Below are 1,153,433 nucleotides of genomic sequence, written 5' to 3' on the forward strand. Positions count from 1 at the left end.
GTTAGATCCTACAAGATGCTGAATCCTTCCTGTGGTGTGCCAAGAAATCTCTAGTTCCATTGATTCTGGTCAAAATAATATCTGAAATAAGGGGAGGGAGCCCCCCTCCCTGAAAGGCAATTAAGTGATATAATGGTCTAATAAGTGCCTCTTCACACAGTTATCTTTGCTGAACCAGAATCCTGTTGGTCTGCACACCATGGCTGCTGGGTAGAGACTGCCTTGAGATTGCTCAGATGCCAAGTGCAATGAAAACACTGAGCAAAGCTGGTCAGAAAAGTTTTATTCTGTAAAGGTACAGAAAAAAGAAAAGAAAAGGGGTTTTGCAACATCTTTTTTTCAAGAAAATGTGCTTAAGGCAGAAAAGGTACCTAAATGCTGATAACTGGCCAAATCATTAAAAAATAGCACAACCTCTTTCACTACAGCCCAAATAAAAAAAAAAGTAGAAAATATCTGATCCAATAACGGTACTAACAACATGCTCAAATTTTAGGCTTATACGCTGCTTGGTCTAATTGTCAAGTATAAATAACACAAAAGTCCATTTCAAAGATGCTGCCTTAACTACCACAAGGTACAACTTTTAAGTCCTTCTTCAGAAAACAGCAGGAAAGCAGGCCAATAATATGCCCGTTTTTCATTCTGAACAAAAGTAGATGAATCTGGCGGAACAATACTGACCAAAGGCTGCTTGAGAACAAAACAGGTGAAAGACTTGTTTTGGCAGCATATTGGGATATTTATTTAGGAGGCTACTTTAAGTTAATAGCTACCGCCAGCGACCGTTAAAAGGAGGGATTAAGGAAATTTGGAATAAAAAAAGTGAGACTGAAGATTTTAAAAATTGGACTAATCCCAGCATTTCCAATTTAATCAATAAATGCTTGAACTGTAATCTTTCGAACACTGGGGACAATACTGAACTTTTAAAATGAAATGTTTGGTAACTGGTAAAAAAAAAAAAAGAAAATCCTCATAAAACACGAATAAGATCCAAAGTTATCCTTGATCGAGGGATATCAACATTGAGCACTTTAACTTCTACTCTTTCTCCAGGACCTAAACCAAGACTTCTCCTCTTCTTTGCTTTAGAAAGTTTTGCTTCTGTTATGTTCCTAATTGGAATCAACCCTGATTTACCCACACCGATATCAACGAAAGCTCCAAAGAGAGTAGCGTTCTCTACTTTTCCTGTGAGAACAGCACCAACACTTAAGTCTTCAAGGCAGACTATGCTTCTTTTGAAATCAGGCTTATCAAAATCTAAAGTAGAGAGAGAGAAAAATCAAGTTTTTGAAATAGGACATCAGCAAGACAATAATACAGTTAAACTTTTGACTTCCAGTAAGAAACTTCCTATTGTAAGAAACTACCAGGTTTCAAATACAGTTTCATTAAGCTTTTAAATAAGGGCCATCTCTATAATGCAACTGATTTTTTTTCCTATTGTGTTTATGCTTTGTGTGGTCATTTAGAAAAAACTTATGCTAAATGGGTTACAAAGTACAGAAAGCCTTTAGCAAAAAATTACCCCACAAAGGGCAAACATAATTTGTTTGCTTTTAACAAATGGTTGTACAACAATGTACTGGAAATATGAAATGTACTGGAAATCACTCGTCATTTGGTCAGAAGATGGGCTATCTTTTTCAGGTGCTCCTTGCCAGAACTTCAGGAATCATAATGTAATTGTACAAAAGTATATATAACTAAACAAAACAAGGTAGATATTTAGTCTGAAGACACCTTTAAGCAACAGAAAAGTTATTTAAAGAGCTGACTCAAACTTTCAGATATCTCCAGAGACTCACCACTCATTTACATGTCTGACACGTGAGTAATTCTGACATCATAGTTTCATAGTAGCGAGGGTCAGAAGGGACCTGAACAGATCATCTAGCCTGACCCCCTGCCACAGGCAGGAATGAGTGCTGGGTTCACAAGACCCCAGACAGGTGATCATCCAACCTCCTCTTGAATTTGCCCAAGGTAGGGGTGAGGACCACTTCCCTGGGAAGTTGGCTCCAGATTTTGGACACCCTAACTGTAAAATATTGCCTTCTGATCTCTAACCTAAACCTATTCTCCATCAGCTTATGACCAATGTTCCTCGTCACCCCAGGTGGTGCTGGGGAGAAAAAGAGGTCTGCCTATTTGCTGTTGATCCCCCCTGATGAGCTTGTAGGCAGCCACCAGGTCCCCCCTCAGCCTCCCCTTGCTGAGGCTGAACAGGTTCAGGTCCTTCAGTCTCTCCTCGTAGGGCCTGTCCTGCTGCCCTCTCACCAAGCAGTTGGCCCTCCTCTGAACCCTCTCCAGGCTGGCCACATCCCTTTTGAAGTGCGGCGCCTAATACTGGACGCAGTACTCCAACTGCGGCCTGACCAAAGTCGCATAGAGGGGGAGTATCACCTCTCTCAACCGGCTTGAGATGCACCTTTGGATGCATGGCAAGGTATGACTGGCCTTGCTGGCTGCGGTCTGGCATTGGCGGCTCATGTTCATCTTGGAGTCAATAATGACTCCCTTTCTGCCTCTGTGCTTTCAAGAAGGGAACTCCCCAGCCTGTATGTATGCTGTGGATTCCTTCTCCCAAGGTGCAGCACCCTGCATTTGTCTACGTTGAACCCCATCCTATTCTCGTCTGCCCACTTTTGTAGTCTGTCTAAATCTAGTTGCAGCCTTTCTCTCCCTTCAAGTGTGTCCACCTCACCTCACATCTTAGTGTCATCAGCAAACTTGGACAGCGTGCTTTCCACCCCCTCGTCCAAGTTGCTGATGAAGATGTTAAACAGTGCGGGCCCCAGGACCAAGCCCTGGGGGACCCCACTGCTCACATCTCTCCAGGTTGAGTACAACCCGTCCACCAGTACTCTCTGGGTGCGCCCTATCAGCCAATTTTTTACCCATCCAACTGTGCAGGCATAAATGCCGCAGTCACTTAATTTATTGATGAGAATGGGGTGAGAGACTGTGTCAAAGGCCTTCTTAAAGTCTAGAAAGACTATGTCCACAGCGACACCATCATCCAAGGATTTAGTTATTTGGTCGTAAAAGGCAATCAGGTTGGTCTGGCAGGACCTGCCTGTGGCGAACCCATGCTGATTGCCCCTGAGCATGATCTCCCCTGCAGGCTCCCCACAGATGTGCTCCTTGATGATCCTCTCCAAGAGCTTCCCGAGCACCGAGGTGAGGCTTACAGGCCTATAATTACTTGGGTCCTCCTTACTCCCGTTCTTAAAAATAGGGACCACATTAGCCAGTTTCCAATCCCCCGGCACCTGGCCAGATGACCACGAATGCTCATACAGCCGGGCCAAAGGCTCTGCGATGACCCCTGCCAGCTCCCTCAACACCCTTGGGTGGAGGGCATCTGGACCTGCAGATATAAAAATGTCCAGCCCTTCCAGAAGATCCCTAACTACATCTGCACTGACTGAAGGCTTGATAGAGCTATCCCCAAGATTGTCCCTACCTCTGGTAGGTGGGATATCCTGGTCCCTGTTCAGGAAAACAGAGGCAAAGAAACTGTTAAAAATATCAGCTTTCTTGTCTGGCGTGGCCACCAGATTACTGTTTGTATCTTGCATGGGCCCTACATTGTCTGGTGCCCACTTCTTGCTCCCAATGTACTTGAAAAAGGACTTTTTGTTGTCCTTAATCCTGGACGCTAGCCTGAGTTCCATCTCTGCCTTGGCCTTCCTAATAGCCCTCCTACACTCCCAGGCCGAGGAGTACTCCTCCTTGGTGATAGCTCCTCCCTTCCACGGGTTGTACGCCCCCCTTTTAGTCCTCAGGCATTGCTGAATGCCCTTGCTGAGCCAAGGGGTTTCTGAGCACTCTTACCCACTTTGCTTCTCTCAGGGACTGTTATCCTTTGGGCCTGGAGGATTGCCCCTTTAAGGTACGACCATCCCTCATGGACTCCCATATCTCCTCTACCTTCTGGGCCCTCAGTGCCTCCCCCACTAGTCTCCTAAGATCATTGAAGTTGGCCCTTCTGAAGTAAGGGCTTTAGCCTTGGTGTGAGCCCTAGATGCCCTGCGTTGGATACTGAAATCCAGCAGGTGATGATCGCTATTGCCCAGGTGGTCAAGGACCTGCATTCCCCTCACCAGGTCATCCCCCGTGGCCAGGACCAGGTCCAGCAAGGTGTTACCCCTAGTGGGGCTGTGCACTTCCTGGATAAGGTGAAGGTCCTGTAATACAGCCAGAAACCTATGTGAGCAGTCAGACCTGGCTGTCTGCTCCTCCCAGCAAATGTCTCGGTAGCTTAGGTCACCCATGACAATAACATCCCTTGACCTAACCGCCTCCATAAACTGACTGGAGAAGTCCTGGTCCAGCTCTTCCCCCTGGTTGGGTGGTCTGTAGTAGACACCCACCGTAAGGTCCCTTTCGCCACGCCCCGCTTGTAGTTTGACCCATACTGTCTCTGTCCGACCCTCCTCTAACCTGAAGCTAATCCCTGATGATGTGAGGTGCTCTTTGACATACAGAGCAACCCCACCCACCTTTCTTCTCTGTCCTGTCTCTTCTATATAGGGTGTACCCCTGAATTCCCACCGCCCAGTCGTAGGTAGGGTCCCACCAGGTTTCTGTGAGCCTTCGGATCTCTCCCATCAGAGAAGTCACTCTTCATTGCCACTGACATGAATGAAATATAATTTTATACACAGTGTTGATATATTCAAGTTCCCATAGTAAAACAATGGGAATGGGCAGGACTTAACGTGTCTCATTATTTTCTTCTCACTTGCTGATCATTTACCAAATTCTCTTTTCCTTTTTGCCACCCTTAATACCTGACTCACAGTCTTTCCTTAGAGGTGCTTTTCTTTTCTCTCATGCACTGAGTCTGTGAAATTAAATTAAGAACATGCCTGTGCTAAGTTAGCAGTAGGAGTTTCAAACTCATTTAAAAAAATCAGTTCCCCATATTGTCTTTTAAGAAATAAAATACAAGTGAAGGGCCTACGGCCAAAACCTAGTGAGCTCAATGCCTGAATGGCTTTGGATCAGACCTTAAGAGAGTATCCAGTCAGATGATGGTTTTAAAATTGTTTTTTCTGTCTCCCTCTAAATATTTTTTAGCGTTTCATTTTGTATTAAGCTGCTTCAGGAACACTAAGCACACAACAATGGCATATTTCAATACAAACTGGAGGAACCACTTAGGAACTCCTCAACTCTGTTTCACATACACCAGCTTTGTCTGCATAGGCCCAGTAATTCATCTCTAGTGAACTGCAGTGCATCTTTACAGGCAGTATCAACACCATTTTCCCCAAGGAAGTTGCACAGGAAGTGAATGACAGCTAGACACAGCTAATGAGAGGATGCCTACTGTGACGAATAGTGACTGTCAACACTGGATCATCCTCCTACAATGGCAATTGACTCCACAGCAATCAGTGCTTTGGTTTGTGTTAGGTCAGTTCAAAACAAACTCAGTTCTTATTTATAATAAGAAAACTGCAACAAATGTGTTCATCAATAGCTTCTGAATACAACTGCTACATAAATCAGCCTAGGCACAGGCCCTGTCTACACTAATAGTTGTTCTAAAAATTTCTCACTATGATGCCACAGCAGGTATATCAAATACTAAATATCTCTATTAAGAACTGTTGTATATTTTGTTGTTAAGTAATAAATCGTACGCCTGTTGCTAGATATTCCATTTGTCTGTAAAACTGACACGATTGTTCCATCATAAAGTACTATAACATTAGAAATGTGTGTTCATGATCAAGTGTGGGATATATTCATAAAGCTGTAATTAGGTAATGAACGCTTAGTGAAGTGTATAGGCTGACAAGGTCTTTAGACCAACACAGTTATATCCTATACTACTGAAGTGTATTTTTCTTTTAGCACCAGTCTACAATTTATCACAAGTGCGTTTTTTAGACTTAGCGTTATCTCTTGCAATTGTATGAGAATCGAGTTCATTTAACTATAAGGTTCATTAATCAAAAGATATATTACTCTCCTCCACCTTTCTCATTATTCTCATCCCCAAACCTGCTCTACACTGCTGCAAAGATCTGACCAGCAGTGGGACATGAACCATGCACTATAATTAAACTTTTCTCAAGGCACTATGTGTGACAATAAATCAGTATGTTACATTACTGATCCATATATCTTTATTACTACTGTTTAAGTTTGGTCTCATTATTCTCCGATAATGAAAAGCCAACAGTATATTTAATCAGTACAGAGTCAACATACTGAAACAGTCTCATTTGTTAAGAGCCATACAGCCCACCTTCCTTTGGCTCAAAGGCCCTGATTTAAGACAGGATTCACACTCCTTAATCACTGAGCAGGCAAATACTATCTGACTAACACTGTGTTATAGTACTTTTCTCAGATAGGATAAAGGGAGGGAGTTAGTTGTCCTGCACATCCACTAAATTCATTGAAATCTTAGAAGAAGAAAGCGTGCAGTCTGAAAAAAATGGGATCTAAAGCTATCTAATTTCAGATTACAACCCAACTGCCTTCAAAGGTAGGGCATTCGGTTCTTACCTGTTCGGATGTCAAAGCCTTCAGGCTGAGTCAGGCCATCAATGATCAACTGAAGTGTATGTACTGTTGTGTTTAGCATTTTTGCTGCTCCTTCTGTTCCTTCCTTTTGAATTACTGAATTTACTTTTTGTTGCATGTCAGGTTTTCCTATATCATTTGGATTTCCTCCAGTGAATGTTAAAAACCTTGCAAGTTAGAGAGACAGAGAGAGAGAGAGAGAGAGAGAGAGAGAGAAACCCCATAAAAATCAATAGAGTTATTTGTAATATTTGTCAGTGAAGACTGAAAGCTTGCCAAATGTTAAGTTTCACCTATTTTTGATGAGGCACAGGCACAACCCCCTCTTCTCCAAACCCCCTCCCCATTGTATTGCTTTATTTATTTATTTTTTAAACATTACATTTTACATTTATACGTTTAAAAAAAATGTATTTCCTAAGCGTATAACCAAACATTCCACATTTTTCTATTTGCCTTCGGACTAAGACCAAACTTGTAGTTTCAGCCTGAAAAATATCTTTCTGGAGAAGGTTAAGAATGACTGAAAACAAAGGCTCGGATCAGCAGCTCTATACAGTAAATAACCCTAGTTCTTTTAGCTTTTCCTTGTAAGTTTTGCCTCCCAGGTACCTACTTGTTTCTGTTTGGATTATTTCAAGACTGTTCACATCCTTCTTGAAGTGTGGGGTCCAAAAATGGACACAGTACTCCACATGAGGCCTCATTAGTGCTAATCGGGGGAAAGAATCACTTTCCTTGATTTGCAAGTGATACTACAACCCAGTATGCTGTCAGCTTTTTTGTTCTGTTTTGTTACAAGAGCACACTGTTGGCTTGTACGGTCTACTATAACCTCTAGATCCTTCTCTTTAGTACTTCTCTTTAGTACTGAAGCCTGGCCAGTCATGCCAGTCTGCAGTTGTGCATGCAACTACTACATCCCAAGTGCAGGATTTTGCACTTGTCTTTGTTGAACTTCATCTGATTGATTGCATACCATTTCTCCAGATTATCCAGGTCATTCTGGATCTTAACCCTACCCTCCAGAGCATCTGCAACTCTACTCAACTGGGTGTTTTCTGCAAATTTACTAAATGTGTACTTGATCCCAGCATTCAAATCATTAATGAAGATATTAAAACAAATGGAACTCAGGGCAAACCCCTAGAGAACTCTACTTGATACCTTCTGCCAACTAGCCATTGATGACCGCTTGTTGAGTATATTATTGATCCAACTTGTTATGGATCCATCTTACAGTACATACTTACTTTTGCCAGTCTGTATTTCCTTAGCTTTTTTAATGAAACAGTGTCAAAAGCATTGTTAAAGTCAAATATACCAGCATCCACTGCCCTCTCCACATCCATACAGCATGTCCCTTTACCATGAGAGGAAATCAAGAAATCAGTGGTGAATCCCCACTGGCTGCTCCTGATTATTTTACTCTTCTCTAGGTGCTTAGATTCCTTGAGGACCTGCTCCATGAGCTTTCCAAGTATCAAGGTCTGTAGTTTCCAAGATATTCCTCCTTCCCTTTCTTAAAGATGTATGTTTAGTATTTTCTAGTGTCATCTGAGGCCCAACCTGATTTCCATGAGTTCTCAAAGGGGATATCCAATGGCTCTGAAACTACTTCAGCCAATTCCTTCAGTACCCCAGGGTGCATCCTATCCAGACCTGCCAACCTGAAAGCATCTAGCTCAGGGGCAGGCAATTATTTGGGCCCAGCAGCCACATAAGCAGTTCTGGGAGCTACCATGGGTTGGTCAGCACCCCACCCCTCCTGCCCACAACAGCCTGAAGCCCATGTGCCCTGCAGCTCCTCCCCGCCAACAGCGCACAGCTCCAACTCTGGCCCAGCCCACACCCACTGCAGACTTACCCTGGCCAGAGCAAACCAGCGATAATCCGTGTGCACAGCCCCGAACCTGGCTCACCCTGCATCTGCTCCAGATGTGCCCACCCATGCTGCACAGTGGCAGCAGCCAGAGAGAAGCTGCTGTTCAGTGTGGAGGAAAAGCGGCCCCTCTGCCTCACTCCCCCCAGGCATGGGCTCAAGGCGGTTGCAGCAAGAAGGGCCTGGCAGCAGTGAAGGGGAGGGGCCACTTTTCCCCCACACTGAGCAGCAGCTTCTGCCCAGCCACTATTGTTGCTGCTACTGCTCAGTGTGGGCAGGCCAGTCTGGAGCAGGTGCAGGCTAGCACGTGGGCCAGGCAGGACTGAAGGACCCACCATGGGCCAGATAAAGCCCCTCTGCTGTGTTTTGCTCACACCTGATCTAGCTTCTCTAAGTAGTCTCTAACATGTTCTTCTACAACTCTAAGCTGTTTGTCTCCTTCCCTATCATTGCTCCCAACTGCACTCATCATCCGGTAGCTGCCCCTATTTGTGAAAATGGAAGTAAAAAAGATCTTAAATACTTAAGCCTTCTCTGTATCCATAACTAGATTGCCTTCTGCCAGGGGCTAAGCTACCAATGGGGCCCTGAGCTGTGGGGGGCCCTGGACCTTCCTTCCATAGCGGCAGCACCCTCTGGACAGCACCCGCCTGCTAGTAGATTACCCAGGCAGTGCCGGGGGGTGCTGCCACCATGGAAGGAAGGACCAGGGCCCCTGCAGCTATGGGTTGCTTGGCCACCCAGCAGCTCACCCCCTGGCTGCGGAAGACACCAGCAGGCTCTTGGGGAGGGGAGGGGGAATAAAAATCAGGCCCCTCACCATAACGGTGATGGAAGCCCCTAAATTGAAACGCTGTTTCTTTTTTTTAATTTTAGCAATTAAAAACCCACTGTTTCAATTTAGGGGACTAAACCCCCGTCATGTGTACAAGTGTCCTTCAACTCTATCATGTTGTGGTCACTGTCACCCAAGTTAACTTTCACCTTCACATTCTCAACCAAGTCCTCTGTTTCTGAGCAGTACGTCAAAAAGAACTTCCCCCTACCTGGCCTGCCTACCAACTGTATAATAAAGTTACCCTCACATAGTCTAGGAATTTGCTGGGCTGGTTGTGCACTGCCGTGTTTCCCTTCCAGCAGCTGTCCTAATAACTGAAGTCCCCATGAGAACCAAGTCATGCGATTTGGAAGCTTGTGTCAGTTGTTTAAAGAAGGCCTCATTCACCTCCTCCTGCTTTCTAGGCCTATAGCTGACACTCACGAGCTCTTCCCTGACTTTTATCCAAATGCTTTCAACAGGACTACATTCCAGTTTATACTGCACCTTGGGACATGTGTGCATCACTGTTATATATATGGCAACTCCTCCTCCTTTTTTGTCTGGCCTCTCCTTCCTGGACAAGCTCTACCCATCCATGACAGCACTCTAGTCACATGAATAATTATAGTCAATAATAAAAGTGCATACACCCTTACCAAAGCTGCTGGGCAATCAATTACATAATATGACACACACACTCTACATAACAGAATAGCTTGGATGTCAATAAAACCAACCCTATTTCTTAAAATGCATCAAAATCTATTTTAGCAGAAACAATAGCTAAATGTCAATCAACTGGAAAATGAGTTGTTTTTAAATTAATATTGTGAGAACAGGGAGGCACCACTCAATAGGCTGAGCTACATAATAGTTCTCAAATGGAGCAATATGTCCTTTTCTCAGAGCTAGATGTAACATATGCCACCTAGTTTGGACAGTGATGTAACTGGGAGTGGGGAAAGGATGGTGAGAAGGGGCACCAGCCCCAAGTGCCGTCTATGAGGGGGCACCAGAATCCCCCTGGGAATCTTTGACAAAGCAGCAGCACTCTGCATTGCCCAGCCACAGGAACCAGGCAGTTCAGCCCTGCACCCAGCAGTGTAATCGGGGGTGGGGAAGAAAGTAGAACTGTGCTCCTTCCACCCCATCCCACCCAAGGGAGTCTGTGCCATATAGCAGGCTATAGCTGCCTTGAGTATGCAGAGACCCTGGTAGGTGAGACTTGCCTTCCTTTCACCTCCTCCCACCCCTCTCTATTGTGGTAACCTGCACCCCCCTCCTCCCACAAACCCTAGTACTGAATGAGCTTGTTGCACCTCTGAATTTGGATATTCAGTAAGAGACTTATTCCACTGAACAGTATGGTATACCAACATGACTTTATCAAAATTGACAGTCTGTCCTTTATGAAGTTGCAAGTCAACAAAATGGGAAAGCACAAGACACTTTCCATTTACCTTGCATATGTTCTGCACAGCAGTCAGGCATGACTGCAGAGAAGTGTTCTCTCTATACTCTTCCCCATGTGCCCCATACCTTGTGCCACCTCTAAACTAGTGAGAGAAGTGGGAGTATACTGCAAGTCATAAAGGGGAGTAGAGCAAACAGGTACATCTACTGAACACCAGAGAGTTGTAAGCATCTAAGCTTTCAGAGATAGAAAGCCTTCCGGCATTGCCTTAAAGCCGTACACCTCCATTCTTTTCCAAATGCAGTGCTCTGCCTTCAAGGCAAAAGCGAGGTAAGTATTTTCTTTGGCAAGAAATTTTGTGCTACTTCTACTTGAGGGGTCTCTTTGACAACATAATTCATGTTCTCTTCCCACTGTACTGTATCTACCTTTGTACCCAGTTTTCAGCCATTAAGAAAAACTAGTGACTCCCTTCCCTTGGAACCAAATATATGGTATCTCTGTGGTGCAACTATCAACTAAAAAAGTAAGTTTACCATATTCCTTTTGCTTTTGTTTTAAGAGGGGCATGCTTTTGTTTTGATCTAATTACTGAATAGAGTTACAAATCATAAATTAATATTCATCATGGGAATAACTTATTTTTCCTTTCAGAAAATGAGAACAAATGTATAGTTAACTCACATAGTTCACCAATCTTTGGTTAAGGGGCACTTTATCTGTTAAAATAATGCTCCTTGCGTCACAAAAGTGGCTTAATTAAGCAAGTAGTGTAAATTAATCATTCCTGTCCAGTTTTTTGTCACAAGACTTCAGCACATAAGATTGCTGCAAATGAAAAAGATTAGATAAAAAAAAAATTCTGCTTTTCACTTTCCTTTTACATCTGACAGCAGTTTAAGTATTTCCCTTTTATAGTCAGGGTCTATTACACACTGTCAGGGTATAGAAAGTATTTTTAAAACAATGAACGTATTACAATAAAACCACAGAAAACTGGCAAAAAGTTTCAGGGGCAGGCACTGGTCTGGAAGACTCCTTACATTTTTTTCTTAATTGAACAGATTTCAAGTTTTGCTGCTACTTAACTATTTTAAAAGACTTTTTGGCTCGTCAGATATAAATATCAAATAAAAATGTAAATATCAAAACAAATTTAAATATATCATTATTACTGTGACCCCATTTATTTTAAAACATATTAATTTAAATAAATAATGGTGGTAGACTAATAAATTCACCTAATCTACAGGCTACAAGCCAAGAAAGGACTATCCAAATAATAAATGGCATGCACAATTTCCCTCTCTACAGGAAAAGAATTTTTGAAGCATTTGTAAGGATGGTACTGAAAATGTCTGTATGTCTGGGAAGCATGCTCTTCAGATCACAGCTAAGCAGGAGCTGCTGACTGTAAGTGTTGATAGATGGACAATGCCACACCAGAACACTAGTGACAGGCAACAGCTGTCTGAGCTTTGACTGACATGGCAGATGTAACGTGACAATCCCTACAAACAGCGAGCCTCCTGACTCACAATTCTAAATAATATATGCTTTACTGAGTAGGCCTATAAACGAGCTTGCTGACATTCATGCACCTGGCTTTATTTTACCACAAATGGAAATTCATCTCGAGTACCTCCAAGTAACATTTTTTTCACCATCAGAATTTCATAGAAGTGCATTCACGTTGTAATTCGGTAACAGGGTGTGTTTCACTGGTAATAAATGCAACCACATGGAACGCTCACAGGGGCACAAAAAATGATGTACAGAACTTTCAACTGTGTAGATAATGTAATCAGTATGCACTGTATTGTTTGTGGATTTCAGGGAAGAAAAACAGCAAACCAAAAAACAGGACACAATCCAAGAACCTGATCTTTTCAGTTATTCATACAAGTCATTTTTGTTTATGGAAACCCATTAAAGATACTGTAATGGATTATTTGTATGAACAGGATTACTCATATGACTAAGGATGGTAGGATCAGGCGTTAAGATACCTATCAGAGTTACCTGACCAATTCAATTGTGTTATTGTCAAAGACAACAATACAGTTCTAACACAGGAAAGTGCCCAGTTTTTTAGCAGATGAACAGACTCATTCAATGGCACTACTTGTGTTCTTAACGCTAAGTATCAGCTTTGCTAAGTACCTTCTTGAATGGATCTTTAAGAGGTATTTATCTTTTATAAGTTGTTTTCACTAACAGCTCCTAATGTAGGCAGCTATGACAGAAATAAAATCTCAGTAGTAGTATATAAATTGTCAACAGCAGCAAATGAACATAGCATTAATTAATCCAATAAAAAAAACCCTCTATTTCAGACAGTCTCACATTCAGGTCTTGGTGAAAAAAATGTACACTAAAATATTTCTACACAAAAGATATTTCTGAGGAATTACATATACATTTTTAGAGAGACTGTTTAATCAGGTTACATATTTCATATATCATTTTTCACTCAAACCAGTACGCCTTGAGGGCACTTAGAACAAAAATCAATATAAAGCACAAAGCTCCGGATTGGTGGTAATGCATTATATTGATCATCTCTATTTTTAAATGTCATTGCTAAGAACAAAGTTAAATGCTTTCTTCTTTAGAAAAAACTTTCTTAGGGTTACTGTAAGGTTAGAAAAAACAGTCAAAAAAGTAAGGATATGATAAGGTTAGAAAATAAACAGCACTTCTCTCTTACTTTATTTTGATTTTAGCTGTGTTAATTAATCTGGATAATACCATCTTTGAAACAACAATTTTAACAGTTTTTTTTTTAATTGACAGTGCTAGTTACATAAATATAGGAAAGCAATTACACAAGCCATAATGGAGAATCTGGCTTGTAAGTATTTTCTTGTGTGTATACAGAGAAAAATAACAAAATGTAATTAGTAGCTAAATACAATGGTTAACAGAAAATAACATCTTGCTATAACAATCTAAGCAGTATAAAAAGAGTTAAACAAAAACTGAAATGTTGAAGAGGAAACAATTTTTGATAATTTTGGTCAGTCATAAAAGTAAGATATGCTAGCTACCTCCTTCCCTTTTGCCAGATATTGATTTTTTCAGTTTATGTAAACCCTTTCATATGAAGGAATGCCAATTCAGGTAAAGCTTGAAGAGGGAAGAGTTTTAGCACAGACTAAACAAAAAGTTATATAGCAAGCTTTCATTTCTGGAGCAGCCTTTGGGATGTTACAGAACCTACATAAAATGGAATGGCCACAGGCTAAGTCACTGATGTTTTTATTTAATACATAATTTCATCCATCTTACTCAGATAAAGAAAAGTTAGCATAAATGTAACAAATAAGCACATCATGTTCACTTAACTTACACATCTGCACAAGATTATAGCATAGACCTTGCAGCTTTTAAAGACAATGCAAATTTCTGAGCAGAATGCAAAGATCATCACAAAAAGGACCGGATATTTCTACGGAGACATGCAATCCATTTAAAAAAAAGGTTTTGAATAAATAGAAGCTTCTTTATGATGCACAGTAGTTCTCAAGCTATGAAAGGGCTTTAGACATAGTCATTCTTGTTTTATGTAATCATTTCCAGCAACACGACTTAAGAGCTGAGAGTACTAGGTTCATTACATTAAAGCAACATGATACGCCATTACATCTTGTCACAGTGCACACATGAATTAATGGTAATGCAATATAATCACTTTAAAAACAAAACAACTTTGCATTAGTATGTGCTTTGTTAGATGAAATGTGCAGTACCAAAAACAGTTAAATTTTGTGGGCAAACAGATTTAAATATCTAATAATATATTGAGGAATATACTGAAGTAAAAAACTTTTATAAAGCAACTTGGAAACTATTTTAGTGCTGCTTTCACTAACAAGATTAATTTCAAGTAATTTTCAACTACTATCTTGTATTATGTAAATGTCATATGATGTTTGTGTACTAATCTAAACTACTTGGTAGCTGGATCCAGAACTAATTTTTATGTATCTTAGTCTATTTAAAAAACAGTCAGGTACGAATATTTAACAAATTGTAACACATATGTAGAATTCTCTCTCAGTTATATACTTTATTACATTATCATTATAGTTCAGAGTTACTTTATAGGATTAAAAAAAACAAATACAAGGACTTATTACACTGTGTTTATTTTGTGGGTACTATACATTTCTGCTTTAGCATATAACCAGATAAATATAAAGTTAACTATATGACTAGACTACTTATAGGAAGTAAAACATTGCTTTGTATATGTATTTTTTGAGAATCAGTTACATAAGTCATGATATTAAAAGTCAGAATAATTCAGTCATGTATTTAATTAGCTGTAATTAGTTATTTTAAAAGCTACTAGAGCTATAGAAAATATTTTCACAAAAAATCAATTTTTTTCTTCAAAATTTTATCTTTTTTATCCATTTTAGAGATAACTGATATTTTTCAAAATTTAAAAATCTTTTTTAACCACCTCCAGTTATGATATTGCAATAATAAAGATAATACAACCACTGAGTGACAAAGTAGCCCCAACCCCCCAAACATGTAACACACACACACACACACACACACGATATATATAGATATATCTATCTATGTGTATGTACACACACACAAAATCACTCTTACCAAAAGCACACATTTTAAATTGCTTCACCAAATGTTCTTAATGTTTAAGGTCCCTTAATGTTTAAGGTCTGACCTTTCATTCATTGAGGTCAACATGTAAAAAAAAAAGTTCTTTAATATGGGGCAACTAAATGAAGTTTTAGGCACCTTAATTAAAGACTCTTCTTTCCTCCCACTGAACTGCAAAACATCCAGTATTTCCCATTGTGTTTAATAGTGTAAGTGGGCAAGCATTTTACTGACCTGCTGTCATTTGGGTCCCTGCTGGGAGCTGAGTACTTCTGAAAAATCAAGGGTTTTTGAACCCGAAAGCTTGCTTAATAACTATTCTCCAACCATTTGGGTTGGTCTAATAAAAGATATCAAATTCACCCAAGGAACCTTGTCTGAAAAATCAAGACACTTATTTAGGTGCCTAAACAAGGAATTCCTAGCATTCAAGCTCCTATGTATTTGAAAGCATTGGCTCTAGATCAGGGTTATCCAACTGCCGGCCTGTAGGCCGCATGCAGGGCTTAAGTTGCAGCCCCTAGACTCCTGCCCAACTGCCACTCCCTGCAGCAACCTCAGGCTCTCTCCTCTCCCTCCTCTGGCTTCTCCTGCCTGCCCCCCACTCCAGAGAACAGGGTGAAGCAGGCACACAGTGCAAGTGTGGGGAAGAGGGAGCATATACAGTTATGCAGTGCAGTGGGGGAGTGTATCCACACAATGTGTGGCCTGGGGGGCCCCTGGTTCACCCTGGTGTGGCCCCCAGCCCATGGCTACTTAGAAGCTGGGCAGCCTTACTCTAGTCTAGAGTATGCCTGTTGATATCAGCGGTACTCAAGCACATTGATGTAAACACTGTGTTGGCATGTAAGTTCATTTTTAAGTTCTAAAACATAACAGACTGACTGCTCTGAAAGATCTGCAGCACAGGGTACTTATTACACTACTTAACGCAAAGACTCATACTGAAAAAATAAAAAGACAAATTTTTTCCTGTAGAAATTGGTAGAGTTGCAATACTCATCAAAGATTTTTGCTTAAGTAGACAGAGAGGTACTTCCACAGCAAACTAAACATGTGAGAAGTACTGTTACAACAAGGCTTGGAAGCTATAAGACTGGCCAACTCATTTTGAATATGCAAAATGAAATAGAAATTCTAGCAGAAAGTTCTACTAAAAATGGAAGCTCTTTCCTGAATAGTGATATATCCTGGGACAACAAGGTACCAAATAAGTGAATTTCGACTCCTTCCCTGAAACTCTAAGCAACCGTTTGGGTTTCTTAAGAATGGAATGGGTATCCCAAGGATGAATGCTGATAACTGAAGGTACAATACATATGCAAGTCTTGAATGGCATAAGTGAACACTAGCTCTCTCCCAAAACAGCAGAGTTCTCCTTCACCATTTCCCAGGGAATTATAACTTACAACTCCTGTCTTCAGAGCTGGCTCTTTAGGGCATAACATTGAGTTACCTGTTACAATGCCTCAATAGAACAGCTGGGATATTGCCCATCAGCTGCTGATTCTGTTCTTCTAACAGCCACTGTCAGAGATATTCTAAAATTCTGACAATCTAAAACACCACTGAGATGAGACTAGATTACAACACATTATAACTTTTGAACACCTGATTTCAATGAGATTTAAGCCTGTACTTAAGCACTTGGTTGAATCAAAACCCAAATGCTGAGAACAAAATGCATGACAAATACACAAACTATAGTTGTGGCTTGTATCTCCAGTTTAAGATGCACTCTTGTAAGTGGATCAAAAATGCCTATGTTGCCAACCACAGTAAGTAGCATCACCTTGTATAAAATAAGGTCTTGCAACTGTGTAATTTGCAGGAGATTCAGACCTGCATAATGCTGAACCACATCTTTAAATCCCTTTTATAAACAGTGGCACAAGATTCCTAAAATGTCAGACTCACTGAAATATAACCTGCATGCCAGATGCTGCAATTCACGTGCATCGTATATGCATGCTAGTTGTCATCCTTTATTAATATTTCTGCGGGATTTATTTTTTGCTGAATATTTTGATTTAGTGATACTAAGCCAACTGCACCAACCCAACTGACACAACAAAGAGAAATGCTGTCCTTTCCTACTAAACTCTCAGTTTATGAGCATCTGACTGTAACCTGGTTCTAACTTCTGAGGATTTCCTAAATGTTTCCTTGGTTTTCCTAGCAGCTCTTTTACAATATATATTCAGAAACTGGATACCTTCTACATGCTTTATTAATTGTATAGAGGTGGATTTGCCACTATAAGCTGGTTTTCACATATAGACTTTTCAGAAACTTAGAACTGTCCCAACTTTGGAGGAAAACATGCTCCCTACAAAGTGCTTATGCAGAAATTCCTTTAGCTTTTAAGATTTAGCAGGCCTTTTTTGGATGCAGAATATTTGAACATGTTCCTATACTTGATCAGAATGCATCATAAAGTCAGGTTTGCACAGTGTGGAAATCAGGAACAAAAAATGTTTTGATCATCTGCACAGCATATTAAATCATCAGTAAAATGTTTTCCAATTATTGTGTAGGAATTGTACAGATTTTGAGTTAAAATGACTAAATGCCATAAATCAATTATACCAGCAGCATTTGTGCTGTGACAGTCAAGATTACATCACCATTTCCATTATAAACCCCCCTATTTTTCAGGGGGTTTATAATTTGGCTGTAAAAATTGGCTCCAGCCTGAAGCTTGGCAATCAAAGTCCCACTTGGGACCAATTTTTTAAACCATTTTTTTAAACTGCTAACAGAGTTAAGAAAAAAAGAAATAAAATTAGCAGTTTTAACTAATTTTGTTCAACTAAAGTTTAGTTCAAACTTTGACGGATTTCTACCCCTCAAAAACATTGTTTTAAAAACTGATAATTTTGCATGTCATAAATCTGTAATGTGGACTGGTGCCTTTAAGTCCTTTGGATAGAAATGGTGGATACAGATTACTGGGTTGTTTTCTTTAAAAATAAACTTTATTTCACATGAAAACTTTTAATCTAACAGAATTTTAATAAAGGACATTCTCTCATGCAAGAAGGGACAAAACCTGTCCAGAGCACATTTATACAAGCAGTGCACAGCACATTTTGAGTAATTCTGTGATAAATACTCCTACTAATAATGATTCTAATGCATTGGACCACACCCATTTGTCTTGAAATCTATTATACAAAAGGCAAGACTGATACCATGTGCATAAACAAAGTCCTTACGTAATGCTACTGGAGAAAATGATTACTCTGAAATTAATTTCAGTTTTCAGAATGAAACAACTAATGAAAGCAGATCTGGCCCATTCTCTCTCCATCGGTTTCCCATGAACACATGTTCAGCAACAAGGATTTATGCCCTTAAATGTTACCAATACCCACCTAACCCAGTAAAAATATCTCTATTAACATATGGGCTTTGGATCAAGCCTGTGTTCTTATCCAGTGTTAAAGTATGAAGTACTGGCATAATTTTATTTTTAACCTGCCATTTAACAACATATTAGAAGTCTGGAAAAGCTTTGTCATGAATTCTGCTAAATTTCACAGTTTATGTACTTTTTAAGGACAATTTTATTTATAATCCCTTGAAATTCCGATGAAGAAAAAAGGAAGTTTCTAACCAATATCAAATAGTGGTGTTAACTGTCTGAAAGCAGGACATTCACTTTACGTTCTTTCTTTAGGTGAATGATGTGTTAAATCCAGCATTACATTTCTTGGTCTTGATCAGTTTACTGCAAAACATACCTAATTTTTTCTCTCAAATCCATGCAGCTACCTGTAGCAAAGAGTGCTGGTAAACAGAGTGAAACCTTTGGAAATGCCACTTACTGTAATATGTGACATCCAGCTACTGACTATCAAAGGCGCTGCCTCCTTCTAGGTCAACTTACCATTAAAAGTCAGTCACAAACCAAATAGGAAACCAAGGGGAACAATACATTAACTTGCTTGTAAATATTTCCACCAAAGTTTCACTTTGAGAAGCCAAAATGCTTAGTAATATAATGGACAGATAATGATTCTTCTAAAAAAATTACTTGCTGCAGTAGACAAAGACTATGTAAATATAAAATATAGCATGGTTTGTACCCATATCAACCTTCTGGGATGACTTCAAAACCTGCAAAAGCTAAGAAGGTTAAACACACAGATAAGGGATCTCTTCCAGGCTGCATGAAATGGTGCTGGTGATTCAGCAGGTGGCAGTCTTCCCTCTAAATCACTGATAATCTAGTAACTCAGATTGAAATACTATCTTCTGATTGTTTCATATAGAAGTAAGGCTGGAAAGGACTTACAGAGATCATCCAGTCGAAACAGTGATCGAACCTGTGACCTTGGTATTGTTATTAGCACCATGCTCTAACCAACTGAGTGAAACGGCCTAAAACTTATGCTCATTAAAGATTCCATGACACTTTTTATAAGAGGTGCTAACCCTCAGTTCCTGGCCAAATTCCAAATCAGGTAATTGTATCTGTCTGCTAAAATTCCCTCTGGAATTTAAATTGGATATGGCAGCCCAGATTCTCATTTATACTAAAGTTTCCTACACAGTACTCTACACCCATCTTAAAGGCAACTTTTGCTGCTACAGCAGCATAAAGGACCTTAAATCACAGAACATAAGAATACGGGCTATATTTTTCATTTTCTGTGTTGCTTTTTTGTGTGACAATATTACATAATGTTAAAATGCCATTCTGTTTCATCAGTAATTGACTGAATTTCTATCTTTGGTGAGGCAATCCTTTCTCTCTCTCTCTCTCTGTCTCTCTAAATAAGTGATGTGGAACTGAATTTTATTCCTAGTATATGAAAACTGGAAAGTGAGCTGGATTATAAAAAAAGCAAATATGACCAGTCCCTTTTTGTTGTCCAAACCAAATGGAAGGCAAAATTGAACATCAACAGTAATGTTGAATAGTAAATCAGAATTTTAGTAATGTACAGTATTACGTTTTAAAACTTTTATTTTTCCTAACATGTAACACTTAAATATTTCCAAAGAACACTGGAATTTTCTTATTGATTAAGCAAAGCAAGATTTGCTCAACTTGATGGGCATTTCTCTAATCTGTCTGTAATATAACATTTTTGGAACATAAACTCTTATCAATTACAAAATGTCAGACAACGTGCTGGGCATTATTGGCCAGAACCTAAGTGGGAACAACTGAAAGAGGAAAATGGGAGGCATATGGATCCCCTGGCATCTGGTTTTCCAGAGGCAGCAGTTTCAGCCACCTCTGCAATTATTTGTAGATCAAAGACTAATTTTTGGTACCCATTAGCAAATTCCGGTATAACAATATCCCCCAGTCTCAGGTCTAATCATTTTCCCCAGTACAGTTAAAGATGTTAATACCCTGACAAAGAAAAGAATGGGAAGTGGTGAAGGAAATGGAGGTTTAAACACATCTTCCCTGTTGAGGACCAGGACAAAGATGCACTAATATGGGAGCACAGGGTTCACATGAAGCTTTTTGTATGGAGGAATGGAGGGAACACTTAGGAAAATGAAGACGAAAGGAAGGCATACAGTGAACCTGGCATGGAGGAATAGTGACAGATTGTGTAAGGGAAAGGGGGTAGGAGGATGCAGGGAGTCTCTTAAAGGCACAGGAAGAGAAAATGAAGAAATGCAAGACCACTTGTGTGCTCAACAGGCTTTGTATTGTGCAACAGTGTGCAGGCCTCTTGTAAAAGGTATGACAGCAGTGTAAAGTAGCTATTCAACAAGTTAACGATGCTCCTTTTAAGTATGGCGCATAAACCAGTAGTCTAAACGCTTGAGCTTTAAACATTTTTATTTACTCACTGAATATAAACATCAAACTTACTAACTCAAGGGAAGCAAAAACTTGGTCTTCTCAATATGGTGACTGCAAAGAGCTCACAGGAACCCTAAAACATTTAACTATGACTGAAATTAACTCCAAGACAGATTAAGAAAAGAACCTGTTCACCACAAATCACTTGAAAAAATAAATAAGCATTAGTTTATGGTAGGAGATAATGTTTTCTCAAAAGGAGAGGTAGAGTCCAATTTCAACCATAGGGTGATGATAGAGAAGATCACATCTTAAGCTAGCATTTACCAGCTGTTTTGCCCCCAAAGAGAGAGGAACACATGGGCTCCTAATTACTTTCTTGTGACCTACATGAAAAAAATATTTTCCTCTCAGCCAAAGGTCACATACTAAAACTGCTACAGTATTCATATACTTGGGAACTTATAGACATCTTAATTATCACCTGGCAAAAATCAGAACGTAATATTAAATGCTTAAGTATAAAGACACGTACATTTATATATACATGCAACAACATACTTTGTTGCACTATTTTTAATCAACAAAAAAAAGTTTTATTTAGAAAAGAAATCACTAATGGTTAGGCTTGGTGAAACTAGCTGACAAAATAACATAACTAAGTTAATTTGCTAACAGCAACATTTAGTACCAAGCATATGTTTAAACTCTACTGCTTTTAAGAATAAAAGCAAGCCACATTTCCATGACCTCTTTATTCAAAAACCAAATGGAAGTAATAACAATCAGCAATATTATCTAGATACTTACCTGGTTTGTCTGCTTTGCCCAATAGGTTACAACTACCTGGAACTAGGTATTACAGCATTTTAAAAACGTTTTGAACAGCTTCTCTGAGAAAGAACTCCTTACTAACAAACCACAGGTGCACAAAAACCATTCACTGCTGCCCCTTCTATGTGTTTGCAGAACTAAGGTGCTATGAATTCGGCCGAAAATAACTGAATGCCAGGCAAAGCTGGGCAGAGTTGGAAACATACAAGGGCATTTGCCAGGCGCCTGTACTAAATCCAGCTGTAGAAACAAGCAGTTTAACTTATGTATATTTGCAGAAAAAGAATTCTCTACTTACTCCTAACAATAAATAGTGACATGGCAGGGGAAATTTACATGTAATGGGGAAAAGAAATAAAACAGAAGGAGAGGAAACAGAAGAAAGGGGCTCAGAGTTATAGCAAGGTGTTGAAAGGGAGTCACTGTAGGAGGAATAAGTGAGAGGAATGATGAGAAGAAACATACTGGGATTTTAATACACAAAATACTAAAGCTACAGTATTAGGGCACATGATCCTTTAGGCCCCTGACTGGCATTCCTTTGAAGGTGCAATGGGATCTGATCTGTGTTCCTAACAATTACTCTCTTGCCATGCTACACACGCAAGACAGAAGGAGCAATTTTAGAATCTCAGATCAGAGTCCAATCATGCCATATTTGTCAGTGCAGGGGGACCGTGATCTCAAGGTGGCCCCAATCCTGGAGACTGTGATCCCGGGGTGGCCCCAATCCTGCTGATGATCAGTTCATCAGCTAATCAGGACCACCCCAGGGCTTGAGCCCTGACTAGTTGATTGTCACCAGGATCGAAACAGGACAGGGTTGGCCAGTGCAGGCCTGACGAGCTGCTGATAGTTGGCTGGTAGGGACCACATCAGGGCCTGTTGGAAAACCCAGTATAGTCTACCCTGCCACAAGGTAAGATGGAAATCAGCCACAAAGTTATTACACATGGTTTGTGGCAAATTAGATATTTTGCATAACTTTGTGGCTGGTTTTCTGTTTTATTTCATCATTAATCCCCTGAACATGTGGCTAGTTTACACTTTAGGACATGACTAACTAATTAATTGCATCTTAAGTGTAACATCTGCCTGGGGCCTTAAATTTGGAAGTATAGAGTATGGTCCATGCAAACTTTACAATACTTATCTTCCTCATTGAAATAAAACTATAAAAGTAAAATATTTAAACTTTCTGAAAATATAACAGAAAACCCTAAAATAGGGAACCATATATAAGGATAGGCAATGATATATTCCAAAGTCTTTATTTACTTGAGAACTTCTGAAGTGAACCTCTCTTTTACAGAAGTGTGAGAAAGATCATCAGGTTCTCTTTCTCTCTCTCCTTCTCATACACATACATGCATACTTCCAGCCTCTAGAAGTTGTAGAAGTAGTTTTAAACCCCACCCCCACAAAAAACCCAACAACAACCCAAAACAAAAACAAATCACTACTTACATTTTCAAGACTAACTTTGTGAAGCATTCAGAAACTCTCTCAGTTCCTTACCTCATTGCAATGTTGTATGATTCTGGATGGATACAAGTTTGGTCCAAAGGATTTGGCTGTAGCATCACATTTGTTGTTGGTTTGCTTCTCTTCTTGCCTTGTTTCGCATTTGTGATTTGAACACCTGCATGGCCTTTTGCTATAAGCTCTTTTTGCTGACTGCTGTAAAAAAAAGTCAAAGAGAAACATATAGTTCATAGTAGAACAACACCCATTACCATAAGATTATGCATTCCCTGATTACCCACTATTACTACACATGACTAGAGTACCTAACATCCAGTATATTAAAATAATTCACAAACAATGAACTATGCATTAAACACATGCCTTTAGGGCATTAATATCTTTACAGATGGAGAAGCTGAGGAACTGAGAGGTTAAAGAAATTTACCTATTATCAGAACCATGGGACAATGGAACAATCTGCCCAAACCATTAGTGGCATCTCCTTCATTGGAGGCTTTCAAGAAGTCAGATAACTAATTGCCTAGGCTGATTTAAGAATATGCATCCTGTATATATGGAGGGGGTAGACTCAGGAACCCTCAAGGTCCCTTCCAACGTGAATCTTCTATGATGGTATACCCAAAGTCACTCAGTGAGTCACGGACAAAACAAGGGGGTCCTGACTCTAGGCCCTAATTAGGGGTGTGCAAAGATTCAGTCGCTGATTTGGTTCAGTGGAGATTTGGCCCAATTCAGTGGTCAAATCTCCAAATCTGAATCAAATCAGGAGACCCCTTAATTTCTCTGAATTGAATTGAAACCCTCCGAATCAACGGCATGTAGAAAAAATGTTTAAAGCTGTGTCTATGGCCGAATCACTGATTCTCCAAATCTTCAGACTTGGATTCGGCTGAATTGAATCAGGGACAGTGATCCGAATCAACAAATTGAAGTACGGTCCCTGATTCGGGCCGAATCCAAATCAAATAGGGCCCGTTTCACATGCCCCTAGCCCTAATCAACAAATCATACTAATTCGATATGACAGCTCACCTCACTTGCTGGCTTGAGAAGGAATGGGCTTAGAATAATAGAAAATTAGGGCTGAAAAGGTCCTGCAGAGGTCATCTAGTCCCATCCCCTGCTTTAGGTAAGATTATCCCATGTCTTTTTACATAGGTCACAAGAGCTAAAGGATTCCCCTCATCTCAACACAGGCACCAAACACAGTGGGAAAGGAATAACCGTACCCCATTGCTATATTATTTTTCCAAAATATTTCACACTTTAATAATTACCTGCAGAAGGCTTTTATGTACTCTTGGTTAAACCTGATGAAGCCAGCACACTGTTGAAAGGTTTTTGGACCCAGTCCTTTAACTTCCTTTAGCTGCTCCCGATTTATAAATGGTCCATTCTTCTCTCGCCATTCAATTATATTCTTAGCCCTATTAGCATTCAGTCCTGCAATATGTCTAAGAAATACAGTTTTCAAAATATATTTGTGACAATTAGATAATGATGAGTAAAACTATGTATTGAAATAATGCAAAGAGTTGCAGAAATGCTGTACAGAAAACTCTAATATAATATGAATAAACATTTTATAAATATGCTGTTATGCCAAAAGCCAAAATTCTGGAAAGAGGACACCTTTTCTTCATTTTGTAAAAGGATCCACAGACATCAACAGGTCCCTGTAGGGTCTCTTTTACAGGATCAGGACCAACTCTAAATCCAGGTTCTAAGCACAGGATATGAGAACAATGTTCATGAAGTGACACTGACCATAGTTCTAAAAAATTGTCAAAAACTGGCAAAATAGTTTGATCTGAAACTAGGTAGAATACCCAGAGAAACTGAAGCAGTACAATTCAAAACTAAAGGGAGAACCTAAAATATAACAATGCACAAATAAAGATATTAGCTTCTAAGGATGGAAATTTCTCTAAATATTGAAAAGTAGATGACTGAACTACACAGCTTACAAAATTTCAATTGTTTTTTGCAGGTCAGAAAAGATATCTAATCTCTAATGCTTGCAAAGAGGTAATGAGTGTATTTAGCATATCAGACAACATAAAGGATGAGCAATGCTGACAGTCATCTGGACTGGATACACTGGGGGTCAGCAACATTTTTGGGTGCAGTGGCAAAAACATGTGCAACCTTGACTTGTAAGAAGTTGCTATGCCAGGGGCGGATGGTGGGAGAGCTGTGAGGGGCCTGATCCTTGTTGTGGCACAAAGCCCCTGCCTCTTTCCTGCTGTCTGCCCAGAGGCGCACATGCCAAGTAAAATGCCTTTGTATGTCACGCACTGGCACATGTGCCAGAGGTTGCCTACTCCTGGGACACACTGTTACTTAAAATTTAGGTCTGAGAAAAACACATTATCATCTTCATCAGCAACAGCAGCAGCAGCAAGCAGCACCCCTTAACTCACCACCTGCCCAGATAAATTTTATACACAGCAACTGCAACTGAGTGAAATTGTTTGGAACTGTGAAAATCCTAGTCAATTCAATTTAGCAGCAGGAATTGCAGAATATAACTCAATCAATCAAACAATACAGAACTACTATTTCTCTAGCAAATGAGCTGAACAGGAAAGAGGGCAAGACAGACAGCAAAGGCGGCAAGCATCAAAACATTTAGAAAAGGAACATAGGAAAAGAAAAGCAGATGCAAAAAAGAGCCAAGTGTAGGTAAAGAAATGTACTAAAAAAAAGCCCTTCATTCAAAAAAACCAAACAATCAAGGTGAAGAAAAGAAGTGGTTATATGGACTGCTTTCATATCTACAATAATTTGCACTGCAAAAATTATAGGCATGGGCCATGAACAGATGTTCATTCTCAAAAATTTCCATGGGTAGAAATTATTTTGGGAGAAGGAGCAGTTTAGATGTCCAGTCTGCAGCCACCCCTGCCCCCTGCCATCCTGAGACCAGGGGAACCTAGTTTGGGGAAGGTAGGGGAAGTAGTGTGCTCCTCTCCTCATGGTCCCCAGGGCAGCAGGGAAGACTCACCACACCTGTCCCAGACTAGGGTCTGGGAAATGGAAAAGCAGCCTCCTGTACTCCACTCTCTGTCTCTGGGAGCAGAGCAGTGGGAACACTAGGGTAAAGCCGCCATCCCTTGCACCCAAACACCAGTGCTCTCTGCCTCTCCCCCAAGCCAAGCACTGCCTGGTTTGGAGAAAGGGCTGGAGGTTTTGCTTTGTTGATCATTTCTCTCCTGGACATGTAAGGGAGGAGAGAGGAACAGTGGACTAAAGATGCCCACCCAAAGCAGCTTCTCTTCTTCTCTGCTCCTGATCTCAGGGAATGGAGGGAAGGGAGCAGTTGTGACACAATCCAAGGGGACAGAGCAGTGGGGCAAATCCCCAGCCCACTCCACAAACCTGGTCTCCAGTGCATGGGGCAGGGAAGGGGGAGTGAAGTGAGGCAGGGTGGCCTTAGCCCCACTACCCCTGGGACAGTCTCACTGAACCTGGTTCCCTGGCTACCCCTTGCCCTCCGAGTCCTGGCATTCAGAAGAATGGCAGGGAAGGGTAGGGAGGCAAGGGGAATCTGGCTGGGTACTGGAATAGAGAAAGCCTTTGAGCCTGGCTCCCAGGCTGCTCTGGCTTTTAAAATTGCCCTCTCCCATCCTACTCCTCCCCCGCAATGGCAGGGGACAAAGGGAAGCTGGCAGAGGACAGCACTGCTCCCTGCCTTCAGCACTGGGTGCCCCACAGCTGCTTGGCAGGGAGCAGTACCCCAAAACCCCTGCTCACTTTTTACACTGGGAACTCTGGTGTGAGAAGCAACTGAAGAGCAGATGCAGCTACTCCTCCCCTCCCCTCCCATTTATGAGGAAGACACCACACTTTCTCCAGACCAGAGTAACCCCAGTCTCAGGAAGACATGGGAGCCTTTTGCCTGGTTCCATTTCTCCTAGTCTCCAGGAGGAGATAAACTGGGGGAAAATGTTCAAACATTCAGTCTCCTGGGAGAAACTCTCCCATAACTGATTTAAATCATGGTGGTTCCCAAATTATTTTTCTTGTGGAGTGGCCATTTTTGGTCTGGGAGAAAAAGCTCGACTGTCTGCCCAACTGTGCTTTCTACCAGGAGAAACTGAATGGTAAAAATGGAATGTCTGTACATAGCCATGACTTCCTCCTATTAAAGTAAACGGGAACTTAACCATTGATTCCAATAGGCGCAAGATTTGATCCTATTCCAACTTTTAACATTTGCTTTTCCAGTCATCCATTGGACCAAATGGTTGAATTTTTTTCTTCAATAAATTAGATGAATTTTTCAAATGCATTTTCACAAAAACCAACTAGGGAGCTAGTAAAACCATTCATAAATTCAACGTGTAAAAGGGACCTGTTTCACAAAGTATTGCCCCAAAATGTTTTTCTACTTGCTAGCATCCATAAAAATACTGTCTGACATACAGAACAAACATGTGGAAATCCCTTCTCTTGTAACATAAATGTACAAATTAATTGCACCATATTATATTTTTTATTGTGGTATTTGTTTTATGTGATGGATTATTACTTTAAAAATATTTGTTTTTCTTTGAAGAATGATTTTACCTTGCAAACCACATCCCTTTTGAAAACCTGGCTCTCAATATCCCAGTGAAACACTGTCTTAATATGTCATTTTCATGTAATTGGAAGTTTAATACAAGACCTGTTTGCTCCAGCTGAGTTTGAGTCAGATGGCAGACTAAACAGAGACTCTGTGATCCAGAGCCATGTAATTACTGGAATAGGAAAGTATTTGACTCACCTTAATAGTATTTCTGAGCAGATGTTAATATCAACTCCTACAAAGCTGACACACTCTTCAACCACACTGTCCAGGGTTGCTTTAAGCAAAGTCTGCGATACATCGTGCTGAGACACAAAAATAGAGATATCGGGTTACTTAAGTGTTGGAACATACATAAATGAGAACTGCAGACAATTGCAATTTTAATAAAACATATGCTAGTATTTATCAATATATGAACAGAGGGATATCTGATTTAATGCTACTGTTTCTATTAAAAAGATTAAAAAGAAAAACCTTCCAAAATAACTTTGCAACTCTGTCACATTTCAAATTCCTGGAATAAATGACATGTTACATTTCCTGTTAAATTACACCATTTTGTACTCTTGGCTTTATGCTTCCCTACATTACATAAAAACAACATTTTATTAAAGGATCTATTAAAAGACAGGAGTTTTGCCAGTGTATTTATTTTTTAAAACTGATGTAGTTTCTCTCTTTTCTATAATCCAATTTAAAAAATAAATAGGAAAAAAATAAAATTAAGAAAGCGACATAAAAATTTGCAGTATGCTACATGCACAAAAGCCACATCTGGACATATGCAACAGAGTAAGTGCACATACACATTAAATGCTTGTGAAATTTTCTTCTCTTGACAAGCTTCATATTATTATAGAGCAGCTTATCTATTACACTTTAAAAATAAATGAGATATTACTTGAGAGCTAAGTACATGTAGGTTAAATTTAAACTATAGCAATAAAACACATCATACTATAAATGGCTATTTATATTAAGAAGATTGGCAGTTCCTCAATGAAGGCAGTACTACTGAAAATTCTTCTACGTTTATTGCTTGCATCGCTTTCCCTTCTGTTTTTTTTAAATGAAAATTAGTCATGCTTGTCAAAGGTAAAGAGTTATGAAACTCTAGAAGCCAAAGTCTTCCCTTGCTGCATAGCGTAGGTATACTTCAATTCACAACAACATGAACTTCTCCATACAAGCACAACAATGTTTAGAAGTCTGACCTGGAGGGAGAATCCTTTCGAAATGTAGCAGCTAATTCAATCACCATGTTCGCTTGGCTCTAGGGCTCAAGTCACTCATGTAAATTCTGCATTGATCTACAGTGATTTTATGATGCATTCACTTAGGACACCGTGCTGGATCCAAGCCAAGATCCCAAATATTTTGTCCAGTATTTTGTTTTATCTTTTAAGCCGCTCAGCTCTTGTAAAGTTGTTGCAATTAAATATGACACGCCACCAGCATCAACCTCCATCTAGTCATCTCCATCTAGTCCATCAGAACTGAGCCTAAACCCTATGCCACTGTCTCTCCCATATAATTGTAATGTAGTGTATGTCAATCATTACAAATGTAATAAACTGACAAGATATTAGTCCATCAAAGGGACACAAATGACATAAAATACAACTTTTCTTTCCTTAAATAAAACCAATGTATAAAAAGTAGCACATATCCAAGGGTGGGCAAAATGCGGCCCAGGGGCCAGATGTGGCCTGCCAGGCCATTCTATCCGGCCTGCAGGGCCCCTAAAAATTTAGAAAATTAATATTATCTGCCCTGGGCTGCCTGTCATGCGGCCCTCGATGGCTTGCCCAAACTCAGTAAATGGCCCTCTGGTCAAAATAGTTGCCTGCCCCTGGCATAGACAGAGATATCGATACATATACACAATGCACAAAGGTTAAGTATAATCTGTCAAACCTCAGCATCTTTGCAGATGAGTATCAATCTTTAATTATTGTGTACCTAATAGAACAACATTATTTATATTCAGAGTCCAAAAAAATGAACTAAAAATCTTTTCTATTTATAATTACTTCACTTATTGAAAATCCAGCATCATTTGGTTCCCTTTATCAAAGCTTACAAGAAAACACTTGCTCCTTGTGCCACTAATTAAGTATGTCCTAATGCTTGAGTCTTACCCCAGGGATTCAAACATATACAAGGATTTATTTAATGAAAAAAGTAGAGAACCAAACCAAAATACCAATTATGTTGCTTGGAAATGATTCTAAACTTTTTCCTTCTTTTTTTAGAAAGGAGCTGCCATCTATTACAGCTAGGTTCTTCAGAACCAACAGTGGAACTGAAAAATTAAAAAATATATATTAAGCTGACAGATACCCAAATCCCCTCTTTACTTTGGAAAGATCCCTCTACACATGTGTAAAAGAACCATCACTTTAATCCCATTTGTCTCAAGAATACCCGAAGACCATACTAATTAATGGTTGATTCTGACAACTTTGGCTTAAATAACTTCCCCAGGATGTAAAGCAGGAAATTTGTAGCTAAGCCAAGGATAGAACCCTCTGAGTTTCCCTGTTTATCAGCTCAGTGGCTTACCCACAGGACAGTCATGCACAACAAGTAGTAGGTATATCCCATAATTCAAGACTGCATTGCTCGCCTCTCTCTGGGTATATCCGCCTCGCATCTCCAGAGCTCTTGGGAAGCATAGCATTTGAGCATACCCTGACCTTCTCCTCATATGCACTGAATCCAGAAATTAGCTAGCATAGCTGCTCCAGAGGCACTCAGGGCACTGCTCTTTAGATCTGTCTCTAACACCCTTAGGTGTAGCAGCCTGGATATGTAGCTGGAGTGGTTTCATCATCTTACGTCCATGTTTGGTGAGTGCAAGTGGCAGTGGGACCATACTTGGGAGCAAGCCTTTCCAGAAGCAATGGGAACAAAATGAAGACATAGCATCATAGGGTCAGGTCGAGTTGGGCATAAAGCAATGGCCCCAGTTTACAGAGACTATAACCACATATTTATACTAATCTTTCTGAGAGACACTATAGCTCTTTAGATATGACTTGATTCAGTCCTGAGAGAGTTCTGTGCTCTTTTCTCTCTTTTAAGAGATCTTATATTTGAATATTTAAGATGATATATATCAGCAGTAAAATTGAGGAAGGATACCAGAAGCCTTGGCCAGTAGTAAAGGTTGATAGAATTACCTCCACCAATGATTTGGGGAGACATGCACTCATGCTCTTCTGGTTTCAAAGAGGAATGTTGGCGCCTGTGTGAAATTTGAAGTTAGTGGATTTTGTAGTTGATGTGAAAAATGGAGTACAAATTTGGTGAGACAGAACATGAAATAATCCCATAAAGTAAAATATTTGACAGTTTTCTTTTTCCATGGACAATTGCCAGGGACTATAAATTCACAGGCATCTCAAAGAGTGCTTTGCATTTGTTATTTTATTTTTAAATTAAATCAGTGTTTTAGCTTCATAGTAAGAAATACGAGACTGTCATAACCAAAATCCTATTGCAGCCTTAACCATGAAACTACAATCAGTTTATCCATAATGCTCACCATTACATAAAACACACTACATTTATACCAAGTGTTGTACATTTGTCTTGTGACGGAAGTCTGTCTTTGCCTATATTTTAAAGTAAGGTAGTGGGCAAAATGAGGGCAGAGCAGCAAGACACCATTTAACTGAGTTATGATAAAATTTATTTTGTAGGAACCTCAATATTTTTACTTTTAAGAATTCCTCAGCTTTGTCTACCAAGTGTTTAAATAGCACCACAACCACTTAAATAGCACAACAGCTACCATTAAAAAACTCATTTGCCATCTACTTTTTTATAACACAGTACAATGTACCACTCATAGCACGTACACAAATGGAGGGATAAGTGGAGAGCATGTATGTGACAGATAAGAAATCATAAAGATCCTCTTCCCTTCATAGTAAATGTGGCTGAAAGCTTACAAGGGCATCCCTTCACTTTTAACAGGAATCAAGTTTGAAGTCAGTGATTACAGCAAACTCTTCTAGAGGTAGAAAATTGTTCCAGAAGTCAAGCTTCTCACTGGCACTGCTTCTTCCCACTGAATTTTCTCCCTCCCAAATCCATGTCAAGGGACTTATTCTCAATTTTAATTAAAGGGATGTTGTCAAAATGTGGTTAATTTAAAAAAATGAATTACATTTCTCAAGGCATTCTAGAAGCTTCAAAAACTAAGTCACATACCATTAAGTGTTTAAGTGAAATGTGCTTTTGCATCTTGCTATAGTTTTCCTCCATTTCATAGGCCGGTTCTTAAGCAACAGTTTGATGACATATTTCGGTACTTACTGTTGTGGGGCATAAAAAGAGTGTCTTAGCATTGCTTATGACCTTCTCTTGGAGGTGCACCAACTCTGCTCCAGGACTGTCAAATCCATTTGCAACCCCTCTCCCCTCGCAGCCAGATCTAGACACTGGGGCTCCTCACTGGCCAGACCCCAACCCAACTCTGACAGTGGCAGTATTAATCCCCTATGGGCACTTAAGCTACTTTGCCAGCTCATGAAACCATGGGGCTTAATGTGATCTTTACTTGCTCCTCTGCTGCCAAAATGAGTCCCATAATTTGCTGGCAGCACCTCCCACCCCGCAAGGAAATCTGTGGTCCTCCCCAGGATGCCCACAACCTAAATGACACAGCTCTGTGGGTTGTAGTTTGACTTCCATGCTCTACTCCATTCACTTTCTAGAACAGTAGGTGTTCAAGGAGAGTAACCCTGTGTGCTCAGTGAGTGTTTGTGTTGAACTAATTTAACGGATAATGGTAAAACTATTTTCAAGGCATACTTCAATTCTTTATTACTAGAATTGCATATTTGCACCATGCTATGTTTGACAGCAAGCCAGAATCTGACCCCCAGTAATGTTTCTTGAATGTGCACTGTTAACTATGTCCCCATCCCCAACACACAGACCAGATAGACCTGGCACCCTTGAAGCAACTTATTGTGAAAATAAGTTCCACAGGAAGCAAAGACACCACCAGTGTGTGCATGTAATATATAAGCAGCACTAGGCTTTCCATCTTTAGGGGTAAACATGCTGTAAACTGGATACACATTTTCCAGGGAATCATGTGGGAAAGGAGACAGATATCTATGCTAGGTACTGAATGCTAGAAATGCATGCTGTGGGGTTTGGGGCTTCCAAGCACCTGCCACTCTTTCACACTTCTAACCTCACTCTCCCTCATCCCCATCATCAGGAAATTCTAAAAGAACTGCCTTCGTGTTTTCCCTCTTACATGAGGAACCAACTGCAGCTAGTTTAGCAAATACACTATACCAGCAGCAGTGCCAGACAAACATAATACAAAAGGAGTGCTCTCAACAATCAGGTTTAAGGGATTGAGCATGCTCTTTGCTGCTGGTCTCAAGCATCATCTTAGGAATATTTACCATGCAACAAACCACTTAGGGTTCAAATATAAAGAACTTTAGACCCTATTATGAAAATGCTGATTTTTAATTTGACATTATCCCTTTAAATGCCAAACAATATCTGATCTGGTATTAATAAGGGCTGGCATTGATCAGAAAGGAATATGTAATGTCTTATTTCATAATCTTTCAGAATTTTAAGACCAGAATGTACCGCTAGGATCTATAACAAAAACCTCATTTGAGTGAAAAAGAACCCCATTTTACAGATGGGAAACTAAGACCAAAAGAGATAAAGGTCACAGTTACAGATATGGGACTTGAACCCAGCTCTCCTGAGCCCAACCTGCTTAAATACAAAGTCAACTTGGATCACACAGTGATGTTAAAAAGTACTGCCTACTGATTTTCTTGCAAGACAGCTTTTTTTGGAAAAGAAACATACAAAAATATATTAATTTTTGCATCACAAACAACATAGGCAAGTCTTTTAGCATTCATCTTCTTGCAACTAGTCAGTGACCCAGGAAGTACTGATGTATAAAGTTAAAATTACTTCATGACTAGTTGGAAATTGCAACAGTAAAAATCAAAATCATGCGAACTGTCATTAACCGAAGAAAGCTCTAATATTAAAATTGTGCTTTCAACCCAGAGTTTTATAACAAGCAACCCATAAACTTAGTTCAGATTTATGTTGCACTTTGACATGCAGTTGTGCTCTGGAGTAGGATTAAGGATGATGATGCATTTTGCACAGTTACCATCTCTCAAGTAATTCCATGACAAATTTTCAAACTTTATAAGTAAACATGGAAAGTCTTTTTTTAGATATGCTGTCCATACACAGTAGGGGACGCACGTTTTATGTGCTTGAGCTCAGACGTTTTTAAGAGGGCAAGGACTGTCCATTTCCCTGTGTTTGGGTATGCACTCAGGGTACTGGGCCAGCCTACATAATAAACAATGTTTCCAAAAATTCTGCAGGCCAAATAGTGGTGGCAGCACTGAAATCAGGGTAGCCAGGCATAACTGAAGGCAGAATATGACACTGCAAATTAAATTTAGTAAATATCTTCATCAAACTGGAAAAGAAGAAAATCTAGCTCAGACTTTATCAATTGAAATGTCTCTTTACTTGTGGGGCTGTGGTGACAGCTGTCATTCCCTCCCTGCAATAAAAATGTCAGCACCTGGTGCTGCTGCCCTGGTCATTTGCCCTGATTAAGATTTTAAAAATGAACACATGCAAGAAGAAATCAAATGACCTGCCCATTCATTTTTCTTATTTTATACTGCCTAGGAGTAAAGCCAGATACCTCACGATATAGTTAAAAAGAACTTGTACCCACACTGAGGAGCTTACAGACTAAATACAGGCCTTACAAGCTAATGAAGTAATAAGTGAGGGGATGGAGCAGGGCTCTGCATTCTGTAAAGTAAGGTTTTGGGCCCTGGCCTAGACCTGGAATAGCAGTGGTACAAGATCAACATGAGCCCCAAATAACATCAAGCAAGGTATAGAGAGGAAATCTTGTTTAGTTATTTATTTGACTAAGTTATATATAACATTTTCCCTTGGATTCCAAATGATAACTTCAGCAAGATAAAGAGTGAACATAAGCTCTGAGTTTTTCTATTCAGGTTAGTACAGAAACATTTCAAACACCTTCTAAAACATTGTTTCGTTTCTATGGGTTATTAAACGTGTTAATTAAATTTAGTACTGCTATAAGACTGGACAATTTGCCTTGTTAAAAGCAGTTCCTTTTTCCATGGAGGGGAGAGGGGGAGCAGGTACATGAGAGCACAAGCATGCAGAAATATGTACACGTTCACATGCCTTACAACCTGAATAACTCTTAGTAACATTTATTTCATAAGTGAGATATTCTTTCTTCTAGTACAGAGGTTGCCAAACTTTCTTATTGCACACCCCCTTCCAGATTTACCAACTGCCCACTTACCCCACTGGCATATGTTTTATATTTTAACCCGTTAAATGCCAATTATTATAATGAAAATTAAATCTGCCATTACACAATTTCTCCAGATTACCCCCCAGAGATGTCTTGCATATCGCTCAGGGGTATGTGTACCACAGTCTTGGAACCCCTGTTCTAGTACATCCTAAATTAAATTCAAATGATGTTTCAGTACATCTATAAATACCACCTTTGGCATTAAAGAAAAAAGGAAAAAAAAATCTCAAGTAGTCTGGAGATCTGTAATACAGTTGGGTACATTTTCAAACACATCAGCTATGAAACCACAAAAAGCAAAGCTTATAATCAAAACAACAAATCCTAAGTATGACAGGACTAATGTAATACAAAATAGTCTAATGATTAACATCCTTTCACATGCGGAATTAGAAAAAAAAAAGCCACCTTACATCTCAGGTAGATATGTTTGAAAGTTCAGGCTGAAGGTTTTAATCTCTAGTGCCCCTTTGGAAAATCCCTTTCAATTAGATTCTAAGAACACAAGCTTGTCCTTCTGATGTTTGATAAAAGAGCCTAACTTCAAGTCTTTCTTTTGAAGATTTTTTTGTGGTTTTTCCAAATGGAGATAGTTTGTTATGCTATGTATTTAACTCTGACTCATTTCTTGTCTTTTAAATTCTAGATTCTTATTTTTTTATAGCAACATATTATTAAAATACCCCCAGAGGGGAAAATGGATTTCCATTTTCATCAATCAAAATAAGTTTGACAAAACAGAACTAAAATGTGTCAATCTGCTTAAAAACAATCATATAGACGTTTACAGTTAGCTGTGTGTTGGTAGAATTCATCCTGTGCTCATAAATAGATACCAACAAAAGCAATAACATTGCCAGTTTGTTACATGAAATAAATCTTATTATTCATAGGTGCTTTCCAAAATGAACTTTTCCTCTGCCCTGAACAGCTAAACTATCAGTAAAAAAAGATATTTCAAACCAAATCAGAATAACTACATATGTCCACCAACACACGCTGTTAGACCACAAAAGGGGAATGCAGTGCAATCCCCACTGAAAATCCATAGCAAAACTCACATTGACTCCACTGGGACAAGGACAGAGATGGTCACTGGCCAAGTGTCTTCCATGATGATGATCCTGACTGCTAAGTGGAAAACTCATGTTTCATCTCCAATCATAATTCCTCCCTGTATTTTACTACTTCAGAGCAACTTTAACCCCCAGAGGGACAAAGCATGCTTACCCATGGAAAATTAAGCTAGGAACTTTGGGAACAGGGCCTGATGAATGACCCCAAACATCAAGCATGCATAGGGAATTTCCAGAAGTGCACCGAGAGAGGGAGCCAGCCAGCAACAAGACTGTGCTCTAGAAGGGAAGAAGATGAGTCCAGAGATCAAAAGGGAAAAATTCCATTCATCCTGTCAACAGCACAGTGAGCTCCATGACAGGAATGAGGAGCCCAGCCTCAGCTTGTACAAGCGAAATAAAATTAAAGATCTGCGTGGCTCCACAGATGTGATGGGATTCCACTTACGTGACCCTAATGAACAGAACAACAAAATACTACAACCAAATAAATCTTTCCTAATTAAAAATATATGGCAACTTAAAGTCTCCTGAATAATTCTATTTTTTTATGGTTGATTATCATTTTACTCCACAAAAATGAGATTTCTAAATGCAAGCAACTATTCGAGATACCTAGCTTTCTCATGGTCAATATGTAAACATAGCCCAAGGTACAAATGCACAAATGATCAAAACACTGATCCAGTCATGCTGGCAATGCACTAAAAATGTTTAATTTAATCACACACATCAATCCTCTTGTTACAAAAACAAACAAGAAACCCCCAAACATTTCAAACTACTACATCAACATCTTTCTGTGTACCAAAGAGTTAGGCAAGATAGTGGCTATTAAGCCAGGAGGAAAATTAATTATATTTAGTGTGATTAAAGCTTCAGAAACCACTGAAGAAGGCAGCTACTCAGTACACTGCATTCTGCTTCGTCAGTATTTAAATGTTCATATTGATTGCGCTTAAATCATGCCAACTTCTGGTGCCTAACTTGTCTATTTTTCATGAGCTCTCCTTTTATTTTATTAGTCGCTTGTTCTTCATTGTACCTCCTTCACCTCTAGGAAAGGCCAAAATGGGGTTAGGAATGAAAGGAAATGCAAGAACGTTTTCTAAGGGAAACACAGCCAATTTCAAATAAAGCAAGCTTATTTTCTCTGCTTACTAGAAAGCATCTACTTCATTTTGATTGGCATATGGCAGCCCAAAAAAGTCATCCAGGGTAGTGTATGTTGAATGACCCATGAAAGACTGAAAGCTGACAGAAAACCAGGAAACATTTGGAAAAACAGAAGAGTGTACTCAGTACCAGTGTTTCTCAGATTCTCTAAACACAGCACATAGGCACCCATTGTGTCATTCACATCTTTGATAACTGGAACTAATTTCAGCACCACTCATTATATACACCAGTATGTTATATTTAAGCAAAAGCATAAATAATTCATTTGAAAAAGAAAAAAGCATACATTTAAGATCTGCTGTGCACCAAAATAAATAAATATGTGGGATTAGATGTATATTTAGTACTTCTCCAAATAAATACAGCATTGATAAAAATGTTTGCATTTGAACACTTGATTAAAATGGTGAAACTAAAAAAGTGAGTGCACTTACCTGTTCAGCTCTGAAGATTTTAATCACAATGTTAACTTAGATTATCAGTTAAATGAATCTGATGTTTTAACTGATGTCCTGCTATTTCTTAAATACACAAGACAGGGACTAATTGATCACTACTGGTAGCCAGTGATTTGGACAGGTCCAGGATCAAAATAAATGTGCATGGATGGAACAACATGGAGAAGAACTTAGTTTTGGTCTGCACTATGTCGGCTTATTACATGATAGTTCAGTATTCTTACAGCTGTAAGATGTTCACCATACCAGATCTCAGGAGTTAGAGAAAATTAAGATAAAACTGATGTTACATCCAGTCCAATGAAGGCTGATATATAACTTGTGATCTGTGGCATCTCAGTATATGCCACAGGTTCACTGAAGACATGAGAAATTACCAAATGAAAATTTGCACTCAGCTGCAGGTAACTAAAGAAAAGACATTTCAGTTAAGAGCTATCACAACCTCTTCATATTAATAACAGAGGTTAGGAGTCTTTCGAAAAGGTATGTAAAACTTATACAGTGATTAAACTAAGTGTGAATTCCCAATAATGAAGATAAAGTGTTTTTTCTGGTTGAACAAACCACTCAATCTTACTTTATATGCAAAGTATCATTCATGTCCCATAATGAACAATGAAAGAAAGAGAAATGAAGCAGATATCCAAATTACCATTAAATTCTGCTTTGTGATTTACGATGGCTTAAAAAACATTAAAAATCTGTAATATAAATATAATAAATGTATAGAGACCTCTAAGTAGTAGCTGCAACCATGTTAATTTAATTAAAAATCTGTCTACATTTTAATTGTAAACCCCGTAACACTAGCCTTTGATAAACATAGGTTATGAACAGAATTTTTCTTGCTACATAAAAGTTCTGACAATAATCTATTTGGAGAAACATGTTTTATAAACCACGTAAAAAGAGAAGTCCTAAAAACTAAATTTCTTAAAGTATTTACTTTATACATTTTAATTCCCGAAGCATTTAATCCATAGTGTGGTTATAATACTTTTGACATTTTTGTTTTCTGCTAAGATATATGGGTTTGGAAATTCCATTCCTGAGTCTTCATTGCCTTGAATATCACGTAGTTACTTATGTATGTATGAAGGGAGCATATATGCTATCCCAGTTGTAGAAACCACCCCTCTGCGTGTTATGGGTATTAAGATATTAACTGGTTAATTGTGCAATTACCAGCTACACGTGCAAAATAGCTATAACAAAGTAAAAAGCTCCAACTACTGTAGTTATAAAATTAGACCTTGAAAATGTGCACTACCTTTGTAGCTGGTTGCTCTCAAACTTTAATTTCCACATGTAGCAGTGTCTTTCCTATGGCTGGAAGCTCCCACAACTGAGGGGAACCTCAGCCCCAGCAGCTGCCAACTCTGGGTCCCAGCAGCATGGGGACCCAGAGTCCCACAGCTGTGGACACTGAGTGTCAGGACCCAGGTACATGAAACCCCAAAGGCTGATGAAAAGCAGTAGCCACGATCCTTTAGCTTCAGGAGTATATGAAACCCCCTGGGACTGGGGGAGCATGGCAGCCACAATCCCCAGCCTTGGGGGTGCATGAAACTGCAGCTTGCTACTGAGGGGGCTCCAAGCTATGGGAGCTAGCTGCTTGCCAGTGCAGGAGAAGCCCAGGATCCATGTGTGACATGGTAGGAGGTGCAACTGTGTGGATCTCATATTAGATCCTACTGCACCTTTACCTGCATGGGATCTGAAATAAAATAGAAGTGTAGAAACTAAGTTGAAAATTCTGATTTGATTTCTATTTTCTTTTGCACAGGCAAGCATATAATAATAACTTTATAATAATAACCTTTATTGACAATATATGTAATATTTGACATCTGAAATTGGTTCTCAGTATATTGCAGAAAAAAAATGTGCCCAAAAATGAACTGTAAAAAAAATGGAAGATTTATTTCTGATGGATAAAAAAACTTCACTGATGTTAAAGAAAGGAAACATGAGAGAGTGAGCTATGGCTGAGGAATGCAGGTGATCTAATTTTATGATGGTTTCAAACACTTTTGAACTGATTTATATGAAAAACAATGTACAGAATTTGTTATAACTCCACATCAGAGGTAAAATTCACCACTGTAGAAATCTAGCACATGAAGAATATATCAACTCCACAGACATTCAGCACCCTCTTACAGTCAGTTAATGGTGCAGCCTTGAGTCGGTGCTTTTGTTTCTTTTCAGGTTGGAAGGAAACCTTTCAGGTTGCCAGAGATTAACTGTCTGTGTGTTTTATTAATCTTTTATTTTGTTTTGTTCTGTAAGGGCAGGTAATCTGGGACTGCTAAAAAGGAAGAGCAGCCCTAAATGAAGAAAGTGACATTTCTGACATTTTAATGATTCAGGTCTCTTACCGTCACAAAAACAGAACATGTCTCTGTGTGTGTGTGTGTGTGTGTGTGTGTGTGTGTGTGTGTGTGTGTGTGTGTGTGTATATATATATATATTAATCTTTTTAAAAAGCAAAATCTCATTTCATATTGTAGAAAAATAAGTCAAATCAGTTCAAAGTGCATTTTTGAGGGATTGTTCTTTGGTCAAAAGGGCTTAAGGTACAGAATAAAACTTGGAGCTAGGTATTTTAACATCAATATTCTGGCATATTTGGACTGCTGGCATATCACTAACAAAAACTCTCTCTTTGGACGCAATTGTAGGCTAGGTAAGCAGCTCCTTTTAATGTAGCCTTCTTAATTCAGACTGACAAAAATATAATGCTTTCAGCAGATCAGGGTTAGTTGCACTTCTGAGAAAAAGCACCTGAGCTTTCTTCATTTTCACTACCATAGACAATATGATGTCATATCATAACAGAAAGAGATCAGAGTTCAAAGAAAACTGATGATGCTCATCCATCAAGTCCTAGCTTGCTAGTTTTCTTGCACAGCAAGCTTCTCAGGAAGTGTATACACTACACTTGCAAGTCTTGCAGTTCTGATGAACATAACATTTGAAAAACTTTGTTAAAAATATTTTAGATTTTACATATTTTAAAATAGCTGTATATGTGTTGGGTGGTTTAAATGAATCCATGTATTTAATAGATTTTCATATTTATTCCTAAACACTTAAAATATGAATAACCCAAAAAGGATGTAAGAAATCTATTTTAAATAATCTCCTTAGCAGAGGTCTTGGCCCATTTTTCCCTTTGTTATGATTCATTTAAGAATTATAAGAAAAAAATCATATGAAAATAAAGGCATCTGAAAACTCTAAATTGCAGCAAGTGTTTAATACTAAATTACTCTTAACAATGTCCCAAAATGTGACTTGGCCATAAAAAAAATATATATAATAAGCATTATAACTTCCCATCATTAATAAAGTAAAAGTGCTGCCCTGGCTCTGTCCTTGGTAGATTTTTCTGAGCTCAAAGATCATTGTAATGAAAAAGGCTTCTTAACTGAATTGGAGGTTTGAGGGAAGGAAGTGCGTGGCGAGATATATAGTATGACTTTTTATATTACTGAATGGACACGGCTCTGTCCAGATGAAAGAACTCAAGTTATTTTTCTTCTAGCGGAGCTAAAAAAGTGTACCAAAACTGCCGAGTGGAATCTCCACTCTTTCCTTTGTGTGTGCAGTTTTTGCCAATGGTGCATCATGAAGAATTTTCCTTCAACTATTCATCCAGTGATTTCAGCTTATTGTCTGTTTAATTCTTAGAAATCAATTTCTAACCAGCAGATTTTTGTTTTCTCCATTCCTACCCTGCACAGTCTACAAAGTCTCAGTTTTGATGAATAAAACATAGAAGAAGCATCTCCATGACTCACACCTGCATCATAAAACATTACTGTAACTGAGGGGAGCAACCAGGGTAGCAGCACTGGGGCACCATCTTTGGTTGAAGTGAAGGGTAGAAGGCGTTGCAAAAAAACAGCTGCTGCCACCATCGGCTCACACTGCCCCATATGGAGCAACTCCTCTATTGCACCACGATACAACACTACCATTTCTCCCTGCTCTTCAGTGATGGAAAGTAAATAGGTTGTAAAGCAAATCAGGCTCTCTCTTTCTGTTTAAATGTCTCTGGAATCTCAAAAGGGACTTCACTCAAAAGTTCTATGTAGAAAAGGTGACAAGAAAGATGTTTGTGATAATTACTCTGGTTCTGCTAAACATTTTTTAACTAGTAGCAACAATAATGCTTTCCAGAACACAGCAAGAGCCTTAAACCTTACAGTTATTCTGAAATATAGGTAAGATTACGATCCCCATTTTTCAAGATGGTAAAACAGAAGCATACGCATTAAGTGGTGTCTCTTAATTCATGTACGAGGAAAAATCAAAACTTTATTTCTGAATTCCTCCCCTTTTCACTATTCATGATGCAACATATTTTGCTTTAGGCGGGGGGGGGAGTGGGGTTGTTGCACTAACTTTTGTTCATGTTAAATGGATTAATGGATCCCCATTTGGTCTAGCACAGGGGTGGGCAAAATGTAGATCTAGCCGGCAGCTGGACTCCATTTCCCAGCAGCCCCTGCTCACACTGCTGTAGCCAGTTCCCACAGAGACCTCAGAAGCGGCATGGCTGTGACAATGCAGGGACAGGGTTTCCATGGAGACATGCCTAGGGCATGCAGCACTGCTGGAGCCAGTCTCCATGGAAACCCTGGGCCCTGTGCTGTCATGGCTCCACCACTTTGGGGTCTCCAAAGAAACTGGCCACAGCTACTTGGGCAGGGGCTGCTGGGAAATGGAGTCCACCATGGGCCAGACTTCACCCACTCCTGGTCTAGCACCATCATACAAATTGCTATAATTTTTGAGCTGACCAGTCTTAAAGATCAATAAAATTAAAACTCACTCTAAATAGCTTCTCCTTTAGCAATAACACTCACATCCAAATAAACAACCTGCCCAGCTGATAAGGGCGGAGAGAAAGACAGGGATGCAGATCTTTGATGGGATCCATTTAATCCTCTTTCAAAACAAGTGCTTCGATGCCCAGCTCAGTAATAAACTGTACATTGCATTTTCTCTTTTAGGAATTATTTGTGGATAACTAGTGTAATCCAATTGCAACTGGATCATCCCCTTAGGCTTCTAGATATATTGTTTGAAGTGGAAGAATGGAAGATGGGCACTAGAGAATAGCACTGTGGAGGTAAACGCCTACTAGCTAGAGCATGGGTGCTCAACCCCTGGCTCACGGAGCAGATCCAGCCTATGGCGCTGGCAACCCAGCTTGCCAGGTTCCCCACAGGTGCAGAAGTTTGGTTGTGGGGGAACAGCAATACTGCTCCACTACTGACAAATTTCCAGACCCATAGGGAGCTCCTGGCCTTGTGTGCTGGACTGGGGGCCTGATTCTAAGACAGGGCTGGGCACAGGGTGGTGCCAGGCCCAGGGCCGGACACAGGGTGGTGCTGGGCCCAGGGCCTAATCCCAGTGCACAGGAGTGAAAAGGAGTGGTGCCAGGCCCTGAGGCACAAACCTAGTCCGCAAGACTCCACCTAGCCTGTGGGCTAGCCATGCACCACTTATCTGGCCCGAGGCCAAAAGGTCGAACACCACTGAGCTAGAGCATAAAAATGTTTTCTGCTGCTCATTCCAAACTATCCCACCACCTCTGCTTATTTCACAGCAGCAAAAATCAAACCACCTGATAGAGATGAACAAATAGAATGAATATTTCTAAAATTATTTTAAACACGTAGATAGACACATAGTATAGAGAGAATTTAGGATAGTATCTTGTATATAAGGGAACACGTCTATATGAAACATTTAATGCACAGTTGACTAATTAACTGCGCAGTAAATGTCTCAGTAAATACAAGTACTACCCTGCTGTGGAGTGGGGGGTTTTTTGCGCAGCAATGTATGTGTAGATGCTGCCCCGGCTGGCTGGGATATAGGGTGCTTCAGCGTAGCACCCATGCTGAAGCACCCTCATGCCCTAGCTAGCCGCCCTGCAGTACATGGAGCCCTGCCAGAGCAGCCAGCCCAGGGCTGCTCCAGCCGGGCTCTATGTGCTGCAGAGGGGCTGGCTGAGGCACAAGGGTACTTTAGCCCAGGGGCTGCCTCCAGCTGACTCCACACTTGAGCACCCTCGTGCCTCAGCCAGTCCCTCTGCAATAGGTGAAGTCCAGTCGGAGCAGCCCTAGGCTAGCAGGTTGACCTCCCAGGTCCTCTGCCAGTCCAGGCTGCTCCTACTGGGCTCCACGTGCTGCACACAAATAAACTCCAGAGCAACAAGGTCCTGGGCACACATTCAAATGCCCCCAGGAGCAAAAAGCTCCCAAGTTCATTTGCGCACATTAATTTCACATGTAGACGTACCCAGGTCATATGGCAAAATCCCAGAAAGACTGTTCTTGACATACAAAAGCTAAGTTTTCAGACTAGGTGTTCCATCTAGCAATCTCAGGGGAGGGAGTTCATGACTGAAATGACTGGTGTTACAGAGGGGGACCAATTACTTTTCAGTGCTGGACAAATTGTTCTAAATAGTCTAGCTGCAAACATTAAGTGATAGGCAATTTTGATTTTCATTCTTACACTTCCTGCAATTCTTTCCCAAGGCACAAAGGGAATCATTTATAATAGGAACATTATACTTATCGTCTAACTTTGGGGAAAAAATAATAATTTCTGGCTACCAGAGACATTCCCCCACCTTTCTGCTTTATACAGAACATTTTTTTTCTCCTTTCTAAATTCTACATCTTTAATTTGAACACGCTTTCTGTTTTGACACTAAATGGGTCCAGGGTATGCAGTCATAAATTACGTTGATGAATTAACAATATTTTTATAGAAGTCTCAGATGAAATAAAGATTAAAATTGAAAAAAATGGAGTCATAATAGATTTTTAGAAGCAGCAATGAGACAGCAAGTCTGGGTTAGCAGTAATAATCTTTAAACCTATATTGAAAAGATTCATCTGTTTTCTACTTCTCTGCCCCCTGCTGCACCCCTCACTCCATGAGAGGCTTTAGAATAAAGACAATCTTCCTCTGAAGGCTGCATTGGGACAATTTTATTTGACACACTGATATAATTGTAATTTGCTACCAACCAGCTGAGCTGTGAATGACAGACATTTCCTCCAAACTGCAAACCTATTGAAATCTACATTATTTACCACTTTAGTAAATCATCAGGTGGATGACCATGCAGGATGGAAAGGACACAGTGCACACCGGATATGAAAAACACTAACTCTTTTCTCAACTGATGCTTGAAACCTATTGCATAACTGCAGACTGAGCTCAGTTAAATGTAGCTCATGTTTTATGGAAACTTGTAAATATATTACATATATTTAAACCTCCTTTTTAAATTATATTTTTCCGGTAACATTTTCATAACTAGGTGTCCTTTTAACACTAAGTTGAAGCTCTTGCACTATTAGAGATTTTTATTTAAAAGATAACTGTCATTTTATTTAGCTGCTTCATTATCTTTTCCACACAAACACAAGAAATTTAAAGGTGAACAGCAGTTTGGACTTGTCAGCACTACCAAAAATGAGAATTTAATAATGGTTGATCTACATGGCAACCTCATTGGTAGATATTGCCTGCTTTTTTTTTTTTTAATGTTTCTTAAAGACAAACATGAACGTAAAGGCTGAGAGAAACTGATTCTTTTCTCACCTGCATTACTGGAGTTGCTCTACTGAAGACGATGCAGTTAGAGTTATGTAAGTGGCAGGAAAATCAAGCCAAATGTATATATGGACCCCAGGAAAGAGAACTCATGCTAACTGTCACTCATTTATTCATATATACATCACAGAGCAACCACATACATGTTTCAGAGGCTTTTGGAAAAGTAACTGCAAGTAACTGAAAGTCAATGGCTCGTAAGTTATTTGAATCATTTTGAAAATGTTATCCTTTCAACCAACAAGGAACTGCAACTCAAATAACTTTGCTAAATTAAACTTCCTCTAGTCCATAATTAAAATTGGCTTATCCCCACCCCACTCTAAATCAAGGGTGGGCAAAATGATGGGTCTGGCCAGCAGCTGGACTCCATTTCCCAGCAGCCCCTGCCCACATGACTGGGGCTGGTCTCCATGGAGACCCCAGCAGCAGCTGTGCTGTGATAGCACCAGGATGAAGTTGTCATGAAGCTGGCCCCAGCCCTGCTTACAGGGTGCACAGCAGGGCAGGGCAGGGCAGGAAGCTGCTCTGGAGCCGCTAGAACTTACAGTGGGGGCAGCTTGGTCCAAGGCCAAGAAAGAGCTACAATTTGCAGCCTGCACTCTCCTGGCACAGACATGTAGGCAACAGATCTCAGCTCTGCCCCTGCTCCAGACCAAGCTGTCACTGCTGTAAGGAGCTGAGGCAGAGTCATGATCTGCTGCCTGCATGTCCTTGCCCAAAGCGTGCAGGCTGCAAATCATGGCTCCGTCCTGGCCCTGGACTAAGCTGCCCCCATTACAAAATCCCAGTGGCTCCAAAGTTGCCCCCTGCCCTACCAGTGCAGCTGGGGCTGGTCCGCATGGAAACCCCAGCCCTGCACTATCACAGTGCAGCTGACCAACGGAGTCCACTGCTGGCCAGATCCAGCCCGTGCATGGGTGTCTGGTGTCTCTTAAATCACCAACTGGGGGCAGAGGCCCCCGGTGGCCAATCGCACTGACCGGGGGCGGGGGGGGAAGAGGGCTGTCCCCCATAGCCGATCTCACTCACCGTAAAAACGGCTGCACCACTTCCAGAACTCCCGCGGCCACTTTTGGTCCCCAGTCGACGCTCGCACAGGGGCACTGGTGCTCCCACTTGCTCCTCTGCCTGCCAGCTAAACATGGAGCACAGCCTGACAGGGGGGCACCGGCGTTCTCAGGGGGTGCACATGCACCCCTACGCGTTGTCCCTGAGCCTGCAGGCTGGTCTTTGCCCAACCCTGCTCAAAATATTGCTTTCCAGCACATTTTAAAACATTCCATATATTACTCCTTAACTCTGTTTCTCAGGGAGTTAAGTAATTAGTTATATTATTCAAGAAAAATCTACCAGATTTACTTGAATCCAAGATTAGGATTTTTTTCTCCATTTAGCATGGGGGGGGAGGGGGTTCTCATCTTGTTTTTCAGTTCAAGGTGGAGGAGGGCAGGTTGGGGAGACTCAAAGCCAAAGTCAGAGCCACAACAGCTGCCTGACCTATCCCTCCCCCACCTGCCCTCTGTAGCTTCTGCCCCCTGCCTGCTCCCAAGAGCCTCTGCTCCTTCCCCCTGCCTCTGCATACTCTCAGGATGGGTCCAGCTCTGGCTCCACTGTTTCCCAAGGCATGGAGTATACGGAAGCTCTTTCCCCTGCCCAGCCAATCAGCAGTGGAACAGCTCTGGGGCCCTGGAATGCTGCTGTGTGGCCAGGCAGGGATTGCGCTCCCATGTGCTCCATGCCCTGGGAGGGGATGGAGCTGGAGCTGCAGCTGACAGTAATGGAACAGAGGCGGTGGGACACAGGGCAGGGGGAGGAGGCAGAGTTTTGTTAGGAGCTGAGGGGGAAGAGGGCAGAGTGATGGTGAGCAGGCAGAAGACAGAGTTTGGGGGGGTCTAGGCATGGGGGGGAGGTGGGTAGGCAGATGACAGGGAGCGCAGACACCAATGGGGGCAAGTAGGTGGCAGGGAAAGAAGTGAAGGGGGGAAGAGGGCAAGGAGCCTCCTGTCCCCTGCAGCTGCCTGCCTTCCTGCTACTGCTTTCCCCTAAGCAGTGGGGGTGGGGAGGGAGAAGCAAATTTCCCCCACTAGAATTGCAGATAGACCCAGGGCCGGCACTGCCATGCCTAGGGTTAGGGAGGACCTAGTTAGGGAACTTTTGGAGGGACTGGACATATTTAAATCAGTAGGTCCAGATGCTCTTAACCCGAGGGTGCTGAGGGAATTGGCGGAGGTCATAGCGGTGCCCCTGGCATGGCTCTATGAGCACTCGTGGGGCACTGGCCAGGTACCAGATGACTGGAAAAGGGCCAATGTGGTCCCCATTTACAAACAGGAGAGAAAGGAGGACCCTGGCAATTATAGGCTAGTCAGTCTGACCTCAGTCCTTGGGAAGACCTTTGAGAAAATTATCAAGGAGCATATCTGCAAGGGCCTAGCAGGAGAGGTAATGCTCAGGAGCAACCAACATGGGTTCATTGAGGGCAGGTCCTGCTGACTAACCTGGTTTCTTTTTATGATCAGGTAACAAAGTCTGTGGATGAGGATGTCAGGGTGGATGTCGTCTTCCTGGACTTTAAGAAGGCCTTTGACACTTGTTTCTCACCACATTCTCTTAAAAAAACTAGGTGACTGCAGCACTGATGCCTACACAGTCAGATGGGTGGCAAACTGGCTAGATGGTTGCACCCAGAGAGTGGTGGTGGACAGGTCGTTTTTGACCTGGAGGGATGTGGGCAGTGGAGTCCCCCAGGGCTTGGTCCTGGGGCCTGTACTGTTCAACATCTTTATCAGCGATCTGGATGTGGAATGCACACTGTCCAAATTTGCTGATGACACCAAGTTGTGAGGCAAAGTGGGCACACTGGAAGGGAGGGACAGAATCCAGCTAGATCTAGACAGGTTACAGAAGTGGGAGGATGAGAATAGGATGGAATTCAATGCAGACAAGTGCAAGGTGCTGCATCGAGGGAGAAGGAACCTGCAACACACCTATAGGCTGGGGAACACCCTTCTTGTCAACATGGTGGCAGAAAGGGATCTTGGAGTCATTGTTGACTCCAGGATGAACATGAACCGCCAATGTAAGGAAGCGGTCAGTATGTAGCAAAACCCCCAGTTGCTTCTTTTCTTTTTTTTTTTTGGTATTTATTTTAAAATGTATTCCCTCCTCTTTCCCCAACCATTTCTGACTTTTTCTCTCCCTCTCTATTTCCTATAGATAAGTATAAGTGAGCTCAGACTTAGGATAAGATTTAAACTTTTTTATTTTGGTAGCAAGTTTTTGGTTTTGGATATCCACTGTTTTATATTGTATAATTATTAGGTTTGTATTGATTTTTACTGTTGTATATTGTATTGTTATCATTTTTGTATTGATTTTTATTGTTTCAAATGGATATTGTATGGTTTAGGCCTGTGTTTGTAAGTGAACCAAAGTCATGTCAAGTTTCCATTTTATATGTCAAGCCTCTATCTTCTGTCCTCTGCCTGGGCATCCCATGTTGCGACTGTATGAGTCATGTACCCCTCCCATGTAAATTGGTCCCCCGGTGAATGAATGTGATTGGAAATGATTGAAATACAATGGTAGCAGGCGTCTACTGAATGGCCTGTAATGACTGGGCCATCACCTCGTATTGATTCACCCAGGAACAGCGGACCTAACCCAGGAACAGAGACAAGACCAGCATTTGAAAGACAAAGGACCCTGCAAAGCCAGCAACTCTCACCATTACAGATACCTGAAACTGCACATCCCTACACAGAGCACATATGCTCAGTACACCAGGGGCTGACCCTTGCCTGGGCATGCCTCCTGTCACTAGGGTTACACAAGGTCTGGCACTAAAAAAGGAGCAGTGAAGACAGACCCAGTGGGACGCCCTCTCCATCTGGACCAGCACCATGCCACACCACCTATCCACCCAGAGGCCCTGCCAGCGACCCCTCCTGGACAACATCTACTGGACAAGGACCCCTTTCCAGCCTGGATAGGTAGATATTACCTGCATACCTCCTCCTACAATTTGGACACTCTCTCTCTCTCCTCCTGGACTTCAGCCCCTGCACCAAGCCTCTCTAACCCCTGCTACCATTGCGTGCGTGCATGTGTGCATGTGCGCACGTGCAAGAGAACCAATTTGACATTGTGTCACCATCTCCCTTGTTCAATAAAACCACTGTCATTTGCAACCCCGAGCTGGGTCATGTTTTACTGAATCCCAGTTCCTTCCCTATCTTAAATTCCAGCCTCTCTCTCTCTCTCAGCTCCAGTCCCCACCCTCTCTGCTAGTTTCCCAATCTCCTCCCAATTCCATCTCCCCTTTTCTGCCACCTCTTAGCCTCCCCTGCTCCTACTGCCTTTTCCCTGTGACTTTCTGCTGCGTTTCTCTGCTTTCCTGCTGCCCTGCCGCCTGTCGCTTTTCCTGTGATTTTCTGCTGTCCATCTCTCTGTTTTCAGGCTTCCCCCGCACCATCTGTAATCCCTCCCCCCGGCAGCTTCCCAGCTCCTATTAGCCAGCAGCTGGAGCCTTGCTCCAGCTTCCAGCACCTACTGCCACTCCCTGCAACTTCTCTAGCTGCCCCGGAGCCATCCTCTGGCTCCCCACACCCAGAGCCCCTCTTTAACATTCTTTAGCAGATATCAAGGACTTGAAGCAAAAAAATATATTCTTGAAAGGAAGGACACTTGGGAAGTACAGAGGGGAAGAGATTTTAAAACGTTTCCTTCTCAATCACTTGGGAAAAAAGAAGAGAATTATAAACATTTTTTGTGACACTGGCTTTCCAGAAGAGATCTGAAAGACCTGAGTGTAGCAGTTTGGCAAACTAGGACAGAGATGTCATTCTATACCCAGAAAAAAAATCAGACAGGAATATAGAGACAGGTTGTCTATGTTACAACCATATCAGCTTGGATCCCACCAACCAGGATCCATACCTTAGGGATCTAAAGATGGGCTTCCTGCACTTGTAATGCAATCCCCAAACCATAGCCACTCAAATCAAAAGAGCCAGAATCAAACCCTGCTTTGGCCCACTACAGTACCAACTCACCACAAGGACAGCATAATCCTTCTGATCATCACCTACAGACCTCAGTCTGAACTCCACGCACACATTATTAATGACCTCTGGCCCCTCTAGAAAATAATACCTTGGGGGACAAGCTTGCCCTGGCTTACAGACAGCCCCCCAATCTCAAATGATGTCTCTCCAGCAACAGACTACCTGGCAACAATTTTTATCATGCCACCTGATTAGGAACAGTCAGCATGGATTCACCAAGGGCAAGTCATGCCAGACCAACCTGATTATTTCTATGCCAAAATGACTGGCTCTATGAATGCGGGAAGAATGATTTATCTTTAATAAGCGATTCAACCATGTCTTTAAATAAACTGCAATTAGAAGGAAATAGTATTTTTCACAAATTATACAGAGAAATTCTGCTCCTGTTCTCTTTATTTGCATTCGGTGGCACCTTAATCAGAATATCTCCATTATCTTCAAGGGAATAACTCAAAGAATAAGGTACTTCTAAAATAAGAGTGGCAGAAGATATCCCACAGTGATTTAAGTTTTTGTAGTGCTGCCTAAACACTACAAAAGGCAAGACATTTTACAGTTCAACAATCTCTTTTCATTAATATCAGGTGTTATGGAAATGATTTAACAAAAAATTGTGTCATGAAAAATTTAGAAAATCTAAGTCTGTGAATGTGCTGGTTTGAGCAAGAAAGAGAGAGAGAGAAAAACTGACTCATGCCTCTTCACACATCAGAATAATGTAAAGAAATAAAAACCTATTTTAAATATCTAATAAATGTATGCTGGGATCCTCTGCAGATTGGAATGGGTGTTTATACAAAAAGTGTTTGTTTTCAGTCTGTGTCTGTAGCATGTTGGAAGAGGAAGTTTAGTCATATGTTGCCATATATTTGAATAGGAATATTTTGAAGTTAGTTTTGCATGACTGGTCCTTGAACATTTTATTCAACCAGATGTTGGAATAAAATGCCACACCAGGTAAATAGCAGTTAAAAAGGGTTTTGGGGTAGTGACACTGAGGAGGAAAGTTTTTTAAACCTAAATTTCTGATAAGAATAAGATCAAGAATTTACTCCAAAAAGCTCAAATCTTGTAGCACAGAAGGGTTAAAAGCAAACTGCTTTAATCAGGTGTGTTGATATCACTGGACCTCCTACTTACCTATAGCAAGACTGTGCATATAAAAGCATCAAACAAAGCAAAAAACTACAGGTAGGCCACCTGGGGACTGGGTATAATGACAACAATAATGCCCTTTAGTTTATGACAAACATTCTCCCAACTGCAAATTACCCATAACTGGCATTAAAAGAATGTACTGGGTACTGTAAGAGGTTCAGGGCTCCAATCCCAGAGTCTGCTGCCCCCTCATGTTCATGTCTACCTGCTGTGGTCTCTGGCCTCCATAGCACCTGATGCTTGCTTCCTTCCTGCCATGCCCTAAGTGTTGAATACTATGATGAAATTTGTGAGGCTACCTTTTGAAGCTGAAGTATCCCCTTTGCTGCTTTCCCTCTTGGCACAGTGTTCAGACTTCTCTGTCCTTAGCGCAGTCATCCAGGTTGTGTCTCCTCCCCGTCAGCATGGTTTCTCCAGGGCAGACCTCTATTTAAAACTATTCACTGAGCCCCTGGCCCCATCTCTAGGGCAGGTGTCTTTTTAGACTCAGGGCACCCCTCAGAAAATGTCATCTCTTAGCTTTCACTCCGTTTTGACTATAGAAAAAATAACAGATCCATTTTTCTGTGGCAAAGAACTCAGGAAGACCACAGCTGGGCAAAATGATTTTAACACTGTAGATTCATACTTGAAATCTCTGCAATTATCTTCCGAATCAAGTTTGCTCCACCTAACTATGCATCATGTGTGGTAAGGGGGGGGGGGGTGGCAGGAAAGGAGCACAGGGAAAAGCAGCCCCTTGACTGCCCTGTGGCCTGTGCTCCCTGCTGCAGCCACTTGCAGCCCACGCAGGGCTGTCTAGAGCAGGCATAGGCAGCCCCACATGGACTGCCCATGGTGCAGCAGCAGACGGGGGCACTTGGGTTGCTCATTCCCAGCGCAGGTGCTATTGCCTAGCAGTGTGTGGCTCCAGGCAGCGCTGCACACTGCAGTGAGGACTGCAGCCCCGGCCAGGCCATCTCTACTGCCAGCACCCCCTTCCGCACATGCGCAGCCACCACACTTGTGCAGCATGGGAGGGAAACTCCATGTGCTGGAGTTGGTTTCCTTCCCTGTCTCCTGTGAAATTTGGCTGATGTGGTCCTCCTGCCTCATCTGTGACAAGTTAGGGTGGTATGTCTTGTCTTGTGTCAGGGCTGACTGTGTAATTTTGCTAAGTGGTTAGAGAATGCATTTCTATGGGAAGATTTGGATGATCTTGCTTCAGGCAGGGGGCTGGACTAGATGGCCTATGGAGGTCCCTTCCAGACCTACTTCTCTGCGATTCTATACTAATAACTGAGGGTTGTCCTTCCCCACCTGTCTATAGCTCATGGTTTGCCTTTTCCCAAGGCTCTCCCCTTCACTTCTGCCCAGCTTTCATCCTTCTGGGCTTCTTTCCTGCTGGCTGAAAGTAGCTTCTGCAGCCTCAGTACCTCCTGAGCACACTTACAGGATCAACCCTCACTCCCTGGGACTCTCTTTCCAAGGCTGCCAGCAAGTTTCAGGGAGGTCTTCCTTCCTGTGTCCTGAGCCCAAATGCCCTTTCCAGCTCAAAAGCCAGGCTTATAGAGCCCTGGGCTTCACTGCCTTCCTGTCACATGATCCTAGCTCTCTTACCTGGGTCCAGGGGTCTCTCAATAGCCCAGCACCACTGCCACAGCCACCACTTACATAGATGCCTGGAGTTTAGCACCTTATCCTATTCCCACTAGCTCCAGGTAAGTGGCTGGCAGCTTGTTACTGCCTTGGGGTAGTAGCCACATTACTAACGTATGAGGCTTGTCTCTTTGCAACTGCACCAATTCAACTACAAGCAATATTGCAGCTACCTAATGGTGCCTTCACTCTCCCTTAAAGTAACAGGGATTAAGATTCCCCTGTTACAGTAATATATATCTATATACTGTATTTGCTTAAATAGAAGATGAATTTAATTATAAGACATTCCCCAATAATTAGATTCTACATATGGAAAATGTATACATTTGTTATAATTTTCCAGGTATAGACTATAATTATTGGAGGTTTGCCTTGAATCTGCCCCCTTACCATAGCTACAGCAAGAGAAATAAATCTGGGAGGTCAGGTAGCCCTTTGTTCTCTGCTTCCCCACAACTTTTTCCCTTGGCAGCCCCTTCCACCTCCCCTTACTGTCAGACCCTTCTCTCCCTAAGCACATGGAAGTACAGAGCAAAACTGAAAACAGTAACTTTGAAATTAAACATGGCTGCAGCAATTTGCATAAGTATTTACTTGAATACAGGATAAGGTTTCCCCCCCACATTGGCACAGGGAAAAAAAGCCCCTCATCTTATAATTGCATACAAGGAAATCTTACTAAATACATTGTCTATTACTAAACTGCTGCCAAAAGCAGCATGTGCTCAGCAATGGAAACCAACTATGAAGGTGACTGAAAGCAGCCAACTCTAAGCATGACTATAAAATGCATGACCCACACTGGGCAAACATGCTTACCACAAGAATAGGTCAGTGTAGCCCATCTGAATAAGACATATGCTAGCACCCATTAAGCACAGTCCCCCTCACTGCCAACTCCTGTTCTCTGCCAACATTCTTGTGACCTCTCTCCAGCAGTTTTCCCTCTTGACTTCCCACTTGAATAATGGGTAGAAGAATGGGTAGTTTTTAACATATATTTGTTCTAGGATTGATGGACTGCACTTGGGATTGTTTTGCCATTATTCTTTAGGGTTGAAAGAATACCTGTAAATATATGAAAAAATAACGTATATCTATTGTTCTCAACAGGACAGAAGCCATTTCTTTATCAGAGAAGGCTTTATCAAAAGGGTCCTCTCTCAAAATTGCTACTCCTCATTATTCCTAGCTGAAGATAAAGAAATCTGCTCTCAGATATGCTGTTTCTACTCAGATTATTCCTTATACACATAAGAGCAATTCAAGGAATTGACACTGGACTGGCTTGTGAAGTTCTCTGTTGGTTTGGGTCGAAGCTGTAAGACAGCTCACCCACTGACAATAACATGCTAAGTGGCTTCACTGGAGTGTCTCTGACAATGGAATATCCTTTTGGGTTGAAAGAACTAGTAGGGAAAACCTAGACTTAAGTTAACTGGAATTTTGCCATACAGTTCAATTGGGCTAGGATTTCAACCAGTTCATTGACACATCAGGGTATGCTGAAAAGCTCTTGAGGGATATTGAAAACACTTCCAGGATAATAAAAGTGTGTATTTGTTTTTTTTAAATGAAAAAACTGGATGCCAACGCCATTGCGTTTTAAGAGCTGTATAAAATCCTTCTTGCACTGAAGACATATAAACAAACAGACAAAACCGACTTATAATATCAAATTTTAATTTGCCAATTGTTCCTCAAAAGTCATATAACAATTTACAGCCTACAGGAAAAGCCACATCTGAGAAGATAGTCTTAATTTTTTTCTAAATGTACCTTAGGAAAGATATCAAGGAACTTCTACTTTTATTTCAAAACAGCAAGAACAAAAAATGAAATAACTCACCTGGCCTTTAATATTAACACACTGCAGGGCTGAAACTTTAGTATCATTTACATAGTGTTAGTGTGTATAAATTATACTGACATGTAACAAAAGAGCATAGATATAATAAATATTTAAAGTTACTGCCCTTGGCATCCACTATATACACTTCTCTTCAGAAGAACCTGCTTGTGCATCCATATAACAATCCAGAGAACAGAAATGTTAAGTCAACTAAGATTAATTATTGATGGTCCTGACTTCATAATGAAAAAAAAAAATCAAATCACATGTTTAGATTTTGCTTCCTGACATTTTGGACAATTGCACCATCTCTTTCTCTATTTATTTTTTTCTTTTCCTGATTCTCAGTCTCTTTACCAGCTGGGAACGCTATACTCTTCTCTTGGCATTGAAACATATACAACCTAGTTGATCACAGACTGGTAATAGTAATAGGCTCAAAATAGGGTCTCACTTAGATATCTTTGGCCAGACACATGGCAGAGATTGCAGAGAGCTCCAAAATCAAAAATCTGAGGAATTCTCAAAGTACAAAAAAAGGGTTAAAAACTCCCTAATTTGGGTGGAGATCAAACTACATAAAACAATCAGAAGCAACAGATTGATATAGAGGCTCACATGAAAGGAGTTACCTAGTTAGACATTCTAATATCCCTTTTTTGTGTACATCAGAGAAAACAGAATTTCTGATCAAACAGCAGCTCAGTAACGTACACTGCATTTGTGAGTACGCCAAGGTGCACTGTATTAATAAAGTAGAATTCAAATGCTCAATTATCATACAACATTAAAGTTCAGGGAAGGTAAAAGTGCACTGTCTGAGGAAAGAGACAGGAAGTGTGCTGATATAAATACAAAAAGAAGTATATGCAGGTATTCACCCCTAACACTTAAGTACCGCTGTGCCTTAGTGATAGATGCAAGAAACTTATGTTTATTTTTAATTTTTTAATTTTTTAGGTTCCCTAAGTAAAAACAGTCATGTTTACAAGAGTTAAAAATCTTCCTCTTTCTCTGAACTAACTTATATGAGCAATTTTTATATTTGTAGGATGGTAATAAATACAGTGGGGAACATTTTTTTGGATAACTTCCCTCCTTTATACTTTCTGACTTTCAACTATCTGGCACAATATTAAAGTGCAATTTGGCAAGGATATGAAAAGAATGATTATATGCTACTCACTAGTTTCTTAGTTTTTAACTGGAAATTACATCAGTTATCAGTGTTCGGACAATTTGTTAGAACTATATGTTTTATTCAGCACTCAAAAATAAAATAGGAATAAAAATTACAAACAGATATTTTTAAATTAGACGGGCCTATGTGCCAGTATGCTAAATATAAAAAACATTTTCTATTTAATTTAACCACATAAAATAAAGATAGATTGCCTCACTCAGACAAACAATAGAAGTATGACCTGCTGATTCAGACAGAGAGAGAGAAGGCCAATTAAAGCAATTACTCACAGAAAAGATCTCAGGATGAATACCTATCAGGTCAGGTTTAAAAACACATCAGAAGCACCAGTGTAAAAAAAAAAAACGCTTGCTCTCTCTAGGCTGAGTAGCACTATTAAATTCAGATGCAGGGTTCTGTTTAGGTTGGACAGGCCCCAACAGTAGAACAAAGTCAGTCTGTCTTAGTACCATAACCAAATTCTACAAGTTAACAGCTTTTCATGAAAAGCTGCCATTTCAAAATGTCAATCAAAGCTGAATATAAGTGGGAACTCCTGCAGAAATAACCAGCTGCAGGTTTGAAAAACATTTTTCACTGAAAGTGGAAACACAAAAGATGTTTGAATGGGATCTCTTTTCATTCCTGTAACAGTAGACGGTCATTTTCACAACATCAAGGACAAAAACACAAGACAAAATTGCAAATAATGTCTTGAAAGAACCATTTGCAGGGGTGATGAATGATTCAAGTTACAAATGACAGAATTACTGGCAAATGGAAACTCATTAATATGAAAGTTTCTCTTATGAGATTGTAGTGTTAGACTCCATTTTTATTGCACCTGAATGAGGAGGGTGGATGAATGAATTCCAGCCTGCATTTAATACTTTCTCTTTTTGACCTCTCTAAAGCAATTTACACTAAAATTACTTTACTTAAAACAAAACAGTATCTTTAAATTGTTTAATTGTTAAGAAAAGTAAATATGTTCAGCTAATCAAAACTCAGAGCTACTGGCATTATGTTACCATAAAATAAAACTAGAACTGATAAGGATCTATAAATTCAGAGCTTGAAAGCTTTCGAACTCATTGATGTGTGTCCAAATTTAATGTACATTTACATGAAAAAATAAGAAAGAAATATTATTTATACAAAGGCCTTGTTATAATGGATATAAAGGATATATAATTAAGTTAGTAATTATATTTCAGCCACAATCCCTTTTCTAAACTGCACTGTCACAGTTCAACATAAACCACACTTTTTTTTCTAGCCTTAAAATGCCTGATCATTATAAGTCTCTAAAAATCAATTTTCTACTTATAGCATTAACCTTAACATTTTACCTCAGTGGCAGCCATCACGCTAATGTAGCAGTCGTCATGTTCAGCAAATTTTATATTCAATGCCGTGACAACATATTTATCCAATAGGTTGCCTTGTTGGATGGCTAGATTGGTTTTAAGAAAGATTTTGAGAAAGTTAACACCTGTACTCTGACAGTAACATTTCTGCCATAGTTCAGTGTTTTCTTAGTAAAAAAATATCCTGTGGTAGATGAACACCTCAGCATGTCTCAGAGTTTATAACATTACTTACAGACATATTGCCTCATACATACTAATCCCCTTTCCAATGCAATTATCACCCAACTGTGATTACTACAAGGAGGGGATAACAGGCCGTGACAAGGTATATGCTGTAATTGTTTTGAAAAATTCTATTTTTTTTAAATTTTCCTTTATTTGGTAATATAGAAAAGTATGTTTATAAAAAGTAATTTAATACCCAGGGTAGCTTTAGATAAAACTGGACAGTTAAATTTAATAATAAAATATTGGGAGAGATGAAATAAGTTCTACTCTTTCCTACAGTTTGAGTGAGCTTGAGCCTGATTCTGAAACCTGTATGAGTTCACTGAGCTCAACTGGGGTTGAACAATAGCAGTTGAACAATCCATTGCTATAATTTCACTACACTCAGACAATCTGTTTGCATATTTTGTTTGCAAACACACTAGTTAGTATTTTTCTAAGGCAGATATTTAAATTTTGATGGCCGTGTTCTAATCTCCATTTTTATCTCATATCAAGCTGATGTTTCTCTAGTTTCATGAAGTTGCAGCTGCAGCTACTGCTACTTGAGAATTTCCTATACTCATAATTAGCTTCAGCAGGATGGCATTAGAAGTTTATATTACTTATGTGTAATAATACGCCAGACTACCAAACACAAGCCATAAGGAAAAGAAAGGTAAGATAAGTTTCATTACCACCCTTTGCTCAAATCAATTTCTATCAGCAGGATTTTTTTTCTAAGTAAGTTACAGTTCAGGAGAAATTGTTGAGTTTAGCAATTAGGTGTTTGAATGAATAAAGAAGTAGGATTTAACCTGGCCAAACACTGCTACTTACACAAATTTAAGTTTAGAATCTGAAACAAACAAACAAACAAACAAAAGGCCAATGCTAATCCTACCGCTTTAGCAATCAGTTTTTCACATTTTCAAATAAGGATTTTCTGTTTAATTCTGGAAACATCTTACACATCTAAATGTGGATGGAATTTTTTTTTGTTTTGTTTTGGTTTTTATTTGGGAATCACCAACTGTTAGTCAAGATTACTATTTCTTTTACAGGGGCGTTAAGAATGCAAACGGTTAACAGTAGTATAAACTATACACTTGGTTTAAGTTTGAATGTCTAAAACTATTACACACTGCATTCATCTGCATTCCCTGTTTATGGGAATGAAATATGTAGTCATTTGAAGTCCACAATATGTATACTGTGTTTGTAATAACTGCAGATTTTACAAGCACATTATTCTTTCCATTAGGATTAAAACCTCACCGAATAGCAATTTGTGAAAGAATTCTAGCAGGGCCCTGAGCCCAGAACTCTGACCTCTGATGAGATGCTTGGCAGCAACAAACTCTAGGTCTAAGCAAAACATCTGGTTTGAGTTAGACTTCCTGAAAAAATAGCCCCTGTACTGGGGAAACTGGTATTCACTCAGCTTTGTCTATACGCTTTGACTGACTTCAACGCTGCTGCTGCAAAAAAACCAACCTCCCCCCCAAAAAACACACAGACCAGAATGCATGTCAATCATTGCAGACTTCTTGGTGGGCTCTGCAGAGCCGAACACTTACATTAAAAGACACTGTACATATTTGTTCATTTTTCTTGCATTTTGTTTCCTATTGTAGCTTATAGTTCAGATGTGTATTTCAGATTCCATGCCAACTCTGCATTATCTTATCCAAAAGTACATGGAGTTTAAACTTAGTCTCTGAAGATTTTTAACAATTATATCAACCTTGTTTTTTTCTTGCATGTTTAGACAATCACTGTCCCATTGAACAGAGATATTCCAAACAGAAATATGGAGTTTATAAATTGCCAAGAAATCTGTAAAAGCAGCAATAGCCTTTTCTTTGGTATTTTTTCACCCAAAGCATTTTATACGTGTATTATACAGATATCAGTAATATAGTTGCGTAACTGGAAGAAGAAAGCTGATACATTGTGGCAGCATGAGCTGCAAATGTTTCCATGCACAGTCAGCATAAATGCTTACAAACAGAACGTAAGAAAAGGGATACAGCTGGCTCTTGCTTCTCATTTCCATTCAGTCTGGTGTGGGAGATGCAGCATATACATGGCATGTGTGTGCATGAGAGTGCACAGGAGCCTACATAAGGTACTCATTTGTTCAACAACAATAGCTCTTCAGTTAAAAACTGAACATACTTATATATACTCAGTTACAGTAGCATATACAAAGAGGTAAAATTTCAGTGTGATGGGTAGGATTTAACTTTGGTATCTTCAATATTGTTAATAATAGTGACACGACCAAATAGTGCATTACACTGCAGATTTTTCTGCCTGGGCTTTAAAGATGTAAGATTCTAGAAATAAGACCTTTAAAATTAATTGGAAAAAAAAAATAAGCTTCCTAAAAACTAGCAGGAAATATACTAAGTGCGCATTCAAAAATTAAATCTAAATACCTCAGTCAGCTGCAAAATCAATACAATTGAGTCTTCCTAGTCTTTCTATGCTATAGGATAGATTATAGGGTTCAAAAGAGAATTCATCAACACAATTAATGACTCGGATATTTACATTATGCATAAATATATGTATAATAATACAAATATTAGGAATGTTACCTTGTTTGTATATATAAGTAGGCTTCTAGTCTGGGTGCTTTGTAACTTTTCACCCCTATAAATATGAATTCCAGGGAAAAGTATATGAAATAAAATACCACCTGCATTAAAGTATCTAAATAAGACATACTCGGTGTGTAAAAAAAAAAAAGTCTAATTACACTACTGTATATCATCATATATGCCCCCAGTTTATTTTTTCCCTTGATTGCTAAAACAATAATATTTTTATGTCTGATTTAGTAGTAATTTTACTACTACTGGATTGAAATGTTAATTTCTGCCCTCATCACCCCACTCCCCAAGTCCAAGATGCATGCCATTGGTACTGGTACTGACCCCCTAACATTCATGCTAAAAGCAGCCTCCAATTCACAAAGGGACATTTATAAAATAAGCCTTGTTTGTTTGAATGGTAACATTGCCGTCACTGACATTTCACCCTGGAGACTTAAATAAATAAAAATAAACTAAAGTAATAAACACTATGTTTTATGGAGCTGTACAAACCTAAAAAGAGTTTTCCCAGCTAACAAACTCCTTGCAAACTGAAAGAACATAATGTGGTTCACTTATATCTTTCAAAACAAGGGGAAGGAAAAAAAACCCTCCCTCATTCTGGAAGATTTTTGGCCTATTTTATTTCTCGATAGTGCCAATACTGGAGAGCAAAGTGAAATTTTAGCCCCGTATGAAGTGTCTGCACAAATCCTTTTGCATCATTTAAGACCTTCCTAATGATAAATTTCTCTCTCAGATCAACATATATCCCAGCATAAAAACAGACTAGGGTTGGATGGGATAAAAGGTAATTAAAAAAAAAAGTGAACAACAGGAAAAACCAGTGGCCAATGAGAACCTTGATAATTTAAGGTACAGTTATAAAATTGTTCTTCTCAAATGAATATCCACTTAATTTGCTTACTGTAGATCTAGATTTTCCTACTACTGATAGAGTTTCAGTGGTCATGTTGCTCAAGTTTAAAATGAGCTACAGAGTCATTTGTTTAAGTCATACATCTGTCCATAGGCTTATGGTTCCCTAGAGTTTGAATATAATTTTGGAATCATCATCATCATCATCTGGATGACAGCAATAAAGACAACACTCATTTTAAATAACCTTGAATTATATACAGTTGAGTAAATTTAAATTTGTTTTGATTTAAGGTCTTCCAAAGTTGAGGCCAATATGCTGAAGAAAAATATTAAACTATCTATAACCCTGTGTCAACATATGATGCTACTGGGAATGGTAAGTGAATTAATTTTCCAAGGAAAATTAATTACTTATGACTTTCAGTTGTAAAAGCAAACAACGTAACTCTGGATTAGGGCACATTTAATTTCTGTTTGGAGTAGCGATTAAATTAATTTCATATAATTCATGGTATGTAATGGAAAGCAGAACAAAGATGAAATCTTAGACAATGACTGACAGAAAAAAACTGTATATTTATGTTGCTGATCCAAAAATAAAGGTCATAGATATTAATCACTGTCTAATGAAGCATGATTTTAGTTTCTATAACAATGTTTTTTTTAAACTGTTTGGAAAAAAAGTGGTATTAGTCAGATAAAATCTAAAATGCACCAAACTACAAAAGAGAATTTTTGCATAGTGTAACTTATTTTAAAAAATGGAATGAGGCTGCAAAATGTATCATTAATAATCTTTAATTGCAGAAGCACTAAGAGAAAACATGATCCTAATTAAAATTCAGTCTAATTTTGAGCAGGGGGGAGGAGAAGGAAAAGATCTTTTACAACTTAAATCAAAATTAAGTATTATAAAGTATTATAAACAGATGCATATGTTAACAGTCGATTATCCTTTTATAACTGAATTATACACTATCATCAATTTAAAATACCTCTCAGTTAACAACAGCTATATACATGAAATGTTTGTCTTAATATTCTACAGGTTGCTAGTTGTTCAGATTAAGATTAAACTATCACTGCAACTTTAAAAATGGGTTTACAAATGACATTTTAAGTCTGCTAATATATGAAAACTGAGGATTTCATGTATCAGCCAGATGCCTGGAGTACTCTGAACTGAACTGTAACCAAACAATCCTTCAAAAGGAAGAAAAAAAATCAGTATCATTCCACTTAAAACAATATGCAGTTCCATGATGCCATGCAAGATTTGAAGGCTATATAACAATTGTAAAGGACAGTACCTAATATGTGCTTATTTACAAGTAGTACCCGCACACACACACCTATAAATTTAAATTAGTCTCTGAAAACAAATGCGTCATAGCTACCATGCAAGTCTCCGCCCCTCAAATACACACATAAATCACAAACTTTCATAAGTATGAGAGTTTAGAAAATGCATTCATAAGAAATGATGACATAATTACTAACTTAATCAAATTCATTATGAATAAATACTCTATTATGTTTAGTTTGAGGTATGAATTCCGCAGATAAATGCAAATAAAGTCCTCCACTAATTTAATTATCTTTTCCTGCAGTATTTTGAAAAAAGACTGCAAACTAAACAACTTTAAAGCCTGGAGATGAAAGCTGTTCAGTAATATTCCTTTGTTAAAGGATCGTGTCTTTCACTATGGTTTTTAACACCTCTGTTTATAAAAATGAAACTCAATGGAATAGCATATCATATGTTTAGGAAACTGTTTAGATTTTATTTGAATAAAATGTATTTTTAAAAGTAAACTTTATAATTCTTTTTTTCTGTTTTAACTTTTGTTCAATTAGCATGTTACCAATCTAGTGGATACAAAAGCCTAAGTCATGTAAGGCTCTATAACTCAATTTTGCTCCTCTTAAAACTTGGCTTCAATCTTAGAATAGTGTCTTGCAAGAATTTCAGTCCATCCTGTTGTTTCATAACTAATCTAGCCTGCTGCCTCAACTAGCTCTACCCAAGTACATTTATGGAAAGGAAGATCAAATACTGAAAGATTAAACAGATTGGCAAAGGAAGTGTACAGCGTATGATAAACTAGAATTCATCTGGCTCTTTACTCAGACTTTTAGGAATATATACCCTGACATATACTTTTAATTATGATACAGAAATCATACTATAAAATATTAATTTTCAATTAAATATGTGATTAAGAATATGGAAAAAGCCTGCCTTTACTAGTAAACTTCTGAAAAGAGCTGGTAAACCATACAATTAGAAACAGCTTGATTACAGAGAAGGATAGGGGACCTGTCAACAATAAACAGCTGTTTCATATTGACAGGCTATAATTAGATTATACCACCTCAATGTGCTAAAAAAAAATAAATTTCTTTCTAAGACTGTCCTGAAGTAGTTTAAAGCTTAAAAGTTCCATACATACTATAACATAGTGAGTTGCCATGATAAAAAAGTACTATTAACATTCAAATAATATTGTATTTATAATATTATCTGTCATTCAGGTTGGCTTCAAGGGATCATCTCAGAAAGAATAACTATTTCCTTTTTAAATGCTTATTCATTTTTCTGTTGCAAAAGTGAAAATGGATGCAGTTTATTGGCAGCCTTATGAGTGACATGTGCAGATGAGATGGTACCATTAGATCCATACACTTCCACAAGCTCACATGCACGGTTTTCCTTCAGGTCTTTAAAGAGACAGTATCCAACTGTGTTGGGCTGTGCTGTTTGGCAAAAATGCCAATAAATGTATATCTTGTATTACAGAAATAATAAAAGAAACAGTTATATACTACATGCTTCCTCTAGTTATCATCATCAGAATGTCCAACTGCATACAGGCAAAACTTGAACTTGGAACTAAGCCTCAGGGGCTTGTAGCAGGCATTCTCCACAGGAGTTAGGGAGGAGGAAAGAAACTCTCCACTGAGGAAGCAAAGCCACTTGGTAAAAGCAAAGTGGCTCCCATGAGTGTTATGCTTCCCAGCTGAACTGCCAAATGCCTAATGAGTATCTCTGTCAGACTGAACCCAGTCATCCATTCCACAGAACTGCATTCTATGGGGGTCCTCTGAAAGAACACCAGAAAAAGATGCTGAAACCATAAGGCAGTACTTTTTTGCTCTATGGGAACAAGTGGGTTCAGAATTTGCCCCCCTGCATTGCACTAACAATGTTACATGCTATTAGCAGTCTACAGTATGGCCACATGATGACATTCAGGTTCCAACAAGTGAGCTTCTAGAGAGTCCTTACTCACCTACTGACATCGCTGTCTACCTTGCAATGGACCTATATGCTTCCTCGCCCCCCACATCAATACAGACCACATCATCACTAGACCTAACAACAAGGAGTAAAAAACCCAAGGTTTATTCGCCTGCAACACTAGCTGCTTACAATGTCAGACTGAGGTCTATACCAGACAAACAGGGCGATCTCTATGTTTAAGAATGAATGAACCCCAATCCGACATCAGGTGAAGAAAGACTGTGGCAGAGCACTTCAACTTCCCTGGATGTTCTGTTGCTGACCTCAGGCAGAAAAATGTTAGAAACCAGTGTGAATGGGCAACTGCCAAACAAGAAATCATCCACAAACTGGTCTGTTCAGTATGGTGTAAACAGGGAACAAAGATTCTTAATCCCATTACTTGGATTATCTTTGGAGACTCCTTCATTCCTACGGATTCTTTTTTTAGCCCTCCATCTGACAACGCTCATGAAAGCTTGTGCTCATATAACTTATTTAGTTAGTCTATAAAGATGCATAGCTATTCTGCTTTCTGATAAACGTCAGGCTAACTACCTGCTCCTATCACGGTCTACAACCACATCGGCATCATCCCCAGAATTGGGCTGTCTCCTCAAGTACTTCCCAACCAGGCAGCCCAAAGAAATTTAACTGTGAGCTCATCACCCCAGCAAGCTCCCCCTAATGGAGGCCACAGAAATAAATCTGAGATCTAAGGGACCCAGAGCAGACTTCTTCAATTTTTAGCCCTTGAGTAAGCAGCAGCCAAGTTTTACTGACAATATACCTACTGGTGCCTTTCTAAAGCCTTATTAATCTGAGGCCCAGTTTTGCCACCTTGAGTAGCCACTTCCTTGAGCACCAGTCATGGTAGGTCAGGAAGGGTATGTTGTACTAATTAAAGGGCCAAATTGCAACTGCCCTGGTTGGCTTTATAGAGAAGAATCTGCTAAGTTACAGTAAGGAAAGCTGTTAACCCTACTTGGAAGGTTGAAGATTGAAGGGTGACTGTTGAAGATTGGTTTCCATTAGGATAAGCTTCCAGGTGTGGGTTTTTCTTTAGAAAACAGTCTAAGTGTTGCACCTTGACCTAAATTTAAAAAAATGTCCATTCCAGCTCAAGAAACACACAGGTTTCACTCATTGTGGTAGTTTAAACTTTTTCTTCTTCACACATGTTAGGTGGCTTCTGCTTGTCACGTGGCTTGGTTCCCCTGTCTTGTTTTGTTTTAAATGAAAAGCATATCATTCCCTCTCAAAAGTCTGACAGCCAGGAACCTGAAGGATACTGCCTGCTTTTTCTCACAAACCTCATACCTTTCAAACTATACTATTCTACTACACTTAACAAAACATTACTGCCAGCGTCAAGTAGGAGGACTACACAATCCTATAGCTTTCTATTCCATAGCCTCCAATTGCTATCATCCATGAATTCCTTAATTTGCTGGATGTGGGGTGCTTATATACCACCCCCTATGCATTCGTGCGCGCACACTTGCATCAATTTTTTTCTGCTTATTGGCATGGGTTCTTCCTCCCTCCAACAGTGAAGACCATTTTATATCTCACAGAACCCATGTAGATATGGAAGGGACCTCACAGGGTCATCTAATCCAAGGTTCAAGGCAGGATCACCCCCGACTAAAGCACCCCAGCTTAGGGTCTGTCTAACCCGCTCTGAATACAACCTTTACACTTATAAAAGGAAGTATTTTGGAGGAGTATTTTTCATGTGATTCCTTCTAGTATTCCAGAAATGTTCTTTGTAATGTAATTTTCTAGGTAGACACCTGATTATGCCTGATATTAACAAAGACAGCACACCCTGGTGAATTACCATTCTTTGCGCTCCGTTAATCCTTTGTTCCGTCTCAGTATCAGCTTGGTTCAAAAAAGCAGAAGCCTAGAAACAACCACCTTTCTGGCCTTTCAGCTGCAGATTGCTGGCATACCACAAAGGTATTGCGTGCTGTAAAGTAAACTGTAAAGACTCAAAGGAGCTAGAAATGTTTTCTTTCAGTGCGTGTGCATGTGTGCATCTACATGTGTTTTAATTACTATATTTCTCTCATAGTGTCATAAAGTTCCAGTACTGTCACCAAGTTGTTATTTTTTAAACTTTCATTTCAAGGACTCATGATTATATTTATTTCCATATCCTGCCTTAAGATTCAACATACCAAAAGGGAAGAGGCATTATATATATATATCTATAATAAGTGGTCTGACTGCTGTGAGATATTTAATTTAGAACAGTGGTATCATCGGATATCTACTGTTTAGCATCTGCTATTTTCAAGTAGCCTTTTCAATTAAGTCTTAGGACATCACAACAGGATATATTACAAGTACTCTAATTCCATACCCAAGAACTGTGACGATATATATAAATGTATATTATTTTAGTGGGGGTTATGTGAAGAACTATGTTCTAACAAACTGCCTACTTCAGTGTTGAAAGCTGAAATCCACAAATCAGAACACTGAAAAATCATTTCAGCTGAGCTGTTCATTTCTACCGCATCTAAGTCGATCACAAAGCATAAAGCATTGCATAAATAAGCCACCTCATTTCCGTCATTATAAAAACATACCTAGTACCCTCATCAGATTTGTTTTAATAAAAGTAATAAAATAAGCGTAGAGGGTAAGGTTGTTACAACATAATCATGCCACAGGGATATAAAAACCAAGCCATTAGAAACTGTACCTCAAAAACTGAGTGATTCTTTTACAACATTCATACTCCTCTATTATACCTAACCAGTCACAAATCTCATGGTCCAACTAATCAAAAAATATACAATATAAAATTCCTAAATACTCAGTGAAAATGTGCTTTTTTGGATTAAGAATATCAATCAGATCGTGTAATTTGCTCTACATTTTCACTGAAAATATAATATGCAAAACTTATGCTAATTTTGGAACCCACATACTTCTTAATGTTACATAAATAGGCACATACTTAAATCACAGTTTTACAATTTTCACAGAAACTGCGAAAAAAGGTAATCTCCACCAAAAAAAGAAAAAATGGAATTGGCTGCAATTTCCCGAGGAAATCAACCAAAAAACCCTTAATAAAGTGCTGGCTCCTCAATGGGAGCCAGCAGCCCTCACTGCCACTGCAGCCCAGCCTTCCAGTCTGCCCAGGAAGAGAAGGCGCTGGCTGGCAGGGAGGCATGAAGGGCAGCATTCAAGATGGTGGCCACCCTTCATCCCTCCTCCCCCTGGGGCACCTTTGCCAAACCGTGCCAAGGGACAGGACTGCCATTAAACGATTGCAAAATTGGCTCTTTGGGCTGCTACCAAGCTGTGAAAATTGCTTTCTTTCACTGCAAGTTAGGTAGGTCCCTATACATAAAAGATAGGCTGCAATGACTTATTTTTTACTGTTCGCAGAATCATAGAAAATGAGGGTTGGAAGGGATCTCAGGAGGTCATCTACTCCAACCTCTTGCTCGAAGCAGGACCATCCCCAACTAGATCATCCCAGCTAAAGCTTTGTCTAGCTGGGTCTTAAACACCACCAAGGATGGAGATTCTACAACTTCTCTGGGTAACCAGTGCTTCACCACTCTCCTAGTGAGAAGATTTTTCCTGATATTCAACTTAAACTTCCTTTGATGCAGCTTGAGACCACTGTTCCTTGTTCTGTCATCTGCCACTACTGAGAACAGTCTAGCTCCATCCTCTTTTGAATCCCCCTTAAGGTAGTTGAAGGCTGCTATCAAATCCCCCCTCAGTCTTCTCTTTTCCAGACTAAATAAGCCCAGTTCCCTCAGCCTCTCCTCATAAGCAGGAATCTGGGTTTTCCGTTTCCTATAAAAAACAGAGAAAACAACAGATTTTCCATTTTTATCTGAAAAACCCGTAGATTTCCCCCTTTTGCAAAGAGCTCTGCAGGTGGGCTGAGTTCCAGCCTGCAAACACTGTTTGCAAAAGGGGCAGGGAAACCTCCAGCCCTGCCTGGAGGGGAAAGGAGAGGGAGAAGGGCAGGGCCCAATGCTCGCACTTGCCGAAGGCTCACTCTTCTTGCCGGAGGTAAGTGAGACTTGGGGCTGAGGGAGTGCCTGCCTGGCTGCAAACCCTGCCTCCTGGCCAGAGCATGCCCAAGTTAGCTGGGGACTGAGGGAGTGGGGAGTAGGACTGTGTAAAACTTTGGGTTTTGATTAAATTCGGAGTAGATTCAGCCCGATTTGGCAGCCAAATCTCCAAATCCGAATTGAACTGGGAGACCAATAAAAAGGTCCAAATTGATTCAAATCTTCTTTCCTGAGTTGCAATGGCTAGTTCAGAACCCAGCATTGTTCTGAACTAGGGGAAGGGGACCATGGGGGGGACCCAGGGCCCATGCCCTGTCTGCTCCCCCAGCCCCTCTGAGCACCCCCCGACCGCTGCCCACTCTCCCAGCCCTGTCAATGGCTGCCCCTGCTCCCTGCTCTTTAAAAACAAAGCGCCCCACACTCACCAGTTGCTGCCAGGTGTGCGTGTGTGGGGTGATCCTCACTGTCCTGTGCTGTGTGGGAGGCTTTGTCACAAGCCCCCATTCCCTGCCTGCTCTCCCAGCCCAATGGCTGTCCTGCTCGGGCCCAGCATCCTGGCTCTTAAAGGAGAAAAAAAAAAGCCCTGCACTCACCAGCTGCTGCAGTGGCAGTCAGGGCTTCTGAGAGCTCATGGCAGAGCCCCCCCCCCCCCCCCCCCCCCCCAAACACAGTGCAGGGCAGTGGGGTGCAGCACAGATCACCCCCTGCCTGGCAGCAGCTGATGACTGCAGGACTCTTTTTTTTTTTTTTTTTTTTAGCATCGGGGATGCTGGGGCTGGACAGGGCAGCCATTGATGGGGCTGGGAGAGTGGGGGGGGACGTTATGGGGCCTGTTTCATTCGAAGATTTGGCCAATTCAGTGGCAGCCAAATCTCTTAATCAGATTTGGCCGAATCGATTCGGGACAGCGATTCAAATGACCAAATTGCATCACTGTCCCCGGAATCAGCTGAATCCAAATCCAAAGCGAATACTAGCTGCTTTGCTCAGGCCTAGCAGGGAAGCTGCAAACTCCCCACCCTCACTTCCTAGCCAGAGTGCCCAGGGAACTGCAAACCTTCCCTTCTCCCGGCCGGAGTGTCCAAGCTGGCTGGGGGCTGAGGGAGCAGGGTGGTTTCTGCTGGTGGGGGGAGGGGGGGTGGGTTGCAGCCTCTCCTCTCCTGGCTGGAGTGCCCAGCCAGCTGTAAACCCCTCCCCGCCACCCCCGCTTCATCAGCCCCCAGCCAGCTTGGGCACTCTCCAGCTGAGAGGGAGGGGTTTAGGGGTTTGCAGCCAGCCGGGCACTCCCACCAGGAGGGGGGAGGCTGCAAACACCCCTCCACTCCCAGCCAGAGTGCCCAGGGGCTGCAAATCCTGGGTCACAAACACTGCACTCCCAACCCTGCTCCCCTCCCTCAGGCCCTCCAGAGTGCAACATGGGTGACTGGCGCAGCAGGGCAAAGTGGGGCCGTGCAGGAAAATTGATTCCTGCTGCAAGCTCTGGGCTGCCCTGGCCACGCTTCCTGTGTGTGGACGGGGGCAGCACAGGGTTGTGCCCCTCGCTGCTGCCCCCACCTGCAGGGGAAGCATGGCCAGGGCAGCACGAAGCTTGCAGCAGCAGGCAGCTTTTGTGCACATCTCCCCTATGTGTTGCTGCGCCAGGTTGCACATGCTGCACTCCAGAGAGCCTGGGGCAGGGCAGCACACCCACCCTCCTCCCAGCCCCCACACAGATCTGGAGGGCACGGGTCCCCTCTGCTCCCCGGGAGTGCACACTGCTGCCAGGAGACAGCCACACCTGAGTCTGCAGCAGGCCGGCAGCAGTTTTGGGCCTCCACTATAGAAAGGGTGTGGACAAGTTGGAGAGAGTTCAGTAGAGAGCAACAAAAATGGTGAGGGGGGTGGGGCACATGACTTATGAGAAGGTATCCTAGTTTTCCATGATAAAAATTCTACAGAGTAAAAAGGAAGTTAATTCAAATAACCAGAGCAATTGACCCTTCAAGTCTATGTATTATTACTAGAGCATCACAGCAACAGGTGGTAATACAGCTAGATGTACAACTGTAGAACATAAGTTTAGAACACTGGGTTTGGAATAAAATTAATAAAATTGCTATAGGCAGTTTCATGGACACAAGGAAAAGAGCACTTGACCAATCTTTGAGCATACCCTATTAATTTCAGACTCAATAGCCTGCCCAAGTTTCAGGCCTAGAAACAGGGAATGAAAGACCTGCACAAACAGAAGATCACTGCTGATACAGCTGCATGTAGGGATAAGGAAATTGCACAAAAAGTGCAAATAGGAAAGAGAACCTTCTACTTAATCTTCTAATGTAAAAGGTACAGGTATTTCTTTCCCAGAAGGAAATCAATTTAGAAATACCTGCCGCAGCTTCTGTTAGATTACTACACTTGAGTGTCTGTAGGATTAGTCCTAGAGATTTTAGAGTGAGACCCTATCCACCTAACAATTTGGACAGGACACTGAATATTGTGTAACATTATCTTTCATTGTCAAATAAAAAAGTATTAAACCTTACTATACTTGTGCTCCCAAAACTTTTAACTCAGTTTTATATTAAGAAAATGGTCCCCGCCCCCCTTTGTATGTTAGTCCTATTAGGAAAAATAAATAGAAAAAGACTGGCTGCATGATATCCAATTTCATTTGAAATGGTAAAAAGTCCTAAAAAACAAAATCAATATACTTTAAAGCCAAGGAAAAGATGGAAGGAGAGGAGGATGACAACAGGGGAAGAGATGGCATTACCACATTTTAAACTCTTACTATTAGACACTCCAATTATGCTTTATAATACTTTCCTTTGATCAGGACCCTCCAGCAATACATGGAAATAAGAACAGGAATTAGTTCAACTGTTTTCCCTTAAGGAACCTGTATAAAAGAGTATCGCTCACAAATTTTATTTGACACAAAATGTTTCAGCTACATCTGGAATCAAGCATGCTCTCTTTTTGGTGGTTGGAGAACTGCACACATTATCTCTTGTATCCTTATGGGATGTTAATTTTCCAAGTTTACGAAATAGGAAAGATGTTGTACTGGAGAACAAAGAGGATTATGAAAGAATTTTTTCATCCTTAAAAATTACCATTAATGAATAGGACCTCCAGCAAGACATTCACAAATATACATACTTTAAATGAACATGAGTCGGCAGTGTGACGAAGCCATCAGAAAAGCCAATGGCACTTTATCGTGCATCAGCAGATGCATGACGAACAGATCCAAGGAGGTGATACTTCCCCTCTATCGGGCGCTGGTCAAACCGCAGTTGGAGTACTGCGTGCAGTTTTGGGCGTCACACTTCAAGAGGGATGTGGATAACCTGGAGAGGGTCCAGAGAAGGGCCACTCGTATGGTTAAGGGCTTGCAGGCCAAGCCCTGTGAGGAGAGACTGGGGCACCTGGACCTCTTCAGCCTCCGCTAGAGAAGGTTGAGAGGCGACCTTGTGGCTGCCTATAAGTTCATCACGGGGGCACAGAAGGGAACTGGTGAGGTTTTATTCACCAAGGCGTCCCCGGGGGTTACAAGGAATAATGGCCACAAGCTAGCAGAGAGCAGATTTAGACTGGACATTAGGAAGAACTTCTTCACAGTCAGAGTGGCCAAGGTCTGGAACGGGCTCCCAAGGGAGGTGGTGCTCTCCCCTACCCTGGGGGTCTTCAAGAGGAGGTTAGATAGGCATCTAGCTGGGGTCATCTGAACCCAGCACTCTTTCCTGCCTATGCAGGGGTTCGGACTCGATGATCTATTGAGGTCCCTTCCGACCCTAGCATCTATGAAATATGAGACAGAGCTTTGTACAGCATTCTGATTCTATGATCCTTATTAGATGTATTGCTCCCAAACCAAAGCAAGGGAGTTTTGCTGCTCAGCTCCTATAAGCCCAAACCCTCAGAGTACAAGTAAATCTGTTGGTCTCTGGTGTTTATACTGTAACCCATCATCACAATATCTGAGTGCAGGAGCAATAGTGAAGTTCTTACCAGACTTCATGGAGTCCCTGGCACTCCCCTCTCCTTTTCAGTGTACAAAGTATCTTGGGGTATGGTTCCTGCTTTGAATTTCTTTTTATAAATTCTATTGATTTACATTTTTAAGTTAATTTATTTTAGGATTTTTTGGAAGGAGTTGGGGTAGGGTAGAATTTTGTCTAGATAACAGAAGTATAGTTGATTTAAATTCATTGTCAGATGTATTTTTAGAGAATTATCCACTGATAATTTTAAATCTCCTGATGGCCCTCTTTTTAATGCCTAAATATAAACTAGAGCCTACCACAAGACAAATCTATTATTATCTTAGCCAACAAGGTAACAATCCTGATACATTTCTCACCATGACATTAACAATCTATTCCTGATTTTTTTTTATAAGTTAAAATTTAGGTCTCAAATTTAGGTCTATAATTATAAATCAATCAGGGCACGTGGACAGAAGTGATATGTTTTATTAGACCAACAAGATTTTTGCAAAAAAAATTCTTTAATTGCAAGCTTTCCGGCACAAACACCCCTCATCAGGCATCAGAGAAAAGATTGTAAAAGTTCTCCTCGGTAGAAATGGAAGTTCATATTTCATAGGATTTCACAGAGGGGTCAATAGATGGAAAAACCCTCTGGGTAGCAGTTCTTAGCTGGTATGGAGTCTCAGCTCTCCTGTGAGACTGATAAGTCTGGTAAGAGCTGCCAGAGCAAAATCTAAAGTGCACAACAGTGCCTTATGAAAGTCTATGTGGAGCTTCAAGAACGCACTCAATTGGCTTTTTCTACTGAGCCACATTATCCAGGAAATGTCCAGGAAGAGGTCACTTTAGTAGAGGACTAATGTCTAACGTAGGGGTGGGCAAATATTTTGGATGGAGGTCCACTTACTGAGTTTTGGCAAGCCATTGAGGGTCACATGCCAGGCAGCCAGGAGCAGATATATATTAATTTTCTATTTTTTTTTTTAGGGACCCCGTGGGCTGGATAGAATGGCCTGGCAGGCTGCATCCGCCCCGCAGGCTGCATTTTGCCCATCTCTGGTCTAATGCTTCCTTCTGCTCTATAGTCTTAGCATATTGTTCAATCCATGTAGCAACAATGGAATAGGAGACAGCCTAAATACAGAATAAAAAGGAAGTCAGACCATGTATTCTTCAACTCTGTAGCTAGGAATACCTTAGCCCTTGCTTCTAACCACATCTAGGGAATGCAAAGTGCTTTTCTGTATGCAGCTATTAAAGGCCAAGCAGAAGGGAGATGAGCATTCCAAATCATACCAGAATCAGAACTAATCCAGTGGAGAAAGCTGAAAATTAGAGCAAGTGTTACTTTATCAAGGGAATTGGCAGAAGAGTTCATTTATCTTCAACAAAGTCACTAGAAAAGACAGAGCCAAAAAAAAGACTGAGGTAGCAGAGGTTGAAAAGGAGCTTAATTTAGAGAACAGCTTAATTTAGGCTTCAAGCAAGGTGATCAAATCTGAAATTTGTTCTATGTCCTAAAAATAACTGCTAGTACCCACACATAATTGCCCAATTGATAAAGAATGCAGGGCAAGTTGGCAATTTATAGATAAGCTGTTCAGACAAGCATGAGCTATTGAAGCATCTACTTTGTCTGATACTATGAACAGTTTAGAGAGAGGCAGTTAGGGAGACTAGTCCATTCATAGCATCTGACAGAGTAGCCTATAGCCTACAAAAGCTGATGCCTCTCAGAACAAGTTCATCTACAAGGTACCACTCTGCCTTGCCTTCTTCCTAACTTAAGACTAACATGGCTAGCTACCTGTCCCTGTTGATGAAGTTAGAGAATAGTTAGAAAACACAGAATAAAGCAACCCTTCCCTTTAATTCCTTAAATCTACCTGAGACCTTTGAAGTAGATTGCATTCATCGTTTCAGCAGAATTATCACTTTGGAACATACCTCTAGACTTTAAGGCTCAAATATCAAGTCTTTAAGTTATACTGTAGGAAAAAGAAATGAACTAGTTTTGAAATGGCATGTCTATAAAAGTAGGGAATGAAAATAGCAACAATATTCGGTAGGTCTGTCATCTTTGAGTACCACATACAATGATATACCAGGTCATTCAGAAAGTACTATACTCCACTTTTTTTTATTTTGGTTGAAGTACCTTCAGTTGTACGCTGAGGAGAAGAAAAGCACATATAAAGGAACCTGAATGGCCAACCGATATAAAACACATCTGTTACCAATATACATAAGGCTCTGAAATTGGCGATTTTGGCATGCTGCATATTTCTAAGGAACTATAAAAATATTCCCTTCAGCTGTCCTGCAGATCCAGGAAACTGAAATTTAAGTGATCTTGTTTAGGAATCACTCACCAGTATGGATGGTTTGACAAGCCATTCTTCTGCAAAGAGGTCATGTCGGGTAAGTTGCTATTATGGCTACAATACTTCCTCTCCTCTCTATGTTCTATGAAGACTTACTTATCTAACACATTTTTTCTAATGCCTTCCTGGCAACTGATACTAAACACTGCCACAGTACTGTTATATGAAATAATCACTCAATACTCAGAGACTCTTTTTCTAAGCCTAATCTTTCACTCGCCCCACTTAAACATCAGAAAGCAGAAAGCTGTCTTAAACAACAGGGGCAGATGGTGCCAACTCTTCTTCATTTACCACTTATGGCCATTAGCGATCAGCCACTCCCTACCCCCCCCCACATATAAGTTTATATTATTGAGGGTAATCCCTGCCATTTTCTTTTAGTCTGATGGACACCTGGGCCAATTCATTTTTGGAGTGAAAGAGAAGGATACTTAAGTATTAAAATTATTTTTTTCCTCAAAGCAAACAGACTAAGCATATGCTTGAAGACTATATTTATGGCAAACAAATTTCTTTCTAATTCTTTTACCACCTCTTTCTTCTCATTCTTTTTTTTCCTGAGTCTGTCTCATTGTTCCCTATTTGGTGGTGATTTAATAGACTACGGTCTATGAATTAGTCAATAACTAACAGCAATATACTTTCATACACACAAATAACATCTTATGTAGTGCATGGCCTCTCTTCTGGTCCTAGGTCCACTGATGATAGCATAACTTTTACCCACTTGCTCATCCCTGAGACTGGCAATTAGACATAGCAGACAGCTTGGAGTGGCTGAGTGCTGTGCTCATGCTCTGCCTTGGGAGAGTGTCAGAGCAGCATGGGTAAGGACAGACAAATGCACACAAATACACAAAGGCGTGCTCTGAGATGATCAGACATGCTGTCTACTTCACACATTTACCAGTTTCTGGTGTGTCCTGGGGGAACAAGGAGGAAGGACTTCTTTTGTTGGTAATGGACCCCAGGTCAGGATGGAAGCACAGTGGACATGGCTTTAGTTCCTTTTCAAAAACCTAAATTTCACTCTGTGTATTGTAACTTTTGCCTTCCATTGCAGATCACTTTATAAATGTGATCTATCCAGGCTTAAACAGGCATTTAACCTCTTGTGAAAATTTGGTGCACTATACATATTTATATACTTTATGCAAAAAGCTACATATGAAGATGCAGAGAAACCCACAATTGAAGAAATGACAAAATTAAGATTACTTTTGCAATCTTATTTTAGTTCCCCTATCTGTACACATTATGACACTGCATGTCATTACACAGCCATGTACCGTCTTTCCTCAAGAACCCGGCCTCATTCAAGGCACAGGACAGAACATGCTCACTTAATAAGCAAGTGTTTAACATTATTTAATGCTTTTAGTTCAGTGTAAATCCCTACACCTATTCAAAGCCTGTTGTGAGGACAAAACTATTCATTTCCTCCTAGGCTTTTGTATGATGCTTATCACTGTGGTATCTGATCACTTTACAAACAAATTTTCTTCACAAAACTCCTTTGAGATGAGATGGCATTAGCCTCATTTTACAAATAAGGCATAAAGAGATGACAACAAATATCATCTATTAATTCTGGATGCCTGATTTAAGACTTAGAATCAGATTTTTCAGAGGACCTAGCATTCTGGCATACTTTATAAATGCAATCACAGCTCTCACCAATTTCAGTTGCAGAAATGTTCAGCACTTCTGTCAATCAGGCCCCAGGGTCTCAAGTACGGCACCCAGAAAATGAGGAAGACAATCAGTGAGCACCTCTAAATAGTCTGGTCTAAATGACTTGCTCTCCATCACACAGGAATTCCGTGCACGATCAGGGACAGAAGCCAGGTACCTAGAGCAGTATCCAACTGCCTTAACCATTAGGCTCTCATTGGTCTTCCTGTACTCCACTCTCTCATTCACTACACACTTTCTAACTTCATCAACAAATGAGGCAAGGACTTTGAGAAAACAGTCGTCTTTACTACAGAAACCAGATGCACTTCCAGAGCAGGCAGCTCCCGTGCACTTAATCAGGCAAAGTTCTTCTGCGATGGGATGATTTGGATAGGGATGATCCTGTCTTGAGCAGCGGGTTGGACTAGATGACTTCAGAGGTTCCTCCCAACCCTGCTTTTAAGATTCTATGGAAAAAATACCACCTAATCATATTATAACGTACACACACAAGGGTTGTACAAGCAACCTTAATTCTGTTATTTCCTACCATTTGAGCGTTTGACTTTGCAACATTAGTAATGCTCTAGTTCTCTGTGTAACTGCCTAGGGTTTTAACAAAGAAACCAACCCCACCAAATTCTACCTTATGGCATCATACTGACACTCTCCTGGTCCATCAAATATTGTAACCTTTAAATCACTGCTACTTGAGCTAAGAGAATAAAAGACAATGATTACAGGATGACAGCCTATACAGAGACCAGTACTAGAAGGCAGTCAGGCATACGCTGTGCCAGTGGGTCTCACAAATACCTCCTGAAATACAGAAATACAGCAGGGCAGTGTAACACCTTACAGACTATCTTGTTCAGAGAGGCATGAGCTTTCATAGACAAGTTTATGAATAGACTTGCAGAGCGCAAGTTGCTTAAGAAGTTACTTTAACTTCCTTGGATAATCCTTCACTGACCACAGACTTAAAAAAAAACAACTTGAATGCAAAATTGTGGAACAAGAAATCATCTAGAGTGGATTGTGTTTAGTATGGTCTCAACAAAGACTGGATTCTCTTCCCATTACCTGGACTAGCTGTCATAACTCCCATGTCCTTCAATGTGTTACCTGTTCTGTTTATCCCTTTTGACCTCTTCAATCAACCCTCTCTTAGCAATATCCCCTCTCTTCCTCCCCTTCTTTCTATCTTTTCTATTTAAATAACCTTTTTCCATTCTGTTTAGTATCTCAGTTCTCTGCAAGTCCACTCAGAGCATCTGACAAAGTAGACTGTAGCCTGTGAAAGCTCATGCTTTTCTGAACAAGTTAATCTGTAAAATGCCACCATGCCCTGTCTTCTGCCTAACTTTAGACTAATACAGCTAACTACCTGCATCTACTGTAGAGGAATAAGTGAGCCTTAGGACATCTGGGTCCCATTCCAGGCTTGGGAAGGTTTGTGCTCTGGTAGACGCTGACTTTTCTACCCTTTGCCCCTTAGCTTGACCCTGACCTGCTGTGTTTCAGTACTGTCTCTTTCTTTAAGGTCTACCCCCAGTCCCAGTCTCCTTATTCAATTTCATTCTCCCCAGCCCACTCACTGGCTCCTTGTCTGAGACTCTTTACCAAGTCCCACACTTCAACTCCTCAACCAATCTCCACAATAACCCACAAGCAAAGTAAATCTTTTACCAACTCCCAGACTCTCTTACCAATTCCCAGACTCAGCCTCCTTGCCCAATCAATGTCAACCTGTCTTTCCCACCCTAGCCCCATTCCTCTTGCCCACGCAGTCCCAGTATCACCTCCTCCAACTTCACGATGGGTTTTCTCCCTTTCCTCCAGTATCGTCTCACCATATTCCCTTGGCTCCATCCTCACCTTTCATTTTACCAAACCAGCTCACTCCTCACCTTATATTAAAATCAGCTAACTTCCTTCTCTGGGTTGCATGGTGCCAATGGAAATGGGAGGGGAGGGGGGCACTGAAAGCAGACAAGTCAGAGTTCCTTAATCTCACTTCCAATGCCCGTCTCCATCCCAGCATAGAACAGTTTGGGAGTAGCGAACTTCTTCCCCAGTCCTGAATTTACCACCTTGCATTTATATTCAGTCACTCTGTGGGAATGATGCATACCCAATCTAGTCAGCACTAGAGTCCATAAACCACTGAAGCATGTCTGACACGGACAGAATCTTTGGACATTTTAGCTGTCAGGGTCTAACAAGTCTCTACTGACTGCGTGTAAACTTTAATTTTTCAAAGGCCTAAGCAAGGTATAGATTTTCAAATATGGGCAAATTGTCAAGCCAGGTAAAGGCATACCCTTGATACAGAACCAACCCTGGTATAGACGCAGAAGAGTTTTTCAGAAAAAGGAAAAAAAAAAACCCCAACATGGGCAAAAAAATGTACTTTTCTCTGGTCTTGTTCTCAAAAATAACTGTACTGTTTTGGCCATATCCCAGTTGAGGCAGACACACAATAAGGAAAAATTCATCCCAAATGGTTAAAAGTTTGCAAAGTAAAAGATTAAATTTATGCAGTACCAAGCTCCAGGACTTAAAATGGGAGGTGCTGGGGAGATGGTGATATCAGCCCCATTATAAGTCAAAAATCTGTGCAAAATTTTGGAGGAGATGTCTGAAAAATTTTGCTAGACCATTTCCAAAAAGAAAGCAGGTGGAAAATAATTACTGGAGATGCAATTTCCTGAAATGAGGAAATTTATGTTCTTCAGAGCCTGAATTAGCTTCTCTAAGGATGTTCTCTTCACCCTAATAGACTTGTATTATAAGCTTCATTTTCAAAGGGGCTGACCACTAGCAGGTCTCCTTCAATTCAAGAGGAATTGCTGAATAATGATTTGTTCTAAACCATGCTCTTATTTGGTAAGCTAAACCAGTCATGTACTTAAAAGCAGGGTACCTGTTGCCTGAAATCTTGTCCAATGGCTCTCCCAATTTCAGAGATAGTCTAATAAAAGACATTCCAAAAAACCTTGCCTCTCCAGATTTAAACATGCAGTAGATAAATACTAATCAGAATTTATTTGAGAGGAATCATTCAATGGAACCATCACACTGATGTTCTCAATTCTGAATAATATGCATCAAAAATACTGATTTTCATCCCTGATTCTGCTTCAAAATGACCACTATAACATTGCAAGCTAAATGTTCTTTTCCTAGCATCAAGCATGTATTAGGTCATTTTAGGCTTTCTTTTAAGACCCAGTGTTTTAAGCTGAAAACCCCAAGTTGATCTCATGCCCATTCATATAATCTTCCTCTCAAACAACGACCATATTTACCATGACAATTGTTAAGCAGCATTAATTTTAGTACCTTTTTTACATCTGTCTGTCACTTCTGGTGCAGAGTAGTCTATGAGAATACAAAAATGAATGTCTGTTGCTTTTAAACTTTAGCTTCCTAGAATAGTTTGGCATCTCCTGGCTACCTAAGAAATCGCATCTCTCCCTTGTGTTAGACTACCAGTGTTGTGATTGGTAGCAGTGCATACTCTTGGTTGAAACAGACAAAAACCAACTGCAGGCTACACGTCACTTTTAAACTCCAAACTAAACGTGAGGATTTTCAACTTTCTAAGCTCATCTGGGGGGATTTTGATTTAAAAAATGGTAATATGCAGAGGATATTAATGTTCTCTCTGCAAAGTCCATTATATTTGGCATATACTATATTTTCACCTTAGACACTGGGAAACAATGTAAGGGTGAGGAACCAGCACCAAAGTTATAAATTAAAATGCAAGAAAAAGAAAACACATGCAAGAGAAAAGAAAAAATAACTTACAGAATACTTTTAGATTGAAATCAGCGTCTGCATTTAATACATTCTCTAGAGAGAGCTATATCCTATAATTGCAACAGGACTTGCAATTTTTTTCTCCAGTCTCTAACTTCTAAGACATAAACAAATAACTATTTTCCCTAAAGGAAGACAAGTCATAATAGCTTAAATTCCACTCCCCACCACTGCTGTACAAAGAGTTCTGTTGCCCAAAGGACAGCAAAACTTTGACATATGGTAGGACAATTTGCTATCAAGTGCGTCACAAAAAGCTCTAGTAACTCAACACCCCTTTGTATCATAGGAAAAGCATCTTATAGCTTCCAGGGTGATATTTTTATTCAAGAACTTCTGACAGGAGGCTTATATACCTAAAGCTATTATCTGCACCAGATAATGTGATTTGGAAAAATACAGAAATATGGTACAACAAACTTGTGGAGTCTGGCCTGAAATGCAGTTGCCATTTAAGAATTCCCTCCTATTAAAGTTAAATCTAAGCATTTAGAATGTTAAGTAAGTATTAAAAATACAGCAGCAAGCTCAGAACACAAAATTCCTGCTGGCTACATGACATGAAAATCCTGTACAGATATACATTAAGTCCTGTGAAGTGTGCTCATGAAATCCATTAATTCACCATGCCAAGTTGAATTTTTTGTGGGGACAGCAGTGAGGAGAGAAAGAGGGGACCACCAGTTTTCTGACAGACCTCCTTTAAATAGAATGTAGCATATATTCTTTTACAAAATACTAAGTAGGTACCTACTCTTTTGCTGTGTTTATGAAGGAACTTTGGTTGCCCCCCCTCCCACCCCCAAGACCAAGACAATAAATATGCTCCTTTTTTTTTCTTCTATGCACACAGACGCTTTGCTTTTACTGTGGTTATAAGTGCTCTCTTGAAGTGCCCTTGAAGAACACTTCAGATGGATTCCTCACAGGACAAAACAGCAAAGAAATAAAGCTAATATCAGCATCAATATATACACACAGAAAAAAAGTACTTTCACCTCATATTGTAACTCAATAAATGGTGCATTTTAAGATGAATTATTATTTTTCAAGTTGACAGTATTCTTCCACTGAAAGCAAATTAACATCCCCTAAGAGATTTGAAGCACAGTTTTCAAGATTCTATAACACATTCACATTAAGAATATATCTCATGCATCATCATCATAGAAATTGATGAATTCCTTCTCTTTAGATAACTATTAGATACTTTATCAAATATGTATATCAACATGCATACTTATTTCATTAAGAAACTCCTTTGCCTGTGAATTGTCAGGAAAAAGTATGTCAGAGAGGAACTTTATATCATATAAAATAGATACTTATATTCACAGTTCATGTAAAACTATACACAAGATAGGCATTAATCAGTTTGCTGGAAGACCGATCTTTACTGTAATTATTAAGGATAGCAAAAACATTTTGGGAGAAATATGATTCTGACAGTGAAAAGTTAAATACATGTGTTATCTCTAAAGGTAAAGATTTTTTAAAATCTGTTCTTCAGTAGATAACAAACTACTTTATTCTTTAATCTATGGCAAGCCAAATGATGCTCTACAAAATTGCCTAATGGGTAACTTTCGCTGCATGAAATGCTGAACATCAATCTTTTGCAGTGATGCATGTTGTCCCACAATATGTATCTTTGATTTTGAAAAGTAGAACTTCGATGGAAAAATCAGTTTTAATATTGTGAGTTGCCTATACCATTTGAAGTAGTGTCAGGATACCATTATCTTGTGACAGCATTCTAATAGATTATAGGCATGAATTCACCTGGAAGTACAGCTGTGTGACCTGGAGAATATATTATTAAATGTTGTATTTGTTATTTTGTCTATCATTTTCAGGTTTTACATATGCTCCTTGGCCACCGTTCCTGAAAGCATCTTTATTCACAAAAGCACTTAAGCACATGTTAACTTTCACTTTTTGCATTTCTCTTTTTAAATCAATGGGTCTTAAGCATATATTTAAGTGCTTTTCTGAATTGTGGCCAATACACACACATACACATGTATAGGCAATAAAATATTAGCCTCTGAACCATTTCCCCATAAAAATAGATTAATTTGGTAAAGATTTAAAAATAAATATTTCCTCTCAAAAGAAACCTCAAGAAACATGCACAACTACAGGATTTGTCAAACATTTTCTAATTCAGCTTTAGTAAATGAAAATATCCCAAATGAATGTTTTTTTATTATAAACATTAAGAGAAGAAAGAATGTAGACAATGGTACTAACCAATGGCTAAGTGGAGGATCAATATCTCATACTATTTTACACAAACAGCTAAAACCCCACTGCTGTAATGATGTGAAAAAAGAGAAGGCTTTGCAGATCAAGTTACCAGTCTGATCTAATGTTTTTAATAGACTATAAATCTGGCTACAGCATTTCTAAGTCTCAATCACAATCATTAAAACCAGAGAATAAAATAAACCACACAATGACTTATAAATATTTACTACCATTCCACCAACTCCACACAAATCTTTTAAAGTAGACATATAACTAGTTGACACTTAATTACAAAGCAGTGTTTTGGTGTTGCTCTATATCATGATGGATTACTTAGATTAAATGATCTACATTACCTTACCTGATACATTCCAACTCCAATGTGTTTGGGCTCAATTTTCACTAGCTCAGCTAATGGGTCTTGTACACGTCTAGCTATGGAAACTGAAAAATAGAATTAGAAAACAACTGTGGTTTTATGTGAAAGCAGTACCGCACAATTACTTTTGTTAATGTTTTTCAGTGCTGTAGATATTTAATCTCTAGTTTTGCCTGGAAAAAAATACATGTAAATGCATTTGTAAACAGTACACAGTTATCAATAAGACACATTGGGAAAATAATCGTTTCCTCATTGTTATAAGTGTAAACTGAAATGTACACAGCCAAACTTTTTTCATTTTAAATAATTAAAACAAAGCCTAAGATGACCACATATTGCTATATCTTGATCTTCACTGTCATGTGCTTATTAGCTACCTGGTTTCTGAATCCAAGTTCAGTTAGAGAGTGATAAATTATGCACAAATTAAAAGTTTTACTTTATATTACAGTTTTCATATTAAAATTTGAATGCAACATTTCAAAATCTCACTTCTGAAATTTCCTCACAAATCGACCAAAGCTGTAGCTGGCAGAGCAAATAAAATGCTGGCATGCATCTACCGATGTATCTCAAACAAAACAAAAGATGTCATCCTCCCACTCTATTCGGCCTTGGGGAGACCACAGCTGGAGTACTGCATCCAGTTCTGGGCACCACACTTCAGGAAAGATGTAGAGAACTTTGAGAGAGCCCAAAGAAGGGCCACACACATGATTAGAGGTCTGGAGAGCCGGTCATATGAGGAGAGGCTGAGAGACATGGGACTGTTCAGCCTGGAGAAAAGAAGACTTAGAAGGGAATTGGTGGCAGCCTATAAGTATATAAGGGGCATACACCAGGGCCTGAGGGAGCATCTGTTCACCAAGGCACGCCAGGGGAAGACTATAAACAATGGGCACAAACTCCTTGATGATCACCTCAGACTGGACATAAGGAGAAATTACTTTACAATCCAAGTGCCCAGGGTCTGGAACAGACTCCCCCCGGAGGTGTTACAATCACCTACCCTGGAGATCTTTAAAAAACAACTTGACACACACCTTGCTGGGGTCATCTGAGCCCAGCAGTCTCTCCAGCCCAAGTGCAGGTGGGCTAGACCTGATGATCTTGTGAAGTCCCTTCCAGCCCCTAACATCTATGGATCTATGAATCTTGAACTCTATCATCCCGCAGTCCTGTGTCCAGTACACCACGTTGACTGCATCCACTCCATCACAGGTCACAGCCACTGAGTCGTGGACAGCGCCTGAACGGGATCCGGATGTGCTGCGCACCCCGTGGCAGGGAACTAATCGCCCCTCAACAGGTAATAATGCTACTCCGGCAGCCCACCTCTTACTGCGGGAGTGAGAGAGGCTTCATTTGTTTGATGGGGTACTAGATTAGGAAGTGCAGGACCCCAAAGGATGAAAATATTGGCAACTGGTCCTTCCTCGGAAGTACAGGCGCTGCATGATGACTGTGGGCACATGGGCTGGATTGCATGTTGGCCTTGGCACAAGAGCAGTTTTTTTGGCCAAAGGCCAAATGCCTGAATTGCAACAGGTGTGTACTGAGGAAAACCCTGCCCACTCAAACCACCTATCTACATACACCTTTCAGAGCTCCAAATGCATGAAGCTCATGTGATACATTTCTTATCCATAGAAGGAGAAGGACATCAGAAAGGAAACGAGCTGGTTGTGACAGCCCACTTCACATGGTATGCCCAAGCCCTCCCTATGCAAGATCAGAGGGTGCAAATGGTTGCCAGGGTACTGTGGGAGAAATACTTCTCTGTGTTCAGCCTACTGGCAAGAAACCACTCTGGTCAAGGTCGAGATTTCGAAAGCTGGTTGTTGTGAGAAGTACCAACTGTGGCCAGAATGAAGAAATCTAGGACCATGCCCCACCACCGTGGCAGTGCACCTTTAGGTGCCTGTCACTTTAAGGGCAGAGCCAGGCAGCCAGCAGGTGCCTGATGGTGGCAGTCATTTTGAGAGCCAGGTATATAAAAGCTGCAGTTTGCTGCTGCCAGCCCAGACAGAAACATCAGAAGGTAAGAGCAGGAGGTTCTTGGTCCTGGGCATGACCTAAAGCTGCACCCTGCCATGGAAGTGTGGTCTGGTGGGGCTCCTGGTGGTGTGGGAGCCCCCAGGAAATGCCAGGCCAGTTACCATGCCGGTGAAAGGCAGATGGAGGGGCCTTAACCCCTAGCCCCCATAATTCGATGGGTACGAGTGCCAGGTATGGCTACAGCCACCAGACCCTTAGGGGGTGGAAGACCCCAGTAGAGGAGTGGGGCCAGGCACAGCTGTGGCCACCTGAGCCCACAGGGAAGGAAGACCCCGGAGGCCCCTGGTAAGGATAGCTGTGTGGCCCCGGAGAAGAGAGGGCAGGGATGTAGGTGGCCCTGCACAAAGTAGGGTTGAATGGGAGTAGGCCTGAAGGGCTGTGTGAGAGGGGCCGAGTAGGGCCGAACTGGGAGTAAGCCTGAAAGGCAGTGCAAGGGCCAGCCTCATGAGTAGTTGATTGTGGAGATGATGAGAAAAACCCAGGGTGGGGCGTGGTATAAAGGCCCTAGAATGGGCATAGTAGGAACCCCATTGTGTGGGGAAGAGGCCAAGATATGTTCGTGGATGCCTGAGGCCATAGTTTGGGCAAGAGGTTGAGTGGGGGGGCTCAGCCAGAGAGTTAGGGACAAGTCCTGACCCTGGTAAGTCCTCCACCACAAGAAGGCCAAGTGTGGATTGAAAGAAAGACCTAAAGGGTGAGCACAATGACCTGCTGCTCCAGGGAGGGAGTCAAGAGTTCCTGTGAGACCCGGGAGCACTAGTCATGGTGCGAGGGAACATCGTGTGTGTGTGGTGTGTGTGTGTGTGTCAACTGCGAGGCTTGGGATGCAGTACAGGGGTGGCTGGAGTTGCATATACAGGCCCAGGAGAACAGGGCCACCAAAGGGCAGCCTCCCACCTAATTAAGACACCAATTATTAAACAAGGTGTGGCAGGAGAGAGAGGCGGGCAGTTAGCCCAAAAACAGGTGAGCAGGCCAACTCCTAATCGGCCCCGGGAAGGCTCCCTGTTATACACACTCAAGGGGGCCCACAACCCAAGCGTTTTAATCATGTGCTTTGAGCAGGGGTTTGGACTAGATGACCTGCTGAGATCCCTTCCAAATTTAATTTTCTATCATTCTATCTCGTGGTCACAGCTACCCAAGTTGTCATCCATTACTACATTCCCCACCAATTCATCCCTGTTTGTGAGCAACAGATCAAAAAGAGCACGGCCCCTAGGTGGCTGCTCCAAGTACTTGCACCAGGAAGTTGTCCCCAGTACTCTCCCAAAGCTTCCTAGATTGCCTGTGCACTGCTGTATTGCCCTCCCAGCAGATGTCTGGGTGATTTAAGTCCCCCATGAGAGCCAGGGCCTGTGAATGGGAAACTTCCACTAGCTGTTTGAAGAAAGCCTCAGCCACCTCATCCTCCTTGTTTGGTGGTCTATAGCAGACCCTCACCTTTGTTGCTGTCCCCTCTGACCCTAACCCAGAGACTCTCAACAGGCCTATCTCTACTTTCATACTGGGGCTCTGAGCAATCATATGGCTCTTTTACATAAAGTGCAACTCCTCCTCCTCTTCTTCCCTGCCTGTACTTCTTAAATAATCCATGACAGTGCTCCAGTCATGTGAGCTATCCCATCAAGTCTCTGTTATTCCAATCACATGGAGATTTGCTAATTAAGTATACCGTCTCTCTCCCCAGTAGTTTGACTAGCTAAGTACCAAACTTTAAAATATAAATTCAAGGGAGTCAGTGCACAACATAAGTCAAATACCATTACTTTGAAAAGCACTATGAATAGGTGAGGGCCAGTAAAGTAAATCACTACTTCACTAAAACAGCCTCAGTTCCAATATAAAGATATGTCAAAATTACATTTATATCAAATACTACAAAGCATAAAAGCATAAGGATAATAAGATTACATACAGCTTGAAATTACCTATACATAGAGACTAGACATCATACCCAGCAACTCAAGAAAATGTACATGACACCCTACAAACCCCAAGATCATGACTTAGAATATGCAAATATAACTTGACTTTTTTACATTATTTCTCTGCAACATAATTGTTTCACTGTAAACTATCCAACTGAGGCTGAACTATCTATAACCAAAGGCCAAATTATCAGTCTGAAAACAATCAGCAATGGCAGGCAGGCTTATAGAATCACTATCCAACTGAAAATGGCAGAGAGAATGTATGCAGCTAATAAGATTTACAGGACAGCCTCAGGCCCCTGGCAGATGTTATGCTTAGGACACGATTAACCAGTTAATCATGTCTTAAGCAGTAACCCAGCCACACATTAATGCAATTAATGACATGATAAAACAAGAAAGAAGCCAAAGTTATTACACAAAATAAATTTGTGTCATTTTTGTGAAATGATGTTATGGCTGGTTTCCGCTACACCTTAGATTGCATGTGTAGCCAGGCTGAGGGCTCCCACGTGCTCCCAAGGTTGGGAGCCCTGATCAGGTGACTGCTGCTCTCAAGCTCAAGGATCAGCTGCCCTTGACTCCACTATGCCATATGGCTGGGAGCACAGATCCGATGATCTGCAGATAACAGTAGCAGATAACAGGACAAGGAGCACTTGTCTCAAGTTGCAGCAAGGGAAGTTTAGGTTAGATATTAGGAAAACCTCTCTCAGTAGGAAGGGAGTAAAACTTACTTTGAGCAGGGGGTTGGCTGGATGGCCTCCTGGGGTCCCTTCCAACCCTAGTTTTTTTATGATTCTAAAACAATGGAACAGCCTACCTGTTGTGGAGTCTCCATCCTTGGAGATATTTAAGACCTGGTTAGACAAACCCTTGGCTGGAATGGATCTAGGTGGGGATGGTCCTGCTTTGAGCAGGGGATTGGACTATATGACCTCCTGAGGTCCCTTCCAACCCTCATTTTCTATGATTCTATGAAGCATAACTGATGCAGGGGTCAAATGAGGGCATGGAGTCTCATCTGGTAGTGGTCTCCTCTACAGCTGTGTCCTGGCACAGCTGATCTGCTTCATAAGTGTCTGCAAACACTACAGACACTGCCATAGTCTCTACAAACCACTGTCCTGCAAGGTTGGGCCCCTGACACTCCTTGGGCTTCAGGGACCTGATCCAATGGGAAAAAGGTCCTCAGTACTGCGTCCCAAGTCTGAGAGCAGCTGTAAAACAGGCACATTGTGGAAATCCCCTACAGGGGATTCTTGTGGCACACATCTGCAAGCAGGCGAACCCCCATACAGATTCCTATGCTTGCAAATGCATGCCAAGTTGCAAAACAGCAGTTAAATAAGTGCACTGGCAGAATCCCCTCCAGGGAGATTCACATGGGGCACGATAAGCAAATAGATATCCTCCCACTTAAAGGTGTCACAAGCTGTGCTTTACCTTTGGTCATGGAAACAGTTTTGGGCACTTGGAGCATGACAATGGGCTAGGACGTCTATCTGCTCACAACTTGTGCTGCCATATAAACTTGTATGGCAGCACAAGGGCGACATCTGTTTGCTTCCTCAGAGACAGCATCTATTTGCACAATCTCACTATAGATTTATTTCCTCAGTCATCAAGGCTGCTTCTGCCCTTTACAGACATGTTCCTTCTATGAACTGCAACAGCAAAGTCCTGCTCAATGAATATTAAAATAGATAATCTCTTTCTGCCCCAGCATAACTGCAAGAGAGGACAGGCTTTTTGATTTAGTTTCTCCCTTGGAGGACTGCTTATCAGTAAGGCTAATCTGCCTGATAATGGATACAGTGACAAAGAATGCTGGTATCCAGGATATTTAATTAACTTAAAAGAGCAGAGTGTTTAAAGGCTTTCAAAAAAAGGCAAAAATATGCAAATAAAGCACTGTATCTGTGGGAGCCGCAATTTGGTGGGTTACCAGTAGAAAACTTGTTCTCTAACCTAAGCCCCAAAGTTCCTAAACGTAACTAGATAGTGAGCCAGTAAGATACCATACAGCACCTTTTTAGAAAAATAGCAATATTGTTCATCTGTGACCCAGCCATAATGAAAAAAGGGGATTTGAAGAAACTGAAACTTGAAAAGAACTGTCTACCTGGACTCAGCATTAGGCCTGTGCAAACTGGCAACTATTCGATTTGGATTCGGCCGATTCGATTTGGAGATCTGAATCACTTTCCTGATTTGATTTGGCTGAATCGATTTGGAAAAGATTTCGGAGAGATTCCAAGATTCGGCCATAGGGTATAATGGGGAATCAATGAAATATCTATAACTTTGTTGTTTTTTGGCAGATTCAGATGAAACTTGCAGGGATGGTAGCTGCTGCTGAGGGCATGAAGCCGTCCAAGTTTCAAGATGATAGGTGCAGGGAATTCTGGGAAACTGTACCTCAAGGTCTTGAAAGCAAAACTCATGCCACGTGTGTGTGTTAAGCCACAGTGGGGTGAAAACCGCAGGGATGGTAGCTCACAGTGAGGCCACAAAGTCTGCCATGGTTCAAGGAGATAGGTGCATAGGTTTCTGGGAAACTGCACCTCAAACTGCTGACAAATAAAACTCCTGACATAGGTGACAGTGTATGTGTGTTAAGGCATGGGGGTGAAAACTGCAGGCTGGCTAAGGCCTGCTGTGGCCACAATGCCTGCCAGCTGTCAAGGGTTCCCCATTATACCCTATGGCCAAATCTCCGAATCTCTCTGAAACAATTCGGAAGCTCTGAATCAATTAAAAAAGCCTAAAGCTTCTGGCGATTCAATTTGGATTAACAGATTTGGCCTCCAAATCATCCGAATCATCTCCGAATCCGAATCACGATCCGAAGCTTTAACATCCCTATTCAGCATATCAACGGACAAAAAAAAAAAAAAAAAAAAAAAAAAAAAAAAAAAAAAAAAAAATCAAACCGTCATCAGGTGCTATGATCAGCAAAGATGCTTTTCTCCACCTGATTCCTCCTTTATGGGCCCTGAAGGTTGGATTTAAGATGGTTATCATGACCTATCCCTTTGCCATGCTGAAGAGGCTTTCTTGACAATCAGGGATCACTGTGGCAGAGATGCACCATGACCACAGCCCCCCTCTCTCTCACAACATGCCCTATACCAACTGCAAAAAATGGAGGTCAAAGTAGGATAATAATGGCAAGGAAATCTTTCCCTAGTCAAGCAAAGCCAATGTTAGGCCAAGCTATTAGACCGGCTTAATATACTGGATAATTACAGCTTATATGCAGTGCTAGGAAACACTTCAGCATATTTTTGCAAATATTCAGAAAGCATTTCTGTTGCATACTTCAGCAAGTATTAGGTTACAGTAACAAACTCAGAAAACATTTTTAAGCCAGAGTTTTTGTTATTGTGACAAATTAGCTAGTGTCTTGTTGACCCCCCCAGAGGTGTTCCGGGGACAAAGGAAGGTTTAGGGAGCCTGTTCCACCGAAATCAAGTACTCAAGAGGACAAGCTTAATTAAATGTTAATAACAATTTTAATACTGAAATGAAAATGGTATATGATTGATAAGGTAATATAGGTAAAACACAGCAAACTAAATAATCATGTATTCATTACCCACATTTTTTAATATTACATAGAATGATATTAATTTAAAATGTACTAAGTCCAGCCTGTTAAGGAGAAGTATTTCTTACATTGGTTTAAAAGTAATTTTTAAAGAGGAGTTTATCTTAGTTCACCTGCAAATGGACTAGTCAGCAAGAACCATAGTTCAAGCCTGAAAAGTAAAGATTCTGAGATGAACCTGTGTTTTTATACTTGATTACTCGGCTCAACTTCAAAAATTTGCTAGCTAAGACTAGAAAAGCACAGATACATGCCTAACAGGTTATTCCATCATTAATATTAATATGCCTAATGACTAAATTAATATCCCTTATTTAAACTATGCATTGTCCTAAATCAGACCTAACCGATATAAAACTAGTAAATAAATTCTAAGTGACACACTTCTTTTGACTAGTTTTCCCGAAATCTCCTAAACCAGATGTATCAAATTCATCCTGATCCAGAACCCAGGGATGTTCCATGGGACCGATCCATGGTTTGGATATGGAGTGTGAAGCTGTGTCATATGGTTTGCTAGGCTGCCCACAGGGCTAGAAATTCAATAGTGGAAGTGTCAATTGCTGCAGATCCCAAATCCATGGCAGCTGCTGGTCCTCCCACCACCAAATTTCCAGCCCTACAGCCCAACAGCTCCATCCTCTCAATCAAGCCCATGGGGCTCTCATTGGGACTGGAAATTTGGCAGTGGGATAAATGGCAGCGGTGGTAATTCTTCAGTCAAGTGGATGCAAGCAACTGCTGCACTATGGGCGTGTCTACACATTGCGCTATGGCGATGTTGTTAGTGCACTGTGCTTTAGTACTTCCTTTTGGAAGCACACACTGCACAGTTTTAGCCACTACTTTGCTGTAGCAGCATGCTAAAATGGGAGAACGTGCCACTACAGCAGAGTAGCTGCTGTTCATGTGTAGACCCACATGATTGTTACGTCACCGTAGCATCATATGACAACGTACCATGTTGCAACGGTGATATAGGGTGACGTGTAAACACGCCCTATATTACTATTAAGGAGCTTGAGACCTACTATAGTCTACAATCTCAAGGAACCAACAGGAATCCCCATAGTTATTCTGGTAGGTACTATACTAATACATAGAAATTGTCCCTCTCCCAAAGAAGTTAACAATATGAACTGGCAAAGACAGAGAAAAGTTGAGGGAAAGACAGAAAATGGTCAAGACCAAGTCCAAGTTCTTTTTGTTTTTTCTGGGGAAGGGAAGAGGGCAGTTGGGCTAAAAAAAAAAAAAAAACTTAAAAGGGCAGGTAGACAGAATGTACAGACAGGAGAAGGTTAAGAGGCAGATAGAGGAAGAAGAGGAGATTGCTAAAAGTCAAAATACCAAAGAAAAATGCAAGAGAAGATTTCAGTAGAAATTCATGCAGCTGAGGCTTTGGAGGCCTGCTCTGCTGGCTGTGACTTCTGCTGCACGCGCCTGTGTAAGAAGGAATGGGCAGGACAACAGAAGGAGGCTGGGGCCTTCTATAAATGACCTCAGAAGCTACCTCACAGCTGGTCCTGATTTCTGAGAACTTTACTATACATTGATACTAGAAACCAGATTAGAAAACCTAATGCCCAATTGTTTATCAATTATAGAAGAGTTCGCAGCCACAGAAGACACCAACTGAATGCAGCATCAGTTACTTCATACACAAAGACTTGCATCACAAGTGTCTGGTAAAGATAAGTTTGCAGTTAACGTTAAGTTCACAGTTCGGTCATGCAAGACTTTTCACATCCTTTATTATTAGTTTTAACATATACCAACAATGGCAGCTTGCAGACTAGTCTTAGAAAGCTCTATATGGGCGACATCTGATCCGCCTACTTCCCTAGCAAAAAGTTGTGAATTCAAAGGCTCTCACATATGCCTTTCTTGTCAAAATCACAAAAGGTTAATCAGTGCAAGCGCTATAGCTTACAACAGGAATGCTTTCTGATAATAATCACTCATATAATTACCAATTGGAGCACTGGTGCTGCAACTACCATTAAGGGTAGCATAGCTTCACCCTAACAAAATCTAACTGAATTAAACTCAAATGAAAACAACATTGCTGCAAAAAATAATGTAAAATAGAAAAGATTTATCTTTAAATATTTTAGACTCCCGAACATATATACATGACACTGTATATAGATTAGACTTATAAGAATTTTAAGAAAGTCTATTAAATTTTTTGCTATTGGCATTCATGAACTAAGAAAACATAAGTAAATCAATATGAAGGTAATTTACCAGGGGATATTTATAGAAAGCAAACTGTAAGAGCAAAATTTGCCACTGTTTCTACCTCATCTCATTATTGCTATTTGAAAAACATAGTTACATGTCTCTGCAGGGTTTCTGACCTAGAGGTGGGCCTTGAACCAGTAAAGTACTTTAGCACATATGTTTATGTGTAATTTCATTGGAATCAATAGAACTATTCACATGCTTAAAGTTACATGGATGCTTAAATACTTTTGCTGGACTGAGCCTGAATTAGTGTAATGGGAAAAATGGAGGATAAAAAGTAAACACCACACGACTATTCAGCATCCTGGATACAGCTTGTAATGGTGCAGTCATATTGCACCTGGCCGGCAAAATCTCCTCTACTTCTCCACAACTCTTCTCCAGATTTTTTCCAACTCAGAAAATAAAATAGAAAGGTGTAATGTAAAAAGTAAATAAGTGTTCCACATCCTGCACTGGCACAAGATCCAAGTCTAGAGTCTCTGCAGAGAGGTATATCTACCGCTTTTTCGTGAGCGTAATGGATTGCCATGACGCAAGACTTCTAAAGGAGGCAGCTAAAGGCACCAATTCTGCAAACTGATATAAGAGGGAGGACACTTTTACCAGAGCAGAGTTTTACAACAGTCTTTAAGGACTCCACAAGGAGCCAGGGTAAAATGGCAGAATCAGGACCAAAGAGAGTAAATAGGGATAAATGAAGGTTTCAGTCCCATACAAGAGCAAACTACTAATTTCATTTTAAACCATATGAAACAGTTATAACAATAGATCTTAACCACCAAAATTTATTTAATGCATTTTAATGTGTATTCCAGGAACGAATATAAACTCTATACTTTAAGACTAACAGTGAAAAAGGAAAAGAAAATGATCTCCAGTTCTAAAGTTATTAAAGAATATTTCATTTTTGTTAAGAAAATACAAAATACTCTGTGATGGCATGTAGGCAAGGAAAAAGTTTCTTTTAAATAAGTTGAGTAGGCCAAACATTCAGGAGATTTCCTGAACTGTTGATATATTGCTCTCAAAAAAGCAAGTGTAAATTGAACATAAACATTTTAAATAACACATTAAACCATTATATGCTTTCATTTTAAAGAGCTAGAAACAACGCTGTAACTTCAACATGTACTATTTTTCATTTGTCAGAAAATATTAATAAAATTGTATATCAGATAATCCAAAATGTCTTCAAAGCTAACTATTTGGACTAAAATATGAGAACCACCTTTGGAATGACAGCAACATATTGTACTGTCATGCAGAAACCCCTGTAAAATTTAAGAGCTTAGGGGGAGTGTTGTGAGAGAATAGGTAGAACAGTAGCTTTCATGTTCATGCTTTTCACCTCTGAATGCCTAAGATGAAATGCAGAAAAGTTATATTTGAAGAACTACTATATTAATATTCAAACAGCATATGCCACATTGCAAGAAAGGTGATTTAATAATTTGGTAGACTCAACCCACTCCATTATGGATTTCCAACAGAACAATGTTAGCACATGCTTTATCTTCCTGTAGTTTTTGATTTTGACCAATTTTTGATAACTACAAACTGACAATTTTGAAATTAAAGGCACTCTTTTATCCAGATTTCACATTCCTTAACTTTCTTTCTGCTAATATTTTCCTGAGCAAGCAAAAATTACCCTTAATGTTCGCCCTGTTTAAAGATATACTGCCAATTGAAATGCCAGTCCTTTTCAAAAGAAAAGGAATTAGTACTAACTTCAACCACTATACCTGCCAGTAGAGCAACATGCCTTATTTTTGTCATTTTACAAGCACATTTTGCTTCATGCAAGTTTCACACAAACCTACACTTGAAGGTGGCTGATCGTAGCTGGAAAAAGTGTGTGAAAATGAATGCATGCACAGTAGTACCAAATGCACCAGGAGGGATGATGAGAGGATGAAGGAAAAATAAAACTTTCTTAACTTCCCTTTAGTTAGTGACATTTAATGTTGCTTGTAGCGATAAGTACTAAAACATTTGTAGCCAGAAATACGAGTTTTACATTGATGACATCTCTTTAAACACATGGGTCTTTATATAAGGATAAAAATGTGGCCCAGTCAATAACTGCAATGATTTGGCTATCCTATGCGAGTGGGAGCATTTGCTTGCATTTTTAAGTATGAGGCTTCCAGATGTGAAGGCAATGGGCACAGTTTTATAAATGTCTATATAAATAAATACAAGAAAACAACAAGCTATTAGGCTATGATTAGTTCAACCTCAATTTTGTCATAAATGAGAACATTCTATATTTTTAGTTTAAAACCTCTGTTTTTGTGCTTGTTGAAAACAAGAGTTCCAGTTTTTTGTATGCTGCAATAACTGCATCCAAATAAACAAAAAAAATTCTGTTTAAAATGAAGATTGAAATGTAAAATGTCAATTCAATACAAAAATGAAATTAACTTATAAGATACTTTAATATATCAAGATAATCAAAGGTTAACTTGCACGTTCATGAGTAATTACTGTCACAGTATATCAAGGACAAATAAGAACATTATATTAAAATTCTTTCATAAAGCTTATATTGTATACTGGATCAATTACCCTCCGCAAGTATCTGCAATAATATTTATTCAGTTATCAATTGTTCAGGTTTCCTGAGCCTTAGAAATTTTCTATCCTGTTGACCTGAATTTCACCTTCTTAGTAAATGATACAGTAAAATGTACAGTAGTCTTTTCATTAAGCATTCTCTCTCAGTAGGTCAGATTTGTGACACAGTTTTGAATCCTCATATATCTTCTTGGTTGGTTTAAAATATGCAATTTATTTTAAGCAACTGTTCAACAGCTGTATCTCATCCAAAATTGTGTGCGTCAAGTGGGCAGGTTTTTGTTTTAAAAGGTTACATTTTAGTTTACTTTTAACCCCATAAAACTGATAACCTGTTATTAGCTTAAGATTAATGAAATAATGAACAACAATAAATTCAACATAAAAAGTCTTTTAAGAGATGTCAAAAATGGAAAAAGGAACTTTGAAAAAAAATGCTGATTTGGATTATATATGAGCAAAAACTTCCTTATGCAAGTTGAATGACCAGAAAATTAAGAATGAAAAGCAAATTGTGCCTTATTTTCGGTCAACAGTTTACTCTAAAGAGATGCACACAAAATAATTTCCATTGCTTGACTACAGAATATTTCTGAAGTGATATTTTACAGGGCACGAGCATTTTTATTCAAGGTAAAAAAACCTGAAGTCTGATCAGACTGATTGTTGCTCATTCCTAGAAAAGTCTCACTAGATGGTGCTAATTCAAAAGAGTCTTTCTTTCCCCATCTGTTCAAACAGGCAACTTGAAAGGCAGGATTTGCCAGTGTACATTTCACAGTTAAGATTAAACCGCTGGTAGTAATTTTAACAACATCACCATGGCATTAATTTATTACCATTATTACTAAAAGCAAAAGTTACTTAAAGTTCTGTAGTTACAACACTTATTCATTGATGTCAACAATAAAATATTAATCTTTTCCATGTGACCACAGAGTGTCTTATGCTATATATTAAGAAAATACTTAATAGGGTAGACAGTTTTGTAAATATGTAATACCCTGCCATATATAAAACGCAAGGTCAAGAGCAGTTTTGTGTCTATTGCTCCTCCAGCTGGCAAGGACTTAAAGCTTCACAGAAAAAATAGGCAGCCTCAAAAAGATGAGGTATGTTCAGGGAGCGACCACTTCCACAGTTCCTCATTAGTGGAAATGCTTTTTGGAAGAATCTGCAGTAATAATGCTCTTTGAGTGAAGGCCACTTTTAGCCACAGAACTGATGCAGCATTCCCAGACTGATTGGGAATACGCTGTAATTATTACAAGAAAAGAACAAACAACCCAAAAGGAAAAGTTGAATTAGTCATGTCTGGATGTGAGAAATCCTGTGTGTATGACCAAGCACAGCATGCAAGAGGCAATTCAAGTAAGCTGCAGACCCATACAAAAAAAATACAGGTTACATTTGCTTCCAAATGCTGGCATAGATGGAGTGCCAGGCATAGTGTCTATGAAAGGTAGAGAGAGATCTCACAGTGGCAGAAACACTGATTCAAATGACAGTCAAACAGGGCAGTATTCATCCTCTCTATGCCGTTTCCCTTCTAACTCAAGATGTAAAAACAAAGGAGATGCCACAGACAAAAGTAGCTGGCTTTTCATTGCTCCTAATTATGCTTCTCCAGGGTCCCAACACCTCTACTCATAGACTGACATTACATTTCATAGGCTTAGAGAACTACAGTGCAGAATCATGGCATGCCTAGAGGAACTAAGTGCCATCTCATGGGCACAAGTGTGCCTACATAAAGCCTAATGATTTAGGATTTCATCCACAGTGATAAGGAAAAACTGATAACCCACCATTCCCCCTCCCCAATAAAAACCCCACACCTCTGCACCCACTGTAGTTGCTCAACTATATACATTCAATATAACAGCTTAATCATTCCAACTATGTAGAACAAAAGCATTCAAGAAATGTCTTTAGGTTGCGAAAAATATTACAAGACATTTCAAACAAAAGCATATCATTCTGAAACCATGTCATTCTGCTCAGTAGAAAAAAAATCCTGTGTACAGTTCCTGGAACTCAAAAAATTCAACTCCCTTTTTTTTCAAGCCATCTACAGACCAGCTCCAGTCTGTCAGGCCCTCTGCATATCTCAGCAGGACTTCCTCTCTGTCCCTCCACAGTGGTAAATTCCTAAGATCAGCATCTCTCTGCAGCACTGACCCTCCATCTAATTTCAGACAAGAAAAAAATTATGTTTTCTCTCTTCTTCTGCTTTGACTTATACAAGTGGTTTATTAAAATGTATATATACCCTTAGGAATGAAATCTTCCTGAAAGATAAAATACAATTTTATTTTGTACTGTGTTGTAATTATTCCTGTACATACCAGAGAAACAGCTGATGATTTTTACCTGAGCCAAAATATTTTATAATATATTCAATTTACTTCCCATCAAGCCAACCAGGTATCAAAACCTAGGCAGTTCTACACCTAGTCTCTGCAAATAGCCGTAACATTTTCCTCTGTATAAAGCATCCGGGAAGGTTTAACTGCAAGACTTTTACACGATGAAGTTTTTGAAAAATGACCTTCTCTTTTGACCAGCCAAAGGGGAGTGGTGCTCTTTTAAGAAGATGAAGAAATTAGCTCAAGTAGACATCAAGGCACTATGTCCCACACATCTAATCATCAAATGGTTTTACTTTTCTTAAGATAAAGTCAGAAGAAATTACATTGTCTTGGATCTTTACCTTCTAGTTGCTGAGCACTATGACAGTTCTGAATTGTACATCTCTATCTTTAACAGCACCTAAGGGTATAAACCCCATAGCATGACAGCCTCAAAGTCCTAACAAGGCCCAAAAGCCTATAAGGCTTTCTTTTACAAGGGAAAATGCAAGTGGTTTGCTGAACTTTGAGTGTACAATAATCCAATGTATTCTGCCCTGTGGAGAGAAGACAAGCAGATGGGACTTGACATTGCTAAGCCAAGCTGTGCTGCATTGACCTTTTGCTCTCCAAAGCTCTCCTTTATCCTCAGAAATCATCCTTTAAAAACTGTGCAGGTATGGTACTGAAAAAGCAAAAAAATACAGCTCACATTCTCACCCTCTAAGTCCTGCATTCCTGTGAGAATGTAACTTTAAAGGGCATTTATTTACATATTCCCAACTTATTCCTCTACTGAGAGACAGAACTATAAAGTTGGACAGAGAACCCCCCCAGCCCTGACTAGTTGACAGGAAGATGGAAGCTTTTTGGAAGCAATGTAATGTAGAAACAAAAAATGTTATTAACTCTTACATATGCAGGTAACAAAACTTTGAAAACTAAAAACCATGGTGTTCTTCATGTTTCTAATTTTACAGAAGTAATACAGACAGACTTTAGCACAGAGAACCACTTGTATTGAGGATAATATAAATATCTTTGTCTGTAAAAGTTGATGCCTTCTCCTATCCTGTATCTAAAGGAATCTTCCAAGTATAGTTTGTATACTGATTTTGTAAGACGGTGCAATGAAACACACTAGGCTTTTTATTTTGGTTTTAAAAGGCATTAAGAAAAGTAGAGTGATTGCAATTTATTTGTAGAATAACAACTTCAAAATGAAATGCAATATTCTGAAACTGAAGTATTCCACTATTAATCTTACTGCACCCCAGAACACAAATTGAACTGCTACATGACTATTGCTTCATAACAGCAATTACTTCTCACTCATCATACCACAATTTATCTCCAGGACTCAGCAGCTTTACTGTTGCTTAAAGTTATTATGAAACATTAATTTAATAAAAATATCCCCCTTTGGTCAAGTACAGTAGCTGAAGCAAATGTTCCACTTGATCAACTGCTTTCTATATTACAAAGAAACCATAGAGTGCTCCACCCACATGTTTTGGTAACAAACAATATATATCCACAGGACATGTCCTCCTACAAAAAATAAATACATTCTGGTTTAATGTTACAAATAAGATTTGGAACAGTTTAAGGAACTATATAAATATCTGTTTGACAATACCCAATAGCAGTACTTCATAAATAAAAATGACAAACTGAGCTGGTCTGCTGCTTTGGTATGTCTCTGCTATGGTGTTATTGTGTTTTCTGATTCCCACAGAACAAAGAAAACAATGTTAAAATAAATATTAATGGAATAAGCTGAATTTAATAAACCACCTTTGAAAACTAAACTAACATTTCATTCTGGGAAGAGCAGAACACCAAAATTAAATTCCAAAAGTATTTTAAAATATCAACCTAATTTCATCTGGAAAAAAAGACTGTTGGAAATTTTATACCATCATAGGGACATTTCTGTTTTTAAAGTTTATCAAGTTTTAAGTAGTAAAACTGGAACACTAAGTTTACCTGTCCATTCCAACAATAATATTTCAAAGAAAATCTATTATAAGAGATGACACCATTTTGAAAGCTTGGCTAAAGTTTGCCTAAGGAGCATGCATGTCACATTTCTAAACTCCAGGTTGTTCAAAAAATTATTTTACTGGGTTACAATGAAAAAGTGTAAAAATAGTTAAAAATCAGAGTCACTGTGAAGTAACTTGTATTATTTATTAAACAAATTATATTACATACTGACCAGTGTCAAGAATTGAAGAGTTCATTCCCTGTTATTATGGGTTATCTTTAAAAATCAGTCAAAGGCAAAAGAAGAAGAAATGGTTTTACAATGAAGCTTAAAACCCAGACTCCAGCTTTACTGGGCTAATGAGAGAATAAAGCTCCAGAGACAAAGGTCCTACAAGTAAAAGATTAGAGCAGAATAAATACACAATCATTTGGGAATTGGAAAACAGAACACTATTAAAACTGAAGTCAGGTGAGGCTGAGCAGTGGTCTCAGCTAACCAGGACCCAAACCATGAAGACAGTTAAAGACTAAATCAACAGCCTCTAACAAATACAGTAGCAGTCTCAGAAAATTCATGATACACAGTTGCAGATGCTTATCCAAGCAAATATGCACTTGTATTCTGCACCAGTCTTAGCTTCATAGCTGAAGTACACTTCAGTAATCCAGTTCAGTAAAGACAAATAGAACATAGTAACAATCATCTTGCTAAGCTCAGATGGCCATAGATGATTCGACCACCAAATCCACCTGACATTTCAAGGATCCCCATGCTGTGAACTTGTTAGTGAAATGGTGTGGCAATCTTTCAACACTGAGGGAAGACAGAATGTCTATCATATCCCCAGTGCACATGACTACCATAATAATCATCCTACCACAATCAGTCTCTATTATTTCTCATCTGAGCTTCAGCCAAAATGTTCTTACATAGATTGCAACATCAGCCAGGAACTGGAACGATGAAGAATAGCTTAGAATCCACATACTGAGGGTAGCAGAGACCCTATCACCTGTTCAGTCTCCTAGGAGCTCTATAATGCATGCAGAAATTTAATTGTAAGACCATATATCATTGAAGAACATTGTATAAGACTGTACTGTAGAGATGCACCGGTGGCATATCGGATTAGCACCAATAACATGATTAGCAATTGGTTTTTATTGGTCAGTGTAGCCAATAATGTCATCGATAAATGCCACTTGCGTGTGCACAGCTGCAGCATGAATGCAACCAGAAATACAGCCCAGCAGCTAGGAGAGTAGTGTCTGGCCAGTAAGTCTGTGGGGGGGTGGGAGGGAGGGAAAGGAAGGGCCATGGGGAAGGGAAGGGACATGGGGGTGGCAGATTGAGGGAGGGAGTGGGGCAGAGACAGGAGGAAGGGCAGGCGCTGCCCAGTCAGGGCAGTGAATGCAACCGTGTGGGCAGCTCATCCGGGGTGTGCGGGGGGGGCAGGTAGGGGGTGTAAGAAGGGTGGGCAGCTCCCTAACATTGTGCACACCCCTGGGGGAGACATGGGGCACATGTGTTCCCTGGATTTGTGTGTGGGGCAAGGGCAGGCTGCCCGCTGAGGGCTCAGGGCCACTGGCTGCACCGGCCTCTTCCCAGCAGGGGGCCTGGGCCAGCGTGGCATGCTTGGCGTGGGCAGGCAGCAGCATTAGCAGGGGTGGCTACAGGGAATTTCGGGGTGGCTATAGCCCACCCCGTAGCCACTCCTCCCAGTGTCACCACGGCCTGCCCTGCCCCACTCCCTTCCCCCGCACCCAAGCCAGCCCCCCCACCAGGAAGAGGCCAGCATACCCCCTGGCCCTGAGCCTGCAGCAGGCAGCCCACTCTTACCCCGTGCACAAATTTGGGGGGCACATGCCCCCCATGCCTCTCCCAGGGGTATGCACAATGGTAGGGAGTCACCCACCCTTCCTACACCCCCTACCTATCCCCCCACACACCGCAGATGAGCCACCCACATGGTTGCATTCGCTGCCCTCGCTGGGCAGCACCTGCCCTTCCTCCTGCCTCTGCCCCACTCCCTCCCTCAATCTGCCCCCCAACGTCCCTTCCCTCCCCCAGAGGTCTGCACAGTGACAGGGAACAGCCCACCCCTCCTGCACCGCCCCCACCCCCCTGCAGGCCCCAGATGATCCACCCCACCATCACAATTTTCTGAGCACCATTCATTCAGAGTCCTTACATGTGTTGTTGCCACAGCTTATACCACCCACTGTCATTCTGCCTGTTAGCCAGAAATGAAGAGTAACTCAAGACAACCCTCTTGCTCTTTTCTCTCTCAGGCAACATGTCCTAGGGCTTCCTACACAGGAGTCTTTAAAGCAATTCCACTCCTCATGTCCTTCAGAGCAGTGTTTCTCAACCAGTGGGTCACAAGAATATATGAAAGGGTTGCAAACAAACTCTAAAAATGGATCAAATGGATTCTTCTTTAGAGAAGAAAAACATGGCAAATGGTAGCTTTTCCCTTGCAGGGTGTCAGAGTTCCAGCCTGCAAGAGTGTGAAGGCGGGGCAGGTGCCTGCCGGCTCTGGGGGAAGCAGTCCAGGTGCCAGGGCTGTGGCAGTGCAGGGGGGGCAAGAAGGAGGTGCCTCCAGTGGGGGAAAGGGGCAGGGGGGCCCTTCAGGACCAGTGGGGAGCTGTATGGCTGGGCCTGCAGCACTGGGGCTGGTGCCCATGTTCTCAGGGGCAGGAGCAGGGCAGGGTAGCTGGGAAACACTGCCTGGGAGGGGTTGGGCATGGTCCAGCCACCTGGAGAGGCACGGGAGTGGGCAGGGGGCATGCCAAAGGCCTCCCCTCCTTCTTCCAGCCCGTGCCGGGGCCGGATTCACTGTACCACCGCCCACACAAGTCGGAGCCACCATAGCCACTGCACTTCAGCCTGGGTGGGATGGGGACAGCTGGGGGCCCCCTCTGGCAGGGCTGGGGGGTAGGGGGCTATAGATCGGGAGTAAGAGGCACTATCAGGGCTGAGGGGGTTGTGGCTCAGGAGTGAGGGGCACCAAGGGGGCAGGGGACTGTGGGTTGGGAGTGCAGGGCACCAGCAGGGCTGGGGACTGAGGGGCATGAGTAGGGCTGAGGGGAGGGGCTGTAGCTTGGGAGTGAGGGGCACCGGTACAGCCAGGCAGCTGCAGTTTGGGACTGAGGTGTACCATCATGGCCCGGGAGTGTGGGAAAAACTGTGGGTTGAGAGTGAGGTGCACCTGCAGGACTGGGGAGGCTACGGCTTGGGAGTGAGGGGCAGTGGCATGGGCAGGGCCAGGGCACCAGCATATCAGAGTTGCTTAGTGCCACAAAGCAGCAAGGGGAACAGCCGCAGCTAGACCCAGGTCCTGGTGAGCAAAGGTGGCAAGGGGAGCTCTGATTGTCAATGATAAAAAAACCCCAATATCAAATGCCAAAATATACAGGTATTTAGAATTTATTTTATGATTGAGGCACTGGAAGGCTTCCAAATTGCTTTAACATTGTAAATATATCAATAAAACATTGTGTTCAATGGATACCTATATATATATATATATATATATATATATATATATATATATATATATATATATATTAGTAGAGTTTTAGTTTAATCATGAAAAAATGCAGATTTGGGGGGTTTTAAAATCAGAGAATTTGGGCTTTTTTAAAATTAGAGAATTTTTAGTTTTAAAACAGAGAAAACCAGGATCCTTGCTGATCAGCCAATTAGTTGCAACTGGGAAGGCAGCTGCTCTATTCCTTAAGCCCTTAGTTGCTGTTAAGGAGTAGAGTAAACTCTACAATAACCAAACCCAATCACTAAATTCATCACCATGTAGCAATACCTTACCATACCAGATCTCTCTGCTGCCACAGTGGCAGTAAAGAAAGGCTTTTCACTTCCATCAAGCTCACAGCTGCCCTGAAGTTGAGTAAAATCATTTGCATGACTTGAGAATTATTGAGGATGCCTTTTTAAAGCCTAGAAAACTTGTGAAGAATTAAGTAGTCAAGATATCAAGAACAGGATCCCTCTACTACTGTGCTACAACAACACATTAGCAAGCACAGTGTATCCCTTATGGATTTGAGCAGTTGATTTGGATCATTTAAAACAACATTATTTTTTCAGGTAAATACAGTACTCATTAAAACAGCTATACAGATGACCCCACTGAACAAGATAATCTACCTATAATCTATGTACAGCATAACTAGTTACAACGAAAGCTTTCACAATACCTTGCCACCAATTTACCTCAATCCTGACCTTGAAAGCAAGGGAGAGAGAACAGCCTGTTACAGAGCTTGTCAATTAATGCCAAATGTAGAAGCAGTTTTTCCTTTGTGAACACTTATCCAGAAGAAATGAATAATAAAAACACTTTCAATAAGCATATTTTTAAATATTTTTGTGGGAAATCAAACTGATTGAAAACAGAGGTAAGTTTAGACAAATACTGGCTGCTTAACAGCACCATAAATGTAGTTAAGAAAACACGACAAGGTGTGAAAATGAATTCTCATATAAAATCCATTATCTAATATTTCACATTCACATACCTGATGGGCAGACATAGGCTAACCCCAGTATTTCCTAAGTCTGACCCCTGCTATCCACTTTGTACCAAGAGAAATGTTAAAGTGGCAAATTGTGTTAAGATCACAGCTATCTCACATAATGTCTGCTGTACCTTTTATTTTAACTATAAATGTCACACTTCATCATGCAGCTGTCAGCTTCTTTTAATGTACTAAACTCTATCATGTAAACACAGACCTGACATGGCATAACATACCAATTAAAATAAAAAAACAAGTTAGTTTTGACACCGTATGATCAGGTGGCCATCAACAACAAATAAAATAAATCCAAAAGTGCAAGAGAAAGAAAGAGTTACCAAAAACAATTTACTTTTTTATTGTAATTTCATACTGTTCCTTTTAAAAAGTTACAATACCTAATGTTGCATTCATACCTTTACTTCTGAAGAGCAAGTTATATTACATATTTAAACAAAACCTCACGACATTTCTAAAAAGGCTCTATTCAAATTTGTATCTACATAAATACTTAGGCATCCAAATCTTGAGGTTTTCACCAATATTGACTGAATACAATCCATGTTGTATCTTTCTATTTCATTTCTAATCTGTATAAAAATGTGATATTGTAGGCATGTTGAAGACCTGCTGCTCTTCAATAGTAGATGAGGGGACTTATTTATACTTGTGTGCCTATACCAGTTATTTCCAACCAGCTGCCAGGGTACCCAGGGGTGCCACAAAATCATGTGAAGGGTGTTGCGAGATGTGAGGAGATAAACAGATAAGCCCAGGCTCATGCAACAGTCCTACCTGACTATTCTCCCACCCACTCTGCCCAGCCCCTCTGCAAGGAGGTAAGCACTGCAATAAGTAAGTTAGTCTTTGAGTTTAATGAAGACTACCTTGAGTCTACAAAGTTGAGACTCACTGGCCCATGCTATACTTCAAATATTTAGCACTGAAATCAATCCTGTATTACAAGCCTGATTTTAACTAAAATTAAAGCAAAATGCCTGAAAGTTCACAGGATACTATTTTTTTCTGGAAAGCATATGGAATATCAGGTTTAGAACATGAAGAACATTTCAAAATAAAGGATATTTCTTTTTGGAACACCTTCCTAGTGTGTTCTTTTACCTGCCTTAGCACCAAATATTTCTATTCTGCTAGTCCTTGTGACCACTTTTGCCCCCTCTCAGTAATAACAGTAAGTTGAGAAGTCTCAGAATAGAAAAAAAAGGATTGCTGTTAACATAATTCACAAGAAGTTGACACATTCACTACAGAAATCATCCATACCCCAATACAGTGTTTATAACTCTGCATGGCCCCTGCAGGAAGTAGTCACAAAAACGTTAATTAACTACTAGGAAAAAGGGAGCCAGATGGAGCAATAGGAGTGGAAGGAAGGCTGGATAGGCATTGAGAGATGTATACTATAATCAGCCCACTTTACAGACCATATTATTGGAAAATTCTCCCACCGTGGGGAACAGGAAGATGGAAGAATTCATTTAGGGTGGGATGCACAGTTCTATTCCTTCCTATTTCCTTGCACAGGGACTCCCCTTGACCATGCTTTCCCTTTTTCCTTTTTTTAAACTGTAAAGAAATTCAAGGGCAAAAACTCCAGAAAAGGTGACACTAATATTTATCAATATTAAATCAGACAAGCTGGAGGTATACTTATGAGTATATTCACTGTTTGAATAATGTAACACTAATATTTGACATTCAGAATTAAGGTTTACATGAAATAAATACAACATTCCAAGTTATGAAAATGGAAAAATAGAGATAAAAATCATACTAAACAAATTTAACTCTGCCTATGTATCTCCAACCCCTAGTACAATTACAAATCACTAATGTACATCTGGACAAAACATAAAAAGTACCATCCTCCTCTGAGGATTAGCAGAAACAGATTACTGTTTCTGAAGTTATTAATGTCTTAAGGACCAGCCAGAAAAACAATGACTGAAGAGACTAATGACCAGAGGCATTTAATGCATATGATGGTTGAAAGGTGAATGCTGGTTCATACACTGATGCAAATACCCTATTCAGCCAGAGGCTACACAATTTGCAGAGTCATGTTAAGCTTCCAAAGGCCACAGAGACTAACCAATTTTGGACACACTTCGGCTCAGGGCCTTAAAGATGCTCTGTGGAATGACTGTGTGGCAGGTACACAGCTAATTATCTCGGCATTTCAAACACATTCTGAATGTCATACAGAGTAATGTGAACTACACATAAGGGCAGAGAAACCAAGAAAAGAGTTGCAAGATTACAAGAAAATAATGAATTATACTTCCTACCTGCACTTCGGAGATTAGGGTCTAAATCCGGCATCTCTTTACAAGCTTCGGGACTGACGCTGTAGATAGATGCTCCTGCTTCATTGGCAATGCTACAGAATAACAATCAGAAAACGGAACAAATCATCAAAAATCCACAGCTGACAACAAAATAGACTTCAAATAGAAAAGTAAATTAGGTACTTATTTAGTTATTTTAAAAATCTATTTTTAAGTATCATTTTTCAAAACATTTCAGATGAGCCCAGTGTTTACAAAAGGGAAGCACCTGGTCCCAGTGAAACAACAGCACAGATATATTGACAGGATCCCTAGGTAGGCTGACCTATTCCTGACCTTCCTTCTCAAGTCCTAGGCATGTCTGTCATGCCAACGTCTGCAAGAATTTTGTATTGTTGAAAAACGGGCAAGACAGACAACCCTCTACTTTTGAATTAAACAAAAGATCTAAACCCACATTTCCCAAAACAAGAAGGAAAAAAAAAAGTCTATACCTGGCAATCTCATTGGACTACTTACCTCCTCTGTGGCAAACAAAATACTACATGCATCCAGAACATTTGACGTAAAACAAATTCATGCAAAGCAAAGTGTTTAAAAATATTCAGTGCAACTGAACTTACATATATCTTGAGCAATAAGAACTCTATTAGCTTCTTGGCAAACATAAGTACTCTGTCCTTCCACCAAATTAATCCATCAGTATACATTCATCTTTACAATGATCAGAAACTGATTTAAATCACTTCTCTTAAATTCAGATTATAAAAACAAGTCCCCTTAATTTCATCCAGGGTATAAATACACATACTGTATTATTTATACTCAGAAGTTCTCTTACATTGAAATTTTGGCTCCACTAAAATCAACACCAGAATTCTACTCATTTCAATGGGGCCTGATTTCTTCCTTGACACATATGGCACTATAACAAGTATCTAAAACTGTAAAGGGACACTACCTATTCTAGGCCTGCTTTTCTTTTAATATTCCATCTCATTTCTTCCCTTGTCTCTTCCACAAGCTGCATAGCCATATTCCCCAAGAGGCAGACCTTTCAGTAAAGTTAAAATTACGAATACTGAAATGCAAACTTACAACTAATAGTATCAACTTTCCATTTTTTAGCATACTAAATGCTCCCATTTTTTGTATAAAAACAGATGTGAAGTTGTATAAATGACTAAATTTATATGATTTTAAAAAGGAACCTTTTTGACTTTATTAAAAGTTGAGGAAAAGCTCAGCAAACAAAAATATATTTCAACTCATTATTACAAGTTTTTGACAATAAATATCTAGCTAGAAAGCACAACACTGCTGTCTAAAGCTATAAAAGAAAGGTACAAAACTCTTTAGTTTATATTAGTTTTTCAATCAAATCAGGAACACAATAAAGTGTAATACACACAGGTCAGAGTTTATGATCGCTAACTCTCTAATAAACAGTCCATTACTACAAACAGACTGGATCTTCCAAATAAATGGAAAAGATCAGAATTTATTCTTTGTTATAGCAATGATGACTTCAAAATTACTGGTGTTATACAACAGAACTTCACCACAAGCTTGAATAAAGAGAGTGAAAAGGAACATTTTTTTTTTTTTACATTTTTCTACAGGCATTGCTTCATCAGGCACTGCATGTACAGATACAGCTTAAAATCTATAGTATACAATAACTGACCAAATCATTACAGAAACTGAATTTTGAGAAACTGTCATCTCATAAAAGCAACTGCTAAAAACCATAGATGTTGACAGAAGTTCAAGAAAACTCACATTCCTGGTACACTGGTAGTTCCACAAGAATATAACATTATGTGTGAACAACGTAAGAAATATATTCTAAATATAGCACCTGGCAAGCTTGCATTCTCGTAAAGAAGAAAATGCTTCCAAAACCCCACACAGATTAGCAGTATGTCAATAACTTTTAACTAACCTGTCTCTTCAGTCTGTGTTCCTTAAAAAAAAATCCAAAAAATAAGCCTGCACCTAATTTTTATATTTTATGCTCTTTCCAGATTAAATGCTCTAAACATTTTGCACATTTTACTCAGCTATATTAAAGTAAGATTCATTACTGCACACAGTTTACCTGGGTCCTGCTCAACATGCTGTACAGTGCAAGAACTGAAAGTGACTTGACTAGGCATTCAAAGACACTCAACAGTTTATTGATACTCATCAACGCTATGCAAATAATTTTACTGAGCTCTGTGAACTCGCTGTGGCTGCCTTGTGCTTTTGTAATATAAAACATTCACTCCAAATGTAAGAATAGATGTTTCAAGAATTCATAAGCTAAAGAGTTAAAAAAAGAAAAAAGTAAAACTTGGGCTGAAAAAGCATATTTACTTTCCCCAAAAGTGAGGAATTGTACATGCACTATTCAAACAAAACTTAAAGTTCTGTCTAGTCACATTTTTTTAATTAGGAAAAAATATGGAATACACTTTCAGATACAGAGTATGTCATTATAAATTGTAAGTTTACATACACAAAAATGTTTTTGCACGCATGCTGTCATCCTATAAGATACTGAGTGTATAAGACTCCAAAGGAGGCAGAGCTTCTACTCAGCAAAAAACACAAAAAAGCTCCACACAACTGTCATTCAACTGAGACTGGAAAATCCAGACATAAAATAAAACAAATTATCCAAAGTAAATGCATACAGCAACATATCCCTGATACACCATTCTTTGGTTGGTTCACCCAGCCTCAATCAAGATTTTATGGACTTACTAGTGCTTACAGTACAGTTTTATTTTGTTTTGGGGTTTGTTTTTTTTTGGGGGGGGGGGGGGGTTGTTTTTAAAGTGAAGTGGTCCCTGATGTGTAGCTGGCAGCTACACCTTAATTTATCTTACCTTGATCACAGTACTACTGGTACAAGGGGAACAGATTTTTATTTTTGATTTATAGCTGGGAAGATCACTCACTTGATTCTTTTTTAACGATATAACTTACTTACAAAAGGCCAGTCTATAGTTATTCATATTAATTGTTCAGCTAGTCATGTCACTCTCACACACACACGTCTCTGTGAATCTTGGGCCAATTTCAAAGCAAGCATAGAAGGTGGAACTCCTTTTGAAATCAGTGAGAATTATGTTCACTTACCGCAAGCTAAATCTGGTCCAAACTTGTTTTTAAGCCTTATGCTCAATGGACATAGAGCTGATTTTACAAAAATTTTAAGCGGGAGAGAAAAGAAAAGGTTTCCTAAGTGCCTAGGTCTTACATTAGAAGGCTTTTAAGTCGCTTGAAAATTTTACCCAACATGAAAAGCTGCACTATTTAAAACTTAACTTTGTTTCTACTTTTATTTTAAAATAATGCACAACAGGGTACCCTATTTCCTATGTATTACTGTAAAAAATCCCATACATGTTTTGACAGTAAAAAAAAATAAAAAAGTCACAATAACAGGCAGCAGTATAATTAAGAGAAATAGCAATATACTGCAATTAATACACAAGTAATACTTGCACAGTAAACAGCAGCACTGGGTACAGACAAAATACACGTGAGAATGGAACATCACATAGATGAATGATGTCCCTATATGTTGCTGCTTGATAGCTGTATCAACAAGGGAGGCTAAAAATGAAGAATATGACTTCACAATTGCAGTGTGCCTCAATCTATCGTATAGGTGAAAATGGGATATTCTTCCTCAGTAGGGCCGTATTCAACTTTTTGAAGTTGGAAATACACATGCTTGAACCTCACTTAAATGACCATAAACCACTATGCAGTGTCTTAGTTTATGTTTATTAATTGAACCAACAAATCTACTGCTCAGCACATAAAACCTTGTTCACTGTACATATGTCATTTAGGGTTAGCAAAAAGATGTGTTCTAAATACTGCTAAAATAAGGGTTGTACTTTAAATATACTGCACTAGCACCACCTGGTGGTGATATAGTACTTTAGCTAAGATCATTGCTTATTATTCCCTTCTCTATAAATGGAGAAGCCTGTTCTAATATTCACTGAAAGATTTTTCAGTCCCTTTCACAAATATGCCATACTTGGTATACTGTGCTAATAAAAATACATAAAGCATTCATTCCATATTTCTCTCCCTCTCTCTGGTTAATTTTTAAGGAAATAGGAACTGGTAAAAGAATCACATAAATAAATACATAGGTAATGAAATTTATTCTAAACTCAAAAATCCATAAAAATAAAAAGCATATATTAAGTTAATCATACAGCCATTTAAAATTTTAGCTTTGTGCATGTGTGTGCTTCTGCGCCTAAATATTGTATGTGCATATGCATACAGGAAATACATTTTTAATAATGCTTACTCTAAATGCCTATACTTCACTGAATCCAAACATTGAAAATATTTTGAAATATTAGCCATTATCCTTCACAACCATCCTATGTCCACCAAAACCAAGACATCTCTGTATTTATAGTGGTTCTATAAACATTTTCTATAAATGCTAGTGATTTTATCATCTTTTGTCTAGAATCAGATACATTATTAGATTCAAAATCCACATGACAAATAGGATGGCTTTGGCCCATCTTGATCTAATCTGCCTTTTCAGATCTCCATTGCACAAGTGTTTTACCTTGATGTGGCACAATGTAGGTAGGAATTTGCATTGATGTACATTTGCTACAAAAACAATATTAGTTATAAACTCAATGAATCTAGAGAGGTCAGCATAAATAAGATGTCTTTATCTTGTCAGTATATCTTCACCCCACTGAAGTCAAAGGCAGTTTTTGTCATTGACAGGGTTTCAATCTGGGTTGTAAAGTCATGCTTCAATGCTGAATGTGGCATAATTTTATTTCTATAATCAAACATTCATTTTTGCACTGGTGAAACTGTCTAAGACTGATGTTAAACTTATTTAACATCAACTAATATATAAGCTCTTCATTTACTTGATGGCCGCAAGCGGCAATATCTCCCAAGAAATTTAGGTATTTATGACCAACTATCACTTGACAGATGCTCCTAATTAACTGACCAACCAGTAGTCAAACACTTAAACAGCAACTACCATAGTCTACCAGATGTGAAAATTATCATAATAAAAAAGGGCTGAGACTTGAGACACTCTGTAACAAGTAAGTCTTCATATCTTACTGTATTTACTCAAATCCAAGATGAGATTTTTTTCCCTCATTCCTCCTTAGATTCCAGTACATGGCAGGGGGCAAGGCTGGAGTCACAGCTCCTGTCTCCACCCCTACAACCTGCTCCCTGTAGCCTCTGTCTGCTACCCCCACCCAAATCTCACCACCTACTGCCCCTCCACAGTCACTTACCCTCAGCTGCAGCATCGGTTCAGACTATGGCCCAAGACAGAGCACATAGTGGACCTGGCCCCTGCCCAAAGAGGCATTAGCGATGGCAGCTCTGGCTCCCAGGACTGGGGCCAAAGCCAGAGCTGTTGCTGCTGCTCCTGCTGCCTGGCTTGGTAGGGCCAGAGCCACCACATGCTTTGTCCCCAAGGCCAGAGCAGGGCCAGAGCTGCGACTGAGGGCAAGCGGCAGTGGAAGGAAGGCAACAAGGAGTAAACAGGGAAAGGGCAAGTGACCGGGAATCAGGCACTGAGAAATACAGTCACCATAGAAGGCACAGACACAGGAGGGGGAGGCATTGGGGAACACAGGCACAGAAAAAGCAGATAGCAGGAGGGAGAAGTGGGTGTGTAATTATTGTGAAATCATCTTGGATTTGAGTAAATACAGTAATTCCACCAGAAGGTGCTACTTTAGCAGTTACATCTAAATGCAGAGCAAATGGAACTCTTTGAATGTCCCATCAACACAAACCACAGTCCTTTGTTGTATTGCTTTAGGAAACAGAAACAGCTGCAGCATCCCTGATCTTATAACCAGTGAAACGCATCATTTACCAGCTGAAGGCATTACAAGATGAAATATATTGCAGAATTGTACACTTTGGTAGATTTGGTTTCTATCAGTGTCTGAATATCTGCACACAACTCTGTCATTACACAATTTGTCACTATGTTACTGTAAATAGCACAAATTATATTATGGTGTTTTAAAACCCAAGTCTGATTTCAGAGGACCAACCACAAAGCATAAAGATTTTCCAAAAATATTCTAGCTGATCATTTCAAAATAATTTCTGCATCCACTGGCTTGAGTTCTGGATATGAGACACAGTGCTATATTTATAGTGCTATTAGGGATCTTTTCCCCTAATTTTAGGGTTAACTGTTTATCTCTATTTCCTCTTATAACAAGGGAGCATCAGCACTTAGGTATCTTTTAAAAAGTTAAGCTTTTTCATTCAATTTTTTTGTAGCAAATTACATTGACCATCTGAGACCATATTGGACACTGATTATCTGGGTCCTATAATCAATGTATAATACTAAATAAATAAATATGTACTGCAAACTCTGTAGAAGAAGCAAATAAATCTAAGATAATCAAGGTACTGATTCTAGAGGGAGCAGCAATGCACATTAACTAAATTCTGATTTCTTTCTTTTACCAGTTTGACTCTCCAGCAAACACCACAGTTGGTGGTCAAAGGAAAGGCTGGACCATGGATTTCTTGGTCTTGTTTCCTTTCCTCCTGTTTGTCATTTTTCTGCCTCCATGACAAGATGCTTTTTCCCACAGTAAGATGTGCCTTCTCTCACAAGGTGTCACCATTTAACCCTGTCCCGGGCTAGTTTTTCCCAATTTGTGGTGTCATTGCCACACTGCTTAATGTTTGCCTTGAGGATGCCTGGATGCATGCCTTCCTGGGGTTATTTGAGTCTTCCCAGCAGTCTTTCCTGCCCAAAGCAGGAGGGCTGGACCCGATGATCTCATGAGGTTCCTTCCAGCCATAAACTTCTGTGAATCTGTGATTCTGAAATCTATACCAAGCAGACTGTCCCCACCTGGAGCCACTGTAAATCACTTCTTCATGGGTGCAAGAATTTAAGCTGCCATAAATTACAAGAATGGGGGCCTAATAGTATTGCAGTTAGTGCATACCACACCCACCAAAAAGACAGGTACCTTGTTTGGGGAAGGTGGAATGAAGACATTTCCACGCCCGCCCCCTGCCCCCAGTCTTCCCTGCCACCACACCAGCTCATCCAAGCCTACACCCTATAGCCACATGGAGCACAGGTGTAGTCCTATAGGCAGCATTACTCTCCCTCCCCTGCTGCTCAGCAAACACAGTTACTGTCAACTTGGCTCTGGCTGTGAGGAATGTAAACCTGTGGCAGTTGACCCTGCAGCAGGGAAAGGGAAGTAATGCTGACAAAGAGACTTCAACCCTGCTTCATGGAGCCAGTGTTCAGCCCTGAGTCAGTTGGTGTGGAGCACAGTCCCTTACCCACGTTTCAACACCCTGTACCTCCATCCTAAGGCAGAGGCAATTCTTATGTTACAGAAGGCAAGTATTATGTTGTTACCCTAGCATGGAAATCAGTTTCCTCACTTTAGACCTACACCCCAATTTTGGATAAGTAATATTCAGGGAAACAGAATGCAGTGTGCAAATAAATACAGGCATATTTGAAAATCAAGTTCATAATTCAACAGTGTACTTAATGCCACTTTTCCTTTTTTTGTACATAGCAGTTAAAAACCATTAATTTTCATCTTATTGTTGGAACTTATCTATTGGAAGGAACTGAATAACTATTGCTGCTACCTTCACAAACCTTTTACTTGTTTTGCAAGTGCTAAAGAGTTTTTTAATATTAGAAATTAATGATTGCATGTATCTTCATTTTAAATATGCAAAAATGTTCCTGTGCAACACATAAAGAGACATAGTTGTGGCTTCCATTACTCATGTGTATCTTGGCAGAGGATTCAGTGAAGTAAACTGAATTAGTCTGGATTTATGTACAACAGAGCAGGACTTGGCTCAAGATGCTCACCACCAGTGAAACTGTTGCTTGATCAAGCTAGTTAATTCCAAAACGAGGCCACCCTCTAGGTTTTTGCTCCCTCTATATCTTCCAATATGTTGCTGGAAGTTTCGGCTGTGAAATGAATACCGATGTGGTCCATCCCTCATATACTTCATACTCTACATTTTGAAGTCAAAACATATTTCTAAGCAGTTTCCAGTCTTAGTCGTCTTTACGTATAGATGGAAAGATCACAGAGGTAGCGCATAAGTGTTGACAGCAGGGAGGCACAACTCCATGCCAGGCACAACTGACTCTGACCAAGCTGAAGCCCTGCAGTCCATGTAGAAATTGCACCACTGTCCGTGCCACCACTGATGCTGGGCCCTGGCTCTGGCTGGGCTGCAGCCCTGCACCGCACTATCAATGTAGAAATCTAGGGGGGACATGTGCCCTCCATGCCCCCTCAACATATTGCCAATGAAGGATCATATACACTACTGAAATCTAATGTGTAGCTTTCCCCACTCCTCATCCACCTTGCTTTCTTCATATGGTTAGAACGCTTAAAACAAAGTGAATGCTCACTTCTGCTAATTGGCAGAAACTACAGTAATACAATGCATCAGCCTTCTTACTTGGCTTTGTTGACTGCAGATATATGACCTTCATCTGACATGCTCAACCTCAACGCCTGGGGGTTGGGAGCTAAAGTCTCTTCCTAACTCTTGAGATGGCTAACCTTGCTAATGTTTTTCTAACTGTATCTCTGCCTTCACGATGACATATTTCCAACAATTGAGATTACTGTAATTTAAAAAATATATTTGAACCAGAGAGAAAAATATTTAAGAATAACTCCTACATTGCTCAGTCACTCTGGAATGTGGAAGATAGAATCTCTTTATTAGAAGGCACTTTCAGGGCTATTCAATATTTTCTTCAGAATCCAATCTACAGCTGAGATTAATAACAATTTTGAATACTCTATATATTAAGTCCTGTAAGTATTGCAACATTACAAATATACATCTTTATATTATGCCAAAGGAATATTTTTATGCTGCATTACAGGAAAAGAATGCTAGAGCTTAAAAATGTAAAATCCAGTACGCCTATGAAGTGAAAACTGAATTTCAGCACTTTCCCCAATAAATTTTAAATAGGAAAATATAGAGAACATGAAAGCTTGTTTCAACTTCACTGCTTCATAATTTTGTGAAATCTCCAGAACCAGCATGTAATTCAAAGCTTTCATTACAAAGAAAGGCATCTTAGTAGATATGCTATAAAATGAGAAAGTTATAATCCACAATTAAAATATGCAGGAAAAAAATCCATGTCTGCCTCTCTTTTCACATAAATAATTACTTTAAAAACCTGGACACACAAAACCTACACTACACCCACAGGCAAACAATTCTGAAATAGAGCTAATACAAGGCTAACAAAACAAATTTCCTATTATGTGCAATTCCACCTCTCTCCTAGTATTGCTCTCTCTTCTCTCTCTCACTCCCCTCCCCACCATTAAATTAAAACAAGTTAAGCTAGTGGCTTTGTTGGACAGACAGCTTAGGGTTCTACAGCCCAAGGAAACCAATGGAGCAGGATCTGTTCATAGCAAGATTTTGTTTGGCAAAACCAGGATATGAATTTGGATCGCCATCTCTAGTTATTTTAGGTGGCACATAGTATGGATCCCTGGCAGACATTACAATTAAGACACAATTAACCTGTTTGTCATGCCCTAAATAGCAACCCCGCCACACATTCAAGAATTAATGGTGGGACAAAACAGGATGCCAGCCACAAAAATATTCCACAAGAGATGCGCAACATTTTTGTAGACAAGGTTCTTTGGGTAAATCTGGCTGGTTTCCATTGTTCTTTAAATTGAAGGTGTGGCAGGGGTAATCAGAGCCGGCTCAAGACTCCACTGTGGTCTTCAGGCTAAGACTGACAATCGTCTGATTGTTGGTTCCAGCCTTAGGGATACACTAGAGCTAATTCCAGGCTCCCATGTAGTCCCAATCCAAGCTCCAATGTAGTCCCAATCAATTTACTGCAGGTCCCAGCCCCAGGACCACATCAGAATCTGAAACTAGTTCTAGTTATCCTGCCATACCTTCAGTTTAAGGAGATATGGAAACCAGCCACAAAAAATGTTACACACATCTGGAACCAGCTCAGCTGGCCCCAGCCCCGGGACTGCTCAGGTTCATTTCTGGCTCTGGGCACCTAGCTTTCAAGCTGCTAGTGCAGGGAGAAGCCTGGAACCAGGGTTCTTCCTGTACTGGCAAGTAGCAATGGTGCCATTGGGATCTGATCCCTGATCTCAGAATTGCACTTTCTGCCATGCATGGGTGGCATAGCAAGAAGCACAACTGTTGGGAACATCAAATGAGTGTGCGCTAACGGCCTCAGAACAACATTCTAGTCAGAGAAGGATGTCAGTTTTGTACTTTTACTACATGCTTGTTTTGAAGCTGCATCCCTTATAGAACTGGAGTGTACCTTAAAGGGAGAGATAAGGTGTACATTTAAAAAGAAATCTCAACCTGGAAAAAGATTGCCTTTAATTTTTACTTTTTTTTTTTTTTTTTTTTAAACTGGGCCCTTTCAAAATAACTTTTGAGATCACACACTGGAGACATTAAAACTATATCTCACTCTGCAATGCTGTTGAAAGCCTGCTTTACAAAAATTATAAAGGAGTCCAGAAGAGTCAGGGAAAGTTTAAGTATAAAGGCTTGCAGTCAAAACTCTGAGCACACATAATTGACAAATTAGTAAGTATACCCCCAAATGCAATTACAGCAATAATTCTCCTTAAAAGGTACCAACTTCCCCACAAACTGAAATTATGGCATTAGTATATAAAAAAAAAAAAATCAACATCCCAGACTCTCTCTGGTTTACACCTTAAAGTGGGATCAAAGTGCTGACTTTACATTCTAATGCCCCCCTAAAAGTACTTAAATGCAATAAAAAATATTTTAAGTATTTAAGCAATTATGTTCTAAGATATACAACCAAACTCTTTAACACAGAAAGTTTACCAGCACCATGGGTAACAACTTGTGGCACATGAATTAAGCATAAAGGCTTTCCTAAAAAAGCACATGAAACTTTGAAAAATATAACACAACTCAATTACCCTCTTGATTTTGGAGAAAGGTTTCCTAGGTCTGATACTTATCTATAAAGAAACCTACCTGTTTCTTTTTATAAAACAGAAGAGCAAGATATTAAAATAATTGAGAATTTTAATCTTAATTTTGCAAGTACATCTCTGATGCAAGAATTTTTTCTGCACAACATTAAAAATGGGGATGAGACGATTGCCTGGAAGGTTCTCTTTTTGTCTTCTCCTCCCCTTAATCCCCTTCGCCTTTACCCCCTCACCCTGCGCACACACTTCTACCAGAAGAGTTAAGAAGGTTCAAAAAAATACTTTTTTACTTTTAGAACAAATAGTTATTTCTAAATTAGATGCAAGGCTAAGAACCCTTAATCGAAGCAAGAATCCTCTATCTTACTGAACTAATATTACAAACCATACAACTACAGCACTGGAATCCTTTATTCATTCATCTATGAACCATGCCCTCAGCACATCCCTGTAAACGGAAGAACAATCAGATATCTGTCTTCATCTTGTCTGAAAATGATGACATTTTTCAGTAAGAAAAGGGTCCAAATGGCAGGTGTCAAAGATTTTTAGCTTCACACGTGGTGCTAGGAGGCAGAAAAAACAACAGCAGCGTGTGGCCATGTCAGAGCTACACAGTAGCTGCCATACAAGTGCGTATCTGAAAAGAGCAAACCTCATAGTCTGTTAAATCAATCTAGTGCCAGATGCTGTTATCAGAACAAAGCTGGTGCTGTGGATTCATCCCCAGGAGAAATACACATCCCAAGTCTACAGTGAAAAGCAAAGACCTAGTATGGCACCTCTTGAGCCTAAAGGTGACAGTTACCTGCCTGCACCCCCACTGCTTTTATTGAGAGTTTTCAAAAACAGGTTGTGTCACTGCTCATAAAAGAGTATGACTTGAAGCTTCTTACTGCTGTTGCAAACAGCTTTATAAATTCAAGCTTTCATGTCTAAAATCTATTTCCAAAGTAATCATCCAACTAAAGCAATAAATCTTTCACTGCGACTTTGTGAATTAAGCGCTGTAGTAAAGCACCAGTTTAGAGACAGAATTCCAGCCATTTCTTTCATTCTTCCTCCCTGCCCACCAATTCTTGGCATCTGTCCTTTACTTTGCATCTAGGCACTAAAAGCTCCCTCCACAACATGGAATAACACCTATCATATGCCACATGGAGAAAATCAGGAATAGAATATCAAAGATTTTTTTTTCTTTCCCAATAAATAACTTCCTTGGATTTATCATTTTCATTTAAAATTTAACCACTGCGATTAAGATACACCCCCCAAACTTCCAAACAGAACATATTAAAATTAAACATTCACATATTACTCTGCAAACATTATTGATCCATAGCTAAATAACATTGATTACTCAACAATTTAAAGAGAGAGAGAGATGCTAAACAGGTGGACATTATGGAGGACAGGCTGAAATTCTCATTAAAAAAACCCCAAAAAACAGTCATCTCTGCAAGCTGCTACCTCCTGCATAAATTTTAAAATTCAAGTCCCTGACCCTGGAAGCACCCACGCACATGATTAGCTTCACCCAATGACTTCAGCAGGACAAGTCTCACTGCCCTAAGCATTTTAGCTCACCTTAACTACAGTGGTATTGCACAGGAGAGAAAAGGTCTCAAACTAGCAGAAGCCTTTACAAGTACATCTAGAAATGAAACTGGCAATGAAGATCCTAGAAGTCGTGTCCTAGATGACTTCAAGGTGTAGACCTTTGTAGAGAAACTCATTACTCTAAACTCAAGAATACTAGTGTCTTGAATACCTGGGCTACCCCCAAAACAATAGATTCCAATCTTTTAATAAAAAGTAGAATACCTAGCTTGCATATGTCACTTTTCATCAGAAGACCTCAAAGCACTTTTCAGCATTGGGACTACCATATTGTTTGTTTATATGTTGACCTTCCCAAAAAACACTCAGGGTGACTTACAATAAAAAGGCAAAATTACTTTAATTTTTACAGGTAGGAAAACTAAAGTACAGATGAATCACGTACCCAAAGGTAAAAATGTGTTTCTCAGAGTCAGAAATATACTCCACAGCTCTTAAGTGCCAATGCCAGAACCCCAGCTAAAATCTTGCTCTTCTAGCCAAGCTAAAATAACAAGAAATAACAAAAAACAGTTCTCGCCCCTGCTACTACTTCAATACCTATAAACAGCTGGGGATCAAAAAAGCTAATCCAAAAGACAAATGGTAGGCATCTTCCTACAATCCAGAACCTTTGTTTCCACCGCTGTTTTTGTTACTGAAGACATTCATCTGTAATGGTCCTGCAGTAGCATAGTACACAGCCTAACCAAAACTTCAGCGCTGCCCCGTGCAACCCATATATGCATAAACAGTTCTTATCTAGGTAAATAGTTTAAACAGTCCACATTCAAAACAAGTAAATATAAATTATGCACAAATCAGAAAACATACATAGATTATAACATGTATGGGCAGTGCTTCCCACTTGATACATGAACAAAAACACTTCAAGGGGTAACTGGGGAAGGCAGCAAGCTTGGCTGAAATCTTATGTCCTCTTACTTTCACCCACCCAAGAACTGCCCCTTCAGTGGTCTGAAATTACTCAGAGCTCAAGAACATGGCAGAGACCTGTTTCATGCAGTGTCACCCAAAGTGTTAATCCCTTCTAGTTTTCACCTAGCATGAATGACAATCAGGCCTTTTATTTATGAGTTTCGGAGTATATCTGTCCTTGGGAACTGCAGGCAAACCCAATACAGTATCCCTCTGGCCCTACATTTGAATAGCGGTCTATTTGACTTTCTACAGAGAAATATTCTAGCTGAGGGCATAAGAAGCAGGTTAGTCATTTGAAATGTAATAATTGTACAAGAAAGATTTTGCAGACTAGAACCCTAATTTTGTGCAGCTTGTTTCTTGCACACAGCACAAATAAAGATTCAAGGGCACAAATAAAATAGTGTAAAACAGGTAGGACCCAGGCTGATCTTTCCATATCTTCTTGGGGGGAAAAAAAAAAGCTAGCTCAAAATGTCTTTATTTAGAAATGATGTTAGAAATCCATTGTTAATGGTTTGTTTGTTTAATAAATAAAAGACACATCATCTATCATTTCACCAAATTATTTGGTAAATATTTAGTCATCTCTAATAATGTATCATTGTATGCTAGGAGTATGTATGAAATTATCCAGAAAGGCTGCAAGAATATGCTTTTTAGTTGCCCCAAGGAGCCATTTTTATTTGGAGCCAGGGTGATTCAGATAGAGTGAATGTAAGGGACAAAATGAAGTTACTGATACAGGACAAGAGATTGGTGTTTAATGTCATGTTAATTCTAACAGGGATTTGTCCTCAGAGCAGCACAATAAATGGACAAGACCACAACATATGGATCTAAGTGCTTCTTGGAGTGTTATACCTCCAGCAATTGTCATTTTCTTTAATGCTCATTCTAAATATCCTGGAAGGAATCCAACCAGGATTTGGTGGGAATCTGCAGCCTTGATTCATAAGACATTGGCCTGTAGGTCTGCCCTTCTGATTCATATTTTATTTCCACCCCCACAAAGAGCACTGATATTGTATCTGATCTCATAATGATTTCCAGCAAGTTCCCCATATCTGTCTTATTAAAAAATATGGAATACCAGAGAATATTTTTCTAGTGCTAGCTTGTAGAACTCTGTGACAGACCCTGAAAAACCAAGAACAATTCTAAGATTTAAACTGAAGAACCAGAGTTGCCAGGAGAGCACAAAGTTCAGGCTTTCTCCAAGAACTTTAATGGAACAGAAGAGGACATAATAACCATGAAATCGTCAATGGGTCATGGGTAGAAGAGGACAGCATAATATGGCAAGAATTTCTCATGGTGACGTCAATATTCCTTCTCACTTCTAAGTGAAATAAATACATCAAAAAAATTCTAACTGTTCCAATTCACAGGAAAATATCTTCCTGCTTTGCCTTCTGACTCCAAAGTACTTAAAATGAAGGTTGACTAAAGCAAATAGATTATGCAAACTTAAATAAATTCACACATTGGTAAGTTTTGAAATACATTTCTTCATAGTGTTCATGTTTTGAAGTCCAAATTCCCTTGTCTTTGCTGTATGCTTAAAAAAAACCAAAAAACAAGAAAAAAAAACCCACATAAAGAATAGCTAGTCTTTCTTGAAACAGCTTTCAAGCCTCCCTGTAACTAGCAAATATTCAAAGTTCATGTTGAATATGAACTTCACACCAGAAAAGTGTCCTGTTTTGTCCATCAAGTAAAGTGTTGGTATTTATTGGAAATGAGTGACATGTAGAAGCACCATCTAGTGTTTCTTGGAGGTGAATTATATAAATCAATTATAACAGACTGGAGTAGGATAAGAATAAAATAGAAATTTGCAGGATTTAATATCCCACAAGAAATTTGCAGGAAGCAAGTCAAAAGGCAGTACCTATGTGAAGACCAATGCAGAACAATCTAGTCGGTATGTTTATTATCAAGTAGAATGGTAAAAAGATTAGCATCCGATTCAGAAATTCGGGTTATATTCGTGTCAATCTAAAAAACTCATTTTAAAGTTCACATATAGAAGGCATATGTATTTATATTTTACCATTTCTCGCACACACACACTATCAATAGCTAAATCATATCCAGCCCTTCTCAAGGGCAAAATGTTGATGAGTTAAGGAAAAAAAAAATATATTTAATTCTTAGACATTAGTTTTTTCAAGGACAGAGCTAAATGCAGGGAGACTTGGGTATTTCTAGAGTAACACATATATATTTGGTGCTTTGCTTTTAATTTATACATTCTTTCTCCTTTCAAGCCTCCAGGCTTCTTTCATGTCTTCTCTAGTGTTCCTCATTGCCATAGTTTTAAATATTGTTTTTTTTCTGATATCACATATCTGCTGGGTTTTGCAGTAGTAGATGCTGATCTGAATCCAATCCATCTCCAAAAAAGTCAGGTACATCCCAAGCAATCCCAGCCTCATCATTTTACCCTCCCACAAAAAACAGATCCATATTTTTAAGTGCCATCCAGAAGCACATGTAAACCAAGACTCTTTGTACAGAAAAAAAAAAAAATCAATACTGTTACTCAAAAATAAAAATTGACATCAATGAACTTGGGTATTGATGAGGTATTCATGCAAAATAGAAAACTGTAGGATCCCTAACCAGGACAAGAGTAGGTAACATTAAAAATATATTCAATAACATATTTAGTTAATAAGAGGCAGTTAGTATTTATTTTTATTTATTTTTACTTTTAACTAACATATTTAGTTAAAAGTAAATAACTTGTTCTTTTGTGCTGTTCAAAATCCACTTTGGACAGTTTTCACAAGTGGTATCACTAGAAATGGCATAAATCTGGAAGAGCACTTCACATTAAACATCTGTTTTCACCCCCTCCTAAACTGTTTCCATGACATGTTTTTGGATTGCACTTCTCATGCTTACATACCAGGAAACTCCTTTTCATGATTTTTTTTACTATTGTTATTATTAAGAATAATATTACGTGACCCCAATTTTAATGACATGAACACAGGACAGAAGTAAATTAAGTAAAGAAAAAAAAGATACCTAATTTTTCTCCCTGTAATTTTGTCCGTGGGTATATCATAGTACCTAGGTGCCTAAGCACCTGATTAGGCCTGCAAGATGGAGCTTAGTGTGTTATAATACGCACTAGCACTTACTTGCACCGCTAACCACTTGCAGGTGCACAACTGAAAAGAGAGTTTTTAGCCTTGTTTTAATATGAAAGTGTTTTTTAACATGTTTGAAGACATTTGGTTTACAACTAATGTGAATTTTATCTGATTTTAAATGAAAGGAGAAGTAAAAACAAAGTGCTGTAAACCACTCTTTTCCAGACGCAACTAAGTTATTTTCCCTTACTGAAGGGAACTTGCTATTTGCCTTTAAGAACAAATTATACCAAAAAGTTGTTTTTTAAAAACAAACTTTTTCAAATGCTGTAAAAAACAGTAAGTCTAAACAGGTTAGGAATGAAATGAACAGTAAGGCTCGTGTTGCTGATTCTCACAAGAAGAGAGCAGAATGACTGTGAATCTCACTGCCTGCAGCTCAAACTGCACCAGGTCTCTCACATTCAGCCATCCCCCTATAACTAACCTCCACATATTTAACAAAATAATTTCTGCTAATAAGGAGATGCTGAGAAAAATAACAATAACCATAATAAGAAGTCACAATGATGTCTGATTCTTGAACTGGATCTGAGCAGGAAAAAAACCCTTACTACTTCCCCTCCACCCTTCCAGATGGAGAAAATCTCAAGCATTAAAGGAACAGTAGATGTACTCTCCATGTATTTTAGAACACGAGACGTGCCAGACAGGGTCAGAACAATGGTTCATCTAGCACACTATCTTGTCTCTGACAGTGGCAGAAGCATGTACTTTAGAGGGACAGCTTATGAACAGGGTATATCTACAGTGATAGATCCCCTGTCATACCCTCCCTGGCATCCTCCATCACTGATTCAGAGATGCCACAGGATACATCCCTAACTATTCTGCTCAACAGCCATTAATGGATCCATCATCCATTAACCTGTCTAGCTCCTTTGTGAACTTCAATATCCACATGAACTGCCAAGCTTTTAAAGATATTTGCTTCAGATCCCAAATTGTTAACAGAATACAGACTTCAATATGAAGGGTACAGAGTATCACTTCGCTTCAGTTTTTAGTGTTGATTTATATGATATAAATGGAAGGGAGAATGTTGTCCCAAAAATGCACACATTTGCAAAACAAAGCATTTGAAAAATCACTTTTTATCAAGCTGGTCCTAAATTAATAAGCTTGAGAAGGTTCAGAGACATGTAAACCTTTTACATCAAAAACAGTCTGAAAATGGCAAACAAGGCATAGAATTAAGACCTGTGAAACGAAAAAGCTCCACACAGCCTTAAGTCCACACCTCCTTCATCTCTGTTAAAGATACCGACCACATTGACTCTACTGAAAGCTCTTCCATTTTATGTGATGTGGCAGTGCCAATTCTTGTAGGCTAAACCAAAAAGTCAAAACTCACATTATGGCAGATAAATACAACAGAACCTGATTTTAAAGTGTTTAAAAAATACAGAAAAGATGTAACCTTAAACCCAATCCACATATTCTATTGCATGTTTGAAATTTTAGGCAGAAACTTTCAAGCAAGCTTAAGAAGTTCAAGAAAACTTAATGCCTCTCCATAAAAACTTCCAACATGAATTATAAACAGTGGCCTGCCAGCATGTAACACTAGAAGTTAGGGGGGTTCTTTCTCTCTCTAATGCTTTTAAAATGTTAGAAATAGACTGAAAATAAATCAAAATCTACCATTTTTTCTGCACTGAACAATATATTAACATGAACTATTACATCATGCATTGACATCTGTATTCTTAATTGAAATAAAAAGCCACAAGAAACTGCTTAAAACTTGTAAGAGACTCTCAGCAACAGCAAAGATAAAGCTAAAAAGGTAGCAGCCATACGTGTGCAAAGACTGGTTAGAGAGGGGAAAAGGGAGATGAGCACTGTCTAGTACGATTACTCTTCAGCAAGTCTGAAGAACAATTCTACCAACACAGAAAAACCAAATAAAACCTTTCAAAAGGTTTTTAAACTAGTAAGGACATATTAAGAAATACTATATACCATACAATACAATACAAACATTCAAATTGAGAACTGATTTCTGTTGAATATTTTAGGAAGTGTAACATTTTCTTCAACAGAGATGATCACTTGTGTCACACAAGGAATGTAAGGATATCTAGCCTATCTAAGTAGGACTGTAACTTCACAGGGAAGGGAAGCAAAGAAATGTAAAAGGTGACAAAACACACTTGAGCTGTGACTTTATAATATAAAGAGAAAAAATACATGGACACCAAAAAATAAATACTAACTGCCTCACTGATCTTACTGAAAGCTCACTTCCAAAGTATGTTTACTAAAGCTGAATATCATAATCCTGACAAGAGAATCACCCAGTGAAGATGCATGTCTAAACTGTTTCCCCAGAACATTTCTTGTCAAGTTCAAATGTCAAAATACATTTTTATCAAGATGTTAACACTAGTGTATCGCATCAAAAGCACTGAGCAGCAAGCAGGTTACTTTGGCTGCCTGCAGAGTTTTGAACGAAATACAAAAATCGAGAGAAGTTTTTTGAAGATTCAATTTGATATCATCAATAAACACAACTGCATCAAGATGTGTAGGTTTTTCAGAATCTTTTATTCAGATAAATACCAAAACTATTCAGCTGCTTGGGTACAATTATTGTTCTTTTTGTTGTTATAAAAAGGAACTAGCTATAGTTAGAAGCAGTGATATCTTTCCTGAGGACCAAACAGAAGCAGTGCTTAGTTTTACTCTAAATTTAACAAGGAACACACATTTAAAAATTATGTGTATGAAAGAACAAAAAATAACTGATGGACAGAATAGTTCAAAGGACAGAATTCATTTAAACTCACATCTCTATTACTGATTAGTAGCTGCAGTTGCATGCTGTGTTTTCTGCTCATCAGCAAAAGCGGTATGAAAAACGAGCCCCCACTTACTCTTCTGATTTTATTCCCCTCATATGCCCGCGAAGTATGAATCAAAGTTTGAAACACTTTCTTTACCACCTGAGAAATACATTTCTCAAAAGAATATCAACATGCCATATGTAGAATTTCAACCAGTTACCTCTGTACTCAGTCTAATAACCTGTGCTCACCTAAGGCATTGGTTCCAGAAAGGCATCAGCATCTTGACTTAAAGACAGAGGTGGTAAATCCACTATTTTAATTGGAGATTCAGACATAGACACAGCTTTAAATGTTTTTTCTACATACCTCGAGATACCACACGGCTCATGAATACTGTGATGGTGGGGCAGATGGAGCGTCCCACAGGAGTGCGGAGGGCTCCCCAGCATGCTGGGCAGCAGCCTTGGAAGTGGACCAGAAGCACTTCCGGTCCATTTCCTGGTCCACTGAGGAGCACGGTGGGGGGCCCCCCTCCGCCCCCACCCCTGGCTTGGCGACTGCTGCCTCCTAGTTCAGGGGGGCATCCAGGGTCCCCCCATAGCCGATTGCGAAGCCAGGAGGGCATTGTGGGGAGGGGGAGCCCCAGCATCTCGGCATTTTTTTTTTTTTTTTTAGTAGTTGCTCTCAGTGTCATTAATGAAGCTGGTATGAACTCCCCTCTCTACCCCTCCACCCCACAAACATACACACTTTCCTTACGAAAAAGTTAAATAATCCAAGCACAGCTCCGGGTTTAAGGAAAATACAGAATTAGACTGCACTGAGTGCAGCATGACAATACCGAGTCTCAAACCACTGAAAAGCTTCCATGTCTGATACCTTGAACTAGAAATATGAGTTTTATGCCACAGAAAGGGGACAGTACTTATTTTGTAGGACACCGTTACCGTAGGTGAGGCTTTCTAGTTCTGTATTTCTAGTTATCAGATAAAAAAATCATGGTATTATAAGCAACTGTTAGAAGTTTCCTCAAATACATACATCATTTTTCTTGCTCTCCAAGTTCTGACATATTAGCTCATGGTATTAAAGGAGCTTGATAACAGCTGTGCAAATGGCAATTTCCTCATAACTTGGACAAGTCTGACCAGATTGTCATAGCGATAGTAAGAGACACCTATCCAACCTAGAGATTTCCTTTAAAATTTCAGCTTTCTTCTCTAAGCCACTGCTGTACTGGAGTTGCTCAAGAGATATACAAAACTATTTAGAGATTCAAACACATATAAACTGTGTTTCTCAAACTACTGTTTTTGTTTAGTCTTTCAAAAAAAGAACCCTCTAAAGGAAGAGCTTTAATAGAATGTGTTAGACAACTTAAACATAGCTACTGCTATCTGTGTCAGCTATAACTGAACCATTTAAACTCTATTAAATGAAAAAAGTTATCTAACAAACATCTTACAACAATAAAGGCAGGTCAGTAAAAGCTTGATTGCAGACCTTCAAATGCAGTTTTGTAAATCATAGAAATCACAGAAAATTGGGGTTGGAAGGGACCTCAGGAGGTCATCTAGTCCAACCTCCTGCTCAGAGTAGGACCATCCCCAACCAGATCATCACAGCCAAAGCTTTGTCTAGCTGGGTCTTAAAAACCTCCAAGGATGGAGAGCCCACACATTCTCTGGGTAACCAGTTCCAGTGCTTTATTACCCTCCTAGTGAGAAAATTCTTCCTAATATCGAATCTAACCTTCCCTTGCTACAATTTGAGACCGTTGTTCCTTGTTCTGTCATCTGCCACCACTGAGAACATCTAGCTCTATCCTCTTTTGAACCCCACTTCAGGGAGTTGAAGGCTGCTATTAAACCCCCCCTCAGTCCTCTATTGACCTACTGGCAACAGACCTACCAATGCAGCCCAGTACACTGTTAGCCTTCTTGGCAACAAGAGCACACTGTTGGCTCATATTCCACTTATTGTCCACTGTAACCCCCAGCTCCTTTTCTGAAGAGCTGCTGCCCAGTCAGTTAGTCCCCAGCCTGTACTAGTGCAAGGGATTGTTCTGTCCTAAATGCAGGACTTTGCTCTTGTCCTTGTTGAACCTCATGAGATTCCTTTTGGCCCAATCCTCCAATTTGTCTAGGTCCCTCTGAATCCTAGCCCTACCCTCCAGCCTATCTACTACTCCCCCCAGCTTGGTGTCATCTGCAAACTTGCTGAGGGTGCACTCTATGCCATCTTCCAGGTCACTGATGAAGACTTTGAACAAAACTGGCCCCAGGACCGACCCCTGAGGCACTCCACCTGATACCGGCTGCCAACTAAACACCGAGCCATTGATTACTGTTCTCTGAGCCCGATGCTCCAGCCAGTTTTTTATCCACCTTATTATAGTCCATTCATCCAGCTGTTATGTCCTTAGCTTGTCTGTGAGAATGTTGTGAGAGACCGTATCAAAAGCCTTTCTAAAATCAAGGTACACCACATCCACCCATCTGCCCACATCTAGAGCCTTGTCATAGAAATCAATCAATCAGGTTGGTCAGGCATGACTTGCCCTTGGTGAATCCATACCGACTGTTCCTAATCACCTTCTTCTCTTCCAAGTACTTAGAAATGGGTTCCTTTAAGATCTTCTCCATGATTTTTCCAGGGACTGAGGTGAGGCTGACCAGTCCATAGTCCCTTGGATCCTCCTTTTTCCCTTTCTTAAATATGGGCCCTATGTTTGCCCTTTGCGAATCATCTAGGGCCTCTCCAGATCACCATGAGTTTTCAAAGATGAGGGTCAGTGGCTCTGCAATCACATCAGCCAATTCCCATCTGGCCCCACAAACTTGTACAATCCAGCTTTTCTAAATAGTCCCTAACCTGCTCTTTCACCAGAGAGTTGCTCACAGCCTCCCCAAATCGTGCTGCCTGGTGCACTAGTCTAGAAGCTGACCTTGCCTGTGAAGACTGAAGCCAAAAAGGCATTGAGCACTTCAAATTTCTCTGCATCCTCAGTCACAAGGTTGCCTCCCCATTCAGTAAGGGACCCACACTTTCCCTGATCCTCCTTTTGCTACTGACATACTTGCAGAAACCTTTCTTGTTACCCTCACATTCCTTGATAGCTGCAACTCCAATTGCACTTTGGTCTTCCTGAATTCATCACTGCATGCCTAAGCAATACTCTTACACTCTTCCCTAGTTGTTTGTCCAAATTTGCACTTCAGTGAATAAGTATGAATTTGGGAAGAATCACAATTTACATAAAAATACATTACTGGCAATCTGACTAGCCAAAAAATGTTTGCTTATCCACTGTGCTCCTACAGTAGGTTTCATTGAACACATGACACAATCTAAAAATATAGCCAGATCAGAGATTAATCACAGCAAAAGCTCAGTTTTAATATATCACAAAAAGGGTACCTCTTATGTTTATATAATTTAAACCTAGATGCCATTGATGTTCTATACTTTTGACAGTTGGAGCCAGATTGGGACACTTTTACTTGCTAGTAAAATCGCCCCGCACGTAACCCCACAGGAGTAAATAGAAATAACATAGAGGGCAGCCAAAACAAAATTTTCTTCATCAAAGTGCTTTTTACTACAATAAAATGTCCCCCTTTTATGCCAGGGCCAGCACAGTAAAGCAGCTTTTAAGAAATCTTTTTGTAACTCTAAATATGAGAAGGATAGCAAAACCTAGTCCTAAACATCACAGATGTCGTGATTTAGAAAGCAGCATGATTTGAAACAGTCTTAATTTAGTATTTTAGCAAGCAATTCCATCTTGTTTTGTTTTTAAAAGATTTTCATGTCTCTAAAGCATGGCTCCCTACTAGCATGTAAGAGATCTAAATTTGATCCCTTTAAAGCTTTTTCACAGCTTGGACCAGAAAGAGGTATAAGTGATGCAAGCATATGTGATGTCCTGAGCGAGAAAATGGGCAGAGGAAGAGTGTGTGCGTGTGTATGGAGAGAAACTAAAAACCCCACAAACCTCATAGTAAGAACACTCTGGAAATTTCAAGTAAGGGTTTTTTGGGTGTTTTCTTTTTAATTCCATACAACTCTTCCAATGTTGTATCCGGAATGTCTTTCCTTCTTCTTCAGCAGTCCCTCACAGTTGAGGATGATTTTCTTCCATGACTGTCCTATCTGTAGGTCCAAATATGGCTGACAAGGCCAATCTGGGACTGACAGACTCTGTTGCAACTCAGGCACATGTTTCCATGGCTCCAGATTCTTGATTTGGTCCAAGACACACTATTTCTGCTGCTCCCACTTTTCCATCTCCTGTTACTGTAGTAAGGTTTCAAAGTACTGAGATCTTTGCAGCAGACTTTTCTTCCATTTGGGGGCATCCGAAGCAGTAGTCTCGCATGAGTTGATGTAGATGTTGCATTTTTCCAGGCTGGCCTTTAGTATGTCCTTGAAGTGCTTTTTCTTCCCTCCTGTTGAGTACACACCTTGACTGACCTGGAAGAATCAAACTTGCTTCAGGAGTCTGGAGTCAGAACGTGGTCAGCCCAGCAAAGTTGATGTCATATGATCACTGCCTCAATGCTCATCGTGCTGGCTTGCGAGAAGATGCTAACGTTGGTACATCCATCTTCCCAATGGATTTGAAGGATCTTCTACAGGTAGCGTTGATGGTACACTTGAGGTGTTTCCTGTACATTGTCCATGTCTCAGCTCCATGCAGTAAGGTAGGGATCACAACTGCTCAATAAACCATGGAATGTATGGGTCTTTTTAATATTTTTTAAAAATGATTTAGTAATTACTTAATTTCCTTAAGCCTGGGTCTCAATGAGACTCATAATGTCATTATCTGATCACATCTCATTCTCATTATGTTTTAAGAGAACGAGGACCAGAATTAATACACTGTTGGCGTGGCAGGAAAGGAAACCTCAAACAAATGAAAGACTTGAGAAGTTGATTCATACAGAGCAATTTTTGACTTGTTTTGTATGCAGTGTAGCAAAACACAGTCATACTCTATAAAAAGGCACTTTTAGAGTATGATACTTGTATTAAAACAAATATTCTTAATACCATGTTAGGCACATTTAGCACACACACAAATAAAATTATATAATCACAACTCTTTAACGTACATAACTCCTTTTTATATGAAGTATCTCACTGTAACAGATCTTACAACTTCATGTTTTAGTCAGTGATGCACATTTAAAAATATATGCTGCAGTAGTAGTAGTAGTATAAGGCAATCTTACTTTATCTCATTCTTGCCAAAACATATTATAAGGAAAGGATTTGGAGATCCAGCTGCTTAAGACAGGTTTTACATGGTCACCATGATGGCAAGAATTCAAGTTGGTCACATTTTTCAGCCAGAGCCTCAGGTTTAGGTATACACTCAAGCATTTTATATAAGAATCGGGCATCTTTACTTACAAATCATAGAAAAAGTATCAAAATTCTCATGGGACCTGTTGTATATGACACATTATTGTATTGTAAAACATCAATATGCCCATTTTTGGAGACAAAAAACCGAATGCTGTGGCTGAGGCTAGCTGAAAATGTGATATATCAAGTGTATAAGACAAACTTTTACTCAATTTATGCCAAATACCAAGAGCAAAGGAGCTATGACCTGGTTGAGCACTTTAGGTACTATTAGAATAAACAACAGCCAGATGGCCAGGTAAGGGCCACCCAAGTAACACACCACTGTTTCAAACCAATAACACAAGGGCTCTGTGACAATATCACCTCTTTGTTTTTGTGTAGATCATGCCTCCCAATTCAAATCCTCCTCATACTTCACTAACATTAAACCCAAGCTTTACCCTGAAGAGGCCCAATTCTTATAAGTAAGGTAAATTCCACCCTTCAAATATTCTTAGAAAGAAGAGCCAACAAATGAATCTGTCAACAATACTTTGAGAAGTCGGCAAACTTTTAGAAGTTGCGGGGACCTTAAACGGTTCTAGGTCCTGAGGTGAGCTACCACTTCCAGCCTGGCAACCATTCTTTTCTCCCCTTTCCCCTACCTCTCCAACTGCAGTGCTGCCACCATCAACACCTTCCCTCCCTTCCACTCCCCAGATGATGCCCTGGCTTTGTGGGCCAGATTCAGCCCAAAGGCCATAGGATGACAACCCTTGCTCTAAAAAGACTCTAAATATCTTATTGACAAAGTAATGTGTTTTTAACAATAAATTGGAAGAATCTAGAATTCTGCCTCACCTCTTCTAACAGGAGTCCTTCATGTAAGTCCACTTTTACAAAATTCTGTGAAAAGGCTATGGATAAAACAAATTATAAAATCTCCACTAGATGCACCTGTATTATGAACTAATAACCTAAATCAGGAATAGGCAACCTTTTGCCACCATGGGCCATTGTTTGCAACTTGGCGCCCCCACAGACTGCACCCCACACCTCCTGGCAATCAGCAGATACTTAAAAGAGAATTACTAGAAAAGGGCAGGTGCTAAGACTGGGGGGATGCCTCCCCTAATGCTGCAGAGAGAATAAACTGAACACAGCAGGCAACAGGGACCTGGAGACACCTTCTCTGCTGCTGTGCCTGGAGGATGCTGTCAATTCACTGAGCTGCCACAGGTTGGACCCAATGTATTTCTGGGCCAGATCTAACTAGCGGGCCATAGGTTGCCAACCCCTGGCCTAAAATCACTTCCCTGTAAATAACAAGGTTATGACAGATAATGACAGACACCCAAAGAAGCTGATTTTGTTTTGTTTTTTATAAAAAGAATTCTCTTCCACTGTAAGGTTTAGAATGTCTAGTTTCAGCCTATACACATTTCTATTACCAAGGACAGAAAGCTAGGTGGAAAAATCTTAGCAAAAACTATTGTAATACAGTGTAAAATGAAATACAGGATCAATTTAAAGATGATTATCCACAGATTAAATACATTTCTATGCAAAGAATGAAGTTACTTATCCTGGTAGAGCGCAGCTTCCCCGTAATTCTCCCTTAATGCGTTTGTTAAACTGGTTCTTCACACTTCTGAGACTCATTCTCTGAGCTTTGGCTAGTAAGCTCAACTCATTATTTCAACCATTCTTTCGGGACCTAATGGACATACTCCTTTTATGTCAACCTGTAAGTAGTGTTTTTTACATCTTCACTACACTGAATAGGCTATCAGGTGGAAATCTATGCAGCCTTCTGCCTGACTTCAGACTAACACAGCTAACTACCTCTCTCCACCACTAAGAAGCCTTCTTGACTTGCTATTTTTTCCTTTACTTGTACAATGTATGACCGTATTGTTGAATGTTTAGTATAGCTTTTCTTAAAATGTTTCCTATTTTTGTATAAAACTCAAAATGTTCTTGTGCATTTATAAAATCATTATGAAACTGCATGAAATTTGTTCATGATAGAATATCAGGACAATATTAGAAACACTTATAATTGTTAGCAAGATTATTTGTTACTGATGTAAAGGAGAAAGAGAGGGAATTATGTGAAAAATATGTTTTATGGTTCCCTTACTCTCTGTTCTGGATCCGAGTCTTACAGCTTTCTCTTGGTGATCTGGAAAAACTGGAGGCTACTAGGGAAGTAAATATTATAAAAAAAAATTATCCATTTAACCTCCTCCAAGTATAGCGGTTAAATGGTTAACCAATAGCTTACACCTAGTTTACTAACCTCCTGCAGGAATGGCCCCGGTCTCAGCCCCTTATGTATTCACCATGCTTCCAGCACTACATGGGCCAGGCCACTGGTGGGTGCAGCTGAGCCACTAGGGGATGCTGCCCAGCTGCTGCAGCTTCCTTTTGCCCCCATGAGTAAGAGCTGGGGCTTGGGCTGTGGACAGAGCCTGAACTACAGACCTCTCCTGTGCCCAGATCCTGCTGTCACAGTGAGAGAGGGAGGAAAGGAAATGCCAGGCCCCACTCAGGGGTCAGGCGGGCCTTCCCGCTGCAGCAGCGAGACTCCTGGCTGCACAGTGGATCTGCCCAGCTCCCCTGCAGTGGCAGGGCGATGTGCTGCCTGTACAGTCTGAGTTTGGTTCACCTTCAATACTCATCTGTAGGGATACCCCACATGAAGCTCAAAACATCTCACTTATAAAATTTTCACTTATAGGGCAGTTTCAAATAAAAACAGAGGTGAAAGTTTCGGATTTTTTTTAAAGAAAGAATTCTGATATAGCTGCTGTTGTCTGTGTAGGTGACGCAGAACTTCTAACAGGATCAGGACATTATATATGATATGATCCTTCCTGGGAAGTGTTTCATGTTATCAGTTCTGTTTCATCTGTTCCCAGAGATCACAGTGGGAACAATCCATTAGAGCAAAGGATGAAAGACATGGTTTGGATGGAGAACTAGTAACAGCTTTATTACTATTTACATAGATTAAACGTTTCTGCATATGTATTTTAACCTGGTCAAGGTTCACTATATTATTATTTTGTTTAGCCTTAACTTGAACATGCAAAATGCTCAAAAGGAACCCAAACAGCTAACAGCTAAACAACAGTTTTCAATTCAGTTCCTTACTATTTTTTGTGTTGTGTTTATGGCACATTAAGTCCTTTTGCAAGAGCTCTGTGAACTATTTTTTGTTTCCTATATCAGACATTTAATGACTAAGATGTGTGGGTGCATACATGTGTCTTCAATGTTACATTATCTCACTGACCAAACTAACAATTCAAAGTACAATTAAAAAAAAGTGAAATTTTTCATACTCTCCACCCCCTTTTTTTGTGCCCGCAACAGAATTAAAACAACTGCTTTAGTGCAGCAAGCAATAGCTTGCAAGAGGATGCAAACCAGCTGAAACATTTGACAGACAGTGTTAAATACCAAGGGATTCATATCAACCATTTTACTTTAAAAGGTACTTTGATGTTGGCTATCTTTCATGTACCTCTTTCATGGCACATTAGTAAAGAAAAGTAAGCTGAGGTAAATCAAGTCCCAGGGTCACATCTAGAGTTACAGCACTGTGGGTACCTGATGAAATACGGATTAATGCTGCATGAGTAGTGAATAAATAAAACTACTTCTGTTAACCACTCAAACGAGTTTTACAAGTAGTTTTGAACTTTATTCTGAAACTAAACCTCAGACATCTTAATCTCCCCACATTGCCTTGAAACCTAATTATCATAATGCGAAGCCGAATGTTAGGCTCCCTTCAGACAGAGTGCTATGAAGCAGAAAAGTAATGAGAATTAAGCTGGTGTAACATTAGAAATGTAGGGGCACAGAGAACTTGAAAGTAGCATTTGTTAAAGTCAAGAGAGCATAGCATGGATATTTAGCAACGTAAAACATACATTAAAATCAAAAGGGATATTTATTTTTTGTACAGACACCTATAAAAATACCAGTGAACTTAAATGCCTGTAGAACAAACATTTCCAAATCAATTTTAGACCAGCAAAATCCCACTTCAAAAGTTATGAAACACTTATTTTACCTTAGCAGAAAATTCCTAAGCAATTTAGAGCAGTAACTAAACCATTAAAAGCAAAGGAATAGAAAATGTTATAAATAAGAACCTTACAGAATTGTACATATTTTTGCCTGGCTGGCTACAGTATAGAAGTACGTGAACTTAAATGTTAGTAGATCATCAATTAGATCAACACTTCAAATGCTTCAAGAACTAGAAATAGTTTTGCTGAAGGTGACTGAGAAGGACCAGCTGTTTAAAGTCAAGTATAATAGAACCAATATGAATGACAACAAGCCAAATAGATAATAAGCATAAAGTACCTTGGGGTACACTGGTTACATTCAAAATTTGTTGATGACATTTGAACTATCAGTAATCTAAAATACATACAAAAAGCTATGAGCTGAAATAATTTATACTAAGTGCATATCAATAGAACAAGTATAAAATAATTAGTTTCATCTGTAAGTATACTAGTATGGCAATCATAAAACCAGTTAAGCAGAAAGAAAAAAAATTTGATTTTTTTTTTTTTAACATGGTATTTGGACTGCTCCACTCCAGCATGGCCCACCTGTCACTCAAACAGTTTTCACTCCATTGAAAGCCAGCACTGACAGCAGGCCAAAGAAAACCAGTTCCGGTGCTCTAAATAAGGAAAAAGCTCCTTACATTTCTCAAGGATTTTTAATTTAATCTAAAAAAGGCCTATGAAATCCTGAAGTTCATCAGCTGTCATGTTAATGTAGAACATACTGTTGTTTCATTTACAATTTGGGTTCTGTTAAAGCAAATACACTTGTCTAAACAGAACATCTGTTTTGGTTATAATACATTGCATCTTTGGCAAGAACTTGCAATAAAACCAACAAAAATAATCAAGAATATTTATTGGACCTCGTAACAAAAACTGATTAGTAACAAAAAGCTAAAGACCAGATATGACTGTCTCTGGGCACTAGTCCAGTCCTAATCTAAGTCAATAAACATAGATCTACAAGAGAAACTACATTTTAAAAAAGTCCTAAAGTTATTTAGGTTGGACTTAGGTATATGAAAGTGTACTGGTTGTACGAGTAGTGAAAAATATTTGTTTTAAATAATAAACTGTCAAAATGAATCCAGACAGTTTTTTAAACCACAAAAATTATGTATTCAGCATGCCCAATTTCCTACTGGAGTCTTCCCTGATTTGATTTCCCCCTTGCAAAACTTCAGTATTGCAGTGGAACTATGTACAATATGACCACCACCCCTGAAGACATGGTATTTTACCAGCTCATATTTTATTTACTACTTGTAGAAAGCCTTAATAGAAAGCTGATCAAATACAAATATTTTGTCAACATGACTTTAGGGACACAAAAATAACTTATCTCCTCAAAGAAATATAATTTAAAAAGCTTAAAATATGCAAATAAATCAACTTTTAAAAATGCCAAGTCAGGTAATTGTACTCTTGCCACTGAACTAAAATCATGGGAAGATAAATTCTACCTCTCTGAAGTAATTTTTTATTCTAATGGACTTCAGTGGCATCAGAAACTTATCCAAGGCAGCCTCTCTCCTCATGCAATTCTAAAATTACTATTTAGGGCTTTAGAAATGGTCTTAAGTATATAACCTATGCAAAAACTCACAGTGGTAGAGGAAAGGCAGCACCCAGTTGCATGTACACAGTGTACTTTTTCTAGATTTCATTATCTGAAATTGTATTACGCTAGTTTCGCACAATGGTAAAAAGAAAGCAAATGAATGGGAGAACTAGCTAAAAACAAACACTCCTCCAATCCACTTATTTGCTCTCCAACTCTACTTTTATCAGTATTTTTAGAAGTACAGCAATCTTTAGAAGTACTGGCAATCTTTACTTTGAAAGGAAGCCAAATCCTGCACTTCCATCATATCAGCTTCCTATCACCTCATCAGCTGAGATGCTCTGCCAATATTTTAGTAACTAAGATAATGATTTGGGAGCTTTAAAGCATCTGTAAAGGAATCAAACATTCTTTACAGGGCCAAGGAAAACCTTGTCTCTTTTAAAAATGGCTGTAGATTCCAATGAGAATCCTTTGAAGTGGGAACACTGAACTGAATGTGACTCTATATGCCAGAGTACTCATGTTGGTGCAGCAGGAAGTGAATAGTAGAAAAATGGCATTGTACTGGGTATGAATGTTGTCCTACTTCATGTTCTAGACTACAATTTCAACAATGATTTCACAAAACTGGCTTGTAAGCCAAGTTAGCTAAAGCTATGCAAAACCCATGATACGGACATACGCCTTGGATTAAGAGTGTATTTTTCCAATTTTACTTAAAAGATCTGTTACAGATTTAAGTAAAATCAACATAAGGCACTCTCAATTTTACTTAATTAAAATTACTGTGATCAACCTTTATGTAGAAATGTCCTTTGCCTTTTCACTGTCACAAGGAAGATTATTTGAGCAACCCTGACTATATTAATGAAAAATCACTTTCTGTGGCAACGCAATAGCCACAATGCAGTATTTGTTCTTGATCCATTTTTCAGGTGACTGACAGTACTCATTATGATTCGTGCTTCACTGTTTCCCCATCCTCTCTCTTTCCCCACCCCAAGCCCAAAGAGTGGACCAGTTGCTTGAAAAATATTGTAAGCTTCACTGACTAGTTTGGGTAAATCTATTTGAGGTTTTAAACTTACGACTGGGCATTGACAGCAGCAAGTATGTTGAAATAATGTTCATCACAATTTGAATTAAAATTTCCAACCACTGCATCTTTTAACATAGTGAAGTGGTGCCCCTGAGCATTCTATACAAGTTCCTTGAAGCAAAGACCACCTTTCTTGTTATGCATGTGCCTAGTATAAAGGAGTCCTCAATCCCACTGAGGTCCTTCAAGTGCTACTATAATATATATTAATATTGATACTGCTAATAAATAGCATGCTGATTATACTACATTTTATGTTACCTTAGCAATCAAACTTTATAGTTTTTTCTAGAAGTTTTACCGCAATGTTAGTTAAGAAAAGAATTTAAAAAAAATTGTTTAATCCTACCACAGTTCTTGAAACCTGAGAAAAATCTGACTCCATAATATGATCATTAGAAAAACCTAACAGTTTAGTTGTTTGCATTACTTTATTTAAAAAGGACTTACCACCTCCTATATCGTAAGCACTTTTCATCATTTTCCAATATGTTTATTTTTTTTAATTTTGGAGCTCCACAAAACTGAGCTCCAAAACTGGATATGGCTAAACATTTTGCTTATGATCTCTACATTCTTATGCTACTAATAGTAAGAAGTACTAAACATAAAGAAACATGATATGAAAACTGCCCAAAATCTAGCCATGAGGTAAAATGCGTCTTGCTGCATGAATCTGAACAACAGAGATATTTACATTCTGTAGCATAAAGGACTTTTAAAAATCCTAAATATGACAAATGGCCATTCAAACAAACAGAAAATAAGGCATTTATATTATCATACATGACTTCCAAATTATATCTAAATGGATATTAAAAAATTAACAATGTGACCTTTTGCCACACACGGTATGTTCTTCCATGTTAATTTAAGTGTACAAATCCGCCGTTTTGGGTCAGGATTCATAAAAAGGAGGTTCAAGCTTTTGTAGCCTTGCTTGAGCTCCCTATTTGAAAACATTAATTAAAAAATTAAATAGGACCCCTATGAATCTTTTAAAAATAAAAACCAGGTTAAATTAGTAGTTTTCATACCACATTTTACGCTGGACTGGAAAAATAAACCAAAAAGAGCAAATGGAACTAAACTTCATTTATTGAAGTAGTGTAGTGTAATTTAAGAAAAATGCACATACTGAAAATTTCTGTCAGACATCTTTTCTATGTGGGACTAAAGAAAATATTTACATGCATATGATGACAACGATTCAAAGAAAGGAAATGCCTTCTTGGAATACTGAGATATTTCTGTGAACAGATCCATCTTAATGTTTCAATGGAGGGACAAATTTTTTTTTTTTTTTTTTACTTCTAGCCCAGAAAGTTTAATCCAAGATTTAAATTCACCCCAAAGGCTTTCTTAAAATAAAATTATAGTGAGCAGCAGCCCCAAAGGACTCATTTCTTCATTTCCTGGAAGAAAACTAAGAACTGTCCTCTGGTAAGAGGATGACAGGCAGGGGACAGAGTTGCCATTCAGACTGGAACCTGAAGAGTTCTATGCTTGAATTCTGCAGTCTAGTCGCCAATAATTGAGTTTTTTGCAGCGTTGATACTTTTGCTGTGCATTAACAAAATATTTTTCCAGACAACTTAATACCCAGAGGATCAGCAAGCATTCCATATCACAGATGAAATAAGAATTTAAATATGTATGGGAATGGCCCAAGTGATCAGCAGCTTATTGTAGTAAAACACTACCTACAAGACTCCTTGAATTGAGTCTGGGCAGCCTACTTTTGCAGTACTCACTTTTGCTACAGAGGCAGCACTTATCCCCAAGAAAAGGAAGTTCCTTCAATGGAGCTCTAAGGAACCTATCAAACTGATCCAATAGTGTTTTCTTGCTTGTTTGTTTTTTTAATGTTCTCCCAAGGGAGTCAAAGCCATTTCTTTATGACCAGAAAGCAGGTCAGCCTGACACAATAAAGGGAAAGGATGGGGGTAAGAGACAGAGGCTGAAGAAGAGCAACCTCAAAAAATAAATTTAAAAGCATATACTGAACTTAAAATTTGCAGAAGATATGAACAAAATGTAAATCAAATGATGTGGTCTTACCAATAAACAACATCCAGTGGTGCAAAATATTTTTTCATAATTAAGTCAGCAAAATAAGCTTCTGTTTCTCTGCAAGCAGTCCCATTGCCAATCACAACAGTGCTGCAGCTTTAAAAGGGGAAAAAGAACAAACATTCAATTCTTCTATGCTGTTAGATGTATATAGTAATGATGATAAATGCTTTGTGTAATAATAAAGGCCTGTACTCAACAAGAATATGTTCCTATCATTCATGACTACAAAATTTTGTAACCCTGAAGACACTAGCATCTCTGCATGAACTGGACTAATTAGCCAAGAGTTACACCACAAGGGCATCTTACAGTAAAGTAGTCAATACATCTATCTTAAAGTAGTCAATACATGCCATTGTAGAATCCAAACCTCTTCATAGCTGGTACCACAATAAAGGAACTTTGTAAATAGCAGTATATCAGGAAAACTTACAGGATTTAAGAAGCATATGTGTTGGAGATTGGGAAGAGGTTTGATTGTTTGAAGGTAGATTTGATTGCATGGGAGTGTCAGTGCAAGAGGGAGGGGGCATAATTTGCATATCCATATTAAAAGAAGCAAAGAATGACCCTCACTATAAGAAACTCAAGAACTGTCACTCAGTATTTTTCTTAGTATCTTTAGATGATTTAGCACAGTCAGCTTACTGTAAGGACAGAAAACTTCTCTGCCAAACAGCTCCTATTCAATTAAAAAGCAATCACCATGAAGAAAAAGATACTCAGCTCCTCAAGCCTCAATGGCGATCCTCTTCCATTGAGCGGCAGCATGTAGTTGAGCAGAGATCTATATGCTAAGACTGCCATTTGTGGAAGTCTACCTGTACCAGGTGCATTTCCTCCCAAAGCCAACTGTAGCTTTTTGGGATAAGCCAATCTAATCATAAGTACTTGAGGTAGTGATCTTTATTGCTAAATGATTAGATACTTCCTTTGAAGTAGGACTATTGCACTGCACACTTTTGCAGTGTTTTTCATGAAAATTCATACTTCCTAGAAATGGAAAAACTTGGCAGAGCTTTACAAAGATAGCTGCATAGCACCTAACTTATGAACCATGAACATTCATTGCTTCATTTAAGAAGTATCTAATACAGATAGTTTATAAACAACAGCATAAATTGAACTAAATTCTGCCTCAGTCACAAAAAACAGCAGTAATTCCACTAAAGTCTCTGAAAATCCTGTTTGAACTTTCAAGGGCCAATTTTGACCCAATGTCAGTATCAGTTCCTACCATTTTCCTATTTTAATTTTTCCTTATCATACCTGTATTGAAGAAGAAGTCTTCTTATCTTCTCAGCTTCACGGAATCCTTGTCCAGAATGTAAGTAGACAACATCAGTATGGAGTATCTGACCTAGAATAATGAAAGGCAAATCCATTCAACCATAAATGGTATTTCCTGCTAGACTATCAAAGCCACATGCTGATTTATAAAGAAACATTTTAATAAATAACTTTCAATTTCCTATAGATTCTAGGGCTGATTCAAACAGCAAAAGAGCTGGGTTAGCTGCCATAGTAAATAGCATGCCAAGCATGTCAATAGATATAATATAAAACTTCAGCATCAATCAGCATAATTGTTCATAATGAGCAAATACAGTATACTTCATAATTACAAAAAGGTATACTGCCATAATTTGAACACCTTAAAATATGGTTAGAAGAAGGTGGGATCTAGTTATCTAAGCACAGACCTGCAACCTAGGACCTCCTGGATTTTAATTCCAGCTGTAACTGTGACTCTTTCTATTCTTTTTTGTGAGTAACTAAGTTTCCCTCAATATGGAGATAACACAAACAAGCAGATTAACTAGAGGCACTTGCATTTGTGAATGTGGACACCACACCATTTACTACAGTATTGGTTTCAACTGCAGAGCTCAGTTTGCTTCTAACGCACACATTCAGTGGCTATATTTAACTTTCTCACCTGTTCTTCCACAAAAATCAGAGAGCTAATAAAGCACTGATCACGATTACTTATTCTTCACAGTTCAGCAAGAGACTGAAGAGTTTTAAAAGATCTCCCAATCTTTGGTAAGTTAACTATGGATATGAAAGGACATTTACTGCTAGAAAACTAAACCAAAACTTGAGACAGGTTCAATCTCAGGTATAGGCAAAAACATCCTGCGTGTCACCGATTTCTATGGGAGCTACGTAACCTTTAAAAATGTGGACTTTACAGATTCCTATCTGTAAAATGATGCAAATGCTTCTATACTTCACCAGAGTACTGGGATGTTAAAACCACTAATAAATACCTGGGCCAATGCTTTGGTGGATGCAGGGTCCTTTACCAATCCATGCTCTTTAGAATCTACTGACCTCTCATCAAGGTCTTGCTAGAGCATAACAGATTAAAAAGTGGTATATGTACTTATTTCTGTAACAGAATTTCCATCCTTAAAAAAGCGATGTATCCACAATGTAAATATTTAAGGATATAATCAAAGGGGTGTTTTTTTTCCTTGGGCAGAGGAGAAGTTGTGTGCATTTTGTATCTTTTAGGGTTTTAGTTTAAATCAAAAACTACTGATGATTTTTTGCCTATTTAATGAAAAGTTAAGTAATACAATCAGCTTCGCACTGATCAAATATAGCCTTTTAAGGCAGAAATTTTGTAAATACAGTTCAATAATTAAGGAATCACTATGCTTCCACTAGCAGAATAAACTAGGGGTGACCAATATATAGCCCAGGTGCCATACCTGGCATATAAAGCCATGTCATCTGGCCTGCAGGGCTCCCTTAGGTCCATAAATTTGGTGACAGGGACAATTAATGCTGCTGCCAAATTTCCAAACAAATGAGGAAGCCTACGGACCAGACCCAAGCCCATGGGGCCAGATGAATTTTGTGCAACTGGACTAAATGATTCCTATATCTCTAGAACAGGGGTAGGCAACCACGGCACATGTGCCAAACGATGGCATGCAAAGGCATTTTGCTTGGCATGTGAGCCTTGGGGCAGATGGAGGGGAAGGGACTGGGCGACACTACCACAAGGATTGGGCTCCTCGCAGCTCCCCCACTGTCCACCCCTGGCAAGACAACATCTTACAAGTCAAGGCTGCGGGTGGTTTTGGTTCTCTGCCCAAAAACGTTGCCAACCCCTGCTCTACAAAATATACAGAAAAACAGCCATCCCATTTACCATTTTTTTAAAGTTGGTTATATTAAGCTGCACTAGGTATGGCAAACATTTTTTCAATAAGCAGTACGTGAGAATCTAATTCCAGCACTTTGTGCTGTGAAAGTCAGATGAAAATAAAGAAAACATTTCACAGCTGGACAGGGTACAATGGAAAACAGAGATTCAAGACCAGGGATAGACAAAATGCAGCCTGCAGGCCAGATGCAGCCCACCAAGCCATTCTATCTGTCCCACGGGGCCCCTAAAATTTAGAAAATTAATATTAATCTGCCCTGCGCTGCCTGTCATGCTCGCCAAAACTCAGTAAGCAGCCCTCCGCCCAAAATAATTGCCTGCCCCTGTTCAAGACGCTTTAACTCAGCAGTGAGGGCATTTCCCTGGTGAGGGGGAATCCAGAATTCTAGCCTCTCTTGCCAAAACCCTTTATGTATTTTAAATCAATGATTCTTTAATGACAAATGCATAAATAAGCAGCCCTTTGCACAATGATCATAATCCACAACTACTAGAAGAGTGGCCACATGGCCAGGCTACAAAGAGATTCTCTCTCTTGCGAGCTTTCTCTCCAGCCCCATGAATCTTGCACTCTTTTATGCACAGTGGCTCAGACTGAACAAGGCAAGTGAAGAGTAGCCCCATCCATCCAGCTTAGTTTACAGCCTGGTAATTAATGGACTTTCCTGAAAAATGGAAGATAGGGGTTTTGGGTTTTTTGCAAAAATATATGTACGCACACATTCCGCTAAGCAGCCCCTGTGGTTCACTTGGCTGATCAAAGCACACTTTGACAGTTAAACCATTAAAAACCCATTACAGAGTTTGCATCGCTTATCCACACACCCATATCCACACCCGTACCCCCACCCACTGCCCTCCTCAGACGGCCTGCCCCTGAAAAATTCTATGCCAGGCCCCTCTCCGCCATATAAGGTCTGCCATTTCTTTCCCGTCATTCTCTTCTGTTTTCCTGTAGTACCAGGGCATTTAGGCTCCAGACCCAACCACAGCGCATTTCTACGCATGGGGATCCTTATAGCCTCAGTGAATGTAAGAAGCTGCTTAGGAAGGAGAAATGGGACACCACTGAAATGGTCCTGGGGCAGCTGTGGGCAGATATCCTTTGTCTTCATGAATATGCCCTGCCCAGTTCTAGAGAGTAAGTTGATTTCAAGAAGAGGTGGCAATATGGTCCTTCTTCTGGTCAGGAGTCGGTGATGACCAGACAGCGGGGGTCACAGTACCCCCGAAGGGAGACAGAGTGGAGCCGTTGCAGCACCGAGAAAACATTGCAGGCAGGTTGCTGCAGGTCACCCTGGCAACAGAAGAAGGGACATTCAAGCTTTTAAATGCATACATACCAGGAAATAGGACCAGCAAAACATGCCTTCCTCAAGAACAAGAAGGTAGCAGTGCCCAGTGACTGGCCAGTGATGACCGTGGGGGACATGAACTGCATCCTCAAGGTGGGTGACAGAATAAGCAGAGGCCAAATGAAAGGACTGGACAGATCTTCCAGGCAGCAGCTCATCTGCAAACATAGCCTGGTGGATGCAGGCAAAGAGGCCACAGGTCCTGGGGGAAAGTTCACTCAGGTAGACCCCCTGGGGCAGTCAAAATCACACATAGACTTCATCTTCTTCCCAAAAGGGTGGAAGGTAGTCAAGATCAAATCCACGCTGGTCTGCTTCTCAGACCCTTGCCTCCTAACAGTAAAAGCAGAAGTGGGAAAGCAGCCCAAGAGAAGCAAGAACATGTGGAAACTGAACGTGACTCTTCTGGAAGATCAGAAAATACAGTGGGAGTTCAAGCAGCACTACGCAGGATGGAAAACCCTCCGACCCAGATACCAGAACTACACGGAGTGGTGAAAGACAATGAGGGACTTTTTCCAGAAGGCCGGAAGGAGACAAGCCTGGTTCCAAAGGCGGCAACAAGAACACCTCACCCACAAATTACAGAGCCTGAACAAGCAGGCAGCTTAGGGTTAGGATATAAGGGAGGCTATGAGGCCCCCAGACTGGGGCATGGTAAAGGGAACAGGCCAGGAAGATCTTCCTAGCCCAGGCCCCCTGGGTGGAAGAGGGAGAAGAGTGGTCTGCTTATTTTAGCAAGATAAAGAAAACCAAGAAAGAAGCAATGACCAGCCTGGTAGATTGAGCAGGGGTGGAGCACCAGTCAAATGATGGGATGCTGGAGACAGCAGCAGCATTCTACCAGCAGCTCTACATGGCATGACTGGAGAACCCTGGAACAATACAGGACTGCCTACAAAGGTTCTTGTGAGTCCTTAGGGTGGACAAAGAATAGAGGATAGTGGAGGAGTGGACGCTGTGGGAGATCAACACGATGCTCCGCAGCTTCCAGAACAGTAAGACACCTGGGGCAGACAGTTTGTCCAAAGAATTCTATGTTGCTTTCTGGGACTAGGTGGCCGCGGACCTGCTGGAGGTCTATAGGGAGCACCTGCGGGCAGGCCACCTGGGAGCAGGGATGGAGAAAGACCTCATAAATCTTCTTTACGAGAAGGGGGAGAGGCAGGACTTGAGAAACAGGCACTCAATAATACTCCTGAACTTAGATTACAAACTAATGGCCAATGTCTTGGCTGAGTTTTTTACGTCTGTTATAGGTACAGTGATTCACAAGGACCGGGTGTGCACAGTGCCAGAGCAACAGATCCACAATGCCCTGATGCAGCTGCAAGATTCACTACAGTACCAGCGGGAGAGGAGACAGAACGATGCCATGCTGAACCTCAACTTGGAGAAGGCCTACGACGAGAGGTGCACTGATAGAGATTTGGGGGGCTGATTCCAACGGAGCAGCGGCTCATCCTGGGGGCATGAGGGGGGCGGTCCCCAATGCTGCACATCCCAGGAGGGCACGGGGAGGGTGCCCCTGGGTCTGTGCAGGACAGGGCCAAGGAGGGTGCAGCTGTGGGCTGGGGCTGCGCCGAGCTCTTCCCAGTGTGTGGAGGCTGCACTTAGGGTAAGCAGCAGTGGCACTGGAAGGGGGCTACAGAGCGAGGGGCTGCAGCCACCCCAAACTTCACCATAGCTCTCCCCCCCTCCCCCCCCCCCATAGCTGCCTGCCAGCGCTACCACTGGCTGCCCTGACCACAGCCCTAAGTGCAGCCCCCATGCGCTGGGAAGGGCCTGGTGAAGCCCTGGCGCTAGCCCCAGCTGCAGCCCCCACTGCACAGATCTGGGGGCACCCCCCCCCATGCCTCCCTAGGGTGTGCACAGCAAAGGGAGCTGCACCCCACCGCACCACCCGGACGAGCCACGGCTCCATCTCGTGCCTGCCCCACCCTGGCTGGGCAGCGCCTGCCCCAGCCCCTACCCCACTCCCTCCCTCACTGCGGGGGTTGTTGATCTGCCCCCCGCCATGCCTCTTCCCTCCCCTTCCCCCACAACAGACTTACCAGCTGCATGCAGCTATCCAAGCTGTCAGACTGTGCTCCTCACTGCCTGCATGCTGTGCTGCAGCTGCACTCACACACAAGCATTTATCAGCCAAATTATCAGCCACATCAGACTGATTTCCAATATAATCAATTTTTTTTATATCAGTGCTGATCCAATATCAGACCAATGTATTTGGTCCACCTCTACCTACAAATGAGTATCCCATCACTTCCTACTAAAGACACAGAAATGAGGGGAACTCCTGCAACCTTTGTCACCTGGATAAAGGCACTGTACACCAACGTGAGCAGCAGGGTTATAGTGAATGGGTTCCTGAAAGCCTCGATTACGGTAGAAATCAGGCGTCAGGCAAGGCTGCCCACTCTCCCCGATCCTGTTTAATTGTGCAATGGAACCACTACCACAGCGAGTCAGGCAGGACCCTGGGATCAGCAGTGTGAAGATCCATGGGAGAAATGGGGAAGAGACAAAAGTCCTTGCATACATGGATGATCTGAACATCATATGCAGGGATAAAGGGTCAGTGGAAAGAGCACTGCAACACACACAGGTATATGGAGCAGCAGCAGAGGCTAAGCTCAATGTGAGAAAAAGCACTTGCCTAGTCCTGGGTAAGCTTGGGGACCTGCCAGCCCTGGAAGTTTCTGTCCCCTGGAAGGGGGTAAAAATAGTCAGGTAGAGTTTGACCCAGAGCTGACAGGGCAGAGGGCATGGGAAAAGACAGAGACCAAGGCCAGACAGAGACTGGGGCTATGGCAATTGTGTCAATGCCTGTCAATGAGGGGGCGTGTGGTGCTGAAGGTCATGCTCCTGCCAATGCTGCTACACACAGCCCTACTCTTCCCCTCCTCAGAACAAGTCATTCACAGAATCCAAAGAGCCATATATGTTTTCTTTTGGAACTCGCGTGGGACAAAGTGGCAAGGACCAGCCTATACAAAGTGAAATGGTCTGGAGGCAGAGGAATGCCAGACATCCTTCTCTTCTCTGGGCCAAATACATGAGCCAGGTGTGCAAACTGGCAACAGGGATGGAATCTAAAACAGCCAGCTTTGTTAAGTATTTTGCAGGGTAGCTGCTGCAACAGTGGCAGGTACACACAACGACCAACAGGACCATGGCTTCCCCATGGTTTTACAAGATCCTGAAGTGCTTTTGGAAGAAACACAAGCTACCCTAGTGACCCTGGTGAACCACCACAAGATACAGGAGGCATTAAGGGCAAGGGATATTGCCCACAGACTTACTGCCTAGTGAGAGCTGACAGGCTGTATGGGAGTGAATTTTCCACAAGGACCTGCAGAAGGAGCATAGAGATCTGAACTGGCAGGAAGCCCACCAGGCACTCCCCATGCAGGCATGGAGAAACAGCACAGGGCACAGAGGTCCATCGAACTGCCTGAGGCAGACCTGCCAGTGGCAGGCAGAAACAATCGACCACTTCTTCTGGGAATGGTTATATGCCAGAGAAGTGTAGAAGAAAGTCTGTGTGCTCCTCCTGGTGGTGACAGGTTTCAGAAACCTGACCAGGGAAGTGGTTCTCTATGGGCACCTGACCAGACAACAAGAGGCCCCGACAATTTGCTTCAACCAATTCATATCCTGCTTTAGGTATGCACTGTGGAAAGCCAGGAACTTGCTCATAAACAGACACTTGGACTGCACAGTCAAGGACTGTATTAAAGTGGGACTAAGAAATGGAAGATAGGGTTTGAACACTGATGGACTGAGGAGAACACTGAACCATTTCCTGGGCAAGAACCTTAATATAAAAAGATGGGCACTGATGAATGTGAAAGCTTGGCCAGATCTACACTTGAAATTTAAATGGCTAACTTAAAATAATAGTGCACCTTGCACAAGAATGCAAGATCGTGACTGGGACAATGCAAAATAAAGCAATCCTAATTGATTTAATCTCCTGTGCTAGTTGAAAACGTACTCAATGTTTTATTATGATAGACCTTTCATAAATAACTGCATATCCTTACATGATTGTATCTTCCTTATTGACACATCCTCCCTTGATTAAGGTATATTTTTCAGAACAGGCATTCAATGTCTGAAGTTTTGCAAATATCTCCATAGACCATCACCGGTGTGGACTATTTTGGGTTCTGCCTCATTGTTAAAACAACTACCCAAAACAGTGTCTTGCGATCAGTGCTCCAAGGTATCCCGTTCAGTCAATCAAGACCCATCCCATTTGGTTGAAGTGTAACCTCCAGACTGATCAAAAGCTTACAAAAACAAGTTTCACAGCTAGACAACCCAAAATAGGATCTGAGAAGTTAGCAATTGTAATGTGATGGTCCCTCCCTACCTGCTTTGTTCTGACTTTAATCGACCAACTATATCAAGAAGGAATGCTTTAAAGCTATACAATTAAACAGCATAAGAATGAAACAGAGTTGCTGGCACCCCAGGAGTGTGCACCCCAGGAGAGAGACAAAAATCATTGCAACACTGTAACCTGCACACAGCCGATCATTCCTAGTGAGGGATCTATGCCCAAGGAAGACTGCAAAGACTGAAACCATTTCCTGCCTGCATTGGTAAGAGACACTCTTTGCAGGTAACATATACTAGGAGTTTTGTATATACTAGGACTTTTACTGAATACTGGGAAGGAAACTTTTTCTGTCATTTAGTTTTATAGCTCATGTGTGAATAGTTATTAAAGCCTTTCTGTCATTAATCGAACACGGTGTTGTATCAATCCTTAACTGCACTAGGTTTGAATTCCACTTTTGACTGCAACAGGCACCACCTGTGTTTTTGAATGGAAGTGAGCATAAATGCTGAGCTTCATGGGGTGTTCTAGGTGCTCTTATCACATAGCAAGTGGCAACTCCTGGTATCACAAACTGGGTTGAAACATGTCAGGAAACTCAGGGTGGAAACAGATGTCACCTTTTGTTGCCTTTGTAAACCATAAAAATTCCATGGCGGCACATCTCTTTAACAGATGAACACTAGGTAGGCACACCCAGGGTTTGAGGGCCTGATCCTGGAGGGCAACCCCACAGGACAATGGGCAATGTGTTTCACCCAGTGGAGCGTATCAGCCTTACTCTTTAGTGATTCTGAGGTGCCCAAGGACATAAAGTCACTTTTGAAAGCTTGACTTCATACGAAGCAAACCAAAAACGTTGTTTAGAATAAGAAGGAGGGAGACACCTGGTCATAACAATTAGGAGTTGACTGGGTATGCAGCAAATAAAAGAAGCATTTTGACCAAGTTTCATTAACCTGTAGGAGGATGTGCACAAGTCTCAATAAAACCATGGCATCACTGATCTCAGGTGACAAGGTGGTCTTAGGTCATGGTATAATATAGCCTTTCACCTCTGATTAACCAAAAGTAACTGAAATAGGAAGCAACTGAAAATTAACAGTGGATGGCCATTCCTTAGTTTGTACAAAGTATAAAAATCCATCATGTATGTCCTATGTGCTTATGGTTCAATTTCTATAGGACAAGTGACAAATAAGTTACAGCCCTTTCTGAAAGTCAAAGGTATGTTTACACTGAAAAAAAGATGGGGAGGAGGCATTTTTAACTCTAGTTAAAAAACTAGTGAAGAAAAGGTAACCTGAATTTTATCACAGGTTAACAGCTCAAATTCAAAATTACAGAGATATCACAAATTAAATATGTCTCACTAAAATTTGTTGAAACTCATGAACCTTTCCTTTATTATTATTAACAAACCTTATTTGGGGTTGTTTTTTTTTTGCTCTGTAGAAATACACTTGGAACAGAAACAAAGACAAAATGGGAAGAGAAAGTAAAAAAATTCTTTGCACACCTCTACAGAGTTTTCTTCAGCCCAGATTATAAAAACATAAGAAGTGCCATACTGGATCAAATCAGTTCACCAAGGGCAAATCCTATCTGACCAACCTGACTGTCTTCTATGATGAGATGACTGGCTCTATGGATGCAGGGAGTGCAGTGGACATGATATACCATGATTTAGCAAGGCTTTTGATACAGTCTCCCAGAACATTCTTGCAAAAAAACTAATGAAGTATGGATTGTATGCATGAACCGTAAGATGAACAGAAAACTGGGTCAAAGTGTAGTAATCTACGGCTTAATGTCTAGTTGGCACCCGCTATCAAGTGGAGTGCCCCATGGGTCAGTCCTGAGGCCAGTTTCATTGAGTATCTTCATCAACAATTTGGAAGATGGGATGCGGGAAACCTTCAACAAATTTGCAGATAACACCAAGCTGGAGGGGGTGGTAGATGCACTGGAGGGTAAGGCTACAATTTAGAAAGACCTAGACAAATTCGAGGACTGGACCAAAAGAAATCTCATACAGTTCAATATGGACAAGTACAAAGTCCTAGACTTTGGACAGAACAATCCATGCACCACTACAGGCTGGGGACCAATTAACTAAGCGGCAGATCTGTAGTAAAAGTCCTGCAGGTTACAGTGGACAATAAGATGAATAGGAGTCAACAGTGTGCCTCTGTTGCTAAGAAGGATAACAACATACTGGGCTGCATTAGTGTGAGTGTTGCCAGAAGATCAAGGGAAGTGATTATTTCCCTCTATTCAGCACTGGTGAGGCCACATCTGGAGTACTGTTTTGGGCCCCCCCCTACAGAAAGGCTGTGGACAAATTGGAGAGTCCAACAGAGGACAACGAAAATGTTTAGGAGGCTGGGGCACATGACACCTCTGAGGGAACTGGGCTTATTTAGTCTGGAGAAGAGAAGACTAAGGGGGGATAACAGAAGGCAGAAGCCTTCAACTACCTGAGGGGTGGTTACAAAGAGGGTGAAGCTAGGCTGTTCTCAGCGGTGGCAGATGACAGAACAAGGAGCAATGGTCTCAAATTGCTACCAAGGAAGTTTAGGTTAGATATTAAGATTAACTTTAGATATTTCAGATATTAGGAAAAGCTCTCTCATGAGGAGGGTAGAAAAGCACTGGAATAGGCTACCCAAAGAGGTTGTAGAAACTCCATCCTTGTAGGTTTTTAAGACCCAGGCAGACAAAGCCTTGGCTGGGATGATCTAGTTGGGGATGGTCCTATTTTGAGCAGGGCGTTGGACTAGATGGCCTCCTGAGGTCCCTTCCAACCCTAACTTGCTATGATTCTAATGGTCCATCTAGCTCAGTAGCCTGTCTCTGGCAGTAGCAGGAGTGGATACTTTAGAGGGAGAGCACTGAAGCAGGCATATCTAAAATAATCTATCCCCTATTCATTACCCTCTCTGGTGTCTACCATCATTGCTTTAGAAATGCCAGAGGAAACATCTCCAACTGTTCTGTTCACAGCTATTAATAGATGTAATGCACTAGTTTATTTAGTCCTTTTTAAACCTGACTGTGCTATCTGGCTCTACAACCTCATAAAAAAGTACTTTCTGCTGTTACTTGTAAAGCTGTTCCCTACTAATTTCAGTGGGTGTCCCCTAGTTTTAGTATTCTGGTGAATAACAGTTCCCTGCTCACTTTGTCCACTTTCTTCAAGATTTTATAGACTTCTTATATTTCCCCCCAGATTCTTCCTTTCCAAACTAAAGAGTCTTAGCCTTTTTAGTCTCTCCTGGGATGGCAACTACTACATATTCCAGATCATTTTAGTTGCCCTTCTCTGCACCTTTCCCAATTCTACTACATTCTTTTTGAGATGTGGAGACCAGAACAGCACATAGTATTCCGGTTGCGGATACACCACGGATTTGTATAATGGCATAATGCAATGATGACATTCTTTGTTTTGTTTCCAATTCCATTTTTAAATGTTACCCAAATTCTTAATGTTTTTTTTTGGTCACTGCTGCACACTAACCTGACATTTTCAGGGAACTACCTACAATGACTCCAAGGTCTCTTTCCTGAATCACAAAACATAGTTCAGAATCAAACATTGTGTATATAGTTGAGACTAATTTTCCCCACGTGTGTTTCCTTGCTCTTGTTGACACTGCAGTTTTTCTGCTATTTTTTGGCCCACTCACTTAACCTGGGAAGATCTTTCTGCAGCTCCTCTCACTCAGCTTGGGATCTGACTACCCAGAATAGCATGGTATCATCTGCAAACTTGGAGATTTCACTGTGCACCCCCATTTCCAGAATCCTGATGAAAAGTTTGAACAAAACTGGGCTCCGCAAGATGTGTGGGACGCCACCTTTGACTTTTCTCCACCCTAAAAAATGATCATTTAGCCCTACCTTTGGCTTCCTATCTTTTAACCAGCTCTTAATCCATGGAAGAATTTTCCCTCCAATTCTGTGGCATTTTAGGAGGGTTTTTTGGTACAATGGAGAGGTTGCCCTTGTAGTCAATCAAGAATGATGCCTGTTCAATAGTTCTACTGGTCCCAAGCCTTCCACAGGATTTTTTTTTAATTTATTTTTAAAATACATACAATTAAAGAAAATCAAGCAGCAAGGTCATCAGTTTTTAAAGGCTTACATAGAGTGTTACTTTTGAAGAAGGTAAATGGAGCACATATTAAAATAGTGATTCCATTTTAATTGTAACATACTGAAAGGCCAATTCTTCATCACCTTCTGACTTGTGTAATTATTCTCACTAGTGCAAAGTGAGCTCAAGATGGCAGAACTCTTTCCACTTTGCGCAGGTGAAAATGACTACTTAAAGCAGAGACATTACAGACACAGGAAGTTTAATCTCATGTCTCTACAGAGAATTTCGAAAAATTAACATGCAAACTCAACAGGCTAAAACCTAACATAAAAAGTTATCTTATTATATTACAGAGCATATTATATTACAACTACTATGTCTCATAATTCAAGAAATATGTATAAGCAACAGCTGAAAAAGCAGTTGGTAAACCTGAAATTTAAACTTACTGGTTGGCGAAATGATTGCCAGCTTACAGCCATGTTTGTACCCAGGGTCAACTCCCATCAAAGTACGGCCTCTGACAGGACTTGTCAGCAGCAACTGTCGCAGATTTCTTCCAAACATCATTACGGATTCCTTTTCTGCATCAGATGTTAATTTTGATCTTGGAAAGTAAAAAGGAAAATTTTTATTTCTCCAATTCATTTTTAGATAGCACTTTTGAGTTGCTTGAAAGTCATGTGCTTTCTGGAAGGACTTCAAGTTATTTCTTCATTACCTTCAACTCAATATTGCACTACTGATCATCTTAGGTTTTTGGGACGGAGATGGTTCTAGACATAAGAGAGTATCGTCTCTAACTGTGTGATGGTATAAGTTATCCATTAGGCCTCCGTGAAGCTTTGGTAGCCGATTCAATTCAGAGGAGATTAGGCCTGATTCAGGCAGCAAATCTCCGAATCCAAATCAAAATCAGGAGACCAAGTAAAAGCTCCAAATTGATTTGAAGCATCTGAATTGATTTGGAAAAGTTTTGGAAAAAGCTTCGGCCTATTTGGAGATTCGGCCATAGACTAAACAGGCAGCTGACAGCTGCCTTCAGCTGGTAAGTCTGTTGGGGAGGGGAGGGGAGGGAAGGGGAGGGGAGGGGGGCACGGGATGCAGGTGCAGCAGCGCTGGGAGCAGGAGCTCTGCCCTGCTGCTGCTTGCCCAGCTGTGGTTCGATTCCCCAGCCCCCAGTTCAATTCGCCTGGGAGCTGGGACGGCTCCACATCTCAGGCAGAGCCTGGAAATCGCTCAGCCCCAGCTGCCTCAGCTCCCAGACAGCACGTAGCACCCTGCTGAGCCACACTGCACCCGCGCCATGGGGCAGCTGCCACATGAGTGTTGGGGGGGGATAATCTCTGCTGCCCTGTGTTGCACAGGGGGGCTCTGCCACCAGCACTCAGAGGCCTCAATCATTGCTCCTGCAGCCAGTATGTGCAGGGCTTTTTAAGTGCCAGGAGGCTGGGACAGGCAGAGGGCTGGGGCTGGGCAGGGCAGCCATGGGGGCTTCTCCCATGGCTCCCCGCCACCCAGGGAAAGGCAGGCACAGCCAGCAGAGCCACAGGAGAACCTGCAGCTGCCCAATCCAAATCACCGAATCTCTCCAAATCAGCACCAAATCTTCCAAAGCCAATTTGGCCGAATTGATTCAAGACAGTGATCCGAATCGAATCACCGTCCTCCAAATTGGCTGAATCCAAATCGAATACTTCTCTATTCACACAGGCCTACTATCCATATTTTAGCTTTTAGTTTCATATCTACTCATTAGTATTGTGACTGGTCAACTGTCGCTAATCTCAGCTAGTTTCTATCTGTAAATGAAAGAATATTCTGATCCACATCAATCTGGCCTTGATAACAAATGCATTGAGTTCATCTTTTAGTGAAAGATTTTTGAACAAACTGAAGTAGTTAGTTGCTCAAAAAATTACTACCAAGCAGAAGTGATTTAATCAACTCAGTGGGAAGTAGGCTAGATAGCTTTAAATAGGTCCAAAGTACTGTAATTCACAAAACAGCCAGTTTGGATTTATATTGTTTAACAGATATAACTGAAACTGTTGGCTTGAAAAACAGTTTCAGGTACAAGATAATTACAACAGCATGTTTAGCATGTTTCTATGTCTTTTATGCTTGCTTGGGTTTAAGCTAAGCTAAACCTAATGGGCACAAAACATTTCCTAACTCAAAAAGACCAAGTGACTAGGACAAAATAAAACGTAGCATATAAACATCTATGACACAAAAATATTCTTCAGTGTTCAGGTATTCCCTGGTCTTTGAATGTCTATATATCCATTCTCATCTATGTACTGCAATCAGGTACTAAAGTATTTGACACACCAAACACACTAAGCATCAGAAATCAGCATATTATTTCAAGAGCATCCCCCACTCTCCTACCATGAACGTGTCTTTTTATGCCAATCAATAAAGAACCCCAGTGTGTACATTTACCTAACGTTGAAACAAACTTAAAATTACAGAAAAATGATGTATGATTAATTCTCTCCATGTAATCAGGTATTATATGAGGGGGCTGGGAACCTGTATATATTAATATATCTCTACAGTGTTATTTTCAGCCCAGATTATGGTGCAGTGGAAAGATTTCCACTGTAGCCACGCAAAAGCTGAATAATCAAGGAAACAAAATATATAAAGCCTCCCTATACGATTCATTTTGTGCATTTGACTGCATTTTACATAGTGCTACCATTTCCCCACAAAAATGGTCCACTTGCCAATTTTGAAAGTCTTGAACAGAACAACTACACAGAGAAAAAAGGCATTTTTAAAAAGACAGGAAAATGTTTCTAAAACTACAAGTGAGTTGCAGTATCTGAAAAATTTTAGCTCCAATTTTTGAAAGCAGAGAAAATTTCCAGTTGGTGGTACTCAGGCAATCTACCTTTACATATCCTTTGTAAAGCATTTTTTAAGGCAAGGCATCCTTTGCACAGAAGAAAATTAAATCCCCCTGAAACCAGGCAGACACCATTAACATGAGAATTATCTAAAGCCTGATTTGCATGCATGCCCTCTGCAGAAGGCCAAAGAACAGACTGTGCCCTGCATAAATCCAGGAGGAATCACCCCCAGGCAGCAGAACAGCTGTACTGCAGAAGCCATCACTGAATCCAACAGCAGTAGTGGTTTAAGCCATGGTAAGCGTGTGGGTAAAGACTGAAGGATCTGCATGGAGGTCTTGGCCATTCTCTATGCAAAAGTGCGTTTCATACGGCCTAGAAGGCTGTCCTATAAAGAACTACAAATGAACGGGATTTGCACCTGAACACATTACTAGTTATGTACACCTTATGGAAACATGTTTAAAATTGCCTTGGATTTACAGAAACTTTTATAGTAACAGGAAATGTTACTGAAAGTGCCAGGTGTGTGGGGGAACATAATGTATGTCCTTTCTATTACACAGCATCCTGTATTTTTAATTTCAAATATAGACTTCTCTTTTCTCTCTCTCTGCCTCTCACTCAACACTTGTATCGATGACGTGATCTGCCATTCCAAGTCCTACCCTTGATTTTAAATTTTCGATAGTCATTTGATCCTTAAATAAGTGTCAAGCTACCTAAGACAATGTAATATCCTTTTATTTTCTCAATACACCACTGTCTGTGTCCAAATGGCAAGATACCCAGCTTTGTTTTTCTAATTTCTGACAATTTTCAATGTTGAGAGAAGAGTGAGCCAAGGAAGGACAGAGGTCCATTCCTTTAATATAAGAACATTAATTATTTTGTAAATTTGTTGTTTATGCATTACAAAGAACAAATACTAACAATATAGATACTATGACTGCCTTCCTTGAAAGCCTGAGCTTCATTCAGTCATTAGATCACCAACAGATGTATTTTAATAAGGGCAATTATCCTAATCTTGTCCTGTTGACCTCAGTATTCACAGCTAGAAGATGAGGGATCTCAAGTAAGACTTTCTTTTCAAACTTCAAATTTCCACATTCAACATTTGCGGCAAGATATTTAGTGGGAAAATGTCTGCAAACTAGCTTCAGGTGTAAAATGAGATTTAGAGAAATGTTTTTTGTGTCTCAGAAGACTAGTAAGGAAAAGAGCTATGGAAAATTATAAAAGGATTATACATTAAAAAAATGTCTCTGGCACTTCACTTCCATACAGCACAGCAACAACATAAAAATATATTCTGAAATTCCAAAAGCAACACTGGATATTATAATACCAGATTTGAGAAATGATGATATCTGACAAAGTGGAAGAGAGGAAATGAAACAATAAATAAGGTAATTGTCTTGCTGGCAAATTCTGCCATTTGAATCACCAGAAGCAAACATTTCAATATTCTCTTGGAAACTTTCTGCTCCAGCATTTAATAAAACAGCAGAGGATCTTAACACTAAAGAAGGCTTTAAATGTTTTAGCAGCCCTATGCACGACTACAAAGAAAAAGCTTCTGGTGAGAGCAGAGGGAGAGAGAAAGGATAAAAAAGGATAGGGTTAAGTGGCCATGAACCAGGAATAGTACTGGCAGGTGCAGTACATTCCTGCCTGTGGGGGTTGTGTTCCAGCACTCACCCTGCATCATTCCAGTTCCGGGCTCTCCTAATCAGAAACTGCCAATTGTGGCAACTAATCCTAAACAATACAACACAAACAAACTTCCGCTCAGAAAGAGTGAAAACGTCATACTCATTTAACTTCTGATCTAAAGCTACAATTAGCCCAATCCAAGATTTAAAATAAACTGCAGTAACCCACTGTTACAGGAAGTCTCACGACATAATACAGAGATGATGAGAATTTAATTGAAAGTGCAGGTCTGGTAGAAACAAAAAGGTACTCTAATCTTTACCGCAATACAGGCAGTCCTCGACATTTTGAGCTACAACGTTTCACACTTAGTGTTTATAAACTGACACCCTGTTTCAACTTTGACGTCAGTTTTGACTTTACAATGTGATGCCATGCCAGCGAACAAGTTTGCTGCATCGCCCATCTCCCTGGAGAACATCTGTCCAAACTTCCTTGGACACTTTATTTCAGAAAGCAAACAAGACTCCAGAAAAACCTGCAGCCAAGACTCCTGAGAAGACTCCAGCCAAGAACCCTTCAAAAAGTCCAGCCAAGAGCCCGTCAAAATGTTCAGCAAAGTCTCCTCAAAGAAGTCCTTCCAAATCAATACGATTGTTATTTACCATATAAATTCATTAATGTAGCTATATTACTCATCTATAATTGATCAAGTACAAAATTCTGGGGTATTTTTGGTGAAAACAGGGTATCAGGCCTTGGTTCAGGAACCAATCCCCCATTTATAACATTGTTTCTTATGAGAAAATTGGTTCCGAGTTACAACGTTTCAGCTTAAGACTCGGTTCTCAGGAACCAATTGTGTCATAAGTGTGAGGACTGCCTGTACTTCAATACAATTAAATATAGTCCAAAATATAAGACTATATAAGTAGCCATGATTAAAAGTATCTAAGCAAAGCTCAACACAAAGCTAGCTGTTGTGAAAAGAACTGTTAGACATACCTAGCCCCTAACTTACAGAGCATCTGCTTTTGAACAATTTATACAGTCCAGAACATTCTTTGGATTATACAAAAAAAAAAAAAAATTCACAACAGAAAAAAAGTAGTATACAAGTGTTTAGCTTAAAAACTGAACTAAAGAAACAATATGCTAGCGAATAGTGCTCCTACTACCTCTCAAACCACAAAAGCATTGGATGCAGGTGTCGCCGTGGATGTAGTCTTTCTGGACTTCAGCAAGGCCTTTGACACTGTCAACCACCCCATCCTCATTAAAAAGCTAGGTGACTGTGGCATCGATGCCTACATGGTCAGATGGATTGTGAATTGGCTGAAGGGTTGTACTCAGAGGGTGGTGGTGGACGGGTCATATTCGACCTGGGGGGAAGTGGGCAGCGGAGTCCCCCAGGGCTCGGTCCTTGGGCCCATGCTGTTCAATTTCTTTATCAGCGATTTGGACGACGGGGTGAAAAGCAACCTGTTCAAATTTGCTGATGATACCACATTAGCAGGGAGGGAGAGACTGCAGAAAGACCTGGATAGGTTGCAGGGGTGGGCTAACAAAAACAGGATGCGTTTCAATACTGACAAGTGCAGGGTGCTGCACTTGGGCAGTAGTAACCAGCAGCACACTTGTAAGATGGGAAACTCCCTTCTTGAGAGCACAGAGACAGAAAGGGATCTTGGAGTCATTATTGACTCCAAGATGAACATGGGCCGACAATGCGAGGTCACGGTCAGCAGGGCTACGGACCTTATCGTGCATCCACAGGTGCATCTCAAGTACGTCCAAGGAGGTGATCCTCCCCCTCTACACGACACTGGTCAGGCCACAGATGGAGTACTGTGTCCAGTTCTGGGCACCCCACTTCAAGAGGGATGTGGACAACATTGAGAGGGTCCAGAGGAGGGCCACCCGCATGATCCGGGGACTTCAGGGCAGACCCTACAACAAGAAGTTATGGGACCTGAACCTGTTCAGCCTTCACAAGAGAAGGCTGAGGGGGGACCTGGTGACCATCTATAAACTCACTAGGGGGGACCAGAAGGGTTTGGGGGAGACCTTGTTTCCCCTAGCGCCCCCCGGGATAACAAGGAATAACAGCCACAAGTTGTTGGAGAGTAGGTTTAGATTAGACATCCGTAAGAACTACTTCACAGTTAGGGCGGCTAGGATCTGGAACCAACTTCCAAGGGAAGTGGTGTTGGCTCCTACCCTGGGGGTCTTTAAGAAGCGGCTCAGTGCCTACCTGGCTGGGGTCATTTGAGCCCAGTTTTCTTCCTGCCCAGGCAGGGGGTCGGACTTGAAGATCTGCAAGGTCCCTTCTGACCCTACTTCTATGAGTCTATGATTCCTTAACATTGTCACTTCAAGAACAGGATCTGTTTTTTATCCCACCGTTAAGGTCTTTGCTGAAATCAAGCCATCTGTGCTTCAGTAAAGGCCATGTCATTCACTGAATCAGGATGACTTTTGGTAGCTTCATAAATCAAATGTCAAGTTCTGTCACTTTCTCACTTTGCTAACTAATCATCCCACTGATGAGCGCTTCCCATCTATACAGCATAGTGAAAATGGGAAAGCAAGCCTCCAATTAACTGGCTCCCTTTTATTCCCATATACCCCTCATCATTATAGTCATCTGAGTTCATAGTTTTCTGAGTTCATAGTCATGGATACTACTAAAGATGTGACAGGTAGAGAAAACAGAGGTCTGAGTCAGTTGACTCCCTCAAAGCATTTGTTCATGCCTAAACCTGTGTGGAGGGTTAAGGGAAACGCAATTACATCACAACATTTTTGACAAAGGCAACTGGGTAACCAAAAACCATTACCCTGTACAATTTTACTCTAAGCCAAAAAAGCTTGCATGTCTATGCTAATATGATCTCCTAGTCAGCTGTATCAAAAGTCTTCACACAGTCTTCCTGGGAAACAAGCAAGAAGAACTGGAAACCCTTGCACAGTTACCAAATTATGACAAGATAGACAAATTATTCATTACCCCACACAGATATGAGAGAGGTGGAAGTGGCTCTCAAGAGAGTTTGGAGGTGGGCTGAAAAGTCCCAAGGTAGGAATCCTGCAGCAAAACATGGGATAAGGGACTTGCTTGAAGAACTGCTTTTACTGTCAGTCTTATTGTTAATAAAGCCAAACATGAGGAAGAAGCAAGAGAACAGACTTGGTTTTAAAATAGCTTGAGACTGGCAACTTCTCTGACACACATTTAAAGGAAGCCAAGAACACAGACTCCTCAAAAAGAGGTTTTTGCAGTTTTGACCAATACTCGTCACAGTATCTGGCTGCTTAATTTTTAATCTTTTAAAAATTATCTTTTTAATTTTTAAAAATATTCAGGTTACTGTCAAAAGCATTCTCAGTACCACAGTAATGTTACTGAGGTACCATATCAAAATTTTGACTACTGCTTTTGAAAGGGGTGGGGGGAAATGGTCTGGCCAACACAACACAACATTTTACAGTGATGTAGTAAACTGAATCCCAGTTGGGTAGAAGGAGCAGTACTCATAGGCAGGTATTTTACAGGGTAAGGCCGACATCTCTCTCCAGTTATGCCAGGCCTTATATTTAAAATGTGACTAGTGATTCAGAACACCTCAAATTTTAGGCATGCTACTTGACATAGTATAAGGGTCTTACCTGAAAATAAAATTATTTTGGTTTCTAGTTGGCAATGGACACCCAAAATACCAGTTCACTTTTGAAAGTTTAGGCCAACAGAAGAGTAGCATAGCTACTTCAGCAACTCAGAGGGGACTGTCATGTAATTATTGTTATCCAAAGGTAAAGACTGTACAAAAGTAATGGAATATTCATGGTAGCTACTGCACCTAACCAATGTTCTTATCTTGAACATTAAAGTAAAATTTGTGGGTCCAGAGAAAGGAACAAGCCACCTATCATAAGCCTCCAATAGCAAGCCAAACATGCTATCAATCCAGAGGAATATTTTACGTGCTAGGTGACCTGTAATACTGGAGCTTATGTCATCTTAACTGTATCCCTGCCTGCAGCTGCAATGAAGAGTGGAAGAAAAAAATAGATGGTTACCACGAAGGATGGATAAAAGAGAAAAACTCCTCATGGTTAGGAGGGAAAGGGATAGATTTCTCCACTCTTCAGAAGCTAGAGGAGGTCATGGGAAGGGGTTGCAAAAGGAAACAAAGATGATCTTCTAGAAGTGTCAACACAATCAATTATGCTTTCCAAAGGACAATTCAGTGCTTCCCCATCTCAGATTTGTTCATGAGATACATAAAATTCAAGTCCATAAAGCACTTCCAAAGTTCTGCATATTTCACATGCAAACTTTAAGGACCAAAGTTTGACCCTGCATGGTTTATTTTGTCACTGATAATAATGAAAGCCCATGTGAATATCCCAGACCAAAATGTGCCCTAAGCAACCAAGTTGTATCAGAAACACTAAAAACCCCTTAAAAAACAGAACTATTCCCATTTTACAGATGAGAACACTGAAAAAGAAACTATAGCCAAAGCTTGGATAGTAAATAAGTGGAAAGATATGAAGTATATGAAAAGTCCAAGCCACAAGGCCTTGTCTACTTTGGGGTTCTGTGCCAGTCACAAAGATCAATGGCCAGCCCTCTTTGCAGCTGCACTGGCACAGTTCCCTAGGATATACAGGGAAAGGTATGCTAATCTTCAAATTTGCACCTATAGGGCACTTCCAGAAGAGCAGAAACATGCGTTTCCCCAGGGCTAAGTAGCAGTGGCACACCTTATGCCACTGCTACTTGTTTCCAAGGAATACCCATGCCACATGCACTCTGTGCAGCAGGTTAGCCTAGGTAGAGGAGGGGAGGCAGGGGCCAGCAACTGTGCTGGCACCAGCAGCCCTACCTAAGGTTGTGGGGGCCTCTGGGAGCTGAAACCATGGCACTCCTGCAGCAGGAAGCCCAGCCGGCAACCAAAGTGTGGCTCCAGTCAACCAGGCTCTTGTTTTGGGCAGCATCTACTGCCGCCACATGCACTGTCCTGCTTTTTTTTTTTTGGAATGGCTTTTTTCAACCCTGGGATCTCCTGGCATCAAACTCCTACACCTGCCCCCACCTCCCCGAGCTGCAAAGTAGCCGCGCAGGGAATGCCTACATGAGCGGTGCGTAGCTACATACCAGACGTCTACACTCATCTGGACATGCTCATGGAGTTTCATCAGAGTTTCAAGCTGCCTCACTACAAACTCTGGCTTTCTCAGTTTATAAACAAGGATCAAACCAAAGCTAAAAAGCCATGTGCAGACAAATTTCCAGTTATATAACAAGTGTTATAACAAAGAATCATGATGCAAATTAAACCCAACATGGCAGCCTATGGTTTTTTTAAATCTGTCAGTCACTTCAGAATCTACTTTCAAATCGGTGAAGGATTTGTGGTTAACCCCCATCCAACAATGGGAAAATAGATTCTTAAATGTTACTTTGGCACTGAACTTCCTTTTTATTTAAGCAGTAGTATATATATTGCATGTGACACTTCATCTCATGATACAGCTATTATAATGTCACTGGAAATAAGATTATTGCATTCTCTAGAGCCATTACAATATCCACACTTTAGTATCAGACTAACATTATGACTACTATATTTATCTTGTAGCGGAGATGACAAACATAAGGGACACTTCCAGCAAGAGCAATTACGTTGTCAGTTTCTTCCAGACAGGTAAGAGAAACCGAGATAGAACAATGTCAGTGACAGCGTTATTGCAATGGCAATTGTGTAATGGCAAAAGCAGATGTCTAGGACAATTTCAGTGACATAATGGTTTATATTAAGATGATGATAATGATGTGATTATAGGCCTGTAATGTAAACTCCACATTGGACTTGGTTAGGAAAAACATTATGAAAACTGCAGTAAACAAATGAAATGGTACCTTCCATCTACAAAGTTAAGTTTTAAAACATTTTAAATGCTTTTCCTTCATGATCAAACTTACTGATATTTATACCTTCTGAAACTTTTTAGTATATTATTTTATTTAAAAATTACAACAGAAAATGCATCTAACCCTCCCCCATGCAACAATATAACCAATGTAATAAAGATCAAACCATTTATCTTTCTTAGGACACTACTGGATATGACTGTTTACCTCAGGCTACATTGGATATGATTAGAAATTAAATCTGAATGATGAAGATATGACGATTAATCATTTCTCAAATCACAGGCTAAACTGAGCATCATTTTTCACAGGCTATAAGACAATTTTTTAATATCCTATGAGACTGTATTTACCTGAATTCTCTACAGAGAAGAGGATAAATAAGCCGTTTATATGAATCTTCTACTGAATTATGCAGTATCTTCATTAACTCTGGTTTTGCATAGCGTTTTGGTCGCCATCTGTGCCAAAAAAACAGCAGCATTAAACATACCTACCATATATGCACAAGTACACAAAGCTCTCAAGGAGATACAAAATTAAGTTGCCATAACTGGAAAGGAAAAAAAAAGAGACAATTCTTTAGTATGGATTGTTTCAACAAAATGTGTTATAAATACCAGCACTATTCCACCAATCCTGCAGCAGTTATAGCCTCAATGATGAACTGAAATAGGCATGGTCACATGACATCAGATGGCTGCCTGAAGCTAGACCTCCATGGAAGATACGACATCATCCACAATCCCTTGCCTCCCAGTAAGCATTTCCCCTGTTTGCAGTACCCTACAAAAGGGGGATCAATTTGAAAAGGACTTCCCCAGAAGAAACTTGCTGGAAGATCCTCATTCAGAAGAGCTCACAGGGTATGCAGAATCAAAGACAGCTACTGCAGAACAGGTGGGGCAGTGAAGGAGAAAGACAAAACAGAAACAGCAACTTTAACGAGAGAGGGCTTTGGTGAGTTATTCTCAGAAATTAGAGCTTTAAAAATTCTCAGCAGGGGCTCAGTTTGATAAAATCAAGTAGAGATAGATGAAATTGGGGGGCAAGATCACTGACTTGAAAATAAAGGTGGAAGGAAACCTGAAATCTACTGTAAATATGCAAAATGAAATTAAGATGATGGGGAAGGAAAAAAGAAAAGAAAAAGAGCTTGCAGAGAAAAATGAGATTATAGAAAATCATGAGAAGAAATATTAAGAGGGCTCCCAGATGTGGAGAAGGAGAGATTAAACACAATATTTAAAGCAGCTGAAAACAAAGGCAACAGTCCTTTCAGACAGAGCACACAGAACTCTCTATATACCCACTAATTCAAACAAACTAAGAGACATTATATACATTTGCTCTATTTTGAACAAAAGCAGAAGATTCTGAAAGTTAGAGACTTCAGATCCTACTCTGGAAGGATACAAGTGTTTCAAGACTTGTTACGGAGAAAGAAGAAACTCTGTAAAATTACTGCAGCTCTAAGAAGCAAATATGAGATACAGATGAGGTTTTCTGTTTAAACTCATCTTTACACATCAAGAACAGCAGTATAATACAAAGAAAGAAGAAAGATGGACTTAAAAGCCCTGAGAATCTGAACTAAGTGGAAAGCACCCTGGCATTACAGCTTGAGATTGGCACAAACAGTGAGAAGCAACACCATAATACGGAATGGCAAACTACTAACCTCTGCAAAAAGCAGGTACCAAGACAAAGCGACTGGGAGAATTCCCATAGTTTTGTGACTTGAGTTGGACTAAATAATAGCATGAAAAAGAAAAAAAATGGAAGGGGGAGTATCACAATGTGAAAAAAAAAGATGCAATGTTGAGAACCAAAACCATTAAGAAGACGGGCAAGTAGAGAGATATTCTAAGGCTAAAGGCAAAAGCTAAATGGGTTGAGGAGATAAAGTAACATGGGAAGAGACTGGGGGGAGGCCTGAAATACTGCTTTGCACAACTTGATCCAGAAAACAGTATCTGACAAACTATAATATAGTGCCATGACTCCCCTAGAGTGGGAGTCAGGAACCTCCCACAAAGGAGTTCACTACTCAGGTGTGGAGGGATTAAACACTGCTTTCCATCTGAGATTCAGGGTGAATCTCCACATTTTAGGAAAGGGGTCAAAGGTACAAAAATAAGGGCCATTTGGGGATCCCAAATTGGAGGGAAATTGAACTGGGTACATGATGAGCATGGGAGGAAGGGGGAAGGCTAATAGGTAAAGGAATATAAAAATAAGGATAGTTTGGGAATTAAATAATCTTTTTTAAAGTGCAAGCTTTCTCTTTTTAGTGTAGTTTCCTCCATAGTTGGTTTCCTATTCATGACAAAAAAGATGACTTTTTTTTTTTACTGTTTGGGCAAATTTTAAAAAGTATTCCTTGGGGGGACAGGGAGAAGGAATTTGGTAACATGAAAATCTGTCCACGTGCAACCACCATAGCAAATGATGCTAAATTTTACTTTCAGCTGTGCTTCACTTGCATGCAAAATTAATTTAGGTAGTTCCGCTTCAAAAGTGTTCAGGACCACATAGATACTCTGTTCTTTGAAGGCATCTATGATTTCCTGAAAGAAAATCTTTTCTTACGCATATATTACATATTTAATTTTATATTATATATGAGAAGCCTTATTGAGCCAATACATCTATTATAATGTATACAGAGAAGGGTGCAGAACTCAGAGTATCTGAGCAAGCTAAATTTTACTACTTCAGGATTTTTAAGTGCTTAGCTATGTGACCTTAACATTGTAGCATCACATCCTTTTGTTACTAGTGGGTGCTGACAGACATGGAAAAACAAACCCAAAACAAAAAAACCCAGCACTTTACCGGAAGAGAAACCACGTCAATTTGACTCCCCAGAGTCTATATAGATCACACACTTCAGCGGGGCTTTTTGGCACTTTTATCTAATAGCTGACTGAATAGCTATTAGATTAAAAGCACCAAAAGCCCTGCTGAAGCATGCACAATCTATACAGAGGCTGCCCTGCACTTGGCATGGGGCACACCAAGCTAGAACTAAAGCTCTGGTTTGGGGTTTTTCCCCCTGCCAGCATCTGTTAGAGGCCAGTTTTATTATACTTTCTTGTACCTATTGCCAATTTTTCACACCCACATAACACTGGCACAGAGTTTCCTTTTCTCTCATTACTACCCAATTCTATAATATTAAATTTGTGTGCATGGTAAACTATGACTAAATTCTTCAAAAAGAAGTATCCTGATGGTAGATAGAAATGCATTTGGAAAGAGACAGAAGGTTTCCCCCCTCCTTTTAGGCAAATTAGTGGATCTTTCATCCACAAACAGCTCACTGCAGAAGATATTTCAACTACATGCCTACACATGAATTTCAAGATATTCAGTGAAGAGTCATAACAAATGCTACAGAATCAATTCCAGACTCTGCTATTAAAAATAAAATCTAGAAAGTATATTTATTACACTGCCTGTGTAAAAATACCAAGCCTGTAACCCTCATCCATTACTTAAGGGGGAAGAGAGAGAGAAATAATGCTTATTACCACAGTGAGCAAAAGTACCACTACAGAACACTCAAAAACCATCTAAATTAAATTTTTACCCTGTCAAATATTTTATCAGGATTTTCTACTAATGAATTAACTTCTAGAACATGCTTCACATGTGGTTATGGTCAGGAAAGTCTCTGTATAAAACAGCATCTTGTGAACTGAACAAAGTTGTACAGAGAGTTGTATATGGTGGGAATTATATCCAGGAACAACTATTTTACAGCACTGCTAAAAAGCAGATTTGAGACTTTAGAATTAAAAAAAAAAAAAGTCCTATATTCCACTCCAGCTACTTGATACCATTTTTAGAGTCATTTGGAAGGATATATTCAGATGTTAGAGCAAGCTCATTCCACTCCTGCAGTGATCAGTGTGGTCCAACTGCATATGGTGGTACGGCATGCATGGGCTTGGATTACAGAGATGCCATTTTCTGAAAAAATGTGGTCCTGTCCATAATGACAAATCTGAGGATACGTAAGGTCTCTCAGTAAGTTTCAACAAAACCTGAAACATGGTCTTAAAATTACATTTTAATTATTATAGGTGCCAAAACAAGTTTTCTAAATGACAACAAAGCATTGGTTACGGGGGTAATAGATTACAGATTCTTAAAAAGGGTGCTATGGGGTGCCACACAATGCTAGCAGTTAGGCGTGCTCACCTGATAAACCCAGAGTTTTCAAAGAGAAATTCATAATGTGAAATCTATTCTGACCTGTTTGATATTTATGTTCCTGAAGTGATACAAACATAACAAAATTTTGCAAGTTTTACTATTCCATTCAGGGTTAAATTTACTTTGATTTACTTTGCTTGTATTGCTGTGGGAACAGGCAGACACAACTGAAGTGTTCCTGAGTGGGAATCTCCACCCTCTTCTCTTTTAAAGCAGTTAAAAGTTATGTTTGTTTATAGCCTGGGTCTTCAAAGAACCAAACCTATTACCTGAAAGATGCCTACCATTCTCCAACTGCTCTTTTCTTCCTAGTAGTATTTTTAAATGAAACAGTCGCACACAAATAATTAAAAGGGCAGCATACTCGTTCCTAATTTAATAGGCAAGTTAAGATGCTGGTCACTATGCATATCTCAGCTCTGTTCATGGTTCTGCAACTAACCTTTGTGTGACCTTCAGAAAGTACAGTAAAATCCAGTGGCGACACATAGGGGGTGCATATACACCCCCTGAGGGTGCTGGTGCACCCCCTGACAGCCAGCATTCCCTGCTTAGGCGATGGGGGGGAGGGAGGGGGCAGGTGAAAGTGTTGGTGCCCTCCCTGAAAGCGCTGGACAGGGAGTGGGGGCACCAAGAGAAGTGATCCCCATGGTCCCCCTGCGCCAACCAGGGGAGGGAGATTCCCCTGGGGTCGGTGCAATCAGACGCAGGGGAAACCCCTGGGTCAGCACAATCGGCCACATGGCACCCTCTCCTTCCTCCCCCCCTCCCCCCCCCATTGCTGACTGGCTGCTATGGGGGCAAGCACCCCCCACAACTCAGGAGGCACCAGTCGTCCATGGTAAAATCTCTATTATCTGGCATTTAACTAACCAGAATACTCTATTAACCAGAATTTCAGTGGCAGGACACACATGGCACTATGCTGCTTTGCTGCCTGCTGTGCTGCTTTCAGCAGCACAATGCACGCTGTAGTGTTAAGTCTATTGTACTTTTAAGTGATCTAGGTGTATGCCATGCACTGCCAATACTGTACTACGTGTAACTTGAGTGTACTCTACCATACTGTACATCACTGCCTCAGGATTACTCTTAACTCTAGTGTTGCTTTACTACTACTTGATTGGCAAGTACCTGTATACTATTTTATTCTTTATACAGTATGTTATACTATAATGTATTGTACACTAATTCTTTGAAAATGTTCACTACAAGTATGGCACTGTCTTCCTTGCTAGGTATACTCTCAGATAAATGGAATTTTTAGCTAACTGGCACCCCCCATTCCCCACTCATGCTGGATAACAGAGATTTTACCATAGTTTAATTTCTCTGTGCTTCAAGCTTCAATCTTTAAAACAGGGAAGACGGTACGACTTTACATGACAGAGGTTTGAACAGACATAGTTGGACAGACAGCACAATGATGAGAATCACATATATGGAAGGAGAGCCCCAAAACTTCACAACTCCACAAGCTCAGGAGGTACAGAAAAATAAAAAAAAGCCTTGGGATTTGGAAGGACTTAGTAAACCTTTGAAATTATGGTGATTTGATATCCTCTGACTGACCTCCAGCACTCTATAGAAGAGAACATATCTGAGGACTTCAAGCTAAACGAGTGGTACTCAGCCTTTTTGGACCCAAGACACCCCTCCATAACTTTTGTGAATCAAGTGGTACTTAAATTTTAAAAGCTATTACAGTGCTTACCTCCTTGCAAAAGGGCCAGGCAGTGGGAGATTGGCCAGGAAGGGACAAGCTTGAGCCTGCCCTTATCTACTTTTTAATTTAAAAAGCAGCAATTTATTTTAAAAATGGAGAACAGAGAATCCAGCTGTGTCCTGATGTAGATGACTAAATTGGTACATTTTCTTGCATGCCACATGCCCCAAAATAAGATGCGCACATTGTTTTTGGAAGGTAGAATATAGAAAAAGATTTTTCCCAAATCATGGCTGACTCTGCAACAGAGTAAGTCCACCTGGAAACAGTGTCTGGGAAGTGTGGCATCCCAGGAGACAGTTTGAGTGAGGCTGCAAGAACTTCCTGGTATGGCAGGGGAGCAATAAGGCCAAGCCTTGAACTCTTGCAAATGCTGTAGCAAGACTGTTATTTCTGACTGTAAATAGTTCTTTATATAAGTTCCTGTAAACAAAATGCTATTTCCACACACAAGCCTCACCAGCATACTTGACACTGCATGTAGCAGCTCACTTGCCTTAAGCCAGCTCAATTGCTGCTTCAGGCACCAGCTACCGTGCTTAGCAAGTAGCTCTGAGAGGGTTAACATGGGACTCCACCCCTTCTGCTTCCTGGGGCCAGAAAGAAGTGGCAGCCATTTTAGTATAGTGTCTACATTCTTCTATTCTTCCCTGCTTCTATTCCAGTGAAGAAAAGTCAGCTTTCCTGCTTAATAAACACACCCCAATTTTGGAAGACTGATGTTGGGAGTAAAGGTGTGTGCAATAATCAAATAAGTACAGTACTTCTATCTTCTTCCCCTGACCCCAAGCTAATAAAGCATTCTTCTTTTAAGAATAACTTTCCACTAAAATGAGGAATTGGCCTTCAGGATGACCAATAATTATGTTTAAATTTGAAAAAAAAAAATGTAACTTTTCAGAATGGCTCTGCTTTTTAGATCCTTTACTATAAAAATAACATCTGATCTTGGAGTACCACCCTGTGATATGATAATAGGCCCGTTCTGAAAATTCAGATTATTAATTACAGGGATGACTAACCTCCCACCCCACAGCCCAGTTCTTCTGCATAATTACAACATACAGATCATTACAACTTATTACTTCCTGTGCATTTGATAGCACTGGTGATAACAATTTGAAGAATCATCTCAATCTGGCCCTAAAGGTATACAAGGGTGCTGATTTAAAGCACTGAGCAAGGAATAACTAACACATTCTATGGAAAGTACTGAACAGTTTCAGTCTTTGACTATGACTGTAAAGCAGTGGTGCTCAACCTCTGGCCCACGGAGCCATGTCAGGTAGCTTAAGGGATTCCTCACAAGTCCAAAATTTGGCAGAGGGGGAGCAGTGGCAGTCAACATTGTCACAGCTCCTCTGACACCACATTTTCAAGCTCTCCCCCTCTGACAAGCTCACATGGCCCTGTGCACCAAAGCAGGCCAGTATACAGGGCTGGGATAGCAGACCTGATGCAGTGTATGCAGGGCTGAGGCCAGGACTGGGGCCAAGGGCTGAGCCTAGGCCCACAGACACATGGCCAGTCCCGGGGCCAATCTAACACATATGGCCAGTGGCAGGGCCAGGGCAGCAAGCCCAATTGAGCATGGAGGCCTGGGCTAGGAGCTGGACTGCATCCATGCATTAATCCCATGCTGGATCAGGCCCACAGACTGACAATGTGCATCAGATCCAGCCCATGGACTGATCCCAAAGAACCTATCCAGCCCATAAAGGGCTGTAGCAAGACAGTTATTTCTGACTGTAAATAGTTCTTTATATGAGTTCCTGTAAACAAAGTGCTATTTCCACACACAACCCTCACCAGCATAATCGACACTGCATGTAGCAGCTCACTTGCTGTAAGCCAGCTCAATTGCTGCTTCAGGCACCAGCTACCATGCTTAGCAAGTAGCTCGGAGAGGGTTAACATGGGACTATGCATTAAACCCATAAAGTCCATGTTACTACGCATTAAGCCCATAAAGGTTAGGTAGCACTGTTGTAAAGGGAAAAAGAAAACAAACCTGACAATGAGGGGGAGGAGTTCTTTGGTTACAGTTTTTTGGCAATTCAGTGCCTTTTTAATGACAGTCTCAGGTTTACAGAAATCAAATATATAGAATGACGAGAAGTAATGCAGAGGATACTTACTGGGCAGACTGACATTTGAATTGGGCAGAGTAGACAGGAATTGTAAAAAAAACAAAACAGCTAATGAAGCAGGCTATTGGATATTCCTTTTGAGCCCTGTTAACATCAACCCATCAAGATTCAAACTTATGGAGCCAATAGAACAGGGCTGTTCAACTTCTGGCCTGCAGGTCAAATCTGGCCCATGGAGCTGTGATATCCAGTCCACAAAGAGCCCCACAGAGGTGGAAGCTCCATGAAGCTGGATGCAGCCTCCCCTGGGCCATTGCCCAGGCAGCAAAATCAGGGCTGGGCCACCCCCTGTGTGTCTGAACTGGGCCAGGATGCTCCACGTCCCCACACCATACATATACCCAGATCAGAGCTAAAATATTCTGGGCCAAGTTACTCCCCTCCCCTCCCTACGCTTACCCCCTCCATCCGGATCAAGCTACCCCAGGGCACATGGACTGTGAATAGGACTGGGCTGCTTCCCCATTCCCACTGCCATGCATCGGGATTAGGGCTGCTCTGCCCAAACCCCAGGTGCGACTGCTCTGTCCGTCCCCCAGGCCCATCCAGATCAGGGCCACCCTGCAGCACCCTGCCTCATGACCACCTGACGCATCCAGACTGGAATTGGGACCAAGCTGTTTTCCTCCCACACCACATGTCCAGATCAGGGCTACTCTACTTTGCCTCCATCCCAGGAGGATGGATTAAGGCCAGGCTGTGAAATCCCCAAAGCCAGATAAGAGTCACTGGCTGGATCCAGCCCACGGAGGACTGGGCACTGTCCATTCAGCCCATGGGGCAAACAGATTGGGAACCATTGCCATAGAGCATGAGTGTTTCCACGCTGCAGACCATTAGGCCAACAGAAAAGTGGATGGCCACTACAAGTTTGGAGATAGCCAGCCAAGGATGGATAGAAATTGTTTTTGGTAGAAAACAACTTCTGCCATAAACAATACAGTTTTAGACAGTGTGGAAAAGCATAGAACATTGCACAGATTTTCATGCACCAATATATATTTAAAAAGTTGCTCCCGTACAATTTTTTGGTTGAGGAAAATAAATTGCCCTTAATTAGTAAAAACTAAGATATTATATTGGACTCTTAAATGTTAGGGCACTTAAATGAATAAAAGTTGGATTCCTGAGGCAACTATTTCTCTTACCACAGAATGACTCAAAAAAAAAAAAAAAAAATCAAACAAAAATAGCTACATTTACATTTTAAACTTTCATTCTTGTACCAGTGACAAGCTGTTCCATGGCAGTGACTCACACTGTTGCTGTAGATGCACCTTTTAAGACAAGAGCACTCAGAGTTATTGTCTGCCTACATGGTAGACAGTATTGTGTTGAGCAGGCAATTTGGTCTGAAGCATATATCAAAGATAAAATGAATGTTAACTGTAGTCAGGAGTCTACCTGGAGAAAGTCCATAGCTATTACAATTAAGATTCACAATACTAAGACAAAAGCATGTTTTAATCCTGTTAAGGAACTGTAAATGGATCAAGCAACCTTCTACAGTGTAAAAATGTACCTTACCTTTTCCACTTCCTTTCTTTCAGCAAAGGGAAAACATTAATTTAAATTGAGTATTACAGCATATATCCATCTTTATGTAATCAAATAACAGCATTTTTTCTTTTCTGTCTATTTCACATTAACTAAATTTTAGACACCAAAGCTAGAATTCCCAAAAAGACTTCCAGGGGAGCTGGATGTCTTAACATCCTTTAATTCAATGGAAGAAAATCAACCCAAATTATTTGTGCATGCAAGCCTGAAAAACACATAACATCAGGAAAGTATTGCCCTCCAAAGCAGGCTGTTCAGGTTTTGTTGACAGACAAGAGAAGGAAGCAAGTAAGGAAATGGACAAAAGACATAGAAACAGTGAAATACTAGAGAAAAATATTAGTACTGCAAGTATTTATGCCATTCTTTTCATCACAGAATCTCAGAGTACTTTGTGAACATCAAGCAAACCCCATGAGAGACAGATAAACTGAATATAACAATATGCTGCGTGTCACAAAGCAACTGATTAAGAACTAGAAATATAACGCATAAATCTGGATTCCCAGTCCTAGTATTTACCATAAGACTACATAAACCATACATAGGATATTTATGATAGGAATTATGGACGGAGGAAGAAACACATTTAGATTTGGCAAGTAAAGAATTAATTGGATTTTAATTATTAAAATAATAAATGAAACATTCATAATATGTAAAGAATGCTTTCCAAAGTATCCAGCTATCCTGACTTCCATGTAGCTACATTGTGGGGGGAAATAATATAATATTACTTAGGAATGGAAACATTCTTTTAATTTATAGCTCATTTTTAAGGAATATAAATGGCCTATTTTAGGCACATGAAATTGAAGATCTTCAATGATGTATTTAATCCTAAATAATCCTTCACAGTATTCTCACTGTGTAGAAACCCTACTATAAAAAGTCCAAAATGCATTCAACATTTAAATAAATCACTGAAAATTTGATAATTTGAATTGCTTAAAGCTTGACTCTATAATTCACATTTCATATTCAAAAGCATTGTATTCCTGATCATCATATTGGCAGTAGTTAGAAACACAGAACAAGCCCTAGTTGTTCTGAAAGTAAGGTCTTCTGATAAATTATTTGTTTAAATTATTTTTCTTTATGGAACAAGATATATGACGTACATTTCAGCATGTAGCTGTCTGTAGAAAAAAAAAAAAAAAAAAGACTTCTGTAAGACTATATATACAGACCTTTCATTGACACACCACCTACAGAATTCATTCTTCACCCCGTCAGGAACATTGACCTTCACTGTCAGTATCTTCAGATTTTCCCCTCGGTTAATGGCCAGAATCTGAGTGCAAACATAAATGGCAAAGACAGATGACACACAAAATACCCAAAAGATAAACTTATCAAGTCAACATTTGTGTACGCACTCGTTTGACATTCTGCAGCAATTCGTGTTGGTTGAATAGTAAATCAGTTCACAAAGCGTTGGTTTGAATAGATAATATCCAACATTTAAATTAGATTAAATCATGCCATACGAGACTGCGGTATATGGTTTTTTCAGTGATAGCAAATCTCATTTCAGAAGCTTTTCCTATATATCTGTCTCTCTCTCTCTCTCTCTCCCTATATATATATATAGGGAGAGAGAGAGAGAGAGAGAGAGAGAGAGAGAGAGAGAGAGAGAGAGATCTGGATGTGTATCTATAGATCTAGATATATATCTATAGATTTGAGAGAGAGAGAATGAGTTTCAACTGAGGTTCTGAAAGGGCAATAAACTCTTGTTAATTACTGGTTGAGCCACTGAGTTAATTTTCTGTTAATATTGTGCGTGTGCACATGCACACATTATGGGAAAAGAATATATATATTTTAATGGAAAATTAACTCAGTGGATGAATCAGTAAATTAATAACCAGTTATTACCCTTCTACAACCTTAACTGAAACTCATACTAACTATACGGAGAGCAACTCAAATAAAAAAAAGAATACACAGAGAGATTCAGTGTTATGCTCCTATATCTTTATCTATAGTGACAGCAACCAAATTTGAAATCATTCAACATGGAGCAGACTGCCTGATAAAAGTCTAATTAATTTAATTTGTAATAGCTGAACTTCTGATTACTCACCTCCTAGGAAACTTCCCAAAAACAAATATTTTGGGCATTTGTATACATGCTTACGCTGCAGCGCCAGACGCTTTTAAAATGTGAGAAAATGGCAGTGGCATGCTTTTGAACTAAAACACACTGAAGGTGTTTTAGTTCAAATGCACACCGCCACCATTTTCTGCACGCTGACGCACATTTCGCCACTTATACAACTGCACGTGACAGTGCAGTGCACATCAGCTGACGTGTGAAGCAGACTTGATTAATCGAGTCTGCTCCGATCCGCCCGCCGGATCTCCAGCATGTCGCGGGATGAAAAGGTATGTGTATAAATGCCTTTTGGATCTCGTTTTCAAGTTGATAAAAATATTCCAGCCTTTAAAACTATGCACATATTTCAGACATGACTTGTTTTACAGAAGTAATCCGCTCATGAACTCAGTATTTACAAACAGTATACAAATCTAAGTTACAGAGACTGTGGATACAGTAGCTGCAGACATCTGTCAGTATACGTGCAAAACTTGGTTCAGAATTCAAAGAATAGTTATCAGTCTAATCCACAGGCCAGAGATGTTTAGAAGAGCTGATCTGGACTAGCCCCTTATTAGCAACTTTTAGAAGATAACATTTCTGAATAATAGATCTAATACACACACTACATTAGGTATGTAATAGATTAGGACTGTAAGGAAAACAGAACAATGTTATTTCCCTATTTTTACTAGAAATAAAACTCCTTTAAATACTCTTTAAATGTTAGAAACACAGAAATCATAAAAAGCTGTTAAAAGTTGACATTCTTATATTGCTGCACATGTTACTGTATGTTACAGGCCCTAAGCACTGTCACAACAGAGCATTCTGTGTCAATCATGAACTTTAATTCAATCACTAGCTAACTCAGACATGTCACATATGTTAAATACAATGGTTTAAAATGACTCCAGGACATAGTACCCATTTATATTCCTCAGCTTTTACTGTGCTTGTGACATACCAGGCCTGACATATCATTGAACAACAAACCTAATAATAAAAATTACATGTGAAATATTATAGCATCAGGTACCTTGACTGCCAAAGCAAATGTTTTCATGCAGAGATTAGAAAGACACATTTTAACAAATCAAATGCTTTCATGTTTATTCCAGTTTCATAAAGCAGAGAGAAAGTTAAATGTTAAGCTAAAGTGAAATCAAAATGATGTTCAAGACAAATAATATATCTGACACAGAATTATAGTGTCACCATTCACAACACTATTATTAATGGTCAGCATTTGCATTAAAACAGTATTTATAAAGGCTTTTAACTAAGCTTCAAAAATGTTTTGAGTTGGAATCTTACAAAAAGGTTAACATCTGACTAGAAAATGATTTTACCAACTTAATTTTTTAAGCAACCAATTTATCCAGTTACAAATGATGTGTATATAGAAAAAATATATATAAATTGAAGTTGTCTCCATTTAAAATGGCAGGAAATTAATTTACTCTTCCAATACACTGATTATATTAATTTTATGTGATATATTCAAAAACAGGCACAAAGTGTTTTTTTCTCCAGAGTGAAAAAGTGCATGCAAATAGGTTATAGACTGGAATGGACCCAACAGATAGGAGCTTCACTAGCATCAACTAAAGATGAAAAAACATACCTTCTAACAACAAAAATAGGAATAGGGATTTAATCAGGGGACACAAAGAGATACATCTGACCCAATTCCAGCTATTATCTACAAAACATGCTGGGCATCACTTCAGAGAACTTCCAGACTACATTTATCCATACCAAAGCTCTGGACCATACCTCAGTTCTGGATACCTTTATACTTCTTCTATATTTTTCAATAATTTTCAATACCCACCTGGAATGACACATTTAATAAAAGTATAAAAAGCTATTATACCTAAAGTATCTTATTTTAGGTAACAGTCTTTTCCCATCAATTAAGTCTCCCATTTACATGTTATAGAAAAGAAATACCCAGGAGACTGGCTCTTAAGCACTAATCTGTTTAAAAGTCAGACATCTTCCATATGATGAGGGTGGTTCCTTCTATTATTTATTATGTGATTACTATATAGGCCTGAATATATATATGTACTTGGCCTGAATACTTTTAATCCTAGAAGAGACAAGATGGAGTCTCATTCCCATTAGAAAAACAGGTACATAACTATAAGCTTTAACTTACAGTAAAACATTCTAGATAGGAGCATCAAGACAAGTAGGTATAGATGGAAAACAACACAATACATTTGTCTTTTTATTGTGCATAAATGTTTGTTTTGTCCAAACTCTGAAGATTAAGTATTTACTCGACATCTAGGACTATATATTTTTTTCCAGTTCTTATTATTTATGATTAAATAATTTTACTAGGATTCTATTATACAAAATTTGAAGCATTTATAAGAGCTACTTGTTCTGTACTTTTAAATATGTACCTGATTTTAATGTACACTATATATGGCATAAAAAGGGCAGATAAATCTCTGGTCACTGAAAGAAAAAAAAAAAAGTTTTTTTCTCTGACCAGTAATACTTGTATATAATTAACAAACTATTCTAATGTGAACACAGAAGAGAGTTTTATACAGGTATATATAGAAGTTAACGTCATAGTATCTCCCGGTTCAAGGGTTTAACATTCTCACAATTTTTTCCCCAAACAGAATAGGTTTAATTACTGTAAATGTGACTTACAGAAGTTTCCTACTTTTATATCTAATAAAAGACATGCTGCAGATCTCTTATCTCTGAACAAAGTCACCAATGGATTAGAGTGAAGGTCTTTAACATTCTAGTCCAACACCACCATATCACATAAAATACTAGAGGCTTAAGAGATGTATAGATTATTCCATAAATTTCTAACTTCTTTACATCATGTATAGACATGTTTCTTATAAGAAGCCTGCACCAAAATAGTTAAATGAACTTAAAAAAAATGTTCTATCTACTCTTCTCCTCAATTTACATGCAGAAATATGTCCCTATGCAGCCTTCTTAATGCAAAAAACCACAGTATTCTTTCCCAAAGGTCACAAATGAAGGAGAAAAGAAAGATTTTTGAAGGCATTAAAGAAAAGAAACTCACTGATCCACAAGGAAAGAGCTCTAATCCAAGAGCACAAGCAAAAAGAATGACCATTTAGCTTTATCAGGGTTGCATGGATTGGACAAGAAAGTATTTCAGGACAGAGAATGACCAAGATTTTTTGAAGCACAAAGCCAAGGTCAAAGTTAAGAAGCAGACAGTGGGAGAGAAGATTTCTTACCAAAAAGTCAAGAAGACAAAGATACTCGAAAAATAAAAAGGGGATTCAACAGAATAGAGGGTTTTGGTAGCATTAAAAACATAGGATCTAGATTTCAAACACTTTAGAGCACAGATTGGCATATAATATATGTTTATACATTGACTAGCACAATGGAGCCCTTGTGCTGCAATATAAGCCCTTTGCTGCAATATAAGCAAAGACCTGGACTCTCAGATACGTAACAGAGAAATATTCAATACTGTAAAAGTTGAACCAGTGATACTGGCAATACAGACTCCAGGGAAAAGTCAGAAGACAACAACTACAAAGGTTGGACAGACATCCAGCAGGAAGGCAGGCTAATGAATACAATGAAGGAAGGCTATGGCTTCTTTGGAGATAAGGATTTCAGAAGAGAAAATAATTGAATCTAGGTTATAGACTGGTTAAGGAAAGAATAAGACTTCTCTAGTTTAGAGAAATTAAAGAAGAAATATCCTTTGTTTGGTTGTCTGTATTTAACGTTCTGCAATTCCCCTGCCAGGAAGCAGCCCTATGCCCAATATACATATATAGAGGGAGGGAGGAGCAAACAGGACACGGGCTCACAGGGAGCCTGACCACAGGGCTGCCGATGCTGGAATGGAGCTGACGCTGCTACAGCAGGAAGGTAAGTCTTCCCTTCCCTTCATCCACACCTGTCCATCTGTTCCCTTCCCCCTTGCCCCAGTGCTCAGTATGCGTGTGCACCATCTCTGCAACGCTGGGTGCTCAATGAGCTGGCTACATCTCAATTAGCACTTCAGTCGTACTCCTTAGGTTACCCCTCACCCTTAGGGGATGTCACTGATGGACAGCCTGCTCTCTCCCCTGCCTGGGAAGGGTGCAGGCTGTCAAAATATAGGTGACAGAAAAGCAGCCCCTGGCAGACAGTCCTGGGAGGGTTCCAGCCCTAGGAGAATACCTCCCCCATCCCACCAATCAACTGACTGACGAAATGTGTGTGTGGGGATTGGGGGGGGGGGGGGGGGGGGGGAGGAGTAGGCAGGGGATTTTTTTCCTCTGGAGAATAGTCTGCAGTTCATAGAATAATAGAAAATGAGGGTTGAAAGGGACCTCAGATGGTCACCTATGTCACAACCCAAAGTTGTGAGTTTTTGTTTGTGTGAGCTTCGGCATCGCTAAATTATGTTCCCGCTAAATTGTAGCTTCCTTGCATGGTGGAGTTCTCTGCTGCGGGAGAGAACTCCGGTGCAACGGGGAATTTCCCGCCAATTTGTAGCTTTCTTTGCATGGTGCATTTCTTTTGCATCTCAGAGATGCATGGTGCAAAGGAGTTCCCGCCATTTGTATGAAGATTCATGCCACGTTATTGGCCGATTCTAAATTATGCACACGTGGCAGCTAGCGATTGGCTTGCTAGCCGTATAAAGAGCTTGGGTGGTTTCCGCCCAAGTTGGAGAGAAATCACTTAGAGAGCGTGAAGATCTCTAAGCGCTGCAGATCCTCACGGACCCAACGCATTTCTTAAGCAGGCAACAGAGCTCTAAACAGCCTCTGGCATCTCCCCATCGCCGAGCCCAATCCTAGACGTATCCCTTTCCTATATACTCAAGATCCGAACCCACGGAGCTTTAACAACTCCGGGGCCAGAGAGCTGAACCAAACCCACGGAGCTTCGACAACTCCGTGGGAAAGACATTGCCGAACCCACGGAGCCTTAACAACTCCGGGCCCAAAGAACCGAATTTGTCGTAGTCCTCCAACAAGGATTTAAGCGGAGCTGTACCTGGGAAACTGTCCAGCCTACACCGCGACCATCTTGGGTGTAAGTAAATAATCTTTAAATCAACCATTACGCCTCTGTGACTAATTCTAGCCCGTGCGTGCCTTGCAGCCACACGGTCCTCTCCAGACCCGCGTGCCCGGGCTGCTGGCCACAGCCCGCGTGCGCAAAGACGGGCCCGGCTCACCCCCAGCCCGCACAGCCTAGTTCAACTCCCTGCTCAGCATGCGACCATCCCCAACGAAATCATCCCAGCCCAGGCTTTATCTACCTGGATCTTAAAAACCTCCAAGGATGGAGATTCCACAACCTCTCTGGGTAACCCATTCCAGTGCTTCACCACCCTCTTAGTGAGTGCAAGGTTAGAAAAACATTTTATCTCCATCTCTATGCACTCCTCTGGTTTGACCCATAGGATTCAGGGGGTGGGAAGCATCATCCTCCCTGGCAGCAACCATTTGGTGCTTGGGGAGGGTTCCTGCTACAGAAGAATGCCTTCTCTGCCATCAGGTGAATGGTGGGGGGCGGGGGGAATGACAGGAGGAAGGAGGGCTGGACAGGCAGGATTCCCACAAGCCTCCCTAACAGCTTGCCACTTGGTGGGTTATTAGGGAGTCAGTCTTCCTTCTCTCTCCCCTGGAAGAGAGGGGGAGCAAAGAACTGTGGAATACTGAGTATCCTCAGCGTCTGAAAGAAGCGTAGTTGTTCATGTTAGTGATAGGAAGAAGATCTTCCTGGTATGTATCTGATATAACTCCAGTACTTTGTTGCAAGAAATCCCTTGAATGGCTGTACACTTTTTAAAGCTTTTTCTCAGCACAAAAAGAAAAGAGTTCTATTTATTAAGCTGTGGAAAAGTGAAGCAGTAAAAACCACCTTACCTGTGATATTTAAAATACTAATTTTTAAAAATGGTGAAAATGGAGTTATGTAGCAAACCCCTGAACTGTAAATAGACTAAAGAAAAAAAACAAGGATTTTTCCCTCTCTACATTTTCCAATTTAATGAATGCTATAGATATTTATTTATTTTTAACACCCAAGTAGCCAATAGAAGGACATACCCAATGTGAGAGGCAGCATAGGCTAATAGCTCTAGCCTCTGACTTGAGGCCTGGATTTTCTTCCTGTTGGTGCCCCTGCTTTGCTTAGTAACATCAAGCAGGTCTCTGCCCTTCTATGCCTCACTATCCTGAGCTGTAAAACAATGATACTGACCTCCTTTGTAAAATGCCTTGAGAATTATACTTTTATACTAGAGGGCACTAGGTACCATAATAAAGCAGCCTATTTCTTTTGCAGTCAATACTAAAAGACTCCAGTCAGTCTACAGTGACCCAAAGAGTTCTTTTTTTCAGCAAACAAAATGTAATCTCCCTGATAATGACCTGCAAAATTCTCACTACAGTATTTTATGATAAAATGTATGAGATGCTATAAAAGTGATACTCTAACCTTGCACTACTGAGCTCTCCCAGACCTCATTAATGTAAACCTCTGCAGGCCAATTACTGTAATACAATAAAATGCTATAAACATTCAAGCTTAATACAAACAGCAATGCAAGAACCTCTTACACATTTATACAGACCACTCAGATATTAAAACACTAATAATAATTCATCCTTTCCCCAAGACCCAGATTGCTTAAAATAATGTAATCTTTGTTTTATGATACGTGGACTAATTTCAAACATGGGTACCTGTCTGGCAAAGTGTTTAGTACAATAAATCCATTTAAAAAAAAAACTCGGCAGAATTGAAAGAGAAGTCAAAATCAGAAGTTAGCAAGCAGAACCTCATTTGACTTTTTAATATTGTGACAGGAGAAGAAAATAGACACTAACATAAAGGAAAGGCATTCAGGGAAGGGGGCAAACAACAGCCACCTATAAGTTTAGGGGGCATTTCTTGTGGATTACTGATGAAGCTATAAACTGATGGTGGTGAGAAACACTGCACACCAATGGAGAAGTTCCTTTCCAGTGGAGAAGTTACCATTTTGAAGTCATATAACACTTTTAAGCAATATAGATCTGCTATTATCATTTAGGATGAGTGGAAAGGCTTCACAAAAGACAAGACTGTGATCACCTGCCACACAAGGAAACACCTATATTTTCAGTTGATTGTCTGCTGAATGCTTCTTTTGACCTTGTTATCTGGAGCACTTGACTGAGAAGTGAGGATGCTGGGGGTTTTTTCTTCTTTTTTTTTTTTTAAATACTACATTTGCAGGTCACCTCTAACTACAATTTTCTAACCTTTTCCTGCTGCTTCACACCAATTTCAACTGACAGGTTTAGTGCCAAGTGGCTCAGAGCACTCTTTGTCCATAGGGATGGTTTCTGAGCCAACTCAGCATTCTAGCAAACCCCATAAGGGACGTGATGGACAAACCACTAAGAAAGTTTGCTTGATTCTATTTCACAGTTTTCTAAATCTAACTTTGGCTCGCAGCATTGCTGTTAGTTAATACCTAGTAAGTATCCTATATTCTCCTTTTTCTCAGGATTAACTACTTAGCTTTCATCCTTCTCCTTCATATATTTGGTATGTGCTTGTTGCTTTGCAAAAAAGAGAGATCATCAGTCATATTATGTCTCTCACCTATCTTGAACACTCAGTCTCCTAACAAGTAGTTTACTCTTCTAGGTTACTTTATCAAGAAACTGTTTTTCGTTTGTTTTTTTTCAAACTCAGGTTACTGAAAAATTAATAAATTCAGTTTTTAAGCAAGTAATTAAGGCAGCATATTTTGCCATGGGGCTCACATTAGCTATCTAGAAAGAAAACAGCATATTCAAACATATACCTGATGATGTTGGATGTTCCTTATGTTGCATGAAAAATTATGGTACAGTTGAAATTTATCAACATCCTTCTCATTGACACTTTTGGATGACACTTTTGCCAAAGCTGACTGGAGACAAATATACCTTTGCTGACATCTAAGAACAAAGAATAATAGATTAGTTGGCCAATTTAACATGTAATTAGTGTCTGTATCCTCAGTATCTACTTTTTGATTTGCACAACCTGCTCCACTGTGATACGACTATATTTCTGTAAATGGAAAAAAAACGCCTAGCTCCTTCAATGCCATCTGAATTGCACTTCGTGACAACAGTTCCTACATTGCAGAAGTTTAGGCTAATGCTTGAAGTTGTTCACTCATAATACAAGTCTGTAGAATGCCACCAGTTCAATAAAACAGTTGCTGACGTCCTGCAGAATGCATTATTTTAAGAACAAAACAGCAATGGAAAAGGGGTACCTGGCACACAAAAGTATGTCTCTTATAAACCAGGCCTCAAAATGAAATCTTGGCGAACCATCCATGGCTGGGTTTTACCTTCTTGATGGGTAGGACACAGGTAATGACTACAAAGCCAAACAGTACTAGCCAATTAGAACTTACTACACTCATACAGACTAGTGGTTCTCAACCTTTTTTGTACCAGGACCCATTTGTAAACGTTGATGACCAGTCCCGACCCAGTATATAGTTTACATAGAAAACAGCTCCCTGGCCCTGCCCGTGCCACTGATTCCCAAACCACAGCCCCACAGCCCTTTAAGTCCTGCTGGTGCCCCTCACTCCCGACCCGCTGCCCCCACCCCCAGGATACAGCCCCCCATTGTGTGGGACAGAGGGTGGGTGTGTGGGGTGGGAGAGGAGGGTGTAGGATGTGGGATATATACTTTCCCAGATTTATGCACCCGCAGCAGGCATGGGGCTACAGCCTGGCTAGACCAGCATGGGCAGAAGCCACCCCATGGCCCAGTGGGTGGGACCCAGTGTGAGAGTGAGGAGCGGGGGCAGTGATACTCATTGCTGTCGCCACTGCCACTGGAACCCCTGTGCCAGCCACGACACCAGCAGCTCAAAAAGTAACAGACAAAAGGGGAGAGGACCATGCTGCTCTCATTTTTTCCTGCTGCCAGCCAGGCCATGGCTTTACCCCACACCATGGCCCAGCCACCACAGCCACTTACCTCAGGCCACCCACACTGCCCCCACCCCAGCTCCCCTCCAGGGCAGAGCCGCAGCCAGAGGGAAGCAATGGCAGTGGTGGCAGCTGTGGTAGATCTGTGACCCAGCATGCAAGCAGCTGGCGGCGGGAGGAGGTGAGGGCAGTGAACCCCCCTCCCCATTACTCCTTGCGCTGTTGGCAGCGTGGCTGGCATGGAGGTTCTGGCGGTGGCTGCAGCAATGGCAGCAACAAGTCTTGCCACTCTGCTTTGCCCTCATGTGCTGGGTCCTCCTGCTGGGCCACAGAGGTGGCTCCTGCCTGTGTCGGTCCGGCCAGGTGGCAGCCCCGTGCCTGCTGTGGGCGCACAAATCTAGGGGGGGAAAAAAACACGACCCCTTCTGTGCCCCCCACCCCCAACTCATTGCCTGTGCTCTCCCGCCCCTCTGATGCATTATCTGTGCCCTTCTCCAAAGCAGATTTGTCTTGCCTTTCTCAGAAATAAATTTACCAGACTAAGGGCTAACAAAACAAAGTAAACAAAGCAATGGACATAATATGGGTTAAGAGGCAAGGTAGATATGCACCTTTATAAACTAACTAACTACACACGCACACACATATAGTGAGTTTATAAAGGTGCACATCTACCTTGCCTTCTAACCCATATTATACCCATTGCTTACACACACACATGGAGCAAGAGCGAGAGCAAGCAAGAGAGCATGCAAGCGCACAAGCTTTTGTGAACTCAGGTTCACTTCATCAGCTGTATTTCCAGCACTAGACTGTCTCTGGCCAGAAAAACTACCCCAAAAAGAGCCAGAATATTGCCATATAATCTGCAAAAATAAATGACTGACCCCTACATTTCCAAACTTACAATATTCTGATGAAATCCAGTGTATCTTTATCTTTTGCAAACATGTCAGCCAAGATATGCTGCACTCCAGCCTCTACTTCCGGAACAGTGGAAAGGCCTTAAAAAAAAAAAAAAGCATATAACTAATAATTAAAAAAAATGCCTAAAAAACAGAGCATGATAAATTACCACATTAGCAATCAAATATATTACTAAAATTGAACAAGAAAAATAAAATTAGTACAAGGGACTAGAATAATTGGCAGTGTTGCAATACCCAAATTAGTATTATCCAACTTTCCTTTCTAAAGTATGTGAAAACAAAGCCATTTTACAGCTCAGATGATCAGTTATATTGCTATAAATCAATTTTAAGTAAGAGAAGAATATCAGAACATCACTAGCTAGCCAATTTTATAAAAAGACTTATTTGAGCTTTACATATATCATCAGTTATTAAAAATAATCAGGTTACATTTCTGAGAACAATTTGAGAGAATTTAGGCAAAGTGAAACAGATTACACATGTAAATTTAAGGGTGGGCTGCTGTTGTGGGCTGAGGCCAGGCTCTGTCCAGCAGGGGCCTGGGCCAGGCTGCGTTCATCAGGGTGGGTGGCAGCTATGCTGGGAGGGGAGTTATTGGGGGGGAGGAGGGGGGCGGGCAGGGACTGCAGCCACCCCAAAATTTTTCATAGCCCCCCTCCCAGCAACACTGCCGCCTGCCCCAAGTGCAACCCAGCCCAGCCCCCTGCCAGGGGGAGCCACACGTTGCCACAGTTCCACCCAGTTCCAGCTCGCAGCAGCAGCCCACCGATGCCCCACGCAGATTCAGGGGCATGCCCCTCCATGTCCCCCCGGGGTGTGTGCAGCGGTGGTAGCTGCCACCTCCTCCCTACACCCCACCCCAGCTGTGCAGAGCCTGCCCATGCCCCAGACCCAGCCCCACTCCCTCCCTCACCCCTGGGGCCTCGATCTGCCCCTCTCCCCCACACCCCGTCCCTCACAACAGACTTAGCAGACCCAGCTGCTCTCCATGCTGCCAGGCTGTACTCCTGGCCACCTGAATGCTAAACTGTGGCTGCGTGCATGCACGGAGCATTTATCAGTGACATTATCGGCCACATCAGCTGAAAAAAGCAAATTACCCATACTGTCAATTTTTCTTATATCCATGAACAATGAGTGCCCCCAGAGGCTGGGCAGGGCACGGCAACCACCCGCAGACGCCACCGATGGCGTCAGCAGCTAGGGCAGCGGGGTGGCAAGTGGTGACCACCAGCAACAGTGGTGCTTCTTTCAGGGGGTGCACCGCCAATCTCAGGGGGTGCACATGCACCTCCTAAGCATCGCCAATGCTTATATTAGTGCCGATCCGATATGGGACCAATGTATCGGTGCACCTTAAAAGTTTACCAATAATTATACCTTCTGGCCAAGGCCCTGGACACCTGGGTTCCCTCTCCCCCACAGGGCCAGGGCCCCTGTGTTCGCTCAGAAAACAGCGGGTTTCCCCTTGCAGGCAGACAGCATACTAACTTGCAAGGGGTCCTATTTGGGGCTGCTAGGAGCGAGACACAGGGCGCTCCAAAGATTGAGCCTCCACAGTGAGGGAGGGAGTGGGGTAGGGGCTGGGGGCATTGCCCAACTAGGGCAATGCATTGGACCTGAGGCCAGGGAAGGGAACAAGACAGAGCCACAGGCAGCTAGTCCAGAGGGTGTGTGTGGGGCGGGGGTAGCTCCCCGCCACTGCATGCACCCCCTGGGAGAGGCATGGGGGGGCATATGCCCCCCCCCCGCAGATGTATGTGTGGGGTGGATGTGGGCTTCTTGCTGTGGGCTCAAAGATCTCTGCTCTGCTGCCTTTCCTTCAGGAGCCCTCCAATGGCTGTGTGCCCCCTGCATACCCAGCAGCAGTGGGGGAGGAAAGTTGTGCCCCATGCTGCTCAGCGGGCAGGGGGCACACAGTCAGCGCAGATCTCCTGGGGCAAAGGCAGCATAGTGGAAATCCCTGATGCAGCCCACATCCACCCTTGTCCCACTCGGCTCTGCTCCACTTAAAAGCATCCCCATACTTAAAAATGGTGGTGGGGGCACTTGAACTAAAGCTCATTCAGTTCATTTAAGGACCAGGACACTGGCGCAAGAGGCTGCTGGAACGTGCTAAAAAAATAAAAATAAACCACACACACACACATATATATATATATATATATATATATATATATATATATATATATATATATATATGGTTTATGTCAGTACTTTAAAATGCCTTCCATTATCATATCAGCATTGGCCGATATGGTTGGGTAATAATCAGTGCACCCCTACCTTTTTATAAATGTTATACATTTCAATATTGTAGAGGAGCAGGTAACAATCTCTGCATTAAGTTTGCCTATTTTCTTTATGCAATCTTCTTTATTTAAAGGATTTAATACTTCTAATAGTTTGAAGAAAGATTTCGAAAAGTTATGGACTACAGAAAAACATCATCTTTATTTTCTGGTGCCTGCTGCTGAAATCACTGAACACTCAATCTGCAGAAAGCTTCATCTTCCCTTCTAGCCCCCTCCAATCACTCCTGCCAGCAAGCCACAGAAAATTGAATCTTGGGCTGTCACAGAGAAAATGGTAACTCCAAATTTTTCCCTGCTCTGTGGACCATGCTCTGAGCCAGGAACCAGGAGATCATGAAACAGATGTTCTCCTGTAAAACCCAGATTCTAACTAATCTAATCTATGCCTGTGTCAGAAAGTGGCAGTACATAGTGCCTTAAAATAAGGTGAAGGAACCTCACAACAGGAAGATTTAGGATTATTCATTCCCCCAACACATTACATCTCATCCTGGTGTCTGTTAATCAGAGGTGAGCATAAACCCCAAAACAAAGAAGTCAAGCATCTTTTCCAAAAATGTTGCTATCAATAATTAAAACAACTCTGAATATTCTTGACATCAGTCCACTGCGTTCAGTCCCTCTTTTAAATCTTGTTAAGTTCTTGGCCACAGGTTAATTCTGAGCTAATTCCAGGGGTGGATCCAGTTACACCTCCTTTCAATTCCTCCTTCAGCCATTCATGGGAACCAAAGATCCTATCTTGCCAGAACAGGATGCCCAACCCCTCTTCCTAAGCAAGGTGGGTGGCCAGTGGAACCTACCATATCCTTCTAGCGCCAGAAGCCCAGGGCCCAAAACTGATTGTACTCCCCCCACCTGCTCAAAATCCTAGATCTACTGTAAATTCACTACACCTGACAGCAGTGCCCTATGTGGGCTGTCTCTAACTAGAAGCAGTAGAGCCAGGCTTGCACAGCACTGTGGGAGGGCTAACTGGCCCTAACACTTAGCAGTACTAATGAGTCTGCCCAATGTACCATATGTATTTACAATTGCTTCCTCTTTTCTTGGTCCCGTCTCAGATAAAAATAATCCTAACGTGTTCAAATGATCTTCTTGCAAGTGTTTTTCCAGGCAGTTCATTCTCATATGATTCTGAACCCTGCATACTCTTACCCTACGATAGTTTTGCAATATCCTACAATATCGAGAGACTAATAAAGCAGTTTTCCAAATGAGGCAACTCCAGAAATATATACAAAATGTATTAAAACATCTTTGCATTATTCGCCATCCCATTCCTCATGCAGTGAACCATCCTATTTGGGCAATTCTAGCAGAAACCTTTCAGCAAAGCTTTTACTGAGCTATCTGCAATATGACCCTGATCCTCCTCTTAAACAGCTACCATTAAGTTAGAACCCTGCAAAGTGCACAAATGGCTTAAATTTGTCCAGTGTACATATTTTGCAGTTAATGACACAGAATTTCATTGTCCATCCTGTTGCTCTTTTACCTAGCTTATTCAGAGCTCTCACATTCCTCAGTCTGCTCTGGTTTTGGCTTATTTCATCTTGTATCTTCTATAAATTTTACTACTTCACCCCCTTTCTCAATCTGTAATATATTTAACAAAAAACCTCCCAGAGAAGTTTGAAGCAACCTGCACTTAACCTTTTGTCATAACAGTGATCATATGATCCTACTCTTCACTTGTCTCCTAGCTAGCTTTTGATCCAAAAAAAAATATATATATACACTTTGCTTCTTATTATATGACTAGTTAGCTTCTCCAGTAGCCTCCTGAAAAAATATGTACCTTGTCAAGGCCTTTAAAAAAGGCTAAATGAATTACATCAGCTGGTTCTCTTTTATCTACTACTTTACTGCCACGTTCAAAGAATTCCAAGAGATTAATGAGACATGATTTTCCTTCACAAAAATCATGCTGGCCAGAACTTGTCAGATGCAAATGTTTTGTTATTTAATTTTTAATTACTATTTCAACCAATTTATGAGGACAGATTTAAGGCTTTCAGAGTCTGTAATTCCCTGGATCACCCCAGAACCTGTTTTTTAAAATATAGACACAATGTTTGCTACTCTCCAATCCTCTGGAATAGTGAATAGTTTTAAGAAGAGCCTGCATATTTTTGTTACCTTCATACTCAGCTCCTGTAAAATTATTGGACTTCCTGGTAAGTGTATGCTTTGCAAATTATCAATTTCCTCCTTGTCACGATGTATGCAACTCAATCTCTAGAAGTACCTCAACTTTATTATTATTAAAAGAAGACGTCTGAGGGAGGATTCCCCTTAGATTCTCAGAAGTGAAGACTGACGCAAAGAAAACATTTAGCTTCTTATGAATGTATTCATCTTCCTGAACTGTTCCTTTTAACTGTCAGCAGACTCCTTATTTCACCAGCTTCCTGCTTCAGTTATGCTTCAGGAGTTCCAGACCTGCTTCTTAACAAACTGTTCTTCGCAACTAAGTAAGGCTTCATATCCCACTTAGGGCAAATGACATCCACAGCCTCCAAACGTCTACTTAACTGAAAGGCCTCTCAAACACTCTGCCAAAGTTATGTACCTGTCTATACTAAACTATAAAACAGGACAATTTATGCATATGTAATCCACTGGGTGCATCTACACATTCATTAATGTGACTTTGCTACTACACATTAAGTTTAGTACCTCTAATATAAGGTACTAGATAAAGGCACAGTTGCTGCACTAATGCGCAGTAGCAAAGGTAAAGTTTTTTGTGACACTTAACACACAGTAGACTAATTCTACTGCGCACTAGCACGGTTTTTGCTGTGACGTGCTAATGCGCAGTATAACAGTCCACTGTGCATAAAGGCATCTTGTGTAGATGTGCCCACTGTTACAGTTTTACAAATCTTCTCTCTAGTTATTGGTACATTGAAAGTAACAGCCTACTCCAGCAACAGTTACTGAAATCTATTCTTTTACCTGATGTGTTGGATATATACCCTATCATAGAAAAGTTCTACAATTTAAACCCTGCTTCTGACAAATGGAATGGCACATTATACATAAGCTGCAAACAGATGTCACATTTGTCCCAGAATGAACCCTTTTATCCCAGGACAGAAAACAATCGTTCAGACATCCATGCTCACTGTCCTGGGATAAATCTTAAAAGATCCTAGTTTACCCTAGGACATTTGAACAGTTATCCAAAGACTGCAGAAAAGCTTCAGTTCATTCCGTCACCCACTAAACTCTGATTAGAAGGGTGATGTATGCACATGCCAACCCTGGGATATTTCTGTTCTGGGACAAACACAAACACAGCTTGTCCACGGAAAAATGCAACGGCTGTTCCTAGCATCACACATATAAAATGTGTCCTTGCCTTTTTTTGTTTTATCTTTGAAAAATAAAATCCAGGGTTACATAAAAGAAAGAAAGACTAAAATGATATTAATGAAGTGTAAATACTCCAGAATTAAAGCTGCCAATGCAATCATAATACTATACCAATGATTCTCAATTATGGTGCCAGGAGATCCCTTTGAAGGTACTGTGTCCCCTGATTTCTGCCTGAGGAGATGCACACTTTCCTCCCTGCATCCAGCACCTTGCACCCACCCTAGCTACCCACTGATGTCTGTGGCCGCTTCTATAAGGCCTGCTGCTGCTGCTACCTTCCCCCACACCAAACCTTGTACTGGTTGTCCTTATACTTCCAGAAATGTAGTGGCTAGGTTGATGGATGTGGGGCCAGTCATGCTTTGCAGCCTGGCTCATCCCCTCTGCTCCTCCCATGATGCAGTGCTGGCAGGAAGGGCCGTGCGTATGGCCACTGGCATGGACGACCCCACAGGAACAGCCTCAGTGGTAGAGGGTGCTCCCTCCAGTACAGACCAGAAGCAGGCAGGAGGCAAACAGTGGAAAGAACAAGGCATGGCAGGGTTAAGTTGCATCTCCGCTACACCCACCTAGCACCAACTAGGTGTACAGTTTTCAACCTTTTTAGCCTCAAGGCAGACCTCCATATCTTTTCTGAATTTAGATTCTAGTTAAGCAATTCTCAGTTGGGGTACCACAAAAGTCAGAAAAGTTATGGGGGGGGGGGGGGGTGCCTTGAGGCTAAAAAGGTTGAGAACCACTGTTCTACACCCTTCTCCATAAGGTATTACAACATAGGCTCTAACTTTGCCAGATGTTGTATTTTTTTTCCACAAGACCACTTCTGTTGCAGTTGTTCAGTGAATGCATGTGAAGATCTGTCATCTGGTAGCATGTACCCTAAATTTGGTAAAGAGGCTGAAAAGTTCTAATATGATATTGGGCCAATGGATTGAACCAAAATCTTGGCAAACAGCACTAATTGCACAAGCTTCACTTCTGAACACCAAACTGACAAACTTGCAGCCTCATTTTAAGAAGTGCTAAGCACCTGCAAATCATAAAAAAAAATAAGAGCTGAGAGTGCTTAACAATTCTAAAAAAACAGTGCAGTCTGGAGGAAGAAACCCAGGGCTGACAGTCAAACTTACTGATTTTTAATCCTAGTGCTGCCACAGGTGCTCTATTGCAGAGGTTCCAACCACCAGGCTGCGAAAGGTTGGCTGTCAGGTCGTGGCATAAGCCCCCTGCTCAGACCCCCATCTGTCTGCCTGGGTGAGCAGCTTCCACTGCCAGCAGTCACGTGCGGGGTTAAAGCTGGGTGAAAGGGCAGCCCCAGAAGGGAGGCAGCCAGATCTGTGCGCCCCATCCCACTCCCATGATGTTCTGCAGTATAAAAAAGGTTGTGAACTACTGCTCTATTGCATTATCCCTGTTTCATTATCTTTTCGTTTCAGTGTCCCCTGTTTAATTTCTTTACAGTGTTTCAAATGTCCAAAGAACTATTAAAGAAAAAAGTTAGGTTTTTCAAAACTGGACACCATTCATTTATGCCCATGAGATACTCAAATAGTATAGTGACAGATCAAATGCATGAGGAAGCAAGCCATTTCATATCCAGAACTGGGACTGAAGACAGTAAGTAAGGAAAAGACCATACTCTGAATGGAGGTTAGACAGCTAATGAATAGCTATCAGCCAGTGAGCATGGTGAGGAAGGCAGTATGTTCAAAATAGTATACAATAATGTCATTAATAATTATATTATAGTGAATATGCAAAAAAGGGCAAAAAGAATGAAGTATACCATGAACTTAAATTCTGGCATTTCCTAACTTTCAAATGCTTGACTACATAATCTGAACCATATCCTTTGAATATAAGGGTTGATTCCTTTTGTTTTCTTTTATCTTGTTTTTTGACATATAGCATATTACTGTTAGCTTAAAAATACTGAGAACTTAAAAACCGAAGACAATAATTTCCTATTAAAGCTTTTTGCAAAACTAGGAGTTTACTCATATGAAAAATTCCTCTTTTTTAATACTGCAGGAAGGCTGTCAACTTAGCTACCAAAACAAGGACAGAAAACATTGCCAGATTTCTTTCTGTATGTACTGCTTCATATGTTTCAAGGTCCTTTATGATGAAAAGCATTACAAAAATGTAAGATGAGATATATATCATTTCTAGCACAGTACTGAAGACAGATTAATTCATTCCAAATATTAAAATGGATATGATACAAGCAACTGCAATAAGCAGCACACCTTCTAAAATACAGGCATTGGTATTCCAAATAATTCATCTCAACAGTCATTATGAATTTGCCCCCTTTGGTTCTAAACACTCTGGAGTCATAAATAAATATCTGGTGAGAGTTCACAGAGCAATATCTGAAATATATTACTTTATGAATTTTTAAGGCATTCTAAAATATGAGAGAGACATAACCAGGAATTTTGCCAACTGATCCACAATGCTAACCTGGAACCATTTGAACTTACCCATTTTTGTTCACATTAGTATTTTGAATATTATTCCTACTGTGGAAAAAATAGGAGCAAGCCTCAGTGAACAAGTCAGCATTTGTATGATAAATGCAAAACAAAAAAAATACAAAACAAAAGTAGAAATGGGAGGGGAAGAAAGGTGAAAGCTTTGTTAACTTAACTCCCAGAAAAAGTCTGCAACAACCTTCCTAGTTTATTGTCAGAGATTGCCCCCTACAGATTCACTCATGATTGCATTTTAAAAGAGAGAATTATTTCTGCAATAGATAAAAGTATCTGCTCTAATACTGGAAATTACCTACTCGTCAACAGTAGGCATGCTTTCATCCAAAAATGAAAGGCCTCCCTCCCACTCATCCCTAAGTCCCAGTCTTTTCCATTATACCCCTTAGTAAGTGAAAGGAAAGGCAAGACAAGAGATTAACAAAATATCTCATTTAGATGTTTCCACAACATCCATTATTGAAACAACTAAGCAATGTGGGACCATCACATTAACATTCACCTGCACAGAGACAACTAATAAACAAAGCTGTCCTTCTTTAAGATATACTCTAAATCCTACTACTGTACACAGGAATTGAGTGCTTACCTTTAACATTAGGTTTGACGTAAGAAAACAGGTTGAGCTCTCCTGGGTTTTCAATGAGAGAAATAGCAGCGGGTTCTAATCCCAGCTGTTTAGCCCTTTGGGCTTTGGTGCCCTTGCTTCCAGTTTTATATGGTGCATACTGAAAAAGGAAGTTATAAAGCATATAGTTAGTTAGAGGTAGAAGTGATATTTTAGTAAGCTTGTTAACATTTCTCATGACATGATCTTTAATTATATAAGGTAAAGAATTACTAATACAACTCAAAAAAAGATTAACACACTAACCACATGATCTAATTCTTCCAAAGTTCTGCAGTTCAATAAGGCTGTTAATAGACTTCCTGATAGCTTTCCTTCTTTCTTTAACTTCTGTATTGTCCCATGTGTCTTTTTCGCAACAGTACTAAAACACAAGGGTTTTAGGTTAACACAATCGTATTTCAAATTGGATTCAAAATGTTACTGTTAATTGTGGCCCAGTCTGTTGGACAGATGCACATAAACAAAGCTCCATTTATTTTACTTACCGAAGTTCTTCCAGTGTTTGCTGTACTTCTCGCAAGGCATCAGCTTCCAGATTATTGATCAGTTCTTTTCGGTACCGTGCAATGAAGGGGATTGTGTTTTCATCATTAAAAAGGCGAATTATATTTGCACATACCCACGGTTCAATGTTTGTCCTTTCTGCCAAGGCCTGCCACAAGCAAACGTATTTGTTTGTTAAGCTAGCAGGTTTACTATACGGGTTCTCACCTTTTTAGACTCAAGGCACCCCGTGTCAGACTCAAGGATGTATGACAAAGTGCAGTTAGCCTTCCTGACCACATCCCCACACTATTGGCCCATGTTCATTTTGGCATCAATAATGATTCCAAGATCCTTTTCTGCCTCTGCACTGACGAGAAGGGTGTTCCCCAGTCTGTAGGTATGCTGCTAGTTCTTCCTCCCCAGGTGCAGCACCTTGCACTTGTCAGTGTGAAACCCATCCTGTTCTCATCTGCCCACCCCTGTAACCTGCCTAGGTCCAACTGCAGTCTATTCCTCCCTTCTAGCGTGCCCACATCCCCCCACATCTTAGTGCTGTCAGCAAATTTGAATAGGGTGCTTTTTACCCACTCGTCCAAGTCACTGATGAAGATGTTGAACAACACGGGTCCAAGGACCGAGCCCTGGGGGACCCCACTGCCCACATCCCTCCAGGTCGAAATTGACCCATCCAGCACCACTCTCTGGGTGTGGCCCTCCAGCCAGTAAGCGACCCATTTGACTGCGTAGGTGTTGACGCCACAGTCCTCTAGTTTTAACGCCAGTCTGTGATAATGCAAATTATCACATTACGCTACATGCCCGTGATAATGCAAATTATATGAGAAGTAACACTTCTTAGGCTACACAAGTCTTACCTTACTGAACAGCTAGCTTTGGTCAACAAAATAGGATATATTTAAAGTCTGAATAATACACAGGGATATAGGAGAGCTTCAATATGTTTACCACTTATATTTGCAAGAATACCTTCCCTTTGAAATCCAGCAGATTTTCAAGGACATCAAGGCCAGCAATACTTTTATAGTCTGTTCTTTTTAAATATAGTAATAAACTGGATATTTCTAGTTAATTAAGCTATAATGTGCTACCTTATTTCCCCCACTGCTCCAAACCACATCTAACCTCCTAGAACCAGGGGATTTCTAGCAATATATTTATTTAAATGATTATAATGAGGCTTCAATGTTAACCTACCAAGATGAAAGCTGACATCTCCTCCTTGATTAGCTTTACTCTTTCAAGAAAATCTGCAAATAACCTCTACTCTGATGGTACTGTGCATTGACATACACTATGGCATCACATTCTAAAATCAATTTGTTTCTCCTACTTAAAGTTTAAATCCTGGCACTCATGATGAAGCCTGGAGAGTCTCCCTATGCCTGAAGAAGGGTGTTTGTGCCTGAAAGTTTGCAAAGTACAATTTTTCCAACTATTTAGTTGGTCTCATAAAAGATACTACATTTAACCAAAGAATCTTGTCTGCCTATGTTACTCTCTAGAGCTCCAACTGAAGTAAGTAGAAATGCAGCAGGACAACTTAGTTATGTTTTGTAAGCTACTGTAAACTTTGCTCAGCTACCATAAAGGAAAAGTAAGAGATTGGATACCTGCACTATGTCCCAATTCATTTCTAATTCCTCTTTCACTCTGGTGCTTCCGGGATGTTTTACTGGATTTCCTTGAGGACATGTTGCTGATTTTATCCTTTTTAAAGGTGGCTCATCAAATGTGAAGTCTTCTTCAGATTTCTCCTGCTTCACTTCAGTTCCCAGAGGAGCACTTGTTGAGGGTGTTTCATCACTCTCTAAGTTGCTTATGCTTGTTTTCTGAACTGAATTAATTTTTGCTCCCATAGGCACTTTTCGATTTTTAGTTGCGGTTTTCTGTTTGGTGGGTCTGTCTTCTTTAGGCTGTAAAAGCTGCAATCCACCTTTACTGTCTTCACCAGCATCAATAGGCAAAGATAAATCCTGGAATATGAATCATCAAAATATGTTAAGCACTGAATACCATGGACTAATCCTCTAGCAACATTTACACTATAGTATAAAGGCTCTATAATATAGGACTTGATAACAGGCATTATCTTCTCAAGTTTTGGCACTGCTTTTTGAGGTGCTTAGAGACATAATTGGTGCTCAGTACACTGTTAAATCAGGCCTTTAATTACAGGTGGAGCTGTCTTTTGCCTAGTAGAAGTGGGCTCTAAAATGTTAAATAAAAGTTTCCTGGAAATATTTTAAAACTGGCTCCTTAAAATAGGTTGCTGGCTACAGGAGACCATCCTTAAAATACAGGTTTCATTGAATACTCAATGCGTGCATCTACACATGTGCTTTACTGCAGAGTAGACTAATTAGCTCTAGTTAAGGGTAACAGTCTACACGTGGGCTGGTATTAGGAAACAGTAAATTAATTAACTCCACCATAAGATAGTACTGTTGGGGACAGTAGTTTTATGGCAGAGTCATTAAGTGTGATTAAACGCATGTGTAGACAGTGACCGCTCGACGCAAATTGCACCCAGTCAACTCAGTTAGGCAGAGGCCCGACACCTAACTCCTGCCAGGCCCTCTGCTGCCCAACACTGCCACCCAGAGCTCAGGGTTGACCTCCCGTGCCTCCTGGCAGCCCAGAGCTGCTCTGCCCTGGCTCAAATTACTGAGCCCAGGAGAAGTTGACTCTGGCTCAGACTGCTCCGGAGTTTATTGTATTATGTTCATTTCACATGTAGATGCACCCAATATGTGCAAATTTGTTTTGTTTGTTTGAACATAACACAAGACTACCTGGGAAAGGCAGTGCTCTGTCTGACTGAATGTGGAATCAGCCCAACCCTGCTGAGCTCCAGTTCCATCCCTGCCATTAAGCTGTGTATACAAGTAGCAGCCTCCTGGTATCTGAGTTTTTTTCCAATAAAGCCCTTCTTGCCAATCCAGGAATAGATTTCTCAAAGGTTGACAATGACAGAAATGCATGGTGTTCCACGCAGGACGGGATATTTTCTAGGTCAAGCATTCTTGAGCACCTAAACCTTGCATGGAGTGCCGGCTGCTACAACAAAACCCATTCCCACATTCTCTCCCAAATATGAGCATTTTTGTGATGTGACATGGAACTTTAGCACAAAGATAAATAAACAGATTCATTAAAAAAAACCCTTTAGTCTTAATGGCTATAAATTCAGAAGTGCTGATCACATTCAAGTCTCAATAATTTTCAATGAAATCTAAGAGTGCTCAGCAGTGCTGAAAAAGTCATAAACTAATAAGTAAATACAAATTTAAAATCTCTAGTCAATGTTCTCAGACTTGACTACCTAAAATTAGGTCACTAAATGCCTAAGAAAGGCAAACTTATGAAGAATCCTGAGCATCCACTGCCCAAAGCAATGTCAATGGAATCTCTGAGTGCTCAGATCCTATGTCTACACTGTATGTCACACTGTAGCTCCTCACAAGCTGATCTACCACAGTTCTCAGACATAGCTAGATTGCTCTGGGTATCAGAGCTACCTTCAAAATCTCAGCACGCAGCAGAGGCATATTCTAATCAGGTCAATTACTATAGTGTCAAAATGCATCTTTTCCATGCCAAAATTTAGCAGTCTTGAGTTGGAAAATTCTGACCCATTATTTAACATTTACAAAAGAGGCACATATCCTAGTTAGAGATACCTACCAATTCTCCCTTTACTGCTGTCTTCCCAGCCCTTTTCCTAACTGCAGTTGACCGTGGAGCAGCAACTTTTTTAGGTTTTGATTCATTTGTCTTTGGCAGCCTAGGCTTCCTTGCAGTTTTGCGTTTCGGTTCCCATTCCTCCTCTTCGTCTTCCTCCTCCTCCTCCGATTCAGAGTTACTGAAACACAAATAATCATTTGCCAGGGAAAAAGAAAGATTGTTTGAGAAATGGTGACTATTTTCTGATCAAAAGGGAAGTTGGCAGCAAAAATATGATTGAAGTACTAAAGCTAAAGCAGTTCTGCTACATTTGTATTTTTCCTGGCTTGTCCACAAATACCTATTTGAATTTAACAGCTACTATCCTGAAAACCTCCCTTTTGAAACTGCTCTAAACGTAAGTGTATCTACAACCAGAGGCTGGAATACAGAACAGGGTCTAGAGCTACCCACAGGGAGACTTCTAGCCTTCCTGAAACTACGCACTGGGAAGTATACAAAGTTAATTTTGATTTGAGGACTTTGACAAACTTGTAAAAAAACAAGTATAGAAGAAACCACAAGAGGCCACCTCCTCCAGCTGCCTGTTCAATCCAGGGCTATCCCTGTTGTAAACTATACCACACAAACGTTCAGCTAACATACTCTTAAAAACTTCCAACAGCAGAAATTGCACAATCTCTCTATGTAAATTGTTCCAGTGTTTAGCAACACTTGTCAGAAAGTTCCTCCTAATATCCAAGCTGTATCTTCCTCCTTGCAATATAAGCCCATTCAGTGTCCCCATGGAGACAGAAAACTGACTGCCCTCCTCTTTATAATCTACCTTGTAAAAAAGACCCTCAGTCTTCTTGGAGTCTAGTCTCCTTCAGTCATCTATAAGAATGCCTTGTTAAACTCAAGGTATATTGCCTGCACTATTCTCCCCACCTCCACAAAGTCCATCACTTTGTCACAGAAGGATATGGTTAGGTTATACCCATCCATCAATCCATCACAATATTTCAGTCATGTGAACTGTCCCACAAAGTTTTATTTATCACATTGAGATGATAATTGTGTGTGTCTATTAAAGCCTCCCATTCTAGTACTAACCATATTTATTCCATATAGTACATAAGCATCATTGACATATTTGCTAGTTTAGTAGTTGAGTCTTTACTTTCACCCATTTTCACCATTTGTTACTGTTGTTCTGTGTGCTGTTATTTTAATTTGTAAATTAATGTCTCATAAAATTTTTCATGCTAACCCTTTCCCCTCCTCTGACTGAAACCACAAAAGTACCACTTCAAACTCAACATAAATTATAGCAAATACTCATTATTTAAACCAAAAAAGGCTGTAATAAATATAATGAAAATCAAACAGGATTAGAACAGAAAAGTACGCTTACGATTTAAGAAAGGAAGGTAATTCATCCTCTTCCAAGATCACTGGTTGTGCTGTAGACGTTGCTCTCCTAGGTAAAGATGACATCTAAAAGAAATGGAGGGGGGGGGGGGGAAAAAATCAGGTACAAAAATATTCTCTTCCTATCTAAACAAGAATATACTCTCTCATCCAGTTTATCTATACCGTTAACTATGGGGCTCATTCTGCTCTAACACTGTGAAAGGCTGTCTCAAAAGTCTGCATGTGGCATGATAAGAATGTATTTCTAAATGTCCAAAAACTCAGACCACAGAAGCAATCAATTTAGAATCATAGAGCTGGAAGGGATTTCAAGAGCCACATGGCCATGGTCTTCATGACTGGAGGAATGTTAGTCCTGTTTAAAATTATAATACTTTTATTCTGGAGAAAAACATGAACACAGCCATTTTGATCCCATACTAACCTAAGTTCTATTTAGAAATAAGATAGCCTATACCAGGGGTTGGCAATATTTTTGGGCAGAGTGCCAAAAACACCCACAAGCTTGACTTGTAAGATGGTGGTGTGCCAGGGTGGGTGGCAGAGGAGCTGCAAGGAGCCCAAACCTTCTTGCGGTAGTGCGGCCCCAGCCACCTCCCCACTATCCGCCACGAGGCACATGTGCCAAACGAAATGCCTTTGCGTGCCATGCTTCGGCACACGTACCAGGGATGGCCTACTCCAGGTCTATACACAAGCGTCCACCAAGGTTAAGCACAGGTACAATTTCTGAAACTTAAAAATTGGAGTGTTTTAGCCACAGCCAGAGGTACAGTCCCCTATCAAGATCTCTGGCTGAAGCACTTCAAAGCTGCTGCATCAGTATGCAGTAGAATGCTCTGTAGGCAAGTGATGCAATGGGGGATTGCAGCAATCTAAAGTTTCACTCTGTGCAGGGGGAGGGGGTAAAGTGAGCTGTCAGTGCAGCTCTGCAACCTGCTTCCAGGTACAGGGCAGGGCCTCCAGTCTCCCAGTTTTGGTGGCAGGTCTGAAGGGTGTGGGTGGAGTTCTAGGGTCTCCCAGTTTCAGCAAAAGGAGGTGGCAGGGGCACTTCAGGAGAGCACTCACTGACAAAATGCCAAGAGCAGAGCACTGTGGGATTCTGGGAAACCAGCACTCCACATGCTCTATAGAGCACAAGTATGTAACAGAAAGCACTTAATTTTGCAACACTTCTAAACAGTATTTCCTTCCTTCAAAGTTTTTGATTCCTGTCGCTGCATCTCCTTCCCCTCTCCTGCCTCCCAGCTGCAGTGAAGAAGCATGACCGTATCTTCCAGCTGCCTGGCCCCAGCACAGCTCCCCACTTGCTGAAAGCCGCACTCATGCCCCAGCTGAAGGGAAGGGGGCTGAGAGAAGCAGGTGCAGCGCAGGTGAGGTTCCCAGCTGCTGGGCCTGAACAGGAATGCAGGCAGAGGCCCCCCTGCTGCTGACGCGCCACAAAAACCACCCTGCCCAATTCAGATCAATCTATGTAAGAAAATCTATCAAACTTCCATAAATCACTTTCCCTGTTCATCTGAATACATTTACTGCACCTCCTTTGTAGCTACGCTCAAGAATACCAGAGACAGAGGTCTGGAGAATGACCATGGATGGAGGGATGACACCTCCCGAGAAGCTTCACCACTGCATTTCTGGCTTGGTCAGGTGCAAGATGGAGGTCAGTGAGGCATGCTCAGGAGTGTTGTATCCAAAACAGACCAAGCACACAATGTAGACACACTTACTATCTGGGTTCATATATACTTTCTTCTGGGCCTTACCTCTACAGGTAAACACTTAGACACTTTTGCAGGTTTGACTCCTTGGATCTCCAGGGAATTTTTCCTCTAGGGCTTCTGTTGTACTCAGAACAGTAGTACCATCAGAGTACCAGCTAAATACTCTGCTAATTGCCATGAAGATGACAGCCCCAGTTTTCACATGGTTTTACTGATAAACATGTTCTCTCTCAACTTCCAAAGAGGCAGTTTTGAAATTGTCTTTGTGCAGAAAGCCATGGAAACACCACCAGGAAAATAAATGTTTGTCTGGCCAATTCTATTCATTAAGTTGATTTTTTTTTAAAGCTTTTCAGATTGGACCATAATATTGCAGCAGATATGTATGGTTTTTTGTCATAGAATTAAAATTTAGCACCTGCCCATGTTAAGATAGCATATCCAAACTCAGGCATTTTTAGTCCAAGAAGAAAAAAAGAAGGCTATTAGTTCTTTGATGCAGTGGGCCCGCTCTCCCTGAAAATCCCTACTTGCACATGTGAACCGATTAACTGTACCTCCCTTTGCAAATGCATCCCTTGAATATCATCCCCCCTCAGGGACCTGTACAGATACTAGAATCTTAACCCAATGTCTACAATGGCATTCTGCAACTTTTTCAGTAATAGCTCAGGGCTAAATGAACTGCGTTGCTTACGAGACAAAAAACAAGGTAAAAAAATAGTTTTTGGCACAATTACAGGAAGCAAGAGGAAACCTATATTAACTGTTAGTCACAGTTATTCTACTCTCCACTCTCAGACTGGGTCCCCAGATTACAGCATCCCTGTTCACCAGTGTTGCTTCTTCAGCTTGTCCAGCTGAGCTTATCCTCTACTACCAAGAGCCTGCAATCACCGTGAAAATACTCCAGCCACCTTCTTTGTTTATCCACAGAAACACAGAAGTAATTAGAGGCAGAATTAGAACAACGAAAAGGCCTACAAGTACAGTGTTTTACTGATAATTAGTTCCCAGTGTGGGCAACAGCAAGTCACTTGTCTAATGTTGATCCACTGATGGAAATCCTTCCATGAGAATGGGAAGAACACAACTCTTTAAAGTTTTAAATCTCCAAAACAAGCAGGATCATGTGTTACTTACCTTGCTAGTTTTCCTGGTCACTCTTCTTTCCTCCTCAGGTCTCACCACTAGTTATTCTTTTTCTCTGATGCTCTTGCACCTTTGCTCAGTCACTTCTCCCTTTTCCTCCAGAAGTTCACTTTCAGACTCTTGCTCAAATCAGAGATTTACACCTTTGAAACTAAACACATGAAAAACATCTTTCATTTCAAATTGCAATTTTGCGGGGAGGGCTGTATTTGTTTTTCTGCATACAATTTATTCTAAAAGAATGCTATTTAAATTTAGGAATCAATTCTCCCGAATTAGGAAATACTGATCATAGTTCAGGATAAATTGTACCTGTGACCTTTCTTTGTGGACAACCCTTTCAAGTGACAAGCCAATGTCTGTCCTTCCCTCCAAGTGGAACACCACAATTCACCCCACTCTTGGATTAGGTCCCCAGATTATAGCATCCCTGTTCACCAGTGATGTTTCTTCATCTAGTCCAAATGGGTTTATCCTCCACTTGTGTGAGCCTGCAAATCACTAGGAAAATACTCCAGCCACCTTTGTTTATCCACAGAAACACTGAAGTTAATAGAAAGGCAGAACTAGAACAACAAAAAAGGCCTGTGTCTTACTGATAATTAGCAGTCTCCTTTAGATTTAGGTAAACTTTACTTAAACCTGATACCCCAGCACTTGGGCAGGGAGTACAGTCTGCTTCCCTCCTGATCCTGTCCGTCTCAGCTCAAAGAATGGTGGCACTAGAATGATGTTGTAAGAATTAAGCAGACGACAAGGATTTGGGGGGGTTAATATCTTTTATCAGATGAACTGCATAGTTGGGATATAGTTAGACAAGCTTTTGAACACAAGGCATTGTTCATCAGGCCTAAGGAGAAACGCAAGCACAGTGACTGGTAAGAACACTGCACAGAACTGTCAAATTGGACAGGTGATAGCTTCCCAGGGGAGCGGGGTAAAAGACGGACAATTATTAGAAAATAAAGAAGCTTGATTATTGGGATGTCAACACCTATCAAAAGGAAAGGGTCATTATCACCTGTAATGTGTAGGAAAAGTTTCAGTAATCAGGTAGATTAGTGCATCACAAAAATCAGTCTTGTTGATCAGTCCATCCATCTTATAAATTTTTGTTCCCAAAGGTGTTTGGTAGATCCCCCTGAGCACAGGGATTTAAAAATGTTTTTCATAGAACCACCACTCCCTTTATGACCTGATCAGAAAGGTCCTGATCTTTAATAATCATTATAAAACTTGTATTTGGCAGAGAAAGAATGTGACATTAATTCATCCCGAAGTACAGTACACAACACAGCTGAATGAGCAAGTATCAGAAGTAATTAGCAAAACAAAGCCCTGGCAGGCTACCTTATTTCTTCTGCTTTGTGCCAAAAGGATTTTAGCTGGGCCCTATGGAACCAACTACAGAAAGGGCCTCACCTTCATTACAAGAACAAGTAACAACAGAAAAATCCCAACCAAAGAAAAAAAAATCCTGCTCTCTGACCGCTTGAATGAAGATTCAACCTAATCCAAACTTAAACCGCTCTCTGCTCACTGTGGGCTCAAGTGTATACTAATCACTGTTTTCAGAATTAGGGTCTTCCCAGTCTATATTTTTTCCCCTCAATCAGCTTAATAAATGTTTACTTGATCACCTTTGATTGCACAAGCATCTTAAAAAACCCTGTTATGTTCAACACTAAGCATGTGTTGCTGACACCCTGGCATACACAAAAGAACAAAGAAAAAGCTATACCAGTCTCTCAAAATCTTTGACTTCAACTTGCCAGACAGTTTCTAACACCTTCTATAGAATTCTGCTTCTAAGCTACATGCAGCATACTCTAAACCAGCACCGCCTACTACCAATGACTAAGAAAACCCATAGCTTCTGTGATTCATCGAAAGAAGAGGATGAGAAAGCACTGGGGCCTGGCTGTCATAGATGGTCACGAATAAGTATGTATGCAAAATGTATTTTTAAAGCTTTCAGGCAATATTAGAAACAAGGCAGGAGGAATGCGGGGAGGATGAGGGGGACAACTATACATCAGATGTAAATATGTCCTGGAATTTATGAAATGGTGGTTGTTCTGATTGCTTGACAAAGTTGCTCAAGAGTTCCTGCCCTTCTCAAATTCTATGCCTATTGGGATGGCTCTACCTTGTTTTGAAGTTACAGAATGTTAATCAACCCCTGACTGGACAGAGCAGAGAAAAAAAAATTCTCATTGTCCTATCCACGCCACAAGAGAATACCACACCTAGGGTAACCAGATTTTCCTAGTGAAATACCACAATATTCAATGGGGCACTGGAATAAAGAGAGGCAGGGATGGATTTCAATCGGCATACAGAAATGTACATCAAATAGTGAGGGGGAAAAAGTGAACTTTTTCCCTCCATTCCTACTACCCTGGGGATTTGATTCCACATAGAGCAGGGAGGGCAAAATACAGCCTGCGGACCAAATCCAGCCTGCCAAGCCATTCTATTTGGCCTGCGGGGCCCCTAAAAAATCTAGTAAATTAATATTTATTTGCTCCTGGCTACCTGTCAAAGATGACAGGAGCCAGGGGCAGTAGGACCCAGGGGAGCTGGCAGGACTGAGCAGTCCAGTCCTGCCCCACCCCCACACCCCCAGCCATTTTCCTGCCTTCCTGCCTCTGCACTGCTCCAGTACCGCATGGCCCCGCACCAGTACCCCGGGGCTGTGTGTGTGTGTGTGTGTGTTAATAAGGTGAGTCCCACACATGCACCCACACCCCCCTTCACACTGCCATACATGCAGACCCCCACACCCACACCCTCCAGCCACCTTCCTCCCACAGCCCCCCACAAGCCACATACCCACCCACACCTCACAGAGCCACACACCCACACGATCCCTCACCCCACAGCCACCACACCTATCTCCCCCACACACACCCACACCCCATACCCATAGCCCCCAACAAACTTATACACCCCCCACAACATACAAGAGCGTGACTTCATTTTAAGCTATTTATATATAATCACCTCTATGTGCACTACACTTGATCTGAGCCTTCAAGAGGCCCAGAGGCGAACACATATAAACCAGGACCAAAATATTTTTTAATCAATTAATAAATGTTGTAGATGTTCACTTTTTAGACTACAATTTGGTATTTTTCTAGTTCTGAGATGGCCAAACCCCTTGTTGAAAGGAATACTTCGGGGGGGGGGGGAAGGGAACACACATCTGGTGGCAAAGGTCAGGGGGGCGGGACTTCCAGTTAAAAGATGGCGACCAAGGGGCAGGGCACCTGTCAAGGGGTGGAGCTACTCATGTGGCCCTCGACAGCTTGCCAAAACTCAGTAAGTGGCCCTCCACCTGAAATAACTGTCCACCCTGACAGAGGCAAGCTGCTTTAGACTCATGCAAAGAAGAGGGGTTATCACTCTGATCACCCCCAATTCAAATATGCTCATTGGTCTTTCAATATCTCCCCTAGCAGGTGCCTGCCACTGCCTTTGCAACACACTTTTCTAAGAGACGATACCTTGGTCAATACCCTACAATCTAAGGTTTAGGCCCAAGACACCCTATTTGTGACATCTCCCCTTACAAATGCAAGCAAACCACCCACAGAGCACCAGTTCCCTTAGAAATACAAAAAATTAAAGTAAGAGAATCCCATTAAAATAAAAGAAACAGTTTATATAACATGCCTCCTTTGTATACTTTGTAGCTAAGCTATGGGAATCTGCAAAGGAAAAAGGATAATATCACGTGTCTTGAAATTAATCTCTTCTCTGACATGCCCAAGTCCAAGCAACAGCTCACTCTGCTGTACCCAGTGAGCTGCTGCTTCATACTGCATGTGCTAACCATGGCTTTCCCCTCCCCAGTAGTAAACCCATTTTCCAAACCAGGACTAAGGAGGTACTGGCCTTTCTCCTTCAGAAAGCATGAAGAAATAGTACCCATTAATAATGACCAAGAGCTGTCTTTCAAACACTTAGGGCCCTTTTACATGTGCTCCAAGAGCCACCCTAATTAAAGCACTGCCACGTCTCTTGTATCAGCATCCCTGTGCTTAAAAATGGTGGCAGGGGCGCTTGAACTAAAGCTGGTTTGACAAGCTTTAACTCAAGCACCCCCATCACCATTTTTAATCATGGGGATACTGATATATGAGAATGCAGGAGGCTGCTAGAGCGCAGTAATTGCAACACTCCAGCAGACTCGACTAAGTCTGCTCCAACACACTGGAATTCCAGCACATTGGAACAGCCTCCACATTTGTGTACAGGCACCCTTAGGCACCAAAATCCCACTGACTGTGGGCGCCTATATCTAAAGAAAACTAAGTTGGAAAATGAGGTACACTACCTTGGACTGGGGAGAAGAAATGAGGAGTATGTGGCATACCAGCTTTCTGTCTGAAGACAGCAGTACAACACCTTTTCATGCCACGACACTGGCATGTGGCTGGGCCCACTTGATTCAAACCTCTGTTTGAAACCCTTTCTTCCTAAATCTTCCCTTGCCCTGAAATACACTGATTATTGGTAGATGGTAGGCACTGTCAATAAAGTTAAATGGACTTTTAAGATGGAGGCACGAAAGGCATCCATAGGCTTGGGTGTACAGAAGAGGAAGTCCCTATTGACATACAAGTAGCCAGTCTACTGTCCGTTAAGGCTGTGTGAAATTTCGGCAGCCGTTTCTTTTCATTTCTGATTTGGATGTTTCGGTGGCCGAAACACTGAATCCAAAATGAAACAAAATGCAAGGTTCCGCAATGAAACAGATCCATCCGAAACGTTTCAGAAATGTTTCAGAGGCAGGCTTGCAGGGAAGGAGAAACTAAAAAGAGGGGAAGGGTATTCCCCTGCTCTGATATTGACATCTCTAGCTGGCCAGTGAAAATGATCTGTCCCTGAGGTCCCTTCAAGTCCCAATGCTCTGGGGGAGGACAGAGAAGCACTATAAAAGGCTGTTTGTGAACTGCTCTGTGCGATTTTGCAGCTGTGTTTATCCCTACTTTCAAAATGTTTCGACTGCCCTCGTTTCGTTTCAGGGCTGTTTTGAAGCCCTTCGCTTTACTTCAATTTTGCTATTTCAAGCTCAAAACGAGTCAAAACAGCATCAAAATAAAACAGCTGGCGATATTTCACACAGCCCTAGTACCTGTGCGGGCACAGTTCTCAGAAGAAAACCACTCTGTCTCCAGTCTCTCAGTCCTGATTCTCAAAGGGAATTTACAGACGACTTTTCAGACGGGCCTGTGAACTTCACTTCATCAGCATCCTAGATACAGAACCTCAAGGACTCAATACAGACACACTACAACCTGCCTGACATCTGACTCCCCAGGTAGCAGGCACCTCTCCACTTTTACCTGCTACATCCCCTTTCTACCCCCGCCCCCCAGCCTGTCTCTCACCCACTGATGCCTCAATTTACATTTTCACTAACTGGCTTTTTTGCCTGCCTTGCATGCCAACCTCTGGCTTCTTTACTAGTCCTTCCATCCAGGAACAGTACACACAGCAACTGCAGATGCTTCCTCAGCTTAACGAAGGGTTTTTAAACCCAAAAGCTGGCAAAGAAGAATTTCTCCAACTATTCAGTTGGCCTAATAAAAGATATCAGATTTACCTAAGAAACTCGTCTGGGCTATGTCCTTAGACCAACACGGCTACAACGTACACCACTTAACACACACAAGTGACACAAGTTTTGCTTTCATCAGTTTGAGGTGCAATTTTACAGAAACCCCTGCACCACTCTGCCTGAAACCTGGCAGGCCTCATGCCCACACAAGGGGCTATGTACGCGGCAGGACAGGTGCAAATGAGGGCAGGCATTTAATGCCCTGCTCTCAGAGCTGAAGGTGGCAGTTTAGTTTCTCACCAGCCAGCAAGGGAAGAACATCTCCCTGCTGAGCTCCTGTGCCAGGAAGAACTTGGAGGTAAAAGGGCTGGGGCTATATGGGGAGGAGGAGGCCCCACATCACTCTGGGCATGACCTAAAACTGCACTTTGCCAGGGTAGGGAGGCCTGGGTGGGACTGCTGGTGGCACGGCAGCCCCAGGAAATGCCAGGACTGCGAACCTCCCTGGTGAAAGGTAGGTAGGAAGCACCCAATACCCTCCAGCCACCGCACAGTCCTGGCCAAGGAAAGCCCAGACCTGTAAGATCTTTGGGAGGCCTTAGGCTTACTGGTTGCAGTGGAGTTGTGAGGGCGAGAGCAGCAGCTACCATCACTGTAATTTTCATCCTTCGCCTTAACATACACACACGCGTCACAAGTTTTGCTTTGAGCAGTTTGAGGTGCAGGGGATTCTGGAAACCTGCACCTATCTCCTTGGCAAGCTTCATGGATGGCCTCAGAAAGGGATAGCATCCCTGCAAGTTTCATCTGAATCAGGCAAGAAATGACAAAGTTATAGGCAGTTCTGTGATTCCCCATTATAGCCTACAGCCAAAACATCAAAACAGCATCAAAATTCAAAATGTTTCAAAACAGTTTAAGCTGAAACAAAACAGCGATCAGAAACACCGAAATGAATCACTGTCCCTCTGAAACGCCAAATCCAAAACCAAAACGAAACACAACGGTTTCGCACAGCCCTACATGTCCATGTCACCAGTTTAGCTGGTCAGCAATTCCCCTAGAAGGCATATCTACTCCAAAGAAACAGAATAAACTGCCTTCCAAGCCCTTACTAAGGAAACTGCTCAGTCACAATATGACACTGTCATGCTGCACTTCCATACCGTAGCATCACATCCATCTCAGAGAACACTAGTCTTTTTCTATTTTACAAGACTGCAAACCATTATTCATTCAGCATTTCACCATTGTAAAAGAGCATGAGGCATTTCTGGGCAGCTTTAACTGTGAGATTATATATCTATATATAGGCACCTTAATTCTTTGTGTTTTGAACTAAACTTTGCTTTCCCAGATATCCTAATTCAGCTCTTTCCCTATACTACCTCCAACTTCTTGGCATTAACAATCCCATCTATAGAATATAATATACTGGTTGCATGAAAGACCTTACATAATCTTGTCATCTCTTTCCCTCTACACCGTAGAATGGTTTTCCTTTGTCAGCCTGTCTTTGCATGGTGAAGGAGTGGTCAAGTAAGAGACTTGTATTTCTCCTCATCTCTTAGACCTGCAGTTTTAGCATTAGCTGTCAGTGGAGATGTATTTTTTCAAGAGGGGGAGATGCTCCCCAGTCAGCATCTCCCACTGTACCACTCTGACCCTCCCCTTTCAACTCTATCTTCCATCTGTCCACATTACTACTCACTACTCTGGGCCCTCCAGCTGCCATGAATCCCTCATCAGACTTCAGATCCTCCATTATTCCTCCTGTGACACCCTCTCTGACAATGAAACCTGCTACCCTGGACCCACTTATCCTGCCTCTCTGATTCACAGCCCCTTTCCTAAGCATAAACCAGCTGCACTCTTGTCCTTGCTATGCCATGCCCCAGGTAGCCTGGCAAAGGCCATGGAGAGGTTGAACCTAGAAAAAGTACATATACCAGCAGAATGGCCAGGAGACTGGAGATGCTGAGCCCCTACCATGTGGGCCTAGTATATGGGGAAGGGGATTTTACTCATCCACCTGCAACACAGGAGCCCCTAAGTATGAATTGGCTACAAACGTGCGGATGGAATACAGCCTCAAACAACACTTTTGAGTACTGCCTATATTCCATAGCCATACTGTAGCCTAACTAAAGCATGGCAGGGACAGTAGAAAGGCCTTAAACTGGCGATTCCCAACCAGGGTGCAGGGGCAGCACGAAATGCCACAAGATCCTTTAGAGAGAGATCCTCTGAAGGGTGACAGGAAGCGCAAGAAGAAAAGCAGATGAGGGCAGGCTCAGGCTCTCCCTGCCTAGCCACTTCTCTGCCCCCCACTACCTGGCCCCTCTGCAACAAGACAAGCAAGGTAATAGATGAATTAGTTTTTTAAATGGGGTAATACTCAATTCAAAAAAGTTATAGAGGGGTGCCTTGAGTCTAATAAGGTTGAGATACACTGCCTCAGATCCTGTGTCAGGCAGAATCCCTGCTGGCACTGGCTTACTCTCTGAAACAAGCCCCATTCCTCCTTTTTGTCCTTTGTCTGGTACATAGCCACTAAAGGCATTTCACATGGCTCCCCTTGTTGAAGCCAGGTTGGTCATAGAAGAAAGGGCAGCTGCTTCAAAAAGAAATGGGAAACATGGAGCTTACAGGTTGCTGTCTTCACCCCATGTCTTAACTGCCACCCATTCTTGCATGCCTGAGTCCCTCAAACCGTTCTCCCCTCCACTTATCCCTCTCAACTCTATAGCCCCCTTCTGATCTCCTTTCCACGTGTCACAACTCCAAGTCTCTCTCCAACTCCTTTTCCTCTACCACCCTTTTCAGGCACTCACTCCCAGCTGAAATATCAGGTTCCAAGTATTCCTATATTAGAGCCAGAGATTCTGAACTGACCATTCTTGCCGTCCCAGAGACATTTCAAGAGTTTAGGAGCCAATTAGGCTGCAACCTCTCCTTTTAAAGGCTAGATCAAAATAGAGAGTGACTTGCTTACTTCTTTCAGCTCCCAGCCTTACTATACCCATATAGAGGATTCCTGCACTGCCTGGATTATTGAAGACTCTACACTCTGTAGTTGAGTAAATCTCTTCCCAACATGTTGAGACAAATGATGATGTAGTGCTTTATGCACCCATGTGCCTGTCCAGTGAAAGAAACCACCGGCAATCAGTCATTTTTCATTTTATATTTTTTGTAAGTTCCCCCAGCATATCACATAGAAAAGTGCTGAATCTTTCCATATTGCTGGTATAGTATATAATAAATTACACCTATTCACCCAGTCTTCTCTCCCAATATTTTGGCATGCACTGTGGAACTAATTCACTCAGCATCCTCCTTTTACTCTCTTCTGGGTCAATGCACAACACACCATCACAGAATAGAAAATCCTTGTGCTCTCTCTTATTTGCTGTATACCACAACTTTTGCATTTCTTTACTGATGGGAGCATCATGCCTCTTGTTTTTGACTGCTATGTGCTGGAGTTTAGATGGCTGACATTTTATCTGTATTTATAGGCCTGAACCTGCATTTTACCTGCATACCTGTATTTATAGAGTTGAATGCATGGTGAACACCATTCTAGTTGGTCCCTTCCGACTCTACAATCTATGACCACAAAAACCTTATCTCTTGAAATTTCCTAACCACCAGGTCCTCAATCTCACAACCTTAATATTCAATAAATTTGGGTATTTAATTCCTAGGTAGTTTCAAAGAAAAAAAAAAAGCAGGTAAAAAAATCTGGAGGTGATTGGATTTTGTATTTTACAAGCTCTGTTCATTGTACTTAGCTGTACTGAATGCCTGCCATTTCCAAAAGCAGGGGAATGAGACTTTGTCTTATTGAAATAATCCCAACAAATGCTTTTACCACAGAGGGAACAACTTTTAAAGCCATTTGCCAGTTAATCCAAAACGATATTTTCCCTCCAAAGAAAGCTACATTTCATGCAGGCAGCTCCCAAGTCCTTGCTAATCCTCAACAGCAGAACTCACCAGGCATCCTGCCCCTGTAGCAGAAAAAAAAACTATTAAAGATAATAAAAAGTAGTAACTGGACCCCAAGGAAAGAAGGTTTCAGTATGCCTAATAGATTTTACATTACACAGCAGAAACTGGTTTGTTATAACATTTGGAGGGAGAAAAACAACTATGCTTCTGCTAAAAGATTGGTATTTTTGACCAAGTCATTCATTTTCATTACTACACACACACACACACACACACCCCCCTCCGGTTCTGCAAAAGTAAGTATAAATTGCTACAGTTTAGTTTTATTTGCTATTTTAAGCCATCTCTATTGCATGCTAACGTTAACAAGGGAAGAATCCAGAGGGCAAGGTGTACAGAGTCAACACAAACAGGAGACGATACGACTTTGATGCTGTAGAGCTTCGGTGACCATCAACCACACCAAGTTCTCCTTGCCGTTCTGTTTTTGTTTTTGTTTTTTACAATTAAATTAAACTTCCAAAAATAATAAAATCCCAAGCCCCTAAAACTTACTGGAGTCCTTTTGGGCCCACATCCTGGAGAGGTGCCAGCAAGTCTGCACCAAGTAGCAGGAGGGTTGGTGCTTTTCCAGGGTACCCCAATGCCACTGCAAAAAGCAACAAAGTTGGAGGCAAAAATCTGGAGAGTTTCAGACCTGGCTAGAGGGGGAAAAGAGAGATTCAGAGTTAGAAGCTAACAAGAACCTCCTCTGAATGCATCACTGAACCACACATCCCCAGAGAAGCAGGGCTGGAAGGGACCCCCAGAGGCCATCTAGTCCAACCCCCTGCCCAAGGCAAGTCCATCCCTCTCCAATCCACCCCATACAATCCGTGCTACAAACTCTACGGAAGACGATAACAAATTGGACCTAAAGCCCCAAACCCACCACGTGTGAAGGTCAGGGGCCCCACAGCACTCAGTGTCCTGCTTCTGCAGAAGCTGTGTGTGGGGGGGAGAAGAGGGGGGCAGCTAGCTGACCTTGCAGGGTGAGGGGACAGGGTGAAAGTGACCCTAGAGGTGGCTGGAGAGGGACACCAAGAGAAGGCTGGGCAGCAAGAGGGGCAGAACCCCAACGGACCAGCCTTCTATGCAACCCCAGCGCAGAACGGAGCGGGGCAGGGCAGGGCGACTGCAGACAGCACCGGGGTGCGCGCCCCGGCCCCCTGCAGCCGGGGCACCCCTGCCAGCCCTATGCAAGGGCAAGGGGGTGGCGCTGCTCCTGCTTCCCACGTGCAACAGCACTCCGGCCTGCACACACTTGCTGGGGGGCCAACGGCACAGCCCCCCGCCAGGCCCCAGGCTCCCTTGCAACCCAGCCCTGCAGCCACCTCCCCCTGCACCTGCCCCCAGCATCGCTGCGGGGCTTGGGGCAGCCGCCGCCCGCGGACACATTACCGCCGCCGCCTCCTCCTCCTCGGCTTTGACAGGGGCTGCAAGACCGGCCTCCCCCCGCCCGCCCCGTGCCGGCCGGAGCGAGGGGCGGAGCAGGAAGCTGGGCGCCCGGCAGCCCCGGAACCCGCCCGTCTCCAATCGGCTGCGGGAGCCGCCTCCGCTGCGCGCCCGCCGGCGGCCTGGGGGTGTCCCGTCGCTGTGCCAGCTGTCCTGCCCGCTGGGCCACGGAGGAAAGCAGCGGGAAGCTCGTCTCTGGGCTTTTTTGTTGTATTTTCTTTTTTAATTTACTTGGGCAGAAAAGGCCAGGTTCCAAAAATCAGACTGAGCAAAGCTGAGTTATCAAGTCTGGGCGGCTCTGAAGTATTGCCCCTCCCAGACCCATCCGTCTGGGGCTTTGGGTTCGCTCCCCAAACCCAGGCAGGCATCTGCAGTGCGAGCCCCAGGTCTGGAGGCCTTGGGGGTCAGCTGCTCCCTGTGTCTCTAGTTGCAGCAAGGGAGGTTTAGGTTGGATAGGAGGCAGCATTTTCTCAGGAGGAGGGTGGTGAAGCGCTGGGACAGGTTACCCAGAGAGGTGGGGGAATGGGAGGAAGCTAGAGTTGGAAGGGACCTCAGGAGGTCATCTAGTCCAGTGGCTCCCAACCCCAGGTTGTGACCCAAATGAGGGGCACGGGGGCAATGCCGGGGGTGCCGCACAGAAAAGACGAGTGCCAGGAGCTCTCCCAGCAGCAGCAGGGCATGGAAGAAGAAAGTTGGGAACCACTGATCTAGTCCAACTCTGCTCAAAGCAGGACCGTCCCCAACTAGATCATCCCAGTCAACAGTGGGGATGCCACGGGGATGCATGCGCACCCCCTAAGAGCGCTGGTGCACCCCCAACAGCCAGCGCTCCCTGCTTGGGCAACGGGCGGGGGGGCAGGCAGGACCACTGGTGCCCCCCCCATCCCCCAAGCGCCAGCTGGAGAGTGGGGGTGCCAAGAGGGGTCGGTGCAATCAGCTGCAAGGGACACCCACCCTGGTCAGCATGATTGGTCTCAGGGGGACCCCCCAGTCACTGACTGGCCTGGGGGCGGGGAGGGGCAAGTGCCCCCCCCGACTCAGGAGACACCAGTCACCTGTGCCAGCCAAGCTTTTGCCTAGCCAGGTTTTGAAAACCTCCAAGGATGGAGAGTCCACCACCTCTCTGGATAACCTGTTCCAGTGTTTTACTACCCTCCTAGTGAGAATTTTTTTCCTAATATCCAACCTAAACTTCCCTTGCAGCAACTTGAGACCATTGCTCCTTGCTCTGTCGTCTGCCACTACTGAGAACAGTCCAGCTCCATCCTCTTTCAAACCACTATTCAGATAGTTGAAGGCTGCTATTAAATCCCCTCTCAGTCTCCTCTTCTCTAGACTAAATCAGCCCAGTTCCCTCAGTCTTTCCTCATAAGTCATGCACCCCAGCCCTCTCACCATTTCTGTTGCCCTCCGCTGGATTCTCTCCAATTTGTGCGCATCTTTTCTGTAGTGGGGCTCCATCCTTGGAATTTTTTAAGACCCAGCTAGACAAAACTTTGGCTGGGATGATCTAGTTGGGACTGGTCCTGCTTTGAGCAGGGGGTTGGACTAGATGACCTCCTGAGGTCTCTTCTGACCCTAATTTTCTGTGATCTTAGCCAAAAGGCCGAGAATCTCTAGGCTAAACCTGGTGAATTGTCTCTGCACAGCGGCGCCACCATTGCATGGCACCCTTTTTTGAGAGGCTGTCCAGGCCGCAGCACCCTAGCTGAGAATCAATGCCCTGCAGGGATGGTACGATGGTTGCAAGGGGAAAGCTGTGTGGACACTCCACTATGCCAGCCTTCCCAGCTCCCCAGGCTCTTCATTGCTCGCTGTGCCCAACACTACTATCTCCCAGCCCCTTGCCATGGCCCACTTAACTCTTCTCTCCTCTCCTGCCATGCTGTCCTTTGGTAAACACTGCTTTTTCAGTCCCCAGTTTGCAACCTTCCCTCCAGCATATTCCTTTTGTCCCCTCCTTATGCACCCAGCAACACACACCCATTTATTTACTTGACTGAAACCTGTTATGGTGCAAGGATAATATTCTGCCACTAGATGGCTCCTTGTTCTGAAGTTCTAGGCTGGTGTGATCCTTGGTAAGCAACACACTTGCACAGCTCTATCTGTAAATGAGTGAAACTTTTGGTAGCTGTTTTGTTAATAAGCTGTGGGAGTGAGGTACGTGGATGCTGCAGGAAATGCAACTCCCCCAGAGGGAAAGCAACTTTTCTCTCTTGCTGTAGAGGAGGATGCAAACCAGTGGCTTGAAGTTGCAGCAAAGTAAGTTTAAGTTGGATATCTGGAAAAACTTCACTGTTAGAACAGTGAGGCAGTGGGATAGACTGCCCAGGGAAGTTGTGGACTCTCCATCACTGGAGGTGTTCAAGAAGAGGTTGGAAAGCTGCTGGTTGGGGATGATTTAGGCATATCTATGCCCATATTGTACCCTAGGTATTTCCCATGCTTCTGGGCTTTGCTGGTTACCCCCGACCCCTCCCTCCTTTTCTGCTTATTTGTCAGGGTGTTTTAAACTTTCCCAGAGGCACTGGGTATTGGCTATAGCCACAGCTGGGGATTTTGATGGGGATGTGCCAATGTTTCTACTGTGAGCAAAGCTGGAGGTTCCTGGCTAGTGAGTCTTGCTTCTCTGCTCAGGGTCAGACCGATTATCATATTTTGGGTCAGCATGGCCTTCTACCTAGGACCTCTTGAGTATATACTGACATAACATTTTATAGAAGCAGGACACTGGTTGTTGTGGTTCCCCTGCTTTACCTGCTATAGGGTGTTAGGTCTATATTGTGTCAGTTAGGTCTATATTGTGTCAAGGTTGACGGCAGTCTTACGTAGAGTTTAGATTATGGTTTGTATGGGATGGTTTGGATAGGGATGGTCCTGCCTCAGGTAGGGGGTTGGACTAGATGACTTCTGGAGGTCGCTTCCAGCCCTACTTCTCTATGGCTCAATGTAAACTAATTTGCAACTAGGTAGCTGAGATACAGATAGTGCAGCAACAGCTGCACTGAGATGCAACTGCCCAAGAAGCTGGGGAAAATAAGGAATTAGCTCCCACAGAGCCTCCTAAGGCCACAATTACAATGCTCTCACTCCCTGACTGATTTGAAGTTAGGTGCCTTATGCATATAACCAGAGCAGGCCTTAGGAAAAATGACACCCAGTGCTCCCCTTCCCCCAAAGTCAGCAGCACTGCTGCAGGCAGAGCAAGAGGCAGGTGGGCAGGGGTACAGAGCGCAGTCCAGTGGGGAGGTGGAGTGGCATGGTGCATCAGGTGGGCATCATGATGCATCAGGTGGCCCTGTCTTCAAACAAAAAACAAAAAAAACCCCATCACTGACAGCTAGTGCTAAAACTGCATTTCTCTCCATCTCTTAGACCTTCAAGTTTCTTACTTGAGCACTCTTCCTCCATGCAATGAGCAGGCTGAGAAGGGAAAACCATTCTACAGTGTAGAGGCAGAGAGATGACAAAATGAGGTAAGGTTTATCATGCAGCCAGTATATTATATTGTATATATGAGATTGTTAATGCCAAGAAGTCAGAGGCACTGTAGGGAGAGAGCTGAATTAGGATATCTGGGAAAGCAAAGTTTGGTTCAAAACAAAGAATTATGGTGCCAAAATATATATAGCTCACAGTTAAAGCTGTCCAGAAATGCCTCATGCTCTTTTACAATGGTGAAATGCTGAATGAATAAAATGAATAATGGTTTGTAGTCTTGTAAAATAGAAAAAAAAACCTAGTATTCTCTGAGATGGATGTGATGCTATGACCTGGAAGTGCAGCATGACAGTGTCATATTGTGACTGAGCAATTTCCTTACTAAGGGCTTGGAAGGCAGTTTATTCTGTTTCTTTGAAGTAGATAAGCCTTCTAGGGGAATCACTGACCAGCTAAACTGGTGATGTGGACAGCAGATTGGCTGCTGTGTGTCAGTAGGGACTTGTGGGAGCAAGGTCAGCAGACTGGAGCAGGTGCACCTATGCCTGCACATGCCCAGCCTGGCTCCTCCTGAGCAGTGGCTAGAGGCAGGAGGCAGGCTGGGCTGGGCATTGCTCCTTTTGCCTGTGGCAGGGATCAGCTGGGGTGGGGAGTGGGGAGGGAGCTGCTGTGCATGGGCTGCTCACATATGTGTTTGTATGTGTGTGTTTGGTGCCCCCCTGACCACAGCACCCCAGGCAGTCATTCATGTCGCTCACCCCTAAGGCCAGTTCTGCATATAACTGCACTGTGCACAATGGGTAGAGAAACGCGTGCAAGAAGCATTAGCTTATCTGAACCCTTTCATAATACCAGTTCTTCCTAAGGCATAAACTGGGAATCTTTATGGGTTAGGTTAAACCTTACTGAAACCTGAAACTGGCAAGCGTGAAAGACATTCTTCCATTTAATAGTGTACCGTGATAGCTGAAACAATAGAAGCCACCAAAGTATACTCCTGCCTGGTGAGACTGAGCAGAAGCAACATAATGCAGGGGAAGGAGTTTCCCAGGGACTGACCGAGTAAACACAATCTCCAGCACTTTTTTTTTAATGGAATTGTGTGTCTTGTTTTTGAGAGAAGGAAGAGAAAATACAAAATAAATGGGAAGAGAAAAAAACCAGAACAAGCACTGGGAACTGCCCTTGAGAAAATCTATTGCCTGTAGAGTTTGGGGGGGCATTGTACTACCTGAAGAAGCTTGGAGCTGTAAGCAAAAACTGTCTTCTGTTCCTTGATTCTTGCTGTGTTTAAGAAGTTTGTTGGTTTGGTTTTTTTTCATTTACATGTTAGTAGTATTTAATCAAAGAAACATTGTATTCCAGTATCAATTTATCTTCTTAATGGAGACAACTGATGGTTCCCTGAATTTACCTGGCTATTTGAACCTAGCAGCACTCCAGGAACTGCTTATGCATTCTGCACTGAGTCTTTAGCTAAAATGCATAAACCATGTAAGCAGGAACCAGAACCCAGGAACCTCCTCAAGGAGGAATGAAGCATACAGTTGGCCTACAGAGCTGTGCTCCCTCTTGTTGGCTGTCTCTCTGGCCTGATGAATCTTGCATTCTTTTCCGCACAATGTCACAACTTTAATAGGGGGTGAGGAAGGCGCTTCCTAGGATTTAAGGTAATCTCATAATATGGGTGTGAACACTCACAAGCTAACAAAGACCTATGACTCAGATGTCCCTCTCCAGAACAAATACTCAGACCAGAGGTTTCCAGATTTTTTGAATCAATAAACCACAGTCAGCTTTCAACATTTCTCACAGACCCCATTACATTTCTAACTCAACAGGTCTGCATACCACCATTTTAGAACCATTATATTAGGCTACTAAGTAAAAGGCAGTCATCAGCAACACCAATATTATCTTAAATGAGCAAGCCATAAGACTTGGGCAACTAAGCCCAGGAAGGGAGTTTAGTCTGTGAATTTCAGCCTTGCACTGGTACCTAAATTGGGGGAGGAGAAGCAGGATTTCAGCTATTCCCCTCTCTTTGATGTTTCCTTTTGGTTGGTTTAGGCATCCTTGGGTCAACATGCTGGTTGTGAATCCAGTTCCTAGGTGTTTAACCCTTTCCCATTGAATGTATAGCCAGCTTAGGTGTTTAGCTTAAGTTTGTGAATTCTACTTCTTAAGATAAGGCCCTAAAATTTAGGCTGTGTGACATCACGTGTTGCCACATTTAAGTCTGTTGGCTACAAATGTCCAGCTCGGGATCCTTAAAATTCTGGTTTATTAGGCAGATTGAAACACTGTAATGAGTTAAATCATAAACCTTGGGGCTGGTCCTTCCACACACGCACGCACGCACACGCACATGCGCACACACAGTAGCAAGCTACAAGAGTCGGGTATACCTATCCCACAGGCGCTGGAGTCTGCCATTGAGGCTTCTTTCAGCATGGTGTTATCTTCCAGAAGGGGGTCGCCAGCTGGTCCTTCTGGCTGGACAGGTCGGGTGCTGGTCAAGTTGGAGATCAAGAGGGCGCTGCTGAGGGTCACTTTTCACTGCTTTTTATCTGTCCTTGGTAGACTTTGGTGACTCCCCAGTTTTCAGGGTTGCCCAATCCAGGGGTCGTTGACCCTTGTGGGATTTCCCCCCTCGGTGGCTACTGGATGGCATCTGTCAGCCCCAGGGGTCATCCACATGTACGTGCAGGTTTGGGAGTCCGTTGATGAATTCTGAATAGGGCTCTGGGAGCAGTCGATCTGGAGGTATTCAGCCCAAAAGTTGGTCCCCGGCATTGATTAACTCAGGCCAGGGCTTCTAGCCCTTGATCAGTGACGTTTAGAGATTTCCCGGTTGTTACATTGTCTTCTATTGAGTTCTTCCGTTGGTTGATCTGCAGTTTCCTTAGGTGTTAATTGCTGCCTGCTACCGTGTTACACATTCAATCACTGATTCACTCGCTCTTTCAGGGGCCAGCCTGATACAGGGAAGCGGCAGTTTGACTCCTGCCCTTGTTAACATTGTTACTAAACACATTTATAGTTGAAAGTTGAAAGGTGAGGAGTATAAAATATAAGCTACAAATGCCATGGCACACAAATAGATAAAAATACCAACATACACGGGGAGATACAAAATGCGCGCACACAAATTTTGAAACACAATTCCTTATCTTAAAGTGAAAGAAAGAGGAAGGAAGAAAAGGTAGAAGAGGAAAAACATATTTAAAGAGGGGAGAGCAAATGCAGGCAAGAGGAAAAGGGGGCTTTCTGCTACAAGTCCCTTTGTAGCTCTGAGCATCTGTGGTTTGCCAATGTCATTTAAGAATCTTGTGGTTGAAAAGGAAACTAAATCCAGGTCTCTCAAGATCCAAGCTAGCTTAAGTGTTGAGCCATCCTTCTTCACCCAATTTTCTTCCTCTGGACTGTTTTCAGGATTTCCTTGCACACCTCAGGAGATTCCCAAGTTATCAGGGTCATATCCTTAGTCTGTGCTCTGGGAAACATCCTGCTAGCTCCTCAAGATATGTCATGAGACACATATGTGCCGTGCCGCCAGGGCCATCCCTGGGAGGGGGGGATGCAAATCGGGCCGACTGCCCCAGGCCCCATGCTTTGCGGAGCCCCATGGAGCTGAGCCAGCTTTGCATCTGGCTGTTCACCACCACCCCGACACCGCTGCTGCGTCTGGGCCCCACACCCTGCTATGATAGTCTCTGCCTGCTGCCATCCCTTCCCACTTCCTCTAGAGGAGCTACATTCACAGGAAGCCTCATGGAGATTGAAGGAAAAGGTGATATATGCCGCAAAGCTAAAACTTCCCCCTTTGTAACCATTCCCAACCAGAGGCATGCATGGGCACTATGGTGTTGCTAGCAGCAGGAACTGGACTAGCAGTGCAGGGGCTGCTATTTTTGTGCCCCCCCCCCTACCAACTTGGCACCCAAGGTTGGTGCCTTGGTCAACTCCCTTTAGCTGTGCTACTGTTCCCAATGAGACTCTTGCTTTTGAAAGGAATTTTGCATCAGTGCCACAATTGTGAGGTGGAGCCATTTGTTCCAAAGGAGCCTACAGAAGGTTATACTGAAAGATCAGTTATGATTAAAGACTGGTTATCAGAGTCCTATTCAAGGATTGATCTTGGGACCTATTCTGTGTAATATTTTTATGAGTGACTTTGGTACTGGAACTAGAAGTATCCTCATGAAATTTGCAGATGACAGTAAGTTGGGGACATTGCCAAAACAGATGATAATTAGATAGTTAAATCATTGTTGTGGAACAGAGCATTAGAAATTAAATGAAATATAACAGTACGTAACGCAAAATCTTGTAGACAGGGGCCAGTCACCATGACTTTAACTATAAGATGGGATCATGTAGAGTGGAGATACCTGAGAGGAAGAAGGACCTGTTTGTACTGTTTCATCATTGGATGACTATGAGCTGCTAGCGCAACTCAGCTGTGAAGGTGACAAGATCAATCTTAGTGTGTATTAGTCAGGTTATAGGCAGTAGAGATTTAGCAGTGCTCAAAAAAAAAATTAACTCAAAGCTGAAACACATTCAAAGAGAAGCCATTAATATGGTTAAAGGAATATATGCTTTTTCTTTACAGATACACACTTGGGGTGAATATTAGGGAAGAGGGAGAGCTTTTTAGGCTAAAAAACAACAATAATGAAAAATCAAGTGCCTACAGAAGGCCCATGGATAAATTTAGACTGGAGATTAGGAAAAGATTCATAATCATCATGGGAGTGAAATTTTGATATGTTCTTCTAAACAAGCTGGTGGGGAAGGAACCTAAATCACTTTAACACTGAACTGAATACATACATGATAGGACAGGGAGTTCTGGTTTAAGAAGTTGGGAGGTGTGATGTGGAGTTAGGTGACTGTGGCCTGCAGGTTGCAATAATAGTATTGTGGAAGATATCCAATAATCCTTTGCATCAGGGCTTTCACTAGCTGAAGCTAGAAAAGAATTTTTTCCTTTCATGAATGCTACTGGTTTCTGGGGCTAACTTGGGAGGTTGGTGGTCACCTTTCTTTGAGGCACTGGGACACTGACCCAGTGTTGATCCCAACTAATGCTGGTAGGGTGAAAGGATGAAGGTTTGACTGGGTTGTGCTGATGCTCCTGTTGGTATTTAAGAAACTCAGGTTAATTAAAAAAAATAAAAATAAAAAAAAAAACCTCAGAGGTTCCTGGCTGATGGTTTCTCTCTTCCACTCTGGGTGCCACTGATCATCACCAAGAGGATCAGGTCAGGAAGAAATTTTTCCCATTGATCAGATTGGCACAGCTCATGGGATTTTTTTGCTTTCCTCTTGTGTGGTACACACAGTGGTGTAACTAGGGTGGGGTGAACAGGGCAACTTGCCGACTTGGAAGGGGGGCAAAAAAAAAAGCAGCTGCTGCTGGCAGCCATGCAATCACAATTGCAATCATGGTAGCAAATAAATTCACAGCTGCCCTTCTGCTTGAAGTGCCCAGCTGCATCCTAATGCTGCTAGGCACAGAGTACCTTTCCTAGGAGCATCTCAGCAAGTACTTCCCTAGTGTTACAATAAGGGGGCATTTAGCAATGTTCTCATCTCCCCTGCTTTTACCTAAGGTATATTAAAGGGTGGTTTTTTTCTGTTTGTGGATTCAGATTAAGAGCATTTAGTTCTATGAATGAAAAGTCTTCAAACACACTTATGCTGCTCTGCATCATCTGAAGACCAGGACTTAAATTATGTTTATTACAACTATAAATATTTTCACTTTGACCTGGAAAGTCTGTCAAATTGTTGGTAACCTATCTTAAAGTATAATTGTAAGTTATATTTCCATCTGACCTTTTCACTTGCACGTATTGAATTGACACCCAGAAAGAAACATATTGAATCCAATACATTTGGAAAGTTTTATAGGTTCTGGTTCTCTAGGGCATTGCTACAACACTGGCAAAAGAGATACTATGTTGAAACCACTTTGCACGCTTCCATTACCATAAAAGGCCTCTGCTTTGTATCATAAATATTTGTAACTTGTGGTCATAACTACCAGCCAGCTTTCCTCAAGTCAGGGAATTGTAATTTCTTAAATGTAATCAAGGTTGTATTGATAAACTTGAATTATTCATACATTCCCATCTTGAACATTAATAATACATTTGTGTTTAACGGACTTGAATTAGTGTAAGCAAAATACTTTCAACACTGCCTCTCTCTTTCCATGAAACTTATCTGACCTTCAGAATTTAGTTTTGGGCCCAGAATTGGGAGACCCTTATGTATATGCTTAATTTTCCACTTGTGACTGTTTCCATAGTGCCAGATTCTCCGCTGATGTATAGTGCCACAGCTCTGTTGATTTAAACCGAGCTACGATTTACACAAATTGAGGATCTTACTCACAAAACTCAATGGACTTCTCATAGGTTTAAGGATGAATAGGTGTTTTCAGTATCAGGATGGTATCAGTATCATTCAGAGTTTTGTCCTTGTGAAGGCTGAACAAAATTGATATAATAACCTCAAGATTTAATGAGAGGTAAACGTTAATGAGAGGCAAGGATGTTTTGTGATATCTTTTGTTGGACCTACTATAAAGTTGGGAGAGGGACCATACCAGGAGGGACCTTAGGAAGAGTACTTAATGCTTGAAAGCTGTTCCAGCAGCTCTTCCAACTATACAGGGAGTCCTGTACAGGTAGATATCATCTTTATATCACAAAGAATCCATGCTTCATACATTTTCTGGACTGTGATGGCTACAACAACACTCCAACCCTACTAGACTAGATTCATAGATTCATAGATTCATAGATGCTAGGGTTGGAAGGGACCTCAATAGATCATCGAGTCTGACCCCCTGCATAAGCAGGAAAGAGTGCTGGGTCTAGATGACCCCAGCTAGATGCTCATCTAACCTCCTCTTGAAGACCCCCAGGGTAGGGGAGAGCACCACCTCCCTTGGGAGCCCGTTCCAGACCTTGGCCACTCGAACTGTGAAGTTCTTCCTAATGTCCAGTATAAATCTGCTCTCTGCTAGCTTGTGGCCATTATTTCTTGTAACCCCCGGGGGCGCCTTGGTGAATAAATACTCACCTATTCCCTTCTGTGCCCCCGTGATGAACTTATAGGCAGCCACAAGGTCACCTCTCAACCTTCTCTTGCGGAGGCTGAAAAGGTCCAGTTTCTCTAGTCTCTCCTCGTAGGGCTTGGTCTTCAGGCCCTTGACCATACGAGTGGCCCCTCTCTGGACCCTCTCCAGGTTATCCACATCCCTCTTGAAGTGTGGTGCCCAGAATTGCACGCAGTACTCCAACTGCGGTCTGACCAGCGCCCTATAGAGGGGAAGTATCACCTCCTTGGACCTATTTGTCATGCATCTGCTGATGCACGATAAAGTGCCATTGGCTTTTCTGATGGCTTCGTCACACTGCCGACTCATGTTCATCTTGGAGTCCACTAGGACTCCAAGATCCCTTTCCACTTCCGTGCCACCCAGCAGGTCATTTCCTAGGCTGTAGGTGTGCTGGACATTTTTCCTCCCTAGGTGCAGCACTTTGCATTTCTCCTTGTTGAACTGCATTCTGTTGTTTTCTGCCCACTTGTCCAACCTGTCCAGGTCTGCTTGCAGCTGTTCCCTGCCCTCCGGCGTGTCCACTTCTCCCCATAGCTTTGTGTCATCTGCAAACTTGGACAGAGTACATTTGACTCCCTCGTCCAAGTCACTGATGAAGACATTAAAGAGTATCGGTCCAAGGACCGAGCCCTGCGGGACCCCACTGCCCACACCCTTCCAGGTCGAAACAGACCCATCTACCACGACTCTCTGGGTGCGACCCTCTAGCCAATTCGCCACCCACTGGACTGTGTAGTCATCCAAGTCACAGCCTCTTAACTTGTTCACCAGTATGGGGTGGGATACCGTATCGAAGGCCTTCCTGAAGTCTAAATATACGACATCCACCCCTCCTCCTGTGTCCAGGCGTTTCGTAACCTGGTCATAAAAAGAGACTAGATTGGTCAGGCATGATCTGCCTGCCACAAACCCATGCTGGTTTCCCCTCAGCATAATTTGTCCTGCTGGGCTCTCACAAATGTAAGCCTTGATAATTTTTTCAAAGACTTTGCCAAGGATGGAGGTGAGACTGACTGGCCTATAGTTGCCCGGGTCCTCCTTCCTCCCCTTCTTGAAAATGGGGACTACATTGGTCCTTTTCCAGTCCTCCGGGACTTGGCCCGTGCGCTACAAGCGTTCAAATATTCCCGCCAGTGGCTCTGCAATGATGTCGGCCAGTGCCTTCAGCACCCTCAGATGGAGCTCATCCGGGCCTGCCGACTTAAAGGCATCCAGCTCTTCCAAGTGACTCTGCACCATCTTAGGGTCTACGCGTGGAAGTCTGGCGCCTTGCTGCTGCCTCTCTACAACCCCAGTGAGAGACTTGTCGTGCCCCTCGCTTAGGAACACTGAGGCAAAGAACTCGTTGAGGAGTTCAGCCTTGTCCCCTCTGTCCATCACCAATTGTTTCTGCCCATTTAGCAGGGGTCCTATTCCTCCCTGGGCCTTCCTTTTACTCCCTATATATCTAAAAAACAATTTCTTGTTGTCTTTTACTTGGGTTGTCATCCTCAGCTCAATGGTAGCTTTGGCCCGTCTAACTGCCTCCCTACAAGCACGAGCAGAGGAGGTATATTCGTCTTTGGTGATCTCTCCCTGTTTCCACTTTTTATGTGCTCCCCTTTTGGCCCTTAGGCTGCCCTGGATTTCTCTGGTCAGCCAGGGAAGCCTCCTGGCCCCTTTCCCTCTTTTACCTCGCACGGGGATCGTCTTGCTTTGTGCCCGAAGGATCGTTTCCTTAAGGCACAGCCACCCTTCTTGGGCTCCCATCACTTCAAAACTCCTACTCTGCAGTGCGTCCTTGACTAATCACCTGAGTTCATTGAAATCAGCTTTCCTAAAGTCTAGCACTTTCACCCTACTAGTTACCTTACCCACTCGACGTCTTATGGTGAATTGTATTATTAGGTGATCACTGTCCCCCAGATGGCTACCGATCTGTAGGTCCCCTACCATGTCATCCCCCGTTGCCAATACCAGATCCAGTATGGCATTCCCCCTAGTGGGACCGTGTACCTCCTGTGTCAGGTGGAGGTCCTGTACACAGGTTAGAAACCTGCATGAGCGGTGGGACTTTGCTGTCTGCGTCTCCCAGCAGATGTCCGGGTAGTTTAGGTCCCCCATGACTACCGCCTCTTTAGCTTTTATGGTCTCCGAGAGTTGCCTCAGGAGCCCCGCATCTATTTCTTCCCCTTGATGTGGGGGTCTGTAGCAGACCCCTACCACCAAATCCCTTTCTCCTTGCCCCCCATGTAGCCTAACCCACAATCCTTCTACTTCCTCATCCTTGGATTCCGTCTTGATGAGGGTCGATGTATACTGCTCATTGACATAGAGCGCAACCCCTCCCCCTTTTTTCCCCACCCTGTCCTTTCTGTACAATCTATAGCCCTCAATATGTACTGCCCAGTCATGGGATGAATCCCACCAGGTTTCCGTTAGCCCCACTAAGTCATAGGTGTTTAGTGCAAGCAGAGCACTAGTTCATCCTGCTTGTTCCCCATGCTCCTAGCATTAGTATATAGGCACTTGAGCCCTGCGACTGGTGCCTTTGCTGCCCCCCCGCTCCGAGTCCCAAGGGGCCCTTTGTTTCTTACCTTCTCATTTCTTACCTGTGCCATAGTGCTGGCCTCCCCATGTCTTTCAGGTTCCCAATGCTCTCTTTCTTCAGGGTGGGCTGTCCTTGTGGGTGCCACATGGTTTGGTGGTCCACAGCTTCCCCCCCCTCCTCTTCCCCTCCCCCCGACGAGCCTAATTTAAAGCCCGTCGGAGGAGATCCGCCAACCTAGAAGAAAACACACGCTTACCTTTGGGGGACAGGTGAAGCCCATCCCAGCTGAGCATGTCCCTCGTCGTAATGTGTGGGTCGTTGTCCAAGCATGTCCCTCGTCGTAATCTGGGGGTCGTTGTCCATGCTAGGAATTCTGGAACAAAAGCCTGACTGGCATAAATTAATGAGAATATGCTTATTTCCATTAACCAAGGCTTGGAATTGACCCTTTATGTTCAAGGTCAACACTGTTCTCAGTGTGGGTGCACCAATAAAGATATTTTTGGCCAATACTGATGGCCAGTTATTAACCAGCCATATCAGCCAATACCAATCAGGTAGCTAACATGCAGCCCTGCAGCTTGGAGACCAGTGTCCAGCTGGTAAATTTGTGGGAGGGAAGGGGCATGGGGGAGCAGACTGAGGCCCTCATGGTGGGAGAGGGAATGGGGCAGGGGCAGGCACTGCCCAGTCAGAGTGGGGTAGGGTGCAAGACAGAGCTGTGGGTGGCTTGTCCAGGAGGTGCTGGGGGGAAAGAAGTGTGTGGGGGTGGGGGGTAACTCCCTGCTGCTGCATGCACCCTGGGAGAGGAATGTGGGGCAAGTGCCCCCCTGGATTTATGTATCGGGCAAGGGTGGGCTGCCTAGTATGGGCTTGGGGCTAGGGGCTGTGCTGGCCTCTTCTCAGTGGTGAGGCTGGGCCAGGGCTGTGCTCAGAGTGGGGCAGGGTGGGTGGAGGCAGCAGCACTTGGGGGGGGGAACTAAGGGGTGGGCTACAGCCACCCCAAAATTCCCCATGGGAATTGGTCCCAATATGGACCAATATGTTGGTGCACCTCTAGTTTTTGGTTATACCAGTGTGATCTCTCTGATGTCAGCCTTCTGATTTAAGAACTGAACACGTTACAGAAGTATGCACAGAAGTTTTTGTAAGTATAAACAGCTTTAAACATCTAAACATTTGATCTAATTACTTTTTCTAATATTTGTGATGAAAGTTTTTTTATAAGACACAAAAATACTGCTCATGTCATCTAATTCCTTTGATGTACTGGTTTAGAATTCCTGTGTCTAAATACATATAACAGAGGCAACTTAATTCAGTTCTATTAATAGTTTGAAATTAGGTCACCATTCTTATAAAAATGAGCTAAGCCTACACAGCTGATTTTAGGAAAACTATCTTTATAAAAATGCCATGGCTTTTTGTTTCCCCGTAGATGTACACTTTAGCACCACCACTTATCTTTAGTCAGTAATTTTACTATCTATGATGGCAAAGGAGTTATTTTATTCTGCTATGTTCTCTTAGATTTGTTTACAGTGACCCCTGCTGCAAGAGATTAAGATTGACATTTCTTTAAGATTTAAAAAATTTGTTTAACAGTTATTTTAATGTTCAGGTCAAAGTACCTATCATCAGTAAAATGAGGCTAGGGCACTAAGATCTGAAACTCCTCATTTAGAACAGTTTGAAGATCATTTGAATAAAAATGGATCTATTCCTACGGGGTATTTCCCCACATCAATATGTAAAATTCCTTTTCCAATATAGTGCAGCATAAGTTCTAAGCGAAGTACTTTTTAATTGCCCAGAATATAATATTTATTACTTGCTTTCATGTTTCTTTAAGGATTAGGATTAGCACCTATAAAATCATTGGCAGAACTCCTATTGATTAAGAGTCAAACAATATTAATAAATTCTTATAGCCCTGGTTCAGGAAAGCACTTAAACGTGAAAGTACAGAAATCACTATTCAGAAGAAAACTTAGACCCAGATGGAACAAGGTATTTAGGCACCTTATGTCTTTCTTTAATTGTCCTGTTGACTCTAGAGGGATTTATGAAACTGCTTAAAGCGAAGCAGAGGGTTAAGTGCTGCTATGAAAGGAATATGTTCCTAAAGCAGAGGTTAAACTTACCCAGAACTGTAAAACTCATTGTCTGTGTGGTATACAATCTTTGCATATGTTTTCCTGAATTTATGCCACACTGGATTAGAAAAGGAATTTTACATATTTGTGGGGAAAATACCCCATATGAATAGATCTATTTTCATTCAAATGATCTTCAAAATGTTCTAAATGAGGGGTTTCAGATCTTAGTGCCCTAGCCTCATTTTATTGATGATAGGTACTTTGACCTGAACGTTAAAATAACTGTTAAACACATTTTTTAAATCTTAAAGAGATGTCAATCTTAATCTCTTGTAGCAAGGGTCACTGTTCTTTGAATCCACTGAATGAGGAAGGCATCCAGTCGAAAAATAGTAAACCTATCATAATGCAAGTACACTAGGGGCAGAATTAATATGGTGTGGTCAATCTAAAATTGTGTGTTTCCTAAATTTCAGTACTTTACTTTGTCATGTAAATAATATTCTTTTATATAGTTTTGTTCTGTCTAATCTCTTATTTTTTAATAAAAAAGGTTAAAAAATTATATTCAACGGTATAAATTTCCTGTAATTTATTGGTGGTAGAATTTGAGTTTTGTATCTATAGCATAGCTTACATACTCATGGGTTAGCTGATATCAAGTGAGGGCTATTTTTCTAGAAAGGGAATGAATTGCTTCCTGAATCTGGAAGTGGTCAGTAGGGCTAGGGACAGATATTCAAAAAGCCTGAGCCTTAATTGGTTCAATCTTTGCAGGTTAGTCTAACCTGCCTAGATTGAATCAGTTTGCAGCTAAACAGACATTCCCTCTGGACTGAAGAAATGCAGGCACATGCCTGCAGTGGCTCAGGCTGGAAGCCAGGTGGCACTAGAGCAGCCCTCCCCTCACTTCCATAGGTGGGGCATGGCCAGGGCCTGGCAAGATACTCTGATTAGAGAGGGGTGTAAACCCCAACCCTGCCTGCTCAGTCTCAGTCTTTTCCCTGCTCGCTGCTCAAGGGGCAGGAGTGTTGCCAGACCCCAGCCCCAGGCTAGCACTCTGAGGCAAAGTGGGGCAGGGGGTGCAGTGCATGCATCTGTTGATGATACTAAACTTTTCAATCTCCCTCTCCCTGCTTCTTCATACTGTCTGGAAACCTGACAGGCAAGGGAGCCAGCAGGGAGCTGATAACACAGCGTTTATCAGCCCATTAACAAAACAAAAGCCTCTCTCATTAGGTCAAGCTCTTCTTAAACAGATTTTTCCAAGGAAGGAAAGGAGGATCTTTAACCTGTTGATTAGCTCCACATAGCCCTAAGCGGACACTGTTCTGTCTGCCTTCCCAGTGAAATCGGAGATCACACACACACACACACACACACACACACACACACACACACACACACACACACACACACACACACACACACACACACACACCCTCTCAGCATTAGCTAGCACACCACATGCCTAGGGTCTGTGGTGCTGGGGTCCATGCTGTAGGAAATGGGAGGAAGGGAGGTGGAGATCCCTCCTTCAGCAGCAAGCAGTGAGGGGGTAGGGTGGGGTAGGGGGAAGCCAGGCAGACCCTGCTGTGCCTGCAGTCTCTGCTAGAGCTCTGGCTAGGGAGCAGAGGGGCAAAGCCAGCCCTGTTATCTAGAGCAGAGAGCACAGCCCAGGGATGCAAAGCATCTGGGATGCTGCGGGACTCTGGTTTAACTTAAACCAGGAAGGAGTCTGGGGCAGACATTGCATAAACTGATTTGACTCAAATCAGTTAAGTCTGATACTACATTCAACCAGGTTTATCTTAAACCAGTTTTAGTCATTTTGAAACTCATTTATGTGCACTGGACTTATATTCTCTTACAGGTTTAAACCAGTTTCTGATCACTTAAACTAATTTATGTGTAATGTCTGTCTCTAGCCTAGGAGGTAGCCTAGCCAAATCTCACTTTATTTCTATACCTGTTGGAGCTGTGGAGCTTTTGCCCTATGTGGCATGCCTGTGGAGGGTGAGCCATATCAGTCATATGCCTGGCTTCCTACTATTGTTTCTTCTCCCTTGGAAGAGAAGGTGGAGGAGATTCAGTCACATGCATACTTTAGGGAAGGTTATCAAGAGATGGACTGTTGGGCGTAGGTCTGTTATTTCTTATAATTTGAGGAAGCCCAGCCTAGTTTATGCCCCACTTTGAATCCTTAGAGGGACATATAAGCCATTGAAGTCATGTCTTGGGTCCAGAGGTGACAGTTCAGATCTGTTTTCTCCTGTTCAAGTACCCCTGCTTTCTCAGCTCCCAGACGTTCCAAGCATTTGTTGCTGCTTTGATAGTGGTATGAGCCCAACTATAGAATGTACATGTGTTCAATTATTATTTTGGCTAGCTGACAATGTTTTCCTTAAGAATGCAATTGAAAGAATGGAACTAGCAATTGTTAATAGTGTATATCTTAACAAAAGATAAATGGATTTTTATGAGACAAAGAAAAGCCGGAAGGCATTTTCCTTATTAAATATCAAGGCCTGCTGAAAATGGAGATGTTAGAGCTTTTCCAAGAAAAGGTCACAAGAATCTTTTATAATGGAGGCAAACTAGCAATAAGCCACTGTAAATACAGAAGTCATTCCTAGAACCCCATGTCATTGTCTTCTCCAGTCTCTGTATATAATCTTGGTTTCATATAACTGCAAGCACACACGGTATCTCCTTTTATTTCCTGAAATTAAAAAAAACCAGCTACAAATAAACCCATATTACCCAGCTATATCAAGGTGATCCAAAAATCTTGGGTTGACTGTGAGTTTCATATAAATTAATGTTTGTTCCTATATAATTTTAGATTCAGGGAACTTAATCATAATTCAGATCATCAGGATTTACCAAATGTAGTTATGTACTTCTTGTCCCTGTCTCATGACAGAAGCCAGCTTCCACAAAAGTATACAACTGTTTTCTTGGCACACCATTTGCCTTCTCAGTTTATTTTATTCATTCACTTGGGATTCACTGTTATAAAATAATTCTTTGCAGTCCCCTCCAGGCCAAGCCAATGCAGAAAAAATAAAATTGTTCATCATTTTTCAGGCTTTCTTATTTGGCAGGTAGGCTTCTAATAGTAAATGAAAATTAAGAATCTGGAGTAACTCTCTTCAGAGCTAATGGAAAGACTCATTGATTCCAATAAGAATTGGACCCAACAACGCTCAAAGACATTTAATAAAGTATGTCCTTTGATTCAACATCAGTTCTTCATTCCTCTAAATTTCAAATGTTTTGAACTAGCCAGGTAGCCCAACTATATAACACTACATCTGGATCTATAATCCATCACAGGATTGCCAGGCCTAAAACAGTGGACATAATGGGGTGATGCTACAGGACAGATGGTTTCAGTCTGTTGGGCAGAGAGTTTTCACTACAGGAAGCAATACCGGATGGGTAATTCACAAAGCAGATGCCCTGCAAAGTCCTAAATTATTAACTTTATTATTCCCTTGGCACTGCTGTTAGTAAAACAGCATATCTTCACCTGGGATACTAGGTGGTGAACCTTAAAGCTTGTCTGGCCTCCTTCTTTAGTTATTCATTACAAGCTAGTAGCAACAGTTATATTTAAGTTTGCTCAACCTTTCCCATTGTAAAACTCTGTTTTCACTTGCTTATAGATTTACTGAAAAAAAACATTCATTTTCCAATGCTGTGTATTTGTCCCTGACTAAAAGTTTTGTAAAAAGTTTTAGCTAATGAACCTTAGCTGTTTCTAACACTGATATAATAGAAAAGCAAGTTGTTTTACCATGTTAACGATATTCTTACAGGTGTTTCATTCAGAAACTCTAGGGCTGTAGCATAGATTTAAGGGAAGGGAAAGAGAAGCTAGGCTAGGCTGGTCTTGGAGGGAAGCCTCTGGACACACTAGTCATATTAATAGCCATTCTGCTCAATAATTACAGTAAATTCAGCAGGCCCTGTCACAACATGTCTCCAATCTAAAGCGTAAAGACTACCCTGACTGCATTTTGTCATCAAGGCAACTAATTTACAGAAAACACGTAAGTTCTTATCTACACTGAAAATTGGAGAATGTTGTTATTGGTTCAAGAAACAATTATCAACTTATTAATCCATAATTGTAAAAGAAAAAAAGCCATTAAGATCAGCAGTTTTTCTTCTATCTCCTACTATCATATAATAGCACAAGAATATTGTTTATTCTCTGACCACAGATTTAATAAACTCTAATGGACAGCAAATAATGGGAAACTCAGTTTGTTTCAGTTGTCCTTTCTAAAGGGTAACCATACATAGTCAAGAATACTGTGTCTAAATAAAGTACTGACAGGTAATGAACACATTACAGGATTAAGGAGTAATTTTAACTTCTGTTAAATCCACTTGTTGACATCCACCCACCTACACAGCAGCCTGCAAACTTCCTATTCATAGTTGTACACTGCCATGAGAGTTAATTTAGGAGATGCTTGACATACTATGCCTCCTGACATTCCTAAATGAAGTGCACTTCCATTAGCAATGAACAAACTGCGAACCTCTTTTCAGCAGCCTACTTCATCCTTTATTGGTGAAGAATGAAAGGATTGTGCCTGTCACTCCACTGACTATGCTGTAGTGCATTTACGCCAACACAGTTTTGTTAACACTGTAGGCTGGCATTTATAAAGGTCTGTAAGGGAGTTAAACACCCAGTAGGAATTAGGCACCTTATCCATTTCGGGTTTTTGAAAGTGCCATTTTTATATGATCAAAATTTGTTTCAAAAGCCATTAGAACTGCCTATTTTCCCTTGCTTGTAAAAAACTTAATTGAACTATGCAACTGGAAGTACTGTAACATCTACAAAGCTTATTATAAATAAAATACATAGCAAAGAAAAGAATAAACTGAAGTTAATGTTGATTTAATGCCATTGTACAAAAAGGTTGTGTGTGACCAGTGGACTAAGTTAGTGGCACCTGGAACAGTTCAAAAGCCTGGGAGAGTTTAGAATTTAGGATTCAGGACCCTTTTCATTCATTTATAACCCTTTTAGGGTTATAAATCAGAGGGGATTCCTAAACGTTATGTACAACACTTCCTACAAAGACAGAATCTAATCCCATTTTTGTTGATCCATTGATCAATCCAATAGACCTTTAAAACAGTTCAGTTCCATACTGTTTACCATGGCAAGTCCAAATCCTATAACAATTTATACATAGGGCATTCACAGCTCATACATAGGTGTTATGAACTGAAATATTACTATAGGCATCCTTGATGACTTTACCTTTCATCTTGATGAGTCATTTGGCACTTCAGCTGTATATTTTGTCACCTTCGTTTCTTAATTTGTCAGAGGTCCAAGGATCACATACACAAGAGATGTTGCTGGGACCTTTGCCTTGCTCCTGTTAGCTGTTAGCATGCTATGGAGTAATTTTGGCGGGTAAAGTAAAAGAGGACCTAGCCCTGTGCATCTTGATATTGTCAGAAATGATATGTACAATGTCATGTACAATGGTTCAGTGGACAGCAGGCCCCTGAGCCAAAGGTTGAGTACTCATGTCATACCACAACTCAGCCAAACTCTGGTGTGCCAAATGTTTTGTTTAAAATTCATAAATTTGAAACTTCCTTCACACTTGGCATTTCTTAGATATCAATGAAGCTTAAAGATAATATAAAAAAAATTGTGTGTGATGTCTCTATCTTCTGCCATTGTTGAAATATCCAGGTGCAAAACTTCCTACTGGAATATATGAGAAGGCTTATGCTCTTAATGCGTATACAACTCAAAAATGGCAGGAGTGATTTTGCTCAAATTCTCAGGAAAAAAAAGAGCATGACAAAGCATGGAAACTTCTGTCAAATAGGGAATATTTTAAGAAGTTATGAGCAAATCACCAGGAGGTTGGGGGAAATGTGTTAGAATGAAAGACAGAATTCTATTTTAAATATAGTGTGTAGCAGCTCCTAGCTAATAAACAGCTACTAAATATAAAACCGTCTTATGACATTTAACGTGATTGCTGAAACCCTGTTTTCTCTCTCTCCCTCATTTATGTTTTTTTTACTACTTGCATATAGTGGCTCACTTTATTTTTTCTGAGTGAGGTGTGAGTGACCGAGCTATTTTTGTGTGTATCATAGGGAATCCATATATCCATAATATAAACGCTTGGCTTTTTATAGTTTATAAATGTGCATTTACCCTGGTGTCTCATTGTAGGCATAAAGGACTAACATTTGTCTCCAGGATACCAAGTACAGTAGGAAAATTCCAAATGAACTGCAAATGCAAACAAGAACAGAGATGACTAGAAAAATGGGTATCTTCTCACTCTGGGAAAAAATGATAGATATTAAGGTCAGGAATTTTCATCATAAACAATTATGTTAGATTAAAGTGAATAAATTGGAAAAAAAAATCAGAATGAAGAGAGAACCTACTACATGATCCAAGTTAATGTAGGAGCTTGTATATGTTATGAGGCACAGGTAGGTCAATTGTGGCTCCTAAAAGAGATATATGTAGTAAACAGAAAGATAAATATGAAACATGCCCCCCCACCCTCCCACCCCCATGCCTTGCTGCTGCTCGCCCAGCCGGGGCAAAGCCACTACTCATCTGGACGCAGCACAGGGGCTCAGTCTCATGCCAGACCCACAACCAACCCTCACCAACTGGGCGAGCAGCTGGGGGGGGGGGGGAGGGGCATAGCCCCGACTCCCAGCACCTTCTGCCTTTCACCCAGCACAGCTCTGGCCCTGCCCGCCCCATGCAGATCCTGGGGCACATGCCCCCACCACATGCCCTTCTGGACCAGTGGCAGGAGTGGTGGCAAGAGCTGCTGAATAAGTCACCACACAAGTAGCTCCCAGACTGGCAGTGCACAGTGGCGTGAGCTGCTCCACCCCCTCCCTGGGCAGCTCTTGCCCCAGCCCGGGTCCCAGCCCCAATCCTTCGCTGTGGGGGCATTGATCTGCCCCCGCATACTGCCCTTTCCTCCCCCCTCCGCTCACCACAACAGACTTACCAGCTGGAGGCAGCTGTGTCCAGCATCGAGGACTGCTGCCTGTTTAGTCTATGGCCAAATCTCTGAAGCAATGCCAAATCTTTTCCAAATCAATTTGGAGGCTTTTGATTTGATTTGCACCTTTTAATGGGTCTCCCGATTTGATTCGGAGATTCGGCTGCCAAATTGGGCCAAATCTCCTTCGAATTGAATCGGCTACCAAAGCTCCGCACAGCCCCAATGGCTACCAGAGTCCTCAGAGGTTACCACCCACAGTTGGCATCCAGCTGGGCATCCCGTCAGTTACAGTTCTATCAGCATTATAGCTAGGCATTATCTTGACTGAATATGCTTATTTTTTTTCTTTTTTAAGGAAAGCAGTTTCAAGGGGACTGAAATTATTTGTGAACTCATGTTGAGTTAGGGGAATAATTTGGGTGAAAAGTAGTAGTAGGGAAAAATTCTAAAAATGTTTGAAACATCTTCCTTTGACACTTTCCAAAAGAAATGTTTTAGCATTTCAGCTACAAAGGTAATTTAAAAAAGAATAAAAACAATAAATAACTGTAAAACAAACCACACCCTTTCAGACAAATCTTTAACAAGTTCTTTGCCTCTGTTTTCTTGGATAGGCACCAGGACACAGGTAGGGGCAATCTTGGGGATAGCACTGCCAGGCCTCAGGTCTGTGCAGAAGTAGTTAGGGATCTTCTGGAAGGGCTGGACATTTTTAAATCTGTGGGCCCTGATGCCCTCCACCCACGGGTGTTGAGGGAGCTGGCGGGGGTCATTGCTGTGCCCCTGGCCTGGCTGTACGAGTGATCGTGGTCCATGGGCCAGGTGTCTGAAGATTGGAAACTATCTAATGTGGTCCCCATTTATAAGAAAGGGAGAAAGGAGGACCCAGGAAACTATAGGCCCATAAGCCTCACATTGGTCTTGGGGAAAATCCTTGAAAAAAATATCAAGGATCACATCTGTGAGGGGCCAGCAGGGGAGATCATGCCCAGGGGAAATCAGCATGGGTTCATCAAAGGCAGGTCCTGCCAGACCAACCTGATTGCCTTTTATGACCAGGTAACTAAATCCCTGAATGATGGTGTCGCCGTGGATGTAGTCTTTCTGGACTTTAAGAAGGCCTTTGACACTGTCTCTCACCCCATTCTCATTAATAAATTGAGCGACTGTGGCATTGATGTCTACACAGTTGGATGGGTCAGAAATTGGCTGATGGGGCACACCCAGAGAGTGGTGGTGGACGGGTCGTACTCGACCTGGCGGGATGTGAATAGTGGGGTCCCCCAGGGCTTGGTCCTGGGGCCTACACTGTTCAACATCTTCATCAGCGACTAAGACGAGGGGGTGGAAAACATGTTGTCCAAGTTTGCCGATGAAACCAAGATGTGAGGAGAGGTAGGCATGCTTGAAGGGAGAGAGAGGCTGCAATTAGATTTAGACAGACTTCAAAAGTGTGCGGATGGTAATAGGATGGGCTTCAATGTGGATAAGTGCAGGGTGCTGCACCTGGGGAGAAGGAATCCACAGCATAGATACAGGCTGGGGAGCTCCCCCCTTGTGAGCACAAAGGCGGAAAGGGATCTTGGAGTCATTATTGACTCCGAGATGAATGTGAGCTGCCAATGCCAGACTGCAGCCACCAAAGCCAACCACATCTTGTCATGCATCCACAGATGCATCTCAAGTCAGTCCAGAGAGGTGATACTCCCCCTCTACGCGACATTGGTCCAGCCTCAATTGGAGTACTGCATCCAGTTCTGGGCACTGCACTTTAAGAAGGATGTGGCCAGCCTTGAGAGGGTTCAGAGAAGGGCCACCCGCTTGGTTGGAGGGCAGCCTCGTGAGATCATCAGGTGGTGTCATCGTTCCCCCCCACCAATCTTTGGCTTTCAGCCGCAGAATTAAAGCTCTGCAAGGGAAACAGGATAGTGCTGGGACCCACTAACATGCTATCAGGCATGGGAGAAATAATCTATTTACTCACATACCACATAAACCTTTTCCCTGCAAAATTAGCTTTCCAGCATTAGGGGTTGTATCTTAAATGGGGAAGCTGATTTTGTGCCCATAGTAGAATTTCTATTCAGGTGGGGCTGAGGGAATCAATTGACTTCATGGTTCATAATAATCTACTTGATTGCTTCTAATTGCCTTCACTCAACAGATGTTAACAACTCTCTCTCTTTTTTAATGATCTTGATGTTCCACTAATCGGGCTATCCTTTTTTCAGCAATTATGCTGAAGAATTTGCAATTTAGCTCCTCCTGGTCTCTCCCCTCCTCTTTCACAACTGTTTCATTTTCTAAGATCTTCTAAATCCTATACCCACCCATGGAATCCAATCTGCAGCCACTTCAGCTTTGTAATAGTTTCAGCTTTTCAATCGCCGTTGACAACGCGGCTGTGAAAGGGTTAAAACTGTAGCTTTGCCTGAGTAGGCAAAGGGAGGGTATATAATAGGCCTGTACGAGTAGGCAGCTTTTCAGTGCAGCTTCGGATCCGGCCACTTCAGATGGCCATGATCCAATCTGGAGCTATGGACCAGGTTCCCACTTCAATGGAGCCGCCTCGGAGATCCAGCCATAGGGTACAATGGGGAATCAATGAAATAGCTATAACTTTGTTGTTTTTTGTCTGATATGGATGAAACTTGCAGGAATAGTATCCCCTGCTAGGAGCATGAAGCCTGCCAAGTTTGAAGAAGATCGGTATAGGGGTTTGGGAGAGAACTGCACCCCAAATTCTAGAAAGCAAAACTCATGTCACATGTATGTATTAAGCCACAGTAGGGCCAAAACTGAAAGGGTGGTGGCCCTTGATGAGGCCACAAAGCCAGCCAAGTTTCAAGGTGATAGGTGCAGGGGTTTGGAGGGAACTGCACCTCAAGCTGCTGACAGGCAAAACTCGTGACATAGATGGCCGTGTGTGTGTTAAGGCACAGCGGGTTAAAAAGTGCAGGGGTGGTGGCCCCTGCTAAGACCATGAAGCCTGCCAAGTTTCAAGGAGATAAGTGTAGGGGCTTGGGGGGAACTGCACCTCAAGCTGCGGAGAAGCAAAATCGTGACATGGGTGACACTGTGTGTGTTAAGCTGCAGCAGGGTGAAAGCTGCAGGGATGGTAGCCCCTGCTGTGGTGATGAAGCCTGCCAACTGTCAAGGAGATAGGTACAGGGGGGTTCTGGGGCCCTGTACCTCTAGCTGCTGACAAGCAAAACTCGTGACATGGGTGATTGTGCAATGTGTCTGTCTTGGGGCATGGCGGTGGGGTGGGGGACGACTGCAGGCCTGGCTGCTAATCTACTGTGTTACCAGTTAACAATTAATCATGATTCGCTCAGGGACCAGCTCAATACACAGTACCTAGCTACTACATAACGAGTTAATGAGCATGGATTAACACAGGGGTGGGCAATATGCAGCCCGGGGGCCAGATGCAGGCCCTGCCAGGCCATTCTACCTGGCCCAATGGGCCCCTAAAAAATTTAGAAAATTAATATTAATCTGCCCTGGGCTGCCTGTCATGAGGCCCTCGTTGGCTTGCCAAAACTCAGTAAGCAGCCCTCTGCCCAAAATAATTGCCCGCCCCTGGATTAACACCTACAAAACCACAGACTAAGGAGAGGAAATAATCAATAAAAACAATCAACTGCCCCAAGACGGAGACAGTCAGTTGCACAAGCACCCATGTCACGAGTTTTGTCTGCCAGCAGCTAGGGGTGCAGGGCCCCAGAACCCCCCTGCACCAATCTCCTTGACAGTTTCAGGCTTCATGGCTGCAGCAGGGGCTAGAAGGCCTGCAGCTTTCACCCTGCTGTTCCTTAACACACACAGTGTCACCCATGTCATGAGTTTTGCCTGTCAGCAGCCAGAGGTGCAGGGCCTCAGAAGCCAGACTCCCCCTGCACCTATCTCCTCGACAGCTGGCAGGCTTCATAGCCTCAGCAGGGGCCATCACCCCTGCAGTTTTCAGCCCACTGCACCTTAACACACACAGGGTCATCTATGTCATGAGTTTTGCCGGTCAGCAGCTTGAGGTGCAGTTCCCCCCAAACCCCTGCATGGATCTTCTTGAAATTTGGCAGGCTTCGTGGCCTTACTAGGGGCTACCAACCCCTGCAGTTTTCACCCCCCTGTGCTGTAATACATAGATGTAACATGAGTTTTGCTTTAAAGAATTTGGGGTGCAGTTTCCCCAAAACCCCTGCACTGATCTTCTTGAAACTTGACAGACTTCATGCTCTCAGCAGAGGCTACCACCCCTACAAGTGTCATCCAAATCAGACAAAAAACAACAAAGTTATAGATATTTAATTGATTCCCCGTTGTACCCTATGGCCGGATCTCTGAAGCAGTTCCAAAGCACTTTGGAAGCTCCAAACTGCTTCGGAAAGCTTAATGAAACCAGCACTTTGACCCGGACATGCTGCTTTGGACGCTGAAGTGTCCGAAGCTTCTCCGGATCTGAACCACAGTCCGAAGCCTCGCATAGCCCTAGTACACAAGCTGAAGATTAGGCTCTGTTCCTGCTGTATGCAGCCACAACTCCAGGAAAAAAAATAGATTGATTTATCTATTGATCTATCAATCTGTCTCCCCATACTGCCTTCCCAAATACGAGGTCTTATTTGGGGATACGTAGTTTGTGAGGAAATATGGTAAATATTATTGGAGGCAGGGTGGTTTGGGAAAAATTTAACTGTTAAGAGAAGACATTTTATAACTTTTGAAAATAGGAACTTTAACTATTCTTTGTGTTTGTTATCCAGTCTGTAAAATGGGAATAAGAATTAGCTTTATTTGAAAATGTAATTTCAAAACATTTTTTCAGTGAAAATTTAGGTTTTGATTAAATGAAAATTGTTCTATAAAGGGTGACCTTTCCTCAGACTTTATTTAGCCACATTCAAAAATTCCAGAATGAACATTTGTGGCTTTCAGCAAAATGTCTACAGATATTGACAGCTTGAGAATTAAAATATGTTAGTTCTTGGCCCGCCAAATTTTTATCTTTTGCAGCTGAAAGCCAAAGTCTTTTGTTTCTGTTTTCCCTTATGAAAAGTCAGTTTTTTTGCTGAAAACATAGATGGTATTGAAAGTTGGGGTTTTTTTACAGTTTTTTCAGGAAGGGAAGGAGGGGTTGGGGCAGACGTTTTACAGCCAGCTCCATTGAAAATGTTTATTCATTTTTAAGAGTACTGCTAGATCCTACAATAAGGTAGAACTGATTGTTATTTGCATAGAGTTTTGAGACTATAATGCTCTAGCTAACTGTTAAGGATTTGGCTTGTTAATATTACTTAAGTCCTTACTTAAGCAGGCTCTTCAGGGAGGAATTCTGTCTCTCCTGGACACAGTTTCTTGTCTTTCATTCCTTTCATTCCTGGCTTAGAAAAGTCTGTGAATGATTCTGGTAGAAGAAATTATTTGTGTCAGTCCCACTAAAGCCCTCCCACTATCTAAGGAGTTACACTGATAGCTCACACAGCCCTCTTTAGCTGAACAGAAAATGAATCACTTTTGAGACTATGGATGGATAAATAAAGAATAATAATAAGAAACCATTACATAATCCTAAAAATATCCACTTCAGATGGCCTGTCACCATTATTTTGGTTCTTTATGCCTCTACTCCATATGTGAACTCTAATGTCATCATAAGCCATTTCTTCTTAGATGTAAAGTGTTTCTTCTACTCTTGCAAGCAAAGAACCCAGAAACCTGGAAAAATTATATACTGAGAGTGTGGGAAAGGACTTCTCCGTCAGTCCATAGGTTAAAGATTTTCTCCACATATACTTGCTAGCTTATTCTCAGCTGCCAACCTCCTGGTGCCACCAGGCTGTATTCAGGCAATCAGCATACTTTCCCCTTTCTTTCTTCATGAGAAAAAGCATGCTGGTGGTGTAACTACTTCTGGACTGCCCATGGCGTACATTCCTGTCTACACTTAAAAAACGTACCTGTGGTTTAGCTGTGTTGGAAAAAGCATATTGTAACTGTATTATCTGGTATGGCTTTAGTTGTGCAAAGGAAACCTTAAGTCTCAATCCTGAAAAGATTTAGTTGGGTGTTTAACTTTGCACACCAAGTAGCTGCATTGACATAATGGAACTCTTCAAGTGCATACATTTAAGCACATTCATAAGTCTGTGCAGAATCAGGACTTTCATTTTCACTGACTAATGTTAACCCAAGTCTAAAGTATTAATCACGTATTCAAAGTTTTCTTTTTCTCTTCAGCAAGCTTGATTTGTTGGTTGGTAGGAAGGGAAATAATTAGAGAGAGAGAATAAGAGTTAGACTAATGCTTGACTAAGCAAAGGACTGGCTGTGTTGCCTTGAGCAATTCACGTAAGCTTAAATTATCAAGGGTGCCCACTTAGCTTGAGAAACTTCGAATTCTCAAGTTGACCTCTCTTTCCCTTAGTTTCCACATATGTAACGTTGGAGATGTGATGGCAGTACCAACCTTACAAAACATATTCAGAACTTAAGATGAGAGGCTCCATATAAATGGGAAATGTTACTGTTGATTTACCACATTGATTAAGATCCTGAAGGCAGCAAAAGTTCATATTCGTATTTGGACATTGGCCTCAGTTACAAGTACGTACTTACCTGTAATTTAGCAACCTGGAACTTTTTCAGTAAGTTACCTAATGGGTCTCACATGTAAGAGTGGTAGGTAACATAAATTCCATCTGAAGTTCTAGGGGTCCTCTAGGACGGTGAACCCCACAGCTATGTAAGCCCCATCCCTGGTGTAAGGAATGTATATTCTGCAGTGTCAAGGTACACAAAAGTCAAGTTACTCTAATTTAGAACAAAAGCAATCAGGAAAGCCAATACATACATACCAGATCCTTTCCTTCAAGTACAGGTGCGACTGTTTACACCAATGGAGGGTCTCTGATGAGAGGAACAGCATTTAGCATAGTATTTTTTCAGGTTCTGGCCTATGCATAAGATGAGGGAGTGGGAGAAGAGAGGGAAGAAACAATATGCACTCTTCTCCTCTACCACATTTCCTGTGAAACAACAAAATGATTCAGATTTTCTTCACTGGACTGTGCTCTCTGTGTGCCTCCCAGGACAGTGTCCATAGGGATAGACCTGAAGTGTGGTCATGTACCTGTCATCTTCTGGTCCCAAGAGAAGATGCACTGGAGAATGCAGGCTGCATCTACAGCCTTGGTTCACCTCTTGTACATTAAGGAATTTAGTCAGGGCAGCAGCATGCCCACTTGAGACATGATCTTCTCCCCTAGGAGAGCTGCAGCTTTGCATTAGTCTTTACCCAGGGCTGTGCCTGATAGGGGAAATATAGCCCAGTCAATACTGTTGGACCTCATAAGTCATGCACGTTATAATCCTGAGCAATGTTAGTGCACAGTAAGCTTCCCTGCCCAAAGTGTATGTTACACATTCTCTAGATGAGAGCTGATAAATTAAGTGTGATTGATATGAAACAGATCTGGTTTTACCCTTCACAAGCACTCAGTTTCTCCAGCAGTTTCATGTCCAGAATAGCAACAATCCATAGGACTGTGAATTGCATACACACAGAATATGCTGCAACGAAGAAAACCACATCTGAAGGCTGAAAGGATACATACAACACATCAAATATGAGGCTCTTACTGCATTTGGAGCATCTTGCCAATAAGGGAATTCTGATGTACTTTGTTGGCAAAGTGCTCCTTGTAGTAAAGCTGTTCTTTGTACCAGTAAAGAAAAACTATTATTCAGGAGGTAAACATGGCACAAAACACAGTCACAAAGTAGCTTCTCCTGCTACAGCTGTGTTTGGGATCACATGTCTTCACATCCCTGACCAATCTAACTATGCAGGCAGAAGTCTGTGTCTACACTGCAGTCAGGGACATGATTTTGCAGCACATATGGAGAAAGATACCTAACTCAGGTACATGGGTGACATGGGCTTCACTGTGGGCACGTAATCCAGGTTCATAACCAAGGTCCCCAGAGAGTTTGCATAGTCCATGCTAAAGTCTGTGCCAACACTTCTTCATTGCTATTGTTACCTGAGTTAGCTATAGTAGAGCTGGCTCAGCTATGTCAATGGAAGCTGCATTCACACCTACAATTCCACTGTGGTTATTCCCACAATTATACCTTATTAAAAGGAGTGAGGGAGGGGCGTACTGCTTGTAAATGTGCATCAGCTGATCCATAACTGTTTCATCTGTCATCTCCAACCCCTGTGCAGTAACTTCAGGGTTTCATTTGGGAGTAAACTTCTGGTTTGAAATTCCATTTTCTAGGGGATAGAAGCACATAATTGAATAATTTGTAGCAGTCAGCTGAACTACAATCAATTGCTCCCCCTTAAAACTGTATAATTGTTCCTCTTTCCACACTTTAGGAGAGAATTTTCCCTGTGAGATTGCATTCATTGATACATCATTTAAAATACCCTTTTAAAGGGAGGACAGCATAGGGCTGAAAATATAATTAAACAAAATTAAGACTTGGAGGGCATTGGCCACAAACAGGAGAAGGTTTTCTTTCCCTGAGATGTTTCAGACAAGAAATTAAGACTCCCTTAGGTACCTTTCCCTGGGTACATTATTGGTAGTGGAAAGATTAATCAGGAATTGTCTGGAAATAGGATAGGTTGTAGGAAGGGAGCTAAGAGTTGGATTGAAACCAGGGAGACTGAAAGGAAAGACAAGGGATTTTTCCTTCATTTGTGAATATGAATTAGTGATCAGTGTGTCTCTTAACTCCTCTGCAGCATGGAGGAGTGAAAATAATCCTGTAGACTATTTAACTTATTTTTAAAAGTGCTCTGCACCCACCACCTTCCACTGATTCTTAATAGTTCTTTCTGCAAAGAACTTCTAGTCCTATAATCACTCAAACACATGTAGCCTCACATGTCCAAGCAGATCCATCAAACTCTGTGGAATCTGCGAACACTTGTAAAGCTTCTTCATATCCATAGTTCTTTGAAGGATCAATTGTGATGTTTGCAACTGGATTCGGAACTGAACTTTGTCAGTCAGGAAGTCCATAGGTTAAGTGTATGTTTCAATGTGACATATTTTCTTAAGCCTTCCTTATTCAACATGGCATAACTGGAAAGCCCTGAAAATATTTTCTCATTTCTCAAAAGTTGCAGCAATTATGATTACAAGAAAGTCCTCACATTGGCATCAGCTATGGAAAACTCTGCTAGTTGTGTTTTCCTGTGCCACTTGCTGGTGATTGTAAATTTATGTGATTGTGAAATCTGGCTGAAAAACATTTCCTAAAACCCCTCCGCAAATGCTCTAGCACTCCCATATAGGGACTACGTAGCATTAGTGGAGAATAAAGCTTATTACAAATTCTGAAAGGACATTGCACACTCCCTCCACCAGATAGTGCTGTTTCTCCACAGAGCCATTTGGGATTCATAGGCCATGAGAAGGTCAGAGGCTGACTCAAGGTAACAAACACAGTTTGCGTAGTTAGTTAGCTTTTTTTATATTACTGCTGCCATAACTTAGGAAGGGGAAGTAAGGGCTTGGGTATGTAGGGGAGAAAAAGCTATATGTAAAGCCTGTTCTTTGTATGTGACCACATTTTAATTGATGTCTCATTGCAAGTTTAATATTGCTGTCTCTTTACATTCAAAATGCATATAAATATAACCTGATTTTTATTCTGACAAAATTTTGCAGTGCCCAAATTATCCAGCTGTTAAGTCCAAATCCCACACCACTGCTACAGGTGAGTAACCTGAGACTGTTACTCAAGCTACACAAAACTACTTGTATTCATAAGTGTTTTGATTGCAAAATTATAATTTTGAATAATTTAGTAACATATACAATAATAATGGCAATATACGATTATTATTGGTCCTGCTATTGTAACAAATCCAGCAGAAATAAAAATATTTTTATTTTTCCTCTTTTAAGTTTTATTTACACGCTCCTTTGTGCTGAAATATTGTTGTGTAGTCATCTTGTTCTATTTAATTTATCTTATTTATATTAAAATTCCTCATTGTTAATATGCCTCTGAATGGGAATCATAAATATGATTTATCTTAGATACTGTTTTACAGTAGTAATTTGCTATAATTGTTTGAGTGTCAAATCTTGCTCTCACAAGCAAAGCCTGAATAAAGAGTTTTGCCTTCAGGAGCTACATGGAGGTTGTGGTATGTTGAGTCCTGATGTCTCTCTGCATTAGAAATATGGCATTTCTCATGTAATTTTGGCCCTGAGTTCCATATTGGATAGGAGAGATATTATTAGCTCTTTAACTCTTTCTTTGAGAATCAAAGCCTTCTGATCCCATGATAAGTGGCAGAAGATACAAGTAAGCAAACTAGTAAGTGCTTAAATACTCTTCAGAAGGGAGGAGGGATGAATATAACTAAAATTCCCTTTATTGAGAGACAAGAAAGCTGATTTTTTTTCTGATGGATGATTTGGGGGGGGATATCTGAAGCAAGCGTCTTGAATTATTATTGAATTAACTGAGTTTTAAAGATATTATTCAGGTGTCTTTTAGGTAAATCAGCAGCTGCTTAGTTTAAAAAAATCAGTGTTGATACATGTATGGTCCTCCTTTTAACTTTCTTGACTTTCATACACATGGAATCTCCCTGTGACAGCCATGCCTAACTGAAATAGGGGCATAAATGCACACAGCTGTCTGAAACTGAAATTAAGCATGCTAGAGGTCTGGCACTGAGTGACAGAGGAAAACTGTTTCATCAGACTGCTTTCAAGTCAATGATCTAGTCAAGGAACTCTAACCAGGTACTGTTAAAATGGTAATTAGCACCGAGTCCTTCTGCACTTTTCACTAGTCAGTAGCAATGGGCCCTAGAAATGCTTTTTTCCCCACTGCTTGCAGTATTAAGTCAAGTTTTCATGCAGGTTAGTTTCCATTCATGCAGTATCGTACACTGAGGAACTAATCTGCAAATCCTGAAGCTATTCTTTAAGGTCCGGGATATGATATCAACCTGCCTGATCAGCAACACTTGTCAGCAGAAATACACTATCATCTCCCCTGGTCACTGTACTTGCTCTCCGGCCCTGGACAGGAACAGATCAAGGTCATCATGCTCAACTCCAAAGCTCTTTTGGATGCAGGGTGCCTAAAGGACAATCTCTCTCTCTAATATCAGGAATTTCCATGAAAACTTTGCTACTACTACTGGGGCTGCCCACCACAAGATTTAAATTTGTGAGAATTAAAAGTAAAATGTCCTTGAGGATGAATTTACAGATCTGTAATTTCTTCATTAGATTAGAAGGAACCTTACCACCAACATGTCCAAGATCTGTTTCTTAGCTGCAAATTCTTCCTACAACACAAAAATGATTGTACTTTATGCCTAATAAGTATTACCAAAGGAAGACTAGATAAAATTCTGGGACCCAGAACTTTCTGAATCGTCTGCTACTCACCTGTAACAGTGCTTGCAGGATTTGGGCTTGGATCTTGACTGTTACATCAGTGCTAGCAACTTCACAGCTGGATAATTTGGACACTGCAAAATTTTCTGAAGGCCTGTTCTGTCACTATTTTCCAGATGCTTTGATTGTAAGCCCCTCTTCCAGCATGGTGATGGGTACAGTTGGCAGATAGATTTAAGAGAATCTTAACTGTAATAGCGGCATAGGTTTTTTATTTGTTTGGGGCTTTTTTGTTTGTTTTTGTGTTTTACTTTCAATAACCTCCATGTTAAGCAGGTTCTTCCTCCTGGTATTTTTCTTCATTGTTCATGAATGGATACAGGTAGCTGAGAAAAAATGCAGACAATTATTTAACAGATGAACTGTTATGTGAAAGTTGTTGATGATGAGATAACATAGAAAATGAAGGTGGAAGGAACTTCAGGAGGTCATTTAATCCAGCCAGTCCTGTAGCAAGGGGAGGGGAGCACCTTGGGCACCAAAGCAAAGGGGTGTGGGACAGTGCTGTGAGTGGCTCATCTGGGGGGGCGTGGGGATGAGGGAAGGGCAGCTCCTGCCACTGCATGCACTCCTGGGCAAGCATGGGGGGGTGCCCCCCAAACCTGTGCACAGGCAAGGGCGGGCTGCTGCTGTGGGCTTTGCCCTGAGCACCAAACTTATTGCTACAGCAACCCTCTTCTCAAAGCAGGATCATCCCCAACTAGATCATTCTAGGGCTTTGTCAAGCCAGGCCTTAAAAACCTCCAAGGATGAAGAGTCCAGCATCTCTCTAGGTAACCCATTCCAGTGTTTCACCACACCCCTAGTGAGAAAGTTTTCCCTGATATCCAATTTAAACCTCCCTTGCTGCAACTTGAGACCATATGTGCTTGGAAGTCTGACAGATGAACAAGAGCAGAAAAAGAAAGAGACAGTCTGCTTCACTAGAACGGGATATAAAGTAATTGTTTAAGTGTGTGTTTCTGGCTGGCAGTCCTAACACGGGTGGCAGAATCACATGTCTGGCGATGTTCCTTCTCAAGTCTCTTCACCAAATCTGGAAGGGAAATCGCGTTTGCAAACCGCAGTCGCCCGACTTCTTCGCCCCGTCTTTTGTTCCCCTTCTGCAGGAGGAGAGTCCAGGTTCCCTTCCTTGCAGCTCTCAGCACTTCCTGGGAGGACGATTTCCCCTCGGCTCTCAGCTCGCTTCCCACAGCGCACAGACCGAGAGGAAATTCTTCCTAAAGCAACCCAAGCTCGGCCCCTTTGTGACGTCACAAAGTCTCTGCTGCTGCCGCGGCCCAATGGGAGGCCTGGAAGGATGCACGGGCAGAAAACAGGCACGTTCTGGTGAATTTGCTCGCGGCTCCGAGCCGAGGGTTACTGTTGTCGGGGATGATCAAAGCGCGGAAAGGAGCCCAAAACACTGGGCAGGCATTTGTCAAACCTGGCTGCTCGCAGGCTGGGGAGTGCCAAGGGGGCCCGCTGGGACTTTCTTGTTGCAGGGAGGGAAGAAATCAGAGCAAAGAAAACACCGCAGCCCAATGGGAAATCCTCGGAGAGAAATATTTCGTCTCCCGTGGCTCATTTGGTAGCCTGGCACAAATGCACGCTTGCATGTAGTCTCGCAGCCTCGGAAATGCCGGGCATGTCTTTGAGATCATCGTCAGCAGAGTGAAAACAAGTCATCCTAACGCCAGTGGCCGGGGAGGGGATGGGGAGACACTTGCAGGCTTCATTAGGGGAGGAATTTTTTGGGTGACAAATACAGCTGCATAATAACGCGGTTGCGATAATTCAAACTCCGGAACCAGAGGATTAGTTTTTTTTTTCCACCCGGCCTAGATTTTTCCCAGCTTTTTAGCTTGGAGGATTTTTTTGGTGGGGTTGGGGGGGGGAGGCACAAACCACTCCAACACCAAAACAACCCACTCCATGCATGTGCAGGAAAACGCTAGTAAAGTTCATACGAGTCACGACCCCAGACATGGTTCTTGACTTGCTTGTAGCTGTTGCTCTTTTCTGTGCTCACTTTTACCGTATTGCTCCCCCAACAGGCAAAACTTTCTATTCACACACACACACACACACACACACACACACTGACGTCTTTTGCGCATTTCCTGCATTAGAGGGAGAGAGGGAGAGGGAGAGACAGAGGTGGGGTGGCGCTACTCAGCCCAGCACCAAAACGAGCCAGCCCCACGAGCCATCCAGAAGGCGGTGGCCATCCTATGCCGCTTGCAATCTCCGAGCAGCCCGATCCGGAGCAGTCTCTCCCCATGCATTGGATTCGATCCACTGGATCCTTGGCCTTTGGGGAGGAGGAGGAGGAGGAGAAGGAGAGAAGGCTCCTCGATCCTATGCGGATGTAAGGTCCCCGGCTGTGTGCTTTCTGCTCGGCGGCTGTGAAGTAGGCAGGGCTGGTTGGTGGCTCGGTGTTTCTGATTTGTGTGCGTGTGCGCGCGCGCGCGTGTGTGTGCATTGTTGCTGCTGCACACAGACAGTTCTAGCGTGTGCAAGAGCCCCGGATCGCGGCTCTGCCTCCTTTGCACAGACTGATCCAGGATTATGATCTAGGTGAAGGGAAAAGTCTTTTGCCTCACCCCAGGGATTTAGTAATGCTCGGATTTTGATTGCATTGTGGATTTCTGCAAACACGGCCGTCTCCCCCTCCCCTCTGCCCCCCCTCCCTTGTTTTCCGTTAGAAACACAGGCAAGAAACTATATGTATTCACTGGGTGTCGCAAGAGCAAAGGCTAAATAATCAAAGGTAACAGCAGCAGCAACAAGGAGAGAGCCCCACACTCTGATCTGCCCCCCCCCTCCCCTTTCCCAGACGTGCCCTCCTATTTATTGGTGAGAGCTCCCTCCCTCCCTCCCTGTGTGCGTGTGTTGTGTGTGTTGAATCCCAGGAAAAGTGAAGCCACCCAATCATGGTGGTTTTCAATGGCTTGCTGAAAATCAAGATCTGCGAGGCGGTGAATCTGAAACCCACAGCCTGGTCCCTGAGGCATGCGGTGGGTCCCAGACCACAGACCTTTTTGCTGGACCCTTACATAGCCCTCAACGTGGACGATTCCAGGATCGGGCAGACCTCCACCAAGCAAAAGACCAACAGCCCTTCCTGGAATGATGAATTTGTCACCGACGTGTGCAATGGCAGGAAGATTGAGATGGCTGTTTTCCACGATGCCCCCATCGGGTACGATGATTTTGTGGCTAACTGCACTATCCAGTTTGAGGACTTGCTGCAGAATGGGAGCCGCCACTTCGAGGACTGGGTGAGTGTTTGCACTGTGACAGCATATGGCTTTAGAAGGCATTGCTCTGGGTACAGCACCTTCATTGTCAATGGCATGAAATGGCTCTGAAGCTTTCCCCCTATCCCCAGGCTTTGCTAAGAGTGAGGCAGGCAGCCCACTGTATACTGCATATGTTTTACAAATCGAGGAGAAAGCAAAACCCTTGGGTCTGGATAAAAGAGGGATCTTAATGGGTTCAGCCTAAATCCCTCTAACTGATTGGGGTACAAAGCTAGCTACTCCTATTGCATTAGACAAATCCATACCCCTGCTGCAACCAGGGGCAACCGAGCTGAAAAAAAATCCAGATTCAACACCTGGATGTTGAGGGATCCAGCCAATTTTTGGCGGTAGCTTCCCCAACTCGAATCCCAAGAACAAGTATAAATCATCCTGTTGCATAATTAAAATCTAGACCAGGTTGTATCCTGTCATGACAAGCCTCGAAAATCTTGATCTGTCTCCTGGGAAAAGGCAGTTTTGGGTCCTGATATCCCAAGCCCACTGCATCAACAAACAATAAATACAGACGCTCTCCTTATCCTCAAGGAGACCGGATCTTGATGTATTTCAGTGTGTCAAGTACCAGGAATTAGTAGCAGGACCCTGCCAGGTTTTGTCCCCAGTCAGCAGAATACCACTGCCTAAATACACAGCATTTTTAGCTCCTACTGCACCTTTAAAATTCAGAACCTGATGTGTCCCAGTGCAGTAGTGCTGCAAAATCCTGGGTCTGACATCCCAATGTATTGCAGTTGACAAGCACAGCAAATAAACAAGCATAAATAAAACAGTAACAGAGAATATTTCACAGCTATGTTGAAGACTGTAGACCTACCACTAAAACAGCAACAAAGTTAGCTATGTGTATTTTAAATAACGTTAACAATAGAGCAGTGGACATAGTCCCTTGGCCTCAAGTTTGTTAAGCCGTGCAGGCTGAGAAATACATGTTTAATTGATTTCTTTTAAATAAAAAAAATAAAAGGCAGGGCATTATTTCCTTGGCAGATGGAATCACAACAGAGCATCAAGGCCCAAACTCAAAAACAGTAAGGATTGGTATACCAAAAGCCTGATTTTTACCTACACGAGTGTCAGGGCATATTAAAGGGGCCTGTAAATTGAAGTTGTTGTCAGGGTGATGGGAAAGGGGCCTTCATGTGTATGAAAATCAGGCCCTTTTATGCTAAGTGAGGGCTGTATAACTTTTCTTTTAATATTAGAACTCATCTGTTTAGCTTTGAATGAATCTAGAAAAATCAGATGCAACTTCTGGTAAATATGTTGAACCGTGATATCTGGGATATGGATTATTCCAGTTGTAATAGGAGAGCTGTATATGTGCCAAGTTTTGATGGTAAAACTGGGAGATATACAGGCAGCAAATTTCGTCTAAAATTGGCTGCAAATGCCAAATTTGAGTTCTTTCAGATATCTTGAACCGATGCATATTGACAAAGTCCTAGTCCCATTGAAACCAATGAACATGTTGCTATTGACTTGAAGAGGATCAGGATTTCCTCAGATTTTTGGTGAAAGACTGGAAACAACACTTGCCTTTGTTTTGCTAGTGCAAATTTTGATTTGCGGTCAAAATGGCAGAACCCAGAATTTTAACAGGAGTCCTTGCCAAATATGACTTTTGTCAGTGTTATTATTTAGGGGCTTGTTCATGGTTTAGATTTTTCAGATAGAGAAGGAACATTGAAATCTGTACTCTGTTTAAACAGCAGAATTTAACAACACAAGGCTAAAAACTGACAAGATCTGCCAGGATCCAGGTATCTTGGGTGTCATTGCAACTAGATGTATTTGGGGAACAAAATGTGTGTCTATATTTGTTCTCTAATGATGAAAAACAGTTGAGAGCAATTGGTGTTATAGCCAAGAACTGGCTGATCCAGCAGGATCTGGGTGCTGGATCATGATTTTACATCCCTGTCATGCTGGGATTGACAGTACATGTTTTATGGGTGCAGCAGCATTTACATTTGTTCTCTATTTAAATGCTGGAATTGAAATATTAGAAGGTGGGGCCCAATACAGATAGGATCCAGGTTTTACCTTTAGCAAAATCATGCAATGAATCTAGCTTAATTGACTTTGATCAGTGCCATGTAGAATGTGGTATGATTATTACAACAAGGTATATGATTATTTGTTTGTTAAGGTACCCAGCAAACTTATTTTTAGGACCACGTGCTAAATCTACATATCTATGGGGAGTTGGATTACATCAATAGTCATTGACATCTCTAGAAAAAGATACACAACTAGAACAGTCAAAAACATCATTAGCATCCTCAGTACTGTGTGGAGTCCACCTTGGAGCCTAGAAAAAAAGAAGTGGTCTGTGAAATTGAATGAATGTACAAATATAGGAAGGTGTTTTGTGGACCTTGCTCTAGAAGGAATATGCACATGGCCTAAACCAACAGCACCCTGTACATCTGTTTACATGCTGTAAAATGCGCTAACCTAACAAAGGTTTTTGAACCCAAAAGCTTGCTTAATAACTATTCTCCAACCATTTGGGTTGGTCTAATAAAAGATATCAAATTCACCCAAGGAACCTTGTCTGCCTAACCTAACAAAGACATTTAAGGAAGTTGGAGATGAGGTCCCAGTTTTTAAACAGAGAAATAATTTCTTAATTTCAGTCTTGTTATCTAAGGCAGATATTTTTCCTGTATGCTGTTCCTAATTGGCTGAAATTAAACAACAGAAATGCAAGTGATTTATTTCTCTTCAATGCTAGCTATGTGAAGTAAACTTGATGTAACAAATGCTCTGGAAATTATAAAATGTATTCTAGTAGCTCTAAAACATTAACATTAGTAATCATTTAGAGAGAAGTAGAGTTAGCTGTGTTAGTATGAAGTAAAGTAGAAGGCAGGGCAGAATGGCACCTTACGGGCTGACTTGTTCAGAGGCAGGAGTAATCCTGAAAATTATAATTGGGTAATTTGTACTTGTTGAGCATATTAATTCCTATAGTATTTGACCTTAAAACATCTCAAGAGATGTGATACTGCTTCCAAGACTGGACCTTGATAATGAAATAGATTTTTCAAAATGTTCATATATTGATGAAATTATTTGTCCACGTATCAAAACAGTTCAAGGGCATTCAAGTTTAGTGCTCATATAATACATAGTGTTCTAAATAGTGTTTTTTTTAATTTTGTATCTTATTTATTTTATGATGTATGCACTAATTTTAGGGGAATATGATTGATACGTCTTTCATTTTAGAGATCCAAAATATACAAAAGATATTGTTTGAGCTGTATTTTTTCCCCTTAGGAAAAAATATTCTCCTTTGATTGTTTTGCTGATTATGCTAATCCTAATATTTTTGTGGCAGATGAGATTTTCAGGAAAATGCTGGGTATTTTTCTCACTGTGAAGGTTGTGATGTATGACACCATGGTAACATGAAATACAAGTAGGAAGCTAGTGATCATGTTAGTGACTTTTGTATTAGGAATAATACAATATATAAGCAGAAAGTAGTTTCGTTATCTTTTAAGAATACCCACCAGACACAAAAATTAATGTTTAACCTTCTCTACTGACTCTGTGCAGGCTACCTGAACATATGTGCCTCATGGTATATTATCAAAGTGATATATTATTTCTAGAGACCAGATGGCAAATGATTAAAAGGATACATTTCTTTGTTGGTTTTTTTTTTAAATGCTTGTATGCTTATGCAAATGATGAGGTTGCTTTCTGAAAATAGTACAGTGACAATTAAAAAGATGGCTTCTTTTTACAGTGGTGTATCAGTACAGACACGGCGTATAAAAGTGTCTGTTCTGCAAATTTTTCGTCTTAAAGGCTACACTGCAATGTTAAAAAGGATCTTAGATTTATAACAGGACAAGCTTCTCTATAACCAAATAAAATCCTACTTGGAAGGGATAAACGATGCTCAGGACGACACTGAAGATTTTCTAGTTGGAAAAATATGGAATATGGAGGAGTAATTAACTAAGAAGTCATGTGGAACATTCTGTTAAAATAACCCAAGCCTTTAATTAAATATGATTCAGGTTAGGTGAAATATCTTTCATGAAGTTATAATAGATACGTGTCTTGATCTATTTTTCTAATGTTTAACATGTATTAAATTCCTACTCAAGTTTATTATATAATTGCATATGAATCTTAAACCTTGCAAGACAGTTGCTTTTATATCTTGGCTCAAAATCATATGAACTAGAATTATTGGTGCTTATATGCTCAGGTTATTAGTAGCGTACTACTCTGGGTAAGTTCCTCTACTAGTTTTCAAAGGTATGTGGCTGAATCCTCAGATGACATAAATCAGCATCAGTCTGCTGACTTAACTGGAACTACGCTGATTACACCAACTGAGGATCTGTAAGCCTAGTTCTTTATACAAGGCAACCGTCCCTTGAAGTGACTGACTTGGGGCTCCTTAAGAAACAAACCCCTTTATAGACTGAGTATTCAGAATGCATGAATGGATTCTGATAACTTTAACTTTTAGCAATGAAGGCCTCCTGTTTCCATTAAAGAATATCATAAGTTTATACTAATGTAATGGGCTTAAAGGTCTACTGTGTTAAAGAGGCCCTGCTACACTCAGTGAATTTTGACATTTTTTCCAGATATTCTCCATATTTCTTGTCCCCATCATTGCTGATCCGTAAAAGCTAAACATGAAACCTGTTCCTTTTAAAATCCTCTGTTCTTTCATCTGGTTTGCTCAGTGACATGAAGGCCTGCACTTCAAGAGTCATTTTTTTTGTAAAGTACCGTCACGTCATGTGCTGAATTAATTGTCGCGTTTGTTCATTGCCTGCTTCAAACTTTCCGATTTTTTTTTTGTCGTATATCTTTGGCCTTGTGTATTAATTCAGTGCAACCAGCGGGAGTTCTGTAATAACCAGTGGAGAGGGAATTTAATCGTAATCATTTTAGTGCAGGTCATTTTGCGTGTTAACCTCTGCTGTGCTTGTCATTGACTGGGGCTGAATGTTGGCATTAAACTAGTGGCATACGATCATATTTCTATTTTCATTACCTGTTGGACTCATTGGGAGAATACGATAGCTGAGAAGTCCAGTATATTGCATATAGAAACTATACTTCTCATCTAAACATCAGCAGCAGATCACCAACTGCTGTAAGCTTTGTCTTCAGAAAACTGTTTGTTGAAATGAGTCAGTAGTTTCTGTTTCAGGCCTCTTTGAGAGTCATCTACAAAAGCAAGCCAACCACCACTAATCAGAAACTTCTGTTAATTTGAATATGTCATGGAGACTGAACCACCCCCTCACACCTAAAGGTGATTCTCCCCAGTCAGGACAGGGGCACTTTGAAAGGGAATTGCAGAGAAACTTACAGTACTGCTGTTTGCCCTATACCGGTCACATGGATAAAAAAAATCATGATTCAAAAAAATAAAACATCAATGTAACTGTGCAGTTGTGTTATATTTAAATCAGAATTTTATTTGCATCCTGCTAGTGCCTTATTTTTCCCCTCATTTTATAGTCTTAAACTGATAAGTTAAGTTCTGTGATCATTTCTTTTAATTATTAGTAGAATTTCATGTTTTACATTGGGATTTTTTTTCTACTATGAAGTTTGACGCCTACTGTTCACTGTGCTGAAAATTACAAATCCAGAGCTCCCATAAACATCGTTGCTAGGAAAACAACACAGTTTTAGGCTCATGATCTATTTGCAGTCTATATCACCTTTTGTCTCAGACCTTCCAGAAAACTGAAATGTTTATGACTGGTATTTTGAAACCCCCCCATATGCGTCCCTACACCCTGGTGTAGGTGCCTAATTTTAGGCCTGTGCAGTTGTGGCATGTATATTTATAACACATTTATTTCTGTATTAAAAATCTAAGTAACTTTTCATTGTTTAACACTGAAGCAAATTTGTTTTGAGGTGGCAAATTTTATGCCACTAAGACAAACATTTTTAATAAAAATAGTTTCGGCCCCTAATGATGGAAATGCTTATGCTTATGTTTAACTGTGAGCGTGCAGGTAGTGCCGTTGCACTATTCACATGAAGAATCAGGGCCTTCATTTTTAATATTTTTCCCATATGACAATCTTGGACAATTTAAACAAAATACATTACTGAAAATGCCATTATTTAAAGAACTATTTGTTGTTACAGCATTTCAATAGAAATACATTTTCATTAAAAGTTTACAGAACCATTAAAAGCATTTCCATTGCCTTTATATAAGTCATTTCACTGTAGGATAAATGGCCTGATCAAAAGCACATGGAAGTCAGTAGAAACTTGACTTCTGTCAGCTTTGCAGCAGGCTGAAAGAGCATACTTTCCAAACTCCAGGTTTTCAGTTTGCCAGTTTTTACCAGCTGAAATGTTAAATGAACATATAATGCAATACTCACAGAGCCATGTATTCCATTAACGTATAACAGAATATTCAGAGAGACCCTTTGTGTAAAGTAGTATCATCAGAATCTGGCTCTCATATATTAGTCCTAAGTGGGCACTTTTAAATTGTATAAATCTGATACAGTACCATACTTACTAAAATCATTTTTGCATACTTATTGGAGTCAGTTTTTATTAACACACATTTTGGCTTCAGCTGAGGAAGATGCATAAGAATGGGCCTGACTTTAAGCTTTTGAGTATTTCTGTTAATTCAATTGGACTCTTCACTTGTCATTGAGTACATACTTGACTACATTCCTGAATTTGGACCCATTTTTTGTGGAAAAGCTGACAGTAAACGAGGAATGACATTTAGCAAAATCCATTTCTTGCTCGTTACTCTTACTTACCACCACCAAAATAGCATACACAGATCTAAACCCGTCTGTCTTCCCTCACTGAAAATGCTCTGACCTGCTAAAATAACTGGGACCTGCAGGGTTTGGTCTGGGAGTGAGGCAGACATGTGAACATGTGACACTTCCCTTTAAACTGCAATATGATTATAGGTCTGTTATTTTGTTGTAGAAGTTAAAACACAGTGCTTTAAAAACCAAGCTGCTTTGTACAATTTTAGTTTACATGAGGATTAATTAAAGGGTGTCAAGTGGTGGGATGGCCCCTCAAGAGAACTGGATTCAGCTTCCCCAGTGTGTTGTGCTAATGGGCATTAAGGGTGGGGAGGAAATGGAGAGAGTGGTAAAGGGACTTCTTAAAAGGATAGAGCAAGTGCACGTGCTAAGGGGATTTGTCGACAGCGGAAGAGAAAGGGGCTCTATTCTGGTTTCTTTGGAGTGCAGGGTGGTAGCACAGGCCTGAAGAGGCTTAAGGAAATGTCAGGCAGCAGGTGTTATCTGGCTTGCAATGTTGGAGACGGTGGCAGTAGGGTTTGTGTGCTGTTGTAAGGGCACAACAGCCTTGACTGAAATATCTTGGGTATATACATGACTGCCTTCCTTATTCACAGATGACCACTACTAGGTTTAAAAGATTTTCAATACCAAATCACCTGGAATAGCCAAGTGTGGTACTAGTGAATAAGTCTAAAGATTGCGCAGCTTCTTTTGTGACAGGATCATGCAGCTTCTTTGTTCCATAGTATGATAAATGGAGATACAACTGGCTGTGACAGTAATGTGCAGAACCATACCTGCTCCATCTGTTTGTCAAAGTTGGCAGCTTGAATCACTGCTAAAGTTGGCTTTTAAAGTGACTTCTTACTTGGATTGTTTTGGGGTTTTTTTGACGAGTTAACTTTTAACCCTTAAATCTTCAATGTTGTAAGGTAAAGAGGCTCACCAGAGCCAGTGTTCTAACTAGATCTGAAAACTAAGGTGGGGATGTTGGCTGAATGCTGGTCCTTCTCAAATCTAACAGGCATTCTAGCATTCACCGTGTTAAGAGCAGGGTTAGGACAGGAAAAATCTTTTCCCTAGAAATATGTAAATACAAGCTAGGATTTGAATGGCTCAGGTACTGAAATGGAGATGGACCATACGTACTTTTAGAAAGCTAGACATGCTGTGTTTTGATTCCCTCCCAGGTTTGCAGCAAGCTGGTACTGCTCTTACATCGGCTGAAGGGAGATGATCTGAAGCATGGAAAATAATCTGATCCCGATCACAAATGTTGCTCTGCTTTGTCCTTTTGGCAGAGGCAGGAATGGATAATGAATGGCTGTGCCTTGTCACAGAAACTTCATGATGTTTGCATACTTTAGAGGAAGAGCCTTCTTACCTTACCCTTAGGCAAACTTGACCCATAAATAATGAGTTCAGGTTACAGATGTCCTGTTGTAGGAGATTGAGGTTTCCTAAATACTTGTAATTTTTTTTGTATGCTAGTCTTCTGGCACTTGATTCAAAACCACTTAGTTTTAGCACTTCTTTTGTCTTTGTGTTCTCAAGTACATTCAAGATAAATGGGCAAAGGGTAGTGGGGAGACTGAGCAACAGTGATCAGAGCATGGGGTAAGAACAATGTTGCATGGTGTGTAGGGGTTGAAGAGGAAATGTGGAAGTAGATATTCCTGTGCAGAATTAATTTAACATTTACTACAATAAGAAAACAGTATGTATCTTCATAGTTTTCTTCCAGTACCTTTCATATCTTCTGTCTTGTGCTTTTTTCCTCTGTTCTTTGGTAAGTCCTAGCTTTGGAGTGGTCAGGAGGGTTTCTTTGGCAAAATTTTTAAGAATGCCTAAGTCTAAAAGACTTTTAATGTGACCCCATCCAAGTCACTCAGATACTCTGGAAAACTTTACATGTCAGTTTCCGTTGATTTTAATTACTTTCATTTGTTAGCAGTTGCTAACTGACTGGCAGTTGGTCTGTGTTATGGAAGGATATTTCATTCTTGCAGTGTCTAGTCTCTGGGCCAGGCCAAATTCACTCATTATATAAACAGTTACATCCATTTTTTACTTAATTGGGTCTTCTGCAGAAGTGAATTTGGTTCATAGTCTCTGAAAGTAAATACCTTGGGGGGCGGGGGGGTGCATGTATGTGTGCATGCATACAAGCCCATATTTTAGATCAATGGAGTTTGAGCAGCATCTCAGGCTGCTGTTTTTTATTTTTCTGGGGCCTCTAATACAGGCTTCATGGAACTTCTGTTCTTCTCCTTGGGTTTTGTACGGCTGCATTCTTGATGATTTGTTTGAATTTCCTTGGGTTTCTCTTTAAACTTGTAACTCACCAATGGCCTGGCCCATATCAGATTTGAAAGGCAGGGTTATGTTAATGCAGCCTTTCACTTCCTTTGCCTCTTAGCTCACGCCACTTCTACCTACTTTATTCTTGACTTCCTGTTCAAATTCTATTTTCTTTCTACCAATCCCTCTCAGGTCTTTTTCCTGTATTCCTTTCATCATTTCTGAACTTCTTCCAGCTCTCTCCCTTTGGTCTTTAATTGTATTATATGTTTGCTTTTGCCAGTGAGACCAAGACTTATTCAAGGGTATTATCATCAGGTTGGTGCTCAGTGAAGCAGCTCTAACCATGGGTGGATGTCATTGCTGCTTTTGAGTGAGGCTGGCAAAGTGCATGAGCAGCCATCTAGAAGACAGAGCAGGTGAAATGCTGCTTCGGTGAGCTGTGCTACAGAGACAGAGAGTCACCCATGCTAAGAAATGACCAAATATAGCAGGATTGTTTTGAACCTCAGACAGTATCACCAGTTTTAGTAGTATCAGCAGGGCCATGGGGCCTGTACCTAAAGATTGGCATAATACTAGTGGGATGGTAACAATTTTAGGTATTGACTATTGGGATTACTTTAGCTCATAAGGAAGAAAATCATTTAGGAGCAATACTCTTCTGCCTAGGAGCCCTCATCATAGACTAGAATCCCATGGTATGATGGTACAAACACAGAAGAAAGGCCTTTTTCCCTGATAGCAGATGGAGAAGTACAAATGAACAATGGGGACAGTATTGATTGTATGATAGGTTGTAACCATAGCTCATCAGTAGCCTAACTTGTTTTTTTCAAATCTCACAAAGCTAAATCTTTAGTTACAGAGAAGAACAGTCCATGTAGGATATGGGTTAGGGTACTCCTGAAAATGGCATGACACCTGACCCCATATATAGCAGTGATTCTCAAGCAGGGTGCCACAGGACCTTGGGTGCCTTAAGATCCTTTCAAGGGTGATGCAGGGTGCCATGGCAGTGTTAACATTGTTAGGTGTGCAGACTGATTTCACAAGATAAACCCAGAGATTTCAAATAGAAATTCATGGTGTCAAAAGCATTCTGGCCTGCTGTGGTTTTTCTGAGTTCTTTGCAACAGAAGAATTGCTCTGTTGTTTTGCTGTAGTAAAAAGAAACAAGTGAAAACTTAAAAGCTGGCAATTTCCGAGGAGTGCCTTGAGTGTTAACTATGCTTGCCTTAGGTCTATGAAGGGATACCTTGACTCTAAAAAGGTTGAAAGGCACTGCTATTTCGACTTTCTTGCTGTGGGATTGGCAAGTCAGTTTTTATGCCCTAGATTAGGGGCATCAAACATATGGCCCACGGAGCCATATCATCTGACTTGTGGAATTCCCACAGGAGCTGGCAAGTATGGAGCAGGGTAAGCTGGGATGGAGCCCACTTCCAATATCTGGAGCACCTGTTGGTGCCACATGGTAGTGGGGTAAGCCAGAGATAGCTGCATTAACCCCCAGGGTCACCGCTGTGTTTGGATCCGGTCTGGGGTGTGGGGTGTTTGACACGTGTTCCACGTGATTCTGTCGTACTCTGCTCCAATTCGACTGTAATCATGTAATGGCCAGTCACTACCTACCTGTGGTAAACCTCCCACACAGCTTTAGTAGTCCTGCAAGGCTCTCTCTTTATCAGCAACTAGGAAGTGTAATTCCAGCACAAGAGCTGAACACCAATACAGTACTCTAGGAGTAGCTGTGTACCTGTGCAGTGTCTCAGGGCCTTTGTGATAAGCTTTGTTACATTATATTCTACACCTTGACTTTGTGCTACAGAGTCTTCAGAATCTTGCTCCAAAAGAGTTCATTCAGCCACAAATTCTGTACAGAGAAGTGAGTTATGTTAGTTTGAAGACAGGGCAGATAATCTTTAAGATGCCCTTCTACCTTACCTTCTGCCTAAATTATGTACAGAAATGCTACCTATTCCAGAAGAGGCTGGCAATAGAAGGACTTTCACCTTAAAGAGGGAGAAGTTTTCTTGTACTAAGGTCTACTGATTTAAAAAAGCCATTTAAAGGCTAACATGTAGTGTATCACACACTTGACTGATTTTTTAAAAGCCTCTTAGCAGGTAGTTGCAGTCCTAGTTTTGAAGCTTTTGCAAGTGTGGTTAACAAGAACAACTATATATATATATAATTTTTAAGTGGGTTTTCAAATTGTGTGTTTTTAAAATTAAGTACGTGCCTAACTAGCTTGCTGCATTGAGGCCTACGGTGAAATGCACCAACCAGTTAAATTTAATGAATCACTTAAGAGCTTTAGAAAATTTGACTGTAACCTCATGTCTTACCAGGAATGAATTTAGTGCGGTATGTCCACAAAAAAAGAAAGAAAGAAAGAAAGTGGGTGAGGGGAGGGAAGGGGAATGCTGTCAACCTTTTAAAAAAACAATAAATTTCTAATGAAAATCATTCTCTCCTTGCTGAGGCTTTGTGTGATGTATGAAACAGTTTTTCAAAATATTTTGTAGACTATTTCTTAGTGTTATTTTAAGGTGCTTTTTTAAAATGAGAAAATCTGAAATTCCTATTTCATGTCAGCCTTAATCTCATTTATAAAAACAATGGATTATTTAACAAATCTGAACAACTAACTTGCTGTGCTCTAGCCTTGTCTGAATGCTCTATGGGCATCACATTGATGTGTTTTTAAACTGTTCAGCAGTTGCATTCTATTTAAAAAGCTTTTATACTCCAGCCAAATATAGGGGTTTTTTTTTTCCATTTACAGATGAGTACTATGTCATAAAGCTTTCTAGATCCTTAGCATTATCCAAAGGTTAGATCAAAGACCAATTTAAAATTTAGATCTGAATTGTGGGAAGGTCACTTTGCCCCTAATGTCATCTATTGAAAGTTGCAGTAAAAAACAAAGTGCCTCACTAAATTTGAAGACTGACTGACCAAGTGTCAGGAAAAAATATATACAAGCTTGAGAAAGCCACTGCTCCCTACTGCAGTCCTCTGTTGTATTTCTGGCTTTTGTCGACATAAATTGCATGTTTAATGTAATTAACATAGTCCCTTTACACCACATTCACAGTGTAACAGTAGCATGGCAGTCCTGGACCCTGGCTGTAGGTGAGGAAGTGGTTTTCAGTGTGCACATGCACACGATTAAATAGACATAAAGCTCAAGCACCCCCAAATTGTGAAGACTCAGTGACAGCATAAACATTTGAAAATGAATTCCTTATTAATAGCATGTGATAGCCTATTAAAATAAAAATGTAATGAAATATAGTAGCCTTCCCCAGAATGTCATGCCCCATACTGATTGAATGATATTTTATTGGAATGATTTGGCTTTTGTGCTAGATTCTGTACAAGAACAAGATGTAGCTTTTCCCCTGAAGAACCTACACTCTAAAAATCAAATTAAAAGGTCACTGTTGGTTTATGAGACCACAAACCATAACAGATCCACAAACAAGATATGAACAGTTTGTATACTAAGAGGGAGGTGAAGTTTGAAAGCCAAATTGCATAGAAAAGATGTAGCAAAACCAACTCTCACAAGTAGGCAAGCTGTGATATGTAGGACAGAGACATGCAAAAATTTGCAGTTAATGCTTTATTGCAACTCACTGGGTGCATGTGCTGGGTCATGAAGCAGCATGGAGAAAACAGCTGAGCTGTCTGCATGACAAGCAGGCAGATGAAGGAGGGTCCTTGGTAGAAGAGGGATGGTCATGGGGACCAACGTGGTTAGTGGCAGGAGTGGACAAGTTAGAATCTGAGTATATAGGTCATTCTAATTGTTTTCCTTATTTCAAACCTGCAACCACAAAGCTCTTTGAAAACAATCTTCTGCAGTTCTGTTTGGTTTTCTCCAGTGTTCATGGCAATAGTGAATAATGCCTTGTGTCTCTGAAACTGGATCAGCCACTGCACCTTACATTTATCCCTTAATGAGGCATTTAATATATTCATCCTGATGTTGCTTAATCTGAACTGGTCAGACAAGTTTTAAGACATAGTTTGATATTTTCAGCTGTTTGTTGGATAGCCTTTCCTTTCCTTTTGAGCTCAGCCTTGCCTTTTATTTCTAATCGGATTGCTTGCTACAATTTAAGATATAAATTGCTCCAGCTGATGGAATGTGCATCTTTCCTTAAGGGGAGTGCTATTATCTCATTTTCCAGTTGGGAACTAAGGCTCAGAGATGATTGAATTCTCTAAGACCTCCCAGGTAGTCTGTGGTGGAGCAGAAAGTCAAGCTCCTAACTTTCTAGTTCTAAGTTAGTGTCCTAACCACCAGGTCATCTTTCTCAGGACAAGAATCTCCAGAATATCAGGACAGTCACCTGAGAACTAGGTTGTAAGTCCTCTCAAATGAGGTTCTTCTTGTCCTCACCATCTTTCTCAGGCAACCGTCACTTTATCTACTCTGCATTCCTGAAACCTGGATGTGGAGCATTGTTTCCATTCCCTTATTGTTAAATTGCCTACTCAAACTGTCTTTGATTGTTTTTTCTTTCTTTCTTTTTAAGCTCTGCGCACTTTAATTATAGAAATGTTTAATAAGTTATGGTGATCCCTGTCTTGCCTAGGGCCTGCGCCTGCATTTGTCTTGGCTTCGAACAGAGCTTTCCTTTTGTAGGTAGGAGCACGGAATCAGGCTGTAAACATGGCATTGTAGTATGATTTAATTTAATATCACCATCACAAAATTAATTATTTTAGGATGCAGCATCAGCTTTGTTGGGAAGCTATCAAAAATGGCTTTATCACTTGGAGGTATCTAGTTTGATATTCTGTCCTGCACATGTCTTCAGCTATCATAATGATGGCGTCAATCTATATACATGTGTGGGCTGGGATTTTCAAAAGAGCCTAAGAAATTAGTTAGATGCCCTTGACTTTCAGAGGAAGTTGAGTACCAAACTCCACTGGCATTCTTTGAAAATTTCAACTCCAGTAAATAATTTTTTGTATATTCCAGGGACAGGTGATATATGGGGAAATGTATGGGTGCTCATGTATCTCTTACTCTCAAATACTGTGCTCCTTAAGTCCTCTAAAGTGGCTCTTATACATTAAGAGGCCATATTCTGATATGGCCGGTCAGCCTTGAGGTCACTCAACCACAATCCAAACTATGAGAGCTGCTCCTCTATTGCATCAGACATTTAGTTTACAGCAGAGCTATCCATGTTGTGATGCTTATTTGTGAAATGGAGCCCTCCTACAACTGGTTTGCAGACTACCTATCTTTTAATTACAGGCAGTTATGAGACGAAAAGGACTGCAGAAGGGCTAATTAGGTAGTTAATTTTCTCTTCTTATGGAATTGTTGCCAGTGGACTTCCTGTACTCAAGACTTGCAGCATATAGGTAGAACTGACCCCCCTGAAGGGAGCAGTGGACTAGTAAGTGAATTGGGGGTAGAGCTTCTAGTGTTCAGAGCCTGAGCTGGACTCCTCTAAGGTTTAAAGTTAGGGGTTTACAGTGCAGCTGGTCAGCGTGTGTGGACTTAAGGAGAACCCTAATTTTAGGCCCAACTAACAGTGCAGCTATAGACTTAGTCACTAGTTTGGATAGGGGCAGATTAATTCCACCGGTAATTTAGAGAGGGTTTACTAATAAAGGAGGCACCATGAACCTTCCACTGCACAGGGGAATTGTGTAGAGTGTTTCATTGCATGGGTGCTTCACATACAGCATGTGGCATGCTCCATTATACCTCACTGCATACAAATGCACGTTGCAATTGATTCTGCTTATAGATGTCCCATAGTTTAACTTTTATTTCAAACTAACTGAGGTAAAAATAGTGCTGGAGGGAAGTTGTTGCTATGATAGTCCAGGAATTATGTGAGGCAAGGATTTTTGTGGGTGATATCCGTTATTGGACCAAGTGCATTGGGTGGGATAAACTCAGGCTTTTGAATGCAATGCTCTCTTCCTGAATCCCTGCATTCAAAAGCTTGTTTAAGTCTCTTCCAGCTGTGCCATTGGTCCAATAAAAGATATAATTCACAGAAAGCCTTGTATCTCACAAACAAATGTGTTTGAATGTGAACTAGTTCTTTCTCATGATATGTTCATGTAAGCTTATAGAGAGTTAGGGGTGTGTTCAGAGAATGGTTAGTCTTTTTAGAAAGATGTATCAGGAATGAATTTACTACAAATTAGGGGTATGCGAAACTTCAGTTGCCAATTCGATTTGGAGAAGATTTGGCCCAATTTAGAGGCCGAATCACAGAATCTGAATTGAATCGGGAGACCAAAAAACCCCTTGGAATCGATTCGGAACCTCGGAATCAATTTGGAAAAGATTCGGAGATTCGTAAGGCAGTCTTTCAGAGGAACAGAAACTGAGAAGAAGGAGGGGGCACAGGGGGAGAAAGACTGACATCTGTACCTGCCAGTGACTGTGATCTTTCCCTGAGCTCCCTTCCAATCACAGTGCTCTGGGGGAGGGATGTAGAAACAGCACATAAGCCTCTGTCTGCAGCCTTTCTGTTCCTTTTGTGAGCTGTTTCTGCCTGAGCAAAAGAGGGGCAGACGGCTGGCCCAGAAACGGGTAGGTGGGCAGAGATCTAACCAGCACCAGGAAGTCCCCCTGTTACAGGCTACCTTCCCTGCTGTTTTCATCCAAATCTGCCTTAACACACACAAGTGACACGAGTTTTGCTTTCAGCAGTTTGAGGTGCAGTTGCCGAGAAACCCCTTCACCTATCTCCTTGAACCTTGGCAGACCTCGTGCCCGCAGAAGGGGCTGCCATCCCTGCTGTTTTCATCCAAATCTGCCAAAAAATGACAAAGTTATAGGTATTTCAGTGATTCCCCATTATAGTCTATGGCCGAATCTCTGAATCAGTGCTGAAGGCCGAATCGATTTGGGACAGTGATCTGAATTTCTGAATCAAATCACTGTCCTCCAAATTGGTCGAATCCAAATGGAATACTTCCCTATTCGCACAGGCCTACTACAGACACCTTATAATGTGTGCTTAGATGTTGTGCATGAGAAGGAGGATAGTGAAAAGTAGAGCCAGTAGCCTAATAGTAGACACTTAGCAGTGATGCTGGTTAGAATGCAGAAATCTGTCTATAACTTAAGATCCTGAACTCCTTATCTACTAACTGAGAGCATATTATCCAGCATTGAACCAGTCAGAGGGTGCCCCTTTCCTCCTTTTTCAGTTTCTCCTTTTGGATACTTGATCATCTAGTTTATTGGTTTGCTAGCATGCTTACTGACTGTTAGCCTGTCAGTGGCCCTGTAATCACTAGTTCTTAATTTATTGCCACTTATAAGATACCCAACAGTTTGGCATTTATTTATATACCGCTTGCACGAGACAGTGGATTTTTTCAAACATTTTTCTCTGGAACTGCGACTAGTGGCTAGATTTATAAATTAGAAGGAAAGAAAGTAGTTTAGGTATTGTGGGGAGAGGTCTGTAATCATGGACATTAAGGAAGCTGAAGGAACATCATTGTGCTTGAGGCCGGTGATGGAAAGACTGTGAAGATGTCTGTGGTGTAGCATTCATTAACTGGTCACTGTGTCCCTCAGAGGTAGAAAGGAGGACTTATTTGGGTCATTTGGTTGAACAGAAAATATTTAAATTTCCCTTGTAGTGAGTGAGTGAATGCAGCTGGTTGTGTCATGGAACAGCTGTGCCGTACACCACAGTATGATGGCTCAGCACCTGAGCACGTTTGTGAAGCTGAGGATGTGAGATTGCATTTATGTTGCCTGTCTGGCGAAATGCTAGCCTGAAGTTTATGCTAGGATGTATCTGGTTTTCAAAAAACCAGAGCTAGATATGCTGCTTTGGATGTGCTAGCACATCTTAAGTCCTACACAGATTGCACTGCAGGGCAGATTCTCTGCAAGTATAAATTGGGGTAGCTAATTCAAAGGTTCAGTTGTACCTTTGCACGCCTGAGGAACATAGATGCTCTAGGTATTTAGTGAAGCTGACTGTTAATATAGCTATGCTAAGTGATTCCAAATTAAATAGAAATTGCCTGCTGTAGTAAAAATAAATAAGGTGGGAACAAAATGTGATGCTGGAGTTCTCTCATAGGCAATATGGAGTTCTCTCAAGACCTTCATCTCATAAAATTGTTGTTAGCCTTCCTTGTTAGTTTAGGGTTAACACCCCTGCATATCCGTGTAACAAAGGTTTTGTACTTATGGTCCTTCTGTCCAAGAATTGTAGTGCTTAGCAAAGCTGGGGGAGGGGTTATCTGCACTTTGCAGAAAGTGCAGTTGAAGCATAGGTAGTCCAGGTCCAAGCTGTCAAAAATAGCTGGCAATCGCAAGACACCTAAAATTCAGACATTTGTGCTGCATCCAGACAAACGCAGCTGTGCAGTATGTGGCACCACAAACACATCTGCAGTGTCACATACCACACGTTCAGGTGTTCTCTGCACTGCTGGGGAGCAGCCTGGGGAGGGTGGGGGTTGACTGGACTCACACCCCTGGAAGGACTCCTGGACAGCCCCTGCAGCCCTCTCGGGGATGCCGGCAGGCTCCCGATCTACTTACCATCTGACAGAAGATGGGTGCTGCCACCTGGGGCCAGCGGTACAGGGCCAGGGCAGATCAGCTGCTGCGAGGACCTGCCACCCCTATTTTGGGGCAGGGGAGGGTCCCCGCACCAGCTGATCTGTCCCAGCGCCCCACACCTTCCTCCAGCCGGCTCCGGTAAGGGACCAGGGCAGATCAGCTCATGTGGGGACCCTCCCTGCCCCAGATCAGCATGCTTACCTCCACCCCTGCTCCCTGCAGCGCCAACGGGGGGTCCCAGTTTGCAGCCCGGTGCGCGGGGGCAGGGTGCAGCCTCAGGCCTGCACTCTGCCTCCCTGCACCGGGCTCGGGTCCCAGTGGCTCGCAGCCTTGTGGAACTCAGCCCGGTGGTGGGAGGTGGAGCACAGCCCCAACTCTCCCTGTCTGCCCCTACCGGGTGGAGCCCGTCAGAGCGCAGCCTGGCGGTGGGAGGTGGGGAGAGCCAGGGCTGTGTTTCCCGCCAGGCTGAGCCACATGGGGCTGCGGAGTGCAGCCCTGACTCTCCCCTGCCTCCCACCACCTGGCTGCTGCTTCGAAACTCGAAACGTTTGAAACATTTGAACTTGCCTCCTTTCATCTTGAGGCTGTTTTGAAACCCTCTGTTTCGATTTCACTGTTTCAAGCTCGAAACGAGTCAAAACCTCATCAAAACAAAACAGCTGGCAAAATTTCACACAGCCCTAATATATATATGTAACTTACAACCAGTGTTGTAGGTGTAAGATATTCCTATGTATGAGATGCACCACTGATCATAGCTTTAGAGTTACGCTAGGATGATATAACTGAATGATGTTTTTGGCAGATGCACTGTAAAGTGTGGGAAGAACATGCTCATGATTTATCAGCTGAGAAAGATAAAGATATCATCTGTATTCTTGGTTCTTTTAGTATCTTGATTAAAAACAATGTTTTACTTCTGGTTTTAGATCATCAGTTTTTAATAACTAACAATTTTGAGAAGGTGGGAGGGAATTAAATTATTTCTCCATTTGCTAGGGGTGATCATGCACAACCCACTCTTGCTGTCATTCCCAAACTCGCAAATATAGAAAAAGTGAATGCCAGTCCCCACCAGACTGTGCTGTTTTTAGAATGAAAGCAAGTTCTTCTTCTGAACAAGGTGTTGGAAGAACTGTTGCAGCTTTAATAACTATGTATTAGTATTTTTGATCTTTATAAAATTTAATTTGAAGAGCTACTTACACTTATATTGCACAGTAGGATAGTAATGTGTGTTACACAGCACAGGTTGAGGTTGTGTGTATTTTAGATGGAGTATGTGTTTTATTAGAAGGCTAGATTTGGGAAGTCTCCTTCTTGGCCAGATCATGCTTTTATGTTATGATCATTCAGCTGTGTCCATAGTGGTAAAATCCAATATTCATGTAACAATGGTAGAGAGTAAACTCTGCCAGGTATGTGAAGGCCACGGCAGGTCATTTGATTTTTTCCTGGCTTTAATTAGCATATTTGCAAACCGTAACATTCTTTGCTTCAGCTGGGTGGCCCTCAGCGAGGGGAGAAATTCTTTCCTGCCTTTTAAAATCATCAAAGAATATGAGTGTAGTCCTTTCCAAAGTTATCTCCATGTCGGAAAGCTTTGCTGTTCAGGATAAGTCAAGATAAACAAAGGACAAAGAGGAAGCAGTTTTGAAAAGCCTGGACTTGATCCTGTAAGAAGTTGAGTATCTTCTGTGAGATGCTAAGCACTCTTAATTTTCAGGGGTTGGTGGCTTTAATTTCTTGGCAGGGATCAGGGCTTATGACTTAATCTTTAGCAAATAACTAAATAATTACTGCCATTCCATTTTACTGATTGCTGTTTGCAGTGCGCCTCGCAGCTGCATGCTGTACGCAGCACTCAAGATAAAAGCAACTCCATATAGTCCCCGACTTTCATGTTTGAAATAAAGCCCTTCTATGAAAAAGCGACAACAGAGGGTCAAATGAAATAAATGGAAATATTACAGGATGCCTCTTGGTAAAAGGAGAAATTTATTCTATTGAAAAAATATCTAACTTTTGCTTTTGCTTTGCTCTGTTACTTTGGCGTGTCTGTGGCTTTCTCTCGTTTGTACGGTAATAACGCCTAGTTCTTGTGTACTGCTTTTTGTCAGAGCTCAAAGTGAATGCTGCTGTGGTGGGGGTTTTGAAAATTCAGGTAGATCAAAGTCTTTGGGGCAGGGACTATATATTTATACAGCATTTTTGCTTATGGTGAGATCGGAATACCCTTGCTTATGTTGCTTGGTACCTTTATTCCCCAGTCACCCCCAGCAACTTCAGAGGAACTGCTGGTAGTGTAATGGTTTTATACTCTGGCCCATAATGAGATAAAGATCTTCAAAAGGGCATTTGGGTATAGCACCCGGATAATGTATTAACTCCCTCAGACCCTTTTAAACATGTATTTTAACTCCTCTAGATCCATTTTTTATCAATATTTGGAGTCCCATGGTCATAGCTTGATTAATATATATTGAGATGGATATAATCTGCCTTCAGCAGAGAAAAAGAAAAGTACCACTCAGAAATGTCAGGAGGGGAAAAGATAGATGAATACATTGAGGAAATTATATGCAGAAATTGGTCTGGCAGTTCAATTTATCACTTCTGTGATAAGCTAGTGGTTACAGTTCTGTTTTCATTGGTTTATAGCAGAGGTGTCGAGCCCACCTGGCCCCATGGGCCAGATGAGTCGGTCTGTGAACCAGATTGGAACCAACCCTTTGTGCTGTGGGCCATGCCTGTGATGCTGGGTCGAGCCATGTGCTGCATGAAGCATGTGTCAGCTCTGCTTTGGGGCTTTTGCTGCATACAGCACTGGAGGGTTAGGCTGAGGCGTGGGCTGCATGTGATGCCCCACCAGACCAGCTTTCTGTGCTGGCTCTGGGACTGGTCCAGATCAAGGCACGCTGGCACCAGGGCACAGGACTGGTCCACCGGGGTGTTTTCATTCATCCTACATCCCAGACACTCTGTTCTTTATGCAGTGTTGAGTCTGGTACACATGCTGTGCGCAGAACAAACCCCAGGGCTGGCATGTGCTCCACATAGTGTGGGGAGCTGGACTGGCACTGCATGCTGCATGTGGCACAGGGGACTGGCACAGGGAACATGCTGCCTGCAGCACCCTGCCAGACTGGTCCTGCACACTGGCTCTGGCATGGCCTGATCTGGAGCCAGCGTAAGGGCTGGGCTGGTGTGGGTTCCAGTGAGCAGCACACAAAACTGTCTGGAACACATACTTGTTTCAGTACTTCCTGGTTTGCATGTTAGAGAAGCAAGACATGGCTCGTTGGTTTTTTTGCTGTGGTGGTAGTAGTAGGGTGACTGGGGCAGCAGCCTTGGACATTGCCATTCATGGGTGGTGGGGAGAAGGCACAGAAATAGTTGCTGCTGCAGCTGCAGTGGTAGCTGAGTGTACCACTGTGATTGGCATGGCAGCAGCCTGTCCTGTCCTGGGCATTGGGGCCTGCCCTGATATATGTCTGGGCTGTGGTATTACACTTATGCTATGGCAAGCTAACACTGGGTAAAAGGCCTAGGCCAGTGGTTCTCAATGTTTTTAGGATCAAGGCACTCTTCCATAACTTGTGAACTGCAGTGCTTACTTCCTTTCAGAGGGGGCAGGCAGTCGGGGCTGGGGAGCAGCAAGGCAAGGAGGAGCCTGAGCCTGTTTTTATCTCCGCACAACTTATCTCCTCATACCTTGCAGCACCCTTCAAAGAATCTGGAGGCATTGTGGTTGAGAATCCCTGAATAATGCTTGAGTCATAAAGGTTTTGGTAAATGAACGCCTTCTCTGAACTTTGTATGTTACTCTGTTTCCAGCAGCTCAGATCAAGCCTGCAGTTTCAAAACCAACCCTCCTCCTGCATGTGGCTCAGAACTGATAGTTTGCATTGTTTTTTTTTTTTTAAAGAAAAAGCAAAAATGCTGCCCCTTTTGAAATTTGTGTGTAGAAAACCTCTGCTTCAGGCTCCAGTGTTCAGTTTCGTCGAACAGGTTCATTTGTTTCCTGTTCTTCGCTCCCCTTGATGAGACAAGTTGACCTCACTAGTTTAGTAATGCAGCTTTGCTGACTTCCCCGTGTTCCAGAAATTATTTCTCTGATTCTTTGGGAGCTTCAAGTCCACAAACCCACAGCTCCCAGATGGTATCTGCATTGAGGGACACAATCATTACCAGGGACACTAACTTATAATTGCGTATGTGGGGGGCATCTTCTGAAGGGATAGTTGGGAACTGCATCCAATCCTTAAAACAAGGAGCAAAGTTCCTGCCTGAGTGGGTTCCCTGTCAAGCCCAGAAAGGCTTGTATCCCATCACACAGCATAACACAGCTAGGATGAAGGCATCCTGATGCATTTTTAGGAATATACAGCATATGCTTCAGTATGTGGTAGCTTATTATGCATAGCGCTGCAATGGTATGTAGTATCATGGCTGTGGAATTCATTGTTTAAATAATCGGGGTTATTCCGGTGTCTAACAATGATAGGACACTGGAGAGTTGTTCTGGTATGGCCAGTTCAAGCCTCCTGTAGCTTAGGGACACAGCTTTGTGAAGACTTCAGTAATGTTGCTAAAGCAGCATTTCCATTGCATGCTTTTTGTTTGGGTGTGTACATACAATTGCCCTGCTAAATGACACTGAGAGACAATCTTTCATATTATACCTTGAGTCTAGACTTTTCGGATGAAGCTAAATGTGCTTTAGAAAATGCTTTCCTGTGTTAGGAAAATGATCACTGTATTGTCAGTTAAGTAAATTACTGGGAAACTCGCTTGGAGACCAGAAACAAGGCAACTTAAACATAAAAAGATAAAATGTTGACTTGACACCTGGGACTCAATGTTGAAAATTAGCCATTAGTTTCTGAACTGGAGATATACAGACCCTTCTCAAACCTGGACCTGTAGTAATCCACATTTGTGCAAGGATGTAATTTTGTAGCATTACACTGGGGAAGCAACTGTGTGAAACTTCTGGCATATGTACTGTTTGCTTCAAAAGAGGAATCACAAAGACTAGAAATGTGCAAAAGCACTTTTTATGTCTTTTATGGTATAGAGCACTAGGGCTAAATGTTCCCTTTTCAGTTGAAGGGAGCTAAAAGACTCATGTTCCAATCTTCCATGAAAATCTTGCTACAAATGCTTTATGAGGGAAGGGGTCTATGAATGAAGGAGGAAAAACAGTCTCAGCTACAGTTTCCCTGTTGTCCCCATGCAGAGTCTCAGTGAATGCTGACTCCCTCAGCATTAATTTACAATGGTTTACCCAGTGTAGTGTGAAACAGCCATGCCCTGAGGAGTTTGGGGAGGGGGAGGAATGGGAAGCAGCACAAAGGGACACAAGAGGCAATAAGAAGTGCATGGTCTTTAACATGAAGTCTGTGCAGGTCTCCGGAGCCCTAATGGTTTGGGGCTGGGGGAAGATCAGCCAGGAGCGCCCTACTTTTTGAACAGTAAAAATCTCTAAGGCAGAGGTGTCAAACTTACCTGGTCCAGCACTTGAGCCTGTCTGTGGGCTGGACCAGGAGCATCCCTCTACAGAGCACCCGTGGCACGAGGTCCTGCCCATGCACTGCATGTGCCAACCCCTGGGGCTGGCACAGGGTATTTGTTGCCCACTGACCACTGTGCTTCCTGCAGCATGCACAGTACTGGATCCAGCCTGTGAACCTTGCATAGCACAAAGGGCTGTGGCCAGTGCAGCAACCCATGCTATAAGACCTTCAGTGAATTGTTGGAAATTGCACTAATAAAAAAGTGCAGAGGTTTCATAGATTTCATAGACATTAGGGCTGGAAGGGACCTCGGAAGATCATTGAGTCCAGCCCCCCGCCCAAAGGGCAGGACGTCAGCTGGGGTCATAGGATCCCAGCAAGATAAGCATCCAGTTTCATCTTGAAGGTGTTCAATGAAGGCGCTTGTTGCTGTCCTCCATGCAGAATTACTCCTGTGGAACAACATTGCCCATGGCATCACCCACAATATTGCAGCATTTCAGGTGCTGTTTATTTTCTTAGTGTAATGCATATATGCAACTTTAAATTTTATGGGAAAATATGTCATAATAATAGCACATCGTTTGATTCCTGCAGGGCCTTTAGATGTTAGTAGACCTGCAGGGTGATTCAGGAATCTTGTTAAAACCCAACTTTACTCCAAATTATAGTGCAAGACTAAACAATGCTGCAGGTCTGCTATATTGTAAAAGGTTCTTACATGTACTAGGATGTACATCATGCATAATTAACCTCTGGCACTTGCTGCCACTGGAGATTGCTGAGGCCAAGAATTTAATGCGTTAAAAATTAGAGACTTGGGTGGTTAACTCAGTTTGTTTATATATGTGCTATATTTTATGTATTATAATGCACCAGGATGTATGCCAATGGTGGACTGTTAGGAGTTAGGATGTCTTTCTTGTTGGGCAGGTCATTTGATAGTTGTCCTGTATGGGCATAGTCGGTTGGTTTTCTTTCACTTTCCATTGAAGCATCTGGTGCAGGCCCATATTAGTCTGAAGACTACTGATTGATCACTGATTTAAGATGACAGATCCTGTGCTCAGTTTCAGGCTGACCAAAGTTCTTGCTATAACTATCAGTGAAATTTTTTTACTCTTTTTACACACACATGTGGAAAAGTATCAGAATAGTTTTATATTAGTGCTAATTGGTATATGAAGTCATTGATTGCTAAGATGATTTAACTATGGTAGTGGCTTAAAGGAAGACACCTTGTTTTTCCATTGCTCTAAAAGTGTTTTTGGCATGGTAGGGAGAGAATGCAGTCATCGCTTCTTGCTTCTGTCTGGGATTTTTTTTTTTTTCTGCTGCCCTTTGTCCTGAAGTTCAAAACAAAATTGTCAATGAACAAAATAAAAACAGAATACAATTAGTTCTGTGTAAATCTCCTTTCCACAGAAGTTGTGTTTAAAAAAAAAAAAAAAAAAGAGTTTACCTTGGAAAAATACTCTTTCTTTTCTGTTACAAAAATAAAATGCTTTTTAAGTATTGAAGGCTTCTGCAGGATAAAGCAAGAATACATAGTCTAAATGTAAATAACGACAGGATGTTATACATCCAGTATCATGTTTTGTAAATGTTGAATCTTTAATTTAGAAGAAATGCTACAAACGCAGCCCAGTATTATTTTGAAATTTCACAACATATTCGGCTCATACCAGGAAGTGAGGTGGTGTCCTTCTAAAGCCTGATATACAGAAAAGGGTATTTCTGACGCATGACCTTCAGTGAACAGGAATTCCTCTACTCAAAATCTCATCCTTAGCATGAACGACACTGCACAATTCATCCTTTCACAGCTGTGAAAAGCAACATATCATGGTAGAAGCAAGGGGAATAAGAATCTTTATTAGAGGCTTTAATTATATTTTTCTGAAGTTAAGAAAAACTGTACAACACCCAGATTATGATCCTTGGCTAAAATGCACCATGTGTAAACGCATGCAATTTTTAGATACGGGTAAGGTTTCTTGGGTCTCTCCTCCCAAGAACTCTTTCCATATAGGCAACTATAGAAGTGGTTTGTTTTTTGTTTTAGTGTTTTAAATTTCCTCTTTTTAAAAATCTGCTCATATCACCTGTTCCCTTTTGAAAACCTGGCCTGAATTTTGGGTGGTAGAGTACTTGAAAATCCACCTTCAAGCTTGTCTGAAAAATGTGGCCAGACATGGAGTTGATTTTCAGTACCTCCCTGTTCATCCTGATTATTTTTGTCATTCTTTCTGGAACTAATTTGAAGCCAATGGTAAAAAAGCCTATTGACTATAAAGAACTATGCTGGCGTTTTTTAATGATCATAGCGGGAAATGTTCCAGCTTCAGTCCTTGATGGCACTCTCTTTTGACTCCATTGCTCACACTGCACAGAGATAGAAGTTGAAAGTTGCCCAGTAAATGAAAAGGAGACTGGTTCTTTTTTGTGTTCGCCTGCCAGAGGTGTAGTCAGTAGAGGTCCCTGAAGTGAAGCCATGTCAGTGTAAGTACATTCTTTCTCTGGGTAGTTGGAGCTCTGGAACTACCAATTTTTTCGGTGTATCAGATCATGTTTGAACTTCAGGCAGTTTGTAAAATCCCCTTTCTCCCATTTCTGTGCAGATGTGGGTGTTGGATAGGGCTAGACTGCTTCATGGTGGGGTGACATGACCCTGATTTGGCATAGGGTTTGTTTGTTAGCACCATCAGAAAAGCACCTACTCAATGCTCTTTGTGCCCTTGGCAAGCTTTTACACTTCAGCAAAAATGTGAGTGCACAAACTACATGTGTATAATGCCTCTGCTAATTGTACACACCCTGTATTTCTGCACCTGCTGAACAGCAATAGAAGGATTTCACTTTTCTTAAAGCAAATATATGTGTAAATATAGGTGAATACACTAAGTTTAAATAAAATACACCTGGTGTCAAGAGAATAAGAGGCTCTGGTAAGACTGCAATAAGGTATCTTGGCTGGTATGCCATCCTTCATTCACATAAAGCCTGCGCTTCCTCGTGTCTGTCATGCCACAGCAATATGAAACAGTTTTAAGGAATGTTAAGGTTATAAGGTTAAGGAAAATTCAAGTTTGTGTACCTGTTTTCTGCTAAGTACAGAACTTCTTTCCACTGAAGTCAATGTAGTTGCATGGCTGTAAAATTAGGGTAAGAGGAAACTAAGACTGAGGACAGACATGACTTTCAATTGCTTCAAAAGGGGGAGGGAGTTTCCACTAGGGAGCATGCATTAGCTGTTATGATGTAACTATTAAATTGGCATGCTTCTGTTGGTGGTTTGGCTCACTTGTATTGCTGACTTTAACCCTGAAAGAAGCAGAACTACGTTACAATGGTTTGACACCTTTTGTACCAGTACAGGAGCATGCTGATGTACCAGTTATATGGAACAGCTTATCTCGGTATCTTCATAACTTCTATAAAAGTTGCGTCTATCCACACTGTCATTGTCAATGAGTTTAAGCTCATTGTCAGATGCTAAACCAATCATTGTTATGTGTTTTAAGTAACCCCGAAGTAATGCATCTATTCAGCATTGTAATTCAGCAGTTCTACTAATAAACTGCTGCTAGTTTTGCCAGGACTGTTTTTTTTTTAAACTGTTCAAAATTAATCCTACCAAGAAACTGTTTGAGTGAGCCTGTTTTTTTGTTTTTTTTTTGGTGGGGGGGGGGGGTGTTTCTGGCATCTTAGTGCTTTGTGATATGACATGTTGCAAAATTTAAGAGTTATAGAACCAGCTGTAAAATAAAGCATATGTAGTATGATTGTAGAAAATCTTCTGGCTTAACCATACCATAACTTGGAGTTTTCCAAGACTCATTTAGTTTGCATCTCTGCCTTAGCTCTTATTACTGTAACTAATTACAAATCAGCCTGTGGTTGGATATGAGCTAAGTGCTGCATGTGCCTTTCCTGGAATTTGCACAGCTATTCTGTTTGACGCTTGCTGGTATGCCTTGTTTACACTTTGCTAATAGAGATACATAAATATTTTATTTCTGAATTAAATGAGTGGCAAAGTACCTTATTAAGAATGATCATTAGTCACATAGGGCCCTATGGGGGTGTCAGTCATACAGCCCACTGAACCATTCCAGTAGCCCAGCCAGGGGAGCATGGCTTGCCACAGAAATTGGCATCCCTGGACCCCAGGGGACATAGCCATTGGTGGCAGGAGACAAGTGAGGTCTGTGCAGATACGGCCTTTGCTTGCCCCACTGTTGCCCAAATTCCCCAACCCACTCTGCTGCCCACTACTGGACCTGTGCTGCCACATTATCCCTAGTATGTGCCACCACCTGAATGTGGTCCTGCATCACTGGGTCTGGGATCCAGCCTGTGGCCTGGGCTGCATTTGACACATATATACTAGGGCACTAACATTGTCAATTCCCACTACCACAGTCTGACTTGATTTGTATCCGCGTAGATCTAGAATAACTGTCTTCACTGGAGTTACTAAGATTAATACAAATGCAATTCTGATCCTAATCTGGATGAGCTCTATCTGCCCCCTCCCTGTGTGGATAAGAAACAGATTAAATCCTTTTGCTGGGAAGAACAGAGGAAGCAAGGCCTCCTTTCTTTGCCAGTCAGAACTGGAGAGAATTGCTGGCAACTCTGGCTTGTCCGAACAGTGGTGACATTGCTTTTATGTCTGCACTGTGTGTGCCTGGGCTCTGAATTTTGTTGTGCATGTGCTCAGCTTTATATCAATAAAAACAAGAGTGACTTTCCTTACTCATTACAGCCATGTATTATAACATTGTGATTTGAACATATAAAGATGTTTCATTTTTTCATTATTTCACATCTTATCTGTCTGGCTGAGTGAAAAGCAGTAAATCCTGTCTAGTGTTGGGAGATAAGAAATCAGCATATCTGTAATAAGAGACTTGTTAAAGATTGGGGTAACAGTTACAGTAGCTTGCAAGAAGCGGAAAGCCAAGTTAGTATAAGATCTTTGATGGGCTAGAACCTTTATTTGCCAAACAGGCAGAACTTCTACCGGCTGCTCTTGTATTTTTGCCTTTATAAGGGCTGCAGGAACTCTCAGTGGAAGTCTTGCTTAGATAGGGACTGTTGAATCTGTCCCATAGGAAACTACTGAAAGGAAGTGTAGGGGTGGCTGCAATCAGAAATACACTAGTTATAAATTACTTATGGGAGCAGATGCAATAAAGAAGCAGCATATGTGTGTAGTGATCACTAGAGACAAAGCAAAATTCTTTTAGCATCTTGGCATCTTTAAATGGTCCTGGGTTGTCTATGGCTGGGGGTGGGAAAGGAAAGAGGGGAGAACCATTTTAGGGGATGTAGTTTATGGAGTTACCTGATTTTTTTTTTTATAGGAGTTTGAATTTAAAGAACAAGGATAACATCATGTTCTACTCTGATGCTAGCTATAACATATATTATTGTATGCAAAAGCCTTTTTTTAAAGTTATTCTTTCTCTTGGTATGTATTTTCCCAATGAGAACAGCAGTTTGTGGGTCTTGCATTAGCTTATACCTTTATTTTCCACCACCCTAATTTTCTTTTGGTTAAATTATTTGGGTTTTGACTGTGAGGAGTATTTTGAACAAAAATACTAAAGTAACTAACTAATGGCCCTTTAGAGAATATTATTTGTCCCACTCATTTTTGTAAGCAAGCTAATATATATTTGAAGAGCAAAGAAGATTCACTGTTTGCTCACTTCCCTATTTTTTGGCAACTAAGGATCTGACTTTCTTAAAAACATAATCCGCTAACTTAGTACATAACAAATATACTTGTTTTCTAAATCTAGGTTCCTCTTGATTTTTTTTTTAATGTATGTCGAGTATATCTAGATATCTGACTTACATGGGTATTGATTCAGCTTTTGAGTGAATCAGGAAAAGCGTATCGAATAACATACACAATGATTTTTTGTATGGTGTTTGTTAGAATAATAGATGATGTCCATCTATATATATGTTATGTGGAGGTGATCTCTATGTGTTACCACAATGCTATTTTTGTGTATTTTTTAACTAGCTAATTATCTGCTCTGATCAGTATTTCTGTTTCTTTTGGTTTCTTTCTTTCTGACAGAGAATATTTTTACATTTTACATTTCTGCTCAGGTTCAAGTGTTGGAAGGGGAAGGTTGCTGAGGATTAAAGGGCTGATATTCTTGCATAGACTCTCTATTTTAGGGTATTAGTATGTATGCATTAATATGCATTCCTTTATGAAATTTTTAAATGGTTATAATTTGGCCACTTCAAAAATGAACTTCCTGGAATTGTTGTTGCACATGCTGTATGTGGTAGGATGGGGGGATGATGGATATTCTACTGGCACTTGAGTTTAAGATCACTCATAGTTTCATCCCCTGTTAATAAAGTGGCCATCCCAAACTAATGCCTGTATTGCTTTCATTCTATACTGCATCATCAATTTTTTCCCAAAAACCTAGTTGGTCTCATGAAAGATATCACCTCTACCATGAGTTCTAACCAGCAAGGCACTTAAAAACAGGCTTGCTTGACCTTAGGTATGTGCGTAAGTGCTCTATTGAATTAAGATTTCTATATACACACTTGCATCTGTGAGATATTATGGAACTGTACTCTATGTATATGGTAAAGAATTCAGCCTGTTGATGTCAACTAGTAGAAAATATTTTTTCTTCTCTGCATGATTAACTTAAGCATGGGGATTAAAGTTTTATGAAATGATTGCATGCAATCTTTCATTCTGTGGACTATTAATGCAGTTCTTATTTCATGCAGTTTTTCACGTCAGACCAAGTCAAAATGTTTCTTGACACACTGATATAATAAAATAGCACTAGTATTAGAAGTGCCAAAGCTATGCGTGTTAGAAGTGATTTATGTTTCAGATTAAATGTGGGAGTTTTGTGGATCTAAAGAGTTCCACATTTCAGTCTCAGAACCTCTGATGCTTATTTTAGTCAAGCAAGAATACACAGAAACAGCATGTAAGTAGCTTTTGTCAGTAGGTTAGTTCAAGAGCTACCAATGAACTGTGACTTTGGAAAAATACGTTTTCTTTTCACTCCATGTTAACACAGTCCTGAGTCATAGGCATGATTCTACATGTGTTCCATAACCAATGACATTTGTGTGATTTAGTCTTATAGATTCATAGATGTTAGGGTCGGAAGGGACCTCAATAGATCATCGAGTCCGACCCTCTGCATAAGCAGGAAAGAGTGCTGGGTCTAGATGACCCCAGCTAGATACTAATCTAACCTCCTCTTGAAGACCCCCAGGGTAGGGGAGAGCACCACCTCCCTTGGGAGCCCGTTCCAGACCTTGGCCACTCGAACTGTGAAGAAGTTCTTCCTAATGTCCAATCTAAATCTGCTCTCTGCTAGCTTGTGGCCAGTGTTTCTTGTAACCCCCGGGGGTGCCTTGGTGAATAAATATTCACCAATTCCCTTCTGTGCCCCCGTGATGAACTTATAGGCAGCCACAAGGTCGCCTCAACCTTTTCTTGCGGAGGCTGAAAAGGTCCAGTTTCTCTAGTCTCTCCTCGTAGGGCTTGGTCTGCAGGCCCTTGACCATACGAGTTGCCCTTCTCTGGACCCTCTCCAGGTTATCCGCATCCTTCTTGAAGTGTGGCGCCCAGAATTGCACGCAGTACTCCAACTGCGGTCTGACCAGCGCCCTATAGAGGGGAAGTATCACCTCCTTGGACCTATTCGTCATGCATCTGCTGATGCACGATAAAGTGCCATTGGCTTTTCTGATGGCTTCGTCACACTGCCGGCTCATGTTCATCTTGGAGTCCACTAGGACTCCAAGATCCCTTTCCACCTCTGTGCCACCCAGCAGGTCATTCCCTAGGCTGTAGGTGTGCTGGACATTTTTCCTCCCTAGGTGCAGCACTTTGCATTTCTCCTTGTTGAACTGCATCCTGTTGTTTTCTGCCCACTTGTCCAACCTATCCAGGTCTGCCTGCAGCTGTTCCCTGCCCTCCGGCGTGTCCACTTCTCCCCATAGCTTTGTGTCATCTGCAAACTTGGACAGAGTACATTTGACTCCCTCGTCCAAGTCGCTGATGAAGACATTAAAGAGTATCGGTCCAAGGACCGAGCCCTGCGGGACCCCACTGCCCACACCCTTCCAGGTTGAGACCGACCCATCTACCACGACTCTTTGGGTGCGACCCTCTAGCCAATTCGCCACCCACCGGACTGTGCAGTCATCCACGTCACAGCCTCTTAACTTGTTCACCAGTATGGGGTGGGATACTGTATCGAAGGCCTTCCTGAAGTCTAAGTATACGACATCCACCCCTCCTCCTGTGTCCAGGCATTTCGTAACCTGGTCATAGAAAGAGACTAGGTTGGTCAGGCACGATCTGCCCGCCACAAACCCATGCTGGTTTCCCCTCAGCATAATTTGCCCTGCTGGGCTCTCACAAATGTGAGCCTTGATAATTTTTTCAAAGACTTTACCAAGGATGGAGGTGAGACTGACTGGCCTATAGTTGCCCGGGTCCTCCTTCCTCCCCTTTTTGAAAATGGGGACCACGTTAGCCCTTTTCCAGTCCTCCGGGACTTGGCCCGTGCGCCCCGAGCGTTCGAATATTCCCGCCAGTGGCTCTGCAATGATGTCGGCCAGTGCCTTCATCACCCTCAGATGGAGCCCATCCGGGCCTGCCGATTTAAAGGCATTGTTAAGAAACAAAGGGCCCCTTGGGACTCGGAGCGGGGGGGCAGCAAAGGCACCAGTCACAGGGCTCAAGTGCCTATATATTAATGCTAGGAGCATGGGGAACAAGCAGGATGAATTAGTGCTCCTGCTTGTACTAAACACCTATGACTTAGTGGGGCTAACAGAGACCTGGTGGGATTCATCCCATGACTGGGCGGTACATATTGAGGGCTATAGATTGTATAGAAAGGACAGGTCGGGGAAGAAAGGGGGGGGGTTGCACTTTATGTCAGTGAGCAATATACATCAACGCTCATCAAGACAGAATCCGAGGTTGAGGAAGTAGAAGGATTGTGGGTTAGGCTACATGGGGGGCAAGGAGAAAGGGATTTGGTGGTAGGGGTCTGCTACAGACCCCCACACCAAGGGGAAGAAATAGATGCGGGGCTCCTGAGGCAACTCTCGGAGACCATAAAAGCTAAAGAGGCGGTAGTCATGGGGGACCTAAACTACCCGGACATCTGCTGGGAGACGCAGACAGCAAGGTCCCATCGCTCACGCAGGTTTCTAACCTGTATACAGGACCTCCACCTGACACAGGAGGTGCATGGTCCCACTAGGGGGAATGCCATACTGGATCTGGTATTGGCAACGGGAGATGACATGATAGGGGACCTCCAGATCGGTAGCCATTTGGGAGACAGTGATCACCTTATAATAGAATTCAACATAAGACGGCGAGTGGGTAAGGTAACTAGTAGGGTGAAAGTGCCAGACTTTAGGAAAGCTGATCTCAATGCACTCAGGCGATTAGTCAAGGAAGCACTGCATAGTAGGAGTTTTGAAGGGATGGGAGCCCAAGAAGGGTGGCTGTGCCTAAAGGAAACAATCCTTCGGGCACAAAGCAAGACGATCCCCGAGCGAGGCAAAAAAGGGAAAGGGGCCAGAAGGCTTCCATGGCTGACCAGAGAAATCCAGGGCAGCCTAAGGGCCAAAAGGGGAGCACATAAAAAGTGGAAACAGGGTGAGATCAGTAAAGATGAATATACCTCCTCTGCTCGTGCTTGTAGGGAGGCAGTTAGGCGGGACAAAGCTACCATGGAGCTGAGGATGGCAACCCAAGTAAAAGACAACAAGAAATTGTTTTTTAGATATATTGGGAGTAAAAGGAAGGCCCAGGGAGGAATAGGACCACTGCTAAATGGGCAGAAACAATTGGTGACAGATAGGGGGGACAAGGCTGAACTCCTCAACGAGTTCTTTGCCTCAGTGTTCCTAAGTGAGGGGCACTACAAGTCTCTCACTGGGGTTGTAGAGAGGCAGCAGCAAGGCGCCGGACTTCCATACATAGATCCTGAGGTGGTGCAGAGTCATTTGGAAGAACTTGTGTAATCCTAGAGGATAGAAAAGCCTTGTTAGCCTGAGGGCTTTCTAGATCACTAATATGGTATCAGTGGAATGCCATCCAGAACTAAATTCCAGTTTTGGGCTCCACAATTCAAAAAGGATGTAGAGAAGCTTGAGAGGGTGCAGAGGAGAGCCACGTGCATGATCAGAGGTCAGGAAAACAGACCTTACGATGAGAGGCTGAGAACCATGGGGCTCTTCAGCCTGGAAAAGCACAGGCTCAGGGGCGATCTGGTGGCCACCTATAAGTTTATCAGGGGTGCTCATCAGGATCTGAGGAATGTCTGTTCACCAGAGCGCCCCAAGGGATGACAAGATTGAACGGTCACAAACTCCGCCGCGACAGATTCAGGCTGGACATAAGAAAGAACCTCTTTACTGTTCGAGCCCCCAAGGTTTGGAATAGACTGCCACCAGAGGTGGTTCAAGCACCCACTTTGAACACCTTCAAGACACATTTGGATGCTTATCTTGCTGGGATCCTATGATCCCTGCTGACTTCTGCCCCTGGAGCAGAGGGCTGGACTCGATGGTCCTCCAGGGTCCCTTCCAGCCCAAATGTCTATGAAATATCTATGAAATAAGTTGGGCCTTTTACTGCCAGGCTCATGTAGAGATTTCTAATAACCACGTGGTATAACTGGCATGCTTCGGGTTCTCAGTGTGCCTAGAAGCAGTGAGGAGACCTGGTTGCATGCTGACTCTCAGATAGGGCTGGTTCAAACATCTGAGGCCCCTTGGAAAGGCTGTGGATTAAAGTTGGTTGGGAGTTTTATGATGAATCACCTTTTTCAGTTGGAAAAAGCTTATTGATCAACACTGAAACATTGCCCAGGAATGTATCCCCTTCTGATGAAACTTTCATTGGGAAAGGTTTTCCAGGCCTGAGGTGGAACCCATGGTGGGTGAATGAAAGAAGTTCTGAATAGCAGATAGTCTGGTGGTTAGGATACTCATCAGAAGTGTGGGAGACCATGAGTTTGATCCCCTGCTCTACTTGATTCAGACTTGAGACTTAAACCTGAGTCTCTCACATGCCAGCTGAGTACCTTTACCACCAAACTCTTCTGCAGTAGGTCTAGTTCCTCTCTGCTATCGCAGTCCCTGTTAAACTTCTAAGATCCTGTTTTCACTCCAACATTGAGATACCAAGAATGATACCATTATAAATCCAACCAGATTGGAAATTCATTTCCTGCTTAACTCTATGTTGACTAGACTATGACTGTAATGGAAATATCTGAACTAGCTTGGGTACCAGAAGCACAGCAATGAATCTAGCCCTAGCAACACCTAAGAAGCAAGCTAAAATCAGTGTACACTGAGCTCCCTGCTGCTGTAGGTAGACTGCTACTGTTGCAGATTGGAGCAGAGACATACTTAGGCACGCTCTTCTGTGGCTGGAAGGCCTGTGATCTAGTATGTAAACATTCTTGACCTAATTGCAGAAGTTGCTTGCAGAAGTGGTGTGCATTTTTGTACATAGGGTTATAGTGGATAAAGATTTACCTGTTGCAAAGAAGCAAAGGCTGCCTTTGAAAGGACTCCATCTGTGATAACAGTTCTGATTACTCAGGACTCTTTCAACATGTCTTAGGTCATGTTCCATGTCAAATGATACAATAGCATGTCATGCTTGTTTCCAGTGACTACACTTTGTCTGTTTTGAAGTTGGCAGTGCAGGAGTTGGAAATTCTGGAGCTGCAGGTTGGGTATCACTGGCGAAAGAAAGACTACAACATTGGTGGGGAAATGTTTGCCAATTGCAGACATATCAAGTAAAAATAGGTAAAAATTATTATGCTGGATTACCTAAAACACTTAATAGGAACCTTCCTCTATCTTTTACGAGGAAAATGAGCCATTGTTAAACAGCCCCCATGCTGATGCCCTTAACTGGTCTGAGGTTGGAAAATAAGAGATGGAAATTGCATGAGTAAGGAATATGTGAATCTTAAACACAGCTCCCAAACCAGTTTAAGTCAGGTTTTGCTTATGGTCCTTTAAAAATAGCCTCATGTGGTAGAACAGTCCTTTTGTTTCATTAAACTCCATGGTGTCTGATGACTGGTATTGTGTGTGTGTGTGTGTGTGTGTGTGTGTGTGTGTGTGTGTACACACACACACACACATTATATATACATTATATATATATATATATATATGTTTCTAAACATATTTTATATACATATACATTATATAAATATATATATATATATAATGTATATGTATATAAAATATGTTTAGAAATCCTAGGCCACACTTTCAGTCCATTTTTTTGTTGCTTGAATGTCATAAACCATAACTGGCTCATTGAGAATTCTGTCCAGGAGATGGGAGAATTCACTTGGAAAATAAACAGTGGGTGCAGCTACACAAGATGCTACTTCACCATAGCAATGTGTTATGGCAACGTAGCATCAGCAGGCACAAACCACGACACCTCAGCTATGTCTCCGTAGCATCGTCTTCCTCTTGCTACGGCGCATTGCTACAGTGATGTAGCAGCTAAAAATAACCATGCATTGCTGGCATGGCATTGTACAGGCTATTACTGCACTATCATTTAGAAATACCAAAAGGAAGTTCTAAATGATGGCACAGTAACAACAGTAACATAAGGGCAAATGTAGATGTATCTACTATTACCTGGCATAAAGCAGGTAGAAAAGGCACATGCTCTCATCTAGGCTAGAGCCCAGTGTTAGAGTAGGCCACAAAGTTCCTTAATTTTATGATAGGGCCAGAACAGCTTGTGAATTAGGGCATAAATTCCCAAACTCCCTGTTATCCTTGTCCTCTCACTTGTCCTATGTGAAGCATATTTTAGTACAAGTGAGAATCTGGCTTACTGCAGAATACAGCATGATAGTCATCTATTTTCAACTGTAAGTGATCTTGGGATCTCCTTCATAGTCCATTGGTCCAGACGTTTCTCACTCTGTGGATCAGAATGAGAAATCCCAGGCTGTTGGACAGATCATGGTCTGATTTAACAACTGCTGGCCTAGGAAGTTTATGGGGAGCCAGGTTCGCCTCATACAATAATGAGACTCATTGGGATGAATTTTTAATTGGTGCCTGCAAACATGTGCAGACTGAGCAACTTTACTTGAGTTCTGGAGCAAAACTATATGATAGATGAATAATTGCAAGCTTACATGGATGTACAATCTAGAAAAAGAAGTCTGATTATACAATTACTTTAGTATATTGTTAGCAATAAAGATTCCTGCATATTAAATGGACAGAAATAAGAAAAAATGGTGTCTACTGGAAGCTGAACTGCTTTTTAGAAGACAATACTTGGTTCTCTGTGGATAAATGGTGATAGGAAATGGTGTTCTGTTAATGAAAGTCTCTTTCCCCAGTAGTTTGGTTCACAAATCACACTTCAGAGCAGTAATTACACTCTGAAGATTACAAATTGGTGCCAGATTGTTCTAAAAAATAAGTCTCATGTCTTGCTGCACCAGTAGCAGGCTGCTTTCGGCAAATGTGCCTGCTCTGTGACTAGGAAACTCAACCCTATGTGCACTTAGAATACTTACTAGTACAAATGTTTGTCTTGTTTGTTGCCTATTTCTTAAAACAGCAAGGAGGGAGGAGGGGATGGAAACAAGATGAGGACATTTTGTGTGATGTCTGAGTATGATGTGAAACACAAATCCTCAGAATTTCAATTAATATTTTCACAACTCCTTTAACTTGATTTATTCAAGCATGGTCATTGCCAGACATGGCATCACAACAGTGATGATGAGTTTTTTTAGGCTTGAATAGTCTTTAGTGACATCAGCATCACCCTGAAGTCCATATTCTTTTGCAGGTGTTTATTTGTTTCCAATTCAAATCCAGTATGCATGCACACCTTCCACTGCTTAATTAAGAAATCTTTAAGACACTATGGGACATTCTGCATTGGAATTTCATGATTTTATTGTATTCAGTAGAACTGTAGCAGTTTGTACAACCTGTGGATCAGCTTCTCCATATCTACCGGTTATGACACAAGATCTGCTCCGAGTGTCTTGCTTTGGTTATCTTGACTTGTGAGTTTGAAGCTGAAATCTGAATAAGGAAATGCACTAAACTAACTGGCCTTCCTTAATTTGGGCAGGCAAAGTATTAGAGGAAATCATAATAGCATTCATCATTGTTGGTAACTGGATCTGTTTACTTAATTTTTCTTTTTATCTGAAGTAATTTGATATCAAAGAAGGAAAGTGCGTGGTTTTGTGAAGCCTGGAGTTCACTTGTTAAGGAATATTGATAGAGTTCTATTCACTTACCGTAATAATGAATTTAGTCACTGGAGCAGTAGGCTCTCCAATATAGCAGCTACACTACATTGCCACAGCCTTTCTGTGGAATCTTTTTGGAAGCAAGCATATTGGTATAGGAGAGCCAGATATATTCTTTACCCTTGTTGACTAATCATTGTTTTATTGCATAGAAACATTTTTTCTTAGATTTTTTTCTTATATTTTTCTTAGATTTTCTTATACAAAAATGTATAATGGGGGAATCAATGAAATATCTACAACTTTGTTGTTTTTTGTCCAATTTGGATGAAACTTGCAGGGATGGTATCCTCTGCTGAGAGCATGAAACCTGCTAAGTTTCAAGAAGATCGGTGCAGGGGTTTTGGGGGAACTATACCCCAAATTCTTGAAAGCAAAACTCCTGTCATGTATATGTGTTACACAACAGTGGGGTGAAAACTCCAGGAATGGTGGCCCCTGCTGAAGCCACAAAGCCTGCCAAGTTTCAAGAAGATGGGTGCAGGGCTTTCAGGGGCACTGCACCTCAAGCTGCGGACAAGCAAAACTCGTGACATGGGTGGCACTGCGTGTGTTAAGGCGTAGCGGGGTGACAGCTGCAGGGATGGTGGCCCCTGCTGTTAAGGGGATCGGTACAAGGGAGTTCTGGGGCCCTGCACCCCTAGCTGCTGACAGACAAAACTCGTGCCATGAGTGCTTGTGTCTATCTTGGTGCAGTTGATTGTCTGTATTGATTCTTTCCTCTCCTTAGCCTGGTTTTGTTGGTGCTAATTGATGGCAATTAACTGGCTACATTAGCTAGGTCCTGTGTATTGAGCTGGTCCCTGAGTGAATCATGATTGATTGGTAATTGGTATCACAGTAGCTTAGCAGCCAGGCCTGCAGTAGTCTCCCATGCCCCAAGACACAGTTAGTCCCACAAGCACCCATGTCATGAGTTTTGCCTGTCAGCAGCTAGGGGTGCAGGGCCCCAGAACCCCTGCACCGATCTCCTCAACAGCTGGCAGGCATCGTGGCCGCAGCAGGGGCTGCCATCCCTGCAGCTGTCATCCTGCTGCGTCTTAACACACACAATGTCACCCATGGCACGAGTTTTGCTTGTCCACAGCTTGAGGGGCAGTTCCCCCCAACCCCCTGCACCGATCTTCTTGAAACTTGGCAGGCTTTGTGGCCTCAGCAAGAGCTACCAGCCCTGCAGTTTTCAACCTCCTATGTTGTAATGCCTAGACATGACATGAGTTTTGCTTTCAAGAATTTGGGGTGCAGTTTCCCCCAGCCCCTGCACCAATCTTCTTGAAACTTGGCAGGCCTCGTGCTCTATGCAGAGTCTACGACTCCTGAAAATGTCATCCAAATCAGACAAAAAACAGCAAAGTTAAAGATATTTTATTTTTTCCCCATTATGCCCTATGGACGGATCTCTGAGGCGGCTCCGAAGGCTAACGAGGCCAGCGCTTCGACCGGATGTGCTGCTTCGGACCCTGACGTGTCTAAAGCTTCTCTGGATCCTCAGCTCTGTCCGAAGCCTCGCACAGCCCTAATTCACAGCCTTGTGCTAGGAAAAATGCGTATTTATAAAATGATAGGAGATGCAGAAAACTTGTAGCAAGAGATTTTACTTTTGTAATCTGGAATGCCTGCTTTGGGTGATTTAAAAAAATATGAGAATGACCAGGAAAGATACCAATAAAATAACTCTGAAAACATAAGCATGTATAGATCTTAAAAAAAAAAAAATTAGAGGGGCACTCATTTTAAAACTATGAAGAGATGTCAGTGGGTGTGTCTAGACGTGCGCCCTTGCTTTAGTACTTAGCAAGACTGTACAGTCCCGGTGGTGCACGGGTCGTTTCTGACCCTACTGTGCAGTAGCAATGAGATGCTATGTCACTGTAGCGACAACCTACATTGCCATAGCTCATTTCTACGGTGACAGCATCTTGTGTAGATGTGCCCACTATGACCCAGTAGGTTACAGAATACTACCAGTCTTATCCTTGTGATATATGCAGGGTACATGTAGTCATTGAACAAGACCCTATGGCAAGTTAGACTCATCATGCTGCTGTGGTAGAGAAATTTGCTTTATAAAACTTTGTGGCTGGCATGGCATTTTCCTCACCTGTTCACCCAGGGATTGCTTTCATGGCCTAAGAATTTAATCTCTACAAAATATTCTAAGACACATGTTATTTAGCTGTAGCTGAAACTAGTTAGGTTTACTTAATTTTTATAGTTTCCTTGATGGGCCTAAATCACTTCACTTTTTACCCATTGAAACCACTGACACTGCTGGAGGTGTAAGAGTGATGCAGTATTAAGTGCATAACTCCCCCGGCCCCTGGGTTTTCTATATAACATAGATATATCTAACCTAGCAGCGACTAGCGTGGAATACCTGGCATTAAATTTGCCTCAGTGACTAATAATGAATTTTAAAAATGTCCAAAATCACCTTTTTACAAGAACAAGTGAATAACAAACAATAAATGAACATCGTACAAAGGAAACATTAAAAATCACAATATGTATACATTATATTGCTCCTTGCAACCCAGAGATCAGGAAATGCAAGGTCCCAAGGACAGGGGCTGCACCAAGAAGGAAGAGAAGAGTGGTGGTGCTTGGTGCCTTTCTTCAGTGGGGGACAAATTTGTCATCCAGATTTGGGGTGCTGCCTGCCTGAAACCTGAATTCAGGACATCACAGAGAGTCTTCCAAAGCTCATCCGTCTTTCAGACCACTACCCCTTCCTGGATGTCTGCGTAGGCACCAACGATAGAGCCAGGGATGACACTGACCAGATCAAAGGTGAGTGACTATGAGGCTTTTGGAAGAAGGATTAAGGAGAGTGAAGCATAAGTTTGTTCTCATCTCATCGAGGCAGCGTGAACAGATCCAAGGTGCTACACCTCAGGAGGAATAATCAAAAGCACAAATACAAAATGGGGGACACCTAGTTGTGGATAGCAGTTGTATGGGCAAGGACTTGGGAGACATGGTAGACCACAGACTTGATATGAGTCTGCAGTGTGATGCAGCTGCACAAAAGCCCAATGCAATTTTGGGCTGCGTCGACAGAAGTATTAGGAGCAAGATAGTGCCTCTCCACTCTGCACTGGTTAGGCCTCATCTGGAGTAGTGTGTGCAGTTCTAGGCTCCACATTTTAAAAAGGATATGGAGAAGCTAGAGAGGGTCCAGAAGTGGGCAACAAAGATGATCAAGGGCTTGGAAGGCAAGTCATATGAGAAGTGGTTGAAGGAGCTAGGTATGTTCAGAACAGGCACTTAAGAAGGGACATGATAGCAGTCTTCATATACTTGAAGGGTTGCCATAAAGAAGCAGGGGAGCACCTTTTCTTTCTTGCTGCAGAGAGGAGGATGCAGACCAATGGCTTGAAGTTCTGCAAAGTAAATGTAGATTGTATATCCAGAAAAAAACTTTTTCACTGTGAGTATAGTGAGGCAGTCAAATAGACTGCCTAGGAAAGTTGTGTGTCTGTTGCTAGTTCTCTTCATTTCTGTTGTTAGTGCAGCTCTTCTTCCCAAGCCTCTTCCCTGAGCTCAGTGCCTTTTATTTATCTCCTTTATTGTGGAACAAGATAACTTTCTGTAGATTATGTCTGCTCTGACTGGTTTGTCAGACAGCTGAAGAGCAAAATCTCTCTGGCCCTGTTCTGTTCTTAGGTGAGCTTGGCTCTTTGTCTGCCAGTGGTTTAACAGACAGGGCAGAAGGTATCTAAAAAGCCAGTGACAGTTTTGATCTAAGCAGCTACTAGTATACTGTGATGCAAGTCCTCGGTTGCCTCTGTGATGAGCATAGCATGGCTATTTGGATGAAGTCTGTTTTCTGTGGGGAAGGAGGAGTGTTCTGATAGCTACTTTTTAGAGATTTAAAAATGCCATTCATTTTTTATGTTATCATTCCCCTCCCTGGAGTTGCTAGAGAATATAGTGTTTGAACCCTGCCGGATTTAGTTTGAAAACTGGGGCCTTGAACCTGAGTTGCAATTCCTAGTCAGATCTGTTTCTTCCCAATCCTAAACTTTCTTCCATCTTGTTAGGCATACAGGGTTGAGGATTTTAAATATGTTGTACACTACTAGTTGCAAAACACCAAGTTAAGAGGTTATTTTTGGGATATGTCTTGTCAATCTTGGTTCACAAGCACTTGACAGTTCTGTTTTTTTATATTATCTTGGAATAAATAAGAGTAGAATGAAATGTGTACATAGTCTGTTCTTGGAGAAATATATTCCAAGCTAGTGCTGTTTTAATATTAAAATGAAAGATAGCAATGTGCTGCTAGTACTACAGTACAAGTAAACTCAGAATAGACTTGGGATTTGTTATGTGAGACCACATGCATTACATGACTGGTAAACTAAGCCTTTAATGTGACATAAGGAAAAATGAATCATGCCAAGAAAACGAATGAGGAAGGTGTTTAGAGAAAGGAATATAAATGATGCTGTTATGGGTCTGGAAGCCCAGAGATGTACTGAGGTGGGAAAAGAGATTTGCCTTCAGGATGGCTAGGTCCATGACCAGATGAATTAATGAGATCTACCTATGCTATAACAACATGGAAGGCAGACATTAGCCTAGTGCCTTTTCTGTCAGCAGATTACCTTGTAGACTTTCTATACCTGTGTGACCCACAGGAAGGCTGTCCTTCCTGTTCTGGTTTATTTTCTTCAGCTTTGTTGCTGCTCCTGCAAAATAGCATTAGGGTTTAGCTGGGTCAGTGAGGCCCAGCCCTGAATAATGGATGATGTGGAACTGCACAACTCAAACCTGGATTCCAGGAATGCAGGACAAATATACCTCCTGATCTGTCCCAATAGGATGACTTAATACAGGCGACCCTCGCCATTCACAGGGGATATGTTCTTGTATCCCCCGCGAATGACGAAATCCGCAAATAAGGTACTGCGTTCATGAACACAGTGCCCCCAGCAGCTGGGGAGGGGTTGGGGGCAGCAGCAAGCGCAAAGCTCCTGAGGAGGTCCTGTAAGTGTATAAAGTGTATTTAAAATGCGGGTTCAGCATTCGTGCATATTTGAAACTGCGAATGCTGAATCCACGAATAGCGAGGGTTTTGTGTATACCTCTATCACAGTAGGCATATTGCTTGCCATGCAGCAAGGCAGCCTGCACAGCCCTATCTTTTTGTTCTTTGCTGGGCTTTTAGGAGAAGATATGCAGTTCTTTACTTGCAGCTTCTCCTTATGCTTCCCCTGGAATATTTGTGTTCTCCTATTTAGGCAAGTCTCTAAGGCAATGGTGCTAATTTTTTCTTAGTGGGCTGGGTGGACAGCACCCAGTCTGTCTGAGGGCCAGATTTGGATGGTGACCCTGATCTGGTGCCTAGGGCAGGTGCAGCAGGGGGCAACTCAGCCCTGATCTGGCTGTGTGGGGAGAAGGCGGTGTGGTTTGGCCCTGATGTGGCTGTCCAGTGGAGAACGGGGTGTGGCCTGGCCCCAGTCTAGCTGCATGGGGAACAGGGGATGTGGCTCACCCCGACTCTGCTGTTTAGAGAGAAGGGGGTAGTGCCCCAGTCCTGATCTGGCTGTCTGGGGAGAAGGGGGTATAGGAATTTGGCAGTGGGTAAGGGTGACAGTATTAATGGTCGCTGCTTACCCACTGTCAAATTTCCCAAGCCATGGGAAGCCCTGCACATGCCGTGTCTCTGTGGGCTACGTTTGTTCTGCAGGCTGGAGGTTGAGCACCCCTGTTCTAAGGCATGATTGAGACCAGAACCTGAGAGAGCATGTGCATCTCCTTTTAGTTGGCACACTGTATCTTAAGTGAGTTGCACACTGATTCTACCAGTTCACATGGAAGATGCTACTTTTATTCTGAATCTTTGAGCAGCTTAAATAATCATAAATCTCAAATCATTTTTAGGAAACTACATGCAGCACCTCACCTACTTTAGAGTTCATCTTTAGACCAATGGGGGGCAATCTTTTTGGTGGGCATGTGCCACTCTGAGCCCCCTCCCCTGCCTTCTGCTCCCTGCAAATCTGCTGCTCGGCTTCCTCCCCTGGGGTCCCCACCTGATGTGCTGTTCTGCTTTCTGCTCTATCTGTGCTGTCCCTCCCCAATCTGCTGCATGCCACACAGAGGCTGCCTATGCCTTTTGTGCGGGGGTGGTTTCACTGTCTCTTGAATGTGGTGGAATTTTTTTTTGATCATTGACTAAGGGAATTTCTGACAATCTTCAGAACACAAAGGTCAAATTCATTCTTTGACCTTGTGCTGTTCTGCATTGTACTCCTTGATTTCTGAAGTATGATTATGACTTTTACCTGAGTTGTTGTATGCAGATTTGTAGAACATAATTTTTTGACGATACAGGCTACAAGCTTTTGTCATGTGTTAATATTATTGGTGTGTTTTCTTGACACAATTAAGGCACTTTCTCAATAATTTTTGCCAGATGTTAGGTGAAAGCTCCTAACGCTCCTTGCTGAAAATACATAGGAATATATATATTGGAAACAAACTAACACAATAATCTTGCCCAGGAGAAGTGGCTCCTAATAAGCATTGAAAACAGATTCCATTTAAACAAAAGCCTATTAATGCATACATTTTTTTATTAAAAGAATGCATTTCCAAATCAATCAGTGCATTCATAGGAAACTGACATCAATGAGAAATTGATGCTGCTTGGACTTTGTGACCTGCCATGTTTCACCAAATTAAGGTTCCCAGTCCTGCAACATGGTGGGCTACTGTAAAGGGTGTCGAGAGGGGGCCTACCAAGTTTTCTTGCACACTAGGTGGCTTCTTAGTTCCACTCATGCTGTGCCTTAATATAAAATATGTAATGCTCAGTGAGTGCATCTACATGAGATGCTTAATGTGCAGTAGCCTAATAACACTATACAGTAGTGTGCTAGGCAAAAACCATGCTAATATGCTACTGCTCAGTAGTATTAGGATACTGCTCAGTAAGCATTACTAAAAACCCTTGCTTCAGCACTACTGCGCAGTAGCACAAGTAACTGCGCATTTAGTTAGTACTTCATTAAGCAAGTACTAAATTAAATACACAGTAACTACTGCTCATTAATGAACGTGTAGATGCATTCACTTACGACTTCCTCTGTTTTGCGCCCTATTAACCAGCCTGGAGTTTCTGCTTGAATTTTTAAGACTTGGTGTCTCTAGCTATGCTTTATACTGTCTCTAGCTATACTTTAAAATTTTGTAACTGTTCTGCTTACATTCAATTCCACTTTTTTATGAGCTGCTGTTTGTCTTGGCAAACAACATTGTTTCTAGTCCTGTTTCCTCCTATACTCAGGGTAATAATAACTGGCATTGCATTTGAGTTGGTTCTGATTGACGCATCATAACCTTTTACATACACATCTTGAATGGCAATTAGATCATATTAGCTGTGATTTGTCCTGGAAAAAGGTTTTACCTTGTTGGATACTTCACAGGTGACTAAAGTGGGACAATTAGCTTTTACCTCTAGGATTGCATAATAAAAGATTTTATTCCAGGAGAAATCCATTATGTTTTTACCTTTAGTATAAACTTTCTGCCTGCAACTTCCCTTTTTCCTTTGGGTGTTTCTCCATATGCACATTCCACTGTGGGCATACATACATGTGCCTCATATACTCAAACTTAAAGACTCTGTGCGTAAGCAGTGCTATAGATAAGCATATGCCTACCCTCCTATTCCTGGCATTCTGCACCAAGGGCATAAAGGGCAGTGTGAACTTTACTGCCCATTGATTTCTCTGAACTGCCTTTAGTTGGTAGCAGAGCTTCAGCTTCATAGATTCATAGATGTTAGGGTCGGAAGGGACCTCAATAGATCATCGAGTCCGACCCCCTGCATAAGCAGGAAAGAGTGCTGGGTCTAGATGACCCCAGCTAGATGCCTATCTAACCTCCTCTTGAAGACCCTCAGGGTAGGGGAGAGCACCACCTCCCTTGGGAGCCCGTTCCAGACCTTGGCCACTCGAACTGTGAAGAAGTTCTTCCTAATGAAGTTAGGAAGTTCTTTTCTTTCATCAGCCCCATGGGACGCCCGTGCCTGCTACAGGGCCGGGAAGTCCGGGTGAGGGTGGTCCCCTGCCCTCCATTAATGCTGACTTTGTGAAGGAACATCTTGAGAAGCTGGATACCTTCAAGTCAGCCGGCCCTGACAATCTTCACCCCAGGGTACTCAAGGAGCTGGCGAGCATCATAGCCCAGCCTCTAGCACGGATCTTTGAAAACTCTTGGCGCTCTGGTGTAGTGCCCAAAGACTGGAAGAAGGCCAACGTGGTGCCTATCTTCAAGAAAGGGAGGAAAGTGGATCCGGCTAACTATAGGCCCATCAGCCTGACTTCTATCCCGGGGAAGATCTTAGAAAAGTTTATTAAGGAGGCCATCCTTAATGGACTGGCCGACGCCAACATCTTAAGGGATAGCCAGCACGGGTTTGTTGCGGGTAGGTCTTGCTTGACCAATCTCATTTCCTTCTACGACCAGGTGACCTATCACCTGGACAAGGGAGATGAGATTGATGTCATATATCTTGATTTCAAAAAAGCCTTCGATCTGGTGTCCCATGATCGTCTCTTGGAGAAATTGGCCAATTGTCGCCTTGGGTCCCCCACGATCCACTGGCTGGAAAATTGGCTCCGGGGTCGGACCCAGAGGGTAGTAATTGATGGAAGTCACTCATCGTGGTGTCCTGTGACCAGTGGGGTCCCCCAGGGCTCTGTCCTTGGACCCATACTGTTCAACATCTTCATTAACGATGTGGACACTGGAGTCAGAAGCGGACTGGCCAAGTTCGCCGATGACACCAAACTTTGGGGCAAAGCATCCACGCCAGAAGATAGGCGGGTGATCCAGGCTGACCTGGACAGGCTCAGCAAGTGGGCGGATGAGAATCTGATGGTGTTCAACGCCGATAAATGCAAGGTTCTCCACCTTGGGAAGAAAAACCCGCAGCATCCTTATAGGCTCGGCAGTGCTATGTTGGTTAGCACTATGGAAGAAAGAGACTTGGGGGGTCATCATTGACCACAAGATGAACATGAGCCTGCAATGCGATGCTGCGGCTAGTAAAGTGACCAAAACTCTGGCTTGAGTCCATAGATGCTTCTCAAGCAAATCCCGGGACGTCATTCTCCCCCTGTACTCGGCCTTAGTGAGGCCGCAGCTGGAGTACTGTGTCCAGTTTTGGGCTCCACAATTCAAAAAGGATGTGGAGAAGCTTGAGAGAGTCCAGAGAAGAGCCACGCGCATGATCAGGGGTCAGGGAAGCAGACCCTATGATGACAGGCTGAGAGCCCTGGGGCTCTTTAGCCTGGAAAAGCGCAGGCTCAGGGGTGATCTGATGGCCACCTACAAGTTTATTAGGGGTGATCACCAGTATCTAGGGGAACGTTTGTTCACCAGAGCGCCCCAAGGGATGACGAGGACGAATGGTCACAAACTACTACAAGATCGTTTCAGGCTGGACATAAAGAAGAATTTCTTTACTGTCCGAGCTCCCAAGGTCTGGAACAGCCTGCCGCCGGAGGTTGTTCAAGCGCCTTCATTGAACACCTTCAAGATGAAACTGGATGCTTATCTTGCTGGGATCCTATGACCCCAGCTGACGTCCTGCCCTTTGGGCGGGGGGCTGGACTCGATGATCTTCCGAGGTCCCTTCCAGCCCTAATGTCTATGAAATCTATGAAATCTAATGTCCAGTCTAAATCTGCTCTCTGCTAGCTTGTGGCCATTGTTTCTTGTAACCCCCGGGGGCGCCTTGGTGAATAAATACTCACCAATTCCCTTCTGTGCCCCCGTGATGAACTTATAGGCAGCCACAAGGTCGCCTCTCAACCTTCTCTTGCAGAGGCTGAAAAGGTCCAGTTTCTCTAGTCTCTCCTCATAGGGCTTGGTCTGCAGGCCCTTGACCATACGAGTTGCCCTTCTCTGGACCCTCTCCAGGTTATCCGCATCCTTTTTGAAGTGTGGCGCCCAGAATTGCACGCAGTACTCCAACTGCGGTCTGACCAGTGCCCAGTAGAGGGGAAGTATCACCTCCTTGGACCTATTTGTCATGCATCTGCTGATGCACGATAAAGTGCCATTGGCTTTTCTGATGGCTTTGTCACGCTGCCGGCTCATGTTCATCTTGGAGTCCACTAGGACTCCAAGATCCCTTTCCACCTCTGTGCCACCCAGCAGGTCATTCCCTAGGCTGTAGGTGTGCTGGACATTTTTCCTCCCTAGGTGCAGCACTTTGCATTTCTCCTTGTTGAACTGCATCCTGTTGTTTTCTGCCCACTTGTCCAACCTATCCAGGTCTGCCTGCAGCTGTTCCCTGCCCTCCGGCGTGTCCACTTCTCCCCATAGCTTTGTGTCATCTGCAAACTTGGACAGAGTACATTTGACTCCCTTGTCCAAGTCGCTGATGAAGACATTAAAGAGTATCGGTCCAAGGACCGAGCCCTGCGGGACCCCACTGCCCACACCCTTCCAGGTCGAGACCGACCCATCTACCACGACTCTTTGGGTGCGACCCTCTAGCCAATTCGCCACCCACCGGACTGTGTAGTCATCCACGTCACAGCCTCTTAACTTGTTCACCAGTATGGGGTGGGATACCGTATCGAAGGCCTTCCTGAAGTCTAAGTATACGACATCCACCCCTCCTCCTGTGTCCAGGCGTTTCGTAACCTGGTCATAGAAAGAGACTAGGTTGGTCAGGCACCATCTGCCCGCCACAAACCCATGCTGGTTTCCCCTCAGCATAATTTGCCCTGCCGGGCTCTCACAAATGTGAGCCTTGATAATTTTTTCAAAGACTTTACCAAGGATGGAGGTGAGACTGACTGGCCTATAGTTGCCCGGGTCCTCCTTCCTCCCCTTTTTGAAAATGGGGACCACGTTAGCCCTTTTCCAGTCCTCTGGGACTTGGCCCGTGCGCCACGAGCATTCAAATATTCCCGCCAGTGGCTCTGCAATGATGTCAGCCAGTGCCTTCAGCACCCTCGGATGGAGCCCATCCGGGCCTGCCGATTTAAAGGCATCCAGTTCTTCCAAATGACTCTGCACCACCTCAGGATCTATGTATGGAAGTCTGGCGCCTTGCTGCTGCCTCTCTACAACCCCAGTGAGAGACTTGCCGTGCCCCTCACTTAGGAACACTGAGGCAAAGAACTCGCTGAGGAGTTCAGCCTTGTCCCCCCTATCTGTCACCCATTGTTTTTGCCCATTTAGCAGTGGTCCTATTCTTCCCTGGGCCTTCCTTTTACTCCCAATATATCTAAAAAACAATTTCTTGTTGTCTTTTACTTGGGTTGCCATCCTCAGCTCCATGGTAGCTTTGTCCCGCCTAACTGCCTCCCTACAAGCACGAGCAGAGGAGGTATGTTCATCTTTGGTGATCTCACCCTGTTTCCACTTCTTATGTGCTCCCCTTTTGGCCCTTAGGCTGCCCTGGATTTCTCTGGTCAGCCATGGAAGCCTCCTGGCCCCTTTCCCTTTTTTGCCTCGCTCGGGGATCGTCTTGCTTTGTGCCCGAAGGATCGTTTCCTTTAGGCACAGCCACCCTTCTTGGGCTCCCATCCCTTCAAAACTCCTACTCTGCAGTGCTTCCTTGACTAATCGCCTGAGTGCATTTAGATCAGCTTTCCTAAAGTCTGGCACTTTCACCCTACTAGTTACCTTACCGACTCGCCGTCTTATGTTGAATTCTATTATAAGGTGATCACTGTCTCCCAAATGGCTACCAATCTGGAGGTCCCCTATCATGTCATCTCCTGTTGCCAATACCAGATCCAGTATGGCATTCCCCCTAGTGGGACCGTGTACCTCCTGTGTCAGGTATTGCAACCTTACAACCTTCGTGTATTGCAACCTTACAACCACTTTTCAGCCTCTTCTTAGCATTCTCCTAGTTTACTTCCTGATTTATTTCAATAAATAATTGTACATAGGCACTGTTTGGTGGCTAGGAAAGAAAAGGATTTAAGTTTGGCTTTGGCCAAATAGCATTCACTAGCCATTTCCAGCATCAGGCCTTTCCACCCCATTACTTAACATCTCATCTTCAGACTCCTCCTTTGACTCTGGAGAGAACTGGGGCTTGGAGGAGACAGGTTGTCTTCTCTATGCTGGATTGCTTTGTCTCAAGCTAGGACTGCAGGATGTATTGTGTAACAGGACTTCTACCACATGACCTATCATATGTAGCCTCCCTGGGCTCTGGCCTTTACCTGGGCAAGCCAATAGGGCTTTAGTGGCTGTGGACACTTCAGGTATCCTTAAAGATAGGCCATGCAAACCAAGATCCAACTCCTTAACTTTTGCTTCCCAGGCCCCCCTGTGCCCTCATCAGCATGAGAGGGCTTTCCTGACCCTGGTGCCAGTTTAGTAGAACACATAGCTGTTCTTTTCATCTCTGGATGATATATTGGTCCCTTCCACTGCTTTTTAGATAGTTGACCTCAAGGTTTGTCAAGATCTCATCAAAAAGTTGGCCCAGGCCCTCTAGATCTTTGTGGAGGAGACTACAGATAAGCTACTGTATCACATCCATTGGTTTTTGCCCAGCAAGATGGCTTTACCTGTTAATGAGGATATTCTAGATTAAGCCAAAGTAGCACACTTGAGCAACTTTGGCTTCTACGGCTAGAAAAATTTTAACATTTATACAGGAAAAAATTCTTCATAAACAATCCTACGAGTCCACCAGTTCTTAAGCCACAAACAGGTTGCTTGGGATTAGTTTTAATGGGATTCTTAAGAAATCCCAACCACAGCCTAAGATCCTAGATCCTGGGTTTTATGAACTGTTTGTTACACTTCAGGCAAGCTTGGATTTTCAGTATCTTGGACAGTGTCACCATCCAGTTCAGTACTATGGTTATTCTTTCCTAACCCCACTTCCCTGTCCCTTTCTGGAAACCTGTGTCTAAAAATTTGCCATTAGATGAAGTCTTCTCACTTTCAGCTCTATGGGCTGTAGCAGAGAATTCTAGAGTATCAGGAAATAGGTTTTACATTAGTTATTTCCTAAATCCAGAAAGAAAACGGATCTTTTTTTTGTGGAAAAAGCTCAACTTGTTCATCCAAAAGCCTAAATTCAAGATGAGGAATTACGTCCCCCTCCCCCCAGTTTAATTCTGAGAGTTGAGAGATTAACTTTGCATCTTTCAGCTTTCAGGATGGGTGCTGTCACATCACCATCACAGGTGCTGATGGTTTTAATAATTCACATTTGCGTGAAATCCAGGCCCTGCTTTAAAGTCTGTCAGAGTTCTGTTACTGACTTTATTGAAACCAGGATTTTGTTGGTTGTGTTTATGTAGCGAGCATGACCTTGAAGGATTCCAAATCAGTTGAATGTTTTACTGTAGTACATGCACTGGTCACGCCTACTGGTGAAATACAGCGCTGTTCCTGGTGGAAGGCAGAAGCCATGTTAATAGCTTACAGCAACATCACAGAACTATTTAGAACAAAAAGTAAATGATACATTAATTTACTTAAAACTAACATGGGGTTCTTATGGCAGGATGTGCATTTATTTATCCACACTTTCATTTCCCCTGGGCACTAGGAAATAATATCCTATTCTCGCAAAACAGTATAGTGGAATCTTTCATTACCAAAAGTATTCGTCTGTAGTCTCATCTGAGTATCAGCATCTCCAGCAGTGCAGATTCAGGTGCTGATGCTGATTGTCTGAGTGTGCATTTTCTATGAATTTGCTTGAAGCTGTATGCAAGAGTTCAGGGTATACTGGACCCTAAGGCTTTAAAAAAACTGAGTGGCATTAAGTAAAAAAAAATGCTAGTGCTGTAGGTGTCTTACTGTTAAGGGAACAGAATCAAAAAATTCAGAGGACATGCATCTGACAGGTCTGACATCATGGGTCTGAATTGATGGTTTCACGAAAAATGAGTAATGATGGAGACTGAAGATAGCAAGTACTGTAGCCAGGCATTTGTCAATCAGATATGAAACTGCTGAAAGCTAATGTTTTATGATGTTGTATCACCGACACAGTTAAAGTTCCATCAGCTTTTCCATTAAACATCCCAATTCAGATTACGCTTTGGGAGGAGGGGGTGGGGTGGGAGGAGGGGCTTGGCACTTGGGCTGTCATGTCAAATGCCAGAAATAATCACAGAAATATAATTGGATCCCTTTGTTGCTTACCCTGTCTAAATCAGCCTCTACAGTTGGGGAGTAAGTATGAGCATGCACATGCCCCTGCATGCTCTAGCTAATTTACGGAAATGAGGAGACAAGTGCCTAAGGCCAGGTTTCAAGGGGAGAAGAATGCTAGGGTTTCCCCAACTGTTGTGAGTAATGTTGTGATACAATCATCCATGGTTGTGCTTGGATGCCCAAGGAGCATCCTTTTTTTTTTTACCTTTATGTCCTTGCACAGATATGCACAGATATACAGCATCTTGACTATGTGTTAGGATATGGTAGGAAGTGAGAAGATGGAGTATCACAAGTGATGTTTCCATTTTCAACTGGTAATTGGAGAAGTACTTGGCAGACAACTTAAATTTACTCGTTTGTATTATGGTAAAAAGAGCAGAAATCAAAATTTGCATCTTCCGTAGAACTGCAGTGGCAAATGATTCAGAATTGTAATTTTTCAGTGACCAAAATTTACCATTTTTATTGCAAGCCAAGATGTATGCCCTTGCTATTGACTTAATCATGTGTATCTGAAGGCAAGTTAGTGGGTGCAAATGATAACTGCATTTTGCAGGAACAAGTCTTACATGTGAGCCTTTTAAGATATGTAGCTGCCAGGGGAGCTGTCCGACCACATGCGTTTTAACACACACTGGTTTGTTACATTTAGAAGTCCAAATATAAAATCATAGAAAATTTGGGTTGGAAGGGACCTCAGGAGGTCATCCAGTCCAACCTCCTGCTGGATGGAGATTCCACAGCTTCTCTGGGTAACCTGTTCCAGGGCTTTACTACCCTCCTAATGAGAAAGTTTTTCCTCATATCTAACCTAAACTTCTCTTGATGCAACTTGAAGTGATTAGGGACATCCTTCTGGGAATTTATGACTCTCTGGAGACATTTAGGTGCACAAACCAATAAACACATTGCTTTCATTGATTGTATATGTCATTCATTGTTTCTCAACCTTTTTAGGCTCAAGGCACTCTTCAGAAAATCCTGGCCAGGCTTCTGCCCTCTCCACATGCCAGGGACTTGCTGGCAGGGGAGGGGTGCAGGGAGAAGGGGGTAGGGAGTTGTGGGTGGGCAAGGGGACGGGAAGGAAAGTATGAATGAAGCCATGCTGTCTTCTATCTCTGCCCCCCTCCCTAAGGTCCCAAGTGGCTCCAAAGGGAACAGTGGGGAGTGCGGGGGATGGAGGTATTTCTCCAGGGCAGCATGTGGTAGCAGCAGGGATCAAGAGAGCAGCAGCAGCAAGTGGGGCTCAGCAGGGATTGATGGCTGTCACATCTTCCCCCATCCCCTGGGCCTGAGGTGGATTGGCCTTGCTCCGTGGGCTACCACTGCACAGAGTTGAGAGGCACCGCTGCTCCTGGGCCCAGACTGAGATAGAGGGGAGAGGTGGGAGCTGGGGCCCAGGCACCCATTTGTGGTGGGCTGCAGGTGCTGGTGGTCAGCCCCATTGTGCCACAGCTGCTTGGTACCAGGTGGCTGTGGCCTCAGGTTTGGTTTTGCTCCCCCTGGAATGCTGACTGCCTGCTGGTGTTGCAGCATTTGCAGCCTTAGAAAGTGGCTCTGGGGGAGGAGTGCAGGGGTGGCAGGGGCACAGGGCAAGTGTACACAGAAGACACACAAGATGGATACAGAATACATGGGGAAAAGGACAGACACAGGGCACAGAATAAACAAGATGTACACAGGACAGAGACATAGGAAACACACAGGACAGACACGGGACATGCAGAATAAACAGAACTGACACACACAGGACAGTTATACACAGGATGGACACACACATAGGAAAAACAAGGACAGACACAGGATAGACACAGACAAAAAACACAGGGGCACACAGGACAGACATACATAGGATGGACACAGTCACACAAGAAAAACTTGGGACAGACACAAGACAGATGCACACAGAGGGCACAAGACACACACACACACACACACAGGATGGAGATACACAGGACACAAAGAATGGACATGCACATGCACACACCCAGGCTATCTGTAAGTTATGTAACTCATAAATAACAGTTAATTAAATGCCCATTCCTCTGTGTTTGCTTATATGTGTGTGTGTGTGTGTGTGTGTGTATCTTATAGCAGATGTTTGATTTTTAGTATATCATTTGTTTTTTATCTATAATTCGTTAAAATTATATCTTCTGAAAGATTTTATGTATGTGGCCCTCAACAGCTCACCAAAGCTTGATTTTATGTCAAGTGGTCCTCCAGCCCAACTAATTGTTCACTCTTGTCCTATAATAATATGACTGCTGCTGTCCAATGAGACAAATCAAACACAGTATTTAAGCACATTTAAAGATTTGATTTTGTAGTAGCAAAGTTCCCATTGACTTTGGTGTAAGATTGAACCCCTAGTACCAATCTGAATCAAGGTTTAAGAAAAGATTTGCTTTACTTGAATTATAATATGATACTAACTCCTCTTATGACACGTTACTAATGTTAAGCAGATACTGGATAGAATGTCAGTGGAACACTGAATCATAAAAACAATGTGGTTATTGGGCAACATTTCAATAATATTAATTTATGCAGCAATTGGTACATCATACATGTTTATGGTAGCAGTTGAGCAATGTATTTAACTGTAGTTTTTTGAACTTGCAGAGTTCCCAGGAATAAATGCAATACATGCCTCATTATATAAGATTTTTTTAAAGTTAACTCACAGTCCTTCAGCATCCCAGAATGCTTTGCAGCCCTTGGCTGGGCTGGGCTGCACTGTCTGCTCCAGCAGAGCAGGGTTGGCCCTACTTCTCTGCTCCTTAGCCAGAGCACTATCACTGCTCCAGCTAGCTGAGAAGGTGGTGGGGTTGGGAGTAGGAAACCTGGCTGGGGACTGCGGCAGGGTCTGCCTGGTGGGGGCAGAGCAGCCCTGGCCAGGCTTTTCCCTGCTCACCGTTCAGGTGGAGAATGCGGGAGTATGGCCAGACTCTGGCACCAGGCTGGCACACTGAGGCAGAGGGGAGGAAGGAGGGTTTAAACCCGCTCTCCTGCCCACATTGCACCCCAGTTGGGATCTGCCTGACAGGGATGCGGTAGCTCCTGCTAGGCTTTTCCCTGCTTACTGCTTGGGGGTAGGGAGCACAGGGCATGGCCAGATGCTGGCTAGGGCTGGCAAGCTAAGGCAGAGGAGAGGGGGAGGGGAAGGGGTTTAAACCCCCTCTCCCACCCACACAGGACCCCAGCCAGGTTCTGTTTGGCAGGGGCTGCTTTGCCCCTGCCAGGCTTTTCCTTGTTCACTGCTCAAGGGGAGGGGTGGGGGCATGGCCAGATTCCAGCCCTGGACTGCCACGCTGAGGCAGAGGGGAAGGAGGGGAGAAAACCCACACCCCCATCCCCTCCTCTCCCCTGCTTAAGCTGTGAGCAAGTCTAGCAGGGGCTGCTGCACCCCTGCCAGGCAGACCCTGGCTGGGGTACTGTGTGGGCATGAGAGGGGGTTTAAACATCCCTGTGCCTCAGCATGCCAGCCTGGGGCCCCTGCTCCCTCCTCTCCAGGGGCAAGTGGGGAAAAGCCTAGCAGGGGCACAGCAACCCCTGCTAAGTAGACCCGGGCTGGGGTTTAAATCCCTCTCCCTTCCCTTCCCTTCCCTTCCCATCCCCTCTGCCTCAGCATGGTCGCCAGGGCTGGGGGTTGGCCATGCACCCTGTCCTCTGCTCCAGCTGGGAGTGGGGAGAAGCCTGGCAGGGGCTGTTTCCCCCTTCCTCCCCCAAGAACTCCCTGGCTGGGGTCCATGCTGGTCAGGGTATGGGTTTAACCCCACCCTATCATACTCAGCAGGCCTGCTGGGGCCTGCCCATGCCCTCCCACTCTGTTCCAGCAGGGAGGGGAGAAAATTTTCCAGGGCTTCTTTCCCAGCTTCCCTCCAGCCTTCTGTCCACTGCTGAAGGAAAGGGAGGGCTTGCTGTAGCGTCCCCTGGCATCTAGCTTGGGCCACTGCAGGCATGTGGCTGCATTTCCGAAATCAAGTCTGTTCACTTGCTTCTTGGTTCAATCTGTGCAGTTTAGATTAACCAGCAAAGATTGAATCGATTCAGCCTTGGGATTTTTGACTCTCTGAACTTAATCCAGAAGAGAAGCCTGAAGGGGGATTTGATAGCAGCCTTTAACTGCCTAAAGGATGGTTCTGAAGAGGCTGTAGTTAGACTGTTCTCCATGATGACAGAACAAGGAGCAGATGACAGAACACAGAGCACAGAGACGGAGCAATGGTCTCAAGTTGCAGCAAGGGAGGTTTAGGTTGGGAAAACTTTATCACTAGGAGGATGGTGAAGCACTGGAATAGTTTCCTAGAAAGGTGTTGGAATTACTGTCCTTGGAGGTTTTTAAGGCCCAGCTCGACAAAGCCCTAGCTGGAACGATCTTGCTGGGGATGGTCTTGCTTTGAGCAGGGGGTTGGACTAGATGACCTCTTGAGGTCCCTTCCAACCCTAATTTTCTATGTTTCTATGATTTTCATAGACATTTTGAGAGAGAGAACCTAATGCTCTGTGCCCAGTGGAATAGTACATTCAAACACATTGGATATTATCTCTCCATCTAGCCGTGTTGACTCTTCTCTCATAAATAAAACTCCTTCCATGAGCACAGCCCATATATTTGTATTTTAGCAATGGGGCATGTATGTTAAACAAGCTGCTTCCAACTTTTTGAAGCAACTGTACCCACGAGGTGAACTGAAAGTGTTGCCATGTTACATTCTTGTATCATTCAGGTATGTACATCATAGCCTACACTAGAATCATAGACTGCTCCAAACATTGCTTTCCCTGAATGGGAAAGATATACAGTGCTTTGGGTCTAAGCAACAAAAGTCAAGATGAGGAGGAAGAGCTAGCATACCAGTAAGAACCTTGCATGTCTGGAACTATCAATTTCCAATGCATTGTTTGGTTTAAATGTAGAAATAGAGTTTTTGTGAATACTTTATTTTTTTGTTGTAGTAAACAAACCAAAAAAAAGGACCCCTTGAAGTAAATTCCCCATAAAAATCCCTTTGTTTCAAGTCAAAACACTTGTTTTGAGACATATAATCAAAACACTTCATTTGGAAAAATGTCAGTGAAATGTTTTGATTTAAAAACACATTTTTTCCAGTCAAAAGTATTCACTGAATTTGACCCAAGTTCACAATAGATTTAGATACTTTGATTCTGTTGAATAAAGTACTTGTTTGAAATGCTTTGTCTTGCTTATCTCAGAAATGTAAGAATTCTGATTTTCTCCTTTTGCAGTTAGCTCCCATTTCTTGGGGAATTATGTAATCTTATTGAGAGTAGCGTCAGATAAGGAACATTAGTGGTCATTTTGAACCAGGTTCTTTGGGTACCAGACTTTTTAAAACTGAAATTTTTTCTTCTAGTCTTGATGAAAGTTACTGGCTTAGAACTTCTTCAGTGAATTAACAGAATACAATACAGAGCCCTTTAACTAAAAACTAATCATGTCAGGTGGAATTAAATCTCTTTTGAACGCTGCAGTAAACAAGCTTTGGATGATGCTGCAGCTTTCTGAGTCATGACTGATTGTGCATGGGAATGTGTGCAAATCCTAAATCTGTGCTTGTCATACTGGAGTTTGAAAAGGTTTAAAAGAGAGGGTAACTTCTGACAACACTGCTTAATAAAACTGAAGTTAGATTGGGATTGGAAATCTTGAGGACAACGGGAAGCTAGGGATTGAAATACCAACCCCATTTAAGTCAGGGTCAGGTTTCCAACTGATTTCACCATGGCCAGGATTTCACCAGTATTTGGCTCATGTAAATTAAAAACAAATAAATAAATGTATTAAAGATATTTATACTTTAATTTCTGAATGTTACCCAGAATTAATATAACTGTTGAATTATAGATGGAGCTGGATGAATCACTAGTGACTAATAACTGACTTAGTAGAATTCAAATCTTAGGTTTTTAAAACTATTCAGAGATTGCAAATGTCCTTGATTTTTTTTCGCACTAATTAAAAATTCCCACCAAACTAACTCTAATAATTTGAAGTTGGTCATTTATTTGCAAAAACAGGTTCTTGCAAGTACTTGGTAATTGAACTGGTCACATGAGTAATTCTGAGCATAGCTTATCTGATTTTAGCATTCATCATTTATTTTTTGTCATTATTCCCCCAAAGTTGCTGTTTCTTCAAATATTTGTAATAATAAGTATGTCCAGTAGAACATTTTGATGAGAGTAAAAACAAAAGAGGAGGGAATGAACACAGGAGGGAGCAAATATGAATTCATATTAGTGGAAAATCTTTTAATAATGCCCATCTAGGTATAGTTATTAACTACAAGTGGGGTAAGCAGCATGTTTTCCTATCATTCCTATTCCCTACTGCCACAGAGTATTATACCCTGATAGAGTATGTAACTGATCTGATGAACAGTTAACACTTGTTCTTGATCCTCATTGTTGTTGGTTCTTATTTAGTGACCCCTAATATGCATAATAAAAGTAGCCAGTAAAATTAAACAAACTATTATGATGTCTTTTTTTTCTTAGCCTAAAATGTTTCCACCCCTTTTGCACTGCAGAGTCATGTGGAGTTTTTGGAGTTCTTTGTGTTTCTTTCAGTTGGGACAGAATTTTTTTCTCCATCATATCTTATGGCATGCCTGGGCGTACGTTTAATCACAGGTGGTTCATCTTGGTGGTTATGATGTGGCCTAGTAAGTTATTAGCATACATCACATACAGATACTTGGCCTTTGTTGCATTGTCATGAAAGATGCAGAATTCTTATTCTCGGGTCCTGTTTCTTGTTTGTAACCTTTCTGAAAAGATTGATGCAAGGGTTTTCCTTTAACATAACAGAATGGTTCTTCAGTTGGTGCAAATATGTAAAATTCAACTGTTTATATTGGCCAAAGACCTGGAGCAGTGTGACAGACTGCCTTTCTTCAATCACTCATCTTACCAGAAGTCCATGCTCCTGTGTACCATTCCAAAGGCTGTTACTTGCCGGCACACAATGTGAACTTGGGTAATTCATCTAACCTCTTCTCCATTTCTCTGTTTGTTAAATGCACAATCTGTAAAATTGGTGATGAGAGCTAACGTAGTATGCTCCAAATTACTGAAGTGGTTTCCACTTTTGTGTGCCCCCACTTGGACACTACATGTCTTTCAGAGATACAGTTGGCTTAAACTGAGTTATGCTTTGTTTACATCAGGGCTTAATTTAGCCTTTGGAGTACAATTACATTAGAAGAGTATTAAAATTCTCTGGGTCCTTTGCTGAAAAGGGAAAAACATTTCTTTTCCTGATAAACAGAAGCCAGCTATGGCTTGTTTTATTTATTTATTTTACTTTGAAGTTATACTTTTAGCCACTGAATGAAAAACGTGATTTAGTCAATCCTTTGTTTGTGCAAGGATATGACTAGATACTGGGATTGCAATTCTTTGATCTGGTTCAAAAGATCTTGACTTTGTCAAGCAAAGAAACAGGGTCTCAACTTGAGGTATGCTATTTAGAATAAATGATCTAACAGGGTGCCATACATGCTGGTACTATTGTGTCTTTCTGGCCAGTCCTGTGAATTTCCTGTGAGGCACATATTTTTTTCACTATTACATTTTATATATGAAGTGGGTACTTAATAGATTATCAGGGTTTTTTTGTACAATTGAAATTCTCAGTTGTCCTCACTTGCAGCCAGAGTTTCTCTTTGCTTTCCTTGACAGGTCAGGAAATGAATAACATGCATTTGTCAGTTTTCTTCCTCATGTCCATGATTCTGAACCCTTCCTATTTCAACTCAGTCCAGGTGCTGTCTCTTCTGCTGTTTGACTTCACTGGAAACTTGTTGATCTTCCTATTGGCATAAGCTGAATGTGACTGGGAAGACACATTATTTGCACTGCTTTTTCATTTACAAACAATGGTACTTCCACGGCAGAACAAAAGCACACATTCAGTTGTATGCTGTCACTTGCATGAAAGGCCTCATGAAAGTCTATTCTTTTGGCTTTCTACTCAGTAGACTAGGTGTATTGGGCATGTTAAGAACTTCTGTCCACTTATCTGCCTTTGTAACTGCTTGCCATCGGCCCCCTCTGCTGATGTAACTTGTCACACCCTTTTTCCCATTCGTGGACCGCTGAGGGCTGTTATTTCATAGTTCATTTCATGAGTTCTCCACAGTTATCCTGATAGGTTTTCCAGATACCTGCTGCAACACAGCCTGTCTTGTTGGCAGACAGAATCGCTGAGAAACTGTTAACTCTCATTCTACTCTGGTAGCATTTCTGGCACATAACTATGAACCAATTTTATCAGGTGTGAGAGAGCATGTGGTGTCAGTGCCACTATTAATGTTGGAGAGAGTCTTTCCACAAGAGAGATGGCCTACGCAGTGTTAAAACAAAATTGTGATGTTTAAAAAAATGTTGTGAAAACCATGGCTAGTATTTGTGCCCTACAGCATAAGTTCAGCCAACTTATAAGTAGGCACCATGCCATTTGAACAGATGGGTATTAATGTAAGTATCAACTATAGATGTTATGGGCATGAATCCCAGTTAAAAAATTATATGAAAATGTTGTCTGTCCTGAGCTTTCTACCTCTGTGGTTCAAAGGATATGCTATTGTTAATTCAGTTTTGAGTGGGATTAACTTTAAAATATTAGAAATAGCTTTTACTGCTTTTTGGTCCCACTGGATGGTTCAGAATACTGGATGAAAATGTGGAGAAGTTCAGATTAGTTCCCCAAATCTTTCTGGACTTTGGTCGCTTTGGGGTCAGAACGAACCTCTCTGGATTTTACAGTTTCCATAAGAATGGATTGAACATGACATGAAATCTGTCTCCACTGCCTTTTGTAGATGCACTGTGGATGAAACTGGGCTTTCCTAAAGCACAGAACTGTAAATACCCTTTTTTCCCCCCTAGTGAGTATAAATGGGGCATGGTTGTTTATTTGGATTGGCATGTACCTCATTCCTCTTGTAGCCTGGGTACACCCAGAGGGGTGTGCCCTGTCCTCCAATGACAGTGGTGGGGGTGAGGCACGGTGCTGATGGAGGGGCTGGCTACTGGAGCAGTTCCCTCTCCTCTCTACAAAGCCAGGCTGAGACCGAGTGCTTAACTATATACAGTTTATTACTTTAATAAATACTTAAGATAAAACATGAAATATTTACTATAAAGTTTAGCATATGACACTACATATAATATCCCACAATTCACATAAACCATATAACTTACAACATATATAATAATTAATACATTGAACAAGATAGTTAAGGTTAGAACATGATAAACATGTATGGGGAATCAACTTATATAACCCAAATAAGTTAATATTTCCTAGACCTACCAAGTAACAATACAAATATACATATTAACACATTAAGAACATATAAACCATATAAACTTCCTTAAAGAATACCCATAGCTATATAGACCTTGACACAACAACAATCACCCAAAATAGGGAGTGCAGTCAGTACCTCCGTGAGGGGTTTCCTTGGAGCTCCTCCCCTTTAGGGCCCTGGGATATGGACACAGCCCTCTTGCAATGGAGGGTGGAGGCAGCAGACCCTCCTGTCCCGTGCCTGCCTCCCCTGCGGGGCCTGCTTCCCCAGGAACTCATGCTTCCTCTCTGAAGCAGCCAAGGCTCGTCCTCTGGAGACTGATCCTGTGAAAGCCTCTCTCCAGTGGCACCTTCAGCTCTCCTTGATGGCCTGGTGTCCCGCGCTGGGCAGCCCAGGGCTCTCTCTCTTATGCGGGAGCCAAATCCTTACAGGCTGTGGTTCCCCAGTCTCACACCAGGGGTCCTCCCTTTCCTGGGCCCTGCTCTGGGCACCAGGGCTCTTTTAATTAAAGGTGGAGCTGCACTGCGGGGCTCCGGTCACTTGGCCTAGGGCCAGGGCTAACTTGAGCAGCTGCGAGCTGCTCCCAGGTGGGTCCTCCATGTACCAACCTGCACACTGGGGAGGCCTGAGCAGCCGTGAGCTGCTTCCAGGGCGGATTCTCCATGTGCCAATCTGCATACTGTGTGGGGCCTGAGCAGCCTCAAGCTGCTCCCAGGGCCAGCTCTCTCCGTGTGCCGATCTGCACACTGACTTCCCAGCCATTTGCTGGGTTCACAGGCTCAAGCTGCCTCGAGCAGATCCTAGAGCCTGATCCCCATGTGCCGATTTGCACGCCACTTTAGCTCAAGTGGGGTCCCGAGGATGGCTGTCTCTGGAGCTCCTCTCTCCTCGCCATCCCTCGTCATCTTCCCCCAGCATGCCGAGCACACTCCCCTTTTATACTCTTCAGGGGCTCCACCCCTGAAGTTCTCCGGACCTGGCTGGTGCAGTTCCGATTCAGGTCCAGCTGCTCCTTGCCCTCTCCCTTCGGAAAAGGGTGGGGCATTGCTTCCCTTGTGCTGCCTGTGGATTGGTGGGTGGCCTCCACCGATCAAACAGCAGACCCTCGAGCCTGGGACTCAACCCAAGCCCTGAAATGTAAGCCTGCTACACTCTTATCAGATCAAGCTAAATCTTATTTAAAATTGGGATGTGGTTAGAGAAAAAATGGCTCTCCTTTTCCTTCTTTTACCAAGCCGTACTTATTTTGCTAATTCCTATCTCCAGCTGTGGAGATGGCCCTGTCCTTCCTTTTTATAGGCCTTTAGCTTTCATACTCTTCTCTAGTTTCACTCAGGACACTTTCTTTTCCCCTCTGTTACTCAGCATGGTATATTTTTCTTCCTCCAAAGTCAACAAGAAAGCAAGGACTTCTTTACTATTGCCTAGGCACCTTCCTGATTCTTTCTTCCAAACATGCTTTTAGAACCCCAGTGCATTTCCAAGTTCTTCCCTTTCATATTTCCAAAGCTGCTAACCCCTTCTGTTAAATTTCTGAATGCCTTTTCAGGAGCTCTCTGCTTCTCTCCTGCTTCCTAGACATGTTATGTTGATATGTAGCATAATTTAGGCCATAAACAACCCCAGAGTGTGCTATATATCCTGAGAGGTACAATTAGTGATGCTCAGTGCCTAGCAACAATCTGAAAACAGACATGGAAAACTCCTCTCTTTCACAGAGTGACGATATGGCTGCTGTGGTTCAAGGGAAGATCCAGGCAGTGACAGAGTAGGTGGCAGGAAGCAAAAGCACTTTAGCAGAACCTGGAGGGAGTGGAGGGAAAGGTGTTGTATGAGTCCTCAGAATTTGGATATGGGTATATTTGTATGTGGTACCCAGATAGCATACATGGCTAAACCACCCATGCTAGCACTTATCTACAGTGCTGAGGATATGGCCCAAATCCTATTCACTTTCCCTTTCATATCACAAAGGGATTATTAGTATATGTATTTATTCTGGAAGTCAGCTCCTCCTTCCACATGATCAGATTATTGTTTATCTTTTTCATCCTGCCAAAAGTGAACATATCACCATTTGTTTATTTACTTGGCTTATCTAAAGCTATTCTTTTTCTTGAAAAAAGTTCCCCAAATTGTTAGTTGTCTTATAGCATGTCTAGTTCAGATGATTTCAGCAAGATGTTGGCAGTAGCAGGATCATCCTCTGAAGTCTTGGCTCTGATTCCAACTTATGCAGATGCTCTTTAGACTTATACCCTACCTAAACAATAGGAACATGCTTTGTGAGAGACAGTGGAGAATGTTAGCATTATTTTTGGTACCTCAGAATGTTGATTGCAGTTGTATGTTCCTGAAATAAAACAAGGGATTCTGTGCAGCTTAATCTGACCTGCTTGTTAGGGTGAAGTTACATGTTACATTTAGGCTAGGGACAAACATTACACATAAACCGATTTAAGTGATCAGAAACTGGTTTAAACCTGTAACAGAACTGATGTTCAGTACACATAAACCAGTTTGAAAATGGTTGAAACTGGTTTGAGATAAACCTGGTTGAATGTAGTATCAGACTTAACTGATTTGGGTCAGACCAGTTTATGCCAGTCTGTCCCAGACCCCTTCCTGGTTTAAGTTAAACTAGAGTCCCCCAGCATCCCGGCATGCTCTCTGGGCTGGGCGGGGCTCTCTGCTCCACAGCAGAGCTGTTTCCACTCCTCTGCTCAGTGGCTGGAGCTCTGGAAGAGACTGCAGGCACAGCAGGGTCTGCTGGCTTCCCCCTGCCCTACTCCTCCCTTGCTGCTTGCTGGACAAGCAGGGATTCCCTCCCCCCTCCCTCCCTCCTATCTCCCACAGCACAGACCCCAGCCCTATGGACCCTAGGCATATGGTATGCCAGCTAATGCTGAGAGGTGTCTCTGTGTGTGAGTGTCTCCAATTTCACTGGGACAGGCATGCAGAACAGTAACCACTTAGGGCTTTTTGGAGCTAACCAACAAGTCAGCTGGTAAGCTGTTTAAGAAGAGTTTGAAGTAATGGAGAGATGCTATTGTTTTGCTGATGAGGTGATAAACACTGTTATCAGCTGCATGCTGGCTTGCTTGCCTGTCAGTTTGCTGCAGATGGTATGAAGAAGCAGGGTGAGAGATTGAAAAGCTCCGTGTCAGCAGATGCATACACTGCACCCCTCCCCCTGCCCTTGCCCCTGCCTCAGAGTGCTAGCAGGGGCCTGGGGTCTGGCAACACTCCTGCCCCTTGAGCAGCCAGCAGAGAAAAGCCTGATATGGTGCAGGCAGACCTCCCTAATCATAGCGTCCTGCCGGGGCCTGGCCATACCCCCCTCAGCTCAGCCCTATGGAAGGGAAGGGAAGGCTGCTGTAGAACCTCCTGACTTCTAGCCTGAGTCACTGCAGGCATGTGCCTGCATTTTTTCAGTCCAGAAAGAATGTCTGTCCAGTTACAAACCAGTTTAGCCTAGCTAGCTTAGACTAACCTGCAAAGGTTGAATCAATTCAGGCTCAGGCTTTTTGAATGTCTGTCCCTAGTCTTAGACTATACTAAATCTGTGGAATGTTACTTGGCATTAAGGTTAGAATGTGCTGTGAGCAGTTGCACATTAAAGGCCAACTCTGTTTCTTGCCTGCACAGATCTGATTTGCCACTAGATGACTGGGAGCAAGCAGAACTGGGAGCCCAGAACACCTGGACTCTATTTCTGCTCTGGGTTGGGAGGAGCGGAGGGTGCTGAGAATGGTGCATCCTAGGATGCTGGAGGACTGCAGATTGCTCTTTTTATCTTCCTGGAGCACACTGAAGTTACCCTAGCACAAGCTAGGCATCGAGGCTCAGAGTTTTTATTTTTACTTGTGTAAACTCTGATTGCTAAAGGATATTGTTCAGTACACTGGCATGAAAAACTTGAATTGGGAACATGTATAATTAGATGCAGCATGTTGATTTTGTGTGTGAGGGATGTGAATGGTTAAATGTTTAACCATTCACATATTGATAACCAGTAATACCTTACTGGTTATTGTTTAGTGCAGCGTGTGGAGCAGTCTGGTGGGGAAGAGGGGAAAGGGAAGTGGCATGGTGCCCTTGAAGGTGGCAGGGCAGGCAGAGGGAGGGAGGAGCAAGGAGGAGGGGAGGTGTGTGTGTGGGGTGGGGGCCTAATACTTAGTGCAGTGAGAAAGTGATAGGAGAGCTGCGAGGGACCTGATGCTTCTTGTGGCAGTGCAGCCCTCGTCCTTTCCCCGCCATCCACCCTGACACATGTTTGCACCCACTACCAGCAATGAGCTGGGCCAGGGATCCATGGACCCTGGTGCAGCCACTTGCAGCCCCAACTCCTGGGCAGCTGTATGCTGGCAGCAGGAGCAGGTGAGAGGTTTTACCAGCCCACTGCTGCCACTGTCACACAGCTGCCCAGGGGCCAGGGCCAGCTGGAAGCAGCAGCAGCAGGACCTGCCACAGCCCCATAAAGGTACCGGCTGCAGCAGCAGGCCAGGAGCTTTCCCAGCCTGCTGCTGCTGCCCAGAGAATGTGTGTGTACAGGCAGGGGCCATTCCCTGGTGCATGTTATCAGTTAACCACTGAACAATATTATTAGGGAATTTTAAGTGGCTGCACAATTGATATTTATACCTCTAGTGTGTGTGTGTGTGTGTGTGTGTGTGTGTGTGTGTGTGTGTGTGTGTGAGAGAGAGAGAGAGAGAGAGAGAGAGAGAGAGAGAGGGAAAGGGAGGAAGGGGGGCTGTATATTGGAATTAGCTCCCTTACTCATATGGATTTAAATTGTTTCCTTTTTGAATGTGCAGTGCAACATAGTTAAAACTGACCAGTGATAGATCTAAATAAATTTTGGATGGCCAAATGGTGATATTTTCCAAGAAAGAGTAAGCTCCCACTCTTTAAAAAGCAGGTCCTTTTAAGATTTCACAAACAGGGCACCCAAAGATTGAGATATCAAAAAATGGTTAGGTTTCTTCGGAAAATCTTGACTTCCTTGCCCAGTATAATCAGGGTTTTATATGGTGTGTACGGCTATCATACCTGCTCTTAGTTAGTTCTGTTTTTTCCTAGAAAAGTTGGAATTACACTATGGATTATCATTTTTCAATAAAGTCTTTGTTTTGTTATTTTTTAGGGCTCATCCATATTATTGACAATGCTCCATTCCTTTAACTTTAACCTACTTCTAAATGAAGGTTAGAAAATGTCCAGTTATTTATAACCAGCCAGCAGTGAACTTGCCTTTTCATATAGCCATAACTGCACAAAAAATATATTTTAATATAATTTTATTGGTTGTAAAACTAGTTATCTCAGTGATTGCATCAATCAGCAAAATTGGAGTTGTCAAATCTAGTCCAGAGTGGTTCAGAAGAAAAGATTTCTAATTTGAGGCAGAACAGTGAGACTTTTGGCCTGATGGATTGGATTGATTTTCTTAGAAATATTGCACATAAATGCACCAGTTTTCATCTAACTTCAAGAAGCTGTTGTTCAGTAACCCCCACTGAAATGTTAGTACTGTTTTGGACAAAGAGGCTTAAGTTATATTTAACCTTTTCTGTGTCACATTTCTGTATGTTTACATCTGAAGGTATGGCTACACAAGCAAATTACTTCTAGGTGATCTCTTTGTCAGCTGTTGCAGTAACTACCTGTATGCATGCTTTTACCCCATTGGAAACCTGGGGGAGATGTCTCTGCTTTCATTTAGGGACAATCTATTTTGTAGTATTCTTGAAGTAACAGCAGGCATACAGGGACAGTTTCTATAGATTATCTAATATACTGTGAGCTCATTGCCCTAGCTTACCTCACAGTACCTTGCTGATATGCCTGTGCCAGAGTTCTTGTATTTTAGCATGATGAGCATTCTTTGGAAACAGAGATCCTCTTTTTTTATATAACAAATTATCAACTCTGAGCTTCTTGACACTTGCAATTATTTTTTCTTTGTAAAGTTCAAGGAATTTAATCTCCAAAACACCTGCACTTTGACAGTCTGTTAATAAACAGCCTATATGAAAGTGTCAGTCATGAAGAACATACTTGGCTCTGTTTTTATGTTTCCATGTGTCAGCACATTATCTGGGTGCATGTTGCGTGGTACAAAAAGCTTCCAAATGGGGAGTGCAAGTCCAAGCATCTCTGGTCTTCTCTCTCTTCCTATTACATGGAAAGACAAGAATCCCTAGGCTACACACCCACATTTTACATAATGTGTTGTTTGGACTAGTCAGCCTGAGACTCTGGTCTGTAACAGGAAGTGAACTCCATAGCTGAGTAGTCTCCCTCTTCTACTCCTTTGCCATTGGCACCTAGGGAGGTCTTGCTGATTGTCACTCAGAAGAGCAATGTGCTTATGACTTAATAGCAGGATGAATATGCAGCTTGTTGTGATGGCGTATTGGAAAGGTGTTAAGAGAGATCTGGATTCTGGGCAATTTAAGCCTTTATGCTTGGCAGTTTTTGACCCTGGGGAAGTCTAGTTTGCTCCCTACATTTACAAACAATGTGGTCCAAGGTTCCTTTGCTTCAGAAATTTCAGAGCAGTCTTTGCATGGGCAGGACAGTTTAGTAGACTTAACCACTCAGCTCTTCTAAATGAAGAGGTAAAATGTCTCTTCTAGTTTGATGGAACCTTTTTATTGCAGCCTTGCCTCTTCTGGCTTTGTGTGTATAAGCCCATATGCGCGTGCAGCAGAGCAATCAGTCTCTGGATTTCATTAAAGAAACGCAAAGCTTGGCAGTCTGGCAAGTACAGACATACACAACTATGCAAAATGTAATTTTTTAAATACACACACACACACACACACACACACTCTCTCTCTCTCTCTCTCTCTCTCACTCTCACTATACATTTTTGGGTGCACCTGAAGCTAAGTAACTGATACTTATTGTAAAGAAGCTTTTGAAGTGGTAGTTTTTTATGTTGTCCAAAGTTTACAGTGAATATCTTACCACAACTATTTTGTGTCCACATTCATTTATGATCTCTGAAAGCAGGTGCCAGGGTTAGAATCAGTGTAGGGGAAGTAATAAACTTGTATCTTCATCGTATTGCCATAAAATAGAAAGGGAACAGGATATTTTGTTTATAGGGTATAATATAGTACATTTTAGGGTTGATTGAAGAGCTTTGGAAGATTCGGACCTTCATGTTCCTAGATTTACACTATGTTTATATCACCATGGGAAAAATCCTGTTGGGTTTACTCAACTTGAACTCTCTGGAGTCAATGGGGATTCTGCCTGGTTTTGTACTAAATAAGGATTGCAGGATTTGGCCCTTTATATACTTAGTCTTAAGCGGTTGTGTTACACAACATCATGGGTTGTGTTAGTTGTTATTTGCCATAGTAGTTGAAGCTTCCATGAACCTTATTTAAAACACAGAGTTTCTGCAAAGGGCCTGATTAGCCCAGGGGATTGGTAATAGGAGGTGTAAAATCATTGCTTCACTAGATTGTTGTCCTAGAATATAGTGACTAAAATTGTGTTACCATATGTTGTCTGGTTGGTCTACATGAAGTGAATACAAATATTGATCAGGTTGTATTAGGAAGCTTCCTGCTAACAAAGGAGAAATGCTCCTTGTTGGTTATAACCAGTTCCCTTCTAGGTATGGTGGAAGAAAGGGTTGAATTGGCTGTGAGTGGGCAATTTTGGGGTGTGCGAAATGGGCCGTATTCGATTTGGATTTAGATTTGGCCCGAATTAGGACAGTGATTCAACTAGTTGATTCAGATCGCTGTCTCGATTTGATTCGGCTGATTCTGAATCTGAAGATTCGACACTGATTCAGCCATAGACATAACTTTAAATGTTTTTTCTACAGACCTCAAGCAACCAGGTATGGCTGTGATGGTGGGGGAGATGGAGCGTCCCACAGGAGCGTGGGGGGGCAGCACCCGTGTGCTAAGGAGCGAATCCAGAAGTGGACCGGAAGTACTTCCAGTCCACTTCTTCCTGGTCCACCGCCAAGCATACCGGCCCCCCCCCCACACCTCCCCAGCTCGGCAGTCAGCCATGGGGGGACTATGGGTGCCTCCCCAACCCAGAAGGCACAAGTTGCTGAGCCAGGGGGTGTGCGGGGGCATGCCCCGTGCACTCCCCGGCAGACCCAGAAGTGGACCGAAAGTGCTTCTGGTCCACTTCTGGGTCTGCTTCTGAGCGCGCTGGGGACCCCTCTGCTCCTGTGGGGCGCTCCATCTGCCCCAACATCTCAGCATTCATGAGCATCCTGGTACCTTGAGGTATGTAGAAAAAACATTTAAAGCTGCATCTATGTCCTAATCGTCAAATCTTTCCGAATCTCTCCGAATCGATTCAGAGGTTCTGATTTGATTCAGAGAGATTAAAGGGTCTCCTGATTCGATTTGGATTCAGAGATTTGGCCACCAAAATTGGCTGAATCTCCGCCAAATCGAATCGGCGACCGAAACTTCGCATAGCCCTGGTAGGCATGCTGTGCACTGCTGGTTCTATTCAAGTAGTAAAATAGGAAACTAATTTTTCCTCTGTAGACAATCCTTCCAGATCAAGCTTGAAGTTAACTGGTGAGCAGACATGTAGCAGTACTTCCATTATGCCTTTTTTGTAGGTGAATGGGGGTGGAGGGAACTTTCATTCAAGAAACTGAAACAAAACCCCATTTTGTCCAGAAGTGCCATGTCCCTATTTGTGGGGATGAAGACCCTTCCCGCTCCAGCTATGTATAGAGAAGTAAATGATTATTTTTAACCCTGTTGTAAGTATTACTTTCTAATATGCAACACATTTTTAATTTAGCTTTCCTATCTATGTTATTACTATTTAAATGCCATAGTGTATCTATGGCACTGTTTGACGTAACTTGGATAGTGAAGGAGTTCTTCTCAAGTAGCATCAGATGTAACTCCATCTGGCACTCTTGTGTGAGGCTAAGATGCTTGCCAGTTCCAATTTGGAACATGACTTTAGAAGCAAATGTATTATGATGCAGCTACATTGTAGGAGTTTAGACTGACTGCTATGTGCTGTGTTTCTTACAGTAACAAATGGTATTAACCTTGAAGATGTGCAGTGGCATTAAGGAGAGAGTGGGGAATAGATCCCATTGTAACAGTTTTTCACTTAGACAATTAAGGAGTTTATTTTCTTGTGTCTGTGTATACAAGCAGACCTATCTGCTCCATGAGGTTTGCTTTGTACTTTTTTCCCCAGCCTATTTGTAATGCCTTCCCCACTTTTTTTACTTCTTACAGTTGTGCCTTGCTGTCTCTTAGTGCTCCAAAGTTTGCTTCACTGTAGAGCTATCCCAGAAATAATCATACTCAGGAACATGTATGTAGATATCAAATGCTTCAGTTCCAAGTGACACATCATTAATTTTGACCCATTATAATGAAGTGTCAAATGCAGATTTTCAGGGATGGCAATTGTCTCCCCAGAAGCTTTGCTACTTATTGGATAGATAAAATTAGATTGGGTAACCTGTGACCCAGCAGAACTCATCCTAAGCAATAAGATCAAATGTTAACTATTTCTTTCTTTACTGTACTTTTCTGCTTAACGCTGAAGAGACAGATATGTGTCAATATTCTAAATCATTTAAAAATCACTGGGACAACTTTTGAGCACTACTGCTGAAAAACCAAACCACTTCATACATTTTCTGTTGAAACCTATTATAGTCTCTCTGCCTGCAAGATATTCTTGGCAGAAAAAAATATTCCCCAGCACCACATGCACATAGCAGGAATGGACGCTGATTAGGTCATCCTGTGAGAGTAACTTATAAATGTCAATACTGATGGGTAAAGCAGTGATGACAGCCTATGCTGAGGAATGTATCATTGCTAAGTTACACAAGCTTCTAGGAAACAAGAAGAGTGAAGATTGGGAGATAAATATGAGCTCTTGGAACTAACTATTGCAGACTGTGAAACTATTTCATTGTCGGTTTCAGTCCAGACTATGTGAACATAGAAAAAGTAGTTTTCATGGACTGTTGACAAAGGGTGTTGAATGAAACTGTTGGAGACATTTTTAAGTGATGTGAAAAATTTTAAAAAGGATAAATCCGAAAGAGTAATATTCGGAAACATATTACAAACACATATTACAAAATATTTAATCCACATTATGTCGAGCTTGCTCCTTCAACTCAATGGTCACATCGCCATGAGCAGGGGTGTGCAATTGCCATGGGGAAAAAAGCAGTGACACAAATTTATGCCTCTGCTTTTTGCCTTGGCGCGTGTCCCTGCACATGGGGCTAGCACGGGGAAAAATTCTCTGGGTGGGGATGCGCTGGATGCATCTGTGCTGGCCCCAGCAGCCTTACCTGCTGTACTAGGGCCATCCCAGGGCTTCAGCGATGTGGTGGAAATCAGGGCAAATGCAGCCTGGCTGGCAGTCAGAGCGTGGCTCTTGCCAGCCAGTCTCCAGTTTCAGGAGGCACATGCTGCCACCATGTGTGCTGCCCTGCTGTTTTCTAGCACGTTTTGTTTTTGACACTGGGCGATTCTGATGTAAAAAAACCCCACAATGTTGCTAATTAGCAGTATGGCAAAAGCATGCTTGTGCAGCGTGTGCTGTTTGCAGTGCCGCAGACGGGGTTATGTCACCACAAATCACACACACACTCTCATCTGGACGTACCCAATAAGGCTTTTGTTATCAGCAAAAATGCTCAGTCTGGCTAGAAAAGCAGAATCAGGCTAATAAAATTAATGGATGGCTTCTGTGCTGGCATCAGTGTGGCTGTATGGTTAGTAAGTCAGTATGGAACTTGGCTTCTCTGATGTGTAAATACTTGATGGTTTCCCATGCCTACAATATGGCAGAAATGGCAGAGTTCTTCTTTGCAAGGTATGGGGTGCAAAGAACCTGCTCAGTCTCTTTAAATTTCTCAACCATTACCATGTTAGTATGGAGGACTGGGGTTAGAGGGCACCACCAAGGACACAGAGATCAAATTCCCCATGCAGACTATGTGACAATGATAGTGGATTTTGCAGCTCTGAGGTTGCATTAGTAGCCAGGGAGAGCATTGGAATGAGGTTAATATTGGTGTAATTGACTGAACTACCTACATTATTCTTAGCAGCATGTTCTCTTGCAGAATAAAACAGTGGAGAGGAAAGAGTTCCTTGAGATTCTAAGTGAAAACTATACTATTTCCACTGCATTGTCTCCCAGGGGTGATGCAAAGAAAACTAGAACTGCACCTGTGAAATCTTAAGTTAGTCCTTAGATATGAAGGCAGATCAGCATATTCTGACGCCACCTTTTGTTCATTTTTTTTACAAGACACACCTACTTTCTACACACGTTGAACCAGGTGTACCTGGTCTCTCTGACTCTTGCTTACTTCTGTACCACTCTCTGGCAGCTGAGAAGAATGTCTTGCAGTCAAAAGCTTGTCTCGCTGTTCCAATAAAAGATGGTCCAATAAAAGATATCATCCAAAGAAACCCATACTACTCTGTGAAGATTTTATTTGGGCTGTGGAGTGAACCCCTTCTAGGAGGTGGTTGTTATATCAGGATTGTACAATATTCTGGCAGGGGAGTAGATGTTTCTCTAAGAAACGCTTTATTTTGTAAGCATGTGTACCACATGTAGAGACTGTAAGCTTTGTCAGTAATATAAAGAAAACAATGGGTAGACATGCCTTAATGACTATGTAGATGCCTGGTTTTGGAATTGTATTTTATTTCATTGTTTTTTTTTCCTGATGTGTTCAGTTCATCCATACAGCGCTGTTTCTCTGCTAGTAAGGGTTTATGGTGCTCATTCAAGGCTTAGTCTTCAGCTAGAGATATATAGTACATTTAAACAGCACAATAATTTGCAAAAAATTTCTCCTTCTGAATTGGTCTAAAGGAGACCTTTCTTTGCTCAGAGCTTTTTATTGCTTCCTCTTCTGTGAATTGCTAAGTAAATGCTTTGATGAATGAATTGGCTAGTTGAATAGTTTCCCTTTAACTTACATACACATGTGTGTGATTTATATAGAAAAAGAGAAGGAGTAAAATTACAGAAAGGAAATGGGAAATGGGGAGGTTAGGCAGAGAGATTGGAAGAATTATTCCGCAGCCAGTCTCAGTTCATGCTGCTTCTACTGAAGACAGTTTTATCTACTGTCTTAAAATGAGGAAAAATGATTTCCAAATAACCCACAGGATTTTAATAGAGTAAAAATGAAAATTAACAATCTGAACAAGTTTTTCAAGTTTATTTCCTGGATTATATGTGGTAGCTCAACATATAAGTACAAAGAATTGAAAATCAAATGTTATTGTTGCTTGCTGGCATAACAACTGGCATAGGGCCCACTGACAAGCACCTGTCATTCATTTAACATGAGAAATGTGCCTTGGTATTTTTAGTGGTTGAAATTGTTACTTGAAGATTTGGGCCTGCAAATGTTAATGTTCATATAGGATGCCTAACTTGGTAAGTGTGTTTAGGTATTACTGTAGTACAGGTTATAATAGTCCTTTATTGAAGAGCAATATCCTTCTAAGACCCAGTACACTATTAGATCTGGTCAGGGTACCTCTTTACTGTAGTAACTTCCCCAGCCTCAGACTGAAGAATGAGGCAAGAATGAGCTGCTTCTTTTGAAGAAGCATTGCTGTTTGTCTTGGATACCTGAGCATGAAGATAGCATTGTAATAGGCATAGTATAGTACATTATATAGATGAATATGGTGAGCCAGAAGGACACTGAATTTCATAGGGGTCAATGATAGGGAGAAACAGGAACAGGGATCATGCAAACCTTGAGCATCCCAAGGGAAAAAAACCACATTTACTAACTGCTGCTTGACTTTTTATTTCCCAACACAAATGGGCGAATGGAGTTAATGCTTTAGCCTTCAAAGTGACACACCTGAAGTGAAGACAAAACTAAAATGTCACTTTCCTTATCAGAAAGTCCTGGTGCTTGAGTAAATGAATAAATATGACCCTGTCATAAGCACCTTATCTGTAGACTTCTAGATACCATTTGTGACTTGCTGAAGCCACTGCATAAAAAGAATGGAAAAGATATTTATTGTTATGCTGCTGGCCAGCTTGGAAACAAATGATTAATCCTGTGACTTCTAAAGTTATACCAATATTCCAGTGAAAAGTGGATAAAGCAGAAAGTTTTGTAATGAACTTTGGTGTCTTCTGCTGCAAAGCTTGGGTCTACCTTTGCCTAACTTTCAAACTGAAGGCTGAGAGTACAGATGGTAAAGCCTAGATCAAATTTCTGAAGTCTGGGAAAATATTTTGTCTCTGATTTCTCTTTCTAACATGGGGCTTTATCTCTTTGTCCTGCAGAATATTTTGTGGGAAGGGCAGATGAGGAAAATTACTTGTAAGAATGCCATACCTGGACAGTAGTTGAACCAGATTGTCAACCAGTATAGTTCCATTAAAGTTATATGCTGAGTCACTGACTGAGGATTTGCCCAAGCTCATCATCCTGTTGGGTTCTACACCTGTAGGTATCACACTACTGCCATGTGGATATCTTGAGCCATTAGCTATAATCGGTGGGCACATGTACACGAGATGGTTACTGTGCAGTCACCTAATAACACTACGCAGTCGAAACCTGTGCTAACATGCTACTGTGCAGCATTATTAGGCTACTGTGCAGTAAGCATCCCACAAAAACCTTGTGCTAGTGCTACTGTGCAGTAATTCTAGTTGCTGTACATTTAATTAGTACTTCATTAAGAAAGTACTCAATTAATGCATAGTAACTACTGCGCATTAATAAATGCGTACATGCGCCCAGTTTGTTGTTGTGCATTTTGCAGGAGCTCACCATAGGGTTTGATAAGGAAATAGGGATGGAGTTAGTCAATACAGGATTATTAGTAAAGGGATAAAAGGATTTCCATGTGTGCAGCCAACAGTAGGTGACAGATACATGGAGACTGCTCACATACACAAAGTTTACTGAATTCACTAGAAGGGCATTTACAGTTGAACTTCCTGTGCCTGGCACCTAGCATAGTTCATTTCAACTGAATTCAAGCTCCACTCTGCGGGAGGTTGCTTCTAGAGTTGCTGCAATTAATGCTGTGACCAAATTTCCAGATTCGTGGGGAGCCTTGCATTTTGGATGACATGGCCCCACATGCTGGATCATTCCAGAGTGTGCAGGGTTGCACTGCTGCTAGATCCAGTTAATGAAATCAGGCCAGTGTATGAGGTCAGACCAGCACATGGGGGTTGCACCACAGCTGAATATGGCTTGTGAAGTCTCACCCACAGATTGATTCCTTGTGTTGTGTGTGGTATCTGGCCAGTGGCACCAGATATATTAAAGTCTACTGGTATAAACTCTTACTGTATCAGAGTAAGGCAGTGGAGAAGTGGCTGCAGTGAATGCCATCACTGTCACTTTGTAGAGAGGTCTGAATCTAGTGATCTGATTCCGACTGCACTGGCAGCGGGTAAGCTACAAGTTAACTAAATGAATTAACAGCTTGTTTTTTGGGTTTTTTTGTTTTGTTACCAAAGCATCATGCAGCAATCTGCAAAAGCAGGATTTTTTTTCTGATCAAGGATATGACTTGATTTTTTTACTGTATGGGAGCCAATGAATCAATATAGCCATAGAGGCTTCTCTGCACTTCCAGCTAACACATTTTTAAATCTCGCCCACCTTGATACTCAGAACCATGATTCAAACTGTATTCAGGAAGAGCATTTAGACTTCTTTTTGTGTGTATGTATCTCTCATGAGACATTTTCTTTAACACCCCCTTTGTTAGCTTTTATTATTGCTGCAGTCACGTTGCATTTCTTTTCAGATAGTGTGTCGTGTGTTTGATATCTAGCCTCTGCCTGCACATTTCTCTCCTTAACAGAAAAAGAAAACTGTTTCTCAAACCCTTCCCTCCTTCCTCCCCCTACCCTATCTGTACAAAACTAACAAGAAATAAGAATGCTTATTGACACCAGTTGCAAAGTACCCAGAAATAAAAAGAAATTGCCTTTCCTTGCATTCCCTCTGTAGCAAGAGTATTCCAGAATTGTTCATTATGGAGACTTTTATATTTTTTCTTTCCCTGAAGCAGCTTATACTAGCCATTATTGGAGATGGGATATTGAACCATTTAGACCCTGCATAAAGCAATCCCTAAGTCCTTATTAGATGTTAGACATGAGGTTAATAAACAAGTATGTGAGACCAAAAGCCAAGATCATCGCCTGTATTATGCAGAATTAGAATGAAGTTTTAAGTGTTCTCATTTCATATTAATTTAGGGTCCTAATTAGGATTTCATCTGTACCTGTCTTATGCTGAGTGTAATTGCACTGAGTTCAGTAGTTTTAGACCTGATGCTAGAGGTTTCTTACGCTGAAGGAAGACTGATGTAAATAGTCGCATGATCCTCCCCCTGTCTGCGACACTGGTCAGGCCGCAGTTGGAGTACTGCATCCAGTTCTGGGAGCCGCACTTCAGGAGGGATGTGGACAGCATTGAGATGGTCCAATGGACGGCCACTCACGTGATCCAGGGACAGCAGGGCAGACCCTATGAGGAGAGGCTACAGGACCTGAACCTGTTCAGCCTTCACAAGAGAAGACTGAGAGGGGACCTGGTGGCCATCTATAAACTTATTAGGGGGAACCAACAGGGAATGGGAGAGACCTTGTTCCCTTGAGCGCCTCCTGAAGTAACAAGGAATAATGGCCATAAGTTGTTAGAGAGTAGGTTCAGACTAGACATTAAAAGGCACTGCTTCAGAGTCAAGGCAGCTAGGATCTGGAAGCAACTTCCAAGGGAAGTGGTGCTGGCTCCTACCCTGGGGGTCTTTAAGAGGAGGCTTGATAATTACCTAGCCGGGGTCATTTAAGTCCAGTTTCTTCTCCTGCCCTGGACAGGGGGTCAGACTAGAAGATCTGCAAGGTCCCTTCTGACCCTATATTTATGAATCTATGAAAATGTAAAACCACTCTTTATTAGAGGGGAATAGGGATCTTTCTTATGAAACTGTTACTATTTCCTTAAGAAAGATCAATAATAATAACTAGTTCTTCAAGCTGTAAACCTTTTCATTTCAAACTATTGCTCATAGTGTTGACAGAATTAAATCAATGTGGGATTTAGCTGCCCTGCTTATCAAGAAGCAGGGTTTGTTTAACAGTATCTTTTATTGAACCAATTATGTAATTGGGAGAGATGTTAGACAAACTTTTGGGTGCAAAATGTCCTCCCTTTAGTCTGGGAAAGAAACAGAGACAGCTTGAGATAAATGCCAAGCAGAAAAATTTACTCTTGTTTAATCCCATTTTATAAATGAAAGTGGTCACTTAAAAAGGGGAGTAGACAGTAAACTGGTAGAGAACAGAAGAGTTAACAATAGCAGTTACAGACCAAGAATAGCTGAGTTAGTTAAAACTAATGACATAACAGTAAGACCATTCAAAAGGAAAGATGGCTGTTCTTACCTGTGGAGCACAGAGAGGTTAGCAGAGGGGTCATGTAATGCCATGAGCCATAAAACCATTGTCTTTGTTAAATCTATGGCTTTTAGTATCCAGCAAGGTTATCAATTTTTGTTCCCAAGTCCATCTGAAAGTATCATGCAGGTTTTCTTTGAGGATAAAGACTCTGAGGTCAGAAAAAATAGAGTTATTTTGTGTAAAGTGTTCTCTTACAGGTGACTGGGTCTTTTTTGTCCTTTATCACTTAATGTGACATCCATGTCTGTCAGGAAACGTGATATACTCATCCAATGCACCAAGTGCCCTCATGGAAGCGTTGTTGGTAAAACTAAACCATCACTATTCCAGCATGAGCTCCCATGAATATTTCATTAAATGATTTTGTCTTTCAGGACTTAAGTTTGCAGTACAATTCAGGGGAGCTGGTTAGGGCCTTATAAATGGCTTAAGTCTTTAGATTGTTCATCTTGTGAGTCATGAGTGGTTCAGGGGACCTAGAGCACTTGTATACATGACGGGGTTTTAGTCCTTAGGTTTGCATTCTGTGCCCCCTAAATTGAAATGGTGAGTTTTTAATGGAAACAGTGGGTTTTATTTTTCTGTCACTGTTAATATGTTATTGTCCTGGTGGCCGAAGGTGCCGGCTAAAGGAGCCCGATCCTTTCCCCCCCCCTTTCTTCTTTCGGTAGAGCCTGCCTGCCTCTCATGGCCAGAGGGCCTTTAATATGTGCTGTTAATCTGTCAGCTCACCCCCCAGCCTGCAGGAGACGCAGGCAGGCTCCGCAAGGAAAAAGGATCGGGCCCCTCGCCACTTCTGCCTTCAGCAGGTTCCTGTGGCTGGCAGAATGCCCGGGGGCACCCGGGAATGGGCTGGCTTGCTCCAGAGGCAGCGTGGGAAGGTGGCAGGAAGGCAGCTGGGTGTTCTGGTGGCTGTAGAAGGTGGCAAGGACAGTGCATGGGGCACTGAACGCGTGGGCGGGCTCAGAGAAGCTAGTAACCCACCCGTGCAGCCCTGTGCCCCATGCACTGTCTCTGCCACCTTCTTTGACTGCCAGCACACCCAGCTGCCTTCCTGCCACCTCCTCATGCTGCCCCAGGGGCAAGCCAGGCCATTCCCAGGCAGCCCCAGGTGTCTTGCCAGCTACAGCAGCCTGCTGACCGCGGAAGCAACGAGGGGCCCAATCCTTTTTTTCTGCAGAGGCTGCCCTCCTTTCCTGCGGCTGGCGAGCAAGCTAATTGCGGCAATGTTCAAGTTGCAACGTTGCAACTAAATTACATCGGTATGTAGTTTAGTTTGCAATGATGCAAATTCATTTAAAACCCCCCAGAACTCATGTACATGTAATGTGTGATGCCACTAAACCACACAAAAGGAAATTTTTGTCACGTGTACACGTGCTCCTCGTGCTAAACTCTATGTGGGGAGTGGAGGAAAGGGGAGGTTTGCCCTAAAGGGTGAAGATTTCAGTGACTGACAAACATGTTGTTTTAGCAGCAAACCTAAGCTATAACAGAATTAAGGAAATGCGCTGCTTATACTTTCTGCATCTTTCAGAGAGGCCAGTTAGAGAATTACCAGTAATAATGACTGGAAGTAGAAAATACTGAAGCTTGTAGCTTGACTTAGCTTGTTAATATATTTAAAATAGGTTAAAATCAACTGCTTCAGTACTCCGTGAGACCAAGTGGCAGTCTTGAACTCTAGCTTTCAGTGGGACTGCTTGACCTTATTGATTGCGATAGACAGCCCTTGAGGTCCCTTTACAACCTATGATTCTAGGGTACTCTGTACATTTACTTGTGGACAAATTTTATCTTTTTCTCACCAGGAATTAATTCAGAGAGACAGGGCTGTCTGACTTCTGGATGGTAGGGGGCTGTACACCATGCAGACCACATGACATGAAAGCCTCTGACTCCTGGGTTCTTCATGTTGTGCATGATGCCTGGCAGCCTGGTTCTCCCCACTGCTGCATGGACAATGCAAGCAGTGCAGACTCCAAAAGTGGAGGCAGGAGGCAGAAGCTGGAAGAAGGAGGGGATGCATGGACACTGGTCACCAAAGCTGTCAGAGCAGTGGGGGCAGCAGCAGCAGGATGGGGTCACACATTAACAGCTCCTTTGGGGTCTCATGTGACCCATTGGCTGCCAGCTGGACAGCCCTGCAGTAAGAAATGCTTCTGAAAGGATGTTGTCGGAGTTTCCTTCCTTTGTGTGTGGTGAAAACGTGAAAGAATTGGAAATATGAAGAAAAAAAGATAGCTCAGAACTGAAGTTTGCTTAATTTCTTAGCCTTAAAAGAGGGTGCATTAGATAGGTTATTTCTCTAGGTGCTGCTCATTACTGTTAGGTTAAGAGGATAGATGAATTATTACTGTGACAAGCCTAGACCGGCACAGAGGGGCATGTGCCCTCAATTGCTGGCTAGCTTGCTCCCTTCCCCTTTCTGGCTCCTACAGTCCACTACCCTCTATCATTCCTGCCATGCCTTGATGGAATCAGTTAAATGGGAAGCAATCAGAGCCTTCAAGCAGGGTGGGATATGGGTTCCTTTGGGCCACTTACCTTCCCCTACTGACCCTCTTGGCCAGGACCTGATTTGCTTTAGCTTCTCTCTTCAGCCTTGGGCCCACTTAGCTTGGCCTTGGCTTTCGGGTAGCAGCATCACAGCTGGAAAATAGGTTCCACAATAGGTCTCTGATCATCCAGGTCCCGCAGCCTAAAAGGGGTTAAATCCCCCACCCCTGTCATCAGCCCCTCACTTCCAAGGGGTAACAAAACACAGGAGGCTTTAAGGTGCCTGCAGAGTGACCTCCACCTCCCCTGACAATCACTTCTGGTCTCTTTTGTGTCTCTTACAAAACAAAAAGGAAAGAATCTCAACTGCAAGTTCTTCCCCTGCTTGGAGGTGATAGACAGTCTTTTCTTCCCACTGTACCCCATGGGTCTGCTGCTTAAACCACTCAGAAACAAAAAAGAGGAAACCAGCAACAAAATTCACTGGGGCTATCCACAGTGTCCACTCTGGTCATCTTTCCCTCTGGCAGGGTCATGCTGCCTTCTCTGTGATCAGGGCTCCACTTCCACTCCAGCCTGAGGGCAAGCCTGTTTACCTCCTGAGCCCTGCCTTTTCTGGCCAGCCTGGCCTATTAGCTGGCCTGAGCACAAGGGCTGCTTGTTAGTCCCAGCCCCACCAGTTCCCAAGCCACAAAAACTCTTCCTTTAAAGGGCTCTCACTGGTTCTGCTGGTTTCGTAGCCCTCCCGCAGTAACAGAGTGAGGAGGGTTCCCTGTTACAATTATGTTTTTATTTCTTATCGCATCACACTTCTGTGAGACTTAATTTATACAATGAAGCACCACCCACTTTCACAATCTAGCTGGGATCCCTACAGTAATAGAGCTATGTGTCTCTGAGCCTGCAATGAAAGCAAATATCAGTCAGAAAGTAACTTCTTATATTTCCTACAGTTTTATAATAAAGTAAAAATGCAAAAAGACTTAAAAAAATGGGAAGTGGGATGCAGTCAAGTAGCAAGAGTGGGAAGTTTCAAATCAGCTCAATGACATTTGCAAATAGATCTGTTTTTAAAAGATCTAAATGTTCCCTGTATTGGGCACAATCTAACGTTTCTGGTAGCTTCCAATTTCCCTCCAGCTCTCATAATGGAGCGAATAAATTTAACAACTTTAAAAACAAGCTTTCCATATCAAAATCTCACTGACTGCTGACCATGCTAGTTCAGCACTGACTGACCATCCTCTTTGTCCTGAGCCCAGATGGAGACCCAGACAACAGGTGATGTGTTAATAACTCCAAGGTTTGATGCTCTGCTGGATCCAAATTGTGGGCATAGCCAGAAAAAATTGAATAATTAGGCTCACAGTTCACAAGGAGAATTGGGAAAGCTTCCAGCTTCAAGCTCACAGTGGGAGATTTTAGGATAGTAGCAAAAATGACTTAAGAAAATGCCAGTCAAAGGCTAAGTCTGATATATAACCTAGTATGTGCCTCTTAGGCCTGGTAGAGTAGAATCTGGATATCATGCAGGGTTAGATTCATTGTCTCTCTCCACCTCCTGCAAAGATAAAGGTTTTCAATGTAACAGAGGTGTTTAGTTGCAACAAACTATGTGGGACCACATATTTCTGTGTCTTTTCAAAGGGTGCTCCTTTTCTGATCAGCTGTGCAGGACCACTGATGAACTTCAGCTGAGTAAAGAAAAAGACATACTCTTTGAAGTAAAAGCCACAGCAAACAGCTGAGCAGCTGGACCTTAATTTGGTAAACCACTGCAAATTAAGTAGGTTGCAAACCAACCTGAAATGCGTGATCTGGGTGCCACTGCATTCCCATTCCCTTAGGAAACAGGTTATTAATTGTTGGAAAACTTGATGCATTGGGTGACCTAAGCTAAGAAATTAAAAGGAGTCCTGTTAGTATCACAGGTTTATCACGCTGGGTGCTCATTTGGCGTGTTGTCTCCAAACCACTCTAAAGGGAGTAAGATACAGATACAACTTGATGTTCCAGTCTGTTTGCATTACCGTGATATCCGTTAGTTATTACCTCACGCTGGAACCACTGAATAGATTACATGAACTTTTGAATGACTCTTAAGGCATAGTGTAGTGTAGTCAATAAATGGCAAGTTAAAGACACTCTCCCACTCAGTACTCAGAGAAACCATCAGTTCTTGCCAAAATGATGGGCATTTTGGTTCAGAAAAGAACTAGTAGACTGAATTTTCTTTTCTTTTCTAGGAGATGCTTGCTTTCCCTGTTCCTCCTCAAAAACATATAGGCAGTAGTCTCAATACTGCTATGTTCCCTCTCCTTTTATTACATTTGCTACTAAACCTGTACAGATGCTTCTCTTCCCCTAACCCCACCCCCAACAATGACCATTTAATACGGACTAGGAATAGAATGAACATATAGGAGAAAGGGAAATTGGGGTGGGCACCCCCCTCCTCTTCTCCCCTTTCTTCCTGCCCCCATCAGTGGTGGCATGGTGTGCTGGGCAGGTGGACAGCAGCGGTGCCTGCCTGGAGCACCATGCCGCTCCGCATCTCCCCGCATTCTGTGCCCCACGCCTCTGCATTTCCAGGACACTAATTTTATTTCTCATTAGCTGGCCAGGACTGGCCTTCAAAATCTGGGACTGTCCTGATTAAACTTGGATGTATTGTCACCCTAACTATGACTGAAGAGGTGGTGTTGCCCATAGGATGGGGCTAGCAGACTGAGGCTAAGGATGCCTCTGTGTGTGTGTGTGTGTGTGTGTGTGTGTGTGTGTGTTCATCATAACTCTGACTTGCCATGTGACCTCTGGCAAGTCACTTAGCTTCTCCATCCCAACTATCATTACTGATTATTTTCCTTCCTTCCTTGCCTGAGCTTTCTTTTTTTAACTCATTATTCTTCTGTATTTTTAAACCTTCACTTAATGTTCATGACCCACATTTCCTCTCTTATTGTACTATCTCCCTCTCTAGAAGCTGTTTACAAATCCCTGTTCTAAAAGTGGCAGGAGGAGGCTAGTCTCCACTACTGGATACTGATGTTCCGTCTGCTTGAAAAATTGATTTTTCTGGTCACTGGTAAAACAAATCTAGAAGGATATGGAGCATCTGTTCATGACCTGTCGAGCAGATGCAGCCAACTAAGTAAAAGTATTTTTGTGCCTACAGCTCTTTTCAGCTATTCCCTGCCAGCTGCTTCGTTGTTTAGAAAAAGTGTCTTCCAGCAAACTTCCTGGACATACAGTGAATCAGGTTGAGTCATGACACTCAAGCGCCAAAGCTAAGAAGGTGATTGATTTATAATACTACATAAAATAGTAAGACTAATAATTGAATAGTTAAAAAAGGAGGTAGGCAAGCACAATGGAATAGACATGGTCTCATTACAAACCATTTTGTTTTCTGTGAAGGAAGGCTGTGGTTTTTCAGTTTAATAGACATATTTGAACCTATCCCCAAAACAATGAGCATGCCTTGGATAAGATCCCTCACAAAAGGCACTTGAGGAAATATAGCAGTTATGGACTTAGAGGCAAAATGTCATTATTTAGAAAACTGGCTAAAAGGTTAAAAAATCAAGTAGTAATATCAAGTGTCAGGTTTTTGTTTTATAACGGTTCAAATTCAGGAGATTTTCTTACTAGCTTTCTTATTTTAATATATCTGTGAAGAGAAGAGGGGATGACCGAATTTGCAGATGGCAGGCCAATATTTGGGGTGGGAAATGTAGTCCGAAGTGACGGGGAAAAGGTATGTGAATGAGTAGTGCCAAATCTGGTATGCACAAAAGCAAAGCTGTGAAGTCGGGATGGAATCATTTGAGTGTGTTAAAAATTATTAGATGAAAATTTAATTTCAACCCCTAAGGCAAAGAACTCGGGCCTTACTGTACACAGATCAATGAATATAATGCTTATATAAAATGAGTCATATAGAGGAGGTGAATTGGGCATTCCTACAGTATTTGTTCTCTTAATACAAGGAAAAAGTGGCATTCAATGAAATGGAAAAGAAACAAAAGTAAGACAAATGTCACTGTACACAATACATAATTAACTTGTGCAAAATTATCTTCACTGTTTGTCTTAGAGAGTTTAGCAGAATTCAAGGAGGTATTCCAAGCTTTGGCATAAGGGCATAAACTCCCTTTTATGGGTAGGTTGTGTTACTATGGGGATTTTGCATCTCACTGTAAAGCAACACGTGGACATACCTGCTGTAAGCAGTGGGATACTGGACTAGATGGACCGTGGGTCTGATCCAGTCTGACAATCCTTGTGCTTTTATGAAACATGAGTTGTTCCTCTTTTTCAATATCTGTCCATCAGTCCTCTCTGGCAACTGGGCAATGCATTTATTAGTATTACTATCCTAGAGGAGAAGCAAAATGAATAAGGTTTAAATAGAAGATTTGTTCTGCTTATTCTAGCACGCCTTGGGGTGGAGTAGGGGGAATTTCTAGATTATTTCTGTAATTGGACAAATTCCATGCTAATGCTAACTTGCCTATTTTAGGAGACAACAGAGCCAGCAACACCCTGTATATTTACTTGCGCATTGAACACGTTATTGAGACTAAAAAACTCAGGAAATTATTTTCCTTGAAACAGCTGATTTCCAGATTCTGTTAAGAAACTAATGACCTCCTGATTAACAAAAACAAAGAGAAATCACTTCCTCCTCATTACTGATGCATGCTACAGCCAGCCTTCAGATCTCAGTGTCCCGTCCCCCACCTCCCCACCAAGTTTGTGACCTCTCCACATGTAAAAGAGGAATTTCATCTTTAATTTTAACAAAGAAGGCAATATTCTTTCCGTCTTCCTTACAATCACCTTGAAATTATTAGGGTTCAAAATAATGACCAACTAGGCTTTTCTCACCGGAAGCCTTAGGGCTCTAAAGCCTCTTTTCTGTCAACTGTTTATGTAAAAGGGGCCTTTAATTTAGGAAGTACCCCTAAGAATCATCATCCTAACATCCCCCAAGATCTTCAGGCTATCTGTGTGAACATTGAGGTGCTGGGCCTGGACAAGAATTAGTTATGTTAGAGGCAGGAGAGCAAACACATTGTTTTCCAGGTCTTTTTCAAAATTCCCAGAGTGACTGTGCATTAGAATGAAAAACAAACTCTTATATTAGCTCGGTCCTAACTTTTATCTTCGTCGCTCCTGTTTTTTACTGTTCTTAAAATATAATACTAAAGCTAGATGCATTTTATTCTGAGGTGATTTAAATCTTTCAGATTTTAACTTCGGTGATTATTTTATTAATAAATAAATAAATGTTGCTGCAGTTCCAGAAACTGAGGACCTCATTTCTAGGAATGCATTATCTAGGAAACTCCTCAGCTGTCTCTATACTACATTCCTAACATGGGTTCAATAAATATTGAACACATGGATATTTCCCCCCCTGTGAGAACTGGGCAAGCCAAATCATTCTATTCATTATTTCCACCCTGCCCAGCTCCTCTGGGAAGTATGGCTTATAGCACAGGAGCAGATATAGTGGCATGCTTGCTAGTAGGTTTTCTACAGCTTTGTGGGCAAACAGGACATCCTGAACTAAATTCGGTCTTGTAGAATTTGATGAAGTTCGTTGAGTTTTCTGGAACTGGACAAGTTTAAAGTTGGTATGAATCTTGGCCGCCTATTCTGCTATGTTACTGATGCAAGAGAAATCTGTAAGTGGCAAAAATAATTCACTCAGAAGAATTCTGGTCTTCCTGTTGCTTTGCAACACGTTACTATTTTCTTCAAAACTAAAGCTTTTATTACTGATGGAGGAAAGCCATTAGGAGTTACATCTGGAGGTGACTCCAATTTTCTCAGAGAAAAATAAAAAGATTTGAGTTTTTGGCGAGAAGTATCAAAATGAAACACTGACAAAATACTAATTTATGAAATGATTTCACTGAAGTGGGAACTAATAACATAACCTTTTTATGACCACTTAAACACAAACATTTTATAATTTCAAACTCAGTTACTGTATCTAATCTGTTCAGCCAACGTGTCTCAGCTTGACATTCTGTGCAGTCAGAGGCATGTCTTACTAGAATGAACTGTGCTATTAGCAAATTTTCTTGCATACCACATGCTCTCCAAATAGGACACATTCCTTGTTTTGGGAAAGTTGTTTTCCAGTTATGGATAAATTGTGACTGTAAGAGAGCCTGACCATATGGCTGAATCCTCATGGTCATTGCTCAACCAAAGCTATAGTTTTAACCTGTTCAGAGTTGCTGCTGAAATAGCATCCACTTTTAGCTGGTCAGCCAAAAAGCTATTGCTAATGTGACAGTGTCTGTGAAAAGGTTAAAACTGTGACACTGAAAACCACACTCTTCTCCCCTCACTTTCTGTGTGGTCAGAGTTAAGCAGAGCCCCATTAGCCATTGCATTATCCCGGTGCTTCTGTTTTGGCACATAAATGAGCTTTTGTGCTTAAGACATGCACCCCAATTCTGGACAGATGATTTAAGAGGGGCAGGGTAGGGGGGGGCAGTGGAAGTGGTATATGAGTAAATACAGTTATGCAATAGTAGTTCCCTTGAGTTGAGATCTAATTCTCAAGCAAAGTGTTAGGAAGTACTGTGTAGTTGGAGATACCATTTTTGAGCTCAACACCACATGGGCCCTTTTTTGCAAGAGAGGAAATTTCAATCTGGTATGTTAGCCCTGTTTCAGTTTGGTTAGTGCATACATTCTTACATGTGTTATAAATGCATGCGTTCTTACATTTCTCTCTTATGAATCTTCCCAAACCTGATATGTTTGCAGTTTTGTCCACTTCTTATTCCTACAAACACGAAGGGCGTCTCCAGGTGTGTCATTGACTGGAGGGGATGTCAGTTTGAGAAGGGAAATCATTGGGTAACAGACTTTCCATTTCTTTTGGATATGATCCAGTTTATTTCTTCCTTCAGACTTTTAACTGTGTCATGTTTCACCTCAGAAGTGTCTGGGGTGATTCTTATTTTTGTAATGCCTGAGCTTCATAACATATTGTCATACTGTAACTATACGTGTGTACTTAAAGTGATACCAGCTTCCAAGACCTCAGACCCTAAAGATAAAGGTGCTTTATACTAGCATAGCTATTAGTAAGTGGGAAGAGGAATAACTCTAAAGAGTGGGGCCCTTTAAAATGAAACACACACACAAAATCCAAGTCCTGTTTATAACAAGGCTGAAAGTTTTGTAAAATGTCAACAATATATTTTTTGGATTCTTTTGATTATATTGGTAATACTGATATTTATGACCTAGTTCTAAAAGTCACAGTAAAAGTAAGGTTTATATTATCTTCAGCTAAAATATATTAGATTTGATCATGGAGCCTGTAGGGATCTACAAGTTTTCAGTTAAACTTGGTGCAGCTGAAAGGGTAATTCATTGTAAATCCAATATATTACTAAATACTTATGAATAAATATCCTTCTTTCTTACACCTAGCAATCTAGCAATAACTATGACTAGAGCCAAATTAAATATGAAATAAAATCTTCCACTAAAATAACAGATTTGGGGGGAAATGCCCCAGTGTATTTTTATTTTTCCTGCCACTTAGTTTGAGGAGCTGATCTGTACTTGCTGTAAATGCCTAGTTTCCAAAAATCTTGACCCCACTGAAGTCAGTGGAAGTTTGACCTTTTACTTCAGTGCTGCTAAGATTTCAAACCTGAATGTTGTGCATGCTTCACCTTTGCTAGAAATGTAGTGATGTGATGAGAAGTTGGGAGGGAAAGGGTTGGCAGGCTCATCATGGCTAAAGGAAGAGCTGAGTATAAGTAGTTTCACAGCTTGGCCACTTATGGGGAGTAGTCTTCTTTCCCCATCCCCATTCTGACTGCACTAATAGGGATTTTCTGTGGAGAGCTGTGAGGGAGAAACTTGGGAGGGAAGCGGTTGGTGGTTGACCCAAATGAACTTTGCTTTACACATTTACTTTTGCTGAGGGAAGGACACCTGTTTGTATGTGTTTGGCTTTTTTGTTTGATTGAAGGGCAAGAATATTATTTGCGTGTAGCAGGCTTACCTTTTTCAGGGCTTGGGTAGAGTCCCAGGCTTGAGGGTCTGCTGTTTGATTGGTGGAGCTCGTCCACGAATCCGGAGACAGCAAAGGGAAGCAATACCACGCCCTTTTCCAAAGGGAGGGAGCAAGGAGCAGCTGGACCCGAATCGGAACTGCGCCAGCCAGGTCTGGAGAACTTCAGGGGTGGAGCCCCTGAAGAGTATAAAAGGGGAGCGTGCTCGGCAGGCTGGAGAGAGACGACGAGGGACAGTGAGGAGAGAGGAGGTCCAGAGATGGCCATCCTCAGGACCCCGCCTGAGGTTCAGCGGTGCATGGATCGGCACACAGGGAGCTGGCCCTGGGAGCAGCTCAAGGCTACTTGGGCTCCACATGGTGTGCGGATTGGCGCACGGAGAGTCTGCCCTGGGAGTAGCTTGAGGCTGCTTGGGCTCCACATGGTGAGCAGGTTGGCATACGGAGAGTCTGCCCTGGCAGCAGCTCACGGCTGCTCAAGTTAGCCCCGGCCCTAGGCCGAGTGACTGGAGCCCCGCGGTGCGGCTCCACATTTAACTAAAAGAGCCCTGGTGCCCAGAGCAGGGCGCGGGAAAGGGGAGAACCCCTGGTGTGAGACTGGGGAGTCAGAGACTGCAGGGGTTTGACTTGCCCCAGAGAGAGAGAGCGAGCCCTGGGTGCCTAGTGTGGGGCGCTGAGGCATTGAGGAGAGCTGAAGGTGCTGCTGGGGAGAGGCTCTTGTGGGATCAGCCACCAGGGGATGAGCCTTGACTTCTCCATAGAGGAAGTATGAGTTACTGGGGAAGCGGGCCCCACAAGGGAGGCTATCGCATGGACCCACCCCTCTCCACCCTCCATTGTGAGAGGGGTGGGTCCACGTCCCAAGGGCCCTAAAGGGGAGGGGCTTCAGGGAAACCACCCGGGGAGGTGCTGAGTGCACTCCCTATTTGGAAGTTGTCGTTGTGTTAAGGGCTATATAGCTAAGAGTATTTTTTAAGGAGGTTTATATGGTTTATTTGTTTTCATGCCTCAATGTGTATATTGGTATTGTTATTTGTGAAGGTTTAAAGAAATATTATTGTTAATTTACATGGGTTATATAGGTTAATATCCCTATGTGTTAATTGTGCTGAATAGGTGGTAAGTTATTTGGTATTATATGTGAATTGTGGAATATTATATATAGTATTTTATGTTAAGCCTTGTAAATATTCTATGCTTTACATTAAGTGTTTTGTATTTATTCTTGTAATAAATTGTACATAGTTAAGTACTTGGTTTCGGCCTAGCTCTATAGAGAGGGGAGGAAGCTGCTCTAGTAGCTGACCTCTTCCTCAGCACCCTGCCTGACACTACCATTGTCATTGGAGGACAAGGCACGCCCCCTGGGTGTACCCGGACTACATGCATTTACTGTCGTATTTCACAGTGAAGCCGAGCATGCTGGTTTGTCAAAGCCTGTCCTTCCTGTGAGCAACCTGTCACCATGTATGATAATTATGTGGATTGTTTTGTATCAAGGTAGGCCCAACTGGCTTATTCACTCAGCAGCATTTCTTGGATGTGGTTGGAAGGAAGGTTTTTCCCTGTCTGGAGTTTGAAACAAGCATGAGAACTTTACCATGGTGAATTTTCAAAGGCCTGGTTCCTGTTGACCTCAGAGATTCTGTCTTTCTCCAGTCTGTGTAAAAAATTGTTTTAATTCACTGAAGAATATTTTTACTGTAACTTTTTTGTATTTGTAATGGATGTTTCTAGGTTAGAGTACAAATGAATAGCATATGGTTTATTGTGAGAGTAAAATATTAATTTTGGCCATTTCACTTAATTCACAGTGGGTGTTCTTAGCCCTTTAAGGCAAAATTACCACATATTTGGCACAAATTGAAAGTGCCTGGGTTTTGATTCAAAACCTTAATCACCAAATTAGAAGAAGGATGTGTTGTTAGTGTGTCATAGAGACAGAGTAGGCTTGATTTGTGAGAACTGAAAGTATTGTCCTGTGTTAGTGGCATATGGCAGAAAAAAGGACAGGTTGCAAAGATAGGATAGCGAGTAGCAGAGAACACACAAAATGAAGTATAGTGGGATGGGAGAATGCTTAAATCAAGTGTGCCAAAGTATACAAGAGTGTTGTCAGAAACAAGAAGCATAGCAAGTATTAGGCTGTCTGCACCACTTGCTCCCATCTAGAAGGGGGATGGAGGGAGCTCATGTCACAGCTGCCAAGTCTTTCTCAGCACAGTGTTATCAGGTCTCAAGGAAGCAGAGAACATACTTATAGCAGTCAGGCACAGTGTAAGAGTGTGTGCTGGCCAGTTTTGACGATAGTAGTCACTTGGGGCATCATTCTAGATCAGGGGTTGGCATCCTAAGGCCCACAGGCAGGATCCAGCTTGTGTGTGGCCTCTGCCTTTCCGGGTGAGGACCTCTCCCTCTGCCACGCTGCAGTCAGCCACCTGGGGCTCCACTGGAGGGGGAGATCTGCCTGTGTTGCACCGCATTCAAGTGGCATGAGCTCTACCATGGAGGGGGGTTTGTGCTGTGCCATGCAGCAGCCAGGCAGCATGGAGAAGCAGTGGCAGTGGTAATGCCTCTGACTTGAGCTGACTCCTCTGACCTGAGCTGACTCATTCTGCCCCCCCGCCCCCACTCCCGAAAACATTGCTGACCTCTGTTCTAGATGCTTTATAGCTCCCATGAAGTACTCAATTCCCTCTGACCTTATTGGGAGCTGAGGAAATTGAACACCACACAGAAATACTCTTCACCTTGCAGATGCATGATCGAGCCCCTGCTAGCTTGTTGCAAGGAATGTTGTTAATATTACGGATCTGTAAATCTCTGCTTTAGCTTGTACATGTCACTCACCATTGGAGAGGCTCTGTATTTTCATGGACACTTTGTCATAGCTCAGATGCTCATCTTTCTGGCTGTATCTTCCCTTTTTTCATTACAGTGTAGTAGGGCAGAGGTGGCCAACCTGCAGCATGACTGCCAAAAGTGGAATAAGCAAGGTTGTATTTGGTGGTATCTTTTATCTGACCATGGGGATGGGTATGTTAGGGTTCCTTTTTGCCATTTTTACATATTGTATTTTATTTAGGTGCATCATTAGGTGCCTACATACCTTTAAAAATCTGTCTCTGGAAGACAGTTAATTTACAGTTTCGAAAACAGATTTTAATTCATACTCTTGCACCTTGAATGTGCTTGTTGGAATAGTTGATATTTGCTGAATCTGGTGTTAAGGTTGTGGGATGTTTGCATTTCCATTCCAACTGCAGTAATGTTTATTAGTTGTTGTGTTCTTATAAAGGTCAGAAAATGGATAGGACCTTTCAGTTTATACTGTAAAAATAGACCTTTTTAGTTTTGGGAACTGACCTAGTAGCTTCAGGTTAACAGAATAATTATCCCTGATAGTTAAATTTTTAAGATTATAGTCATTTTAAATATTTGAAGGGGAACCATTATTATTACAACTCTGTAGCGAGTGTTGTATGTTAGAGTGGCCAAAATAAATCTATTGACAACTTTGCCAAAGGTCTGCTCTAAGTTTTGATAAAATATTTTCAAGACAAAAGTACATTACGTGGCAATTAAAAAAAAAATCAGCATAAAACACTAATGTGTTTTCAGATTATGGCTGTTTGAGATTTTGTGCATCTTTGTGGAACTTGATCTTGTTTCTAAGGAAGATAAAAAACAAACTGACACTGTATTTTGGAGCTGACTGGTGCTTTTCTGATTTTAATTTTAGGGGAAAAAATGTCTTGAAAGCCTAACATTTTAACACTGTTTTTAATTACATTAACTGTTTTCATGTAAATGAAAACCCCATAATTAGTAAATAAAATATTTGTTTTACAATTTCAACATTTTTTGAGAAAAGATGCTTTTCTGCAAGTAAAATAGATCCTGTGAAATGTGAATTTAAAAAAAAATATTTTTCAAATCAGGGAAAATAATTTCAGCAAATTGTACTGGATACATTTATATTTAAAAGCAGGATGAATATCTAATAGAGTATGGACACGTACATTTGGAGCCATTTCAAATGGTGAACATTTCAAAAGGGCAGCAGCAGCAGTTATATTTTAATTCACAGAAGTTTAGGGCTGGAAGGGAGCTTGTTATATCATTATATGCAGACAAGCATGGAACAATGTAAATGTAACAAAAGTGCTCTAACATCAATACTGGATGAAGCAACACCTTAATCAGATAGGTTTCTGGTTGTGGGTTAGTTATGATAACAGACCAACCTAATATTTCTAAAACAGATGTAATGCTTTCTTTATTAGTAGTGCTACAGCTGTCAAAAAGCCCTGCCAAGTCTTTCAATAGAAAGTTAAAGACTACGGCCAATTTTCTAGTACTATATAATGTTCATTGTTCGTTATCCTATAGTGTGACCTGCAGATGCTCCCTCCCCCACTTCATTTTGGCTCCATGTCTTGTTTTGTAATGGAAATACATTGTTGAAGCATACATTTGATTGAAAAAATTGCCTCTATTAACTTTGAAAACTATGTCAGAGCAGTTTTAGAAGCATTGTCATAGTGAGATGCTGGTAAAGTTGAATAATAGAAGCAAATCAATTTGAAAAGATCATCTACTTGTTATGAAATGTTTTGACTGTGAGGAATCAAGGGCTTATGTGACCTTGCAGATTTGTATTTACTCTGATGTGCATCAATGTACAATAGGTTTTTTTGGTAGTGGCAGCACTGCATAATGTTAGTCCTTTGAAAGTGAGTTTCTTGAAAGGGGGCATGGACAGATGGACAATTGAGGTGGGGGGCTCACCGCTGAGGTGAATCAGCTGATCCCTTGTAACTGCCCACTTCAACAAGCCCAGATTGCCAAGTCCGCTTGTAGTAAGTGGAATTGAGCTTGTTTTTCCAAAAAGTTGTTTTAGTTTTTTAGAGTCATGGGTTGCAGTTATTTGGGCTTGTTTTATTTGGAGGTCACTTGTTTGGGGCTTTTTTGGAATAGGTGACTTAAACAAAATAAAAAGTTATAGTTCAGGGGTGAGCAAAATGGCAGATCTGGCCAGGGGCTGGACTCCATTTCCCAGAAGCCTCTGCCTTTGTGGCTGGGGCCAGTTTCCATGGAGACCCGAGCAGGAGGCACAGGGCCGGGGTTTCCATGGAAACGCCCCAGCAGTGCTGGCAGGGCATGCGGCAGGGCAGAGAGCTGCTTGGCAGCCAGGCTGGGATCTTGTGGTGGTGACAGGGTGGTCCGGAGCCGAGGCAGAGCTGTGATCTGCTGCCTGCACGCTCCTGCCCAGGGCATGCAGGCTGCAGATCGCAGCCCTGCCACAGCTTTGGACCATGCTGTCACCGCTGCAAAATCCCAGCCCGGCTGCGGAGCAGCTCTCTGCCCTGCCACATGCCCTGCCAGCAGCGGGGGCACTAGGGGTGGACTGGGGAGAGCTATAGCTATCCCAAAATTCCCTGCAGCCCCACGTTGGGTTGGGGGGCTGTTTTGAGCTTGAAATATTTTGGGCTTGTTTTTAAAGGCAGTGCTGTTTGTTTGTTTTTCTCGTGAGACTTGGCAATATTGCTTCTATCCTGCAGTAAGCAAAGTTAAACCAAAATGATTTGTCCCTCATTGAACACGGCAGGACAGTGAGCAGTCAAAACAGCTATGGAAGATTCAGCAGAACTACGGTAAATCCCCCAGTTTTCAGTCAGTATAGTTGTTTGGTCTTCCCATACCCTGAAAATGGGACTATATAGTGTAGTCTAAGTACTTAAAACACAGGTATGGGAGCACTTCACGATATCTTTATTTTCATAACATCCCTGTGAGAGAAGGAAGTGCTCTACCTGTGTATCATATCTTCCCACCCACAAGGAAGGAGAGGCTAAGTGATTTGCCTGAGGTCACACACAGGAAATCTGTGGTAGATCAGACACTTGAACCCAAGCATTTCAGGTCCTGGGCTAGTGTCCTAACCACCCGGCCTGTCTTCTGGTTTTTTTCTAGTAATTTATTTTGACCTTTCTTATTTTTTGTACAGGGTGGGGAGGGGGCAACATTAAGGTGTGTGGTACTGAATGTGAACTGCTGTGTAGGTAAAAGCACCTAGGTGATTTTTGTTTAAGAGCTGCAGAATGTTAAATATATATACCTAGTATACCAACCATTTGGGTGATGTTTCTTAGTTTTCTATTAACTTTTGATGAGTCCTGTTTCTACTCAGTAAAACATGATGTGCTGAGCGTAAGGGACATTCTATTTTTCTTTTAAAGAAGAAGGAATACTTCCAATTTTTTTGCACCCCTACAGATTCTGCATCTGTTGTCATAATGACCCTGAGGAGACAAGTGTAAATCCCTCCAGAGTTTCTTTAATTCTGTGCTGTGTTTCTGCTTAACATCTTGGTGGCTTATTTGAGAGTGAATAGAGATGCTTCCTACCACAAGAGCTGAATGTATAGACCACTCTGCTACCACATCCTGCTTACCCAGTGGCGAAGGACTGAGCTGAAAGCCCAGTTTGTGATAGGATTAATTGTGGGCCTAGCAGCCTTAGCAGTGCCTTCATAAATATATGATATTATGCTTACATCACCTATCCGTTATATTTATGGTATTGTCAATATTTATGGCATAGTCTGCACATTGGCTAAAGTATACATTTTTAACACCCCCCCCTTAACCTCCCCAAAACCAAGGAAGGCTTTTCTGGGGGTTCCCCCCCAGCAAATTTATAGAAAGTTTTACTTAGAACATATCATGAAACCTGACTGATTCCCTTTCCCTGCTTACAGTGTGTTGCACAGTTGCAAGAAAACAATATTGCCACCTAGTGGGAGTTGGGATTTTGACCTGTCATGCTCCTCCCTTCAGGATGCTGTCACTGAGACATTCAGTGGGATAACTGTGTGTATGTCTATTTAATTAACAGTGGCCCTTCCCATCACCCATCATGCCTCAGCCTCTAATGCTCGAATTACTTTTCTGCCAAATGGTGAATCCTGAGGGATGCTCTACAAAGTGCTACAATTTTAGATCTTTCCCTGCTGCTTTCTAAAATAAAACATCAAAGGCCAAAGCCATCCCTGGTGTAATGTCATTGGCTTTCCTGTTGCTACAGCAGGGATTAGCTTAACCTTAACACTGCAAAATACATTTTTAAAAATGAAAAACTGCTACAGTGCTGACTTATGATTGAGTTTGCACTTTTCCCTCTCAACTGCTATCTTTGTGTCTCTCTCTCTTGCTTAGTAATCTTGGTTTCTGAATTTACTATTTTTCTGGCATGTGTAGTAAGGGGTTTTTTGTTTGCTTGTTTGTTTTAGCTTCAAAGATAAATACTCCCTCCTTCATCTCCTAGCTGCATTCCTTTCTGACTTCCATATGCTGTCCCAATTAAATTATTTTGCCTTTGAAGTCTGGCTTAATAAATTAGTTTCTCAGTCATCTACTAATACTTCAGTTTTGAAGTAGTGCATCAACATTTGGTGATGCAATACTGATAAATTAAGATTAGATCTCATGCACTGTGTTTTGGCGGCCCGGGGGGTGGGGGGGTTGTGTTTTAGGGACTTTTTTTTCCCCTTTGCCTGTCCACTCCTTTTTTTTTCTGTTCTCTATATCTTTTCTCATTTTCTCTCTCTCTCATCCATACTTACTCCAAGTAGGAGTTAAGAGCATATTTTCCCTGCATATGAGAATGAAGACCCCAAAATATTATCTAATTTTTTTACCACTGACTGTAGTATTGCTACGTTAGTAGAAAGAGCATGGGCTAGGGGATTAAATACAGGCTTGTCAATTAGAAAATGAGGGTTGTATTCCTGGCTCTGCCATGGTATTACTCTGTGAACTTGGGCAAGTCACATAACCTTTTGTGTGTGTGTTTTGATCCATAAAATGGGGAAAATTATTGCTCATTGAAAAGGTGTTATAAGGTTTACCTCATTGGTACTTGTAAAGCCCATTTTGATTCCAGGGGAAACATAGGCTGAATGTTCAAAGTCCTAGTTGTGTTCTTTCCTGTTCACTGACTATAAAGAAGTAATACAATAGAAATTGTGCACAGTCAGTCATCATTTTCAGTCAAAGATCTCACTTTTTTCGCTTCCCTGTCCTGAGAAGTCCCGGATCTCCGAAGATGCCAGTTTATTTTACTATTAACTGTGCTGCCAATGTATATTCCTGCATGGCAGCCCCTTCCTGCCTGGTACATAAAGCTTACAGTGAATTCTGTATCCTTTTTTGAACACTCTTTGTTTTTCAGTTTCCAGATGTTTGAGGTTCATCTGGTAAAAACCCTGCACTTAAACTGGAACAGCCATGACACTGCCAATCTGTATTAGAGTCTGACAGGTGCCTGGTATTTTAATCGTCCTGTAGTATTAGCCTGCTCTGATAAGCCGATTGCAGACACTAGTGCAATATTATTGAAGCTGTTATGCTCCTCCAGCACCCAGCTTGAATCTACTGCCCAAGCTGCTTCTGTGATTCTTGGTCCTTTCCATCCCTTCTCTTCAGCTCTTTCCTTCTTGCTCCCTCCCTGTCCTCATCAGTTCTACCAGTTTGGTCATGTCTGGTCTCTATGCTGTCCTGGTTTCTGAGAGGGGATCAGAGCAGCTCCTACCTTTTTTCTATGAAAGTATTCCTCAAAAAGAAATTTCTAAAGATTTCCTCAAAAAGAGGAAATATTCGAAATGCTGTGCACAGCAAAGGAGACAGGGCTGGCATGAGGAACAGAGATGGGAGTTGAGTAGATGGAGAATGGAATATTTTCCAAAGGGGCATTTCCTTCCACACTTCTTACTGTGCTCCAAAGAACACTGGATCAGGTGATCATGGGGAATTGGACAATCACACCTGATCTTTCTTGCCTTGCTATACATTTTTTCCTCTTCTTCTGACATGATAATTAGGTAGTATCATATCAGTGGCAATTAAAGTTTTCCTTTGGGTTAATGATAGCATTTTCTTAATCTCTTAGGTTCAGTGACAATTCTGGAGCTTACCTTGGCAATTTGTAATAACCAAGGCATTATTATTTGTAAATAGGTTAGTAAATGACATTAGTTAATTCTTGCGCCCAGAACTTGGATCCCTGAATCAATGTGACTGAAAAAAATCACTAGGATGCACTCAAACTACTTACTTCAGTCTTGCAGTACTTAATTTTAAAGTACTGAACAGCTGTAGTAAATGATATTTTTGATAGTTTTGCTGTTATCTGTGCCTTTTTTTAATCCTCCAGCAACAGCTTGCATTCCAAATAAGAGCCCTTTACGTATGGCTCTTGGCAGGCAAACCACCACCTTGCTGTCTGCCCTTCTGCAGAACTTGATGGTCTATAAACTACAGAATTCTGACGTGTTCCTCTTCATCGTCCAAATTTTACTGCCTCCAATTTTTATTTTCTTCCCTACAGCTGTCTCCATCTTTCCATTAGTTACACTTGATGGTACTGCATGTCCTAAGCAGTTTTTGTTGTTGTCTTTGTTGCTTCATCACTTACTTCTTCCTCCACTGGTCTAGCTATTTGTTATTGGAAACATTAGTATGATGCCTATATGGCATGTTCGAGATTAATTAAAGAGCGTCCTTTGATATATATTGCTCCATTGGTTTAGGATGCATACGTAGACCAGCTTTGCTCTTAAGAGAAGAGAAGCACAGTGTTCTCTTTCCTGTGTCTGGTATGATATATATCTTCTGACCTCAGAGAAGATGCATGTGACTACATCTCAAGTAGCCCTTTCATGAAGGAGCAATGACTTATACCGGGATGATGGAGAGATATGGAAATAAGATCACAGGATGGAAGCAGATTCTGAAAAGCATGTTGGGGGGCAAATCAGGAGCTGGTGGCAGTATAGCAGTGAGGATGAAGGGAGGAGATCAAAGAATGCAAGATAAGAGTACTGAGATTATGAAGAAGGCAAGGCTATGGAGGGTCAATATTGGATGCTGATAGTAGGGTTTGGCAGCTAAAATGGTCTTATATTTCCTTCTCAGGAAGCACTGAAACAAGTTGAAATGTTTACCTTTTTGTGTGGTGCTCCATTCCAGCCGCCATCTTGAATACTCTAGTGTATCTGCACTGCCCACTTTGCCCTGTGAATAACTGAAAGCTTGATAGTCCCATTCAGTGCCATCTCCACGTTGCCTGCAAGCATGGAATCCCTGTCCTGGTTACTGATCCATACTTTTGAGTTCCTCTTAAAGACTCTGGGTAAATGCCATGACAAACCTTCAGGGATGGATCCAGGATTTCCTAATGGGGAGTGCAGGAGTGGCAACCCACACCGCAGAGGTGGCTGCACTCCTAGCTCCCTGCTTCTTTCCTCACCCATGCAAACAGATCAACCTCATAAGCCTCCAGGGACTAAGTCCATGAAGCAAGTGAAAATTCTCCCTCCCTTCCCCCTTCCCCAGCCTACCACTGTTGCTTTCCCCACTGTTTCTGGGCTGTAAGAGCATAAGAGCTGTTTGTGCCTGCCCGGCCAAGCTGGGCTCATCTGGAGATAAGGACAGCAGCAACAGCAGGGCAGGAGAGTAGTTCCCCCCACCTTGCCCTGTCTCCTGGAAGCAGGCATGGGGAAGGGATCCCGCTGCCTGTCCCAGTTGCTGCCCCCATCCGCAGCTGAGACCAGCCCCTGTGCAGCCTGGCTGGGGCAGGTAGGAACTGCTTTGGTGCTTCTCCCACCCCTGGGACAGCAGGGAAAACAGCAGCAGCAGGTGGGAGAGGGGAGGAAAAAGGAGAAGGGGAATTTTCACTTCCTTCTAGGGCTTAAAAAGTCCCCCTGTGGTGCACTCCAGTCCAGAAGGGGAACCACTGCACCCGTTCTGAATCTACCCCTTCAAACCTCTCACTGACTTCAGTGGGGCTGGATTTTTGTCCCATTCTGATGGCCACATTAATAATCCTGAACCTCTAGTCTCTCTGCTGCCCTTCCCAGTGTTCCTGTCTTTCTTAGCCTATCATTTTTAAAGTGTAGAGCATTTCTTAGTTTTGTGTGTCGTTTAACACTGCACATGTTGTCCATGCTTTATTATTAATAATGAACTATGACACTTTTGGATACAATTCTTTATATTTCAGGTAAAATATCCTTTATCTTATTTGGCTACTCAGCTCTTTTAAATGTTATCCTGCTTCATTGCACATTCTAATCTTTCTAACAGGCATTTGTTCCTCGACTGGTCGTTGTCTTGGGTTCAAAGATGAAGAAAGTATCTTGGAATATTTTTTCTAAAGAAAGGAAAGAATTTCACATATCTTTTATGTTATTTGGCTGCAGATAAAGAATAATACATGCCGGGGAATATCATACTGAATTATAACATGATTGACACATCTTAGCTTGGAAACACCCGAACTTGCTCCGATTTAGCAAGCTAGAGAAATGCCTGATTTGAAATGCTTGCTGTTTTTGGTGGTTTGAGTACTGATCTGAGCCTTAGAACAGAGCTGCATTACATAATTTTATTAGAAACTCCATTATAGAATTTTGTCATGGGTAATGTCAACCTTTCTTCGTTACTCCCCATCCCCCTTCCCTTTGCCAAAAGCCCTCCGTGTAGGATAAGAGTGCATATAATCATCATTATGTATTATTTTTTGTCAGTCAAGGTAATTAATTCCCATTCTCCCAAGAAGCAAGGCTAATAAGCAGAGATCCTGGTTTTCTCTGATTAAAAAATCCCCAGTTTTCAGACTAAAAAAATAAACTCAAAATCCACATTTTTCCATGATTAAAATGAAACACACACATATATATAATATATATGTGTGTATGTATATGTATGTATATAAGTGTATATAGGTGTTTCATTTTAATCATGGCAAATTGTGGATTTTGAGTTATTTTTTCATATCTGAAAATTGGGGATTTTTTTTTTATCAGAGAAAACTCGGATCCCTGCTAATAAGGAATAAACTACACAATAGCCATAAATCTTTATCCTTTGTCTAAAGAAAGTGCTGTGTTAAGGAGAGCTACAATTAATCTGCAAAACCTGTTGGATGACTGCATGGCTAGGAGTATGGAATCCAAGCTCTGGTAACAGTCTAATGTTACCAAACTTGAGAAATAAAGATCCAACTGTTTTCAAGGCTTTTCTCCTTAAAGATTATCCAACATCCCTGCCAGAGGATGTTTCAATCTGAGAGTGGGAAAAAAAAGCATACGAGAGGGTTTCTATTTGCTTTTTCAGCATTTTCCTGGATAGTTATTTATGAACAATCCTTAGAACAGTGCTACATGAAAGATCAGAGAGTAAATTGGCTCATTACATGAAGATGTTTGCCCAGACACATGCTTGAAGTCTCTCTGGATTTCTTAGGCATTATCCCCTGGAAGAGCTGCCAGCACTTCCTGGACATGTGGCAGAACAAGTACTTTAAACTGGCCTTCCCATTTCATCTTCATCACTGAGGGTCTGCCTAAACTGCTGTCCCTACTTTAAATATGGTGTTAGTATACACGTACCTAAGCTAATTAGTTTAAAGCTCAGCTTGGGTTGATTGTCCTGCTATTCATACTGCTTCTCCGGTAGGTTTTGCTGCTCATGCTGAACTCTTGTGCTACTGTGACTAGGTTGTTACTAGTTAACTGACTGCCATGTAGACCTGTCCTGTAGTTAGGAATCCATAGTATGCTAGCCATGGAGTACTGATTGTATCATGGAAATGTTTGAATATGGAGGTTCCCAGTCAGCTTTCCATCTGTGCTATTTACAACTTGAGCTTAGGGTTTTTTGTGTATTTTTTCTTACCTACAGACAGACTTACCCTGATATTTTTAATATAACATAATGTTTTATTCCTATATTTGATGATATAATAAGCAAAGACTTTGATTCTGCAAACAAATCTACATGGGCAAATTATTGCCCATGTACCCTTGGTAGAGTCTGTGCCTGCAGACATAGGTCCAGTTGCAGGAATGGAGCCTAGACTTTTGGGATCAAAACCAGCTCCTCCTTGCCCTCCAAATTAATCCTTCCTATTCACAAGGGAAGGGTGAGGGATTTCAGCTGGACACTTAAAACAACTTTCCATTTCATTTGAGCAATGTTCCATTATTTGTTCATGCCTGTATACAGTGATCCACTACTGCTGCTAGTGGTACTTTAAACTGGCCTTCCCAGCAAAGAGTCCTGTCAGATAACAAGGGTAGCAGCTGAGTGGTTTGGAAGGTAATGAGTAATGCAGGGCCTAGAAATAAGCTATGTAAACAGGAACAATTACTGCAGCTACACAGCAGCTAATTATATTGCACACCATGTATCTTATGATGCATCCCATTTTGCATCTTGTAAGTACATTTCCTATGCAGCCTTTGGAATTGCTAAAGCCTGATTCTTTTATTCCTAGTCATACAGAGTGGCCCCATGCACAGCACATAGCCCCGTTCTCCAGTAGGATTCTTTGCAGAACACAGCAGCACTCAGTAAGAATAGAGGAGCAGAATCTGGCCCTTTGTGACTTTTCGTCCAGCTTCTTTCTGACTTTAAAAGTGTACAAAGATTCTTTGGCATGCTCCTAATGAGCAGTCATGGAAAATCTATACCTAATAAATATAAACTCCAAAAATGTTTACACACTAAGCTATGAAAACTATGAGACTATTAAAAGTTTGCAGTTCAGTTTGGCTGCTTTTGTCACTTTTGGCCTGTCACTTAGCTTAGACAATAACGAATATAAAATGTTTTTGTAACATAATCTAAACTGTGTATCCTTGTAGTGGTCTCACCATTTAATATGTGTCTTTTCGTAAAAGATGAGAGAGTCTATATTTTTAGGAATTTTGCTTCCATTTCTGGGAAAAGTGCTGTTTAAACATTTTTGTTAATGTTTTGGATGTAGGTATATGAATTGTGTTGATGAAATTGGCAGATAACACAAAACTGAGATGTGTTGCAAATAATTTGGAGAATAGCATTAGAACTCAAAAGGATCTTGACAAAGCAGAGAATGGGGATATAAACAGCAAATGAGATTTAGCAGAGATATGTAAGGTGCTACATCTCGGGAAGAAACACCAAATGCATAGAAACAGAATGGAAGATTGGCTAGGCAGTAGTACTGTCAAGAAGATTTGAAGCTTATATTGGATCAGAGATTCAGTGCATGTCAGAAATGTAATAGGGGGAAAATACGGTCTTGGGTTGCGTTAATACAGTACACATACTGTATACTCCCATTCTGCAAAATGCTCAGCTGAAGTATTGGCTGCCTATATACATGGTTAGAGGTGGCAGGGAGTGGGGGAGGCATTTTATTTAGAGCAGTTCCTGGAGAGTCACTCTTATTAAAATGCTGCAGTGTCATGTGTATTAGACACCCTCAGGTTTAAAAATGGCCACGGGACACCTCATTTGATGAGGTTTAGATAAAAGTGTCCCAGCAGCCATTTTTAAATGCGCAGGGGCTTATACATGTGATGATGAAGCCACGCTGGAGCGTTCTAATTAGAACATGAACCAGCAGATGTATAAGCAGCCTTTATATTGTGTCTAGTTCTGGCCACCACATCCTAGTAAGGCTATAGAAGTGGAGAGGATTGATGGGCAAGCAACAAAGAAGATAAAGGGGCTGAAACACAAGCTGTACGAGGAAATGTTGACAGAATTAAGCATGTTTAAATTGGAGCAAAGGAGATTAAAGATGGGAAGTGGGGAGCTTCATGATAACAGTTTTAAAATATTTAAAAGGCTGCCATAAAGAAGAAGAAGAACAACTATTTTCTTTTCCTACAGAATGCAAGGGCAATGGGTTTAAATGGCAGCAAAGCAGATTTTCAGGAAAAGCTTTTTAAGCATAAATACTACAGGAGACCCTTGCTATTCACAGGTTTGGCATTCACGGTTTCAAATATTCGCAATGTGCCAAATATTCCCCGCACACCACAAATACTCACCTTGTTATAGTGTGAATGCTGAACCCGCATCTTAAATACGCTTACAGGAAACCCTTGGGAGCCCCGTGCTTGCCACCGCTGGGCTCCCACCATAGCTAATGCAGCTATGCCACCCCTGCTGCCAGGGGCACGCACCATTCATGAACGCAGATGGCATTCATGAACGCAGTACTCTATTCACGGGTTTGGCCATTTGCGGGGATCTCCAGAATGTATCCCCCGTGAATGGCGAGGGTCTCCTGTATAGGATAATGGAATATGCCAGGGGCCAGCTGGACCTCCAGGATCCAGCCCATAAAGTGCTTAGATCTGTCCAGGGAAGTTTTGACCTAGCCCAGAGCAGCACAGGGAATTGTGCAGCACATAGCTGTGCTGTGCCATCTATCTCCTCTGCAGCACCTTCCTCTACAGCCCTCACTGCTGCTCTCTCACGCAGGCTGGCTGCAGAGGGCCTGGACATCCGTAGGGGCTGGATATCCATAGGGAAGGGAAGGGCAGGTGAGCTCTTCGGAGGGTAAGATTTGTGGCCCCAGGAGGGGGCTGGGTCTCAAGCTCTGGTCCACAGCGGCAATAGATTGCTAACCTCTAAAATATGCTAGGAAAATTGCTAGAAATATGTCTAGGAAAGCTGTGGAATCTCATTCATTGGAAATTCTCAGGAAGAGGCTGGGTTGGCATTTGTTTAGGATGGCATAGCAATAGTGCATCCTGCAACTATTCAGGGATTGGACTAAAGAGTCCTTATGATCCCTTCCAACCCTGTATTTCTAGATAAACGTCACAATAGTACTGTTTGATGTATTTATTTCCCCTTCCAATTTTGGTATGTTTGTTACTTGGATTCCAATAAAATTACTGTGTGTTTGTTGTCATGTAGCGAAGGACAGCTTTAATAAAACACCTGGGATACAAAAATAGGACAACTCAGAACATTTCTCTTTGATTACAAGAAAGGGATCTCAAGCAGTGTTGAATTGTATGTCTTGGAGGAAATTGGTTGACCATAGAGAGCCATTTTTAGATTCTTGCTTGAAGACAGAATCATAGCATAAGAGTAGGTGTAAGAAATAAAGGAAAATATGCAGTCTTGGTGTTTGATTCTGCAAAGTCTTACTTGTATAAATAATTTTACTTAGATGAGTACAGGGAGAATGCTCCTTAGGCAAGGCAAGCTGGAGTATGGCATTCAGGCATCCTAAAATTTGCGTGCTAATTTAATGCATGAAGTGATTTACATAATCTCTTAAAAATACATAGTATATTGCTCCATGCTGCTGTCCTCCTACTTATCTTAGAAAAAATAATATCAAGAAAAGGGAGAATTGTGGTTGAAACTAGTAAGAAATAGTGAAAATTGGGTGCAATGCTGAGCTCAGCAAAGAGAAAACACATGCATTGAATGTGTTGTCTAATTTATCATGTAGTTGTGGATTGCTGTTTGTTGTATTTATAATTGGACAGCAGAATGCATTTTCAAATCTTGATGTGGTGTTTCTATTTTACTGAGTGGCCGCTCACTATAGAATTTCTGTTGCAGTGAAACACAATGAGAGGAAGCTGGATAACAGTAAGTAATCTTTATGTCAGGGGATTTGCTATAACCAGCTCCACTATCACATTTTAATTTTATTATCTACAATGTATATTAGATATTCTGTCACATTTACTATTAATCTTATTAGTACTTTGGATGAGAAATGATCATGGGAGTCAATGCAGGTGTACATTCTTACCAATAGCATAAATATCATATAGTTCACAGCTGTAGTACAGGCGTACAGGCTAGAATCTTTCATATATCATTTGTCTTATAAAATATTTCTGGATGTCCATTCTCTTGACAAAACCTCCATGAAGATTCTTGAGTTCCTCAGACCTTTCTTTCCCTCTTGTAAACTTCTTTGCTCCAGGCTAGAGGTTCTTTGACTTTCCTCCAGTTAAATTGTATTTTGTGGTTTCCTGAAGCTTCCTACTCCTTGCTTTACACCCAGTATATTTTTTTAAGGAATCACAAAGCAAAATAAGAGGTTGTCAAATTGCACAAGAGGTCTGCCACTTGTCCTCTGTTGATATTTCTGCTTGGTCTTCCTTGTATGGAGCACAGGAGATGGGGTCTGTGAGTCCCATTGAGCCTTGAAAGACAGAGGTGCTGGACAGCACACACAAACTCTTCAGTTCTGTAACATGGAAGAGATCAAATTAGGGGGGATTCTCAAGACTGGAGAGATGCAAAATGAAACTGTGACAGAGAGGCGTGGGTTGAAAGGAGTCAGGAGCCAATTTGAAGTTTTCCCAGCTTTCCCCTGTTGATTGGAGAATGCATAGAGGATCCGTGTGCTCACTGATGTTTCAGACATAGCTTTGCTTTTCTGTGTTCATGTTCAGGATACTGCCTGTACGTGCCATTTATTAGCTGGTAGGACAGAAGCTCTACTGGTTTCAGGAGCTTTTTTTTTAGTATTTCTGAGTCTGTAATGTGAAGCATATTGGGAGGCAGTGTAGAGAAAACTTTGCCCTTCGTGGAGCAGGTGTTGCAATGATATGCCTTTCTGAATGAGGGATTGTCTCTTGAGGCTGGATGGGAAAGAGGAGATGGTTTCGAGTTTTCCACACCCCAGTGCAGATTGTGGCACCATTGTTGCATAGCCTATACGCTCTCCTTTACACTAGGTTTCTGAAATTTGCCATATCGCAGTATCTGTCTATAAGCATTTGGAATGAAGCTGTCATTAAAGAGCTGACCTGAACTGCAAAACAAACTAATTCACTTCTAAAGCTGTGAATTAGCAGTATTGTGAATTTTTAGGGTACAGTCTTTTGCTGATGTGAATCTGCAAAGTTCTGCTGGAAAGTCTTAAGCTACATTGCTTTGCACCAGCTGAGGATCTGAGTATTAACTGGCTTGACTTGCTGCCCTTTCCTCCAGAGCTTGTTGGGATAAGCTGAAGTCCTTTAAACCATCATATTAATGAGATGTTAATTTTTTAATGATTATCCTTTTCTATTGTTGGGAAATATGAGACGTAAGCACAGGACTGCTTGGATCTTGCTTATGAAGGGCTGGTAAAGAGAAATTAATTCTCTGTAACAAGTCTGTTTGGTATTCTGCCCTGTGAGAAATATTTTCCATATAAAGCTAAAAAATGAACAGAAGATAAACTTTATTTACATGTGTTTATTTCAAGTATTTAAAATGGCAGGGTACACAATAACTCAACATTGGTAACTTTTGTTCAGCTTTTCAACCAGTTTGCATATTCTCATCCTTAATGGAGTATTTATGACAGTAACATGTGCTGACAGATGATTATATTGCACATTGTAGCATTTCATGTCAAATGAAATATATTTTAGAATCAGGCCCACATGATCATTTTGGACACCCACCATATTTCACAGTGATGCCTGTACTTTTTTGAAAAATTGTCTCCAAACATTAGCTGGCTGACTTGTCATTCTGTTCTTCGTTCCATGAGTTGCATATGCCCAGTCTCCTCACTGTTGTGTTTCCCTTCCTCCACTCTGACATATTATCATGCTAGAAATTTCAGTTATTTCTGGAACTGATTTGGGGAGGCTTGTGTGCCTAGTTTTAGATCAGATGATATCTATAATTAGTTACAGTGATGTGACGAGGACCTTTTATTAACATTGGAGATGATCCTGAGAAATGCTAATGAATATCATCTCTAGCACTGTTTTTGAATGCTATTAAATAAGCCCTATTAATATCTTTATCGTTACACCTGAATAGAACGATTGTGCACTCTTCGAGAAAACTTGCATAGCATGTTAGAAATGAGGGTCCTTTAGTTGTCCATTCATAAAACATCAGAACTCTTGACATTCCAGTTTTCCCAAGTATGCAGTAGATCTCCTAAGGATGTTTAGATAAAAAGAAAATTAAGTGTAGATGAAGCAGAAGAGCGAGCTATGCTCCTACAAGCTACCTTTCTATGAGCAATGTTTTCAAATCCTGATAATGAGCTTGCATGGAGGTGTCTGAAGTTTTTCAGGGATTCCATTCTTCCATTAGAGACTCAGGTCATTATAGAGACCAGGTAGAGTGGTCAGTATATATTCTTTTTTGTCCTCTGCTGATCCTTGAGCTCTTTCCTCAGCATGCACTAGAAGCTATCTAGAAACCTTGCGTATGTGGCAGCTCTTAACACTTCTGTCTCTGCAAATGTGATGACATCATTGTAGAGTTCCTTTTAAGGAACCGTGTTATTGATTTCTGAAAAACGGACCTTTTATCTTTGACTTACCTTACAGCTTTTAGCAATTAACTTTCCCTTATTATTGCTCTTATGGACCCTTTCCAAAACCAGTGCGAGACTTGTTATTCAGTGGAAATAAATGGAAACTAGCATTTTCTGTCCCTTCTATTAATAATGAACTAGCAAAGAAAAGGCCTGGTCTCTCATATCACTATATGTATTGCAGGGAAGGGCAGGAAGGAATTACACACTTTAAAACTGCATAAAGCTTCCTAATGCTCACAACTAAAGAAACAGTACTTCTTAATTTCTCCAAAGAAAGAATTTCAAACAGACCATAAGAAAACCAATGCAGAGATTTTACTTAAAACTACGAATTGATTAAAATTGTAATAATAAGTTTGGAAATAATATCTTGGATCATGTCTTCATCCCTCCATTAGGAGAAGCATGATTCAGTAGGTAGAACATGGGGCTAAGAGTCAAAGTAGTTGTTGTTCTCTAGTCATATCTACTCCATCACTCAGATTGTGAGCCCTATGGAAATAGGGGCTGTTTATCCTCTTCATTTTATATGTGCAGAAGGCTTAACATAAGAGGACCCTGATCTCTGATGAAGATAGTATAGGAGGTGACTTCTCCCACTTTCATTTAACTGAAAAGGGCTGCTCTGTGCCTCACCACAATACGTTCCAGGCACACTGCCTTTTCTTCCCATCCTTTGGGCCTGCAACTCCTGCCATTGACCAGCAGTTCCCTTGCTTGAATATTTTACTGGCCCTTCCATCACCTGGAATGCCCACCTCACTCCTCCCTGGCCATCAGCCCCAGCTTTGCCACCCTCCTGCACTCTGCCCCTAATCCCTCTCTTGTTTCCAGTATCTGTACACAAGATACTTCTCTACTTCTCTGCCGTTGTCCATCATCTTTCCCGAGTTCCTATCAACCTCTGTCTTTTCTCTTCTTTTTCTGCCATTTTATACTAGTGCTGTGCATGGCATTATGGTTTTTCATTGATGTAGTTATCTCACTATGTGATCCTTGTAGAAAACAAGTTCTTTATCTATGGCATTCATAACTTTTCTGCTAAGTCTCTTTTACAAGATTGCCAGTTAGTTAATTACAGTGGCTGCTTTTTCATAGATTCATAGATGCTAGGGTCGGAAGGGATCTCAATAGATCATCAAGTCTGACCCCCTGCATAGGCAGGAAAGAGTGCTGGATTCAGATGACCCCAGCTAGATGCCTATCTAACCTCCTCTTGAAGACCCCCAGGGTAGGGGAGAGCACCACCTCCCTTGGGAGCCCGTTCCAGACCTTGGCCACTCGAACTGTGAAGAAGTTCTTCCTAATGTCCAGTCTCAATCTGCTCTCTGCTAGCTTGTGGCCATTGTTTCTTGTAACCCCTGGGGGTGCCTTGGTGAATAAAACCTCACCAATTCCCTTCTGTGCCCCCGTGATGAACTTATAGCCAGCCACAAGGTCGCCTCTCAACCTTCTCTTGTGGAGGCTGAAGAGGTCCAGGTGCCCCAGTCTCTCCTCATAGGGCTTGGCCTGCAAGCCCTTAACCATGCGAGTGGCCCTTCTCTGGACCCTCTCCAGGTTATCCACATCCCTCTTGAAGTGTGGTGCCCAAAACTGCATGCAGTATTCCAACTGCGGTCTGACCAGCGCCCGATAGAGGGGAAGTATCACCTTCTTGGATCTGTTTGTCATGCATCTGCTGATGCACGATAAAGTGCCATTAGCTTTTCTGATGGCTTCGTCACACTGCCGACTCATGTTCATCTTGGAGTCCGCTAGGACTCCAAGATCCCTTTCCGCTTCCATGCCACCAAGCAGGTAATTTCCTAGGCAGTAGGTATGCTGGATATTTTTCCTCCCTAGGTGCAGCACTTTGCATTTCTCCCTGTTGAATTGCATTCTGTTGTTTTCTGCCCATATGTCCAACCTGTCCAGGTCTGCTTGTAGTTGTTCCCTGCCCTCCAGTGTGTCCACTTCTCCCCACAGTTTTGTGTTATCCACAAACTTGGACAGAGTACACTTCACTCCCTTGTCAAAGTCGCTGATGAAGACATTGAAGAGTATCGGTCCAAGGACCGAGCCCTGTAGGACCCCACTGCCCACACCCTTCCAGGTCAATACCTGGTGATGTGGAATTTTGTGATGTGGAATTTTACTCAGTAGGCATGTCTACACGAGACACTTTACTGTGTAGTAGAGCAACTTACTGCACAGTAAGTGTTAGCATTACATGTGAAGATGCTTACTGTGCAGTAAGTTGCTCTACCTGTAAATACAAGTAGCAAATTAACTTCCGAGTAGTTACTGAGCAGTAGTGCAAATTTGCTCCCAGTCAGCCCCACTACCAGGGGGGCGCCATCAGCCCAGCCCTCAGGCCATGGGACTGGGAGCTTCTGCCGCCCCAGGGGCTGGGGTGGCTCTTTGCCTGCCCCAGCCCCTGGGCCTTAAAAGCCTCCAGGGATGCCAGAGCCCTCATCTACCTACAGCCAGCCGCTGGCCACTGTGTTTAACAGTAGAGGCCCCAAGCCAGCCATGGCAGCCTTTCCAGATCCCGACACCACTCCCTGACACTGCCTTGCCATGCTGTAGCCAGCTCCCAGGCCCAGCAAAACCCTGAACCACCTGCAGCCAGCCTCTGGCCACTGGGTCTCACTCCAGCTTGCCCCCGGACAGTCGCAGCAGCCATCCCCCACTGCTGGTCCCAGGCAAAACAGCACTATGTCTCTGCCTGTCCCATGCTATGCCCCTGTGCTGGGCACTGCACACACCTACCCAGGCCTGCCAGCACTGGGACTGCCATGTGCAGGTCCAGTAAGCCATTGAGGAAGCTGCAATGTTGTCTTCCCCAATGGCACATGTTGCCTCCTGTGACCACAGCTGGTTCCAGGAGGAGATTACAGACCTTATGGCACTGTGGGGTGAAGCCAAGGTCCTCAGGCAGTTTATGTGGAGTGGGTGATCCAACACACACATCTTTGAGGGCCTGTTAGGCTACATGTGGGAGCGTGGGCACAACTGGTTGGTGAGCTAGTGTCACATAAAAGTTGAGGCCTTGCAGGCACAGTGGGTCACCATCACGAACTACAACTGCCATTCGGAGGCTGCCTGCAAATCCATGCCCTTTATGTGGCAGCTGCACCAGATCCTTGTGCCATAGGACCCTGGCTACAGCCTTGCCATGTACTCGAGCAGAGGCAGCCTGCCCCAGCCTCTGTTGCGGCCTGGTACACATGGTGCATCACCACATCACTGGAAGATGGCCCCTTGAGGCACCAGGAGCCCATCCTACTGCATTCCCCACCCTTTGTCTTGTCCAGCAGCTCCAGGACCCCAGCCCTGGAGCAAGAGCTGCCTGCTGCAGGGGCCAGGACCACATGAGGGCCCTGCTGGTCCAGCCTGGCCTATTGGCTGCAAGAGGGGGAGATGGATGCACTGGCAGAACAGCAGCCTCTGTCCCCCCTGGCCAAGCCTCCTGCCTGCCAGCCTCACTTCAGTGTACACACCCATGGTGGTGCAAACAGAGGCTAAGATGTTTGGTGTCTGTTACCGGAGTCTGCCCTCTAGATAGCCCCTCCCATGCTGGGAGGGCACACACAACACACATTATAAATAGTCTGCATGGGGAAGAGGGTGCTATATTGTTGGTGGGTGGTGGAGGAGCTCTGTGGGGAGGGGAGGAGGGGTGGACGAGATCTGGTGAGGGGGAGGGTGGTCTGTGTTTGTGGAGGGGAATAAAGTGTTTTGCTGAGAATTGTCTTTAGTGAGCATGGTGTTGGGGGTGTGGTGGGGCTGGGGTCCAGGTGACCTCCATGTAGCCACCAGTCCTGGCTGGCTGGTGGGGCCCGCAGGTTGGGGGGAGGGCTGGAAGTCCAGGAGTGCATACATGGCAGTGGTGGTGGCATCCAGATATGCATCGTTGGTGTTCCTGCCAGGATCCAGGTGGCAGCACAGGGTCCGGGTGGCAGCAGCATGGTGGCAAGGGGCCTGGGATGGCCTGGTGAGGTCACCAGGACCAAGACTGACCTGGGCCAGGTGGCGATTGCTGCGGTGGTGCAACACAGCAGTCAGTGTGATCACCAAGAGACCGGGCTGGTGAATATTGTTGCTGGGGCCTGGGATGGGGCAGCCATGGCATGGTGGGCAGAGGCTCCAGCGACCGAGCTGCAGCCTGTTGGCAGCATGCTTTTCAGCCTGCTCTGGGCCAGGAAGGCAGGTGAGCAGGGCTGGCTTTTAAAGATGGCCTCTGGCTGCAGGCAGAGATGGCCAGAGCCTCCAGCTCCCCCTGGCAGTGGCAGGGGGCCACTGTAGGGCAGGAGAGGGTGGGAGCAGGCTGCTGCCAGAAGCAGCAAATTTACTTCAAAATGTCTACATGTGTAGATGCTTGCCCAGGGTGAGTTTACTCCAGAGTAATTTACGCTGGAGTAAACCCACCCAGGAGCATTTGCACATGTAGACATGCCCAGTGGGAACCAAACTGGGACCTTCAGTGTTTCCCATTGGCTACTTACTAGTTCTCTAGTGGGAACTAAGAATGATACGTTATGGTGGGGGCTGTCAATCGGGAGTACGCGTACTCCCAGGGGTACTTGGAAAGGGGCTAGGGGTACATGCGGGTGGGGACGTAGCACTGCCACCCACCACCACATGCTGCTGCCGGCCAGCAGCCAGACTAGGAGGGGCAGGACAGTGGCTCCCCTCTGTGGACCACTTGGCCGGCCAGACACGGAGGTGGAGGGTGTGGGGGAGCTCATGTACGGTGGCTGCCGCCAAGGTACACTCCTTAAAATTGTTGAAATCCCCTGCCTTATGGGAACCAATAGGACCAAAGAATGATCTTTGTGTCATGCATATCTGACAGTTTGTAGTTTTTATCCCTACAGTGGAAGCCTAGCTCTAGGTACCAGAGAGGACCAAATGGCAGAAGCGACTTACTGAAATGTGAGGGAGCAGATTTCCTGGAAGAGATCACTCACTAGTGCTCTACGTAAGCAGGAGTCTTCTGTGTCCAATTCTATCTACTCCCCCAGGCAAAAGAAGAATACAGTATTGGTGACCTAGACTGGAGAGGGAGAGTAGGGAAGGAAGATTAAAATGAAGCTATCAGTGCTCAACATTTTTAATACCAGGTTACTTGACCTTTTTCTAATACAAGGTTAGGTCCGGTAAGGTAGCTAAGGCCCCTCTCCAAAGTGCATGTGAACGTGCGCACACTCTTACTCCAAAATATTATACTTCATTATTTTCCTGATGTTTGAAATCAGTTTATACAGAATGAAGTATTGTTGTCTGTGCAGAAACTGTATCTAGTTCTGCCTTCATTTGCATCCATGTGACTCCACTAAAATCTGTGAATATTACTGAGATTGTACATAATTTAACCCTATGCATACATTCTTCTGTTTGTCTCTCTATTGAACAACACTACTACACGGGGGTACCAAATTGCTTTGAATCAAGGAAAAATGTGTTGAGAAATTACTTTTCTTTCGTTCCCTACTTGCTCTGAGAATATCTTCTAGAGGCATTTCTTCATCTCAGTAAATGGCAGGGAATATTAAATGTCTATTAAGAGTGGTGGTCCTGTGTGGGGAAGGATAAGATGCCTTTGTTCCATCAGATTTTTGGTTTAGCTTTCACATTCTATATGCCTGGATTAGAATGTGGTAATGAAATACCAAGGGACTGGTCTAAACTACATAGCTAGAGATTTTTATTAAAGGTTTGAATATGACATTCTGTAGATAAAGAGCATTTTTCGAATTACTTTGTTCTAACAAGAGTTAATGTGATCTGCCACAATTACTGTGTAGTGCTCAAAATTACGTAAATTCTTTGGAGTAATGCCATGCTGTTGCAGGCTATCTTATGATGTATCACAAGGTAACAAGTGGCACTTGGAATCTGATTAACTTTGTGTATATTATACGTTTTTTGTATCATGTATTTATCTGGATGGTCAGAAAAATAAGATGAACTTAGCTGCTGTCGAGTCTTTTATGAAATTTGAATTGCTAAGAAGGGGAGTTGTGATTTTTTTTTTAATGGCATTAATGTAGTCTGCCAGTTGGATTTCATGGAGAACAATAATGGGATATTAGCCTGTTAGAAATAAAAAATCAGTAATGGGACTTATGGCTGGAATGTCAAAGCTAGAGCAAATTGCAGAACATTTGAAAAGTGTAAATGAATTCAGTGTGTAATAATTCTGTGCAAGCTGGCTGCTTCCTTTTGGAACCAATTTTAGGTATGTTTTTTTCCACACTTTCTATTCTCATAAGGATTTCTCATTTAATCTTACTAATTTGGGATTCCGCCTTTTGGTATTGGGACCCAAAGAGCCAACTGAATAATGCCTTAAGGACTACAAACCCAGAGTGTGATCTCCTAGTGAATCCTCATGGAGTATGACAGAAAGCTTGTTAAAATGAAGCAGAGAAAAATAAATAGTATGTGAAAAAAACTGAATCTGCTGTCTGTTCTTGGCTCAACAAAGCTGTGGAGAAATCAGAAAGTTAGCAGAAGGATGGGTCAAATTAAAAACAAACAAACAAACAAACAAAAAGCCAAAAAATTTTTTTTTTTAAGTTTAAGGGATAATCGAGATTCATGTGTCTTATATAAACATAGAGGATTGTCACTCCTGAGATGGATTAATATTCTAATTAATTACAGGATTCAATGGCCATAGATGAGAGAACTCATTTATGTAAAAGTTGCTAACAAGCGCATGCACATAATGAGCCAGCGTTATGTGCTCTTTCTTGCCAGTTTTGGACTGGGTTCAATAATACATTTTGCAGTATTTATGCGGCTTTGTGTGGGCTTTTTGTAGTACAGAAATTGGCGGGTATTTGATGAGAGAGCTGGGCCTTTCATAGAAGTTAAGATATAGATTTAAGAGCCAGTTTTCCTTCTGTAGGCACTTTTTTTCCAGAGTCTCCAGGGAAACAAAACCATTGGATTAAAAACTGAAAAACGTTTTTGTTAAATAATGTGCCATAGAATGTTGTAGGGGAACAGCAAAACCTAAAGGAATAACGGTTGCTGTGAAACATAAAAAATATAGAAATAGGTTGTTCTGGCCCAAAGAAACAAGTAAAATTATCTGTAGCTAGTCATGCTTGACATGATTGACTTTCCACATGGAAATTTGAAGGCATTGCTCTCAGAGTAGAGAATGAGCTTTAGATTTATGTTTTTAAAATGTTAGGCTGGTTTGATTAGCAAATATTCTGTATCTGATCTGGATTTACTGTTTTTGCCATTTGTGTAATCAAACAACACCCAGACATAGCCTTGGCAATTTGTTGAGGGGAAAGGGGTCTCATTTTTTTTATTTTAAACTGTGACAGGAATGGGAAAGGTATGAATGCCCTGTGTAGTTTGGAGTAGACAAACACTGCACAGCGCCTGACAAACAAGAAATTAATACCCCATCCCAGGCTGCCAGAGGTCCCACAGCTGTTGCCAGCAGTCCAACAATTAGGCTTAACACAACAGCAGGAGTTCCTTTAAGGGGGAATGCTAACGAGCCTAATTAGCAGCATGCACTTCTTTCCCAGAGGTGGAGAATATAAAATTAACAGCAGGGACAGACTTGATGGGAAATATAGGGGAAGGCCAGGAGGATGTGGTTGATGGACATGTGCCCTAATTTGCATCTGTGATTGGATTCTGAGCTGGAACACAGCCTTTTCTATTGTGAACCCTTGGAAGGTTTTTACTCAGCCTTATTAAAGAAAGAAAAGAGCCCACCCTGAGATGTGGGCTTGTTCTTAGTTAATGATAAAAACTAGAACTTTGTTGTTGTATTTTTCTGCCACAGAATGGATCTCCACCAGTCAAGCGTTCACAGGTGTGATGAGACTTATGAATTTAATAGTAGGACTTAGTTAACACAACCTAGTGCTGCCATTTTTGGTGACTTACAAGCTGCTTTCTCCATGTCCCTTACCAGACTTGACCTATAGCTTCAGGCTGTGCCCAGGATATGTCACTTGTAGTCCCTTCAGTAGCTGCATTTTATCTAGGAAAAAATATTTGTCTTCATCCAGATACATGTGTCTGGTTGGGGCCATGGCCAGGGTCTCATGCTTTTTTTACATCCAGTGTGGCCGGCTTGTGATCTTAACTTTTTTTTCTTTTTTAAGAGTCCAGGTATATGAATAAGCTTGCAGAGTACCCCAGTGGTATTTTGTTTTCTATAATAACTTTCCCTCCAAGGCTAGGGACAGACATTAAAAAAGCCTGAGCCTGAATTGATTCAATCTTTGCAGGTTAGTCTAGCCTGGCTGGGCTAAACTGTTTTGTAACCATGCAGACATCCCTTCTGGACTGAAGAAATGCAGGCACATGCCTGAAGTGGCTCAGGCTGGAACCTGGTGGGTGCTGGAGCACCCTTCCCTTGCCTTCCATAGTGCTGAGCTGGGGGGTGTGGCCAGGCCCTGGCAGAGGCTCTGATTAGGGAGGAGTTCCCTCCCCCCATGCTGTTGATAGTGCATTGAATTACACAGCAGGGAGTTACACAGAGTTGTTAGCATTTAGCACCCCATCAAACAAAACAACAGACTCTCTCATTAGTTCAAGCTCTTCTTAGACAACTTTTTCCAAGGAAGGAATGGAAGGACATTACCAGCTACCTGTTGATTAGCTCCAAAAAGCCCTAAGCCAACCCTGTCCTGTCTGCCTTTGTCCTGTCTCCCACAGAATGGACCATAGCCAGCATGTGGTATGCTAGCTAATGCTGAGAGGTGTCTGTGTAAGGCAGAGGGGAGTGGGGATCCCTGCTTGAGCAGAGTGTGGTGGTGGTGGAGGAAGCCGGGGGAATTCAGGCAGATGCCAGCAGTCTCTGCCAGAATTGCAGCCGGGGAACAGAGGGGATGAGCCAGCTCTGCTGGGCTGGAGCAGAGAACAGCGCCCCATCCAGAGTTGCAAAGCAACTGGGATGCTGGGGGACTTAACTTAGACCAGGAAGGGGTCTGGGACAGATATAGCATAAACCCGTTTGACCCAAATCAGTTAAGTCTGATAGTACATTCAACCAGCTTTATCTTGTGTGGGCTGGGCGCGAACCCGGGCCCTTTGTCACGCTGCACGCGGGCTGTGGCCGGCAGCCCGGGCACGCTGGGTCGGAGAGGGCGGGCGCCGAGCTAGAATTAGGCACAGACACTTAACGGTTGATTTTAAGATTGTTTACTTGCACCGAGATGGTCGCGGTGCAGGCTGAAAACTTGCTTGAGTTGCAGTTACAAACAAAAAGAACACGAACAGTCACGTGGAGTTTGCTAGGCTCCATGCAGACAGAACTCCGGAAGGTCCAGGACAAGCGCGCCTCAAAATAGAAAACTCGTCGATATGTCTTATAAAAGGTTACCGCTTGAAGAGGGGAAGAGGTGGGCGGTGGATCAGGCCGCCAAACTCCTCTGAGTAACACACAGGGCTTCGATGACCCTGCCGCGCACCCAGAGTCCCCACGAGATGGATGTGGAGTCCTCTTCGACTTGGGCGGAAACTGCTCAAGCCTCTTATATGGCTAGCAGGCCAATCGCTAGCCGCCACGTGGGAATAATTTAGCACTAGCCAATAGCGGGGAACAAATTTGCATTCGAAGAGCGGGAACTCCTTTGCACCGTGCATTTCTGTGTTGCAAAGGGAAATGCACCCTGCAAAGACAGCTGCAAAGTGGCGGGAACTCTCTCCTTTGCACGTGGGTTCTCTGTGCACCAAAACTCCACCGTGCAATGAAGCTGTTATCCCACGGGGATAATTCTAGTGCTGAAGCACACACAAAAAATCAGACCTTTGGGTCATGACATATCTCAAACTAGTTTCAGCCATTTTCAAACTGGTTTATGTGAACTGAACATCTGTTCTGTTACAGGTTTGAACCAGTTTCTGATCACTTAAACCGGTTTATGTGTAATGTCTGTCCCTAGCCCAAGTCTGTAGTAGCTGAAGTGTTGGCATTGTTGCCCTGTACCGCACCCTGAGCTATTTGTGACTGCAAAAGCCAGAGTCATTGAAGTTTTCAAGACCCTCTTGTTGCAATTATTATTTATTGTTTGCATTGTGGTGATACTACAGAGATGCAGCACAATGACCAATTAAAATGCAGTCCTGGATTCAAAGTGCTTGTCCTGCTTCAATAGACAAGACAACTTGCGGCAGTGGGGAAAAGGAGCTACTGTATTTTCCTCATATACCAAATGCCCCCAAATGTACCTTTGTTTTGGGAAGACAACATTAATTTTAAAAAGACTCTTAAAATCCTGAATCCTGACCACAGGGAATTGTGAGAGCCTGGTTGAATCCTGACAGTGGCTGCTAAGCAAAAGCTACAGTTTTATTAGACGCTGTTTTATTAGCTGCTGCCAGTCTGCCAATTTGGCATTGGCTCTCACATGGTTAAAATGGATTGTGATGCTTGTAGACTGCATGCTGCTCCACTTTCTCTGTGGCCACAGAGACAACCAGAGCCCTGGCAGCCATTACAGTGTCCCTGTGCTTCTATTTCAGTGCCAAAATCAGCCTCTTCACTGAAGACATGTCCTAGTTTTGAAGGGTTGATTTTCAGGGGAAATGTGTGTATGTGGTGTATAAGTAAATATTGTATTTAGCACCACATAGGTCAGAAGATCCAAATCTATGGATCAACCTTTAGTTGTTTGCTTACCATTAATTCTATGGCTGCAATCTTCAATGTTTCAACTGGTTGTTTTTTTTTTAATGCTGCCTGTATTTATGACATATATATATATTCTAGACTCCTGAGAATCTAGTGTTGTAATAATAAAATATCTAGTGCTTTGCTCCCAAAACCCAGGAATGTTGCCTCCACCTCCCCGGACCTGCCAATGTGTTTGAAGTTCCATAGTGTACTGACTTTATTTCTAAATCTAGCCTTGAAATTTTTGAGAACAGAATGGCAAGCTCTGGCTCAAGACAAGTATATAAAGTTCAAGGAAAAGTAATTTTTAAACCAAAAAATAAAGTTGTTTAATTAAAAAAATGGTTGCAATAATGTCTCGATTGGCTCTGTGCAGCTAAAAATAGAAGTTGGAATGCGTGGCAATGCAGAAGTTTATGCACATTGCTAATTGTTATTATAAAGTCTGAAGTTAAGTAGAATGATGTAGAACTCAAACTTTTACTTACTGAATTTGCATTTGATTAGGATAATTTTTTAGATGCCTTATTATTTGACAGTGTACCACTTTGTTCTTTTGCTAGTCTGTTATCCATATTTTTCTGGCTTTATTGTAAATTGTTCTCTGCCAGGTAGTAACACAAATATGTAGTCAATTGTTCCCAAATTATAATAGTAATAGAATTAATTTTCTTTGAACACAATTGTCTATATTTTAACTATTACACCTTTAAATCTTTTTTTCTTTTTGTGATTTCTTGAGAACCTATTTAAATACATTAGCTTTAATAAAATGTAATCAATGAGTCCATATTACAACATGGATCAGATAATGGTTTAATAAATAAACCAGAGTGAATATTTCACACTGGTGACAGCTGGTGATGGATTAGGAACAGGATTTTCAAAAGTGAGATGCAGTTAGCTATGTTAGTTTGAAGTCAAGTAGAAGGCAGGGTGGATTTGCACCTTATTGATTAATCAACGTGTGTATGTGTGTGTAGTGCCTTAGTGAGTTAGGTTCACCATTCACTGGTGACACAAATGCTTTTGTAAATTCTATGCAAAAATGATGCAATTCTTTTTTATCTAATTTCTAGTTCTTTTATTCCTATTGTGGGATGGGAAGGGTGGAATTCGTATGACCCAATTTAATTGAAAATAAAAATACCCCTACAAAAATACCACATCTATGTTTGGAAAAAAACATGGACTTGAATATATCTAGTGACTCCTCCCTTATCAGCCTTCTGGGCTACAAAGTTATAGAACTCCTTTTCAACAGAACACCTCCCTTCTTTTCCTTTGCCTCATTGCTAGGGAATGCAAGAAAGGCATCATCAGGTAGGTTGTCGGACATACAGTGTAAGGATACTTAAGGAGGCATTAAAGCACTGTATATCATGCCCACCTGATTGCTGACTGTAGTCTGTAATGCCCACATAGTGCTTGCATAGTTAATGTCAACACACCTCACCAAAAACAGAACCTTAGAACAAAAGTATCAAACATACAGCTTTTGGGCTGGATACAGCCTGCAGACCTGTTCTAACCAGCTCAGTGGGCAATGATAGGCCACTGGAATTTTGGAGGCATGGACTGCCACATAATTTGGGGTTTTTTTAGCCCCACTTGCCATGGCTGTTGCCAGTGAACTTGGCTTGATGGTGCTGCCTTGGCATCTCTACCCTGGACCCACTGCTGCCATCAGGTCCCTCCTACCCCTAGACTCCTCACTGCTGCTGCCACTGTTGTGGGCGTGGCAGCCGACTGTCCAGGGGTTAGGCAGTACCGGGTCTCTCTTACCTGATTGTGCCTATCTCTTTCTTCAGAATGCTCTGACTTGGCTTTTTGGGCTCTTCCAAGTACAGAGTGCTTTCCACTGATGGTAGCTGATACCACTTCAGTGGCATCCATTTGGGAAGTCCTTGGTGATCTCTAAAGAAAAACTTTGGTTATGATTTATTCAAGTGTCTCCTTGATTTGGCAGTATAAGTCAACCCCTAACTTGAACCTTAAGACTTAAATGCTTCTGAAAGTCCCTTCCAGTAGTCTTTTAAGTCATGTTGACTTTCAGATTTAAGCTCTCAAATAAATGAGGCGATTTTGAAAATCCCTTTGTATAAATCAAGAACGTAGATGGGAAAAGCAGGTAGACAACTGGCTCAGGATTTTGTTTTTAACATGCACAAATGGTTTAATAGTTAATAGTTAGAACTAAGCAGGTGTTTTAAGAGCACTTATTTAACAATTATCACTAACTTCCGGGTTTCCTGTTTGTCCAGAAAGCTGGAGAACATCTGAAATCAGCCAACTGCTTTCAGAACCTCGGTTAACCCTCTGTTATCCAGTAAAGCTGTGAAAACAAATCTGGTTGCTATATTTGAAATCCAAAATCATATCTGGGCTCCACATTATGTGGCACAAACCATGAAAGTAAAACTGTATCTGTTAAGAATACTTGCAGGAAACCCAGTTTCTTTGAATGGAAGGATCTTTGCTATATGCAGTGATGTTTTGGGATATAGTTTAAAGATTCCTTAATTTAACTTATGCATGACTGGATTGATCCCTTTGCTCCTTTAAGAAAGTAACTTTGACAGGCTCTTAAAAGAGTCCATCCTGAATATCTGTAGCCAAAGGGATTAAAAACACAAATTACAGAAACAGTCAAATGAAGATGAGGATCTTCGAAGTTTTCTCATGGATAAAAATAGCCAATATGGCCATTTGTCCATCTGTTAGATTCCTTGCTTTGAGCAATAACCGCAGTAAACTCAGCGATTTTAAATCAGTGTGATGAAACTACAGATTTTTTTATGTCTATGTATTTCTCTAAACTTTTTAAAAAATTGAGAACTATCAGAAGGGGGAAATATATAGTTTAGACTTGGGTATTAAAAAATCAGGTGCGTTCCCAAACATGCATAGAAACAAATATTTGTTTATGCTGAACCCTGCTTGTCCAAATGGTAGGTATTTCCCAAGTTAGTAGCACAAATTATGATCATAGCTATAAAAAGAACTTGATTTTCATATTATCAAAGAGTCTTAATATCTCTTTGCCCTTTTGTTCTAATATTGATTTGTTTTTCCCAAGCTAACATGAATATGCAACTTATTTTTAAAATGGTATTCCATAAGCAAATAATAATAAGCCTGTTCAAAATGGTAGGAGGGGAAGACAACCTAAATAAAGCTTCTAAAATCAAACTGTTAATAGCATTCAGGAAATGGAAAGGTGAATATACAGAGGGTGCCTGTGTTTTTAATGTGCAAGGCTACAAGAAAGAGTATTGCCAAAATGTTTATGCTATAGGATTGTTGTTACTATTTCATTCATGAAGCCAAAACCAGCTTATGCTCTACTGGCACTGTTGATATTACTTTGTAGGGAAGGCATGGAATTTTTTAACTGCATTTTTTTTTATCCTGAGAAGTTGTTCGATTCTGTAATAGTTGTATTTTTCACTAGGTAAATTGGGTAAAAATGGATGAAAGATGTTTTTAGTTCTCACACATCCAAATGATTACAGAAAATAGCAGGTTTGGGAGTTTCTGTAAAAAGTCCTGCTTCCCTGATAAAACTGGTTGTTGGGTGCAGATGCCCTTGGGAACAGAACTGGATATATGTAGTCTGAATATAGTGGAGCTGATCAAACCTGGTTTGCACAAATTTGAAATGTGTGCTTCTACTGGTTTATGGAATGAGTGAGGAGCAGCTCCATAATGTTAAGTGTGATCAGAAACAGACTTAACGTTGTTCCAGCAGAGAGCCTTTGGAGGAGGAAATGATTTCAGTGATGTCAGGAACAACCAGCTGTCAGGCTTCTTTAGTATGTAGAAGGTTCCAAGATGTAGCCATGCAGCGTTTCAGCTTTACAGTTTTAAGTGGACTAGTTTAACAGTAGATTAGTATCAGTGGATTAAAACCTCAACCTTTATGAAGCAGGCTGAGCAGCAAGCTGGAGTGATTGGTTAGTATACTGCAGGGGTTTTATTTTTTGTTTCTTTTTTAAAAAGAACTGAATATACGAAAAGCAGTTGTTCCAAACGTTTTTTGTCCTGCCTCAGCCATATTTCTTCTGCCCGGTATAACTGTAACCTCTTGAGTAAAGTGACTAAAAACTCCTTTCTCCCACATTCTCCATTTACTTCCTGGCACCACCTCTGATATCAAATCCCACTACTCTGCTGGTGGGAATTGAAGGGTCTTTTTAATACTGAAAAGAATTGGGAAAACAAACCAATGGAAACTTGTGAACAATGTCCAAAACAGGCCTTTAAATGGAAAATAAAAGGAATGAGAGGCAGTAAAGTTTGAAACATTAAACTGGATGCTGTTAAACAGTATTCCTTAATTGAGGGTGTAAGGTCCATGGTACGCAGATTGGTTTGCGGTGGGTCTTTGTGCCGTGTCTAACACAATAGGGCCTACATCTCTCTGTGCTTTAGGGTTGTTGGTTGTAGCCATATTGGCCTAAGGACATAGGCAGACAAGGTTCTTTGGGTAGATGTGATATCTTTTATTAGACCAACTAAATAGTTGGAAAAATTGTTCTTTGCAAGCTTTTGAGCACAGACATGCTTTTTCAGGCATAGAGAGAGTCTGTTGTTGTTTTATGTGCTCTCCTGGGTAGAGTAGAAGAAAATATGCAAAATTCAGGTCTGTGAAAATGCAAATGCTTGGCAGTGAGGATCGGAGGGAATGGGAGACAATAGGTGTAAGACAAATAGGTGAGGGGGAACAACATGTCATTCTGTGACGTCATCGAGGAAGAGATTAACACCAAAAAAAAAATCAGATTGAACACCTCACAGTGGATAAAATTCAAACCTTGACTGCTATATTGACTGCTTCAGCGAAAGAATGAACAATGACATAAAAACAAACACCACCAAAACAACCTCTCCGTCTCAGAGAGAAGGGCCATAAAATCTCTCTAAGATACAACCACCAAATAGTAATAAAAACAGCAGATAAAGGAGGATCTATAGTTATCTATAGTTGTGAAGACTACATAAATGAAGCCAACAGGCAACTTTGACATCACCTACTATGAAAAACTAGAAGAAGATCCAGCTCCACTTTTCACCTCAACTCACAACCACCATCACATCATTGCCATCTGAACTACAAGAAAAACTACAAAACTTGATCCCCCATTATTAGAGGTGCACCAATACATCGGTCCCATATTGGATTGGCACCAATATGAGGAAAATTGAGAGTATTGGCAGTCGGCTTTTTTTGGGTGATGTGGCCAATAAATGCTACGTGCATGTGTGCAGCCACAGCACAGCACAGCATGCAGGTGGCCAGGAACGCAGCCCAGCGTGGGGCTGGGGCAGGGGCAGGTGTTGCCCAGCCGGGGCAGGACAGGGCATGGGATGGAGCCACAGCTCATTTGGGGGGGCACAGATAGGGGTGGGGGGCGACTCCTGCTGCTGCTTGTACCCCAGAAGCGTATGGGGGGCATGTGCCCTTCAGATCTGCGTGCAGGGCAAGGGCAGGCTGCTGCTGTGGGCTGGGGCTGAGGCAGTGCCACACCACACTTTTCCCAGCAGGAGGGGCTGAGCTGGGCTGTGCTCAGGATGGGCAGTGGCAGTGCTGGGAGAAGGGGGTGCGGGGCGTAGAGCCATCCCAAAATTTGCCATAGCCCTGCTCCCAGCACTGCCACCCATCCCGAAGACAGCCCAGCTCAGCCCACACCCTGCACCAGGAAGAGCCTGGTGCTGCCCAGGCCACAGCTTATATACCAGCGGTGGGCAGTTATTTCAGGCAGAGGGCCACTTACTGAGTTTTGGCAATCCATTGAGGGCCACATGACAGGTAGCCAGGGGCAGATAACTATTAATTTTCTAAATGTTTAGGAGCCCCGCGGGCTGGATAGAATGGCCTGGCAGGCCGCATCTGGCCCATGGACCACATTTTGCCCACCCCTGTTATATACCAACATCCCACACTAGGATGGCACCCAAGCCTGCCTTATATATTTACAAGAGCAAGATTAAAACTCAGAGTACAGACCTAAAGATATTACTGAATTTATACACTTCATCCTCACACCCAACAACTTCAGTTTAAATAAGCAACACTTCCTCCAGAGCATGGGCATAGTTATGGGCACCAAAATGGCCCCACAATATGCCAAGCTTTTTACAGCACAGCTGGAACAAGAATTCCTCAAGAACTACACCATAAAACCCATGCTATACCTAAGATTTATAGATGATATCTTCATCATTTGGACTGAAAACCTGGAGTCTCTGACTGATTTCCATCACAAATTCAATAACCATCATCCCTCCATCAGACTCTCTCTTGAATATTCCAGCACCAATATTTCCTTTTTAGACACTATGATCAATATCCAGAATGGTTAAATGCAAACCACCATATACAAGAAACCCATGCACCAACATACATATCTACGCAGAACCGACAACCACCCTAAACACACCAAAAAAGATGTAATATACAGCCAAACCCTCTGATACCACCGAGTTTGCACTGAGGAGAATACCCATGATCGCCACCTCACAAATCTCAGAAGGACTTTCACCCAACAAAGACACTTCTCCAGAGAGATAGATCGTACTTTTGAAAGAGCCACATGGATAACACTTGAAGATTTGCTGCAGTCCATAAACAAAATCTCCATGAATCCTGCACCATGGTTTATGACATACTATCCTTCCCTGGAACCTATACAGAAAATCCTCAAGCAATTGCAACCCATACTAGAAGAAGACCCAATTCTTAAAGAGATCATTCCAGAACCACCCATCCTAGCCTTTAAACAAGCATTGAACCTCACCAACCTCATCACCAGAAGCAAACTTCCTATGACCCAAAGCACACTGAATGGATGCAGACCATGCCAGGACAATAACTACACTCCACAACAGAACCATCTCCAGTCCTGGATCTTACACCTGCACCTCCAGAAATATTATATATCTCATCCAGTGCATTAAATGCTCTGATGGAAAATATGTAGGAGAAACCATACAACAATTGCACACCAGAATGAACGCACATTGGAAATCTATTAACGACAAAATTACCCAGTTACCTGCTTGGGGGCACATTTTCACAGGACACCTGCTCTCTCTCCAGTCTCTCAGTTCTAATTCTCAAAGGGAATACATTACAAAACACTTTTCGTAGATGAGTCTAGAAACTTCATAAATCTACTGGATACAAAAAATTATGGACTAAATATTGACATTGGATTTATGGCACATTATAACCTGCCTGCCATCTGATAAACCAAGGTAACCTGTCTGCATTTTACCAGCTACGTTCTATCACCAGTTCAACATTCCCCCTTTCCAACCCCCTCCCTTCACTTACTTGTCTCACACCTATTGTCTCCCATTCCCTCTGATCCTCACTGCAACACATTTGCATTTTCACAGCTCTAGCATTTTGCATATTGGCTTCTATTCTACCCAGGAGAGCACACAAAACACCAACAGACTCTATGCCTGAAGAAGGGTGTTTGTGCCTGAAAGCTTGCAAAGAACAATTTTTCCAACTATTTAGTTGGTCTAATAAAAGATATCACATCTACCCAAAGAACCTTGTCTGCCTACATCTCTCTATGGCATCTGTACATACTGTTGTGTTAGAAGTATTGATTTAATGATTTTTGTTCAGGGCAGATGCCTTCCTGAGCAACTAGTGTAAACTGTTGTTTAAAGTAGCTCTACTGAGCTGAAATTATTGGTCAAGATTTTGGTTCTGTTTAGGATTACCATACGTCTGGGTTTTCCTGGACATGTCCTCCTTTTTGGGCCACTGTGCTGCATCCAGGCGAGGTTTTTAAATGCAAGCCAAGTGTCCAGAATTTCCTCCCCTGCTCTGTTTTCAACATGGGTGCTGCTAGGTAGAAGTACAGTTCCCAGAATACCTAGTGTGGCACGTGCACGATTAGGAGCTGAGCTCGCAATTTTGCTTTGCTCTGCAGGGAGAGCAGGGGGACAGTGAACAGAGGCAGCAGGGAGCACAGAGAGTCAAGAGTGAGGGGCACCAGCAGGACTGGGAGGGGAGCAGGGGGCTGCAAATCAGGATTGAGGGGCACGGGGAGTTGACTGTGAGTTGGGTGTGCAGGGCACTGGCAGTGCCAGGGGCCTGCAGGTTGGGAGTGAAGGGCACCAGTGGGGGGGGGGGGAATGGGGAGGGCAGGGTACTGCTTTTTGGGAGTGACATGCACTGTCAGGGCTGGGGTCAGTGGGTTGGGAGTGAGGGGAAGCAGTAGGGCTGGGGAGGCTGTGGCTTGTCAGTGAGGGGGAACAGAATGGGCAGGGGCGGGGCACTGGCATGTCATTTGCCCCCCCATCATATTCCTCGTGTCGTGTCTTGTCGTGTCCCGTCCCGTCCCGTCCCGTCCCGTCCCGTCCCGTCCCCCCCCTCCCCCCCCCCCCCCCCGCTGCCAACAGGTGTCCTCTTTTTTGGAACTGGAAATATGGTAACCCTATAGCGTCTTGCAAACATCTGATTCAGCATTCACTGAAACAACTAAGATAGGATTCGGAACAGTTGATTGCAACCTGTTATCCCTATTTTTAGGCTGTGATTTTTTCTAAAGGGGTTGACAGGAGTTAGATGGTAAAGTTATTAGAAGTTGAGCACTTCCTTATGGCTAGTTTGAAAATCCCATTCTTCCCATTCCTTAACTGAGGTTGAAAGGTCCATGGAACCCAGGACCTTGCAGGTTAGCTCAGAAGTTTTCATAGCTGCTTTTATCCTAGTAGTAGGTTCTGGCTTCTAAATGGCATCTCTGACTGTCTTAACTGAATGATTGTTTAAAAGCAAGAGGCCAGAGAAGTAGTGTGGTTGATATCTTCTGGGGCTTTGTTTTGTTATTGAAACCTGTCCTTTGTCATTCTTCTTAATTCTGGTGTGAGAAGTTTCTGTATAGCTTCCTTTATTGGGAGTCATCTTCCTGAGTTGTTTTACCTTGTAACTCACCAAGAAGTTCAAATCCCATCTGAAATTTGATTTTTTTCTCTCACATGCTCAACCTCTTTAACTTGTCTGTCCTTCCAATAGTATATTTTTGTTTAAGCTTTTCAAATTAATTTCATAAAGCACTTGGGGGTACAGCCAGTATGGAAGATTAAGTTTAAATTGCTAGTAAATAAATATTAATATGTGTGTGAGCAAAATTATTATGACTGAAATGTCAGATCTGCTGCCATCTAAAATAGCATTGAAAATGCACAGTTGATGCTGTGACGAAGGATTAAAAGTCCCTGTGGCAGATTTTTTTAAAGGTATTTAGGCCTGACTTGCTCACTTATTTCAATAATATTACCTTTGTACCCTTGTACCTTCTGACTAACAGTGAAACATGAGCTAGGATGACATCTTTCTTATGATGAATGATGAAGTTGCTTCCTATACCTCCTTCATAAGGAAGGTACTGGAAGCAACTCTGTTCTTAAAATTCAGTGAAATTTGTGCTCCAGTAAGCCTAAAACCCTTTTTATTTTGCGCTTGAACGGTTTAATTTAGTCTCTAAATGTGGCACAATACTGTTCAGAGGACAACTGAAATGTTCATGTACCTTATGTTACAGGGCAGGCTGGTGGTGGGGAGCATTGGGGGGAAGGTACCAGGAGGTGCAGCTACCGAGGAGGGGACAGGTACAAGAGGGCAGTTGGGAGGAGGCAGGTGCCAGAAGGGCAGGCACTGGGGTGTGGTAGGCAGCAAGGGTGGCAAGTGGTGAGGGGGACAGGTGGCAAGGGGCACAGGTCAGGCTAACTGACTACCCTACCACCTGTCCCACTACTATCTACCACTGCCTTTCCCGCTGCAGCAGTGGGGGGATGAATTTAAGATGAGCCTTCAAGAGTTAGATTCTGTTTGGGGAAAATTATAACAAATGTCCAAATTTACCATGTATAGAATGTAAATACTTGGGGGGTCATCTTAAATTCAAAGTCATTTTGGATTCTCGTATACATGGTAATATTAGTAAAATGTTGCTTGCAGGAGAATTTCAGGTCATGTCTACACGTGGAAAACCTGGGCTTTCTCCACTTTCCAAGATTTCTTGGAGCATGTATTTAAGTGGGGAAAGCTGGGCAGGGGCTTCCGGGGCTTGAGGGACCCATCTGCCTGGGAGTTTTTAGGGTGGCCAGGACTGGGCCTGTGAAGCCTCAAGAGAACATGCCACCCATTGTGGCACAAGATCAATGGGCAACATGTGTTTCACCTAATGAAACAGATCAATTGTGTTGGGACACATCCCCACACAGTTGATCTGCTTCATTTGGGGATATCTATTTCTAGTCTAAGATCCAGTTCTTGATACAAAGAGTTGAGACTGGAGAAAGGGAGCCTGATTTAGAGCACAAGTATTGTTGTTTGTTAAAGAAATGGGATGTACTCATACTATGGTAGACAGAGAGGCATATTAGTCTCTAGATAGGTGGATCAATACAGCAACTTGGAAGCTTTATCTCTTTCTTTTTTTAAATATGAACTAATGTCAGATTGAAGTATCCATCCTTTTGGTCACAGAAATTTTTAACAGCACAAACTTTGTTAAGATTTCATTTTTAATAGCACAAAATGCAGTGCACTTATATAAAGTCTTAACAACAGTTGTTCACCAACACCATGATCTGCAGTAGATACGCAATTGTACACTTGTCAGTGCACTGTATACCTGGCAATGGATTTACTACTGTTGCTATCACTTACAGCGATGGCACAACAGTGTCCTAAAGGCAGTGGGTGAGTTACTCTAATTCATCAGGAAGATGCTGCCATCTTAGAGGAAACACAGCTTGACAAGAGAATAGTATTTTTGACTGGCCATGCCAGTGTTCCTGCTGGGACTAAAATCTGGAGGTTCTTAGCTAGAGGGTCTTGTCCCTCTGCTCAGGGTAAGATTGCTTGCCACATTTGGGATTAGGTAGGAATTTTACTCCATAGATTGGCATGGACTGTGGAGGTTTGGACTTCCTGTGTACAAGGGGCATGACCCTCTTTCTTGGATCTCTTGAAAACCCTTGCAGTGGAGGGACATTATAACCCTCATCCCTGTTTTCTTTGTGGTAAAACATCTGATTGAGTCAAGCAATATGCCTTGTAGGTGTGTGACAGTATTGATTTGTGTAGTTTTATGAATGGTTAGGCAGGCACTTGTTAGGGATTGTTACATAGGAATGATCCTGCCTTGAGCTAGATGACTGAGACCTTCTGAGGCCCCTTCCAACTCTTCTGTAATTCTATGGAAGTTGAAAGCGACATCCTAATGCATTGTGAACAGGTCTGAACCATCAGCTCCCTGAAAGCCTAGGCTTCCAGGGCATGCTTTTCTATGTACCAGCAGCATTGCTTAACAGTGCTCTGACAAGGGAAAGCAAAGACAAAGATGAAAGAAATTTGTCAGTTGTTCACTCCTGAGATTTCTCTTTCAGGTGTCTGCATCTTGTGCCCCATCAATATTTTGTCTATACAAAACTTCCTGTACCCTTTTATGGACCCTTGGGTTACCATGCAGCAATACAAAGGCCTTTCCTCACCTGAAACTAAAAAATATTAAGTGATCTATTGGAGGCAAAAGCAGCTGTTCTAACACATTCTTCTATTAATTTCACCAAATGAAGATCAAATAGATTTGCCCATTAATGGGTATGCTTCTGTGATGTGGCTTTTAAGGGAACATCAAGACTGAACTCTTAAAAAGAGGACACATTCAAAGAGGTTTAATTAATATATTTTCACACTGTACAGTGCAAAATAGATGGCAGAGAAATATCAAGTGAATTCCATGGCAAATACAGTACTAAGAACTAGTGAAAAGGTTCTGGTAGCAGTGGGTGAAAGCAAAGAAAGGAAGAAAATACTTTATCTGCACTAGACCTCTGTGTCTCTAAAAAGTGTGATACCTGTAGAGGTTACAGGAAGGGTCTGACATTGTGCTCCCATGAGTTAATTCAGAGCTGTCCAATTGGTGGGGCACATCCAGCCCCTGAGGGGTTAACTTACAGCTCCCAGGCTCCCAGTCCAAGTGCAGCTCCCTCCATGTCACTCTCCTTCTCTCTCCTTCCTCCTCCTGCGTCCACAGCCTATCCCTGCCTGGGGCATGGCAGTGTGGCCTGTAGGGTGAAGGGGCTAGGTGGGTTAGGGAGACTCAGGGACCTGGCTTGGTTCAGTGTAGTACAACGGGGTAGGGAGAGGAAGGCACAGTGCACGGGGTGAAGTGGGGAGGGTCACCCATGCCAGCATGGTGTGCAGTCCATGCGGCATGCAGCCCAGGGAGTACATGGCCCCTGGCCACTCAGAAGCCAGACAGTGCTGAGTTAATCCAATAAATTAAATGGTTTTATGTTCAGATCCAGCCCTTTTGCACCATGTGTACTCAGTTGCATCTCTTCAGGGGAGGACGGGGGAGAAATACCTCCATTCTATGGAAAGGATGATCAAAGAGGCCATACTTAACAGACTAGCTGAAGGCAATATCCTGAGGGATACCCAGCATGGGTTTGTTGCGGGTAGGTCTTGCTTGACCAATCTCATTTCCTTTTATGACCAGGTGACCTATCACCTGGGGGAAGAGATTGATGTTGTATATCTTGACTTTAAAAAAGCCTTTGATCTGGTATCCCATGATCACCTCTTGCCTAAACTGGCTAACTGCGGCCTCGACCTCACCACGATCCGCTGGCTGGGGAATTGTCTCCATGGTAGGACCCAGAGGGTGGTGGTTGATGGAAGCCAATCGTCTTGGTGCGCAGTCACCAGTGGGATCTCTCAAGGCTCCGTCCTAGGGCCTATGCTGTTTAATATCTTCATCAGTGATGTGGACATTGGTGTCAGAAGCAGACTGGCCAAGTTTGCCAATGACATCAAACTCTGGGGTAAAGCATCCATACCTGAGGACAGGTGGGTGATCCAGGCAAATCTTGACAGGCTCATGAAATGGGCGGATGAGAACCTGATGGTGTTCAGCACTGAAAAATGCAAGGTTCTCCACCTTGGGAGGAAAAACTGGCAGCATGATTATAGGCTTGGCAGTGCTATGCTGTTTAGCACTACAGATGAAAGGGACTTGGGGGTCATGATTGACCACAAGATGAACATGAGCCTTCAATGTGATGCTGTGGCTAGTAAAGCGAGCAAAACTCTGGCTTGAGTCCATAGATGCTTCTCAAGCAAATCCCGGAATGTCATTCTCCCGTTGTACTCAGCCTTGGTGAGGCCGCAGCTGGAGTACAGCATCCAGTTTTAGGCTCCACAGTTCAAAAAAGGATGTGGAGGAGCTTGAGAGGGTGCAGGGGAGAGCCATGTGCATGATCAGAGGTCAGGAAAAAAGACCTTATGATGAGAGGCTGAGAGCCATGGGACTCTTCAGCCTGGAAAAGCGCAGCCTCGGGTGATCTGGTGGCCACCTATAAGTTTATCAGGGGTGCTCATCAGGATCTGGGGGAACGTCTGTTCACCAGAGCGCCCCAAGGGATGACAAGATCAAACGGTCACAAACTCTGTCGCGACCTATTCAGGCTGGACATAAGAAAGAACTACTTCACTGTCCCAGCCCCCAAGGTTTGGAATGGACTGCCACCGGAGGTGGTTCAAGCACCCACTTTGAATGCCTTCAAGACGCATTTGGATGCTTATCTTGCTGGGATCCTACGATCCCTGCTGACTTCCTGCCCTTGGGGCAGGGGGCTGGACTCGATGATCCTCCGGGGTCCCTTCCAGCCCAAATGTCTATGAAATCTATGTACAGGATATAAGCTACTACAACTTGAGCTCCCACTGAAAATGGCAGGGGCTCCAAGCTCCAATTGCTTCCAGAACTAGGTCCAAGTAGCACTTTGGTACAGTCTGAGTGACCCACCTTGCAAAACCACTTTTCTGAATAAAGTTAAAATAAAATTAAAGTTTAGCCCTGTTTGGCTCCTATTCACATGAGGTTTCCAGGAAGAAATACAAGAACAAAAATGGAGTTAAAACAGGAGGTGAGGGAGGGAGGCAGAGGGGAATGAAAATGAGAAAACTATTAAATCATACCACGTGTATTTTGGAGCTTCTGCTTTGCTCTCTCTGAACCCTTTGTCCCTTCTACCCTGTCTAGGAGTACTTGTAAGTGGATTTCCTTATATTACAAAACAGACTGTGGTGGTGGCAGTTCTCCACATCCCCTTATGATGTTCCAGGATGCAAATAGCAGCTCTCCACATCCCCATTCAGTGTTACAGGATGCTAATAGCTGACTATTGCTGTAAGTGCAAAAACTGTGACATTACTTTCTCTGCTGTTTTAGCACTGATTTGACCTCTTCTAAATACGGAAGCTAATTCCAGTTAGTTCAGTTTTCATCTGTCTGCAAGCTTCTTCCAAAGGTGTGCATTTTTTGATTTGTCTTACTCTTGCCTCTTAACCAATGTACTATGAGAGAATGAAGAGCAAGCTTGAAATAAGACCTGTTTCACATAATGTTTGACTCCTGCCCTTTCCATTGAAAAGATCTGATCAGTTTGAGATTGAGTCTAGCTGAAAGAAGCTTTTTGTCAGCATTTTCTAGGAAGTTAGCTGTGGTTTTCCAGAGAGAGGTAGTTGGGCATAGAAGTCTGAAGCCAAGCAGGGTAGATACGCATCTTACAGACTAACTAAATAAGATATCGATACTTTTCCAGGACAGAAACAAGTCTTGCAGTGCTGAAGATTACACTGATGTTTTTGGGAATATATTTACCTCTTGAATGTGTTTCCATATCCTGTGTTCAGTCTTTTCTATGAACCAAGACTGGATTAATTTTTCAAATACAGGTTAACCAGTACATTGGGTATATTTGCTGGCTTGTTGTATAGGTACCCTGTCTTATTTCTATGTTCAGTTCTCTGCTTTCTTTGATTTTAAGTGCACATTCCAACTAAATGCTGTAAGATTTATCACCGTAAATTGCTACTTTGCAACTTCAGATCTCTGTCTACTGAATTTAAACCAACTGTAACATTAGTGCAAAATATGTGCTGCTGTATAACTAATAAGGGGGGGGGGGTACTTAGTAATTTAAGCCTTAGATCTAGAATACCATGTTCAAATCCTGCTTGGTTTTGACTCAGAATTTCATTCTTTTGAGGCTGCTGAGATGAAATCTGATTTAAAGTGAAAAAGTTTTTCTTGTAGAATCTGAAGAGGTCAATTTTGAAAGGACATTAAAGATCCGAAAGCATAGCTGAATGGTACCTTTTATGTGATATGATAGAGCTTTGTTCTAGTGTTCATTGGTTAAAAATTGCCTTACTTTCCTGCCCCTTCCTTTCAGTGAACAGCTTTGTGCCATTTTGTTAATGCCCTACACCTGTGGCGTTAGCTGCATGCTTCTTGTTTGTAGCATATTTTGAGGATCTTTGGAACAAAAATAGCTAAAACAACATAAAATATTACACGCTATCTTTTGATTTTTATTTCATCTGAACCAAGCACTAACACTTCTTAGGTCAGTGCGCTATAAATAATGGAGCATGTGACTATAGTAAGATGTGAAGTCTAAATGATCAGAACTAGTGTTTGCAAAGGAATGGACCCTGAGGCTTTGCTCTAAGGAACCAGTTGATGTCTTTGATGTGAGGAGCTTTTATTTTGTACATTTCTTCTCATTAGCACTGTTTTCCTGTAGCACCCCTAGTGTGCGCTGTCTCTGAAACGTAAGTTTAAAAAGTTTAGGTAACCCAAAGAAGTAAAATGATAGGTGGTGATAAAGTTCCGTTTAGCAAGAAGAATATTTCTGGGAGCAAGCTGAATAATAAGCTGGATTCTATAATGTCATCATTTTCCAGCCCTTCATCGATACTTGGGTACAATGTGCTTGCATCATGTGGCAGAAAATCTTAGTTAAGAGACTAACTTGCAGAAGCAGAAAATGTTATGTTGGATGGTGGCATAGCATAACTTCTCAATCCTCAGCTACTGCTGACTGAGCTGGGGGTCTGTTTCACAAGACAGATCCAGAAGCACAGACAAACCATCTAACAATCGCTTTCAGAACAGATCTCTGTCTTTCTTGGCTAGAAATTCAGCTGTGCTTATCGTTAATCATAAAAAATTTCAGAGACATGTACCTGCCTGACCCCACTGAAAGCTGTGTAGTCCCCCTATCTGATCTTGAGAAATGCAGCACTTGGTGGAAAACTCCATGACCAAACTCCAAGAATATGAGCTATCTCCCATCTTCCTGGACTCCTTGCAGCTGGGAGGTCATGGCATAGTTACCATCTTTTATTTGAGGTTCTCAAATCAATAACTATACAATAGCACTAATATATCATCTTCTCGGGACAACGGACAAAGGCTGTATCACTATCCTCATACTACTTGTTAATGATGATTTTTGTTTAGCCAGATCAACCACAAAATTTTGCAGATCTAATTACATGACATTGTTGAAATATAGCAGTGGGGTCCAACCTTTCTGGATAGCATGCTACAAAGTAATCCAGGCTCCATACTGTCCTTGAGCATCACTATGATCCCCATCCTCTGCTGATCCATTGCTCTGCTCTCACCTTCTTGCCCAATCCATTGCTCTATTCTCCTCCCTGCCTTATCTGCACTGTTCCCCCTGCTCCCTGCCAGACCTGCTGCATGCCATGGACTGGTCACCTCTTTGGTACAACATGACCATGGTTTCATTCATTTGTCTCTGACAGGACTCAGACAATGGCAGTGGACAAATCTGTGTCACTTCCAGATCCATCCCTCACCCGCTGCCTACAGACACCACCTGCAGAATTTCATAGGGATACATGTAGCCCAGGGATAGGCAAAATGGTGGATCTGGCTAGCAGCTGGACTCCATTTCCTAGCATCCCTGCCCACCTTGCTCCCGGCTGGTCTCCATGGAGACCCTGGAGTGCAGAGCCATGACAACATGGGGTTGCAGATCTGAGGCTCTGCCCTGGCCCAGCCTGGCCCCACACTGTCATAGCCCCATGCTCCTAGGGTCTACATGAAGACTGGCTGGGAGCAGCATGGGCAGGGTGCATGGTTGGGTGGGGATCTTGGGATGGTGACAGCACAGGGTCAGAGCCAGAGCCAGGGCAGAGCTGCAGTCTGCTTCCTGCATGCCCCTGCCTACAGAACCCATGCTCATTGCAGGGGTGTGCGGGCAGTGGATCACGTCTCCGCCCCAGCTCAGGCCCCGGCCCCATGCTGTCACTGCCTCAAGATCCCAGGGACTCCCCAGCCCCACCCATCCATCTCATTCGTGGCCATGGCCCCAGCTGTCTGGCCATACAGCCTGCCTGCCTGGGTCCTGCCCCTAGCACTGGGCATGGGGTGGATGAGCTGGGATGTCTAGGCAGTAGTGCTGGGTCCAGCAGCGTTAACTAGAAGGAGCTGCTGCTGCAGGGGCTGCTGGGACATGGTGTCCACTGCAGTCCAGATCTGGCCCGCGGGCTGCATTTTGCCCACCCCTGCTGTAGCCTCTTGCTTCTGAGTATTTAAATACCATCTGAAAAACCTGAGTCTGCAGTGCCTTCTCTGTCAGCAGTGCTGTAGACATCCAAGTATATTTGTAATTTTCCAAGCTCTTAAGAGTCTTCAGTGCCTGGAACTGATCAGCACTTGGATGAAAAACAGCTGGCTCTTACTGAACCTAAGCTAAACTTAAGCAGTGGTGCTCATAAAGGGAAAATGCTCAGAAGAACTGTCTGGAGTTCCCTTTGAAGGCATCTGTCTGCTTTCCCTCCTATCCCCAAATTCCATTGTTGGTTACAGTGCATAGCCTCAGATCCAGCTGGATTCATTACTATCCCTGGGTGACCTGGTAGAGAGAGTGTAAAGGAATGCTGTTGTCCACCTTCATCTTGCTTGGGGACTTAGCCACTTCCTCTAAGGATCTGGCCACAGGGATGCGCTCAATCCAGACTGGAGTACTGTAACTCTTTGTACCGGAGGTGGAAGGTAGAAGAAGTGTGTGCAGGATCCAGCAGCCTGCCTTTATAGAAGAGAAATGGCTGCTGTCAGCACATTATACCTGTACTTTGAAACCCTCCATTAACTTTCAGTCTGTCTTTGGTGGCAATTAAAGTGCTTGGCCCTGAATATCATTCCCTCCCTTCCTCCAAGGCCATCAGTATAATTGGATTCAGCCACATTTGGAGCTCTGTCTCTGGCCATGATCCACCAAGACAGCTGTTACACCACTGATGACTTTTGGCCCTTTGTTTGCATCTTCAAATTGATAACTACCAAATTTGGTGGGTTTACACTTGGTAGTAAAGGGTATAAAGCATTTGTGCTTGAAGGTAAGCTTCATAATATTGGTCAGTCAAGTGAATTATTTAATCACATTAGCAACATTGGTTCTTTTTATTTATTTATTAATGAAAATTGGTTACCTTAACAAACTAGTGACTCATTTTTTTTAAAATGTTCTGATATATCTTTTGAAAGAAAAAGTAGATATAAGTGCAATTTGCAATGACTGTCTGAAAAAGCTGAAGAAATACTGTTTTCTACTGAAAGTGGAGAATTATGTAGGTATGGAGATGCAAAGAAATAATTATTCCATGTTGGATTTTACCAGAAGCAACACGAGCCCTTTTTCTTTTAATATAAAAATCAGAGTTTTAAAGTGAAGGTTGCTTCCTGCCATATTAAGAGAAAAGTAAATGCAATAGTTACCATGCAGTAGAAACGTTTAAAAATACTGCAATACTGTAACAGCGAAAGGCTAATGAAGGTTGGTTGATTGAAGTATAGTTCCCAGAACGCTCATTTAACAAGCATCTTTCAATTCTAAAATCATATCATGATTTTAAATGATGATTTATTATTCTCTCCCTGCCATTACCCACATATATTACAAAAACAAAAAAGTCCATGCCTCTAAAACTGTTTTTTGTTTGTTTGAAAACCAGAAAATACAAAATCTTGGTTTCAGTGCTGTGCTAACATTAGCAAGTTATGCCTTTGTTAATAGCATAAACTTGTTAGTTTTGTTCTCTTGTTCTTTTTTAAATATGTGACTTCAGTGTACTGGTTTCTATTTTGAAGTGTCTTCTATGCTGTCTGCCAGCTGTATTTGTGTTGTAGGAGATGTGACTTCACTATTTTCAGTATTTCAGTTGAATAATTATTCTTACCTTGGCGTACATTTTTTCTTTATTGTTTATTTTTGTTTTTTAATAAACAATTTAAAACAAATGAGTAAGCTTAATGGCATTATTTAAGGTACTGATTATTTTTTAAGTTCACACTTTGAGGGGAAGAGGTGTGAAAGTTGCCTTAGCTCCTGTCTGAGTGGTAAAAATGAGGCTAAGTTAAAAGGTTAGCCATAGCTCTCTCTTTATTGTGGTGTCTCTATAATGATAACAGGAAAACTTAGCATTGTTTTTAAATGTCAAGTTTGAAGTAACAGAATATTAAAGGACAGAAAAGAGCTCGTGGGAACATTTTAAACTGGTGAAAAATTATGTCTTCCTCCTATGTACAAACAGTTTGCAGGAGGGTTGTGCTATGTAAACTTCACTGATACACTTATGAACTCCTCTTGTGATAGCTCCTGTGATTGCCAGCCTGGGTAGATATATTGCAGGGATACCATAAAGTGGAAGAGGATTCCTTACACCCTTCCAAATTTATATGAGAATATTCTGAAGTTATTCAGCTTCTTAGCATTGTTTTAATTAACTGAGGTGGGTACAGTCATTACACTTAATGCGCTTTTAAGGGTGCAGAAAACACTCTATAGCTGTAACAGTACAGACATTCATGGCACATAAAGCAGTCTAAAAATGGCAGATCTGGCTCTGAGTTAATCCTGGACGGATGTGTACTAACCTAAAGAGCTATCTGTTTGAGTACTTTATTAACACCTGTGCCAGATCCATCAAGGGTTAACTTGGAGTATGATTGCCACCATCCCAGGCAGTGTTGTGCAGGGCTGCTCTAGTCTTGGGCAGAGATCCTGTGCTTTGCCTGTGTGCTGCCTATCTCTGCCCCTTCAGCAATCACTGACCCAAGCTGCTGTAGGGCACAGGCCCCAGAGCCCTTCCCTTGCAGCAGCCCCAGCCAGACCGCGCCAAACTACAGCTGCTGGCTACAGCTGTCAAGAGGCCGAGTGGGGGAGGGTAGACACCCCCCCCCACTGATCTGGCCCACCCTTGTTCTCCCTCCCCCCCCCAAATCAAACAGCAAACGTCTCTTAAGGTTCATTTCTGCTCTAACTTATCACACTTTGAGTAAAGCGCAAGAAGCTAGAGTGCTTCCATCAGGGCCTTTTTGAATGTCTGTACTTAGCCCTCGTTTCCCCCCCCCCCCACTCTTTTGAATTGATGAAATTCAAAAGTAATTACATGTCACGATACTAATTTAACCTGCTTTCAATAGGGTCTGTTAATGAAGTGTGGCAATTTTTATAGAGGGAATGATGCGAGTATTAGCTTTAGATTTCAAAATAGCCTCTACCATTCAGTTTCTGGTACCATAGAAGAGCAGTATGGCAAACTTAATCTTACGAGGAGAATTATCCCACACATTCTGAAGGAAAAGCATATCATCCAAACTTGGGTACGTGTTTGCTACTATGTGGATGTTCTGCTAAAAATAATGGTGCTATGTAAGTGCAATTTTTGACAGCATTTGTTAAAAACAAGAGTTTAATGGGACCAGAAAATAGGAAAATAGAAGAATTGAAATATTGAATTGGGGTGAGTGGAGAGTAGGAGACATGTGTTTTACAAAAATTAACTGATGTGATTTTTGTTGTGGTTAGAATATAACGTCAGTAAACTCCACATAATTGTATCCAAAGGTTGTAATGAACAGGTAAATTTTGTAGGCCACCATTTTGGTGCCTGGCTTTTGTGAGCAAAAGATTTTAGGCTTTGAACCCGCCTGTAGGAAGGCACGAAGTGTTTGTAGGATTGCTGTCTTAGAAAGGATCAGTGCCTGTGTGCTTTTTTGCTCCTGTTCATGTCATAGGCTACCTAGTGCCTACACACGTGCTCCTTGGTCTTCTAATTACAGTGCTCCAGAGACACTGCAGCATCTTCCCTCACAGCATCATGTGTATTAAGCCCCCTGTATTTAACAAGGTTTAGATAAAGTGTCCCACAGCAAGTTTTGAACATGCAGGGGGCTTGATACACATGATGTTGCAGCATTTTAATTAGAGTGGCTCTCCGGGAACTGATCTAATTAAAATCCCCTGCACTCCACCCCTGAGTACATGTACAGGCAGCTATAGTCTTGAAAAGAAAGATTGTACCCACATGAATTGCCAGTATTTACCTCTGATTCTGAGATTCTATTTCTGTTTTAGTACCTTAAAATCGGCTGGCAAGGAAGTTAGTGGTTTCTAAGGTACTCAGAAAATTGCTAGTAAGAATACTATAATTGCCATTTAATGTAATCTGAGTACTTTCAAAGGTTGAAAATAGCACTTTTGGAAAAAAAATAGAGCAATGGACAACTTGTGTCTCTATTTGAAAACTGTGAGATGAAACAGTAAGTCAAGGGAACATCAATCGTTTTACCCTTATACTTTTGTTAAGCTTCAGTGTGTCTTTTTTAGCAACTTAAATCAGTATATAGGCTGTAGAATAAAGGTTTCATTTTTTAAAGAATTTTTCTTTCCTGCATATTTGGAGAAAAATGATTCTGCAGTACGGAATTAGTTGAGGGCTCTTTAAAAGCAGCTGGTTTAGAGAGACTGAAATCCGAGACAACCCAAAAAGAGAAACTCTATAGACTCTTGGGAAAAGTCAGAATGCCGTATATTTGACTGAGCCACAAGCAGCACATTGGATAAGGTCAGGGAATCAGAAATGGAAACAGTCCAAAGCTCACACTCTGCAATATTGCACAGACATCATGGAGATCTGTAGGATTCTCCAGGGAGCTTTATTTAAAGGGGGTTTGCCCTGACAGTTAGCAAGGTCATGTTGGTGCATGAATCATTTTCATCTTTAGTACAACCCAGAAAACCACTCTCCCCTCTTCCTTTCTGTCTCTTTTTTTTTTCCCTCTACAAGCTAAATTTTTCCAATTCTGCCTTTGTAGTCTCTGTGAAGGGACCATTGCTTACATTGCAGGATAGACAGGTTTTGGGCAGCTTCTCGTACAGTTTTAACTATAGAACTTTTTAGTCTCAATTGCTCATTTCAAGGCACCTTTTTAGTTAATATTTTCCACACTTTAAAGCCAAATTGTATTTTCACTGAAAAAAATCTTTCACACTATCTTCAGTGGGACTATGATGAAGATTTAAGGAACTCAGCCTGTCTGGGGATAGGGCTTTTTATGCAAACTGCAACCCAGCCCGAGATGTAAAAAAGCATAGCTTCCTGAACTCATGTGCATTTGGTAAGCACAGTCTTTCCCTCCAGACGTTTGTATGGTTGGTTCTTTCTTCAGACATACATTCCGCGCAGTGGCTGCCCTCAATTAAAGTAACTTGCTTCTACGCTGATAACTGTGCTGTGATTTTAGTAAATACCTTTCATATTGCATAGCTGGGAGTCATCTGTGTGTCCTCCAGTCTTGTAGCAAAAGCACAGCTCAGTGGTGCCAGATGGGTTCAGGTATGGGGTCATTTTGTTCTTGTTTGCCTGGTGTGTCATTTGCTTATTGCTGAGGATGCTTTTCTATGTCATAATGGTACTGGAGGGGAAATGGCCCTAATCCCGGATTCCTTTGAACCTAGTGGCAAAACCAGTCAGTGGGAGCCCATGATCCCTGACCCCAAAAGTTTGTAGTTTACAAGTGTCTCAGCATTTTGCTGGAGGTTGGATGTGATAGCCTGGAAAGGCCTCTTCCAGCCCTATGTTTGTTTTCAGTTTGTTTTTTCCTGTCTGTGAAGCTGAAGAACGTGATTGTGGTCCTGAGTGGTGCTGATGCATCACCTGTAGACCAGACCCTAAATAATTTCACCCCAAGGAAAGGCTATAAAAGTTGTGGGTACGAATAATCCAAAATGCAAGAGCTTTAACAGAACTCGCATGCGCTCTTAGTGTTGTTTTATTTTTGTGAAGGCATATCTATTTCTGTGCACTCAATCTATCAGTCCTTGCCAACAGCTTTCCCTTCAGCTTGTAGCCTCACAGGAAACAGCAGTCGGAATGACAGTGTTGGGTATTGCTGTTTTTCCTACTCTAGAGGCTCTGTGCTCATGCGGCAATTATGTCCTGGTCTGGTCCTGCTTCGCTGAATATAGGTTGCCAAGCAGCCTGTGTCTAGTTGTTTACTTTGTGCTAGCTTGTGTGATAGTGAGTTTTCCATTCTGGTCTTAAACACAGGTACTGTGCACTGCACACAATCCTTTTTTAACCGGGTGCAGGAGGCCCTTTGTGTTTGACATCAGACGAGTGTCAGTGCTGCTCTGGATTTGTTATGGCTAAGGCTGCAGAGGAAGTTAAAAGTGAATCATGGATAATTTGCAGTCTTCAGCAGGATAGCCATTTTGTTAACTGAATTAGCTTTATTAATCCCTTTCTCATCTGCTAAGGTAAACAGAGAGAAGCACCATCTTTAGAGCAAGACAAGCGCTGTACAAATAAAGAAAACAAGGAAAGGATCACTACACATCTCAAAGTGTGTAGCAAACTAAGTTTGCTTTTTTTCTTTTTTTAAAAAATATCTGTGCACCAAAGAGAGACTACAATGATAAGCTTCCTGCAGGCAGAAGCAATACCAGTTCCCTAGAGGGAGTTACTTGAAATAACTTCATAGTAGCAATAAACATTTGTTACTTTTGAGCCAGGTCTTCTAGCTTTGGATACTTACTTTTGAGAAACTATGAACATAACTCCGTGTCTTTGGTGGGTTTTTTAGTCTGTTTTCAAGTGCAGTTTATGTGCTATACTAAATGTCCTACTTGAATTATTTTGCATACTTGATAGGCTCTGTGTCTTCTTTTGGAAGAATCTTTTATAAAAGAGGCCTTGATGCTAGTGCCAAAAGATAACCTTGTAATGAAAATTTGGGACTAACAATAGAATAATGTCATTCAATCCCTGCTTTGCTCACATGCAAACACCATCACAAAAGTGAAAAGCAGTGGAGAAGTGGAGTTAGAATCCCACTGGTTTCTAAGGCCATGTGCAGACGAAATAAGAGGCGTGTGCACACGACACTTTAAAGCGGGCTAAATGCTTTTGCACTACTTTAATGGTGTTGGTGTTTGCATGCTTCAGTGGTGTATTGCACATTAATTCCAGCCACTGTAGGAAGTTCAATGGTGTAATGTGCCTTAAATGACTTGGGGCACAGCAAACTAAAACTCCTTTGAGGAGTTTTATTTTGCTGCCCCTACAGCTGCGGAGCGAAGCATCAGGCTCCGTGCAGCTCCATGGCTCTGCAGGAAGCTCTGCAGGTAGCCTGGGAAAGCAGGCTCTGCCCAAGAAAAGCCTATCTTCCCCCACCCCCTCCACCCCCCCAGAGCCTGCCTGCCTGCCTACCTGAGCTGCGTGGGGGCCTGGTGCTTCCCTCCACAGCTGCGGTACCCCCCAGGACCGCCTGAGCCAGGTGCCTGCAGGTGGGTGCCTCCTGGGGTGCAGGGGGGCCGCCACTGCTGTGGAGGGAAGCACCAGCTCCCCTGCAGCCCAGGGACTGCTCCGCCCACCAGCAGCTTGCCCTCCCCTCCCTGCCAGAGAGGCAAGAAAGTCAGCAAGGTGTGTGCATGACACAGGGATTTAATCAGCCCTAAATTGAAGCGGTGTTTTTTAAAACCCACCGCTTCAATTTAGGACCCCCGTTTTGTCTACACATGCCCTATGTTCCCATTAGTTCTTCCATTTTTAGAGTTGGAAACCTTGTGTTTTCATTCACACGTTGAGGTCCATGTGCTTGCTAATCCAGTGGAGACCAATCTTTTTGGCAGGTCTGCCACAATTTAGCCCTGCATCCTCCCTGACTGCCACTCTGGTCCCTTTCCCCTGTCTGCTCTGCTTTCTGCTTCCTTCCCTGTGCTCCCTGTCCAATCTGCTACTTTACTTTTCACACCCTGTTGTATATTGTTGCTCCCTCCCTGATCTGCTGTGTGCCACACACACAAGCTGCCCTTGCCACTTGTGACACCTGTGCTGCAGGTTGGCCATGCCTGTGTTAATCCACACCAGTGTATCAATGGTTATTTAAAGGATATTAATAGTGGCCCTCATCTTTTTCATATCCAACCTGGGTTCTTCCACATCATAAAGGCTAATGGCACCTGATACATCCTTGTGCCTCTAACAATTTATCAGGAGCATTCAGAGCCACTTAACAGTGGAAGCACAAGGCAAGCTAAATTGTAGGGACTTGGAGCATAGACTGAACTAAGTATATTGAGTTTCATTCTAATATATAACATGTACTACCAAGCCAGATAATAACAACTCAAATGCAGGAACCTGCATGCTAAGGGTAGCTGATTTCTTAAAATACTAATTGCAGCAGTCAGCACCAGCACATGCTTACATTTCTCGGGAGGATAATGTCAAACTGGTCATGCCTCACTGAAGACACAGGGAAAATAAAGTTATTTTTACAAGTCAGGTGTATGTATCTTTTTCTTTAAAACTTTTCTTTAAATATAGATTGAGAGTAATGGTTGCGCAGCATCTCAGTCAATACAACGTTTGGCAAGCTGCAAGAAACAAAGCTGCTTCCAGGAAGGATGCTTTGTTTTAATACTTGATGCTAATTCTATTTTATGATTGTGGTATTATGTTTATTTTAATATTAATGTTTATTGCAAAGCAATGGAAGCTGCTGTTGTGTATATGTAAGTATGCAGAAGTCATTTATGTGGCATGAGTTTGTGCTTGCATCCTTATAATCACCAGAGCTGGATTTCCTTTTCTCACAGTACTCATGCTTGCCTCATCTTTAGAACTGCTGGGTGGGATAAGGGGAGTTAAATACTTCTTGATAAAAAAGGGGTATAGTTTTTGGGAATTTTCCTCCATCTCATGACTAGCTCTACTTTTGACCTAACAAAAGGCATTTTAATATAACTTGTTTGTCACTTCTGAAAAGCTGGCTCCTTAAGTTTGAACAAAATGCACAGTGTATTAAATGCACTGAAGCAGCAATTGAAAGTACTTGTAACCTCTTCCTTATTCTGATGCTTTGAGGAAAGAGAAGCTAATAATGCTTCATAGCAAGTTATTGAGGCCCCAAATTCATCTAGCTACATTTACGGTCTCATCAGGCCATCTATATCCTGTAGTTTCAGCCATTTTAGGAAGAGGAAGAAAATGGCCTCCTTACTTTCTCAGGTGAAGGCAAATCTAGTGAATCTGCTCTTATCAGTTCTGCCATATAGAATTTTTTTAAACCTGTGGGTGGCAAGTTCACATTGTCTCTGAATATAAGCCACTAATCCTACCCAAGAAACAGGTTGATAGAAGCACAACCTGTTCCACTTTGTCATTATTGGAACAAACTTGTCTTCTTTCTCACAGAGGAGATCATAATTTCCCATTGTGACAGTGAAAGGAAATGGAGGACCTCTTATTAACAAACTTCTGAAATTCTCTAACTTCTAAAATTCTCCTGTTTTACTCAGTACTTGTTTATTTATTTATTTATTTTAGGTGAACAGACAAATTGTCATAAGGGCAAAGTACAGACAATCAAAAAGCCTGAGACTGAATCAGTTCAAACTAGGCAGCTTCCTCTAAGCTGCATAGGTTGAATTGATAACCAGCTGAACTGACATTCAGTTTTCAATTGGGAAAGGCAGGGGGAGGCCTGCACTGACCCATGTCAGTAGGCAGGGGCACTAAAGCACATCTCCCAGCCTTCTGGCCATTGCCAGCCCAGCCTACTGTCCTCAAACCCCTGCTGCCCTCCCACAGGGGGTTCAGAAGCTCCCCTGTCTGGGTGCTGACCAGGGCCATCCCTAGTGGGGGATGAATCAGAATGACTGCCCTGGGCCCTGTGATTTGGGGGGCCCTGCGGAGCTGGGTGGAGCGGCCATGGTGACTCTGCACTACCGCCACTGGCTTCACATCCAGCCAATCGCTACCTCCATCCCTCCTGCCAGCAACACTGCCAGTGGTAGCAGCAGCTTCTTTGGGTCCGTGGGATTGGAGTGGATGTGGGGCCCCACATGGACTGATTTGCGGGGCCCCGCACGCTGCTCAGGTCGGCTCTGGTGCTGGTTCACTTTGGGGGAGCTTCCTTCTCAGGAGGTTCCCCCAACCTAGGTTTCCCAGCCTGGGCAGCCCTGAGGTGCCTCTTTCCTGCCTTCCCAGCTGCTGATTGCTTCAGCCACTGCTGCAGGACCAAGGGAGAAATAGTCTTCCCAGCCAGGGTCCTTCAGCTTTGGGGAGCTCCAAGAGCTAAGGGTAGTTCTTCCTAACCCCATCCATTTTTGCCTTAGGTGTTGGAGTCCCAGGGATAGCCCAGGGAGTGGAGGGAGATTCCTTTGCTCCCCTGCATTAGTTTTGCCTCAGACTCACAGCAACTTAGGCAAAACCAGCTGTGGAGGAGCAGGAGAATTTCCCACCACTCCCTCAAGCTGCCTGAGACTGGCAGGCAAGGGTCTAAGGCAATGTTTGTGGAGGGGAAGATTTCTTTCAGCTCCTGGGGCTGCCTCAGGCTGGGGGACCCTGGGCTGGGGTGGGGAAAAGTCCTCAAGGCAGGAGTTCCCTGCTGTCCCCATTCTGGGTTGCAGGGGCAGGCATCTGGCCAGGAGGACTCTTTCTCCCTTGCTTCTGTGGGAAGGGGGAGGGGGAAGAGCTACCAGTGTCTGAAAAGCCCATACCACAGGGGCTTTCCATCCCGCTGCATGCTGTGTAGACCCTGACTAGGAGGAGTGAGGTTCTGTTCTGCTGCCCCCCATCCCCATGGGCTGACAGAAACAGGCAGGAAGCAGGCTAAGGCACAGAGGGGCGAGGCAGTCCCTGCTCCATTATAGCCCAGGGCTGCAAAGCATCCTGGGATGGTGGGGGACTGTGAGTTAACTTGAACCAGGAAGGGATCTGGGATAGAAGTTCCATAAACCAGTTTGGCCTAACTCAGTTAAGTCTGATACTACATCCAACCAGATTTATCTTAAACCAGTTTTTGTCATTTGAAAAGCAGTTTATGTGCAATGAACTTCTGTTCTGTTACAGGTTTTAACCTGTTTCCGATCACTTAAATTTAAAACCCAGCAGATTATGACCTCTGTTGTAAATTACCCAAATTATTGTAGAGTCATCTCTTCTAAAAACTCAAAACCAAAAATAAGCCTTTTTTGGACCTGCACTTTTGTAGATGACCTTTTGGGCACAATAGGGTCTATCCAGCATGGTTTCAAGCCAGAAGGGAAAACTTTCCAAGAGTTTAACTTCAGACTAAGTATTCCTTTTGGATGGAAGGAATAGTGGACTTTTCTTCAACACACACTTTGACAGTGTACTTTGCCCAACTGGGAGGATGAGACCTTTTCTCCATCAACATTCCTATGCTGTTTAAAATACAGTTAGGAAACAAATGCCAGAATTGCTCTGCCAGGGGTAAGGCAATGTCCCTTCTAGCCTATGAAAAAAACCTAGAAAAAAATCATAGTAAAACTATTAATGATGGCATTATTAATAAGTAAAATTCAATTTTCCATGAAAATATGAATAACAACTTTACTTCCTCTGAGCTACATGATTTCCAACCAGTTACTTCTATCTTGTAGAGGTTATCCACTTAGGAAGGAATGGAATTTATGCTACCTCCGCCACGGGGCTCCCAGCTGTTAACCTATCAGAACTGCAAGCTTAAGAATCAAGTTTTTCATTTCCCTTACTCTTGCTACAGTAATGGGGATGTGTGTGTGTGTGTGTGTTTGTACTTCCCCTTTCTAGTCTACTGTTTAACTTTTGCAGAGTACACCTGGAGGGAGCAGGGGTGCATGAGAAAAGGAAAAGAAAGTATGTTACCACAAAGAGAAGAACAAAAAATTATGCTCTGCAGGAAACAGGAAATGTTGCTTTATCATCTACTAACCTTTAAGACTTTACACTAAATCCACAGCACAGGAAAAATATACAAAGAATTAAATGATAGTTCATTGGTACTGTTTTATCTGAGTATAGGTGCTAGGTCAAGTTGCCAGTTAGCCCTGAAATCTCCTGTTTAGCTATGTATCTAGTATGGATGACTGACCTGTGCAGTTTTTCAAAAGTGTTAAAGATTCTTCTATTAAAGGGAAATACTCCAATTCAGTTTCACAACTCCAGTTCGTACCACCAATTAGTTAAGTTTCTGTTTCTAGTTAATTCCTGGTCTTTGCTGAGTCTGCCAACAAATGTGCCAGTTCTGGCTTGGTGTATGAGATACCTTTCTCCCCCCCCCCCCCCCCCCCCCCCAAAAAAAAAAAACAAAAAAAAACCAAAAAAAAACCCAAAACCAAACCAAAAAAACCCCAAACCACTAAAAATTGGATGGGAATCATTTGATCACTTCATATTGACTAGTAATGGGCCATCAGATGGTAACTTCTGGTTGTTGTTTTATCTGATCCAGGTTCAACTCAGCAGTCTGTATTTAAAATCCTCAGTATTGTATTACCCACTGTGTAGGCATTCAGCCCCCTTGTGGTTGCAGTTGAGTAGCATGCCATTAAAAGTTTGTTCATAAGCCAAGAAAAGAAACAGTTTTTGAATATTCTGTGGTGCTGGAGAATGTTACAGCTACACAACAGCTAATTATTTCCTTCCAGTCTGGGAAATGACACTGCACTAGTTTCAATGCATTGAGGAACAGATTTTGAAAAGCTTTGTGATGAAATTACAGGTCAAAACTTACCACATGATGTAAACCCCTTATTCTGAAATCATATAACCATCTGCTTGGGAAAGTGATTGCACATCGAAGATTTTCTTTTCCTTCTCTAAATATATTAAACAGATGTGTTTTCAAATGAATGGGTTTATGCAAACTTCTGTCTTACATGTGGTTTCACCCTCCTTTTCCTCCCTTGACATCCAAACGTGTTCCTTTCTCTTCCCCCTTGCAGTGTTTCAGATTCAGGGTTTTTACAGCTTTTAAATGTAAACTGCTTTATCTATATTGGCAGAGTTTAAAACCATACAACCTCTTCTCATCCATATGGATTCAGTTATACCAGTATAACTAAGCTTACATTGGCATAGCATATCTCCATAAAGGAAGGGGAAATAAGATACATCAGTATACAATACCTTTTAAAGAGTATTTCAGTAATGAATAATATGTATCTAACAGGTATAGTCATACCAGGTTTAGCAGAATTTCCTGAACTGTTGGCCTAGGTTTCTGTTGATTTTTCTCTGAACAACTTGTTTGCTGTTGCCAACTGCTCTCTGAAGCAGTTGGCACCAGCAACTGCTGGAGACAGGATGCTGGACCAGATGGACCATCAGTCAGAGCCAGTGTGACAATTCCTGTGTTTCTATACCTGATTCCTGCCTCCGGCTGAGTGGTAATTCCTCTCCTCCAGCAGCCAACAACCTTTTGGCTTCTATTCTGATTATACTACAGGAGAGAATGTTCTTCAACCTACAGAAGAAATGCATTTTCTAAGTATGCATTTCTTTATTGCTTTAGAGTAGTGTCTAGGCCCCAACAGTATCATCTAAGTAGATGAGACAGAGAAAAAGTATTATCCACATTTTATAGTTGGAAAAATATAGAAACTTGTCCAAAGTCATATTGCTTGTGTACAGAAGAGCTGGGATTAAACTTCAGCCTCTTGAGTCCCAGTTCAGCACTCTGCAAGATTGTCCTTCCTCTCAATAAAGGGCCTTCAGTGTACATTAAACAAAAAAAAGATTTTTCCATAGCAACATGTGGGACTTCTACCTCAATAAATCATGGCAGATCATTCACTGTACAGCTGCACTGAAATCTCATGACATGGTTCAGGACATTGTGTCTGGATGTCAGTATATGCTTTGATAATTAGGGGTGGGTTTTCTAGAATTGATTTCTGAATGCTGTGATTATTCTCCCTGGATCTTGTTTTCCCTGGCTTCCCTTTTTTGTTTTATGTTGGTGCATTTGTCTAGAAGAGAGAAATGTTTGATCTTTTCTGTAGGTCATGCAAGATGTTTGATGTCTTTTAGACTTCTGAGACTGGGTAAACAAATGATATAGGTTACTATGGCTAAAATGTCTTAATTTCTGTACATCTTTGTGACCACTTAGGGTGTAGCAAGTTGTGTGAAATGTCTTCATAATTAGAATGATCCACTTCACACATTTATTATGATTGGCAGGATTGTGTGGCAGTGAACCGCTATTTGGGAGTTAATTAATTGCATTTTTGCAACCAATTTTCTGTTTTCTGACTTACGGGGCATAATGCAAGGTTATCTCTTTAGGCAAGTTTGGTAAAAATTAGGGTATAGAGGTGGGGGGTGGAGGGGTTCTAGATTCTGAGGCGCATACATTTTAATTTTTTTTTAGCCCATCTCCTTTTGTGCAGAGAAAAGATTGTTGCTGTAGCTGCTTACAATTCAGAAAGGACTTTCATTTCTTAATTGTTTATTAAGAATTCTTGGAGGCTGGAATCAGTTGCTTTTAAAGCTTTGTATGTTGAAAATGAAATGGGATTGCTGCCTACGTTGTATTTAGGCCCATGGATGTTGGGGTGGGGAGTACATATAATATAAGATGTGATATGATATGATGTGAGGTGAGTCACATTCCCTTATTATTTCACTAAGGCTAGGGATAGACATTCAAAAAAGCCTGTGCCCGAATTGATTCAATCTTTGCATATTAATCTAACCTGGCCTAAGCTGAACTGGTTTGAAACCAGACAGACATTCTCTTTGGACTGAGGAAATTCAGGCACACGCCTGCAGTGGCTCAGGCTAGAAGCGTTCTCTTCTGCAGGGAGCTGAGCTGAGCGGGGGCGTGGCCAGGCCCCGCAGGACTCTCTCATTAGGGAGGTCTGCCTGCATGGTCCCAGGCTTTTTCCTGCTGGCTGCTCAAGGGGCAGGAGTGTTGCCAGCCCCCAGCCCCAGTCTAGTACTCTGAGGCAAGGGGTGAGGGGGTGCAGTGAATGCATCTGTTGATGGTACAGAGCTTTTTACTCTCCCTCCCTGCTTTGTCATATTCGTCATTATCTTAAATCAGCAAGGGGTCTGTCCCTAGCTTAATAGTTTTTGAGATTATTGGAAAGGGTGGGGGGGTTCCTCCTTAATTTGGCACATCTCTGCCAATTTGTTTCAGTTCAAGAGGAAGGGAGGCAATCCTGACTTCACGTTGTTTTCCTATTTCTCCCCAGTGCCCCAAGTGGATCCACAGCATTCTAAAAACACAGTTGCTGTGCTTTAAAGGGGTGACAGAATAGTTAGAGACCAAAAGACCCAGGCAAAACTTTTAATAAATGACAGGAAGGAAGAACCAAGGGCCAGTCATTTTCTGTGTCTGTTTATTTGGTGTATGGGAGGTAGAGACCTCTTGAAAGGGAGGGACCTTTCTTGGTATGGTTCCTTATTGCATGCTTCTTCCACCCTCTAGCTAGAGACTGTTTCATCTCCCATGGTTTGGTGAAGTCTGTCACCTGGTGTGATTGAGGGAGCAGTATTTTGTGGGTTCATCCTAATTATTTTGTGGGTGCTGTCAGGCCCCATAATCACTCATGGTTAGTTAACTAGATGTTATTTAGCATTTGGAAGAGTAGAAAATGACATAGGAATACTTCGGGTTTTGGGACAGTATTGATTATAAATTGACTTCTAGCCTCTCCCTTGCCCCCTCCCCACCTCTCTAAAAGAGGAAAAAGCACAAAAATTGCATTCATCTATATGCAGGGTCAAGCTATAGTGGAGTCCCTAAAAGCTGGGTTATAATTTTTGGGTTGATCCCAACACACACATTTCACATAATAATGTAAAATATTGTCATATTTTGAGGAGAAAAGCTGCTTTTCCTAAAATTGAAGCTGAAAATGTGGGTTCAACTTATACTCAGAACAATGCAGACATGTTGCAACAGGTTAACATAGATGTAGTCTTACGTGGTAGCACCTAAGCGTTCAGAATGTAATCATTAGGGCTGTGCAATATTTCACTGGGTGTTTCATTTCGAAGCTGTTTCGATGCGTTTTGAGCTTGAAACAGCGAAGTTGAAATGAAACAAAAGGCTTTGAAACAGCTACGAAATGAAACAAGGGCACTCAAAATGTTTCAAAAGTTTTGAAAAGTTTCAAGTTTCAAAGCCGGGCTTACTTGGCTTCAGTTCCAATTCCAGGCAGCAGAGGCAGCCTTCTCTCAACTCGTGCAGATCTGGGGGCTCGCACCACCACAGCCTGGCAGCGCTCCTGGGGGTGTGAGCCCCTGGATCTGTGCCACAGATGAGGAGGCTCAGGCTGCCACTGCCTTCTGGGACAGGCGGCAGCAGCAATCTTCTCCAGTGCTCAGTGCAGCCCATGCTCAGCACCAGTCCCAGGTGGAAGAGGCAGCCTCCTCTCATCCAGGGCACAGATCCAGGGGTTCGCACCCCCAGGAGGGATGCCAGGTTGTGCCGAACTCCTCCTGGGGTGTGAGCCTGGATCTGCGTGTCAGATGAGGGGAGTTGCAGGTGGTAGCAGCAATCTTCTCCAGAGCTGGGCCCACACAGATCATGGGGCCTGCACCCCTGGGAGGAGTCCAGCACAGCTCTGCAGCCCACCTGGGGGTGCAGGCCCCCAGATCTGAATGCCAGATGAGAGGAGGCTGCGGCTGCCAGCAAGCGTCAGGAGTTGTGTTTTGAAGAGTTTGAGGTGAAGTTTCCCAGAAACCTCTGCACCTATCTCCTTGAAACTTGGCAGGCTCCATGCACTCAGAAGGGGGTACCATCCCTGGAATTTTCATCCAGATCAGGAAAGAAATGACAAAGATTTAGGCATTTTCATGATTCCCCATTATAGCCTATGGATGAAATGTCATAACACGTGGAAACAGCTAAACCGTTTCGACAAAACGAAATGGGACAGTGCTTTAAAACTAAACAAAAAAACCCCAAACACTGTCCCTTCAAAACGGCAAACAAAACAATGGTGTTTCGCACAGCCATAGTAAGCATGGTACAGCTGAGTTACCTTTGCCACACGAGAAGAAAAGGTGGAAAACAAAGCTAAATATCTCTTCTCTGTTCTTGATTAGAATCCTCTCTTGTGATAGCTGGATTTCTTATCAAAGATATGCAAAATCAGGAGGACTTTTGCTTCTAAGTCACTTTGGCTACTTAGAAGAATGCCATCTTTAATGCACATTTTCTGTTAAATAGGATCAGTTTGGAACTCCTGCTTTTTTAAGAAGAAAAGGAGTACTATCTGTCAATCTTGTTGCTAAACAACTTAAAGCCAAGGACATATGGAAGCTTCCATTTTTCCATTTTCAGTTACTCTCTTTTAATGAAGACAAAGTCTATTGTATTACATTTAATGGTGTTTTCCCTATAACTATTTACGTCCGACCTTAGTTTTGTATGTGATTATGTAATCCAGCATAGTGTTTAGCTCTTTCCTGACCACCATAAAATACAGCCTCAGTCATCCAGGAAGGAATGAAAGGGTCAGTTTAATATTCTCTGAATGAAACTGACATTCAGAACAAAATCCTTCTATAATTTGGTATTTTCTTCCTCAACTGAATATAAATTATTTTACTTTTGAAATATAAACTGTTTTACTTTGGTGACCATTTGAAGGACAGGCTGCAGAGCATTTCTAATATTTGCCAATATGTTACTTATCCTGGCTGTGTATAATCAGAGTTGCTGAGGAAGATAGCTCTGTTTCTAGGAAAGCCTTTATTGTAATTAACTAAAGATAGTGACTACAGCCAGAGACCATATTAAAATAATAGATTTATGTATTGCATTAGAACTGCAGTTTTTCTAGCTGTCTTGCCTTTTTTTTCAAAGGAGGGAAGATCACTTGTGTTTCAGAAAAGCTATCCCACTTTTTTCTATGTTCAGTAAGGGTTGTTAGCATGTTCGGACTTTCAAAAATCCAACAGTACTAATTATGACTAGCTGCAGTGGCAAATAATGTGTTTAGAAGTTTAACCTATAAGCTTTCTAAGTATTGGATAATCCTTGAATGTCACAACAAGAAATGCATTCATATTAATATACTGTCAATTTTATTACTTAGATTGTTATTGCTGTTGTTGGGTTTTGTTCTTTTTTTCCCACTGCTGCTTCATTAGTTTTTACTGCTGAAAATGGACCAAAATTTCTAGTCGGCCATGAAGGGTGTGTCCACACATGGACAAGTTTGAGCCGCTGCGCGCGCGCGCACACACACACACACACACACACACATACACACACACACACACTCTCTCTCTATCCACCCCTAGAGAGAGAGTAAGCAATCATTTGGGCAATGTTTTATTGGTATCTTTACAATGTTAAAGCAGTGTGGAAGCCTACCAATGTCTCTATCATCATGATAAAATAAATTCTAAATATGTATATGTATTGATGTGTACTTTTGGTTTTCTTTGCACATGTTGGGTGTTTAATGGGGGATGTGGGTAGGTGTGGGGTGATTGCTGGGGGGACTGTGAGTGTGGGGGACCTTGTGGGGGGGCTGCTCACGAGGGGTGGGTCTCCTGGCCCCCACAGGGTGCAGCCCCCCCCACAGGACATGGAATGCCCCCCCCAACAGGGCCCAAGCTCCCCCCTGGAGCACCACAGCCCCTATCCCCCACAGGGCCCCAGACCCCCCACCCAGGGTTCCAGGCACCTTGGAGGGCCACAGCCTACTCACCCAGGGTCCCAGGCACCCTGGAGGGCCCAGGCCCCCCACCCAGGGCTCATAACTTACCTTTAGTAGCAGTAGCGGGAGTGGGGTGCTCTGAGCCATGGTGGCAGGACCTGACACGGCACGTGGGGACCATGCGCCGGGCCCAGCCAGGTCCTGCCAGCCCCAGGGCCTCTCTGCTGCCTGGCTGGGCCAAGTCATGGTGGCAGGACTCGGCATGGCATGCGGGGACCGTGTGCTGGACCCAGCCAAGTCCTGTTGGCCCTGGAGACTGTCTGCCGCCTGTCTGGGTTGAGCCCTTGGTGGCAGGACCCAGTGCAGCATGTGGGGACCGTGTGCCAGGCCCACCCGTGTCCTGGGCCTCTGTGCCACCTGACTGGGCAGGGCCATGGCAGGAGGACCCAGTGTGGTGCATGGGGACCACACACTGCACCCAGACAGGTCCTACTGGCCCTGGGGCTGGTCCTGCTGCCCGGTCAGGCTGGCTGGGCAGCAGGAGCAGCCCCAGGGCTGGCAGGACCCAACAGGCACAGCGTGTGGTCCCCGTGCACCGCGCCAGGTCCTGCCTCTGCCCCGCTGTGCCTGCGGGGTGGGGGGGCAGCGCCAGCCCAGTGTGGCTCACCAGTCCGGCTTTATACCTGAGCGGGTCACATGGCTCCAGGAGGCACTGGTCCTGTGTGTGCCTCCCGGAGCCCTGCAACCTGCTCCGGTGCAAAGCCAGACTAGCAAGCCGCATGGAGCTGGGCCGGGTTCATACCCCCCGCAGCCCCAGGGACATCTCCCCTGCCACTCCCCAAACCCCCCCACATCTCCCTGCTACCCCTCACCCACCCATGAAACTCACCCCCCTCCCCCTTACCTTGGACAGCGCCGGGGGCCGGAGGCAGCAGGAGAGCAAAAAAGACGCTCTGGTTGACACCAAAAAGTCTCTTTTGGAGGACTGATTCCCTGGCATGGTCTGGGACTGTGCCTTGCTCCGCACTTCTGCAGAGCAGTTTTTTTAGACCCCTGGATATTCAGGGGGCTAATTTTCTTCCTGCGCTGCCAACTTGCAGCACAGGGAACATTTTTTCATTCCCACCTGTGCCTCTCACCCTGCCTCAAAGAGAGAGCTTTTTCTTATGCATCCTATATTTTTCAATAACTTCTGTGGGAGACATCAGAGTATAACCGATTCCAACATTTGGTTGTTAACTATTTCAGTTTTTGAAAATGTAGTTATCCAGTCACTGTTTCCTGAAAATCCAAATGTCATTGCCAATTTTTATAATCTCTGTTAAGAGACAAGCTAGATATTAAATATTAGGGCTGCACCAATAGAGATTTTGGGGGCCAGTACTGATAGCTGATATTTAAGGAGGCATATCAGCCCATACCAATCTGATATCCAATACAGCTGCCTCCAGGTGGTAAGTCCAGTGTGGTGGAAGGGGAGGGGGGAGGGAAGGGGTGTGCTGGGGACAAATCAATGCCCCCTGCAGTGAGGGAAGGCATGGGATGGAGCTGCAGCTCGTGGGGTAGTGGTGGCTCCTGCCACTGCTTGCACCCTGGGAGGGCAGGGGGTGGAGCCTGTGTCCCTAGATCTGTGGAGCACGGGGAGGGCTGCAGCTCCAGGGTGGAGCCATAGCCAGCACTGCACAGGTTTTTTTGCTGGGGGCTGGGCCTGGAGCAGGCTCTGGCGGTGCTGTGAGGAGGCTGTAGCCACCCCAAATTTCACTGCAGCTCTACTACCTGCCCTGTACTGTCACCTGGAGCAGCGGTGGCTTTTCCTGCCACTTGGGTGGAGGCAGGGCCTTGAGCTGGGGCTGCGCCAGGTGTCAGTGCAGGGCTGGGAGTGGAGCTGCAGTGAAATTTGGGGTGGCTGTAGCCCCTCCCAGGGCCACCAGTGCCCACCACGAGCCCAACCCCCACTGAGAAGAGCCGTGCAGCAGCAGCTCTGGCTCCACCTCTACCCCCACTTCACCCCCACCCCTGCACCATGCAGATCCGGGGGTACCGCCTCTCGCCCTCCCGGGGTGCAAGCAGAGCAGCAGTGGGAGCTGCCTCCACCCCATGAGCCTCAGCTCCATCCCATGCCCCCCCCCCAGCTGGGCAGCACCTGCCCCTGCCACCTCCCTCACCGCGGGGAGCATTGAGTTGCCCCTCGCTCCCCTTCCGTCCCTCCTCCTCTTCTGACTTACCAGCTGGAGGCAGCTCTCCATGCTGCTGGCTCTGCTCCATGCTGTGCTGCGGCTATGTGCAGCACAGGCATTTATCGGCCAAATTATCGGCCCCATTGTGCCGATATCCAATATAGATAATTTTCTTTATATCGGCACCAATCTGATATCGGACCTCTGTATTGGTGTACCTCTATTAAATATAATGTACCTAATTTTTAATGACATGGTCGTCATGTGTCTAAGTAACTTCAAAATGACTGGCAATCTGTGCTTCTAGATGCAAATTCAGACCTCTGATAAGTGGATGCAGTTCCACTGAAGTGAGGAGAGTTGCATTTCCTTACACCAGAGTCTGAATTTGGTCTTCACAGACAAGGTTAACTCTGGTTGGAGTAAGAGCAGTTACACAGAAGAAACCAGTGGAATTTCTGAAGATTTACAATGATTGAGAGCCCAGAATTCTGCTGCCTAGATCTGCCATTTACATATTAAGCAGCAGCATCAGTAAATCTAAAAATGCTGTATGGAATCTTCCTAATCTTCCTCATGCTAGCAGTATTATGCTGATGGTTTGTATTTTTTATTTGGGAACTGTGCAGACTCCAGTGACTCTACATAGCTTTATCCTTAAGCAAAGAAACTCGGAGCTTCTCTCCTAGATTTGGGCTCAACTTGAGATCAGAACAAAACCTTGTAGGTACAAACTCACAAAGACCAATTCTGGGAGGCAAGGGGAAACCCAGAAATTTGCACAAATCACTTTTAAGTACTTCCTGAAAGCATGTCTGAGCTCATCATGTGAGTAGTATAGATGAGCCTCCATGGTAGGTGTTCTCAAGGAAGCAATTTATTTAGCAGTTGTTTGACATAAGTCAGGTGTTCTCAGTGGAAACTCCTTGGGTAGGGACAGATATTCAAAAAGCCTGAGCCTGAATTGATTCAGTCTGTTCAGGTTAGTCTAACCTGGCTCGGCTAAACTGGTTTGTAACTGGACAGACATCTCCTCTGTACTAAAGAAATGCTGGCACATGCTTGCAGTGGTTCAGGCTAGAAGCCGGGGGTGTGCTAGAGCAGTTCTTCCTTCCCTTCTACAGTGCTGTGCTGGGGGCAGGCCATGGCCAGACCCTGGCAGGGTGCTCTGATTAGGGAGGGGTTCCCCCCCCCCCAGCAGCCCAGTAGGGAGTTGATAACAGAGTGTTTATCACCCCTAACTCTGTTTAATTCAAGCTCTTCTTAAACAGCTTTCTAAGGAAGGAACAGACGGACATTACCAGCTACCTGTTGATTAGCTCCAAAAAGCCCTAAGTTAACACAATCCCGTCTGCCTTTGTCCCATCTCCCACAGCACGGACTGTATCCAGCATATGATATGCTAGCCAATGCTGAGAGGTGTCTGTGTAAGGCAGAGTGGAGGGGGGATACCTGCTTGAGCAGGGAGTGGTGGTGGTGGGGGGGGAACAGGAGGAAGCCAGGCAAACCCTGCTGTTCATGCAAGCTCTGCCAGCATAGGCGATGCATGGAGGGGCATGGGGGCATAGGGGGCACGTAACCCTCCTGAGATTGGTCGCCACCGAAGCTGCTGCCAGCTTCTTTGGGCAGTCACTGCTCCCTCCTCCCCCCCCCCCCCTTGCTGCTGGTGCAGTTGCCGGCAGCTGTGGGCAGTCCCCGCTCGTCGCTGTTGACAGCATGGATGCTGGTTGCGGGCAGTCCCTGCATGCCGCTCACCATCACCACCCCTTGTCACTGATGTCACTGTGGCCGCCTGCAGGCAGTCCCTTCTTGCCACTGCCATGCCCCCCAACAACACTGGTGCCGCCACCAGTGGGCAGTTGCTGTGAGCCCCCAGCCTTCAGGGGCATACATCTTTTATGTCTGCCAGAGCTGCAGCCAGGGAACAGAGGGGAGGGGCTAACTCGGCTCTCTGGAGCAGAGAGCCCTGCCCAGCCCAGAGAGTATGTCGGGACTCTGGTTTAACTTAAACCAGGAAGGGGTCTGAGACAGACATTGCATAAACTGGTTTGACCCAAATCAGTTAAGTCTGATACTAATTTCAACCAGGTTTATCTCAAACTAGTTCCAGCCATTTTCAAACTGGTTTATGTGCACTGAACATCTGTTCTATACAGGTTTAAACCAGTTTCTGATCACTTAAACCAGCTAATGTGTAATGTCTGTCCCTAGCCCTTAACTCCAGAGTAGGTGTCTCTATTGTGATGTGGAGACTGGTTAGTTGAAATCCTGGGACCATGGAAATTAGTCAAAACTTAATTTAAATTGAATTAAGCTTTGATTTTGCCTTGATCCTTCTGACCTTTAGAGTTAGATGAAGACCCGTATCTTCTCTCTCAAATGCTTGTAATGACAGGATTACCTGTACTGAGAGGACCTGTTCATCTTTCGCTCACGGCAGAAACACATGTTTTTATTTAATTCTTAATAGGGTAGAGTATGTACCTTGAGCAAAGCAGGAATGGTGTATTTTATAAAACTTATAAAAGAAATATGCATACTGGCATATTTCATGTCACTGGTAAAATATAGTCTTTTTGCAAGAGAGCAGCTTTCATAAAACCACTTAGTCTTTTGCAGCATCAGGGAAAAACTGAAATGGGAGCAGGACGAAGAAAGAGAGAGAGACAGACAGATAGACCGAGTGCTTTGAGTAGCAGATGGAAACTGCCTGCTTGGCAGGTGGTAAGAATTTAAGTTTAGTGTTCAAGGTCCCATCCTGGACTGTTTAGGGGACGGGGAGAAAGAGAGAGAGTTGGGTGTACATATACGTGTGAGAGAACAGAAGGAACACATTGTAGCAGTGTTTGTTAACCTTTCCAGCTGTTCAAAAGAAACACTGACTGTCTGTAGAGGCAGTGGTATCTATTTGAGTGTGTGCGTGCATGCAAACAAACCTATTTAAACTTCATAAAGGTCCTTGACAGCCTAAGTAAATTCTATGAACCAGGTGTAAAACATAAAGTATTTTCCTTCAAGGCGACCATCCATGGAGATTTATAGAAGTTATTCAAAAGAAAGAATCAGCTCAGACTCCAAAGCCTATGCTTTGCACCTGTGCTGTTGATCTCCTAATATTTCACATCTAAAGACTCTGCAAAAGGAGGTGAACTACATTTCAGCAGCAGTAATCTTATTCACAAAATAATAAAGCTGTTATGTCACAAATGGTTATAAAAATGTCTTCACTAAGTATTTAAGACTTCTGTGACATTTGTGGGAAAATTTTCTACTAGACCTTTTTATCCCTCCCTCATAATAACCCATCTCTTCTCTGGACTTCCCTAGTCCATTCAAAATACAACTACTAAGACTGTTGTTTTGACCTACATATCACTCACCACTCCCTTTTGATTCCCTCTGCTGTGAAACAGGCATAGAATATTTGTGTGACAAAGTAACTAACAGGTTGGTGAGACATGAGACAGAGATATGAAGATGAAGGCAGATGTACCTTCCTATGTTGCAAAGAGCCTTGCAAGAAAGTGTGAACATTTGAAAATGAAAGGAGGCAGTAGAGGCTGTTGTAACTCATGTTAGTTGACAGCTATTCTCCATGAGATGGTTGCAGCCAGCAGTAACAGGGTGCACTCTAGCTTCTTTTCCATCCTATTGGTTTCTCCTTTTACCATATTTGCTCACGTGCAACATGCCCAGGAACATAATATGCACCTTGTTTTCGAAAGGCAGAATGAAGAAAAAAAATTTCCATGGTTATGACTGCAATGAACAGGGACACAACCTAATTTTCACTTAATAGTCACTCTCCCTCTGCTGCTTACACTGAAACCTAGCTGCTCCTGAAGACTGGTCTCCTTGGCTGATTCTATGCTTCTGAAAAGACCTTAAGAGTCTCTAGGGCTATGACATAAGAGAGAGAGCAGGAACTGCCTGCAGACAGCAAAACTGCCTTATGATTAGCTTGATTAATAGAACATCAGGACTATTAAAAAGGGGAGATGATTATTAAGACTTGTGTAATGAAGAGTAATGAGGCTTTACTAATTAGCCATTGCCTAAATGACTCCCATAGCTGCCTGAATAGTAATGCCACTGCTGTTGCATTGTGAAGTAGGAATCAATGGAGGGTGCTTCTATCCCGCATAGAAAATCAGCTTCCTTGCTAAATACACATACCCCAATTTTGAGGGCTGATTTTGATGGAAAGGTTTGTATTATTTATGAGAAAATAAGGTATTTCCTTACTAAAGCTGTGGTCTGAAAAGTCATAGTAAGTGCTCTACAGGTTTGCACCAATCTTCATACTCGATGGGGCGTTGCATGCCTTCTCCCTGCCTCCCAGCTGCAATGCAGTGTGATCTGATCTTTGTCACATGACCCAGTGGTCCAGGTGTGTCTCTTGGAAGCATGGGTGGGGGAAGGTTTCTTTCTTACCTGGTGTGCATATTTAGGGGGCAGAAGAAGGGGAAATGGATAAGGAAGTTAGCCCTCTCCCAGTTGGAGCTTTGATTTTGGAGAAAGAGGCAACATTCCATATTAGGTGGTGGTGTTTTATGAAGGATGAAGCCCATTAGTTGGATGAATTGTGTGTGTATGTGGGTGGGATGTCCTGAACGAAGCTCTTCTTTTAAGTAGGGACTTACGTTGTAGGGTTGGCAAATCCTCTGTTAGATGGGGGATGTTTTGAAGGATGGATGGAGACTCTTCTTCCATTTGGGATGATGTTTCTGGGGAATCTCTTCTCTTGGGGTGAGGGGCATGTTGAGGGTGAGTGAAGTCCCTGTTTGTGACCACAGACTGCATTTTTATTCAAATCTCCATCAGAACGTTTTCAATTAAGTTTGGTAAGAGTGCATTGTGGTCCATAAGAAATGTTGAGCGTCTCTTGGTCTGAAAATATTGGGGAACTACTAAGACAAGGATGGGTAAAATACAGCCTGTGAGCTGGATCTGACCCACTATGCTATTTCATCTGGCCTGTGGGTACCCACCAATTAATTGTACCCAGCCAATGTTCCTCGCTCCCGTCCTTGTGCACGGGAGGACCCCTGCCCGGCCAAGCTCACAGCTTGTGGGCAGGGCTGCTGCTACCACTGCTGTAGGCACTGGGGGAGCTGCTCAGCTTCTCCATCATTCAGTGGCTCCTCCTCCTGTCCCTGCTGTAGTGCAAACTCCAGGCAGCAGGTAGGGAAGCAGTGGCAGGCAGGGGCTACAGTTGGGTGGTAATGAAAAGCAGTTGGGTGGTAATGAAAAGCATGGCAGGAGTGCAAAGCTCCTGGGCCTGGGTGGTGGTGGGAGCACAGAGCTTGGGTGGGCAGGGTTTGAGTGTGGGTGTGTTTGTTGCAAGGGAGGGTGGGGGGGTGTGGGAACCCCGCCACACACACTTCCCATGGCGCACAGCCCCTGCCACTGGCTGCAGCAGCAGGCAGTGGGCCCTTGGGGTGCTTGTGGCCCACACAGGCGCTGCTACCTGGTGGTGTGTGGCTTCAGCCAGTTCTGGGAGCTGCACATGGCAGCAAGGAGCAGAGCCAGACCAGCCTGCCTCTGCTACTCAGGGCTCACATGCAGTTCTTGACACTTGGTGCCACCAGGGAAAAGCCCTGCACAATGGAGCTGGCTGCCTTCCCCACCCCTTGCCATCCCATGCAGCTCATGGGACTCCACCAAACGTGGAGGGGAGCCCCACCCCTGCTTCCCGGCAGAGCCCTGGCGCCTGCATGTGGTGGTAGGAAGTGGGGAAGGCATCCAGCTTCATTGCGCAGGGCTTCCTCCTGGTGGTGTGTGAGTGCCAGGAGTTGCACATGAGTTGGAAGGAGCCCTATGCTGCTGCCACCGGTGGTGGGGGCTGTGTGCCAAGGAGTTGAGTGTGTGGGTGGTTCCCATGCTCCCCTATCCTCCTTCACACCTAGCCTCCCCCAGCCTCCCTCACACCTCACAAATTCCACACACCCACACCCTGTCCCCATAGCCCTCCCATATATAAACACACCCCGTAACATACCCTACACCCAACACACAGCCACACCCAATAACTAGCCCCACACATACCCACCAACCCACATACATACCTCACACCCCACCATACATACACACCCATCCCCCAACCACACCCATACCCCCCACAAGCAATATACAAGAGTAAGATTTATTCATTAGTTATTATGCAGTAGTTGCTATATACAGTTTGCGCACACACATAATTCAAGACAAAAATGAAATTAAAATACATTATAGTAAATGTTTGACTTTTAGTATATGGTTTGTTTTTTTCTGTTCCAAGTTGGCATCCCGCTTCCCCCAGGAGTGGTTCTGGGGCAATGGGAGGGACTTCCAGTGGCAAAGATCAGGGGACTTCCAGTCCCAAGATGGCGACCAGGAGATGCGGTACTTGTTAAGGGGCAGGGCTACTCTTGCAGCCTTCCAGCAGCAGAACTCATTAAGCGGCTCTCCAGCTAAAATAATTGCCCACCCCTACACTAAGCTATCAGGTTGCATGCAGTCAGCTACCTCTGCACTGCTTGAAGAGGATGAAACAGGCCAGAGAATCTAGTTCTACATTCTTAATTTTGTTACCAGTTTACAACAAAAATATTTCCAGCCTGAAACTAGTCATCCTAGTTCACTTTCTTAAGCTGAAAGTGCAACTTCATCTGAAATGTGAAAAAAATAATGCTGAGCTTTTTGTTTGATTTTTTTTTTCTCCTCAAACCTCCTGTCCCTGAAACACTGTAGAATCTTTATAGTTTGCACACCTATTCATTTTCTAGCTTGCGCACCTATTCATTTTCAGCCGAAATGTGGGAATGTGGTGTTTCTTCCCACATTTCAGTAATGACATAAACCCAGCAGCACACAGGGTGTTTTATTGTTAAGACGCTGAAATATAACTAATTAAATGTAAACTATGTTTGTCAAAATTAATGATCACGGTACATGTTGTACCTTTTATGATATTGAGCATTATCCTGGCACTGTTGGTTGTTCACTTGCTTGCTAATTTGCAAAGATCAGGAGTTTGGTCTCGGAGTCATTTGTGCACATTAGAGGAAGGGTCCTAATGTCGTATACTGTTAGTGATATCAGATATGTTTTTAGTCTCTAAGTAGCCAGTTTGTGTGATTTTAAGAAAACAAAGACCTCTCTACCACCTCAACAGAGGTTAAGCGTGTGTGGACTGGAAATTGCTGTGGTGTGGGGGAAGAGAATAAAAGCTAATTGTGCTCAGAGGCAAATTATGCTCCTGAATATGAGGGAATGTATTGTTGTCTTGCTAGGTGGGGCTCCAGGAAGGCACTGAATCTTGGGAGTTGAAGGGGGAAATTAGTGGGTAGTATCAGATGTCAGCTCCCTTCTCCTTACCTCCAGTATCTAATCAATACCTGAAGGAGAAAGAATCACAGCCCTACCCAGCGCTTACTGCCCACTTGTTTTTTTGGAGATTGTGTTTTCTCCTCTCCTTCACTTATGTTGTATACACCAAATATTCAGAACTCCGTAGATCCTACATGGCCATGCGGGGAGATGTGGCTGGAGTCTTGTACAGCTGAGGAGGACAAGGGTACAATATAATGCATAACAAGTTGCTCAGGAGAAATTAATGCTTTAGATTGAAGTTCTAATGGAAGAGCCACTAGGTGCACCGCTTTTCATATACTTACAGGAGACATTATTCTTTTACTGTAGCTTTTACATTTTTTTTAATTCTTGGGAAAACCGCTGGTATACAAACCATCGATGTGAGGAACAGGAAGTCTGCTTGGTAGACACAACCAAGGAAACTGAAGGTTCATAATGTGATGTACAGTTACAATATATATAGGCATGTACATTGTACTCATCACAGTGGGGTCTAAACATACGTCTCCCAGTACCTAGAGCCAACAGGGTCGTCTTTTAAGAGCCCTGTTTTTATGGTGCTGGGCAGTGTTGGCACCCATTAAAATCTGTCTCCATGGAAACACCCAGAATCTCTCAGGATGAGGAAATAATATAGCATCTTGTACTTATGAGTCAGGGGCATGGGGCATATTTTAGTTTTGCAGTCTTAAAAAACAATGAACTTTGAAACAAATAATAATAGTAATGAAAGTTGTGTTTATTGATTTCCCCACATTCTCTAGTCAGATTTCTTCTCTTTCTCTCCGAGTTAGAAGTGCTTTCTCATTTGCATGGCTGTTCTCAGTGGAAGTTACAGCCAAGAGTTATTTGATACCACTTCCTTTTTAACTTCTTTTTTTTTTTAAGTCCTTGGAAGAAGTTGTTAAAATGTGTGGGGGCGGGTTGCACAACGGTATTGGACTGCTAAGTACAGATGGCTTGATGCTGCAAAATGCTGGAGTCCCTCTACTCCTCTTCAGTATCCCCAGCTCATTTAAGTCAACACCTGCATAGATGTCACCCTTTAACAGGCTCAAATTAAACGAGAGTTTGATATCTGCAGGATGAGGAAGCTCTCTAACCAACAAACTATGAAACTGTACTTGTATCTTGTTCGTACCTTAAGTTTAAGAGTTCCAGGAAACCTTGTACTCACATGGTGCATGTGGTAGCATGTTTAGACACCTCATCTAAGGTTATCTTTTTAATTTGCTTCTCAATTGCAGATTGACTTGGAGCCAGAAGGAAGAGTGTATGTCATCATAGATCTTTCAGGTTCATCAGGTGAAGGTAAGATCTTTCTAAAAATGAGGCCTTTAAATTTGCCTACCATACAGGATGTAACTGCTGTACCATTTGTACTACTTTGGTGCTTAACCTATCTGTACAAGCTGATGTTCAAAAGAAAATATTATTTTAAAGAAGTGTTGCTCTGCCAAAAAGGAATTTCACCTTGTTAGTTGTGGAATCCACAGACAGATAAGAATAAGAATAAACAAACACCTGATCAATATACAGTAGCTTAGAATTGTAATTTACCAAAGTAACTTCCAGATATTGGTATTTATATTGCTTTGGAAAGAATCCATTCCAGTGTTATGATAATTGTTGGAAATATAGAGAAATATTTAATATACACAGCAATCTTTATTAAATTATTAGTGTTTTTCCTACTGATTGTTCCTCTTTCAGATAAAACTGTATATGCAAACATTGTATTAGTAGGAGAGTCATCTTTTATGTTCAGTGTCAGAGCACTTATTTATTGTTTGGAGCAAAGAACAAAATCTGGGGAAAGAAGTGCCTGGCTTTAACTGAGAGCAGACTGTAATGTAGGAAGACTGTTTCATCTGTCAGTAAAACTCTTGCGTATGTCTTCTTGATTGTGCTCTTCATGAAAACTTTGCCTGCTCAACCAATAACGGTGCTCTTTAGCTTTGGTTTTGTGATGGATAATTCTAAATGTTGTCCATTTTTAATAACTTTGCACAATATTGCAAATACCTTTGCTAAAAAGTACATGTATTGGTTGAAGTTAGTCAGAGAGTTCATGTAGGCCTAGATAAGATAGAAATGGAAATCAGGAATAAGCTCAAGTTACTTTGCCTGGATCATGTAAGGGTTCAGCAAAGGAGGTTTTTTTGTTTATCAATTTGCTGTTCAAAATGAATTCCTGTGCTGTGGGTGATTGTGAACAGTAACTCTCAAAAGCACATAGTGTACTAACTCCCTTATTTTAAAGAAAGCAAACCATTATTTGCAGCTGGTCTTATGCCCATGTGGCTACATAGGTCATACTTTATACCTTTTGTTCCTTTTATGTATAGACTACTTGTGGGTTGCATTAATAACAAATGCTTGCCCCCTAAGCAATTCTCACATATCTCTAGAAAAACTATATTACAGGTTGTTTTGTTGTTTAGCTGGGTAAGTGGGCCAGCTAACGTCTATAGTAGGTGAAACTTTCATGTTACGACTAATACCCATATTTTTTCTTCCTTGTTAATTGTTTGCAGCTCATAAAAATTTAGTGTCTGAGATTATTGCCTTGAGTCCATCATAAGTCAGGTAGAGATCCTTCAAAGCTTAGTTCTGTAATGAGAGCTTAGTTCAAACTGGCAACAGCTCTACTATTTCATTCCAATACGAGATGTTGCCAGCTGTGCTGAATTGTGTAATGTTTTCTTTTGGTGTGAGCAATAATCTTTTCTTAAGGAGTGGTCTAAATGCATCGTATAGTAGTATAGTAGTGATGCTGCGGAGTTGTGACTTCTAAGTATAAAAATACACCAGGATTCTATGAGGGATGGGGCTTGCAAAGCTGATATTATTTGTAACCAGGAACTTTGTTTCAACTTTGTTTGTATCTGAATATGAAAGGTCTTATACAATACAATAGGGACCTACTCAAATCATGATTCCACAGATTTCATGGAAATTGCAAAATCAGGTGAATGCCACAAAATTAGTGGGAACCCCCTTCCCCAACCCTAAAAATGTACTAAAAATAAAATGCCAGCTTTTCCTGGCAATGCAACCCATCATGAAGGGGGCTGCTAGCACCAAAGCAAGCAGGAAAGATGGCTGCCATCCCTGCTCCTTGCTGCTGATTGGCCAAGAGGGCTGCCTGTCATGTGGCCCCACCTCTCACCAGTCAGTGGTGAGGGGCAGGGCCATATGATGGACAGCCCTCTCCACCAATCACCATTGGGGGGGAGCCACTGGAGCCTCTTGGCCAATCAGAAGTGTGGGGGGGACCTCTACAATAAGCCTGTGAAAATGGTGGCTAACCCTGCAGTCTGCCTGCGAAATTGGCCAGCCGTCACCTTGAGTTGGGTAGACCCCTAAATATAACCCACCATACATACAAGATCTCCTTCCCAAATATAAGTCTTAGTACAGTGTTGGACTGGACAAAAATAGGTCTAGTCAGCCAAGAGAGGGTATGTTCTATTAAATACTGTTGAGTTCCTGTTTAAAAACAGGGTTGGATTCTTTCATGTAAGTTGTATGAGGTTTTAAAATTCTAAACTAGTATTTTTTTTTAAGAGCAAGTAGTAAGTTCAGTTACTATTCTGTTATTCAGTCTCTGTAGATAGAACTGCCATTGAAATAAAAACAATCCTCCCTGCAGAAGCTATCATTTATCAATCTGAGTGTCTACATATAGGTTCCTAAGTCTATTATTTAACCAGTTAAATAGTCTGATTCCCAGCAGTCTGGAGTAGTGTAGCCCCTACTGATGTTAATGGGAGTTGCAGGTTATCAGCAGGGGTTAAATTTACAATGCTTTTTGAAAAATGTGCTTAGGCACCTTACCTCTTTAGGTTAATTTGTGACTCATAGAAGACTAGGGTTGGAAGGGACCTCAAGAGGCATCTAGCAAAACCCTTTCTTAAGACAGTATCATCCCTGTCTGTGTTTATCTGACCTACTTTTAAAAACTTCCAAGGGTAGAGATTCCACAGCCTCTTTAGGAAGCCTGTTTCAGCGCTTAACCACCTTCACAGGGAAAAAGTTCTTTCTAATATCCCACCTCTGACTTTCATTGGCTTCCGGAAGAAGCTAGGCACCTAACACAAATTAGGCCCTTTTGTAAGACTCACTAGGGGCCTGTGATATTATTAGGCATATACTATATTTACTTGAATATAAGACAAACCTGAACATAAGATAACCCCCCAATAATTAGATTCTATATATGGAACATTTATAAATTTGTTAAAATTTTCCAGGTATAGAATCTACTTATCGGAGATTTGTCTTGAATTTCCTACCTGTCACTGCTACAGTAGGGGGAAAAAAATCTAGGGAGTCAGGTAGCTGCCTTGCTTTCTGCCCCCCACAGCTTCACTATCCCCTTACTGTCAGACTCTGCTGTCCCTGGACACATGGAAGAGAGGGTCAGAATTTGCATGTAAACAAATTACTACAGGTATCCATAGACTTCATTCAGCCAGAATTGAGGCATTGTTCCTTTTTGAAACTGCTGCAAGTTTTAGCACAGGTCCTCACTTTTAAGCAGCATTTTTGTACTTACTTGGTGCATCTACATGAGACACTAAAACAGTAGATTAATTCTACTGTGCATTAACATGTCATGGTAAAAGCTGTGCTAATGAGTTAATGCACAGTAGAATCGGTCTACTACACGTTAGCATCACATAAAAGTTGTGTACTGGTGCTGCTGCACAGGAGTGCTGATTACAGTGCATTAAGTCAGGGGTTTTCAACCTTTTTTAATAAATGTACTCCTGGTGACTGTACATGGGGGAGGGTGGTACATGACCAGAGACGGGGGGAGCAGCAGCAGCATGGGGTGGTGGGTGGCTGCACGCCATCCCCACCCATGCGCCAGTACCTGTTAGGGCCTTCCCAAGTACCCTCTGACAACCCCTGCATTAAGTTATTACCTGTAAACTTAATGCCATAAATGTAGTACAAACCATATACAATCTTAGTTCAAAACCAAAAGGCTCATTATTTACTATATAATTAATTGCGCTGGGCCCTAGCGGAGTCAACAGGATTTCAAGCCATGGTGACCCCACAGCTCAGCAATGCTCAGCATGTGTGTTCTCCAGATTACTCCTTCTTCCCCCCCCCCCCCTCAGATCCATAAGCTTATTAGCTCCCCACTCATGATTGGAACTGGGCATTCTTGTCACGAGTCCTAAGATGCTCCAAAATTTATATGCAGATGAGCTGCAGGGCAACCTGGTCTGGCTTCACCGTATGGAGGGTGGAGCCACACTAATCATATGCACCAGGATTACAGAGGGGGTGACAGAGGGATTCTTGGGGGCCTGTTTGGTGATATTTATCAGACATTCAAGGCTGATGCAGGAACAGGAATTATTGGAAATGGGAAAGAAAGGCATAGCTCAGCTATGGAAATGAAGACGAAGTTGAAATATAGTCAATGTAGTGGCTCACCATGACTAGAAAAGAATTGGCACTGAGGGGGCTGCATTCAGTGGCCACTAACATGTATCTTATTCACATGTGACCAGATGGGGTGCACCAGTCATGCTCTCTGTCATGGGTGGGGTCATGGCACTGATAAAGCTAGTGCTACTGCCGGTACTTTAACACACTTCCCTAGTCTAACCCCCCTCAGAACAAGTCATTTGCAGAATCCAACATGCCATGTGTGTTCTTTTTTGGCTCCTCATGGGAGAAGGTGGTGAGGGCCCAGCTGTACAAAGTGAAACAGTCTGGAGGCAGAGGAATGCCAGATGTCCTTCTGTTCCTCTGGGCCAAGTCCATGAGCCGGGTTTGCAAGCTGACAACAGGGGTGAAATCCAAACCAGTTAGCTTTATCAAGTATTTTGCAGGGCAGCTGCTGCAACAGTAGCAGGTGTACTTGATGACCAGTGGGAGGCCATGGGCCATGGAGTCCCCATGGTTCTGTGAGGTCTTGGAAAGCTTCCAGGAGAAATACAAGCTGCAGAATGCTACCATAGCAACTCTGGTAAGGGCAAGAGACATCATATCACCTGTGGACTTCCTACCTGGTGATAGCTGCCAGGCTGTGTGGGAGTGAATCTTCCATAGGGACCTGCACAAGGAGCACAGAGACCTTAATTGGCAGGCAGCCTACCCGGCACTCCTTGTACAGGCATGGAAAAACAGTGCAGGGTAGAGAGGTCCATTGAACTGACCAAGACAGACCTGCCGATGGCAGGCAGAAATGATCAACCACCTGTTCTGGGACTGCCCATACACCAGAGAAATGTGGAAGAAAGTCCATGCACTCATCTTGGTAGTGACAGGTTTCAGAACCCTGACCAGATAAGTGGTCCTCTATAGGCACTTGACCAAACAGCAAGTGGCCATGACAGCTTGCTTCGACCAATTCATTTCCTGCTTCAGGTATGCCCTGTGGAAAGCCAGGAACCTGCTCATAAACAGACACTCAGACCACACAGTCGAGGACTGTATTAAAATGGGGTTGAGTGATATGTACTGGTACTACAGAAAGACAGAATAGGACAACGGGAAAAAAATGGCAGACCTCATATGGTGGAGAAGAGACTGGCATAGACTTTGTCAGAGGCAACCCTCTGAAAGAATGAGTGATAGCAGTGAAATGGTGATAGGTGTGTGGGTATGCAGGGCGAAGTGTGTAACAGGACTAGTTTAACTATCAAAGTATGTTTTGATCTGCCAAGTGAACCACAATGGCCACTTGATAGGTTGTTAGAGGTACAGTGATGTATGTGTGTGTGTATAGATATAAATATTTTTGCAAAAAAAAAAAAAAGATGGGCTGCATTGGCCTGTTTTTGTTATCACTTTTCGGCCTCTTGTGGGCTAAGATCAAGTGGGGGCATCTGAATCACAAGACCTTGGGGCTTGGGCCTGCAAGTAGGATGCCTGCCAATGGATTTGGGAGTACCTGAAGTCCCAGGGTGAAAGCCTTGGATGGAGGATGTTTGCTGGTTGTAGTGCCATACTTGGTGTTTAGAAAGATTGAGTTCTGCCTGCTCAATTGATATGGTTTTTGGAACGACTGAGTTCTATTCAGTCAATATGATTTGGAACTGATTTGGCTGATTTGACCTGAAACACTAAATATATTAATAAAAAAAAGGTCAAATATAGCATTTTTGACACTAAGGGGAGGGTGTTAGGGCTGGCTCTGACCCTCCTGGTGCCAGTCTGGTATTGCAGTACCTCCAAGCCCACAGCCTAATTTTTAAGGGCCAAAAACCCCCAAACAACAGTTCCCATCAGTCATGCATTACAGTCATGCTCAGTGTTGGCTGCATTTCATCAACTTCACAGTTGGTTTCTATTATTGAGCAATGCTGATTTTGGCAGCAGTTTATTGACAGCCAATGTATTTAATGAGTTTTTCTTGTATATGGTTATAAGATAAGGGACTTCTCCCCCTCTCCCCTCCCCTCCATGCTGATTGGGGGTCTAAAACCTCATCTTGTATTTAAGTAAATATGGTAAATCCCTTTTTGTAAATCTGGACCTATATGACTAATGCTGGATTGAGAAGCCTAACTTAGGCATCTATATTTGAAAATGTTAGCCTATGTGGTTCCCCCCCCCCCCCCCCCCAAAACAATTACTCACTGTCCTGTTCTTTCTAGGCTCTTCGGCCTTTCCTACAATTACATAATACCCTGCTTTATTTTCTCATTTGTACAAGTCCTTCCAGAGTATGTCATAGGGCAGAGTACTGAAAAATAAACCTGTTCCTATATGGTGAAACCAAAGCACACCCAAAGTTCTAATTGGTTGCTGTCAGTGATATAATTGCTGTCATTGCTGTCATAATTTTTTCCTGAACATAGAATGTTTTTAAAAAAAAGATTTGAAGATACGGAGTCAAATCCTCTGCTATTTTAGACTGAGTTTTATGAAGCTACGTCATTTTATGCCAGGAGAGACTTGTCTTGCTCTCAGGGTTGCCCATGGATTTCCAGCCCTTTTTCAGGGCCAACCAGTTCTCGTTTGGTCTGACAGTTGAGATTCAGTCATCTCCCTTTACTTTTGAATGTTACGAAGACTTTGATAATTATTTTATGGTGTAGCAGGTTATTGATTTAATTTTAGTGGGATGGTGCAGTTTATAGAATGACAGATGAAAAGTCCTAGTTTAGAGGAGCTTGGGGACTAAAGCCCTAATCGTGCAAACTCTTTCATTTAAGTAAAGACTGTACATAAGATAACGCCCTCAGTGATAAGTAATCAAGGAACATTCTGATATTTAATCGTATTTTAGTAACTGGTACTTTTCATTAAGCTTCTAAACTAGATAAAGTTGAAAATGGGGGGAGGGCATTGTTAATTGTACTTGCTTTTTAATTAATTTGGCCTGCTTTTCTTTATGAGCTGCTTGCATGGGTGAGCAAATACATGTGGAAGTTGATCTTAAAATGTCAGCTTCCATGACAAAAACCCAGAATGCCACAAAACTTAAGTACCATCTGGGGAGCTGTCACTTTCCTGGCCTGTATGTATAGAAAGGATGGAAGCAAGGTCTATTACTAAACGGCGGCAAGAAAAAGAGGTCAGCCTTGTCTGCACTATTTTTGGCAGAGCCCATTAAGAACCATTCATAGATATGAAAAACCATATATGATGGGTAAAGAGCCAAGATACTGTTTGGAGGAAGAGTGCTCAGGATAAGTGACTGAGTAGACTGGCATTGCTACAAGGAATTCTCTTTTATTCTGGAGACAATCTCAGGGACCGTAGAAAAGTTACTGATGCCTAAGTTCTTAGTAAATTGTTGCATGCCTACTTTTTTGTGGCACGGACTTTCTTTTAAAGGTTGCCAATAGGGAAAGCTCTGTCACAGCTCTGCAACAGCATTAGTGATCTTCTTCTTGTGTCATGCCACCATGCCCAAATTTGGGTCCAGAAGTGGGCACTTGATCTGTGGCCTTAGTGCGGTCCTCATTGGTGCGTGGTTCCCATATATGTGGGCAAGCCAATAGGTGTTCTGTAGTCTGAAGGTTTCCTCCACATTTCCACATGGCGTTTGCATTGCTGGAGTATCCATGCAGTTGCATAGCAATAGTGATGGAAGGTTGGAGGTACAGGGCCTTTGAACTGCCATCTGGTAGATCCCTTGCAGTGTGGCCAACTCTACTGCTGCTGAAAGCCTTGAGGTGTTGGTTGGGTGTATGGTTTTAAGCCCTGTCTCCTGGAATCATGCTTATTTGTTTGAAAAAAATGTCCCATTCAATAAATAATTTTTTATATATATCATAGAATCATAGAATCATAGAAGTAGGGTTGGAAGGGACCTTGTAGATCTTCAAGTCCGACCCCCTGCCTGGGCAGGAAGAAAACTGGGCTCAAATGACCCCAGCCAAGTAGGCATCAGGCCGCTTCGTAAAGACCCCCAGGGTAGGAGCCAGCACCACTTCTCTTGGAAGTTGGTTCCAGATCCTAGCCGCCCTGACTGTGAAGTAGTTCTTACGGATGTCTAATCTAAACCTACTCTCCAACAACTTGTGGCCATTATTCCTTGTTATCCCGGGGGGCGCTAGGGGAAACAAGGTCTCCCTTATATATTGGCTATATATATAGCCTTCTCTGTTGAGAAATATGAACCCTAACAGCTTGAAAAACAGGAGGCAAATATGGTGTAAACATGGTTTTTTACTTTTTCCATTTTAGGCATATTGAATAAGAGCATACTTAACTGCAGAACACAGTACCAGTCCAAGTGTATCTATTGCTTACATCAATGATTGTCAATATTTTTTGGACTGGTAGCATCCTTCATTGGACTTAAGGCACCCTGCCCTAACTTTTGTGAATTGTGTGGCACCCAGTTTCAAAAACTAATTTATATATTACAGCACTTACCAACTTGCAGTGGGGGTGGGGAATTGGCCAGTCAGGGACAAACCTGAGCCCGAACATATCTGCTTATCTCTTCACACCTCACTTATCTCCTTGCACCTCCTGGCATGCTTCATAGGATCTGGTAGCACCCAGGGGAAGCCATGGCACCCTAGTTGAGAATCACTGGTTTACACTGTAACAAACACTGATTATCTTGATTATCAGTCAAATAGCTCACATACAGAGAAGCTTTAGCTCTGATGCCTATTTTGTAGCCTAATTTTGCTCCTTTTAATTGCATAACGTAATAGAGGGGTGACCAGGTTGCAGCAGGCGTGTCACAAGTGGCACAGGCAACCTCCATATATGGCATACAGCAGATCATGGAGGGAGCAGGGAGCACAGTGGCATATAGGACATGGAGCAGAAAGAGTAGCCAATTATGGAGGGACCACAGGGAAGGAAGCAGAAAGCAAAGCAGCAGATCAGGCAGGGAGCATAGGGCAGGGAGCAGAAAGCAGAACCCCAGATCTGACTGGGGAAGGGGATTAGAATGGCACTCGGGGAGAGCGTAGGGCTAATTTATGTCATGCCCCTCAAAATGGTTGGTCCCACTGACCTAGTGAAATAGATTAGAAGCTTGCAGTTTCAAGATTTTAAAGCAGCCATGTATGGATTGAGGTTCTGTCCATTTCAGGGTTGCTATTAGAGGCATAAGGTACCCTGAGAAACAAGATAACAAGCCTTAATAAGGGGCAGAAAATTGTGCGTGAGCTGTTTTTTATGTTAACAAGCACTTTTACAGTGAGTTTGGATACCTGCATCTTCAGGGTAAGTGCATAGCCTTTTCAGTCTGAAGGCTATACACTTAAAGGCTGTATACTTAAATAGCATTTCCTGTGTAATTTTTCACAAACTTGTGACTTTTTTTTAACCCAGTTTTTTTCAATTTCTTTAGATCTGATCATAATTTTATGAACATTAGTGGTGGTCAGTGTTGGTTCTAAAATGTGCATGGCTTGGGTGGTTGAAATGTACTGTTGGCCCCAGTAATCAACTCTACCCCTTAATGCAATTGCCTGTACACCTTTGTAGTTGTGTACAGGCATATTCAAAATACAGTTTTGCTGCACACTAGCATGCTCCTTGGACATTTTAATGTTTGTTCTATGTACTCTATTTGGTGTACGCTCAAATCTTGTGGATACTTTTAGATGTAATTTTGTCTTACAGTATGAAAAGTCAAGTCTTTTCTAAATAGTTATTAAATACAACTCAGCTAATTAAAGCACAGGTCTTGGTATTAGAAGATATTATATTTTTATGTATAAGGCTCTGTTTCTGCAAAGGCTCTTCTGCTTTTAGGGAAGTCATATTAAAGCTATCACAGCTGAAGTGTGTAGAGCTAAGATGTGCCTAAGTTTTTACAAAATTAGGTTCTAAGCATGCTATTTTAGCTTTCCTCAAGTACCTTTGTATAAAATGTTCAAAAGGAAAGTAGAAACTTCATCAGTTTTATAAACAGACCTGTAAAACTCAATTTAAACATGAGAACAAGGCTCTTTTTGGAGGTACTCTAGTGCCAGAAAGGATTCCCAACCTGTAAACTTTGTATCTATATAAACTCTTATGACATGGAGGAAACAAATCGATATTTTAAAGCTTCTTTTGCAGGCCAAATTTTAGCTCATTTTTTTCCGCTTCACAGTTCTGACAAACAAAATCATTTTCAGAACTCATGTAAGCAGAGTTTCATCTTGCTTACACGTACTCTGAGTTTGACTTGGGATTTGTCATGGTTCTGCTGAAACACTGGACTTAGCAGGATTGGCTCTAGCGATTGTGTTTTCATACTAATTATGCTTAATCCTGCTTTGAAGATGCTTATATCTGACAGACTAATTTCCCCAGGGTATTTACATTGCAAAGTCCCCACTACTCTAAGGTTCCCCACTCCCCCTGCCCACACAAACACAGTCTTATGGTAGGTAAGGCACAGGGTTGAGGGCTCCACTTATTCATTATGTTTGTAACCAGTTGGGCAAAATCTCATGTTACAGCACCTACAAATAAAAGAACAGTGTTTGTCTTACAAGCTCAGCCAAAAAGAACAGGGCATCACTGGCAGCAATTCTGACCTTGTACGTTAACCCGTAAGTTTTCAAAATGTAACCTGGATTTTAACGAGTTCTTGCTCCTCTGCAGAAAATGGGAATTTAAAGTTTTAAAATCAAAGCAGAAATGTCCATTGAAGGTGAATTTAAAAAAGTAGGTTTTCTGTGGTGTCCTTTCCTGCTCACAATCCCCATTGGATATGGATAATGTACTAAATGTTGCTTGTCTGTGAGTAATAACAAAAAACTGAAAGATCAGATACTGCAATATAAGACAAGCAAATGAACTATTGCATGCTAAATGTTACAGATTTGAGTCAGTGGCCCCATTCTTCAATTCATAACATATGCACAGTGGCTGTTATGTACTGAATTCAGAGGGAATGTGTATGTGTATAGGGACTTGGCTCAGACTTGGAGTTAATTTTACTGCCATGGAGGAAAAACAGCTATGGTGAATTCTGTTATAAAGTTCTCCATCTCAGTCTATATAACCAGTAATTTACATGTATCTACAAGGGTGGCATGCAATCTCTATAATCCTTGCCACCCAGCTCTTCAGTTAGTGGGCCACATCAAGCATTTGAAATGTTACTTATTTTGGACTGGTGGTTCTTCTTGAACTCAAAGGAAGCCTTATACAGGCAGTCCTTGACTTACAACATTTCGTGTTACAATGTTTCGCACTTACAACCTTTATAAATTGACACCCTGTTTCAACTTTATGATGTCAGTTTTGACTTTGCAACACCACGCCAGCGAACAAGTTTGCTGCGTTGCTCATCTCCCTGAAGAACATCTGTCCGAACTTCCTTGGACACTTTCTTTAAAAAAGCAGACAAGACTCCAGAAGAACCTGCAGACAAGACTCCTGAGAAGACTCCAGCCAAGAACCCTTCAAAAAATCCAACCAAGAGCCTTTCAAAAAGTCCAGCAAAGTCACCTCAAAGAAGTCCTTCTAAATTAATATGATTGCTATTCACAATATAAATACATTTATGTAGCTTTATTACTCATCTATAATTGATCAAGTACAAAATTCTGGGGTATTTTTAGTGAAAATAGGGTACCGGGCCTTGGTTCAGAAACCAATCCCCCATTTGTAACATTGTTTCTTATGGTGAATGAAAATTGGTTCCAAGTTACAATGTTTCGACTTAAGATGCAGTTTTCAGGAACTTGTGTCATAAGTTCGAGGACTGCCTGTACAGGTTTCCCTTGCTTTATGCTGTATGTGCATTCCTGGAAAACAGTGCATAACTCTAATTTGCATAAAGGGAACCCACTTTACAATGTAACAAATAGGGATACGTTCCAAGACCTCGACTATACTGACCCCCAGATCCATTTCTACCACTTTTTAAGACAATTTTTGTACTCACCAACAGCAGATAGTACACACAAGCACAGGGTGGTGGTGGATGTTTGGTTGGTGTGAAGAGAAGGTGGTGAAGAGTCTCCAGTGTTATTGAAGTTCTCTTGCACTTCATTGATGGACCAGGGAGAGGGGTAGGAGATAAACTAGCGGGACACTTAGATGCCATAATGGGGATGTCAGCTACAGAAACACGTGTCGCAGACAACAAACAAGGAGCACAGATCCACAAAGAAGACTATATTTTGGTGTGTGTCACTCCCACAATGCACTGCACAAAGCATCTGACTGCAGGCTTCCACCACACTGATTGCATACAGTGAATTTATCTCACATATACCGAATTTTTTGTATAAAAAGGGTCATCACATAAGAGCGAATTCACACATATAGAACCCACATAAAGTGAGGGAAACCTGTACATTTACAGTGAAAATGCATCTGGGGATTTTGATGAATGAATACAGTTATGACAGTGAAAACTAACCATAGAAATATTTGTAGATGTTGAAGTATCAATTCACAAGTTAGAGAACCTAATAGTTCATCATCATATATGTGTGTTTATTTAAAAAAAAAAATCTGGTAAAAAAAAAAAAAAGCCAAAATACAAGCATAGCCGTAAATAGCTAATGTGCACATTTAGGATTCCAGTGCAAATCTTTAAACTGAATTGCTGGTATCCAAACAGGAATTCTTTGGGCCTGATACTACTTCACTAAATGGTAAGTTGCACCATATATGAACTAAATATGCAGAACAGCAAAGTAATATATCAATGAAAAAAATAATATTGCTTGCCCATCTAGGTGAAATCCAGTCCAAAATATGTATCATAATTTCTAAGAAATTGCCGGTATAGAAAAACATCTATAGTATATATATCATCCCATTGTCTTGAAAAGAAAAGTGTTTATGGAAGCTATTGTGTGTGTGCAGCACAGATGACTGGGCCAAAATGACCTGTGTTATAATCTTCAGCTTCTGCTATTGTTTTCATTACTGGAGTCAGTGGCTAGCAGGGAAGGGTATTTCCATTCATCTGTCCTTGGCTGAAGAAGAGAAGGCAAGTTATATATATTATTTTATTTCTTTGAACCTGGCCATAGTCCAAGGTCATATTGATTTTTATTTTTTTTTGTATTAACCTGGATTTGCTGTAGTATAAGCATGATTTTTACAATGAAGTGCCTTCATTGACTACTTTATTGAGCTCTGACAGCATCATTTTTGATCTGCTTCGTAGACTTACAAAAATTGTGGCTGAGATTTCTTTTAAATACGATATCAGAAATGAGATTTAACAGCTCCAGCATAAATGGTCTACATTTTTTCTCTCTGTTGAATCCATTCCAGACATACAGAGGAAGTTAAAACTTAACAAGAACTGATGATAGTCATGCAGCGAGTCATTTTAAAAACTGTCATGAAAAATGATCATCAAATGGGATAAGAGATGAGTTGCCTAAGTAATGATTAACTAAGTTGATCTCATGTAGGTTTAAAGGGAGACTCAGCTACTATTTATAGTTTTAATTTTTCCACCCTGTTGTTTTTCTTGATAAATCCTCCTTCCATCTTCTTGGTATGTGATACTTATCCAGCAAGCAGCTTACACCATCATTTACAGCAACTGTAGAAACATTTGGGGAATACAGCTAGGGAAAGCATATAGTTATTTTTCTCACTGTATCATTAGAAGTAGCTTGCAATACCACTTTAAATAAGAGCTATTCAGAGCCATATTTATTTGCATTATGCTCAGTAAGTTATGGTGATTAATTATCAACATCATCAGATGCCTGGATTCATATTAGGTAATTGCCTTTACGCACAATCACAGATTAAGGTTTTAGTTCAGAGTGGGCAGTTTAAATTCCAATAAAATATGACAGCCCACATTGTAGGGGGTGAGTATTACTAAAAGCAGCTTGTCGAAATTCTTGGTTCATGCCTGGAAATTACGTAGTCACAAAAGCAGTTTAATTTGAATGCTCAAATTTACCAATTTTTGAAAAGAGTTGTTTTTCTTGGGATGAAGAATTTCATTTGTGATCAATGATTATAAGGCCTGAAAAATATAAAGCTCTGGCTGTATTTGTAGAAATGTGAAACATTTTTCATGAGCTACTTGAACTCCCTTTGTGCTGAAAGCTCCAATCTAGGTGTGATTTAAATGTGCATCCTATATAATCAGCCTGTTTAAGTCCCAGTATGTGGGCTCAACAGAGGTTTACCAGTTTTAGTGAGCTCATCCACCCAAATTTTGGCAGTTTTGCCAATATACATATTGCCTGCTGTGCCTGTCCTGTAGGAGGGGAAAGTGCAGAGAGGAAGGAAAATAAAATATAACCAGAACATGAAAGAGGCATGACTTGATGCCAGTTGTGTTTCATTATTGCTAACATGCTGTCTCCAGCAAACCAGATATCCCCAGATCTTATCCCAGCTTTGTAAGTTTGGTAGAATCCATGGAATAAGAAAAATTCCGTTTCTGTACAGGGTATAACATTCCTGTGTAAAGCTTTTTTGGTACAGCTTTGCTTGGGGGTTTGTCCCATATTGCCAAAAGATATCTGCTTGTCATCTGCCCTCAAAGCTCTGATTTCTAGGACTACATTGATAACATCTTTACTACAGTAAACACCAACAAAGAATGTATACCTATTGTGCCAGCAACTGTAGAAACAGAATACCAGACAGTCAATGCGCCAGAGAGCTTAGTCTCTCTATACCAGCCATCCTCGAACTGTGTCTGCTTTAATAATCCATCACACACCATTTGCACCACGTGTTTTCTATTAGGATGTTCCTTTCCTTGAGAAAATGATTTACCAAGACTGTACTTGAGAACTGCCTCTTATCATCCCTGCTTTGGGAACAGACACGCTCACAGTGGTATTGAAATGGGACCTTGTGGAAAACAATGCTGGTGTGTAGTATAAGCTTCCCTCCATGGAGCTGATTGTTCAGGTGCAAGGAAAAAGCAGCATCACCCTGATCACACCCATTTATTTTCTGCTGCCATTCAGTGCAGTTCAGGATCTCTAGCCTTTTCCCATTTGTGTGTCACACACACAGTTTTACTGTGACACACAAAACACCAGTTTTACTGGTGGTTGCATCACTGCTGAACAGCTGCTCAGAGCCCACTGGATCCCTCAAGCTTTGGGGCCTTATCCTGCTTGTCAGAGCACCTGTGATTGATCTGATAAAATCATTTTAACTTTAGGTATTACAGTTATAGAAAGCAAGAGGTTAGGATTTGATCTGTGCCTCGCACCAAGTTATGGTCTTCCCTATTTCTGTAGTGTGCAGCAACTAAAGCCACTCCTTAGAAGATGCTGAAGCTTCGGGGCTGTCAGGACTGAGGCACATACCTGTAGTGGTAGTGTTTTTAGGGAGTCTGCTTGAGTTCTTCCCATATCACAGTGGAAATCTAGGAGTTCAGACTTCTGACTGAATGAGGAGACTTATCAAAAGTCTTGTGATCTGTGACATGGTAACTTCAAGGCAGTGGCTTCCGAACATGTGCATTTCCCAGATCGTGGCTCTCCAGAGGCAATATGATCTCCGAACCACAGTAAATACTGGCAAGTCATCTCTTTCATCACTTTGCTGTGCTGATTATATTACATTAAAGGCAGTGATGTGCTTGCTTGAATCAATTTGTATGACTTTTTTGTGGTTTGTATTAACAACATGTCCATTCCCTTGGAAATTATCAGGCTGGCATTACATCATACTCCATAGCCAGATACCCGCTACTGCGCCTGAAGCCTAGAGGCAGGCTCTGAAAAATGCCTGCACTCATTCCAGATTTCTAGGACATGGTTGCTAGTAAGATTCTGGCTAGATAACTTGCAGTTGGACTGACAGAGAGCTGGGGGTGGGGAGTCTCCCTTCGTTTCAACAGTTCCAGCCATAATGGGAGGTGGTGTCTTGGGACGAATGGATTTCCTTCAGCTGTATATATCTAGACTAAGGCAGTTACAGTCTGGTCCTTAGTTTTCAAATGTTTAAATTCAGTCTGCCTGGCTTGGAGACTTGGCTTTTCTGAAGAGCAAAATTAGCCAGAAAATGGCTTGAATCAGGCAGGCAGAGAAGCCCCAAGATGAGGTGGGTCTGTGGAGGTTCAGGCCTCAGCCCCAAGATGAGGTGGGTCTGTGGAGGTTCAGGCCTCAGCCCCAAGATGAGGTGGGTCTGTGGAGGTTCAGGCCTCAGACTCTGGTCTTTGTCCTTCGTCACCTGACTCAAGCAGATCTTAAATGCCTCTTACAAGCCCAGCTTACCTTGAAGCAGTCTCTTGGTGCATGGAAATCCCTAGTGGGTGTAATTCTGGTGTATCATTTACTTCAAGAGTCCATTTACTCCCTGTCGCTCACTTCCGGGCTAAGTACAGACAGTCAAAAAGCCCGAGGCTGAATCAACTCAGTCTTTGCAGGTTAGTCTAAGATGCACAGATTAAATTGAAACAGGAATGAACAGACATTTATCTTAGAGTCACAAAATGCAGCCACATGCCTGCACTGGTTCAGGCAGGGGGGTGATAGAGCACTGTTCTCTGTTCACATCCTGTTCCTGCTGCTTCTGATACCTCTGGGATTTGTAGTCCAGAATTATAGCAGCAGGACTCTGCAGGGTGGCTCATCATTCCTCTTGCTGCTTCCAAGAGCCTCTGGGATTTGTAGTCCACAGTTGCAGCCTGCAGTAAGTTTGAACAAGGGAAGAGGTGTTTAACCCCCCTGCCTGGTCCCAGATCCTAGCTGGGGTTTGCCTGGGGGGGGGGCAGTCCCTCCTCTCCCTCTTCCCCTCCCCCACATAGACTAGGCTGCACCCCTAGCCAGCTGTGCCCCCTTTACCCCCTTGTCAGGCAGCCCTCACTGCTCCAGCTAGGAAGCAGAGGGGCGGGGTCAGCCCTGCTCTCTGGAGCAGACAGCACAGCCCAGCCCAGCCCAGCCCATGGCTGAAAAGGATGCTGGGTTGCAGGGGGACTATGTTTTAACTTGAACCAGGAAGGGGTCTGGGACAGAAGTTTTATAAACCTGTTTGATCCAAATCAGTTAAGTCTGATGCTATTACAGTCATCCAAGTTTATCTGAAGCTGGTTTCAGCCATTTTAAAACTGTTTCATGTACACTGAGCTTCTGTTCTGTTACAGGTTTTAGTCAGTTTCTGATGACTTACTCTGGTTTATGTGTAACTTCTGTCCCTAGCCCCATTGTTCAAGTATAGATTTAAATACAACTAGAAAAAGCCCCCTCTGCCCTGCTTTACCCCAGCAGCTGCAGTGAGTAGAACTACATGACTGCTGTTGGCCTGGCCCTGACATTTTTGTTTGTCATGGAACTGATCTGAAGGCAGGATGAAATCATGTTTTCAATTTTCTCCCTTTAGGCTCCTGTGTCGGCACTCTCTCATGTGCGCGCTCTTTCTCTTTCTCTTTCTCTCTCTCTCTCTCTCCCTCTCCCTCTACCTCTGTACCTCTCTCTCTTTCTTTGTTTTTTACTTTTTTCCCCCCAGGATAAAAAAAACCATAATTTGGCTCAGAGATGTCAAATGTAACTGAATCTTTGTTTTCCAGAACCATTTTGCAGTTTATTAGGGGTGAGAAGAGCTTATTTCCTTTGGAGCCTTGGCTGCTGGGCTGTGCAACATGAACGGAATTTTCATTTAGCTTTGTTCTTTCAGTAGTACCAAAAACCAAGGATTTCTTTAGACTGCAAGAGGCCAAAATGTATAAAAAATAGATGGTTGAAATCTTTCTGCTCCACTATAAATTTTCTACCTTTGGGAGATTAATTCAATGTGATTTGAAATATGTATATCCTCTCAGGGCTTGTTTGATTGGACCCAAAGATATTTTAAGTGTCTAGTTGGGAGCCCTTGCATTGAAAATGTAAGCTCTGCTTTCTAGCTTTCATTCTTCTGCTTTTGCAAGTGTTCATGTATGTAATGACTGTTTGAAAAGTAATCTATATTCATGCAAAAGCTGTCTCAGCTCTGTAGTTTGCCAGGCAAATTTTTTCCTTTTAAATATTAATGTTAACATTAATGAAGGATAAATTCCCTATAGTATGTGGATTGCTGGATACTTGCTTGCTCTAAGATGGAAAGTTTGACCATCATATTTTGGTCTGAAATCCAAGAAGATTATTTAAGCAGCTCCTGTTCTAATTTGTTTGGTTTTTTTTCAAAACAATTTCATAGATTAACTTCTCTTCTGACTTAATATGGGTAAATTCTCCTTTGATTTCAATGGAAGTTGCACCTGTATAACTCATTTTGGCTCTGAGCCTTGTTTATTTTATGTAACTGGGTGGCATTTGAATTTGTAGATAAAGGGTGGCAAGAAAATCTTATCTGATGCAACAGCAAGCGCTGCTGCATTGAAACACAGTCATCACTAGCTGAAGAGCATGGATGATTAAAGTCAGAGAAAAGAAATGGTTGTGTGATATTCCACATCACCTTTTTCTGTACTGAAAACGCAAGTCAGTGTAGGATAGGTTGGCTTCTGTAATTACTAAAGACCTCTAGTGAGGAGATTATATCTGGCACGTGAAGGATCAAATCCCAGATTTGTAAGAGTATCTGAGCAGGAGTGTGGGACCCTCAATATATGTTAAAAATCTGGGCCAAAATTGCTAATATTTTGGTGCGTTCAGACCATCTGGTATGACATTTTGTACTTACAAGCCCCTTCCCAGGAAAGAGGCACTCCAAAGGGTGTTTATAGTGATTTTGATTTTTGTATGGAGAATGCCTTAGTAACAAGCATCTCTTTGTAGATTTACAGCCCTCCCTTGGATCCTATCCAGTTAGCTGATGGAACATCTGGTAAGCATTGTGTGTTTGTAATAGACCCTTACCGTATAAAACTGGCCAAGCTTTTGAGGCAAAGATCGATGACCTTGTCTTGCCAGGCTTCTAGCTATTTGCCAAAACAAGTGTTTTACAGGGAGAAATTCGCTGGTAGCAAATTTGGTTAAATATGTTTTTGTAACACTACAAGAATGTGTGCTTGTTTGAGGAAAATATATATTAGCTTGAAGCAGGAGCAGCCGTGAAACCTGTATGCGCACCCGATTCCAACTAAATGTCTCTTTTGTCACATTTGTGTAATGCTGTCCAGATATTTTAGGAAATTATGATTTCCTGATTTAAAGGAAATTATGCAAGGGTGTATTTTGCCTTTTGGAAGAGCCAGTTATGTTCATATTAGAACCACATGCAATGGATGTGCTTTGAAGAAAAGTGGGAATCTATAACTCTCTCAGTGTTGGAAACTATCTATCTGATACAGATCATTAGATGTTTCACATGCACGTCTAGAAACCATAAACTAGAAATGAAATGAGATGTGCAAAATCTTCTGAGTCCAGTTCACCAATGTATAGACAAAAAGCTAAACAGAAATTAATCCAGATTTCAATCCATATCATTGTATATCATGTGAAAAATGAAGTAATTAAGATTATTCCTGTAGTTATATATTCTTGCTGTACTTTCAACAATCCTTTTGAACTACAGTAGCATCCACTTAATCGACCCCCTGATAAATGGCACATCTGCTTAATTGGTATTATTGCCAGGAAACAGTTGCAGGATAATGCATTTTCAATTACTGAACAGTGGATAAATGGCTTACCGACTGTGGGGTTGTCTGCAAGCTTACTCAGGACTCTTTTGAAATGTGAATGCTGCTTATAGAAATCTTCCTCTTTTTATTTTTTTGGTTCATTTCAACTCACCTTTCTGCTCTACTCCAGCTGGCACATCATATGCTTTACATGATACAGTTTCAATACCGTGTTCTATCATTTTAGGTCCATTCATGACAAACCTGATTGCATGCTGTCACAGTCCTCTCAAACCTCTGTTAACAAGGCTGATTGACATCTTAGTGGTGTTGTTTCCAGCTGCCCCGAGATCACTTTAGTCCACCAAGGACTCCATATTCTGGCACTTCCTTGAAGAACAGTATCATAGATCATGAGCTGCGTTAGGGCAGTGAATATATATTTTTAGTGAAATTAAAATCATACAAACTCCAAAAGTTGTCAAAATCTCAGTGATGTGTTTCAGTGAGAACAGGATTGGCCATTAAGGACCTGTTTTACAGAAAAATGCTGAGCGTTCACTGCTTTAATTTGCAGCCACTTTATGCTAAATATTTCAAAACCAGATCCAAGGTAATGGATAATGGGAATGGCAAATATGATCTAGTCCTTGAAATTGAAAAGGAAACAAATGGATCTATTAAACTTTCCCATTGAATGGAGTTCCAGCATAGTTGGAGCCGTATGAAGCTTAGCCATCTCACCTTCCAAAGGTCCATGTAAATCCTTTTTGGTTTCAGTTTCCCCTATCATTGACTCCACACTTTATCTGAATTTTGTTTTCAATGTTAAGCTCACACAAACCCAAACACTGAAAATATAACTTGTCTGAAACTGCCAAATTTTCCTGCCTCACACCTAAAAATGTAGCTTGGCTCAGATTGCTTTGGAACTTTAATTTGAGTTTGCTTCAAACTTTTTTTGCCTTGTTTCCAGGTTAATCTGAGCTTGATGAATGGTTGACAGACTTTTCAAGTAATCCTGGCCTCTGTTTTGACTTCCACTTTGAACAGTTTCTATTAGATATACTTTGGGCACAAAAGAGCTAGGTAGTCATGGTTTTCTGATACTTAAATGGGGCTAAATCAAAACAGGCAATCTGAAAAGAGTAAAGCATTAAGAAATCTCAGTATAACATGTTTACATTGCATAAAATATGTGCCTGCATCTGATTTTTAGCTTTCTGTGTTTCTGAGTCTGTTTTGATCCATGCTTTTAGTTCATACTGGTATAAAGATGGAGCTTTCTGGTTTGGATCTTGCTTCAGATTTCAAGTATTTAGAAACTGCAGATTCAGGAGTTTGATTGGAGCCAGTCTTTGAATCGTGGGTGTTATTTGTATTTGCATTAGCCTTTAGCACTTCTCAACCCTGGGATCTGTTCACTTCTCACATTCACTTCTCACGAGCTTCTAGTTTTTTTCACCAATAATTGGAAGAAAATAAGTTCAGCATGATTCAGAAGGTGCTGTCCCATTGTTTGTTGTGATAGCAACCTCATTTAATAAAGTTATTAGCTACAGGTAAGACATAAGAACATAGGACTGGAAGTCCATCCCGGAGTCTGGGACCAGCTGGAGCAGGTGCCACATGCAGCACCGTTCCTAGAGTGAGTGCTGTGTGGTGCAGTCCAGCTGATGTTGGCCCCATGTGCAGAGCAGCAGCTACTCCAGGTGGTCTGCGATCTGCTACATGCCCCTGGCTGGAGTGTGCTACACATGACATCCATTCTAGCCACTCCACGATCTGCACTGCACACAGCATGGGTCCAAAGCCTGCTAGAGCAGCTGTCAGATCTGGTATGCCTTCCATGGGCCTGATCCAGCCCAGGGTGGGGCCCTGTGGTCCACATGAGTTTGACACCCCTGAGAGAGAAGAATCAAACCATGACCAAATAAACGTATTTCCTATGCAGTGGTAAGTACCGAGATATACCTATGACTCAGGTTCGGGCTTGAGAGCTGGAATTTCAATCTTAAGGTGTATATATACTTTTTAAAAAAAAATGGTAAACAGACGTTCTAAAACATTGGCCTCACACCAGTGCAGTGATTTGCAACAAGATGCTAAATTATTTCAATCTTCTGCGCTTCTCGTTTTGGCAAAGTAAAAAACCTGTGATGCATAATTTGACAGTCAAGTTTCTTGTGAAGAGAAAAACAGTTTTCAATAAAAGCTAGTAGATTGTACCTTTAAAGCAATAACGTTTATTGCTTTTATTTGAAGCCTGAGAAAATACTCAAGAAGTATGAAGAATGAAATTGACCATATTGGCCCCGACATGTTGGTCTGTCTGTCCAGCTTTTAAAAGAATTGCATATGTATGGCCAGACCATGAGCCCCCTTCTCACGTTGATTCTACTTCCACTGACTACAGTATAGCAGTTTGTGGGAACAACTGCTCATCAGTGTGAATGCTTTCCCCATAATTGGCTATGTTCTGCCTGGAGATTATACACCCAACTCAAGCTCCTTCCAGAGCAGTTAAGCATGACTCTCGGGACAAAATCAGCAGTCCTTGATCTTCATATCCAGTGACAGTTTTCAGTTAATTCTTCATTTTATTTTAGGGGGTGTTGGTTGTAGCCATGTATCTGCTTATGTATTTTAATAAATCCTATGAAATAGGGTCCTGAATCTACCAGCATATTTTTATGTAACAGTAGGAGAATTCCATCAGTTTACAGTTGAACAGTGTCATTTTTTTATTGTGGAATGAGGTCGCAATGCTACACTTTTAACAGCATAATTTTTAAAATACTCATCATGAGGGGGAAAATTACTGCATCCAGAATAATGAGTCCTTGTTCCTCTCAAAATTAATGGACTACAAAATGCATTCATCCCTCAGAAATGGCACAGGCTTACAAAGACATTAGGTTGTCAATATATATATCCATATTCTAGCTTTCAGCAATAGAACAAGCACTTGGATATAAGTTTTGGGTCAGTGGGGGCTGCAAATATTTTTTTTCTTGATCATAAAGAGCCCTGTCTTCCCCTGTAGCAGGGGAAGAAAGAGGAGGTTTTGGTCATTTCTGAAACCTCTGCATTTTAGGTGATAGGATGCTGCCTCTTTTCGAGCATGAGTTGGGCATCCACACCTCATAAAGAGCATGGTTTACCAAGAAAAGATGCACTTGCACAATGTGTAACCCAGCTGCGTGGCTAAACTAATCCTGTTGTGCCAAGGAAAATTATTAAATCAAATGTTTTCACACCAGGTGTTAGCATTGGTTCAGGTAGAACCCAACCCTGTTTCTGCCTAATATGTCTCCTAGTATTATTTGAGTATCACCTGACTTCTGTTTCAAGAAGAGAAGGACTCTAGCATCTTGCAGCATTTGTCTTCTCTTTCTCCTACCCAGCAAGTAGTGCCTTTAAACATGACTGTTTCATTATTTTCCATGTCAAGCAGGAATAGTCTGTTTGGGCTGCCAATATGGATTCTTGTATCATATCTGAGCAAAAGTAGAGAGTTGGGATATAGGATGTCATACTCTGGGGTATGTGCATTTGGGGTCACTTGTGCAGTTCTTGGGATTCAGCCTTTTTGTATTTTTTTTAGGCAAATAGAATTCATCCTTGTTTCACAGATTCTGTAAAACAGGAGACCCATTATTTTCATATGTTACTCACGTGGCTCTCTAGGCCTCAGTAAAAATGCCCTCTATATTCAGCAAGTCATTTTCTTTTCTACTAGCTGAAGTTCCTGTTCTTTGCCCAGGTTGTTATTTTTGTAATTGCAGTGTTTGTTTATTTTCAAAGAAGTTAGTGCAACATATTTGGGAAAAAATATTGTTTATTTTTAAAAAAACATAGTACAAAATATTTAACATTTAATATTTAAAGTGGAATGAGAAAAAAGGCAAGTATCACTATAATAATGACAATTCAATTGAATTCACTGCATACAAAATGGAGTGGTACCAGTTTATTTGAGAAGTGAAGTAATCCCAGTCAATGGAAGACCTAAAAAAAGTCAAGTGAAAAGTAACCCGCCTATAGAGGAAGTACCTGTTCTTTGCTCGGGTAGTTATTTTTGTAACTGCAGTGTTTGTTTATTTTCAAAGAAGTTTTTACAACATATTAAAGTAAAAACTATTGTTTATTTTTAAAGAGCATAGTACAACATATTTAACATTTAATATTTAACATGGAGCAACATTGCAAATGACATCTAAATGAATGATCTTTATTGTAGAACTTCTTTGTAAACATTGTTCGTGGCAGTTCCTGTTGGGACCAGTTGGGACCCTCTTCAACTATAAACTTTAGAGCAAGCCATATATAACTGTTCATGTGAAAAGCATAGTTCCCTTAAGTAGTCACTGGAAGCCTGAAAAAGGGTCAAGGGAAAAACAACACACCTATAATTTTCTTTATGTGGTATTCAGTGTTTTTAGAAGGATTAGAGGAGATAGAACCAGCCATTCTTGAGTTATAGACGAACGTACATGCATATAGACATACACTTCATTTTATTAAAGGTGCACTGATACATTGGTTTAATATCGGATCAGTAATAATATAAAGAAGATTGTCTATATCAGATATCAGCCCAATGTGGCTGATAATTTGGCCGATAAATGTCCATGCTGCACGCAGTCGCAGTGCACCACGGAGCAGAGCTGACAGCGTGGAGAGCTGCCTCCAGCTGGTAAGTTGGAAGGGGAGGGGAGAGCTAAGGGGCATGGGGGAGGCAGATCAACACCCCTGCAGTGAGGGAGGGAGAGAACAGGGGCAGGAGCTGCTCAGCTGGGGTGGGGAGGCACAGAATGGAGGCATGGCTCATGGGGTGGGGGCAACTCTCACCACTGCTTGCACCCTGGGAGTCTGGTGGGGAGGGTGTGTGCCCCTGGATATGCAGGGTGGGGTGGGCTGCAGCTGCGGGGTGGAACTGGAGCCGGAGCTGGGCTGTGTGGGGCTTTGCTTGTTGGGGGCTGGGCTTGGAGCAGGTTCCGGTGGCCCTGGGCAGATGCCATAGCCACCCCAAATTTCACTGCAGCTCTGCTTCCTGCCCCCCTTACTGATATCCAGACCTTGGAAGCTGCTGCACTTCTCACTGGAATCATTCAAAATTCTTGAACTTTCCCACAGCACAGGTTACAAAGGCAGTGCCTAGGGTGAGTTGGCATAGCTCCATCCTGACCCTTAGGGTAGGGACAGAAGTTACACATAAACCAGTTTAAGTGATCAGAAACTGGTTTAAACCTGTAACAGAACAGAAGCTCAGTGCACATAAACCAGGTTCAAAGTGGCTGAAACTGCTTTAAGATAAACCTGGTTGAATGTGGGATCAGACTTAACTGATTTGGGTCAAACTAGTTTATGAAACTTCTGTCCTTCCTGGTTCAAGTTAAATTCCAGTCCCCCAGTATCCCAGTTGTTTTGCAGCCCTGGGCTGTGCTTTGCTGGCTGCTCCAGAGAGCAGGGCTGGCTCAGCCCCTTTGCTCCCTAGCTGGAGCAGTGAAGGATGGCTGACAAGCAGGGGAGGGGCAATCCCAGCTGGGGATGAAGCTTAGTCTGTGGGCGGGGTGGGAGGGGCTGCCTCCCTAGGCAAACTCCAGCTGGGATCTGGGGCCAGGGAGGGTGGTTAAAAGACCCCTTCCCCTGCTGAAACTTACTGTTGGCTGTGACTGTGGACTACAAACTGCAGAGACACCTGGAAGCAGGAAGAGGAAGTGATAAGCAACCTGGCAGAGTCCTGCTGCTGTGATTTTGGACTGCAAATCCCATAGACCTTGGGGGCAGCAGGGCGAGGAAGTAAACACATGCTGGCTATGTGCTAGAGAACTGTGCTCCTGCACCCCATCCCTCGGCTTCTGGCCTGAGCCACTGCAGGCATGTGGCTGCACTTCTTGAATCAAAGGTAAATGTCTGTTCACTTATGTTTCAAATTAATCTCTGCAGTTTAGACTCAGCAGCAGAGACTGAATCAATTCAGCCTCAGGCTTTTTGATTGTCTGTACTTAGCCTTAATGGGCACATCCACACAAACACGATTGTGCAGTATGTGGAACTGCAAACACATTTGCAGTCCTACATACTACACAGTTCAGAGTTCTCTGCCCTGCAAGGGAACACTGCCTGAGTGTGTGCTGCTCCATTTCTATTTTGCATGGGTTTTTTGACCCGTGGATATCCATGGAAAAAAACCCCAAAGCAGCGCACACTTGGGCAGCGTGCACTGCTAAAAAGCAGAGCTAGGCCCCTTAGAGGGGGCCAGGCTGGCCAGGCTCTGCCCAGCAGGATCGCCACAGCTGCAGTTCCAGGAGGCCCCCAGGACTCTAGGTAAGACTGCTGGCAGGCCAGCACATTGCTTGCCCCAGCCTCCCCTATGCCACCTGGGACAACTTGCCACACACCAAAGTGTGTGTGGCACAGGTGTTCCCTGGAGACAAGAAGCGGTTGCTGCTACTTGTCCCTGGGGAACCAAACACCCATGCTCGTCTGGACGCACCCAGTGTGTTTAAGAAGCCCCTGCTTGTTATGCATCATTGGGTGCATCTACACATGCATTAATGTGCTTTTCCTAATGTGCATTAAATTTAGTACTGTGCAGTAGCAGTAGTGCAAGTACACACTTTTTAGGTGACACGATGTGCAGTAGCCTATTTTACTGTGCATTAGCATAATAGCATGGTTTTTTACACACCACTTTAATGCACAATAGAATAGGCTTCTATGCATTAAAGCACAAGTGTAGACGCACCTAGTGTGACTAAATTGTTGGAATAAATTTGGATTATTCTTTGAACATTCTGGAACAGGCCTAGAACATGGATTTCTGTATAGTCGCATGATAACTAGGGGCAGCATACAGAGTTCAGAGCAGACAGGTGTGAGCAATTAAGAACTATTTTCAGTTGGACTGAAACCATTTAATGTCTCGTAAGACTGTTTTATTAATCAATTTGTGTGTTTCTTACTTAGTGGTGGCTGAACACTTCCTCTGTTCCAACAAATAATGGCTGTTCAGAACTTGAAAGTACCTTCAGATGAATGATTAAATATACTGAGACTTTCTGATGCTGTGTATGGAAATTATTCTCCTGGAATGTTTTGTATCTACTGATTCAAGATATATATATATATATATATATATCAGATTCCTACTGGTGGGTTATCTTGCTGATTACTTGTTACTGCCATTAATTAGGAATGCCCTTTGGATTGGGAACATCTGGTGCTTGCAAGTGTGTTATTTTGGTACCAAGCATTACAAATTGAACATACTTGTCTTTGGTAAACATGGCCATTGCTATACTGTACTCCTGCACTCTGCTTTATATGTTAATATTTAACATACAAAGTTTAGGCAAAGTTTAAGATGTGCAATCTATATATGCTTCTCATTAGAAAGAGACAAGGATTTTTTTGGATGTTAACTTCTATTGGACCAACTGCACGGTTGGGATAAAATTAGACAAGTTTTTGAATGCAAGGTGTTCTTTATTGAGTCATTTGAAACCCTTTTTTTCTTGACTACTAAAGAATAAAAACAAGAGATGTGCAACCCTTAAGGGGTTTGCCTGAGAATCATGATGAAAAAGAGGCTTTAGTTGGAAAAAGCTGAAGGTATAACAGCATTTACTGTAATGGTCAACTAGCTAATATCCTGGCTTGCCAGTTCCCCAGATTAAATTCAGGTAGTGGATTTTTATGTTTAAGTTTACCATGTGGTCTTGTCTCTTTTAAATTGATGTCTAAATCAGTGGGTTCATTAGCCCCTGAAGTAAAAACATCTAAGTTTTTTTTGTTCCAGAATCTGGGTGGTATTTAAGGGGCCTTTGGTAGTTGCTTGTTGCACAGCCTTGGAAATGGCGCTGTGGAGGGACCTGCAGCTCAGTGGTATTGTTACAGTTGCATTCTTACTATGGAAGCCTAGAGCTCTATGCAGATGCTCCTGTTTCTGCCTCCAAAAAGATCTAATTTGTCTGGTGCAGCATTATTATGTGTTAGCTGAACTGTTCCTAATATGATGAAGCAGAATATATACTGGGTTAAATTTTGGATTCAATTTATTTCCATTACTTCATACTTTTTTCTCTTCCTCAAAATTCAGTTTGTTTTGTTTTTCTGTTTGAATCTTTTTTATGCACATTGAAAACCTTCAAATTTTAGTGTCAGAAATAATTGCCTTACCATTGCTGAAGACATTTCCCAGACATCTAAATGCTTGATTAGAATACATGTTTGTTACTTGCAGGTACAGGTGTGGGCTTCCCCCCCACCCCGTACATAACACTTTAAAGAAACAAGATGCAACTAGGGACAAAGAAAATCTAGACCTTGCATGTTGTCTCTCCCTTCCCCACCTCCCATCTGCATATGAACTGTAACTGATTAGCCTATTTCTTGGTTATGTATCTTTTTTCAAGCACTGCATTTACATTCCTATTGACTATTACAGATTTTATTTCCATTATTTTACCAAATAGGGATTACATAATATGTGATGCTAGGGTAATTGTAGTATAGGAATTGTAGTTAATAGTTACAGCTATAACAAAAACCGATACAAGGTAGTCTCAATTCAGAGTTATTATGTAGAATAAAGCATTTAAATGTTTTGGTTGCTTAATTTCCCTTCCATTACTTCTAAATACTTTCCAGAAGTGTGAGAGAGATTCTCCAGAAATAATAGTTTTGGAACAAAAAAGAACAATTCCAACATAACCATTGGAACGTACCAGTAATAAATGATGAAGACTCTTGAGTATAGCCTCAGCTGGTATAGCTCTGGCTAGCTCTGTTGATGCCAGTTTGTACCAGTTGAAGACTAGTGTCAGGACCCAGGGCAGCCGGCCAGCAGCTCTCCCTGACTCCCACCCAGGCAGTGGTCGGCAGAGGGTTGGTCCGGGGGCCTTAGAAAGCCGTCAGGCGGGTACTTGTGACGCTTGGAGTGGAATTAATTAGGCGGACGCTTATCAGTTGCAAAGCAAGATTATTTACTCACGCCATCAAGGTGGTGAAAGACAGAGGTTAGAAATACTTGGTTAGTTACAGCTTAGAGTTCGTAGGTCGGTCTACATAAGTTGTCGGATAGAAATGGTCAGGCAGAAAAATGGTCGGGCCGGCTGGTCGTTGATTTACATCTGAGATTGGGTCGAGACGCGGGGAACTGACAAGTAATCAAATTGTCAGTTACTCTGACGCATACGTTCAGAGGTCTCCAGGTTGCGTGTGCGGAGGTCTCCCCTTCTTCACGGAAGTGAAGACGGGTTTTATTTGTATAATAGCCAATTGGTTTTCACCACATCATAAATTTAATTAGAATCACCAATTATCTAGCGGTCTTCGTTAGGGTGTTTGTAACAGGGACACTCCCCTGTCATTCCGACCAATTACAATGATTTATGTAAAGCAAAGAAGGCAAAAATTTTATCTCTGTTAGTGGCGCAGCAATAAATTTCTTTTTGACATTCACAACGAAAAAAAAGCTGTTATTATAATTTGTTAACCCTTAGTTAACCTAGTGCAGAAAAAAACTGTTTTGAATGGTTTTACTTGCTTGTGACATGGGCACTACTTAATTTGGTTGTGACAACTAGATCTTCAAATTTACCTACGCAGTCAGAAAATCTGAAATGTATAACAGTATCTTAAAAGAAACATGTCATTGAAATACTTCCTTTTTCCTTTTTAATCATATTGTAGTTTCCAGTTTGAGATGAGAATTCCAACTTCCTTGTTAATTTCCAAGTATATGCAAGAAGTTTTTCTCTCTTCCCTAGATTCTGTGTTCTTAAAAGAGTTTTTAAAGCAAGACATTTTGTTTATCTTATTTGTCAGTCAGGATTATGCTCTGTGCTCAAAGTAGTGTCAAAGAAACTCATGCCAAATTGTGGCATTGATTTTCTTTTCCAAACGATCACTGATAGGGTAGTAGATTATTTTAATGGGTATTTTTTTACATACCTTGCATTGATATAACACCTTTATCTGAAATGATCCACTAACTTCCTCTATAAACACGTGAACTACAGGGAGAACAATTCATCGAGAACTCAAATGAAGCCACGTTTTCTGTACGAAACAATGTAACTATTTAAAATTCCATAGCAACACTGGGAAATAAAAGACAATAAACTAAAATCAACTTTTCAAATTGAGACTATGGGGAAAAATATTAAAATATATGTTAAAATTTAGCCAGACATTAGGATAAGGACTTATCCCAAAGGATAAGGATCTTTTGAGCCATGTGAGCTTGAAACTACAATAGCTAGTCAGAACTTCTGTTTTGTTTCTGTTTTGAAAAACATCACCTTTAATTATGTACTTCTCATACAAACTGAAGGAGAGGTTACTATTTCTTTGAATCATCACTTTACAATCTAAAAAGAGTTTCTTCTCCAAAAATTGGGGTGGTAAACTAGGATAGGTTTGAGACTGAAATTATTTGAAATGGTACCAAAATAATAACCAATCAATTTTACAGTAGTAGTCCTATGCTTGGTGCAGGGGGCTGGATCCAGTGATCTTCCAAGGTCCCATCCGGCCTTACAATCTATGTATCTATGCTGATATGGGTAATACAGTCTATTCAATAAAAATGTATGAAATCAAGGCAGACAAGGTTCCTTGGGTGAATTTGATATCTTTTATTAGACCAACCCAAATGGTTGGAGAATAGTTATTAAGCAAGCTTTTGGGTTCAAAAACCCTTCGTCAGGCTAAGGAAGCTTTAGCAGTTGGTGTGTGCTCTTCCTGGCTGGAATGAAAAGTAAACAAGCCAGGGGCTGGGCTGGGGACCAACATGGCTACAACCCAAACCCCTGCAGTATGAAATCAAGTTCACTTAAGGGCTCAAATATGTATATCACACATTTAGTGTATTGTAATTCACTGTTTGAGAACTGCTTAAAGCAAAGGCTATTCCAAAAGAAAACTTAAGAGGTCTGATTTTGACTGAAAATGCAATAATTATAATTTCCATAGTGGTTAATTTTAATCTGCAGCAACTTGCATTGAAATGCCAGATTTATTTTGATGTTTCAGCTATATATTCATCACATACCCTTATTTTAATTACCTTCAAGTGCTTCAATTTGTTTCTGAAAGTAAAGTAGGATAAAATTGTATATGGAAAAAAGTGTTAAGGATTTATGTAATTCATTTATAGATAGTTCATAATTGCAGCAAACTCCAGGTAGCATCCATTTTAGTAAATGTTTGCACTAGAGCACCTCTCGTCACATGTTCACAATCTGGAATAATGCAGATATCCTATTCAATATATTTCAGGGTGTTACAAGGTTAGAAATTAAGCAAGATGCAGCTGTACATCTACATCTGTAATGAATTATTGGAGCCCATTAGTGGAGTTATGGAATAAGACACAGTAGTTAAGGTTCAGACCTGGGAGTTGCAGGACCTGGGTTCTATTGTTTGTGTCTTATATATATCACTATGATTTTGGCATGATATTTTAGCTCTTTTGTGCCACAATTGCCTGCCTCTTGCCCAGTAGACTAGAGCAGGGCTGTCCAGCTTCTAAGCCCCCGGGGCCACACTAGCAGGGGCTGCATTCTGCATGAACTGCATCAGGTGAGCTGGGGGGCCACCAGGCTGTGCACTGAGGATGCATCTGTCCTCCCCACTGCTCTGTCTGCCTGTGTGACCACTGTCGCCTCTTCCTGTCCCTCCCCCTACACACACGCACACACGCACACACTATTGCTGTACTGGGTGCTCTCCGCTGTCACACTGTGCAGGTGTAGTTTCTCCTCTCCTGCTACAATGCATGCCCTTGCAGTCAACCCTGCCCCATGCTGCCCCATGCAGGTGCAATTTCCCTCCTTCCCTCCCTCCCATGTGGCCTGGACTTATGCTGAGCTCCTCACACTGCACTGCACTGTCCTGGCTCCTATGGGCAGGAAGTGGCAGCCAGAGGTGGGAAGGGGAGCCCAGCTGGAGCAATTCTTGGAGTGGCATCCAGGTGAGAACGTGGGGGCTGCAACTTAAACTCTTGAGGGCCACATGTGACTTTTGGACCACCAGTTGGACAGCCCTGGCTTAGAGCACTTGCACAGAAAGTAGGAGGCCTTTCTTCACTCAGAGGCAGATTGTACCCACATCTCTCTCTTCTTCTGCCATTTAGCGGCGTGGGGGCCATTAAGCTGCAAAAAATCATAAAAACAGTGGTGGGCGCAGTGATCGGCCCATCAAATCACCCGCCTGCTTCCTCAGTTTCAGTAGGTCCCTATTCATGTGTAATGAGAAACCAGCGGTAGAAGCTGAGGCTGATATTCAAGGCTTCCTTCTTCCCTCCCAGAGAGTACTCCTGCATGCATGGACTCAGATGTGAACATGTACATCTCATTTAGAATGACAACAGTATTGAGCATGTGCAGTAGATATGTTTGCCCACTCTTGTCTAAAAGTACTTGAACTCGTTAAAGTGTGCCAGAATGCCTAAGGTTTCACATGCACATAAATGTTTAGGTGGGAGTATGCTTAGTCACCCATTTGACAAATGGCATGTGAATTTTGACTAAAAAATCTCTAGACTTAATCCCTTTTTGAATCTTGGCCTTGCTTTTGAGTCAGAGCACTAAATGAGTTTAGAATTTGGCTTGTAATTATAGGAGCAAAAAATGAGCTGCTAATAACGTACAGTTCTCCTAATAACTACATTTTGCTTAAAAGTCAAAAAAGTTCAGTCATCCCTGATCTTTATTAATGGGGTGTACAAATGTTTCATACTCCGAAAGGGTCTACAATGCATGGTCTGTAAACTATTGTTAATCTAGAGACACTTTAGAATGGAAGGAAAATGCAGGGATGTAATGTTGCTAAAATATAAAACACCCTTGTAGATGCAAAAGCAGAAACCAGCTATTTTAGTTTTTAACTCTTTCTCTTACTAGTAGATAACCTATCTTGCACATCAAACTAATGCTGTCAGCTCTTTTGAATTTATCAAATGAGATCATTTTCCAAGGCAAAGCATACTGTTCAGTTTGACTGTATCAGGAAGCCACAGAGTAGCAGCTTGCTGTATATTTTCAGAGATGGGGTTGTTAAAGCAAGCTTTATAACAAAGAGAATGGGATATGGTTTCAGATATGTGAGCTTTGTATTTTTTTTCCCTTCTACTTTAACTTACTTCTGACTGTATGTGTATGAATATGAAACACATTTCTGTTGCCCAAACTTCAACTCACTTCTGGGTAGGTTAGATGTTTTTGTTTGTCTTCATTGGCTCCAATAAATAACATCACAGGAAAGGAACTTCACAGGGAAAACCATAACTTTTATTCCTGTTTGATTTTTTTTTTTCCCCCCCTGATGAAAGTTGAGTCAGTAAAGTATACATAGACTTACCAATTACTTATTATCCAAGGGTGTATACATTTCCCACTTGACATTTATAAGGATTTGACATATTGGGCTGGAATTCAGACTTTCAAACATGTCTTTAGAATGCTGTTTTGGCCATTTTGTTGCAGGTTTTTCACCCTATGCAGCCTCAGTGTGGGAGGGGAGTAGGCCTGTGGACACAGTTCATTAAAGAATTTGGCCCCATATTTTATGCATTCCTAGTTCTTCTCTCCATCTCCCTTGTATTCAGGTTCTGATTTGGAGCCTCTGAAGTCAGTGGGACTCTTTCCTGTTCTATCTGTGTAACACAAGTACTTTGGATCAGGCCTTCAGAGTATATTATTGTCCTTGCAAACTGTAAAATATTCAAAACAGACTACACAAACAGCTTCTTCCTCCTTCTTCAGTAGTCCTTCAGAGCATCATCTGTCCAGTCCCACTAGTTTGGGAAAACAAAACCCTCTGAGGTAACTTGCATATCAGTTTATGAAAATCAGATGCAACTAATACCATGACTAAATTATTCTCCATTGGTGTATTCAAAACTGTGCCCCTCTAAAGTATTCATATTTATTAAACAGCATAGGCTTGATAATGTATATTGTGAAACACAGAGGAAAGCAGTGCATGCAGACTGCTTTAGATGAAGTATGGCATACTTTGTATTGTTTTATTTAAATATTGCTGGCCCCTGGGTATCTAAAGTCAATGAACCAGAGGTTAAGCAGGTCCTGTAAAGCCAAGATTCTCCAATAGTAGACTATAGTAAGCTGTAAATCTACCTTTTCAGTTCTTTATCTGAAAGCCTTCCAGGCTCCTAAAAATACAAAAGTGTTATTAAAGCTTCATAATCAAATGTTTTTTAGAACTACAAATGCTACCTACATTGCAAGTCCCAGAAGTCCTTTCTCAGAGTTATATTTGCATAATAATCAAATTGGGATCCATTCCAGTGGCACCACCTACTGGTAAATTCACTACAGTGCCAACACTTTTGCCATCAAAGGGCTATATAAATAGACTGTCATGAATTGTGCTGAATTTTCCCTGAGCACATTTTTGGTAAATCTGAAATTGGTGTTGCCTTGTTGTTTTCAAAACAAAAAAGACAAAATCCATGGGATTATTTCTGATATGCAGTCTCACTTTCTGTGATTCTGAAAAAGCCAGAGTTGTTTCACTGGAGCATCTAGATATAACCTCAGTAAGAGATTTGAAAGAGAATGTAAAAAAAAAAAAAAAAAAAAGTCCCATGTTTCAGTTGCACTTACAGCAAAAGGGATTGAGAAAAGAAGCTGTCTATAAACCTCTGGATCCCATTTGTTCCTTTCTGTTTTTCTTCTTTTAATTTGCGTTTTCCCTCCTTTATGCTTTCTCTTCTTCTGCACTCCTGGGAGTCATAGGTCTTTTGATTAGAAAATGAAGTTCCTTTGCAGGGCCATAATGCCTTACTTATTATAATAAGTTAAACATCCTGCTGCTAAATTTAGTTAGATTAAAACTGTGACTTGCTTTCCACTGTTCCCGCCATATCCTACACCTGACTAGTTCCTCCCCTCAGGCGGGGTTGAAAAAACATCAAACCCCAGAAACTCAGGACTAGAACTGTATAGGTCATTGGGAATTAGTTATAGAAGTGTTGAAGTTATACGGGTCAATTAAAGGTCCAGTAACTCAATTCCTGTTTGAATTGGTGATCTTAAGTGCAGTAGTGTTAAGAACACATAGATAATACACTTGTGCTTTTGTGTTGCTTTTTTGGCTGTAACTGAAACAAGTATTGGGAAGAAATAGAAAGAAAAATAACCACGAAACCTTAGTACGTGTGATTAAGTTATTTCATTTTGATGTTTCTGTTCCATGCATGAAAAGAATTTTTTCCCCTTAAAGCGTTGTCTGCAGTCACAATATCTTTAGTTAATTTTGTCTTTCATTTGGTAAGATATGAGCTCGTTCAGATCAGCAGGTATTTTATCATTGATTTCCACAATACCATGATATGTCCTAAAGTAATTTTTTGTACAAAATCACCTTATTGCATGATAAAACTAGCTTGTAGGTGATATATATAAAAATAGAGGCAAATGCTAAGGAACCATGTGGCTCAGCTTTTTGTAAATCTGGGTATATCCAAGCACTAGTTTAATAGAACATCATGATTTTCAGCGTTGTTTTGTGCCTTCCATCACTAGCTCCTGTCTTCCCTCTTTCTTCCCTCCAGAGAATGTGAGGAAAAGCTATCACAATAATGCCACATGCCCCCTTGAGGTGAATTCCCTTCTCCACAGGGAATATATGTGGGGTGGGGAAGAAGCAGTTGTTTTCATTGTTTTTTTGTTCAGATTTCAGTGGCAGTTTGGTGCCTGTCTTAGGCACTTTTGAAAATCCCACTAGGTATAGATACAGACTAGGTCTGTATCTTTAGGCACTAAGTACTTTTGAAGATCTCACCTGTGCTCTTTGCTGATGCAGTGGGTAATAAATAGTAGGGATGTGTGAAGCTTTGGTAGCTGATTCAATTCGGAAGAGATTCGGCCCGATTCAGCGGCTGAATCTTTGAATCTGAATTGAATTGGGAGACATGTTAAAAGCTCTGAATCAAATTGGAAGCCTCCAAATCAATTCAGAGAGATTCGGAGATTCAGAAGGCTTGCAGCAAACAGAGACTGAAAAGAGGGAGGGGGATGGGGTGATCTTCCGTATATGGAAAAGGCTAAGAGAAAGGAAAGACTGCTCCGATATTGACATCTAACTACTCTGATATTGACATCTGTAGCTGGCCACTAACTGTGATCTTTCTCTGAGTTCCCTTCTGTTTTCATCCTGCTCTCTCTTAACACATACAAGTGATACAAGTTTTGCTTTCAACAGTTTGAGGTGCACTTTCACAAAAACCCTTGCACCTATCTCCTCGAAACTTGGCAGGCTTCATGCCCTCAGAAGTGGCTACCATAACTGCTGTTTTCATCTGAATCTGCAAAAAAAAATGGCAAAGATATTTTAGTGATTCCCCATTATAGTCTATGGCTGAATCTCTGAATTGGTGCTGAGACTCCGAATCTCAATTGGCCAAATTGAATCGGGACAGTGATTCAAATCACCGAATCGAATCACTGTCCCTCCAAATCCACTGAATCTGAATACAAAGCGAATACTTGCTGCTTCACACAGGCTTAATAAACAACTCTGTAACAGCTTCAGTACATCTGAGCAAGTGTCTTCCATCACTGTAAAAATTAGGCACCTGTCATCTTATAGGAGCTGGAGATAAGTTTTAAAGTAACAGGATGGAATGAGGGAAAAGCAAACATTCAGTAGTACTCTAGTTGAATTTGGACCATTGAACTGCTGTCAAATTCCCTGTTGCTCCAGAGAACCCATTCCCCTTTGCTTGAGGGCAAATGTATTCTTCTGCTAGCTTAGGGTATAGCTGTGTCAGTTGTCACTGACTAGAATGCTCTTTATCCAATTGGAGAATAAACACCTCTTTTCTTCCTCCCCCCCGTTACTGTATCTCCCTGTACATATGGGGTCATGAGATGGCACAGGGGGCAGAAAGGAAGCAGCTTGCTCAAGGCATATTTTAGAAGGAAAGGAAAGTGCAGCCACCTGCTTTGCTGAAGGCACAGCCGTCTCCTGTGCCAAGGGATAATTTAAAGGAGGGAACACAGGGGCATAAGTTGGAGAGAGAAGCTCTCTAGTTAACGTCAGCACATCTCAGCTTTTTATTGCTCTGCGTTTACTATTGTTATAGTCCAGATCTTGTTTATGTTTTGGCCTGGACATGAGTGTGTGTCTTGTACTGGCTCTTCACCAAATATTGCTGATAGACAATAACTAGCATCCTCCTAGAGGCATGAAAAGGGCCCTTTGCAATAGGGGTGTGTGAAATGGACTGCATTTGTTTTGGATTTGGCCCAAATCGGGGACAGTGATTCGATTTGTTGATTCAGATCACTATCCTGATTTGATTCAGCCGAATCCGAATCTAAAGATTCAATACTGATTCAGAGAGTCTGCACTTTGGCCATAGACACAGCTTTAAATGTTTTTTCTACGTACCTCGAGGTATCAGGTGTGGCTCATGAATGCTGAGATGGTGGGACAGATGCAGCATCCCATAGGAGCGCAGGGGACCCACTGTGTGCTTGGCAGTGAACCCGGAAGTGGATTGGAAGTACTTCTGGCCCACTTCTGGGTCTGCCACCGAGCGCGCAGGGGACCCCCCACCCCATTACCCACCAGCTTGGTGATTGGCCATGGGGGGACCCCAGGTGACCCCTTCTAGACCCAGGAGGCACCAGTCACTAAGCTGGGGGATAGGGCAGGGTCCCCAACCAACCTGGAAGTGGACCAGAACTGCTTCTGGTCCACTTCCGGGTCTGCTGCCGAATGTGTTGGTGACCCCCCTGTGCTCCCGTGGGATGCTCTATCTGCCCCAACATCATGAGCCGCCTGGTACCTTGAGGTATGTAGAAGAAACATTTAAAGTTGTGTCTATGTCTGAATCATTGAATCAAGAGACCCTTTAATCTCTCCAAATTGAATCGGAAAACTCTGAATTGATTCGGAGAGATTCGATTTGGATTCGGAGATTCGGCCACTGAATTGGGCTCAATCTCCACTGAATCGAATTGGCAACCAAAGCTTCATGCAGCCCTACTTTGCAAGATGGTCTTCATTCACTAGATGTGTAGGGGGATATGACTTTGCTTTGTTCCAAGGACTTTAACATCCTACCTTTTGGAGAGCGTGGGGTTATGAATAAATGTTTTGCTGTGTTCATGGTGTTTTTTCTTTTTTGTTATGGTAGTAATATGATTGGCACTCTTCATTAATAACTGATTTTTAATTACTTAGAACTGAAAGTATTTCAAAGAAAACAGATCTTAAAATGTTAAACTGTAATTATGGCTAGCATATCAAGTATTTGCCCACTTTCCTTGTGAGTATCGTGGCAAATCTTCTCTTCCTGCAGGTTCCATAAAACTGCTAAGGTATAATCACCAGACAATCCACTCATCTTCTGTTTGGGAAGATGCTGTTTCAGAACTCTTGAGACTTTTTTGATCATCCATCCTTTTCCTGGCGGAAAACTTTTTAACTATTTATACACCCTTTGATCTCTTAACTGCCAGCTGTGAAAATTTACCCTTCAACTTTGGACTCAAGCCTGGAAGCAGGCAACTGCCCTGAAACAGTTTCCTTCCTGAGAAGGAAATAACTCTCTTGTCCTGTAAAACCTTGGTTTAGTTTTCTAAAGCAGAGCTGTTTCAATGATGGTTGTGAAAAACCCAGTAAGAGACAGAGGCATGCCTACAACTAGCAAATGACAAATAGTTATTATGTCACCTGAACCTTGATTAAGATGCCTAACCAGAGGGTTAGTTAAACCATTAGCACACATCTGATATTCAGAAAAGTAATTTTATTTATAAAGAAGCCCTTTTCATTACCAAGGTGCATGGGGTAGATTACAGAGAAAAGAGGGTAAATTAAAACAATTGTTGAAATGTTAGTATCTACATTGTAGAGCAGATTTTAATTCAAGATTTGTTTTGTGCAGGCCAGTAGGAATTTGGTTCTGTGAAGCAACCATTGAATTACCAGAATTAACAAGTTGGATAAAGAGACCACGGATGAGAAGATAAGCAAAGCTTATCTCTACTCACTAAGCAAAGCTAAGAATAATGTATCATCAGAGTGGTAATCTTAAGTCAAGATACATCTGTATAACAGGAGTTGAACACCCAAAACTATCTTGGATTGTTAAAGGAGTCCTTGGAGAAAGCTAAGTAGATTCTAGAACTTGTGGGATTGATTTTTCTCTCTTTCTCTCAATCTCTCTTTCTTTCTCTCTCTGGAAAATTACTGCATTTTACTTTAGAGAAGACAGTGGCTCTGCAGTGCATTGCTTTGATGCTTTCAGGCATGAGTGACTTGTGCCCTTAGTGACTGGGGGGGCATGGAGGCGGTGTGAGCATGGCGGCGATGGCGGGAGCACAGTGGCGGTAAGTGAGGGAGCTCCTGCAGCTGCCACCAGCACTGTTGGCGGTCATGGTGATGGTGGGGGGCAAGAGTCAGTGACCATCCACAGCCACTGCCAGCCAGCAGTGTTGGCGGTGGCCAGTGGGGATCGTGGGCCACCCGCAAACACTGCCAGCGGTGTCATCGGCGCGGTGGCGAACGGCAACCTCTTGCAGGCACGGCCAACAGTGTTGGCAGCACCTTTTTGTAGGGGGTGCACTGCCACGCTCAGGGGGTGCATGTGCACCCATGTGCACCCCCTATGCATTGACCCTGCTTTCAGGGACTTCTTGATTGTATATCCAGGTGGCCCCTTTCCATGGCTATGTATGACTTAGTAGGGCTAACGGAAACCTGGTGGGATTCGTCCCACGACTGGGCGGTATATATTGAGGGTTATAGATTGTACAGAAAGGACAGGGTGGGGGAAAAGGGGGGAGGGGTTGCGCTCTATGTCAATGAGCAATATACATCGACCCTCATCAAGACAGAATCGAAGGATGAGGAAGTAGAAGGATTGTGGGTTAGGCTACATGGGGGGCAAGAAGAAAGGGATTTGGTGGTAGGGGTCTGCTACAGACCCCCACACCAAGGGGAAGAAATAGATTCGGGGCTCCTGAGGCAGCTCTCAGAAACCATAAAAGCTAAAGAGGCGGTAGTTATGGGGGACCTAAACTACCCAGACATCTGCTGGGAGACGCAGACGGCAAAGTTCCACCGTTCACGCAGGTTTCTAACCTGTGTACAGGACCTCCACCTGACACAGGAGGTACACAGTCCCACTAGGGGGAATGCCATACTGGATCTGGTATTGGCAACGGGGGATGACATGGTAGGGGACCTACAGATTGGTAGCCATCTGGGGGACAGTGATCACCTAATAATACAATTCACCATAAGACGTTGAGTGGGTAAGGTAACTAGTAGGGTGAAAGTGCTAGACTTTAGGAAAGCTGATCTCAATGAACTCAGGCGATTAGTCAAGGATGCACTGCAGAGTAGGAGTTTTGAAGTGATGGAAGCCCAAGAAGGGTGGCTGTGCCTTAAGGAAACGATCCTTCGGGCACAAAGCAAGACGATCCCGATGCGAGGAAAAAGAGGGAAAGGGGCCAGGAGGCTTCCTTGGCTGACCAGAGAAATCCAGGGCAGCCTAAGGGCCAAAAGGGGAGCACATAAAAAGTGGAAACAGGGAGAGATCACCAAAGAGGAGTATACCTCCTCTGCTCGTGCTTGCAGGGAGGCAGTTAGATGGGCCAAAGCTACCATGGAGCTGAGGATGGCATCCCAAGTAAAGGACAACAAGAAATTGTTTTTTAGATATATAGGGAGTAAAAGGAAGGCCCAGGGAGGAATAGGACCCCTGCTAAATGGGCAGAAACAATTGGTGACGGACAGGGGAGACAAGGCTGAACTCCTCAACGAGTTCTTTGCCTCAGTGTTCCTAAGTGAGGGGCACGACAAGTCTCTCACTGGGGTTGTAGAGAGGCAGCAGCAAGGCACCAGACTTCCATACGTAAATCCTGAGGTGGTGCAGAGTCATTTGGAAGAACTGGATGCCTTTAAATCGGCAGGCCCGGATGAGCTCCATCCGAGGGTGCTGAAGGCACTGGCCGACATCATTGCAGAGCCACTGGCGGGAATATTTGAACGCTCGTGCCGCACGGGCAAAGTCCCGGAGGACTGGAAAAGGGCCAATGTGGTCCCCATCTTGAAGAAGGGGAGGAAGGAGGACCCGGGCAACTATAGGCCAGTCAGTCTCACCTCCATCCTTGGCAAAATCTTTGAAAAAATTATCAAGGCTCACATTTGCGAGAGCCCAGCAGGACAAATTATGCTGAGGGGAAACCAGCACAGGTTCGTGGCAGGCAGATCATGCCTGACCAATCTAGTCTCTTTTTATGACCAGGTTACGAAACGCCTGGACACAGGAGGAGGGGTGGATGTCGTATACTTAGACTTCAGGAAGGCCTTCGATACGGTATCCCACCCCATACTGGTGAACAAGTTAAGAGGCTGTGACTTGGATGACTACACAGTCCGGTGGGTGGCGAATTGGCTGGAGGGTCGCACCCAGAGAGTCGTGGTGGATGGGTCGGTTTCAACCTGGAAGGGTGTGGGGAGTGGGGTCCCGCAGGGCTTGGTCCTCGGACCGATACTCTTTAATGTCTTCATCAGCAACTTGGACGAGGGAGTGTAATGTACTCTGTCCAAGTCTGCAGATGACACAAAGCTATGGGGAGATGTGGACACACCGGAGGGCAGGGAACAGCTGCAAGCAGATCTGGATAGGTCGGACAAGTGGGCAGAAAACAACAGAATGCAGTTCAACAAGGAGAAATGCAAAGTGCTGCACCTAGGGAGGAAAAATGTCCAGCACACCTACAGCCTAGGGAATGACCTGCTGGGTGGCACGGAAGTGGAAAGGGATCTTGGAGTCCTAGTGGACTCCAAGATGAACATGAGTCGGCAGTGTGACGAAGCCATCAGAAAAGCCAATGGCATTTTATCGTGTATCAGCAGATGCATGACGAATAGGTCCAAGAAGGTGATACTTCCCCTCTATTGGGCGCTGGTCAGACTGCAGTTGGAGTACTGCATGCAATTCTGGGCACCGCAATTCAAGAGGGATGCGGATAACCTGGAGAGGGTCCAGAGAAGGGCCACTCGTATGGTTAAGGGCTTGCAGACCAAGCCCTACGAGGAGAGACTAGAGAAACTGGACCTTTTCAGCCTCTGCAAGAGAAGGTTGAGAGGCGACCTTGTGGCTGCCTATAAGTTCATCACGGGGGCACAGAAGGGAATTGGTGAGGTTTTATTCACCAAGGCGCCCCCGGGGGTTACAAGAAATAATGGCCACAAGCTAGCAGAGAGCAGATTTAGATTGGACATTAGGAGGAACTTCTTCACAGTTCGAGTGGCCAAGGTCTGGAACGGGCTTCCAAGGGAGGTGGTGCTCTCCCCTACCCTGGGCGTCTTCAAGAGGAGGTTAGATAACCATCTAGCTGGGGTCATCTAGACCCAGCACTCTTTCCTGCCTATGCAGGGGGTCGGACTCGATGATCAATTGAGGTCCCTTCCGACCCTAACATCTATGAATCTATGGCAGTTTGGGAGAGCATCTTGTTACACTGAGCATTTGCCTCTTCCATGTGTGTTCCCTCCCAGGCTAGGGACAGAAATTGCACATAAACCAGTTTAAGTGATCGGAAGCTGGTTTAAACCTGTAACAGAACAGAAGTTCAGTGCGCATAAACCAGTTTCACAATGGCCGAAACCGGTTTGAGATAAATTTGGTTGAATGTAGTATCAGACTTAACTGATCAAGGTCAAACTGGTTTATGGAATTATGGAATTTCTGACCCAGACCCCTTCCTAGTTTAAGTTAAATCAGAGCATCCCAGCATTCTCCACATCCCTGGATTGGGCTGTGCTGCATGCTCCAGTGAGGCAGGGCTGGCTGCGCCCCTCTGCTCTTTAGCTGGAGCAGGGGCACGGGTGTAGCCAGACACCACCCCCACCTAAGATTAAGGGGATAGGGAAGAGGTTTATTCCCCCCTCTCCCTCCAGCACAAACCCCAGCTGGCTGCTCACCCTCTGAGCAACTATCTCCCACTAATCCTTATTGCAGTGTAAAAGAGAGTGGTTAGTAATGAGAACATTATCTTGTTAGCAGTGGTGCAGCACATGAAGCATTATCCTGTCAGATAGTTTGTCCCTGATCATGTTACAGATTAAGGTAGCTTCATAGATTTCATAGACATTAGGGCTGGAAGGGACTTCATAAGATCATCGGGTCCAGCCCCCTGCTCCAGGGGCAGGAAGTCAGCTAGGGTCATAGGATCCCAGCAAGGTAAGCATCCAAATGTTTCTTAAACGTGTCCAGAGTAGGTGCTTCCACCACCTCTTGGGGGAGTCTTTTCCTTGGGGGCTCAGACAGTAAATAAGTTTTTCCCTGTGAAATCATGGCCTCTCAGGGCCTCAAGAACAAGCCTCCTGAATCATCCCCTTTGGCCAGTATCAGGTCCAGCAGCACCTTACCTCTTGTGGCTCTTCATTTGTGGCTATCAAGTTCAGTTGAGTAGTAAAAGAGCACCCTACATAACTTTCTTCTAAGTCATGATTGTGCTGATGACCTGGTGTAGTGATCATGCTCTTACTTGAATCTAAAGTTTCTCTCCTCTGGCATTTTCCCATAACTGACAGACAGATGAAAATAGCTTATGGCAATGAAGAGATTGCTTAGATATTACCTATACAGACCATAACCATGGAAATAGATTTGGGTCATTTTTCTTTGTGGATCACAAAAAGAGTGTCTTCAGAGTTTTGTTAGATAAAATAATAATTTGAGACATACAAAAGTGCCTCATCCCAGCTAGATATTAAGCTGCCTCTTTTTCAACTGATTTGACATTTTTTTCATTGCATCAGAAGAAGGCTTCAATGACTAATACAAGCCAACATAACAGGTCAGCTGAAATAAATATAGAAATCGATAATTGACAATGTTTTGGAAATCATGAGAGAGATCTATGCGAAAATTCTGATTTGTCTATAAATTTCAGGCTGAGTTACAATCATAGTCTAATTATTAGGTACTTCTTGTGGCCATAACTATGGGCACATCCACATGTGCAGGCACATGGGCTTGCAACAGCTCATATAGCCAGTAGCACAGATTTGTGCCAGAAATTGGTACCTCAGCACACATGGCTGAACATGTATCTTGATGTAGGACAGTTTGTGCCACATGGGGCAAACCTACCTTACCCAACTCCTCCCGAATATTCAGTCAGGGGGAATTAGAGACTCTGTAAAAAGCTGCATAAAAAGCAGTATAAAAGGCTGCTCTGGCAAGCAGCTCAGGGCTGTTTTCCCTCAGGAGGTTCTGAGGCACAGCCATTTGGTCTCTAGGGACACTACCCCTTGTGCCAGCTGGACTGCTGCCGCAGCTGTGACCTAAAGTGGCCCCTGCACTCTCTACCCACTGAAGCAGTCCGGCAGTGGAGGTTGCTGCCTGGCTGTGACCTGCTGCCACCTGCGACAGCATCCGACCCCTTGGACCCCATGGCTGTATGCCTGCCAGATCCAGTTGGGGATTGCGGGGCCACCTGGGCCATGGTATAGGCACTGCAGCACAGCTTCTTGCACCTTTGAGCCAGCTGTCAGTGGGCTATGGCTGCACAGTTGGCCTTTGTGTAGCACTGCTGTCATGTCTTCTGGTGCCTCTGCTGTCATCTGCCAACTATTGCCTGGAAGAGATATGCTTATTGCAGTGGCCCAATTTGAACTTTCAAAGTATGTCCTCCTGGCCCCAAATGGCCAGGTCAGCCACCTCATCTGCCCTCCAGCTGTGTCCCCAGTGCTGGCCCTGGACAGCTCTTCTGCCTAGGCCTTACCACTTGCCTGACCAGCAGGGATCCTGGTATTCTCTGTTTAAAAATTGCAGATTCTCCTTAAAAAATCCCCCCAAATGATATCATCAAAATACTCAAAATCTGTGTTCTTCCATGATTAAAATGAAATGCCGCTATATATAAAGGATCAGTTGGGCAATCTTTTATTGATATATTTACAATTTAAACCAATTTGGAAGCCTACCAGCACCTGTATCATCATAATAAAATGAATTCTATATATCTATACACTTTAACGTTTGCTTTTGTTTTTTTCATCATAGAAAATTAGAGCTGCCCCTGCCCCCATTGCTCACCAGGATGTGGGGCACTGAGCAGCACTGGGATCCCAGTGCCCTGTCTCTGCCCGTGCCCTTGTCCCCCCACTCACTCCCTTCTGGCAGCAGCTCTGTCCCAGTTCCAGGACAGGAGTCCCACCCACTGCTTTGTGGCTCTTGAGCAGTGTCAGCCCTTGCCATACTTTTCCCTTCACCTAGTAATCCCTGTGCTGTTCCTGGGAAGCCCTTGACTGGGGCTTAGGGATGGGCTGGGCAAGCCCCTTCCCTTCCAGGCTGGCCTCCCCTGGACAGGCTGCTTTAGGGGGACCAATGGGGCTCTAAGCCTGGCTCCGATGGCCTCTCCTACCCAGAGCTCTCTCCCCATCCCTGACTCCCATCTCTCTCTCTCTCTCACATACACCCCTGCTGCCACCTCCACCCCTCCACGCAGCCAGTCACCGCCCCCCAAGTGGTTCCTGGAACCAGGAGCCCCCCTATCTGGTGCCGCGTGTCCCAACACTGGTGTGGGCATGGGGCAGGGCTGCAGTGTGGCAGTTTTCCCTGCAGCTGTGACTCCCACCAGCAGGTCCCATCCTGTCTGGTGGCTGGGCATGCAGTGTGTCAGATTTGTTGGGGGGGATGTGGGGTTTGGGGAGAGGAAGGGGGATAGGGTGGTGGGTGTGGAGGTTGTGTGTGGGTGTAGGATTTCTTTGGGGGGATGTAGGGGGTGTGTGGGGGCTTAGGGAGCGGGGTTTGTTGGTGGATTGTGGGGAGTTTGTGGGTGTGGGTATGTGGGTGGGGTGGGTGGTTTGTGAGTGGATTGTGGGGGAGTTTGTAGGTGAGGGGACTTTGGGTGTGGGCAGACTGTCCCCTGTGGGCTCCCTGCATAATACACAGCCCCCTCACACAGCAACAGCAGTGGGCCATTGGGACACTCATGACCTGCTGCAGGCAGGGCTTTTTGGAGGCACACAGTACCACCTGAAACCTGAGGGCTACATGTGGCACATGGAGCTGGTCTGGTCCACTGGTGTTTGGCTTTGAACAGGATCAAGCCAGCTCTTGCTACCACCTAGGGTTCCCAGCACTGCATGCAGGAGCTGCACACCATTGGGCCAGCTCCTGTCTCCATGTGCCCTACATGCCATCGGGCCAGGCCCGTCTCCCAGCTTGGGGAGTGTGGGGTAGGACAGCCCTTGCTGTAGGCTTCTCCCTCTGCATCAGACAGACCCTGGCTGGGGGTCTGGCACCTGACAGAGGGAGAGGGGGTGTTTCCCCCTTGCCCGCTCCTCAGCCAGCTGGAGGAGTGATAGTGCCCTGGCTAGGGAGCAAAGGGGTGTGGCAGACCCTGCTCCTCCAAAGCAGACCACAGCTCATGGCTGCAAAGCATCCTGGGAGACTGTGAGTTAATTTGAACTGAGAAGGAATCTGGGACAGAAGTTCCATAAACCAGTTTGACCGAAATCATTTAAGTCTGATACTACATCCAACCAGGTTTTTCTTAAACCAGTTTTGGCCATTTTGAAAGCAGTTTAAGTGCACTGAAGTTCTGTTCTGTTACAGGTTTAATCCGGTTTCCAATCACTTAAACCGATTTATGTGTAACTTCTGTCCCTAGCCCTCGTGTTATCTCATGTATCAAAAAAAGCAGCTCTGAAAATGTTATAAAAATTAGTTAAAGATGTATTATTGTTGGCGCTAAGTTCATTCAGATTTAACATGCAACCTGTTGTTGAAACAACTAACATTGTTTTGTTTATAACCTTGCTTGTATCTGGGAATTGAAAACGTAGCAGTGCAACCCTTAAAAGGTAAAACAAACAAACAAAAAGGTACTACTGTGCAAAAGGTAGCATATTTGTTTTGATTTACTGTTTTATTCAGCATGTGCCACTGCTGCAGCAGGTTGTGGTCTGCCCTAGTTTCACTGCACAACTGAGATCTTTTTTGAAGCTTGTTACAAGTGAATAATACTGCACCGCACATTTACTTTTTATTTGACTGAAGGAAAAAAACCCTCAAGGCAGTGAATTCTCATGCCCTTCTAGCAACTGGTGACAAATTCCAGTTGACTTTCACAAAATAGGAGCAGTCTCTTTAATGTATTTGTTAAATTTCAGACCGTTATGTTTGGATGCTTCAAGTCAGACTGTAGCAAGAATGTATGGGTGGATTGTTTGCTTTTGTTTCCTGTTTCTACTTATGGACCACAGGTAATACTTGTATGTGGCAATCCCACATACATGCATCGTCTGCAAACCAAACAGACTGAAAATGAAAAACAAAAACCCGCTAACAGTTTTTCCAAACCGGAAGTATGTTAAATTGGGCACAAGTTGAAACAATTGTTTGTGTAACTGTTTGAAGGGTATTTTTGATGTTTGCCAAAATCTATTTGCCAATGTCTGAAAGCAGTTGTTACAAGGAAGGAGGAGGACAGGAATTAAGTTTAGAGCATTAGAATTTCTTTTTTTGCTTTAATCCTATTTAATTAGGAAAATCATAATCCAGTATAAATTAGAATCTTTACTTTGTATGCCCACTGCTTCTGTTTGCATAGTTGACTCTCTTGCTCTACAGGGAAAATGTAGTGAGGCCTACTGCACGAGGAGCTATTTGAACGCATATAGTCTTTTTCCTTTTACAGTAGTTTAGAAATACTGAGTAAACAATATTTGCAGTCTTCTTGTGAATTAGGAAACATTACATTGAAATTCCCATGTTTATAAATTGAGATTCTGGGACAGAGATTATACCAGTCATGAAAGGTATGATCCAGTAGACTGGGCAAGGGACAGGGATACAGAGGACCTAGGTTCAGTTCCCAACTCAACCATAGGCTTTTTCTTGTGTTTTTGCTCACATTGTTGAACTTGTATTTACCTTTTCATTCATAAGGTGAAGAGGGAGCTATTCTTATCCTCCCCTCTCCGCACCCCTGCAGAATTGCATGTAAAACTGATAAATGATTAGGATGGGCTCATATGTTAGTTGATGAGATCAGAGATTTGTAAATCCCTGGATAGACTACAGAAGGTGATAGCTGGATTTACACACAGGAATTCCAGGCTTTCACTCCTGATCTCAGACTGCACTTGGGAACTATCTAAAGCATCCAGCCTGCAGAGCTATTTGATCTGGCTTGCAGATGTGGGCCTTTGGCAGCCAGATTGACCCAGTTATGGGTCAGAGGCAAAAGGTGCTCAGACAGTGGGCACTAGGACTTCGCTGCTGCTGCTGCTGCCCCTTTTCCCATCATAGCATGGTGTCAGCGACTGTCAGCACTTTGCTCTGCAGCAGTGTGGGCTTTGGAAGTAGTCGCTTTTCTGTGCTGCGGGGAGAAGTATCAGCTACAGGCACTCTCCCTGTGCCACCATGCAGAAAAGTGGTGGCGGTTGGAGCTCTCCCTGTGCAGCTACTGGGAAAAGCAGCAATGATGGCCTGTCTCTGCCCTGAACTGGGTCAGACTGGTCCTCAGCCTGAAAACATTGCTGACCCCCGATCTAGAAATATATGGTGGACAGAAATAAAAAGAACCTAGGACTGAAAGATATACACTGTTATGTTGAGAGTTAAAGCATGATGGTGTTGCATAGTGTAGTTTTGGGGGTGTTTGTTTTACTTTAGCCTGTCAGTATATGTGTACCATTTGGGGGGTGGGAAGGGAGCTGTATTTCTGACAGAGTTCCTATCAGAGAAACTGTGGCAAAGAGCCAGGAGTTTGGTTTTTGCCTTAATCTAACTAGAACTCATTTTCAAGGCAGAGATGCTTTCTGGGAGCTGAACATTGGTGTTCAGGCTCAAATTCCTGAAACTGGAAATTGTTTGTGTGCTTTTTGTGACTACCTCTGTTAAAGGTGAGTACTTAACACTTACGTGTGTTAAAATATATGTTTACCTTCTTTGGGAATGCAAAATATGATCCAATCAGTTACAGTTTCATTTTGCGTCTGAGGGACGTTACCAGTTGGCTGGAGCAGATGCTGGTATTAACTGGCCTGAGATTCAGGGAACTGCAGTTGCCACCCCTCCGTCTCCACTCCTGTCACCACTGTGCCTAGCAGGGAACCTAGCCCAGGGCCTTTCTCTCCTACATGAATGATTCAGTGGTATGGAGTTTTTGAATTCTCACTTTAGCACCTGCTATCTGCAGGGACATGCTAAACTCACTGTAGGCCTCACTTGTGACCTACTTGAAGAAATTAAAGTCTGGGAGATAAATTAGTGTAATTATATTTAACTTGAATGTATTAGATATTAAATGTAGAATTGACTGAATTGCTTGTTTAGGCCCAGTGCTGTAATTCTTAGTCAATGGAAGTAATTAGGATTATTGAGATGAGACTGGCCCCCTGCATTCTTCCTTAGCTCCATGACAGTTTTAGAAACTTAGTTTTTCACAAACTGTTTCACATTAGATAACTAGTGCAGGATATTCTAAACCTGTTCCTTCTTGCACAGGCTTCTGGGAATATAAAGTAATTACAGTACCAAAATGTTTTAGAATTGCAAGGAGGGAGGCAGTTGATTGGGGAAAATGCCTACTATCCTCTCAAACTGCAGAGGATCAGGTTAGAACCAGGCAGTGGGTTTGTAAGGGGAAAATCCTGAGGTTCTTACTTTATTACTTCTCAGACTTTATTCAGGTACAACTTACATTGACTGGGATTTGGCCAAGGTGTATTGTTGCTAAAAATCTGATTTACATTAAAAAAAAAAAAAAAGCTTATTGGAAGATCACTTTTTGTAACTGAAAATCCTTGTAGGAGTTCCATAGTGCTTGATCATAATTTAATGTTTTCATAATGTTAACGTTTAGTTTGACGGTATTTCAGCACCATAGCCCTGCTAAAACAAAGATACACTCATTAATAGCAGAGAGAATGGATTTTGATTTGTAATTGATTAACTGCCTTAATGGGTTTACATCAATTGTAAAATGCACTAGCACAAGCAAAAGCACAATATTGCTCCAAGTAATTTTCCAGCCCTTTGTGTTACAATGGTTGATGGCATTTAAGGTAGCCATGCCATATAATGGATGCTGATTTCAGCCTATATTACTGTCCTGGTAGTGACTAATAGCCCTGATAAAAGGCAGTTGAGTATTAGCCTGGGGCATGGAAAGCGAGTCTCTAGGGTGAGCTGCCCCATGATGTCAGCATTGTTTATAATGCATGGATTCCATCATGGCTCTGTGTTTATCCTTTCTTTCACTGGTACTTATTTTGTAGTATAGGATTTTTCTGTTATCACTCGTATATGTCCCATGTTATTTTATTCTCTTTTCTATCAAAGTCAACAGTGAGCGCACCAGAAAAGGGAAGTGGGCAGGGGAACCCTGTAAGTCATCAAAAATCTGCTGTTGTTGCTTAATTTGAGGATATTCTTGGGTGGCCTCTGAAATCACTTGGTGGTCTAACTTCAGTTCCTAGTGGATCCATCACAAATAGTGCTATTACAAATGACACTTGCTGATGTGCCTGCCATAGAGGGCAAGAATTGAATTGAACAAAGCCTGAACTTCTTTGTGACCTTGACCCTTACCCACGACTTCTCCTGAAATAAGGTTTGCTTTGTGGGATGATGGTAGAGAAGATCGCATAGCTGCTGTCTGTGCAGTATCTTCTTTCTTTAAAGCAGGGTTTGATTTTCCATAAGAAGGGTGGTGCAGGAACTCAGTATGGAAATGTCTTGAAACAAATACATAGAAAGAAAAGGAATACAAGTTTCTACTGCCTCTACCGTTATCTGATTTCTGAGAGAGAACCTATTTTTAGCAAGATTTAGAACCTTGGGGCTCTATTTGGGTGCTTGCTTAATTCCTTGAAAAGAATATTCTGCATGTCTTGCCATAGTGCTGTTTTATATATCTGAGTCTTATCAGATTGCTTGCCTTCGTGCTCATTTTATTAATCAGTAAATCTTTTGTGATTTGTGATTACTCTGAATGTCAGATCATATCACTACACTTCAAAATGTTATGCAATACTTGCCAAAATTATGAAGTGGAATGAGGGAAATGGAAAACTCCATTGACTAAATGGCATTTACCTCTACTTTTGGTGTGCCCAAATTAATCTACATTCAGGTTCCCAGGGTGAATTAAACTGCCACACTTGTAAGAAAACTGCAAACTCAGTCTTGTATTGTAGTTTGAAGTTAGTTGATTGCTGTGAAAAATGTTCAGATGACAGAGTATAAATGTTCACTCTGTACATGGTCACTATCTGTTTTTGCAGATCAGCATATGTAGCTGTTTCAGTATGAAAATACATATCACTTAAAGTAATTGCAGTGAGTATACATGTGATAACCATAATAGATTGCAAACAACAATTCATCTTTCAATGATAATAAATAGCAAACACCTGAAGCTGGAAGTAGATCATGGTAACACATTTAACAAGGTGACTGAGAAACATCCTATTGATTGGCTACCTGTTTATTACTGCTATTTGATAAATACAGTTAAGCAGAGAACTAGTAGGAGTAATAAGGTAGGAGGTAGAGACGAAGGAAAGGTAAACACTGGGTTGTTACGTCTTATCTGTTCAAGGAATTAGACTTTCTTTATTGCAGCCAGATGGCATCAGAGATATAACAATAATTTATGCTACTGTAAAAGATGCAATTAATTTACTACACCTGCTGTAGCTCCAGTCTACAAAGTGGATACATTCTAATGCTACTTATACTACAATTCTTTTTAAAATTTAAGAAAAAGTGTGTTCAACAAAGGAATGACTCAACCTGAAAATCCATCTTCTGTCTTATATAGCTACTTTTCTAACTCAAGTCTGCAGTGTGAATAGTTTTGACTGATGCTTTTGGAAACATCTGATGCTTTTGATTCAGGTCTAATGGCATATCAAAGTAATCCAGGGATGTTATATTACTTTAGATGCCTTGTATTATGGGACTTGCTTCAGTGTTTATCATAATTTAGTGCAAATCGATAAGTACATAAGTAACTGAGAGCCACATAAATACTCTTTAGCAAATTAATTTGCTTGAGGTCACAGTAACTTAGGCTTTTGGCACATTTAATGACATCATGGGATATGATCCCCAATAACTGTATCTCCTGCCATGCCACACCTGCATGGTAGGGAGCCTGATTGTGGTTCAGGACCAATCTCAATTGTGCCATTACTACTAACCAGTGCAGTAGGAGCCTGGGATCATCATCTTCAGCTTCCTCTGCGTGGACAAGTTGGAGGGTGCGTGCCCTCTGGTTGAGCTGGAGACTTGAACCTGCTCTGGTTTTGATTCTTAGATCAGAACCAGCAATCAGTTGATTGCTAGCCTCAGTCCTGGGCTGAACTTGGGTTGATTACAGTCCCCAGTGCTGCCAGGGGCTAGAGCTGACTGTTGTTCAGGCCAGGCTGGTAATCAGCTGATTGTCAAAACTCCTTGTCCCATAGCACTGGCCAGACCATGAAGAATGGGGGATTGGAGGCTCCTGGGGGTGGGGGAGGAACCAAAAGGCTTCTCTTTTTGAAGACTTTAAACCCTACCGGATTTACAGTTCGATTGCCATGCCCAGTAATTGGGCCAGAGCTGCCAGGCATAGGATTAAAAGTCCCCAGCTGGAAAGCCTGAAGAAGCCACCTCAGCAGCATTCTTTAAAGCTCCCTGTGCACTGAGACCGTTGGTGCCAGGGTATGGGGAACTGGAAGCTCCTGGTTCCCTAGTCACCCAGGTCCCATACTCTGAAGCAGTGCATGTAGATGTGGAGCAGAGCTCCCAGCTCCCCAGGTGCCACTTTCACAGATGCCCCAGGAACTTAAAAAAAATGGATGTGGAGGTGGGGCTCCTAGCTGCATGCCTGAGTTTTAAAGGTCTGGGACACAGCAAGCCCAAGATTAAGGAGACGCTTCCCTCCATCTGCTTCCAGGGATGGGATGGGGTGCCAGGTTGGATACCGGGGGGGAAAAAACCTTCTTGACTGTGAGAATAATGAGGCAGTGGAATAGACTGCCTAAGGAAGTTCTGGACTCTCCATCACTGGAGGTGTTCAAGAAGAGGTTGGACAGCCACTGGTCGGGGATGATTTAGGTGTAGCTATACCTATGTTCTACTATGGGTATTTCCTGTGCTTCTGGGCTTTGCTGGTTGCCCCCTCCCCCACTTTTGTCTACATTTTTCAGGGTGTTTTTAAATCTCCCTTAGTGGCATTGGGTGTTGGCTGCAGCAAGGGCTGGGGATTTTGACTGGCATGTGCCAATGGTCTTGGTGGGACCAAAGCTGGAGGTTCCTGGCTAGAGGGTATTGCCCCTCTGCTCAGGGTCAGACTGATTGCCATATTTGGGATCAGGAAGGAATTTTACCTCATGGTCACCGTGGTACAGATGGTGGGGACTTTTGCCTTCATCTGTAAGGGGAGTCATGGCCCTCTACATGGGAGTTCTTGACTGCATACTGGCAACCTTTTATAGAAGCAGGGCATTGGCTGCTCTGGTTCCCCTCGTCTACCTGTGGCAGATTGTCTTGTGCTATGTGTTGTGTTAGGGTTGACGGTAGTGTTATGAAGAGTTTAGATTATGGATTATATAGGATGGTGTGAATAGGGGTGACCCTGCTTCAGGCAGGGGTTTGGACTAGATGACCTTCCAGCCCTGCTTCTCTACGATTCTATGATTAAGTTATTCCATGTATGCACCTTCCTTTCCTGCAGAATAATGTGAATATCCTATTATGTTGTATGTAACCCCAAGGATTCCATTTATCCATGGTTCTCAAAGGACAGGCTCTCTAGAGCCTTTCATTGATAACAGTGAGCAAACTTCTTGTTTGTAAACCACAGAATGTCAGGTTATTGTCATTCTGTCTCACTTTAGAAGAGGGCTTCTTGTATGTGGAAATCTAGTTGTGTCTAGTTTCAAGCAAAATAAAAGGCTTTGGCTCAAACTTTTGTCCTTGTGCCAGCCAAAAGAAAGGAGGCCTGCTAGAGACTAATTCCACAGTATATGGGTATGTAGAATGCTCCCTGTGGTGAGTGGTAGCAAATTCCTCTCTACTGCAATAACTTTCCGTAGTACTGCATGCCTATCCTTGAGGAGTGTTTGAATCAAGGACCCTTTCTTCCATCCCGTTCTCTACTCATGTAGTATTCCACTGTCTCTTGAGCCTTCTAAGTCAATGGTGTGTGACAGGATGTTTTGTTTTACTTTAAACAGAGCAATTAGTACTTCATGCACTTCAATACAAGAATAACCCACATATTTTCACTTGCAAGAATCTCCTCTGTGTTCTTTTGCCAAGAGAGAGAAGGAGAGACCCGGTCCCTGCAGGATTTCAGCTGCATGATCATGCTCAGTCCTTGTAAACCCCTTACATCTGCTTATGGTACTAGGACAATACCATTCCCACTTTTGATTGTCCATGTGCTGCAGGGCTCCCTTATGCTCAAACCGCAACAGCAGATAAGGAGTGAAATATGACTTCCAGACTAACAAAAGGAGTTTAGAATAGGTGAATATTAGGGTGGTTTTTTTTTAATTTGACTTTTATCCTGACAGTGTCCCTTAGCTTCTTTGCTTATTGGGCTGTGAATTATGAATGTATGCAGTTTAGTTATGTACAGGGTTGTATACAAACACCAGGTTAGTAACAAAACAGCAAAAAAAAATCCTGTTTTGATTTGGGTTTCTCTGCTTTAATAAATAAATCGGAAAGCCTTCAGGATATAGTTTCAAAGCAAAATAAGGCTGTGGATAAAAGGGTTTTTTTATGTGATTAAAATAATAATTAAAAAAACCCTTTCTCAAGGGATATTGAAAGGCAATGGAATCCTGACAGCAGCTGGAGGAGAGACAGGACAAACTACATCTTGCCTTGGAGAGTAGGGAGAGTTAATCCTGTTCCATGCTAAGCTGAAACGAGGGAGTACAGATCCATGGAAACATTGAGTCTGGGGTGTTTATTCTTCCTTTTTTAGCTTCAGCTTCAAAAGCTTGTTAATTTTGTTACCATTTTGCTCAAGCTTCATACGTAATCCATGCATAAAATCACTGTTGCTTTGCTTTAATTGCATCAAACCAGATCACTTCTTCCTGTAGAGTAATCTGTAAAAAGGAAAAGACGCAGAAAAACTCCACAGAATTTTCTTCATATCCTCTTTTACATTAGGAAAAATCTGAGAGGAGAGGAAGATCCAGGTATCTTCCAAGCACAGATCTGCATGGATGGCCTGGCACCAAGGAAATCCTGAATTGCTCTGGCTGTCAGAGGCATCTCCAGTAGCTATTTCTCCACAGTCACAAAGGCAGCCCAGTTTAAATATTAATGCCCAGCTATACATACTGATATCTGACAGGTGTTGAGGTAGATGGTATTGCTGAGGGATGGTGATGCTCAGGTCTCCAACATGCATCTTTTATGTAGAGAGGAGATGCCTCAGAGACCATACTTTCACATGTGGTGGAAAGGAATCAGCTGGCACGTCCAGAGGAGCACTTTAATCCTTTGTGTTGCAATGTAGCAATGTTATTTACTGGCATATTGAGGGACTGATCCTCACCTTGATCATTCCATGTCAAGTCAGTCCACAACAGCTTATCATCATCATCATCATATTACTATTCAGAAGTTTTGCAGGGCAAAAAAAGTCTTAAACCTAAAATTTAATTTTTATTAATGTCCTTGACAGGTAAAACCCAGTAATGTAGCATCCCAAACCAAACTATCTAATGTCATTTATACGTTCATTCTCAGAATTTTGGTTAGTTACTGGTTTGGGCCCATTGCCTTTCCCATGCAAGCATGTGCAAAGGGAAACATGCATTGCAAAGAAATAGGATTCTGCACTTTATTATTCCAGGCTTTCTGACCACAGAACCAGTATGAAGGAAGGAGCATTTACAGTGACTGAAGGATTGTATATCCAAAAGCATCCCCCCCTTGGCTGTGGGGAGGTAGTTGGACTTCACTGTCTCTCCTGGCCACCTTGCCCCTCTTTGCACTTCAGAATGTGTTGCTGTGCTACTGTTGGCTCGCTATCTTAGCTATCCTTTGTGACTCCACAGAAGAAAGGTGCAAAGTGCTACACCTAGGGAGGAAAAATGTCCAGCACACCTACAGCCTAGGGAATGACCTGCTGGGTGGCACGGAAGTGGAAAGGGATCTTGGAGTCCTAGTGGACTCCAAGATGAACATGAGTCGGCAGTGTGACGAAGCCATCAGAAAAGCCAATGGCACTTTATCGTGCATCAGCAGATGCATGACGAATAGATCCAAGGAGGTGATACTTCCCCTCTATCGGGCGCTGGTCAGACCGCAGTTGGAGTACTGCATGCAATTCTGGGCACCGCAATTCAAGAGGGATGCGGATAACCTGGAGAGGGTCCAGAGAAGGGCCACTCGTATGGTTAAGGGCCTGCAGACCAAGCCCTACGACGAGAGACTAGAGAAACTGGACCTTTTCAGCCTCCGCAAGAGAAGGTTGAGAGGTGACCTTGTGGCTGCCTATAAATTCATCATGGGGGCACAGAAGGGAATTGGTGAGTATTTATTCACCAAGGCACTCCCGGGGGTTACAAGAAATAATGGCCACAAGCTAGCAGAGAGCAGATTTAGATTGGACATTAGGAGGAACTTCTTCACAGTTCGAGTGGCCAAGGTCTGGAACGGGCTTCCAAGGGAGGTGGTGCTCTCCCCTACCCTGGGAGTCTTCAAGAGGAGGTTAGATAACCATCTAGCTGGGGTCATCTAGACCCAGCACTCTTTCCTGCCTATGCAGGGGGTCGGACTCGATGATCTATTGAGGTCCCTTCCAACCCTAACATCTATGAATCTATGAAAGTCCAAGCACATAATGGGAGCTCATGCTCATTTACACAGCTCTAACTCTGATTTTACCTATTACTGGCTAAAGTGTTTTTTCTTTGTCTTTGATGGAGAGAACATACTGTGTAGTATAGCTTCTCCTGCCCCAGAACCCGTGGCCCTGCCACCTTTGCTGTATGGCCTTTGAGGCATATGTTTAACAGATGAAGAGCAGGTGATTGTGTGTGTGCATTGGGGGGGGGGGAAGGAAGGGGGACTGTTTATCCATCTATCCTTCACAGATGCACTATCTTCTTTGTGGGTTTGCTTCACATCTCCAATGGAAGACCATATGGGAGATATTATATATTGTACTGTAAAATATACATCTCTGTCTACATATGCTTTGGTGGATCTTTACCTATTAGCTATTTTAAACGATTTCTGTGATTTGTGTCTGAAGTGTAAAATTATAGAGAAGTAGTGTTAGAAGGGACCTCCAGGGGTCATCTAGTCCAACCTCCTGCCTAAGACAGGATCATTCCTATCCAAACCATCCTATGCAATCCATAATCTACACTCTTCATAAGACTACCGTCAACCCTGACACAACACAAAACATAAAATACCCTAACCTGCTGCAGGTAAAGCAGGGGAACCATGGCAGCTAATATCCTGAATCCACATGAAAAACAAAGTGAAGAATGTTGCAAGTTAAGCTGTGATTATTTAAATAATACATGCTGTGCCCTATTTAGGTCTTATCATAAAGCAACACCTCTGTCAACTGAAAAATGGACTTATATGTTAAATATGATGAAATTTATGGCAAGATAAAAGATATTAAAAAAGAAACACTAAAGGGTTATATAATACTTGACATCCTGTTATTTCCTTACTATAAAAGGGCCATGTGGGCAGTGAATCATGGTTCTGCCCTTGGCTCCTCTGCCCTAGGCCCTGGCCCTATCCTGTCACTGTCCTGTGATCTTGCCCTTATGATCCCGGCCTTGCCCACCTATCCTGCTCCCGAACACTGCTCCCCACCTGCCCGTGGCCCCATCACATCCACCTGGCCATGTGCCCTTCCTATGTGGGTCCTGCCTCTGGTAGTGGGTGCAGGGCAGATGGGCTGGGATTAGAACTATGCAAAGCGGGCCCTATTTGATTCAGATTTGGAGTTGGCCCGAATTGGGGACAGTGATTTGATTAATTGATTCAGATCACTGTCCCTGATTCAATTTGGCTGAATCCAAATCTGAAGATTTGATGCTGTTTCAGAGAATCAGCGATTCGGACATAGACACAGCTTTAAATGTTTTTTTCTACATACCTTGAGGTACCAGCGCAGCTTGTGAACGCAACAATGCTGGGGTGGATGGAGCATTCCACAGGAGCATGGGATACTCATGCACCCCCCTAGCTCAGTGATCAGCCACGGGGGGACCCTGGGTGCTCCCCCAGACCCAGGAGGCACCAGTCACCGAGCCAGGAAGAGCACGGGGGCGAGGCCCAGTGCGCTCCCTGGTGAACCTGGAAGTGGACTGGAAATGCTTCTGGTCCACTTCCAGGTCTGTCACTGAGCACACTGGGGAGCCCCCCGCACTTCTGTGGGATGCTCCATCTGCCCCAGCACCACAGCACCTGCTACCTAGAGGTATGTAGAAAAAACATTTAAAGCTGCGTCTATGTCAGAATTGCCGAATCTTTCCAAATCGATTTGGAGAGATTAGAGGGTCTTCTGATTTGATTCAGATTTGGAGATTCAGCCACCAAATTGGGCCAAATCTCTGCCGAGTCAAATCAGGGACCGAAGCTTCCCACAGCCCTAGCTAGGATGCCTGGGCAGCGGGGCTAGGTCCAGTGGCTGTGGCAGTCAGAAGGATCCACCACCATTGGGTCTGCCAGGAAGTGAGTGTAGCTGCCGAGCAGGCCACTACACCTGGGGGGCAGCAGGGCTAACCGCATGTACTATGGCCTGGGCTGGGCGGGACTGAGGAACCCACCGCAGGCCAAACAAAATCCCTTGGCTGGCCAGATCTGGCCTGTGGACTGTATTTTGCCTACCTCTGCATTAGCCCATTATGTCATAAACAGAGTTTTTTCTTCTATGTGGATATTTAAAATTGCTTTATATAGCACAGACAATAGGCCTGTGTATTTCACAGGTGTGACCAATATTTTCTTTAGAGGATTAGATATAACTTTTTATATGGTAAGTCTATTATTTGATAAGTTGAATTCATTAATAAATAAAGCTTAGAAAAAATAAGGGGAAGAAGGCACACTCTGTGACACTAAGTACATATACAGTAAATTTTGCTTGTAATGGGGAAAAAGCACATTTGTCATGCATTTTTATTAGTCCAGTATAAGTAGGGTGTTAAAACTGAGTTTTTCTGTAAATAAAGGAGTCGCTGATGTTTGTAGGGTCATATTCAGTAGACCCAAAGTCAAGCCAGGCAACTTAATTCCGGCTATTAACATTTTTGCAGTTTTTATTACTGCAGCTTTCTAAGTTGTTTAAAATCAGTCTGCCCAAGGATAAAGGAGCATCATGAACAGGACACAGGATGGATTTATGCTTGATGTTTTGTCAGCAGCTATTTGGAGTCTTTGACTCGCATTTAAGAAACAATGCAAATCAGGCGTTCAGAATTCAGTGTAAGAAACTAGCAATGTAGGTGCATAGGGAGGAAAAGCCCAAATGGTTAAGAGTAGAAGACAAGAATATTTTAAAAAGGAAGATGAAGTTTGTTTGCCTCTCAGGAATGTTGCAAAGCTTAGTTATTTAGAATCAGATTAATCTGATAGCCATACTCACACTGAGTGGTACCTTACTCTGGTCTGGATGTTAACTGTACAATCCATTCTTGAGTGAGGGGCAGTATAATAGCTGTGCTGTCTCAGGAGTAAGACAGGATTATGACTAAATCAAGCTCTGGTGCTTCCTCATCTGCCCTGGCTTCAGGACTGAAGTTCTGCCTGCTTCTTGGTGGTTACTTGGATGGGGTTATCAGCTTGCAGGTGACTGTCAATGTGGGTAGTCTGGACATGGAATAAAAAGGAAGCTTATTCTCCTCATTCTTCTACTCGAGCAAGTCAAGCTGAGAACCTGTAGCTGATCTGAGTGGGGTCTGCTTGTGGAGCAGCAGACGCCACCATGGCAAAGAGATCAGATTTTGTTCTTAATGATTGTACAGATCCTGGAATGAATGGAAGTGCAAATTGAATATATTCAGTATTAATAAAAGTAATATTAATTGCATTTGGGGAGTCATTTTGCTGCATGTGAGTTAGATAATATAGCAAGGTGTTTGACTAGACATTCTTTTTTTCAGTGCTAATTCAGCTAAAATATTTTGAATGTGTGCACACTCTGCCAGTTAATCCAGGCCGAGTATCTTTGATTCTTCTTTACTTGTTGTATGATTAAGAGTTTTGTGATGAGGAGCTTTTGCTGACAGAGTCATATGCTGTTAGGTATTTTAGCTGCAAAACAGCAAGAATATGTGCTATGAATATTTAATTGTTGTTCCCCATGTGGAGAATCAGGTGGAAACAAGTGTTGCTCTTTCAGGTCACAATGCTTAATTGCTCCAAAGGTCCATTTGTACATTGTATTCCTATGTGAACTGCATATCTACAAATTAATTGAATTAGGTAAATCATGTTTTGAGGCCAAAATGTTAAACATAGATGCAGTAAAAATGTTAACTTGCTAAAGCTATGGGCTATGTGAAGAATAATAACAAGTGTCTTTTACTTCAAGCACTTTGTGTTCCTGTGTAATTTGCGGGGGAGAGGGGGGTGAGATTCTTTAAAACACTGCTGCTGCTTTGGAAGCAGTCGGTTTATAGGGCTGTGCAATCCAGGTCAAATCTTCAGTTTTTTTGCTCAGTTTTTACTCAATGATTATTCATGCAGAAATCTCTAAGCAATGGAAGTCTGTCTGAATGAAAGCTGAGCTCAGTGGTTTGTAATCCTTTCTCATATAGAGTACTATCTTGCTGTATAAATTGTTTGAAATCAGTAATGTTAGTAATGGAGTAAATTGCTGGATGAATGAGGGTGGCAGAAGCTGCCCCAATAGTTGCAGAATGGAACAAAGATGTCCCTATAGTTACAGTGAGGCTAGTTGTGGCACGTGAAACTACTCACCTGAATACGACTGGTAGAATCTGACACTGATTTATAACTTTGGCCCTGTGCAGCTTGATTTCACTTAATATAAATGTTTCATATTTTTAAGAGCTTCAGATTTCCAAACAGGAGATTCAGGGCTAAATTTATCCCAGATTTCCTTTCCTTGAATTAAATGGAGTTAGACCTGGGATGAACTTAATGCCCAATGTGGAAGATTAAAGTTCTCCTAATTATAATCAAATAATGTTGAATTGTTAAGTATTTTTGCTTCATAAAGACCCAAAGCAGTGAAAAATTATTCATTGACATGTTTATAAACATCTAAAGCATTTCCAGCCAGAATTAAGAAGCAAGTTATGTTGTTCTTATTTTTTTTTAAATCAGTAAGGCTCCTTTGCTTATAAGTATTTAAACTGGGCTTTGGTTTTGGGGCTGATAAACAGTATTCCAGAGTGCAGAAGATAACCACCACATTTTTTTACAGACAAGCCTCACTTCTGTGAGTGCAAATAGAATTGACACTCGTGATTCCTGGATCAAGCCTATACTTTCTGATTCAAGTATAAGACTTCAAGTGGTGGTAAAGTCAACATGTTCCTTGTTTGTTTTTTCTAGTTGCTATCTGCTTTTACTTAATTTTACTTCCTATTTCTGGTTTTAAATTTTTCTAGCTTCAGCTTTCAACATATTTAATATTTTATGCTTTGCCTCTCTTGAATTAATGAGCCCTCTACTATCAAAAATCTTCTCCCCATATGGATAACCATAGACTGTGATCATATAATTTCTTTGAAGTGCTGTATTTAACAGGAAAGATGCTTGGCTAAATCTTGGAAATCACAGAATTAGAGAGATTTGTATTAAGATGTTTGGGTTTCAAACCAGCTTACTGCTTAAGAAGCAGCTCCAGTTCCTACTCAGACAAGCACAGGTCATTCATTTCATCTGGTACAGGAATGTACCCCAATAAAGGATCTAAGAGAAGTTAGTCACAAGTTTCATTAGATCATTTCCCTTTCAGTAGGTTTTTAGCTATGTTGTCTGTGTTTCAGTGTGCTTCCCACACGTTTTTCCATCTCATGTAAGGAGACAGAGAAGTCATCAAAGTGATGTCTTAATTCAGGCAAATTGCTTGGAAATTCTAATAAAATGAGCTAGTCCACACGAAGGCATTGCGGTATGCAACCATAGTCAAGAGATTTATACCCTTACAGTGGAATACTTCAGAAATAAGCATACAGCTAAGTAGTGATTTGTGTAGATGACAGAAATTAAACACTTCCTTCTTTATGGGGTACCTGTGCCATTGGCTCTGGCTGACAGGAGGAGTGCTTGTCCACTGGTTCCTTCACAGGTGAGCAGAGAGGGAGCAGGGCATGAGGAGAGCCCTGATTCCATACTCCCTTCCCTGCTCGTTACCAAGAGTCAGTGAGGCAGTGCAGGGAGGGAGGAATAAGAGTTGGGAGTTATCGTAATTTATTAGTAGTGTAGATCAGCTGAAATTACTCCTCTATAAGCAAGAGAGGAATTGTGACTTGGATTAGTAAACAGAGGAAGGGAGTTAGGTTTCAAGAGGGACTTTGATAGTTGTGATGTGGGACTCAGCAGTGGGAGCTGGGCCAAGCAGCCAGACAAATACAGGCCTTTCAGCATGTAACATTGGCTTCCCTGTATGCTCAATAAAGTCTCTTTCCTGTAACTCTGCCTGCTTGCTGCATCACTTATTGCTAATGAAGCCTGGAAGCTGTAACTGAGTACTGTGGTCTCCCTGGGTTAGATGAACTTGTAGCTTGGACAAGAGCCCGTTTAGTCCAGCGCATGACTGAGGTGCTTTTGGTGGGCTAAGGGAAAAAGCCAGAAGCATTGTCAGAACTTATATCAGTACCTGTTGTGGAGGGGCGGCCTGATTGCATTTGTAAAACAAGGGCACATCTGAGAATCCAGGCTGGTCCCAGCTGCCCAGGGAGAATCTATAGCCAAGAGCACTTTTTTTTTTTTTTTCTCTCAGCAGATGGGAAAAAGAGTGCAGTGTTGGGTTTTTTCCCTCTCTAATGTTGGGACCTTGGCAAGTGCTCCGTGTCTTTGTCACAGCGACATTAGCAGTTTTAAATGCTCTTTCCATGGGAGCATACCTTGAGGTTATTTGGAAGCTGAAGGCAGCACAGGATGCTGAAAGCTTCTTTAAGGGGAGTTGCCTATTGGTAGCATAGACCTTTACAAATACGAAGATATGACATCAATGAATAAGACTCCTCTTGGGTGGTACGGCTTATACCCCTCCCTTTGTTCAGAGCAGTGCCTAAAGAAAGCAGCTAGCCTGTAATAATAATGCCAGTCCTTACACTACACTGTACAGTTTGTAGTTCAGTCAAAAGTAATCATATTACAATATGCCAGTATTAACAAGAGGGAGCTGTAATAACGGGGAAATTACGCAGCTGCATATCAGTAACTGTGCAGCATCCCTGCACCCTGTCTGTCTGAGACTCCTTACTTTCAAGACAGTTACATACACATATAGTGCATGAATTATCCAGATATCAATAAAAAGCTAAGCTGAAATAAGGAAGATCTATATACTCCTGCCTTTAAGTAATTCTGCCCATTCTTTGTTCAACCACCATTTCTGGTTTGGCATCGCTGCTTGGCTCCCTCTGCGGTTCCAGTGATCCCATTCTCAGTATGCCAAGTGTCTGCCTTTCCAGCAAACAGAATTGTGCTTTTTCTTGTACCGCCTTCTATGCATGGAACACCTCTCCAAGCTGGTTCAGTATCCCTTTGTTCCCTGAAATCTCCACTGAAAATGGACCTCTCCCAGTATAATAACCACTATTGTTTTAGACCATCCCTTTCTCTTCATGGTTTGTTAGAGGGTAATAAAATATGAGAGGCTGATAAAGTGCCTTCTCCAAAGCAGAGTTCTTCCAGAAAAGGTCAGGTATTAACAAGGTCAGCTTCAAGGGAGGTCAAAAAGCACACTTCACTGTATTCTTTATTTGGCTTTTTTTATTTTTATATTTCCAAAGAAAGACTACTGATGAATGCAGACGTGCTGAACAGTAAAAGATGCCTAATTGGAAAATATTTGCAAAATGCATTCATTCGGTACTTTGGTGCTGGAGAAGGGAATAGAATTTGTGTTTGCTGAATCACTGTGACATTTTAAAATGTTATATAAGAACCAGAGTTTTGGTTAACATGGGCAGAAAATATTGTGCAAATAACAGCATGCAGAATGACCCCAGTGACTGCAGCAAGCTATAACATAGTCAGATTTCTCCACCATAATAAGTGTTAATAATGACCAGTTAATATTAACTCTTGTTTCCTGCTGTGTAGCAACAGTGGCTTCCCAGGATAGTGTGACAGGGGCTATAGGGCTGCATGACATCTTGCACAAGGCTGGAAAAAGTCCATCATATAAATGCATTGCCAATTAAGGTACTGAAACAGACTTTTTTTTTTTTTGGCTTCTTCTCTTTTCCCATCCGTATTACAAGTTGTTGTTTTGAGTTAAAGGCCTGGATGAGTTTTCTATCTGGAATTGTTTTAAAGGTCATGACGAACTCTGCTTAATGAGTCCATTAGATGCAGCAATCAATATCAAGCTTCTAGCACTTATGTGTATTGATGAGCTGATTGTGGTTGGATGGCAGATGGGGAATTGGGATCCATTTTGATACTGTCAGAATAGTTGATAATGACCTTACCAGACTATGGCTTCAGTAATCCACTTAAAGCATCTTTGGGATTTGGTAACCCATATAATTAAGAATAGCAAAGCTATTATGCACTTTATAGAAAGGTTACACGCATCAGGGGTTGTGTGCATTATGGCACTAGCAGCATTTCTAAAGACATTCCTTTCACCAATACAATATGAGATATCTTCTGACATTGTGATTAGGCAACAGGGAATTAAGCTGTTCTGTGCAATAGCAAGTAACTTTAAGTCTTCAGTGACACAATATGAAGATCACTAATAATTCATGGAATAGCATGCTGTTCTCTTCATCTGTACTGTAGTACTCTGATTTCAGGAAGCTGTGATAACAGTTGGCATCTTGCATTCTCAATGATTTTAATTATTGATCTCCAAATTGCTTTCCTTGGTCTTGTTCCCATGACAACTTTTGTTGGAGACAGAAGAAGAGGGAAGGTTTGGATGGGGAGTCATGGACATGTGCAAATGGCTTAACACAAGTCAGCATCTCTTCACATGCTATGTATGGAGTAAGGTGGTAGGCTCATTTAGATGCTGTATGCAGCACAGACAGCTAGAAAAAAAATCTGTCTGGTTCTTTCATTGGATATGCAACAGGTTGTTGAACTCTGTAGCTCTGATATTGTGCAGAGTATCTTCTTTCACAAGCTCCTGTATTTCCACTAGGGTTAAGTAAAGAACTCATAAAAAATGAAAGCCTCATTGCTGGGGCCACTTGGGGAGGAAAAAAAAATTGGTCTTCAAAGTGGTTAATGTTCTAATTCAGGGGCTGGCAACTTACGGTCCATGAAACCTTGGTTTTGGTGGCATTCAGGAAGGAATCCACATAGGCAGATTGGGATAGACTGTGGGGTTTTTTGCCTTTCTCTGTGGCCTTCTACCTGGGATCTCTTGAGCATATATTAATAACCTTTTATAGAAGTGGGATGTTGGCTGTCATGGTTCCCTGCTTTACATGTGGCAGGTTAGGGTGTCATGTCTTGTGTTATGTTGGTTTTTGTACTTTTATGAAGAGTTAGGTTATGGTTTGTATAGGATGATTTGGATAGGGATGATCCTGCCTTAGGCAGGGCGGTGAACTAGATGACTTCTGGAAGCGCCATCCAGCCCTATTACTCCCTGATTCTACTGAAGTTGGGCCATTCTAGCCTCCTTCCCCTTGGCCAGAAAGTGTTGCCAATCCCTGTTCTAATTCATCTTAGCCTTGTCTGTCGCAACACTTTTAGTGATCTGTGCATCCATCTGGCCCAATTCACCAGACAAGGCTACAGTTAGCAGACTAAGATTTGGAAGATGCCAGTATGTGAAAGCATATTCACACCAGGAAAAATGGTGGGTTTTTACTATGCAGTAGCTAATGCACAATTTCTAACATAGTAAATCCTAATGTGAATAAGACAGGTTGTAGTTTTGTATATGTATTAACAGGTAAAGGCAAATATGATGAGAAGGACACTGAGGTTTACCTAGACCTCCCAGTGTATAAGAATTAAAAGAAGCTTTCTCCACGCTAGAATTTCATACTATATTTTAAGCCACATGGCTTAAAAATAAATAAAACCACCTACCTAATGAAGCTTTAAAGGTAAATGTCTTTGTCTACAGTAGGCTGATACCATCCAAATCCTAGACTGGAAAAATGAATGCTGTATTTAAAGTCTTTTAGTTAGGATTTGTTAACTAACAACACTTTTAGCATCTAGGATAAACCAAGTGATGTTAAAAAACAAAATGAGTTATCATTATCTGGCCCTTAATGGTTACTAATGACAAAGTTTTTATATATATATATATATATATATATATATATATATATATATATAACAGTACTGCCTTTGTGTGCATTACTCATTTACCTAGTCTAGACAAGGCTTTTGGGTCTAAAAGCAACCCACTGCACAGATTCTCTGCATTCAGTTGCCACAGTAAATCATATCTTGCTATGAACCTGCCCTCTGACTATGTAAAATCTTTTAAAAGTATAAATAAATAAATTAATGTCTAAAAGGCTGTCAGATACTCTAATGTTTGGAATAGTATAATTATATATATTTATTGATGCCAGTCGAACAGGTGGATTGAGGCCAGTTCAATATGTCTCCAAGTGAAGAACAAAGTAATCAAGGAGAAAGCAGGGGGGAGGGAAACGGAAAGGGAAAAGGGTGGGGAGAGAGAGAGACAACACACTAGTGAAAGGTGAAATCATTTTCAAAAATAAAAGTTAACCACTGAGATTTGTCATGTCATGAGAAACAGCATGAGAAACTAAGAAATAACAGCTGTAAAAATCATAACTACATTAGGCTTTGGCCTATAGAAAAGAAACTCTGTAAATTTTGTGTTATAATATTTGACACATTAAATTATTAAATTGGTGTTTAAGAAAAGCCAAGGCCATTTCTAGATCAGGATGGAGGAATCTAGTTTTGAACATGGCTCAGTCCCCATGGGATGAGAGATTTGAGAGAGGGTTTCACCAGCAGTAATAATCAATTTATGATGATGGTAGTGAAAAATCATATACTTGGTTTTTACTCAGTCTTTATATGCACAACTCCCCCCCCCCCCCCCCCCCCCCCAAAACAACAAGAAACTTCTCGAGGAAGAAGTTAGGTTTTATTTCAGTGAGAATTTTCCTTGAGTTTGGGCTGAGTGCAGAATTAAAGACTTAGTTTATTATTAGTTATAAAAATTAGAACTTCCTGATGCTCTGATACCATAGTAATGAATGCATACAGCCTGTGTATAGATGGCAAGAGTAGTGACCAAAAATTAGCACTGACGGAGGACATGAAAATGGTCTTCCAGATAGTAATAAATATTTCTTAAATGCAATTGTTTTTCAGTAACTAAAATAAACACCTAAAAATAAATGTTGACTATAAATAAATATTGGCTTACAACCAGATATTTTTGCTGTTTATAGAAAGGCAGTAGCTGGGAGTGACCAGCTTTCCATTATGTGACTGAGTTTGACCCCTTCTTTCATTTTGCCAAAATATAACCAGTATGTCTGAAAATTTTTGTGTGTAGTCTTCTGCCAAAGGAGCATTTGGAGATGCTCTGGAAAGCATTTGTAGATGACAGTTTGAAAAAGTAAACTTTTTCATGTAATGGCTCTCCCCCTTCCCCTGCAAATGCTTACTTTTTTTCCTTGACATGACATATTTAAAAAAAGCATTGTCCTAAACCAAATTTAGTTTGTTCACGAATCTTCAGTGAAGACTGGTATGCTTTGGTTAGCTTTGGAAAGTTGGTTTTGGAGTTTTGCTTGCTATGGCTTTCTAAAGGAGGACTGAAAGTTTTTTCTTAGGAGTAATGAAGCATTCATATGCCAAGCAGAGCAGAGAGATCTGCCAGATCCAAATTGCTTGTGGATAACAAATTCCACCATATCAGGGGAAGCTGATGTGACCAAAGGTATAATTGATACTGTGAAGTATATGTACTAGGGCCTTGAAGAGGGAATTGATAATGGGAAGTAGTGGTTTTCACTCTTAAATTAATAGTGGAGATATATCCCCAGGCAGTAGTGGCTCAACACTGTTACTCATACAATGTCTTCCTCTTCCTCAAAACAATATTGGTTTCAGTCCATTCTCTAGTGGAGAAATATTTATGTAACAAAAATCAACACCACTCTGATCAGATTTCCTTTGCAGTCTCATTAATAAGGCTAAAAATCTGAGGAGTCATAGAGAAAGGACCTAACGTTCACCCCATGGCTAAGGGCTAAGCTTGCATTTCTCTTTGCCTGGCCTGTGAATAGGCAGAAACAAAACAATCCTCCCAGAAAGCCTTTGATCCCACAGTAATTAGCTGAGCAGCATCATAAGAGATGGAGTTTACATGAGTAAGTTTTGAAAATAAGACATTTGTTGAAATAATCTTTGTCTAATAAAAATATATCCACCTTCTTTGTTTATAAAATCAGATGTGTTCTTGCCTATTTCACAGGTGCTCAAAGTGGGACAGTGGCCTTGCACGTCTTTAGGATCCCAGGACAAAAAGCTTTCTCCCAGGAGAAATGTGACATCTGTTATTATCCTGAGTGCAAGTACCATTGTATTTAGGACCTGTGCTTATGTACAGTCAGAGATGGTTGCTACCCTCAAACAACTGTTGTGGGCTTTCATGTATGATCTGGTTCATGTGGGCCACAAATCTCCACCCCCAGAGTGCTCAAGCCACTTGCACTTACCCTCTCTAATGATCCCTAGTCCCAGTGGCAATGGAGAGGGGGAAATTCTACAGCGAGAGTAACCACAGACATGAGAGAGCAGCAGGAAGGGCTGGAGAGGGGGACATTGCAGATGAGATGGGCAGTAGGGGTATGCAAAACAGGCCCTGTTTGATTCAGATTTGGATTCGGCCTGAATCGGGGGCAGTGATTCTATTTGTAGATTCGGATCACTGTCCCTGATTCGATTCGCTCAAATCCAGATCTGAAGATTTGATGCTGAGTCAGAGAATCAGTGATTCGGCCATAGACACAGCTTTAAAAGTTTTTTCTACATGCCTTGAGGTAGCAGGTGTGGCTCGTGATTGCTGCGATGCTTGGGCATGTGGAGCGTCCCACAGGAGCGTGGAGGGACTCTCCATGTGTTTGGCGGCAAACCCGGAAGTGGAATGGAAGTAGGTTCAGTCCACCTCCAGGTCTGCTGGGGAGTGTGCTGCCCCCCCTGGCTCAGTGATCAGCTGCAGGGGGACCCTGGGTGCTCCACCCCCCCCAGACCCAGGAGGCACCAGTCACCAAGCCGGGGAGGTGCAGGGGGGCTCCCCCATGCTTCTGTGGGATTCTCCATGTGCCCCAGTATCACAGCACTCACGACCCCCTGCTACCTAGAGGTATGTAGAAAAAACATTTAAAGCTGTATCTATGACCAAATCTTTCCAAATCTCTTCAAATCCATTCGGAGGGTTCCGATTCAATTAGGAGAGATTAAAGGGCCCTCTGATTTGATTCGGATTCAGAGATTTGGCCACCTTGTTGGGCCAAATTGCTGCCGTATTGAGTCAGGGACCGAAGCTTCGCACAGCACTAATGGGCAGCATGGTGACTCAGCTGTGCACCACAGCTATTTCTTCAGGTCAATCCAACTCACAGATTGTCGACTCCTATCTTAGAAAGCTTATAGTAAAAAAGATGAGTTAGAGAACCAAGACACACACAAGTGAAGAGACTTAGCCAGTAACATACAACAGGTCATTGGCAAAGGTAGGGACTGAGTTTGTCTCCTGTATCTCAGTTAAGTGTCTACACAGTTTCCTTTGGTTGTATGTTTAGAACTGAAATTAATATATCAGCCTCTTAAGAACCTCTTTATGACCTCTACACAAATGACTTGCATTGTTCTTGCATATAATGTAATAAAACCATATATTAAATTTGGCTACAGGTCTTAATTCCTTCCTATAAAGTTTTAAAAATTGGTTCTCAGTCTTACTAATTTCTTCCATTCGTTCTCTCTTCTGTAAACCACTTTCACATGAGATTGGGATTGCAGCATCCATTAGAAATTCCCTTTTGAACAAGTAATTCCTATTCTTTCAGTGTCTCCATATGATTCTTATAGCAATTGCATTACATTGTAAAGGATCCCTTTTTAATGTTGAATCATAGTCTTCATTAGTCCCTGTAACATGCAGGATAATGTAAACATGGTTCTTAACTGTATTTGTTCCAGTTATTTTTCCATTATTAATACTACATTTGGTTCAGAATGTTACAATGTATTTGCTCTCCCAGACAAGTTGTGTAGTTACCTGAGGCCAAATTCATTTCCTGTTGTAGCTCTGTTAATCAGGCTTTGCATATGGAGTGAGCAGAACCAGCAAAGAAAATGCTACTGTCCTAGTGGCTAATAAATTCCCCATCATAATCATGCATGCATGGGGGAGAGGTATCTGTTGATCCACATAACCATAGTTCTGCTGGGCATATGCCAGAGTTTCCATAGCACTCTCCCTAGACTACCAGGGGACACAACTTGATGGTAGACAAAGAAGGCTGTTAATTTGAATCCTGACTCTTCCCGTAACACGTATTGAAATGACAGTGGTTTTTCTAAGGTTGAGACCTTTGGACTTTTGTAGTAATGATTTGGCCACCAAAAATTTGACATTTGTCATTATTCCTCAAACTAAATTTGCTCTTTTGAGTTGGAATACAATTGACTGCAATGGTCTTAATGCAGAATCTCTTGCAATTTATAGTTATTCTTCTTCCCAGTATTAGTCCAGTTTTTATCTATACATAAAAAGACAGGTCTTTCTCAAATGCATTTTTAAACCACATAATTAGTATTCCTGCTTGACTCTTAGAAAACAATACATTTTAGAGAGTTGATTGTTTTCTGTATAGTTTTCTTTCAGTGTCTGCAAGAGATTTTGTAGCCTTTCTCTGAAATTTTTAGCAGCCCCTTCAAGAATCCATTATTGCCAGAGGGCATTGCAATTTAGTTTGGTTTTTGTCTTTATTTCACTAAAACTCATGGGTTCCTTATTAGAACAGAACTTTACCTGGAACATTTTAGTGTGTGACCCTTTTTTTTCAATTCACTGTAATTGTTTATCTTTTTAAAATCCTTTCCCAAAATATTAGCATCTTTATATTTTTGGGAATGCAGTATTGCTTCTTAGTAAAAATAAATGTCTTGTTTTCCAAGAGCATTGTTCTTATGTGTTGCTTGCTTTAACAGCTTTCACTTAAGCTTTCTAACTTTTAAGAGCTTTTTAAAAAAAATGTACGTCTGTGTATACTACATTAATGGACAAAGTGGGGGAGCCCTCTGGTGGCTGATTTAACACCTGCAAACTCTCCCATACATTAAACACTTTTATTGTGAAGTCAGCTACATGTTGAAGTTAATTACATATTTCCCATTAATTTCAGTGGGAAAAGGACTGAGCTGAAAGGAACAGATTCCTGTACAAACATAGTGAGTTAAAAACTTTAGTAGTTGCACCTTAATACAAAATTATAATAAACTTTTTTTTCCCTTTAGCTATAGATTATGACTAGTTTCCTAAAGGAAAATAATGAAAACAAATTTCATGATGCCTCCTCTCCACAATAAATAAATCATATTTAGGAATTGCCCCACATGCATGCATAGGTCTTCTTTGACCATTGTTCTCATGGATCAGTACTGTATATATTGCACTCAGGGATGTGACCTCAGGGAAGAACAAATGTCTGTCCCTGTAGGGTCACCTGAATGAGGAACTCCTGCAACTCATCTGAGGACCTGCCAATTTATTAAAGGGTGAAATCCCAGCCAGGAACCATTCAGTTTGTACTGACCACTGAAGGCAGTGTGAAGATGCTTTTCTGTGGCTAGTACTATCTGGAGTTTGTTCTTGTCATAAAAATTCAATGCATGCTGCTCTGAAAGCCATTCCTTTCCCAAATGTCCAAGCTTCTACTTTAAAGTCTATGTGTGGACACTCAGTAAAGATAAAGCAAATTAACTGAAGTGAGGTAAGCAATAACATATACAAGGTAAAGCACATACACCCTTCTGTAAACACTTCAGAAATGAACCAGCCCTTGTTTGCTGTAGAAGTATCAAGCTGCAATGAATTAAGCTTTCTTTACTTCTAAATGAACGTGTCCACACAAGGGTAATATTCTTTAAATTATGTGCATTAATTTCTCAGTTCCATCTAATTTGTCTCAGCTTTCCTGAGCGTCCTCTTTGTAGACATGCCTTGGAGTGAATGTGTTTACCCACTGTGGTCTGCTCTGGTAATCCTGTATTAAAACCACTTTTACTTCAGTAAGTAAATATTCTTTCAGCTGTATAGAAGCATGATTTAATAATCCATTAAGAAAGTGTTTTTTTTCCCCACAAGTAAACTATTCAAGACATGGTGAAGGTTAATTTTCTCCCTCCTTCTCCAGGGTACTCCTAGATTAAAAAAACAGCATACAGACCTTCTCTGAACTGGGGAAAAAGTAATCAAGCTGGTCAAATTAAGCTGGATCTGGTAAACATGTTTAATTAACTTATCCGCCCAAATATTCTTTTTTACTTCCCCTCCACTATATGGCTTTTATATTTTTTGACATAATTAACAAAAGAAAAAAAAAGATCTGAACTTTTCCAGTTTTTTCTTATTTCCCTACCCCTTCCTACCAGGTTTCTTTTTTTCTCTCTGTACAATTAAATAAGAAAAAAAAAAAGCAGAAAATAAAAACATCACTTTCAGCCCACCAGATAAATAAAAAACTTGCATCACAAGAGGCAATTTCATAGAAAATTTTCTAGGGGAGGGAGGGAAAGGAATCTTTACCTTTGAAAAATTTAATTGTAAAAAATTTGGTCTCTTTTTTACCTTAACTGTGTCTTTAATTTGAACATTCAGATCATTAGAAATTTTGTAATATGATTTTTCCCCCTCTCTCCTTCTGAAATGGATGTTACATGTCTAAATTCTGGAGTTTGCTTTAGGTACAAGTTCTTTTGGCTTTTGCATTCCTCCCACCATTTCTGTAATATCTGAGCACCTCATAACTAGCCTGTGAAATGGGAAAGTAATAGTATCTGCTTTGTATGAGTTAAACTGCACAGGGACACTAAAGACCAATCCAAAGCAGGACTTAGGTGTCTGGGTTGCACTTCAGTCTAAATTTGGTGCCTGACTTGAAGAGAACGTTTTAATCATTTTACATTAAGTGCATTTTTTTGTATTAAAGAATTGTTAGTAAAAGTATATAAATAGTGTGGAGAATAGGGAGAAGAACCCAGGAGTCTGCCCTTCCTCAGGACATCCCTAATCATTAAGCTACATGCTTCCTTTTGCACACTCTCTCTGGCTCCATTAATCTTGCTTTCCTTTCTACATAATAGCGTTCTAGCTTCAAGAAGAAATCCAGTGTGTTTCCCTGTCCCAGTCTAATCTGTACTCTGGTGGCTAGGCCGTTTTCATAGGAGGTGGTTGATGTGGACTTGAATCCCCACAAGCTAAGTAAAGGACGTGTCTCTTCTACTCCCCAGACAAGTGCTTTAATCTTTAGCTATTGTGTTAAAAATCCCCTGTCTTTGAATGGAAGTGACCATGGCTGTTGTGATTTATGCTGTTGCCTGCCAGATTGAGAATGAGTGCTTTGAGCCCCCTTGTTTCAGGCCCCTAAAAATGCCTACTTTGTAAATACCAAATAGCCTTAGGCATGAACAGATACAGAAATGTTCATCTCTACCAAGGTGGCAGCAGTTCTGGGCATGCACAGTGGCAGTCCTTTGGACACTAGGCAAAAATGTGGTCTTGTACAGCCCTTCATGCATCTAAGCCAGAGGCAGGATGTCTGTGAAATGCTCCTGTGGACTTAGGTCCTCAAATTCCTGCTTAAATTGCATTTTAAGGGCATGCATCCTTTTGGGGGTTTGGCCCTTACTGTGGAATAGGAACATCCACAAAAAGGACTATGGCAGAATAGCTATTCCAAGCTATTTCTCATGTAGACAAGTCTTTATATTGTTCTTGGCTTCTTTTTTAGACCACTACAGAGCTCTCTTTCTTTTAAACTTGGCAACCAAACCGCTGAAAAAATGCATTTTATAATTTGTGCCATTTCTGGAGAGTATAGCTGGTAATTTTACAATTCACAATGATAACTACAGAGAGACCGTACTATATTTTAACATACAGGTTAAGGTATCATGCCTCAAAAAATCCACTGACCTGATTTGCATACAAACTGTGTGTGACATTGTAAGAACTGCATTTATAAGAAACTTGATGTTTAGTTCTTTGTGTCCCAACATCAGCTCTAGGTAACAGGAATGTTTAGATTTAAATATATTTGCAAATTAATTAAGTCCTTATTTGACTTTTCAAGAATTCAAAATTTGTCAAGATAAGTAGATGAATTTATTCATGTTAAGTGTGATGACTGACAGCAGAACTCTACATTACCCTTTTAACTAACTACTGAAAAAATGTGTGGGAATTTCTTCAAGTTCATAATGTGAGCTTCATAAAGCATCATTTTTATAGCTATAGAAATCATACACAGTGCCACACACATTCTTGAAAATTCTTTCAGGATTTTTTTAAGTGTTGGCAGGCCTAATTTTTTTCAGGTTAAAATCTAATTGAGATCTAATTATTTTTTAGGTTAAGGGACTGACTGCAATGGAACTGTTTCTGTAGTGAAGCAAAAAACAGCGGGCCTGGGTCAAAACTGACCTCCTGGGTCAAAACTGAAATCCTGGATATGGTAAAATGGGAAAACAGCAAGTGAAACCAAGCATGAGATTAGCGGGGGGGAAAAAGGACACAACAATAAAAACAGAAAAAAAGTGAGCATTAAGGAATGTAACATACCTGTAGAAAGAAAAGGATTTTTTAAAGCAGTTCTCTTTAAAATGATTACAAGAGTAATAATAATTTTGCAGAAATATTTATGATTTTAAAACTAACAAGAGAAAGTAACTGTGCTCTGCAGAAACAATTAACTTGTGGAACTAGTTACCAAAGGAGGTTGTAGGAGGCATTTAGCATAGCCAGGTTAAAAAACGGACCAGATAAATTCACAGATAATAGATCTATTAAACAGAACAATCAGAACTATATCCTCTGCTCTCTCTAATCAGAACTATATCCTCTGGTGGTGGATGCCAGTGAGGTTAATGATCAGCAGATAGAAGACTCTAGATCAGGATGGGCAGTGTACAGCCCGTGGGCTGGATCTGGCCCAGGCAGCCTCTGCATGTAGCCTACAGAACTGCAAGGCTTTGCCTGGGCCCATGGCTGTACTGAGGTTGTTGAGTGAGGAGCTATGCCGAGGCTGGTAAGCTGGAAGCTGTGCCTCCCTCACAGCTGCTTCCCTTCGCCCCGCCTCTTTCCCATGGCAGTGGTGTAAAAGTAGCTTCCAGATAGAGGGGAGCTGATTTGGGGAGTTGAAAGGTTTGCCTCTGCCACTTCTATCTTGGCCTCCTTTCTCTTCCCCAAGGCTGTGATGAGAGCACAACTTGCAGCCAGAAAGGAGTTGCACTGGTGCTGGGCAGTAGGGCTGTGTGAAGCTTTGGGTGGTGATTTGATTTGGAGATCTGGCCTGATTTGGTGACCAAATCTCTGAATCCAAATCAAATCGGGACCAATTTAAAGGTCTGAATTGATTCAAAGCTCTCCGAATCTTTGGAAAAGATTCGGAGAGCTTTGATTTGGGCAGTCCCCGGGGGCTGCAGCAGGGAGCTGCAGCCGGACTCTGAGGTGGTAAGTACTAAGGGCACAGGAGGGAACCATGGCAGGGACCCCTGCCTACTCCCTCAGCCCCTACCATGGCTGCCCTCGCCCACCCCAGCTCCCGGAGTTTAAAAAAAAAGCCCTGGTGCTCACCAGGTGCTGCTGAGCGGGGGGGGGGGGCAATCCCTGTTGCCCTCCACTGCCCCGTGCTGGGTGGGGGGCTCTGCACAAGCCCTCTGACCATCCCCTTTGCTCCCCCAGCCCCCCAGTGGGTGCCCCACCCAGGCCAGCTCCAGCCCTTTAAGGAAAGAAAAAAACAAAAGCCCCAGGACTCACTGCTCCTGCAGTGGCCTCGGGGCTTTGGGAGCTCATGCAGATTCTCCCACATGGTGCAGGGCAGTGGGGGACAGTGAGGATTGCCTCCCTGCTGGTAGGAGCGGTGAGTGCAGGGTTTTTGGGGGGGGGGTTTCTTAAAGGGCTGGACCTGGCCTGGGCAGGGCACCCATGGTGCGGCTGGGGGAGCTGGGGTTTGGGTCAGTTGGGGGGCTGCAGGGATCACCCCCCACCCTGCAGCACCTGGTGAGCCAGGGCTTTTTTTTCTCCAAGTGCTGGGAGCTGGGGCGGGCAGGGCAGCCATTGCCAGGGCTGGGAGAGCGGGCGGGGGATGGGACTGGCCTGCCTGATTCAAAGATTTGGCAGCAGCCAGATCTCCGAATCGGATTCGGCTGAATTGAATCGGGACAGTGATTTGAGTCACCAAATCAAATCACTGGCCCCTGAATTAGCCGAATCCAAATCCGAAGCGAATACTAGCCGCTTCGCACAGGCCTATTGGGCAGCTACATGAAAGCAGCTTCCAAGCTTTCCGTGGGTTGGAAGCTCCCCCTATGCTACAGCTGGATATCAGGGTGTTGGGAGTGGTGCCGGTGCAACTCCCAGCTGTGTGGCTTTGCAAGGGATACAGGGAAAGTTTCCCTGCTGCTGACATGCTGCTGAAGCCACCTGACCTTTGCCAGACTGGGGCTAGGTTGTTCTAGCCTGCGGCTTGAAAAAGGTTGCCAGCCCCTGGTCTAGATACACCAGATTCAATGCTCTTCCTTTAAAGCAGTGATTCTCAATCAGGGTGCCATGGCACCCTGGGGTGCCTTGGCATCTTTTTAAGGGTGCTGTGGGGTGCAACACAATGTTAGCACTCTTAAGTGTGCCAGCATGGTTTACAAGATAAATGCAGTTTTTCAAATAGAAATGCATAGTATTAAAAACATTCTGATCTGCCATGGCCTTTCTGAGTTCTTTGCCACAGAAAAATTATTCTGTGATATTTCCATAGTTAAAAAAAGAGTGTAAACTAAATGTTGGCATTTTTGTCGGGGTTCCTTGATCTATTAAAGGTGTTTTGAGTCTAAACAAGTTGTGAACCACTGCTCTAAAGCATCTACTTCTGCCACTGTTTGGAGTCTGATCCATTAGTCTGACTCAGTATGGCGCTTCTCTGGACCAGAATGAAGATCTCTGTTTCTTAGGTTAGCTTATCATGAAACAAAGCTCAACATAGGTATCTCCTGGGCTGCTTCTGCTTTTCTCATTTTCTTTCTTTATGTGGCTTTGTTTTCTCCCTTACTGGAGTAAGCATCTAATCTTGTAGCCTCATTTATACTTGGAAATGTCTCTGCTCAACTATTAACTGTCAGCAATTAAAATAACTTCTCTGCTACTAACATCTCAACATACAGAGAAGGAATTACCATATTTACTTGAATACAGGACAGTTTTTTCCCCCACCAATCAGCATGGAAGAAAATGCCCCTTGTCTTACAATTTCATTCAAGGAAACCTCATTAAATACCTTGTCTATCATTAAACTGCTGCCAAAAGCAACATGTGCTCACTAATGGAAACTATGATGTTGATTAAGTGCAGCCAACACTGAACGTGACTATAAAATATATGGCCCACATTGGGCAAACCTAGTGATGTGAACCTACCACAAGGATAGGTCAGTGCAGCCCATCTGAATAAGACATATGGTAGTGCCCATTAAGCACATCACTGCTGACTCTTTTTCAAGTCGTGTAATGCAAACATTTTGTCTTCCTCTTCACTCCACTAATCCCATCTCCAATGATTCCTGTTTCTTCACCAGCCTTAAATACCTGGCAAATATCATAAAACAGGGCCCCAAACAGTTCACCATTCTGTTGCCCCTTCTCTCAGCATGATGTATGATTATTGTGGCCCCACTCTCCATGAGTTGGAGTCAGACCAGGTTGTGCTGCTTCTTATCTGTGTATACATTTTTGCAGGATCCCAGGTCTCATGACAAAACACCCCTCGGTGAGCAGGGCTGGGGGAGGGAGGGGGTGTTAATTAGGACATGGCTCCTTTGTAGAGGGTATCTGGAATACACACACAGGCTGAGAAGTGCTGAACTGTGGGGTCATCCTGGCTTGAAATGCTTTTGACTCTGGTGGGGCCCAGCCCAATGAACTGTTATAGTAAATCATGAGCCTTTTGGCTTGGGGCAGAATCCAAAACAGCCCACTTTGTAAAGTATTTTGCTAGGCAACTACAGTGGCAGGTGTGCATGACAAACAACACAAGCCCATGGGCCATGGAGTTGTCTTGGCTCTACAAGGTCCTGAAATGCCTCTGGGACAAATACAGACTGCATGATGAGGCCCCAGCAACCCTGGCAAACCACTGCAAGATATAGGCGGGGGTAAGGGCAAGAGACATCATATCGCCCATGGACCTACTATCTGGTGACAGCTGCCAGGCTGTGTGGGAGTGAATCTTCCACAAGAACTGGAGAAAGAGCACAGAGGCTCAAACTGGCAGGTACTCCTTGTGCAGGCATGGAGAAACAGTATGGGGCAGAAAGACCTATCTAACTATCCCAGGCAATCCTGCCGGTGGGAAGTGGAAACAGTTAACCACCTCTTGTGGGGCTGCCCATATGCTACAGAGGTGTGGAAGAGAGTACATGTACTCCTCTTTGTGGTGACACGTTTCATATACCTGACCAGAGAGGTGGTTTTTTACAGGTACTTGACTAAGTAGCAAGGGGCCTTGACAGCCCACTTTGACTATTTCATCTCCTGCTTCAGAAATGCCCTGTGGAAGACCAGGAGCTTGCTCATAAACAGACGCATGAATCTCTCAGTTGAGGGCTGTATTAAAATGGGACTGAGATGTACTGGTACTACAGGAAGACGGCAAAAGGTGATGGGAAAGAGATGGTGGACATCATATGGGAAAGAGATGGTGGGCATCATATGGAAGAGAGGGAACTGGCATAGACTTTTTGGAGGCAAGACCTCCAAAGAGAGCAACAAGGATGACGACAATGAGAATGACAGAGATGATGATGAATGACAGAGATGATGATGAAGCTGGTATAATAGGGCTTGCATCTTGGATGAGGACTGTAGATGCTGTTAATATGAATAATGATAGCTAATATGCTGTTAATATGAATAATAATAGATAATGGGAAGTTTTTACCAACTGAGCCAGTTAACATTAACCCCAATTACAAGCAGAGGTAAACCTCAATTATCTCATTTAGTACACATTTCTACATGTTTTGTCTATGATTAGCAAGCTCTGACATCTCCATAAATCGGCTTCTGTTCTTAAGGATTATTAATTCAAAGTTGTTTGTCTGAATTTGCAGAGAGCCTGAAACAAGTTATGAAATATGATATGTTTTGTTCATTTCAGCTGCTTCTAACTGCTGTGACTTCTAACTTTAGATGTTAGTGCTGTTACATATTTCACAGCTCATAAGAGCACCCTAAGAAAGGAGATTTAAGGAGATATAAGGACCTACTCTGCTTGGACACCTTTGTAAAACTTACTAGGTTCTTATCTGCGTCTTCAGAGGCCTAAACACATTTGTAAGTCTGAACTTCAAGCCATAACCTTTCTTGAGCAGTACAGCTACTTCTACTAGTTTTCATAGGGTGGATTTTCAGCTTATGCCATCAGCAGGCCAGTTAGGTTGGCTAGTGTTTGGTAATTCTGAGAGTCAATAACTAGCTTTGGGCACTAGCTTGAAGAAGTCCTTACATATTTTAATCACTGTCATTATTAGCCATTGTGCAGTAGGGATATAGTGATTATGCACAGAATTCCCCTCCTAATCTTTCTTGATCCCACATTTTAATGTGCATTGAGAATGTGGCAATCTACCCTTGGTTAAATTCAGCTTTGCAAGAGTGAAGCTATCATGAGTACTAATTTTTCAACTCAGCAGGCCTGTGTTTCAGTCTGATGGGAGTGTCAAATGTGTTATTGGTTGTTTTGCAAAATAGGAGGCTATAGTGAGAAACTGATAGCGTATACCATTATTTGTGAAGTTCAAAGCATGTCTTTACCCAAAAGTGGGTGAAGTGGGTGTAGCACTTGATGACCTCACCTCTAAATGGATGCAACAGAAATAAAAAAGTTCTAATAAAGAGAAATGATAATTTCTAAATTCTTGAAAATGTTCAATATTAGGAGAGATGATTTATAAGATGACTTTTTCATATCTTAGCAAGTGGGTGATATACCATAATTAAATGGTACATTCTACATGAATAAACCTTGAAGATATGACTTTTCATACCTCTCTGAAAGTTTATGGATAAACCTGCTGTTCTTGTTTGCAGTGTATGATCAATAAGAACAAATAAGATCTACCATTTTCAAGCTCAGTTGCATCAAATTATTTTATCACTTACACTTTCTAGAACACATGACATTTGCATTCATTTTAGGCTTTAAACTTTTGCTGAAGATGTGAAACTATTTCTTCATTCACTGCACTTTTTTTCTGTCCCCTTCTTCTTTGTCCTTGGGCAGAAATCTGAAATGACTTCTCTTAATCTTTCTGTTACCAGATTCTGTGGACTATTAACTTTATAGGCAGTGATATTTGTATCTTAGTGTATGTATTTCAATTTGAACTCATGAAATACCCACTAATCTATTTTTATGACCCCTCTAAACCAGCCTGGAGTTGCCCCCTTAAGCGACATGAAAAGACATAGGAGAGATGACCTCAGAAAGATTCAGAAGGATTTGAGATTTTTCTTGCTTTGCCTCTTGTCATCCTTGCTTTTTCCAAAGCAGGGCAGATGCTGTCTTCTAAGAATCATACAATTCTGTAACATGTGAAGGAAGACAGATGTCATGGGCATAATATAAAGTACTCATTCAACAGAATTGGAGGAAAAAGGACAAAAGAGGAAGCAGCAGGTTAAAAATAAGGGCAAATTTAACTTTCATACTCCTTAAGGGCTGAACTTTTCCACCAGTATTCATACTGGGTACATCTACATAAGCAATTAATGCAAAGCAATAAACTCCAGAGCATTTTGCACTGGAGTGAACTGCTCTCAGGTGCAGCATCTACATGTGAGCCCAGGACAGCAGCACTTTGAGCCAGGGCAGAGCTGGCCTAGGCTGGCAGCAGGCTTGGGCAGAGGTCATCCCTGGGCTCCAGGTTGTGGTGTCAGGCAGGGGAGGGGCTAAGTGGGGCATGAGGGTGCCCAAAAATGTCAGTTTGTTATTTCATACTGTAACTTAATGCTCAGGATTAACAGCAGAGGGTCTCTCCTTCACACAACTCCAAACGTGCAGAGCTGTGTGGCTAGGTGGCAGGCAGGCAGGAGTCTGGCCCCGTGCTGCCTGGGCTGACCAGGTGCAATTTATGCCTGTGTCAGCATTTGCATGTGTTTCACTGAAGTTAATAACTCCCCCATAAGACAGTACTGTCCCCAACAGTACTATCTTATGGTGGAGTTAGTTAATTTACTGTGCCATAATATTGGTGCACATGTAGACAGTGACACTTTACTGTAGGGCCAATTAGTAGGCCCCATGCAGTTTGCACCAGAGTTTATTGGTCCTGGCTGTGCCATTTGCACATGCACCAGGGACTGTAAGCATGTTGAGCCAGGGTGGCACAGCCCTTGCTGACAGGAGGCTCCAGGGAGTCAGCCTGCCAGCCCAGGGCTGCTCCGACTCAGCTCTGCATGCTGTCGAGGGTCGGCTGGGGCACGAGGGTGCTTCAATGCAGGGCTAGCTGGCTGTAGCAATTTACTCCATAAAAGTTCCTTGGGTTCACATAATTTTGACTACTGGTATTTGGGTTGCTCAAGAAGGCTTATTATAAATTCATTACCAGTTAAATCCTCCCCTGCTTTAATTTCTTGCAATGAAACCATTTCTTCAGCAAATACTTTTTATCATTTTTTAGTTATTTTCTAACATATTGTATTTAATGCTTTCTTTAGTCTTTTGGTCATATTTAATCAACATCAGTGAAATACCATTGGAAATGTTATTGGAAAGATGACCTGTAGATAATAATCATCTTAAAACTGATGACATATGATTTTTGAGCCTGTGAAGATGGTAGCAGCACTGAATAGCCTTTCAGCACACACAAGGCAGGTTAAGGTTAAGTTTTAATATTCTTGTCTTTCAACTTGGACTTTTTTAAAAGAATCTTTTATATTTCCTACCAGCCATTTTGGAGATGGAGAGAGGTAGGGAAGCAGAGTCAGTGCCACCAGTGAGACGTAATTTATGAACAAACTTTATCTTAATTCTTAACACTGTTATGGATGCCTCAGACAAGTGAGACTCATGGAGCTTTTTTGAGTTTTAAGTTATTAGGAATGGAAAGTCAGATGCTTATTAATCTTTGGTGATTTAATTTGCTCTTATATGATATGGGAACTGGACATGTAAGTACTGGAGATAAATGAAGGAAAAACTTCCTAGAGCGAACCAGATGTATTTATTATTTTTCATATGGAGTGTAACTTTAATACATAAAAATCTACAGAATCAAAATCCCTTTTGTTTAATTACTGAATCCTTTTGAAAACCTACCCCTTATGTTGGTAGTACCTTAGAGAGGACCTCTTTTGAAAATCTGGGCTCCATTGTGAGTATGGAACACTTGAAAAACTTGTCTCCAAGTTACGGCTATGATTTCAATATTGTCATTTTTAATACATTTTATAGCAGAGGTACAAGGAGAAAAAAGAGTGTTCCTGGAAATGGCTAAGTGATAAATCTCTTGAGTGTGCTCCACCCTGTGGAAAACAGCTGTCACAATCCTGGGGGGTTGATCCCAAAAGCTCCCGGCCCTCTCCCCAATCTGCCTGCTGCATATCCTTGGGTATAGACCAAATCTTGTTATAAAACAACTCTTCTCCTGGTCAAAATCTCAGTTTAACTGGCTTCCTGTCCTGGACATTACAGCTTTGTTGGAGGAAGGCCTCATCAACTTTCCAAGGTTCCTCCCCAAGTTTAAAAAAATGTTATATTCATGGAAACAGGTGTTTGTAGTTGTTAGCCACCTTGAAATCACCCTCATCACAAGGCAATGAATAAGGTATATAAAACAGACATGAGATTTATTACATAAGAAAGATCATACAAAAAAAAAAAGGAACTGTTAAGTTTGGAGACAAGGTATGCAAAAACAAAAATGAATAATATCACTGTGTCGTTTTGATTAAAACAGGTTTTCAGTAAATTCTGTTAGTGTCTCCTACAGCTAACACTATTGTCACTTCTTCTCAGATCATTACCAGTTTCCCTTAATTGGGTACTAGAATCTACCCTTCAGGTCAGGGTTTCTAGACAACTCTTCTCCCCTGAAAGCTTCTCTTAAATACTTATCTCCCCATCTAGTCAAATGGGACAGAAAAATTCACAACATTTTGCATCCAGTTTTCTTTCTGTATAGAAATCTAGCTGACAAGCTGAGTGCCCTTCCTGTTCATTATTATATTCAAGGAAGACCACAATATACATATTCTCCTAATCATATTTCCCTTAGGTAATCTTTTTTCTAGAGGGAGAGACACATCATCTTGACATGTGATTTCCTTCTCACTTGAGACCTAACGGATGAGTCCAAGTGTCATTTCCTTTTGAAACATATTTTATCATTGTTTATTATGCATTCTCTTCTGCATAAAATTTGAGAGCCTACTTTCACTCTGTCTGAGTGAAATAAATGTGTTCCAAAGGCTTTCTGCTATGCAGATGGTCATTGTCTAATGCGAAGTGTTTTCAACCCCTGATGTAGCAATAAAACCACTGACCATACAAAGATACATTGCTAGCAGATACTATGGCTTGTACAAGCACAAAAATCATAAAACTGAGCATAGTTTAACAGTAGCTCTTAATAGAGACAAAATATATCAATAGAAAATCCCATTTGGGGAAATGTCTATGTATGATAAATAATGCCTACCCCAAATTAATCACTACGTCTAGCAGTACCCATGACAACTGCCTTCTGGGAACTGCCAAATGGATAATACCTATGTTCTTTCCTGTAGGCTAGTAATAATCCTACCTACTGCATTTCCCTCCGTGCCAGGGGGAGTAGGGGGAAGATGGGGATTATCAGTGTAAACGGCTAATAATGGCGCCATTCTTTCCTGTAGGGCAACATATCTGGCTAACCTGTGTCTCCCATGGCTCTAATACATTCTGCATTCTGTCTGAGTGGCAAAGTGTCTAATGAAAGTCATAGAGCTTCTTTAAATTTAATTATTATTTCCATGACCTCTGTGACTGCCATGGTAAAACTGTAGCCATACGCTTCATGTAATAGAGTTCTAGCAAGCCCAGCCTTCCAGATATGTCAGCTAGAAGCTCTTAGGACCTGGATGAGCAGACATTATAGTACAAGGGCCTTATTTCACATTCATCTTACGTGGTTTCTGGAGCTCTTAACTCCCAGATTGTCCCTACATTAACAGCCAAAACTAGTTTTAAGCCCATTTTAGGCGGCTTAAAATTATGCCATCCAGGGCAGGTTTATCTCTGATCTTTCTTACCCATCAGACCTCTAGCAGTTACTCCAGCAGTCTTCCAGGTTCACAGGATGCAGTGTCCCCTCACCCACCCTTCTGTTCTGTGTGGACAAACTTTCCACCCCCTGTCCAGGGGGCAGTTCTGGCACCAAGCCAACTCTCCCTTCTGCCCCCAGTGATGCAACCTCATGCAAACAGCCTGCAGAGTACATGCCAGTTGGCAGGTCACAGGGCATGGATGGATCCAGGAGTGGGGGCCTAGGGGAAGTGGAGGGAACAAGGAAGGGGTTGGATTGGGTCACCATGAGCTGGGGCTTCCTTCCCACAGCAGATAAAGTAGCTCCCCCAAAAGTGCCTTTTTTCACCATTCCCACTTCCCACCTACCTCAGGAAGCATGACCAGCACTTTCCCACCCCAATCACAAATCCTAATTCATTAAAACGTGAGACCTTTAATTTACTTCCTCTTAGTTCTTTTTCTTTTTTTTTTTAATTCTTTTTATTTCATCGGTCAGTGGCTGGCTGACTTCATTTCACCACCCTTCCCCCACCCCCATTTCCTTTCCACCTCCCATTTTATTACCCAACCTCATTCCACTAACGCTTCACCTCCCAGCTTCATGTTCCTTTCCCACCCCCACACCCCGACCTTGAGGAGGGATGGAAGCCTGTCTTGGCTCACTACCCCTCTAGTGGAAGTTCACAGCTGCAACTCCTGGTCAGGCCCCTGCTTGCAGTCTCTAGTGGCAAGTCACAGCTGTTCACATGGGGAACAGTCAGAGAAAGCTTTTAGCCTTAAGGCATGACTGCTCCAAGCGCAAGCTAGCGCTAACATGGGTCGGCATTTGAGTAGCTCAAAGTGCAGTATGTAACAATTGCGTTTACATTGGCTTTGTATACTGATGTAAATTGCACTGGGATTAGGAGTGGATAGACATGTAGACTTCCCTGAGTAACTTATGCAACATCTGGCTATTACTAGCATCGCAACTTGCCACTAGACAGTGATGGAGCAGGTAATAGTTTGCCTTTCACAAAGGGCTACCCTGGGGATGGATGAGAAGAGATGAAATTTAGACTAGTGTAAGCTACAACAGCACAATGTTATCCCTCATTCTTTCAGGGGTAATTCTCTCTCAGATTGGCTGAAGTTACCACAGTTCAGCTGGTTGTCATTCAGCTGCTACATTTTTACAGTAGGATAATGCTGATTGCACCATTGTAATATTTTATCTATCTAGGACCTTAGACTAACTGTAGACCTGAAAAATGTGGTTAGCATATTTAAGATCCCTTTCTTCTGAGTGAAGATACTGAGATAATTACATTTGAGGTGTTGTGGTTGTTTCAGCTTCATCACACATGTGAATTTATTGGCTGCTATAATGCCACAGATTTTTGAGAGCCTGTCAGAAAATAACATCATCGGTACTAATTGTTCATGACTACATTTTACACAATTAGCAAGGCAACTGTTATCCTGGGGATGACTTCAGGTCAGAAGGAAGGCAGCTTCTGCATGATCTCTAGGCACCTGGCTTGTCTTAGTGCACTTAATACCACTTTTACTCTTCCTTTACAGGAAGGTGAGTCAAGGTAGATAATCATCCTTCTAACCTGAAATAGTAACATTGGTACAAGAACCATTTGTGGACCAGGCCTTTATTTCTGAAGAAATTTCAGGACAGTAGGAAGCATCTTAAATTGCTTCTGAAAGAACAGAAGTGTATGGTATGAATTCAGAAAGACCAAGTCCTTCACAAGTCAGAATGATATGACTTGTGAAAAATTCCACAACTGACACATAGCTTGAAGGGAAGCTGTCAAGTGACAAATCCAAAATGCAAAGTATAGTACCTTAATTATAACTGCTATCCTGAGGTTGAGGATTCTGTCATGACTCCAAAAGCAGCTTTCCAAGACAGAGTAGGTAAAAACTTGTTACTAAAAGCCAAAACTGACTTATGTTTTTCCCAAGAGAAATGCCTGATGTGTACTGTAACTGGTGTCCTTTTGGCAGCAGTTTATATTTGCTGTTAGCAGATGGGGAACACTGGGTGCATCTACACATGCAATTAACATGCAGCAGTAAACTCTGGCACATATTGCGCAGGAATTTATTGCTCTTAGGTGCTGTATTTACACATGTGCCTGGGACCTCAGCACATTGAACTACGTTGTAGCAGTCTCAGCTGGCAGGGGACCCAGGGGGTCAGCTTGCCCTCCTGGGGCTGCTCCGACCCAGCTCAGCATGCTGCGGAGGACCTGGCTGGGGCACCAGGGTGCTCCAGTTAGGGGGGTAGCCAGCACCTGTAACTGTATAGAAGCTCCATGCACACAGACTAATCTAAAAATTGGAGAACCCAGTTTCATATAAACCTGGATCTATGTAGTATCAACCTTATTCTATCTAGGTCAAACTGGTACATGAAACTTCTGCACACTTTTCTTGCACAGCCCTGGGGCTGGGAAAACCCAGTCACTGGCACCAACCTCAGGGCTGCTCTTTTCACCCCCCACCTTGCACTGGGCTGTTTTTTGCCCCTTCCTAGACTCTTGTTCTCCCCACCAGACCAGCTAGCCCTCTCAACCCTCAGTCTACAAGCCACTCCAGGTGCAGCCACTTTTATCAGTGTTAGCTGCTGCTGGAGCCAAGCCAGTAAGTCCCAGTGTGGGGAGGGAGGGATGAGGATGTAGGTTTGCTGGGGGAGAAGAGGATCCAACCCTACTGGTGGGTCATGCCTGCCCCCTCACCCCTAGTGAATCATGTGTGCTCCCACCATGGGTTGTGCTGGCCCCATTCACCCCATCCAAGGGTCACGCTGGCCCTCCCACCTCTCACAAGTCATGCCTGCCCCTCCTCACCCCACCTGCAGGTCCTGGCTGTGGGTTGTTGTGTCCCTGGCCTCCCACCTGTTGTGGATCATGTCCCTTCCCCCAGCCCAGCCCACCAATGGTTTGTGCCTGCTCCCCCACACTGCCCATGGGTCATGCCAGGCCCACCCACCCCACCTGCAAGTCGCTCCTGCCCCCTACACCGCCCATGGGTCATGCTTGCTCCCAACCCTCATGGGTCATGCCTCCCCTCCTTTTCCCATTGGAGTCTTTATCTCCTCCAGCCAACTGGACCCCGAACCACACCCCACCCCCGCTATCTCCACCATCCTGATTTACCTGATATTGGGCAGCCATTTTGATCCTATTTAACCTCCCTGCAGTGCTCCCAAATGTCTGTACTTAGCCCTTGGGATTTTCATTTTGCCTTCTTATTGTTTTCCTAATGTATTATTTTATGTACATTGTACTATAATATAATACAAGATTTTAAAAATAAAAGCAATTGGAATAGTTTGCCCACAGAATCTTGTCATGTAGCTTACTTCTTCAGTCTGTTCTTTCTTTGTTAGACAAGCTTGCTTTGTGGGGTTGGAAATTCAGTTTTTAGGATTTTGAAACAAGGACATCAGTTTGACAGAAAAACAGCTAGGTTTCCCAGTTTCCCTCCCTTCACTGTCCTCTTAATATTCCAGTGGTTTGGTAAGCATGCTGCAGGATCACTTGAGAAATTACAGACATTTTTCACCAGTAATAAGAAGTGAGTATTAGTTTTGAATCAGGATGACTTGTAGGAAATTCCTCTATGATTTTTTTCTTAGAAGATTATTATAGCTTTTGCCATGGGGAGGGAAAAGCAAGAGTAATCCAGGCTGATTACCATTATAACATCAAGGAAATGCATTGTTAAATTTCTTTAAAAGTAAACCTTCTGTATTATGTTCCTGTGTCTTTTTTGTCTGCTTTGTAGTCATCCATCTCTTGACCAATTAAATGTATAGTATAAAACTAAGAATATGAAATAGGAGAAGGATGTTTTCCCCTTCTTTCTACAATATATGGTAGATCACCTTAAAAAGAGCCCTTTTTAAATTTAGGTCATGATGAGGTCACCTGGAAAGCAGGTCACATGAATAATCAAATATTTCATGTTAGAGCAACTGCTTTTTAAAGCTAATTGTAATTAAGAGGTGGTCCCTTCACTACTATAGTGAGGGCTAATCAAAGACTAGTAGTTAGCTACTCTTGTATTACCAAAACAAAATAGTGTTCAATGAAAATTAAAAACAACACATTTTGGACTGTATAAAAGATAATATTTCATATGGTGTTTAGTGCTGTTGTGAAGTTTCTGCCACAAATACTCTGCAACATCCCAACCAAAATCTTTAAAAGCTAAATAGCATGAATATCAGTGGTCTGTCTGCCCAGAGTAGAAAAGTATGCCTAACATAAACTTTCAGGGACTTAGAAAAATTTTGCCACAGAGGAATCTATTGTCTAAATGGGCATTATGGAGGCATTTCACTTTCTGAAGCAGCTGCTATTTGGCTGCTCTTGAGACAGGATACAGGTCTAGCTCAGGGGTGGGCAAAATATGGCCCGCAGGCCAGATTCAGTCCACGGAGGGACTTTGAGAGCCTGAAGTGGGTCCCTCAGGCCTACTTGGCTTGGGAATCATCTGGCCCATGGTGCATCCCACCACCCCCTGTGCATAAAATGGGGCTGGGACAGCTCCACAGCTGGACTGCCTTTTTAGGCAGCCCAGGTGGCAGTGGCTCCTGGCTGCTGCCGTTGCTGTCCTCAAATTTGCCCTGGCAGTGTGGACCAGCTCTGGAGTAGCCAGAACCTGTGCACACAGCCCTGATGCTGGCCCACCCTGTGTGTGCTCCAGACTTGCTTGCCCACGCTGAGCGGAGGTGGCAGCCAGGCAGAAGTTGCTACTTGGCATGGGGGAAAAGCAGCACCCCCCCCCCCCCCCCCGGCTACTGGGCTCTTCTTCCTGCAGCTGCTCAGAGCCCATGCCTGGGCTGCCCTGTGGCTCCTCTGCCCTGCCAACGTTGCCTCACTGGGCAGCCCGGAGGTGGCAGTGATGACAGCAGAAAGGAGCCTCAGGACAGTCTGGGTGCAGGCTTCAGGTAGCTACAGCAAGATGAGCCCAGCAGCGGTGAAGGGGAGGGGCTGCTTTTCCCCCATGCCAAGGGGCAACTTCTGCCTTGCTGCTGCTGCTGCTGCTGCTCCGCATGGGCAGGTGGTCCAGAGCAGGTGCAAGGTGGGCTGGGGTCAGGGCTGTGCTCATGGATTCTGGCTGGTCTGCTCCAGCCAAGGCGAGTCCAGAGTGGGCACAGGGAAGGCTAGGGTTGGAGCTGGGGCTGTATGCTTTTGGTTGTGGCGGCAACGAGTCACAGGGTGCTCAGGCTCCAAGCTGTTGGGGGGCAAAAGGGGGTGCTAACCAGCCCATGGCAGCTCCCCAGTACTGCCTGTGTGGCCCTTGGGCCCAAATAATTGCCACCCCCAATCTGACTGGTCACTGGTCTGATTCAGTATGATAATTTAATGATCCTATTTGAAGCAATGGCTACCTGAGTAATGCAGGATTGGGCACTTGGTCCAGAGTCCTCTCCTTTAGGTGGTTAACTATTTATGTGTCTTTTATTAGGTATCCACACTGTCTGCTTCGGTTTCTCATCCACTGTATGAGTCCCTAAGAGAGACATTAACAGCCTGTAACTTAATTTTCTCAGATCTTATTGGGATCTAATTTCATGTACTGCTATTTGTTGTTATGGAAACAGTATAATGAGTTCAATGGTATAGGGGTGGGAATATCACATGCTGTTTATGTTCAGAGTAAAAATGACGAAATGGCATTTCTATAAATGGTTCTCCAAAATAAACTGCTTCAGTGGGGCTGTTGTGAAATCTAAATAATTTTTCAGCATCTTTCCATATAGAATGCAGAAGTCATATGAATTATATGTTAAAATGGAATAAACCTCATCATGAAGGTATTAGAAAACTAGCCTCCTCTCAAACTTGGCTTTATTTATTGTAGATTTAAACAGAGATCTGAATTTCTCTTGTGCTGTTTTATAAATTGAAGCAAACAATGTTTCAAAAACAAAAATTCTTTTCTTGTTTAGGCCAGTAGAAACCCTTAGTAACCCCATTTGAGTATGGACAAAAGTTTAAGCTCTATTTTATTTCCTTTCAGTATTTAAAGACGAGTTCAACTTTTTATTTTTTTTTAAGTTTGTTTTTGCTTACTTTTCATTAGAAGTATATCTTTGCTTCCCTGGTTTTTGATGGAGTATCCCTTGGAGGACTGGAGAACTAGTAAGAGCATGACAAAAAAAGATGAGCCTAAAACATGAACCATTGATGGCAGGGGATATTTAGTTACAGTTTAAATGTTTGATTTTATTTTTATTATGTTTTTGTTCTGTTCTGTCAATGTTTATTTAATTCAAATTTCTGATAAACACTTCTGAAAAAAGCTATCCTTGGGAAAGCTCTGTTAAATTTATTAACATCAATCAAATGTCAAGAAAACACAATCTTCAGGCTACCTCCAAGTCATCCTCCTGCAATAGTAAGGTGCACAAAATGTTGTGATTTGTGACATTTAAAGTAAAAAGAAAAGGGGTGGGAGCTCCTTTAGATAATGTAAAGATGGAGAAAAGGGTACCACTGCTATTTATTTGCTTCTGTAGAGTACCAATTAGATCCAGAAGTTGTAAGTGAGAGAATTATTTGTTCTTTTTATATTGTTTATTTTCTATGAAAATATTTAAGATGTTTTAAGCAAGCACATTCAGTAATGCCCATACAAACGATGAGGTAACTGATATTGCCTAATTGAGATATTTGTTCTACCAGGTCAGTTGATTCATGTGAGAGTCCAGTGAATCTGCCAGAGGCGAAGGCCTTCATTTTGTACCTGCTGAAGCTATAGGCTAAGTACAGACAGTCAAAAAGCCAGAGGCTGAACAGATTCAATCGTTGCAGATTAGTCTAAATGGTGTTGATTGAACTGAGAAGCAAGTGAACAGACATTCACTTCTGATTCTGGAAATGCAGGCACATGCCTGCAGTGGCTCAAGCCAGAAGCTGGGGGGCACTAGAGCATGCCTTCCAGCCACTGCTAAAGGGAAGGGAGGAGAGAAGCCCTCTAACGCTTTCTCCCCCTCTCTGCTTGAGCAGAGGGGGCATGGCAAGGCTCCAGCCTGGGGCCTCTGTTTCCCACCCTCACCCCCTTCTCAGCGAGCTGGAGCAGTGATAGTGCTCTGGCTAGGGAACAGAGGGGTGGGGCTGACCCTGCTCCACTAGAGCAGACAGCACAGCCCAGGGCTGCAAAGCATCCTAGGATGCTGGAGGGCTGTGAGTTAACTTGAACCAGGAAGGGCTCTGGGGCAGGAGAAGTCAGTTTGACCTAAATCAGTTAAGTCTGATACTACAGGTATCTAACCAGGTTTATTTTAAACTGGTTTCAGCCATTTTCAGAGTGGTTTAAGTGCACTGAAACTTTTATTATGTTACAGGTTTAAGCTGGTTTCTGATCACTTAAACTGGTTTATGTGTAACTTCTGTCCCTAGTCGTAGTAGTAGGAAGAGGTGGGAAGAGCTGCTGGATTCAGTCTCAAATGATGCTTATTCCCCTCTCCTTCCCCCACTTCCTGTCCCTCCCATGCCATTCACCTGCATGTTGCGCTTGGATCAGAGCCCTCTCCATTACGTGGTTAATAATTTGTGCTAAGCCATCTGCACCGGGGAAGTAAGAGTTAGTGTGGACCCCTTCTTCTCCCTCTGGAACCTGGGTAAGCAAAGGAACCTGAAAGTAGGTGTATATTTTACTTTTATTAATGTATGCATTTGTATTTTCTTTCTGACAAGTTGACTGGTGCTGGTGAAAATCATGCACTGACTCATCTAATGCTGAAGACCATGTTGACGGCTGCTACCTCCTGCTTTGTGTAGTCAGAAACAAAATCAAGCTTTGACATGGACAGTAAAATTCATAGCTGGTGTAGCAGTGTCTTCAGTGCATTTAGAGCAGGGATGACTTTACTGCATCCTATGTGTTGGTGGTACTATTTTTGTTGCTAATAGGGTTGCTGTAGTACCAAGAGCCACAGTTAGCGTCTGGGTTCATTGTATTAAGTACCATACACATGAAGAAAAGATGAGTCCTTATACAAGAGCTTATTTGAAGGTCTTTATACAAGATTTCTCCTATTTTTTGCCCCCTTAAAAATAACAATTGCTAGGTGGGCCCCTACTTCCTAAAATCAAACAGTGGCTTAGCTACTTTTAATTAAGGAGTCACTGATACAGAAAAGAACCATATGATTTTCAGGTTAAGCTTATCCAGTAAGTACAAATCCACCTCTTGGGCTGAGAGGGTTTAGCATCTGTGGAAGAGTTTAGGAAGGTTGCTGTGTTCTTTAGGACCTGTATGAAAGTCACAGGAACTTGAAGTCTTTGGTTTATTGTGTGCAGCTTTCAGGTACAAAAAGTTATAGGTTGTCCCCTGGCCTGTTGTTCAAATGATTTGTAATGTAATGAGAACTCTGGAATAAAGTTTAATTCAGCTTCTGACTTATACTGCTGTGGTGGACTCCTTATGCAATTATTTTGTCTCAAAAAAGCTCATGACTTACTCCTCTATGCTTTGTTACACTCTGCTAGCTGATTTGGTATTACAGGTGAAATATTTTTAGGTGTGTTTTAACATTACAGTTTGATGTGAAGACAGTTCTAGGACACCTATTTGTAAGTGAGTTTGTGACATCCAAGGTGGTTTAGCTAGACAGCATAGAGCTTATTTTTAAGTTAATGAAATCATCTTGGTAAAATAAGACTATAAAATGTTCTGAAGTCAGAGGCATTAGCAATGGTGATTTATCAGAAGATGCAATTGACTGCAATGCATCTCCATCCTGGGCAGACTATTGGCTGGAAAAAGATACTGTGGGATATCCCCTTACGGCAGCAGGATGTGGGAGACCTCCAAAATAGGCAGGGAAAGAGATGACAGAATTTTACCTTCAGGAAGCACAAAGCCCATAAATGATTTTTGTTTCTAATTTTATTCAGCTCTGAGTCACTAAGACCTTTTGTTTTCTGTTGAGTGGATATAGGAAAGTGTTTATAACTAGTAAAAGTCTGTTTTTTCCCCAGGACCTACGATTTTGTTTGTAAATCTGGTGAAACCCTTGCTGCTTTATAGCTATCTAATTATAGAGTTTATTTTTTTAATTCAGTGTGATTTAAACATTAGGTACAATAATACATCAGCAAAGAGCAACACTGATTGATCTAAAATGTTTATAGTTAGAATTTCCCTTTTTTACTACTCTTCACAGAAAGTTGAGATTTGTTTTATAGTTGTCGATAACTTCTCTAAAGCTCTGAAGAAATTCCAAACATCTATATGTGTTTAATTAACAAGTTCTTGCAGTGTTTTTAAGTGTTTTAGTTTTATTTAATCAAGAAACATAGAAGTCCATGTGGGACTTCTTACAGTTATGGTAAATAATGCTTGCATAAACCACAGTTGACTCATTCCTGGGCTGGCAGACGATTCCCAATGGCCGTTTGATGGCCTTTTGCTTGGAGACTGGCTGATAGACAGCACCGGTTTTCTGACTGTCAGTGATACAAAATAATCAGGAAAAAGGCCAGGAAAAAATGTCTAGCTACTTCAGGGGATTTTTAAAAATAGCTTTTTTTTAATTTTATGGGTTAAACCTAAAATTGAAACTTGGATTTTAGTGCAGAATACATTAAAGAGGATAGGCATAAACCTAAAAGCAGTGTCCTTGTTTGGTTTTGTGCTCACGTTTGAAGAATGTATTATATATCACTCTGAGCCACTTATACAGATAAAGAAAGTAATATACCATATGCCTATGAATTGTTTTTGTATAAGAATATTTAAGCTTGGTGAAATTAGACCCATACCATTTGATCAAATCCTAGAGTCCCTTCTCAAGCAAAACTCACTACAGAGAAAAGGACTGGAAATTTTGGCTTGGTTGCATTAAGAATTCTCTGTCCTTGTAGTTTTTCATTGCTGTATCATAAAATGCTTTCCTGGAAGCTTTGAGGACCCAGAGAGTTGCATGTACAACACCAGAAAGGAGTGTATCTATACATTTCAGTGGCTGTATACACCACCAGAAAGTGTAATCTATACAGTTCAATAGCTGTATATTCCAACTTCCAGTTTCATATGTTTTGCAGTTGCAGCTAAGGCACATGGACAAAGGATGAATATTGTATAGGGAAAAAGGAAAGATCTGAAGGGGCAGATACCATGTGCTGTTCCCCTTGGCTTTGATGGGATAGTACCATTCAGCTCTTACCGTGATGAAATCAGGATATACCCTCAGCTGGAATAGGCAATGAAAGAAGAACCACAGATACAACAATGCAGAACCTGGTTACAATTAGCAACTGCTAATATGCTACAGTTTCTGTAGTACACTAGTATGGTTTTCTTCTTTCTTGAGTATTTTCAGTACTGGCAAATCTGATTTAGTTGTTTTTAGCTAGGCATTTTTCTTAGTTCTAGGGTCACAATATGTTCTCTAGTTTTAATGAAAGCATAGAAGTAACCCACTTAAGTAGGCCAAATGTTCAAATATAGATGCCTGAAGTTAGGGAGCTAAATCCACATTTAGACATCTTTGAAATCTCTGAAGAAACACAGCTCACATTGAATACAGTGGGATTCACAGGCATTTCTTACTGCTGAGAACAGAGGTTTTAATCATATGAATACTGCTTTAGACATTATTTTGTATGTATGACAAACTGTATTTTTGGGGGTATTTTTTCCGTATATCTCTTTCTAAAGGTTTATTTGATACATGATGAGCTGATCAGGACTACTCAGCTGTTCACTGTCCAAATGCCATAGCCTTTAGGCAATGTTTAGAGTATACTTGCTGGTAAATGTTTACAGATTTTCTGGGGGACATCTTACTAAAAGTTGTCCCATTTTTCAAACTTCTCTGGGACGTCTATAAACAACAGTGTAATATCTCTCCTTATTACTGTGAACTTTTATGTGGAAAATCTTGAACATTCTGCCAAATAAAGAAAAAAAGAATTAATATACTTTGGAAAAAAAACAAATATAGGTGTTTCTCTGCTGGCCATCTGGTACAAATCCAGAAACTTTCTTTATTTTTCTTCTGATCTTGGCTCCTTACTTAAAGAGCTTTGCCAATATGATCATAAAGCAAAGAGGATAACTGAACAACACAAGCAATTTTTTTTTAAATGCAAAGAATTCTTTAATACCAGCAAAATGCAAAACCTGAAGTCAAGATTTTTTTCCTGGCAGAATGGGATGTGTTACTATCTAATTATAGTCATGATGTAGGATAGCAGATTTTATTATTTTCATCCTCAGGTTCTACTCATTACACAGAGAAAATGAATTCTGAAAAGTTTGGCTTCATATTTTTCCCCTTATGGGCCTTTTATTTACTGGTTTCACCTTCAGATTGTACTGTTATCTCAATTTTTTTAGGGATGAGGAAAGTAAGTATAAGGAAACCTGGCTCCTTTCTCCTTTTAAAACAGTAGGTCAAAGTGAAGGGGAAAAAGAATATAGTGTCTGGTGCTTAGGGAACAAAGAATCTGTTTTTTACTTATTTCCTCAGTCTATATTGTCCTATTTTTTTACAATTATAAACGTTCCTTCTATAAAATTAGAGAAAAAAGGTGGAAAGTGTCTTGTCTTATATATAAGGCAATGGTCATTGACTCTGTAGGTCAGGGCCTTATGGTAGAACTGCACAGAAAAATAATTAATCTTTCTCACCTTTTCTCACCTGTGGAAGTTCTTATCCCATGGGTACTCATGCAGAGAAAAGAGCAGTCTCACTGGGGCTGTTGTGATTCCTGATTCCTTTTATGCATGTGAGTCAGAAGGGAGTAAAGGAAGAGAGTGGGTCTTTGGCAGTGCTCTACACAACACAGTGTAGCTGGGTCAACACAATAGAGGGTTTTGGGCTCTATGCAATTTCTCTCCCTCTTGTGGCAGAGACAGGAAACTAGGAGGTAGGTAGTCTGTGTCTGTGTACAGACATTCCATTTCTCCTGGGAGAGTTGCTGCTCTTTTAGTAGAAGCCATAAGTATATAGGCATTCAGGACTTTTCTTCTGGAATAAAAATGGCAGCTTTAGGAGAAAAGTAGCCCAGGAACAACCAACATTAAATTACTCCCAGAAGAACAAGAGTTTCTCCTAGGACAACAAATATCTGTATAACTTATGCTTTTTAGGGAAGTCACAGCACAGTTCTCCAGCATTTCAGGGTGCTTTGCTCACCTTTCACAAGACATACTTGGTTGCTCAGGCTGAACAGGGCAGCCAAGCAGGGAGTAGAACACATCCACTTAACAATCCCACGTTGTACTTCAGGGAGACGCAGGCTGAGCCTGAGCAGTCTGGGTTAGCCAATCAGGGCTGTCCTGTGTGCTGCTGCCATCTGTTCCATGGATACTGAGGGAGCCTGTAGAGCATGCTGAGATGTATGCACAGGGGCCCTCTGGCAGTGCAGCATCAGCACTGCAAGCTCTCTGTTCTTCAGGGGCTCAGCAATTGAATGTCTATTCAGGTGTCTCTAGGTAAATGTTATACCAGGAGAATAAACCTGGAAGAATTCTGCCAGAGTGTCTGAATGTGTGTATGACTGAATTATCTGCTTCTCCTGGGGAGAGTGCCCATACCATACCCTGTTTGGAGTTTCTGGCAAAGGCAGAAATTACCTCTGAATTTGTATTCAGTGTTATCCCTAGTTTTGCCATCAGTAGCTTGGTTTAATAAAAATTTTGGCCAGGAAATTTTCATGCTTAGTTTCAGGGTAGACAAGACATTTTTTGAAAGACTGAAGGAAATGGTCCAAGTTGTTTTTTGAGTTGTAGGGTAGTGAAAATTTAATGTTTCTGTTTTTTGTTAAAACTGCATAACTCTGCCCTCCCGCTTCCCTTCCCCATGTGTAATCTAATGTGTTGACTACCTGGCCAAAATAAATGTTCTGTTTCTTTCAGGTTGAGTACTCAAGAGAATATTTTCCTCAGAGTTTTGGTACAGTAAGACTACAAGCATATCTCATGTTATTTAGTGAAAGAGAGCACACGGTTCTATTGATGTTTGTTTTCCTGGCCTTTCCTTATAAAAATTATTCATCTACTCTTATCTTTTCTGTAGATACTACATCACTATTGCAGGGAAAGATCAGGTCAGACGCATCTAGAACTTGGTTGTGGAGATCAGGAAGGTTTTGTTATGTGTCTTAATTACCTTATTTAATATTGTATTTGCTTTTATAAGTTACTTTGTCTTTTATCATAAACTGCCCTGAGTCATTTTTGGGAAGGATAGAATATAAATCTAATAATTAATAATTCAGAGGGAGCAATAATAAATGGAAGAGTAAATCTTGTCTGTAGCATCTCGGAGAGGACTCTACAAAGGCACTTAGGCACTAAAGTCCATCCTTTAGGCACCACTGAGGTACATGTATCCCCTGCTCAACTGCTGTGTAATCCTGCAGACACCTGAAGTATCTTAGATTAAGTTTCTGGTGATTATACACAAAACAGCTTGAATCTTTATACACTGAGGAGCCCTTCCTTGTGCCTGTGCCCAGGCAGAGTTCTGACAACAGGTGTTGATTGCTCTGCAGGTTTATCCAATTCAGTAGATGTTGTGAGAGCACTGACTAATTGGACCTGATGTAAAGAGAGCTCTGGGGTCTGGAAAGCTTACACCTGTTCCAATCTACTCAGAAGCCCAGTCAATTACATCTTTTCTATAGGAGGTTGGAAACTTGTATTCACATCTTCACTCTGCCAGATTTAGAGCAAGCTTGGGAAAAGAGTGTCTTAACTACCATTCTACTGAGTACTGTAGGCTAAACCTTCCTCAGTCTCTTCTTTGGAAGCTGGTCTGCTTTGTGTATATAACAAGCAACTTTTAAACTAAGACATTTGATTAGGGAAGCACCTCTAGTCCACCTGCCTCTGACCCTGGGGTGGGCAAAATATGGCCCATGGGCTGAATCTGGCCTGCCAAGGAATGGCCCCACCTGGCCTAGGCATGTGGGGCAGCCCAGGCTGTAGTGTGTGCAACTGGTCCCATCACCCCCAGGTGCATCATGGGGCTGGGGCAGTGCAGCTGCTAGACTCCACATCCTGACAGCCCTGGGGCTACTAGACAGTGACGGCACAGGAGTGGGGCCTGGGGCAGAGCCATGATCCACTTCCCTCATGGCCCTCTGGTTTCACCACTCCATGATCCTGGTCCCACCCCCACCCAAACCCAAACCCACTGGTCCTGCTCCCAGACTCCACTCCCCGCTCACCTGTGGCCCTATCCCATCCACCCAGCTGAGCATCCCCTGCCCATGGGTGTTCCAGGCTGGTCTTCATAACCCTGCCTGCTTGCTCCATCTGGCACTCCTGCTGGTGGGTTCAGGACAGATGCACCAGTAGGGCCAGGTCCAGTGGTGGTGGTGACACTAATGGAGGCAGCCAGAAGGAGCTGCTGCTGCTAGGTCTGCCAGGAAGTGAAGTGGGGCAACTGTTGTCCCAACCCTGCTGCGCGCTTAGGGGCAATAGGATCACATGCACCATGGCCTGGGCTGCCCCCTGTGCCTGGGTTGGTGGGGGTCAAGGGACCCTCCATGGGCCAAGATCATGAGCTGAAGGGCCACTTAGGGAGTTTTGGTAAGCTGCTGTGAGGGTGGGGGGGGTGCTGACTTGACTTACAACAGCTCACCAAAACTCCCTAAGTGGACCTCCAGTCCAAATAATTGCTCATCCCTGCTCTGATGTCTTAGAAGCAGCTCTGATGTGAGCCACTGCCTCTGCATTCCTTCCAGGGTGCAGTTGTTCAGCAGCTCCCTTGCTAGCCACACACTGGATTGCCAAAGTAAAAGAAATGGGAGAGCAGCTCATATGGCTTTCTTGAGTCCAGGCAAGAGTCAAGAAGGAATTGCCTTTCTCTATATGGGGCAACTCAAGACAGTGTTTAGTGGGGGCTGTGCTGATTTATGCCACCTGGCTTTAGTTCTCAAAGAGAGGGGAGCTGGAGTGCAGCAGTCTTCAGCTATTTACCCTCTCTGCCAATATTCCTGTGCACCACGAAGTTCAGAAAGCAGGAAAGGAATTGGCTCTGTGTCTCTAGGGCTGGGGAATGCCAATGGAATCCCTAGTACAGGTTTCTCTTTGCACCTGCAAAGGAAACAGGGCAAGGCAGGAAATCTGTCCCTAAGTAATTGAAAATGAGCCTGGAGGTTTTTTGAAATACATGCAGATCTCTGGCTGCAGAGGTTGAACACTACTGCTTCAGAAGCAACCATGTCCAATGTCCCTAGTGAGAGGGGTGAGTTAGCTGAATGCAAGGTCTGAGGGGAAGTGTAACAGCACCCAGCAATTCATCCATGTGATTGCCCAGTGTTCTGTAAAAATTGCATTTACCTTTTATATTATAATTGTGCAAGTGTGTAATTAATTATAAATTAATCAAGTAAACTAGATTTAGAAATGATTTAAAGGTCATGTTTAACTTAATAGCCTGCCATAAAGCATTTCAGATCTTTTTTGCTAGCTGCCATAGCAACATAAATGAATCCAATAAATAGACAAGATATATGTGAACATTTTCAGATGACTTATGATTTACTCAATTTGCTGATGAGGCTTTTATGCAGTAGATGTTACATAAGACTGATATATCAAGCACACAGAAAGTTCAATGATAAACTATTAATCAGCAGCATTTTAAAATGAATAATAAATTGCCAGTATAACCCCAGTATGCTTTGATCCTTTTGTACATAATATGGTTATGTTCTAGTGTATCAGTTTGCTCACAAGAATGCAGCCTGGAAATGGATCTCTAGTTGCATTGAATTCAGTGTATTGTTTTAGAAAGAATTTGTAGCAACGTATGTAGGAGGATATTCATTGAGAGTAGCCCACATGTGGAGCTCTTGACTTTTATGTGAGTGCCACATATTAAAGATTAGTTTGGCCACTCTGTAGTCATTTCTGAACACACACACACACACACACACACACACACATATTGTTAGAGTCTGCACAAACCCTTTCAAAGCCCTGTTCATTAAAAGAAATCACTGGCCCAAAGTCCTTAGTGGCTGTAATTAGAGTAACAGGGGTTTGGCAAGGCAGTATAACTTCATTCAAAATCTGAAATTAAATCTGCTGGTTAATTAAACTTTTATGTTAATTTGTTTAAAATAAGCCTGCTTTGATCAAACATGTACATGTTCATGAAGTTCCAAGGACTGAAGGATGGATTATTGCTGGCCCTAGGAGTTGCAAATGGAGGCAATGTTTTGTATGCATCTTGGATGGAGGCTGTTCTCCACTGTGGAACCCCAAATCTGTGGGAAACTATAAGTGTTTTCTTTCTCATAATTCCCTTCCCATTGGCAGATTTGCAGGAGTGGATGCTAATAAGGTTTTTTCAATATATTAAGCCAAGGGCTTATAACCATGCTTATTTTTAGTGTACTCTCTATTATTATTTTTTTTTTTTAAGTGTACTCTCATAAATTAAATGTGTTCAATTGCCTTGAAAACATGTTGATTATATCACCCTATAAAACCAAGATGTCTCTAGAATTGGGCAATGATATTTGTGGACTTTAGTTAGAATGAATATGTAGAAAACAAGATCTGTCTGGAAACATGGAGTGTCCAGGAAATGTGGCCCCACAGGAGACAGTCTAGATGAGGCAGCAGAAACTTCCTGGTGTGGCAGGACAGCAACAAGGCCCGGCCCCCTGACCCTTGCATTAGCAAGCAGTAAGACCGTTACTTCTTTACTGTAAATAGTTTGTTATATAAATGCTTGTAAATAATAAAGTGGTGTTTCTGCACCATGAGCCTCAGCAAGATACTACAGACTGTATGCAGCAGCTCACTTGCCCTCAGCCACTTTAGTGGCTCCTCAGCCAAAAATGTACTGCCTCACCAGCTGTTGTGAGAGAGTTAACACTGGACTCTGCCCCTGGTGTTTGCAGCCCCGAGGAGAAGCAACAACCATCTTGGCAGCCACAAGCCACAGTTTTGGCTTCCTCTACGCCAGCAAAGAAATATCAGTGCTCCTTCTTAAGACATTCACACCAATTTTGGAGTGCTAATTTTAAGGGGAAAAGGTACATGTGATAACTGAGTAAACATGGTATATTATAGGCAGTGCAACCTAGTAGACTAGATATGAGTCTTTGAGTCCAATCCGAAATCTGGCACTACATTATTCTGTTACCTGGGTACACTGACTTACTCCAGCCTTACTTTCCTGTCCATAAAACGGGATAAATAAGGGCACAAAGAGAAGTGATAATTTTTGCCTGATCTGGCCCCAGAAAGCAGTCTGCAGAAGTGCATGGCTGCAGACCACTTTAAAAGGGCTCAATCCCATGAAAATCTGAACCCTCATGGATGAGGGTTCAAATACACATGCTGCAAAAGAGAGTACATCCTGTAACTTATGTCTGCAGAGCTCCCTCAAAATGGAAGTGGGGAAAAGGAATGGAGGGAATTTGATCTGGGTTTTTTTTAGCCAGCATTGAAGGGTGGGGCGGGTGGATTGGAGCCCCCCTGAGGTAGGTGGGGCTCCAATCCACCTGTCCCACTCTCAAGTGCCATCTGGGAAACCCCAAGAACAAGTTTCCTCTGCTCCCTTTCCTGCATCCCATTCTGACAACAGCATCTGGGCTGGGACGGGGAGTGGCACTGCTGGCAGCAAGCATCTGGAATCCCCGGCTCTCGAACCCAACAGCAAACATCAGTGGGGTCTGGGAGGAGTACAGCTTATAGCGCTTCCTGCAAAGCAGTATGAGTTGCAACAAGGAGCTGCTCTTCTGTCTGCGCTCTAAGTTCCTACTTCATTGAGTGCTGAGCATCTTAACTAAATTATATGTAAACATTACACAAGTATTAGAGTATCTTTAGTTTCATTGGGAGCTTATGGGTGTAGCAGTGCCTATCACTGCAGATACTTTCATACTGCCAGGGAGAGAATCCTTACTTTTTATGTTTCCTGACATTTTTGTAGTTAAAATTTTAACTGTTGTTCCATCCATTTGCATTTTTATTCAGTCCCATAATATCGAAATTGTATAAATTCTATACAAAAAATACATTTCTATTTTGTTTCTTTCTAAGGGACAGCAGGAACAGGACTTTATTTCTTTTGTGTAGGGATATTACTTGCTTTGTTTTATTTATTTGTGGTGCCAATATGGAAAGAATGGCTTGAAGCAGTGAGTCTTGTGTTTTACCCCCCCAAAATTGAGGTTTGGGGTCATCTTGATTTATTCTGGTAATAAGTACCAGACCTGTGGGCCAGTGGCTGAGAAATCTGTCTCCTGCACTTATAAATTACATTTTTTGAGGGTTTACAGTCCTACTGTCCCAATGCAATGCAGCTGGTATGACTGTTGTCATGATTACACAGCAAGCAGTAGGTAACTGGACCAGTTTTACCAAAGGCCTTGGAGGATGACAAAAAACATGCATCTGTCCTGGTGTTCCTCAGGCGAGCACTACAGAAAGTGGGGCACTGGGCTGACAGGCTCTCAGAGGCCTGTTTTAGTGAGCAGATGAACTGCTGTGGTCTAAATCAGTTGTAACTTGCTTTTTAAGGCTAGCAATTTCATACCTAAGGTACAGAGAATGTCAGCAATCAGGACTAGGGATTAGAGAAGTATGAATCATCATGGTTAAGTCTAAATCTAACCAGTGTTTATGCATTTCTTCTTACCTGCTTTGAATGGAGAAAGATGTGTTTTCCAGCTATTGCTATTTGAGAACCTTGATAAATACTGAGCCAACAAACTACCTTAAAATCTCAGGGCCACTCCTCTTTGTGAAAGGTGATGCTAGAGCTTAGTGAATGTTTTATAGTGTTTCCTTAGTTGCATCAGCATCACCTGGTATGTTCCCAGGATTGAGTGTAAATCTGGTGCTCTTCTTCCACTTGTTGATCTTAGCTTTCATTATATCACTGGGGGATATAGTGCCTCTTACATTTTACTCACATCTTACTCTCATTTGAAGGTGTTATGTGGCTTAGTGTCAGCTGTATATAGCAGGTCTTTGTTATTGCTGCTTCTTCCCAACCTCCCCTTAGAAATTTCGTCCAGGGCAGCGATTTGCAGACAGGTCACTGTGAGATCTTTTTAGGGGTGCTGTGTAGTATGTAGTATTAGCACTGTTAGATGTGCAAAAACTTAAGCATGAATCATTAGATTTTAAATATGAATTCATTGTGTTAAAAAATATTCTCACTGGTTCTGGTTTTTGTGTGTCCTTTGCAACAGAAGAATTTTTTTCCTCCATAGTCAAAGAACAAGTGAAAATTAGAGCAGGAATTTTCCAAGGGGTGACTTGAGTCTAACGAGGAGTACCTTGATTCTAAAAAGTTTGAGTACCACTGATTGAGAGGAACACATGACTCCAGACATATAACTTGGGAGGAATGATTGATGCCATATCTGCCTGATCCTACTCACCCCTCTTGTGTCTGACAGCATGCCTGCATAACCAGCTTCAGTGTAGTGTAGAGAAGCAGCCTAGCCACAACAGCACAGAGCCTTGCTTTTGCTCATTTACCCTTCTGGAAGGACAAGGTGGATTCCATTGTATACTACTGAGCAGTAATGGATATGTGAAATAGCAAAAGGGTCTGTCTGTACCATCTGTTTTGTATCCTGGTCCAAATTGGAACAGTTTCAGGATATTGGTAGCAGGTAAGTAGATTTGGAGGTGACCCTTGGCAAGCTTCTCAGCTTGCTGGGAAATGGAAAAGTAATTGTATTTGGAGAGTTGTGCTGAGTGCTAGTTTCCTAATATACTGAATAGGGAATAGGGTGTGTGTAGGGGTGCGTGTGTGTAATACTATAATAGATACATGCATACACAAGTATTTATATCAGTTTACCTGTCACATACACCTGCACACACACACACGTGTGTGTGTGTGTGTATATGTGTGTGTATGAGAGAATTTCCAGCAATGTTAACAGTATTCTGATGCTTTCCAAACAGAAAAGAAAGTGTGACCTCTGCCTCAGTCTTAGCAAAGTCAAGCATAGTGAACAGTGCAGTAATGGGTAGAAATGTACGCACGAGTATGATAACTCTTTAATATGTAAACAATGCCTAACTTATTCCCCAGGCTTTGTCATCAGTCAAGAAATTCCATGTAGGTGTTGAAGCAGGAGTTGATCTTGAGAATGAGGACTGGCCTGGTAGATCAGCTCGGCCTTTTAGGGGGATGTAGAGTTGTCTGTCCACAGAAGGTGGTGAGTATTTTAAGTATGGGCTCAAATGCTTAAGCTTCAATCCTTAAGGAAGGAAGACATGCAAATGTAGTTGGCTTGGTTTTTTCTGATGTTCCTAGGATTTCCTGTTTTGTGAATGGGACAGAATAAAGAAGGAAAGTATTGTTTCATGGAGTTAGACCTAACAGTCCATTGGTGACTAATTCAAAACTCATAGGCTGTCTTGTCTGTGTGTGGGCTGAATGGGATTAACTTCCATTCTACATTGTGCTAAGATATGTTACAAGAGGTCTTTCAGCCTGCTTGCAGCTTGGCTGTGGATCCAGGCCTGTTCATCGAAGTACTCTTTCACTATAACATAGATGTTGACCTTTTTTACTGGAAGGAAGGACATTTTCAGGTAAGCACATATTTTGCCTATTTCACTGCCTCTTACTTAATCTGGGCTGATTATTCCCCAGGCACAGTGTTCAGACTTCAGAATATAGTTATAGTGAAGAAGAAGTACCTTGTGCTGCCCTTCCATGACCTGTTCGGTTTTGCTGAGGATGTCATATCCAGCCTTTGTTGTGCCAGAAGAATAGACTTCTTTGTTTAGGATTGTTATGGAAAGGAATATTGAGATCAATCCCAAAAACACTCTCAGACATGATAGTTACCCTGTTAGTAAGACAGTCACTTGTGCTGCCATAGTTTTCCTGCAGCATCAGTTCAGTTAATAAATGCTATTCCAAGATCTGTGTTGACATTATCAGTGATGCTGATGTAGCAGCTAAGAGATTTTTGGCATGATAAGGGGTTATATAAATTGAAGTTGTTGCTGATGGTGTTAAACTAAAACACTTGTGTTCTTCTGTAGAACTGGATACATTGGAAAAATATCAAATGGCAAATGACAACCCTGAGAGTAGGAGTAGGAGCAGAATCATTGCAGACAAATGCTGACAATGGTAATGCAGCCCATGGAAAGGAAAAGCTGCCAAAAAATGTTGGACAGAACTTCTTCAAGGTTCTAGTGAGAAAATGATATCAGTTGCTTATTATGTGTATGCTTTACATACTAATTGCATAGCACAAATGGCTGGGTCATCTCAGCTACTCACTCATTTTCCAAAGTATGTTGTAGTAATACTTGCACCATGAGTATGTTCTGAGATGAAACAATGGCTGAGCACAATAGGAGAAAGAAGTCATTTGTACAAGAGACTTTAAGATTACATTTACCATTGCTTTAAAAGAACACCAGATTTTTTTTCCTTCTCTAAACTAATTCATACCCCTTATATGAGATAACTGCTGACATAGGGTCAGTTTTTGGGGGGATTGAGATTCCATCACCTTCATTACTTGTATCCAGCTACTCCCTGGTAATTCAAGAAAATTGACAGGTGCCTGTCAGGTAGAGAATAAGATGCTGTAATATGAATGCGGTAATCTTGCAGCTCTTGGGGACTCTGCCATTGTGCATGGAAAGACGAGAGGACTGAGGTATCTTGTTCTGACCATGAGTGTGACCTGTAAGATTACCACCCTTGTTCTTATTAATTCATTGGCAGAAATGTCCATGGAATACAATGAAAGATAAACTTTGTCACACTAAAACTCTCCTCTTTTTAAAAGAAAAAAGAAAATCCTAGAATACCAGATTACTGTAGTAAGTGCTGAATACAAAGTACTGTAGTGCTGCTATTGTGAACTGAGGCATTTTGGCCCATTACTGCAGAATACTATAATATATTTTTATTTTCCAGTGATGGTTTAACTCACAGTTTCCAGTGTAACAGCTTAGCAGATAGAGCCCAGAACAAGCAGAGCAGTCTCTAGGAGGTTTCCCAGAATAGATGGGACTTTCAAAATGTATTGAATAAGGAGAGGGGAGAGCATTTGGTTCCCATTGCTAGGATGCTATATTAAACACAGAAAGCGGTATGAAAAAAGACTTGTAATTGGAAGTTAGCAAAGAAACAGAGAGAACAGTGAATCTTGGGTGCAAGATAGAGAGGGAGAGACACATGCATGGATGTTAGGAGAGGCACATAACTTTTGTGTAGAACACAGCACTACTTTCTAAACTCTCCCTATTTTGATATTCTGCCATCTGTATTTTTGGCTAATGTCTTGGGATAGACATGTGGAATGTGGTGTGGCAGGGGGTGTGGGAAATCCAAAAGGGGACATGGAAAATAGAAGGAACTAACTCAGCTGGACAAGCTGTCCTGCTTCACTTATACAAAACACAGAGGATCTTTCTTACAGTTGGGTGAGCTAGTTTAAGCAGCCCTTGGTAGCTATTAACATTGCAGTCTGCATGTGTTGGAAGATAACCCACAAAATGTAGATGATGATCCATTTACTAGGCACAAACAGGCTTTATGTAACCTGCAACTTGCCTTACTCTTCACTCTTCCTCTTGAGCAAGCACATTTGTTGTGCATAGAAAATCCAGCTCTTTGAAGATGCTGGATTCCCCTGGCATAATAATGTTTCTGAGAAGTGGTATTGTACAGACATTTTTCCAAATCCAAGCCATGGATTATGCCCTTTCTTAGGGCACAGATTGCCTTAAAGAGCTGGTGTTCAGATGATTATTTTCAGGAGTCATTTTTTTGTTGGCCATTACAATTAATTGGCATCAGCTGTACAGTACATTGTGTCTTAACTTCCTCACCAAGTTTGCAGAGGTATTGGCAGCAGAGAGGCTGCAGTCAGGGCTTTCAGGACTTCTGAAATGACAGCATTAGGAACAACATCATGAAGCAATTGAGGCAGTTCTCCCACATGCTGCTATTAAACCTTCTGGTTCCTGTGCACTGTGCAATGATGTCAGGAAGAGGCTGCTTTTGTGGGGCTGGCTATCATGTCAAGTCCCCAGGGGGCTTTAAAACGCTGCTGTTGCCTTTTTGTTTGTAAAAGAGGAATTTGAAATCTGTGCTTTGACACATGCTTGATCAAACCCCACCAGATGTCCGGCTGTGGTTATGTATTGTAACGGATCTCTCCTTGGTTGTGATAAACAGTGGTAGGATACTCAGGGTCTGAGACACTTAAAAACAAGCAATGAAGAATTTAAAAAGTTCTTCCTAGGCCCTGCGAACACCAGTGCCTAGGAAGGTATTTCTAGCTGTTTTTAATAAGCTTGTTCAAGCCTATTGGAAGGGTGCAAAGCCAGCTTTCTCCCTGGAGGTACTGCAGGCAGCTATGAACCTTCTCTTTCAAGTCCCCTCTGACCTCTGTCAGTTCCTCTTTCCAGCGCAGGAGGGAATATGGAGCCCTGTGCTGGCTGGCTGCTCAGTACAGAAGTGATAGCAGTGCCTACCCATGACAAGGGGTATATGGAAGTACTTTGTGGTGATACTTCAGTGGGAAAGATCCTATGTAAATGGCAAGTCATTTTGACATTTAAACAGCTCTGCTTACAGTTGTGGTCCCAGCATGCTAATAAATGATGCTCATGATCTGATAACTAGGCCTTAATGCCTAATTCACATTGCAACCCTTCCTGGTCTAACTCTTTGGAATAAGTATTAAGATGCTTCAGGAAGTATCTTTGTAGGATTCTGTGACACCTCTTCAGTATGTTGAAATTACTTGGTTTTCAGTCTTCTGGCTTGCAGGTATAATTGAGTTAGTGGGGTTAGGATCTCTCACTTCTTTGTCTAAGTGCTCTGGAGGATTAAAATAGGTGATTTGGCATCTTACCCTGAATCAGAAGCAGCTCTGTAATAGCAGTGCTACTCCTTCTTGGACTGCTGTTGCTTAGCAGCCAGTTTTGTGGCCATGTGATTTCATGGTGTTTGGGCTTCGGGTAATTTTTTGTTTTCTTCAGTTATGAAGTATACATGGATCAACCAATGCTGTTGCTTGTGCTTTCCTCGAATTTTATTTTATTTTAATTTATTTCATTATAATTCTACACATGATCTCACTTTATGCTTTAGTTATTTGAAATGAAATATAATTTGCTTGTAAGGTCTTCTATCTGAGACCTCGAGGGCTGTACAAGAGTCAGCAAATGAAGTCTTGCACTGCCCGTGATATAGTACTTTATCCCTGTTATTATAACTAGAGAAATGGAGACATCAATTAACTGAAGTGTATGTCATAAGCCTATGGCAGAAGCAGGGAAAGAACCTAGGTAAGCCATCAAATTCTCCAGCCGCTAGGCTTACTTATCCAACAAATGGAGGCAAAGGCTTACATGGAAGTGTGGTGTGTTTAATTCTGTGCTGTGTTGCTGATTCTAACTGCCTTTACTATACTTTACCTGTTCGTTATGTTCCACAAAGAGGTTTTCCCAACTGTTCCTCTGTGTGTCTTAATCATTCCTAATCTTGTACTTTCCTGCAAGTCACCCTGTACAGTTAAGGCTACTTCCCAATTAATGGACTCTAGGCTCCATCACTTCACTCCTTGAAGCACTACTTAATTCCCAAAATTTAATCCCCTGAAGCCCCAAACCCCCAGATGAACACCCTCCCCTCCCCAATTCTGCCCACCTTGCCTCCCCACCCCTAGTTACTTCCTTGACTTCCAGCACTGGTGAACTGGTAAAATTGGCCTTGGGAGCAGCTTGCAGAAAGTGGGGTTTGGCAGGCTTGGGTGGGGGTGGGAAGGATTATCCATCTTGTGGAGGGGCCAGGGGGATAAAAATAGCTCAGTGCTGAGGGCAGGGGAGGTTAGGAAAAAGCACAGTTCTAAGGCTGGGGGCCAGTGACTAAGCTTTCCCAACCCCAAGGCTGCCCTGGGAACTGTACAGAAGTTCAGTTAGATCGGTTTCACTGGACCCAGTCTAAAGTTAGACTACCTCTGAGGTAGGGTTAACTTAGATTGGGTTGGCTAATTTTAGACTGATCTAACCTTCCTGAATTTCTATACAGTTCACACTTAAATCAACCTTATTAAATGTAGGGTCTGTATCTGGGTGAACTAAGTTAGATTGAGTTGCCATTTTTAACTCACGGACTTCCCTCTGACCTCCCCAGAAGTCTGTACATACCCAGTATATCGTCATTCAAGTTTTAAACAAAACACATAAAGCCTTCTCTCCTTTCTGTTAAGGGGATGTCTTTTTTGCAGCAGGTAGTAGTAGGCCATTGTACTCTCCGTAGGCTATCTGGAGAGATAATACAGACATCACATGTTTTGTTTTGTTTTCTGACAGGCCCATGTGCCTTTGCATGTTTGTTTACTGAGCAGGACCAATTTTCCCTTCTGCAAAAGCTTTTCAAGCAAACAATTTTATTAATAAAAAGAATATAACTACAGGCAGCCCTCAACTTACAACATTTCGAGTTACAACGTTTTGCACTTACAACGTTTATAAATTGACACTCTGTTTCAACTTTATGACGTCACTTTTGACTGTACATTGCTTGAACTGATGCAACGCCACGCTCATCTCCCTGGAGAACATCTGTCCAAACTACCTTGGATACTTTCTTTAAGAAAGCAGGCAAGACTTCAGAAAAACCTGCAGCCAAGACTCCTGAGAAGACTCTAGCCAAGAACCTTTCAAAAAGTCCAGCAAAGTCACCTCAAAGAAGTCCTTCCAAATTAATATGATTGCTATTTACAATATAAATACAGTAATGTAGCTATATTACTCATCTGTAATTGATCAAGTACAAAATTCTGGGGTATTTGGTGAAAATGGGGTATCGGGCCTTGGTTCAGGAATCAATTCCCCATTTATAACATTGTTTCTTGTGAGAAAATTGGTTCCGAGTTACAACGTTTTGACTTAACATGCGGTTTTCAGGAACCAATTGTGTTGTAAGTCTAAGGACTGCCTGTACTTGCAAAACTTTGGAGTATGCCAGTTTCAAAAGATGTGGGCTAATTTCTGCTTTAATTTTAAAATATTGTGGAATTTTGACATGCAACTATGTAAAATGAAGCAGTTAGACTTATTTTTGCTTTCTCATTGTATCTGAGAATGAAATGCAGTAGTTTGGTACTCTCAAATATGCTCAAACTCTGCTGTTTCATTTGGTACTTTCAAATACGCTCAAACTCTGCTGCTTCAAGTTTTCATTCACTTGGCTTGCACTTCAGGAATGTCACTTTATTTTTTCTTTCTTTCCAATTTTTAGCTTTGTTGTCTTCCTCCGCAGTAACCAAGTGCTAAATATTCACTTTGTAGAAACAGCCCATAAGACGTTAAGTTGGTTGCATAAGTGCATGTTTAAAACCTCAAAGTTAAAAAAAAAAATAAAAAAAATCTGTGAATAAGAAACCCGATAAATGTAAATAACAAAGCTGAACTAGCAGTGAAAATGTTGTTCATCTCTGTAATATCCAGTCAAGAAAAAGCTATATATAAATAAGCCAAAGAATTACTTTTTAGTGATCTTTGAAATGATGCATGAATTAAAACTCATGGTCTCATTGCTAATGTTCACATTGCAATAAGCTGTTTGAATGCTTGACCATAGGCACCAACTTTTAGGGGGGGTGGGGCAAAAATGATGCCTCCCTCCACTCCCCTCCCCTCCCCTCCCCTTCCCCCGGTGGCACAGCTGGAGCAGAGCTGAGCAGAGCACATGGAGAGGTGGGGGCTGTGGCCTTGAGGCTCCCTGCCCTGCTGCCTTCCCCCCAGGAGCACCGTATCTCCATGGCAAGACACCCCTGCCTGCCTAGTAACACCGGTGCTGCACCACTCCATGCTGCTGCCCCTGCTATTGCTAGATGGGCAGGAGGTGCCTTGCCATGGTGTTGTGGGGCTCCTGTGGGGAGGGCAGCAGTGTGGGGCACCCCAAGCCTGCAGTGGGCAATCTGCATCAGCTCCATGCACAAATCTGGGGGGCACATGCCCCCTATGCTCCCTCCCTGAGAGTACATGCAGCAGCAGGGAGCTGCCCCTGCATGGACTAACTGCCTGTGGCTCTGTCCCACTCCCCGCCCTGGCCCTGGGCTCCATGCACTGCTCTGGCAGGGCAGTGGCCCCAGGCCCAGCACTTGCCCCACTCTCTCCCTCACTGTGGGTACCTCAGTCTGTCCCCCTCTCCCCATAGACCTACCTGCAAGCACCTGGGGGAGCTTCTTTCCACCACTGCCTGGGGTTGTATTCCTGGCCTCGAGCAGGTGTGTGTGCACATACATTCATGTGGTGCCCCCTGCATCCTGCTCCCCGCAGCCCCTTTCAGGCTGGAACTCTGCCAGCCTGCAAAAGGAAACCCACTGTTTCCTGCATTTTCCACAGTGAATGGAAAACCCAGATCCCTGCATGATACTAGGAATCTAGGACAAATGCTGTCTGGGAGTCATGCAGCCTGGGACCGGGACTTGATGTTCCCATTTCAGGACTGTCCCACCCAATTAGGAAGGGGTGGTTACCCTACCCTCTTCCCAAGGGATCCTCAGTGCCTATGTGCTTGACCACCCTCATAGTGAGAAAATTTTTACTTTATATCCAGCCTAAATTTCCCTTGCTGTGATTTAATAGTCTCTATTATGCTTTTTAAGCACTGATTAGGGCTTATTAAAAATGTCATTGTTTCCCTCATAGTTCACATGAAAGAAGACCCTAGGAAAAAACTAAGAAAAATTATGACCATCTAACTTTATCCAAGTGCTGTCTCATTGTGATTTGCTAATTTGAAGGTCTTGTAATTAGAACACGGGAGATGCTGATTTCACCTTTCTTTGCAGTAACGATTTACAGTAGTAGTAGTGATTCCTAAATATTTTACAGTACAAGAACTTTCTTAGCAATATCATCAGTAACAAAATCTTAATTGCAGTTGTCAAAATGTTACCAAAATTACATTTTATGATATTTCTGTTGCATTGTTATTGCTTGATTACTAACTATTATAGAATCTGATACATTCTATAGGTTGGAGCCTGCCAGTTAACAGTGAGAATTGCACACTGATCAAAAGTCCCTTGATTATGGCCCTTTTCACAGAAGCTTTTATCAAGGGTTTTTAAAGCACTTGACAAAAAGGTCAAGTCCCCCAAAAACTTAAAATATCATGACATATTTTAATATATCCTGAGAAGCAGAAGGAGAATTAATGACTTTACAATAGCAACTAAGCCATTTTGGATTTCATTGTCCACAACAATGAACTGAGGATCCAATTCCATATTGCCATTGGAAGCCATTTTGTTCATGGTGTACAAAATGGAGAATGAAGTGCCATGTGCATAACCAGGAGATGCTCAATTGAGTTTGAAGGACTATGGCCCCTAGTGCTGACAAATGGGCCATAAATACAGTCTGACAATCATGTTTGAGTGGCTCCCTTGCACGTCCTCTTCATTTTGTTATACAGTACATGCCTGTTGAAGCTGGTTGCAGAGGAGCAAAACAATCTTCCACAAAACTTTACCTTTTTTGCAAATGATCAAGTTTTAATATTTAATAATATTTATTAAATTGATATTAATAATATTTATCAAGTTTATAATATTTAATGTCCTAAAGCAACATGTCTGACACTTCTGGGCATGTATACATTCATTTATTCTTTTGTTTTGCTATGTTTTTAATCTAGGCTTTTTTCAATTTTGTAAGAAAGTACATAGGTGAAAAATAGACCTTTGTTTCCAGATGAAAATGTTAATCAATACGAATAAAAAGGTATAAAATTGATTACGTAGTAAACAGATCTTGCAACATTCCTGGTTTCCTTTCCTTCAATATCAAAAACAGAATAACTTGCTATAATTACCATACTGCACTTAATGACTACGTGAATTCTAATTTTTCATTAGGTTTACCCAGAGGACCATACCTGGCTTAAGCTAGTGAGTGTGGTGACCTCCATTTCTGTTCTACAGATGGATTTAGGTTTTGTTTTTTTATGGTAGGATTGTACATGAGCTATAGAAAGGGCTTTGTGTATCATATTTGCATCCTTGCTTTATCTCTGTTCTTTTGCTAGCAACTGTGTTAACACAGGTGTACAAATATCTGTTGGAGACGTTTTATTGGTATGTGCTTGAGTAGCCATGCAGGAGTGAAGATGTAGGAAGTATCTTGTTTTCTTACTGTGATTATATAGATCAAGTGATGACTTGCTCATATATATGCCTTTGTATTTGGTTTAGTCATTGCTGCTTCCTAGCTGTCTGAGCCACACCTATTTCATGATTGTATCAGAGTATTGTATTTTCTTGCATATAACCCGCAACTTTCCTCCCTGAAACTAGATGGGGAAAATTGTGGTGTGCATTGTATGTGAGCAACTGAGATACCCATGGGTCCATAAGTTTGGCAGGGGAGGTGGGTGGGAGGAAGTGGAGCAGTAGCATCATTAACTACCATGGCTCTGGGAGTCATGGCAATTAACACTACCACCACTCCCTCCCCCCATCCCAACTGCCAAATTTCCAGACCCATAGGGAGACACCCCTCCCAACCACATGCTGGATCAGGATGGCAGACATGGTTGCTGTGCAGCTAGACTTGGTACACCAGGCCCAACTCAGTACATGTCATGGGACCTGGCATGCCAGGTTTCACCCCATGCCCTGGTTCCAGGGCCACATACTGGATCAACTGCATATGCTGCCTCTGGGGCTGTGTGCCAAGCCTGAGACTGTGTGTACTGGCTCTGGATCCATGTGCTGGGTCCAACCCAGACTCAGCACATGGTCCTGGGCTTGGCATATGACCCCAGAGGCAGTGCACAGGGTTGGACCCAGCATGTGAATCTGGACTTGTGGAAAAAACTCTGGTCATACACAGTTCAGTAACGCTTTTGCATCCACTCTCTACCACTGTGTGACACAGGCCTATTTGATGTGCTGAAAGATCATGTGCTTAGGCCCATCCCAAAATACTATGAGCCTCCCTTAATAAAGGAGGCCACTGGGAACACATTAACTAATTCTGGGAGACAAATAAAGAAAAAACAGGAAAGGAAATGAGGTCATGGGTTAATAACAAGGGATCTGGAAGGGGACACTGATCAGAGGACACCAGCCAGTGCCTACTGCCCCCTGAATGAGGAGGGAGCCTGTGGACACTGGCCAGTGAAACTGCCCAGAGACATGAGCAGAGTGGTGATAGGAAGATAGCTTGGTCTTGTAGATGGCCAGCTGGGCCAGAGCCAGGAAGAGGTTGGTTAGGGAATCCTGGAGCTTGGTGGTGCCATGGATGGGGAGTGCATAACAAAAAAAAAGTGCAAGGGGAATTTCAGCCAGGACCTGAGCAGGAGGTTCTGGAAGAGGTTGAAAGGGGCTGCAATCTGGTGTACTCAAGATAGGCATAGTCAGTTTTTGTTGGCAAAAGGGCATGGTTCAGGGGTGTCCATAAAATGTGCAAAATACACACGCTTGGAGGTGGCTCCATGAAGGTCCCAGCTGTGGGACCTTCCCTGTGGCTCATGGGATCAGGGTGGAATACAGACTTGTCTATGGGGGACCCTCACCCCTGTTCTCACCTTGGGTGTCCCTTTACTTTTTGTCAGGCCGGGACATGAGGAGAAGGTAATGGATTGTGCAGGGCATGAGTGTGTAGAGCTGGTGGCGATGGGCTGTTTGGAGGCAGATTAGCTTGGTATCCCCCAACCTACTAAGATGGTAGGGCCTTTTGGCCTGCCAAAGCAGCAGCCTCACAGCTAGCTCCTGAGGGCTGGAGGATACTAGAGGGTAGGAACTGCCTTCATGCAGGATCTGGTCGATATATGCAAGGGTAGTGGGCAGCAAGGCAGCCTTTGCCTCCTGGAGTAGGTGGCAGTGAGCATGCAGCATGGGCAGTTATATGCACCAGGCCAGTGCAGAGGGATCTGCCCACCCCTGCCTGGCATAATCTAGGATGTCTCTGATATGACTGATGTTGGCAGCACCATCCTTCAGTGCATCCAGGGAACCTTCTTCTCTGTTACCACCAGCTGTGGATTTTTCAGCAGGAGCTTGGTGAGGAGGTTGGTGTCCTGGGTGACTCTTTCTGGGAACGTGGAGTCAGAGAGCAGTCTCCAGACCCCATGGAGGTCCTCATAGAAATCTAGCAGCTTCTCCAGGTCCTGCTTGGGGAGACTTTGCAGGTAGAAGAGCTGCTGGTCATATCAGAACCCTTGGAGATGGTAGAAAAAGTCATGATTGCTAACTGCCTGGCTACCAGCACTATACAGGAGCTTCTGCAGAGCCTGAAGGTAGAAGATGTGAACCTGACTGTGGAGGCAGACCAGGTCTTGCCTGCCCTCCCTCAAGTGGAGGCTTAAGACACCTGCAGAGACCCAGTGCCATCCCAGCCAGAAAAAACCCAGCACCCATCTCTGGAGACTGGTCAGGAGCTCCAGGGTCATGACCAAGGTGTTGAAATAGTACCAGAGCATGGATTCATGGATTCATAGGTAGATTCATAGATGTTAGGGTTGGAAGGGACCTCAATAGATCATTGAGTCCGACCCCCTGCATAGGCAGGAAAGAGCGCTGGGTCTAGATGACCCCAGCTAGATGCTTATCTAACCTTCTCTTGAAGACCCCCAGGGTAGGGGAGAGCACCACCTCCTTTGGGAGCCCATTCCAGACCCTGGCCACTCGAACTGTGAAGAAGTTCTTCCTAATGTCCAGTCTAAATCTGCTCTCTGCTAGCTTGTGGCCATTATTTCTTGTAACCCCCGGGGGCGCCTTAGTGAATAAAACCTCACCAATTCCCTTCTGTGCCCCCGTGATGAACTTATAGGCAGCCACAAGGTCGCCTCTCAACCTTCTCTTGCGGAGGCTGAAAAGGTCCATTTTCTCTAGTTTCTCCTCGTAGGGCTTGGTCTGCAGGCCCTTAACCATACGAGTGGCCCTTCTCTGGACCCTCTCCAGGTTATCCGCATCCCTCTTGAATTGCGGCGCCCAGAATTGCACTCGGTACTCCAACTGCGGTCTGACCAGCGCCCGATAGAGGAGAAGTATCACCTCCTTGGATCTATTCGTCATGCAGAATGGATGGGACCAGCTGGTTGATGACCAGTGCCCTCTTATGAAGGGAGAGACACTGTAGCAGGCTCATGCATGCCTGCAGCTGCTCAAACACCCTGACCTCCAGATGGTGCCAATTTTCTGGTGGGGAAGAGTGACTGGGGGACAAGTAGACCTCCAGATAGAGCAGCAAGCCCATTGGTTGTTTGGAGTACAGGTGGGAGCAAGCCCACTTAACACCCATTAGCCACCACTATGCCTATTGATCCAGTTGACTCAGGCAAAGAAGACCACCAAGTAGATGGATTTGCAGGCCTCCACCTGTGCCAGGTCACCTGGGTCGTGGACAGTGAGGATCATGTTGTCAGTGCATGCTGTCAGGATCACTTTCATGGCTGACTCCTTGAGCACTAACCCTGATGCCCATTTGTGCAGGAAGGAGAGGAACAGTGTAGAGCTGGCCTGACAGTAGGTAACTTTGACACATTCCCTGCCCAGATAGGATGAACTCTATCAGTATCCATTTGAGTTTGATCACGCGCTCTGCAAAGGCATATAGCACCCGGAAAAACCACACTGAAGCTAAAAATTCTGGTCAAGCGACAGAAATGTGAATGACAGGCCATCCCTGTGAGTAAGCTTAAGATGGTCCTGCACCAGGTCCATGTTGTCAAAGATGGAACGCCCCAGAACTGTATATTTCTGGTCAGGGTGAATCACATCTGCCTGTATAGACCTCTGGTGCAGCAAGAATTTCTCTATGACTTTATAGTCCATACAGAGGAGCGAAACTGGCCACCAGTACCTCAGGTCATGGGGGTCCCCCTTCTTGGGCAGCAGCGTAAGAATTGCCCTCCTGCATAACAGGGGGAACTCCCTATCCCCTTGGGAAGGCCCAAACTGCAGTGAGGTCTAGGCTGAGGACGTTCCAGAAAGCATGGTAGAACTCCAAGGTCAGTGCATAGATGCCCAGAACTTTGTTGGTAAGCATCAGGTAGACAGCATCTGAGAACATGGTTAGGGTGAAGGGACTCTTCAGCTGGTCTTGGTTGCTTGTGCTGACTTGTGGCAGTCCCTCCCACAGAACTGGCAGGCTCCAGCATTGGTCAGATGTGACGAGAACAGGATTGTGTAGAAAGCCCTTGCCCTTTCTTGCAGCTCACCAGGATCAGTGAGGGGGGTGTTGTCCTCTGCTGGGGGGTACCATCCTCCTCCAGGAGACAAGTGATGTACTTGTAGGCACCCTTCCTCTTCTCTAGGATATAAATGAAGCAGAAGTTGAGGTCCATCTGCCAGATGAGCTGGACATTTGAGTAGATGAATGTGCTGTGGGCATGGCAGCAATTCAGAGCTTGGAGCTTTTACTATCTCCCCTGACCCTCTGCAGAGGGACAGCTTGTCTGGGTCAGTGGCCAGACATCTCTCCAGCTCCAGCACCTCTCTCTCAAGCTGTTCTCTAGCTGCCTTTGGCTGTCAGATGTGCTCCTGGGTGTAGCAGGGACAGTACTGCCTGGTGTACACCTTCCCCATGTACTACCATCTCCAGCCCAAGGGAAATGCCTGCTGCTCCTCATGCCAGATGAGCCAGAACTCCAAGAAGGTGGCTATGAAGCCTACATCCTCCAGCAGGCTGTTGTTGAAGTGACAGTAGGCTGGCCTGAGATACTTGGGCTGCAGTGTGACATGAACATACGCTAGTGGTTGCTGAAAGGGGCTGGCCAGAGGCATGGATTTGGGTGGTGTTTAACATGGAGATGTAGATTTGGTCCAACTAGGAGTGGCATGCCCACTGCTCCTCCACCCTGACAAAAGGAAAGGTGCTGGTGTATTAAACTTTTTAGAAAGAAGCATCGATAAATCTCAGCCTGCATTAAACCTTTCGCACCTCCTGAAGGCATGTTACCTTAAGTGCCTTAGTTATCTAATAGAGAAACATAAAACTCTTGGTTCAGAGGTGATATCTTTTATTAGACCAACTAAAAAGTAAGGTTCTTTGTTTGCAAGCTTTTGGGCACATGCCCCCTTCTTCAGGCTGAGGAGAAATCAATGATTGTAAAAGTCCTCTTGGGTAGAAAATAAACTTCATTTTGCATAGGGGAGATAGAAGCTAGAAGTGTATCCCCTTGTGTCTGAGAGTCATTTTATGAGAGTGTTGCTCTGTAACGTGCAGATTAGGCTGCCTTGGTCCCTGAAGGTGCCTGATGTCAGAGGCAGGCAGGGAGGTGCAAAAATCTTTCTTTCTTCTTTAGCAATTAAGTTTATTTTTCTAAAAAGAGCTAAAATACAATATCTTCCATGTTTCAGGGATTTATTTTGCAGCCGTGTTGGTGTGAGAAAAAGAGAAACACAAAACTCTTGGTTCAGAGATGATATCTTTTTATTAGCCCAACTAAAAAGTAGCAACTTTTTTTTCTTTGCAAGCTTTCAGGCACATGCACCCTTCTTCAGGTGTCTAATAGCAGTCATGAAATTGACAGAACTGAGGTAATTCAGGGGGAGCTTTAGAAGCCTTGAAATTAGCAGCTCTTTGTCAATTTCACCAATGACCCAGCTGAAGGGAATACAGCTATGTTTAAAAAGTAAACAGTGGGTCTGAAAAATTCTATTCACTTAAGAAGCTTATGGATTTAACCAAAATGCAGATAACTGATGGCTGTTGTAATGCAAGCGATATGCAACAGATTGGGGCTAGTGTTATGCAACTGAGTGAATGATTCATTTTTCTTATACACATGTAAGTGGAGTACAGTGCAACTGATCAATGGACATCATGCACGTTTCAAAGTAAATAATATTAGCATGACTATATTTTCAAAATAGACTTCTTAAAAATTATTAAACTGACCATGGTGATTAAAGTAAATATATTTTTCTTATGAAATATCAAAAGGTAAAATCTAATTGAATCTCTATTTTAATCCTTATTGTACAGTAATTCAAGTTTTTAGATTATAAAAATGAAACAATGCTGTCTTCTGTGGTTAGAAATCTAGGGGAAAATATATACCTACCTCCCACCTCAGTGGTTTATTTAGTGAAGGTGAAATAGGCCAAATGACTATTTTTTTTTCATCAGCATTATTATCAGGAAATCATTTGCTGAACAGTACAGCCCAGCATGGTACAAGCTTTACTTAGAGCAATAGGGTTTTTGAACAAGACATTGATTCTTCTGCCACCATGTGGTAATCTTGTTTAAAATCAACTGCTGTTTTTATGAGATTTATTGGTGCTTCTTTCTAAAATACTCCTTTTTAAAGACATTCTACAACCATGATGAATATTTGAGTTGTGTTTGTTAACCTTTGTCATACCAAAACAGTTTTAACAAAACAGAACAGAGTAAAAGTTCTGGGTTTTTTAAGCTGTAAAACAGAAAGTAGGAGGAAGATGTTACAAAAATGTGCTGTCTTCACCTCTTGTATTTTAGTAAATTGCTCATTTGTTTTAGGGCTTGATCTTGTTCACATCAAAGCAAGTAATAAATCTCCCACTGGGTACACTGAGATCAGAATTTATTCCATAGTGTTTACAGCCAAAGAAAAAGTTGATCTTTTAAAACTGTAAATCATGTCTTTGTGTGATTAGAAAACAGTTAAGTTGATTAAACACATTGGCCTTTTTTCTTTCAGTACAAGCTATTGGAAAGTTAAGCTTTTTTTTAATAGCCTGTTTTTCTCCCTGATACTACAAATTTTGTTTCTGCTTGAAACGTTCAGGTGCCTCTTCTCTTCCTCCCTTAGCCTCTGCGTATGATCTAGCTTGCTGATATGTGCACTCAGCTCTCGCGGACTTCAAGAGGAGTTGCAGAACTGGAACCCGTAATGGGCAATCCAGCATTTCTTGCATCTGCAAGCTACCTCGGTTTAGATGTGTATAGAGTTCAGGATTGGACCCTAAACTTAAAACTCGGAAGGAATATTTACAGATTTATGGAAGAACAGAATTTGCACATTGTAAGTAAAAATACTTTTGTAGAAATGTCTCTAACATGTTTGTAGCATGTGGAGAGAGTGGCTATATTCCTACAACTGCTTTAGAATTCTTATTGAAATAGGAAGTGTCATTAAAGTGCCATTAAACCTTGTGAAAATTATGACATAAGCTAAGCTGCTCTGAAATAGTGAGTCTTCAAAGAAAGCTTGATAATATGGCAAATGCATAGACTTTGTGTGGAATTGTGCCTCAGCAAAATAATTTTTGCTCCAGACAAACTCTTTGTGTTTTGCTTTTTTATAATTCGTAAATTTAAAATATTTTAGTGGCAGAGAAAAAGCTGTTTGAACAATGGCAGAGTATGTGCCTCTGCAGGCAGACAGAGAGAGTATATCTTCATAGCTTGATCCTTTTTCTCTTTTTCTTTTCTGGCACTAGACAGTGCTAGCTCTAAACTTCAGTTGTCTCTACTCTACTGTCAAATGAACTAGAATATATACAGTAATAATAATCAGGACTTTTATAGCACCTTTCATGCAGTGAAATATCGAGGGACTTCACAAGCATTCTTAATTAATGAACCTCACAACATCTCTGTGATGTAGTTAAATGTTATATTCATCTTGTAGATGAGTCAAAGTGAATGTTTTACACGTTTGCCCCATCTGTCATAGAGTGAGACTAGAATTAGAATAATTATTCTTATTCCCATGTGTGCACTAGACTTCACATCCATGTTAACTTCTGCAATATGGCATTTTTCAGGTCACCTCATGAGGACTCTTCCCCTTCTCTGGTGGTCTTTCCTAGATTGTTTGTCTAAGTACACATCTCTTGCAGTTATGAACATTGTATTTATACATTTTACAAAAGTATTGCTTAGAAATTGGGATTTGAATCACAGAGAAATACATTTCCCCAAATAACATTTCTGTGGATTGAAAGTGTGCTCTGGGAGCAAATTCCACACTGCTGAGTCTTTCCTGGGCAGATAAGAAAAGGCTCTGCAGCCAACAAGATTCAGCAAAGTTTTGTAATTGCCAAGAAAACCTTGATTTGAAGAGCCGAGAGAGTAATTATGTTATATTTTAAAACCAGGTTATTTGAACTGTTTATAGAGTTTTCAGAGGACTTTAGATCAGATCTGATAAGCACAGTAAGAGCACCTGGAAGAAAAGACACGCGCTTATGTGTGGTTCCAGAGTGGTGCTTTGTTAAGTGGTTTCCTTGTTTCTTCCTTCTAGAGTTGGCACTATAGAAGAAACCTCCCCCCCCCCACTCATGTGACCCCATAAAGGGATCACAAAGCCTGAGACATGGAAATGGCACAGAAGCCACTTTCTGTGTACATACCAATTGAATGTGATTTATTAATTGCTGGCCAGTAGCTTCTAAAGCTAAGTATCACATTGGTGTGCTTCCAAAAATGTTAATAACAGCACCTGTATTTGACAGGAGTACTCTGAAATTTGGCAGCAGTGCTTTTCTTCATAATTGGCCTGGAAACAATAGTGACAACTGTAATGGTTGGGATTGACACAGCGATTGTTTCAGAAATGTCTCAGTTAGGAACTATCATTTACTCTTAAATTAATAACACCTGAGAATAGAATGCCTTGGTTATCTCCAGCTCACAGCAGGGTTGTGAAAGGAGGTAGTGTTTTCTGTGGAGCTTATGTGAAAGGGTCATGGGTCCCAGGTCACCACTGTGAGGTGGGAGGAAGTTTTGGGCTCAAGTCTCTAGTGGTGGGTTGACTCACAATTTACCTTAAATCTATAGTTTCCGAGAGTGTTTCATATCTCATAGGTAGCAGAAAGTTCTGTGTGGATGGGAAGCTAAGATTAGTGTTAGCTAATTAGAAGATGCTTTGACAAATTGGGTGTTTAAAAGCAATTATCTATAATTTCAAGTGTATGATTTTACCTAGTTCTGAATTTCTTTTCAGTTACCTACCTAGGTTATTTTTTTAATTAGTAGTTGTTTATGAATCTTTTACAAACCTTAACTCTTAGAGTATTTTTTTGTTTTGATTTTGCAAAGAATTATCTGAGAATTTGCATGTTATTCTTTTCCTTTTCTAAAACTAACATTTCTAAAGCTTTCTTCCTAGTTCTTCCTGATACTATGGTATTTCTAAAATTATTACCCAAATTAATTAACAATAGCTGGTCTTAAAACAATATGGGTGTGTCTGTATGTCGCAGTACAGTGACTTTGCTACAGTACCATGCTTTAGTAGTTCCTTTTGGAAGTACTAAAGCACGGTGCAGTAACCGCCTGTACTGTGCTGTGTGCACAGCACATGGTTAGATTTCTAAAACGGGGGAGTGCACCGCTACAGTGACATAGCTGGTGATCACGTGTAGATCCATGTGATTGCTACATCACCATAGCGCACCATATGGCAACATAGCATGTTGCTACATTGCCGTAAGGTGACATGTAGATGCGGCCTATGCCTCCTACTCGCTGATTAAAAAAACCTACCAGCATAGGCAGTGTAAAGAGTAGATTCTAAAATAGGGAGTATGAGAAGCTTCTAAACTCTGCAGGCTGTCTGGTATTGCTAGTTATTGATTTATATCAAAGGCTGAAACTTGTGATCATGTTTCAGATAACAAGAGACAGTCAAAGTTCTGCTGTACTTTAGAATAGTGTTAAATGTGAGTAAACCCTAGGGAAGAGAATGTCTTGCAGAGTTTCTGAATCCTTTGGACTATCTCTTGCAATACTTTGAGCTCCATAAGAGAGAAGATATGGACATTATAAGACTTCCTGCCTCCTTCCATGTGAATTTATAAACATATAAATTGGGTTTAAACATATTACATTATGCTGTGTGTGTGTAATGAGACAGAGATATCCATAAGTTATATAATAGACTTATATATGAGGCAGAGATACCCATAAGTGACAAGAGAGTGCATTATGTAGATGTCCAGAACCCCAAATCTCTGTTGAGATAAATCCCTTTATTGCATCTTCCGAAATTTTGTTTCAAACCATAAAATACGTACTAATGTCCCTGGGCCCTGTCGTCCCTTCAGGATTTTCGGGCACAGGTCAGATCTATGAAGCTTGCAGGCTATGCAGGACAGAGTTTTGTACCTCAGCATTTGCTGATCTTCAAGTGGAAACTTCCATTGACCTGCTAAACTGGGTGGAGTTTATCATGTAATTTATGCAGAAACATTGTAGCTTTCCAGAGGTTTACTTTTTTCCAGTAGCAAATAATGTGTAAAATATTTACACATTTTGCTCTGCAGTAATCCTCTTGGAAGGTAATGAATGAATCACATGCTATTATTGAAAGAGATAATTACTAAAATAAAAGGAAAACAAACCTGAACTCCTTATCCAGTCTACCATATGTAGAAATGAAATAATATTCTCTCCTAGCAATAGATAAGCACTGTATGCATGCATGCATAGATCTGTGTTCATACAGGTATATTAAAAATAAAACACATTGCACAATGCTCTAAATGCAGGTCTTTTCTGTTTGAAATTAATGTTTGTATTTTTGTGTATGTAAAACATGTATTTGTTCATGTGTGTATACAGACACATGGATGTATACACACACACACACACACACACACACTTATGTGCTAAAGTATTGTTACATGCTAATGTGCTTTGGTTGTTTGCTTAGCTTTGTAACATTAAGCGGTATAACGTCATCGGGAGCCACGGTTGGGGAATTGTTACTGAGATCATAACTTTTAACAAATGTGTTTAATGACCCAGATGTATTTCTTATTTAGACTTCAGTGTAGTTCCTGTAATATACCATCTAACCATGTGGGATTAAAAAGCTGAAAATGCTAATTTAAATATGAAGCAAATATTTCATTGGAAAGCCAATGTTTTTTAAAAAAAACACACCAACTAACAAAAACAAAGGGAAGAAAAGGGCTGAGACTGACTGTCTTTCTGCAAGGGGTTTGTGGAAAGTAGATGGGGGCAGGAGGGGAGGAAAAGGTCTTTGTCCTGCCTGTTGCCAGCAGTCTGCGATCCCCAGGCATTTCAACTTCCAAGAGAAGTTTCTTCTAACACTCAAGTTTGAAATGATCTCAGAATGTGTAATGCCAAAATTTTAGATAATGGACAAGAGTTGCTATGGACCTTTCTGATATTTAGTAATGATAAAATCTAGAGGCTACCTTCTGCTTTCAGTAACGGGGAGGTAAAACACAAGTTAACTCAACTGAAACTGCAGAGCCAAAGGAGTTGCAAAGAGCTAGGCTCACCAGCACTTCATCCAGAATCCTTACACCAGATCATGTAAAATTTCCCACTAATATGGGCAGCCTTCCAGTTGTGGTTCTTAAATAAAAGACCTCAGGTCTTCCAGAAGCCACAGATGGACTGTAAACAAGGTGAAAGAGCCCTATCCGTTCTACCAGTAATCTGATATAACAAGAATAAATCTTGCAAGGTGTTTCTCAGTCTGGAGGCTGGTAACATCTCTTCCATCTTCAATCACCAACTGATGTCAGCAGTATCAGTTGACATGGAACATTATAATTTATTTAAGACTGTGCCACTGTGGAGGGTGTGTGTGGGTGTGGGTGTTGGGGAGGAGGGGATTTTTTATGGAGCAGAGAATTGTGAGGAGATGCAACTGTGTAGACAGAAACAGGAGGAAGGTTTAGATTGCATGGATAAACTAGTTCAGAAATGAGAGAGAAGGGATCAAAATAGGTGGAGAAACAGAGAGGTATGATGTTTCACTGTTAAAATAAGAAAGCAATTAACAAGAAAAAAGTGTCTTTCCTGACAGACCTCAAGAAGAGAGGGAAACCAGAAAAGGGTTACAAAAGGAAGAAAATATTGACACCAAGTTTTGAAATCCTGAAGCTTGTCTGTCTGAGGATTGCTACTACTATCCTCATCTATCTGGGCCTTGTTGTCTTTCTCTTGTTTTTCCTGCCACATTAATATTGCAACATTGTGCTGTACTCAAACACAGGAATATAATGTTTTATAGGCTAATGAGAATCATAAGCAGGGATCTGGATTTTCCATTTCCCACAAGAAAGGATTTTCCCTTCTACCTGAGAAAAACACGGATTTTTCAACTTTACCCTGAAAAAAATTTTACACTGCAGATTTTTCATTTTAACAGAGAAACAAGCAGATTTTGCTGTTTTGCAAAGAGCTCTTGGCAGATTGGCACAGTTCCAGCCTGCAAGGCTCAGAGGGGAACGGGAGGAGGGTGGTCAGGCAGGGGGCACCGTGTGCATGTATATGCACATGGCTGCCAGGCACCCTGGAGAGCAGCTCCTGTAGGTAAGCCTGGCGGGTGGTGGGGGGTTTGGACCCTATAGGGAGGGAGGGAGTTGGGCACAGCAGGACTGGGGTTGCTGCCTAGCTGGGCTATGAGTGGGGTTTGGGGCCTGGGGCCACAATGCATGGCTGTGGGACCCTGGTGGGGGTGGGATGGAGCTGCAGGCAACTTGTGTGGGAGGTGGAGTGGGTGGGGCTGGCTCCCTGCCACTGCACACACTCCTGGTGGGGCAGGGGGACCCATACCCCCCAGATCTGTGCATGGGGCAGAGGCAGGTGTAGGCTGCCCACCGTGGGCTCAAGCTCCCCACCCTGCTGCCCTCCCCCGGGGCCTCTGCAGCCTGGTGGGTGACACCCAGCACAGCAGGGCAGAGCGGGGCCAAACGGGGTAGCTCCTTGCCGCTGTAGCGCAGTGTCCCTTGCCTACCCGGCAGCAGTGGGGGATTGTGCCCCTCGCTGCTCCAGGGTGGGCAGGGAGCACCTCACCAGGGTGGGGAGCCCAAGCCTGCAGCAGGCAGCCAATACTCACCCCTGCCCCATGCACAGATCTGGGGGGCATGGGTCCCACTGCCCCCTCCCCCCACTCCCCCCAGGAGTGTGCACAGTGGTTGGGAGCTGGCCTCGCTACCCCCCTGCCCAGTCCTGCAGCAGGCAGCCGGCACTTGCCCACCCCCCCCACAGGCTTCACTCTGATCATGCTGCCCATGGGGGTAGGAGAGCTGGGCTTCATGCTCTGCTCTGCTGCAGCTGTACTCCAGGCGCTGTTTTGGGGGGCACAGGGCTGCAGACCTGGGTCCCTGGCCCCATAGTACTGGCAGCAGGGGGACCTCTTCAGCAGGGCCATGGGTATGAGGTGAGGGGCACCAGCAGGGCTGGAGGGGCTGTGGGTGGGGAGTGAGGAGCACCGGCAGGGCCGGGGGGCTGTGCGTGGGGAGTGAGGGGCCTGGATTTGCATGCTAATGGGCTAAGGGGGCAGAAGGAACTCTGATTTTTCATGATAAAAAACCCAAAATGAAATACCAAAATATATAGGTATTTAGTATTTATTTTATTATAGTCCTTGAGGAACTGGTAGGCTTCCAAATTGCTTTTGTAACTATATCAGTAAAACATTGTATTCGATTGATATGTGTACATATAGTGATGTTTCATTTTAATTATGGATTTTGGGGGTTTTATCAGAGAATTTGCTATTTTTTTTAAATTGGAGAATTTGCGATTTTTTTTTTTTTTTTTTTTTATCAGGGAAAACCAGGATCCCTGGTCATAAGTGGCCCAGAAGCTACAGACGGAGTAAAAGCAATCTAAGTAAACCAAAGGTTTGTTAGTGGTGATGTTACCAGTTCAGGGTTGATATTACCCAGAGCTTTGCAAGGTTTTATCACTATTACTATTGTCAGTATTAAGTCTGTTTAATCCTGTTAGCAGCCTCAAGAAGCAAGGCTTCAGATTTAGTGCCAGGAAGATGCTCTGCTAAGCCTTAAAGCTTCATTGATTTTGACATCATTGAAACAGAGCCTTTGTTACTTGAATCCTTTTACCGTACTTAAAAATAAATTAAGTTTCTCTGTACAGTCAGAGTTCATGTTGACATTGACCATCTAGTAGCTTTACATTTCAGTAAGTTAAGTTAATTCTGCCCATTCTATCAACTGTAATAGTCCCACTTGAGGAGTGAGAATCTCTGGAAGTGAGACAGACCGACAGATGGTCCCAAAGGAGATTTGAGGTGACTTTATTCATTTCTTAGGAGAGGAACAAACAAGGGAAGACCTTGAGTAAGGACAGAAGATATGTGAAAGGGATAGAGATAGACAAATGAAATAGAATGGGAAACAGGCCACAAGATAGATAGTCTTTAACTTCCTAGAAAAGGAGTGCCAAACTCACTTCTCCTTGCAGGCTGGATCCAGATGTGGAGGTGGGGTGACTCAGGGTTTAATGCAGCCATCAGTTACCCCCCATTGTCAACGTATGTCCCCAACAGGGCTCCATACCCTGCATTTTGCTGGTGGACCCCATCCCCACTTGCCTCACCCCTGAATTCATAACCCTTTTGGGAGCCCTTTTGGGTTGGATTTAAAACCATGGGCCATATGTTTGACACCACTGCTCTTAAAGCAGAGGTAGGAGACATCCTCTGAAGATACTGCAGGAAGATGATAAAACTCAATCTGCTACCTGAATATGTGATAATAAAATACAGTGTTTCATATTCCTGTAAACTGAGCATAAATCTAGGCAAAAGTGCTTCTAGCTTTCTTTGGCCTATAGCTGGAGATTTTTGATTTGCAGTCATTTGTTTTGCTGTTTGCAAAAGGGGTTCCACGCTAAATATTTAACAGCACAGAATTTATCTTTAGAGACTGATTACGAGACAGCGAGGAATTATAAGGGATTAACATCAAATTGTAAATGTACAATACAGTCAGATCTTTTATAGCAACAGGAGGTCAGTGCCTAGGCCAGAACTTGGAAAAGGCTAGGATAAAGAACTTTTTGTGGCTTAAAATGAAACACAGCTCCCTCTTTTTTCACGTCTCCTTGTCAGCATTTCCAGCTGACATGTGTGTGCTTGGAAGTATTGTTAATGTTATGCCAAAATATGGTCGATATCAGTCAGTAGCTGTAAGAAGTTGTAAGATGCCCTTTGGTTTCCTATAGTAAATTATGATTTTGTTTTCAGGTTGTTATCTATAGCAGGGGCCAGCAAACTGTCTCAGGTGCTGCATCTGGCCTGCAAAGAGGTTCAGTCCAGGCTGTGGAGGTGTGATATGGCACAAGGGATTGGTGTCATGGAGCTGTACCATATTGCCTCTCCGCTGAGAAGCCTGCTGCTCTGCAGCATCTGAGCTTCCCTTTACGGTAGAGGGGCTGGGAATCTGGCAGTTAGCTGCTTGTAGTGGGAGAAGGGCAGCAGCAACCAACTGAGTTGTAAGCTGCAGCCCACACCAGCAAAAGGGTGTTGACCCCCAATCTATACTACTTTGATTTTTATCCAGATAACACCCACATTTTCTTAGGCCTTACTTCCATAAGCTCATTTGTAGATTTCTTTCAAGGAGGTGTTTTCAGTGTTGTAATTAGAAATGGCTACATACTAAGTAGGAAACTTTAGCTTGCATGTGATCTTTTTAGGGTTTTCTTCAAGGCATGCACCCCAGAGGCTCCACATGGCCTTACCTTAGTGCCTGTGATTTATGCTTAGTGAAGAGTTTTTTATGATTGCATCCAAGAAGCAGGATTCAGAATTCTTCGACTGTAGTCCCTGTTTAGCCACTGACTTCCCATATAACTAAAGAGTGGCATAATGTCCCCAAGAAGCATGTAGTAACCTGTTTGGTATCTATTTATATGGTGTTACTACTGTATGAACTCAGGGTTTTACCCTGAAGAAAACAAAGGAAAGGATCACATGATCCATCTGCTCTTCCTTTTATGTTCATAACAGCTACTCAGCTGTTAGTGGAACAAATTCTATGTGGCCACTGGATAGAACAGCTACACTGACTGGGATTCGGGCGTCTGGACTCTATTTACTGTCTCTGCCTCAGCCTGTTGGATGACCTTGTGAAAGTCACTTGACATCTATGGCTAAGTACAGACATTCACAAACCCAAGCCTGAATCATTTCAGTCTTTGCAGGTTAGTCTAAACTGCATAAATTGAACTGAAAAGCAAATGGAAAAACATTCACTTTTTTTCTGGAAATGCAGCCACATGCCTGCAGTGGTTCAGGCTAGACACTGGGGGGAGGGGGGGTGCTAGAGCAAGCCCTCCCTTCCCTTCCGCTGTGGCTAGAAGGTTGGAGGGAACCTGGGAGAGAAGCCCTCCAGCTTTTCCCCCCTCCTGGTTGACCTGAGGCGGGGTGTGGCCTGGCCCCAGCAGGCCTCTGAGTATGATTGGGGTGGGTTAAACCCCCATCCCGGCCTACATGGTCTTCAGCTGGCTTTTCCCCACTTGCCGCTTGAGTGGCAAGGGCATGGCCAGATGCTGGCCCTTGGCCAGCAGCCTGAGGTGAAGTGGGGTGAAGGGGGGGCGGGGGGGGCTCCATGCTGGTGGGAGAAGAGAAGGTAGGAGTTTTAAACCCCCTTTCCCTCCCCTCTGCCCCGCTTCCCTCCCCTTCTCAGCCAGCTGGAGCAGTGATAACGCTCCAGCTAGGGAGCAGAGGGGCAGGGCCAACCCTGTTCAACTGGAGAAGACAGCCCAGCCCAGCCCAGGGCTCCAAAGCATCTTAGGATGATGGGGGACTGAGAGTTAACTTGAGCCAGGAAGGGGGCTGGGACAGAAATTCCTTAAACCCCAGTTTGCCTTAAATTAGTTAAGTTTGATATTATATTCAACCAGGTTTTTGATAACTTAAACTAGTTTACATGTAACTTCTGTCCCTATCCTATATGCTCATGTTTCCCATCTGTAAAATGGGGATAATGCAGACTTATGTAAGGTACTTCAAAACCTAATGATGAAAAGCAGTATATAGGACTTAATTGTAAATAATGTATAAAGAATGTAAATACATTGCTCCCAAAGTCAGTTATTTTGTAGTATCTTCTGATCTTATTTTTTTATTTATTTATCCAAGGAAAAATATAGATTACATTTGCTGGTAGCTTAGAATAGTGACATTAAAATTGTTCGATTTTATTTAAGTAGGTGCTGCGTAACTGAGACTGGAAACAATTTCTGAATTGTTTTATTCTTTTTTGGAAGAACAGTGATGCAACAAAGGTAGCATAGCTTAGGAGTGTAGGGAGGAAATAGAGAGTATCAACAAACATGTTGATATTAATGTGAATAAAGAATACCTTTTCAGCAACTATTTAGTTAGTACCTACATGTGTTGCTCCTCATATTATACATAGATAGACTAGGATAGATAATGATTAGGAAATAAGTCAGCATTGTATGCTTTTGGGAACAAAAGGGGAAATTAGTCTGTGTGTGAAATTGGAATTATAAGGGTCACAGATGTGAAATTGTATCTGCTTACTCTGATATTCAGTCCTAAGATTTTTTAACAACTGAAAAAGCACAAGTCAGAGAACTGTATCACCTGGTTTTGAAAACAACTAGTACAAGAAGGTGTAGTACAAAAAGTACATCTGCTGCAGTAGAAAATCTAGTGGTGGCTGTTTTGGGCTAACAAAAGAAAGTTATTTCTCTTTGGCTAGGGACAGCCATTAAAAAAGTCTGAGCCTGAATTGATTCAATCTAGTCTAACCTGCCTAGGTTGATCCAGTTTGGAACCGTTCAAACATTTGCTCTGGAATGAAGAAATGCAAGCACATGCTTGCAGTGGCTCCAGCTAGAAGCCGGGGGGGGGGTGCTAGAGGAACCCTCCCTTCCCTTCAACAGTACTGAGCTGAGGGGGGCATGGCCAGGCCCTGGCAGGACACTCTGATTAGGAAGGGGTTTAAACCCCCAGCCTGGTCTGCATGTCCCAGGCTTTTCCCTGCTCGTTGCTCAAGGGGCAGGAGTGTTGCCAGTCCCCAGTCCCCACCTAGCACTGTGAGGCAAATCGAAGGCATGTGCAGTGCATGGATCTGTTGATGATACTGAGCTTTTCAATCTCCCTCTCCCTGCTTCTTCATACTGTCTGTAAACCAGATAGGGTTGCAAACCATCAGGGGGCTGATAACACAGTGTTTATCAGCCCATCAACAAAACAAAAGCCTCTCTCATTAGTTCAAACTCTTAAACAGCTTTTTCCAAGGAAGGGACAGAGGGACATTACCAGTTGACCTGTTGATTAGCTCCAAACAGCCCTAAGCAGACACTGTTCTGTCTGCCTGTCCCAGTGAAATTGGAGACATGCACACACAGACACGTCTCAGCATTAGCTAGAAAACCACATGCCTTGAGTCTGTGAGGCTGGGGTCTGTGCTGTGGAAGGTGAGGGAGGGGGGCAGGGGTCCCTGCTTAAGCAGCAAGCAGCAAAGGGGGGGTGGGGTGGAGCCGGGGGAGCCAGGCAGACCCTGCTGTGCCTGCAGTCTCCGCCGGAGCTCCGGCTAGGGAGCAGAAGGGCAGGACCAGTCCTGTTCTCTGGAGCAGACAGCCCAGCCCAGGGCTGCAAAGCATTTGGGATGCTGGGGGACTCTGGTTTAACTTAAACCAGGAAGAGGCCTGGGACAGACATTGCATGAACTGGGTTGACCCAAATCAGTTATGTCTGATACTACATTCAGCCAGGTTTTTCATAAACCAGTTTCAGCCATTTTGAAACTGGTTTATGTGCACTGAACTTATGTTATTTTACAGAATTAAACCAGCTTCTGATCACTTAAACTGTGTAATGTATGTCCCTAGCTTTTATGTTCACTCGAACTTTCTAGTTCTGTAGATGCATGCTAAACTGATTTGCTACTTTTGTTTTAATTCCAGATCTTTATTCATTTATGGAGCAATAGCAGTTAAGTCTACTTTTAACCATATTTCTTGCATATTTGAGATAATTTCTGTTAAACTGAAAATTGCTTTTGTCCTTAGAGTCCAGGACAGTAGTTCTCAACCTTTAAATTCAAAGCACCCCACAGAAAATGCCAGCCCTTAGCTTTATGTCATTTTTTGACTATGTGAAAATAAGAGAACAATTGTGTTGTAAAGAACTGAGAAGACTACAGGTCAAAATGTTTTTGACATTATTTCAAATCTCTGGGTTTATCTTGTGAATCATGCTCTCGTTTTTTGGCCTAACTGCTTACCCAACTTTTCCAATGTGAAATTAGGCATGTCCTCTGGGGATTATGCATATAGACAAGTATGATGGGCCCTGAGTTTTCAAATGCAATTAGTAGACATTTTAGTTCCCTGAGGCTGAATTTAAGATCCACTGATGTGGCCTGATATGGAGAGAGCACATTCAGTGCATCTCTGAAAGTCAGGCCTCCCTAATGTGACTTGGTTTAGGTACCTACAAGCTGAGCTACACTAATCAGTAGTCATGTTTGGGAAGTTAGTCCATTTATTTTTGATTCTCCAAACACTTGAACAGGCCAAATACAGTAAAGAACAAAAATGTGTGCGTGTTCCCAGTACTGTCGGAAGGAGGGGTCAACGGCTTGTTTGGGGTGGGGGCACAGGGATGAGGGAAGGGTGAATCCCACTGCTGTGTGCACTCCCAGGCAAGCATGGCGGGCATGTGCCCTCCAGATATGTGCATAGGGCGAGAGCGGGCTGCCGCTGTGGGCTTTGCCCTGGGTGCCAAACTTTGTTGCTATAGGACTGTGTTCCTATTAGAGGATACAAATGTAATATTACTGTGTACTTTGTAATTTCACCAAATCAAATGGTGAAAGCAGATTTTTCTTTTCTTGTAAAAGAAATTAATGAAGTAATAAAGATCAGGAATGGTGAACTTTCTCACTCTGGTTGATGAAAAATGTCTTCAGATTTTTCTTTTTTATTGAATTCTTTTGAAAGTTGTTTCTTGGGCTGCTTAAAAAATGAAACAGAATATTCAACAGCGTGTTGTCTTATGCTGTCATTGACTGAAACATACCTTTTTACTATTACTTGTATACCTACTTCTCAAATTAAATTACACTTTTTTTTAATATGGCTGCTGGTATTTTGAAAAAAGTGAATATCTTGTTTAAAAAAACCCCATCCAATTAATTGTATTCCTTCCTATCTACAGGAATATGTATTAATATGTTTTTTAAATAACTCCTTATGGTAGGGGTAGGTTTCTTTCATGATAGTTCTTGTCTAAACAGTTTCAGGTTTTTTTCCAATTCTGAGAGAGAATTGGGCAGAAGAGAGTCCTTTCAATGGGTCTTTTTCTCTCCATTTATTAATACGGAAAAATAATTTCTTCTGACTTTCAAAGTAAACTCTAAGTACTGTAGATATGTGTGTGCTAAATTAGTGCTGAATGCTGTGATTCAAGTCATGTTGAAAAGCATCTGCTACCAAGGTATAGAATTAATTTAGAGAAATAAATGTGAGGACTTCTCCCTTTAACTTATTTTAACTTATTTTTCCCTAAGGAAAAATAGTGTCAATTTTTTTTTTTTCAAAGAACTGCTAACAGCTTCTTAGGTAACTCACACATGTAGAAACTGAGTGGAAAAGCTCATTAAAGCCTCTCAGAAATCAACTCTTGAAAAACTTGCCAAATGCCCTAGTTTTTTTCTGGAGATTTTTCCAAGTTTTTACAGCTTTCAGCTACTAAGTGCCATCACCTATCCTGCCAAGTCTGTGGTGTGCTGAAACACATCTCCTAAACATCATGCTTCACAACCAGGACTCATGGATGACACTGCTTCCTGTAGTGGTACAAGGGTCAGTACAAAAGTAGTGCCAAATATTATATATATATATGTATAAAATTAAACTTGCATGGAAAAATTGTACTTTGTCCCTGCACATGTGGTTATTTTTCAACAATCTTTTTCACTATTAGTAATACCAGTGGCCTTTCCCCCCTTGTCTACGAGGTTCATACAGTAGAAAACACGAAATGTATTTTCCGGAGCCTCCTTTTCTTTACTTATCCTTCCATATCCTTATCCAGCAATTGCATAGGTGCTTGTTAGAGTAAATACATTTCAATTTTAATAGAGTGAATATATTTGAAGGTGTTGGATGGTAGGAATTTCTTGAATTTATGCAGTATTACATGTAGAGTACCCACATGCCATGACAATTTTAAAAATGGCAATTTCCAACTAGTTTTCATATTAAGGTTTTATCATTTGATAAGACAGAGAAAGAAAACAGAAACTTGCCTATCTATCCCTAATTTAAATGGCATAGGTCAAATTCTTACTCTTGTGATTCTGTCGCCCCATTTCCTAGAATGGGTATTATGATGGATAACTTTTGGCCCAGTAAAAATAATTCATCTGATTATCTGCTAAACCTACTAAAACAAATGCAATTCAGTTGTTTTGTGATATGAGGAAGCACCTGGATTTGGGTAGGTATGAAGTATACAGTGATTTTGTTTTTGTTTTTGTCTTTTTTTTTGTTTTGTTTTGTTTTTTGGTGTGTGTGTGTTTTGCTTTTGGGGGGAAAAAAACCCTCTCCCACATGGCTTTCAAAATGTCAGTGAAGGGATTTTCCAGTAAGAACACTGCACAATCTGGTATCACTCTTGCAAAGAGTAGTGCTTTGAACAATTACTGTAGAACAGCGACTCAATGTTTAACAAGGGGTAGCTAAACAAAATAATAAAGCAAAAAGCAATGAAAACATCAATTTTTGTAGTCAGAATAACTTGAGACGGGGGAAAAAATAAGCCACCAAAAGATACTGCCCTTTCTTTGTTCTAAGAATGGTGTTGGCCTTTGTATTCATTCTATCTTGATTCTTTTATATTTCCCCAAAATGATTTGGTAGGAAGTTATACTTGCATCTTGCATGGTGTTTGAGTAGTATATTTTTATAGAGAGGTGGTGCAGGGATATGGATATTTTGGTTTCTTTCTCCTGTACTGTTTTCTGTTTCAGCTACGTTGTTCAGATGCACAGCCCAGAGTTTAACAAATATTTTTCTTGGAAAGTTTACAGGTTTAAGAAATAGAAGTTAGAAGTACATTTTCTCCCACACATGTTGATTAATTCTACTTCAGAGTTTTCACTTATTTTGTGCAGCCTACAAGTGGTTGGTATTGGGATTTGGTTAACTGAACTAAATAATTTTAGGTCTTAAAAAATAACAGATTGAGGGAGGATTTTTCTGAAGTAGGAAAACAATCACTTCCTGTAAATTAATATCATAGAATTTCCCTTTAGTATAGGCAGTTTCAAGAATAAATCACATTTTATATCTGCAACATTTTACCCATTTCTTTCTCTTAATATGATTTGTATTAGTACTAACTATTATGACAGATGGAAAAATAATAGCTAGATCATCAGCTGGTGTAAATCAGCATAGCCCGTCTGAAAACAGGTTTCCCATATTAATTTCCATCAGCTGAAAATCTGGCCAAAGAACTTAAAAAATGCCTTAGCAGATGTAATGTCACAGCCTGCTTACTGTCTTAGCATACCTGTTTTGTGCATGGGATTAACCATTTTCCTATAGCCATACAAGATGGGTCAAAAGGACTCATCCCATATGACTATAAAAACAATATTCCTCTTTGCTTTCCCATTGGTAATCTATTATTTATGTATTGACTCTACTAGTTGAGATAATGGAAGTCGTTTTCCCTCGGTGTAGAGTAAATTCAGTTTAAACTGAGGCTGATTTGCTATGTAATCTGAAACCCAAGTTGCATTCATAAATGAAATAAAATATCTGTTCCCATTGTGCTGTCAGACAGGAGCACAGGGTCACTATGGATATTTTTCTGGTCCAGGAGTCTCAAGCATATGGCCCATGGGCTGGATCTGGCCTGCAGAGCCCCATAATTCAACCTCTGCTGCAGCACTTTTTGCTGTGCTGGAGCATCCTTGCACACAGTGCCCAGGATGTGCACCACCCATGGTGCTTGCTCAGGCCAGGTCCCAGGTTGTACTGCATGTATTACTTCTTTGGGCTGGGTCCTGGGGTGCACCCCCCATAGTGCTTGCTCAGCCCAGCCTGGGTGGGTTCTGCCTCTGCCCATGAACTGACCCCATGCCACTCATCTGGCCAGCAGGGCCAGATGAATTCAACACCCCTGTTCTAGTTCATGCTTTTTTCACTTGCCTCTTTCTTCCCCTTCTTTCATGAAGTCCAGTTCCTTTTCTATTTTTTTTCTCTCTTTTTTGGAAGCATGACAGCTGTCTCTTTCTCCATTCAACCTCCACTCCTTTTATTCTCAATTCCCAAAGTCAGGTTTCTTCGTCCTCCAACATCTTTTGCACTTGCCAGCTGTTTTTGCCGGTGAGTCTGTCATGCACCCTTGAACACTGCATCAGCTTTAACAGAAAAACAAAATGCATCTTAACCAACACATCTGTAGCCTTTTCAAAGGCCATTTGCCAACTCTCCCTCAATGAGTTTACATTCACTAGAGATATAACGGCCAGAGGTCAGACAAAATGGAAACAAGCCATCAAGCCTACTTCAAGCAGCTCCAAACAAGCTTTTCTGAAATCCTGACTGTCTATTGAAAGATACAACTAGACATGTGAATGCATTTAGTTAACCACTAGCAGTGCCCAGGCTTATAGAAAAGCAGCTTGTTTAGAAAATTACGGAAAATGCCTAGAAAAGGCACTTTCTAAAGGTGGATGAACAGTGAGTGTCCCCAGACTAAACGTTGGAAGGAGGAAGCTTGGATGATTCAAGAGAAAGTAGAATAGTTGAAGATTCATGGTCCTACAAACTGTCCTCTCCATCAGTCTTATGGCCTCATTATGTACAGTATAGCCACTCACAAGCTTTCAAAAGTCAGAAGTTCCCCCCAAATCCTGTATTTTTTAATATGTTATTTGGGATTTTCTTTATTTGCCTTTGGGTTTTATTAGTCTCTAGTATGCACTTGGATCATACTTTGACACTTTGCTCAGCAACCATGAGGATTAGAAACTTGCTACCATATTTACTTGAATCCAAGACAAGTTTTTCCTCTCATTCACCATGGGGGGGCACCTCCCCATCTTAGATTCAAGTACAAGGCAGGGTTCAGGGCTGACTGGGGCTGGAGACCGTCAGAGCCAGAGCCATGACTGAAGGTAAGCAGTAGTGAAGGGAGGAAAGCAGAGGCGGGGGGAGGGGGCACACACCAGTGGTAGGAGGGGGCAAGCCCCGTAGGAAGGGTTCAGGCAATGGAGGGAGGCAGGATGCTGGGGGGCAGGAAGCAAGGGGGCAAGTGGCAGAGGGGCAGTGTAGCAGCACGGAGCCCAAGGGGTGGCCATAACACCCCTGGTGGCTGGGCAGCCCCTGTACTCACTCTGGCTCTCTGGGTTCCCTTCCCTTTTCCCTCGCTGCCATGTCTTGATGTAATGAGTTGATTTATGAAGAGGGAGGTTGTCCTTGGGTTCCTGAGGGAGCTCGTATCTGTCCCAGACACCTCTGGTTCCCAAACCCGCCCTTCCAGCACTAGATATGTCCTTCTGACCCATCTATGCACTTCCCCCCCCCCCCCCCCGGCCTTTTCCCTTGCCCTTGGGCACTGGGCCACCTGGCCCGGTCTCCGCCCTGTTTGGGTACTGCTGGGACCTCCTCCACCCTTAATACTCCCAACTCAGTCCACTGATCTAAACTATAACAGAAGAGTAAGCTTACCAGGTATAATGCAAACTATCTTTTCACCAGTTCCAAACATAAATGCTAGCTCTCTGGCTGTATGACAGAACTTCCTCCTACCCTGAATTGTATTCCTCAGAAAGCCATCAGCACCTTTCCAGAGTAACTCAGCTGTCAGCCAGGCACTCTTCTGCAGCCTTCTTGGGCAGGAACTTTTCCTTGTATTGTCTGCAGAGCCAGATAGCTTGCCTGGGCTCAGGCGCAGGCGTTATATGCCACTTAAGCCTGGCCCCTTCCTGTCAGGTGAGTCTCCAGCCACCCACAGGGGTTTCTAGTCTGGGCCTAGTGACCAGGCTGCCTTCAAGATAGCTTACTGCTGTGCCCTTGCTGCTTTAGCAGTGTCTCTACTGCTTAAGGAGGGCTCTGTCTTATTCTACTATTGCTGGGCTGTTAACCCTGCAATAAGCACTTGCCGCATAGGATTCCCTGGCTGCCTATACCTTCAAGGAACAGGAGCCACTGGCTCCCTGTTACAGGCAGGCACCGGGAGCCAGGCATCAGCAGGTGAGTGGCATGGGGAACACAGGTGTCAAGGAGTGGGGGGATCAGGTTGCTTGAATGCCTTGGCTCCTGCCCACCTACTCCCTGCTGCTGCCTGCCTCTGCCACTGTAAGAGTAGGGGGGATGTATTTAAGTCCTCCAATAATTAGTTTCTATACATAGAAAATTATGAACACATTTACACATTTTCTATATATAGAATCTAATTATTGAAGGGTTGTCTTAAATTTAAAATCATCTTGGATTCAGGTAAATAAAGTATTTTATTTAATGAAAGCTGAGATGTCCATCTGATCAAAGCACCAAGTATCTCACAACTTGTAATAAAATGGCAAGAGCTGGCAGTGCAGGATGTATTTTTCCATCCTCAGGTTTGTTAAAGAACCAGGAGGGAGCAGGTGGGGGACCCATTAGCATTCAAAAGCAGCAACATGGTATAAGAAGTTAGGGTTGAACATTCTTTTGGTACTGTATTTGTAGTAGGCCCTTATTCATGTCTACAGTAGGTAGGGTCATTGAGCATGCAGTCTGATCATGCTGGTGTTTTTTTGTTTTGTTTTTTTTTAATCCTTTTTAGTACCTAGGTGGGCGCTGTGTAGCTTATTGGCTATGGACTTAGGAAGACCTCGGTTTGATCCCAGGTGAGGGAGGGGTTTCCACTCATTGTTTCTACTTCTAGCGTGGCTCTGAGGCCCACTAGCCTCCTATCCAATGAGTACCAGTAACTTCCTGGGGTAAAGGTGGCTGAAACATGGTGTTGACCCCATTACTTCCTTCTAGTGCTGAGGCTAAAGAAATAGTGGAGCACTGCCCCCAGTGGCCAGTAAATGGCATATATCTAGTTTGCTTTTACAGTAGCTAGATGCCAGGTTGCTAATTACTAAACATAAAAATACTTGAACATTGAACATTTCCATGTTTCATCCCTTGTGCTTATGTTTCTTAATTTTGACAGTTCCTTGGGATTATAAAAAATAATCTTGGACACATTCCACCTGTAATGACTGTCTGCTGACACACCACAGTTTTATCCTGTCCTGTCTTTTTCTTTTCTGAGCCCATAGAACATAAGTCCTTTGGAAAGGGAACATTTTGTTTAGCACAATTCTGCTTGTTCACTACAACAGGTGCTTAGGGCCTGATTCAGCACACTTGAGTATGTGCTTAGCTTTAAAGATTTGAGCAGTCATTCTCAAATCTATAGGACTATTTGTATACTTAATCATAGGTTTAAGGGCTTTGCTGAAATAGGGCTTCATGCCCATTTAATAAAAACCCTAGCACTTCTGGATTTATGTAGTGCCTCTACCATAATTCTCTAAATTTAAATTTGTTTTAATAATTTTACTTACAAATTATGTTTATTGTAGTCTTTATACTGTAATTCCTTGTTAACCTTTGACTCATGGGCAAGAATGTGGTTTAAATGTATACTTCATGTGTTACTTGAAAAGTGATCTATCAGAAATCTGTGTTCTTGGGCGATTTATTGAACAGTTGCACCATGTAACACCAAAAGCATAATAAAGCTTTAATTTAGGAAATAATTTAATGGTTGGATAAATTCCTATGGAGAACTCTACTTTTAGATCAGCATCAGAAGGCAGTGACCTTCATATTACTTTGAAATAAAAGAACTTGCTGCCCTGAATTATTTAGTCTATTTTAGGTCCAGCAAAGATTATGCTTTATTGCCTTGAAATCTGTTTCCCAGCACTTAGTGGGTTTGGGTTGCTGGTGATGAGATTGTAAATTACTCATCTCCTAAAACCACTATAAATTGCACAGCACAAGACTGTACACTCGAGGAAAGATAAAATAGGATCGAAGTGTGCTGAAGGCAGTGATCAGCATAGTGGCTGTTGCTCTCCATGAAGATAAAATTCTCCTTTAGCATTTTTAATGCTTAACCACATCACTTGGGGCCCAGTCGTATTCTTTATTAAATGGTTGACATCAGTGGGACTGCCCAGGCAGGTGTGAAGGTGAGCAGGACTTGGCTCTAATTTTGGAAAAATCCTAAACACATTAAGAGGACTGCTCAGTCTGTGTTGGAAAAAGTATCTGCTCTGACCTTGAAATTGAAGGTAAAGAACTGGCAACCTAGAGAAAAGGGAACTTGTCATTTAAAGTCAACTTTTTGCCTTCCCAGACCTGGAGAGTCCTGTGACTCATGGTGTAACAGATGTGTGGAGGCTGTCTGAGGATGTGTTTATACTCCATACTGAAGATATCTCCATATGCTTAGAACCTGTCTGAAGCCTTTGGGACTGAGCTCAGGATCCACCTGCACACATCTCTTTGTAGAGTTGAGTCCTTCATTGGTGAGACCCAATGAGGGTCTGTAGTATGGGGGTTCAGATGTATGGTTAGTGCTGCAGGGGCATTTCCTCTGAAGCAGATTTATTTGGTATCACTGAATATTCAGTGCATTATTGATTTTTTTTTTTTTTTCCCATTTCTGTGAAATTTATGCTTTTCACACTGAAGATACTTTTCTCTCAGGACAGAATATAAAATAAAGTCTTGGAAGGTAAAATAGCATCAGAAGTCCCTGAGATGTGAAATGGATGTTAGGAAATCTGTAGTTTCACAGGTACTTTTCTGACGCATTTCTAGTGACATAAATTTTTGGCCAAAGTATGGTCTTTGTGATAGGTCTAGCAACAAAAATCTTTATTTAAGTAATGCTATTTGACTTTAAAATAACATCTGTCTGGCAAGGGTTTATACCTCTTAGTGCTACAAGTGATGCCCAAGATTAATATAACTTGAAGGGATTAAAAGTGTGTGAGGAGGGGGATTCTCTCTCTATCACTCTGTATCTGTTTCTTTTAGTTCATTTACTTTGTGAATTTTGTCAGTTATTTATGTTTAGTATCTATAGAGTATTTTTTTTAAACTCTCCCCTCCTCCCCCACATATTTAGCTAGTTTGCCAGTTCTCCTTCAGTTCTCTTTGTGCAAATCTTTTACAAAAGAAACCCTCAAAAGTGCCAGGGGATTTAATTATAGGAATAGTAGCTTTTTGTTTAAATTGCCTGTATTCATAGTTCTCTGTTCCTTTAAAACATTATGGTCTTCATTAAATATTAAACCGTTAGGTGGTCTGCTTGGTTATGTTATTGGGAGTTGCATGCCTGAACAGGTGGACAATGTATAATATGTTTCTGATGTATAATAAGAAAAATCTCTCATTTGAACCAAATAATTTTGTTCAGGTAAGGGCAGATTGGACTGCTGCCTCTCTGATCATTGTGTTTCAGGGATACAAAGCCTGTAGCTATGTAGATACTGCACTCCACTTCAGTGGAGTTCAGACTGTTGGCCTCATATTATTGTTAGCACACAAGACTGTGGTGGCTCTTACTTCAACTGGTTGTTCTGGTTTGTTAGCTCCATGTACAGAGGACCACTAATCCTGAGACTTTGAACAAGTACACAGAATGAAATGCCCTTAGAGTCTGTGCTGTTACAGAAGTGCAAACATAACATCATAGCAGCCATGTTTATGTTGTCCAGATGTGCTGTTGCTTTCATTTTAAAATGACTTTAAGAATTTTCCCCAATTTCAGAAGCAGAAACGATGAATATCAGAAACCGCAAGTGTTCCCGTTAGCTCAAACAATACCCAAATTAAATCAACTCCAGGCCTCTGTTACCAGGTTTTCTGGCTTCCTTATTACAAGTGACTACCACAAGATAAAGATGCAAAGAAAAAAATATCTGTTTCAATACATTTTTAAGTTCAGTTTGCCATAAAACAATATTTTCCTTCCATCCTGTTGTAATCTAGTTAAACAGGTATTTTTTAAAAAGAAACTGATATGGTTATGAAGGACTGAAAGCCTAGAGCAATGTCTTACAGGAGCTTGCCCATGTATTATACCATATTTACTTTCATCTCACACATACCTTTCCCCCCCAACAAATTAGCCTTCCAAAATTGGGGTGTGTGCTTTAAGAGAGGAAGCTATTTTTTCTGTCCAGAATAGAAGCATGAAGACTCTATAAGATGGCAATAGCTTTTTCCCCTTCTTTTCTTTCTAGCAGCCACATGGAGGGGGGAGTCAGAATGTAGCAGGGGCAGAACCAGGGTCTTCATTGGTGCAGCACACCCACTTTTATTTCTGCTCATATACCCAGAGTCGAGCAGCTGCAGATGCTGGGTCCCCACAGTGTGCATCCTAGTGCTAGGACCCAGCCGCATCCCAGCGGCTGTGGGGTGCAGCTGTGATCTCCCAGTCATGGAGGGGTATAGAGTCCACAGGACTGGAAGATGCAACTGTCATGATCTCCCAGCCTCAGGGGTGCATGAAACCTCTGCATCTGGGAGATTGCAGCACCTGCAATCTCCCAGCTGCAGGGGTTTCATGCACCCCCTGAAGCTGGTATATCATGGCAGCTGCAATCTTTTTGCTGATGCAGAGGGAGCTCGGGATTGGGCTCCCCCTGCACCAGCTATAAGCCTCAATCTAATGCCTCATCCTACAGTCACACCTCCTGCCGCGCACATGTGGCAGGAGGTGTGATTGTGTGGATTGTACTTATTAGATCCCATCATGCCTTTACTTGCATATGTAGAGGGTCCCTTAGAATAATTCTGTTGACTTTCCTGAGACTACTCAGGAAACTTAACATGTGAGTCTTTACAGGATTGCAGTCTAAATGATTGTTGTCCATGTAAATAGATATACAAATTATATAGGGCATTATATGCTATTTGTCTTCTGGAAATCAAGAACAGCAGAAAAACAAACAAACAACCCAGTAGTTCTTGGTGTAAATTGAAACGGAAGTTCATGATCTTATGAAAGAAATTCAGGGAGGAAATAGGGTTTAAGAACTCTACTGAGAAGTTGGATTGACCCTTGAAAATAGGAAGGCTTTGATTTTTGGATGCGTATGTGTTGTCTAAATGCATTAAGCTGTATTTCCTGCTGTACTGCATGAATTGCCATGCATATTTCTGGTGCCTTCTCTTGAAAATAATATGAAAGTGGAAATAAAAAAAAATCAAACAGGAAAACCAAAGCAATAAATGGACTAAAGGATTTATAAGGAAGACTTGAGGAAACTAAATTTATTTTTGCCTAAAGAAACAGCTTTTAATGAGTAAATAACTATGGATTCTTAAGGAAATACTGTAAGGGAGAAGATTTCTGTATTAGACACTAGTAAGCACTTTAAATAAAGTTATGTTAAACAGCTAACTTTGATTTATTCTTTCAAAATAGAAAACAATGTAGCGGCTGGGCTACATATGTATTTTAGTTTCTTCCATGCCTGTCATTTGCCATTTTATTTATAAAATATATTCAAATGAATCCTAATTAGTTATCAAGAGCAATTAGAAAATATCTCCAGAAAATTATTTTAGCTGTACAGTACTTTCCAGTATTTTTTTCACTCCACTAAATAGAAATGTACAAATATTTCACACACTGAATTGTATGACTAGTAGAACTGCTACTTCCAAACTCCTACTCATGTGGCAATGTGTTTTTCCCAAAAGCACTTTCAAGTGCATCATCTTGCAAAATGCATGAAATCATTGCGAGAATAACCACATTGTTATTTGACGTATATTTGTAATTAATTTTTCTGCTCTTTATAGTCAACTGCAGCTGCATTTGGTTTTTAATATGGCATGACAAGCTAATTCTTTCCAAAGGAAACCTTGAGAGCATTGTCTGGCTGCACCTTTCAGGGATTTTTCTGACACTCCCCCAGCCTTTTTTGACACAGTATAGTTCTCTTCATTTTTTCTAGCTATTGCTGAACCACTAACCAAAGAAAAATTTTGGTGCTTTACAGTTTGTGTTCCTGAAATAGCATCAAAATAGTCAAATAGGAGTTACAGCTACTCTGCTACCCCCTATTGAACATTACCATTCATGATATATATCAAATGCTGTTTAATTTTAAGAGCATAGTTAGTACTTAAAGAAATCAGATGCAAGCCAGCAAGTGCTTCAGGAACTGTCAGACACAGCTCTGTCCACTGACCAGCTCATCCAGTTCTCAGCCTGCAAAGTTACTGCAGTGTTCTGTGGTCGTGATCCAACATTTCATTACAATAGAGATACTGTAGCATTCTGGATGTATACTGTAGAATTGTATGTTTGATAAGCTTCTTTGGATTAATGGTTAAGTTAAATTCCATGGTAAGTGGAGAGGTTGGCAAATGTTTGCAATAGAGTAGTTTAGAACCATTGTGTGACAGGGGTTAAACTCAACACCAGATCTCAAGTTGGCCTGCTCACCTGCCTGGGGCTGTCTACCCTAACTTTCCTGCCATGACTTGAATGTTTTAAAATAAGCAGGAGGCTGTCCATGCCCCGCCCTGATGCCAGGGGCTCTATTCACTGCTGTGAACCTTCGCTACACCATGGCCCATGCCTTGCAGATGGCATTCTGTTTATATTTGCTCCCCAGTCTGAGGCCAGAGCAAATGCAGTCCATTGTTGACCTCTTTCTCGCACACTCACTCATGCTGCTCCCCTCTCACAGGGGCCACTCGAGCTCCCCCACCCCTCACCCCTCACAGGGACTTCTGACATACTGCCTATCACTAGGTCACACTTCACCACTCTTGCTCCCCTTGAGTGACCCCTTAGGGCCTTCAGGCTTCACTACTGTCTCACCAATGCTACCACGCAACAACTTCAGATCCCGTGAGTTCATGTACTCTGTGTGGTGTAACCTTGTGCCTACACTGGGATGCTTTTACCTCTAGCCCCTCATCAGGCAACTGCTCTCATGCTCTTACATTTTTGGGGCCGGTCCATGTACCGCCTTTCAAGCTGCCCTCTGCAAACCTACTCTGTATCCCAAATCGCCCAGTCCTTCAGACACCCTGCTGCACCCTACTGTATGCGGGCCCAGACACGGTCACTCTTCATAACACCACTACCCTGCTTCGGGGTCTCCGGGATCCTGCTGGGCTCAGGTCCCAGATGGTGGTGCCTGGGGTTAAGGCACCCCTATCCTCCTTTCACTGGGGAAGTAAGTGGCCTGGCATTTCTTGGGGACTCCTTGGAGTCCCACCAGGCCACCCTTCCCTGGCAGGTGGCAGTTTCAGGTCATGCCCAGGACCAGGAGCTTCCAAACCATACCCATACTTCCTGCCCTTACCTCCAAGTTGTTCCAGGAGCACTAGCTCAGCTGGCTGATGTGACTCTGCTGTAAGCAGGTAACTGCTGCCTCTACCTGGCTTGCTTTTGTCTGAAAATGGCTGCCTTAATCAGTCACCTGCCGGCTTCCTGTCTCCAGCCCTTAAAGTCATGGGTGCACTGCCACACACTGAATTCACTTTCACTTTTGAGTTAACCAAAAGTGTAATCGTAGTCTCTTATGATCCAAACCTAGTACCTAATCCAGTGATTCTCAACCAGGGTGATGTGGGTGGTGGATCCTTTCAAGGATGACATGGGGTGCAACACAGTTTTAGCACTAGTTAGGTATGGAAACATGTTTCACAAAATAAACCCAGAGATTTCAAATAGGAATGTTTAGTGTTAAAAGCTTTCTGAACTGCTATGGTTTTTTGAGTTCTTTGCAACAGGTGAGTTGCTTTGTTATTTTGCTGTAGTAAAAAAATAGTAAAAATGAAGAGCTAGTATTTCTGCCTTGAGTCTATCAAGAGGTGCCTTGAGTCTAAACAGGTTGAGAACCTTAGCCTAATCCATTGCATGACAAAAATGAACCTTGCCAGAAAAATCCCCAAATTCCACACATTTAATGTTGGCATTACTGTAGTGTGTTTGTCTGTATTTTTAAGCAAATAAAAACATAGGTTTTTTCCTTTCCTTATTCTTTGTTTCTAACCATCCTGTAGCTATTATAAATGACCTGTGATTCTATTAGAATAGACTTTTTATGTGAGGGGGTTGAAAGTACTATACTGAAACTATATTTGTAACATTTTTCTAAAAAATAACCCACAAAACATTTCTATTCTTTTTGTGTAGCCAAAATGTGAAAACTGTAAGTGACATTTTTTTCTTGTAAACTGGTTGATACCTTAACCACAAAATGGAGCAACAATCTCCCTCCCCACAAACTTACTTTGTAGATTAACTGCCATATCAACTGTTAAACAATAGATTTTCAGAACATTTAATTTTGTATTTGCAAGTAGATGGATGGCTTCCTGTAAAACTTTGAAAGGTTAATGATACTGCACTGTTAACTCTCCTATAGTCCCCATGCTTTCTCTCAGTCCTGAGAGCAGGGCAGCAAAGTAGGCTTAGGCTGGATATAAGGAAAAATGTCTTCACTGCTAGAATAGTGAGGTAGTAGAATAGAATGATTAGGGAAGTTGTAGACTCTCCATCACTGGAGGTGTTCAAGAAGAGGTCAGACAGCCACTAGTTGGGGATCATCTAGGTGCAGCTGTGTTCTACTGTGGGAATTTCCCATGCTTCTGGACTTTGCTGGTTGTCTCCCCCCGCTCCCTTTTTTTCCTACATGTGGTTTTAAGCCTCCCTCAAAGGCATTGGGTGTTAGCTGCAACTACGGCTGAGGATTTTGACTGGGGTATGCCAATGCTTCTGCAGGAGCCAAAGCAAGAGGTCAGACTGATCATCATATCTAGGTTCAAGAGGGAATTTTACCCCACAGTCAGATTGATACAAACTGTGGGGGTTTTTGCTTTCCCCTATAGTGAGGGTCATGGCCTTCTACCTGGGATCTCAAGTGTATATTAACAATCTTTTACAGAAGCAGAGCATTGGCTGTTGTGGATCCCTGCTTTACCTGTGGCAGGTTTGGGCATTAGGTCTTGTGTTGGGTCAGGGTTGACAGTAGTCTTATGAAGAGTTTAGCTTATGGATTGTATAGTATAGTTTGGATAGGGATGATCCTACCTCAGGCAGGGGGGTTGGACTAGATGACTTCTGGAGGTTGCTTCAAGCTCTACTTCTCTGTGATTTCTATGAGCAGTTGTAAACAAAGGACCAGAGGCAGCATGACTTAGAAGAGTTATAATGTACATTTCTTATTTTAAAAGTTTGTGTACAACCATTTGACTGAGGAAAGAAGTAAGACAGGGTTGCTGCAAGAACCGAGAAATCTTGAGATTTTCAAATGTTTGGTACACATCTTCTGTTTCCTCCCTTGGAAGGAAAACCCTTCCTGCCCATAGGGGATGAGTCCTTGGAAATTTCAAGTTCAGTTTAGGTGTGTCTACACAAGATGCTATGTCGTCATAGCGATGAGCTAATGGTGATGTAGCTCATTCCTATGGCCATGTAGCATTGGCATCCACTAACCATGACACCACTGTCACTGCGCAGTAGGAACAAGCTACCATGCAGTAGCGTAAAAAATAACCTGTGTGCTGCCAGGACTGCTAAAGTAAGTACTAAATGACTGCACAGTACCAACTGCTCAGTCAGGGGCACATGTAGATGTGCCCTGCATTAATTAAAAGTGCATTGATGGCCAGCTGTTGTTCTTTCTCTTTCTGTGGAGGCTTCACTGGAGAGAATAAGAGTCCTTCTAAGCACTGATTGAAGGGATAATTTTCAGGAGGGGTGGGGACATAAACATTTGTTTACTAGGAACCAAAAGCACCAAATAATTTCACATGGGCCATCTGGTAGATGCTTGTGTCTAAAGCTTAATAAACTGAATTGAAATTGAATCGTGTCTAAAGTTAAATTTTAATTTCTGCACATGAAGTATTTGTAAGATGTTATGTAAGGAAGAATAGATTTCTTTGGGGCTTAAAAAAATTTTAAATGTCACTATCACAGACATACCTATTGGCACAAACTGCAGTACACACAATTTTGGATCTTGTGGATCAATGCCTTTAAAGAAACTAACACTCTCTTACATACACTTATGCACATATGCATGATTAGTTCATTTAAATGTCTAAATCTCTGCTTATGCATAACCTTAGTTTGTTGTCAATCACTTTAATTGAAAAATGGTTTTATAGCCATTCCTAAACAAAATAGGCAATTTTGTTCTACATTTGCATCTTTTAGTAGTAATGATGACTTCTGAATATTTATTTAAAAACTTGTTATTGTAAAAGTCTTGGTTTGTTCTCTGATTTTTCATTCTGTTTGTATTGTTAATTATCCAGAACAGAACTAATAGTAAACAAAAATGGACAGAATATATGATAAACCAAAGTAGATTGTATTCCTCAGCATAATAAAGGCAGTGATTCACAATTTCAAGTATTAAATGCCTTTTCATTTGAAATATTATCTGACATAAGCCTGTAAATGTTTAATTTCATTTGTACATATTCTTACAATGCTGCCCAGTCCTGGCAATGCAAAACCAAGCCATTAATTTTGTGGGAACTGAAATAGCCTTTTTCTTCTTTTGGAAGTTTCTCTCTGACCTACCAGAATCTGCCTGCACTAGCAATGAGTAAACTTATTTCTAACATTCAGAAGATTGAGGCTTTGGAGCAGCTTTCCAGGATTAGTGAAGGCAAGAAACCTAAGCAGTTTTAAGGTGGAAGTTGATCAGTTTATGAAGAGATGCTATGAAGTGGCTATCAGTGATAGGAAGAGGCAAGACCTGATGGCTCAGGAAGTTCATACATTAAATATGGGGTCAAATAATGGTCATAAAACTATATTCTTCAGCAAAACTCTGTGGTATAGATCAGAAGATATATCTCATTCTGGTGAGCTTGATTTGTTTTAAGGTAAGATAGAAATGGGCACATATCTTTCTGTACTGTTAATTCATGTAAATTGGCGATGCATAGGGGGTACACATGGGTGTATGTGCACCCCCTGAGTGTGGTGGTGCACCCTCTGCGAAAAGGCACTGCTGACACTGCCGGCAGTGCCTGCAGCTGGTCGCCACTTGCCACCCTCCCCCCTTGCTGTCGATGCTGCCAGCGGCGTCTGTGAGTGGTCTGTGATTGCCACTGGCCACCACTGATGCTGCCGGCGTCTGCAAATGGTCTGTGATTGCCACTGATGCTGCCGGCGGCGTCTGCAGGTGGTTGCCGACCAATGGTCAGCGCTTGCCACACACCCCTCTCCCGGCCCACTGACAGCACCACAGCTGCCTGCAGGAGCTCCCCGCTCGCTGCCTCCCCGCTCCCCCCACCTACAGCACTGCCGTCACCTGCAGGAGCTCGCCATACCCCTCCAGCCTCCAGGAGCATGCATGTTCATGTGATTCACCCACTGGATCCCAGTCATTACATAAAATGAAGAATTGCCACAACTGTAATATTTTTTGTTGCTAATTCATCCTCACTGGTTGTCTGAAGGATATAAAGCTCCTTGGAGAGGACAGAGAGTTTTATTTTCAAGACAGTGCAAGGAGGTGATTCATTTCTTGACTAGACAGCACATAATGCCTTTCCTCCTGTGCATCTCAGAGATACTTTACAAGGATTTTGATTCTTAAGCAGTAATTTAAACCTCCTATTCCAACTTGCTTGCACTTGCACATACATTGGTTGATGAGATAATCCCCTCCTTTCATCACACTGGTAACTAATGAAATTAGAGGATAAGAGAGCCACATTTTAATCAGAACCTTCCTAAGATCCGTGTATTTGGACCTGGAGTTTTTGTTTTGCCTATTTCAGAGATAAAGTCTGTCTGGGACAAGAAGATCAGGAAGACTTGATGCTAACCCAGTGGAGTTTACAATCAAAGTGTTTGGATAATGAGAGAATTTGCAGAATCCATTTATTCTGTGGTTCATTTCTCATGATCCTAAATAAGGCAACCCCTTCTCCCTCCATACCTTCACTGCTAAGGACCAGATCACATTTAATGAAAGTGGCTTGTTTTGCATTACTATTTACAGGATATGGGGGAATTTTTTTAAGACGTTTGATTTTAATTTTTTCCCTTCTACTTCTGTTCTTCAGTATATATGCCTGGAATGATTTTATGCTTATCATTTCCCCTCTCTCCCTTTTTCTTTCAGCACCCAAAGACAATGAGGAACGTGTGTTCAGAGAGCGGATGCGTCCCAGAAAACGGCAGGGTGCAGTGCGACGCAGAGTCCATCAGGTTAATGGACACAAGTTCATGGCCACCTACCTTAGGCAACCAACGTACTGTTCCCACTGCAGAGATTTTATATGGTATATTCAACTTTTCAGCTTTTTTTCTTTTTTCAGATGTCATTTTATTTTGGAATTAGTAATGTTCCATAGTGTCTTAGAGCAGTACTAAAAGAATTGATCAGTAGCTCTTTTCCTCTTTGTTTTAATATTCTGTTTCCATCTGTTTTTTGCAAATAAGAACAGTAAACTGTCAAACTTCCATCATAAACAATACAATTTATGCTTTCCTCTAGGCCAGACAATGGTGCCCTCTCCTGTCTAGCATACAATAGATGGATGTGACTCCTGTAATTCACTACTGTGCCCATTAGCTTAATTTTTAATACTTTTAGGATCACTTCAGCAATATGCCACAGAAAAGCAAAGCCTATATAGCTGTGGTATGATGTTTTGCTTCAAAATTCTTTAAATAAAACATCTAACTAATAATCACCAATTGAAACAATATGAATGAAATACTGAGATTCCATAGTAGACCCCATAAACTCAATAAAATTGCTCTATGTTGATATTAAACACTGAATTGGGCCCTGTGGTTTCATAATCCTCCCTCTTGTGGTGGTCATTTTAAATGCTTTTCTAGGAAGGAAGAAGCATGCACAGTCAGTGTTTTCAAAGCTTTAAAAAACTTATGTTTTAAAAAAGAAAAATGGTATCATATTAGGTGTTTGGGGCATGAATCCTTCATGTTTAAGGGCTCAGAAGGTGAATTAATGTACAAAAACCATTCAGGAAAAGGATTCGAGAAAAGGAGTCTGCTTGTAATAGATACTGGAAGGATAAAATCCTGGCTTCACTGAAGTCACTGGGAACTAGACCACTACCTTGAATTAGGTTACGGTACACATTAGTATCCTATGACAACCATCAAAGGTGAACTTTTGACTTCTGAGCCACCCCATTCTAGCTCTGATGAGAGACAAAATGAAAGTAATTCTACTATTCTTGTTCTGGGTGGGCCTCTATGTTTAGTAACTTCTAGGTCAGTCTCTACAGGGTTCTTTCCATTGGAGTGCAGATTTGGCAAAAAATGTCAAACCAAGTGTACAAAAAAGTGGCCACATGTTGAGAAGAATGGAGTATATATGCATCTTTGTAAAGCTGATCAAAGTTGCAGGTGCTTAGGCTGGTTTCTTTGGACACCTGTTGTTTAAATGTCAGCTTGTCAGTCTAAAATTCACAGATTAATTAACATAGTATTATATTCAGGCTAGATATCAGGAGGCACTGCTTCACTGTCAGGTCAGCTAGGATTTGGAAACAACTTCCAAGAGAAGTGGTGCTGGCTCCTACCTTGGGGGTCTTTAAGAGGAGGCTAGATGAACACCTTGCTGGGGTTGTTTGACCCCAGTACTCTTTACTGCCATGACAGGGGGTCAGACTTGATGATCTGCTCAGGTCCCTTCTGACCCTACCAACTATGAAACTATATTGCTTTGAGCTAGGCACATCAGTCAAGATTTACTTTTTGTATTATAGGTAAGTTTAAGTTTGTATTACTTTACAGATGAAGAGTAGGCATGGGGACAGGTTCTACTTTCAGTACTCCAGCATAAATCTAGAGTAACTCTGCTAGTTATTCCAGATTCTAGCTCAGAATTCCTATTCTGAAGAGCTTAAAATCTTGAGGCCAGACCCTGCAGCCTTTACTCACATCAGCCATTCAGCTGATGACAAAACTACTGATCTAACAAACCTAATGCATCAGACTGAAGTTACGCATGTGAAGTCAGCTGAACTTGCATGAGAAAGGACTGCATATTTGTGCCCTGGGCTAATGAAGATGTTTTAGGGAGAAACTGCAGTGGGCAAAAGGTACACATAAAGCTTCTTTCTTTTGGACATCCTAGAGTCATGTGTATTCACTCTGAATACATTATGTTAACCAGATGTAATTGTCTTTTACAAATGTCACACTTTTGATATAAAGGCACGCATAAAATGCCAGAGATGGAAACAGCACCTCCAGGTATGCCTCTTGTACTTGCATTTATCTTGTGAGCATTTAGGGTATTTTCCCCATTCCAAAAGGGGATCCAGAGACAGCTTATAAACTGTGCATACTTATCAATTTTTAAAGAGCTCCAGAATAATAATTCTGGAACCGACTTCCAAGGGAAATGGTGCTGGCTCCTTCCCTGGGGGTCTTTAAGACACGGCTTGATGCCTACCTGGCTGGGGTCATTTGAGTCCAGTTTTCTTCCTGTCCGGGCAGGGGCTCAGACCTGAAGATCTACAAGGTCCCTTCTGACCCTACTTCTATGATTCTATGATCTCCCCTTTCCTGCCCCCTCCGCTTTCTCAATCACTGTGAATATCTTCAACTATGACCTCTTCTAGGTCATATTGACATTCAAGCCATCTCTAAATCCATCCATACAAATAAAATTCTTGTTAGGGCTCTTATCATATCACACCCTGATTATTGCAGTATCCCCTTTTCTGAGTTTGTCAAATGGAGTCCTGGCTCAGTGCGGCTCAGTAACCATTTCCTAGCCTATGCATTTGACGGTCACCCATTTTTGCATCCCTATGCTGGTCTTCCTTCTACCACATCAAACATAAGCTGCTTGTCTTGTCCTTGAGTCTTTTCATGACCTATCTTCTACATACCTAGCATCTTTTATACAGTATCAGTAGGTTGATTCTCACTTCAGAGTAGCTCCTGATGCCATCACTCCCTTGATAAATATTCAGACAAGCACCATCCATGTTGCCATTCTTGGCAAGTGATCCCCATTAACATTTGTAGAGCTGAACCCTTGTCTTTCTTCAGTTCCTTGTTTAACATTCTTCTTAGCTATGATGTATGCAAAAAGAACTTGACTATGGTTAGGGTTGCCAAAATGCTGAGAGTACTGCTTGTAAGCTGTTTGAGGAAGGACCCATGTATTTTTCCTTTGTGTCTTCCCAGTGCATAGCACATTGATGGCCTCATCCATGAATAAAGCTTCTAGACATTTTAGCAAATCAAATAATAATTAATAATAATCTTGGAAATTTAAGAAAAACATCAGCAAATGGAAGTTTCAGCTCATTAGGTCTCCATCTGTGCAGTCGAGGGAGAACTGTCCGTGAGTAAGTAGGAATGCACAGAGTACATGATCCAGATGGTGTATTCACCCCCAATCATATGATGTACCTTTTTCTCATACTGAGAAAATGATATGGAAATGAGTCCAATGATGCAGTGTGTAGGCTGTGGGTTGACTGAACTTTCCATGAATCGGACCAAAAAGACTAAGGAAAAAAATCTATTTTTTTTTATCTGTGTATCTTACATTTTCTAAACTGCTTTATGTTCTTATCTACAGGGGTGTAATAGGAAAACAGGGATATCAATGTCAAGGTAAGAGAGTCTATGGAGAGAAGTTTGAATAGATACTAATGTGTCATTATTGTGTGTAAATAAGTTTTGCTTATCAGAAAGTACAATGGCATGACTGGAACACAGGACTGTGAATCAGAATATGTAGATTTTATCATAGAATCAGTCACCAATTTGTGATTTAGAGCAGATCACTTACCGTCAACACGATTTTCCAATAGTGTTCTGCAACTTTGGGTGGCTTGGAGTCAGTGGGAAGAATGCTTACTTAGTGTCTCCGAAAATCAGATCCTAGGTGTGTGTGTCTCTGGATATCCAAAGTTAGGGGACCTTATTTTATAACAACATCAACCATTTTTCTCACTTTTTAATCTATAAAATGAAGAAGTCTCTGCTCGAAGCATTTTATGATTTTTGGATGAGACATACTAGGTAATTGTAATGACTGTAATTACATTAGATAATTATAGAGGTCATCAATAGCAACGGTTGTAGTTAAGACTGCAAAAGTGTTTCCATTTTTATCTCTTCATTTCCCATGCTTAGAACTTTTGAAAAGAGTCACCTTTGGGGATGATATTTTCCATGCTTTGACTACCTAATTTTTCTAAAAATTTATATTTTTTTGAAGCTTTGAGCAAGATGTCACTTTCTTGTTATAAGAGGGATGGCGGGAAAAATTACTTTCTTGTGTGGGGGGGGGAAGCAGACCATGTTTCTTTTTTTCCCCATAAAGTAGAAATTACTGTAAGGTATCTGTAATATCTTAAAGGTCCACCTAGTCAAGTATCCCATTTTCAAAAGTGGCCAGTGCCACAAATAGAAGTCACTTTACTCTTCTATCATGCATTGATCAGCCCTTTTAATTTTTATCTCATCTGTCATATTTGTGGATATATTTTCATGTCTGATTCTTTTCATATATGTAACCCCTACTGATAAAATAGTTTTGTTTTTCTTTCTCCTAAGCATCTTTGTGTTTCTTTTGGAATTAAAGGCAAGGGCTCTCTTTATCTTTGTGTTTTGTAGGGTGCTGAGGTCATGCACAACTCTTTGTAGAATTAATAAATAATAATGGTCATACAAATCACTGTCTAGTGAGAGAAATACACTTATAGCTGAGAATTTTTTAAAGTGGTGTAGACTGTTAGATGCTTTAGATTTTGCTTGCCCAACCCTTGATCCTGTAAAAGGCTCTGATCTTCAGAAAATGCTGGGAACCTTGCATTTGTAAGTCAGGGTTCTTTAACTAAAATCAGAAGCCATTTTTGACCTGTGTCTTTCAGATCACAGGAAAAGGGGTCCAACATCTTTAGCCTGATGACTTCAAGTTTTACATTAAAAATTGTTTTCATGAAAACTCATTCTTTCATCCCATTTTTGTTTACAGTTTGCACTTGTGTAGTCCACAAGAGATGCCATGAGCTTATAATAACCAAGTGTGCTGGTTTAAAGAAACAGGAAACTCATGACGAGGTAAATATTTATAAAATAAATGCTCTAGATAAAAAAAACCCAAAAAATCCAAAACTTTTTATCTGTTGAAGTTACTACTGACTCCTTCATTTAATCAACAAAATGTTAGCTTGTTTGCATCCTTCCGGCCTCCCTGTAATATAACATTTACTTTTGAATGACAGATTTCCACAACAGCCCTATTTACATTGGAATTATTGTAGAGCAGTCTCTTCCTGGTTAGCAAGATTTAGATACAGTCTAAATGTTGTGCTGAGCCCCCTAAACATTTCCCTGTGCATGCTTTTTCTTAGTCCTTTTTTTCCCCCTAGCTTGCTCCCTGTTAAAATAAGTGGCAGTTTTGCTGCTGAATTCAAAAGGGACAGCATCAGAGCCTTTATCTCTCAAACCCATTTATTGTGGCTGATTTATTAGCAATCTGAAATAGGAAGGTTACATTTCTGTACTATGATTTCCGAGGGTTGCTCTGGTAAAAGCCGCATCCAGAGCTTTTAAACAGAATAGGAAAAAAAAAGTTTTGAATTGGGCTGATGGTTATAGAGTAACACCGTAGAAGTACTTTTAGTTACTTGATAGATAACTGGGGTTTTTTTACAGTTCAACTCCTTCCTCGCTTTGGAAAAATTGTGTGCCTTGTATAAAGGGGACTATCTACATATGTTGTTTATGTTATCAGATATTTAAGCAAGTTATAACATCAGCTGCAAGCTAAACTGTCCCAACTAGGCTTTGAAATAATGCTATCCTGGAGATGATTGTACTATATGCCCCCAAGGCCAATTTTACAGTAACTTTTCAAATTTCGTTTAAACTTCTCCAGTGTAACTTAGGGAGCAGACATTGTGCTTTCTCTCCAAAACCTGATCTCTCAGGCAAGATTACAATACAGCAGTGCTGCATCAGTATTTTGGCTAATGATGCATTTGAGCAGCGCCCACAGGGAGATCTGAATTCCTGTGTAGATTTACATTTCCAGGCTCCAGACTGGTAGAAGCTTGAATACCCTGCTGATAAGATGCTGTCATTGTTTAGAGGGGTGCTAGAACACTGGATAATAGCCAACAGTGAGGGGAGAAGGAGGGGAACATGCAGAGACATAAGTCTTTTGCTGTACAGTACATGCATCCTTAAAAACCTGTTAATCATGTCCTTTAATTATAGTCAATGATTCTGTGGGTACCCAGAACAAAATTCCTAGCTTTGTCATTTTACCAGCCTAAAGAACAGAGGGATATAAACAAGCAAATGGATTGGGACTAACTATTCTTTTTTCCCCCCTTTCCTATTGTACTAGCTCTTCCCTCGCCTGCTTCCAAAACAACTGGTAGTGACTTCCTTGTCTTGCATGCTGAGAGATTCCTTGCTGATAGCTGTGCAGTTATTCCCATGAATGCTGGGAAGCAGACTCCAGTCTTTGCACCAGCAGTTATCAGTTATCAATTATCTTCTGAGCAACAAGAAAAAGAAAAGTGGAGGAGGGAGGAGAGAAACCTATGCCTCATACAAGCACACTTTTTTCACCTTGTTCCATCTGTGTAAAAATTCAGAATATAGGAGGGTCCCAATTCTGGCCTGTAAAAGGAATAGTTAGGACAAGGAGGATTTCAATATGTTGTGCTTTGCTTTTTCAGCAAGTGGGCTCCCAGCGTTTCAGTGTCAACATGCCTCACAAGTTCAGCATTCATAATTACAAAGTGCCCACCTTCTGTGACCACTGTGGTTCATTGCTCTGGGGTCTTTTGAGACAAGGTTTACAATGCAAAGGTAAGAAATTTCACTTCAGAGCCTTGTTTCTCAGCCAATGCATTGGTTTGGAAATGCTTTTTTGTCATAATGGCAAAATAAGCTTCTTTGTCAAGTTGTTCTGTCTTTTCCAGCAGGTATAGGAAATAGCAAAAAAATAAATAGCAGCCTTAGACAATAGCAATTATATTGTGGATCAGAATGTAGTTCTCTGACTCTTCTACTGCCTGGAGAACAGACAGTGGGGCTGGCATCCAGTTCCTTCCTCAAGACCAAGATGGCTCACCTTCTACACCTGAAATCTCTTCATTCTTAATCCTTGTGAAATGCTTTTTCTGTAGCTGATCAGCAGAGAGAGGCAGCTTTGTATTTGTTTCCTGGATTGGATTAGGGGAAAGGGGGCACTTCCTCTTCTGGTAACGAGGCAAACTTAATGAATACAGTCTTTCAAGATAGAGATTTACTCCAAAAGTGGAAACAAATACAGCCCTAATATTTCCAGGTTAGTAACATTTTGGGGCAACGGTGAATTAAACCTCATCATTTGTGGTTTTTAGTGGACAGTTTCTTTAAGCTTGTGTCAAACCATAAGAATGGATATGTAATTAAATTAAAACCATTGTCACATGGAAATTTTGACCATCACGAATTGATACACTTAGCTTAATAAATATAAAGGCAGGGTTACATGTTTACTGCTTTGTTTTTTTCTGAAAGGCAAGACCTCATGCGCCATGTATCAAATACCCAATAATGAATTAAGAATTTTATTTTCTGCAGTCATACCAGATGAAAATAATAGAGGGCTGCCAGTCCTCAAGCTTTACAGTGTAAAGCGATAATTGGGTAGCATCATGAAGAAGACTTTCTTATGGTAGTGTTACATGATAAAGAGCAGTAGAAAGTATAAGCCATTCCCTAGAGCACTGGTTCCCAACCACAGTGCAATCCTTTTGAAGGTGCCTTGGAATATTTGGTGTGTTAACACCTACCCATGATTCACAAAGTAAAGCCCTAGTGGAATCTATAGTGTTAGAAACATTCTCACTTGTTGTGGTCTTACTGAGTTCTTTACAAGAGAAGAATTGCTCTATTATTTTTCCTTAGTCAAGAAATGAGTGAAAGCTAAGAGCTGGCATTTTCCAAGGAGTGCCTTAAGTCCGATGAGCAGTACCTTGAGTCTTAAAAGGTTGGAAACCACTACCCTAGAGCATCAAACAATAGTTAGCCCTTCTAGTTTGGTACTCTGCTACTATTTTTCATGTATCCCCATGCTGTCTCAATTATGGTGGAAGGAAATTCAGCTTGCGTCTTGCCATTCTTTGCCACTTTCTAGTCAGAAGTAGAATTTCTCCGCTATTTCCCTTCAATTTTGTAACACTAACCCTTCAAGTCCACAAGTTAATCATCATCACCCTTGTCTCCCACCTGCCATGTTAGGGCTTTCGCTTCCTTCCTTATGTAATATATAGTAAATCCACAGGCACTAAATGTGCAATGCATGTACATGAACGATTAGCCTGCAAAGCCTCAATTCCCTGCTCTTGCTTCCTGTAAAATGGCTTTCATGAAAGCTAGAGGTCACTTGAATTGTTTCCATCTTAGCAGGAGTGCAGTGCTTCCTATTTTCCTTTTTCTGAGTGCCCAGCAGTATTCAATTTGCCTGCGTTAGGTACACTGTGCCTACCTCATCAGTGAAAAGAAAATTGCTCTTGCTTTACACTGCTAATTCCTGTGCCCCTTGGTTTAAATAACTCTACTTATTGAGAACATAAGTATTTCCCTGCTCTGCTTTATTTCAAAGAGTTTAGCTCTCAAAGATGTAACCTTATAGCTCTTAGAAATGTTTTCCCTGCCACTGTGCTCTGGATCATGGGCATGTGAGTATGTAACAGGGCTTTTCCTACTGGGTCATTCAGCTTTGTTCTTGTGAGCAGGCAGAAGGCTTCAACCGTAATGCTACCTGCTTTCTGAAGGGCTCAGGATTGATGTAGAGCACACAGGGAACATTCATACAACTGCTGGTAACTTCCGAGAGAATGTGGATTTGTTTCTGTGGATTGCTGCATAGTGCAGTTTTATGGCACTATGTGTTGGTTAAACTGTTGATAGAAACACAGTATATGAATCTGTGCTAAATTTGTTCCACGTGAATTTTGTTGATCCAGTGAACTTACTGGAGGAAGGAATATGACCAAATGAAAAAAAGTGAGAAAACCCGGTTCCTCTTCTTATTTGGCATTCTTCATGTTTTGTTCCACAAGAGGGCACTGAAGGCCATGTTGTTCAGACAGGTCCTTGGGCTCCTTACAAATCTAATCCACTTTATTTTTAATTCATGAACATTTTTAGTCCTTTTTTGCCTTTTCAGGTAACCCAGAAACTGTAAATGTTGTGGTGATGCTAATGTGACAATTACAGAGTATTCATAGATTTCATAGATTTCATAGACATTAGGGCTGGAAGGGACCTTGGAAGATCATCGAGTCCAGCCCCCTGCCCAAAGGACAGGAAGTCAGCTGGGGTCATAGGATCCCAGCAAGATAAGCATCCAGTTTGCTCTTGAAGGTGTTCAATGTAGGCGCTTGAACCACCTCCGGTGGCAGGCTGTTCCAGACCTTGGGGGCTCGGACAGTAAAGAAATTCTTCCTTATGTCCAGCCTGAAACGGTCTTGTCGTAGTTTATGACCATTCGACCTAGTCGTCATCCCTTGGGGCGCTCTGGTGAACAAACGTTCCCCCAGATACTGGTGGTCACCCCTGATAAACTTATAGGTGGCCATCAGATCACCCCTGAGCCTGCGCTTTTCCAGGCTAAAGAGCCCCAGGGCTCTCGGCCTGTCATCGTAGGGTCTGCTTCCCTGACCTCTGATCATGCGCGTGGCTCTTCTCTGGACTCTCTCAAGCTTCTCCGCATCCTTTTTGAATTGTGGAGCCCAAAACTGGACGCAGTACTCTAGCTGCGGCCTCACTAAGGCCAAGTACAAGGGGAGAATGACGTCCCGGGATTTGCTTGAGAAGCATCTATGGATGCAAGCCAGCGTTTTGGTCGCTTTACTAGCCGCAGCATCGCACTGCGGGTATTGTGGGAAGAAGGTCTTGTTTAAGGATTAATAATCTTCAGGGGGAGATCATCTTAAAATGTTTCAGGCCTCTGATAACATACAAAACTATCAGCGTGTTAAAACAGGGCTTTGAGTGTATGACAGTTGATTTGTCACTGTTATGTTAAGTACTATATACACACAGGATTTCCAACTTTCATAGCATAATTTTGATGTTATGTCTGATTACAATAGGAGTTTAAAACTGAGTAAAGCATGTATGTCAAATTTATCTGGCTTTGAAGGGTAGATAATAGAATCATAGGATCATAGAAAATTAGGGCTGGAAGGGACCTCAGGAGGTCATCTAGTCCAACCCTCTGCTCAAAGCAGGACCAGCCCCAACTAGATCATCCCAGCCAAGGCTTTGTCTAGCCAGGTCTTAAAAACCTCCAAGTATAGAGATGCCATAACCTCTCTGGGTAAGCGGTTCCAGTGCTTTATGATCCTTCTAGTGAGAGTTTTTCCTAATATCTAACCCAAACTTCCCTTGCTGTAACTTGGGACCATTGCACCTTGTTCTGTCATCTGCCACCACTGAGAATAGTCTAGCTCCCTGCTCTTTGGAACCACCCTTTAGGTAGTTGAAGTTTGCTATTAAATCCCCCCTCAATCTTCTCCTTTTCAGACTAAATAAGACCAGTTTCCTCAGGCTCAGACTCTCCTTATAAGTCATGTGGCCCCAGCCCCTAACCATTTTTGTTACCTCCATTGTTACCTCCACTGGAGTCTTTCCAATTTGTCCACATCTTTTTCTGTAGCAGGAAGCCCAAAACTGATCTTTCTCTTGTTGGTGACATACTTGTAGAAACCCTTCTTGTTACCATTCACATCCCTTGCTAGCTGCAACTCCAGTTGTGCTTTGGCCTTCCTGATTTCATCTCTGCATGCCTGAGCAATGCTTTTATATTCCTTCCTAGTTGTTTGTCCTAGTTTCCACTTGTAAGCTTCCTTTTTGTGTTTTAGCACACTGAAGAGTTCTCTAATAATACAAGTTAGTCTTCTGCCATACTTGTTAGTCTTCCTGCACATCAGGATGATTCATTCCTGTGCCCTCAGTAAGGTTTCTTTAAAGTACAACCAGCTCTTCTGGACTCCTTTCCCCCTCCGACTGGCCTCCCAGGGGTCCTGCCCATCAGTTCCCTGTGTGAGTCAAAGTCTGCATTTCTGAATTCCAGGGTCTATACTCTGCTGCTCTCCTTCCTTCAAAAGCTGGTTTCAAGGGCTGACTTTCAATAGATTGCAACAAGGTAGCTGGTCTGCTATATACAAAAACCTAACCCAGAATCAGGGCATCTATGCATGATTTAGCACCAGGTTCCCTGTGAACATGTGATATGCTGTGGGTGGAAATGTGGCTGCCCTCTGCCTGCTTTCCTGTCCCAACATGAACGGCTGTCCACACTGGGTCCTGCCCCCTCTGGGGGAGTGGCCAGCTATCCAGAGCCAATCAAGGCTCCATGGCACAGCAGTATCATTACCTTTAGGGGCTATTCTGACTTAGAGAGGTGTTCAGTCATAATCCCACAGATGGTAGTTTTGCCCCATTGGCTCCTCAGCCAAGCACATACACCAAATATTTGAACCTGCAGTTCCTATCATACTGAGCAGGATTACTATCACACCAGGGGTGTCCAACCTTTTTGAATGTGGGGCTGTATCATGAACTTCTTATCACCCAGTGGGCTGGCAAGCCATATTCATACACCTCACAGGAAGCGGACATCAGGAAGTGATGTCACATGACCTGACAGCAATGAAGTTGCAGGAAGTGACAATGAAATGGGTCTGGAAATATGGTTTAAAATCCAAAATAAAAACAATATAAAAGCAACAATAAAATAATACCAAACACTTGACTAAAATTAACACTTTTGCATAATGCATAATGAAAGAAGCATAATGCAAGTCGACAGATCAAATGTGGAAAAGATATCATCCAGAGTGGAAACTAATCAAAGGTGGAGGGATGTGTCTTGGTGGGACACACCTTTGCTGTGCTTTGCAGCCTCCCCCACTCGCTGCCTTGCAGGGGGCGGGCAGGTGGGGAGGGAGGAGTGAGCAGGGGCTCCTCAGTGCATCCAAGAGGCTGCGAGAGAGACTTGTGGCTCAGCTGGGCATGGCTGCAGCTGCAGCTGGGCACGGACCAGAGAGGGGCAGGGAGAGCCGCTGCCACATGTGGGAGCCCCAGTCCGGGCTCCTCCTCGTCCTCCTGGCTGCAGCCTCCCCGGGATGTGCGGGAAAGGCGCCCTCCACTCTGTCGCTGGCTGCCTCGCTGCCCTGGTGGCCGCCTGTGGACCCTGGGGGTCCACAGACTGTCTAGGGGGTCCCCAAAAGATTATTATGATCAAACAAAGTATGTGAATGCCCACACTTACAATTCAAAGCGGTCTGCACCTCCATTCAAAATGTTTTAGGGGTCTGCAATTCAAAAAAGTTTGAAAACAACTAACATAACCCAAACCTTTTCTCATTGAAGTCCAAGAGAGTAGAATTGGGCTCTCAATTCAGTCAAATTTTAAATGTTTCCCTGGTTTAAAACTAACGGGTGTTTATACACATGCTTTAGGAGTTGGGGGGAGGGGATGCTTTAATTAGAGCTGCTCCAGGAGCCACTCAAAGTGCCCAGAGCCTCTCATGTATCAGCATTCCCACACTTAAAAATGGTGTTGGAGGTGCTTTATCTAAAGCTCTTTCAACGAGCTTTAGATAAAGCACCTCTGCCTCCATTTTTAAGTGTGGGGACACTGATGCATAAGGTGTTGGAGGCTGCTGGAGCACGGTAATTACTATGCACCAGCATGCTGTGATTGGAATAGCCTCGCTGCTCATGTATAGGTACCCAGTATGTGCAAGATTTGTATGAGTTAAAGGTTCTTCTAGAACTATCTTGTCCCACTTCTAGGGCCTGCCCCATTCTCCCATTAATTTAATTACAAACAGGAGCAGGCCTGTGATGAGTAATACGATTCCCTGACTACTTTGAAAAAGCATATCCCATAAGCAATAGGTAAGACCCTAGGCAAAATATTCAAACACCCCTCTTCTACTAAAATTTTTCTTGGTTTTACTGAAATAAAATTAGCAAGTAAAATTTCTGCGTGTAACTAGAAAAAAGAGATGCTTAAACTCAACTCTTTCATACATGTATAAAGGCTGAGAAACTCCAATGACAGTAAATGGTTTACAAAATATAGTTTAACATGAGTTTAACTATGTAGAATTCAACCCAGCCACTTAAATGTGTTACTCAGATTATGCACTGCATCAGTGGGGTAAATGATTACAGCAGGAGTAATGTGGACAGTGCCTTCTGTTACTCTTATTTTCAGCTAAATATAGTAGCTTATTTTTTAAAATAATGAAGCAGACATCATTTTATGTCAGCATGTCAAGTGCTGTAGTTCATTGAGCTAAACATTTTCTGTAGAAATTGAATTGTATTTGAAAAGAAATGTTAAATCCTAGAAGATCTGATTTATATAAAATAAAATTGATGTTTATTAAGGTACCATTTAATTTGCTGTAATAAACTTTTTTCTACCACCTGTTTCATTGCAGTTTGCAAAATGAATGTACATCGACGCTGTGAAACAAACGTGGCACCAAACTGCGGAGTGGATGCTAGAGGAATAGCTAAAGTTCTTGCAGATCTTGGAGTCACTCCAGATAAGATCACTAATAGTGGCCAAAGAAGGAAAAAGGTAACCAAAGATACAGCCTCACATAAAAGGTGTCACATAACTAATGAAGCTACTTCAGGATTAAAAATTGGGGTTCTATCCTATTTACTTCTATAAGAACCTTAATGAAGTCAAGAGGACTACTTTTGTGAATGAGGATTTGAACTAAAAGGATTTGCCTTTTGAGATTAAAGTGTCCATCATCCCTGCTAAATGTCTTTGGGGAATCTGTTTTGACATGATACAGGTCTGAAAACCTGATGACCACTTTAAAATGTCAAGATGGGTTTTGTTTCTGACTGGCATGACAAATTGGACTTGACGGAAAGCCAGTTACTCCTGAATTCCTTCATTGAAACATGTAAATACATAAATATTCCTACCTGACTCAAAACTGGCATGGGATCATTGATTACCAGACACTTGACATTACTGCATGATACTGCTGCAATTATGATATACAGACAATGTGGTGTAACAAAAGTCTTTTATTAAAAAAGAAAACATTGACTGCAAGCTGATGTTTCCAAATCCATTTGCCAGAAACTAATCTATTCCTTTTTGTGACAATCATTATGGGCAGTGATGTAAATGGCGTTATTTGAAGTTTGAATATGTCTGCTCAGATTTTGTCCTCTTAATCTTCTGCCACCGCCATGCAAATAGGTAATCTGCTCTCACCTCTGACATGATTTGTTTTTTCTTGTAAAACAAAAAATAGTTCCTTGGTCTTATTACCTAGTCTTCTTATCCTGGTTAAATATGCACTTGGATTGTATCATGTAATGCTTAAAACAACAACAAAAAATAGGTGTGGAAAAATTAAAAACAAATTAAGTTGAATTATGAATCTTAGGAAAATAAAGTCACTGAGCTTTTTAAAAAAAAAGAATTTTAAAGTTGATCAACAGAAAATTCAGAGGTTTAAAAAACCTCATGCTTAAAAATCAGCATATTTTAATTGTGAACTGCAGGATGCTTTGTGGGTTGTGTACCACAGTTCAGCTTTGTGTTTCCTCTGCAGTATGTGAGGGCATCATTAAGGTTATGTCTCTAGATGGTAAAAGCAAGGTGTACAGGCCAGGATGCTTGCAGGGGCACTGCCTGCCCACCCGCTGCCACTCTCACACTCCAAACACAGAAATGCAGTGGGGAGGCTATTTAAGTCTTCTGGAGAGCAGCTGCAGAGAGGGATGCTCCAGAATAGCCTCACTGGTACATTTCTCAGTTTGGGGCACCAGCAGGAGGCTGAGGCATGCATGCAGCCCTCTGCCTTGGGGCACACTGCGACTACAATATTGGCATGCCCCAAGATTTCAGTGCCAGTCTCTGTGCTGCTGTCACTTATTAGAGCAGAAAGGTACCACTCAGGTCCTGGCAGCCAGCGCTCCTATTGGCTTAACTGACAACTGCCTTTGAAGAGTCATGGCATGACATGATTGGACCCTTACGGTGAAAACTTGTATTGAGTCATTTGCTTTAAAATATATTTTCATGTGTTACTGAAATAGAATATCACACAGGTGTCTTTCTCTCTATTTAATAAGCATTTCTATTCCTACTTAAAATGAAAGCTTGTATTATATATCTTGAGATCTCACTTTTAACATAGCCAACAAGGTGGTAATTTAGCAAGGGTGAAGAGTGTTCAATTTCTTTTGTTCATTCTTACATTATTTGAAGTCACTGCTTCTTCATTCTCTGTTAGACTATCTTACAACTGAATGTTTTTTTGTGGAAATGTTCTTTAGCTAATTGCTGGTGCAGAGTCTCAACCACCAGTTCCTGGAACCACCCCATCAGAAGAAGACAGGTCGAAGTCAGCACCCACCTCTCCGTGTGATCAGGGTTAGACACCTTTTTTTTTATTTCCTTACTAACCACATTGCTTTAGTATTACTTGTTCTTTATGTGGAACAAAAAATCTGTTGCAATAAGCTCCCAACCCCTCTGGATAATGCTGTTTATATTAAACAAGGAGTTGCTTTCAGGGATCAGGTGTTCTGATCCGAAATTTGTGAACTGTTGTGTCTTCCAGAAACCTGTGAAGGGACCTATTTCTCATTTCATTTATATTAGTATAGTTCCACTGGTTCAAAAACTAGTTGATAAACTTTTAATGGTGGCCACATTTTAATGACATGATCTTAAAAGTACTTCCTTCTTGTGTGCCCATAAAAATAAAACCTGCATCTACTTAGTTTATCTTGAGATATTTATGGACTTTCTAAACGTAGTTTCCTTCCAAGCCTATTTATTAGTATTTGTAGATTAGGTGACATCCTACAAACCTTACTGATTCATGTAAAGCCTGGAGGGACCTCCTGGTCCACTGAACCCAGTTTCTGGTGATTACAGACAGCCACATAGAAAACTGTGTAGTCTTTGGTCAGATGAGAAACTCCACTCCTTTTTGCACCAAAGGGGAGCATAAATTCCTGAGGATAGAGCCAGAGTGGTATTTCTAAATTCATTTTAGAAATCATATTATTTTTAGGATATCTGTTTCTGCACAGTTTAATATGCACACTGATGAATGAGGAGCTAAAGAAAAAAGTTTCTTTAAGTAAAGTTACCCACAGGGCTGACTGCTTTTGTCATACATGTGTGAGACACACACACAGACACCCACCCCCCACCCCTTTTTCTGTCAAATATTTTGACCTTGATTTATCGCTTTGAAATTTTCTAACCATATTTGGGAAAAAATAAAATCTCTGTGATATGAAACAGAAGTCTCTTGGTTTTGAACTTGTTTTCAAGAAAATCAATTAGTCCACTTTTAGTTTCTCAAACTTGTATTTAAATAAATATATTATAGAATGAAGGCTCACCATAACGAGTGGCCTCTTAGGGTGATAAGGAAGGAAAATGGGAGGGGAATCTAAGAGAGAGAGCCCTACCCCAACACTGATGCAGAGAGCTATTAGATGCTGCTCTGGCTTATAGAGAAGTCATTCTTTTGTTCCCACCTTCCCGCAGAAATCAAAGAGCTTGAAAACAACATTAGGAAAGCATTGTCGTTTGACAATCGAGGAGAAGAACACAGGGCAACAGCAGCAACATCAACGGACAACCAGCTTAAACCTGGGGAGAACGGTGAAAACGGGGAGATCAAACAAGCCCAGACAAAACGAATAGGCCTCGAAGAGTTCAACTTCATTAAAGTATTAGGGAAAGGCAGCTTTGGCAAGGTAGGGAGCTGTTTCTGATTTCACTGTGATTATTTTTGACTCTGCTGTTTCTAAGTGCACACTACTGATTTTCCTATTTTGTAAAGTGCTTCCACCACAGGGGTTTCCTTCCTGTCTTACCTGTAGGGATAGTCTGCTTTCAAAACAGTCATTATCATGAATATTTTCCCTGCTGATTACCCAGTTACTCAGATGTTCTAAATCATTATAATAACTAGGGATAAGAGTTTTGAACCAGATTTCAAGGTTTCCCTATTGAAATTTCATTTAGTAGTGATATGGACAGTGCTTGAAACTGAGATTGAGATTGCTACAATGAGTGGGTTTTAATAGACAGCAGAAGTATGCACATGATGGTCTGGAATTCTGAGTTTCTCTCTCCAGATGATTCCCACTTCAAATATGCTTATTTTGTAAAATTAAATTGTTGTTACTTTTCCAGCTTCTAGGCTTGCAAACTCCAAATAGTTTGAATACAGGCCAATGAGCCTCCTCCAGTAACTTCTGTATCTGGTGGGGGTGGGGGCTCAGAGTCCATCTGTATAACCCAAGTGAAGCAGCGGGGGGCATGGCTTGTACACCTCCCAGCATACCCCGTGGGCTCCCCAGCTGCCAAAGACTCCCAAGTGGAGTTGAATGGCTGATCCACCCCGATTGACTGGCAGGGACATCACAGCTGTCCACCTGAACCTGATGTGGCAGGGGCTCATCATGGCTATGAGTCATCAGCCGTTCCGTGTTTGCCCACCCAGCACACCCTAGGCCTGCTGCGTGTGTGTGTGCGCGTGCGCACATGTAGGACACCTGGTTTCTGGGTGTGTGTACATGTGCGAGTGTACCAGACACCTGGGTTGTGAGGGTGTGTGCGCATGACCCCAAGATGCCTGTATTCTGCACCTGCTGATATTGGTGGCCTTGGCCCTGCAGATCCACAAAGCCCTAGCTGAGTATCTCCTCACCCAAATTGACCAGGAGCCCTTCTCAGATGAGTAGGGCCAGAGGGCTTCAAGTGCCCATGACCTGGCACCAGGCCTGGGTCTCCAGCTCTGGGCTCCTTTGGGATCACTGCCCTCAACCCAAGCCATGCCCCTTCCCCTCTCCCTTGCCAACCCCATGGGACACACACCGGAGTGCAGGGGAATGAGGCGCAAGGAAGGGATGTGCCTCATTTTAACCAAACGTTAAAGCTGCCAAACTTTTAATGTTTTTATTAAACTAAAACTGTGCAATGTTGCCCTGTTTGGAACTTAGAAACTTCTGCTCAGTTAACACAGAGTGAGGAAAGACCATGGCTGCACTGGGCAGTTATGATGTTGAGGGGGGGAGAGGGGTGGGCAGCTGCAGGGGGCTCACCTTAAAACATGAAACCCTAGGGCAGCAGGGGGAATGTCATGTGAAAAACTGCCACCTCTTAGTTTAATTAAATGTTGCAGTTGCCAAACTTTGCATGTGCATAATATAGAGAAACTGTGCAATGTTGCCCACTCCGGAACTTTGGCACGAGCCCAGGAGGCTGCCTGTCTCCACAGAGGCTAGTCTGCTCCACTGCAGTGGGACCCGGACCTGCAGTGGCCTGGTCCGATGGGCTTGTGGGGTTCATGGAACTCCTCCCACCATTCTGAGTGCTTCCACCCACCTTGAACTGGCCTGGAGCCTTTTTGGGGCCCTGTGCCTACACCAGTGAATGCCAGCAACCAGGGAGAGTGAGTTGGCTCTGGAAGGCGGGCGAAGTCAATGCTAGCCCTGGCATCAAGGCTTGGGCAGCCTCGTTCCCCCTCTCCCCTTCCCTAGTACTGCTCCCCAGAGTGAGCGCCATTGGATGCTTTCCTGGCTTCTTCGACCGTGGGTCAGCAGCTCCCATGCACCAGATCTCCCATTCTGGGGCTCCTCCACACCCAGTATCTACCAATCAATGCATGCTGTGGAGTGTTCCCTCACAGCCACCATCCAGTGTCATTGTCCCCCCCAACCCATGTGACTCTCAGGCATGTCATCCCAGGAGGAGTCCCTGGACTGGAGCTTTCCATGATGGGGGGTGGGCTCTCCATGGTGCCCAGGAGGGCCATAGTGTCTCCACAGGAGGTGGCACTGATGCCTACTCAGGCATGTCATAGCTAGATTCAAGCAGTTTATGACCCCATGCATAAACCCCTTATCCTGGCTCTGTGACTCTCAGATCCATAGCAGTATGGGTGGCCTCCCATAGACAGCAGATGGCCATCCACAGACCTCATTCTTGGACCTTCACAGTGCATTCCTGGCCATGGGCAGCTCGTTCAAGTGCTGCAGCACTGAGGGTGCAAGCAGCTGCCAACTTGCCCATTTTAAAACCCTGCACTGAGGGTCCCCTTTGGTCCTCATGTCACTGGTGCCATCTACACATGTCTCCAGCATTCTGCAGGTGTCCAGGCACCCATCCTGGATCCAGCAGCTTGGTCTTCATGACTGGGCCTCCCATGCACAAATGTGGAGCTTGCAGACAAGGGAGACACCAAGGGACCTCTGGAGAATCCCCTTTGCCCTGCATGAGGCCAGAAGCTGCACAGCTTCTCATGACCCAGCATTGCCCATGGCAAAGAATGCCCACATTCCGCCTCCCAGCTGAGAAAACCTGAGTTTTCCATCTCTTTGCTGTGGGAGCTGGGATGCCTGGGAAACCCAAGTGTCTGATCTCAGAGGGATGAGCCTTCTCTGGTTCTCCAGGAGCAGAGGGAAGGATAGAGGAAGAGTGTGTGTGTGTGTGTGTGTGTGTGTGTGTGTGTAATGTGTTTGGGGGGGGGGGGTTGCTAGGGAGAATTCCCTTAACTGCAGTGCTCATTTGTCGCTGCTCTGCCAAAATGGGCCCAGAGGATCACTAGTGAAAATGCACAGCTTTGCCTGTTGGTTACATCTTGGCTGTGGGGCTTGAAAAAAGCTTTCAGTGTAAATCAGGGTCTGTTTGGGTTGAGTCAGGTGGATCTGGGTAAACATGGCCTCTCTCAGGAAAGCAACATGACCTTGTGGGATGGGGCTGTTAGTTGTCCATTATCCAGATGTATGGCCCCACTCAATATAACGCAAACTGACAAGTCCCCAACAACAGTAGGGGGGATTGAGCCTGGTGCCATACCTTTGTTCCAGGCCAGTGCTGCGAAGGTGGGGGGGCGGGTTGAGAGGCACAAGGTAAGTGAGGAGCATCAGTAAATCAGTATCATCTGTCTTCTACAAGGACTATTGTTGACTCAAGAGCAAGCTGAATTTCAGAGTAGGCAACTACATCCTTCCCCATGAGCATACCCCAAGGAGTCTTATTAGGCTGTTCCTTCACCTGTAAACATCACATTCAGAAGGTCAGCAGTAAAGACTGCGTGGATATCTGCCTTAAGACATTTAGTCAGCACAACATGGAGTGACAATTTCGAAGTGCTCAGAACTATCACACTTGCAATGGTATACATCCCAGCAGATTGCTCTGCTCTTGTATGGTCCAGAAATTATCACACTAAAAAGCTTGATACTCTACTTAACAGTGCACTGAGACTTACATCAAGCAATACAATCAGGCAGAACACATATAGATGTATTCCTCTTACTCTAGGGCATTAGACTAAGTGACATAAAAAGACAGTCCCTAACTACTCCCCTGCTGCCAGTTTTCTGGGCCAATGGAGAGCCTGACAGGCTGGGTACTGTGGCCTTGTATGCTGCACTCAATTTAGGTAAGGGGTGAGGTGAATGGAAATGAAATGAGCATTTAGAATAATCCAGTCTGAAATCTATTCCTACAGCATTTTATACCAACACCAATGAGTCCTGCATCAGGCACGACCTTGACAGAGAAACATGGGTCAAGCCGAGTAGACTGAGATCTGGATACAGACACCTCAAAACAACACTGTACAAGATGAATCCCTATGTGAATGTGGTATCCAGCAAACAGCACAGCACCTAATTGAAAACTGAAAATTTACAAATGCTAGACAGAGTAGATGGAATCCACACACTGAGTGAAAATATCATAGGTCATAGTTGGCCTGAGGGAAAAAGTAGGGGGGAGGTTTGGAAACAAGGGCTTTACTGCCTCAGGTCACTGACAGCCTTGGGGCTAGACTAGTCCAGTGGTTGGGCAGAGTTGATGCATTCTGACCTAGGCTAGACTTCTGCCCTACTATTGGGAGCGAGTAGGGTGCAGCAATGCTCCATGAGATGTCGGTGGATGCAACCTATTGTGAGTCATGAGGGATGTGGTACAGATGTTTGTTAGGGTGCTCCAGCCTACATTCCTGAAGTCTGATACCACATCTATCCAGGGTTATCTTAGAGTAGGATCCACCATTTTTACAGCACTCTATGTGCCCTGACCACATAGAGCTTCCTGTTCGGTTATGGCTTTAGAGTGCTTTCTGTGCACCCACCGTACAATGAGCCTCCTCCAGTAACTTCTCTACCTGGCCATAGTAACTTCTAGTACCTCCTCCAGTAACTTCTGTACCTGGCCTGAGCTGTACCAAGCTCAAAGTTTAAAGTGCTTCTGCTGCTGGCTTCTTGAGTGCCTGTATTTAGCCCATTTGTGTTCTGCCTGCACTGAATCACTATGGCATGAAGACTCAAAATTTTGGTGGTTTATTTGTCCTGAAAGGGAGAAGATATAATGCAGTTCATTCTGAAGGCATTTTGAGTAAGGCCTGCTGGGCTGATACAGCTATATAGGGCCCTGACCTGGGAGTGGTAGAACAAGGGTTGGCCTGCATCTGGCCTCTCTTCTCCACAGTGAGAGAGGAGTCAAAGGTGCTTTGGAATAATTCATGATTAAGACAGAAGCACAGCTGGAAAATTCAAAAGGAAAAGAAAACTGTAGAAAGAGGGTTACCAGATATAATAACCCACGTGTTGGGGTCTGAATGCGGCCTGGGGAAGGAGAATGGAGGAAGGAACCTGAACAAGTCTGTTGCCCTTTCCAAAAGTAATATTAAACACATCCCAGTTATTTTCAAATGATTGATTCTATTCTTGTACAAATACAACTTTGTGTATACAAACACCAGCCCACACATTTTTGAAGTGTAATATCTGCATGTACGTTTAATAGGCTTCACGCTGGAACTCACAGTTCATAGAATTTATAGATACAAAAACTAGTGGCCAGATGGATTTTCCATATAAGGAATATGTGTAACTTCCATCCCATCCATGCACTAATGCTAATCTTTGAGTGTGCATGGTGGTGCTAATGCTGAATGCAGATTTTTGCATACACCAAGTTCTATGTGCACAGATTAGAGTTCACATTTTTATTGTATTTCTTTGGAGGGAGGAAAAGGAAAACAACTGAATAACAATAATGATGATGATTACTGATTAACTGACTATTCTGGTTTGTCCTCTCTCAGAGTGAATGTCTTGTAAGTATTGATCTATTGATCAGCAGTAAAATAATGATGGCATATGTGAACTAGAATTATTTCCAAATGGATAGAGCTTTGGCTTTGAATGCTTCCCCAAATAGGTGTGCAGAGCCCTAAGGCAGGAGAGTGAGTGCAGGTCCCCCTCAGACATGTAATTTAGAGCAACGTGGCTTGTTTGTGTGTGGCATGCAGCAGACATGGGATGGGAAAAGCAACATAGTAGTAGATAGAGCAGGAAGCAGAAAGCATTGCAGCAGATCAGGCGGGGAAGGGAATCGGATTGGCATCTGGGGAGAGTGCAGGGTTAATTTGTGGCAAGCCTGCCAAAAAGGTTGGACCTCATTGATTTGGAGTAAGCTGGTGGAAGAGCTGTAAACACCATGCATGCTTGAAAACTGTCATTCATAGGTGGCAGGGAGATGGAAGTGGCTACTTCAGTGCTACTGTATAATGTGGGTTAGGGTGAGGTGGGGACTGGGTGTATCTGGAACTATGCAGATCTACTGGGAGTTTTCTTTTTGTAGTACCATATTCCATAGGGATTTAAAAGTGGGGCTGAAGCAAGTGATCTACCACCTGGATCCATTCTCCATTGTCACACAATAAAGGGGGACTTGGCGTAGACACTAGGAGCTCTCAGTTCTTAAGTAACTCTGTTTTCCTTTCCTCCAACTTCTCAGCCTCCATAGAGTAGCTCTGTGCCAAGCCCAGTCATACCAAAACTAAGCTTTTTGCAAGGGAACAAGATTTGTTCCATTAATAGAAGCAGTTGAAATCAGTTACTTTTAAAGCTGTCAAAGTGGTGCCTATGGTCATATATCATGACAAAATTGTTGTTGTGTTTTCCAAAAAAGGGAACCAAATTCATGCTGTTGTCCAGCTTCAGCCATCTTATTTTAGATCTTAGCAGTAGGACACAGAATGCAAGTCATAAGGTATTTAAATGAACAACAATTTTACCACACGTATCCTTAACTAAACTGAACAAAGGCACGTACATATTGTGCCTCATAGTCGGATATGTACAAAAAGTACAATTTTTTTTTAAAAGTTGTAGTACTCAGATGTTTATGGTAGGCAGTTTGATAGTTACGTAAGTGCAGTAATCATTGCAACCTTTGAATAATTTTCAACTCTCCATACATTTTCTCATTGAGTTTAAGTTTGTTTATATATAGTATAATATGTGCTTGTACACCTAACCAGAGATTTCTGTTGGTTCTAGGTCATGCTAGCTGAGCTAAAGGGTAAAGATGAAGTGTATGCAGTGAAAGTCCTAAAGAAAGATGTCATCCTCCAAGATGATGACGTGGACTGTACAATGACCGAAAAAAGAATTCTGGCATTAGCACGGAAACACCCTTACCTGACACAACTTTACTGCTGCTTCCAGACTAAGGTATGCTAAATCAGCGATTGGTCAAACCACCAAGAAAGCAACACAAAAATATCATTAATTGTTACAGTTAAAAAAAAATGCATAAAGATTTGTTTCTTGATGTTTCTAAAATATCTCTTAAAGGATTTATTTGCACTTCAACAGTATGACAGGTGTGGGATCTATTTCATGAATGAGATCTGTTTTAGCATGTATGGTTGTGAAAAAGTCTGAGGGCCCTTCTACATGTTCAGGTTAAAGCTGGATAGAGACCAGATATAGAGTTGTTACCCATTTTCAAGTATTAACTATATAACTGGTTGGCTCTTTTATAACTGGATAGTCATTTTTATCATGTGATAAATTACTTTGTACATGTGGCTGGTCTAAATTTGCTGAGCGATTAGCCAGTTAATTGTGTGATAATTACTTTGCATTTGTAGTTGGTCTAAATGTCTTGCATGATTCACCAGTTAATTAAGTAATAAATGTAACTTGTAGCAGAGGCCTAAGTAAAAAGTATCTTCCTCTGCTTCTCGAAATGGGATCATCTTGGCATGTGTAGTATATCATATGTATATACTGTGGCTGGGTACAGACATTCAAAAAGTCAAGGTGGAATTGATCTAAGTTTCATAGATTTCATAGACATTAGGGCTGGAAGGGACCTCGGAAGATCATTGAGTCCAGCCCCCTGCCCAAAGGGCAGGAAGTCAGCTGGGTTCATAGGATCCCAGCAAGATGAGCATCCAGTTTGCTCTTGAAGGTGTTCAATGTGGGCGCTTGAACCACCTCCGGTGGCAGGCTGTTCCAGACCTTGGGGGCTTGGACAGTAAAGAAATTCTTCCTTATGTCCAGCCTGAAACGGTCTTGTAGTAGTTTATGACCATTCGACCTAGTTGTCATCCCTTGGGGCGCTCTGGTGAACAAACGTTCCCCCAGATACTGGTGGTCACCCCTGATAAACTTATAGGTGGCCATCAGATCACCCCTGAGCCTGCGCTTTTCCAGGCTAAAGAGCCCCAGGGCTCTCGGCCTGTCATCGTAGGGTCTGCTTCCCTGACCTCTGATCGTGCACGTGGCTCTTCTCTGGACTCTCTCAAGCTTCTCCACATCCTTTTTGAATTGTGGAGCCCAAAACTGGACACAGTACTCCAGCTGCGGCCTCACTAAGGCCAAGTACAAGGGGAGAATGACGTCCCAGGATTTGCTTGAGAAGCATCTATGGACGCAAGCCAGCATTTTGATCGCTTTACTAGCTGCAGCATTGCACTGCAGGCTCATGTTCTTCTTGTGGTCAGTGATGACCCCCAAGTCTCTTTCTTGCATCCTGTTGGCCAACATAGCACTGCCGAGCCTATAAGGATGCTGCGGGTTTTTCTTCCCAAGGAGAACCTTGCATTTATCGGTGTTGAACACCATCAGATTCTCGTCTGCCCACTTGCTGAGCCTGTCCAGGTCAGCCTGGATCACCTGCCTATCTTCTGGTGTGGATGCTTTTCCCCAAAGTTTGGTGTCATCAGCGAACTTGGCCAGTCCGCTTCTGACTCCACTGTCCACATCATTAATGAAGATGTTGAACAGTATGGGTCCAAGGACAGAGCCTTGGGGGACCCCACTGGTCACAGGACACCACGATGAGTGACTTCCATCAATTACTACCCTCTGGGTCCGACCCATAGGGTAGTAATTACGTAACGTAAGTTACGTGGTTTTCTGTCAAGGTTCTTTGGGTGAATCTGATATCTTTTATTAGACCAACTAAATAGTTGGAGAACAATATTTAAGCAAGCTTTCGGGTTCAAAAACCCTTGCTCAGGCTAAGGAAGTTTCAGCAGTTGGTGTGTGCTCTTCCTGGATGGAATGAATAGTAAAAAAGCCAGAGGCTGGGCTGGTATGCATACAGGACAGGCAGTCAGTGAAAATGTAGATTGAGGAGTCAATGGGTGAGAGACAGGTTGTGTTGGGGGGGAGAGAAGGGGGATGAATCGTGGAGAAGTACCTGGGAAGTTAGCTGTCAGGCCGGTTATAATGTGTCATAAAGCCAACATTTATAGTCAGTCCATGATTTTTAGTATCCAGGAGGTTGATGAAGTGTAGTTCATAGGCTCGTCTCTGGGACGTGTTGTGTAAGTTTCCTTCGAGGATCAGGAGAGATTGGAGAGAGGGCGGTTTTCTTGTGAGAAATGTGCCCCCACAGGTAATTGAGTATTCCTATCTTTGATAGATTTCCGGTGTGCATTCATTCTGGTGTGCAGTTGTTGTTTGGTCTCTTCTACGTATTTTCCATCAGGGCATTTGGTGCATTGGATGAGATATATTACATTTCTGGAGGTGCAGCTGTAAGATCCTGGGATGCTGATGGCTCTGTTGTGGGGTGTAGTGATTGTGGGGGTGGTGGAGAAGTGTTGTCAGGTTTTGCATTTCTTGTCCTGGCACAGTCTGGATCCATTTGGTGTGTTCTGTGTCTGAGGAAGTTTGCTTCTGGTGATGAGGTTAGCAAGGTTCGGTGCTTGTTTGAAGGCTAGGATGGGTGGCTCTGGGAAGATGTCTTTAAGAATAGGGTCTCTTTCTAGTATGGGTTGCAATTGTTTGAGGATTTTCCATAAGGGTTCGAGGGAGGGGTGATATGTCATAACCAGCAGTGTACAATTAGTGGGGGGTTTCTTCTGTACTGCAGCAGTTCTTCATGTGGTATCCGGGTGGCTCTTTCAAACATGTGATCTATCTCTGGAGGAGTGTCCTTGTTGGGTGAAAGCCTTTTTAAGATTGGTAAGGTGGCAATCCTGGGTGTTCTCTTCAGTGCAAATTTGGTGGTGTCTGAGGGCTTGGCTGTATATCATAGCTTTTTTGGTGTGTTTAGGGTGATTGCTGGTTCTGTGCAGATATGTATGTTGGTCTGTGGGTTTCTTGTATAACATGGTCTGTAAGTGTCCTAGTTTGGATCAGTAGCAAACAGAACACACAATTGCCCTTTGGTGCGGGGAGTGAAAGGGCAAATCTTAGATCAGGTTTTGCCATTTTTAACTCAGTCTGTGTGTGCTGAACTTCTGTTCTGTTACCCAAATATACTGGTTTTGTGTGCTGAACTTCTGTTCCTGGTATAGATTGGTTTCTGATCACTTACACCCGTAAGAGTGTAATGTCATACCTGGCCTGTGTTGCCTTAGAACTGCCAGGAGATGGCAGTAGAGAAACAAAAATAGATGCATTTTGTAGAGTTTCTGTGTATGATCACAGGGTATACCAGTTGCTTATAAAAGTGAGATAAAAATGTTTTTAGCATCAAGCCTGCAGAGCAAGAGATACTAAACTTGTGTGTAAAGCCTTGTTTTTGTTAATTATACCAGAAATAAGATTACATGAATCCACTCCTGCTGTTCATCTTTTCATTTTCGTGTGCTGTAAAATGTAGTAAATGTTCTTTAAGCTCAAAAAGAGGAGGAAGCAGATACGCTGTCCTTTCAGTCAGCTTCTATAAAGCTAACACTACCCATATGCTTAGGGGCCCAGGAAGAGCTGATAGTGAGGTTCCTACTCTTGAAAGCATTCACTTCTCCACAGCATCTTCACTGTTACAGATTTCAGCTATGGAATCTGTCTTCTGCTTGGCAGATTGGAGATTGCTACCAACATGTAAGCAATGTTATCTTAAAACTTCTGTCTTTGGCTGGTGCGGGTGAATTGTATCAGGTCTCTGAAACAGTAGTGAAAATTTCTAGGGAAATAACCAGTAGTATTTAGATTATAATATGTTCAAGTATCAGAGTTACTGTGATTTGAGGTACTGAGTGTGGTGTTTTTTGACACATTTTGGTGGGGAGGGGGTTTGTTTTTTTGGGGGGGGGGGGTTTACATGTTCTGACTTGAAAACAAAGAATGTACTTCATGTTTTTATTGTATCTCCCTATGTAAAATTGACTTCAAACAACGTTTCAAAGAGTTTGATGATCACTCACAATTGAATTTCAGTTGCTTTTCAGAGTATTTGAACATGTTACATAAAATGATGGGTGAGTCATTTGGGAGAAATAAACTTCGTCAGCAGAGAGATATTTTCAAGATTTAGGAATACCAGACCCTCTGAACTGTGAATAAATATCAGCAGCAGCATCATCAGCAATCCTTCATAGTCATGGATGATTGTCTTCCGTGATTGCCTTATCTGTGGTCTGAAGATGGGCTGACAAAGCCCATCCAGGATCAACAAGTTCTATTGCAACTTAGGCACATGGTTCTATGTGGGGTGGATGGCTCTGGATTCTTGATTCAGTCCACACTACCCTATTTCTGCAGCTCCCACTTTTCCATCTCCTGTTGTCATCATGAGGTTTCAAAGTACTGAGATTCTTGCAACAGACTCTTCTTCCAGTTGGGGCAGTCCTGGGTGATAGTCTCCCACAACTTGATGTCAGTGTCTAATTTTTTGAGTTGCCTTTGAGGATATCCTTAAAGTGCTTTCTCTGCCCCCCTCTTGAGTATATGCCTTGACTGATCTGGGAGAATAAACACCCTCTTGATGCCCTGAACCCACACTGAGATTCCAGGAGGAGCTCTTCAGCAAGTGGAAGGACATAGTTCAGGAGGGTTCTCACAATTATCTTTCCTGTGGTGTACAGCAAGGTGATCCCTCTGTAATTTCCACAGTTGGACGTGTCTCCTTTCTTGAAGATTGTCATGATCATGGCATCCTTGAGGTTGTCTGGATTTTCTCATTATTCCAGATCCTTACGATGAGGGCATGGGGTTGTGATGTGATCTCCTGTCCTTCCTGCTTGAAGATTTCAGCAGGAATTCCATCAGCTTGAACTGCCTTGTCATCCTTCATCTGCTTCCTGGTTTTCCTCACCTTGTCAAGGATTCGAGGGACTCTGAGATTGTCCCTGACTGAGTGTTGCAGGATGGAACTAAGAACACTTTTGTCAACAACGGAATCTTGATTGAAGTCTTCAAAGTGCTCCTTTCAGCAGGTGTTGATGGCTCCCCTTTCCTTGATCAGATTTCTTCCATCCTTAGGTCTCAAGGGGGTTGGTCCCTGAATGTTTGGATCATAGATGGCTTCTGGTGGCAGAGCTGTGCTGCTACCCTGTGCATCCACTGACAGCAGATAGTGGAGTGACTTTCAGGGAAGGTTAGCTATGAAATAAGCAGGTGTAACTCTGACAAATAAGCAGTTGTCCAAGTGGTAGCACTATCAAGATGTGGTGGGAACAGTAGATGGCAATGCTGTCTTTCCTAAAAAGCTATATATGCGTATATCCTTCAACGGTGCTGTGATATGGTGAGCACAGGTCACCCTTATAATAAGCCTGTAAATAAATATATTGTTCTGCAGATATAAGTCACGTGACAGGGGATTATAAATATCAATAAAGTCTAGTTTTCACATGAAATCAATTATGTTACAAGGTTCTGCTGTTCTCTCCCTGCTTGCATTGGAGATGTTTCCCTTCAAGGGCCCAGTCCAATCCTATCTTTTTCATGACAATTCTGAATCATACCCTTTTCTCCAAGCCTATTTCCCAGCACAAGTGAACAATACATTTGTCTCTAGCCGTCCCTGTATTCCTCGTAGTTCAGTCCCCACTCTGTGTTCCCACCAAAACTATGGCCCTTTTAAGAAAATCTCGCCCCTTGCCTCTCAAATCCTCCTTTCTCAAAGTGAATATTGGTAGACTAGAGCTTGTGGTCCTGTTTCAATTTAATTGTTAAGTGACTTGAGTTAAATAATAGAAATGTAAATGCTCATTTTGACACCCCACAAATGTTCGTTGCAAGTCACAGTGAGATGCATCTGATTGTGAATTATCTTTGTTTTGTCAAGGGCCATCCCCCTATATCCCATGTGACTAAACATGTCCAATCAAAACACAACAACATGGCTCAATAATAGAATGTTTTCATGGAAGTGCTTGTGGACAATCTACAAAGACCTCTTTGTAGAAACTGTATATAAACAGAATGAATACCTCTGCAAAAATGGAGTGGTTTGTGAATGAATTAAATGAATGTAAATTAGCTTAGTACATTATTCTCTGAATTATTTGCTGAACTCCAGAAAACACAGCTAGGAAGACAGTTCTTAAACAAACACAACAGACAGTAAAAATAACTTTGCTGAGACAAAGGCTGTTATACACCAGGGCCAAAAATGTACATAATATATGTGTCATCTAATTCCTTCAATAAAGTTGTCTGCAATGGGAGCTCTTTTCTGAGTATTTTGTAGAACTAGGTCCTAAAATCATGATGTTATTGAAATTAAATGTTATAGTTCAAATATAGCTTGTATTTGTCATACATAGCCTGACGTACTGAGACAGACTGGATCTGTATTTGTTGCCAAAGTACTTGATGTTGGTTTTCTATATATACGACATCATTATATATTTTGTTTCCTTCCCTGCAAAATGAACATTTCCAAAGCATGAGCTTTCCCATGTGTTCTAGAAAGTTTGATTAATACTATGGGGACAGTGCAGAGGAATTGTTTGGTACACATTACAATAATACAGCACAATCCATGGTGTTTGCCCTCTTCATAATAGAGATACTTCATTCTGTTTCCTTTTCAGTATGATCTTGTAAGTGTTTCATTGCAGCCATTAATATACAGTGGAATGTTTGGAATACTGTGGGTCCAATTCAAGAATTGTGGGAAATGGCTGCTAATAGGGCCATACCCTTATAAATTAATGTTGCTTCAGCTGTGCAGCTGTGATTGAACTGGCAGTGGTACCATACAATCTGTCCGCTTGGACTGGAGTCCAGCAAATGCTCACATACATCTGACTTTACGTATATAAATCCAGCTGAATTTGTGACTGGAACTAGAATCTGCACTAAGACTCCAATTCAGCAAAACACTTGAATGTGTGTTTAACTTATAGCATTGGTTTATGTCTCATTGACACCGCAGCTTAAGTAGATGTTTGAATGTGTTGCTGTATTATGCATATGTTTTGATGAATTAGGGACTTCTACATTGTTTTAAAACCTTAGATGAATGGATCTTATTTTGAGGCTCTAAGGGTGAAGTTACACCTAGTACTAAATCTGTGGAATATTAAGTGGCGTTAAAGCTAGAATGTTCTGTGACCAGTCATATGTTAGGGGTTAATAGCATTTCTGGTATGCATAGCTCGGACTTGGCTCTGGAGGGCTGGCAAGCATGGCCATGGCTAGTAGCCAGGACACCTGAGCTCTATCCTTGCTCTAGGTGGGGGTGAGAAGGAACTGGGAGCTGTACATCCTGTGAGACTGCAGGACTGCAAATTACTCATTTTAAGTCTGTGGAACAGACTGAAGTTACCCTAACACAAGCTAGATAGTGTAGCCCAGAGTTCACCCTTGCCTGAAGTAGCGTAACTTTGAGGTGGTGGGAGGGCGCTTAAGCTTTAAAGGGTGATGCCTTTTTTTTTTAAAGTATCATTAGTATGGTCTAAGTGTAAGATGCCACTGGTCTGGACACACAATGGCTAGGGATACAAGTTACACATAAACCAGTTTAAGTGAAGAAACTAGTTTAAACCTGTAACCAAGCATAAGCTCAGTGCACATAAATCAGTTTCAAACTGGCCAAAACTGGTTTAAGATAAACTTGGTTGAATGCAGTATCAGACTTAAGTGATTTGGGTGAAACCAGTTTATGGAACTTGTATCCCAGACCCCTTCCTGGTTTAAGTTAAATCAGACACCCCCAGGATCCCAGCATGTTTTTCAGCTTTGAGCTGGGCTATCTGCTGCAGAGAGCAGGGCTATCCCTGCCCCTCTCCTCCCTAGCCAGAGCTCCAGCTGGCTGAGAATGAGGTGGAGACTGCAGGCACAACAGCAGCTGCCTGGCTTCCCATGCCCCTTCTCCCCCCCGCCTCTGCTCAAGCAGGGATCTCTCTCCTACAGCACAGACCCCAGCTGGCATCTGGTCATGGTCATGCCCACCCCCATGCTAGCTAATTCTGAGAGGTGTCTGTGTGTGCATGCTTCCAATTTCACTGGAACAAAGACAGATAGAATGGTGTCCATTTAGGACTTTTTGGAATTAATCAGCATGTCAGCTGGTAATGTCCCTCCATTCTTGTGTACAAATGCCTTGGAAAAAGCAGTTTAAGAAGAGTTTGAAATAATGAGAGAGAGGCTTTTGTATTCTTGGTGGGCTGATAAGCTTTGTTTTTGATAAACTCCTTGTTGGCTGCTGGCTTGCTTCAAAGGCCGCAATCTGACAGGGTTCAAGAGGGGACAGAGAGACGTGTGAGAAATGACCTGGTTTGCAATGCATTGGACCTGTGAGTGCCAGTTTGCTGCAGACAGTATGAAGAAGCAGGGACAGGGAGATTGAAAAGCTTAGTATCATCAGTAGATGCATGCACTCCACACAAGCAGTCTTCCCCTCTCACCCCCCTTTGCCTTAGAGTGCTAGCTGGGTCCTGGGGTCTGGCAACACTCCTGCCCCTTGAGCAGTGAGTGGGGGGTTGAAGAAAGCCTGGCTAAGGCTGCTTCCCCCTTCCCCTCCAGGTACACTCTGGCTGGGGACAGTGCAGGCCAGGGTTGGGGTTTAAACCTCTCCCTAATCATAGCATCCTGCCAGGGCCTAGCCATGCCCCCCCACCCCAGCTCAGCATTATTGAAGGGAAGGGAGGGCTTGCTTTAGCACCCCCCATCTTCTAGCCTGAGCCACTGCAGGCATATGCCTGCATTTCCTGAATCAAAAATAAATGCCTATCCATTTGCAAAGTGGTTCAGAGCTTCCTGGCTAGAGGGTCTTGCCCTTTACTCAGGGTCAGACCGATTACCATATTTGGGGTCAGGAAAAAATGTTACCCCGTGGTCAGATTGGTACAGAATTTGGGGGGTTTTGTCTTCTGTAGCAGGAGACAAGGCCTTCTACTGGGGACCTCTTGAGCATATATTGACAATATTTTCTAGAAGCAGGATGCTAGCTGTTGTGGTTCCCCTGCTTTACCTGTGGCAGGGTAGGGTGTTAGGTCTGTGTTGTGTCAGAATTGAGAATAGTCTTATGTAGGGTTTAGACGATGGTTTTATGGGATGGCTTCGAAAGAGATAATCCTGCCTTGGGCAGGGGGTTGGACTACATAACCTCTGGAGGTCCCTTTCAGCCCTACTTCTCTATGACTTCCCTTACACCAGTGTAAGCAAGAGACAGATACATAGTATGTTGGCCCTCCATTGGGATAACTTACTGAAATCCAGTGTAGAATTATTCTGGAAAAATAATCAGGAGTAAAATGATGTTCATGAAAATTAAACCAAGTCTTCTTTGTGTGTGTCTGCTTTTATTCCTGCCTAACAGTTTCCTCCCTGAAAACAAATTCTTACCAGCTCTGTGCCATGAAAGATGGTTGTTTGTCATCACTGGACACTGGTGCAGCTTACAAAATAGTTTATGTGATGTGTGTCCAGCCCTTATTATTGTCAAACACAAAGCAAAACAATGACACTTTCAGCATAGGTATATGCACACCATACCACAGTATTTCTCCAAGGATTTTTTTATTATTTTTTAAAATATAACTAGCAACTTTCTGATGTTTTATTAGAAAAATGTCATGTAATGTGACTCATGCACGTATATACATATGTATGCATGCATATCATGCCTTTTTATTTTTAAAGGTTGCTTGGTCACTTTGTAGCAGTAAAAGGAATGAAATGTAGCAAAGAGCAAAGATTACTATGTGCTTTTTATAGGACTAGATACGACTTAAAATTATATTAAAATGGTGCAGAATGCTTAGAAGTTACTACCAAGATGAATAAACTGGTCGTTGAACAATCATGGTATTTGCTTTTTGTTTCCACTTTTAGATCAGGATGTGGCTCACTACATATTTTGTCTATTTGTTGATCTTCTGTATTTATTTTATTGTCCACATTTGTGGGAGAGATTCTAGTAATTTAAATAAACATTTGATTCCTCATCAAAGTGCTTTACAAATTTACAATAATCTTTATAACACCCTGGCATTATCATCCCTATTATGGAAATAACAAAGATTAAACCACAATGTGATGGCTAATTTTGGCTTTCTCTTATTTTAAATACTCAAATTAACATTTTGGACCTGATTTTTAAAGATAACTAAATTAGTAGCCACCTTTGAAACTTTCAGCCACTTTTGATTTCTCTGTGCCAAACAGGATATTATTAGAGTCCATGTGTGAAGTCCAAAGGTTCTGGGTCTGAATTTTTTATTCTGGAATGTTACACAGACTCTGTGCCCTTAATAGGAAAATGTGGTAAAAAATGATGTAGTTTGCAAGATTGAACCATTAGGGCATGTCAGCAGATGGCGCAGTTATATAATCTTTAAGCAAGTCACATGCAAGTAGATTTTCAGTCTTTAAAGGGTAGTAGTGTCTTGTTACTGGTTTTATTTGGCAATTGTCCTTTGTGGGGTTAGCAGAGAGTTTTCTATCTTATTCTCTGTATTTGGAAACCATCCTCAGGAAACACATGATCATGTGTTGGCTGAGATTTCTTTAAGGGGAAGTTATTAGCATGCCATTTTGATTCCCTCTGTTCCAGGACTGGAGTATACATTTTATTGCTTCATGTATACAAGTTAAATTTAAAATATTCCTGGAATCTTTGCCTCTGCTTTCTGTATCAACTGGGAAACCAGCCTGCAAGACCTCTGAATACAATGGTTTCTTGGCAGAGGTTGAAAATGATGCCTGAAATGAGATGTCAGAAAGAGCAACAATGATATCAGAAAAAGGATGACAGTAACTTTAAAAGAAATTAAATATAATAATGCCAAAACCCCCCAATCTGAAGCAGAGGTTTTGCCCTGAAAAGAGAGGTGTCTGAGGTGCTATGAAATTTAAGAATTTATGGCGCGTGTAGATGAAACGGAGGCTGTAAATTGAAGTTGTGGGTTTTAAAATACATTGCTTCAATTAAGAGCTGATTAAACCCTTGTGTTGTGCACACACCCCACTGATTTACCAGTCTCTCCAGTGGGGAGGGGAGGGCAAACTGCCAGTGGATGGAGTGGTCCCTGGGCTGGGGGGAGGTGGGGAGTGGTGCTTCTCTCTGTGGCAGCTGAATCCCCACCCCAGTAGCACCCACCTGTAGGCACCCGGCTCGGGCGGTCCCAGGGGGCACCGCAGCCATGGAGGTAAGCACTGGGCCCCTGTGCAGCTCAGGCAGGCAGGCAGGCTCTGGGGTTGGGTGGAAGGGGGAGATCAGGCTCGCCACTTTTCTTGTGTGGAGCCTGTCTTCCTGTGCTGCCACCAGGCTGCCTTCAGGGCTTCCTACAGAGCCATGGAGCTGCACAGATCCCGGTGCTTTGCTTAGCAGCTGTAGGGGCAGCAAACTAAAACTCCTTGAAGGAGTTTTATTTTGCTGCACCCCAAGTCACTTAAGGTGCATTATGCCACCTAATTTCCTACAGCGGCTGGAATTAATGTGCAGTACGCCACTGAGGTATGCAAACACTGGCACCATCAAAATGGTGCGAAAGCATTTAGCCCACTTTAAAGTGTCATGCACACATGCCTCTTGTTTCATCTACACATGGCCTTAGCTATCACTTTAGTGATAACTTTCCTTTTGTGGCAGAAGCTCAGCTACTGAATGATGAATAGTGGCCACATAAAAACCTCACCTAGATAGACATTAAGGCAGTATTTCTATTTTTCAACTTATCAGTGTCTGTTTAGTGTCTACTATTTGCAGAGGCCCGACTTCTGTTATGTTCCCTGAGCCACTCTATAAATAGAAAAAAAAATAACATTTCATCCACAGCTTTGTCAATGGGAAATTAGCACAATGGTCTAAGATAGGGCACAGCTTTTATGTAGTATGTATTATGTTGGTTATCCCTGTCTGCGATTTGTTCAGTGTGTTATTGTTATATTCAACAGCTCTCAGTGGGAAAATGTGCTTCCCTTCAGGACTACTATTTCTGTCCTTTGTTTCATTTCTTCCCTCCTCCTTCTTTCTCTTTTTTTCTCTCCTTCCTCCCTGTATTTGAGAGTTCCCTCTGTTCTTCCTTTAGACTTCCCTAGTTCCCACTCCCTGAGATTTCACTCCCATCACTGCCACACAAAATTAACAGCAAAATAGTTAATGCTTCCATTAAAGTGACCGTCATTAGCCTTTAGTGATGGTACCATAATGAGATTAACAGTGAGATAGGGAAGTTTACTTCTCAGAGCTACAGTGTCAGCCTCTTTGCACGTGAAAGGGTCTTCTCCACTCTGCTTCCATGAGAAACATTCCCCACTCACTAACTTGTATTCTACATCTTCCAAATAGGGTATTTGCTGAAGTTGGGCAATGTAGTTCCCTGAATTCCTCAGTAAATACATCTGAGACAAGAAGCCTAATAACAGAGTCAGGTACTTGCTTGGGGTCCTCTAGGGCAGCTACGTTGCCCCATTTTTAGGATTTGGTGAAATTTGCTGGTCTGCACAGAGGCAGTGTAGACAAGCCCCAGAAGACAGTGCTGTGTTGATTACAAACTGTGCTCATATGGTAGTTTGGCAACCAGGTCAGTTAGAAACTTCTTTAAAAAAAGGAGTGCTTAGATTCTGTAGATAAATATTGTAGGCTGTTACTCTAGTGTAACTAAAAATATCAACAATTCAGTTGCTGAGATGGTTTCTGTTAGCCAGATTCTAAATAGACATCATAGTTTGTGTTTCAAGAATCTGTCTTTGTAGCTAAATAGTCTCCCTGTTGAAATGTATGCAGAGTTCCTTCAGAATTCACATTTTATAGAAGACTCATAATCCACATGACAGCAGATTCTCTTGAAATAATAAATGGCATAAATTAAGGTCAAAGAATATTACAACCGTTATTAAAGATGGATTCTCTCAGCCAGGAAGTGAATTGGCCTTCCTTACAATGGTTAAGGATTAGAAGCCTACTATCCAGTTTGTAGTACATAGTACCTGATCTTGTAGTATTGGGTGAAATGTGTTGAGATTGAATTACCATAATTGAATGGACCATCTGACTCATATCTTTACCCATCCCAAGCTACAATAAGACCCAGACACCAGAAACAAGTAAGCAATTGTGTTCTATAACAGAGCAATGGTTGCGTTCTAACCATTGCTGGTCAGAAAATCAGAAAAGGTACAAATACAGAGAACCTTATATTAGTGGACATTGTATTTTAAAAAATAAAATGAAAATAGTGTTGTGGTGTTTTTTATTTATTTTTTATTTTTAACTAAAACATTTTGGAATTGTGAGAACCAGGACATGAAATGTAGTAGTCTATTTTTATTCCAAAAACTAATTATGAAAAGTTATGTAAAAGTTAATCATACAAGTGAAAAATAAATTAAATTTTTAAAAATTCCCTGTTTTGTTAGTCTAAACAGGCGAAAGTCTTAGGAAAGGACACTGTATTTTTAACATATTAGCGTGACACTTTTCCTTTAAGAAACAGAACTTTAGCAAGTGAACAAAATATTTTTCTTAGTCACGTTAAAGATGTTTTATTTCCTGTATGTGTTTAACATGTTAGTCAGTATGTTGTATAATACTAGTTGAACATGGTGTCATCTGTGATATACGGTACTAATTAACCTCAGTAGCTGGCCAGTATTATATTCATCTGGGATTAATCATAGGTTGTAATCCATTTTACCTAGTATTCTCATGCTTTGGTTGCTAAGCAGCTAAACTCATTATGCAGGTATTGCTGAATGGGTATAATCTGTTTAGGGCAAGTTTGCATTGCCCTAAATTACTGTTTAGTGTCAGTTTAAAACTTCTAGAGGCCATTTCCACCCACTATTATATTTGCAGCTTCTGTAGAGCTGTGCACATGTAACAGATGACTGAATGGACCTCTTTTATAGATGCACCTCATCTAAAATATTTAAAGACAAGCTATATAAATTCCATATCCAGCTTCAGATTTCCCACCAATAAGTGTTAACCATACAGTATTAAATGGTTGAATAAAATGTAAACAAGCAGTGGGTGCATTACTAATAAGTGTATAGTTTTACATCTCATTAGTTCCAGCAAGCTATTCATTTCACAAATGGAAAACATTGGAATTTACCTGTTCTACAGAATATTTCATGAAGCACTAAAAGTTGCAAAGGACTGGTATCTGGTGATGACTCATAAGTCAAATACTAGAGAAAAGCTTTGGCAACTTGATGTAGTAATAATGTTCAGCAGATAAGACACTTCAAGAATTGCTTTAGGAGGTGTGTGTCTAAATTAAATACTCCAGAGACTGTAACTCATTACAGCTTGTCTAGTAGCCACTGCATTGTGTAAAAGTAGGTGCTATGGTCAAGAATAGTTGGGATGGTAAAGACATTGAGTAAATAGTGTAATTATTGTCTCTCACACACAAGCCTCTGTGTCCCACATGATGACCTGATTTTGGAAACCTTGCTATTATGCGGCTCAGTCGTTGCTAGCTGTTCTTGAAAGATTATTGAAGCCTGGTTAGCTCACTGAAGATCCATTGTTTCCATCAGCACTTTCAGTTTTACCCTTCAAGTCAGGCTAGCAGTGCAATCACACTCATCTAGGACCAAAAGCAGAATTTACTCCTGTAACCTAAAGAAGGGGCCAATCAAAAGGCTCTAAAGGCTTCTTTTGAGGACAGTGAAGGCTTTTATTTTGTGAGGTTTGATGTAGCATCCTAACTAAACAGGACTCTTTCATGCCCTCTTAGAATTAGGGCCTGTTTCTGGTTTGTATTTGTGAAGTGAGTGCTGCAGCTGCAGCTCCACAAATTGGTCTAGTGTAGCTGACTGAGGCCTCAGCTCAAAAATAGCCTGATTCAGCAAGTGTAACCAAAACTCACTGTAGCCACACTGGTGTAGATCAGGACAAGCTGAAGTTTCAAGCTGGTCCAAACCAATTGGGATTTACTCTGACTGCTGGTTACCTTTGTCTGTATGAGGACTATCTCACTTCTAAGCACCCAGGGGCAAGATGCCCTGGGGGGGGCCACACACCATGTAGGTCATTCCAGGCACACTGCACAGATGTTTCATCCATCCCTTGCTGCACCGTGTCGGCATGATCCCCCACTCTTAGCCCAGTCTTCTCTCTCCCTTTGGGTGTGGCCTCAGACTCACCTTTAGCTCCCTGCACTGCCACAGCGCTCCACTTCCTGGGGTAAAGGTAGGGAGCAGCTACTAGAGGAGGGATGGGAATCTGAAGACTCCAGCTCTTATTGCAGCCAGAGCAAAAGGGGGAGTGGTGGCTTGGGTGGGAACTTGGAGGCCATGTGTTACCCCTTACAGATCACCTGTACCTCATGGGCTACAAGTTGGACAGCTCTGGTCTACAGCGTTGTTCTGCTGGTGGCTGAGCCAGGCCTCACCATCCTGCTTCAAGTGTAGATAGATTTTGGGGGGATAACAAGTGGAGCCAGAGGCATGGGCCTTGTACATACCTCTCCCATGTCTCTCAGATTATAGCTGACCAGGAACATAAATACTTTATACGTTTTTCCTGTGGAGAAACGTTACCAGTCCAGTTAAGACATGTTTGGGTATATTTGCATTTTCATAATATTAACTACCAATTTTGCCAGTTTTTTTTTTTTCCTGGCAATGATATCTGCCTTGTAGAACTGATTTTGACAGGGATTAAACAAGACAAGGATGTTATCATCAAAAACTGGGCAAGGGCGGTGGCAGGCTTTGTAGAAAGAGCAGAACTTGAAAACACTTGTCTATACTGAATCCACATCCCCCTTTAGTTTAGCTTTCTCTAAACTGGAAGTGTTATTCTTTGGGATATTTTAAGGCTTGTTTTTGTTTGGTTTGACTTCTAAATTGACATGTTCGTGTGAGACAGGATACTTGTTCTTTGTGGGAAGGAATATATTAACTATAATGGTCAAAATAAATCCAAAATTAGGGCTGGACTGTGACATTTAAGATTGTGTTATCTGCCTTGGCAAGTGTGTGGCAGGAAAGAGGAGGATAGTCTATCTCATAGCAGGAGCCTTGGCAAAAATTCCAGGTGATTCTGCTTTATCCCAAATCTGGCATGGAGGGAAGGGAGATCCTACAGATGAGGAACCTCTCAAGTACAGGAAAACAGGGAGTGCTGATGTCCCGTACCCTCTCTTTTACTGCAGGTGGTGATACCTTGGCTTCCAAGATCTATTCAGTATGAGGGCTGCTGGAAGCTCTGTCTGGAGAGAGCGGAGCTGTACCTGCTCAGGCCTCTTCTCTGTTCCCAATCTTTTTCTTTCTTTTTAGCAGTTAAATTTTCTTCATGTTGTGTGCTGTAGTGAAATCCACAAGGCACCACCATGACTTCCAAGGCCTTGTGGATGAAGGCCTTCCTGAAACTAAAATCAAGACACCTATGAATACCGGAGGCAGAGCACAGAGGCAGTGACTGCATTCCTTTTTAGGAAGTATAATGTGCTGTTCTCTACTTCAGACTAGCTACACCCCAGCCTCTTTTCAGTACATTGTACCATGGCTGACCCTCAGTTCTTGTGCTCAAGGCATGCAAAATCCAAACCAATCCAACCCCATAGGGCTTCTTGAGCCATTTCCATGCCCTTGTGAATGCACATAAGGCTATTTGCTCTAATGCCATATAAGGCTATTGGCTCTAATGCAAAATCCATGAAATGCATCTCTAACAAAAACCTGTTGAAAATAACTGAAGCATGGGAAGGTGACGCTGACTTATGTATCTCTCAGGTTACCCTGTTTATGACTTAATAATTGTTTAAACACAGCTGAAAGAGTGTCTGTTTCCTCAAGTGATTGTGGGTGAACGTTTTATATAGTGTTTGGTAGCGGCTGCTCTTACAAGTAAACAACTAAATCACCTCATAGGAAGACTCAGAAGAAGGGATAGAAAAGCCTGATTTTTGCAGCTTCTTTCCCAAATTCTGGAAATGAAACTCTGTGGGTTTCGTTTGGTCACTTTATTACTCTCTCTCTCTCTCTCTCTCTCTCTCTCTCTCTCTCTCATATATATATATTTGCGGATTCTGTGAAATCCAGCATTGCCCGTGAGATCCAGGCAATGCCTGCAAAATCCATGGGAAAAATAAAAACTTACAGAAAATGCTGGATCCTTAGAGGGCAAGCCCCATTGGCTGTGAGAGCTGCATGTCATGTGGCCATGCCGCTCTCCACTAATCGGCAGCAAGGGGCAGGGCTGCATGATGGACAGCCCTACCAGCCAATCAGCAGTAGGGGTCACTGGGGCCCCTTGGCCAATTAGAGGCATGGGGGGGTGGCCTGCCATGCTTCGTCCTGAAATGGCAGTTTGGAACAGCATTCCACCCATGAAATCAGTGGGCAGGCACCACAAATTAGGTAGCTCTCTCTCTCTCTCTCTCTCTCTGTGTATATATATATATATATATATATATATATATATATATATATCTCTATATCTATCTATGTAGATATGTCTATCTATTGATCGATCAATAGATAGATATAGATATATATAACAACAGCAGACTCAGAACAATACTGATTGTGCACCAGAGACTTTCACCATAGGAAAAGGAGTTGAACTGACAGAACGTTCATTTTTGTATCTTTATCAAAACCTTCACAGCCTCTTTTCCCTTTTTTAATCACCAGCAAAGTAATTGTATATGCCGTTTCTGACTCGCATTTTAACAAAGTTCCGTGGGCCAGAATGAATAATTAGAGGTTTGAGACAGAGCACTTTCTGTACCACGCATGTCATGTCTAATGGACCAAATCCAGGTGGGAGATCTATTAACTTAGATATTGAGAAGCAGAACATATAACCTATGTCAACATTGACTCATCTACGCATTGGTAGAGTGAAGGTAAAGCAGCAAAATAGAATCCAAATTCACTCCCACTTTGTATATCATTTCTGAACTCAGCTTTATGTATTTTTATACCTATGATGAGGTGCAGTACCTGAGGCAAAATGACTTTTTAATGTGCAACCAGGTAATTTTTTTTTTTTATTGAAGGAGTCAGGGTTTGTTCTTACCTGATATTTTATTCATGTATGATAAGGATCAAATTGTGTGTGATCTCTGTTCTGGTATTTGTGTGTGGAATAGTAGAAAGGGTATGAGGAACCTCTTTGTGCACCCATGAAGTGGCAGGGTACAAAGGCAATCTTTTATGCAAGGGAGTACTCAAGTAATTCTTACCTCCCCAAAGAGATGACCAAGAAGCTTATCTCCTAATCTTGCCTCATCAGCTAAGAGAAGAGAGGGGACTGTATGGAGAGTAGATGATACAACCTGAAAGAAAGTTGCATGCCAGCTCTACTTCCTCTGTGTTTCTTGGACCCGGGACTGGCGTTGTAATTCCCTGGGCATGTGTCTACATGCGTATTTACATGCGCCTAAACTTAATGTGCCCTTACTTAAGGAGTATTAGGGCAATTTAGGTATGCGTCTACATGTGGACGTGATAATACATGTTAAGGTACCTTACATTTAGGCACGAATAGCAAAGTCACATTAGTGCATGTGCAGACGCGTTAATGAGCATTAATGTGGTATGTATCCATTGACGCACACCACGCTAATGCAAATTAGCAAATCTACATGTGTGCTGATGTTACTTAGCTATTAACACCTAAATCTGATACCTAAGCAGGTATCAAATTTAGGCTCACATAGCCTTAAATTGCCATTTTTAAGGTGCATTAAGGGTACACGCATGTAGACGCGCCCTTAATGTGCCTTTAAAATGGTGATTTTAGGCTAAGCCTGCTTAAAAGAGGCATGCATACCCCTGCTACCTAATGCTTGTGCGGGGTGGGGGGCGCAAGGGGTGAGGGATGGAGCCTCAGAGGTACACAGTCTTTTAAGGCTGTGCTTACATGGTAATTTTGGGTGGCTCCTGGAGCTCTTAACACCTTAAAGTGGTTTTAAGGGCTTGTTATGTCACTCCAGGGCAGGATTATTTCTGATTTGTGCTACCCAGCTCCTGTTCCATTGACGTGTAACCACTCCCCACAGATATGCTGCCCAAGTTGAAGTCTAGTATCCCAGGATCTCTCATACCTCCAACCATAGAACAAGGATAGAAGCCTGTCCTGGCTCGCCAGCCCTTTACTGGTAACTCATAGTTACAGCTCCTAGTTCTACCCCTGCTCACCAGGCCTCTAATGACAAGTCGCAGCTGTGCAAGTGGGGGGCAGTCAGAGAAGGTTTCTGGATTAAGGTTGTGACTGCTCCAAACTGCAATTTAGCACTAACACCGATCAATATTTGTGCTGTTTACAGTCTAAGGTGTAATAAGGCCCATAGCATTAAATCCTAAGATTGCAAAGAGATACTGTATGTGCATGTAGTAAATATCCTTTTGCTAATTGATAGGGTAAATGTAACACTGAAATATTACCAGAAATACCACTGCTACCCCATGTAAAACACAGCAACACAAAAACATTAAGGGCATGTCCAGATGAGTGTGGTCATGTGGTACGTAGCACCTCAAACATGTTTGCAACACCACATACCACACAATCCGGTGTTCTCCATGCTGCAAGGGTGCACTGCCTGAGTGGGCACTGCTCCAGTGTTTTTTTCTGTGGGTATTTTTGACCCCTGGATATCCCAGGGCAGCTCATGCTCAAGCAACATGTGCTGCTGAAAAGCGGAGCTGGGCTGTCCGGAGCTGCACTGTTAGCCAGCTTCTGGCCAGCAGGATCACCGCTGGAGGACCTAAGGCTGATGGGGCCAGCATAGCGCTGGCTCCAGCCTCCCGTACCACCCCCAGGGTAACTTACCACCTGTCAAAGCGTGCGTGGCATGGGCGTTCCCCAGGGACAAGTAGCTGCGAGACAAAGTGCACCGCTGCTAGTTGTCCACAGGGAACCAAATGTCCATGCACATCTGGATGTGCCCTAAAGGTTTATTGTCCCTTTAGTGAATTGAAAAGTTAGTAAATAAAAACAAGTCACTAGGAAATGAGCAAACCAGCTCCACAGAGCACTGTATCAGTATGGGCTGCTTCTAGAGATTGACCTTGCCACCAATGGGGCTGTTCATAAGCATATGGGGAGACATCTGAATCCTAAATTCGAATACTAGGCTTTTACACTGGATGGTACCCTGTGACCTTGGGTGAGTCATTTAACTTCTGTTTCTTACTTTCCACATTGTTAAAAATTCTGAATAACAACCTCTTATGGGACAGGGAATGGGAAAAGGGGGCTTATGAAGTCTAATTAAGGTTCTTTGATTTCCTAAGTAGCTCTAATTATTATTATTGAAGCACAAATAGTGTTTGAATATGGTCTCAGGATATATCCTACTAGTTTTACTAGTATATTATAGCTTGTATAAAACAGTGCTATAATTATTTCCCAGAGAAAGAGAAATCCTTCACTTAATTTGCCTGTAGTCTTTTTCCTCCTACTCAGCGTAGCATAAATATTTCATTTCTTCTGCGTCATGAATACTAATCCATTGCTTCCCACATCACACAGTGTATTTGATAACTGTACATCTTTTTTCCCATGTGCAGCAACTTTCTTCTGTATGCGTAATTAAAATTTTGCAATTAGCAGCTCAGCAGGGTATTTTTGGTGGCAGGAGGGTATATGATTATTAAACAACATCCAACTACGCTGTTTTATATATTTTCAGTAAGAACGTGTGTAATTATAAGCAAATTACTCTTCTTTTTACATAAAGATTTTAAGTTAATTTAGTGCTTGGAGAAAACACTGCAAACAGGACCTGTGAGAAAAATTTGGGGACCTGGTATATCCTGGTAGGAGAGCCCCACCACTGTCCATTTAGGTAGCTGAAAATAGACAGTGATTTGATTTTGAGGGGAGGGGGGATCCCTGAGTTTGGGGCCTGGTACAACTATACACCATTTCCCCCCTGCAGCCCCTTTCTGTGTACAGAACAGGTTTAGCCAGTGGTGGTTTTCTGAACCTGACCTGGAGGAACAGAGCTGTACCCGGCCAGAACTGAGCAGTGTCCTCCCCAACTTCTCCCATGGCCTCCTTGCAGGGCTCTGACTTTGGGGACTGTGGCAGTGGGTGGCAGTGCAGGAGCAGTAATAGCACTGTCACGGCTGAAGGGAGATGTCACCTTATGTTTTTTTTTGCTGCTGATATGCAAGTTGAGGGGCCAAAAAAGCAGCAGTTTTTGGCCGCAAAAAATGAAATGATATCTTCTCCCAGCAGTCAAAACTATGTTTCCCAGAATGCACTCCACTCATTCACACACTCCTGCACTGCTGCTGGGAGGGGGAGCAGGGAACAGGAGGGTGATTCACCCTCCCCTTTCCCCGCCTACTTCATTCTGCTCCCCACTCCCACTTAGGCAGTGCCTGGTATCGTACCCTGCTCTGCTTACACTGCTATGGAGGGTCCACCTCTGCAGATGTAGATCATGCTTCATACTCATTTCGCCTGTAATTTTTCAAAGACCCAAAAGCAGGAGTAACCAATTGTTGCAGTGGTTTGGAGAAAGCTGACAACTTTCCAGTAAGAACAAAACTAACACCTCCAGCTGTCTTCATACTAGCCACCAAACAGACGTCAGATGACTACCAGTTTCTTCTAGATTTGAACTGGTGACTTGCTGTTGTGAAGAAATGTTCCATATCCTGATACTAACTTCCCTGAGCCCTCTGAGTTTCCGTTTGTAAAACCTGATGCTACATGTATTGGAGTTTTAGTCTACAGATGTTAATTAGTAGATTTGAGGAACTGTCCTATTAGGCACCATTCAGCAAATAGATAGATTGGACAGATCAATTCTATAAGGTTCTATGAAAGAGTTTTGCTAAAGAAATTATTTACTGAAGATGAAAGCTGTTAAATTCAAATAATGCAATAGGGCAGTGGCTTGACGAAAGATCTGAAACACTTTCTCGCCTTCCATTTTCTATAATCTAGTAACTAGGTTAAATCAGCAACAAGAAAAATCCTGCCCCTTAACCGTGCCCTGGAATACTGAATACAAGGAAGGACTGTGTTCTTCTGTTTACTTGACTGATTTCAGTGGGGTTGCATGGTTGCAACTGATGGCAGAATTCGGTCTAGTGTTTCCTGTTGTCTGACTAATTCGTAGCTGTGAATTGCCAGTGTTTTCAGCTGTGAGAAGCAGATGCTTTGCCAAGAATTAATCATGTTCTGGAAACAGGAAAGTATGGAAAATAAAGCAGATATAATTAATGCTTTTAAAGGTCACACTTACATTTATAGAACTAGAAAAGCCCAGTAGGTAAGGAACAGTATGGATAATCACTTTGAATAGGAACAGCAAAAGCATGGCTGCAGTAGCTCATGTTTCGCATACAAGTAAACTAAATTAGTATGTGGTATTTACCAGCTAACTGGATATTTACAGAGACCTGCATTTTCAGGAAGGATTATGAAGAAGTTCTGAGCTAGGAACATTATTTGTGCACTAGGGTTTTCACAGACATCTACTGATTTTCATTATTTCTTCACACATCTATGTAATTTCTCCTTTGGCATATGCATGTACCGTAATAAGCATTTTGCTAGACTTTACCTGCAAAAAGAGGCTGAAAGAGGTTAGTGCAGAGTGCAGAAAAAAAGGCAACATGAGGTTGATTTACCTGAAGGAGTGAATGAGACATACTGTGCGTGGGAAATGTGTTCAGTGGGAATTATATAAAAGCACAAAGTATGTGGGAGATCTGAAAATGTGGTGGTTGGTTATGCATCAACTTAAAGTGAAGAAACCTTCATAGCCCCCCCTGCAAGTGTTCCTAAAACTACATATGCAAACAAACAAACAAACAAAAATCTCCCAACACAGTGATGCAATGTAGCTATATCATTCTTTGCATGTTATTTTGCAGTTTTTATTTTTAGTGTCAGGAGTCTTCTGACCATTCTAGTGGTGTTTGTTCTTTTCCAAAACTGTACTGAGGAAATGTACAACCTCTCTCTGATCAATTAGAAATGGTTTTTTCTGAAGCTCAGTTACATTTCTGTAACAAGATTAGGCTTCCCAGTGGATAGTCTGCCATACTGTACCATCATAAGTCATGAAGGTAATATGTAACAAAAACCTAAGGTATCGTAAGAAAGGTAAATGGCATGTATCGCCTGTGGTAGAGTGCCCCGCAAATTATGTTTACATTTAGAAATTAAGAAGAGTACAGAGATTACACAAAGAAATTATGTTTACATGAAGATATTAAGTCCTAAAAGAAATATGTAAGTGTTACAGCATTTTGTGTTTTCCCATCAGGGAGGTAAATAGTGAGCCACAGCTGGCAGCGTCATGCCAGAGCCAAAAGGGCATCATGCATAATGTATAAGGCTGCATTGAGAAGCAAGCCAGAGAGTGATGCCAGCCCCTTTTCACATTTTGTTTAAGCAGTTTTTCATTCACAGTATCCTCCCATTAAAATTGTGAGGTAGAAATAATTTTAAAGAATATTTTACTTTTATTTTCACAATTACTATGTAATCATCCCAGCATAATTTATTAAATGAAAGAATTGTCTGCAAACTGTCTTCCAAAGATGTGAGTTAACTGTCTGGAGTAAATTGATGAATGTAATCCATTCATTGGTTTATGGACCCACATTCCCATGCCAAGAAAGATAAGTCATGAAAAATAAGTAGAGGCACTGCTTAGCTCCATCCTTACAGGTTTTTAAGTTCAAGGTAGACAAAGCCTTGTCTGAGAAGATATAGTTGGGGATAAGTCCTGCTTTGAGCAGGGGGTTGGATTAGATGACCTCTTGAGGTCCCTCCCAACCCTTATTTTCTAGGATTCTGTATCTGAGGCAGCTCACATGTGGTGTTTTCAGAAAGTTATGCTTATTTTTAAGCATAAGAAGATAAGTGGCCAGAAATCAACTATTTCTGAAGTCCATGCCTCATGATCGTTAATGGTGCAATGGGATCTGATCCCTGATTGCTACTACAATTGCACCTCTTCTCATGCCACTTGTGTATGGCAGGAAGGATCAGGGATCAGACCCCAACAGCACCAATGTCTTGCCTGGGCTCCCCCTACACTGGTAAGGTGAAAACTAGGTGCCTGCATGCAGGGCTGACAACCAGCTGATTTTTGGCCCCAACCCTGACAGTCCCAGGATTTTTAGGGCAGACAAGTAGCTGATAGTTGGCATAGTGCTGTACAGTGTTCAAGACCCGAAGGTGTCCAGGCCAGGGCCGACAATTAGTTGGCTGACAAAATAGAAAGTGGGGCAGTACTGGCCAGGCTGCTGGGTGTAGGGGAGCAGAGGTTCCTGGTGAGGGGAGCCTTCAGTTTCCCCTTCTGGGGACCTTAAAACCCATGCTGGGCAGGTCTGGGGCCAGGCTGCCTGGCATGGAGGAGGGAGGCTTCACCCACTGGGGATTTTAAACCCCACACCCAGGAGCTCTGGGTGGGTTGCCCAGCCTGGAGGAGCAGAGGCTCCCTATGCCGGATAGCCTATCATGGGATTTAAAGTCCCCATCTGGAGAAGCCCTTTAGTTCTCTCCCTTCCCCCAGCCTCCAGATGGACTGACAATCATATGGTAGTCAATCTCAGCCCCAGGACTGCACTGGAGCTGGTTGGAGATGTGTGTGGTCCCAGGGCTGCGACCAGCAGTCATCTGATTGTCAGTCTTAGACCTGAGGTACTGTATGGGAGCCATATGAGACTCCAGTGAGACCCTGGGGCTGGGGGAGCTGTCAACCAAGGTCCATCATGTAACTGGCATCAGACTGCATGGTAGGGACATGCCACACATTCAGTTCTATGAACAATGGAAACCAGCTACCAAATTGTTACATATCTTTTGTGGAATAATTTTGGGCCTTTTTTTGCATTGTTGCACCATTAATTGCCTGAACATGTGGCCAGGTTTCTATTTAAGGTGCCAAACACAGGTTAATCACATCTTAAGTGTAATGTGTGTCAGAGGCCTAAGGATCCTTAGGATGTACTTTGCACTATCTAGCTTTCTTGGGTTGCATCCTTCCATGAATGCTAGATGGATGCAACTATACTTAGTGCCATATAGTATTGCTTTCATTAATACAAGTTAGAGGTTTCTCTGTACCCTGTATCTTCTTTCTATTTTGTGCTTTTTGACTCCAAGTCACTTAACCGCAACGGTTGTACTTCAGATGCATAGGAAAGGAAGTTTGTGTAGCATTTCAGCATAACCAGAAATGGGAAGATCATGGATCAGATAGGTTACAACAGGCCTTTTTATGGAACTATGAACATAGAAGAGCTTCACCTAACCAAAACTCCGAACTTTTGAAGGATTACAAATCAAGAATTGTCAGTCTGAAAATATTAGGAAGAAATTGTTGTCGGGTGAGCTGCCCAAAATTATTTGCCTTAGTTTAATGTTTTATTACATAAAATGCTTTGGTACGGTTTAAATACCCCTAAGGCTAGCATGTTAACGCAACCACATGTGAAATACAATATGTGCATATTGTTTTACCCATCTTCTTAACTTCATTTAGACTGATAATTCAAGTGTAAAAAGCAGTGAAGCACTCCAAATCCTAAAATACCCTCATTCTTTTTGTTTATGTCCTTGATCAATGTGGAGTGTACTCTTGACACACAATACAGATTTTGCCAAGATTCAGTGGCTGATTACAACAGCCATTGTGGAAGAATGGAGAATCTCAAGCATTGTATGATTGCGCAGTTAACAACAGCCAGCAAACAGTCCTGATAGCAATGAGGTGTAGCTACCGGTCTAGTCCAGGGAAAACTAATGTTTTATCCATTAGTAGTAAACTGTTTTTAAACTTGTTTACATTCTTTGGGCAAATGTGGAAGTGATTGCTTGAAGAGGGACCAGGATACATGGGCTTACTGGTTCTTTTTGAAAATGTTCTTGAAGTGAAGGGTAAATTACATTATTAAAATAATTTCCCAAACAGTAGAGAACATTGTGTCTTGGCAGACTGGGAGGGGAATTTTCTTAATGTTATATTTGAAAAAAGAAATCTAAACTAAGAGAAAAAAGATGTTTCCCTAGATCTTATCTTACAATAAAGAGTTGTATAAAAACTTTTTGTCCTGGCCACATGTTTGCTTACAAATGGGTAAGATATCTCCTGTGCTAAAAGTTGAAACCGAATTATTAATTAGAGAGAGAAGTATGAACTGCAAGTGAATTCAAGTTTTTGAGGATTTAAACAAAATATTGAAAGGGATGGCAAGATAATGACGATGATGATTATCTATGAGAAATTTTAATCATGTTAACCCTTTTTCCTCTAAGTTTAAGTATCTCTTCATCTTTCCTATAAACATTTGCTGGGCTAAGAGCATAGATTGATTACATTTCTTTTATGCCTAAAATAGTTATAATCGAGAAACCTGTACAAAACTTTGGTTTCAAAGCTCATTAACTTTTGGGATGAATATTAGGATGTATTTTAAATAAATGTACAGTCTCTCACAGAATCTAAACTATGGACAATGCAGTTTGTTGCAGCTAAGATTCTAGGGGCATTAGAATGCAAAGTGCCAAGTTGAAAGCCCCGAGTCAATTTATGGAAACTTATATAAACCAAAAAATAAAACAATGAAAACTTGTGCAGATTTATTACTGGTACTATGATGATGCTGAATTAAAAATAATTTTTTGAGATTAATTTACAGTTCTTTGCAAAGAATGAAATTTGCCCTGGTCCAGGATGTAAGACTTTTTTATTCAACTTGGATATATATTTTTTCAGTCGTGGACCAGTTCTGAAAAGTGGTTCTGAAACCAATGTGCCAGTTGCAGGCTTACAGTTTTCTGGTTCACAAACCCTCAGGACTAGAGATATGTCATTGCAAAATGGCCATTCTCACTTTTCCAATATATGGCATTTTTTATACCCCTTGCAAGTCAGGAGATATTCGATATCTCATTCTGATTATTACCTTGTCTTATTTCTCTCCCATTTCAGTTGTGATATAAGCAAAGGGAAATAGAATAAGGTCTGATTATTACCTTGTCTTATTTCTCTCCCATTTCAGTTGTGATATAAGCAAAGGGAAATAGAATAAGGTCCATATTTACCATATTTATTCATATACAACATGCACCCTTTCTCCAAAAACTAGCCCTCCAAAATTAAGGCATATTGTAACTGAAGAAGCTGATTTCCATGCCTGAATGGAGGCATGGGAATGATTTGGTAGATGCCACAGGCTGGCTCCTCCCTCTCTCTTTGCGACTAATAATATAACCCGCTTGCAGCTTTTGGCTGCCAATTCAACAGTGAATGTGAGAAGGTTAAAGCTTAAGCTGTCAGGAAAAAAATGAGTGACACTGAGGAATACCGTCTGTCCCTGCTCCATGAGGTCTGGATTTAGCCATGACTGAAAAACACCTTCTCCTCCCCCCACTTTGTTCCACCTTCCCTAGACAAGGTGGGTCTTATTTGTGGGTGTGTGATATGTCAGAAAATATGGTACAGCTTAGTCATAAATAGACCTCTTTACATACTCAAATGATTATTTCAAGTAAGGCTTTTTGTGGGTGGTATATTTTAGTGGATCAGCTGTTCAGTTGGAACAGACAAGCTTTTGGGTACCACTGTACCTTTCTTCATATTGCTGGGAGAGAAGCAGATATAGCATAGCCTTCTCTCCCAGAGACTTGAGGAAGGGTACAATGGAACCTGAAATCTTATCTGTCTCTCCCAACTATAAGTTGGTCCAATAAAATATATCACCCACAAAAGGCTTTGCCCCTCACATTTTCCATGGAACATCACTGCTACAATACCATCCCACTGGTGCTTCAGATTAATAGATCTGTTACCACTATGTAATAATCAGGGATCCAAGTTTTCTGTTCGCCATGGAAAAATGCATTAAAACCCAGATTTTCTCATTGGAAAGAGAAAAACCCAGATTTTCTCTTTTTAAGGAGAAAAGGCTGGGAAACGGTGGGTTTGTCCTTCCAGGCTGACAGAGTTCCAGCCTACAAGGGACTGGGGGGAAGTGGGAGTAGGGGTGTCAGGCAGGGTGCACCATGTGTGTGCACACACATATGTGGCAGCCAGGCATCCTGAAGAGCAGCTCCCGTCAGGTAGATCGGGGAGGGGATTGAGGCACCCATAGTGAGGGGAGGGATGGAGGGAGGTAGTTGGGCAGGGCTGTGGCTGGGCCTGGGGCTGCTGCCCAGCCAGGGTGGTGCATGGGGTTGGGGCCCAGGGCCCGAATGCACTGCCGCAGGGCATAGGTGGGAAATGGGACAGAGCTATGGGTAGCTTATCTGGGGGGCACCAGGGGGGCTAGCTCCCTGGTGTTGTGTGCACTCACAGGGGAAGCATGGGGGTCACGTGCCCCCCAGGTTTGTGTGTGGGGCAGGGACAGATGCAGGCTGGCCACTGTGGGCTCGGGGCTCCCCGCCCTGCTGCCCTCCCCCTGGGGGTCTCCATGGCCCAGCAGGCAGAACCCAACATGATAGAGTGGGGTGGGGAGGCTCAGTGCCACTGCTGGGAGCCCCACACTGTGATGGTGAGGCATCCCCCCATGCCAGGCAGCAGCGGGGGTGGCCCTGGAGGCCCTGGAGGGAAGGCAAGCAGGGCAGGGAGCCCCAAGCCCACAGCGGCCAGCCCACATCTGCCCCTGCCTTTATGGGCTCTGCTCCAGCTGTGCTGCCTGTGGGGACGGGGAAGCCAGGCTCCGTGCTCTGCTCGAGTTGCAGTAGCTGCAGCAGCTGGAACTTGGGTGCTACTGGGGGAGCCATGGGCTCTGTAGCCCTGGCATCTGGGGGCCCCCTCCAGCAGGGCTGGGGGGGCAGGGGGTTATGGGTGGGGAGTGACGGGCACTGACGGGGCTGTGGGGGGCTGTGGGTAGGGAATGAAGGGCACCAGCAGGGCTAGGGGGCTGTGGGTAACAAGTGAGAGGCACCAGCAGGGCCCAAGAGTCTGTGGGTGGGAAATGAAGGGCAATGGTATGGGCAAGGCATCAGCAAATCAGGGCCACGCAGCATCACAAAGCAGTGGGGGAGGAGGCTGGGGCCAGCTGCAGCTGGACTAGTGTCCTGGTGAGCAGAGGGGGCAGGGGGAGCTCTGACTTTCCATGATAAACCCAAAATCAAATGCCAAAATTTATAGGTATTAAGAATGTATTTGGATTTGGGGTGTTTAAAGCAGAGAATTTTCAGTTTTTATCAGATAATTTATTATTTTTAAACAGAGGAAACCAGGATCCCTGGTAATAATAAATATAAATAGATGGAGATTCTGTATATTTAATCATCTTATATTTTACCTAATTCATATTTGTCTAATCAGGAGAGTCGCATGAGGAGTCAATAGACCTCATAGTCTTGAAATTATGTACATTCTTAACTGCTTTGCTGGATGAGAGCCACAGTGTACTCAGGATCTTGGAGCATTAAGCCTAAAATACTTAAAAAAATTAACATACAACATCCTCTTCTTTCTCTCTCTCTCTCTCTCTGCACGTTTGTGTGTGTTACACACACCCTGTAATCTGACAGCTGACCACTTGAGGAGAGAAAACATACCTCCACAGACGAAATCAAAATAGTTTTCAGTCTGAGAAAAAAGCTGATTGCTCTATGCCAATGTCTGCAGATATAGCTAGTTAAAGCATTTTGAAATTTGACAAAAATACAAAATTTATTTTATTTATTTATTTATTTATTTGGATGTTCTTTTCTTGCAGCTACAACCATAGCTGTGCTTCACAAGGACAGTAGCAGTTTCACCCATTTGTAAAGGAAAATGCCTTATCTTTTTCTCACTGTGCTAAAAATCAGCTAAGCTTTAAACAGTTTTTAGTGCATTCTCCAGCCCTGTTGTAATTTTCCATTTCTGTGCTCTTCCCAAATATATCTGGAACTTTAACATGTTATTTGTACCCTCACTAACGTTTAGGGACTGACTGTTTTTATTTGTTCACTTGATCAATAATAGGTCAGTTTAAGTTGAAACTTCCACAAAAAAATAAAACCTGGTTTAGTTATTTTAGAAATGGAATTTGATTTTTGATCTGTAATAAATGTACCTACATGTGTCTAAATACACTTCATTTCACTTAATAATCAAAATCTGGAACTAGATGCTGTCAGCCATTTCATTGATCATAAATCTACCGCAGAAGAAAATATAATGAAAGATTTGGCTTGAAGCCCATATCTAAAAACATAAATCTCGCTTTCTTTTATCTTTACTATTTGCATGGAATGTTTGAATAGAGTTGGATGAATTGTTGCCAGTTTTGGGGCATAAGCCATATAAGCTCCAAATGAACAAATCAGGGCTTCCTATAATTTCAAGTAGTATTTTTTTTACAGTTTTAGTAATGTTACATAATATTTTACCAGAACAATCTATTATCCAAAAAATGGACTTGCAGAAACAACGTATGAAGTGTTTGCAGCGCATGTGTGAAAACCAAGTGGAACGCATTAAAAATAGGTAGTTTCCGCAGAATGTGCAAAATGGATAGGTTTTAATATTCTGCAAAGTGAAAATATAGCCAGCTTGGTTACTTGGAAGTGAAATATAACTGTTGCAGAAGGAAGAAAAGTTGTAAAACAAATGATGATTGCATCTGTTTGCCCACAAAGACCCTCTGGTCTTGCAAACAATATATACATTTAGTAAATAACTCTCATTCTGTTGCCAATGCTGGTTTTATCTCCAAACAATCTGTGCCATAGATTCTCACATCAGGGTTGTGTGCCTGTGGTTTTAGACCCTATCATCTAGTTCAGTCATACGAGTTACTTCATTGATTTCAGTTAAAGCTACTTACGAGTAAGGGAGACAGGCATTGTAGTGTAGTTTGACCCCTCTCAGAACAGCAGTAAAAGTAGCTACTGGCTTCAGGACACTCCACTATCCTTTAGCCTTTTTTCATCTCTACAATGTAAAAGTGCTTTGTAAGGCATGGTGAAATGTCCAGTGAGTAAGAAACCTGCATTTTGGTAGCTTTTATACAGTAAACATACAAGCTAAGTAAGTTTTCTATTATAAACACTGAAATCTCTTTTATAAAAATTACATATATAATACAAGTATTTTTTAAGGATATGGGAGTTCTCTAGCCTCCCAGTTGTTCATGGTATAGATTCATAGATTGTAAGGGGCTGGAAGGGACCTCAGAAGATCATTGGGTCCAGCCCCCTGCATCAGGCAGGAAAGATAACTGGGGGTCAGGTGACCCCAGTGTAGGTATGACCTTGTATTTTTTATGTATTGTTGATAGTTCCATCTGGACTTTGAAGTTTAGATATTTGCTATGGAGAAAGCCAGGCAAGTTTACGCCTTTACTGATGTTTTATAGAAAACTTTTTTTCAGCTATAAGACTTTGGTTGGCTGGACTGCAGGACATAAATTTATATTCTAAAGCCTGCTTTTCCAATAGAAAAGTCCTTTTAAAAATATTAAGTGTAAATTCTGTTAAAAAATGAAGTTAAGAATAAATATCTTGCAAGAAAAATATATCATCCAAGCATAAATTATATATATACGAAGCATTTTCCCATGTTTTAAAAATGTGATGCTTTTATTTCCATGGAAAGTGCCATAGTTCAAGTGTCAGCGAGACATTTATACTCCAACCCTCTTTTTTCCTATCAATGAAGTATTTATACATTGGTCTTCAAAAACTATAACACTATATTTCTGCAGCTAATACAGGGAGCCTGTTAACTGCAGAAGACTTGCAAAATCATACCGAGCAACGATAGCTCCCTTTAGATAAGCTGGTTTTTCAGGCACTGGCAACGGAACCTATTTTGTGTCATTATGCAGTCTTTCTGTAGGTTTCAACTTTACTTTTGCTCAGGACAATCCAGGGGATAGTACCATACTCCAATTAAACTGAAAATCCTTTAGGCATAATCAGGCTGCTTCTCTGAAGACTGGTCTGGTTCATGTCATTACTAAGTATTTTGCTATTTAAGAATTAGTGTTGAAATTTGCATTCAAATAGAATGTGCATCAGTTACAGACAGTGAATCTTGACCTGCTTGCATACATGTATTTGTGTTACCTATTAGAATATTGGTTTACGAGTTGAATACATAAAATGCAAAACCCATGGGAAAAGCAATGTAGAAGTGATACATAGATATCTTTGCCATTCCATTTTGCTTTTGCTTTGTCAGGTGTTTTGCTGTCTTTCACTAGGTTGGAATGGCTGATTACTTGCGCAGTGTCCACTGCATTCTTGTTTACAGTGTACTGAAAGGTTTGTCCTTTTACCAAATTCTATAACAGTACTCTGAGAGAGATTATTTTCTAGCTGATATCAAAAGAGGGATACAAGGTAAAAAAAGTTAATGCATCCCTGTTACCCGCAGCAGAGCAGGTAGATAAATTGTGTGTGTGTGTAATATAAAATATTAATATAGTATGTATATGAATGTTTTTTTAATGTCACATTTCTGTTCAGTTCATTCAGGTTCTGTTATGTTTCCCTGGAACACAAATTATATATTTTTATAACCTTTTCCTTAATGCCAGTATGCTACATGTCAGACTTTTGGAGTTGTTAAAGAATTTTGCCTTTTTAACTTTGTCTTCATTATCCAAAAAGACTTGGCTCCCTTCTTGAAGTGACTTGAGTTTTCCCTTTGATGGATTTTCTTTTACCTTGTCTTTTTTTTTCGTTTCTTTTCTTGAAATTAAGGCCCTATCCATAATGGGGATCAAACATAGGCTTGCTTGGGTGATCTTAAATCTACCTAAATTACTTACTTATTATCAACTAATAGAGCGGTTTTGTTATTGGGAAATTTTATAAAGGGACAAATACTAAGAAATTATTCAAAACTAAATACAGGCAGTCCTAGAACTTATGACACAATTGATTCCTGAAAACTGTCTTAAGTCAAAACGTTGCAACTTGGGACCGATTTTCCCACAGGAAACAATGTTATAAATGGGGGATTGTTTCCTGAACCAAGGCCCGATACCCTGTTTTCACCAAAAATAACCCAGAATTTTGTACTCAATCAATTATAGATGAGTAATTAATGTATTTATATTGTAAATAGCAATCATACTGATTTGGAAGGACCTCTTTGAGGTGATTTTGCTGGACTTTTTGAAGGGTTCTTGGCTAGAGTCTTCCCAGGAGTCTTGGCTGCAGGTTTTTCTGGAGTTTTGTCTGCTTTCTTAAAGAAAGTGTCCAAGGAAGTTTGGACAGATGTTCTCCAGGGAGATGGGCGATGCAGTGAGCTTGTTCGCTGGTGTGGCATCTCATCAGATTAAGCATTGTAAAATCAAAACTGATGTCAGAAAGTTGAAACCAGGCGTCAATACAGGCAGTCCTCAACTTACAACGTTTCACACTTACAACATTTATAAATTGACACCCTGTTTCAACTTTAAGCGCGCGTGTGCGCACACACACACACACACACACACACACACACACACAGAACATACATCTGACTGAGTAAACTATTCATGCAATTGTTTTCAGTATGAAGGCAAACATTATCTTTTTGCTCTGAAACAGTATTATCCACATTGAAGGCTTGATATGCACAGAATTAGTTGTCAAATCATACATTCCTTCCATTTTCTAACATGTTGAGGTACTATAATGAGATACTTCACTCACTAGTTTATAATAGCGGAGCTCAACCCTTTAGAGTGGCAGGCTGGGTGCTTGTGACTGGCTACACTGTGGGCACCACTGCACACCAGTAGGGGAAGAAGAGAGTGGGGAGGAGGGTGGCTGCCAGTGTCAGAGAGCAAGGAGAAGGAGGGAAGAGGGGAGGGAGAGAGAAAGAGTGCTTAACTTCAGCTGTAGAGGGGATCAGCAGCACAATCCTGGACAGCGAAGGGGTTATGACAGTGATCCCTTGTGCCATGGACCAGATCCAGTCATCTGGGGGGCCAAATCTAGCCCACAGGCCATAGGTTGAGTGCCATTGATTTATAACAACAATTTGTGTGTAATATTCAGAGAAACTCATTCTTCCATAACCACGAAACTTGATCATTGTAATGTTCATATTCTTACATAATTTCACGTAAGTGCTGTGGTCTTGTCCTAGCAAGGCTGTTGTCCCATTTGTCCATCCAAGTGGGTTCTTTCCACTTGCAGTTTTGAATAGTTTTTCATTATGCATTCGTGGAAACTTCTTAGATCTGAAGCTAGAAACATGTATCCTGTCACCTGATTACTTTCAGCTTAGTTGTAGTACATACCTTTTGAGCCAAACTTGCTAGCGGCAAATTGTTTTGTTTGCTTTTGCTTGTTTGTTAATTTATGTACCAGTTCTCTAATGAGTGGCATCAAAGGTGCTTGTTAAATGTACGAAGTTATTGTCCTGAATGTTTGACTGTGTGCACTTTAAAAAGGCTTTTAGTTCTGCACTTTTAATGACCCAAGCTTTCATTCATCATAGAATTCTATGCTTAATCTGTTCTAGGATCTCTGCCATAATCTTATCACTCTAATTATAGCCCCAAAAATGCAAAATATGTTATATAACTCTTCCTGAACTTGTTTGGGCTTCTTATAGACTTGCTTATATGGCAGGAAAAACATTTTGCAGTTCAACAGTGGCATAGGGGGAAAGTAATTCAGTCAATAATTGGGCTGTAATTTAAATAAGAAACTTGTAGAGATGTGTATCTGGTGAAAACAAAAACAAAACAATCTAAAGCATTTAACTCTAAAAGATACCATTCCTAACAAATTTAGGCTTGAGAGTGCCAAGCCCAGAATTATCTCACAAATACTTGCAACATTTCTGTTTTCCCCTGTAAAATTAAATTCATAATAGCAACAATATAAAACTAACCATTCTCTAGATATAATTTAGAAAAACAAGTGCAGGTATTTCTATATGCAAACAAAATCAGTTGTGGAAATATGCATGCACAGAGTACAACTAAAATAAGTATAAAGTTCTGCTCCCTCCTGCATTAAGATTTCTGTGTGTTTTTCTATGAGGTGTTTAATTAGAATATTCCAATTTTTGCTATTTTTTAAATGAGAGAGAGACAGATGCCAGGGTATATTTTCTTGTTGGTGTAGAGGGAAGCTCTTATATAATTTATTATTATTATGCTAATGCCAAAGAATAAGTATAGGCATACGGTAGTGGTTCTCAACCTTTTTTGGCCTCAGGGCACTCCTTGTTAGATTCTAGGTACCTCTCATTAGACCCAAGGCAACACTCAAAAAATGCCAATTCTTAGTTTTCCTTCATTTTTTAGACTACAGAAAAATAATAGAGCAATACTGGTGCAAAGAGCTCAGAAAGACTCAAATAGGTTAGAACGGTTTTATACTATCGATTCCCATTTGAGATATTTGACACTGACTTCTCTGTGAATGCTATGTTGATGTTGATTTTTACATTATTATAACTTTGGGCTGTCCTGGATCATGGTTCAGAATTCAGTAATATTTCCTAATTTACCTCACTTGAGAAAGGCAAGGAAAGATGAGGAGGGAATGAAGTGGATGCTGTTGAGGATATTCTGCAGCCAAAATTCTGACTTCTTAGTCTCACAAGGCATCCATTATTGAATATAGCGACCGTGTAAATGACCTTTGAGGCTATTTATGCTCCAAAGGAAGGTCCATAATTCCATGCAAGCCAAAAAATTAATTTGATAAGACAAAAGCCACCCTGCTTTTCACCAAATAGCTAGGATTATGTTCTAGGCCCCCTTTTGAAGGCAATTTTAACTTGCATCTTTCACTTCCCAGCAATCCACCAGGCCATGGGATAAGCACTCTATACCATTTATCTTGAAATTAGCCCGCTACCAAGACAGAAAGATCTGTGAGGCCAGACAGGAGCTAAGAGGGAGCGTGGTTCAATGAGATGAGCACTATCTTAGAAGGGAAGGGACCTGAATTTGGCTTTTCCCCACACTTGCTAGACTTTGGACAAAACAGAAAGGCAGCAATAAGGTTTGTGTGACCAGATTCTGGAATAGACTCCCAGTAGGGATGGGGCAGGCACCTACCCTGAAGATCTTCAAAAGGAGACTGGATGCACACCTTGCTGGGGTTATTTGACCCCAGCAGTCTTTCCTGCCCAGAGCAGAGGGGCTGGACTCAATGATTTCATGAGGTCCCTTCCAGCCCTAAACTTCTGTGTGAATCTATGAATATCTGGGTTTATCTTGTGAGTAGTGTCTGCACATCAAGCAGTGCTAACATTGTGTAGCACCCTGGGTACCCTTGAGAGGATCAACAGGTACCTCACAATGCCACATCATCCTGGTTGAGAATCAGTAGTATAAGGATATCTCTTTACAGTTTGTGATGCTCTATGATTTCCTCATGTGTGCTCATGCAGTTGAAGAGCTCCAGGCCATTCTTGATTGTTTCTGTGAAGTGTGTGAAATGCTTGGTATTACAGTCAGCTTCATGAAAACCAACATGCTTTACCAACTGACTCCAGGCCAAACAGCTGCTCAACCACATATGGCAATTAAAAGGCAAGCCTTGGAGAGTGTTGAGCATTTCCCCTACCTTGGTAGCCACGTTTCCCAAAAAGTAAACAAAGAATAGTATTTAACACCAGTAAAAATCTGCCAGTGCTGTCTTTGAATGTCTCTGAAAAAGCATCTTCACTGATCATGACTTCAGGACCCAAACCAAACTTCTAGTCTAACCAAGTTGTTGTCGTTCCTACCCTGTTGTATAATATGAATGACATATTGGAAAAACTTGAAAGCCTTGGAATGTTACCATCAGCAATGTCTTCAGAAAATCCCTCATGTCAATTGGAAGGACAGATGTATGAATGCCAGCATTCCTGCTCAAGCACCACCAGCATTCAAGCCATGTTTATACAGCACCAGTTCTGCTAGACAGGACATGTCATAAGGATGCCTGACAACTGGCTCCCAAAATAGATCCTATACTTCCAATTCACAGATGGTCACTACTCCAAAGGTAGGCATAGAAGAAAGTCAGGGATACCTTGAAGGCCAGTCTCAACAAATTAGGTATTAACATCAACACCTGGGAGAGTCTAACACTAACTTGTCCCTATAAACAACATGCTGTACAATAAGTAGAGGTCTACCTAAACTATGGGGGTACTTACCAGTTTCCATAGGTTGATCGTGACATAAAGTTCTAATTCCACGGTCATTTTGTGGCAGCATTAATTGGCAGAGAGGTCCCCAGGGAGAGTAGAGACAAGGGAGCAGCCACCATCTTGAATGCTGGTTGCTCTTCATGTGGTCCCACTTCTCAGCACAGATTGGCAGAGAGGTCCTGGCAGGATGAGGAGGGATGAGGAGGCTGCCACCATCTTGTCTGCTGCCCTTTATGCCACCCCACCAACTAGCACCTCCCCCTCCCAGCAATGAGGACCACTGGGAAGCTGGCATTCTATTTTTATTAAGGGTTTTTGTTGTTGTTGTTGTTCGTTTTTTGCTGATTTTGCCGACAATCCTGGATTTCTTAGTGTTTGCGAAATCTGCAAAACCGTGAATTATGTAGGTCCCTAACAATAAAGGATCAATCATTTTGAGCAAACTTGTCTCACTATGGAGGTGAATAGATGAGAGCCAAACGGAAAGAGCTGTGATCCAGAATTGCCAAGATTAACACATTCCTCCTGGAACTATTTGCCACGTCTTCAGTTGAACATGCGGATCTCAGATCAGCCTCTTCAGTCACCTACAGACTCACTTATGACTTCCCTGCTTACTGGAAGACTGTCATCCTCACATAGAGGGACTACAACTACAACAACAGTTTCCTTGTGGATGAAAAGTGTTCATGTACACTTAAGTCATGCTAAATGTGCTTATTGCCTACTGACCTTCATTCTGACCTCCCCATTTTGGTTGCTCTTAACTTTCTGAAACAGATTTTGAGCATGGAAAATTTCAGCCCAATCTTAGCCCAAAGAACATTTTTAAAAACTGGTGCACCCATGTCCATTTCTTTAAAAAAAAAAAATAATAATTCCCTGAAAATCTCTAACAGGCTATGTCTACACCTGTGCTTGAAAACATTTTTTAAAATAAATATTGTTGTGTATGCAGGTTCTGTATTATATACTGGTTCATACAGTTCAGTGAGCCTGACCACTGAGCATTATTTAAGAACTCAAAAACATTTGTTGTTTTAAATTGAAGCATCTGATATGCAGTACCTGTAGGGTTTAGCCTTTTTTGTGAACTGTACTGTAAGTGTAAGAAATTCTAGTTAGCATCAGAAGCATGTGGCACACTGAGACTATGAAAAAAGAATTGGCATTGTCTAAGTACCAGTCATATGCTGAGGACAAGGCAAAGGCAGAAAGGGGCAGTCAAGTTGAAAGTTTAGCTTTAACTTTTGAAAGGGCAAGAATTTTTTAGGATCATCTTTTTTTAAAATCCTCATTATTGCATAAATGCATGCAATCTAAACTTGATCATGTGAAAATCTAATCATTTATCTAAAACATTATAATCCCCATCACATCTCAAAGTGAAAGTTCCTTGTATGCAGTGACTCGCGATATATACCGATTCATTGTCCCATGTGCCTTCACCTAGACTTGTGTTGATGGTTTGGATTTGATTTACCTGAAAAGTTGCTATTCATGTTCTTTTCTTCTCAGAACTCTCCTTCCTTCTCCCCCCAACTGCATACTCTTAAGCTGCATCATCATTTTCAATGTCTTTGCTTCCTAAAAATATTAATCCCAAGCCCACAGTCCTTACTTTGGCAGCACTGCTGACATGAACAAATGTTTTGTCTGAGCAAGGGCAACAGCAGTGTCTCATAGTGAGGTATAATTAACAAACATGGGCCTGCTGCCTAGTAATGTGTGCTGGTGCTTATTGGGCAATAGTTCAAAGTAAATATCTCAATATTTAGCCAAAGCTCTTTAAAAAAAATGAAATCTCTCCTTCTATTTAAGAGCTGTACTTTTACTTTTGCACTTGTACCAGATTTTCTAAGAAATCTCAGCTCATTTCCTTATGCTTGTGTCAGTGGTCTGCTGATTTCCAGGGGAATTGCCAAGTACTAGATCTTCCTTTCCATTAATCTCCCACTCTCATGCCTCCACCCTCTTGTAAGTACTGTATTTCCTGTGCTGGGGGTCTGCTCGCAGTCTGGGAGAAATACAGGACAGGAGTTCATGGAAACCTAACTTCCTTGCTGCTTCTGACTTCTGACCTTATATTATTGAATGTAGCACATTAAAATTAGCACATGCTCCCTCTTAAATTTAAGCAGTGACATTGTCCTCAATACTACACAGGTCATTAAAAAAGATACATCTGGCACAAGCAGTGTAAAGGACAGACCAGAAAACTTGTTTGGATGATAGTAACAACTTTCCAGGTATTTCCTTGCTAAAAGAATGCAAATAATAGTAGTGCAGGCCATGGTGGCAGACCAGTTAAAAGGTCTCACTGTGAATCCAAAGATGTAAATTCTAGTTTTGCCCTGGATGTATGCCAAAGACTGTCCCAGTTAACCGAGCTACATGGGATAGGTTCATGCTAGGGTGTCAAAAGTGACTGGTTGATGTTAGTGCCATTGGTCCTTTGTGTATAAAAGCCTTTGCTGTGCTAGCTCCATGGGCCTTTTCATTTAAATTGTTTAGACGTGATGTATTATGTGAAAAGCACTTACTTGCTTTACATCCTTGTCCTTTGCCAAAACGTATGCTGGACACATTTCTGATACCTGAGACGTATTCCTGCAGTCTTTTAGGGAGGCTCAGAAAGAGAAAATGTGTTATAAAGTAACACCTCAGCTTGTCATTTAACACCTATTCCTAAGGAAAGGTGCAAGTGGCTACACCTAAACCAATAAGTAGACTAGATTGTGACAAGCTGATCACATTCAAAGTCTCTGACTGATAAATTTGCCTTTAATAAAGCTACCGCAGACACCAGGGTATTTCACTTTGTATCGTTAGCACTTCTGAAATCCATTAGAAGACCTTCACATCTGTAACATATGCACATGCCAGTTGCTGATATCCCAGAACAGCTTGATAGAAAAGGCTTTTATTTTCTTTTTTTCCTTTTTTTTATTTGCCACAAATGTCCAGACTTCCAGTTCTTGTTTGTTCTGTCTTTGAAGTTCCTGGATTATAGACAAGGATAATCTGGGCAGGGCAAGGGGTATCACGTATTGTCATCTCAATACGTAGAAAATTGTTTGTGCTACTTCTTGGCTCTGGTGGTTGCCATGTCAGAGTTTACTTGAAGATCACAGCAGTATGACAATTCATTTTTTTTATTTTTCTTTTGTAGCCACCTAAATGTAAATGATGGTTGTGGACTTTGGTAGTACTGATGGCATAATTATTAACATTAAATGAATAATTACTTAGAACTTCCAGAGACTTTTATCAACAACTGCCCCGTCCCCCCACCCTCCCCCGTCTAACCTGCATGGATAGGGAAGGCCTTATGGTTCTTAAAATAATAGGTATTTCCCCAGCTAAACGATTCTCTTTCCTTCCATTATGTAACATGCTACATTCTTTTTCCTATAGTGTTTTCCATCCACCTGAGCAGCAACTGCTTTCCAAGAGCAAAGCTCTAGGAGTATATTTTGTAAAATCCTTTGAAATTACATTTCAAGAATCCTGTACAATGCTTGGACTGACACATAGGAACTTGGTTGCCAGTTCTATACTCCACCGAGGCTGCCTTTATTACTTGTTGTGGAATAAATAAATGATACTTCATCAAGTCAGTCTTGTTCCTTTGTATCAGGGCTTTGTGTGCACAACGGTAAACTCAAACTTGATAGAACAGTCAGGATTGACATGTATAATTGTAGCATTTTGGGGAGCCCATTCAAGAAAGCTTGATTTTCTTGTTAGAACCAGTCCGATTTCTTTCTCCAAAGTAGACAGCTCTAGCTCTGGGCTCTCAGCCTCTCCTTCCTCCCCCAATATTTTGTTTGTCCCATTTAGTTAGGCCTAGCAAAAAAATAAGTTTGATTATAGATAAGATACCTGGGAACCCCAGGAGGAAAAAATAGTGTATCTATCCATGTACTTTCTTAAAAATGTATACAGTCCATACAGTACTTGAGTGTCAGAATTTTCTTCTTGTTTATAAGACTACGATGCAGCCCGATGGGACTCTTTGAAACCTGATCTGCAACAGTAAGAGATTTTTTTAAAGCCCCCAGCTTTTCTTCAGCCATAAATTAATCTAAGAAGAGATTTTAGCTGCTCAGGTTTGATAAGCAGCACTGGCTTACAAAAATTTTATACTAGAAGCTGTCAGACTTCTCCTCCCATCTGCCCGACCTCTCTCCAGTATTAGTCAAGGTCTTTGTTACAGCAATAGCCCAGCTGGATGTGACTTCCTCTGCTTAAGTGAAGTTCAAGAAGTCAGCTGCTTTTAAGAAGAAAAATGCTTATTGTTAAGATCCCCTTCTTCCCCCTGCCAAGGTTAAACATGTCTGTCCTCCGTCAGCACCCCCATGTAATGTGTCCCTAGATATTGCAGGCCACACCTTTGAGGATATAAACTCTGTGTTGCACCAAGTAATCTGCTGACAATGCAATAATAGACACAGATATTTCTGAAGTTGTCTTAATGTCAGCCAACTGCTCAGACATGTTTTCCTTCCTTCTAAAGTATCCTCTATATCCACAAATGTATTGAGAGGGTAAACTTCTGGCCCTATTGGCCATATCGTTGGTAGTTTTCTCATTGACTTCATAGAGCCAAGATTTCACTCAGGGCTCTTTAAAAAAAAAGATCATCACAGTTCTTGTCGCAACTTAGCTTTTTCAAAAGTCTTTGGTGAGGAACCTTATCAAAAGGTTTTTTGAAAATCCAAATATATGATGTCAACTGGATTCCCATTGTCCACAAGCTTGTTAATACCTTCAAAGAACTCCAGCAGGTTGGTGGGGCAAGATTTCCCTTTTAAAAATAGCCATGCTGATTCTTCTCCAACAGATCATATTTTTCCATGTGACTGCTGATTTTATTCTTTTTTATAGATTCTACTAACTTGTCAGGTATGGAAATGAAGACTCTCTGGTCTGTAGTTCCCAGGATCATCTGTGGAGCCCTTTTTGTTGATGGGTGTTATGTTGGCAACCTACCAGTCCTCTCTTGCAGAGGCCGTTTGTAATGATAGGCTATGTACTATTGCCAACAGTTCTGCAACGTTACCTTTGAGTTCCTTCAGAACTCTTAGGTGAATGCCATCTGGTCCTGGCAACTTAGCATTTATCAGTTTGTTCCACAACTTCTGTTGTCATTTTAATGTGATCCAACTCTTCAGACCTATCTACTAGGAAGAGTTAATCTGATGTGGAAACTGCCTCAGCATCTTCTGCAGTAAAAACTGATGTTAAGAATGCATTTAGATTATTTGCTATGGCTCTATCATCCCTAAGTACACCTTTTACACTTTGGTCATCTAATGGTTCAACTGATTCTCTCTCCTGTTTCTGGCTTCCTGTTTCTGATATATTTTTTAAAGTTTTTATTAGTAATGTTAGCATCTTTTTGGAAGATATTCCTCATTCTTTTTTGGCCTGCCTTATTTTGCTTTTACACTTAACCTGCCAGATTTAATGAGCTTTCCTGTTTTCCTTATTTGGGCACACCTTCCATTTTTGAAGGTTGTCTTTTTGCCTTAGATGTCCTCCTTAACTCTGCTGTTAAACCATGCAGGGGTTTTATTGGACCCTTGATACCCTTTCTGATTTATGGTATATATTTTTCCTGAGCCTCTAATATGGTATTTTAAAACAACTTCCAGAATGCCTGCCAGCCTTTTATATTTTTAATTGCTCCTTTTAACTTCTTTCTAATTTACTCATTTTTGTGAAATTTCCCTTCCTAAAGTTGTATTTCATTAGTGGATTGGGAGCTGGTTAAGAGATAGGAAGTGAAATATAGGGCTAGGTGGCCACTATTCAGGGGAGAGGGAGGTCAAAAGTGGGGTCCTGCAGACATCTGTGTTGGACCCAATTTTTTTTTCAACACTTACATCAATGATCTGGAAATGGGTATGCACAGTGAAATCTCCAAGGTTTCAGATTACACTAAATTATTCTGGGTAGTCAAGTCCCAAGTTGATGGAAAAGAGCTGCAGAAAGATCTTGCCACGCTAAGTGAGTGGGTGAAAAATGGCAAATGAACTTCAGTGTCAACAGGTGCAAGATAATGCATATAGGGGGAAAAAAAACCTAAATAATACATACACAATGCTGGGTTCTGAACTAGTTATGACTAAGGAAAGAGGTCTTGGAGTTGTTGTAGATAGTTCTCTAAAAACATCAGCTCAATGTACAGTGGTGACCAAAAAAGCCAATCAAACATTGGCTGTAATTAAGAAAGGATTTGAAAACAAAATGGAAAACATTTTGTCACTATGAGATGCAGTTTTGGTCTCTGCATCTCAAAACTGGTATAGTAGAATTAGAAAAGATATAGCAAACAAAATGATCAGAGGTATAGAGCGGTTTCCATACCTGAAGAAACTAAAAAGGATAGAACTTCATTTTGGAAAGGAGAAGACTGATGAGGGAATATAGTGGAGACCTATAAAATAATAAAGAGTGTGGAGAAAGTGAACAGGGAACTGTTATTCTCCAAGTCCCAGAATATTAGAACTCGGGGGTGCCTACTGAAATTTAGCAGGAGATGGATTTAGAACTAAAAAGAGAAAGTATGTTTTTATGTAGCACATAGTTAACTTTCAGAACTCATTACCACAGGAGATCTTAGAGGCAAATAGTATAGTCAGGTTCAAAAAGGAACTAGACGTATTCATGGATGATATATCTATGAATAGCTATTAAACAGAAAAGTTGGAGATGCATCCTCTGGCATCTCTAAACCAATGATGATGTATGCAAGGGAGAGTAATTAACAGGGGATAGCTCACTCTTGGTATAACTGGTTTAGTGCTCTCCTGAAGCTTCTACTCCTGCCACTGTTAGAGACAAGGTACTGGGCTAGATAGATTGTTTGTCTGTCCCAATATGATACTTTTTATATTTTTCTGTTTTGATATTTACCCAGCACATTCCATCCACTTGGTGTTTTATGAAATGGACTTCAGGAAATGGATTTCTAAATTTTCCTTTTATTGCTCATACTCCTTATACACCACTTCAACAGGTTGCCTGAAGAATCTGTAATTTTTTTTGGACATATACGAGTTTTGCATGATACCTCTCTGAATGACTTCATTAAACCATGTACTCTGGCTTAGCTCCACTGTGAAGCTATCTGCCAAAGTGTATGTTAATGGCCTTTTCCTACCTGGCAGCCACCTTGTTGAGGAACCTGTTCTCTAACCCATTAAGTAGTTAGCTGAAAACAGGAATTCTGTGTTCTATGAAGTTGCATCACACATCTTTTTAAAGGGATGATAATGTAGAAAAGGCAAACATTCACGAGTTAGAAAATGCCAGCATCCAGCCTTCTTAGGTAAAACTTCTATGATACAGTCTTTAATTACATGTTGACATGCTATTTTTTCCCCAGGACCATTGCCTCGTTCAGTGGTAAATATTTATTCAGTATTTTTTTTTTTTTTTTATTCTCCATATATGTGGCCTCAGATTATGCTTCAGGAACACTATGTAAACCCTTCACTGAATACAGAATTATTACCTACCTTCCTCATTGCTTTTTATGCACCTTTCATCATAATACCAGAACTCTTCCTACAAATTAATGAATGTATCTTCACAAAACCCTGTGAGAATGTGCGCAACCTTATCCACATTTCTTAAACAGTGAAAAACTGAGACACGGGAATTAAGGGTCGAACTGTTCAAAATGAGCGTCCAGCTTGAAATATGTAGGACCTGTTTTTGCAAGTTTTTAGTGTTTTGAATATTCCAAACACAGTTCCCATTGTCTGGAGTTACAACTGGGAGTGCTCAGCAGTCCTGCAAAACAGGGCCAGGAAGTGAGGAGTGTACAATTAGTGGCAAGCAGTGAAATGTCTGACTTAAGTGACAGGTCCCAGCATCCTTTCTCCTCCTGTAGTCCCTTACCTCACTCATTATTGGCTTTCTGATTTCTGCCATGAGGCCAGGGAACTTAGAGACAATATCCTCTTCCACTATAGAACTCTGATTCACTCACAGACCAGTTTGTCCTGTGCACTGAACAATGGTCAATGAAAACAATATGTAATCATGTTTAAAAAAGAACATGCGGTACAAGTGAGAAAAATTAAGATTGAACCTTAATTTGTGACATTTCCTAACATTTGAGTGCTTGACTTTGGACCTATAACATTCTCTGAGTTCATGATTTTGAGGGGGTTTTTAAAATTCTGCACAAAAAATACACATATTGGAACAAAGTAGAAGTTGGGATCTGATTCTGGTATGATGCCAATATTAGTAATTCCACTGTGTTCAGAGAAGTTCATTAGCATAAAAGGGAAATTATCTGTACTCTTGGTTCTGTTCTTCATATCACAGGTAAACAGTTCATGGCTTTATTTTTTTTAATCCTTTTTGCTACACTGAATTAATAGCAGGTTTCAAGCAAAATCAGTGGTGATGTGTTTTAAGGCCATAGGACAAATTGCTTTATCAGTAGTCTCAATAACAAAGCAACTGTCACCTGATCAGACAAATTTCCTCTTTCATCAATCCAAGCACTGTTGCCACCTTGGTTTTACACATTATTATATATGTTCAGATTCAAGGGAACTTTAAGGATAAAATGAAGGTCTTTCTCCTGATATGTTTTTTCAGTCCTCTGAGGAAAAGGCTTCCTCATTTGTGAAAATGGATATGTTATGTGCTTTATTTGTGTCATTAGCTTAATGAACTCGAACATGAATATTGATTTTGAGCTTACTGAACTATATCAAGCAGCATAGGGAGCTGGATTTGAGCAATTCCTGCTGTATCATCTTGCAGCTATCTTTCAAAACACTGCTTGCAACCCCAGCTTTACTCTTGCATCCTGGTTACAAGACAGACGTTGATATTATCTCTGCATTAGGATCTCTTAAGGAGCCACCGTAATGGTTGCTGTCTTTCTTCAGTAGCATCTTAGAGATTTATTGGTATGTTAGAATAGCTTATAGAAAAATGTGATCTGTAGTCCTGCTCTTCATTTGCTCTGAATTTGCCTCTGGCTCCTCACTTGGGGGAAGGTGGAGATGAAATGAAATTCTGCTAGGTTTTTATTCCATGTTATCTCTCTTGATGCCATGGCTGTGAAGGACACTATGTACCATGCAGCGAAAATCATCCAGTCTGCTCACAGAAGTGAAAGAAGTTGAAGGTGATTTTGCAAATATTTGTGGTTTTCTTGAGATAGGAACTGTGGCTAAACTGCATAGTAATTAGGCATTTTACTCAAAATGATTCGAAGCAGTTTAGGAAGCAGCAGAGCAAGAAACTTGTTAGGAATATGAGGAAAGGGAATTGTTACCCTATTACTTGTGACACTACTTGTTACAGATTTGACTGTTAGGTTGTAGTTATGCTGTAATTTGTTACTGTATAACAAAGTGTATATAGTATATCATAAAGTGTATTGCAATGTTCATTTTCATTTTCTCCTATTTTACAGAATTGTTGTGTCATGGGGCATGTGTAGATGAAATGGGGGCCCTAAACTGAAGCAGTGGGCTTTTAAAAACACCACTTCAATTTAGAGTGAAGTAAGCCCCATGTCATGTACCCCTGTGTCTTACCTGCCTCTCCGGCGGCAGGGAAGGGAGGGTGAGCTGCTGGCGGACGGAGTGGTCCCTGGGCTGCAGGGTGGGGAGGGGCTGGTGCTTCCCTTTGTGGCAGTGGCGGCCCACTCCCCAGGCAGCACCCACCCACAGGCACCCAGCTTGGGCGGTCCCGAGGGGTACTGCAGCCACGGAGGGAAGGACCGGGTCCCAGCACAACTCATGCAGTCAGGCAGGCTCCAGGGCAGAGGGGAGGAGGGGAAAGAGAGATCAGGCTCACTGCTTTTTTATCTTTTCTCTTTGGTGGAGCCTGCCTTCCTGGGCTGCTGCCAGGCTGCTTGCACGAGCTGCCGGCACAGCCCCCTGACCCGCACGGAGCTCTGTATCATTCCATATTCCCATAGAGCAGCGAACTAAAACTCCCCAAAGGTGTTTTAGTTTGTTGCACCCCAAAGTCATTTAAGGCTCATTACACCACCAAATGTCTTACAGCGGCTGGAATTAATGCGCAATACACCACTGACACATGCAAACACCAACACCATTAAAGAAGTGCAGAAGCATTTAACCCACTTTAGTGTCGGACACACATGCCCCTTGTTTCGTCTACACTTGCCCATGAACAATAAGTTATTTTGTGCCACCCATGGAATTGGTATGTTTAGTTTTTAAGATTCAGTTCTTCTCAAGACATGTGCATAAAATCTTGACATTTAATGTCAACTCTAGTCAAAATGTCCAATGATGAGGGTCCAAAGTTAAATGGCTGTTAAGCACCTGAATAAATGACTTCACTTTAAGGAGTTCTGGTGCCATAATAGATCTTATCCAAATGCAGTTTCAGAAAGGTGGGTTATATCATTTTAAAATAATTAGGAACACTGCTTCTTTATCTGCAGAATATCTTGACATACTAATGTGGAGTAGCTTTGTGTAGAACTAAAACTTCTAGAAACTGGTTGGTGAGTCCATGTGTACCAAATCACTAAGGTTTGGAAGCTGCAGGTTTGAAAGGGATGGGGTTAAGTGGGTGATTTTTTTCATGGCATCATCTTTCAAACTTGCACATTTGTGTGATTCTCTCTGCTGAAGATAATTTTGACCCATCTCATCCAGTGTTAGATAGCTCAGTGGGATCTAAGTTGGTGAATGTGGAGTTTTGGGTTATATCCACAGTTGCTAAGTTCCTATATCTGAGGCTAAAGAAAAATAGAGCTTATGATAAGGCACAGATGTAACACTTGAACATTTATCACTTAGCTGTGCAGTGCCTGATGGTATAAATGGAAATTTTAAGCCCAAGTATAGAGGCTATCCGTTTTCAGTTTGGGTGTTGTCATCCATCAGACCCTTCAGCTTAGCTTTCTGCTGCAGAGAAATCAGTACTATGGAGTCTCACATGTTTATGGAGTCTAGTATATAGTATAACTTTGTATTTTTCCCTATATACACAGTTCTTCATAAAGAGGGTCATAAACAGCATCCAGGAAACGGTTTTGTTCAGAAATGTTAGCCAAAACATATATTCTTCGTTCCCAGAGAGCAGCTCTGCTGAAGTACTGACTTTAGTTCGACAGCAAACTCTTTTGCTGCTTGTGACTGCTCCTCAGGAAGAAACTGAGTCAGAAAGCTAACAAGAAGACAAGCATTTCTTCAAAAGTGAATAATATAAATATGTTACAGCATCACCTTATGTCTCTTACCATATCAGTCTCTCTCAGGTAAAAGGAAAATAAGAGATCCATTCTTTAAATTCTAACTCTTACATGCCCTATGGACTGCACCAGCAAGGGCTGTATGCTGTAGGAGTTGCAGTAGTGTAGGCTGTGCACCCCATGCCAGGGGCACTGAGCATGTTGGCAGTCCCTACCCACCACTGCACCAGGCATATGAGTGCTCCCCCCCAACCTTGCACTGCATATATGAGCACAGGGACACAGGTACCCTAATCCCACCCTCAGCTTCCCGGAGGCTTCGCCACTGCCCTGCATAGTGCTGGTGCCCTAAGGGGTTCCTTAGCATCAGGAGCTGTGCCACACTATTCCACCCTACCTCTTGGCCAGAGACAGGGGGAGCCTGTAGCCTATGGCTGCTGCTGCTTCATCTGGAACAATGTGGTGAGCACTAGCTAGGTGGGGGTATGAAGCCTCATGAGCTTCATGCAGCCAACAAGCTGCCAGTTGGATAGCCCTGTAATAATGCAAGTCCATTTTTATAGTATAGTAGAGTTCTTAGTTTCAGATTCCTTCCTTCCATTCCTTTGGTTCCTCAGTGTTTTGATAGTTATACTTTTTGATTCTGTGTGTGTATTCTTTTTCTTCTTCCTTCAAATTCTTTCTTCCTCCTTGAAATAGTTGTTCTCCTTCAAATTCAGTCAGAGTTGAGGGCTCTCAGAATCTTGCATTATTTTAAATAAGGTTAAACAAGATACAGAAATGGAACACTTGTTTCAATATATACCAATAATTTCTTTTCTCTGCAATTCTGGACTTTAAGAATCATATCAGAATGGGTATTCTCTGTGTCTTGGGCTAGAAAAAAACCCAAGAATAACTCTTCTAATATTTATCTAATACATCCTCTTCCAGTCCACACAAGAAAGCATGGACTCTCATGAAAACAAGGAAAAAAAGATAGTAAAACTTTCTTGAAAGAGATTTAATTTGTGGACTTTGTAAAGTTTTGGGTCAGTTCTTGTTTTGTCTGAACAGATTTCTCAGCTTCAAAGAAAATGCCTTGTCTTTTAAGTGTTCACGTGTACAAGGTACTATCAAGAATCAAGTAAAGCAACTTGTTTATTTGGGTGATGCCAAAGCTGGTTTGAGCCAACTTCCTTATTGGCATAAGCAAAACCCAACTGATCTGAGTTTTACTTGCATTATACCAATGATGAGTTTGGCCACATGTTAAGAATAGCTTGTTGTTAAAGGCATTTCATGATGCTTAATGCTGTATTGAAACTATATATAAATATATATATATACACACACACACACACACACACACACACACACACACACACACAGTAGGGGTGTGTGAAGTTCGGGTGCTGATTTGATTCAGAGGAGATTCAGCTCAATTTGGTGGCCAAATCTCCAAATCCAAATCAAATCTGGGGACCAATTAAAAGGTCTGAGTCGATTCAAAGCTCTCCAAATCTTTGGAAGAGATTCGGAGAGTTTTGTTGATTCAGGCAGTCCATGGTGGCTGCAGCAGAGAGGTGCAGCTGGACTCGGAGCTGGCAAGTAGGGGGCGGGGGAGGAGGGGCTGGGGAAGAGGAGAGGAGACCATGGGGGGACCCCTGCCAGCCCCCAGCCCCTGCCCCCCTGCCCTCCGCTCACTCCCCAGCCCCACCCCATGGCTGCCCCACCTGCCCCAGCTCCCAGTGCTTTAAAAAAAAGCCCCACTCACTGGATGCTCCCGGATGGGGGGGCCATCCTTGCTGCCCCCCACTGCCCCACGCTGCATGGGGGGGCTCTGCACGAGCCCCCTGACCCCCTCTCACTCCTCCAGCCTCCTGCCCCATGGCTGCCCTCCCTGGCCCAGCTCTGGCCCTTTAAGAAAAAAAACAAACCAAGAAAAACCCTGGGACTCTCTGCACCTGCAGCAGCCTTGGGGCTTCGGCAGGCTCATGCAGAGCCCCCCACGTGCTGCAGGGCAGCGGAGATCGCCTCCTGCTGGCAGGAACGGTGAGTCAAGGGGGTTTTCTTGTTTTGTTTTGTTTTTCTTAAAGGGTCGGAGCTGGGGTGGGCAGGGCAGCCTTGGGGGAGACTGGGGGAGCATGGAGGGGTTGGGGGGCTTGTGTAGAGCCCCCCATGCAGTGGGGGACAATCGGGGGCAGCGGGGATCACCCTCCCCACCTGGCAGCACCCGGTGAATGGGGCTTTTTTTCCTCTAAAGAGCCGGGAGCTGGGGCAGGCAGGGCAGCCGTTCCGGGGGCTGGGAGAGAGGGCAGGGGATGGGCCTGCCTGATTTGGCCGAATCGATTCGGGACAGTAATTCGAATCACCATCCCCCGAATCAGCCAAATCTGAATCCGAAGCAAATACTAGCCGCTTCACACAGGCCTAATATACAGTGGTTTAAGGGGCTTTATTGTCTCAATTTATTTAAACACGTAAGGCATTGATTTGACATAAATAAACCAACATTAGGGATTACTCAGGCTGCAAAGGGTACAGTGCAGCTCAGGACACTGTAGTAGCCACCCTTTCTTAAGTCTAAGAGTCTTGTCCCTCTATAAGCTCAGATAAACCTGGCAAAGATCCACCAATTCATTGTGTTGCAATGGAAAGAAACATTTGGAAGGAACAAGTTCACTGTCTAGGATGTTAAATATTTATTCAGTCAAACAACCCTGTATTTAAATAATGTTAAAGGTCTAACTTTTAAACTTTACCAAAAAAAAAAAAAAGGCAAAGCTTAAAATTTTGGCTGCCGCAAAGGTCAATAAAGGTAATGTCCAGACAGTGCAGATGGCACCAAATGCAACAGCCAGAGTTGCCACTATATGTTTATACTATGGCGATTTTAACATCTCTTTCCTAGCTTCTAGTATGATTGCAACTTCATCTTAAGTCGGTAATGTTTATTTCTTATGCTTAATGACATGAGTTTGAATAGTACCTTTCTGGACTTTATAGTCTTTTTACAATATATTAGCATTCCTTGTGAAAATCACTGGGATATGTCTAATCTGTATTCTGTTTGCTTTTCAGGGGAATTTTAGGAGCCAAGGAAGGAGTAAGCAGATTGAAATGCACTCCTGGGCCGCATCCAGATGAGCACGGATGTTTGTTTCCCTGGGAACAAGGAGTAGTGGCACACCTTGTGTTGCTGCTCCTTGTCCCCGGGGAATGCCTGTGCCATGCACACTCTGGCATGTGGCAGGTTACCCCAGGTGGCATAGGGGAGGCTGGGGCCAGCAACTGTGCTGGCCCCAGAAGCCTTACCTGGGGTCCTGGGAGCCTTGGGGAGCTGCAGCCATTGCACTCCTGCAGCTGGGAATTTGGCCAGCAGCCAGAGTGTGGCTCTGGCCAGCCAGGTTCCAGTTTTGGGCAGTGTGTGGTGTTGCCACATGCACTGCCCTGCTTTTTTTTGGCATGGGCTTATGGGGCCCCGGAATCTTCTGGGGTCAACCCCCACCCCCCTGCACTGCAAGGTAGCACTGTGAGAAATGTCTGAATGTGCGGTGTGTGGCACCACAGATAGGTCTGCGATGCCACATACCACACATTCATGCTCATCTGGATGTAGCCCTGCAGTCCCCAGCTGGTTGATGGTTCATTAGGGATTGTTGCCAAATTACCTTTAGGGCTAATTGTTAAACCTTTGATACTATAACCAGACATTTTTAAGGGGCTGGATTTAATGAAAGCCAGGTGGTTGGAGAAGAAGGGTTTCTTTCTATCGACTGCTGAGCAGCAGTGTAGTGACGTTGGGTCACTAGGAACTATTTTGCAAAATGTGTGTTTAAGGAATTAACCCATCAGTGGAACCTGTGGATTTGTGCCTTGAGCGCTCTGAATGTAAGTCATTGTTTGTATTGTTATTGTCTTGCTTTGCTGTCCAGTGACCTAGATATAGTAGTGGGAGAGAATGGTATACTTGGTAGCTGAGATAATGTGAAGAAGGCAACGGTAGGGTGATTACACTGGATCTAGTGTTTCATTCACCCGTGCTGTGGGATTTAAACATTGGTATCAACAGAAAACAAGAAAATCTTGGGTCTGGAGGGCTAGAGGAGGGGAGGAGCCAAGGGCTTAAATGATCTCACAGGAACACTATCTTTCTTATGGTGGCAGGAAATTAACTTGGCTTTATAAAGAAAATATTCTGTAAATAAGATATATCTGACCAAATTGAGTCCCTGGATCAGGCATCTACCTGAATTTAAACTGATGCTGCTCTAAAATACCAGAATGTATATATACAAAACCAGAATTTGGCCCATCGGAGTTTTTTTTCCTACTACCATGCTCTTAAGGACTTTGAAAACCTATTTGTATGCTGCAAGATCTGAGCAATATCTCAACTTGCAGCCACTGCACGTACTCCCAATAAATGCACAATACCATAGACTGTCTATGTGCTTTTTCACAGGTTGACTTCACACTGTTAATAAAAAAATGTTTCACTTCTAATTTTTCCATTGTTGACCTTTCTCCAGGACTCAATCAAAAAGCACTTTATGGGATTTAAAAAACATCATCATCATAAAACAAGGCTCCTTAAAAAAATGAGGGTGAAGCTTTATTGTGCTGTGGTACTTATTTTAGCAGCCAGACAATAAGGCTCGAGAGCGAATAAGGAGACTGAAAGCCAGGGTTTTTTTTTTCTTGCTTCTGCTTAATGTTTTTGTTTTACTTCCTGAACTACAGCAGCTGAAATAATTTTTATTGTTTTATTCCCATTCAGTACAGACATAGAAACATGTTTTCATTGGCTTTGCTCTAAAAAGTCCACCTGAGGAGGGAATGGAAACAGCTTTCTTTCCCCTTCTTCTCTAAAAGGCATTTGAGGTTGTGTGAATCAGTATCAAGTTTATTATTTTCCTCTGCGCAATAACTGTAACAAAAAAATGCTCCCATGACACAAATGTGAACTATGTTCATTTGGAAGACATTTCAGGCAATGAGGTAGATATATGTGTGTTTTGAAATTACTTTAGTCTTAATCTTGCTTCATTAAGTATGCCATCATGTGTTTTTCTTAATGCTGTTTTGGCCCAGTTGCAAAATTTTGGAATTGAATTACCTTATATGGGCTTTAAAGATAATAAATCACCTTATTTAAAGCAATATGTAAGTTTGCACTGTCCTTTGCCCAGCCTCAAAATTCCCATTGACACCACTAGCAACTCTGTGGAAACACTGAGAGCAAGTTAGATCCCCAGGCTATGACTGGATCTAGTAAGGCCAGGTTTTATACATACAGCTCAATAATAGGGCTGTGCAAAATTTCAGTGTTTCATTTCGAAGCTATTTCGATGTGTTTCAAGCTCGAAATAGTGAAATCGAAATGAAATGAAAGGCTTCAGAATGAAACAAGGCCACTAGAAACATTTTTAAAGTTTCATAATGTTTTGAGTTTCGAAGCTGAGCTTGCTTGCAGGGAAACAGAAAGTAAGGAGAGGAAGGGGGAGGGGGAGGAAGGACTACTCTGATATTCACTATGTAGCTGTCCAGTGACTGTGATCCTTCCCTGAGGTCCCTTCCAATCCCAGTGCTCTGCGGGAAAGACAGAAAAATTGCATAAAATGCATTGTTTGAACTGAGCTTTCTCTGTGCCTTCACACTTACAAGTGACATGAGGTTTGCTTTGAACAGTTTGAGGTGCAGTTTCCCAGAAACCCCTGCACCCATCTCCTTGAAACTTGACAGGCTTTGTGAATTCACAGGGGCTACCATCCCTGCTGTTTCCATTTGAATCAGGAAGGAAATGACAAAATTATAGGCATTTTCATGATTCCCCATTATAGCCTATGGGCAAAACATCGAAACGCGTTGAAACAGAGAAATAGTTTTGACAAAACGAAACGGAACAGTGCTTCAAAATAGCGAAACAAAACACTGTCCCTTCAGAAGTTGAAATGAAATGAAGTTGCTGTTTTGCAAAGCCCTACTCAATAAATCCATGTTCTTTGCAATTTATCTGCCCATGCATGGATCTGTTTGTGGAACTGGCACCCTAGTGAGCTTCATTTAGTCACATGTTCTCCTGAACATAATTATTTTTTATTATTCCTATGTGCTAGGGCTATAGTGAAGGCCTGTGGTTGGTGAGTCGAACTTGTATATATTTTTACATTTGATCTGTACTACTGCGCTTTATGCAGATGTCACAATAGAGGAAAAGGCCTGACAAGTGTTGAAAGTCTCTATACATGCAAGTTATTTGATGCCTTTGCATTATTGCTCTTTCCAGATAGTTTATTTCAAATGCTTTCACATTGTAATTTTGACCGTGTGTCCGTCCTGGGTACCTGTTTCTCTGGTAGCCCCCCCAATTCCTGCCTGCCACGACTTGATCTAAATACAATTTGTTGGGGGGAGGAACAGGTGTTAGATACCGGTACCCCGGTGATAAACACGCGGGTCAGGTCTTAATTACAAGTGCTTTATTACAGTTAGTCTGGCTCTCTCTCTCTCTTGAAACGTGAATTCCCCAGGGCTTGCCACGGGGTTCTCACTGTCTGCCGTCTGGGAGCAACGCAGGGCCACTTGTGTGCTTGTTACTCCATAATCAGCCGCTAACAAGGCAATTAACAGCTGATTGACGCCGATATCGGGATTCCCCGGCTGCGGCTTGTGCCAACTTATGAAGCCCGGCTTCGTCAATTTCCTTTCCTTTTACTTTCTGCAGTCTCTGCTTCCCCTTGCCCCTCCGGAGTGAGATCAGGGTTACAGGGGCTACAGGGCAATGTCGGGGCTTCTTCACCCTTTTTCCTCTCTGCCTCTTTTTTCCTCTTCTCCCCCACCTCACTCAGGGAATTCCCACACTGAACCCTCGGAGCTGTGGGGGTGCTTCCGCACTGCCACTCTGTTTATAACTCACCACCAAGGCTGTCTTCTCCATGTAGGACGTGATCTGGGGAAGGATGTCTCAATTCCCCCTCAAAACTCCCAATTTTGTCTAGAAGTGTGTCCCTTCTGGTTCCTCTTCATGAGTGTGTGCCTGAAGGCACCCTTGGGAAGTTTCCTCCCCTCTTTATTTCACTTTCCTGGCTCCATATTGGCTGCCTGGGGTTATTCGTCATTTTCCTGGATGTCTTCATCTCCGGCAGCTGCTCCCTCATTTTAGTAACCGTGTCGCGGCCGCGGCACCGTTACAGTAATGTTGATTCATGAATCATAAAGTGAATAATTACAATTGTGTTAAATACAATTAATATCTTTTGCGTTTGAAATAAGGTGAATCAAAATCTCTTTTTCCAAAGTAGCGGTGAAATAAATGAGACCATACCATTATGCTACCAGACTCTATTGCTGTTAATACCGCCACAATTTCAGTCATTAGTTTAATACTCTTACATTTACCCGTATCATCTCAGACACTGGTTGTTTTTTTTTTTTTTAGAGGACCACTATACCAAGGCAGGTAATATATGTAATATAAATGATGTGAGTTTCCATTTGTATGTATGTGTAACAAGGTTGCCAACCCAAGGTATTTTGTTTAATTGAAAATTTGCAAACCTTTTACTGACAACCAAAGCTTTTAACTGACACATTTTTACTGACATATATTTTGCATAATATAATCATTTACCTAGTGTGTCATGGGAGCATTTTGTGATTCAGTTATTGAGAAAAGGAAAATAATAAGCTTGACACTGATTTACACCTGGATGAGGGCTAGGTTCAAACCATAGTAAAAATGTTTGGTTGTTATTAAAAGTTAACAGATTATCATTAAAAAAAATTCTTAGGTTGACAGCCCTATTTGATGCAGTAATGGTTTTACATCATGTTTGCCCCACCCCAGGGGTTCCGTTCTCTCTCCCACTCCATGGTACCCACAACCACAGCCCACACCATGATGCTCCCCAGCCCAACCCCAGTCTTAGCCCCATCAGCCCTACTCCCCCATCCTACTACAGACCCCCCAAAAAGGACCACCCTCTGCCTATCTGCCACCCAGCAGTATTACAGGTAGATCAGAGGTAGTACCAGGAGCAGCATCAGCAGCATCAGATGGCTGGGACTTGAGGAAGGAGCTCAAAAGCTCTGAGAAGAGCCTCTTTGAGGGTGCTACTCTTCCACTTGGACACCAGGTGATGCTGTTGTGTTCTGTCTGTGTTTCAACATTGCATCCAGCTTCTTTTCTGGGCACCCATCTTCAATCAATTCCATGTTTTTTTGGAACTGATTTTTTTCAGAACTGTTTTTGCTTTATGTTTTTACAGATGGCACAATTTTTTACAGAGTTTATGGACAGGCATTTTTACAAGATGTCTATAAATTTATGAATGGTTTCAAATTCTGTTGTATAATACAAACAGGATATGATGTTTATGTAATTGTAAAATATATATTTTTATTTCTGTAGAATAATTTACATACTCTTTTGTAAAATGTAAAAAAAAATATGCATGTAAATACCTCTTTCTGTGTGTTCTGAGAGAGAGTTCTACAAGAGGTATTCATTGTTGAGGTTGTGTTGGAGCACAAGGGAAGGAAGACTCAACAGAATGGTGCTCTTCCTCTTATAAAATCTCTTTTAGATCTATTGCTTTTCCTCTGAAAAAAGCTGTCCCCACAAAAATCACACTCCTTTTCCTTTGCAATTAGTTTCACCTTGCCCCACTTCCTTTCATTTTACCCATCTCTCCTTTATTAGGTGTGGTATTTGGAAGTTCAGCTAGACTTTCCTCTCTGTCAGTGTTTCCCTCAGCTGTTTCTTGTGATGGTACTAAGAATATTTTTGCGCTGCTCAGGATCACCATCTTCAAATGTCAATTCCCGGAGCTGCCACACATTGCACATGCCTATAGAAACTTAGTGGGTTCCTCTGTTGTGGTTACCCATATCAGCTGAACCACCTCACATACATTCCTGGATTTACCTTTGCGCACACACATCCCTATAAGGTAAGGGCGTTCAACCTCTGGGCTGCAGATCAGATGCAGCCCAAAGATCCATGGCATCTAGCCTGTGTGACTCCCCACAGGTCAGAAAATTTGGCAGCAGGGAAGCAGTAGCAATACCACTGTCCTTCCCTGCTTCCAAATTGCACCCCCACTCCCACTCTGCAGAGCCAGGGCACAGATGGGCCATGCTTCCTCCCCCAACCTCTTAGGGCTGGGCCATGTCCCCTTTTCTACCATGAGGTCTGGTTGGAGGGCCATGCCTGCCCCCCAGGCTGGGTCTGGGCCAGGCCATGCTTCCTTCCACACTTCCCATGCAGGGCCAGGCCTTGCCCCCTTCTTCCCACTGCTGGGTTGGAGCCAGGTCATGACCCCTCCTCTTCCCTGTGTGAACTAGGCACTGCCCTTTCAGTCCTCTAGGCAAAGAGGTTGGGCACTGCTACTGTAAAGGATTGTTCTCTGTGGTGCTTTACAGATGGGTAATGAGGTCTCTGCCATACATTACATGTATTATGCAATTAACTGGTTAATTGTGCAATAAATTTAGACTGCCCACACATGCAAAGTCATTATCACACCATAAAAATATTTATCCAGCTATAAAAAGAGCCAATCAGCTACAAAGTTAGTGATTGAAAATCTGTGACAACTTTATAGCTGGTTTCTATCCAGCTTTAATTTGGATGTCTAGCAAGGCCCGGAGGCACATAAAAAATGAAATTATTTGCCCAAAGTCACCCAAGTGAGCTTCACAAGCCTGCTTCCTGGTGGGGTTTGCCCCTGGGTTAGGAAAAGTGCTGATTCAGTTTTTACTACTTGCTCATTCATAAAAGTTCTAGGTGAGGATCAGCTTTGTTTTATTGTTGAGGTGCAATATAACCTTTATCTGTGGTAGCTACTCAGGAGTGAAGCTGTGTCAACACATCTTTCCTTTCCCCCCATCCCTGGTCCTGCCCTCCCTGTCTTAGCTAGTATGACCCAACTAAACATTGGTATTGCTTGACAATATTTTGTGGGTAATTAATCACATACACTTTCCATTACTACAATCCTCTTCTGAGTTGACTTGTGATGGTAGGAGTCTCCCATGTAGATTATGTATGCAGGAGCTGGCATGAAACAAGGGTGAAATTATTTCTGTATTTCTGTAGGATAAAAGTACTATTTTTTTCCTTTTAATGCAAAATTTATGGAAAATAAAATTACCTAAATTCCCAAGTTCTAGCCATACCCTTAGCTTGTGTGGTTAATTTGCTCCATCTGTTTGGTGGCATTATTTTTTTGTGATATCACTTAGATGACTGAAAGTTTTGTGGTAGAAGTGGTACCAAAATTCTGGCATAAATTGGATGTTTCCACCTCCCAAATTTATCTTGAGCTTTGAATCCTGTTCCGCTTTGTAGTATAACGCTCATGCGAGCTTTAATCTTTATGAAGTTTAATGCTTGTATCACTTCATCATCTTTTAAAATATTTTTATAAATACACCTCTCTTCCTAGGTTTTGAAGAACCTACAGTCTTTAAACTGTCAAAATAAGATTATATTGTATCCATGCACATGTACATTTCTTTTCAGTTTATCTTAATGTGATACACATTCTTCAAATTCCTGTTGCATACATCTTTCTTTTTTTATGGACATTCCCCACCAGAGAAGTAAGCTACCAGGATGTTCTGTAATCATCCTTGATGTTGCAATAGGTTCTGTCAATGATTTTTATCCTTTAGCCAGCTATAGTACAAATCAGAGTTGAATACTGTGAAGGCTTGAAAAGAACATGTCCTGTCACAGATAAGTGGAAATCTCTGTTGAATGCATATGTCTTACTACAAAAGAGATTTTATTAGCTAGCTGGTGGCCAAGTTAAACTGCTGCTAAGTCTTTGCAATATAGGTATTTCCTACATATCTGTTCAAAGCATTTGTACATCTGTGCACAAAGAGGACCACTGTTCCAAAAGTGTACATCTGCTTTTATATAAGGCTGAAGTATTCAACAAGTTTACTTAGTCTGAGGATTTGTCCCTGTACAACTCCAAACAGTGCACAAATCTGGCTTGAACAAAGTAGCAATAAGTATCTATTTCCCTCTTCTCACACTGTTCTCACAGATAAATGTAGCTGTTTCTTTCATTCAGTGGGAGAGGAGAAAAGTTAAAGATATTAGGGGTGCACCGATAGAGATTTTTAGGGGCAGATATCGATAGCCAATATTTAAGGAGGCATATCGGCTGATACCGATCCGATATCCAATGCAGCTGTTCAGCTGCCTCCAGGTGGTAAGTCCAGTGTGGTGGAAGGTGAGGGAGGAGGGAAGGGGTATGCGGGGGGGGCAGATCAGTGCCCCCCCATGGTGAGGGAGGGGGCAGGGGCAGGTGCTGCCCAGCTGGGGTGGGGGGAGGCATGGGATGGAGGTGCGGCTTGTGGGGTGGGGGTGGCCCCTGCTACTGTTTGCACCCTGGAAGGGCGGAGGTGGGAGGGATGTGTGCCCCCAGATCTGCATGGCGTGGGATAGGCTGCAGCTGCAGGGTGGAGCCGAATCCAGGACTTCACGGGGCTCTTCTTGCTGGGGGCTGGGCACAGAGCAGGCTCCAGTGGTGCTGGGAGGAGGCTGCAGCCACTCCAAATTTTGCTGCAGCTCCATTCCCAGCCCTACGCCGTTGCCACCCAAGTGCCAGGAAGAGTGGTGGCTGTGCCGGGCAGCAAGCAGCAGCGCGGGGTTGGGAGCAGAGCTGTGGTGACATTTAGGGTGGCTGCAGCCTCCTCCCAGCCCCTACCAAGCCCAGCCCTTGGCAAGAAAAGCCTCGTGCAACGCTTGCTCCAGCTCCACCCCACATCTGCAGGCTGCCCCGTTCTGTGCAGATCCGGGGGCACATGCCCCCTGCCCATGGGGTACAAGCTACAGTGGGGGCCGCCCCCACCCCACAAGCTGTGCCTCTGTCCCGCACCCCACCCCTGGCTGGGCAGTGCCTGCCCCTGCTCCCTCCCTCACTGTGGGGTGCGTTGATTTGCCCCCCCACAGCCCTTCTCTCTCCTCCCCTTCTGACTTACCAGCTGGAGGAAGCTGTCCATGCTGCTGCTTCTGCTCAATGCTGCACTGTGGCTGCACACAGCACGGGCATTTATTGGCCAAATTACCGGTCCCATAGGGCTGATATCCAGTATAGACCATTTCTTCATATCAGTACTGATCTGATATTGGAGCCATGTATCGGTGCACCTCTAAAAGATACCAATAATTTTGTTGTAGTAATGCTGCTGGGGATTTTTTGAGGTAGCAGTCATGTATAAATTATTCATCACAGCTCCTTCATGTAGCTTGTTACATCTTTGGATCACATTAAAGCTAGTAAGTTGGTCATCCAGAGTGAAATTAATTCAGAATAGAGGTTCAGTGCTGATACTCAGTCCATGGGGCACCTTCTATCTCCAGTATATTGTGAGGCCACAGCTGGTCAGCACAGCCCTTAAATAGAAGTTACTAACTGAGGAGAGGACATGGCCATCAGTTAGCCCATTCCCAGCAACCTCTGCTACTGCCCCAAATGAGCCCCAACTACAAGTTCTAGATGCTCTCATCCAGAGTACAAACACTGTTCGTGCACCCTACCCTAAGAGTGCTGGTTTTCTTAGCATCTGTAAATCAAACCCATCACTAAGTCTGTTATCAGATAAGTATCAGTATTCTAAATTTTGCAGTGCAGAGATATTAGGCCTGCAAATGAAGTCTGTGCAAGACAGGGCTAGAATTCAAGTCCTGTACTCTTCTCTTGGCCACATCTACTTGGCCATATCTTTCCTTTCAGTATCACTCGTTGCAGTAGTAGATAAATCTCTTGGTCTGCTAGTATGTTTTTGTGTTGAGTTATTGTAAGATGAATGTGGGGTTTATTTATCTGAGGTTTTTAATGCTTTTAATACCATTCTGTGTTTGTTTCTTGGTCTCTCCCCTTTCCCCCCTCTCTCTCTCTTTTTTCTTGTGTTACTTGACAACTTGTGAAAGCAGGAAATAAGATCTTGTGGGTAAAGTAGGGCTGGGTGCAAACAAATGCAACAGAAAACATATCGGGGGCGGGAGGAGAGGGAAGTTCCCTTCTCTGCATCCCTCTGGTTGCTGCTCAGCTAAGGCAACAAAGCAGGAACTTCCAGAAACTTACCAACAGAAGCACAGAGAAAATCCAAGTTCAGCCTTGTGCATGCAAGTCTGGTCATTTTCAAAAATCCCTCCAGCAAGCTGCTGTTCATGCTAACCTTCAGTTTTATACACAGAAGATCTCAGGCTTCTAGGAAGTTGTTCCCATGAAAAACTACATAATTTTTGGGAAAGTTTCATTCGAGACTGAATACATTTTGTCTTTGGCTTGTTAAACTGTGTATGTTAAATAGAGGGAGGTCTAAGAGCAAGATAAGGCAGTGTAAAATAGTATGCAGTAAGTTGTATGTTTCCTTTTTCATCATGGGGCTTTAAGTAGGAGGTACAAGGAGCTTTCCTTTCTTTCTCCTTCATTGAGAGCTTGGGCAGTTATTTCTTTTACGTTCTTTGACCTGAACACAGGAACGTGCAAGGCTCACGCCCAGGTAGGCACTCATCTCTTCAAAGAAAGTAGACAAGCTGAATGGGCTCCCCCTTGTGGTGAACATGCTCTGCACCCTTTTGAAAGGGAGCTACAGTGACTGAAAGCCTTGAAATTAGGACGAGGTGGGCAAAATATGCCCTGTGGGCCAGATCCAGCCTGCCAATCGATTGTATCCACCCATGGCTGCTCCCATGGTGCTCTGCATGGGATCAAGTCCCACCCAGGGCCTGAGAAGAGGGGCAGCCAACACTGCTCTTCCACCAGCACCCACCCTGCACCTGCCAACAGCACTGCCCTGGCCAGCCAGTGTGCACAGTACTGCTCGGGCATCGCTTGGCTCCCCACACCTCCAGAGACTCCTCCTCTTCCTGCCCCTGCTGCACTACTCTAGGCAGCAGACAGCACAGGGAAGTGGTAGCAGTGGCTGTGAAGATGTGTGCCAGGCACCACATGTCCAGCCAGGTAGGAGGAAAGCTGTACCTGGGTGGCTCCTGCCCCAGCATGTGGAGCTCCAGCTCCAAGCCACCTTCCACCCAATCTGCTCACCTGCCATGATGAACAGCCACCTGCAGGCTGCTGAGTGGGTGGAAGGCGGCTGGAGCAGTACAGCAGGGGCAGAAGGAGGAAGAGCTGCTGGAGGTCGGGGGAACCAAGCAATACCCAGGCAGTAGTGGGAGCAGCCCTGCTGGGAAGCTGTGCACGCTGGCTGGGGCCAGAGCTATGGCAGTGCCATTGGTGCGTGCAGGCAGGAGTGCAGTGCAAGCTGCCCTGGGCAGGAGCAGATGGAGCTTAGCCCCATGCAGAGCACCACGGGGACAGCCACAGGTTGGATGGCGGGCAGGTGTTGGACCTCACCTGCACCACACCACCTGGGTGAGCTCTGCTGCACATACTTCCTGCCCCTCCTCACTCCATCCCCAGCCAGCTCTCAGGACCTAGTATGCAGGCAGCCCCCCTCCCCCACACACACGTGCATGCCCCCCCCCACACCTCACTCCTGACAGACCCCATCTTCCCCACTCCTCTTCACACACAATATACAAGAGTAAGACTTTATTTTGAGCTATTATGCAATTGCTTCTGTATACACTACCCCAAAAAATATACATCAGGGCAACAAATATTTTTTTTTAAATAAAATTCAAATTTATTATAGTAGACGTTTGTGGCATACAATTTGTTTTTTATCTATAATTTGTTACAATGGTATCTTCTGCAAGATTTTGTGTGTGCAGCCCTTGAAAACTCACCAAAACTCATTAACTGGCCCTCCAGCCAAAATAATTGCTCATCCCTGGATTAGGAGAAGGCACTGCATACCTACCTGAAGTGCAGTGATACCTGAGCCAGTCTACCTTTACTCATCAGAGGTTGTGGCATACCAGTAGTGGTTAGGCAGCTGGTATGCTGCAAGCATTCTTTCTATGTGAACTGGAGTTATCTCACTGTTTCCATCTATATACTATATCCACTTGTTGTTTCTTGTATTTAGATTACAAGTTTCTCTTGACAAGTATTGCCTTTTGTCACAGTACCTGGCAAAGTGGGATCCCGATTTCTGTTTAAAGTCTCAAGGTGCCATCGCAAAACCACTGACAAACAGTAGTTCCCCTCTTGAGGCCTGAATGTGTTTTGTTTAGTTCATGTGTATATTGTACAGAGACCCGCACTCATGCTAGAGGAAATGAGCCCTGTTGAACATTTAGAAAAGAAAAGAATTTGCTGTGCCGGTGCTGCTGTCATTGTTAACCTTGCTTGCTCCCCTGAGTGCTGCTGTGAATCGATATCCTAGACCAGGGGAAGAAAATAGCAATTGTGTAAGGGTTTGGGTGGAGGTGAAAGGATGAGATGTAACAATAACAATAAGAACTGGGGGGAGGACTTTACAAACTTCCTCTGTAACCATATTATATCTTTTTTTTTCTCCTTCTTTGCTGTCATATTTATTTTGTTTTAGTACAGTTAAGCTCCCAGAAGAAGAGCATTTGATTAATAAAGACTATAAAATAATCTCCATTGTTTTAAAGATATTTTTGTGTTAACTAAAACAGACATGGAGTTATCTTAAAAATTTACTGCATGTTAATGTCCCATCTCCGTGGGGATTCATCAGGTCCAGAACAGAAACAGAATACTGATCATCCAGAAATGTAATTTTTTTTTATTACTCAGAACATAGTGTTCAAGTAAATTGTTGAATGTAAGTTATTTCTGGCACCCAGGGCACAGTTTGCAAACTGATATGACGGTATCTCTTGTGAACTTTCCATTCAGATGATCACAGTACAAGTTTCTTGTCGTGCTGTCAAGCTAGAACCAACTGATGTCACCAGCTGACCTTTGTTTATAAGTACGTGGGAACATTATTGAACTACTTCACATGGAGAAGAACCATTTCTTTGCTAGTAAATATCTTTTATATGACACAGACCAAATTCAGCTAAGTCCTTTGAGTGGAATGCAGATTTCCCTGTGTGCCCTCAGCTCTTAAAGCAAAAATGAAGTGCCATCTCCTTTATTACTTGCTCATGCAAGTGAACTTCAGTCATGTGAGTGCCCCCCATGGAGTCTGTGACCCACTCTTATGAATCATGGCTACAGCATCAGGCCTGAGATTTCAGTTGAGATTAAGATTATATATTTATTTTGCTATCTACTCAGAGAGAAATGGCATACTGTCCTCTTTGTTGTTATGTTGGGAAGGTCAATCTCATATGCTTCAGTTGGTCAGGAGTGATTTTGGAATTCCTTTCATTAAGGATCTGAGAGTCTGTTAGAAAAGCAGGAAAGTGTAAACAGCATAAAGAACATTACAGCAAGAGGCTTTAAGTACACTGTGGATTGATGGAAGATAAAACAATAGCCCCTGTAGCATGTAGAAAAATTACAGGTTCAACAAATGGCAGCTATATAGTCATATATTGACAAATGTCCCAGGCATTTCATTTGAATATTCCCTGAAATTCCATTCATAGTTACTCCTGAGAAGGAAACAGAAACCCTTGCCATGATTTCCCCCCTCTTCCCAGGCCTGGTAACATAGGACATTTGTAGATGACACATTAAAGCAGGATTAAAGTGGGTTAAATGCCTTTTGTACCACTTTAACGGCATTGCTGTTTGCACATTCAGCAGCGTATTATGCATTAATTCCAGCCACTGTAGCACATTTGGTGGCGTAATGCACCTTAAATGACATTCAGACACAGCAAATGGCTTGGGGCACTGCAAAGTAAAACACCTCTGAGGAATTTTAGTTTCCTACCCTAGAGCTGCAGAGGAAAGCACCGGGCTCCATGTGGCTCAGGGGCTGTGCAGGCAGCCCGTGTAGGCAGCCCAGGAAGGCAGGCTCCACAGAAAAGAAAAAAAAAAATAAGAGGCGAGCCTGATCTTTTTTTTTATTCCTCCGGAGCCTGCCTGCCTGCCTGAGCTGCATGGGGGCCCAGTGCTTCCCTCCATGGCTGTGGTGCCCCCTGGGACTGCCCAAGCCCGGTGTCTGAAGGCAGGTGCCACCTGTGGGGGCCTGCCACTGCCACAGAGGGAAGCACCAGCCCCGCTCCACAGCTCAGGGACCGGTCTGCCTGCCAGCAGCTTTCTCTCCCCTTCCTGCTGATGGAGAGGCAGGTAAGGACCAAGTAAACATGAGTGTACATGACACGGGGGTTTACTTTGCCCTGAATTGAAGCAGTGCTTTTAAAAAACCACCGCTTCAGTTTAGGGAAAATTAAACCCCTGTGTCATGTACAAATGCCCCTAAATAAAAAGCATCAATGAGTATCTTTGATAATTTTTCTGGAGTAGAGCTCAGCTTGTTAAGTTTATATTAAGTTTATATTAAGTACATGTACACACTGTTCCAAATACGATATAATTCTCTAAGGTCATTCTTAAGCGTAATTTTTATAAAGCCCTATGGCAGGTTTGAGCCACAGGATAGCTGTAAAGTCCCCTGGTGCCTGTATGGCACCTGCTCAGCTCTGTCTCTATGTTACCCTCCCTTAGTTGCTTTCCCATTATGCCTTGTTGTTATTGAGATTAAGTAAGGGAGGCTGCCCATGGGCTTTAGAGCTGTGGTTACCAACTGGTTGATCGGGATTGACTGGTGGATCCCAGAGCCTCTTGCAGTTGATCTTGGGGGGCCTGAGGCTGGGGGACCTGAGCACATGTGCATGGCCCCCCAGCCCAGCAGGTCAGTCAGCAGGGAAAGGGAAGGGGAGGGGGCCAGATTGAGGCCCCCATGGTGAGGGACAGAGTGCAGAACCAACCTGGTGAGTTGGGCCCCAGCCTGGTGGGTGGTGGGAGGATTGAGCCTGGGTGGCTCATCCAGGAACGGGGTGGGGGGGCTCCTGCCACTGTGTGCACCCCGGTGGAGGCCCTGAGGGGCACATGGCCCCTATGTGTGCTTGGCAGAGGTGGCTCCTCCTGTGGGCTGGGCTTTGTGCCCTGAGCCCCACCGCAGCTAGCCCAGGAGTGGTCTGACACCATGTGTGTCCCTCCCTGGGCTGAGCCTTGTCCCCTGCTTGCCCATTGGCCAGACACATGTGGTGTTGGGCTGCTCCCAAACCAGCTGCAGCAGGGCTTGGGGTGCAAAGCCCAGCCTGCAGAGGGAGCTGCCTCTGCTGCGTGCAGATCAGGGGGGCACATTCACCCCCACAAATGCGGAGCAACACGGGTGGCTGCAGCAGCAGTGTGAGGGAGTGGGGCTGGAGCAGGGGCAGGCTCTGCACAGCCCGGCTGGGGCAGGATGGAGTATTGAGTGGCTTGTCCAGGGGGGCATAGGGAAGGGGGGCATGCAGCCCAGGAGGACACAGGTCAGCATGTGCCCCTAGAATTGTGTGGAGTGCAGCAAGGTGGGATGCAGCTGTAGGTTAGGGCCAGGGTGTTCCCAGCAGAGGCTTGGGCAGTGCTATCAAGCCAGGTGGCAGTGGCACTGGGAGCGGGGCTACGGGGGGCTGCAGCCACCTAAAAATTCACTGTAGCCCCTCCCCCAACCCTTTCCCAGTGGTGACATCACCCGGCCCAACTACAGCGTGGCCCCAGCCTCCACTGGAAGCAGCCCAGCATTGCCTTCCAGCCCTTTCTCCACCCCCCCCTCCCAAGGACATGGGGGGCCATGTGCCCTGGATCTGCAAGGGGGAGGGCAGGCTGCCACTGTGGGCTGGGGCTAGGAGGCAGTCCTAGACAGTTCCCAGAGGAAGCTGGGGCCACACTGTGGTTGGGGTGGGTGGCAGCAGCACTGGGAGAGGGTTGGGGGGGGCTACAGTGAATTTTCAGGTGGCTGCAACCCCTATAGCCCCACTCCCAGTGCCACCACTACCTGGCCCAATAGCAGCATGGCCCCAGCCTGCAGCCCGCCCTACCCCATGGAATTTTGGGGGCATGCAGCCCCTGTGTCCTCCCAGGCTACATGTACCCCACACCCCCGGATGAGCCACTCGCAGTTCTGCACCACCCTGTCCCAGCTGTGCAGGGCCTGCCCCTGTTCCAGCCCTGCTCCCACCCTCACCACCATTCAGTGGGGAGCAGATTGAGACCCCAGCGGTGAGAGAGGGAATGGCGCTAGGACAGGGGCCTCAATCTGCACCCCCACCAAGGTTTTTTTCCCCTCCCCCCACCCTTTCCCCCACAGCCTTACCTGCTGGGCGGGGAGCATCCCCAAATAATTTTTTCTTCCCCTGCCTTGATCTGCTCCCCCCCTTCCCTCTTCACAGACTTACTTGCTGGGCAGAGGGAGGAGGGATAGATCTTGGGTTCCTTTTAAATTCCAAGACTGATCTCCAGCTTAAAAAGGTTGGAGATCACTGCCTTAGAGTGAGTCTGAGTTCAATCAACTCATCAACAAGTCTCTCCCAGACCCCACTACTCTCAAAGCCCTTACACTGTATAGGCCCCCTCAGCCTGTCTGTGCCCCTGCAGGGCACCTATAGCCTTAAGGGCAAATTGTGTGGCTCCATTCCTCCTCTACACCATACCCCAAGCCTTGCGGGTGTTAGCACTTCAGATGTTCATTTTTCCTAACTGCTCTCAGGACTCTCAGACCCTATGAGCCTCTCTGCTCTCTTTCTCTGGGCCCTCAGATGCCTGGCCCCTCGCACAGTACCTCTTGGGGCTTATAGACCCTCTAATTCCCCACTCCAGCCCTCTGGCTGGTGGGTCCTCTATTCCACCTCTCAGCCCCTGCCTAGGCTGGGGGCTCTGTTCCCTTGTTCAGCCCCTTCTCTGGGCTGGGAACCCTCTAAGAGTTGTAACTTAAGCAATAGTATCAACATGAAGCAAAGACCCTTTCTCTGCCCTGGGTAATATTCTCTGGTTCCCAGGTCTGAAGAGTTATTCTGCTTCCCCTATGTTCTTGAGCCATTCAGGATCCCTCCTGCCCTGCTGCAGAGAACTCCTTTCATGTGCTTTAATTCAAAGCGCACCACTGCCATTTTCTCGGCATGGAGGTGCGCTATGCTGCTGATACATGTGAGCACAAGCACTTTTAATTAGCATGGCTCGCTAATTAAAAGTGCCCAGCGCTGCATCAGGAACACTTGTAAAAATACCCTACATGACTGGCTCAGGCACTGGGCTTACCTAGCCCCAGCCTGGCCCTCTTCTGGTTAGCCTCCAATCAGCCCCACACCACCTAGGAGCCGCCTATCAGGCAGCTTCTCACAGCTTCTCCCCTAAAAGTGGCAGGCGCACCACAGTGCCCTGTTACAAGCCCAGATAGTAAGAGGTTATTTTAAGCGGAATACATTTTTGCTTTCCCAACAAATAAATCAGCATTAGTGTCACATGCTTATGTTAACTAGGTGAATAATCTTCTTTATGACCCAACGTATTATATGAATGGTACTAACCAATTTTAGGTATTGGTTTATTTGTATGTACATGTTGTTTTGTTGTTGTTGTTGTTGTTGTTATTTCAAAACACCTCTAGTCTTGATCCACAGAAGTTGCTAGCCCTTCCATATAAGCCATAAACCATTCCAAAGCAGTAAAGTGTTAGGCAGAATAAAAAGGTGTGCTTTTCGGATGCAGCATTTTGGAGCCAAGGATATAGAAACCCTTCCTCCAGTAGCTTTTTTTCCTGAGGCCAAGGCAACCACATAGAACTGCATAGAATGAGTGTCTGTAGTCTAGCCATGAGAGCCTGAGGAGAGGAGGTCTCTACAGCAGGGCAGGAGGACTTCTGAAAGTAGAGGAAGCAGAACGACTCTGCAAACCTGGGAACCAAAGAATATTACCCAGGACAGAGAAGAAAGGGTTTTTACCAGTAGGGATATGCAGATAAGGAACACAGTTCTCAGCAATGCAGCCCTGAATACTAGTTGGGGTATGCAGATAAGCCCCACAGAGGTTGCCACGTACAACACAGATACAGTAGCAGGTTTACACTTGAAAAGTTCTTCATCGCTGCAGGACTTCAGTACTTCACCAAGAAAACCACTAGTAGTTCTCAGGACATCTTATTTGTGATGTTGTAGTTGGTTTGTTAAAACCTTTTTCCTAGTGGTTTATCTGCAAATGTGGATAATGGTTGGAAAAGAAATTAGATTTAGCTTTTTTTTCCACAGAATCCATTTCAGGCTAAGGTGCTCAGACTTGAGATGAAAGTCTTCCTAAAAAAGGCCATGCTACAAGGGCTGCTTCTGTAGCAAAGTCTTAGTGATAAAAAATACATTGGCATACATTTTATACGCATCTAGAAGGCTAGATTTCCTATGAGAGCACTTTGTTTTATGATTCTTATACTACTCTTATAGAGTTCTTTTGAGATTGATGGGTTCTAGGTGATCTTAGTAGCAGTATTTATTTAAAATGCAATGGAACAATGGAGCATTAAATGGTTGTGTATATTTTCTGAACAAAGCAAATATTCAAAAGATGGTGGATGCAAAAAAAAAGGCACCTGTATCTGCTTATGCATAACCCATACTTTGTATTTGTCTCTACGTTTGCACATACCATACAAATGGTGCATGTGTAAATATAGATGCAGGGGTTCATATGATCTTCATCTGTATGAATTATGCTTATTTACATATCTATAGAGGTGCACTGAACAGTGTGTTTAAGTTTGGTAGCATAATGAAGAATTTGAGTAGCTTGGTTTGGATGCCTGGCTATCCTTTGGATACCTTGCAGATCATCCTTTAAGATGGATAAGTATTGTTTTTGTAGTTAAAAGCTTACTTAGTTTAAGGGATCTTGTTTTACGTGTAACCTGCATGTGAGAAGTCCAAGTGTTCATCTTTCCAGGTAGTGGTAGTTAGCAACAAAAGGCTTATAGAAACAGATTAAATGTCACTTGTGTATGGTTTCAAGCTGATTTAAAAAGAAATGACTTTATTCTGATTGGGAGCCAGCATTCATATTTTTCCTATAGAAATAAAAAATAAACAAATACTAGCAGTACTTACACACCATTGTTTTTTCTTCATAATAATACTACATGGGCTTGGTGTGATTTTCTGTTATGTAGGTCATGCCATTGAATGAGAGGTCTTTAGAATTATCTCACCAGACCATTTTACTTTCCAAACAGCACTGAAAGAAAATATGGAGATCAAAGAATTTCATAAGAAGGCCCTTTTCACAGCTTATCTGTCATCAAATGAAGGTATTAGAGAATTGGCCTGAAAAACTTATCCTACTTGACTTGCTTTCTGAAAAGACTGGTACTAGAAAACATGCTGGTTTTGTAAAGCATCCAGATAATGATTGGCCTCTGTGTAAGTGCCATAAAAAGCCTACTGCACCCCCTTGCACACCCTTTGTAACGAACCAGCAGAACAGAAGTCTCTTCAACTGGGTGCTTGTATTTATTTCATAAACAGCAAGTTGAAGGTGCAGTCAGGCTTCCAAGGAGGCCAGTCCTTCCCTGAGTCATTGCTCTGGTACATGCAGCTTTCACAACCCCAGTATGAAACAGAGCCCTAAAAGATTAAAACAATGGACAGAAAGTTCAGTCACCACCCATTTATCTGTGGGTTAATGTTATCAGTTGAGAGCTATAGATTTTTTCAGTGCTTGGCAGGTTTGGTTTTCATTAGAAGAGCCGGGATCAAGCAAATAAATATGCATTGCAAGTTCAGAACAAACAGGTTTGGTTTACTGCAGTAGTAAGCACTTAATCCTGATCTAAACCCCGGTGAAGTCAGTAGGAGCTTCTCCATTAAACACCATGTGGTTTGGATCAGATCATTGCATATTTTGGTGATGGGCTTCACAGGAAAACTCTAAGATAGGTAGATAGTCCAATACTAGTCAGTGATCAGGACAAAATGGAATACATTTTTGTTGTTGTTTATTTTTGGTTTAACGATCTGAAAATCAAAATATTGGAACTTAATATACACTGACTGGCCTCTTTTTAAAAGTGTGGTCCTATTGAAGTCAGTGGGAGTTTTACTGTGACTTTCTGTGTGCTAGCTAATGTAACAGATCACTTCCTGGAAAATACCATGGGCCTAGGCTGACACAGGGATGATACATATAGCTCCCAGTCCTATTTTGAATTAATCTAAGGCAAGGGGTGGATATTTATGTCTAGTGACATGAATTTATGGGAAATTTGCAGTGTTATAAATCTTAGTGAAAGGGCAAGGGAACAGGCATTCCTGCCTGAAGCCAGTAGGGGTGGAGAAGGTGCTGGGGGACAGTGGCAGCTCAGCTTCTCCTTGTCCCCAGGAAGAGATGAGTGGCAAGGAAATGCCCCCACACCTTCGCCAGATCAGGATCACCCAAGTCTGTTGAAGGTGCATTTGGCAACTTATGTCCTACTTGTCCCTAGGGGGAATTGAGCAGTGAGAATATGACCCCACACCTTTCATAGTGCATGGTGGACCCCTGTTTGTGCAAGGCAGTGAGGGGGAAGGCATGGGGGCAGTAACAGTTTGACTCCTCCTATGATCAGGAGATGCTGAGCTGCAGGGAAATGCTTCCCATGAGTTTTGCAGACCCAAGTCACTGATACATCAATGAATTACAAAATGTTTTATTTTTCTTGGCTTATTAGAAATTGGACATACCATAAAGTCCTATATTTGTTAGTACAGTTAAAAGCAAAGTAATAATGTGACACAGTTACTTGTGTGCTAAACCATCTATCTCAAGGTAGTAGACAAAATACAAAGCATCCTGTAATTTACACTGGCAATCCTAGATGAGCAAGGTGTGTTCTCCCCGCTATTTAAAACATATACAGCGATCACTTGCAAATTCTGAGGGTGAAGCAGTTCAAAATGCAGGGTCCCTATCCTGTAGGCTGCAGAATTGAGATTAGTGTGTCAACATTGTGCTTGATTAAAGAACATCAATCACTGATTTAGAATAGTTGATGGAGAATATTAAAATACAGCTGAAGCTTCACAAGAACATTTGGGTCCTTTGTTGGTACTATGAGCACAATTTCATTGATCGTCAAAGAAATAGGTGTTATTACTTTAGTCAGTATTTTAGAAGGACCCAGCCCCAGGAGGTTGTTGGATTATTATTAGTGTTGATTTTGGCAAAACTATTATACCAGGTTACCTTTTGGCTGTCTTAGATGGGTAGATCCTAAATATTCTGTAGCACTTTTAATAAAGAGTGTGTGATAACCAAGGTGTCATAGCCAGTTTCCTCCCGACTCTCTGCTGAGCACATAATGGCAGATACGCCAACTTACATAGTCATATCCACATCCTATTTTGATTCATAGATTCATAGATGTTAGGGTCGGAAGGGACCTCAATAGATCATCGAGTCCGACCCCCTGCATAAGCAGGAAAGAGTGCTGGGTCTAGATGACCCCAGCTAGATACTCGTCTAACCTCCTCTTGAAGACCCCCAGGGTAGGGGAGAGCACCACCTCCCTTGGGAGCCCGTTCCAGACCTTGGCCACTCGAACTGTGAAGAAGTTCTTCCTTATGTCCAGTCTAAATCTGCTCTCTGCTAGCTTGTGGCCATTGTTTCTTGTAACCCCCGGGGGCGCCTTGGTGAATAAATCCTCACCAATTCCCTTCTGTGCCCCCGTGATGAACTTATAGGCAGCTACAAGGTCGCCTCTCAAGCTTCTCTTGCGGAGGCTGAAAAGGTCCAGTTTCTCTAGTCTCTCCTCGTAGGGCTTGGTCTGCAGGCCCTTGACCATACGAGTTGCCCTTCGCTGTACCCTCTCCAGGTTATCCGCATCCTTCTTGAAGTGTGGCACCCAGAATTGCACGCAGTACTCCAACTGCGGTCTGACCAACACCCTATAGAGGGGAAGTATCACCTCCCTGGACCTATTCGTCATGCATCTGCTGATGCACGATAAAGTGCCATTGGCTTTTCTGATGGCTTCGTCACACTGCCGGCTCATGTTCATCTTGGAGTCCACTAGGACTCCAAGATCCCTTTCCACCTCTGTGCCACCCAGCAGGTCATTCCCTAGGCTGTAGGTGTGCTGGACATTTTTCCTCCCTAGGTGCAGCACTTTGCATTTCTCCTTGTTGAACTGCATCCTGTTGTTTTCTGCCCACTTGTCCAACCTATCCAGGTCTGCCTGCAGCTGTTCCCTGCCCTCCGGTGTGTCCACTTCTCCCCATAGCTTTGTGTCATCTGCAAACTTGGACAGAGTACATTTCACTCCCACGTCCAAGTCGCTGATGAAGACATTAAAGAGTATCGGTCCAAGGACCGAACCCTGCGGGACCCCACTGCCCACACCCTTCCAGGTCGAGACCGACCCATCTACCACGACTCTTTGGGTGCGACCCTCTAGCCAATTCGCCACCCACCGGACCGTGCAGTCATCCACATCACAGCCTCTTAACTTGTTCACCAGTATGGGGTGGGATACCGTATCGAAGGCCTTCCTGAAGTCTAAGTATACGACATCCACCCCTCCTCCTGTGTCCAGGCGTTTCGTAACCTGGTCATAGAAAGAGACTAGGTTGGTCAGGCACGATCTGCCCGCCACAAACCCATGCTGGTTTCCCCTTAGCATAATTTGTCCTGCCGGGCTCTCACAAATGTGAGCCTTGATAATTTTTTCAAATACTTTACCAAGGATGGAGGTGAGACTGACCGGCCTATAGTTGCCCGGGTCCTCCTTCCTCCCCTTTTTGCAAATGGGGACCACGTTAGCCCTTTTCCAGTCCTCCGGGACTTGGCCCGTGCGCCACGAGCATTCGAATATTCCTGCCAGTGGCTCTGCAATGACGTTGGCCAGTGCCTTCAGCACCCTCGGATGGAGCCCATCCGGGCCTGCCGACTTAAAGGCATCCAGTTCTTCCAAGTGACTCTGCACCATCTCAGGGTCTACGCATGGAAGTCTGGTGCCTTGCTGCTGCCTCTCTACAATCCCAGTGAGAGACTTGTCGTGCCCCTCGCTTAGGAACACTGAGGCAAAGAACTCATTGAGGAGTTCAGCCTTGTCCCCCCTATCTGTCACCAATTGTTTCTGCCCATTTAGCAGCGGTCCTATTCCTCCCTGGGCCTTCCTTTTACTCCCAATATATCTAAAAAACAATTTCTTGTTGTCCTTTACTTGGGTTGCCATCCTCAGCTCCATGGTAGCTTTGGCCCGCCTAACTGCCTCCCTACAAGCACGAGCAGAGGAGGTATATTCATCTTTAGTGATCTCACCCTGTTTCCACTTTTTATGTGCTCCCCTTTTGGCCTTTAGGCTGCCCTGGATTTCTCTGGTCAGCCATGGAAGCCTCCTGGCCCCTTTCCCTCTTTTGCCTCGCTCGGGGATCGTCTTGCTTTGTGCCCAAAGGATCGTTTCCTTTAGGCACAGCCACCCTTCTTGGGCACCCATCCCATCAAAACTCCTACTCTGCAGTGCTTCCTTGACTAATCGCCTGAGTGCAATGAGATCAGCTTTCCTAAAGTCTAGCACTTTCACCCTACTAGTTACCTTACCCACTCGCCGTCTTATGTTGAATTCTATTATAAGGTGATCACTGTCTCCCAGATAGCTACCGATCTGGAGGTCCCCTATCATGTCATCTCCCGTTGCCAATACCAGATCCAGTATGGCATTCCCCCTAGTGGGACCATGCACCTCCTGTGTCAGGTGGAGGTCCTGTACACAGGTTAGAAACCTGCGTGAGCGATGGGACCTTGCTGTCTGCGTCTCCCAGCAGATGTCCGGGTAGTTTAGGTCCCCCATGACTACCGCCTCTTTAGCTTTTATGGTCTCCGAGAGTTGCCTCAGGAGCCCCGCATCTATTTCTTCCCCTTGGTGTGGGGGTCTGTAACAGACCCCTACCACCAAATCCCTTTCTCCTTGCCCCCCATGTAGCCTAACCCACAATCCTTCTACTTCCTCAACCTCGGATTCTGTCTTGATGAGGGTTGATGTGTATTGCTCACTGACATAAAGTGCAACCCCCCCCCTTTCTTCCCCGACCTGTCCTTTCTATACAATCTATAGCCCTCAATATGTACCGCCCAGTCATGGGATGAATCCCACCAGGTCTCTGTTAGCCCCACTAAGTCATAGGTGTTTAGTGCAAGCAGGAGCGCTAGTTCATCCTGCTTGTTCCCCATGCTCCTAGCATTAGTATATAGGCACTTGAGCCCTGCGACTGGTGCCTTTGCTGCCCCCCCGCTCCCAGTCCCATGGGGCCCATTGTTTCTTACCTTCTTGTTCCTTACCTGTTCTGTAGTGCTGGCCTCCCCATGGCTTTCAGGTTCCCAATGTTCTCCTTCTTCAGGCTGGGCTGTCCTTGTGGGTGCCACATGGTTTGGTGGTCCACAGCTTCCCCTGCCCTCGTACTCCCCTCCCCCCGACGAGCCTAGTTTAAAGCCCGCCGGAGGAGATCCGCCAACCTAGAAGAAAACACACGCTTACCTTTGGGGGACAGGTGAAGCCCATCCCAGCTGAGCATGTCCCTCGTCGTGATGTGCGGGTCATTGTCCAGGAAGCTGAAGCCTGCCTCGAAACACCACTGCCGAAGCCGCCAGTTGGTCTCTCTGATGCAGTTCTCCTGCCGTCTTCCTCGTCCGGTCACTGGTAGGATGGAAGAGAAAACCACCTGGGCACCGAACTCCTTCAGCACGCCGCCCAGAGCACAGTAGTCCGCCATCAAGTGATCGGGGGTTCTCCTGGCCGCATCATTAGTACCCACATGGACTAGGACCATGGGGTAATAATCGGTGGGCTTGATCCTGGCCTGGATTACCTCCATCACATCCCGAATCTTTGCTCCAGGGAGGCAGCATACCTCTCATGCCGAGGGGTCCTGGCGACAGATGGGTCCTTCCGTACCTTTCAGGATGGAGTCTCCTATGACGAGCACTCGTCGCCTCCTCCTCTGGATCATCGTGGATCTCTTGATCTGTTTGGAGTGTGAAGAACGTGGTGTTTCTTCTTGCCCAAGGGTGTCCTCCTCCCCTTCCATCTCCTGCAGGGCCGCCAGGGCCTCGTACCTGTTCACCAGTCGGACTGGAGAAGCTGGTACCGGTTCGCTGTGTGCTGCTCCGGTCCTGGCTGTGACCGTCTGCCACTCTGCTGTGGAGGGTATTCCCCGGGGTGCTTCTTCCTTTGGTGCCTGGGCCTGCAGGGAAAGGAAATAACTATCAATTTCATCCTCCGCCTCCCTGATCCCCCTCAGCCTGCTAACCTCCTCCCGGAGCTCCCTCACCTGCGCCTCCAGAGCCCTAAGACGGGCACCTGCTGGACAGGTGTGGGGGCCCCCAATCTCTGCTCCCCCCGGCCCTGCTGGGGATACCCCACAGGCCAGGAGGTAGGGGGACACCAGCTCCCCCATGGGCTCGGTCTGGGTGGAGGCCTCAGACCTGCCCCTGGTAGCCTTGTCCCCCTGGGCAGAGGCCCTAGCAGTACTCCTCGTAGACACCATTCTACAAGCTGCTGTTTGTAGACCTGCGCGGTGTCTACGCCCTACCCCTACAGGAGTCCCACTCCTGGCCCGCCCTCCGGCGCGAATGCCTGTGCAAACGCCGGCGTGCTCTTACAGAGCGCGCCTGTTTGCACGCTCTGTTCACGCTGCGCGGCTCGGGAGCGCAGCTCCCTACCGGCTCAGCTATATGGGACCCGGGGGGCTTCCCCTCCGGATCCGGCTCAGCTGGGCCGGGTCCCTCCGCCCCACTTACCTTCGGGGGATCAGCTGCTGCTGCCCCCGCTGCCGATTCCTCTGTTGTTGCTGCTGCCGCCGCCGCCTCCGGTCAGTTGGTTGGTAAGCAGGGCACACGTGCGTGCGGTACACACGTGTGCTGCCTCCTCTCCTTCCCGCTGCTGGTTCCCGAGTGCTGGGAACTACGTCACTCCGTGGCTTTAAAGCCCGCGGTTTGAATTACCCGCCCCGCCCCAACGGCCAATCAGGCGCCCCGGTCTACCCGGAAGTGCCTGCCGGCAGTTTTGCCTCTACGCTCCCCCGCTGGGGGGATCCGCTGCCACAGGAGCCTGCTCCCCCAAGGGTTAGCCCCGGGGGTGCCCCCTGGCCTGGGGGGACAGTCCCCTTCCTAGCCCTCCCTGTTTGCGCGCTCTGTTCGCGCCGCACGGCTCGGGAGCGCGGCTCCCTACCGGCTCAGCTATATGGGACCCGGGGGGCTTCCCCTCCGGATCCGGCTCAGCTGCGCCGGGTCCCTCCGCCCCACTTACCTTCGGGGGATCAGCTGCTGCTGCCCCCGCTGCCGATTCCTCTGTTGTTGCTGCTGCCGCCGCCGCCTCCGGTCAGTTGGTTGGTAAGCAGGGCACACGTGCGTGCGGGACACACATGTGCTGCCTCCTCTCCTTCCCGCTGCTGGTTCCCGAGGTTTTATATATGCATGAAGGCCACAATACAATAAACTAAAATAATAAACTAAAATAATTAATTAATTAGTTTATCACAATAAACTAAAATAATTAAATGTAGAGGTTATGAGAACCTTTCTACAGGCTTTGAAAATACTTTGAAAACCTAACTTTCATCCCCGATACTGCCTTTTTTGGCCAGTTCATGTCTTGTTATTTCCTTGTATTAGGCTCAGGTGAACCTTAAATGCTGGAGACTGCAAGTAAGAGAGGAAAAGTGGAAAAAACCCTGGTCATACCCAATTCACTCTTCCTTTCAGCATCCACCCTCTGCCATTGTGTGACACAGGGTATTAGGCAAGATGAACCTATCATCTGACCCAGTAAATGGCAGTGCTTATGTTCTTATGTAAAGAAAAAGTTTCTGCATTGGCAACTGTCTTAGTTTTGAACACTGCCACATGCCCTCTCAGAACATTGCAGGATTCTGTGGATATCACTCAGAAATACTGATTGCTATTCCTACCACAACCTCCCTGGGCTGTTTATCTATGTATGGACCTCAAGGGCTGTCTAGTCCTGCCTACTACACAGTTGCAGGATTCACAGTTTTTATACCATTCCAGCCTCTTCTTGAAAACCTCCCCTGAAGAAGATTGCACAACTCCCTTAGGCAGATTGCCCCCCTGTCATAAGCAGGGTTGGGCAGTTATTTTGGCTGGAGGGTCACTTAACGAGTTTTGGTGAGGCATCGAGGGCCACAAGGGTAACTTCACCTCTTGACAGGTGCCCTACCCATGGTTGCCACCTTGTGAGAGAAGTCCCGCCCCTAATCCGTGACCTTTGCCACTGGAAGTCTCTCCCATTGCCGGGCCCGGGGTGCTTGTATATTGTGTGTGACAGGGTAGTGGGGTGTATGCTGTGGGGTGTGGTTGAGGGAGTATGTGGTTGAGGTGTGTGTGTGGGGGAGTGTGGGATGTGTGTGGGGGAATGTGGGGGGTGGTTGAGGTGTGGGGTGTGTAGGACTGTTGGATGTGTGTGTGTGTGGAGGGGTGTGTGTGTGGAGGGCTTTTGGATACTGTGATTGGGATGTGGAGTGTGTGGGACAGTGTTGGATGTGTGTGTGTGTGTGTGTATGGTGGCGGAGTGAGGGTGTAAGGGGGTGTGTGTATATGTGTGGGTGTAGGGTGTGTGTCTGGCTATGGTGGGGTGTGGGGGTGTGGTTGAGGTTTGGGGAGTGGGTGTGGGTAAGGTGGGGGGTTGGGGGTGGGTATGGTGGGAGGTGGGGTGTGTGGGACAGTGTTGGGTTTGTGTGTGTGGGTATAGTGGGGTGTGTGAGGGGGTGTGGGTGCATGTGTGGGGTGTGATTAATGTTTGGGTGGATTGGGTGTGTGCATGTGGGGGCTTCCCTGCCACTTGCCCCCTGCCCACTCTTTGTGATGTGACTGAGCCCAGCCCCTCTGCAGGAGGGGGGGAGGGGGATCAACACTTCCTGCCTGTCTCCAGCATGCTGCAAAGGACAGGAAATCAGCTGCCACTGGCAGGCAGCAAGAGAATCCCTTAGGAGAGGGGAGGGGGGACTGGGAGCCAAGCCTGGCACCCTTGGTCTCTGTTCCACACTTTGGCAGTGCTGCATCACACTTGCACTGGCTTCTGCTGCTGCTCCTACCCCACCTGCCTGTCCCTGTGCCTGCCCAGCAGGGTTGAACCAAGCCTATGCTACTGCTGCTCCCACCTCACCTGTTTGTCCCATGCCTGCCTGGCGGGGCTTTGTGAGCAGTCAAGCTCCTTCACCTCCTCCATCCACATGCTCCCTGGCCTGGCCATGCACAAGCAGAACCAGAGTGAGCTGCAGGCAGAGCCCCACTCCCCTCAAGGCTGCAGGTTCCCTTCCTTGCCTGCTGCCTGGAGCACTGCAGCAGGGACAGGCAGAGCAGTCACTGGAGGCCAGGGCAGCCCAGCAGTTCCCTGGGCAGCTGCAGCAGCCCTGCCCAGAAGCTGTGCCTGTTGGCCAGGGCTGGCGCCCTCCAGCAGAGTAGGCTGGGAGCACAGCAGATGCTGCCCCAGGTGGGAGCAGGCAGGACTTGGCTCCATGCAGAGTGCAGCAGGTGCAGCTGCCGGCAGGGCAGATGCAATTAATTGGTGGGTGCTCGCCTGCGGGCTGGATCCAATGAGTTGGCAGGCTGGATGTGGCTCGCGGGCTGTATTTTGCCCACCTCCAGTCTTAACAGTTAGGAAAATGAGGAACCGTTGCTGACTGGTGCTGACAGGTTGCACAATAGGGTCAGTAAATAAAATGAGTTAATTGTGGGAAGAGTAATTGCAAACAGAATACTGCTTTTCTCTTCATGATTGTTTTGGTAAGGATCTTTATCCAGTTAGCATGTCTCTCTCACCAGGGACTTTTAGTGTTGGTTTCCCTGGAACTGCCCTGGAAACTGGTGTTCTGCTTACACGCACACACACATGCACACGCACACACTCAACAATATCAGTGCAATCTGTGCTGTGACAGCTCAACCTCTTATGTTCCTCCATGCATTCTTTGGGGGATTATGAATAGGGAATGATGAGACTTCTTTAATTTATGTGTCCATTCAATCTTTTGAATTTATTCCTGAGACTTCCTGTAAAGGTGATGCTTGTCCACTAAACCTAAAACCATTCAATCCAAAGGAGGTCATCAAACAGTTCACAAACAGTGATAATCATAGCAGTAATAATTAGGAATAAATAACCTACACTAATATATGGAAAAAAGCTTTTCACATTGGACTCCTACAGGTCTTTTGAATGTATAGAATGCTTCACAGTAAACAGGAATTATTTCATCCTTCAAAATGCCATCACTGCTTGGAAGGAAAATGACAGCTGTTTAACAATAAATGTTTATGCTACACAGCAATTTAGAACACTAATTGCTTACCACTGTACAGGTCAGCCACTGCCACCTGGCGTTAAAGCCAATGAAGTTTTAAAAATATTGCTCTTTTGTGTGTTATCTATTTAGAATCTTATATTGTTTCCATATTTGATCTAGCCTCCATCACTATAGTGTCTGAACATCTCAGAAGCATAATGGACTTATCCTTTCAACAGCCCTTGTGGGAACTGATAGCTTGGGCAAAGCCAAGGAACTGAACGTCAGAGTTCTGACTTTCAGGTCTGTATCTCAGGTAGTAGACTGTCCTTCCTGTAGGGGGAAACAAACTGGAGACTATTAGGAGCTGATCACCAGGCAGAGAAGAATGAAATGTAGTAGTATACATCCAGCAGTGATGGTCTGAAACAATTTGAAGGGAACTTTAACGTAATTGGTTGTCAGAAATAATTCTCATGACATTTGTTACCTCATGTTCAGGGATCCTGGTTTTCTCTGATAAAAAAAATCCAAATTTTTCTGATTTTAACCCCCCCCCCCCGATGCACATCATTTTTCCGATTAAAACAAAACACCAGTGATGTTCCATTTTAATCATGGAAAAATGGGATTTTGTGGGGGGGGGAGTGTTAAATAAGAAAATTTTAGATTTTTTTAAATAAAAAATAATCAAAACATTATGTTAATGTAAACATAAAGGAATAAATGAATAAGATGAATATCTACAAAGAACTACAAGAAGATCCTACTCCCCTTTTCACCAAAAAACTCAACGATACCATCAAATCATTTCCACCGAGATTACAAGAAAAACTACAGACCTTGATCCCCCCGCTACCTAACCCAGGGACTTTTTACATGCTCCCTAAAATCCACAAACAAGGGAACCCTGGCAGACCTATCATATCCAACCATGGGACCCTAACTGAGGAAATATCAGGTTTTGTTGAATCCATCCTAAAACCACTTGTCACCCACAGAGCAAGTTTTGTCCAAGACACCACAGACTTGCTACGGAAACTTAAAAACATAGACCACCTTCCCAGCAACACACTCCTAGCCACCATGGACGTTACCAGCCTATACACCAACATCCCACACCAGGATGGCATCCATGCCTGCCTTACATAGCTACAGGAACAAGATTACAACCCAGAATACAGACCCAAAGATATCACTGAGCTTATACACTTCATCCTCACACACAACAATTTCACTTTTAATAATCAACACTTCCTCCAGATGATGGGAACAGCTATGGGCACTAAAATGGCCCCACAGTATGCCAACCTTTTTATGAGCCACCTGGAAGAAGACTTCCTCAAGAACTGCACCATCAAACCCTTGCTGTACTTACGATATATCGATGACATCTTCGTCATTTGGAGTGAGAACCTGGAATCTCTGATTGAGTTCCACCAGAAATTCAACAATCACCATCCCTCCATCTGACTTTCTTTAGTATACTCCAGCACCGACATCTCCTTTTTAGACACAAGGATCCATATCCAGAAGGGTAAAATACAGACCACAGTATACAAGAAACCCACAGACAAACATACATATCTGCACAGAACCAGCAATCACCCAAAACACACCAAAAAAGCTGTGATATACAGCCAAGCCCTCAGATACCACCGCATCTGTACTGAAGAGAACACCCGGGATTGCCACCTCACCAATCTTAAAAAGGCTTTCACCCAGCAAGGACACTCCTCCAGAGAGGTAGATCGCACGTTTGAAAGAGCCACCTGGATACCATGTGAAGAACTGCTGCAGTACAGAAGAAAAACACCCACAAATCGCACACCGCTGGTTATGACGTATCACCCATCCATTGAACCTGTACGGAAAATCCTCAAAAAATTGCGACCCATATTAGAAAAAAACCCTATTCTTAAAAAGATCTTCCCAGAGCCACCCATCCTAGCCTTCAGACAAGCACCAAACCTTGCCAACCTCATCACCAGAAGCAAACTTCCTCAAGCCCAGAACACACCAAAAGGATCCAGACCGTGCCATGACAAGAAATGCAAAACCTGCCCCCACATCTCCATCACCTCCACTATTACTACTCCCCACAACAGAGCCATCAGCATCCCAGGATCTTACAGCTGCACCTCCAGGAATGTAGTATACCTCATCCAATGCACCAAATGCCCTGATGGAAGATATGTAGGAGAGACCAGACAACAACTGCGCACCAGAATGAACGCACACCGGAAATCCATCAAAGACAGAAACACCCAATTACCGGTGGGGGCACATTTCTCACAGGAGGGCCACTCTCTCTCTCCAATCTCTCGGTCCTGATCCTCAAGGGAAACTTACACAACGCTTCCCAGAGACGAGCCTATGAGCTCCATTTCATCAACCTGCTGGATACTAGAGATCAGGGACTAAACATAGACATTGGATTTTTGATACATTACAATCTGCCTGGCAACTGACTCCCCAGCCCAGCCCAGCCCAGCCCAGCCCAGCCCCTGGCTTCTTTACTTTTCATTCCATCCAGGAAGAGCACACAGCAACTGCTGAAGCTTCCTTAGCCTGACGAAGGGTTTTTGAACCCGAAAGCTTGCTTAATAACTATTCTCCAACCATTTGGGTTGGTCTAATAAAAGATATCAAATTCACCCAAGGAACCTTGTCTGCCTAAGATGAATATGACATTTAAACTTTGTAACTGTTTTACACCTTGCATTTCTTTTGCCCACATTCTCTTGTGTGCATTTGCAGATGGCCTTTGTCCAACATTGGGGTTGGAGGAGATGTTTGAATGGGGGATTCTGGTTCCTTCATATTTCTGGTTCTTTAAGGCTTTCACTTAGTTTTGTATACTAAGGGTACAGTGTATTTGTGCAATTTCAATCAGAAGCAGGAAATGTTTATTCAAGTTCTAAAGGGTGGGACAGTTGCTGTAGTTTTAGGTAATTTTAAACAAACTGTTTGAGCATCCTGTTTAAATAGAGTTAAGTAATCACAGTTTTGTACTACTTGGGTAGGAATTTCATCCACTCATGGTTTGAATAAAATATCATTTTACATAGCATGCCAAAGTTATGATATTTTTATTTGACTTCTTGTGTAATAAAAGTATATATCAACTTTTATGTCAATAACACATTTAATATTTCTTAAAACAAAACCACCTTTGCCATTGAACACAAGATATAGCTAATGAATGAGATTTTAATGTTACATTTGCTTTTCGTCAGTAGACATTCCTATTTTTTCTAATGTGATGTTATTTTCTTTATGATTGTTGTATTTTTCACAAGCCTCTGGAGAAATCTGATTCAGGTATAACCTCCTCAGACTGTTTGTTAGAAAAGAGTTTTATTGACATAATGAACTTAGTTTAAGGAATTAGTAAGAATCAGGAAGAATTTATTCACACCCATTTGTATGAGAAACATAAAACAAGGAGAAAAAATGCTACTTGGAGAATGCTGATAAGTCTTATCAACTACAAATTCTAGTTGAAAAGTATATGTTTGATGCCTTTCCTGGTTTCTGTGCTTTGAACAGTTATGAGGGTAGATCCTAGAAACTAAGGCTGGTAACAAAAAGACTGCATGACACACAGCACGGATACATGTCTCAGTTTTGAAATGGGAAAACAGATTGGATGATTTATTTCTGCTTTGTGATATTTTGGTTAATCAGGCTGGATTCATTACATGTTGGATCTCTCAGCTCCTAAGCCTCAATAAAGGAAAATATTGTACTCTTATCTTTGTGATTTGCTGATACATTTTCTTCACACTGTAATCTAATACTTTTTAATGAGATTTTAAGTGGAAAGGAACCCCACAAACCAATACAAATTAGTCAGATAAAGGGCTGATTTGATAAATAATTCTTTGAAGCATAGCAATCATTTCTCAGGCCATAAACAATACAACAAAGGCTGTCATTCTACATATAAATGTTTCTACCATATTTATGTGGCATTTTATTTCTCACCAATGGTAGTATTCCACGTATATAAACATCTAATAGGTTGTAGAGAGTCCTGTATCATAACAAAACTGATTGGCAAGGATATCTAGTCTTGCTAGTAGGAAGTCTTGATCATCAGTCACACCTACTCAAAGTTGAACTAGGTTGATTCCATTATGGCCTCAAATGTTGTTTTCCAAGAAGAAAAAGCAGTCACTGTATCTGCCCCAAGGAACTCCAATCTAAAAAGAAACACTTACAGAGAAAGTGAAAGGAGTACAGCATGTATACTATTATATTAACAAAAACATAAACATGTAGATGGTTTTTTTTCCTAGACAGGAAGAGGTGATAGTAATCAAGACAGGAGGAGAGGAGGGCTTGGACATAAACATTTTATGCAGAGAGAGAAGAAAGGATATATCTTTAAAATGTTGAAGAGGATGAAGAAGTAGAATTTGACCACAGCTGGATGATTGGAGTAAGGGAAAAGATGCGTACAAGTAAGCTTGAGTGACTGAGAAAGAGGATGTCTTGCCAGTTGTTACAGAGTCAGAAGATGATGAAGAATAACATTAAGTTCGGTTTTGTCAACATTAAGCTTTCGGTGACATTGAGGAGGATAATTAGTAAGATGTTTAGGGAATACAGTCTACTTAGGTTTCCCATGGTTAACATGAGCAGCCATTTAAATCATGCAAATGGCATACAAACTGTTAGGCAAAGCCTATCAATATCTATATTAACTGCATCATATCAAATGAATGAGGCATGCCCAATAGTTCATTCTGAATCACTGTGCACTGCCTGTTAGCACCTAACTAAGGTTGGTTCAGAGGCCTGACAGAAGCAAGTAATTAATCAGGCGGCTGACAGCTACATTGGTTACTTAACTCCCTGTCTGTGCTGTTGACTAAGCAGACTGCTGCGTGCTATAGAGGTTTGCTGACAAACTATGAGTGCCTCCCCACTCAAAACTTCCTTGTGGTAACAGAATTGTCTCCTCTGCTTGCAGTCAGTTCACCTTTACTAAAAAGGATTCTTCCGCCACCTGATATCTGGTTGGCAGGATTATCCAACCACCAGCCATATCAGCAAATATTCTGGTTGCCAAATAAGTCCCCATATATGGCAGAGTCGGTATACTGAAAACTAGGATGAGAGGTTAGAAGGGGGCGAGGGAAGAGAGAGACTTGTCAGGTCAAGCAAGTTTGCTTGTTGTCATCACAAAGATAGTAATTAAAACCAGGGACAGGGAAGGTTGTTATTCCATGGAATAAAACTAAGTACTTTTTTGTGTCTTAATGAAATACTCTTTGCACTGAAAGCCTCTTACCCACAGTGTCTGTTTTGATTTTTTTTTCTGCTTATTATTATCATTCAACCATAATTTTTAAATGTTTATGGAAAAGCAGCTTTGACTGAGAAAATAAAAACCTATGGAAAATATATTTGAGTACTTCAGAAAACATTTTTGCTTACTGTACTGTACTTATTTTTTTTACTGATGCCAATAGGGGTTTAATTATACAGGCTTTGTTTATGGTTTTTCTTCTTATTTCAGTTTATATCATTACTGAATTCCCAGAACTGTTTCACGTGTATTTTGTTCATCAAAACATACTTCTCAAATAGGATGGATATGGAATCCAAAAATAATTCAAATCAGTTTTAAAAAAAAATTGATTGATAAAACAATATCTCATTACCTGTCCCAGGACCCTGGTTGTCCCATAATATTGTGGGATACTGTAGTGTACCCACTCATTTTAGTGCTTAAATAAATTCTGAAGACATATCAACCAAGTTATTGTTCTCAGGTGAACTTTACTTCTGCATGATGAGGTGTTTGATTAGGATGAAATCCTGGCTTTACTGAAATCAATGGGCACTTGCCAGGTCAATTAGTGTGTAGCCAATTTCTTCCATATATTCTAGGAGAAAAAATAGAAAAGAACAAAAGAAAACAAGTTATAAGTCCCTAGCTATAGAAATCTACAAGCTGTCAAAGAGATTTTAATTAAATTCTTTAAAAGGCAAAAAAATAAATACTGGGGGAAGAAAAACTAGATAATGTGATTTATCTAACGGAGTTGGATATAAGTACACAATTCTGTAAATTCCTTGCCTATTGTCTTATTTAAGTATAAATTTTTCCCCATTTCAAATTGACCAGATTATTTTCCTTTTATATAGATAAATTTTAAAAGAATAGTGAGATAATTGGATTTAGAAAGCAGATTTCATGGAAATGCAAGAATCATATTTAGAGTTATCTATAGGTATATATGTAAGTAATCGATCCTATCTCAGCAGTAGGGCAATTTCAGTCATAATATTATTTCTGTCCATGTGAAAGTGCAAAAATTTGGACTTGTGCAACCTCCTGTTGCTCAGGAAAAGAAATCCAGACACAGGACTGGAGGTAGTATGGGAACAACGCTTATGAAAAGTGGCATCTGCCAAGAACTAGAAGCCCATCCTAAATGTCATGGAAAAAATATCAGTAGATTTGTGTAGCCAGGCATGCATACTAAACTTGCTATATCAGATTAGTTAGGTGCCATCTCGGTGTACACTGGAAATCAAAAGAGAATGGCTGTAGCTACAAACCTGCAAGAGGGCACTTTTGACATAGAAGCTGGTATCCAGAAGCTGGTAATTTTTGGCCTGCAATAAAATAAAAGCTGAACTCATACTATGGGTAGATTAAAAGATAAATACACAGCTGTCCTGAGAAATAACATCCACAAGTGAGAAAAAAAAAAGCCATGAGTACCACAGTCGCATTCTATCAATTACTTTTTTTACTTTCATCCTTTATGATTTGCTTTCCATTTGGAAACTACCCAAAGGCTCCTTCATTGGTTCTTCTAGGACCTGCGAGGTAAGTGACTTTGGGGAACAGGGAGAGTCACAAGCTGTATGAAGGTGGTTTCTGCAGAAAATCTAAGCCATAGTGGGCGTGTCTACATAAGACACTACATTGCCATAGTGATGAGCTATGGTGACATAGCTCATTGCTATGGTGTCATAGCATTGGCAGGCATAAACTGTGATGCTGACGCTACTGTGCAGTAGGGTTGGAAATGACCTGTGCGCCACTGGAACTGCACAGTAACAGCAAATACTACGTGACTGCACAGTTACAACTGTGTTGGGGGCATGTGTAGATACACCCAGTAAAGACGAATTACATAGGCCATGTACGTGGGCACATCCAGGATTTTGTGAAGCGGGGTGTGGAAGCAGTGGCTAGTGCTGCAAGGGTGGCTAAAGAGTCCCCCAGCCTAGGCAGACAGACTGCATCATGGGAGCAGCAGCAGGAACTTTTTAAAAGTCCCCGAATCAACTTAGAATCCCCCCCACCTCTTGGCATCCTCTCCCTTCCCCTCTGTCCTCAGCAGCACATTCCTTCCCTTCCCATTCACCCCCTTGCACACCCACCCTGCTACTGTTCTGGGCTGATGCGGGGGGGGAGAGAGGCTTTAGAGCTGCTCCTGCTCCTCTCCAGCTGGGCTTAGCAGAGAGCAGCAGCAGAAGCAGTGAGTGGGTTCCTCCTTGCTGTCCCATCCTGCAGAAGTTCCCTGCCAGCTGGGAAATAAGCACAAGGTAGACAAACCCTCCCATTTCCCGTTCTCTGCTGCAGCAGCTCTGGAGCCTTTTCCACCACAGTCCTCTCAAACCATAACTCCCCCAGTTCATTTCACAGCAGAGAGGGACTCCAGAGTCGCTGCAGCTAGGCTCACAGAAGGCAGCAGCGGGTTTGCTCCTGGGTTGGCATGGACACCCAGGGACCAGGCAGAGAGGAGGAACCCACCAGCTAGCACCAGTGCTCCTCCTGTTCCTGGCTGAGTTAGGCAGGATGAGCTCTGGAGCCTCTTCCCACATCAACAAGGGATGGCAGCAGTAGCAGGGCACCTGTGCTGCTGAGGACAGAGGAGAAGAGAGGGCATGCTGAGAGTGGGGGCAGGAATTTTACCTGATTTGGGGACTTAAAAAAAATCCTTTCTGCTGTTCCTGGTGCAGTTTGAAAGGAGGATGTCTCTGTGCCTCTCCATCTCCCCCTACCCCCCAATCTGCCCTGGCCACATACAAGGGTTTTATTTCCCCTGGGAGAATCGCCATTCATAGTTTCGTAGCTTCATAGTTGGTAGGGTTGGAAGGGATCTGAGCAGATCATCAAGTCCGACCCCCTATGGCAGGAAAAAGTACTGGGGTCAAACGACCCCAGCAAGGTGTTCATCTAACCTCCTCTTAAAGACTCCCAGGGTAGGAGCCAGCACCACTTCGCTTGGAAGTTGGTTCCAGGTCCTAGCCGCCCTGACTGTGTAGTAGTGCTTCCTGATGTCTAGTCTGAATCTACCCTCTGCCAGCTTGTGACCGTTATTTCTAGTCACTCCTGGTAGTGCTCGGGGGAACACACTGTCGACCCATGTTCATTTTGGCGTCAATAATGACTCCAAGATCCTTTTTTGCCTCTGCACTGACAAGAAGGGAGTTCCCCAGCCTGTAGGTATGCCACTGTTTCTTCCTCCCCAGGTGCAGTACCTTGCACTTGTCAGTGTTGAAACCCATCCTGTTCTCATCTGCCCACCCCTGTAACCTGTCTAGGTCCAATTGCAGCCTATTCCTCCCTTCTAGCATGCCCACTTCTCCCCACATCTTAGCGTCATTCTCTCAGTAGAAATGATAAGTGTACAAACACTCACTGGATTTCTCCTGCAGGAAACATGCCTCTTCTAGGAGATCTTCCAGATAAGAACTTGGAAGATCTCCCTTGCAAGAAAGTTTGTCTTGCAAAAGTGAATGCTGTTATACTCCCCTCCCAGTCTGGTCTGGTCTGAGAGGGGAGCAGAAACAGCTGCTTCCTGACTCTTCCCCAAACCAAGGATTACCTGGTTTGGGGAAGGTGTTGGGACGTTTGCTGTGCTGCTCCCCTCCCCTCCCAGTAAAGTATACAGGCCAGCATGGTGCCTCTTACACACTGATCAAGAGCCTGCTGGAAAGTGGTGTCTGCATCTCATTTTTGGAGAGTTTACATACTATTGCCCAACACAACTAGCGAGCAGTGTGGCTAGATTCTTCATTTGATCACATCTGACAAAAATAGATGTTTTTCTTATTGCCTTAGCTTGTGGAATCATGGGGCTATCTGAGAATTTCAGCTTTCATTTCTTTTCAAAAGCAATGTCTCGTTCTCATGATTATGAAGAAAAGTTGGCAAAGGTAACCAAGGATAAAATAGTAGAAAGCAAATAAAAAGTGATGATGTATTTCTATGAAATGTTTTGCAATTTTTAAGCCAGCCTAATTATTTTTGGGGACCTTCCTTGTGATTTCTGGATGCTAATCAGTCAACAGTTGAGAGTCAGTGTGGAAAGGGCCATGACCCTACTCTCATCGTCTTTAGAATATTACCTTTCCTTTCAGAAGTAGTAATGCTATAGCTTCTGTAGTCTTTCCATCATGCAAGGGCTATGACAGTCATTTTCTGATGCTAGTTACAGTCAGATACAGAAAACTGGACCGGGGGGACTTCAGTCTGAACCACTCTGCCAACACCCATGTTTCAGCTGTGGGGAAAGAAGTTGCTTGGAATTTCTTATTCCATGTGTTCTTTTTATGATCAGTACAGGAGACAAGCATTGATGTCTCATTTCCAGAAAGCACCTAAGTTCAGGATAGCATTTACAGACATGCTTAAATCAGTGTACACACTTATTGTTAAACACATTTTTAAGTGCTAAGCCTTTTTTTGGACAGATAATTAAAGACAATCACATTTTGTGAGTTTCTGGACCAACTATACTTTGTACTGCTAGTCCATTTAAAAGTGGTAATCTATAAAGATGTGTAATCTTTTCATTCATCATACATAGAAGTAGGCTTTTTAAAATTAAGAGCGGGACATATATTAATATGAAAGGAAAAGGTGAAAGTGCCTGAGAGAATATTTAGGGTTAAAATAAATTAGTATTTAGTATTAGTACAGAAAAATATGGAAAATATAGGTAGATATTAGGGGTGTGTGGAATGGGCCCTATTCAATTTGGATTCAGATTCAGCCCAAATCAGGGACAGGGATTCAGCTCGTTGCTTCAGACCACTGTCCCCGATTTGACTCGGCCAAATCTGAATCTGAAGAGTTGATGCTGAATCAGAGAATCAGCAATTCAGCCATAGACACAGCTTTGAGTGTTTTTTCTACATATCTTGAGGTACTAGGCATGGCTCTTGAATGTTGCAATGCTGGGACGGATGGAGTGTCCCACAGGAGTGCAGGCGGCTCCCCAGCGCACTCAGCAGCAAACTCAAAAGTGGGCCGGAACTACTTCTGGTCCACTTCTGGGTCCACTGGGGAGCATGCTGGGGGGCCTCCCATGCCCTCCCAGCTGAGTGACCAGCCATTGGTGGTCCCCAGGTGGCCCCCCAGACCCAGGAGGCACCAGTCGCTGAGCTGGGGGGGGGGGTATAGGGGAGCCCCTGCGCTCTCCCCAGCAGCCCAGGAAATGGATCATCATCTCATCCGAATCTCTCCGAATCAATTTAGAGGGTTCTGATTTGATTCAGAGAGATTAAAGGGTCTCCTGATTCGATTCAGATTTGGAGACTCAGTGACCAAATCGGGCTGAATCTCTAGTGAATTGAATCAGGGACCAAAGCTTTGCACAGCCCTAGTAGATATCATACTTTTTGTTTATGTTTTGGTCTGAATTGTTTGTTTCTAGTAGGAGCTCTTTAGGACAGGGGTCTTTAAGGTGGATACCCTACTTTGGTTTTTTAGTATTAGCAGGTCTCTTTTCTAAGGTCTCTGAAAATGTGGTGTTTTTTCTAAAGCCACAGCAGTAAACTAATATATTCCACCGAGGGTGGTTGAAATTGCTTGGGAATTTCAACCACCATTTTAAACAAAATAAATTTCTAATCCCAACTGTTGTGGAGAAAAGCTTTGAAAAATTTACCCTTAAAGGGACAGGGCCCAGAAGCAGCTAGGTAGAACTTATTTTTAAAAATGTTGTATCTAATCTATTAGATTTAGGGCCTAAACTCTTATTTTTTCAGCATTTAGTATTGGAAATCCTTGTTTCTCTGAAAATCATTTAAATTATTTATACTATGAATTGGGAAGATATAATTTGTAAGAAAAAGTATTCCAGTAATAAAGTAGTTGATAATCTGTAGCAGTAAGCACAAGGCAGGCTGGCAGCTGGCAAACTGTTCATCCCTCCAGCAGCTGACAGAATCAACATTGTCCTGTTGTCATTATTTTTAAACTTGTTAAAACAGTATGTATTAAAACATATAAAAATTGATTGCAGTGTTTAAAATATCCTTATTTTTTTAATTGCATTTTGATTATTATCATCTTTCTTTTACTCCTTTGTGTCTCAATCTTTTCTGTTTTTTAATTTTATGGGCCCTTTTTGGTTGTCAGCTTTCCCTCAGAATTGCAGCACTTGTTTCTTTAGTTTCTTGACGCAAATCCTGTTGTTGTTGAATGTGTAGCTTAAAGCAGTCCTTTGTACAGCTGAAAGAAATTAGCTAAATAGCACTGTTTTAATTAATTTCAGGACCGCCTTTTCTTCGTCATGGAATATGTAAATGGAGGAGATCTAATGTTTCAAATTCAGCGCTCGCGCAAATTTGACGAGCCTCGATCCCGTTTCTATGCTGCAGAGGTCACATCAGCACTCATGTTTCTTCACCAACATGGCGTCATCTACAGGTACTTTTTTGATTAGAAATAAAGTATTCTTGAGGCGCAGGGCTCATTTTGGCTGAAATCCTCTGTCTCCTAGCAACCAAATTTAGATTAGTTGTTTGTTCCAATTTGCTTACATAGAACTTTTTTTGGCTGTTTATCATTCAGAATGTTAACATTTGAATAGTCTCTGCAGCAATCTCCAGCTGTGTGTGCCAGTTTTGTATTATAGTACAAATAAAGCTTTTTTCAAAAGCTTGGCACATTGTGACCTAGAGGTGACCTTTGTGCAGATCAGTGCAATCTCTTCACTTTCCTCTCTGTGCCATAGATTTCCTCTCGTTTTCAAACTCCCTGCCACTTCCTGAGTTTGTTTGTCCTAGTTGTCTCCAGTCTGATAGGACCGGGATAGTAGTTTGAAATGCTTTGCTTTATGCCCTTTCCTTTCAACTGTTAGGGTGAGTTTCAGTCACTAACAGGAAGTGGGGGGTTTTTGCAGACAATTTGAATTTCCTTATTAATGCTCAAAGTTCTCATTTGAATGAAAAGAAATCTAAGTAAAAAACCTAAAAATGTGTGTTTTTGTTGCACTGTAAAGAGTACATTTAGAAATAAATATTTATTATTAAAAACAAGGAACTACTTGGGAATTTTTCACCCTGCTCTCCTTGTGTTTATGGAGTCCTTTATCTTGTCGTTTCACCCTTCCTCTCTTTTTAAATTATTTTTGGCAGTTTGTTACTACTTGTGATAAATCCAGGCTGTCAGAAGCAGAGTAGCTGTAGGTTTTGAGATGTGGGCCTGTCCTCCCTTACTGAAGAAGACTCTACGACCATGGCTATAATAGGGGTTTCTGATATCCTTACCCTATTTCTTATTTTCAGGCAACCATTTTTTGGAAGTGGTGGGGGAAAGTGAAATGAAATTCTACTTTTCTAAAGCAAAAACTTTCTGGGTGAGGACATGGACTTTGAAATATGCCTGGATGCACTTTCAAAGGGGCTGGGTAGACATGCTTGAAGAATAAAACAGTGAAAGCCAGAGAAGCTCAGCACTAGAGCTGGTCAATAATTTTCTTTTCAAAATTGATGGAAAATTGGGTTGGATGAAAACTTGGCTTTCCGACTAAAAGAATATGTCTACAAGGAGTGTCTGCTTTCCATAGACAACTTTGACTTCTCATCAGAGCATGACAATTTGAAATTTTTCAGGGAAGCCCGACACTTCCTTTGAAAATTTTCTTTTGGTCAGAAACAAAGTATATCTTCAGAAAACAGTTTAACTGAGAATCATTTAACTAATTTTAGTATCAAGAGTCTTTAGTTTCTTTTGGCTCCAAGGTGATGAAGTGCTCAATAATTCTAGCAGACTGAGGATTATACTAAAATTAAATTAGTTCATCAAATGCACCTTGAACCCTTTCTTTCTGATGGCTTAATATTCTTGGTGCTAAATCCCTACAAATCATATCTTTACTGATTGAGAAAGGGATTTTTTCATTAATTTCCAAGGTAAATAGATCATATAACCACTCCCTGGATATTTCACAATTTTATACAGAGACTTTATGGGAAAGATGAAGTAATAGTGGGTGCCGTAACTAGTGAAGGATTTTAAAGATTACAGTATTTCCTTGAGACTAAAGTTAATTTCCCAGGATGGGTAGGTGAACTTTACATACTGAGTAATTAGCAGTTAATTTGTCGATTTCAATTAATCAAAGTTAAAAGGTAATTTGTCAGACAAATTACCCGGAGGGTATGAATGCATGTTGATTAATGCACCTTAGATATTGCACATTTATTTTACTACTTCCATAATAATGGACTAACTAAATGCATAGTACCTGATGTTACTGCGCATTAGCACTGGCACATGGTTAATTAGTGATGCTTACTGTGCATTAGCCTAATAACACTGTGCAGTAGACTATTATCACGATTTGTGCTATCACAGTCTACTGAGCAGTGTTATTAGGCCAATGAACAGCAAGTGCCTCGTGTAGATGCACCCGGAGGGAACAAAATCCAAGTAGATAAAATTACAATCCCCTTTGCTAATATGTGCATGTATACAGCCTTCTTCCCTCTCCTCTCTTCTCTCTTTCTTTTACATGTACTACTGTGTTTTGGCTCTAAAGTACATTGGATCACTTTACACACTCACCTTAGTTATGTCTTTTTATTACACCCTAAATGTTTGGCTCCCAGGAGTAACGTCATGATGAGGGAGCAATACTTAGTGATTTAAAGCTTGCTGTGATCATCTTAACCTGCTGCCAAAGCTCAGGCATACAGTAGTAAAACTTTAAAATTGTTGGTGATATGTTGTATTAAGCTAGTTTCAGAGGAGGAAAGAAAACAAGAAACAAAATGAATTGTGGGTAGAAAGTAAGAAGATCCACTAAGCATGCATTCCCTCATGCTACTTTATTTTAACACTGTTTTTCAACCCAAGTATTCTTTTATCCAGAATCATTCCTTTCTTACCTGAAAGACTCTGAGACCTTAAAAACCTATGAAATGTAAGTTTCAACAACTTTATAAAACCACAGCTATCAAAATGAGGTTTGAAAGTATCTAACCCATAGTATATCATGAGAAAAAGGTCATGGTTTATACAACTTGTGCTACAGGCTTGAAGAATACTAAAGTATCCATCCATATCAACTGTATATCAGAATGCAGCCATCTCACAGGGAACCTAGCCAGCATGAGTATTTGAAACATTGCACTGAATCATATTACTGCAGAGTGAAAAAAACATTAGATTATAATTCATTCATTTATATTTCCAAAGTGCTGATGTGGCCCAGCAAAGCCAACACCTCACACCACCAGTCAGCACTTGGATTTCTTTTCCTAAGCAACAAGAGGTTGCACAGGTCCAAAATGCTTTACATGGCATAAGAGGTGAAAATTATGTCAATTGTTCCACTGTTCACACAAATCTTATGATTCCAGAAGTACTCTTAAAGGTGACTCCCTGAGTGACCAGGGAGTGAGTGAACATGAGTAGCAAACAAGGGAAGCCATTTGCAAGCAGTTCATAAGTCAGTTTGCCCCCACCCACACCTCTGAGTGGGAGCTTTTAAGCTTGGTGAGAAGAAGCAGGGAAAAAGAAACCTTTCAGGGCCAAGGAACAGTAAACAAGCCATCGTCAGGTGAGTTTGCCTAGGAAGGTGTACTTGGGAGAAGGGCAGTAAGAGCGTGGAGGCAGATTAATAGACCCAGGGGAAATGGCTGAAGGACGTTGCAATGCCAGAGCCACTGCCACTACCTCTGCTTGCTCTGCCAAGTTGGAGAGTGCCTGCGATGTGAGCAGTGCCTTCTGGTGGTGTCTCTCAGGGAGCAGGCAAGAGAGCTACAGGAAGAGGTGGTGAGGCTCCAAAGCATCCTCTGCCATGAGGAGTTCATCAATTCAGTGCTGGAGGAGACCACCAGGACTGTGGAGAAAGAACTGCCAAAGGCAGCGCTAGAGGACATGGACTCTGAGGAAGGTAGAAGCTAGAAGCTTGTGACCTCTGGCAGCAAGCAGAAATCTTCATTTCTACCTGCAGCAGTTTGTCTGAAGAACAGATATGGAGACATAGCAACAGAAAGGGAGGAGCATGTTCCATTGGTGGAGGAAGACAGGCCAGGCCTCCCCAAGGTAGGAAGGGTTGAGACCCCCCGCCACCAAGAAGAAGCAATGGGTGGTGGTAGTTGGAGACTTCCTTCTGCTGACCTGACCTGTTTTCTCAGGAGGTCTACTGCTTGCTTGGATCCTGGATCCAAGATGTAATGGAGGGATTATTGAGACTCATCCAGCCCTCTGAATGCTACCCCATGCTGCTTATCCATGTGGGCACAAATGATACTGCCAGGGGAGGCCCTGAGCAAATCAAAAGTGACTACAGGCCTCTGGGTATAAGGGTGAGTGGGACAGGGGCACAGGTGGTATTCACCTTAATCCTTCCAGTCAAGGGAAAGGGCCTGGGCAGGAGCAGGCGCATCCTGCAGATCAATTCATGGCTGTGCAGGTGGTGTCACCAGCAGGTCTTTGGTTTCTTTGACCACAGTATGATCAATGTTCTCTCTAAGGTTTAGTGATCCATGAGCAATCCTGGCTGGGAGTGCGCAGGTATCTTCTCCCTCCTGCAGAAGCCTCCGGCCAGTTTGGAGCGGGTGGCAAGTGGCCAGATGTGAAGCCGACAGCAGCAGCAGCAGGGGGAGCATCAGTGCCCCTTTGCTATGGCACTGGACATCCCCCCCAGGCCGGTGCCCGGGGGCCATGGCCCCCTGCTGCCCCCTCTCCCCCGTCGGTATGCCACTGTGTGCATGGCATTAAAAAGTTATTGTGCAGCATGATTTTTTCTTGTGCACAGTTGCACACATACACAGCTTAGAGGGAATGCTAGGTATGATGTTCTAAGAAGTAAGATTGCTAGGAAGAGATGGGATCTACCTGCTGAAGAGAAGGAAGAGCATCTTCACAGACAGGCTTGCTAACCTAGTGAGGAGGGCTTTAAACTAGGTTTGCAGGGGGATGGAGACCAAAGCCCTGAGGTAAGTGGGAAAGTGGGGGACTTGAAGGAAGTGCAAGTAGGAGTAAGTAGCAGGGGAGGTATTCTTATTCTTCCTGAGAAATCAGGGCAATTGGCTAGTTACCTTAGGTGCCTGTACATGAATGCATAGAGCCTGGGAAACAAGTAGGAAAAATTGGAAGTCCTTGCACAGTCACGGAACTATGATGTGATTGGAATAACAGAGACTTGGTGGGAGCTCGCATGACTGGAGCACTATCATGAATGGATATAAACTGTTCAGGAAGGACAGGCAGGGAAGAAGAGGAGGAGGAGTTCTACTTTATGTAAAAGAGCCATATGATTGCTCAGAGCTCCAGTATGAAACTGGAGATAAGTGTGTTGAAAGTCTTTGGGTTAGGGACAGAAGGGAGAGCAACAGGGGTAATGTTGTGGTAGGGGTCTGCTATAGACCACCAGACCAGGAGGAAGTGGTGGATGAGGCTTTCTTCAAACAGCTAGTGGAAGTTTCCAGATCACAGAGACTGGTTTTCATGGAGGACTTCAATCACGCTGACATCTCCTGGGAGGGAAAACAGCAGAGCTCAAGCAATTCAGGAAGTTTTTGGAGAGTGTTGGGGACAAGTTTCTGGTGCAAGGGATGGAGCGGCCAACTAGGGGCCGTGCTCTTCTTGACCTTCTGCTCACAAACAGGGAAGAATTGGCAGGGAATGTACTAGTAGATGGCAACTTGGGCAGCAACAATCACAACATGATTGAGTTCAGGATCCTGAGGAAAGGAAAGGTAGAGAGCAGCAGAGTAAGGACCCTGTAGTTCAAAACAGCAGACTTTGATTCACTCAGGGAACTCATAGGCAGGATCCCCTGGGAAGTCAGTCTGAGTGTGAGAGAAGTCCAGGAGAGCTGGCTGTACTTTAAAGAAACCTTAGTAAAAGTGTAAGAATGAACCATCCTGATGTGCAGGAAGACTAGCAAGTGTGGCAGAAGACCAGATTGGCTTAGCAGGGATCTCTTCAGTAAACTAAATCACAAAAAGGAAGCTTATAAGAAGTGGAAACTTGGACAAATAACTAGGGAGGAGTATAAGAGTCTTGCTTGGGCATGCAGGGATGAAGTCAGGAAGGCCAGAGCACAATTGGGAGTTTCAGCTAGCAAGGGACATCAAGGGTAACAAGAAGGGTTTTTACAAGTATGTCAGTAACAAGAGGAGGATCAGGGAAAGTGTGGGTCCATTACTGAATGTGGGAGGCAACCTTGTGACAGAGGATGCAGAAGAGGCTGAAGTACTCAATGCTTTTTTCACCATAATCTTCACAGGCAAGGTCAGCCCCAGACTACTGTACCTGGAAGCACAGTTTTCAGAGGAGGTAAGCAGCCAACTGTGGCATAAAACAGGTTAGGGACTGTTTAGAAAAGCTGAAGATATACAAGTTCATAAGGTGGGACAGGATGCACCCATGAGTGCTAAGGAAATTGACTGATGAGACTGTAGAGCCACTGGCCATCATCTTTGAAAACTCATGGTGATTGGGAGCGGTCCCAGATGATTGGAAAAGGGCAAGTATAGTGGCCATATTTAAGAAAGGGAAAAAGGAGGATCCAGGGAACTACAGACTGGTCAGCCTCATCTTAGTCCCTGGAAAAATCATGGAGCAGATCCTCAAGGAATCTATTTCTAATTACTTGGAGGAGAAGAAAGTGATTAGGAACAGTCAGAATGGATTCACCAAGGGCAAGTGATGCTTGACCAAGCAGATTGCCTTCTATGATAAGATGACTGGCTCTGTGGATGCAGGGAGACCACTTGATGTGATATACCTTGTGTAGTAGGGACCTGGCCGAGTCCTGTACTCACCAGGGCGATGACTGCTGGCATGCTCCCCAAGCAGCAGATCCCCAGCCAGGCTCATGGAGAAGTGGCGAGCCATGAGCTTGACAGTGTGCTCTGCTGCACCACCAGGCAGGCAGCCAGTGAACAGCTGGCTTCCCTGAGCCTTCTCTCGCAGGCCGGGGTGGAACCCCAGTTCCAAGGGGACACAGGCTGCAGCTTGAGAACAGGACAAGCGGCTGGCACAGGGAACACCACCTAGAGCCTAGAAATAGCACATGCAAGGGCTGATGAGCTCCCAGACCAACCTGGAACTCCTCACATAAGGCAGCACCAACCCCAGGAAAGGGAATACCAGCATAGGCACCGGGCTGTGCCATGTTCCTCCGCTGGAGCTGAAGACCTGGAGTCATGGACCAGGATCATTCTGCCTCTCTGAATGGAATCCTGACTGTTGCTCTACTGCAGGAGGTGGTAATGCTTTAGGGGCTGCACTGGGGTTTGTGATACCCCTGGCCCCACAGTACTCAAAGAGTTCAGCCCAGGATGGACTAGCCCATTTGGATTGGGCCCTTAAAAAGGGCAAGCCCTGAGGAGCACCACTGCCTGAAGAAAGGCAGCCAAGTTACTTTGCTGAGCCAAGGAAGGGCCTGCAGCAGGCATGGACACTGTTATTTAAGTTATATTAGTTGGTTTTTTTATGTAAGCTGAACGCCGCTGACCGCAGAACTGCAGCAAAGACCAAGGGCTCAGCCAAGATGCGCTGAACCTGGACAATGTGGTTTCCTTCCATCACAGACTCTTCTGCCTGAACAATGAGGCTAGATGGTCAGTACATCTAGATGTCTATTCCAAGCAACAATAAAAACACCCAACTGGAAAGGGGTAGGGTATAGGGGAAGTGGGGCCCCACAGAAGACTCCTGGATGTCATAACCCACATCAGTCTCATCCAGTCCTCTCCAGTCAGGTACCACCTCTTGATACCATTTTGGGTTACACCAAGTCATAGCGGGCAAGATATGAAAATAGAAGAGTGAGACATCCACTGGCATGGGTCTCTCCCTAGTGTGGCTGCTCAGCCTGGATCCCTCTAGAATTGGTGCATTGGCTGGGAAGGGAATACAGGATCTGTAGGATAATGGTTCTAACCTGTGGGCCAAGGAAAGAAGATTATGGAAGGTTCAACGATTGGCCTAGCTGGGCTTATAGCTCCTAGGCCACAGCCACAGGAAACCATTTTACAACTATCACAGGAGCTTGTCCAGGCTCGGGCAAATGACATGGATGCCCAGCTTGCCTTGTTTTCATGCCAGCAAGACCTGGCAGAGAGGTTAGCTGAGATGTAGGCTGTAAATGCCCAGGGCCATGGGGAAGCCTTGAGTGACAAAAATGATAAAGGAAGATGACCCTGAGGCCTACCTCAAATCTTCTGTGCTTATTGCCTCTGCAGCACAGTGGGATGCCAGATCCACTTAGGACCCTTGCTGATCAGACGTGCTCAAGCTACATACCTGGTTCTGTCATGAATTGATGCACTGGGTTATAGGAAAGTTAAGGAGGCCATGTTATATCACCTTGAGCCTTCCCCCAAGTATTACTGGTTATAGTTTCAGGCAAAAAAGAATAAGAGAGAGAAAAAACTCTGGATCCTGGCTTAGGTACTTGGGGTTATGGCCACAAAATGGCTGAAATCTGAAGAGACATGGTCCATCTGGATGTTTGGTATGCTGGTGCTGGAGCAGTTCATCTGGGACCTCGAGGACCAGACCCAAAAGTGGGTAAAACAGCACTAACCAGGTACCATGAATGAGGCAGTTAAGCTAGTTGATGCCCTTGCAGAGGCGAATAAAGAAGCAGCCAGAAAATGTGGGGACACACAAGGCCTGAGTACACCAGCTTAGGCACTGGCCCATCCCATGCTCCTCCACCACATCTGAAGACCTGGAGTCATGGACCAGGATCACTCTGGCTCTCTGAATGGAATCCTGACTGCCACTCTACCATGAGAGGTCAGGTTCCTATAGGGGCTGCACTGGGGTTTATGATACCCCTGGTTTCATCATACCTGAAGGGTTCAGCCCATGACTCCTCAGTTTTAAAATGGAAAATAAGAATGCTGAACAGTTACAACTTCAGTTGATCTAATACTTCAAAGGGGTGAAAAATATTTTAAGTAGATACCCCTTATCATGGGGTAGGTCATTCTTTTAACTAGATAATAAGCGTTTGAAGTAGGAACTCTCTTTTTGTTTTATAGAAGGCATGGCAGAATGGCACCTTATAGACTAACTCATTTGGAGATGTATGAATTTTTGTAGGCTACAGCCTACTTTGTTAGGTGCTATGAATGGATGCACAGCAGTATTAAATAAAGGGAATGAAGCTATTTAAATACAAAGAGGAAGTGCTTCTGAGAGAGGCAAAGGTATCAGTGCACAACCTACCTTGGTGGACCTACCAGATGCTGTGACAATACAACATCAATAATAATATTCCAATGTGCCAAGTTAGCTTATTTCAGCTCTTTGCAGCAAAGACATGTTAGCCATGTAAAGGTTAAGCTCAGTGCCCTTTCCAATTAACTGACTAGTTGTGATGAAGAACACATTAACAGACTGGGTTTCAAAGAACACAAATATAAATCGGCTGGTGCCAGTCCCTGAGCACATCAGGGTTGTTATTTTTCCTTACAGAAACTCTGTGTTCTTTAATGCTCAGTAAGTAGTTAGGGTATTGATTGAATATTTCCTTGAAAGAGCAGCACTTCCTGTATCAGGGTAACAGTGCATAATGATGCACATGAAGATTTCCCAGAGAGGATAACTGCCTTTAAAAAAAGAACTTTCATGAGTGTTTTCTTTTTACAAAGTACAGTATTTGCAAAGTTTGGCATTCATTGTGATTTATCTAGGGTCTGATACAGCCTAGTTATTGCAATGCAGAGTTATATTTCATAATCCTTAAAACATTGCATATTCAGTGATTTCCTTTTTAAAGTAAGCATTTCCATGTTACCCGAGTCTGGTATTCTGACTGGTAACAACTAAACAAACTGATTGAAATATATTCCCTTAGATCCCTTTGCATTTTAATGTGTACAGCTAAAACTCCTGAAGATGTGTGAGTAGAAAATAGAACAGTTAAAAGCTGCTTTTAACATTTTAATACATACACAGACAACTAACAATATTCAATACCAAAATAACTGTGAAGCTATTAAATAACAATTTGACAGTAATCAATACCAAATAACATGTTGTCTGTCTTATTAAAAGTAGAATTGTCTTTCACACGGTATGCCCATACAGAATATAGTAAGAGAGAGGAATCTTATGCCCCTAAGCAAGGTACTGTCAGGCCTTGGGTCTGGATGCGGATGGAAGCAGGCATTTGTGCCTTCCCGCACCGCAGCTCCGTCTCACAATGAATTTGCCGGCATAGATACTCTGATGTGGGGAGTCACAATTTGCTCATTGCTTTGGCAAACAACAGATAATTCTCCAACCAGGAAGCAGGGAGAGAATCACCCCTTGTGCGGGCTGCATCTGAGACACAGTACCTCCTAGGGACTACTGTTAAGGCGGTACAGCTTCAACACTACTCCTTGATCACATCTGGGTCTAAGGCACATTCTCCCCTTAGTATAAATGCTCTAATCTTTAAAAGGGGGAGCGGGGGGGGGGGGGGGGAGGGGGCAGAGGGATGGAGACTGAAGGGACATAACTTGATGGCCTCTCACTCCTGCATTTGCCTCTATTGGACCTAGGCAGCCAGCAGTAATTAAATGAATGAATAAGCAGGATGTCTTTTTGCAGGAAAAGGCAGTGGGTAGGGGTGGCAAGAAGCAAGGCTGAGGAAGATGTGAAGCAGGAAGAAGTGTTGATTCCCATGGTTCTGGCATTCTGACTGAAGGAGTCCACCCTGCCATCTGCCCAGCTTATGTATTGTGCTAAAGGCGGCTGTTATATAGGAGAGCCTTTGACAAGATTTCCAGCTGTGGAAGGATGAGAAAAGACTGTGGGAAGAGGATATGAACCATGTGGTTCTGCCAACTATAAAATGTTTTTAAAATTTCTCCTGGTTTGGAACATAAAGTCCTCAGTTTATATGGGAGCGCTGACTTTACGTAGGAGTTGGGTATGTAGAGGAGAAATCATGGGTAGTTAATATTTAGAAGAGGCTAGAGCAGCCACACTACACTCATTTGGGGAATGGCAAGTTATTTCCAGGGGGAGTTCCCACTAACAAGGTCAGCATCATTATAAATTTTTTTTTTTTGTGCTTTTGTGTGCATTTTGTGCAAGGCTCTCTTGTTTAATCTTCGTTTGTATAATGTTGCATTCTGTAAACAAAGCTGTGACCTTAACCTTCCAATACTAGTATAGGAGTGAGTTAATGTTAAATGAGAGGGGGAGGGAATGGGAATCTGCCAGGGTGAATGCCAAGTTTACATTCTTGTGAGGGCAAATGCGTTCCTGTAGCCTCTGTAGGAAGGGGAACAGCACTTCATGACACATAACAGCAGCAAAATCTCACAGGAAGCATGAAAAAATATATTTGTTTTTTGCTTCAAATGCCAATTATTTTAGGATGTTTGATGTTTATATTTTTACTTTCACAACAAGAAAAATGCATAGTATGTTTATGCATTTGATAAGTAGATTTTAACTAAGGGAATTGTATACAAAAAAAAAAAATCCACTATAACCACAGCATATGCTAATACTGTAATTTATTGAAACTGGACAGCCCTATAGTTTTCCTTAGAGCACTGAGAAACTTCTTGGTTGTTTCCACAGAAACAGTTACATAAGTGCCAACCAATTTTAATTTGAGGCCAATTTTCTTTTTCTAAAAAAGTGTAGTCAGAATGAACTTCATTTTATTTTTCATTGCATTAAAATCCTGAAGATGCAATAATGCTACATTTAAATCATAACATTCAAAGACTGTGAAACAAACTGACAAAGGGAAGGAATTTTTCAAAGCAAGGCTAAATTTCCTTTGTGCGACACAAAAACATTTCTCTCTAGTGTATGGTTGATATTTTGGTAATATGATTGCAGCAGCATTTACAAGTTTCCCTCTACCCCCTTTACATATTATTGAATGCACCTGCTGTTGTGTTCCTTGGTAATACATGGAGCAGAACACTAGGCAGATTTTTCTTAGGTGCTGTTCTATACATCATTGTGGAAAAAAGGTTTGTGCCATGCTCTTGGACTGAAGGGGATAATTTGAGTTGTCATTCTTCCTCTGAAACGTTTAGCTAGTCTTAGATTTGAGCTCTGTTTAGAGCAAGTTCACACAGATTCACGGATTTATAATTGCATCTTTTTTTAAACAGTTATTTACATAAAAACATTTGGTTCTTCTCTGCATTTCCCATCTTTTGACCAAAACTTTTATACATTTTCATTTAACCTGTTTAGTTTTTTGGGTTGGTTTTTTTGGGGCGGGGGGTGTTATTTGCTATTTACCCTCTTTTGCTTAGATGTGGTTTTTTTGCTTGTATTTTCTGTGTCAGTTTTGTTTGGTTGGCTTAGTCCAGTGATCAGCAACCTTCTTAGGCTGTGGGCTGGAATGATCCAGCTCAGAACATATTTAATAGATTTCATAGACATTAGGACTGGAAGGGACCTAGGAAGATCATTAAGTCCAGCCCCCTGCCCCAGGGCAGGAAGTCAGCTAGGATCCTAAGATCCCAGCAAGATAAATATCTAAATTTCTCTTGAAGGTGTTCAAAGTAGGTGTTTGAACCACCGCCGGCAGCAGTCTATTCCAGACCATGGGGGCTCAGACAGTAAAAAAGTTCTTCCTTATGTCCAACCTGAAATGTTCCTGAAGGAGTTTGTCACCATTTGACCTTGTCATCCCTTGGGGCGCTCTGGTGAACAGACATTCCCCCAGATCCTGATGAGCACCCCGATAAACTTATAGGCAGCCACCAGATCACCCCTGAGCCTGCGCTTTTCCAGGCTGAAGAGTCCCATGGCTCTCAGCCTCTCATCATAAGGTCTATTTTCCTGACCCCTGATCATACGTGTGGCTCTCCTCTGGACTCTCTCAAGCTTATCCACATCCTTTTTGAATTGCGGAGCCCAAAACTGGATGCAGTACTCCAGCTGCGGCCTCACCAAGGCTGAGTACAATGGAAGAATGACATCCTGGGATTTGCTTGAGAAGCATCTATGGATGCAAGTCAGCATCTATGATTTTGCTCGCTTTACTAGCTGCAGCATCACATTGAAGGCTCATGTTCATCTTGTGGTCAATCATGACCCCCAAGTCCTTTTCATCCATAGTGCTAACCAGCTTAGCGCTGCTGAGCCTATAAGCATGCTGTGGGTTTTTCTTCCCAAGGAACCTTGCATTTATCAGTGTTAAACACGATCAAGTTCTCGTCCGCCCATTTTCTGAGCCTGTCAAGGTGAGCCTGGATCACCCTTCTGTCCTCAGGTATGGATGCTTTACCCCAGATTTTGGGGTCATTGGTGAACTTAGCCAGTCCGCTTTTGACATCAATGTCCACATCATTAATGAAGACGTTGAATAGTGTTGGCGCAAGGACAGAGCCTTGAGGGACCCCACTGGTCACAGGGCACCATGATGATTGACTTCCATCAACCACCACTCTCTGGGTCCGACTACAGAGCCAATTCCCCAGCCAGCAGATCGTGGTGAAGCCGAAGCCACAAGTGGCCAGTTTTGCCAAGGGGTGATCATGGGATACCAGATTGAAGGCTTTTTTAAAGTCAAGATATATGATATCAATCTCTTCCCCCTTGTCCAGGTGATATGTCACTTGGTCGTAAAAGGAGATAAGATTGGTCAAGCAAGACCTACCCACAACAAATCCATGCTGGCTATCCCTCAGGGTGCTGCCATTGGCCAGTCTGTTAAGAATGGCCTCTTTGATAATCTTTTCTAAGACCTTCCCCAGAATAGAGGTCAGGCTGATGTGCCTGTAGTTTGCCGGATCTACTTTCCTCCCCTTCTTGAAGATAGGCACCACATTGGCCTTCTTCCAATCTTCAGGCACTTCACCAGAGCGCCAGGAGTTCTCAAAGATCTGTGCCAGGGGCTGAGCTATGATGCTCGCCAGCTCCTTGAGCACCCTGGGGTTAAGCCATCGGGGCTGGATGACTTGAAGGTGTCCAGTCTTCTATATTCTAGGTCCCAGTTACCACTGCCATTTTTTTCCCTGCCTTGGGAAACAGAAGCTCCCTATGGCCAAAGCCCTGTATCTGGAGGCTGGATTCAATAGCTTGAAAGGCCAGATCTAGCTCATGGGCCATAGGTTGTTGATTCCTGAGTAAGTCACTTGGACCCTATACCAGCAAGCTTTTACGAGTCAACTTAATTCTTTGCCCATGAAGATCTGCTTTGAGACTATGTAATAATTCACATGTATGAAGGTAACAATATGAATAGGTGCTTGTAGTATTAAGTCTTTGGCATGGTTTTTTAAAATAAAAAGTGTTTGTAGTTTTGGTATTTTTGAAAATGACAGTTTTAAAAATAATGTGGTTATTCTTTTTAAAGAAAAATCTGTAGAAAAGTTTGGACTCCAAAAAAATCTCTCAAGTTTTGGGAACTGGTATAATAAAATTCAAGCTATATCCAGCTTTGAAAAATAGCCTAGTAAGACTGTCACTGCAGCTTTCAAAGTTTTCTTTTCTAATGTGGTGCTCCTCTTTCTTCAAATGGAGGTAGGGGAAAGGAAAAAAAAAAAGATCGGTAAGACATGGACTAAAAGGGCCTATCTTCATTGAGACTTTATTTGCATAATCTGTTTAATAAACCAGACAACTTAAGTTGTTAGTGCTTTTTCCTCTTTCTAATATGGTTGATACTTGTTACAGTGCTTTTGTGAGATACGACCCATTAAGACAGCTTCACTGAAGGCAGTATGCGTTTTATCAAAGGTACTATATAGCATAATTCTAGGCCATCCACCTTCTGGACAGTGTGGGGCTACATGCTGTACAGTATTGGCTGCAGACCTCCAGGCTGCATGGGCTTCAGCCTTCCAGCATTCCCCACACTGTGTACACAGCACAGCCAACCGTCTTTTCCCTCACCCCATTCATAGCCTGGGCAGCCTGACCACCCCTGCCACCTGTACAGCCTGACTCTCCCCGGCATATGCACAGCCTGGGCAGTTTAGCTCTCCCTTGCTGCATGCACAGCCAGGTAACCTGGCTATTCTTTACCACACACACAGCATGAACAGCACAGACATACTCATTCTCACGGTTCCAGTTCCAGTCTTGTAGTGTGGGCAGCATGGATTTCCTCCTGCTGCACATGCAGTGCCCTCCCACCACCCGGCCCTGACCCACCCAGAGGCGCTGAGAGAGGGAGAAGAAGCAAGAGGAGGGAGGGGGAACCTGGTCACTCCAGCCACATAAGCTGCTGGAGCAGTGGGGGAAGTGGCAGCTGGACCAGGGCCTGGGGGGCTGCACATTAACCCCTCAGGGTCACATTCGGCCCTTGGGCTGCCAGTTAGACAGCCCTAGCATTATTGACAGAGGAGGAAGATTGCTTTCCTGTCAAGAAACAGAGAAAGAACCTAGAAACACCAGTACCTGGTTTGGAATGAGGGTGGTTAATGCCATCAAGAAGACAAAATTTGAGGGCAGCCTGAAGAAAAGAGAAATTCCAGCCAGTAAGAAGCCCTTTGTGTTCACTCTTCCATTGAAGGTAGTACCACAATGAGAACAGCCAATTCCAAGACATGTAAACAAGAAATATAAGCTATAAACAGCCTGTTAGAGAGGTTCAGAGATTAGAACAAAATGGAGGAAGCATCCAAGCTGAAAATCAGCTGAAGGCAATAATGCCAGAATACCCTAGGATCATGTAACACTAATTCTATTAAAAATTAATGCTGCCGGTTAAGAGAGGAAATTTGGATTAAACAACTATTCTGCTCTGCAAAAAAAAAAAAAGAAGTAAAATGCAGAAATAAAATAATCAACAGAAAAGTGATTTGAAATAATTATCTAATATGTGCCACCAGTGAAATAAAGTTAATTTTTCATGTGCATTTTATAGTTGATTCCTGAATATGACATTTAAATGAGAAATGAAAATGTATTGATTAACTATACTTATTTACATTTTTCATATGAGGTCAGAATACAGAGTTCATGGTTGTAAGGGAAATACTTGAGGTGGTCATATATGTGAGTGTGTGCATACATGTGTATACACACATTATGTATGTGTATTTGTTTTATAATATGATTTTTTTTTTTAAATTCAAAACAATTACATGAGTCATGCTGGCTACCTGGTAAGCAGCCTATGTGACCATTTTTTCCTAAAGCCATAGAATCATAGAAAATGAGGGTTGGAAGGGACCTCAGGAGGTCACCTAGTCCAACCCTCTGCTCAAAGCAGGACCATGCCAAACTAGATCATCCCAGTCAGGGCTTTGTCAAGACTTCCTTTCAAAACCTCCAAGGATAGAGATTCTACCACCTCTCTAGGTAACCTGTTTCAGTGCTTCACCACCCTCCTAGTGAGAGAGTTTTTCCTAATATCCAACCTAAACTTCCCGTGCTGCAACTGGAGACCATTGCTCCTTGTTTTTATCTTTCCTTGACCACTAAGTATTAGGATTTATTTACAGAAGTTCAACAGGAAAAAAAAAAATTTGGTCTCAAAAGAGCAACAGAAAGGGAGGGAGGGTAGGAGAAAGAGAATGAACATGAAGATAGCAGAGATGTACACATACAAAAGATAGTGCTCTCATCAAATACTACTTAATCTAATGCTATTTTGTCCATGGATTTGTAAGAAAAATTGTCTTCTGACATTCCCTACATATTTTAGGGATGGAAAAGTCTATAAGGGTGGCACATTTATCATCACTGCAAGATGCAAAGTATAAACACTATATAAAAATAGACATAGTTATTATACCTGGCTAGCCCTAAGCACAAGAAAAGCAAGTCTGTGGGTTTGTCTACACATGCATTAATGTGTTTTTCTTAATGTGCATTAAATATAGTATTGCCAGTATGAGGTATTAAATAAATGTCCTTTTTAGGTGACACTTAATACACAGTAGCCTATTCTGCGTATTAGCATATTAGCAGTTTTTTATGCACTGCTTTAATGCTCAGTAGAATAGACTACTGTGCATTAAAGTGCACATGTAGACATGCCCTCTGTGTCTTAGGCATGCAATACCATAGTATTTGAGTGCCTCACAATGTTTTTATGTCATTTGTTTCACAACATCCTGGTGAGGTAGGGAAACACTATTATCCAATTTTACAGATAGGGTAATTAATATACAAAGAAACTAAGGTCTAGGGTAAGAAGGGAACTTTGGAACCCAAAATGAGACTTCTAGGGAATGTAGGAGCCTTCCTTAATCCCATTTCAGTTCCTGTGTTTTCACCAGAAAACTTATTTGGGTGCCTCAAGTTCAGTTATTGTACAAGCCCAGAGGCACTGCCATCTTGGCTGAGCTGTGCATTTAAGCTCTCTTCTGACTCGAGTCATTTGGGTTTCACCAACCAGGCATCCATCCACCGAGGTACCCTGAAAGCTCCAGGATGGCTAAATTATGTCAAGACGTAATAGTAGACATATTTCCAAGTACTTCCAACTGTTACAAATGACTCCATTTCTAATAGGGTAGAACTATGGGTGATCTCAGATGTTTCTGTGTGGAAACTCTTGGCAAGGGCCACAAGATCCCAGCTGTTTTTGCAAATCACTTTCTCTTTGCATCTCAAAAGGCCTCCTTGCTCTGCAGCCAGAACAATAGCAACTTATATTAAAATCCTAGTGAGGATACTGCCTGTCTAGAGATGAGTCCAGTGGGTTAACAGAACCAATGAAAGAGATGAACATCAGAAATGTGTAATGTAGGCTCTCAGACAAACTTGGAGCCCAAATCTGGCATCTGGTACTGGGAAGTGGGAATGGGGATAATAATGACTGCAAGTACCAGGAGACTGTGGAAAAAGTACTAACCTGTTTCTGAAGATGATCTTATTTGGGAGGTTGGACTGCCAGTGGCAACAGAGAACAAGTTTGCGTTACACATGTAACAGGTTTACATTATACCAGATGCTTGGAGAACTTTATTCAGCAGTCCTTAAAGTAGCTTCCATTTATTTCTGATGTGGGTTTAGCTTCAGCAGGTTTGTATTGGGGCAGTGAGAGGGTAAATAAATAGAAAGGACACTGAAATAAAGGTTTCAGAATTCAGTTATTGTTGTAATTTCATATTGCTTTCTTGACTTTAAAATAATAGCTGATCATCACATTGCAGCCCTCTCTTGTTTGAGGAACTGTCCAACAGAATAGAACAAATACAGTTTATTTAACAAATACGCAAAATAAACAAACCTAACTGGGACCTGAAAGGGAATGAATGATAAGAGTGTTTCTAAAACCACTTTGGCTTTGGAGGAAAATGCTATCAAGTTTTTTGTTTTTGTTTTTAGAATTAGAGATTGGAGTGGGGGGTAGAGGGGGGTGACCTAATTCAGGGAGACAGGGAGCAAGGTGGAGGCAGGCCAATTTTTCCCTCGCAGCAGAAGTAATATCACCTGTTGACTTCAGACCCAACGATAGTAGCTGTGTGAATGCAGACACTCATCAGTGCAAGGTTCAAAGAACAACTGTGGTATGTTTCCAAGGCTTATGTCCTGTAGAGGCAAATGGCTAAAGAAAACCTTGATCACCAGTAACTTAAATTAAGACATTTGGAGTTCCCAAATTGGAAGAGGTAAGGAGAAAAAATGAAGTATTAACAGATATCATTATTGTGCCCACAGTATGTATTTGCTGAAACCAACCCAGGTTTCCAGGGGAGATTTTATGGTCAATTAGGCAAATAACACTTATTTTTAAAAATTGCCTAAATATATTCTGACAAACATAAATGATGACTCAAATGGAATTGTTGTGGTCAATTAGGTGAATAATGGATATTTAAAAGGTTCCAAACACCAATAAATCTGAAACAGCTCTGGAGGAACCTTTACAGCAGGAAAACAACATGCACTTAAGATACTGCCTTAGCACATATTTACTTAAACTAACCTGTAGTAGTATGTGTTTGTGCTACTGTAGATGGAGGACATAGAAAGGCCTTACCAAATCCTTAAGTATAGCATATACTTAACTTATAAATTGAAGTCACTCCGTTGGGATCAATGCAGAATGTCATTCCATATATAGAGGTGCTCCAATCTTATTCATACAAAAGCTTCTTGTATTTCTCTGGCAGTATAAAATGATCCTAAAATGGCACAATGGGAAGGTATACATCTTCTCTACAATGGGCATGACTACATGTACGCTGCTAAAGCAAGTACTAAATGACTGAGCAGTAATTGCTGTTACTACACAGTCTCGGCAGTGCAAGGGTCATTTCTGACTCTACTGTGCAGTAGCACTGGCATCACAGTTCATGCCTGCTGATGCTACGTTGCTGTAATGATGAGCTAGGTCACTGCAGCTCATCGCTACAGTGATGTAGCATCTCATGTAGATGTGCCCAATATGTTCCCTTTCCTCATAATCCCATGGAACCCTATCTGAGCAAACTGTGAAGTTAAGGCTCTACAACTGTGAAGGGAGGACCACTCTCCACAGCAGCGTCTCCCATCAGCTTTATATTTAGTAGATTCTACTTTTATCCACTGGAATTTTCCTGAGGAAGAGCATAGGGATCTTATGGCAGCACCAGTAGGGAGCCCACAAGAGTCCAACTCAAAAGGACAAATGGATTGGATTTAAGTTTTTTAGTAAAGTTATAGGTTTGCTGTTGTTCTTTGGCCAACCTGAGGTATGAGTGACACAAGTAGCATAGACAGACTGTGTGCATGGCATTTGGCTGATTGGGGGGGAGGGATAAGCAACACAGGTATAAATAAGGCAGGGAGCTGAAAATAGAGCAGCAGATGGAGTTGTACTTGGGGAGGCTGCAGGGTTAATTTATGGCACACCTTCCAAAGAAGTGGGCCACCATTATCATAGAGCATGGAGAATTCTTGCTTGGAGAAACAGTTTATAGGATTCTCAGAAAGTTCACATTCTCTTTATATGGGACTTTCCAGTGTGTAGCATGCTGCTGACTGTACATTAGGACTCAGAGTTTCCAAGAATGCCTGAACAGCTGGCTGAACTGAGCACTGTGTGGTGAGGGTTGAGACATATCCTGTAATATTTAACTTTTCAGTAAATTCAACGTTCTCATCATCATCACCATAATGCAAGTTGGCTCTGAGGACTATAAATTAATACCCACATTTTGGGGGGAATTGTACTATTTAGATGTCAGTCGGCGTTGATACATTGCATTGTATTGGGACAGAGCACTCCGTCTATAGTTTTCTCTTCCTGATTTCTCCCTTCAAAAAGTTTTTCTTTTTAATTAAAATATTTGTGTATCAAAATTCCATGTTTTAGTTGATTACATATTTCCTATTTGGATCTTGACATGCCAAACTACATGAGAAAAATATACATTAAATATGATGGTGGGTAGATGTAGTATCACCTGAATAAAAGTTACAGTCTAGATTTAAATAACCTGATCAAAGGCTATGAAGTCAAAGGTCTTGTTTCTTATTTGTACTAAGGCAACTTTTTATCATTCTGACATTGTAAAGGGACCCTTAAATGATAGTAGTTACATTTAGTTTAATACTGCTACACACGTAATGCAAATGAAAACTTTATTAAAAAAACCAAAAGTTATCTTGAATTCCACACAGCTTAGCTGCCTGAAGATGTTAAAACTAGTTGCCAGGCTGTTTTATACAATAATTACTGACCTTACCAAAGTTTTGATGCTGATTAGCATGTGGTTTCTGAACTATATCACTAATTGCCAGTTGAGCAGGATAGCTAACCTACCTGGATCCAATATGCACATCCCCAGAAAGCTGGGTTCTGTAGATTATGCCATTTTAAAATTAAAAAAAAAAAAAAATCTTCAGGCTCAATGCACAATTTTAGTATTGAAGAAATTGTTCCAGAACAGTGTGAAGTTTATGCAAATTTGCACTTTAATTTAGCTGAGTTCAGTGACTATGTGAATTAGTTGCCATGTAATATCAAAATTTAGAGAGATACACGTTCCCATATATGCTTTTTTCTTGGATTTATACATTCAAGAACTATCTGTCTTTATTTAATATGGGACAATTTTTATGCTTTTTCTCTGTTTTCTCTCTCACTTTCCTACCTCTTCATCCAACAGCAGGTAGATCTGGCTTTATGCAGTAAATTTAATGTTGGTAAATAAGAATAACCCTTATATTTTAAAAGTCATGAAGTGTGATTTTTCACACGAGAAACACACATGAATCATCTTTCCATAGCATGTAAGTTAATTAAAATGAATGTTTTATTATGTAAGCAGATTAGTAAATCATGGCAATACATTGATTGCACAGCAGTACTAGAAGCAAAGCATGGACCTAGACTTCTTGAATTACCAGAATAACCGCATTGCCTTGTAGTTGTAGCAGCAATAGACTCTATTCCTCCAGGTAGGCCGACACTATAAGGAGATGGAAAAGTTGAAAGTGAAAACTTGAAAGTAAGTTATATTTAGAACCCTGACCTTCTGGTTTTGAGATCTCTTCGAAACCAATATCATCTTCTAAGATATGATTATATGTACTTTGTGCACCTGTAGCTCAATTTGATTTATTTTGAACTTTGTGAGCACATGAAATGCCAAAGCAGTTCCTTTATTTCAAATTAGGCTAGGAACTGTTTCTAAAATGCACAAATGAAGTATCAGAATGTCTGGTCAGAAAGTCAGTTGCTACCAAAAGGTTCAGAAATATTTGTTTTCTAGGCAACTGTCAATTCTCTTGATCATGGTGTACATATAAAAGGTCTAGTCAGGTGCCTGGTGAATCTGTTTGTAGCTGGCAAGCCCAAATGAGAGTGACACCGCTTGTTATAAATTTCACAGATCCATGTTCTTGTCTGAGTTGGAGTCCAAGTTTACAGCACACTGTTTTCTTCTTTCTTGCTTTCCTTCCATCCTCTGGATCAACACCACTTCATGTGGAGCTTTACCCAGTGCCAGATGTTCCCTCCAGATTGAATGACATTCTGTGCACTCCTCCCAACTTTCTATATTGATGTTGAATGACTTCATATCATTTTTGCACACATCGTGGTACTGCCATAGAGGGCAACCCCACTTTCTAAATCTGTCTTGAATCTCGCTGTACAAAATATTCTTGGGTATATGGTCTCCTTCCATTCTGCTGACATGACTGATCCATCACAATGTCCTCTTCTTGATAGTGGCTTCTAAGTGTGTCAGCCCTGCCTGCTCTAGCACCTCTGTTTGGTATTTTATATTTCCACTTCTATTTTCAGGATCTTCTGCAGGCATCTTATGAGGAAGCTGTTCAGTCTTCTGATGTGCCTAGCATATGTAGTCTACGTTTCTGAACCAGAAAGCAGAGATGACAGCACACAGGTCTCATACATTTGCATCTTCATCTTAGTTGATAGCTTGTTGTTATTCCGTGCACATTTCTGTAATGGCCTAAAATTCTTAGCTGCTTTTCTGATTCTGTTAGATTTCTCCTGATCCTTAGCTTCTGTTCAGTGTGAAGGTCAAGATTCCTGCTGATCATAGAATCCAAGTAGCAAATGCTGTCAATGATGCCAAGGGATTTACCCTCCAGAATGATGCCAGGCACTGGTTCCTCCACCCCTTGGTACCTGATCACAGTCTTCTTGAGACCAATTGTCAACCTGAAGCTCTTGCATGACACAGAAAATGTGCCCAAGAGATTTTGCAGAGAAGATTCACGGTGGGCAACCAAGACCTCATTATCCACAAACAGGAAATCTCTCAGAACTGGTTCTTTCACCTTCTTTTTCACTCTAAACCTTGCAAAGTTAAACAATCCTCCATCTAGTCTAGTTAGAAGACAAATGCCATCATTGCTGTCCTTGAATGCATGCAGAAACAGGAATGATAAATAGATGTTAAAGAGCACAGAGGCTGACACACACCCCTGTTTCACCCTGTTGTTGATGTCAAAGGCATTTGATTCCTTGTTTTCGTATGCTACAGTTGCCTTCATACCTTGATGTACAGTACATTTGCATCATACACGCATTTAACTTGTGCAAATTCCACTATAGGCAGGGTGGGAGGGGGGCGGGGCTTGAGTTTGCGGCAGCGGTGGGAGGTTTTGGCAGCATGGTGGTGGCCGGGTGGCATGCAGCCATCCCCACCACCACCCCGTGCTGCGTCGCTGCTGCCGGCCGCACAGCTCTAAGCATGGCTCTGCAACGGCGGCAGGAGGTTTTGGAGGCAGAGGCAGTCACCGTTAGTCAAATCACTGGCAAGTAATATGCGATTTGACTATACGCGATTTTCATCTTACACGCTGAGTTCAGAACCTAACCCCTGTGTAAGATGCGACATGCCTGTAGTAAGTAAATCATGTTCAACAGTTTGGGGGGACAACCCAGCTTCTTCAGAACAGTAACACGGCCCTGTCTGTTGACAGTATCGAGGGCCTTTGTCAGATTTGAAGGCTGTGTACAATGGTATTTTTTTTTTCTACACTTCTCTTGTAGTTGCTTGTTTGAAAATATATCAATGGTCGAGAGTCCTGGGCAAAAACCTCATTGACTTTCAGGATAGATTCTTTCACCCAGAGATTGTAATCCAGGGAGCATCATTCTAGCTAAATGATGAAGGTTCTTCTTAATTTTGCCAAAGTCACTCCCATATGGAAATCGCTTTTGCCATTTAAGAGAAAATGATTGTATAGGTAGAGCTTTTGACTCAAGAGTATTATCTCTCTTCTGTAGAATCTTATTCTTCTCCATAGGGTGTCTCCTTGAAGGAGGAAGGGGAGGGAAGGGAATGAAGAACTTCAGCTTTCATGATGATCAGAAAAGGACAAATATAGTGCCCATCTTTAAGAAAGGGAATAAGGAGGATCTGGGGGAATTATAAATCAGTCAGTCTGACCTCAATAGCTGGAAAGATCATGGAGCAGGTCCTCAAGGAATTTATCGTGAACATGTAGAGAACAACATGGTTATTCGGAACAGCCAGCATACGTTCAGCAGGAGCAAATCATGTCTGACCAACCTGATTTTCTTCTACAGTTAGGTAACAGGCTCTGGATGGAGGAGAGCACTGAGTGTGGTATACTTTGACTTTAGCAAAGCTTTTGACACTGTCTCCCATAACATTCTTATTAGCAAGCTAGGAGATGCAGACTAGATGAAAGTAAAGTAAGGTGAATACATAACTGCTCAGTGAGAACTCATCAATGGCTCAATGTCTAATTAGAAGAAGGTATTAAGCAGGGTTTCCTCCAAAGTCTGTCCTGCTTCTAGCATTATTTAACATCTTCATTAATGACTTGGATGTTGGCAGTAAGTGCACACTTAGCAAATTTGTTGATGACACCAAGTTAGGTGAAGTTACAGACACCCTGGAAGGCAGGGCTAAGAGCCAGAATGACCTGGATAGACCAGAAAAATGATCCAAAATCAACCAGATTAAATTCAACATGGGCAAAGTCCTATACTTGGGACAGAATAATTGTGCGCACAGCCAGGGAAACAATTGGCTAGGGTGCAGTACTGAAAAGAAGGACCTAGGGGTTATTGTAGACCATAAGCTGAATATGAGCCAACAGTGTGCTCTTGTTGAAAAACAAAACCAACGGCATCCTGGGTTATATTGACAGGAGTGTCACTTGCAAATCAAGGGAAGTGTTTGTTCTGTTTTATTCAGCACTGTCAAGGCCTCACCTGGAATACTTTGTCCAGTTGGCCCCATCCTTCTAACAGAATGGGAACAGATTAGAAAGAGTTCAGCAGAGAGTGACAATAATGATTAGAAGCCTGGGAAGCATGACTTCCGCTGAAAGAGCTAGGGTTATCTATCTGGAGAAGAGAAGACTGAGGAGGGATTTGATAACAGACTTCAAATAAGTGAAGGGTGATTATAGAGCAGATGGAGATAGACTATTCTCTGTCACCATAGAGAGTAGGAGTAAAAACAATGGCTTCAAGCTGCAGTAGGGGAAATTTAGGTTGGAGATTAGGAGGAACTTCTAATTCTTAGAGTAGTCAAGCATTGGAACAGGCTACCTAGAAAAGTTATGGATTTCATGAGCAGAGTTTTCTGGCTAACTTTCCCTGGAAATTTTCAAGAGCAAGTTAGTTAGATACTTGGCTGGGATGGTTTAGTCAGGGATGATCCCAACTTGAGCAGGGGGCTAGACTAGATGACCTTGCAGTCCCTTCCAGTTCTAATTTCCTATAATTCTATGGTTAAAAAGTTACATAGGAAAGATTTAATTATTTGTTTAAATTTTATGTTTAGAAAAACTTTCTGCATACCCTGCTGAATATCTGTTACACACCACTGCTCTCTGCCTTTTTAAATTCTGTAATGCTTTTCTCTCTGGCTAGAAAAGATATTCAGTTTTAAAACATGCATATTTTTTCCCAAGTTTAGATCACGTGTTTGTGTAAAAACAAGCTTAGGCATGTGAGCTATGCTGCTGGAATTGGAATGGTAGGGAAAATATTAAAACATTTGCTTCAGCGGTTCCATATAAGTAAACATTTTATTAGGAAACAGCATTCTGAATGAGTTATGTCATTTTATTTATGCTATATCTATGAGTTAATCCATTTGCATGTAATATCATATGTATTAGTCTGTGGAAAGGTTTTCCATAAAAAGATGCAAAAAGAGCAGGGGAAGCTTGAAAAATTCTGGTCCTATAGCAAAGTTTACTGCAAAATTCTTGCTTCTGATTTTAAAAATATTTTTCTCAAGGGAAACATGATACAGAACTTTTAAAAAAACACTTAAAGTGAGGAGCTCTGCTTATTCCATACAGATAATACCTCTAGGCACATGGTGGGGAGGGTTTTTTATATATTTGTTTCTTTCATAAAAAGAAATATATAAGAACCTGCAGCCAGTCTGGCGCTCTTACCCAGTCTGTGTCACTGAATTGCAAAGAACCTTAACACTGGCATTAAAAAAGGCACAGGAATGGGTAGGCAATGCTGGCACATTTATGACTTATGTACCTACCTTCTGTTTCCTGTCTTAAGCCTTTTTATTTAATCAAGTTGCCGAACAAATAATTTTCTTGGACACTTTCTTCAAAAGACTATATGATTAGGAGAGCTAAAGGACACGATTGAAACTAGAGGTAGGCTAAATCAAAACCCAGCTTCTAAGCACTTACAAACTGGCTGTGTCTACATGAGATACTTTACTGTGCAGGAGACTAATCTACTGTGTAGTAAAGTGTCACCGTCTACATGTGCAGGCACTTACTGTGCATTAAATTACACTACTGTAAACGTATTGTGAAGTAAAGCCAAAAAGCATTAATTGCACATGTAGATGCACCCACTGTTGAGAGGTGAAATCTGATTATAGCATTTCAACCTATCCCTAATAGAGTGCAGAGTGGGGGCTGCATTATCAATGCAGTAAAAATGGAGTGGGAAGTGTGCATCTGTACATAAGCATTTTTGGGATCTTTCCTAACTCTGGTAAGTACTCGCTTTCCCAAGCAGTTCAACAGAAACCAACAGAGCTATGCAGGGTAATTAGATATCAATGGAAGTAGAGATTCATAAATTGGCCCTCAGGAACTATTTCCATTCTACTCACATGATAATGATGGCAAGACCTGGATGGAAGAACTTAAATTACTTTCTAAAGCTATTCCTGCCCTACTGTCTGGGCTTCCTTATTACAGCAGTAAGCAAAACAATTAAATATTCTACTTTTTCTTACACTAGTCCTGTTAAAGTTTAACTGTTCTCTCTGCTCATGTGTCAAGTTACATTACCAGGTAGGCTTTAAAGAGATGGGTGTGGTTTGCAAGTTATATTTGCTCTCAACTTGTTTCACACTTTGTTCTGCTAAACTGTGTTGAGCTTAGTTTATTCCTTTGCTTGTATTGTGATATATAATCTTTAAAGAACATAAGACTGAAATATTTTTTCTGAATGTGAGTCAAGAAGACAAGCAGGCTATGAGAAGAGGATGAATGTGTAGAAGGCTTGAGGTCTAAGTGTCCTGTGATTCACTGCTGCAGGGGTATAGGTTGTAGCCGTGTTGGTCTAAGGACATAGGCAGACAAGGTTCCTTGGGTGAATCTGATATCTTTTATTAGACCAACCCAAATGGTTGGAGAATAGTTATTAAGCAAGCTTTTGGGTGCAAATACACACACCAACTGCTGAAACTTACTTAGCCTGACGAAGGGTTTTTGAACCCGAAAGCTTGATTAATAACTATTCTCCAAGCATTTGGGTTGGTCTAATAAAAGAGATCAGATTCACCCAAGGAACCTTGTCTGCCTGTGATTCACTGTGAATTTCATTCTTTAGATAACTTCAGCTTCTGACCCCCTGAACAGCAAAAAAGATTTTTACCTTGAATATGGGACTTGGTAGTGTGGCTACCCTGGATGTGCCTTAGCATGAGTCTCAGGATTTTTGTCAAACAGCCTTTTGCTCAAAAGGATTCAAAGGAAAAACGCTGTAGAATATGAAGGCTTACTTTTTTTTCTGTTTTTGGTTGCTTGTTTTGGTTTCTGTTTTTAGGAGAAATGTGAATAAAAGCTTAGGTTTTAATAAGAGTAGAAGTGGCCTGTCAATAGGATTGGTTTTAAGTAATGGATAACTGTAGTCACAGATGTTAATTTAAAGGTTCAATGAGATTTGATGTGGAATCCCACAATCGTGCTTACTGCCATGCACGTGTGGCATGGCATAGCAGTGAGTATGATTGTGGGCCTCCCGCATCAGATCCCGTTGCACAATATGGCTGGTGCAGTGGGAGCCTGATCCCAGTTGGGACCTCCCAAACTCTGCAGCACATGGTAGTCTTCAAAGGCTCCTGTATGTTCCAGCAGCTGGAAGCACAGGCCACGCATTCAGTTAAAGGTGTGATAGGAACCAGCCACAAAGTTATTGCACATATTTTTGTGTTATAACTTAGTGGCTTATTTCTCATTTTATCACTCCATTAATTGAATGAACATGTGCCTGGGTCACTACTTGATATGTGATTAACCAATTAATCATGTCTTAAGTGTAGTGTCTGTCAGGGGCCTGAAGCAGATGATCTCCATATGCAGCCACATTTAGCTAAGCACCAGGACAGACACCAGATACTTCATGGCTAGATGATAGGTTGGCTCTCAGTTTTCTTATTATCACTCTCTAATTTTCTCTATTCAATTGCAGGATTAGCAACCCAGAGCACAGGAGTTTCAGGACAGCTGGTAATAAGAGAAGATAGTGTGCTTTTCCCTGTGTTCCCAAGCCCCACAATATATGTGGGATTAGACCCTGTCTAAGCAGGTCTCATTTAATTTATATTACCCTGCCAGCAAGGCTATCATTTGAAAACTAAAAAGAAACCAAATTTTTACCATTGAGAAAGAAAATATCATTTTATACTGGCTCTATAGTAGGAACGTGAATGTGACACAGGGGAGAAAGACATGTAATGAAGTAGGTATAGTGCATGTGGATGGAACCTTAACATTTTGTGCCATTCCCCCTTTCTTTTTCAATTAAAACAAATACTGGAGCAAAGTCCAAAAAAGCTATATAAGCACATGACAGGAATACTTTAAAAGAGCATGTAAGCCTCACTACATTAACTTTGCTTCATGATCAGCTAGAGTGAGGGCTGATCAGTACCTTTGTGGAGTGTAACTAAAAATGTAATTGAGTTTATCATTAATTAAGCAAAAATCAAAAGGTATGTCATCATTTACTCCCCTTGCTCTGCCTAGCTATCAGTCTTTTATAACACAGGTTGCATTGAGTAAGCTAAGTTTACACAATGCATAACTAACATAACTCTGAGTTGTGTTGCTTAGACTTGTTGTCCATTTGCAAGCATATATTCTAATTGTAGCTCTTTCCACGTACCTAGAGACTATCCAGACATTCTACATTTAGGCACAACAAAGTGACAGCATATAGCAATTGGCTAAATTCATCCCAGGAGTACCGACATTGACTTCTCTTCAGCCAATATGTCTGAATTTACCCACAACAGGGCAACATGATTAAAATAATTAGAACTGAAACTAAAAACAGAGTTCGACCCAATATTCTGATCATAACTTCTAATCTCTCTATTTCAGTATATTTATGTCATTTGCAAATACATCTTGATATTTTATGAAGTACTGAGTTGGCTCCGTAACACACAAAACTAGAGTTGGCTTTTGGTGGTTGTGGGGAAACTAGGAACACTAAATAGTATTAGAGACCATCATAGATTTAAAAGGATTTTATTTTCTTTGTATGCGACTTAGTAAATAGAATTAGATAACCTGAAAAGAAATTCAAAATCAAACTTCTGAAAGAGAGTAAAGTAGTCAAGTTTATTTGACCGAGGATATTATTATTGGTCCTATTTTCCTCTGGTGTCTTGACCTTACTAGAGTTCATTTAGCATGTAATGGAAAAAAACAACCACTTTGATAGCAAAATACAGGAAATGCCTTCAATCATGGCTGATTACAGTAACAGCTTTTCTTCTGTTGTTTTTGTTAAAATAATGCCCTTTATGCATGCCTGAAACAATGTAGAATAATGCTCTGGAGCCTACTTTTCAGTGTCTGAGCCACATCTATGAATCTTGTATGAAAATATGTATTTTACTGGCATTCAGTTATGCAAAACTTAAAAATTAATTATGGACTGTAACTTCAAAAGCTTGATGGTGTGTATGAGGTATGTCTTGCAATGATGCAATCATCACATGGTAGTTGAAGGCTTTTCTTTTAATTGGATTTTTTTTATACTTTATACTGCAAAAATGGAAGTTTTTCCATTGACTTGAATAGGAACAGGATAAAATCCATGACAATAGAAAGCCTACAAGATAAGAGAAACAGTTATTCTGCCCATGAAGCATGTACAAAATATTTTGCATGGAATTGTGACTGACTAGCTGATAAACCTTTTTAATTTACCTGCCTCAATTTCCTTCTCTAATAATTCCCTACTTCATGCAGGCAGGTATGATGAAACTGAATTCATGATCTCTTTAAACGAGGAACTACAGAAGTATAAGGGCCTGTTTAGAATGCATAATTGCAACTGCAGGGGATCCCACTCTTGTCCTCTTCCCACAAGATCCTGACAGTTAAGATTTTGTATTTCCAGTTAGCCAGAAAACCCTGCTCATGAAATCCAGCTATTACTACGTTTTATGTTACTTTCCTAAATTATTTTGTTTCACTGGTTGGCAAAATACAGCAACATTTGGAATTTTACCTGTTTAAAAGCACTGATCAAAATAAACATGAGTTTTTTGCATAGATCAGAGTCCTTTTGAACTGATCTGGATGCAAAATAAAAAGATAGTTTATCTATAGATAAATTTGGTCTCTAAGAACTTGTTGATATTTCTGCAGCATTCCACTATCAAGACTTGATCTGCCTAGAATTTTCTAGCTTCATGCCATCGATTTAGCATCTTTCATCAAGTGGTTTTGTGAGATAATGACTTAGCAGTGTTTTGCTTTAGAGGATAAAAAGCATACATAACAGTTTTAGTTTGCATGTTGCCGCACCTATTATAATCATATTCACCTTATTTATAGTTCTTCTAGATAATAAGTAGATAAGAATATGAAGCACTGAACCTTATCTAGTAAGACACATTGGGCCAAATTCTGTCCTCAGTTAAACCCAGGCAACTCTTTGCCCTCAGTGAAATTACTATTAAGGCAGTATTTTGTCAAACTATGATTCTACAGTGGCATACACATTGCATTTTGGAAGGTGGCATCTTGTCATTTGAAATCTGTCCTCCCTGGCCAGTGTGAATATAAATACTACTTGGAGCTGATGAGAAATGTTTTTATTACTTTTTTTAACTGGAAAATAAGGACTTTCCCCAGGAATGTACCTGTTTCAACAAAGGATTGAAAAGGGGGGGTCTCAGACTCAGAATGGAATATCTGGTTAGAATGGGAAAAAGTTTAAGTACTGAATCCAGCCCCACATAGCTAATAGCATTGTGGTGAGGCCCTTACCTGAAATACAGGAGCTCAAAGTATAGGTCTCTGCTCTGTCTAATCAGACCTGAGACTGGGGTGTGTTTAGAAGTTGCTTTTTTTTATCTTTTAAAGTGTTTTATTGCCATGACTTAACAGAAGTGCACAGCTTTATAGCATTTACAAAATGGGTACGGCGCTTTAAATTAACCCCTGTTAAATAAGGTATCAAACTTGAAATGCTGTATTTTATAGAACATTAGCAGCCTATAGTGCTTTAAATAACTTCTGTATGCTGGTCAGATTTCTGCCTCCTAGCCTGCCTCCTAGCCTGAAAAATGCAGGGAGGCTCAGAGTCTCCCCCCACCTGTCCCCCAACACTGCCCCCGTTTCATCTACACACTCCCTTGCATACCAAGGGAGTGTTCTGAAAAAGGTTGTGTTTCATTTCCTTGAGAAACATTAAAAAGTCTTCAGTTTGTCTCAGTGTGGAAGGGGAGAAATTTCAAAATCTTCATAAGTTTCATAGGATGGGAAAACTGTTTTTGCCCAGTTATAGCTATAATCTCCTGAGGTAGACTGTCTTCATACCAAGTGGGCCTAATTCAGGGTTTAGCAGAGGCAATTCCATTAATGACAATTTGTATTTGGCACAATAGCTCAAATTCTCAAGTCCATATTAAGACAAAATTTTCAATGGGAGTGTTGTTTGAATAAGGATATCAAACCTGAGCCAAGTAGAAGATTCTGTTCAGACCCTAAGTCACATCCCTACATCAGAGTTAATGCAGGATTGCTGAACTCCCCAGGAAGATACAATTCTTCCATAAACTCTAGAAATGAATATAAAGTGCCTTGATGCTCTGGGCAGAACTGGCAGAGAATGACAGGTGATTCACCCCTGAAGTGGGAATAGAGACCACTTCCTTCTATGCCTGGACAATTTCTGAAAATGTTATGCATCATGTGTATTTAAACTTTAAGAAAGTTCACTTAAGTTCACATATAAAAATGTGGAAATAATAAGAAAGGAAAAGCAAAACAAAGGAAAGCTGTTGAGTACTATATATTTATTTGTCTGGACATTATTTTAAGGAAACCTAGTGTAACAAGATAAGCAAATCATGAACTTTTATGTCCTAAGCTGTTACCGCCAATTGTAATAAAGTTATAGTCAAAGCCATTAAAAATCCATATATAGAAATTATTTTATATAAAAATGTTTTCATGCTATCAGCAAAGTCATTACCCACTTAAGTTAAAGGTAGGAGTTATTAATGGTTTGCCTTTCAAAAGCCACTATCAAGTCAATTTACACTTTTCCAAGTTAATGACCTTTTTCTACCTTGGGGGCCAGTTAACTAAAGTGGATCCAGCTGTTTTATGGCATAGGGCCACAGAAAGTGGCTTTTTCAATTGAGGACACTACAACTTCCCCCTCAGCAGCTACTGTTGGGAAATGAAGGGAGATTTTCAAAGATACTTATTACAGTTAGGCATGTAACTGTTTTTAACTTTCATTGGGAGTTACCCCGCTAACCACCATTGTGTCTGTCCGTAACACAGTCTCTCAAGTGAAACGGTGGTTGACACTATTTCAGTATTTAATCCTAAATAGGCTGGTCAAAAACTTGCCCAGATGGAAAATTTCTGTAATACAGCAGTCACCATTAAAAATCAGCATTTCCCATCAGTCAGCACCCTGTGATTTCCTTGTTTAACAACAACAAAAAAATTACATTAAGTTTGTTTGTGACCATCATGGGCTCCCCCAGCTTATATTTCTTTGAACTTTTCTGAATCAAACTGTTCGTGGGAGATTCAATTTTAAATTGGCCATTAATTAATTAATATTAAAAAATATAGAATGAATATATCATTAGTGTGAGTATTTTTTTTTAATTAATGTAGCATGTAGAGAATTACTGGTATTAATGCCTCCAGTGGGGTAGTGTTTTATATGATGAAAAGTGTTGTCCAGACTTTGACCTTCCTCCTGCAACATTAGCAAGGATCTGTGTCTTTTCAGAGGGGCTCATGTGTGGAACAGGGGTCTGCCATGTGTGCATCATATCTAATCTGCAATTAACAATAAAAGTTTCCTATTGGATACAAAGCATGCTGGATACAGGCAGAGCTGGGGAATGGGGAAATATTTTGCCAAAGGATTCTACGGCAAAACCTGATCTTACATAAAGACATGGAAGATCCTGCACAGTGAAGTGTGTCAAATTCATTTTAATCTAACTGAGAAAGCTGAAGGTCTGATTAGACTTAGATTTCAGCTGTTCGTCCAAAGAGCTCTGAACGCCCCCTTTCCCCCGCCCCAGCTCAGGCCAGGCAGCTCATTGCTGCTAGCTTCCCCCTCCCTCCCTGCTGAAAGCCTCAGAGCTGGGGGTGGGGGGCATGGCTGGGGAGAAGGGGCAGCTCTTCTGCTCACCTGCAGGAAGGCTTGATCCACCCTTGACCCAAAGGGCAAACATCAGTTGGGTTGGGCGGGGGGCACTCTAACTCATGGTGCTTTTTGTAAAGTGCTATGAGTTAGTGGGAGCCCGAATTTCTGTCAGTCCCCATAGTTAAATATTCTGGAGGACAAGGTATATGTTTGAAGAACTGGAATTTCAGATAATGGACATAAAAAATTAGCAGATTCTGATGGACATGACCCTCCTACAGACAGCAGTCTCAAAGAACTCACTACCATTGTAATTTTATTTAAAATACAGTCCTGACAAAAGCCTGTAGAAAAAAATTAACTTTGTTTCAAGGTACAGACAGTCCTATTAAAGCTTCTATATTCCAGAAAGTGTTTAATCTTAAGTGTATCAGAATGTAACTTCCATGAATGAAATAAAATCATGTTTATCAATGTGCTAATTCAAACTGGTGTTTGGTGTGTGATAAGAGTTCAGAGAACCTTTGTCCTTTCCAAGCATAAGCTTCAGCTGCTGTGTAATGGTTCCACTGCTTCTCCATGCCTTAGAAGGGGCAGTTTCCTTCCCTTCTGCCTCCTGTGGGTTCATTTATGACCAGCCTGGCCATTCAGGATTTGGAGTGCAGGCAGGATTTTCCCATAGAAAGGAACAATGGTAATAGAAATGATTTCAGATACTTTCTTCAAAGGGCTTATTATTGCCTTCAGGAACAAAGTAAAAGTTAAAAATTATGAAATATCTCTGGGCTTTTTTTCTTTTGACAATCAGTAAATATGTACTGCACTGTCTCCTTTTTTGTATCACTCTTAGTGTTCACCTCTAACATAGACTTCCAGTATACACCTATGACAAGTAACACATTTGTATTTAAATTCCTAATCTTTGCATTTAATTCAACCAGAAATAAAGCCTTTGTCACCACTGCAATTACTGGATATTAACTTGTACAGTAAATGGAACTCTAGGATCCTTTTAACTTGCACCACACACACACTGAAATTTATGTTCTTTGTGGTTTTGTTTCTTATTTTTAAGTTAGAGTAGAAACAGCTGCTGCAGATATATATATCCTTATAAAATGATTCTTTGCTTAATCCAATGTGTGGCTCTGTTTCTTAGCTACTCGGTCTTGTTGTTCAAATGTTGATTTAGATAGAGTAGCTCATGTATATGATATTTGGCAGGCTTTCTGAGTAGAACCCAATTTTACTTGCTTCTTTAATACATATAACATTGGATATTGGCTAATATCATATTATAATCATCCTATTCTTATTGGAAGTGAGGGCATTTGTCACTTCCCAGGAAGAACATGGTACAGAAATGGACCTAGGATGAGTGGCCACTGTGTATTCAACCCTTCACTTCCCCCATGGATCACCAGCAGCCAGCTTAGCATCTTTCCATGCACTCTCTCTTCTGAACTGCACCAATCTTAGTATTACATTCCTGGACCTCTCTTGAGATCCTACCTATCACACTAGCTTCTGTGGTGATTTTGATGTTGGCAGGTGTTCAGAAATCAAAACCAAGGCCCAAATCACTCTATTTAATGCTTTCTGAAAATAAAATATAAAGTTAAGAAGAGAGCATATTTTAAGTAGCTGACTGCTGAAGTCAACTGAACCATCTGTACAGTAGCTCTTGGCAGACCAACCAGTGAGAGGGATAGCTCAATATATCACTGCTGCATTCAGGCAACCCAGGCATTTCCCTAGCGTGACTGGTTGGGTTGTTTGCAACTGCATGTAATTACTCAGGTTGTAGGAACTCATTTTGCCAGGCACAGAGGAGTTTTTTTTAGTCCTGGGAAGAGAATGAAAACAGAAAAAAAGGAATTTAATAGACCTTTGTTACTGATCTGCCTGACTCTGTATCATTTGGTAGGCTCTGATTTAGATGCAGACAGCTGGCACTAATACTGGGAGACAAATAAAAGACAAAATGGATCATTCTGTATGGACAGTTGTTTGAGGTTTCAGAGAGTGATGGCTATTTACTCACTATCCAAGTTAACAGAATAGTTGCCTTTTCTTTGAGCAGTTTGAGGGAGTTACAGCATTAAAGCTGTCAAAAACTACTGCCTCTCTATGCCTTGTTTAAAAAGCCAGGAGCTGTGTATTCTCAACTTCTATAAGGACTTTTTAAAATCTTTTTGAAGAGCTTTTATTTAACTCTAAGCTAATTATAATGGTAAACTTTCAGGTTTAAAACTTTTCTCAGAATCCTCTGCTTTTGAGTTTGAATAGACATCAAGGTAAATGTTTTTTCACGACTGCACAATCAGACATTACTTCCCAGTTGCATATTGCACAATAATGAATAAATAGCTATTCAGTTAAAATTGAAATGTTTTTTTTTTAAACAGAGGGAGCTGGTTCTAGAAGCTATTTATATGGTAAGTCAGTACAAACACTGGTCTATTGCCTTGGCTGAGGTCACTTTGCATTATGAGACAGGTGATCTTGGGTCAGAAGTTCTGTAGGACACTTATCTAATGCTACAGATGTTGGGACATTACAGAGGTGGGAAAAGGTAAATATACCCTGCTATGTTAAAACCATAATGGATGGGTTGTACATCAGTTTTCCAGTCTTGAAAGAGCTTATACAAGTCAAAATGTGTGTTCACTTAGGAAATGCACAGATGTAGTATAAATAAGAGGACAGAAAGGAGTGCAGAGTGAGATAATGGAGAAGAGAACCTTGCAGTGGTCATGTTAGCACACAAGTGCACACACTCCACTGAGCCAAAAGGCTTGTGCATGTAATATGCATGTTTTTAGTAACCTGAAAATCAACAGTTGCAAGGAAAATATTTTCCATGTCCAATGAAAGCAAAAAAGAATATGCTATGCTATCTTTCTGAGGAATGAATAATTACATGACTTATTTTTTAGTGGCAAGGGTTAATCTGTCTTCTGAATTCTCATCCTCATGTGATACCTGCTTGCAATTTTTTATGGACACCAGTACAATATGAAGCTCTGACTCTTAACAGTTGTTTGTTGTTGTATTTTAATTATATATTTATCTTCCTCTTTGGTCTTTTATGGGGTGTAGTGACCCAAGGTTGCAAGTTCCCATTTAGTTACTTAACTTTCCAAAGTTACATAATTTATTGTTTTTATACCTGATAACTTGAAATTAATTGAATGCTCTGACTTGTTTTAAATACAGAAAATCTTGCTTCCTTGCTAGATCTTTGTTTAACTCACTGTCTGTAAATATTGACATTTTGTTAGTCTTTCACCTTGCCTCTTTACTTCCTATATGCTTTTCAGTTGGAGTTATATTAGTATTGTTTTAAAGTCTCTCTCAAATTTTTCCCAATTTTTTTCAACTCCAATACATCTTGTACCTATATTAACAATAGTTGATCTGTATTAAATTCTGTTAACTCATGAGTTATCAAATTGATGGTCATGGTTGTACATGGTAGGGTCCTAAAAATATTTCAGGAGATCTCAACCACTCCATCTTTTTGTAGCTATAGGAAGACATCCCAGACTTTTTTCTTTCATCAAGTAGGGGTGCAGTTTATAAAAAGTTCTGAGCCACTTAATTAACACACGACTGATCATTTACCAGCAGGCTTAATCTTGTGATGGACTTCTCAGAAAACTAAAATTAGTTAGTCTTCTTATCTGTTTGTATGTTAGTTATCCCAGTCAGGTTGTACTAGCAAGTTAAATGGCCTTTCTAGCTCCTCCACTACTGATCAGTATGTCACCTTTTGAGAAAATAATGAATAGGAATGACTATGCCTCTGTCCTTCTCTTATATATGGTGGCCTCTTGCTGTTCTGTTTTATTATTGTCTAGGTTTGTCTTGGATTATGAGCTCTTTGGTCTAGTGACTGGCTTTGTCTCTCTATTTAGCGTCAATCACACTGCCCTTCAACAAATGTCAACTTAATAGGTAATAGAAACTGCCTGTATGCCTTCTGCCAGCATGGGAAAATCCCTACTTCTAGGAACACAGAGTTTAAGTTAACATGTAAGACTTATCTTGGGATTTGGGGATCAGTTTAATCATTTCATTTACAAAAGATTTCAGCTTTCTGAGCTGGCCCTTGAATTTCATCAAATTCCTGTCATAATTAATCATTATGCAATGTTTTTTAGAAAAGTCCATTTTAAAACTAGCTGGAAATGGTTCCCAGAATGTACTCCTTCTGTGAGCTCAGCTCTCTCCAATTCAGCTCAGCTCTCTTCAATTTAGTTGCTAATGTTTTATATATCTTGGGGATTTCCAAGGAAATGCTGTATTTGGAAGATTTAAAAATGCACCCACAGTTATAAGCCAGTTTTCTCTTCTCACTGTAGAATTTTTCATTCCCATGACAATACTGCTTTCATGGTCTAACTGACCTTTTCTGTTGCCTCAGCTAACTCAGTCTTGAGTCTAGGTGGTTTTGCAACACTTGTCAATATGTTACTACATAACAGAAGTTTCCTCATCTTCATGATGTGGGGTAGGCTTGTCAGTTCTACTAAATGATGTCACTGTCTTGTCTCAATACTCTAGTGACTCATACAAAGCAGTACCTCAAGGAGAAGTATATGGTTCTTGGAGTTAGCTCTCCTTATTTTGGCTATCCTTCCCACTGACAGGAGGTTGGACTGAACTGGTTAGTATCTGCAGACCTGGACGCAGGCATGGGTGAACCAGGTGGCCACCTGGGGCCCGGACAGAAAGGGGACCCAAAAATGAAAAAAAACCCCAACAATTGAAAAAAAAAGTTTTAATATTGCGCATATATGTGTACCTAATCCCACGTTTTTATTTCTATGAATTTGATTTATAGGTATCATTATTTTAGTTTGTGAGACAAAATTGTATTGTTTTTGTGACTTATCAAACACACTCAAAAGACATAAACACTACAAGAGCAAAAATACATGACTTCTCAACTGTCACGTGTCAGTTGTAAACAAAGCCACGCCATTTACGTGCTTGTGCACAGCCACGATTCGGTGCTACTACTACTAGCACCGAATGGTTAACATCTATTCATCATCTACTAAAATTTATAAAAATAGTAATTTTTTTTCTGTTGTCCAATTATTATTATCATTATCTCTGGCAAAGGGGAGCCCAATGGTTTGCCCAGGGCCACCAGGAGTCTAGGTATGGCACTGGGTATCTGTCATCTACCTATATTGATAAAGGATTGTGTAAATAGGGCTTGCCAGGGAAGAACAGCAACATGTTGGGTTTGTTGTTGTTTTAGTGGTAGGGCCTTTTCCAGTGTAGTGTTGAGGTCCCATATTTGGGAGCTAGAAGGGCTGATGGTGGAATGCCAGAGTTGGCAGCATGTTCTAGGAGAGCTCGTGGGAGGTTAGTTGAGGCTCTTTACTGGCCTAGAGAGTGGAACAATACCACCTAACATTGGATGCATAGAGGACCAAAGTGAGACGGTTTGCCTGCAAAGGTTAATAACGCTGTCTAGCAGTTGTGAATAGAGGGAGACGAGGTGGAACAAAATGCTTCATGGAATGCAAGTTAGAATCGAGGCATTAAGGGCATATCTTTATGACTCCTTCAGCCAGTGGTGATGCATAGGGGGTGCATGCGGGTGCATGTGCACCCCCTGAGCGTGGCAATGCACCCTTTGTGAAAAGGCACCATCAACACTGCTGGTGGCGCCTGTGGGCAGTTGCCGCTTGCCACTCTCCTCCCCTCACCGCTGACACTGCCAGTCATCTGCGGGCAGTCTGCGATCGCCGCTAGCCGCTACCAATGCTGCCGGCAGTGCCTGTGGGTGGTTGCCGACCACTGGTCAGCATTCACCACCCCCCACTCCCCCATCGCTGATAGTGCTGTGGTTGCCTGCGGGAGCTCCCCGCTTGCCGCTGTCAGCAGCATCACTGTCACCTGTGGGAGCTTGCTGTGCCACCCCAGCCTCCGGGGGCATGTGGTGTTCACGCTTAATGCTTTCAGCATTTTGAGAGCTCCTCTGAGAAGATGGCCCTGACTATCTGCTTTCATTCTGCATGTGACAAACATGGAAATGAGACAGCAAGGATGCCCCTGCTGGACTGCCCTGAGGATGCCCCTGCTGCTACTCTTTAGTCTCCTGGAGATTGAAACCTTAACAGTAGTGGTGGAAGGCATCACAGGGAAGATTCACTGCCTCATTTCCAGGCTTGCCATGAGCAGAGTAAGAGTGTGTAAGCAATGGCATGCCACTCAGTGGAGTTCACGAGAGTACTGCAGAAGTGGCACAGACATACTCTAAGTCTGGTGGTTTTGCCTTTAATTATTTTTAGACAGCTTGGGGAAGTGTGTATGTGGGGGGCAAATAAATAGACAAGGATCGATCCTTGGTTCATACCAATTAATGAGAGGTCTCTGGTTAATGATGTGCTGGATGTCCAAGATTTGACTGGGAATTAAACTTTAAGTTCTTTAAGTATTGTCAGAAAGTAGTTGAATATTGTCTCTGAGCCAGTTTCAATATAGTTAGTTTCACTTCAATATTTGGTATGTTATAAACCTGTCTGGGTGCAATTGCCTAGTGTGCCTTAGAGTTGCACTAGAATTAATAAACCAGATCAGGCTGGAGGGAGCAGCCGATGATGTGTTCTCAAAACAAGGACCTCCATTTAGGAATTCAGTCTCTTTTGTTCAAAATAGACCAAATCTATTGATATTTATGGGCTTTGTATTATATATCATATCTTTTGGTTTTTGAGGGTTAGGATCTGTTCATTGACAGCATTATTTGTCTCTTTGGCTTGGAATTTGCTACAGGGAAATAATTCAATCTCTGGACATTTTTATTCTAGAACAAGAATGCTCAGAGTGAGGCACTTGTTCCAGGATAGAAGTGTCCACGCTAGAGCTGTTCGGGAGCAACTACCATGCTTTAAATATACTCTGTCTAATCCATGTAAAGTTTCAAGTGTTGACAAACCCTTAGAAAAGGCCTCTGGGTTTGATTGTGTCTACATTTTTGGCATGTATTTTTATTGCAAAGGTGTTTAGACCGCATGCAGGCATTTCTTTAAATGCTATATTAATCTAAATTAATAAATAAAAATAAAGCAGGCCATACAATATCCAAACACTTGGGTTTGCTTGCTTTACTTTATTTTATCAATTACATCTGGCACTTTGTTTCTTTACTTGTTTTTCTTTCTTTTTTTCTTCCCATCAAGTGTTTTTTTTCTACCCCTCCTCCTTGGTCTAATCTAAGAAAAGTGGCAAGTAAATTAAATAGTGCACATTATCTATTGTGTTAAAATGTGAGATGGCTATCAGCATTATTTTTAGAATATGTATAAATACTGTGCAAGACAGGAAAGGTGGATATCCCTTTCTCAACTCATTTTCGACCCCTCCCAATATAATAACCAAGAGTTGGGTATTTTTGACACACACACATTCATGCTAAGAATGCACAAAAACCAGCTGCAAGGATATACCATGTTGCCATTCAACAATGAGTGTGTAATATTCCTAGGAGACTATTTTCTCTGCATAAAAAGCTGTTTTAAATTAATCAAGTATTGCAAGCATGGGAATTTTGCCTCCCAAACATTATCATTTACTGGAATCAGAATTTTTAACTAAAATTCTTGTTTAAAGATTCAGTGAGATTTTTTTAATGTAATTATGTGTGCAGTGTAAAGGAGCTGATGACAGTTTTCCTGGACATATTAAGCAAGCCTTCCTCATAATACTAGCTAGCACTGAGGGTTCTGTTTTTGACAATGCTTGTCCTTCTTAAAATTAAAAAATAAAGAATACTCTTATGTGTTACATTTAGCCCAATGAATAACTGGTTTTAAAGAGACACTGCTTGACTGTTAGAAAAATAAAAGTTACCTTTTTTGATTCAGAATGGGTTGGAAGTGCAATGTGTTATACACTCATGTTGGTTCTAAAAAGATATCAAACATTCTGTCCTTAAATGCCTGAGGATCAGAGATTGACCAGATCTCATTACATGGCTAGCCTTGACATGGGTGACTGTATGCAACCATTTGAGGTGCGTGTTCAAACCAGGTGAGGTGTAATCTTCAACCACATTATGACTCCAGGCTCCAGCCCTACAAAGGAAAAAAAAAAGGGGGCTGGGGATGGGCAGTACAGGTAGCTCAGTGCCTTTCCTCTCCCAGCCGAGCACACTACATTGAGCCCCCTTTTAGCACACCCGGTGAACCTTTATTAACAGAAGGGCTACTTCTGTTGTCCCTAGGCCCTGTCTATATCAAGAAAAGGTGTGCTGATGTAATTACATTAATGTGCTTACGTACCCGTACAAACCATGCATGCCGGCTGCACAGTACCAAAGAAGAGTTGACATCAGTATAGTTTGGCCTAGTAACATACCAAAGCCAGGTTCTGTAGTGTAAATCTCCTTCCTATGGACAGGGCCCCTGGTTCACTGGAAGTTAATGTGACAGTCCAAGGAAATATAAGGGAAGCTATTCCCACCCACCCTCTTCCCATCTTCTGACACACACCTATGTTGCTGTGGTTGGTATAGCTGGATTGGAGTTAGAGATCCAGCCCTTTTACTTCGATAGCTGAAGAAAATCAAAGGCTCAGTTCTTCATGGTACTCGATAGCTTCAGTTTCTTTGGTATGCTCACCTAAGTTACCCCTTGCAAAAGTGGCATATGTACAGTGATATGTGAGTCTCTGTAACATGTTTAGTGGTTTGTGCTTTCCTATTGTTCGTGGGTCAAATTTAGGAGGAGATTTTCAAAACTGGAGAGAGGTGGTTACATCGTAATGCAAATATCTTTTAATTTTGACAGAGACCTGAAACTGGACAATATTCTTCTGGATGCAGAGGGTCATTGCAAGCTGGCTGACTTTGGAATGTGTAAAGAAGGGATCCTGAATGGAGTAACCACCACCACCTTCTGTGGAACCCCAGACTACATAGCTCCAGAGGTATTATTTGTACCCATCTTCCCACAGAAACATCATCAGGAATCATAATAATGAACTACGTTGCATGCATCCAAGGTGAAAGCTGGTGGGAAAGGAAGCTGGCCCATTATATGTAAGGATGGGGCAAAGACCTGAAATTCTATATTTCATAGCTGTTCCACACTTAACTGGTTTGAGGACTTATCTAGTTAATACTAGCTTTTCTGGTGGATATTTGTCTGTTCTGTTGCCTTTTCTTTTTAACTGATTAGTTGCTCCATATATCAAAATACCCACACCATGTGCTTTTTGTGGACTGCTGCCAAAAAGCATGGGCAGATAAACATGCTCATATTTAGCTCCTTTTATCATCTAGTTTGTCTCTCATCTTTTTTCTGTACCAGAAGGTGGAGTAGGTGAGGAAAAAACATTTCAAATGAAGCTACAGTAACCAGTCTGTTTTTCCACAGTGCTGTCATTTAACATTTTTTCTGAGCCAGCATTCTTTGAACACTGGCTTTCTCTGATGCTTGTCCTCATTTGTGACCCCTCGGTGCTGTGACTCTGAGTCGTTCAGATACTAGTTGTAATGGGATGGTAGCAGCAGTAGAGCATAAACAATCATAAATAGTGACATGTTAATCTGTTTAGTAGGATTTAGGCAGGTATGAGCAGACACAAGGTAATGTACTGTGAATTTTATGTTGCAATAGATCTTTATGGGCATCTCTTTGTCTCATTGCTTTGAGGTACTAGTGACTATAACAGAATCTTCTGCTTATCCACATGGAATGGAAAATATGGACCTTTATATAAATTAGGAGGAGAATTTTTTCAGATGAATAAGGTGTATTAAGACAAAACTACATTCAGAACATACACCCAGTTAAACAGGATGGTTGGATGGGAAGAATGAGACAAAGCTGTGATACTTGTAGATTACATATTTGCATTCTCAAGATTCATTACTTAAACTGAGTCAGCAGCACATGCATAAGGGAAACCCATGTAAATATGCATCTCTTTGCCCAGTAGGACCTGGAGACACTTTGCCTTCTCAAGTTAGTCACCAATCACCCTGATCTCTGTCCTTTATCTCACCCAGATAGTGTTTATGCTAAAGGTGCACTTCAATGTGCTTGATGCAGCTCAAAAAAAGATCAGTTTATCTTTTATCAAACATTAGTTTGCAATTAGAAGAAAAATGTATTTGCCAAGGAGGAACAAACTGTAAATCTGCATTGTTAGCTCTAGCTGACAAGTACAGACAAGTAGAAGGTGAAAGAAATGCCAGCAAGGTGATTCACATTGAAGCTATCATAACTCCTATGTTCAGTTACATTTTTTAAGTAATTGGAAAAAGGACCAAGTAATAAAAGAAAAGGAAAATAAATGTGGAAGCTCCTGACCTAGTAAATACTCGTTTCTGATTCCTTTTACTAGTGGAGTATTTTCTGGAATCACTTGTAAAGTATTACTAAATAAGAAAGGAATAATAAACTCGTAGGTGAAATCTGGATTCCACAGTATAACCTCCAATTGTTCCGTCTCATTTTCTTTTCATCCTTCCTTAGGAAACCTTTCTACTGCTTTCCTCCCTTTTTGAGTTACCCTCATATGTTTCACTCTACTCTTGATTAGCAATAGGCTGGAGCTAGCCTCGAGAACAAAAGTCTACACCATTACAGGCTATGGAGAAGCCTGATTCTGAGCAGTACCACTTGTGCAGCTAGCATTTCTGTAATGTAATTCTGGGATAGTTCAAATCAAACTAGGATACAAACAGCTATAGATTTGGGGGAAATGCAGAGGTGGACAAACACCATGGCTCAAATCTTAAATCCACAGCTGGTTTTAGATGCATGTTGGACTGAATTTTACACATGTAATAAAGCAGCATTTACCAGAGCAGAGGACAAGTACTGCAGTTTGATCTTGTTCCCTACCCCAAGGTTTCAAGCTAAAATACTCATAGTCCTGAAGAAAAAGTGTCTGGTGACTGCCATGCCAGGTCACTAATCACAGATCATGCTACATTCTCTTCCTCTTCATGTTCTGATACACTGCAGCCAAACTATGAACTCTTTTCCAACAGGCTCAAGCCAGCAATTTAGCTTAGTATAACAATAGCCTGGAGTACTATAATGATGATGATAACAATGATGATGATGATGATTATCATCATCGTTCTACGCCTCCTCTGCCCACCCAGGGTATCTGTTACAAAGTGGGACTTGCACCCCTCATGCATTAAAACTTGCTATTTCTATGAATAAAAATGTGTCAGTTTTTCTGAAAAGCAAAGATAATTTTAAGGAAGGCAAGAGTCATGCACTGCAAGGTAGAGCTAACACTATGTGAAGGATAAATATCTTTCTTGAGGAGGATGGTTTTGGTTTCTGCCATTCCTGCCTAAGGGACTAGTATATCTCGCAGATGCCCCATTACCAACTAAATCAACTTTATATTGTTCAAGACTGGGACAAAGGAATCTCTTGACATTTGCCACCTTTTGTTATATGCAATAGTCTTTCCCCTTTAGCATGTTTCAGTTTAAACAATTTAAAAAGATATACCCTACTACTAATGAAAATGCTGGAGAATGCCAATAAATTTAGTTCATGCTTCTGAGAACTCTGTTGCAGGTTGGTGTGCAGTGATGTGCATTTAATTTTAACTGCTGTTATTGCAGACTGCACTAGCAAAAGGCCCAGGCCTAATACCATTGCCTTCAATGATGTTTAACCCCCTTTAGGCATTGTGGGAGGGTAAGGAGTCACGTTTAAACAGTAAACACATATCTGAGGGTCTCACCCAACTTGCCTATTAAATCTGACCTCTCCATGTCCCTAACAGATCCTCCAGGAGTTAGAATACGGTCCCTCAGTAGACTGGTGGGCTCTTGGTGTTCTGATGTATGAAATGATGGCTGGACAACCTCCTTTTGAAGCTGACAATGAAGATGATCTCTTTGAATCCATCCTTCATGATGATGTGCTATACCCCGTCTGGCTCAGTAAAGAAGCCGTCAGCATTTTAAAAGCAGTGAGTCTGCCATTTCTTTCTCTCTGTCTCTCTCTCTCTTTTTTATTTTGCTTAAAATTGAATTTGCCTACAGTAGTTAAGAACAGTCACCACTGGGAGTTCAACCACAGTTCAGAGTGCCACTGTCAGGAGAATGGGGCCTGGGATAAATTACACTTCTTGTGGGAAAGGAACAGAATGTTTGTGTTCCATGCAGTTGTACTGTATAAATCTGTGGACCGCAGATTCGTGTTTCAGGGGAAAACACAACCAACTAGAGCTGTGTTATCATTCTGGCTCTCTACATACTGCATGCTCAGTAGGACTGGGGGGGGAGTATTATGTAATTAAAGAAACAGTATCAGTGTTTTCATTTTAATCAACTTATAAAATGTGACACCCTGTTGCCTTTTTTCACATGTCAAGATAGGTGACAGGATGTTACTTTTGAAGTTGCACATTCTTGCGCCTGACACAAAAAATGCCTATATTATAGTGTAGTATAGTATAACTGATGATGCCATAGTCAGCTGTCCAAAGTATGCAGAGTGACTGACCAAATGTTATTCTACTGGATTCTATTGATTTTCCATTCAGAGAAGCTCTTAGTTTGTCATGCAACCAAAATTGTGTTGCCAGACAATGATTGGGAAATATTTCTGAGCAGCTTGGCTTTGCTAACACAACTCCCCTGATGTTAGTTGTTTCTTCTGTGCTACTTCTCTTAAAATAAAAATCAAAACAGAAGTTGTATGCAGCTTTCCCTGTTTGCAAACACAGAGTATTTTTAGCAGTAAAATATCCTGTGTGTAATGCCAATTTTCCACTTATTTCGAGGGCTCTTCTTTTCAGCAGCTATTTAGCCATTAACTTCATTGGGGATTTCAGTTCCCTGAGATCTTTACCAAAGGGCTTTACCATGATTAAGTCTGTATAAAATTTTGTTCTGAAAGGGACACAGCAGGTTGGAGTAAAGGTTAACTTGGATAGAGATGGGACAAGGCACATCACTCAGCATCACGTAGTGCGGGGGTGGGCAAAATGCGGCCCGCAGGCCAGATTTGGCCTGCCAGGTCATTCTATCTGACCCGCGGGGCCCCCCCAAAATTTAGAAAATTAATGTTTATCTGCTCCTGGCTGCCTGTCTTGCGGCCCTTGATGGCTTGCCAAAACTCAGTAAGCGGCCCTCCGCCTGAAATAATTGCCTGCCCCTGACATAGGGGCAGGCAATTTCCCTGTCCTTATCTGTGATGATTCTTTCACGTCTCTTGACTTATGCACAGAAGATGTTGTAATTATTTTCACTTAGTTGGGATTTATGGACTTGAGCTGCAAAGTTTGATTTAGTATTTAAGCTTTCTTGATTATCAGTCATGTTAGATCCCAGGTTTTCATCTGGTAACTATAGAGACAGAAACTGCTGTTAGTATTCAGTTCTACCCCTAAACTTTTGTAACATTCATTAGCTTTGGATTTGGGGTTTTGGTTTGTGCCTACATAAGATCCGCTCCTATGACTCTATCCAAAGGGTCTTTCTGGGTATCTGCCTCTTATTGGGCTATATATTTTCCCATTTCATGAGACTATTGCTTGAACAAAAATTTGTTGGGATAACTCATTGCAATAAATGGGCACTTACAGAGCTGTTCTGCCTTCTAGGAGGAGTGATTTGACCTACAAAGAAAATGGAGAGGCAGCTATGAAAATTTTTAGCTTTATAGTCTTACTGGTACTACCAGGTAGATGTGTAGCTGCTCATCTTTGTGCTTGTAGTTTGTTAACCACAGAAGATGCAGGTGTGTGGGCAGGCTGTAAGTGTAAATGATACATCTTTGAGAAAATATGTGCAACAGCACATAACAGGTTGGTTTCCTGTCATGCAGCCTTGAGTATCAGTGTATAATTTTCTGTTAATTTCAATCAATCTGTTTTACTATCTGCATGTTTTGATAGCAGGTGTGGTTGTTTCTCTTGGCCTAGCATTCCCTACATTGCATCTTATTCCACAATTAAACCACGAAAAAAAAGACAATCCATAAACTGTTTACACTTTGAAAATAAATGATTCCCCATTTGGCCAGATCCCTATCTGCTAGAAATAAAAAAATCAGCAGCATCAGTTTACACCAGGTACAGATCTACTTAGCAAACAGCTTATCTGCAATTTGTGATCTTTCTCTACTATTTGGGTCACGTTAGATGGAGACCAGGAAAAGCAGAGGAAGGAAAGAAAGAGGTGTCTGTTTATTTTACTTCTGAATGCTAACAAGGGATTAGCTTTAGAACACTTTGTTTCCACACAAGGCATAGGTCTGTAGAAACTGGGCACATCTACTAGGACTGTGCGAAATGGGCCCTATTTGATTCAGATTCGGATTTCGCCCGAATCAGAGACAGTAATTTGGATCACTATCCCTAATGCGATTCAGCCAAATCCGAAGATTCGATTCTAATTTGGTGAATCAGCGATTTGGACAGTGTTAAAAGTTTTTTTCTACATACTTTGAGGTAACAGGATGGCTCTGTGGGAGCCGAGGGTGGTCTAAGGATATGGCCAGTAGCCCGGACCGTCAGGTGGGTATTTTCCACGATGGAATAGAGTTAGGCACGGAAGCGTATTGGTTGTATAAAGAAAGCTTTACTTACCCTGCCGATGGTCACAGTGCAGGAAGGAAACTTGCTTGAGTTACGGTTGCACACAAACAAACAAAAGTGAGATCTCTTGTCGAACCGAACCGAGATGAGTCGTCAATGTACGACTCCGCACGCTCAACACGGGGGTACGTCAATCTTTCCACTATGATGGGGAGTGGTTAGAAGCTGATCAGGCCCCTAAGTTCTCCTCCAAGACACGCAGAGTTTGCTAGGCTCCACAGTGCTCTTAGAGTTCCCCACGAGATGGTTGTGGAGTCCTCCAACTTGGGCGGAAACTGCTCTAACTTTTTATACGGCTAGCAAACCAATCGCTAGCCGCCAGGTAGGAATAATTTAGAATTGACCAATAGTAGGACACAAATTTGCATACGTGTGGCGGGAACTCTTTTACACCGGGTTTTTCTCTCTGCAGCTGAGAAATCCATCGTGCAAAGAAAGCTCCATGTGGCGGGAAAATTTCAATGTGCCGAGGCACTAAAAATCATTGGGTTATGACATGCCCCCTTGCCAGTGGCACAGCTGGAATTTAAACCACATGCGCGTCGTTTGGGTCGTTCTGAGCTCTCTCAGCTGGTTCATAAGTTAAACGATTAAACACAAATTCAGACAACAAAATAAGTTCGTCCTCTAAGGATCGAATTAAATAATAGCCGGCACTAACACACAGACACATAATTATATTCATTACCAAAAATTCAACTATCAGGACTTCAGTAGGTGTCATGGCGAAGTCACAAGTCAAGCCCTCGCTTCTTCAATGATGTTCTCTTTCTCTCTCTCGGGACTTCCCTCCACCATGCACTTTGAGTCCTGAACCTGTGAAAAGAAAAATCCTCAAAACGATAAATTAACCTATATTACAATATTTACATGGAACCGCGCGCGATAGGGCAATCAGCGAGATTTGCCGCCGCTTCCCGTTTTTTCCACAGCACACAATACAGGTGCTCAGGCACGGCTCCGCTTTGGACAATTTTTCTCTTGCACGCTCGTGGATACAACCGACGTGGAAGTAGATGGCAAACACCGCGGGGTTTTATCCACGTTTAGCAGATGAAAACGTCGATGACAACGTTGAGGAGTCGTTGTCTGGCTTTTCTGAATACTGAAAACCTAGTTCATAGGCCAGTTGCCATTGGCCTGCGTCTCCCAGGATTTGGAGTTGTCGTTTAGTGAGCCCAGAATGGTTTAGGAGGAATCCAAACATGATTCGCTCTTCGGGCGTTCTCTGCGGCAACGGTTGATAATCAGATTCGCTATGGCTTGCGCCCTGAGCTTTGATCGGGTATGTAGTAGATCGATGCTCCCAGTCACTAGGTGTTCTCGACTTCATAAGGATGCGCAGTCGCGAAAGCTGATGCAAAAGGTTGCTTGCAGGTTGACCAACCATTGGGTTGAGGAAAATCCAGAGGACGACGGTGTTCTTTCCTTTATAGACCTCAACACAGGCTTTTACGCTGTTCAGATTTATTGGAACAGTCCCAGGATTTCGCAGATGGCGGTGAGGCCATGGCCCTCTCTGCTGGGATGATGTTAGTCCCAGTACACACGCTCTGGGGTTCCAGGAGCAGTATGAGATCCCGATTATGGCCAGCAAAAGTTGCTCCGCGCTGGTTTTCTCCGTCCGTCTGTCCGTCCGTCATGCCATGCGTGAGATTCCTGACCGACTTGTCCTGCGGCAAGTGTGGAAGCAGAATGGGCCAATGAGTGTTGAACGTCACTGTGTTGATGTCGGTGGCATGCCCTCTACTCCACGAGGCCCGCCGGATCAGGAAACTTGCTTCTTCTAAGTCCAGCAAGTTGGACCCAAATTCCACAACTAGGCGTCCCAACCACACGGCTAGGGTCTCCTCAGGTTTTATCTTTGACTCCTTGTACAGTTCCTGCAACTCAGTCCGAGTACGAGCACGATAGGTGGTGCACAAGCTGCACTCAGTGGATCAGTTGTCTGGCAGGTCGTTGTCACAGGGCGAACTGATACTAGAGCCATTACTGTTTCCGGTAGGAGGGGTGGATGCTCTTCTCCGCTCGATGCTCCCTCCCCGTGGCAAGAAGGCGGGGCCGCTAGAAACGACGTCACTTCAGTGGGCGGGACTGCTGGACGGATTCTCGCTTGTTCTTTTGAAGCTCCGCCCGTCTTTTCCGGCTCCTCCGCGTGGCTCCCTTCTTGTTCGGTGCCATCTTGAAATGGCATCTCAGGATCCTCTCTCACAGCCGCATCTTTAGCCGCCTGAACAGCTGCAAGCAGCTGGGCTTTTAAACTTGCATTTTCCCGCGTTAGAGTTGTCATAGTACAGAACATTACACTTAACATTTTCCTCCTGTCGTAGTCCGGGGCTGCTCTTTCAGCTTCGGCGCGTCCCTCTGTCTCCAAACTCTCACGGAGATCGGATGAGAGCTCGCGGCTCCTCAATCTAGACAACACTGCTTGGGGACTGAACTGGTCTTCCATCTCCTGCACATATCGCAGGCAGCGGGTATACTCTGGGTCAAGGGTCGGGTCTACTGCGCCCGCCGGTTTCACTCGGACGGAGGATACGGTGCCCCCTTCCTCTCAGGATCTAAATAGGACCCGCTCTCCACCCATCACACACCCGAAAGCTCCGGGGTGAAGATGTGCTTCCCTCTCTTCTCCCTTCAGTGAAAAGTAGCTGCTGATGAGCCTTTCACCCGTTCCGCCCGCCTGGTGATAAGCGATATGCGCCTCTAGCTCTTCGACGTCTGTTACGTGCTGTTTTCCACTGCGCCAAGGGCAGTTTCTCACTAACTCTAACTCCATCGTGTCTTCCCCGCATCCTGTTTGTGACGCCATGTGGGAGCCGAGGGTGGTCTAAGGCTATGGCCAGTAGCCCGGACCGTCAGGTGGGTATTTTCCACGATGGAATAGAGTTAGGCACAGAAGCGTATTGGTTGTATAAAGAAAGCTTTACTTACACTCCCGATGGTCACAGTGCAGGAAGGAAACTTGTTTGAGTTACGGTTGCACACAAACAAACAAAAGTGAGATCTCTTGTCGAACCGAACCGAGATGAGTCGTCGATGTACGACTCCGTACGCTCAACACGGGGGTACGTCAATCTTTCCACTATGATGGGGAGTGGTTAGAAGCTGATCAGGCCCCTAAGTTCTCCTCCAAGACACACGCGGAGTTTGCTAGGCTCCACAGCGCGCTTAGTGTTCCCCACGAGATGGTTGTGGAGTCCTCCAACTTGGGCGGAAACTGCTCTAACTTTTTATATGGCTAGCAAACCAATCGCTAGCTGCCAGGTAGGAATAATTTAGAATTGACCAATAGTGGGACACAAATTTGCATATGTGTGGCAGGAACTCTTTTGCACCGAGGTTTTCTCTCTGCAGCTGAGAAATCCACCGTGCAAAGAAAGCTCCATGTGGCAGGAAAATTTCAATGTGCCGAGGCACTAAAAATCATTGGGTTATGACAGGCTCATGATCACTGCAGTTCCTGGGGCAGATGGAGCATCCCACAGGAGCACGGGGGACTCTCCACCATGCTCGGCAGTGAATCCAGAAGTGGACCAGAAGTACTTCTGGTCCACTTGCGGGTCTGCTGGGGAGCGTGCTGGGGGCCCTCCCATGTCTCCTCTGGCTCGGCAATCAGTCACAGGGGGACCCCAGTTCCCCCCCCCCCCCCCAGACCTGGGAGGCACCAGTCGCCAACCCGAGGGGGGGGCACAGGGGAGTCCCCCAGGACACTCCCCGGTGGACCAGGAAGTGGACCGGACATGCTTCTGGTCCACTTCCAGGTCTGCTGCCGAGTGTGCTGGGGAGCCCCCGTTCTTCTGTGGGATGCTGCATCTGCCCCAGCACCACAGCTTTCAGAGCCCCTGCTACCTAGAGGTATGTAGAAAAAACATTTAAAGCTGTGTCTATGTTCGAATCACCAAATCTCTCTAAAGTGATTCCGAATCAATTCAGAGAGATAAAAGGGTCCTTTGATTCGATTCAGATTCGGAGATTTGGGCACTGAATCGGGCCGAATCTCTGCCAAATTGAATCAAGGACTGAAGCTTTGTACAGCCCTAATGTCTATACATACACTATAATGTGGAGTAGCCTATATTACTGCATATTAATGCGGCACGTAAAAAACTGTGCTCATATGCTAATGTGGTGTAGAATAGGCTACTGCGCATTAAGAATCACCTAAAAAGTGTGTGTTTGTGCTACTGTGCATTAGCGCAGCCTACTGCACATTTATTTAGTATCTCAGGGTGATTGTATATGAGTGCAGAGGCTGCTCCAATGCTCTGTAGCATCGAAGCAGACTTGATTAATCAAGTCTGCTGGAGAGTGGTAATTACCACACTCCAGCCAGCCTTCATGTCTCATGTGTCAGCAGCATCCCTGCACTTCAAAATGGCAGTGGAGGCACTTGAACTAAAGCTCGTTGAACAAACTTCAGTTCAAGTGCCCCAACTGCCATTTTGAAGCACAGGGATGCTGATACATGAAACACTGCAATGTTCGAGAGCCGCTCTAATTAAAGCACTTCTCCCCCTCCCCACCCTGGAAGCAGATGTAAAAGTGTCCTCATATTGGAGGTACTAAATTTAATGTGTATTCAGAAAAGTGCATTAATGCACATGTAGACATGCTCATTGCATATTTTCTTAGTCCTTCTAATAGCATTGAAGAAAATTATGTTTGCTTACCTCAGGCATTTTCAGTTCAAAAAGTAGAGTTTCTTTTTTGCAAGAATCAGTTTTCCATTTAATTTCAATAAAAACTTCCAACTTTCCAATGAAACATTACAGACAACATGCCACATATCCCATAAGAGCAGATCTTATTAAGTTCATTCTGTAAATTTACAAGAAGGAGTATTTAAAATTCTTTTTTGTCATGTAAGGGCAAGAATTATTCATTGAAATGAGTATATATCTTCTGATAATGCAGGAATGTATGATAGACAGATACTATCATATGTGGGCACAGAGCTAGATTTTGCCTAGCTCTGAGTTTGGGGGAGGGGAAGTCTGTGTCTATTGAACCCGTTGTTAGTGTACACTTTATGTTGTACCCTTTGTACCTGCTTCATGCATGGATGCACATCTGTTTCATCTCTCAGCTTAAAAGCTTTATTATTTAGTGCAAGTTGTAAAGATGTGGAGGTCTGGAGTTCCTTGATTTTGATCTGCAATATTCAGTCATAATTGGAGGCTTCTTTGAGCTTTGAGCTGATTTAAGCTTCAAACACATGGAACCTGTTTTCACTGTCCTGAGGCTGCTCAATGTGTTACACTAAGTGGTCTGTGCTCAGTCCATCCAGTAGAGAGTAGATTCTGTTACAGGCCCCAGCCTTAGCACCTGGTTATTTAATTCAGTTTATGAAGACTTATTTTAGCTCTGAAAGCTTTTGATTTAAATTCTCAAAGAATTCCAATTTTATATGACATCTTGGCCAACTGTAGGGGATGAGCAAGGACTTTCAGAGCTAAAATTTCACCTGGCTCAGGCACAGAGAGGAAGACACGTGACCCACAGAGACCAGTCAGTTACATTCATACTGGCTGGGACAGTTGCCCTACCCGCCATGCAGCTCCACCTGTAGGAGTAAGAGGAGAGTGCCATTACAGACAGGGGACAAATGTTTTTGCTACTGTGCTGCTTACACCACCTCACACGTCCAGGTTACACACTAGTAAGTACCCAGCCTTATTCAGAACAGGTCTTGTTGGTGTGGTGATCATCACCAGGGCCTGCACTAGGATAACTAACACTGTTACCACCGATGAGTTGCACCACATGTAGAGCAGTTGTAGGGAGAGGGCGTGGGGCACAAATCCTTCCTTGTACAGTGGCCAGCGGTTTGTTTGTGTTCCTCTTCCAGGAGTTCCCAGTGAGACAGTTTGTCTTCATGTTGGTCTCTACCAGGAGCTTAACAAGCAGGGACCAGGCCAGCTGTCATAGCTGGTATAGCATCAATGGTGGCTGCCATATTTGTGCCCCCTCTTAGTGGACATGCTAACTCATCTGGTGCCCTGGTCACACACCACTCTTTATGTTACTGTTCCCTACTTCCTTTGCAGGCTAATTGAATCCTAGATGTTTACTGTGGCCTAAATTATTTTAGGCCAAGGTCTTTATTCCTTGCAGTTTTTCTGTTCCCCACAAATGAAAATTTAGCTGTGATTTGTTTTGGGGTTTATTTGCTTCCCCCCCCCCCACCCCTTATGAGATGAATTCCACCTTTCTCACCATTTGAAGCATCCTCACACTGCCATCTGTAGGGTCTGAGGTTCCAGAAGAGGAAAAGTGACTTGCTTCACGCTCAGCTCCTTCAGGGTTAAGGAACAGCTGAGTGACAAGCTGACTGACAGTGCATGCCTTCTCTCCTTGTAACAAATGGAGAGGAACACAACCAGGGATTGCAGAACCTCTGCAAAAGCAGGGAGTCTTTTTAGTTTGGCTTCCTTCTCTTTAAAGGGCAGCTGTAAGAATTAAAGGGATATGACCAAAGAGCTTCAGCTTTCGGTTGGACTTCATTTTCAACAGACTGGATAGGTCATTCTTTCCAGATTCTAAGGGCAGCATTTTCAGAAGTGCCTAAGCTCCATTTGCAAAAGATTTAGGCACTTAAAAATACTTACATATCTCTAGTGGGATTCTCAAAAGTGCCCCAAATACAGTAGGAGTCAGCACTTGTGGTAGAGGTGATATCTTTTATTAGACCAACTAGATTTTTGCAAAAAAAACATTAATTGCAGGCTTTTGGGCACAAGCACCCTTCTTCAGGAATAGGAGAAAAGATTGTAAAAGTTCTCCTGAGTAGAAATGAAAGTTCATAGGTGAGATGAAATATGAACTTTTCTACTCAGGCGAACTTTTACAAACTTGTCTGAAGAAGGGTGTTTGTGCTGAAAAGCTTGCAATTAAAGATTTTTTTTTTTTTTTTTTTTGCAATAATCTAGTTGGTCTAATAAATGATATCACCTCTACCATGAGTTCTCATTCCTTTTGCCTCTAAACGAATATGGCTACAACCTGGATACCTAAATACAGTATGTACCTCATTCCCATTTATTTTAGTATAAGTTTCAGGACCTAGAGCATTAAATTCATTTAAGATAAGGTCTCTTTACATTGCCAGAGAGTTGCAGTGAAAAGCTATAAAGGAATCTGAATGAAAATACGAATTTGGACTCTCAGTATTTCTTTTTAACCTGCCATTATTTTAGCAAGTGTTGTGTCCTGGTCCCATTGAAACTGATGAAACAGTTGGACACTGATTTCCCTGGGAGCAGAAACCAGCCTCCAGCAATTAAAAGGAAAAAGGAATGACTATGACTAATACATGGTCCTGTGAAATTTGACGTAGTTCTTTTGCTGCATGGCAGCTGACCAGCCAACACAGCAAAAGTTAACAACCCCTACTCCAGAAATTGTGGTAATAGTTACCTCATCAGTGATGCTTTTGACAAACAGGGAAATAAATAATCCACATTGGCCTGTACTTGACAGGAAATAGAAGGGAAATGAGTCAATATTTATCACGTGAAAAAGGACAAAAAGGTTATAAGGGAAAATGTCCATTTACAAACTCTTGAGAGGCTATTACCTGCAATAGCAAACATTAAAAGTGACTTTAAAAATAAACCCTTTCATTCATATCCTTCCCGCAGGTCTGTTCCCTCTCTGTGTCTATGGATGAGTCCCATTTAGTTTGTAGTGTACAGTTTTATACTATATTAGTTAGTAGCTTCTTAATGCCCAGTCTTAAAAATGACCTGTGCTAGTACCTTGACTGCATGCAGCTTGATACAAGGACATGTCAGACATCATTGAGGAACAGGTTTTATTCATTGGTTCCTTATCTACCTAGATTGCACAGTATAGCAGACGTATCACCTGGTTCTGTTTCTCCAAGGCATGCTGCTGCTGGGTCCTGGCCTGCTCTCTCTCCTAGGCAATCAGCTGCTCCAGTGTCTGAAATAAAGCAGACGAACCCAAGAATACATTTTGTAGTTTTCTAAGAGTCTCTGCCAAAGGACAGTAATTGTTTTAAAAAAAAATATTTTGTTTTTCTTTTCCGAGAAGAAAATACATGCTGCGACTTAGATATAACTGGCTCACTTACAAAGGAACAGTAAAAGTAGTTCATTTGATCTCAAGAGCAAACTGGAAGTGTTCTCCTTTGGCTGGTGGATGTGTTATTTGGAACCACAATTTGGAATGATATCATGAAATGCACTGTATCTTTAAAATGATAACTGTCAGTTGCTAATCCAAGCCTGCAGCAAACTTGCATAATGGCTGTTCAAAGATGAATTAGAAAAAAATCAAATCAAATCAAAACCCTACAAAGACAAAACACTCCTCTGTACATACAATTTTCTCCCAGGGAGAGGAGGGGCTGAGAGAGAGAACAAGCATTCCAGGCACAGACAGAAGTGATAATTTTTGCCTGATCTGGACCCTGAAAGTGCTCTACAGCCGTGACCAAACATAAGTGCATGAGACTTCCGATGAAGGCACTCCAAAGTGGAGCACCTTCATTAACTCATGTCTGCGTGTGCTGGGAGCATAGCTCGGCACTGCTCTGAGCACTGTTTTCAGAATGGGAGGTAGGGTAGGGAGCAGAGGGACTCGTTATGGGAGTTGCCCAGCTAGTGCTGGAGGTTGGTGCAGGTGGATTGGAGACCACCCCCCCCCCCCAAGGTGGGGGGGCTCTAATCCACCTATCCTTTCCACTCCACTGTGGCTGGGGAAACCTCAGAACGGACCTCCTTTCCTTGCCTTCTCCCCTTCCATCCTGAGACAGAACGGGAGCTGCGAGGGGGGGTAGTGCGAGGGGAACAGGCTACAGAGATGCAGCCTCTCTCTGATCAGCTCCAAATTGGAGCTCAATCTCTCATCCTTCCAACCCAACAGCAAACTTTCGGTGAAGCACCATGAGTTAGACCTGGGAGTTGTATTTCTGTCTGCAACCTAGAAGTGGTAGATATTAGTCACCTCGCTTAATGCAGTGCTGGAAGGTTCTAAGATACTACAGTGTGAGAGTTTACATAAAGTAGAACAAAATAGAAGTAGGACAAACATAGTTTCATAGTTTCTAGGGTCGGAAGGGACCTGAACAGATCATCAAGTCCAACCCCCTGCCTTGGGCAGGAACGCATGCTAGGGTCATAACACCCCAGCCAGATATCTATCCAACCTCCTCTTGAAGACCCCCAAAGTGGAGAAGAGCACCGCCTCCCTTGGGAGCCCATTCCAGAGCCTGGCAGCCCTAACCATAAAGTAATGCCTCCTGATATCTGGCCTGAACCTGCTCTCAATTAATTTGTAGCCATTATTCCTAGTTATGCCAAGTGGTGAACAGGGGAACGGGGCCTCACTTATTTCCCACTGATCCCCCCTGGTGAGTTTATAGACAGTCACTGGATCCCCTCTTATTCTTTTCCTGTGGAGGCTGAATAGATTCAGGCCCTTTAGTCTATCTTTGTAAGGCCTGGCCTGCTGCCCCCCCTGACCATGTGAGTAGCCCTCCTCTGGACCCTCTCAAGTCCGATGCCCAGAACTGGATGCGGTACTCCAACTGTGCCCTGACCAGTGCTTCATAGAGGGGAAGGATTACCTCCCTGGACCTGCTTGTGATGCCTCGGTAGATGCACAACAAGGTGCGGTTAGCCTTACTGACCGCTTCCTTGCATTGGCAGCTCATGTCCATCCTGGAGTCAGCAATGACTCCAAGATCCCTTTCTGCCACCGTGTTGACAAGAAGGGTGTTCCCCAGCCTACAGGTATGTTCCAGGTTCCTTCTCCCTCGATGCAGCACTGTGCTTGTCTGCATTGAATTCCATTCTACTCTCATCTGCCCACCTCTGTAACCTGTCTAGATCTAGTTGGATTCTGTCCCTTCCCTCCAGTGGGCCCACTTCTCCCCACATCTTTGTGTGATCAGTGAATTTGGACAGCGTGCTTTCCATGCCCACCTCCAAGTCGCTGATAAAGATGTTGACTAGCACAGGCCCAAGGACTGAGCCCTGGGGAACTCCACTGTCCACATCCCTCCAGGTTGAAAACGACCCATCCACCACCACTCTCTGGGTGCAACCATCTGACTGTGTGGGCATCAATGCTGCAGTCATCTAGTTTTTTTATGAGAATGGGGTGAGAAACAGTGTCAAAGGCCTTCTTGAAGTCCAGGTAGACAGCAGCCACCTCAGCGCCTGCATCCATGGACTTTGTGACCTGGTCGTAAAAGGAAACAAGGCTAACCTTGGGATCTGCCTGCAATGAACCCATGTTGGTTGCCCCTTAACATTACCTCCCGTGCTGGGCCCCTGCAGATGTGCTCCTTGATAATTTTCTCAAAGGTTTTCTCAAGGACCAAGGTGAGACTGACTGGCCTATAGTTACCTGGGTCCTCCTTTCTCCTCTTCTTGTAAACGGAGACCACATTGGCCCTTTTCTAGTCCTCTGGGATCTGGCCTGAGCACCACGAGTGCTCATACAGCCGTGCCAAGGGCCCTGCTATGACCTCCGCCAATTCCCTCAGTACCCTCAGATGAAGAGCATCTGGACCTGCTGATTTAAACACATCCAGCCCCTCCAAAAGTTCCCTAACTAGATTGTCCCTGACCCTAGGGATGGCGCTGAGCCTGTCCGTAATCCTAGTGGGGGAGTTGTCTTGGTCCCTGCTAAGAAATATAGATTGCCAAGCCTGTCCTGTAAGGGCCCCACGTTACCTGATGACTTCTTACTCCGTATGAATTTGAAAAAGGACTTTTTGTTATCCTTAATTCTGGTCACCAGCCCTAGTTCCACCTCTGCCTTGGCCTTCCTAACCACCTCCCTGCAATCACGAGCAATGGAAGTATAATCCTCCTTGGTGATTTCCCCATGCTTCCACTGATTGTATGCCAACTTTTTTGCCCTCAGGCCCCCCTGGATGCCTGTACTGAGCCAAGGGAACTTTTTAGCACTCTTGCCCACTTTGGTTCACATTGGGACTGACTCCCTCTGAGCTCGGAGGATCGTCTCCTTAAGGAACAACCACCCGTCCCAGACTCCCATCTCATTGAGGCTCCAAGTCCCCAATGTCTCTCTTACTGATCCCCTTAGCTCATTGAAGTCGGCCCTCCTGAAGTCAAGGGCTTTCACCTTACTGCTTGCTTTTATCACCCTGCACCAGATAGTAAATTCCAGCAGACGATGGTCACTAATGCCTAGGCAGTCAAGCACCCACAGATCCCTCACCAGGTCATCGCCTGTGGCAAGGACCAAGTCCAGCAAGCCTTTTCCTCTGGTGGGATTATGTACCCTCCTGGGTTAGGTGGAGGTTCTGCATGCAGGCTAAAAACCTACCTGAGCATTCAGACCTGGCTGACTGATCCTCTCAGCAGATGTCTGGGTAGTTTAGGTCACCCATGACAGCCACATCCCTTGTCCTTACAGCCTCTATGAACTGACCTGACCTGAAACATCCCTTCTCCTGAAGTGGATAAACTATCTTCTGTATAATTTGTTGTGTGGGAATCTGGGGCCCCTGCCACACATTATGTATGTTACACAGTTAATTGGTTAATCACTCAATAAGTTTAGACTGGCCACACATGCAAAGTAATTATCATGCCATAAAAATGTCCATCCAGCTATAAAGAGGCAACCAGCTACAAAGTTAGTGTTTGAAAATGTGTAATGACTTTATAGCTAGTTTTTCTTCAGCTTTAATTTGAACATTTGGCAGGGCCCTTACAGTTACATGTAGGGACTAATGCCTTCTCCTCTCTGGATGGACATAACATATTTGTAGGAATACCTCTTTCTTCTCATTTTCTTGACCAAAACTGATTCTCTACGTGTGGTTATAGAATATGCTGTCTAGTTGTCACTGTAGTGACAGTTGTTTCTCAGTCATGCTGGATAGCTTGTGAAGGACTTCAGAGTGAAGGCATAGATAGGAACATAAAATATTCTCCCAAGAGAAAGGAGCAGACCTGTCAACAAACTAGTTCTATCTGCTCTCACTGCTAGTGACCTATGCCAATGCTGAAAAGGCAGGTGGAAAAAATGCACTTCACCAGCTTTGTAATGCTAAGTTTCTTCCTTCCCGTGTTTGGTGATCAGTTACCATATTTCCTGAAGCAGGTGACCAGAACATTTGTAATAAATATTGCTTTTATTGATACCAACATCTAGAAACACTCCTGGCCAAGACTCTCCTGAATAGTATGTGTGTATGTATGCACACTAATATGCAGAATCCAGCCTGCATCCTGGGGGGTGGAAATGGGGCTATACATCCTCTCCCATTGCAGGTTCTGTGCTTCTGAGCCCATTTTTGTACCTCACTAATTGATCTGCATAAGCAGCAATCCAGCCCCTTTTCATGTATCCTCAGTATTCTGCTCCATACTAACCCACTTCCAATATGGAGCCAATATGGCTGTTGCACACCACTGCTTAAACTGTAGTGGGCATACCACTGCTTAAACTGTAGTGAGTTTCTTGTCTCGTTTGAAGGAAAGCTGCTATATGGGGATCATCCACAAGTGTCAAAAACCTGGAATACAGATGTTTCTGTTAATTTTGCCTGGGTCAACAGGCTTTAATAAAATAAAAATGCATGTATGTGGTTTTCAACAGGTGTGATTGCGTTAGTCTTGCAATACAGTTGTATTGCTGTGTGTAAAAGCATAGTGTTGTAAAAGGTATGCAAGAGAATGAGATTGAAAGCTTTATATAAAATGAACCATATTTGCCAGGGGTATGATCTGGCTTCTGACTGAGATCATATGGTAAAAGATGATTGTTAGTATGATAGAAAAAAAGATCAAATGTCAATGTTTTGTCATGCACACTTTGCTGGGGTTATTTGACCCAAGGACTGGGGACAGACATTACACATAAACTGGTTTAAGTGATCGGAAACTGGTTTAAACCTGTAACAGAACAGATGTTCAGTGTATATAAACCAGTTTGAAAATGGCTGAACCTGGTTTGAGATAAACCTGGTTGAATGTAGTATCACCCGTAACCGATTTGGGTCAGACTGGTTCGTGCAATGTCTGTCCCAGACCCCTTGCTGGTTTAAGTTAAATCAGAGTCACCCAGCATCCTGGCGTGCTCTGCGGGCTAGGCAGAGCTCTCTGCTCCACTGAAGGGCTGGCCCCTCCCCTCTGTTCCCTGGCTGGGGCTCCGGCAGTGACTTTCAGGCACAGCAAGGTCTGTTGGCTTCCCCGTGCCCACATACTCCTGCCTCCTCACCACTCACTGCTTAAGGAAGGATCCCTTCTTCCTCTCTGCCACAGCATGAACCATAGCCAGCATGTGGTATGACAGCTAATGCTATGTAAGGCTCCAGCAGAGACTGCAGACACATCAGGGTCTGCTTAGCTTCCCCCTGCCCTACCTTCCCCCCACCCCCGCTCAACCAGGAAATGCCCCCCTCCCATGAACGGCACATGCCCCCAGCAGCTGCGGGGTGCACAGCCACACTAGCGGCAGTGGGAGCACAGCGGCTGTGAGCGGGGAGCTCCTGCAGATGCCACCGGTACTGTCAGCAGCTGGGGATCACTGACCAGGGTTTGGCAATCACCCGCTGGCGCCACTGGCAATGGCGTCCAGTGGAGATTGCTGGCCACCCACAAATGCCGTCAGTGGTGGGGTGGTGAGCAGCAACCACCCACAGGCAGTGCCAACAATGTTGGTGGCACCTTTTTATAGGGGGTACACCACCACATTCAGGGGGTGCAAGTGCACCCGCGTGCACCCCCTGCATGTCGCCCCTGCCCCCTCCCTCCCATCTCCCATGCCACTGACCCCAGCTCCACAGACCCTAGGCATGTGGAATGCTAGCTAATGCTGAGAGGTGTCTGTGTGTGTCTCTCTCTCCAATTTCACTGAAGCAGGCAGACAGAACAATGACTGCTTAGGGGTGTTTGGAGCTAATTAACAGGTCAGCCAGTAAGCAGTTTAAGATGTTTGAAGTAATGAAGAGAGGCCATTGTTTTTCTAATCGGGTGATAAAAACTGTTATCACTATCAGCCCCTGGCTGGCTTGCTTGCCTGTCAGTTTGCTGCAGACAGTATGACGAAGCAGGGAGGGAGATTGAAAAGCTCCGTATCATCAACAGATGCATGCATTGCACCCTCCTCCCCCCTTGCCCCAGAGTGCTAGTCTGGGGCTGGGTGCCAGCAATACTTCTGCCCCAATCTTTCAACCCTCCTAAAATTTATTTTCCATTAGAAAAGTGTTAAAAAGGAGACAGTAATAAAATATAAAGAAAACAAAACACTAAAATTCACACAAGACATGGGAAATGATTGTAAAAGTGCTTGAAAAGCGAGGAAAAAAATGAAACTCAGAAATTTGCATATAATATTAAAACAATGACTTTAAACTATTTCAGAATCCTAGTTACTCTCCCATACTCAATTACACAGCATGTGGAAAGATAAATATGTAAAAAAAAAAATAATGGGAATGTCCAGTTTACTGGCATATTGTTCAGAGTGGGAAAGTCCAGAGACCCTTATCCTCCCTATTTTTGCAGTCTTTTAGTTATCCACACCCATATAGCAACTGTTGTGGTGATGCTTACAATTCACATTGCTCAAGTCTCAGTGAGTACATAAAAAAATGTATCTCCTGATGTTTTATGGAAAAACCCTTAGTCACATTTCTTTCAGAAACCATGGCTGTGAAAATCATTAACTCTTAGAACCTGAGCTGTACTGGCCAGTAGGCAAAGTATAGTACAGATGCAGGAGCTTTTGATAACATTGTATGTAATAGCATTATTCTGAAGCCAGAAACAGGTGTAATGACTCTAGAAGGCACTACAGGGACTGCACTTACTAATAGCTTTGATAAATCTGTATAAAACAGCCATAGTCTTTGCTGTCTTCTGTACAGTCTCATAACCACTGGCTCTTTTTTAAGGGAGAAGCAGAACTCTGGACAAGCCCAGTCCACATGCAGACAGGCTTCTAGAATATAAAGTGATATAATCTAGGCCTGTGCAAATAGGGAACTATTCAATTCAGATTTGGCTGATTCGGATGCCAGTGATTCGATTTGTAGATTCAGATTACTTTTCTGATTTGATTCAGCCGAATCGACTTCAGAAGATTTGGCGCTGATTTGGAGAGATTCGGCCATAGAGTATAATTGGGAATCAATGAAATATCTATAACTTTGTCGTGTTTTGGCTAATTTGGATGAAAATTGCAGAGGCAGTAGCCTCTGTTGAGGGCATGAAGCCTGACAAGTTTCAAGGCAATAGGTGCAGGGGTTTCTGGGAAACTGCACCTGAAAGTCCTGAAAGCAAAACTCATGTCGTGTGTGTGTTAAGCCACACCTCTGGCTGCTAACAGGCAAAACTCGTGATATGGGTGCTTGTGCAACTGTGTCTGTCTTAGGGCACAGGAGGATGAAAAAAACTACTGCAGGCCTGCTAGGCCCTGCTGCCACCATGAAATCTGCCAGCTGTCAAGGGGATAGGTGCAGGGGGAGTCTGGGTTCTGGGGCCCTGCACCTCTGGCCATAGGCAGGCAAAACTCATGACATGGGTGGGTGCCACTGTGTGTATGTTCAGGTGCTCCCTTTCTGGTGCTAGGGCATCTTCACAACATGGCATTGTGCCCCAGTGAGAGCTTCTCCTCTCCTACAGCCTCATCCTGGTCCACCACTTAAATGGCAGCAGGTAAAAATAACTTAGTGACTCAGCAGTCAGCACCAGCAGCATCTAAGGTAGTCAAACTGTCAAGCCCTTCATTCCTCTTAAGTAGGAGCACCTAGTGCATGTCTGTTAGGTCCACCCTCACTCTGTGTGTGTGTGTGTGTGTGTGTGTGTGTGTGTGTGTGTGTGTGTTCAGGTGCACCCTTCCTGGCACTGGGTCCTCTGCACAACATGACAGCGTGCCCCAGTGGGGTCTCCTCCTCCCATACAGCCTCAGTCCGGTCCACCACTGTAAACGGCGACAGATAAAATAACTTAGTGACTCAGCAGCACCAGTAGCACCAGCAGCAGCATCTCAGGTAGCCAAACTGTCAGCCCTTCTTTCCTCTCACATAAGAGCACCTGGTGTGTATCTGTTAGGTGCGCCATCACTGTGGTGCTGGACATCTGATTGTTAGGTGCCAGACATCTGACTCTCCAGGTACCTCTGCACTTTTACCTGTGCTGCTACATCTCTCCCCCCCCCTCCCCCCAACCTTTCCTTACCCCTGATGCCTCCATTTCCATTTTCACTGACTGGCTTTCTGCCTGCATTGCATGCCAGGCCAGGCTCTGGCTTCTTTACTATTCCTTCCATCCAGGACCAGGAGACGCACAAACTGCAGGTGCTTCCTCAGCCCGACAAAGGGTTTTTCAGTACAAAAGCTGGCATCCCAGGCAGCTAAGCTGAGCTCACCTGGAGCCTCACAACCCCACTGCAACCAGCAAGCCTCAGGCCTGTCAAAGACATGACAGATTTGGGTTTTCCCCAGGCAGGACTGTGTGTGTGCGTGCGTTAGCTGGAGGTTATGGCACCTCCTAGCTGCCTTTTACCAGGGGATCGTTGGTCCTGGCATTTACGGGGCTGCCGCACCACCAGCAGTCCCACCAGCCCTCCCTGCCCTGGCAGGGTGTAGTTTTAGTGGTCATGCCCAGGACCTGGGGTCTCCTCCTTCCCCATAGCCCCAGCGCATACCTCTAAATTTGTCCTGGCAGGGGAGCAAGCTCAGCAGGGGCACGTTCTTCCCCTACTGGCTAGTGATGCAATGAGTGCCCCCTTCAGCTGAGAGTGGGGCATTAACTGGTTTTTGAAAAAAGGAAACAAGTGCAGACGGAGTGAGAAGAGTGGCACTCAGTCCATCTGCAGGTGGAGCTTGGGGAACCCCAGGAGCAGGAGGTTCACTTTCAAGAATACCAGCTGCTCCACCAAACCAGGATCCAAACAGGTGCGATGGGGTGTCACAACATCCCCAGCAATGCTGAACACCCTCTTGCTTGGAACACTAGTTGGTGGACAGGACAGGTGTTGCCAGGCAACCGTGGCCAGATCCTGCCACATCTGGCTGCGGCTTGCCTGGTAGACCAAGGGGTTGCAGTCCAGTGGCTCCACATCCTCGGCGAGATAGGTAGCCACCAAAGCCTCAGTGCTACCTGCCCGAGGCTGGGATCTGGTGCATTTGGACCCCAGCATTGAAGCCATGTCCTTGGCCCACATTGGCAGTGGCTGGCGTGGAGAAGACTGGCTGGTGCTGGTGCTGGGAGTGCTGATACAGGAAACTGGATCCCCCTCTTCCATATTCCCTCACCTCCGCCCTTCTGCCTCCCTGACTTTGTTGACCAGCACCTGCGTCCAGCGATCGAGGGTTTTGATGCTGCCAGTGCACATGCTTCCCTTCATCCTCGAGTCGCACGTGCCCACCAGCATGTGGACCGTACTGGACCGCAAGGGATCCAGCCATCTCCTGATGCCCTCCTTCAGTTGCCTCACCAGTACCTGCACATCTGGTGACACTGGCCTGCCCCAGCCAGGAACATTGATTCCCTGGAACTTCTCCATTTGGTTCTCAAGCTCCCTCACTATGGGGATCACCTGGCTAAGGGGTCATTGCCAGCACTGAGGGTTTTGGTGGCCTTGAGGAAGGGTTTGAGGACCACCAAGATCTGGGAGATGGTACCCCACTCAGCTCTGTTCAGGGGGGTTGCTGATCCCGATCTCCCCAGGCAAGGCCATCCCATTGATGGCCTTCTGTTGCTCCACCAGCCTTTCGAACATCAGGTATGTGGAGTTCCACCAAGTCTCCACATCCTGCATGATTTTGTGCTGTGGGATGCTCAGCTCTGCTTGTTTCTTCCACAGTGTCTTGCTCCCTTTGATGCTGTGGTGGAAGTAGCCCACCACCTTCCTGCATTTTTTAATCAGCTGGATCATAGTGGTAGTGGTGGCAGTGCCATCCCTGGAAGCCCTGTCCCCCTTCAAGGCATCTCTGATGATGAGGTGGAACTTGAGTGCCACACAGCGGATACCAACAAAGTTGGCATTACAGATGACCTTGACCATATTGGCCACCATGAATCTCCCCTGCTGTGTGGGATGAATCCAGCACCTCAGCTTGGAGGAGAGCCCACCGATGGCCTGACTGATCGCACCAGTGTCCTGTGAGGGAGAGGTAGGCGTGATCCCCACCCCGGCTTCTCCAGATGTTGGAGATGAAGTGCAAGGCAACCTGCAGCCCTGCCTTGTGCAACACCTCCTTCAAGTACTCCCTGCGTGCCTCATACAAGGAAGGCACCACCGTCCTGCTAAAGACACTTGGTTAGATGGGGCCATGAGTGCCATGAGCCACCTGAACCCTGGCTGCTGAGCTAGGGAGAAGGGCTGACTATCCAGAGCAAGCATCTCCCCAATGGTCTGGGTAATCTTGCTCACTTTGGGAATGAGTCCCCCTCTGTCTGCAGCTTTCCCCCACTGCTCTAGGGTGGCCTGCCTCTACTTTGGGGGAACGGGAGCTTTGGTGTGAATGGGGGGCTTCCCTTTGGTGCCAGCCTGAACAAGAAGAAGGGCAAGAAAGTACTGCCTCCTGAGATGCAGCAGCATCACCATGGTGGTGAAGTGTTTCACCTCCTTGCCCTGGCTGATCTGTCTTTGGCAGTGCTGGCAGATAGCAAACCTGGGATCATCTGCCAGCGCTAAATGCTCCCACATTATGCTACTTGCCCGCTTCTGAGTTGAGGGTGGGGATGCTGCCTTATCCCACTCCTCAGCAGACTGAGACACAACAGCAGGAGGAGCTGCATCAGCTGAGCCACTTGCCTGAGCCTCCACAACCTCAACCTCCTCTGAGGTGTTGTTTTCCAAAGAAGGAGACCTGGGTCTAAGGGAAATTTGACGGGTGTGGAGCACAAACTCTGATTCCTCCTCAGTCCCCAGAATTGCTTGAGCCAGGGCGCTCAGCCCCCTGGTTCCAGCTCCAGCTCCTCCTCTGGCAGTGGGAGGCTCACACTGGAAGATGACACTGGGGTGGAGGAGACAGTGATTCTGCTGCTGGTGCCTATTTCTGGAGTTAGGGGAGGTAGTGCAGGTGCAGGGACCTCAGGTACTGCTTCCACTGGCAGCAAAAGCCTCATGGCTATTTTGGGAAGAGGATGTGTCTATGTTTGGGAGGGGAAGGTACTTGCAGCTCTAGGTCTCCCTATACCCCCTCTAGCCCCTCTGCCTCCTCTGCCAGAAGACCTGGCACCTGTCTTTCTACCACGCTTCATATTAATGTTTCCTGTGCTGGAAAAGGCATGTATGTGTTGTGTTCTTCTTTGATCTGGTTTTGGTCTAAATCCAAATGTGTGGCAGGCTGTCAGTGACTAGTTGTTTTGTTCTTGAGTGCTGTGTGGTTTCCTCTGTAGAACTCTGGTCTGATTGATTATTGATTTTTAATAGCTATATATATATCTGTGTGTGTGTGAGTGTGTGCAATGTGTGCTTCCCTGCACAGTGATGGATCATACTGCCAGGGAAAACACTGAGCTTTTTCTTTCAGAAGTATTGGGGGGGCAAAAAACAAATATAAATTGAAAGAAATGAATTGGAAGTAGACAGATCCTAAACTAAGCTAAACTAAGCTAAGATATATCCTATCGAATCCTTTCGAACAGCAAAAAATAGCAGGCCACTGACTAGGAAGCCAGGCCAGTAACTACAGTACCTGTGAGATGCTGTTGCTCAGGCAGAAACAGCTTCAGGAAAGGGACAGAAAAGCCTGCACACAGAGGCTTTTATGCTGTTTCCATGTCCCTCCCCCTAGACACTGAGATTGGAAGGGCAGTCAGAGAGAAGTCGCAGTCACTGGCCAGCTAGAGATGTCAGTCCTTCCCCCACTTCTCCTCCTTCTTCTAAGTTTCTGTTTCCCCATAAAGACTACCTTTCAAATCTCCAAATCGCTGAATCTCTTCCAAATCTTTTCTGAATTGATTCAGATTCAAAAAGTTTTAAGCTTCTAGCGATTCGATTCGGATTTGGAGATTCAGCCTCCGAATTGGGCCAAATCTTCTCCAAATCAGATCATGAACCAAAGCTTTGCACAGCCCTAATATAATCCTCCCCTGGCACTCTCCAAGTAATAACAAGCAAAACCACAACTGTCTTGAATGAGCTGTAGAGCCTGTACTATATTACAGGACTATAATATAGTCCTGTGCATTCAGAAGATTTAAAAAGCTGGGGGGCAGGAGAAGTGGAATTTAAAATTTTAGTTAAGGTCAAGCAGAGCAGACTGGCTAAAAGAGGAGATGTAATAAATTTAATTCTATAGCTTGAGGTGCTCAGCCTCCAGCCCACAGGCCAAACGCAGTCTGCAGAGCCATTGCATCTGGCCCACAGGGCTCCCCGCAGAGTGGGTAATTTGGCAGTGGGAAATCAGTGGCCACCCTCCCTTGCTGCCAAATTCCTATGCCCCCTGCCTGCACAGCCAGATCCAGGCTGGGCCATGCTCCCTCCCCCTCCCCCTGCAGGACTGAATCAGGGCTGAGCCACACCCCTTTCCCTCCCACGGGGCTTGATTGAGGCTGGGCCATACCCCCTTCCCTTCTGCAGGGCTGGATACAGACTGGGCCATGACCTCTACCCCCTATAGGGGTGAATTGGGGCCAGGCTGCCCCCTAGCTTCCTATAGATGGGGCCTTGCTACACTCACCAGATCAGAGCCACTGGCCACATCTGGCCTGTGTCTGGCTTGAGCACTGCTCGTCTAGTCTGTTAAGGAAGAAGGTTGAGCACCACCTCTGTAGCTGATTGAGGTCAGGGAGGGAGGGATGTAGTTCCTTTTGCTTTATGAACAGCGCATCCCCCCTCAGTGGCTGAGGGGGCACAGTGGTGGCGGGAGTGTGGTGGAAGCAGGAGCACAGTGGCGGTAAGCAGGGGAGCTGCTGCAGACACTGCCAGCACTGGCGAGCGCTGACCAAGGGTCAGTGATCACCCACAGTCTCTGCTGACAGCAGTGGCAGTGGCCAGTGGGAACCACAGGTCACCCGCAGACGCCATTGGTGGTGTCAGTGGCGGGGTAGTGAGCAGGCCACTGTCGGTGGCGCCTTTTTTGCAGGGGCTGCACCTGCACCCACGTGCACCCCCTACATGTTGCTGCTGTTTTGCTTTTCTACCCAGCTTTGACTGAGATGGGAAGTAGAAAAAGTGAAAGTGTCTATTCTCAAGCATGCCCAGCCAGCTGAAATCAGGAAGTCCTGGAACTCTTTTGAGAGAGCCTTTCCCCCAAAAGAGGTTTATAGGTCAAAGGCTCATGTAAGTTTGCCCAGAGTTTGAAAATTTTAGTGGATACTATATCACATGTGGGGAAAACAGCCCTTACAGAGACAGTTTCTTTAGGAGGATCTGCATGGTGAATGTGAATGCAACTGGATGGCAATTAATTACCAGCTATATATCAGTAACGTTTTGCAATTTTTTCTTTTTCTGTAGTTCATGACAAAAAACCCCAATAAGCGACTAGGCTGTGTGGCATCCCAGAATGGGGAAGATGCAATTAAGCAGCATCCATTTTTCAAGGAAATTGACTGGGTTCTTCTAGAACAACGAAAAATCAAGCCACCCTTCAAACCTAGGATTGTAAGTAGCAGTTTGAGTAATATCCAGAGAGAAGTTTCTTTAATATCTCACGTGTTGATTTCTTTGGGGGGGGTCATAAAAAAATGAGCCTTGTGTAACAAAGCTGAAATAAAACACAGGCCACGCTGAAGTCATTGCCCTGATATTGGTTGTACTGAAGGTAAGTGTCAGACTAGACTCAGGACACAGTAATTTTTTATATTCAATCTCATTCAAACATTAAGGGAGCTCAAGGTTCTATGTTAAAAGCTTTTCCTAAACATTGTAATTCTGAAGAACGTGGTTCAAAATAATATGAACTGTCTATAGGAATGATGCACAGTCCCAGTATGCCAAGCTTCGCTGGGCTTTGTACTGGTACATAGAGGAAAATGTTTGGTACTAAGTTAAATAAAAATACAGTAACACAATGTGAAGGTGTAAAACCAATAAAGGAAACACAAACCCTGCATCATGGACTATTTTAAGTCTATGCATCTTGTAGACTGCTAAGTAGTAATAACATATCCATGCTTTGAATCAAAGAATTTAAATAAACATCAGCCTCACTAGATAAAGCAATTGAAGCCAAGCAAAAAATGTTTTTGTTATTCATGTCTTTGTATAAATGAAAATAGCCAAACAAATCTGCCGTATTTATATCTTACACACATGTCAGTTTGTGGGCTGACAATTATACGCATAGCAAATTTTGTGAAAGAATGTATCTGACAGCATTGATTTAGGGTGTAATGAAAGACTGCAAACATGGTATTTAACATTTCACCAGAAAATATCCTTTTACTTTGAATGCCAAAAACCCTGAAAATCTTTTGGCTGCTTTTAATTTTGCTTCCCCTCTATTGTACTGTGAGATCTTGTCTGCAAATACAAAGTACTGATTTCTTCTTTCTTTAGATAGTTTATGAAGATATTAAAAACATTGTGCTCAACACTGAATCCTACTGTCATAAAAATCAAATGCAAGAAAACCCTGGTTAAGTCATTTAGTCCAGTTCTATGCAGAATTGATCTCTGTTACATAAGAGTCTAAGTATAATATCCAAAGTGCCTGGGGTTTCAGGACATCCCTGGAAGAATATGCCTCTGCCTAATAGAGTTCACAGGAAGATTTTTCTGGATGATTAGTCTGAAACTTTCCTTTCATGATTTCATCACCTTAATTCTAGTTTTATCCCTTCATAATAAGTCCTTCCCATTCATTATTTACACCTATCACATATTTGTAGACAGTTACCAAGTTGTAGTGAGTGTTTAGCTAGGCTATGTATCATTGACTATTTTACCATTTTCAAAAGAAACTTGTCCTTTCATTCCAGGATTTTTTTTGTTTCTGTTCTCTAATGTCTTGCTTGCAGTAATAAGGGGTAGGCAATCAATGTGCACCAACCCCAGGTGCCTACTCAGGAGCAGGCACAAAAGTAACTGCCTAGCCAGACCCTGCCACTGCCCTTGTGGGCCGAGGGCATGGACCTTGGTTGTTTTACCTCTTCTTGTTTGTTAATATCTTCCTCATGGTGGAGTGACCAGAACTGAATGCAAACTTTTAATTTAATCCATAACTGTTTTGCTCCAGTCTTCCAGTATTTCCTTAATTCCTTTGGGCTTTCTGAAACTAATTATTACTGGTCCAGTGTACTTGTAAACTATTTTCCTTGGATATACAAGGACACATGTTATTTACCAGTTGTTTTACATATGTTCATATTTTTCAATCATTTCTTTACGGCTGATTCAAGAGTAGGTATTTTTACAATACCTTCATTATTTAAGGCTGCTGACAGACGTGAAAAAAATGCTTTACTTTCAGTTTGGCTTACCCCCACGCCAAGTGCAGTGCATGCCCAGAAGAGGCATTTCATCAGTTTGACCCGGCTTGCCCAATTTCTGTCTAGATTGGGCACTTCATTGGGGCTTTTTTGTGCTTTTAGCTAATATCTGATTGAATCAACTATTAGATAAAAGCACCAAAAAGCCTTGCTGAACATGTGATCTATACAGGAATTGGGCAAGCCGGGTCAAACTGACCCGCTTCTTCTTCCGCTAAAGCTCTGTTTTGTTTTGTTTTTCACGTCTGTCAATAGCCTAATTGTCTAAGTATCTATTTTTCCTTTTCTGTTCTTGTTAAATTCCAAAATGAATACAATATCTCAGCTATTTTTAATTTGTTGTTGATATAGCACCTCCTATTTTGTTACTGGGCCTACTTTCTGGTAATTCATTCTTAGCTTCTTTTGTACCTTTCAGTACCATTAACCTATCCTGCTCATTTGCTCCTTTACCTTTTTCTTTAAGTAACTGGTAATCCTTATTTTTGGTGACATCTCCATTTTCCATTGACCTTTGATACACTCTGCATGGTACCTTATGAGCATCTAGTGATAGATAGTTGTTGTGTGAATAATTACTTGTTAAATAATTGTAATATGTTGTACCTAAATTATGCTTTTTTTGTTATTCTTCAGGTTACTTTCTACAATGTTGAATTTTCATGAAACTTCCCATCATACACTTATTTACTAACTTTATTATTTTTGCATTCTCCAAATTTGCATTTTTGTCATCTGTACATCTGTATTCTATGCAGCCTTTACTTATGTGAGAGAATTCAGATAATTTGTGGTCTCTGGTGCCAAGTTTCCCTTTTATTTTCATGTTCTCAACCTGTAGTAAGAAATGCATCCAAGATGATTTATTTTCCAGCCTAAGCCTATCAGCTTTTTTGCTGTTAGCAGTGTCATCTTACTCTGAAAGTATATCATATATAATTGCACCATGTTTCTGATCCATCAACTAATTTTATACCAGCTCCATAGTTTTCCAAATGCTTGGTGTTCCCTGTTGCTTCAGAATTCCCAGCAAGATCATTCTGGAATTTTACTGTTCCACTTGTGCTTGGAAAAATGATACTATTTGGAAAAGAAAGCCATGTATCAAGAATTGGTGAGAAGGTCACATAAAGAAAGCATAATTATAAAAAGCGTAACTTCAAAGTGGAAGAGGCATCCAGTGGGATTATATGGGTCAGTGTTAGGCCAGTAACATTTAATATCTTCATAAATGATGTAGAATAAACTTTTATATAGACCTCAAGCTAATAACACATACACTGAAAAATGCACAGAAGGGAGAGGACAGAAGGCAAAACCACCCAGTGGAATAAGGCTACACGTAGTCCTCTCTAAGTTTGATTCAAGTTAATAAATATTGTAGTTAGCCTTTACAAAGGTGCGAATGGTATGGCAAGAGATTAACAATTGTTGCACATCCTATGAAAGATGATGATTAATTAAGAACGGCATCTGATGCTGTAGCTGTCAAACATCATTTTTTGTTTAAAAAATGGGAGAGGTTTACCACCTATCAGCTGATCCACAGAAACTCTCTGTGTGCCATTATCTTGTGGTAAGTGGAAGATAAACTTGAGCAATTTACTTTGAATGAAACAACTGTTACTGGGTCTACCTTCTAATAATTCTTTCTCTCTTGGTATATTGCAAAAGCCATTCTTAGTTCCCTTTGTATCTTTCAGTACCATTTTATCTATCTTGCTAATCATAGTTTAGTCTCTATCACAGTTTAGTCTCTACTTACTAGGCACATCTACACGTTCATTAATGCACTGTAATTATGGCACATTAAGTTTAGTGCCTGTAAATACAGGTACTACCTTAATTGGTGCTACAGTGCATTAGCACTAATGCATGCTTTTTTGGTGATGCTAATGCACAGTAGACTAATTCTACTGGGCATAAGGGCATTAGCATGGGTTTTGCCCGTTGCACTAATGCACAATAGAATTAGTCTACTGTGCTCAAAGCATCTCGTGTAAGTGTGCCCACTGTTGGATAGAGTAGACACACACAACAGTTTCTGTGGATCAGCTGACTTGCAATAAATCCCTCTTACCTGGGTTTCAGCTAAGTATAATTTATTCATTTCTCTGTTCCCTAAACATATATAAGAAAAACAGAATTTGGTTTAGGACTAGGAGAAGAACTTTGAAAAAAGAGGCCTGATTTGTAGCTAGAACTTGTTTGCCTGTGCTATGAATGCACACGTATGGCAGGGAATGAACAAAATGCCTATGCAGTCATGTGTGCATCCAGATCCCAGATTTGCATGCACGCATACAGCTGTGCCCATGCGAAGGGAGTACACATTTATACAAATGTGCCTGTAGGGCCTAAGATGACTAAGGGGGATTTTGCTCGCCTCTTGTTTCACAATTACTTGAAGAAATAACCAAAAAAGGGAGATAGTCATGTAAGTGAGGGTAAAATAACTGGAAACAGTCTGGAAATTAAAAGAAAAATTTAAGGTAAAAGGGAAAAATGGTCAAACACTGAGGTCATCAGGCAGTAGAATAATCTGCCAAGGGAGGTCACTGAGGCAACATTATTGGAGGAGTTGTAGAGTAAATTCTGCTCCAGCAACTGCAAACATGACTGCTACTTTTTTTTATTTGTAGCAGTCATTTCCATCCTAGGATCCCTGTGTGCTTTTATTCTTGCTCTCTACTTGCTGCAGGCTTGAGCCCAAACCTTTTGAAACCAATATAGTGTTCCACTGATTCTGTTGGGTCATTCCTTGTCATAGATCTTTGTCATCTTTGACAGTAAAATTCTGAAACTATAAACGGACATATAAAAGGCAATATAAGATGTGTGCATTAAGCCAACCCCTTCTCTCCAGGTCATATATGTTATGTCTGACTGACTCTATGGCCACTCGCATTGAATTTGGAATTTTTCACTTAGATGTGGAAGAATCAGCTGTATGACTGTTTATTCACCAGTTTTTCTGTCTTTACACTGGTAGAGAAAGCTTGATTTCCACATGCCCCAGGTGACTGAGCCTTTTTGGCAGTGTTGGATTAGCAGTTATTCAATCAGTGGCTTTATCCAAGTGAATTACCATTTTTAAATTCAAGCAGTATTGTATTTTTCATCATTTCCAAAATGATACACTGCCCCAACATTCTCTTGGAAGCCTAGCTCTGCAGTCTCTTCCCAAACCCTTCTTTGGGGTTCAAACTTACAAACAAAAAATTCCCAACTGAAAATAACCCTTACAAGGGTCATTTTCTTTGGCACAGTGAGAGCCTTGGGCAGACCTGTCACAGCAAAGGGTTAAGCAGCAAGCTGCAAACAAGGGCAATGCAAAGGGTGACATAGGGGTCTGCCAGAGAAGAGCAGTGAAAACATGCCTATTTGGTGGCCCCAAAACCTGCTATGGGAACTTGTTGGCTCATAAACAATATTTGCCATAGAGGGGTGAAAATGCATTGTGGCCCGGTGACATGGATGGATTTGCCTAGTAGCCTCACGTGCCTTGTTCCTGTAAAGTCAGATTAATCAGGTGTTTATACAGGTGAAGTATCCTCCAGGCTTCTTACTCCAGGGCTGCTCATATGTAGAGATGCTATACAGTTTTGTTTGTTTTGAAAACAAAAATAGTATTGAAGCATATGTGTTGAGGAAAAATATTAGATATCAAATGGATTTTGCAAACAGATGTGCAAACAGATGCGATGAGGAAAAGTATTTTCGGGCTTGAGACCATGACCTTGGCAATGTCTCTCCAAGTTTCCTTCCATTATTCTTAAAAAGCTACAGCTTAGAGTTTCAAATAATTTCTGGAACATTAATAGATCACAAAACGTCTTCCCTGCTGCTTTTAATAGAGGTACAAATAAGGGGGTTATAATTTCACTGTGAGGATAATATACTTGTAATACAAGTAAAATATCTGTCCTCCACAATCAAGACTAAGGGACAGGGAACCCGAAGAGGCACATCATGACGCCTTTGTGAAAAACAAAAAACTGCGTTTTGACTCAGAAATTCACCAGAATTCTTCCACTGGGGGAGGCAAAATTTCCCTCGATACTACCCATGGCAGCTTGCTAAGGTTTCAAAGCAGTGTAAATAGCTACTTGCTCCAAACCACGGTGGCTCTGAGCATCCGCAGCAACCAAGTGTTCTCCATCTTCACCTTTCTCTGACTCCTTGGCAGCATGCCCACTGCTGACTTGATTGGATCATTGGATCATTTTCCCTTCCCAGAGGAGGGGTTTCACACTGCAAATAGGGAAGTAGGTACAATGTGTTAATTGGCCTGCAAAAGCCTCAGGAGTTTCCAGTGAGAATGCAATTCTTTTCCATCTCCCAGAAGCAGTAAAGCATCCACAGACAGGCTTTGTGTCTATGGGGAAATAAAGAATGGTGCTGTGGTTCAGAATCCACTGTGTCCCAGTTCCACTTGCCTTGGGAGGCATGAGTGGGGAGGAGTGGGCTTTATGACTGGAAATTCAGTCTCTCTGGTTTAATCAGTGGGAGCTTCAGATCCTAAATGTCCCTGAAAATCATCCCATGATTTTTTTTTCTTCCCTTTCTTGGATTTGGTTAAATTACTTCAAAATTGAACCAATGTTTCTCAACCAGTGGGTTGAAACTCACTGGGTGGATAGTGAAAGATAGCCATGATTGTTGCAAAGTACTGAAAATTGGGATTTAACACAAAGAAAAATCTTACTCCATCATTCCCCACATACCCCTGCCTGTCAAGTTCAGATATACTTGGTCAATCTCTCAAAACAGATGCACACAAAAACATAAGATATAGGCTTGTCATTGCTTTGGGTTTTTTCCCCCCTCTTTTTTTTTTTGAAGAGGCCTGGAATTTTATTGATGTATTTAGCTGAGTAAGGGTTTAGTCATCAGGAAAAAATTGCAGAACACTTGCATTAGATGACAATAACATTGTCAAAGTTTTGCTGTACAAATCTGTTTGAGACTGAAGCCACAGCATAGTTCCGTGGCAGTTTTATCAGTGCCTGAAACAACCTTTTTTAGTGTGGGTATATAAAACTAAGCTGGGAAAAGAATTTTGTTGTGGTAATATGCTGTGCTTTCAGGGAACAATGCAATATTTTCATTTTCCACACCATTATGACTTAACCTTCACAGTTTAAAAGTCAACAAGCCTGTTAATGTTAAAAAGGTGCTAATCTTTATAAACTGTTATAGAACCAAAAAAAAATAGATTTAAGAAAGAACTTCTAGCAGAGATATGGGCAAGATATTCTGTTGCATTGTAGAATCTAAGTAAGCACCACTACTAGAGCAGCTTTGATTCATCTAACACAGGGGTGGGTAAAATGCGACCTGTGGGCTGGATGTGGCCCACCAGGCCATTCTCTCTGGCCCGCAGGGCCCCTAAAAAATTTAGAAAATTAATATTTATCTGCTCTGGCTGCCTGTCATGCAGCCCTCAATGGCTTGCCAAAACTCAGTAAGTGGCCCTCTGCCCAAAATAATTGCCCGCTCCTGAATATGAACCTCTTGCATTTTTCACCTTTCCCACCACTGTTGTACTTTTTGGGGGGGTTGTTTTTGTTTGTTTTCCTAGTGGTTATGTTCTCTTAGCAATTCTTGAGTCTCTGCGATGCAGCAGACTTGCTAGTGCTTATCTCCAATGGGATATCTGGATTCCATTTCCCAGCTTTCCTGCTGGCTCAGTCTGTAGCCATAGGCAAATCTCCTAAACTTTCTGTGCCTTGGTTTCATATCCATAAAATGGACACAGTAATATTAACTCACTCACTTTTGCTACAGCACTGTAACATGGTCTGATGGAAGGGCAAGAGAGTTTAGAAATATTGTGTATTTGACTGTAAATGCACAGATTCAGCCCAACTTTTAAATTATTGACTAATTACTTGCCTAACTTCCCTTGGGAGACTGTTCTATGTGATAACAGACCTCAGTGTTAGTAGCTTTCTCTTGCTATCCAACCCAAAGTTTCCTGTACTCATTTGCAAGATCAGACAAGAGTTCCTTTCTCCTCTTAATATCTGCAAAGCTGAAATGAACACCCAATTATCATAGCTCCTACCCCCTTAGTTATCATTCTTAAGCCATCATATGTATATTTAGTTCTTTTAAATCTTTCTTCATCTGTCTTTTCCTCCTTCTAAGTCTTGACTTAAGGATGCCAGCAATGTGTTCTGTTTTAATTGTTCTCTGCAGCAAAGATTTAAAATAAAATAACTCCACCAATCCCAAATTTTAGATTGAGCCAATAAGCATATGCTATGAGGGCATAAGTGATTTTTCTACCCACAGTGAGTGAAAAGTTGTCAAAATCATCAGTAGATCTTCATTCACAGACCTGTTAATGCTGAAACTCTTCTCTAGTTGTCCAAAAATGTGTGAAAATTGGATAATAAATAGTGAGTGCAAATAGGTACATTGGAGTGTACAGGTAATGCTATTTGCAATGCAGAGGATGCATCTGCTTATTTAGCAGATGCCTTAATGGAGAACTGTTGGAAAGCTATTCATTAATTGGGGTGCATGATTTTTTTAATTGCTGCAATAAATATGAGGTTATAAAAATCGCTGGAATCCTTAAAGAGGGACTTCCTGCCTGGAGAAAACTTTTATATGTATTAGACTGAAACATAAACCTTTTGAATACATTCCCATTTTCAGATCTATTTTCTTATGTTGGCTTCTCATGGGCAAAGATATTTGTACTTTTTAATTAGGATGTTTTGTCCTCCTGCTACAATGTCATAATTCTGTGGTTTTGGCATCATTGTTATTTCCATGACAATGAACTGTAGTGTCATAAGTACAGGATTATGATTTCATCTTTGTGCTATGGGGAAGAAACTCCTTTTTAAAATACAATATCCTTCAGTAGTACCAAAGGGAATGCAAGAAATTACTGGCCAAGTAAATTTTTCTTTGTATGAATGTTCTCTCTTTTCAAGTTTGCTTCAGTGTGAATGTCCCTCTTTAAGGTAAGGCCAACATTATGGGGAATATTTCAAGGTAGGTCAATTTTTAGGCCTAATAACCTTGAGATGTCCCTTCAATCTCATAATATCTTTCCATTCAGTCATCCTGGTGCATGGCAATCGGCATTTAGCAGGTGGGTTGGGTGCGGGGAACTAAGGAGCTATATTGCATGCTTTTGCATGAAGTGTTATTTGCTACAATCAAAACTTGGGAAGTGGGCTTGAGACTTGAGGCACTCATGTACCATTATTAAAACACTGTTGCATTCTCTACTCCTCACCTCCCTGCCGGCCTGCCTAGAGTAGTAATCTAATAAATGGTCTTCTCAGTGATGCTGACTTTACAGACAATGCTGGTGTTCAAAGATCCGGGGGTGTTATAAGATTATATTCCTATTAAAGTTGTTAAATATATATATTTATCTCCATTCAAGTGGCTGTGAGATTAAACAAATGATTAGCAAGCATTTGTTAATGACAGGTGGCAAAATCAGTTGATAGTAACAGGTTAGCTCTCAGTGGACACGTGTGACCGCTATAGAAACTCTGTCACAAATAGTGATGTTAATCCAGGTACTGAAACACCTTGGGTGGGGTGGGAAGACTGAGACATGAAAGGGCAGATTAGAGAATGTTTCGCTGCCTCTCCTTGTTTCCACAGTACAGAAAAGGATTTAAGTACCCCAAATAAAATAATCTGGGACTTTGTACAACTACTAAATCCTGTCAGAATTTGGAGACAAAGCATTTTAGAGTTTTATCCAAAATGATGTTGGTTGAAGGGCTTCTGTGTTCCTCAGTGAAATGAGGAAGGGTCTATTTTCCCAGCAGCTTCCCATTTTGTTGTTTGTTGGTCTTTACTTTTTTCTCTCATTCCCTTTAGTGTCAGTGCCTGGGGCAGCTGGTTTTGGCTTGGATTACCACAACACTAACAGAATTGCAGAACTATTAAAGCTACTTCCCAGCACTGCGGGTTCCAAAATATTTACAAGTTAAACAGTTTTTATTATGCTTCTTGTGGTTCTGTACAAGGGGTCTACCAGTGTTTGTTTGTTCACATTTGTAGAATCTCAGTCTTGCAATATGAAAGGACGACCCCCATTCCAAAAGCTTAAGCCCAGTTATTTTCTCTGTTTAACCATCTTCTTACTTTAGATTGCCAACTGCCTGTTGGGATGGAGTGACAAGTGACAGGGGGGTCTGAGCTTTGCTTTTAGGTTTCTTCAAATTAACATGGATTCAATTTCACTTTTGGCTGCTTAAATCCCCATGCTCTTTTCAAAAAATTATCTAAATCAAGGGTTAGCAACCTATAGCTTATGTATAGTATCTGGCCCATCGAACCAGTTGATCTGGCAGACAGATGGGAGGGGGGTAGCAGCATTTGGGGAGGGGGGTAGCTTTGGCAGCAGTCACTGTCCCCATGCTGCCTTGGGGAAAAATGGCAGCAGTGGGAGCTTTCTGTATGCCTCCGTGGATGCTTTCCCTAGCAGCAGTGGTTGGGTCCTAGTACCTGCCCACCAGCCTCTGGCCTGAACTGGGTCAATCTGGCCTGTAGCCTTAAAAGGTTACCAACTCCTGATCAAAATCATGACTTTTTATTGCCCTGACCACCTCCAGAGCATTCTGAAGCATCCATCCAGACACAGATGACAAAGAAAGTTCTTAGTTTGGGCCTGTTTCTGGTGTCATTGAAGGCAATCGTAACTCAAGTCTAACTCAAGTTAATTGTAACGCAATAGTAACACAAATCTAACTCTTTCAAAAAAAAGAGCAGGGGCTGGCTCTTTATCCATAAATCAGAGAGTAAAGACAGAGTCAGTGCACGGGGAGGAAGTGTTGCTTGTGGATTAGAGTCCATGACAGTCTATATTCTTTACTGGCACTAGAGGTGGAGGCATAATCAGCATCCTTGTTGTGGCCCCAATTCATATGTCTGCAGGCATTTCATCATCAAGACTTCATTACAAGGTCAGATATTTTACTGTATTTATTCAAGTCCAAGATGAGGTTCCCCCTGCTTTTAACCGGGGGGGAGGGGGGAACCCCCTATCTTGAATTCCAGTACAAGATGCAGGGGCAGGCAGATGGTGTGACCCCAGGATTGGGATCAGACCCGCAGCCACAGCTTCTACCCCCCACACCAGCCCCCCTCCACTGCCCCCCAGGGGCTCTGGCCACTGTGCCTGCTCCCCTACAACCATTTTTGTCCTCAACTGTACCCCATTGCTGCCCATACTTACCCTCCAGCTCTGGCTCTGCTCTGTCCAAGGGCACAGAGCACATGGTCATTCCAGCCCCCTCCTGGCCATGCAGTAGCAGTGGCAGTAGCATCTGTCCAACCCCCCAACCTGCCCCCTGCCCTTGCTTATCCTGTGGCAGTGATGGGGACTTGGGCAAATTTAAGACAAACTTCAATAATTAGATTCTAAATATAGAACAATTTAATAAATTTACAACTTTGTCACATATAGAAGCTAATTAATGGGGGTCATCTTAAATTAAAAGTTACCTTGTGTTCGGGCAAATAGAGGTGTGCACCAATACATCAGTCTGATATCGGATTGGTACCGATATAAAGAAAATTGGCTGTCAGAAATTGGCCTGATGCAACCAGTAACTTGGCCGATAAATGCTAGTGCGTGTGTGCAGCCTCAGTGCAATACTCAGGCAGCAAGAAGTACAGCCCGGCAGTGTGGAGAGCTGCATGTGGCTGGTAAGTCTGTTGTGGCGGAAGGGGAAGAGGGAGGGAGGGAAGGGGTGTGGGGAGGGCAGATCAACGCCCCCTGTAGTGAGGGATGGAGGGGGCAGGGGCAAGCGCTGCCCAGCTGAGGCGGGGGCCGGGGGGTAGGATGGAGCTACAGCTCATCATGGGGGTGTGAGTCCTACCACTGTGTGCACTCTGGGAGGGCACGGGGGGGGGCATGTGCCCCCCGGATCTGGGCAGGGTGGGTGGGCTGCAGCTCCAAGCTGCATCCAGGGCTGTGCTGGGCTCTTCTTGGTGGGGGCTGGGCTCAGGACAGGGGCTACAGAGGGGGCTGCAGCCACCCCAGATTTCCCTGTAGCCCCACTCCCATCGCCACCACTACTGCCTGCCCAAAGCAGCTCCATCTCTTCCTGGCGCATGAGTAGAGGCGGGGCATTGAGCTACGGTTTTGCTGGGCAGGCAGCGGCAACGGCACTGGGAGCAGGGCTGTGGCTAAATTTGGGGTAGATGCAGCCCCCTCTATAGCACCTGCCCCAAACCTAGGCCCCACTGAGAAGAGCCCGGTACAGCCCAGGCACCAGCCTGCAGCTACAAACTCCCCACCCCACCCCGCCCTGGGCAGATACAGGGGCACCCCCCCATACCCTCCCAGCATGCAAGCAGTGGTGGGAGCCACCCCATCCCACCCGAGCAGTGGTGGGAGCCACCCCACCCTAGCTTCGTCCTGTGCTCCACCCACCCTAGCTGGGCAGTGCCTACCCCTGCCCCCTCTCTCATTGTGGGGGGCATTGATCTGCCCCGCATGCTCTTTCCCTCCCTCCCCCCTCCCTTTCCACCACAACAGACTTACCACCTACACACAGCTGTATCAGAAATCGGATCAATATAGGACAATATGCCTCTTTAAAAATTGGCTATTGGTATTGGCCTCCAAAATCTCTATTGGTGCACCCCTACAGGCAAATTCTGTAAAGTATATGAGCTAAAAAAATTACTGCTTACACTTTTTTCTAATCTTTTTAAGTAGTGGTATTGCAGGTTGGTGCACACACAAGGTTTGAATTTTAGGGGAATTTGTAGGGGGATACTGTGCTATCTTCTGTTTGGGGTGGGGATTAATGTGGAATGTCTAAGCACAGCTCTCAGAATCTGGCCAATAGTTTAGTAGATTTTCAAAAAAGACAGAAGGAAACTGGAACACTCTTATAAAATGCTGTCCATGGAGTCAGAAGAGGTGGTTTAGTTTGTGTGACAATAGCATCTTAGGCACCCTAACCAAGATGAGCTTGTGCTAAATTCTATTGTGCTAAATTGTATACAAAAACATAAAAGGATACAGTCTGTGCCCCTTAATCCAAATAGAATAGAGGAACAGGAAGGAGAACATTTGCTTGAGGTTGTACACAGGCAGAAACGGGAATAGAACCCAGATTTCCTGACTTCTGGTCTTCTTCAATCCACTGAAGTAGTAATACTCAACTTTTTAAAGTGGGGCAAAACTTAAAATCAGAAATAAGCCAAAGGTCACATAAGAAAGCATTATTACAGTTCTGTACTTTGACATATCCTAATATTAAGTATTTTAAGTAATAGTCAGAAGGAAAACATAAGTTTTTAGCTATTTTAGGTGTATTGATACAGAATAAAAAGTCCAGTGTTCTGTTGTATTAAATTTTATAAAAAATAATTAAAGATTAGGATCATTACAAATAATAAGACCAATTGTAATATTGTACAAGGTATTTAAAGAATTCTTTCAGATGACAGATGGAGATTGCCTAGCTGGCAACACTGGCAACACCTCAACTTTCTGTGCTTCTCAGCGCTCTACTTGCATCTCCTGAAAGGAGAGCCATGTGCTTTGGGAAGACAGTGGGAGGGGGACCACTTCTCCACCCTGGAGAAGTGGGAAATTCTTTGAAATAGCTTGCCGTTTTTTTTTTTTTTGCAGGTGCTGTAGCCAACCCTGGCCTGTGACCCATGGGCAGGTCTCCACCGCCTTTCCCCTTTCAGTTGCCAAAATTTTCAAAGACTCCAGAGTCCAGGAGCTAAGTCTTGCTGCTGTTTGCCTCCCTCTCCTCCCCACCTCCCAACAGAATTCAGAGACAGGCAAAAGAAGGGATGAGCAGCAGTGGCAGCACTCAGCCTCTGGGCTTTGAAGCGCCCTGAAAACTTTGGCAACCAGAGCCTGCACTGACATGCCAGTGGACTCAAAGTTTTCGTGAAGCTCTGAAGCCCAGAAGCTGAATGCCACCACTGATGCTTGGTCCCTCTTTTCCCTGCCACTGACTTCAGGAGGGGGAGGAGTGTTGTCTGCGTTCAGCTCTTGGGCTCTAGAGCTGCACAAAAGTTCTGAGATCATTGGCATGTCGCTGTTGGTGAAGGCCTCCTTTTCCTTGCTGTTGAATTCAGTGGTAGGGAAAATGAGAGGGTGAACAGCAGTAGTGTTCACCTGCGCTGACATGGTAACAGGCCGTTCACACCAGCTCTGCAGGCCACAGCTGGCCAGCAAGGTGGAGGTTGAGTACCACTTCACTAAAGCACACAAGTTCCCTGCTGGCTTGAGACCCATTCCAGAACGTTTTTGTCAGTCTAGTGCAGCTCAGTTGTTGTTCCACTGGTAGAGAAAAAGGCACCATCAGACTATTGAAACAGTAAGCCTAGGGATAGAAATTACACATAAACCGGTATCAGTGATTGGAAACCAATTCAAATCTGTAACGCAACAGAAGTTCAGTGTGCATAAACCACTTTCAAAATTGCTGAAACCAGTTTAAGATAAACCTGGATGGATGTAGTAACAGACTTAACTGATTTAGGTTAAATTGGTTAATCAGTTTATTGAACTTCTGTCCCAGATCAGATCCCAGGTCCAGATTCAAGTTAACTAAGTCCCCCAGTATCCCAGGATGCTTTGCACCTTCCCCACAAACCTCCCCCTCACACAGTAGGTGGGCTAGCCTTGGCTCAAGCTTTCTGTTTCAGCTAATCAGGGAAGCATGCTCTAACACCCCCTGGCTTCTGGCCTGGGCCACTTCAGGCATGTATCCACATTTCTGCAATTAAAAGTAAATATCTGTTCACTTGTACTAACCTGCCAAGGTTGAATCAATTCAGCCTCAGGTTTCTTGATTGTCTGTACTTAGCCTAAGAGACATAGAAAGGTTGTGAAGTAATAATATACAATGGTACAGAGCCATTTTTAAAATACCTGTTAGATATTTAGGGTGAATATGCATAATAGGGCTGTGCAAAGCTACGGTCCCTGATTCGATTCGGCAGAGATTCGGTCACTGAATGAATCCAAATCTCCAAATCCAAATCAAATCAAATCAGGAGACCCTTTAATCTCTCCAAATCAATTTGGAGAGATTTGGCAATTCAGATATAGACACAGCTTTAAATGTTTTTTCTACATACCTTAAGGTACCAGGCGGCTCATGAATGCTGCAATGCTGGGGTAGATGGAGCATCCCACAGCAGCATGGGCGGGTCCCCAGCACGCTCGGCAGCAGTCCCGGAAGTGGACAAGAAGCATTTCTGGTCCACTTCCGGGTCCGCTGGGGAGCACACAGGAGGCCTGCCCCACACCTACCCCGGCTCAGCAACTGGTGCCTCCTGGGTCTGGGAGGATACCTAGGATCCTCCCATGGCCGATCGCTGAGTCGGCAGTATGTGTGTGGTTGGGGGGGGGGGCACATGCTCCCCAGAAGACCCAGAAGTGGACTGGAAGTACTTCCAGCCCACTTCCAGGTTTGCTGCTGACCATGCGGGTAGGGAGGGCCCCCACACTCCTGTGGGATGCTCCATCTGCCCCAGCATCGCAGCGTTCATAAGCCGCACCTGGTACCTTGAGGTATGTAGAAAAAACAGTTAAAGCTGTGTCTGTGTCCAAATTGCTGATTCTCCAAATCAGCATCAAATCTTCGGATTCATATTTGGCCAAATGGAATCGGGGACAGTGATCTGAATCAACAAATTGAATCACTGCCCTGATTTGGACCTAATTCGAATCAAATAGGGCCCATTTCGCACACCCCTAAGGCATAACTAGCAAATTGCCCATCAAAAATGATGGGGGGGGGGGGCAGCGGGGATGGAGTGCTGCCTCCCAGAAGCAGGGGGAGAGGGGGCAAGCTTTCATGTGGTGGCCACCACCCACCACCCTGCAGTGCCACTGCTTCATGTCTGGCCGTGAGCCACCTTCCCCCCCTTCTCTGCGTCCAGCCTTGTGCCCCCCTGCCCCACACAGACAGATGGACTAAGCCCTTTACATATATAGATGGTAACAACTGAGTGATGGACCAAATCTACATTTTAAAAAGGCACACTTTCTATACGTATCTTCTCAATATATGGTATCCTTTAAACAAATATATACTATGTAAAGAGTTAATAAATAATTGATCAAAGTTATAAATCTGTTACAGAAATGACCAGCATGTATTGTAAGCATATCTGTAGAAGATACTTGAGATGTTTTTAAGCAACTTATTTATCTTATCTGCAATAAACTGTAGCAATTTATTAACCATACATTGAAACAACTGTATTAAATATGTACCATTAATATACAGTGAGACCTGGAAATTGCCAGTGCTACTGCAGTAGTGATGAGCAAACCTTACGAGATTTGGAACTGAAGTTCAGTTCTATGTTCAGCAATTGCAATCTTTGTTTGAACTACTTGGTTTAGAAAAAATCCTTCTTGTGAAATTGCTAATAGAAAAAGGTCCTAAGAACTGCTTTTCTGACCTTTGGGCTGTGTTGCTGTTGTTCTTAACTATAAACTGGAAGCCTATCGGAAAATATATTTGTGCGCTGTTTCATTAATTGAGCTTTTTCAAACCTCAGAATTTTGAATTAATTTAGTGATTCTGATCAAATCTAACTTAATTTATATTTTACCTCCACTAGCAATTCCTTGTGCTAATATCATATTCAATATTTTGCATGCAGTCTGAGATATACTTCCCCCAGTTTTTTCAAGGCACGAACAATTTTTTATTTTTCATTCATAATACCAACACGATATGTATGCCCATAATTTGTTTTTCCAGTGTTTTTTCTTCCAGATATTAAAGTCTCACATTACTATTACTATTACTATGAGCACATTTCTCATTGATCTTCTGATTTTGACTAAGCACAGCATATGATAGAAGTCTTCTTTCACCTTCTCCTTAACATCATTATTAGTGCATAGCACTGGAATATGCTTACTCTCTGAAGGTTCAAACTGAATGTTGTCCTCCTCTCATCAATTGCCACTCTGCTATACAGACCACTCTGCCATAGGGATGCCCCTCTATATCATAGAACATCTTCATTCTCATTGCCTAAGTATAAAATCTTCCATCCTGTAAACCTTGAAAGGGGATACTCCCCCAAATGGACTTCTGTGTTTTGAATAATTTGACAATAGAAGGAAGTGTATTCCTGCAGAAACATTGCTACAAAATCACTTGGGTATTCCTGGCTGACAAAACCATGAACCAAAGTGATCACATTGCCATCTAGAGAAGATGACAAACAACAGCAAGATATGCAGATGAGCAGACCATCCTCTACTCAAGTCTTTAGAATGAAATTAGCAACTGTAAAAGGAGGTGACATGGCAATGGAGTGGATACAATGCAGGGAGACTAGAAGACCTACCTGGCAAAAACTTGTTAAAGATTTGACTTGAAAAACATAATGATGTGTGACAGACTCAAGAAAAAGGAAGATGTAAACTGAAAAATTTCTGGAGAAATCCTAGACAAAAAGGTTGGTTATTCCAGGAGACTGGTTGAAGAAATGTATCCCAAGGAGACACTCTTCAGACTGACATTCAAAGGCCAAGCTGAGAAGAAATAAGGAAAGCCATTGAAGCCTTTAAAAATGGAAAGAACTGTCAGAAAAGGTGGAATCCTAAACGTTAGGAGCAGGAAGTCCAAATTCCACTGAAGCCGTACATGGACTGTTTGGCATAATCTGGGAAGAGGAGGATGTCCCAAATGAATGGAAGAAAGGCTTCTTTGTTATAATCCCAAAGAAAGGAGATCTTCTACAGCATAAGAACTAAAAGGCAATCAAGTCTTTCTCCTCACTAAACCAAACAAATTCCTGGAACAAATAGTATTATCCAGTATGATGCAAACAGCGGATACCTGACCTAGGAACTAGCAGACTGGCTTCAGGAAAGATAAAGCTTGTACAGATCGTATTTCTACCTGGAGAATGATCATCAAACAAAAATCGAGTAACAGTTTTAGCTGTTCGTGGACTTCTAAACTTTGAAAAAGTGCAGGCAGGGATGTCATTTGGAAATCAATGGGACATTATGGCATTCCAAAATAGCTTAAACTTGTGGAGGACTTTTGTAATGGATTTCCATGTAAGATATCTGTCTGTCAGAGTTATGAGTAGTTTTGAGGGTGTCTTTGGTCATGTTTATTATTTCTTCTAATTTTTGCCTGGACAATGAGAAATATGATGGATGAGAAATGTAGGATGTTGGCCTAAAATTTAGAGGACCTTGACTTCATAGATGATGTTTCTCTTAGGGCCCAGAGATCTCAGGTAATAGATTATTACTGAAGCACAACATGAAAAAACACAATGTGTGTAATTGAAAGATTTCTGCTCTTTATAAATCAATATTTGCACCATGTTTTAGACAATAAATGTCTGAACAGATAACCAGGAGCATACACAAAGAAGAACATAGATGAGATGCAAGAATACAGGTCAACACACTTGAGAAATTGGAAATAGATCAGCCAAAGTCTGAGGAAACCAGATACCCGTGCTGTGAGTTAAGCCTTAAAATAGCATGCTCAAGTTACATGTTAGGAGGAAGACCAAGACCTTGAGAAGGAATACTGCAAGAACTGAAGAAGATTTATTTGATATGGAATGAAGAGACAGGGACAAAGACATGATCATTCTGCAATCCCTATGGCCCTATGGGAGCAAAGAAGACTAATCTTAACTCATTAATCCCTGAAATATAGGAATACTGCATCTGTTATGGTAACATGTAAAGTGCATACTTATATTTAGGCACATGCTTATGTAACACGCTACACCAACTTCCTTAAGTGTGTGGCTGAAGAAAGAGAACTAATTAAATATCTTGCTGCTCTACCATAAATAACTTAAATTGTAATACTCTTTTTATTTCTATATCATTCAGTAATTAGACACAGTACAAAAACATAGCTATTACATATATTTTCTCCAATCTGAAAAGAGAGGAAAACCTGTCACAACTTATCAGATCTGTACACCTGCCAGAATTTGAGAAGTCATTGCAGCATTTCTACGGAGGTTGATTTATGAATCAGTTTCAGAGGAGCTTTTGGCAAGTCACAGCATGTTGTTATTCCTTATGAAGATACACATTTGGGAAAATCAGCAGTGCTCATTTCAAATGGTCTTTGACTTTGTAATGATCCATAAATGATTTTGTAGCAAGTATACTAGGAACACATGGCGGCATGCAGACTGAACTACACTGTGGGGGAGAGGGCTGGAAACCTATGTATTAAATGACAGTGTTCTAGGTGATTGTAAATAGTACTACAAGGAATAGCAGTTAGGGTCGTCCACTGTGTTCATTCTCACCATGCTGAAATAAAGATAACACAGGCAAGATGACACAGAAATCATGCCTGCCTCTTTGTATTTAATGTTTGTTGCAGGAGAATGGGGAATAACTAGTTATAATTTAATGTAAACTAACAGCAGGTTTAAAATAAAGTGGGCACAGGTGGTGGTCTGATGGTCTGTTCCAAAATAAAACCCCCTTTATTATACATCAAGTAGATCTTCAACAAAGCACCTGAGCAAGTAGACAGTGTGCTGAAAAGTTAAGGAAGGACAGAATCCTCCCCTGCCACTAGGGAGCATTGCTGCTCCATGGCCACTAGTGTAGCCCTGAAAAAATGGCTGATTAATACTTGGTAGTGTCATTCCATAGCCAAAAGTAGAGAGATGCAGTTTCCCCTGTTACCCTGCATCGTGGAACATGGCAGTTCCAGTGCATTCAGTGCTATTTGCTCATGGGAAAGGAAATCAGAGACCGTTGTGTATGTACACATGCTTTACCAATTCTGAAGTGTTTGTGTAATGAGAAGTTACTTTTTCCCATCCTGTAATCAACATGATTAACCCACCTCAGGCAGAATGGAAGACTGGAAGCATCTGTTAGTGTCCTGGTCATGGGGGTGGTCTAGATGAGAGAGATGAAATATTTTACTAATTTATTCACTTCAGATTTTGCTTGATATCTTTCTGTTCTTTCCCCTAAAACTAGCAGACTAGCTCTTTCCCCCTCCCCTTTCGTTTTTTCACTGCCTTTGTAATATATTATACCTCTGAACAAAGGGGAAATCTTTAAAGGTCAAGTTCTCCCTTCACATTTGAAACAACACATTTGGAACTGAGAGAGGCCTAGTATTCAGTTGCTTTTCAGAGAGTTGTACTTAAGACTTGTTTTGAGTTAAAAAATGGTGGGGATATACAAGAGGGTGTGAATTGATGACTCTTTGGGAAAGGGGTCTGTCAAAGACCTTAACTCAGGGGTTTCCAAACTTTTTGAATGTGGGGCCAGATCATGAACTTTTTATCACCCGGTGGGCCGGCAAGCCATATTCAAAGACCTCACAGGAAGCAGTATCACATCACTCCACCCCCCCACCCCCCAAAATGAAAGTACAGTGTTTACTTTCGTTTCCCATCGCAGCACCTCGGGCCTCAGACAACAGCTTGGAGGGCTGCATGGCGGCCCGCGGGCCATATGTTGGACAAGCCTGCCTTAACTAGAACAAATTTCCTTGGAATATTCCCTGTAGCACTACTATGGATTCAGCTCCACCAGTAGTGGCAGCTGAAGGAGCATTCCTGTAGATGGGTTTGGCTGACTTTTAAAGATTGATTCCTGTGCTAGTTAGATGTGCTCTGACCATTGGTAGACAGTAATAAAAATGTCAGTGCCCTGTATACACCAAAGCTTCCATCAGCACTGCTGCCAGTAGATATGTGCCAGTGACTGATATGTTCCAGCACTGATGGAAAGTGGTGGAGGAGGTGAAAGGTAGTCACACCCTATGATGACAACATAATATTTTGCAGCTCACAGTGTCTTTCTTATAAGTCAAGCCCTCGGACTTCCAAGTTAATGAAGCTGTGTTCATGTTAGATGCATATAACTTGCACATTTTATTGTAAAATGTAGAATTTGGCAAATGATTAATACAAAGCTAAATGTTTTGGGGTGGTTTTAAAACTTGCTTAAACCTTGAATAATACCCAGTATTTAGCCAAGGCAACTATTTCTGGCTGTGCTTTTTTCAGTATACTGTCTTACCACTACTTGCACTCTTGGTACATCCTACAAACACACAGGCCCAATAATGGTCAATATTAGGGAATGAAATCTAAGGGGCTTGTCTCCATTGGACATTATTTCACACTATGCTTTTGCTCACTAACTCATATGAACTAACATCTAGAGTCTGCAATAATTACATCCAGATAGCTGTTGCCTATCTTTCAAATCCATGTAGCCACACATGGATAATTACAGTATTTTGGTTAGGTATCCCACAGTGCTTTGTCCCACTGCTAGGCTCTACGCAATCTGGCAGCTTTCTTGCAGTACATTGCAAGATACTTACCAGAAGCCACTGGGATTCTGGGATCTGTGGTCAGATTTGGCAAGTCCAACAAGTCAGCATAATTTCCTGCTTTCCTAGCTAGCACTGACAGAACATACTTTATACTGCAGTGCTGACAATCATGGATGCTTTGTGCTACACATGTATTCAAGGTCTCACTGTTACAAAACCAGTGTTATAATGCTGAACATTGTGATTCCAGGCATTTGAAGCTGTAAATGGACTGAACCTGGCTGTATGCTAAGATTTAAATGAGGGCATGACATCTAATCAACATGACCCCTCCACCAAAGTAGGCAGGCAGGACAGTTATGGTGTGATTCAAAGTAGCTAGGGACAGCAGCTGGAGAACTTCCAGGCTCATGTGAACTAGAAAGTGCAAATTAAGGTTCATGTGAATGGATCTCTCATTCCATGTTTTCAAAGGGGATTCATAGACATTAGGGCTGGAAGGGACCTCAGAAGATCATCGAGTCCAGCCCCCCGCCCGAGGGGCAGGAAGTCAGCTGGGGTCATAGGATCCCAGCAAGATAAGCATCCAAATTTCTCTTGAAGGTGTTCAATGTAGTTGCTTGAACCACCTCTGATGGCAGGCTATTCCAGACCTTGGGGGCTCAGACAATAAAGAAAATCTTCCTTATGTCCATCCTGAAACAGTCTTGCAGTAGTTTATAGATTACAGAATTTCAACTAGTATGGTTAATTTGCTATAGGAATTGTGTGAATGAAGAGCATTTTAATTTGAAAAAATGCAAAATAATTCCCTATGTATCCTAGGTCAAATTGAGCCAGAGTATATTCAGTCACATTAATTGTATGTGAAGATGAGTCCAGTTTGAATAACATACCTTCCTGTTACAGAAGAGGTGGCCTGAGTTAGTACGAAACCAAAGCCAGAATGTGATGATAGGCAGCACTCTGGAGGGCATTGTGGGGGCAAAATGTATAACTGAGGTTCTGACCATATCTGCATAACATATAGCAGTGCTTCTTTCTGCTGAGAGCCAGAGGTAATTAATTTCGGTGCCCATACCATCACAGTCATGCTCCTTCTTGTTCTGGAGCTACCTAGCACTTGCAGAGCACAAAGCTCAGGTAGTTCTGCACATTGATGCCTTACACTGATCGATTTTAGTACTGGAGCTGGCATGCACAGAGCTAGAGGGGTTATGCCTGCACAGCAGTACATTGCACTTCTCACCAGAGCTAATTAGCCTGGGCACAGTGCCATACCATCTCATGGAGCTAATGCATGCAGAGCACCAGCTCAGGTAGTGCTGCCCTGCACCGTATAAACATACAGTGACTGTTTGTGTGTATATATACACAAGATAGAGATGTGCATCTTGGTGTCCTGGATATATTCCAGTATGAGTACTTTTAGCACATTCTTATGGGCATTTAGTACATTCTTTGACTGAATGGGATATTTTCTGCTCCTAACGCTGCTGTGTAGTGTTTAATTTCAGAGGTAGTTACAGTTTGCTGGAGGGCAGAGTGATCCCTCTTAAAGTTCATAGCTGTGTAAAGCAGTTTGTTAAAGAAAAGTATTTGTACATGAGTATCTAGTATTTGAACTACATAGCTCAGCGTAAGTCTTAATTACAGTGTTTCATGAGCTATTAAAACCTTTTAAAAATTAGAGACTTTTGCTTTGCACTTTTGCTTGCTTCCCTGAAATGACTTCTATATATATTGGGTATGTGTGTACACACACACACATGCATTCTCTCTCTCTCTCTCTCTCTCTCTCTCTCTCTCTCTCTTTCTGTGCAGAAGATGTAAATGAGCATCACAAAACCTGGTTCTCAGAGTGAATGCAAAGGATGTTAGTATTCTATAGAAACTGGGTACATTTCTTCAAACCCCTTCTCTTGTTTCTTCAAACCCCTTCTCTTGTAATAACTGTTAGTTGAATTCATTGGGATAGTGATTGCTTAAAATGTGTCTTATTGTTGCAGCTCTTTCTGATACAAGCAGATCAGTTGACAGACAGAAAACTTGAATCATTTATTATAAAATGCTCATAAATTAGCCAAAGAAAACATACTTCATATTTTTTGTTTCAGACAGGAAGCTATTTTAAAATTATTGTCTGTGCATAAATTTGATTTTCTATACATGCAAATACATTTAAAGCACATCAAAATCATCAACAAAAAACAGAGCTGGCAACCTTTTGCACGGAAACCTGTTTTTGCCAGTACTCACTCTGAACCTGTATAGAGAGAATGAGTAAAATGTGAAAGTAACTGCTGCCTATAGTGCTTAGCAGCCTTCTAGAAAATGCTTCATGTTTGTGAAAGGATTGGTGCAGAGTTAGTCCCCTGCCTGCAGTGCGGTTTTTGTTGTCACAGTGCAAAAAGGAGAATGAGAGGACAGTGATATCTGAGGTTAGCCACATTACCTTGTGCTTTGCACCAGTGTGTTTGAAGTCTGTAGTTTCCACTGCTCTTGGACTAAATCATCTAGAAGTGTTATAACAAGTGAAACACAACCTATTCAGAATGCTGAACCTCTCAGTCTGGTTAACATTTCTCTTCACAGTTATTATGTCATAAATTGGAGTCATAGAGTGCTTGTACATGTGATGGTAGTCATGATGTACGTGTGACAAAAATGTGATTTGTGTGGCTTAATGGCGTCACACATTGCATGTGTGCCAGTTTTGGGGGTTTTAGATCAGTTTTCAGTGTTGCAAACTAAACTACACAAGCTAAAGCAGCACCTGGCCTACTAGCAGCCTGCCCCGGTCACCCCGGGGGGCATCACTGCCGTGGAGAGAAGGACCGGGCCCCCCCACAGCTCAGGGGCCACTCAGCCTGCTGGCAACTCACCTCCAGGCCATGGCAGGTTCTGGCTCCAGCCAAAAAAAAAGGAAAAAAAGATTGGGACCCTTGCTGTAACATGATGGAAAAATTGAAACAGTGGGTTTCAATTAAAAACCCACTGTTTCAATTTAGGGGGTATAAAATAAAACCCTGAAGAATAAACTCTTGTCATGTATACAAGCACCCACAAATGTCGAACGTCATTCAAGCAAAATTCATAGTGGAGTTATTTAGGTATACACCTATCAGGACTTCAAGATTTGATTCACCGGTGATTCAGTTTCTTCTACTTAGATGAAGGAGGCTGCAAAAAAAAGGGAAATCAGCCCCAGCCAACACCTTAAAGACTGTGTCAGACAAATGACATTGACTTTAACGAGAATTTTGCTTGATAAGTTAATGGATGGGATCACACAATGTGGTTTCTATAGTAAGAAGGGACTAAAATAAAAAAAGCCAGGAACTCTTGTCCTGTTTTATGATCCTTAAGCCCCCTCCCCCCCTTTCTTTTAACTAATCAAGGACCTGAAGTGCTGAGAACCTTTCTGCTCTCATCAGCCATTCTGCAAAATGCTGCACAGTGCAAAAGTCAGTCCTCAGCTGGGTGGCTATTGCAAAACCAATACAGTGCTCTCTAAGGGTTGCAGGCTGTAGCTCCTCAAATGAACTGCAAATTCCAGGTATGGAGGATGGTCCAATGAGATGAGATGAGGGAGGAGTCAACTGTTGTTGACAGTAACCTGTACTGTGATAGAGATAAAATAAAAACACTCTATTTTTTAATAGGGGCCATCTGCATGAGATGGGCACTAATGGAAATATCTCACTCTGACTGTGATGGAAAGACATTTTTTTTTTATATTTTGCATATTTTGTCTACAAGCATGGTAACATAGTGTGCGTCTTTTTCCTAGAAAAGATGCATATTATATTTTCTAATGAGTGTTTTTGGGCATATATTTGTTTACAACTGACATTCAGTGTGATTCCCCTCCTGTTGAATCCACCAGAAATGTTGCCATTGATTTTAGAATGGAGTAGGAGTAGTCCATCCTTGTTATTATATATGGTATGATAGCAAATGTAGTGCTTTTTTCAGATCCCAGCTGTTTCCATATCTCTTCATTTCAAAGAGAAACACATGGCACTTCCAATTCAGATTGGCCTCAGATAGCTTAGATGTAAAGGGTAAATTGAAAGAACTCCAGCCTTCTTACTATGTTCTTATGCCCCAGACCATCAAATTAGATAAGTTTTTTATTGTAGTCTTTAGAGCAAGGTTTTGTAAGTTTTTGCTTTGCAGATCAAGCTCAACAGATACATTGCTGATTCTTTTTCCTTGTTATCTGGAAGCTTGTGAGACATGTTTTCCATTTTTCAGTATTCTAGACTTGATTCCATGAATGAAAGTAAAAATTCATTGTTCACTAGAGCCATGCAAAACTTCAGGTCCTGATTTGATTTGGAGGAGATTTGGCCTGATTCGGCAGCCAAATCTCTGAGTCCAAATTGAATTAGGAGACCAATTAAAAGGTGTGAATCAATTCGAAGCTCTCTGAATCAATTTGGAAAAGATTCGGATAACTTCTGAGATTCACGCAGTCCCTGCTCACCGCCTTAGGGAGCTGGACTTGGACTCTGTGCTGGTAAGTAGGGGGTGGGGAAGGGGAAGCTGGAGGAGGAGGGATGGGACCATGGGGGACCCCTGCCAGGCTCCATCCCCTGCCTGCTCCCCCAGTCTCCTTGAGTACCCCCCTGCCCCCTTGGCTGCCCTGCCCAGCCCAGCTCCTGGCTCTTTTTAAAAAAAAAAAAAAAAAGCCCTGCACTCACCAGCTGCTGCAGCAGCCTTGGGGCTTCTGTGGGCTTATGGCAGAGCCCCCCCCATGCAGCGTGGAGCAGTGGGGGGCAGCAGAGATTCCCCCCCCCGGCCTGGTAGAATCAGGTGAGTCAGGGTTTTTTTTGGGGAGGGGGGGGTTTAAGAGGTGGGAGCTGGGGCCAGGTGGGACAGCCTTAGGGGGACTGGAAGAGTGGGTAGGGATCAGGAGGCTCATGGCAGAGCCCCCCCACGTAGTGTGGGGCAGCAGGGGGCAGCGGGGATCACCCCCCCACACACACCTGGCTACTGCCAGTGAGTGCTGGGCTTTTTTTTTCAAAGAGCCGGTATGGGGGATGGGGCTGGGACAGAAGGAGAGGGATGGGGCCAATTCAGAGATTTGGCTGATTCGGCGGTGGAGAGCTCTTAAGAGGAGCTCTTAAAAACATGTGGCTCAAAAAGATAGGATGGCAATTAAGTGAATCTTTCAGAAGAAATTTTGACCCAATAACCTGTCTTGGCACGAGATACACTGCCATGAAAGAAGTGGCTATCTTTTGGATGAATTGTCAAAACAAGGTCCTGCTTTCTGTGGTCTTTAAATATCATGTGGTAGTAGTCTGGTATCTGTTGAAATAAAATCAAATTACAGATAGTTTTAGCGGGGCATAATATCCTATCAGTAATAGTTGTGTGGATGCTCTGCCTCTGGTTTTTTGTGGGTTGGGGGGGGGGGGTGTTTTTTTTGGAAAGAAAAAGACACAGTCTAGACATAAGTTGTTCAGGGAGACAACTTAGAAAATGTAGGAAATGTAGGTGGGAAGCAATTTCTGAAAGTAATAAGATTTTTCTTGTGACTTACACTATATGGAAAGTCTGGCTAGATGGGTATTGGTGTTCCTGTCAGGCCCCACGCTACCCACTATTTCTTCCATGCCTTTCAGTGTGCTTCTGACTCTGTTTCCTTGGTAGCATCCCCAGTAGAATTCCATCAGTGCCAATTCACATGGTTTGCAATATTTTGTGTTTTTATTAAAGACCCAATTCCTGGCATTGTGAAGTTGCTTTGAGAAGCTTAGCTTTAATTGTCAAAAAATAAGTTTCTGACTTTCCTTAGGGAGAAAAGCCTTAAAGACGTGGAAAAGTGAATTCTAAAATGGCAGGAACCAGAAAGCCACTAAAAAGAACTCCAAATATTATTGCTATTACATTTTAAAATCTCATTATGTTTAGTTCAATGTTAGGATTTTTTAAATAGCTTTCTTCATGGTTTTATTTTTATTTTGAATAATTAGGATTGGCACTAACAGCCTTACATTTACATGGGCTCATGATCCCTTTCAGCACTTCATTTTTTCCCCAGGCTTTCTTTTTGGACATGGCAGCAGGCCTTGCAGTCTTCCTTTCCTTCTGGGTTGTGGCACTGCAACTTTAAAACTATGCATTCTTGGTAGCACCCAGAGTGCATGAATGTTACAATAGTAGTGTCAGGAACCAGCAGAAATGTGGCCAGACCTGTTAGTTCTTTGCAGACTGGGGCCTTGCAAAATATAAGTGGTTTCAGGAAGAAATTGCCTAAGAAGCTAAGGGGGGAGAAGTCTCTCAGATGAGGGTTTCTGTTTGAAATTAAGCTGTGGTTATGAACTCTGAACTTTTTCCCTTGTTTTACTTAATCCATTCACTTTTGTCAGTGCCCTGTGGTTCGTTTTGTCTGGTTTGATCAATTACTTTGTTACAGGCATGTTAAGAGTATGTACTGCAGGTTGCGACACCCTAGCCCTGTTGCTGGATTGGCTGATTTATGTCTTTGCTGAAATGTAGATAATTGGTTTTATATCTGAGACAGGAAAACATTCAGAACCCTTCCATCCCAAGGCCAGATTATTAAAGGGATTTAGGCTTCTAAAGATGCAGATAAGCACCAAGTCAGCTTTAAAAAAAACAAACTACTGGACTTAAGCATCCAGGAGCTTAAAACTCCCAGATACCCATATATACACACACCTTTTAAAACATGCCCCTAGATTCAGGGGGCAAATAATTTAATATGATTTTAGCCTTTTTTTTAATTCTTAACTCATAGAAAGTGCAGTGTGTTCATATTATTAGTTATATTTGCATATGATTGAAATATATTGTTCTTGAAATATGCAATTAATTCTTAACAGCATGTAATGTGATTAATAGAAATAAAGAAGTTACACAATTAATAGAAAAACTCATGTCACATGTCCAAGGTTTTTTTTACTGTGAATATCCAGTGCTCAGAATGTCAGCATAGGATCAGGTTTCTGTTGCATAGATTCATGATTACAAACTTGGAACTCAGTTTCTACAAATATTTGCCTTTTAATGCTCTGCAGAGAGAATGCATTCAAAAATTCAAATAAACCTTTTATGGAGCATTTGCCCTTTGGAGTAAGAATGCACTGAGGACTTAAGATTTTGTCCACAGAAGAATCTTTAGAAAACAAGTTAAACTGTGATTTTTTTTTATATATCTCAGTACAGTATCTACAGAGACATTGTTAGCAAGTAGTAGGATTTAAATATGATCACTGTTTACCACTTAGATATATTAGAGTCTGCTAATGGTAGATGTTCTTCATTTGGGTTAAGACAGCTATTTTGCTAATAGATAAGTTATACACATTCATTGTAGAAGATAGATAAGTTACTAGGACCATTTTACTGATGAAAAAGGAAGTTATGTGAGATTAATATAAATAAAGAAAAATCTAACAAATGCAGAAACAGCATTGATCAAATAATGCACTGGGTATATTTTTGCCTTAGCAAAATTATGCATGTATATTGAAAGGAGATACATACAGGCTTATAATACATAAATCTATATACTGTAACATGGTTGGTTTGACATGTTACAGTGCACGTCAAGTTGGAATTGTTATTCTAGGGTTATCTTCCAAGAAGATCTGTATCTGGTCATAGGTGATACAGATATAAGAACCCATTTGTCAGTTTTGCCTCCATGGAGTACCGTTTGGGTCATTTTAGCTGTTTTTGAAGTTTTCATGAAATTTAAAGATTAGAAAGCCATAAAAACTCTAAAGAAACAAACTGACTATTCCTTCCCCACATTGGGAATTGACGACATCTTAGGACTGTACTAAGATGAAATGCAGCAATACTGTAGGGCTCAGGGGATTGGCAATAAAAGATGGAGCTCTCCCCCTTTATGTCACCTGTTCAGGTTACTTCCATTTTAGTAGCCGTGGACAGCCAAGAGCATTGTGTGGTTATTTAGTGGCTTATGTGAAATGTTTTTGTTTCCTCAGCTCTGTTCTTAGTCAATAGGCATCTACCCCACAGCTCTTGCCAGTTGTCAGCTTTGTGCACAGTATCAGCTCATAAGCTGATAGTTGGTCCTGGAGTCCAAGGGAGAATACTGACCCCATTGAAAACAACAGGAATTTGGATGTTGACTTAAGTGGTGCCTTTTGTTGATTCCTTAGTATGGGGCAACATGGGGGCACTTGCATTGCCTGTGTGCAAATGGTAAATCAACTGCGAATGCAGATGTAAGTGAGTAGATAATGTAGGGATGTAGCAGGTGAGCTTATGGAGAAAAACGGTTCAGTTCATGCCTCTGAAGTGAGAGGCCATTAAAACCATAGAAAATGTTAAGAATGGAAAACATCCGGCCGACAATGCCAAAATCTTTTTCAAATAAATCTTAATCTCAGCTTCCTGCTTTCTCATCATGTCACTATCCCTTCACCACTCAGAGACTTGAGGGTCTCCCTGAACCCATTCCTAGTACTTGCTTTCAAGCCCTCCCTTGAATTTATTTATACTCTGTGCTCCTGTAGCTTATCCCATGGCTCTTATTGTTTTTGTGAACTAGCTTCTTTTTTTATCATTTGAGAAAATTCTGTCTATTTCAGCCCCAGAAAAGCAGTTTTGCTGTTCATCTTTTTTTTGTTGTTCATCATTTTATTGCTCACCTTTTTTTTGTACTTTCCTTCTCAGAAAACCAAAAGGGACGTAAATAACTTTGATCAAGACTTTACACGAGAAGAGCCAGTATTAACACTGGTGGATGAGACAATTATAAAGCAAATCAATCAAGAAGAATTTAAGGGGTTCTCTTACTTTGGAGATGAGCTACTGCCATAGACAACATTAGGCTGCCAGATGAATGATGCTGCAAGAAGTGGTCCTAAGAAGATCCTCAAGTGACTGAGACTCAGTAGATCAAAAACTACTTCTCTTACTATGAGCCTGTATCCCTACTTAAACTATATATTTATTGATATGTTTTCTTTAATCCTCTGATCTAAAGGCACTCTTAATTTCTGTCTCTCAAAGCAATGCAAAAGAATATTGTATCAGAAATTGTAGATGTAACACACTGCCATATTTTTTTAATTCGCCACTTTTCTTTTACTCATAAGACTTCCCAAAAAGGCCACAACTTGTATCTTCTCATGTAATAAAAGGAACCATGCAGTTAAGATGGAGACTGCATATCCAGTTATTTGTCATGAAACATTACATCATTGCCATACATCCTTAAATTGAGAGAGAGAATGCATGCTGTGCCATTTCTTCTGTACTGGCGATTACAATTAAGTTTGTATTCAAAGGTGGAGAAGATAATTTATAGCTTTGTCGTAAATGAAAGTGTCTTTCTTGGATGTGCAATTATTGATCACATATGCTTTAACGTACTGGAGAGTAATTGTAGTGTACAACTATCCAGCAAAAAAGGGCACAGCTTTTTGAAGCTGCCAAAACTTTTCATGAAAAAATCAAAAAACTGAAACATTTACTTAAAAAAGGAAATCAGATACTTTCTAGACAGATACTAAAGGGCTAAAATGTAACAGTAGACAGATTCTCCAAAAACCTATAAGAGCTTTAATAGATCTACATAGGTTTTCCACAAATTTTACAGGTAATTGGGTATAAAGTAGTTTAATTACTTCCTAATAAACTTGTACCCAAGACAAATATGCCATTGATACACAATGATAAGTATGGAGGTATTTTTAAAGTTACTTTTTTTCTTTAAAAAATAAGATGTTTGTATTCCAGTGTAACAGGTCCCTATTTATTTTTCACAGCAGTGTGTTACTTTTGCACACTTTTACAAAACCATAGTACTACTGTGTTTTATTTTTAATGTGTAAAATCTTATGAAATCTGTGCTGTTAGAAGAACACAAACCAAGGCTAAACATGCATTATGTGGAATCAGTGTGTAAGACTGAAGATCAAACATTCAAAAACTGACATTATTGAAAGATGTAAATTGATTATCTTGTGTATTAATTGAAATGGTAACTCATGTGGACAATATTACTAATGTGAAGTTACCTCTTGTAAATATGCTAACAGTGTTATGTACTTATTTCCAGGAGTATCCTGTGTTTTTGTGTACATGTATCGCTGAGGTCATTTTATTATATATTTTACTGGACTGAGCGAGCAGTTAATGGAATCCATTTTAATTGTTGTTCATGGATTTCCAACTGCACAAAAATTTATATACTTGTGATTGGCAAAGTGGCACTAAAGAAGCTTTTTTGCCTTTTGTACAGGTGAGATTTTGTATATAGTGTTTGCTGCAAGGCCTGTGGAATTCAATGAATATAGAGGTATCAACTGCTGCATGTTTAGGCATATTATAAAAACTTTAGTCTATGAAAGAATAATTATAATAATGTCCATGTGCAATACTCTTGTATGTGTATTGGTTCAAGTTACTGTCAGAGAGATGAGGTTTTTTTGTTATAAAAGATGTAGACATATATTAAGCTATACTAAATCTCTTGTATAGTTCTCTTCAACTCTATTATGATATGATAGAGCTAGGAAAGAGAAAGGAATGTTACAAATTGTAGTGGACAAAGTGTGAGTAATTGGCTTTAAGCAAATCTTGGTCTCAAGCAAATAAGTTTGTGTCAGTTTTGCATCTGGCTGCTCAGAGCCTGTTATGGATGAAAACATTCAGTTCCATTTTGGTTTTTTTTTAAACTCAGGTGTAATTATTATATATATTCTGATGATGATTTCAAAATATTAAATATTATGATATCAATTCATGTGTTGTCTGGCCTACAGGTTTAATAATGGATCAAACCTTTAGATTAATTTAATTTATCTTCAGTAACTTTATGTACTGGGAAAAGACTAGCTTCTGGAGTTGAGTACAAGCACAGAAACATCTTAACAATTGCATCATCTCATTTTTTTTAGGAAGGTATGATAAAACTGCCCATAAATTTTCATGTGTCACTACTGGCTGTGTGTATTTTTCACCACATTTCGCTTTTGACATCCAGGCAAGAACTGATCACAATGCTAAATGTTCTTTTCCATAGGTGACTAGACTGACTAGGAAGACAAACTATTCCAAAGTGCACAACTGTGTTTGTACAAAAATAGGGGCCTTTACGCAAAATCAAAAGCATTTCTTTTTGGGGAGCACATACATTCCACAAAGATTTTGATGAGTAAACTATTTAGTACGCTCCCAGTTCTAACATAAAAATCATTAAACTGTTGTATAACAAGAGGCCTCAGCACCTGCATTTGTTTTGTTAGGATGCTAAGAGAAAAGTCAGAGAGAGAAATTTTTTGCATGGGCAGATGTTTCTTCAATACAAGTAAATAGATCTGCACTGGGTTTACATCAGGAGGTTTGTCTGTTACCTTGAACATTTTTATGTAATTCTTAAAAATGGACATTCTGTTACGTTTCTGCCTATTCTGTAATTTTTTTCTTGCTCTCTTTTTGTGCAAAATGCCAAAAAAAAGAAGAAAAGAATTCAATGTTTCTTGTTTTCCTCTCTTACAGACTTTATAAAGAAATGGAAACACATTTTTTCTCAATAGTGTGAAATATAATGAATTATCTCCAAAAAGGCTAAAAAATTACCTCTTTTTAAATTATGTGCAGACTAGCTCTGGCTAAATATAAAATGTATTCAGTTTTAGGGGGGTTAGATTTTTTTTTATTGTGACAATTTATTTGTACAGGGTTTTTTTTCTTATGGATGTAATTTGAATCTCTTGCCATTCATTAGTGTTATTTCATCATAAACATTATTACTGTGCCAAATGTACTGTATTCAAAAGGATGTGAATGTGTATTGTTTCAGAACCTAATAAATACAATGATGTTAAATCTTATTTTTTCCCCTTAAGTCTTCATTAGCATTCCTCTTGAGCTAGAAAACATTCAAAGAGCCTAAAGAAGAATGACTTTCATGTGCAATATAAAATATTGGATTTTTTTTCTTTGCTTGCTTGGTTGTTTTCATTAGGTGGGGCCACTTTGCAAAGGAGCCTTTTTCCTAAATAAGAGGCTTAATCCTACGAGGAACTGATTCCCTTCACTTCTTATAGATTTTAGCACCTATTTAGGCATCACTTCAGCAAAGCAGTCGTGTGCAAGTATGATTAGTAATTTTGACATTAATTTAATTATATATGCTCTTAAGGTTGGACAAATCTAAATTATGTCCAGGATCTGAGAAAATATTTGAAAACTTTTTTAGTTATTTAATTTATTCCTTTAATATTTCTTGCTGCCTGAAAAGTGCATGAGATTTTAAAAGAATTATATTGCTTTAACATGAATGTTAAATGGTCTTGGCTCACAGTGAGTACAGGTCAGTGATTTGTTTGCCTGAAAACAATTATGCTGCATAAATAACACATTCTAAACTGTTTCTAATTTCCACAGTATATATCAATATTCTTCCTCAGCATGTCTTGTCAATGGAAGAGTTTTCAAAACTAGGGTTGTATACAGGAGTTCATTTCTATCAGAAGAAATTTATGCTAGTAGAATAGCCCAGGATCTTGACTGTATAGATGTTCCTCCACCTCCATGGCTGGAGAGCTTCACAAGTGAGCTCTACAGCCAGGGGGCACTAGAGGGCTTCTCCCTGGGCCACTAGCACCATTAATTGGGAAGCCCATTAATTGACAGCCTATCCTGTCCCCTGCCTGGGAAGGGGACAAGCTGTCAAATGCCAGTTGGCAGCTCCTGGGAAGCAGTAGCTGCCACATTACAGTCCTAGGAAAATGCTCCTCCCCACATGTTGATAATCAGTTGAATGTGGTGGGGGGGAAAGAGGGGGCATCCACAGGAGAATAGCCCTGCTCCTTGCATTCCTCTGGGCTGACCCTGTCTATGGGATGGGGAAAGCAGCTACCCCCAACACCTTCTCCAGACTGGGATAACCCTAGTTTTCAAAACGCACGGGAACCTTTCCCTTAGCTCTGCTCCTCCTTGTCCCTGGAAGGAGTCAAGCCTGGGGAAACTGTGCAGACATTCCAGGAGCAATATAACCCTGATTATTCCCAGGTTATTTTTCTCCCGGAGTAACCATTTGTACTCTGAGGGAGAAAGCTTGAATACCTGCACACATATTTTTTAATGAGAGAACAGCGATTCTCCCAGTAGAAACTGTATGTCTGTACATAACTTGGCTGAGAAGTAACGTATTACCCTAAGTAGCTAAAAATCCATCATTGCTTAGGTTAACCTTAAAGGTCTCTTCCCTTACTCACTCCTGCATTTTTAGTTATTGCAGTTCTCTCCCTCCCTCCCAATTCTCCAAAGCTCACTGAACCCCACCAAAAGCCTACAGTTGATACTTTAAGGAGCTATTTACATAGCTAATGCATTTACAGTTTTTTTCTCTTGTACACAGGTGATTTGCCTGGTGATAAGACATTGTCATTCTGATTCACTATACACACTGCAAGTGCTGCATCTTGCATGTTCGTATTTGAGAAGGTTAGACACCAGGGATGTATTCATCTACTTATGTGATCGTCGTAGTCATGGCTAACAGATATCTTTATTACACCTCAGTGAGGTAGGTGCTCAGATTTTACCACAATGAGCATAGAATATAGACTTGTATGGAACAGTGTTTTTTATAGGGAAAGCACTGGCAGAATGAAAATTCAAGTAACTTGCCCAAGAAGTCTGTGATAGACGCATCTCTACATTCAAAACCTTGGTCAATACAAGTGATTTTCAATCAGGGTGTCGGAGCATCTTGGGGTGCCACCAGATCTTTTGAAGGGTGCCATGAGGTGTGCGGAGATAAGTGAGGAGCTACAAGATAAGCAGAGAAACTTAAGCAGATAAGCACAGGCCCAGACTTGTCCCTGCCTGGATGATCCCTTATTTTCCTGCCAGGTTTTTCTGCAAGGAAGTAAGAGCTATAATCTACAAATTAGGTTTTTTAATTGGGTGCCACTCAGTTCACAGAAGCTATGGAGGGTGCCTCAAGTCCAATGAGGGGTGCCTCTGGTTCAGAAAAGTTGAGAACAACTGGTCTATAGAGATGAAGGCAATGCCATACAGAGATAGCTAAACTGGGGAAGCAAAAGCAGGAAAGCCTTATTGCCTGGGGCAGAATGGTATGCTAATTAGCTCTGGGTTTATTAGCACCAAGCTAACATTTTTTTGGTTCCTTTACCAGTGCACAGAGCTATCCCAGAATTCTCTGCAGGAAGCTGCCTTTGACTATGCAGACTGTTGTACACAAGCTAACACATTAATTGAATCATGGAAAAGTAAGTCTGAAGGGCTTTTAAGAGGCAAGATAATCTCAGGCCATGAACAAGCTATACTTTTGTGGTGCCTTTCTCAGTACAAAGAGAACGTACAGCCATTTGGGGGAATTCTTGTGGAAGAGAAATGGCTCTTCTGCAAGAAGTGAGATTGGATACTTACCAGGAAGGTCTCCCTCCTCCCAAGCTAACTTGAATGGCTGTCCAGCAGAAAGGGAGGACGAGTACTGGCTTCCTAATAGCCTGCCCAGGGGTGAGCTGTCAGGGATCTCTGTGGAGACCCTGCCCTAAAAAATCCCCTCTTCCCACCAATCAACAATTTGGGGGGGGGGGGGGCGCATTCTTCTCCAGTAGAAGTCTTCCCAGGACAGGTTCCTGCCACAGGAAAATGCCCCAGGCTGCCCTCACTCTGCTGGAGCAGCGTGGAGTAAGGCAGAATGTCATGTGCAATGGAAAGGCTAAGGGAGTCTTGCCACCATGGCAGAGTGCCCCCGCCTCCCAGCACATTGCTCTGGGTCAGCCCGGAGGACTATAAGGGGAGGCAGGCTGCCATCCCACTGCGAGGCTTGCCACCAGGCAGAATGCACCCACCCATCCCACACTCCTTCAGGTTGGCCTGACAGGCACAGAAAAATGGCCCTCTCTTCAGCTGATTGGTAAGATGGGGTGAGGGATATTCTCCTAAGGCTGGCATGCCCCCTGGACTGTGACAGTTGCTGCTTTTTAGCAGCAGCCAACCACCAATTAACAACCTGCCCCCTTCCCAAGCAGGGGAGAGGGCAAGCTGTCAGTCAATCAGCTCTACTAAAGGGTGACGGGAGCCTGGAGAGCAGCCCTCTAATGCCTCCTGGCTGGAGAACTGCTTGTATAGGTTTCTGTCCAAGGACTGGAACACATGTATGCTCTAGCTCCTGGGCTGTTTTTTTACTGGTAAAAATTCTTATGACCTTTAATTTCTGTGGTTTATATAGACTAGTGGTTCTCGACCAAGTACTGAAACCCCCTTCCCCTCAGTGGTGCCAAAGTGGCATCCAGATAGAACTGCCACATGCACGGTCCTGCTACAGTAGGGCTCTGATCAGCCTACAGTAGGCAGGAGCTGGCTTAGCAGTAGCCCTTCCCAATCTGCTCCCACCCACACTCCTTTTGGAAAGAGGCCTGTGAGACCATTCCACCCGTGCACCTCTGTTCCTGGGAGGAGGATGGGGGGCGGGGGGCAGACCAGGAAGAGCTGCACAGCATGGCTAGGGACAGAAATTAAACATAAGCCAGTAGAAGTGATCAGAAACTGGTTCAAATCTATAACACAACAGAAGTTCAGTGCACATAAACATAAACCGCTTTCAAAAGATAAACTTGAATGAAGGTAGTGTCAGACTTAACTGATTTAGGTTAAATTGGCTTATTTATTTACCTTCTGTCCCAGCTCCTGTACAGATTCGAGTTAACACACCATCCCCAGGATGCATTGCACCTCCCCCTGCAAGCCCCCTCTACCCCCCCTTTACAGGGTGGGTTGGCTAGCCTTGGTGCAAGCTGTCTGCTCCAGCCCAACAGGAAGGTGTGCTCTAGTGACTGCCAGTTTCCTGGGTTGGCTGAGCAGCAGGCACAGGGGAGTTTTAATCTGGAGGGAATAACAACCAGTTGAGAAGCACTGAGGCTAAACTGAGGCAGCACCAGCAGTGATTCTCAATCAGAGGTGCCATCCCCTTCAGAAGAGTGGTCATGGCTCTGAAGAGATTGAGAACCACTGATATAGACACATCTCTGTTTAACTCCCCAGTCAGCCACAAACTGCTTGAGCAAGTCATTTAATTTTCCTTGTGCCAGTGCTTTCCTTCTAAAAGATGCTGTTCTGTATAGGTCCTTATTCTGCGCTCATTATGGTAATATCTGACCACCTACCTCACTGAGATGTAATGATGATATATGTCAGTTGTGACCATGAGGTATTCCAATATTCTGCTGCTGAGCACATAAGCAGATGAATAGAGTCTAACCTATGAAATTCTTACTGGTAAAAATGAACACTTGTATGCTGCCTAAATCATCCCAGGCAAATGTTTATCTAACCTGCACTTAAGAACTTCTAATGGCAGAGATCCACAGCTACTCTAGGTAATCTGTTCCAGTGCTTAACCACCCTCCTGAGCGGAAACTTCTGCTTAGAATCTAACTTATCCCCTTTGCTTCAATTTGAGCCCATTCATTCTTATCCTGCCCACTGTGCAGACAACAATTGATTGCCATCCTCATTAAAATCACCTATTTTGTGTTTGAGGACTTATCAAATTCCCATTCCTGCCCTCAGACTTTTCTTCTCTAGACTGTATAATCCCCATCCTTCATAAATTGCTTTCAAGTTCTCCAGTCACCTGTTACTTTCCTTTGAACTCCTTAATATTTGTCTATTTCTTTCTTGAAATGCAGCCTACATCTTTCTTGAAGTGCCCAAAACTGGCTGTAGTACTCTAAACGAAGCCTCACCAGTGCTGAACAGAGTGGGAGAACCATGTCATGTAATTTCTGTACTAGACTCCTGTTAATGCACCCCAGTGTGCCGTTATCCCATTTAGCAACAATATTACATTGCTGACTCATTCAGCTGGTGATCCACTCTAACTTTCAGATCCTTTTCTGCAGACTACTTATGCATCCTTTGTGACATGTTTGTGCACCTGATTGGACTAAACTTAGGAAGGAACAGCGCACTTAGTTTCCAAGTGTATTGCCTTTGAGTGAAAACAGCTATGTATTCCCACAGAATATGTACGTACCCAAATTTAATGTAAGCAGTGCTCATTTAGTACACTGTGTTGTCAATGCTATGGTATTAGCAACCCTGAAAGTTGAACTAGTTGTTCTCATTTTCAGGTTTTCAAAAAGCAGCCATGAAACAACTAGAAGCCTTGAAATGAGACCAACAAATACCACAGCACTGACTGTGCCATGTACTTAACTAGCATTGCTTAAAACTGCTGTCTGGCCTGTGGTATTAACAGCCCCCAAACTGACTAACTGCCCTCATTTTTAAGTTTCTTGCAGTCAGCTTTAGGGCTGCTACTACCCCAACACTGGAAGCAATGCTTAGTAAGTACTGTCAGTACTGTGGTAGTAGCAGCCTCAAGACTGATTAGCTCCATTCACTGTTGAGGTCTCTAATAGCAGCCCTGAAATTATTAGACACCTTGAAAATGGGAAGAGAGAAGTCATTTTTGCAGCTGCTAACTCCAGGCTTCTAATAGCAGACCTTTGACAGAGACTTCCCCTTCACTCTTTCTAACACCATTAAAAAGTGTACAAGTAGCTACAAAGTAGAAAGTTACATTTAGTATGCAATTCACAGGAGAAATAGTTTGTTACAAAGTAGACAATGGGTGCATCTACATAAGATGCTTACTGTGGAGTTGATTAATTAGCTCTGCAGTAAACGTCACGTGTGCCCCTATTACGCTGGAGTAAACTAATTAACCTCTGCAGCAGGATACTACTTGTAAATACAAGTACAAATACAAGTAGTATCCTGCTGCAATTTTTTACTCTTCAGCAGTGCATGTGTAGATACTGCCCTGGCTGGCTGGGGCATGAGGGTGCTTCAGTGCAGGGGCAGCCTGCCAGCTAGCCCCACACTAGAATACCCTTATACCCCAGCCAGCCCCTCTGCAGCATGTTGAGCTGGGTCAGAGCAGCCTTGGGTTGGCAGGCTGACTCTAAGGACCCTCTGCCAGCCAGGGTTGCTCTGATCTGGCTCAACATGCTGCAGTCCTGGGTGCACGGTCAAATGGCACACCCAGAATCAAAAAGCTCCAGAGTTTATTGCTTGGCTTTGCACCCAGAGGGGATGAGAGAGGCCATGTGCTGAAGTGGTTTATGCATTTAACTAATGCACAGATAACTGGACTTCGTTAGAACATAAACTGTAGGCAACAAATTGGAACTGACAGTGTGTTCAGCAGTTAAGCAAGTTATGCCTATATCCAGTAGTGTTTACATGGAGTACACTATACTTAGCATTTGTCCTCATTGAATTTCCTCCTATTTATTTGAGACCATGTTTTCCAATGTATCAAGATCATTTGATAGGACAGGATTAGGATTCAGGGTGTCTGTTATCCCACCTACTTTCGTGCCACCTGCAAATTAACTAAACATATATGTACTTCCATGCTTATTGATTAGAGTACATCAAGGGCTCGGTGAGCAACTTTTCACTAGGGCATCTATGGGGAAAACCAGGAGTAATGACCACAAACTCCTGGAAAATTGATTCAGGCACAACATTAGGAAAAACTTCTTCACAGTCAGGGTGTGCAGACTGTGGAATAAGCTCCCTCCAGAGGTGGTGCAGTCATCTACCATGGAAATCTTCAAGAGGAGACTAGACAGTCACCTTGCTGGAGTCACCTGACCCCCAGTTATCTTTCCTGCTTGGTGCACAGAGCTGGACCCAATGATCTTCCAAGGTCCTTTTCAGCCTTACAATCTATGAATCTATGAACGATACTCATTGGGCATGTCTACACGAGATGCTGACTGTTCAGTAGCCTGATGCTACTGCAGTGCACAGTAGTATCACATGGCAAAAACCATGGTATGACGCTACTGTATAGTATTGTCACAAAACAGGCATTCTCTGGTACTACTGCACAGTAACACAGGTTACTGCACATTTATTCAGTACTTGTTTATATAAATACTAAATAAATGCGCAGCAACCATTTCACATTAGTGTCTTGTATAGACATGGCTGTTGAGTACTTGCTGAACACTTGAGCCCAGGATAAACCCCTGGGGCATCCTATTAGATACCTTCTCCTAGTGGATATTTGAGCCGTCAGTGTCTCTCTTTGAGCACAAGCATCTACCTCATTATGCACACATTGCAGCAGTGTCAATGCTTTGGTTACTTAAGACTATTTATCTCTATAGCTGCACCTTTAAAATTCCTTCTGTCTTGTAGGCGAGGTTTTCTATTATAGGAACTCAATATTGTTCAGTGGGATTTACCCTACAGGCCAGGAAATCCTAAGCAGGACATTAGGGATTTTTAAGAGCCAGTATTATAACAGGTATTCCTTAGCTATTTTAACATATAGGGTTTGCCTTTCATCTGTTTGGATCTGATTTTACAGTTATAGAGTAAGGTAGAAATCACTGCACTATGGTAAATGTAGATATGAGTCATTTGTAATCTTGTGCTGGTTTTGGGCCTAGCTTGGCAGTCTGCTAACCACAGAGCTTTTTTTTAAATTCAGGGAATCATTTTTTGGTCAATATCTGAAAAAGCTTATCCGAAGGAAGAGAAATCCTTTCCCAAAGAAAGCATCCATATGTTTTCATTAAATACTGCTGGCCCATTATTTTAATGTTCCTAAAATCTGAGTTGTTCACTTGCTTCTCATTGGGTAATAAACTGGAAGTCTTTGGAAGCAGGGGTGCAAAGAAGAGCTTTGGTTATTTTCATATGTGCTTCCAATCTACTCTGAATACAATCCAAAGGCAGTAAGAACTTCTGCCAAGAAACTGATTACTAGATACATGCAGCCAATATCAGCCTTACCATGGGATAGTAGTGCCCAACCTTTTGGCCCTGTCGGCTGGATGACTGATTCAGGATCAGTCTGCAGGTCAGATCCAGTCTGTAGGCCCAATCCAGTATGCAGGGCTGGCTCCAGCCGTAGTCACAGGTAGTGGATCAGGCCCTTGTCCTAGCCCTACATGCTGGAGCAGTCTCTTGGCCAGATTGCACTTGTGGCCCAGGCCTCACATGCAGGACCTTGTCATCTGGCCTTCTGGGCTTAGAAATTTGGTGGCAGGGAAGCTGTGGTAGTGTTAATTGCCTCCACTCCCATGCTGCCAAATTTCCAGACCTGTGGAGTGCCCCACAGGCTGGATCTGGCCTATGGGCCAGAAATTGAGCACCACTGGCCTAGGACATTACCACAACAAGCTACAGCCAAGATCTAAGAGGTCAACAAATGATCATGGCCTGCAGGGCCAGTCCTTAGCCAGATATGGCAGACCAGCCCTGTGACATTCTTTCAGCCCTTGGGACCAGATGGGTTGATGTAACAGAGAACCTTTACCCTGTTACAAAAAAGGGGAATGGTCCATTTCAGGGAAAAGATTTGTGAACCAAACAAGGGTTGTTGGCAAAGCTGGAGTTAATAAACAGCCCTGTGGTCAGGCCAGCTGATAAATCACCTGACCAATGTGGGTAGGGCTTGAGCAGCATATAAGCCTGGGACTGAACCAAGCCAGAGAGTCTAGCCCTGTGTGCCACTGGACAAAGGACTCCTGGCTAGGATGGCTGCAGAGGTGCTCTAAGGACAGTCAGCAGAATATTGGTGCCATATAGAGAAACACAACCCCAGGTAAAGGGAAGTCTTGCTGTAGGACAGCAAGCTATTGTTGTCATTTGCTATACCTGGAGCAGATTAAGCTTTCAACTGGTGTTTTGGGTGGGACTAGAAAGGTGTTGTTTGGAGGTTCCATTAGTTCCTGGTAGGAGCCAAGAGACTGAGAGAGACAGACAGAAGGGCAGGAGTGAATGAGATCTCGCTCAGGGATCCCAAAGGCAGCCTCCCTTTTCTAAATACTTATTTGTATCAAGGCATGGCAGGAAAGGAGAAGGGGAGAATGCTTAAGGGACCAAGAGCATAACAGGAGCAGGGTGACAGCCACCCCTGGGGTCCTGCCAGTTACAGTCGGACATTGCTGCCATAAAGCATAAAATCCATTGTCATCTACATCTGTAACCGGGTACCTTCATCACTGGAGGGTTTCGTGAAGAGGCAGGTTATGCACTTGTGAAGAATGATTTAGGAGTAGTAATGCATATCCTGCCTCTTCATGAAACCCTCCAGTGATGAAGGTACCTGGTTACAGATGTAGATGTCTCTACAGGGTTGTTCATCACTTCCTCTTCCTGCTTTTAGGTGCCTCTGGGATTTGTAGTCTACAGTTACAGCCACAGTAAGGTTGAATGAGGGAAGGGAAATTTAACCCCCTGGCCCCGGCCCCCATCCAGGGCTTGCTAGGGATGGGGGAAGGGAAGTCTCCCCCACCCCTCTGTAGACTGGGCTGCATCCCCAGCCGGGCTTGCAAGGAGCAAGTCCCCAAGGAGCAAAGTTAACTAGCTTGGGCAGAGCAAGTATCTCTCTATGGTGCTGAACCAGGCTATGTAAACAAGCCATGCATACAGATGTCAAACTTGGCGGGAGTTCCTCGGGCAGGGGGATCTAATTCTATGACATAGCAGGATTGGACTAATCTATATGTAAATTAATATTGAAGTTTGCCTTAAACAATAGGTCATTACTCCTTCTTGTCTGGTATTGCCATTTTAGCACTAATGAAAAAGGAGCAGAAATTACACTTTGCCACATGCTGGTTTTTTGTTTTGTTTTGTTTTGTTTTAACAATATGTTGGGAAAACTAATCTATGCATCAAAATCCCACGCTGTCTCCTTTTATCTCCGGAGCAGATATAAAAAAGATGAAAGAAACTACTACTAAAAGTCATATGAAATGGTTGCACAAGACCTTGGCCAATGTTTGGGTAGGGGAGGGGAGTGGAGGAAGCACTAAAACATTTTCTGTTTTGTACACATATTTAATCCTTTTAAAAAATTCCAGTTAAAAAGACAAATTGGTTCCTCTAGCCTGTTGCTAAATTGGGCACTGAATGCATTTGGCATTAGGAACTGAAATGTTGTAGTACATGCACTTGGCATTAAGCTTCCACAGTTATCAAACAGATCCACCATTTGCCACTGTGTTAGTTCACATGCCAGAAGATATGCCAGAATAAAAAGTAACAGAAACTACATTGTGGACATGCCTACCTGTGTATTTATGACGGCTTAAAGTTACTATGCAGTAAGTGGGAATAGGCTGGCATGTACACATTCAGGCGTTAGTCCACACAGCATTAATGTGCTTTGACTTGGGACTAAAGTTAGTCCCAAGTCAGTCCACAAACAGTGTTACTGTGCAGTAGGGCATCTACATGCACATTACTGCGTAGTAACTAATCAGGCATAAATTTGATACCTACATTGTGCAGGTATCAAATTTACACCCAAGTTGGCATAAGTTGCCATTTTTACTACACAGTGTGTGTGTTCACATGTAGACATGTACTGCGCAGTAGTTTTGGTTACTGTGCAGTAAATGCGCCCTGTAATCACGAGAAGGTTTCAGCGCCAGACTGGTGCTCCTGTGTGCCAGTGTATTTTTCACTGAAGCATGGGAAAAATGTTGTTTTATTCAACTCAGATTGAGAAGACAAGTTGGAGGGGACAGGCTTCCTGATGACTGGCACCCTAAGAAGGGTGTCTTCGCTTCAGCCTGCACACACATGTGTATCTTGGCATTATTTTTAAATGAAAAACATAATAACATTCATCCCTGGTGCATGCATCCATCAATATCCACATTGAATTTACTGAAACGTCATCCATAGGAACCTGATTCTTACCTGGCAAGAATTGTTACTTCTGTTGAATTAGGGTCAAGGCTTTTCATAAAACTATGAGCTTACAAGCAAAGGAGCCATCTTCTATATGGGTATCAATGTAGTAAGGTCTGGCAGTGCCACCAAAGACAAAAACATGATCAGTGTGAGTGAGAGATTCATAATACACTGGGAGGTCTATAAACAGTATCACTAGGAAACCTCTGAAAAGAAAGATTTAAAAGCAGGAAACCAGAAATCAACCTTAAACAATAGGCTAGCAGTGGTGCATATGCCGTGGATTGTTTGCAAGCAAGATTCCCTCTAAGGTGTGCATGTGCGCGGCCGCACACACAATTTTTTTTGCCACGCATCAGCTTTGTAATGCTGTGCACCCGCCCAGAAAGAAGCTGGGCTCTGGCTTCCTAGAAACCTGGAGCATGGCGGAGGCACTGGGACCGGTGGTAAGTTACCACTCGGCTGGTCTCCACCCCTCACCGCACTGGCATCCCTGTGGGGAGAGAGAGCAGTGTGGAGCAGGCAGCAGCTCCTCTCCAAGGCAAGACAGTAGTGGTGACAGGGGCTGGGGCTGAGACTGAGCTGGGCACCGCGTAGGATCCACTGGCTCCAGGGAACTGCTCCGCTCCCCAGCCCCTTTGGGCAAGCTTTGCCCCGAGCCCCGACACCATGTGCCTCCTCACTGCCTGGTCTGCCCAGTGGCAGGATGCACAAGGCTCCACTTTGCTTTCAAAGGCTATGGAGGCAGTGTGGATCATTTTTGAAAGTGTGATGAAATCTGCCAGATAGAGTAGACCCGGCATACCTTCAATGTTTCACAGTACCTGAGAGCTTTACAGAGTATATTAAATGATGTGATTTATGTCTGTCACATGAAATCCATTTTCTTTTGCACGGTCTCCTTAGGTGGAGAATTATACATAAACGTTTCTGTTTTGGCAGGGTTTTTTATATTTTATTTTTTTTTAAATAAAATATATATAGTTTTGTATTTCAAGAATCTTTTCTCCCAAATAATGTTGTGAGAATAATTTGCTCAGCATGCTGAAAGGGAGCTCACAGATCGCTAAGACTTAGAGGGAACATTGGTTGCAAGTGGCATCAGCAGCAGGATTGCCAAAAAAAAAAAAGAAACATTTTTATTGACAATCTGCAAACTTTTTACTGATGCATTTTACATAATATAAATGTAATCCTCTTGCCAGGCCCTGGACAAGAGATGAATTCAAATTTAGTTTTTATACATTACCCATGGGGGGCGGGGGAGGGTGGAGCCTGGTTGTCAGTCAGTAAGTTTGCAGGTTCTTAGTAAAAATAACTTTTTAGGGGAGGGGGGTTGGCAACCTAGGTTGACTGCAGCAATGGCCTTACCATCACTCTGATCCTCCCATGGGTCTCCTACCCACCCTTATACCCTGATGCCTTCCTAGCCTATCCCCTCAGAGCTCTGTGCAGGGTGCTGTGCTCCTTCTCAGACACCAGGTGGTGCTCTTTTGCTCTGTCTGACCTCCAAAACTTAATTCCAGCTTCATTTCTAGTGAGGGATTTTCAATCAGATCTGAGTTGCTTAGTGTTTTTACGGATGGCTCAGTTTTTTAGACTCTATAGACAAGTGTTTTTAGCTTGGATTTTGAGTCTGTAAATTTATGGACAGTTGGCAATCCTGATGGGCAGCCTCTCCAAATGCCACATGGCAGTTCAGGGATGCAATGGGAAGAACAGCAGATCGTGTAGGGGGCATGCTTCAGAATGGCAGGCTTAACTTGTGGTACACTTGGACTTAATTTTCAGCATGCCTGCTGAAAAGGTTGGCAACCACTAGAATGAGCCATGTATCCCTCTATGTCCAATGCAGTTCAAAGCACACCAGGAACAATCATAATAATAAGTATTATTATTATTATTATAAAAATTCTTCCTAGGCAGAAACTACTACAGGAGACTGGCAAGTGAAGGTCTGTCTGACAAATATCAGAAATGGAACTAAAATATAAAGCTGACTTACCTAGTTTGTATTCTACAACAGAGCCTAGGTGGTGCTAGGGTCAGGTCATGAATCAGCAGCCTGAACCAGTCTGAGAGACTGGAGCCAGAAGTGACAGTCAACCACTGTACTGGGAAATCTAAGGTAACAAGAGCAGAGAGCTGGGATTGGGAAAATAAGTTGGTTCAGAACCCACCCAGGCTCATGTAACTGCCCCGGGGCAGGCTCTAAGGGACAAAGCTGTGGTTGGTTCTGAAGCATGTGCTAGGGACAAGGCTGAAGAAGGATTAGTGCAGAAACAGAGTCAAAGCTTGACCCAGAGAGCAGGTAAAGAGGCCAGAAGCAGGAGAAAATGAAGAGAGCAATCAATCAGCAACCAAAAATAGCTACAGGCTTAAAAAGCCCTGAACAGCCAACTTTCAGTTCAAAGTCATGGGCTAACCTAACTGGCCAGACCCATCCTCATGCATGCTCTCACTGCTTGGAAGGAAGCATGGGCTGGAGAAGTGCCCCCTGTCCAGTCAGCAGAGGCCACAAGCAATTTTCCCTTGTACTTCCAAGGGCGACTCCCAACCTTAGAGCCAATAACCACATAGGGCTAAACCCCCCCACTCCTTACCTAGTCTCGGCCACCCCCAAATCTGACGGGGGGGGAAAAGGCCACTTTTTGGCCACACCCAGCCACCTGTCCTAGAGCTGCTCTCGAGACTGAGATTGACATAAAGGCCAGAATCTTAACATAGGCTGAATCCCTAGAGCAGGAAAACTGTTGAAGATGAGCATCAAGTTTTTTATCTTGATGCTTAACTGCCTGCAGCCAGGTGATCAGATACAGCTGAACTAGATTGGTAATGTGGCTCCTAACTAGCCTTAAGCTTAATTCTGGTCATTAGCCCTAGCAGACTGTTTGTTCCTTGTATTTGTCTCTTAACAATATGCATGTTTGCCTTGGGTTCCCCAACCTCCTTAGACCCTTTGGAAAATGCCAGCTGTTAGTTTTCACTCTCCTGTATTAAAAGAAAAAATAGTGGATCAATTCTCCTGTTGCTAAGATCTCAGCCCACAGCAGGTCAGAATGCTTCTGACTCTATTGATTCCTACTTGAAATCTTGTGAATCATTTAGGTGTTTGAGGCAAGGACTTTTGTGGGTGATATAGTTTATTGGACCATCTGCATAGTTGGGATAAGGTAAGAAAAGCTTTTGAATGTAAAGCATTCTTCATCAGATGGGGATGTTTGCACATTCAACAGTACTAACATTGACACCCTAACTAACACCCTGCAGTACCCCATGGCACCCTGGTTGAGAAGCTGTGCCCTAAACAAATTGCTCTTTTCTTTAACATGTACCAAGGTATTCTGCTCTCTGTACTGATGTTCTTAATGAGAGAAGTAGAGGAATTTGTTTTACAAAAGAAAGATAATCAACGGAGGTATAGAGAAGTGATTTGCTTAGTTCAGTATCTTTTACCCCAGTGCCATACCCACTGTACTAGCTGCCTCTTTAAAAGCAAAGGCTTTCTCAAACTGCGTCACAGACCACTTGCTGATGGTCCCTAGTGAAAAAATTAGTGGCCAAGTAGCACTCACTTTATTCTTCGTTTTCAGTTGCTAAATCACATTGCTAGGTAGGTAAAATATATCTTACACTGCTTCTGTTTAAGCAGGGCAAATGGGAGGGGAGGTGTCTGTAAAATAAGCTCTCTGAGAAGGTGTGGTTCCTACCCTGAGGAAGTCTGAGACTGCTAATCCTGTGTGTCCTATGAGAAGTATTCCTCAATTTGTCTGCTACATGAGAAAGAATACTGAGTGTTGATTTTTGATAAGTGAACAAAGGTCTCTTATTCATTCAAAGGCCTGCAGTTTGTCTTAACAAGGATAGAACTAAGTGAGGTGTTGTGAGATCAAACGGATAAAGGCTAAAGGGCTTGTGCAAATGGCAATCTTTTTTCTCTTTGTATTGGGGTGGGGGTGGCTGTAGTGCCTTTAAATCTGCCTTTAGAGGCAGATTTACACTTTGTTTATTAATTTGATGCAGGGACAATTGGGTATTGAATTGACAGTCTGTTAACTGCTATGGCAGAATCAGAGGGGAGTTGTCTGAACATCTCACTTAGTTCTTTAGTCATTCACTGCAAGCGTGAACCTTTGCTCACCAGAAACTGCTGCCCATTGGAGATGGGGACTGCCCTCTGCTGCCTGGCCATGCCTTCCTCTTTGCTCAACTCTCCTCCCAGTTGCTGCACCATTCCCCAAACCCCTGGCCACCTCGGATCAAATCCTAGATATTATCCACCTAGAAGCCAGTGTGCTTAGAGAAAGCAATCTTCAACCACTTGTTTTCATATGAGGATATGGGCTAGAATTTCTTCAGCTGTTACCTCATGAAGGTGCTGCATAATGAAGCTGCTTGGAATTAATTCTGTACTAGATGAATCCTTCTGTACTACACATCTCTTTCTAACCGTAGAACTTAAGTCGGTTTGCAGGGTTCTCACATGCTAAAATCAGTAGGCAATCAGCAAAGTAAATGCTGCAAATGCTGCTACAAATTCTACACTGCAACGAATGGCATCCAAAATACCTTTGGATATACACACTGAAGTTTTATATTCAGTGATTTCAGACTACCTAGCCACATATGGACACCATACTCCAATAGAAAATGTCTGAACAGTTTATGTCCATGTCAGTCATTGCTTTTCTCCTTCACACTTGCAAATGAGGAAACAAACCACATGACCCTGCATTTGTTGGCATAGAAAATCTTCAACAGGGGCTTGATCCAATGGGAGTTGAATAAGGCTCTTGAACTCGGGAAAATAGAGGTGTTCCAAAGGCAGAATGGTATGCTCTGTGTGTGCGTGTTCCCTTTAAGAACTTAATGATCAACAGAAAGGCATTTTTTTTTTGTTTAATCAAAGAACTTTGGTGCTGATGGAGGTAGTTTGCATGTTATAGCATTTTCTCAGGAGAGCCTTGCTCAAAACTGATGTATTGCCCACCATTCACCTTTTGAGGAGGCTAACATCCAGTGACAAATCATTAAGACACTGGTCTCAGTCAGCTTTAATTTGCTTTCTGAGAGACGAAAGCATCATGCTGCAAGAACAGTATCCAGGTATTAATCATGTTGCTGCAATGCCTTTGACAGAGTGAAACAACCTCCACTTGGGGTAGGTCAATATCAGAGTTTTAAACTCTGTTTATATTTTCAGATATTGCTGGTGATCTTGACCAATAATAAGTTTTGATGAAGAAAGTAGTAGAGAAGGATAGTATTTTGCATGTACCCAGGTTGGCTAGCAGTAATTAAAATAGTCCACACAGCTGAACTTTAAGAACCAGAAAAATTAACAACGCTACTTTAAAAAAAGTAGTAGCCATCTCCCTTTGATTTTATGCATTGGCAAAACTGAGAATCTCTCTCCAGTGTAGAAAGTGGTTCTCGACCTCTGCCCCTGCTTATAAACAACAGATTCCAGGAATTCTACTTGGAACTATACATTTCCAAAGCACAAAACAAAAAATCAAACATCAGCAATAAACATTCTTGCTTAAGTGACTGTTCACTTAAGGATCTGGAAATGGAAGAATGTGAGGCCTTGGGATATAACATTAGCCATGAGGAAATTGCTAAGGCCATCTCCTGCTTAATGTCTGGCAAAACACTTGGTTCTGATGAGGTCCCTGTACAAATATATAAATGACATGTGGTTATAGTGGCTGAGCTGCTTGTTAACATGTTATCAGACATTCACAGCTGGCAGCTGTGCACTGCCTTGAACATGTGCACAAGAAGTTTAGACTCAATATGCTTTGAATCCTTTCTTTGACTTCCCATTTCATAGAGCTATGATGACATGGACAGTGTAAGGGACCAGGGTGCAGGCAGTCTTACCTAATGGTTAGACTGCTTGGGGAAAGCAGGGGCCTGGGACTGGGTTAAAGGACAGGAGCCATATACCAAATCCAGAGGGAAATCCAGAAGCAGAGCCCACAACACAGTCCAGGTTCAGAATCGGGGGATCAGATGTTGAGTATCAACCTGAGAAGCAATCCACAGGTAAAGTCCAAAATCAGGGCCAAACCAGTGTTGGGAGCCAGAAAACAGAACCACAGGGAAAATGTCTAGAAATAAGCCATCAACCAGGGTTGGGAAGTAGGAGGCTTACCAAAGAAAAACTGACAACTGGCCTGCAAACCCAGGCCCTCAGATGGTGTTAAATGGATCGGTAGCACTCCCTGCACCTGCCCATCAAGATGCTTGCTGCTTCTAAACTGGGCAGAATTCATTAGCTAAAGCCTACTGGAGGTGTGGCTGTTGAAGTACTTGGTTCAGGTTAGCCTGCCTGCTCAGAGTCCCTGATAGTACTTGACTCAGGCTGGTCTGCTTGATTAGCATCCTTGATAGAGTGGAGGGAGAGTCGATTATTTTAATGGCAGCAGGTTGCACTGATTGAAGGAGGGACAAGTGAGAATTGAAGAGGATTTGTAGAGAAAGATGGGAAGGCAACAGAGTGTACGTCTATTCTGTGCTCAGAGATACAACTACAGCTCTTGTAGAGTAGACATAGCACAATACTTTTACACGAGCTCAAGTACAGTGAACATCAGAAGCAACTGAAGACCCCTGTACATGCTAGCTGCCTGAGGCTTGGGAGAGATATTCAAAAAGCCTGAGCCTGGATTGATTCAATCTTTGCAGGCTAGTCTAACCTGGCTAGGCTGAACCAGTTTGTAACCAGACAGACATTCTTTCTGGACTGAGGAAATGCAGGCACATGTCTGCAGTGGCTCAGGCTAGAAGCTGGGCGGGGGGCACTAGAGCAGCCCTCCCTTCTTTCCACAGTGCTGAGCTAAGACTGCAATGAGGAAATTGCCAGGCCCCTGCAGGACTCTCTGATTAGGGAGGTCTGCCTGCATGGGCCCAGGCTTTTCCCCACTGGCTGCTCAAGGGCCAGGAGTGTTGTCAGACCCCAGCCCCCTGCTAAGACTCTAAGGCAAGGGGGGTGTACAATGCATGCATCTATTAATGATGCAGAGCTTTTCAACCTCCCTCTCCCTGATTCTTTATACTGTCTGCAGCAAACTGAAAAAGGAGCAAGCCAGCAGGGGACTGATAACAGTGATTATTACCTCATTAACAAAGCAATAGGCTATCTGGGGCTGGGTGGGGTCTGTGCTGTGGGAGATGGGGGGTGGGAAATCCCTGTTTGAGCAGCAATGGTGGGGTAGGGCAGGGGGAAGCAAGGCCGACTCTGCTGTGTCTGCAGTCTCTACTGGAGCTCCAGACAGGGAGCAGAGCAGAGGGGAGGGGCCTGCTCTGCTGTGGAGCAAAGAGCATGCTGGGATGCTGGAGGTATCTGGTTTATCTTAAATCTGCAAGGGGTCTGAAACAGACATTGCATAAACTGGTTTGAGCCAAATCAGTTAAGTCTGATACTACATTCAACCAGGTTTAAGTCAAACCAGTTTCAGCCATTTTCAAACTGGTTTATGTGCACTGAACATCTGTTCTGTTACAGGTTTAAACCAGTTTCTGATCACTTAAACCAGTTTATGTGTAATGTGGGTCTCTAGCCTAAGAGTTTACCCAAGGTCTCAGCTGGCTTTTGTAGACTGTGCTGAATCCCCTGCTACCAGAGACTATGCTGCTATTGGTACCCAAGCTAGCTAGTTTAAAGTTAGCTCGGGTACATGCATCTTCATGAGCTGCATTTACACCCCCGGCCTACAAATCTAAAGACAAAGTAAAGGCTTGGCTGTGAATGATTAAGAGTAGGTCTGCATCTCAGTGGAGGCATGTCCTATCTGGGAGCTTCCTGAGTGCAGCCTGCCTACCGCTAGTATACTTTGACCTGCTCCAAGGGTTTCCTCAATAGTGAATCCTAAGAGGTTTTCTCTATGGTGTTCTCTGGTGTGCTTGACAGCAGCTGCTGGGGGTGACCTGAAAGTTGCTTCACCTACACATTTCCAGGCTTAGAGCATACAAGTGGAAGTGGGTGGGAGGATGTACCGAGGAATGTTTTGGTTGGGATATATCACTACCCTGAGAGGACCACAGAGAAGCACAACTTCTTTCCCTTTGGGCTAGGGACAGGCATTACACTTAAACCAGTTGAAGTGATCAGAAACTAGTTTAAACCTGTAACAGAACAGATGTTCGGTGCACATAAACCAGTTTGGAAAAAAAACCTGGTTGAATGTAGTATCTGCCTTAACTGATTTGGCTCAAACCGGTTTATGCAACATCTGTCCCAGACCCCTTGCTGGTTTAAGATAAACCAGACTCCTCCACCCTCCCAGCATGCTCTTGGACTGGATGGGGTTCTGCTCCACAGCAGAGCTGGCTCCTCCCCTCTGCTCTCTAGCCAGAGCAGGGGCAGCTTGTGGCCAGATGCTGGCCTGCGGTGGCCCCAGAGGCAAATTTCTCCCTCTGTCCCCTCTCTCCCCCTCCCTCTGCTGGTAAACCCTGAGTACTGCAGCTGCTGTTTGCCAGCCCCAGCTGTACCTCCATGGCTTGCCTACAAACAAGCAGGGACCGAGTTAATCACTCCCTCTGTCCCCTCTCTCCCCCAGAATGCCAGGGCTTTGGCTGCAGTCTGTGTGGCTTGCACAGGGGAGAGAGGCAAGCAGGTTGGTGTGCAGATCCAAGCCCTGTTGCGGCTCAGAGCCCAGAGCTAAGACGTGCAGGACCAGACAGAGGTGGAACGTGTTAGCACAGACCTGACAATCATCAGTGATCACACATGCTGGAGATTTAGCTAAGAGAAGTTGCACCAAAGAATGCAGAGAACTACATTTACATTATAAAGCAGAACATGTAAACACAACCTTTCTAAATGCCTGTCTGTAAGGAGACACACTGCCCTCAGGATTAGTAAGACACTTGTCTTTCTGGTTTACAATTTAAGTTAGATTAAGTTGTGTATGCTGTGTTTTACTGGGCTGTATCTTAGCTTAGGCAAAAATTTGGGGTAGTTCCCTGTTGTATGCTTTGCAAATTGCTGTGTTCAGTACCTTGTTTCAGAGAAGCCTTTTTCCCCATCCCGTGTGCTAGCCCCAGCTGGTGCCTGGCTATGCCCCCTCTGCTTCAGCAAGGAGGGGCTAGAGCCTTGAAGGGGTATCTCTTTTCTTTCCTCCCCTTTGGCAGTGACTGGCAGGCATGCTCTAGCGCCCCCTCCCATCGGACTTCTGGCTTGAGCCACTGCAGGCATGTGCCTGCGTTTCCTGATTTAATAGAGCATGTCTGTCCAGCCATTAATCAGTTTAAGCTGCACAGTTTAAACTAACCTGCAAAGAGTGAATCAATTCAGGCTCAGGCTTTTTGAATGTCTGCCCCTAGCCCCAGGGATGCTAGCCTTCCAGGACCCCCATTAATCCCATCCATGTTTCACTGCATACAAACCAGCTCCCCCTTTCTCCCTTACTCCAAGCCTTTTGCATACTCTGTAAAACTCACATTTTCAGGTTAGAAAGGTGATTTCACAGAAGCTCTTTTTTTGGTTTGGGGTTTGTTTGTTTGTTTGTTTGTTTGTTATTTTGTTTTTTTGGGGTGGGGTTGGCAAACCAGCAGCTACTTTTATAAATTATCATCATTGTTAACATGACACAGCCCATTACCCAATAAAATGTGTTCATTAAGCTCACAGTTTTGGCTGCAGATGACATGTAAAAAGTATGTGTGTTTTTATTCTTCTTCTAATCTGCTCACAAAGTCTTCTCTGTACTACATTGGAAAACAGAAGTCTCCAATACAGAATCTCTGTCAGCTAATCATAACAGACCCTCTTGTGACAAAAAAGCCACATTTTTTCTTTCTGTTAACTGCACAACCCAGTGAACCCACCAAACTCTCATTTCAAAGGTGCTTTGCTTTTCTGCAATTTGTAGTCTTTAAGTTGGGGAAGCCTGAGAAATCATGAAACTTCATGTGAACTCTTTTCAGGGCCATCTTTAATTTATTTGAATGTCAAAACTAATGGACTGCTTGTGTGAAATATCCCAGGAAATTTAAGCTTTACTTAGTAATTATGTGCTGAATTTTTGGGATGGGTACTTTGTTTTTCCTATAAAATAAAAAGGTTGAATGCTTGCTTTAAATGAAAAATGGACTGCATCCTCAATGCACTTGCCCCATCTCTTTTAGCAATCAGCAAACATTAGCTCATTAACATTGTGGTATTTCTCCAGGCCAAAAAGCTGGTTCACATGCTACCTCTAAATCAATTAGTGCTACTACTCTTACTCGACCATTCTCAGAATGGGGGGGATTGCCATGGCACGCAATTTCAATGTAAACAAATCTTAAAGTTTATACGTCTGTCCTTTCAATACTTCACTGTTTATTAATCCTATAATTATAGTATTGAAGGTACATGTATGTCATATATCACACAGGAAAATATTGTTGTTGATGTCAGTGAACAGCTGTCAGTTGTTGACAATAGTTGAGTAAGTCCTCAAAATATCTTATAAAAATCATCTCCAGTACAGTGGTGCTCCAACTCTGGCCTGTGGGCTGAATCTGGCCTACAGGGCTATATCATCTGACCCACAAGTCTCCCCAGAGGGCTGGAAATTTGGTGGTGGAGAAGTAGTAGCAGCATTAACATAGTTTCCAGAGCTTCTCCTGTCTCCAAATTGCAAAGGCATAGCAGTCAATGCTGCCACTGCTCCTATCAGTCTGAAAATTTGGCAGCAGGGGAAAACCCTTGAGCTGGATGCCATGGCTCAATGAACCAGCATGCAGGGTTGTGTCGTGGCCTGATCTGGCATGTGGGGATCACATGACTCATTGGATCACTTCTGTAGATTGATTCCACGTGCTAACCCTATGCTGGATTAGGCCCACGGACTCATCCCACCCATGGGATCCAGCCTTCCATGCCAGATGGCTGAGCACCATCGCTCTACTACATATTACTGGAGAAAATAAAAAATGCCTATATTTCATGTGTGTGAATGCTGCCTTCATTTTTTTTTTTTGGATCGGTGTATGCACTAAGACAGCTCAGAATCTCAGCGTCATCGTTGTAAGGATTCAATGTGACAGCTAAGGAATGCCCATGTGCTAGAAGAGGCAATGTTGGTGAATCAGCTGGTGTCATTCTTCCCCTGGTGTTAATACCTCAATATCACATTAGGAAACACTGTGCTATTAAAATAGTTGCATTCCAAATGAGGTCTAAAATGAAGATTTTGAGAAGGCAAAGGATGCTTTTTTTTTTTTTTTTTTTTTTGCAGGACATCCAAGATGCAACATTGCTTTCAAAATGGAACAGGACCCAAATAAGTAATTAAGTAAATATCCCATGAAACAAAAGGTTGGACAAGTATTATTAGGTTCAGCTTTTCTGCATTGAAATGAAAAGTCACGTCAACATGGAAGGGTCAAATTCCATTTTGAAAGGTGAAATGCTTTTTTTCAGTTTTTCTTCTGAAATTAAATTTAATCAAAATCAACACATGGCCAGCTTTCTAGTTTCAGTGAGTTGGCAGGCTCCTTGGCTGAATCATCCCATTGGAAAATGTCTAATGAGCTCTGTTAAGAACTCATTGCTATTGTGGTTCCTCTGTGAGAGTAGCAGGAGTAAGAATAGTGACAAATGGTCCTGGGTAGTGTAAAAGCGCACGTACTTCTGGGTCATGGTTCTGATTAGAATCACACTCTTCCTCTGCTGGGCTTTGTATGCTGTTCTTTTTTGGAGCAGCTGTGAAGTGCATTGCAGAGGATGTTATCCTCCACCTCTGAGCCTTGTTGTTGTGCTGCCCTGCCCTGCCCTGCCTCAGCAAGATGGCCACCTCTGCTCCCAACCTATCCCATGTCACATGGTTCTACCTTTTGCTGGATATCTGGTTCCCCCTCATAAGGATCTTGTTGATTTGTAACGTCATTGTGGGCAGATGACCCACAGTGTTGCTTGAGCATTGCATTTTTGCCCCTCTACCCTAATGCTTGAAGGGATCCTCCTGCTGACAGACTGATCCTACAGTACTGACAACATTGGTCTGTTTTGCAGCTCTTGGGTCTCCACAGCTTTCCCAGCTTCCCATCAGGTGGAAAAATCCTGGTATTCCTACTCAGACATCTTTGGCCCTCACTTTACCACCATCCTCACTCCATTTATGACTGTTATTGAGAGGTGTGTGGATACAGCCTCCTGTGGGAGAGTGCCAATGAGGCAGAAGCCAAGAAGGGCTTTTCCCCCTGCTTATTCCTTATTTGTACTTCACTAGTAGCTACGTATTAGGGGTGTGCGAAATGGGCCCTGTTTGATGTGAATTTGGATTCGGCCTGAATCGGGGACAGCGATTTGATCCGTTGATTTGGATCGCTGTCCCTGATTCGATTCAGCCAAATCTGAATCTGATGATTTGATGCTGATTCAGTGCATCAGCGATTCTTACACAGCCACAGCTTTAAAAGTTTTTTTTCTACACACCTTGAGCTAGCAGTGCGGTTCATGATCGCTGCAGTCCACTTCCAGGTATGCCAGGGAGCGCATTGGGACCCCCCCCATGCTCCCCCAGCCCAGTGATCAGCCTCAGGGGGACCCCAGGTGCCCCCCCAGACCCAGGAAGCACCAGTTGCTGAGCTGTGGGGCATGGGGGGGGGGGCCCTGCACGCTCCCCGGTGGACATGGGAGAGCTTCTGGTCCACTTCCAGGTCTGCTGCTGAGTGTGCTGGGGAACCCCCCATGCTTCTATGGGATGCTGCATCTGCCCCAGCACCACAGTGTTCAGACCCCCTGCTACCTAGATGTATGTAGAAAAAACATTTAAAGCTGTATCTACGTCCTAATTTGTCCAAATCTCGCCAAATCGATTTGGGGAGACTAAAGGGTCCTCTGATTCGATTCGGATTCAGAGATTCAGCCACTGAATCATGTCACATCTCCACCGAATCGCATCAGGGACCGAAGCTCCACACAGCTCTACTACATAGTCTAATCATAATCAAGGGCCCCACTGTGCTATTTGCAGCATGATCACAGAACAAAAAATGTCCTTCCCCTTTGTATGTCTAGTTTCAAAGCAAAATATAGAGGTGCTGAGGTGGGTCAAATCTGCTGTTGTTTGCAGTGGGTGGAAAGTGACAATTCTGTGGGTGACAAAGCATTGAATCTTAATTCATCTGAAATCAAGTTCTGTAGTATTTACTACAGTCAGACATGGTGTGGCATTACAGACTTTTCCTAGCAACAAATCCCAGATATAACTGACAGTGCCAATCATCAGTAGGTATCCCTGAAACAATATTTAAAGTTGCAGGGATTAATCAAGTTGAGCTTTTTACTGTGATAACTGATGAAATGACAACTATATCATCACAGGAAGTATTTTCTGCTCCTGTGTGCTCTTTTGGGGGTGGGGGGGAGTTGATGCCATAATATTTAAAGCTTGAGAGTTGAGAATAACCAGTAGTCTATTGGGATTGCCAGCGCTTTTCACAACTCCAACCAATGCCTGGGATAGCAATGTGATGACATCCCAATTGTGAAGTGATTGGTTAAACAACAGATCTTGAGCCCTGCCCTGTGAGGTGCAAAGTACCTTTCAGTGTCCTTTGATTTAAAATGGGTAAGAAGGAATAAAAGAATGGAAGAGAAAGGTGCACAATTCTTACAGCTCAGCACCTCCCAAGGATGAGTATGGAGGCATACAAAGCAACAAGAGTCATCTGCTAAATAACTTGGAGTTTCAAAAGTTGCCAGCCAGTACTTTGCTTCTCTGGTATCTTCCTTTGACACTGTTTTTCTTTGCTTCTGGGGTATCTGTCTTTGGCACTGTTTCTTTCTTTGCTTCTGGGGTGTCTACGTCCATCTGTGTCTCAGTCTGTGTCTGTCTGTCTCCCTGCTTTTCATCTGTTTCTGGCTATTTTCTGGCTGACCCTATTCATTTTACTTTGCCTTCTGTCAGACTTTGTCACTCTCCTTTTCTCTTTCTTTTCTAGTTCAGGTCAGCTCAAGAAGGCGAGACAGAACTAGGTGCCTTCATATTTGACCATCTTTATCTATTAATCTGGTACCTGGTGTGACTTTGATTAGGATAGCACAATTCACTCAGTGCCATTTGCAGCAGGAGTATGACATATAATGCTTCCATTCTGACTATTAGTTTTCCATCAGTCAAAATTTGGTGAAGCAGGGAGAAAAGGTGAGTGATTTTTACCTTGCCCCTTCCCCTATTCCCTCTGTCTAGGACTAGATGCATCCTGACTGCCAGTAGTTACAGTAATTTGTGATCCAGTTGTGTGTCCAGAGATGTATATTCCCTAGGGTGCACATGATATCTGTCCTGTGAAACAATACCAGCATATTCTGAATGAGCAAAAAGAGAATGCAGAAACAGTGAAGTAATTCATCTCATTAAGTTTGCAAAACATTTTAATATGTACTAACATTGGCTGAAAAAGATGCTGGCATGTGTTCTACCCCCTAGCTGTTTCGACCCCTCTCTCCTCCACCTCCCACACAAGGAGTGGTGATACTAAGCAAAGCAGATGTATAGGAACAACAGTCCTGCATGTGACCCGGCAAGTGATTCCAGAGCTGCAGTTTAGAGCATGTACTCTTGGAACATATCACTTTGGAAATAAAAGAGAGATTTTATCAGGATGCTAATGGGAGTTCTAAGCCTGTACATTCGTCCCTCCGTTGGCTTTGAAAGCTAGTTTCCAAGCACAATACAAGTAGCCATACACTTTTGTGTAACTGCTATCCAATATCCACAATGAGTGATTCTGAGTGAAAGAAACCACTGATTCATCCAGTCACCTTCTCTCCCAGATGCCCAATGACCAAACACTAATTGAATCTTTGAAATCTTGTTCAAAGAAGATCTATCCAAACAGGAAAAAAACCCAACAAAAAACATGACTTCAAATACTTGGGGGTTTGTCTGTAGCTGCCGTGACTACTGATCAGTCCTTCACTATTCTCTGGTGATTTGAAGTGTGCTTGAGTTTTGCAGTGCGTGAAGGCAGATGAAAAAGCCTTACAAACCAAACCCTAAATTAGGAATTGCTCTTGAAATTACCAATAAGCATCCACACTGCTGGGATTTCAACCTGTGATGCTATTTTATGTTATATGTTGCTAAAGGAACAAGCCTGACTGCCTTCTGGTTGTTGTTTAATGAGTTGATCAATAGCTGATTCCTCACTCATGGGTTTAGACCACAGATTTGCAGTTACAGTTGCCATGGATCCTCCCTTGGTGCTCATAGAAGCAATCTTATACAAAACTTTCCTCCCCTTTTTGACTTACGGAAGAGGAGGAGGCACCTTATCTTCTTTCCCTACAGCTGCTGGAATAACATAGATACTGCCAGCTGTACTCCCCTAATTTTCTGCTGCTTATTAGGAGTGGAAAGCAGTAACCTCCTTCTAGTTTGGGGAAGGAGAAAGAGGCCCTTAGTTCTCACTTGTCTACTATTGGCCTTTTGGAGGTTGCTGGCTATTACCCCACAAGGGTCACTGTCCATTGTGGGGGGTCTCAGCAGCTGCTGTTTGTCATTGCCTTGTGCTTGGTGTTTTGTTTTTTTTTCTCCTGCGTTCCTCCCCCTCCACATATTTAGTGAATCCATATCTCCTGAGAAGTCAGGGGGAGGATGAGGACTCGCTTGTGTCGTATGTATAGAACTTGGAGCAGAGTGGCATAGTGTTGGCTGTAAATGATACACCTGCCTTTATAGGTGTCATAATAGAGCAGTGCACTGGCTGGCACTTGACCAGCCAGGCTGCTTGAGTAAGCAGGGCTTAGCCAAATGCTGTGGTTCAGAACATGTTCCATAGCATGGGGGTGAAGTATGGTGAAGAGTCCTAGGATCTCTTCGCATCTCTGCTAACAACCTACTGTGTAGCTTTGGACAACTCACATATTTTCTCTGTACCTCGTCCCTCCAACCACACTTGTTTTCTTTCTTGCCTATTTAAATTGTGCTTTCTTTGGGGTCAGGACTGTGTCTTGTTCTGCTTTTATATAATATCAGGCACAATGGCACCTCCCTCTTGGTTGGACTCTCCAGGTGGTACTATAATAGAAATGATGATAACAGTTATGAAATAATCCTTGCTTGTTGTATGGCTCACCAGCATTTGTGCAGGTGTGGCTTTCACTACAACAGCAGAGAAATGCCATTTTGTACTGAGGAATGAATGAGTGGATACTGATATCAATGAATTGTTTCTGACTAAGCCTTGTTGTTTGCTCTCTTCATTATTCTGGAGAGTATACCTCTGAAGTGGAAGTAAGGGGGTGCTTTAAGGAGTTTCATGTCCATAACTTTCTGGCCAATTTTGCATTTCTCACATCTGTCAAACTTACTTGGCATTTGGTATGTGACTTCCTCTCCTATGGGTAATAGAAATGACTGGAGACTGGATTGTCAGGTGTACAGTAGACATAAATACAAGGGAAAAGATGGCTGACCCCGTTGCGATAAGTTTACAGAAAGCATTTATTGTTATTTATTTTCCAGTCTCCTTTCATGTGCTGCATAATGAGAATTAGGAGTGTATGGAGTGATTTGGCTTCCATTCAGCAATCTACTTATTAAAAGAGCCACCCAGTATAAGATAATAGATCAAGTACATTCAGATCTTCCTGAACTGTATCTTCTTACTGTCTTGGAGTAGCTAGAATTACCAAAGCAGCAAAGGAATGATTATTTACGTGGTGCTAAATTCGGCAGTCCAAACACCCATGGCCTCCAGTAGTTTACCCAACATAATGAACTGTGCTTAGTGTTTCCTGGTGGCTACTTCTGGGTTATCTGAAGCACCATCTGGATGTGCTTAACTCTCCCTCTTCCCTATATAGAAAGCTTAGTTCTCTCCACTGACTGTGCAGGGCTGCACACTGTCTATATGAGCCACCTCATTCTTAGGTGTTACAATACCTAAGTAGAGGCATCTAGGTGATCAGCCTGGACCCAGCCTTTTGTGCCTTTTTGTGTGTCTGCATTGTAGCAACCACCAAGTTCAATAAATACAGGCATATAAAGAATGAGGAAAACTAACTAGAAGATTTTTAGGAAGAATAGTAGATGATTGTCCATAAGCCTTTAGTCTCTCCCCTAACTGACTAATAGCTACTTAACTGAGAGACCATTTCCCAATTACCAACTCACTCTCCTTAGTTAGGGATTAATTTAAATGATAACGTCTCTCACTAGTGAACTTGAATGTAGTCAAAATGAACATATTGGCTTCTTTATCAGTACATAATAAAATGCACCCATTATGCAGCCAAAAAAGTTTAAAGGTGCGTGTCTTAGAATGTTTGGAAATCATAGCATACTTAAGCACAAGCTGGATGTATCAATTCTAATTCAGATCTCATTTTACACACATCAGATCCTCATATCTGATGAGGTAAACGTTTAGCCCACAGTCTTTCTTTACCATGTAGTCTGTGCTGCATGTTTATTAAAAAAAATGTGATAGACTTTACTTACGAGAAAAAATAAAGATGCTTAGCTGTAGATGAGAGAGTGTTGTTCAGCATAAAAATGGGATGAGGGCTCATGGATTTAATTTCAGACTCTACCAGCAATTCACAGTTTGACCTCAGTAAAAATCTGTTACATTCTCCAGATCAGGTCACGGCCCCCTATTCTACCTGCTTTTCATTGCTGCAGCAATATAAGAAAGGTAGAAAGCTATCTTACGTCAGACGGAGAAGCCTCAAATGGTGTGAGATCAGCACAGACCTACAACACCTGTCTGCTAGCTTCAGTGCAGGGGATGAAGTGGATTGTGGCTAGAAAAGGATGTAGTCGAATCACTGCTGTGCTGTAGGGAATCTTTGACTACTACCAGCTTATGCACTTTAGCATAGGCTTGATGCACATTAGTTCTCCCACCCAATCTCCTGAGAGAATTGTCAGGCTTAATTAATCAATGTTTGTGACATGCTTTGGGATTTTTGGATGAAAACCCTAAGCAGCTTCAGTTGTATAATATCATCCATAATTCCACCATCTGTGTTGTGCCGCTTTGGTTAGCATTAGTCTAAGTTCTAATGTGAATATATCATAATACATAATTATGCTTAGTGCTTAATAGAGAGTACATGGACTGAGCTGAATATGCTGTGGTCCAGGCTTTACCGTGACAGCACAAAACCTGAAGTAAGACTCAGTAATAAAGTCTGATCCCCAAAGGCTAAATGGCCTGTATTTACCTAGCTCCCTAGCTGAAGATGATGTAAGCCTGTGGAAAAACACATTTATAGGATTGAGTGGATTTTGTAAAAATCCAATTGGGCAACCAGAACAGCAGAGTGGAGCAAGAGATGGATGAAATGTATGGCGAACGAGACTGGGGATCCCTGTCAGATATGTTGAGAAGTTGGATGGGAAGGGAGTTTACTTGGTAAATCAACATGACCTTCTTTAATTCTTCATTTTACCCATACTTGTTTTTCCAGTTGTTTAATTTTCATTGTTCCCTTCTCTTTTAAGAAAAGATTGTTCTTTCTTTATTTAAAAGGACACAAGAATGCTTGCAGATGTGATGACTATGTAGTAAGGAGAATGGGGTGATAACTTACCTGACCCTAGCTAGTGGCTTGAGTTGTTTTAGTTATTTCCCAAAATGGACCCCTTCACATTATTGACCCAGCCCTTGTTTGCTGTACCTGACAGGAGGATTATTCTAGGATTAGTTTGTTAAGAACCGTCTGTCCATATTGAGTATGACAGAGCTGTCAAGGTTATTTTAATTATTGGGAAGATCGTGTAAAATAAAGCCAAGGATTGTGACTGAAACGTCACTCTGCCTCTTTTTCTTCAAGGCCTGGCCTCCACAGAAGTTTTTGCATGGATTTAACTATTTCAGTGAAGAGAATGATCTTATGTCTGTTTAATTACATGAGCTTAGTGTGGGCACAGTTGTACAGATAAAGTAGTGTGCTGTGCCAATGTGGCTAAATCCTATAAGCCAGACAGGCATAAAGCACCTTTCCCTTGGTTTGATCGAATCCACTTTAGGGGGCTGTTTCTCTCTCATTATATCCATTTGCCAACTCCTAGAACTAACGCGTTACAAGAAGGATGGCTAGAGAAGACGGGTTTTTTCTCGGAGCTCCAGGCATGAGGTTCTTACCTCTGTCGCACTGTCCATCCTTCTTTCTTCCCCTCAGCAACAGCGAGCTTCTTTTCCATGTATTGTCTTCTGCTCGTTGCATAAAAAAAGTAAAATAACTACACGAGGCGTCAGTATTTACTAAATAAATGTAAACATGCTAGGCTACCTGCCATGCCGTAGCAAGGGCGGGGTGGCGAGTGGGGTGACCACCCCAGGCGCCAAAGTGAAGGGGCACCAACAGGTGCCACCCAACTGAGGCAGGGCATGGGACAGAGCCATGAGCGGCTTGTTTGCGGGGCGCTGGGACAGGGGAGGGCAGTTCCCGCTGCTGCGTGCACTCCGGGGCATGCAGGCGAGGGTGCTCCCTGGATCTGTGTGCGGGGCAAGGGCGGGCTGCCACTGCGGGCTTTGCTCCAGGTGCCAAACTTTGTTGCTATGGCACTGGCTACCTGGATATAGTCTGTGACTCTGACCTGTTTCTGGCAGTTTCTCGGGCAGAACGTGCTGAGCATCAGTAAAAGGCTCCCAAACTATTTAAAGGGATTCACCCCTCTCCAATTTCCTTCTGTCTTCTGCTTTGTTTTTAATGTGATTTTGTTCTCTTTAAACTGTTGTTGTTAAATGTGTAATGTCTATAATACCCAGTTACCTTGGCAATTCTCTTTTTGGTGGGTCATTTCTTTTTCATTTCTGTTTTCTGTCCTTTCTTGGCATTTTTCTCTTCTGTCGGTTTGTGCAATTCATTGCTTTATTTTAGGTGCCAACCTCAGGATTACCAGTTCTTATGATAGTTGATGACTTTTTTCCAGCCTTAGCTTGTGGAAACGTGAAAATGCAAAGAATTTCAGCTTTAATTCCTTGCCCTTATGATGGTTGAAAGCAGCCTGAAGATGTGATCCCCTTAAACTTTCATAAACTGGAAGGCGAATGAGATTTAAAAAGTGCTATTTTGTAAATGATTTTTAAGAATGTCTCATGACTTCTGAACTGTGATTGAAAATGCTGCATTTCTCCTTGTGTTGTTTTCATTCAATGGATACTGCATGTCCTTAACCGGGGAACTAATCCTTGGTTTCCTCCTCCCCTTCCTTGTTGCTCTGCTCCTTTTCCATGACCTTCCCCTCCCTTAAGCCAGAGTTTAGCAACGGGTGAAGAGTGGAGGGGTTAATAGGTGATGAAGTGCAGTTAAGACCTTTGCTGCTTAATTAAATGTATTCATTTTTTTTTTTTCTCTGTAAGCAGTTGCTATAATGGGGAAAGAACAGAGAGGGGAGTCACTAGGCTGGAGGCCGAGCAGGACGGAAGGGAATAGCTATGCTCACTGCTACCTCTTCCTCTGAGAAGCAGCAAGTTACAATTAATAAGTTGAATTAAGACCGTGAGGCCTCGAGAGAGCTTAATTGGACAGAGCTACTTGCTCTTTTCCTTGTCGTCTTGACTCCATATAATCCTTTGCTGTCTGGCTTGCCACAGACTAGTTTGGACTCAGGGAGAGCAAGGAAGGGAGTAGCCAAGGTAAAATTAAGCAAGATCCATAGCAATAGAGTGGGCAATAGAGCAGTATGTGGAGAAAGAAAGGAGGTGAGTGGAGGAAATGTCTGTATCATTGTGGACTGTCCCAAGCCCTGTCCTAGATGGAGAGGAGCAGATGTTCCTTCTTAAGATCCACTAGCAATCAGTTCTGATCAGGAATATACATTTTATACACCTTTACCTGCCAATCTACAAACATTATTAACGGCCAAAAAAAGCATTCCCAGTGTTCTCAAAAATTTGGCTACCTTGAATGGAATATAATTTTCTTTTACTTAAGTAAGTCCTAAATATACTGCCATTACTTTAACTGCAAGTCCTTTTGTTTTCATATTATAAGAGAAGGTACAGAAGGGACTGATCACTTTTCATTATACACTTCATAATTAACTCTGTGTTTCACCATAGTGTTTTTAAAATATCCAACAGCTTTTTGGCAATGCTATAGAACCAAATTGCCCTTCGTTCTGCACAGTCCCACTTGTCTAAGTGCTGTTGCATAAAGTGCATAGCAGATATGGAATTTGAGTCAGTCTTTACAAACAGTCTGGGGCACTAGAAGAACCAGGTTATTCTCAAATCAAATGGAGCCTTTTCTTTGAACAAAAGGAATATAAATGCTTATGACTGGGATATTTAAAGAGGTCACTAGGAGATCAAATCCTGTGGACTTCTTATGAAAGTTGGGCACCTAGATGTCTTGGACATCTTTACAAATTCTAAGCTGCCTCTTTAAAAGTTTGAAAACTGAAAGAGAGGTAGTGGGTATATGTTTTGGGGGAGTTTTTTTAATACTTAGCTAATTGAGGATTACAAGTCCTGCTGAAAATACTCCAGGATTCCCAGTAACTTTCAGTGAGGCATTTCAAACTACTCCAAAGCCACTTAGGTGCTTTTGAAAGTCCCAACCATATTTTTCAGTTAGCCACATTATAATTTCAATATTTAAAGGGTTGCCATAGATAAATTAAAATTAAATGGAATAAGAGATGATTATTAAAAGGTCTCTTAAGGATTAGTTCTTTTTCTGCATTTACTGTGTATTTTCTTGTCCTGATTACAACTGAATTCAGCTTACTGCAAAAATCCTCCATGTGGCACTTCCAGAATGTATGCCAACCAACTCTACAGCAGGAGACATTCGGCCCTTACCCCAGAATATCCTGTAGTCTGCTAGCTACTGCTTTCACCTAGAATGTGGAAGGCCTGGGTTTAAATGCCTGTTCCAAATCAGGCAGAAAGGGAGGAACAAGAACATGCGTCTTCCACATCCCGGGTAAGTGCTCAAATCCCAGACTGTTGGGTCTCCCATTGTCATAGTCTCCAATTTCAAAATGAACAACTGACCTAGTTTAGCTATCTCTCTGAAGAATGGTGGGAATGCTGAGTGCAGAAAAGCACCTAACTCCCCATGAGGGGAAAGATTTAGGCTGTTCAGTTTTCTGCCTTCTATGAATCCATTTTGTGGTTATTTTCCATTAAATCCATGGGGAATACTTAATGTATAATTTGTGGCAGGATGCCTGAAAGTTGGGTTTTATGTAGCTCGGCATTGTGGTCCCTTTGTGGATTCAGCCATAATGGATTTAGCCACTACCAGTGAGGACCAGACTTTGCTTTCTCTGTTAATAATTTATGGAACTTGGTTGTTTTTGCTGGAAGACTGAGTGTGGTATTGAATTCAACTCAGATTTTAATCTTTGGCAAATGCTAGAAGAAAATGGTAGTAGCTTGTGCCTCACATACCTTTTTCCAAGGTAGACCCTTGTTATCTTTCACAATCCTGCAAATGGATGACCATTAATGATATAGCCCTGGGCTTTTTCGCATAAAACAGACCAAAGCTTTGTAGGAATATGGTGAAAGTGTTTTTGAGGAAGGGAAGCTCTTCCTGAAGAAAGTGCCTGCCCCCAGTGCACACAACCTCTGGAGGCACAGCAGGCTGGGAAATAATAGCTGAAGACATTTTTAAGACTCCTTTTCCTCTTTTTAACTATATAATTTATGAATGATCAAAAATCATGAGAGATGCAGTCCATGAAATATATCAGAGTCTCCAGCATCTCAGTGCCACCCTGTCACACCTTCTGTCTAAGTTCAGACTAATATGGCTCTTTTGACAGAGATGGAAATGGCTTAGTAATGAAGAGCTTTAATGTTTTGTGTTTATAAGTGGTATGTATCCAAGCCTCTTTCTCTGTTACTATGCACCTTGCAATATGGCCGTAAGACAAGGACTGCTCCAACTTGCTTGAATGTTTCCCTCGCTCTGAACAGGTGCGAGTAGACGGGACCCTCGGTGCGGGATTTCAAAAAAGTTTCAGATGAGAAAACAAAAAGATAGATCTTATAACACTGATAGAAGCAAAGAAACATCCCCAAGGGTGAAATAGCTGACAAAAAAACCTTTGTCCTCATCCCCTGAAGGCTTTGAGACACTGAGAAACTTTTTTCATACCCTCCCCTGAAGAGCTTGAGTTGGAATGCCAAGAGTGGGAGGTGTCTCTAATACTACCTCAACTATGCGTGAGACAGGAGATTCCTCTTTATTAACTTTGTCTGAGTGAGACGCACTTGCAAGCTTTCTTCTTCATCCCTGTTTTCTTGCAAAATATCAAGTATTTTTGTAAGTAAAAACAAATTCCAAACAAACTTTAAATTTAATGTCAAAAGAAACAACAAAATGATTAAACTAAACTTGCCTAAAGAGCTATTTTAGAAGTGAAGAAGAAGAATATATTCTAGTCAGAAATAAGAAAAATTCTACAGAAACTCACAGTAAAATCAGTCTTTCTCACTAGTCCTCACATCTAGGATTTTGTCCTCTGCAGTCAGAACTGGAGGTGCATTTAGAAACAGAATTTGCATAAAACATGAATCTTGACAAATGTTCATACAGTTTTTAAAGTCAGAACCATTAAAAAAAACAACAACTGAGTCTAACCTTCTATGTAGCATAGTCCACAGGGGTTTCTGACCAGGAAATTATGATTGGGGCTAGCATATTTTTTAGAAAGACATTTGTTTTTTCCACCCTTGATTTGAAGAATGGTAAAAATGTCATAATATGTACCACTGTTAAGATACATTATTTTAATTAATAGTTTCGGTTTTTTCCCCCTATCCTCACTCTCCAGCCACACTTCATGCAGGATCTGGACACTACAGGTATATCTCTGCTGTGGCACTCAGGAGCCTGGTCTTGTCTTTGGGCAAACAAACCCTTTCCACCAACTTCTGTTCTGTGCACTTCAACCTGGAAATAAGGCCATAGGATGTCTTGCCAGACAACACTGCTGTGACCCTGAAGACATGAGTTTCTGGTGCTAAAGAATGGCGACTTGGGGCAATGCCGTGGTATCCTCACTACCTCATTTCCAGGGTTGACATACATGAGATATATTTCCTCAGTGGCAAGACTGAGCCCTCTGCTCTAGACACAAAGTTTTTCAGTTTGACATCTGCATTTCTGTTGTTCTCTACATAGGCCCTGTTCAGTGATCAGCCAAAGCAAAACAGTCTGAGAGGGGTCTGCTGCTTGCAGTACCTGGTTTCTTGCTCCTTAGCAGTGTGGAACAGGAGCCTTTGCACGATACAACAACTAGTTTTATATGGTTCATGTAAAAGCCTATGAAATGTTTCAGCCTATGAAATGCCATGGTATTCAGATGCCTTGCAAATTTCAGTGATTTAATTTCAATGAGGTGTTGACAATTCTCCCATCTGTGAAATGGAGATAAAGAAACAGAGAACAATTGGAGGCCAGAAATAGCTGAATGTATTCCCTAACTTCGGGTGCCAAATTTGAGACTAATAGCTCTCTGAAGTTTCAGACACAATCTTTTGGTTTATAAAGGAATCAGTATCAGCATAACTGATTCCTGTTGTAGCTGTGAGTGCCTAGCAAGTTTGCAGTTCAGTCCTTTGTCTCAAGTCAGGCAGCTGGAAAATGTGTACAACTGGTGGCTGCTGGTCAATCTCATGGTCAAGTCACTTCAACCAAGATACTGTGTTTGTATTGTAGAACCCGCTGCCTCTTTCATTACAAGCCCTCTAATTCCTGCAACAACCAAGGCAGAGTTCCTACAGATGTTTTCTTTACTGCTTAACTCTGAATTATCCCTGAAGCAGGCTAACCCTGTGCCCTGAATGAACTCACTTAAAAAACCAGAATTCTATCTCATAAGCTATTTGCAGGCCTGGAACCCTTTAGATCCACAAAACAGACCTCTGCCACATAAGATAATGGAGTAACTGGCAGTAGTAGGCTGTAATCCTCTGTGGATCAGCCTCTAGATGGAGATGAGGTGCTTTGTCTCTGCATTTCATAGGTATTTGACATCAGAGGAATTACATCTGATAAAATGAGTTTCAGCTCATGAAAGCTTGTTCTATATATATAATCTACTTTGTTTAGCATATATAGCTTGTGCTATATACTATAGCTGGTGCTATATACTATAATATATATATAGTGTGTGTGTGTGTGTGTGTGTGTGTATACACACACACACCCAATACCCAAGTATACACACACATACCCAAGGGTATGATTTTGTATGTGCTTCGGCACTGCAGAATTATTTCCCGCCACGAGGAGCTTTCTTTGCACGGTGCAATTCTCAGTTGCAAAGAGAAAACCCCGGTGCAAAGGAGTTCCCTCCACCCGCATGCAAATTTTGTGTCCCACTATTGGCTGTTTCTAAATTATTCCCACGTGGCGGCTAGCGATTGGCTTGCTAGCCATATAAGAGGCTTGAGCAGTTTCCGCCCAAGTTGGAGGACTCCACAAGCATCTGGAGGAGGAGAAGGAGGACTTCACATCTTGTGAAGAACTCTAAGCGCTGCAGACCCTAACAAACCCAGCGTGTGCCTTAAGAAGGATATAGGGGCCTGATCAACCTCTAGCCTCTCCCCGTCGCCGCCTAATCCCTCGACAAACCCTTCCCCGCGCGCTTTCGTTCCACGGAGCCTAGCAAACTCCGCGTGTGTGTGTATCCAGAGCTCTGCCTGAGTTATTTCAAGAGGCTCGAGTTTTTCTACAGGTCTTGTTCATACGAGTTTTGTAACTGCAACTTAAGTGAAGTTTTCTCCTGCCTGCACAGCGACCATCTACGGTGTAAGTAAAATAATCTTTAATCAACCGCTACGCATCCATGCCTAATTCTAGTCTGCTGACCTGCATTCCCCAACCCACGTGCCAGGGCTGCTGGCCACAGCCCGCCGCGCGCCCCTGAAAGCCTCGGACCGCTCCCGGCCCGCACAACACACACACTTTGTTTAGTCTATAAGGTGCAAATCTACCCTGCCTTCTACTTTGATTTTAGACTAATATGGCTACATTTCTCAGCAGAGGAATTCTCAGTCTCAAGAAATCTGACTTCAGTTCTGGATCTGGAGGGGAGTACAGTCTAATGGTCAGGTTCTTCTGTCCCTGTCTCCATCCTTGTCCCCTTTTTCCCCCTCTCCACTAATTTGTCTCTAATCCTATCCCTTTATGACCTTTCTGCCCTGGTCCCACCTGTTGCTCATAGCTGCCTATCTCCTCCCTTTTGCCCACTGTTACTGTCCCACCAATGCTCCTCACCCCTCAGCATTTCTTTTTTCTACTTGCTAGCTGAGCAGTGGATGGGAAAAATTAAGAGCACAAGGAAAATAGACGCCCTATTGTCCATTCTGGGACATTATGCTTGCTCAGTCACTGTGTACAGGCTGGTCACTCGTAGGAGCTCTGAGGAGATGGAGCATGCTCAGTGGAGAATGACTTTCTGGAGACTGCATCCCAAATCCAAATAATTTTCTACTGAACATGTCCAGTTTTCAGTCTTGTAGGTTGGTGGATTTTCACAGGAATGGAACAAAGGTGCATCCCTGAGATTAGAATCACATTTCAGTTCCCTAAACCAAAGCATGGAGCTGCTGGAGCTTCTTAATAGGATTTTTAAGAACAAAACAATGTTTTCCTCTAACAGCTGAATTATTTTACCTGCATTTTTTTAAGTCTGCTTAAAGCTTCCACCTGGAATGGGACATTTCAGCCTAAACAGTTAAAGTGTGTAAAAGTTATAAGCAACTGAAAACAGGATTTTATCTGAATTTATTATTCAAATTGAGCATTAGTCCCTTGCCAAGATTTTCTGAGAAACAACTTCCATTGCTTTTTTAACTATTTGCTTTAATTCAAGCCTGGGATGGAGAGCAATAGACAGATTCTGAACAGCTACATTATCATGTAAGAGCCACACACAAATGTGTAACAAATGTTGGCTAGAATCAATTCGAGTTATTTGTCTGCGAGTTCATTGAGTCACTACAGCTGGAGGCAAGCAGTGACTGAAGACTGGCCCTAAAGAAGCCTGCAAATCCAGTTTGCAGTGTCTAGCTGGAATATGAATATTTAACCAGGTTGTGACCTTACAAATTCTTTATCAGGGCACAGTTTGTTAGTGCCCATGAGCCTGAAGGTGTTGTGTTTGAATGGACTTAAATTCCTTTCACTTGGTTGGTCTTAGCCATTTTGAGATGGATGATTTAGGCACCTTTTTGCCTCTAACAATGGTAGAGTACTCCAAACATGGCTGATGTTATTTCTACAAGTTTGGGCATCTCCAGATACTGTATTTGAATCACAACTGACTGAGTAGTATGGGACCTGTTCTCAAAAAGTGTAAAATTCTTGCAGGATGCAGTTAAGCAATTCGGCTTCTGAAGAACTTTTCATTTATAAGGAAAAAAGACCAGTATTTTGTTTGTGAACAATGAACTTTGGGCCAGTAGCAAAGGATTGTTTAATCAGGAGACAAATGCATTCCTTAACATAATGACATTTGTTTTGGAGGAAGCAAAAGTAGAATGTAAAGTTTAGTTCACTTGGTCAAGAAACCAGGGGGCAGGTTTTTAATGGTATTTTGGGGTCTAAAAGTAAAGATAGGTACCTAGGAGGATTTTTAAAATAGGGATTTCCCATTGCTTTTGAATAGGTCTTAGTCACCTTTGTATTTTTCCAGGCATGGGCTTGAAATCTGGCCTCATGTGACTTAAGCAAGCAATTTCAATACACCAATAATTTATGGACACTGTCCATGCCTACTATACTTGTTTGCAAACAATTCGTATCTCAGAAATTATCTGAACTGTTTCAAATAATAAAAACAAAGTCGCAAAAACATAATCTGCTCTTGGAACAATTTGCAAAATGAAGACGGTAAATCAAATAAACCGTACAAAATGAATAGTTCAGTCAACTCTCATTAGTTATCTGTGACATTGTCCTACTTCAGGAATTGAGTAGAAAGAAGGGTTGATTATTAACCAGAACCTATGAAAGATGCTATTATGCCTGATCCCCTTGACGTAACTATGTTGTTTTTACTGGGCTCTGGTTTGCCTTGGGGTTGTAATACCATGCCTGATATGATGCAATAGTGCATCTGTCTGTATTAACTGTGTGGGCAGCATGTGTGGACTTGTTCTAGTATGTACTTAGTTATGGCATTTTGGCCTGCATGTGCCCTTCGTATGTCCTCATGCCAGTGATTTGACAGTTCTTAGTGGCATGCACCCTCTGATACATACCAGTGTTTCAACTTGACCCAGACAATGGCATAAGCCCTGTAGGCTCAACACTGCCTTGATGACAGCAGGGTATTTATTACTTCATCTTCTTGATCAGATTTCTCCTTTCACTGTCTTTGTTCTTGAGGTCAGGTTTGTATGCATTGTTGTGCAGAGGGTTAGCAGATTTCTCCTAAGAAAAACTTGTATTACAAGTCACTTAGACCTAGATCCTCAGAATTACATAGCAGTCACAATGCTGAATGCTGAAAGATCTATTAAGAACCCTGTCACTTAATGGAAATAACTCTGTTAAATGCCTGGGTTCCCAATACAATGCATGGAGAGAGTTAGGCACTTCAAGAAGGGAACCTCAAAAATCAGTTGAGTGGGGAACCTTATAAAGAACTGAGATGCAAAAGAAATTGGGCAGGGCTTGGGCTTCTAAGCAACTAAACTGGCCTGGACAGCTGGGCAGATTCTCCTGGTAAGGATACCTAGTTGTCAGCCCTCTTCTGGAGCTAGGCACCAAAGCCTGGCTTTCCAGTCCAGGACAAAACAGAGATCAACCCCAAAATAGCTATCCCAGTCACCTGAAATACTAGGTCTACTCTCATTTGAACAGGAACCTGAACCCAGGTTTTCCACATTTCAGGTAAGTGCTTTAGCCATCAGAACAGGTAGCTGCATAGACAAATACAACCTTGAAGTTCACTGCTGGGCCTGTGACATCAATAGAATGTGACTATCACCCTCTCCCAGGCAAAAATGATGCAACTAGAACTACTCTGAGCTGGTCTTCCTCGCATCTGCATTATCCTTTCATGGACCCTTCTCTCATATGGTTCAGTAACACCAAATATACTGCAAGATCCTTCATCCCAATGCCGTATAGTTGTTGGCTACATTATAGTTTTACTCTTGATTTGTCCTTGCTTGGTGTTTAGTAGCTTGCAAAAGTGTTTGTGAATTATAGCCAGTTGTCTTCTCACTCAGCAGTCTTCCTGCAGCTGTGTGAGGCTTTGAAGTGTAGGGCTTTGAGGGATGGAGATTTGACTAGTGAACTTTTTTACTGCTTTTCGACATAGTGCTGTTGTTTCTTTGTTGCCTTATTTTTCAAGGCAAGAAAATAGCTGTCCTCTGACATTACCCTATTATCAGCTAGCAGTTCCTTTTTCTTGGGTGTATTGGACTTGTTTCATTGCTCTCACTTCCATGAGACTGAAGTTTGAAGATGTCTCTGTTTGCGATTGGCTTTACTGAATTACTTCTACTCCCTATTGTGTCATGATATCCATTTTTAGCAATATCCTAGTTCTATCTAATACAGCCTGACCCCATTAAGGGCCAAATTGCAATACCTTTAATCACACTGAAAAGTACCTTAATTCTTATACAATTGCATTGCTTACCATGAGACAAATAAATGAATAAATTGCCAATCTATGTGCATAAGGGTATTGCTCTGGACTGAAAAGTTTCCTGGCTGTCCTTGTCATTTATATCAGTCTTCAGAGACTTTGAGGTGAAAACCATGGAGTAAAGGTAGGATCAAGAGAAGCAAAAAAATCCTGAGTTAGGCTCTATGGGCACATCCACACATGCAGGCACATGTGCTCAAATAGGAGTGGTGTAAATTTGAGCCAGGGCTTTTTGCCTCGGTGCACACGCCCGGACAAGCACCTTGGTGTGGGGCAAGTTGTGCCACTTGAGACAAAATAACCCTGCCCAGCTCCTCCCAGATCTGCAGCTAGGGGGAGCTAGAGCCTGGAGCCAGCACTTGTGCTGGCCCCAGCAGTAAAAAAAAATCTGCCCTGGTGAGCAGCTCAGAGCTATTTGCCCTCAGGAGCTTCTGAGTCCTGGCCACTTGGTATCTAGGGACACTATCCCTTGTGCTAGCCAGACTGCTGAAGCAGCCCTAACCTGGAGTGGCCCCTGCACCCTCTACCCATTGCAGCAGTCTGGCAGTGGGGGCCGCTGCCTGGCTGTGACCTGCTGCCATCTGTGACAGTATCCTCCCCCTTAGAGGGGCACCATAGAGTTGCTCTGGTTGGATGCTAGTGTGTCTCTGGAGGTGCGAGCCCTGGATTGCCTCAGGGCACAGTGGAAAACCATGCCCTGCACCATTTTTCTACCTGGTTTATTTATTTGATACCTGGAAATCCAGATATCAAATTTTGAGCCTGCATTGCAAATATGCAGTGCGGGGAACATGTTTTTGTTCTCAGCATGCCTCTTGCAACATCTCAAAGTGGTTTGAGATGCTGCAAGCGGCACGTGCATGCTCATCGGGACGCGCCCTATGGGAGCTTTGTGAGTAGGGAACATATCCTCAGCTGGATGTAAACTGCATTACACTGATTTACATCAGCTGAAGATGTGCTCCCCCCTTCCCCAATGCTGATGCACGGCACAAACTTGTCTAACTGTTGATGTTGCTTGGGAAGGAGATACCAATTTCTAGAGTGATAATAAGACCTAGTTTTCATTTGATACACCTGAAAAGAGAGACTTCCCCAACTAACTCTGCAATTGCATTACATACCCCAAAGTCTTCTAAAGACTTGACATATGGGGGCCAGTAGTTTCTGGTTTTAAACATCCATGTTGATCTAAGGAAAGGTATCCCATTATCTCTCACCCACTTATCTCCAAGCAGTCTGTCTGTCTTTGCTAACGCTGACGAAGTAAGTATAGCACTTACTAAAGCAATCATCATTATTATGCCATTCTTTCCCCACCGGACAGTTGTTGGAACTCCTCACCTGTCGCCCCCAGGGCAGTTCCTACTTGATTTTCTTAGATTTTCCAAGTGAGTTAGGTCAGGGTGAGGGAAAGTGTCTCTTAAAATGTAGGGATTTTGGAGATGAAAAGGGCCAAAGTCTTGCCCTCAGATCTTTATTGCACTACTCTGGGCACTAAATGGTACATTTGAGGGAGTGACACAAGTCATGCTGCAGCCTGAAGTTGAGCCCCACAAAATGGAGATCTTCACATCAGGACATTAGCTCTGTTTCTGAAATGAAACAGAACAATGAACATGTGCCATGCCCTTTACTGAAAGGCAAGCCGAAACAGACGGGAACTCCCTCTTGCCTGATCAGCTTCCATGCTCTTGGGCTGTCTGACATTCAGACTTTCCAGGTGTGTCAGAAGCTGCATTTCACACCGAGCCCCATTTCAAAGGTGTTAAGCATTCTTGGACTTCAACTGCTGTCATAAGTGGCCATCTCTCTGAAAATCAGGCCATTGATATCCAAGAGTCTGATTCTTCATGCCCAGACTGGGATTGTTTAATCCCAGGGATTGGCTTGTGTCCTGAGGTGGGAGAAATGGGTTTCTGCTTTGCAAGTTTTAACTGAGCTATGTACTGAGACAAACTGAAGACCTCTGCCTCACCATACTCATAAGAAGGCTCAAACTGAGTGCAATGTCAACTGGAGTTGAGGCCTTGTCTAGGCAGACACATTGCATTGGTTTAATTGCAAACCTTTCCACACTGCATAGAATGCAGTCTATCCTAGTAATGTTGCAGTCTATCTTAGTAATGTAGCTCTACATTAGTATTGCCAGTTGTACTAACCTCTGAAGGAGGGGAGGGCGATGATGAGACTCAGGCATCGGCCTTGATCCCACTTTTAACAGACTGGTGGAGCTAGCATAGGGCGGGGAGAGCTCCCGATGTGTCATTTCAAAGGATGGTGGAATTGTGGCTGAATCTCTAGCGCTTCTATTGGAGTGTTGCCCCTTGCAAAAGGCAAGCTGTGGCTGAATGCCAAATCCTAGCCCTAGGTTTTAGCTCAACCTTCCAAGGAAATCAGTAGGTATTTGCCTGAATAAAGACTGAGGAAAAAGGAAAAGAGAACAAAGACTTACAGATTTGGCCCAGTGTGAAGAGAAATGAAGTATTTTTTTTATTAAAACCCTTTAAAAAAAATTAAACATTTTTCCTGCAGTGTAGTAAATCCAAACACAACCAACAGCAATAAGCTAGTTCATGGGAACCGGAAACTGACAAAGACTAGAAAACAACATCCTTGAAAAAAGAATGCTGTATTCAGATTTATTTTTTTATTGCTGTCGGAAACAAGTGACCTAGTACAGCCAAGTAGGCCTGGGGTTAAAATAAAAAGGTTTTCAGAAGGCAACCAAAATACACAGGGCAAGATGCTGCATTCAACATAAGTGTGTGTATATATGCATTATTGTTAATATATTTCCCCATCAGTATATACCATTTAAATGTTATGATGAACCAAATAGAAACTAGGTAGCCTTTATACCCTGATTTGTAATTTTTTCTTTTCCTCCAGGAGCAGGAACAATATTATAATAAAAACAAAGAAAAATAGAGGAGAATATAAAACCGAGGAGCAAGACTGCTAATAAAAAGAATGGGTGATGGGTTTAGTGAAGAACCATTCCCACAGAAGACACAAACAGAAGGATATAATGTGCAGAAAATGAATGTGGTTATATTTGTGTATCTGTGCCATAAAATTGACAGATGCAAGTTCTAGACAGGACCACAATTACAGCTTATTTTAAACTGGACTAAAAGTGCCAGAAAATTTGCCTAGTTTCATAGAGACAGAGTAATAAGAGACGGGGGGGGGGGAAAAAGCTTATTAGATCACTTAGTCTGCCTCTCTGGCCAATTTGGGATTGCTCTGTGCAAGACCTTTGCCAGTAACATACTTGTTTCCTTTAAGAAAAAGTACATAAACAAACAAGCAAAAAAGAAATATGAAAAAGCCACTCAAAGCAATATCACAATCATTATACTGATGGAATGGAATGCAAACATGCACTTTTATTTTTGTTGTATTTAATTAATTTTCTTTTGTCCTTTTTCCTAGAGCCTTTTCTGTGAAAATATTACTTTTTGGACTAGGTGATTAATATGTATTATTTACAAATGTAATTCTAAAACTGTTCTAGATACAACAACCTGTAGGAGCCATGTTATGTTACAGCTGCATCAAGTTTTTAATGCATTTCTCCTCCCCAGTTTTACATTTTTATAAAGTTACTTTCTTGTGCTTGATCATTTTTTTTTCTAATTGGGCTGGATGCATGATAGATTTCACTTTGCTGAATATCATACATTTTGCTACTATAACTATTTCTTGCTTATCTGAACCCTGCGGAAGAACTGTGCCATGTTCACAAATGTGGAATATTTTGGTAGAAGACATCTATAATGTAAAATAGCACCAATAAAAAAGGAACACAAAAACAAAAATCAAATGTAACAGTCAAGAAACATGGCACTCTTATTACAAAACTGAATGCAAAAAAAAAAAAAAATCTCATACACACAAAGATATGCAGCTTTTATACACTTCCAGTAACCAGGTTGGGAGTTCATATACTCTGTGGTCAGAGTCTATTCTACCTATTAGGTGCCCAAAGTGCAATCCACTCTGTTCAAGACCCGAAAATCCATGAATGAATCTACTTTTGTAACGTGCCACCATCTTACCTTCATGATGGAGACACAAAAAAGCAGTGAGGAAGAAGATCTATCCTCCTTTTTGCATTAATTGTTTTTCAGGGACATGAGCCGAGTGGAATAGAATTGTACTTAGATAAAATCTGGCCTTGAGTGTTCATAAAAATACAGCTGTAAGTGTCAGAGGGCAGGGACAGGATGGGATGGGAAAGAAAGATTAGCACTTACCTCCCCTCACAAGTGCTGCTGCAGTGTAAATTTGCCAAACATGGGGGTGATGGCACCGTTTTGTAGTGCCATTCTGGTAACCCTCTCAATTAGCACCCAGGACTTCTGCATTGTTTAGCCACCTCTAGCTAGGCTATTGCTTTCTATTAACCTTTATTTGCCTCAAATCTGCCAGGTTAGAATAGAACAGGCTAATTTTTTTTCTGTCCCTTGCCATTCTTCATTTCCCTGAAGTGTCATTGTTGGACTATGATGTGGAAAAGAGGCATTTATGCCCAGCTGAGCTCAATCCCTCATTATGAGGAATGGATCATAAGGGCATACACAGGCTCCAAGCAGAATTGTAAATTAAAAAAACAACCCCCCCCCCCCCCAAAAAAAAGAAGAAACTCAAAAGTTCTTGGGTTCAGTCTGTCAAATTCAGTTGGACATATCTTATCCATGACTTAATATAGTTCTTCATTGAAGTTGAGTGGGTTTCACTGATTTTTCCATCAACTGAGAATTTTCATTGCCTACAATGTGCCTGTGATGGCATGCTTTGTTTGCTGCTTTATTCCTGCTCAATACTTGGATTACATCATATTCAACCCATCTGTTCTTGTTACAACAAAAATGTAACTGGCAATAACATTTCCTAGTCCAAGATGAGGCTCCTGTTCCTCAAGGCAATTAAGGACATGCTTAAGATTGGGCATGTGCTTTGCTGTCATATTTTTGATGCTAGGCATATACTCAGTGATCTTGCTGAACTGGGGACCATGTGAAATCTGAGCAGTGAACAAACAGCATTTAATACATAAAGGTATATTTTTAAAAAATATCTCAACTTGCCTACTCAACAGCACTACTAGGAAAAATAAATGAGATCACTTTCAAATGTGACTTTTGGCATGACTGAACCCCTCACACCTTCCAAAGCTGATTTTTACCTTGCTATTCATTCAGTTACAGCTATTCCCCACCGCCACCACCTTTGCAGTAAGTATGTGCCAAGGACAAAAATCCACAAGAAACTACTATAAGAAAAAGACTGTCCAACTTATATACAACAGCATCCAATCAGGGGGAAAAAGGTTATAGAAACCAGCAGTGGGCCTACTAAAACTAATACCCCAGAGAGCCAAAACTCACAGTTTTTGTTGTAAAAGACTCATTGCAGTGCATTAGTACATATATGGCATCATCTGGAGAAGCGCATCAGGATGTCTGTAATTATGCAGCAAGTTTTTTCAAGCTCTTTCTAGTTTCAGAGACAGCCCACACACGCCAGTCGTTAGCAGATGGCTGCTGTATGCTTCGGACTTGACAGAGAGGCTTATTTCATCCCACGCGGAGGTGCAGATTTCTGCCAATAGCAAGTTATTGCTGCTTACAGTGTTGAAAACTTACTATGAGCCATATACTCCTATGGATTGCATGCCAAAAAACATACTGTTAGAAACCTATTTGAGAGTCCATATACAAGAACCACAAACTTTCCTTGCAGATGCTAGATTATCTTAACATACACACAGTCCCATGCAGAAGATCTGAAAAAAGGCCTGCAAACAATGAAGTAGAGCGGCTTGACAAAAATGTGAGAAGCACAGCAGAGCCGCAGAATTCTGCTGTTTTTCTGGAGTAGCCTATATACATTACTACAGAAAGCTGATTTGAGCTTGTTATTGCTGTTTTGAGCAACTTTATCTTGCTGTGCATAGAAATCCGTACCTAGTGGGACAACACACAAAACTTTCAGCTTCTCCGTGAGCATAAAAAGGGCTATCTGCAAAAAAGGTATTGTCTGAGATGAAAGCCACAGAGAGTTCAGGAAGTCTTTTGCACACTTCTGTATACTTGGCCACCTACCATAGTCCACTTATATTGGCTTGTTTGGTAGTTCAGTGTTCTGTATTGTCTTCAGCACAATGAGACAGATTTTTTTCCATCCCTGTTCTCTTTGTACCGGTTTCTGTAGCTCAAAAGAAACAAATACTCTAACTACTCTCAGACTGGGATTGTTCCAATTTCCTCCTGATCCTTCCCAATAAAGGTGTTAGATAGGAGGCAGAACTGTAATGTAATGCACTCCAACAATCTCTGCCCCTTGGGGACAGTAGCTAGCTTGCATGATGAGAGAAGCTGTTAAACTGTTCAAACTTACAGTGGGTCAGAGCTAATATACATAAGGTCAGAGTGGCCACGTCTACAGAAGATGCTGACTGCGCAGTTGTTACTGTGCAGTCATTTAGTACTTGCATACCCAAGTACTAAATGACTGCACAGTAACCAGCGTTACTCTGTAGTAGCGTCCCCACATGGATTCGTGGTGATGCTGACCACGCAGTAGCTTGTTACTACTGTGCAGTAGTGTCGTGTCATTGTTCATGCCTGGCTGCGATGCTATTGCACAGTAGTAAAGAGCTACTGTGGAGTAGTAATGAGCTAGTGCCAAATAAGCATCTTGTGTAGACACAGTCAGTGTGTGGGAGTCATAACCAGTGCTGGATATCAAGTGGATTTCAATATGCCAGAGCAGCTTGTGGCATCCCTGTGGGTTTTCCTAAGTCAGAGAGCTGCTTAGTGACAGAGCCAGAAGTAAAATGCAGGTCCCTCTGACTCCCAGTTCAACACCCATGAACCACATGGCTCCCAACCACATGGCAACCACATTATGGTCTTGATCTTATAAACACTTATGCAGGAATTCTGTGAGTTGCCCCATTGAAGTCAAAAGGACTATTTGGAGAGTCAAAATAAGCACATGCAAATATGATTGCAGAAGTGCAACAGATTTTTGTGTAGCAACTGGAGTAATATTTATATTATTCCAGTTGTTTTTTTAGGTTTATATACTATTGGCTTCTACAGTACTAATTTACATGATGAGATGGCTTGAAGCAGCAGACCATTACTTCCTGAGGTATCCCAGTGAAGTCAAGCCAGAGTTTTCAAAATTAACTAGTTATTTTGAACGCTCAGCTTGAGACATCTCGAGAGCACCTGATTTTTTGAGGGAGATTTGCAGTACTTTCTAAGAATGCAGCTCCCCTAAGATGCTAGGAACCCAAAATCACTAGTTACTTTTGAAAATTTGATTAGAAAAGAAATGCATGCACTTAAGTTTGGTGCTTAAGTTTTATAATTAGCTGCATCACTTAGCATTTACTTGTACACATGCTAACTATCATTTATAGTAAGTTGCTTTTCTCCCCTTTATTCTACTCTAGTTGGTACCACCTGCCCCATTTAAAAACAGTAAATACTAAATCTGAAGCTGGCCTTGCACTGCTTTCTGTTTTCAATGCCTCGTTTACCAGCAGTACTGTAACCAGAGTAGGGGCGAGAGGGCACCTGCCCCTGGAGAGGTGCTAAAATCACCCCCACCCCACTGAGTCCATACTCCAGCAGAATACCAATGCCAGGAACTCGAAAACAGTCCCTGGCTGCTGCTGCAATATGCCTAGGTGGGCATAGCATGCGGTGGCAGCAGCTCAGCCAGGGACTGTTTAAAGTTCCTGGCATGGATAAGGCTGCTTCTCCCCCCATCCCCTTCCACTCCCACACCTGCTCTCGGGACTTGCACTCACCCATCCCGCCTACTGTGCTGTCCTGCAGGGCTTACTCCAGAAGGAACCAACTCTGTTCATTATGCTACACAAAAATCCACTGCACATCTCTGAGAGCGGAATACCTTTTGCACCCCAATTCTGCAATTATATTTGCATGTGCTTACTTTGACTCACCAAATAGTCTTTTTTACTTCAACAGGGCAACTCAGAGTAGGAAGTTAAACACCTGCATAAATATCTGTAAGATCAAGACCATAATGTGGTTGCCATGTGGTTGGGAGCCTTGTGGTTCATGGGTGTTGGAGTGGGAGTCAGGAGGACCTGCATTTTATTTCTGGCTCTGTCACCGAGCAGTTGTCTGACTTGGGAAAAGTCACTTCCTCTATAGGCCTCTGTTCTTCTTTATATTGATATCTTCCTTTACTAATTGTTATGGTACAATGAAAGGTTTGTAGTACTGTTATGAAATGAAAAAAAGAATGAAATGAAAGAAAAGGTATTACATATACAATTCTAAAATCTTAGACATTTACAAATCTGTTTTTCCTAATACATGTTACCATGTTGCTCACTGAAGTTATTGAATATATAGGGATCATTATGTTCCAAAAAAGCCTGTGATTGTCTCCATTATAATAATGATATAATGATGATGATGTTACATTTATAGTCCTTAAATCCTGAAGGGAACTCAAAGAACTTTACAAATACAGGCCAGATTGTTTCCTCAGTTGATCCCAAGAAACCCTATTGAACATGTACATATTTATGTACATAAATACATGAAGCCCAGCTTACATTAATGAAATGCACAGTTAAAAATCATAAAATGTCACGCCATGCAAAATATAAAGTTCCAAAGCAATGTCAGTGAAGCACCATGTGTTCTTTTATGGCATTCATTTAACAACAGCAGGAGTAACATATTAGTCTGCACTTTAATGGCCAGATCCATACAGATGAAATTGGTGAAAGCCATTTTTATGTATATTCAATTTTACAACTAGAAGTGTGTTCAGGCATCTTAGAGAGCAAAATGGGAAAATGTGATCCCTGCCTTGTAGAATTTATGACCTAGCATTTAAGGATGATGGGCTAATAAACATAAGGGAGGGAAGAACAAGAGTTACAATAAAATAATCACAAGGTTACATAATTTGTGCGTGTACATACTTTAATGGGTTAGTTTTAGTCTTTCATTCTTGCAGTTTAGAATGCATGGTTAAACTGCTACAATAGGCTGGAGCCTCAGAGTCCTGCCTCGTTTATTTTTTTAAATTGCATACATAACTTTATTTTACATTTACAATTTTAGCTGGACCTAGGATAGGATTTGACCATATGCTCATGAAACAATCTTAGTACTAATGACTGTTCAGCCATATATGTTGACATTTATCCTTATCACGTATCAGCTAAGTGAGAGTTCAAAATGCTACCACTATTACTTACATAGTTAAAATTCTGTGAATACCTAACACACCCAAATTTCTAAATCAGTTTGAAGGAGAAACATTTGCACCATTTCATCTGATTTGCTTTATAAATCAAATACCTCATTAATTTTGTCTCAATGTCAGCAAAAGCAAAGGAGGTATCTTGTCTCATATGCTGAACTCTTCAAGTTTCAAATCCTTTACCATGTTTTACAATGATGCAATATTTTAAATTATTTTAAAATGAAGCAATAGAATGAGGAAAAAGTCCTTGCTTCAGAAATGTTCCTAGCATTTCTTTAATATAATAATTACTATTCCTAATAAAAAAAAATTGTATTCACATTGTGTCTTTGATCTGAGAATCAAAAACTGCTTTGCAGAAGCGGATAAGAAATTTAGCCTCTAAGCAAGCAAAATTAACTATACGCATGTGAATGACCAAGGCTAAGTACAGACAGTCAAAAAACCCGAGACTAAATTAATTCAATCTTCGCAAGTTAGTGTAAGCTGCATACACTGAACCAATAAGTAAGTGAACAGACATTAACTCCTGATTCTGGAAATGCAGCCACATGCCTGCAGTGGCCCAGGCCAGAAGCCGGGGGTGCTAGAGCATGCCTCCTTTGTTAGCTGGAGCAGGCAGCTTGGGCCAAGGCTAGCTCACCCACCCTGTGAGGTGGGGTTTGCGGGGGAGGTGCAAAGCATCCTGGGATGCTGGGAGACTGTGAGTTAACTTCAATCTGGAGCAGTTCTGGGACAGAATAAATTGATTTCAATAAATCAATTTAACCTAAATCAGTTAAGTCTGATATTGCATCCATCCAAGTTTATCTTAAAAAGATTTCAGACATTTAGAAGGTGGTTTATGCCCACTGAACTTCTGTTGTGTTACAGCTTTGAACTGATTTCCAATCACTTATACCAATTTATGTGTAATTTCTGTCCTTAGCCCAAGGGACCACTCACAAACTTGAAAATAAGCATGTGCTTTGTGCTGTGAATCAGGGCCCAAGTGATTTGCTAAGATCATACAAGCCTTTTCTTGACTAGAATTTTTGGTTCCTTTAGTTGCCTGATAAGTTTCATTAACTAACTTGACGGTATCATGCAGATGCTTAAACATTTGTTTCTGAGCGTGGTTCACCCTGGGCTTAGCCCCAACCAATCTCTTATGGTCTACTGAAAAGTCAGTGTCCTTTACCCCAAACATCCCTAATTTAATCCTTCATTGCCATCCTCATAAAGGGATAAAGAGAAGGGATAACCTGCTCATGTCCCTGGCTAATGATCTGGCCAAAAACAAATACAGAGTGGGCTGAAGGAATGCCAGGGTCTTAACTGCTTTTCATTACTTCAGCCAGTGGAGATCCTTGGTAAATTTTGCTTCATCAGCAACTCGCCTCCCCTAGAGCAGGATGATGATTTATAATAACCAGCTCCTAACTAATGCTTATTTATGTTCAGCAAATAGAGAAAAGCAAAAGTACTGTGACCTGAGACAAAGTTAATGGTAATGATGTTTCCCATGGAGTTCTATCCTTCTTTGAGAATAAGGTAGAGAAAAGTTGCATCTGACAGATGCTTCAGCCTTAGCATCACAGACTATGAGGAGAAACATTTTCTGTTCTTCCGCCCTCTTATACAGAGGAAAACTTGGGAATCTTTTTCATAAAATGTAGGTGTTTACTGAAAAAGCAGAAATGACATCTCTCTACAGAGCACTCCAAGTACTTCTTGTGCATACATGTGTTCCCAATTCTCTGCTTCCATTATGTATGGCATTTACTTCACAGGACTGTTTGCTTTATTACAGACATGATTAGACATCTAGATGTCCCCAAACTCAAGAAACATCCGTGCAAAATGGCATACAGTGAATCATTGACAGCAGATATATACTCTTATCTAGCCACATGCATATCAGTGGTTCTACATCAGAAGCTATCAAACCTATTCTTCTAAGAGCTTCAAACCAGAATTCTCATTTTGGTGCCTGATAACCAATCAGGCTCCTAAACTGTTGATGAATAACTGAAGGGTACATCGTGAGTACATTTCGTTTACATTCAAAGAGTAATCCATATGGCTTTTTATTTGGTCTGCAAATGCGCACTTATCTACAGTATATCCTGCAGACATTCTAGCATACTCACATAACTGTAATATTGGCTGTTTGCAACAGTTGTACATTCCCCTGTCCAGCAAGTGAACGTAAAAATGGTGGAAAGTGCACACCTAAAATGATGCTCTTGATACTTTCCTCAACAGCTGAGGCTCTGATTTTCTTTTCTTTACTTCATTTTTTAGCTTTAGTTGATTAGTTGTAGAGGCTGCCATGGGGAAGATGACAAGAACCAGGGACATCTTTCTGTTATGTACTTGGCCTGGTGCCTAGCACCAGGACTGAATTAAAGAATATGCATCTCTATATTTCAGGGGGCCTCCAACCTATCCACTCTTCCATAACAACCAGGGTACTCAAATTATGGAGTTTCTAATATTGTTAGTGCATTATCAACTACATGTGATATCCATCAGGTGACATAATTAGTGACACTCTCATGGTTAGTTATGACATTTCCCATGACAGATAAAATGTAAACACTGATTCATATTCAAACGTCTGGAGGATGGGCTATCCTGTTTGCTTTTCTTTTTTAGCAAGAAGGCTATAGAAACTTGTCAACAAAAGCTATATTAAGTGCTGAGCTTTTTAACTCTTTGTTTTTCAAGTCTGCTTTACTGAACATTCAGCCCTCAAAAATATGTCTTAGCCTGTGGTTTTTAGAACTTGTTAACTTGCACTTTAAAGAAAGACTGCAATTTAAAAAAGTCTCAGTTAGGATCAACAGTTGAGATAACAATCAGGGAGAAAAGCTGATTTACAACTATTTTTTTTACTTGGGAAACAATACATTTTTAAGGTAGAGCTTGCATTTGGGAGATCACATGCAAGGGTGGACTCTATACTGAGCAACCCAGCTGCAGTGTCAGAGAAGGGTTTGATGCTCAGTATAGCAACAAACTGTTTGATGCTCTTCGAACAAAGTACCATGCCAGCATTGTTTGCATAGTCTAGCATACATAAAACATTCACAGTACATTTTTAAAACAAACCCTACTAGTCCTATGGGAGTGTGGTCTCTGTGCTGAGTTTCCAGCCCCTGTATAATCACTATGCATGCTCTTCAATGAAATAATGCACATAGGTGTTGCCTGACTGTTACTGTGACTGGCATTGTCAGTGTGACAGGACCTGCCCTTGGTGGCCTTGCAGGGGCAGCCACTACTTTAAAACTGTACAGTCACAATTTTGCATGTGACAGAACAACAAAAATACATTACAGCCTAGGTGTCATACTGCCATGCATGAAATTGTGACCATATATTTTCAAAGCAGCCACTATCTTTGAAAGGCATCTGAGCACCAGCTCTATCCTCAGTATGACTGTGTTAGTGACTGGGGTGTGAGTGGCCAGCGTTCCCTGACGTACAAGCAAAGTTCAGGGGTGGCTTCTTAGAGAGCAGTCAAAGGGTTCAGTTAATGTCAGGAGCCGAAGCCAGAGTCAAAACCAGAGATTCAGTAAGTGAAGCAAGGAAGTGCATAAGAGTCAGGAGCAAGTACCTAAATCTGCCCAGACGGAGTACTGCCAGGCTAGGCCTAGCCTTTAAAGACTGGAGCAAATGGACCCTGTTTCCTGTGGCCTCAGGGGATTGGCCACTCTGATTGCCCCATTAGGACAAGCTGAGTACAGGGCAGTGGTACGTCTCTGATTGTGACTGGCTGGGCCCAGAGTTCTGATCTGGCCTCATTACAGTCAAGTGGTTAGGAATAACATTGGCACCTACTTTTTTGATCAAAGAGCATGCACAACCATTACACAGCAGCCAAGGTGCTCAATACAGATTCCTTCCTTATCTGGGGCCTAATGAAGACACTCTCTGCACTTGCTGAGCACCTGATGATATGCCATTATTGGTGTAGTAGCTGATCTCATCCTGCCTAGTACCAGGATGTTGGGGCTCCAGATATTACCACAAAGCAAATAAAAATTAAGGTTTTAAAATCCCAGCACTTGTAATTATTTATGGATGGGGAGAAATTTCTCCCTTGCATTATGGTGCTTTGATGCTCTAGGACTGTGATTCTTAACCAGGGTGTGGCAGACCTTTTTAAGAGTGCCAAGACATATTAGCATTGTTAAGTGTACAAACATCTACCTATGATTCTTAACATAAACTCAGGAATTTCAGCTAGGAATCTATGGTGTCAAAAACTTGATGACCTGTTGTGGTATTCCTGAGTTCGTTGCAACAGAATAATTCCTCTATTATTTTTCCATAGTCAAAAAATGAATGAAAGCTAAGAGCTGGCATTTCCCAAGGGATGCCTTGAGTTTAAAATATTGAGAACCACTGGTGTATGGACTATATAAGAAGCAGGGTTTGCTTGGTAGTAACTTTTATTAGACCCCCTACACATTTGGATGAGATATTAGACAAGATTTTAAGCTTAAATAAAGGGCATTTTGTGCTCCCAAATGTGTCTAGTTTATCTCCCAGCTATAGAGTAAGAGAAATGAAAGATATTATGAACCCACACCTGCTTCTCACATTTTCCTAAGTAGTTAATTATAATTAAATAATGTGTACAAGACTTAAATAAGTACTGAAAAGTTGAGGTCAACTTTTCTGAGATTCTGAATGCATAGTTTGTGCACTCAAGCATGAGTACATGCAAGTTAAAAACTGGATGTCTATGAAGGCCTCAAATAAGAGAAGTACTCATGTTAAGCATACAATTTGTCTCACTGACTAGTGGAAATATTCACACACACACTATTAAGTGTGAATATCCAACAGCTTCTCCCCTCTACAGTGTCCTCCTACTGCATAGTATAAGAGTATGTATCATCCATTGCTCATTCATGAAGGCCCCAATAGCTTCAACATCAATATTGGGACTAATTTTGTGTACCTTTGCCATACAAAGACTGCTGAGGGCAGCATTCTTGAGTGAGTATTGGCAGGTTTACTCAATCAAGATCTTACTTAGGGAAAACATTATGAGTGTCTGCTGTTAAAACACCTCCTATTCTTTTTGCTTATCCAAAGACTTTCAAAATCCACACAAATACAATGAATTCATAGAGAAGGATTTCTGGGGGCTTGGGTGACAGCAAAGATGATCCCATAGTGCCTAAAAACCATCTGAGTTTGGATCAAGATGGTAGTCTTTTTTTCCTGCTTCCTCTACATCCTCCTTGGTAACCAGTGACAGTGTGACCTGTAACCTTTCAGTCACTTCTGGGGTTGCAGGTCTGAATTATACCATGTTAATCATTTAGATCCCCTCAGAGACAGTGGATCCTACAGTTCAAGAGGCCTTGCTGGTGGAGTAAGTATGAATATGCACCTATTAGTAGGAAGGATATAAGGAGAAATATTTTTATCGAAATAAGCCCAGAGTTTAAAACTTAATTTATTTGGTCGGGATTCCTGGGCCACATATGGATATTTTCCCTAACTCAGTGGTGTCTGGTATGAGTTGGCCAAGTTCTACTAAGTTCCAAAGAAGGTGCCCTGATTTACACTGACCAAGTACACATGTTCAGTGATGTGCGATGGGCTACGCATGCAAAGGGTCAAGAGTCACAATAAAGAAGAATGCATTCTTAAAAATGGGGCTACATACATTGGACAGGATAGGTCTCACTTCATTATAACCTCTACACAGTAGCATAATTAAGAGGGATGGGGGGGCCCTAGGCATTACCTTTGAGGATAGGGCACAAAAATAGGGGCACTGGGAGATGTTCAGCTCCCAGGTCTAATTCATGGTGCTTCACAGACAGTACCATGAGTTAGACCAACCCTCCTGACTAATAGACATTCACTGTTGGGTTGGGAGGGTGGGGGAATCGAGCTCCAATTCAGCTGAGGAGCTGCATTTCTACAGCTTCTTTCCCCTAGCTCCCTCCCTCCTAGCTCTGGTGCTGTCTGCAGGATGGGAGGGTGGGGAAGGGTGGGGAGGGAGCTTGAGGCAGGGGGCTCCAATCCATCCACCCGCACTCTAGTGCAGGCTGGGCAAACCCCAGCCTAAGCTCTCTGCCTCCCTCCCATCATGCATACAGCAGTGGGGGCAGGGCTGGGCTGCATCACCCCAGCCACCTGATCAGACAGAAGTTAATGAAGGCACTCCACTTTGGAACGTCTTCATCTGAACACTCCTACAATGAGGGTCAATTTGTCATGTGATCTGGGACTTCTAAAGTGTTCTGCAGCTGTGCACTTCTGTCAAAGCATGGCTGTAGAGCATTTTCAAGGGGCCAATGGCATGACAAATGTAAGTTCTGTTTGCACCCTAGCTGTTGCTGCATTGGTACTGCTTTGTACATGGCAGCTGCCCTGCTAGGCCTCTGCCTATCTGTGGCTAGATTAGTGGTGCAAAGGTCTCAGTGACCACACCATTGCCTTTAAATGGATATTCTGAATCCTGCTTAAAAGATTTAGGGGGAAGGTTTTAAGAACTAATGCACCTAAGACTATGTCAATATTCCGTGGAGTAATCAAAAAACAATCTTAAAGGGTCTTTGTGCTGATAAAGGATACAAGGTTCAAGTATCACTAGACCTATGAAATGAATGCTCCTACCATACACAAGTCATAGGTGTAATCTAATGCCTGATGAAGTCAGTGGGAGTTTTTCCCTTGATATCTGTAGGAATTGGATCAGTATTAACAAGATTCTTTAACAAGGATGTAATCCTGCAAACCCTTATTCATCTACGTCTATATTACTTGGAAGCTTGTGTTAAGGAACTGTGATTTGGGACCCTAATGCTAAGGCAAATATATATAATATTAAATACTTAGGGTGAAGCAGCTTCCATATGATTTTTACTTGAAGTATTTAAAATACCTATTCTCTGTAAAGGAAAATATAAAAAAGAGAACCAAAAAAAAAAAAAAAGGCAAAAACAAACACAAAAAACCCACCCAATCCTGTTTTAGTACATAAGGAGTGTGGGCTATCAAGTACCATTGAATCAAAGCCAGATCCTCAGTCAGCATAAACTAGTGTAGTTCCGCTGGAGATTTGATGCAGCACTTCTTATTGTCAAAACTACTGATCAATCAAAATAATACATTGGTGCTAGTGTTTCAATATAAATATATTTTTCCTATATCCAGGAGGAGAGAACAAATATTGTAAACACAATCATGTTCATGTAGCATTTTTTTAATAAAAGGGATGTAGAAAGGGGCAAAATGATTAATAGTCCATTACTTCACCAACCTCTGGACAGCACATATTTAGATGTCCGTTTGTCTTTTTAGCACCATGACAGAAACAGTATCACAATGTAGTGTAAACCAGAGATAACAAATGTTTCATACAAGGCCATTCAATCTTTCTCTTGTTCAGATTTTTCTAAATAGGAAGAGGATTTAAAAAAAATTATTCAGGCCACATCTATATTTGCAAGAAAATGCCAGTTAATAACTAGTTAAATCATCTTATTTCTAAAACAACATTCCTCTTCTTTCATTGATGAAGATCCTTCTTGCACCTTCCATTTGGAGAACTTGGCAAGCAACCTGGACTTGAATGTAGCAACACTAAAGATTTACCCTCCTTGAAATCTCTCGGCACAGCTGTAACAGCTTCCTCCCTTGGCTGTCTTAAATCCCTGGATACAAAGCACTGGGGGAGTTTAGATCTTCAATTACTTGCCCAAAGATAAAGATTTGTTTCTCTATTTTTCAAAACTTTCTGAAATGTTATTTGCTTTTTTTTAACATAAATACAGAAAAAAATTTTAAAAGCCCCCAACAACTTTCTATTAGAAACTTTTTGAATGTCCTTTAGTTCCTAACTCTGGGTTTTGTTAATTTTGTAGTTCTGTGGGTGTAACTGAACACAGAAAATAAACTGTTGTATCTGCTCTGGCTGTCACCCAGTCCAGTTATTAGTAATGGAGGCCTCTGTTACAAAAATGATATCATAGCGGCTTGAAAATGAAGAAAATCTGAAAATAGTTTTGAGGTCTCGGTATCTGAAATAACCTTCCCAGAGACAATGCAAAGTCCACAGTATTAATCACAGCTGAGTGTTTTATTCCTTTAGGACACAATGCTTTCCCTGGTTTCCCAACATTGCATCTTAAGGGAAAGTGAGCACGAGGTTTGGTTAAATATCTAGAATCTCCCTGTAAGGTTTTGCTCTGACAAAATGGAGAAAGTTTTTTCATTCATGGACTAGGATAATTGCACAAATCATTCAAAACTCAGTGTCATGTCCATTGAGCCACCAGTTCTTTGGGAAGCTTCTTTTTGGTAAGAAGGTAATAAATGGTTATGTGTGTGTATTATCCATTTATTATAGTTTTATTTCTATAATTTGAGAAAATTAAATGACTTTACCAATATAAACCAGCAACCAAATGAGGGAAATAATAATTTTTGAGTTCTAGGAATATTCAGGCTTCTTAATACTTAAAATACAATATTGACAAAGCACTCTCTAAACCTTGCATAAAAAGTGATTCCGTGTTTGTTACTCACAGAAAAACAGGCACTTAGCTATTTTGAATGTTGACCAGTCCTATCTGTAGTGCAATTGCTGCATAGACAGTTTGCCATGTGATTAGCTGAATATGTTTATTTGCAGAATTCAATAAAAATAGTGGGGTCATCTCTATGAGATATTCAAGATTTCCTAAAATTTAAAATAGCCATTGGTTATCTATCACAGCGTACATTTAGAGGTCTGGGAAGCAATATAGAAGATCTCCTGGTATTCTAATGCTTCTTAAATACCGCAGAAAAGGCGTCTGATGAAAAAAAAACATTTAGCTACAAATGGTGCAATTCATTAAATAACAAACTGGTCAAATCCTATAGAAAATTATTTATACTGTGGTATACTATGATGGGTGTTAGTCTTAGAAATTCCCTGGATTTTGTCTTTTTATCAGTGCTGCATTCATTTGCCTTTATGACAAGTGCTATGGAAGAGATTGTTTGGAAATCATATAAAGAACACAATTAAGCATAGGAGAAAGTGTTTGAAATACCTATCCTCAATCACTCAACAAGCATGAGTCATGCTCCCTCCCTTCCTCCCCCGCTCCCTCTTGCTTTAAATTATAAAATTAAAAAATAAATACAGTTTTGCACTGTAAATACTTGCCTTGCATTACTGAGCTCTTGGGTACGTTTGTATTATGTTCTTAATCTGTTCTTCACAACTATATGGAGGAAATTGGCTCCCAAATAAAGGAGCTGGAAATATGAGGGGCTCCTAGGGGGGTTGCAGCATATGGAGGAAGCATAATTCTGATGAAACTTCAATTGCACAAGAAGGACCACAGCTCAGAAAAGGAACTGGAAGTGGTACTTTACACTGAGAAGTGGTTTCATGATGACAAAAGTTTGGGAAAGGACTCAAAGTGATATTCTACATAGCTGAAGAAAGACTATGATAGGCATGCTATGACTGCCAGAGAGAAGAAGCTGATGAGGAATTCTGTGCATCTAGAAGTCTCCAGTCTAAACTGAAGAAAATCTCTTTTAAGATTAAGGTGGTTGGATGGAATAGAGTAATGTATTCAACACACCCATGGATGTCCACTCAGCCCAACCTGTAAGAAAATCAACTGTGCCCCCAAACAGCTTCAAGTGTCAAACAGTGAAAAGAACATTCTGCAAAGGACAGTATGACAACAGGATGGTAGGCTGTGTTATCAGAATCAACACATTATTTGATCAACCATCATTTTAAGATTGGATACCCTTCTGTTGTTGATAAACAAGGCATAGCCACTGGAATTGGCTACACAGGGATATTGGAATTGGTAGCCATTGGTAGCCATTCCAATGGTATAGCCATTGGAACTGGTAGACAGGGATATTAACTGCAAGCTTGAGCCCCCTGGGTGGCAGCTACTCACAGGCCAAAATCAGGGAAAGGATGTTCAGTTTGATGCTGTTCAACTTTGTGGGAAAAGAACCAACTCCTTAGGGAACAGGCTGTTTAGACAAGTCAAGAGAGCATTAAACTAACAATGCAAGGACTAGATCAGAGGAATGAACAAAGGACTACTCATTTAGCACAAATTCTTGGTGATGGAAACAAAATTAACCATCATGCCAAAGGCTGTGAAGAATGCTTTAATTGCCTCTGCGTAAGTGCCAGGAACTTGGTAAATAAACAAGAGGAATTAAAGTTACTCATTTATGAGCATAAATTGGACATACTTAGTACTATTTAAACTTGAGATGATTCATAAGACTGGGATGTTAAAGCAAATGATTATACCTATTTAAGAAGGATTATATGGGTAAAAGGTGAGGCGGAGTGGCACTGTATAATAATGGTAGCACTTATTTCCGAGTCATTGCAAAGTCTGAAGACAGTGACCTTCAATGCTTGTGGGCTAATGTCCTAGCACAGGACTGTCGAAATACTAAGCCCCTCATAGCCACATATCCACATAGCTGGGGGGGGGGGTACACTGTTCACTGGTGTGTTGTGGTTTGCAGACACTCCCCCTGCCTTCTCCCTTGCTGTACCAGTACCCTTCTCACTGCTATACCACCAACCTGGGTGGGCACCCCACCCCACCCATTGCAGTGGTCACTTCCCCAATTGCTACATCATCTGGGCATACAAGTGCAATTCCCCTCCACTGCAATCCATGCCTGCCTGGGTGACCCTCCCCATCACTATACTGCATGAGCATGATCCCCCTCCTGTATGCAGCCCTGTTGCCTTCCCTCTCCTGCCCTGGCCCTGGACTTACCCTTTGCTCTCTGTGCTGGGACATTGCCCTGCTTCCTGAAGCAAAGGCAGGAAGCAAAAGCCAGGAGGGGGAGAATAGATGCTGGAACTCAAGCTACAATTACAGTCAGAAAAATTGGGAGAGTGTCTGCTGGGTGAGAGCCTGGGGACACCACATGGCCACTAGTTGGACAGATATGTCCTAGCAGGGGTAGGACAAGGTGGGATCTTAGCTGATTTCTGCAGACCACCAAATTACATGAGTGAACAAGATAACCAGTTTCTGAAGGACCTGACTGAAACGCATAAGAAAAACCTGAATTATCATAGGAAAATTTAATAGGAAATAACATAGAATCATAGAATAGTAAAGTTGGAAGGGACCTCAGGTGGTCGTCTAGTTCAACCCCCTGCCAGGGGGTTATATACCAGGTGAGGCCTCATCAGTGTCAAGTTTTGTGCCTCTCGCTTCAAGAAAGATGTGGAAAAATTAGGAGAGGTCCAGCAGAGTTAAAAAAAAAAATGATCGGAGCACTGGGAAATATGACTTATGAGGAAAGCCAAAAGAACTAGAATTATTTAGGCTGGAGAAGAAAAGACTGAGGGCATTTGATAAGCCTTTAAATAATACCTAAAGGTGGTTATCTTGAGGATAGGATGGACTCTTCTCTGTGGGCACAGGAGGCAGGACTAACTATGGAGGAATAGTCTGAAAATGGGAGAATCACTATACTTAATTTTCACTATTCCACTATTTTCGCTATTTTCAGTAAGAATCACTATTCTTAATTTTTAAGAATCACTATACTTAATTTTCATTAAGCATTACCTTAATGCTTCTGTTAATATAGTCCAGTATGATATTGATTTTTTTTCAACAAGATCAGATTCTTGGCTCATATTCAGCTTATGGTCCACTATAATACTCAGGCACTTTTCTAAAGAACTGTAGCCTAGTCAGGCATTCCCCAGTCTGTATTTGTGCATGCAGCTGTTCCATTGTTGCACTTATCCTTATTGATTTTAATTTGATTTATCAAGCCATTCTGAATCCTAATCTTACCCTCCAGAGTGTGTGCTACTCCACCCAACTTAGTGTTCTTTCCAAGTTTGATAAATGTACATGCAATCCCATCCTCCAAATCATTAATTAAGATTAAAAAATACTTAATGAAATACAGACCCTTGGGGAATCCCACCCCTCCAAACTGGATATTGAGCCATTGAACAGTACTAGTTGAGCATGATGATGCAACTAGTTATGTATCTACCTTGCAGTACTTTCATCTAGTCTGTATTTCCTTAGCTTACTAACAAGATTGTGATGAGAGACAGTGTCAAAAACCTAGTTAAAGCCAAGGTATATCACAGCCACTGCTCTCCCTGCAATCTACAGAGCCTCTCACATTGTCACAGAAAAACATTAAGGTGATCAGGCATGACTTGCTCTTGATGAATCCATATTGGCTGTTCCTGATCCCCTTAGAATCATAGAAAATCAGGGTAACCCTTTTTAGCAGGAAGGGACCTCAGCAGGTCATCTAATCCAACCCCCTGCTCAAAGCAGGACCATCCCCAACTTAAAAATATATCAAACACATTTATCAAACACCCAAATATCATCCCAGCTAAGTCTTTGTATAGTCAGGTATTAAAAAACTCCAAGAATGGAGATACCACTTCTCTGGGTAACCTGTTCTAGAGCTTTACTACCTTCCTTGTGAGCAAGTTTTTCCTAATGTCTAACCTGAACTTCCCTTGCTGCAACTAGAGACTGTTACTCCTTGTTCTGTCATCTGCCACCAGCGAGAACAGTCTAGCTCCATCCTCTTTGTAACCACCCCTCAGGTAGTCAAAGACTGCTATTAAATCCCCCCTCAGTCTTCTCTTCTCCAGACTAAATAAGCCCGGTTTTCTCAGCCTCTCCTCAGAAGTCGTAAGTCCCAGCCATGTGTCCCAGCCCCCTAACCATTTTCATTGCTCTTTGCTGGACTTTCTCCAGTGTGTCCACATCCTTTCTGTATTGGGGTGGGGGGTGCAAAACTGGACACAGTACTCTAGATGTGGCCTCACCCATGCTGAATAGAGGAGAATAATCACTTCCCTTGGTTTGCTGGCAATGTTCCTACTAATACAGCCCAGTATGCCATTAGCCTTCTTTGCAATGAGGGCATACACCATCTTAGAAATAGATTCCTTGATGACCTGCTCCAGATTTTTCCTGATATAGAGGTCAGACTGACTGGTCTGTAATTCCCTGGATCCTCTTTCTTCCCTTTCTTAAAGATGGACACTGTATCTGTCCTCTTCCAGCCATGTAGGATCATACTTCCACTAGTTCTCAATGAGGATAGCCAGTTGTTCTGAAATTACCTCAGCCAATTCTTTCAGTACTCTAGGTTGTATCTCATCTTGATCTCGCTGACTTGAAAACATTTTCTTTCACTACTCTATATCTCCTCCCCTATCCTTATTGCCAACTGCACTTGTCATCTGAGAGCCTATATTATTCATGAAAACTGAAGTAAGAAGGCTTGAATACTTGAGACTTCTCTGCATCTTTCATTACTAGATTGCCTTCTGCTTTCAGTATGTGACTTACACTTTCTTTAGTCTTTCTCTTTTCTTCTGACATACTTGTAAAATATTGCCTCTCACATGCCATGCCAGTTGCTTATCAAATCATGCCTTGCTTTCCCAATTTTCTCCCTGAATACTCATGCAATACTTGTATAGTCTTTTCCACTAATATGGCCATACTTCCACTTGTAGGATTTCTTTTTGAATTTCATCTTACTGAAGAGTTCACTGCTTAGCCAGGCCAGATTCCTGCTGCACTGGGATAGTTTGCTCCTTAATGTACAACCAGCTTTCCTGGACTCCTTTTCCTCTCATATTTGTCTTCCAGGTGATCCTGCCCACCAGTTCCATTAACTTTAACATCTGCCTTTCTGAAGTCCAGTGTATTTATTCTGCTGCTCTTTTTCCATTCTTTCCTTAGGATCTTGAACTGGTGCATTTTACGGTCACTGTCACCCAAATTGTCGTCCATCTTTACATTCTCAACCAACTCCCCCTTATTTGTGAACAAACAGCAAATTGAGATGGGATAATGGAACTTACTAATGGAACTCAATAAAGACTTAAAGGAGTAAAATAAAATGACCACTTATTAACATGGGTTTACAGATCATAGATCCTGTTAAATTAAATGTTGTGTGTTACTGCATGACATTTTGATTAAGGAACTAGAACGCTACAAAATTTACCTGGTGCACATTAAATAGATTTAAATCTGGCTGACTGTGAGGTGTCACAATGTAAATTTCCACAGGGAATAAAGTTATGCTGCTGGTGGGGGGCTGCAAGAATAACTCCTTAGTGTTATTTGAACATGTTTATCTGTGACCTGGAAGAAAACACAAAATCATCATTGATAACATTTGCAGATGATCTAAAGACTAGAGGACTGGTAAATAACAGAGGGCAGGTCATTGTTGCAGAGCAACTTGGATTGCTTTGTAACCTGGATGCAAACAAACAATGGTTTTAGTATGACCAAATGTAAAGTTGTACATCTAGAAACAAGGAACTGTGAGCTCTACATGCAAGAAAAAGCCTCTCATATAGAAAGCAGTGGCTCTGAAAAGGATTTGAGATCATGATGGCTAATGAGCTGAACCTGAGCTCCCAGTGTAACTATGTAGTCAAATGTGATCCTTTAATTTATGAACAGGAGACTCTCAAGTTGGAGTTGGGGTCATATATTGCCTCTGTAACAAGCACTGGTGTGATATCTGGTCCTGGTGCCAATAATTCAAGAAAGATGCCGATAAATTAGAGGGAGTTTGAAGAAGAGTTATGAGAAGAAATAGAAAACAGGATTTAGAGTGAGATATCCAAGAAACTCAATTTATTAGGTTTCTTAAAAAGCAGGTTAAAGGGTAACTTGCTCTTAGTTTATAAGTACCTGCCAAGGAAACAACATTTGGTTATAGAGGGTCCTTCAGTCTAGCAGAAAAAAGGTATAGCAGGATCCAGTGCCTGGAAGTTGAAGCTTGTGAAATTCAGACTGGAACTTAGGTGCAAATTTTTAGCAGGAAGGATAATAACCAGATTACTAAGGGCAACCAAGATGATCAGAAGAATGGAGCAGCTGAAATACCAGGACTGACTAAAAAGTCCAGGACTCTTTAGTTTGGAAAGGGGAAGGCTTAACTGGGGCAGGAGGGGGAATGATAGGGGTCTATTAAATCATGAAGCTTGTTGAAAAAGTTTACAGGGAACTTTCATTCACCAAGTTCCAGAGTCAAGAACCAGGACTTGGGGCACCCACTGAAATTAAGAGAAGACAAGTTTAAAACGTAAAAGAGGGAGTAACGGTACTTTTTTTCCTTTTTTTTAGTTAACTTGTGGAACTTTTTGCCACAGAAGGGTGGAGAGGCAAATAGTATAACCAGGTTCAAAAAAGGGATTACAAAAATTAATGGAGGACCAGTCCACTAATAGCTTTTAAATAGAAGAACTGCAGATGTATCCTCTATGAACCTTAAATCTCTCGTAGCTGATACCAGGCAGGGTATGAAAGGGGAAACATTGTGAAGGATCAAATGTAGCTCAGGGCAGAAAATTTTTAAGAGCAGTGTTTTCAAGGAAAGTGGTAGCTTTATACCAAGGAATCTTTTGGGCTAAATGTTGTAATTAGGGTAGCATTTAAAAAAGTGTTTGCCCTACTCTGATCCCCCTAAAGGCAATTGCAGTGAGGCAAACAATGAGTTCTTGTGGAAATCCCACCCTGAATGTTTTGGCTTAAAACACACAACTGCTATGCAGAATGTCTCACTGGAGTCAATGAAAAAAATGCTACAAAGTTAATGACACAAACATAGACCTCTCCAATAAGTTACTCTGGTATTTTCAAAGTAGAACTTGAGAGGGATGTTTTTGGTTTATATATGTATAATCAGATAACTCCTATGATTTAGATGCATCTCTATCCATGACTTAGAAAACATATGTATTTGTTTTGTCTGGAGTTCTGAAGTGGTGTATGTCTTATACTCATCTTGGAGTTGGTGGCAAAATTAAGAGGGGAGAGGGAGAACCTGCCAAGCCTGTCAGGCTTGCCAAGGTGTTTGGGCCATACAAGCCTAACTAGCTTCACTATTTGAAAAATGTAATTGAAGGCTTTAAGTGGGAGCTTAAAGCCTGCCTGTCTACCAAAAAAATAAAAAAAATCCATTCTTTTCCCCTCACTCCTTCCTTTTTTTTTTTTAATTGCGTTTTAAAACATGGAACATAGATCCATTTCTTGGTTGTAGATCAGCTGCCTGCATAGTTTTTGCAAGGAATCATTCATGCTGCAGTAGTTTCACCTTCTGTGGATTATTGCTGAGATGTGTAAGAATGGAACAGGAGTTGAAGCGCTTGATCTAAAGTTCATTAAAAGTCTATGGATATCTTTTCATTGATTCCAAAGGGCATTGGAGAAGACCCTTTATTAACTGAATTTTCATTATTATTTGACTGACCACAGAAAGGTAGTGGCATAACAAGGGCAAGGCAATCAGGGCAGCTGCTACAGGCACCAACTTGCTGGAGGGGCAGAGGAGGTGAGAGAAAATGTGTCCTGCCATGGGTGACTGGTGCCTCCTAAGGCTGAGGGGGCACAGTTTGTGGATGGTGGTGAGCAGACACTGCCTGCAGAAGCTGCCAGCGGTGTCGGCGGTGGGGGGAGGGTGGGCAGGAGTGGTGAGCAGCGACTGCCCACAGAAGCTGGTGCCAGTGGCGGCGGCGACAGTGGGGTGGCAAGTGGCAACCACCTGCAGAAGTTGGCAGTGGCGCTGGCAGAAGCGGGGTGGGTGGCGAGCAGCAACCGCCCGCAGATGCCAGTGGTGGTGTCAGCAGCGGCCAATCTTGGGCGGGGGCACATGCCCCCCTGTGGTCCCCCTACCAGTCGCCTATGTGTCCTGTGACAGCAGCACAATTGCATCAGCAGCAACTGGATATTGCTGCTGCCCCTGTGTGTGGCTACTGCCCTGGGTTCCCAGCCATATTATTACACTTCTGTAGAGGTGAATAGTAAGCACACACAGTGGGCATGTCTACACATGATGGAATATCACTGTAGCAACGCACTACAGTGATGTAGCATCCATAGGCATCTACACATGACTAGCAGCTATTTCTCGGTAGTGACGTGCTCCCTTGCTATAGCACACTGCTATGGTGAAGTAGCTGCTAACAATAACCATGTGTTGGGTGTACGGCTCAGTATGGGCTGTTACTGCACCGTAATTTAGTATTTCCAAAAGGAAGTACTAAATCACAGCGCGGTAACAATGTCACCATAGTGACACATGTAGATCCACCTTCTAGAAATATGCAAGCTTACATAAGGTATTTTTAAATGGCATTTTTGGACACTGTAATTTTTAATTCTGATTCCATATAAACTGGTGTGAATTAGGAGTAACTGAAATAAAAAAGGTTAGATGATAGAAACTCAATGTGAGATCAGAATCAGGCCTTAAAGCATCTGTTCTTTATGCCTAAGAAAAATTCCAGCTAATATTTGTGGAAGTTATATATGGGCAACCGTAAGCAATAGAATAGTTGTTTGAAGCCAAATTCTCTATGGTTTAAATTAGCATAACTCCAGTGAAGGCAATTTAAACATCAACAGATATTTGGCCCTTTGATTTTTGAAGTGGTGAAACATAGGACTACTGAAAACGTCTAAAAAATTAAAGCAAGCCTGTAATGTAAGTACATCTAAAATAGTACTAGGTAAATGGGGCCCAGGGTGCCTTTCTCTTCTTCTGAAATGTCTTTTATTCATCCTTATTATTTTATCCTCAAGAATGAATAGTTTGGGGTTACAACAGTTCCAGTGTTCTCTCCTCTTACTTTATTTAAACCCTTCCATTTACAGTAAAATAGCAAGTATCATAAAAAGACAATACAATTTAATAAACAGAAGTTATACTTAATATGCATTACCAGTGTCAGTTTGGATAATAGATGTTTCAATGCAAACAGAAGGCAAAAAACATTATTATTGAAGGATCATAACTATTTCCAAGATCATCAACATCCCATCTTGATGTACGTAAAATCACAATTATAGAAATTGATATTTCTGTTCTTGAAGAACCTGTAATTATTTTCATGATAGAAAATTTTGGTTCAATTTAATGGGATACTTAGGGTCATCCTCAAATATGAAAAAATTGGAATCTGAGTATCGCTATCCCCCTATGCTGAATAATCCCTTTGCACTCGTTTTGAATTGTTTATCAGAATCTTTGGACCTCATCCTACTACTATTACACTTTTTGGCAAAACTTCCAATGATGTCAATAAAAGAAAGATTGGGAGCTTTTCTTTTTAGGCATGTTAGTAACAAAATAAAAAGCTAGATATTGGGAGTCCTAGCAATGCTGCAGGGCCCTTTCAAAGGCAGTGGTTATTATGCACTGACAACAACTCTGCCCCATTATAGAAAGGATTCATTTACCTTAAAAGCCAAGCATTTGTCACAGGCTTGGCACACAGCCTCTAAGAGCTTTGTGCTTGTGCTGATTGTTCCTAAGAGTGCACAAAATAAAATCATGTAGGAGTTAATGGTTTCTGTGGCTTTGTTAAACTTGAGTAAAACCTATTGTTTTAAGACTAACATGTGTGGAGATATTCATTAAGGTAAATTAGCACCTTTAGGAAGTGCAAACAACACCTTTATCCATTTGTGCTGATCATCACTGAAACTCTAGTACTCAGCTCACTTTAAAGTAATGGAGTTCATTGCTTCTGTACCCATTTTCCTCTAACTTTAAAGTCATTTCAGGGTGAAATTCACCCTTGCATACAGGATTTGCACATGCTCATGCATCGTTTAAATCCCATTTAAGCCCCTCAAGAAGACCAATGCAACCTGATATAACTGGGGGGTGCCCTTATAGCTTTTGATGTCTTTACAGAGGGTTCAGTATTTTTGTGAAAGATTGCTTAAAGACGACTGAAAGATCTTACTGTCTGATTTAATAGTGATTTTAACCTTCAGCATTTGTCTAATTTTAAGCAGTTCCATTGACTGTAACGACACTAGATGCATGCCTAAGAGCCTATGTGAATCAGGGCCTTGTATATCAAATGCATTTATCTTATATTGTTAAGCAGGTTGATCTTTAAAGAAAATAACTACCACTAACTACCAGATAACACACTGTAGGCAGAGAGCATATCTTCATTCATGTGGTGCTTTAATTTCTGGGTTTCTAACAGTTTCCCCAAAATCCCAAAATGGTCATTGCCAATATCATGTGAAGATTTTTTTTCCCACTAAATCTTCATTAAAAAGGGCGGGGTTAAATCTTCCTATTATAAAATAATTGTAAATGACAAAGTGTTGCTTGCTAATGTGCTTTTGTTTCTGGAAGGTTTAAATATATGATTTCTTTTTAAATTAACAATTGTACCAAAACATCTTCAGTGCATGTTGTTGCAAAGTTCGTTTGAAAAATCCACAATATTTGTAAACATTAGACTAAGCACATGCCTTCCAAAAAAGGCAAAGAGATAAGCATAGTAATTTTAGTCTTTTAATATTTACAGGTACATTCCCAACATTTTGGCCATCAGGTCTTTTTCAAGGGAGTGTGATGGTTGAAATTTCAGGAATGTGCCTGTAAGTAATCAATGCCTTAAAATGACTGAGCTTATCTGTTAGTCTTTCTTGAAGGTGTTCATTCAGTATTTTAATGCTTGTAAAAGAAATATCAAACCATTCCCTTGAGCATAGCTCCCTAGAAATATCATTTTTGTAGATCTGATTCTGAAGTCCTTTCAACAGGAGTTTTACTTCTAGGATGGCTGCGGGATTGGCCCTCTTTTTAATAGAATTTTCTGAAGTGAAATTGTAGCGTGTGTAGTGAACTTAACCGTGTTACTTTCACATATGTTCAAGACTTGTTTGCTCTGAAAGGGACTTGGATATGACTCATCTATGGCTCTTGATGAATTTCAAGTCAAGCTTGCCCAGTTTATAAGTAAGGACGTTTGGTGGGGAAAAGGGGTTAGGCTGCCAGCCCCACAAACTAACCCTGGAATCAAAAATTCAAGTTTGGCTTATTTTATGGTTCATGTGTTATCACTAGTAATAAATATTCTGCAGTCATAACTCACTTAACAATTCTGGCAGGCGCCAGAAAAAAATCCAGGCTTTTCTCCTAAAATTATTAGCTTTCTGGGGAAAATGGGACAAAAATAGTAAACACTTATCTTTGCTACCATTTGTTAAAGCAGATCAAAGCTCACCGTATTAGTTTGCAGGCATCGGTATTTGTTGTTTGAAGATTGTGACATTGGATCTGAAACCAAGCTCATGGATTATCAAGCAGTCGTGATACCTACCTTACTGTATGGAGCTGAGACACGGACAATGTACAGGAAGCACCTCAAGTCACTGGAAGAGTACCATCAGTGCTGCCTAGGGAAGATCCTTTGAATCTAGTGGGCAGACAGATGCACTGACATTGGCACCCTCTCACGAGCAAATGCCACGAGCATCAAGGCAAAGAGGAGGGCAGAGAAAGCTCTTCAAGGACGTTCTCAAGGCCAACTGGGAAAAATGCAACATAGATATCAACTCGTGGGAAACTGTTGCTCAGGACTGCCCCAAATGGAAGAAGAGTCTGCCACAAAGTTCTCAGTACTTTGAAACCTTGTGGTGATAACAGGAGATGGAAAAGCAGGAGCAGCAGAAACAGCATGTCACAAACAGAACCAAGAACCCAGAGCCACCCACCCTGCACAGAAACATTTTCCCAAGCTGCAACAGAGTCTATCAATCCTGGATAGGCTTTCTCAGCCATCTTTGAACCCACAGGTAAGACAACCATGGAAGATATTTATCCTCAACTTTGAGGAATTGCCAATGATGCGTAGTGCTGCCAAAGGTATGAAAGTAAAAGAATGGGGACCAAAATAAAACCCAAAGAAATTCGTAGCCCCAAGCAGCTCAAAACAGGTTGTATAAAAGCATGTGTAGATTGATGCAGGACATTGGTGCTCTTTCCAGTAAAGTTGTGACTCACATTTGTATTTAGTGGGTTACAAAATCTTTCAAGTGACTTGGAATTTGAACAGGTGAAAAACAGTTTGATTTTTCAAACATCAACCTCCTCATAGATTTCCTTTCTCTGTGGGTATGGAGGCATATAACAATTGAACTGTTCCAAAAGGTCACTGACTGGGAACCAGTTCACAGTTGTCACTGAGGTGCAAGTGTCTTGGTTACATTTGGAAAAACGGGTTTAGAAGAGGCTCTTTCTGGTGGGTTGAATGCCTTTGGAAACAGTCAGCACCTTGCAACACTGGTCCAGAAGCTTAGGGCACCTAAGACTGCTCCAACATGCTGGAATTCCATTAATTAGTACTTGACTAATTGAGTTTGCTGGAGCATGGCAACTGCTGTGGTCCCACAGCCTCCTGAGTTTTGTGTATCAGAGCCCCCATGCTTAAAAATGGAGGTGGGGAAGCTAAAACTAAAGTAAGTGTGGGATCACTTTTAAAGGAGACGCGGCAGCTCTTTAATTAGAGCAGCTCTCATCCCCACCCGTGTAATTAAAGCGCCACCTCTCCACACATCCGTAGCATGTGTAAAAGTGCCCTTAAAGAACTGAAAAAGCAGGAATTGTTCGTATGGCTTTCCATTGCATTTTAAGTACATGCATACACTATGAGCATCTGTTTATATCTGAAGTACTGCAGATGCACTTAATTTAGTGAGTACTTAGTTAGTGAAATTAAAACTAGCATATGCATTGAATATGAGATTACATAAAAATGTACTTTAAAAAAAAAAATTGAATCCTACTGAACTATGCCAGAACTAAGTATTATTTAGAAGAACCACTAACAATCATACATTTATTTTTTTCACTGTGGCCACATCTACATGAAACGCTGAGCCCTTGTTATTGCTCAGTCATTTAGTACTTGTTTATACAAGTAATACTGTGCAATAACACGGGTTACTATGTAGTCATTTAGCACTTGTTACTTCATTTAGTACTTAGTTACTTCAACCGGGGTATGAATGTAAACAATTTGTGTTCCCTTTTGTTTTTCCTTTTTATCTTGTAGCCCAATCCATACCCCCATTGAAGTAACTGGGAACCCTGCCATTCAGCTATTTAGCTATCTTGACTTGTAAAGATCAAAGAAAGATTGTCATATACTTTTTATAATAAAACATTAATAGAGATATTAAAGCCTTGGATACTGGCAAATTAAAAAAAATATTTCTATTGAAACTGTAGAAGCATGTCATCGAGCTATTCTTTGCTATTCAGTTCAAATGGGATCAACATGAATGAAAGATGAGTCAAAGCATATGGAAGCCTAGTCTACCCTGAGCCAGGAACCTACCAGGCATCTGACTATATTGCATAAATATTATAAGCATAGATGCAGTTGTATAAAATGCCAGGAGGCTAAAGTACGATACCAATACTCCAAGACAGGAAAACAAGTCGTGTTTACTGTGTTGAACTAAAATATTTGTTTTTTTTAAATCCTAGCTTATGTTGGGTGTTTTGTTATTCAGACATCATGCTCTATTGATACAAAATTAGATTTTGTTGTAGCTTGTTATACTAAATACTACCTTTATATTTATACTACGGTATACAGTGTGATTGCTGTTTAAACACTAGAAGGTAGCTGAAATATGGCAATATTTCCTATTGTAAATGCAGGGAAATACTACTTTAATTGAGATACTACTGTTAACAAATAGTGACTTTTTAACCCCATATGTCAAAAATACAAAACAGTAACAAGTTGTCTTTAGGAATGCAATTTTCTCTTTTGGTATGCCAGCCTTTCCCAGTGTTTCCTAATGGGGAATATTTCCTGCTTGTTATGGGTGTATTGAAGAGTGCCTTGTATTCACATAGAGGATCAAGGAAGGAGATGGTGCCAAAAGTCTGACCTTAAACTTTTTTTGTTAAAACAGGCAAAAAAATCCTTAGTTTGCTGAAAAGTTGAATAGTTTTACCAGCCATGGGATGCCTGTTCCTTGTTCTAGTAGCCATGATTTCCAGAAACTTTGTTCCACTTCAGGCTACTTCATGGAATCACTAGATGAAGTCTTGGCTAAATTGAAGTCAACAGCAAAACTCCCAATTTGACTTCAGTGAATCTAGGATTTCCTTCTTTTGAGTTATTATTCTGGGATAATATATATGACTGACAGAGCTTTGAGAATCTTTTAAGCTTGCTTTATTACTTGTCAGAAGCAGCAGAATGACTACCACGTGGGTAAGCTAGGAAATGGGTGTCTTTTGAAGCCCATCAATAGCCTTCCCTAAACCAATAGAGGTGACATTGAGCAATAGCAGGAACTGAGCCTGCCTCTATTATAACGCTCTCAATCCCCTGCTGGCAGGAGATTCGGCCTGTACATCTTGTACAGTAAGGGCATGGGGAGCAGAGCAACTAGAACTAAGCCAGTGTTCCAGACTTGAAATACCTGTGTGTGCATTTAAATTTAGCCAATTTAAATGCTTTGCTTGTCTGATTTTGAAGTCGATGTTTATCCAAGTAAAGACTCTTCAGATACAGCAAGGAGCCCTGGCATCAGCAAAGATCAGTGAAGGACCAAGAAGTGTATTTAATCTAGGGAATGAGTGACCTGGCTCTTTGATCCTGCTGCATTCTTTTATCACCCCAAGGCTAAATTTAGCCCTGCATACACAAATTCTGTTTAGCTAAGTTTACTTAGGTTTTAAATATTTGTGGCTTTCTTTTGCTGAAGTCCTGTTGTCTAAGAAAAAGAAACTGTTACCACATAATTAGATCACTGCTTTGTAAGCATGTGTAGCTCTTTTCAGATGAGAAAGCGGAATATGCAAATACCCCATGTGTTGCTTTAAACAATCATATTGTATGCAGGAAAACTTCCCTGAGTAAATGTACACAAAGCAGCATATGAAAACAGCACGGGGAAACTACTCAACCTTGAATAATAGAAAGAGAGAAAGCAATTGTAGGCAAAACAGGCCAAATAATTTCCATTAGCTCGGAACATAGGAAAATTAGGAAACTCTTTTGAGAAAAGGTTGGGTTTGTTTTTTGGTTCTTCTTGGTTTGACTTTCTGTGAAAAAAAGAGAGAGATTAATGTTGCAATTAAACTGATAAAATGATTAGATGGTTTCTGTTCTGATGAAAGAAGATCTCCAAGATATGTTTTGGTGAGAGAGGAGATTGTTATTGAAGCGCGCAATTCTGAAAGATTCAATTGGGCTTATGTTGAAAAAAACAACTACAGAAAGGCACTCGCAATAGACACTGAATGCCAGCAAGTGTGGATTAAATATGCTTCTTGCCTGTTTTATTGGAACAAGAAAATATATTGGGTTTAATAATGAAATAGAAAAGGAAATAAAATGTAAAGGTGAGAGGAAGGAAGAACAGGAAGATCAGGGGTTGAGTAACCTACTGGTGCCGTCCTCAAAGTCTTTGCCCTATTCCGCAGATCAGATGTCTACTGAGCCTTATGCACTCCTCCCTCATGTTGAGGGCTGCTAATTCTTGGAAGTTTAAGCACTGGGAGATGAAAGTAGGGTGGGGTGGGCTGTGTGTGTCTGGATAACTAGATATATTTTAAAATTTAACTTGGGGTTGGCTAATTGCAGTGAAGCCTGGCTGGTGGATTTGCAGCTATTTGCATGCGTGGCCTCAAAGATTGTCTTCTTGAGCGTGGTGAAAAATGCCTGGAGCATTGGCTAGCTGAGGTACAAATCCCAATAGGTCACTTGAACTGTGGTATCAGAGCACCTTCTTTGTCACCCCTCCACTGCCTGTCACACATGGGGACTCTGCTAGTGGAACTTGAAGAGACTGTTCCTGCACTGGCCCTCGCTGGTGAAGTGGGGTGGGAAGGCCAAAGCATGATAGGCACTAACTGAACCCCCCCCAGCCAAGCCACTGCTGAGAGCCCAGCCCCAGCTCTGAGTGCCCCAGCAGGCCCAGCAGGTGCTTGGCCTCCAGGGCGGTGGTCGCCTGGACAGGAGGATAATGCAAAACCAGGAGCTGTGGAGGGGGAGGGGAGACGTGCCCTTGTTTGCAAGCAGGGGGCCTGTGTGCAGAGCCAGGCAGGGGAATGTGTGTGTGTGTGTGTGCGTGTGTGCATATGCACATGCATGAGAATATATGTGAGCGTATGTGTGTGTGCATATGTGGGAATGTGGATGTGTGCATGTGAATGTGCACACATGTGAGTGTGTGAATGTGCATGTGTGAGTGTGCTGTTGTATATATGTGTCTATATGTGAGTGTGTAAATGTGTGTGTGGGTATGTATGTGTGTGCGTGTGAGAGTGCATGTGCATGTGTGTGTATATGCATGTGCGTACGTGAGCGGGTGTATGTGTATGTATACTGAGTGTATGTCTGTATATGAGTATGCATGTATGTGTATATGTGTGTGTATGTATGTGTGAGTGTATGTGTGCGTGTGTGTATATATAAGTCTGCATGTGTATGTACAGGTTTCCCTTGATTTTGTGCGGGTTCTTTATATGCTAATCTGCTCTTTTGCAATGAGCATATTTAGACCCATAATTTGTTATATGACGCGTAAATTCGCTCTTATGTGATCAGCATAGATGCCCCCCCCAAGCAGGTAAGTCTGTGGGGGAAGGAGAAAGGGCTGTGGCCTGACTCACCCTAGCCCCAGCTGCAGCAGCCCTGGGAGCAGCTGGTGCCAGCTGCCTGCAGCCACTGGGCTGCACCATGCTCCACCTGTCCCCCATGCCTGGAGTCACCCCAGCTTCTGGGCTGTGCTGTGCCATGGTGCAGGCAGCTGGTGTTGGCTGCTCCTGGGGACACTCCAGCACAGGCTGGGGTGAGTGCGGGGAAGTGGAGCCCTGGGTGGCATGGGGCACAGCACTCGCCCCAGTGGCAGTGGCCCCAGGAGCAGCCAACACCAGCTGTCAGCACTGGGGCACTGCACAGCCCAGCAGCAGAGGTGAGTGGGGACAGGCAGAGCTTAGTGCGACTCAGCGGCTGCAGGGACTGGGGCCGGCTGCTCCTGGGGCCGCTGCAGCTGGGGCTGGGGTGAGTGCCACTCTGTTCCCTCTGCTTTGCTGCCTTGTGCAGCACCTGTCCCTTGACCCCTTCCCTAGTCCCAGCCTCCCTCATGGCCATGGGAACCTATCCCTATTTGTTACATTATAAAGTGGGTTCCCTTTATGTGAATTCGATCCAAGCGCTGCTCTCCTGGAGCGCATGGACAGCATAAATTGTGGGAAACCGATATGTCTGTATGTATATATGAGTGTGCGTGTGTACATGTGTGTGAATATGCATGCGTGTGTGTGTGACAGAGCACCCCGTTGAGCCCGCCGGCATTAGCACCACCACCACCAGCGGGAGCGAGGGGCCGCGGGGCTCCCGCCACAGACACCGCCCCCCTCACCCCCGGCCTAGCCCTCGGCCAGACTCGCGCCGCTGCCACTGCTCAACAAGTGCGGCATCCTGGCGGGCGGCGGGGGCGGCGCAGGCGGAGGCGGAGGAGGAGCAGGGCCCCGCGCGGATTGGCGGCCGCGAGCCGGCAGCCCCACTGCAGCCGGGGCGCGGGGCCGGGCCAGCCCGGGGCAGCCCGAAGTTTTAAAGCGAGGGGCCGGGCGCGGGCAGCGCCGCACACCGCTCCGGGACCCGGGCGCTCGCCTCCCGCCCCGCCCCGCCCCGCCTCGCCGCCCCGCCCGCGCGGGCTGTACAATCCTCGGCAGTGTCCTGAGACTGTACGGCCAGCGCCAGGGGCCCGAGCCGACAGGGAACCCGCCCGCCCGCCCGCCGCGATGACAGCCGACAAGGAGAGGAAGAGGTGAGGAGCCGGCGGCGCCGCGGGGCTGCACATGCACACGCGCCGAGACACCCAGGCGTACACACTCGCGCACACACCTTGGCACGCGCGCTCCACGCCCCCTCGCGCGCACATGTGCGCACTCGCGGAGACGGGGCGCACAGCATGTCCAGCGCGCGCACTGCCGGCTGCCGGCGCCCGCTCCCGTCACACACGCACACACACACGCTCAGATATGCGCCCACGCACATACTCCCGTAGACACGCTCGCACTCATGCACACCCATGCGGGCTCGCATGCACGCATACACACTTGCACATATATCCGCACACACTCCCACACAGGCGCGTGCGCACTCACACACACGCAGGCATACACGCGCACTCACGCATAAACGCACACACACACCCACATTCGCGCGCGCTACACTGCACACACGCACGTACACACTCTTACACGCAGGCACAAAACTTGCTCGCACGCACATCTGCGCACTCGCATACACACGCACACACACTGGCGCACACTCGGGGGGCGTGAATCCCGGCCGTGGCCCCGCGCTCGTGGCGCGGGAAGGGCGCGCTGTGGCCCCCCCCGCCTGCCAGGATCGGGCCCTCTCAGGGGGCGGCGATGGCCCAAGCCCGTGTCCCGGCGGTGCCTCGCGAGGCACGGGGAAGGACCCCCCACCCTTGCCGCCCAGCCTCCCGAGCCGCGGAGCAGCCAACCCCGCGTTGAAGCCAGGCTGCGAGGAGCCCTGTCCGGCCGGGCTGCGCAGGGGGCGGTGGACACGCGCGGGGTCGGGGCCCGGGTGCGCACCGGAGCCGGGGCAGAGGGAACCGAGTAGGCTGAGCAATTGCTGATCATGATCAGACGTCTCAGCTCTAGCCTTGGCTTTGCTCTCCCCCCCCCCGCGCTGGCCGGGGCCCACGTCCAGTCCCGTGCTGCGGGGGGAAGTGTGCAGGTGCAGCTAGGTGCAAGGAAGCTGCTTTCAAACAGTGGTCTGCAAGTCACCCATCCTCACGGGGTGCGGGGGCCTGGCTGGCCGGGCTCTGTCTCCAGGAAGGAGTGTCATGCCGCTTGCTGCTAGCTGGTGTTTTCTGCTGGAGCGGAGCGCTGGGGATGGCAGGGAGGCAGGTGACAAGTCCCCAGGGCTTGCTCCCCTGGAGGGGATTGAGGACAGGGAACCCCCAGGTGTGCCCACAGCCCAAGCTCAGGGCTGCCTTTGGTTGCTTTTGGGAGGTGAATATCCCCGGAGCTGTACTCTGTGATTAAGGGAAAAAATCCTCCAGTCCTGTGTTGCTTGGGAAGTGGACCCTGACACCCAGGGGCCAAGGTCTCTCCTCTGGTCTCATCACTGCTCTGGGTCTCATCACCAACATTTCCCCTCCCCTCTCTCTGTCCCATCCATTCCCAGCTCCCTTCCCCTGAGAAAACAAAACTAAACAAAACAAAACAAAACAAAACACTAACCTGTGCCAAGTGGGAAATTCCCAGCTTTTCTGATGGGGGGAGAAAAGAAAGCTCTCAGACAGGCAGGAGTCCACGATGTGATTGTACCTACAGAAAATTAAAGGCCTTCACCCCCCCAGTTAACAACAAGGACTAGTTATTCACTTTCCAGGCTTTTTCCTCTAACTGGATTATTTCTGTTGCAGGATCACATGTAATTCATGACCAGGTTTATTAGGTATTAGCATAATATCAATCTTTCAGCCTAGATGGTGTTTAAAAGGAGGCAGTTTTAACAAACCTCTGTCCTAATTAAAATTCCCCAGGACCTGATTAGCATGTTATGTAAATATTCATTATTTTGATAAGGCTGATCCATCTCAACACTGGGAGGTGGCCTGAGAATTTCTGGGCCCCCATTAAATACCAGGACTTCTTGCTTGATATAAGAGGCATAGAATGGCTGCCAGTCATATCCTCTAGGGTTGTGGGCTATGGGAATGCTGTTTGCACAGTTATAGGGCAGGTATTTGCTAAGAGTGTTTTTTTTCTTTTTTGGCTGTAATAGAATATACATTTTAAGCACTTCATTATATTATAATATTACATATTTCCAAGGAAAACAGAATCAAGGCAATACATCAAGTGCCATAATTACATTTAACATCTTTCTTAACTGACCTTTAAAAAAAAGAGAAAGAAAAGAAAAAATGCCTGGTGCTCTATAGTTCAGAGATTGTAGGTGAAAACAAGAGGGAAAAACATACCTAACTATGGACCCAGTCATATAAACTTGTAATTCGTGGAATCACTGAACCTGTTCACTGGGTGAAAACTCTATTTAAGGCTTGAGCCCTTGCTATCTTCAAGCTATTTTAGACTATTAACATTCACATAACTGATATTTATAATTGACTCAAATTTCTACCCTATCACAGAATGTTCTTATAAAATATGTAATTCACAAAGGAAGTACATGAGCTTGCCATTGTTCCTACGCAACTTTTAAATTGTGGATATAATAGCTTCAAAAAACTATATATCTTCTTAATTTGTAGCCTGGCTCCTTGTCATTGATAGCATAACAGTGCAGCTGTTAAGCAGCATGGAAACAATTGCAGTGGATAAATTATATTTTTACAGGCAGACCCTTCAGTGTATCAGATGTTAATTTATTAGGGTGATATATGTACCTTAAAAGCACTTTTTTCTAAGCATCAATTAGAAGTCTGTGCACAGAATGAAGTGCTGGATAATAATTAGGCATCTACCTAATAATTCTGTTTTGAAGGGAAGAGCCCAAAATGTATGATAGGCTGGAAAATATTTATTAAAAAATTGTGATATGTTTATTATAACAGTATGGAAATCTACAAAACTGAAGAATTACAGTTTTCATTATTTTTTTTCGTTAAAAGTCCACTTTTTAATTATGTACTACCATAAGGAAACGTGTTGTCCAGTGTACTCCAATACCTAAGAAATCTACTTCAGGTAAAGCAAAAAATTTAGGAGATCAGGGGTCTAATCCTAACTCTGACACTGAATCAGGTGTGACTTTGGGCAAATCCCTTGACATTCTAGCGCCAATTTCCATATCTCAGAAGTAAAGTAATAAATAAGTCTTATTACTTCACAGGCGTGTTGTGAGATTTACGGTAATTAATATTTTGTTAAGTATTTGAGATTATCAGATGAAAGGTCACTTCTAATGCATTATTCCTATACATGTATATGTATACACAAATATTCTTCTTACCAAATGAAACTGGATTTATTATATTTTTTTTCTTATTGCTCTTATAGGAATGATCTAAAATCTGTAAATCAGCAGTTGTTATGGCATTATTAGCAGGACTTCTAACCAGTTATATGGCTGGAAACACTATTCTGACTTGTTAGTAGCATTTGTGTATCAATTTTGTGGTGAAGAAGTGGCAGTGGTGGTAATCTGTTTTGTAAAATTTGCAAGCAAACCTTGGGCATGTTTTTATGAACAGTCCCGTCACGGTTAAGCAACAGACACTTCATGAAAGATAATCTGTGATTCTTTACGTTATGCTGTATTTAAATCAGAGATCATCCTCAGATATTCTCATGTGGGTTTTATCAATTCAAGTTTAAGGGACATGAGCAACAATTTGCAGTAGCACTATATGGTATCAAGTTTTTTTACTAGATTGCAGCATGTGTTTTCTAAAATAAAAATTTTGAGTAAGACTTCTAAGGTAAAATGAATGGATCTATTAATGATAGAAAGCAGAAATGTTGTTTATGCCTGTCTATGTTCCTAAACAAAAAAGTTGGTATTTCTTAAATACGAATATTCAAAACAGGAAAAATGTAAACTCTGAAACAATAAAACATATTTTGGTGAAAGAATAAAAATTAAGAATACATAATGTACTCATGTAGTCTTCATATTACAAACATGACCATAAGCAAAAAGTCCATCTGCTGTAGTAAAACTGGGCTACACAAGGTCTTCTGAGAGAGTATCCTCAGGGGCACACTTTTTCCCCCCGATTTAATCAGGCATATTTTATCTGTGTTTCAAGACATGATGCTGAAGTAAATAGTCTGTTGAACGGCCTGGTCAGTGTGAGAGAGAGAATTTTAAAACTGAATGAATGTACACACTGGCAGAGCTCTTCTGCTACTGAATGTTGATAATACTTGTACAGTATCTCATGAAACAATTGTCATAACACAAATGATTTGAAGAAAAAAATCATGGTTTGATTTGACAAACTGCAAACATTCCATGATAAGAAGAAGGATGAATTGTTGCTGAGTTAGAACCTGGCTATTGTGACCCTAACTTTTTAAAGTGTACTTTGTATGACTATTTTATAAGCCAAGAAAATGGCACTTCTGAAGTGACCTGGTTTGCTATAGGCCAAAAGATTTTCTACAAAGATCGTGGATGCTACCTGAGGCAGGAAAAATAATGACGAAAAGCGAGTTTGGTCAGGGAAGCCCAACTGCGATTAGATAACTGAGTGATGAAAATTAATCTTTATTAAACTTCAAAGCTTTCTACTGCTCAGGGCTGAGAATCTCTAATCAGATACTTTGTGCCTTTATCTTCCACTGACCTCTGCCCTAAAGGGACTGGTCCTGCAACGTTGAGGTTAGCAACAATTTTGGATTTACTTTAATGGGCAAGGATTGGATCGTAAGAGCCCTACCACCAATAACAGGAACTGAGACTGCAAGCCTTACCAAAATGGTCCAACTCCCAGGGAAATCTCATCCTGTGAATTTCAACCAGACCACATATATGGGGATAAATTGCTCACATATAGCAGTTTGCTTTGCCCTCAGGGCTCCACCCTGCAGGTGCTTCATTAATTAGGTGAATAATTTTGCTCATGCAAGTTTTCTACTCAAAACTGGAGTGCAGCTGCTCTCATGTTGTATGCAGGATCAAGGTGTGGGCTTGTAGATTTCAGGAAATAGCTTTCACTCCTTTTCTCTTCATAATTTATATTCTAAGGTACTTCCATTGATAGAGGAATTGCTTGTATGTATTACAGTATCTTGTCATAGAATCATAGATTTAAGATGATACAGACTATTGGATCTTCTAGTCCACTCACCCACCAGAGTAGCTTTTTTCTTAACAGTATGTATTCTAGAATTGTAGCCAACCTCATGTCTCAGGTAATGGGGCTTTGAGCACTTTGGCAAGACTGGTTACAAAGACTTTTGGATCTCACCATTGAATAGTTTTTTTCCAAGTACATGGCTTAACATTTCTTTAATTTCCTTCTGCTTCACCTACTTGGACCAATGCTATCCTCCAACACAGCGCTTTTTGGATTTGTCAGTAGAGCTTTATGCGATTTATATTACTGAATTAATTATAAGCAATATATACTGACATTTGCTGCTTAGTTTGCATACACAAATAAAACAATAGCTTATAAGTAATTTTGAGGTTTTTAAGTAAAGAAAAAAAGCTCCATAATAAGTAATGCAGGTCCTTTGTAATGGCCTTGGACACCCCTGAATGTAAGTTTCATTATACTGAATTTATGTGGGGGTGTCAAACATCTGCTAATGATTTGGTTTCTTCTTAGGATTTGAACAGATCCTGGAGGCATGACAATTTCCAGTAGTTCTGTCCCTGGATCAATACCTATGACACATCATGTTTACTACCCCATTGTATCCATGTACTCTTTGTTTGATTTTGTTTGCTCTCTTTACTTAAAAAGTGAATAAAGTGAATACTTTTATTTGTATTGGGAGGATATATGATATGTTTTTCGTAACTTTTTATTGAAAGGTTATACATCTGTATAAATGGGGGGTGGGAGTGCAGGAACAGAGGGTTGTATTGAAAACTAACAGTGCTTACTTGTGATAAATAGGAGTAATGTTAGTAAATAGGGACATTTAATTGTCATGTATATTCTTTGGTGCCCTGTTTTGGAATTCACCTCTAGACCTACAGTTAACTTTGAAAAGGAGCCTCATCAGAGAGTGGCCCAGGAGAATGAAAAGTGAGGGCACCACAGGTATTTGTGTATAGAAATTTCATTATACCCCTTCCAACAGGTATGCAAAAGTTGATCATGGATAGGCTGAGCAAAAGCCTCTCACCCTGGCCATTTGGCAAGTTAGTTCCCCAGTTCCTGCCCCCAGGTATTATTTCTGTCAAAGTATGGAATCACTCAGGATAAGCGTCAAAATGTGGCATCTTTGAGAAGGGTTCTTCCTACTGATATGCCTTCTCCTTCACACTCTCCCCATCTACAGTTACATTTACCACTAACCTCTTGTCAGCCTTGCTTCTCCTGTGTTCACCCTTTTGAATCATTATGGGAATTTGTTTATCATAACAGTAACTATGACAGTATCCTGTATATTTAGGGGTCTCTCCATTCATCTGAATAATGGATAGCCTCTTCCTTTCTATAAAACTAATTATAGCATTCAGGCATCTAAAAATTAAAATATGTAATTTTCAAAGGAAGAGCTGCTGTTGTTCATGTTGAATACTGTAACTGTGTGTTAATATGTTTTAAGTACCTTCATTTATTGTCTATCTAAATATGACTCATACTTTGTAGGCATAGTTTTATAACCCATGCAGAGAAAAAAGTGCTAAATTATGACCTTTGAAACCTAGCCTTATACTTCATGGAAGCAATTCTTACTCAACTAAGTAATTCTGTTAAAGTTAGTGGGGTTACAGCACTTGTCTAGGTAAGTACTGAAGTACTGATGGAGCTGCTTCTTAACCACATGATAATCTATCTGTCAAAGAATGAAAATGAGGTTGCTATGATGAACTGCAATTCATATTTCACACGTGAGTGCAGAGCAGCACTACTTTTTACTCAGTCATAATTTTTTCCAAGTATACTAGTTCATACAGTAATGCTAAGTTCTATTTAGACTGAAACTTTCTTTAGTTTTTTTATAATGTGTCTCTGCTGTGGGACATGAAGTAACAGCCTTTAGCCCTTAAATTCCCATACACCTGCTTCATTTTGGTACTTTTGACACTCTTGAAATTGTGACTATTAAAGATACTGATGACTAAAACAACATGGTAATAAAAGAGCAGATTATTTTACCTTTGGTTAATTGTATCTACAGAAATGCTTTTTCATTTAAATCTGTTACTAGTGAAATACAGTGGCTAGGGTAATTTTTTAAGCACTAGTGTGCTTGTACACTGTATGTACATGTTGGAGACAACTCTTGATATGTATCTTTACACAATAGCTTATGGCACAATGTATGTATCTATAGCCAGAATATACCATTTTCATTAAAACAAAATGCAAACATGGGGTGTTATGCAGTGTAAAATACAGTGCTTGTTTTACGAAGTACAATAGACCTGTTAGCCAATAAATAACTAATGCCCCAGAGTAGCTCATGTTTAATTATGTTTTTTAGTTCTTAAACTCAAAACTAATTATGATTTTAGTTCTCTCCCCTATATTTGACTCTAGAAGGATTAATTGTGACAAATGCTGTTCATAGTACATTTTGATTAAAAGAGCATTTTAGATGTTAAATAGTTAGATTTGTAATATAATTGGTTTAGACTGTTTTATAAAGAGTTTTCGGTTGGATAAAGTATCCCTTATGCTCCACTGTCCATTGCATTACATGACACAGCAAATATTCAATATTCTATTCTATAGAAGCTCATCAGATGTTTTGTCTGACAAGAAGCAAAGTTGCTTTAGTTGAATTTTTATGTCTGATCTTCAGTCAAAGAGGTGCCCTGGTCTTGACCCTTCCTGTGCATATGAATATGTGAAATCAGCAGTTTTCTTTGATTAGGGGAGTGTTTAGGGTGTTCCCTCCAAAAAGATCCAGTCTGAAACGTTCAGGAACTTTACAAATGCTTTATTTTAGTTTGTGGGTGTGTGATTAATATTGGCTTATTTCAGATTTAAGAACAAATTCTGTGCATTTGGAAGAAGCAGGAATTATTTTGGCAATTAATTAATTAATTTTGGTAATTACAGTAATTATTTTGGTAACTACGGAGACTGCAAGAGGTGAAATGAACAAGAGGTAGTTTCTGTAGTTCATTTTTTTTTTGTATCAATAAAATCAGTATAGGTACACACATTCTATTTTTTATGTCAGCTATAATAATGACTGATATTTAGTATCTTGATTCTGCAGCATGTATATGCATTTATGTTGCAAGCTAATTTCAAGCAAAAGATAGTTTAAATAGTTTACATTCTCAACATCAAATATTTGCTGTTAAGCACATCAAGAATTTACATAGATGAAGCACAACTAAATGCTTTGTTTTTTAAACAGGTCTCGGTCTTTCACCTCTGTTCCAAACAAACTGTACAGAAGTAAAAGTGAGCTTTAAAAATATACTATTTGTCACCTTGTAGCCTTCTTCCCATCATCAGGGGACAGTATGTACAAAAACAGTTGGAACTGTTAAAATGTTTTTCATCCCATATATCAAAGTGAGGTAAATAAAGTTATTTGCCTAATAATTCTCAGGAGATGGAAATACCAAGATCAGCAATGTCAAACTCCTATGGAGTAGGCTAAACTGCATTTAGAAAGAGCGTTACTAGATTGCATGCTTACTTAATTATCCACCTAATTATATGACTAATTAGGGCCACATACTTAATTATGCATTTAGATTACTTAAAAATCTGGAGTCTGCTCCTCAGAAGGTCTACAGTAGCATAGTTCTGTTTAAGATAATGGATCTCTGCTACTTTACAACAGTGAAGGATCTATCTTTGGACTTTTTCCAGAATCACCGTTAAGTCTTAGAGTTAACACACATTGAGATCACAATGGGCAGTTGACATCTCCCTTACAGCTGTGTTGAGTTTTTTTTTTCAGCGTAGATGTGCACTAGGGTGTGAAGATGGTTGTGCCACTTTTCATGAATACTCTTTACTATCCTGAATGCCACTGCATTAGTTGCTATAATTAGACACAAGGCTTAATGAGTTGAATCATTATTACTTTAGGAACATTTGACTCTAGATTTAAAATTATTAGAATAAATTATAATAGTGTACAAAATGCAAGAAAGCTAATGTAACTGCTTAATGAATTGTGTCTTTTGAGTATGAAGCTCATAGGTTATAATTTATTGTAGCTTTCAAGGACACAGTGGACACAGCTACATGTGCTATTAATGCACTGTAAGCTTACTATACAGTGAAATGATGTGCAGTAAGCTTTCCCCAGGAGTGTGTCTACACATTTGCCTGTTGGGAGCAAATTTACTCCCAGTGGGAGCAGTATAGTCCAGTGCTACTCCTGCCTTGCTCTGGCTCCCTGCATCAGCCAGGGGGAGCTCCAGGCTCCCCTGGGTGCCAGCCCCAGACTGGCAGGGGGTACCAGGGTCAGGCCTGGGCTCTGGGGACCAGGGAGATGTGTCCCACCTCCGGGCAGATGCCTTCAAGCCCCTCCCTGAGTTCAGGGCATGGAAAAAACTTCCCTCCCTCGGCAGCTGTTTCCCAGCCCTGCCTCCCTATTCTTTTGCTCCTTGCTGCCTGTGATTACTGGGAACAATTTGCTCTTGGTCAGCTGTCTACTACTGCACATTAGCTACTGCGTGGTTAATCTACTACCTGTATCTACAGGTAGTAGCCAACTGTACAGTAGACTATTCTACTGTGCAGTAAATGCTGCATACGTGTAGATAGTGACACTTTACTCCACAGTAAATTAGTCTACTGTGTAGTAAAGCATCTCGTGTAGATGTGCCCAGTGTTACTGCTTCCAATTTTTCCTGAACCCAGAAAAGATTTTCTGGTGAATCCTATTGTAAGTACATGAGCAAGGACTTTATTAGATTCCCTATTCCTGTCATAATTTAAGTCAGGGGAGTCAAACTCATCTGGCCCCTCAGGCTGGATGAGAGGTGTGGGGCTGGGCTTTAAGCCAGATCAGACCCACACACTGGCATTGTGCTTTGGAGCCAGTGCACAGGTTCAACCCAGCACAGTCCTGCATGCAGCATGCACCCAGGACTGTCCCCAGGTACCAGACAGGCTCCACATGGAGCATGCAGGGCCATTCTGAGACCCACAGGCAGCACCACAGGGCAGATCACAGCCCCCCATCTGGCTTGCAGGCTGTATCATTGACATCCCTGATTTAAATACTTATTCTGCATTTTCAGTATATCATATCTAATGACAATCTGAAGAGTTGGAATTTATTTCAAAGGCAGCTGGATGCTTGCTTTTCCTGTTGCATAATTCTGAGTATGTTCAACTTCTATTGGCTTCCCATTGACTGCTTTCTTATTCTCATATGCCCGTTATGAGAAGCCTGGCAGAATAAGCAGCTAGTAGATCCAACAGTTTTTTTATATTTTGTTACAGGTCAGTTGCACATACCTAAGTGACATATCTTTTCAAAATGCTTTCCTTAACAATGGACTTTGAATCATTGGACTCAATTTAATTTAGAAAAATTTAGAAAATTTAATTGCATTGTGTAAGGAGAGGCTAAAATAAGACACAGGGCTATTTTTGATTATATAACTGAAGTGATAGATGAATTATATGGGTGTAACTTGAAGTGTTTGATAGTAAACAGTCTGAAGTACCAGTGTATATGGTTATATGATCATCAGAATCATATTAGAAACTCCTTTGAAATCACTAAACTGTAACCTTAATTTATTACAAATATTTAAGCACCTGGTTTTTTATATGCATCAGGACATATTTGTGTAGAGCTAAACAAACGTGGATGAGAAATAATACTCACATTTTGCTGAAATGATTCATTTAATTAATATTTTTTCAAAACGAAGCTTTCTGACTTTTTGTTTGAAAATTGATTTTTTTTGTAATAACCAAAAAGAAAGAAAAACATTTTGTTTTGGACCAAACAAAATGTTTTGGTTTGTACCAAATCAACACTTCTTATTTTTCACTTTGGAAAAAAATGTTTTGGTCCTAACAGTTGAACTAAACCACACATTAGATCTAAACATTTTTTCTATATTTTTGGTTCAGCTACCAAGTTGAGCATCTATTATTCAAATAGCATTAGTTGTGGATTCCTCCATCACCTGTAGACTTTAAGATCACATTGGATGTTTTTTTAAGAGGCTCAAATTATAGGATTTGATGTAGAAAATATTGGGTGGGTTTCTTTGGTCTGTGTAATGTAAGTGTTTACATTAGTCAATCATAATGGTGTATTCTGGCCTTAAAAGCAATTGTTTGCATTAAAACAAAAAAGAAATATGCACGTTTAACATTGAAGATACAAGTACATCATTTGCTTAGGACTATGTAATAAATGCTAAAGTAGAAGCCTAGAATGAAGAACTGTGGTATTCTTCATTCTGGAGTTTCTAAACCAGTTGTTTTGAATAAGGTTACAAGGCCACTGAAACCACACATTTGAAAAAATGTCAGTGGCTGGCATCCAGATTGCACTGGATCATGGGACATGTCGTTCAGCTACAGAAGTTGGCCTGTATAAAAGAAAGGGGTATTTTTGCCCTCCAAGCTTAAGCTCCCAAGAGGCAATACACCACAATAAAGGAATACATTTGGTCAGTTGTAGTTTGGTAAGTTTTATGTCCAGCTGTTATAATCATGCTTGGTATTCCCATGTGAATATTGAATTTTTCCTGAACTATTTTGTCATGAAATTTATAAAAAAAGTTGCCTTGCCAAAATCATAGCTGTAATTTCGGAGCAGACCAAGCATATCAGATGTGTTTGCCTCCCTTTTCCCAGGCCAAATTTAGATTGCAAGGTGCTTTGCAGTCCAGATACAGACGCAACTCCGTTGGTGGCCCAAATGGTGGTGGTGACACTGTGTTGGCCGGGTCATGGACTCACAAGGGTTAACACAGCTATTGCTCACCTCACCAAAATGAGCCCTCAGTGGGGTTCTGTACTTTTGAATTCAGTGGCAGGCTCTGCCCCTGCTCATCCTGCTCCCAAATTTTCACCTCTTTCAGGAGCTCTGCAGGCGGAATCTGGCCTACAGGCCATATGATTCGTACCCCTGAGTTAGACAAATAATTCTAGACTCAGCCTTTAGAAAATAAACTAGTGATAGTAACGCATTAAGGAGTAAGGACTAATCTGTCCAAGTAAGCTATTCCTGCAAAATTGCCTTGCCAAAGTCATAGCTGTGGTTTTGAGGCAGACCAGGGGTGTCAGATGTGTTTTCCCCCCATAAATCCCATAAATAAAAACTTGAGACATACTAAATACATTTAGTTGGATCCACCTTTTTTAGGAGAGCACATTTTAAATAGTCAATAAATAGTCAGACCCTTAAAAATATTTTTTTTGCTTAGTACTCTATAGTACTTTATAGTGTAGCAGAATAGTTTCAGTTTGTTTCTCATGAGACTAATGTAGATCTTTTATTTACTGTGGATCATTATTTCCCTTTTACTACAGTATAAAGTGCCTGATATTGCATAAAGTTGGAGATCTTTGCTAAATTTGCATGAGTGAGTATCACTTGATGAATGGTGTTATAAGTTGATATACCAGAGTTCTCCTTTAGAACACACATTTGTGTGCTTTTATACTATTAGAGGCTACAAAAATATTAGGCTACAAAAAGTATGAAGGTCACTTTTTTTAGTTATTATGACAGACTTTCTGCAAATGACACAGTATTGTATTTGAATGTTATTACCTGTATTTTATTTCAGCAGTGCATATATTGGAGGTAGACAATGAATGGTCATGATAAGTAGTACAATACTCACTGTGTTTAGATTCTTAGTGCCCGCACTGTTCATTTTCAGTTGCATTTAAAATGCATTTCTATGATAAACTACAGACCAGTTCTTTAAATATCAATTTTTATAACACTCCAGTTATCAGTGAACCTCTGAGTCCTGTGTGTTCACAATTATATTATCCTCTGTATGAGTGAATTCTTGATAATATCAATTCCATTTATTGTCACAGCGCTTTGAAGATTTTTGATGTGACATTAAAACATGGTAATTTGACTGTGCCTACATATGTCTTTAATGGACCCTGCTATTACTACAGAACACACTTAAACCATCAGTGTCTGTGTGTTACACAGTGACTGTAATTCTAACTAAAACTTGTTGCACACCCTAAAACCTCTTCTGTGACTATGTGTGAGACAGCTATGCTTGGTTAGATTTTATATTCTATTTTTCTCATTTAGCATTCTCAACAATTTGTTATTCTGCTATAATGGATATAATGGCACATAACCAAGCCCACTAGGTAATTAGGTAGAATATTGGCCTGCTGCTGAGTCTGGTTCAATAGGAACAAGAATGGTGTTGTCAAATATCCTCTGATTATCAAAATAATACCACAAAAAAGGCAAAATGATACATTTTTTTCCAGATCTTACTTGAGCTTTGTAAAATTTATTGAGAAAAGGACTTGAGGATTTAGCCCTGAGGACTATTTTGTGCTAAAAAAATTTTAAGCAGCACTTTTATGGGAATAAAAACTCAGTTACTAAATATGGCTTTAGTATTTAAATGACTAATGGATTTTTATTAAGGGCTAGATTTCCCCTTGTGTATTTATAACCCATGAGAGAAAATTACATGAGGGGAAAACTCTATTAGTACATTTTGTAGAGCTTCTTCCATGTTGTTGCAGAATGGGATTTACTCACTTCTGCAAAGGAATTAGTTATGCCTCTAACCCTTAGCAGTCCCCATGAGTGAGAAGTGGCTGAGCAGTTTCCACATCTTTGCTCTTCCTTGGCTCTGCTTGCCTCTAGGGTCCACCCCACCTTTTAAAGTGAATTCCCACCGTGAATGAGGTTCCATGGGCAATCTGTTGCTTCTCCTAGGGTATGTCCTCATGACCCTGGCCCAACTGTTTGCTACTCTTTAGCTGATTCCAAGCAATTGCAGCATATGGAAGATCAAAAATTGTTGATTTCTCCATCTGGAATGAGTGAAATCCATATGACACCTATACATTCTTTCTGTGTGGCCTCTGAAGGCAGTCTCAAGCCCTTTGTCTGACAATGTCTTTCCTACATGATTAAACAATGCGTTTCTTTTTAATCCAGCATCTTTTTAATCTGACTGTGCTCTTGACAGCTAAACCCATACTCTTAAAACAATGATTCAGAAGCTTTGGCTGAACATTTTAAATCTGTTGACTAGCAGAACTTCTCTTTGGCAACCTTTGCACAGCCCCCAGATGAACTCTTCAATGCTAGAGCTGTTAAACTTTATTTTCTTATGGCCATTGTATTTTCCCCTCAAAAGATTGGTAAGATATGTTCTTGCCATTACTAATCACTTTCCACCCTCAAGTTTTCTTAATGTTGCCACAAGTTTTCACATAATGGTAGGACTATATATTGTACAAATGATTCACAAAAGAGAATATTCTATGTAGTTAGGCATGTACAAACCTGAAAGTGGAATAAGAGCAAGTGGAGATGTTTGCAGGGAAACTTAATACTGGTGTTTCAAAACACTCATTGTTTCCCATAAAAAATCTTTTGTTTATTAACTGCATGAACAGCCCATGCAGACTCTCCTCAAAATCAGTATCCAGTCTAGCTGCACAGATAGCACAAGATGCTAGTAAGCAAGGATACCATTTTTTTGGATTCTGCCTTTTAACTGTGTTCTTTTCTGTCACATTGACTCAGTGCTTGTAGCGCAATGAATAGAGCACACCTCCTTGGCTGCCTCAGGATAAACGCTTACAGACTGAAGAAAGAGCCATATACACCAAAGGCAGGAGAAGGAAATGTAAGACAGAATCTTCCTAGTGGCCATTTGGAGTAGAGAGGACCCAGAGCAGAATTTGTTTCTTGGCAAAAACAGGCATAATCCACTGAATTGTTATTTTTGATTTGCAGGCATTTAAGGATTTACAGTGTAATGTTTGCAGAAAATTAAATATGCAGGGTCAGACTAAGACCTAAGACAGAGGAGCTTCATTCAAATAAGTCTGTAAATTATTAATCAGGAGTCAGAAAAGAGGTAGAACTTCTTGGTCTTTGGGGCAGAGATTGATGCTTATTCTGCCTGTAGAACAGCGAGTCTCTGATTAAGGTGACTTAATTACAGCTTAAAATGAATACACCCTTTTGTGGTAGTGACTTTTCTTCCTGTTTGTACAGTGGCTAGCAAATTAAGGCTCTGATCCCAGCAGAAGTTTTCAGATGCTGCTACAATGCCAAGAATAATGGCGAAAATTTTGTGTGAATTGTTTAACATCAAAACAATGCTTTTATAAAATATCTGATGTAGGAGGACATGTCTGAAAAGATATGATCAAAGGTGTTCTTAGCTCAACTCCTTGATAAATCCTCAGTCTGGGATACAGGAGATCTGAGTTCCAGTTTCTGGTTCTGCTACAGATTTTGTGTGTGAACTCAGCCAGCCACTTTTAATCACTCTGTGACTCAGTTCCCCATTTGTCAACTAAGGAGAGAAATATATACTTATTACACCATTTGTGGATCTTGTCTATTTAGATTGTAAGCTTTTAGAACTGGAACTTTGTCTTACACTGTCTCATACAACAGCACTTGGTAGTGCTCATTTTGAGTGGAATTATAAGGGCACTGACCAGACATGTGCTTACTGCTGTAATTCATGGTGCTATCCAGGAAGCACCATAAATTACAGCAGTCTCCCAAACCCAACAGATGTTTGCTGGTCCAGAGGATTGGGGGATTGAGATCCAGTTTGGAGTGGCTGTGTGGCTGCAGCTGCTTTCCTCTAGACGCCCCCGCTGCTTCCCCAGGTCCTGTGCTGTGTTCAGAATGGGAGAGGAAGGAGGGGAGGGAGTTTGGTCTGGGGTTTGCCCAGTCTGCACTTGTGGATCGGAGCCCCCCTGAGGTGGGGGGTGGTTCCAATCCACTCACCCCACCCTCCAATGCAGGCTAGGCAAACCCCAAATCAAACTCCCTCCCCTCCCTTCTCCCCCTGCCATTCTGAACATAGCACTGGGGGTAGGGCTGGGCCACATCAGCCCAGCCTTGCTCCCACCACATGCTGATATAAGGTAATGAAGGCGCTCTGCTTGGGAGCACCTTCATCTAAACCCTTATGTAATAAGGGTTCAGACTGTTGCGTGATCAGGCACTTTTAAAGCACTCTGCAGCCATGCTGTTCTGTCAGGGAATGGCTGTAGAGCACTTTGGGGGCATGATCATGCAACAAACTGTCACTTCTGTCAGTGCCATAAGTAGTAGTGCAGTATAAGGGAGTATGTCAAACAGTAGGACCTACGTTCCTCTCATGCAGTATTCTTGTTTTCCTTGCTATTCCCTGCTCTCTCTTGATATGGAAATGACATACATCAATATACTACACTGTCACATGCCTTCAGTTCTGCTGCCTTTAAACTTGGCTCTTATGTTCAGATCAATACACAGATATTTGGTGAAGAAAACAGTAAGGGAGCAGAAAACAATACATGTCTCATAGAGATGAAAAGTCTGAAGCATAGCTTGGTGTTTTTTCTGCCTTGGCTGGAGGCAGTGGACAGGGCACCAGCTGCTGCCCGATTGCTGGTAGTATCACTGTGGCAAGGCCAGCAGTGTGAAGGCTTCTATTTCTGTGCTTCCCTGCAAGTCAGCACCTGGGGATGGTGGCCCAGTTGTCTCCCCATAGTTATGCTACTGTGACATGTCCATTCTATAGCGTTTTTTGTGTGGCAGGCAGATACATTGTGAGGCAATGGGAGACCTTTGTTTTTTAAGTAAAGCTAATAATACACAGCACATGGAAAAATCAGTCTAGTAAAAATCAAAGTTTTCCTTTTGTTTCCAGATGTTTTAAATAAGCAGCCACGGCAAAGGAAATGTTACTGACAACTGAAGTCATTTTGACACATTTTCAGATCAGACAGGCTGCAGCCCAGATCATACTATACACTCTTGTGGATTGTTTCATCCTGAAACATGCCATACTGTTCTGTATGCGCTACATCCTGAGCCAGAACTAGTTCATGATCCTGTACCCAGGTTCATTAGCACTCTTGAGAGGCACAAGGACAACTTCCAGTTTTGGAGGCAGTATACATGGAAGAGAATGGCATGTTTCAGTACAGTGACACCTACTACAGTAAGTGAGAGCTACAGATGTGCCCCATCTTTCTCTGGTCTAAAAATAATTATTTGAGAAAAACACATAAATTGTATAGAAGGGTTTTAGTGGGGCATATTCATATTTTGTATGTGGTCCCAAAAAAGCAGAGGATAACTAATCCTTATTTTATGTATGAACCTAATCCTTCTACCACACCTGCCAGTTTTCAGGGCTCCACCCAGACCCAACCAACACCCAAATTGCATAAAATTCCATCCTTTTGAAGTAAACAAAGGGAGTTCAGGTGAAAATATAACTGGAAGGGAAGATAGTAAACAATGCAAATAGGGCTTATTCTAAAAATAACAACTTTTAAATTCCTTCTAAAACTTGGGTCCAGAAAATGAGATCAGTACCATAGATGATCAAGTTCTGTACCACAGGACTGTAGTTAAAATGTGATGACCTGCTACTACAAGGTGAGATGGTAGGTAGTATTGGAACAGAGGTACGTCTAAATACACTCAGTGAGACAACATGTCCTGGGTCTAGCTACATAAGAGTGCTAAAACAAGTTATGCTGATCATAAGTCAATGGAAAAGACTGCTGTCTAGGAACACATATAGTGAATAGAGAGCAATTAAAAAATAATGGTTGCAGTTTAAAGCAAACGGTAATCATGTTGTTTTTTGAACAAGCTGCAAGTTGCACAAGATCACTGTTTAGTTTTCTGGGGGCTGTATGCTACTGTTGAGGTCATCATAGGATAAATAAATGAGCTAAAGGTCTTTGGGGCAGAGATTGTTGCTTATTCTGCCTCTAGCACAGTAAGTTTCTGATTAAGCTTGGGACTCCATCTTAAAATTAATACACCCTTTTGTGGTAGTGACTTTTCTTCCTGTGTTTGTACAGTGGCTAGCAAATTAAGGCTCTGATCCAGGCTGAAACTTTCAGATGCTGCTACAATGCCAAGAATAATGGTGAAAATTTGGTGTAAATTGTTTAACATCAAAACAATGCTTTTATGAAATATCTGACGTATGAGGCCATGTCTGGAAAAACATGATCAAAAGTGTTTTTAGCTTCACTCGTTGCATCAACTTTAATCCCTTCAACATGTAGGGATACGAAGAGCAAGACTGCCTACGTACATGACTTGTATCCAACAGCCAGGGATGGGCTAAGGACCTGAATTTGAACCTCCATTGGAGGTCCCAGGACATAGTTTAATGCAGGATTTGGCAAATTGCTGAATGGGCTGAAGGTGGAACCAGGTTTGCTCCCCCGTAGAGATGCTGAAAATGCCTCTCTTGCTCCTGGCAATAAACATACAAGAAGTGGATTTTAAATTCTTTGGGGCAGGGACTAAGACCCACATTTGCATGTGCTTAACTCTAGTCCCACTCCAGTTGCCTGCAGTACTCTTGAGTGTAAAGCTAAATACTTACGTGTCTCTACAGGATTGGGGCCTAAATAATAAATATACACCATAAGAGAACACCATGTAAATGTAGATGAGGTATTATTTCTTGATGTCAAATGGAAATTTCGAAAATGACTCCATGAATGTTCAGTGCCTATTTACTGGTGGATTAAGCAAACAGATTTGTTAGATACTTGTATAAGGTATGAGAAAGGTAAAGCACGAATCTGTTTTTTATATTGTTACTTGTTTAGGAAGTGGGTTTTAATTTATCAGTGTTTTAGGTGAAAATAGTTTGTGGACAAATCTGTTTTAATTTATTGTATGTGGCTTTTTAAAAAAAGTATTTAGCTTGCTCTCACAAGTCAACAATCTTTGTGACCTTTAAGATGAGGCGGTTGAATATGAAAAAAATGTACTTGTGGGAAAAAACCCTTGGCTTAGCAATTTTAATTGTAGGTATTTGGAAACAACTCAGATATACCATCAGTAAAGAAAAAATTAAGAATTCATAATTGTTGGCAGGTGTATTCTAGTTTTTGACAAACTGCAACTTAAATACTGTGTCAATCATGACCAGACAAGGATATATGTTAGATGGCACTGGGCTTGTTACCTAACATTCTTTCTGGAGTTTAAAAAAAATAGTGATTTTAATAGAAAATCAAGCAGCAATAGCTTTCCTTCTGATCTTTACAGATCATTGAATGGTTTGACTCCTATGGCACACAGACAGTGAAATCACAAAACACCATTTGCATTTATCACATCTCACTATTTGGCAGTTGACAGAAGTAGACATAGGTAAAGTGCTTTTCCTTTCCTTGGGCATTTTAGAAGGAACCTAATTGTGATCTTGAGCCTTGGTCTTTTGGGCACATGGGTTAAGACACTTGAGTCAAGAGCATCCTCTATAATGTGCAGTTAAGGGATTTGGTAGCTCTTCATTTGGCATAGAAAGTTATTCCTTGAGACAGAGAGGTCAGCGTGTCAGTTATGCCTGCCTTTGATATGTAGCTGATTGGTTTGCCTAGTTATACATTAGGACCTGATCCTGAAAGGTGGCTTATATTCCCACCACATTCAGGCACTTCAGTAGCTGCTTAATTTTAATACATGCACAGTTCCACTGAAGCTCAGAGCTTTCATTTTTATATGGAATTGTAGCATTCATTTAGAGTGAGATACAGACTTCAAAAAACACAGCCAGGGATTCAGAGGCATTAAGAGTGGCAATATATATGGCATTAGGAGAATGTGACTTGCTCCCGTACAATTCATCTTTGTTTGGATAAGTCTCTTTTTGGTTCCAGTGGTCCAGTTATATTGGTGGTTGTTACAGCTGTGTAACAATGAAGGCATTGTAACCAGTGCCATTTTCACTTTCCTGTCTTGCTATGATGCTAGTTTAAGATTGGAGAGGTTGTAGGTTATGGGAACTTCACTGTGTGTAATGCTAGGAAGACAGAGTCTACAGTTAAGAGTTGTACATCTTTGACATTTACTTTATTTAAACAGTCATGCTGGAAATCATTTTAATTAATTGTATGACAAATTGGCAATACATATCTATATGAAGAATAATATACTTCCAAGTATCCTTTTTCCCTGCATGGGAGTACTACAGCTAGTTGGTGTTTCATTATGTAGTAGCTGAAAGGAGAGACATTGTTTGTTAGAAAGTGTTTGGAAATATAAAAGTGGAGTCTCTTGAGAACTCCTTGTCTACATAGTTCACAATTGACAATTGTTTTGTATAGTGCATGTTGGACTTTTTACTTGGCTATGTGTGCATCTCAAAATGGACCTTCCCACCTCAAACATTTTCTCATAAGTGTTTGAAAGATAAAGCCAGGAACAAAGAAATACATTTCTCCCCTACTTCATTATATTACAAGTAATGAACATTTGCAGGATTAAGGCCAAATGTTGCAGTCATTATTCAAGCAAAACTCACATAACCTTCAAATGATGTAGGAGTATGGGATGAAGGATTTGGTCCTTACAGAAAAAATGATTTATTCATTATAGTGGAATAGGCACTAAAATAATATAATTGTGTGAGGTGTCTTGTTTTTCCCCATGCAGAATCTACTCTCAGCAACATGCTTAAGTGCCAAGCAAGCAAGAAACCCAGATCCCCAAAGTATCATTTTGGTAGTGTGATTAGATAGGGTTGGGTGAGATGCACTGAGAAAATGAAACTCTTGCCAAAGCTTTTTTTGTAGGCACTTACTATAGTTATGACTAGGGAGAGCAGAAGCAGTAGTGGTCTGTTCACAAAAATGAAAGTAATCCACTTGCCATTTTTGATATACATAATAAAAATACTCCCAAAATTTTAAAAGTAGGTTAAGATTTGGCAATAAAATAAGACCTGGGTTTATCTGCATTTCATCAGGTACATGACGTTCTGGAGCACAGCCCACTGGCAAAAAATGCATAGTGTTATCCTTTGCAATACTGGGAATGTTCTCTGCTGAATTTGGCGCCAGTGACCGAGGTTTGCTTGTTAGCTGAAGTTCACACAGACTTCTTGCCAGGCCTGCCCAGAATACTGTCTCCTCTAACTTCCTGTGGTCTTGCATAATATTTCCTTGCTTCTTGTATAACTGTGACTTCGTCTGGTCACTGCCCAGTTACATAGTTCATTTTAAAGGTCTGTGCCTGCAAATGTGCACATGAGCAATTTTACTTGTATGAATGGTCCCAGAAGTGTACTCATATAAGTAAATCTACTTATGAAATGTTTGTAGTCAAAGGCTCTTAGCCAGAAGGTATAATCCTGGTCTAAATGTATGCTTTGGGATGGGGATTACATTTTTATTTTTAGGTAAGGTTGGCTCAGATCAACTTGTTAATTTCCAAAAACAAACAAAAAAGATCTATCTCCATTTTCTTATTTCTAAGGCTTTGCATATTGTTGTAATATACCTGTGCTTTTTTGGATAAGAAGCATTGGGGAAAATATGCAGGCCCAAATTAAAAAAAAACTTAAAAAACATTCAAGCAAACTTGAAAGCATTAGATTCCGCATTGGTCCTAATTGTATTATCACTAGCATCTGAAACAAACCATAAATGAGTAAAAAAACTAACTGCATCTCCCTAACACAGAAAATCTTGTGGAATTTAATAGGAAATGTAACAGAATGGTTCTACAAAAATGTAACACATTTTCATAGATGTTATTCTACACACCTGTGGAATGTTATAGAGAAAGACATGTCTTTCTTAAGTTTTTAAAAACTTTTCTGAGGAGTTTTGTGGTAGCAATAAAATTCTTCATTAACTGGGGATGGTTTTAAAAATGAGGATAGTTACCATTCTCTTTTTAATTTTTTTACGAAATGTAAGCAAAGAAGTTATTTTAAAACCTGAAGGGAGATTTTTTAAAAGGTACTAATAGCACCAAAGTGCCTAATTCCCCCTGAAAGCTAGCAGGACTCATATACCTAACATCCTTTTGTGCCTTTGAAAGTTTTACTCATCTTTTCTGGATTATATGTTACTTACTGATTTTTTGTCTAAATTTGTATTATAACAGAGCATATTTCAAGCCCTGCAAGGACATAGGAGCTCAGAAATGGATAGACTAGTAAACTTAAAACTTTAAATTGGACTGTTTTTAATACTATATTTTGAATAGAGTATTCTCTACTCTATTCAAAATAGTTATTGACGCGGGTGTGTACAGTAGAGTGGATGACTCCTTACTTCTATGTCTAATTCATACTGACTAATTTGTAAGACATTTCATACTGGGATATGATTGACTACTTTTGATATTTTAGTGCTTGTACTCTTTTATCTGGCATGTTCTTGTTGTTATTACTGTTATTATTACTGGGTACATTTATATGTTCAATTAATGCAATGCAATAAACCCCAGAGCAGTTTGCATCAGACTATACTGCTCCCAGGTGCAGCATCAATGTGTGTGCCTGGGACAGCAACATTTTGAGCTGGGCCATCGCCCTGGGCTGGCAGCAGGCTCAGGTGGTTAGCCCTGGGCTCTGGCTGATGGTGTCAGGGCTGGCTGGGGCATGAGAGTGCCAGAAATGTGAAGCTGTGTGGCTGGCCCTCTGAACCTGCTGCCAGCCTGGGGCTGCTCTGCCCTGGTTCAAAGTTCTTCTGTCTTGGTCACCATCCACACATGCATTTTACTGTAGTAAGTGGCCCTATGAGAAGATAGCACTGAGTTAATTAATTTACTGTGCCTTAATACCAGTACATGATGCTTTACTATAGAGCAGTAGATGTACCCACTGTAGCTCCGTTTGAGAAATCTAGATCAGGAACCTAATGATAAAAGTAATAGTTCAAGACGAAAATTCAAGTTGAATGTATTTTGGAAATGTGTTTTGTTGTTAGTTTGATCTGTATATACATGGATGTTAGTGAAAGCTACCTTATTTTTTCAAAAACAAATATTAATTAGCAAACATATTTTCAGAGCTCTATAAAAATTCCTTTAACATTAGCAAGGGTGACACAATTAAATTCCTTCACAATATTTTGTAAATGTATTCTAAATACCTAAATATTTGTTTTAAAATAAGATTGTATTACTTTGATTCTACCAATGTTTATTACTCTCATACAAGGTCTTTTCTAAAATGTAAATTATTGCCTGTGGTTGAAAGTGAATGGTGTTTGTGCATTACTGTTGAAGAAAATGTTATTAAGATAATGTTTGGAAGTGCATCTTTCATTAGCTTGCCTGTTTGACCAAACCTTTTCACCATCAAAAGCATTGGTGTATATAAATCATCTTTGCCAATTATGTGTGAGGTTTGTAAGTAATTTATGTTAAAAAAGCATTCATTCAATATGAATTTGTCTAGAATTCCTCTTTCTAAAGTTATTTCTACCTCTATTCAGATTCTGTGACATCTCAGGTTCTGAAATTATTTTAAGTGGTTACAGAAATAAAGGTTACAAAAATACTTGTTTCAGTATATTTATATATACTCTGTAGACTAACTGGTACACTTGTTATATTTCTCAGATATTACATTATCTTGTATGATCTTTTCTTAAATGTCTGTTAATGTACACTACGAACGTATACATTAGTACTGATTTAGTAATCATGAGTTTGTTGAAATAATTTCATAATGTTATCTATTTCATAAACCACATTAACCTGTTGTCATAGTAACTTTTACATAGAAAAGTATATACCCACTAGCAGTGATGACATCTTACAGGTTAATACAAGAAGACAGCTTTTCATGAAGAAATGGTTGTAACCATATAAAATGGCTTGTCCTTTGAATGTATGGCAATCAAGCCATACACCATTAATGTTTGGATGAGAATCCCTCTTGAACCAGTAACATTTTGAAACACGTCAAAGGAATGAAATAGCTAAAAAATTATGTGAATATTTTTTTTTGTAGCTGTCAGATTATGTTATGGTGTTCTCAGTGCATACCAGTGTTTTGATACAGTATTACTGGTGTGTTGTGCTTTGAGGGCCAGGTGCAGGCATTACATTTTTTTGTGGTTTAGGTGGTTGGAAACCAGTAGTCTAAATCTGTAAAAAAACACAAGACAGGGCGCACAGACCGGTTTAAAAATGATGGCATCTGGTCTAAAATAGACCTGGATGGATGTAGTATCAGACTTAAACAATTTAGGTTAAGCTGGTATATTAAACTTCTATACTAGATCCCACAGAAAATCACATTAGTTCACTGTCTTCCAACAGCCCAGGTGCACCTCGCAGGAAGGCATGCTAGCCTCAGCTAGTGCTTGTCTGCTATAGGCAAATGCTGGGCCGCCCCCCAGCCCAGGCTGTCACATACAGAAGCCAGAAAAACCTCTGTCTCCTATCTGTGTGGCTGCAGGGATGGGAGGTGGGAGGGAAATGAAGGCTTTGCCCCCCCACCCAGCAAGCACATCTGGGAAGAGCCGTGCAGTGGGGGCTTCCCCCCTTCCTCACTGCCTGGCCTGTCTGGCCAGCACAGCATCTCTCCTCAGCCTTGCCCCTCCTAGCTGTCGGTGGCAAGGGTGGAGGAGGGAGAAGCGGAGGACATCCACCAGGTGGCCACCCTAGGTGTTTTGGCTTGGTCTGGAGGGGCCAAGCCCACATGGCAGGGCCATCTGCTCCTCCGCAGCAGCTGCCCAGTGCTGGTGACAAATTCTTGCTGCACCTGTCATCAGTGGGGCTGGGCAGCAGTGCCCTTCTCCACCAGTGCTGGTTTGTGGGGGGTTGGGGGGGAGGCAGGACTTCCCCTGTACTGGCAAGACCCAGGACCCACACACCCCAGTTAAGGGGATGCTAGCCCTGGAGGCACCCCATACAACATAGAGGCTGGAGGATTACTGTTACACTGATCTCTCCACCCCAGGGGTACAGGGAAACCCCTGCAGTCAGAGGATTGCCGCAGGGGCAGTTTTGCCACCCCAGGGATTTTCCACACACCCATGGTGGGAGGGATTGCCCCTGCAGCAATCCTCTGTCTCCAGGGGTTTTCCGTATCCTGGATCCCTAGGGATCACAACAGCTGCAATCCCCAGGGTCCAGGGGTTTCACATAAGCCCTGAGCCCTTTGTTTAAGCAATGTGTATGCCACCTCACCTTGGTAAAGAGCAATAAAAACATATTCCTACACAAAGCTAGCATCTTACTGCTGAAACAGCTTTTGGGATTGTCAGTTATCAGTATGAACTAAATCTTGCTGTAGGCAGGAAATGAATGCTAAGATAGTTTCAGAATCAGGGAACCTGAAGTGAACTTTATGGTTCTTTTCTGTCCTGTAGGTTTTGAGTTGAACATAACTCAGTCAGGTAGGAGGGTATGGTCCATAAACCATTAAAGTGATACTTTTTAAAAAAGTATATAAAGAACTTTTTTAAGAAGGAAAAAATCCATTTTTTCTTTAAAATGTTTTTCTATACTGTCAAAATTGTCCAAATGATTTTTAAGAAAGATAAATCTTCAGAAAAAAATGTTGTGGGTGTAATGTAAGTAAATTGGAACATAAAGAAGCTACAGGGATATAACTGTGTTGAGCAAACCTGTTGTAAACTGGGCACCAATACATGAGCCAAGAGTACAAAGAAACCTATAAATGCAGTTTGAACCAAAGTTATGCTCTTTTCCTGAACATAGGTATTTGGAAAGCAAATGCACTTGATTCAGAATGTTGGACAATAAGGGCTTAATCTTCAGTGGCATACCCAGGCAAAACCCCTGTTGACTTTAGTGGGAGCTCTGCCTGAGTTAAGCATGTGAGGCTGGTCACTCATGTACTTGTTTACTTACTGAGATCCATATGGAGACATACTTGTATCTCTACAAAGTAATCGCCTTTTGGAGATGGGGAAACACCCTTTGTTGCTTATGTAACCACATGCTTATCCACTTCTAGAATTTTATGCAGATTGTTGTTAAGGACTGTGATCTCAAATCCACATGTAGCTAGCTACAGAAGTGGAGCAACAGATATCTTTGAGGGACCGCAGCATCTGTCACCCAACCCTTGGTGTGGTGAGATACCATTCTCTTCCAAGACATTCTGGGCCAGATATCAATGTTGAAGTGCCTGTATTTAAAGATAGAAGAAAAGGGGAATGTTTTTGTTGTGCAATGCTGAAAGTCGCACTCTGGTTTAAATTCAGCCTTCTGTAAGCAAAGCTTTTACAGAAGCAAGAAGGAGCTCTGCCTAGAGAAAAAACTGAGTGCATGGACTATTGGAGCATGTCGCACGAGCAAGTATAGTCTGTATTTCATGGACTGAACAATATACTGAAGCCTCTTGACGTACATAGTGAAAACAGAGCTCTCTACCTATAGTATTTTGACTTATTTTCTTTTTACATGTGGCATGTGCGTAGGGGAAATGAAAGGTATACCTTAGTGTTGATTTTTTCAAATGATATGTTGACATGGGCAAAAGACATTGTAAGTAAAAATCTAATGTGATGCCATTGTGAAACTTGGTATCTGTCACAATTCTACCACTTATAGAATCATAGAAAATAAGCTGGAATGGACTTCAGAAGGTTATCTAATACAACCCCCTGCTCAAAGCAGGGCCATTCCCCAAGTAGATGATCACATCCAAGGCTTTGTCTACCTGGGTCTTAAAAACCTCCAAGGATGGAGAGCCCACAACCTCTCTGGGTAACCTGTTCCATTGCTTTACCACCCTCCTAGTGAGAAAATGTTTCCTAATATCTAGCCTAAACTTCTTTTGCTGCAATTTGAGACCAGTGCTCCTTGTTGTGTCACCTGCCACCACTGAGAACAGTCTAGCTCCATCCTCTTTGGAACCCCCATGCAGGTAGTTAAAGGCTGCTATCAAATCCCCCTTACTCTTTTCTTTTCCAGACTAAATAAGCCCAGTTCCCTCAGCCTTTCCTCATATGTCATATGCCCCAGTCACCCAACCATTTTTGTTGCCTTCCACTGGAGTCTCCAATTTATCCACACCTCTACTGTGGTGGGGGGCCCAAAATGGGACAGTACTCCAGGTGTGACCTTACCAGTGCCGAATAAAGGGGGAAGAATCATTTCCCTTGATCTGCCGTCAGTGTCCTACTAATACAACCCTGTATGCCATTAATGATCTTTGCAACAAGGGCGCACTGTTGTCTCATATTCAGCTTACTGTCCACTGTAGCCCCTAGGTTTCTTTCTGCAAAGCTGCTGCTTAGCCATTCGGTCCCCAGCCTATACTGAAGCATGGGATTGTTCTGTCCTAAATGCAGGACTTTGCACTTATCCTTATTGAACCTCATGAGATTTTTTTTTTGGTTCTAATTTGTTGAGGTCTCTCTGAATCCTAGCCCTACCCTCCAGCATAACTGCTACTGCCCCCAGCTTGGTGTCATTGTCAAACTTGCTGAGGGTGCACTTCATCCCATCTTCCAGATTGGTGATGAAATATTGAACAAAACTGGCCCAGGGCTGACCCTGGGGCACTCCATTAGTACTGGCTACTGACTAGACATTAAGCCATTGAATAATACCCCTGAAGTCTGATGATCCAACAACCAGTTCTCTTTCCATTTTATGGTCCATTGATTGAACCCGAACTTCTTTAGATTGCTTGCAAGAATGTTGTGGGAGACCGCATCAAATGCTTTGCTAAAGTTCACGTCTACTGCTGTCCCCACATCCACAAAGCCAGTCATCTCCATAGAAGGCAATCAGGTTGGTCAAGTGTGATCTACTATATTTATATAGTAGAATTGGTTAGGGATCCTTCGGGATGAAGGGAAAGTATATGTGCAAAATATTACTGTATTTCAGTAGTACAGATGTTAAGTTTTCCTGTCCATACAAACAAATGTTGAACATGATAGTTGGAATTAGCAGTTCTTTTTATTTCTTCCTTGAAGTCTGGTCCTACAGGATCCTGAGCACCTCAGTGGAATTGGTGAACACATTCGACTCCTGTTGCACACAATAGTAGTAGAGGCCAGTCAGCTTCATACAGAACAGGACTCATTAATGATCGTTCCTGCAATGGTCTGTGTGAAACTGGTCAAAAACCCCCAAAGCATGGCTAATAAACATGTGGCTTGAACACCTGGAATGAAGGAAAACCTAAACATTTTTTAAAAACCTGTCCACGGTGAGCAAATGTAACATGGACTATATCAGCCTTCCTGCCAAATCAAGCAGAAGCGAATTATATAAATTTCACTGCTCGCATTTTTTTGGGGGATGGGGGGACGGGAACGGAAGGGTAGTGTGTGCATTTCCCCTTTATTCCTGGATAATACTGAGTTCTTACATTTTCCTTACAAGGTTATAAATCAAATCCTAATATCTGAGTGTACTGGCTCTTGCTGAAATCTGAACTTAAATATCAAATAAGAGAAGCAAAGAGACAGATACAATTTTTGCATTATCCATTCCCCCCTTTGCCCTCGAAAAAGTAATCATCACTATTTCCTTTAAAAATAGCACAAATTAAAGCAAATCAAATTAGCCTTCTATAAGAGTAAAACCCAATGTAAGTTTAAGAAATAAAAAGGTGAAGTAAATGTTTTAGATATTGGTGATGCCACTTTTTTGCTCATATTGGGTGAAATTTGCGTTTGAACAATATCTGTGTATTACTCAGAATCCTTAAGAGCAGGCTCAAGGGAGTCTTAATTGGTTCATTTACAGGAGATTGTATACCAGTTTGTATCCCTGGGGAGAAGAGAAAGAGCTGGACCTGCATTTCTATGAGCTCAGGGTCTAGAATTTTTTTTCCTTATAGGAACAATTTATGTGACTATATGTCGCCATATAGCAATGTTTCTATAGTACTGTGCTTTAGTACTTCCTTTTGGAAGTACTAAAGCATGGCACAGTAACCACCTATACTGCGCCATGTATGTGGCACACACTTAGATTTTGCCACCATGTTGCCCTAGTGGCATGCTACAACAGGGAAGCAAGCCACTATGGTGACATAGGTGCCGATCACATGGGCACAGATATTCAAAAAGCCTGAGCCTGAATTGATTCAATCTTTACAGGTTTGTTTAACCTGGCTAGGTTGAACCAATTTCCAACTGAACAGACATTCTCTCTAGACTGAGAAAATGCAGGCATGTGCCTGGAGTAGCTCAGGCTAGAAGCTGGGGGATGCTACAGCAGCCCTCCCTTCCATTCCAGTGCTGAGATGAGGGGGGTGTAGCCAGGCCCCAGCAGGACACTTTGATTGGGGTGGGGTCATTTCTCCCCCCTCAGCAGCCCAGCAGAGAATTGATAACAGTGTTTATCACCTGATTAAGAAATAAAGGGACATTACCAGCTACCTGTTGATTTTCTCTTTGTCCCACCACATCATGGACTGTAGCCAGCATGTGGTCTGCTAGCTAATGTTGAGGTGTCTGTAAGGCAGAGGGGATGGGGAGCTGACAGGGGGAGGAGGTAGATGCCTGCAGTCTTTGCTGAAGTTCTGCCCAGGGAGCAGAGGAGAGAAGCCAGACCTGCTGTGGAGCAGAGAGCCCTGCCCAGCCCAGAGAGCATGTTGGGATGCTGGGGGTATCTGGCTTGTCTTAAACCAGCAAGGAGCCTGGAACAGACATTGCATAAATTGGTTTGACCCAAATCAGTTAAGTCTGAGTTAAGCGCATTCAACCAGGTTTATCTCAAACCGGTTTCAGTCATTTTCAAACTGGTTTATGTGCACTGAGCATCTGTTCTGTTACAGGTTTAAACCAGTTTCTGATCACTTAAACCGGTTTATGTGTAATGTCTGTCCCTAGCCATGTAGATTCACATGATCATGATTGCTATGTCGCCATACAGTGATGTAGGGTATTGCTATGGTGATGTAGGGCAATGTGTAGATGTGCCCAGTGTAATGCAGAAAGAAGAGCTTAACAACCTTCCTCTACCCCTTATCACAGGCCCACTGAAGGGGCTAGATTGGAGTACTACATGTACAAGGCCTATTCATTGCTCAGGTCTCACCGACTCTTAACCCAGGCTCTAGAGCATGGAGCCTTTTGTAGGACCTCTACACAGAGGTGAAATATGCCCCAAGGGCTAAATCTTGACCCAGCTGAAATCAACAAAACTCCCATTGATCTGAATGGAAACAAAATTTGTTCCCCAAATGCTTCTGGTGCATGACAGTCCCACTGTTATGTATCTACTGTTTGTATGCATGGAATTCAGCTTACAGCCCAGTGGTTTTTAAGGGCTCTAAAGTAACAATGATTTTTGTCATAGCTACTTTGTTTTTATTGTTTCAAAGGAAAACAAACATTTTCCCATTAGCAAATTTAATTATTCCTTCTTTTCCCCAAGTAACATATATTTCTTCACAGGAAAAGAGGTTTTATAACAACTGGAGGACAAATGCAGCTATAATAAATAATGATTCCATCTGACCTTTGGGGATTATAGAGATACGGTATCAGCCATGACCAGAATCATCCCCTGACAAGCAGGAACAACATTAGCGTGCAGACAGAGACCTGAGAAAGAACTCTGAAAATTATTTTCTTCTTTCCTTCTGTAGAAAGGCTCCTGGTGATGATTGAAAAAAGACCTTGAATGAATAAATATTTTCAAGGGTGGTGCACTACCTCTTAAGTCAGTGCCCCTCGTACTATTCTGTTGAGAAATTTCAGTGGAGTTTCTTCATAAGTCAGAGTGGGAGGAAAGTGATAATGAAATATTTTGGTTTATAAATACAAATTGATATTGGAAACACTCAACTGGAAAAGAGCAGTTGAAATCTACAGAAGTTTTAGTAATAACCTAAGAGTTGAACCCTATCTTTTTTAGATCAATATGTTGGACTTCTAGTAGGGTGAATTCAAAGAGATGTTAACAAACATTTTGTACTTTGCAAGACTGAGCCTGTTATAGGCATCAGCTGTCATTGTGCGCACTGACGGGCACACCTTTTTGTGAGCACTGTGGTCCTTTCCTGAGATCAGAAGAGACGTATAGTTCAGTCTGGTAAGGTGGCACTGAATAGATGTGTGACACTACGGTGCACTGAAAAGTATTTCTTATAAGAAAAGAAAAAAAGCTTTCCATTACAGGATAAAAGTATACTAACTGTATGTATTTATGGAAGTAACAGTAAAACTAGACCACATTTCAGTTCACAATACATGATAAAAAGCATACAGGTCCATCAGAGATTTTTGTGACATCATAATAAATCAATAGTTAGCATGAGGAGAAAGACCTGCTTTAATGGAAATTAGGTACCACAATTAAATCATGTCTATATCAATGAACATTCACAGGCTATTAGCTCTTATTCAAAGCAAACCCATTATTAAGGTGATGATCTTGTTTAAAACATCTTTCTGGGATAATATAGAACAAAATGATCTGAAAACAAACAGAATGTGACACAAACAGATTTTATGTGAGAGTGACATTAAAAATAGGGTTCAGAGGGTACATGTACATATGCACTTAACTATACAGTAGACTAATTTGATGTGGTGTAAAGCGTCTCAGTCTACACATGTAATGCTATTAGACAGCAGCTAACTTATTTTTGCCACGGTAAGATAGTAAAACAATACTGTCTTACGGCGGTGAAAATAACTGCACCTAAATGTATGTGTAAATGTTAACCTGGGCATAAATTGAACCTGGTCAGGCCAGACACCTGCCTGCCATCTAGCCATACGACTCCACTCTTTGGGCACTCTTGTGCCTCAGCCAGGCCCTCTGATGCTGTGACCTGGAGCCTGGGGCTGACCCCCACCTCCCAACCCTGTTGCCAGCCCAGGGCTGCTCCATCTCAGCTCAGGCTGCTGCTGTCCAGGGTGCACGTGTAGATGCTGTGTCCAGCAGCTGTTAACTCTGGTGTGAAGTGTACAGGAGTGTATCATGATGCACTGACTTAACATGTAGATGCACCCAGATTCTCTCTCTATTCTTATCCTTCATATGCTCGTCAACAGTCCCTCCAATATCACTGCAATATGACACCCACCTTTTAAAGAGCTCTCCGCAGGAGAGTAGAAAGTGGGTGGCCATTTAGAAATTCTCCAAACCCTTAGAACTTACCCAACATATCTGACACTGGACGGACCTCCCAATAGAATCTGAGGACAGAAGGGACATTTATGATCATTTTGTGTGACCTGCAGAACACAGTTGTAGAACTTCACCCAATAACTTCTGTAACAAGACTATAACTTCATTTGCATTTTAGCATTTCTTTTACATACCTTTAGGTATTCAAGTGAAGGAGAATGTCACCTCCCAGGAGCAGGGCCAGGAGTGGGGGGCAAGGGTAGTGATTCCCCTCTGCGGGCAGCACAGGTGCCGCCTGGCTGGCTGGACATGGGGGGAGTAAGGGGAAGCTCACACACGGCAGCTGCCACTGCCATCCACCATCCTATACTGCCGCCACATGTAAGCCCTCCCCCACTCTGCATCTGGCTGCTGCCACCAGCCTCTCCAGGTCCAGCTGCCACCACCAGAAGGGGTACACTCCTTAAAAAGGTTGAAAGCTCCTGTTTTATTAGATCAGATCTTGCCTCTGTGGCATTATTTTCTGAATGCTGTTCAGTTTGTCATAATCCTTTTTTGAAGTGCTGCATACCACTGCTGTGATGATCTCATACTCAAGGGTAATTTATTGTCTTTCTTCCTATTTGGTATGCTACTACTTCTATGTACCACGATCACCGTTGTCCATTTAGCTTCAGGGTTGCATCAATCAGTTATCTACCATGACTATGAGATTCCATTTTTCTTCATTAATGATATTTTGACTGTAATGCAAATAATGTTTTAGTGTTGGCTGACCCAAGAAAAAGTCCTTGGCTAAGTCCTTGGCTAAGTTATTAAATTTTATTTTAGAGCTCATGGGCTAATGCTGCAAACCTTATAAAGGTTTAATGCTTTGTGTTTCTTGGGCAGTACAAGCATGAGGAAAATGCAGTTTTCAGGCCAATAGTAAATTTACTTGCCATTTCTCACAGATAGCTTTTGCTTAACACTACATATAGTTTTGGGATAGGATTTCATAAAACACATGTTAAAATCCTCAGAATATGCTGTGTGCAAAAATTTGTTTGTGGGGGGGAAAGGGAGTTGTATATAAAAATCATAGTGATGTGGTAACAAGATCCAAGAAAGCACATTTTTCTAACCAAAGTTAATTAACTGATAGCAAAGAGTATGAAATATAAATCTTAATAACAGTTTAAAGAATCATTTCCTGGAGAATTTTATCCACTTTCTAACAGTCACAAAATAATATTTATTCTGGTGCGTGTCCTCCGATTGTGCAGTACTTATGTTCTTTAGGGCAGAGGTTCTCAAACTGTAGTCTGCGAGCTCCATTCAGGTGGTCCGCAGAAAGGTTACGGAACAATCAAGAATACCTGTACTTGTAAGGTAAGACTACTGATATTAAAATATGAGTTGTGTGCTTTTATTTGTAGAACAAAAAAAATTTACTAAGTGGTCTGCCAAGACCCTCAGCAATTTTCAAGTGGTCTGTGAAAAAAAAAAGTTTGAGAACCACTGCTCTAGAGTACAGAGGAGTATATGGCCCACAGTGAGAAATTAGTCTTCATTCTACCTATTCTTCAAGGAACACCATATGTATTTCAGGACCTGAATGTAAGCATTTTCCAAGGCTCAGGAAGTTATCCCTAAGGATTTTTGGTTTTGGTCTCTATTGTGAGTAACATATGCTTGGAGGTACCCACAAATATAGGCTTGTTGGTTATTGCTGAAAACACCATACCTTAACAAAGTATAGGACCAGTAGCTTCCTCCAGGTTTAATAGTATTTAGCAGTATAATATAATACTTTGAATCTTCAAGGCATTGTACAAACATTGATTATGTAATCCTTCCAACATGCAGCATTAGAAGAATTACTGAAGAGAAGTTCAATAACTTGTCACAGTTGCACAACAAAACCGTGGGAGACCTAGGATTAGACTTTTAGTTTCTGGCTGCCAGCCATGAATTTAATCTATTACCCTGTCTCTTGTATGTATGAATAGCAATGTTGTTGCTATAGATGCATGTTTAGGATTTGGATGAATTTTAATTTATGTTATCGTTATGAAAGACATCTGCCCCTTTTCTTATTTTTTAGCATTCTATTCCTCCAAAAATCTCTAAATCATATATATTTCAGTAACACTAATAATTTGTCCTCATATTTCTCTGTAGTTTTTCCTGTTTATAGATTTATTATTTTCCCAGGGAGGCTTTACTGTATTATTATATTGTTACAAAAAACAATGCCCTCAATCCCACTAGTCTATCTTGGGGAGCAGGTATCTTCATTCTTTTCTATAAGGACAAAGAAGTACAAAGTTTTGAAGGTACTATAACATGGTTAGTGATAGGCCATTAAAATTGGCATCTGTAATCAATACATAGAAAATAGTATAATCCCTACAGGTATAATTAAAGAAACTTAAATTGAAAATGTGAAGAGTCCTAGTCAAAGTGTGCCCTTTTTAATGCAGCTTTTTAGTACCAGTGTGAATGCATGGGATCTAAGTGGGCACAGCACTTAGTCTGTCTGTTATATAAAACTTTGGAAGTTTTTCAGTGCAGCGTGAACCTCTGGGAAAGCTCTGGCCTTTGAACTCTGTAGTGGATTATGATGATGAAAAAAATCATGAGAGCCAGATTTAGACTCTCCTGATGGAAAGCTGGTTAAAAATACTCAAGAAACATGTTTCTTTTTTTTTTCTCCCCAACAAGAATCCTCTTGGGAGAACACTGAAATACATTCTCTGTAATTTCATTTTATTATTACTTTGGGTGCCCTGCTTGTAAGAAAAAGGAAAAAAAAAAGAAATGATATTCATGGTTGCCTTTCAAAGTTATTTTGGCAGGAGTCCAAAGAATAATTTCTTATGATTCTAGATTTCTATGCTTTTCCACTAGCGCTTATAATACCAACCTGTCCCATTACAAACTTGTTCAAAAACAAAAGAATATGCATGTATGTTAGTCTTAAAATAATATTCAGAAGGGACTAACAACTATTTTAAAATATGCAAATAGTTCACATTTTTTATTCATCTTCCATTAGAAGATAAAAGGGCCCTGGGATTATTTCATTATAAAGTATATTATTATGTTTGATTCTTATGTCAGTTTATTATTAAAGAAAGGATCCTGCATGAACTCCTCCTTTCCTTTTTCATTCTTATGAGGATTTTCCCTACTTTTAAATATTTTATTGTTCAATTTAATTTTGGTTTATACAGAAGTACTGCTTGATGGTTGATTTACATCCCAGAATGAAGTACCTGGGATACTACCCACTTAGTTACTTAGGTGTTTTATGTCACATTGCATATTTTAATCAACATTATTTCATTAGTGGGAAGGATTTTTGAAGAATTGGACAGAGGAATGTTTTTCAGCAGATGCGAATATCTTTGCCACTTGAGATAATGACCTGTATACATTTTTTTAGTTATGTTCCTGAAATAGTATAAATTATCTTCTTCTGAATTTGTCTAATGTTTTGTCATTACTCTTACAAAATGGCTTGGGTTCAGAGTGTTGCCTAAATAGAAGGGCCAGTCCATTTGCACTAACCAGGGTATTTAATCAACTGTTATTTTCAGAAGTCAAACTGTTTCAGATGTCATTATAAAGTAAAATACTACTCTTCCATTGAAAAGAATACATTTCAACTTAGTCATAAAACTAGAAAACTCCATGGGCCACATTCTGCTCTCAGTCGCAAATGTAAATCTAGTGTAATGCTGCTGAAGTCCAATGAGTTACCTTAGATTTAAATCAGTATATTTCAAATCCAAATTACCTCTATTTCAAGTGTTTGATAAGTTTCTAAAAAGGTACAATTCCTGGTTTTCTAGCTTAAATCTTTGGACGATTTTAAGTAAGATATATTAAGTCAAACTGAACCAAATAAATAAATAAACAAACCCCAAACATACTGAATGGTCTATTCAAGCCCCAGTTTTCTCAAGGTCATTTAAGTATATAATACTTACAAACTGGAAATATTAGCTAATTAGCATTTGATCCAATAAATGTGGGTTTTTTTAGCCATCTATTCTTTTGGGTCAGGGGCTAGAAATCGTATTGCTTAAAACAAGTCCAAAGTAAAATATTAAAGAACAGTGTATAAATACCATAAGATCCTTCAATTCAATTACTAATTTCTAATCTACTCTAAAAACACAACCTCTTCTTTTTAATTTTATGAGCTTTTATTTAAGAAATGGGGAAAAGCCAAGTCTCCCTCTTAAAATGACTTACTGCTAATAATTATTTTTAACAAAGAAGAATTAAAAATATTGGTACTCTCTGATTATTATTTTTCAATTAATTTTTGTGGGGAGATAGACCTGGATAATGCTAAACAGTAGTAGTAGTAGCAGTAGGAGTAGTAGTAGTAGTAGTGAGAGCAATTTAGATACTGTTCTCTAAAATATAAAAACTTCCATCTAGCTTGTGAAGAAAATAAAAAGCATTAACACACACTCTGTTCTCCCTTAGAAACACACACTAGTTGGGTACAGAGTACTCAACAGGCATTGAAAATGTGGCCTAAGAGCTTTAATTTGCCTTCATCTGTCACTGTTAATGGACAGAACAAGTACTGGAAGTGCTGTAAAACAAATCTGTTTTCCTTTTGTCTGCTGTGCTAGATAATGAAATAAAAGCTAAATTATCACTGATAAAAGTAATTTACAGAAAAGCAATGTTAAAAATATAATAACAGAGCTTGCCATTAACGGTTTAAACGATGATGTCTGCTGATGCCTGTAACTCACTCCTCTCCTGTCTTTACTTGCTCAGTCCTCTCCTGACTTTACTTGGTGGACCCTTTTTCAGCCTAAGTTTAGGGCAGCAAGACATTGTCTATTCTAAAATCTCAAAGCAAACTTCCTGTCTTTCTGAAGTAATATCCTATTTTTCCTGTCTCGGTACCATAATATTGTATTGTCAAAGGGTGCGGAGGATTTGAAGTATACAATTCGTATAACATAATTAATATTAACAATGGTTATCTTACCTTCAGGAATGTGTTTGCTGATGATGTAAACAGTTTGAGAAGGATAATTTGTGCTGCTGCAATGGTGTCAGCTCTTGTGATCTTATCTTGAGCTTTGCTATATTAATGTATGTCTTAAAGCCTCAGCTCTTGGAATCATGTAATTTAAAAAAGTTAAATTTCTAGCTCACATGGTTGTGGAGAAAAGTTTGACAATGTGACCCCAATGCTCAGAAACTTGAAGGCAGATAAATAATCCTCAAATTTATCATGTTTTTTAAAATCTCATGACTGCTGTGATCCCAATTTATAATTCTGTATGCTGGGGGGTAACTATATGTTTTTTTGTGACAGGTAACCAGTGTTTGCTGTAAGACTTCAGCTGTGAGATGTTTTTGGGTGATTAAGAAAAAGGGGAAAAAGCCAAGTTTCCAGTTACTAGACAGATGCATTTATTGAAAGGGTTAATAATGTGTTTTTAAAAAGCCTATTCAATGATGGTTATGAATCTCTTCAGAGGGAATGACTACTGAATTCTGTTTCCAGCACATAGAACTGTTTTGAGTTTGTAGCCTGGAAACTAATATACAATGCTTGCCAGTTTGCAAATGTCAAGGACAGTCACACTGCTGCATTTTTTGTGGTCTATCTATGGCAGTCCTTTCTCAATGGCTACTGTCTCAGCTACTACTATTATTTATTACTTTAACTTATTACTGTACCACCTAGGATTTGCAGTCAGGACGAGGCTTCATTTTGCTAGGCAGTAGGCACTATCCAAAGGTATATAAAGGTATAGATTATTTCATGCCAAGCAAAAAGACACGCGGATTATGAAAAGTGTGAAAGAAGAATATATTGAATATGAAACAATTTACATTTTCATTTATATTATTAAAATTATTAGGAATAGATAATATGTCAGCTATCTCATCTATGGCACACTACCGATTGTGTAATTTATTATAATCATCAAGCCCCATAGATCATAGCATAAACAAAATAGGTAGGTTGACTTTCTGCAGAATAAAAGGTTGCCTTTATTATATTGCAGTGCTGTAAACAAACAGTTTATTTTTCATGAATACCGTAGGAAAATTTTAGTACCAATATGCAAATATTTTCTGGCATGTGTTTGTGAAAAATACATTCCTCTGTTAAAATCTTTTGAATCACCTTCTTTAATATTGTTCTGAAGTGTGTTGCTCTATACTGTACTTTGATAATTTTACTACAATAAGTGTATGTCTTTTGGCATGATGCATTTTCTGGCATGCTTTATCTCTGTATAAATAGTAACATGTTTAGGGATTGTACAAATATTTGCTATAAAAATATGGACCAGTTTTGTACTAGATATTGGTATATAGTTTATTTAAATAGGAAATTTTGAAAATTTGGTAGATTTGTTTGGTAATGGTTTTATTTGTATTATTTCCCAGTATAAAGAACAAGCAGCTTCCTTCAGAAATGCATCTGACAGTGAAACTTTTATTAGATAAAATTAGTAAGACCCATCCCCTTTAAAGGTCATATTCATTGAACTGGGAAACATGGGATACTTGGAATAGAATTTATACCACATAGTAGTCTATTTCTGGGGGTCTGGGGCTTTCATAATTCTGGGTGTCTTCATAAAACCATTTTGTACTTCTCTTAATTTGAGCCAAATAAATAGTAGAGGGTTACCAGTAATTAGTAGTAGTTATGGTTTAAGACCACCAATTTAAGACCACCAGTAGAGTACTGGATTTTTTTTCTTACCACAGTGTTTATAAGAAGATCTAAATCCAGTGACAGACTTACAGTGAGTTTATGCAAACCACTTAAGATCAGGTGATAGAAATCTGATTGTCAACATACAGAAACAACTGTACTCTGGCTTCTAATAATAAATAGGCAGGACTGATTTGTAAGCTGATTATTTTGGGACAAGTTTAAACTCCCATGGAAAGTGAACAAGATTATGAGGCCGTCCTAGCTGGATAGAAAACTTGTTCTGAGACACTGGCACAGTGTTTATAAACTTGTCACAAAATCGGCAGAAGACCAAAGCAGATGGCTTAGAAACAAAGGTCAAAGTGTAAAATCCAAAACACAATTGATAGAAAAGTAGTGGCTACACTGTCAGCATAATTATAGATTAGCAAGAAGAAGAGTGGTTGGATTTTTTTCCCCTGCAGAAAATGCTAATCTTTTGGCAAAAAAGTAAATAATACTAATACTAATTCCATTACTGATGAACCCTGCTGAAAACAGTTTTAGTTTGCTGATGAAATTTTGATTTTTTTTTTAAAGCCGGTACTTCCTTCATAAACATTAATTTTGTCAAGAATCCAGCATTCCTTTGGAAATTTTTAATGGAAATATTTCAACTTGTCCTTTAAAATGTGGGGATAAATCCTGAGGGTAAGCATACTCAGGATTTTCTATGAATGCATACCTCTAAAAATAGATGTAAAGTTTAAAATGCAGTCGAGTATCTGTAGGTTAAAGCGCAGATATTCCTGCTTACTGAAGGGAGTTGAACTAGACCCTTGTTTCTAACAGGAAAAGGTCTCATATGTTTAAGTTTCAGCAGAGGCAGAGAATTGTGTGGAGTGACGATGACTATTAAAACTATGCTTATAAAATCGGCAGGGAAAGCTGAGGAATTGCAGTAAGTTCATACGTTTATGAACAAGCAATCTGACTAGCATCCCTAGAAATGGTGGCAGTAAGGCAGAGTTCCAGGCTGGCTTCGAGTAGTAAACAGAAATAAAAAATGGTTTTTCTGCTCCCCTTACTGCCGATGCATGCTCTTTGACTCTGCAAAAGGGAAAATATTCCCATTCCCCCCCAAAAATGAGAATTAATTAAAAAAAAATCTAACAATTTAGAAAAATCCTAAATTGCTCTTCAAGGTACAGACAGAAATGAAATTTCTGTCCAGTCTGGCCACAGAAAGCTGTTTATAGCTGTGACCAAACACAAGTGCACGGCTACAGACAGCTTAAAAATGGCTGATTAGGTGAAAATCTGATCCCTCATTGCATGAGATAATCAGCTAAAGAGATTTCAAAATTTAGTGTCTTTTGTAACTTGTGTCTGCAGAGCTCCCAGCCTTTCACTGTTTTCAGAAATTGAGGGGGAAAAGGGAGCAGAGGGAGTTTGGCCTGGGGCTTCTCAGCCCCCTCTGGAGGGTGGGGTGTATTGAAGCCATCCCACCCATTAGCACCAGCTGGGGAGCCCCAAGAATGAACTTCCTCTGCTGCTTTTCTAGCCTCCCATTCTGAAAACAGTGAGCACTGGCAGGGTCCTGGCTCTTGCTGTGGGATCCTGGCTGCAGTGTCCCAGCCTGCGCCTAGATTCCCCTTCCCCTGGAACCAACAATGAACCTCTGTTTGGTCTGGGGTAACGTTGTAACTCAGAGTGCTTTGTAAAAATCGTTCTGAGTTATAGCTGGGAGCTGCACTTCTGTTTGTACCCTCAAGGTGGGTCATTCTTGTTAAACAAGCCATAGCTTTGTGACAGTCTAAGCAATCAGGACTCATTCCAGGACTTTGATTCTTTTCTTTCTACTTTAAGGGGCATAATTTTAGAAAACCTAAAAAGTCTGTTGTGACTACTCTGACATCATTCTTACAGGGGAAAAATGCAAATCTTCAGAGTGAGACATAACTATTACATGTCACTACAGCTACAAGTTCAATAAAGTAGAGACATTATACAGGATTGTGAACGAGCTGGAGAGATACTCCATTTTTGAGAATCATCAGTGCATCAGTATCTACACGAGTCACTGACTGCTTAGTAGCCTGATACTTCTGCGCAGGAACACTGCATGGCAAAAACCATGCTGAGACACTACTGTGCAATAGCATCATTTAAAAGGCATTCACCAGTGCTATATACAAGTATAGCAAATATATATATACAGGTACTAAATAAATGCACAGTAACCATTGCACAGTACTGTCTCATGAAGATGTACCCAGTGTGTTGGAGATGTGTGGTTCATGAAACAATAAAATAGTAGAGACAGAGTCAACTCTTGATTTTAATGGCTCAAAAAGAGCAGAAGGGCAGGGAGAGATAGTAGGGGAGAGGGAGAAGGAGAGAGGGAGAAAGCTTGTTGAGGGGCTTCTATAGGGCAATTTGACTTATTGATCAAATTGCCAAAAGGAAAAGACTCAAATAACTGAGAAAAACCATCCAAGTGGCTAGTTATATCCTTATAGAGTGGCTTCCATCACAAATGTTCCTAAGTGATTTATTATTTCAGTAGTTAATCTTTCTTGTTTCTCTTGTGTTTTTTCTGTCGTGTCTTCAGAGTTCATCTTACACTTCTGTTTTGTATTTCTGCATTCCTTTCCACTTAAACTCAGAGTTCACTCCTTTAAATGATCATTTTTTAAACTGGCCCATTGTTACTGTGCAGAAATGATAGCATTTATGGTGAAAGTCCTCCTGAGGAGGTGGTCCTTCCAGAACTTAGACAGGAAGCTGACAGCCAACTGGCTCTGATGTGGCACATCTGCCTATCAGGTATAACCTCTGCATGTCCAAGAGACTTGTGTGATTTTCTTTTTTTTTTCATGAGGATAAGAAAGATGAAAAAAATAAAATCCCATATGCCCAAAATAAGGAGAAAAGCATTTTTAAAGGAATACGTGCAATGAAAAATTTATTTCTCCAACAGGAGGAAAAAGCAAAGTCTTTGGTATGTAGATCTGACACTTGAAAGGCACATATTTTAGGCCAGGAACAGAAGTTACACAAACTGCTTTAAATGATCAGAAACTGGTTTAAACCTGTAATAGAACATAAGTTCAGTGCACATAAACCATTTTCAAAATGGCTGAAACTGGCTTAAGATAAACCTGGTTGAATATAGCATCAGACTTAACTGATTTGGGTCAAACCAGTTTATGAAACATCTGTCCCAGACCCCTTCCTGGTTCAACTTAAATTATAGTCCCCCAGCATACTTTCCATCCCTGGGCTGGGCTGGGCTGTCTGCTCTAGAAAGCAGGACAGACCCCAACCCTCTGCTCTTGAGCTGGAGCAGTGAGGGCTGCCTGACAAGGGGGTAGATGGACAAGCCCGGCTGGGGATGCAACTTAGTCTGTGTGGGGGAAGGAAGACTTCACTCTCCCCCGGACAAATCCTGGCTGGGGTCTGGGACCAGGGAAGTAGGATTAAGCACTCCTTCCCATGCTCAAACTTACTGTCGGCTGCAAGTGTGGACTACAAATCCCAGAGGCACCTGGAAGCAGGAAGAGGAAGTGATGAGTAACCCTGCAGAGTCCTGCTGCTGTAATTCTGGACTGCAAATCCCAGAGACCTTGGGGCAGCAGGAAGAGGAAGTGAACATAGAGAACTGTGCTCTAGCACCCCCCAGCTTCTGGCCTGAGCCACTGCAGGCATGTGTCTGGATTTCCTGTATCAAAGGTTCACTTCTGTTTCAATTTAATCTGTGCAGTTTAGACTTACCTGCAAAGATTGAATCAATTCAGCCTAGGGCTTTTTGCCTGTCTGTTCATAGCCTTAATGGTTAAGACAATTAACCATAAGAATGACCTACCAGTGTTCTCAATCATTTGTGAATTCTTAAGTTAGCACTGGATCTTTTCTTTAAGTTTAAAAGATATACACAAGTGTAAACAGGTATTTATTCAGGCAAGTCTATAGCATGAGGTCAGACTGTGCTGATCACAAGTGCCTCCCGGCTTTAGAATTTATGAATCCATCATTAAGTAAATCAGAGCTAAGAGTTAGCATGGCTTTTTTGTTCTTAATAAGACATGCTTCAGTCATAACAAGTGAAAATCACTTTTGTATGAAGAGCTAATACTATATCTATGCACCATTTTAACTGGTAGATTGAAGACTTAACTAAAACTTTATTAGGTCAATAGCTTTCTCGCTTCTTTTCTCAGGAGTGAATATAACTCATTGTGCTTTCAGAAAGTTTTTCCCACTCTTAAGTATGTTAGTTGTGATTTAGCTTAATAAAGACAAAAAGCAATATCGCTTTCACCTCCAGGAATTTATAATCAGTTGAGACCCAATAATATGTTAACTTCAACATGCAGACACATTTGAAATATGCTGTTGGTTCCAGGAATTCTCATGGATGCTTAAAAATGCTAGTAAAATGAGATGAGAAATTTTAAATACTTGATCCCCATCGCTTAGATATTGTTGGATTAATAGCCATGAATATGGACCAGTTCTGCTAATAAATCTGCTGACTTTCCTTAGAGAATGTATTGTGCCTATCTTCACAGGCCTCTGATTTCTCCTTTGAAGCAATGAAGTGCAATTAAGTGAATTAGGAAATGATAAGGAATGCTCAATAAATAATGGATATTACTTCTGGCTTTTCTGCGCTTCAAGATTCAGAAGAATGATGTGTACAAGTAAAACAAAAGCATCGACCTTACAAAAAAGGATTCTTTTTTTCTGGGTTGTTTTATTTATGAAGTACTAATTTAGTGAGAGCCACATTTTAAACTTCTAAGAAAGGTAGCATTTAGACATAAACAAGGTAGGATCTCTTAATAGTGCATTTGATTATTTAATGAAATTTTGTCACAAAAACACATTCAACAATACAAATTAGTAAAGTCAACTCAGAATGCCATGTGTTTACCATGGCATAGAATTATTCTGTTTCTATTTATGAAGGTATAAAAATATTCCTTTTAATAGCTGCTGTTGTCTTTAGCAGCTGCAGCATGTTTTGTATGGTGTAATTAAAGATACTGTTATCTGAATTCAATTGGAAAAGATTACATCAGTTACTTTTGGAGTGTTAGCTTTGGATTCAGTGTGTATCCAGATATGTACAATCTGCTCTTTATATACCTGGGGATAAACATTTATTTGCCCTTCCTCCTCAAACAGGAGCTGTAGTCCTGTTCTTTTTTCAAACAGGAGCTGTAGTCCTGTTATTTTCAGGATACCCTCTCCAAGGCCTTTATAGAATTCAAGTCCTGTTTTCTTAGGACAGCATATTTTTGGCACTGCGTGTACTGTCTCTAATACTCTTTTTTCTTCTGCTTCTCAAGAGAAGGGTATCATTTCTGGACAAGCAGTGAATGCAGATGATTAAACTATTTAATATAGTAAAGAACATGAGAGTAAGAGAGTTATATCTTTTTTCCCCAAAATTCTGAAGCAAGGAGGCACACATGGACATTTTCACAGGTACCTACTGTGACTATATATAAGTTAGGTGAAGGTGCAAAGTGGTCCTTTACTTGGATAAGTCATCTCTATTATGAGCAAAGCTCCAGATATCTGTGTATATGTGCAGTTACAAACACCTTGCTGTATGTGTGAATCTTAGACATTCCTGTGTGAAGTACAGCCATTATACAAGTTAAAGATTGCGTATTAAAGAATCTGGGTCAGAATCCCTACCAAATGCAAATTGGAATAGCTCCAGAAAAGCTAATGTATCTGTGCCAGTTGACACCTGTTGAAGATCTTACAATTATTTCTTCACTTGTTTTTCCCTATTGATTGTCAATTTTCTACAGCATCTCAGACATGAGATATTGATTATAGTTAAGGGTTTAGTGGATTAATTTGCAACTTAATTTGGGATCAGAGTCTAAACTAGAATTTTTCACAACTAGTTTACTATTCCATTAACTCTTCTGCATTTAACAGAATCTTTAAATATGATCCTCCCTCTCCTTTCAGGGGAACACAAAATTTTGCTCCTCCTGTACAATGGGCCCAAACACAATATACCCCCTCTTTGAAGCCTCCTAAACCAGTGAGTGGTAATGCAATAGCAGCTGGGTGAAAAAGAGAATCAGACACTAATTGTACATGTGTACATTGTAGTGTGTTTAGCTTTAGCAAATAAAGGGTTGAAGTAAAATAGCTACAAAATACTAATCCTTATTTGGCATTCCATAGCAATGAAATAAACAATCTTCTTTGAGAACACATGTGAATGGTACCCAATCCTTGTGCTCTTTTTTGAGAGAATTGTGGAGTAAAATAGGCCTTTTACAGCTGCTGATGGAACCTAAGCAACATAGTGTGCTTGGCCTCTGAGGCCAGCGGAGCGGGGGGGGGGGGGGGGGTGCATGGAGAAAGTGTGAGGGAGAGAGACAGCAGGAAGGTGCCAGACAAAGTGTTGAATATGGAACCTCCTGGCTGCTATCTATCTGTTAGTTAGTTCTAGAGGCACTAAGAAATTTGAAGGACATTGGGGTTAATCCAGTGGGTAAATGGTGCAATGGGATCAATGTCTGGAGAGAAGGAAAGCAGCCTACTTAGTCTGTGGTAACTGAAGAACCCTTGAAGATGAAACATTATTTTTTTTTCAAAATAAAGGTCCAGCTTCAAAAAATCAGCAGATCAATGGAACCAGTTTGATTTACATCAAAAGATGTGACCCAGTATTTACTAGCAGTTACAATACTAGAAGTTACCTAACATTTCTGTAGTCATGTAAGAGTGATGTTGTAGCTGTGATGGTCCAGAAATGATGTGAGAAGCTGTTCTTCATTTGCTGTGTCTAGCTTCCTATAGTCAGACACTTGAGGAACAATGGCTTCCATTTGAAAGCTTGTCTAACTTCATCTCAACTATGTAACTGCTCCAATAAAAGATCCCTAAGAAATCCTTGCTTCTGATATTTCTCTTGTTTTTCCCTTCATCCAGAGAAAGGTTCTGTCTCTGAGAACTGGCAAATGTTGATCCTTTAATGACTTATTTCAGTTTTGTTCCATTTAAACAATTCTGTGTTGTATGCTGCTGTGGTCCCCTCTACATGCACAGGTAGAGGCACAATGAGATTTAATGCATGATTCACACAATTGCACCTCCTGCCCTGCACGCATGCAAGGCAGGAGTCATGATTGTGGGATCACACATTAGAACCCATCACAATTTATTGCTGGTGCAGGGGGCTGCAATCCTGGGCTCCACCTGCACAGGCAAGAAACAAGCTCCCACAGCTGGGAGCCCCCTTAGCAGACTTTGGAAATATGTACTAACTTTATACCTGGTTGCTATCGAGCTTTAATCTGAATGTGTAGCAGGGTCTTCCTTGTGCCCCGGAACCTTGTCAGCTACAAGTCCGAGTCCCCTGAAGCACTGGGATTGGGAGATGACAGCTGCCACCTGAAGCTGCCAGGATCCAGCTGGGTCCTAGCACTGGGAGGGACACTGTGGAGACCTAGTGTCTGCAGCTGTGAGACTCTGGGTCCTGGTAGCTGCTAGGTGCTGTCAGGACCCAGAATCCACAGATGCTAGGGCTGGTCCACATTTTTGATGTCTAACTTTGTAGTTAGTTGGAGCTTTTTATGGTGTGATAGCTACTTTGCATGTGTATCTGGTCTTAAGGTAATTGCTCAGTTAACCAGGCCCCCAAGAATGGGTCTGTTTGATCAGTATTTCAAGTGCACATTTTTTACTCTTACTATGGACCCACATTTCTCCATCTATACATTTATACTATGCTCAACACCATGACATTCTACTCTTGCTCACCTACTCAGCCCCTTTTGATTTCAGCACAAATTCAGCACAAGAAAAGTGGTTGCACAATAAATATGGTTGCACAGTAGAAGTGTGGTAGAATTTGGTTCTTTATCATTGCATGTGAATAGGAAGGGTTTTTTTTGTGTTATGATTTTTTTTTGTTTGTTTAATTTTGCAGAGGATTTTACCCTGGATAGAATGCCTTCAAAGTCAGGAGAAAATTTCTGATTTTTGTGTCTGAATGAATGTTATTTTAAAAAAAAATCCTTTGTCAGCTTGCTCCATGTACTGTACCGAGTGCTCATTGACTTTGTGCTGGCTAGCAGAATTAAGTGATGTATCCAGGAGGAGCTAGCAATGCTACTTGGTCTCGATATTGCAGAGCAGTTCTAACTTATTTTTTAACATTGATCCTGTGCCCACCTTGGCTTCACTTTACATATGGTTTTTATGCATTTTTCTACTTTCTTTGCTAATTATTAAAACTGTTTCATGTAGACTATTTGGTGAACACAGGGGCAGTTGTAGTGAAATGAATAGCATTGCATCTGTTCAAACTAGCAACAGACTTGGCTCTTTCTGCATTAAATAAGGCTTTCTTCCTTAGAATATAGTTTCTTTCCTTGATCCTGCAGGAATCATAATGCTGAATTTTTGCCATTATAATCCCTTATTGTAACATACTAATATCTTGATATTACAGCATCCCATCAGGATAAAACAGAAGGAGAATCTGGGATAATGGGGAAAAATGTCCTTTTCACAAATGTCTTAGCAGAGGACATAGAGAGAATTTGTGGCTTTGTACAATGGTTGTTTATAGTCATAAATGTTTTTCTCGGTTTTGATTCATGTTTAGTTTCTTGGTTTGCACTATTACAGAATAGCATTAGTTGATGGTTGAGTAGAAATTTAGAGTTGGGAGGTAACAAGGTCATTAAAAAAAAAAAAAAGAAAATAGCTCAGCTTGCTTTTGTACAGATTGTTGTTATGATCTCTGTTAGGTTGAAAACTTTTGTATGGTAAATAATTATACTGTGGTACACTTTAAAGTGCTAGCAACTGTACACTCAATGCACCACGCCCTAATTTTTTAAAAATTTGAAATACTCATATATGGAGTGTAAAGAAGAAAGACCTTTGTCTTCAATATGTGCTATAACTTGTGTTCTACTCAAATGTTCTACTTCAGTCCCAAAAAAGTAATAAAAAATTCTTAAATATTCATCACAATTTTTGGACAGCAAAACTATCCATAAGTTTTTAGATATTTTTATGTTTTGGCTACCTAGACTTTTCAGCAACTTCAACCCCCTTGTTATGAAGTTTAATAATTTTGGTGAGATTAATTTCTTGTGTAACTCCAGTGACTTGATTAGATAATACCAAAAATGATTTTGGCCCAATCTAACTGGCATCCAAAATAGTGGATTAACATTAGTACAGGTCTGAAGGGATTCAAACTAAAGTAAGTGCCTTTTTCTTTTCATTAGAAGTCTTCAGTACATAACAAGAATGAGAGAGAACATGCTGGAATGAAAGGCCATTTGCTGTATTCACTGTAGCTGGCACAAAGTAGCTGTTGCCTTAAAGAGTCAGGCAGCTAGCAAAATGCTAAACAGCAGGGAAGAAAAATTCAAGGACATTAAGTCCCTGAAGAATTTGGGCCGGATTCTGATCCTAAATATAAGTCCAGAATAACATCCTAACTTCTCTGAAGCAACTTCTGGTTTACATAAGGATAACTCTAATAAGAATCTGACTCTTTGTACATACTTTTGTCTCCTTTAATATCATTTTCTCCTACCAGGAGGTGTGGGTAGGGGCAGCCTTCCCCTCTTCAAAACCACTTATAAATTCCTTCTATTCTCCAAACATAAAATAGTGACAAACCAATGGTTTCAATCTCACATCCGAATGGACATGTCTACACATGCATTTAACCGTGCCTAAATTTAATGTGCATTAGCTTAATGCGCATTAAGTGGGTTTAGTCAGGCACCTACAAATTTAGTCCCAAGTCAGTCAACACACACAGCATTAATGTGCTTTAATGCATCTACGCAGTCATTAACACGCTCTAATTATTTGCTCCTAAATTTGATACCTGCTTTGACAGGAATCTAATTTAGATGTGAATAGTCTAAATTTGCCATTTTTAATGTGCATGAAGGGCATGCATGTGTAGGTGTGCACCCTTAATACTTATTAATTGAGGCTAATGCGCATTAAAACGTCATGTGTAGACACACACAATGAGAAATCTTAGGGAGTCCTAATCCATGGACCTAATTCAGGCAAAACTGTTATCCTAAAAGGCAGTGATGAGATGAAATTAAGAACAGAAAATTTTAGACTGATTGTCAGGACATACTTCCTGAAGGTCCCTAAAGGAAATGGAGGAAACTGCATTACTTAGAATATTCTAAAATTAGATTGGATGCATTGAACACACAGGAATTCTTATTCCCTCCACTGTCAGTGAGATAAACTTAATACCTGGTCAGCCTTTGCAATTCTGTAATTCTGATCTCTGGACACTCATCTTTTCATCTTAAACATCTACCAGTGAACAGTTGAGGGGCATGGAGAAACCATATACTCATATAGCCAGACATGCACTAAAGCAATCAGGGTTCAGAGGATAATTAATTCAATTAATAAGTCATTTTATAAAGTGGTTTTTTTCTTTTAAATTGTATATTCACTTTAGAGGATAAAATAAGTGCATTTTTATAAATAAAATAATGAATGTATTTACATATGTATACTGTGTTTACAGTCTCTGAAGACACCAACATACATGACCAGACATACAAGTTTTGAAGCACGGTAACATGATCAGAGCAGTCGCTGCATTTCCTTTGTGGAGACATATAAATAAATGGGCATATGTGGTAAAAAGAAATCCCATTTCCTGTAGAGTTCATCCTGGATTGTTCAGCCCGGGTTTAGTCCAGGCATTATTTGTTTGAAAAAAAAATCCATGGAAACCTAAAACAATACTTATTTGAATAAATGATAAAAATTGATTTCTCCAGAATTCAGGGAGCCTCATAATATATATTTTGGGGATTGATTTCAATACCTTTGCTTTTATTTACTAAATATTTCTTGCCATTGTAATGTATAAAGAAAATATACTACTAATTAGGGCCCTCATCCTGCTTAGACCCACACCTATTCTTTGTAAGCGTAGATCTCCACTTCTGTCCTGACCCTTTTCCCCTAGGTTAAAGGGCAGAACACAGTGCAGAGAACTTAAGAAAAACTCTAGCTGGGGACAAATCTTTCCAGAATGTATGCTTGAGAAAAGAGCAGGTCTGGAAAACATGCAAACTGCCTGCCAAGAACCCCCTTATAAGCTGTGGTATAGGAGTACTTTTGACAGCAGGGCTGGAGTCTCAAGGATGCTGCTATGACACTACAAAAATTCTTACCAGTGTTATGGTCCTTGTGGCAACCCTGGGGAAGCTGTTTATAACTTAAAGTTTGTATACCTTTAAAAGGATTTGCCTTATGTCTGTAGATTCTTTGGGTGCCTATAGACATGCTCTTATGAGTTCTAATTAGAATACATCAGAGCAGACTCAATTGTTCTATTAATTAATCGAGTCTGCTGGAGTGTTGCAATTAGCATGCTCCAGCATGCCTCACCATCATGTGTATTAAGCATCCCACTTTCCAAAATGGCTGTTGGGGTGCTTTAGCTAAAACTTGTTGAATGAGCTTTAGTTAAAATGCCCCTGTGGCCATTTTAAAAGGTGGGACACTTAATATACCTGATGGCAAGGCGTTTTAAATAGAGTGACTCTCCAGGAACTGCTCTATTTAAACTCCCCCCTCCCCCCACCCTTCCTTCTGAGCACATCCATAGGCACCCATAGTGACATACAGTTGCATTGCTAGCTGTCACAGTTATGCTGGCAAACCTGTTGGGTAGATGCAACTTTTACCATCTGGTGGGAAATCTTGTTTTAATGAACTGGTGGTAACTGTACCAGCAACAGAACTCTAATAATAATAATAATGTAATAAGCTGTGTGAGAACTATGGATTTTGGCCAGTATATCTCTACTAGTATAGCTATGCTGGAAAACCATTTAAAGTGTTGGCAAGCCGAGTGCTTCCTGGCACACCTGCAACCCAAAATCTTAGGAAGCTTCTAGTCCCCTAGCCCCCTAAACTTTAAGTTGTGTTGTAACCTGTGAATGACTCCATTGACTTCAACATAGACCATTGCAGGGCCCAGCAAAGTTGATGGCAGTTTTGCCACTGTGTAAAATTGAGTGCACATGCATATCTTTGCAGCATTAGATCATAGGTAGTATAGAACACCTGGGGTCAGATTTAGCCTTTGAGCAACTGAACTTCACTATGGTTAGCAAAGACTAAATTGACCTCTTAATAATTCTGTTGTTCCATGTAGATATATTTTCTCAAGACATTTTGTTAGATTTAAAGATACATTTCTAATTAATAAATAGCAAGCTGAAACACCGTTTTTTCTTTGGAGGACAGAGGTTGTAGGGGTGTTCTTTTCCTGTGCATAACATGACAGGTAATCTATTTTAAATTGTTGCAGCATGTTTGTTCTTTGGGCCCAAACAGGGATGGATCCAGAGTGAGATATGACTGGGCGGTACATATGGAGGGCTATAGATTGTATAGAAAGGACAGGTCAGGGAAGAAGGGGGGGGGGTTGCACTTTATGTCAGTGAGCAATATACATCAACCCTCATCAAGACAGAATCCGAGGTTGAGGAAGTAGAAGGATTGTGGGTTAGGCTACATGGGGGGCAAGGAGAAAGGGATTTGGTGGTAGGGGTCTGCTTCAGACCCCCACACCAAGGGGAAGAAATAGATGCGGGGCTCCTGAGGCAACTCTCGGAGACCATAAAAGCTAAAGAGGCGGTAGTCATGGGGGACCTAAACTACCCGGACATCTGCTGGGAGACGCAGACAGCAAGGTCCCATCGCTCACGCAGGTTTCTAACCTGTATACAGGACCTCCACCTGACACAGGAGGTGCATGGTCCCACTAGGGGGAATGCCATACTGGATCTGGTATTGGCAACGGGAGATGACATGATAGGGGACCTCCAGATCGGTAGCCATTTGGGAGACAGTGATCACCTTATAATAGAATTCAACATAAGACGGTGAGTGGGTAAGGTAACTAGTAGGGTGAAAGTGCTAGGGTTTGTGGCGGGCAGATCGTGCCTGACCAACCTAGTCTCTTTCTATGACCAGGTTACGAAACGCCTGGACACAGGAGGAGGGGTGGATGTCGTATACTTAGAATTCAGGAAGGCCTTCGATACAGTATCCCACCCCATACTGGTGAACAAGTTAAGAGGCTGTGATGTGGATGACTGCACAGTCCGGTGGGTGGCGAATTGGCTAGAGGGTCACACCCAAAGAGTCGTGGTAGATGGGTCGGTCTCGACCTGGAAAGGTGTGGGCAGTGGGGTCCCGCAGGGCTCGGTCCTTGGACCGATACTCTTTAATGTCTTCATCAGCGACTTGGACAAGGGAGTCAAATGTACTCTGTCCAAGTTTGCAGATGACACAAAGCTATGGGGAGAAGTGGACACGCCGGAGGGCAGGGAACAGCTGCAGGCAGACCTGGATAGGTTGCACAAGTGGGCAGAAAACAACAGGATGCAGTTCAACAAGGAGAAATGCAAAGTGCTGCACCTAGGGAGGAAAAATGTCCAGCACACCTACAGCCTAGGGAATGACCTGCTGGGTGGCACAGAGGTGGAAAGGGATCTTGGAGTCCTAGTGGACTCCAAGATGAACATGAGCCGGCAGTGTGACGAAGCCATCAGAAAAGCCAATGGCACTTTATCATGCATCAGCAGATGCATGACGAATAGGTCCAGGGAGGTGATACTTCCCCTCTATAGGGCGCTGGTCAGACCGCAGTTGGAGTACTGCGTGCAATTCTGGGCACCACACTTCAAAAAGGATGCGGATAACCTGGAGAGGGTCCAGAGAAGGGCAACTCGTATGGTCAAGGGCCTGCAGACCAAGCCCTACGAGGAGAGACTAGAGAAACTGGACCTTTTCAGCCTCCGCAAGAGAGGGTTGAGAGGTGACCTTGTGGCTGCCTATAAGTTCATCATGGGGGCACAGAAGGGAATTGGTGAGTATTTATTCACCAAGGCACCCCCGGGGGTTACAAGAAACAATGGCCACAAGCTAGCAGAGAGCAGATTTAGACTGGACGTTAGGAAGAACTTCTTCACAGTTCGAGTGGCCAAGGTCTGGAACGGGCTCCCAAGGGAGGTGGTGCTCTCCCCTACCCTGGGGGTTTTCAAGAGGAGGTTAGATGAGTATCTAGCTGGGGTCATCTAGACCCAGCAGTCTTTCCTGCTTATGCAGGGGGTCGGACTCAATGATCTATTGAGGTCCCTTCCGACCCTAACATCTATGAATCTATGAATCTATGAGTTCAGTGGCATGGCTCCACAGGAATCTCCAGGGCCTTTCTTTAAGTCCCTCAAGCAGGTAAAAATCCCACCCCCTTTTTCCCCTCAGTGCTCAGAGGCCTATCCCCTCCCCTACTTCCCTCACCCTGGAGGTGAGGGATACTGCCTTGGGGGTGAGGGAAGCACTGGAGCCACTTCTGCCCACCCCACCCAGGCTGCACAGGGCCTGGGTTCAACTGTGGATGAGGACAGTGGCAACAGAGTGGTGGGAGAATAGTTTCTCCCTCCCTGCCCAGTCCCCTAGGAACAGATGTGTGGAGGGGGAACCCCTCGCACACTACCACTGTTGCTCTCTGGTTTCTGTCCCCAGCTGAGCCCAGGCCCTGTGCAGCCCAGCTGGGGAAGGCAGACATGGTGTGGCAACTTCTGCTGCCCCCTGGGACAGCAAGAAGAGCAGCAGTGGCAGATGGGGGAAAGATGGAGAGGGGAGGGGCAATGCCTCTGACTACCAAAGAGAAAGGAGGTGGGGTTTTCACTTGCTTTAGGGACAGGAACTTGAAAACATTCCCAGAGGCTCCTGGGATGCCCAAAGGGGATGGCAGGGGGGAGGGGAGGGGACGCCTGGGACCAAGGGTTGCAGCCACTCCTACAGCGTGGGTTGCTGTCCCTGCACCCTCCTGGGAAATCCTGTAATCCGCCTATGGGCCCAACAAACGTAACTAAGATCTGTTATTGTTTACTACCCAATCCAGTGCTAAAACAATGTTTTCCCAAGCTCAAACACTCTTTACTTCACATGAGAAACATGTAGATGTAAGTAGAGGGAAGACAGATTTTTAAGGTTGATTTTTTTTTCTTTTTTTCCTTTTGGCCTGATGTACATGCAGTTTTGTAACAGGCTGAGCATCTTCAATCCTCATTGACTAAAATGGGATTGAGAGCCCACCAGTCTTTATAAGACCAGCTTTTTTTCCACTTTGTTTATGAAGTGGAGATACTACAGGATAAACAGCAGGATGTGGAGTGTTACAAATGTTTTCAAAGTCCTTCCTTTTCAAAGAAGTTTTTTGCCAGTCTCTAGTGGTCCACACCCATTCTGCGAGCATGCATCTCATTGTTTCTTTCCACAAAGATATCCGGTGTGAAATGTTAATGTAACTATCCCTTTGATATCAGATAAGAACTGGTGGTCTGGGCTGCAAGTTTGGGCCTTATGGAGTTCGAGTGATTTTTTTTTTTTTTTTTTTAAACCACAGGTCCCACAAATCTCAGCTGGTATTGCCTGCATTGTAGCAAAGCATTAGGTTGTGTAAATTCAGCACTTGGCAGTGGATTTAAACTATTCTTTTGCAATAATTCACAAAATTGGTGGATTTTAGGGCCAATGTTTGCTGATATAGGCACCCATGTAACTCGCATTGAGATCATTAGATGGCAAAATATGGCCCTTAGCTTTAAAATGGTGGTTTAAATTAAAAGATGGAATGATATACCTGCAGGTCTGTGAATGTCAGTTTTAAGTTTTGCATGAGCAGTCTTCATCTTGGTTCAAAACAATGTTTCATATGCTGGGACACTGCCTTCTTCTGAAAAAAATGAAAGTGGTTGTAAGACGCAGAAAACAGCTTTTGGGCCATGCAAGCTTGTGGGCTTTACTTTGTCCACCCCTGGCTTCACTCTTTAGTAAAGAGATAAAGCACATCTTTGGGTATGTAGTTTAAGTTAGGTAAATAGTTGGACTTATCTGAAAGCAGATCTTAGCAATACTGGCTGAGCTTCTGAGTAATGATGTGTATAGACCTTCAGATTAGCTGTCAAGATTGCCTGATTGCTACATTGAAAGATGGCTATGAGATTAGTCTTTAATCTCCCTGTACACAAGGAGATATAATTGATAAAGATCTAGTGTCAGATACTGTTAGAACTTTATCCTCACCTTCGTGATGTAATTTGAAGCATAGTTTTATTACAATTATAATAAATGTAAAAGTAGAGAAAGTGAAGACAAGCAGCAGAGGAATATTTTTTTGCTTGAAAAAGTTGGTTTACAAGGCGGGTAGTGCAATTTCAGATTTTCTAAGACAGCCTGCAGTATGACTGTGCTTCCTGGCATGTTTTTAAATGGTTTCTTTATACATTACAAATAATCTCCAGAAGGTGCTTGTAGTACCCTGGGGGGCTATCACTCCACTGGTTCCCCCCTTGTGGTCTGACCTGTCTGCTGGCTTGCCCCTGGCCACACCTCACCTTCAGTCTCTCACCTGCCACTCCTTTGATGTTATTCTGTTTGTTGTTGCAGGAGCCAATTCTTGTAACCTCACTGGTTGTCTTGCCCATCCAGCTAGGACAGACCCCCCCACCTGAGGCCTGGGTTTTCCCTCAAGTGCTTTGCTCCTGCTCACTTCTGAGCACTTGTTGGGACCTCAGCTGCTGTAGCCATGACCCCCTTTTTCTCTGGCAACAGCTTCAGCCTTGGTCTACTGTTTAAGACCTCAGTTCCCTGGTATGAGCCCTGCCTTGGTGGCAGCCTTTCGGGTTTCCAATCTCACCACATCAGCCTCTGCCCCTCTAGCTCATGCCTATCTTCTGGCACAAAGTGCCACCCAGGTACCCCTATTTGTGTCCTCCTCCACCCCTGTATCCACAATCCGGTCCTCTGGTGTAAAGTTTAAACAGAACAAAAACAAAAGCCAGATGCTTCGCAAAAACAAATAGTTTCCTTCCTCAGGGCAAATGTTGCCCACACGCCCTATCTCTGTAGGAGCATTTTCACACCAGCCCTCCTGGGTGGCTTGGGTGCCTGCCTGTCCATCTCCAGCAGCCCCTCACTCCCAAGAGCTCCCCTCCCTGCTTTAGACAGGGGCTGCCCCCTTCAAGGCTTAAATCCCTAAGCCCAGCCTCCTTCTAGTCATGTGACCAGGTCTTCTGCATGTAGGGATCAGGTGCAGCTAATTGCTTCATTATCCACCTGGCCTTAGCCCCTGCTCAGTCCACCTGGGCTACTACTCATTACCAGGGAACTAACTTAAGTCATGCTTTTGTGATTTTCGCAGACACTGCAAAAAATGGCAAGTTCCACAACCAGTGCAAAAAATGGCGTTTGCTGTGATTTCCCTCAGAATCGCTACCAAAATAATATAAATTTGCTAAAAATAAAATGGTGGCTCTCCAGTGGGAAAGCCCCACAGCCCGCTGGAGGCAGGGGAAGCTGCTGGCTAGTAGAACAGTATGAAGGGGAGCAGCCAAGATGGAAGCCATCACCACCCTGACGGGGGTCTGTCCACCAATCCGTGGCAAGGGGCAAGGCCTCTAGGGCCTCCTGGCCAATCAGCAGTGAGGGGCAGGGCTGCAAAAATGCCTCTGCACACTGCAAGCAGGCCACAAATAACCCTTTGTCTAGCCTCGATTTAGATAGGTCCATACTCATAACTGCCTTTCCTGGCCCTAGGTTTCCTACCATTTCAGGCCTTACTCAGGTTTCCTGGTACAGTGCTAAATGGAGTCATGGCTGCATTGTCATAGTCTGTCTTCAGATAAAAAGAATCCTGGATCCAGGGCTTTCTGTTTTGCCTGAGTGAGTGCACAGTACATCGCTCCATGCCTGTGTGTCTGTAAAGGCTCCCCTGTTGCCCTTTATACTTCAGTATATAAACATCCCTTAAATCACCTTTGTACTACTCTGATCTGGCATTGGCTCTGAATATTGGGCTCCTGTTTTTCTCCAAAGCCCCACAGAAATTGGAACAGCTTAAAGGTGCCAGTAAATTTGAAAAGGTGTCAATGGCACCAAGGCACTGTTACAGTAGCTAGGGCTCTGTGAGGCAGGGGAGCCCTAACCATGTATTTGTTTGTATTAACTATACTCCCATCCTGGCCACACTCCACAGCAGCAGAGAATGCTGGAGCCATTTGCCTCCTGAAGCCATCCCTACAGCCACAGGACACCTTTGCATCTGAGACGCATCACAGAACTGCTCAGGGATAGCTGCTAAAATCCTAATTCAAACTTTGCAGTTTTAGTTTCCCATATGACCTACTGAAAATTAGAAGGCATAAATCCTACAGACTTTCACTGACATTGTTTTGGTTAATGTTATGATACATATCCATAAAAATGTGCAAATCCAGTAACACTCAATTATCAGAGTGCACAGGTAACATACATAATCAGTTTCTCTTTCATTAGGAAGGAGCTGTCCTTTCTGCAGTTTTTACTTGGGTGGAAGATTACAAATCCGACTTCCCCAAAGAGCTGCTCCTTTTGTTTTCAAAGTGGGACAGTCACAAAAGATTTCTCACCACTTTTTTTTCTAGTAGTTTGGGTCCTGGAGACCCTAATGGTGGCATGGATTTTAGATACTATAAAAGTGCTCAGGCATAAAAAAAATAAAAGTTCTGGGGTGTTCCTAATCTTTTCCCCAAACATTTTTTTTTCTTTTACACATCTTTCTGTAAATTCTAATTCTGCTGCTAATCAATTCTCAGAGAGGCAAATGATTAGCATTAGAAAGTGGAAACAAATTCCTAACCCACCACCTGATCAGTCCCCTGACCCCTCCCTAGGAGTTTAGTACATCTAATATATTCCTGTTCAAATTCACCTCCTCAATGACACCTGAAGCCGAATTCATATTTAGGGTAAGCCGCTGTGTCACCTTGTAAATTCTGTTTTTCAGTTAAATTACTATTATTCTAAATGTCAGATCAGTTTGATCAGTTAGTTTTGGTGTGCTGCAGATCATGCATATTTTCTGTTACATTTTCTCTGCCAGGAAATGTAGTATTCTTGTCCTGCATGTTAACTTCTGAAAATTTAGCTGTAAACATTTGGAATCAGCATTTATTGCTGCTGCTGTTTTGTGTGACAGCTTAATTCTCTTTGGATTCTTGACCTCTGAAGTGGCAGAGTTGCAAGGGCTCAAAAATCATACGTACAGTGCATATGCTTGTTAATATCAAGGGCAAGGCTTTCATACACAGTGTTTAAAGCGAAGTCTAGAGATGTCAGTCTGAAGCTGTGTAATTCTAAACTTCTGTGTATTCACAGTACACTATATATTGTATCAGTGAAAACAACCACAGGTAAATATTAATTTAAGCTATTTTAGTGGTAACTGTAATGGTTCTGAAACTTCAGAGGTCTAGTGTGTACAGAGTTTAACTGTAAGTCAGATGTATAACATTTTGATTAAATAAACCTGTTAAATCAGCTACCTTGTTAGATGCTAGTCCTAAGTATGCATGTGTGCAGACTTATATATACCCACAGCTACCACCACTGTCAACAAGCGTGAATTTGGGCAAAGCCATGAACCAACACTGGCTGGTACACACATTCAAATAACCTGGGAGAATTTCCCAGGTTTGCTCTCCAGATAGGGAAATGTACCCAGATCTGTGTCTATGGATATTTACATGCAGCATGCTGAAGCTCTGATATATGGAGAGTTTGCAGTCCGGGTAAGGGCCCTGTGCACACATCTCAGCATGTACTCCAGGCTTCCTTTGTCTGCCCAGTGACAGATCTCAACACTGTATAAAGCAGCCCTGATTGGTTCACCCAAACTGCCCATGATCAGCTTGCATTTCACAGCAGCACAAAGTAGGGATTGTGAAGGGGGAGTGTTTTGGAGAAGCAGAGTCTAGCAAGTGACACACTGTCTCCCTAGTGGGGAGGGGGAAAAGCTGGAAGACTGTGTTCTTTTCTGAGAGAAACCATGGCATGTACAGATATTTCCAGTCCCACACTCTCCTGGGAGTGATTTAACCCTTGTTGTTCCCAGATTATTTTTTTCTTGGAGTGGCCATTTTTTACCTTGGAAGAAAAAGCCTGGTCTCTTGTGGTTTCTCCTGGGAGAGCAGCAACTCTCCCACAAGAAACTGAATGTCTGTAGGAGGCTACTGTTGACCCACAAAATCTTCTAGGTAAGCTTAAATAGACCATTGATGTGTGAAGTGGAAAGAGGGATCTCTAAGGCAGATTGCTAGGGTATCAGCTGCTAAATATACCTGGAAATTAGAAGGGTATGTGTCCCCTGGAGAGGTTAAATGTGGGATATGTTGAGTGTAGATAGGGATTCTTGATTGAGAGAAAGCCAAGGGATGGGAGGTAGAAAAACTAAAAAAGACAAATATGAATCCATCTAAAAGCATTTTGTATTTCAACTAATGCAGCTCAAAAAGGGATGAACTGTATTTAAATATAAAAGTGTAATTTTCATTTTGAACATCTGGAAATTAAAAGCATTACATGGATGCAACCAAGGACAAGATTAAGCCATCTAATACTACGTCAACCCTGTTAAGACTTCACACCTGTGACCAACAAGGATTGCCTAATGCAAATAATTTCTCATTATTCCATGACTAAACTGTCTGCAGATACACAAAAGTTATTTTTAAAGAATCTGAATTACAAAAAGTGTCTCTACACAGAAGTCACTTTTGCAACAGTGCCATGGCATTGTGACCATGTTGGAATGGAGCTCTAGATAGCCAAATTGCCTTTATATTTATTCAGCTTCTTAGCTGGGTTTTGCATCTCATACTGATTTCTGTGCTACCATGCCTTTGCCTCTAACAAGCAAGTTTTAAGCTAGTTCTGGGTGCCGCACTTCAAGAGGGATGTGGCTAGCATTGAGAGGGTCCAGAGGAGGGCCACTCGCATGGTCAAGAGGCAGCAGAGCAGGTCCTACGAAGACAGGCTAAAGTGCCTGAACCTATTCAGCCTCCACAAGAGAAGGCTGAGAGGGGATCTGGTGACCATTTACAAACTCACCAGGGGGGACCAGCGGGAATTGGGGGAGGCTCTGTTCCCCCCAGGCACCACCCAGGGTTACTAGGAATAACGGCCACAAATTGTTAGAGAGAAGGTTCAGGTTGGACATCAGGAGACATTACTTTACAGTTAGGGCTGCCAGGCTCTGGAATGGGCTCCCAAGGGACATGGTGCTCTCTCCTACCTTGGGGGTCTTCAAGAGGAGGCTGGACAGATATTTGGCTGGAGTGATATGATCCTGGCATATGAAAACATGTTCATATTTGTAATTCTTTACTCATGTACAATGACATAAATGGCTTTTCGAAGTCAAAATCAAGGGTGTGTAGGGAATCATCTTAACAATCTTTTGTGGGGAATCATGAGCTATACTTATATTCTGTGTTCTGAAACATGACTTTTCCATTTCCTATGGCTCATGTACATATATAGTTATCATTTCTAAAACACCCTTGAAGTAGTCTGGGTAAATCTTTGCTGGGAAGTAGAACTTTTTTCCCCATTCTGAACTTACCTCCCTACACACAGTTGCATGGATCCCAAAAAGAGACTGAGGTGTGGTGAGGGAGCTGCCAGGCTAGTTTCCAAACTGGGTCATTTTGTTGCTTTCTACAGAGATTTTTAGCTTCAGCATTCCTTTCTCATTGTTTTATAGGGAAGAATCAGCTTGGAATTGCAGCACAGATGTGTGGGTGGGAAACTAAACATCTTCAAGGTTCTGAGTTCCTGCAACTCCCTGGAATGAGGAACTCGCAGAAGGCACTCAGCACCCTGTAGTCCCCATGTAACATATAAACATGCATATAAACAGAGGGGTAGGTGGACGCTTTTTGTATTGCTGGCCTTCTCTAGGGGTACTGGAGATGGCTGGCATTGTACCAGCCTATGTCTGCATGTCTGGCTGCAGTCATGAAGCAGCTTGAGCATGCTGTGTTAGGGGATATAAAGAAAAAAATTGTTATGCAGGAAGTAACATGGGGAGAAGAATTTTGAGCCAACATTCAGATTATTTGTTTATTTATTTAATATAATGGCTAAACAAATTAATTCTTTGAAAGGCGAGAGACTGCTTTTGTTTGTAGTTCTGTGTGAAGACAAAAAGCCTGGTGTGCAGTATGTCATAATCTTTACAAATTCTCTATGGAAAAAGTAATAATAAGTAGTGTGATCAGAAACATAGTGGGGAGTGTTTGTAATTCACTTTGAAATGAGGGTTCTCTGCAGATAGCATTAGTTTTTAGAAATCTTGAGCAACCATGGTTATTGAATTCAGCTTGCCTCATTAGCCACACTTCTAGAACATATTTACTGAGGTTGACAAAGATAAGTGTTTTTTATTGTGGTTGAAATAGCGTCATGAACTTACTACTCTTACACAACTCATTTTTGATTTGCAGATTGCAGCATGGAAATGTCTGGTCCTGTGTTGCCCCTAAAGTTTAGTTATTTTAAAGAGAGGCGATATAATGGGAGTAGGAGAACTTGTTTTGTCCAAGCTAGAACCAACCTGAAAATTGTATGCTCTAGATTTAGAACAAAGCTGAGACATTGGTGGGTCAAATTACATTTTCCAAGACGCAATTGGAAATTCTCATAAATATTTCTTCATGAGGTTTTTTTGTTTGTTTTTATTTCTAATCTTTATTTCGTGGGTAGACCTAGAAACAAGGCAGGAATTGTTCCCAGACATGAATATTAGTAGGCTGAGCACAGGTTTTTATTTAGGACAGAAGAAAGGAAGTTTTAAAAATAATGGCGTAAATACAGACTTGGTAGTCCAAGTACAGTCAAAAAGCCCAAGGTTGAATTGATTCAGTCTTTGCAGGTTAGGATAAAATGCAGAGATTAAACTGAAAAACAACTGGACACATGTTTACTTTTGATTCTGGAAATGCAGCCACATGCTTACAGTGGCTCAGGCCAGAAGCTGGGGGGCAGTATAACACAGCTGTCTGTCACGTAGCCAGCATGGGCTGTGTACTTGCTTCCTCTTCCTGCTGCCCCTGAGGTCTGTGGGATTTGCAGTCCAGAATCACAGCAGCAGGACTCTGCAGGGTTGCTCTTCACTTCCTCTTCCTGCTTCTTGCTTCCGGGTGCCTCTGGGATTTGTAGTCCACAGTCACAGCCAGCAGTAAGTTTAGCAGCAGGGCAGCTCTGTCCTTGGGGGAAGGTGGGTTTAACCTCCCTGTCTGGTCCCAGACCCCAGCCAGGAAGGGGTCTGAGACAGAAGTTTAATAAATTGGTTTGACCCAAATCAGTTAAGTCTGATACTACATTCAACTAGGTTTATCCTAAACCAGTTTCAGCCATTTTGAAACTGGTTTATGTGCACTGAGCTTCTGCTCTGTTACAGGTTTAGATCAGTTTCTGATCACTTAAAACAGTTTACGTGTAACTTCTATTCCTAGCCCTAGAGAGCAGAGATCTGTGGCAGGAGGTTGCTTAGGTAGCAAACATGCTCACAAACTGTGACAGAATATGTGACTCTCTTTACCTGCAGATATTTTGACTCTTTCTTATAGTCAGTAGATCACTGTTAAACAGCCAAATTTCCATGAACTGAAAATTGCAGTGAAACAAAGAATAACAACAAAAAATGGGTTTTTCTGTAAGAATCTAATCCTTTGAACTCTTATTCTTGTGCAAATTTTTACTCATTTTAGCAGCCCTATTGAAATACTATCAACTTTCTATCCAATTGTTATTAATACAACGTTGCATACTTGTAAAAAAAATACCCATAAAATGAGCAAGCAAACACAAACCTTCTAGCAGTATAGCAGAATGGTCTCAGGGCTTTGGAGATCTCTTAATCACTGAGGGCCCCTACTCTGGTAGCATATCCATCAAAACAATCTCATCCATTTATGCCAGACACATACTACTATTGAAATTATTAGGATTATGTATGTATCTAAAGATAGGCATGTGCTTATTTACTGTCTTTCTAAATGCAGGTTCTGCTGACCTGTTTTGAACACACCTTCACTGCCAACTAACCATTCTCAGACCTCTATAAAGACAAGCATCTAAACTGCTTCCTACAGTAAGCAAGTACGCTGCTTGGCAAAGCCGCAAACACCTACCAAACCCTCCTATTCAAAATAAGCTAATGTGTAATAAATTGGTCTCTTCTATTCTATATAGATCCTGATAGTGCACTCATCAGCATAGCATCTGGGCAAGTTCCAGGAGTGCAAGAAGTAACATGAGTAACATTAGTCACATGTTATTTGTTTGCTTATCTTTTTTCCCTGGGGAGAATAGTGTGCAATGAGTGCACTGTTTTGGTAGATTATTTGTGTTTTGTTTTGTTGGGTTTTTTTGGTTGGTGGTTTGTTTGTTTTTATATATATGTTGCTATGTATTTATATTAGAGAAGGCAAGACCACAAATATCTTCACTCATAGAAGGCCACACAAATGGAGAGCTTGCTTTAGTGAAACTAGAAATAAGATGCATGCTAAACAAATCAGATTTTCTGAAACTGAGAGGGTCATTTCTTCTAGCTCATATTATCCAAAATATACCATTAAATGACAACTCTGTTATCATTGTCTGACAAGAAGAAGGAGCAACAAATTATGCAATGGCCACACCTACATGAGATGCTGACTGTGCACTCGTTACTGCGGAGTCATTTAGTGCTTGTATAAACAAGTTACTGTGCAGTAGTGTTGCCGAACAGCTTTTTCCTATCGCACGACGATACTGCGCAGTAGTCACAGGCTCTGTAGGTAAAATGACTGGCCAAGTGGCAGATCCTTGAGGTACCTTTGTTGAAGTCAGCGGAGTTGTACCAATTATTGAGCTGATGATTTTTAACCTTATTTTTTTAAGAAGGAGGAAGCATACTCTGTGCCCTGAGATATAATTGCATTTTATAAACTATTGTGGAGGAATCAGTAAAATTTTCTCTCAGCAAACCACCCCTCCACAATTGTGTGGCAAACACAGCTTTTGTGTTCCTTGTGTTCCTTTTGTGTTTAAATTTAGCATTGTGCCCCCTGGTGGATTAATTTTGCGCACTCTTATAAAACATCTTAATTAATTTCTGCTCTTCTTGATATTTATAGAAGACTGGCTGTGTAGGCTGTGCAGTTTCACTGGAAAGAGAGTACATGTTTTGATGCACGAGACATAGAGACAGATTAAATTTTACCAAGTGGCTTTATTTGATGCTAGACCATTTTTTTCCCCATTTCACAGTCAATGTTTTTTCTGTTAAAATTTCTTCTTTTTCTATGTGGCAGCATCAGTTTTAGAACCAGAGCATTTGTGTGGCTTCATTGCCTATTACTTTTATTTTAATCAAGTAATGGCCTCTGCAAATTGTTATATTTAGTAGTAGAGCAACACGTTCTGAAATTGCTCTGACTTTAACAGTGTGCTGAGTCTGCACTCGATATTCAGGTCTACAGACAAACTGAAAATATCTGAATTTAGCTTTGTTAAAAATCAAAACAATTTTTGAAATCTTTTTGAAACATTTTATTGAAAGATAAACAATGGAAGTGCCTGTGATCTTCTGTATTTAATAAAACAGCCACCCAAGGCCAACTCTTGCTCCCATTGAAGTCTATAGGAATCTTCAACTTTTTTATTGTGGTGTCTTTTTCCTTGGCTTTTTGTAAGGAATCAAAGTGACATCACATCCTGTGACAGTGGCAACACGTAGTGGGTGCATGGGGGTACATGTGCACCCCCTGGAGCACCGGTGCTCTCCCTGACTGGTTGCACTCGCCGCTTAGGCAGTGGGCGGGAGGGGGGGCAGACGGGGGCAGGCAGGGAGGGTGCCCCCCCTACAAGTGCTGGCTGGGGAGTGGAGCACCAGAAGTGGCCACAGCGATCATCTGTCTTGTGATCAGCCGTGTGGGACCCCCCCCATCAGTGAGATTGGTCGTGGATCACTGACTGGTTGCTGGGGGGGAGGTTGGGGCAGCACGTGCCTCCCCCCAACTAAGGCGGCACCAGTCACCCATGTCCTCTGAAATCATTTACTGGTAAGCCAGATGGAGAACTTGAGAGTGTAGGTTGTAGTCATGTTGGTCTAAGGACATAGGCAAACAAGGTTCTTTGGTTGGATGCGATATCTTTTATTAAATCAACTGAATAGTTGGAAAAATAGTTCTTTACAAACTTTCAGTCACAAGCACCCTCCTTCAAGCATAGGAAGAGTCTGCTGGTGTTTGTGTACTCTTTAGGGGCAAATAGAAGCTTTACTGCAGAACTGCTTCTTAAATGAGAGATATAAGATTGAATCTTTTAACATGTAACTTCTTTCTCAAGAGTTGTCTTTTTTCTCACCTACAGGAGCAGCTCAGAAAGGAGGAAGGAGAAATCAAGAGATGCAGCAAGGTGCAGAAGAAGCAAAGAAACAGAAGTATTCTATGAATTAGCTCATGAACTGCCCCTGCCCCACAATATTAGTTCGCATCTGGATAAGGCATCCATAATGCGTCTGGCAATCAGTTTCTTGCGCACCCACAAACTCTTATCCTCAGGTAAGTCCTGTATAAGAAATGGGGTCAATGTAAATAGACACAAGAGTGGAAAGAGCATACTTAATATCTTTTAATGCAATAACTTGAAGTAATAGTGGGATGTGCCAGAGTATGTTATGAGAACACACCTAGGTATACTGGATCATAACTCAGGGCAATATAGGAAGTTTATAGATCTTAGAAAAAATTGCACAGTTTTTATCGTCGTCAAAAGAATTATTGAACCTAAATTCAGTATAATTTTACATAGGGTAAGAAATACCTCCTAAAATGGTTAATTAAACTAAAATATTTTATATTTCAATATTTTAATCATAATTAAAATGTCTACATTATAAACTGCAGACAATTTCTGTGTTGAGAAGTCAATCTTCATTTGGCATGGAAAGAAAGTTTGCATAAGTGCATTTAGAAGTTTGCTCTGAAACTATGATTGTCCAAAAGCTTTGTTATAGGATTAATTGTATTACACACTGATTATAGTTGGCAAGTAGGATAATATTCAGGTGGAGTTTATGCATGGTATGTTAAAATTCCCAAGGCCACAATTTTAATTCTGTTTAAAATAGAAACTATATACTTAGTTCATATTGGAGCCATGTGAAAGTTCACATACATAGTGTGTTGGATTTCTTAGCCTGTGTAAACTATGGTAACATTTTGGAAATGTTATAATCTTCACCAGAATTTCTAAAAGTGTACTGCTCAGGGCTGTCAGAGCAGCACTAGAAATTTATGATGCCAGCAATGTACAAAGTGAATGAAAGCAAATATAAGAGCAGTTTCCATTCTTCTTTATTCTGATTTGTGGCAGAGGCTACTCCATACATTTAGCATTATGAAACAAAACATTAAAGATGTGAAATGGTTTCACTTCTTGTTTGGAGGCAGGACAGTTTGAATATTACATTTAGTGGGATGTGAAGAAGGAACTATAACACTTGAAATCAAGGTTACTTATTTCTTTGGACTAAACAATTGTAGAACTGCATGAATAACTTAACAATTGATCTGAATCTTTACATATTTTCTATAATTATCAGATCTTGCAGGTCATAAGTCTTGAACTTTTTGTGATGACTTTCATATGATGACTTCCAAAGCACTTAAAATCCAAGGGTACATACAGAAGTTACATTTAGATAGACCTAACTACAGTTAGGTTGATCTAAATGCCTAATTGTACAAGTTTTCATGGATGTTAAAAAATGCCAAAAATAGCTGGCCTGATCTAAGTTAGTTCACCTACAGAGGTGAACTAACTTAGATTGGGAACAGATTACTGCAATCTACCAAACACTTATATACATTTAGACTGAAGCCCAGAGGCTGGGAAGCCCAGCCACTTGCCCCAGCCCTAAGGCTGCATTCTTTCTACCCCCCTGATGCCACTCCTTGGCAGCCAGTGTCCCCCTGTGGGAAAACTAATTTCTTTTACCCTAAAGATAACCATTCAGATAACATTATAAGCGTGTTTTTGGAAGTTACAATGAACTATTTTCCAGTTTTTTTTCTCATCATCACAAAAAGATACTTGGTACACCTGGCAATTAATAAGGCAAAGAACTCTTTTAAAAATGACTTAAGTCTAATTTCACAGTTGGCAAAGACATCAGAGAATACCATATTTCTTCTAGTGTCTTTATAGACATTAGCTTGAAGTTTTTTTGACTGTTATGAAAACTAATATAGGCATAATTTATCTGTAATGTTGAATCCAAATTTGAAAAGGAGGTGGCAAATACATATTAGTTAATTTGTATTGGAATACCATCCAGCAACTAAATGCACCTGCCAATGGCACATTAGTTACTAGTGGAACAACCTATATGTTAATATTCCGACTTCTTATTTTTCAAACCAGCTATAAATTTAACATTAAACCCAACAACAACTATTACATTTTTAATTTTTACTGTATGAAGTGCATTTTTAGACATCAAATGTATGCAGAATTGTCAAATAATTTCTTAATGCATTCATTTTTGGGTACCTAACTTGAGAAAACTTAAAGGGGCTAATTTGTAGAAAGGCCTGATAATCTGCCCTCCAAGAATCAGAACCCATTAAGACACCTTAAACTGGACACAAAAATCAGTGGTCATATCTAAAAATCTAGGCCCATTGCTGTGGTATTTTCAGTGAGTGCACCTATACAAGATGCCCACTGTGCGGTAACCTGATACAACTGCACAGTAGTATCATGTGGTAAAAACTATGCTGAGACGTTACTATGCAGTAGCATTATGGTACTGTGCAGTAGCATCACTTAAAAGGTGTTTGCTGGTGCTACTGCACAGTAACTTCGGTTACTGCACTTTTATTTTGTACTTGTATTATGTATTATGAAGATGCGCCCAATATAAATGTATTTAGTCTGCTCACCTAAGAGTTAACGTAGCTCTGAATATTGGAAACAATTTTACAAAGATTATTTGTTTTAGAATCCAGTCGTGTTAGTGATGTTAGTACATCAGATACTTTTTTTAAGTCATTTTCTACAATAAAGGAAAACTTCCTTTCTACCAATATGCTTGTCATTAAGGGTAATAGCATACTGCATTAGAGTCAATGGAAAAATGGCTCCTAAGATGAAAACTCTGACTAATATCTTAATAATGTTGATCTTCAATACATTTGCATCAATTTTTAAATTATTTCTTGACGTGAATAAGCATGTGCTTCTCCAGGTTTTTCTACAATTATGGCTTTTATAAATAAAAATCTGTATGTCACAGTATCTTATTTACTCAAATTCAAGACACCTGGAATTTTAAGACAAACCCTCCCCCCAATAATTAGGTTCTAGACTGGAAAATTATAACACATTTATACATTTTACGTTTCTAGAATCTGATTATTAGAGAGTTGTCTTAAATTTGTCCTTCATCCGCTGCAGTGAGAAAGCAGTGGCAGGAGGGCAGTGGTAGGGAAAGCAAGGGTGGGGAGGGGCAAGTGGCAAGGAGGCAAATAGTGTAGAGAGCAGGCAGAGGCCCCTTGCCTCCATGTGCCTTACTCCCCTGGTATCTGTGTCCCAGTGGCTGCCCCTCCACCACTTACACCCCTGTTTCTACCTCCCTGCCACTTGCTCCCCTAGTTACCTGGCCCCATGCCATTTCCCCAGCACTCTTTGCCTCCCCTTTCATCACTGTCCCTGGCTGATATGAGCTGAAGGGGAGTCCCAGAGCTGTTCCTGTTCCACTTCTGCTCTGCACTGCAGGGACCAACTGTGTGGGGAGCCCAGGACAGCCAGGGACAACATCAGAGGCATGCAGGTTCCTCCAGGGAGCAGAGACTGGAAGGAGGAACCTGCGTGCTGTTGTTGCTGTCCCTGACTGAGCTGGTCTCCCTGCAGAGCTGCACCCTACAGCTCCCAGCTGCAGTGGGCTGACTCCCAACTGATGCGGTCACAGGGGAGCAACAGCCCCTGAGCTGTTCCTGAGCCATGCTGCAAGGAGAAACTATGGCTGTATGTAGGTTCATCCTTCCCTGCCTAGTTCTCCTTCCCCGCTCCCACTTTTTTCTCCACTGCTGGCTGGGAGCAGGCTGGAAGGAGAAACCTTCACACAGGAGTGGCTCTGAGGCTTCCCCATGCCTGTGTCAGCTGGGAGCCAGACTGCTCTAGCTGGTGCTGTAGGAAACGGTTGTGCAGGGAGGCTGGCTCATCCAGGGACAGCAATAGTGGTGCCCAGATTCCTCCTTCCAGTATCTGCTTCCTGCCAGTGAAGATAATGGGGTAAGGGGAGCCAAGTAGGGAGCACATGCTAGAAGGAGCAACCTGCGTGCTGCTGACACTGCCCCTGACTGACTTTGGCCCCCTGGACCACCAGTCCACACAGCTCCCAGCTGTTCTAAGACAAGGCTTTATTTTCCCCGTGTTTCATGGGAAAAAAACCTCATCTTGGAATTGAATAAATATGATATTAGCATTTAAGAATTTACCTAAAATGATTTTTGTCACTGTAGACAGATGGGTAACTGGTAATATGGAGCCCTTTGCTCTATAATAGTGATGTAAACCAGGTAATATTTAAACAGCATAGTTTTTTTGGATCAGTTAATAAAAATGCCAAATAAGAATTAGTTTCTAATTCATGGTACTTCCTCACCCAGTTATGAATGAGTTCATTTTTGCCAGTATGCTGTCTACAAAAGTCTATCAAATTTAATAAAAAACTATAGCTCCAATACAGCTTCTGGCTCCAACATGGGCAGGATTACTGTTAGTCATTTAAAAGTTCTGAAAAATATATTAAGCTAAATGAAAACTGGGTTTTATGAGAGATTGGACCACATTCTGCTGTAACTTATACCCGTCTAAATTAGTAGTAATTAATAGATGTAGTTAGATGCCCAGTTCTCATTGACTATCAGTGACAGCTTGCTATCCATTTATTCCAGGCACCTTGAAAATCCCAGCCAGATTGTGAATTTGGTGAGAGTTTGAGATCCAGTTTTCTGAATCACTCAGCACTCCCAATTTCCACCAAAATTCATGGGAATTAAAGAGGTCAGCCCCTGCAAACTGTTAACTGGGGAACATGTTACACATGCTGTAATGTCGAAGTGGTTTTGTTTTGGTTTGCTTAGATGCCTGTACCTTTTGCTAAAAAAAAAAAATTAAAGCTTGAATAATAACAACAGTGCTTAAGCAGGCAATACTTTTGTACTGGGCTGCCTTTTAAAGTATTTTTCAAATTGAATTACAAGCTAGTTCCACTGACATAATGTGTGTATATAAATGCAGCAAATATTATTGTAAAGTTATAATTAATTTAAAAATAAGTGCATCCATTTAAATCTAGTTTATATAAAATGTCTAACCTAAACAATCAAGGCTGTTCCCAAAATGACGAGATAATGTCCCAGATCCACAAAGGGACGGTTGCACAGTGATGCTCATCATGGCCATGCTTACACTGTAAGTACCCAGTTCTAGAACTGCAATTTACAATCCTGAGAAAGGTGCCTACGTTCCAAATGCCGTGACTGAGGAGCATTAGATGTCTAAGAATGGGATTCACAGTGTCCACCATGCTGAGTAGGGAGTGCAGGAGAAGGGGTTTCTAACCTCACCAATAAGAAATTGACTGAAGGAAGGGTTGTGGAAGGAGTAACCTGCGTGCCTATCCCTTGCTGACCCTGGCTCCCTGGATCACTGGTCTGCACAGTTTCCAGCTGGGGTGGTTTGATACTCCATTCTAAGACGAGGCGTTCTTCCAGACTGCCTTTCTTTCAGACTTCAACACTTACCTTTAGCCTTGAATTAAGCACTTATGAGGGGTTGGTAATCACGGCCCAGAACCACCTCCTGGACTTAGGCATCTAAGCTGTTCTTGTTGGTACAGACAATTGATTGACATACTCCTTTTTTTTTAAATATGATGGCAGGAGGGGAAGGTGGAGACAGGCCTATCTTTTATGTAATACTGCAGTAGTTTGAGCACTTGCTCAAGAAGTGAGAAATTTCAGCTTGAGGCAATTCTAACCCATACTCCCCCATATCCCAGAAGAGGCCCCTAATCAGAGATGGGGCATTCTCCATCCCTCCTGGTAAAGCTGGGCCACTGTGTAGAAAGGAGTGCAAGACTGATAGGGGCAAAGGATGAGTAAACAGGGAGCATGCCTTCCTCTGGGAAGGAGTGGTGCTGGGTTCTGGTCCCTACTTCCAGCACTGGTCACATATTTTATCCAATGATTTAAGGGGCATATGTAGGTTGAGACAATTGCTTCTTATGTAGGCTGTAGTCTTGTAAATTCTCATTTCTAAGGTTGCCTACCAGACAGTATCATCTAAAGTAATTTCTGTGCATCTAATTGAGGTATTCTAAAGGAATTAGACTACTTTGATTGTTTTTCTTTTAGGGCCAAATACTGTTGTTACTATAAATCACTGGTAATTCTACTCAGCTTGACGGAAATCCTTTTGATTTAGAAACCTCATATCATCAATAGAACTTGAAATACTTCCAAAACATCTAGGTCTTATACCGCACTTTCCATTGACAGATCTTAAAGCACTTAGTAAAGGAGATCAGTATCATTAGCCACACTTTGTGTATTCTCTAACAGAGACCCAGAGAAGTTAAGTGATATTTGTCCCAGGTCCTTCATCAAGCCAAGTGCAGAACCAGAAACAGAGCCAAAATTTCAGTGGTAGGACCTTGCCACCTGCTCGATGAAGCCCCTTTGAAAATCCCAATTTCTGAGCATAAGATTACAACTCAGCTGAAGTCATTGAAGGGTCTGAGTTTGCTGCTTTGTGTCCTGTCACAATAGGAAATAGCTGGTTGCATATCTTGGAGTTCAAAAGGGTAAAAAATACCAGCTTTTGCTTTATAAAAGATGCTGCTTTTCTTAGTAATTTCCCTTTGATTTTCACAGTAGGCAATTCTGTGTGGGAACGTTGGAAAGGAAGCCTTTAACATTTAAAAATGTAGGCTGCTGGTCTGATGGCCTGATTGAGATTAGTATCAGAGGAAGTAAACTGAAACAATGGCTTTATAATATTGTTTCCAGGTTGTCCACAGAACAGAACACAATATAATCAAAACTTTAGGCAAAGTAACATTTAATTATGATTATCTTAAAAATGTTATGGGGTCTTCTAATTATGTTGCCATGATATATTTTACTATCTTTCTGTCAAATCCAATCATGGTAAAAGATGCTCTGACTAATGGTTCAAAACCGAAATAGTCAAAAAGTTTGAGGCCATTTATTTGCATTATTTGTCTTGAAGGCGTTAGAATATGCACTTTAAGGACTGGTGTTTTTTCCAATGCACAGAGAACAGCAGAGTCTATTTAGTAGGCCATGTTAAAAATTAGCTATATATGTTAATGCTTGTTGCCAGTAGCCAACTGCATACCGTGACAACTTTCACAAGAAAAGCATCACGGGGATCACTGCTTTGCACATCCAGAACTCTAATTGACGTCAGGGAGCTTTGTCTGTCAGGGCTGCATGATGTGGCCCATATTATGCCAGGCTCTTTAGTCCTGCTAATCAGGCAAAGACTATTTTGTCAGCTTTCCCTTTGCCCATTCAAGTGGGCAGACAGACACCTGGGAGACTTTTCTGTGTAGCAGTCCAGCAGAGGAAACTGTCTGGGAGTTGTTTCTGTGCAGAGACAGCAGAAGAAACAGTGAAGGAGCAGGGAAGCAGACAGGAAGTTGTTTCAGCGAAGGGAGGCTGCAAGGAAGCCAGTGTAAAGTTGTTTCAAGGGAGGGAGACAACAGAGCTGGAAAGCCCATGGGGAATGGAAGGGAAAAAATAGCTTTTCTGTATGGATTTAAGGAATAGCATACAGTGCTATACAGAGCACTGATTCGGTCATTGTTTACAACATTTAGACACTCTGCACCTAATCTGGGACCAACGTAGCCTAGAATAGTGCTTTAAAAATAATGTGTGTGTTTGTTTGCTTTATTAAATTTAAAAAGTAACTCCCTTCATTGCAGTGTGTTGAATGTTTCATTGCCTGAACTTCTCTCTTTTGAGAAGTTGCATTGGAATGTGCTGTCAGCCAATGACCGGATCCTCGGAGGCAGGGAGTGAGTCCTGAATATCTGTAGTGCACATTGATTGCCTCGGGAACTGAAGGGTGTATAGCACCTTACAGGATCAGCCCCTAAATATGAATGGATACGAATGCTTTGCAGCAAATAATGATAAAATACATGTTTTTCTAAAAGTTCAAGTCTTTAAATGAGTCTTCAAGATATTGAAAGCATACAGCAGCACTTTTCTGATGTATCTGTACTGTGCTTCTATGGTGTGCCTTCCTAATGCAGTTTGACAGAGGGAGTGCATGGATCCTTCTAAGGACTCTTTTCCCATTCCAGCCCAGATGCCGTTTTTTTAAGGAAGGAGTAGTTAAAGAATTTCAGCTGCTTAGCACAATATCTAAACCGTATTTCAAATAACCTTCTGAATCCAAAGTAAGAGACCAAGCACTGAAAATTGAATCCATGTCATACCAATATAGCAACTACCAATAGACCACACGTATCCTTGATATTTCTTTGACTTTAAAATATAACATATAAGCCAGTTACAAGGTGTCTGAAAGAGTACAGGCTTTTCCTAAAAATGGGAGAGGAGCTTTCTTACACCTGAACAGTTATTTCTTGAGCAAGAGTTTGATTTTGAGCATACAGATTTGTTCCAGAAGGTTGGATTGAAGGAAATGAGCATGCATCTACGGAAAAAGTGTTCTAAAACTTGGTAACAGTTCACATCCTGACAGCAAGAATAAATCAAAGCTTGTTTATAAGAACTATTTTTAGCTTAAAAGAAGTTTATTACAAACATTACAACAAGTATTTGCTGTAACAGCTCAAAGATGATTGATTATTTGCATTTTTCTGTGATCAAAGTAGAATTGATTGAAAAGATATAGCAGACTGACATTTGTCAGACTAAGGAATATCGTCTCATGGGGCAGCATGATCCAGTGGAGAAGGCATTAGACTGGTACTGAGGGCACCCAGGTTCTGTTCCCAGGTCTTCCACATATCCGGTCCTTCATTTTAAGCAACATTTCTCTTCTCTTGCTTCTCCACTCTCCCATCTTCCATCATCTTGTCTATTTTAGATCACAAACTCTTGGGAGCATGGATTCTCTCCCATGTGTTGTCTTGCATAGAGTGGCTTCAGTCTTGTTCGGGCCTTTAAGTTTAGCCACAATACAAATAGGCTTATATTAAATTCCAGTAAATGTAATGGGTAATTTGACCTTTATTCCCAAATAGTACTTAAGAAGATGCCATAACTACTAGGGCCATGTGAAGCTACAGGTGCCAATTTGATTCAGAGAAGATTTGGCCTGATTCAGCAGCCAAATCTCTGAATCTGAATCGAATCGGGAGACCAATAAAAAGGTCCAAATCAATTCAAACCTCTCCAAATCTATTCAAAAAAGATTCAGATAGCTTCAGAGAGATTCAGATATCTGGGCAGTCCACCCTCACCGCCACAGGGAGCTGGATCCGGACTCCGTGCTAGTAAGTAGGGGGCGGGGTGGGCAGGTGCTGGAGGAGGAGGTAGGGAACCATGGGGGGACCCCCGCCAGGCCCCATCCCCTACTTGCTCCCCCAGCTGCCCTGAGCTCCCCCCAACCCCCGCCCGCTCTCCCAGCCCCATCAATGGCTGCCCTACCCTGCCCAGTGTTCCAGCTCTTTAAAAACAAAATTAAAAAGCTCCACACTCACCGGCTGCTGTAGCAGCCATCAGGGTCTCTGGGGGCTTGTGGTAGAGCCCCTTGCACAGTGGGGGGCAGCGAGGATCACCCCCCCCCCACCTGGCAACAGCCAGTGAGTGCGGGGCTTTAAAAAAAAAGGTGCTGGGATGCTGGTGCCAGATAGGGCAGCCATTGGTGGGCTGGGAGAGTAGGCGGGAGATGGGGGCTCATGGCAGAGCCTCCAGCACAATACAGGGCAGTGGGGATGCGGGGGCCGGATGAGGCAGCCATTGATGAGGCTGGGAGAGTGGATGGGAGATAGGGCCTGTTTGATTCGGAGACTTGGCGGTGGCCGAATCTCCAAATCAGATTCAGCCGAATCAATTCAGGACAGTGATTCAAATCACTGAATCAAATCACTGTCCCCTGAATCGGCCAAATCCAAATCCAAAGCAAATACTAGTCGCTTCACACACGCCTAATAACTATTCCTCAACCATTGTTAAAAGGGAAAGCGAAACAAAAATGTTTGGCATATCCTCTTTGTAGAATATTTCATTCTTGTTTCAAAACAAAATTAGTTTTTTAAACACAAATTGAGTTAATCCTTTCTAAGACTTTGAGAAATCTGGACAGACCTTTCTAGGGCACTTGTGTCTTACTAAGTGCTATTATGACTACTATAAATGTGAGTTAAAAAGTTATTCTATTCTACCTTTCTGTTTTCATTTGCACCCAACTTTTAGGTGGGGATGTTATGTTATACTGTGAAGCTGAACATTTTCATACTTAAATTCCAGTTCAGTCCAAAGGTAAATTGGCCAAGAATATTTAAAGCAAAAACCAAAGAAGAGGAGCTTCTCGCAAATGCTTGCATTAAAAAATGGACTTTATCCATGTGTCTGCCAAACTGACCTTCGATAAAAGCATTGTGGATTTTTGTCATTGATTTCTAGCTTGTCTAAATGTACAAGTTAAATCACTTTATCTAGAGTTAGTGGGTATTTGTAGAAAATGCTTGCATCACAGCTCCAGGCACTTTTGGTTCATGCATTTGTCTGTGCTGAGAAAATGGCGGCAGTGCACTTTTGAACTAAAACATCTCAAAGGTAGTCGAGGCCTTGGATAAATACAGGAGTAGGCTCTGCAGGTTTTACACATCTTTGGAAACAACAGAGTATATTAGCAGGGCACCTGTCCTGGTTGCAAATTTAGAGGGGGCACCAGAATGGTGGCCCCCCAGGGAACGTGCCACAGGGGTTCATGCAACCAGTGTGTTAGGGGGTTTGCACTGAAACAATAGTAGCTTAAACCTGGCACAGCAGTAGCAGCCCTGAGTCAGGATGCAGCATCCTTGGCAGCAAAAACTACAGTGTGAGTCTCCAGAGTGAGGTAAAACTCTCTCAGGACCCCCTCCTCCTTTCCTGCACAGCATACCCCTCTTGCCCAGGGCATCTAAGTAACTAGTTATGCCTCTGACCTATGGAATCCATTGACTACTGAAATTAAGACCATTTGGTTTCTTGAAGGGTTGAGCCACTCTCTTGTACTCAGATAACTCTTAAAGGTTTTGACTCTAAGGGCATGTCCCCCCATTTGGAGGCATGCAGTTGCTGTGGCAAAAATAGCAGTGGCACAAATTTGTGCTGCTGCTTTTTGTTGCTGTGCACTTCACCTGGAGTCCTGGGGGCCTCCTGAGGCAGCAACAGCGCCAGTCTGGCCACTTGGAGCCTGGGCAGCAGGCAGAGTGTGGCTCTGGCCAGCCAAGCTCCGTTCCTGGTGGCATATGCTGCTGCCGCATGCACCACACCGCTTTTTTCAGTGGTGGGGTTTTTTTGACACAAGGATCGCCAGTGCTTTGAAGTGCTGCAAACCACATGTTCTTACTCATCTGGACACGACTTAAGGATCCAACTTAGCAAAGTTAATTATGTGCTTAAAGTTAAGCATGTGCTTAAGTGTGTTATTGAGTTGGGGTCTCTGAAGTCTGATCCTGCAGCTCTTATATGAATACTCCAGTGCAGTCATTCTGTGTGCGCGCGCGCGCGCGCACACACACACACCCACACCCACATACAAACATGTATGGAAAAGTAAACTTAATCAAGTAAGTGTTTGCCTTTTCCCTGTGGAGACACTGAGTGTTTGGGAATACAAAAGACTTTTGAATAGGCAGGCTCCCTGTGTTTGAATGGCATGATGTTTTGCTAATGCAAATTTAATGAGTTGGGAAAAAAATGAGAAGAGAGCCTGGGGTTAAAGCTGAAGAGTCAAAAAAGTTAGGTTTGCTGTGAACACACACTGTATGGTTTGTTTTGGGTTATGGCCATGGCTCCTGCTGAGTAAACTATTTGCTTCCGGGCAAGTTAAAAACCTTGACATTCTGTTAGCAAAAGAACACTACTTGAGAAACAGAGAGTCACTTGCATTGTTTTTAACTAGGTATTATGGTCAAAGTGATTCAAATATATTACTGTTTATATTCTGTAGGGCAATACCATCCTTAGTGGAGCTCCAGTGAAGTCAGTGGAGTTATAGCAAAGAGGAATTAGCCCTGCATATTCAATCTGAACCATTATGCACAAATGAAATGACCCTTGTGTGTTACAGCTAAATCCTGCCCTGTACAGGAGGGCTAGGGACATACATTATGCAGAAACCAGGTTAAGTGATCAGAAACTGGTTTAAATCTGTAACACAACAGATATTCAGTGCACATAAACCAGTTTGAAAATGCCTGAAACTGGTTTGAAATAAACCTGGTTGGATGTAGTATCAGACTTAACTGATTTGGGTCAAATTGCTTTATGCAATGTCTTTCTAGACCCCTTGCTGGTTTAAGATAAACCAGACACCCCCAGCTTCCTGGCATGCTCTCTGGGCTGGGTGGGGCTCTCTGCTCCACAGCAGAGGTGGCCCCTCCCTTCTGCTCCCTGGCTCCAGATCCAGCAGAGACTTGAAGGCACAGACCATCTGCCTGGCTTCTCCCTGCTAAACAGGAATTATTCCCCCCTCCCCTCTGCCTTATGCAGACACCTCAGCATAAGCTAGCAGACCACATGCTTTTTGGAGCTAATCAACAGGTAGCGTAATGTGCTTCCTTGGACAAACTGTTTAAGAAGAGCTGTTTAAAAAGAGCTCCATTAGTTAATGGAGAGAGGCTTTGTTTTCTTAATGGGTTGATAAAAATTGAGTTAGGGGTGATAAACATTCCCTGCTGGGCTGCTTTGGGGGGGGGAGGGGAGAATAATCAGAGCATCCTGTCAGGATGCCCCCCTCCCCCCCCCCCCCAGCTCAGCCCTGTAGAAGGGAGGGAGGGCTGCTCTGTTGCCTCCCAGCTTCTAGCCTGAGCCATTGCAGGCATGTGACTGCATTTCTGGAATGAAAAGGGAATGTCTATCAACCTCCAAATTGGTTCAAGCTTTGCAGGCTAGACTAACCTGCAAAGATTGAATCAATTCAGGCTCAGGCTTTTCTGAACGTCTGTCCCTGGCCAAGGAGATGGAAAATGGATGGAGGATGACTCTTCTTTGTGAATTCCCAAAGCATACAACAGCAGGGGCATAATAACTAATAAGCTCTCCAGTGAGCTCTAGGATTGGTCTTGACTACTTTCCTGCTGGGCATTTAGGATTCAGTGTTTCAAAACAGCAGTGTATGGCCACTGTTATTTGTAATCCCAATTTTTTAGTCCCCCTTGGGCTATTCTATCCTGGCTTTCTCCTCGTATCTTAGCCAATTCCCAGTGCATCCCTATGCTTTACCCACTGCAATTGCAGAAGCTATAAATAGAATTTACCTTATATTCTTAAATAATTTAATTTATTAGATAAAAATAAATGTAATGTTTTATCTTGGTTTCTTCCTTGTTAACATATAAAAAATAAGTACCTTGACACCTTATAAAATAATACCTGCTTTGTGATTCCAGAAGGTAACCAAAGTCAATGTTTTTTATAGGGACGTGAAGTAGGGGAGGAAGATGAATCCACCATCACTTTTATAAAAGGCAGCAGGAATTGGGGGTTGCGGAGGAGACTGAGAGTTCAACATTTCCTTTTATTAATAAGCTCAAAGTGTGCTTATTGACTGGAAAACAAACTTGGCACATTGAAGCTGTAACACTAAATAAAAATTAAGGAAATGATTGTTCAGGCGCTTGTCTGTATGTAGGTCAGTGTTGGTGCCCAGTGCACTCAAATTTAATTTTTTTTTTCAGTCATCAGTGTCCATTGGGAGCTGCATCTGTGCCTTGATTATTCTTGTGCTCCCAGCCAAGGGCAATAAAGGGCAAAATCATAGAGCTGCCCCCCCGAGATCCTCTTCAGTGCGCATGGCTATGAGCTGATGCTTGAGATTTTCTGCACATTGCATGGCTTCTTCATTGTTTTAACTATTTAGAAGTCCAAGCTTATTACTCAGTCCTTTGATAGATTTCCCCCCTCCCTTCTTTTCTCTAATAAGCCTGCAGCTAACATATTGTAATTACCTACCAGGATGTAATTATTACCAAACATGATTATTTGGATTTGGATTCTGTACCAAAAAGTGCAGATATAATAACAGGATTTTGTCTTTGACTGCTGAAAGTCAACTTGTGCCATATATCTGTTCCCCCCAAGGAGCCTGTAATGCTGCAAATACAGATTTCAGATCTCTACCTACCTCAGTTGCTATGAGGAGGTCCTCTTAGCTTCAACCATTTGATCCTTAAAGAATTACAAATTAAAATTGAGGACCATCCATTTGAAAGATAAAAACTTTTCAATATGAAAATGAAGCTTTACACTCTCTGAAGTACTCATACCCACAAGGAGATCTGTAGACATTTTAACCCTCACCAACAAAGCACTCCAAGCCTAATTGTTATATACAGTGTAAGTATGTTTCCTTCACAAAGAGTGCAAACTTACCTACATATAGGCAGCTGGCTGATTGTTGTAAAGTCATCTCAACTCAGAACCAAGTCCACTCAGCAGGATTTCCATCTTTTCACCCTTTTATGGGATAGGTAGGGGAGGGAAATTCAACATTAACTCTCATTCATTCATAGTGTTTTAGGAAATTCTACCATGACAGTGACCTGTCTTTCCAGAGAAATATTCTAAGACTCATTTGACCATTCAACCCACTTAAATACTCATATCAAGATATCAGTGAAGACTTGTCTCCAATTTCTCAAGACTTCTGGTTTCTTGCACATACATAATTCAAACTTCCAGAGTTCACCTTTATTACAAGGGTGGTTAAAGACTCTACACATTAGTATGCCTCAATTAGCTATGTCACTGTATGTTTTACCTGCAAATCCTGTCATAGTTAAATTGATGGAAAGACCTTCTGAAAGCCTACTGTTTTACTATCGCAACCAAAGTTATTGGCGTCTCCATGCTGAGTTCAGCAGCCATTTAGACAACCTTTACAGACAAGATATATGGACTCCCTGGAAATCTGACTTCACATACATGTTTTGGAGATAAGGGCCATTAGTTGAAAGTGTCCTCACTTATGAAAGGTCTGTCAATTCAGATCTTATTCCATGACATTCATCTTTGCTCGCTACTATGCGTCTGGTAAAATTGAGTTTCTGTATTGTCAAAGGACACGGGGAATGGTTGCAGTTGCCCCACACTTTTGTCTCTGGTTGGTGGGCTTAGGCACTTTCAGGGTGCAGGCACAGCCCTCACTGTACATAGGTAGAATATGTATGAAAAAAGCATTGAGACGAGCCACAGTTACTGTAAAGGAAGTAAATGTTATTTCACCTGTACAAAAGACATCTTTACTTTCTTCCTAATGGTGAAGAGTATATGCTGATGGTCTGCCTAATCACCTCCACCTCAGGGGAGTGAGAATGGACTAGTGTTATAAAAGTAGCACTGTAATATCAGAAAAGGCAGATTTTGCTTTTTTATTGGGTGTGATTTTATACCAAGCAGAAAAATCATCATTCTGAAAACTCATTATTTTGGCCCCTTTGCTTTTTATTTCAGTGTGTTCTGACATTGAGAATGAACTAGAGACAAACCAGCAGATGGACAACTTGTACTTGAAAGCTTTGGAGGGATTTATTGCTGTGGTGACACAGGATGGAGACATGATCTTCTTGTCAGACAACATCAACAAATACATGGGCCTTACACAGGTAATCTGTTCCCTAACACGTTCTGGTAGCTGCCTTTGAAACCTAACTCCTAAATACTTGAAATGTGCCTAGTTGGTGTCACTGGAGCAGGAACTGGAAGCCAGATGCTTCCTTTCCTAAGGGTGCGCACCCTAATCGTTAGGCTATAGGTTGATGCTCTTCCATTCTCTCTCCTCCACTCTTTGGCCAAATACCTATTTAAGTGTTTCATATGAGGTAGAACATCACCAACAGCTATGGGTGAGGGAGATCCATGAAGAATATCTGTAGCTTAGCTAGAGAATTTACATGGATAGTTGGTGATGCTCTCACATATGCTGCAGCCACTGTTCCACGTATTTGGAGCTGCAAGATTTGTAGAGACCATTGGAATAATAATTTGTAGAGTCTATCGGAGATGAGCAAACTCATATCCTGTGCCTTGAGCTGTGTTTGCCCTTGGCCTGTCTTTCCACATGTTTTGGAGAACCAGTTCTTCTCTTTCTGGTGTTAATAGGCAGATTCTGTCCCCTGTCATATGTCTGTCCCCTGACGTACATAGCATTGAGAGGCCCAGATCCCACAAGTGATTTTTCCAGACAGGAGGAGACATCATCCATGACAAAAGCAGGTATTCAAATGTACAGAATGTTAAAGGAACATTAAAAAGCCCATCCATCACCTTGTCCGTTCAAGATATGAGTTACTTGTCATTGTAATGGTTAAATCAAAGTAAACTCCATCTACAGAGGGTAGACTACAAATTGATTGCTGATAAAGGAGACTGGGCTTAAATTATTCCTGACATAATGCACACCCTTACAATTCAAGAGAGTTGCATTTAGCCAGTTGTATCTTCAATTGGAGGCCTGTTGTCTCTGTTTCCAATATTTTAAAACCAAGGGTTCAGCTGGTGCAAATGGATTGAGCTCTGTGGTCTTGGTTACTTTGTTGCCAATGGCTAGGTTATAGTTCTAAGATTAAAAGTTATTTAATTTAGTCTTAGTACCTGCAGATTTTTTTGATTTTTTTTTGTTCTATACCTGTAGACAGCAAGTGAAAATTTGAGGTCTATTATACAAATTTGTCTTTTTGTCTGTATTGAATGAATATGTGATCCAAAAGCTTTCTGAAATATTAAAATGTGTTTATATGTAAATATTTTTCAACAGGTGGAATTAACTGGGCACAGCATTTTTGACTTCACTCACCCATGTGACCATGAGGAAATTCGAGAGAATCTGAGTCTGAAAACTGGTAACCAAAAAAAAAAGTATTTTCATTTTTTGCTTTTTAAGTAGATACATACAGTAACTGACAGATAGGCGGTATTTGATAATATCCATGTCACTCATGAGCAAGGGGGAATTTTCATTCTTGGAATAGTTTTTAACAACAGCAAGAGTTTTGAAAACAGTGAAAAGATTGGTTTTGTATGACTGTGCTAAGAACCTGTTTGTTCTGGTTCTTTCGTGTCATCAGCTTAAGTTGAAGAATCTTCACATGAAACCACCGTTTTTAAAGATTGTGTTACAAGTTAAAATGTATGGTTACAATGGACCTGGACCCATGCACTATTTTTTAAGTCCCATTTATACCATTGGGCCCCAGTTCTAGATATTATTCTGAATAGGTGAGGGTCTGTGCAGGGAGCAGTTAGTGGAATTGGGTCTTTTTTATGGGGCTTTAATGGGATTTATATAATTTGAAGGGAATTTTTTCCCCACAGGAGCTGATTCTTAAAGATGTGAGTACATAGGTGTTGTTATGCAAGGTTGCTGTTTGGCTAACAGTTTGAGAGAAGTCAAGCAATCTGCTGTTACCTACAATTCCTTTGTGCTTAAAACACAAGAAGCAAGATGTTCCCCACAAAAAACAAGCCTAACTTCCTCACAAGGTTTATTGTCTTTTTTTCTCATTGTAGGTCCAGGTTTTGGAAAGAAAAGCAAGGAGATGTCCACAGAGCGTGACTTCTTCATGAGGATGAAATGCACGGTTACTAACAGAGGCAGGACTGTAAACCTTAAATCTGCCACCTGGAAGGTACCACATTTCAGCTCCATTAAGTTCCATGGGTAAAAGATTTTATGACTGTTTATCAAACATACGTTTAAAACTAATTACTTGCTTTAAAATAATTACTTGTTTCAGGTCTTGCACTGCACTGGACAAATTAAGGTGTATAACACTTGTCCGCCTCACAGCCTGTGTGGGTATAAGGAGCCCCTCCTCAATTGCCTTATAATAATGTGTGAGCCCATTCAGCACCCCTCAAACATTGATATTCCACTGGACAGCAAGACTTTCTTGAGTCGCCACAGCATGGATATGAAATTCACTTCCTGTGATGACAGGTAAAGAGCCAATTACTGTTCCTGTCTTGGGAGGGTTCTGGTTTATCTTAACTAACATACCGGCTAATACACAGGATCTTTATTTTCACCACTGTTTTCATAATTGAGTAAGTTTATATTATTTCACTTGCACTAGAGTTATACACTGCCCTAGCTTGGTCCCACAATAGTAGGGCTGGAGGGCAACCAACTAGAGTTAATGATGCATCAAGTGGTTGCGGGTTTCTAACTGGAAAGGCACAGGCACATAGCACCAACTGAAGGTGACCGGCAAAGCTGAAATGGTAAAAATCCATGTTGATCAAAGGGGATAAGATTAAGGAGATAAGTCTAAGCATCTAGTCAAGGGACAGACATTACACATAAACCAGTTCGTGATCAGAAACTGGTTTAAACCTGTAGCAGAACAGATGTTCAGTGCACATAAACCAGTTTGAAAATGGCTGAAACTGGTTTGAGATAAACCTGGTTGAATGTAGTATCAGACTTAACTGATTTGGGTCAAATTGGTCTATGCAATGTCTGTCCCAGACCTCTTGCTGGTTTAATTTAAACCAAACCCAGCACGGGTTCGTAGCAGGCAGATCATGCCTGACTAATCTAGTCTCTTCTTATGACCAGGTTACGAAATGCCTGGACACAGGAGGAGGGGTGGATGTCGTATACTTAGACTTCAGGAAGGCCTTCGATACGGTATCCCACCCCATACTGGTGAACAAGTTAAGAGACTGTGACTTGGATGACTACACAGTCGGGTGGGTGGCGAATTGGCTAGAGGGTCGCACCCAGAGAGTCGTGGTGGATGGGTTGGTATCGACCTGGAAGGGTGTGGGCAGTGGGGTCCTGCAGGGCTCGGTCCTTGGACCGATACTCTTCAATCTGTTCATCAGCGACTTGGACGAGGGAGTGAAGTGTACTCTGTCCAAGTTTGTGGATGACACAAAGCTATGGGGAGAAGTGGACACACCGGAGGGCAGGGAACAGCTGCAAGCAGACCTGGACAGGTTGGACAAGTGGGCAGAAAACAACAGAATACAGTTCACCAAGGAGAAATGCAAAGTGCTGCACCAAGGGGGGAAAAATGTCCAGCATACCTACTGCCTAGGAAATGACCTGCTGGGTGGCACGGAAGTGGAAAGGGATCTTGGCATCCTAGTGGACTCCAAGATGAACATGAGTCGGCAGTGTGACGAAGCCATCAAAAAAGCCAGTGGCACTTTATCGTGCATCAGCAGATGCATGACGAATAGATCCAAAGAGGTGATACTTCCCCCCTATCGGGCGCTGGTCAGACCGCAGTTGAAGTACTGTGTGCAATTCTGGGCGCCGCACTTCAAGAGGGATGCGGATAACCTGGAGAGGGTCCAGAGAAGGGCCACTCGTATGGTTAAGGGCCTGCAGACCAAGCCCTACGAGGAGAGACTAGAGAACCTGGACCTTTTCAGCCTCCACAAGAGAAGTTTGAGAGGCGACCTTGTGGCTGCCTATAAGTTCATCCCGGGGGCACAGAAGGGAATTGGTGAGGTTTTATTCACTAAGGCGCCCCCAAGGGTTACAAGAAATAATGGCCACAAGCTAGCAGAGAGCAGATTTAGACTGGACATTAGGAAGAACTTCTTCACAGTTCGAGTGGCCAAGGTCTGGAACAGGCTCCCAAGGGAGGTGGTGCTCTCCCCTACCCTGGGGGTCTTCAAGAGGAGGTTGGATATGCATCTAGCTGGGGTCATCTAGACCCAGCACTCTTTCCTGCCTATGCAGGGGTTCGGACTCGATGATCTATTGAGGTCCCTTCCGACCCTAACATCTATGAATCTATGAAAACTCCCCCAGCATCCTGGCATGCTTTCTGGGCTGGATGGGGCTCTCTGCTCCACAGCAGAGGTGGCCCCTCCTCTCTGCTCCCTGGATGGAGCTTGGCAGAGACTGCAGGTGTCTGCCTGGCTTCCCCCTGTTCCGTCCCTCCCTTCCCCACTCCCTGCTAAGCAGAGATTGCCCTGTCCACTCTGCCTTGCACAGACACCTCTCAGCATTAGGTAGCAGACCACATGCTGGCTACAGTCTGTGCTGTGGCAGACAGGACAAAGGCAGAATCAGCAGGTAGCTGGTAATATCCCTCAGTTGTTTTCTTAATGGGGTGATAAACACTGTGTTATCAATTCCCTGCTGGGCTGGTCAGAAAGGGGGAGGGGGGAAACCCCTCCCGAATCAGAGTGTGTTGCCCAGGACTGGCCATGCCCCCCTCGGCTAGCACTATGGTAGGAAAAGGAAGGCTACCCTCATGCCCCCCAGTTTCTAGTCTGAGCTACTGCAGGCATGTGCCTGCATTTCTGGGATGTCTCTCTGTTTACAGACTGATTTAGCCTAGCCAGGTTAAGCTAACCTGCAAAGATTGAATCAATTCAGGCTCAGGTTTTTTGAATGTCTGTTCCTAGCCCTTGAATGACTAAATCAGTGTAATAACTATTACCAAAGACTGGAAAAAGCATGCAATACACAGCAACACAGACATATTTCTGGGTGACTTAGATGAATCTCTGAATGTGGTGCTGGAACCACAGTTGATGATGAGAGGGTGCAGGTGGGGAGAATAAGATTTTACTTTGCATACTTAAAATAAGTATAGGTATATATTTTGTTGAGTATTGTAAGCTTATTGGCAGAAAATGAGACAGTTCAGAGCATCAGCATTAGTCTTGATCATTTTTAGTAACTTTAAGGTTAACATAAATCCAGGCTGTTGTTTTAAAAAATGAATGCAGGGGTTTGTTTTGATGGTCCTTACTTATGTACAGCCCTATGCCTTGTGGTTACAAATGAAATACTGCTTTATTATTTGCTTGGTCCAAAGAGGTTACCAAGCAAGCCAGCAGTACATTGCATATTCTCCAATGGAGAATTTATTAGAATTCCTTAATGAGTTTGTTGCAGCCATGATGCAGGGATGTATTTTCTGGTCAAGTGGAAGGCAGAGAATGTTTAATTAGTATTTCCCCCCTCCTTTTAATGATGCAACATCTTATACCTAAACTTTCTTGGTGATTCGGACTTCATGTCACTGGAGTAAAAGTCTCACTTCAAACTTTCAAGTTTTGGTTCAATACTGCTACCCTCTGCATATTATGATACCAGGTTATCCTTATATTTTGGGAATGTATCCTTCTTGGTAGGTACAGGTTGGAAGTGTGGTCTCTGACCCCACAAATGCTCATATGCCAACATGCAGCATAGGAGTCATCCCATAAAAATCAATGTGTTTGGCAATGGGACTCATCTTTAAGTGAATCACATGCATCCTATAGAAGCTTTAAGCAGTTAATTTCCTTGATACGTTGAGGACTTTTAAATAGTTGTGAATAAAAGTTTTATTACTTTAAATGATGCAATGCGGCAGCCTAAGTTAGTTGTCATGCATGACAACCTTGTATGTAAGATTAGAAATATGACTGGCAACCTGAAACTGAGAGCATAGATGTCTTCAGAACCTAGAAGCAAACATAACATTGAAATCCATGTGTAGCTGAGCACCACAGGCATGCATATTTAATGGTGGACATGTGAGAAGTTCTAAAGAGAAATGACCTAATTTTTCAAAGCATTTTAAATTACCTGAAAACATTTGTACATGAACCTGATTGTGTACACACAAACACAGTGCTCATGCACAGCAAAAGTTTTTGGGTTAAATTTAATCAAGCATCTTTGAAAATTAGCCCTACAATGGATTTTGATGTGAAGACTCCAGTATATTAACCAGACCTTTTAAAAATGTGATTTAAAACATAAAGTTGCAATAGCAACATTAAAAATAAGATGTTGCTATCAGGGGTGTACGAAGCTCATTGTGGGAAGTGGAGTGGCATTCTTCTCATTCCATTTGCCCTCTGCCCTCGCTCCTGCAGATACACTGACTGGTGTGGCACTGACTTAGCCCACTGCTATCAACAGGCTATAGAGCTTCCCCTGATGTGGCAAAAACTCCTGGTAGAGGATATTCTAGCACCTCATAGTCAGCACCCAAGACAGGCGCCCTCCTTGCCCCATCCAATTTATGCCGCTGCTTGCTACTGAAAATAAGGATCAGGGTGCCTCACAGTCACAGGGCCATAAACTCACTTCAGTTTCAGGCCTGTGGGGAAAGAGTCTTTGCTACATTACGAAGCTGCCTGTCTTCCAGACTTATTTTATAGGTGCTTAAAAATGAGACCAGGAGGAGTTAATGCTTGCCCTTTAATTTTTCACTATTTTTAACACAGGCACAATTGACTCTGTGATTTGAAGCTTCAGATCCTGTCTTAAATATCAGGAGATGCTTTCCAGAGACAACTTTTGTTAAACTATCTTAACTGTATAACAGCTGGTGCTTGGAGTGACATGCTACATCTTCTGGGTTGATTTTTCTGTAGAATATTTCAAGAGACACATGTTTCTCCAGCAAGGCTACGCACATTTTAGAGAAGGGCTATGCTTGGGTGTGTTGTTCATCTTCTGTTGAGGTGACAATATATTATTAGTTGTGAAATGTTTGCAAGGTCGAAGGGAGAAGTGAGAAACCTCACGCACAGAATGCATCAGTTTCTCTTCAGGAAATCCTTGTGGCTTGCTGTTCCTGTCTAGCAGTGGGTAAACTTTACTGAAAAGCTGACACATCAACAACCTAAAAAAGAAGAAAAAACAATCAAGGATTCTGTCAGAAACTTCAGAACCTGTAACCTGGGGATACAGCACCAGAGAGAAAACACGCACAAGCTGCGTCCAAATGAGTGCGGACATGCAGGATGTGGCTCCGCAGACCTGCCTGCAGCACCATACACTATGTATGCGGGCATTCCCTGCGCAGCTACTTTGCAGCGCGGGAGTGTCTTCTGACCCCAGGAGACCCAGACCAAAAAAAACGGAGAGAAAAGCACGTGGCAGCAGCATGCACTACCCAAAACTGGAACCTGACCAGCCAGAGCCATGCTCCGGCTACTGGCTGTACTCCCAGCTGCAGGAGTGCTGCAGCTGCAGGTCCCTGAGGCCCCCAGGACTCCAGGTAAGGCTGCTGGGACCAGCACAGTTGCTGGCCTCAGCCTCCCCTACCACACCCAGGGTAACCTGCCGTGCTCCAGAGGGCATAGGCGACATGTATGGGGGGGCATATGCCCTCCCTGAGAGTGCTAGTGCCCCCCTAACAGTGAGCACTCCAGTTGATAGAGGTGCATGGAGAGTGCTTGTGCCCCCCCGATTTTGGCTCCACTGGTGGCACATCAGTGGCGGAAGTGCCGGCACTTCCTCTGCCGCCACCATGCTGCTGATGCGCTCGGCAACCAGTCCCTGGGGGATCCCCCTCTGTCCGCCAGGGTTGTGTCCTGCTGGTGCCCCCCTGGAGGGTGCATGGCATGGGCATTCCCCAGGGGACAAGAAGGTGTGTTGCTGCTACCTGGGGAAACGAACATCCTCACTGGTGTGAACACAGTCACAAAGAACAAGATCCAGAGAAGTATTTTAGGCACCTAAAATAGTAACTAGGTAGGTTTTAGGTACCTGAGTCTAAAAACGAGGTTTGACAAGACCTATGTCAGTGGCCACCAAGGCTGTTAGGCACCTAAATTCATTTGGTGCTTACATTTTGAACCACAGAACTTCCTAGCTACCTAAACTTAGCTGCTAAACCCAAGCATGGAAGCCTAGGTGCCTGTTTTCAGTGTGTGCTCCGTTGTGGTCCAGAAATAAGGTGGAGTGGTGCCTAAGCCTAAGTCCCTGCTATTAACAACACCACTTGGATGGAAACACCTAAAGGTGCTTCTCTGGATATAGCTTAAGGAAGATAAATCCAGTTTGAAAGGAAACTGGAAGAAGAGGCATATTCCAGTTGTAGTTTGAAAGATTGTTAAACCTACTGAGCCATTTCCAGATGAGGCAAAAGCCAGGTCTCCCGTGAGACTTTGTTGCTTGTCAGACTGGGATTAATATTACTGAAAGAGTTTTTTTCCTGTGGGAAGGCTGTTGGAGGAGTTGAACAGACATTTAACAAATCAGTTCTTTTCTTGTTTCAGGGTACAGTACTGCTAATCAGCTTTCTGTTAGGTGAGCTTACCCTTAAGAGAAACTGCAAGGCACAAGGAGCTCTGGCAATACTATTGCTCAGAGTATTTGGAAGTGAAAGGATGACTTGATTTCAGACCATAAAAATGTATGCACAAAAAAAAGATTTTTAATAGCAGATGGCTGCTTAGTTTAGCTGACAAGGTGGCCAGTGGTTGGAAGCTGAGGTCAGATAGTTTTGAACTGGAGTAATGCAGTTTAACTGAGGTAGCAGTTAGCCATTAGGCCACTGTACATATCCTCTCTCACAAAGTATTTAAATCAAGGGTGGATGTATTTTGAAAGATATGTAAAGTTTTTTAAAATTTGATGAAATAATCAGAGTATAAAATCCTACAGCCTGTGCTAGGCAGAAAGTCAGATTAACATAATGATTTGATTTTGCCTAAGAATCTCTGAATGTGTTTTTTATTTGTAGTTTGGTTTGCAATGCCATTTCTTGCAGCCCACTACTTATATTTCCAACTTGATAGAACTTTTAATTACCTTCCCCCAAGTATTTTGTCCCCTATCCTTTAACTGTGAGAAGTCACTGGAGTTTTAAATATCACTTGGAATTATAAGCCAAGGAAGGAAAATAGCCTGCTAAGAGTGATGAATATTAAAACCAGAATTGTTTGTAAGTAAAATGTGCATTTTTGTTGTTAGTTTGGTGTTTTTTGAGAATGCCATGGTAGATGCATTCTGGTATTTTCTAAAGCAAAAATGTTTGTTCTTTGTCTAGTTTGTGCCTGAATAAAAGTGTCTATTCAACTCATTTTTCAAGCACCAGTCAGCTTCCAGGACACTAGGAACATCACAAAATATTGGTGGGGTGATGCAGCAGTGTCTTTCTTTGCCACATGTTGATGGTTGGATCATAGTCTGAGCATCAGAAGATAACCAGCAGTGAGCCATATTATAGCAAGGTTTTTCTTGGATTTTGAAATGAGTTAACCATAAACTAAAGAAAAATTGGTCTTTTGAAGTACACTGAAGATGATGTTACATTTGGCTGTTATCCTCTTTGTGTGCATGCACTACAGCATCAGTTCTCAGTACCTCTTCCTCAAAAAGTGTACCATGATTGACTACTTAGCTGTTACGAAAATATTCATAGGGTGTTTTTTTTTCATTTTAAATAGTACTTGGAGTTGTATCTGAGGATTTGTTTTCTGACAGCTGAAGGCAGTGAAGAATGGTCTCCTTTTTCAATGGATAAGGGAAAACTTCTATACAGATTATGGGTTTAGCCTTCTTAATAGCATTTGACATAGTTAACTACGGGATAGTTCATCCTTCCTGTTAAATTTGACAGGGGTCAATAGGAATGTCTTGAAATGGTCTGATTTATTTTCTTGAGGACTGTACCCGTAGGGTGCTAATGGGCAACCACTCCTGTGTCAACAGAACTTTGGAGTACCATCTGGTTCAGGCCTCTCTCCTGTCCAATTCAGTATCTACTTGCAGCTGATGGGATAAATACTGAGATATAATGGATTCAGATACCAATACTGGACAGACAGCAATCAACTGTTTATTCTTCACATCATAAACACCACCAGCACCATTGCCCAGCAGTCTCCGTATGTGGCAAGCAGAAACACACGGATGAGGATACAGTGGCTGAAGCTAACACCATGCAAGATGGAACTTACTCTGGTAGGCAGGCAGAAACACTTTGAAGTGCTTGTCACGTTATGATATCTCTTCTAGCTGAGGGCATTTAGCTTCAGATTGTCAAGATAGCTTACAGTATAGGAGTTCTCTTGGACCTCTCATTGACACTGGAATTTATCAAATTTATCATAGCACTGGGCACAAAAAACATTTTCTGTGGCTAGCTAGGAAATTGTGCCCCATCATTTTCAAGGATGACCTGGTCTTGATCATACATGTTCTGAATAACATGGCTGAATAATTGCAACCAATATGCCTTGGCTTGAGAGCATAAACCTTGAAGAAGCTGTCAATGGGCACTGAATTTGGCAACTTGCTTCCTTAGCAATACCTCTATCAAGAGCACATCACCACTGTATGCTGCTTGCTTCATAAGATCCCTATTGAATGCCAGGTTAAGCTTAAAGTCTTTATTTTTGAAGCATTCAACAAACTAGGTATGGGAAGCCTATAGAAACACCTCAGCTACCCTATACAACAGTACTAGAGAAGAACAATGGATGTTCTGGCTTAAGAGAGATGTATATATGCGCAGGAGACAAGGCTATCTTAGCAGATGCTTGTAACTGAAATTCATCCCGGTGAAACTAAAAATAATTGCATGCCTCACCACTTTCAACAAAACTCACTCCTTTGGTCTTGGTTCCCAATGGCAAAACAACCTTGGCCTATTAACACCTAATATAAGGATAAAATACCTAATAAACAAAACATTAGGTAATTTACTGAAGTTTCAGGGCATGGAGCAGAAACTAGCTTGTTGACAAAAGTCATCTTGGTTTGTGTTAGTTTCCCCCACCTTGATGGTACAATGATGGCTGTTGCATAAAACCCCATATACAATAGGATAGGTTGACATAAGATAAACTTGTCTCCTTGGAATGAGAAGGTATGATATGCTATCCTGCAAAGTCCTTTCAGAAAGATAAAATATACACACGTCTGTACAGTGAAAGACAGAGAGAGAGATTGTGTGTGTTGGGGGCAGAAGTGAGGGGAGGGATGTGTGTCTGTTAGAAAAGTCTTGATAAGTTTCAGCAGAGTTATAGACACAAAAATGAAGGGTTGACTTGTACACATGTGAAATTAAGATCTTGATTTTAAAATGTATTTGCTGAATACCTGATTGAACCATTTGTTTTTAGTAAGCTTAAATCCCCTCTTGCCCTACCAATCTTGGATAAGTGGTTTAGAGGAAGGATTATTTTAGCTACATTATGGAAGTACTGATCAGCTAGATGCTTTCATAATCCAAGGAAGAATTTACTGCAGCTGTATAACACATTTACGCTGGGGCAGATTTTCAAGAGGGGGAAGTGGGAACATTATTAGTTTAACTAAAGTCAATATACATTAAAATTATTCTACTGCTTTGATGAAGGAAGTGATGCTTAGTAGGCCCTTCTAAGTGGAGGTACTTGAAATATGGATAGATCAAAATATCACAATGTAGATGTTCCTTGATAGTAAAGTCAAAATATAAATATGATATTTTTATCTGCATTTGGATCAAATTTTCATAAACCCATAAAATTATTTGCAAGAGGCAAAGGTTCCTGTGGGGGATATCTTTTTATTGGATTAACTGTACAGTTGGGAGGGACATAAAGGACCTTTCAGGTACCACTATACCCTTCAGTTCTCTGAGGAAAAAAGCAGGCACAATATGCCTCCCTACCATATAACTAGTCTAATAAAAGACGTCGCCCACAAAAATTCTTGCCTCTTGCCTTTTTTCCTGAGGCATCATGGCTACAACATTACCCTAAAATTAATTTAGTTTCCCTGGCATATACATCACGACACCCACATTTTTCAAGCTGGAAAGGGGACCACTAAGCCTGATGAGAGATTGTTTTGCCTTTTTAGATTGGAGCAATTTTGGAGGAAAACTGTGATATACCATCCTAGTTTAGGATAAAAGTCTTAGATTCTATTTATAATTCTAGCTTCCCAGGAGAAAAATAAACCTCAGATAATGTTAGTCCTGATGTGGATATTAATTGTTACACACACACGCGCGATAGGTTTCATCATGTCTGTTTGAAAGATAAGGCAAAAACCAGCTGGCTTTATTCTGCTCTCAGTTATGGTGGTATAAATCAGAAGTAACTCTATTATGCAAGATGGTATTATACATGGGTTTTTAATCAATTTATCATAGGTCAGTATAGTTAAGATGTTTTAAAATTTAGTTGGGAATGCAAATGAGTAAATGAAAGAGGCTTCTAAGTCATTATTAACTTCAAATTAATACATTTATTAATTAAATAAAATACTCTCATCATATGTTCAGCTTAATGAAGTATAGCATTTGTTTCAGCTTATCATACAGCTGCGAAACCAAAGGACACATATGTCAAAAGATCTAAAGCCCAGTCAAAACTAGATGGTTTATTGAGCTGACATGCTTAAAGCACACCAGTTTCTATGGGCTAGTGATGTGGCTAGTATCACAGCCAGCCAGCTTTGAATCCCCAACCTAATTGACTGGGTACACATTTGCAGTTAGGGTAACAGAGGTGTTGAAGGGCAGCCTTTGGCATGAGTTTGGGACAATATATGAGCTCATTGCATGCCTGGGACATTTTTTAAATGTACTTTTACTATGTCTGGAATTTCCTTTATGAATGACACGGTAAATAAAGCTTAAACATGGAGTATGATACTCCACTGGAAGAGAAAACAGGTGCCAGAACAGAAACAAAATCACCAATATTCCACCTTGTACCATAATCACAAAATAATCTATGCTGGCTGCCTGCCACTGCTAGTCCAAGATATTTTGACAATAACTAAAAATAGGAGCTACAGCAGAAAGTAAAGTAGCTCTCAAAACCACATTCAAACAGCAGCAACAAGGCAGATTCTGCCCTCAAGGCTAGTGTATCTCTCCCTAATGCCTTGAGAGGTTCTGATATCAGTTACAGCAGGATAACAGAGTCCAGAAACTGCCCCAGTCAGTGTAGCTGCGAGAAAATTTAGCTCATAAAATGTAGAAGGCAGTCCAGCAAAATTAAAATTCTAGAAGAATACTTATGTTATAGAACAGAGATAAAGGGGAAAATGGCTTTTCAATCACTCTCGTCTTCCTCAAATGGAATTACCGATATCCCCTTAATTAGCACCTATGTATCCTTTTAAGAATGTAATAGAAATGTTAATTGAAAACACAAAGCAAGTGTCCTAAACTACTCTAAAGCAAATTATGCTATTTTATCACTCCATCAGTTGAATGAGAAATGATGTTCTGCTCAGAGTTCAAATCCAAAGTAGTAAGGCTATTATTCAGGACTCAGTTTTTACAATGATTGATTGGTCTCATTACATATAAATATTTATATTTCTGTTCTATTTTTCTTCTCTGATCATATTTTCAGAAGCATATTTCCTGCCTTACAATTGGCTGATTCACTACTGTACCATTTAAGACTATACGTGTTCATCTGGGACTAGGAGATTCTTGTTAAAATTATTCAGAGTTATCAAGAGTTTGTCTCAAAAATGAGTATGGAATTTCAGACATTTTGGATAGAGATGATATTTAACTCTTTTTCCTGCCTGCAATGTTCTTTCACAAAACACCAGTAAATTTAGAGTCATGAGATGTGTATGATGCAGCACTAGCAGGATGTTTGGCATTGTATGTGGCACATAATACGGCATGGAATTGTCTAATCCGATTTCCCTCCCTGCAAGGACTGCAGTTTGTGGTGAGCTTTAAGTTCTTGCAAATGATCAGCTCCAAAAGTGTGTGAAATGGTTCTGGAACTTTAAATAAAATAAAGGTCACTTCCGCGGTAGTTGTAGAAATGTAGTTTCTGTGGTGTGCTGTAAATATAGTACTTTTTACAGGTATTCTTGAAATGCTTCATGTAATTCTGCTTCTTTTTGGTAGGGGAAAGACAGATTGTGTGTTTAAATCTTCTCATTTTAATTAAGTACAGTCACGCTATACTGAACAGTGTTTAAGGAGAAGTGAAATCAAGCTTCACAGTGTTAACAGATTAACAGATTAGTTAACAAGGGCACACAGATGATTTAGTCCATTTAAAAGAAGTAGCTATTTTAAAACTTTAATCGTTGGATATTATTTCACTCTTACTTGGTCTGAGTTTAGAATTTCCTCTGTTCGGTATTATTTATTCCTCACAGCATCTGTGTTGTTCTGATGCTCAGCATCTTAATAGCTTTTTTTAAATATAGTGTTTGTGCACTCTGCTGATCCTAGTAAATGACATTGGCACGCCCCTTGCCATAGACACAACCCTTAAATCCAAGATTATATTTGATCTAATTAAATCTGACATCCTCACAGGAGGATCATGCTACAAGTGGTAGTACTGTGTCATGGAATGACAAGAACAGTAATTTAATAATGAGGAAGTTGGGAGCAGATTGAAAGAGGAGTTAGAGGATTAAATCCACAGAATCAGCATGGAGGTTAAGAATGCCATATTTGAATTGCAAAGAAAACTTAAGTATTGTTATAGCACTGACAGTTCGTATCTTGGTTATCATGGCTTGACTCAGTTAAAAATAACACGTGAAACTGAGTTCAATATCTGTCCTTCAGGTTTGTGGGGGGGAGGGGGATTTTTAAATTTTATTTTATTTATTTATTTGCTGTTTCAGTTGATTTCTATTCCTTTCCATCCTAAATTTACATTTATAGACTAGGGTTCATTCCAAAGTTCCTGAATTATAAAAACCTGCTTCTTGTCATGTGTTGCAGTCTTACCTGGTGTGTGTTGATTTTTGTGCCACTAACTAATCAGAAGGACAACAGATCAAGATTTTAAAGACTATTTACTCAACTTAGTGCTTTTAGCCATATTTTGTAGCCAGTTATATCGGCACATCTCCACTGATTTGATTCTTTTCTTTGTTTACAGAACTTACTTCCAGTGTTGCCAACTTTCACAATTTTCTTGGGATTCCTTTAGTATTTATTTTCAAAAGCTAGGGCTTCAAAAAAAAATGACTACACAAGAACCTTATCTTTCACTGCAAAGAACAAGTATATTTCTAGTTGTTGTAGTTGACCTGAATGTGAATCAAAAGGTTCAGAAAGCAGAAGGCAGTTAGGAAAGAATCCCAAATGTGTATTTTAAAGAAATCTCATGATTCTGAAGCCACTCCTATTATTTTTGAGCAGCTTTATCAAAGGTTTTCTAATGTCTGAAGTTGGTAATCTTGTATATATTCATTTACTGAAGAAGTAAATAGAAAACTGAGTGTTTATCAAACTTGTGTTACTTTGATATGTTTGAAGAAATGTTATTTACAACAAACAAAATCAGTGCACTGGTGGCTACTTCAGTTTCAGAGAGCAGGATGAATGGCTGATCCTGTCTTACCACTGATGTAAATCATGTAAATTATTCATAAAATGCTCTCTTGCAGCAAAGGGTGCCTTAGGTTGCAAACTGTCTAGCCTAATCATGGTTCCTACGAAAACTGTGAAGCACCAGTTCTATGGGGTTCCCATAATGGAGAAAATCATTATCTCAAACTAGTGTAGCTGTAGATTCCTCACATTGTAACCAGAATCTGGCACAGAGAGAAGTTGCTTGGGCAAAGTGAAGTGGCTGCAGGGGTGTGGGCAGTGTTTTTGTTTCTGAAGTACGTGGCTCAACAGGTCAGCTATTAAGCCATATATAAGTGCATACACTTTATATAGGCAGACAAGGTTCCTTGGCTGAATTTGATATCTTTTATTAGACCAACCCAAATAGTTGGAGAATAGTTATTAAGCAAGCTTTCGGGTTCAAAAATATTCTCCAACTATTTGGGTTGGTCTAATAAAAGATATCAAATTCACCCAAGGAACCTTGTCTGCCTATGTCCTTAGACCAACACGGCTACAACCTAAACCCCTACACTTTATATATTCTCCTATGTGGGAGAGGGAGGGCTGGGAGATGGCTACCATTCAGATTAACTTGACTTTTGCTTATTTATATGCATCCATTTTAGTGGCATTGAACCATTTGAGCAGTGAGAAAACAGACTAGCCATAAGCCCTTCTAAGCATTTGTAAATGCTGTATTCAAAACTCTGGGTTTAAGTCTTCACTGTGTTGCATTACTGTAAAGCTACTGTAGCTAATGGAAGTTGCCTTGGCATCTGCACTGCCCAGGTCATCTTTTCTGCTCAGAAGTAGCTGAAAAGATGACCCACCCCTTCCTGGGGTTTATAGAATAGACTTGTTCAGATTAATGATAATGGCATTTACGTGCTGGATGCCAGGAGAGGCTGACCATTCATTTTAAGTCCACATTTCCTGGGTTTGTAAGGTTTATTTCAACCTAGGGGTTAGCCACTTGTTCTTTGTTGGTGTGTTAGTTTCCCAGTTTTACTGCAGTGTGTTTAAAGAATAGAAATTGTCACCCAAGGTATTATAGGTAACACACACAAAAAAAAAATCCAGTAGTGGCTTCTTAGAATCTTTCCTGTAGGTGTGACAACCTTACTGTTCAGTATAGCGCTTTCTCATTAACTGAAATCTATTTTAGGTTTCCAGAAAAATGTTTAATGTTTTCATGAGATTGTTGCATGTATTGTACGTTGAATTTTAGAACAGTTGTTCATTTAGAATAAAATTCTATCCAGCAAATAATTATTATAATGTGCTTGCATACTTATTTTGAAGGGTTTTTTTTTAAATATTATTATTCATCTAAAAAATTCTCCTAATTCCTTCTGTTTGTGTAAATCCTACTTAGTTTGTGGATTACTCATTACTCCCCCAAGTGCTAAAACATTTCTGGAATTTTTGTTGAGAAATACCATGGCAGAAGCAGAGCAGCTGATTTTGTTTTTTAAATATTACTATCTCACATTGGGTTTGTTTTCTTTGTGTTTTATTTAGATAAATGAAATTCCAAAAGCAATGAGCTAATACATTGATGCATTTCAGTTTTAAAGCCAAAGCCATATGGATTATATATAGGCAGAAAAGGAAATGGGCAGGCCAAATAAAGCTCCTTATTTCTTGCACATACCTATCTTTCCTTGAAGTGGGTGGGGTGTGCCAAGAGTGTAGGATCAGGGCCATCTTTAGCTGTAGATAACATTGCGAACTTGCAATCAGTGATTTTTCCAGTGACAACTAATATTAAGCCACTGGAGGAAAAAATATAAGGTTTTTTAATGCCTGTGGTTTAGAATTAAAATAATTAAGAATTGTCTGGAAAAAGAAGTATGGTAACAAGGGAGCATTATTAAGAATCCTAGATTGCTCCCATTATGTTCCAAAGGGAGTATGGCTTGTAATCTTTGACACTGTGTTTCTGTTCCCTTGCCACAAAAGCTAGGGACAGACATTACACATAAACCAGTTTAAGTGATCAGAAACTGGTTTAAACCTGTAACAGAAGAGATGTTCTGTGCACATAAACCAGTTGAGCAATGGCTGAAACTGGTTTGAGATAAACTTGGTTGAATGTACTATCAGATGGAACTGATTTGGGTCAAACCAGTTTATGTAATGTCTGTCCCAGACCCCTTGCTGGTTTAAATTAAATCAGACACTCACAGCATCCCGGCATGCTCTCTGGGCTGGGCTGGGCTGGGCTGGGCTGGGCTGGGCTGGGCTGGGCGCTCTGCTCCACAGCAGGGCTGGCCCCTCCCTCTGCTGCCTGGCTGCAGCTCCTGTAGGATTCTGCCTGGGTTCTACTCCCCACCTCCCCTCCCCACTCTGCTAAGCAGGCATTCCCCCATCCTCACAGACACCTCTCAGCATTAGCTTGCAGACCTCATACTGACTACCTCAGAGCTGTTGCATACGGGACAGACGCAGAATCTACAGATAGCTGTTAGTGTCCCTCCATTGTTTTTTTAATGGGCTGATAAACACTGAATTAGGGGTGATAAACATCCCCTGCTGGGCTGCTCAGGAGGCCTGGAGATGCCCCTGCTCAGATTAGCCCTGTGAAAGGGAAGGGAGGGCTACTCTTGCACCCCCCGTTTTCTAGTCTGAGCCACTGCAGCGATATGCCTGCATTTCTGGGATGTCTGTCTGCTGCAAACTGATTTAGCCTAGCCAGGTTAGACTAACCTGCAAAGATTGAATCAGTTCACACTCAGGCTTTTTGAATATCTGTCTCTTGCCAAAGGCAGACAAGGTTCTTTTGGTAAATCTGATATCTTTTATTAGATCACTTAAATAGTTGAAAAAAATTATTAACCAAGCTTTCAGGTTTAAAAGCCCTTTATCAGGCTAAGAAAGTTCCTGCAGTTGGGGTGTGCTCTTCCTAGATGGAATGAAAAGTAAAGAAGCCAGAGGCTGGGCTGGTATGCATACAAGACAGGTAGTCAGTGAAAATGTAGATTGAAGAGTCAATGGGTGAGAGACAGGCTGGGAGGTGGGGTGGGGAGAGAGAAGGGGAATGAATAGTGGAGAGATACCTGGGGAGTCGGATGTCAGGCAGGTTATAATGTGTCATAAAGCCAATATCTATATTCAGTCCATGATTTTTAGTATCCAGGAGGTTGATGAAGTGGAGTTCATAGGCTCATCTCTGGGAACTGTTTTGTAAGTTTCGTTTGAGGATCAGGACTGAGAGATTGGAGAGAGAGTGGTTTTCTTGTGAGAAATGTGCCCCTACAGGTAATTGGGTATTTCTGTCTTTGATAGATTTCCGGTGTGCGTTCATTCTGGTGCGCAGTTGTTGTTTGGTCTCTCCTACGTATTTTCCATCAGGGCCCTGGTGGAAATCTATCAAAGACAGGAATACCCAATTACCTGTAGGGGCACATTTCTCACAAGAAAACCACTCTCTCTCCAATCTCTCAGTCCTGATCCTCAAACGAAACTTACAAAACAGTTCCCAGAGACGAGCCTATGAACTCCACTTCATCAACCTCCTGGATACTAAAAATCATGGACTGAATATAGATATTGGCTTTATGACACATTATAACCTGCCTGACATCTGACTCCCCAGGTATCTCTCCACTATTCATTCCCCTTCTCTCTCCCCACCCCACCTCCCAGCCTGTCTCTCATCCATTGACTCTTCAATCTGCATTTTCACTGACTACCTGTCTTGTATGCATACCAGCCCAGCCTCTGGCTTCTTTACTTTTCATTCCAGCCAGGAAGAGCACACCCCAACTGCTGAATCTTCCTTAGTCTGATGAAGGGGTTTTGAACCCGAAAGCTTGGTTAATAATTTTTTTCCAACTATTTAATTTGGTCTAATAAAAGATATCAGATTTACCCAAAGAACTTTGTGTGCATATGTCCTTAGACCAACACAGCTACAACCTACACCCCTGTCCCTTGCCAAAGACTTAAACTAATAGCTGCATTTAATACATAGACCTGTGGAGTTGGGGAAAGTCTAATAAAAGTATCTTTTCCCTTAATCAAGAATTACTGAATTGATTGGATACCACCCAGAAGAACTGCTGGGCCGTTCAGCATATGAGTTTTATCATGCCCTGGACTCAGAAAGTATGACCAAAAGCCATCAGAACTGTAAGTCATGCTAACTTGAACCTTGATTAATTGCACATTGTTGCTGCTTTTTTATTCTGCATATATTCTATGAGGATGAAACTCATCTCTGTACAGATAGCTAGCAAAACATCTTTGCATCCCTTTAAACTATTTTGAGGCCTAATGCTGGCCTTTGCATAGAGATGGATAGCACTGTCATTATTGTTAATATCTTCATTTTTAGGGTATTTATTTGTAAGACACGGCCTTTGTTTCTCTAAATGAATTGATGTCACAAGGTCCATCCGAGAAGCTGAAACACTGGGTATGAGCTGGGAAACAATAAGAAGGAATAAGTGGTCAAGTTGTGACATGGCAAGAAGTGAATAGTGGCATGCCACAGGGATATGTCTTTGACAAGTTATCTAATAGAACAGAAAAAGCCTATTATTCAGGTGTCTTCCTCAATGTTTCTCTTGCTGTCCTTTATCTGTCCCAACCAAAAGAAGCAGGTAAGGGAAAATAGTTTTATTTAGATTAATTCCAATTAAGATAGATTGTGAAAATCTCCCCAGAGAACCTAATATAATGGGGTAATGAAGGAAGGCAATCAGTATTCAGATAATGCCTATTGGAACGCACACGATTAAGTTCTCCTTGCATATGTGGTTTCCAAGTCATTTCATCTCATAACTCTTTCATGTAAAATGCATTCCTGGAATAGGGTTTACAATCCAGATCTCCTCTTGCCCAGATGAACACCCTAAATCACATAGCAACAGTGCCATGTTCCTTCTCTTTGGCCCAGTGAATCTTGCTTTTTTCCACACAATAGTGTGACTGTAAATGAAGGGATAGCTAACAGTCAGGTGGCTAAAGCACTGTCTTGGGAGGTGAGCGACTCATTCTAATTCCCTATAGTCAGGAGGATCTAAAATCCAAATTATGGATCCAGCAACCGAATTATTAACTACAAGAGGTGCATGTAACATTCCCTCCCCCATCCTTTTCCTGGTACTGCTTTCCCATTTTGAAAAAGGAGTAACCCTAGCTCTGTTGCTGAAAGACTGAACTTAAAAGTCCAGGAGCAGGTTTTGGGATGTGAATTCCAACCTAATTCTAACTCCTAGAAAGGAGCAAGATTTAAGACACATTCCTCTCTTTAGTGCTTCCTGGTGGGTAGTTGCAGCAGCTGCCTGCTCAGTGTGGAATCCACACAAACTAGCGTTCTGCGGTGTCTACTTCTCCCCTCCCACTCAACTCAGATTGGTGTAGCCAAAGCATTGTGATGCTCAGCAATGTGATGCTTGAGTCCCTTTCTGGATCCAGCCCAAACAGACATTCACTACTATAACAATTTCACAGCAGTTCACAGGATCTGTCAAACTCACATATTATAGAGACTGTCCAACATACTACAACTGATGGCACCATATAGGGAAAAATTGACATAATGAGTTTTTTCAAAGAGTATCACATGTGTAATTTAACCACATGAATGCATTTTGGAAAACTAAATTCAATCCAAGTTAATGGTTTCCATAAGGAAATGCATATTAATGACCCAAAATACATACAGTTATAATCAAGCTATTACATAAGTCTCTCTGAGTTCTCTGTTGTAGGTAATAATTGCCATCTTTGCAATATAAAAATAACCCCTAGAATAAACTAACCACAACATTTCTTCTCTATCCTATGTGCACTTCAGATTTTCAAGCTTCCTTTCCCCTCTTCAAAGTGATCTTCAGCACTAGCTTCCAAAAACAGTGCAACAGACTAATTAATATACAGTTTTTGTGACAGTCTTACTGTGAGTTGGAATAAGAATTTCATAAGCATATAACGAAGGTCTTATATGCGTCTTTCAAATGCATTTCTGAGGAAAGGCTCAGCAATATTATGGTTGTTGTGGCATCCACTAATAGATAATCACCTTTTTCTGTGACCCTTTCAGAGTAGGTTTTAACTTATAGCGGTGAGAACACATGAATTAGCAACAGCAGGCAACTGCATGACCATAAGTGGGGATTTGCCTTTAGCGGTGCTAGACCTTAACATCCCCAGTGAGATAAGAATCCAAATGTTTGGCAGGAAAAACAGTCATCTGTGTTGCAGAGCATTGTTGGTATGAATCAGTGTTTCCAGGAGCAGTTCAATTTGTTCTCAGACAGCTCTCCATTAACTGACTTGGTGTTTGTTACAATCTAGTTTTCCCCAAAGCAATCTAGGTCTTTTATAGCAAGGAGCAATTAACAATATTGTCTCTGCTCAAGCAACCCGTGTATATTTGTCTAAGAGTCATCACAAGCAATCAGTGGGTATGCTGCATTAAGTCATTTTTAAGTCCCATAGATCAACATACCAAAATAACAGCCATAGGCCAGTTATTTTTGAAACAAGGCCAGAGAGGAAATAAAACGAGCATTGGCAGCTTCTTTGTTTGGTAATGTGAGAGAGCGGGAAGGAGTCCATGTTTGTAATTAATTATTTAGGGCTCTGTTCAGTCAAACTTGGTCTGCAGAGGCTCCATTAACGTCCTTGGCTAGGCAGCCATGGAGCCTGTGCTTCTTGCCTTTGCAGCATTAGGTTTCTCTCATACACAGGGCCAGCACATGCACCATGGAAACCCTCAAAATAGGACCTCATCCTCCGAGTCCGTGCTGCTGGACATTGGTGCTGGTTCAGAAATGCACTGAAATCAATGATAAACCCAGAGGGGTGATTAACAAAAGTAGTACTCTTGAAACAACAGAGAGCTGCTCACAGCAGTGGGCATTATGTCAGTAACAAATGTTGGTAACAGATCAGGCCCTTTAATACTAAGACTCGCCTCACACCATCTGAAGATGTGTGAGGAGGTAGGGTGCAACCTACCTTTTGCTACTGGGGGAGGGGGGGCGGCAAATGCTCTAGACATGTAAATTAGCGCAACTCCTCTGACCTCAATAGAGTGTCAGTTTAAATCACGAGAGAATTTGGTCCAGTAGACTCACCGTCAGACAAATTACTTCCTAGAACTTCTACCATGGCAGTAAGTCTTACTGGCTAGGGAAAGATGTTATAAATAAACCAGTTTAATCAGAAACCAGATTAAACCTCTAACAGAACAGATGTTCAGTGCACATAAACCAGTTTGAAAATGTCTAAAACCAGTTTGAGATAAACCTGGTTGAATGTAGTATCAGACTTAACTGATTTGGGTCAAACCAGTTTATGTAATGTCTGTCCCAGACCCCTTGATGGTTTAAGATAAACCAGACATCCCCAGCATCCAGGCATGCTCTCCTGGCTGGGTGGGGCTCTCTGTTCCACAGCGGGGCTGGCCCCTCCCCTCTGTTCCCCAGCCAGAGCTGCAGCAGAGACTTGCAGCGACAGAGATTCTGCCTGGCTTTTCCCTGCTAAGCAGGGATTATTCCCCCCTCCCCTCTGCCTTATGCAGATACCTCAGCATTAGCCTGCAGACCACATGCTGGCTATGGTCTGTGCTGTGGGAGACAACAGCCAGACAGGCTCTTCGGAGCTAATCAACAGGTAGCTTAATGTTGTTCCTTGGAAGACCTGTTTAAGAAGAGCTCCCTTACTTAATGGAGAGAGGCTTTGTTTTCTTAATGGGTTGATAAACACTGAGTTAGGGGTGATAAACATTCCCTGCTGGGCTCCTTAGGAGAGGGGAGAATAAATCAGTGTCCTGCTGGGGCCTGGCCTTGCCCCCCATCAGATCAGCCTGTGGAAGTGAAGGGACTGCTGCCCTAGCACCCCCCCAGTTTCTAACCTGAGCCACTGCAGGCATGTACCTGCATTTCTAGGATGTCTGTCCGGTGACAAACTGATTTGGCTTAGCCAGGTTAGACTAATCTGCAAAGATTGAATCAATTCAGGCTCAGGCTTTTTGAATGTCTGTCCCTAGCCATTATGAGCACACAGAAGGAAGAAGAAGAATGGCACATATCAAACCAGTGTTGACTAGCCATCAGGGCACCAGCAAGTTTCAGTTCAGTGGTTCTCAAACCTTTTTGGACTTGAGGCACCCCTCCATAACTTTTGTGAATTGAGTGGCACCCCATTTCAAAAACAAAATTATGTATTATAGTGCTTACCTGCTTAAAGAGGGGCCAATTAACAGGGGGAGCAACTGGCAGGGGAACAGGAGGAGTGGCTGACAGAGAAAAACCTGCATTTATCTCTTCACTGGAGCCTGCATTTATCTTGTTCATCTCCTCTTTCCCTGCGGCACCCTTCAAAGCTGTCATGGCACCCCAGAGTGCCACAGCACCCTGGTTGGGAGTCACTGGTCTAGTTGAACAAGGAATCCATTTGAGAGCCTGAGTGAATATTCAGAAGTTGTGTTCTGTGACTTTATACACCTTGAGTAACTAAACACTAATAGCATAATAGATTTAAAATGGATAGTATAATTTGATAAGTACAAATAAGTTCACACACTTCAAGTAATTTTACTTGCTGAGAAAACTCAGCCATAGTAATCTCTGATTAACAAAATCCTTCCCAAAGCATAGGCACAAACAATTCAAAATGCAGAGGAAAATAATACTCCATACTAAATATATTAAATATTCATCTTTTATTTAGCCTAAATATTTCATCTAAAGTAAACATATTCTACACTACAATATATATGTTGATTATGAATACATCAGTGCCAGCAATTTAGTGTTACAAGGAAAAATAATCAAGTTCAACAACAGGATTTGCTTTTCATAAGGTAATCTGCCATTACACACAAAAGCCAAGTGAATGGGTGATAGGGAAGGAAAAATCTGAAGGCTGAACAGACAGATAAAATGAGTCTTTCAGATAGACACAGAACCGTTCCCTGAATGTATTGGTCAGTGAATAACACTCAACACACTTGTTGCACATTTATAATAGTGTAATGCTGTTTTGAGATGAGGTAACGACCCTTTGCTGAAATAAACTATAGTACTGTTCAAATTCTTGGCTGCAAGTATAGCTTTTATACAGTATGAAAGACTTAACTGGTTGTCATCAAATGCAAGGTTAGAATTTAATTTGGAAGTGGTTAGCATACCCAATCTTTACAAATTGTGTGAGGAGGAGATGAAAATCTTTGTCATACTACATAAATGTGCACAGAGGCTTCACTGCAGAGCTATACTTTCCAACTAAGCAATTAATATTGTATAACTGTTTCCATTTAGGGTCTGGTCCTGTTCCCATTAAATCCAGTAGGATCTTTGCCACTGATTTCAATGGGAGCTGGATCTGGCCATCTGGGACATGTCAATAGGAAGCACATAGGAGAAGTTTGACAACTTCATATTTTTTATCTATTTCAAATGTATATTAGCAGTGAAAATGAACAAGCAATTAAAAGCAAAACAAAGTAACTGAGCATAAAGAGATATATCTGTGGGTGACTAAATATGATGATATAATTCCTGCTACCAATGCCATGAAGCTGTAAAATTCTGGTAATACACATATAAAATAAAAGTGTGTAAAACATTTTTAACTTCCTAACAGCTTGGAAGTCTGAGACTTAACATGCACAGATCACTGAAAGACAGCATTCACAAGTGCATTAGTAATTTATAGTGTTACTCCAAGGAAAGTGTTCTGCCATGCTTTGTTGTATCAGAACACAATGTGCGTTGAAAACAAAAATAAGATTAAGATAGTAAAAAGCTTTTCTGTAATGTAACAGGCGCCTTATTATGACTCTTACTGGTGAGCTGATGATTAGGAAACCACATAATTATGTTTCACAGCAGAGCAGAACACAGTCACTAAAAGACACTGAAATAAAAGCCTTTTGATTTTGTTTCATACAAGTATTTAATAAAAAATGATAATCTTGTATTTTATCTAAATAAAAAAGTCTAAGTTAAATAAAGGATGGTGAAATACATTTTGGAAAGAAACTTCAAAGAGAGGAGAATAAACAGTGTAGAAATTACCCTGATTATTCCCCCCACAAAATTAAAGTGCCCAGCTCCATGGTTTTTATGCAGTTAGAGCTTCCGCTTATTTTAGTAGCTTCCGCAATGGTCCAGTACACAGGCAACGTACCTGTGAAGAGGATGTAGAATGAAATGACTGTTCCCATGGTCAAGTTACCATAAAGGGATGCTACTTTTAATGACCTAGTTCAATAGCAAGAGTGTTGTTCCAGTAAAAGAAATTTAAAGGGGAAATTTGCCAGAATGTTCATTAAGGGCTTGATTGTATAAACTCCCATAGGAGAGCACTTAGCAGCACTGCTGGTTTCAGTGACTGACTTGGGTAAGCACTCATTTATTGCAAATATGAGTAACACACTCAGGCCCTAGTATTGCATTAACATAGAAACAGCTGTCAATTAGGATAAAAACACTGTTTCACTTGAATGAGAGAGTGCGAGAGAGAGAGTTCATATTAGCTGTTTTGAGGAAAAGAAGTTTCATATCAAAAAGAGCTTCCTAAAACCTTAGCTTCTCAGCTGTCAAGGACTCTACACTGAAATATCTTACACACCTCCAACTGTATGTCTCATTTGGGATTTAATCTGTTAAACATGAAACTGTAAACCTGAACAACACCTTTTGAGCAGTGTGCTGCTATGCAAAGATTAATTCTGTCTTCCGTAATTCCAGCTGTTGAATGAAAGTATTACATTGTCCTGTTAGTATTACTTGACTTTTATTCTTTGCTTGAAACGAGTAGGCAAAGAAGCACTATTACAGAGGAATAACAATTGCACAGTTGAAGCAGCCAGGAAAGCAGAATAGTTGAACTCTCCATTTTCTGTATGAAACAAAAAAAACACCATTGATAATTCTTCACTCTCTCACTTTAACTACTTTTTAGAAAGTTTTTTTTTCCTCCCCTCCCCCCAACTTCATGCTACTATAATGACACAGGTTTTAAAGCAACACCATATCATATGTTGTTTTCTTTGGGTGTATCTACATGTGCAGTTACAGTGCCTGAATAAACTGCGGAGCTTATTGCTCCCAGGTGTGCCATTTGAACATGTGCCTGGGAGCAATTAACTCTGGAGCAATAAGCTCCACAGTTTATTCAGCCACAACACACAAAGCCCAGGCGGAGCAGCCCCAGCTTGCAGTGGGCCCCAGGGGTCAGCCTACCAGCTTCAAGCTCAATATGCTGTGGAGGGGCTGGCATGGGGCATAAGGGAAATTAAGTGCAGGACAAGCCAGCAGGCAGTTCCTGCACTGAAGCACCCATACCCCAGCCAGCTGGGCAGCCCCTACTACACATGTGCTACTGTGGAGCTTTTTACTCTGCAGTAGGATAGCACTTGTAAATATAGACGCTGTCCTGCTGCACAGTAAATTAGTTTACTTCAGCTTAATAGGGGCATGTGTAGATGTTGAGATGTTTAATGCATAGCTAATTAGTCAACTGCACAGTAAGTGTCTCATATACAGGCACCATTAATAACAAAACCCATCTGGAATATTGATGTCATATACTCATGATTCCAGGACACCAGGAAAGGAAAAATGTTCATTTAAGCCAAGATCTATTTTTTTTTAAACAAGAACTTAAAATTAGGCTCCTGTATTCAAAGAAGTCTAAATAAAAATGGAACTGGCAGATGGAAAGAGTGGAAAGCCACAATGTCAGGAGGATGGATTCTGTGTCTTTGACTTGTCAGTTTCTTTCAGGATCCCATGTAAAGCTGGATGTCCAGAGCCCCAGGGTGTCCTTGGGCCGAGATGGACAGTCAGCTGATTGTTGGCCCCAGCACCACCCGTTCAAGACTCCCGTGCAGTGCTGGTTCTGGGTCTGACAATTAGAGAGCTGTGCATATTAGAGATCGTAGTAAACATTAGTGTGTGACTGCTCAGAACATGTTCTAACTTTAATACCACAGAGATTTAACATGTACTAAGTATCCCATATGGCAAGGGCCATTGAGACATGTAGGACCTGATGTTCATGCGTTCCCATTTTAGTGCTCACCATCTCCAAATAGCAGATTGAAGGGATCTCAAGGGATGACTCAGAATCCATGGCTGCTTTTGAAAAACTTACTACATTTGTTCAAGGGAAAAAAAAAAAAAATCAGACTTAAAATGGCTAACTCCATTGCTATTGTTGTACATGACAAACTCAAAAGCAATTTTACTGGTTTAAAAGTGTTGCATTAATATACTACTTTCTTATAAATACTGCTACATTATTTACGGGGTTTTTTTCTCATTTGCCAGTGTGTGCAAAAGGTCAAGTGGTAACTGGCCAGTATCGTATGCTTGCAAAACATGGTGGATATGTATGGCTGGAGACCCAAGGAACTGTCATTTACAATTCCCGCAATCTACAGCCTCAGTGTATTATCTGTGTCAACTATGTACTGAGGTAAGTTGCATTGAATCCGCAGGCAAGAATTCTTCTGGACGATATCTTTTATTGGACCAACTGTAGACATTGGCAAGCTTTCAGGAATCGCAGTATGCTTCCTCAAAATCCATAGCTCTTGAGAACTTTTATGCTATCGTGGCAGCTGGCTGAATTTTTGTAGGGACCAATTCTACCAAACAACATACAAATATCACTGGCATTGGTTAAAAAACAGCACACCCATTCATATAAAATGTATCTAAATATAGGCACCTAAGGCTTTTATTTTGTCTGTAGGACAGAATATAAATGTCCATGAAAAAAATTTTACTGTAAAAACTAGTCTGCCAATATTTGCTCTTTTGCTATTATTATGCCCAAGGGGTTAAGACTAGCTTTTGTCCTCATTGCTCATCTCATGAGAAAGAAACAGTTTTCCTTAGCAAAATCAGGATTATAGAATAAGCTTTGCTTGGTAAAAATCAAATATTGTAATGATAGACTAAGCCAAAAGCTGTAGTCTTTACTCATTTAAAACTACAGTGGGTCACAACAACACTACTACCTAACTACAGAAGCTGTAAAACCAGAACAACGTTTTTCCCCAGAAATACAGAACAGTCCCCTCATTTCATATGAAGTTAAGGGGGCCTGGCAACTCTAGGACCATGCCTGGGTATCTCGAGTGGAATTTTGGGGCTTTACCTTTCAAGTTGTAACAGCATGTCTCTACACTGATTTTGTTCAATTGCAAAATGCCTAACTCATGTAATTACTTTGTTAGTGAAATTGAGAAGAATGATATTGTGTTCTCAATGGACCAGACAGAATCTCTTTTTAAACCCCACCTACTGACAATGAATACTATTTTTGATAATGGGGTCCCACTGACCGAAAAGAGTGACTTCCTGTTCACCAAATTGAAGGAAGAACCAGAGGAACTTGCTCAGTTGGCACCAACCCCAGGCGATGCCATCATTTCTCTGGATTTTGGTTAGTATTGTACAGTCAATTGGGGCACCATAAAAATAGCCACATGGCACTTGCCACAAAGAACAGGAAATACAATGGGTTGGATCCTGCTCCTTTTTGTGCTTAAATTGGGAGTGACATGAATAGAGTCAGGGATTCATACCAGTCTAAAATTTCTAAGAGTAAGGTCAGAATCAGGCTTATTTGTTTTTCTTAATTCACGCCAAAACCTTAAATATGTATAGCCTTGATATCCCTGCAGCAGGCACAGCTGCAATTGTGTCATTGCAGAATTGCTACGCTGAAAGAAGTGTTAAACTTGTTAATGTCTATGCAGGGCCACAAACATTTGCGGAAACCTCTACCTACAACAAGGCAGTTTTGCCTCCAAACAAACAGTGGCCAGTGGAAGTGAAGAGTCATGACTCCCAAAGTGAAAATTTGACCATACCATCATTTACAATGCCACAGGTTGCTCCTGGCAGCAGTACTCCAAGCGCAAGTAGCAACAGCAGCTGTTCCACGGTAAGAAAAGCATTTCAACAAAGAGTTAAATATTCATCTTCAAGCTGCAGTGCAAATAAATACATAGAGTTGAATGTTTTTTATACTGCATTACATATAAATATATAAAAGCCTGTTATTGATTAGGAAATGAATAAGGCACCCTTATATGCATACATCTTAAGATTATATTATATACATCTTAAGAACAGATGATGATATATTAAATGGGAGACTAACATTTCACTTTGAATTCTTCCAGCCACCCTCACTAGTTTTCTGTCATTACAAACAGCTGCTAGAACATGATAGCACTAATAGTTGCTGATGGCCTGTATAAGTGTTGTTTTACATGGTTTAGCTACTATCAAAAACCCCAGAACATCACCACCTATCTTCTTTTGTACATTAGTTAAAAGCTGTAGCCTTTGTTCATGATTTCCAAACACTAATAGACCTATTCGTTTTGGTAGTTCCTTGCTTTCAAAGCTAACAACATGGATTTTCTCTCCTTATGGAAAAAAAAACCAAGCTTCTGTGCTGGGTTTCACTGAATGTCTGATGCCTTCCACCAATTTGCTTATCTAACACAACACCAGCTTCATTTACTCAAAACTAGCTGGACTGTGCACAGTTCTGTGACAGGTGGTACTTAGTTTAATTAAAAGGCACAATTGCTCCCCAAAACTGGAAAGCACTAGCATAGCAGCCCATTATGAGGTGATGCCCCATTAACTTAGGCTGATAAAAACTGGAGCTGGAGCCTCAAGAGAAAAACAGAACAGGAACCATGCTTAAGTTTAGGTTTATATTCTGTGCCTTTCTACCCTGGTCACTTCCTATCCAAATAGTTGACTGCTTTTACTAGTTATTTACTGTAAATGTTTTCACCATTTCTTCATGAAGAAACTAATTTTCTGTTGGAGAAGGGTGTGTTTACAGCTGTGAGAACACAACAGGCTCCAACTTGCTAGCTACCTGTTAGAGCCGACATTCATTTTTGTACGGCACTGTGCACCCTGCGACTCTACATCACGTCAAATGCACAGGTCATCTACCTTTTTCTCACAGGTTTCTTTTTTTATTCCTGTGCAGCCAAGCAGCCCAGGAGACTATTACAGTTCCTTAGATGAAGATCTTAAAATTGAAGTAATTGAGAAGCTCTTTGCCATGGACACAGAGTCAAAGAATCAGTGCAGTTCCCAGGTGAGGGGACAATTATATTTTCTCCTATAAACTACAAAGCAATCCCGCACTACTCTGTAATACCAGTGCTCGTTATGTCATAATAAAGCCGTGAAGTGTCAGAACTGTCAACAGCTCCCATTCCTTGAGAAGATCCCCTGAAGGTTGGTATAGTATGAAGATGCTTGGAGAAGGAGCAAACAATTAGGTTTGCAGAGTGAATTTATCTCCTCTGAGACCATCTTGAAGGAACACTTAAGCAACAATTTAAATCTGTAGAGAGGTTATGTTGTAGAAGCTATAATAGTGTCTTTTTCTCATCTATTTAAAAAAATAGAGCTGCAGTCAAGGACAGGTTTGTGCAGGGAATAAGACCAGATCATTCCTACTTGTCCACCTTAAGCTACCACTGCTAGAAGTGGAAAAAGATCCTGTGAACTCATTTTGCTTGCTGTTGAAGAGATCCATTTGAACTGGCAGGTTAAACTGGTTACAGGGAAGATTTGCAAGGGCACCTCCACAAAAATATGCTTATGCACTTAGCTTCTGATTACATACAGTCCTCAGTTTGCAGGGGTGCTTACCTATATGACATGCAAACTGAGGATATGCATCAGAGCTTGCATATACAACATATGCAGGAGAGCACAGGTGTGTGCACTCTTGAAACTGGTTGAAAGCTAAGAGGCAAACCTTTTCAGTCTTTTTTGCATGTGCCTGCACTGCTTGATTTAAAGAAAGAAAACTAGTTCTTCAAAGTGCTGAATGTGTATTCAGATCAGATACAAGATATATGCAGCAGAAGTAATAAAGATTTCCTGCTGGCCCCAGGGCCAGTGAGGAACACTTTTCAGAGAAAGTTGGGAATACAAGATCTGTTGCATCCTCCAGTAAGAAGAGTGTTCCACCTCCACATGTTACACCCCACTTTGTGGCAAAATCAGAATTATTATTTAGGACACAGCTCTCTTGCCCTTTCTTTTTTCAGGTTTTTATGCAGTGAGACAGAAATGGAGGAATGTAATGAAAACTACTACCATGTGAAATACTACTTCCCTCCATGCTCTAGTTGGTGGTTTTTTTGTATGTACAAAAGCTCCCTCCAGAGCTGGGGGTGGGGGAGGATTATTAGCATTATTTAAAATGTACAAGACAAATTGAAGAAGTAGGCCTCATTCTGAAGAGACTAGTCTAACTTTGGATATGTAATTCAGCAGTGATAGAACTATATGGTAGGAAGGATAGGGAAAGAGAAGTAGAAAAGGGTGAAGAGCAGGCAGAAAGGGGAGAAAGAGATTATAAGGGTGGAAGATGTAATGCAGGGCTATCCAACTGGTGGCCTGCAGGGTTCATCTGGCGGCCTGCAGGGTTCATCTGGCATGCTAGGGGTTAGCCTTTGGACCTCAGGCTTTTGCTTGGCTGCCCCTCCCCCTACTGCTCCTACCATCAGGGCAGCATAGCAAGATGGGGCTCTGAGCCTGTTTCCTGTGTGGCAGCTCTGAGACGGCTCACACAGCCCGTGTAGTCCCAGGGAGGCCATGCAGCATGTGTCCAGGGGGCCATGACTGGTGTGACGTCCAGTAAAAAGCAAATGGTACCAGAGTCTATTCAACATTCAAAATCCATTTTCTCAGATGACTTCCAGGGGATGCATGTTCAGAACTTTGTCATGCTAACAGGTTCTTCTGCTGATGATCGTCCAAATCCTCCCTGCAGCTGTGGCACAACTAAGGCTTAGAGATCAGGGAGTTTTCTGGTGGAACCAGTGGTGTGCTAGAAGTGTGAGGCTGTTGGCATTTTCTGTAATGGTCTGAATGGATGGGAAGCACACTCTCATCCCCGTTTCTAGCTTTACTTGTTTCCAGCCACGGTGTGTGAGAAGATGCATTTGGATGTAGTCAGCATGCTCCTGAAAATATAGAAATGAGAGTTAGTCTCCTTGCAAACTGTATTTCAGAAGTCTTGGAATTTTTGTACTACATTTTCTGTACCGCTAGGTTTTGAATAATCTTTGCTTTTTATTAGTCAGTAATAACCTGAACTGAAATACATTTGAGAGCAATTTGAGTCTTAGTGGAGAAGTTATTCAAAACCCAGCAGATCAGCCCAAACTGGCATGATAAACTTACAAACCAGCATTAGACCTTAGCAGGTATCATGTATATAGGAGCACTGCAGGGGTGTGTGCAGCATTATGTTTTCATTCCTGCTGCCCACCTCTCATACGCTACCTTACCTCCAGCAATATCAAGAAATGTGCAACTGATGAAAACAGATATTTCAGTAATGATATCTTTAAATGTGTCTGCCACTTTCACTTAAGTCAATGAACAATGATTCTTCAGTCTCACATTTACTGAAATTTCATCTTCCAGCTCATATTAACCACCACAAGTTTGTTATTAGCACTTTTATTTCCTGTTGACCTTTTTTTTTTTTGTACAGACCGATTTCAATGAGCTGGATCTTGAAACCCTGGCTCCTTACATTCCCATGGATGGTGAAGATTTCCAGCTCAGCCCAATCTGCCAAGAAGAACACCCTCTCTCTGAAATTGCACAAAATACCCAACAGAGCTTAAGTAGCATGAGTACCATCTTCCAGCCCCTTGCTTCTGCCGCACAGAATCAGTTCCTCTCGGAGAAATACTGCCAACAGGTGTCAGATAAAAACATCAACCCCAATCCTGGGCATCTATCATCTGTGTTTTTCAACAACATGAATAAATCATTGTTGCCACCATACCAGGCACGAGCCAGCACCCCCCTGTCTTCTTTGGGTGGAAGGCCGAATACTCAATGGCCACCTGATCCACCATTACAATATGTTCCTACTAAATGGAGACTAATGGATAAATACTCTGGATCCTTAGCCAACTCTCCATCTGGGCCACCAATCCACTCTCCCCACACATCTGTATATAAGAAAAGGTAATTTCCTCCTAGTGTGAAAATTCTGAAATCTGTGCTTTATTGAGAGAAAAGAGCTCTTTGCTACAACCTTGAAAAATTCGAATTGCTCCCTCAGCTAGAGCAATTTATTTCATCAGGTGGCTAGAATAGTTGTGACCTAGTTCTGTTTCCACTAGCATGCTTGTTCCTTTGACTTTACTGGGAGCAGGACAGGGCTGTTTGCCTATCACAAAACCAGATGAAAAAGCTAAATCAGGAAAATTTACCTAATTTAGAAAAGGTCAAGGAGTGGGAGAAGAAGGATGATCTTGGGGGTAGAATCTGTGCTCAGTTCCCTGCTCGTCCACAGACTTCCCTTGAAAAAGTCTCTTTGTGAGTCAGATCCCACTATGGGAAATAGGGATGATAGTGTTTCTCTTCCCCACCAGGGAACTGGGAGGATAAACATATTTAAAGACTAGGAGGTAAAGACTGTGAGGTAAGACTGGGGACCACATACTTACCATATATAGCTACAGAATAGCTTTTGTTCTAGATTTTCAGTGCATTTCATTTACGTTGATCACTATCCAACACACAAGAATGATTGGTGTAGCATAAGAATTGTGGTAGGCAAGCCAAGTTAGTCACAAATGGTAGTCCGCTTATATTCATCAGTTCTGCCACTGATTTACTATTTTCCCATGAACAAGTTGCTTAACTCCTCATGCTTCATGTTGCAACTCTAAAATGGCAGGAAAAATGTTACCCATTTTTATAAGGTTCTTTGGGATCTTCATGTGTCTTGTATTCTTTTAATAATAGTCTTAGAAAAATTACCTATGCTGGGACTGTGATTCTGGTTTATACGAGCAATAATTTGCAAGATCAGTTAAATGGTAGACACAAAAAGCTAATCTGCGTATTTGTATTTATTGTTTAGTATATTAGTATTGTGCCTGCATAATGGAATACAGAATGAGCCTCTTATGGATTAAGATCGTAGTTTTTGCAATCTATTAAAAAAATTGAATGTAAGGTGCTGAGTACACTAGGTTTTCATTTATTGCAACATAAAGCATGAAAGCATCCAGGAATTATGGACAGTGAAAACACTGGGTTAACTGACAAAAAAAAAAAATCTGTGTTTGCACTGCAGTCTAACATGAGTCCCAAAGTATCTTAATTTTGCAACCGAACAAGACTTTTTGGTTATGGTTCATTTAAGGAGAAGTCTTTTCTTGCCAGGTCACTGGAGAGTTTTGGGCAACGGGGCATAGATATAAATCCAGCAAGAATTGCTCTGTCCAATAGTTTGAAACTGAAGCGACAGCTGGATTACGAAGAACAAGCATTTCAACACCTGACTGGGGTAATCTATTAATTCACACATTTCACATTATAGCCATTGAAAAGATTTTTCATTTTGATTATTTATATCTGTTTCTGGTTCCTTTAAAAAAAAAAAAAATTTTAGGCAGATGCATCAGCCATTAACGCATCTCAATTAATGTGGAAAAGAATGAAAATGCTGAAAGGGGAAAATTGTTCATTGGTTGCAGAAAAAAAGTCCCTCAGCACAAGTGTCCTTAATGGTAAGACAAGAAACTGATTTCATGTTGTTTGTCCTACAACTATATCTAGAAATGAGTTTAACAGAAACAAAGACTATGCATGCAGGGGTTATTTTGTACCAGAGGCATCAGAACTACAGTAAGCCAGACTGTAAAGCACACTTTCATTAAGAGGCCACTAATGGTACTGCCAAATTAGCAGTGTTGCTAATGGTATTGTCCTGTAAAAGGAAAGTTATTATACTTGGATTTCTTTTTCAAGGGATGTCAGAGGAAGTGATTTCACACAATAGCATAGATGTTGACCTAAATCCTGTTTTAATTTACTCACCTAAATGTAGTTTGTGATTCAGTCCTAGGCATGTGAGCTTCATGCACCCACTGAGCATACTGCCAAATATGGCTGTGCTCTGGCCAGTCAGGTATGTGGTAACATATGATGGCACAAGTATAGACATGAGACCAGTTTAAGTCCCAACATTTTAATCAGGCAAACTTGTGGCTAGTAGATGTTAGGAGGAGGAAGCGGAGCACCTAATAGATAGGGCATTTATCCAGGGAGTGGGGGAGACAGGCTCTAAGTTGTTCTCAGAGAGAGAGTATGAACCTTTATCTTCTGCTTCCCACCACAAGCTTCAAACTACCAGGAGCGTGCTGATGTGCCCATACCAGACCAGCCCTGCATGCTAGATCCAAGGCCAGTCTGGTACAGACCCTCAGACTGGCTGTGAGTGCTGGATCCAGCACGCAGGGCCAGTCTGGTATAGACACCACAAGCAGCATGTGCTACAAACTGGCCTTGCATGCTGGTTGTAGCATGCACTCCAGACTGGCTCCATGTACCATGGGCCACCTGCAGGTTTGGGGCCAGTGCATGTTGTATGAGGTGTGAAGGGCTGTAGCCAGTTTGCACTGTAAGCAACACCTGAGGGCCAGGCCAGGGTCTGCACTAGCTCTGGTTCACAGGGCTGGTCTGTGGGCTTGATCCAGCCTGCAGACTGGTCCCATGACCCAGGCTCAGATGAGTTTAACACGCCTGCCTTAGACTATTAGGCTAAAGCATGCGAGGGCCCTCTTTCCTTTTCCCTACTGACAGGTATGCACACTCTTTACATCTCTGTGGTTTTCTGGTATTTGCAAGGATTTCTATCAAAACTGTATTTCCATTTTTAAAAAGCTGACAGATCTTCTAGTTTGCAACTATGACTTCTCGCTGTTCTACATAGCTCACTCCTTAAAAAAAGCAGCTTAACGCATTGGGGCCAATTCCTCCATTGTCCTGCAATTTATAGGGCAAAAATCAGTGCAAACCTCTCCCATTTCAATTTGATTAGGCTTTGAACATTTTGTTTTAATGCATATGACATTGCAAGGGTTAGGGTAGAGAACTGGGCCCTAAGCACTGCCAAATTCACAAGCTGAAAAAAGAGAACCATCTTATTTTTCTAGAATCACTTTCAGCTGGGTTCAGTTAGTGGGGCAAGAGCCATCACTAGCAAGGCTGAGACTTAACAGCTTGCTTTGCATTTCACTTGCCTTAGTAGATGGTAAAAAATTATTTTGAATGGAAGTGTAATAGGTATTAAAGGACAACATTTTTAAGTATTATATTTTGGAACCAGATGTTCCAGTTTTTTTCCTCTTCATTTAGAAGTCACAAATGGCATTATCTGTGATACACAACCCAGACATTATATCACCACCAGTTAGGTCAAGAGTGTTTGATCAGTCAGTGGTTCTGAAGAAAGAACATTCAAGCACTATTGAGGGACCAAAGTAAGGTGGTTATCCACACCTACTGTTCATTTCTGAATTGCCTTTTATTAAGAAGAAAGAAATAATCTAATTTGTTCCATGGAGAGGAATAATTCAACGAGTACATTAATCCCTCAAATGAAAAAGGAGGTTATAAAATTAGCCTCCTGGTCTTCAGCTTTTTCACAAAATGACTCTGTGTAGTTGTATAACCTTTGTTTCAGTGGGGGCTGGGACTGAATAAACAGTGTGTCCTGGCACAAATCCATGTGATAAAATTTGCTACGGAGACATTTGTTACAGTAGTGAAGACCTCTGGTATACTCATTCCCTGCACCTGTGCTCCCAGAAGACCCGTTGGCATAGCAGGTCACAGTGATAGTTTTTCTCTCCGTTTTAAATGCACACGCAAACACAAGTAATTGCTTTTTCCTCCCCCCATTTTAGATGAGTTTATTTGCAACCCGCAAAGAAGTCTGAGCCAACCAATGAATCAACTGCAACATCAACAGCAGCAAACCCTCTGTGGAAGTCCTGGTGTGGATCAGAAATCAGCATTTTCCCCTCAGTATTACAATTCTCCTTATCAGGACTTTAATGTGTTACAATCTCATAAAATGTCAGGTAAGGACTACCAATAACCAATAAAAAAGTGGTTTTGATCTAGGGTTCAATACCAGCTGGAAGACCGAAGGCTTATAGGAGGGAGGTAGAAAACAGGCTTAAAACCTGTTTTCTACCTCCCTATTTAATTTTATTAAATATAGTGATTAGAGGTTTCTTGGGTAAAAAAGAAAACAAATTATTGTAAAACTAAAATTTTAGATGCATCTGGCAATAATTGGATAAAAATCTCAGATTTCAACTGAAAAAAATTGAAAGTTGTTCTATGAATGGCATCTTGTGTATTATGGAGTTTTTTCCTTGCAACTGAAAATGTGAAAAAACACTAACATATTACAGAGCTGAATTACAGTTTAGCAGATTGAGGTCTGACTTAATTTTATGGTCTTTTTTTTTTTCTTTTTTAAATGGAGCATGTTACATGAGAGGTATATAGATGCTGCAGTGGGTGTTAATTGTAATCTGTGGTTTGCTATAGATGATAGTGTTTTGAGGGAGCTCATTCTAGCTCAAAAACAGGAAATCTACATGAAGTGCAAAAGAAAACATGAAGTTTCATATCTAGCCAAAATCTCAACATATGAGATTGTTCTTATCATTTTATATAATTTGTTCTGTATAACTGACCTGGAGGATGCAAAGTTGTTTTCAGTTCTCTTAACAGAACATACAACATCATTAAATGGGAAAAACCACTTCATCTTCTAACTTTAGCCATGTGTAGGCATCAGCCATAAAGTTACACTATTTTCTTCTAATGTTTTTTTTTCAGGTCTGAGTCGTCTGCTTGGGCCGTCTTTTGAACCATATTTGTTGCCTGAACTGACCAGATATGACTGTGAGGTTAATGTCCCTGTTTTGGGCAGTTCCACACTTCTGCAAGGAAGCGAGTTGCTCAGAGCTCTTGACCAGGCAACCTGAGCAATCCTGTAATATTCCTTGGCCTATACTGTTCAAAACAGCCTCAGTTTTTAAATATATTTTTACAAGTAGACAATTTCTAATACCAATACACTTTTTGCAAGATTTTACTTTAGATACTGAACTTGCCCATGTTACCAAATAGTGGCCTTTTTTGAAGTTACTCATTTTATTATTCATATTAAAAAAATATAAAATCTACTGTATTTTTCTCTATTTCAATAAAAATGTTCTTTAGATAGACTGATTTTTCCCTACCTCTTCTCTCTCCCTCCCCCCCTCCCACTGCTTGTAATTTATATTCTCTGAAATTTTTTCTTCGGCGTACATGCTAATAAAATCTGTGGTGTAAATGCCTTGCCATGCAATCTTTTGGCTGCAGTACTGCATAGATTTATTTTTATTGCCAAAGAAACAAGCAAAACAAAAATCTGATTTTATACCATAGTTTCTGTTGGACCTGGTAAATTAAAATCCTGTGTGCCCCTCTGCCTGTCCTCCCCTCTGGTTTCCAGCGCTAAACACAGTGTATCATTAACATCTGTGAAAAAAAAATTAAAGATAAAACCCACCCCTCTGCCTCCCTCCCATTCTTCTCTGCCCCCGCCCCTCCCCCCCCGCCTTTATTTGATGCTATCTGTTGAAAGCAATGTGAAGGGTGAACTGCAATGTTTGTGGATATCTGTGAAGCCGTGTGTATAAGCCGGATCTTCGGCTGGTGTAAGCTGACCTAGATCTATTGATGTCAAGGACGTCAGTGACTTACCCTGGTAGATGATCTGGAACTGGATCTTCCTTGGTTTTGGTTTTATAATTTCTTTTGTTTTTACACAAAACATAACTGAGTTTTTAAAATGTTTATCTGGGTTAAATGTTTATCATATATTGGTACTTTTGTTATATCTCAGCCACAGAACCAGAATTACTTCTTAAAAGTTGTTTTTGCTAGAATTTTGTAGCGTTTGCTATGGTGTAGCTGATATTGCAGGAATCTGTCCAAAGGCCGATACTAACACTGCTAATTATCAGTTAAGTTGTCTTTTTTGCATTTTACGTGCTAGGTAGCAACATAATCCTCAATAATGAAGTAATTACAATTAAAAGTTGAAATAGTATTTCCCTTCGCCTACTTATAAAAAGGGTGGGAGTCAGAGGGCTGGCTGAAAACTGAGCTTGCCTTGTACTGTTAATAGCCTTTCAAGTACACATAATCTTACAGCATGATGTTACAAAATAAATGCACATCTTCAGAACCCCTGTTAAAAACTTGTGTTGCCATGAATTGAAAAGGGTGAGGATGTGGTTTTGGTCCTATAAATCCTTTTGCTGGAACAATATCCTTGCAGAGCCATAATAGTCTCATAAAACATGGAAGTGAATGGAACAGATTTTAGTATATTCATAAGCCTAGCTGTTTAGTGGACAACCAAGAGTGGAAGGGCAAGGATCAAACCCACTACAACAAAAAATGTGAAGAGACCATCAGAGCAAACCATGTTTTCTTGCCACAGGGTTAACAAACCTTTTTCTCTTTGTAGAATTACTGTAACTTCACTGAAGGAACTGGAGCAATTACAAATTACACTAAGTAAAAATCTAGCCCCAAATCAAAGTTATTTCTATTCAACCTGCCAGCTCTGCTATAGCTTGTGATCATATAGAATCCCTCTGTATATTTGCAGATAGGGTGCACTGCATTAATTGAGCACTTCATAATGTCTTGTATTTAAATGATACTTATAAGCTATTCTATACATTAAGGTTGCATATAGACATTTGGGGAGGTTAGATCGAGTTAAAATAGCCACCTGATTTAAGGTGATTTGGAATGGGGGGGTAGTGGAGGGGAAGGGGATTGGGAGGGAGAAGCAGGCTTCTGGAGGGGAAAAATCAGGGGTCTGTGGGGAAATCAGGGGGGCAGGCATCATCTCTGGGGTCCAGGAGGGTTTGGTGGGATCAGGGAGGCTTGCAGGGGAGCTTGTGGGGGAGGTCAGGCACTCCTTTCCCCCATTCTCTGGGATCAGAGGCTATTATTATAGCTCCCTGACTCCCCCACCGCCAAGCAAACAATCCCTGGGGTGAACCTACCATCAACATCCCTTCCACCCCTCCCCCCACCAGGACTTACTTCCTCAGCTCCCAGCATCAATGAATGCTGATGAAACTGGCACCAGAACTGGCTTGTAGGATGGGTGGTAGGGAAATAGCTGGTCCTGGGTGTGGGGGGGGGGGGGGGTTGTCCATCTGGGGATGAGGCACTAACAATAGCCTGGTGTCAGGAAGGGAGTAGGACAAGTGCAGCCCAGGGGTTGGGGCCAGCAACTGGGCTTTTCCAGGATATACTGATCTAAAAATTGCTAACCCAGTTTAAGTTAGGTGTACCTCAGAGGCAGGGTTAACTTGGATTGGGGCGGCCATTTTTAGACTACTCTAACTGTCCTGAACTTCTGTACAGTTCAAACTTAGATCAACCTAACTTATGTAAGGTCCACACCCAGGTGAACTAAGTTAGATCAGGCAGCCTTAGGTAATCTACCCTCCCCAAATGTCTGCACACAGCCTAAAAGGAAACTGAAAGTCTTTTCTGTCATTGGTACATTATTAAAATGTTACTGGGGTCTCCATCCATGACTGAGCCTTTAAGGACTGCTTACCAAAATAAAGTTACTTTTAAAAAGAATCTATAGCAAAAGAAAAAGTACATACATTAAAAACATCTTATGATGCATAGCAAAGCAACGTTGACAAATCTGCAATGTAATGACTTGAAGGGTTAATGACACTTAAATACTCCTCTTATTTTCTGCTTGTGTAGTTTCAGCATTAAAGAATGTTATACCCTAACAGTTTACTAAAACACTCTGTAAAATATTCCCTGCTTAATATTAACCATACCTATCATCATAATTATTTCATGATCTATATTGCTGAATTCTTATTGACAATATTATAACTGTATGGGAACTTTAACTTGATAAGGAAATGTAATTTGACACTGATACCTTATTAAAGTATACTGATCCGAAATTCCTTGCGACTCTTGTTTGCTATGAATTTGTCATTTGTTGTATCATTGTAAAACAAAGTATTTATTAAATTATTTATAGAAAATAAAGGTTTGCATTGATCTTTAAAAGCATGCAAAAGGAACAAAAATATGCATATATATTCATAGTTGAAAATGGAAGAGAAGACAAGGGTGCTATAATTAACAAAGGTGTATCATCAACTTCTTTGACCTATTTCTCAAGTTCAGCAGGGTCCAAACCAGACCCTCATCCTATAAGGAGTTAGGAATAAATCTTCACGTAGGTAAAATAAAGTAATTTATTCTGGAGCAGTGGTTTACATCAATGTCAATACAGACTTTGGTTTAAATGGTGATCATGTGATAGGGCCCAATATGATTGGAAATAAGAGAAATAATTATCTTAACTGACGAACTACCAGTCATTACAATTCGATTCACATTTCTCTTTGACTTGTCTGGTAATTGCCAGAAGTGATATAGTTTCATAGTTGGTAGAGTCGGAAGGGACCTGAGCAGGTCATCAAGTCCGACCCCCTGCCGTGGCAGGAAAGAATGCTGGGGTCAAACGACCCCGGCTAGGTGATTGTCTAGCCTCCTTTTGAAGACCCCACCATTGGAAGTTGGTTCTAGATCCTAGCTGCCCTGACTGTGAAGTAGTGCTTGCTGATGTCCAGCTTGAACCTACTCAGTCAACTTATGGCCGTTATTCCTAGTTACTCTGGGTAGTGCTCGGGAGAACAGGGTCTCTCCCATCCCCCGCTGGTCCCCCTTGGTCAGTTTGTAGATGGCCACCAGATCCCCTCTCAGCCTTCTTTTGTGGAGGCTGAACAAGTTCAGGTTCCATAGCCTCCCCTCATAGGGCCTGCACTGCTGCCCCCTGATCATGTGAGTGGCCCTCCTCTGGACCCTCTCGGTGCTGTCCACATCCCTCCTGAAGTGCGGTGCCCAGTACTGGATGCAGTACTCCAACTGCAGCCTGACTAGTGTTGCATAGAGGGGGAGGATCACCTCCTTGGACCTGCTCGTGATGCATCTGTGGATGCATGACAAGGTGAGGTTGGGCCTACTGACTGCGTCCTCACATTGGCAGCCCATGTTCATCTTGGAATTGATAATGACTCCAAGATCCTTTTCTGCCTTAGTGCTGGTGAGATGGGAGTTCCCCAGCCTGGAGGTATGCTGCTGGTTCTTCCTCCCCAGGTGCAGTGCTTTGCACTTGTCAGTGTTGAATCCCATCCTATTCTCATCCACCCACCCTTGTAACCTGTCCAGGTTTAGTTGCAGCCTGTCCCTCCCTTCTAACGTGCCCACTTCTCCCTACATCTTAGTGTCATCCGCAAACTTGAACAAGGATGCTTTTCACCCCCTTGTCCAAGTCACTGATGAAGATGTTGAACAGTGCAGGCCCGAGGACTGAGCCATGGGAAACCCCACTACCCACATCCCTCCAGGTCAAAAATGACCCGTCCACCACCAACCATGCTGCTGGTAATCACAGCGCCTGTGTGAATCATGGCTTTCTTGATAGAACTTAGGTTCTGCTTCAGGAACTGTGACCATTATCCAAGCTTTCTTAGTTTAGACTGTAGTCATGGATGCATTCCCCTTGCCTCAAGGCTTTTATTAAAGCGTATCCAAAGAACAACACCAAGTAGAAAAACTGATCACTCCAGAAGTGGATGGACTCCTTCAGGGCTGAGCACCAGCAACTTAAACCAAAATTAAGTCAATGAGAGCATCAAGTAGCTAGCACTTATGCACCAACTACAGACAGTCAAAAAGCCTGAGGCTGAATTGATTCAATCATAGCAGGTTAGTTCAAGCTGTATAGATTGAACCAATAAGCAAGTGAACAAACACTGACTTTTGATTCCAGAAATGCAGCCACATGCCCGGAGTGGCCCAGGACAGGGGGGTTGCTAGAGCATGCCTCCCTGCTTGGCTGGAGCAGGCAGCTTGAGCCAAAGTTAGCCTGCCCACCCTGTGAGGGTTGGTTTGAAGGGGGAGGTGCAAAGCATCCTGGGATGCTGAGTGACTCTGAGTTAACTTGAATCTGGAGGGGGGTCTGGGACACAAGTTCAATAAGTCAATTTAACCTAAATCAGTCAAGTCTGATATTACATCCATCCAGGTTTACCTAACACCACTTTCAAAATGGCTGAAACAGGTTTATGTGCATTGAACTTCTGTTGAGTTACCGATTTGAAACCAGTTTCCGATCACTTATACCAGTTTATGTGTAATTTCTGTCCCTAGCCCAATGATTAGGCCCGTAATGTACCTGATATATACCACCACTACTACTGCTACTAGGGTGTACCCAGTCCTCCTTGAAGCAGGTATGAGGAAGGGGGAAACCTCCTGCCCTTTGCCACTGCTGCTGTCCCCAGATGAATTCAATAACACCCCATTTCAAAAACAAAACTAATTGATTACAGTGATTACCTCCTTGCACAGGAGCCAGGTAGTAGGGATAGGGCAATGGCTAGGAACTGAGTATGAGCCTGTGCTTATCTAGTTATCTCTTCACACCTCATGGCACCTTTCAAAGGATCTCGTGGCATCCCAGGGTCTCTCAGCACCCTGGTTGAGAATCACTGCTGTAATCTTTACTAAAGTAAAATGGCTACCAATTTTAATAGTGCTTTTGACCAAAAAGGTGGGAATCAATATATTTTCCTGTTGCAGAAAAGTTAACTTTTAGGGGGCCCTGACAAAGTTTGAGGTTCAGGTTCCCACTCTTAGCATATTAAAACAGAGTAGAAATGTACTGTGGGGCCCCTGACCACTTGAGGACCTCATGTAGCTGCACAACTTGCACTGGTCTAGTACTACCCTTGGCTCATTGAACCCAGATCCTGGTGTGACTGACTTCAATGGGAAATTGTCTGACCATGTGATGAATTCCTTCTCACCTTCAAGGTTCTGGTTACTTCTCTATGTTTCCCCTTGAATTCAGTTTTACCTAGATGTCTTCTCCCACCCCCACATATTTCTCATAATGTGCCTGCTGCTTTGAAGAACCTTGAGCTCCTCCTTCAGCAAAACACCCTTCATCTCCACACTCAGATGTTACCTAAAACATGCTTTCCTTTTTAGCTGTTAATAGCCAGTACACTTTGGAGACCATTGAAGAATTTTCCTCATACTCAAGTTTGCATAGACTATGTGTGTGTTGGGGCGAGAAGGGTTGCTTTCCTCTATAGCAGTGTGTGTAGTCCTCCTCTTTGGATCTCTTGAGCATATTTTAACAAAACTATCTTCTTACAGAAGCAGGACATTGCTAGTCCCTAGCTTTAGCAGTAGCAAGTTAAAGGGTGATTTTGTTTTGGCCGTTGTGCCTTGTGTGAGAGCCGTTTTTGAAGGGTTTTTTTAAGAGCAGCTTAGATCAATACTTCTCTAGGATGGCTTAGAGAGTAGTGATCTTACCTTGAGCAAAGGGTTGGACTAGATGGCTTCTCAAGGTCCCATCCAGCCCTACATTTCTACAATTCTTCTCTTGCAACATTGTGCCTCACTACTTATGTATTTATTTTATTTATGTGATTTATATGCTGCCCTGCCCAACACAGGCTCAGGGCAGTTTACAGTAAGAGAACAGGACAACTTATATGGGGAAGTGGAATATCATATATATATGGTATTCCTAAGCGAGGGGCACAACAAGTCTCTCACTGGGGTTGTAGAGAGGCAGCGGCAGCAAGGAGCCAGACTTCCACGCGTAGACCCTGAGATGGTGCAGAGTCACTTGGAAGAACTGGATGCCTTTAAGTCGGCAGGCCCGGATGAGCTCCATCCGAGGGTGCTGAAGGCACTGGCCGGATCTATAGCAAAAATCATCAGCCAGGGCCAGAGGCAGGATCTCTGGGCTACATCCAGGACAAAATCCAGACTAACAAGAATCCAAGAAACTAATGACATCCAGATAAGCTGTTGGGTAACAAGTCATTCAATGACCTTTCCCAAAAAGGAGTGGCTGGCAACTGTATGGGATCCATAACTGGCTAGGAAGTCAGTGTCAGGTAATTGTTTCTTTAGCAGGGGCTGGACAATTAAAGACTTAAGAACATCTGGCACCTTGCCCTCCCAACAAGAGGCACTGACAACCACTGCCAGCAGTGGCCCCCAGTCTCCTCTGGCTGGTTTTTAGAAGCCAGGATGGGCATGGGTACAGTTCACAACTGGCTGCCCTCATCCCCCCAAGTGCATCTTCTGCATTACTGGGTAACAGGAATTTAAAATAACAATTCATATAAATAAAACAAGGTTGGATTTCCTCAACCCCAAACTCTGACTGCACCAAAAGTGATGGTCCCCAATCTGTATGGGTAATTTGGGCAATTTTGATATGGGCAATTTTGTCCACGAAGTGGCAAACTCATCACAGTGGATTGAAAATGACTCAGTTTCCACGTAGACAAGATGGATTAACAAGGCCATTTACCACCCAGAACAGTTCCACTGGATGACACTACTATTCTATTATATTTGTAAGTATACTCTCCCTAGAACAAACACCTGACTATGGGTTTCCCAAACTATAAGGAGCACCAAAAACGGTAGCCCAACAGCATACTGTACACATTTTATTCCTTCTATAGTCAGTGCATATATGTATATAAATGTGTATATTTTATACACATTTTATGGTCTCAAGGACAATGAAAGTTCCTAACAGTTTATTATAAAAAGGTAAATTAAAAGAAGAAAATTGCTGCTCTGGAATTTACTCTAATTTTATTTGTACATGATCTCATGGGTTTAATTACCAGTTTCACGGAGATTTTGGTGATCCAGCATTTTTAAAGAATCACCACCTAAGACTCCTCCTTTCCCCATTAAGTCTTATTTAAAAACTAAACGCCAATTTACTCAATACCTTTAAATTAAAGCTGTGAAAAATATTTACAGGTAAATGCCAACCCAGAATTTAAATACAATACTTAGGTCAAATAATAGCTTCTCCAAGAGCAGAAGCTAGAGAAGGAGGAGAGGGAAGCGTGGGATGGAGATACTCTGTCCCCAAGGGAGGCGAGATGAAAGAACAACAAACACAATCTTTCAAATGCCATCTGGAAATGTAACTTGGTCAGGGCACAAAACAGACACTGAAGATCACTGCCCTGCATGTGTGTTTGTGGTGGAAACTAATAGAAATTTCCCATACATTTCTCCTAAACACTGAAAGCCTCTCTCACTCAGCCTAGAGTGAATTAGACAATGGATTTTTTATTAACTAATGACACTACAAGGAAATGTTAGTTTACCTCAGTCTTTCCGGGCTCATCCTAAAACAATGGTATTTGTTTATCACCATATTTTTAAGACGCAGGGGTTTTTTTGTGATATCTTTTATTGAACCACCTGCATAGTTGGGAGAGATGTTAAACAAGCTTCCCAGCACACGGTGCCCTTCCCACAGGTCTCACTTTGTGTCTAAACGCTTGTCCAAGGTCTCTCAATTATACAGTTGGTGCAAACCCCCCCCACCCCCCCCCACACACACACACAAATAAGTTCATAAATACTTCTTGCCTCTTCTACAATTCCTGGACCTTCATGGCTACAACAACACTCCAACCTTATTCTTAAAGATATTTAGGTGGCCAATCTCCATCAATAGTTTTTTCCCCACCTTAGTGGAAGTTAGGTGCCTTAATACCAGTAAAAATCTGGACCTATTCTTGATAATGCAACTACATCTATCCAACTTACAAACATTTTTCTTCTTTTTACCAAATGTGTCAGCCTCAGTCATTTCATTTGTAGCAATAAACCAGACTGTCATCTATAATTCAACAGAACTAGAGGGAAAAATCCTTTATTTTTAAAGGAGTGTTACAGGAATTGTATGATAGCCAAAGATTTTCTGGGTGATATCTTTTATTGGACTAGCTGTGCAGCTGGGATAAGTTAAACATGCTTTAAGAATGCCTTACATCCAAAAGCTATCCTCTTGCTTTGAACAGGTACCAGGAACAAAGTATAGCTCCAGATCACAGGCCCTGGTTCTCATGGGGGCTTCAATCACCCTGACATCTGGTGGGAGGACAATACAGCAGTGTGCAGGCAATCCAAAAAGTTTTTGGAGAGCATTGGAGACAACTTCCTCGTGCAAGTATTGGAGAGACCAAGTAGGAGCTATACTCTTCTTGACCTGGTGGTCTCAAACAGGGAAGAATTGGTGAGGGGTTGTAGAAGTAGATGGCAAACTGGGCAGGAGTGACCACAAAATAATTGAGTTCAGGACCCCGAGACAAGAAAGAAAGGAGAGCAACAGAGTATGGACCCTGGACTTCAGAAAAGCAGACTATGCTTCCCCCAGGGAACTGATGGGCAGGATCTTGTGTGAAGCCAGTCTGAGGGGGAAAGGAGTCCAGGAACACCGGTTATATTTTAAAGAAACCATACTGAGGGTGCTGGAACAAGCCATCCCAATGTGCAGGAAGAATATTAAGTATGACAGGCTACTAGCTTGGCTTAGCAAAGAACTCTTCAGTGAGCTTAAACACAAAAAAGAATCTTACAAGAAGTGGAAGCTTGGACAGGTGACTAGGCTGGAGTATAAGAATATTGCTCGGGCATGCAGGGGTGAAATCAGGAAAGCCAAAGTGCAAGCAGAGTTGCACCTAGCAAGGGACATGGAGGGTAACAAGAAGGGTTTCTACAATTATGTTAGCAACAAGGTCAGGGAAAGTGTCCTTCAGGGTCCCTTACTGAATAGGGGAGGAAACCTAGTGACAGATGAGGAAAAGGCTGAAGTACTCAGTCTTTTTACCTCAGTCTTCACAGCCATGGTCAGCTCCCAGACTACAACACGGGGCAGCACAGTTTCAGGAAAAGGTGAGTGGTCTTCAATGAACAGGCTAGGCACTATTTAGAAAATCTGATCATGTTCAAGTCCACGGGGCCAGATGCAATACATCTGAGGGTGCTGAAGGAGTTGGCTGATGTGACTGCAGAGCCACTGGCCATTATCTTTGAAACCTCATGGTGATCAGGAGAGGTCCTGGACAACTGGAAAAGGGCAAATATATTGCCCATCTTTAAGAAAGTGAAGAAGGAGGATCCACGGAACTACAGACCCATCAGCATCACCTCAGTCCCCAGAGAAATCATGGAGCAGATCCTCAAAGAATCCATTTCTATGCACTTAGAGGAGAAAAATGCGATTAGCAACAGTCAGCATGGATTCACCAGGGGCAAGTCATGCCTGACCAACCTCATTGCCTTCTATGATGAGATGACTGGCTCTGTGGATGCAGGAAAAGCAGTGGATGCGATATACCTTGACTTCAGCAAGGCTTTTGATATGGTCTCCCACAGCATTCTCGCAAGTAAGCTGAGGAAGTATGGGCTGGATGAACAGCCTGTCAGGTGGACAGAAAACTGGCTGGATTGTTAGGTTCAGTGAGTAGTGATCAATAGCTCGAGATCTAGTTGGCAGGCAGTGCCAAGTGGAGTGCCCCAGGAGTTGGTCCTGGGACCGGTTTTGTTCAATATCTTCATTAACAATCTGGAAGATGAGATGGATTGCACCCTAAAAAAGTTTGCTGATGACACCAAGGTGGGGGTGTAGTATATATGTTGGAGGATAGGCCTAGGATTCAGCATGACTGAGACAAATCAGAGGACTGAGACAAAAAATAATATCATGAGGTTCACCAGGGACAAGCGCTAAGTCCTGCACTTAGGATGGAAGAATCCCATGCACAGGCTTGGGATTCACTGGTTAAGCAGCAGCTCTGCAGAAAAGGACCTGGGGGTTACAGTGGACAATAAGCTGGATGAGTCAAGAGCGTGCTCTTGTTGCCAAGAAGCGTAACAGCATACTGGGCTGCATTAGTAGGAGCAATGTTGATAATCTGTTAATAGCACTGACATTTAACTGCAACAAGAGCAAAACTACACCCACAAGAGCAAGTGAGGGTCAGCTGCAAACAAACCAAGAGACTGAAAACAAGGAACCCAGGCAAAAATGCTCTAAAATAGAGCAATTATAATGCATTGAACTATGTTTAGATAATTCAGTGGCAACAAGTTTGCATTCAAAATGACTGAGAATTAAGTTGTAGTGAAAAGTGAGGGAGATCAAACAACCAAATCCAGGAACTTTAGCTGTCTATTAGCAAATGACCAGAACTTTTCCCCCAGATAGCAATGTCTTGCAATCTTTAAAACAGTGGGTTCAAGGCTTTTTTTGTATTTACAGGTGAATACCAATCCTCATGCATTAAGATTAAATTAGATGGAGAACTAGATGTTTTCAGCTATACATAATTTGTTAATAGTGAGAAGTGTCTTCAAGCATCAAGTAGCCATCCCTGCTAAAAGCTTAATGTCTTACATAGCTATACTTTCTTAAATTTTGTATATGTCTGTTTTTAGGTATCTTCTCTTCTTAGTACCCCCCTTATACCAAGAACGACTCCTGTGCTTAAATGCTTTTTTTCTGGATCAGTGACTAGGAAAGGAGGTGGCATGTAAGGCAGCGTATTATAAGTTAGTGGTTAGAAAATGAAATGTGGGGGGTTTGTGGAGTACACACATATACTGAGCAGTGCTCAGCTGTGGGGTCACCATAGCTTAAAATGTTGTTGACCCTTCTGGGGTCCAGCTTAATAAACTATACGGTAAATCATAAGCCTTTTGACTTTGGGCTAGTTTGGCTCATGCATAGTTTGTATACTTAAACGTATGTTTATGGAGTACCTGTGCTAAAACAAGAAGCAGTTTCAAAAAAGGTAAGTGTATCAATTCTGTATGAACTAAGTCTATGGGTACTATAGGCAAATTGCTACAGGTATGTTTATTTCAAGGTCAGGTTTTTCAAATGTGTTTCTCACATCCATATGCTCAGGGAGCAAAGGGTCTGCCAGTAAGGAGGGGGAGAAAGGGCTTCAGGGGAAAAGTTGGAGAGGCAAAGGGGCTATCTGACCCCCCAGATTTATTTTCCATGCTGTAGTAGTGGGAAGAGGACAAATTCAAGATAAACCTCCAAGCATTAGATTCTATACCTGGAAAATGATACCAAATTTATAAATTTTCCATATATAGAATCTAATTATTGGGGGGTCATCTTATAATCAGAGTCATCTTATATTCGAGTAAATATGATATGCATTATGATTTAGTAAACCTACAGAAGACTAGAGCAAACTGTGTTGTTTGATTCTAGCACAAGTCTCATGAACAAAGCAATTAAGTGCTCATTATGAAATCTTTGTCATCAATGATAATAGATTAAATTATGTACACACACACACACACACACACACACACACACACACATTATTAAGGGTCCCAGTACTCAGAAGTGAGGAAATACCAGAATGAAACTTGTCTGTGCCATATTATTATAAATGGAGTTGATAGTAATGCCTATAGCTAAGCTTATCCAAGTGTCTCTATTATAAGCCCTTGTTTTCAGTTCTATACAAAACTTTGCTAACAATAGCCAGGCCATTGTTAAAAACACTGTTGTATAAGATAGCGTACTCAGGCTTTCAAGCTTCACCTCAAATAGTTCGGCCAGTTGAAGAATGGGTTTAGGGAAAAAAAAAAATATATACTGCTTTGCCCTTGTTAAAAAAAATATATATCTTATGCGCCTTCATCTGATCTTCCTCAATATTTGAGTTTCAGTTTAGGTGAATGTTCAAAAGGTCAAAGCAAGAGCTTGAGTTTTCCTTTTGTTGCTCAGCAGTGATTTAGCAGGTCCTTTGATGGCTTTGTTTCCATAGCAAAGTCTGCTTAATGGATGTTCAGCACTAATTAAATAAGCCCATTTGCAATGCTGGAAAATAATAACAAGACTGCAGGATTCTTTCAACCCCCTCCAAGTCCTTTGCTCCCCTTTTCTGGGCAAGGACACGACTCTAGAAGAAATAATAAACCTTTAAAATGAAGGGGATGATGCTGCATACATTTCACCATCCTAGAGCCTTATCCAAAGCCTGCCGACATTGATAAGAACATTGCCTTCACCGTACTTTGGATCAGACTTTCTGGCACTGTTAAGAAAACAGGAGATGGTCCCAATCACCTGCAGAAGTCATGGCATTTTTCTCAATTATTGTGGGGGTTGTAATCCAAACATGCCAAGCAAATTCCAGCCTGCATTTTTACTTTCTTTGTATCTAAATTCTCCCAGCAGTGTGAAGATGATACAATATGCCTCTGCTCTTTTGATCCTAGACTGTTGGTACTGTCTGTTGTGCTGTGTGCTTTCACATCCCCCCAAGAGATCATTTTTCAGAGATGAGTGATGTGACCCAGATTAGAAAGCACTTGGGCACAGACCAGGAAGAAAGTCACTTTAATTCACTGTCTGTCATACAGGTCTTCCCAGTGTTGCTCATGTGCCACTACAAGGCTTATTAATGTTACTAAGGGGTTAATATGGGCCACAGGTGCATTGCGAAGGCACAAAACACCTTCCTGGAGGAAATATGGCAAAAGGCATATTTCTTTCCAATGGAGTTAGCTGCCTTTAATACACCCAAACCTATTTCTTTGGACAGGACCTGCTTAATCCAGCCCCATTGTTCCTTATCAGTGCTGAGGTTTGTTAATAGTAGTAGATAATGTTATACATTTGCTACAATGTTACATGTTTCTCTGCATTATACCACATAACCTTAACATGCTACTCCAATATACACCAGTTGTTTAATTAAGCACTTGGAGTGATGCATATTTATTCACCTTTGTGTAAAATAAATCCATATTTTTTCTGGCTCTCCATTGCAAGCCTCCCAATGGAAGGAATTTCCAAGTAAGAAAGCAACAAACATTACTTTTAATATTTGTCATGCTTCTGAGATGTTTCTTCTTCTTCAAAAGTCAACATTGGACAATGGATGCTTTTTTTTTTTTTGCTCACTTCTGTGTTTCTATGTTGGAATTGTGACATCACTCATGTCAGCAAGGGGTCTGCCAATTCTGAAGGATTCCTGTTATAGGTTCCAACTACCATGAGCTCTCTTCATTGTTCTTCCTCTCTGTCATAAAGCACTATCTTAGTCAGCTACAGCAAAAATACATCAGGAGAAGCTGTAGCCATAGAAACATGCTCCATTTTGGTGTGATCAAATTAAATATGCTTTTACTTCTAAAAGGAAAAGCAAACTAAGCAACTGTTTTTAAGAACCATCACAAGTTAATTTTGAGAAATGGAAGGCACACATGCAGTTTCAACCACCCTCGTGGTTTTATCCTCTTTTGATCATTGATGTTTTTCCTTAAAGCCCAGTCTCCTAGAGTAACATGATTACATGAGCTTCTCAGTTCCGTTCTTAAAAGTTTCTGGTCCTTATGGTTATAGAGAAAAAAGTTTGAAAGTAGCACTGGCACCAGAAGGTACATTTGAAAAGTCCATCATTTATCAGCTAATTATTTTTAAACTAATCCTTTGGTTTTTGGATCTGAATGATTGAGAGCATGGCCAATGCCAATAGGGAAGTGTCAGACAGATAGCCTGTGACTGAAGCTCTCATTTTCCTGAAGATCAGATACATTGCAGTTAGCCAGTTTGTAAGCCTTCCTGCACGGCCCATCCAACATTTCTTTACCTGGTTCTAGAGGGGCACCACCTCTCAGGCTGGGGGTGCAGGCTCCATACTCTTTTCCTCTTTATGACTCTGATGATGGGATTTTAAATGTGGCCAACGCTAACTGATAACCAGAACAACACACATTCATTTAAGTTATGCTACCTACCTCTAGCAATGGCAGCAACTAAAACTAGCTACCAACTGTGTCAGGTATACATGGGGCCATAAAGATGTACAATGTTCTGGCAGCTCATAAATAACCCTTTAGTTACTCAACCACCAGGCAGTCCACTTCATGGAGAACAATTCCAATTTCAGAAGTGTGCAGGGTCATCATTTTATGGTGCAGCATTTGACAAGTCTCCCAAATTCTTTAGGTGTTTGAGTCAATGATGTCATGTAATCTCAGACTGTAGGATTTGTTCCGTCATGTCTCGGCCTCTCATCCCCCCAACCACTTATACTTCAATATTTGACTTATCCTTAGTTCACACCTCTACCACTGGCATTGTAGGATGTCAAGAAATTTTACCAAATACAAAGCCAGAGACACAAAGGAGGTTAACTGAAAATATTTTTAAGCTGATTCTTTTATGGAGGCCTTCAGTGACATTCCAGTAAGGCCCTACACAATGAGCTTTCATATCATGCTTTGTGCTGTGTGAAAGTGCCAGTCACATGCAATACTAGTGCCGATGTGATGTCTTCATAATGAAGTACAAAAGATATTGTTAAGTTTCTCCACTACTCTGCCAAAACTGTTCTTTATAATTAATGTGCAAAGAGAACGAACCAAACACTTTTTGAATTGTGCTTACTTCCTCATTCTCAAGCTGTCCAGTGCCCGTAGGAGTTATTTTTTTATTATTATGGGGTTTTACAACATGATATTTTTTACAATATGATGCCCAGGTCCGCTGTCCATCTCAGATATGGCATTCCCACATGACTAGGATTTAATTCACAGTCTGTCTGATTAGTATCAACTCCTTGCTCACCAACCTCATTCTATGTTCAGTGATTGCTGCCATTAAGGTAAAGTCATCTACTTTAATGACTTTTACTCCTGTTACTACTGCAGAGGTAATGCAGAAATGGAGGAGCTGGACTCCCTTCTGACACTCACCCCAGAAGCACAATTGTTAACTAAGATCCATATGTAGGACTAAGTTCAGGCTTCAGCTATCTGGATATGTAACCCACTGCCAAGTGTGCACTACAAGTACCCCACAGTGCCTGATCAATGAAAGCTGAAAATCTGTTACAACTTGAGTCTTGGACCTATAACCGCTCATGCTCTTAGCCCTGGAGATCTCTGGTTCAGTCACTCACCAAAGTGTTGGCCATCAGAGATACAATCCCATTAAAGACTTCTATCCCATTGGGAAAACTGTCCTATAGAATCTTTCTGGGCATGTGATTCATATGCCAGAGTGGAAAAAAAGTTCAGTCACATTGTTCTTGGAAAACTAAATCCAACTGCCACATGAGTTAGAGAGACCTAATGCCAGACTGCAAAATGCTAATTTTGAAGGAGCACTTTTGAGGAAAAAAAGTAAAACTTCTCTAAGGGTCTGTACAGAAGTTGCTTTTTTGCCATTTGAAATGCCATGACTTAACAGAAGTGCATGGTTTTACAATACTTTTTGCTGTGTCAAGTTCAGTTTCCAGTTTCACCACTGACTTTACTGAGGATGCACCGGCGAGTGGAGAGGAGTGGGAACATCCTGTCTCTTTTTATAGACATTCATAGAATAGCAAGTTGTATATTGTACACTGAGAAGCAAATCCAAACACATATCAGAGACAACAGTTTCCTGGCCTCATTCCAATCCTGCATCATTTTGTCAATTAACTATTTATATAATTTGTGATTTAGGCTGCATCATCTGATGTGCCAGTGATTATTTTTTAAACATTTCAAAATTCCTTATTATCCTTAAGTCAATGAGGCATAAAAAAAAAACAAAAAAAACCCATTCAGTAGTTGTTCCTTTTTAGGATGTCACATGACAACACAAGAGACTAATTGTACCACTTTACTAATATTCATGATGATACCACTGCTTGCAACCTCCGAATTCTGTTACGGATATTAAAGATGATGTTAGTAGGAGGCAAAAACAAAATGCACTATTAAATGGTAAACAGATGCCATCACTTCAGATACAAAGACCGGTCTTAAGAGGAAGTCCTTCTGTGCCTACCTATCTATTCACATTTGTTAATGGGGGACAATATGCACATTCTTATAGTGCTGTTTGTTGTGGGGCATTTTATTTTATATTCTTTTTACTGTGTATTATTTTTACCTTGCAACAGTGTCAGAGAAGATTGTGACTATTCTTTTAAAGCAAGTCCTATTTATAATAGAAATCTAAATAAATTGTGGAACCATCAAAAAAGTGACTCCAAATTGAGCAATTTAGAAACATACTTTTCTGCCTGAAAACTGTTTTTCAATTATTCTTTCATAAAGATAAATACTAAATTCCTTGTTACAATCTGCAGAATCTTGTATTACTCAACTGCCAGAAATTCTGTTATTTGCTCAATAGTAATAACACCACATGCAATTGGTACAATTCTTGTTTACTTTGGGCCAACTTCTGCCTTACTTGTGTGAGTAGAACTTTAATCTCTACATAGCCCTATACTTTCTGAAAGGTGGTTGGAATCTTTTTGTCTCCACAAATCAGCTTCCCTCCATTTTCAAGCAGCCTTCCCCATCACACAACAGGGCTAGAGACAGACATTCAAAAAGCCTGAGCCTGAATTGATTCAATCTTGGCAGGTTAGTCTAACCTGGCTAGGCTAAATCATTTTGTAACCTCACAGACATCCCCCCTCTGGACTGAAAAAGTGCCAGTACATACCAGTAGTGGCTTAGGCGAAAAGCCAGGGGGTGCTAGAGCCACCCTCCCTTCCCTTCCACAGGGCTGAGCTGAGGGGGGATGGCCAGGCCCTGCAGGATACTCTGATTAGGGTGGGGTCCCCACACTGATAACAGAGTATTTATCAGCTCTGTCATCAGCATTTAGCACCCCATCGGAAAACAAAGCCTTGCTCATTAGTTCGAGCTCTTCTTAAACAACTTTTTCCAAAGGAAGGAATGCAGGGACATTGCCAGCTGAGCTGTTGACTAGCTCCAAAAAGCCCTAAGCAGACACTGTCCTATCTGCCTTACACAGCATTAGCTAGCATACCACATGCGGGCTACAGTCCGAGGGGCACGGGGAAGCCAGCAGACCCTGCTATGCCTGCAAGTCTCTGCCAGAGTTCTGGCCAGGGAGCAGAGGGGAGGGGCCAGCCCTGCTGTGGAGCAGAGCCCCGTGCAGCCCAGAGAGCATGCTGGGGGTGTCTGGTTTAGCTTAAACCAGCAATGGGTCTGGGACAGACATTGCATAAACTGGTTTGACCCAAATGAATTAAGTCTGATACTACATTCAACCAGGTTTATTTCAAACCAGTTTCAGCCATTCTGAAACTGGTCTATGTGCATTGAATGCTTGTTTTGTTAGAGGTTTAAACCAGTTTCTGATCACTTAAACCAGTTTGTGTGTAATGTCTGTCCCTAGCCCAGGAGAGCTGCTGTAACACTTCAGCAATTCCCAGAGGACTCGGGGAAAAACTATATGACAGTGAACAGATGTTCAAGTCAGTGGTGTTTTGATTCTGCTTCTTGAGGCACAGTTCTTGTTGGACAAGGCTTGTTTTTTATTCTAACTGCATTATTAAAAAAGGTTTCAAGTACAGATAAAAATACTGGATTTTTTTTTCTGTTCCACTGTATTGTATTTAAAATTTCACAATTCGGTGCTTAAAAAATGGGAAGACGTCTCCCTATGGGATGATAACATTCAGGGCTGGAGAATCAGGGTAGATGCCAAGGTGAAGCACTTGCTCTACAATTCTGCACATAGGGAAACATCTGTGTCTCATAACCTGCAAGCTACTCTTTGTGGGGAGACTGCTCAGTGTAGATTCTTTTTAAATCCCCCAGGACTAAGTCTCAGCTCCCTTGAGATATACTGTCATGTGCATGCCCTGCTCAAATTAAATTAAGGGAAGGCATTACCCCAGCCAAGGGTTGCACAACTGTTCAAAATGAAGAGATATTCAAGAAACAAGAAAAAAAGTGGAATTCCTCCCCTCCAGCATATTTAGTATTTTTCCATGGAAACATGTCAAGAAATATTTTGAGCTCTACGGGCAAAATCCTATCTACCCTCCTGTCTTTAAAATAAATAATCTTGCATGTCTACAGAAGTCAGAACACCAGTGAAATCCACTGCTGTGGAGAAAGCATTCAGGGAAGCTTTATAAGCCCCTGGTACCTTGAAGCCTGGCAGCTCACACCAGGAATCTGCAAAGCCTGCGAGGTGTTCCTGAGCTAGACATGAGGTTGTCTACTATGTATCTGATGGTGCTAACAATTTTGTTTATTGCTAGCATGAACTCTACTGCTGAGCATAGCATGAGCAGCTGCAGGCTGCCTATGTGTTAGGGGAAAAGATTTTCTCCCCCAACATCCACATTATGGCCAGGTATATGCAGGCAAGGTGTTGCTGTGCTAAACAGGAGAGGGGAGAAAAGTGAGCATAGCAAAGCATGACTTTCACTGGTCACTGTGATATTAAAAATGAATATCACAGCTTGATGTTACAGACTGAGGGGGCTGCTACTATAATCTGCCTCAGGAGACATCTAGCACTGCCCATCAGCTAGCAATACCTTTCCTATTCACACTCTGTCACGAAGCTAATACACTCGGACTGCTTAAGCACCCTTTAAGCTACATTTAAAAATTAAATTAGCTGATGTGATGAAGACAGTAATACAACCTTCATAATGTTTGGAAACTCCTATCTTGTCCCCTAAGTTATCTGGATGTTTGAATCATCACTGTAATTGACTCAAAGCTGAAGAAATATTGCCAAATTGCTTTTCAATTACTTAGTCTACGCTTTCTGAAGAACCGCCCGAGAATGATCTATAAACCTAATTGTCTTCTCTCTATGCCCAGTCTTAGTTGCCAAACTATGAAGAGTTCTGATCTTATTCAGCAGTCTTCCCTCGTCTTTAGAGCTGATCCTACATTAGCATCAAAAGCTGTATTCAAAACTCTTTGTTCAGCATCAAGTTACCTACAGAATAAAAAGATTTTGGAAAATCATACACACACACTGAAAGCACAAGACAAAGTTTGAGCAGGCACAATTTTGGTCTGTGAGCTTACAGCACAAGTAAGAGGTTTTCAGTGTAATTCCAACTACTACCCAAAGAAAGAGAGCTTGATTAAGCTACACTTCATCAAGAACACTAGATACTAAAAAAAAAAAATTGTGGTTCCAAGGCTCTAACAAGATGTGAAACACAGAGCAGGCCCTACACCATACACAGGCAGCAACTAAAGAAATAAGAGATAAAGAAGCCATACGAGGGATTTCCAGTCAAGATGCAGTTTTCAGGCAGTCTCCAACATACATGTGCTGAGCAAGGAAATTCAAGAAAGTACTTCAGAAGTCCTAAGTGGGTAGAGCAGTTAAAAGAGCTCCCAATGGTATAATTATGTGCTGACTTCACATCGAAACTGTTTTCCCCATGTTTACATTAGGATTAATCAGTACAGATTTTCATCTCTTTTCCCATTACACTTTCCTGTGCAGTGTTTCCTTAAGAGGAGAACGACACCACTTCCTCACTGGGTTTACACATTCAACAAAGCCAAGTCTTAAACTCTTCTAGCCTCTCCCTTTAACAGGCTGCAGGAAGGTTGTTTACAGGCCTTGAAAAAGTGTTTTTAAGTTGTAAAGCTGCTTGGGGAATACTTCTATCAACATTTTTCATTTTACAGTACGACGCTGGTGTAGCTGCTTAGTACAAACAATTCATGTCAATGTCGTTTCATTTTCATGCTTCATTTTACCCAGCCCATTAATCAGACTAATGAGGTCCAGTGTAAAAATCCCTTTGTTTCAAAGTAAACTGTCCCTGAAACCAAATTTCTCATGATCTTCATTTGCTTATTCAATTTTTATTTGCTAATAAAAACAAAAATGCATTGCAAACACTGTATCCTAACCATCATAAGAAAGACACTCAATTTGTGAGCAGCTGTAGGTTTAATCTGCAAGCATTGTGACAACATATTAATGCCTCAGTAATTTAGTTCGGTAGACTGCATTTAAAATAAAGAAACAATATACTCAGAATCCCGCCCAAAGAAAGAAGACAAATGTTACAAATTTGTAGCAAAGATGTATAACACATTCCTTGGGATGTAATGAACAACTCACTAGTCTACAGAAAAGAAACAGCTGAAGTTATGTTAAATAGTACAGGATTAGCCAGAGCAAAATGGAACTGTTGTAACTTCTCAAGAGAGGTCCATGCGTACCTTGAAGTCTCAAGTGTGTTTCATACACAGAGCTCTGTCCAGTAATAAAAAGGGACTCCATTTGGGCTGCAGAAACTTGGATTTTTATTTGATGTGCAGTATATTCATTGCTGCTGCTGACAGCCATGAGACGCATTGCGTGCTCAGAGATAATGCCAAATTCCCCAAGCACATGGAGTTCCTGGAAGCTTCCCGGTGTCACCTTCCAAATAATCCCTTCTACAACTCTTGTTCCAACCTGCAGGGAACCTGCAGCTTGTTACACAGTGCGTCTTCTGCCAGACCTGAATTTTACCAGTTGTGTCAGTAAAGGTACGCAAGTGTGGCTTGTTTTTCTAACATGGAAATTTTCTGCAGTCTGGTAATTTATATAATGACATTGGTTTCCTAACCTTAGTGAGAGGCAACATCTCAGAAATCCTCAGCAGAAGAGTGACAGGCTGTAAGTTTGGAATGGCTTGTACGGAGTAGACTCTGTTTGGTTGGAGGCTGGGTGTAGACATCCATTTGTCATGTCTGACCTTAACCTGAGTTTTGCATTAACAAAGAGGAATCGTTTGACTTTGGGCACCTATAGATATGCTCCAACACGTTCTAAGGAGTAGACTTGATTAATTTAATTAGAACACTCCAACGTGCCTAAACATCACGTGTATTAAATGTCTCACATTTCAAAATGGCTGCAGGGGTGCTTTAACTAAAACTAGTTGAATGGGCTTTAGTTAAAGCGCCCTGTGGCCATTTGAAACACAGGATACTTATGCTTAATGCATGTGATGGGGAGGCATTTTAATTAGAGCAGCTTTCTGGGAACCACTCTAATTTAAACACCCCGTCTTATCCCGAGCATGTCTATAGGCTCCCAGTTTGCTCTACAGCACTCAAGTGTGTTGCTTCCATAGTGCATACTGGTAGAGCTGTAATGGGTGCAGTTATTGTGCTGTGGCATTGCCCAGAAGTGGGCAAGGTAAGGCTGTGTATAAGTTCATCCTTGTTCCATATTCTAGAAAGGCATGAGGCAACATGGGCAACCATGCCTGACTAACAGAGGTTTGAGCTTTAAATTTCCTCAATTCTTTAAAAAGCATTTTTTTAATGCATCTTGAGCATGTGGAAAAAAACTTGTAAATTATTCGTATCTCTATGTGCTGCAACACTGGTGCCCAATCTTTTCAACTCACAGGCTGGATGAACAGTGCCAGACACATCTGTGGGTTGGATCCGGTCTGTGGTAATAGCCCAGCTGGGGCTGATCCAGTGGCACAGGGCTGGGGCCCCATCCAGCTACATGAGAACAGCATGCACCCAGCTGTATCAGGCTCCAGCCCCATGTGGTTTAGGCCCCAGCAGAGTTGCCACCACTCTCCCACTGCCAAATTTTCAGACCCATGGGGAGCCCCACAGGTCAGATTATATGGCTCTGGGTTTGAGCAGGCCAAGGGTTGAGCACCCCTGTACTACCTGCTGTTCTTTCCTTTCACTGACTCTGGCTTCTTGGCAATACAAGCCACTGGGTATGAGTTAGTCCCTTCATATCATCTCCTATATTTCTGCTTGTCCAGCATAGCTTCGTTTTCCCTTTCCCATCCTCCTCCCCACAGACAGCCTAGCACTGGCATGAAACCTACTATGTAAGGTGCTAGGAGAGGACGCAGGAACAATTCAGTTAATGGAAACTCTTTTAAAGGCAGCATTAGGGAGACAAAGGCATCTTCCACTACACAGCTCTCATCCCCTGCCTTATAACCCAACAGTTCCTTGCATTATTACAAACTGCCATGCCTGCTCACACCCACTTCCCACTGTTTCGAAACTGCTTCAATATTCCTTACTTCACAACTATTTCTCTAAATAACTTTTGCATCTCACTATCCCAGGATGTCCTCCATCAGCTACATCAGGGGCTGGCAATTATTTTGGGCAGAGGGCTGCTTACCGAGTTTTGGCAAGCTGTCAAGGGCCTCATGGGTAGCGCTGCACTTTGACTGGCGCCCCTCCGCTGGATCACCATCTTGTGACTGGAAGTCCTGCCCCCTAACCTGCGACCTTTGCCACCACAAGTCCCTCCCCTTGCCCCCCAGAAATACTCCTTTCAGCAAGGGGTTTTGCCACCTCAGAACCAGAAAAATACCAAATTATGTTCTAAAATTGAACATCTCCAACATTCATTAATTTAAATTTCAAAAAATATTTTTGTTCTGATTTACATGCGTTTATGTAATGTACATAGAGGTGGTTGCAGAATAGCTTAAAATTAAGTCTTCTGCTTGTAAATTGTGGGGGGGGTTGGGCAGCATGAGGGGTGGGTATGTGGGGTGTAGGTATATCAGTGGGGTGGACTGGTGTGGGGGTGTGGGAACGTGTGTGATGGAGGGCTATGTGTGGGGGGAGCATGGCTGGCGTGTTTGAGGGGGCGTGGACATGAGGGTCTGTGTGTTAGACAGTACAAGGGGGGTGTGGGTGCATGTGTATGGTGAGGTGTGCATGTGGGACTCTCCCTGTGTGCACACCCCCCCCTCCTGGCCCTGGGTTACCCGTGCAGCCCCATGCTCCTACAATCCAGCGATGCAGCTGGGGGCCACATGGTGCTGGAGCAGCCTGAAAGCTGCGGCAGGCAGAGACTTACAGTTGGGAGCCTGGGGGTGAGGCGGGGCTAGACTGGCCTTGTTGGCGAGTCCTGCCGGCTCCCCCTGCATCCTACTGCCCCTAGCTCCTGTCATCTTTGACAGGCAGCCAGGAGCTTATAAATATACATTTTCTACATTTTTGGGGAGCCCTGCGGGCTGGATAGAATGGCTCGGCAGGCCAAATCTGGCCTGTGGGCCATATTTTGCCCACTCCTAAGCTACATCATTACCAGGGGCATAAAGTGGCAATGAGAAACTTGGAGGAGCCATACGAAGGCATGAAGGGGATGGTAGGGCAAAGAAGAGAATCTGCACCAGCAGTAGGCAGGAGAATAGAAATGCAAAACCCCTACCCCTAATCACATCTATTGTCAGCTACAAACTCAGTCGTGTGCAATGTGCTACACACTGAACATATCCCTTCCCAGATTCCCACCCAGTCTTTGCATCTTGTGCCTGTGCAATACATGAAGCACACACATTCATGCTTTTAAAGGATAATAATCAATTGCCACAATAAAAACTAACCTTTTGTATTTATCCTGTTTGCTTCTTCTTTACTACTTTCAATTTCTGTAACTTTGACCACTCACTCCATACTGAGTTCCCTGAAGAGCTTATGGTAAAGAACTTTCTTAAATAAAGTTAAAAGGTTCACCCAAATGACCAAAGGATTGCTACAAGTGTGGTTAAGGCACACTGATAACATACCAGCCAGTGATGTGACTATCCTGTTTAGATGCCTTTGACTCCCCAGGTACCCACTTACAACTGGGGACAGCCATTGGCATGAGTCCAGGGAAAGGCTTGAACTAACATCTCTGGAGTCATCTCTGGAGACCTTGAATGTTCTGTTACTACACCCCTCATTTTGTCTACTGCTTTTGGAAAATCCCAAGTACATTTCAATCCAACATTTTGTTGATCTATAAAACAGTAGTACTAACAGATACAACCATCCTCTACCAAAGCCCTTAGTAACGTTGGTGGGGGTGGGGGAAGCAAAACTTTAAAAGGTATGTATCTAAAGAAACCTCAGAAGAGATGAGTACTACAACATTTTAACCAATAGGATTGAAACGCACAAAAGGAAGCAAAGACAACCACTCAGCAATGATTGCCTAAGATACTTGGGTCACATTCCTGGAACTGTATACAATGACTTGAAACCAAAGCTTTAAAATCATTTAAAATTTGAACAAATAGCTTGATTGTCATCATCATCAACATCCTTTCCCTCTCCACTTTAAGCTGTCAGCTCCAAAATCCATTTTAAGAAACCAAAGAGACATATACTGCAAAGTGGATGGCTATTGGTTCATAATAGCAATTAGGAGAAAGGCTTGTTAAAAATCTCTCTGATCTGCTAAATACATCAAACACAATCCAGGAAAACTGATGAAAAAAATGAGAGGCACGTTTCTGGGCTATGAGAAAGTCACAGAGCACTCCCGATTCACAGTCATGGTTCCCAATGGGTGTCAGTTTCAGGCTGCACACTGACATTGTAACTTACAAGAACCTGTAAAATAATGGATTTCTGCTCACAAGGACCTGGTATCTGGCTCCAAAAGGAGAAATGTGTCTGTCAGCCTGCTGATTTCAGAATCAGTATGTTGCAGAAGCTTGAACCCTGGCTTTACCAGGGAGCAGTTCCCATCCCAATCATTAGTAAATAGGCTTCACCTTCCTCTGGAAATCCATGGCCAGGGCATAGGGTAAGGAGACCACCACCACCAGAGATCATTCCAGACTTTAGCTTTAGTAGATGCTTTCCCTTCCCCTTTGCCACAACCCCATCCACTTCACTTGCAGGAGAAGCAACAGGGTTTCAATTGTGGTTCCTCTAAGTCTGACCCTAAAAACATAGTCCTGTAACAGCAGGCTGAGGTAGTGAACGCGCTTTAGAAACCAAGTTCAAATCCCCTTCACCTTTCTCCCCTAGCACAGTAATTCCACACTTGCAGTTCACCATCAGTGAACAAGAAGCCAAGGAAACCAGAATGTTCTGGATGTGAAGAGTAATAATGATTATTTCTTCTGAATAGGAATTTAATCTGAGGCAGGAGGCTCATTTCACTGTGGAGGGGGGAGGGAGGAAGCAAGATAAATGCACCAAGTAAACAGAGCAACAATTAGGTGTCAGTTTTCTTCTTAAACCAGAGACATTTTTTCTTAGGTGCTAAAACTGATGAACTCCCAAGTAAGTGTAAGCAAGACACATGTCTAATGACAGAACAAAAGCAGAGTGCATCTCTAACCCAGAAGGCAAAGGTGCTATTTAAAATAAATGTCTAATTTTATTGAAACCTTCAAAACATTTACTTGTCATCCACAAGCAGGAAGAAATTAAAAGCTGCCTAGGCAACTTGTTTCTGGCTTGGAGAAAGAGAGTTAATTATGGGACTAGGTTATTCCCAAACTGTTTAGGCAGTCTGGTTATACCTGCTACACAATAGGTGGAGTCCTCTTTCTTTCAGCAGTGCTTATGTAAGCTGTTAATTCAAGAACATGGCCTGCCCTAAAAAAACCTCCCTTAAATCAGGCCATCTTGTAAACAGTGGCTGGTGGTGAAGAAAGCCATGACCCATGGTAAGGGAGTCATTTTTAATCCAGGTCACCTCAGTCAGTTGGCAGCTCTTTCCATTGCACTGCTCAGTCAAGGTGAGTTTAAAGAAACATAACATGTTACTTGGGGCTTAGCACAGAAAGTGGGGACCAGTGGCAAGGAATAACTGTTTTCTTTAAACTGGCAACACTGGTTGTGCTCACTGCTCCTCTTTTTCTCCCCACATCATGCCCCCAGATCTGCCCTTTGCCATGCCTACAACCTCTCTGTTCTCTCTCGCCACAGCTGTGCACCCAAGTCATCTCCATTTTCAATGCAATTTGTTTTTCTCACCACTCAAAGCCACGTGACCTGACCCAGAGAATGCCTCCTTGTAATGTGGAGCACCCTGAATTCAATGGGAATTGCAAGTAGTTACCACCTCGCAGACATCTCCCCCAATCACAGTGGCAGTGAGCAAGACAGCAGGATCACATGGCTTTTCACAGCTGCAAGGGGCAAAAGGAGACATCAGCAGCATGTCACCACGCTGGCAGCTGTGGAAATAGGCTGCATGGGCCTTTCTGTGGAGGGTGCAGCTGGCACAGAACATTGCCATAACTTTCTTCCAAACAGATGGCCAGCTGTGCATTGCAGCTGGACAGGGAGACATTGGACAGAAGAAGCTACTCAATCTGCACTGAGAGGAGGCAGACAGACACCGCGGTGCACAGGGAGGCTGACGGGTAAGAGAGAGGCCAAAACAAACCAGGAAAAAACAAACAAACAGCTCCCTCGACAGAACAGTTGTTTCCTCTTAGGAAACCAGTTTCCCATAGTTTTTTCAAGACTTATATTTGGACTTGTAAAAGCCCTGGCTGGCATTCAGACCCAAGCTTCCAGTGTATGGCTCAGGAAGCCGATCTCCAAAACAGCATTTGGGTCAAACCCAGGATGAGGAAGAAGAAGGTAGTACTGAAGGGGAGCCTCTTGCTTTCCCTTTTAGTTAGTATTTCTGCCAGCAGGGTTCGAATTACACTTTGACTCTTGGATTGGGGGGTGGGGGGTGTCTGCAGCGGTGGCAGCCGGAAGGAGCTGCTGCCGCCTGGGCTGCTTAGAAATGTGTGGGGTGGGCCAGGGCCCGATCAGCCCACGTGGGGGTGCTCATTCCCCCCTGAGCTTCCCTGCAATTCAACCCCTGTCTGCCAGTGTTTCCAGCACCATGGTGGCAGCTCTAGGAGGGATGATTATAGAAAGAGGCAAAACATGCTGTACCAGAGATCAATGGGGTGGGAGGCAGCAGCACTTGGAATAGAAGAGTAATAGAAAGGAAAAGGAGGGGTTGTATGTACAGACTATAAGGAGGTAGGAGGATCTGGAGCTGCATGCATAGAGTCTGAAAAGGAAGTAGCGTTGCATCGTCCCCCGTGCACACCACTCTCCTTCATCCTTTATGTTCTTTGGCCATTTTTAGATTTTAAGCTCTCTAAAGCTCTTCTCTCACTGTGTTTGTAGGATGCCTTGAGCTCAGAAGTGGGTCCTCAGGCATCGTCATACATACATATGGAAATCAGCAAGGAAGAAGAGGTTCTGCACATGCAGCAGTATGTGAATAAAGAGGCGGTAGTGTAAGGGTTATGGCACCACTGTATTCATAGCATGTTTCTATTTTTTACCTGAAAGGCTTTTGCTCTATTGTCATGCATGTTTTAATTAGACATGCATTGCATGAACAGTACAACATAATCCTCTAGGTACTTATTTAGTTTAGCTTCTTTGTGCCCATCCCAAGCTCTGGGCACTTTGTACCAACTGAGACCAGGTTTCACACAAAGGATTCATAACCAACTCTGCTCTTCCAGGACCACACCTGGGCAAAGATGAAAATATCCCGGTTTGTTAACGATAGTAACCTCTCAACAGAGCCACCACCTCCCCAACTATCAATCTAGCTCCTTCCCTATCACCTGAGAATATCTGATGCCTGCAAAGTTTGATTCATTGCAACAAGGGCAAAGGGAGGGCTAGGTTGTGCTATTCTTACTCATGTTGAATGGTGGTATCTGGGTCTGTGAATGGCCATGAGGAACATATGGACCTATGGCTGCTGTTGCAGATATATGAAGTGCGAATTTGGAGTCCAGGTATCGTGGTTGCACTGACAGGTCATATTTGGTAAATGTTTAGGGTTTGTTCTTTACTTAGATGTAGTCTATAAAATCTGGGTTCTGAGAATTTGCAAATGTGACCCCAAGTGTGTCAGTCAATTTTAATTCTACATGCAAAATGGTGTTGTGCTGTGGAAGCCAGCAGAAACACTCATGTAGCATGGAGTGCTGCCCAGTGAGCGTACAGATAGCTAAGTCTGCTGCCAAGATTGAATTCAGAGCCAGTTACAGAGGCTGCAAATAAGCAAATGAATTCTGCATATTTGAATTTGTGTGGGGCTCAGCTGGCACAAAAATATCAAAGGTGGCAGCTGCAGGATAGGTTTAGTTTTCTTAGGACTTATTACAGGTGAGTGGGTGGGATTCATATTTTTTTTTTTTATTTCTTTCTAAAAATTAGTTATTTGCATGGCAGCATCTTCTTGTCTGCTGGGAGGCACACTGCAGTTCTATTGCAGAATTACTCCCTACCCTCGGCTGAAATCTTCTAACTTCAGAGGAGCCAGTAGGTAAAGATAAGAGAGCAGATGTAATTCCACCACAAAGAGGTAGTGGAGAAACACTTGGTAGCCCCCAGGCAGTGCTGAGCTTTGTTATCTGGCAATGTTCTCATGGCACTGGGGAATCTGGAGAGGCAGAACACTAACTTGGGAATTCTCATAGATTGTAGATGTTATCCTGAATGAAAAGCTAGGATATGAATGTGACTCACCTCTGAAGACCTTCAAGTGGGAACCTGTAGACAGATGCTAAGGTCACAGCTAGCAGATTGTGAAAACCCCTTCTACATGCCATAAAATGCTAGTGGTCTTTGGACCTAGTTCCAGCCTTCCCTGTTTTCCATCTGCAGTTGTTTCACACTGCTCCAATACATTCAGCACTCCTAGTATTCTCTAGAAGCCAACTGTCTCCCTAGAGAGAAACAAGTTTACGGAAGTCCATAACCACGATTATACAGATCACCGTGTATGACTCCTGTGGCTTTATTGGGTAATAATGCAGCGAGCGCACATATTTGATTCAGAAACAGAAGGAAAAATAAAGAAGAGTTCTCTCTTTTTTAAAAATGTTATAGAGCCATTACAAGGACAAGGACAAGAACAAAATAATTCTTAGCTTCTGTCCCCGAGTGATTTCAACCCACTGCTGTATACTTGTACATGCAGATATGAGGTTTTTAGGTTTCAGTCCTATGCATGGCTGAGTTCTTTGGCCCCAGTCCAGCCAAGCCTTTAGGTATATTCTTCACTCTTAAGCTAACTGCTTAAATGTTTTGTGGGCTCAAGGCCAGAATGCTTAGCATCTTGCAGGATCAACCCTCTAGGCTGTTGACAAAGAGAAGAGTGTGAAGGCAGTTTACCCTGTGTTAAGAGCTGTAGCTTTGTGACAGCTCCTCTTTTGTGTGCACTCCAAAATGACCAGATGCCAGCTCCTGAGTCATCAGGCTCCAGTCAGAATTCAGAGCTGAGTTGTTCTTGACAGAGCCCTTCACGGCAGGTAGTCACTTGATGAGCTACAGGCTGAGACGAGACCTACCAGTTCTGTGACCTTCCCCCACCCCCCGCAATAGGTTTAGATTAACAAGTTACTTTGATGCCTGTACTGGTGTGTGCTCCTAAATTGTAGCATTTTCCCCTCAAACCAAGGAAAAGACCAAAAATCAAGCAGAATGCAAGGACCTGGCCATGCTCCATTTCAGAGCTAACAGCTATGACACTAGGGATGCAACGCCATGGCAAGTAACATCTTGTATAAAAGGAATTTAAAAAAGAAGAGCATCAGTGTGGGAAAAAAATCCCACTTCTAATTGGTGAAAAGATTCACAGCATAGTTTTAAAACAGAGTTACAATTTCCTCCCCTCTTCCAACAACTCTGTTGCAGACTCATCCAGTTTTCCCTTGCCTTCACGTCAAACATCTTTGTACTTTCAGATCCCTGTGGATAAGTTCCAGTGTGGAGTCTCATTGACCTCAGCAGGATGCTATATATGAGTAAGAACCTGCTGTTTTGATCTCAACATAGGAGTGAAACCTTAAACACCATTGTTAGTTGTATCATGAGGACCTTTAACTAGTAGTAGAAGTTTCTGATCCATAGGATTCTGATCTATGCCTTTTAGGACCAAAGAGATACAGGAATACACACACACCTAAAGTAGTTTTAGGAACTTCAAACCAAAAATCTTTCTCCAAGTTATCCTAGAGTGTCATGAGGAGAAACTGTGTTTCAGTCATGCAGAAGTAAGTGCATCTGTATTTCACTTATATCTGCGATAGCCAAAACAGATCAACTCTAGTAGGCAGTCTGTGAGGGAATTTTATACACATTCATAGGAGTTTACCTAACAAAAAAGTGATATAATAAGGCACAGTTGCCTATTTACATATATGAATACATGTGCAAACCTGAACATGTGCACCAGATACAGAGAATATGAATCTCACACAGAGATAATTTGAATGAAAACATTGAGATCTGGTACAGATGAGATCTGAACTAAAGGTGCTGGAGTTTACAATGCTGTCATGATGATGAAGTGGTTGTGGGTAGGGTACATAGTTCATATCAGATTTCTGAATGTATTTGTTCGGCATGATGCATAATACATAATGTGTATTGCATATATATCTTGTGAATTAGCCAATAGTATATTTCCAGACATACTAGAGACTCCATAAAATTTAAAAAAACCTAAATAAAACACACATTAGTCATCCCCTTTTCCCACTGTTACTGTGTCTACATATAAATTGGGTAAAGAGAAGGTTTTCAACCATGGAAGGCAGAGTTGATGAACATCTGTTTCCACTTTCCAATTTAGAATAACTTTCAAAAATATCTTCCAGTTTCACACCTGTCATGTTGGGTGTACAGATAGGGAGAGTGAAACTGTTTTTCTTATGCAGTTCATTGCCATTTATGAGAAACTTGCAAAATCTACAGGGCCAATACTCAAGATGTTTCAAGGGTAGTCATTCAGTGGAATTGTAGGAGTATCTAGGTAAATCAGGGACACAGGTGAGTTTCCTGTACGGTGTCATATATATTTCCCCAGGCCAGGTCTAACACTAACTTGGTTGTTTATTACCAAAGTTCACAAACTCCATCTTCTTTCCTCTTCTCAGATTTATCTGGAGATTCAATCTACTCATACTTCAAGGATTCCCAATGAAGAGAAAAGAAAAGCCTCTGGGTTAAAATTCCCACAATCTAGAGTTAGGTTTACTTGAAAGGGATACAGCTGGCATTACTAGTGACCTTTTCTGACACAGTGGGCACATCTACACGAGACATTACTATAGAGTTTCCTAGTTAGCTTCACAGTAAACGTCTCACATCTACACATGGAGAACTATTAGGCCCGGGAAATTAATAAACTCTGCAGAAGGGTAGTACTTGTAAATGCAAGAACTATCCTACTGTGGAGTTATTTACTGCGCAGCAAGGCACATGTAGATGCTGGCCTGCATGTAAATTGCACCTAGTCAGCCCAGTCAGCAGGGGGTGACACTCCTGTCTGCTGCCTCTCTACATGGCTGAGTAGGTATAGGAGCCTTGGGGCCCAGCCAGCTCCTCTATCACCGAACACAGTCACCCACTGCCCAGGCCTGACCCCCCTATGTCCCCTGCCAGCCAGGGGCTGCCCCCTGGAACCTGGGCCACACTGTTGCCACTACCCAGGGCCCAAGGCTGACACCTGTGTCCCCTGCCAGCCTGGGGCTGGCACTCAGGCAGTTGCAGCTGCAGGCTGGGGCTCCCCCAGGCTGTTGCAGGGGGGGGGTCAGAGCAGGGCAGGAGCACCCCTGACTTAAACTGTTCCTTCTCAGCTCAAGTTGCTGCTGTCCTGGGTGCACATGTACACGTTACACCTGGAAGTAGTTTACTGAGGTGCAAATTGCTCCACATTTTAAGTTTAATTAATTGCATGTGTAGACATATCCATAGGGAGCTGCTCAGGAGTGGGTCCTACTTGCTTTAGGACCTCCATAGTTTCAGAGAACAAGCTCCTGCCTCTTTGTTCTCTCATTTGATTGATGCACATTACTATAGGCAATACATGGCAGGGGGCAAAATGTGGGCAGGTTCCCCCCAGATTTCTGGGCCAATGGTGGGGCACAGGGCTGAAGCCAAGCCAGAGCTAAGGCACAGCAGCTGCAGAGGCATGATTTCTGCATTAATGGTGGGGTGTAGGGCTACAGCCCAGCCAGAGCCAGCACTCAACTGCAGCAGGAACGGTGGCAGCAGTGCAGAGTTGTGCCCCCCTACCCCAATATAAACACTTATGCATTGGCCGTTTACATTACACTGCAGCAAAATTATTTTGAGAGTATTTTGACATAACTCCCTTCCCTACAATCCCACGAAAAAGAAAATACATAAATAAATAAGTTCATAATGCCTAAAACAGTGCTCCCGGCCAACAGGTTGATAAAAAAGCTGCTTCTTGAACATCTGGCTTGAACTCTTGCCAGGGGCACAATTATCCCTTTTTCATACAATGGGCCTAAGATATTGGCATGAAACATACTTCCTGCTAGGTTCTTTCATTTCTAAGCAACTGTACATCCATCACTATTTGCAAATAGGGAATAGAAAATACTCCCTTCTAGATCCAAATTGTAAGAGCTGTCATCTTCAGGGACAAATCTTGTGCATCAGGGCCTCAGCACCATATACACCATGGGCAACTGAAGATTAGGGAAGTCTTTGGACTGGTCTACCACAGGCTACTTATACTTGTTGAATTTCTACTCTGAACCTTTACCACGTGGTAGGAGGTCTGGAATATCTTAGTTCAAAGGTATCTGTAGTTGTGTTGGACAAGTTTGGTCAGATTCTCTGCAGATCTAAATGTAATCCTTGAGAGAGGAAGTTCAGGTTGCAATTTTTTCTGTCTCCTCTGGGATACTGTAGCCATTAACTTTTGTTGCCAATTGGAAGCCTGCATTATTCTACCTTGCATGAACATGTACAGAAGTGACAGCAGTGAGCACACATTTCCTTACACATATGTACTGGACAAAGACTTTTCTATCTGGGGTAGGAGTAAGTCTTGTGGATGCTACATGGTTAGGTGTGTTGCTTTTTAAATGGAAGAAAAATACAGATGTAGTACTATAGAATCTGGTCCACATCTGTCAGCTTCCTCCTTGCCTACAATTGCTGGTGCTAAATACTTTGTACCATTATGTTGGGACTGACCCTGAGGTCCCCATGCCTTTGAGTACATCAATATTTATGCTCTCCGAGGCCAGAGTTCAGGGGTCTCTCTCCCCCCCCTGGGCATCACAGTGTAGATTATTCTAAACAATGCCAAATATTATCTCAGTAAGAGCATGTTTGTGAGAGAAAATAAAGAGAAAGCCATTAAAAAAAAAAGTTTAAGTAAACAAACATGCCTCAGATGAGAATCACTAAAATATCACTGGGTGAACAAAAACTTTGTGTCACACAGTTAAATAGCATTGGTATAGGATGAAAGATTTCCATTCAGTCTCACTTTATCTTTTTTTCCAAAACTGATAATTTCCTTATCAACAATGGTGGCACAGTGAAGAACACCCAGTCCAGAATGGTATTCACTGTTTGTATCTCATTTATACTGCCTTTGTTGGTTAAAAGGCACAGATGTATTCGTCTATAAGAATGTTAATTACTAATTAAAACAAGGAGATAAATGAAACTAATGAAATCAAAATCATCCTTCAGTGAAGAAGAAAGGATAATCTACTGGACAGAAGAACAATACCTGGAATAAGGTTTGGGTGGGCTAGTTTTACTCACAGGTTCACAAGCTCAACTTCATCTCTACCACTGGCTGGCCAAAATTATATTTTTTGCCCAATTCTGAAATGGATTTATTAGGTGACTTTGGGAGGAAAATTACTTAACCTCCAGCAGTAAAATGGAAATATTATTTACTTACTACACAAAGTCATTACCTAATATCTACATGAAGTGGTTGGAGATTCCCAGATGAAAGGCAACATGTATGTGCGTTTTCACTTTCTTTACCATCTACAGTACATAATTATTGCCTGTAAAAGCATAATGCTTTTCAAGTCTGTAATTATCAGTTTCTCCTCCTGTTCTGCAGTTGTCAAGATGAAAGAGGAGAGAATACTTTAAAGCTATTATTCATTAAAAGACAGTGACACTACAAAAACAAACCATTGCTTCTTGTTATAAATATTAAAAAGATACTGTCGAAATACTGACATCCAAGCCACACCCAGATCTGAAATTTCAGACTCGGCCCATGTAACTTCTTCATGAAAATAATATTTCAAAATATTCTGTGTGCCTTTAGGCAGTTGCCACTGTACAATTTTTGCTGTTATTATTTCAAGCATACAACCAGTTAACAGAAATCAGGTGTTTTACTCAGAGTAAGAAAGCAAAAACAAATTTTCCCTTGAGCATGGAAATGTTCTTGGTTGTTACATTGTAACGAAGTAGCAAAGCAACAGCTATTATCTCAGGGCCACACACTAGCTAAAACACCACTTTTAAAATTTCCCACCCTAGTTGTGTCCAGGCTCCCAATATAAATCCAGATTCAAACCTATATTTCTGAAAAAAACCTCAAGTACCGAGATCCATGGTTGTATGTAAGGCTCTATTACACTTAGTTACTAACCACACTAGGGAAAGGTATCTGGGAGGACCAGACTGGTATGTTAAAGAGAGACAGAGATTGTTTTACACATAAAAATTACTGCTTCTTCAAATCTCCGGTACCCCAACCTTAGAATGCTGAAAATCATGACTGTTGTTTAGGAGACCTGGCAGGGACAGAAGACAGACCACCAACATCTGCTACCTTGAAATCTAATCAAGTAGAAAAGAAAGAAAAACAAAACAAAACTGGAATTTCCTTTCATGACTCCCCCATTAATATAATTTTTCCTATTGTTTTTACATATTGTCTCTCTCCCAGCCAATGTGTGAAAGGCCTTCCCAAGCAGCAGGGGAAATCGATTAGGGTAAGGAAGGAACACTGACATTGACTATACCTCATCTGATGATGTGAACTCAGGCTTTCAAGAGCTCGTGCATCTCTAATTGAGTAAGTCTATACTGTACATCTCTACCTTGCCTTCTGCCTGACTTGAAACCAGCCTGGCTAACTACCTGTCTCCACCCCCATCAAGCACACTCTTAGGCCCCCTCTACATGTGCAGGTGAAGGTATGATGGGATCTCACGTGCAATTCACACAGCAGTGCCTCCTGACATGCCACATGTGCATGGCTGGAGGCACAATTTAGGGATTAAACATTAGATCCCTTTGTGCCTTACTGACTGTTCAGGGGGAGTCCAGTCCCAGGTTCCCCCTGCACCAGCAAGAAACAAGCTCCTGAAGCTGGGAGCCCCAAGCACATCAGTTGAGGGGCTCCTAGTTGCAGGGACATCCCATCCACCCCCAGGGTGGTGGTCCCTGCTACACATGCAAATTAAAGCTGGATAGCAGCCACCTATAAAGTTAGTACACCTTTTTGAGATCTATTTATAGCTGGCTGGAACTTTTTATTGCATGATAAGCACTTTGCATGTGTATCTGGTCTCAAGGTAACTGCGCAATTAATTGAATGATACCTGTAACATGTAGAGGGGGGCTTAGAATATATTCATTTCTCATCCCATCTTGTAGCTTAGAAACACCAAAATTGTAAGACAGCTTCCTAACTTATAACAAGGATCCTGATTTTCTCCGATTTTAAAAAAATCCCCAATTTTCAGTTAAAAAAAGTAACCCCAAAGCCACATTTTTCCATGATTCAAATGAAACACGACTATATATATATATATAGTTAACCATGATTCAAATGAAACACGACTATATATATATATAATATATAATATAATCATGGAAAAATGTGGCTTTGGGGTTACTTTTTTTAAACTGAAAATTGGGGATTTTTTTAAAATCGGAGAAAATCAGGATCCCTGCTTATAAACCAATGGCATTCCTTATTTCATGGGTGTAAGGTTTCTTTTAAAAGCATAGGGAGGGACCTCTTTTTCAAATTTCCCTCCCAGAGGAGAATTGGTGAGTTTTCCTCAGGTGACACTGTGAAACTCGCTGAGCATTCAATTCAGTGCAAATCATAGGTGAGGTCTGCCATGAGCAGGAAAAGGCCTGATTCTGGGTAGAGTCATTTTCTGGTACAGAGGAAAGGAGGAGGCCACCCTTGATGTCACCTTGCTGCTTTGAAAACTAGAGTTAAATGGGCTAAAGGGGGAAAAAAAAGGCAAGTTCTTTGACTCAGCCAGGTAACAATAGTGAAGGGTCACAGAAAGAGCTCAGCATCATGGAGTGACGCTGGCAGGAACTTCCTTCAGGGTACATTTAGTAACAACACAATTGGCAAAAGGCACAGTAAGAGAAGCTTCCCTGTTTACACAATAACTTCTCACCAGTGCTGCCTACAATAGGAGCATTAACTCAGACAGGCTCCTGGCCTCAGAAGCCATTTTTTATACTGTCATGTAACCCTGTTCAGAGTGGAATTTTTCAGCTTGTTTATCCAAATCAGTGAAGCTTCTTATTTTATTTGCATTACAGGAATATCTACATGTCCCAGACAAGACTAGGGGCCACATTATGCCAGGACCTATGCAAACACACAGTAAGACGTAGTTCCGCTATGGAAAACTTAATAATCTAAGTAGACAAGAACAGAAAAAGGCTAACTAAAGGAAGGCCCAGGGAGATCAAGCAACTTGTTCCCGCTGACCAGGAGGTCTATGGCAGGTCCATCTCCCATGACCCCAAGTCCACAACATCCATCTTCTCTTCATGTCTGAACAGCTGTTAGCAATGGAAGAACTCTCCCCTATAGAGGCAAGGCTTTGCCCTGCATGTTCCTGCACCTTTAACTGCCACACAGCCTTGTCCTCTACCATGTTATTGAGCAGAGTGGCTTGATTTACAATGTCTTAAAACCAGAGCCTGGGTTATACAGACCCCACAGTGATTTCCATTAAGCAGTTATGTCTTCATTGTATAGTAACAGGAAATACTGTGTTAACTGGCAGACTGGTCAGGGCAGCCACAACACATCATTACTTTCTACCATCATGTTCATTTAAAGTGAAGAGTAGGAGCAGTGGATAGGATCTGTCTCTAGTGGATAGCAAGCACTTTGGCAGAACTGAACAGAATTCCCTAGCTCAGGGCTGGATAAACAAATGACAGGTGACCTTTACTTACTGTTGTGGCAACTGAGCAGAGAAAGACCTCCATAAGGGTTTCTGGCCAGGGATTAGCCATTTCTGAGACTTGACATCACCTTAGCCAACTGAACATGCTCAGGGATATGTTTGGTCCAGTGTGGAAACTGCTTCCCTTCTTAATGTGGTCTTTATTGGAGTTAAGAGATTTTATTTTGCTGTCTTCCTACAGCAGGGAAGAACTAAGCAAACCAGAATTTGCTTAGTTATACATAAGATGCTTTACATGTTTCAAAGATGCCCTGAAAGGCAGATGAATGACTCCAGAAAGATGCCATTCTTCTCTGTCCATATGATATATTTCCAAATAGCCTAATTCAGAGAGGGAAAGCTACATCTCAGACAGGGTTGAAGGCTGCAACCTAAAACCAGCAAAAGCACTGAGATCATGATTAATGCAAGAAACCTCCTGAAGTTCAAACCATTAGTTGTGCTTCTCTTACAGCTCTACAATACAAGGTCAAACTGAGTGTCTTTGATTTTATTGATTAGCTCTAGATTACCCATTTAATATAATCCACATCTCAAAGATAGCTAAACCACGTCCAGGTAAAAGAGACACTGCAGTTTCTAAGAAAATTCGATACCAGAAAGTTAATGTATCTGTGTGACCCATCTGTAACCTACACACTATGGTTAATAGGTTTCCTGTAGCTAGCATGTGATGAGACTGTTCTTGCACCTGTTAACATATTTAGGCATAGATTTGTGTGCTAACGGCTACTGTGTGTTTTTTTTAAAAAACCCCACTACATCTTAAATTGCTAAAGTCAACTTCCTCGATTAACCACAAAATGAGAGGTTCTCGTGGGAAAAAAAAGCGGGGGAGGAGCTTCAGTTTTCAGATTAGATAAATCTCAATGAAATTTACAGACTCTTTGATTACAAGGAAGGGGGGAAAGCCCTGGCTGATCAAAAAGTTCACAGTAAATGAGGCAGAACAAAAAATGTAGAGGTAGGGGGCAGGGTGAAGGGAACTAAAACAGTGTCTATACTTAGAAGCTTTGCTTTTTTAACTATGTCACTATATGTTATATGCTTTTTTAACTATGTCACTATAAAGTTAACAAACAAACAAACAAACAAGGCCTGCAAAACCCCCTAGCATGAACCTATGTATATCAGTGTGAAGGTGCTGACACTGGCAGTGGCTGTGCCATTCAGAGAAGGAAGATAGTAAATTGATCCCGAGACATATTTCTTCTTTCCCTCATAATAATAAAATAACAGCCCTCATTCAATTTCCTTCTGCCAAATTACAGCTCATAGCCAGATTCTGACACCTATCTTGGGTAGGGACTGCACCAATAACCCATATGAATCCCATTCCTATAAATAGTAAAGCTCCTTTACAGCTTTCTGGCAGAGTAAAGAGAACTTGAAACATCTTTCATTTTAAGGGCCTCTCTGTGCTGCCAGGATGGTATAAAGTGGCATCATCATGACTGAGAATCAGATCCACTAACTTCAGGTAGATTAATCATCAGAAATGGGACTGGTCCACAAAATTCATTATAAAAGTTAGTAGCTATATGTCAGTGAGATGTGGAGTGGTTTTAGATAGTGGTTACACTAGTACAAACCTGGTGCAGGCAAAGTTATACCAGTATAAAGATGTCCTTGTACCACATTAAACTTAATCCCAATTACTCCCTGTTCTATATGGAGGACAGTAAACTGCTCTAAGTACCTTGATACTAGTAAGACTGGGTCCACACTTGCATATGCAGGTAGTATTACTACACTAAAATCATTGAAGAGGTACCACTTTTTAGCACAGACAAGACCTTGGATACTATTCTATCAGCGTACCAGGATCTAGTCCTTAGTGAACAGATCCAGTAATACTCTTCCTTATTACAAAGCTCCTTCATGAACTCCATGTAGGCAGACCCAGGAGAAGATCAGCTCATTAGCACCGGGGTTGTGACCAGTGGCAGAGCGCAGAAGATTCAGCAGTGGAGAACTCATTGCACACGTTCTGAACAGTCAAAATCCAGAAGGGAGAATGGGGAGGGTGGAGGGGGTAGAACTATGCTACCACATCCCACCCTACCAGATCCACCCCTGAACATATTCACCTACTCAGGCTGGCATCAGCACAGTTTAGAGTCCTAGAGAAGTAGGGCTGGAAGGGACCTCCACCGGTCGTCTAGTCCAACCCCCTGCCTAAGGCCAAATCATCCCTATCCAAACCATCTGATACAAATCCATGGTCTAAACTTTTAGCAAAACTACACAGTCAACCCTGACACAACACAAGACTTAACGCCCTAACCTGCCACAAGGAAAGCAGAAAGACCATGACAGTCCTAACATCCCAGGAAGAGAGCCACACCCACTGCTACAGAGGAAAGCAAAAACTCCCCCAGTCCATACCAAGCTGACTTTGGGGTAAAATGTCTTCCTGACTCCAAATATAGCAATCTTGTATGACACCGAGTAGAGGGGCAACACCCTCTAGCCAGAAACCTCCAGTTTAAAAACCCAGCAGGAACACTGGCACATCCCAGTCAAAATCCCCAGCCTTGGCTGCAGCCAACATCCAATGCCTCTGAAGAAGGCTTAAAAAAGAAAAAGCAAACAACTAAACCCTGACATGTGATGGCAAGGAAGGGGAGAAGAGTGAACCATGTATTGGAAAAAGGATATTCCATGCTAAATATGCACATGCTTATATTGCAAAATGGACTTTTTTTTTGCAGATACAGAATTCCAGAATGTGGGGATAGCAAACAAACTCATTTTCAAATATGGCATTCATCCGGGTTGCCAGGTGGGACTGGCAGGTGGGACTGGGATCTTTGCAGCAAAGATTGACAGTCAAACATTAAAGGGCAGGGGGGAGGGGAGGAGAAGAGAGCAAGAGAGAGAATGCATACTATTTTGTCCTGTTTCTTTATTAGTAGCCAATGCACCTGCAGCCTGAACTTGCACAAAGACAATGGCAGCTTTGCTATTAGGAGAGATAGGATCTGACAAAGTAAGCCTTTGCCTACAGAAGCTTATACCTCTCCGAGCAAGTTAGCCTATAAGGTGCCACCCTGTCCTGTCTCCTGCCAGCTTTACTATGGGCATCAGTAAATGCAGGATTATGCCCTTGGTTCTTAGTGTTAAACCCATGCCTTTCACAAATACTTCTCTCTCTCACTTTCACAAGAAGTCATTTATGTTGACCTCCAAGAATCAATTTCAGTATATTGATAGCACGTACGTCAGACTGAAGTATAACCCAGTTAGTTTGTCTTGGAAGGACGGTTGGTCTGTGTTTCATGATATTGCATCCTAAATGTTTATCTAATTTATTCTTAGCGTCCTATTACACTTTATGCTATAGGCTGTATAAATGTTAATCAACTTAGTGTTGATCAGTTTAGCGGAGCAGTTGCACCTTAAGGTGAAAAACCTGCTCTGACTGTCCTTTACCTGCACAGCTGTGACTTGCCACTAGAGGCTTGGTAAGCAGGAGCAGGACTAGGAGCTAGGGGTAGGACTAGGACCTGCCCACAGCCCCAGGTGGAGGTGGTACCCATGGGGCCCAGGATGTTGGTCAGAAGCATCCTCAGCAACCCCAGGTCCCGATGCATGCAGGGTCTGGGGAGGGTGGGGCACAGGCTGTGGGCAGGAGGGGGTTGGGGAACCTCCCCCCCAGCTTAGCTGCATCCTGGACTGCACCCCCCCCACCACACACACACAGAGCAGCTGCAACAGCCCCCAGCTTGGCTGCTATCTCCTGTCCAAATCCTGCCTGGCTGCAATGGGAAATCCCCACCCCTCCTCAGCCATCAGCTCCCTCCCTGGTGCATCTGAACCCTCTGCCTGAGGAACAGTGAGGCATCCGGGAGGCAGGGGCACACAGTGCCCATGCCCTTGCCCTGGGGGAATGGGGTGACTGGTGTGGGGCACAGCAGAACCCAGGTACAGCAGGAAGGGATGGAGGAAGGAAGCCTCTGAGCAGGGTGGTGGAGGGGGCACAAGGAGGGGGCTGGGCCCTGGAGGCTGCCAGATCCTCCTGAGACCCCATGATCTCCCAGAGACCCTGGTGCAGGTCATATAGGAGTTGGGTGAAATCTGGAATCTGAGCTACTGAGCCAGGAGTAGTTGCAGTCAGACTCACCCAGCCTGTATGTGCCCCCATGGGTATATATCATCAAGCACATGGGGAAAGGAGGCATAGCTCTGGGCTCCACCACACTCCCAAACACTCCCAGCCAGCAATGTGTCCCCTGCACAGGGCAGAAGCTTCTGGCAGCACCACCCTACCTATATTAAATGCCTCCTGCTATCTGGTCCCAGGGTTTCCAAGATTGCCACCACTGTCTCATGTCCCTGCTGAAAGAAGCCCAGTGAGTGGGCGGGGGCTGGGACCGGGGCTGGGGCCCAGCACTATGACCACCTGGTGCTGGTGGGGAGTAGTAGCTGCCACCACCCCCAGGAACTTTGCACCCTGTGCAGACTCCACTGCTGCTGCTGGGGTCAGGGTTTACAGTGAGATGCCCCCAGCGCAGCATGGTGGGAGCAGTGAGCCAGGCCCGGCGGTGGCAGGAGGCATTGCAGGTGCCAGGTGCTCCAAGGCTGTGGTGCTCACTCTGCCTGACACACCTAGGGAGGGCCAGGCATTGTGCCCACCTCTGCTGCTCCCTGGCATCCCCGCTATCCCTGACTCACAGAACAGGAGTGTGGGGAGGGAACACTGCATCCTGGGAGACTGGAAGACTTCAACTTGGGCAGAACAGCTGTGGGGAGTGGCCGCACCTTAACAGAACAGGAGCAAAGTTATGTGGATTAGTGACCATCCTGCCCTGGAGTGGTGTAACTTTGAGTTGCAGGAGTGCTTTAAGCCACTCAAAGTTGTTAACGTGCAGCCAGTTCAGAGGTTAAGAGATCCAGAAGCTGCCTAAAATGGTGAGACCATATCTGTAATACTGTGTCCAGTTTTGCACCCCCTTTCCCCACAGAAAGGATGTGGATAGGTTGGAGAGTGTCCAGCTGAGGGCAACAAAAATGGTTAGGGGGGGATGGAGCACATGACTTCTGAGGAGAGGCTGAGGGAACTGGGTTTATGTAATCTGGAGAAGAGAAGACTGAGGGGGGATTTGATAGCAGCCTTCAACTACCTGAAGGGCGGTTCCAAAGTGGATGGAGCTGGACTGTTCTCAGTGGTGGCAGATGACAGAACAAGGAGCAATGGTCTCAAGTTGCAGCAAGGGACGTTTGGCTTAGATATTAGTAAAAACTCTCTCATGAGGAGGGTAGTAAAGCACTGGAACAGGCTACCCAGGGAAGATGTAGTATCTCTATCCTTGCAGGTTTTTAAGACCTGCCTAGACAAAGCCTTAACTGGGATGATCTAGTTGGGGATGGTCCTGCTTTCAGCAGGGGGCTGGACTAGATGACCTCTTGTGGTCCCTTCCAACCCTAATTTTCCATGATTGTATGACTGTGTAACAATGCCCTTAGTCTTTTAAAGAATTAGGTATAAATGGGGGGGTGGGGAGGGAAATGATGCAACAGGGTAACTTTGAGATAGCAAGCATCCCAGATGTTTATTCCTTGCATTAAACTTTACTATTTTGACATGAGAAATGCATATAGATGTGGGATGCTGAGCACATTGACTGATCTTGAATTAACCAGCCATAGAATGGGTTTCCACTGCTTATTCACAACCTCCCAACTGTTCCACTACAGGACTTGAATGGTTTTCAAATATTACTAGAATATAAAGTAGTGACAATTGTCCCTACTTCTTAATAGATACAATATCCCACTAAAATATACCTGATGTTTAAGAGGATGCCATGTAACAGCTTACTATTATTACTACAAGGTCCTATGGACACACACTAAACTTAATCCCAATTATTTTTTCTTTTTTAAATGAAGAAAAGAAATAAGCGGTTCACAATTGTGCCTTGAAACCCCCACTGAGATCAGTGCCTCACTGAGCAAGACACAGAGTGTGTGCATACTCACACATATATTTCTTGCTGAGAAGTTCACAATCTATATAAACAGGAAAGGAAACAGAAGCAAAGCATCTTGCCTCAGGTCACACAGAAGGTCCATGACAGAGCCAAGAATAGAATTTAAGTTTCCTGACTCCCATTGCAATGTCCTACCCCGTAGACCAGACAGTCTTCTAGGTGGCTAGGTTACAGCCATTTCTTGCAGACAGGGACACTGTGCCAGTCATACCTTTGTCACCTGGAGATTAGACTGCTGCAACATATTCTGCATGTGGACATTTTAAACCTTCAAGGAACTGAAGCAACAGTAGAGATCTGCTGTATTTCGGTTATTATGTGGCATATACACCAGCTCTGTGATCTGAACCGATTAAATTCACGGGTAGAATATATAAACTTGCAGAGAGTTTACAAATCCTAAACAAACCTGCCCGTTCAAGTGATTATTTCTGTCTCAGGGTAATACCACCACACTTGAGATGGAGTGCTTCTGCTGGCAGGACATTCAGTATGAATGATCTGGTCAGTACGATAACAGTGCATGAGGTTTTGCGTTCCTACAGCATAAGTGAAAGTAAGAATGAAAGGTCATACTCACTAGGCAACTACCTGTATTAGCAGACTACTGTATCCCATTCCCTCAAACACTGGGTTCAGTTCTACTCCAGCTCAATTAGAAAGACCTCTCAGCTTAAGCAGCTGGATTTTTTTGCACCGAGGTAGTTACATAAGGTACATAGTTAACTGTTATTGAAATTCTAGGCCTGTAAACACAAACAAGGATTTCATATACATTTAAAGCCAAGGCTTTGCACTACTTTGTCAAGCAAAACTCACTGGGGATGTTGTTAATTCAGAAGAGCAAAACCCAGCTCTTCAGGCCCTTTAGTGTAAGGTGTTGCTCAGCCACTGGTGACCTTCACAGTGACTTGCAGTAGGGGAACAGTCATCAGCTCTTCATTCATGAGTAACACTTGATTTATTCACAGCCACACACAACCTGGGAGTTTCCTTTCAGACCAATGCAGAACAGGGTTAGGAGTAAGGTTGTGGGAAAAAGCCTAGCACTTCAGTTTTCTCACCTCTGCTTCCGTACAAGGATTCTGAAAGGATTTTGAGGCATCGCCTAAAGAAACCACACATGCAGCTTGCTTTCAGGCACCTGCGGTTTTGTTTAGCTCAGATATGCCTCAGTTTCCATCAGCAGATTATTATCTGAAAGAGCAAATTTACTCAGAGCTCAATCAGACTGTGGAGCATCTCCCAAGCCTGAAGGGGTTGGGAGACCATGGCATATGCTTCTCTTTGCATTGTCACCTCTGCTAGAGGGATGGGGTTATGGTTGGACCTACTTCTTTCCTAGCCACCCTTCAAGCCTCGTGCTCTCTTCCAGAAACTGGAAGGACTGCAAGCATAATCAGAAGGGTGCTGCAATGAATTAGGAAGCTGCTCCTCTTCTCTTCCTGCTTTGAACCCCTAAGTTTTCCCTTGAAGAAAAGAAGATATGATCAGAGAAACCCTATTACTTTTTAGAAATGTTCCTTTTAATGTGCTAATGGCTTGTCACTGCTAGAGGAAACTCTATCCAGTTATTCTCATCAAATGTAAACTGGAGCCTGGACTGACAAGTAAAGGACTGTATCTTTAACTGTAGCCATGAACTGCAAGAAGACAGGCCAGAATGGATTAAGGTCTAATAATGATGTACCTGAGCAGTTAGTTACATATGCTGATACTAGCATGAGGCCATGAGCCAACTATCATTAATCTTCCAGGCATGTCAGATTGCTGTGACAACCTGTCGTGTCTCATTGCTTCATTAATGCACTTCTGATGAAGGCAGTGCAGTCACTGGCACAAAATTAGCAGAGAGCAGAAGGTATGATTTTCCACATGTATATCAAGGAGGAAAGAAAGATTTCATTCTTATTATTATTATTATATGGCTAGATATTTATAGGGGGACCCAAACCCTGTGCAGCAGCAACTGTCTTTATGTTGGAACTAATCCAAAGCTCATTTAAGTCAGTGGAAAGATTCCCATTGATTTCTATGGGTTTTAGGTCAGACCCCTTATGAACTTGTAATTGGCAATTACATTATTGCAAATGAGAAACTCATTTCCTCCCACCCATTCCTTAAACTAAATTAGTTGTTTCCCAACCCAGGAGAAACCTGCAATGAACAAACCCAGATATTTGTATGGCTAATGAGGTCTGTCTTTGAATCTTCAAGAGTAGCATATAATTATATTTAATATAATTTATTTGTCATTAGAGAAGTTTTGTTTCAACAGTTTTGCAACATAGACCAAAGAAAATAAGACTCTGGGTCTGTTTCAAAACGTGTGTGTTTGTATAACACGTAACATTCCATAGCTTGCCTTGCTTTGCTTGTCTATCAGTAACTTTTTTCCAAACGGAAAATTTTGCCTTTTGTGACTAATTTCTTCTGTACCACATGGTTCTGATGTTTACAACTTTTTATTTGGACTACCTGTTGGGTCCAGGTCTTTTTTTTTTTTTTAAGTGAGAGACAGTGTCATGTAACCGAGACCTCAGTCCTTCGATAAGCAACTGATTTTTTTTTTTTGTTCCGTGTTTGTACAGCAAAGACAACTGGTCTGTAGTCCATGACTAGGGCTCCCAGATGATGACTAATATAAATAATTACATTTAGTTGAAAAAAGGAAGATTAAAAATAAGGATATAAATATTTTCACAGTTGTCAAAAATGCCAGTGAAAACAAATCTGTCTGCGTTTAAATATCACCTGTCAGAGTTTACAATCCAAACACTGTGCTTCTACCAAAGAAGGTAAAACTATTTTTACTGGTCCAAGGAAAGTCATGAGCAAAACGCAAACGCTCCAAAATGTTTGATTCTTTTTAACTTTCCTCAGTGTTAACAAAGGTTTCTAATAGAAGAGATTAATTTTCCCTGTCAAATACCAGGGAAGAACCTTCAGCAAGAACTGGGATATTTGCCACTTCCCAGGATCAGAGCTGTCATGAGAAGCTGCAATATCCTAAGCCAAAGACTTGGGGAGGGAAAAGAGAGGAGAAGTAAAGTGAGAGCTGCATCATTTCGCAAGCATTTTAGATCATTTATCAAATTTCATGTTTCCATTTTTGTGTTTATACCCTTGTCTTTTAAATGAGAAAACCATTCAGAAGCCAGGATTGCACTAAAAGACTTTGATAATGATGCTAGCTGAGTAATGTAATCAACCTAGTGATAATTAAGTATATGGAATATATATATTTGTTATTTTAATGGATTATTTAACAACAGAACATATCTGCAATCAGTCCTTGGGTTGATGGCTTTCCTGTGGGCCAACCCCTAATGTGAAGTCTCCCCAAAGTAGATCATTTTGGTACTGAACAGTGTGTGTCATGCCAAAGTAACTTAAAAAAAACAAAAACAAAAAAAATCAGCAGTGACATCAGTGTTAGATTCAAACTGTACTTTAGTGATCCATTTAAATAAAAAGGAAAAAACAAAAACCTGGAAGTCTGACAGACACTAATTACTTTTTTTGACAAGCCAAAACATAGAAAGCCTGTTTTTAAGACATCTGGTTTGGGGAATCAAACAAACATACAGATTTATTATGCCATTGACATTTGGGTGGGAAAAAGGCCACTGCAAAAGAGAAACAACACTGTAAGCTCTTCTGCTCTGTTAAAAGCCCTTTCTATCAGCAACACACTGGCTTGAATTCTCATTCACTAAACTTCTTTTATGTCATCCGGACAATATAAAAGAGGCTGACAGTGAGTGCTAACAACCAACACAGGCCTCTTGTACACTACCAGAGCAGTGGAAATGAGAATCAGGCCCAATATATTTTTACACTAGTACACATCTCAGTTTCCTATGCAGTTTAGTTGAGCAAACACCTAGCTCTGTTTTCAGGAGGGTGCTCCTTGTAAGCTAGCTGACCCCAGCTCCAAGCTATTAAAACCTTTATACAGGATGAAGTAGAGTCAGTTTGTACCTTAGAAAGCTGTACAAGGAAGAGACCTAGCACAGGTACATCTCCTCTACCCAATGAGAAGAGACAGTTTCTTGCTTCTTCAGCACAACTGGAACTGGACGAGAATGCTAGACCAGTGCCAGGTGAAGATACAGGGACAAAATACACACCATCTCCCACACCAGCCTGACAGATTATGGGCTTTATCCCGCGAAAGGCTCAAAGAATGGTTGAGTGTCCTCACCTCTTCCTGAACAATTAGGACAAGTGTCATAAAGGGACTCAGTATGGGATGCTCACCCTTCCCATGTCTGTATTTTAGGCACCTGGCTCTAGGAGTGGAATCCACAAGCCTGAGCTTGATGCCTAATTCTAACCATGTCCCAATTTAGGTGCCAAATCCTACCTGTAATGCCTCCAGGACTTGCTTGGTGTCTTGCAGGATCAAGTCCCAGGCAGGAAAGGTAATGCAAACTGGAAAGTCTACGGAACTGAACCCTCCTTTAAGAAGCATATGAAACACAACTTCATGGGTACCACATTGGTAAGAAGAGGGTGCCATGGACTCAGCACCAAGACAGAGATTGTCCTTGACTTGTGTAGAGCCCTTACAACCCAATGAATGTAAAGGCTGGAAGTCAACAAGAATTCTGTGGGTAAGAGGAGTGCAGAATCAGGGCCTTGTAACCATCTTTGAAGAGATCATGAGGTTATAATACACAGTTGCAGAGGTGAAACATTTAGGGCACAAGTTCTAGTAGTTTCTGTTTATACAGGTTAGGTTTAAAACAAACGCATGAAAACAGTAACTAAAACCAATTCCTTTGTGTGTGGGAATCTGCTCCAGTCTGACTCAAAGGTCATTTAAAATCTGTATGCATTTACAGTACTACACAAATATTTGCCAAACACACAAGCTGCTGCTGGTCTTCTTTGAAAGATAAAGGTTATGACAAAAAAGAAAAAAAACAAACCCTCAAAAAACCCAACCCACAAGTGAACCAGTCTTAAAGAAAAATCTGCCTGCAAGAGAACAACAGATTCCTGCTAGCAAACGCTGCCACCTTTTGGACAATCGTGTAGAGTACTGTTGCCACCTGATTTGCTTCTCTTGTAAGTTTGCTATCTTGGTTTTATATTTGCCTTGCAAATCACCTGCTCACTTAGAACTCTGCTCTTCTCTGTCTAGTTCCTGTAAGGGGAGAAAGGGTGTTTGCAAGGGCATCCCTCAACTGATCTCATCTTTTTGCCAGCACAGAGGTGGATTCAATGCCTGAACAGGAAGCAACAGTTACACACTTTAGTGGAAGAGAAGACAGAAATAACATTCAAGGTGACTTGTGAGGAAGAATCAAGATGGGATAGGATTAACTGGATCTTCAAAAGAACTTAAGTCCCTTCCTAACATCAAAGTAAGTCACAGAAGTACCTGGAGTGCTGTGCACTTTTGCCAACCTGCCCAGATGCATTAAAGTAGGAGCTGAGAACCTTAGAAAATCTGGCTTCAATGCTGAGGATGGTCTTCTGTCTTTTCTATCTATTTTTCCTTATTAAAAAAACAAACAAACAACGAAGGTTTAGGTTTGAACAAAAGATTTCCTCAAGACTGAAGCTATTAAAGATGGGAAAAGGCTTCTGCTTCATCTCTGCTACAACCTCCTAGCCTCTGGCTCTGTATCCAACAACTGATAGGAAGTTGCTGAATGTTATAGACTATGGGTCATTTAACAGCGGGGATAATGGTTCTCTCTGATTTAAAAAAAATCCCCAATTCTCTGTTAAAAAAAAAAGTAACCCCAAACCCATATTTTTCTGTCATTTAAATGAAACGCCACTAATATATAGGTATACATAGAGTGGTGTTTCATTTTAATCATGGAAAAATGTGGATTTGGAGTTACTTTTTTTTTTTTTTAACCAAACATTGTGGGGGGGAGGGGCTGGTTAAAACCAGGATCACTGTTGATCAGTTGGTCATTTCTGTTGTCCACATACAGGTAGAACTGCAAATTCACCCCTCCTCACAATTTCAGAACAATCTTGAAATCCAAGATCCAAACCTTTTCTGACAGTTCTTGTTTGGATCCATGGCATAAGAAGCCACTGTTACAGTTCCAATGCAGTAAACAGTCAGTAGGACAACCAAGCTTGGAAAATTGTCACTTATCGAAGGGTTGGGGTCTCAATTATATGACACTGTCTTTTTAAAAAAGAAAAAAAAAAGCTTGTAGGAGTCCCCTCCCCAATACAGGGCTTATCAAATAGTGTAGTGACATATTAAAGTTAGTATGTGCCTGAATGTATTACCATGATATGATCTTGAAATGATCCTCACCTGAAAGTGAACACCACCACAGTGGCAAGGAGTATCTCTAGATCATGGTAAGTAATACGTGTTGAGCAAGTCCCTGACTGCTCCACAGAGATAAAAGGAATGGTCTTCACTGGGTCTGGTGTGGTGAGGCTGGGATCAACAAACAGCTGTTTGTCAGTCCCGGCCCCCATAGTGCACTGGAGTCTTGAACTGGCTGGGGGTGGGGGAGCTAGGACAGACAAACAGTTATTTGTTGGTCCCAGCCCTCCCACTGCGCTGGAATCTTCCCAGGAAGTTTCCAGAGGTATTAGCTTCTCTGACATCTTATATTTAGGTTGTTGTAAGTATTATCTTGTGGCTGTGTGTGCGTGTTTGCTCTTCCCAGAAGAGTGAATCTTTTTTTTTAGCATGGATGGACTCTTCATAGCCATTCTTCTCAGGAACCACAGTAACAGGCTAACAGCAGATACCAATATGTCCAGTTGAAGGATGCCACTTAGAAAACTGAATGGTTAAAGACTTCCTCATGAGGTCAAAAGGCTATGTCATGAGGTCAAAAGACTATTGCCAAACTAAGACCAAGCTGGGGTGATCCTGAGCCATTGCTATCCCTATTGCCAAAAGCAGATGGGCCTAATAACATTAGGTATCCAAAGGCCACAAAGAAATCAGTGAGATCTGAGCACCTTTATTCCATGGGCTGGGATTTCCAAAAGAGCCTATGTGCCTTTTGGCATACACCTATTAAAATGTTTGCTATTCTCTGCCTGATTGCTACACATGGCTGGCCATCAGTTTACTGCGATTTCTCATGGATGTCTCACTGGAACCAGCAGACTCATGGGCCAAGGTGAGTGCTGAAGCATTTATTTGCTATAAAGACCCTTAATATTTTTTTAAGTTGCCTAAAACCCAAGACCCAGGTTTAAAAACCTATTATTATCAAGAAAGTAGAGGTTTGAAAAATATGTATGACCCCAGTGCAGTGATTAAAAAAATCCAAGAGGGGGCAGCCTTGGACAAGTCAAGTGTTTGTAATGAACTCTGCCTCAGTTTTTTCTGGCATATTCCCCTCACTTCCCCCTCCCCTTTCATGTATTTGAATAAATCTTGAAAGCCAAGTAGCACCTTTCATCAATGAATCCCAGCATAGTTTGTTAGTTATAACCATGCTTAGGAGGCAGGAAAGTACAACCCACATTTACAAATGACAATCCATGAAGCCAGAGGTCATTATACCAGGCCACATAACCCCTCCAAAACATTTAAGCACATGCTTAACTTTAAGTGTACAAACAGTCCCACTGAAGTTGATGGGCTTATTTTTAAAAAGTGCTTTAAAGACAAGTCATTTGGGTTCTGAAAGGCCAAAAGACAGAACGGATAAAGAAAATTGTTACTTTTCTAATTATATTTCAGAAAGACTAACTTTCTTTCTACTTCTAAGCCAGGTTTACTGTATCAATGCTTATTTTCATTTTCCCTCTGAGCACATGCCTTTCTGTGTAAGAACCAAGAAGGACAAAACCATATTGTTTCCCAGCCCCCTCACATTAAAGTCTGTATTTTCCCGTCTTCAAATTTCTCCCCAAGACCCACAAACTTAATGGAAACCATAGCTGATATTCAAGCCAAAGGTCACCTACTCTCCTTTAGCCAGTTAGTGAGTCAGCTAATTACTAGAAAGTAGCATAATCTCACACTAATTCATACATTCCAAACCTCCAAGTCAACATTTTAATAAGAGGCTTTCAGACCATATCCAGAATGCTAATTAACATAAAAAATTGTTTGGGAAATCCCACAAGCAACTTTGGTCATAATCACGCCTTAGCCATGCTGGGCCAAGACAGCCTAAGTGGAGCTGTGAATACCAAAGTGCTGAGTGTGATACTGAGAATAATGCCAGAGAAGAGATACAGATGCAGTGATGTTTTGTCAGAGTCACCAAGAATTGAAAAAACACACTGAAGAAAACACAGAGCTCTCTATCAACACTTGAGCAGTGAACATAAAACAAGGAGTAATGGTATTATTTCAGACAAACCTGTTAGCAAAGATGAAGTAGAAAGATGTGCAAGATGATGGTTTTTTTCTGCGTGGGAGAACATTTATAATCTTTGAATTCTCCTTTGCCTGAAGAAGGGTGGGGTTTTTTTGTTTGTTTTTTCCAACTATTTTAATTGGTCTAATAAAAGATATTGCCTCTACCCCAAGAGTTTGGTCTGCCTATGCCTTTAGACCAACATGACTACAATCAATATCCCTGAAACATGGAAGATACCATCATTACTTAGCCGTTTTGAAATGAAAGCTTCACAATGAGGAATTCTTACCTTTCCCCATTTCAAAATATGCCCCCATGGGTGTCTGGTGCCTCTTGAGTCAGGTGGGGCATGTGCCCCCCCCCCCCCCCCACCAGTCAGCAACCGAGGGAGGGTGGGGGAAGTCCCCTGGCAGCCAATCCTGCCGGCCACAGGGGCACCAATCTCATTCACTGTAAAAAGCAGCTATGCCACTTCCGGAGCATATGCTGGTAGCCCTGCTCCCCAGCTGGCATTCGCAGGGAGGGCACTGGTGCTCCCGCCTGCCCCCCTGCTCACCAGCTACACAGGGAGTGCAGCCTGACAGAGGGTGCACTGGCGCTCTCAGGGGGTGCACGTGCACCCCCTATGCGTCACCCCTGTATGCCTCTCTGGTAGGGACTGTTTTCCCTGAGAGGGGCATGATGGCAAGAAAATGGAGTTTAGAGGTTTCCTTTTTGGAATTGGCCTATAAAGTAGATATGCATTAGAGCAATGGTCCAGGGCAACAGCAAGAGTTAATTGATTCTAAAAGTCTGGGTTTTTTTACACAGTTTCTGACCCTTCAAGGCAGACAGGGACAGACACACAGGCTGGGAAATTGTAGGCATATACCACACTGTTCCATAACATGAGATAAGGTGGCACCAGGTCACAGTGCCCAACTGAGAGCCCTGGGATTTCTAGTTTGGGGGAACAGGCCAAATTAGAAGGACACCAGGAAAGCCTAAATTAGGGTGTGTGCATATGATGGGTTTGTGAAACAAAGGAAGATGCTGACAGGACAGAACGTGAACATCATGACAACCACAGAAAGACCAATCAGCCATGCCCATGGATGAAGAGTCATCAGGAAGGGAAAGAATACAAAAGAAGGGATTTTCAGAGCAACAAAGGGTCCCTGAGAGGGAAACCCAAGGCACCATGGACAGAGGGCATACCACCAGCCCATCTCATCCACCCCACTGTGGGGATGGGGTGGATCTCAGCCCTCAACCTCCAGGCTGCCAACATGTGACATTCAAGAGAGAACCTCAGAGTGAAGCTTGCGTCTTGGCTAGACGTACCTTGACTCTGATGACAGCCCTGGAATTGGTAGATATAGAATTGCTTGTATTATTCTTACCTGCTATCACTATGTTTCAATAAAATTTGCCAATTGTCAAATGGAAAGGTCGTAGTTGGTCCGAGGGTTTGGGTCCACCCAAAACAAAGTATCTGGATCATAAACACAGGGCCAAGAGGGCAGACATTGCCCCTGATCCCAGGGGATATCTTCTTTTTCTTTCCTGGGTCAGTCCAACACATATCTGCTTGCTCTTTATTAAGTTACATCACTGGCACAAATAAACCTAAAAGCCTAAATATTTTAGCAATAAAAGTTGTACAGCCTAAACCTGAGGCAACATCTCACTGCCAACCACATAATTTTCATTCCACTAAAAATGTTTTAAAAACTGAATATAAAAAGAAACCCTCAAAAGACCACTCAAGAATAAGACCCTCTTATGTGCAATCCTCTGATGAGGATGCATGTTTACTTCATCAAAAACCAGTGGGAACATGAAACTTTGCTAGTCTAATGGAGGACACTTCAGATGCTTTGGGTAACTAATGTATTCACTTACAGGTGATACACAGCAGAGAGCAGAATTGTTACACTCACTAAGGGTAGAATTTGGGCTGGTGGACACAAAGCTAAAGCAATCTCTTTACAATCAAGCCAAAAGATGAACTTCTTACTTTTGATACAGTGCACAAAGGCCAGTCCTAAGCCCAGCTGTGCTCCTGGAGAACTAATATTTGTAGTTACCTCCCTATTAGGAATGCAGGACTCCAGGTTACATTGTGCAAGAGGCCAGGGTAACTTTACTCAAATGTGTAATCTCCTTGATTTTAATGGAATTAGTGAATAGCATTACTTGTGTCACAAACAACTCTGAAAGTCACAGACAACTTTGAAAATCAGGACATTTGAGACAACCACGGTTCATTTCAGTTCACAAAATTGATCAAATGTTGTTCCAGGCTGTTTATAGGATGTCCTGTCTTTAACTCCTCATTTGAAACATGAGTCATCCTACTCTTTTTGTGAATAGTGACAATAAATTGGCTTTCCACCCCCCTAGAAACCAGGCTCTTAACAAAAAAAGAAGCGCTCTTATAATGCAGTACAACTTGGGACAATTTGTTTTATTAGGTCACCTTTGTCTAAAATGCTGCATTAACAGAGTGTGGTATGACTGTCTGGCGGTTTACAGCTGTGGTTGTTTACATAAAAATGAAGTTTGTTTCTGCTTATGCTGCAGTAAGACTGAAACAAACACTTTCTACAGACTTGTGAAGTGCATAGTTTTGATACCTTGGATGTTCTCTACAAATCAGAGTGGCTGACACACTTGATTCCAGTAAAGCAGTAGAAAGACTCCCATGGACTTCAACTGAAACTGGAGCTGATACTGGGAAAGAGGTTATAAACAAATTATGTGCTTTGGAAGAAGGAGTTCAATCAACTTTTTCCAAAACCCCCCCACCAACCCCAATGCTTAGCGTGAGAAAGAATTAGAGGAATTTCTAGCTAAAAAGAAAGTATTTTTTCTTCTACTAATTAGCCTATCCAAAACAATTATTCACTTTTGCCCATAGTCAATATTTTACAGTATTTTTCCAGAAAAACCCTCCATACCAAAAGAATGATCTTGGCAGAATTATTACCAAAGAGGGTTTTTTTTGAGGAAAGGGTAAAACCTTTAGTTTTTAAACACTCATCTGTATCAAAGCTTACCAGCTCAAAAATAGTAATTCCCAGACATTTCCACAGTTTAATTTTCATCATTTATTATTTTAACAGTATTTTTTTTTCACATACGTTTTGTAAAAGAGGAAAGACATAATTCTGATTGGGATTTAAACTCAAGTGACACTGTCCCAAATTCATTCTTGGGTTCACCACTCATGCTGATAAATTATGCCCACATAGAAGCGTGTATGCAGGATCAGGCTCTAATCCAGCAGCAAGGCCAGGGATCATCCATTTGCAGACAGTGAAAGATGTCCTGCCAGGCCTATCCTGCTAAGGGGAGCAGGAAGATGTCCATGGTGTGGGGCGTGCATATGAACTGAGAATAGTTCTTGTGACTTTAGTTGCAGAAGTGCAAACAAGAGCAGGATCTGGTTCCATACAAACCACAAGTCATGCTAATGTCTGCTCCACAAACCTGAAGCGAGCAGATGAGCTCTAGAAAAATAATTCTACAAACACAATTGTATTCCTTTCATAAATTCAAAAAGCTTAAGAAGAAAAGAGTTTATGGGAGATTTGCAGCTTGGCTACACACAGCTGCTAAAGGGTATAGCTGCTGGCCTTTGAACTTGTTCATGCCCCTAGATAAAACATCCAATCAGGCTAATAAGAGTAACTTTTAGAACTTCCTACATTAAAGAGTGAAAAAGCACTTTATCATTTCCTTCAAGAAAATAGCGTGTGATAAAATAGGAGAGAATAAGAACAAGGAGAGCAACTCTGCAGTGCAGAGAGATCAATACCACAGATGCCACTATCTAGCTTAGAATTGAGACACAATCAAGAAAACACCACACAATAATCGTGACTAACCATTTTCCAGAGCCTACTACCCTGTAAATCTCCGATTCTAAACAGTGTGAATGGTAAAGTATTTCCTTCACAAAACAGTACTCTCTTACCTAGTCTCTACAGAATAAAACATCCAGCTGAGAGTGTGGGCCAGATGCAGCTACAATTAGAAGCCCTGGATAAACACTGAGTCCAGGTTCCTGATCTAAAGTACTTCCCTTCCCCATCACCTTGTCTTCCCATATCAGGGTGAATCATACCACACTTACCTTTGCCTTTTGTTGAAGCCCCCAAAACAGTGATAGTTGCAGGTGTGCCCCTTTTTCTAGCAGAAAGGAAACTATTTTCCTTCAGCTGTTACTCTTTATTCAGTCCCATTAACAAGTTGCCTCTCCTCTGTCTTCTCCAAAAGAGGAGCTGCTGCTGTTGCTGCTCCTCAGGAAGGGGTGGAGCTTTTTGTCAGATATGTGATGCTATTATAAAATGCTGCAGACCTCTGGGATGTTTACTGGGGCAGTAGGTTATGCATGAATTTAGTGAGTTGACCTATTGCTAGGTCTAGCAGAAGACTGCCCTCTTAATGCACTTGGAATTGCCTGGTCAGAAAAAAGAAGCTGCTTAAAAAGACATTGTCAGATTAAAGTAATGGTGTGGGGGTTCTGTTTTTATACATTCTTGGCTGTGTAGTAACATTTTAAATTATACTGAGCACAAGATTTTTTTTTAATTGAATTTACTTTCTACTCCTAATTGTTTTCTATGGGCGCATCTACACACGCAATTAATGTGAAGCAGTCAGCTCTGGTGCAGTTTGCACCTGAATGTGTTGCTCCTGGGCATGCATCTGCATGTGCTCCCAGGATTGCAACATATTGAGCCAGGGTAGAGCAGCTCCAACTGGCAAGGGGTCCTGGGGTTCAGCCTTGGGCTGCTCCCCCTAGTTCAACATGCTGTGGAAGGGGTGACTGGGGCATGAGGATGCTTGAGTGCAGGGATAACTGGCAGGCAGCCCCTGCACTGAAGCACTCACATGCCCCAGCCGGCTGAGGCAATGGCTACAAGTGCACCCCTACAGAGTTTTTTACACTGCAGCAGGATAGTACTTGTATTTACAAGTACTATCCTACTGCAGTGTAAATTAGTTTACTCCAACCTCATAGCAGTGCACACAGAGATGTTGAGATGTTTATTACATAGCTAATTAGTCTACTCTACAGTAAACATCTTGTGTAGACGCATCCTACATGCCCTATGTCTGGCACTATGAAAGCTGATAGTTTCACTTTTGGTTTGAGTCACTTTATGTTTACTGCTACTGGCTGTTTGTAGCTAATTCTCTTCTCTCTCCCTCCAAAAAAATCCTCTGAAATTAACTGGGGGAAAGCCACACTTTGATTAAACTTGGTAAAACCTTGTATTCACAAAAGTTCATTTTCAATTCAAGATGTACTTCATATGGGTCTGGGTTCATTGCCAAGGTAGAGACAAATTCCTACGAAGTTCTCAGATATGCAGCTGGACCTTCTGCATAAGGAAGAAGTTCACCTTTAATTAAAAACAAACAAGCAAACCTTTCCAGACTGCTGCTTTGCAAAGAAATTCAACATCAATGTATTTCTAGAGCAGAATGGATTGAGCAGTTGGGATTTTCTAGTATAGTAGGAAGCTTAGAGGGGTCTACAGATCCCTCCTGGCCCCACAGACATGCAGAATTACACATGCACCTTAATTCATACTCAGGCATGTAAATTAGGTCATTTCATTCAGCATCACTGTACCACTTGGGTCTAAAATAATAATTAAATAGTAAATAATATCAATAGCCCACTGCAGCCTACTCCTGTCTGGCTTCCTGGCACAGATTTAAAGAAATAGCATGCACATTTGATTGGGGTCCAAACTTTCCCAGTTCAAGCCTGGAACTTTGGCCCATTAGGAAGTCAGGAAGCAGCTGCCAGATCTGAATCCAAATACAGATCTAAGCTTCCCCTAAAATTAGGGGGCTGTTCAGATCTGGGGTTTTGCTTCTAGCCATTTAGATCAGTGGTGCTCATCCTCCAGTCCGCAGACCAGATCTGACTCACAGAACCGTGTTATCTGACCTGCAGGGCTCCCCACAGGTCTGCAAATTTGATGGCTGGGGGAACAGTGGCAATTAATACTGCCAGATTTCCAAGACCCAGGGGCAAATGACATAATCCTGTATGCCATATAGACCCAGCATGTGGGGCAAGAGTGGCAGGCCCAATCCAGCATATGCAGAGTCAAGGCAGCAGGCCCGACCCAACACTCACAGGGCCAGGACACAGGGCCAGTTCACCAGGCCCAATCTAGCTCGTGTGGGGCCAAGTTAGTGGGCCCAATCCAATGTATGTGGGCCAGGGCTGAGAGCCTGATTTGAGGTACACAGGGTCAGGGTGGCAGCCCTGAACTGGCACATGCAGGTCTGGGGCAGCATTCAGGCTCTGGGCTAGGGCCATGTCCTGGATGGTGCCTGCATGCTGACCTCCACAATGATTGGGGCCCAAAGACTGATCCTATGCACTAGATCTGGCCTTTGGACTGACCCCTGCCCCACTCAGAGCTAGGGAGGCCATCAGATTAGAGGACATCCCGGTTTTCTGCTACTCTGTTCTCTGCCCTCTATTGATACAAAACCCAACGCCTTTATGTCCTCTATTTTTCTCTTCAATAGCAAAATAGAGGACATAAAGGCGTCCAGTTTTGTATCAAGAGAGGACAGAGGACAACCAGACTGTCCTCTATGATGGCCACCCTACTCAGAGCCAACAGCCCATAGTGGTTGGGCACCACTGTATTAGATGCATTCACTCCATTAAACTATGTGGTATGTAAGTAGTTCCCTTGTGACATCTTTTTATGTTAGTGTCCTCCCTATGAAAGTTTTCTTTTTAATTTTCTTTCCTGTTTCTTCTCATGTTTTTCAGCTGATCACAAAAGAGTAAAATCTCCCATCAGAGAAAACCAGCCATGGTTCTTTCAGCTCAGGTAGGATTTGGGATTTTCATTAAATAGTCTTTTGGATTTAGAGCTGTGGATCTAGCTTGAGAGGCTTAGACAGGAAGTTCTGTGAAACTTGGTCCTGTGTGTCAAAGAATATTTTCCTGATTTCAGTACCAACCTCAAGCATTCAGAACCAAAGAGTCTGACCCCATAACTCCTGAAAGCCATGAAATGATTATACAGCATTCATCTGGGGCTCCTCTTATTGACTTTCCAATTTCAGAGTCTTCAGGGTACAGTCCCTTTGTGTTTCCAAGATTTTTGCTGAAACCAAAATACATTTTTGTGTCCTTTTTTCTTAAGACACATACAAACTGTTGCCTCCAGTAGTGGGGACTTTCAGAAAAAAGCAACCATAACTGTAAGTCATGGCAACACTGACTTTATTCAGCACGTGTGATTTCATAATGTGGAAGTTTTGCTTTGGGTTCAAATACAGCTGTCAAATTCTGCCTACATTTGTGCTCATAAGAGCATGAAACCACCAAATTTCCTGTGGTTTCACCCCAAACCATAAAATCCTGTCTTTGTGGCAGGTGCCTGCTGTTGTGAAGTGAAGGCATAGATAGTGGCTGGACATTTCAAAGTGTCAGCATTAGAAGGCAAGGGAGTGATTAGAAGAGTGAGCCACCAACTGCTAGGTGTGGACTTGAGTTTCCATGCTCCGAGGGGAATGCATCAGACAGGCTCAATTAAATGAGACTGCTGGAGCATGTTAATTAGCGTACTCCAGCAGCCTCCGGATCACGTGTATTCAGTGCCCTCACATTTCAAAAAGGCAGCAGGGATAAGCTTTAGTTAAAGTGCCCCTGCTGCCATTTTGAAGTGCGGGATGCTGAATACATGTAATGTTGAGGGCACTTTAATTAGAGCAGCTCTCAGGGCACCTATACATGTGACAGACCTCTGCTCAGACACATATTATTTAGTACTTGCTTTTTCAGAAAGAGAAAGTAGGCGTTTGGCATGTGTTGGAGCAGACTAGATTAATCAAGTCTGCTGTAAGCCTGCTGGAGCATGCTAATTAGCACACTTTAGCATCCATGTCACATGTATTCAGCATCCATGTGTTTCAGAAAGGCAGACTACTGCAGGCCTGGCTGCTAAGCTACTGTGTTACCAGTTACCAATCAATCATGATTCACTCATCCAAAACCCCTCCTACTCCTCAGCCGGTTATTTGGCTTTTGGATTTAAATTACACAAGCGTTCAGAGGACTGATTTCGCATGTGTGCCTAAAATGGCAATAAACAAAGACAAACTCAGGGGATGCAAACAACACCAGCATGTTTAAACACAGTAACCATTGATATCACCTACTGAAAGAGAAACTTGATAATATGCATGAAGATGAAGTCAGAGAAAAATAATGCAAATTAATGATGAACTAGCTAAGGCACTGGAGCTCTTCTTTAAACCATGAGAGGAAGAATGGTCAGTGATATTACATGATCATGTTGTTGATGTTCCTGGTCACAAACACTACAGCTCAATGCTACCCCAGTCCCTTCTGCCTTAGTTGCTAAATAGCACCACCATTGTGGTCCACGTTCAGCTGGGACATTTATATTTGTACAGAGATTCCATCAGGCTATACATGGTTGAAGGCATTGTGCTTAAGGGTGCACATGCTTTTCAGGCTTATGTAGCCCTTGGCAAACTCTTTGAGAAGAGGGAAAGGCCCTATATGCTTCAGGACCCAGAGCAGATTATTGTGCTTCAGTCCAAGACAGGCTACAGGTTTCATGCCAACTACAAGTCATAAACACAACAGTGCAAAATGCTTCTTTCCCCAGGAACCTTATGTCATGTGCACAATGTAAAGAGAATGTGAAGATCCATTAAATAAATAGAAGACTTATGCACAGAGTTGGGGATTTAAAAAAAAGTGCCTGAGCCCACGCGCCCTCGGGTATTTCCACTTGTGCTCGGTTGTAGTGACTGTTTTGAATAACTATGAACCGCAGATTGATAGGGACTCTCCAAATGACTGAAACTCAAGGGCTGCTGAACAACAGCTTAAAGACAAATTAGATGAAGTGCTTATCCCATCATGTGCCCTGTTTATAAGCAAGTTATCTTTGGGAAGCACATTCAGATCTAGTTAAAACAAAGACTGAATTTCTGCTCTCTGCTGTAGGGGGACATTTCCAATTACTTCAGTGAGTGAGGAATGTGACCCAAAATTCTTAACACAGAAAAGGGAGGCTTCTTGCTCTCAGTCAGATTACAGAGAAAGCCTGAAAGCCTGAAAAACAGAGCATTAGTGTAATTCTTAGCACACAAGATTTAGGCATGGACTGGGGACAATGAGAAAGGAACAAAGCCAGTGACACTGGCTTCTCAGACAGAAGCCTTAGTTTCACAAGGATCCCACACTGCTACCAACAGACAGTTCAAACCTTAATCACAACTAAACTGATTATGTAAAGCATCTCACTGATGTCATCGTGATGCCACCATCAAACACTCCCTGGGGCTACAACATCTCACACGGACCTTTGACCCATGTGTTACCTGTCCTCTCAGTGTCCTGAGTCATAAGAAGTGTATGTCCCCTTTGGGTCCATTACACTTTTAGCCGTGGGCACTCCCAAGTAGTAGAGAGAGGTCATTAAAGATTTATATTCATGTTTGTGTGAATAAATATGAGCCTCATAATTCACATCTTACTGGGAGAGAATAATCTTTATCAGCCATTCAGATCCCACTGTCAGTCTTAAAACAGCTTCTAATTATCACAGATACACCTATATACACAGGTCTCCAGGTACACTTCACTCAGTGTCTCTATATTGGTACTGATAGAAATGCCAGCCTTGGTCCACAAGGCTCACCCATTGGCTGGATTTTTCATGTGTGATACCCCACCTGCATGAAATATAATAAAATCCCAGTTGGATAAACAGCATGCATTGGACTAAAACTGGTTCCTCCTGGCCATTGCAGAACCCGTTCACTGGAGGAGGTATCTTAAGCAGCACCTTCCCCGTTCTGGCAAGTATGCCAAATATTTGCCCATGTAGTTCAGACATCAGTAATTGCTACATTTGAGAGGAACCATGAAGTATAAACAGTGAGTATGCACAGGTCACTCTACTGGAGTTGGCATGAGTTGACAGTCATTTACCTTGGGAGAAGTGAAACTCTTAGTTGTAAACAAAATTTTGCTTTATTTAGCCCATGTAAACAAACACTCATGTGTAGGTTGTATCTATAGCACACAACCACAGTGTACCTGCCCTGTCAATCTTCTTTTCAGGAAGATTATGCCACAGATCATAAGGTTTTCTGTGAATAGACAACCTTTTGGATACTCTTCTGATCTTACACTATTTCTAAAATATAGGACATGTGGATCTAGCTGTAGGATGACTTTGGCAAACTTCACTTATGCTGCATTTGACCAGTAAACTACCTGATATTTAGACATGGCTCTGAGATACTCTTGTATCTATGGCCTTGGTGCAAAGAATCTTCCCCTAGCTGTCGCGGATGGCATGGTTTCTGTAAGCATTCTGCCATTTGAATGTGCACAGAATATCATCCTAACCAGGACAGAGCATATCAGAAACACATTCGAAGTAAGGTGAAATTATACCCATATCATCTGCTAGACCAATGGTTCTCAACCTTTTAAGACTCAAGGCACCCCTCATAAGACTCAAGGCATGCCTCAAAAAAATGCCAGCTTTTACCTTTCATTCATTTTTTACTATGAAAAATAATAAAATAATTCTTCTGCTGTGCAGAACTTAGGAAGACCACACCAGGTAAGAATGTTTTTGACACTATAGGTTTCTGTTTGAAATCTCTGGGTTTGTCTTGTGAATTATGCATAGGTGTTTGCACACCTACCAGTGCTACTATTATGCGGCATCTTATGGCACCCTTATAGGCATCTCATAAACTCTGGTTGAAAATCACTGTGCTCAACCTTCGAGTTGGGCAGTTTTTTGAGCACCATCTTTGAGAAACCCAAGCACTTTTAGTTTCCATATTAGGTATACAATGTCACCTGGGAGAAGAACAAGGACACAGAATAATAAATACAATATGGCTAGGTGATTTATGCTCTAATTCTAATCATGTGGGTGATTTATGCTCTAATTCTAACATAGAGTGCTAGTGAGATTTTAGTTGCTCATTGCTAACGTTCTATATGGCATATAGCTTCTACCTTTTCCAGGCACATAGCAAAAATGCTATATGACAGATGCAGTGGGAAAGGGATATAGCCATATTCTGCATGGATTCAATGTGTCTGACCTTGCTATTAGAATTATATCCTAAAACCCTTCTTATTAGTACTGGGACCTAAGCATTCATAAGACCTCAGCTGCAAGGAGAATGTCAGTTTTTGTTAGTGAAATTGTTCTATCCCATTCTTGAAAGAGCATGAAACTCAAGACTGTGGCATACTGTAGGTAGGAACAAGTGAATCCTCTTGAAAACAAAACACCAAAAGTAAGTTGCCATGTGGTTCCCCATCCATACAACCTCGCAGATATAGGGTCTGCAGCTATGTCCAAGAAGCTAAGCATATATGGAAAGACACATTCAAAATGGCTTTCTTATCACACATAATTTTATTAGTATTGGTGAATGTGACAGAATCATGCTGAACATGTTAACGAGAGAGCAAGGAATGTATGATATTCAGCAACAACTTTTGAAAGAGAGAATAAGTTACACTTGCACAAGTTACATCCTTTTTCATATAACAATAGTGGAAATGCTCAGTGTAGTTAGGAAAGAACAGCAGAGCTGCAAAGCAGGAAAAGTAAAGAGAAATGGGAATAGATCAGCATCTTTAGCTGTAGAGAATGTGCTGTTGATTTAGGAACATCTTTTCTTATTTACGTAATCCAGAAAAATCTTCTTGAAAAAGAAATAGAGCACAATGGAAAAGCAGAAGATGTAATGCCTCATAACGAAATAGAAAGCCAGCTCCCTCGCTGTGTAAATGATGTGTATAAAGATGAAGCAGTATAAAAACAAGGCATACTGGTTCTGCGGCCGGGGTAGACCATGGAGTCCTTGGCTAAACTGTGGAAAAGAAAGAGATACGTAATGTTCACCCACCCTCCGTTCAGATGCCTCTACTGGGTACACTTCACCAGAGGCAGATCCAGGAGGTATGTAGTGGTGCAGCTGCACCCCCTGTTGATTCCTGCTCCGCCAGAACTTTTAAACTAACTGCCTGGGAGGACCAGTGACATTTCTATTCAGGCAATGCTGAGACAATCAGTTGACTTCGTGGCTTATTATTATCTCTCTGATCCCTGCTACTCTCTCTCCATTGCACAGGTGTTAACGGCCCTCTGTCCTTTTTAATGGTCTTGATATTTCACTATTTGGACTCTCTTTCTTCTGCTGTTTTGCTGACTGTTAGCCATTCCTGGTAATGCCTCTATTCTGTTTAGTTGGCCTGCAGGCTGTTTTTAGCTGTATCTAAAAACCTTAATTCATGTGATAATATTAACTCAAGGTATTTAAATGACTGACAGTAAAGTATTGAAGGTACTGTCAGGACCCTCAAGGAGGCTAGATTTTGTATTATGAATCTGGATAAGAAACATACTTTTAACTTTAATGAATATGGGGCTAATGACATAATATCGTTTTGAATATTTTGACTCTTTTTTCCCTAGTTTGTGGGGTTTTTAAAATTTAATATATGATATAGCAAATCAGTGCCCCTTGCAATAGTGTTCCCAGCTTATTAGTAAAGCTAGTTTCTCTTTAACTGGAGAAAAACATGTTGTGTTATATGTGATGAAGTAGTGAACCATCTGTAACCCCTTTTTCAAAATCCTAGATCCACCATGCACCTAGTCCTTCATTTGTAAAATCTGGCCACCAGGGAGGTCTGAGTTTGCATTAGTTCATCTCTCTGGAGAGGCTCATTCATCTCCGAAGGTCTATTATACAGCCCAGTTATACAGCCTATTATACAGTTATTAGGTTGTAAATTAATAAAGGAGTTGGCAGTGGGCCTTTTTTAATCAAGCTCAGAGGAACTCCAGTCACTTATCCAAATCTACACTGGGACTGATTCTGATCTCTTTTACACTGGTTTCACTCCATTGGTTTCACTGGTGTTACACTGCTACCTACCACCAGCGTAAGTGAAATACCATCTAACCCAGAGGACTTATTTCGAAACTAAAGGTGCTATAGGCAACACTAACACCTCCTTCTTTGTATAGCACTTAGCATAATGCAGCCCTGATCCACAACAGAGGTTCCTAAAAGCTACTGTAGTATAAATAAATAACAATATAAAACAATATGAAACACATGCCTATCTGCTTTGTGCTAACCCACCATACCAGGCCTACAAGAAAAGCTAAGGATACACGTGCCTCTTCCCATATCCAGGCACTGATTTTTCTCTTACATGCATCAGGGATAAAACTATCAAGGTAAGAGAAGAATCAAGCCCAAGACAGCAAGAGTGATGAAGAACTCACCCATCTGATGTCTGAAAATGACACATCTGCTAACCCTACTGGCTTTTTCAGACTGGACATGTAATAGCAGTGGATCAAATATTACAAATATTTGGACTTCAACAAAGCTAATTAGCAAGGGGTGTAGCCCATCCTCTGGAACATTTTTTCACAGCTCTTGGCTCTGATATATTTATGATGTGCAACTCAGGAAGTTTAGCAGAAGCCGTTCCAGCACTATAACCTCTTTGACCAACTCTGTTGTAGAGGCAGATAACCATTCAATCCATCCATAAGATCTGTTACATGGGTATAATCATCATTTAGAAAATAATCCTCTGGATAACTCTACCCTATAAACTTCATTCTTGAGTTAACAGTTTTGGTTTTACTGCAGTGATTGCTATCTTTGTGCTTAGATGGGAAACAGCTCTTCTATGAACAGTGGTATGAGCAGTGTGGATAATCATCTCATGTCTAATTTAAAAACAGATAACTGTGTTCTTGCAAAATCAAAGAAAAGAGGGCTTATGGAAGTGTGGAAATAACAACATTAAATGTGTTGCCTGTTTCCCCCTCTGTCATACCCAAACCCGTTTTCCATCCCAGCTTACTGATCTCTGTGCTGTCTGCTGCTGTATCTGCTCCATTTTCTCCTCATGCTGCCTTTGCTTTTCATTATCTTCATATTCGTACTTCAGCCTGGTCATTGCAGAGTTCCACTTGATCTTCTCCAAATCAAGATCAACTGCCGTGACCTGTCCCGTGCATGGCTGTTCCAGCTCCTCCAGGTTGTTCATCTCATCCTCACTGCTGAATGCTTCTGGCTGCAAAGTATTACCTTCTCTCTTTGCCCTGGGCTCCAAATGTACTGCATGGCTCTTGCCATCCAGGCTCTCTGTCACATCATCTAGAATATGTGACAATGCTGCTGTATATCTGGGGACATCCTGATACAGATCAGAGAAAGAATAAATTGAGATTATGTTGACAGAAGAGCCCTAATCAGGCCTTGATAGGTTTTGATAGAGCTAAAAAATAGGGGTAATGAAACACTAAAATACTGACTCACTAGTTCTGCAACCTCTACCAGCAAGTTGAGAAGGTCTTTCTTTGAACTGTTTAGGAATTTTTTGATTTTTTTTTTTTGACAGAAAATGGGATTTCTACAATTGAACATTTTCTGCAGCTTTCCCTCAGGAAAATTGAAGCTAAGTGTTTCCTTTAGGATCCAGCTGACCCACATCAAAACATATAGTTCACTGAACCAAAAAGAAGTATTTCATTTCAGATCAGACGTTAACTTGTGTCCATCAGCGCTGCTGTGGTACCTTATGGGAGGTATAATTGTGTGCATCCCACACTCCCATTCTCCTCTGAAAACTGAGCCCCTTGGCTGGCCTACAGTTCTCCCTTCATGCCCCTACCTTTCATTCGGTGTTAATTTCCACTTACCATCAACACATGCTCTTGCTGCTTCTTGTTGTCTTTGAGTGGGGATATCTGCACAGTAAGTTCAAAGCCTGCCTGCATTTCTCTTAACTCTGCCCCAGCTACTTGGGAGGAATACTCTGAGCTCTCCAGATTACTGAGCTCCACATCAGCTTGGGTTTCCTCGTCCTTAATCTGCAGAGATTCTGTCTCAAAGTGGGAGACATCTGATGATGTCAAAGTATCTCCATCACTATCCTGCAAAGACTGGTGAAAAGCATAGATTTAGACTTCACAGACATTAGGGCTGGAAGGGACCTTGGAAGATCATTGAGTCCAGCCCTCTGCCCCAGGGACTGAAGAAAATGAGTTGTAAGTGTCCAAGTGACTGATTTCCAATTTATTAGGTACCTATACAGGCAGACAGATTTTCAAAAGCATGTGGGTGCCTAACTCCCATGGAAATCAAAAAGGCACTACTGAAAACCCTACTAGATGCCTAGCTGCCTAAATAGCTTTGAAAATCAGATCCAGATAACCTGAAGAGATGAGGTAGAAAATATGACTCCCATCCTGTTCTACTTGTGACCAGGGCAGCTAGCTAGGCACTGAGGGGGGGATATGCTGCACTTTCAGAGGGCATAGATTAGCAAGCATGCTTTATTGAGCTTGGGGAAGGATAGCTCTTATTTGCTGGGGGTATACCTCAACTGACCCTACAACTCTAGAATGGCACATCTTCTTATTTTACTTAACATAGACAAACTGAGATGGCAAAGGCACCGTCTGTCACTAATCATGGATCAATAACGTCCTTTCAGCTGACTGGCACTAGCATTTGAACTGAGACAGTTCCATCTACCTCTTATAAGAACCCCACTTTTTATTTAGACATTTTATAAAGGAAGCATGAGTCCAAAGTAGCAATAACCTTAAAAAGAGGATTTACCGGTACATAGGTAGCAAAACTGTTTTCCTAACTCTCCTGAAATATGTTACTACCTGAAGCCAATGACAGAAGATGAAGATGATAAAGAAAATTGAATACCATTGCTGGCTCAGGTACAACAGTAGAGGAGGACAATAAGGTAGACATTGGTGTCACATGTAGTAGCCTACTTTATGCAAGTCCCCCATGCAGATAACTCAACACCAGCTGGCCCTGTTAAAATCAGAGAGATGCATGCTATTCAAACCCAAATCAAATTCATTTTCCAAACAATCATAATGATGTCATGCAATTCCATACTCTGCTGGTATCATAATTGCACTGTTGCTACAACATACCTCATTCTGTCTGCCATTAAGTGTCTGAACTGTCACTTTCCATGACCTGTTTTTTATCACTGATATAAACTCTTAGGTTTGGAAAGGTCCAGTGACCAGGGCAGTAGCCAGGGCTTGGGAAGCTCAGGTTCAATCCTTTCCCAGTCTTGGACATTCCTGGGAGACCTTGGGCAAATCACTTGGGGCCAGATCAAAAGAAGGGCTTTATCAGCATACTGCCTATATTTTAGACACCTGGAATCTATAGCTCAGAGTTACCTTGGTTTCTCATACCAGTTCCCCATCAGGACATTTAGGTACCTCAGAAGTTCCAAAAATCCACATGCTGAACAGGGAGACAGCTTGCAGGACACTTGGTTTCTAAGCCTTCTTCAGCCTGAAGTTATTCAAACCCCTAGTTTCTACAGAAGATTGTCCAAACCACCAGGCTACATGTTAAGCTTGGTGAGGACCCCATGCATCCATTCCTGTTGAAGCTGGCTAGAGCTGTTGTGTTTTGTGCTGAATCAAATGGTGGTGATGTGTATTAGGCAGGCCTCCAAGTTGGGCTCCTCTGTACCAAATGAGCCTAGGGCAGGAGCTAGGTGTACAGATGCTCAGACCAGGGCATTTCTGGGGATGTACAGAAGAAGTGCAGGGACCTGAGCTACTTGCTGGTCAAAAGGGAAGGAGCCTTGTGGCAGAGGCCGGTGTTAGGCAACCACTGGCAAGAGTTCTATTGGTCATCATTTGTTACTTAGGTATGTGATATCAACCAAGTCCCACTGCAGAGACATAAGTCCTTCTTTGGATCTGGCCCTTAGTCTTTTTTGTGTCTCAGTTCCTCATCTGTGGAACACAGATGACAGCCCAGCTTTACTTCACAGAGACCCTGTAACAAATAGAGGCCTTAAAGATTACAAGGTGCTCTGATCCTACAGTACCTAATGAAGTAAAATATTTTCTTGGTCGCAACAGAGAACCTGGGAAAAAAACCTATCACCTCTGGACTTGGCCTACTCTTAGTAGAATTCATAAGGCACCTACCTGCATGGTACCTATCAATGATGGCTTATGCCATGTAAAGAAACATAGTGGGCTTGACTATCCATTGCCCAGTACTTTGTGTAATCATTTACAATGAGTAAATGGCAATAAGTGTCTGCTTGGTAGGTGATGTGTGGAGAAGTTATAGATAAGAAAGACCCATTTAGTTATTGAGACCATCCGGATGCATCATTTATCAAGTACGGTGTCAATTTACAGCTAGATTTTCAAATCTCATATACTCTGCACCCATGCTTGATACATGAATGCATTCAATGACATCTCCCTGTGTGGGTGAGAACATCTGGCATTGCTTTGAGCACTTATTTAATGCTCAGATTACAGAGTTACTGTTACGGGCCATAGGTATTTTATGGGCTGAATCTGAGCAAGCGAGGAAAGTGGACATGTGCACAGCTAACTTGCATTCACACATGTAGTGCGTGTCTTCTGAGTAAACATTGAATTTAGTTGTGGCATTGTTTAAGCAGTTTTGCAGTTAAGTTTCTCACTTCCTTGAATAAGCTTACTACATTTATTCATTCTCCAGCTGTCCTAAAAAACATATTCCCATAAGACTTACAGAAGAGTTGTGAAAGCACTTTCATCTCTGCTGAGGGGCCAAGCACTCTAGTGCAATGGGGGGACACCAATTTGCTCTTGCTGAATGATGCTACTGGCAGAGGGAGGCATGGGATCCTCTTTGCTAGGCACATATTATATTGACACACAGCATAAATCTCTCATCAGCTTCTTGCTAAGCCATTCATGTTCTGTGCACCCACTTTCTCTCAGAAACTTGGGGCCAGATCCACTGGAGCACCTAGCAGCCCCAACGCCCACTTCAAGAAGTATTTCGAGTGCCCAGCACCACAGAGAATCTACCCTTTGATTTTTCTTAATATTTGCCTCCAAATTCAAATCAGAGAGGAAGTGAACACCTTTTCCTTCCACAGCCCTAAAAGTGAAGGCTGTTCTTTCCTTCCTGTATTGATCTCTTTTGCTCTGCTTTTCTCTTATCTTTTCAGGCCTACTGTCAGTTGTCCAGCAGAGTTGGAGTTAACATTTAAAAGGCAGTTCTACCATATATTGCTACCATTGCTCTGAAGTTCCCTCCTCAGTTTCTAAAATAACACTTTCCTTCATTTTCTCCTTTGTTGTGTTTGTTGTTTTTCAAAGTAGCAAATGCACAGCATGGTGTGTAATATTCAGGAGAGCTGGGGAAGGGGGATGCAGGCTGTGTTTCATGTTGGATTAAAAATACTCTTTTTAAAAAGTACTTCAAACACATATTTGCAGTGAAATATGTTTCCTTTAGCAGCCAAGGCATCTTTTGCTGGATTCCACTGCCAAAGGCCAAATTTAGAAAGGTCTGTGATAGTAAAGGAGTGTGATCGGGGCAAAGGATTCCAAAAGGTGTAATTTGCTATAAGGTAGCTGGAATAAGGTGCAGCAGTGTCCACCAGCACAAAGCAGGGTTTTATTTATCGCCACCTTGTGCCTTTTAAGGACACCCCTAAGCAGGGAGCTGTGCATAGCTGCACCATGCCAGCAGGAGTATATCCACTGCATCAGCCCTTAGGAAGGTGTAGCATATGCTTCCCTCAGACAACCTTACTGCCTCCTCCACCACCCCTTCGGATAGCTGTTGACCCAGGAAGCATCCCTGTGCTGAACAGAGTTCAAGGCTTGCAGTTACAAGATGTAGTCATACTGCTAGCTCTTAGTACATATAGGCATGGCTGTGGCCTTGTGCAAATGCTAATGCAAGTGCAAGGGCACTCTGCCTCTTCAGCATGCATCAAACCCTGCGGACTGGGCAGGGTCTGGAAATCCATGGAGTACACCGGGCAATATGGGGGAAGAGGTAGTGGACAAACAAGGCCCACATACTCAATCCTTCTACAGCCTCACACAATGCATATTAGACAAAGTGCCAAGGGAAGGATCATGAGGAGCACTACAGCAACAAATACAGGCTCCTTTGCTTGCATAAGGGTTTCGGGGGAGGGGTAAAGGGGAAGGTATTGGGGGGCTTCTTCCTTCCTTCCTTGCATTCTCTGTTGCACTGCAGTGTAATTAATTCAGGCTTACCTGCTATATTTACACTATGGTACACTTGGTAAATGTCATCAGGCAGCTGTTCTACCTTCACCGCTTCTTTGAGTCTCCTGAGATACCCTTGCTTGATAAAAAAAAACACTTTATATTTTTGTAGAGCACTAGCTCTTCTCAAGGAACTTGCAGAGAAACAAATAACTACATTTTTTGCAAAACAGCTTTTACTAATGTAACAGAAAACAAAAAATCACTTGGAAAATACAATTTTGACTCTTCCTGAGGCCAAGCCAAACGGAAGACACAGAGAAATCAAGATAAAAGCCTGTAGCCAATACCAACAGAAAATTCCTCAAATATAATTTACTACCAAAAAATTACTGTACCCTCTTCTTCCTAGTCCCCATTATCAGCCTGCATGGCCAGGATGTGGGCACATATGGCATCTCTAGTACATTTCTCTTCCTTGAGCCAGTGCCAGTGTGGATGGCTGCATTTCCTAGTTATATGAACTACCTCAGCAAACCACACATACCTAGGGTCCACTCCAGTGCAAGGCACTTGCCTTCATCCTTGCAGCCATTGTGCAAGGAGCGGCAGGCCACAATCATATAGATGGTATTTGTCATCTATTGGCTTCCAAATGGTTTTTGAAGTGCCATTTTGCTTTCAGCCTGCCCTATGGACATAGGATCATAGAATATTAGAAAAGTAGGGCTGCAAGGGATCATAAGCTCATATAGTCTAGCCCCCTGGGCAGAATCATCTCTGACAAAACCATCCAAGTCAAGTGTCTGTCTTACTTGCTCTTGGGATAGAGAGTCTACAATGTCTTGAGGTGGCCTATTCCAATGCTTGACCACTTTCCAAGTCAGAAAGTTCCTCCTAATCACAAACCTAAATTTCCTTTACTGTAGCTTGAGGCCATTGCTCCTACTCCTGTTCCCTGTGACTACAGAACATAGTTTATCTCCATCCTCTCTATATTCGCCCTTCAGAAAACTGTTATCAAATCCTATCTCACTGTTCTCTTCTCTAGACTCTAGTTCTTTCAGCCTCTTCACCTAAGTCATGCTACCGAGGCCTCTAATATTTTGTGTTCCTCACTTATGGACTCTTCAATTTGTCCACATCTTTCTTGAAGTGTGAGGCCCCAAACTGGGCAAGTACTCCAGGTGAGGCCTCATAAGTGCTGAATAGAGTGAAATAATCAATTCCCTTGATTTGCAAGCGACTCACCTACCACTGCACGTGACACTTCTGTCAATACAACCCAGCATGCTGTTGGCTTTATTTTACTTTTTTTTTTTTGCAACAAGAGCATGCCATTGAGTCATATTCAGCTTATTGTCTACTTATAACCCCAAGTTATTCTTTGCAGTTCTGCAGCTTATCCAATCATTCTCCAGTCTGTATTTGTGCATGCAATTATTCTGTCCAAAATGAAGAACTTTGCACTTCTCCTTGGTGAATTTCATCTAATTGATTGTAAACTATTTCTCCAGTCTAGACAGGTCATTCTAAATCCTAGCCCTACTTTCCAGAGTGTCTGAAACTCCCCCAATCCCATTGTCCAAATAATTAATGAAGATGTTAAACAATACTGGATCCAGGACAGACCCCTGGCAAATCTCATTTGATACGTACTCTGAACTAAAGCCATAGATGACTACTTACTGAGCATGATAATCCAACCAGTTACCTATTCACCTTTCAGTACTTTCCTCTAGTCTGTGTTTCTTTAATTTGTTAATGAGGATGTTGTGAAAGACAGTGCCAAAAACTTTGCTAAAGCCCAGGTATCACATCCACTGCTCTCCTTCCATCTACAGAACCTGTCACCCTATCACAGAAGAAAATTAGGTTGGTCAGGCATGACTTTCTCTTGCTCAACTCTTGCTGGCTGCTCCTGATCACCTTGTTCTTTACAGTATTCTCCTTCAGGACCTGCTCCATGATCTTTCCAGGTATGGCTGACTAGTCTATAATTCCCCAAATCCTCCTTCTTCCTTTTCTTAAAGATGAACACTGTATTTGCCCTTTTCCAGGACCTCACCTGACCTCCATAAGTTCTCAGTGATGATACTCACTTGTTCTGAAATTACCCCAGCCAATGCTTTCAGTACCCTTGGGTGTATCCCATCCAACTCTGCCAACTGAAAAACATCTAGCCTCTCTAAGTGATCCCTAACCTGTTCTTCCCCTATTCTAGAATATTTATTTTCTTATCTTTGCACTCATCATCTGCTGGGTGTTCCTATTTGTGAAAACTAAAGCAAAACAAAGGAATTAAATACTTCAGCCTTATCTCTATCATCTGCAACTAGATTGCTTTCCACGTTCCATAAAATACCTATGATTTTTCTGGTCTTCCTCTTACTTTTGTACATACTTGAAAAATCCCTTTTTATTGCCATTTATGTCCCTTGCCAGTTGAATCTCAAATTATGCCTGGCACCTAAGTGTGCTTTTGTATCTATTAGGTGGAATAGAATCTAGCCCACAGTCTTTGTCCTCTACATTTAGCACCTGTCCACATTTCAGAAAGCTACAAAATGCCACTGCACATCTCTCAGAGCACCACTCCACAGCATAAACAGCTGGCCTGAAGTCAGGAGCAGTTCATCTAATGGAGCCCAGTTTTGGCCAGCTGGTAGACAGTGAGAAATGTTCAGAGCAGGAAGACTATCATGCACCACTAAACCAGGGTCATTCTACATTTCAAGCTATGAAAGACAAGTTATCCCACAATACACCAGAAGATAACACCCAGTATTGTTACTGTCTCATTATTTAGCATTCCCAAAAGGAAGTGCTAAATGACAGTAAAATAACAGCCCATGCTGTTTCAAGTGTGCTACACACAGTTAGTTTTAGCTGTTACATTGCCATAGCAATGTGCTATACTGAGGGAGTGTGCCACTGTGGCAATGTAGCTACGGCATCACGGTTTTTGCCTGCAGATGCTACATTGCCGTAGCACGTTGCTATGGCAACATAGCATCACGTGTAGATGCGTCCAGTACCAGCTAGTGAAAAGGTTCCACTACCTGATACTACCCCACATATCCTAGCACCAATCTTGTGTACCTGGATCAACAGTGCGGATGCAGGCGTGTAGGCTTTGCTGCATACATGGAAATACAACAGAAATGATTAGAGTTAGACATTCCTCACTCAAGCAAGTGTGATTGAGCATACATTGTAGTGCAGCCACATGCAAAATGGTTCATGTACAGGGGCTGCAACAGGAAGGCTCTTTCCCACTTGCTAACTCCATCCCTATCTCTTCTTTACTCACTTCATAGGGCAAATCTCGTCCTATATGTACTTAGACAGCAGGTATTATCCTGCTGTCCCTTAGCAACTCCAATATATGTTAGTATTCCTCAGGGAACCATATTCAGTGGTTTCTGAAACCATGGCCATGCTCTCCAGAATGCTTGGACTCTCAGTGAGAAACTGTGCATACAAAAAGTCTCCTTTACTCAGTTTAATGCACACCAAACTCCACCACCAGCACACAAGGGGTAAAAGAAATGTGGTACATTTATATTTATCACAGAATAATTGTCTTCTATTACTAGAATTTTCAAATTAGCTCTAATATTCTCTCTCACACACACACACACACACTCCATACAGCATGACAATGATGAGGCCAGTGAGAGCATCTAGAGTCATTAGCTTTAAAGAATACTGGGGATTGGGGAGAATGGCCGGGCAGCAGAGTGTGGAGTCTGGTGACATCACAGAGGCTTTGGTTTGGGCTTGAATTCTTCCTCTCTGTTTCTTAACTGGTATCTCAGTTTCCTGCAGGGGGGAGTGGGAGCTTCATGAAACTCAGGTTCCTGCTTGTGGATCCATTGTTACACAGCTTCATTTCATTTCCAAGGTCCTGTGCCTTAGTTTTCTATGGTAAAACTTGTAGTTATTCTTTTCTTTTTTAATCCTTCAGGTTTAAATCATAAGTTCCTGCAGAAGACCAAGGATTGTACTTTCTAACACAATGATTTTTGTGAAAAAGGAATCCTGTATAATATGCTTCATACATGTTTATTTTATTTATTCATTACCTTTATATGCCACCCTATCCAAAGAAAGCTTAGGGTGGCTTACAATACCGTATCAAACTAGCATGATTTATCTATTGTTACTGAGTGAAATCCTGACCTCAAAAGAGTCAATATAAATTTTGCAATTGACTTCAATGGGACTATTATTTCATCCAGTTGGAAAAAGGATTGAAAAACATGGGAGGGTATTATTAGCATTGGTACTATTATCCTTCTGCCAGTAAATTGTAGGAAGGGGAATTAGTGTCTAAGAAGTGGTAAGGGAGAGTATTTAATATATTCCAATGATTATATTGCCATATAGTTTCATGCTTTAATTGTATGCAAAAATCTAGAAAGATAGGTGTGGGCTTGACAACATATATAAACAAATAAATATCATATCAGAGAGACTGATGAACTAGAGAGAAGTCAGAGAAAAACAAAATTAGCAGTACTAAGGGACTGACTCATGGAGAATAGGGTAAATATTTATTATTTAACCTTTAAGGTACAGGTTTATAACCAAAAGATATAAGTGGAAGATGAATTACTTAGGGTGGGATATGGGGTTCCAGTAGTAACAATGGGATTTCCTGTGTTAAAATGGTGAGAGGCTTAGTCTTAGTACTACTTACTTAAGAAGTTCGGGAGACAAAACAGGAAAAAAGACATTGCTGGGGGTAATCATTTATTATTAAGAGGGCATGACAAATTGGATGGCCTATCAGATCTTTCCTGCTCCAATTTCTGTAACTTTTTATCATTCCATTGGACACAGTTATAATAGCCTTTTCCCCCTTGTGTAACTATTCTCTGCCAATAATATTGAATGGTGGCTCCATCTGTACAATAGGGCCTCAACAACTTAGCTCAATTAAGCTGTTAAAAAAACCAAAAAACCGAAAACAAACAAACAAGAAACTTGTCGTGAAAATAACTCTTCCTTATAACTGCTTAGAAATGAATTTCCTCTAATCTCTATCAGGATCCTGTTGAAGATACCCCATCAATTCTACATGCTCCCTGTACCATCACAGAAACCCAAGCCAATAAGGATCAGGAATCACAGCTAGAAACTGGTGCTCAGAAAGAAGTCACAAATGGTCTTTCACAACCACAAATCATCCACAAGGAGGGCAAGATCAACTCCCAAGAGGAGCAGGAGCTGGCAAAGTTCAGACAGGTCGAAAGAAACAATACTGAGCTGGAGAAGATGCGAATTAACTTTGAGTTGACTATGCTGAAATACCAACAGTTAGAGAATGAAAAGCAGCGGCAACATGAGGAAAAGATGGAGCAGATGTGTCAGCAGGCACCACTGAAACCAGCAGGTTCACAGGAGGTGGAGCACCCTGGTAACAAATTAGATCCAATAACTGAAATTGAACTGAAGAAGATGCGTATGGAGTTTGAACTGAGCAAGCTGAGATATATCTATGAGGAGAATGAAAGACAGAGGCAGCATGAGCAGAAAATGCTCAAGGAGAAGGAAAAGCAATGGCAACATGAAGAGAACATGGAGGAGACGCATTGGCAGAAACTACCCAGAAGGGGAAGCCAAAAGAATCCCAGTGGCAAAACTGAAGCCACTGCTGAAATGGAGCTGGGGAATATGAAGATAGAACTTCAGCTGACCATGCTGATATACCTGAAGGACATGAATGAAAAGCAGATGCAGTGTGAGAAGAGGAAAAAGAAGGAAAAGAAATCTCTGGAACAGGCAGAGGAGGAAAAGCAGAAGGACACAAAGGAAGAGAAACAAGAGGAGATTATGAAAGAGCAGGTGCCATGTACAGTAGTAAGTTCAGAAGAACCAGAATGGTTAAACAACAGGTTTGATTTAGCAGTTGAATCAGAGCTGGAGAGGAGACGGATGGAGTTTGAACTCACCCGGCTCGAGTATGAACATAAGGAGAATGAGAAACAAAGGCAGCACGAGGAGAAGATGGAGCAGATGCATCAGCAGGCAGCACTCAGCGAGGTAAGATGAGATGTGAAAAGGTTATGCAGATTTGTGTTTACAGCTGACTAACTTGTGGGCTAGGGGGACAAACTGATTTAGCAGAGGAGAATAATTCCCTGGAAATGTGTTCTCTGGAATTAAGCTTAGAAAATCAAACCCAAGATATGGCAAAAGTAGTAAGTGTGATAGCTGAAAGATATGTTGCCATCAGGATCTAAATAGTCACAGAAGAAATCAAACAGGAAAAGAGGTTTGTAGAAAATACCAGGACAGGCAGCAGTACAGATATAGTAATACAGCTAGTTCTGAGTCTAAAAAGTATAGTACACTTAGCTTTGTAAACCAGAGTTCAAAAAGGAAGAGAGAGATTATATTTGTTAGAACACTGAACACCTATCTTATGACTGTCCACCATTGACAAAAAGGATTGGGAGGGTCAACAGCTCTGATGAAGAACCATCCAATCAATTTAGCACATGCTATTCATTGGTATATTGGACTTGAACCTTCAGGAGGCTTTGGAACAACTTTACAGTGCACAAGGATTTGAACAGATCTTGCCAGAAAATCTCACTCCAAGTCCTGCAGTGCATATCTTGGTGACTTGAATATTTCTCAGTTGGAAAATAAGTTTGGCAGATGTGTATAGTAAAAACGTTCCTGTCAGTGTGATGCTAAGAATGACTGACAGTGCATATGGTACTGGGATGTTCAGGCTCTTGGAATGATGCCTGTGCACTGCAACTTCCCATGGGATGGCAGATAGATCTTAGATGACAGAAGAGAGTTAAGTATATAGGCAGAAGTAGACCAGATGCTTGAGTTGGGCTGGCCAGAGTGACCTTGGGGTGCACAATAAGTCCACCATACTGTTGCTCTAGAAAAGAGCAGTGGATATTTATACCCAATGTTTGGAGGCTGGATACATCCCGTTGATGGTACAGTGTTCCCTGGGGAGTATTGCACATAGCCAAATGCCCTTGAGCCCTCTTGAGAACAAGGGAGAGAACCTGCCATATGGTTCACGTGTCAATATTACAGGGTGTTAGGCACTCAAGTACATTAATGTATCTCAAGCTGTGCTGGATTGTTCCTTTTGGTGCTTTTATGACTGTGCTGATTATTAGTGTGAATTCCTCTCAGCTAAGCATAAATCACATGGCTGGTGTGTTATGGCAAATGACAAAAATAAGTCAGGTGTACTGGGAAAAATGGCCTAATCTCATAATGTAACCCATTTTGCTTTTTCCACAGCTTGCATGAAAAACCAGGACCTGATCCTGCCCCAGTTTATGGGTGCTTACTTTCCAAGTGATGGCTTACCAACATCCATATTCTTTGCGCACCAAGAGAACAGCTCTCCCATTTGCTACAAAACTTTGCTCTGCATGCTATTAGCATTCTTATACTGAGTTACAGTATTCTGGCATCTTTATGTCCTGTGATTCCTTTGTGATATCTTCATATATCATAATAGGAAAAAGAGAGGAAATGACTACTTCTGTGTCCCAATAGCCAAATCACAGTTTTTAGAGTAAGAAGTTGGTGGGAGTTTATAAGCTTCATTTGAACTCACTGCCCCCAGGGGAAACAAAACCTTCAGCTGGCCAGCTTCACATTTACTGCAAATTGGGATAACTAAACTGATGTCTGGAGTCACTTTTGTTTACACCTAATAAGGCTCTGGAATAACTGGAACACTGATTGGAATAATTTTGAACACTGAGGCTGCTCCAATTGGCTGTTGCACAAAAAAGAAAATGTGAATGTCTTCTTGGTTGATAAATGAAGCTTACTGCTGGCAGCCCTAAGTCCAGATGGTTTCTCATATGAATATTTTATAACACATGGGAAGAGCTGCCTAGATATCTTATGGGTCAAAAAACTCAGAGCTTCCATGATTTCAGCCATTGATAGGGCTCATCAGAGAGAGAACTGAGCTTGTTAATTTTACTTCATCCATGCAGAGGCATTACTTAGGATGTTGGTGCCTGGGGCAATGTGGGCAGGGAAGGAGGAATGCTTGGGCTGGCTATGGCAGCAACTGCTGGGGCTACCTTGCTTGCTACACAAGCTCAGCCAACACACGCAGCTTTGGTGCTCCCTTCAAATTGGTGCCCAGGGCTAGTGTCCCCTGACTCCCTCCCAAAATTACACTATTGCATCCATGTCATTCTAGATTTTTTAAGCAAAGGTCATTCCTTGAAGACTGGATCTTACATAGTTTCCTCTAGTGAAAAGGATCAGGCACAATTCTTCCAGACAATTATAGCAAAATGATCACTTAACCCAGTTGAAAGGCAAATCTACAATGCTGTGTATATTGGGCCTGAGTCTCTTCAATAATCATTACTATCCAGGCCAAAGACAACACCATATCGATTTGGCAGCATTTTGTGCTCACTTTACACAGGTCTAAATGGCCACAAAAGATAAAAGGCAGTGGAGTATTGAGCCAATTATATGCAGAGGCAGCCTCCAGACGGCTTGCATGGAGGATCAGGAGTAAAGTGGCGATCAAGAGGTACTAGGTTCTCTATAAACTGTCTTTTGCTACAGTGAATGTACTTAGAATGGAAAGGAAAGTTTCTTTAACTTCAAATTGGTTCAGCTCTGAGAGGTTCAGATTTAATATTAGGATTTCCGGCACCAAAGAAACAGGTACTGTACACATGCTGACCTTGCATATAGACACTGTGCTGTTTATTATGCTTACCACGTATCAGGTGTTTAGTTCAATCAGGAGTTTGTTAGATTTTGGGACTCAAAGTTAATTATTCCAAGTCTGATTTAGACACTAACTCTTGATTTAGATTCTAGGCCATGAACTGAATTCAAAGGAAGTGCCACTATAAAAGTCCATGTCTGCTCAGTGGCTGTGTACTGTTCTCTGTCAGACTTGTCACAAGGGTTGGTCATTTCTATGGCTGGCCAAAGTGACTGTTTCACAACTGCTCCCAGACCTTTAGCAAAAGATATGTCTCTTAGTGCTAGGACATGTGGCCTAGTCCGTTCGGAGAGTGGAAAATCAGCTGATAAGAATGGACCAGGCATGGCACCTGGTATTTGGGGCAGTTGTCCTATCTTAAGGATCATTTGGATCCTCAAGGAACTGTAGCTTATTCTATTGAAAATGTAAGGGCAAACACACACACACAGTGTCCTAAGCATTCAGATGAGCCTTTTAGCTAAAAGGAGGCCAGACCTTAGGAGACCATTTGATACGCTGGGCAGAGAGGACGAAAAACTGCAGTGGTTTTTTTTTTTCCAGATGCCAGTCTCCCAGGGTGGAGAGAAGGGAGAGTGGGTACAAGTGCTAATGCTGAAGAAAGGGTCATTGCTTGAGAACCATCCACGCTGTTATAAACACTCAGATGTACACTCAGTACAATATTTTTATAGACCTGGCACCAATGGTTGTTTTCACACTTGCTCTGATCTTCTTATCTACCATGGGAGCAGGTATGAAGTAACAGCTTGCATCTGTGGTGTAACAATCACCAGGGCACTAGAGCCCCTTGCATTAACATCTACAGTTCCAAATAGAAGCCCATTTGCTCATCTCTGGCACTCATAACTGCAATTTCTTACTTGCTTCAGGCTTGTAGTGTAACTACAGGTGCAAAGGAGCTCCCTCCACCCGCATGCAAATTTGTTCCCCACTATTGACTGTTTCTAAATTATTCCCACGTGGCAGCTAGCGATTGGCTTGCTAGCCGTATAAGAGGCTTGAGCGGTTTCCGCCCAAGTTGGAGAACTCCAAGGAGAACCCCTCAAGGGAGGACTCCACAAGCATCTAGAGGAGGAGAAGGAGGACTTCACATCTTGTGAAGAACTCTAAGCGCTGCGGACCCTAACAAACCCAGCGTGTGCCTTAAGAAGGATATAGGGGCCTGATCAACCTCTAGCCTCTCCCTGTCACCGCCTAATCCCTCAACGAACCCTTCCCTGCACGCTTTCGTTCCACGGAGCCTAGCAAACTCCGGGTGTGTGTGTATCCAGAGCTCTGCCCGAGTTATTTCAAGAGGCTCGAGTTTTTCTACGGGTCTTGTTCGTACGAGTTTTGTAACTGCAACTTAAGCGAAGTTTTCTCCTGCCTGCACCACAACCATCTACGGTGTAAGTAAAATAATCTTTAATCAACCGCTACGCGTCCGTGCCTAATTCTAGTCCGTCGGCCTGCATTCCCCAACCCACATGCCAGGGCTGCTGGCCACAGCCCACCACGTGCCCCTGAAGGCCTCAGACCGCTCCCGGCCCACACAGTAGCAACAGGGCAATGTTGATGTCTGCAGTATGTGGAATCTTATTACAATGACTATTCAGCAAAAAAATATGGCTTGTTGAAGCTCATTCCACTGATTAATGAACAGGAGAGTGGGGCTATGCTTGCCCTTATCTTCACTCTTCCCATTCCCTTTGGTCTGCCAAGTTGAAGCAAATTTGGTGGTTGTGTAAGCACAGTTATGGCCATTTTGTCTGCTTTGAGGAGACAAAAACTCTGCACATTGCTCAAAGGTTGGTTAACACGTAACCTTTAACATGGCCAAACTATCCAAAAATGACAAAATCTTAGTCATAGTAGTGGCCACTCATAGAAACAAAGGTATATGCACTGAGCAGTAGAACTTGTAACAAACTGGCTCTGTGGGCAGACTTAGATGATCTTTAAAACAACACTGTCATAACGAAGTTGCACTGGATTTTTTTTCTTGACTTTCTCTAAACTTCAAAAGGGCTTTTTGAAACAGGAAGGGAGTTCTCATTAGTGAGTACTAAAGAAGGGTCAGAGAATTCAGATTAATCATCTAATAGCAAGTTAAAGAGGCATAGATAGAGGCTAAATGTACTATGCAGACATCCTAACAGAAGGATAACAAGCTGTGGCAACAGTCGTTTGAAGACGTAGGAGGTAGAGATGAACATGGGAGTGAAGGTGTTCTCCCATGACCCATAAGGAATTTGAAAATGTTTCTACATTTCCAGCAGGGAAGTGATCTGATCTCTGCAAGTGAGAACTCACTCACTAGCATCCAGCCTAAATATCATCTAAGAATACAACCCTTCAGCACAGCCAGATTCTCTCAAAGGAGCCTTCAGATATTTACCCCTGTTATGAAGACTCTAGGTAATAATGACTGTAATAATCAGAACCTGCCAGCTCCTGAGTCCTTTTTCCTCCTCATAACTTTAAATGGGAGTTGAGTATACTCAGAACCCAGAGAAGTCCTTCAGTGACAAGATCATAATCCCAAATTCTAAAGGTTTTTTTCTATCGATTATCGAGCAGAAGCTAAACATTCATACATGCTACTGAAAGTAAAAAAACTCCAACTATCGCTACAGACAAATATAATGGAAATACCTTTGGACCTACAGCATTGGATTACTAGTGGATGTTTTAAAGTTTATTATAGGCAAATCTCATTATTCTCTGAGAATGGACTTCTTAGGGATGACAGAGACTCTCTTGCCCCTTGTTTCAGCAAGGAAGGCATTTGAAAGTTAATGCTGTTTTTTGAGATAAATTACTATTCAGTGTGTATGCATATGTAATATGAGTGGGCATATTGGTTCATGCATCACAGGTTATGTTTTTGGAATTTAAAAATATGGTTAGAAGAGTCAAGTTCAGGTGCAACAAAGCAAGCAGATGTAATGGATACTAATTATATGAGTAGTAGGCCATATGCTAACAAAACTAACCTAATAGCAGTTATGTGAGAGACAAGGGGTCTTTTGTGTGTGTGTATGATATTTTTTATTGGACCAACTGTATAATTGGGAGAGATTTTAGACAAGCCATCAGGTCTGAAGAAGGGCACAAAACTTGCCCAGCACCTCTCCTAGCTATATTGTTGATGCAATAAAAGATTCCACAAAAAACCCTAACCCCTTGTACGTTTCCTGGACCATCAAGGCTACAACACTTAAGTCCTAACAGGAGTTAGCAAGGTTGAAAGAAATAGAGAGATGGCAGAGGAGCTTTTGGAAAATACAGCTAGCTTAATTTCTCAAGAGTTTCACACTCAGCTTCTTAAAGAAGCTCAGATGTGAAAGTCATGCTTAATATACCGAGAGACATATCCCATGGTTTCCTAAGTGCTAAGCAAAAGAACCTGCAACAACTTTGACATGCAGTGTCATTTCCTCCCAGTTAATAAGCACACATTTATCAGATAGCAGAGAAGTGTACATCTCAGAAGCTAGAAATACAGAATCATGCATCTTGAGGGGAAAAGGATCTCATGTATCATGAACAAATCTTGTCAGGTTAAATGTATTGCTCTGGGGAACGTTACAGGTCCTGAAGTTTATTTTTCTACAGTTTAGCTATTGCACAAAAGAGGGGAATAAAGCAGTTCAGGACTGGTGTATGATAAAGGATGTATCTGTGTATGTGTTGCAGAAGTTGGAAGTTCTGCACAATATGGACATTCACTGAAACTCCAGTCAGGAAGCTGTCACTACCACACCATGTGAACAAAGAAACACTTTGTTTCTTCAAAAGAAGAGAAAGAAATAAAAAAAGAATGTAAGAAAGAAAGAAAGACTTTTTGACTTTTAAGAGGCATTTATTCCAGGGAGGGTGACAAATCGGGGCCAGTAGAGAGTATGTACAGGTTGGCCCGAACACCTGGGCCTCACGGGCATGGTCCTGGGCTCACGGCCTGCAAGGCCTGCCCGTACACTCTAGACTAAAAAACCATAGCGAGCCAAAGGACTATTTACATATTTACATTTCTGCCAGCGGGGACACCCGTGGGGGGCCTCAGGGGTCGACCTGCGTGAAGCAAAGTCCAAGGCCTCGGCCTGCTGGACGTGTGTCCGCAGCTTGAGCAGCCGGGGGTGTTACAGGGCGAGGAGCAGGCGCCCCGCCTCGACTCAGCAGAGCGCCCCCTCGAGGGCCCAGCGTTCTTCGAAGGTGGGCACCATCCGCCGCAGGACCGCATGCTCAAACTGGAGCGAGAGGCGGGCCCGCACCAGCAGGTGGAAGAGCTACAGGGCGTCGACCATACTGGTACCGGCGAGCCGGTTTCGCCGGCTCTTCAGGGTGGCCATCTTGGCCTGGCCCAGCAGGAAGTTGGCCAAGCTGAACACGGTTTGCTCCGCCACCCGGTAGGGGAAGGAGTGGACGTAGACGTCCTCGGACAAGTCCTGGCCCAGCGCCCGAAGCAGCGCGCCCAGGGTGGCAAAGAGCGGCTGCAGCTGGGGGCAGTCGAGGAATGCGTGGAAAATGTCCTCGTCCGGCACCCCCGGGCAGAAGGGGCAGGCCGCCGAGGCCACCGGGTCTAGATGGCGAACAAAGGTGCTGGTGGCCAGGATGCTGTGCACGAGCCGCCACTGCAGGTCGCCGGTCTTCTTGGCGGTGGGTGCCTTATACAGCGTGCACCACACTGGGGTCCCGAGCCGCGTCAGGCGCCGCCGCCACACGGTTTCAGGGTGGCTGGCCAGCATCTGGGCGTGCTGGGTGCGCACCACCCACATGTAGAGGCCCTTGAGGGGCAGGGTGCCAAAAGGGCAGCCCATATTGCTGCTGGGGGGCACCGGGAGCCTGAGCAGCGTGTTGGGCCACTCAGCCAGCTCACTGGGTACCACTGGGATGACGGGCAGCGGTGGGAAGGCATCATGCGCAGCGTCCGCAGTGGGGAGGGTCCGGCGAGCCTGCAGATGGACTTCCAGGGCGGTCGCTGCTTCAGCCGGGAGGGCACCCCTGACGGTCCGCAGAAGCCGGCCAATGGTGCGGAAGGAGCGCAGCGCCAGCCGGGCAGCCAGGACTTCGGGGGACAGCCACGCCAACCGAGCAGGGTCCAGGAGGTGCTCCAAGTGGATGGTGCGTGCCTTAATGAGAGCTGCCACGAGGCTGGCAGAGGCCAGGCTCGGCACGACACACTGCAGGGCCGGGTTGTAGACCAGGGCCTCCTGAAGCAGGTGCAGGAACTGCAGGTGCCTGGCCTGGGGGCAGAGATGGAAGGCCGCCTGCCAGGCCCGCACCATGCTGCGGTAGAACGGGGGAAGAACCGCCCCGTTCAGGAAAGTGAGGTCCAGCAGAAACAGCTCCTGGTCAAAGCCGAGGCCCTCCACTCGCCGCAGGAACCGGTACGCCAGCTGCTGCCACGGGAGGTGGCCTTCAGCATCCAGGAGCCACTGGAGGGCTTGCAACCGGTAGGCGGCTACCCAGCTGGCCAGGTCGATCAGGCCTTGGTCCCCTTCCCCGGTGGGCAGGTAGAGGGCAGCTCGGGGGAGCCAGTGGCGTCTGTCCCACAGGAAGTCGACCAGGAGCTGCTGCAGTCTCTCCAAGAGCTCCGGCGGAGGGTCCAGCACCACACAGCGGTGCCACAGGGTGGCCTCCGCCAGGTTGTTGGCGACGAGGATCCGGCCATGGTAAGAGAGGGCGGGCAGGAGCCAGCGCCAGCACTGCAGGTGGGCCTCCACTCCCTCCGCCAGGTCCTCCCAGTTGCGGGCCGCAAAGGCCAGCGGCCCCAGGAACACGCCCAGGGCTTTGAGGCCTTCCTGGCACCAGGTGAGGCCTCCCGGCAGGTCCGGAGGCAGCGTGCTGGCCCACGTCCCCAGCAGGAAGGCGTCACTCTTGCCCCAGTTGATGCGGGCCGAGGCGGCGAGCTCGTAAGCGCGTTGGCAATCCACCAGGGCCTGCACATCCTCCTGGCTGCCCAGGAAGACAGTCACGTCGTCCGCGTACGCTGTCAGCCGGAGCGGGGGGCTGGTGGCGGGGCCCGGCACCGGTGGCAGGGCGAGGCCGGTCAGGCGACATCGCAGAGCATGCAGCAGCGGTTCGACGGCCAGGGCGTACAGCATACCCAACAGGGGGCAGCCCTGGCGTATGCCGCGATGCACGGGGAACAGGGAGCACAGAGCACCGTTCACCTTGAGCAGGCCAGAGGCGTCGTGGTACAGGACCCGAAGCGCCGCGGTGAAGAGCGGCCCGAAGCCAAAGGCCTCGAGGGTGCCAAGCAGGTACCGGTGGTCGACGTGGTCGAAGGCCTTCTCCTGGTCCAGGGAGAGCACGCCGACGTCCAGGCCAAAAAGCTCACGCAGCAGAAACAAGTTGTTCTGGATGGTCCTGCCCGGCACACAGTAGCTCTGCTCGGGCCCGATGATAGAGGCCATGACGGTGCAGAGACGGTTCGCCAGCGCCTTGGCCAGGATCTTGTAGTCGGCCCGCAGGAGGGAGACGGGCCGCCAGTTCTTCAGGCAGCCGACGTCCCCCTTCTTGGGCAGCAGAGTAAGCACAGCCGGCAGCAGCTGGTCGGCAGGGTCCCATCAGCGAGGCTCTTGTGGAAGACGCGGAGGAGGCTGGGCCCGAGGAGGGGCCAGAAGGCTCTGTAAAATTCCACGGGCAGGCCATCCAGGCCCGGGGCCCTGCCCGAGGCGAGCCCCCGCGCCGCGGCCTCCAGCTCTGCCAGGGAGAGTTCGCGCTCCAGGGCCTCGGCCTGAGAAGCGCCCAGGCGCAGCAGGTCCCGATGCAGCTCTTGGGCGGCCCGCGGACAGACGGGCTCAGCCGCAAACAAGTCCTGGTAGAAGGCGACGGCATGCTCCCGCACTTCGCCCGGGTCCGTGAGCAGCTGGCCCTCCAGGGTCTTGAGGAGGTCCAGCATCTTCGCCACAGCCTGCTGCCTCTCCAGGCATGCAGGAGGTCGCCCAGGGTCTCTAGGAAGGCGACCCTCTCTCTCTCGTCGGTGGGCGCGTAGACATTGACGAGGAGCAGGCTCTGGTGTGCCAGGGTGACATGGACGGTCAGCAGCCGGCCGGGGACAACCTCTCGTGCCACCGCCGAGTTGTACCGCAGCTGCGGCGAGAGGAGGGTCGCCACTCCTGCGCTGAGGTTGGTGCCGTGGCTCAGGGACAAGCGGCCTCTCCAGGCGGCGTGCCAGTTGGTTCGAACGTACGCGTCGCTGTGCGTCTCCTGGAGGAAGGCGATCGCCAGGCGCTTCTGCTGCAGGCCCTCCAGGACGGCCGTCCGCTTCACCGGGTCTCTGCAGCTGCTGGTGTTGAGCGAGGCAATTGTGGTAACCGCCACGAACAGGAGAAGAGGGAGGAAGGGTAGGCAGGCTACCGGTGGGAGAGAAGGTGACGGACGCCGGGCAGAAAAACCGCAGACACAGGGGAAAGGCCTAGTGTTGCCCTACCCTATTCCGCGGGCCCGCCTTGGCCCCACACCTCCCTCACCCGGGTCACCAGCTTCTCAAGCCGGAATGCATGCTGACACGTGCCTGGGTCCCGGCGCATAAGCCTCGCCTCGCCTCGCCTTGCTAGCGGCGCGGGCAAACTGCACGGGGTCCGGGCACCATTGCCGGATACTCTCGGCCACGTTCCTCTGGCCCTTGGTCTGGTCCAAGAGGTTGAGGAGACCTCCATAGCTGGGGGCCACCCAGGGGGGTTTCTCCAGAAGGAGGTGGATACTGCTGACCGAGAACCGGCAGGGCTGTACCCTGGGAGGGGATTTCCTGGTGAGACCGGTGAAAGTGCCCTCAATGGCCAGGCTCCCTAGCAGGCCCTGCTCTCTATCTGGGTCAAGGACTGTCTCGGGGAGATCGATCCCCATCCACTTTGGGGGGCAGATGTCGTCCCGCTCCTGGGGCTGCTTGCGGCGCTCAGAAGGCAGGCACTCCATCTCCTCCTCATCGGCCTCAGCAGGCAGGGGAGCGGGTGGTGGGGTGGCAAGACTCTCCGCCGTCTCTTCCGCCTGCCGCTGCTCGGGAGGCAGGCACTCTCCCCCTGCCTTGCTGCGCACAGGCCCCACTGGCTGGGATGGGGGCGAGGGGTTGCCAGACGTCTCTGGGACACCCTCAGTCGTGGCTGGAGGTGGCAGGGTTTCCAGCGGGGCAGGCAGAGCAGGCTCAGGTTCCCTGGCTGCCTTTTCCCCAGTGCTGTCCGAGACAGGCCCCGAAGGGGCAGGAGCTCCTTTAGACGCTCCTTTTTTCTTCTTCTTGTTCTTCGCTTTTTGGGGAGTAGCTGGCACCTCCCCCGTAGGGGGTGGGCCAGGCTGCTTGGGTGTCGCCACCTCCAGGTCCACCACCTCGGTTGGGGCAGGGGTGGAGGGGGGGTCTTGGGTGCTCCACCTGACGGGGCCCCAGCGCCCGAGACTCTAGCCACCCCAGGGAGAACTGGGACAGGAAGGGACTGGGAGGACTCCCCAGCCCCTCCACCGGAAGAGGCATCCGCTACGACAGGGGCGGGAGAAACCTGGGAGGATGTCCCAGGCCCCCCCCTGGGTGGCATGCCACTGCCAGAGGAGTCGAGCCCCTCGGATGGAGCAGGGGCGGAGGGGGGCTTGGCAGGTCTCCCAACCCCACCCTTTGATGAGGGTCCCACACCCAAGGTGGATGCACCATCCTCCTGGGTGGGCGCAGCAGCCGGTGCCTCGGCTGACTGCCCTAACAGGCACTGGGCAGTTAGGTGGGAGCTGCCGCCGCAGCGGCAGCAGGAATTCCCACCCAGGGAGAAATACACCACGTAGGACCTCCCTTGCGAGGCAAAAGTCAAGGAGAGAGGCAGTTCCTGAGCGTCCCCCTTGAGGAGCATGAACGCCTGCCTCCGGAAGGACAGGACCTGCCTCAGCTTGGGGTTCCTACTCCCTATGGTCAGCCTGCGCCAGGGGCTGGTGAGGACACCGTAGCGCTCGACCGCGTTGGTGAGGTCCCGGTCTGACAGGTGCGGGGGCACGTTGGAGGCCACCACCCACACTGCCAGGGTCTCCAGGGGCATGACCAAGTGGTGGACCCCCGAGACTTCCAGCCCCGCCGCACACACCTCCCTCACCAGGTTGGGAGAGCTCAAATAGATAATGGGCACCGAATTGACCCGGGAGGCATACCGGACGCTCCGGCATCCCAGCAGGTCCACCAGAGCTCCAGCACAGTCCTCCACCGTGACGTGGAGAGGGGCATGCACCCGAATGCCATGGCTGAGGGGAAGGTCTGCAGAGACATCCCCATGCCAAGTGCCTTGGCTGCTGGCAGGCATCCCGGCAGGAGAGGGTTAACTCTCTCCTGGCGGGGGGGGGCGGGGGAGAGCCTCAGGCTAACACCAGGGACTGGTACTGGGAGGGGACTGAAAACGCCCCAAAATCGGCCTGAGGGGGGGCAGAGCAACCCTGCAGGGGCTCAGGGCAAGCCCCAAGGCAGGGGGAGATGGCAGGGACCAAGGTAAGGGTCCCTGGGGGAGGGAGGCTGCAGAAAGAAAGAAAGAAAAAGTAAGCAGTGCAAGATGGCTACTGTAACTCCAGAGTCAGCCAATAATGCAGGTGCCAGGGTATAGTAGATGGAGACAGCAGAAAGCTTCTTAGTGGTATTAAAGCCAAACATTTATGACAGCAAAGTTCATTTAAGGGAACCATCCTCCAAAGAAAATTAAGACAAGTCATCCTAACTGAGGTCCTGGACCATGATACATGAATTGAGAATGCATCCAATACAAGGATGAAAAGTAATGGAAAAATACTGTCCAAGTGACATAGCTGGTCACTGATGTTCCCTTAGCTGGTCATATATGAAGAGCTACATGAATGAAAGAGCAATTAGAAGTTCTCTCAATCTCATGTTAAACAAAGATGTGACATAATCTTGCAAGGCTTATCTGTGAAGCCAGAATTTATGAGGAGATAAAAGTAAAACAGCAAGAAGCCCTTGCTTAAACATAGAAATATTTTTCATAGGGTCCCAATGAAAATCATAGGTGAAAATCATATCAAATGTGGGTCCCCATGTTAAGATTTAATTGGAAAACCTATTTAGGTGCAATATGTTGATGAGGCTGAATTCAAAACCCAATTAAATTTCATATGTAAGTTTTACTCTGAATTTATCTTCATTCTATTATTACTGAGAGGTCATCAGAGATACCCCAACACAGTCATACATACAGATGTTATGACAGAGAGCTTGGATGATAAAAGCCATGTAATTTGGAGATCAGAGCAAAGAAGGGAGCCAACACTTTGCAGCCAGAAGTATTCAGCAGCATGGGTGGGATCAGTGTCTTTCTTGCAGAGCCAGGGAAAGCCACATAGCAGACAGATCACAGCAGCTTCCACACTTCCAACATCTCTCATTCTTTGGCACATTCAAAAACATTTTCTTCTGATTTTACATTACAGTTGGGATATGATTCCAATAGATCACATTTACACCCAGAGAAAAGCCAAGATACTACTGTACTTTCTTTTAGGGAATCCAAATATCACATATGGGTTATTAAAGTACTGTGAACTCTGCTCTGAAATGCACAGCTTAAAAGTCCATTAGCATAAGAAAGAAAAAATGAAGACAGTCAGTCAGAATGTGAAGTTCAATAGACTACTTATTGGACCAATGACCTGAGTGGTTACCTGTGCGACGGGCTAGCTGGCAGTGACTTGCCCAGGGGTTTTGAAAGGGCAAAAGATGATTGGAGGACTTGGGATTCCCTTTCCTCACCAATCAGGCCCCAGAGACTCACCCTCCATGCCCCCTGATTGGCCCCTTGGGTCACCTGGAGGGGGATAAAAGGGGCAGTGCGGCTGGCTCAGGGGAGAGATCAGTGAGGGACTACAGGGAAGGAGCTGGTAAGAGCTGAGCCAGTGGGGCGGGAGCAGTTGCCCCAGAAGAGCCTGAAGGAGCAGGACCTGCAGGCAGCAGTTGGACCCTCAGCAGTGCGGTGTGCAGCTGGCAAGAGAGGCTCCTCACTGGGCTCCAGGATTGCCTACGAGAGGCTGCAGCCAGCAGAAGAGGCTCCCCAGCTCCAGCAAGGATCTGAGCAGCAACCTAAGAGGTTCCCAGCTCTGTTTCCAGCTCCTCCAATCAGAGACCAGGCAGCTCAACATGAGGCTGGGGCTCCAGGAAGGTCAAGACCCCTTGCAGCCTGGAGCAGTACCAGCACTTGTGGCTGTGTGGCAGAACTTCTCTCTACCATTTGGGAGATCTGAGTCCAAGTCCCAGCTTTGGTGACTTGGGGTGAGTGAGCTAACAGAGAGAGATATTCCTCTTGCAGTGGAAAGGGGTCACTGTGTTCTCCCCCTCCAGGTACGTAGGCCCTATATTCCTTGTCATTGACATTTTGTATTTTGTGCCTTTTGTATTTCCAGTAATACCAACCAGTATTGTTTGTTCTGCTGTTTGTGTTTTACATTTTGGTTAACCCTGTCTTTTGTCAACTGGATGAATATGTCTATGATTGTAAGTGCATAACCTTTGTTGAATCCTGCCCCTTTGGGGCATTGTAGTGTCCCCTATACCCCCCTGGTTTATACTGGTTATGTTCCCAGTATTGTTTCCTTATTAAAAGGTATATGATTAAGTCCCCATTGGTGGTCTGGCTCTGCTTTATAGGGGGAGGAGAGTCCCTATACCTCCCACAGCGCTTGTCCACCTGCTTTGATCCCTTCAATTGGAGAGGGGGTACCTCTTGGAGTACCGTCCGGGTTATACCTTCCTCCACAATGCAGCAGTCCAAAAAGATATTTTCTTCTAGATTGGCCTCTTGAGAGTATTATTAAGAAGCAGTGAGATGATCAAAGTATGTCAGAGCTAGCAGCTCTTATGGCAGGTGGAGTGATCAGAAACAGATATGCGCCCAGAAAAACATCAGAACCAGTTTCTTACTGTCACAGAAACCTAACACATAGCAAATTTAAGCAGGCTGAAATGACTAACCTGTTCTGAATGGACTTGTGGGAAGGACATGATTGATGAACGATATTCCAGTAAGGCAAATCACGGAGACTGGGCAATTAAACTGAGAAAGCAAAGAACAGAAAATGTGCTGTCTTTTGTTAATACTGAAGAATCTGAACCTGTGAGATTCTTTGTACAGGTTCTTTTTACAAAACGCTTGGGAAGAGTTTTGCTGCATTACAGAGGCTGGTGTTGTTGGGGTTAAGAGTAGAACTGGATGAGTATTTTTGGCATATAATAAAGTAGCCATCTGTGTGGAACAAAACAATATATGTAATTTAAACTAAAGCTACAAGTGGTAATATAGGGATTCAACTGTTTTATGGCTGCTGAGCTAACAGCCCAAAGGACACCTTTCTCCAGCCAGCTTTATGAAGCCTACATGCCAGCAGTGAGTCTTTACCAGAATAATGCCCACAGTGCTTACTTAATATGATCTCACTTCAAGTAGTGTAAATCTGGAGAATGGCCACTGAAATATAGACATTACCTTACACAGATGCAGAAGAGAGAAGAATCAGGCCCTTAGGAGAAACAACAGGTCTATTTCCCTTTATAAAATTGTGTGGCTTCTCTCTGGATTTTATCATTCCAGGGGTGTGGACACACAGCACAGTTTACCCCATATTTTTCTCTATAGTAAGGAAGGTAGCTTAGCTCAAGGTAGCTGCTGCGGTTGGCATTATTACAATGCCTGGCCACTAGGTGGTAGGGAAGCAAGTGTGCACGGAGCAAATGGCTATTCTGGGATGGGAAATAGACTAGGAGATGGGAAACATGACTTTTCTCATGTAGTAATCTCCCCACATAGTAAAGTTACTACATAGCTTTTGGGATATAACTTTACTGTGGCTTCAAGTGATTTACTACACAGTAAACCTGTGCATCATGCACTTCTACTACATAGGGAATTCAACATATGTTCAAAACACAAGCAGATAAGAGGCTGTTTGGGGTGAGCTGGCTCTATAAGTGAATCCATACCCTGTTTTATCTAATAGCTCAGCTCTTAGGGCACTCACCTGTGAAGGAGGAGATATGTTTTCAGGCCCTCACTCTGCCTGACTGGAGCACATATATTAATGGAGATTTCCCACATCCATGGAGAATTTGCCAATCGCTAGAGTTTTGGGCTTTCTAGTGTGTGTGTCTCCATCTCAGTCTTCCCTTTTTCAGCTCTTCCTGTCTGTATAAATGATTCAGTATTCATTGGGTCAGGGAAAGGAGGGGAGAGAGTGAGACTGATTTTTATATCTTGCTGCTTTAAGGCAGGGGTTGTCAACCTTTGAGCAGTGGCGGGCTGAATAACAGAGTTCATGCTAAGACAGGCTACCCTAGATAGATAGATAGAGATCTAATTTAGTTAGTCCATAAGGTGAAAAATCTATCTTGCCTTCTTTCTGACTTCAGAATTTCTCTAATATCAAAATATATGTAGGTATCTAGTGTTATTTTTTTTTTCTTTTTCAAGAGCTCCTCCACAAATCAGATTCCTAAATTCCATTGACTTAAAATAAAAATTATGTACCTAATCCCACTAGACATTCATTAGCATCTTTAGGAACTTAATCTTTAGGAGTCTAATAATACTTACTTTTCTTTGTCATATGAAAATATGTTCCCTTGTGGTCCAAACTGACAAAGCAAAGGAAGTATTATTAAACCAGTTTTATTTTTTACTTGATGAGGATTTAAAGCCTAAGGAGATTAAAGAAGCCCAATGATGTCAATTGATTTCACTGGGAATTGGATTTGACCGTACGTAATTTGCCCCAGGTCACGCAGGAAGTCTGTGTTGGAGCTGGAAATTCAACCCAGAACACCGAAGTCCTAGTTTAGCCACAAGACCATTTTATGTTTGTGTAGTTCTTTGAGATCCTCAATTGAATTCATACTCAATATATATAATCTACTGTCCATCAAGAAAAATAATACATAGCAGAAAAGTGAATAAGATTTATTTTTAAAGCTTTAGAGAATTACTCAGTCATAGGAGGTCATCATAAATCAAACAAAAAATCTTTATTCTTCTTTCACCACAGTGAATTTTGAATAAACCTCTTAGACGAAACACTTAAATTCAGATTAGATTCTCTGCTGCCATTTTTCATGTAGTGAAGGTTATTAAGCATAGCTTTACTTCTGTTACAGGACTTTTATATATGCACATTGTGAGATTTTATCTAGGCCTTCTTTTGTCCCCTGTAATGACAGTTTAGTATTCACAGCTCTGAGCACTGTAGTTTAAAAATGATCAGCTAATTTAATTATTTTGTGTGTGACAGGCAATGAATAGTCTCCATGTCTAGAATCAACTCACTGGTGAATCCTTTGGCCATATGAAAATGGTTCCTCCATTTTTATATTCTTTAAGCATAGGGGAGAAATTTTTGTCCATTTTCTTTCTCTCTTACCTATGACTTTGATTGTTCTTCTGATTCAGATACCAGGCCTAGGCACTACTAACCACATAGGCTCCACAAGAAGGGTCATTGTAAGAATGCAAAGCCTGCATGGTTAGTGGTGCCCAGGCCTGGTAACTGAATCAGAAGAACAATCCAAGTCATTGTAGTATTTTATCCTAGTCCGATTTATTTCTGTTTTGTTCTGTTGTGATGTGCTACTTTGAGTGTTAGAAGTGACTTTTTCATAAATATCCGCACCTTCTACTCATTAACATCAGGAGAGCTAAAGCCCTGGACTCTGTAAATGCCCTTCAAGAGATTAACAAGCCAAGGTGAATATCCTGACCATCTTTATTTGCTTTGGTTCATATCTGCTTGACTATTTGGGCATATTCTTATTACTCCTTAGGTTGTGGATAACAGGGGCTGCTAGTTGTGCACAAAATCCTAGCCCCGTCTTGCAAATCCTTGAAATTCGTCAAATGTGTGTTTTGGTCTATGTTTCAACTCGAGTTCATAACATGTACTGTCTGACAAACACTGCTTTGGTATGTTTCACTGCAGTGTTGGCTAAATCAGTTTATTACTTAAATTACTTTGAAAAAAAACCAACTGCATCAATCATTTATTAGAAGGAGCAGTTTTATCTATATTTAGATGAACCAGTTGCCAATTTCTGCAAGGTTCTGCTAGCAGCACCATGTATTGTCAGAAGTGGCATAGTGCCTTTCAGTCCTGTCACTCTATACTTTGCAAAATGTAGCTGTCACTCCCATTTCTTCTCTTTGTGTATATTCAGATTGGGCCAATAAATTATGTCTGTCAACTATCTTCACCAGATAAAGGACACACCAGTATGAAATTATGAATCTGCTACTGGAATTTTCCAATTCTGCTATTGGAATGTCATTTTCAGTTCATACCTTGATAGCTTTAAGATCATACTGAGTAGTCTTGGTGATGCAAAAGTTAGGGGTTTGTCAAGAATGTTCTCAGGCAGCTTGTGATTTATTTCCACTGTTACCAGGTGGCCATGTGTGCACTGATTTAATTTTGATCTCCAGTCCAATGACACACAACTCCTTTTCTATCTGAGTGTGATTTTCCTGCATCAGTTTTCCTATCAGCAGTCCCAACCCCTATGTTATTGGAGTTCCTGCTTGCAACTATGCTGCTCCAATTGCTCCTTCTGAAGCACCTGCTGGTTGTGTTATTTCCCTGTTTTTGTTATAGCATTGCTCGGTTTTGTTTTGAGGATGGTGACATCCTTCCTACATCAGAAAATCTTGTCCAGATTGCTATCCCATCAATACATGCTGTGCTCATGTCCCCTCTTCTTGTTAAGGTACTGTAATTTATGTTAACCTTGGTACCATATTTCCTTGCATGCAATGTGCCACAGAATCAGATATGCACCTTGTTTTTGAATGGCAGAATGAGGGGGAAAAATCTTTCCTTATGGTAAGTAACTGAGTGGGAGCAGGTAGGGAGTTGGATATGCTCAACAATGCTTGTTGTTCTGTTTTCTGTGGATTGAGTGGTTACTTTAATTTCGCTTTTGTTGACTAAGCAACAGAAACTCTTCTTACCATATTTCCTTGTATATAATACACACGCTGATTTCCAGCATCTGCTTTCTTTTGCTTTTGGGAAAGCAGTGCATGGTCTTTGCAAGAAAATATAGCATATATCTGGATATTTTGATCAGCATCCCTAGTATGGGCTCTTTTTCTTCAAGGCTAATACTTTTAACTACTGTATTGCATTCATTTTGCTTGGATCATGTCTATCACCTTTCTTTTCTAAGATAGGATCAAAATAATTCACTTGCTTTATAGTTACTCTATAATCATTGTATTTTGATTGAGCGCAACTTGTGACCAGTATTATGTGGTGAGCTCGCTGCTTTTGCCCGGCAAGCCCGGCTTGGAGAAGGACACTTCAGATTGGTGGAACATTTCCACCAATCAGGTAACAGCAGGGAGGGACTTGCCCCACCCCTGCTTGGTGGGGAGGGGGGAGCGAGGAACCCCTGGATCTGATTGAAGACTGCGCTTTGCAGGTCCAGCAGACTTCAGGGGCCGGGCCTCCAGTGTAAATAAAGCTCAGCATGCTCAGCACACTGGGCAGACCCAGCAGGGGACAGCGAGGAGAAAGGAGCTCCAGAGAAGACCATCATCGGGACCCCACCTGAGCTTCAACAGTGCTCAGATCAGCTCACGGTGCTCAAGCTCTGGGAGGCGGTTGAGGCAGCTTGAGCCTGCTGTTGGAGGAAAGAGGAAAGAGGGATCTGCCTGAAATTCCGGCATCCCTCTCACAGCACCTCCTCCTGCCTACCCATCCCATCCAATTGAGAATAGGGCACACCCTAGGGTCTACCCGGGTTATAATTAGTAGGTTTTTTTTCATGCTCCTTTTTGATGCTGCCATGTTCCAGGATGTCATCAACAATGACTTATACTTCAGTCAGTCCTGTTAGTATTTAATGCATCCTTTTTTCTGGACTCTGTCATGCAGAAACTATATCAGAGGACATTTCCCTAAAGTCCAATCTTCCAAACATGGAAAGTATTTGCTGCTCTTTGTTCAGAGTGATCTGCCTGTATCCAGACTGAGCACCTAATGCATTGAAATCACTTGCTGTTGATAGCTAGTAAATAATGTAAATGGTTAGACAACGGGTGCCTTGAGAGCCTTCTAGCAGTGCCACAGGGCACCATGCAACATTAGCACTTTTAGGTGTGCAGACATGATTCACAAGATAAACCCAGAGATTTCAAATAAGAATCAATACTGTCAAACACGCTCTGACCTGTTGCAGTCTTTCTGAGTTCTTTGCAATAGAAGAATTTCTCTATTAAATTCTCAGTAGTGAAGAAATGAATGACAACCAAGAGCTGGCATTTTCCAATGGGTACCTGAAATTTATCCAGGTATGCTTCAAGTCTAAAAAAGGTTGAGAACCACTGTGTTAGACAGACGTGTCCTTGTATTATGGCTATCTCAGATCTTAAGGATCTGCACATCCCTTATTCAAACCAGTGGTTTACTTTTATGGCCTCATCCTCTCTGATGGTTTCCCCACCTTTACAAATGTATCTTCTGATGTCATACACCAACTTTTAGCACGTTAATTTATATAACCCACAAATGTGCAATTGCCATTTCGATGTTGATATTCTTCCATTATTGGAAATGGTACAGGGTAATGTACCCCAGATATTACTCTGTGGTAAATTTACTCCAAAGCAGAAACCAGACCTATGACTGCAAGCTGGCTGCCCGTAGTAGGTGCTACCCCACCTGGCCACTAGGTGGCAAGAAATAACATTCAACCAGAGGGGAGCAGACACACCAGGGTAGTATAATTTACACCAATGTAATTACTTATTTTTAAAGGAATAACTTTAACCCAATGTAAAGCTGTGTGTCCACTCCAGTTATGGAATGGAGTCAGTTTACTCAGTAGCGAACATGCTGTGTGTGCATACTTTTACGATATGTAAAACAGCTGTATGATTGCTCAGAGCTCCAGTATGAACCTGGAGATGTGTCTTTCAACAGACCTTATGTTAAGGTTAGAGGGGAGAGCAACAAGAGTGATGTCATGGTGGGTGTCTGTGATAAACCACCAGACCAGAAGAATGAGGTAGATGAGGCTTTCTTCAAACAAATTGCAGAAGTTTTCAGATCATAGGCCCTGGTTCTCATGGGGAACTGCTGGAAGGACAACACAGCAGTACCCAGGAAATACAGCATTACACAGAAAATCTGAGAAGTTTTTGGAGAGAGTTGGAGACAACTTTTTGGTACAAGTGTTGGAGAGACCGTGCTCTTCTTGACCTGCTCCCCACAAAGAGGGAAGAGTTGGTAGGGGTGTAGTGAATGGCAACTTGGGCAGCAGTGGCCACAAGGTGATCAAGCTCAGGATGCTAACAAAAGAAAGAAAGGAGAGTAACAGAGTGTGGGCCCTGGATTTTAGAAAAGCAGACTTTGCCTCCCTTAGGGAACTGATGGGCAGGATTCCCTGGGAAGCCAGTCTGAGGGGGAAACGAGTCCAGGAAAACTGGTTGTATTTTAAGCAATACACAGAGGGTGCAGGAACAAACCATCCCAACATGCAGGAAGAATAGTAAATATGGCAGGTGATGAACTTGTTATAGCAGAGAACACTTCAGTGAACTTATACAAAAAAGGAAGCTTACAGGACGTGGAAGCTTGGACAGATGACTAGGGAGAAGTAAAAGAATATTGCTTGGACATGCTGGGATTGAATCAGGAAGGCCAAAGCACAATTGGAGTTGCAACTGGCAAGGGATTATGAAGGGTAATAAGAAGGGTTTCAAATATGTTAGCAACAAGAGAAAGGTCAGGGAATGTATAGGTCCTAGGGGTGTGCAAAGCGGGCCGTATTTGATTTGGATTCAGCCTGATTCGGGGAACAGTGATTTGATTACTTAATTCAGCTCACTGTCCCGATTTGATTCAGCCAAATCCAAATCTGAAGATTCGATGCTGATTCAGAGGATCAGCAATTTGGCCACAGACATAGCTTAAACTGTTTTTTCTACATACCTCAAGGTACCAGGTATGGCTCATGAATGCTGCGATGCTGGGGTGGATGGAGCGTTCCACAGGAGCTGGGGGGGGGGGGGGAGGTGTCCCCATGTGCTCAGCAGTGGACCCCACCTGAGCGCACCTGGCTCAGTGATCAGCTACGGGGGGACCCCAGGCCCCCCCCGCAGACCAAGGAGGCACCAATTGCCAAGCCGGAGGTGGGGAAGTGCTTCCAGGTCACTTCTGGGTCCACCGCTGAGTGCACTGGGGACCCCCCAGCACTCCTGTGGGATGTTCCATCTGCTCCACCATCACAGGGTTCATGAGCCTCCTGGTACTTGAGGTATGTAGAAAAAACATTTAAAGTTGTGTCTATGTTTGAATCACCGAATCTCTCCAAATCAATTCAGAGGGTTCCAATTCTATTCGTAGAGATAAAAAGAGTCTCCTGATTCAATTCAGATTTGGAGATTTGACTGCCAAATCAGACCAAATCTCCGCCAAATTGAATTAGTGACTGAAGCTTTGCAGAGTGATAGATGATGAGAAAAAGGCTGAAGTATTCAATGCCTTTTTTACCTTGGTCTTCACAGGCAAGGTCAGCTCCCAGACTACTGCACCAGGCAGCACAGTTTCAGAAGAAGGTGCGTAGCCCTTAGTGATCAAAGAACAGGTTACAGATTATTTAGAAAAGCTGAATGTGTACAAGTCCATGGGGCCAGATGCGGTGCATCCAAGGTTGATGAGGGAGTTAGCTAATGTGATTGCACAGCCACTGGCCATTATCTTTGAAAACTCATGGCGATTAGAGGAGGTCCTGGATGATTATAAAAGGGCAAATGTAGTGTCCATCTTTAAGAAAGGGAAGGAGGATCTAGGGAACTACAAACCAGTCAGCTTCACCTCAGTCCCTGGAAAAATCATGGAGCAGGTATTCAAGGAATTGATTTCTAAGCACTTGGAGAAGAGAAAGTGATCAGGAATAGTCAGCATGGATTCACCAAGGGCAACTGCCACTGTGGATGTGGGGGAGGCAGTGGATGTGATATACAGTAAAAGCTGTTATCCGGCATCTCCTGGGAACGGGGGATACCGGATAACAAAATATGCTGGTTAATTGAGTGGCCAGGGCCACCGCTTCTCCTGCCGCATCTGGGGCATCCCTCTGCCCCTCCTGTGGCATTGCCACCCCTCCTGCCACATTGCCGCCCCTCCCACGGGCCCTGTGGGACAGGGAGCCAGGCCCTGCACAGCCCCACACAGCCTGTTATGCTCCTGAGCCGTGGGGCTCGGTAGCTCAGGCTGCTTTGCCCCAGGCTGTGGGGGCTTGGAGAAACCAGAAGTGCCATGGTGGGCACTTCTGGTTTCACTTTATCTTACAAGCCGGCATGCTGTTTAATTGAGCATGCCAGCTTGTAAGATGCCAGTTATCAGAACTTTTACTGTACCTTGATTTGAGCAAAGCTTTTGATACAGTCTCACACAGCATTCTTGCAAGCAAATTGAGGAAATACAAGTTGAATGGACTGTAAAGTGGATAGAAAGCTGGCTGGGGGGGGAGTAGTAGATGTGCTGGAGGGCTAGGATTCAGCATGACCAAGACAAATTGGAGGATTGGGCCAAAAGAAATCTCACGAGTTTCAAGAAGGACAAGTGCAAAGTCCTGCACAAAGAGAAGAATAATCCCACCACTGCTACAGGCTTGGGGTCAACTGGTTAATCAGCAGGTTTGCAGAAAAGGGCTATGGTGGACAATGAGCTGGATATGAGTCAACAGTGTGCCTTTGTTGCCAAGAAGACTAAGGACATACTGTGCTGCATTAGTAGGAACATTGCCAGCAGATCAAGAGTAGTAATTATTCCCCTTTATTCTGCAAAGGTGAGGCCACATCTGGAGTACTTATGTCCAGTTTTGGGCCCCCCCACTATAGAAAGGATGTGGACAAGTTGGAGACAGTCCAGTGGAGGGCAACAAAAATGGTTAGGGGGCTGGGACACGTAACTTCTGAGGAAAGGCTGATGGAACTGGACTTATTAGTCTTTAGAAGAGACAGAGCAAGGAGCAATCATCTCAAACTGAAGAATGGGATGATTAGGTTGGATATTAGGAAAAACTTTCCTGCGAGGATGGTGGTAAAGCACTGGAATGGGTTACCTAGAGAGGTCATGGAATCTCCATCCTTGGAGGCTTTTGAGGTCTGGCTCAACAAAGCCCTGGCTGGAATGATCTAGTTGGGGATGGTCCTGCTTTGAGCAGGGGTTGGATTAGATGCCCTCCTGAGGTCCCTTCCAACCATAATTTTCTATGATTTCCTTTGGATTGATGGTGTGTGATTATTTGTTTTATTATATGCACATTGTGACTGGACTGCCTCTAGTTGGTACTTTCATTTGCTCCTGGAATATCTCCTGTGCACTAGCTGTCCTAATGGTTTTTTCAGTGTTAAATTGTGTTCCTATAGTAATTTTTTTTAGTTTGGTTTTATTAAGTTACTATCCTTCAACTTATCATCACCTTCTGTGAAAACAGACGTTTAGCAACTGTAGCTGGGACAAACTCCTTAATTTTTTTTAGTAGGTCCATGGTTTCTTTCAAAGAAAGTTCATTTTTGAATGGAGGCAGGGTCTTTAGAAAAAAGGCATCCAATAGCTCAAGAAGCCTGTTTGGATTTTTTCCTGTGTCTCAGGAGATTTGCCACTATAGGCTCATAATCTGCAGGACACTTTTTAACCAAAAACAGAAGAAAATAAGACACTTTCTGGGCTGTAGATCACTTTTTTGCCTTAAGTCTTACAATGATCAACTCCAGTAACTGTTTCCAATTCTGCTGCTTGTTCTTTAAAAACTAATGGGCAGCCAAATCTGTATTTTTCTACATGGAAGCCATATTTAGTTCATATTTTTTCTCCTGACACTATATATTGTCATTCTCCCAGGAATGAAGATCCACAACACAGTGGACAATTTAATCAGGTTTTTTATCAACAAGAGTTTTCAAACATACACACTACCTGCAGTAGCTCACTGAGCACAGAGAGAGAGAAAATGAGAAAGAGGGAGAGCACGTGCCCACAAGCAAGAGGAGAGCAGTAGCAATATTCTAGAAACATTTCCTGTAGCTCTCACAATTGGGTTGTTCAGTTTTCTAAGTGTTCATGAATGTGGAACAATAATGACATTTCTTGCTCTGTGTGTCAACTTAAAATCAATAAGGCAAAATCTGAGTTTTAATTTTTTTTCTATGTTTGGCTTTTTCTCTTCACCATTTTATTACTGTAGATGATGTTACTATCTTCCTCTTTATTCAGATCCATAATTTGAGCATCATCTTTCCTTGATTCACTCTATTTTTATAGACTCATATGACTTGGCTGTTTTTAAATCTTGCCACTTCTTAAAGAACACTGCAAAATTCCAAGATTTCCTCTGTCCAGCCTGCTAAAGCTACTATCTAGGCTGTTCCTGTACCTTGTTTTCTAAGTGGTTACTGTACCTTGACTACAGTAAGTTTATTTTTTCTAGTTTTGATGCCTCCAAACGTGTTCTCCTTCAAGTCCACTCAAAAATACTGCTGCCTGGTTTATTGTCCTAGTTCCTAGCTCTTTTGTGCTCCCAATTCTGCCTTGCATTTTCCATTTGGTTTCCAATTATTCTAATATTATAAAAGCCTTAGCTTGCCTGTCTATCTGTCTGTAATGCTTTATTTGCACTCTGATTGGTTGTCTCAGCAGCCAATCAGAGTGCTCTACACAGACAGAGAAACACAGTGGAGAGTCGCCATGACAGTGGAGACTGAGGGGCCAGAGCTGGGAGGTTGGAGCAGGCTCCCCCCAACAATAGCCAGCAGGGAGGGGGAAGCGGCAGGGCAGAGGGGAGGAAGGGGAGTGTGAAGCGGGGGTTACTGGTGGCAGCGTGCGGCTGGCTGCCCACCACTGCCCCAGCCGCCATTGCCGAATGCAAGCTCCCCTCCTTACCACCAGCCCTGGGGCAGGGCACATGGGCCCAAACCTGAAGCAGTGGTGAGGAACCAGACCAGAAATGATAGGGGGGAGGGGGAAATGAGCCCGAGCCCAAAGCAGCAGGTGGGGAAGGGAGGAAGCTGGTCTGGACCCAAGGCAGCAGGAGGAGGGAGGGGTGACACAGGCGTTCTGTTCCTCCCCACCCGTCATGCTTGATGGGCAATTTGCTAGTATTATACATATGCTTCTTGTCTGGACCTTCACCTTTAGCAATATCTTAACTATCAGAACTATGGGTTAAGAGCTATGGTAGTTTAAAGGGGAAGATAGGGCAGGCTAGCATCTTAGAGACTAATTCATTCAGAAGGAGCCTTCATAGGTGAAAGCCTACTTTATCAGAGGCTACTCATTGCAGACATCTGACAAAGTAGGACATTTCCTATGAAAGTTTATGCTTCTTTGAATGAATTTCTCTAAAGTGCCACCCTGCCCAGCCTTACTCCTACCAGAACTACCTTATTGCATTGCTAACATCTGCCTTCACTCTTACCAGTACTGACAGCTCAGCTCTTGTTTAGTCTGCTAACAAGCTTTTCTGCAAAACACCTTTCAGTTATGTTATCCCTTAGCTATGGGGAAAACATCCCCAAATCCATTGTACCACTGCCTTAGCTTCCTTCACATTCCTAGTTAATTTTTTTCTTCCCATGACTTCTACAAATCTCTGCCCGTTGACAGTGAGTATAGACATGGAGAATGAAGACTTCCTGACAACCATGAATAATGCAGCTGTGGAAAAGAAGTCAGTCTGGATAACTAGAGAGTGGGGAAGGTATAGTAAGAGAGGCAGGATGCTACTTAAAGAGTTAAGGCTCTAAACTGGACCCTAGCCAAACTGGGTTCTACTCCTGTTTCTGCATGCAACATTGGCAACTCCCTTCCACCAGAGCTTCTGGACATGTGAGTTAGTGGCTCATAGTAGCCTTAGTAGCCCAAGTTCTGGGCTACTGTAGTAACAGTAGATTGTGATGACAACACAGTGTGCTCTGTGACCTCAGCATGGCACTTTGTGTAAAAAGTCTGTGTTTTGGCTTAGACATTGTATGCGAGTCTGGCCTGAACTGGGGCAGAGGGGGCTGAATATTCTACATGGGGGGAGTGAAAGGCTTCTGAAACAGAATTTCTTGCCTAAAAATCCAGCATTTACCAGTTTGTCTCCCCCTCACTTTGTGCCAAAGCTGTAAATGGTAAGAATAAGAGTTATTGTTCAGTTTCCTATTTTCCTTGCCTCATGTCATGGGTTTTGAACCAAAAGACAGGATTCTAAGTGGTTTTACCTTTTCTGTTTCAATCCTTCTCAATGGAATCTTTCCTCTCACATTTCCTTCATACAGTTTGTAAATAAATACTGCAAATCAGATATTTGACTGGTGCCCATCAGCATAGCTCTGCAGGGTACAGACTTTACAGCTCTGCAGAGCTCTGTAGATTTACACCAGCTGAGGATCCAGCACTTTAAGCAATGGATCTGCCACTTCCCTAAAGCATGGCAGCATCTCACTTGTTACAGCCAGTATGAAAGAGAATTCTGCTTTTCAAAAGACAACCTAGGGATGGCTACAGAGCCAGTGTTACACTAAGGGCAAGATCAGACATCAGAAAAATAAGGACATGTAAGGGGCTGAGCACAGGCATCCGCACATGACACACAGGTGCTGAAAAGTGGTATATAAAAATGTAAGGGTGCAAAATACCAGACAGTCACAAAACAAAGATCACAGGGCAGCTGTCTGGTTGTCACTAGCTCTTCAATATGTGCATCTTCCTAAAGAGCTTTTTGGAGAACAAAGGACATCATGCAAGAGGCTGAATAAAAATGCAGCTCAGAGGCTGTCACAAAGTCAGCCCAGTCCAGCTCTCCAAAACCAGCACTTGCAAATGCTCAGCACACACAGGCTTTCTTTAGCTCACTGATGTTCACAAATAATTAAGAATGCACGGGACAAACTATAGAAATAGCAGATACGTAATACTCTTATCTTTGAGCCAGACTTAACTGGAAGGCAGAGCCTTGAAGTTATAAAAATGGGTGGGCCCAGAGGGGGTGCAGTGCCATCCCCCCCCCCCATTAGTTGAGGCTACAGGAGCAGCAGTCAAGGACTTCTTTAAGTCCCTGAAGCAAGCAAGAACTTTCCCTCTGTACTCAATGGTACATCTCTTCCCTCCCCTTTCCTCTGCCCACTGCTGCTACTGTCCCAGATGGGGTGACTCCAGAGACAGTCCTACCCACTATAGCAGGGCTCCACAGGGACCGGGGCTTAGGTGGGGATAGCGGTAGCGGTGGCAGCAGGCAGATGTCTCCTCCCTGTCTGATGCCTCAGGTGTTGCCCATCAGCTCAGGAGTAGGTTCAGGGGGGAGAACCCGTCCATTGCCAATACTGTTTCTGGCTGAGCCTGACTCCCCATGCAGCCAGGTTGGAGTGTGGCAGGAGCATCTCTGGAGTCTTTAAGGCCAGGGGAGAATGCAGCGACAGTGGCAGCAGCAGGTGGGGAAAGAGGAAAGAGAAGGGACTTTAAAAAAGTCCTGCTGAAGGGGGAAAAGGGAGGGATGTAAAAACAGCCCTGCTGTTCCCATGGCACAGTCTGCCTGCCATGGTGGAGGGAGAAGCTGAGGGCAGGGAGTGGGATGCAGCCTCCTCCCCGCCTCCTGCAGTGCCAGTCTCTACTCCCATACCCTCCTTAACAAAATCCTGGATCTGCCCCTGTACAAAGAATATACTCAGGTTTCCTTAATCTTATAAGGGAGATATATGACCTCCCTTTCATGGTCTATTTGTGGCTTCTTGTTGGAAACCCAATGCTACTCAACCCAATGCTACTCCTGCTAATTTAGCCTGTTAGCACTCCCTTTTCTGTGCTATATATATATATATATATATATATATATACACACATACACACACATGCATGTGTACATATATATAATGTGCACATGCACACATATGTGCGCACACTTTGGTTACTCTGAAAGGTGCAAATTTACCCTGCCTTCTACTTGATTTAAGACTAGCATGAGTAACTGTGTCTCTCGCTCCCTTTTCTGCCAAAACAAACTGGCTTCTCATTTTTATTGGCTCATTTTGACAAACCTCATGTTATGTACAGACACAAATTACACCAGAATGATAAAATATTCTAGCTATTGATATCGAAGATGGTGCCAGGATCTTCATATCATAGTTCTCAGAGGAAGTTCTTAGTGTAAGTTCCTATTGGGTGTAATACCACTTACTAGACTTCCATCACTTTCTTATCTTCCAAGTGATCCTTAGTATTCTTTATCTGTACATCAGCATTCTAGACCTTGGGTTTTTGCCAAGTACTTTGATTTGGTCATGAGGACATGGTTACTTTACAACTTTAAGCCATGCTGTAAGTGGGGCCTCTGGCTTAGTTGTGCAAATAGGACTATAATAGGATCTTAATATTTAAGTGCAGGTGTTTTACACACACACACACACAATATGACAGGTAGGCTGAATCTGCTTAAGTTAAGTTGAACACATTTCTTTTGCCAGGAAATATTTACATAGTTTTTATCAGCTTAAATTTGAGTGGATGATTCTCCCCCTCCACCCCCAAACATACTAGGAAGAAACTCCTGATAGTCTCCCAGATCTCTCCGATGATGTGACAGAGCTACCAAATGCTGCAGACCAGGAGATGCACAGGAAGACCAAGCCACAGGCAGAACTCAAGTATCTGCAATCAGTCACCAATGAGAGGAAAATCAACAACTGGCTAAAGATGAAAGTGGCAAATTTCGGACAGACCCCAGCCACTGAGACTGAGCTGGAGAAGATGCGGCAGGATATGGAGCTAGCAATGCTGAAATATCAATATGAAGAGAAGCAGAAGCAACGGCAGCACAAAGAGAAGATGGAGCTAATGCGTCTGCAGGCATCTGGGCCAGTAAGTATAAAAGTGACAATGTAAGGAAGAATGGCATGGTTCAGAACATGTATTCAGAAAATGGCTACCACCTCAACTGTAACTTTTTTCCCAAATCTCCAGGAAGGAAATGAACGAACTTAATTCTTTTAACTTTTGAGGAACTTTCTGGTTAGTCTAAATCAAATCCCAGCATCACGACTTATACTTGCATCTTACAGATGGATGGTTCCATTGAAGAGAAGTTATCTTGCCTTTTTCACATTATTGGTTTGTCTGATAGGAAACAGGGTTAAAAGTGACTAACCTCCCTCCCATGCAAATGCAACTGCAGCTTCAGTTTCCCATGCTGATTGGAAAATTCTGCCCTCCCATGAAAAAGCCCTCTCTTTCCCATGTAACCAAGTAAACAAACCAGAAGAAAAGTCCAGCAGAAACCAGCACTTTTTCTCTCTGCCATAGCTGCTGATAACCCTCCCCTTGCCTTTTCCCTTGCCTCAGCAGAGAAAATACAAAGGAGCTTTCTCTGGCCTGATGGCTGAAGCCCTGATCTTGGGATTTGAACAAAAGAAATAAGTCCCTTTTCCCTTCCTTAACCATTTCATAGATTTCATAGACATTAGGGCTGGAAGGAACCTCGGAAGATCATCGAGTCCAGCCCCCCGCCCAAAGGGCAGGACGTCAGCTGGGGTCATAGGATCCCAGCAAGATAAGCATCCAGTTTCATCTTGAAGGTGTTCAATGAAGGCGCTTGAACAACCTCCGGCGGCAGGCTGTTCCAGACCTCGGGGGCTCGGACAGTAAAGAAATTCTTCCTTATGTCCAGCCTGAAACGATCTTGTAGTAGTTTGTGACCATTTGTCCTCGTCATCCCTTGGGGCGCTCTGGTGAACAAACGTTCCCCTAGATACTGGTGATCACCCCTGATAAACTTGTAGGTGGCCATCAGATCACCCCTGAGCCTGCGCTTTTCCAGGCTAAAGAGCCCCAGGGCTCTCAGCCTGTCATCGTAGGGTCTGCTTCCCTGACCCCTGATCATGCGCGTGGCTCTTCTCTGGACTCTCTCAAGCTTCTCCACATCCTTTTTGAATTGTGGAGCCCAAAACTGGATGCAGTACTCCAGCTGCAGCCTCACTAAGGCCGAGTACATGGGGAGAATGACGTCCCGGGATTTGCTTGAGAAGCATCTATGGATGCAAGCCAGCGTTTTGGTCGCTTTACTAGCCGCAGCATCGCATTGCAGGCTCATGTTCATCTTGTGGTCAATGATGACCCCCAAGTCTCTTTCTTCCATAGTGCTAACCAACATAGCACTGCCGAGCCTATAAGGATGCTGCGGGTTTTTCTTCCCAAGGTGGAGAACCTTGCATTTATCGGCGTTGAACACCATCAGATTCTCATCCGCCCACTTGCTGAGCCTGTCCAGGTCAGCCTGGATCACCCGCCTGTCTTCTGGCGTGGATGCTTTGCCCCAAAGTTTGGTGTCATCGGTGAACTTGGCCAGTCCGCTTCTGACTCCAGTGTCCACATCGTTAATGAAGATGTTGAACAGTATGGGTCCAAGGACAGAGCCCTGGGGGACCCCACTGGTCACAGGACACCACGATGAGTGACTTCCATCAATTACTACCCTCTGGGTCCGACCCCGGAGCCAATTTTCCAGCCAGTGGATCGTGGGGGACCCAAGGCGACAATTGGCCAGTTTCTCCAATAGACGATCATGGGACACCAGATCGAAGGCTTTTTTGAAGTCAAGATATATGACATCAATCTCATCTCCCTTGTCCAGGTGATAGGTCACCTGGTCGTAGAAGGAAATGAGATTGGTCAAGCAAGACCTACCCGCAACAAACCCGTGCTGGCTATCCCTTAAGATGTTGGCGTCGGCCAGTCCATTAAGGATGGCCTCCTTAATAAACTTTTCTAAGATCTTCCCCGGGATAGAAGTCAGGCTGATGGGCCTATAGTTAGCCGGATCCACTTTCCTCCCTTTCTTGAAGATAGGCACCACGTTGGCCTTCTTCCAGTCTTCGGGCACTACACCAGAGCGCCAAGAGTTTTCAAAGATCCGCGCTAGAGGCTGGGCTATGATGCTCGCCAGCTCCTTGAGTACCCTGGGGTGAAGATTGTCAGGGCTGGCTGACTTGAAGGTATCCAGCTTCTCAAGATGTTCCTTCACAAAGTCAGCATTAATGGAGGGCAGGGGATCACCCTCACCCGGACTTCCCGGCCCTGTAGCAGGCACGGGCGTCCCATGGGGCTGATGAAAGACCGACGCAAAGTACCTATTTAATAGGTTGGCTTTTTCCTGGGCATCAGTTGTCAGTTGCCCCATCTGGTTCAGCAGGGGTCCAACGTTGCCCCTGCTTTTCCTCCGGCTCCCCACATATCTGAAAAAGGACTTTGTATTGTCCTTGATGCTCAAAGCTAGCTGGAGTTCAGTTGCAGCCTTGGCTTTCCTGGTCTGCTCCCTACAGGACCAGACCAGTGCAGAATAATCCTCCTTGGAGGTGACTCCCATCCTCCATCCTTTGTAGGCCTTTCTTTTTAGCCTCAGGAGGTCTGCTAGGTCCCTGGAGAGCCAGGGGGGCTGCTGTGCCCTCTTGCTGCCTTTCCTCCGAGATGGAATAGACTTAGTTTGTGCATTGAGGATCGCTCCCTTGAGGAGCAACCACTCTTCTTGAACTCCCCTCTCCCTGCGGTCACAGTCCCTTAGGGCCTCACTGACAAGCCTCCTGAGCTTGTCAAAGTCGGCTTTCCTGAAGTCAAGGACTTGCGTGTTGCTGACCGACTTGCCAGCTTTTCGGCGGATGGTGAAGGTGATCAGCTCGTGGTCGCTGTCACCCAGCTTCCCATCAATCACTAGGTCGCCGACTAGGTCCTCCCCAGTAGCCAGCACCAGGTCGAGCAGCGCTTTGCCTCTCGTTGGCCCATAGACTTCTTGAGTCAGGTAGAGGTCATCCACGCACGAGAGGAAGCTCTGCGACCGCTCAGATTTTGCTGAGCGATCCTCCCACGAGATGTCTGGGTAATTGAAGTCACCCATGACAACCATGGTCCTGGAGCAAGCTGCCTCAGCCAGTTCCTGGGCAAACTCCTGGTCTAGCTCAGGACTTTGGGTGGGAGGTCTGTAATAGACTCCCAGCATTGTGTCCCCTGTGCCGTGTTCCCCACAGATTTTAACCCAGAGGGTCTCCAGCCGTCCACCCTGGTCACCAATATCGGCTTGCAGGGACGCGTAGCACTTTTTCCACTTGCTCCCCATGGCCACTCTCCCTTGTATACCCCAACTTGCGGTTTCAAAGTACCAAATCCTTCACTTTCCGGGCTCTTTCCCTCCTTCCAGCTAAATCTCTATGCTACCATTCACGCTCATTCCAAGGAGCAGGAGAGGCCCTATATATGTGCACTCTCAATCTCCCTCTGCAGTGGTACAAGATAGCCTAAAAAGACCTACCCCTCTTGCCAGAATATAGCTTGTATGTTCTCTCTTGACTATATATATATTCCTGAAACAATTTTTTAACAGGAACATGTACAGGTGAGGTGAATGTGCCACATACCTTGTACCCCCTACTCTGTAATGGATCAGGTTAGAGATAACCTGTAACTCGAACAGATTCTGAGGGAATGAGTGAGGCAATTGGAAGAACAAGACCCAGGCATGGTGAAGCAGCAGTCCTGATGGTTAATAGAAACATGGACAGCAGGTGCTATCCCCAGAAAAAGGCTAATAAGAGATGCAACAAGGTCTAAAAGCAAGGCCAGATGGTGGTACAGCTGTAGAAAAACATAGCTACCTCCAAACCGGAGTCATTTTTCCAGACCAATGGGTGCAAATAAAGAAAGGAAACTGGGAACTTTTTTCATAACTTCTCAATATGAAATATGGACCAGGGGATGGTAAGGGATTGGCAATTACCACCCTAATGAAGAATCAGGTAGTGAGAGTACTACCTCTCAGCCTGAGTAGCACAAATTTGGCAGGGACTGATGGATGGAGTGTTAGAGCATACAGCTTATGTCATATCAGAACTCACAATTTTACACTGTACAGAATTTCACCAGTTAAATTCATTTGCATGAAGGCTTTAGAGGGAGGACGGGAGGACATGAATTCAGGTAAAGAGCATACTGAAGATGTTAGTAGGTAACTTAATGGGAAAGTGCTCTGTCATCTCATACCATATTAGCCTGTGCAATCTCAAAGTCAAGTCAGGCTGCTGAATGGAAAAAATACCTGGCCTAATTCAGCCTTCATTTAATTCCTGAGATGCATCCCTTTACACCAGGGGTGTCCAACCTTTTTGAATGTGGGGCTAGATCATGAACTTTTTATCACCCAGTGGGCTGGCAAGCCATATTCAAAGACCTCACAGGAAGCACTATCACATCACCCCCCCAAAATGAAAGTACAGTGTTTACTTTTGTTTCCCATCGCAGCACCTCGGGCTTCTGAAAACAGCTTGGAGGGCTGCATGGTGGTCCGCGGGCCATATGTTGGACAAGCCTCCTTTACACTAATGCTGACCTTGACCCTCTACTTTCAACACAAAAATCTATAGAGATGGAAGTGACCAATCTAACTCCCATGTTAGTTCAGAAGCAGCCCCCATCTGCTTAATAGGAAGGGTGGCTATTTATTAAATTAACTACTTATTAAAGGTTCAGAAGAACCTAACCACGTTCAATCAGTTTATTGATTACAATGTTTCTAAAAATAATCAATTAGTAATGACTCAGAGTGTACATCCCCTGTATACACTGCCTCTTCCTGGGTCTGTTGAGGGGGCTGCAGCAATTAATGGATCAAGCTCAACACATTTGTCTAAAACCTAAACATTTATAGGCCACTTGTTTACAAATTAATCAAGAGGCTGTTTCAGACATCATTAGAATTTTATAGAATTTGCCATTCTTGTCTTACCATCAAACAAAATAGTTTCTGCCAGTCGGATCTAATCTGAACAAAGTACTCCAGATGCCCCACAAGCCTAAAGATGTCCATGATAAAGATGATATAGTCACGAAACATCAGTAAGAACATCATTTAATTCTCTCTTTTTGGTATGCTCTTCTCCTAACATCAGGAATGTTATGCTTTAGTGCGAGTCTAGCATAACTAGAAGCAAACTTGGAGGCTGGTTTATAACATCCTATGTTGTAAATAAATATATGAAAGTTGACTGCTAATATGTAAATGCATAATACTACTATTTATTTTAGTATATAAGTATAAATATATAAAGCATGATGGATCAAAAGCTCCATCCTTAAATGGAGTTAACTTGAAGCACTCTGCTTCACAGAAATCCTGTAAGGCTGTTGAAGAAGATGAGGCTCTTGTACCAAGAGTTTATCCTTGTGTAAGACACAAAAGAATGGAAAATGAGTAATGATGTCCAGGAAGTTTACATGCAAATGACAAGAAATGGCTTATTATTTTCTTGTAAGTGGTCCAGGAGTTAAAAGAAAGATCTGAAAAAAAACAGACGTGTACCCTGATGTTTGTTCAAAATGGCCAGAGTCTTACTGGAGTTGTCTGCAGTGTCCAAAATAGAGAAAGACCTGGAGACCTGAATACGCCCAGCTCTAGAGTAGAAGAACCTTTCCAGAAAATAGTGATAGTCATTGTGGAATAATTGAGTATTTCATCCAGAATGGGCCAAGCAGCTAAGTAGTGTTATCAATCTGTATTTCATCTGGCTGTTGAAGCAAATCTACACTGAACATCAGTGTGACAAGGTGACTGGCTGTGGTCTCACTGTCAGCCATGCGTAGTAGGGCTGTGTAAGGCTTTGGACCGTGCTTCGGATGCGGAGAAGCTTTGGATGCTCCAACATCCGAAGCAGCATGTCCAGATTGAAGCACTGGCTTCTTTAGGCTTCCTGAAGCGGTTCAGAGTTTCTGAACCGTTTTGGAAAAGCTTCAGAGCCACCTCGGAGATCTGGCCATAGGGTATAATGGGGAATCAATGAAATAGCTATAGCTTTGTTTCTTTTTGTCTAATTTGGATTAAACTTGCAGGGGTGGTAGCCTCTGTTGAGAGCATGAAGCATGCCAGGTTTCAAGAAGATAGTTGCAGGGGCTTGGGGGGAACTGCACCTCAAGCTGCTGACAGGCAAAACTCATGATATAGATGACCCTGTATGTGTTAAGGTGCAGTGGACTGAAAACTGCAGGGTGGTGGCCCCTGCTCAGGCCACAAAGCCTGCCAAGTTTCAAGGAGATAAGTGCAGTGGTTTGGGGGGAGCTGTACCTCAAGCTGCAGACAAGCAAAACTCATGACATGGGTGACACTGTGTGTTAAGGCGCAGCAGGGTGAAAGCTGCCACCTTGCTAGCCCCTGCTGCAGCCACAAAGCCTGCCAGCTTTCGAGGAGATAGGTGCAGGGCTTCTGGGTTTTGGGGCCCTGCACCCCTAGCTGCTGACAGGCAAAACTTGTGACATGGGTGCTTGTGCAACTGTGTCTGTCTTGGGGCAGTTGATTGTCTGTATTGATTATTTCCTCTCCTTAGCTTGTGGTTTTGTAGATGTTAGCAAGTTAATGAGCAACAATTAACACCTACAAAACCACAAACTAAGGAGAGGAAATAATTAATACAGACAATCAACTGCCCCAAGATAGAAACAGCTGCACAAGCACCCATGTCACAAGTTTTGCCTGTCAGCAGCTAGAGGTGCAGGGCCCCAGAACCCCTGCACTTACCTCCTCGACAACTGGCAGGCTTCATGGCTGCAGCATGGGCTACCATCCCTGCAGCTTTCATCCTGCTGTGCCTTAACACACACAGTGTCACTCAAGTCACAAGTTTTGCTTGTCTGCAGTTTGAGGTACAGTTCCCCTCAAACCACTGCACTTATCTCCTTGAAACTTGGCAGGCTTTGTGGCATGACCAGGGGCCACCACCCCTGCAGGTTTCAGCCCACTGCACCTTAACACACACAGGGTCATCTATGTCACGAGTTTTGCCTGTCAGCAGCTTGAGGTGCAGTTCCCCCCAAACCTCTCCACCAATATTCCTGAAACTTGGCAGGCTTCATGGCCTCACTAAGGGCCACCACCCCTGCAGTTTTCACCCCCCTGTGGTATAACACATACATGTGACATGAGTTTTGCTTTCAAGAATTTGGGGTGCAGTTCCCCCCAAACCCCTGCACCAATCTTCTTGAAACTTGGCAGGCTTCATGCTCACAGCAGGGGCTACCATGCCTGCAAGCTTCATCCAAATCAGACAAAAAAACAAAGTTATAGATATTTCATTGATTCCCCATTATACCCTATGGTTGGATCTCTGAGGCAGCTCCAAAGCTTCGGAGCTGCTTTGGCTGGATTGAAGTGGGAACCCGGTCCAGAGCTCTGGATCGGATTGCTGCCCTCCAAAGCAGCTGGATCCAAAGCCAGATCAAATAGCTGCCTACTTGCACAGGCCTAATAAATAGGGATGTGTGGACCAAAGTGGTCTTTGTCAGGTGAGATATAGAACATGGGCTTGCAATATCTCACAAGTCTTCCCTTTTTTCCACAGGCTGCTGAGGGACTTCAGGACCTCCTCAAACCTCAGACCCAGCTTTCTTTGTTCCTGTATTTCTTCATCTTCATTCATGTTATCTATATAGTGAGGGAACTGCTGTTCTTTTTTGTTAAGAAGCATCATCTTTTTGTCATTGCAGTCACCCTCTTATATTTAATTAAAAAGCTTTGGAATTACTTGTGGGTTATTTGTTCTTCCTCTTTTTACACTAGTGGAAACCTCTTACTGGTATCCACACTGTTTGGATATGAAGGCAATAGAGAGCTTAGCTTCTGTGGTATGAGGGTTTGCACTAGGGTGGTAGGCTTGTGACATCCTGGGGTTTTTTAATCAAGTTTGTGTTTTAAGGATGTCCTACAGGGAAGTCGACATTTAAATTTTCTTCGCTTGTTCATTTTATTTCACAATGAATGTGTAATATGCTAACAAGGCTCGTTGCATCCATCAGGCATTGGCTATACTTCAAAATGGCCAGTGAGAGTTGGCGCTCCTAACTGTACTGAGACGTCTCTCATAGTGCATCTTGCACATACATGCAGTGAGGATCAAAATGATCACAATATTTGGGGAAATTTCTCCCCAGTCAGATTGGCAAGAACATTGAAGTTTTTCTTACCTTTGTACTGTAGCGTGAAGCATTTTCCACTGGCCACATTGTACCTAATGAGTTCCCTGCTACTGCACACTCTGAGGCACTGGTGGTGTGGCAGAAGGCCACATTTGTTTCTTCCCAAAAACTCTGCTCTGTGACAATTTGGTTAGGATGGGCCCAGCAGAGGATACACACTTTACCCTATTTCTTTAGGTAACCTGAGCTGGATACATTCCTGAGGAAGGGGGGAAACCTACTCCCTTTGCCTACGTGACTAGTATCACATACCTGGGTGAGGGGCTTCCTCCCTGGTGGGCTAGAGACTTCCAGTCTGCCTTGCAACTAGTGATGTATTTCAAATTTGTTGGCTGACAGCCAACAGGTGCTGGCCTCCATTGGACCAGGTAAATGAGGTCACAAGGGCTATATAAGTTAAGGACTGCTCAGGAGGAGGGGGCAGCAGCCATGAGGGAGACACAGAGACAGTGAAGAGCTGTACCATCTGAAACTTGCTCTCTCTCTCAGAACTCATGATCAAGGAACTGCCTGCCTCCAGAGGGAATCTCCACCTGCCTCTGGATGATACTTGTGAGTAAGCTACCTGAGATCTAACTAGATATATAGCTTGCAGTAACTCAGATGCGTGATCAAAGGCTACCCAGCCAGGGGAGTTTGCTCTATGGGATTTCTCTGATATTGCTCTACCCTGTACCCTATTCTAACCCTACCCTCTGTAACCAATAAAGTTCTTCTTTGTACCTAGCATGGGAGACTTATTGGGAGTGGGTCTAGATTATGCCTTGGGGTCCCCTTGGTTCAGCAGACTAAGGGAGACCACTACTTGTGCTTCTGACTGAGGGAAGCATCCCAAGTTCTTGAAGTGAATCAAGTACCCTTGAGGGCTACTAGGACTGTGTTTCCCAGGTAGTGGTAGTGGAACCCCAGGCTAGCGGGTGTGCTCCAGGAAGGGGATCGGCCAGACATCAGATACTCCCAGGGAGGCACTTGGAGCCTGGAAGGTGGTCGGGCTCAGTGAGGTGGGTGGCTCAACGCAGGAACACCCCCTACTGGCCTGCCACAGTGGTGCCCTCATCTCTCCTGCTCTGTCACTGGGGCATGTTGTAGGGATTTTTTGGACTAAAGATGCTAAGTTTGTTATGGTGCATTTGGGCTATTATAAGGTGCTTTGTGGTTGAAAGGGGCTGGAACAGTTCTTGCTGACCTTTTGCAGGGAATGTTTCTGACATGGTCGCCTGTAGTCACAGGGAAAGCCCTGGCAGTTCTGGAACACAAGGGTTAGCAGGGTAAGAAATGAAGTGACAGTTTTAAAGGCAATAGCTTGGTTTCTTGGTGCTTCATTGTTTGGGTGCTCAGCTTATCCCCTCTACCCCGTTTCCCTCCCCTTTCCCCCACACCCCACTCCTAAATGTTAACACAGATAACTGATTCATGGATAGACAGACTTGAATAATTTTCCAAGCTACTCCAGTGTTGTTATAATTTAGACAGACTGGGCATGTCTACATGTTCCTTAATGCACCTTTGCTACAGCTCATTAAGTTTAGTTCCTCTAATACGAGGTACTACATAAAGGCACATTAGCTCATGCTAATGCTCAGTAGCAAAGCAAACAGGTTTTTTTGTGACACTTAATGTGCATTAGTGCATTAATAAAGTTTTTGCCGTGATGCATTCATATGCAGTAGATTAGACTACTGTGCATTATGGCGTCTTATGTAGATGTACCTACTCATCATTTATTAGGTCATTTAATTACCTTCTTGAGAGCTAACCCAGTATTTTTTCCAATATTTCATCCCTTCCCAGAGTAACTACCACAAGCAAGAGGACATGCCTTTCCTGTATGGGGATATTTCACAGTATACACAGTATAATTCGGTGGATTCTTTTCCACAAGTATCCATCATATATTTTGGTTTTCACAGACTCATGTGCATGCTACTAGCTCCAATTCTCAAAGTAAACCACCATCAAGCCAGAATATTATATGGGGAAGTGCGTCTTTATTGCACTCTGGAAGGAGCTAGTTAGTAAAGGGCGTTGGTTTGAGCAGAGGCACATGTTACAATGCTACTCATTTAAAGCTCAGACACTGAATGAGGCAAACCACTTGGTTCTGAGTGACTGTTGAACAAAAGAAAGCTCTCACTAGGCAAAGGGAAAGGGGAGAAAGGGGGAATCAGAGACCTGGGGAGAACAGTAGGGGTTAGAGAGGAAGCTAGCAGAATGTGTTGGAAGGAAGGCATGAATGGTCTATTCAAGCCTTGATGCTTTGTTGGGAACAGTGGAAGGTGGTAGGGAGATAAAAGGAGTTCCCTAGCCCTGCAGAGACCTCAGTGTGTACTGAACTAGAAATAGGTCCAGTGAAACAGGCTTGCTCTAATAAATAATGCCTCTTCATACTGATCAAGCTAGTATTGTACATTAACCAACATCAATCAGTGTTTATGAAATAAATTATACAACCTAGTTGCTTGCAATAGCTGAGGACTAGACTTAAGGATCTCTTTTCAGTCTCATGTCAATCTTCATTATGCAAGAGCTCCCATCCAACCTGGCAGCCATTTTAAAATAATGGCAACATGTATTAAAATCTCTCTTTGGGCATAAGCCATAATGCCCTTTTAGAAGTCTGCTATGACCTGCAGCCTCAACATGACATTATTTCAACTGTTCCAGTTTCAACTTTAGTTCATAGGATTGGGCCATCAATCCTGAGTGAGCAAAGTAGAAATATGGTTCAACAGGTCTCTAAATTAATTTGGAAAATAGAATCAAGCAGGAATCAATCCCTCTTCCTTGTCTCCCTAGTCCCTCCAAGCCTGAATGCTCAGCAAAACACAAATACTAAGAGGAAAAGATGCGGAGCATGTTAATACAGCTGGAATGTGAAACATGAATATTAGGCATGAGTCAGAGTAATTTGCAGTAGAAGTAGACTCGGCAAAGCACAGCAGGTTGGATGCTGTAGCTTCACAGCTCATTTAGCATTCTTCACTCCAGCAAGTGGAAAACAGAGGCAATGACTGCCCTTTTGCAAAAGCGTTCCACAACATTGCTCTTTTAGCATGAAAGTTAATGTCTCCTCTTCTAGTTTAGCATTCTTTCACATTCAATTGCATCTGCCACATCAGAGGCTCCCTGTGGCCCTTCCTGCTTCTTTTTAGGCTCTTGGTAATGACTCATCTTATTTCCCCATGGTCTTTGGTTCCTGGTTTGTTCAAACCTCTCTTTGGGCATCAGTGAGGTGAGGATTAGTACATATTTCACTATCCCAAGATCAAAACCAACACATTTTTAAGGTTTCTTCAGACCTGTGGTCCTTCTGCGCAGGTTTATTTTCAAAGTTTTTGCTAAATAACCATGCAATTTACTTCCTAGAGAGACTTCTTGCACCTTGCACTTAATTCCCAACACACACTGACCTGTGATTTACATGTTTCTCATGGATGAAGGAAGCTCTTCCCAAGGCTCTGATCCCCTTGGAGAGGCTCCTAGGCATGTAACACCTGCTATCTTCGCCAGCCCTGGGAACTGAACAAAAAACATGCATAGCTAAACACACGAGTCTCTTCAGTTAGGGGCTGTAACAAGAGAATAAGAGTGTAATATCAGGATTATAGTTGGTCAGGATTTTTTTCAACAAAGAGCTTTTCACTGGAAAATGACCATTTGTCAAAACAGAAACCTTTCTGGGGAATGTGTGAGATTGAACAGGAAAGAATTATTATGCTGAGAGAGAGAGAGTGAGCTCTGGCTATTCCAAAATGCCTAATAATGGCTAAATTTCCTGAAAGGTGGAAGTCATGGATTCAAGCCTCTTCTATATTTGGAACAGGAATTTGTATCCTTACTTAGGGAAGAAGCCTTGGCCACCTGACCAAATCTAGGCTAGAGTACTGGAGCCGTTTCACTTAGTATAATTAGTTCATCAGGTGAGAGAAAGAGACGGTGAGAGCGCTCAATGGTCAGGCCACTCACATAAGAATCTGGGAGAGTAATGTCTAAGTCCCTATTCCAACAGCTGTGGCACAGACCCAAAGAATCACCAGAATAGCTTAGCTATTTTAAGCCACATGTGAAATGGGGGACTGGCAGAGCAGGGACTTCAGTCTGGGTCTCCTGAAGCTGAGGTGGCAGCCTTAATCATCAACCTATTCAGGAATTTCTCTTTACTACCCTATCCAAAAAGAAAAAGAAAAAGCCCTTTTAAAAGTCTTCACTATTTCCTGACAGCTCTGACTAAGATAGCACTGAAGGGACAAGAAGCAAATGAACTTTGTACTTTGATGTGTTAGAGACAATTACCTGGATACATCCACCCATCAGATCAAATCTCCTGCCACTGCCTGCAGCATCGACTGTCCTATTTCCGCCAGGTCATTTTGCTTGCTAGGCCTGTCTCTTATGTTTGCCATTCTCCAACTTTGCTGTTATTAGAATTGCTTATACCTGTTTGTATAAATTAATGGCACAGTCACCTTTGAATACCGCAGGCAGTTCTAGTCCCCACACTTCTGAAGGGGTCTAGTAGAAGTCAAACAGGTGCCGAGAAGGGCAACAAGGACGTCATATGTATCACAGTGTTAGTGTTTTCTACCAGTTACCTGTTCTTGGGGGATTTCACCACAGCGTCAGTGCTTACTTCCTGTCACCCAAATCCTAAGTGTATGTACCTTGATGTTAATTTTTGTTTACCTGTATTTGTCCCCTCTCCTTAGCCCATTAGCTTGTGGCCCTAATCCCCAGTATCCTGTATATAAAAATGGGAACTTCCTTTGCCAGCTCCCTGTGCCAGTTCCTGGAGTTGCAGGGTTTAGTACAATACTGTAAGCTTTAAGCAGGGCAGGAGACAAGTCACCATACATAAATTCTCTTCCCCTGAGCCTCTGCTTTATGCTTAAACAAGGAGGTTACTAAAAAGGCAGAAGCTGATTTCTGGGGACAACTAAAGATGTAACAGGATCAGGAGTGACGGTCAAAGGTTAATAACCAGAGTGCCAAGAGGGGACGGGACACTGAGCAAAGCACACTGGACAATGCCCACTGGCCCTCAAATGAGTTTAACAAGCCAGAAGACACTGCCCAATGATACTGTGCCCAGAGACAGGATTGTATGGGGGATAGGAAAGCAGCCACACAGACCCTGGGGCTCCTCCCAGCCACAGCCTCCTTCCTGGTGAGATATACAGCTAGCTTGGATAGGGCCAGGAGGAGGTTGACCAGGAGGTCCTGGGGAGGCCATGGATGGGGAGTGCATAAATAAACAGGTGAGGGGAATAGTACAGCTAGAACCTCAGCAATACGTTCTGGAGGAGACAGTGCACGGGCTGCAGCCTGGCACACTCCAGCTGTGAAGTAGAGGAAATTGGGTTAGATGGGCCTGCCGTCTGACTCAGAATGGCATCTCTTATCTTCTTATGTACCCCACAGAGACACCTAATCATGTCCTGAACTATAGCAACAAAAGTCCAACAAAGGCATGGAGATGCATGGCAGGGGGCACTGTTGTTCATTTGTTTGGTATTTAATTGAACAACGTTTTCCTCTGGCAGTGCTACAAGAATCCTAGGCTGTGCTATGGCTAGCAGACAGTTATCTCTGCTTGAAGCCTGGCAGATATTTCATCTTTGTGATAGACGCAGCTCAGCAGACTAGCTGGAAATGGCCCACAGGCCATCACTAATCCACCAACCACAATTTGAGAATCAATGTCTTAGTACTCACGCTCAGTGTGACAGAAGTCTCTTACCTTCTTGGAGCCCTACTAAGCACCTTGGCTTTCATACTGATAGGCAAGTTATATATTTACTGGCTCCTGAAGTTCTCTGCTGCTATGATTAACAGTTGGCCTCCTGATGACTTCAAGATTGGAGTCTGACCCAGGTTCCAGTGGGAGGGAAAGGAAAGGGCACTGGGAAGTCCTCTAGAGTGCTACAGGAAGCACTGTGGTATACTATTTCCAAAAACCCCCCCTCAGCAAATACCTTGTAGTTTGCATCCATTTAAGCACTGTGCAGATAGAGAACATTAGCACTGAGGGGCAGTGATCAGTAGAAGCCAGGGGAGTTACAAGTGCTTTCATGCATGCATGTGCTTCTTGACATAAGTTAGTAACCATGTTGTACAGTTAGACAACTCTTTATAGTCCAAAAGAACAGGGCTGTCCAACTTCAGAGCAGCTGGGGGCTGCTCACTGTACAGATCACTGGCTCTGGGCCACACACCTCATAGGCTACATGCCATGGGATTGCATGGGCTCCTGGGACCCCCTGCTATGTGCTTGTGCAGCGGAAACCCACCCAGCTGCTGCCATTTGAGTCCTTCTGTTGCCACCACTCCACAAACAAGCCTGCTTTCCTGCTGCTACCACCACCTGGGTGATTCACCCCTGCTGCTGCTGTGTGAGCACATCATGAGTCCACCCACAGACAACCCCTGTCTTGCCACATCTCTACCATGTGAGCAATATGAACTCCCTCCTGCTGGCACTGTCATGTGGGCAGCAATCTCACCAGGTCTCCCATCATGCTGTCCTGCCCACAGACCCTGGTCACTGCCCACTGCAGCAGCTGGAGAAATGTGGGGGGTGGCAGCTGGCTGTGAGCCATTAACTCCTCATGAGCTTGATGTGGCCTGCGGGTCACCAGTTGGACAGCCCTGACTTAGAAGGTAAACTGGGAGAGTTGGGGAGGGAAAAGGAGGGCCAAAATAGGGTCATACATGTAGCTAAGAATTCCTCTCAGGTCAAATAGCCCATTCTCTACTATCCCTCATTCCCGCTTTATTAATTCACTTTCCTAAGCAAGATTTCTCAGGGAGGGGTGTGTGTGTGTGTGTATGTATGTATGTGTGTGGTCCTGTGTGCATGTTTTAGTGGAGGGAATGATGGAAGAAGGAGCTACCATAAGACAGAGCAGAGATCGTAAATAGGCAGTGCCTGTTGGACATCAAAGAGTTAAGCAGAGATCCTGGGAGGAAATAGCCAAAATGAAACAGAGGGAAAAGAGGAAGTAATGTATTCTGGCTACAAAAGAGTTAGGCAGAAGTCACTAAAAAGGCTGAAGAAGGAGAGCATTGCATACTGAAGAATATCATGGTTTAAAACTTGGAAAGACTTTTCATTAGTCTGCAGTGGGTGATTCAACTTTTCACTGTTCTGTGGTGGGTGATTCAGCAAAAACATAACTATAGAAAAATGATAATGATCAGAATAGGATACAATTTAACAAAGATAAGTGCAAAGTACTGCACCTGGGGAGAAAGAATCACCAATACACCTATAGACTGGGAAGTACCATTATAAGTAGCAGAGCAGCGGAAAGCGATCTCGGAGTCATAGTCAACGCAAAAATGAGCATGAGTTGTCAGTGTGATGAGGTAATAAGTAAAGCTAACCGCACTCATTCCTACATTAGTAGGTGCACCATGAGCAGGTCTAGGGAGGTGATACTTCCCTTCTACGCATCATTGGTGAGCTGGAGTACTGTGTCCAGTTTTGGGCACCACACTTCAACAAGGATGTGGATAACCTAGAAAGGGTTCAGAGGAGGCCCACAAGTATGGTTGGGCCTGCAGGTAAGATCCCATGAAGACAGATTGAGGGACCTGAATCTCTTCAGCCTCCACAAGAAAAGGCTGAGAGGTGATCTTGTGGCTGTCTACAAACTCAACGGGGGGGTCAGCAGGGAAAAGGGGATACTCTGTTTACCAGGGCTCCCCTCATGGTTACTAGAAACAATGGCCATAAACTGACGGAGAGTAGATTTAGATTGGACATCAGGAAGAAATTGTTTATGGGGAGAGTTGCCAAAAGATGGAATAGGCTTCCAAGGATGCTTTCCCCTACCTTGGAGGTGTTCAAAAGAAGATTAGACGAGCACCTGGCTGGGGTTACTTGACCCCAGTGCTCTTTCCTGCCCAGAGTGGGGGATTGGACTCAATGATCTAATAGGTTCCTTCCAACCCTAGAAATCTATGAAATGTATGAAATTTATGATAAGACATGGGGTTTATATATGAGGACTTCTTAATTTCTGAGGGCAATTTTGCACTCTCTGTCTCAAGGCTGGCTCCATTTCCCCTGACAATAGCCTGTGCAAAATTTTGCATTTTTTTTTGCTGTTTTAAAATAAACCAGGGTCATTTTAATATGAATTCAGAACACTATTCTACATCAGAAAGATTTCACACAACTTGATTGGATACAGAAATCAAGCAGAGGACAGATGGACAATCAGCCACCATGAAAGTGAGCAGGCAGGAGAATGAAGCATGCATTTGGCTTGGGAGTTAACAGAAGGCCGAGAGGGGGTTGGGAGTTGGACACAGTTAAAATGAAAAATAAGGGGATGTTTGCAAAGCAAATGATAGGAAGGAATCAGTGAGGCCCTGGTGCTAGATAATTCTCTTCTCACCTGCACCACTAGTACAGAGGGCAGAAGGGGAACAGTGCATGCTGGATCTGGAAGAGTTAAACAGAGGCAGCAGTGTGCATGTGTGTGCTTGGGGGTTGGTGAAAGTAGCTCTCTGACATGGCTTTCTATAAGGAGCTGTCTTGCAGACAGCTGAATGAAACCTCTTCAGTCTCTGGCAGTGTATGACACTGGGCTCCCCATACAATGTGAGTCTCTGGGAGCCCCTTGGCGATGTGACACGTGCTGCGCTTGTGCTCTGAAGTCTCACCCTTGTACGTGCAGCCTCAGCCTTCCGCTTCCTGAAGCCCGCTTGCTTCTCCAAGTCCTACGTGAGCAAAGGCAGCCACTCAAGCTGCACCACCACAGATGAATTATTTACCGGTTTAATGGCCCCTGACCACAAGGCGCTAGGCTTTTTCTTTCCGCTTCTCTTGTGCTGTGTCTTTGACTCAGCTTCATTATTTTTTTATTTCTTGAAAGCATTTCCTCCTCTTGCACATAAATAAGATATTGTTTCTTTTTGCTCCTCCTGCTGCACAGAAGCAGCAGCTTCACTTCCTTTCTCTGCCTCCCTGCTGCTGCTGTTGTGACAAAACAGAAGCTCTCTAATGCTGCAAGGGGAGGAGTGTGACTTCTCTCTCCACAAGTACAGAAGGACCTCAGGAGAGCTGCCTTCAGTTTTACCTGGGTGTAACTCAGGGCAGTGTATTCAGCTCAGGTTTCCAAGGGGAGATCATGCCAGACACGTGTGACATCTTTCTTTGATTAGAAAACTGATTGTTCAGACAAAGGAAATGCACTAGAACTCTCCTGTCTGGACTCAAGTAAAGCATTTAGTGTGATGCCACATGAGAAATTATTGATTAAGCTGGTGGCAAAAGTGGAGATGAATAAAAACTGTAAGATGGGTAAAAAACTAGCTAATGGAAAAATAGTAACAAGTTGCAATGAAAGGGGAATTATTGGGCTGGTGAGGGGCTACTAGCTCCACAGAACATTTTTGGAACAGTTCATATTTAATAACTTCACAAATTTAGAAGTGTACTAATGATATTTACTGATGGCACAGTTTGAGGGCATCAGCAGTACAGAGGATTGGGATATCATACAGGAAGAACTGAGTGATCTTGGAGACCAAATTAATAAAAAAGGTATGGAACATGCCTTCCAAAGAGTGGAAGGCCAGGCAGTTGTGGGTTTCCAGCAAGAATCCTTACTATAAGTTGGGAGCTCATCAGTTGGAAACAAGAAAAGAGGAGAAAGACCTAGGGAATATTAGTTGATCACAAGATGACTCTGAGCCACCAAAGTGATATGTCCATGCAAAAGGCAAATATCATCTAAGAATACATCAAATGTGTTTTCTGCCTGGCTCTATGCATAGTGGTAATGGCACAAGAGAAAAGTCTTACACATCTTTGTACAAGACTTTGGTGGACCTCACTTTGAATACTGTATACGAGTCTGGTTACCTTTGTTTAAGAAAAAGAACTCAAAGTAGAACAGATGTGGAGAATGGCAATTTGAATGATCAGGGCAATGGACAGCTTATCCTTTGAAAGAAGGCTAAAAGAAACAGCTTAGGTTGTTTAGGTTGGCAGACGCTGAGAGGAGCAGAGGGGATACTAGGGGCGGCTTGGGGGGCTATAGCCACCCCAAAATTCACCTTAGTCCCCTGTATGCACCCCTCCCAGTGCTGGCCCTGTCCAAGCCCCCAGCATCCCCCACTCGCCCCCGGGCCACTGCCACCCACCCTGTTCAGCTGAGCCCACCCCACTCCTGCCCACAGCCTGCAGAGGCATGGTGCTCCTGGCCCAGCCCATAGGGCCCATGTCCCACCTTTGTTTAGCACAGGCCCCCCAATTTCCTGTCTAGCCCACCTCAGCCCCACACAGGGAAGAGGCTGGCGCTGCTCCTGGAGAGGAGATATGGTTGTTCTCTGTAAATACACCTGGCAAACAAACATTGGAAAGGGAAATGAACCATTTAAACTAGAACAATGGGGGCTAATCTTTTTGGCAGGTGTGCCACAAATTAGACCTCTGCCCTCCCTGAGTGCCACTCAGATCCCTCTCCTCTTCCCTATCTGCTGCTCTCTTTCCTACTTCCTGCCTGATCTGCTCCTATGCTTGCTGCTTCCTGCCCTGTCTTCCATGTCTGATCTACTGTTTTTGCTGCTACCTCTCCTGTTCCCTCCGTGGTCTGCTGCGTGCCAGACACAGAGGCTGCCAATGCCACTTTTGGCACACATGTTGCAGGTTGGCCACCCCTGAGCTAGAGAACAATGCTGGCATAAGAATAAATGGGTATAAATTGGTCAGTAATGAATTTAAGCAGGAAAGTAAAAGAAGGTTCCTAACTATTAGGGCAACAAAGTTCTGGAACAGACTTTCAGTAAGAGTAGTTGAAACAAAAAGCCTTCTTGTTTTAACATGGCGCTCAACCTGTTTATGAAAGGATTCTGCTGAAAAGAAATATTTGATGAGATTGTGAGGTCTAACAGCGGATTGAACTGATGAGCCAAGGGGCAGTTTTCCAGTTCTATCTAGCCCAGGGTTATCTAGTGCAACATTTTGGTCATATAAGAAGAATAAGAAAGAGAAGAGTGGTGGCATTTCTATGGTACTCTAATAACACTTTGCAGTACCATGTCATGTCAAAAACCATGCTAATAGCCTACTGTTTAGTGTTATTAGGCTAACGCACAGTAAGCATCACTAAATAACCATGTGTTAGCACTACTGCACAGTAACTTCAGGTGCATTTAGTTAGTGCTTTATTAAGGGAGTACTAAACTAAATGCACATTAATGAACATGTAGACACACCCAGTGGGGTTTAAAGTACCCTATAAATAGTAATGCCATTTCATATTGCTCAGCATAGGTGGGAAAATTTCATGAGCTTCATTTACAAGTGGGCAAACTGAGGCATAGAGTCATTTATAACCAGCTTGGGCTACACATAAGCCTTATTCTGAATTAGTGGCTGTGTCATACATGTGCTTTACTGTGGAGTAGAATAGTTAGCTGTGGAATAAAGCATTGCCATCTACACGTGCAACATTATTAGGCTGCAGTAAACTAATTAACATCACAATAAGATAGTACTGTCAAGAACAGTACTGTCCTACAGTGGAGTAATGAACTACAGATGCTGTCCGCACATATAAATTGCACCCAGTCAGCCCAATGAGCTGGGGGCCAGACTCCTGCCTGCTGCTTAGCCACATTGCTCCACACTTTCAGCAGCCTTGTGCCCCAGCCAGTCCCTGTACCGCCTGATACCACTACCAGGACCCTGAGACAAAGCAGGGTATGAGTGGCCCTGTTGTAAACTGCTCCACCCCAGCTCAAATTGCTGATATCCCAGGTGCATGTGTAGATGCTGCACCCAAGAATAATTTACTTGGGCTCAAACTGCTCTGGAGTTTATTGCTTCAGATTAATTGCCCATGTAGAGGGTGCCTCATCAGGATCACTCCCCCCTTGCCACTCCAGTGGCAGGGGTAGAGGTATGGCCATGAGGCAAAGTGGGCAGGGAGGGGATTTAACCCCCCTTCCTTCCCTTTCCCCCTGGGGAACCCCAGCCAGGGTCTGCCTGGCCAAGGGCAAGTGGTGGAAGTGGTGACCAGAGCTCGCAGACCCCAGCTGTGGTTCCCGTGGGGGGAAGGGTTGGGAGGGGGGAATAAACCCCCTCCCTGCCTCCTTTGCCTCAGGGAGCCATGCTGGCTGGTGCCTGGCTACGCCCCCACCCTTGCCACTGCAGCAGCAAGGAGAGGGGACCCTGACACAGGCTGCTCCATTCCGTCCAGGCAGACTCTAGCTCAGGTCCGTGTCGGTGGGACATGGGATGGAGGGGGGAATTAACGCCCCCCTCCCCACCCCACGCCATCTCTGTTTGCTTTATACTGCTGCCAGGGATCAAGAGGCAAGGGCACGGATGGGAAATGCCTGGCAAGAGCTACTTCCCCCTTCCTCTTCTAGGCACACCCCATCTGGGGTCCCTGCAAACTAGGGTGGGGGTTTAAACTCCTCCCTAATCATACTCAGCCTGCAGGAACCTAGCTCCCCCCAGCACAGCTTCCTTGCAGCCAGGGCTCACTCTAGCACCCCCAGCTTCTAGCTTGAGCCACTGCAGGCATGTGGCTGCATTTCCAGAATCAAAAGTGAATGTCTATTCATTTGCAAATTGGTCCAATCTATGCAGGTTAGACTAACCTGCAAAGATTGAATCAATTCAGACTCGGGCTTTTTGAATGTCTGGACTTAGCCTCGGTCATTATTTTCACTGGTTCAGAGCATGTGTAAATTAAAACAGCAGTGTTTAACTGTGACTTGGGATCGATGACAATGACTATACCAAGTGCAAAGCAATAGAGAAGCAAACCTGTCATGTCCCACACAATGTTGGCCTTTTTTGTAATTTCTCCGGTATTGCAGACTTCACACCTGAGCATTCTCTACACCATTTTCCTGTAATTCTAGTTAAGAAGCATATTTATATTTAGAGCTTTGGCAAGCAACCCCCTATGAAGTAAGAGCTTGTCCTAAATTGCTACGAAGGGCACCTTGGGACCTCCATCCAAACTATAGGAATTCTGCTTGGTGTTATGAAATTGCTGTATCATTGAAAGCCACAGCAGACAGTGAGACAGCAACTGTTTACCAAAGCTGATGTTCCATGTCTCCCAAGGAAGGAAAAATTGAGTCATTAACATGCATAATCTTCCATTCAGATGGGGAAATGGAAGAAGGAGAAAACAATGGAATGGCTGTAGCCTAAGGAAAGCCACCTGGGGGGGAGGGAGGGGGCAGTGCAAGAGAAGGGCTTGGAGGGGAAAATGTAAAATCTCAGGCAGAAAAGAAGAGACAAAGAAACCAGGGGTTAAAAACCACCGAGGTTGGGAGATTCAGGCAATGTCAAGGGACTTACTTTAAGCAAGGAAAACCTCTTGACCATCAGACCTGAACAAGTTGAGCATAGCTTGCTGCAGGGATCATGTGGTGGGGAGGGGAAGGAGAGGCCTTTGGTATGGAGGGAGTGGAGTACACAGAGGCACCGGGTCAAGTGGGAATAGTGGACTCTATTGGGGGAGTAGAAAGGAGAAAAGGGGCAGTGGGAGGATGGGGAATGGGTTTAATAGATTTCATAGCCATTAGGGCTGGAAGGAACCTTAGAAGATCATCAGGTCCAGCCCCCTGCCCCAGGGGCAGGAAGTCAGCTGGGGTCATAGGATCCCAGCAAGAAAAACATTCAGATTTCTCTTGAAGGCTTTCAAAGTGGGTGCTTGATCGACCTCTGGTGGCAGTCTATTCCAAACCCTGGGGGCTCAGACAGTAAAGAAGTTCTTCCTTATGTCCAGCCTGAGACGGTCTTGCAGGAGTTTATAACCGTTCGACCTTGTCATCCCTTGGGGTGCTCTGGTGAACAAACATTCCCCCAGGTCCTGGTGAGCACCCCTGATAAACTTATAGGTGGCTATCGGATCGCCCCTGAGCCTGCATTTTTCCAGGCTGAAAAGTTCCATGGCTCTCAGCCTCACGTCGTAAGGTCTGTTTTCCAGACCTCTGATCATGCACGTACGTGTCTCTTCTCTGGACTCTCTCAAGCTTCTCCACATCCTTTTTGAATTGTGGAGCCCAAAACTGGACACAGTACTCCAGCTGTGGCCTCACCAACGCCAAGTACAACAGGAGAATGACATCCCAGGATTTGCTTGAGAAGCATCTATGGATGCAAGCCAGGGTTTTGCTTGCTTTACTAGCTGCACCATTGCATTGAAGGCTCATGTTCATCTTGTGGTCAATCCTGAACACTAAGTCCCTTTTGTCCGTAGTGCTAGCCAAGTGCATAACCTTGGTATGAAGGAGGTGTGTGTGTGGAGGGGAGTTATAGTGACACCAGTGGTGACGCGCTGGTGCACCCCCTGACAGGCCACGCTCCCCACTTAGGCAACAGGCAGGGGGGTAGGCGGGAGTGCCGGTGCCCCTCTTGTGAGCACTGGCTGGGGACTGTGAGTGCCTGGATGAAGCGCCATGGCCACTTCCAGGAGCACCGCAGCCACTTCCCAGTTGGTGTGATCGGCCATGGGGGACACCCCCCCCCCCCTGTCAGCGAGATTGGCTGTGGGGGGACTGCCCCCACCAGTTGCTGACTGGTGTCTGGGGGGCATGTGCCCCCCTGGCTAAGGTGGCACTAGTTGCCCATGAGTGACACCCTGAAAGGGGGATGGGAAGCTAGTGCAGTGTAAGTCTGAGGGTGAATTGAGACCTGCATGGTGTCCCTCGAGTACATGAGATCAGTCTACAGAAGTTATAAGGTGTCCACACTCTTTAGTTAATAGCTCTGTATGATAGGAAATCAGCTACCTGTGCATTCTTGTCAAAGCTAATTACTATGTGAAGAGAGCTATATTTTTTTCTGATTCAGGAAGTAGTCTGCATAAAGCAATGTAGCCTCCTTGAAGAAGGTTTTACCTAACACAGTAAAGTTGTGAGGCAGGTGTGCCTTAGCTTTCCTTGCCCTGTAACACAGGGAAGTGGACAAAGAAAAAGCCCTGATCATCAGAGGGGATTTCTGCTATGAACAGAACAGCTCCCCTCCCTCTGGTGGCATTTCCACAGAGAACGCAGAATTTGACCGTGGGCCATGATGATTCAGGATAAATGTAGCAGTGAGGAAGGCAATAGGGGGAAAAACTTCTTTGCATTTGTCTGTCTCAGCTAATAGTTTTCTGGCTTGTGTGGAGGTCTGTTTTAGGATGAAAAAGAGCACAGTTTATGGACGTTTGTTTTATTCACTGTTGCATTGGGTGTGATATTAATGTGACTCTGCGTTTATCAATGGCAACTTCATCCTGCAAGAAAAGTGTTGTAGTTGATAACAACAGCTGTGGGAATACATTTGCTATCAGAGGGCCAGCAGAGGGAGCACAGAACATTGCTCTTGTGTCTCTGAGCAACCTTGAAACTTTGGCTAAAGCTAGGCCAGCTCTGTATTTGGTTTTCAAATGCTGGTGTGCAGGGTAGTGGCAGTCAGCTCAGTCTCCTACTTGAGCTAGGACAGAGGAGTGGCCTATACAATGCAGTGGACTTTTATAAGTTTTGGCAGGAGCTGGGTGCAGTCCTCCGTAGTGGTGGGATAACAACTTAAAGTTTCAGGAAAAATACACCTGTCATGGCTTATATACATGTCCCTGGGGAAAAAAGTGATGAGACTGCACTTGTTTTCTTCATTCTTGCCAAACTAGGGCTGCAGTACTCAGGGCAGCCTGGGGTTATTAGGTACCCAAATCAGTTTGATCTTCAAAGGGAGTGAGACCAGGATTTAATTGCAAGTGAAAACTTTGTGTGCTTTTTTACACTCTATTTGCTGTGGGCACCATCTAGGTCATTTTGTTGTTTAAGTACTTAATTTGCAGGTACGCCTGTGGTACACAAGACATCTCTTGGGAGTACACAGGAGAAATTGTGTAATGGAGGATTTAACTCTCATTATAGTAATTGGCATTTCAGGGGTTAAAATATAAAATGTGTGCTGGTAGGGGTACACAGGCCACTGGTAAATCTGGAAGGGGGTGCACAATAAGTAAAAGTTTGGGAACCTCTGCTCTACAGCGTGATGGTCATAGCGTTCTCTTAGGACATGGGAGACTTGGGTATAAGACCCTGCTCAGCCTGATTCACACACCTGTATCTCTCACTGCCACCCTATTCCAGAGATTGATCTATTTTTTCCTGAAGATCTTTAAAAGGTCAAAGTATCATCCCAGTGGAGAATGGAATTTTTTTAAATCTCAAAAAGATTCCTAGAATGGAAATATGTTTTCTGCCTGGCTCTATTGCTGATCACTTGTAAAGATCTGGGCCACAGTACTTTATAATTATGTTTATGATCTAAGGATTGGGCATCTTTCTTTCTTTGAGTACTCAAGCCAAATATGACAATGCAGATAGCGCCTCCTAAATCCACATGACTTTTTGGCCATCATCAAGAGTATCCCATCTTATTGCAGACCAGACTTGTAGGTTTCGTTGAGCATTCAACATGTTAAGTACTACTTTGTCCTTCACTTGATCGTTCAAGTTAAAGTTTAAGAGAAAAAAAGATAGATGAATATTTTTCCTTGTCTTCCTGAATAGTCTATTTTATTACTTCAGAGAAGCATTGGGCAAAACCAACATCTGATACTGTATTATGTAGCTGTGCAATGAGGAGATCAGAAATAATCTGCAGTTTGAGTTGGCAAGCTTGCATGGTTTTATTAATGCAAGATGATCTGTGGCCACAGAGATGCTGCAGAACTCAGGTTGCTGAGGCAGCAAGTAGAACTTGTTAACTAAAGGAAAACCTAGAGGGATTTTGTGTCATTATAGATTAGACTAACGAGAGACTTATTCAGGCACTGAATCACTGAACCTCCCATCAATCTTTTCTGTTCAGAAATCAAATTGCAAAACCCCAAAAGAAAAATAAATTAAAAAAATTAATATCTATAAGCAGACATTATATAAGTTCAGGAACAACAAGTTTGCAGGTGTTGACCTTATCTCTGTTTGTGGTTTTGTTTTTGGGTTGTTTTTTTTAACTGAAATTAAACCTCCCTTTCAGGAAGACACTGTGAAAATAAATGTATTAATATTTTCAAACTGTGATAGGACTTTGGGATGAAAGATGCTAAGTTTATGTATTTCTTTTTAACTCTAAATACCCTGTATTCGTTTAAGCTAAGTTTTTATGTTTGTTCATTTGTTAAAAGATTAAAATAAAATCATAAAATAAAAACTTGGCTTCTAAAACTGTAAACCATATCATATTTTATATCCTAGAGCACCAGTGTTCCCAGAGGGTCTCCATCTGTTTTATGGATTAATCTACTAATTCATCACTTTACTCACTGCAAAAATGTAACTCTCTTGGGTGATAAAAGGTGGCCTCTGTAAGACTTTTGTGGTTAAATATCAAAAAAGTAGCATAGATGGCATTGGATCTTTAAGGAGCAGGGTCCTGGATTTCCAACTCAAATGCATTTGACACCTATAATGAGGAGATGAGTCAGATGTATAAATCGCAATATATATTCATAGGTGATGTGGGGATAAAAAAGGAGACTTCTTTCTCTCATAAGCAGCTTGTAGATGAGCTGGCCACAATATTAAATCCTATACTTAGAGCAGATAGCACTGTCCCCCCCAGTCAGCATGCTCTTGGAGCACAGTTCACCTCATAGGGGATGACAGTGAGACATTGCAACGTGGACACTCTTCCAAAGCACTGAGGAGATACTGTGCCCCTACAGTATATTCCCAGCTACATTGCCCTAAGGGTAAGGTCACAGTGTTTTAATACCCCTGTATGGTTCTTGGTATATAGTTAGAGGGTCAAATTCACCATTGGTATAAGCAGATCTCTTATGACCAGAAGAGAATTTGGCTCTGAGTGTACAGGAAGGTTTTAAGATGCAGGTAATTTAATAAGGCCGGCTGGTGTTCTCCAGCTTTATATTTTAGTACCAGAGACAGAGAAAGAGATAGTATAAGCATATATATGGAAAATATAAAATTTGGCTGCATATTTTAAAAAATAAGTAACAGTCATGAAGAAAGTTCACTGAGACACTGGCACCCTTATTTTGGTTGTGCGTGCACAGGTTTCCCCAGGGAAGCTTGTGCTATTCCCTGAAGTTGAGAAAGTCTGGAGCCAAAATTTGGTTCAACTGCTGCTGTCTTGCTTTGCTGTTCTTTCACCAGGCTGAAATGATTGAGCACCTCCTCTCAACTGGAACAGTCCACGTAAGTGCCAAGTGCTCCACTAAGCATCAGAATGGGGAAGTAGAATGGGGAAGTAGCAAGGACACCTACTGGGGGGCTTAGATGCCTCTATACTAATGCTAGGAGCATGGGGAACAAGCAGGAGGAACTTGCACTCCTGCTTGCAAATAAAGAATTTGACCTGGTTGGGCTAACAGAAACTTGGTGGGATCCTACCCACGACTGAGCAGTGGACATTGAGGGCTACAGGCTGTACAGACAGGACAGAGTGGGGAAAAAGGACAGGAGGCATAGCTCTCTCTGTTAAGGAGCAATATACATCTTCCTTAGTTAATTTGGGCTAAGAAGAAGGGCAAATTGAGGTACTATGGGCCAGGTTACAGGGGGTCGGGGTGAAAGGGACTTGGTAGTGGAGGTCTACTACAGACCCCCGCACCAGGGGGATGAGCTAGGCCTAGAGTTCTCGAGACAGCTCTCAGAGGCAGTGGGCTCAAAGGACCTGGTCGTCATGGGTGACTTTAACTTCCTAGACATCTGCTGGGAGAAACAGGCAGCCAGGTCTGCCCATTCATGAAAGTTTCTAACCTCCTTACAGGACCTTCACCTATTGCAGGAGGTACGCATTCCCACTAGGAAAAATGCCTTACTAGACTTGGTACTGGCCACAGGGGATGACTTGGTGGGGGATCTGCAGGTGGAAGGTAACCTAGGGAATATTGACCACCTATTGGTAGGGTTCACTATCTGGAGAAAGGTGGGAGAGATTACTAGTAGGGCAGAAGTGTTAGATTTCAGGAAGGCCAACTTCAACAAGCTCTGGAGATTAGTTAGGGAGGGACTGACTGGTAAAAGCCTTGGAGAGATGGGAGTCCAGGAAGGATGGGTGTTTCTTAAGGGACTAATCCTGCAGGCACAGAAAAGGACCATCCCAGTACACATAAAAGGGGGCAAAAAAGCAAAGAAACCCTCTTGGTGGAGCAGGGAAATCCAGGAGAGCCTGGAGAGAAAAAAAGAGGCCTACAGGCTGTGGAAGCAGAGGGCTGCCACCAAGGAGGTGTATAACTGCTTGGCTCGAGCTTGTACGGAAACAGTGAGGAGAGCCAAAGCAGAAATGGAGCTTAGGTTGGCAGCAAAAGTTAAGGATAACAAAAAGTCATTCTTTAAGTACACAGGGAGCAAAAAGAAGGTGTAGGGCAACTTAGGGCCCCTTCAGGATGGACTAGGGCAACTGGTAACAGATAGGATGGCCAAAGCAGAGCTTCTAAATTATTTCTTTGCATCCATGTTCCTGGACACGAATACAAATATGCATCCTAATGGGACCTTAGGTAAGCCCAGTATAGATACCAACCTACCAACTGTTCATGCTGACTTAGGGGCACCTGGAGGGGTTGAATGTATTTAAGTCAACAGGTCCTGATGATCTTTATTCTAGGGTACTTAGGGAATTAGCTGGAGTCATAGTGGAGCCACTGGAAAAATTGTGTGAGCACTCGTGGCACTCAGGACAGGTCCCGGAGGATTGGAAAAGGGCCAATGTAGTCCCTATTTTCAAGAAGGGGAGGAAGGAGGAACCGGGTAACTATAGGCTGGTTAGTCTGACCTCTATCCATGGCAAGACCTTTGAGAAAATTGTTAAGGGTCACATTTGTGGGGGACCAGCGGGTAAAATGATGCTAACGGGCAATCAGCATGGGTTCATAGCAGGCAGATCCTGCCTGACTAACCTGGTTTCATTTTATGACCGGGTCACAAAATGCTTGAATGAAGGAATAGAGGTAGATGTTATTTACTTAGATTTTAAAAAGGCATTTGACACAGTGTCGCAGGGGTGTAGGTTGTAGCCGTGTTGGTCTAAGGACATAGGCAGACAAGGTTCCTTGGGTGAATTTGATATCTTTTATTAGACCAACCCAAATAGTTGGAGAATAGTTATTAAGCAAGCTTTTGAGTTCAAAAACCCTTCGTCAGGCTAAGGAAGTTTCAGCAGCTGGTGTGACCCTGACGAAGGGTTTTTGAACTCGAAAGCTTGCTTAATAACTATTCTCCAACTATTTGGGTTGGTCTAATAAAAGATATCAAATTCACCCAAGGAACCTTGTCTGCCTTTGACACAGTGTCACACCCAATTCTTATGAATAAACTAAACAGTTGCAATGTAGATTATTACACAGTCCGGTGGGTAGAAAATTGGCTTATGGGATGCACCCAGAGAGTGGTGGTAGACGGATTGGTTTCTACCTGGAGAATTGTAGGCAGCGGAGCTCCCCCAAGGCTCTGTCCTGGGACCGGTGCTATTCAATATCTTCATTAGTGACTTGGATTAGGGAGTAGAAAGCACCCTGTCCAAGTTTGCTGATGACACCAAACTATGTGGGGGGAGGTACACAAACTCGACGGCAGGGAGTGAATCCAGACTAATTTGGACAGGCTGGGGAAATAGGCCCAGGGAGGAATAGGACCGCTGCTAAATGGGCAGAAACAATTGGTGACAGATAGGGGGGACAAGGCTGAACTCCTCAACGAGTTCTTTGCCTCAGTGTTCCTAAGTGAGGGGCACGACAAGTCTCTCACTGGGGTTGTAGAGAGGCAGCAGCAAGGTGCCGGACTTCCATACGTAGATCCTGAGGTGGTGCAGAGTCATTTGGAAGAACTGGATGCCTTTAAATCGGCAGGCCCGGATGGGCTCCATCCGAGGGTGCTGAAGGCACTGGCTGACATCATTGCAGAGCCACTGGCGGGAATATTCGAACGCTCGTGGCGCACGGGCCAAGTCCCAGAAGACTGGAAAAGGGCTAACGTGGTCCCCATTTTCAAGAAGGGGAGGAAGGAGGACCCGGGCAACTATAGGCCAGTCAGTCTCACCTCCATCCTTGGTAAAGTCTTTGAAAAAATTATCAAGGCTCACATTTGTGAGAGCCCGGCAGGGCAAATTATGCTGAGGGGAAACCAGCATGGGTTTGTGGCGGGCAGATCGTGCCTGACCAACCTAGTCTCTTTCTATGACCAGGTTACGAAACGCCTGGACACAGGAGGAGGGGTGGATGTCGTATACTTAGACTTCAGGAAGGCCTTCGATACGGTATCCCACCCCATACTGGTGAACAAGCTAAGAGGCTGTGATGTGGATGACTGCACAGTCCGGTGGGTGGCGAATTGGCTAGAGGGTCGCACCCAAAGAGTCGTGGTAGATGGGTCGGTCTCAACCTGGAAGGGTGTGGGCAGTGGGGTCCCGCAGGGTTCGGTCCTTGGACCGATACTCTTTAATGTCTTCATCAGCGACTTGGACGAGGGAGTCAAATGTACTCTGTCCAAGTTTGCAGATGACACAAAGCTATGGGGAGAAGTGGACACGCCGGAGGGCAGGGAACAGCTGCAGGCAGACCTGGATAGGTTGCACAAGTGGGCAGAAAACAACAGGATGCAGTTCAACAAGGAGAAATGCAAAGTGCTGCACCTAGGGAGGAAAAATGTCCAGCACACTTACAGCCTAGGGAATGACTTGCTGGGTGGCACAGAGGTGGAAAGGGATCTTGGAGTCCTAGTGGACTCCAAGATGAACATGAGCCGGCAGTGTGACGAAGCCATCAGAAAAGCCAATGGCACTTTATCGTGCATCAGCAGATGCATGACGAATAGGTCCAGGGAGGTGATACTTCCCCTCTATAGGGCGCTGGTCAGACAGCAGTTGGAGTACTGCGTGCAATTCTGGGCGCCACACTTCAGGAAGGATGCGGATAACCTGGAGAGGGTCCAGAGAAGGGCAACTCGTATGGTCAAGGGCCTGCAGACCAAGCCCTACGAGGAGAGACTAGAGAAACTGGACCTTTTCAGCCTCCGCAAGAGAAGGTTGAGAGGCGACCTTGTGGCTGCCTATAAGTTCATCACGGGGGCACAGAAGGGAATTGGTGAGGATTTATTCACCAAGGCACCCCCGGGGGTTACAAGAAACAATGGCCACAAGCTAGCAGAGAGCAGATTTAGACTGGACATTAGGAAGAACTTCTTCACAGTTCGAGTGGCCAAGGTCTGGAACGGGCTCCCAAGGGAGGTGGTGCTCTCCCCTACCCTGGGGGTCTTCAAGAGGAGGTTAGACGAGTATCTAGCTGGGGTCATCTAGACCCAGCACTCTTTCCTGCTTATGCAGGGGGTCGGACTTGATGATCTATTGAGGTCCCTTCCGACCCTAACATCTAACGTCTAAATGGGCTGAACAGAATAGGATGCAGTTTAACAAGGATAAGTGTCATGTGTTGCACCTGGGGAGGAAGACTCATAAACACACCTATGGCCTGGGAAGTACCACTTTAAGTAGCACAACTGCAGAAAGGGATCTCGGATTTGTAGTCAACTCCAAAATGAACATGAGTCACCAGTGCAATGAAGTAATAAGTAAAGCTAACCGCACTCTTTTTTGCATAAGTAGGTGCATCACAAACAGGTCCAAGGAAGTGATACTTCCCCTCTATGTGACATTGGTCAGGCCACAGCTGGAGTACTGCATCCAGTTTTGGGCACCGCACTTCAGGAGGGATGTGGATGGCCTGGAGAGGGTTCAGAGGAGAGTCACTCGTATGGTTAAAGGCCTACAGAAAAAAACCCATGTGGACCAATTGAGAGACTGGAACCTCTTCAGCCTTTACAAGAGGAGCACTGAGAGGTGATCTCTTGGCTGCCTACAAACTCATCGGGGTCGGGGGGGTCAGCAAGAAATAGGGGGTACAATGTTTTACCATGGCATCTGTCGGGGTAACTAGAAATAATGGCCACAAACTGAAAGAGAGCAAATTCAGATTGGACATCAGGAAAAAATTCTTTACAGTGAGGATTGCCAAAATATGGAATAAGCTTTCAAGGAAGGTGATGCTGTCCCCTTCCTTGGAGATATTTAAAAGGAGATTGGACAGACATCTGGCTGGGATCATCTGACTCCATCACGCATTCCTGCTCAGGGCAGGGGGTTGGACTCAGTGATCTAATAGGTCCCTTCCGACCCTAGCATCTATGAAACTGAGGGCAAGCACAAACACTAAGCTAAGTCCAGTTATGACCCTTTCCCCTTTAGCGCAGTGGGTACTGTCCAGCTGAGCTGCCTCAAAATAGTAGGACAGAATTAAAGTTGGGCAGTGGCAGGTAGAAAGACAAGAGGCAGTAATGTTTCTGTCAGTCAGTGGTAAGAGCTGTGACTCTGGAGTCCTGATTCTACCACACAGTGTTTTTTCCAAGTCACTTAAACCTGTCTATAACATAGATATAGGACTTGATCCATAGTCCATGTACCTCAGTGGAAAGAGTACCATTAAATTCACCAGGCTTTGGGTCAGATTGTTATTAAACCTGGTTTTCCTCTGAAATACATTTTCTGACCCCAAAAAGTAAAAAAAAAAAAAAAAAAAAAGTAAGCCAAATTAATTTTTGTGGAGATCTTGCATTTTTGGTCAAAATTTTCTAGCCATTGAATATATTTCATAGATTTCATAGACATTAGGGCTGGAAGGGACCTCGGAAGATCATCGAGTCCAGCCCCCCGCCCAAAGGGCAGGACGTCAGCTGGGGTCATAGGATCCCAGCAAGATAAGCATCCAGTTTCATCTTGAAGGTGTTCAATGAAAGCGCTTGAACAACCTCCGGTGGCAGGCTGTTCCAGACCTTGGGGGCTCGGACAGTAAAGAAATTCTTCCTTAAGTCCAGCCTGAAACGATCTTGTAGTAGTTTATGACCATTCGTCCTCGTCATCCCTTGGGGCGCTCTGGTGAACAAACGTTCCCCTAGATACTGATGGTCACCCCTGATAAACTTGTAGGTGGCCATCAGATCACCCCTGAGCCTGCGCTTTTCCAGGCTAAAGAGCCCCAGGGCTCTCAGCCTGTCATCGTAGGGTCTGCTTCCCTGACCTCTGATCATGCGCGTGGCTCTTCTCTGGACTCTCTCAAGCTTCTCCACATCCTTTTTGAATTGTGGAGCCCAAAACTGGATGCAGTACTCCAGCTGCGGCCTCACTAAGGCCGAGTACAGGGGGAGAATGACGTCCCGGGATTTGCTTGAGAAGCATCTATGGATGCAAGCCAGCATTTTGGTCGCTATACTAGCCGCAGCATCGCACTGCAGGCTCATGTTCATCTTGTGGTCAATGATGACCCCCAAGTCTCTTTCTTCCATAGTGCTAATCAACATAGCACTGCCGAGCCTATAAGGATGCTGCGGGTTTTTTTTCCCAAGGTGGAGAACCTTGCATTTATCGGTGTTGAACACCATCAGATTCTCATCCGCCCACTTGCTGAGCCTGTCCAGGTCAGCCTGGATCATCCGCCTGTCTTCTGGTGTGGATGCTTTGCCCCAAAGTATATGACTTGAAATCTTTTCTTTTTTTTTTTTCTTTGCAGTAACATTTTTCACATTGTTACAACCTGTTGTTCAGGGGAAAGTGCCATTTGTTTCTGGCTTTAGGTTTCTATTGAGAAATTGTTATGAAGAATTATGAAAAAAATGAATATGAAAAGACAATTGTCATGTTTAAAGCACACAAGCAGTTGACTGCAGGATAAAAAAGGGGCCAGGTTTTAGCGCACATCAGCAGTTGTACAGCAAGTGGAGACTGAGCCATGGTGGCTTAGCCCTGAATGAAAGAGTTTCAGCTTCTGCTTTTCATGGAATAAGAGCATGCACCTGGTCAAGTACTGCAGAGCTGCTGACATACAACAAAGCCCTGGCCCCTTTTACTTCCTGGCAAATTGTTTGTGTGTCCATACAAATAAGTATGTTGTGAATCTTACTTGGACAAGTCAGTATTTGTAAAGGGCCTTAGCATATGTTCAGGCAGCAGAAAGCACCTTAAAGAGCTCCAGGAGAATGCTCCCTGCTCAGTGGGCTTCTCTAGGCTCTATTGAATCAGTATATAAGGGCTCCAAATTGGCCCTTCTCCCAGCCCCTAGCATACAGAGGATCAGAGGTGCGGCTGGAGTACACTACATTACTGTTATTCTTTGCTTCCCAGAACCTTGGAAGGCAGAACCCAAATTACACCATTCTAGAGGCTGTGATAATTTGCAGTGGGAGCCAAAAAGACCCCTGGAGAGCCCCAGAATATGATGACAGGCACTAAATACACAAATGGAATAACTAAGCATCATACCAACTCATCTTTCCTCCTTTTTTTAAAGCAAGTTTCTAGTCCCCATGGTTGTGAAGAAAAACGCTATCTGAGTCTCAGCAACCAGGAAGGAAATTAAAGACATCCCTCCTCCCCAAGTTGTTATTTAAAAAACCCCCAAAAGTTTTCATGTTTTTTAAGCCATTCATGAGGTCCAAGTCATGAAGAATGCTTGGGGGTAGCATAGCTGGAAAAACTACAGTCTCTGCAGCACTGAAACTCTTATAAGTACACTCACGAACACACAGATTTGGTGCCTGCATGACCCTTTTAGAAGCTTCCCATATAACTGAGAGGTAGTAGAACTAAATACAATGCATTATTCCTTACAGCAGCTGCCCTTTTATTGCTGAATTCTGTGGGGAGTGTTAATACAATATCAGTTATCGCTATAGAAGCTGCAGCTGTCCCAGGGCTGCACTAATTCTGAAATGCTGTCTGTGTGAGAGTTTGTCAAAGCTTATGCTTTCCTTTTCTTTGTTTTAATATCTAACATTTATGGTTTGGCCTGTGCTCTGCCCCTTCTTTCTGTGTACCTCTGTGGAACCACAAACCTAAGGACTATAACAAGAAGGAGATTGCTTCCATATGAGGAAAGGTGGCTCAATAGACTTGAGTCATAGTTCACCAAAAATATCCAGATTCTTTTGTTGTGGCCATGTTCACAAAATGCCCTTCTGGTACACAGCTTTCTTAGCCTCCGTTCTTCACCTCAGCTTGCCTAAACCTTAAGGGAGACAGAATTGTCTCCTACAGATCTCCACCAATCTATAGCTATTCACAAAGAAGAAATGAAGTAGATTCTACAATAGGGATGGCAATTAAATATTGTTGGTAAAGACATGGGTATCCACTGTTTCTTCCTTGCTGTATGTTAAACTTTGAAAACCTAAGTGCCAAACTTCTTTGGTAATAGCTATTTGAACAGTGGGGTTTAAACAGGGTCTGATTGGAATAACAATGACCCCAAAAGTACAGCAGTTGCAGGGCCCAATCCTGCAGTCCTGAATCACACACAACTTCCACTGAAGTCCATGGAAGTTTTGGGACACCAAGGACTGCTTAGAACATTGACCCTCATACCACCACCCTGCTTATTACCATCACCATGCAAAAACTATTGTGTTGTGGAGACCAGCTTGATAGGGACCATGCAATGTAAGGTACTGATTTACTCACGGTGTATACCAAACCAGGTACCCAATTCACCACAGGCAGAATTCACTTCTATTTAGGTATCCACTCTGAAGTTCCTGGAGATTCAAAGTATAGTCATGGAGAGCAGATGCTCCTCAGCTTCCTCCCTACCGCAACACCAGTCATAGATATTCATGAGAGCAGATTCTCAGGTGGTGAAAACTGCACCTATCCCACAGAGGTGGCTCTCCCTTTGCAAGTCATACCCATTTGGGCCTTGTTATGTTCTTGTTACCAGCAAAGCAAATATGACCTGTTAAGTGCAAAGCTACACTAATCATAACTTGGGTACCTTGCAAACGCAGAGCTGCCAGCTGCAGCTTGGTGAGGACAGAAATTTGGCCGCTTGCTTTACTGAATCATTAATAGGTAACAGAGGGATTAAAACAGACTGAGAAAGTTATAACAAAATACAACTTGCTTTTTTAAACAAAAATATTTTCTGTTGGAATACTACAGATTTTCAAAACCATAACCTCATTGCTTGGGGAAAAAAGACCACAAAAGTTTCCATGAACATTTTTTAAGGGAGTGGAAACAGTTTCTTTTAAAGTTGTTCAAGGAAATAGTTGATGGTTTCCTAGCCAGCTCTAGCAATTGTGACTTCAAATATTGAAGTCTTAGGCTGCTTGTATGTGCCACGGGGGTTTAATTAGGTTTAGTTCTCTCTAAATTGAAATGGTGGGTTTTTAAAAACACCGCTTCAACTTAGGGAGAATTAAACCAAGCTAAACCCCTGTGGCATGTACAGAAGGGTGAGGGCCCGATCCTTATCTGCCTCTTCGGCAGCAGGGGGGAAGTAGAGGGAGAGGAGCTGCCAAGCAGTCCCTGAGCTGCGCAGGGACCCCCCAAACATATCCCACCTGCTGGCACCCAATCCAGGTGGTCCCAGGGGGTGCGCAGCCACGGAGGAAAGCACTGGCCCCCCCACAGCTGCGGAGGGAAGCACCGGGCCCCTGCACAGCAGGGTCTGGGGAGAAAAAAAAAAAAGAAAAGATCAGGCTCACCGCTTTTTTTTCTTCAGTGGAGCCTGCTGCCGCTGGGTCCCATGGCCCCTGAGCTGCGTGGGGCCTGCCAAGCCTTGAGCACATTGGCTTCCAGCACCCTGTGCACTGTTGCACCATGGTAGGTAGCAAACTAAAACACCTCAGAGGTGTTTTATCTTGCTACGTACCAAAGTCATTTAAAGCAGAATACTCCGCCAAGTGTGCAAACAGCAATGCCATTAAAGCCATGCAAAAGGGCATTTAAGCCACTTTAAAGGCCAATTTTGTGGCGTGTACAAAGGTCCGAAGACACTTCTTCCTTAGTTCAGTTCTTTGTGGCCAAAGTGGGTGTGGCTCAAACCTAGAGGAAGGGAGCCAACGAAGCATGATGGAAAATGCTTGATCAAACAGTTCGCTGCTCTTCATCTTGTTGCTATTCTTCACCTACCCACCAACAGCAGCCTCTCTCTGTTACACTAGCCCTTTGTTGCTCCAACTGAAGTGCAAATGTTAGCTATTTGAGGCAGGAAACTTGCACAAAGGGATCCATTCTGTTATGTGACACACAGTTTTGATCACTGTGTAATAATTTTAGAGGATAGGGGAAGATGGGAAGGGAACACCAGCACCACCTGGCCTGCTCCTCTTACAAGCATATCAGCAGTGAGGAGTTACAGTGAGCACAGAACTGAGTTTCTATTGCTTGAAACAATTGTTTCTACCACCATGTCTTTTTATATGCTACTGAGCAAGACTGCCCAAGAAGTAGCCTGGGTTTATCAAGAGGTGTGTGAGTTATTCATGGATTTCAGCAGAGGACCTATAGTCAAGCTTCCAGGAACAGATTTAACTTAATTAAAACAATAAACTAAAGGAGAGGGATAACGGTGAGACAACTGTATTGTACAACTGCTTGGAGCCCTTGCTTCTAAACAGTTATGCCTAGACAGTTGTAAACACAGTTACATAGTACAAGCCTCTTAAAAGGTCCATTATCTTTACAGTAGGGAGGCTGGGTTTATCTCGTGGAAGGTTGGTGATCAATGGGTTTGCCCCAGCCAGTTCCAGCCTCCAGGGTTTTGGCAAGCTAACATAATTCCCAGGCATACTCTGAACATACAGGCAGCATCCTGAAAATCAGTAATCTGTGGTCTTTTCCTCCACTATTTTAGGGAATAAAGAAGTGGATTTGGCCTTCAGTGGGCATGTCTACACATGTGCTTTTTACTGTGCATTGGACTAATTTAATGCACAGTAAAGCGTCACTGTCTACATGTGCACCACAATTAGTGTGCAATAGATTCATTTATTTTGGCATAGGATAGTCCCATTAGACACAGGTACTATCCCACACCACAGTAAAGTACTCTCTTTAAACAATGACATCGGGATTAGTTTACTCTGGCTCAATTTTCAGTCTATACTATAGACTATATTCAGTCACGTTAATCGCACATGGAGACACATCCAGTTAGCGCCAGTCATTGGTCTATACAGCATAGGAAAGGAAAGACTAACATCTTGAATTTTCTGTCATCCTTGACATGCAATCAGATCATTACTTGCTATGCACAGGTCTAAATGACAACACAAAGTGTAAGCCATGCTCTACGTATATTTGAGTTAAAATATACACACATATAAGAGGCAAAGGGCTTTTCAGCTACAGCTATTGCTGCTTAAACATGGGTGAGACACGTGATCATCACAAGGTTCACTTGTTTGTGTAAAGCAGAACTGAAATATGTCAGCCTGTCATACAGTGACCTCTCCCTTTGCTTTACATTATCATCTGACAACAGCATCATGGCTATCGCTGTGGGTTTAAATGCTTCCTTTCCAATGGGAGAACTGATCATTTGGTTTGCACAGGCTGGCGGGGAGGAGGGGAGGCAGTTCCCTTTTGTGAAATCCAGGTTTACAGTTGAAGCCAGAAGCCAGTGAATAACTTGTGCAGTTGAAGTTAGATGACGTGCCAGTAAAACCTGCCTGTATCACACTGTGATATTTACCTTTCCTACAAGGTTCTTTGTGTTCAGAATGGGAAATACTGCACGGCTTGCAGGAAGGATAACTACTGCAAGTCATCATAGCCAATGTTTATAAAGGCATACACTACAGCATTCCAAAAAACACTGAGAGGGATATTGGCTTTTCTGTATGTATGCAAGATTGAGCACATAAATACTTGGTGGGTCTAAGGGCATGTAAGTTACTGAGATGTTCTGGTATTTGGAGCTGTCAGATGTATGTCAGTTTAAATCTACATAGCTAGAGCTTAGTACATGGGTTCATTTTACTACAAAAACTGCATTGGATTAAAGGGAATACCTGCTTTTATCTTTATACAGAGATAGTGAGAATTACTCATGTAAGGAAAACCAGCTCTGAGCTTAAATACTATTTAAGTCCAAGCTTGATTATTTAAGTAGTACCTGGGCTTCAGACTGGCTGTCTGCACAAGGAGGAAACTCACAGAGAGCACCCTGGCACATTTCTTTTGTCCTCATCAGGACAAAATGATAGAATTTAAGGTGCTTACTGTAAAAAGATGCAAAAGACAGATTTATCATTGTGTTAAATCTTTCCTAAGGAAAATCCAGAGCCCAATCATTGTGTTTAACTCTTTTGCACAATCTAGTACCCTGTTTTATAAAAAGTATCTGCTTTGTTTCAATATTTCCCCCTTTGGCCATTAAGTACTCCTGCATCTAAGCTCCTGTCCCTTTTAATCAAGTCCTTTGTACCTTAAATTAAACCTCTACAGCAGATTATATATTTTATTCCTGATGTTACATACTTTATGCACTGACTTCTTCTCTCCAGTGCGTGTCCCAGACTTCAGGGTAAGCCTGTGTGCTGGAGTTTGCATTGGAACTCACGCTGCCAGATGCACAGCGAACTCTGGTCCATTCATGGATGTACATTGGTTGTTGATTTGAGAGCTATTTCCACTGAAGACCACTGATGTTTTCCCTCAGAGTTCAAGGGTTCAGCTCCCAATACTGTTATAGGGACTGCGCTTATTGCTACACATGCATCTATTACACCTGAATATCTACCCCAACAATGACATTAGATCCGAGGGGTCAAATTCACCAGTTCCTGTGGTTCAGATGAGTGGCACAGGGCTGGTCCAGGGGCCAAATTGGGCCTGCAGACTAGCCCTGCACACTGGATCCAGTGTACATGGCCAATCTATTATGGGTGCTGCATGCAGTGTGTTCCCTGGTCTGGTTCCACATGCCATGTACACAGAATGAGCAAGACTAGCCCCACACACCTCATCAGTAAGCAGAGCATGCAGCACATGCCAGACTGACCCCATGCACCACATGTGGTTCACAGGGTCTGTCCAAGACCCAGAGGCAGCAATGCAGGTCATATCTTTGATATCCCTGGGTTAGATTAATAGATTTTGGGCCAGAAAAGAACTCACCATGGGATGTGTCTACATATACAATTAATTCGAAGCAATAAACTCTGAAACAATTTGAGTTGGAGTAAACTATTCCTGGGCACAGTGTCTAGACAGCAGCAATTTGAGCTGGGGCAGAGCAGTTTATACCAGGACTGTTCCTGCCTTACTCTGCCCCAGGATCCAGGTGGCAGCATCAGGTGGTGGAGGGGTTGGCTGAGGCATAAGGATGCTGAAAGTGCAGAGCTGTGTGGCTAGGCAGCAGGCAGGAGTTTGGGCTGACCAAGCACAATTTATACCTGCAGTCAGCGTCTACACATGCATTTAATTGCACTTAATTATTCTGCCATAAAATAGTATTGTCCCCAATACTGTTAATTAGTTTACTGCGGCCTAATACTGCTGCACGTGTGGATGATGACACTTTACTCCACAGCTAATTAGCCTACTCCAAGGTAAACTGCATGTGTACCCTGTGTTAAGTAGAAACTAAATAGTAGTAGTACCTTACCACTCCTGCCTTGAAGGTTAAGCTAGCACACCTCATCTTCTACTTACCACAGGACAGGATGTGCACACAGGCAGTTCCTGCAGGGAAGTTAGCATCCAGTCCTGTCACCTTTTCCCCCAAAGTTAACCATTTGTACGTCCATAGCCTCAGCCTGACTTTCCACATAACACAGTCCAAAGAACCTGATTCACTAACATACATATAGGGCCTGTAACTCCTGTTTGAATTATAGCCTAACTTTTAAAAGAACATCCTGTCTTGACTTATAGACTGTGAGTGATAGAGAACCCACCTCACCATTACAAATTTGCACCTGTGGCCAGCAGTCAGTAAAGCATTTTAACACATGCTTAAGTCCTATTTACCTCAGTGGAGACATATGTTTTTCATGTGGTACAGCACAGCACAGCATTGGGCTTACAAAGCCCAGCCACATGCTATTGTACTGAAGCAACGTTTTTGGAAATGCAGCAACAAAATGGTAAACTCTGGCATGCTTGTATTGTGTTTTTGCCTTGTTCCCAAGCAAGGCTGCTAGCTATGACTTTACAAGGCTATACTGTGATTTGGGAGCAAGGGTAAAGCTTTGTTTGTTTAGAGCAGGGGTTAGCAGCCTATGACCAACTGAGCCATTTTATCTGGCCCACAGTCAGGGGCTTCTGAGGCATTTCAGCATTGGTGGTAGAGGGCCTCAACAGTGCAGTGGTGGGGTGGTAGGGGGCAGCCACTGCCATAGCACTGCTAGGGGGGCAACAGTGTCTGCGGGTGTATAAACCAGATTAGAAGTGGCCCACACTTAAAGCTAAGCTCTGTTAAAGTGTCCCTCTGCTCCAAAATGTCACCCACCCCTGGTCTCTAGAGTGCAACAATAAATGGTGTTTTAAGTGTTCCTGTGCTAGCATTTTGTATCTGGATCCCTCACCTTGTTGGCCTTTTGCAGCATGAAATTAATTCAATAAGGCTATGATTGGGCTCACTAGATTTACTAGCATTACAAAACTGTACAAAAATGTATTCCCCCTCCCACCTTCTGAGGAGTTCATGCTCCTTTAAAAATAACAATGATGGAAGAATTCACCAAGAATCTTGGATGTCTTGTTACTTTCCGATTAATACAATTTCCAGACTTCTTTCAAAACTCTAGCAAGAGACAGCTAAGCCAATACTCTCTCACCTAATCATCCAAACAGGATTTAAGCATTTTAAATGTTTTGGTGCCATACAGTCTCTGAACAACTCCTCTCAGCCAATCTGTGTGGAGACCATTGGCACATTAGAGCCTCCAGTCCCAGCCTAGCTCTGCTGAGCCCAAAACTCCCACTGGAAATGTGAGTGTGAACAAGAAATGCAGGGCTAGCTGTTTACTGCACCAAGCATAGTCCTCTTAGCTAGGGCCCCTACTGGTTGCATTGCTGGCACTACAGTCTTTACCCATGGCAGTGCATTATGGAAGAATAAAGCCATGCAGCCCCTTGTAGAAGCACTGAAGCCACAATAGAAAGCACCCACTGCTATAAGCTAGAAGGAATGAAGAGTGCCTATCTTGGACTTCCAACTGTCCCACTCTGTCTGTGTGAGAAGTGAATGTGGATTGTGGACTCAGGAGAGTGCAGGGACTAAGTTTGTTACACACCTTGTCAACAGGAGACAGAAGTGGGAGGGAGAACTGCTTTCACCCTCAGCCTGCTCTGTGCAATCTACCAGTAGTTTGTCACAGCCCACCTTATAACAAAGGCAAAGGAGGAGATTCAGTGCATGGCATTAATTCTAAATAGTGGGCTAATGCTACACCCAGGGCTCCACTGCACACAGGACTTACCCAAATTTAGCTATTTGATCTGGTTTAACTGATGTGAAGCAACCTGTTCAAATTTGCTGATGATACCAAAATTTGGGGTGAGGTGGGCATGCTAGTAGGGAGGGAAAGACTGCAGAAAGACCTGGATAGGTTGCAGGGGTGGACTAACAAAAACAGGATGCGTTTCAATACGGACAAGTGTAGGGTGCTGCACTTGGGCAGTAGTAACCAGCAACACACTTATAAGATGGGAAACTCCCTTCTTGAGAGCATGGAGGCAGAAAGGGATCTTGGAGTCATCATTGACTCCAAGATGAACATGGGCCAACAATGCGAGGTCACGGTTGGCAGGGCTAACTGGACCCTATCGTGCACCCACAGGTGCATCTCAAGTAGGGCCAAGGAGGTGGTCCCCCCCCTCTATGCGACACTGGTCACAGCTGGAGTACTGTGTCCAGTTCTGGGCACCCCACTTCGATGTGGACAACATTGAGAGGGTCCAGAGGAGGGCCACCTGCATGATCCGGGGACAGCAGGGCAGACCCTACAATGAGAGGTATGGGACCTGAACCTGTTCAGCCTTCACAAGAGAAGGCTGAGGGGGGACCTTGTGACCATCTATAAACTCACTAGGGGGGACCAGAAGGGTTTGGGGGAGACCTTGTTTCCCCTAACGCCCCCCGGGATAACAAGGAATAACGGCCACACGTTGTTGGAGAGTAGGTTTAGATTAGACATCCGTAGGAACTACTTCACAGTTAGGGCGGCTAGGATCTGGAACCAACTTCCAAGGGAAGTGGTGCTGGCTCCTACCCTGGGGGTCTTTAAGAAGCGGCTCGATTCCTACCTGGCTGGGGTCATTTGAGCCCAGTTTTCCTCCTGCCCAGGCAGGGGGTCGGACTTGAAGATCTACAAGGTCCCTTCCGACCCTACTTCTATGATTCTATGATTCTATGAAGATATGATACTGTATAGGTTTAGTTAAACTATTATAACTGTTGTGTGTGGACAATCTACACTGAGATAAGTGAGGCTGAAACAAATGTCTGAGTGCCCACACATGCTATTAAATCAAACCTGTACAATATCACACCCTTGGGGGGGCAAGTGATGCAACTCTGGTGTGTAAAGCAGGCTCTAATGAGCTTCAACCTCTGCAGCCTGACTGCTTTATATCACCACTTCCACCTATGCGAACCCAGCATAATATGCTGCTAAATCAACTCTTGACTCTGGGGGGAGGAGGGAAGGGAGGGGATTTTCTGTTTCAGAGCTCACATTTCTAGTGAGAGCTCTTTGCTCACTTTGGGTGCTTTCTCTGCATTTATAGGGGGCTGCAAAAGCAATCCTGGCTTGTGCAGTGTAATGTCTAATGGCTTTCCTGGTATGTTGCTTATTTGTAGAGATGCAGGAAATGAAGGGAACTACTGCAATGTATCCCCAGGAGTATCTGAAGATGGGGATTAATTGCTTAACACATTTCTCTTCCCATCACAGTGTATAAGATGAGCAGATTCCCTTGTATAAACAACTGTCTCCTGGAATGAAAAAGGGACAGACCCTAGTCTACAGCCCTGTATTCTCTGTGCAAGGTTTTAGTACAGGAGGTATGCATGGATCTTGACAATTTGAAAGGATTTGTATGTATATTTATGTGTCCTCTGTGATTATATGTCCAACACTCCTTTCCAAAGTGCAAGCTAGGATCTGTGGCAGTTTGGGTGCTGGGTGTGATAGCAGGGGAGGCTGGGCTGTCATAATGCCCAAGCTGCGGGAATAGCAATATGACCCATAGAAGGCCACCATACACATCACTTCACAGACTCCACCCCCCTGAAAACACTGCATGGGGCCAGTCCAGCCCCTTTCTCCTGCTTGAAGGGCCTCCAAAGCATGATGGAAGCAGAAAGGATATATTTATACTCCACAGAAGTCTACTGAGTGAGTAGGCAGAGAGTCCATTTACACAAATGCCCAGCTTCCTGAATGAGACTTATCCCCTTCCTTTGCCACCATCAGAATCAGGTAGCCTATAAGCCCACTAGGCTGCAGGACCTGAACAAGGCTCCTTTGTCCCTGACATGACAAGAGCCCAGGATATATCCCAAGCAACTTTGTTTGTCAGCTGTATCCTGGCATCTAAGCTGAAATGCTATCCCCTGCTCTAGAGCAATGAGCTTACTTGCTCAGATTTCTTAAACGAGAGCTGAATCTAATACTGTCTGCTTCAGTCATTCAGTGGAGCAGGGTGCCTGCAGTCTCTCTCTGAAGTTATAGCGAGTCCCATATTTGCTGTGTATATGTTATGTAAGAGTTACTATTCTGGGCTGTGCTAAATTTAAGAGATAAATCTATCAGGGACTCCAACTGGCAAGTTAGGCATTGAGTTGTTCAGCAGGATCTCCTGCTTTGATTAGGTGGATTGTGAGGAGCAGAACAGAGTTTAGTAGCTTAATTTAATTCTCATCTTAAGCCTGAAAACAAAAATGTAAAGTCTTAGAGCAGTGGTTCTTAACCTTTCTAGACTCAAGGCAAACCCTCGATAGACTCAGCACCTATAAGAAAATGCCAGCTCTTAGTTTTCACTTGTTTTTTGACTACAGAATAATAACATAGAAAATCCTCTGCTGTAGAGGACTCAAAGACCACAACAGGTCAGAATGCTTTTAACACTATAGTTTCCTATTTGAAATCTCTGGGCTTATTGTGTGAATCATGTTGGCATATCTAACAGTGCTAATATCATTTGGGACCCTGCAGCACCGTGTTGGAGAATCACTGCTCTAGAATAATTGCCAACAATGCTGTGTCCTGTAATCCATGGACAGAATAGCATCTCCCCAGCTGTGGCAACATGTTACACACCTCAGACACCATAGTTTGAAGCTCTTATGCAATTTTTCAGGAAGAATTCACCCTTGTGCACCAGCATGGGTCCTGCAGGCCACTTTAGACTGAGTGTGATCTGCGTTATCCCAGTGCAGAGGCTATGTGGAGTTGACTGGAAGCTTGGGCAAATGAGCTTGTCTTGTTATCACCCCAGGAGGTAAGTGGGACTGAGGCAATGTACAGGCCTTGGAGTGGCTCTCAGTTCAGTAGGGGTGAACTTCATCCAGAGTCAACTGAACGGAGTAAGGATTTGACCCAAGATGGCATGTTTATGAACACTCACCAAACATATTGGTAATAGTCTTCGGTAGACACCACTGTTAAGAAAAACACAAGGGAAAAGGCTAAGAGCTAGATTTTCAAAGATAAGATTTTTAAACATAAAACTTGGACACCTACTGAGATTTTCAGAATCCCACTACGCATCCCTCTGCACCATTGGGCACCTAATACCTTCGGGGTGTGTTAACCAGGGGAGTTTCAGAGCGGCTTTTGCAAGACTGCATGCCTAACAAGGAAGGCTTCTGCAGAATCTCCCTCTCCAACAGTCACTCAAAGCACTGAACTAGCATTAGCTAAGCCTTTGAACTCCCCGCAGAGGCAATGTGCTGTTATTGCAGCTCTAGGGAGGTTAAGTGAGGCAATCAGAGAAGTGATTTGCCTAAGGATACAGGGCAAACCAGTGGCAGAATTAGATCAGAAAGTCTGCCTTCCTACCCAGATCACACAGCACAGCCCAGGACCAGGTAGAGATTCCTAAGCAAGCTCAGGTACTGGAAGCAGTATAGCTATGGCACTCTGCCTAGACTAGGAAGCTGGATATATTAGCCCAGCCAGAGCACTGTACTAGCATAGCCATATTTTTTTTCCAGTGGCCAAGTTAAATGATTCAGAACCTGCCTGGGAGTTTCTACATAGCACAGCCTAGACACATCCTAAGTGACTGTGATTCTATTTGATAAAGGACAATAGCACTTGGTCAAAATGATTGCAACCAGACCAATTTCTTGAACATTCAAATGATACATGGAACAGTTTACTTTGAAAAAATAAGTAGCTTTCAGCTGGCTTGGCAGTGCTGTGCTCAGTAGAAAAACCATTATTAGAAGCCAGGCTCAGAGAACCAGAAGGTGCTTGTTGATTTTTCATCTTGGTGAGTGGTGGAGTTATATTTTTGGAATATCACCTACAACTTGTGTCAGATGTCAACTTAAGACAGCCATGGCCTGACTGAACATGCATTGCATCTGAAGAAGCAGGGAAATTCTGGATTCAGGTAAATGTTTTTTATTGAATTTTTCCAGAGATAACAACATGGATGGAACTGACCGCAGCACCTGACTCACTTAATCTGCTTCAGTAGCTCTCTAACCTACTTCCTGTTGGATACCTGCAGTGCCCACTAGGTGACACTGTGCCACAGTACACATGTACAGAGATTTAGAAGTAAGTGACCTTTTTAATGCGTGTTTGCCAAATGGGTAGAGACTGAGCAGAGCTAAAATCACTGTTCTTTATGTGCAATTTTCCTCAGACAGGAGTATGGACAACTTCCATTCTGCCTGAGAAAATATTCTTGACTGAAAATGCTGATTCTATTACTTTGGATAGCAGATAGCCATTTAAATGAAGCAGAAAGGCCTCTTGTCACTCTCTGTAGTGCTAAAATATCTTTAGTTATCAGGACTGGCAGGAGAATCCTCAGGAGGAACAGCGGGTTAACACCGACTGCGTGTCAGGGAAGTGCTGGCCAAGTCTTCAAATGTGGGCCTTGGAAAAATCCGTATCTCTCATGCAACAGCCACTTCTCATCCCAGTAAATAGAGCTGAAAGGCAGGCACACACTGGAGAGATGAATGAGTCACCTGGCTGGATAACCTATGAGTTCACTCTTTGGTCAGATCAATAGCTGCACTGGTGATTATGGACCCCAGTGCCTGAAGAAAAGTTAGATCTGCCACATGATGCATAACTATTCTACAGCTGCAAGTTTGGAGGAGGGGTCATGGATCTGGTACCATGTGATGAAGGTCTCCAAAGTTTATAGAAGGGTGCTTTAAACTTCTCTTTTGAGCGTTGTGGGGAGAGGGGCAGAGAAGAATTGTGCAACTGGGAAGGGGACTGCCTAATAGGACAACTCACACCCCTGGCCCATGTGACACAGCCACATTTCAGGGCTGTGTCACAGGATCCCTGAGGACTCCTTGAAATAGAGTTGTCATCTCAAACTTAAAAAAAAATACAAAATCTGGCTCTGAATTTAGCTCCAACCAGGAGCCAGATCAGGACTGGTGTTTGCAAACAGTGCCAAGGCCTGGTGCCTTGACAGTGACAAGCTGCTGTCAATTTCAGGCCTGTTAATAGCCAGCTGTTGAGTGTCTCAGATATTGCTTCTTGAAAGCTGGTCACTTTAGGTATGCCAACAGCATGATCACTGCTAGATCTAAAAGGCTTTCTGTGGCTGGGGACAGCTTTCTGCTAAAGTGAATCAGGAAGGTTTCAAACAGCTGAAAGAGGGGTCTTGACTTTGTGGTCTTGGCATTATAAAGTGCACTAATGCCCCAGGAAATCATGTGCTGCCAGTGTATGCTGCCAGTGTATGCTGCAAAGACTGTCCACCAACAAACACACTGGGGGTCTGGGACTGGAGACTTTGGCAAGAGGGATCAGTTGGGAATGCTGACCGCAGTGGAAGAGGATCTATGTAGTTTTGAAACTGCGAGAAGGCTCAAAAGTTTGTCTCTGGGCAAGGCAGGCCTAATTCCTCAGCTTGGCTTGGTGGGAGGATGGGGTTTGTCAATCAGTGGGGGATCCAGGAGAATTTCTGAAGCTAAGAGTTAGGGGGAAAGGGAGGAAGAGGGCAGGGCCACTATATGGAAGTTCAGGACAGGGTTGAGAGCTGATGGGAGGGGGCACAGATTTCAGCTGCAGAACTGACAGCTCAGGAGTCACAGCTGGGCATGAGCGCCATTAGCTAGTCACTTCAGAACACTAGATTTCCAGAGCAGGAAGAGATATGCATATGGGGGTGGCAAGGAAGAGAGGAGTTGGGAAGATATATAGTTTGGAGCAGTAGTGGGGAGCCTGGAGGAAGAGGGAGAGGAAGACTAGGCAATCTGCCTCTGTATGTAGAGCTTATTCTGCCACTGGATCCTGTGGGCCTTGCTTCTGATGTCTTCTAAACAGCAACGGCCCCTAGGATACATGCCATAATGCACAGCCAAAGCCAGAGAGTTTTTTCTTATTGTGGCTTCCCTGCCAATGGTTTTGGGGAGGGGACAAAAATCAAAGGCGCCAAGCTGGCTTTGCACTCATCCCTTCCAGCTTCACAATGCCTAAAAACCCATGGAAGGAGACCTTTTAGTTCTATGGAGAACTACACTACACTTGTTAGCTACACTCATGAGCACACAAAGCAGGAAACATGGAGCAATATGAATACACAACAATTACCATATGTAGCCCTGAGTTGCTGAGATGCAGCAACTTGGCCAGAATCACACAGCAGGCCAATGACAGAAGAGACTTCCAGGCCAGGCTTTCAAGCCAGGCAGGAACAGCACCACCACAATTTGGGTATTAAGAAAAGATGGGATAAAATTCTATCCAAAGGAAAAAAATGTATGAGAAATTTATAATCAGCAAAACAGAGGAGCTGAAAACTAAAGGACAAAATAGATTATTCTTAAACCTTAGATGCCTCACAAGGACCTGACGGGGCTTAAGTCTCTATTCTTTTTTCTAAGAATAGCTACACATGGAAAATGGAAACCCTGTAGATGGGAGACTTGCTAGTGAAAAAGCTCAAGTAAACATGCAATAAGAAATAAGGAAGAAATGTAATCTTTGCACAATATAGCAGCAATAGACCTTAGCAAGTACTTGTCATGATCTCTTCAGACACTGGGTGACACATCAAGGAAGTTGCCTATGGCTATGCATTGAGTCAGTAGCAAAACTGAAACATGCCCAGGTCTCCTGACTCCCAGCCAGCCCCATGATTCATCCACTGGCTGCTGCTTTGTAAAAGCAGTATGATAGAAAACTGATCCTGCAGGCCAGGCTGTACCCTACCAGAGCAAATGGATGGTACTCTTGCACTTTCAAGGCTGGCCGAGTTGCCTACAGAGTACCATCTCTCCTCTGCTTCCAAGCTTCACCATGTAGTCCAAAGATCTGTGCTGAGGAGTGGCTTGGCTAGGGAGGAGGCATGTCATTGTCATGCTGTGCCCGTGGAGAATGCCCAGAGACAAAAATCCTATCCTAAGTTGTATTATCCCTCTGCAAAGCCCCTGGGAGCCCTCTCATGTTGCAGGGAGCATGGTGTAAAGGCAGAAGCTCTGGTAATATGGCTCCACAGTAGCCATCCTGTCATAGTGCCAGGTGGGGCTGCCAGGGGCTAGTGCCAGTGCACTGGTGCAGTGCCTTGAGGTGGATGGCACTAACCTCCTACAGGACCCCAGGGATCTGCCAAAGTTTTGGGCAGCCTTATTTTTTGATATGGGACTTGGTGAGATGATCATCATGGATTTCCTCCATATGAGGCCCCTCCCACAATGTTTTTTTTCTTAGGAAGGGATGATCAAGACCGGTGTGATTTAGAACTCCAGCATTTGCATTCTGTTAGCATTCTGTTAGTCAGTGACCATAATGCATTCCTCAAGTGAAAATGAGTTTTGTTTAACTGCTGCTGTTGAGAGGCGGCTTAGTGCTGTGACCTTTCCATACAAAGTACATCTGTGTCTTTCAAATTCACCCTTCCCCTTTAAGTAACTTACAAACTCATGTTATTAAAATGCCTTCTACTTATTTAGGTGCCAGCTCTGCCCTCATCATTGGGGGGACGGACGGGAGAGGGGATGGGGGAGGGGAGAAAGAAAGAACTATGAGGTCATGTTCTAGTCACATGACTGCTGCAGCATCTGTCAACTGTGATACAATTACTAAGACATAACTGTGCATTTATGACATTCAAACCTGCTAAGCAAAGCCTCTCCTCCTTTGGTGTGTTAGCCTTTTCCATACTTAGGGATCATCTTAAAAGTTGTCTAAGCAAACCCATGATACAAGTCATAGTGCATGACTTCATTTTAGAGATTTTTTTTTATACTCAAGCTGTTAGTGCAGAGTAAAAATCACCTCCTGGAACTTCTGCTAGTTAAATCCTTTCCTGGGAAATGCTGCAAGGCAGTCTCCTGGCCGCATTTGTTTTCATGTGGCAAATCTGACTTACCAGTTTAGGGAAAAACTCTTAAACTGTCAGTTTTAACAACAGTGAAGGCTAACACATCACTGGTGATGCAGAGTTAGGTTAGATTTTTTTCAGTCCAAAAAGACAGGATATTAAAAAATGCATGATTCTCATGTCAACTGTAACTCAGCCTGATAGCAAATATGATCACAGTAAATGTGATCACTAAAAGGGGTGTTAAATTTTGTGCCTACAGCTATAAAGCTTCATGAAGAAGCCAGACCTATTCTGGGGGTGCGTGGCACACCTGCATGTTCTGATATTTGGTAGCATGGTCTCGTGACTAGACCCTCCAACCACAAAGCTCTACCACTACACAATGGCAAGTTCCATTCAACACTCACATATTTCTAGAAGCAAAATAGGATTTCTCTCTCTCAGCCGGACAGAAAAGCAAGGATGCAAATAGGTTTTCTTGGGGGAAGGGCTAGTTCCCAGTTGTCGCAAGAGATGATCCACATGCAACACAGCTGACAGAGTAATGCAGAAGTTTTACTGGCATGAGGCTGAGATGACTCTGCTATGCCAATCGACCAGATAGCTGTGCGGGTCATACCAAATGTGTGCCAGTAACCCCTTTACAATACCATATGTCATCACGTACTCTCCTCGCTACAGAAAAGCTCTTTGCTAAATGCAGCGTGTTAGATAAATAGATGAAACATGCCCAAATCTGGGAGCATCATATTCATGCTGTAGCTTGTATTTATCTAAAACCCTCATTCATATTCTGCAGGTTACAAACTCATGGATATGCACGACCCCCGTTCACAGCAACAAGACTTTTCTCTTTACTGTCTCTTAACTGCATCCCTAGCCCACTTATTTCCAGCACCAACACAGCAAGAGGCCCAACCCCTCTTCCCCACAGGCCAATATGCCTGGGTGGCTGGCTTGTCTCTGAGCACAGTCACTCTTGGCTCTGGGCCAGTTCTTCCCCATCTTCAGCCTGCTTTTTATCTGTGCTGGCTCTTCTCTGCTGAGGGAGCAGTGAGCAGCAGTACTGGCACAGACACAGACTAGGGGTGAATTGTAGCAGGCTGGCTTTCTGGGGAAGAACTGCAGACAGTTCCAGCCTGCAGGGACATGGTTTGGATCAGGACCTGCTGAACCTCAGGTTTCTGGGATTGGTCCCAAAAATCTCAAGACTTTTGGGGGGGCACTGACATCTGCTACCCAAATGCCAGAGCTGTATGCAACCATCACTCCTGTGAAAGTAGCAGCAAATAGGTGAGAAGAGGAGGAGCTTGTAATACACTGAGTCAAGAAAAGATACAAAGAGAGCTCTTGAATAGACATATGCACACAGACAGTAATCTGAATTCACTCTAAGGAGAAATGGATTAGTTCCCTGTAGTACAGTGTAGAGGGAACGGTTGTTAGATCACTGGATGGTTCTCCAATGGGAAAAAGAAAACGAGGCATGGAGGGAGAGTGGAGGAGAGCTAAGGGAAAAATATCAAGATTTCCTCATTTCTCCTCCTCCCCACTCCTTTCTTTCATTGCCTCCTTCCCCCGCAGACTCTGAGCACCCTGACATTTTTAAAAGGCAGTAGAACTGATTTAGTCTTTCTACCAAACAGCAGCACATAATCAAATGCCCCCATTCATTAGCCAGTTCTTCAATCCCACCTTCCCCCCCATCCCATGCACACACCTCTTCACAGGACGGGTGAAACAATGGGTCCTGCAGCATCCTGGGTAGGTATGCCTCACTCTGACATTTGGATCTGGCTGCAGAATATCACTGAGCAACCTTCCCAAAAAGCAAGGAAACTGGCCAGTCTTCAATCTGCCTAGTGCCATGAGGCCCAGCTGGCAGAGGCTTCAGGGCTCTATTGCAGTTGATATGTTAAATAAACACACTTTGTAATGAGGTGGTGAACACCCATGGATTAAACCCCACATTCAATTTCCTAAGTATGCAAGAAGGAAAGAAAGAAAGAAAATCAAGGTGAACTGTACCTGACTGTGCTTTGTAACAAACACGTGGAGCTACAGGCTCTCGGCTTCCACAGATCTAGTCATATGCGGGGACACGTGCCCACTATATGTATGTTTGGAGAATTGTATCTCCATGTGCTAGTTAAAAAGCTAGTAGAAAACTGTGCAAGGCATAGAGATTCTCCAGTATTCTAACTACTTAAGATTTTTACTACCAATTCATTCAGACATGTCAGAGATACTGTTCAACATTGGGATCACTGAGCAGAGTTCTGGTGACTAGATAAGTGTTCATATAATCATTGCTAGCAAGCTTCTAGCATAACTCTTCTGGCCAGCATAAACAAGGATCTTTTTTCTCTGTCAAACAATGTTGTAAGAAATGCCTGCTTTAAAGACTACCAGGGGCATAGGACCTTATCCAGGTTCACTGAAGTCAGTGGAAGTTAAGGATTTATTGACTTCAGTGGGACCACGGTCAGGACCTGTGTTTAAAGCATAGTTTATGCTGGTTGTAACATCACTGCTGGAGACATGTGAGCCAAACAGTCCGGGTAATAATGACAACTCCAGTGCCATAGCTGCACAATGTCAAAGAGGGATCGAGAAATTGGCAAGGAAGGACTGAAGAGCCCCTGGAGCTCTGGTAACAATTAGTAAGAAAGGGGTAGACAATGGAGGAAAAAGTTTCCCAGGAACTCCTCAAAGCTACAGATGCCCCTCACCTAAGTCTCATGGAGAGAAAAATGAAGGTATCCCAACTCTCTGTTCACAGTCACACTTCCAGCCTCCAAGAAGGCAAGTTAGTTAAAGTCTACACAATTCAATGATTCTTGCTAGACTGTTCCCATTCCTGTGCTCTATCAGGCAGTCAGAACTAAATGGTTGTTCAGATATAGTGGGTAAAAGGATGTAGCGGAGAGGCAGGAATGGGAAATATGAGATAGATGTTGTTTTGGGGTGGGGATGGGGGACTGGAAACAACCATCCAAGAGCTGAAGGTTCCTGAATGCTTCCTGCATTTCCTTCAACATTGTATAGTGCCAGCTCTGACTGACTAAGATAAGTTCTCAGAAAAGAAATCCCTGCACCAGCAAGAGAAACCAATCTGCGAGCCTAGCTACAACCTGTCAACAATAACTCTGTAACTACTCTCTGAGGAGGCCAAGAACAAGAACTGTCGTTACAAAGTCAAATTAGAATTAGCTAAAATATCATGTCATCGTGAGTCGCTTTCACTACAATGTGAGCTATGAGCTTGCCGTACTCAGCCTGCTCTCAGGAGAAATGAGCTTGGATCCTAAAAAAGCAATCCTGTTGATTAAGCCAAAGGACTAAGGATTAAACAGCATGGAAAATGAACTGTGCTTCCCTTTCATCCTTCAAAAGAGGCCCCCACCAGACCACCAGGATGATCACAGTTTTTTCTGTTAAAACAGAAAGCTGGGGCACAGGCAAAATGAAAATTATTCCCAGGAAGTTTCTGGTTTGCGTAATTGTCAATTTTGTGATGGAAAAATTAAAGAAGTGGTTTGAACGTTTTTAGCTAGAGAGTATTGGGGAGTAAACTTTCTAAACAGTTGTATACACAGGTTCTGCCCTGTCTCTTGGACTGTTTCTTTAGCAAGACAGTAAAAAGTCCACATCAAGGACAGGAGGAAAATCTATGCAACTCTATAAATTACTAATATGAATTCCACATTTCTTAGGAGAGAATGGAATAACAAGTTTGTTTGCACTAAGAGATATATAGAAAGAAAGCTGAAACAGCAGGAAAAGTCCTGAATTCACTCTTGTGAGTAGGTATTGAATGTATGGCATGTACAATGTAGCATACAGGATATAGTTACCCCCATAGTATCTAGGCAATTTGAGGATATTAAGACTAGGTGGCAGCCTTAGCTTCACATTTCCTTCATCTTTAGGATGTAGGTGTGGTTCAAGTAGCATACTAAAAATACTCTTGTAGCATCTTTAACATTTTAATCTATATGGGTGCTTGGACACGTGATGCCATTACCATGTACACATGACAAAAATGTCACTTTGTGTGGCTTAATGGCATCACACTGTATATGTGCAGAAGTTTTGGGTGTTTTAAATGAGTTTGCATCTTTGCAAACTATACTACACCCAGATTTAGTTTAGTTTGCGACACTGCATTGCAATTATTAGTCAGCTCACCCCCTGGCCATGGGAGAGGAGGACAGGCTTCACAGGAAAAAGGATCGGGCACCTTGTCACTTCTGCCTTCAGCAGACCCAGGCAGAAGTGGCAAGGGGCCTGATCCTTTTTTTTTTGGTGGAGCCTGCCCGCCTCTTCCACAGCCAGGGGGAGAGCTGCCAGCAAGCCAAGGGGCCACTGGGATGTGGGGAGCCCCGATCCTTCCCCCTGTAGCAGTGCCACCCCATAGGGCCACCTGGGCAGGCTGCTAGCAAGCCAGGTGCTGCCCCAGCTCGGGGTTGGGGTGGGGGAGTTGGATCAGGCTGGGTGCTGCTTCCGAACTGGGGCAGTACCTGGCCTGCTAGGAGTCCGCCCAGGCAGCCCTAGGAAGGACTGGGGGCACCCACAGCTCAGGTGCTGCTTGGCCCACTGGCAGCTTGCCCCCCGGCTGTGGGCAGGCTCCACTGAAGGGGAAAAAAAAGGATCAGGCTACTCGCTGTAACAGTGATGGAAACCCCTAAATTGAAATGGTGGGTTTCTATTGAAAACCCACCATTTCAATTTAGGGGGCATAAAATGCAACCCTAAGGACAGGGTTTGAAATAAAGAAGAGTTGGGGGTAGGGGGCTGAGCCACCCCCCATAAGAGATGAGAGCCCCTGGCCTGTCCCACACCTTTCTAAGCAGCTCAGGAGGTGGCTCCTTCTGGCTTCTGGCTGCCACTGCCACAGACCACCCCCAAGAGTCTGAGTGTAATTTGAACCCTGCCTAAGGACTAAACCCCCTTCACGTTTACAAGCGCCGTATAACCCTAACTGACTTCTGGTTGTTGCCCTAGTCATCCCTGTTGCCTCTGAGCTCTCAGTTATGTTCCTGGGTCCCTCTTGAACACATTTTGACTTTATTCACTCTGTGGTCTCTTCATAGACTGTCTTTTGTTACAGGTTTGTAAAGCATTTGGTATAATGCAGCTCGAAGCATAGCTTTGCCCTGCTAGCAAAATATTCCTTCTCCTGCCAAAATGGCTCTTCCTGAAGGCAATGAACCTGGTCAAACTTCAATGTGCTTAGCACAGTAGGGACTAGTTTGATTGAGACTTCTGGGAACTATCATACTAGAAATGATAGGTTTGTTTGTGTATGTCATGCTTTATATTTGATAAGTGAGCTATGCTGGGGATTTGCAGATGTCAAAAACTCTTTCTTAACACAAAAAGTATTAGAAAATGAGAGAGCACAGTAACAAGTTGGTATTGTAACTAATCCTCTTCTAACAGTTTCATTCACACTCTCTTGTGAAGTGTGAATTAATCAGGCTGAGAAATTTTGAGGAGCTGAAGAAATGTGTGTAATTTAGCATTAAACAGTGATGCTCTTGTTTAAAGGGTGGAAGTCTAATTACCATGTGGGTATTTCACCTCCATGTGAAGGTAAAACTTTAACCCTAATCTAACTTTAAGCAAGTATTTTCCCAAGAGTAATTGTATTATTTTATCCAAGTTTTTTACTCAAGTATAATAGCATCACCAACCTCACACAGTCAAAAATGAATCAGCTAAGGAAGCAGAAAGTCTTATGAAGTCATAAGTCTAGGAGCTGGGCTTTTTATAAAGGCAAATGTCACATGATTTATTTATGGATTTATTTATTTTTTAAATTTATATCCTACCCTATCTAGAAGGTTAGGCAGCTTGTAATAAAACCTTGAGCAATGGCAACACTGGGAAGGTGCAAGACTGCAGAATGGGCTTATGTCAGTAGGGAAAGCTACAGGCACTAAAGTTACTCATGCAAAGCAAGACACTAGATGAGGATAGGAGATCTGAGTTCTTTTCTCAGCTCTGGGGGAAGTGGCCCTTTAAAAGATGTATTTATTTTGGTGCCTAACCCAATAGTGTCTCAGTTGCCATAGCAGGAGGTGCGATTGTGACTGTTCTCTCCAGTGTCTCCCCAGATGACAGCTTATATGAATGGCTAGGGAGAAAGGTTCAGAGGTCCCAGACGGGCAAAGTACCTCAGATTACAGTAGACAAGAAGCAATGGGTAGTAGAAATCCAGCCCTCTTGTGGTACCCTCAAATCAGGCTCACATCTTGAAGATCATGGAAGGGGGTCAGCACTCTACCCTAAATTATAAATGGCAAGGAAAGGGGCTCATGCCTCCTTGGAGGACTTGAAGATGGAGGCAGAGCAGGGATTCCCAGATCCCAGAACACGCACAAGAAAGGAGAGTGTGTGGTTGAGCGCCCCACATCCAAATTTGCTCTATCACCCACTTCCATGTCCCCACTGTTCCACCCCGCCCCCTCACTTTCCCAAATATCCATCCCCCAAACCTGAACTCCCCCAACACCCACCCACCACTACCCACATTTTTCCTTTCCTCATAATCAGAAGGAGGACAAGCATTATACAAAACACCTTGGGAATGCTTTGCCTGCAGCCCTAGACATGGCAAACTTAAGCCAATTTGAGTGACCACATAGATTTTAGAGAACTTAAAAGAATCAACCTTTAAACAGAAAGGTCTCTTCCACCTTAAGTAGAACAGAACCCTACTCAAGCCAGGGAAGCTTCGATCTCAGCACCCTTGCTGATCACATCTGAGTCAGTAGTGTAAGAGGAGAACCCTTAGGTGGACTTGTTCCCAAACATTTGAAGCTTTTCAGGTGAAAATCAATGCCCTAAACTCTGCCTAGAAATATTAAAAAGGAAAAATATAGTGCTATGGTAAGATACTCCCCTTAATATATAACCTGCTGCATTGTGAATTTGCTTCAGCTGTCTTATGGATTTGAGATCTAGACTAAAGCTGATAACATTCTAATTTCAAAGTGTCCAAAGCATGGATTGCTTATAGTAAAGTCTGCACCCAGAAAGAAAAGGTTCAGAAACAGATGGGAAAAAAGTAGTACTGGTTGCTGCTGTTATTTGATCACCTGAAAGGTGCCCTTCTGGGCACCTTGATCCTTCAGTCTGAAAGCTAGGAAGATCTCCAGGTTATTAGGCTTAGTAACATACAAAGGGTATAACAGTCTCTTCTAGAACTCCATGTTTTCAGCAACACATGGAACCAGCAAATTAAAAATATATAACAATTCTAACAATAACCTCCTTGGAATGGGTCATAAAATCCTAGAGAAGTCAGGCTGGAAGGGACCTCCAGAAGTCATCTAGTCTAACCCCCTGCCTGAGGCAGTATCATCCTTATCCAAATCATCCCATACAACCATAATCTAAACTCTACCTAAGACTACCATCAACCTGACACAACACAGATCTAACACAGTAACCTGCCACAGGTAAAGCAGGGGAACCAGGGCAGCCAGTGTCCTGCTTCTATGCAGTCTTGTCAATATATGCTCAAGAGATCCTGGGTAGAGGGCCACACACCCCGCTACAGAGGAAGGCAAAAACCACCACAGTCCGTGATTCTGATCATGGAATAAAATTCCTTCCTGATCCCAAATAAGGTGACTGGTCTAACCCTGAGCAGAGGGGCAAGACTCTGTAGCCTGAAACCTCTGGCTTTGTTCCCAGCAGGAGTATCTGTACACCTCATTCAAAATCCCCAACCTTGGCTGCAGCCAACACTCAATGCCACTGAGAGAGGCTTAAAAACACCCTGACACATGTAGCAGAACGGGAGGAGCTGAGGCAACCAGCACATCCAAGGAGTATGGTAAATATCCATAGTACAACAGAAGCATAGCTATGCCAAGATCATCCCTGACCAGTGGGTATCCAACTTCTTCTTGAACACCTTCACTGATGGAGAGTCCACTACTTCCCTGGGCAGTCTATCCCACTGCCTCACTGTTCTAAGGGTGAAGAAGTTTTTCCTGATATCCAATCTAACTTACTTTGCTGCAAATTGAAGTCATTGGTCCATGTCCTCCTCTCTGCAGCAAGAGAGAAAAGGTGCTCTCCCTCTTCTTTATGACAGCCCTTCAGGTATTTGAAGACTGCTATCACATCTCCTCTTAAGCATCTTTTCTGCAAACTGCACATGCCTAGTTCTTTCAGTCTCTCATCAAATTACGTGCTTTCCAAGCCCTTGATCATCTTTGTTGTTAGCCTCCAAACCCTAACTTCTTCACATCCTTTTTGAAATGTGAAGCCCAGAACTGCATGCAGTATTCCAGATGCCTAAGCAGTGCTGAGTAGAGAGGTACTATCACCTCCCATGTCTTGCACCTAACGCTTCTATTGATGCAACCCAAATCTGCATTTGTATCACACCACAGACACATATTGAGTCTTTGATCTACCAAGACTCCCAAATCCTCATAGAGCTGCAATCCAGCTAGGTGTCACCTATTTTAGATTTGTGTTTTTGATTATTCTTCCTGAGGTGTAGCACCTGGTATTTGTCTCCATTGACCTTCATCCTGTTAGTTCTAGCCCAGATTTCCAATCTGTCGAAATCTTTCTAATCTATTGAGATCCTCTGTGTTCACAATTCTTCCCAGTTTTGTGTCATCTGCAGACTTGCTCAAGAAGCTTTCTGTGCTAGCGTCCAAATCATTAATAAATACATTAAACAGCACTGGGCCCAGGACAGACCCCTGTGGGACTCCACTCAAAACCTCCTGCTATTCTGAAATGAACCCATTAATAATTACCCTTTGCTTACACTGATTGAGCCAGTTGTCTACCCACCTTATAGTAGTTTTCTCCAGCCCACATTTCTCTAATTTATTTATGAGAAGGTCATGGGAGACTTTGAAAAAGTCCAGATTCACTATATCCACAGCATTCCCTTCATCCACCCAAGCATGTACTTTGTTTGATGCGATTTGTTTGAGCTTGTTTGATGCGATTTGTTTTTTATTTTTAATCCATGCTGGCTGCTTGTGATCAGCCTTTCCTCCTCCAGATGCTTCCAAAAGGGCTTCCTTAGGATATGCTCCAGTAATTTCCAATGTACTGAGGTGAGACTAACCATTCTGTAGTTTCCTGGGTCCTCCTTTTTTTACAGAGGGGCCCTTTTCCAGTTCTCTAATACCTGGCCTATCTCCCACAACTTCATGAAGATCTTTATCAAGGGCTCTGAGATCTCCTCTGTCAGCTCCCTCAGGATCCTGGGATGAAGGTCACCGGGCCTTGCTGACTTGAATTTATTCAAACCTAGCAAAATCTCTCTGACTGTCTCTTTTGTTATCTAGCCTGCCCCCTTTCTTATCCAGATAATCCTTATTTGGTGTCTGGCTGAAGCTTAATTTTTTGTGAAGAGTGAGGCAAAGTAGCTGTTGAGTAGCTCCTCTTTCTTTGCATCCTCTTTTAGGAGTTTTCTCAGGCTTGTTAACATCAGAACCACAACTTCCTTCATCCTTTTTCTCTGGCCAAATACTTATAGATCCTCTTCTTGTGTCTTTAACCTCCTTTGCCAGGTGCAGCTCATTCTTTATCTTTGCCTTCTTGATTTTGACCCTGCCGTTTCTTGCTATTTCCTAGTACACTTTCTTGGTGACCTGCCCATTCTTCCATTGTTTGGATGCTTTCCTTTTGCATTTAAGGCGTTTTAGAAGCTCCTAGTGCAGCCACATTGGTTTCTTGCCATTCTTCTCGTGTTTCCATCATGTCAGGGCAGTTTCTTGTTGGGCTTCCAATACTGGGCCCTTTAGAAAATCCCAGCCCTCCTGTGCACCTTTATTCTTCAGTCTATCATACCATGGCACCGTGCCTATTAACTCCTTGAGTAGCATGAAATCTGCCTTTTTGAAATCTAGTGTCCTAATTTTGCAGATCTCATGCTCTCCCTGTCTCAGGATCCAGAATTCTATTGTATCATGATCACTTTCTCCCAATTTACACATCACCTTCACATCCTCCACCAGTTCTTCCCTGTTTGGTCAAGACAAGATCCAAGATAGATGATCTCTTAGTTGTATCCTCCACTTTCTGAAACAGAAAGTTCTCCTCCATTCAAGTTAGGAATGGCTTAACATTTTACATTTGGCTGCATTGTTTTTTCAGCAGATGTCTGGAAAACAAAAGTCTCCCATCAGTACCATTCTGTAGCTTTTGGATAGATTTGTCACATGTTTGAAGTGAGTGCCTCATCCAGCTCCTCTTCCTGATTAGGTGCCCTATAATAAATCCCAACTATTATATTGGTGTTGCATCTTTCACCTTTCACCTTCACCCAGTTACAGTCTGCTTTGCTGTCTTCTTCCTCCTGAACCAGGGAACAAGTGTATGTTTTTTACATACAAGGCAACACTACCACCTTTTCCAACCCTGTCCTTCTGAAATCAACTGTAACCCTCAATGTTTACATTCCAGTCATTAAAGCTGTCCCACCAGGTCTTGGTGATGCCAGTCAGATCTTAGTTCTTTTCAGAGGCAGCAGCTTCCAGTTCATCTTGTTTTTTTCCCCATTCTTCATGTATATGTATGCATGCATCGGACATATTTTGCATTTTGACCTATTTGCTTCCCTTTTGTGCTACTTGTTGCTGTCCTGTAGCTCTCTGGCCCCTTCTGAGAGTTAAGCTGCTTCAAGTCCATGTCCTTGTGGATTGGGCGCTCTGTTGCTGAAGGGTTTTGATCACCATTCCCCATGGAACCTAATTTAAAGCCCTCCTTATTACATTGGCCAGACAATGCCCAAAGATGCTCTTCCCTGTTCTTGTCAGATGGATCCCATTTCTTGATAATAGTCCCCTCACCAAGAACATCTGCCCATAGTCGAAGAAGCCAAAGCCTTTACATTGACACCCCCACTTCAGCCACACACTCACTTCCAGCATACAATAGTCTCTGCCTGGACCCTTACCTTCCACAGAAAGAATCAATGAGAAGATCGCTTGGGTTCCAAATTCCTTAATCCTTCTGCCAAGAGCCTCATAGTCACCTCTGATACAGTCTAGTCAGTGTCATTCTTGGCAGTATCACTGGTGCCTATGTGGACAAGCAGGAAGGTGTAGTGGTCCAAAGGATGGATGAACTTTGCAGACTGTGACATCTTGAATGTGGGCTCCAGGCAGTCAACACATCTTCTAGGCCCCCAAATCTGGACAACAAATTGGTGCCTCTGTCCTCCGCAGAAGGGAGTCACCAGCCACCACCACTCTTCTCATCCTTCTTGGTGCACTGGTCCTGGAGACCCTGTCCTTGGGGCCTTGCATTTCCTGTTCTCTAGGCTGCTGACTCCTTTGCTTCATGCCTGCAGATGTCCTCCCCTCTGCCTTTTCCTCAGCAGTTCCACCGCAGAGTGCTTGAAAGCAATTGCTGACTTCAATCTTCAATTCTTTTAAATTCTGGGGACCCTTCTTCTTTGAGTAGTCACATACTGCCACTTCTCCTCATTGCCCTTTGGCCTTTCCCGTACCAGCCTCTAGTAACTCTTGTCTAACGAGTTAGTAACTCTTGTCTAATGAGTCCTCCTGTTTCCTGATGCAATGCAGCATAGATACCCGTGCTTCCAACTTTTGAATATTCTCCTCCGGGGCAGACACGAGCTTATACTTGGTGCAGATGAAGTGCTCCTGACCCTTAGGGAAGAGCACAAATATGTCACATCCCATGCAGATCACAACAGCTGATCCGGACTCCATTTGTGCCTCCTTTGCTCCCTGGAGCACACCTATGCTGTAGAGAAGAAAAAAAGAGAGGCAGGGGAGGGGGAAAAAAGACACACCATAAGAACTTGCACACCAAGTACCCACAACAGGGCCCTTACATATGCTCACACATGTAACCTGGGTACACCCAAGAGTGTGCCCTATTCTCAATTGAATAGGATGGATAGGCAGGAGGAGGTGAGAGGGATGCCAGAATTTCAAGTAGATCCCTCTTTCCTCTATAGAGTTAGCCCAAGCCCAAAGTTCTTAACTATATACAATTTATTAAGTATAATATACATAAACATAAAACTAAATATCATATATACATATACACACACACACACACACACACACACACACACACATATATATATATATATATATATATATATATATTTACACAGAGAACACTAACTAATAACCAAGGTCAGACCCTAAATAACACTATTTACAACATCACAATACAACACATCAATTACAAAATATAAAGCGCAAACATGAACAATCTTAATAACATCTATTCCTTAATATAATCCCTGACCCATGGCAAGAAATAGTCCTTCTTCCAATGGGGTCCCTTGGGGGGTGTCCAGGAAGCACCAGGGGCCCCTCCCTTTAGGGCCTTGACTAGGCGGGGGGCTGCTCACCCAGTCCCTTCTCTGGGTTAGCCTGCCCAAATGTCTTTCCCCTGTGGGACCCAAGGGTCCAATGACTCACGCTCCCTCAGGTAGTGGTGGTCAGGGCACAGCTCGATCAGGTCTCCTCTGCTGCAGCACCTCTCCAGGCCTCTCCCACACCACTGGGCTTTTCTCCACCTTGTGCCCTGCTCTGGGCACCGAGGGCTCGGCTCCTTTCTGCTGCTGCACCACTGCTGCTGGCTCCTGGGTGCTGGGCCTCACGCTGCAGCACTACTATTTCCCTGAGCCCTGGCTCGGCACTGAGGGCTCTCTTAGCTCTCTTAGCCATCCTCACACTGGGTGGCTAACCCAAGCAGCCTCCACTGCTCTCTGGCTCCTAAGGCTCAGGCCTGTGTGCTGCCTTGCGCACCGTGGGACCTGGCCGCTTGCTGAGAGAGGGGGCCTGAGTTGCCTCACTGCGGCCCCCAAGGCCTTGCCGGGGTTGCAGGCTCAAGCTGCCGCTTGTGGCTCCCAAAGCCTGAGCTCCATGCACCGAACTGTGCACTGTGATGGGCCCGAGCAGTCTCACACCTCTCCCAGGGCCGGGTCTCCATGCACCGTCCCTGTGTGTCGTCAACAACCCAAACGGTCTCACACCGCTCCCAAGGTTGCTCCTCTAGTGGCAGCTTCAGGTGCCTTGGTCCTATAGTCTGCTGGGGAAGAGCTCCCCAGCTTTTCTTGGATCTGCTCTTCTTGAGTCCCTCACTGCATCTGCCTCTCCTGCTAGGCACACAGTTCCTTTTATATGCTCCAAGGCTCTGCCCCTGAAGTCTTCTGGACCTGACAGTTTACAGCCTTCAATCAGGTCCAGGGGAGCTCTTCTCCCCCTTGCCTCAGGAAAGGGGTGTGACTTTTTCTTCTGCTGCCTCCTGATTGGTGGATGGGCTCCACCAATGAAAACAGCAGGATCTCAAGCCTGGGGCTCAACCCAAGCTCTGAAAGGTGAGCCTGGTACAAACGCACATGCACAGTCTCACCTGCACCAGGGCCCTTGTACATGCTCACACACACATGTACAGATTCTCCTGCTCCCAGGCTCCTTCCTTGGGATAATTCCCTCTGTTCGCTGCCCACTGTTCACAGTTCACTGGGAGCTGCCTTTTATGCTGCCTATCCTAACTCCACCCCAGAGCAAGCCTTGTCACTCAGTCACTCCAGCCAGGGGGAGGAGGAAGAAAAGAAAAGGTGGGGGGTGGAAGAAAAGAGAGAGAGGGAGAGAGGGAGAAAAAGGGGCGGGGGGAGTAAACACACACACACATACACACACACACACACACACACACCAGGCAAATACTCTATCACCAACGAGCCACCCTAAGTTACTAGCATAGAGGAAAACCTCTTCAAGACAGTCCTACACCTGAGCTGCTTATCTCAGAGCAAGTACTCTCTGCTTACTGCTAAGCTTAATAAGTATTCTAGACTTTAATATGTTATGAAGTATGTGTTGGAATGTACGAATCCTTTCATCTGATGTAAAATAATTGGATTGGATTATAACTCCATATATTCCTCTCAGTTCATTTTTTACACTGCATCCCAACTGGGTAAAATAAGTAAGCAAACTTATTTGCATGTAACAGCTCTACTGACTGAAATGAAATAAATCAGGAAGTCACCTGAATTATGTCAACGCTCACCTGTTCATCCATGTTTCTCACATGTTAACTCACATGGTAATAAATTGTTATGTGGATGAGTACACATATTTGCTGCTAGTGTTGTTTAACTCTAGGCCACAGTCTAAAATTCAGTATGACTAGGAGTAAATATTTATGTCTTAGAGTAATTATTCTTACAATGTCTACACTAAAACTTATAGCCATTTTTGTTCAGTTGTGTTAATTAATATTTCTTCCAACACAGCTGTTGCTCCCATGTAGACAAAGTTTAGAATAAGCCTAAACTGCAAAGCTCAGACTTCTGAACTTCTCTGAAGCTTTGTGAGGGTTTTTTGCTTCTAAAGCTTTGATCTGGCCCATGTAGCAGGCAGAGACTCAGCTGCAAAAGTTAGGTCTGTACCTCAATCAAAACTTCCTCCAAGTCTGAAGTTGTCCACATCTGGACCTTTGATTAAGTTCAACACATAAAAAGTTAGAAAACAGGCAGGGCTAGCTGTTCATTATAGATGTTTGGAGAAGGGAGGTTTGGGGAAGGGGATGGTTATTGCTGTATCTGAGTTTGTTAATTACTTCAGTAATGAATCAGACTCCAAAGACAACAATTTGTACTACTGCATCCAAACACAGCTGCTCAGATAAAGATCACACAAACCACACGGTATATGAAAGATGGACTTCACAGTCTGTCAAAGGTCATTTTGTCATTTCAGTTAAAAATATAAGGTTCTCCTTTCTACATGGCTGGTGTCTCAAGAGCTGCCACTGCGAAGCTTGTTGACACAATGGAGCAAGTTGGATAAGAGGACCTTGGCCTCCTTTGGAAGATTAAGCCTGAGGCTATAGGAAACAGGAGGCCTCCAATCTAATTCTGGAAAGTACTGAATGCCCATAACTTCTAGAGAAGCCAGTGGCCTTGGAGGGTGCTGCTAATCACACAAGATGGGCTTGAGGCATCACAGGATCAGGCCTTCATAATTAGCTTCATTCAAAAATCCATGTTGACAGGAAGGAGTCCAGCCTTTTCCAGGTAAAACCTGTTAATAGATTCATAGATTGTAAGGCTGTAAAGGACCTCAGAAGATCATCAGGTCCAACCCCCTGCACCAAGCAGGAAAGATAATTGGGGGTCAGGGGACCCCAGCGAGGTGATTGTCTAGTCTCCTCTTGAAGATTTCCAGGGTAGGTGATTGCATCACCTCTGGAGGAAGTTTATTCTATAGTCTGGACACCTTGACTGTGAAGAAGTTTTTCCTAATGTTGAGCCTGAATCAGTCTTCCAAGAGTTTGTGGCTATTACTCCTGGGTTTCCTCTTGGGTGCCCTGATGAACTGTTACTCACCAAGTCCTTGATGCACTCCCCTAGTGTAGCAGTAAGCTGCTACCAGGTCCTCTCTCAGCCTTCTTTCCCTCAGGCTGAAGAGTCCCAGATCCCTCAGACTTTTCTCGTATGGCTTGCCTTTTAAGACTCTGACCATACAGCTGTCTCCTCTTTGGACTCTCTCAAGTTGTCTACATCCTTGTTAAAGTGTGGTGCCCAGAACTGGATGCAGTACTCTAGCTGCGGTCTCACCAGTGCTGAGAAGAGCAGACGAATCATCTCCTTGGTTTTGCTGGAGATGCATCGATTGATGCTATTCCCTCAGCTCCTGCAAAAGTAGCTCTCCCAGTGTCCCTATCTCCTGGACTTACTTGTATGTTGGTCCCTAGACAGAAGATCCATCCTAGTCATGAACAGGGACTTACCTTTCCTTGTGAGGTGGATGCCATCCCTTCCAAGGAGTCCTTTCTCCCTGCAGTGCACGCCGTAGTCAAGGAATCCGAAGCCTTCTCAGTGGCACCAGCATTGGAGTTTCCGGTTCACTTCCATACTGTTACCATACTGTAATGACAATTTTGTTCCCATTGTATTCTTAGTCTGAAACCAAGATCCAAGACCTCAATATGCCTTCCCCAGCTATTTTTAAAAATGTATAATAGCCAGGGTGGACTACATCAGTGGAACAAGGCTGAGGTATATTTTCCTCGTGAGTATGACAGTGAGACGTATGTGATTTGGAATCACACTTGTAAAGAAGTCCTAGATTCATTCATTTAATGACACACCATACATCATTTCATTCTCCAGGGGTAAAATTCACCTCTGGGTGGGGGACCAACCCAGGAGGAGCTACATTCCTGTGACTTTATGCAGAGAGGAATAATTTTCCTCTAATGCTCACTAACTCTAATGGGAGCTTCTCATTTGCATGGAGGAAGTCTACTGCCATGAAATATTACACCCATATGGAGAAAGTATCAAATATGCTTCCCATTGCTGAGAACAATTTTCTCTCATAGAAAACTGTTTTCAGAGAAATACACCTTTTATAAGCCTGTTTCTTTTTTCCTTATGTGACATATTTAGGGCGCTGTGCTTCCAGGGACCTAACGTCTCCTGCAAGGTGCTGAGAATTGTTAACTCCCACTGAAGACAAGACAGGAGTGAAGACCACATGCGTGGGACTAGTCAGGGATTTATAAGAACTGTATTCAGGCCTCAACTCTGCTACAGAAGTCTCACTGGGCTCTGTAAAAGACACACAAGATAAGGACAAATAAACAAACTACAGCAAGGCAAAAGAGGTTGGGGATTTACCGAAATGTCAACTGCTCTGTGTAACTATTGATGTGCTTGCTCTTAATCCATGGTAACTGAAAACTCAAATGAAGCAACTTAGCTCTCAGTGAAAAAGAGTTATGTTGCCATGATTTAGCTTTCAATTAGCATAGGACAAGAGTAGGCATACAAACAATTACCATGTGTCAGCTACTCTACTGTGAGTCTCCACTTCTTTCAACTTGGTGTAATTCATTAATTTGCTCATACTCTTAAGCAATCTCTGTGCCTCAAGTTGTTGTTAGTGAAAATGGAAATAGTAACAATACATACATTGAAGATTTTAAGATGGACAGTATAGCAATGGGATTTTAAGATGGTTAGTATAGCATATAGGTTTCACAAATAGAGGACATAAGTGCTTTAGAGGAAAAACTTGCCAGACTGGGTCTTTCTTTTGTGCCTAATGACTGGTGCCATACAGAAAAGAAAGACTGAGAGAGCTTTTTCCAATAAAATGTCCAGTGAGCTGTAAGTAATTAAACCAACAAGTTGATCTGAGTAGGAGAATTGCTTCATTTTCTCACTTAGTCCAGCACTGACTTGTTGAATAGTGACTTACATCTTTCATGTTTGTGCACTGAATATGGAAAAGCACAAATAGGCCATGTCCAAACAAGTGCAGCTATGCGGTATGTGGCACCGCAGACACATCTGCAGCACCACAAACTGCACATTCAATTGTTCTCCATGCTGCAAGGGAGCAGCATGGGCGGAGTTTTGACCTCTGGATATCCAGGGGTCAAAAAACCTGCACAAAAACTAGTGGAGTGGCACATACCGCTCAAAAACAGAGCCTGGCCAGACAGAGTCATGCTCCAGCTGCCGACCAGGCTCTGCGTGGCAAGATTGCTGCTGCCCCAGGAGTCCCCCAGAACCCTAGATAAGGCTGCTGGGGCCAGCCCACTGGTGGTCCCGGCCTCCCCTATCCACCCACCGCTCCCCCCAGGGTAACTTGCCATGCACCAGCAGACATGTGGCACAGGCATTCCCTGGGAACAACTAGCAACGGTACAAGGTGCGCCCCTGCAGGGAACAAATCCCCACGCTCATGTGGACGTGGCCATAGAGCTCAATCCTCGAGTTGCAGATCAGTCACTTGGAGGCACTCAGCTAGTGAAAACTGAGTTATGGGTCCATCTACTTCTTCCAACATGAAAAAAATTCTTATGTGGCCTAAATTCTTAACAGGCCTACACTCCATGTACTCACTCTCCCTTCTGCTTCTGGGGCACATTGAGGGAAGAGATAGACATAATAAGAAGAGTCAGAGGTTGGGACCAGAGCACACAATGCTGCACCTAGTTCTTGGCCAATGCAGCCATTTTTATGGGATCACTGCAACCAGAGTGATATACAGTAGCCCTGACACTACTTTGTGTTTTGCTGAAAGTGGCACAATATTCCCTGTGGCCCCAGGAGTAGGAGAAACCAGAAGAGCTCTCTTAGCATATATCTAGATGGGGTGACAGTCAAGAATGAAACCTGACCCTTTGAAAATTTTCTACAACAGAAAATTCAGAGGGGGGACAGGAATTATTGATCAAAATATTTTATTTTGACAACATTGACATATTTCATTTTACTTTTCAGTGAACATTACATTATAACATGTAATATAATATCAAATAAAAACATGAATGAAAAGTAATTGCAAATGAAAAATGAAATGTTTCTTTTAAAAAAAGGTCACAAAGGAATATTTTGGTGTTGTCAACTTTTTCTTCCTGATTTTCACCAAAGAAACACTTTGCAATCAGCATGATTTAACCAAGAACTTTAACCTCTGAGGTCTGCAGCCTCTCATAGAAATGTTTCAATGGAAGATGTCCTGACCAGCTCTCAGAATGATGCTTTGCCATTATTAAAGTATGTAAGTAAAGGGTCAGCAACCTATGGCCTCCACATCTAGCCTGTGGAGAAGGGACACTGGCAGCAATTAGGTAGCAGTGGGGAGCAGCATGGTAGTGTCTGCCATCCCCTGAACAGTTTTTCTTCAGCTCTGTTTACCACTAACACAATGTTCCCTGCTCTCTTGCATGCCCTTGACTTCAGCCATGCTTCTCTGGTCACTGAATTTGTCTCTGGAAGGAGCTGGTGGGCAGTGGCTGCAGCAGGGGGACACAAAACCAAGACAGTAGACCTTGGCACAGAGCACGGAGGGGCTGGAACAACAGCA

At 42.4% G+C, this 1,153,433-nt stretch overlaps 6 protein-coding genes and 2 long non-coding RNA genes across 11 annotated transcripts; 4 read left to right on the forward strand and 4 right to left on the reverse strand.

The window, feature by feature from the left end:
• Positions 1 to 266: 266 nt before the first annotated feature.
• On the reverse strand, positions 267 to 214,452 carry SRBD1 (S1 RNA binding domain 1). Its single transcript, XM_006272172.4, has 23 exons — positions 214,349 to 214,452; positions 213,464 to 213,609; positions 203,371 to 203,530; positions 200,484 to 200,566; positions 199,088 to 199,265; positions 197,014 to 197,376; positions 195,382 to 195,548; positions 195,140 to 195,257; positions 194,855 to 194,993; positions 186,044 to 186,140; positions 184,002 to 184,137; positions 175,251 to 175,354; positions 164,754 to 164,861; positions 154,389 to 154,546; positions 142,217 to 142,307; positions 140,933 to 141,040; positions 107,191 to 107,282; positions 83,541 to 83,623; positions 28,179 to 28,285; positions 24,685 to 24,861; positions 23,438 to 23,599; positions 6,538 to 6,722; positions 267 to 1,266 (listed from the first exon to the last, which is right to left on the reverse strand). The coding sequence occupies exons 4-23, from the start codon at positions 200,564 to 200,566 to the stop codon at positions 977 to 979; spliced, it is 2,946 nt and encodes a 981-aa protein (XP_006272234.1). The 5' UTR covers positions 203,371 to 203,530; positions 213,464 to 213,609; positions 214,349 to 214,452; the 3' UTR covers positions 267 to 976.
• Positions 214,453 to 249,228: 34,776 nt separating this feature from the next.
• On the forward strand, positions 249,229 to 783,439 carry PRKCE (protein kinase C epsilon). 2 transcript variants are annotated; one of them, XM_014610962.3, is made up of 15 exons: positions 249,232 to 251,366; positions 415,776 to 415,839; positions 566,070 to 566,229; positions 569,526 to 569,560; positions 570,930 to 571,015; positions 572,647 to 572,779; positions 579,424 to 579,566; positions 581,297 to 581,393; positions 582,528 to 582,739; positions 589,349 to 589,522; positions 681,329 to 681,483; positions 723,082 to 723,220; positions 726,056 to 726,244; positions 750,308 to 750,454; positions 780,273 to 783,439. In XM_014610962.3, exons 1-15 carry the CDS (start codon positions 251,019 to 251,021, stop codon positions 780,417 to 780,419), a joined length of 2,229 nt encoding a protein of 742 aa, XP_014466448.2. In that variant the 5' UTR covers positions 249,232 to 251,018; the 3' UTR covers positions 780,420 to 783,439. The 2 variants fall into 2 exon arrangements, with proteins under 2 accessions (XP_019340903.1, XP_014466448.2); XM_019485358.2 differs by lacking the exon at positions 750,308 to 750,454 and having other exon boundaries at positions 249,229 to 251,366.
• LOC109282663 (uncharacterized) lies at positions 763,645 to 770,191 on the reverse strand. Its single transcript, XR_002089688.2, has 3 exons — positions 770,133 to 770,191; positions 765,065 to 765,117; positions 763,645 to 764,630 (listed from the first exon to the last, which is right to left on the reverse strand). It is a non-coding gene; the product is annotated as an uncharacterized LOC109282663 (long non-coding RNA).
• A 76,239-nt stretch (positions 783,440 to 859,678) lies between the features above and the next one.
• EPAS1 (endothelial PAS domain protein 1) lies at positions 859,679 to 981,541 on the forward strand. 3 transcript variants are annotated; one of them, XM_006272174.4, is made up of 16 exons: positions 859,679 to 859,845; positions 924,711 to 924,901; positions 940,079 to 940,230; positions 941,382 to 941,466; positions 942,134 to 942,252; positions 942,361 to 942,563; positions 959,687 to 959,793; positions 967,956 to 968,103; positions 968,870 to 969,078; positions 969,395 to 969,582; positions 970,657 to 970,767; positions 973,192 to 973,676; positions 974,886 to 975,009; positions 975,115 to 975,232; positions 977,414 to 977,590; positions 978,363 to 981,541. In XM_006272174.4, exons 1-16 carry the CDS (start codon positions 859,820 to 859,822, stop codon positions 978,509 to 978,511), a joined length of 2,592 nt encoding a protein of 863 aa, XP_006272236.1. In that variant the 5' UTR covers positions 859,679 to 859,819; the 3' UTR covers positions 978,512 to 981,541. The 3 variants fall into 3 exon arrangements, with proteins under 3 accessions (XP_006272236.1, XP_059574760.1, XP_059574752.1); XM_059718777.1 differs by lacking the exon at positions 859,679 to 859,845 and adding an exon at positions 922,358 to 922,443; XM_059718769.1 differs by lacking the exon at positions 859,679 to 859,845 and adding an exon at positions 922,365 to 922,451.
• Positions 964,321 to 967,962, reverse strand: LOC109282662 (uncharacterized). Its single transcript, XR_002089687.2, has 2 exons — positions 967,708 to 967,962; positions 964,321 to 966,522 (listed from the first exon to the last, which is right to left on the reverse strand). It is a non-coding gene; the product is annotated as an uncharacterized LOC109282662 (long non-coding RNA).
• A 60,314-nt stretch (positions 981,542 to 1,041,855) lies between the features above and the next one.
• On the reverse strand, positions 1,041,856 to 1,046,779 carry LOC102565995 (uncharacterized). The gene is made up of 4 exons (XM_019485354.2): positions 1,046,199 to 1,046,779; positions 1,045,175 to 1,045,417; positions 1,044,334 to 1,044,669; positions 1,041,856 to 1,042,313 (listed from the first exon to the last, which is right to left on the reverse strand). Exons 1-4 carry the CDS (start codon positions 1,046,244 to 1,046,246, stop codon positions 1,042,104 to 1,042,106), a joined length of 837 nt encoding a protein of 278 aa, XP_019340899.1. The 5' UTR covers positions 1,046,247 to 1,046,779; the 3' UTR covers positions 1,041,856 to 1,042,103.
• A 6,551-nt stretch (positions 1,046,780 to 1,053,330) lies between these two features.
• Positions 1,053,331 to 1,057,278, forward strand: LOC109282661 (golgin subfamily A member 6-like protein 6). Its single transcript, XM_019485356.2, has 3 exons — positions 1,053,331 to 1,053,416; positions 1,054,565 to 1,055,560; positions 1,056,797 to 1,057,278. Exons 2-3 carry the CDS (start codon positions 1,054,793 to 1,054,795, stop codon positions 1,056,803 to 1,056,805), a joined length of 777 nt encoding a protein of 258 aa, XP_019340901.1. The 5' UTR covers positions 1,053,331 to 1,053,416; positions 1,054,565 to 1,054,792; the 3' UTR covers positions 1,056,806 to 1,057,278.
• Positions 1,057,279 to 1,082,233: 24,955 nt separating this feature from the next.
• On the forward strand, positions 1,082,234 to 1,106,436 carry LOC102566237 (transmembrane protein 247). Its single transcript, XM_059724260.1, has 5 exons — positions 1,082,234 to 1,082,383; positions 1,084,788 to 1,085,108; positions 1,092,617 to 1,092,850; positions 1,102,722 to 1,102,803; positions 1,106,390 to 1,106,436. Exons 1-5 carry the CDS (start codon positions 1,082,381 to 1,082,383, stop codon positions 1,106,434 to 1,106,436), a joined length of 687 nt encoding a protein of 228 aa, XP_059580243.1. The 5' UTR covers positions 1,082,234 to 1,082,380.
• The last annotated feature ends 46,997 nt before the right edge of the window (positions 1,106,437 to 1,153,433 follow it).

The sequence above is a fragment of the Alligator mississippiensis genome, chromosome 1 (assembly GCF_030867095.1).
Source record: "Alligator mississippiensis isolate rAllMis1 chromosome 1, rAllMis1, whole genome shotgun sequence".
Taxonomy (NCBI): Eukaryota; Metazoa; Chordata; order Crocodylia; family Alligatoridae; genus Alligator; species Alligator mississippiensis.

What these genes read in the sequence shown, in the direction of transcription:
- LOC109282661 (XM_019485356.2), top strand. Translation starts at nt 1,054,793, where the DNA reads ATGCGAATTAACTTTGAGTTGACTATGCTGAAATACCAACAGTTAGAG.
- LOC102566237 (XM_059724260.1), top strand. An exon ending in CTAGTGGAAACCTCTTACTG is followed by an intron (nt 1,092,851 to 1,102,721) that starts GTATCCACACTG and finishes CTGATGGCACAG; the next exon opens with TTTGAGGGCATCAGCAGTAC. An exon ending in AGACCAAATTAATAAAAAAG is followed by an intron (nt 1,102,804 to 1,106,389) that starts GTATGGAACATG and finishes TCTTCCATTCAG; the next exon opens with ATGGGGAAATGGAAGAAGGA.
- EPAS1 (XM_006272174.4), top strand. Translation starts at nt 859,820, where the DNA reads ATGACAGCCGACAAGGAGAGGAAGAG. An exon ending in CCACAAACTCTTATCCTCAG is followed by an intron (nt 924,902 to 940,078) that starts GTAAGTCCTGTA and finishes TTTTTATTTCAG; the next exon opens with TGTGTTCTGACATTGAGAAT. An exon ending in ACAATCTCATAAAATGTCAG is followed by an intron (nt 977,591 to 978,362) that starts GTAAGGACTACC and finishes TTTTTTTTTCAG; the next exon opens with GTCTGAGTCGTCTGCTTGGG.
- SRBD1 (XM_006272172.4), bottom strand. Translation starts at nt 200,566, where the DNA reads ATGTCATCTTTACCTAGGAGAGCAACGTCTACAGCACAACCAGTGATC. An exon ending in TGAATTGGGACATAGTGCAG is followed by an intron (nt 195,549 to 197,013) that starts GTATCCAATCTC and finishes TGCTTGTGGCAG; the next exon opens with GCCTTGGCAGAAAGGACAAA. An exon ending in TTGGAGTTGGAATGTATCAG is followed by an intron (nt 28,286 to 83,540) that starts GTAAGGTAATGT and finishes TTTGTGTCTCAG; the next exon opens with CACGATGTATCGCAGACTTT.
- PRKCE (XM_014610962.3), top strand. Translation starts at nt 251,019, where the DNA reads ATGGTGGTTTTCAATGGCTTGCTGAAAATCAAGATCTGCGAGGCGGTG. An exon ending in AACAGGAAACTCATGACGAG is followed by an intron (nt 571,016 to 572,646) that starts GTAAATATTTAT and finishes TTGCTTTTTCAG; the next exon opens with CAAGTGGGCTCCCAGCGTTT. An exon ending in GGAAAGGCAGCTTTGGCAAG is followed by an intron (nt 582,740 to 589,348) that starts GTAGGGAGCTGT and finishes TGTTGGTTCTAG; the next exon opens with GTCATGCTAGCTGAGCTAAA.
- LOC102565995 (XM_019485354.2), bottom strand. Translation starts at nt 1,046,246, where the DNA reads ATGTCTACCTTATTGTCCTCCTCTACTGTTGTACCTGAGCCAGCAATG. An exon ending in TTGTACCTGAGCCAGCAATG is followed by an intron (nt 1,045,418 to 1,046,198) that starts GTATTCAATTTT and finishes GCTTTTCACCAG; the next exon opens with TCTTTGCAGGATAGTGATGG. An exon ending in AGCAAGAGCATGTGTTGATG is followed by an intron (nt 1,044,670 to 1,045,174) that starts GTAAGTGGAAAT and finishes GATCTGTATCAG; the next exon opens with GATGTCCCCAGATATACAGC.